This window comes from Malaclemys terrapin, chromosome 2 (genome assembly GCF_027887155.1).
Source record: "Malaclemys terrapin pileata isolate rMalTer1 chromosome 2, rMalTer1.hap1, whole genome shotgun sequence".
Classification (NCBI taxonomy): Eukaryota; Metazoa; Chordata; order Testudines; family Emydidae; genus Malaclemys; species Malaclemys terrapin.
In genome coordinates this window covers 216,400,136-217,412,423 of record NC_071506.1, presented here as the reverse complement: position 1 = coordinate 217,412,423, position 1,012,288 = coordinate 216,400,136, and the positions used below count along the sequence as shown (strand labels likewise).

At 42.5% G+C, this 1,012,288-nt stretch overlaps 4 protein-coding genes and 1 non-coding gene across 10 annotated transcripts; 2 read left to right on the top strand and 3 right to left on the bottom strand.

The window, feature by feature from the left end:
- Positions 1-326,844: 326,844 nt before the first annotated feature.
- On the top strand, positions 326,845-640,676 carry RARB (retinoic acid receptor beta). 2 transcript variants are annotated; one of them, XM_054019947.1, is made up of 8 exons: positions 326,845-327,299; positions 522,603-522,751; positions 547,012-547,153; positions 611,353-611,513; positions 620,031-620,207; positions 630,848-631,052; positions 632,656-632,814; positions 639,302-640,676. In XM_054019947.1, the coding sequence occupies exons 1-8, from the start codon at positions 327,122-327,124 to the stop codon at positions 639,496-639,498; spliced, it is 1,368 nt and encodes a 455-aa protein (XP_053875922.1). In that variant the 5' UTR covers positions 326,845-327,121; the 3' UTR covers positions 639,499-640,676. The 2 variants fall into 2 exon arrangements, with proteins under 2 accessions (XP_053875922.1, XP_053875923.1); XM_054019948.1 differs by lacking the exon at positions 326,845-327,299 and adding an exon at positions 487,062-487,573.
- A 94-nt stretch (positions 640,677-640,770) lies between these two features.
- On the bottom strand, positions 640,771-756,372 carry TOP2B (DNA topoisomerase II beta). Of its 2 annotated transcripts, none has more exons than XM_054019941.1 (36): positions 756,047-756,372; positions 727,653-727,826; positions 722,556-722,646; positions 713,006-713,069; positions 711,757-711,902; positions 709,757-709,854; positions 708,337-708,549; positions 708,081-708,254; positions 694,028-694,129; positions 693,797-693,934; positions 691,627-691,765; positions 689,249-689,406; positions 683,063-683,188; positions 673,899-674,009; positions 673,703-673,808; positions 673,416-673,525; positions 671,002-671,094; positions 670,790-670,904; positions 668,502-668,623; positions 667,474-667,622; positions 665,829-666,060; positions 664,383-664,517; positions 663,667-663,867; positions 661,692-661,887; positions 661,464-661,555; positions 659,393-659,548; positions 659,161-659,244; positions 651,373-651,570; positions 650,880-651,024; positions 649,436-649,594; positions 647,736-647,940; positions 646,852-646,931; positions 646,427-646,537; positions 642,695-642,817; positions 641,498-641,595; positions 640,771-641,256 (listed from the first exon to the last, which is right to left on the bottom strand). In XM_054019941.1, exons 1-36 carry the CDS (start codon positions 756,095-756,097, stop codon positions 641,095-641,097), a joined length of 4,857 nt encoding a protein of 1,618 aa, XP_053875916.1. In that variant the 5' UTR covers positions 756,098-756,372; the 3' UTR covers positions 640,771-641,094. The 2 variants fall into 2 exon arrangements, with proteins under 2 accessions (XP_053875916.1, XP_053875915.1); XM_054019940.1 differs by having other exon boundaries at positions 646,852-646,934; positions 756,047-756,370.
- Positions 756,373-774,972: 18,600 nt separating this feature from the next.
- NGLY1 (N-glycanase 1) lies at positions 774,973-843,790 on the bottom strand. Of its 4 annotated transcripts, none has more exons than XM_054019945.1 (12): positions 843,688-843,790; positions 841,887-842,001; positions 835,052-835,294; positions 817,842-818,004; positions 797,593-797,812; positions 796,340-796,461; positions 794,525-794,670; positions 793,683-793,793; positions 792,523-792,687; positions 790,995-791,183; positions 783,887-784,064; positions 774,973-783,388 (listed from the first exon to the last, which is right to left on the bottom strand). In XM_054019945.1, the coding sequence occupies exons 2-12, from the start codon at positions 841,899-841,901 to the stop codon at positions 783,213-783,215; spliced, it is 1,728 nt and encodes a 575-aa protein (XP_053875920.1). In that variant the 5' UTR covers positions 841,902-842,001; positions 843,688-843,790; the 3' UTR covers positions 774,973-783,212. The 4 variants fall into 4 exon arrangements, with proteins under 4 accessions (XP_053875920.1, XP_053875919.1, XP_053875917.1 ...); XM_054019944.1 differs by lacking the exon at positions 843,688-843,790 and adding an exon at positions 843,095-843,316 and having other exon boundaries at positions 774,973-775,824; XM_054019942.1 differs by lacking the exon at positions 843,688-843,790 and adding an exon at positions 843,095-843,295.
- Positions 843,791-846,329: 2,539 nt separating this feature from the next.
- OXSM (3-oxoacyl-ACP synthase, mitochondrial) lies at positions 846,330-854,288 on the top strand. The gene is made up of 3 exons (XM_054019946.1): positions 846,330-846,400; positions 849,173-850,189; positions 852,967-854,288. Exons 2-3 carry the CDS (start codon positions 849,204-849,206, stop codon positions 853,367-853,369), a joined length of 1,389 nt encoding a protein of 462 aa, XP_053875921.1. The 5' UTR covers positions 846,330-846,400; positions 849,173-849,203; the 3' UTR covers positions 853,370-854,288.
- Positions 854,289-989,378: 135,090 nt separating this feature from the next.
- LOC128833229 (U2 spliceosomal RNA) lies at positions 989,379-989,565 on the bottom strand. The gene has a single exon (XR_008444145.1). It is a non-coding gene; the product is annotated as a U2 spliceosomal RNA (small nuclear RNA).
- Between the last annotated feature and the right edge of the window lie 22,723 nt (positions 989,566-1,012,288).

The window sequence follows — 1,012,288 nt, the reverse complement described above, 5'->3', positions numbered from 1 at the left end:
ATAATTGTGTGCAATGGCCTGTGGGTAAGATGCTATGTTGATTAACTTCTGTGTTCCAGTTATTATAGCACAATTATGTGTAGTTACCAGTTTATAGTCAGTGAGCATTTTCCTCATCTGTGAAATAAGGGTAATGATACCAACTTCCTTTGTAAAGCACTTTGAAATCTACTGATGAAAAGTGCTATAGGAGAGTCAGGTATTAATTGTTTTCTGATGTTTATTTTGAAGATGGCTGATGAGAGCAGTGATTTGTGATCTGCATATAACTCAACTGCTTGCCACAGAGAGAGAGGAGGGTTGTAACTTAGTACCCAGGGTCGAAGTGCAGGGTCCGTGGAACTCTGTTCATGCTGACTCACCATATCCTCTCCCTGATGGCTGCTGTGTCTTTTATCCCTTCCCTCAGAGGCTGCACCTCTGCTCCCCTCTGCTTTCCTTTGGTGGCTGTCCCATCCCCATCCCCATCCCCACCCCCGGTTCTCACCACTTTTCCCCTCACCACCTTTCCCTTCCCCTAGTGGCTGCTTCCCACGTTCCTCCTACTTTGGTGATTGCTTATTCCCTTTCACTTTCCTTTTGGCTTCTGGTTCTGTGTTCCCTTCCCTTTGGTAGCTGTTGCCTCCTCTGCCCATTTCCCCTAACCCTGCCAGCTCCCACTTTACTTCCTTCTCTGGTGGCTGCTCCTTTGCCTCCTTCCCTCACTTCTCTGGTGACCGTTAGTTTCCCCGCCCGCCCCCTTCCCCGCTGGCTCATTTCGATCCCTGGGCTATTGTCAGGAGTAATGGGAGGAAATTTTTAGAAGGCACATTTAAACTGGAAAATGGAGGAAAACGTGCTAATGGAGATAATTATTAGACTGGGGTGGAACCTCCACAGGGAAGTGATGGAAGTCCCACACTCTGAGCACTTTAAACCAATAAAGCATTAAAAATGTACTGTAGGGAAGAGTCCTTCAGTGAGTCTACAGAATGGATAAAAAGGCCTGTTGTCTTTTCCCTTTCTAAATTTCTCAATATCCAACACATCAGCTGGATGTTTCTGCTAAAATGATCAGAGAAACAATTAAGAATGGTGGCAGTCAAATTGTCATCATTAGCCTCCAGATGTAACATCCTATTGTGGTTAATAGAATCTGTTCTACATAAGAACATAACATAAGAATGGCCGTACTGGGTCAGACCAAAGGGCCATCTAGCCCAGTATCCTGTCTACCGACAGTGGCCAAAGCCAGGTGCCCTAGAGGGAGTGAATCTAACAGGTAATGATCAAGTGATCTCTCTCCTGCCATCCATCTCCACCCGCTGACAAACAGAGGCTAGGGACACCATTCCTTACCCATCCTGGCTAATAGCCATTAATGGACTTAACCTCCATGAATTTATCCAGTTCTCTTTTAAATGCTGTTTTAGTCCTAGCCTTCACAACCTACTCAGGTAAAGAGTTCCTCAAGTTGACTGTGCGCTGTGTGAAGAAAAACTTCCTTTTATTTGTTTTAAACCTGCTGCCTATTAATTTCATTTGGTGACCCCTAGTTCTTGTATTATGGGAATAAGTAAATAACTTTTCCTTATCTACTTTCTCCACATCACTCATAATTTTATATACCTCTATCATATCCCCCCTTAGTCTCCTCTTTTCCAAGCTGAAAAGTCCTAGCCTCTTTAATCTCTCCTCATATGGGACCCTCTCCAAACCCCTAATCATTTTAGTTGCCCTTCTCTGAACCTTTTCTAGTGCCAGTATATCTTTTTTGAGATGAGGAGACCACATCTGTATGCAGTATTCAAGATGTGGGCATACCATCGATTTATATAAGGGCAATAATATATTCTCCGTCTTATTCTCTATCCCCTTTTTAATGATTCCTAATATTTTTTCTAATATTTCAGGCTGTTTGTTTGTAGACTCAGGAAGAACCTGCTAGAAAATTAATTGTTTTAAATGAAAGCTTAAATTATTCAGAAGGCGCTGGGGCTATTTGAGAAATGCCCAGAATAGTGCTCTGGCCTATTTCTACTCACTTTGAGCTCTGCCTGCAAATATATTTGAATAGGGGAAGCTACAACTGCATAATAATAGTCCTCTGGGCTTATGTTCCTTCTAGGTGGAGTCATTTAAAAAAAAAAAAAAGGACATTGAATTCCATTTTTCTTCCAAACTGGATATTTTTCTCACAACGGTTAAAGAGAACTCAGTGGAATTTCAGCATTGGCTGGATGCAGGTGTTGATAAACACAGTAGCCAGTATATAACCATACACTCACCCACTTCACGAATTTCAGGGTTTAATTGACATGGAAGATGATAGCACTTTACTTCCATTGTCAGCCTGGTGACACTTTTACACACAGGAACAAAAATAAGGACAAAGTAGTGCCTAGCTACCATAGTGATGCATGGATTAGAAAACCATAAATAAGATAAACATTTATATTACTCTTACTGATGGGGGATACAATTAATTTGATTAGACATTCTAATAAGATGCCAGCTGAGACCCAAGCACTGTTCAGAAGCAGTATAAGGATTAAAATAACATTCCAATTTTCATTTAAACCTTTAGAATAGTGCAATTCTATTCTGAAAATGACTATACAAGTGGTTTCATGGGGTTCTGTGTTTATTGTGATGATTTTCTGCATCAAATGTGCTCAATTTACAAGTAAAAAGTTGGCTCTACTAACTTCTACCCCTGCAAACTCACTTGGGATCTGAAACTCAACTGGAATCTACTCAGGAATCATCACAGTAATCATGGTTTAAAAATCTAATTGAAAAAATATGTATCCCTTTATCTTCAAACTATTGTCTTACAGGACCTTTTTTTTTTTTTTTTTCCCCAAAAAAGATCATATTGGGTTTAGAGCTTAGCAAATGTCAAGATCATGAACATTTTACTTTTTTCTGCTTACATCTAGAAAATAGCTGAAGAGGTAGAACTGTCATTGTGTTAGGCTCTAAATTTGACCAGTTATTTTAGATATATGTATTTATTTGCAAAGACCATGTAATCTTTTGTGTTCTGTTTTTAAAACAGTGCTGTCGGGTTCTTTTTTCTTTGAATTAAAGAGGTACCTGAAAACTTTTTATGCACTCTATCTGCATTATACCATTAAACAAAACTATAGGACTTCTACTTATTTAAAAAACCCTGCTAAAATTCAATATTTGAAACAAACAGACTCAGTCATGTAGGGTATAAAATTACTACAAACTCAGCAAATGGACTCTGAAGAATGTTTTAGTCACAAAATATATATTGAATGTTCATGAAAATGAGAGACCAATAACTGACTTGAGTCAGAAATAGTGCAGGCTGGCAGCGTGCAAGCTTCCTTACTGATCATTGCTAATGCACTTCAGTGCTGACTTGCAACATTCCCTACTATTCTAGTGCCGAGCCGCTGGAAAAGAGACTGCCACTCATGCCAAAAGTGTCTAGCTAATAAGCAACTTACTGGAGTAAATAGTTGTCTAGCAAAGATGTGAGTGCTGAAAATTACGTCAACTCAGTAACTGACATTATTATTATTTATTATAAAATATTGAAGTAGCACCCAGAGGCCTCATTGTGCTAGGGACTCTGCAAACACACATGAAGATATAATCCATGTCCCAAAGAACAAGGTAAGTATTACAGAAAGGGTAGGGGAAAGGGATACAATAAAATATATACAATTTTTATAAACCTATAATTACAATGTTTTGAATAACAATTATTAATATACAAATAAGTGCCAGCCAACCCCATGTATCTTTTGAGCTATCATTTCCTACAAGCTTACACCAAAAGGTTTTGGGGTAATAAGAGTAAGGAAGAGTGTGGGTAAGGAGGAGTGTGCGGGGCTCAGCTCCAGATGTTCTAAAGCAGTGGTCCCCAAACTGTGGGACACCCCCCGGGGGGGCATGGAGGAACATTTGGGGAGGGGCTGCAGCAGGGCCTAGACCAGCCCCCACGGGGGCTAGGGAGGAAGCGCCATACTTCCAGTCCCACTCCACCCCCAGACCAGCTCCACCCCCAACCCCATTCTGCTCCCAGCCCTGCTCTATGTCCAGGCCCAGCTCTGCTTCCAGGCCAGATCTGCTCCCAGTCCTGCTCCACTTCCAGGTGCAGCTCCGCTCCACCCCCAGCTCTGGCCTCAGACCAGCTCTGCCCTTATTCCCTCTCCGCCCCAAGCCCAGCTCCACCTTTAGCACCAGCTACTCCCCCATTCCCAGTCCACCCCCAGCTCCGCCTTCAGCCCAAGCTCCTCTTCTGAGGAAGCCTTGATTGTGCAAAATGGAGGGGGGGGGCACAGACAGATTCTATTAATGGTAAGGGAGGGCGCAACTGAAAAATTTGCACACCACTGACCTATGGTGATGGGAGAACCCGTTCCATCAACGTAAGTAGTAACAACGCTGAAGTGCTACAGTGGCACAGCTGTGCTGCTGTAGTGTTTTAAGTGTAGACGGGCCCTTACTCATGAGGATTCTTGTTCTAAGCAAAAGGCGTGATGAACTGGTAACCAATGGAAAACCCCTGGGTGGGATTTGAAGGACTGTTAATCAGTCAGACCTCTTGTTGGAGACAGGAGTTGATCTCTGGTAAGCTTATTAGCACAAGTATAGGTTCTTTTATTGTTTTTAATATGTTTTCTCTGTAATGCTTGTATCTTAAGAGTAAATGTGCTTGTGTAACCCACACAGCTTCTGGGTGTGGTGTTCTGTCCCATCTAGTGGTACCGAGACCACTTAGAGAGAGAGAGAAATGAGTCTGCTCTACAGCCTTAGCCTGTTAGCTCATGAAGTAGAGGCTCATGCACTAAGCTCCTGAGGTCCCAGGTTTGATCCTGCCCACCGATGATCAGGGTCTGTTGGCGTTACACTTGCTTAAAAGAGCTGTGATATCTTAACTGTGGCAATTACACCGTGTACCATCTCTGAGGAGAAAAGTAAAACAGGTTGACTTAGGAAGCTGTACTTTGCTGGGAAGGTCACAGTGTAGGCAGGGAGCTGTGCTGCAGGGAAATACAGCAAAGAGGAGGGAAAGACACGGCTCTCCACCCAAGAGAAGTGATGACTGAGGAGCCCGGAGCCCAGTATGGGTCTCCTTGCTGGGACCACAGAGGGGGAATACAGGTGCAGTTGCCCTCTACTGTGACAGGCATCAGGGAGACAGATTTAATCTTATGGATCATCAGTTCAAAGAGATGTTCCATGCAGAAGACTACAAAGGAGATGTTTGTGTGATCAGCCAACAAATAGATGGACAAAGCTGGCATTGTTGGTAGAGCAGAAGAAGTGGAGAGTGACTAAGAAAGAATCAATAGCTGGCAAAGATGGAGAGGCTTAGTTCTGAAGGCTCCTGCAGGTGAGAGCAACAACCTTCACCTTATGGAGTGAAGCAAGGGAAGCCAGTTGAGAGACTCAGTTGGGGTGATGTGGTCAGAGGGATGGGCAAGGAAGATGATCATAGAGAAAGAAGAGAATGTGTTATTGGCATGATATATCATAAGAACCATACCTAGAAGTTTTTTTAATCTAGATTATTAGGCCATTTCTACATTGAGGATTTCCCCAATTCCAGTCACAGAGGCCTGCCACTAATGTATACCTCTAGTATAAACAAAGTAATCTGCAATTTTTGCTGGTGCAGATTACCTTAGCTACACCAAAGGTTTGCACCGGTGCAGCTTCCCTGGTGGCTGGGTACCACTGGCTGAAACTGGGACAAATTCCCAGTGTAGACCAGGCCTAACTTTATGGAAAAACAGTGTCTGTGTGTGGGCCTCAAGCCTCTGATACCTATGTCAGTTTATATAGCGTCCTTGTCTTTTCCACAGAACATTAGAAATAGCAATTTACTAAGTGTAGTACTAGAAAATTATCGGAAACATATTGTTATTTCATATTTGTATTACCCTATGACCTGTTGTGTTACATGTTTTAAAAACACAAAGGTGCCCTGAGGAGTTTATAGCCTGCATGCCTTTTATTTTCAGTATTTCATGTTAAATATTTGTAATTGTTTTCTGAAATCAAACTTGTTTTTCAGTTTCAAAAGCAGACCTCTTGGCATGGGTACAGCAGACGAAGCTGTAAACTAAGAAAGTCATGGAAGGAGTCAAGTTTCCAGGGGCCAAATGAGAGCTGTCCTTGGTCACAAACTGGAAAGGGGATAGGGGACAAGGGGATAATTCTCACTCAATTACTTAGGGTATATTATATACCTACTATAGGGTATCCTTTGATATACTCTATATACCATAACTGGTAGTGGAACTTCACATTTTCTCTTGGCAGAAACATACATAAATGACAGCCAATAGAAAGTAGAATGGAAAAATAATTGAGTCAGAGAAAAGAAAGTATATTGCTCATAGGACCAAGTTGAGAAATCCTTACTCAGGGTCCGCTCATTCTCTCTTGCAGAATAAATCCCACAGAAGAGAGATAAAGGGGCAGGAAAACATTGTGAGGTTTATCCTATAGAATTTCCTGGCATTGTTCCCTTAAGGGGGAGGGATTTGAGGGGCAATGGAGTTAGGGCAGGGCAAAGCCCCCCAGCCCTGAAGTTTCCCCAGATCTATGGATGCAGGAATGGGCTGCCTGGATAGCTCCTGCCTTCACACTGTTCTGCTGGCGACCTCCTTTCCCCTGTGCATGGCTCCTATATTCTGCAGATGGTGGGGTTCTCCAGTGACCATTCTTCATGTCCTAACTGTATTAACTCTCTCCCAGATTTCTGTATGTGGATCCCCTGGGGAGAGACAGAAGGTCTGCAGGGGATAGTGTTGTGGAGAATGACCAGTCCCCTGATTCTCTGATTCCTACATCTGTCTCAAAACCCTTTGGGGAATCTGCAGTAAAGGTGTGGGGGCGGAGAGGAAGAGGAAAGTGCACAGGTGGGAGGAAATCTGCTCATGGAGGGGGTGGGAGAGAGGCTAAGTCCTGGATAGGGTTAGCTGTTAACATGGTATATAAATATATTATGGGCTCGGAACAGATTATGATTGTATGAGCATATGGCTGTGGAATAAAGTAATTTTGGTTTAACTAATGGTAGGAGCACCCAGACCTTGGGGAGTGTGCTTCGAGTATCTGGGTCTGAGCCAAAGCTCACAGAAGTCAATGGAAAGACTCCCACTGATATCAGTGGGCTTTGGATCTGGCCCTTAATGTCTTAGAAATCCAAATAAATAAATATCTTCCTTATAACATGCTTTATGGCCAGTAAGCCTGAAGAAAATTTCAGCAGCAGCAAATAAATTGTAAGATTCACAGTACTATTATATTGTTGGTGGGAAGGGAATTAGCTTAGCAAACTAGAGGTTATTTTTCATTCTTTCATTCAAGAATCCTTTAATAAATAGAATCCCCTAGAACTGGAAAGATAGAGGGAAAGAAAACAGCCTTCTTCTGTTCTTTGTCCCCTTTAAGTACCCTAAAGTGTCCAAGTACAGAAATAATGCTTTAGACCAAACAGTAAAGAGAAATGTTAGTTATAGATTATAGTGGTGTGCCAGCCCTCTCCTCCTTCAAATCCCTCCTCAGAGCTCACATCTGCTGTGAGGCCTACAAGAAATCAGCCAACTAATGATGGCTGGGCTGAGGGCAGGGCCGTCCTTAGGCATGCACGGCTACATAGGGCACCCGAAAATTTGGGGCACCACCGGGACAGCAGCTAAGAGTGGGTCAGCTCGTGCACAACCAGGATGCACTGCAGTCTCCTTAGGCAGGGGCCGTATTCACAGAGCCAAATGCACTGGTGTGGCGCATTCTGCATGAGGGAAAAGGTACAGGGGTCTCTGCTGGGAACTTGGACTCTCTGCTGCTGTCTGGTGGGCCGGGCGGCTTGGTATCCTTTGCTGCCCTCTCCCTCCCGCCCCCAGGCTGCGAGCCTGGGCTGCTGCAGCGTCTGCTGTGTACAAAGCTCGGTGTGTGTCAGCAATGGGGCAGGGAGTCTGGGGGCAGGGGTGGTGGCTGTGCCCCCTCGACACACTGGGGTCACCATGCCGGCTGGGGACTGCCTTCAGTGAGTCCCTGCCTTCCCCTCCCCCGTCCCTCAGAATCCCCCACCTTCCCCCCCATCCCTCAATATCCCCCCTCAGGTAACTTGGGGGTATACAAGACAAATCAGACTCCTGAAAGAGATATAGTAGTCTGAAAAGATTTAGAGCCCCCACTGTAAATAGATCAGTGGCATTATCCAGTTTAATAAGCTGGGTTTCCAAGGAGCAGAGATATGGGTGAAGAAGGAAAAAAGTCTGTGAAAAAGGATGCCAATGTTAAAGGGTATGTCCACACTACCTGCCGGATCAGCGGGTAGCGATCGATCGGGGATCGATTTATCGCATCTCGCCTAGACGCGATAAATCGATCCCCGAACACGCTCCCTGTCGATTCCAGAACTCCACCAGGGTGAGAGGCAGAAGCGGAGTTGATGGGGGAGCCACAGCCGTCGATCCCGCGCCGTGAGGACGGGAGGTAAGTCGATCTAAGATAAGTCAACTTCAGCTACGCTATTCTCGTAGCTGAAGTTGTGTATCTTAGATCGATCCCCTCCCTTTTCCCCTCCCCTTCCCCCCCCCCCCCCAGTGTAGACCAGATCAAAGTTTTGGAGACTTTGTGGGATTTTGTGGATGGTTCATGCACAGCTCTAGAGTAGAAGGAAAAAACCTCAACCCTACTTCTAGAAAGTCTTTCTTCACCATTGGACAGTCATTGTAATGCCTAGCCAAACCTGGCATTACAATAAGAATATCATCTGCAAAAATTACTGTAGGGAAGCAGGTTAATCAGTTCATATCCAGTCAAGATTGCAAGTGATCAGAAGTTATCATCATCTGATTACTCAGCTGTCTATGTAAAATTAACTGGTGATGGAAGTTCAGTGTCATAATTGACATTGTTTATCAGAAAGGATGAGTGACAAAACCTGGAGAGGGTCCTTCTGTAACAAGGACAGATTAGGTTGGAAAAAGAAATTAGCTTGTCTTTGTCCATGCTGTCCATGCTGCACTAATTTTAGTGGATAGGACTTCTGTAACATTTCTGTCCTACCTTAATCTAGATTAGATGATTCTGTGATGGCTTCATTTTGGTCACTTTGTGCTTTACCTAGGAATAAAACTAGTGTCCTATTTTCCCGCTGCTTGCAGTTATTAAACTGGATAGTGCCATTGATCTATTTATAGTATAAGGTTGATATAGAGTTGTAACTAACGTTAAGACTGATACCCACTACACATTTAAAATTAAAAAGTGACTTTGTAAAATGACATGGGTTTCCAACTCTATTGGGTCTCAGTCAGGGTGGAGTGCCTTCTAAGGTGTCTCTACACTAGCTCAAGGTCACAGATTCATGGCTATCCTATATTAGTTATTTTAAATAATATTTATGATAATCTGACAATAATTTAAACAGTTATTTCTTTATAAAAACACCCTTATAAGTTATAATGTCATATCGGAAACAACTTTCCAGGTCACAAAAAAGAAAACAAAAAGATTAAATAGAATTAGTATAAAAGCACAGATGGGTTCTATACTTAAATTTGTATATCATGAAAACAATGAAATTGATCAAGATCATCAAGTAACTGCCGAAGAAAATTTTTACGCAGACGAAGTTCAAGAAACTCAACAAAACACAGAACAACCATTGCAGACACAAAACAAGAAATTACAACAGTTGAAACTGCACTAGCATGGGATATATATGACATTGGCGGATGGCCTCAATCTTTAAGTAACAAATTACACGACATTATACTTGAGAAAGGCCCTGTGAGACTAGAGGGTCTCGAATATCCTAAAGACATTAGAGGTAGGAAATTCACAGAAAACAATGACTACAAAAGACTTTCTAATGGTGAAATTGTCAACAGACGGTGGCTTGTGTACTCTAAATGCAAGGATGCTGTATTTTGTTTCCCATGCAAGATTTTCAACAGTTGCAATTTTAACATAGCAACCATGGGTATTAATGATTGGCAAAATCTTAGTCACAAATTACCGCAACATGAAAAGGCACAATACCTCATTGAAATTATGCACAAATGGTGTGAGCTGATTGTAAGGTTAAAAAAATCAGACAACTCCTGATACCCAAAATCAAAGATTGCTGGAGTCAGAGAAGCAGCATTGGCCTTGTGTTCTTGAATGTCTATTATCTATTGTTGAATATCTATCGACAAACAATCTTGCTTTTAGAGGAAGCATTGATCAATTATACCAGCCCCAAAATGGCAATTTTTTGGGCCTTGTACAACTGCTGGGAAAATTTGACACAGTGATGAAAGAACATCTCCAAAGAGTAACCGAAAATGAAATACATGACCGCTGTTTGGGACCAAGAATTCAAAATGAACTGATCATGCTAATGAGTGGTAAAGTGAGAGACAAAATTTGTTTCATTGGTTCCTTTGGCAAAATATTTTGCCATAATTCTAGATTGCACTTCGGATATAAGTCATCAAGAACAGATGTCGTTAGTAGTGAGATTTGTCAACATTAGTGATTCAGCACAGATTCCAGTTAAGGAATCATTTATCAAATTTTTAGAAGTAGAGGACACTACAGGTTTTGACTTCTTCAAACTCTCCTTGATGAACTAAAATGAATGGGATTGTCCATAATGAACATTAAAGGACAAGGCTACAATAATGGTGCCAATATGAGAGGATGCATTTCTGGCGTGCAAGCTAGATTGCTGGCGGAAAATCCACAAGCCTTTTTTGTTCCGTGTGCATGCCACAGCCTTAATTTGATTTTGTGTGATATGGCCAACTTCTGTAGAAATTATTTCTTTTTTTGGTTTGCTGCAATGCATTTACGTGCCCTTTTCAGCTTCCACTCAACAATGGCAAATATTTAAAGCACATGTCAGTGGTATTACCGTTAAGCCTCTATCTGAGACACGCTGGGAAAGTAGAGTAGAAAGTATAAAAACATTGAGATATCAATCTGAGGAAGTTTACAAAGCACTTGTTGCTATTTTGGAAGAAGCCAGAAATCCAAAAGCTAAAAATGAAGCACAGTTATTGGCCTCTGAAATATCCAGCTTCAAGTTTCTAACATCTGTCGTAATCTGGTATGACATTCTTGTTAAAATCTCAAGTGTAAGCAAAATAATGCAGAGTCCAATGATGCAGTTTGATTCAACACTTACCTTACTAAACAACACACAAGACTTTTTAGGGAAATACAGAGAAGCTGGATTCAAAGAAGCACAGGTTACAGCAAGAGAGTTTGCGGAGGCACTCGGTGTAGAACCAAAATTTCCACATCCAAACGAGACAAGAGTTTTAAGGAAAACACGATAAGCGGAATATGAAGGAGCAGATGAGCCCATAGATGATCCAGAAAAGAAATTTGAGGTTGAATTTTTTTAATGTTGTGAAGGACAAAGCAATATCTGCTGTTGATGAAAGGTTTAATACCTTACAAGCACACCATGAACAGTTTGGATTTTTGTATGACATAACTAAATTCAACGAAATAGGAAATCAACAGCAGCTAATGACAAAGTGCAAGAAGCTAGAGAGCCTCCTGAAGCACAGTGATAGTTTTGATTTAAATAGACTTGAACTATATGAAGAATTGAGTACATTGTCATCAATGTTGCCACATACAAAGTTGGTGATGGACATTGTACAATTTATTCATACCAGCAAACTTGTTGACATATATCCTAATTTGTATATTGACACTCGTATTCTACTGACAATTCCTGTAACAGTAGCATCAGGAGAACAGAGTTTCTCAGAACTGAAGCTCATTAAAAACTATCTCCGCTCTACAATGAGTCAGGAATGCCTGACTGGTCTTGCTATTCTTGCAATCGAACAAGACATCACGTCATGTTTGTCATACGATGACATTATTACTGATTTTGCAGCCAAAAAAGCCAGAAAGATAGTTTTTAATTAAAAACAAATCCTTGTTTCAATACCTCTTCATAGTAATTTCCAATAAAATGTTGATAAATTAAAAAAATTATATTATTTGCATCACTCTGTCAAGAAATCAGAATTTTTTCTATAGCACTACTTCTTTAGTGCAAGTATAGTCCATCAGCATTATAGTGTGCTTAATTTGTTTAAACTGTTTTTAATAAAGTGCATGTGGCAAGTTTTTCAATATTGTAAGCTTATGTTTGTGTTGCTAAGAGCAAGTGAGGCATGGGGCACGAGTTTAATAATACTGCGTAGGGCCCCATAAATCCTAAGGAAGGCCCTGGTTGAGGGAGCAGTAATGGTTAAACTAAGATTCTATCAGAGCTATTAAAAAGTGTTTTAAATATATAAATAAAATAAGCTGATTTGGATCCATCAAGTTGTGCACCTAATGCTTTGTACGTCTGCTCTTTCTTCCTAATTGTTACACTAGCTTGTGATCTTTTGAATTAGCTTGAAAACTCTTCAGAGCAGGGACTAGGTCATGTGGTTTGCACAGCACGTGATGCAGTGGAGTCCTGATCCTTACTGGGCACAACTGCAATACAAATAATAATTCACAGATGGGGAAAAGAGAGCAGAGAGAATTTAGTGACTTGCTAAGATTTTACAAGTCATTGTCAGAGATAGGAATAGAGAACCCAGGTCTCCTGGCTTCTGGTCTAGGGCCCTGTCCACTAAACAATGGGTTTTCAACCTGTGGTCTCAAACAAGTGCCAAGAGGTCACTATGATCCAGTCCTACTCATATTGTTATATGGGAGGGTGGTCAGGAGTGAGGTGCCGGGGGATCCTGGTATGAGAAAGGATAAGTAGCATTTTACTACACCACATTGCCTCGCTTCAAACATGTCTTGTTTTAATATTCTGATTTCAGCTCAGCTATCATGGTTAATGATGAAGCAATCATTACTTTCTATTTTTGTACCAATACAAATACATGTTCTGGCAAATGCTACCTTTTGTAGTTACTATTTTCATAAGTTACATGGACATTTAGTAAATGTTTCCATGGCAATGCAGCAACAATTTGTCATAGATGAAGGTTGGTTTTGGTATTCATAGACAAAGGTTCTGCATTTTCTTTTTGTTTTTAAAACCTTTTAAAATGTAACTGTGTAGGAGTATGGTCTATTATAATAACAAGGCTAGCACAGGATTTTTTTTATGCAAAAAAGTTCAGGTTTGGGGGTACCAGTTCAAAATATTCTATTTTAAAAGACTTGTGGAAAACACATTGGGGTGAGATCCTCAGCTGGTGTAAATCACCATCACGCCATTGAGGTGAGGCATGAGCCTTGCTCGCCTTTCTTTGACTGGAGTCCCAATATGAGTAAGGCCAAGCAGGGAGTGTGTGGTTTTGGGAGGGGGTGAGAAAGGGGAGAAGAGGGATTTATTCTTTCTTATTCCCCTGTGTGGCCAAAAATAAGAACTGAGACAAACTAGCCCACTGAGAGTTACACTCATCCAAACAAATTGGTCTTACAGTCAGAGGACAACTTCTGGATGCAATTATTTATAACCATGATGGTACAGGGGAAACTATTTGCCCAGTTGCCCTGAGAAAAGAATGCAGGCTGCTGATATTCTTGGGGGCTCCTAAACAAGGTCATGAAGAATGTCTAGAACCTTCCAAACAAAGTCTTCTCACCCCCTGCCACTATCAGAGTTAATGTTCTTCTGAAAAGGAGGCTCCAAAGTAAAAAGCAAAACGACAATACAGGAATAAACTGGGGAACTTTGAAGGCGATTAACAAAGTGAACCTTGGCACAGTTGCTGGTAGACTTGGTCAGCTTAATAGCTTAGCCATTTTATGTATTTCATTCACAACAGCCAACACACTGCTGTATGTTTCACAGATACACTCAGTTTATCTTTGGAAATGAACTTAGACATTCCACAGGAAATGTGTGGGAAACGAGAACTATAAAACAAACAAACAAAGGAGGGGAAGAAAAAGTCAAGTCAGGCAAACTGCAAAAAGAAAGATGCCACTCACTTTTGTGGCTCTGAAAAGACCTGTTAAGAAAATAGAGATACATTCTGTTCCAATACCTTTATAATAATATTCCCTTACATTACTTTGTAAAACACCTATACAAACAAATGATTGTATATTAGTCTAGGAAAACTGAATCAACTAGTGTGTAGTATTCACAGAACACAGGAGTCTGCTCATGTATTTTTGTCAGAGAGAAAGGGAGATGTGGTCCACAGAGAAGATCAAACTATAATTTATCTAGTAATTGTATCTAATGTCTCTAGAAATTTGCTATAATGCTCCTTATTCTAGTCTGGGAGTCTCCTCAGCAAATAACTAACTATGCCAAAGTTTGTGATAGGTTTTGATGCAGCTGAACATCCAACTGGGACTCTACTGAAAACACTAAGAACTAGCTTATCCCTAGGTCTAAAGAGGTCACTCAGTGGAGCAGGAAGAAATGAGGGCTTCCTTGTATTGCCAAATTAGGGTTACCTCTGGGCACAGGAGGGAGTGGAGAGAACAGAGTCTGCTGTTACACCCCTTAGTAAGCAAATGAGTGGAGGGGCTGAAAAGTGAGGGTGGGAGGCATAGGATGTGCTGCTGGCCCTTACTCAAGGCTTAGCCTAGAGGATCAATCTATTTCCAAAATTATTAGAGATTTAGGATAAGCCTAGATCTCCAGAATTGCAAGCCAAGCGCATTTTAAAACTAGATTACCTCCCCATCCATTACATCATCTTAATTCTCCTCTCTCACTTAAGAGTTCACTTTTTAAAAAAAAAATGTCAAAAACTGATCACTGCTCAGTACACCACTTTGTTAGTACTAATACTTGCCTATCACAACGGAGAGCTGAAAGGCACACTTAATTAATACTTGTAAAGCACTCTGAGATCCTCAGATGAAGGCATCATACAAATACATAAAATTATTATCTTGCTGTTTACAATTTCCTTCACATTTTAAAAATAGTCATAATATCATCATTTTCTAACTATTACAGATAACTCCCTTGGTTGGTTGATTCCCACACTCAATGTATAATCTGAAGGGAAATATGAATCCTTTTTGAACTTATGTTGTGGTCTATTTGCCAGAAGTATTGCATTTTTTACAGGCCAGTAAGCTCAGCAAAGACCTTCAGGAGCTGTTTCTGTGCATCTCAAGACATGTCTGTGTTATACTATTAATTCAAGACCAATTCATGTTGTCTCCATAAGCTTCCAACCTCAGAGACGCTGGAGCAAGAGACAGTAAAATAATTCAGAACTGGTGACATGCCAGAAACTGAGCTGCTTAAGAAAAACGTCCAGTTCTTCTACTCCTATAAACAAATAAAACTTGCCACGTTATTAATGCTGTTTCTTTGTTTTGGTTTGGTTTTTTTTGTTTGCTTTTTTTGCCTTCAGTAAACTTAAAGTAAGGCTCTAAAACTGGCAACACTGTTTTTTTAAAGGGGCTGGAGCAATGCATACCGCTGTATGTAGTCATAAGATCTTATTTGAAGCCTCATGCCGAGGAATTGGAGTCGTTTCAGACTTCATTACACAAGGCAATTTGGCTCCTTTTCAGATCAGTTGCCCTCTTATTCAGTGCCAACTTTGACTTAATTCCTTTACTAAAAGGAAATATGTTGCATCCTCTTTTCAAAGCAGTTTTTCAAACCAAGTGAGTTATAGGTGCACGTGTTTATATAAAAAGGGTGTTTATAGTTTTGTCATCTCAAAATAGGAAGGAAAGTTTGCCAAACAATGGGATTTAGTTATTACGTAACAAAATATTAGGTCTCCGAGAACTTGTTTAAATAATGTTACCTCACCAGTGACAAACACCATAACCACTTCAAAAAGCCTCTTTTTATGGCTGCAAACCCAGCCCACTTTATAATTTGTGTGAGAGGTAGCTATGTTTACTAGACTTCTAGGTTGCTTTGCAAGGCAGCATGATCAATGTCTCATCATTGGATTGGGCGCCAGGAGACTTGGGCTCTATTAACAGCTCTACTACTGACTCACGCTGTAACTTTTGGGCAACTGGTTTAGTCCGTCTGTGCCTTAGTTTCCCTAGGTGTAAAACTGCGGTAATAATGCTTGCACATCATTAAAGTCATTTGAAATCAAGAGATAAAAAGTGCCAGAGTATTGTTCTTTTTACTAAACTTAGCTACAACTTCAGTGTAAAGCTAAAAGCTAATAGGTACATTGATCATCTAAAAACAATTTAACAATATACTGCATTCTCTGTATAATTCAGAGTATTGAAATGAAATATTTTGAATGTTAGCTGGTTGGGACCCGGATATGGGAGCAAAGAAAATCTTATAACAGTCTGATAAAATGCCTTAAAACAAAGTACATGTGACTAGTAAAATACCAAACACAGATAGAGAAAAGATATGGAAGAAACTGCAGAGTAATTTCTAACCCTAACCCTAAAATGAAGTGTGATTGATATAGCATTACAACTGTATTTTTTCTAAAGAAAATAAAGGTTAGTCCTGACATTTAATTATTTTCCTAACATACAAATGACTTTTGGATGTAAGTTGTTACTTCCGCCTCCATTTCTGAAACATTGTAGGTACCAGTCAGAAGACAGCTACACAGAAGGAGAGAAGGTCAGAGGAGAAATGATGTATTTATGTACTGTACATTTGTGGGGGCATCTTGAGCAGTTGTGATCATAGATTGTAAACAAGTAGGTGGTTTCAGTCACTCCCTCCCTAGATTTATTTTTAACATATTATCTTAATCATTTCTGTGTTTTTCCTCTCAACTATGGGCTAAATTCAGGCCTAGTATAAGAGGTCACATCTGCAGTGACTTCACCAGGGTTGGGTTTGGCCCAAATGATTTTCCTTTGTATGTGTATCCTTGTTAGCAAAATATATATTGCTGGAATTCTAATTCTGATTCCTCAGTCCTTACAAACACAAGTATTAATAGTGGGTCAAATCTTGGTCCCACTGAAGTTGGTGGCAAAACTCTCATTGACTTCAATGGGACTATTATTTGGCCCTATATCCATAAAAAGAAAACACGTGACTGAATTAGGTACTTCTGAAAATAAGGGAATAATATCACTGGCTTGAGCTGGGCATAGGGCAAGTGGACACTGCCCAAGCTTTCCCATATGTTTCTGTAATGTACCACCACTTGAACTGCAAAACTCATAAGAACTGGTTCTCCTTTCATGCCAGTTTTACACTGGTGTAATACCATTTCTTTCAGTGGCATTAGTCCTGATTTACATTGGTGTAAGTGAGAGTGGAATCAGGCCTCTGTTGTCCAGGTTTTCTTCAAATGATGACCTGGCTCCCTGTCTGCAGGCTGGTCTGTGATCAAAGGTTTTGTAGTGTTAATGGAGAATTTCAAACTCTTTGGTCTGGGAGAGCCTGTGTTAACCAGTTTCTCTTCTTCGCACCAAGGAGCAATGTTTCCTGCCTCGGTGAACTGAAAATCCACCCATTGTGAGCAGGAGGAATAGGAGGTGGGTGGGCAGGGGACTCGCTAGGGATCAAAGGAAGATGGGGTGGCTAAAAGGAACTGGGGGCCTTACTGGAGGTTGGAGGGAGGAGTGCTTTGGGATATATTACTGGGGATATGGGTAGGATAGGGAAGCAGGAGAACCTCTTCCTACGGGGAGATGGGGGGAGTGGAAAAGACTGACATAAAAGGATATAATTCCACTGATGTCAATGGAGTTACATCTGCCTATGTCAATAATGATTTTACTCATACAGCATTTGTGTGTCTGCTAGTTAATCGGGGGGGAGGGGTATGTTCTCTCCTTGGCAGATGTATGGGGTTCACAAGTCAGCATTGTGGGGAGAAGAAACCCTTAGCTATATGAGCTATTTCAGAAGTCCTGCTGGAGAATGCTCTCCATATGAATAGTTTGTAAATGTTACTGTTTGTAGAATGGGAAATATAAGACCAGAGGGAAACATGAGTTAATATAAACAAAGGCTAAATTACTTCCTCCCCATCCCACAAGCACAAAACTGCATCATGACTGAAATATACATGCTTGTCTGATAGATTCCTCCAACTCCAGCACAGTGGTTAATTTTTTAACAATCTCCTTTAATGGATTTGAGACTTTAATACAGTGGAATCCACTAACAGTCAGTTCTCATTGTCAGTTGCTAATGTTATGCTTTAGAGAAATCCCCATCTGTCTTCCAGGATGTTAATTTTTAGTTATGATTTCCTCTCCCCATTGCCCCTGTCAGCTTTTGAATAAATAGCAATTCATTTGTTATGTTTCGACAGCAAGCTACAAGGTTCCTTTGACCAGCTCTGGGTGGATTTCTTTCAATTCGCTTTTCGCTAGGGCCTGAACCTGAAAGATACTGATCAGTCTCGATGTCCACTGACTGCAGCAGGAGTTGAGGGTGCTCAGCATCTTGCAGGCTTATCCCTAATTTTACAACAGATGTCTGAAATGCAGTCCTTCGAATAATTTGTTCTTCATTGTTTACTGCATTATTATTCTAGAAGAATAAGAAAGTTGGAAGGGAGCACAGGGAAAATACAAGACATTTTTTCATGAAAATTCTCCCCAGAGCCATTGAAAGGAAAAGCATAAATTAAATATGTTGGGTGAGTTGATGATTTACAAGACTGAAAATCCAAAATCCAGTCCAGGAGTGCATCCAGTCTATTAATGTATGACTGATAGTTGTTACTACCTGACAGGCTAAGTGAGTTAAGGTTTGTCAAGGCTAATTCCCCACTCTAGCACTTCGAGTGCAGAAGGTGGAGGCCTGCAAGGATTCTAAAAATTAATACTGGCCACTCCAGGCCTGTATTAAACTCCCAGGGTTACAGCTTTTCTCTGACCTTGGATTGGTAGATGCTGCCAGCACCCAAGTGCAAAAACCCTTTTGAGAGCCCAGGAAGATGCACTTGGGAATTCCTTCCTGTGGGGTACCCTCAAGTCTTTTCACCCCCTCCGGGGAAGAGCTGAGAAAGAAGAAAAAAAAAAGGAAATCAGCTGTTGCCATCAGCTAATTAATCAACATGTACACAAACCTCTTAGGGACACAAAAATCCAATCCTATTCTTAAAAAAAGGTAAATGTTATTAATAAAAAAAGAAAATACATCTGGGAACTCAGGCTATTGCTCGGTTTTAAAAGAGCAACTACAAGGATTAAGCACCAAGAATAGCTTTCTTGAGGTCCACCTTAAAGGTTACAAGCAAAACAAAAGCACCTGGGGTTAGCACAGAGGAATAAAGAGATAAATCTAATCGCGTCTTCCTAGATATTTCCTGATATACTTACATATCTAGGGTTTTAATGAGTAGTTTCTAGATATGATGCTGATGATTTTTCATACCTGGCTCAACCTTCTTACAGCATAAGACTGATAGTTGCCAAGTCCACCTCTTCCCAGGAGAACAACAGACAGACAAAAGGGGAGTCTTTGTTTCAATTTTAAAAAGTTCTAGCCTTCCCATTGGCTCTTTTGGCCAGGTGCCCACTCACTTCCTTTTACTGATGCATAGCAGTGAGACATTTTAACTCTTTACGGGGAAAGCAATTAGAGAACAGCTACTAAGAGGGATTTTATAGCTACTGGCTGGCTGGGTGTCCCTAAAAGGGACCTACCCTCCTCCCTTTATTTATCACAAGGTTAGTGACCTCAATCCAGTTCTTAGTGGAAAATTCTCCAGGCCAAACTTCATGATTACATTTGCTATTAATTGGCAATCTCAGAAGAAAGACTAAAGACTGAAAGGGTATGAAGGTGGCCACATGGTGTAGGGCCTGTGCTCCAAGGATAGAAATCATATCCGTCCTACTCAATGGAGAAGATTGCACTGCCTATGTGCAAGGAGCAGCATGTGATTGCATCTGCCTTAGGCACAATCTCTCTAGTGCTTTTTGAGTGAGAGCAGCTCCCCATTACCCTGCATAGGTCTGTAACAGCACTGCCAGAGCCTAGCCCTGCATGTATTCAGAATCATATCTGCTTACTTTAGCATGTAAGAACATAAGAACGGCCATACTGGGTCAGATTACTGGTCCATCTAGCCCAGTATCCTGTCTTCCAACGGTAGACAATGCCAGGTGCTTCAGAGGGAATGAACAGAAACAGGCAATCATCAAGTGATCCATCCCCTGTCATCCATGCCCCGCTTCTGGCAAACAGAGGCTAAGGCCACTCAGAGCATGGTTTTGCATCCCTGCCGATTCTGGCTAATAGCCATTGATGGACCTATCCTCCATGAATTTATCTAGTTCTTTTTGGAACCCTGTTATAGTCTTGGCCTTCACAACATCCTCTGGCACAGAGTTCCACAGGTGGACTATGCATTGTGTGAAGAAATACTTCCTTTTGTTTGTTTTAAACCTGTTGCCTATTAATTTCATTGGGTGACCCCTAGTTCTTGTGGTATGTGAAGGAGTACATAACACTTCCTTATTCACTTTTTCCACACCAGCCACGATTTTATAGACCTCTAGTATATCCCCCTTAGTCATCTCTTTTCCAAGTTGAAAAGTCCCAGTCTTTTTAATCTCTCTTTATATGGAAGTTGTTCCATACCCCTAATTATTTTAGTTGCCCTCTCTGTACCTTTTCCAATTCCAATATATCTTTTTTTTTTTTTTTTTTTTTTTTTTTTTGAGATGGGGCGTCCAGATCTGCATGCAGTATTCAAGATGTGGGCGTACCATGAATATATAGAGAGGCAATGTGATGTTTTCTGTCTTATTATCTATCCCCTTCCTAATTATTCCCAATATTCTGTTAGCTTTTCTGACTGCTACTGCACATTGAGTGGATGTTTTCAGAGAAGTATCCATAATGACGCCAAGATCTCTTTCTAGAGTGGTAACAGCAAATTTAGACCCCATCATACTGTAAACATTAGTAAAAAAATAGTTTTAAAAAAAGGTAAGTTTTTACTGCTTTTTACTGCCAGTAGTCTTGCATAAGTAACACAGCCAAGAGGAAGCAAGCTGGATTCTATTTTTTTTTTCTTGTACATCATAAAAATTGTTTACTGAGTTTCAATCCATTATATCTGTGCAAAACCACTACAGACAATAGAACTGCACAGATGTAACTGAGGGCATAATTTGACCTGCTGGTGATAATGCATGAGAAAGACAGACAGAATCCAAACTGACTTTCAGATCTCAAGTTGAGTCTGGACTATAAATTAGGGACGGAAAGGAACTTTTCTTCTTACTTGTAAACTCAGCATACACTTCTACCCCGATATAACGCTGTCCTCGGGAGCCAAAATATCTTACCATGTTATAGGTGAAACTGCATTATATCAAACTTGCTTTGATCCGCTGGAGCGTGCAGCCCCTCCCCCGCCCCCGGAGCGCTGCTTTACCATGTTATAGCCGAATTTGTATTATATCAGGTTGCGTTATATCGGGGTAGAAGTGTATATCATCTAACAATAATTGGCATGCAATTAAAATATAACCCCATAATGTCATTTTCACAAGGTCACCTTTTAGTAAATATATAGATCTGTACTTCAAGGAGATAGATAGGGTCTAATGCAGCTCCCGCTGACTTCAGTGGGAACTGGACTGATCTGTTTATCGTTAAAGCTTTATTTATTAATTTGTGTTATTTAAACTTAAGGTATATGAGACTGGACAATAGCTAAAGGAAAGCAGTAGCTGTTAGTTGCATAATGAATATAAAATAACAGGGTAACTTCCGGCTCTAAATGGATGCTGCTGCGGCCTTCCCCATTCCACACAATTGGGCCAGTTCTTCCTTGTTCTAGTCAGTAGCATTTTGCTACCCTTAAGAAACAAGTTTTGGAAGGCAGCTGGTCAAATTATTCTGGTAAACTAAGTTTCTTACTACTTTTGAGGGGAAAACAGCCTCTGTGACTTTGTTTTTTCAAAAAATGTTTCTACAAGTAGAAAAACCTATCAAAATGCCTAACCCCGTATGTATCTTGCACATTCACTGCCTATGTGGACTGAGCACTGCTCAGCACACCATATCTCTCCGCCTGCCAACAGCTCAATGAGTAACACAAACCACTGGAATGTAGAACAAAGGACCCAAAGGAGGAATTTAGCAGAGATGAATAGAAAAAGTGGCTGAGAAGATGTGGAAATTATTTATTTGGCAAAAATCAAGTTAAAGTTACATTATTCAACTCTCCTGATGTTAATAAATTATTTTTCCAACAGGAAGAAACCAGAATCATGTTGGATGGAAGATAAACACAACACAGGATAAAACTTCAGAATTGTAGAGTTCTTAAAACAGAATATTCCTTTTACTGAAAATGTTGGAAATCTCTGGAGTCTAATAAATTTAGCCGTGAACTTAGATTTATAGTTAAAATGAGGGCTATTCTTGCTAATGGATTTTAAAATATAACCCTCTGCAAAGTAGACAATGAAAGGATAAATAGTACAATAGCTAGCATGAGAGAACATTTTGTACCAGAAAGAAGTTTATTGCACAGACTAAGTACTATACAGAAAATCCATAAAGACAAATCCCATTCAATTATATAAACCCAAACACAATTAAGAAATGCCCTTCTTCAATGTTTCTCCATTTCAAGTTTAGAGGATTAAGGGTTTTTTTACTTTTAGGGACAAATTCTTACACTCTTGCACACATTGAGTTTCAATGGGACTATTCATGGAGTGAAGTGCAACTCAGACTGAGTAAAGGTATCAGAATCTGGCCCTGAGCTGTATTGCAAAAAAATGCAAGGCATGTTTATATGGCCCAATTTATTCTGCACTGATTGAAGTAAATGGGACTCCTCGTGTTCTTAAAGGAGGGTGACCAGACTGTGAAAAAACAGGACAGGGAGTGGGGGGTAATAGGCGCCTATATAAGAAAAAGTCCCGAAAAACGAGACTATCCCTATAAAAACAGGACATCTGGTCACCCTATCTTAAAGTTATACACGTGCTTAAGTACCTTGCTGAATTAGACCCTTCAATAGGATCCTCAACACCTCCAACCATTACTCAGCAACTTGCAGGATCAGGCCACTACTATGGGCCTAATTCAATAAACCATCTGTGTTTGACTCCCAGTCAAGTCAATGAAAGCTCTGCATGTGCAGAGGGTTTGTGGGGATGAGCTAGATCTTAGGGGAACACCTACATAAAATGTGATTGTGAATTTCTGCTCTTCTTGAGAGCTGCTATTAATCTTGTAAATTGAGGCAATCCAACAGTAAGTATTGACAGAGTTTTGGTTCTTGTAATACCATTAACATTCAGCCAGTAACACCTCTGTATTGTAATAATCAGAGCAGACAAGAGGAGAGAATGAATAAATTCAACAATCAAAAAAATCAAGGAAAAATATTCCAATACATGCTTTTTTCTCCTTTGTTGATTTAACAAAAGAAATCTGTCCTGAGCATCAGCATATCAAAACTGCTAAATCTTTTTACAGTGTTTTACCCTTCCTGCTTGTGTAACAAGAAATCTTTGTGACACTCTGCAGCAATCTGGTGTCTGGGGAATGCAAAGAAAGACTTCGAAATCTTCCAGAAAAAAGACCTCTTACTGCAAGATCCAGGTCAGCATTAATTATAAATTACTATTGCCATATAATGACTTTGCGTGGGCTATGATAGTTACTATCTTTGTCAAGTTATACTTTAGCAATTCCCATATCCTCTGTAGAGGATATTGGTGGAGGTGGGGAGGGGAGAGTCATGTGCCCTTGTGATAGGGTATATAAACCCCACACTGTCCCACCAGGGGTTAAAGAACTGCTCTGGGCTCAGCCAGCCCCATCTCGCCATACCTGCAAGTAGGGTGACCAGATGTCCTGATTTTATAGGGACAGTCCCAATTTTTGGGTCTTTTTCTTATATAGGCACCTATTACCCCCTACCCCAGTCCCAATTTTTCACAGTTGCTGTCTGGTCACCCTACCTGCAAGAGATGCACAGAGTGTAGGAGGAGTTAAAAGGGAGCAGAACATCTTACTTGTGGGCAGACCAGGGAATAGAAAGGACTCTATTGTTTAGCTCCTGAGAAAAGGGTTGAGGGAAGGCGGGATCTCTCTCTCAACAATCACCTGAAAGTCCCTCCCTGCAGGAAGGGAGGACCGGCTTCTATTATACCTGGAGAGGGAGATGTTTTCCCTCTCACCTACTAGTGCAGTTTATTTGTGTTAATTCCCTGTGTGGTGTTTATGGACAGTCCCTGAAGGGGAGAGACTTGGAACTGACTTGGCTGAAGGGCCAAGGCACCAGAGGAGGCACCTGCTGCCCAAAGAGCCACTACCCTACGCCCGGCTGTGAAGAGGCACCCAGTAGTGACTGACCTCTTTCACAGCCTCCTCTGATAGACTGAGAACTCTGGACAATAGTGGGGTGGTAGAAAGTGGCCCAGGAAGAACAGCCTTAAGGTTCTCCTGGGTGTCAGACCCTGGGTGTTGCCCTCATGGGGCCCTGTGGGGGAGTCTGATGAAGTTGGAGGGTCTGGGCTCCCCTACCAAAAACCTGCTCTGCATGTTAAAGGTCCTAAGCCCTGACCACTAGGCAGTACTCCCCATGAGCAAACACCATCACAGTCCCAAACAGGAAAGATGTTTATTATATTGTGAATCTGTACACTAGAGTAATTTTTTCCCCGCATTCATAGGCTGTGGCCTCTAATCCCAATCATGTCTAAGAAACATGATTCATTTGACAGGTCTAATAACTACCAACTGTAAGATTTCATGATACACTAGAACTTTGTGGGATTTGGCAATGAAAGTTGTAGTAGTTGAAAATGGATTATATCATTGACAGTACCAACACATCCAAAATAAAAAAGTTATGCAAATGGAGTCCAAATTTAGGCTCCAGTCTGGCAAACTCTTACACACGGGTATGTTTACACATGCGAGTAGTCCCATGGGACTATGCACAGCATAGTTCTTCACATAAGAGTTTCAGGAGGAGGGCCTTCATTTCTTCTTCAATAAAAAAGCAAAATGTCTATTTCTATTTCATGGAAAATACAATGGGTCAAACCCTGAAGTCCTTACACAGTGGTAATTTTGCCTGGATGAGGTTCAAAAAAAAATGAGTAAAGATTTCAAGATTTGGCCCACTAGGAGATGGGCAAAAGGGCACAAATTGCCAGTGAAACAAGAAGTGCAGCAAACTTTTTCTGGTATTATTACAGATTAATACAGGTCCCAAAGAACCTAATGTGAAAGCTACTGTGTTAACTTTAATAGGAGCAGGATCGGGGTTCTTTGGGTCCGGGGATTGACTCACAGACTAGAGGAAATAGCCAATGAGAGCTATGAATATTTTAAGATTTAGAACCACAGAAACTGATACACAGATAAAGTGATCTCAGTCATTTTGTAGAACAGGATGAATTGAGTACATTAACAAATCTGGAAAGAGATAGCATGAAGGGATCATTATTGTGTGAAGAAATAAATAAGATGCAATTAAACTATTAAGCATAGGTAAATCTAATGAGGATTACTTGAGCATCACAGATTATAGTTTGATCAGCTGAATTTGGAGATACAATCAGTATTCAAACAGACTGAAGGAAAGAGACAGCTGCATCTCACTTAGGATCAAATCTTACAGTCCTTATTCAGGCCCTGTTTCATTGACACCCCTGTGATTTTCCTTGCAGTAATGTCAATCACTGGCCCATCTCAAGGCACAAAGTAAAAATAAAAGAATTACATTAAAGTTCTAGCAATGAGAATGGAAAACATTTCCCCCAACAATACATTTTTCACAGGTAAGCTTTATAAAATTCAGCAACAACATGAGATCCTTGACATGGCTGCCCGGGGGAGGGGGCGGGCAAATGGGGCAATTTGCCCCAGGCCCTGCAGGGGCCCCCTGAAAATATAGTATTCTATAGTATTGCAACTTTTTTGTTATGTAAGGGGCCCCTGAAATTGCTTTGCCCCAGGCCCTCTGAATCTTCTGGGCAGCCCTGATCTTTGATATATCTAAAGAGGCATTAGAGAAGGCGAAACACTACATTTCAGAAAACTAGAAATTAATTTGGCCAAGAAATTTTGATGGATGCCAAAGGGTTTGAAATATGCAAGCATATATATTAACAGATCCTTATGTAACATGGTCAGAGATAACCCCATAGATCAGTATTTACAAATACCCTTTGCCAAGCGGAGTAAACTATTACTTGCAATAAGTAGTCAAGAGTACCATCCTCATTTAAAATATAGGTGAAATCCTAGCCCCTCTGAAGTCAATGGGAGTTTTGCCATTGACTTCAATGGAGCCAGGATTTCACCCTTTGTGTTCTGTAAACTACAGTATCTTAAAAATACAGATTATGATCAGATCTTTATTTGGAATGGGAAAAACCCATAAAGATAGAACATGGGCTCACTAAAAGGAGCTTTGGACTTGCCAAGCATATATTTTGTAGCCGCTGGCTTGACCTAGATGGGTTTGCTTTTGAGTCCTGCAGATACCACCTCTCTATGGTTTCCTTTCAAGTTTATGAAGATAGTGCCTCTTATTCAGACTAGCCCAATTGTTCCTATGAAGCAATTGAAAACAATCTATCTAATTTTGAAGCATACTAGGGAAATTTGGATAATGGCACAAACTGGGTAATGTGATATTAAAACTATCTTCTCAACTGCCAATATGAAAGAAATTCTTTTTATTGGTTGGAGTGGGGAAGGGCTGGGTTCAGCGTCCTTGTTCAATATATTTACAATCTTATTAAAGATTGTCTAAAGCAGGAAGTACCAGAAATTTCAGCAATTATTATAGCCTTACTCATGCTAAAGAGCACAAGTACTTCCCATTGATGGCCTGATGCTGCGAGGTGCTGAGTATCTACTATTCACTATAACCTGAGATGCTGGTTTCCACAGCCTGCTGCTTTTAAGGCTCCCTGTGAAAGATGGGAAAGCAAAGTTTAAGTGTGCTTCGCAGTAATATGCACTGTTTAAATATATTTCACTAGAAGGGCAGCAAGGGAGGCAACATTTAATTTGATATAATTTAAAATTGGGAGTGGTAGGGCTTGCCTACACTTGAAATGAACATAACATAAGAACATAAGAGCGGCCATACGGGGTCAGACCAAAGGTCCGTCTAGCCCAGTATCCTGTCTTCCAACTGCAGCCAATGCCAGGTTCCCCAGAGGGAATGAACAGAACAAGTAATCATCAAGTGATCCATGCTACAGCGGTGCTGCTCTAGTACTTCAGCATGGACACTACCTATGTGAACGGGTAGATTCTCCCATCGCTGTAGGTAAGCCACCTCCCTGAGAGGTGGGAGTAGGAAGATGGAAGAATTCTTCCGTTGACCTAGTTCTGTCTATAGAGGGACATAGGTCGGCTTAACTACATAGCTCAGGGGTGTGGATTTTTCACACCCATGTGTGACAGCTGCACTGATCTAATTTTCTAGTACAGACCACCACACAGATTACCTCAGTTGTGACAGTTCATTAGAATTAATAGCAGAGTACCACCTAGAGCTCCAGCCCCATTGCACTAGATGCTAACCACCCCCTTTGCCGCAAGGAGCTCACAATGTAAGTATACGACAAAAAATAACAGGTGGATACAAAAGACAAGGGAGAGCACAGAAACAATGAGACTATTATGATCAGCATGGTAAGAGGTCACAGCACACCAGATGCCTAACCACTGTCGAGTTATATGTAAGGGGACTGTTGCCCCCTTACTAATATTCAGTGGGGGTGTTTTGGTTGGCTAGCTCCCAGTACTAAAAGGGGAAGGGTCGATGGAAAATCAGGACCCTGAGATTGACAGTCCCCAGGACAGGGCCGGTTCAAGGATATTTTGCGCCCTAGGCGAAACTTCCACCTTGCAGCCCCCCCCCCCCCAATAAATCACATACATTATATACAGTACACGGTCACAGAGTAACATGTTATAATTTAGAATTTATGTTTCCACGCTTTAAGTTTAGCAAATTTAGAAACAAGTTCCTCCAAGTCAATGCTGTGAGCAATGTCATGTTCCAGGGCCGCCCAGAGGATTCAGGGGGCCTGGGGCAAAGCAATTTCAGGGGCCCCTTCCATAAAAAAAAGTTGCAATACTATAGTAACATGTATTTGGAAATGTAAAAAATAACTAGTGAAATGCATTCAAAAAATAATTTGTAATAATTTGAAAATACACTAAATACATTATTTAAAAACATTAAAAGCTGTAATGGTATATATACATTTGCAATTACATAATGGGCTGTTGCTGGGTGATGGTGATGGTTGGTGCCTGGGGGTGGTGCTGCTGTTGCCCAGGGCTGGGTGGGGAGCTGGGCTCTGGGTTTGGGGGTGCCTGGCTCACAGGAGCTGGGCTCAGGGATGTGGGGAGATGGGGTCAGGGGGGTGTCCGGATCAGAGGGGCTGGGCTCGGAGCTGGGGGTCAGGTCTGTGGGGAGGATGGGGTTGGGGAGTTTCCAGCTCAGAGGGGCTGGGCTCGGAGCTGGGGGTCAGGTCTGTGGGGAGGATGGGGTCAGTGGGGTGCCTGGCCCCGGCCCCTTACCATGCCGCTTACCCCCTCTCCCAGGAGCCTCCAACATACTCGTGGGGCAGGGGGAGCCTCCGACATACTCATGGGGGCGCACTGACACAGGGGAACCCTTGGGCTGCCGGCGGCGCACTGACCCAGGGGAACACCTGGGCTGCCTGCTGGTGGCTCAGACTCCCTCTCCCTCCCAGCGTAGCGGCAGCTCCATCCCATGCAATTCTTCTCATTACCGGCGGGGGCGCCAGTGGCTGGGCAGAGCAGACATGGTGCACTGAAATGGTGTGCGGCTCAGACTCCCTCTCCTTCCCAGCGCCGCTTTTTGGCCCCCCCAAATCTTGGCGCCCTAGGCAACCGCCTAGTTGGCCTAAATGGTAGCACCAGCCTGCCCCAGGAACAATGGGGAGAGGCCAATGCTCCAGATCAGCCTGATTGACGGGGGGGGGGCAGGCTAATCAGGGAGTCAGGAGGGCAGGGGGGTCCCATCCTCTGTGTGAGCTGGAATTGCCTGGGTCAGACAGGGTGGGGCCAAGCTAAGGAGAAAGCTTGGGCCCAAGCTGAGCTGGGGAGCAGAGCTGTGCCAGCCAGAGGGGCCAGAAAAGCATCCCAGGGAACATGTTAGTGTTGGGAGCAGAGTCACAGAAGCAGCCCGCTGCCCACAGAGCAGACCTGTGCTGGGAGCAGAGCTGCAGCAACCAGGGCCAAAAGGGCCAGAGAAGCAGCCCAGGGAGCTGGAGGCAGAGCAGCAGCAGCAGTGCTGAGGCAGAGTGGAGCTGGAGCTGGGGCTGGAGCAGTCCAGAGGCGGGTCCGGTGAGCAGCTGGGGAGAGTGAGGGGGACCCTGGGAAGCGGGCCCAGTGCAGGGAGACGCTCCCAGCCAAGACGCCTGGCAGGCCAGACTTGGAGGGGGCTCGTAACTCCGACGGGGCAGGGGTGATACAGGGAAGAAAGGTCCTGCCACCTAGAGCCTGAGAGCATGTGGCTATCACCAGAGCAAGTGTCCGACCCGCAGCATCCCTGCAGCACAGCCAGGGCCTGAGAAGAGGCCTGGGACTTGTGAGGAACAGACTGAACTGCCCTTACATTCCAGAGATGCTGGTTGTGATGTCCCCGTGCCACAGAGCGGGGTTACGTGTTTTCCTTTAACCTTTCCCATTTTTCTCTTATTTTTTTTAATTGATTGCTGTTTATTAAATTGTATTTGCTTTGAACTGTATGTAATGATCAGTGGGTCAGGGAAGTATCCACTGCAGAGAGAGCACCCCAGAGTGGGGACACCCTAGCCCCTGCCGGAAGTGACCATGGCAAGGTTGGAGGTCGAGCCCCCCAGGAATCCTGGGCCCAGTCTTGTTGGGGTTATGAGGACTCTGCCACAGAGGAGAGTGGAAGAGGAGCTCTCGAGGACAGGCAGGCCTCTGGGTAAAGGAAGTGTACTATCTAAGGCATTGAAATATAGTTATTGTTGCTATATCTTTGACCAAAAGATTAAAAGGACACCAACAAGCTGAAGTGAGTTTCATGTGCTATGTTTGCCTCTGGGACTCCCTGCACATTCCTGCAGTTTTACATTCACACTTTCCTCTTTTAGAAACAATATTTTTCTCTTCCCTGTGCTGTGTGACAGGCTTACACAAACAAAAAGGGAAACAGACTAACTGGGCTATGCCGGGGAGACATTGGAACTGACTGCAAAATGCCGTCAAGTGGACAATGCAAACTGGAAAAAATAGAAATTTTATTTTTCTTTAACCTTTTCCAGGATAGCAATCTTGCATACCATTCACAACAACACTAAGTAAACAATTTTCAGAAAGAAGTTTTAAAGAAAGTTTTAAGTTGACAATGTCCCCTAAAATAATGAGAAAGTGGAAAAATGGTACAATTTTGCTACCGTATACAGAGGAGGCCAAGTTTGCTTTGTACAAACATCTTATTTCCAGATTGCTTTGTGCATTCAACAGCATTTTGCAGTCAGTTTCAACATCTCCCTGGCATAGCTCAGTTAGTCTGTTTCCCTTTTTGTTTATGTAGGCAACATTTTCAGATGTGTTCACTTAATCAATTAGCTTCAGTGTGTATGTAGGCTGTCTCCCATTAGGTACTCAAATATTCACTCCAAATAATTGGACAAATCAGTTACAATACCAAAGCTTTCTAATCCTTATGGGCAGAGTTCATTAGTCCTATTGAAGAAAATACAGATGAATACAGGAGAGTTGTCTGACATGCAGAATTCTATTGAGCGGAAGGGATACAATAACAATCTAGGTTTACATGTCCCTTTGTCAGCTGGGCTGTATTTATATTTTTATTATATTGTTTAATGTTTGTGCGGCTTGTTTTTTACAATTTCAAAAAATTTAACATAGGGTAATAGAAAAGAAAATGAAGGTTTTATGTACTTTTAAGTGACATTCATTTAGTACTACTTCATGATAGGTCTCTTTTTACAGATAGATAAATCTATAATGCTATGAAAATCAACAAGTAGCCAGCACTGGAAGCTATGGACTCAGGAAGGGAACAAATACTTCAAAGTAAAGAGGACTGCCAAACTTGTATATGACATTGAAATGATCCTGGATGCCCTTCAGGACTTAAATCTATTTTTGTGTTTGCGGAAGCTCCTTGATATTAGAATAGTTCAGATAAATCTCTTTCTCAATTTCAACCAGTTTATACTGAACAATAATAAACCTTATTTCATTCCATAAAATGCTTCAGACACAAGCTTGGTAATTTTTTCCATTGTAATTTCTTTCCCCACTGCTGATAAAAACCTAGCACAAATCACAAAGGTACTACATTCTAGATTGTTGGTAGCAAGTTTTCAAACTCAAACTGGTGAGGAAAATAGTGTCCTAGCCATCTGAAATTTTGTTGCTGTATTTACGAGTCCAGTTTGTCTTCCACATATGGCCCCAGAGCAGGAATAACAACTGAAACCAATATTCACTGCGTTTGTGAATTAATCTCTTAAAAAATATGATCTCATTTAACAGGCAAGATTGCCTGCCAAAGACCATAGCTAAGTTACCTCACCACAAAGTTCCACATTCAGTCTCAGGAACAAAGGGGCTTAAACCTCTTAGAAACATCAATGACTGTATGGTTAAGATTTATTTTGAGGGTGTTTGACAAATAGCCTGATTTCAGTGCTCTGTATGGCTTCCATTTTAACTCTAGGCTTAGCATAAGTGCGAGTGCTGTGTTACATGGACTATAGTGACATTAGCCTTGGGATATTCAAAAAATCTTGTGTATCTTTCCCTACATCTCAAGCTACATGAGTGCAGTTGCACAGCTACCACAGAACTCAGGGTTTATGTAAATACCAAACTTGCAAGATACTTGTATCATCCCTCCAAAAAAAAAATAAAAAATAAAAAAATAGAAAACCCCCAAACACAACCAGACAATATGTTCATTAATTGAGGATGTCTTTTGAGATGTCCTGTTTAGCTCCAGTTTACTGGAAAATAACTAAATTAATAAGCAGCACTGTGATACTAGCACCCATTTCTACACACATATGGCTAGATTGTGACCGCAGGCAAGAGGTGGTGTGTAAACTGCACTAATCCAGAAGTAACCTGGGGAGGCACTGTGACTTTAGAGCAGGGGTCGGCAACCTTTCAGAAGTGGTGTGCCGAGTCTTCATTTATTCACTCTAATTTAAGGTTTCGCGTGCCAGTAATACATTTTAACGTTTTTAGAAGGTCTCTTTCTATAAGTCTATAATATATAACTAAACTATTGTTGAATGTAAAGTAAATTAGGTTTTTAAAATGTTTAAGAAGCTTCATTTAAAATTAAATTAAAATGCAGAGCCCCCTGGACCAGTGGCCAGGACCCAGGCAGTGTGAGTTCCACTGAAAATCAGCTCGAGTGCCGCCTTTGGCACCCATGCCTAGGTTGCCTATCCCTGCTTTAGAGACATCTGGAAGTCATAATTTCTTCCCTGCATCCTTCTTGCTCTGGGTGCTAATGGTTTGCTAATGGTCTATTATGGCACCTCCTAAATCAGCTTAGCTGTGCTGGCCAGTGGAGCCAAAGCTCTGCTCTTTCCTCGCCCTGCCCACCTTCTCTGAAGATGGGGCAGCGGGTTAGTAAGCAGACACTTAGGTCTTTCTTTACTGTAGGGTTAGCCCAGGATCATACAAAATCCCGCCTACTGTCCATACACAAAAGACTTTTACCCAGGCTTACATATGGTTTGAACCAGGCTTGCTTACCCAGCTGGGGGTACTGATTAGAGCCTGGATTTTGCTTTCAAATCAGCTCTAACCCACCTACTTTGCAGTGTGGATGGAGGCTGTAACCTAGGTTCCAGAAGAATAGTCCTCCAGTGCCTTCCCACAATCCCCCACAGACTGTTTTTTCTTGCCTTTCTACTGATTGCCTTCTTCTGCACTGGAAGTTACCTACCAATTTACACACACCAGCTCAGTGTTTAAACCCCACATTCCACATGTTCTGCTCCATTTCTACACAGCACCTGACTGAACAGAAAGGCCGGCCAGGAGATCCTCATTCCAAAGTTCTGATGGATCAGAACCTGCAAGCTGGTCAAAGCCTCACACCAAGGTTCTGATGGATCTCCTGCTGATAAAAGCTCACCTTAACTGATCACTCTCCTTATAGTGTGTATAGTAACACCCATTGTTTCATGTTCTCTGTGTATATATATATATATATCTTCCTACTGTATTTTCCACTACATGCATCCGATGAAGTAGGCTGTAGCCTACGAAAGCTTATGCTCAAATAAATTTGTTAATCTCTAAAGTGCCACAAGTACTCCTGTTCTTTTTGCGGATACAGACTAACATGGCTGCTACTCTGAAATTTAGGGAGATGTTCCCAAAATCATCCCCTGTACAGTAACATCTCCAAGAGGCTGTCAGAGGAGAGCATTGAGTGGACAGGAAGAGAATAAAAAACCCGAAACCATGTTTCACAAGGCAAAAGATACCAACAGTAAGTCTGGAAACTCACAGTCTACCTATTCCGACTACAAGGAGTTTGACCAGTTGCTCAGTCACAACCTGAGCATAGAGCCCAGTGCCAAGTTGCATGGGCCGTTGAGACCAAACGGGTTTATTTTTGGAGTGGGACCAGACAGACCTTGCTAGTAGGGTACAGGAGAGGCTGGAACAGACCCCACAGCTGGAAAAGACCCTGTGAGCAGAGGGACTGAAGGATGTCCTGGGCCCGGAATACATGCAGCTGTTCAGGGAAAGGGACGGGAACAGAGAGGAGAGGAAGGGGCATCAGAACCACATCATAAGTGGGAGGGTTTTGCTGGTTTCTGACCATTGCAATTACTGTTATGGAGGGTATCACATGCTGTGGCGTGGACTTTGCTTTAGTTGAGGGTGGAAGCCAAGCCATTACATTGAACCACCTTCCTCACTTCTCCCCAGACACATGCGATCCCAGGAAGTGTGTATGTGTGTGTGTGTGTGGGGGGGGTGTTAAACATGTAGCTACAAATTTATTCTAGTGTGCGTGTTATGTGCACAGTTGTATGCATTCCAAACTGGGATTCCAAACTGAGATGGGTCCATGCCTTGGCACTATCTGGAATGGAGGTCGCAGACAGAATGCATGCAGAGCCATAAGTGTTTTAGTTTACTGTGTGGGTAGGACAAGAACACATCTGCACGGGATGTGAGAAAGACAGACCAATTCTCCCACAATACACTGTGAAACAATTTGTAGAGGAGCACACCTTAGTGCAGTACTAAGAACCATGGGATATACCCCCAGAAATCCTAGCACCTAACCTTGGTTACTGCAGGGCCAGCGTGGACGTGGCCATGCAGGTATGACTTTAGTGCCACTAAGTAATGCGGATGCTTTCACTCAGGCTTGACTAACCTGGGTGCCCAGACCTGGGTAAACTGTATTGTGAAGACATACCCTCAGAAGCTACTTACTCTGAAACACAAGGCCAGATTTTCAAAAAGCTTTATGTGTCTAAAGTGCATCCGAAGAAGTGAGGTTTTTACTCACGAAAGCTTATGCCCATATAAATCTGTTAGTCTTTAAGGTGCCACCAGACTCCTTGTTGTTTATGTGTCTAAAGCTGCAGATAGGTGCCTAGTGGGATTTACAAAAGTGTCTATGTTAGCAGGGCCAGCTCCAGCATTTCTGCCGCCCCAAGCAAAAAAAAAAAAAAAAATAGCCGCGATCGCAATCGCGATCGGCGGCGGCAATTGGAAAAAAAAAAAAAAAAAGCCGCGATCGGTGGTGGCAGTTCAGCGGCAGGTCCTTCGCTCCTAGAGGGAGTGAGAGACCTGCCGCCCCCGAATTGCCGCAGGTGCCGCCCCTCTCCCTTGGCTGCCCCAAGCACCTGCTTGTTAAGCTGGTGCCTGGAGCCGGCCCTGTATGTTAGTTAGGTACATAACCTGCTTAGGCACTTTTGTTAATCTCACTAGGCACTTATATGCATTTTTAGGCATCTAAGTACCTTTGAAAAACTGGTCCCTGGATCCAAGATCTGGGTAAACCCACACAGAGGAGTTCCTACGCCTCCTTACTCCCATAGATGTATAATCTCAGTCTCAGTCAGGGCCAGCTCCAGGCACCAGCCGAGCAAGCTCGTGCTTGGGGCGGCAGATTCTAAGGGGCGGCATTCCGTCCAATCCTAGGGTGGCACGAGGGTGGCACGGACACCTTTTTTTTTTTTTTGGTTCGCCGCTCCGGCCGCCCTGCGCCCTGGTGGGTTTTTTTTTTTTTTTTCTTTTGTTTCGCCGACGACTTTCAGTGTGCCACTGTAGGGGCCGGCAGCGTGGAGGAGGGGAGGACCCTGCTGGGAGCGGGCTGCGCGCTCCATCTGCCCCAGCCGGTGCCAGGTCTGCAGCAAGCCCGGCAGGCGGGAATAGCGCGGAGCCCTCCCAGCAGGCGGCGCGGTGGGAGGGGCCGAATGGCGAGCACCCAGCTGAGGGAAGCCCTGGCCATCCCCCTTCTCTCTCTCCCCCCGCTCCCTCCCCCCTGCTAGCTGGGGCGCACACTCCGCTGCCCGGGGCATGTCTGCAGCGCAGGGAGTCCCGTTAGCCAGAGTGCAGCCCCCGCCTGCCCAGAGGCTCGTCAGCACAGCTGGGGGAGGCAGCCACGAGCTGCCAAGTAAGTGGCACTGAAAGTTTGCACCCTGTTTTTTTTTGTTTGTTTTTTTGGTTCGCCACTCCGGCCTCCCTGCACCCTGGTTGTTTTTGGGGGGGGGGTTGGGGTTTTTTTGTTTGGGGCGGAAAAAAAGCCAGAGACAGCCCTGGTCTCAGTGTAGATTTGTATTTATTTTGTTCATGCTGGCTAATTTCAATATAAAACGTGGTATAGATTCTGTGAGGGTGCGCTCTTCTGTAGTCGTTCTACAGACAGAAAGCTGCGGGGCACAGAGGGAAGCAGGAGCACACATACTGAGTCATGCAATATCAGTATTCACAGCAGACTAAAAGAATGTACCAGGTAACACCATGATTCCAATGTGCTAGTATCATGGTACTACCATGATAGTAGAGACAGTCAATATAGTCATGCAAATACCCTTGGTTCCAATTTATATTGTCCATTTCATGTTACTATAAGAAGGGGTTCAACTAAAACATAAATATAGCTCCACTTATCCATTAGATAAACCAAAAGTATATTCTAATAAAATACATGAGAAGAACTAAAACACAGCTTGATTGTTAACACATGCCAAATATACTATCTCCTGTCTAACTGAAGATAATAAGTATATCTCACTTTTGTAATTTGTTTTCCCTTTTCATACCAATCTTCCCTGGCCCTCAAAAGTACATTCTATAAAAGCAAATCTGACATGCTCTAAATAAGCTTAACTATATAAATATATGCTGACAAGGTAGTGTCAATAAATCTATTTTATGTTTGTCTACAGGGCCCACCACCATAATATCTATTTGCTCCTAAATGTTGTGGGTTAAATACAATCATTCAGAAAAAAAAAAAAAGAAAGAAAAGAAAAACTAAATTCACTGACTAATGAAAAAGATCATCCTGGCAGATTGTTTTCCATCTGTAGAAATGATGTACAGTAATATTGCTGTAAAGATGACAAATTTGTCCTTTGCTAATGAAAAGTTGAATTTTACATAATATCCAATTAATCATGGCAAACACAAGAGATTGTTTCATTTGTCATATCTATTTCATTAGGAATGACCTAGCACAATTTTAATGAGTTACATTTATTACCATGATGTTAATACATTTTACTGAAGTACAGTAATTATAATAGCATGAAATTCAAAATAATAGTCTGAATACCACACAGGAATTAAGCAGGACAGAGGACTCCTACGACCTTTAATTAGCACCTTGGACTCAAACAGTCCCCTACACTTTGGAGCTCTACATCCAGTTGTTGCCCAATGTACCGCATGTTAGAGAAAGGAACAATGGAATTTTGATACAGCTAACCAAAGGAAGTCAATTACATATGCAATGAATCTTCTATCTTCCTGAATTTCATCATACATAATTAAGTCAGAGGACGGGATGAATACTCTTCATTGAATAAATTATTTTTAAAATGTCAACTATATTGGTAAAATAATTTCCTTACTTTTTCCCCCTGGTATTCAACCAACTCTATCAGTTAGATAACTGTATATCCAAAGTCAAATATTATCATCAGTAAAGTGAGGGAAATGGTAGGAGGATATAATGGAAAACGACATTCTCTGGTGGGTGGATGAATTTCTCAGGCTAGGTCTACACTACCCGCCTGAATCGGCGGGTAGAAATCGATCTCTCGGGGATCGAATTATCGTGTCTCATCGGGACGCGACAATCGATCCCCAAATCGACGCTCTTACTCCACCAGCGGAGGTGGGAGAAAGCGCTGTCGACGGGGAGCCACGGAGGTCAATTTTGCCGCCGTCCTCACAGCGGGGTAAGTCGGCTCCGATAGGTCGAATTCAGCTACGCTATTCGCGTAGCTGAATTTACGTATCTTAAATCGACCCCCCCCCCCTGTAGTGAAGACCTGCCCTCAGTGTTAAAAGCATTTTCCAGGTACTTCTTTTGTAAACGGACCTTCAATAAAACAGGCAATGGAGATTTCTTAGGATAGGCTCATTCCCAGTCTTGCAATCTTTTCTTATGCAGATCTTCATCAACTTGAAGTGAAAACATGCACACATTCCTATTGACATCAGCAGGGTTTGGAGCAGGTCCACAAAAGCTGCATGATCAGGCATAATCAATAAATAATAAAAAGACTATTCTGCTAACATGCTCCTGGGTAGAGGGCTCATGGCATATTTTTCACTGTTCCCAAATTATTTTGAACTCCATCATATTCTGCTGGATTGCTAACGTGGTATTTAATGACTATACTTTCTCTTTGCAAGAAAATTCTCCTTGGCATAGAGCTATAAACCCATAAACTTTTCAAATGTATTGCCACTTCAAAAAGAAAAGTAAAACAAATTAGACAGGTGGAACAATAAGTCAAAAATCTCTGTATGTGGAGCTCTCTTCTTTTATAATTACTATTTCACTCAACGAGGATCAGTAGATATCATCATGATATCAGGAAGTACAAGTGTTTCCACTCTGCACAGCAGCTATCGTTGAATATATTAAATATAATGTATTAAACAAGAACATAATGGAACTTAGAACATTTCTAATATCTAATTTCCAAGTTGAAATGCAGTTTTCTTATGAGTTTGGCCGTAGGTATAATTTTCAGAAGCCAATGCTGTGTATTTTTTAAAATAGTCTACAATCAAGATTTCAGTAAATGAAGATTAATTCTGAGACAATCTATTGTTATATTTCCTTCTTGTTTTGACTCCAGCACCTACATAACTAAATAAAAAAAGCAATAACAGCAGATTATATTGTAACTTTCATTGAAATTCCTAGATAAGCAACTAAAAGGTATCCAGGATAACTTTATCACAATTAATCCACTTTATCACACTGTGTCTTTAATACAATTATTTATGTTCTTCTGGGCTACTGCTTTTCTATACCACTATAAATCACCTGAAGTGTTCCGATATCACGGAAGATTTTATGATGCTATTAGTTATGTAGTTTAGCTGGAGGCCAAGTCTCTCAGCATTTTTGCATGAGCTGCATAAATATAGGGATCTACTTTGACAGTGAAGAACTGTATTTAATCAAACACAGCGTTAAAAACTATGTGTCCTATGGAATGGGGAGGCAGTTCCACTCCCCGAGATCTGGCAATCTCAGGAAATCTGTCAGAGACCACAACCATCTGCCCTAGGGTCCCTTACTGTCTTCCTCTGCTCCAGGGCAAACAGGGACTCTGCAGAAAGTGTTTTCTCCTGGAACCACCCTTTAGAGAGTTCCACATCAGGGAAAGGTTATACAGCAAAGTACATTCCTACAGGTTTCGTGAAAGGGCACTGCACAGCACCGCCACTCAACCCTTTTCCCTCCCCCCCAGATGTGGATCCTCAATCCCATGGAGGGGCTTCCACAAGGATCTGGGGAATAATGGAACAGAGTTGATAGAGGTCCAAAGGATTTTCATCTCCCCAGCCCACAAAGTCGGAGGAGATGGCAGACATGTGAGCAAGGACTTCAAGGTGCGACTTTTTCCTGGTGACATAGCAGATGAAAGGTAAAATCCCTTTGCATTATTAACAGCAGTCTATGTGTATATAGCTAATTTCACCCTGCTCTCAGGGCAAGCCTCAGAGAGTGCTTAGAACGACCATCACAGAATATGCTGTTCTGAGTATTGCAGCCTCCCCAGTCTCTGTTGTTGCACTGCAGCTCACAAAAACCAACCAAACAAGTCAATTGGCAGAGTTTGTGGAACTTTGTAGGTTCAGAAAGGGCTGGTCATAGTCAGGATTCAAGAGAAACAGTAATTCAGGAACTCCCTGCACCTATCATTTGATTTTCAAATACATACATAAGCTGCCTTTATGAGTCTATACTGTATTTATTTTGAGGGAGGAGGGTACAGTTTTCTCTATCTTGTAACATTATATGTCAGCAAAGAAGCCAAAATGAAAATTGCTTATCCAAAATTGTCAGATGGAGTTCCAGGATTTTGTTGTATGCCTGACGTATGTCAATAATATAAGAGGCATATCACACACAAGCTGCTTTTTGGATGTGATATTGCATTTCGGCTGTGGCATGTCAGAAGTCTGTAATGTCAGGGCACAGTCTGACTGGTCAAAGTAGGCACCCCACTGACCCAAAATATTCCCCACAATATTAAGCAACTGTAACAAACAAATCAACCAACCTAAACAACAATTTAAAAAAAAATATGCCAAGCACCGTTTTTATCCCAAAAAGGGAGAAGAGCCAGAAACTCCATGAAGTCCTCTAGGGACTTCACAATTGCTGTTGATTTCATGGGGGAAATGTGTAATATAGTGATGGGCAGTAGTATGAAACCCTAAGATAGATAATGGTTCTGTCAGGGACAGTCGCTATTGCTGGGGCGGTTCCTGGGATGGGCAGGCTATGAGAGATATTAGCCTGAGTGTTTCAACAAGAAAAAGTCTCCTTAAGGATGTGGACACTTCAGACACAGAATGCCTCTTCTCTAGCTCTTTGTCTTGCCTGTATTTAGATTGTTTGGGGTTTGTTGTCTGTTCAGTTGGTGCATAGGTGTGTGTGTACATGCGTGCATGCTGGATTATTATTTTAGGTTTTCTCACATGTTTTATTTGGCAGTTACTACTAATCTGGTCTTCACGGCACTGCTTTGTTTGGCTCAAGTAAGCCCTTGCAGGAAGCCCGTGCAAACTGGACCTAAATTCTGTGGCATTCTAGTACTGGAGACTCAATGTTCTGCGGCAGTCTGATTTAGAAACCTCTTTTTTAAAAGTTGACTGAATTAATTATTACCATGAATCATGCAGTCAAGAGCTGGGAAGATGGAAGAGAATTTAGAGCTGGGATGAGCACATCACTGGATATCTCTGCTAAAATTAGCAGCAGTGATGGAGTTGGCAAGAGGTGGAGTCTACGGAAAATTCCAAAGCTGCAGAATACACTGTCTCCTTTCTCTCATTTATATATGAACAGCCCTTGGTTCTGTTGAAGTCAAAGGCAAATCTCCCAATGACTTTAATAGGCCCATGATTTGGCCCCTAATGCATGTAGGATCATGTGTTATTTTTGTAAATTTGGATTATCCTGGACTCAGTGCTCAGTTTGCATTTTGGGGCTTTCTCAATTTAAGCCAGATTCTTACCACTACTGGAATCTTCCTAATAAAATTATTAATTTTAAAAGCATCCAGTCATGAACAAAATATATTCTCTTGTTAAGAACAAATACTTATATTCCTGGCCCATACACATATTAGATTAAAAGAGAAAGTGAGATGTCAAACAAACCCCAACACACACTTTTTGCAGCAGCCACTGATTTTTCCATTTAGCCATCATTTTGTCCTATGATAGGGATAATTTCCTGTTGTTATTAGTGATTACAGAGCATCAGTTGTGACTCCACAGTTAAGGTTGAAGCAAATTCTGCATGATTAGCTGGTTTTTAAAGTGCTTGCTCCCCAACTTCTTCTCCAACATTCTTTGAACTCTTGCCTGCAGCATTTCCTCCCAGGATAGAACCAGAGTTCTGGGGGAAAAGCCGCAGCAGCATGCCTGGGAAAATTCAGACAAAGGGGCAGATCTTGCGCTAGTGGAAATTGGCATAGTGCCTTTGGTTTAATGGGACTACACCAATATATACCAGCTGAGGATCTCACCTATTTTTTGTACATTTACTGTTTTGTACATTTACCTGTCATTAGTTGCTGTTGGTTTTGGTGGTGGTGGGGAGACGGAGGAGGGTTAGTGGTGGTGGTCCCAGGATATTAGACAGAAAAGGTGGGTGGGGTAATATTTATTGGACTAATAAAAGTTTGTCCAATAAAAGATATTACCCTACCCAGCTTCTTTCATTTTTTTAACGTTTCCAACTGCGTCTATTGGCTCATCATATCTCCAGAATGATTTTGGCTAGAATCTCCTAACTGGTTTTGTTCTCTTGGCCTCACTCAGGAGAAATGTTTTAATATCTTAGGTGGTTAGGGCTAGACTGAGCCTTGGTTTCAGGTGCTAAGTAGCTGTGTGAACCTAGCAGTCTGAAAGGAATTTGACTCAGTTTTAGATTCACTTTGGACTCACTGGACCAGATTCTCCATTTGGGCCAACTTGTACTCACTGAAGCAACAGAGGGGTTAGGGAGGAAGGTGGCTTTAAGCCACCTTTGCTCCTCCTCTATAGATAAAGCTGCATCCGACTTCTAGCTTACATTCGACAGCAACAATCCCCAACGGGCCATGCTGATAGCCAAGAACTGCTAGAGGCCAGCAGCATTCCAACCACACACCCCTCCCTCTGGTCACACGTTCCTAGTACGTCCCCTATGCCAGGGGCTGCAAGGAAGACTGACATGAAGCCATAATGCTGGCTTTGCTCCATCTGGGGAACCCCCTTATCCCAGGCAGAGGTTTAAGTGACTGCAGAAGTTGTGTTGCAGTGGAAAATCATGCTTATAATCTATGAATCACTTGACAAACATTAACTAACCTCCACCCAATGATTTATTTATGATTTGCAGGCTCAGGTCAGAGGGCTCAAACGAATGTAGCAGCAGAGGGGAAAGTAAGCTGGTACGGTACGGTATGGCGTACTGGCAAGAGCCGGTACACCGCCGACCATACTGGCTGGCGATTTAAAGGGCTTGGGGCTCCCGGCAGCAGCCAGAGCCTCAGGCCCTTTAAATCGCTGCTTGAGCCCCACTGCCAGAGCCCCAGGTAGCAGCAGCGGCCAGGGGCTCCGGCGGCAATTTAAAGGGTCTGGGGCTCCGCTGAGGTAATGGCGGCCAGGAGCCTCGGACCCTTTAAATCACCGCCCGAGCCCCACTGCTGGAGCCCCGGGGTAGTGGCAGTGGCCGGGAGACCTGGGGCTCGGACGGCGATTTAAAGGGCCCGAGGCTCCCAGCTGCCGCTACTGCAGCCAGAGCCCCAGGCCCTTTAAATCATGATTTAAAGGGCCTGGGGATTTAAAGGCCACACCTCTTCCGATTGAGGCCCCGCCCCCTGCTCAGGACTCCAATGTACCGGTAAGTGCTTTAAGTTACTTTCACCCCTGTGTAGCAGAATCAAATGACTGATGAATTTTAGAAAATCATCATTAGCCATGTGTGCAATTTAGGACAACACATGTCCAGATGACTTAGCAATAGATGAAATCTTATAACATTTTAAAACCAGTGACTGAATCATCTTACTACTTACAGTTTCTAAAACATGTGCACCCAGAGGTAGGGATAGCCAAGCTACTATTTTGCACTGTATTTTCTTGAACATATAAACTTTAATAATTGTCCCTGATATTCTGATTTTTTTTTTTTTTTTTTTTTTTTTTTACTTACACATAGATTTCCAGCTGTTTCTATGTGGTTCAAAAGGTGTGTAGTATATGCTGCCTGCCTTTCTATATAAACTATGGGTTGAAATAGAGAAAAAACCCTCAGATTTTCAATATTGATAATATGGTCGATATTATAATATATGCTTTTTATTATAGTATGTGCTTTATATTATAAATTATATAATATAATATAATATAAAGCACATTTAAAAACAAGATGTAGAGTATGTTCCAAGTGGCACTATGCCACTTACAGTGGAGAACTTTAAAAATAGGTAAATGCCCAAGATATTGATAGTAGAGGGGAATCTGAATTACTTCTAGTCTGTCTGCTCCTGCTGATGCTTCTTATGCTGCAACTTCTGATGCCCAAAAAGATTCTGCTCAATGCATGTTCAGTGCCAATGCAAGCTGTCAAGCAATGGAGCAAGAAGAACATTCTAGATTTCCACATGCCAAAATGCAGATAATTAATTTTAATCTCCCCAGGAAACAGAATGATGGTCAGAAAAAAACAAATTGCTGCCAGTTATTTTTTGGCACTGGAGTCTTGAAGAATTCCCCCCAAAAGACAGAAAATTGGAACAAAACCGTGTCTTCCGCCTTGACACTGAAATACAGAATAGGCACAGACAGGAGCTCACACCCTATTAGGGGAAGTGGGCTTTTTCCTTTAAATGGCTAAATAACATAAGCTTGTTGTTGAAAGTAAGTTGGCAAGACAAGGCATGTATGCCTGCTGCCGAAGAAACTCCTGCTTGTGTCTAACACGGCAGAGAACGTGCTGGACAGTTTGAAAATGTGTGAAATGGAACCTCCATAATGTTCGCTGAGGAATCTGGCAATTTGCTGCTTTATAATTATGACACAGTGCTTGGCACAAGCAGTGTGCGCCATCTTTCATGTGAGGATATCAAATGATGTTACAAATGTTGGGTGGGGCGTTAATATTATTGTACAGATGAGAAAACTGAGGCAGAAGAGCAGATTGTGACAGGCTCCAACTTGGGTGAAAGCAGGCAAGGAACCTAACCCTCCACTTCTGTGGCCTACACAAGGGCCTGTTGCTTTTCCCCGCTCTTTGAGCCCTGGCAGTATATATGGCCCTGAAGGAGGCAGGGAAGAGGCAGGGACATGGCGTTTCACTGGCTTGCAGAGCAGATTCCCCACAATGAGGGAACGGGCACAATAAAACTTGTGAGGGATTGGGCCCCTTAGGAAGGACGTGCACCTTCATACTCACCTCTGCTTCAGTTAGTGATCACATGATCCCTTCACCCTAGATGATTTGCTAATCATCTTCAAATCATCACAGTCAGCTTCAAAGTTAGGAATATAATCTAGGTCTGCAGACCTCCCTGAGCCAAATTCTGCCTAATACTATCGCTCTTCTGTGCCTCTCTTGTGGTTCACTGTACAGTGAGGATTCCCCTGGCACTGGGTAATGAACAGCTGGCATAGAGGTAGCATAGGGGACACACTAAGAGTCCATTGAGCCATAGCCAGAGCAGACTGTTCTACAGTGATCCTCATCTGGCAGAGCAGCCCTTTGCGGCTGAGGCAACTCTAAGTTCCAGCAAGAATCACACTGACCGCTGGCTATCCCTGGGGTCAGTGGAGTGCACAGGTGGCTTGGGTGCACTGAATGGAGCTCTGGCACAGCAGGGCATAGTTCATCTCTTGGTCTAATCACTAGCCCTGGCTGTTTCAGGGCCAGGTACTCAGGATAATGGAGCCGGGTAGAGACTTTAACCCAGTCCCTCAGTTTTTCCCAAACTTCTGCCCAACAGATTGTTTCACACATGATTTGCCCATTTTGGTGATTGGAGCAAATCCCTCACTGGGGGCAGTGGCCCTCATTGGCACAGGACAGGGCAGTGTGTATGTAGTACTGCCAACGCCAAGCATTCAAAAGTCCTGAGTCAGGCCCAAATACATCACAAGAATACTCGAAATCATGAGATTTAAAAAAAAAAAAAAAAGTGTTGAGTTCTTTTTATTTGCCTTCTGGTGTTGGATCTTTTAGGGTTCACATTTTCAAGCTTTTCTCCACAACTACGTGGGCAAGAAACTTTTCATTTTAATGGAAGTTGAATTTCACTTAATTATTGGAATTGGGTCTTTAAGGAAAACACTAAGTATCATGAGACTGTCTATAAAATCACAAGAGATGGTAATACTGTACTTTCTGCATTAGCAGGACTTAGTCAGGTCCTGGAAATGCAAAAGTTAAGGTTTTCAAAACAACCTTAAGAAACCCATAGTGCATATATACACGGTATTCCATGTTATTACTTAACTAATGACAGATTTATCTTAAATTAGTAGTTCTACACCAGGAGTACGCGTACCCCTGAGGTACATAGAAGTCTTCCAAGGGGCACTCAGCTCATCTAGATCAGTGTTTCTCAAGCTGGGGGTGTCACAGGACAGGTTTAGGGGGATCCCAAGTGCAGAGTCGGCATTAGGAGGTGGCAAGCAGGGCAACTGCCCAGGGCCCTTTGCCACAGGGGCCCCCCCACAAAGCTAAGTTACATGCTTCAGCCCCACTGCCTGGGGCTCAGGCTTCAGACAAGGCTCACAAGTGAAAAACAGGCTCAAGTATCTCACTGAACTGTAAGTACAATATTTATATTCCAATCGATTTATTTTATAATTATATGGTAAAAATGAGAACACAAGCAATTTTTCACTAATACTGTGGCTGTGACACTTTTGTATTTTTATGTCTGATTTTGTAAGCAAGTGGTTTTTGAGTGAGGTGAAACTTGGGATACACAAGACAAATCAGACTCCTGAAAGGGGTACAGTAGCCTGGAAAGGTTGAGAACCACTGGTTTAAACTATATAGTGGGCCACATTTTTTAAAATGTGGGTGCTGATTGCAGGCTTACACGTCCACACACTATTACCACATATGGGTGCACAAACAATGAGGCCTTGATCCTGATTGGAATGTCTGGTCGCTATTGTAATACAAATAATAATAAATTATGTATTTGCACACACAGATGGTTATATAGACATCCAAAAGCCTAGTTACAGGTGCCAATATACAATTTGTGTCCATAGTTGCAGTAATAGAGCATGAAAATTTAAGCATGAGATTCTACATAGCTCTTGGGCCTCAGTGTATTATCTGTCCAGGTATGCTCAGTGTGGTGGAGTTAACATTGTAGCCAGACCCTTAACTTTGGCATTTCCTGATTTGCATGAATTTAAGTTTGCAAACCACATTGCATTCAAGATGATATATCTAATACAATACTGAATTCTGTAACTGAAATCAGATATTCATTTCATTATAACATGCTTCTATACATTTTTACACTTTCGAAAAAAAAAAAAAAAAAATTAGCCCTCCCTTGACAGGCAAATCCTCAGGATTTGAGATACTGTGCTTCTGTTTTCAACTCTGCCCTGGTAAAAGTCCTAGGAAATCTGGTCACAACCCTCTTAGTTTTGAACAATTTGATCAGGATTAGCCTAAATCAAACAAACAACCATCTATTAAATGAAAGGACATTATCAGCATTACAGATGCTGAATGCTGAAGGTTAACTTATTGAAAGATTTATATATGCTCAAGAAATTAATTCCAGTTCATTTCCAGTTCTAAATGGTTTCATTGTATTTTTCATTTGGAACTTTGTCACCCTCTGGCGATATAACAATAGAAACAGAGACTTCTGAAAAAGGCAAGTTAAATTGTGTAGAATAACCTGAAGCACAACACTACCAGCAAAGTCTTAGAATGAGTTAGTATTCAAAAATTATTTGGCACAGACAGTAGATATTTTGGGACAAATTTTCAAATTATTTGTGCATGCAAAGTGGATATTTACATGTGCAAATGCCTACCTAATTTTTATGCATAAGGGAATTGTTGGCAGACATAAAATTTAGGCATTTACATTTGAAAATTTAACATGACCACATCAGGGAAAATCTAAGTTAACGGTCATGAGTCAGATGTCATACTGGATTAATACTCTAAAATCTTGTTGGTCTTTACATGGGCCCCAGAGGCTCACAGACACATTTCCTGAAGCTTCCAGCCTGACCAGTTGTCAAGGTTGTTTCCCCACTCTGAACTTTAGAGTACAGATATGGGGACCTGCATGTAAACTTCTAAGCTTAACTACCAGCTTAGATCTGGTTTTGCTGCCACCACTCCCAAGTGCTAACTCTGTTCCTTGGGTAGCCTTGAGAGACTCCACCAATTCCCTGGTGAACACCGATCCAAAACCCCTTGGATCTTAAAACAAGGAAAAAATCAATCAGGCTCTTAAAAAGAAGGCTTTTAATTAAAGAAAGAAAGGTAAAAATCATCTCTGTAAAATCAGGATGGAAAATAACTTTACAGGGTAATCAGATTCAAAGAGCCCAGAGGAACCCCCTCTAGCCTTAAGTTCAAAGCTACAGCAAACAGAGATAAACACTCTAGCAAAAGGAACATTTACAAATCGAGAAAACAAAGATAAACTTAACACACCTTGCCTGGCTGTTACTTACAAGTTTGAAATATGAGAGATTTCTTCAGAAGATTTGGAGAGCATGGATTGATGTCTGGTCCCTCTTAGTCCCAAGAGCGAACAACCCCCAAAACAAAACAAAAGCCTCCCCCCCACCACCAAGATTTGAAAGTATCTTGTCCCCTTATTGGTCCTTTGGGTCAGGTGTCAGCCAGGTTACCTGAGCTTTTTAACCCTTTACAGGTAAAAGGATTTTGGAGTCTCTGGCCAGGAGGGATTTTATAGTATTGTACACAGGAGGGCTGTTACCCTTCCCTTTATAGTTATGACACCAGCGGTATCACAACATGGGTCTGCTGCTGTTGCAGTACCAGTGGCACAGATGTTCTCTAGACGTGCCTATAAAGCCTATCCTTGCTAGGGATGACGTATTCATGGCTCATAAAGTTATTTCTGGAGAGCAAGCTGTGGCACTGCACCCCATATTCTTCAGAGTGATATTATTATGATATGATTATAGCATAATTATGATGCATTTTGTACAAAATAGATCATGTGAGGTGTCATTGGAAAAGTTATGTTTTGCTGAATATGATTATATTATTTGTATGCATGTATCATTTTTGTATCTAAAGTTAGGAATATTGACTATATATCTGTATTTCAATCATGCTTACTCTGGGTGACACCCACAACTAGCCTTTCTGGTACAACAATGAAGAAGTCAGACAGTGCTGCTGGCCATCAGCAAAGACAATGGACCCTGGAAGAATTTAACCTTCCTGTGAATGTTTTGGCCAGTCCGTAAGCAATGGCTGCTATAACCCTGCAAGGGCATGTGACCAGACTGCATGACTCTGGACTCCATCTTGAGATGTCAGTGTTTTTCCACAAATTGAGGTTTGGGACAAAGGGTTCCTGCCACATGCTAAAGCTATATAAGGCAGGGAGTGACATCATCGGTTGTTCTTCACTCCCCACACAAGAAGACTCCTGGAAACAGGCTAAAGGGATTTCTAGCCTGTGTATGAAAGACCTGGGGATTCCAAGCTGTAAAGCAAGTGCAGCTTGTCCCTTAAGAATCTACAAGCCTGCTTGTACCATCTCTCGGGGTGTGAATTTGCTAATTCGTCTCCTATCTTTCTAGTATCTTAAGCTTAGTTTGTGTTTTTGTTTATTTGCTAGGTAAACTGCTTTGATCTGTCTGCTATCACTTATAATCCATTTAAAATTTATCATTTGTACTTACTAAACTTGTTTTTGCTTTATCTAAACCAGTGAGTTGGAGTGAAGTGCATGGGAAATCATAGCTCAAGGGCAAAGGCTGTTGCATATTCCTCTCCAAGTTGAGGGGGAGGTGAACTGGATAATAAATTCATACTGGTTGGGGTTTGGTCCAGGGCAGGACGGTACCGCTCAGTGGTCCTAGGCTAGGAAGCTGGCAGTTATTTTGGCTGTAGCCTCTCTATTGTTGGTTCACACGCAGTGGCTGCTCAGAAAGCCTGCATGTAACTGCAGCTGGGTGTGTCCCTGCCTGTGTGAATGCTGGTGGAAGTGTAAGACTGGGAGTGTGTCTGCAGCTTGTCACAGCAGCACAGTGTGAGAGGGAGCCCAGGCTGGTGGGTCAGAGGGCTCAGTAGTACCCCAGTTTCAGGTGGCATCCTGCGGGGGGGACCTGTCACACAAGCATTTTTGCCTTTGAAATGCAGTGAAGACACGTACGTAAAGACACTTGTTGACAATGACTAATAAAAGCCCTCATGGTGTCCCAAGATTACAGTTGGACCCTGGCCAATAGTTAGCAAGCACTAGGTTTCCAAATCAAGATCACGTTGTTTGAATCCGATTTAGGTGAAAAGGAAAAGAATTCTGTGTCTTACCTCTTCCCTCCAGTCTGTCCAAAATAACATTGCTCAAATAATCTACCTGGTTCACCCCTCAGATCACAACTCCACTTCTCTGAATCCATTCATTGGCTTCCTGTCTTTGGCTGCATAAAAATCTCCTGAACTCTTGCCATCCAACACTGCACTCTTTTGCCAACATCTATATCCCTGTTCTTATTTTCACCAACTCTTCCTCTCCCTGCCCATGCTCTTCCCAGTCTTGTTCCTTATTGTTCCCACACTCTCTTTTCTCTATTCTCCCCTTCTTTCATGCTGCTCCAACATTTGGAACAGCCTCCTGACTTCCTGCTCACCAAGTTCCCTCTCTCCCCTCCTTGAAACATTTGCTTCTTATAAAGGTATGCTTCCCAAAGCAGTCTCCTGAATTGAATGTATAAGCAAAGCTAATGGTCAAAAGAGTGAGCTAATTAATTCTTCTTATCATTTCATAGAGTTTAAGGTCACAAGGGACAATTAAATCATCTAATCTGATCTCCAGAACATCACAGGCCACTAAACTCCATCCAGTTTCCCATGCATTGAGTTCAACAACCTGGATTAGGTTAAAGTATTATAGCAGAGACTAACCTGTTGTGCACCACGGGCAGAGAACAGGAGGGACTGGGGTGCACCATTGCCTGAGGCCAGTGCAATGGCAGAGAATTGATTTGGTGAGATATACCTAGCAAGTGACTGTGCCTCATGCTGTTGAGGAAGGCAAAACAAACCCTAATGTCCCTTCCAATTTGACCTGGGGAAAGGTGTGGGGGGGGGGGAATTGTCATTTTTGCAGTTTGGAAGTATTGCCATTTTTAAGGTATGACCCTGACATATGAGTGAGACACACCAGTCAAGTATCTGCAGAAACAAATTTTCTGTCTCACCTCAGGGCACTGCCCCAGTGTTCCTTCTCCAGCCGTGGCCATCTCTGGTACTTCAGAGGAATGAGGGGGGAAAACAGAATATGTTGGGGGTGGGAGGAGAGAATATCCTTTCTGATCCCAGCCGGAGACTGGCTGAAGCCTTGAAACATGAGATTTAGGACATAAAACTGGAAGGGACACCTGAGTGATCAAGCCCAGCCCCCTGCCAGCAACCGTGTTACAAAATCCCACTCAAATTTATCAGCTCCATCTTAAAACTAATTCCATTATTTGCCCCCACTTCTCCTATTTGGGAGGCTGTTCCAGAAAATCATTCCTCTGATTATTAGAAACCTTCTAATTTCCAGCCTACATTTATTCCTGGCCAGTTTGCTTTTGTGCCCACATGGTCCTTTAACTTAAATAGCTCTTCACCTCCTTGGTGTTTACTCCCTCCCCCAATATTTAAAGAGAGCAATCATATCCCCTTCTTAGCCTTCGTTTTGCTTGGCTAAACAACCCAAGCTCCTTTAGTCTGCTCTTGTAAATAAGCTCTCCATTCCTCCGATTATCCTAATAACCGTTTTCTGCATATGTCCCAGTTTGAATTCATCTTTCTTGAACATGAGTGAACAGAATTGCATATGGCAGTGGTTCTCAACCAGGGATCAGTGGTCCCCTGGGGGACTGCAAGCAGGTTTCAGGGGTCTGCCAAGGAGGGCCGGCGTTAGACTCACTGGGGACCAGGGCAGAAAGCTGAAGCTGGAGCTGTGCCGCAGTGGGGTTGAAGCCTAAACAACTTAGCTTTGCGGGGCCCCCTGTGGTGTGCGGCCATAGCAATTGCCCTTCCTGCTACCAGCCCTGGGTTTTATATGCAGAAAAACAGTTGCTGTGGCACAGACGGGCTGTGGAGTTTTTATAGCATGTTGGGGGCGGGGGGAGATTCAGAAATAAAAAGTTTGAGAACCCCTGGATACAGTATTCCATATGAGGTCTTACCACTGCCTTGTACAATGACAGTAATACTTCCCTGTCTCTACTGAAAATCCCTCACCTGGTATATTCCAAGATGGCATTTGTCTTTTCCATAGTCACATCACATTTTCAATCTGATCAAGGATTTTTCTCTTCCTGTCTTGAACTGCCATGGAGATTTGCTGTTCAACATTGCCACATTTCACTCTAGAAGTGATTGCCGTTCAGTACTATAGTACTTTGTGATCCTTCCAAAGAAACACAATATAGATTTGGGTTATTCAAAATAATCACAATGGGAAATTTAAGGTCATGTTGTTTAAAAGAATTTTCCCCATAACATTAGACTTTAATATTGTGCTTGTGTGATCTAGCATAGTATTGGTTTACTAGGTCAGGGTATTTTAAAATATACTTTATTTTATGTTAAAATATGAAAATGATTATGTGTAAGTACATTTTCAAAACCTGTATTTTATTTGATATTGGATTTTCAGGAAAGCAATGGTATGAACCACACAAGTAGCATTTCATTAATCCACCTCTGCTATGCAGGCAGTTCTGACCATATCCCTAATGCTAAACGTTTTTCTCTGATTCTTGGCAAAGTTTTAAATGATCAACAGAAACTGTGTCTGCAAAGTGAATGTATTAGTATATAAAGAAACAGTGACAAAAGACTGAGCTAAATAGACAAAACAGACTTTGTGCTTTGAGGCTCAATACTTCCTGGAGCTGAGCACCTCCTAGGAGGTACTGAACTCCCTCTACTCCCAATGATTCATTGGGATTTGAGAGTGTTGAGCACCATACAGCAGGCATTCAGTACCATGCAGGATCAGGCCCATGGAGTAGGAGGTTATAGGTTTTTAAAAAAAACAAAAACAAAGGCAAGGCAATTGTTGCACCTCCTTAGGCCTTGGCTACACTTACCAGCTAGTTCGACGGCTGGAAATCGAAGTTCTGGGTTCGACTTATCGCGTCTAGTCTGGACGCGATAAGTCGAACCCGGAAGTGCTTGCCGTCGACTGCGGTACTCCAGCTCGGCGAGAGGAGTACCGCGGAGTCGACGGGGGAGCCTGCCTGCCGCGTGTGGACCAAGGTAAGTTCGAACTAAGGTACTTCGACTTCAGCTACGTTATTCACGTAGCTGAAGTTGCGTACCTTAGTTCGAATTAGGGGGGTAGTGTAGACCAAGCCTTAGAACAGACCTCTAAGAGAACCTTGATCAATGAAAGGAAAGAGACTAGCAAAAATGGAAAGCAGATGATAAGCCAAATTCACCATTGGCGCGTGAGTTCTTCATTTTCTGGGTGCCTAAACTTGATACCTTGGGGTCTGATTTGAAGAAGTGCTGTCACAGCTGCAACAGAAGTCAATGGGAGTTCTGTTTGACTATGCAAAGTGCTGTATAACACTAAGTACTCTGAAAAATCAGGTCTTAGGTGTTTCAAATTGGGCACCCAAAATAGGACACCTAACAACCCTCCTCTGCCTCAGTACCCCATGTGTAAAATAAGGATATCAACCCCTCAACTCATGGGGGTATTGGGAAAATAAATCCAATGTTTGTCAGTCATTCAGATTCTCTACTGATGAACGCCATAGAAAGCCCCTGAGGAAATTAATAATTTTGTCATCAGAGCAGAGTTTGAATAGTGTGCAATAAATAAGACCTTGGACGATACACTGAACAATGAACACAACAAAATATTGAGTAGCTGCTCACTAACTGAGCACCATCCTTTCTGTGTATTGAAAGAGGCAGAAGTCCTGTGGGGGGGGAAGTCTGTGATCATGTAATTAAAGACTGTATTATTATGCATATGTACAAAGGGGTCAAATTAAGGTTGTATAGGCAACCTTAATCTGTCATTTAACTTTTGAGTGCTTTCGTGTGTGTGTGTGTGTGTGTGTGTGTGTGTGTGTGTGTGTGTGTGAGAGAGAGAGAGAGAGAGAGAGAGAGAGAGAGAGAGAGAGAGAGAGAGAGAGAGAGAGAGAGAGAGAGAGTATAAAATGAGTTATGCAGTTTTATTTGTAGCCCACTTCTGGATCTTAAACTCTGCCCTGAGCAATACAAAGCAAATGTCACAGTTTATACAGAGAGCCTCTAGCATCCCAGCTGTCTTCTATTTTCTGAAATCACTCTGTGTAGAATACCAAGGTCCCAATCCCAATTGGAAGAAGCGGTGACATTCTCATTGACTTCAATGGGAGAAAGATCAGGCTCCAATCCAGCAAGAAAAAAATATTTTTATTTCTCCCCTGTTCCAGATTAAAACAGTAACACTTATTTCCATTCAGATCAACTCTCTGAAAAAACAGAAAAAGCCTTCATAGAATGGGATTCACAAAAAATGACTCCTTCACCTGGTGGTTGTTGTTGTTGAGCCCAGAAACCTTTACTCAGCTACAACCTCGGTTTTCAAGGCAGCAGTGTTTGTTATCTAAATATATAGCCATACTGTATTAGCTGAGGCAGTTGTACAGGACCAGACCACAAACTGAGTGCCTGAACAGATGAGGTTCTAAGTGGCAATCAGAAGGCATTTACCATGCAGGACTTGACCCTAAGTGAGTGGCTCATACAACACTTTAATACAGGACTTCCTGGTTCCACAACTTCTTATGTAATTATTAAACACAAATGACCTCACCCTGGCTCCTCCCCTGTACTATAGTGATGCATGGTTCATTTGGAGACCACAAGCCAAATACACTTCTGACCTACAGAAGCACAACTCCCAAATTCAGTGGGGTTTCCACCTGCTTTACATCACAGTTGAATTTGGTCCCCAGTCTCCAAGTACCATAATACTGCAGAACAGACTCTGCTTTTTCACTGTGCTAGTAGTTTCCCCAGTAGGTGCAGTATTACTCTCTCTACCACATTTAAAAATCCTACCAACATGACCTGAATCTTTTTATAGGTAGCAGATATTGTTTGGAAAAATAAAACAAATTCATTTACAGTGGTTTACTAAAAGTAATGGTTATGTCGAGACAACACAGAGGGGAAAATCTCAGTTGGTCTTTTGGAATATTGCAAGCTTGCTGCTTCAGTGAGCTTACTGCAGCACACCCAGTTACATAATGTAACACAAAGTATTGACACACTAATGTAACCAGGCACAGTTCCAAAAATGTGTGGTTTACTGAACATCATGGCTTAAAGAATGGAGACTTAGTGAGCCCACTGCAAATGAACTTCAACTTTACAAAGGGGAAAAAGTCTTTTCATTGTTCTTCCTTCAGACATGCAGCTTGACCCTTGTAAAGCAGATATCATTAATGTTAATTCTGCATAGAAACAAGTTATTTTCCATTCCTCTTTCATCTCTCTAGAGAAATAACTAAATAACTTGATAATCCATGTCTGTTTGTCATGTCACCATTTCTTATTTCTTTCATTCCCTCACCTCCCTTTTGTCTATTTATTTGTGAGGCTTCCCCTTTTGCTGCTTTTACCCCCATCTTTATTCTTCTTTTTAACATCTCACTTTTTCATTTGATCTTCTTCACTCCACGTTTGCATAATACACGGGATCTTGGTGTGATTCATGGAAGACAGGTCCATCAATGGCTATTAGCCAGAATGGGCAGGAATGATGTCCCTAGCCTCTGTTTGCCAGAAGCTGGGATTGGATGACAGGGCATGGATCACTTGATGATAACCTGTCTGTTCATTCCCTTTGGCCATTGGTCACTGTCAGAGGACAGGATACTGGGCTTCATGGACCTTTGGTCTGACCCAGTATAGCCGTTCTTGTGTTCTTATGATTATGTGGCATGCAAATGACCCCATGATTCTAAAACTGCCACACAGGTCCCCGGCTGGGTCACACGGATGGCCATCCAGAAAGCTTGGGGCTTTGTGAAGAGAGGATCAGGAAGCCGGTAAAGAGACCAAAGATGATGCAGGAAAGAATGGGTGGCATTTGGAGATGCATATGTCTTTCAGTCCTCCAGGAGCAGAAACTGTGCTGCAGCATGGCAAACAAGCTCTGCCAAAGCAGAGCCAGGACAGATTGGATGGCTGTGATGGAAGAGCAGGATGGTCCTTCTCCTATGCACCATCTGAGCTTAACTTAGAGAAATTAAGTTCTTAAGTTCACACCAGAACAGGGGCTTAAGTGTTCCACAGAGCAGATACCCCCTCCAAAAATCTCCATCCTACTCAGCTTTCACTTGAACAGCTACCCAGATGCAACCTCCTATCAGGCCTCCCCTATTTTAAGAGATGATTTAAAGGGCAGCCAGAGGAAACCATTTACAAAATCCGGGAATTATGCTACATATTCTTGAATGCCATGCAGGGCCGGCGCTACCATTTTTGCACAATCAAGCAAAAAACAAAACGAAAAAGCCACTCAGACTGCCGCCCGAACTGCTGAAGCAGAAAAATAAAAATTAAAAAAGCCGCCCAGACTGTGCCACCCCAAGAATGGACGGAATGCCGCCCCTTAGCATGTGCCGCCCCAGGCACATGCTTCCTCCACTGGTGCCTGGAGCTGGCCCTGATGCCATGTGCCGGCATTTTAGTATTTAAATTCAGACAATCATAGGGTGTTACAGGAGTGCTCCATCACTTGAATGGCACCCAGGGAATGCCCACTTTCTGCTGGATGCTGCTGCACAGCCCCTGGGAAACAAGGATGGTTTAGACAGAGCCAATTGGTGGCAGGGAAGCTGGGAAAGGAGCTTGGACCCAGACTATGTTGTAAATTAAGCAACCTTGCAGTTTGGTGTTCATTTAAAGTACTCATCGTATGTAGCCTTCTATCTGCCTGGGGACCCACCAGAAAATACAAATTCAATTAAAGCTCAAACAAAGGGAAAATGCCAAACAGCGAGAACATGGGGGAAAGATTCCCGGTTAGATGACATAGGCTATGTCTTCACTGCAGAGTTAATTCAAATTATCTACATTTGAGTTAACTGCTCTTGAGTTAGCCTCGCTTGAATGAGAGCAGCCGCACTTGAGCTGCACAGTGTGATTTTGCTGCAGTGATTGCATTCACCGCACACTGACTGCATTACCACAACTCATCAGCTGTGAAATCAAGCTGTAGTCCCTACCCCTGATGAAGCAGCCAATCCAAGTTAAAAGCACCATCAAGTTAAGGAATTGTGTGAGAGAATGGGACTCAAGTTAGGACCAGCACTTTGATTTATAAAGTGAGTTAACTTTCCTATGAAGATGAACCCATAGTGATAAAAATGCCTGCAATGTATCTGCAGCAGGACTTCCATGGGCAGTAGCCTCCATGGAACTGAACCAATGCAAAAAACCATTTTCCCCAGTACAGATGCACCTTGAGGCTGAGGCTACATTTATGAATTGCACTATTGTAACTAGCACTGGTGAGAGTGAACTACTGTAAGTTACAATGGTGTAGTGAGCCCATACTAAGCTCCCGTGTAAGGTGCACCCAGTGTTCCATGTCCACACACAACTGCTGGGCTTGTGGGTGGCACAGCTCCTAGGAGCAGTGGCCAGTCTATGGTATATAGTGTGCATTCACATTCTGTTCATATTTAGGCAAAGGGTAGCTTAGCTGCACATCTTATACTAGTGTCCTTTCCTCTAGGTTCTCTTTTGCAGATCTCAGGAGAGTGGGAGTTGCAGCTGGGGCAGCAGACAGGGTGTCATGGCAACCCTTAATAAAGAAAGTACATTCTTGTGTCACAAGTACACAGTTTAGATTGCTTGCTCATGGGGTAGGAAGAGTGTCTTCCTATGTATCTGAAAAATGTCTTGTACAATGGGGCTCCAACTGTGATTCAGGAGCTACAGCAGTACAAAACTATATGAGGAGGGGGACACATGCTTGTGTCTGTGGGTATGTAACCACATGTGCTACCCTTGGAGTTTATTATTTGTTTTCCACAGGGAGCAGAAGTTTCTAAATAAAGTTTGCATTTTTCAGTCTATTTTAGAGTCCTCCTGTGCTGCTCTGGGCAAGCTGCACTGACAGAAGGACCAGGTAGAGCTAAGAGCAGCTGGTACAGCCTCAGCTGTTCTCAGCTTGGTCTGACCAGCATTGGGAAGCTGGGTAGAGCCATGAGTAACCAAGTCCCACTTCTGCTGTTCTCAGGCCTGCCTTAATCAGGGCCTGGAGCAGAGCTGGGAGCAACCAAAGTACTGTCTTTCAGGCCAGTATGTACCCAGTAGGTGTGCGATTTGACAGACAGCAGGACCAGATTGCACAGGGAGGTCCAAATGCACAGTTGCAATTGCCAGCAGCACCTGCTGCCTATACCAGCACTGTGAAGGTGCAGGGCAACAGTGATGGATGCCAGTTTCTTATCTTTGCTCAGAGCTAGTGCAATCTCCAAGGAAACCTCCAAGTTTGTTTGTGATTATGAGGGGTATTACAGAGATGCTAGGGGATTTCAATGCAAACATTCCATAGTGTGCAGTGTCACTGATTTATAGGGAGGGAAAGCACGTAAAGTAAAATCATTGCTGAAATTCTATCCATACAATCCCACATTTTGTCTGGGTTTAGGCTTCTGAATATGCAGGAGGAGACAAACTCAGATTTCAAGGACTTATTTTCCCCTCTAAAATAACTTCTTCAAAACGAGCAAAATAAATACTACTAAGGACAAAAACTCCTTTAACAAGGGATAATCGTGTTTAACGTACGGCGCTTGCATGTTCTGCCCCCAATAGAGTAATAGAAGTAAAATATTAAGCCGATACTTCAGTAGCCAAAAGTGACCAAATAATAAATAAAAACAAGTATGCTTGCCACATGTGTTCATGGACCTTCAAAAGTCTTTTCTTTCTTTCTCCTGCACTGCCATCTGGTGGTGTTTTGTCAAAAAATGACAAACACAGTCTATAAATAGTTTCAGAGTAACAGCCGTGTTAGTCTGTATCCACAAAAAGAAGAACAGGAGTACTTGTGGCACCTTAGAGACTAACAAATTTATTAGAGCATAAGCTTTCGTGGACTACAGCCCACTTCTTCGGATGCATATAGAATGGAACATATAATGAGCATTATATGTTCCATTCTATATGCATCCGAAGAAGTGGGCTGTAGTCCACGAAAGCTTATGCTCTAATAAATTTGTTAGTCTCTAAGGTGCCACAAGTACTCCTGTTCTTCTTTTTACAGTCTATAAAATCAGTTTAAATAGCTTTCTAGGGACACAATGTTCAGAGTTTCAATTCTGTTACTCATAGGCTTGTCTTTGCTTAGTTTTCAAAGTGTTTTGGCTGCTGTGGTATAGACATAATGTGATTCTGTTTGATCGCTCATATGTTTTATTTCTGCTATCCATAAAGGCTCTGAAGTCTGATTCATTGGTGGTTAGTTATTACATGCAGGTAATTGTTAAAGTTAAATCCATTTATATTAGAACCGTTTAGATTAGAACCTCCGAGAGTACAACTGCCACCCCCGGAATGCCGCCCCTGCAATTGTGCTGCCCCAAGCACGTGCTTGGTTTGATGGTGCCTAGAGCCAGCCCTGGATATATGAAATGTTTGTTTTTTCCTAGTAGTCACTCAGGACTATACTTCTCCTATCTTAAAAAAATGCAGTTTTTTGTCTATCAATTCACCCAGTAAAGTCCTGGCTGAAATCAATGGGAAAAAAAGAACATTGACTTTAATGAGGCCACCCATGAAGTTTCCTTTTCATCCTGCTAATGGAGAAGAAGGAAGGGTTTGTCCCTCATGCTGTTGAATGGGCAGGGAAATATAGCCCACAAACAACTGTGGATGTCTTGTGTGCTGCATGGCTCTCATCACACTTGCCATGTTGCCACTGGCTGATTCTCAATACAGATAGCTAGCAACAACCATTAAATGGATTTTAAGCAGCTTTAGGGGACCTGCAAAAGAAAGAAAAAGGTTTGTGCCCTATGTTATTCTTCATGAAATATTAAAAAGGCCTAAGAATGCAAGGGGGGGTGGTTCCTACTTAGTAGTACTTTAGAAAGTCAGGTCTTGCCTATCCTGCAAGATTCTGTGGATGACTGGAGAACTAGAAGAATGACATCTGGGAAGAGCAACCTGATTAAGAAGGTACATGGATTTTTAACTTGGGCTGTTTACAGCTTATTGGGTTTTGTCTTAGTTTTTGTAGACACATCGCTAAATCCCAAACCTGAGAAAAGCTCTCTTTATTAAAGATTCAACACCACAGGCTCATCCATTAAGAGCAGAGTAAACTCCCAACCCAGATCTGAGTTCTCCAAGAAGTCCTCCAACAAAAACAAAATGAAAGAAGACTTGACATCCCTGCTAGTTAGTTTAAATATCCAGATGGATCTAGACTTATCTGCACAAAAACTCATATTGAAATAACTACATTGCTTATTATTCACACCTTTTCTTATTTCAGTTCAAGTCTGTGTGCTCCTATGAAGAATGAACTATTCTGATTTATCTTTGAAGGGTCCCTGCAACACGACTGGCCACCGCCTGAGCCACAGGTCACTACAGTCCCCTAATACCAATTTCTCCCCTCTTCTGGGCCCCTTAATAATCTCACAGTTCACAGGTAGTTAAAGCATTCCTCTCTAGTGGTCCCATGTATTGAGTTCTTACATACTGGCCCTCTAAGCCCCAGTTCAGTCACTCTCTCCCTTCAAGTAGGGAGTCCCTTCTTCACAGAGCTATGTCCCAACTCAAAGTCTCTCAGGCTTTACCTGGGTAGAGCTCAGTCCTCTTCAGCCCCCTCATTTCCAGGCTCTCAAGCCCTTCTCCCAATCAGGGTCTCTAGTATAAGCTGGGCTCAGTACTTCCAGGCTTTACCTGGCTGAAGCTCAGCCTTCCTCAGCCCTCTGGTTCTGGCATCCAGACTTAAACCCTTCTCTTGGGCAGGGTCTCTAGCAGGAGCCTCCTGTTCACTGCAGCTCTTCTCTAGCACCACTCCCTTGTTCGTCTCTGCAGGAGCCTTTCACATCTCTACAACCTCCCTCCCTCCTTCCTTTGCCCATCCCCTCATTGTAGCCACCTGCTGCTCTTTATAGGGCAATCACCTAAGCTCTCTCAGGTTTGGCTCATTCTGAAATCAGGGTTGTCTAGCTCCGGCCCTCCAGCCCTTAAAGGGCAAGCCACCCTCTTACAGTCCCCTTTGGTCCCAAGTACATTTCCAATAGGAAAATTATAGGTTCGACGCAGGAGTATGCTGCACAGCACAACCATAACCTAGCAGAACCCCCTTCTGTTTCAGATCACCAAATCTCACAGAGCTTGTACCCCACCAAGCTCCTATTATTATGACTTCCTTCCACTTGCATTGCACTCGCTCCATTGTATCTTATATTATGATCGGCGGTTCTGCTCCTATTACTTGTATTCATAATGCTTTTTGAATTCCTAGTCATCCTGTATATTTCCTTTGCATAGTTTGGTTAGCTGTAGTTTATATGGCTATAAGATAGACAGTTTTCATACCTCACTAGTCAAGCATAAAAGATTACAGTAAATCCTGTTATTTTCACAAGTCTGGTAACAAGTGCATGATGGCATCATCAGTGGTGGAAATAACACATTTATTTCTGCATTCCTGATTTCATCATTTACGTTTATTTCTTCAGGGGAGGAAGGGTGTGGGATGTCACAAACTATCACACTGTGGAGAGTCGTTCTTCTACTTGGAATTCCTAAATGGAGAGACAGTACTGTGTAAATTCAGAAGATTATAGTTAAACCTCTCTAGTATATATTTACCACTCCCTATTTAATATTTATCTGACTCTAACATAATATTGTCCCGAGGTTCTCTGAGACCACAGGAGATAATTAGTTTTTTGACTGAACGTTAGAAACTGAACATTCTGAATGTTAGTTTCTTCATATGTGATCTCTTTAAGATATTACATCATTCAAGGGTTGAGCCCAATTCTCATATCTATATAAAGACCACTTTACATTGCTCTGGCAGTGTAAAAGGGTCTTCAAGTGAGACTAGTATAATTTTCTCCCATATTAAGGCCCCTTTACACTGCCAGAACAGTGTAAAATAGCCTTAATGCAAATGAGAGTCAGGCCCTTTATCTTAGAGGGAAGGGGAAGGAAGGGGGAGATGCAAACTTCAAGCAATGTCAGTTCTTCTTTTTCATTTTTCTTCTACATTCATCATATAACCTCTCTGACCAAACACTGATACATTCATATATTTTGGCACACGAGTGACAGTGGGTCTATTCTTTATCAAATGTTTGTCTAAAAGGGCTCCATTCGGCTTTAGAAACAGGTTTTGGTTTCTTAGGCCAGCTTTTTCCCCACTGATTATACTTTCTATGAGTTATTATTTTTGATATACTGGACTTTTTTTAAAGCTGGGTTGCTCATTTGTCAGGTGCAGAACTCCCTCTATTTTGAAATGTTCCAGTGTCATCACATACATGAGTGCTGGGTATTTTATTCCCTAGCCTCTCTGGAAAACAGTAAATGATGCCATTTTGAATAATGTCAATGTAACATAGTGTATCTGAGTTTGGATTCATGGTGTACAACAAGCAGAATGCAAATTATTACCTAACAATTTAATTTTCCCCCAGGAAATAATGCTTTCCGGGTCAGCAGCTGTCATCCAGGAAAGCGTTGTCTCTTCTGGAAGTAAATTTGGGTGCACACGCTTACAGCATTTATGTTCCTCCATTAGCAAAGCTCCAGCAGTCTGTTCCATGCTTTGACAGCTCATGCAGTTCTGGGGCTCTCTGAATATTTAAAGGACACAATTACAAAAAGCAGCCCTTGCTCCAATGCAACCGTGCAGACAGTGCATGCAGCATATTTGTGGAGGCCTTGGAGACAAAAGAGATTTTGGTACAGTGGTGACTCATGTTAATTGCACAGCTATCACAAGATAATGTGATAGTATTAACATAAATGACTATATATTACCATTATTCTTAGCACTCAGTATTAAGTGCTGGCATTTATGATGGTGTTCACTCCTTCTAGTTCATAAAACAAAATCTGAAAATATCCTGGTTGAGATTATTTTCTAAGGATTTTGAACAAGCTTCAGAACCGTGTGGGCAATGTAATACCATTAGCTGCCTCTACCCACAAGTAGCAAGTGAGTAACCTGATCTGCTAATTACCCTCAAAGATGAGGACTGGCAGTTTCTGTACTCAGAAAGTGAAGAAATGTCATTTTAAGAGGTATCAGTGTAGTTACCCTCAACAACAGCTAGGCAGTCAGAGTACAACTAATTTACAATATTTAGCCAAACTGCACTGTGCAGACATGCTGACTGTGGTAGCCCACATTAGGTTCCTAAATTCTAACAGCTTTCTTTAAAGGACATGGGAGAAGGTAGGACTAGTGGAGATTCTCTTTGCAATTTTACCTGCTATATGTGCATACTGGGTGTGAAGGTAGCTGGATAGAATGGGACTCACTGGGTGCTGAGGAAGGTGTGCTGGCTGAGGGACGCTGGAGGTCTGCTAGGTGCTTCCTTCTCCTCCCGCTCCCCCAATCCCTCCTCCGCCCTACAATCAGCTCTGGAGAAAGCTACTCCATGGCATTTTGAAGTGCTGCTTCTGATGGAGCTGAGCACTGTCTGAGGAGGGAGCTGCCGCAGAGTTGGGTAGGGCAAGGGTGAGCAGAGCAATGGAGTGACCATAGGGAGGGAGCAAAGATGCTTCTTCCCTCCCACTGGATCTTAGCACCCATTGTATATTGAAGTGTGTAGAGCCCAGCAGGTGTGCCCTCATGACTCACCTGTGGGTCACTCCCTGCTAATTGAGAGACATTAGTACAGACCATTGATGGCTAGCACCGGTGGCTTCAGTCCCTAAAACTGTCACTGGTCTCTCAGATTAGCAGTGGTCAAAGAAAACTCAGGAAAACAAATTCTAAGACAAACAAGTAGACAAGGGGCAGGAGTACAGCAAACAATATGATAATTGGCCACATCTTGTTGATACACGCTTTTGGATAAAAGCATTTTTAAACTATCCCTAATTGCCCCTCAGCCATGTTAAATCTCACATTGAAGATTTACCTTCCCAAAATACCACATCATTGGAAATTGTACTGTTTTGAAGGGTCGGTCAAATGTAAATCAAAGAGTTGTTAGAACTTCCTGTTTAATAATTGTACATATTTAATATGCAGCTTCGGGTGTCTTCTTTCTCCCCAGGGCTGCAGACTTGGATTGAAATATAATTTTAAAAGGGATGTCTCTCTCCAGAGACAAAGAGGAAGAGTTTTATGCAGAATGGCTTCCCTCCTGCCCAGATACCATGCAAGAAGATTCAGAGAAGATTTCATTATATCTCACCATGGACTAACTTACAGAACTCTTAACTCCCCTGTATATAATTTTGGAGAATCCACAGGACCCATATGGACTGAAACACTGGACCCCTTTGGTTTAGTTTTGTTTAAAACCCAGAGAGGTAAAAATGTAACATCCTTTGTGTTAATGTATCACATTACTGCTGACTGAATATGCATGGAGTAACCAATAAATGACCTATTTTAAAAAATAATCAATATCATCTTTAGAAAAATTGGCTGATAGGGGTACAAAACCAGCTGTACTGAATAGTGCAGTTCAGTATCAAGTTCTCAGACAGCATTTTTTTTATTTTTTGGGGGGGTATAAGAATGTTAAATATGGCTATTCCTCTGATAGCCCATCATTAGTTCACCAGACACAAGTTTAGATTCCATTTCAGAGCAGTTGATGCATTCACAGGCACAGAAGTCATCACAACACAGTATCTGAGAGCAGAATGAACCGAACAGACTTTGGCTAGTGGTCAGAACTTGTATCTTGGAATGCACTGTATAAGTCAAAATGTTCCAATGACACTTCATTAGGAACACTGCCTAGAAGGATTTTTTTTTAATCGCTTGTGGTAGGGCCAGGCATGGTCCAAGCAGCTGGAGTCCCCAACTGAGCAGAGAAACCTTCTCTGAACTTTCAGGTTTCTTTTATAGCTTTTTTTTCTAGTGCAACTGAAGTAAACCCCAGGATACCCATGCCACTGTCTGAAATGAAAAATGAAAACTCTGAAGAAAGAACTTGAATAATACTAGCTGAAGTTTTTACCTAGGGTTTGTAGCATATTGGATTAAATGATTTCATTGCATATTCCATAGTACAGAAATTAGATAAGAGAAACAGTAATAATAAAAGTATAACAGGGGATAAATTGTGCATGTGTTTGGATATTTTTGTCTCTTTACTGACTATTTTAGGTTAGATTTCCTTTGATTTTTTATGTCTATTTTTGTACTCATTTTACTAAATTTTTCAAAGGCCTTCAAGACGTAGGGAACTCTAGAAATAAACATTTTTTGTTATTACAGAAATTCAAGGGCCACATGCTCTTCTCCTGTGGCTTCACCTTGGAAATGGAAAATCTGCTCAAAAACCTTTAGTAATTTACTGAATTTCTACCACAAGTCCCTTGCATGTTACCTAGAAATAGCTTGTACTAAGCTGATGCCGATTGCAGATCATGAGATCCGTTTCCACCTATAAATAGGGAAGTCGGCACATCAGAGGCAACTTGACAGACTGGCACAACTCTAATTCTCCTCCCATCTCTAAAGCAGCCAGTGAAAGCCTTGCTGTGCTGAACATTTCTTGGTAAAGAAAGCAAACAGGTGAAAGGCTCAGCTCCATTTGAAAGACATTAAATGTAAGATCATCCTCATGTTAATATTGCTAATGCCTGCAGTTTCCCAATCAGACCCCTCCCTCTGTTTGATGAAGGGATCGGGTGAACGACTAAATGGATACCCTCTGAACTCCTGTATCAACTTGGGCTGTTGAAGAATGCAGTGAGAAGAAATAGTTATGCCCCCTTGCAATGCTGAGACTTGTTTATGGTATATGTATATTGTTTTTTTCTCCAATACTGATTATAGCAATTGCAATGTTTTATTATTTTATTTCCTTCCCAGTGCAGGAAGCAGGGCAAGAATTATTTTCATGAGGAAAAGGAGATTTCAGTGAAGATTTACAGTCAAGCAGGTGAAAGTTGGAAAGCAAAATATTCCTCATTCCTGCTAGTAATGACTCAAGAACCAAAATCAGAGGTGAATAAAGGCTTGTGTGCAATGAGCTTGTTTCGCATGTCCATCTCTGTGGCAATCCACAAAGGCTATTCATTCTTGTAGAGCTCACACTTTTAGCTTTGGAGATCCTGGGTTCAATCCATGGTGTGTCAAACCACCACATTTGCAAACAAAATAATTAAGATTATGCAGAACAAAACTGTTCCTGATTTTTCAAAAAAGGAGGGGATGTGAAAGACATTAGCATCCAATCTCCCAAATATTGAATTGAGAATGAAAATGGTGACAAGTCGTTGCAAATAGTAAAGCTAGTATGCGCACCATTACACTGAAGAGGAAAAAGAAGGAAGACTGCCGCGATTAGACGTCTGTATAACCAGACGAACAGCCTGAATTGTAGCAGGCACTGTTTACAAAAATGAAACAAACACAGACCAGTTTGATTCACATGCCTCAATAAGCGCAAAAACAGTTGTAACAAGGAGCCTTACAAACTGAGCAATTAGTGCTATGGAAACATCCTGTGCCTTATGAGCTCAATAGGATGGCAAACTCAGTGAAACGCAATGAGCATTCAGTCTCGCCTGGACACCAAAGCAGGCCATGCTTTCAATTCCCTAACAAGCAACAATGGAAAAATCAACAGCCAACCATGTCTGACATTCCCACTACAGCTTGCATCTGCAAAACAGGCCAATAAATGCTTGAGCAAAACTATATAAAAGCCAAAGAGAGAGGCCCAGCAAGACCATTCTAAAAACCTTGAGAGTTTCACATCAGACCAATGCAAAAGGTTTACAGAAAAATTGTGTTACATTTTAGTAAGAAAAAGTATAAAAATAACATCAGTAATGGATATCCAGTTACTGGACTATATTGCTAGCAAGTATATCTATCTATCTATCTATCTATTTATAAGCACATCTTAGAATATTATAGCATTATGTAAACCTGGGAGCCTCTTTCATATTGTTCTACTCAGAGGTGCGTTTAATTTCATGCAAAGGTCTAGTGCAGTGCTTCTCAAACTCTTTCATACTATTAATCATTTCTTAAGATAAAGATCATCTTGAGGATCACCTACCCACCTACATCAGATCCCCATACCTCCCAGCAGCACCTATAGTGCTGGATTACATGAAAATGTGATAAAGGCAATATTAAGGAGCCAGAGGAAAATAAACTCACTTTCATGCAATAAGTGCAGCTGCTAGGTAATATCTCTGCATTTTGTATTTGTGCTGTTTAATTCCTATCCATGGGTATAGAGCTTTCCATTTATTACTACTGTTCTCTCCTCATTGCTTGCAATTCCAACTGCTTTTGGTTCTAGCCTCCCAGTTTGATGTCCTCTGCAGATTTGATCACAATTGAATGAACAGCAGTCACCCGCTATAGAAAGACATGAAGCAGCTGTATAAAAGAAACTTGCTTTTTGCTGTTCTTTATTATAGGTTCAGTTAGTCAAATAAAAGCTCAGAGTTCTAGAACAGACTACAATTAGCAGCAACTATCACTGGTTGAAGAGCGATGTTTGCTTCACCTTAGTGACAGAAGTAATGCTGCAGATCACATGGGAGTGCTCTGTGGATCACCACTGGAGAGCCCAACTACTGGTCTAATAGAGCAGACTGCTGTATGTCAGAACTTGTGGGTCCAACTCTCAACTCTCCCTCACCCTGTGGCCTACACATGTTTACCTACCACTCAGGGGTGTTATGAGGATTAATTAATTGGTTGAGAAGAGTTTTAAGATCACATGGTGAAAGGTTTTCACATATGCTAAGTATTATAAATCTATCTCAGTTAAATGCAATCAGTTTACTATATATCTGCCTTTATTTCCAAACTAGCTTATAGATCCCATGGTAATCATTACATTTTCTGGTTCCAGATTCTTTTGTTTGTAATTATGCAATATTTGTAAATAAATTCAAACATTTAAACTATTTTAAGATGCGTATTGATTTATTTTATGTCCTGGAGCTCTTTACCAAATGGCTACCGGTATCAGCAAACAAAAGAGATGTATGTTTGGTTTAACGTATCTGATTGGCTAATGGTTTTCATTGCATTTCAAGATTATATATTTTTTTTAATTATATGCTAGGCATAATCCCAAGCAGCATCACTCATTCTGGCTCCCGAAAAAAATCAGTGTCATGACATTGACTGGTGCTGCAAAAATTTCATCACCAGAAGATGGCACTTGCTATATGTGTTATAACACTCCTGAAACAATGAAGTTGTACAGTCTGCTGTAAGAGTTTTAAGAGACCTGTTAAATCACTGATTTCATCCCATTCCCAGTCCAGGATTTAATCCCTAGATAGAGGATATATAAGACATTAAACTGATAATACACTGGACTCCCACTGGTTTCTATGGTAACAGAACTGGGCCCTTGATCTTAGGCAAAAGGACAAGCTGAAGCGCTATTTAATTTGATACAACCCATACATTTGTATGGAAGAGTATTTCTATTATTCTCTCTCATCCATAGTTACTAGAGCTGGTCAAAATTTTCATTCAAAGCTTTTTTCCAAAGAAAATGGCCTTTTTTCAAAACTGAAAACTTTCACAAGAGTCTTTTAATTTTATTTTAAAAAAATACCACTCTGTTTTTCCTCCCACATCAAAACATCTGAATGTTGAAATTTTGAATTTTTGTATTTCCTCCTTTTCCTTTCTGCCAATTATGCCAATAGAATGAAAGATGTTTGTTTGTTTTTAGGGTTTTTTCCCCTTTTTCCCTTTTCTTTTTTCCCTGCTATCTGTAACTTTTCAAAACTTCCTCTACTTTGGAGCAGTTGGAATGGCAAAAGGAAGAAAAAGGCAAACAAAAAGAAGAAAGGAAATTGAAAAAACCTGGACATCATTTATTTTATTGCAGAGGGGGGGAAATAAAGGAGAAAAGCTCTAGGTGGTAACTTTCATTTGGTACTTAAAGAGTTTTAAATAGTTTGTGTATTATAGCAGGTTCCTAGCAGTGCCCAGTTACACCTGTAAAATAGTTTCCATTCTAACCTCACATTTCCACATGCTCATGACTCCCCGAAACATCAGTCTTTTGGGGTGAATTTTCCTTGTGAAGAGTATGCCCTTGGAGCTCCCTAAGCCTAAGGGTTCATGGCTGCAGAAGAAGGAGATAAAGATAGGGAAGTGTGGCTGTATGTGGTATCATCCCCATGACAAACCCATAAGAAACTACGGGAATTAATGCCAAACCTGCTAGCACTAATTCCTGAAGATCCCCACATGTCAGCAAACCCACTCAGTAGAGGAAAGACCATATGCAGGTCAGGAAGTTTTGGCAACATGACTCCAGCTGGATGCTGTCAGGAGGAAAGAGAGGGGACAGAAACTAATACACAGCCCTCAGGGAATATCATGAGGACTATGAGATTTTTCTATAAGGAGATCCATATGCTTGAGTGATGCATGAATAACCATACTTCTTGCTCACTTTCTAGGGAGGCAAATCCCATCCATCTGGGACAATCTGTACCATACCACATGTCCTAATGTCAGAATTTTCGTACCTTGTTACATTCTGAGCAAAGGTAGCAAGAAGTAAAGAATGAGGAGAGTATCAATTGGCTTCCAGAAAGTCTTTGGGGACTTGTGCAGGTAGTATGCACTAACTTTCCTATCAGGGGGGTATATTTTTGTAAGGCCCTGTTAAGCTGGAGTCCAAGAGTTGGCTGAGTCATGACTCCCTCTTTGCTTTCAGAGAGCTCTAGAGGAGAAGGCGAAAATTTGGGCCTGATTCTCCCACTGCTCACATGTGGCATAGCCATTTATAACTAAGTAAAGTGAGGTTTGTAATGCTAATAAGTATGGATACGATTTTGTCACTGTAAAATTAGGCAAAATTCATGGAACAGTCATGGTAAAAATGTACAAAATGAGGGTTTGGTCACAGCCACAAAAAATGTGTAACAATTTAACAATAAAGTATTACAGTGTAATGTACAGGTGTTGACACTGACCCAAAGGCTGGGTGGCCTGCTGAGGTGAGTCGGGGTGGAGGTGGCATTCCCTCCCCAACCCCCGCTGCCCAGGGCTGAAGCCACCCCCCGCTGCCCGGGACTGACGCCCAAACCCAAACCCTGCCGCTGGGACTGAAGCTGAAGCCGGAGCCCTGCCACCTGGGGTTGAAGCACAAGCCTCACTGCCTGGGGGTGAAGCCCGAACTCACAGACATCTCTTAAAATCATGGACTCTGTGACCCCTGTGACAGAATCATAGCCTTGCTAATAAGTGATTGCAGAATTTGGATTGGTAGCATTTTACACCTACGTGGCACTTGCGGTGCACAGGTGCAAATGACTACACACGGTGTCAGGCAGGAAAGAATCAGGTTCAGAGTTTGTGTTAGAGGAGAACCCTGGGAAAAGTGCACACTCTACCAGGGAGCTCCTGGGCCCAGAACTTTCTGTTACCTCAGTATAAATCAGGAGTAACTCTGGACCCAGTTCCCCACTACCTTGCACCTTATACATTTGTCTACACCTTGACAAAGATGAATGGAAAGTGGATCTGGAACAAAGCCAGACTAGAATGCTAGTGTTTCACACCCACTGTGCATAGGCATAAATAACTGGACAAAGTGCAAGGCAGTGAAGAATCAACCCCAATGGAATTAAAATGATGTAAAAGAAGGAAAGGAAAATTGTGCAACATCTCTTCAGACAAATAGAGACTCTCTCTCCTTCCTCCAGCAGTGGCAGCCACTTGGGGACAAGAAGCAGCTCTTTGGTGAAGCTGTTTCCTGTCAGCTATTAAGGATCAGCTTTTAGAGACTCATCACCTACAAACTGGGTTTATATCAGCCATAGAGTAGGAAGGCACAAATAACTAAATTTCCTGTAATGATGACTTTTGCTAAACCAAATTTTATGGAATTACTGAGGAATAAGATATATTTTCATGGGATCATTTTAATCAAGATGAACTTTGCGTACAGCATGCTGTTTGTGAATACACTTAACTAAGAACACTAAAGTGTTCTCCCACTCAAAAACCAGTGGGAGAACACTTTAACCTGTCTAAAGGAAGAACAGGAGTACTTGTGGCACCTTAGAGACTAACAAATTTATTAGAGCATAAGCTTTCGTGGACTACAGCCCACTTCTTCGGATGCATATAGAATGGAACATATATTGAGGAGATATATATACACACATACAGAGAGCATAAACAGGTGGGAATTGTCTTACCAACTCTGAGAGGCCAATTAATTAAGAGAAAAAAAACTTTTGAAGTGATAATCAAGATAGCCCAGTACAGACAGTTTAACCTGTCTGGTCATTCAGTGACAGACCTGCGGGTGGCTATATTACAACAGAAAAACTTCAAAAACAGACTCCAACGAGAGACTGCTGAGCTGGAATTGATATGCAAACTAGACACAATCAACTCCGGTTTGAATAAGGACTGGGAATGGCTGAGCCATTACAAACATTGAATCTATCTCCCCTTGTAAGTATGCTCACACTTCTTATCAAACTGTCTGTACTGGGCTATCTTGATTATCACTTCAAAAGTTTTTATATAATGCAGCATACTATAATTTCACTATAACAAATGTTTTGCCTGGTCTGCTGCTCTCAAGAATCCCATCTTCAGCCTTCACACTTCTAGCAAACAGCTGCTCTCTCCAGGGCCTGTGACCCCTTCATGTATATTCTTCCTCTTGTGCATTTCTTTGTGCCCTCTAGTGCCTGCCTCTACCACCAGGTTTGATTTAACTTTTAGCTGCTGCTCTCCTGGACTGCTGTCCCAGCACTATATCAACAGTCAGATCTAATATAGATGTGTTATTTTCACCGATGCAACAATTCATTCTTTTTAACTCACTACTTTAAAATATGTTAATTTCCTCAACATTCAAAATTATAACCTCAGGCACTGACTTCAGTGGAAACAACCGCAGGCCCCTTATTTATGTAGGAGGACCTGTAAGCACATAGTCACAATGCTTTTCATTTGAATCAATTTATTAAAAATCTATTAGGCTAAAAGGTTTAGAATACTTAAGTTGGAGGGCAAATCAAACGTCGACAAAAAAAATCAGTGCAAACATTAATTTGATTTGAAAAGCAACTGAGCAAGTGAAAATACCATAGGTTGAAATGTAACAATATAGGGAAAATATATAAGCTCAACATTTCATATTATTATAAATACACCAAATCTGAAAAAAACAATATTAAGATATTTATGACCACTTTAATAGAGAACACACAATTTATTCTGAATTCTCAGATAAAATATCAGAAAGAGTAGGTAGGACATTAAACTGTACAGATTAAGACTGCAAATTTGAGAGGTGTGGGCCACTCATAACTTCCATTGAAATTGCCCAAGTCAGTTAACAACAAAGCCAGGAAGAGAAACCAGATCTCCTGACTCACAGTCTCCCATGTTAGACCACATTCCCCCTCACAATTAATAATGGTATTTTGCAATTGTGTCTTCCATCCATGCCTCTCAAAGCATTTTGTCATGATGAATAAGTATTATTGTCACCATTTTACTGATGGGGAAATTGAAGTGATTTGCCCCAGGTAACATGGTGAGTCATTGGTAGTTACCAGAACAGCACTGGCTTCCGACCTGCAGTCCACTAACTAGGTGCCTGATCCAAAGCCCATTGAAGTCAGTGGGAGCAGTGGCAGATTTAGAGTTAGGCCCTGTGCTCAACTTCATTTTGGGGTCCCCCCACGGGACCAAGAAAAAGAACATTCTCTCTTATCTCCCCCGCACCCAGTTTTTCATTATTTTTTTCTTAATCCTCATTCTATATTATAAGTAATAGGAAGTAAATGAAAATAATGAGAGGTACCTTGATTGTTTTTGTAGTCTAACTTTTTTTTCACAGACCACTTGAAAAGTGCTGAGGGTCTCGGCGGACCACTTAATCATCTTTCCAAATATTGTTTGTACCGTTATCTAACTATTGCAAAGTGCCTTGGATAAGAGCACTTTATAAAAAAAAAAACGTAATAACCTTTCCTCGGTCCACCTGAATGGAGTTCTCTGACCACAGCTTGAGAACTTCTGGTCTAGATGAAAGCTTCTATTTGCATTACGCTAACGTGAAAAATGTGTAAAAATAAAAAGTATAGATGATGTATGACTGGAAAAATAAAAGTTAATTTCCTCTGAAGAAACTTATTCAATTTGAAAAAAAATATTTATTCAGATAGCTTTTTTTCTACACTTTTTCTTTACAAAATCATCAATTAAGTCATCATAAGTAATATTTGGTAAAGAGGCACTTTCAATTGTATCTAGCGAAACCACAGCTTGTGTAGTCGCAGCACAGCACTGGGAGAGAGCTCTCCTAGTGTTCTAAAAAGCCCACCTCCATGAGGGGAATAGCCACCAGCGCTGGGAGCCCGTGGGAGCCACTTTTTTCACACCCCTGAGCGAGAAAGTTGCAGCACCGTAAAGTGCCAGTGTAGACAAACCCTAAGACAATCAGTTTAGTCGTAGGAAGGATGCACACTGTTCTCTGAAAAAACTCCAAGTAAGTCAGGCTGTGGGGCCAGCAGCCACTGTTCTACACTGCCAAGCATGGAATCAATGACTTTTGTTGTATCCTTCCCACATTAGGTATTTTCTTATGTTCAAACATTTGTCTGCATGAAGAGTTGCATTCTGCTCTCTTGGGCTGCACTGGCAGGGGTGAACGAGAACAGTACTGAACACCCACCTGAAGGTGAGGGGGGCACGGTTCCATCGGCAGTCACATGAGCGCCCTGCTGCCTCCACGCACTCATCTCTGCTGGCCTCCCGTGGGCTCTGCGCCGGCTCCTGCGGCCAGCCCCATCCCCCAGCCGTCCCCCTCCCCCATGGGCTGCACCCAGCTGCTGCTCACCAGGCAGTGGTGAGTGGCGCAGGCCGGAGGACTCAGGAGGAGCGGGGGCAGCCACTAGGGTGACCAGACGTCCCGATAAAATCCGGACCGTCCCGATATCCGCCGGCAGCACTGGGATTTTTTTTGTTCAGCTGGCAGGACTCGGCTTTTTTTTGCTCTGGTTTCCCCTTCAAAGCACCACTTCTCTCCAGCCTAGGGGGGTGACCAGATGTCCTGGTTTTATAGGGACAGTCCTGATTTGTTTTTTTGTTTTTTTAAATAGGCTCCTATTATCCCCCACCCCCGTCCTGATTTTTTCACACTTGCTGTCTGGTCACCCTACTCCAGCCGGCTGCACGGCTGCCCTGTGCTCCTCCTGCATCCTCCAGCCCACGTTCACGGCAATATCTAACCTGTTACCACATAGCTCTCTTGTTAAATGCTAATTAGAATACTTGTTAACTGATTATTCAAAATGTAATTACACATTTAGTGCTAATGTAATTTTGGGTTTCATTCTATACCAACCAGACTTACAATCTGCATATTCATGAGCTTCGGAGGGTGCTCATTTAAAAGTCAGCTGAATTTAATAAACATGACAAAAACTGGTTTATTGTATCCAAATTAAAGCTCAAGGAACATCATTTAAAGTGTTACCCTGTTTTATGTTCTTGGGTTACTGAATCAAGGATCATTTTTCTAAACAAGTCCACACGAAAGATTCCTAAACAAGATCACAGCATGTAATATGGAAATGTGAGAATGAATATTTCATCAGATCAGTAATCAATGTGTCACTTAATATTAATGCTCAGGGAAATACTCAACCTCAAATACAATAGGCCAAATTCTCTCCTCAAATACACTGGTGCAACTGGCCATATATGTCAATAATCAAAAGGGGCATTGTCTCAGTATAGGAATGCCAGAACCTAACCATTTCAGACAAAGTAGTAAACCTGAGTATTGTTTAGCTGTATGATTGGATTAAGACTGGAAACAGTGATGCTTACAGGAAATTGCCAACTGATAAAGAAAACCAGTGCATTTATGCTTTTGAAGAAACTTATTCAGAACCATTGGCTATGGCCATAAGTAATGTATGTAACCCATGTGCTGCTATTCCTATTACCCTTGTCTTCCCTCACATCTGTGCCCTCATTGTGTGTTACACTCACTTGTTACATCTTGTCTTAAAGTAGATAGTAAGTTCTCTGGGCAAGGACAATGTGTTTGTACATTGTCAAGTGGAACCCCAGTCCTGCTTGGGGCTTTTGGGCACTACCACAATCATAATGATAAGTAATTAGATTTCAGCCAAAAATCATCCTTGTTCACGTCTAAAGAGTTTTGCCTGGCTAAGGACTAATCAGGGCTCTGCAGCTCTCCAAAGGCAAGTTAAAAATCCCGTGAGACATTTTTAAAAGAATGGAGGTAAGTGGCCGTGTCTTGGCCAAAAATTCCCTCTTTCATTATAATGATTATTTCAAGGCTTTGTGAGCTTTTGGTGAGCACATGATGAGTGCTTGTTTGCCTCCACAGTCACTGAATTACTCATTACTTTGTAAACAGCTTTGGGATACTTTGAGTGTGCAAGATGCCACATAAAACCAAGATCTCTATACTCAATTTACTTGTTTGTACGTCACAACCAATGAAATGGGGAAATCTGTAAGTTAAAGGAACATAAAACCAATTAAAGTCTCAATTCATCAAGATTAGTGCAGCATTTCTCAAGTGTTTGTTAGAGGAAATTCATGTATGGCCTCAGCAGCGCTAGCGTGCATGTCTCTTCATAGTGAGACAAGGTGGGTGAGGTAATATCTTTTATTGCCCCAACTTCTGTTGGTGAGAGAGACAAGCTTTTGAGCCACACAGATCTCCTCTTCAGGTGGTGCTCTGAGCAAAAGAAGAGCTCTGTGTGGCTCGAAAGCATGTCTCTCTCACCAATAAAAGTTAGTTCAATAAAAGATATTACTTCGCCCACCTTGTCTCCTTAATATCCTGGAACCGACACAGCTACAACTACACTGCATGCCTTTTCATCATAATTTTCACAGAATTGTTTTTTATTCCGTATGAAAACTATGTTACTAGAGTATTTAGGTTATATGGTGACGGACCCAAAAGTCAGGAAATCCCATAAAGCAGTGGTCACCAACCAGTTGATCGTGATCGACTGGTCGATCCTGGAGATTCTCCCAGTTGACTGCGATCTCTGGCTGCGGCGGCGCAGCAGGGCTGCCTGCTGCTAAGGCAAGCTCCCTGCCTGCCACAGCCCCACGCTATTCTGGAAGCAGCCAGCATGTCCCCACGGCCTGCGGGGGGAGGCGGGAGGGGGGCAGGGATCTCCGCACACTGCTCTTACCTGCAAGCACCACCCCCGCAGCTCCCATTGGCTGGGAACAGGGAGCTGTGGCCAATGGGAGCTGTGGGGGCAGTGCCTGGAGAGAGGGGCAGCACACAGAACCACGTGCCTCCCTCAGGGGCTGCAGAGAAGTGTTGGCCCCTTCCAGGATCAGCGTGGCCACGTAGTGCACTACTGGCTGGCAGGGTGGCCTGGCTCGTGATGCCACCGACCAGAAGCCACCCGAGGTAAGTGCCCCCCTCCTGGAGCAAGCACCCCACACCTCAGCCGTGAGCCCCCTCCCGGAGCCAGCACCCCATACCCTCTCCTGCACCCTGAATCCCCTCCTGAACCCCAAACTCCTTCCCCAGCCCTTACCCCCTCCCAGAACCAGCACCCCGTACCCCCTCCTGCACCCCAACACTCTGCCCCAGCTGAAGCCCCCTCCTGCACCCATACTCCCTCGCAGAGATTGCACCTCCTCACCCGCTCCTGCACCCCAATCCCCTGCCCCAGGCTCAGCCTGGAACCCCCTCCCACACTGCAAACCCCTTGGCCCCAAGCCCAGAGCTTGCATCCCCTCCCGAACCCCAACCCCCTGTCCCCCCTGGTGAGAGTGAGTGAGGGTGGGGGAGAACGAGAGACAGGCGAGGGGATGGAGTGAGCAGGGTAGGGCTTCAGGGAAGGGGCAGGGTCTTGGGGAAGAGGCAGGGTAGATCCTGGGTTGTCCTTAAATTCAAAAAGTGATCTTGGGTGTGAAAAGGTTGGATCCCACTGCCATAAAGACTAATGATAGAAATGGGGGTGGGAAATCATAAGGGAATTCAGTTTCTAGGAGTTAAAAAATCTATCAGCTTCCAAAAATTGCAAGTATTATGTATGAATTCCATAGTCTAGAACTGTGTAGCTAGACACTACCTGAATGTTGACAATCTTGTCCAAAAACACTGGACTCCAACTGGGCACATATTGCTACACAGATGTCTGCAGCATGTAGCTGAGTGGAACTCTATAGCTCCGGCCTTGACTGAGGCCTGCTGAGTAGTGAGGAAAAACTGCACCATAAACTCTACTTGTTTATTTGTATAGTGTGAGACAGACTAGGATCCTGGTGAGCTGTGGTGCTGGGAGAAGAGGCAGTGACTCTATACCCTACAGGGAGCATCAGGGAAGCTTGCAAAAGAAAGTGCCTGAGCTGAGTTCCTAAGGGCATGGCTACACTTTGAGTTAGAGCGCATTAAAGCAGCCCAGTGTGCTCTAACTCACAACGCACCCACACTGGCAAGGCACGTAGAGCGCTCTGACTCCGCGGCTAGAGTGCTCCTGGAATAATGGTTGATGCGCACCCACTGGAGCGCCAGGACACCAGTGTGGACACCCTGATCTGTTAATGCGCTCTGATCGGCCTCCAGAAGTGTCCCACAATGCCTGTTCTAACCACTCTGGTCATCACTTTGAACTTTACTGCCCTGCCCTCAGGTGACCAACCGTCAGACCCGCCCTTTAAATTCTCTGGGAATTTTGAAAATCCCCTTCCTGTTTGCTCATCCAGCCGTGGAGTGCTCTCAGTGAATCTTTCCAGATGACCATGCCTCCAAGCACCAGGCGATCCCCAGTATGGAGCAATGGTGAGGTGCTGGACCTCATCAGTGTTTGAGGGGAGGAAGCTGTCCAGTCCCAGCTGTGCTCCAGCCGTAGGAATTACAATACCTTTGGGCAGATATCAAGGGACATGATGGAAAAGGGCCATGGCCGGGATGCACTGCAGTGCAGGGTTAAAGTGAAGGAGCTGCGGAATGCCTACTGCAAAGCCTGCGAGGCAAACCACCGCTCCAGTGCTGCCCCCACGACCTGCCATTTCTACAAAGAGCTGGACGCGATACTTGGGGGCGACCCCACCTCCACTCCGAGTACCACCATGGACACTTCAGAGCCCAGTTCAACAAGGCAGGAAGAGGAGGAGGAGCAAAGCGGGAGCGAGAGTGCTGAGTTGCATGCAGCCAGGAGCTGTTCTCAAGCCAGGAGGAAGGTAGCCAGTCACAGCAGCCAGTAGCTGGGGAAGGACAAACTCCAGAGGAGATTTCCGGTAAGTGGCTTTTATTTTGGGAAGGAAGTTATTCGGTGCAGGCTCTTGGGGCAAGGAGAGTTAGGGCTGCATGCATGCCTAGATGCAGTAATCGGCCTCAGTGATCTCTTCAAAGGTCTCAGCCAGAACTTGCGCAATGTACTTGCGCAGGTTTCTTGGGAGAGCCACTGTGGTCCTTGTCCCTGTCAGGCTAACATGTCCGCGCCACTGTGCCGTGAGGGGTGGCGGGACCATTGCTGCACACAGGCAAGCTGCATATGGGCCAGGGCAGAAGCTGCATTGTAGTAGAATCCCCTCCCTTGCTTCCTAGGTCACCCTCAGCTGTGAGAGATCTTCCAGGACGAACTCCTGTGGAAAATATGGGGACAGTGTTCATTATGGGGCCCCCTGCAGCTGTTGGCTCTCCCCAAGGCACAGAAACCCAGAGGACAGTACAGCCATGAAACAATCATTCCCCCTTGACCCTGTGCTTACTCACCATTTTTGGGCTCCTGTGGTTTATGTGCGTTCGCTTTGGGACGGGCAAATTATGCTATTATGTAGATTGTGTTTGTCCTCCTTAAGTATGGGGGAATCATTGCTCTGTCTGGTGTGAATAATGCTGCCTCTGTTAAATGTTGCATTTTGCCTTTACAGATGAAACCTTGAGATCTCAGCCGTCCATGTTATCACCAGCTGAGAGACTGCAAAGAATCAGGAAGAGGCCTCATAGAAGCAAAGAAGACATGCTGCATGAAGTAATACAGCAGTCACTTAACAAGAATCTAAAAGCACAGGAGTGGTGGGAGAGTGAAAGGAGGCTCCGTTAGCAGAATGCGGATCGGCGGCACAAAAGCGCAGAGATCCATCAGCAAAGCACGGATCAGCTGATAAGCATCATGGAGCACCAAGCGGACTCGATCCAGGCTCTCGTAGCCATGCAGGTAGAGCACTACCGCGCCCACCCCCCGCAGCCCTTGTCTCAAAACTCTTTCTCTTGTGCCCTCATGTCATCTCCAGCCCACTTTCCCCAACATCAGGGTTCTTATCGCCACCAACTGCCTCCAACAACTGTATCTTCACCACCCAGCCCTGAAAACTATGACCCTTATCCACTGCACCCAACTCCCATTACCATGCAGTATAGCCATCCTAAAGTGCAGCACTCATTGCACAGCACTCCAGACAGGAAGGCTGAGTATGATAACAGGACATACGCAAATCTGTGATTGTACCATTCCCCACCCTACCCCCTTGCCCTTTCTGTTTCCCAAGCAGTTGTGTTTCTTTTCAATAAATGCATTTTCTTTTCAATAATGGATTTCTTTGGCTTTGAAAACATTCTTTATTATTGCATAAAGTAAAAGTTACCTTAGCCCAGGAAAGCAACAGGCACTGCAAGTCAGCGTAGCAAACACAGATTCCTATTAACATTGGAACCACTGCACTTCACTCCTGTGCAGGGCACCAGACATTACTGGTGGCTTTCAGCCTCAAATTGCTCCCTCAAGGCATCCCTAATCCTTGTAGCCCTGTGCTGGGCCCCTCTAATAGCCCTGCTCTCTGGCTGTTCAAATTCAGCCTCCAGGTGTTGAACCTCCGAGGTCCATGCCTGAGTGAAGCTTTCACCCTTCCCATCACAAATGTTATGGAGGGTAATCACACAGATATACCTGCAGGGATGCTGTCATCATCCAGGTCCAGATTCCCATACAGAGAGCACCAGCGACCCTTTAAACGGCCAAAAGCACACTCCACAGTCATTCTGCCTGTTGTTGAACCACTCCTTGCTGCTATTGAGGCTCCCTGTGTAGGGTTTCATGAGCCATGGCATTAAAGGGCAAGCGGGGTCTCCAAGGATCACAATGGGCATTTCAACTTCACCTCTGGTGATCTTCTAGTCTGGTAAAAAAGTCCCAGCTTGCAGCTTCCTGAACAGGCCAGTGTCCCGAAAGATGAGTGCATCATGCACCTTTCCAGGCCAGCCTGCGTTAATGTCAATAAAACACCCATGATGATCCACAAGTGCCTGGAGAACGTAGAGAAATACCCCTTCCGATTAACATACTCGGAGGCTAGGTGGGCCGGTGCCAGAATTGGAATATGCGTCCTATCTATCACCCCTCCGCAGTTAGGGAACCCATTTGTGCAAAGCCAGCCACAGTGTCATGCATGTTACCCAGAGTCATGGTTCTTCTGAGCAGGATGCAATTAATGGCCCTGCAAACTTGCATCAACACAATTCCAACGGTCGACTTCCCCACTCTAAACTGGTTAGCGACCGATCGGTAGCTGTCTGGAGTTACCAGCTTCCAGATTGCAATCGCCACCTGCTTCTCCACCAGCAGGGCAGCTCTCAATCTCGTGTCCTTGCGCCGCAGGGTGGGGGCGAGCTCACAGTCCCATGAAAGTGGCTTTTCTCATCCGAAAGTTCTGCAGCCACTGCTCGTCATCCCAGACTTGCATGACGATGTGATCCCACCACTCAGTGCTTGTTTCCCGAGCCCAAAAGCGGCATTCCACAGTGGTGAGCATGTCTGTGAAATGCCACAAGCAATCTCGTGTTGTATGTGTTACTCGAATTGATATCATCGTCGGAGTCCTCCCTGTGAGTTTGGATCTTAAGAAGTAACTTGACTGCCAAACATGACGTGCTGGCAAGACTTGTCAGCATATTCCTCAGCAGTTCGGGCTCCATTCCCGCAGACCGAAAGGGAAAACAGAGCGCACAGCACAAAAAACGTTGAAAGATGGCACCAAATGGGGACGGAAGCAGAGGGATTGCTGGGATGCGATCTGATGCATCACGGTGCATTGGGACAGGAGCCAGAATGCCCCACGCCCCCTGCCCCCTTCCCACAAGCCACAGTGCCAGAATGGGAACATGTGGTCTGTGGGATAGCTGCCCATAATGCACCGCTCCCAATGCCGCTGCAAGTGCCGCAAATGTGGCCACGCCAGTGCACTTGCAGCTGTCGGTGTGGACAGACTACAGCGCTTTCCCTACTGCGCTCTCCGAAGGCTGGTATAACTCAAAGCGATCTACATCATCAAGTGTAGCCCTAAATACTGCACGTGTAAACCCCTAGAGCAAAGAATCTGTCAGCCAAGTGCCTTCCCCAACTTTAAAGATCCTTAGGTATGTTAAAGCAGGGTTCCTTTGGCAAAAATGGTGTGTGACCATGTAATTAAAGATTGAGTTGAGGTCTGGCCTGACATGAGTAATCAACACCTGGAAGGAGGCCTCATTTCTTGGAGAATGGAAGTAGGGACCTAAACAGATCATTAGATTGAAAAAGACAGAATGTCTGAGCCAGCTAAGATAAGAGGTAGAACACTGCAGGGAACCATTTACTAACAATAGACAAGATAAGTTAGGAATGTAAAGAGGTCAGGCTTGGACAATGCATGGACAGAGTGTGCTGCACAGGGATTTGTTCCTGCAAAGCAACCAAGCCAAGTCAAAAATGTGTGATGCGATGTATAGTATATGCAATAAGAGGTGTAAATGTATATGATGGTAGAGGATTTCTGTGTAACTTTGGAGCTGTGGTACACCCAATACCCACCCCCTATGCCTGAATCTGATCAACTCAGCATAGCTTTGCTGTATGCCAAATAAAGGTACCTGAGCAATGAAATCTGGAGTTAAACTGCGGTTTTTGGATCCCAGAGAACAGGATGAAGTGTTCTCCCAGAATTGGACAAGGTGTTCCAGATAAGCTGAGGGGAGTATTCTCGGAGGGAATCCTAAAAAAAGACAACACAAAAAGTAGAGTCTACGACACTGCTCTTCTGGAACACTGCGGCCGATATGCCAGAGAACCTGCACATTCATATGCCCCCTCAGCTCCACAGAGAAGAGGGCAGGTCTCCATGGCTGACTAGCCGTCTCCTGTGAAGATCTTTAAGGGAGCTGCACAGTCTCAGACAGGACAGATGAATGACAGATCTGAAAGGGAGCTGTCTGCTGGGCTGCATCTCAGCAGCTGTCATCTGAGTTCCTCCCTCTGGGGCAACTGGGAGGGCTCAAGGGGTAACACAATCCCCTGATAACCTCTAGCCCTAAAATCAACAGAAAAACACTGATCCCCTATCTCCGTCACACCCTTTCTCCCAGTCACAGGGTAGCTGGTACCCATGAGTAGACCAGGCCTAGTGTCCCCTATGTCAGAACAGGTGAGCCCCCCTTGAGTTAATTAAAGAGGGCAGGGCTACACCTGAGCCTATAAAGACCTGTCAGAGGTCAGAAAGTGGAGGAGAAATTGATATATATGTGATAAATAACGCAAACATTGTCAAATGTGTATAGATGGGTGTAAAGATAATAAAACCAGGAGAGTAGGGACAGCATTCTGCATCTCAACACTTGGAATAAAGACTATCCATTTTTGTAGTTGTTATGACAGCTAAACTGGAAGGGATAATGGTGGTGTTATATTGGATACTGAATGTGCAGCCTACCTCCCTTGTCATCTCGTCAGATTCACTGTTAGGACTACTGAGGGTTAAAAATGGGACTTCAGATAGCAGAAATTATATAATTAATTAGATATTATTACTAACAACAGAATTGGCAGAGATGGGAGTAAACAATGAAACAGCATGGATTCCAGAATAAGTTGGGTTACCAGGAAACGAGGTGGCAGACAAAGTAGAAAAAAATGCTGTAAAAATGAAAAAAATGACCTAAAGATCCCTAAGTTAACAGGAGTTTAAAAACCTACTAAAAATTTAACTAAGGGAGGAGTGGCAGGAAGTATGGACAAAAGAAACAAGGGCGGGAGGGAAGATTTCATGAAGCATGCCCTGGAATCGAAAATACTGACATACTACAAGAACCTGAGAGAGAAAGTGAGGTAGCTCCTCCGAATACTTACCAGACATGGTGGCTTAAACAATAACTTGGCCTTAATAAATACACAGGGGAATGGAGAGGGACCAGTTCCGCAGAAACTTGGTCAGGGGAGGCAGCAAGGAGTTCATTTATAGGTCTCTGCTGCAGACAGCTTATAATATAAATAGACAAGACAGGCAAAAGAAATATTATTAGACCCATTTCGCAGGTGGGGAACTGAAATACAGAGAGACTCGACCAACATCACACAGGAAACCTGTATAAGAGCCAGGAATTGAACCTAAATCTCTTGACACATACACACAAACACACACCACTCCGAAGCTTGGTGTATTGACCAGAAAAACATCCTTCCTCTCGTTTTAGACTAATTTTCTCAGCGACAGGAATCATTGGTGAGTGATGCAAGGCAATCCCACCACCATCCCACATGTTGGGTCTGCAGTGCTCCCTGCCCTTACTGGCCCAGACAATATAAGGGCTGAGAACCAATCATGTGTTTCTTGCACAACAATGCAGAGCGGCATGGCCCCAAATTTCTCTTGTACTCAAAGTGTGCAGATTAGGTGGAGGTGGAATCCACTGGAATAAAGTATTCCCGGGTACAGGCCTGACAATTGCTCCCATACAGGTCAATGGCAAAATTCTCACTGACCTCAGTGGAAATGAGATTGGGCTTCCTGTATGTAATACAGAACTGATCTCAGAGAGAGACTGACTCAGTGCAGGCTCTGAAATCCTACAGGCTTTCTTTGAACACAAATTATAATATTTCGTACTATAGAGAAGGGGTGTTTATTTATTTAGTTATTTTTATGGTCACGTAGGCCAGCACCTAACCAGCCTAAGAAGGTTTGCTCCCCCTCACAAAGAGCATCACACTGATGGCTGGATTGAATGAGCGTTAAGGGTTTTTCCCTCGCAATAGCTTTTATTTTGGGCCCCTATTATTTCTCTCATCCTTGCATATGCTGTAGCAGGATGGACTACCAGAACCAAGACTGATGCTGCTGTATACAGTCCTTAGGAGGAAATCAGACAGAGGTGCTTATGATGCAATAGTGTACCCACTCATTCTCTCCCTCCAAAAAAACTTCTTGCCTGAAACAGGAGCTTAGAATCTGATTCTACTATGTGGCAGCTTCATGTCATGCTATCCTCTGAGGCATCAGGCTGGCCTGGGGGATGGAAGGTGGGTGGTCTTTTAAAGCAAGAGCCCTCAGAGAGATTTGACTGTGACACAGTAAGAAAGGTTCAATTTTCATATTGTATCTCCTTACCAGTTGTAAATCAGTCATTTAAAGGATGCTTTCCATTCTTTCTTCCCTTTAGGCATCTCTTATTTCTCTCTGGGAAAAGGAAAGATGTGGTTTATAGCTAACTGCAGGACTGAAATGACATATATAATGGCAACAGCAGGCAACAAATGTGTCCCTAAAGTGGCAATATGTGCTTTTTGTTTTGTTTTAAGACTTTGGTGTAATAGGTAATTTTTCTTTTCAAGCCTTCATTTGAATGTAGTGAATTTAGAAAGTAACATTAGGTGTGATCAGTAATAGGGGCTGCATACTCTGACCCAGGCTGTTTAATAATATGAATAATAGGGCAAGACTGTCAAGCTAAAATACTACAGGGCAGAAGAAGATTATTTCTTTGTTATGCAATATTTTCTTACTAAAATGTTATAATATTTAGGCGCTGACGATTAATTGACCTTTTTCTTTCTTTTCTTTTTCTGCCATCCCTTCTTTTCAACTAAAAAACAAACAAACAAAAACCCCACCAAACCAACAATTCTGACTGCCAGGTTCTCATACATAATCTGAACTATTCACAATTGTCTTAAAATGGACAGACCATAAACCAGAGCGGTATTGTCTCTGTTACAGATTGACTCGGTGTTCAGGAATCTAACCAACTAACAGGAGAAGTTTTTCACTAGGGAGAAAATAATTGTTTGATAAAATAACACAAGACTGCAATTTAAAGAATGAATCTTGAAACCTTACCTATGTAAGTACCGTATGCCTGCTGACTTCACCATACTTCTCAACTTCCAGGATACCAGGAAGGGAATTCAGACCTGCACTGTGGCCACACCCATCCCTGTGAATTCCAGAGGCACACCCTGCCAGACAAAGAGGAGGCTCTGCAGTCCCTGCGTGACCCCATGGCACAAAGGTCTGGGGTTAGGGGCAGGGTGAGAGAGGGAGCATGACTGGCATAGTATATTAGCTACTTATATGGTCCCACTGCTGTTTTATCGGAGCACCTTAGTCTTTAATGTATTTATCCTCTCAACACCCCAGAGGGGTAGGGACAGAGATGATGCATGGGGGGGGGGCGGGGGGGATGTAGGGTCACGTGCTTCTCAAGATTTGCTGTTTGGCTTGTACTGAGCATGCTCACATGGACTGAGCACGCTCAGTAACACTGCTGAAGCCAGCTGCCCTCTCTCTTCCCCCCAGTATCAGGCAGGCACTGGTTGTCTCTGGGTAGGGAAGTAGTTACCTCTCCATAAAATGGTGATAATAAGGCACACAGAGACTAAGTAAGGCATGTAAACCCCAAATGTAGGCTTCTAAGTCCCAGTTTTAAGCACTACTGCGATCCACAAAATCCCCACTCAGCTACTGCCTAACCCCAGTAGATGCCTAAACTCATTCAGCACCCAAATGTCCACTGTAAAGTTCCTTAGGGGCTTAAGTTACTGCTTCTGGGCATGTGCACAGCTGCCTCGCTCTAGGCATTCAGACACCTATCTCGTGACCAGTGCCAGGTTTACAATGGCGCAAGTGGCTCCATGGAGTTGGGTCCATGCTCAGAAGGGGCCCCGGCCTACTCCATTTGCACTGCGCCCTGAGACCCCACTCCTCCCCCAGCCCACCACTTGTTCCTCTCGGCCTGCCCGCCAGCTGGCTGAGGGTTCCTCTACACCCCCTGGCCCCACCCCCCTGTTCCTCTCTGCCCCCTGGCAGAACCCCAGTGCACCTCTGGCTCCAGGCCTGTGGGGCCCCGCCTGTCTCCCCGGAGCTGAGCTGCCTGGGACTGTGCAGAAGCCTAGCCAGTCTCAGCCTGCAGGGGTGGACAGTGTGGGGGGCTTGGCTGGGACCCTCCGGGCAAGTGCATCTTGAGGTAGCCAGGCCTTGGCCTGGCTGATCGCACCACTCCTGAAGGGACAGAGCAATTCCCAGCCCCGGGACCAGCCCTGCTGCACTGCCAGCTCAGCCTAGCAGACACAGTCACCTCCTAGCAGGGCCGGTGAGTGCAGCCATGAGGCAGGGCATGGGGGAGTGGGTCTCTGGGGAGTCTGGGGCAGAGGGGGTGCTGGGCTGTGAGGGGGCAGGGAAGATGTGTGTGTTGGTGCAGTAGGGAGTGGGAGTTCTGTGGGGGGTGCTGGGAAGTTGTGGTGGGTCTGTGGGCAGGGGAGTGCTGGGCAGGGGTGGTGGTGTGGTGCATTTCTGGGGGAGTTCTGGGGTGGGCGCTGGTCATAGGGAGTCAGTGGGGTGTTGGGCGAGGGGCTCTGTTGCATTGCATGGGCCTGCCCCCCCCCCCCGAGGGGAAGGGGCATGCTCGCATCACAGGGCCACTGTGCGTCTGGCAACTGATGGTTTGTAAATAGTGCCCTTGCACTGGGCTGGGCCTAAGGGATTTACCCTAGATCCCAGAGAAAGTCTGTGGACAAGTCTACACTACAAAATTAAGTCGACCTAAGTTAAGTCAATGTACAGCCACCACAGTAATTAAACTGCTTTTGCATGTCCACACTACGCTCCTTGAGTCAGCGGTGCACGTCCTCACCAGGAGCGCTTGCACCAATTTCACTGCCAATGTGGGACAGTTTCTGAAAGGCAGCAACAGTCGATGTAAGCAACTCAGTGTCTACACTGACACTGCATCGACCTAATTTACATCACCTTAAGCACTGCGCCTCTCACGGAGGTGGAGTTATTAAGTCAGTGCAGTGGGTGAGTTACATCGGCGGAAGCTGCATTTTAGTGTAGCAGACATTTACAGAGTTAGGTTGATGTAAGCTGCCTTATGTCAACCTACTCTGTAGTGTAGACCAGCGCTGTGACATGGCAGTGAATTGATTCCTCATCTTAAATCCCAGGCTAACATCCTAACCCCTGACCTGAATTTCTCACTAGTCCCAGGGAGACAGGGATGGACAGGGCCATACTTAGGCATACGCAGCTGCGTAGGGCACCATGAAATTTGGGGCACCAAATTGCCCCAAATTTCATGGTGCCCTAGGCAGCTGCGTGCTGCATATGTGGCAGCACCAGCCCCAGCGACCAGCCCTATTTCTCGGCCAGCCCCCCCTGCAAGGGGCAGGGCTGTCCCTAGGGGGTGTGGGGCCCCGGACAACTCCCTCCGCCCTGCCTCTTACCCTTCCCCCCTGCTCCGCCCCTAGGCCGCCCCATTCCATCTCTTCTCCCAGCGACCCCGCACTCACCGGCAGCGGCGGGAAGCGGAGCAGCCTGGCCCCAACCTGCTCTACTCCTCCAGCTCCCAGCTGCGGAGCTCCGCTTCCCGCCGCCAGGGAGTGTGGGGAAAGGATCGCCCCCCACACTCACCGGTGGCGGGAAGCGGAGATACGTGGCCCCAGCCCACTCCGCTTCCCTTGCACCGGCCCCAGCCATGTCGCTCGGGGTGGGGAAAGGACTTCCCCCAGCTCTCACTGGTGGCGGGAAGCTGAGCATCGCAGCTGGAAGCTGGCGGAGTAGAGCAGGCTGGGGCCGGGCTGCTCGGCTTCCTGCCGCTGCTGGTGAGTGGGGGGATCCCTTCCCCCAAGCTCCCTCCCCCAAGCGACATGGGGGCCGGGGCGAGGGAAGCAGAGCGGGCTGCTCCCAGCCCCCCGCTAATTCCCTGGGCCACTCTGGGCCTGTGGGACTCCCAAAAGTGGCCTCCCACAGCTCCTGCCTCCCAGACTCTGGGGTGGGGGGAGGCCTGGGGCCCCACACAGCCCCCCTACGGGGTGGGGCTGCATAGGGCACCCAAATGGCTAGGTACGGTCCTGGGGATGGGGCACCATGAGCAACAAGCCTCAAAAGTAGCAGCTGGTGGACACCCTCCCTTCATGTCTTTATAGCCCCAGCTAACTTTTTCCCTTGCAGTCTCTCTGCCCCTTATTTCCCTCCTCTCTCTGACACCAGTTTTGAGCTGGTCTCATTGGAGGTGTTTGTTAGAGAACATAACCCAACATGACTGTTTACTGTTAATATTTACACACTTCAAGTTTTGAGCAGCTCCATGTGTGATATTTTACACACGTTACTGTTAATGTGCTTATCTGTAAATATTTACTTGTGATAATCAGGGTCAAGACACCCCACAGGGAGAATGGAGGATCTGAACCCCAAGAATAAGCGCATGAATGAACTAGTTGTATACAATGTTATTGTGTATAAATGTCAAGTATGAAAGCTTGTAATGTTGATGGTCATTAGGAGATTTGTTCACAAGTTATGGGTATGAATGTATGCATATGTATAGGTGTAGAACTTAGTAATTGTAACTAGGGCTATGGCTACACCACAGAGCTTACAGTAGCACAGCTACACCTAGCATTGTGCAATGGAGTGAAAGACAATGGTGGACTATTCAAGTTAATGGAAAGACATTGAAACTGAAAAGAAAACTCCAATCTTGAAAAACTAAGGCCATGTCTACACTACAGCTTAGGTCCCTATTAGTTATTTCGCTCAGGGGGGTGAATAAACCACACCCCCTGAGTGACATAAGTGACACTGGATTAAGCGCTGGTGTGGACAGCATATGTCAGCAGGAGAGCTCCTGCCAACATAGCTACCGCCACTCATGGGGCTGGAGTAATTAAATCGACAGGAGAGAGCTCTGCACTGCACCACTGTAAGCTCTGTAGTGTAGCCATAACCTAAGAAAGGAGGGAGTTTCCCAATTCCGTGTAACCATGAATTACCATAGTCTGAGAGAAAGGGGGAAAAATGCAAACCCTGTTAAAAGGGAAGGAATTTGAAGTGAAAGCTATCCAGAAACTGAAGCGGAGTGCTGTCTGTGGAACACTACATCCTCCCCTAGGACAGAGGACATACTAGGAAACAGTTCAGAGGCACTAGCCATCAGAAAAGAGAATTTAGCTAATAGAGAAATATAAAGCCTCAGATTGCATCTTTATGTTTATTTTCTGTGTAACTTGGATACGTTTGCTTTTCGTACTATTTCATCTTTGAATCTAGGGTTTATCTATTAAATAAACTTTGTTTATTTTTACCCCAAGCAGGTCTCTGTTGGGCAACTTGTGTGGAATGTGTGTGCCAAACTGAACTGATAATCGGGGGCAGGTTTCACTCTTCTGGGATCACAAACCAGAGGGCAAGAGTCCAAGTGTCTAGCCATTAAGAACACAGGAGATGGACTTAGAACCAGAAGGGCTAATGAGGTGTCCCTGCAAGGAATAAGTAGGCAAGTGGAAGCCACGGTTGAAGCCTTGATGCTTTGTAGACTGGCTACTGGTGTCAGAGTTGAGCCATAACATCATAGCATTAAGGCACCCAAAATTACAAGGCAGGTGGTGACAGCAAACCCCTTACTGGTCTAAGTGATCCCCAAAACATCATAGTTTTTTAAGGACTGCTCCCATTAACCAAAATACCGATACTAAAAATAGAAAAACAAAAGAAATATTAACACCACTTCTAAATTCATCTCTAAATACAATGTTTTACAATATAAAATAATTTCAACAGCTGTAGCTATTCCAAGGTCCTTATACTAACATATATATTCCCAGTCAAAAGTTACATTAAGGCCTGGTCTACACTAGGGGAGGTGTGGGGGGAAGATCAATCTAAGTTACGCAACTTCAGCTATGTGAATAACGTAGCTGAAGTCGATGTACTTAGATCAACTTACCATGGTGTCTTCATTGCAGTAAGTCGACTGCTGCCGCTCCCCTGTCGACTCCGCCTGCACCTCTTGCAGCGATGGAGTACAGGAGTCAACGGGAGAGCGCTCGGGGGTCTATTTATCACGTCCAGACTAGACGCGATAAATCGACCCCTGCTGGATCGATTGCTGCCCGCCGATCCAGCAGGTAGTGTAGACATACCCTAAGATGGAGTTAAGGTTGACAATACATACCAGTATTATAGGGTAAAATAAATTAGTGGATGTTGCAATTATTCCAAAACCAAATGTGTTAAACCTGGGAAATTCAGAATAAAATGTTAAACTTAAAAGAAACCCGAACATCTTGAAGGATGAAAATGCAGTTACGGCACTGAAACAACAGTACTTCTGCCCTATGCAATTGTAACACCAACAGACCCCAGGTGTCAGTGGGTAGGACTGAAGCTGGGACCTCTGGAGCTAAATGCATGAGCTTCTACTGCATGAGCTAAAAGCCACATCACCCTTAGCATCACTACTTCAGCACCAGCAGTCACCTCCTCCATCTGCCTACTTTCCTGTGCCTCAGACCGCAGCCTAAAATATGCTGTTACAGATCAGCTGCTCTTTGACTGATTGCTCTCTTTGGCTGTACATAGGGTAGAGCTGTAGGTACTGTAGCTCAGGGAAGGAAGCAAGCTAGGCAGTAACAAGCTAAAACTACTCAAGAGCGGGATAAAGAGGTCAAACCCCCTATTTTCACCTGTTCTTATGGCTTCCATTGTAATCAGGTAACTAATAAGGATTGCCTCTAGGCCAGGGTGCCATGCCACCTCCCATCAGGTAGAGGCATCTTACAGTGTCACCATCATGGTCCTGCTGCACCTTTCACCTGTTCCTCATTTTGAGGGACATCACTCAGTTACAAAGTTACCTACATTCCACGCAGGTTTGGTGTCTCCTCCGTTTTACTATTGAAAAAGTATTTACATTGGAAATAAAGAATCATGAGGCTGAGGTTATAGAATGACCAATTTATCCTATAGAGGTGAGTCCCGCATTTTGTCTCCTGCATGAATAATTTTTTTGTCCCCCTCATTCTGTGTCTTTGTCACATATAATGTGCCACATTCAAGTCTTGACAGATTGTGCTAAATTCTCAGATCCACCTCCAGCCCATGGAGACTAGCAGGTTTACAGCAAGGAATGCAGTAGAATTCACAATGTAACAAGTATCTATAAAACAAAACAAAGATGCTAGGGAAAGCTACCCCCTGGAACATCTATGAGGTCTTTCTTTACACCCTCTTTCAAATTACACAGATTTAATACTGCCATAGCATCCATGTATTCAATGTATTTTTCAGGAGAAAATTACAAACATTTCAACCATAGGCATGTAATGTAAATTGTTTTGCCAAGTGGTTTTTCCTGCTGTGATTAGGATGATGAGAAAGCTTTTATTATTTAAAATCAAATCAATAGATTCCATAGCCCCATCATTTTTTTTTACAGAAGATTTAATCACAAGCTAAGGGGAAAATTTTGTATGATTCCCCTTGTAAAAATATTGACAGCATATCACTGCTTGTCTATAATTTCACTGATGAATAGTTTTTTTCTTATTTCCCTTTGTGATGCAAATAAATGAGTGCAGACTATCACATGGCATTGTTCTGTTTTCTATGTAAATGCAATAATGGGTGACTTGCTCACTTTTCAGAATACCTGTGTACTGCCTCTGCGTAAGAAATCATAGAAACATTAATGTAAAACTAGTTCTGTGCCTATTAGCATGTTATCATCACATTATGAAGCTTTCAACAGATGGTGTTTCCTATGTGCTTAAACAACCTTGACCTTCAGTTCCTTGCAATGCGAATAATATTACATCACATCTAAGAAGAACAATGTAATCATCTTTTCTATTTCCAGCACTAAGACAGTCAACAGTATTTGATACAATCAGCATGTGTCTTGATACTGAAGGCACATGGTGACAAGTCTAACTGAATGTAGTTATTCAGCTGTCATGAAATGCACCTTATGGTGATAAACTTCAGCCATAAAATTGGAAGACTATCACATAAACATGTTTCATGAAGAAATACACTAACAGAATTCACTGCTAGTTTATTGTTAGAAAATGGCATTCTATTTATTATGCTGCAATTTTTTACAGTAAGTGAGTACTCAAAACTCATTACATTTTACCATGAAGTAATTACTGGGTGTTCATTCCTTTACTTCAACCAACAATTCTATCTAATTAGTGCACAATAAATTGAAATGCTGAGATTGGGGAAATGTGAAAGGACTCACACCAGAGTAGGCACCTGCAAGCAGTTCATGCAGTACATGTTTAACCTGAGATTTACTTGACACAAAAATAGTATTTTATTTTATTTTATTTTAATGACTGATCAGAATATTTGCCTTGTATATTTTTTCTTCTCCTTTCAATCATATACAGTCTTAAATGACACAGTGTACATGACAATCACTAAAGGGTTCATCTGTAAAAAAAAAGTGTCCACAAGCTCAGAGAAAGTCTTATCTTCAGCATAGGTCAGTCACTGAGAGCTTGCTCCAGCAATGTAATGCTTCTAGCTTGGCATTTTATTGGTTGCGGAGATTTTTGAGGGCAGTTAGGTGCCCAGTTTTCATTGGAAGTCAATGGGAGTTGGGGAGACCAACTCCCATTTGTGCTCTTGAAAAATTTATTGAGTGCTTTGTTAGTTGTTATCCTGGATGAGACTGTGTTCTATTCTGGTCCCTTTAGGCTACTCCAAGAGAATAAAGGGGCACAATTGGCCTCTGGGGAATATTACCAATGTGATGGGTTTCTCTGGACAATGTGGAGACACTGGAACAGCTCAGCTCTGGCCTCTCTTGTAGTCCCTTTTGTAGCGGGCATGCCAGGGGTGTGTTGGGATGGTGGAGAGAGAGTGGCTGGAACATGCTGTTTTCTGGCTATCCTTAGCTGCAGAGCAGTCCCTATTGCATTGTTGCAACCGAGCATGAATTTAAAAAAAACAGCAACAACAAAATCCATCCTACAGGTCAAAGTTCTGTCAGATTCCTGTCAGGCATCCACACCATCAGACTGCCTTAGATAATAAAATAATAATAATATCCCCTTGCTCTTATGTAAGACTTTTGAGGTACAGATCCCAAAGTGCTTTGGTTGCTGCCATGGAAAGACCCAATATGCCAGACTTTAATTGTGGACTCAGTGGACAAGGAGAGGAAGTCACCAAAGTCTCAAAGAAATGGGAAATATTTTAGGAGAGCCATTAAATTCACACAGTCACTGACCTAGCCACAGCTGCTGAATCTTGGCACAGGTGATTAATATAATTAAAATGGGATTTCTCCAATCTAAGGTTTGACATTGCTGTATTATTTCTAGCCAAAAAGCAGATCATATTAGATGAAGAAAAGTTCTTTTTTTCTTTTTTTAATTTTGATGATGCCCAGCCATTTTTGTTCATCTAGCTACAGAAATGGAAACTTAGTGCTGGCGATGAACTGGAAAGTTTCATGAATTCTGATGAAGAATTACTCATGAAGCCAGAAATTCTAGATTTCTAGAAAGGATATTTTTCTTCAAGCTTTTATTTTTCTTATTATTGATGCTTTTATTAGTATGCTAAGATTGCATCCTATGTTGTCAAACAAAAATCTTCTGGTGAGATTATATCCCATTCTGAAATGCTCTATGCCTCCCCCCGCGTGCACACACACACACACACACACAAACACAGTCTCTCTCTCTCTCTCTTTAAAATAGATATTGGGGCTACCGTTTCAAAAGTGGCAATTTCTGCATACCATCATTTGCACAGTGGCCAAAATGTAGTTTCACTGATTACCTAACAATTAAAAAAAACTAGAGGAGCAAAATGTTTGAAAAATGGTACTACTAGACAACATGGCTGCAAGTACCTTGTGCAGTAGCAAAAGCAAGCACAACTGAAACTGAATCTGAAACCTTCCTGTACCATCAAACATCACTTACGCTACAACAAAGGCTCTGTAATCCCTGTCTATCCTGGGCCGCTCTTTGCATGTTGTTAAGTCCCTTATGTTTTCTTCTAAGTGATGTTCATTGGAGGGATTCTTTTGGTTGGCCCCTCTTATGTGTTCACAAAACTCGGCCTGGTCACAAAACAAAATGGCTCAATCTCCAGGCAATTTCAAAGCTACTCTATTAAAGAGCCATTTCTTTTAGTATTGTATCATGCAGTGTTGTTGTAGCCATGTTGGCCCCATTATAAGACAAGATGGGTGAGATAAAATCTTTCATTGGACCAACTTCTATTGGTGAGAGAGGCAAGCTTTTGAGCTTACACCAAGAAGAGCTGAAGAAGAACTCCAAGAGAAGTTGGTCCCCTGCATTGTCTCTCTAGTTTTGTATCAGATGTTTTTCAAATATGAGATTGCCCTGACTGAGCATGAGATATTAGAGTGGAGAATGTCACTAGGAAATTACAGATAAATACCATATTGAAGAGCAGTTGAGGATTATACTAAACTGATCATTCATCAGAAGCAGGGGTGTTGGTGGTCAGATATATAGGGGATCTGGAGCATATTAGAGGCTTTTGTTTGAGACAGTACTTTGTGATGTTTCCTGTGGTCCACATGAAGGAATAAATACCTTCCCCCCCCATTCAACTTGGTTAACTCCTAAATATCAAATAATTACATCTACAGGGCAAACCAAAGTAGGGACAAGGACCTGCTAGGAGAAAAGACCAACCACAGAAAACCATCCTGTGCCAATTCTCTCCCCCTCTGATAGATAAGGGTGGATTTGGACCATCTCATGGCAACTTGGTGAGAAGGTACTTGTTTTGGAGAGGTTTCCAGGCTATGGCTACACTGCAGACCTTATAGAGGCACAGTTGTACCACTTCAGCTGCGCCTCTGTAAGGTCTCCCATGTAGCCACGCTATGCCAGAGGGAGAGAGCTCTCCCCTCGGCATAATTAAACCACCCCTAATGAGCAGCGGTAGTTGCATCAGTGGGAGAGCATCTCCCGCTGACAAAGCGCTGTCCACACCGGCAGTCTCGTCAATGAAACTTTGTTGGTCAGGGTGAGGTTTTTTTCATACACCCTGACCGACTAAAGTTTTAAAAGCAAAACTGTCAGTGTAGACATAGCCCCAGTTTGTGCTCTAGAATTTAAGCTTTCACTAAAAATCACTTTAAAAATTCCCTAGCCTTATGGTTGTGAAGATAAACTTCAGAATGAACATAAGTAGTGCAAACTTGTGCCTCAGTCAGTACACAATCTGAAACAATAACTCTGAGAACTTAAGACCTTCTGTATTGTTTGGTTATGGATCTAAGATGGGCTGGGAGACAGAAAGCAAACAGATTTAAATGGTCAATATTCATCATGGTGGGAGGATAACAGTTGGGCATCCCAAGGATCCATACTGGATACCATTTTATTAAAATTTAATTATAGAAATCAGTAGTGCAACCTCTTCTGGAATACTCTATGCAGTACTGGTCACCTCATCTCAAAGAGGATATAGCAGAACTAAAGTGTGTGTGTGTGTGGGCGGGGGGAGGATCAGAGAAGAGTGACATGAATGATAAAGGGCCTGGAAAAAAAACTCATCTGAATAAAGATTGAAAACACTGGGACTGCTTATCTTACAAAAGTAATAGAAATATATAAAATAATGAATGCTATAAAAAAGACAGATAGGGAACATCTGTTATCATCATGCCTAACAAAAGTGTGATGGGGTATACCAACCCCACACTGGGCCAACAGGGCCTGACCAATCATTGTGGGCCCAGGAGACCGTGCCCCCTCACCTATGCTGCTCATGCTCCAGGTGGAAGGGACTGATAAAAGGAGGCAACCCAGCTCAGTCTGGGCTGGCTGAGGAGGGGGAAGGACGTGTGGCAGGCTCCTGCAGAGCCACCTGCGACTCTATGGACCCAGATTACACTGCAGCCAACCAGCTGACCATGGAGACCGTTGGGGACGCTGAGCAGCTGCCAGCTGAGGAGGTGCTCAAGATGAGCCTTGTGGTAGGAAGTGACCCAGGAATGTACTAGAAGCTGGTGCTTGAACCCTTACTTCGGAATTTCCCAGCTTCATAGGGCCCTGGGTTGGCATCCGGTGGTGTAGGTTGGGCCTGGGTTCCCCTACCCGCCCCCCGCACTGGCCACTTGGTGTGGCTACTGGGGGCTCCAGCTACCGACTAACTGTTTGCTCTGCCCTGCCCAGAGGGTTAGAGCACCCCAACGGCTATTGCCTGCCCCAGCCAGGAAACTCAGGGACCATAGATTCTTTGCTTTGCCCTGCCCTGCCCTGCCCAGGAGTTGCAGATTGACTGTTTGCTTTTGCCCAGAGGGTCAGAGACATCTAACTGCTATTTTTTGCCCTAGCCAGCAGGCTTAGGAGACTAGAGACTGAGCATTTGCTCTGCCCCATTGTGACAGGCTCCCCAGGGTGCAACCTGGAACTGGGGTACCACTGAGCCCTCTGTCTTACCAACCTGGGCTGCCTCTCACACTGTGATGCTGTGACAAGCTGCAGACCCCCTCTATAGCCTGCACTCACACAAACATTCACAGGCAGGGACACACCCAGCTGAGTTACATGAGCACTTTCACCAGCCACCCATGAAGCAACAATAGAGAGTCTCCAGCCAGTTCCCTGCAGCTCCCCAGCCTAGGACCACAGAGCTGTGCCATCTTGCCCTGGTCAGAAGCCTGACCAGTATAAGTTTATTACCTAGCTCTTCCCTACCTCACTGTGGAGAGGACATGCATCAGTTTTTCTTCACTGAGCAGATTCCCCAAGCACTTCAAGCAGCACACTGTTTTAGGTAAAAAATATAAAACAGATTTATTAACTATAGAAAGATTTTAAGTGATTATAAACAATAAGTGCACAGATTAAAGTAGATTACTTAAGAAATAAAACAAAATCACAATCTAAATTCAATAAACTAGACAGGATTTGAATCAAACCGTGTCTCACCCTGATGGTACAAACAGTTCACCCATCTTCCATATACAGGTTGGGATTCCTGGGACCACCTCCCCAGTTCAGCCTTTGTTCCTGAGATGTTTCAAGGTGTTGAGTTGTGGAGGGAGTGAGGCCAAGGGTATGTCTACACTACGGGATTAATCCGAATTTATATAATTTGAATTTTGGAAACAGATTGTATAAAGTCGAATGTATGCGGCCACACTAAGCACATTAATTCGGTGGTGTGTGTCCATATACCGGGGCTAGCATCGATTTCTGGAGCATTGCACTGTGGGTAGCTATCCCATAGCTATCCCATAGTTCCCGCAGTCTCCTCCGCCAATTGGAATTCAGGGTTGAGATCCCAATGCCTGATGGGGCCAAAAACATTGTCGCGGGTGGTTCTGGGTATATCCTCCCCCCTCTCCAGGGAAGCAATGGCAGACAACCATTTCGCGCCTTTTTCATGGGTGAACAGTGCAGACGCCATACCATGGCAAGCATGGAGCCCACTCAGCTCAAGACAGCAGTCATGAACATTGTAAACACCTCGCGCGTTATCGTGCAGTTTATGCTGAACCAGAACCTGCAAAACCAGGCGGCAAGGAGTAGGCTACGGCAGCGCGGTGGTGAGAGTGATGAGGATATGGACATGGAATTCTATCAAACCGCGGGACCCAGTGCTTTGGAGATCATGCTGTTAATGGGGCAGGTTATAGCCGTGGAACGCTGATTCTGGGCCCAGGAAACAAGCACAGACTGGTGGGACCGCATAGTGTTGCAGGTGTGGGACGATTCCCAGTGACTGCGAAACTTTCGCATGCGTAAGAGCACTTTCTTGGAACTTTGTGACTTGCTTTCCCCTGCCCTGAAGCGCCAGAATACCAAGATGAGAGCAGCCCTCACAGTTGAGAAGCGAGTGGCAATAGCCCTGTGGAAGCTTGCAACGCCAGACAGCTACCGGTCAGTCGGGAATCAATTTGGAGTCGGCAAATCTATTGGGGGGCTGCTGTGATGCAAGTAGCCAAAGCAATCACTGAGGTGCTGCTACGAAAGGTAGTGACTCTGGGGAATGTGCAGGTCATAGTGGATGGCTTTGCTGCAATGGGATTCCCTGACTGTGGTGGGGCGATAGATGGAACCCATATCCCTATCTTGGCACCGGAGCACCAGGGTACCCAGTACATAAACTGCATGGGGTACTTTTCAATGGTGCTGCAAGCACTTGTGGATCACAAGGGACGTTTCACCAACATCAACGTGGGCTGGCCGGGAAGAGTTCATGACGCTCGCGTCTTCAGGAACACTAATCTGTTTAAATGGCTGCAGCAAGGGACTTACTTCCCAGACCAGAAAATAACCGTTGGGAATATTGAAATGCCAATAGTTATTCTTGGGGACCCAGCCTACCCCTTAATGCCATGGCTCATGAAGCCATACACAGGCAGCCTGGACAGGAGTCAGGAGCTGTTCAACTACAGGCTGAGCAAGTGCAGAATGGTGGTAGAATGTGCATTTGGCCGTTTAAAAGGTCGCTGGCAATCGTTACTGACTCGCTCAGACCTCAGCCAAACCAATATCCCCATTGTTATTGCTGCTTGCTGTGGGCTCCACAATCTCTGTGAAAGTAAGGGGGAGACCTTTATGGCGGGGTGGGAGGCTGAGGCAAATCGCCTGGCTGCTGATTATGCGCAGCCAGACACCAGGGCAATTAGAAGATCACACCAGGAAGCGCTGTGCATCAGAGAAGCTTTGAAAACGAGTTTCATGACTGGCCAGGCTACAGTGTGAAATTTCTGTTTGTTTCTCCTTCATGAAAACCCACCCCCTTTATTGACTCATTCTTTGTAAGGAACCCACCCTTCCCCTTCCCCCAGCTTGCTTTCAAAGGAAATAAAGTCACTATCGTTTAAAAATCATGTATTCTTTATTAATTGATTATAAACATAGGGAGAGAACCGACAAGGAAATCTGGGTGAGGTTTGGGAGGAGAATAGGAGGGAAGTAAAAAGCCACTGAAAAAAGTCCACTAGGCTGGAGTGGGAGGGTGCACGGAGCCTTCCCCCCCCACCCCACCCCCGCGTTCTTACATGTCTGGGTGAGGAGGATATGGAACATGGTGAGGGGGAGGGAGGTTATACAGCGGCTGCAGCGGCAGTCTGTTATCCTGCTGCCGTTCCTGAAGCTCCACCAGACACCGGAGCACGTCCGTTTGATCACGCAGCAGCCCCAGCGTTGCAGCCTGCCTCCTCTCATCTCGAGCGTCCCTCATGACCTCACGTTCACTGGCATCTTTCCTGTACTTAGATACCGTGTCCTTCCACTCATTCAAATGAGCTCTTTCATTGCGGGTGCATTCCATTATTTCTGTGAACATCTCGTCTCGCGTCCTCTTTCTCCGCTGCCTTATCTGAGATAGCCTTTGGGACAGAGGAGGGAGGCTTGAAAAATTTGCAGCTGCTGGAGGGAGGGTTGAAAAAAAGGAGAGAGGTTTTTAAAATGATACATTTTACAGAACAATGCTTATACTCTTTCATGGTGAACAACACTATTCACATTACATAGAACATGTGATTTCAGAACAAGGTCGCATTTTCCATCTTAATATTGAGTGCCTGTGGCTTTGGTGTTAGAGATCACAGACACAGGTCCGGGCAACAGAATTCAGCTTGCATGCGGCCATGGTAAGCCATTGTCTTTCAGCTTCTGCGCCCTCCTTTCCCACATACCAAGCAAAGCCCGTTGACTGCTGCGGTTTTCCTGTTAACCTTCAGCAGCAGAAAGCAAACTAACCCCCCACCATCCAATTCTCTGAGATGATCGCTTTATCCCTCCCCCCACCACATGGCTGGTATCAGGGAAGATCCCTGCAGAAACCAAACTAACCCCCCCCGCTCCCCCGCCATGAATTATCTGGGATGATCGCTGTACCCCTCCCGCCACCGCGTGGCTGGTAACACGGAAGATCCCTGCTAGCCAAAAGCGAAAAGCTCAGGGCCGATTCCCCCCCCCCTCCCCCGCGCTTGGCAAACTGCAGGGAAGGATTTCTTTTCAGCCACAGGCAAACAGCCCAGTAGGAACGTAGGAACGGCCACCTCTGTTTCCTTAATTAAATTCCCGTATTTCAACCAGGTTACCATGAGCGATATCACTCTCCTGAGGATTACACAGCGAGATAAAGAACGGATGTTGCTTGAATGCCAGCAAACACCGGGACCATACGCTGCCAGGCAATGATACCAGATTACTTGCTACTAGCATGGCGTGGTCAAGTGTCCTACCATGGAGGACAGAATAAGGCTGCACTGCCCAGAAACCTTGTGGCAAAGCTTTTGGAGTAGCTCCAGGAGAGCTTCATGGAGATGTCCCTGGAGGGTTTCCACTCCATCCCCAGACACATTAACAGACTTTTCCAGTAGCTGTACTGGCCGCGAATGCATCCCAAGTCCTCAGGGCAAAGTAATCATTAAAAAACGCTTGCTTTTAAAACAAGTTTTATATTTTAAAAGGTAAACTCACCTGAGGTCCCTTCCATGGGGTCATGGTCTTGGATACTGGCTTGGGAGGGTTGGGAGGGTACTTCAGTCAGGCTGAGAAAAAGATCCTGGCTGTTGGGGAGAACGGAGTGCTGAGTGCTCTCCGCAAGCTCGTCCTCCTCCTCCTCCTCCTCCTCCTCCTCCTCTTCCCCATCCGCAGAATCCTCAGGTGTAGCTGATGAGATTATCCCCGCCTCGGAATCCACGGTCAGAGGTGGGGTAGTGGTGGCGGCCCCCCCTAGAACTGCATGCAGCTCGGCGTAGAAGCGGCATGTCCGCGGCTCTGACCCGGAGCGACCGTTTGCCTCCTTTGTTTTTTGATAGGCTTGTCTGAGCTCCTTGACTTTCACGCGGCACTGAACTGAGTCCCTATTGTGGCATCTCTCCATCATGCCCTTGGAGATTTTTTCAAAAGTTTTGGCATTTTGTCTTTTCGAACGAAGTTCTGCTAGCACTGAATCCTCTCCCCATATAGCGATCAGATCCAGTACCTCCCGTACGGTCCATGCTGGTGCTCTTTTTAGATTATCAGCCTGCATGGTTACCTGTGCTGATGAGCTCTCTGTGGTCACCTGTGCTCTCCACACTGGGCAAACAGGAAATGAAATTCAAATGTTCGTGGGGCTTTTTCTGTCTACCTGGCCAGTGCATCCGAGTTCAGATTGCTGTCCAGAGCGGTCACAATGGTGCACTGTGGGACAGCTCCCGGAGGCCAATACCATTGAATTGCGGCCACACTAACCCTAATTCGAAATGACAATATCGATTTTGGTGCTACTCCGCTCATCGGGGTGGAGTACCGAAATCGATTTTAAAAGCCCTTTATTTCGAAATAAATGGCTTCGTTGTGTGGATGGGTGCAGGGTTAATTCGATTTAACGCTGCTAAATCCGAATTAAAGTCATAGTGTAGACCAGGCCCAAGTGTTGATGTCGCTTCCCCCTTTTATAGCTTCTGCCATGTGGAGGGAACTTAATTGTCCCAAACAACCCCCTCAGCACAGTTAGTGAAAAAGTACTGGTACAAGATGGAGTCCAGTGAGCTGATCGCATGCCCTTGCATGCTTCAATAAGTCATAACATGAACCATTACCCATATTCTGGCTAGAACGTCCACAGGAAAGTCCATCAGATGGGGATAAGCATCTTCCATGGCCCATTGTGTTCACTGATGGGACATCAACTTAAATAGTCCATTCACAGTGCGCTGGCTAGACTGGATGTAAACTACCTTGTGGGAGTTATCACAGAGTCAAACACCATAACTTTTCCATTGACACCTCACATGGCATATTTTATACAAGATTTGTTGCAATTATATAACACTGGTGAATACGGGGGTGCCAGAGTGTTGCTTTGGGGATATAGAGTGTCACACCCACCCCAGGATCTGCAAACTATTTGTGGGCTTTATCCTGCCCAGAAGGTTAGAGTCCGAGCTGCAATTGTCTGTCCCAGCCAGGAGGCTTGGGAGGCATAAATGGAGTGTGTACCAGGTACCATCAGAAGCTCTGAGTCCCTCCCCAATCAAAATTGCCTGATCCAATAGAGAGTCCCGACAATTGTGTGATGGGACATACCAACCCCATATTGGGCCCATGGGGGTGGCCCTGTCTGACACACAGGGTCTCTCCCCCCACCATGACATGTGGTGCAGAATGTGGGTAACATTCAGACCCTGTTAAGAGGACCAACAAGAGGAGGACAACGTGAGAAAACCCCACAGCCAGTATGGATACTGAAAAAGTACTAAAGTGGGTGCTGCAAAGCCAGCAGCAGCAGGCTACCCAACAACAAGCAACAACAGACCCAGCTGCTACAGCAAATAGCCACTCAACAACAACAGATGGCCCAGCACCAAGAACAACAGCAGCAATTGATCAGGGAGCTAGCGGCACGACCCCAACCCCGACCAGAGCATCTGGTTCAACACATGGTGGCACTCCTACAACCATCGGTATCGCCTGGCACCACCAGGGTGAGCCAGGGGACAGACAACACCTGGATGGGGCTCCCAGTGAGGCTGGCTAAGATGGGGCCCTGACAGGGCAGGTGGAAGGATGTTTCGCACCATAGGCAAAACTTCCACCTTGCGCCAGCCCCCCCCCCGAAGCGCCCCCTCCTCCGCCTCCTCCCCCTCCGCCTCCTCCCCGAGCACGCCGTGGCTGTTTCACTTCTCCCGCCTAAGGTGATTGGCGCTGCAAGCCTGGGAGGCGGGAGAAGTGAAGCAGCGTACTCGGGGAGGAGGCGGGGCAGGAGTGAGCTGGGGCGGGGAGTTCCCCTGCGTGCCGCCCCCCCCCCTTGCTGCAGGCGGCCCTCCTCGCACTCCACTGCCCCAACTCCCTCTGCCTAAATGCCAGCAGCGACCGGGGCGGCCAAAGATCCGGCCACCACGGTCGCTGCCGAAGAAAATGGCGCCCCCCAAATCCTAGTGCCCTAGGCAACCGCTTAGGTCGCCTAAATGGTTGCACCGGCCCTGGGCCCTGAAGTGACCCAGAGGCCTTCTTGGTCTCATTCAAACGAGCTACTACCATGGCCTGCTGGCCTCCTGAGCACTGGACTACACTAGGGGCCCCATACTTGACCGGGCCTGCACAAATTGCGTACCGGATGCCCTCGATTATGCCAAAGTGAAGGTTGCCATCTTAAACCATACACTGGAGTTAGCTCCAAACAATTTCAATGGGAGAGATATCCCTTAGGAGCTTGACCTCAAGCAGTTGCTCAGTGACTCCAGGACTATTGCTGGTGGTGGTTGGACCTTGAGAAGTTGACAGGACCTCAAGTGGTGGAAGCCATCATCCTGAAATAGTTCACACAAATCCTTCCCCCTGAGGGGAAGGAGTGGGTTCGTCAACACCACTCAACTACTCTCGCGAAGGTGGTGTCCCTGATGGAAGATAACTTGGTCGCAGAGTATCCCGGGCTACAGGCGCCCAAACCAGGGAATCCCAGAAGCCACAGGAGGGACCCATGTGATAGACAGCACAAACCCAAAGACAGGGGGAGGGCAGATTAGACCCAAGCCATAGGTAGTAGCCCCCAACCCAGGAGCTGCATGAAACCCCACATGAGACTCCAGGGGCAGGAAACCCCATCAGGCAGGCCCAGGCCATCATGACAGAACTCCGCAACAGAGACAATGAGGAACAGATGTTATGAGTACGGCCAGGAAGGGCACTTCAGATGTGATTGCTCCTTTATGGACTGTAATTATGGCCAGGCCTGGGTGGCAGACATGTGAGCCCAGAAGAGAGGTCCACCCAAACTTCTGGTCACTATGCAGGTCAATGTCACACTAGTAAAAGGTCTGGTTGATTTGGGGTGCAACCAGACACTCATTCGGGCCAACCTAGTGAAGTCACAGGGCAGGACAGAGGCCCTTATATACCAGTGCATCCACAGGGATGTACAGCTGTACCCCGCCATCAGGGTAAAGCTGGAGGTGGGCCCTCAAGAGGAGACATGCTGGGTCGGCCTGGCCGAGAAGCTGGCATACCCTGAGGTCCTGGGATGTGACTTGCAGTGGTTCAGGGAGTTCATGCTGGAGCGGGGATGCCAGATCCTGACAGAAATGAACCTGAGACCATGGCTAAAGGGGCTCCAAAGCCAAGTGGAGGATGAAGGGCAGGAGGAAGAATTCCAACCAGGTGGAAGATCCCGGGCCTCACTTCATAGAGATGGAAGCACCAGAGGGAGCTGGGTGCAAATGGATGATGGTTGACGGGGACTTCATGAGGGAGCAGAGGGAAGATCCAAAATTGAGTCATGCTTGGAAGCAAGTGACCAACACCTAGGAGGAGGGGGTCACCAACCAACAAGTGCCCCAACGGCCCCACTTTGAGGTCCACAATAACTGGCTATACCGGGAAAGGATCCACAAATCCAAGAGGTATTCCAACAACTGCTGGTGCCAGGGAACTTCCGGCAGGGCCTACTGCATCTGGCTCACTTGGTACCCCAAGCCAGACACCTGGGGTGGTAGAAGACCTTACAGTGGGTGGTTCTTAGGTTTTTCTGGGAGGAGTGTATGACGGGGTGTACCAACCCCACACTAGGCCAATGGGGGTGGCCCGACCCAACACACAGGGCCCCCCATGACAACAAGAACCAGAGGACAGTCAATGAAACTAAGTGCCAGGAATTCAAAACCAATAAAAGAAAATACTTTTTCATACAATGTGTAATTAGACCGTGGAATTCATTGCCATAATAAGTCACTGATGGCAAGAATTTCACAAGATTTCAAGAGCAGATAAGTGACCTCCCAGGTAATGGGGTCCCAGACCTATTTACCATTAAACAATGATATTTTTTGTATAAACAGAAAAATCAGATTGTTGAACTTTGAGAGAGAAAAAGAACAGTAGCCCTAGAGAAATAGTGGAGTGAATTAGATATGTCACGTCTATTCTGTGTCACTGTTTATGTTGCTGCATTTGGAAGTCTGAAAAAGATTTCAAGTGCCATTTTGTTGAAAATAAATTTCATGTAAGCACCAGATAGGGACAAGTGATAGTGTTATGGGGGCAAGGGGGAAAGCAATGTTTCTTCAATATCATCCTTTGATTTTTTTGACACAGCTTAAGCTGCACCAAGATGTCAGAAGTGTGAAAATGTCTTCTGTTCACTACTCTATAAAAGATGTGTGGCAAAAATCAAGGAATGCCTGTGTAAGTAATTTTATTTTTTATGATTCGTGCCCCCAAAGGTCTTGAACTGTCAGATTTATTGTCCATCCAATTTTATGACTTTTAGTTGTATTTATTTCTTGATATTTACCATCAACTTGTGTCTATGTGAGCTCTGGTCTGTAGACTTTCATATTGCTATATCATTTGTTAAGCTTTACATGTAGCTTCAGTTCAGCATCAATCCCCTGAGACATGCCATTAACATGAATCACTTTTGAAAGTACGTGATGCAATATGAACTTCTTGTTGAGTCAATCACTCATTGTGATGGAAAGAAGTGATGACCTTCACAGAAGTGCAGTATCACAGCTAAATATCCCAGGACAGAGCTCTTTACTGCTGACAATGGCGTCTGCTCACACAAACGTAATCCTAGCATAAAAAAATAGGCTGAAGATTTTTTTCCCCTGTGTGGTGAGCAGGGTGGAACGATTTAAATCCAATATATTTAATTCACCAATTCTAATACCTATTTAAATCAACAAGCAGGAAACCTTGATTTAAATAATTGATTTAAATCATGTTTTCTATTTGTACTTTTTAGTTATTTTCCCTAAAGATATGATGATTCTTATTCGTTGATAATAAGGGTTGTCAATTAACTGGCGCAATTAACTCAAAAAAATTAATTGTGATTAAAAAAATTATTTGTGATTAATCACAGTTTTTATCACACTGTTAAATAATAGAATACCAATTGAAATTTATTACATATTTTTAGATGTTTTTCTACATTTTCAAATATATTGATTTCAATTACAATACCAAATACAAAGTGTACAGTGCTCACTTTATATTATTATTTTTGATGACAAATATTTGCAGTGTAAAAACGATAAACAAAATAAACAGTATTTTTCAATTCACTATAAGTACTGTAGTGCAATCTCTTTATTGTGAAAGTGCAACTTACAAATGTAGATTTTTTTTGTTACATAACTGCACTCAAAAACAAAACAATGCAAAACTTTAGAGCCTACAAGTCCACCCAGTCCTACTTCTTGTTCGGCCAATCACAAAGACAAACGAGCTTATTTACATTTATGGGAGATAATGCTGCCCACTTCTTATTTACAATGTCACTGGAAAGTGAGAACAGGTGTTCGCATGGGACTTTTGTAGCTGACATTGCAAGGTATTTACGTGCCAGATACGTTAACATTCGTATGCCCCTTCATGCTTCGGTCACCATTCCAGAGGACATGCTTCCATGCTGATGACGCCCGTTAAAAAAATAATCCATTAATTAAACTTGTGACTGAACTCCTTGGGGGAGAATTGTATGTCTCCGGCTCTATTTTACCCACATTCTGCCATATATTTCATGTTATAGTAGTCTCGGATGATGATTCAGTTCATTTTAAGAACACTTTCGCTGCAGATTTGACAAAACACAAAGAAGGTACCAATGTGAATCTGAAGTGCCTTCCAAATCTGGAAGGGATGAGGTGTGGAGCATTCAGAAGTCTTAAAAGAGCAACACTCTGATGCAGAAACTACAGAATCCGAACCACCAAAAAAGAAGATCAACCATCTGCTGGTGGCATCTGACTCAGATGATGAAAATGAACATGCATTGGTCCACACTGCTTCGGATTGGTATTGAGCAGAACCCATCATCAGCATGGACACATATCCTCTGGAATGGTGGTTGAAGCATGAAGGATATGAATCTTTAGCACATCTGGCATGTAAATATCTTGCAACGCCAGCTACAACAGTGCCATGAGAACGCCTGTTCTCACTTTCAGGTGACATTGTAAACAAGAAGCAGGCAGCATTATCTCCTGCCAATATAAACAAACTTATTTGTTTGAACGATTGGCTGAACAAGAAATAGGACTGAATGGACTTGTAGGCTCTAAAGTTTTACATTGTCTTATTTTTGAATGAAGTTATTTTTTGTACATAATTCTACATTTGTAAGTTCCACTTTCATGATAAAGAGCTTTCACTACAGTACTTTTATTAGGTGAATTGAAAAATAGTATTTCTTTTGGTTTTTACAGTGCAAATATTTGTAGTCAAAAATAAATATAAAGTGAGCACTGTACATTTTGTATTCTGTGTTATAACTGAAATCAATATATTTGAAAATGTAGAAAACATCCAAAAATATTTAAATAAATGGTATTCTATTATTGTTTAACAGTGCAATTAATTATGCACAGCCATAGTTGATAATTTTTGTTAAACTCTATTTGGATGAAAATTCAAATTAAATTAAAATTCACAAAAAGCGCCAGAATACCAAGATGAGAGCAGCCCTCACAGTTGAGAAGTGAGTGGCAATAACCCTCTAGAAGCTTGCAATGACAGACAGCTACCGGTCAGTCGGGAATCAGTTTGGAGTGGGTAAATCTATTGTGGGGGCTGCTGTGATCCAAGTAGCCAACGCAATCACTGAGCTGCTGCTATCAAGGGTAGTAACTCTGGGAAATGTGCAGGTCATAGTGGATGGCTTTGCTGCAATGGGATTCCCTAACTGTGATGGGGCGATAGACGGAACGCATATTACTATCTTGGGACCGGACCACCTTGGCAGCCAGTACATAAACCGCAAGGGGTATTTTTCAATGGTGCTGCAAGCACTGGTGGATCACAAGGGACATTTCACCAACATCAACGTGGGATGGCCAGGAAAGGTACATGACGCTCGCATCTTCAGGAACTCTGGTCTGTTTGAACAGCTGCAGGAAGGGACTTATTTCCCAGACAAGAAAATAACTGTTGGGGATGTTGAGATGCCTATAGTTATCCTTGGGGACCCAGCCTACCCCTAATGCCATGGCTCATGAAACCATACACAGGCAGCCTGGACAGTAGTAAGGATCTGTTCAACTACAGGCTGAGCAAGTGCAGAATGGTGGTAGAATGTGCATTTGGACGTTTAAAAGTGCACTGGCGCAGTTTACTGACTCGGTTAGACCTCAGTGAAACCAATATTCCAATTGTTATTGCCGCCTGCTGTGTGCCCACATTATCTGTGAGAGTAAGGGGGAGACATTTATGGCAGGGTGGAAAGTTGAGGCAAATCGCCTGGCCGCTGATTACGCGCAGCCAGACACCAGGGTGATTAGAAGAGCACAGCAGGGCGCGCTGCGCATCAGAGAAGCTTTGAAAAACAGTTTCATGATTGGCCAGGCTACGGTGTGACAGTTCTGTTTGTTTCTCCTTGATGAAAACCCGCCCCCTTATTTCACTCTACTTCCCTGTAAGCCAGCCGCCCTCCCCCCTTCAATCACCACTTGCAGAGACAATAAAGTCATTATTGTTTCAAAATTATGCATTCTTTATAAATTCATCACACAAATGGGGGATAACTGCCAAGGTAGCCCGGGAGGGGTTGGGGAGGAGGGAAGCACTGGGCGGGGTGGTGCATGAGGGAATGAGGGAAGGACAAGGCCACACTGCACTTCAAAACTTATTGAATGCCAGTCTTCTGTTGCTTGGGCAGTCCTCTGGGGTGGAGTGGTTGGGTGCCCGGAGCCCGCCCCCCCGCATTCTTGGGGCATCTATGGAACGTGGGGAGGAGGGCGGGTGGTTACACCAGGGCAGCAGCGGCAGTCTGTGCTCCTGCTGCCTTTCCTGCAGCTCCACCAGACACATATCAGTTTGATCCCCCAGTCGCCTCAGCACTGCATCCTGCCTCCAGGTGGCTCATCACGCTGCTGCCACCTCTCTTCTTGCTTCTGCCACCTCTCATCTCATTCGTCCCTCCTGTCCTCGCGTTCATTTTCTGCCTTCCTGGACTATGACATTTTTTGCCTCCATGCATTCTGCTGAGCTCTTTCAGTGCAGGAGGACTGCATGAGCTCAGAGAACATTTAATCACGAGTGCGTTTTTTTCGCCTTCTTATCTGTGCTAGCCTCTGGGACAGAGATGATAGGGGTAGCGTTGAAACATTTGCAGCTGCGGGAGGAAAAAAAGGGAGAGTAGTATTTAAAAAGACACATTTTAGAGAATGATGGGTAGACTCTTTCACAGTGAACCAAGCTGTTAACATTACATAGCACATGTGCTTTTGGTACAAGGTCACATTTTGCCTCTTATATTGAGGGCCTCCCGGTTTGGTGTGAGAGATCACAAATGCAGGGCTGGCAACAGAATTCAGCTTGCAGGCAACCATGGTAAGCCACAGTCTTTCAGCTTCTTCAACCTTCATAACATGTGGGAATGGTTTCAAACATCAGCGTCCTCCTTTCCCATATCAAGCACTGGTTGGGTTGGCCATTTAAAAGGAGAGGTTGTACTGGTTGCGAATGCATCCCAAGTCTTCAGGGCAAATTAATCATTAAACACACTTGCTTTTAAACCATGCATTATATTTACAAAGGTACACTCACCAAAGGTGCCTTCTCCGGCTTCATGGTCCGTGAGCCCACCTTGAGAGGGTTGGGAGGGTATTGGCTCCAGCGTGATAAACAGTTCCTGGCTGTTGGGAAGAATGGTTTCTCCGCTTGCGTGCTGTGCGCTATCCTCCTCCTCATCCACCTCCTCATCTTCCTCGTCCCCAAAATCCTCATCCCTGTTGCATGAGACTCCCCCCTTGCAGGTGTCCACGGACAGGGGTAAGGTAGTGGTAGGGCCCCCCCCTAGAATTGCATGCAGCTCATCAAAGAAGCGGCATGTCTGGGGCTCTGACCTGGAGCGGCCGTTTGCCTCTTTGGTTTTTTTGGTAGGCTTGCGTGAGCTCCTTAATTTTCACGCGGCACTGCTGCGGGTCCCTGTTGTAGCCTCTGTCCAGCATGCCCTTGGAGATTTTTTCAAATATTTTGGCATTAAGTCTTTTGGAACGGAGTTCTGATAGCACGGATTTGTCTCCCCAAACAGCGATCAGATCCAGTACCTCCCGCTCGGTCCATGCTGGAGCTCTTTTGCGATTCTGGGACTGCATGATCGCCTGTGCTGATCAGCTCACCACGCTGGTCAAACAGGAAATGAAATTCAAAAGTTCCTGGGGCTTTTCCTGTCTACCTGGCCAGTGCATCTGAGTTGAGAGTGCTATCCAGAGCGGTCACAATGGAGCACTCTGGGATAGCTCCCGGAGGCCAATACCATTGAATTGTGTCCACACTACCCCAAATTCAACCCAGTGATGTCGATTTCCGCACTAATCCCCTCGTCAGGGAGGAGTACAGAAATCGATTTTAAGAGCCCTTTAAGTCGACAAAAATGACTAATGCTGCTAATTTGACCTAAATTCGTTGTGTAGACCAGGGCTAAAACTACCTTAAATGTGCTGGATACATAACAAAAAAAGTATCAACAAGTTTATCAAAACGTGTTTTTTATTTAAAACTAACTGATTTCAAGACATATTATCTGCAATTGGTGAAATTAACTGTTTCTGGTCACTATGTACTTTCAAGATCTTAGAACTAGTAGATCTTATCCTTTCACATCCAGTTTTTATTTATAGTTTGGAAGAGGAAACAATCTTCCCTGTTTTTTAACTCTCAATTGGTTTCTTAACTTTGAATAAACTAGTCATTGAACTGAACTAGTTGAATAAACTGAAATGAAGAAAATATTTTCTCTTCTTCTGCAGTAGAGGCTACTGCTGTCAAAAGCTGGTTTAGCGCATCAGCAAACTCTGGTTCCAGGTGCTTAGCCAGTGACTTCTACCAGTTCAGTGGGTTGATGTTCTTTAAAACTTCAGCAGCACACATGTACAGCTTAATATTATTTTTAAAATGTAATTTAAATTATTTTAATATATTATAGCAAGTTTAGGCAATAACATGGTTGTCATAATTTCAAATTTAATTTTAAGTCGTTTTTTTCATGTATTTCATTTAAATCAAAGTCCAATTTAAATTTAAAAAATTGGTTTTTATATTAAAAATCATGGATTTTTATCCACCCCAGCAATTGCCTCCCTCACTTTATTTCATATCTGTGTTATTTTCACAGTAGACATAAAAGATTTGAGAAGAGAAACGTCTGAGTTGTGCTTTGGTCAGTCCTTCTCATCTTCTCCAATGTCCCTCCAATGAAATAATTATGAATATAATTGGGATAATTGGGAGGGAAGAAACAGTTTCTCTCTATCTCTCCCCTTCACTTCCATCTACTCAGGCAAATCAAGCTATCTCATTGACTCAATGACCAGATAAAGTCATCAGAAGGACTTAAAACCATAGATCCTCTGACGATATGACAGCAGCAAACACTGTTTGGTCCTCTTGATAACTATGATCCTGATCATGCAGGCCAGAACTGATAACATGCCTCTATTACCGGGGAAAGAATAGGTGGCTAACTTGATTTGCCCGTTAATCAAACAGTGCTTTTGGAACTTAGATTTTAGTAAAATTTCCCCAAAATGAAGTTGTACCACATCTTGTCTCCTCAGTGTTCTGTACAATTGCTATAAAGTAACTTGAAAGTAAAATAAGGACAGAGGAAGAAGCAGTTTTGTAGTGAAGAAACCCAGGTCTTAGAACCAAGCGATCTGGGTTCTGTTCCTGGTTCTGCTATGGATATCTTGTGCAAGTCACTTAACCTTTCTATACCCCAGCTTCTCCTTGTGAAAAATAAGCATAATTGTATGTACCTGCTTCAGAAAGATGATGGGAGGCTTAATTCATTCATTAATGGTTGTAGAATCTGTGGATAAAAGGGGGCATAAAAAGGCATAATGGGTTATTAAATATGAGAAAGCGACTCCTTCTAAAAGAAGGTCAGTAAAAGCAGAGCAGCAGCACTTTTTACACCGTGATATGGAGTTTCTTATGTTTTCTATTAGATTCCCCTCCTAATGCACCCTGAGTCAAGCAATAGGCATGAGGTGTACTCTGCAAATGAATCAGTATGATAGATATAACTCAACTTAGATACACTATAGATGTTTTATCTTGCATTAGGTTGCAGGGCAAATAGCTGTCAGATTTGTGGGAATTTCCCCCCATTTGTTGTATAGAAAAAAAGCTTCTTCCCTGGCACCAATAATACTATTCCCTTCAATAAGAATTTGAGTGGTTGAACCAGAATCACTCCTGCCTCCAGAATCTCTTGTCTCCTGGACTGTTGAATCAATATCAGATTTACCCAACCATGCCCACACCTGTAAAGTAAATGGTACAGTTCAATTGGCTGATCACAAGAACCGTAGTTCATTTCCACTGTATGCAAGTTCTTTAGACCTTATTATAACAAAAACTCGTGGTCATTATCTTTACAAAGTTTGTTTTCTGGAGCAAGAAGAGAAAAAACCATGGGATCATGGTTCAACAGTCCCACCAGTCTTAGGAGAGTAGCAACATCTTATAGTGGATAGAAGTGGTCAAGAACGTGAATTTGAAAACCTTGTTAGTTACATAAGACATCTTTTGTGTTGGTAAACAGATGCAGCCATATTCTACTGCCATGTCTTTCAAATATAACACAGCTATGTATTACCAAAGCTTTCACTAGTAGTGAAAACTGTAGTTAGGGTTGCAAAAGTTTCCATTGTGAATCCCATTGCTAGTTCATAACTAGAGCTGGTTGAGAATTTTCCACTGAAATGATTCTTTGACAGAAAACTTGACTTGCAAAAATATCAAAATTTTCTTTGGAAAAATATAGATTTTTGCTGATTTTTTTTTCTATTGGAAAAATCAAAACGCAACATTTCATTTCATTTGGGGTAAGCCTTATGTTAGAGTTGGTTCAACATTTAATCTGCTTCCACCAGAGCCACTGCATTGCCTTATAGGACCTATAGTTCAGGTGCCTCATACATCCCTTCTCCCTTGGAAACAGGTTTCTCAGCCAGATTATATTTCTTAGGATGTACTATAGTCCCCCCTCTGGCTGAGCCACAGTTTCTATTACAGCTGGTGCCAACAAGACTGAATTGTAGTATGTAATTAAGGTCTGATATTTAAATTGACACTACATGATAACTACAAGTGTCTTCAGCTACAATAGAGTTCTTTCTGTTTTTGTGTCTTTGGAGGAAGATATCACCACATTGGGCCAAATGAAGGACACTGTATGTATGTGAGTAGTCTCAGCTGAAGTGAGGCAAGCAAGTATTAAAAGCACTGGAACATAGGACCTACTGCATCTGATGAATAGTCCATTAGCTCACTGTCCTCAGTGTTCTGTATCCAACAGTGGCCAGTATCAGATACTTCAGAGGAAGAAGCAAAACATCCTGAATTAAGCAATTATGGAGTAATCTGCCCATATGGAAAGTTTCGTCCTAGCCCCTTCTGTTGGTTTCTGCCCTGAAGCATGAGGCTTTATATCCCTTCCTAATTTTTTTTTCTAAAAATCCTTATTAATTTAACTCTGGAAGTCCACATAGTTGGCTAAATGGACCCAGGCAAAATCACGCTACTCCCAGCTAGACAAATACTGCAGTATATTGCAACAATGGTTGGAAGCATCTTATTATGTCTGATGAGCTGGTAAAGGAAAATTAGAGAAAATATGAGAAGCTGGCGATTAAGAAAAATCACAACTATAATGTTTAAAAACATAACAAATAAGTGCTAATTCCAACAGGAAATGTCAAACCCAAATGTAATGATTTAGAATTCAGTTTGCAATACCCTTTGCCTCTGATTTAGTAAAGTACCTCAAAGCCAAGTTACGGCTATAACCCAGCATCAGGCACGCTACTTATACCCACAGGCATTTTGATTTGTTCATGGCAGATATTGAAATGAGGGACATTCTTTCTGGATCATCATTTGGGACTGTAGCATTTAAAGGTCATAAGATAATGCATCTTCCTGAGAACTATTATCAACAGCCACCTCTTGGAGTATTGACTGATAACGATTCTATATTGTTAAAAGCATTTTGTGTCAAATAGAAATAAAAGTGTTTGTCATCATTGTTTTCTGGTCCTTGTATATATAAATATATCTATATAAAAGATAAGGTTTTTCAGTATTTATTCTACTGTCTGTTCATGTACGTGAAAAGCCCTATCACAGTTTAATGTTTATAGCAATATCTTCTTTATAGCTATGACAACCTGGATGTGAGATTTTAACTACAAATACCTGTACAGTAAATTTTAGTGCTCACAGCCGACTATAGTAATAATAGCAAAGGATCCCAAAGGTGCTGTGGCAGCAAAGAAAAGTTTAGAAGCTAAGAAAATATACCACTTGTTATCATAGTCAATTATTTCTTTCCACCCCTTGAACCTCTGTTATCATATTTATCAGATTACCCACTGAGACTAACAACAGGAGTCATGTTATGCAAATTGATAGACAGAAGCCAGTTTCAGATGAAAAGAGCAGCGCTGAAAGCAAAATGAATGAGAGCAGGAACATTGTTGTATGTAATGTTGTTGTAGCTGTGCTGGTCCCAGGATATTAGAGAGACAAGGTGGGTGAGGTAATATCTTTTATTGGACCAACTTCTGTTAGTGAGAGAGACACGCTTTCGAGATTACATGGAGACCACATCCTGAAAGAAACCTTTCCTGAAACCTCCCTTCTGGCCTTCAAACACCTCCCCCCCCACCCCACCCCAATTTCTCCTGGCAGCTTAAATTGATAACTTTGCTAGACACTAAAAATCATGAACTGAACAGAGACACTGGATTTATGGCTTATTACAACAATCTGTAAGCCACTTAACTCCCCCCAGCTACCCCCACATGACTGGGGAGGTGTAAATGGGCCACTTCCCTTTGAACAGTCCCTTGAAATATATGTTAACTGTTTATGTGAAACATCTGTTCCACCTTGTATCTAGCTGTGACACTCTAAGGCCATATCTACACTAGCATTTATGTCAGCAAAACTTTTGTCACTCATGGGGTGTGAAAACAACACACCCCTAAGGGACATAAATTTTGCCAGCATAAGAGCTTGTGGGCACAGCACTGTGTCGACAGGAGACGCTCTCCTGCTGACATAGCTACCACCACTCGTTGAGCTGGTTTTATTATGTCAACAGCAGAGCTCTCTCCCTTTGGCATAATGCGTCTACAAGAGCGATCTTACAGCAGCACAGTTATGCCACTGTAAGATTGTAAGTGTAGACATGGTGTAAGTATATTTCCCAGAAGAAGAGCTCTGTGTAAGCTTGAAAGCTTGTCTCTCTCACCAACGTAAGTTGGTCCAATAGAAGATTTTTTCACTTGACCAGAGCTCAAAGAGCTGGGAAGCGCCCATCTTGTCTCAGTAGGAACATTGTAATTTACTATTGGCTGGCTCCCAGGAAGTGTATCTTTCACTTATGGGCAGTCACAAACATCCGTGAAGCTAGTGGGTGTAATAGCCACTTTCCATTATTCAGGCTAAATGAGGGAGAAGTTAAGTGCCCCATTCTTTGGTAAGACCCAAAACAACAGACGACACCACCCAAATCACAGACCAGCACGTCGAGGCTGGAATAGGAGTTGGACCATGTGGTCTTGGGTGGTTTCCTTTGGTCTGAATGCAAATGCCAGGACTAGGTATTATTTTTGTGGAGCTATGTGAGTCTTTGAGCCAGAAGCAGACAGACAAGGCAGAAAGATAGCCAGAGAAGTACTGGGGGGAAGTGAAGAGAGAGATTTTTGTACAGAGTGCTGACTGGAAAAAGGCTTGGATTTTTGAGCAAGGAAACTGCCTCCTGTTTTTTGATTCCTACTGTGTTTCCAGGGAAACAGGATTTTGTGTACATTCTTGGTAAATAGAGAGGATGGCATAAAAAAAATAACATCTATTTCTCCTACTCATGGAAACAAGCAGCAAGACCCTGAATATTGACTCACTGCTTGGGCCAAAAAGGGGTAACATTACTATATGCAGCAGAAGTGACTGAGAAAGCATGGCTAGGTTTGCCCATGGTTTGTTTGGTTTTTTGCACTAAGCATTGACAGTGCGCTTGGCACTATACAAACCAAAGGTCATTGCCTGGAGGACCATAGTCAAAGGCCTGATCCTGAGTCTCCCATCGATTTTAGTGGGTGTTGAATGGGCTCAACCAGAGGCCATAAGGAGAAAGCAAAACAGTTCAGGCAGAAGACGCTTTGTTCCTCTAGAGGCTTATATAGCCCTCGTTACCATAATACATGAGCACCTTACAATCATTAATAGAATTTATCCTTACAACACTGCTGTCAGGTAGGGAAGTAACATTCCCATTTTACAAATGGGAGAGTTGGGTACAGCTGACTTGCCTGTGGTCTCAGAGGAAGTCTGTGACAGACCCAGGAGCTCAATGCCAGTCTCCAGAGGCCTAGTCCAATAGCTTAACCAATAAGCCATCCTTCCTCCCATTGGGCATAGTGATATTTTAAATGATGGAGTTATGACAACATTTTATACATCAATGGGTTAACACATGGCTTTATTAACACAAAGATCGACTTCATGAAAGTTATGAGATTGAAGGAGCAATTACAATGAAGAGAGGATGGTTGCCCTGTATATGAGAGGTAGAAGGGAGTTCCATAAGGCGCAGCATGAAAGAAGGCAAAAAGATGGGAGTGAGAGAATGCTGTAAAGGGAGGAGTGAGGTGGGAGCTCTGTAGAGGTGCTAATTGAATAATAGTGGATATGACTCTTCACTAAAAACCAGAGTTCCATCCATTTCAACTCATTTATCTACTATTGTCTGTACTAATAAAATTCTGATCTGAAATAACCACCTCCCCTTTTGTAAGGATTTCTCTCGAGAAGCCACTGAAAGCTGTTCTTAGAGTTCAGAAGTTGAACATAATGATTGATTCATTGATTAACTTTTTTTCTTTTAACATTTGGTTGTCACTTTTATATTTCCTTAACAGTCTAAAATCTGTTTTACAAATTTAGCAGGACTCCTGCTTCTGGAGGGGAAAAAAGATTTATAAAACTCAGTGAAAAGAGTAGCTCTGGCTTACCCATAAATGAAGATTCTTCCCCTCTCCATACGTCACTAAGGAGCTACCGACAACTAGATGTTTCTGAGAGAACATTAGAGGTGTCATATTCTGTTATAGTTTACCCCAGGGAAACATCAGTATAATCAGTTGCCTGGAAGTAACCGAGAGCAGACTATGGCCCTTCAAGAATGTGGCCCATATTGTTGTATATTGCATACAAAAAACTATGTTAATGTTGCAAAGTCAATCACTTAAAAGTTAGGAAATGACAGAATTTAGGTTACCTGTGCACATTTAATTTGGCCCCCTTGTGCATATGCACAATGGAAAAGTTTTGCCTAATATCCCATAAGAAATCTGGAGCAGGGCCAGGTTTAGAACCCAGTCCTCTTGGGTTCTAGTCCAGAGTCTTACCCACACAAAAAAAAAAAAAAAAATCCTCTTTCTCTTGTCTCCTTACAGCCCTCAGCCAGTGTTCATGTAATGAATAACTGTATTCTAATGCATATGTATGGTCAACCTAAATTCTTTTATTTTCTAACTTTTTAGTATGCAACTTTGCAAGCTAACTGTTCTTAAAAGTAAGCATTTTTAGTTATTTGGAAAATTAACACTTTTGACTGATGAATTGAGAAACCAGGACTTTTCAGGCATCCTGAAGGAAGTTGTTGGGAGACAGCAGGTGTAATGAGCACTGCAGAGTGTTCCCTGTTGTGTTCTGTCTACATCTGCCCAGCAAGAATGCCTCAGATCTCCTCAGCTCACTTGATTGCAACAACTTCATGCAACCCTCGCATTCCAGAGAGAAGCAAGGCCCAATATTTTCATTGACTCTACTATATGGCATGTGCCCTGTCATCAAATTAAAGATAAATCAAACATCAATACTGCTTTTCTGAAAGGCCAATAAGATAAATTAAATACAGACTGGATTCCTCTTTCTGAATTCACACAGTGGGGAATTTCGACTTCTCTCACCAAAGATTTGTAACTCATAATTACATTGATACATACGCCATGTCTGCAAGAGCTGTGAAATTCATAGTATTTTTAATGTGAAATGTACTGTTTTATTGCATTAATTCACATTTAATGTGTACACAGTAATAACCATAAAGTATGATAACTAAAGTTTTATGTTTTCATCAGGACCTTCATTTAGAGAGCTTTCGAAAGAGTCCAAGGAAATTAAAATATCAGTCAGTTTACCTGCCGGATATAGAGCTAAAGCAGAAAGCAGCATAATTTTTTTTACAAGCAGCCCACTTTTCTGCACATGATGTCCCTACCTCCGACTGATAAAATACAATAGTCATAACATTGTACATATTTTTAAACTACTGTACACTGTGCACAAAACAAAGATCTCAGAACTGAAGAAAAATGCATCTCCATGGATAAAATGTTGTTACTTATGAGATGCCAGGCACTGGGGTTGAGGAGAGGAATAGCCACAAGGAACATATGAAATTCCAATACTTCTTCCCCATAATGAACAAGAGGATGAAATTGACATCCATAAAGCTGGGGTATCACACGTGTTATGGAACATAGTTGCTGAGGATGAGTAGCATAAATTAATGAATAGACACTAAAAATAGCCAAAGTATTTGAAGCCCATAGAAGAGATGCAGCATTAAGACAACAGAGACATACTGTGTGATCTATAAAAAGATGAAACTGAATCTATGATGTTTCTGCCTTCCTCTGAAGCACCTGGTCCAGCCCGCTGTTAGAGACAGAATACTGGACTGGATGGACAGCTTTAGGATTAAATAGGCATTTAATTTGGGGAAAACTTCGGTATATCACAGGCTTCCTCACACTTCCACACTACAAAGCCCACTTTTCTTTTATTAAAACTAGCCTTTGGAGCTTTGACCTGGATTGAAATGTGTCATATAACTATGCATGGTTCAAAACTCCCTTCTATATGTAAGCAGAGTCAGGATGAGCTCTACCCTGACATCTGGTGGTGAATTATGGCGAGTGTGGAAAAGAACTCCAGGGGCTGATCCTGTTTGCATAGGCACACCCACCCACATGGCATGAAACAACAACAACAGCCAAGGTTACTTTGGCTGGTGTGGGATCCCCAGTTTCTCTGTTATTGGGGCAGGAAGAATAAAGTTTTGTTACCTGATTCTGTGAATCAAGGCCAGGGAACTGTTGTATGACAGAAGGACTGAGTGAGTCCTTCACCATTACCTAAGTAGCACTTGCTTGACAAGGGGCATGGGTTACAAAACCCAGTGAATTGAGAGAGGATGTGGACAGGTATTTGTACCTGATGGTATGCCCCCCCTCTCCCCCCCCCGAGGGCTTGAAATGCCAATTGCACCACCTCCTCTCTCCACTGGTGAATGTCAGAGCTAACTTTGATTCCATTAGGAGTTTAGTTACAGGCTGCTGAGGACACTTAGTGCAAGAATGCAGGACAATGCTATAGATAAATGCCAGAGTAGAGCGCTAACATCTCTTCTGCTTCCAGAGTACATTTTTAATTCTCTTTGGAGTTTATTAGTCATCCCTATGTTCAGTCAATTAAATTTGTTTGTAGGTGTCCTGAAGATTATATTGACAGATACTCCTGCTTACATGTTAAATGGCAAGAAGTTGAAGAGCATGAGTTGACGTGATATGACAAATGGAAAAATTAAATGCACCACTGGGCAGTGCTCTTACTCACTGTTCCCCCCCTCTCAGCATTTTTGTGTTTGTTTGAGACTGGAAGTCAAACAAATGGGATGACATTTAGTTTTGCTAAGATAGCTGTGTTGTCTGTGATTTATAGCTGCATTTTTTTGTAAGTACACAAATTAGCAGGGGAAGGTGAAAGTTAGCTAGTCAGAAGATTTGTAGAGCTGCTGATTCTCAGTGGTAAGTTCAGTGAGAAGTAAATCACGGAAGTCATAAATTCAAAGTAACTGTGAAGGGGGAAAGCAGCTGGAATAATATGCTGCCTGAAAATGACCACATAACAGATATGTCTGTTCTGGAATGAAATGCAGTGTCTCTTTAGATATTTCTGCAGATTTAGGACCTGATGCTGATCTCATTTACACCATTGCATAACTGCATAAATCAGAGGTAACTCCATTGCTGTAAAACAGGCAGAATCATAGAATTGTAGAACTGGAAGGGACCTCAAGAGGTCTTCTAGTCCAATCCCCTGCACTCAAGGCAGGACTAGGTATTATCTAGAACATCCTTGACTAACGGGCTCTTGAAATCTCCATAGATGAATATTCCACAACCTCCCTAAGCAATTAATTCCAATGCTTAAATACCCTGACAGTTAGGAAGTTTTTCCTAATGTTCAACCTAAATTGCCCTTGCTGCAATTTAAGCCCATTAGATCTTGTCCTAGCCTCAAAAGTTAATGAGAACAATTTTTCTCCCACTTCCTTGTAACAACCTTTTATGTACTTGAAAACTGTTATCATATCCCCTCTCAGTCTTTTGTTCTCCCAACTAAACAAACCCAATTTTTTCAATCTTCCCTCATAGGCCATGTTTTCTAAACCTTTAATCAATTTTGTTGCTCTTCTCTGGACTCTCTCCCGAAATGTGGCACCCAGAACTGGACACAGCACTCCAGTTGAGGCCTAATCAGCACAGAATAAAGTAGAAAAATTACTTCTTGTGTCTTGCTTACAACACTCCTGCTAATACATCCCAGAATGATGTTTGCTTCCTTTGCAATGGTGTTACACTGTTGACTCATATTTAGCTTGTGATCCACTCTGACTCCCAGATCCCTTTCCGCAGTACTCCGTCCTAGGCAGTCATTTCTCATTTCGTATGTGTGCAACTGACTGTTCCTTCCTAAGTGGAGTACTTTGCATTTGTCCTTATTGAATTTCATCCTATTTACTTCAGACCATTTCTCCAGTTTGTTCAGATCATTTGGGAATTTTAATCCTATCTTCCAAAGCCCTTGCAACCTCTCCCAGCCTTGTATCCTCCACAAACGTTCTAAATGTACTCTCTATGCCAGGCATGGGGCAAACTATGGCCCGTGGGCTACATCCAGCTCACCAGCTGATTTAATCCGTCCCTCAAGCTCCTGCCGGGGAGCGGGGTCGGGGGCCACTCCGCACGGCTCCCGGAAGCAGCGGCATGTCCCCCCCCCCCAATTCCTATGCATAGGAGCAGCCAGGGGTCTCCATATGCTGCCCCCACCCCAAGCGCAACCCCCGCAGGTTCCATTGGCTGGGAACTGCTGCCAATGGGAGCTGCAGGGGCGGCGCCTGCAGGTGGGGCAGCACACAGAGCTTCCTGGCTGCGACTCCACATAGGAGCTGAAGGAGGGGGCAAGCTTCTGCTTCCGGGAGCTGCTTGAGGTAAGCAGCATCCGGATTCTGCACCCCTGAGCCCCTCCCGTGCCCCAGCCCTGATCCTCCTCGGGCCTGCTGAGCCCCTTGATCCCAGGCTGGAGCACCCTCCTGTACCCCAAACCCCTCATCCCCAGCTCCACTCCAGAGCCTGCACCCCCAGCCAGAGCCCTCACACACCCCCATGCCCCAATCCCCTGCCCCAGCCCAAAGCCCCCTCTCCCACTTCAAACCCCTCGGTCCCAGCCTAAAGCACCTTCCTATATCATAGAATCATAGAATATCAGAGTTGGAAGGGACCTCAAGAGGTCATCTAGTCCAACCCCCTGCTCAAAGCAGGACCAATTCCCAGCTAAATCATCCCAAACCTCTCATCCCCAGCCCCACCCCAGAGCCCACACCTCCAGCCAGAGCCCTCACCCCACCACACCCCAACCCCCTGCCCCATCCCAGAGCCCCCTCCTGCACCCTCAACTCCTCATTTCTGGCCCCACCCCAGAGCCCGCAACCCCAGCTAGAGCCCTCACCCCCTCCTGCACCCCAATCCCAATTTTGTGAGCATTCATGGCCCACCATACAATTTCCATACCCAGATGTGGCCCTCAGGCCAAAAAGTTTGCCATCCCTGCTCTATACCATTATCAAAATTATTAATGAAGATATTGAACAGAACTGGACCCAGAATTGATCGCTGCGGGACCCAATTTGATATGCCCTTCCACCTTGATTGTGAACCACTGATACCTACTCTTGAATGGTTTTCTAACCAGTTATACCCACCTTGTAATAGCTCCATTTAGGTTGTATTGCCTTAGTTTGTTTATGAGACGGTCAAGTGAGACAGTATCAAAAGCCTTACTAAAGTCAAGATATATCACATCTTGAAGTGAGATCAGAATCTGACCCAGAGTTTCAAATTCCAATACTGACACAATAAATAGTATAATTAAAAATCAGACTGTCAAATAATATTATTTTAATTTATTCTGTACAACTAGCAATGTATAAAGCTGCGGTAGGTTATTTATTCCTAATACTTTTCAGTCAGTGATAAAAGTATGTAAACCTGAAAATAATAGGGATTTTACTCTGGTGCTTGTACTTACCTACAATATTTTCACTTATGAGTATACCCTTATCCTTGGCAAAAACTAATTGAAACAACTTACAGAATAAAGCTTGTTTTGATGTATACTTAGCTGTGTGGCATTAATGGTGAGTTCTGAGGTATATCTTCAATCACGCATATTTGCCTTTTCTTCTACCTATTGCTTTCAGTGTATACAATTAGCATGGGCTTAATGGGGAAAAGCTTAGGTAGAGTTCTTATTATTTTTACTACCAGTTCCAATCCTGCAAGGTACAGAAAACCTTCCTGGAAGTGCCGAGTGAGAACAACTCTCTCTGATATCCACTGGAGTTGAGGGAGCTCAGCAACCTGCAGGAAAAGCTCAATGCCTCAAAGGACAAGGTTCACGGACCATGAAAGTGTCTAACAAGCAGTGAAAGAATTGAAATGCATCTTGTTAAAAATGCATAAAGACAGGATGCCAGGGTAAACATACGGCAAGGACCAGATTTGTTTGTAAAAATATGGGTACAACCACAAATCAATGCAAAGATGTCCAGCACTAGGGATGGAATGTCATGTAATAAAAACAATGATTTTGCTAAAATTGTTGCTCTCAGCACAACCGGCAAAGAAAGATAGAAGAAAAATATACTGCAAACCTACAAATGATGATAATGAAGAAACAAAGTTAGATAATTTTCTGCTTCTCATTTGTCAAATTTTAATTTGGAAAGGATAGTATCTAAGTCATAGTCACTTCAAACTCAAACAATAATGAAACACAAACTTCAGCCTAAGGCTTTTCTCCACGCTGGACTGGCTGAAAGATTTTTCTGCAACACCTCCGCTATCCAAGCTCCAAGTTACCTCTGCCACTAAAGAAAGAGACACTCCACCATCTTCCATGCAGGGTAGAGTTAAAAACATGCACCTGCCAACAGAACTTTGCAGTAATTACCCTAAATTTGTAGGCAGGATTCAACCACCTGATAGACTCAACAGAGGGATGTCCGTAAGCAGGATTTTAGAGAGTCTACCATTCTGTTCCATAGACAGAGATTCCCAACTAGGGTAATGGGAATTTTCTACCAAGACTGGGTTACACTAACAGACAATGCCTACAAAATTCAGACCTGTAGGGACAGCAGATTTCCAAAAGTGAACTGCATTATATTGCAGCATTTGACTTTGTTTCTCCAAAAGAAAGGGAGAAAAGCAGTGCAGAGAAGACATGGATCTTAGCTGGAATACCATGTGTCTATGTACACAGTGCGGGAATGTGTGGTGATGTATATGCTAAGGTACAGAAAATGTTATGTTGGAACCTTATGTTTGAATATACAGTATGTAATAGCAGCAAAGTGGGGAAGTTTGTATAAGGCACACCACTAGATTTACTATCCAACAGCTTTTGTGTAAAAGATATTCATAGTATTCCAAATACCATGTACAATGTTTTACACTATGTTTAGTGCTTACTCTGTGCACTAAATATTTGTTTTACTAAAAACTGTATGGCTCTCTTTGTTCAAAGTTGACTGGAAACTATTAACATCTATTTACTAGGGTTTTTATGTCCAATAGCCCTGAAATTTAACTCTGTACAATGCTTTCTGAAAAGTCCTGAGAAGACAGAACACTGGAATGTGTTTCAGCAAAGAATTACGCTGAGGTGCAGGAAGAAGGGAATTTGTGCTGGGGAATAAAGCCCTTGTATCCCGCTGTGAGGTTTAAAGGAGCAGCTCTGAGCTCAAGAGATCCCACCCCAATGCACCTGCAAAGCCTGCTCTAGCTGGAGGAGGAGTCTGAAAAAGGGTCGGACAGCTCAGTAAGAGGGGGTAGAGGATGGGGGGAGGGAGAGGACACTAGCTAACATAGGGGGATGGATCTGTCCTGAGAGCTCCTGAGTTAAAATACGCGGAAGTTCTTGCTGCAGGAAAGCAAGATCCACAAGTTGTAGCTATCCCATATCCCAGAGTAGGGACTAGTTTGTCCTTAAGGATTAAGAACCCCTTCACTTGGATTGTTTGTGAGACTGTGACCATACCCTGGATTGGGAGACTAAGTGGTATAAATTGGCTTTAGGAGACCGTCTCTGAGCACTGCTGGGGGCTTGATATTGCTGACACTTATAGGGCCCTGGGACAGAGTCTGGTGGAAAGGGAGGGCTTCAACTCCCCTACCAACCGCCCTTCTGCAGGGGCGCTGGAACAATTTGTATAGTGGGAGTGCTGAGAGCCATTGAACCAAACTGTAAACCCTGTATATAATGGAAACCACTTAAAGCCAGGGGGTGCTGCAGCACTGCATCACCCTAGTTCCAGCACATATGCCTTCCTGTGAAGTAGGAAAAACCCCTTCTCCTCTCTTTTTTCCACCCAGAAATAAGTGGTGATAAAGACACTGTAAAACCTGAGGCAAGCACATGCAGCCCACCGGGGTGTGGAGGTGGGGACATTGGACACATGTATTTTCTTGAACTGGGTTACTCTACAATGAAGGGACTCAACGGAATGCTATCCCTCAGGAATGCTGAGTCATCATGACCTATCAGAAGAGGGACTGCCACAGCACTGGAGTGACTGCTGGGAATGGATGCTGGAGACAGAGGAGATCTGGGACCCAGTGACTTAACTGCTAGGTGGGACCACTGGGAAGTACAGCCCTATTACAGGAGTGTAATAGAGTTATACATAATATTGCTTCAGCATGCTCACACTGAGATACAGAGGCAAAAGAGGGTGGTCAGAAAGCCTGTTCATACAGCAGTTTCTGTAGAAGCTCCATATAGTGCACCTCCAAAGAGACTCACTGCAAAGGTCCCTTCCCAACATAAGGCAGGGCAGAAGGAGAAACACTGCTTACCTCCTTATGGGTTAATTTCGTTTTTGGGAACATTAAGTTTCAACAGGTACACCATGTGGAGGAGCTTTGCATTTCCCTGCTATCCTGAACCTAGCCTGGTTTGTGAATTTCTAGAACAAATTCTGTCCTGTATGCATGAAAACTATGACAGCCTATGTGCTTTGTAGTAAAGGCTGTGTGTATGTGTGTGTGTGTGTGCATGCGCACACACTTTGTAATAAGGGCCAGTTGTGTGTGTGTGTGTAAAAAAAACGAAGGGTGGATTTTGAGGCAGGATTTGCAAATATATCATGCAAGTGGTCCCACTGAAGTTAATGGGACTTCTTGAGTGAGGCGTGAATAGGATTTGGACCATTGTGGAGCTTTTGTTTGTTCACTTTTAAAACAAAAATGTTAATATTTGAGGAACAACTACAGTGAAGACTCTAAGACCTTATAAATATTTAAATGTAAAACACTGTGATTTAAAAAATGCAACAAATTGAGGAGAGGCTGCCATAACAAGCAATTCAACTAGATAAAGTGCCCAAAAATAACAGTCTGGGCCCAGTTTGACACTCTATTCCAAATGTTTTTGGTATCAGTGGGTGAACTCTTGCAGTCTTGATTTAATTCTATTCAAAACTCCTGTTGCTATGTGGACTGTCCTATTTGGCCCAATAGAAATCATGCAAGGGTATCTGAGAGTACAACTGATATATAGTATTTCACTCTATTTTCTGCTTCACAAGAAAATTTTTGAAAGCTAAATACATTTAAAGAATGGGAAATTAACCTATCATTTAACTATGACATGGGCTTAGGAATCAGTAGAGGTTCTACAGAACCAGCATGCAAGAGCAAGAATGTGAGCTACAACTTGTATTAGTTTCTGTTAGAATTAGCACAAATCTAAGTACGATATCCACAGTAAGCCATTCGGTTCAGTGCCAATAAACTGTGGGAAAATGAGTACAGCGCACTTATAATTTAAAAATAAACGATATGCATGATGGTGTGTCATAAATATAGTACATACTGTAAAACTTGTGCTTTAAATATTGTACACTTACCAGACTTTTGTCATTCTTACTTGCTATTGATACCCAAGTATGTTTTCTGAATGTATTTTGGTCTCACAAAAGCATAGTTTGATGGTCCTGCAATGTTCCACATGCAAATAGTTAAAAGATTATATGACAGGCCACCAGCATTGTACAAGTCAAAAGTGATTTACCACTGATGCATTTGTCTCTTGATGAATATTTCCAAGATCATACAGCTGTTGTTTATCAAGTATCATTTATAAAGCATTACATGACAGTAAGCTATAAAGAATGCACATACAAGCTTGTAAAACGAAACATAATGCTTGGCAATCTAAAAATATATTCATTGTAGATTTAATTGTTGAATAGTTATCTTGATTTATACCACACATGGGTACTTTTTTATGGTTTACAATGACTTTGGATACACTGAACTTCAGTGTGTCACTAAAATTGGTTTATGGGCTCAGGTTGCAAATTTTCTTCTTGAAGTGCACATGTAAGGACCAGTCCAGCATTCCTTGCATACTGGAAACCTCCATTGACTACAGTTGTTCAAATAGCCTATATCACTGGATTGGCTCTAGCCCAGCCAAGTTGTGGTGAAGAATTTATCTGATGGCTATTCACTGGCCTCTGTGAAATGGCTGGGTGCTTTTGGTTCAGTTTCTAGTAGATTGCTGGACATGCTTTCTTCAGAAATTTGTTTATTTTTTTGGTTGAGAATCAAAATATTTTGATTCAGATATGCCACTGTAGTGCTCCATGGGAATTGTAGTTTGGTTGCCTCATGTCCCCACTCTCCTATATAAGTGGGCTCCCTAGCTGGACTACATTTCCGAAGACTCATATGGTGCACCACCTACTCTCACCAATAGGCAAGAGGAGCCCAGTTTATAGAGGAGGATGAGAGTATGAGTAACCCCAAACTACTGTGGCATTTCCAAATAAAACTATTTTGTTTTTCAGCCAAAATATTTTGTCTTTGATTTTTTTTCTTGATGAGAAATCTAAAGTTTGCCCATCCCAGCTGAGATACCAGTACTTGTATATTGTTATTCCTAGAAGACTTCCCCCTACAGCTCTGTTTAGGGGCAGTTTAGAAAACCTTCCACTACCACTGTTCATGCTGTACTTGATCTGCTGATGTACATAGAGTATTTCAGTTTTCAAGGCTGGTATCTTCCATCCACAATCATTAAATTCAAATTAAATTAAAATAATATATGTTTACCAACAAGTTTAAAGAGGAACTGTTAAGACTAGTATGCCTAAAATATGTCCTACTGCACTTGTTGTGGTTTGGATCCCAGCTGTGCATGAATGAAAGCTATTCTCTGCAGTGCCTGTCTTCTCTCTTTTAGAGTGGTAGTAAAATGAAATTTACCAGAATTCTGACTAAGTGAGCAATATCCTTGTAAATTTCATGTATCTGCCTGCATACACCCTAGAGTAAATATACACGGCAAGGAAAAGCATTCAGGCATAAGCTTTCATCATGAACATGCACACCTGTGATTATAGAGAAAAAAAAGTAGACTGCTGTGTTATTCTACTTTCAAAACCAATGCACAGTTTGTTTGTTTGTTTGTTTATCAAATAAACTCACAATGCAAACTTAATATAAAATTCCACCAGAAAACAATGGAGTGGTTTTCAGCAAGATATTTGGACCAGATCACTGGAGCTCTTATAGTGGGTCAGAAGCTAACCTATCAGCTTTTGAGCGTTCCTTTAAGACATGATCGAACCTTGATATAAAACCTGTGTAAATGACATGGCACATTTTATTAAATATTTACTGTGTCCCTTTATTTATTTTGAAAGGCTGGGGAGATTATTTCTGCTCAGACATTTGGTATCTGCGTTGTAGGTTAATATAGTATGTTGGCATTTTTTAATCAGAATAATGCAATATGTATTTCCTATAAGTACAGTACTTGATAGATACCTTGTCCCTGATCTCGTATGAATAGTTTGTATGGAAAACTCAGAAGTACTGCAATTCCATTATTATGATAGTACAATTAACCTCTATTAAACAGATGTGGAAATTACATCTAATGATACATGTAGTTGACTTGAGACATTGGCCTCTGCCCACTGCCAAATTCCTTTTCACTTGGGACATTTGTTCTCAGAGATGAGAAGTGCAATAAGTGATTTCACCATTAAACATCCCTGTGGCACTATGATCTTCTTAAAAGTCTGTTCTATGCTCACTTCTACCCTAAGAAATGTAATGTGATACCCCAAGTGATGCAACAGGAATTCTTAGCAGAAGGTCACCAATAAAAAGCACTTTTGACTATGGGTCTTACAGCTAAAAGGCTAGCCTGCTCTGCTTTCATAGGTTCAGACATTAACATAATCATTTACACCTCCAATTTTATTGTATCCTTATTCTGGTGGTTAAAAAGAGTTGTGAATTGTACAGGAATTGAGTAAAATATTCTCCTGGGGTGAGATTCATCCCTGTGCAGAGAGCCAGTGCAAGGTTGTATTCTGAGTGTGGCATAAAGTGCTTGTGGTGGCCCTCTGAAAAGGGGTCAATTTCATTAACCACAAGATACATATTTCTTCAACATTCAGCAAGTTTTCAGGCATTTCATACAACAGCAATTTGTTTCAGAATCATACATGATCCAACTGTGAACATATTTGTTAATCTTCTCTAGTCAAATATCAGCTGCATTTTTGTGCACTCGTGTTTGAATATAGTAGGTGAGTGCAAAAGACAAAATGGACATGATTTACATGTGATTGCTGTTCCCTCCCAACATCATTTGCCTTTACCATTCTCTTTTACACATATCATCATTACGTGATATTTAATAGAAGATTCTTTACTTGTGAATATACTAAACTGCGATGATTCTCAGTCTTTTTCATAGTGTGGATGTCATCTTAATAGAGATAGAGAGTTTACTGGAACATCTCCACTTCATTTGTGATCACACAAACCTCCTCACCCCCACCCTTTCACAGGTATATAAATGCCTTGTGGAAAGAAAGGCAAATGCACGCATTCAACATTGAGAAAGTATTTAATGTCTTTATAGCTTCTTTTGATACAATTTAGTAGCAAGAAACAAAGAAGACCTTCCAGCACCAAGTGATCAACTAGTTCTCTGTGGATCACTATTTGAGAATTACTGCTATGTTATTGGTTTGGTTTTCTTACAATTTATCCCTTAAAAACTAACAACTGTGCTACTGGTTTGATAGCAGAGTATGACATAGTTACTCTTCATTCCTGTTAACAGGAAGAAACATTCTCATGTTGTACATAAACTAGAATTTATCTATTGTACTTTGTAACTCACAGTGAATGACTTTCTTCTGTTGTCTACAAGCAATTACACTTAGTAAGACTGCAAAAGTCATTTTTTAATTCATATTGTGAAAGTTTTGTTTTTTCGATTAGTTTTTCAGAGGGCAGAGATGTCATGAGATCTTTAATGTCCAACGTGGTCAGGATCTATTTTCAAAAAGGCGTATGACTTTATATATAGATAAGATTACAAGTTTGGTTTCTAAAAGTGAGAGTGCTTATGTAATATACTTTGTCTTCTGTAAGGCATTTGACTTGGTACTGTACAACATTTTAACTTTTCCTCATTACAGCCTGGAGGAATAGTCTATCTTGATGTCTCATGAACTGCAGGGAAGACCAGAGTTTCTGGGACTGGATACATATAAAAATACTCAAATGCTTCCATGGGATTTGATAGACAGAATTATCTCATTTAGAGATGGGAGGGATGTGTGGAAAGATTAGCCAGCAATTTTTTCCTGGCTTTAGAATGTCTAAAGTTAGACTGGCTGCTTGGACTAAAGGATAGCAAAGAGAGAATAGTCCAAGGGGTTAGTTATGTATAACACTTTAGGAGTCCAGGACCTAGAAGGATTCCAAGGTGGAGCTGCTAAGGATCCCTGGAAAAGGTCCTCATGCTCATCCAAGTGAAGAGGGGTGGATGGCTTCTGAGGATAAGGGTTCCAGGAGTAAACCTTGAATGTCAGCCCAAATGATGGCAAGGTTGACCCCAAAAATCTCATGAACCCTCAACATAATTTCCTCATGGCATGGGACAGAAGATAAGTAGGATGTGGAAACCAACAAAATATACCTTACTTGAAGCCACAGAACAATATTCAAACTCACAGATGCTAAATAAGGTACTGGTTATAGGTACCCAACTCTTGTCTATGACCAGAATTACCGCAAAAAGTGATGTCAAAGCATCTGGTGCTAAGATATATGTCACAGGACAAACCAAGATCAAGTGGCCTGAATCTATAGCAAAATGCCAAATGATGAGGTAACTGATACTGAAGCATCCGAAGGCCAATGATGAAAATATCCCTGATACTGCAGGACTGTTTAGAGCTGTCTTGGTACTGTGTAATCATTGTTTGGGTAGATTTACAGGCCTTGTGGCTCCATTTCTTTTTCTTCTTCCTTAGCTGTAAATGGGAGTCACAGTGCTGGGAAGAAGAGTCTGATGAAAACTCCTTACACCTGCTCTGTGATTTCAACACCAAAGCCTATATATTGTTTGATGGTAGAGGTGACCCCTTCTAACCTTCACATATGCATTTAGGAGAGAGAGAGAGAGAGAGAGAGAGAGAGAGATCTCAGATTGAGGAGCCTGGTTTTGGTGGCTTGGATTGACTATCTTTACTGGAAGCTGAGTTTGTAGGCATTGGACCTTCCTTAGGCATCAAACTCAGTTGACTACCAGCACTGGAGTCAATGAACTAGGATCTTGATTGCGAGTCTGACAGACATTTGGTCCCAGGGGTTTGAGGCTTATATAGCCACCTCTAGGAGAAGCAGTGGTTCCCTCGAGCTCAGCATGCATGGCTGGAGAAATCCCTGCATATGAAGTGCCTAACAGGACAAAAAGTACTTCTGGTATTTCCTCTGTCAAAGACATGGTGCCACTGCAGGAAGGAAACAGCTTGAAAAGGATGAATGTGACTTCAGTCATCCTAAATACAGAGAAAGGGACCTTCAGCAAAGCTGTGGGAACCTTGGGTGTGCCTGAGTGGAAGATCCAACAAGGCCATAACATTTGTCAAAAAATTATCTAAACATTCTAACACTATAAAAGCAAACAAATAAAATTCCCCTAAACCCAGGGTTTGATGGGGTAGGGATGAGTTTATGCTCACTGCCTGTTGAACTCAAAAGGAAATGAGTGGCACTTTGGGGTGGGTCCCCTTATTTATGGCTGTGAGAGGATATGAGGCAAGAGACATACAGCTTCAAATGACATTGCAATCTGAATTTGTAAGGCGAAGGAATGCACACTATATGGAGTGGGGCTTCATCCAGGGAATGCACAAAAATACATATTTTAAAACTTTCCTTTAGTATTTCACTCACATCTAGCAGCGTTTAAATAACAATCTAATATTACATGTTTGTTTCAATCTAAAAACATTTGTCTTTTGAGAAGACTCAATTCTTTTACAAGTGTAAAATGAACCACTGTTCCCAAGAACTTTTATTTCCCAGACTTATACTTCTTAGTCTCTTCCAGTGAAAAACTTTGCAGTTCTTCTGAATAACAATAATAATAATAATTAAAACATTAGGAAGGTTAAAAAGCATAGCGAAGGACTTGTTGGGAAAGGTTTGATTATGACGCACTATCGTAAAGATCTTTGCCTTGATTATAGTACAAACTGTTTCACTTTTTACTTTAGATTTGTTCAGACAGAGGGAGAAAGAGATTACTGGCCCAGATTTGCAGTATTGAGTTTTTGTAGAAAGTGCAGTAAAAAAGACATTACTGATTGAATGATCAAATTTTATTTTATTTATTTTTGCTATTACAGACAGATGTTGCCTCAGGAAGTTGAAACAAGAAGTCAGGAACTGACAGCTTAATAATTAAATTGGGAAAGTTGGCAGGCCTCCTGCTATTTCCTCCAATACACAGCATCTATGAAGGAAAGTGTACAGTATCCCAGTGGCACTCCTTCAGAACTGGCTCATCTATTAGTGGGGTAATGATTTTCCATCAAGGCAACAGCGAAGCACAAGGCCTATTACACAGCTACATAAAGTTAAAAAGACATTATGAATAAAATGTTCATCATGGCTTTTACCAATATTTCTACACAAGATTGCTTAATGCTGACATGTGTTTATTACACTTAATAATGTTTACATAATTCTTCCTTGAACTCATTATAGCTGTCAAAAATCAGAATGGAGTATTCCCCCCGTGTTTATCTCTAAAGACTTTGCAGTTACTAAACCAAGATAAATTGCAGTGATGAGAAGACAGAGGATTCCTTGTGCAGAGCTGCTGGGATGGAAAGCCAACTGTAGCTTTTACATACTGTTTTGAGGAATTTAGGAATAGTTTGAACAGCATTATCCCCCTTATCCCTGTTACGCAACCACCCACTAGAACAGGAAGAATCTGTTGCCTAGCAGAAGTTTGTTTTATCTAAGGCCTCCATCTACTGGGCTGAAAACCGTGGGCCCCATTGCAATACAGCTGTTTTATGATGCTGTGGAAGCAAAAGGAGTTGTAAAGGCAGCATATTTTTTCAATGGGAACTGCCCCTGCTAGTGGCTTCATTAGATGCTATAGAGTTGGCATAACTAGCTCTATGCCACCTTCTAGTATAGTGGGCATGCTGGGGGAATGGCTGTTCCCAGTGCCCTCAAACATCCCAGCATAAATTAAAATAGCCTTGAGGATGCTGTAATTTATACCAGCAGCTGGACCCAGAATAGGGGCATTCCCCTCCCAACCTCCAACTCTCAACCAGAATGGAGTATCAGGCGCTGTGTTTGGAAAAACTGAGATTATACACTTATTCCCAGCTGAAGTTTTCACCAGTGGGGCTAGAATCTGCCTTTCTGCTGGTAGAAATATGTTGGAGGGGTGCAGAGAAACATGATGCTGCTTCATTCCCCAGCAGGTATACTAGCTAGCTCCACCACAACTCTTTGCCATGTGTCACAAAGGGAGCAGCACACACTTCCTCTATGTCAGGCAGCTGGGCTGGCTGGTGCCAAGGGGTCGAAGGGCCATAGCCATGCCCTTTCAGGCAGCTACTACCCAACTCTGTTGCCAACTCTCATGATTTTGTCATGAGACTCGTGATAATTGCTTTTCTTAAAGCCCCAGCTCCTGGAGTCATGGATATGTGATGATTTCAGCATTCATTACTAAAGAAAAGTAAGTTTCTAGGCCTGGTGGCTGTAGAGAAAGCTTCCCTGATGGTCTGGCAGGCCACTATCGACCAGGTGCGCTTGGGGAGGGCGGGTGGAAGTGGAGGTCTTTGGCTCTACCTAAATTGTACATGTATGGGGGGGGGGCACAGAGGTGCCTGCTGAAGCCTGAGGTTCAGAGTAGTGACTGTCCCTCCCAGACATCCACTGGGCTCCTGCTTGCACTTGGATTTTGAAGAGCTCCTCTCTCCTAGGGTTCTTGGGTCTGATCCTCTCCCCCCGGGCCTTGGAAGTCCCTGGACCAGCAGGGCGCTTGGGAGCGAGGGACCAGCTCCCTTGCTGCTTCTGGAGGGGGTGGGGCGCAAGAAGCCGGGAACCCGGCCGGCTCCGCCACAGGGGCGGGGCGGAGAGGGCGGGAGAAGCGGGCAGGGGGGTCCGGTTGCTACTGCCGCTGCGCTCTCTCAGCTCGCCGGGAGGCAACGGGGGAGAGGGGAGCGCTGGCAGGCCGGCGGCGGCAGCAGCGCTCAGAGCAGGCGGCGGCTGGAGCGAGCGCAGAGGTAAAGGGGGGGTGGCTGTGGCTGTGGGATAGACCGAGCCGGGCGGGTGTGCAGGTGGGCGGGCCAGGCACATGCTGTGTGGGGGGCTGTAGGCGGGTGCGGAGCGCGTGGCACCCAGGAGCAGTGGGGGAAGAGCTGAGGGGTGGTGGGTGTAGCGGGCATGAATCGCTGCTGACCTGCTGTAGCTCCATGCTAGGTCGTGGGGACTGGCCCCTGCAGCTGTACGCTGCACGGACAATTAAATACCACTGCGCCTCCCCCCGGTAACCCGTGGGCTGTGGTGGAGGCTTGTTCTGCATAGAAGCGCTGCGTTCTTCTGCAGCCCCCCCCCCACCCCCCCGGGCCCGATCCTGCAGTACGCTCAGGCCACGCGCCCCGGTGACTTCGATAGGAGTTTGCCCCGGACTTAGTGAACACTGCGTGAGGGCTCCCAGGCTCGGGCCCGCCGTGGCCAGCCGGCTTGAGTAAGGCGGTCGGCGCTGCTGCCAAGCCGCGGCTGTGCATGGTGACCCTGAGCGCGTCCCGGAGTAATTCCCCAGGCGCGCGGGCAGCCTGAAGGCTGCTGCAGTGCGCGGGGCAGCACAGTCGTGCTGCTGCGGGTATGTCTGACGTGTTCCTCACTGCTCTCAGCTGGAATCTTTGCAACAGTTGCATGGTTTTGTGAGAACAGTGGGTGAGGAGAGAAGTTTGCAGCCCAGCCCCAGCCTCCTGCTCCAGGTAGAAGTGGGCTTATCTGGGGCTCTGTGTTTAGAGAGGCGATCTCTTTCATTGGACCAACTTCTGTTGGTGAGAGACAAGCTTTGGAGCCGCACCGAGCTCTGCTTCTAGGTTTAGGGCAGTAAATCCCCCCTTTGTCTGAAGTATCAGACCTAGTGTGTAAGTTGCGTGGTATATAACCTCTCAAGCTCTGCGGTGCAAAGCTTTCTGGGGCAGAAAGGGTCGGAGAGCTAAGATTTTTAGTGGTACAGCAATGTATCTGAGCTCCTATGAGTTTGTGATGGCTGTTCACTTCTTGCTGCTGTGCATAAAAAGAAACGGTGAGAGCTGTTTTTGGTCCATTTAGAGAGGCATTCTAAGTTTTGCTTTGGTTTAATGGAAACGTGCAGGTGACTTTTTGGGACAGCAGGGAGTTGTAAATATGGCAGTGTGGTGAGTGTGTGCAGCTTTGTTGTGTGGGGAGGGATCCCTGCGTTTGCGAAGTCGTGTGTGCCTAATGGCTAGTAAGACAGCTGGAGTTGAAGCAGAATCGATCAAAAGGATGAAAGAGTTAACCAGACAGAAGAAGGTCACAGGTTCAAGAGCACCGTGGCAGTTGTACTTTTAGCCATTGCCGGAGCGCTTGTGTGGAAGTTGCAGTTTGTGCTGGAGAGAGGAGCAGAGGTAACACAAAATCTTGCTTGGCTAGCTACTCTAATAGTCTATATTTTGTGAAAGAGATGTTAGCAGAGCATTGAAACTTGGAGGAGAATAATCAAGATACGCTGCAGTGGCAATTAGTTTGATTATTTTGCAGAACTACTGTATTTGAGAGAGGGGTGGCAAAGTAGAGTTGTAAACCTTCTGTTATTTTATTGCTCCTGCGTTTAGATAATCCCATTTGACAAGTGTTGCACCTATTCCCGTGTTACTTTTGACTGTCAGTGCAGAAGTGAAAGCAGTTTCTGCACAAATAAGAAATAGCTAAAATGAAGCTTTAAACAGGATTAAATGGGTTGTGTAACTGCTGAATGGTACTAAAGTACTGTCAAGGCTATAAAATAGCCAGACAAAAACAAAGAAAAAATAATTGTAACAAGAAAATGAAGGCTTTATAAGAACTTCAGTAATGAACACATAACAATTGATGGCATGATGCAGTAATTATTTTGGTATTTACACCATTAACTATTGTAATTTAACGTTAATGCCTTGTTATTTTATTCCTTCTCATTTGCAGACAAAAGCACATCTGAGACATCATCAGGGAGTAATTTGATAAAGTCATGAATAGAAAACACTAAACTATGCTCAGAACTCTGACAACATAAAGCGTGGGGCAAAGTAACCTCATTTGCTGTTTATTTGTCTTTTATCATTCTGTTTACCATCGTTTGCATAAATGAATAATTAAATTGTATACCGCATCACTTTTTGGTGAAAAAATACTAGATGTTTACATTTGTTCAAAAACTAAGAGTTATTAGCAATGTTAGCTATAAAAAGTAAGCCAAAGTATAATTTTAGAGATAGCACACACATTTAATTTTACAAAATGTACTAACAACCACAGTGGAAATTAAATTTCCTTTAACCAGCCACTTATTTTATTCTCATTAATTCTGAACAATTTCTTATTTAAATAAAACTAATTGACATCCTATTTGTTTTTCTGAACGAGGAATGCTTTCTACTAATTTTGCAAAGAAAAAGTCAGTTCTGCAGTTAGCACAGCTTGTAGTTCACTGTTTTTTGCCTTCTGGGTACTGCTCACACTTAGTCATCATGGTAAATTCCCTGGACCTTTCAGTGGGATCAATTATGTGGATAAGCCTATTCGCAAAAGGATCTGTAGGATCAAGTCCACTATCTGTAACAATGAAATATATTTAGCAAGTGTATTATCTAAAGGCTCAGCAGTATTTGTATTTTTCTATTTTCAAGGCTCTATGCTAGGATATGAAAATATTACAATTATTTATACATCTAAAATATAAATTTCTTAGTAGTAAGTTTTTATTTTGATCGGGGTGAAATCCTGCCCTTTGAAGTCAATGGCAAAACTCCCAATGGCTTCAGTAGGGTAGAGATTTCACCCTTGGTTGAAACACACTTTATAGGAACCATTTATAAGAATTTGGTCTAATTCAATAATTTTTGAGAGAAATAAAATATCACAGATTAAATAAATGTAGTAGTAGTTACATTTTACATTTTAACAAGATGTGTAAGTAATTCTGAAATAAAGACATTTTAAATCAAGATAAGATTAAATGTTTAATACTAACTCAATACTTTTTTATGCTAGGAGGAGTGTTGAACTCAGGAAATTTACCATGATAGAGTACAATCGATACCCAAAAGAGAGTAAAAGTCAATGAGACCACTTGGGTCTATAAGGACTACTTATGTAAGAGTTTGTAGGCTCTTGCCTACTAGTCATATCGTAATGCAATATAATTTTTGTTGGAACTACTTCTGTAAGTACATGTCTAAATTGGAGAGTTATGCTAGTGTAGGTTAAAGTGTCAGTGTAAACCAATGCAGTTATACTGGTATAACCCCCTGTGTTGGCACTCTTATTAGAGTATAAGAGGGTCTTCACTTATGTTGCTTGGGCAGGGATTTAAGCTAAGCAGAAAAAAAAGCCACTCATACTGGAATAAGAATGTCCACATGGCGGTTTATAACTGGTTTATCTATGTTGGTTAACTATATATTGGTTTATACTGTTATAATTATGGCGGTATAACTGGTACAACTTTCCTGTGTAGGTAAACTCTAAGAGTATATGCATCAGACCCAATTTGAACTGATCTGATAGCCACAAAAAGTTCGTTCCTTGGGTACTTATGCAGGCAAAACTGCCAGTGAAGTAAATGTTGCCTGAATAAAGACTGCAAGATTAGACCTATGGATGATAAAATGTGCTGGCATTAGTGGGTTAGGCATGATAATCAGATTTTTGACAAATTACATATTGTGAACCAGATTCTCATTTAAACTAGGCCTGCACAACTTGTAAAGCGGCGATGACCATATTACTCCAAAGAAAACAGCTGAGGGCCGAACCCCCCCCGGCCTTGCCGAACCCCGCCCCCAGCGCTACCCAGCCCCCCCCCCCGAAACACAACACCCCCCACAGTGCTGCCCGCCCCGTGGAAACAACCCCCAGCGCTGCCCAGCCCCCCTGAAACTCCCCCCCTCAGCGCCGCCCGCCCCGTGGAAACAAACCCTCCTTCCCCAGCACCACTGGGGAAGGGGGGGCAGGGATAGCTCAATGGTTTGAGCATTGGCCTGCTAAACCCAGCATTGTGAGCTCAATCCTTGAGGGGGCCACTTAGGGATCTGGGACAAAAATCAGTCCTTGGTCCTGCTAGTGAAGACAGGGGCTGGTCTCAATGACCTTTCAAGGTCCCTTCCAGTTTTAGGAGATAGGATATCTCCATTAATTTAAAAAACAGCAGTATTGAACCTTTGTAATATGTTATAGTGGGCTCCTAAGGTAGTATAATTAAGGTAAAAGAAAAATGTCTTTTTGCTAGAAGTAGAATAAGATCTTCCTCCACTTTGTAATCAATTGCCCTGTTGAATGAATGAGGTAGGCATGGAAGGCAGCACCTACAGACAGCTGCAACCCTTGGAGAGGGGATGGGAGCCAGACCAGATCAGTAGACCAGGTCAGCCATCAGGTCACTGCTTGCCTCCTCAACCCCCCTCCCGCACCGCCGGCTCACCTGCCCCTCCGCCACTGCCCGCCCGCTCGCTAGCCTTCTCAGTCCCCACCCCCTCGGCTCGCCTACTCACACCCCGCCACTGCCCACTTGCCTCCTTGGCCCCCTCCCTCACCCACCGCTTGCCTACTCATCCCCCGCGGGCCGAACAGTGAGCCCACCTACTCACCCCACACGGGCCGCACAGTGAGCCCACATGGGCCGCATGCGGCCCCCGGGCCGCATGTTGTGCAGGCCTGATTTAAACTAATCCCCCTTTACCTCATCCTGGCTGTGCACTCAGATTCTCAAACTCCCATTATGCTGCCCTGGTAATGTAAAGGTGCCTGAAAGTGGGTGTGAATTATACACTTTAGGACCTGTTTTCACTGCAAGAGTGATGTAAAGCAGCCTTTATAAATGAGAATCATATCCTATCAATTTAGAAGAAACCAGAAAGAATATCATGGGCCTGGTTCATCACTGTGCTGCTCCAGTTTCCTCCTGCTGGTGACACAAGGTTGGTGAGATAGTATCTTTTAGTGGACCAAATTCTGGTGGTGATAGAGTCAAGCTTTTGAGCTTCACAGAGATCTTCTTCAAGTTTGGGAAATGTACTGAGTGTGTTGCAGCTAAACACAAGGTAGATCAGATTGTTTAGCATAAGTAATTAATACACATTTCAAGGGCCCATTCAAGGTGAAGTGGCCTGCTAACACCTCTCCAGTCAGTGGTGAAGGAGGTAGGTAAGTGGGTTATAGATTGTTGTAAGAAGCATTTGAGGATGAGAACTGAGAGGTCAGGTATAGAAGTGATCGCTTTGTGAGATATGTTCACCCAAGGTGATACGGTGTTTTTGTTTTTGATCATGTTTCTGTGTGAGTTTGAGAGCATAGCGATTGTCTCATTTCACCCACATAGTTGTTACTGGGGCATTTAGTGCACTGGATGAGGTGCATCACATGTTGTGATTGGTATGTGCAGGACCCATGGATCTTGAAAGGTGTGTTGTGTGGGGTGTTGATTGTTGTAGATCATCTCTCTAATATCCTGTTACCAACACGGCTACAACAACGATCCTCTTACTGGTGTCACTCTTGATTTCCATGAATTTACAGTAGTATAAAACTGTAGTAACACAGTAATGAATTAGGCCCATAGTACTATTTCAATTTCTTGTGTGAAATATTGATATTTCCTAGATTGTAAGGGTCTAATTCTCCACTTCCTTGCACCCCGTTTACACCTGGGAAATCATACCCTAAAGAATTAGAATGCTGCCACTTTCACATGTGGTTCAGGAATATGGGAAATGCCTTAGTGGATCAGTCCAGGTGGTTCATCTATTTTGGTATCCTCTCTCTACCACAGGAAGGTGTCCTGTAGTGGACAGTTATGGAATAATTTGAGCATTGGAGAAATTTCTTTATAGCCCCTGTCAGTTGGTAGCTAGCTTATGCCTTGAAGTATGAAGGTTTACATCCCTTCTAAAAGAATCTTTGCTCACATTAGCTCTGTAAATGTCTACTCCTTTTCTGAATCCCAGTAAGCTCTTGGTCTCTTGGGACAATGAGTTCCATAAGTTACTTATCTCTGTTGAATTTCTTGCTTTTCAGTTCCATTGTTTTTGTATTAAGAGACAGAATATATCTGAATGCCCTGATATATATAATTGAATTATTATAGTAAAATACATGTATATGCTTTGTATAAAAATAAACAGTATTTAAACCTGTAGTTGAAATTGGAAAAAGGTCACAGTTTAATTTCAATTGTTTGTTGTTTCTGTGTTAAGTGTTCTAATTAAACATTCTCTACTATGGAAAGCAATACTTAGGAGTCCCAAGGTGCTAGCAAAGTGTCAAAAAAATTATCTTTTTCCTTCAAAGCAATGTGCAATATGGACTTTGCTGCAGTATTTGGAACACTTTAGAAATAGAACACATTTAAATTTTTATTCATTACAATCCACACTTAACTTAATAATCTTATAATAATAAACTTATAATAATAATAATAAAAAAAGGTAGATAGGCAAACTGGAAAAACATTGAACAGTGTTAGCAGATACAGAAATAAAAAGAGAGAATGAGGCATACTGGAAACAAGCCAAATGGTTGTGAAATATAGGAAAGAGTAGAAAGTTTGTAGACTAGATAAAACAACATGCCACTTATTGTTTTGAAACAAGAAATACTTTTGTTTTCATTAATAACTGATAAATAAAACTATTAATTTTTGTTGTTGAAATATGTTAGTTATCAGTTTGTTTTCTAAATCAAGTTACATTTTCTATACCACTGACACCTTCTTTGAATCGTGCTGCAATGAGTTTAATATTGACCCATGCTTCTGTAGCCATGCATAAATAAGAATGGTATTAGTGTACAACATTAATACTCTATTTCAGTGTCTTGATCAAGTTGTGTATTTTCCAAGTAGATTTTACAGCTCTGTGCACTCCATTTTCCAGAGTTACACAGTAATGTCTATAGGACTTAGAAAAATTATATAGAAGAAAATATATAAATTTAGAAGTTTGTTTCTATTATAACCAAACCAGAAACATACTATCTCAGGCCCCAGTCCTGCAAAGCTGAGTGGTTCTTTATATTGTGTGTCCCAGTGAAGACAATGGGACTACTCCCAGTGGTAAAGCATGTTTGTAGCTTTTGCAGGATAGGGGTCAAAATCTATTCTTTGGCCCCACAGGTTTATTTAATTGAAAGCTTCCTTTACAGGTAAATTGGTATGACCTAATTTACTGGTGGAGGGTAGAGATAGGATACAGAGGGATATAGACAAATTAGTGGATTGGGCCAAAAGAAATCTGATGAGGTTCAACAAGGACAAGTGCAGAGTCCTGCACTTAGGACGAAAGAATCCCATGCACTGCTACAGACTAGGGACTGAGTGGCTAGGCAGCAGTTCTGCAGAAAAGGACCTGGGGGTTACAGTGGACGAGAAGCTGGATATGAGTCACCAGTGTGCCCTTGTTGCCAAGAAGGCTAATGACATTTTGGGTTATATAAATAGGAGCATTGCCAGCAGATCAAGGGACGTGATCATTCCCCTCTATTCGACATTGGTGAGGCCTCATCTGGAGTACTGTGTCCAGTTTTGGGCCCCACACTACAAGAAGGATGTGGAAAAATTGGAAAGAGTCCAGCAGAGGGCAACAAAAATGATTAGGGGTCTGGAGCACATGACTTATGAGGAGAGGCTGAGGGAACTGGGATTATTTAGTTTGCAGAAGAGAAGAATGAGGGGGGATTTGATAGCTGCTTTCAACTACCCGAAAGGGGGTTCCAAAGAGGATGGATCTAGACTGTTCTGAGTGGTAGCAGATGACAGAACAAGGAGTAATGGTCTCAAGTTGCAGTGGGGGAGGTTTAGGTTGGATATTAGGAAAAACTTTTTCACTAGGAGGGTGGTGAAGCACTGAAGTGGGTTACCTAGGGAGGTGGTGGAATCTCCTTCCTTAGAGGTTTTTAAGGTCAGGCTTGACAAAGCCCTGGCTGGGATGATTTAGTTGGGGATTGGCCCTGCTTTGAGCAGGGGGTTGGATTAGATGACCTCATGAGGTCCCTTCCAACCCTGATATTCTATGATTCTACTAAGTGTCTATACATGCATGGGAATAAAGTTTATAAATTAGACTAGGCTACTGGCTGTCTCCAGACAAAATAACTTGTATATAATTCAACATATGTCAGTTCTAAAGTCACACATGAAATGGACATGTGTTAATTCAGTATCTACATTTTTTTTCACTTGCTGGTTTTGGCTATTTCAGTTGTATGTGTAATATCAATATGAAGTGCCTGGTTACTATTCTGTGAATTAAAATGGCCCATTAGAGTTAGCCTTTGATTATAGTGAATGGCAAAAAAAATGAGTGGAATGGGCAGAGAAAGGGGAAGAAAGAAAAAGACATGACGAAGTAAAAATGTCAGGCTGGACTAGAGAATCTTTAGCTTTCAGGATCATTGTAAGAGCTATATACACACAGTGAGTTCTGTTTTCCATATTTTCACTCCATATACAACATAATTGGCATCTAAATATTTTGTTATATTGCTAAAGATTTCTTTGAAGTTGGATGTGTCTGTAATATGCAGAGATTTTATCTATATCTGTATCTCACACAGTGCATGTGTTTGTGTATTATAGATGTAGACCTACAGATATATATTGCCTCCTACATTATTAGGTGGAATCCTACATCTGTTATAGGGAGGACTATTGAACCTAAATAACAGAATCCCCCCCCTTCAAACCCTGGAGAAGCCCCTGTGTGAAAACTCCATGCAGTTGTGATTCTATGGGTTTGGGGACATTGGCTGGGCAGATGTGACAGAACCGCTCTGTGCAGCAGCAATCCCTAGCAAAGTAGTGGAAAACAAGTTACAAATAAACACATGATCAAATCAATGTTCACGTATGGAGAGTGCCCTGTAAGGCCTTGTTTCCCAGCTCCCATGGATCTCACAGACAGAATGAGGTTACTCTGTGCCTTGTTCTGCTAGGTATAAGGCTCTGCTACTTATCCGAGGTACATGAACTGGCACCTTCGTCTTTTCCCATCTCTAATCCACCTCCCTTTGCCCTCCCTCCCTCCCTCCCAACAGATGCACAAGTTTGCCTTGTCTCTAGATTCCCTGCAGTTCTCTGTCTATTCAGTGGACATGTAGAGGCCACTCCATCAGAATATAATTCAACCCATTCCTTGATATCACAATACTTTAGAAACTTCTGTTTGTTTTCCTGCAGGAGGGTATGATCGAGCCCATAATATCTGTGTATATATAGATGTTATAACATTAGAGATTATTTGGGAATTTAATTAAACAAATAAACCCAGCAGCAGCTAATAAGAGAGTCTGCTTTTTAAGTTTTCCATCCAGAGATCAAAGAAAAGTCAGAGGAAGTTACAGATCAGATGTCTTTTATTCTTTATGAGGTCAAACACAGGAAGTTGTATAGCAACGTTCAAAACCACATTAATTTTCTTTTCTGTCTGCATGTTTTTCACTTCAGTTTTAAAAATACTATCCTGGAGAGATCTGTGCTTATGTACACAATTTCTTGCCTTGGATGCTTTTATGGGGCTTCCATTGACTTCACTGGAAGTTAAATGCCCTAGACCAGTGGTTCTCAAACTTTTTTTTTGTGGACCACTTGAAAATTGCTGAGGATCTCGGCCGTCCACTTAATGATCTTTCCAAATGTTATTTCTACCATTAGCTAACTATTGTGAAGCACTTTGGATAAAAGCGATATATAAAATAACTAAATTAACTTTTTTCTGCAAATAAAAGCACATAACTCATATTTTACTATTGGTAGTCTTACCTTTCTAATGTGATGGATGTGCCCTCTCTCCCTTGCCGCGGCAGGTCCCGAGCTGGGGCTGGGACGGAGTGGGGTCTCTCCTGCGCCGCGGCAGCCCCCGAGCTGGGGCTGGGATGGAGCGAGATCTCTCCCCAGCTGCAGCATCCTATGAGCTGGGGAAAGTCACCTTTCTCTGGCCACCACAGCCCTGCATGTCCCAAATTACCCCCACCCCCTCTTCTCACCCCACTTCCCCCTCCTGCCTACCCCCTATTCCTCCCAAGGCTGCCACCCTCTCCTAAAATATGCGTCTTCTCCAAGGTCCAGGTCCTGCGCGGCTCCACTAATTAGGTGGGTGGCCCTTCATTCTCTCATGTGTGGCCACCCAGGCGCGCGCCTTAGAGGGAGCTATCCACGGACCACCTGAATGGAGCTCGCGGACCACTGGCGGTCCGCAAACCACAGTTTGAGAACCTCTGCCCTAGAATGTCTTCATGAGTTAGAGACGTCCAAATAGCTGATAAGCAGTGAGAATAATGAACATTATTATATTCAAACAAAAAAGTATTTGGATAATTGAAGGAGTGTGTACTGCATATATGGTCCATTCTCCAAATATGCTGCAACACAAGGCAGTATATAATGCTCTTGGGCAATGAGTGTGATTTTCTTAGTCTTCCCATTTAATTCCATGTAACATGTGTTGATGGGGGAAATGCATCCACAAACAAAGAATATCACACTTTTTAGTACAGTAATACCTGACACTGTACAGAATTACTGAAACATAGGTTAAGTATATTAGGCATGTTAGCCTGGTAAATCTGTGCAAAGTTCCTCATTATCTATGGACCGGATCCTGCCAGGCCTTTCTGAGGATGTACACTGGGCCCAGGGAGAGGGCTCAAGGATTTTTTCCAATGCTGCTGCTTCCCTTACATGGCCTTCATAAAGGCTAAGGTGAACTGCAGTCTTTTCTCTGGGGGATTAGAAGCTTCAGCGTCCCAGCTCCCTCAAGCTGCCCTCCTGCATTGGCTCATTGAATGAGACTGGCACATAAAAGGAAGCAGGCTACATCCCAGTATGGGATGCAATTAGTGGGTATGCTCTTCTTATGTGCATGGGGAGATCCCAAAGGAAAACTGACTCTTGGTGCTCCCTCTGGGAGGGGAGAATGGGCTGAAGCTCTAAGCTGCCTCTTACTGTGAGCTGTGCTTCTTTAAAATTATTGTTATCCTTAACAATATGTGTTCTAGACTAGAGCATTGCTTACCCCAGGTCAGTAATGCACACTGCAAAACATAATCCCAACAGTACATATAAAATGATGGGGTCTAAATTAGCTGTGACCACTCAAGAAAGAGATCTTGGCGTCAATGTGGATAGTTCTCTGAAAATATCCACACAATGTGCAGTTGCAGTCAAAAAAGCGAACAGAATGTTGGGAATCATTAAGAAAGGAATAGATAATAAGACAAAATATCATATTACCTCAATATAAATCCATAGTACGCCCACATCTTGAATACTGCGTGCAGATGTGGTCGCCCCATCTCAAAAAAGATGTATTGGAATTAGAAAAGGTTCAGAAAAAGGCAACAAAAATCATTAGGGGTATGGAACGGCTTCCGTATGAGGAGTGATTAATAAGACTGGGACTTTTCTGTTTGGAAAAGAGATGGCTGAGGGGAGATATGATTGAGTTCTATAAAATCATGACTTGTGTAGAGAAAGTAGATAAGGAAGTGTTGTTTACTACTTCTCATAACACAAGAACTAGGCGTCACCAAATGAAATTAATAGGCAGCAGGTTTAATACAAAAGGAAATATTTTTCACGCAATACACATCCAACTAGTGGAACTCCTTGCCAGAGGATGTTATGAAGGCCAAGACTATAACAGGGTTCAAAAAAGAACTAGATAAATTCATGGAGGATAGGTCCATCAATGGCTACTAGCCAAGATGGGCAGGGATGGTGTCCCTAGCCTCTGTTTGCCAGAAGTTGTGAATGTGCAACAGGGGATGGATCACTTGATAATTACCTGTTCTGTTCATTCCCTCTGGGGCACCTGGCACTGACCACTGTCGGAAGCAGGGCCGGCTCTAGGCACCAGCAAAACAAGCTGGTGCTTGGGGCGGCACATTTTTAGGGGCGGCAAGGCCGGCGCCTGAATGCCGCCCCTAAAAATGTGCCCCAGCCGCCCTAGCTCACCTCCGCTGCTGCTGCCACGGCGCGCGAAACAGCTGATTCGCGTGCCGCTACTCCCCTTCCCTCCCAGGCTCTCAAACCTGGGAGGGAGGGGGAGCAGCGGCGCGCGAATCAGCTGTTTCGCGCGCTGCGGCGGCTCGGGGTCTCCCCCTCCCTCCCAGGCTCTCAAACCTGGGAGGGAGGGGGAGACTCCGAGTGGCCGCGGCGCGGTGCCGCTTCTCTCCCTCCCTTCCTCCCTCCTAGGCTTGAGAGCCTGGGGGGAGGAGGCAGGGCTGGGGATTTGGAGAAGGGGCGGAGTTGAGGCGAGGCCGGGGGTGGGGTAATTAAATAAGGGGGGGAGGGGGAGCCAAAATTGTTTTTGCTTTGGGCAAAAATCCTAGAGCCAGCCCTGGTCGGAAGACAGGATACTGGGCCAGATGGACCTTTGGTCTGACCCAGTATGGCCGCTCTTATATTCTTAGGTATTTAAAACCATGAGTCAGGTCCCCCAAATCATGAGACTGGCTTCAAAATCATAACATTGAAGAAAATTGGATTTCTTTTGAGTTACTTTCTGGCTTTTGAGCCTTTAGGTTACTTTCCAGTCACATTTTCAAGTTTTTCTCCACAACTACAGGGGCTAGAAATGTACTTTTCTTTTTAAATGAAAGCTGAAGTTTTCTTGTAATTACAAAATTTGAGGAGCTGGGGCTTTAAGAGGAACACCAAATATCACTAGATTTACAATAAAATCATGGGAGTTGGCAGCACTGAGACTAACCAGATTTGTGGTCTAATGAAAATCCTTCTGTTTTTTTTCTTTGTTGGCTGTTACCGACCCTGGTGTCTTCTTGATATTAGTAAATAGAATATCAGTGACTTGGTGTATTTTGTGGCATGTCAATAGTGAAGTGTTATCAAAGTAATCTTGTCTATCTCAAGAGGTGGGCTAGCAGAGCACTTTGTTCAGCACTCAGCTTAGTTTCTCAGAAAAACCTATTTAAAGATAAGAGAGACACAGTAACGTTTGTGGATGCAGTTGCTGAATGCCTAGTAACGTCTAAGCTAAAGCGGTGAAGGTGCTGGCACAGACAGGAGTTGGGGACTAAGGAGGGGGGAATGTACAGTTTTATTTACGTTTAGCCCACTTGACCTGTCTGTTGGCTGAGTCAATAAAACAGCAGTGCATCCATTTATATTGTTTAATTTCATTTTTTAAAAGGTGAAATTCTTTTATATCCTCGATTCTGCTGACAGGTACCTTGAAACCCCCCTTCAGCTGTGGGGAAACCAGCACGTGTTAATGTGGATTTTGATGATCATTAACGTGTGCTAAGATTTCCTGCGGGGTTCACAAGGGATGATGCAGCAGCTATTCCTCTAGCCTGCTACCTCCAAAACTGTGAAGGTGAAATTGCCTCAAATACCTGCAGAGGGTAATCTGTGGAGTCAGGAAGGAGAGCGGAGCAAAAGGGTAACATTGAGCTCTTCATTTATTTTTACTATGGGTGTGTTGGACGTGATTAAAATCTCTGCCATATTATGTTGTTCAACTCTAACAGTTCTTTCTTTTTCCAGGATTTTAAACTCTCCCAAGTACAATAAGTTAACTCCAGAATCAACTTCCCAGGGACTTGCTTCCAGTTCTCAGATGCGAAGGTAGAATTAAGAGGTAAATTAGGATTTATTTTCAAACTCCCTTGGAAATAGTTAGTTGTAATTGGTGACATGCCCTTTGCAAGGCAGCCCTTGGTACATTTCCTCCTGTAGAGCCATTCTATCCATGACAGCAAGCTGTCAGCCAGAAAGATATGAAAATCTAAAAGAGTGGATTTGTTTTGAAGAGGTAGCAAAAAGTTAACAGAAAGAGCGCTGCACAGGGAAATCACCAATGCAAACTGTATCAGCTGAGCTCTCTAAAAGCAAAATGTGCCTCACTTTACATATTATCCATATGGTTTGCACCCACTTTACATATTATAATTTGAAAATCAATAGGAAATAGTTGTACTGTATGTTGATAAGAGTGTGATTCCCTCCCACCCCCCAGATAAAAGTAAGCTTGAAGTAGCTACACATTTAGCAACAGGTAATGTCACTGGAAATATGAGAAACATTTCTGAACGTAGGAATTAACAAGAATCAACAAGAACTCCTATTTCCTATTACTCAGTAGGGCAAGCTCCCATTGCCTGTGCAAAATCCAGGGGACCTGCATAATAGTTGGAGGGATAGAATCCTCCTCCCACCCCAAACCAGATCCACTGCACAGAACAGTCAGCTACTCTGTAGCTGTTCTCTGCAGCCTCTGAGCTGTAGCAGTGGCTGTGGTTCTCTTCCACCCCCTACTTATGGGCTTTACCTAGTGAAACAGTGTAGTTTGTAGACCCGCTGGCCACCATCCTTGCCGCTCTTATTTCCCATCCATGAATCTTCATGGTGGGTAGGGGCCCAGGAGGCCCCTGTTTGTGGGCTGTCTGTGTGCAATGGAATAGTTGTAGTTCTGCTGCCCTTTGAGAGTTGCCTGATAGTGCAGTTGTGCTCAGGGGGAAGAATATGATTTGCCCCAAAGATCTCTGTCCTGTATTGTTGTCCTGATGCTTAGTGGAAAGAAGAGAGTAGGGAACCTTCTCTCTCTTGCACCAGAAGGCAGGCAGGATTTATTTGAACTGCAAGGTGGGCTTGCCAACATATCCCCATGGGACATGATCTAGGGTTAAGATATATGTCCAGTCCTCCAGGCTGCCTAGTGAATATTGTGCATTGAGCAGAGAGTGCCAGCTGGCAGTGGTTAAGGAGCGCATGCTGATCTTGCTCATGGTAGCCCAAACATGCTCCCTGCTCTGTGTTTTTGGCAACTTTGCACTAGCATTGTGTCTCAAGTACCAGTTGCATGTCCTCCTTTCTTCTGCCTAAGCATATCCCATAAGAGCTTGATTTAGTCTAAATAAAAACTACCGGTAAGTAGTTTTACATGCCTCTATTTTTCTGTTAGATCAAATAACATGGACGGCAATAGACCTCTCGCTTTCAAAAATCAGTCTTCCTGAAACGTCTGTGATGTTATTGCCACAGTGTGTGTGTGTGTGTGTGTGTGTGTGTGTGTGTGTGTGTGTGAGGGAATGTTATTTGATAATGATGTGTATATAAACAAGGTCCACTGCAAGTTGGACCTAAAGTCTGAAAGATCTCTGGGTTTTGGGGCCTGCCGGTAGAAATTTGGTGGCAGCTTCAGTGACATTTTGAAAATTGAGGCTTTATTAAATTAAAGCTGAAATGGAATAATACTGTCAGTAACAGAGCTTGAGAGTCATTTTTTGATATTAAATTTATTTTATTTAACACTATACCCTCAATTTCAGTTTCCAGTGTGCCACAGAACTCTTTGTGAAAAATACCTTACTGCTCTGTAGCAGGTATTAAGGGAGGAAGTTGGAGGGTTTGGCAGCTGGGTAGTCTCAGTATCTGGACATATCTTAAAAATAAGCTGCAGTGAAATAGTTAACCGTGTTAACTAAATTAATGTTGGGAGTGTTGTTATAATCACGTCAGTCCCAGGATATGAGAGAGACAAGGTGGAGGAGGTAATATCTTTTACTGGACCAACTTCTGATGGTGGAAAACAAGATTTTGAGCTGCTCAGAGCTTTTCAGGTCTAGAAAATTTTATCCACAGCCGAAGAAGAGCTCTGTGAAGCTCAAAAGCTTCTCTCTTCCACCAACAGAAGTTGGTCCAATAAAAGACATTACCTTCCCCACCTTGATATTTAATGGTCATCTTTAGGTTTCATAGTTAACATCCCTTTGTAATGAAGGGGGCAGGTCATGCCTGTGAGTTACTTTTTTAAGTTTTCTGCAAACTCAGGAAGCCAACACTGCATCTTTGTATGCTCTGTTCTTATTTTCAAGGCTATTTTCACAACTATAAGGGCTAGAATCAGAAAACTTTCTAATTTTCATAATCAAAATATGATAGCTTATGTTCAGTGGCAAGGGGTGAATTCCACAACCATAGAACCATGGAGTGTATGGGATGTTTATGAGCTTCATTTTTAGGATTTTTTAATAATGCACATTCATTATACAAGGCTTTCATCTCATAACTAGAGGTGTTTTTTTTAATTCCAGCCAATTTAAAAGCCAAAACAGATTTGTTTTGAAGGCTTGTGGAGTTATGCACAGATTTTTGCAGTGGGAAAACTGGAAGAGTTTTTATTGAATCTAGTCCTAAAATATCAACATATGTTAAGCTTATTTTAATGGCTTATAATTCTACTCCCATGATTCACTTGCTAATTTAAAACTCTGAGTTTGATCTGAAGGCAATCATTCCCTTTCAGTTTCCTATTTTCTAACAAACTGTTGAACTGTCTGGCCTTGATAAAAGGCTAAAATAAAATCAGTGCTGCATTTATTGAAGAGACATTTACTCATCTTGTGTGGTTAGAATTAAATATAACAATTTAGCTTAACTGGATCCTCAGAAATGGTCAGTGAGCTGTAACACCCTGGATCCAAATTCTCAAGAATACTAAGTAATAGAAACACAATCTACAATGATTTGGTTTTTTACAGCCAACAGCAGTAAATAGGCTAGTGAAATAGTAAAAAATAGACTAAGGGAAATTTTCATCATTAGAATGACAACATATTTTGGGCCAGATCCTCAACCACATTTAGGCACTTAAGTCCCATTGAAGTCAATGGGAGTTAGGTGCCCAAATACCTTGAATCTAGGCCATTGTCACCAATACAGATGTACGTAGTTCAGTACAACTATATTAAATATGAAGGAAGCTAGTAGAGACTCCTGTACTTAGGTTGCCTAACTTTCTATTATAAAGGATTCTTGTGATCTTTTCTTTTGATGAGGTCTCATCCCTTCATTGTTTGCAGTAGTTATTGATATTTGGCAGGGGGAATCTCTGGGTAGAGAAGTGCCTTTTCTTTGTCAAATGAATTTCCACAGAGATTTGGCTAAGGTATAAAGAGTTAAAATCTTTAAGAGTAAATCTGACATTTCCTAACTTTCGACTGATTGACGTTGCAACCTAAATATTTTTTTTAATGTAGTGTTTTGTGTTCAAGATGATTATATGATTAGTAAATAGCAAGATGCCTTCCTTGAGTGTGTGTGTGAGAGATTAACACCAATCCTCAGAAATATGCACAGAAGTCAATATTACTGTATTCTGGGCAGTTATATTGAACTATATTTAAAATTTCTATGTTAGCAAAATGAAGTTGCACAATAGAAACTTTGGGTCAATTGAGCCCTGGAAGAAGTAAGCAGGTGTGACACTACTGATTTCAGTGGAGTTGTGCCCATTTACATCAGCATTGACTTTAGCTTTTTATTTCTGCCCTCTAAAAGCAAATGATATGAAAATTCTGTTCTGGAGACAGTCATGCTGGCAGTTTTGAGAGTTGTCAGTGACATTAGTTCTACTGCATGTAGAGCTAATATTTAATTGTATACAAAAGTAACATAGTCCATTTTTAAAAAATGGAAAAATAAAAACATAGCTACAAATAGAAACCTCCTGAAGAGAGAGATTGTGAACCTTTTAGTCCCATTGGTAAGTAGTTACGTTTGTGAGTAGTCTCATTGAAACCTATAGAACCACTCTTCTAGCTAATTGCATCCTTGCAGGCTTACGGGGTTCAGAATCTGGCCTTCATTCTGTATGTTGATGAATGCTGATAAAGTGTTTTGAGGAACATTATAGGATAAGTCCACCCATACCCAAACCCTTTTACATGAGTTTTATAAACCACGTGCTCTCATTTGCTGCCATGCAGTCATCCAAACTAATGAGATTTTATAGTGCCCCAGATGAGAGACAGGAAAAAATCTGGATGTTTTAAAATATTCTTGATACAATTGAACATTTCTTAATTTTCGAAAGAGTTTTTAACGCTATTTAAATATTTTATGTCAATAACTTAAAAAAAAATTAGTTGTAATGGGTCATAATCAATAGACTTCAATTGAAATACATTATGGATGAATTTGGCTTGGTGTCTGTATCTCATGAAACATTCCAACAAATGTGCCTGATGGAGTATACTATAGTAGAGTATTAAACTTTCTAGTGTCCTATGTAAGGCTTAGAATGATTGATATTACAATTAAAATGAGTTATATAGCTTAGCCTACATAATAATAATGAGCTGAATATTACCATGCTGTTTAACATTATAATAATATTTTACAACCAATAGTATCCTTGAATAGGGCTCCATGTGCATCTTGTAAGCATTAAAATTATTGTCTGAATGTGGAGTGGATGTCAGATAGCTTTTATAGGATGAACTGATAAAGGAATCACAGAAGCCCATAAAGTTTTGTATTATTATTATTATAATCATTATAAATTTGTACACCTCTACCCTGATATAATGCGGTCCCCGGGAGCCAAAAATCCCTACCGCGTTATAGGTGAAACCCCGTTATATCGGGGTAGCGGCAGCAGGGCTCCGATGGTGATTTAAAGAGCTCTGGGCTCTGGCCTCTGCAGGGAGCCTGGGCCCTTTAAATCGCCGGCAAAGCCCTGCTGCCACAGCTCCGGGGTAGCGGTGGCAGGGCTCCAGCAGTGATTTAAAGGGCCTGGGGCTCCCCGCAGCAGCCGGAGTCCTAGACCCTTTAAATTGCCATCTGAGACCCGCTGCCGCAGCCCCAGGGTAGAGGCGGCAGGGCTCCAGTGGTGATGTAAAGAGCTCCGGGCTCCCCGCAGCAGCGGAGCCCCGGGCCCTTTAAAGCACCGCCCGAGCCCCACTGCTGGTGCCCCGGGGTTCCCATGCTAGATGCGAACCCGTGTTATATCGGGTCACGTTATATCGGGATAGAGGTGTATTATGATTGTTCCTGTGGGTCCCAACTGACCAGTAGAACCCTGTGTGGATACAAAATTTGTATCTGCATCCGATCCATGATCTGCAAAAATGGTCCGTGGAGATCCGCATCCGTGGATGCAGATATCCGCAGATATAAAGTAGATATGTGCAGATTTACAGGGCTCTACTAATCAGTACCCCATTGTTGTAGACACTTTGCAAACATATAGTCACTGCCCTGCAGAGTTTACAATCTAAATCAGCTTTTTTCAGATGTGTCCACCAGGGACTTTTCGTACGGTCACAGCTTCCTGGGCGGTGATTAGATGGTGGGGAGAGGAAAGCAGTGTTAGCAAACATACAAATATCACTTTTCACAGAAACAGACTTACTAGCTAGCAAGTCTAAAAAAAAAGAAAAAGGCAACCAAAAAAAGCAAAAGAAACAACAACAACAACAAAAAGACAAGAACATGCAAAGCACTTTATTTGTTTTTCTATTCTTTTTAGGTCCAGTAAAGAATAGACAACTGTACATTATTTTTATTATTGAGTCTGCAATAAAAACCTACATAAATTACAATGATTTGGACATGTATATATGCATATTTATTTGTTTTTCCTAAAGTTATTTAAGTATTTTAGGAAAAATTGTCAGAGCGGCCACCAGCAAGATTTGGTGGCCACACTCTGAGGCCACCAAAAATGTCTTGTGAGACCCCCTGATAAATAGACAGACAAGGGTGAGAAGTATTATTATCCCTTTCTTACAGATGGGGAATTGAGGCATAGAGAGATTAAGTGATTGCCCAAGTTCACAGAGGAAATCTGCAAGAAAACTGGGAATTCATGCCAGATCTCCTGAGTCCCAGTCCTGTGCCTTTATCACAAAACCATTCTTCCGTCTTACTCAAAGACCTTTCTTCTTCTCTATTTGTAAGACCATCCTTCATCTTCTTGTTATAAAATGAAAAATAATATATTTTCTGTGTTTTCAAGAAATCCAATTACTGGACTGTAGAAACCCTGACTGCATTACATTTTGTTCTCTGTGATGTTGGTCTTCTTGACCTAATCATGGTACAGATTGGGCAGGGACAGCCATTGCCTTTAAATCATAATCCCAAATATGGATTTTCAATCCTAGTGTCTGAACAGAGCGCACAGATTTAAGTAACAGCAACTCATGTCAAAGCCTCATTTGGGAAGGCCTGGGCAAGAGGTCTTGGCACTTTTGCCTAGAGATGACTAGATTTGTCCTCAAGTATGTTTCCATAAGGCATGAATTCTAGAGGCAAAGGACCCACTCTCACAAATGCCTTGCCTCCAGCAACCTACAGATTTCAATCTTGAAGAACTGAATTCCATTATTCTGTATGAGATTAGATCATATGGTGAGTTGAAGATGGTGATGTGTCTCGCCATTTTGGGCTTTGGATGACGTAATTGGTATCTTTAAATTTCATCTAGTAATTGATTGGCTGCCTATGAAGGAAATAGAGCACAGGTATGTTGTGATCTCATGCAGATGGCTGCATTCTGAACCAGCCAGTGTTTCTGAGTGGATTTCACACATGAAGTCCCAAGAAGAGCTTTATGCAGTCATCCATTTGAGAGATTATACAAAGTCATGTACAATTAAAGTGGGTTCTGCATTCGGTAGAAAACTGTGCAGTCTCCTTTCTAGATGTAAGTGAAAGAATGGTTTTCTGGAGACTCATGCAACTTGTGAGTGTACAGTAGTGAGCAGTCGAGTAAGATGTATATTGCTTTTGGTGTTGCTTTTGGAAATCAACATGCGCAAAATTATGTACTTTGGTCACATCAGGTGTAGAGATGGAAATAACCACAAAAAATTATCATGAAAGGAATGATAATGGCTCACCATAGTAGGGGACAGCCATTGAGGAGATGGATAGCTGGTGTGTGGTAAATCACTGGGAGGTCAGGTGTTGAGTGCTTGAAGCTAGTGATGGATCAGGAAGGCTTCTGAAAATTCTGCAATGATGTCATCCATGTTCAGACATGAATAAATGTATTTTACTTACTTGCTTAGCAATAATGACTTTTACCGGGTCCTTAAATCACCTCCCAATGTTGAGAAGCGTGAACATATTGGCAGCTTCTGCCAACAGTTGCTGAATTGGTATCCCTGGAGTTGTTTATTCACAAAAAAGCTACAGCAGACGCAGGGTCAGCGCATGCTTCCTTTTGCTGACCTGGAGCGACCATCTTTAGGGAACTGATCTTTCTCCATATCTGCTTACTTCTTGGTCCCTCTGTTGAGACTGCTAATAAGGGTGTTGTAACCTGGTGGAATGACCCTCTCCCCCCAAAAACAGTTCTTCCTGGCCCTTCTCAGGAACCAAACTTCACCTTGTGGCAACATATAATCTTTGTTAGACTGAATAATGAGCCTGGTGAGTGTGTTTTCTGAGCAGATGTCCTGTTATCTCAGATGGCATATCCCATCTATGAATTATAGTTTCTACATGCATGGGGTTTTTGCATTTGCTAGTTATATTTTTGTCCAATATTTTCTCGTTAAATGTAAAATGGTTCAAAAGACAGTGAGCTGTGCATTGTACTTATAAAATAATTTTGAAAATAACTAGTAAACTTTCTTATCCTCTTTTGAGCTTAAGTCTTCAACTTCAGAAATCACATGCTCAATAATAAAAGGTAACATCCCCATAAATAAACACCTTTTTTCTGAGCTTGAAATGCAGTGTCCCTTTGAATTTTTATGCATGAAGGGAGAGTGTTTCAAAGGCACAAAGGACAATTAGGCATCCAAATCCATTTTAAGTCAATGGGAGTTTAGCGCCTCAGTCCCATTTCTGCTTTTGAAAATCTTCTCATTCATTGTTAGTTACTGGAAATGGTGAATCTCTTAAGGAGATGCTAAGAAGCTCTTTCAATTGTTTTGGTTCTGTAATCGTAAATACAGTGGCTCTGGTGTGAGAAGCATCAAACAGTAAGTCTTAATGATGGTTGAGTTAATTCACGTTTAGAAGTTCAATAATTCATCTAAGAAGTGTCAGCAGCTGGCCCTTGTTAATGGTAAGCCTTTCATTTCTGTTAAATCAATTGTGAATAATAGAACCCTTCAGAGAAAAATGATGAAGTAAGCATTGATTTCCAAATTGGGTGTCTGATCTGGAGCATTAATAATACACGGTGCAAGAAGGCAACAAGTACCTTATACATTCTGATCATCTAAGCAGTAATCAGAAAAAAAAATCAATAATTTTTGTGTATGGTGCTAGATCTTTTAACATTTCACCTGTCTCCATTCATCATTGTGTCTATAATTTCATATTTTTAATTATTTTGATTTTTTTTTTTTTTTTGCATTGAAGTAAGCAATTTGCTATCAAGCTTTTGTGAAACAGACATGGCTTGGGGAATAACTGGCTGGGTCACTTATACTGTGGTAAAGAATCTGGGGTTTATTGTACATCACAATTGAATGTGAACCAGCAATATGACGCAATTGCGAAAAAGGCTAATATTCTGGGGTGCACTAACAAGAGTGTTATATGTAAGACACGGGAGGTAATTGTTTTGCTCGGCTTGACACGGTGAGACCTCAGCTGGAGTACTGCATCCAGTTGTGAGCACCACACTTTAGGAAAGATGTGAACAAATTGGAGAGTCCAGAAACCAACAAAAATAGTAAAAGATTTAGCAAACCTGGCCCAGGAGGAAAGGTTGAAAAAACTGGGCAAGTTTAGTTTTGAGAAAAAAAGACTGAGGGGAACCTGACAACAGTCTTCAAATACGTTAAGGGCTATTATAAAAAGGGTGGTGATCAATTCTTCTCCATGTTCACTGAAGAGTGGGACAACAAGTAAAGGGTTTTAATCTGCAGCAAGGGAGATTTAGGTTAGATATTAGGAAAAACTTTCTAACTATAAGGATAGTTACGTTCTGGAATAGGCGTCCAAGGGAGGTTGTGGAATTCTTGTTATTGAAGGTTTTTAAGAATAGGTTAGATAAAGACCTGTCAGGGATAGTAGAGGTACTCTTGGTCCTCCCTTAGTGCAGGGGGCTGGACTAGATGGCTTCTTGAGGTCTCTTCCAACCCTACATTTCTATGATTCTGTGTTGCTATTCTGTTAGTTTTGGGAGTTTTTTTTTTTTAATAATTTTGACGGATAACGTCAATATTTGTTTTTAAGCATTTCAGTTTGTTTTATCCATTGAAATTTTCACCTTTGCACAAAATTATGGGTTGTAAGTATTTTTTTATTTTTATAAATTTAAATTTTCACACTTGTGGGAAATTATGGGGGGTGTCAGGCAGTAATTTTTTAATGACAGTAGATATTGAGATTCAAAAAGTTGATTTTGTTTTAAGAGAGAGCTTTTTCACCATCACTTATCAAAATATACCAAGTACATAACCTTAAATCAAACTCTAATACATTTGCAAGTGGCATTTTTCTTACTTTGCCTATTTGGAAGTATTTTGTCGTAAATTTGTGTGTGTACATTGAAATATGTGTTTACTGACATTTACTAATAAAAAATTAATCCTTCCAAGTGTGAATACAGTTTATTGTCTGTGTATCTGGCTAAATATTTTAGGATTTTCTATTGTGGCCATCAGCGTAATTTCTAAATATTTCCAAGTTAAATTAAATCTTCTTAGAGAAGTCCTAGTGGACTTCACAGAGTCATCTGTACTTCTTTCTTTCCTGGTTATAGGAAGCTCTGTTGCTTTTTTTATATATATATATATTAGTGTGTGTGTGTATATGTGTGTGTATATATGTATGTGTGTTTACTTTTAGAAATATAAATATTTCTGGTTATGATGAGAGAGCTCAAAGGGAAGGGTATTTCAGAGTGCCCTTAAAGTGATTATACTTCTAATTGCGGTAATCTCCTCTCTAACATCATTGCACAGCTGAAGTCCCTTCACTAAGGGTATGTCTACACTACGAAATTAGGTCGAATTTATAGAAGCCGGTTTTATAGGTATCGGTTTTATACAGTCGATTGTGTGTGTCCCCACATAAAATTCTCTAAGTGCATGAAGCCGGCGGACCACGTCCACAGTATCGAGGCTAGCATGGACTTCTGGAGCGTTGCACTGTGGGTAGCTATCCCACAGTTCCCGCAGTCTCCGCTGCCCATTGGAATTCTGGGTTGAGATCCCAATACCTGATGATGCAAAACAGTGTCGCGGGGGGTTCTGGGTACATGCCGTCAGGCCCCTCCCCCTCCGTCAGAGCAACAGCAGACAATCGATTCGCGCCTTTTTACCTGGGTTACCTGTGCAGACAGCATACCACGGCAAGCATGGAGCCCGCTCAGCTCAGCTCAGCTCACCGTCACCATATGTCATCTGGGTGCCGGCAGACGTGGTACTGCAGTGCTACACAGCAGCAGCCCCTTGCCTTTTGGCAGTAAATGGTGTATTAAGATTGATATCCGTCATTGTCGTATTCCAGTTCATCAGAGGCACCTGGGCAGACATGCTTTGTCTCCTGGAGACTCAGTTCTGCCGGCAGTCCTATTGAACCATCTTGACGATGATGGCTAGCAGTCGTAGTACAGTATCTTCTGCCAAGCACCCAGAAGATGCCAAGGGCTATCAGTCATGCTGCACCGTCTGCTGCCAGCTTAAGATGTAAAAAATAGATGTATTCATTTGCTTCTCCCTCCCTCCGTGAAATCAACGGCCTGCTAAACCCAGGGTTTTGAGTTCAATCTTTGGGGGGGCCATTCTGTGTGACAGTTGTTTGTGTTTCTACCTGATGCACAGCCACCTTTGTTGATTTTAATTCCCTGTACCTGTACGCCATGTCGTCAGTCGCCCCTCCCTCCCTCCGTCAGTTTTGCGCCTTTTTTCAGACCAGACGCCATAGCACTGGGATCATGGAGCCCGCTCAGATCACCGCGGCAATTATGAGCACTATGAACACCACGCGCATTGTCCTGGAGTATATGCAGAGCCAGGACCAGCCGATGAGGCGATTGCAGTGCGGCGACGAGAGTGATGAGGAAATTGACATGGACACAGCACTCACACAAGGTACGGGCCCCAGCAATGTGCAAATCATGGTGTTACTGGGGCAGGTTCATGCCGTGGAACGCCGATTCTGGGCCTGGGAAACAAGCACAGACTGGTGGGACTGCATCGTGTTGCAGGTGTGGGACGATTCCCAGTGGCTGCGAAACTTTTGCATGCGTAAGGGCACTTGCATGGAACTTTGTGACTTGCTTTCCCCTGCCCTGAAGCGGCAGAATATCAGGATGAGGGCAGCCCTCACAGTTGAGAAGCGAGTGGCGATAGCCCTGTGGAAGCTTGCAATGCCAGACAGCTACCGGTCAGTCGGGAATCAATTTGGAGTGGGCAAATCTACTGTGGGGGCTGCTGTGATCCAAGTTGCCAGGGCAATCAAAGACCTGGTGATATCAAGGGTAATGACTCTGGGAAACGTGCAGGCCATAGTGGATGCTTTGCTGCAATGGGATTCCCAAACTGTGGTGGGGCGATAGACGGAACCCATATCCCTGTCTTGTCACTGGAGCTCCAAGCCACCGAGTACATAAACCGCAAGGGGTACTTTTCATTGCTGCTGCAAGCCCTGGTGGATCACAAGGGACGTTTCACCAACATCAACGTGGGATGGCCGGGAAAGGTGCATGATGCTCGCGTCTTCAGGCACTCTGGTCTGTTTCAAAAGCTGGAGGAAGGGACTTTCTTCTCGGACCAGAAAATAACCGTTGGGGATGTTGAAATGCCTATCGTGATCCTTGGGGACCCAGCCTACCCCTTAATGCCATGGCTCATGAAGCCGTACACAGGCAGCCTGGACAGTAGTCAGGACCTGTTCAGCTACATGCTGAGCAAGTGCCGAATGGTGGTGGAATGTGCATTTGGACGTTTAGAAGCGCGCTGGCGCAGCTTACTGACTCGCTCAGACCTCAGCAAAAAGAATATCCCCATTTTTATTGCTGCTTGCTGTGCGCTCCACAATATCTGTGAGAGTAAGGGGGAGACATTTATGGCGGGGTGGGAGGTTGAGGCAAATTGCCTGGCTGCTGATTACGCGCAGCCAGACACCAGGGCGGTTAGAAGAGTACAGCAGGGCGCAGTGTGCATCAGAGAAGCTTTGAAAACGAGTTTCATGACTGGCCAGGCTACGGTGTGAAACTTCTGTTTGTTTTTCCTTGATGAACCCTCCGCCCCCCCCCCCCTGTTCACTCTACTTCCCTGTAAACCAACCACCCCATCCTCCCCTTCCCCCTTCGAGCACCGCTTTCAGAGGCAATAAAGTCATTGTTACTTCACATTCATGCATTCTTTATTAATTCATCACACAACTAGGGGGATAATTGCCAAGGTAGCTCGAGCGGGGTGGGGGAGGAGGGAAGGAAAAGGACACATTGCAGTTTAAAACTTTAACTCTTATTGAAGGCCAGCCTTCCGATGCTCGGGCAATCATCTGGGGTGGAATGACTGGGTGGCCGGAGGCCCCCCCACCATGTTCTTGGGCGTCTGGGTGAGGAGGCAATGGGACTTGGGGAGGAGGGCTGTTGGTTACACAGGGGCTGTAGCGGCGGTCCTCTGCTCCTGCTGGCTTTCCTGCAGCTCAACCATATGCTGGAGCATATCAGTTTGATGCTCCAGCAGCTGAAGCATCGACTCTTGCCTTCTGTCTGCAAGCTGATGCCACCTATCATCTTCAGCCCGCCACTTGCTCTGTTCATCCCGTGATTCAGCCCGCCACTTCTCCTCTCGTTCATATTGTGCTTTTCTGTAGTCTGACATTGACTGCCTCCATGCATTCTGCTGTGCTCTTTCAGCGTGGGAGGACATCTGGAGCTCCGTGAACGTATCATCCCGAGTCCGCCATTTTCTCCTTCTAATGTTTGCTAGCCTCTGCGAAGGAAAAACATTTGCAGCTGGTGGAGGACAAGGGAGAGGTGGTTAAAAAAGACACATTTTAGAGAACAATGGGTACACTCTTTCACGTTAAATTTTGCTGTTCACATTACACAGCACATGTGCTTTCGTTACAAGGTCGCATTTTTCCTCTTATATTGAGGGCCTGCCGGTTTGGTGTGAGAGATCACTCACGCGGTGCCAGGCAACAGAATTCAGCTTGCAGGCAGCCATGGTAAGCCACAGTCTTTTGGCTTTTTTAACCCTCATAACATGTGGGAATTGTTTCAAACAGTAGCGGCCTCATTTCCCATACCAAGGACCTGTTGGGTTGGCCATTTAAAATGGGTTTGCAATGTAAAAGGAGGGGCTGGGGTTTCCAGGTTAACATGCAGCACAAACCCAACTACCCCCCCGCACCCACCATACACCCTATTCTCTGGGATGATCCCTTCACCCCTCCCCCCTCACCGTGTGGCTAACAGCGGGGAACATTTCTGTTCAGCCGAGCAGGAACTGGCACCTCTGAATGCCCCCTGAATAAAATCACCCCATTTCAACCAGGTGACCGTGAATGATATCAGTCTCCTGAGGATAACAAAGAGAGATAAGGAATGGATGTTGTCTGCATGCCAGCAAACACCGGGACCATACACTGCCATGCTTTGTTATGCAATGATTCCAGACTACGTGCTACTGGCCTGGCGTGGTAAAGTGTCCTACCATGGCGGATGGGATAAGGCAGCCCTCCCCAGAAACCTTTTGCAAAGGCTTTGGGAGTACATGAAGGAGAGCTTTCTGGAGATGTCCCTGGAGGATTTCCGCTCCATCCCCATACACGTTAACAGTAATAGCTGTACTGGCCACGATTGCCAGGGCAAATTAATCATTAAACACGCTTGCTTTTAAACCATGTGTGATATTTACAAAGGTACACTCACCAGAGGTCCCTTGTGTGCCCTCAGGGTCTGGGAGCACGCCTTGGGTGAGTTCGGGGGTTACTGGTTCCAGGTCCAGGGTGATAAACATATCCTGGCTGTTGGGGAAACCCGGTTTTTCCGCTTCCTTGCTGTTAGCTATTTTCATTGTCTTCATCATCATCATCATCATCATCTTCCGCGTACCCCGAACCCGCTTCCCTGTTGCGTGTTTCTCCATTGACGGAGTCAAAGCACACGGTTGGGGTAGTGGTGGCTGCACCCCTTAGAATGGCATGCAGCTCCACGTAGAAGCGGCATGTTTGCGGCTCTGCCCCAGACCTTCCGTTTGCCTCTTTGGCTTTGTGGTAGGCTTGCCTTAGCTCCTTAATTTTCACGTGGCACTGCTGTGCGTCCCTGTTATGGCCTCTGTCCTTCATGGCCTTTGAGACCTTTCCTAATATTTTGCCATTTCATTTACTGCTACAGAGTTCAGCTAGCACTGATTCGTCTCACCATATGGCGAGCAGATCCCGTACCTCCCGTTCTGTCCATGCTGGAGCTCTTTTGCTATCCTGGGACTCCATCATGGATACCTGTGCTGTCCACGCTGGGCAAACAGGAAATGAAATTCAAAAGTTCGCGGGGCTTTTCCTGTCTACCTGGTCAGTGCATCTGAGTTGAGAGTGCTGTCCAGAGCGGTCACAATGAAGCACTGTGGGATAGCTCCCAGAGGCCAATAACGTCGAATTCCGTCCACCCTACCCCAATTCCAACCCGCAAAGGCCAATTTTAGCGCTAATCTCCTCGTCGGAGGTGGTGTAAAGAAACCGGTTTAAAGGGCCCTTTAAGTCGAAAGAAAGGACTTCGTCGTGTGGACGTGTCCAGGCTTAATTCGATTTAACCCTGCTAAAGTTAAACTAAACTTGTAGTGTAGACCAGGCCTAAGAATGCTTTCACATACTTTGTTCTACACTGTGCTGCATTTTTGCAGAGGAGCACAGCTGTCTTGGTGTGTCACTGTGGGGGGAGGAATATTTGGGGTGGGGCGTGGCAGGGCCGGGTCCAGCCCTCACAGTGAGGAGGGAGTGAGCACCATGCTTCCAGCCCTGTTCTGCCCCCAGACGAGTTCCTCCCCAACCCTGTTCAGAACTCCAGTCCTGCTCTGCACCCAGCAGGGCTCTACCCTCATTCCCTCTCTGCCCCCAGACTAGCTCCGCCTCTAGCCCCAGCTCCTCCCCCATCCCCAGTTCTGTCCCCAGTTCCACCTTCAGCCCAAGCTCCCCTGCTGAGGAAGCCTTGGCTGTGCAGTAATGGAGGGTGGGGGGCATAGAACAGATTCTGTTACTGGTAAGGGGGACGGGGCGTCACTGAAAAAGTTTTGAGCACCACTGATGAATTGGACTTTGCACAAATTTAAAGAATGGAGGGGTCGATTCCTTTCATGGAAAGGCAAGTCAGTGTTTTGACTGGTTCTTTGAAATATTTGCCCTTTCAGTCCAGCATTGGCTACAGGTTACTAATGATTTTGTGTTGTTTAAAACTAGTCAACACTTACAGCAAGTCACGTGCGCCCTGGATTGTGATGAAAGTTAAGTGCCTAAAAACCTTTAGGATCTGGGCCTTAGAGCCAAATCTAGGTCCTATTGAAGTCAACGGGAGATTAGACTAAAATAGAGCTATGATTTGGCCCATAAAGCATAGTAAGAAAATGTAATAGTTATAATAAAACTTTTAAGGCAAATAAAACGTTTCAGCAGGTGTTCATAAATGTGCTTTATGCCCTTAGACTCTGTTAAATGTTAATGCTAAGGTCCTGCAGAAACTGCACATAAGTTGTATCTGAAGGAAGAAAATGTCTGTTAAATGTGCTGTGCAATATTGTAGCAAAGGTGGGTGGCAGTGCAATACTACGGTACCTATTAGACTGAAATATGAAAGCTATTAGAGATTTTGCTGAATTTTCATTTTGTGAAGGAATAGTTTTCAAGAGAGAACATATCAAATAAAAAGCCATATGTTGGGCAAAACCAGAAGCATTCTGTTTGTTGGTGTATGTGATTTTCATGGATGTGTACAAAGCATATTAAAGACATCTGCTAACACGCCATACTAACAATAAATTGAAAGTAAGGCAATGTTTGTGAAGGAAAATAATATAAGGAAAGCAGGCTATGTTTTCTGTGTATTTCAATTTTCCTGTCTTGTATTCCAGACCTTATACTTAATCTGCAGGCAGAAATTCCAAAACAACCCTAAACAAGTTACTGACGATAATCTGCATTGGTAGATTTTAGATTTAGATCTCTATCTTCTGCTAGCTATTAATTGTCTGTATTTATCTCATAATATTAAAGCACTGCCAGGATAAATTAGATTGGCATGGTGAGATCCATAGTGGACTTCATGGACCATTCTACTCTTCTCCTTCCTTAGTTTTGGGAAGCATTTCTTGGGAGCTTTGGTGGAAAAGTTTGATCAAGAATCTGGGTTTTGCAGCATGTTCTAAAAGCAATTAGATATGACACTAGCTTGATTTGCTCTGGTGGATCTTTCTACAGGTGTCGGCCAAGTCCCCTTATGTACTTATGTGTATGAGAGTTGCTTCCTAAAATGACACTGTTAGTGTCATTGCTATAACAATGCTATAAATTGTGTTTAGTGATGGTGTGAACTCAGTCTATTAGTCCTGAACAGCCTGGCCTGAACTGCTATTTAGTTAATTTAATGGGCTATATTTTTCCCTCTGTCCCATCAGTGGTATTGCCTGAGTATGAGGGCAGAATCTTTGTAGCATGAGGTTGTTCTATCTTTTCTGACTAATTCCTTAGTTACTTCTGCTTAAACGGAGGGTTTAAAGCAGTTCATTTGCCTTAGAGCACCTCAGAATTGTTAAAAATCTGAATAGGGAGACATACAACTTTTTAAATACCAAGTTGTGAAATCTAATAATGTCCTTGTATTACATATTATTGTAATTGTCTCTCCTACTGTCAGGCTACTGGTTCCCGCAGTTGTGCAGCTGTTCTCAAGGAAGATTAAGATATTGGTGTAGGTCTTTTTTACTCCACAGTGTACCTGAAGCACATTGAAATAACTCCCTTTTACTAATAGGAGCACTAAAGGGGCCCACCCTTAAATCCTTGGATCAGTTTCTTAACCCATAATAGGGCTGCATTAATACCAGCATTCTTATAGACTTCCAGATATATGGTTGGGCATCAGTGTTACGTAGGAGAACAGGTGCTACAATACATGGAATAGTTACAAAAAAGGATGTAAAATAATAAGGCACTAGCACTAGATTCTGAGGAAAACGAAGCACTAGGAAACACTTTAAAATGTGTGGAAAAATGGTAATTTTTTTCTTGTTACTGCATTTGTATAACCGTGACAGTCATGCATAACTTTTAATACTTGAAATACGTTCTGAATATATTGTGTGAGAATTAAATGTTAAATGAGGCCATTTCTTTGAGTGGACTATTTATATAGTAAAGTTATGTGAAGTAATGGGCCACAAATGCATTTTGTTTATTAACTTCACCATTGCTGGTTCTTCTATATCTTTTTTTATCACAGAGCTATATTATTGAAATGTAACAGTATCCTCTGACACCAAGAACAGCAATATATTAGGGATGTTGTTTATCAAATAAATAAAGATGTGTTTCTCTCTCATCAGTTATTCACTATGTTCTCCATGTCCACTGACGGTAGGACAAGAAGTAATGGGCTTAATCTGCAGCAAGGAAGATTTAGGTTAGATATTAGGAAAAAACATTCTAACTATAAGGGTAGTTAAGCTCTGGTATAGACTTCCAATGGAGGTTGTGGAATACCCATCATTTGAGGTTTTAAAAAACATACTGGACAAACACCTGTCAGAGAGAGTCTAGGTTTACCTGGTCCTGCCACAGCATAGGGGGCTGGACTTGATGACTTCTCAAGCTCCCTTGTAGGCCTACATTTCTGTGATTCTGTGGTTTAAAAATATATAATACTGGGCGTTGGAAGCTTGAACTATTATGTGATATTTTTGTGACCTGAGCAGGGAAGGAGATTTTTATTTTGTAAAAAAGCAAAACAGCAAAAAAGGAGATGTTTTTCTTTGCTTAAAATTGCTGTATTGATTTATGTACTTAAATGGTCCCCATTTTACAGATGGGGAATTGATGTACAGAAGATAAATTACTTTGCCCTATGTGACACAGGAAGTCTATAGCAGAAGCAGGAATTAAACCCAGATCTCCTGATTCATAGAACAGTGCCCTAACCACAAGACTGTCCTTCCTATCTTTTCTGTAAGGTCTATTATGGTGAAACTGACAGTATTTTATAGGGCTTCTACAGAACTACATAGAGACTTTGCAGTCCCAAGGGTGTGAATTCCCACAATTTGTACAAATTCATCATCCTTTGGAGTTGATAGTTGCTTTTTGAGATTAAATAACAGATACAGTACTGTCAAGCCAACATCCTCTTAATAATAATGTGGATTTCCTTCTCTAATTGTTTAACGTAATTATCATGAACATTTCAGCTATAAAGTTGGACAGCTGCAGCAGGATACAGTGTAACTGACTCTTTTGCTTTCAGCATATTCTGGCAAACTTTACAATAAGTAATGTTTTGATAAAAACATTTAAGTGTCATGTAGTTTTCCAGTACTTCCTTCTTTTCCATTTATTTATCCAATGTTTTCTAAAGGCTAAATCCAATCACTCCTTATCTTTTGGGTAAGATCAATTTTGCCTGAGTGAGGGCTGTAGGACTTGGACCATGTGATGAGTTGCAGAACTGCATGATCCATTATGGAAACATGCAAAAGCCCTCACATTATTGTGCAAAATGTATAAAATCCACTAACTGGTTATTTCCCTATGCACTCTTTGATCCGATTAATGCTTCAGAATTCCAGCTTCAGTGGGAATTTTGCCTGAATAAGGAAGACTTGACGATTTGCCAGCAGATCCAGACTGAATTGCCCTTTTTTCTAGCAAGTCTGTAGCAGGCAAGAAAAGCATTCTTATGATATGATATATCAACAGTTGTTTCCATGATGATGAATGATGATGCAGTTAGGCTCTGGATTTTCCAGCATCACTGTACAAATCAAGCCAAAGGAGCTGCCTGATTATAAAGGGCAAAGCTTTTATTTATACACTAATGGTCTGGTAATAAGCAATGATGGGGCAGGAAATACAGAAGGAGTACATGACAATTTAATGGGGTTTAAGTATAAATACTGAAGAATGGCCTGGATTTTACCAAGTTCAGTGACACCTGCCACCTTATGGCCATTATCTTGTATCCATTATCTTGTATGATCCTAAGTATACCAGTTAGGGAAGAACCCATGACTTCTTTCCTGCGAATCCAGTCGTTGCATATGGCAGCTGGGTTGGGCTGAGCTGTAGACTCTGCCTCTGGACAGGGTCGGGTGGCCATAGAGTAATGAATACTCAGGTGCTGAAGAGAGAGGTGTTCTTATTTGGACTAGAGTACAGTGTCAATGGTTGCTTACCCAGGAGGCCCGTCAGGTGTCTGCAGCTGCGGAATCTAGACAGAGCCTACACTAGTAAGTGAGGAACTGTGATAAGTAATCATCTTGAAAAAATGAAGCACGTGAGTCCTGAATGAAAAAAATATTCAAATGATTTATTTGTTGTTCTTCAAAAATATCAGCAGTTACCATTTTAAAAGAAAATGCAATAAATTTGCCGTATAATGATACAAACTATCAACCACAAGATTGTGGCATTAAACCACAAATACCAATGACCATGGCCTCTTAATGTGCTCATGGGTTTTTGTTGTTTCATGTTAATTAAATATTTAGACATTCAAATGTAGATACATTTAGATTTTGATTAAAATATTCTCCCAAAATGGCTGATTACATCATTTGCACACTTCTGTTGTTCAAATGTCCTATAGTGTAAGCATTTTTTCATTTAGACAACAACCATAATAAATTGAAATAAAATTCAGTCTTGATTGATGTTGTGTGTGTCATGTAAAGGGCAAGCCCCATCTATTAAATATGGTTTGCAAATAGCAATATTAGCAGCATTTGAATGTTTTTTTTCTTAAGAAGAAAAATTGTCAGCAACATCAATGTGGTCTGCTCCAAAGACCCATTGTAAATGGAAACTGCTTTCAGCACATTTGAATTCCTCACTGTGTTTGGGATGATGGTACTGTAAAGGCAGCAAGATTTTTTTTTTCTTTCTCAAAATTAGGATAGACTATTACATTTCTTAGGATGAAAGTGAGAAGCTGATTACAACATAATGGAGTGTACCATATTCATCTCTTTGAAATATAACCTTACTCGGCCTTTTCCATTTTACAATCGATTCTTTCATTCCCTTAATGAACCTGTGCATTCATGAGTCTTCCTTGGAAGTATGCACATGAAGTATTACAGTAGCAAAGAGTAATTGTCTGCCAAGCAAGTGCAAGCAAAGTGTCTCTCTTGTAGTCTTGTTCAATAACATTATGGTGTGTTAATGCATCATATCGGGCACCATATTGTTGTGTTTAATAATGGTTACCATATTCCTTTAAACTTGCTCATAGTTTTTCTAAAATAGCAGCTTTGGAAAATTGGTATAACATTATCTCTTCTGTATTTCTGTGCTGAGGTGTTTGTGAGGGACTGTAATAGAGATACTACTGTAAATATTAAGCATACTTGAAGAAAAAATTATTTCTGAAATTAATAATTGCAGTGGTTTTTAATATTAATCCTGTAATATAACACTCTAAAGTAGTAAAAACTATAGTATTGTGATAAGGATCAGGGAGGCTTTGAAGAGAGAAATATAGAAAATACACACAATTACTTGGAGAGCTGCTGTCTGCTTTCTAATATTGGATGTATTAGTCCTTTAAAGATGTATTGCAATTTTAAAATGATAAACTAAATATTTGTGAATGATTATAAACACATGGTGACTTTTGCATCTCTTGACCTTTTTAGCTGTATGTTGTATCAGGCATTGGAAGATATGTATTGTTAATCATATTGTTTGATATTTTTGTTTAATTTATTATCGTACCCCTAACTATTCACTGTCTATTGACCATTCCAACTTATTATCAACAACACAGTCCCCACTAGACTAGACTCATAAATAAAGAACAGTATGGATTGAACCCAAGACCACAGCACAAGCACAAGCTGACTACATCATATGCCAAAAACACCTACAATAGGTTAAAATCACAAGAGCATTGTACGACAGACTCTGTTTCTTGCCCCAAACTTGTCCTGGTCATAACATTACAAAGAAGATTAGGAGCATAAAAGAATTACCCAGAAGAGTCAGTATATATTCCCTTGGCATTATTACTACCCAGGAATAATTTAAGGAAAAGAATCAAGACTAAACTGGGGGGCAAATAGATCACAGACAGAGGAGACAGTGAATTTGCAGAAGTTTGAAAACACTGGCAATTAAAACTCCATAGAAATCTTAAACTTTTCAAATGTCACCACCAAGAATGGTTTGGTGAAAATGACCATCATATACAGGGTGAGCTGAAAGAGAAGCAGAAGGCACCAGCAAATCTTCCAAGCCCCCAGCCTTGGACCCCAGAACTGTACCATCTTGCCCTGGTCAGAAGCCTGACCAGTGTAAGTTTATTACCCAGTCCGCCCCTCCCTCAATGTGGAGAGAACATACACTAGCCTTTGTAGCCTGAGCTGAGATTTCTCAAGCACTTCAACCAAAACACATTGTTTTAGGTAAAATATAAAACAGATTTATTAACTACAGAATGATAGATTTTAAGTGATTATAAGTGGTAGACACAAAAGGTCAGAGGTAGTTGCCAAAGGAAATAAAAGGTAAGCGAACAGTCTAATTCGTAAACCTTATTAGACTAGGCAGTATTTGGATCAAGCAGTTTTCTCACCCTACTAGATGTTTCAGTTCTTAATTCACAGGTTTCCAGGCGTATGGATTGAGGACATAAAATAGGGGACAGTGGCATCATGCTTTTGCCTTTCTCCTTCCCCACCTACACTGGAAGCAAGAAGAAAGCCTGTGACCAGTCTCCTCAGTTCAAGTCTTTGTCTTCCCAGCATTCTTCTTGCTTCCAGTGTAGGTGGGGAAGGAGAAAGGCAAAAGCATGATGCCACTGTCCCCTATTTTATGTCCTCAATCCATACGCCTGGAAAACACTAACCCACACATGTCCTGGTGGGCTTTACTGAGTCACAGAGTTGAGCAATCCTCCATTGTGTGATGCTTGTGCAGTTCTCTTACAGAATAATCCCTTGTTTACAACTCCCCTGCTGATTGATGGTTGCTTAACACTCTCCTGGGGGTGGATCACCACCTAGTAGTAGAGATTCTCAAACTTGTAACATACACCTCTACCTCGATAGAATGCTGTCCTCGGGAGCCAAAAAATCTTAACACTCTCCCTGGCAAATGGATCAAAGCTCCCTCCTGTTGTTCTTTTTAAAAGAAAAACCTTGCCTAAAAACATGAAATTTCCTCCTGGTGTCGCTATACATGCACACGAAAAGGGATGGCTGGATGAAAGTGGGACTATTGAATGGCTAGAAAAAGTGTGGAACAAGAGACCAGGAGCACTTTTCAAGAAACCTGCTATGCTCGTTTGGGACATGTTCAGGGCATACAAGGCGGATGAGGTGAAAAATGTGGCCAAAAATATGAAAACTACTTTGGGTGTAATACCTGGAGGCTTAACTTCAGTTCTACAACTGCTTGATGTCGCCTGAACAAACCCTTTAAAGACAGGCTACGCAAAATGTGGTCTGAATGGATGTGCTCAGGCATGGTGAAGTTGACAAAAGGCAGGAATCTTATGAAGCCCGAAATCAATATGGTTGCCCAGTGGATCAAGGACGCGTGTGTGTCCATTCCCTCGGAAATGATAGAAAAAATCATTTAGGAAATGCTGTATCAGAAATGCACTCGATGGGTCAGAAGATGATGCCATATTTGGTGATGAGACAACAGAGGCTGAGTCTGAAGACAACACTGCCAACATCTATGATAATGTAGGTGCAGCTGTGACTGAAGCCGAATTTAATGAACTGTTTGGTGAATCAGAGACTGTGAAGGATTTTAAGACTTTTTAAAGTCTAATATTGTTCTAAGTTATTTGTTTTAAATATCCATTTACTAATTTTAAATATTGACTGTAATTTTGAAGGTAAATTATTATTATAACGACAGGTTTTTCATTAGATTACATTAAAATAATTCTAGCAAAACTTTTGAATGTTACTTGTGATGCCAGCTTTTAAAATATAGCAGAGGTTGGCAAACTTTGGCTCCCGGCTCATCAGGGTAAGCCGCTGGTGGGTCAGGATGCTTTGTTTACTTGGAGCGTCTGCAGGCACAGAGCCCCTCAGCTCCCAGTGGCCGTGGTTTGCTGTTCCTAGCCAATGGGAGCTGCAGGAACGGCAAACCACAGCGACTGGGAGCTGAGGGGCTCTGTGCCTGTGAGCGCTCCAGGTAAACAAAACATCCAGGCCCACTAGCAGCTTACCCTAACGGGCCAGGTGCCAAAGTTTGCCAACCCCTGAAATATAGGGTCCGCTTATGAAAGGGTCATAAAGTTTTTTGCTATTTTTACCTATCTGTCTTGGGGGGTTGGCTTATAAATGAACGGGCTAATGAAGGAGTATATACGGTACTTAATTTTTTAAATGGAAGCTGATATTCTTAGGGAATTACATCACTATAGGGCATGTGGGCTTTGTAGGTTTAAGAAAAACACCAGTACTTGTGATAAAATCATGAGTTGGCACAGTGAATTTACTAATATATTATGCAAGATCAGCCTAAATAACTAAAACTAAACTACAATTGCCAGAAAAAGAAAAAAGAACTTATGCCTGCATTTTAAAAAGTGATTGGTGATTTTGTATGTCTCAGCTATTGGGTATCCAACTTAGATGCATAAAAGAAACCTGATTTTTAAGGAACGTGCAATACTGAGCATCTATCTTAAGAAAATCAAGCTTCCTTTTTGTTGTCTTAAAATCTACAATCTCCCCACCACTTTGAAAAATGTAAAGAACATACTTATATACATAGCAGCTCAGTTTGTGTGTTTGCCCTCTTGGAGCCTGCTTCAGAGCCCATTTGAAGTGAATGGGAAAAAATTCCCATTGATTTCAATAAGGTTTGGATCAGACCCTTGATCCAGAGTTAGCCTTAACTTTTTGGGTGACTTCTGCTGGAATTAGAGTAAATGTCATCATCACTCCCTAGAGTTATTGATCTGCTAGGTGTTTTTTGTTTTTTTTTTTAGGGTGATTGGCCAACTAAACTAGTAGTAGGTGTAAATTCCTGGGACTCTTGGAACGTACATACCACATTACACATTTTATTTGTAGAGCAAATGTAAATAACACTCTCTACCCAGAGTATGAGTAAACAATATCTCATTGCTCAATTAATCCACTGGGCTACTGTTCTACAAATTAATACGTTTCAGAAAGAAGTCATTCACCAGGTCTCTATTTTAATGTACTTGACTCAAAGCCAAATTCTTGAGCGCTTTATGATGAAATGGTCTGTGTCCTAAGCTATTGGAGTACCCATTTGCTCACCCAGATACAATAATGAATCATTATGTTCTGTAGCTTCAATACTTTAAAGTTTATGCTGCTGGTAAAGGTATGGGGAAGCGAACTATTTTTCTCTCTCCTTGATGGACTTAGACATTGTTCTTGTCACTATGGAGATCAATGTTCTTTTTGGTTTGGAAAGTTGTTTCTTAAAATAGAAATGGCCATTTGATATTGTGCACATAGAAAAATACTTCCATAAGAGAGATTTCCGAACCATTGAGTCTGATGGTTTTAGATGAGAGACTCTACAGCTGAAGTAAACAACAACAAACTACTCTAAAAAATGGAAGGAATTCTTAAAAAAACAAAACAAAAAAGCACTGAGATGAGAATGGAATCTAAATGCAGTATTCTGTGAGTGTTAGAAAATCATGACTGATGCATTGGAACCATTTCTTACTGAAGGATGAATGCAATTCCAATGTACAAAAGTACTTACTAAAATCTCAGAAATGGAGGTGCCTTTTTTATACATTTGAGATACATTTGTCAGCTGGAATTGGCAAGGGGGCAGTGTATTCTATGGGTTACATGTGAGAGGTTAAAAGCTTGTTGTTTGCTGATTTTGGGGGCTGTCTGACTGTCTTTTTTGGACATAATGCTCTTCAGACAGCAGAATTGAATCTTACTAATACGCAGACTTCAAGCTCACTTACTGTCTTGCTTCTGCCTGCAAGATTTGAAAAGAGAGAAAACATATTTGTTGGTTACAATGACCAAGCAAATTTAGTGAAATATTTTAACACTGATTTTCTGCCTCAGTCTGTTCCCTATCACTCTAGTATCTGAGCATCTCCCATGTACAATTCATCATGGGGAGTTTTTAAGGAAATTAAATAATGATGGTGTGAGAGGAAAAAGTACTGTAACCAACCCCACTGCAGGGAGTCACAGTGAGTCTGTGGTATGTCAGTCCCTTAGATTTTTGGTAGCATGCTGGGTATGCCACATGCTGAGAGTCAAGAGTTGCAGGTGCTCCAAGCTCTAGGCCCCAGCCCTCAGCGGGCTCCTGTAAATAATCCCAGTGCTTAGAGTGGTCTGAGAAAAGGGGGGGGGGGGGAGTTCTGTCATCTTGTACTAAAATGAAAGTGATATCACATGTGCCTGTCCTCCCTCCTTATCAGTTCTGCCCCTGCATCAGCTCTGTGCCTCCACCTTTATTTCTGTTCTTTCTGCAGCTTCTGGGGTTTTTCACTCCCCTCTTCCAGGCTTGGGGCGGTGGCTGCAGGGGGTGCTTTCTCCCCTGGCCAGGAGTTAAAGGGTGGGGAGCAGAGGATCCATCCCCATTGCTCACAGGAGGGTAGGGAAGAGTGGGGAGGAGGTAGTGGAGCTGCCTTGCGCTGCTGGGCTTCTTTCTGCTCTCTCTTCCCCCTTCTGTGACATCTTTGGCTCCTGAGGGGCGGGGAGAGAGCTCAGCCTATTTCCTGGTGCAGTTCTTATTGGCTGCTTATATCCCAGGGCATGGGGAAATCAGGAAAGTAGCCAATCAGAGCGGAGGTTTCCACCAGGCAGGGCTGAAATGTGTATCCCCAGCTTGAGATTTAGAAATTGTACTTATGGGGTCTGCTCACAGTCTGTTGAGGAGCAGCGGATTGTTTGCCAGGGTGCCAGACATAAACAGAGCAGTTGCCCTTGGCATGATGGTTTTAAGTCACAAACAAAAGATGAACCTGCACCTGCTAACTCAACCCCCGAGGGCAGTTCAGTACAGAGGGTATGAAGGTGGGGCCTAGTAGGAAAAATACTGACTCCAAGCCACCCCTCTCCCAGGGGCAGTCACATACAGGTCTCTTTGCAGGTGACAAGCTGCTTCCCAGCTTGGTTCTAAGCCTTTCAATCCCAGCGCCGAAGATGCTTGGCCTTCTCTCCACAGCCAACTCCCCGACTCCTGCCTTTGGCCTGCTGCTCCTGCATACCCATGGTCCTGAGTTGGGTCCCCTTTCGCTTCTGGCAGTACTTCCCTTTTCTGTGCTGTTTATCAAGTGTTTTGTCAACTGGATGTTGCACTGGGGTTAACACAGTTTCCAGTAAGGAGTTAGCAGGTTCATTATAGTATTCTCGTGGATTAGAAACTAGCTAAGAGACAGGACGCATAAAAAGAAGGTAAGAATACATGGTAAATTTTCAACATGGCAAAGTTAACAGCGAGGTGCTCAGAGTTTGTGTAGTAAAGTGGGCGTTGTTGATATATCCATTAATGAGCTAGAAAAGGTGGTGAAGAAAGAGATAACAAAATTTGCAGATGACACAAAATTATTTAGGGAGGTCAGGATTAGAAAAGAATGTGCGGAGCATCCAACCTAACAAATATAGATGAATGGGCAGCACTATGGCAGATGAAATGTATTGTTGACCAATGCAAGGAAAAGTACTTCTGAAGGAATAATTTGACCTTTAACTGTGACCACTTAGGAAAAAGACCTGGGAATTATCAAGGAAGAGGAGGAGTATCTTTGGATACAGACTGGCTAATCTAGTGAGGTGGGCTGTAAAGTAGGTTTGATGAGGGTAGGAGGCAAAAGCCCACAGGTAAGTCCAGAACATGGAGACCTGGGTGAAGGGTTGGAATCTGTGAGGTACATGGGCAATCATAGCAGGGACAAAGGAGAGACAAGAGGGAACGTAGAAGGGAAATCTAATGAACATCTTAATGCTGACCCTTGGCTTCATTCCCAAACCCGGATGCCTGCTCTGTCCACTAGACCTGACTCTGACTACTAGGCCAGACTGTCTGCATCCTGGTCCATAACAGTCTTGTTGATGGGGGGAAGCAGTAAATGTGATATCTCTCAACTTTAGTAATGCTTTTGACTTTGTTTCACATGACCTCGTAAGCAAACGAGGGCAATGTAGCCTGGATAAACCTACTGTAAGGTTGGGTGCACAGCTGGTTGGAAAACATACTTAGAGAGTAGTCATCCATGGTTCGCGGTCAAGCTGGAAGGGCCTATCAAGCGGGCTGTCAGGGATCTGTTTTGGATCGAGTTCTGTTCAATATCTTTATAAATGATTTGGATAATCGTATAGAGATGCATGTATAGTCTGTGGATGATACCAAGCTGGGAGGGGTTTGAGTTCTTTGGAGGACAGGATTAGAATTCAAAATGATCTTGACATACTGGAGAAATGGTCTGAAATAAATAGGATGAAATTCAATAAGGACAAATGCAAAGTACTACACTTAGGAAGGAATAATCAATTGCACATATAACATGGGAAATGACTGCCTAGGAAGGAGTACTGAAGAAAGGGATCTGGGGGCTATAGTCGATCACAAACTAAATATGAGTCAACAATATAATACTGTTGTGGGGGGGGGAAGCAAAAAACATTCTGGGATGCATCAGTAAGAGTGTTGTAAGCACGGCACTAGAAGTAATTCTTCTACTCTACTCAGCACTGATAAGGCCTCAACTGCAGTACCCTGTCCAGTTCTGGGGCACTTTAGGAATGATGTGGACAAATTGGAGAAAGTCCATTGCAGAGCAACAAAAATGATTAAAGGTCTAGTAAGCATGATCTACAAGAAAAGACTGACAAAATTGGGTTTGTTTAGTGTGGAGGAGAGAAAACTGAGGTGGGACATAACTCTTCAAGTACATAAAGGGTTGTTATAAAGTGATATATTTTTCTCCTTTACAACTGAGGATAGGACAAGAAGTAATGGGGTTAACTTTAAGCCCATTACATTGCAGCAAGGGAGATTTAGGTTAGACATTAGAAAAAAAATCCTAACTGTAAGGCTTGGGTAAGCACTGGAACAAATTACCTCTGTCGCTGGAAGTTTTTAAGAACAGTTTTTAGATAGACAACTGTCAGGGATGGTCTAGATAATACTTTATCCTACTTCAGTGCAGGATCTGGACTAGATAACCTATTGAGGTCTCTTCCAGTCCTATTAACCCTCATGTTTCAGGGTATAAGTCAACCAATAGTTGCCTGGGTTAGAAAGAAACTTTCATTATGCACAGGTTATTCTATAATTATACATTATAGGATTTCTTGCATTTTCTTGCATCTTCCTCATGAACAGCTGGTTCTGGTCACTATCCGGGACTAGATATTGGATTAGATCGGACTGATCCAGTATAGCAGTTCATTTTCAGATGCTGGGCGTTTCTAAGGTCCTGATGGTCTGTTTGTTAGTTAGTTAGTTTGTTTTTAACACACTTCCAACTACACCCCTACCTCGATATAATGCGACCCAATATAACACGAATTCGGATATAACGTGGTAAAGCAGTACTCCGGGTGGGCGGGGCTGCGCACTCCGGTGGATCAAAGCAAGTTCAATATAACGCCGTTTCACCTATAACGCGGTAAGATTTTTTGGCTCCTGAGGACAGCGTCATATCGAGGTAGAGGTGTATTTCAGAGTTATTTTTGTTTTGTCTTGAATACAGAAGCATCCAAGATCTCAAGCATCTCATCATTCAAACTTTATTCTGAAAGTGGGAAGATCTTGTTCTTTATTGTTCCAGAGCTTATTCATAGGAGGAGAGCTATTTCTTAGTAAACGGAGTTTTTTATTAGTTTTCAGTGATTTGCGTTTATTAAATTTAGACATTATTTATGGAAAAATTCCAAATAAAGCAGGTATTGAACATATTAAATGAGTGTTAGTCTGACCAGGGATTACGTACACTATAGTCAAAAAGGTTTTATGGAATAGCGTGTATATTTGTATGTGTTCAGGAACCAGCTACATGTGGATTTTTCCTCACAATAGAATCAAGTACCGATTTGGAGAAACCTCCTAACCCTGTGCACTGTTGTGGCCTGCACATTCTCTTGAAACAAGGTAAATAGGTGGAATTTACATTGGGCTTCATTCAAGGGCACTAGCTTTTATCAATATATGTCTCTCTCAAGATAGTGAGCATTAAAAAATGACTGCTTCTTCATATATATTCCCATTCTACATTTATGTAATGAGGCTCAAAAGAGAACAATCACCTGTTTTGATTGGTTTTGCATTTGTAGCAAGAAAATTGTTTACAGTTATATTTTATTAAATTTGATGTTGTTAGTGTTTCAGTTTATCAGATTTCAGTTGCGACACTCCTTTATTTAGGAAAAGCATTCTTAATATGAAGGATGTGACTTTTCAATCAGAAAAAGAGGGGAATCATACATAGGTCTGTGTAGAACAAGTCAAAAGCAAATATGATTTTTTTTATTCCCAAATATTCTTACATTATTTCTCAGAAATACACAAAATATTATATTAACATATGTATGTGGAGTCATTGTATTCATATAGGGTAGATCTTACCACTGTACATAGTGCCAGCACAATGCCTATACACCATAGTAGTTTTGAAAATAGGGCTTAAGTGGAGTTTAACTGTTGCATTTGTCTTCTGCCGTCTCAATGCAATGAGTGAATTTCACCCCATGTGTATAAAATCTAAGACTCCTGTTCCCTTTTCATTTGTTCATACAGTGATTATATACAGGGTTTGAGAGAGAGAAACTGCTGAGGTTATTTTGATGGGCCTGGATCCTGGTGTTGATTACTTTGGGCAGAATGCTTCATGCAGCTACTTGCTTAGGTGCATTGGATTCATTTTAACTTTTAACTGGTGCTTTTTTTTCTTTTGCAAATGTAGGCTCTTGATGGAAAGCTGTGTTTCAACTGGAGGATGGTATTACTAGAGATTATGGGCATATTCTCTCCTTGATGTACATGTGGAACTTGGCTTTTATTATCAATGGAAATTATGTGCACACACAAATAATAGAATAGTATCCTTTGTTGATATTAAAGAGCCAATCAAAGCAGAATTCTTTTTTCCCAGTGAAGTTCCCCTTTGCAAAAAAGCACAATGATAAATAATGGTGCTGCTTCAGTCATTGCATCACTAAAGGGTATTGTTTGAACTGTCACATTAATTGTGACTCGTGAAACTCAGCTGTGCGATATTATACAGGCCAGTAAAAATGAAAAAGGCCAGGTGCTATGCTGGCTCTTTCCCGAGTAAAAACTCAGATGCTTCAGTTTGATAGTTTTCTAACATCTGGTGCTGCTGACCAGCCATTCCAGCTGCGCAGTAGGAAGAGTGGCAAAGGATGCACTTCAGAGGCAGTGTAAATATAATGGAGAGATTATTTGACAGATCTTTCTGGCTAGTGTAACAATTTCTTTTGCGGTTCATAGAGTAGATTTAAAGATTAAAAATTGCTCACCTTTGCTAGCTATGCATTCACTGAAGGAACGGTGTCAGATAATGGTTATTTTTATTAAATTGTATTTTGTCATTTTAAACTCTACGGGTAACATTTTCAAACACACCTAAATAACATACGTACTTTTGAAAATGTTACCCTGCATGAATAGACAAGAAATCCATATTGATAAAAATTCTTGTTCCTTAAATTGATGTCTGTACCAAGTTATTTTTTCAGAACAATTTGTCCATCTTGTTGTTGTTGTAGAATAGTCACATGTATTTTTGGATCCCTGTCTTTTGTATTAAAATCTGAAAGTTTTATTTTAAAGTAATTCACACTGTAGTTTAGAGTTTTCTTTTGACAGTCCTGAACAGATGCCATTCTGTCTTCTTATAGCCGAGTTCCAAACTTACTCATTTTTCTTAAGGCTTTGGTGGTGGTTGAGTTTGTTAGAGAGAAGCACTGTAACCACTGATACTACCTGGTAAAAGAATGAGATTTATTTTGCAGGAGAGAGGAACTGCCTGGTGAACTGACCCATGTGTTGAACTGCCTGGTGAATGCACAATGGTGTGTTGTAGCATTTGTGTATATTATTGTTGGGTCAAAGTTGTGTTAAATGATACACACACAGTGAATTCTTCAAATGTAGCACCAAAGCTGTTTCCAGGAAAGTGTAGAGTGCAGTCACATGGGGGGCATGGACAAGAGGCCCACAACTTGGTGGAAATTAGAGCTGTGACAAAATGCATTTACATTTTTTGCTCTCTATTCTGATACATTATGCAATTATATTTGTATGGCTTCATAACCCTGCAGGACATTCTTTAAAAACTCATAAAATATCTGTAAATTTGTTAATGAAAACTGTTCTTTTTTTCATTTAATCAGGCTCTGTAAACATACTCCTTTTCTGCAAAGCCTAAATTTGGGGCTTTAATGATATTGACAAGGCTCTCTAAACAGCTTGTCTGGAGTTAGCTGTGATAGGCCTTTAATGCTGCTAAAACATATCTTCTTTGCACAAAACGAGTTGTTAATGGTTAGTCTTGCTCTGAGATGGTTCAGCCACTGTAAATGATATTGGTCTAGGCGTTTTTATGATGTATATAGCCCGAGTAGTAACATGGTCCATTACTTAAGTATGCACTACTCCTGCTAATTAAACATTGTTTGTTATGTGAGCTGGACCATGCCAAAATTAAGAAAATTCCAGGTCAAATGTGTGAACTGTTCTTTAAATGCATTAGGAAACAATGGGAAGTAGGCGGTAATGAGAGACTGTTAAGGATGGAAGGAGCAACAAAACTGATCTTGCAAAGTAATTTTAGTGTCATGTAAAACCATAAATTTAAGTTTTAGTTGTATTATCCTAAATTAGGCCTGTAACCCTGACCTTACACAGATTTCAGACTGAAATATGGAAAGGTCTTGCTCTGCTCTTGAGATTTAAAAAAAGAATCAAACAGAGGCTGTAGGCTAACCGCATCCCTAATGTCTCCTATGAACGTACATGGTTGTGTATATATGCACCTAAATTTGAATCATGATAGGCCTGATTCTCATTTACACTAAAGATGCTTTATTCCACTCTGACAGTATAAAGTGTTGTAAAGTCCTTGCAAGCTTTCTCATGCTTTGTCATTACTAAAGAGTAGTTTAACTGTGGGAAGGATGCTCATCATTCACTTACTCTAAGGCTAATGTCACCATTCCCCTGTGATGATGTCAGTTGTGTCACTGCATATTGTACTCCTGAGTAATATTTAATTCTGTGACCTCATTCGACATGCCTTCCAAATTGTCCGTTAACCCTCTTTTCGAAGCAGAGTCAATCTTGTTTGCTGGATGGAAGCTAGAAAGAATGCATGGTGAAGCAGCTGAAGTTGATTAAAAGTGGTTTTGGTTTCAAAGTTATGATATCTTTGTAGCTACACTTCATATTATACTATTACTTCCTTGTAATAATAATAATAACTGGTGTCATGGAACACCAAGTTAAAGAAAAAAAGAAAGATGAGGAAGAAGTTAAAACAAAACTTACCCAGATATGTACCCCACAAACAAGGAAGTCTGTGAGAATATTATGCCAGAGTCTGACATCTTTGCTTCCTCTGAATCAAAGGGAGTAAATGTGTAGTAATTAAATAAGAGTATGAACATCTGGATCTGGCCACTCCTGTTTATAGCACACTCAGTTCTGTGAAGGATTGTTGCACATGCTTAGATAAAACAGTGATAGTCATCTCAGAAAAATTTCATATAAACAGACTAAAGCATAATTTCTCAACATATTTCTTCTACCTTTGTTAAAGATTGTATAAAACAGAGCTTTCAATATCAAGCAGGTTATGAAAATTTGAATAAAGTAAGCAGATCATTTGATTGTGATTAAAAGTATAAGGAAAGGCCATTGCATTTGAACATTGTAAACAAGAACAGTTTTTGCATCCTAAAGACTTGCTCCCATCTCTGTTGGTTTATCCCTCTCTCTTCTCCTAGTCATTATGACTCTTTAGCCTCAGTGCCCATTGTGAATTTCATTAATAATGGCAGTGCTAGCCAATGTTATAACTGCAGCTACCAGCTCAGTCTAAATCATTCCTTCCTCCATCTTCTTCCTTCCTTGATGATGCCTGAGGCCTCTGAATGCATTTTGACATATATAAAACATAATAGTTAGCTGTTTTTTCAATACCTGTTAACACATTGAATTCCTTTTCACAACTGTCAGACTACCAGCTTTGTGCAGCTCTAATTGTAGGCAAATGTTGCACATTTAGGGCTTTAAGACTCAAATTAAATTTTATGTCACCACACTGCTGTTCATGCATTTGAAACACATTTTATTCTACAGGTACTGTGTTTTTAAGGATATAGAATGCACCTAACAATAAATGATGATAAACATGTAAAGAGCCAAATTTATAGCTGATGAGAGCAAGTGGAACTTACTGAAGTCGGGAGTTTCACCTGCTTATGTCAGGTCAGTATTTGCCCCATATCTTCAGATTTTCTCAGAATTTGTTTTCCTTTTAGATTCCTTACAAGTAAAATGATGATTAATATGCTTACCACCTCTTGTAAACCAGTGGTGTCAAATACCAGCCCTGCTTGGTGAATTTATCGGGCTTGCTTGACAGATTCATAATCTGCACAGCGCACGCTTTTATTTTATGTAAAAAGTAAACTGCTAACCATAAAAGTAGTGAAGGTGTCCTTTTGAATGTGACTCAATGAAGCCCTTTCTTACACAGCTTGAAGCAACAGCTCTGAGAGTGGTGTGACCTGCCTCATTGATCTCAATGGGGTAGTAACTCTGAAACCTAACAATGATATTTTTAGTACCAGATTTCAAATAACTTAAGTGCACAGCTATGCACCTAACATGCACTTGCATTTTTTGTGCAAATCACTTACTATTGCAGTTATTTTGTACACTGAATAGTATTGAACTGAACAGTAACTTTATTAGCTAATGGCCAGTTTCTGTTCTCAGTTACACAGTTGCAGCTGCTGATGAAGTTAATTTGAGATGCATCAAGTAGGTGAGCTAAGAATTTGGTCTTAAAATTTTAATTACTACTTAAGGGCCATTCTATACTGGTATATCTTTGATCTTTGTGAAAATCTACCAGTGTGTCTAAGCCTGAGACACTGAGCTCCTGCGACTCTATTGAAGCTCTCTTTGGATGAGATCCATTGTTATCACTGGAAGATATTCTATGTATTGAAGGTACTCTATTAGCCTAACTTTGTACATTTGACTTATTGAACAACAGTGAAACTGCAACATGACTCTGTCCACAGAATAAATATGACACTATGGTTGCTTCAGAAGGTGTATTTCAGGGAAGTGTCAAATAGTCTGTTGGTATATAAATGACGGCCGTGATTCTCCTCTCATTTACGTCATTTGTGCTGGAGTAACTCCATTGACTTCAACAAAGTTACACCAGTGTAAAATTAGTGTAACAGAGTGGAAAATCAGGTCAAAAATTTTTGGGGCTGGTGTACTCTCACATCTGAATGAAAAGCTGTCATGAATCTGTTCCTTTACTATTGAGCAAGCTCATATACAAATACCAAGTACCAGAGCATAGGTCTAATGCAGGGGCAAGCAGACTTTTTGGCCTGAGGGCCGCATCGGGTTTTGTAAATTGTATGGAGGGCCGGTTAGGGGAGGAGATCGTGGCTCAGCCCCCACCTCCTATCTGCCCCCACCCCCGGGACTCCTGTCCCATCCAACCTCCCCTATTCCTTGACAGCCCCACTGGGACCCCTGCCCCATCCACACTCCCCCGCTCCCTGTCCCCTGCCTGCTCCCGGACCCTCGCCGCCCCATCCAACCCCTCCTCTCATTCTTGATGGCCCCCCCCAGAACCCCTGCCCCATCCAACCACCCCTTCTCCCTGTCCCCTGACTGCTCCCGGAACCCTGCCCCTGACTGCCTCCTGCTGCCCCATCCAACCCTCCCTCCCATAGCTGGCTTTAGCAAGAGCGGGGCCTGATTCCTGGGGGCGGGGCTTGCTGCTGGCAAGCCCTGCCCCCAGCAATCGGGCCTCCCTCCCAGAGCTGGCTTTAGCAAGAGTGGGGCCGGCGCCCCGGGGCCCGAGCTGAGCTGGGCCGGGCCGGAGCCGCTGGAGCCGACGCGGGCACGCTCCGCCAGAACCGGGGCCAGTGCCCCGGGGCAAGGGCTGGCGCGCTCGGCCGGGGCCGGAACCGCTTGCTGGGGGGAGCCACTCGGACTGGGCCGCGCCGCGCCTCCCCGGAGCCCTCCTCCTCGCGTTCCCCTCTGCCTCAGCTTACCTGCTGCTGCCCACCTGGCCCTGCTTGTTTCCAGACTTCCAGCAAACATCTGATTCGCGGGAAGCAGGGGAGGGGGAGGAGCAGGGGGGCGGAGCGTTCAGGGGAGGGGAGAAGGGGGAAGTGAGCTGGGGGAGAGGTGGACAGCTGCGGGGCCCTTTTAGGCGCGGGGCCTGATTCAACCCAATCGGCTGAATCGGCCTAAAGCCGACCCTGCTCCCTCCTTCCTGACTGCCCCCCCCCGGGACTCCTGCCCCCATTCAACCCCCTGATCCGCCCGACCACCCCGAACTCCCCTGCCCTCTATCCAACCCCCTCCCCCCACTCCCTGCCCCCTTACCCCCTTACCGCACTGCCTGGAGCAATGGTGGCTGGCGGCGCTACAGCCGCGCCACCCGACTGGAGCCGGGCCACACTGCCGCCACCACTATGCAGCACAGAGCACCGGGTCAGGCTGGGCTCTGCACCTGCACTGCCCCAGTAGCTCACAGGCCCGCTGCCCAGAGGATTGTGCTGGCGGCGGAGCGAATGAGCTGAGGCTGTTGGGGGGAGGGGGGATAGCAGGGAGGGCCGGGGGCGAGCCTCCCGGGCCAGGAGCTCAGGGGACGGGCAGGACGGTCCTGCGGGCTGTAGTTTGCCCACCCCTGGTCTAGTGTGTGCTCTGTTGCATCTTTCAGTGGAGATGTTAAAATGACATCTCTGTCCATTTCTCACTAGGAGAGAATATCTATTAAAATTTTTTTTTTCCAGAAAGAGTAAGGATTAATAAAATCTCTCTCAGTAGGATTTATCCTAATGCGAACTATTGCAATTCTAACTGTTGCTAACTAATAGTGGACTTGGGTTTACCTACTATATACATTTCTGTTGCACTACCAGTAGCCAACTCATTTTTTAACAGTAAACTTGGATACATGAAAAGCACTCTATAAAACCAATTATATTTGATTCTGTTCTGTATAAATTAGTAACAAAGTAATTTTCTGCATTTGTGATAAGCAGCCACACCTTTTGGGGTAATTTTCCATTTCTGTGCTCCTGTTATTGAAAATGGGATTTGCATGCTTAATTCCCTTTACTCTGTGTTGAAAATAGACCCCTTTAGGTCTGACGGCTTGCTAAAAATTGTTCTAAATTTTTTATATTGATTATGGGCCATATGTTAGTACTAATTATATAAATGAGACATAGTGGAAATGTGACATGTTTAAACATTCAGTGGTTTAAAGAATTATACAAATGAATGCTAACTTGAATAAGTGCTGGAAGAAGAAAAGGAGAACTGCAGGTTTTGAGCAGATGTTAATAGCTTTTCATGGCTATCCATTGTCTTTATTTGTCTAACTATAAGAAGTGCTGACACTTTGAACGTTTTGTCAGACTATTTTAAGTTGCCATATTGCAGGAAAATAAGAATAGCAGTTTGCACCTAGGGATGTACTAGGGATTCATTATATGAATGGGTTATGTTGAATCATACCGAGTGAAGTGTTAAACTCAGTTAGCATCATTGTACTATAAACATTAAGCTTGGGGCTGTAGTCATGTGTTTCTGCAGTTGTATAGGTGATATGTCTATTACTGTGGAGTGGGGGCATTATATTTCACTTTAGTTCATGTACATTTTAGCCTTTGCATATTAGTTAAGAATTTAATGTGATAACTATGGGTACGTCTACACAGCAATTAAACACCCGCAGCTGGCCTGAGTCAGCTGACTCCAGCTCGCAGAGCTTGGGCTGTGTGGCTGTAAAATTTCTGTGTAGACATTTGGGCTCGAGCTCTGGGACCCTGCAAGGAGGGCAGGGTCCCTGAGCCCAGGATCCAACCTGAGCCTGAATGTCTACACAGCAATATTTAGCTCTGTGAGCCTGAGCCCTGCGAGCCTGAGTCAGTTGACCTTGGCTAGCCATGGCCATGCCTTGGGTCTTTTATTCCAATGTAGACATACCCTATGAAATAGAACAGGAAGAGAAATAGTGGGAGGGTAGGAGTTGTAGGCTGAGATTTTCGAAGCCATTTAGGGGATTTAGCCACATACCTTTCATTCATATTAATTGAAGATATGTATCTAAATCCCTTAGAGGGCTTTGAAAAAATTCACCCATAGTCTTTAGGAAAGTATTGCCTAATGCCAACAAAGAGTAGCTATATTTTGTGAGAAGTTTCTGGTAAAAATAATACAGGTGTGGTTTCTAGTAAAGCTAATATGGGTGTGTATGTGTGTGTTCATTATTATTTTGTTGTTGTGAAATGGTACAGAGCACATTTTTGTAAAGATAGGCTGGTTACAAAATATACAAAGGTTTTGTTGTCATGGATAAAACTGAAATCTGTATTTAGGATAGGCTATTCAGAGGCCGTGGGCCAAATATAGATCTGATATGAGTGAATGCTTTTGACCCAGTGTGGCCAGAAGACTGGGAATCAGAAACCCTGGCCTCCATTCCCAGCTCTGTCATTATCTCATTCTGTGACTTTAGGCAAACCTCAACTTCTCCATGCCCCAGTTTATTGACCAGTGAAGTGGTTATGATATACTTATCTCAGGGTTTTTGTGTAGATTAATGAATGTTCCAGAAGCATTTTTAGCATTTGGATGAAAATTGCTACATTAGGCAAATGCGTCCCCATTTTTTTAAAACAAAAAGTGGGTTCTGCTTTGTTTCTTTGTGCAGGTTGACTGAAATGGTGAAGATTCCAAGACAGAATGAATCATAGAATATCAGGGTTGGAAGGGACCTCAGGAAGTCATCTAGTCCAACCCCATGCTGAAAGCAGGACCAATCCCCAACTAAATGAAACGAATTCTTACTTGAATTTGACACTAAAAAAGAAAGCAAGACATCAGTTTTTCTTTATCTCCTATTTGTTCTTTATCTGGTCAGTCATGTCTACATTTTGAGAGTTGTTTAAACAAACATTTGTTTATAACAATTTTGAAAACAGCTGCTGGCTGGCTAAGCTAAAACCTATAGTTTTCTACTCTAATGCATGAGGTGGACTAGAATTAACAAAATATGAATTCCCGCTACCTTTGTAGACCAGGTACTTGCAAAGTCACCAACATGCTCATACAAATCTGGGCTCACTCTACTCGTTATTTAATTCCTGTCCCTATTACACATACATCACTGGAGCATTTTCACCCTTAGGCCTTCAACCACTAGATAGTTTAACTAACGTAAGTGTAACAAGGTAGCAGATTCTAGGACTGAGAATGGAGATCGAAGTCTTCTTGATGTTGCAAGGTGCAAGCATCTTTTAGAGATGCAGAGATATTGTTGCAGTCGCTCTACATTTAGCCATGTATGCCTAATTAGTTTCAGTGTAGGAGTGTTGAAGAACAGTTCTTTCTTCCTGCTGAGTGTAGGGAGATGCCATGTATTATCTTCTGTGATAAAAGGAAATGATTGTATAACAAATACATTGTTTTATGTTGCTGATCTGCTTAAATGAGCATGGAAGGATATTCATTTTATATATTGAATAATTTCTTAATTATAACTGTACATTCTGCTTCCAGAAGTAGGATTAAAACTACAGTAGTCAATCATGCAGAGTGATCTTTCAGTAAAATTATTACTAATCATTTCACAATTCCATTTTCAAAACATGTTTGATAAGAAATAATAAACTAAAAGACTTCGTCTGTGAAAGATGAATATTGTTTAATTACGAAAGGGGAAGCACCTGTAGTCCACGCATACGGCACAAGCAAGTAGGAAATCTTTTTTCAATTTACTTGAATTTATTTTCAAGTATTAGATCACTTCAATCTGCAAGACAGGGTGGGGAGCAATAGAAAACAGCTTGGAGCTGTTATGTCAGCATAGAGATGTGAGTAAACAGCAGTAGAACGTTGCTTCATGATACCGCTGACCCTATTAATTAGCATTCTCTAGTCAAGTAAAGCAATTCTTTAAAGTTTGTAATGGATGCCACATTTTACACTGGTTCATGCCCTATCTTGATATTCTGTATAATTGGGCACATAATATAAGTGGTTATTGTTTTGTCAAGCAGTGGTGGCTTTTTCATTCTTTTAGAGGAAGGAACCCCTGCAGATGGTAAAACTTCTGCACTGCCTTAGGGTAACAGATTCATCCAGCCTTAAAAAAGGGGAGGATGGGTGAAATAAAGAAAAGAAATGGTTATGGGGCAAATCGCCAAAAAGACTGCAAAGAAAGGACTTTGGTATAGCTATGTACCTGAAAATCAGGCTAGGTGTATTTTAAAATGAGGTTACTATTCATTCATGTTACTATTCATTAAATCTTCCTGACTCAGTAGGGCTCCATATTTCCTTTTTTGCTGTTGACACCAATGTTGGAAAGATGGAGTATTAAAATTAGAAATTGGAAATACCGAGCACTGCATCTGTACAATGTAAGCCATTAGTAGTCTATTTTAACACACGTTGGCAGCATATGTACAGATACCACAGTCATCAGCAGGGGTTAAAATCATGGAGACATGGTGACATGCACTGAACTAGTACATTATGTACTTTGCCTATTGTATACATTTACCCCAAGTGTCTAGGGTCTACAAGAGCTCAGGTCCCATGTTGGGTACCATTCTGTATCATATCAACATGCATCCATGCTGCATGTATATAGGCACCACATTCATTCATGCATGTCAATCTTGGGACAAAAAACTTCTGCCACTTGAGCTAAATGAAATTTATTTAGCTGAAAGAGTAAGCTTTTGTAGTCACTGGAGCCAGCCGCTAGAGGGAGACATGATTTTATACACTAAGCTAATACAGCATGACGTACCATTAGCTCAGGGTTAAAAATAAAAAACATCCTCAGTAACCAAATATTTGTTTATGATAATAACAATAAAAACAAAGGGACTTTCCCAATCTTACGTTTTAGTTAGGAACCAGACCCCAAACTCTCTTTTGTATATCACAAAAATGGCAATTTCTTTTTTTGTCTTTTCACATAGGTTTAAAACAAAAAGATAAAATCCCAGATGTATCTTTACTGTATTTTTTTTGCCAAGACGCTCTGGCCTGGATTCTCCCTTATACTAAGGCCAATCTATGCTGTTTTGTAGATATGAGATGTCTGAAAGCGGGCAAAAATTCCGCTCAATTAAAGGGAACTTTTCACTGCTACAGTGGTGTAAAGAGATCTTGGCGTATATGAAAACCATGCCCCATGTCTTTATAGAGGTTTATCGGCCTAATTCTTATTTACATTAAGGTCCCTTTAAACTGCTACCCTTTACTCCTCTGAGGGGGTATTTGTCAGAATCACAGCTAGTCCATGCTGAATATATACTTGTGTGTGTATACACAGACTTTTGTAATTTCTTATCTTTTCAGGACAGGGAACCTATCTTACTCTGTAAAGTGCTATGTAAATTTATGATGTTGGATATGATTGTTAGTAACTATCCTCAATGTGTATTTACGTGTCATAATATTTGGGCATCAGGCTTTCTAGAATATAAAACATAACTTTCTCTGCCTACATTGATTTTTTTTTTTTTAATTATTTTATTCTTCATCTCTGGTCTTGCTTCACTCCAGATTTTTCTTTTTCTTTCTATATCTCTCTGTGTCTCTTTTCCTCAGACATTTCTCTTATGGCCACTGGAAAACTTATTGAGGCTCATACTGGATCCAGCAGTTAATGCTCTGATTGTAGCTTCCAGGGCACCACAAATCATTCCCTTCTCTAAGTTCTGTCTTTCCTATGCCTGAGGCTAACATACACTTTTTGACTGCTTAAATCTAGTTAAATGTTAATACAGTAACAATTTAATACCGTTAATACATCACATGTTCCATTACAGTCTAAGATTTTGGATAGATGTGCATTTTCCTGGGTCAGATTCTGCTACCCTTGCCAATCTGGAGTAATATCTGACTCCTCAAGTAGTCCCATTGAAATGAATGGAAATACACAAGGAACAAGGTTCTATCAACATAAGCAAAGGCTGCTCATGCTGGTTGGTTAATGACGCACATTTGGGGACTGTTCTTAGTTTCATAATAAGCTTGATTTCACAAATCTATTGCCCATACATTGTGAACCAATGTCATGTTAGTCTTAGAACTAAGAAGAGTGACTATGATTAATAATTTAAATATAATAAACGGCTCTGGTTAGTGCCTAGATAAAGGACTTCATTTCCCAGTGGATGTAAGGGACCTTACATTTATGCCCACTTCTGGCCCCTTTTACAAAGCCAGAATACTGTAAGTGTAAATGAAAATTAGGCCTCTTCAAAGCTCTGTAGTGGATTAGCTGTACTTTATTTTTTATAAAATTAGGATTTCTAAGGCATCACTTCATTCTTGTAAATCACTACATGACATCTGTTGTATCATATTCTAAAGGTACTGTGCCAGATCCATTAAGTGATGAGCTATGTGGAACATGCCACGTCAGTATACCCTAGTTAAGTGTCAAGGACTGTATTATATAGCAATGACTATCTACATCTTTTTTGTTAATTGTGTCAGTGTTTTTCACCAAATTATGGGATTCATGACCAAAGCGACATTGTGAAGTCGAATGACTTGAAGTGGCTAATTGCCCTTTATGTGAAATTACTTAGGATCCAATTCTCCTGCATGGTGCTGAATGCCCTTAAATCCCGCTGACTTCCCATGGGAATTGAAGGAGCTTAACACATAAGGGAATTGATGAGGGAGAAGATTTACTTAGGAGAGTAAATGCAGTGTAGTTTGGGTGATACTGGACAACCCTACAAATTCTGGACTAGTCATCTGTGAAGTGGGGTGTGTGCTCTTGAAAGTCACAGTGTAGAGGTATTTTATTTGTTCTGGATCTACTAGGGAGCATAAGGATAGTGTCAAACAGGACTATGTGAAGGCGAATTAAGTACCTTATTGTTCGTGCTAGCAGTGTCCACACAGGACAATTAGAATGCAACACTTTGGTGTGATCTGCAGTTCATACCGCTGTAGTCTGCAAAGTCGGTGAATGTGTATTTTTGGTGGATCTGGTAGCATCCACCTAGTATTTAGGTTGCTTGACACTTCCTATTATAAGATTCTATTTTCAGTGGCTTGTAACTTTGTAAAATATTAGTTGTTGGGCTGGAATTTTCCATGCTGGGCATCTCAGGCTGAATTTTTGGGGGAAAATTTCAGCCAAAACAGGCCAACTGTTTCTGAGAGCGAGGCTAGTGAAAAATGCATTGTTTTGCCTTTGTTAAAAACTGGTGGCCTTTTCTTTGTAGAGCTCTAGTTCCCGCATGCTTTGGAGCAGGGACTTGAACTTTGGCAGGGAGGTGGCCTTTGTGTCAGGGATGTATGTGTCTGTTGCTGTTCCTGTGAAAATCAGCCCAAATTAGGCTAAGGTGTAAATCTTTTGAAAAATTGCAGTTTGCACATGCTCAGTAGAGACATGCTCAAACTTCACAGCTAAAATCTCTGAAGATTCCATCTGTGCTAAGCATGCTGCACCGTGGACCTGAGCAGGACTTTCCCTACAATTGCAGCTCTCAGTGCTGTGGGCCATGTCGGAGCAGACACTGAAACTGAAAGCTAAGAGCTCTCTCCTGTTTCTCAGTGACACCCTTCCCTCCCTCCCCCCCCCACATATACTATATTAGGGTTACCATTCGTCCGGATTTACCCGGACATGTCCTCCTTTTTGTGCTAAAAATAGCGTCCGGGGGGGGAATTTGTAAATCACTCAAAATGTCCGGGATTTCCCCCCCCAGGCAGAGCAGAGCGAGCAGCTGGGAGGGCTGCAGGAAAGTCACGGGCTGGACTCCGGAGCAGCTGTAGAGCTCCTCCCCCCCCCCTCCCTCCCTGCATTCTGAGCCGGCAGCTCCTCCCCGGCAGCCCCGCGCCCCGCTCGGGCAGCACTGTGCAGGGCCAGGGACCGGGTTGTGTGTTGCGCTGGGGAGCGCAGCCACGTGTCCGGCTCTGCACAGAGCCCAACACCCTGTTCTGAGCGGCGGGGTAAGGGAGCCAGGGGGCAGGAAAAGGGGCAGGGAGGTTCTGGAGAGGGCAGTCAAGGGGGGCGGGGTCGGGAGTTCGGGGGGGGCTTTTTGGGGGGAGTGGAGAAAGTTTTGGGAAGTCAGGGTACAGGTAGGGGGTAGGGTCCTGGGGGGCAGTTGGGGGGGGTCTTAGGAGGGGGCAGTTAGGGGACAAGGAACAGGGAGTCTTAGGTAGGGGGTGGGGTTCTGGAGGGCAGTTAGGAGCAGGGGTCCCAGGAGGGGGCAGTCAGGGGACAAGGAGCGGGGGGGGTGGGGGGGTGGGAGTTCTGGGGGGGGCTGTCAGGGGTCAAGAGTGGGGAGAGGGATCGGAGCAGTCGGGACAGAGAGCAGAGGGGTTTAGATGGGTTGGGAGTTCTGGGGGGGACTGTCAGGGGGTGGGGAGTGGTTGGATGGGGCATGGGAGTCCCAGGGGTCTGTCTGGGGGTGGGGGTGTGGATAAGGGTTGGGGCAGTCAGGCGACAAGAGGCAGGGAGGCTTAGATAGGGGGTGGAGTCCTGGGGGGCAGTTAGGGGCAGGGGTCCCAGGAGGGGGCAGTCAGGGGACAAGGAACGGGGGGAGGGTTGGGAGTTCTGGGGGGGCGGGAAGTGGGAGGGGCGGGGCTAGGGCGGGGCTCCTCCCGTCCTCTTTTTTGCTTGCTGAAATATGGTAACCCTATACTATATGTGTAACTCACAAAAACTACGATAAAAGAACATTGTATATCTAAAACACTAAGATATGTACCTTTGACAGTCTGCTTATTTGGTGTCTTTGTATTACTGTTTATCTTGTCTGTTTAGATTGTCAATTCTTTGGTGCAAAGAAAGTGTCATCTTATGTGTTTGTATAGCAGATAACAAAATGGGGCATCTATCCTGAGTGGGGGTGTTGGGTGCTCCTGGAATATAAATATTATCAATAATCATTGATAGTACACTTGAATAGAAGAAATAGATGGATTAGAAGTTTTTTCATAGTTGTATTTGAAATGTGAAGGTAGAGTATTATATTTTCTTCATTGTGGGCTGATTGAGATAGATATCAACCTGTAGTAATACATTTAGTTTTAATAGATGTTATTGATTGAAAACACTTTGGGCTGCAAACGACTTTCCGATACCTTGGAAGGCATTGATACCTGACAGTCTGAAGCACTGCAGTGGATTGATAAACATTCTGTCCGTTGTCTTTGGTATTTTATAGAAGCAGTTCCTAGATGGCTGTGTAAAGTGTACATGAGGGCCTTGATCCAGCAATGACTTCAGTTGGACTACTCACATGCTTAAAGTTAAGCATGCACTTAAGTGTTTAGTTGGATCAACCTAGATCCTTTTTTGCAGCTGGGGTTTTCCATCCTTGAATTAATGTATGGATTAAATTAATTTAATTTCAAAATACCTTATCTTACATTTTGAAATGGAGATAAGACAGAAGAAAGTCTTCAATATCTTTTTAATGGGGGAGGGGGGGGTTAATTTTTTGTACACTTGCCATACTCCATTTATTTACCGTTAAGTTGTTAGTGTTGCTTTAGAAATATGCAGCTTCTACTAGAGGGTGGAATTTGTGTACGTGGAACTTGATAATTTATTGGATATCTTTTATTTATATATTTGTATTGATTCCTTTACACTGGGTAGATTTAGAGATGCCAAATGTTAATGAACCTAGTAGCAGAGCTCTGGATCAAAGTGAGTGAAGAAGATAAAATATCCATGCATCTTCTTATAACTTGGAGCCTGATCTTGTACTGAGAATTACATATATCCAGGGGTCTGCCTGCATTGTTCTCCTTGCAGGACTAGAGCAGAGCACTAGATTGTAAACTCTGATTCTGGAATGGTGTCCCTGGGCACTACTGCAGTAAAAATAATTAAATAATAATAATTGCATTTGTGTGTATGTGTGTTTGGTGAAATCTGTGTGTCCTAGGGCAGCCTTAGGGTATGTCTATATGCACAGCGGTGCAGCTTTACCGATAAAGCTGTGCTGTGCAGTGCATCTGGTCAAGACGCTCTATGCTGACAGGAGACAGCTCTCCCGTTCGCATAATAAAACCACCTTTGTGAGCTGCATAAGCTATGTTGTCGGTGTAACTTATATCGCTCAGGGGGGTGTGGGGGGTGGAATATTCACATCCCTGAGTGACATAAGTTTTGCTAACATAGGCTGTAGTATAGATGTAACCTTAGTCACAGACCCTATCCAGCAAGAACAGGCACCTGAGCTGTCTGTCCTGAATTCCCTGCACAAACTCAGACTGAATCAGGCCGTTTGCATTGAAGAGAAATTGTTAGATGAAGTGTGTCTGTGTGTGTGTAAAAATCTCATTTCTGAACAGGTACTAGAAATATCCATTCTTATCCTTGATTAGTTGTTTGGGGTGCTATAAGTCAGTGGTCTCCAAACTTTTTTGATTGCGCACCCCTATCAGTAAAAATTTTTGCGCATGCACCCCCTGCCGCGCCAGCTCTACCATTTTTGCCAAAGCGCCAAAAAAAAAAAAAAAAGCGCTCCTCCTGCCGCGCACCCCCAAGGATCCTCTTGCACCCCCAAGGATCTCACTTTGGAGACCACTGCTATAAGTGACCTTAATGCTATAGCTCCCAAGCCTGACTGCTACAGTAGTCAGCTCCTGAGTGTTGCTTGCTTTGCAGGAATTAGATACTCTAGCATCTTGGGAAGGGGAGATAATTTATTGTAATGTTGCTAATCATAAACAGAATTCTGGAATGCTGAATACACTGTAAACATGTAATAACGAAATACCAGTTTTTGAGAAACAAACCTATCCCTCTGAATACTGACTGCAGTATGACTCCCTTCTTGAGGTGCTTTTGCCATTCTTTGTAGAAAAGAGTACAGACATGTCCACTATCATATATTTCTGTGTCCAGGACTGTTCAGATCTAGGGGATTTTTTTTTCAAAAAGTAAAGTGCATGCAAATGTTACTAATGGATGGTTAGTATTTTTTGAAAAAGAAAAAGGTAAGGAACTGTTGAGCTAATACTAATAAAAAACAGCCCAATTATTCCCTTTAGTGATTAGCTAGTTAACATTTCCATAATCTATTTGTTTATTTTTCTTCATAAGCAGCATCAAATGTATTTTTTTCATGGCTTATTTCAACATAAGAAAAACCTCAGTATCTCACAGTAATCTTTGTGCACTTAGATGCTCTAAATCACCTTGTAAAAAATTGTGACCAGCAGAGGGGGCCTATCCCTGGAAAACGATCGCTTACACAGTATATTATAAGTGTGAGAAGTAGATACCAAACACATTTTTACTATGGCTTCCCTTTCTGCTTTTGATTTTTATACATTTTTGCTCTATGCTTATGTTTTTCAAAGGTATGGAACTGACAGTACTGGGAAGATCAGTCCTTTGATCCTGATCCAGAAAGGCACTGAGCACACAGTAGATGCTGAGCACCTCTGCGGCGCCTTTACATATCTTCTGGCCATATATGATGCCCTTCTTAGGACAGGGCAAATACATTTGGTTCTTAGTAGACAGCTTTTTATTAGGAACTGGGCTATAGTATGCAGATATCATTCATTCCCAGTAGGGGCTAGTGTTGTGTCTGAGGATCAATGCAAGCTCAAGGGTTAATACTGACCACTTTTACAAGGGCCTATTAGGGCTGTCTGCATTAGGGAAAAACAATTAAAAATTGCACTAGTGTCACTACATTGATGTCATACCAGTGAAAAGCCTTAAAGTAGAGGTGCTGCCCTGTCACAAAGCAGTTCATCTGGTAAATTGCTGGAATAAGTTGCAAGCCCCATTTTACGTTGGTGCAGCAAGTCTACATAAGAGGGTTTGCCCTAGTGTAACGACACCAATGTATTGGTGTGACTAATCTTGTAGTTAGAAACTGCCTTGCTGTACTCTGCAGGGTATACTGGTTTGCATTTCAGCTGGCTGACTTCTTTGTTTTCCTTTTCCTGAGTCCAACCCAAAAGCCTTTTCTGGCTTATTTTATGGTGGCTTAGCACTTTGTGGCTACATGTCTGATGTTGCCACATACACATTTCTTTCTCATGCCATTGCCACCCAGTCAAAATGGATAGGACCCAGCTCTTTCAACTGAATGACTTGTAATGTGTGAAAAGAACCCCCTTTTGGACATGTTTCATGAAAATACAGCCCTTGTTCAGCAGTGACTTGTTTTTAAAGAATTGGAAGATAATAGGATTTTAAAGGGTGAGCAATTCACCAACAATCACTTTATGCTCACTTTATGGTGAGCATTTTCCTTCATTTTCTGTGGCCTGAATGCTAAGGTGATGATTACTTCTGCAGCTCACTGCATCACTATTGGGATGGACATTCTGCAGCACAGAAGGATAAAGAGAAATAAGTTTAATTGATTCTTTTAATTAAAAGCATTATCGAATATCAAAGTTAACATAAGGGCTGGAGTATTGATTTTATTAGTAATACTAATATTTCGTTAGGTCATAACATCCTGCTTTTGACTATTTTAGGGTTACCATACGTCCGGATTTTCCCGGACATGTCCGGCTTTTTGGGCCTCAAATCCCCGTCCGGGGGGAAATCCCAAAAAGCCGGACATGTCCGGGAAAATAGGGAGGGAGGGCCCGGCGGTGCTCGGCCGGGGCCGCTGGGGCTGGGGCCGGCGGTGCTCGGCATGGGCGGGGCCGGAGCCGCGGTGCCGGGCCAGGGGCCGAGCTGGATGGGAGACGCCGGGGCCAGAGCCTTTTGGCCTGGGCCGCTGGCCGCCAGGGGGGCTGGACTGGGCCGCACCCAGCCCCAGCCCCAGCTTACCTGCTGCCTCCCTGTTTCAGGCTTCCCACGAACATTTGATTCGCGGGAAGCAGGGGATGGGGAGGAGCAGGGGGCGGAGCGTTCAGGGGACGGGGCAGAGTTGGGGCGGGGCGGGGAAGGGGCGAAGTTGGGGCGGGGCCGGGGCCCCATGGAGTGTCCTCCTTTTTAAAAATTAAAATATGGTAACCCTAGACTATTTAATAATTATTTCCAGAAATAAGCTTATTTGTGTGACAGAATTTATGATTTGGTACAGACATTAGTGTTAACCTTACATAACTGCATTGTAACAATGTTGGGATTGGAGTCTGGAAGGATCAGAGCTCTTGTAGCTAGGTGGTTGGGGGGGGTTAATAAGGGCTTTTATTGCAGAAGGGAATGTTTGATAGCTTGGAGGGAGATGCTAGGCGTAGGCTAAAGTTGGGAGGGTTGGGGTGTTGATTGCTTAGAGGAGGATTTAGAAATAGAAATTAATGGAGATATCCCATCTCCTAGAACTGGAAGGGACCTTGAAAGGTCATCGAGTCCAGCCCCCTGCCTTCACTAGCAGGACCAAGTACTGATTTTGCCCCAGATCCCCAAGTGGCCCCCTCAAGGATTGAACTCACAACCCTGGGTTTAGCAGGCCAATGTTCAAACCACTGAGCTATCCCTCCCCACCGAGGTGAATTGAGGATTTTAGTCACTGAGAAGGAGAGAACATATCCTTCTCTTGCTTTGATGAGGATGTACTACATTTACTATCTTTAGTCTTAGATCACTAATCTCCTCTTCCTTCTCTATGCTGACCAATGCCATGGGCCAAGACTTTATTTCCTTCCCATCTTTCTTACCCCCCACTTGGAACTGAATGGCTCCCTCAGTAAGGACCATTTAATTAATATCTCCCACTCCCCCAGTGTAATAGGGAGTGCTCCTGAGATAATTGGAGGCTCATTAACTTCAGGAGGGTTCTGTATGGGTGCAGCAGTCTAACCATACACTGTTAATTGCAGGATCATAGACTAAAGCCTTGTCAACAATGCACAGTTTTGTTGACAGAAGTCAGCTTTCATCAACAAAACAGTGGAGGTGTACACGCTACAATGTTCCTCCTGCCGATTGAACTCTCCTGCTATGCTGACAAAATAAAACCACCTCAACGAGAGGCATAGAGCTTTTTGTGACAAAGTTAGATTGACGCAGTGTCAGTGTAGACACTACACTTGATTATGTTGTCGTAAATGGCCTGCAGAAGATGTTGCACAATGCCCATCTTGACTGCTCTGGTCAGCAGTTTGAACTCCGTTGCCCCTGCACACAGATGCACCGGCATCCATCTCTGAGAATTTTTGAAATTCCACTTCCTGTGAGCTCGGTGTGGATAGCTCACATCACATCTTTCCAGCTTACAGTGGCAGCTCCACGCACAAAATGATTTCTTGCGTGGAATACGCTGGTGATGTTGGATCTGCTGGCCCTGTGGCAAGAGGAGGCTGTGCAGACCCAGCTTCACTCAATACGTGGGAACTTTGATACCTACGGGAAGATTTCTTGTGGCACGTTGGGTAGGGGCTGCAAATGGGACACGCATTAGTGCCGTGCGAAGATAAAGGAGCTGAGGCAGGCGTACCAGAAGGCAAGGGAGAAGACGGAATTCAAACCATCACTCTGGTGCTGTGCCGAAGACCTGCTGCTTCTATAAGGAGCTGGATGCCATCCTTGGTGGCGACCCTGCCTCCATTACCACCAGTCCATGGATACTTTTGGGGAGTGGGCTGGAGACAGTGGATAGCAGACTGAACCCTGAGGACAAAGTGGTGGATGAGGAGATCAAGTTGGAGGATGAGATGGGACGGGTGACAGGGTTGTCCGGTACAGTGGCAAGCCAGGATCTCTTCTTGACCGCAGAGGGTTCAAGCCAGTCCCAGCACTCCGGCTCTGACACTCAGGATACAGGGGAGGGGAGCTCTGGTAAGTGCTCATTTTGAGTTGATACTGCTCAGTTACAGAAGGTAGAGCTGTCCTTTGCTTTGTTATATGCTAGAAGTGGGTTAAGGGATAGAAATGTACAAGACTAGCTGTGTTTGCGTCTGCTTCACATTCTCCTGTGCAGCTACGCAGTGAGGGCCCTGCGGAACAGTGTGTTAATACACACCAAGATTTCACAGGAATCCTCCAGAGAGATCCCTAGGAAACTTTTCTGGAGGTACTCACCAATCCTCTGCTGAAGGTTCCTTGGCTGAGCTGCTTTGTTCCTTCCCCCGTTGTAGGAAACTTTTCCGCACCACTCAGCAATCACTTGTGCAGGGACCAAAACAGCACTCAAGCGAGCAGCGTAGGGACCCGGTCTGAAGCTGCATACATGCAGGAGATGCACCCTTGTATCCTTGCTTATATTCAGGAGTGAGATATCAGCTTTAATGACCACCATCTGTGGAAAATGGTGGGAGAATTTACAATATTGTCCCTAGTCATTTCCAGTGATCCCCTTAAAAAAAACCTAGACCCTTTGCCTCATCTTGAAGCCCCCCCAGGCCAAACTCACCATGTTTAGGGTGTTTGCCAAATTGTGTGCTTGCCAAGGGACAGTGAGAAAGAGGTGTAGTTTACTATTATGATTCAATACTGTGAGTACACTAACAATCATTCTTCTGTTTATTGTTTCTTATGCTTCTGCAGATGTGGCCTTGAAGGGAACCCACTACACACTGGCAGAACGCCTCCACCAGATAAGGAAGCAAGCAAGGAGGACATGTTTCAGGAGGTGCTCCAATTCTCTGACACTACAAATCAAGAACACAGGCCTTGGAGAGAGTCAACTAAAAATAGATAGCCAGGACAGGAAGCAGGACAAGGAGTGAATTTCAGTAGGCAAGGAGTGAATGATAAAAGTGATGGAGGACCAAATGGAGATGTTGAAGTCCCTAACTATGGTGCAGGCAGAACACATGCATGCTCCCCCCCACAACCCATACAGAGCTATGTGCCATGCCCTCCCCAAACTCCTGCCCACATATTCATTGCATTGTCCTGGCATGTCACAGTACTCCATTCACTCAACCCCTTTGGACAATTTCCCAAATGATAGCTGGAGTTGCACTCAGCTATGAGAGCTTCCATCAGGAGAGTGCTCCTGTCACTGTTATGTCCCTTTCAACGATGTGTTTTCTGAGTGTTGTTTATTGCTGTTTCATAAAAAAAATACTCTCTGAAAGATAATATTTATTTGTCTCCTACATATGGTGGTTTCTGTTGGAATTAATACACAGTGGCAATTGGCACATTTGCAGAATACAGTCAGGAAGCAATCATCAAAATGTTAATGCAAGGTGGCAAGTTAACAAAGCATGGCAGAATGCTTTATAGAAATACACATTACTGGTGCTCATTGTCCAAATGATGCCTCAAAGCTTCACTGATTCAAATAGCCCGTTATCGTGCCCCTCTAATAGCCATGGTATCTGGCTGCTCAAAATCAGCCTCAAGTGATCTGCCTCCATGATCCATTCCTGGGGAGACTTTCACCCTTAATCTCACAAATATTGTGCAGTGCACAGCAGGCTGCTATGACCATAGGAATATTTTCCTCATAGAGATCTAAGCTGCCATAAAGGCAGCACCAGTGAGCTTTTAATCTGCCGAACATGTTCAACAATCATTCTGCACTTGCTCAGCCTATTGCTGAAGTGCTCCTTGATGCTATCCACGTTTTTCATGTATGGTTTCATGAGCCATGGGAGTAAGGGGTATGCTGGGTCTCCCAGGATTGCTATGGGCATTTCAACATCCGCCATTGGAATCTTCTGCTCTGGAAAGACAGTCTTTGTGTGCAGCTTTCTGTACAGTTCAGAGTTCCTGAAGATTCGTGCGTCATGCACCTTCCCGGACCATCCCGCATTGATATCAGTGAAAAGATCCGGGTGATCCACAAGCTCCTGCGATACCATAGAGAAGTACCCCTTTCTATTGATGTACTACATCGCAAGATGTTCCAGGGCCAAAATTGGGATGTGTGCCCTCTATCGCCATGCTGCAGTTAGGGAATCCCACGAAGCCATCCACTATTTCATGTACGTTTCCAAGAGTCATAGGCCTGCAGAGCAGGATGCAATTAATGGCCCTACACACTTTTGTGTGAACACGACCCCTATGATGGACTTCCCGACTCCAAACTGATTTGCGACTGACAGGTAGCAGTCCGGAATTGCCAGTTTCCACACAGCGATAGCCACACACACTTCACCACCAAAAAGGCAGCTCTCATTTTGGTGTCCTTGCGCAGCAGTGCTGGGGCGAGCTCTGCAGACAGTTCCAAGAAGGTGGCTTTGCACATGTGAAAGTTCTGCAGCCACTGCTCGTCATCCCAGACCTGCATAACACTGCAATCCCACCACCAAGTGCTTGTTTCCCAAGCCCAAAAGCAACTGTTCACCATGTGCAGTTGATCTATGAATGCAAAAAGTAATCTGGAATTGTTTCATTCCATGGCACGCAGCAGGGCAGGCACCATGGATTCCTGTTCAGATTCAAAGCTCATGAGATACTGCATGATCAGCCATGTTGTGTTCATAATACTGACCACAAGAGTAGAGAACATGCTTTCAGGCACAGATGGGCAGGTGCACGGTAAACTGGAGCTGCTGAAAAATGGTGCGAAACGTATTCAGACACCCATGGAATGATGGGACAGAAACTGCATCTTGGCGTGTTGAACCCTGCTCCCAAGATGTACTGTGTCCACTCTATCTTCCCACAAATCTTAGCTGCAGAAGGTGGTGAGTTGCACAGTGGAGTAGCTATCTACAGTGCACTGCTTTCACTGTCGATGCTAGAGCAGCAACTGTGGACGTGCTCCGCTGACAGCAGGAGCGTTGTGTGAACATGCACAAGTGATGTAATTATAGCAGTTTATGATCATTGGCGTAACTTGTGTTGACTTAGGCTATGCCTACACTATAGAGTTAAGAGCTTGTCTTCACAAATAGATTTAAAAACTAACTTAGTTAAACTGATGCAAAACCCTACATAGACACTGTTATTTCAGTTTGAGTTCAGTATATCTTAAGTCAATAAGGAATCTGCTTAAACTACATTGATATAATCTTCCCTTAGGATCAAAATAAGACAGTCTATAAGGGTTTTGCATTGATTTAATGAACTCAATTTTAAAATACATCTTTAGTAAAGGGGTGCGAGTTTGTGTCTAGACCAGGCATAAGATTGTATTTTTAATTACTGGCCAGGGTGCCTAAAGTTTTAGGTAGGCATTCTTTTACACTAGTTATATCTGTATGAATAAATGCTTTCAGAATTTAATGTATTGTTTTATATTTATTTAGAATTTTTAGGTTGTGGTCTTTATTTTTCTTGTTTTTGCAGTTCCTTCTTTTTATATATATATATATATTTGGAGATGGAGATATCCTATCTCCTAGAACTGGAAGGGACCATGAAAGGTCATTGAGTCCAGCCCCCTGCCTTCACTAGCAGGACCAAGTACTGATTTTGCTCCAGATACCTAAGTGGCCCTCTCAAGGATTGAGCTCACAACCCTGGGGTTAGCAGGCCAATGCTCAAACCACTGAGCTATCCCTCTCCCCTGCAAGTCCGTTTAAATGCTAGAAAAATGTGTAAATTTGGAGTAATTTTAGTGTATCTGTTCTAAAAACCTATTGTCAGATTCTTTCTTTGGTGGCATTTTATGAGTTTTAAAACCAGAACCTTGATGTGGTTTTTATATATAGATTTTACTTATTTATATTAAATACAATATGAGTGTATTACTTTTATTTATTCTGAATTCCTTCAGAACAGTTGTATCTCTCAACTAATAGGCTTGCTCTTTTGGCAAAAAAGAACCCCAAAGCCTGATATTGCAAAAATGTATGCCAATGATGACATCTTGTTTGATGTACATCTTCTACCTTAATATGTTAGTTGCTTATTTATAAGGTCAAATAAATTTAAAAAAACAAATTAATGTTATCTTGCTGGTGAGCCACTTACTGATTTTAATTGTAACTGTAAAAACAGATACCCGGAGGGAGATATAAGCAGTAGCAACTAACATTGTTATGATAGCCCCAGGAAACAAGTGTAACAGACAGGATGTTTTGTAATAAAACTGTAAAACAATTAAAATACCTTCACAAAGCATGCTGGTTTCTAGGCTGTCCAGAGGAAAAGACTGTGAAGGGAGTGTCAGCCCGTCACAGCGTCACAGTTATTATAAATTAGCATCTCCTTTTTGTGGGGGGAAGGGGTGAGGGAGGGAGGTGGAAGATGGATAACAAAGGTGACAAGTAAATACATGCTACATAAATATGCATAAATCCATTACCATCTGCCACATTGTCCAATTTGACTGGGTTGTCTTTCGATGTCTACCACATAAATCAGTTTAAAGCAGTTTCCCTCTAGCAGTATTTTCTGTAATGAATGGGTTACATTCTTGGGTTGTGACTGAAGACCTGGCTAATAATATAGCAAATACAGTATTTACCTTTTAAAAAAAATGTTGCAATCATAGGATTTATTTTGCTGTGCAACCATTAAACATTTTATTAGTTACTGGAAGCCAGACTGTGAAGTTAAACTACCATAAATTTTGCTTGGCTAGTGCTTTTTGGTACACAGTTTTGTACACAATTGGTGAGGCATACAGCAAGTAAGGAAAATAAGTTCAAAATGGCTGTTTTTGTGCTAGAGCCCTATGACTGTTTTAAATAATAATTTTCATAAAGCTGCATCTCAATGTTCACCAGTGCTGGTGGCTATTCTTTATATCATCACTATGATGTGTTTCAGCCCCTCTTCTCAGTGTTGCTCAATTAATATTTTCTTTGTTGTTCCTTAATTCTTTGCCATGGCACTCCTACAGATAGTAATCTCATATCCAGATGAGGCCTCCATCTCTCTGTGTTCAGTTCCTGAAATATACCAACATCCTGTTCTGGATTTCTCCTAATAGCTACCACTTGTCACTTTGTGGTGTGGTGGTACACACTCATCTCAGCATGAGTTTCCTTTACACAAAGGCTGCATTACACTATTCTGACAGTGAAAAGGGGCCTTCGTGTCAATGAGAATCAGGCCCCATCTGCCTTTTCTCTTTATGATTTTCTAAATCACAGCAGGGTGGATAAGAATCATGATTATTTTTTAATCATTGATTTAAAAATGTAAATTATTTTTTAATATAAATTGATTTTTTTATTTACATGTTGCTAGTTCTTCACTCTTTCTCCATTTTATAGTCTTAAAATGTTAATGTGGGTGCTTAGTACCTTTTTCCGTACTGAGTTTCCTAATAATTGATAGACTTTCTGATTTTATGTAGATTTCTTGTACGAAGAAGTTTCACACTTAGAATTGTCATCTCTGCTGACAAAGACAAGTCAAGCGTCTTCTTACTGTGAGGAAAAACCCAAACCCAAAATTGGTAAGCAAATAGCGCATCCTGTTGTTTGCAACCTACACCAGCTGCCAACATAGCAAACTTCCGCAAGTCAAGAAAGCCAAAATACTTCAACCTGGCTATGTTCCTCTGTCAGTTTGCAGTTTGAAATCAAGGGGACTTGTGCTCCTAAGTCAATTAAATGCTTTTAAAAATCTCAAAGGTAGGTGCCTAAATATGGATTTAGGAGTCTAAAATTTAAAAAAAACTTCGGCCTATGTGTATTAAAAAGTTCCCAATAACTTTCTTAATTTGTTGAAAATCTCAATAACTTTACATTATTAACACTGAAGCAACTGCTGTGACAGACATTTTAGCCCACAAGAGAAATTTTTTTAATAAAAATACAAATTTAGGCCTTGATGCTGCAAACAGTTAAGCACATGCTTAACTTTAAGTACATTAGTAGTCCAATTAAAGTCAATTGGACTATTCATGTGAATAAAGTTACATACCTACTTTAGTGTGTAGGTGATTGTGGCCTTAATTTTTAGTGTTTAATTTTTTGCATACAGAAGTTTTGTAAAATTCAGATAAGATACCCTATGAATAGCGGCATTTAAAAAAAATCATCTGTTATTTAGGACATCATTCACTTTAATCTAAAATTGCAATAGCAGAAATTTTCAGATTAGTTTTACAGAGCCTTAGCCTGATTTAAATCAATGATTTAAAAAAAAAAATCAAGTTTGATTTAAATCACTCCAGTCTGTCTCACAGGAACTCCATATTTTAGAAGACTCTATATCTTTCTCATCCACTGATTTGAGGCTCTGCCTTTGATAGCCACATAGGTTAATAAGCCACATTATATAGGCTTGCTGAAGACTGAACATCATGACTAGCACATCCTTTTCTGACCAAGTAACCTCCAGTTTCATGAATACTATATGTGCCTTCGCTCAGGGGTTCTCAACCTTTTTCTTTCTGAGTTCCTCCCTCCCAACATGCTATAAAAACTCTGTGGCCCACTTGTGCCACAAAAAATGTTTTTCTGCCTATCCAGTAGATTAAAAGCCAGGGCCAGCGTTAGGGGATAGCAAGCAGGGCAATTGTCCAAGGCCCCACGCCACAGGGAGCTCCGCAAAGCTAAGTTGGCTTCATCCCCATGCAGTAGGGTTCAGGCTTCAGCTTCGGCCCTAGGCAGTGAGGCTCAGGCTTTGGCTTTCTTCACTGGGCTCCAGTGACTCTAGCACCAGCTCTGCTCTCTGGTTTATTTTGGCAGACCCACTGAAACTTGCTTGCGGCGCCCCAGGGGGGCTCGGACCCCTGGTTCAGAATCACTGCCTTAGTTAACTTCCTTTTGTTCTCGTCTGCTATGCTCATATGAAGGAGGAAAGATGATCTTGTGGTTAAAGAACAGGACTGGAAATCAGAAAATCTAGATTCTACTTCCAGCACTGCCACAGGCTTCTTGTATGACTTATGGCCCTGACCCTACACATTCTTACTCACACGAGTAAGGTACTTTGATAAATAAGGATTTTAAAATTGGGTCTTTAATTTCCTGGTCCTCAATTTCCTCATTTATAAAATAAAGGATAGGTAAGTATTTCTATCTGACAGAGATGTGAAGATAAATTAATTAATGTCTGTGGAGCATCTTGAAATCCTTGGATGGAAGATGCTATATAAATGCAGACAATAATTGTGTATACTACAGATCTAATCTAGCAGAACTCAAGGGCAATATGTCCAAGGGAAGGTAGTTCTTAAACTGCTGTCCTGCTCTGTGCCCCAGGTAATGTGGTAAAGAAATAAAACCCACACTAGAAATGAGGTAATTTGTTATTATTTTAAAGCTAGGATGGCAGTGAACAGGAACAAAACAATTGCTCTGAAACCAATTTGAATGTTGTTCAGACAAATAAAAGACTGAGGCAGTTGCTGACCTCTCTTGACAAACAGCTGGAGCCAAAAATGGCCATTGAGTTGTCGCTTAAGGACTTAATGGAGGAGATCTTTCAAATCAGAGAAACAGTAAATAAGGTAGATAGAGCTTTTACACACGTTAAAATTGAGATAGCTCAAATGAAAGCCAACCTAAATGAAATTAAAGAAAAGGTGAATGAAGCTGAAAGAACATCTCGGTGAATGTGAGGATGAATTGCTTACGTTAAAGACTCATAATCAAATCAAGCTTCTGGAAATGATCTTTGGAGAATCAAAAGAATAGGAGCAGCAGAAAGTCTTACATTTTCTATCTGGACATCCAGAAATGGCTTGAAGGAGATCACCCAGGGAATGGTATTGAAAATATGGTAGCAGAATCGATGAAACGGAATACTGAAAGTTTCTTTTGAAATGGAAAGAGCACATCGATTTAGCAGTGCTTCTCAGAATACGCACAGTAAACCTAAATCTTTTATGTTAAAAATATTGAGATTTGAGCATGTCCTGCAGATGATAGTGGTTCAGTCTCTTTCTTATTAGCCACTAACAGAAGTTGGTCCAATAAAAGATACACCTCTACCCCGATATAACGCAACCCAATATAACATGAATTTGGATATAGCACGGTAAAGCAGTGCTCCGGGGGGGCGGGGCTGCACACTCCGGCAGATCAAAGCAAGTTCGATATAATGCGGTTTCACCTATAAAGCGGTAAGATTTTTTGGCTCTCGAGGACAGTGTTATATCGGGGTAGAGGTGTATTACCTCACCTTCTGTTTCATTCATATTCTGGGACCAACATGGCTACAACAACACTGCAAATAGTGGAAAATCTTTTACTTAATGTTGTTTTGTCAGTTTTTAAGGAATTCTCTTTTGATTTTTGCTTGATGTGACTCATCTGTGATTGACAGCTCAACTGGTTCCATGCTTCATGAAGACAGGACCTAAATTATTACATCTCTAATAGAGTGACAAACCAGCAGAAATTGGAGTAACCAAACTCAAGTTACCTCAGGATTTAGGAGGGGTTAGTTTCCCAAACACCGATAGATGGACAAGTTTATGCTTTGCCAAAATGTTATTTCCTTTAAAATTTAACATCTTGTTTAGGGATCATTGTGAGGGCCAGATTCTCTGGGTAAGGGGCTGGATTCTCTAGTCTGCCATATAAATGACACAAGTTAAACTTGGCACAGATGAGCCTGAAGTGGACAGTGTGTCCCACTGGAAAATGTCTCTGGTGTTGGAACCCACTCTCCCAGTGTAAGGGGAGAGAAGGAATGTGTTGGGGCCAGGGACGGAGTGTTACACGGGGCTGGGGCATGGCAGAGTGAGACTGTGCTACACCTGATTCTCCATTGTGTAAATTCTCTGAGGGGCCATATGTCAATTACATAAATTAAAGCTGCTTCTCTGTAGGTTTAACTTGTGCTGGAGCCAGGTTGCTGAGAATCAGGGAGCTGTAACTAGCTCTCAGACGGCCCCCCTCTACCTGCCTGGGTGGAGCATGATTACCATGGAGAATAAAGCCCAAAATGCCTAGTCTGCCACTGAATAGGACAAACCTCAAGAAAGGAGTTGGGTGAGAGGAGTGGTGGGGAAGTCTGTATAGCAGAAACCTGTTCTTAAGGTTCAGGAAAATCTATCTAATTTTTCTAAGGTACAAGGTGAACTCTGCAAATTAGGTTAAATTAACTTAACATCAACCTTGCTGTTGGTCCACTACTCTCAATGGATGATAATTGACGAGAGTTCCTGAAAAGAAAGAAGAGACTTGCTCAGTTTAACATTTTAAGTGTTCATTTCCCCAGGAGATTTTTGAATATATGCAGTCTTTTCATTATTGCTTTGCTGTTTTATTTCCTTTAAAATATCTTTTAAGTCTCCAATGGGATAATACAGCAATCCAGTTTTTTTAGTAATTGCAACTGGGAACAGGTGCAGTCATTTGGAAAAAGTAAAAAGTGACTCAAACTTTGTATCATGGTCATCAAGATTTTGAAAGTTTGGTTTACTTTTGTTTTAATTTTCACATCTGTACTTTCTGGTTCCAGTTGAGGTCAGAAATTACCAACTACCACAAGAAATGCTGCTGTTGATATTTCTTCTTTGACCAGAACCAGAATCTACAAGCATCTTAATCTTGTGTTGAAAGAGTCTGTTCTCAGAGCTTTTCAGCTACACCCAAATTTTGCAGACACACAAATAATTTGGGTAGTATGGCTATCATTTGGAGAAGCTTTCAAATTTTGGGGTGTTTAGCCCAACTGAACTTTGCAGCCTTCAAATCAGCACTTCTAATAAGTGGGAGTTCTTTGTAGTGTGTAAGATAATTTACTTGCAATGCCTTTTGCAGTAAAGAAGTAGAGCCCTGAAATGTAATGAACATAAAGGAGATACTTTATGGAGACTGCTGAACACAGACTGAGACCTTGCCACTATTCTTGGTTCTCTAGCTCCCAGAATAAATAAACACAGCCTGTGCTGCATAGTGATGCCACAGCAGATCTCCCTAAATCCTGAGATAGACTAAGCAATCATGGAGGGAGCTGCTGACTTCATCCATCCATCCCATCGCTGTAGTATTCTACTATCCATCCATCCCATCTCTATAGTATCTACCTGATTCCTCCAAATTAGTGAGCATCATAGTGTTGGTTATTGCCATTCTCACACGTCCTCAAAAATGGCACTTCTAGGAGTGACATTGCTTCATTGGATCAGATTAAATAGATAGCATGTGAATTAATACTTGAAAAATCCTGTTATTGACTGAGCCAAATTTGTACAACTGATCTAGAGGTGAAAGGCTGCATATTTATTACAAATCCCCAAGTCAGTTAACTGCATGATTAAAATACATTTTGTTTTTGTTTAATCAGATTATCTTTTACATTGTTGCATTTGCTCTTACACTTTGGATGTTATTGGATAGTTTTCATTATCTTCTGACAATGATTAGTAAGTCAAACACATTCAGCTTTAATAAAAATGGTTATTTGGGAACAAAACTTCAATTAATGAAGACTCAGTTGTGAACAAAAATCTTTATCTCAGTAGACATAAATACTAAACAAATGTTACTGTAATGGTAATGCACATCTGTTCTTTCCCCACATCCCTTTATTTTTCTTAGAATTCATACCCCTGATACTATTGTTATAGCTGGAGAACTGGCAACAACTATAGTTTAGCCTGCAGGAACTTTTCCATTCTAAGCCCCTCTGTCTTAGTTTTGCAGTCATCTGGGCCAGAATAAATTATCATTCTATGTCAAAATCACTCTTGGGTTCCAGAATGCAGATATCTGAAAAATAAACAACATAACCACTTTTTCTTTTTCAGCCAACCAGTCTCTCCGGTGGTAAAATGTATAGATAATTCAAATTAAAAATAGGGAGAGACCAGTTAACTTCAGACAGAAATTTTGTCTGCTGATGTGATTTGTGAAAAGCAAACCCCAAAGAAGTGTGGCTTATTCTCCAACGTTATCAACACTCTGTTACCCTACATTCCAGACACACACTTACTTCTGATACATACTCTCAAAGCTAGAGATATTTTTTTTTCTGTATCATAGTGTTCCTGGGTGTATCCAGAAAATTTATTATCAGTTGCTGATACCCTAGAATATTAATTTAAATCTGGGATGAATGTTTATTTTCTTTGGATTTCTACAAATTAAAATACACCTATCCAGTTATTCTCTATGCCTTTGACATAACTTAAAATACACAAATAGTACCGTAAATCTCTCATAATCAGGTCAAGCCTCAGCAATCAGTGTAGCTCTAATGACTGTTCAATAGAATGTGATCCTTTAATAATTCATCGCCATAGGTCCTTTTCTAAACATATTTCTATAGACCTAACAATATTAGTTTTTTATGGTTCTTGAATGTGGTGTGTTAAGATGGTTAACGTCCTCTGCCTGAAACTTTAGATTCTGTTAATGTAGGTAACTATTGAAGTTGTGTTTTCCATGCAAATAACCCTGAACAAGTGGTTGGGTGAGGCAGCTGTACCTTCCTTTCAGTATCTTTTTGTTTTTATTTTATAATGAGAAGGTATCATTGAAGATCAGTTCTAGTTTATCGCTAAAGTGGATTCAAGTTTAGAGAGGAGCCAACAAATTAATCTTCAACTTATTTGTCTAAATTACTGTGTCTCAGAGAAGAGCTACAAAGCATACCTTGGATTTGGTAAGGGCTCTAACATTCATAAAACCAAAAAATTTACAAATTTCATCCTTCTTAAAAGGGTCAAAGGAAAGGTCAGTGCATTTCTAGGTCTGCAGTTGCAGGTTGGAACAGCTCCTTGCATTAAAGAATTTTACAGTTTGTATCTTACCATCACCTGCAGCATTAAGAGCTCATAATATATGACTGCCTCTTGGATGTATTGAGAACCTGTTTCAGTTGAAAAGATTTTCTATTCTGCTACTTGGTTTTCCATTCATTGCTTCACTTAGTATTGGGAAGTTGGATCTTTCTTGAACACAGGTTCCTGGACGCCTCTACTAAATGCAATATTCTAAGGCTCCTCTGTTCAGGTTACCTCTCTGTCATTGATCAGAGACTCCTATTTTATTTTCAGTGCTAAAGATGAATAAAGAATAAATGAATAAAGAAAAATATCTCTTATTCCTCCAGTTAATTGGATTTCTGCAAGTCAACCCCAACTATCCAGAAGTGCCATAAGGTAGCAAGTTTAGCTAACGGGATTGCTAATTTTTTAAAACGTTTTGTATGCTTTAAAATAGCCAGTGTCTGGTCCTAAGGAAGTATCAGATGGATCTCGAATGTAATAAAGATAAGGCCTGGTTAGTGTGCAGAAATTTTCGAGTGTACACTGTCCAGCTATATTAGGTATTTGCAAGCATTTACAGGAAAAGAGGATAGTTCATGTGCTCTGTATTGATGGAATTGACTCCCAGGGATTTAATTCACATGGTTTTCAGGAAACATTTTTTCTTGTTGTCTTTACTTTCCCTTTATCACTCCTTGTAGTGGACCTGTGCAATTCAATTTATTAAAGCCTTGCTTATTATTAATTTTATTATTAAAGCTGATACAGCAAAACATTAGCTTCAAAACTAAACCAGTGTTCAGAATTAACAGGAAAGAAGAGATGTACATCTATTAATTTTTTTTATTTTTTTTTACTAAAGAAAATCTTCCATGAAGCAGTGCTCAATATACGGTTTCTGGTGTTGGTAGGCCTGTTCCTACATCATGTTATGTTGCAAATATCTAGAGGCACAATAGCATGCTAAATGGATGCATTACTCTGCATCTACATTGCAATAAAAACCCACAAAATCGAGTCTCAGAGCCCAGATCAATCAACTTGGGTTGCAGGGCTAAAAATTGCAATGTAGATGTTTGGGCTTGGGCTGGAGTCTGGGGTCTGAAACCCCATGAAGGGGGTGGGTCTCAAACCTGGGCCAACCGCGGCCATACCAAGGGTCTTTTATTGCAGTGGAGATGTACAAAATATTTGTAAATATATACTAATAAGCAGTAAGGATTGCTGATAAACTTCCTCATATTGTTTCTGGGTGAATCTTCTGTTTTTGTGTGTATGTTGATGAGGTTCTTAATGAAGACAAGGGAAGATGGATTTAGAATATCAGATAATATCTTCGGATATTGGAAAAAGATGAAAAAAAGGTATCTGACTGCACGGAGGGATACTCGCAAAACATAAAACATACTTATCCAGTTTTTTAAAGCACAATTTCTTGGTGTTTCATTTTTCAAGTTGCTTTATACATTTTTTTTTCTTTTTATGGATCACGATTTCCAATATGGCTCCGTTGCTTATTGCTTCACACAGTAGCTAGAACAGCTGTGTTAATTAAATAGATATGTCACAGCACTGAAGCAAGTGCCTGCTGCTAGCATACATGGGCCATCAAGGCTTACAACAAATAGAGCTTTGCAGAGGCATTAGCAGCATAACACCAAGTCTAGTGTAAAACAAAACATTGCAAAACCTAGAGGCTTCTCAAACCTAATATTAAGCATAAGTACAAATTCAAAATTATGTATATTCTTTAAATGATAGCATAGGACAAGAAAATACATAGGAACTAAAAGCATCTCATTCTGTAGATGTCAGACAGAATAATGTATTTTCCTTGTAGCCGAACCACCTTTGTTGTGATCTTTTTAGATCTCTCAAGCTAAACTGGGTCAAGCTAGATTATTATTTTAATGGGAGACCTCGAAGAAACATCTAGGTGATGCAGGAAGTTGATTTTTTTTTTTCATTTAATAGGTGGCTTGTTCCTTTGACTCAGTGATGAACCAATGCCTGAGTGCAATGTTAACAATATCTGCAAGGGAATCTTTATGGAAATGAATTTCTCCTGACTACTCTCTATAGGTTTTTCCATCTGAGCTGATGTCTAGGCCAAGCTCATTACAGATCTTGTAGAACTTCTCTGAGGATGTGTTAACCCCAGCATCCTGACCAAATTTGAATGAGTAAATATCATTCTTACCAGTTCACTGCCTGATGTGACAGTTACATACTGTAGAAAAAAGGAAGTAGGAAGAAGATTGTGACTCATGCAGCCTTTCTCCGTAATACTACTTACTTTCACATCACTCATTATCCGTAGAGCAGCCTGTCAGTTAATTAAGCCAAAAACCTTCTAAAGTACTCCACTAATAACCAGGGCCGGCTCCAGGCACCAGCCGACCAATCACGTGCTTGGGGCGGCACCTTGGGGCAGGGCGGTGCTCAGGTTTTTATTTATTTATTTATTTATTGGTTCGTCGGGGCAGCGCTGGAGGCTTCGGGTGGCACGGTGCTTGGAGGGGGGGCGGGGGCTTGGTGCGGTGCTCGGGGGGGCGGGGGCTGGCGCGGCATGGTGCTCGGAGGGGGGGCGGGGGCTTCGGGTGGCGCGGCGCTTGGAGGGGCGGGGCTTCGGGCAGCGTGGTGCTCGGGGGGCGGGGCTTCGGGCGGTGTGGTGCTCGGGGGGGTGGAGATTTCGTTGGCACTGGGGGGGTTTGGCTGCATGGCACTCGCGGGGGGGGGTACGGCGGTGCGGCACTTGAAGGGGGGGGGGCGGCGCTCTTCTTTTTTGCCTGAGGCGGCAAAAAAGTTAGAGCTGTCCCTGCTAATAATGACCACTCATTGCTCTGCATTTGTACTGCACTGTCTTCAGCCTTTAGAATGGATGATCTTTGGGGCATGGATCGTCTTCTTTGTTTTACACATTCTGACCAATGCAAAGCATCCTGTACTCTTACGATACTATTTGTAAATATACTAATTTAATTACATTAAAGATTGAGGCACTCAGGTACTACGGTAATGGGGGGGGGGCATAAAAGTACCATGTAAGATGGACCAATGGATAGATTTTTCTCATGAGGGAACAATGCTGCCATGGGGGAAATTGGACCCAGGGAATAAGATGGAGAAACTAGGGCCAGCATATTCAAATTTGGTTAACTGAGGTTGGGCACCTGATTCAGTATTTAGGCACTTGATTAGGTGTCTTGAATTTCAGAAGTGCTGAGCATGTATAGCCTCCATTGATTTAAAAGGTTACTGGGTAGGGGCTAGAGCTGTGTTGTATTGTTGAAAAGGAACCCCTAGATATTGAACCCGGTCCTGGTTGATGCCAGCTCCACCTGGCAGAAGGGTTACACAACCATGACCAAGAAGCAGCTTTGTGGTATGTGTTTCAAGATGTGGCACTGTGTCACTCTCTCTGATGTCCCTGGAGGATGCCTCTGTCCCTTGGTGACTCTGTCCCCAACTTAGAGGACATTGTACAAACCTTCTTTTCCTAAGCAGTCCGATGATTTGCAGTGGAGGATCTTTTGTAGCATTGTCACAAACTATTGTTTTGTATACCATATTAGCCCTGAGGTGTCTGCACAGTGCTCCTTTTGTTTGGCTTCATGCATTTTGTTTCAATTTTTTCTACACTGCCCCCGTTTGATTCCTCTTTCCTTGTGTTTTTTTTTTTTTTTCTTTTTTGGCAGCAGCTTTTCAGCGGTTTGCTACTGGTTTTCTCCAAGTCCCTGTTTATTCTCAGAGTGACAAACAGTACTCATATTCAGCCAGTTTGTGAAATGGCTAACTTTTTGCTGGGTCAGGAAAACTAGCCATTTTGAAATCTCACCAGAACAGAATGGCCAGGGTCGAGAAGTGTAAAGTGCTAGGTCGAGTCTGTGCATTGATTGTCACCTTACTGCAGATTGATTATACTTTTTATAAATAGACTTGGAACCTGGACACTTTTGGTTGAGTTGGTGTGTTAATATTTTAAGTGAACTTGGTGATAATGCTTTAGTGATCCATGGGTAATGTTTGCTGAAGACATGTTTTGCTTTATTTTATTCATGTCTTTTTTTGTATATATTGTAATTTAATAACATTATTAATAGTTTTTAATGTGATTTTTGTGTGAATGTCATGTATGTCTCTTCATTGAGTAGTGATGATGCTGACTTTCTTAGCCACTAATCACTGGTCCTGATTCATTTTTTTGTTAATTCAAATAGGGAGATGACAGACGGACACACACAGTAGATCGAGGCAAGTGTAGTAATGTCTATATTTTGAGCACTTTCTATTTCTATAAAAACACAGTTTGAAATGTAAAAACTCTAAAATATTTTGTGGGTATTATGCTAAGAAGTGCCACAGGTTTCACCATCCCTAAACTCATCCTGATTCTCCCATGCTGCATTGTCCTACATATTACATTGAGTTGTCTTTGAATATGTGATATAGCATGAAATTATTCAGTGTGACAACATTTAACCTAACATAATCCAGTTCAGTGCACTGAGAAGTAGAATGATAGATTATTTTACTAGAATGGGTACCCATCTGTTGTCACTCTAGTTACCACAGAGTACCTGGATAGGAATATAAGAACAAATGTCATATGATATCAGACCAATGGTCCATTTAGCCCAGTATCCAGTCTGTGACAGTGGCCGGAACCAGATCTTTCAGATGAAGATAGAGTATTTTCCATCCTATTCCTTAGCATTTTGACAATTACTGTAGTTGCTTGCATTTGTGTTGGTAAGAGGAGGTACTTGTATGGTGTGAAACAATGGCCTGTGTACATAAAGAGAATTTATAGTTTAAAAAAAAGAAGCCGAAGCAAAATGCACAAAAGTATGCAAATAAACAGTTAAGGGAAAGTAGGTACATTTAATATAATCTATTAACTATATTATGTTAATGGGCACCTGAAAAGTGCCTTTAAATATTTGCAGCAGTGAGACTTAGGTGTATGATATATGGAGGTATATGAAGAACAGTTACCAACTATAAGAATTGTCTTAACTTTTTTCTCTGTTAGTATTTTTTATAGTTTATAATTTTGACCCTTTGAAGTTTAGGGTCTGCATTTCTCCTTGTTCTTCATCCTAAGTGGGACTTTTGCTTACATGAGGAATTATTCTTAGTGGAGGATTCTAAACTTTGGAGTTTGTTTTTCCTTTGGCTCAACAGACACATTGCAAAAGCTATGCTTTTGTTTGCAGGGATGAGAATTTTTACTATTATTATTTGATTCTGTATCCATCCAAGCAGTTTAATGCAGTGGATTTATATCTTTTCTTCTAAATACTTAGATTTGGAGGATGCAATAGGTATATTTTATAAACTGAATCAGTTAGTAAGTATTGTCCTTATTGAGCCTGCATGCTCCAGTGATGTGCAGTGAGTGATTTTCAGGTGAAATGAAAATATGTGCTGAAATGTCTTTTTGCTCTATTTGCTTGGGGAAACTCTCTTTAAGTCTCCAGTCTTGTATCTGATAGTGCTCTGGCAGACTGCTGCACCTGTGGGGAACCCAGTTGACTTTAGTCCACTAAATTGCTATCAGTTGCAGTATTGGGGCCTAAAGTTATAAAACTGATAATATGCAGACATTTTAAGGGAGATCTTTCATTTATGATGAACCCCAATCATTTCATTTATTGGGATATATTTTTCATTGGTTGTAGAGTTTTTGATCTCTAGATCCTATTACTTTCTTTTTAGTTATTTGATTGTTTTTATTAAAATTTCATAGCAGACATTGTCCACTTTCTTAGGTCCTAAAATAAGTAATGAAAACCATCATAAAACCAGGACTTGAAATTGATTTCTTGAGTTTAAGATATCTGAGGTCTTCAGGGATCTGTATCCTTTACTCTGTCATATGCACATGTATGCTGCTGCCATGAAAATAAATAACTAAAACTCTTTTTAAGGTCTAGTTTTTAAAAAAAGATGAAACATTTATTGGCTACTATATTTTGGACATTATATTTTTGAAGCTGTATTTGATGCTTTGTGTCTCATAAAATAAAAATTACGAGACTGAAGTCTGTAATCAAAAAAAAAAAAAAAAAAAGGCTCAGTGTGTCACTCTATTGCCAAGAATACATGCTTCTGGTTAAAACCAGCCTTCTCTTTAATGTGTGTCTATTAATTTTTCATGATATCTAATAAATCAAAAATTGATAGGCCCAAAAGATGGATTATTCATCTGGTTCTCCTTTGTGGTTCTGTGCTTCAGTGCATGGATAATCTTTTAGAGCGCAGTGGTTGGAATCTAATTCTCAGGTGTGGATTACAAATCACAAGCTGTTCTCTGAATTCCTTAACTTGCAGTGGCTGTGTATCTTCAGTGAATACTAGAATAATGCTCAAGGACACAAATTTTGGATTTTCCATATGAATAGGATGTTATAAAGAGGGACAGAAAAATGATTTAAAATTTTATTTCCATTATGAATATCATAAGGTTTCCTGAAGGTAAGTCACTTTCAGTCCTGGGTGAGCTTGCTTGCTCCAGCCAGTCCCACCAGGTGCCGCTGTAATGCAGTGATGGTTAAGAGACCTAAAAGGAAATGGAAAGATATATAGTCCAAAATTACTGATTAATACAAATCAAAGGGCAAAGGAAATTGCAGCGTGTGCCCTGTGACCTGACCAAGTCAATGCGAGTCACAAAGGGAACCTTGATTAATCTGGAGTGATCGCCTAAATATGAGAGGTAATACTGCACTACGGAATATTATACCTGCTCAGATACAGATTGGTGCAATGTGGCCATATCACAGCAGCAGTTTGATGAGAAGGGAAAGGAAACTGAAGAGTCAAGCCACAGGAATAGATCAGAAATGATTTACAAAGGACTGGCTGAGTGGCCTAGAGATAGTGTTATGTCTCTCCCAAGTATGAGGTCCATATTTAAATCCCAAAGGTCATACATTGAGTTCCCTGACTGAGGATGGTGGAGAAGAGGCAAGGATATTCTTCATTATTCATCATCAGAAATGACAATTAGACAGGAAGGAAACTGCATAAGGAGAAATCATGGCATAAATTGAAAGATGGCGTGCTACCCAGCACCCCATTGATTTCATGAGGGCTCCTGATTTCATGGCTCAGCCAGATTGCTCCTGCATAGCAATGCCCCATCCTTTGTCTTTGTAGTGAGGGAGGAGGTTGTACAGCACAGTTTAGAAAGATGTCATATACTGCATGTGGGGTTTGAGACACCTGGTGCTGCATTGCCATGGCGAAAGAAAGAAGAAGAAAGGAGAGCAGCAGGTATGTGTTGATGTAATATACTTGTATTTCTCCAAGGCATGTGACTTAGCACTACGTGACATTTTGTTTAAAAAAGAAAAAAAAAAACCTTGCATTGTATGGAATTAACAGGGCACATATTAGATTAAAAACTGGCTGGCTGAGAAATCAAGGTTGTTGCTAATGGGGAAATATCATTGAATGGAGCCTTTTCTGGGGGGGGGGGGGGGGGGGGTTCATCAAGGATCTTAGTCCAGTGGTATTTAATATCTTCAGATCTAGATTATGATATAAAATCTTTGCTGGTAAAATTTGCAGATGACCTAAAGATTGGTGGGTTAGTAAATAATGAGGAGGACAGATTGCTGTTTGCAGAGTGGTCTGAATCGCCTGGTGGAACAAGTCTGGCCTTCTCCCTATTGATAATGGACCCACAGTCAGACCCAGAGTAGGGTTGCCAACTTTCTAATTCTAGAAAACTGAACACCCCTGCCCCGTCCACTACCCCACCCCATCCCTGAGGCCCCACCCTGCGGGGGGGGGGGGGGGGGGGCTGGGCAGCACACGGACCTTCCTGGTTGCCCCTACGCATAGGAGCTGGAGGAGGGACATGCTGGCTGCTTCCTGGGAGCCATGCGGTGGCTAGCAGGGAGGCTGTGTGGCGCTGCTATCTGGACAACCGTCAGCAGTTTGATGAGAAGGGAAAAGAAACTGAAGAGTTAAGCCACAGGAATAGATCAGAAATGTTTTACAAAGGACAACTGTCAATGGCCCGGTGGGCAGATTAGCCACCAAGGTCCCTTTTTGACCGGGTGTTGCTGTTGAAAATTGGACACCTGGTCACCCTAACCCAGAGTGTCTTTCCAGACCGTTTTATTTTCCTAAATATAATCAAAATCAGTTCCAACCCCCCCTCCCCCCGGGGTACAGCTCCTATGGGGTTTTCTCCTTTACCTTTCAACCCTTCCTGCTTTCAGGCTTCTGCAGGAATCTTTCATGCTTTGTTCCCTGAGCACTACCACCCAGGTCTTTCTCCTTGGCGGGCCCTTTTCCCCCAGCAGGTTCCCAGTGCTTCTGCTCCTAGAAACTTCTTGTAGCTCTCTTGCTCTGATTCACCAGGTGTCTCTCAGCGGATTCCCACTGCCTCCCTGCCCAGGGGACTCAGTCACTTCTTTTTAGCGTATGTGTAACGTGCCTCAGCTGGCACATGACCAGGATTCATCACCGAATTTGGTCTGCTGGGTTGGATCATTAGCTTCCTTGGGCCAGGCCGGGTGTTGGCGGGAAGCGCAACATGAACGCTGATCCATGACCCCAACCCAGGGAGCTTTCTGCTTCTGGTCTGTTTCCCTATTCTCAGGGAGCTGGCAGTGAGAGCCCCATGTCTGCTTTCTCCCCCTAGGAAGGCAACTTGTCTGATATTAAACTGGACAGTCTTCTTTTTGAGAGATTTGTCCCCTGTGCGGTGCTGGGACAAAACTGGACGTGGGTTTGTCTGGTATCAGATGCTTCACCCCCTCCAGCTCTTAAAAATGGCACCCCTCCAATGTGGCATGACCTCACACACATCATGAATATGACATCATACTAGTGGAGGCGGGGCGCTCTTAAAGATGGTGTCCCTTGTGTAGTGTGACCTCACTGTCACACTGGTGAGGGCAGGGTCATGTCATTCCTGGAAGAACCAGAATGTCCAATATTCTGGGAACATGTGAGTAGCCATCTTATCTCTGCCGCGTTTTTGTCTGACTCGCCAGCCTGGTTCACCCAGGTTTCTACCTCTATATGGTCCAGGTGCCTTTTCTTATAGCCCTACTGATGGTCAGCTGATCAGGCACAGGTGCACTGGCCTTGCTACCTCTTAAAGGGCCAGGGCCAACCTGTGATACTGGTTAAATGGTCACAATCCAATAAAATATGTTTGAATATAGCTAAATAAGATAATACATATGGGAACAAAGAATGCAGATTATACCTACAGGGTAGGAGACTCTCTCTTGAAAGCAGTGTCTCAGAGAAGGACTTAGGGAATCGTTGTAGATAACCGCCTTAGCATGTGCTGTCAGTGCAGTCCTTAGATGTATAAAGGGAATATCAAGCAGCAGTGGAGAAGTCATCTTGTCTCTGCACACAGCAGTGGTAAGACCTTTGCTAGAATACTGTGTCCAGTTCTGGTGTCCACACTTCAAGAAGGATGTGTAAATACTGGAGATAATTTAAAGGAGGGCCATAAAAATGATCTAGGGGGCTGGGAAAATAAGCCTCATAATGTGAGGCTTAAGGAGCTCAAATTATTCAGTTTATCAAAGAGAAGGTTGAGAGATGACAGTCTCTGGTCATTATAAGTACTTACAGATGGAAAAGATAACTTGTTCAAGTGCTGGTCTCTAGGTGTATTCCACTGCAGGTGCGCATGCACTCCAAGCACCTGAAGTCTGAGAATTCTTGGAAGCAGTGTCCCTTATGTGCTCTTGCTCACCTCGTATTTTTAACCGAGGAGTGGACCAACCACCTCTTCCCAATACGGCAGAGAAAAACACTATTTCGTTCCAGCTAAGGGAGTGGAATTTCTCTTTACCCACCTTTTGCCAAACTCTCTGGACATCCAGGCTTCCACAGAGAGATCTAGACATAGTCATCCTAAATCCACTCCTTCTGACAAAAAGGCTAAATGTCTAGACCTGTTGAGAAGAAAGGGCTTTACACCTACTAGCCTTCGTTTTGTACAGTGAACTATCAAGTGCTGCTGACTAAGTATGACTATCTAAATTATTCCAAATTCTCTTGCTGTGATAGCTTGTCTAAAATGTCTGTGAATTTGGAATTTGAAAACTTCTTGTTGTTCCTTGGGAATCTAACAAGTAGCAGATTCAAGCTGTCTGATTTGAGGTAAAATAGTAAGGGAAGGGTGACAATAACGGTGGAAGAAAGAGTGGCCTTTGTATTAGTTATGGGCAACCCCTCAAAAGGTTTGGGTCTACCTCTTGTGCAGGCCTATGCCAAGATATAGCATCTTCCCAACTTGTCTTTCCTATGTAGGTCTGACCCTTACCTTTTATGAACAACCACATGCCCAGCAGATCACTTCTTTCTCTACCGGGCCCAGAATGTTTTCTCCTTTCAAATAATCTGGGATTCCTCCATTAGTTATGCCCCAGAATATATTATGCAGCTTTAACAGAAGCAAAATTCCAGAGATGCAAATTAATTGAGAAACTAGCCTGGAATCAGCAGCAAGACCGGAGATATGCTAGTCTGTGATATATTTCATCAACAAGAATGGGTTTAGTTTCATGGCTATGAAAGTAGTAGGAAGGACTGAAGAAAGTTTAAATCAATTGGATTGAACTGATAGTTCAATCTGGCAGGAGGGTTAAGATTGAAGTTCATTCTTGCTTGAGAGAAGCAGGATTTAAAGTTTCCTGGAACACTGCTCCCATTGAGGGTTTTTTGTGCAGGATCTATTTTCAGGTCCAAGTCCAAGACTTGCCACCTCTGCTTTTTTGAACTTGCTTACTCCAGTCTGAAACCCCCAAACACAGTGGAGGAATTGGATCTAAGAATTCCCTGTGGAGGAATTGGATCTAAGATCTGCACCACAAGAATTCTGGAGTCCTATTCTTAAGAATTTATTGAAACTAAATTTTTCTCACACACCCTCGTAAAGCCTCTTTCTATCACCCTTTGCAGGACCTATCTCCATGTATCCAGTTTATGAGTATGTCTACACTTTGAGCTGTGAGTGTGAGTGTAACACACTCGTGATAGCTCTCTTATCAAGCTAATGCACTAAAAATAGAGAGTAGCTGTGGAAGCGCAAGTTGTGGGAGGGTCTAGTCACCAAGTATATATACAGCCATGTATCCTACATACTTACTTGGGCTGGCTAGCCCCTCCCATGACTACATTCCATTTTTAGTGCTCTGGCTTGATAACAGCTAAAGTGAGTGTCTCCTTGATCTGGGAATCACTCACCAAGTTCAAACTGTAGGTACACTCTATAGGTGAAGGCTATGTCTTTACATATAGCAGGTAGTTTTTGGCAGATAATATAAACTATCATGTGAACTCAAATATTAACAAACTCAGAAATTATCCATGCACTGGTCTGAAACTAGTGAATTTGCACCTTGTTAATTAATGCTGGATATTTACAGCTTGCAAAATGCCCAGTGCATTGGGAATTTCATTAAACTTCAATAGACATACTTTCTCACATTGCCTTGCCCATTTTCATAGAATTGCACATCTCAATGCACCCTCCAGTCCTTATATATGTGTCAGACAGCTGCACTTGAGGCTGTGAGCCTGTGTGTAACATCTTTTCCAGCAATTCTATTTAGTATACAATATTTTGACAAAATTATCCATAATGAACAAACCCATCAGTGAAATTAACCGCTTACTTGTTAACGGTTCATGTCCTCAAACTTGGAAGGTCCTCCATAGTGTTAGTAACTGGGTTGAGGCTAGCTTGAAAAATGGTTAGTTTTCACTGGGATTTCTAGGGCCATGGCTTCTAGGCTATTGACAATGCAATATTCAAATCATTGCTTTTTGGAGACTTCAGTTCTCATATGCACACCGTACATTAAAGAAGAAAATATCAAGTGTTCATCAGGGAGCTTTTAACGGTTAAGAATGGTGGTTAAGCTTTATACTGGAAGCCTGACAATGGGGCACACAGAACTTAAAAAAAGGAACTTTAAAGCTGAAAGCAAAATTGAGTTAGAACCTCGGAGTATGTAATAAATGTAGTCTGCTAACCAGAATAGGTGGGATATTTGCATGAATACCTTTTAAATTAAAATGTTTAAAAAAAGATTTTTTAGCCCCAATGAAAGACTACTACTGTCCTAGATTTGCTAATGATGCTTCAGAACGTGTACAGATGCCAGACATTCATGAGTGCGTGCTGAAACTGGGGCCAGATCTTCAGCTGGTGTGAATCGGCAGGGCTGCTTCTTCAGTGGAGCACCAGCTGAGGATCTAGCCTATGAGATCTGTAGGTTCTAGATCTATAGAATATATTCTGTGGCATATCTAGCCAGTGGACTTCACAAAGGGTTTTTTTTTAACGGTTGATTGGACCTCACTATATCTATCTAATGCCTGATTAGCAGGGAGCATTCATTACATATCTCTGGAATTAACTCAGGTTTTGTTTTCATCAGTGATTTTTCTTTTAAGAAATCATGTGGCTTTGGTATTATTCCCTATTGCCCTTTGAATACCTGTGTCTCTTTTTTATCTTTTCTGTTTCTATCTTTCTTTTTTGATGTCAGTAAGTAAGTAGAAGTAGCAGCTTCTGGGCTATATCTATATATCTGTATAGATATATAGATATCAATATGTTAATGTATATAGAATTGTAATAAAATTCTTTCAGAAAATATTTTTATGACAGAATCTTCTAATTAATTATAATCTCTCTGCTAAAGAAAGTCACATTCTTTGCCTTCCAGCTACAACAAATGTCTTTTAGACACCATAAATTAAATGAAAAATTACCACACAACAGGCCTGGCTAGGGAAGATCTCCTGATTAATCACCCTTTGGGTGATATTTGCCTCTACAACTGTTGAACTTTTAGAAGCAAAATGGTGTGAGTTCCTAGATTACTATTAAAGGCACTAGGTCACATTCATCCATGGTATTAAATGTGTGCAGCTGCATTCACTTATACCAGGGCTGCATTTGTCCCATGGTTGGCAAATACTAAGCCAAAAATATGCCTGGCTTTATATGCATGGGGGAAAGCTCTCACACTCAGAAGCTGCTACTTCTACTTACTTACTGACATCAAAAAAGAAAGATAGAAACAGAAAAGATAAAAAAGAGACACAGGTATTCAAAGGGCAATAGGGAATAATACCAAAGCCACATGATTTCTTAAAAGAAAAATCACTGATGAAAACAAAACCAGCCGTCAAAGAGCCTCCATATTACCCTACACACTACTCAATAGGTCATCCATTGGGGTGCATTTGGGACAGTTGTAGGGAGGGATCACTGTATCCAGTGGTCCCACACATACAGTACCTCCTGCAGTTATGGAAGGGGATTAGCTATGTTTAGTTCCCTGTACGAAGCCTATTTACTTATGCTTTGTGAGGAGATAAATGAATCTCACTGACTGAAAGATAGGGCCCAACAATGTTGCAGTTCTCACTTTGGCAAAACTCAAATGCAGATTCAATGGAGGTTTTGCCTTGTAGAACCTAACAACTTTTCTATTCTTTCTGAAGCCAATGATGTCCATAACTTCAGTATTCGTGAATCTAAAATATTTGATGGGGTTTGCCCTAGGATTCCAACTAAGCAACCTAATGGAGAAGCTATTGAAAATGTATATTAATGAGAATATTAATGTGCCCTCTTCATACTGAAACCAGGTTTGACAATGTTTATGTAGCCTAAGGCCTGAAGCATGATGTTAGTAAGAAAGAGGCAGATTGTTTAGCTGAGAGCAAAGTTAAAACATGTCATGTCTGTGTTTCTGTTCACTGGCTTTAACATTTTGTGCAGTCACTGTGCTATAGGACTCATATTGTACATCTATATGTGGATAATTTCTTATCCACAATCTCTCTGTATGGAAGTACAGAAAACACAAGGTAGCTCTTCATTGCAGAGAAACTAATTAGGGTGCAGCTTATTACACACCTGAGATTTGAAATGAAAAATGTTCATATAAAAAGGTTCTTGATCAATAAAATGTGAAAGGACCTTTCAGTTTTAGTCCACTTGGATTTGGGTAATGTGACTATCCTTATTTCAGAGAGAGTGCAATCTTTCCCATCGGAGTACAGACTATTCTCTTTTTGGCATGAGGACTACACGTACTCTATCATGTGAAAAGACAACTGTGAAATATGTTTATTTCTCTTTCTTGCAGGATTGAGGGGGAGGTTCACTTCACTATGGGCTATATCATAGCCTCAGCTCCCAAGCAGCTGCATAGTGTGAATAGCAGGAGTAAGGAGACTCTACATCTCTTTTCTGCAGCCCATGTAAGAATGGAATCTTTGCGCTTGGGGCTGATAATGGAAGTACACTCATAAAGAATATGGTTGGAAAGGAGCAGGCTGGAGCTGGGCTCTACATTATTCCTAGTGCATAACGGTGGCTCAATGCCCCAGTCTAGGCCTATAAGAGGTCATTCCATTATCAGCATGTTGCAGTAGGTTTCTTCAAAGCAGGGAGTGGGAATTGTCCTGAACTTGTTTGCAGTGTTTTGTTCTGTAACTGCAGAACGTAGGATTTTGATCTTGGCCACCAGACATGTCAGTGCACAGCCAAGCCCTTAATTCTAATCCATAATTACTTGTTATATAGATTTCTTCAATAGTTCCATGCCCCTCCGATAAAAGCACATTTATCTTGTTCTGCAAGACCAATGCATTGGAGAAACAGATCTAGTTACTCTAAAAATATTTTTTGTAATAATTCTGGTTGGGTTTCTCCTTCCATCAGGAGATGCTAACTGTAATATGTATCCCCAAAATGAATAATTTCAACAGCTTGAAGTAAGGAGAATGGGTCCAAACTCTGGGAGCTTCCATTAGAGTTTTTTTTTCAGTGCCAGAAGTGACATAAATTTATTTATACATACATACATTTACACGGAAATAAATGGATGAATAGATAGTGTAGATAGAATGAAAGAACGCTGCTCTTTTAAATTGAAGTGCTTTTCACTGACATTAATTTAGATGTAGTATTAGCAAGACTCTTAAAGGTCAGGTTTCCCCTGGAGCGTTAGTTTACCCAGGACATTTTTACAGATGATGCGCTAAAGATGTAATGCATCTAATAACTACATTTTGGCTTCGTCTACTTGATTCATCAAATACCTTTCTTCTCAAAACTGAGCATTCTATGACATGTCATACGTGAGATGCGGGAAGACAGCCTGTTAATACTGTGTCAACTAGAACTGATATTTTGTTAGAGGTGTGTTTAAAAGGGCGGAGGAAAAAAAGCTACAGGTCATTTATTGTATATGAGTAGACTACTGCTTCTGAAAATAGGCGAGAGACAAGGTAGGTAAGGTAATATCTTTTATTGGTCCTACCTCCCTTGTTTCTCACATATCCTGGGACCAGCACAGCTACAATTCTGAAAATAGGGTCAATCCATTGCTTGATGAAGGGGGAAATGGTTATGAATGGCAGTTCCTCTCTGTGTGGAAAGTGGCAGTCTCAGGATGCCTGGTGCTTGGTGTTTTTAGTGGATGAACAGCATGAACAGGCACAGATGGGTTGCAAACTGATCACATTGTGCACAAAAGCATACCATATACAGCCAAATTATATTTTCTGGATTCATGCAAAGTCATAGGTGGTTAAGTGCATTGTTATCACAAAGAGAGAGCATAATTCCTGCAATTACCATCTGGCCTCCTGTTAACAAGGATCCTTAACATGTTTTGCTGGCTTTTATGGGCTGAATGTGACTACAGTAGTTGACTGGAAACTAGAAAGGGTCCATTCCTATGATTAGTAGGATTGTTTTCCTCATAAGAAATGGTTTGTTTTCCCTATTTTACATGAACCTGACTATGTTGTAACACCACTCTGGGCTCTAAGCTATTCCTGTTTGAACATATTCTACCCTTCTCAATGGGAATTTTACTTAAAGATCCAGAATAGAATATTCATTCTCAGTAATGAATCAGGATCTGAATTCTTGGTCAAATTGCAGCAGCATGGGCCCAAAGACAGGGCACTGGACGGGGAGTCAGGAAACCTGGGTTCTCCTTTCTGCCATTGTCTCATTGTGTGACCTTGGGCATATTGCTTACCCTCTTTGTAGCTCAGTTTTCCATCTGTAGAATAGGCTTAATGACACTTACCAACCTTTTGTAAGCCCCTCTCAGATCTTTGGATAGAAGTTCTATAGAAGTGCTAAGTATTTGTTATCAGTTTTGTGCTTTTTGTGGGGCAAATCCTATCCAGTGCTGTAATCTCTGCTGGAACGTGAGGCCTGAAAGGCAGTAGAATGGGTGTGAATCCACTGGATTGGGAATGCAATATTCTCTGTATTCCCTTTTCCTTAGCATGGGTTATGGGTACCTGACAAAAGGGATCTGCATCCTCTTCTGAGTTATGAACAGCTCTTGGTGAGGTACTACAGGAGAACCTCAGTTACGAACACCAGAGTTACGAACACACCTCATTTGGAACTGGCAGTGCGCAACCAGGCAGCAGCAGAGACGGAGGGGGGGAAGGCAAACACAGTACAGTGTTAAATGCAAACTACTAAAACAATAAACTTCTGTGTAGTAAAATTTCAAAGCTGTATTAAGTCAATGTTCAGTTGTAAACTTTTGAAAGAACAACCCATAACGTTTTGTTCAGTTATGAATGTTTCAGAGTTACAAACAACTTCCATTCCCAAGGTGTTTGTAACTTTGAGGTTCTACTGTATCATTGATTCAATCAGTGGGTTTTTGGCAGGTCAACTTGGTTGCTCTGTCAGCACTGATCCCACTGGCTAACTCCCCTCCCCACATGCCCTATATAGAGATGTAAGTTCAGAGATTGTTGCATTTCTGAGGCTACGTCTACTCTACAGCCAGGATCGACGATCTGAGATCGATCCACCGGTGGTCGATTTAGTGGCTCTAGTGAAGACCCGCCAAATTGACAGCAGATCGCTCTCCAGTCGACCCCTGTACTCTACCCCCAACGAGAAGTCCCGTCGACCTCCCCATGGTGTAGACCCCGTGGTAACTCGATCTAAGGTACATCGACTCCAGCTACGTTATTCACGTAGCTGGAGTTGCGTAGTGTAGGCCGATTTATCCCAATAGTGTAGACATAGCCTATGCCTGTAGAGTAACGTGGGATTAGGATTTTGTGCTCTGAAAAGCACCCCTGCACCAACCCCATTTATTCAAGTATGGTGTAGTGAAGAGGATTTGACTGTGTGTCCTTTGTCCAAACTTCATTCTTAGAAAACAGAGGCAAAATACAAACTTGCCTTTATGTTTATTCCTGCAGTTGCCTCTTGTGTGTATGACCATAAAACAACATCATGCTTGAAGATCTTTAAGCAGTTCTGCTCCTGCAGCCTAGGGGCTGTTGGTATAGAAACTGTTTCAGAATTTAAAGAGGTTTGAACTTACAATTGATTTTAAAAGTGATCTTCATTTAAACATCGAAAGGGAATAAATAGTGTCTTCAGATATTGAACTAGTTTTAAAGTTAAATGACTTGAACAGTGAACAGTCTCATAGGAAACTATATTCTCATTTCAACCCCTAAATTCTCATGCACATTTTAGTGTACCTCATTTGAGCATTGTGCTTCAGTGTTTCCTTAGACTGTGCTGAGCAGAGAGAGTAGAGATTTCTGTACCTGTACTGTAGTCTGATGATTTTTATTTGCTGATTTAAAAAAAGAAATGCATTGAAAATATTGAATCCAATCTAATATTTTTTTTCAGGCTAATGGAAGTTCTGCACAAAGATATAGGAAAAGAATTAGCGTAGCTGTCTTAAAGGGGGGTGAGATTTAAAAAAAATTAGCATAGAGATATAGTAAATGAAGTATGGGATGAAGAGAGAGCACTATGTAATTGGTGAAGACTGATCTGTGGGATTTGGTGGTTTTCTTTATTTGGCTTATATGCCTCAAAAGTTGACTATTTGTGTAATTCATGTAACATACACACTGTCCGATATTAGTAAATGCTGTTTAGCCTGTGCACTTGGGTTTGTCCTGGTGCTCTAGCTCAGTCCTCTCCATTGGCTATATATCATTTAATGAAAGTCTTACATTGGAAGCACCAAGAGCTACATTTGAGGACTAGATAAAGTATAAAATGAGTAATGTGTGTGCTCCTGTCTTACTGATCTTAACATTAACATTCTTTATATGGCTTATCTTCAAGCTTGCTTTTCACTTTACTGACACTTGAGGGCATAATTACTTTAATTGAATAATTGAATTGATAGCCACTTGAACATATTCTCTGTATTCCTTTTTCCTTAACATGGGCCCAGAATAATGGATCAACATGACATTGTTGTTACTCTAAGCTTGACCCAGTCCACTTGGAGTTTGGCTTAGGTAAGGAGTAGGAGAAAATGTAGATAACTTGCCAGCAACTTAAAAAAGTATGGATTGATGAATGGACTATGAGGTGGATAGAAAGCTGGATAGATTGTCAGGCTCAATGGGTAGTGATCAACGGCTTGATGTCTAGTTGGCAGCTGGTATCAAGCGGAGTGTCCCAAGGGTCGGTCTTGGGGCTGGTTTTGTTCAACATTTATTAATGATCTGGATGATGGGATTAATTGCCCCTCAGCAAGTTTGCAGATGACACTAAGCCTGCAGGAGAGGTAGATACACTGGAGGGTAGGGATAGGGTCCAGAGTGACATAGACAAATTGGAGGATTCGGCCAAAAGAAATCTGATGAGGCTGAACAAGGACAAGCGCAGAGTCCTGCACTTAGGATGGAAGAATCCCATGCACAGCTACAGGCTGGGGACTGACTGGCTAAGCAGCAGTTCTGCAGAAAAGGACCTGAGGGTTACAGTGGATGAGAAGCTGGATATGAGTCAGCAGTGTGCCCTTGTTGCCAAGAAGGCCAACGGCTTATTGGGATGTATTAGTAGGAGCATTGCCAGCAGATTGAAAGAAGTGATTATTCCCCTCTATTCGACACTGGTGAGGCCACACCTGGAGTATTGAGTATCAGAGGGGTAGCCGTGTTAGTCTGAATCTGTAAAAAGCAACAGAGGGTCCTGTGGCACCTTTAAGACTAACAGAAGTATTGGGAGCATAAGCTTTCCTGGGTAAGAACCTCACTTCTTCAGATGCAAGTAATGGAAATTTCCAGAGGCAGGTATAAATTTGGAGTATTGCGTCCAGTTTTGGTCCCCCCACTACAGAAGGGATGTGGACAAATTGGAGAGAGTCCAGTGGAGGGCAATGAAAATGATTAGGGGGCTGGGGCACATGACTTACGAGGAGAGGCTGAGGGAACTGGGGTTATTTAGTCTGCAGAAGAGAAGAGTGAGGGGGATTTGATAGCAGCCCTCAACTATCTGAAGGGGGTTCCAAAGAGGATGGAGCTCGGCTGTTCTCAGGGATGGCAAATGACAGAACAAGGACCCATGGTCTCAAGTTGCAGAGGGGGAGGTCTAGGTTGGATATTAGGAAACACTATTTCACTAGGAGGGTGGTGAAGCACTGGAATGGGGTACCTAGGGAGGTGGTGGAATCTCCACCCTTAGAGGTTTTTAAGGCCCGACTTGACAAAGCCTTGCCTGGGATGATTTAGTGTTGGTCCTGCTTTGAGCAGGGGATTGGACTAGATGACCTCCTGAGGTCTCTTCCAACCCTAATATTCTATGATTCTGTGATGTCCCAATGCTGGTATTTCTGTTCCAATAGTGCTTATGAAGCAAGGATTTTCAGCAAACTTTCCTGTAGTGAAAAATGTTTGTGGTGAAGCCACTATTATTACTAGAATGTAACATTAGACTACTGGTGCAAGAGTTGAAGCTAAACTGTACATGCAGTATTAGGTGGTAGTCTGGACTACTTCATCTCTGTTATTTGCTTCCATTTCTTAAACACACAATGGAGTGGGTTTTCAGGGAAATTTACTCTGTTGCCTCTAGTTTAAGTCTGAAACAGTCACTTAAAACATATTAACATTCCCTCAAGAAAAAGATTGTGACTTTTTGGGGCCCTGTGACATTTTTTCAAGGTCACTGGGTCACTGATTTGAAATGTTTGTTTCGAGGTTAGTGGATAACTAGTTGACACAATCAAAAAACAAACAAACAAACCGCATGACCTTAGTGAACACAGACAGGTCACTGGCTTTTGAATGTTACCATCATATACAAACTAGTAGGGAATTGATGGAGCCTTTCTCTGCAGAGGCCTAATTTAATTCAGACAGACTTGGGAAATTATGATAGATATGGAAATTTGAGGAACAGGCATTTTCTAAAAGAATAATTTGATTGACTGAAATAAGTTGCAGTTGTGAGGCTCTCTGTTAAAACACCCATGATAAAGACTCAATAGCCAATTAGTGCAAAATAATTTACTTTTTTTTCCTAAAAGCAGTAACTTCAGAAAACTATTAGAGGGAACAGCCAAACAGCTTTTGTGGTTGAAGGTATACAGCAAATAGGTATCAAGTGACAATCACTTGTGAATTATTACATATTTTCCTGTCTGTTAGCCAAATCCTCTCTTTCTGGTGTAAAATCAGTAAATGGGCTTTTTGCAGGAAGGTTACACACAAGTCTGGAGAAAAGGGGACTGAACTCTGCCCTTTGCTCACTGACTGATATTGCAGCCCCAAGACAGCTGAGGGGACTACTGGCAAATGAATCTACAAGTATGTGCTATGCACTAGTACTTCTTCTGGCCCACCTGTAGCCTCTCTCAAAAACTCTTGTACAATTGGAATGATTTAGCCCTGTGAGTTCTTACAGGTTGTTGATCCCCCGGATGGTTCTGTAGATCCTGCTTCTCCAGTGCTGAGAAGAATTGTGCCATTTCTTTTGTAATGAGGCATTGCACAGCCCTCGTTTTGGCTAAAGGATGTGATCCTATGAGTACTGCCGCTACTATTAGTGTTAGTGACAATAAACTGCAGAAATAGAGGGTGGAGACTTACATCAACAACACTGCAGCTAGTCTTTTCCAACAAATTTACAGGACATGAGTGTGACATTCCATGGATGCAGAGAGCACTGTATTTGTTACTGGGTTTTTTTCTTTTCTTTTTTCTTTTACTGGGTTGGTCTTTAGAAATACTCAGTTTGTTTTTACTGACCTAAGAGAGTATTGAGCACATAATCCTATAGATCATGGACACTGAGGTGCACCATACAAGGCTGGATCCTCAGCTGCTGTAAATCAGCATAGCTCTGTAGGCTTCACTGGAGTTCTGCTGATTGATATCAGCTGAAGAATTGGCCTGAAGTGTTACTTTACCAGTCAGAATATGTAGGGTAGATAAAAATGATAGTGAGAGAGACTTTGTTTCTAGCAAGCTCAGGAATGGATAAGGAGTAGCTTGAAATTCTAGAGAGAATACAATTGAGGACATTTTAAGGAAAGGTCAGCACAGCTTTGCCAAAATGGAACATCACGTGGGTTGAGTGCAGTCTCTAAGTAAGGCCTGAGGGCCCTGGTAAATCACACACGACCATGTTGCATGTCCTGAGTCTTGGAGCTCAGTTCAGGCCCAGGGGCTATTTGGAAAGATGGATCAGTTTGTGATAACCGAACAACAGTGACATGTTGTTCTAATGAAGTCTATGAAAGAAAATGCATAAATATGATAAATATGATGTATGGATCTTGCAACCTTAATTTAACCTTAGTGAAGTTTTTTTTGTGTGGGAATATATATTGTATTGTACAGCTGAGTGCAATCCATTGAATGGTTTATGGATATGCTCCTCCAGGGGGTGTTAAACAGTCACTACTGAGTGCTAGATTTTGCATTTGGATCTCTGATTTAACTGAAAAAGGTGCAAAAACTGATTCATCCAGCCAGTTCTCTATTGGTAATACATCTGAGGCTCAGGATCTTCATTTGTTACTTTAATATTATTGTAAATGTTGTAGACATGTCGCTTGTTTTTTTTTTTTTTTTTTTTTAATGTAAAGGTTTCCATTTCAAATACGCAATGAAAAATCTAAAGAAACAAAACAAAAAATTATAAGGTTCTGATAGAAATTATGATTATACTAGTGGCTGAAGAACTGCCTGTTTGAAACAGTAGCCTGTGAAGAATTTATGTAGTTTGCAAAATCCACTTACTTTTGCTCTCATTTTCCCTCTTTTTTGGGGGACCAGCCACTTCAAATGCAGGAGCTAAGCATATCTGGAGATATGGTGCTTTTTGTTGACTGCTGGAATGGGATGGATGAATAGTTTAATTTGATTAATAGTTTAATTTCTCACAGCCCCTTTTATGCTTTAGGAAATTCACAACAGAAGGCAGAATAGACCCTTAGTGTCTAATGATAGCCAGTGGTGATTATCATCATTGTCCAAATTATGAGGTTTTATAGTGCCCACAAGAGTGCTAGGTGCTTCACAGAAAGTATATAAATGATAGGTCCCTGAATCACAGAGTTTACAGTCGAAGTGGTAGGATTGACAAACTGAGAAAAGAAAGAACATTGAGGAGGAACATGGGTTGTGGATAAAGGATAATGCCGTTACTCACTTCACACATATATACATCTTAGATGGTAAAATGTGGTGTGTATGAAATACTCACTTTTTTTTGTGTCCTGCAGAGTGATTGGAATGAGGGAAAGACTTGACAAATAGATTTTTTTAAAAATAAAAAGTGTTGTGTAGTAAACATGGAGATGTCTGAGAGAAATAGATTAAAAGGAGTACCAAGGTTGGCATCATTGGCAAAGTGGAAAAGGCAAGGGAAATGCAAACAGAGACCGGGTCAGAAGTGTATACTGGAACTACTATAGTGTGGTACTTGCTTCTCTACATTGCCTTAGGCAGCTCCCTTAGCTTTCACTGGAAGATTTAATTATTGCTGTATTGCCTCAGCATGATGCACCCTAAAAAAATCCCATTGTCTGATATAAACCCTGAATAAAGCAAGGTAGAGTGTAATCCTTAACAGGTGCAGAGAAGAGCTACTAGGATGATCAGGGAAATGGAAACCTACCTTGAGCTTGGCTTATTTAGCTTAACCAAAAAATAAACTGAGGGGAGGTATGCTTGCTCTATATAAGTACATCACAGGGTAAATACCAGGGAGGGAGAAGAGTTATTTAAATTAAGCCCCAATGCTGACACAAGAACAAATGGATATAAATTGACCATCAACAAGTTTAGGCTTGAAATTAGACGAAGATTTCTAACCATCAGAGGAGTGAAGCTCTGGAACAGCCTTCCAGGAGAGCAGAGGGGGCAAAAAACCTAACTGGCTTCAAGACTGATCTTGATAAATTTGTGGAGGGGATGGTATGATGACACTGCCTACAATAGCAACAGAGGGTCCTGTGGCACCTTTGAGACTAACAGAAGTACTGGGAGCATAAGCTTTCGTGGGTCAGAACCTCACTTTTTCAGATGCAAGTAATGGAAATCTCCAGAGGCAGGTATATATCAGTGTGGAGATAACGAGGTTAGTTCAATCAGGGAGGGTGAGGTGCTCTGCTAGCAGTTGAGGTGTGAACACCAAGGGAGGAGAAACTGTTTCTGTAGTTGGATAGCCATTCACAGTCTTTGTTTAATCCTGATCTGATGGTGTCAAATTTGCAGATGAACTGAAGCTCAGCAGTTTCTCTTTGGAGTCTGGTCCTGAAGTTTTTTTGCTGTAAGATGGCTACCTTAACATCTGCTATTGTGTGGCCAGGGAGGTTGAAGTGTTCTCCTACAGGTTTTTGTATATTGCCATTCCTGATATCTAGAAGCAAATATATCCAATGGCTGGTGATGGGACACTAGATTGGGAGGGCTCTGAGTTACTACAGAGAATTCTTTCTCATGTGTCTGGCATGTGGTTCTTTCCCATGTAGACACGATAAATCGATCCCAGATAGATCAATCACTACCCACCAATCCGGTGGGTAGTGTAGAAGTACCCTAAGTCATGATTTCTGTTCTTCAGTAATGTAGCCAAAGGTTGTGGGTCTATCACAGGAGTGGATGGGTGAGGTTCTATGGCTTGCAATGTGTAGGAGGTCAGACTAAGTGATCATGATGGTCCCTTCTGGTCTTAATGTCTATGAGTCTAATTATGAGATTCCATGGCCTTCTGGATTTGTATCTAAAACATAACATTACTCAAACGTATTTTTCTTTTTTCTTTTTACCAGTTTTTTAAAATAAAAGCAAAGAAAGAAGAAAATAGTTTGAATGGAAGTGTCCAAGATTCCTTTGTTGTGTGAATCATTGAATCATTCAAAGTGGGTAATCACTGATTCAGGTATGTTATAGTTGATCATATCAATTTGTATTATTGGGGATCATTAACACATGTATAATTGACAGTGTAAACCACGATGGCTGTATGTGTGAGATGCTTATTTATAAGAAAGGATTAAGCACTGTTTGGATAATATAGCTGAGAGCTCCGCGCTGAGCCAACAGCCCAGGCTCTCGGCATTGGGCAGCTGGGCTCCCAGCTGGGAGCTCTGTGCCGAGCTTTCAGCCCCCCACACTATCCCACTTAAATTGGTGCAAGTACTTCTTGGTGAGGGTGTGCACCATCGGCAGAAGGAGCGTAGTATGGACGTGAAAAATGCAGTAATTAGTGCAGTGGCTGTATGTCAACCTAGCATAGGTTGACTTAATTGTGTAGTGTAGACAGGACCTTAGTGTTAAGGCTCCACCTAGCAGGAAGCAAAGGCCTTGTAAGGAATTGTTCTGCCCTTGGGAAGGGCAAAGAATAGTGGAAGAAAAGGAAAAACTGGAGGAGGGGATGAAAAAGCAGAGGAAAGGAAAATATAAAGGACAAGGAAGTTGAAGAATAACAGTACTTGCAGGGTCATTACTTATCATGTCTTTCCTAAACATTTAAAATCCTTCAAATTACATGCAAAAGGTGAGAAAATTCCCCACCTCCCTATACAGACAAAATCCCAAAATTAAAACTCTGAACATTTCTGCAGAAATCAAACTATAAATGCAGATTTCTAGAAAAAATGTTTCATAATGAAACCTAGGAAACCAACCAGAAAATTCTGTGCATAATATACATAAATTATGTACTTTTCTGAAATCGTGTGGAATAATACTTTAGGTCATCGTTTCATCTGAGTGTTGGTTATATAATTTTCCCAGGTGAGAAACACTTTGACTATTTTGCATGCAAAACAATTGATTAGGATATAGTTTCCTCACAGTATTTTTTTGTAGTGAGAAAAGGTGCTTTTTCCCATACTTTGGAAGCTTCTTGAATAGAGGTATTATTACAGTGAGAATGTGTCGCTTCATTGTACTGTAGTTCATTTAGTCCCAGGTGTACTATGTGTGTGTTCGGTCTAAGAGAGGGCATGGGAGTCTTGCCAAGTGCTTCAGTTTTTCTTGGCTCCCTGCCTAAGTGCTACATTTTTCTAACTTGTGAAATTAATTTCAACTTGTAACCTGTGGCACTTTCAAGGTCATAATTGGAAGGTGTCAGGTGTGCTTTAAGAATTTCTCAACAAGTACAGGGTCTATTAAAAAAGTTTCTTTTTAAATAATTGCTGGCTTACAAATAGCTCAAAAGCAAACTAGCATGAACTCTTCAACACCTCTCAAAATTCAACAAAACTGACATTTATAGCTTTATTGTAGCAGAGACATGGCATTTGGATTCAGATTGTTTGGACTGCAGAGCGTCAGTATAAATAGCTATGATTGACTTTTGTATGGAGCACATCTGGAAGCAATTTATGGCATTCCAGCTAGATTAAAGCATGTTTTAAAGGAATTTCACCAGCTCTTTTTTTTCTGGCTATGGTGAATAAAGTTTCAAAGAAGGTTTAGCTGCTGTTCCTGTTAATGTGGACTGTAGTGAAGTCAAACTAAGGGCAAATGGAACACCCCCCCCCCCACACACACACACAGTGTATTTTTTTTCCAAAATAGGAAAACATTGAAGTGAGTAGTATTGGATCATTTTCTTCTTACTGGAAAGTAAGATGAAAGCATCTGACACCAGGATGTTGTTATACACTGAAAATAAGTAAACTAAACCTTGATTAATGGGCTGGAGGAATTGACTTATGAGGAAAGATATTTATAAAAACCTAAATATTGGCTAATGATGACTAATTGTTTACCTATATTTGAATGATGTAAATACCAAAAAGGGAGAGGAATTGTTTAGTGTATTCCAATGAGGCATAATTAGTATAATATGAAAAATATACTGAAGAAATTTAAGCTAAATATGAAGGAAAGTTTCTTAATGGCTTAATCTATTGCACTTTGTCACACAAAGGAACTGGGAAAAGCCTCATTTATTGAGTCACTGAAAACCGTACTAAATGCTGTAGGATACAGTAGATTGTCAGGAAAGTCTGGCAACAAAATAGGCCAGTTAACCTCATAAATCTTTTCCAATTCTGATTTCTGTAAAAATGTATTTAAAAATGTAACTTGCATGTTTTGTTAAAATATTTTTCTTAACTGATGAGCTGTAAATATACCACCAAAAATTGCTAAAATGTATAACATAGCATGCAAGATTCAGCTGAGGAAAATTAGCTGTCCGTTGAATTCTAATTCACAGGGATTTTTCCCCCCTATGTTGCATGTGCTCATTGAAACTGTTGGCCTATGTTTTCTTGAGTGTTCAATTAACACAGTGATTGCGGCAGATTGGTTTTTGCTCTGTCACATTTAATATAAAACATAATTAATGTCACATGAGAAGTCTAAGAATTATGAGTCCCCTTTCTTCATAGATGAGCAAAGGAGACCTGAGCTGTCTGTAAGGTTAACACCATTGGTGAAGAACTGTAGAGGATGGGGGATTGTAAATGTGAGCTGAAAGTACTCCATTCTTTGGAGCTACCTTCAAAGGTTATAAGATTCAGTGGCAGGAGCAAGAAAACAGAAACTGAACCTGCTTAGCCATATTGAATATAATCCTGAATGAATCTGGGGAAAGATTCTGGGGGAACACACTTGGTGGTGGGAGAGGCCTGGTCTGAGAATTAAGGCAGTGAAGTCAAAGGCACCTGAATGGCAAAGGAAGGTGGGATGCTGCTTTGACACACTGGATCAGCTGGGAGACCAGGTGAAAGTATGCTGTAGTTGTTTCCGTTTTTAAAAAATTCACTGTAACTATAATTTAGGAGATGTCTACCTATGGACATTCAGGGAAGTTAACACAAATCTACTGAAAGTGTGGAGTCAATGCTTAGAAATTCAAGTTTGTTATACCCTCCTGTAGATGCTCAGGAGTAATATGGCGTTAATTCTCTGTAATTTAAGCCTCCTTCAAGGATTCTAGATGATCAGATTCAGAACATTCCTTTTTTGGCCTTTAAATCTATGAACATCCTTACGTGGTCAATTTCATACTACAAATGGATGCGACCATGTGCCATTCACAGAGACTATATCCAGAATTCTGCTGCACAGTTTCACAGAATAAGAGCATCCATATGGAGTTTTAACTCACTTTAATTTATATGCATTGATTTCACACCTTTAGTTGATTTGCCTTAAGTTTCTTGAGTGTCCCCATGTAGACATGACCTTAATGTACTGCATCTATTTGTCTGACTATATGTTATACAAACAGTTTCTCTTGTTTTGATCTGGTTTAATAATCTTGTTTCTGATTAGATTACTTGAGACTTAAACTGCTATTTGGGAATTTCATGCAGACTGTTCAGAGAGGTGAAACAACTTTCAACCTCTAAGAAGAGGTAGTGAAAGAATTCCTAGAGCCTAACCTGCTTTGGATTTTCACTCAAAAGGGCATAGACTATGGAGTCCTCTCCCGCAAGGTAGGCTGTAGTCTGATAGATGCACAAAAAATGTCTGATTACAAGGGCAAGAGCTAAATAAGGAAATACTTACATTGTTTTGAGATTGGATCTTGTCTGTCCCATTGTTATGCATCTAGTTAATTATGTCTGCCTTGTCTTGGGCCCTGTGTATTTTCTGATTCTGCAGCCTATAGAATTTGCTATGGAATCCCACATTTTTCCATAGAATTGTGCTTCAGTCTCTAAGCTTTATTTATTTTTTATAAATCTTTCTAGCTTCTGTATTTATGAAGATAACCATAAAACTGTAAACTAAATGTAAACCAATGCAGTATTGTGTTACTGAAACTTGAGACAGTTGGAAACTATAGTTGTGAGAGATTTAAACTGCCCCAATCATCTAAGCGTTAGATCTGAAGACTTTGGATGAAAATTCATATGGCAATATTGTTAATTATTTCATTGCTGATCATGTTAGTAGACATAACACCAATAATAAATGGTCCCACTTGCTAACACATAAGCTGTGATCTTCAAACTACAGTATTCTGTTGAAGCACAAGAAGAAAATATACTGCAGCTCACTCTATCTGAATTGTCAAGTATCAGAGGGGTAGCCGTGTTAGTCTGAATCTGTAAACAGCAACAGAGGGTCCTGTGGCACTTCTTCAGTCTTGCATCTGAAGAAGTGAAGTTCTTACCCATGAAAGCTTATGCTCCCAATACTTCTGTTAGTCTTAAAGGTGCCACAGGACCCTCTATCTGAATTGTGTTGACTCTGCAATGCTCATAGTAGTAAAAAGCAGTAAAACTTTTTTTGCTAAATTTTATCTGAAGATCTTGGTCCTGAGACCGGCAGTGTTAGAGACAATGGGAATTTTTTTTAAAGAGAGCCTAGGTGACTTAGGAGTTAAGTTCCTCTAACTTTCAATGGGACGTAGGCTCTAAGTCACATAGGTGCTTTTGAAAATGGGACTTAATGTGCTTGCTTTGATTGTGGGAAAAAAAGATGGATTTGGGTGAGAGAGGGAGACTGGGTCAGATTTTGAAAGATATTTAGGTGCTTAAAGGTACAGGTGGGCGCCTAGGATGGTTTTTAAAAATGCCTACGCAGGTAAGTGCCTTACTCCCATTGAATTGATTTCAGTATGAGTTAGGTCTCTAACCTGCTTAGGTACCTTTGAAAATCTCATTAGGCACCGGAGTCTCTAGATGCCTAAATACCTTTGAAAATCTAGCTACTATTCCTTAAATAATTCGTGTACTGTCCTCTGCTGATGAAATAAGGTAGGGAACTGCATCCTGTTCTTCTAGCCAATTCAAGTTACTAATCATGTGCTACCGTGGGATGTGACACTGGCTTTTCATTGTCACATGAGGAACAATGTTGGAATATGTGCATTGATTACATCATATTCCACCCTTGATATTTACATTGGCCTTTCATTGATGGCAACAGTATTTGCTCATATAGAACAATGGTAGGCTATCACCCTGAAAGTATGAGCAGTGAACTTGTTCACAAAAACATGATTACCACAGGGAATCTCCATTTTAAATGGAATGACGTTCTGGCAAATAAACACAGAAATCCAAGGGCCCAATCTGCTAAATGCTTAGGGTGAAATCTTGCCTCTATTGACATCAATGGCAAAACTCCCATTCACCTGAATGTTGTCAGGATTTCACCTCTACCTCTAGTAGTAGTGTTTGTTGCCAGCTGTAGTCCCATTAAACCCAGTGGGACTCACCATAGTAGTAAGCACTACAGCTAAGTATTGTTTCCAGGGTTAGGCCCTAAAAGAATAACACACAACACACGACTGTAATTGATTTATGTTGCCTGGTTATTTCATTACATTTTTCTTGACAAGTTCATTGAAAGGTAATTTTCTGAGAGGTGATAATATCCACAGAATAAAATATGTTGGACTGAACAAGTTCAGAATACTAAATCACGAGCAGTAGTGCTGCAATGAGACTTTGTTCATCTTTTCATTAGCGACTGTAGTCTGTCATTATATGACATCATTATTTATGCTGATTGAGGCAGGGGAAACTTTAATGACCACTACAGTAGGCATTGGGAGCATATTTTAACTTATGGATGTAAAATACAAAAATAATTGCTAGTACTGTATTACCAGGATTAATAGAGGCACTGTAGATGTTTTTTTTTATTACTCCTGTACATAGATCTCAGGAATTATTCTTGGCAGGCATAGCAATGGTAATGTTATTTTCCTATTTTTTGGTTGAAAAGTTTTGACAAGATATTATTTAATATTATTTGTAAAAAAAATTTTCTTTAATATTAAATTCATAATCTATCTTTGTAATATAATTATTTAGCAGTTCCATAAAAAGGATATCTGGTCATCTCTTAACAGGCTCATTTAGTCAGATGTATAAAATTTGCATTCTTGCACAAGTACCTAATAAATAGCAATAAACATGCCAGGCAACGTGCCAGGTACACTTCAGAGGCTTGTAATCTGGTAATAGTTAGAGTAGACAAAGGTTGTGAAAATTCCATGCTTTTTTAATAATTAAAATATTGTGGTGTTTTTTTGCCTGATCCAAAACCAGTTGGAAGTGAATGGGAGTCTCTTCTCTGTCTTCAGTGGACTTTGAATCTGGCCCTTTATAATTGGTCCCCAGGGCAACTTCTTTGAGTATCTCACAATTATCCCTTATTCTATTGATTTTTTTTTAATGGCCACGTTCATTGGGGTTGAATTTAGCCCACTGCATGTATGTTTTGTAGATAAGTTAACAGAAAATATTGTTTTAGTATGTTTTACTGATGCCTGTTCCCTTAAAGAAAGTGTAATGTAAATTAGAGGCGATGTTTTACAAGGGAGTAGTTGAGGGAGCATGTGGGAGTTTGCTTAGTAACAGCCAGATTATATTTTAATATTTTAGAGAGGTTATTTAAATGGCAGGCAAGAATCTTTATAAATAAATGAGACATTAGACTTATAACAAAGCAGTATAAATTATAATGATGATCATGATTACCCTTTACACTGACAGGCATATGTAATGTTTTATTTGTGTTTGAACTGAAGGAGTTTGATGATGTATTTTAGAAACAGGTAATGAAGAATTAATTGTTTCTTTATTAATATTAGTGAAGTTTAATGTTAATATATTCTCTAGTTCTTAGTGTGGATGTGTGGGTGACATTGTTCAGAAGTACTCTTCAATTATTTTAACAGGAACCATATGTACAAAGGGTAGTTGAAGTGCAAGATATCAAGTCAAAGTAATTGATGCTATGCAGACCTTATAGACTTTTCCATTTCTTTTTTAATTAAAGTTTCAGTCCAATGAAATCCTTTAAAGTAAATTAAAATTAATCAGAGGGTAAAGCTGTTCTGTGGAGAGCATAAAACAGCTAAAACTGTTTTTCATATTGTGCATATATTGGTCTTTCAGACAATATTAATTGATTTATTTGTAAATGTACCATGTGAACTATTTGTGAAACTTAAAAAATGTTAGAAGTGAATCTTATTAGGGCAACAGTATTCAGTCATTGATTTGAATCAATAATTGCTTGAACAAATTACAGCTATATTATTGTATTGGTTTTAGCTCTGTAATTAAACTTCAAAAACTATATTTTTATCTTTAAAAGGGAAATTTTAATTACTTCCCCCCTATTTACTAAAGTTTCACCATACCTTTTTATTATGATGACTTTCTAGATGGAAAATATAAATGCTTGGGAAACATTAACAAAAAACACAGACTTGGCTTTATTATACATATGAATAATGTTTGATGAGAGAAAGAAATGCTATTTACAACAGTTATTAAAGCCCTCTAATAATATATTTTTCTCTGTTACTGAAAATCTGTAATGTTTCCCTGAATGAGTTCTGGCACTATTTAAATATAGTGGTGAAACAAGTAATCTTTTACGTTACTTAGTGATGTATCACAAAATACCATTGCTTGTCATCCATGCAAGGCCTATTGAAATCAGAGGGTGAAGTCTTAGACCTATGGGAGTTCAGTGGGGTCAGAAATTCACCAATAGAGGTCTATCTGAGTAGGAATGGGAGTAAGACGGTGGGAGTTAAGACTTGGAGGAACTCCACTATATCAGGTAGTCTTGATGGCTGATGATGATGATGATTTTAAAAATAGAATAGTATAATGGCTAATGAGGGTCAGGCTGGAGAATCTTGCCTACGTGCTCGGGGTTTTACTGATCGCCATATTTGGGGTCAGGAAGGAATTTTCCTCCAGGGTAGATTGGCAGAGGCCCTGGAGGTTTTTCGCCTTCCTCTGCAGCATGGGGCAGGGATCGCTAGCAGGAGGATTCTCTGCTAATTGAAGTCTCTAAGCCACAGGATTTGGGGACTTCAACAGCAGAGTCAAGGGAAAGGGTTGGGACGGCTTTGTGGCCTGCATCATGCGGGAGGTCAGACCAGATGATCATAATGGTCCCTTCTGACCTTAAAGTCTATGAGTCTATGAGTCTAAAAAGTCCTAATTATGGACAGATTTTTGGGGAGTTGGGAAAGGGAAAAAATGTTAATGCACGGGACTGAGACTCATGAAATCTTGGTTCGGTCCCTGATTCTGCCACAGATTCTCTGTGTCCCCTTGGGTATCCCATTCAGGCTACGATTTTCAAAGGGCCGTTAGGAAATGAGGCTTCCAATTTGCAGTAGTCATTATTGGCAGCTGAGCACCTAAATCCCTCGGGCCCTTTTGAAAATCTCTGCTATAATCTCTTGGTGCCTCCATTCCCCATATCTATCCCCAAAGAGGTTGTGAGGATGTACATTAAAGATTACTAGTTGTTCAGATTCTACAGTGATGAAAGCCATATGAAGCTGTATGAATATCTATCTGGGTTCAACAAGTGATTACGATCTCAACATTATTCCTTAAAAAGTATTTTTTGCTTTTGGGTGAGTAGATAATTCTAGGGAAAATACAGGGATCATTTCATACTTGGGGGATTGACCTGGCATTCACTAAGTGATATGATTTTATTGAGTAATCATGTATAGTTATTACTGAGGGCTTGTCTACACAGTATATTAATCCACCCCAGAGGGGTGTAAATTCTAGTGCACATTAATATGTCCTACACTAACTGGACCGTGTGGACCCTGCTGGCGTGCACTAAGTTTCCTAGTGCACGTTAATGTAGTAGTGTTTGAAACTGTACTTTGACAATGGCCACACAACAGTGACACTCCTTCACTCTCAATCAAGGAGGAAAAGGAGGATGATTACACATCCGTCTCTTCTGCTCTTTGCTTATTTATGTGTAATGGTTGGTCTTTTGGGTTAGTTTGTTGTGATCTGGCAGAAGAATCAGAAAGGTTGGATAAGTAACTGTGGACGTATTTTGATCCCTTTTTTTAAGCATTTCTAATCATGCTCTTCGCCACAGTAATATACTCACTGAAAGAAGGACCATCTAGGGCAGTAGACACCATCACTCAACTGGTAAGTTGAGCTGGTTAGGCTGGCGGAACTGAAGTGTACTCCTACATTCTTTCCCAGTCGCTCGACCATTCACTTGACTACTTCTATATAATCATAGGGTTAGAAGGGACCACAAGGGTCATCTTGTCTAACCCTCTGCCAAGATGTAGGATTTATTGTGTCTAAACTATCCAAAAGAGATGACTATCACGCCTCCTTTTGAAAACCTCCATTGAAGAAGCTTCCACAACCTGCCAAGGCAGTTGGTTCCATTGTCCTACTGTTCTTTACATGTAGGAAGTTTTTCCTGAGATTTAATCTAAATCTGCTGTGCTGTAGTTTGAACCCATTGCCTCTTGTCCTGGCCTCTGTGGTAAAAGAGAACAACTTTTCTCCATCTTTTTTATGGCAGCCTTCGAGTATCTGAAGACTGCTATCCTGTGTCCTCTTAATCTTCTCTTTTCCAAACTAAACATACCCACTTCCTTGAATCTTTGCTCAGAGGGCTTGCATTCCATCCCTTTGATCATCTTTGTCGCTCACCTTTGGATCCTTTCCAGTTTCTCTATATCTGTTCTATATATTGGTTACCAAAATTGGGCACAGTACTCCAGCTGAGGCCTAACCAGCACTGAGTAGAGCAGTACTCTCACCTCCTGTAACTTGCATGCTATGCCTCTTTAATGCAACCTAAAATTTCATTTGCTTTTTTTGCAACAGCATCACACTGCTGACTCATGTTGAGGTAGTGATCCACCACAACTCCGAGATCCTTCTCAGCAGTGCTGCTGCCAACCAGTTTTTCCCCATTCTGTATTTGTGCATTTGTTTTTTCTTCCCTAAGTGTAGCATCTTACATTCGTCTTTGTTGAATTTCATTTTGTCATCTATAGCCCAGTTCTCCAATATATTAAGATCCCTCTGAATATTAGCTCTGTCCTCCAAAGTATTGGCAAGCCCCCCTCACTTTGTGTCATCTGCAAACTTGATCAGTATGCTTTCTATACCTACATCTAGGTCATTAATAAAGCTGTTATACAACACTGGACCCAGAAATTGAATGTTTTATACATTACTTTAGTAGCTTCCCAGGTATTGAAGTCAGGCTGACAGATCTGTAGTTCCTCGGTTCCTCCTTTTTAAAGATGGGCACTGTGTTAGCCCTTCTCGAGTCTTCCGGGACCTCTCCTGTCATCCATGAATTTGTAAATATTATTGCCAGTAGCTTCGAGATTTCTTCAGCTTATTCCTTCAGTACCATCGGGTGAATAGCATCCAGCTCAACTGACTGGAATTCATTCAGATTTCTCAGAAGATCTCTGACATGTTCTTTACTTATCCCAATCTGCATCGCTTCCCTTTTAATATCTGTGGTAACTTTGCTAGCTGTTCAATCAAAGTTTATCTTTTGTGAGAAGACTGAAGCAAAGTAGGCATTGAGCAGCTCTGCCTGCCTATCATCTTCCATTACCAGCTCACCTTCTCCATTGTGCAGTGGACCCACACTGTCCTGGATCTTTCTTTTTTTTTTTTTGTCTGACATATTTGAAGAACCCTTTCTTGTCTCTAACGTTTCTTGACAGCTGTAACTCATTCTTTGTCTTGGCTTTCCTGATGTTCTCCCTACAGACTCGTGCTGTTCTCGTGTATACTTCCTTGGTGCCATGTCCCTCCTTCCATTTTCTGTTTGTATCCCTTTTGGATTTTAGATAGCTAAAAAGCCCCTTGTGCAGCGACATTGGCCTCCTGTGGCTCTTGTTATCTTTCCTCTGCATCACAATAGCTTGATGTTGAGCCTCTAGTATTACATCTTTTAAGAACTGCCAGCCCCTTTCAGCTCTTTTCTTCCTCGTTGGTCTTTCCATGGGACCTTGCCTACTATTTCTCTGAGTCAGCTGAAATATGACTTTGAAGTCTAGTGTCCTTGGTTTGCTGTTCTCGTGTCCTCCTTTTCATAGGATCTTGAATTCTATCAGATCATGATCACTTCCTCCCAAGTTCCTGACTACCTTCATGCTCACAACTAAGGGCTGGTCTCCATTATTGGGGAGATCCACGCTGCTGTAATTGATGCAGCAGGAATCAATTTAGCAGGTCTAGTGAAGACCTGCTAAATTGATGGCCAAGTGCTCTCCCGTCAACCCCGGTACTCCAGCTCTCCAAGAAGAGTAAGGGAAGTGGACTGGAGAGCGTCAACTCAGCGCTGTGAAGTCACCAGGGTAAGTAGACCTAAGCTATGTCGACTCCAGCTATGTTATTCACATAGCTGGAGTAGCATAACTTAGGTCAACTTACCCCCTAGTGAAGACAAGCCCTAATTCATCCCTGTTGGTAAAAATCAGATCTAAAATGGGCAAGTCCCTAGTTGTTTCCTTAACTTTCTGAATCAGTGTGTGATTAGCTAGTGTTACCTGCTTGTAGAATGACTCATCTACTTCCTCTTCCTGATTTGGTGGTCTGTAATAGACCCCCACCATAACATTGCTTCTGTTCTTTTCCCTTGTTATCCTCACCCAGAGACTCTCAGTAGGTCTGTCGCTCACTTCCCCTTTGACCTGAGAGCAAGTGTATAGATTCTTGATGTACAGCGCAACACCGTCTCCTTTTTCCCCGCATACCTATCCTTTCAGAACAAGCTATATCCCTCAATGCTGGTACTCCACTCATGGGAGTTGTCCTACCAAGTCTCTGTGATGCCAGTTAAGTCCTAATTTTCTTTATATACCATAACTTCGAGTTCATCCTGTTTGTTCCCCATATTCCTTGCATTTGTATCCAGACATAGAAGATATTTTGCAGACTATGTGACTTTGTGGCAGGGGAGGGCGGTTGCAGATCCCCTGCTGCGTGGCTCGGTCATCCAGGCTAAGGAACGCTGCATAAGATCCGTAACCGCCCTCCCCTGCCACAAACTCACATAGCCCCCCCACACAGAACATGAAAACCCCCTCCCAGACTGACCAGTCTGCCTAGTGACTGCAATGTGTGTGTGACCTTCTGCTGAACCTGCCCCCGTGTCTGTACCCTGGTAAAGGTGACTGTGCTCTCCAATTACCAACCCCCTTCCCCCCCCTTCAAACACACTGTCCTCTAAAAGAACATGACGGGAACAGTAATTAACAGAAACATATTTTTTATTAAGAACTACACAGTTAGGGGATGAAACTGGGATGGGGGCTTGGGTGAGGTGCATTTGGAGGGAAGGAAAGGACGTATCAGATCTTTGGGAATGAAAACCTTCGGCAATTTGAGCAGTCTGCAGGGGTGGAGTGACTATTTTCACGGCCCCTGCCGCCCCTCCTTCTTGTGACTTTGGGTGAAGGTGGGATGGGACTTTGTGGCGGGGGAGGGCGGTTAGAGATAGAATGCAGGGGGGCTCTGTCCTCCTGTCTCTGGTTCTTCAGAATATCTACAAGGCGCCGGAGCGTGTCCGTTTGCTCCCTCATTAGTCCAAGCAGCGTTTGAGTCGCCTGCTGGTCTTCCTGCCGCCACTTGTCCTCCTGTTCGCTGTGTGATCACTGGTATTGCAATATGTTCTCCCTCCACTGGGTCTGCTGTGCCGCCTCGGCTCGGGAACAGACCATAAGTTCTGAAAACATCTCATCCCGTGTCCTTTTCTTTTGCCGCCTGATCTGCGCCAGCCTCTGGGAGGGGGATGCTGGGGTAGCTCGGGAGACGCTCGCAGCTGTGGGATGGGAAAAAGGGGGTGAATTCCTCAAAAAGATATATTTTTGCAAACAATGAATATAGTCTTTCTCTGTGAACAAGACCATGCACAGTACCTATCACATGTGCACTCAGTACAAGGTCGAATTTTCTGTCTTCACCTTGAGTGCCTGGGGTCTTGCTGTACAGATCACACAAGCGGGGCCGGACAACGGAATTCTGCTAGCAGGCAGCCATGGTAAGCCGTAGACTTTTGGCTGCTTAAAGTTTAATTTACATCAGTGCCCTCCTTTCACGTTCCAAGCAATGCTCCTAGCGTTGGCCAGTTCCTGCTGCCGGCGATCCGGCCGGCATGAACTCTGCCCCTGTCCCACCCCCGTCGCAGCTGTCCCCAGGAAAGATCCCTGCATGCTGCCGGCGAACCGCTCAGCAGGAACGGTTCGCCTCCCCGCCCCCACCACGTGGCTAGGATCGGGAAAGATCCCTGCACGCTGCCGGCGAACCGCTCAGCATGAACGGTTCGCCTCCCTACCCCCACCGCGTGGCTGTAAACTGCCGGTTACAGTTATTTAAAGGAACAGGCAATCAGTCCCATACTAAAATTCCCCTAATTCAAAGCAGGTCACCATGAGTGATATCACTCTGATGAGGATTACGGAGGCAGAGAAAGACCACATGCTGCGTGAATGCCAGCAAACACCAGGGCCGTATGCCGCCATGCTTTGCCAGGCAATGATACCAGAGTACCTGCTGCTAGCCTGGCGCGGAAAAGCTTCCTACCATGGAGGAGGCAATAAGGCCGCTCTCCCCAGAAACCTGATGCAAAGGCTTTCACATTACCTCCAGGAGAACTTCGTGGAGATGTCCCAGGAGGATTTCTACTCTATCCCCAGACATGTTAACAGACTTTTCCAGTAGCTGCACTGGCAAGGACTAAAAAGTTAAACGCCTAGGGCAAACTAATAATTAAAAACCCATTGCTAACATACCATGCCTATTCTATTCAAAATAAATGTTTACAACACTTACCTACTGATGTTTCCCCTGATTCACGGTCCGGGTTACCGCCTTGGGAGGGTTGGTAGGGGATCTCCATGAGGGTGATGAAGAGATCCTGGCTGTCGGGGAAATCAGCGTTGAAAGCGCTGTCGACTGCCTCGTCCTCCTCATCTCCTTCCTCATCTTCCCCGTCCGCGAACAGCTCCGAGGAAGTGGCCGTCGACAATACCCCATCGTCAGAGTCCACGGACAGTGGTGGGGTAGTGGTGGTGGCCGCACCTAGAATGGAATGCAGTGCCTCGTAGAAATGGCATGTCTGGGGCTGGGATCCGGAGCGTCCGTTTGACTCTTTGGTCTTCTGGTATGCTTGTCTCAGCTCCTTGATTTTCACGCGGCATTGCGTTGCATCGCGGCTGTATCCTCTCTCTGTCATGGCTTTTGAGATCTTCTCGTAGATCTTCGCATTCAGTCTTTTCGATCGCAGCTCCAAAAGCACGGACTCATCGCCCCACACAGCGATCAGATCCAAGACTTCCCGATCAGTCCATTCTGGGGCCCTCTTTCTATTCAGCGATTGCCTGGTTACGTCTGCTGGAGAACTCTGCATCGTTGCCAGTGCTGCTGAGCTCGCCACGATGTCCAAACAGGAAATGAGATTCAAACTGGCCAGACAGGAAAAGGAATTCAAATTTTCCTGGGGCTTTTCCTGTGTGGCTGGTCATAGCATCCAAGCTCGGACTGCTGTCCAGAGCGTCAACAGAGTGGTGCACTGTGGGATAGTTCCCGGAGCTATTAGCGTTGAATTCAGTCCACACTAACCCTAATTCGACATGGCCATGTCGAATTTAGCGCTACTCCCCTCGTCGGGGAGGAGTACAGAAATCGATTTAAAGAGACCTCTATGTCGAAATAAATAGCTTCGTTGTGTGGACGGGTGCAGGTTAATTCGAATTAACGCTGTAAATTTGACATAACCTCCTAGTGTAGACCAGGCTTTAGTGTCCTCAGAAGTGAGTGTCCTCAGAGGTGCCGGGGGACTGGGGTCATATTTCAATGATAAAAGCAGAGTGTCTTGTTCACAGAGGAAATGGAGTTCTGCCTTGCCTTGCTTTTAAGAATATTTACCTGTACTATGAATCTACTTACCTCTGAATAAGCCTCTAGACCAATTCATGGGGATGTGGCTTCCTCTTAGATTTCTTAGACAGCTCAAGCAGGCTTATGTCATAGCAGAGTTGTGTCCTGCCTTGCCTCCATTTGTGTCAGGGGTGGAAGAGGAGAATGAGATGGAGTGGAGGATCTGATAAAAATGAGAAGAAAGGGAAACTTCCTGGTAGAATCCCTGAATCTCCTGGGTGAAATCCTGGCCCCATTGATGTCAGTGGGAGTCAACTTCAGTGGAGCCAGGATTTTACCCAATGTTGAAAGAGACTGAAAAGCAGGAACCTTTTTTGAGCATCTTTCACAATAGATTGGGAGCTGAGTTAGAGGAGTGATCCCACTAGGGCCCCAATTCAGCAAAGCACATAAGCATATTCTGAACTTTAAGCATGTAATTAAGTCCCATTGACTTTTGTGGGACTTAAGCAGGAGTTTAAAGTGCTTTGTTATTTTGAGGCCTACGGCTGGCCCTTGTTCAACAGCTCCAGCAAACTTCATTGCAACACTAAAGAGATTAAACCGATAATACTGGGATCAGCTGACAGGCCCTTCTCAGAGAAGATAAATTGTCAGACAAAGCAAAAAATTTCTGTGCAAGCCAATAGTTTTTCCTTTGTCGTATGAATAAGTGCTCTTTGGAAATGGTAAAATCTCCCCTTTTTGTATCGTGCACTGTGAGAGGTTTAGTTCAAATTAGAGAGCTTGGTGGGGTTTTAGGTTTTATGGTAATCAAAACACAGATAACCTGCACAGTTTTGTGAAAACATGAAGGGCATGTAGAGTGCATGTGAATGAGTGAGTTAGGCTGAAAGTGTTTTTAATGATGCCAAATGAATAAAATAATCTTTTACTTTCTCCAGGCAACCATTTATCAGTCAGTAAGAACAATTAAATATACGAAATAAAATCGAATGGTCTTTTAAGCAATCAATGTGAACTTCTGTACTAAATTACTGAAGAGAAAAAATATACTGTGTCATCAGTCTTTAAATACTTTGCTCATTAAAAGGTTGTGCACTAACCTCTGATCCCTAATCCTCTGGATTATTAGTATTAATTTATTTTTTTTAAAAGGACAGTGGAAATCAATTTCAACATTGAACAAATTAGAGCATGGCTTTCAGAAAACAAATGTTTAAATTACATCTCTTGTAAAAAAAAAAAATTTGTTTTTGGGACATGCAAGTATGTTTAGCAATTTTATGCAATTATTTATTTTAAAAAACAGACACACGATTCACGTTGTTCTAAGAACTGTTTGCTCACTGTAGAAATTACTTAAGAATTGAGGGATTAATTCTGTCCCTGTCTCCTTGGCTGCAGAAGCTCTAGGAAGTGGAATTGGTGTGGTTCACTGCTCAAGGAGGGGATTCAGGAATGGGGGAAGAAGCCTCAGATAGACAATACTTCTCCTATGTGCATCTGCCTAGTACCTGACCCAGCTATTTGACTCCTTAGCGAACTATGGGATGACAGTTCATAACAGTAAATAATATATGTTGGGCCCCTACCAGATATAAGCTGCTTCCTGAAATGTTGCTGCTCTTTGATTGAATTTTTGCTTGCTTTCAAAGTTATATGCAGCCACGTTGATTGCTTCGGACTCCAAAGGGGTCCTCCCCCTTCACTAATGGCTATATAATGCCGTTCAGCGGTTACATAACTGCCTATGACCACTACTGGCATGTTGTATATAGCAATTGGGTCAAGGAAATAAACTTAGCAGTGCATGCCCCTCTAATACTGGGGCCTGAGCCTGACTTATTCTGTGGATGAATTGTATAGGGATCATGATCTCCTGAAGATGGCACCTATTTCTTTGGCAGCTGAGTTCTGCTGCTCAGGGAGAAAAAAAGGGTCCACTGGGGGCTAAGAGGCACCCATTTTTACCATAACCAAAAGGCGATCTGGGGAATGGGAAACCCTGTCACACTAACATTGTGCTAGGAGTGCCAAAGGTAATCCAACCTCTCACTTAGAACAGAGAATGTCTGAGCCAACTAAGATAAGAGGGACAACACGCAAGGAACTATTTACTATGAACTAGATAACAAGGGACAAAATAAGTTAGGAATGTAGAGATGAGGAAAAGAGGAAGTTGAAGCATGGACAGCACATGCTGCACAGGGATTGGTTCCTGAAAAGTAACCAAGCCAAGCTAAAAAAAAGTGTGATGCAATGTATCGTAAATGCAATGAGAGGTGTAATATCTAGCTAGCTATCTAGCTATAAAAAGGAAGAAGGGTTCTCTGTAATTTTGCAGCTGTGATGCACCTTGCATCCATCACCCCCTGCGTTTGAGTCTGATCAACTCAGCATAGCACTGCTGTATGCCAAATAAAGAAACTTGTGTGATGAAGGCTGGAGTTGAGCTGAGTTCTTGGGAAGTCGACTGGAAAGAGGTCTCGGAGGGAGTCCCAACACTAAGAAGGCAAGACTTTGAGCTGTGGGAATTCCTATCAGCTATGTGACTCCACGGTAGACTGACCTTAAGTTCAGGGTACAGGAGAGCCAGCGTACACATCCTTCTACAGTCTGCTTGGCTCAGAAGGCTGCAAATATACCAGGCTCACTATTGCCTTTATTTTTTCTTAAATGTTTTTGTGACCATCACTTTGCTGTTCATGTTTTTCTTATTACACAAAAATAAAAGTAGACACTGTTTGCTGTCGCAAATATTGACACCGCCCATGAACATTTACCCCCTATAGGGTAAAAACCATACAGGTATCTTTCTGTTGACTTCAGTGGGTTTTGAAGCAGGTCATACCATACACTTAAAAAGATAAAACTTTACAATAATAAAGTAATATTCACTGATTCTTCTGGTATTTATTGTAATGCCATTACTTACATTGACATTATTTAGTATTAATGTGAATGTCATAAGCTCTTCTACAGAATTTTCCATCATTGGTTAACTGGAGTATTACTTTGAAACCCTTTAGCTCAGAGGGGAACCGGGAATGGTCTCACCACTGCTTTTAAATGTAACAAGTGTGCCTGTCAAGACAATTTTCCCACTGAAATACTAAACTTGATGTGAGAAGCACATGTCAAAACTGGAGAGCAGACCATACAATAAAAATTATACATTCTGTCTACAGCTATGAAAGTGGTAAATAAACAATTTAAAAGTGGTTTCTAAGGAAAATGTTAATGAACTGATTATAAATTCAAATAAGATATATCACCCTTAAAAAGGACCCTATTATATTTGTAATTTCAACTTTCAGACTATACATTTTAGTTTTGCATTAACATTTTACATTTTTTTCTTTCTTTTAAAATGTTTTCAAAGATTGATGATTTCATGGTCGTTAATATTTGAGAACTTCATTAAAACACAAGGCTAAGAAGATAAGCAATATACATTTCCTCCTAACTTGTTTTCCTTTCAGTGGTGGTGCCTAAATATTTAAAAAATGTCTAGTACTATATGTCATATAATATATAATTTTAGTTTCTGTTTGTAAAATTATTGGAAATTTGAAAGTAAATATTCTTCCCTGGGTGCTTGTTCTTCTTCTCATTTTGCAAACAGATTGATTTGCTCTCTGAGTAATTTTCACTCTGTTTTTTGTTTGTGAAAGGGTGATGAATTGGCAATCCTATATTCTTTAGTTTTCTGTCACTCTATAGAACATATGGATATAATGGGTAAAATCCTGGCCCAGCTGAAGTCAATGACAAAACTCCCATTGACTTCAGGAGGGTCTGGATTTCACCACAGAGTAGGGTCTGGATTTCGCGACACATCGCTTTCTTTAATCATATAGTGGATTCTCATACAGGATGTGATTCAAAGCCCATTGAAATAAAAAGAAAGACTACCACTGACTTCAGTGAGCTTTAGATCAGGCCCATAGTGAGCTGTTTGTTTGGGTTTTTATTTTCCTTTCACAAAAACTTCATCGTAAATGTAATTTCACTGTAATAAAACTAGTGCCTACTTGACATGCTTCTCCTCCGCAGAATGGCAAGGTCTCTTTTCATCCCATACAGTACAGTATACAGCAGCCTTGTAGTGTAATGTCATTTTTCTTCATTTTCCATTGGCAGAAGCACTTGTGTGACTAATCTTGTGCTGGGTTGACCTCCAGTTGTTTTTGAGCTCATACCGATAGGTACTGTGCAGAACTAAAAGTATAGTTCAAAGAGGACTTACTTCAAACCATTTAGGTCGTGTTTTTTTAAAATTGCAGTTTAAGATGAAGTAAACCGCTGACAGGATTTACATTTTAGTGCTTAGCTGAGGATCACTGAGTGGAATGAAAATGGGCAGACATTACATTTAAGTCCATGTGATTTGAAAAGATTATTTTGAATGGAATCTAAATTATAATTGAAATGCAGTTGTATTTTAAAAAAACATGTTCACAGTATTTATTTTAAACTAATGTTTGGTTGGTCTGAGTGAAATTAATTCTATCGCAGTATAGGCTTTCTGCACCAATACAGCAGCACGTATGGATTTAAGGCCCCAATTCAGTACAGTCCTTAAGGGTGTGTAAGCATGGTTAAGTACATGCTAAAGTTCTGTTGACTTTAATGCAACCTAAGCACATTTTGAAAGATAAAATTTTCTAAAGCACCTAAGTGAGTTAGGAGCTTAAATCCCATTTTCAAAAGTGACTTGGGATCCCCTCTGAAATAGCATGACTGTCAGTGAGACAAAGGCTCTTAAGGGACAAATTTTCAAAGCTATTTAAGTACCTAAAGATGCCAAAGATGCTTAGCTGGATTTTTTTAAAGCACCTTGGTGCCTAATTCCCATTGATTTCAATGGGGAATTTAAATAGTATGGAAAGCTTTGTGTAAGCTCGCTTCACTGGAGTAAATTTCACCCTAACTAAAAATATATAGCCATGTGAATTTTGTACATGCTAGAAATCAGTTAAAGCAATGAACTCCATAGGTTACTACAATCTAGGTATACATTTGTTCTGTAAATTCAGTGGGTTATGATCTACAGCTGAATTCCACAATATTTGTGTTCTTTCAGCTATGTATCATTCAAAATTCAGAGCTCCTTTATGAAATTACTTTTGCCTGTGGGGGCGGAGGGAAGAGGGGGAACAATGTAGATTTATTTGTGTGCTATTCAGTAATATGTATAGATTTAAGTAGCACATACCTATATTTACATAGGTCTCCTATATTTCATATTTCATTATCTTTGTCCTATACGTTTTATTTTCTCAGAAGACCAAATGATCTCTATCTTTTGCATAAGTTTGTAGGGGGTGCAGTTAAGGGCAAGAAGAATGTTCAGCCCTCAGTAGCCCCCTGTATTCAGTGAAAAGGCTCAAGAAAAATATTTTTATGAAAGAAAACATTTAGAGTAATATTTTCAAAAGTGCTTGGCGTTGACTTGACTTTGCTGCCCCTGGGGAGACTGCATTGGGAGCAGAGACAGGCCAACACCAACACTGAATGCTTTTGAAAATCCCTCCCTTACAATCCATGTTGAGGTACACTTATGAATGTGCTATTTAATTCTGAGCATTTTATTCCTGTACTGGGAACCCCATGATAAAACCGATTGGGGTTGAGCTTAGGTTTAGGGACCTGCCTGTGTGGCTCTCTCTGCAAGTTCATGGTTTTAGGCCTTGTCCACACACACAACTTGTACAGACTTTTATATCAGTTTAGAAACTGTTTTAGTAAAATTGGTGCAATCCCCCTGAGTGGACACTCTTAAAATTGGAATAAAAGTGCCTTGAGCAAAATCAATATAAGTCAATTCCTTACCATTAAATTGGTACAACTTCCTTGTGTAGATGATCCTTAAATGTATGTATTGATAATGCCTGAGAATCAGATCTGGTTGAAAGTAGATGTCAACAGGAAGAAGAGGAGAAAGGAGGGCAATTTTTTGAGTTTTCCTATTAAATCTGATTTTAGTGGTTACAATATTTAGCTTAAAAATTACGATAACAAAACAACTAAATGCTTATTTTGGATTAATTTGGGGATTTTAGATTCTATTACAGGGGTAATTTGATATATGTCTATATATTACCTAGCACAGTAGGGTCCTGGTCTTTAAGTGTTACCTCAATACAAATAAGTAAATAATAATAATGATGGCTATATCCTCAAATTATAGTACAAAGCCTATATTTGTTTTAACTTGATTTTTGATTAAATATGTTTGTGTGGTTTTCTTTAATATTCATAAAGCTGATAGTTGAACACACATTAGTTATTGTATTTATTGGATCGTATACCTTAAAAAGTGTCCTTTGATACAAAGTTTGTGAACATACTTGTGTGTATCAAATAAATTAAGTATAAGACATCACATTATTTGTTCAAAAATTGATTTTTATTTTTAAAAATTAAATGAAGCTGAGCCTGATTCATGTACAAATATCTGCAGACTTTTGATTCATGTAAGCAGTTGAAGGTAGGATAGAAGGACCCTACGTGGCTCCATACATATTTCATACCTACTTATGTGTGGGATTTTGGAGGCCAATAGATACTGTTATTCTGCTCTGCTATTCTGAGGAAAGCTCAAGTTGGGACATAAACAGACATTAGACCTTTATCCCTCAAATTCTAGTTGTGGAATCAACAGGAAGGCAGGGAGTTCATGCAAAGCATCTCCCAACCTCTCGTGCTCTATTATTGCCAATTCATGGGGGGAATGTCCTCTGAGTGATTGCGTTGTTAATGAAGCTCTAGGCTTGAATTAAGCATTGAATTAAGTGTTTGTGGATGGAGGAAACTGCCTTGGGTGTGTTCTATCAGCCAGGCTTAAAAAATTGTGGTTAATGGAAACTTTTTGCACACCCTGTCATTGGTTTGCTACATGTCACTTCACTCCCCATTGCTAGTTTCCTGCAGGGTGCTTTCTCTCCTACACTGTTCTTCTGCATGGAGACTCTCATCAATCACCAGTTTGCTATTGAGGGCTTTCCCATCCATCATCAATCTGCTGTAGGGTGCGCTTGCGGTTTAGACTTCTTATATGGACACTTTCACCCCTCTCTGCTTTTATTCTTTTCTGAGCTTTTAGATGATGTGGAGAGGAAGTGGGGAAATTGTAATCGTTTTTCATTTCTAAGCTACCTGGTTCCCTAGTTTCATAGCCCCTTTCTCTGTCCCCCTAGCTGATTTCTGGAACAAAATTATCAGCCAGAGAGAGCCTAATAACTGGTCTGCAGCTTCTGTAAAATTCTTGCTCATCGGACTGAGGTTGAGGAAAGAAACTGCTATTGTCCCCTTTCTACCGCAGAGACTGATTGCCCCATATGATGATCAAATTTCCAGATTCAGGGCTGTGAAAGGTATCCTTGCCAACCTCAGACATTCAAAAAATCTGTGTGAGACTCCTAAAAATCCTGTGGTTCCTTGAAAATTACATATGTTTTCTTTGAGCCTTTAGAGGGAAGTTGCCAACATCTATACTGTAAATGATCATCTCAGGTGCAAAATTCAACCTCAAATGTATATGCTAACATATGGACCTCCTCATGGGCTATTCAGAGGTGAGCTCCACTGTCTCCTAACTGCTGAGGTGGGATTAAAGACATAGGGTCAGATCCTCACCTGGTCTAAATTGGCATAGCTCCATTGAAATCAGTGGAGCTAGACCAGTTTATGCAAGCTGAAGACCTGGCCTAAAGTTTTTTTTTACTAAGGACTTTACAGTTTCACAGCATGAACTTTCAAACACTAATGTGAGTAATTGCACTGTTCATGTGACTAGGGATTGCTTGTGTGAGTTGTTGCAGGATCAGGCCCTAACTGAATTATGACTTGATACATGGAAATTGATACTGAATGAGGGAGAGGCAGGCTTACACGAAATAAGGTTCTGGTATTGCTTGTGTCACAGAGTTGTCAGTTGCTTTTGTTTTTAAAGTTAGATTTTATTAGCAAGCTGTGGGAGTCAGGGTCATTATTGTAGGACTACGTAGGTTTTGAGTACAGATATGAAGTAGAGGGAGGAGGTTGCATTAGAGAGGATATTCCAGGCATAGGGGAAAACATGGCAGAAAATGTGGTATTGAGTAAGATGCATGTAGCATTATACTGTGTGGATTCTGGTTGGGTGGGATGGAGTAGGATGAGGGGGGTTGAAATTATGGATGCTTGTGGATCAAACAGAAATGAGAAAAATCTATTCATTTTTCCCCAAGTCAATTGTGCCGGCTGTTGATATACATTTGTACAAATACTTCAGAGATAGATTTAGCAAAGTGTTAATAAAGTTCTAGTTGAATATTTTATATTGTATTATAAAGACAGTTAAGTATGATTTACAAATATTCTTCATCAAAAATATTTTAGTGCTACTGGAGGTAGTATCAGCAGTTTATGTTCAAAAGCTTCAGAAACTACAACCTGCTTCAGTTATAAATAATCCTAATGAAGATAAATAGTCTTACACTGATTAAAACACTGGACATATATTTTAACAAGGCCTGAGACATACCAACTCAAACGTCTCAATGGCATGATTCAATATTTAATATCCTCCCATGCATGTAGTTGGATTGTGAAAGTGACTTTTCCCCAAAGCATGACAAAGATTTATAGCCACCTCTGGTATTATTAGAATTGACAAGAAGTAAAAACTTCTCAAATATTAAATGTGTAGGTGTTTTTAATATATCACAATTTGTGAGAGAGGCTGGAGAAGCTGACAAATTATGCAGATGTGTTAACAGTATATTCCAAATCTAATAAAAACCTACAAGTTATAAACTGTCTCTCACACATCCACTTGGTGGGGAGGGCTGTTCTCTGCATTAACGATGCTTAGCTCAACTCCACTGGCTCCTGCAGGAGTAGTAAGTCATTGCTGTGATGATGTGCCTCAGTGATTTTACTGTCTCTGAAATAGAGACCATCTTCATATGAACCTCTAGGGGTTCTTTGTAATAATATTGTATTTTTAAAAAATGGCACTACCTCTCTACATAATCTCCACTAATCGGTACATAAACTCTGTTTGGCAGTTTAAACTGTATGCACACAATATGAGATTTGGCTCTGCCTATGCCAGTAGTGAAAAGGTTTACTCCAGTGTGAACCGTTGATTTCGTTTTTTTCATTGTACAGTACGCAGGCTTGTCTCTCTTGTTATGCCTGGTACCTAATTTCCCTATTTTGTAATATCTCCTAGAACAGCAGTTCTCAACCAGGAGTCCTGGGCCCCCTGGGGGGCTGTGAGCAGGTTTCAGGGGGTCCACCAAAATAAACCAGAGAGCAGGGCCAGCATTAGACTCACTGGAGCCCAGGGCAGAAAGCCGATTCCTGAGCCTGGCTGCCAGGGGCTCCTGCCGAGCAATTTAACTTTGCAGGCCCCCTGTGCTGTGGGGTCCTGGCCAATTGTTCTGCTTGCTACTTCCTAATGCCAGCCCTGGCTTTTAATCTACTGAAAAACAGTAGTTGTGGCACAGGTGGACCATGGAATTTTTATAACGTTGCGGGGGATGGGGGCTCTGAAAGAAAAAGGTTGAGAACCCCTGTTCTAGAAAACACATTTTTTGATAAATTTAAGGATTACTTTTGGAAATACAAAGCCTTGCTCTATAACATTTGAATAAACTGTTCTAATCTCCTTTCTTCTTTGGAGTTGATCACATTCCACATCCATTATTCTCGCACATTCGTCAAGTTATCTTGTGTCCGGAGCCAGTTTTCTTCTATTATTAATAAATATTTCACTGGTGGATGGGTTTATTTTCTATCAAAATCTGGCAAAAAGTGTATAGTATTTAAGCAAATTACCTGCTAGCCCATGAAAAAAAGCACTTAATTGAATCTATTTTGGGATCCTGAATAAGAAATTTCTCTTCCTTTACACAAGGAATAAGAGGTAGGTTGTCGATTAAAAAACCTTCTTCAAGACAGACTGGAATGGAGAAGAAGGACTTTAAGAGCTGGCTCCATATAGATGGGATTGAAGTTAGAAGAAGGATGACTTGTCAATTAAATAACCAACTGGAAGCAGAGAAGGACTTTGAGACTGTGTGGTTTCAAGGCTTTGTACTGTTCAAAAAGGCACAAAAGCCTGAAGGAGTTCTGGAAAGAAGCTATTGGTCTTTGCTTGGCCATCTTTTATCTCAGTGTTGCACTTGGCATTAGTAATGGAAGCAGGACTCAAATGTCGCACTGGCTTCAAAGCAACTTTTCTTTGTATCTTAGCTTTTTAGGCTTACTTCTTTTGAGTATGTTTTTTGTAAAATATTAGACTTCAAAAAAGCTTGTTTAATTATGAATTATGTTGAATGAGAGAGGCAAGTAGACCACCAGCATTTCTAATAACTGATGATACAAACCACATTATTTTTCACTTATGCCCTTTAAATATTGTCAGGTGATGAAAGCTGAAGTTCATACCAAAAATAATGTAATGGGAATCTGCTAGAAATAGGGCTTCTCTTCTCTTCACTGACTCTTTTCGTCTGAACTACATGACTAGTGGGTACATGGAGAGAGCTCCTTCTTGTTACAGTGCAGTCTGTATCTCTATGTTCCCAACTACAGCTGCCTTTCAGATTTCCTTCACTTCATGGACAAACTGGCATTGGCTGACTGCTTTGCCTTTAACCCAGACTCCATGTCCAGTCACTTCTCTGATAATGAGTAGATGTGGTCATGGAAGACCCAGTGAAGACTGGCTCTTCCTCCTTCCTACAGAACCCCCTTGCCCTTTTGGCTCTTGCTTCAGGAATGCGATAAAAGACATTCTCCATTTAGTAGCACTGCCAGTTCCCAAACTGTCCCCATAATGCCTGTTAGGAAGGTTTTCTGTTGTGGTACTTTCATTGCCCCTCCATCTCCTACCAGGAAAGATTTCTCCCAAGGCTTACTTAGTCTCACTTGAGCCCTTCCTAGCCAACTTGAGGTGGACAAACTTAAGGAGCCTCTGGTGATTCACAGCCTCTGAGGGATAGCTAGTGAAACCATTATTCAAGCTTATAGCAAAGGTGATACATTGTCCATGGTAAGCTTAGAATGGATTTGATATTCATTTAAGGAAGACCTACCCCCCACTCTAATTTAGCCCCTTGTGAAGGAGATCCTACTCATTCTGTTTTTAAACTGCTGCCTTCTATCTTCTTTAACTCCATGTTAGAGCACCCTTAAGAACAAGAGAGAAGTAGTGGGGGAAAGCCCCTAATTTATAGACTGTCCTCACACCTGGAAGAGACATTAATTAGGTTCCTTATGGGAAGGAAATCTACTCCAAAGAAGAGGGAGATTGCTACAAGCATGAGGATCAGGACAGTGGTAGAACTGCAGTAAGTACATTGTGACATTTTATGTCCAGTGTTCATTGTCTAGCTGTTGTAGAATGAGGCCTCTGATATCTGTCCATAACTAGTGAATGCAAAGCCACAATTTGTTCCTGAGATTGGATCATCTGCATGACGGTATATAGTAGTGGCACATTGTCATCACCAGGAGAGCCCTTCTGCTTCTCCTTCTCCAGGACATCTGTCATAGGCTGGGTGTGCATGGCACAGTGAGCAGTTTGCTCCTTGATTCACAGTTGTTGTAAAAGATGCCTGGATACAGACATATAAAATATAGTTTATCTGTTAATTCTTGTCATTTTCCAGATTTATAACAAAGAGATCCTGTGGTAGAATGGCAACAGGTGATCTTACAGGCAAATAGGAGTTCTTTAAAAAATGAAACACATTTTTCAGTGGAAGCTTGGGTTCATTGAAGCAGTCCCAAAGACAGGCTGCACATCTGCTGAATTACTATTACCTTTACAAAAATCTGTCTGACACTGGGTCACGGCTAATAAGCAGGGATGAAGATAGGAGAGGGTAGGGGGAGAAATAATGATTACTCAAATGATTCCTCTTCTGAAGAATGACAATGAAAAAAATTATTTCTTGTCAGACCATCTCAAAATCCTGGCATGCCTCTCATTAGGAAGCCAGTCTGATATCCCAGTTTATAAGGAGCTCAGTCACAGCTGGTTAGGATTACATAGAGGATAAAACTCCTATTTATTTTTATTTATTTAATTTTATAAAGGCAGTTAAAGTGACTCCATCTATGGTCTGGGTGTCCGCATAATAAATTAACAAATGTTACAAATAGCAGTAGATTATAAAGGATGGTTCTTCCCACCGTGACAGAAACATACATATTCATGAGAAAAAAATGAGGATAAAATAACCCCAAATGTTTCCAATCCTCAGCCTGTGGAGTCAGGTGGGCTTCGTGTCCTTGGAGGATTCACAAATGCAGGTTCCAGTGGACCAAGGCAGGCAGTGAGGTGCAATGTAGAGGACCGCAAATGGAGAATACCCTGCCCGCAGCTCTCTCTAATCTGCAGCAAGAGAGTTTCAGCTTGAGCACCTCACCTGATCACAACTGGAGTAATGCAGCAGAGACAAGGTATATATCTAGTAAATAGGGCCCAACATAACTAAGGTTTTACTGGACAAGAAATTCCACCTGGAAACCTATTGGCAGCTGGCACAGAACATCGGGGGAATTTCCACATAATACTCCACTTTCTAAGTAAGTAGCAGAATTCTGCACTCATGGTCTCCAGCTGCGGCCCATATAGAGTGCATCTCTAAGTGACAAAAGGTGACAGTAGTTAGGGGCAAGGTCTGCATTGGAGAAGAATGGTGTCACACTTCTTTCCAGACACAAGTGGAAAAAACTACCCATGACCACAGCTGCTACTTGGACATCCTGGAGTAGCCCAAGATCTAAACAACCCAGAATTGTGCATCTGTGTTATAAATAGTGGCTACACTACAAAATAAGTTACAAGGATTCTTCTCCCAACCTACAACATTATCTCAGTCTTGTCTGGACTGAGTCAGTGAGCTTAGTCATCAAGCAATACCCAAGTTCATAAAGGATATGTCTACATTAGAGGTTTTTTCCTCTAGTTTAGTGGTTTTCAACCTTTTTTTTATGTGCAGACCCCTAAAAATTTTCAAATGGAGGTGTGGACCCCTTTGGAAATCTTAGACATAGTCTGCAGACCCCCAGGGGTCGATGCACAACAGGTTGAAAACCACTGTTGTGTGATAACGACAACCTTTTGTGGACCCCTTGGACATAATGTGCAGACCTCCGGGGACCCACAGGCCACAGGTTGAACATCACTGTTCTAGTTAATTGATTTCCAGTAAACTAGAGGTAGTTAACATGTTTAAGACTTTTTGGGACACTCCTTTAGTGTTTATTCCAGACAGGGAATTTACCCTATGACTTACCCATATGAGGGAGTTCTTCCCTGGCTGATTGACAGGTCTGATTCTGAAAGCATGAGTGGAAAAGAACACTACAGTCTGGAGATATGCCTCTACTTCTTGCAACACATTAGTTTAACTGCAAGAATAATGTCTTTGCTGTCATTTCTTCCTGCCCCTTCTCTGGCTGATATCCAGAATGAAGTCATTTAGTCAGGTGTGTGCTGTAAACGGCAAAAGACTCTCATTCTGGAGAGAAAAAAATCCTAAAAAACAAAGGCTATCGTTGACATTAAGCATTTGTGTCTGAGGCAAAATCATTTTAATTTTACTAAGAGTTATTATGGTCTTAAAAATTGCTAAGCTCATTAAGATTCCAGTTCTTGATTTACGGGCTCTTCTACAAGTTGGACAGAGGAAAGCATTACTGTTGATGATCTGTAACTCCTGTGCTCCTAACTTGAAAAGCATCCTGTTCTTTTAATGTTGATTTACACATCTTGTTTCATAATTTTTTGCACGAGAACTTACTTTGCCTTACCAACCCTTTTGCATTACCAACTACTTATGAAGATGATCTTGATGTCACAATGGGTAAAGTACTTTTTTCTTTGTATGTCTCCCTCTGACTGCCTCTTGGCCTTTTGTCCATTCACTATATGTTATCTTCTGTGGCAGCCCAATAAGCTCCATATGGATGTGTCCTCTCCAGTATGACTCTGCTTTTATAAACATTGCTTCAGCACTAGTTGTGGAACTCTTTACATACGTACATTTTCTCATAGTGCAAAGGACCATAGAGTCACATAACAATTAACAATAAACACAGCACATGGGAATCATTGGCCAGCAATCTTCTGGAACATCTTTACAGTTTCTTACTATTATTAATTAAAGTATTTATTTGTATAGCATCAACAGTATTGTCTTCTGACATATCTGTAAAGAAATGACCAATTTATTTTCCTGTTTATTTTTTGTCGTATGACTTCCTCTTGCCACAAAGATTAACATAAAACATAGCTTGAAAACCAGGTAGGAAGAATCCTGTTGTCTGATGATTTTGATTTACCACAAGCTATCCTACATCAGTGAAATTTAGGACTTGATTTTCATAGATGGGCATATGGATAATTGCTTAGAAAAAACAGAATAATGGGCAAATGGTCTATTAAGCATCTAATTTGCCATTTACATGTACAGATAGTACAGTTCCATGCAAAATTGGGTATTGTCTCCATGGGGACACGGCAGACAGTTAAGGCAAACCAACAATGTGCATAAATTAAAGCATGTTAAACCATGTATGGATATTCTTTCAGGAGTACAGTGGTCTTAGTTTGCTGTAACTTAATCCTTCTACCTCAGCTTTCTTGAGATTGCTGCTGGAGGATAGAAGACATAGATATGCGTGACTGGTCTGTTGTTTTATTTAATTCCACTTCAGGCATCCAGTAGCATTCCCTAGTGCACATGGCTAATCATGTATCACTACAAAAAATTGTGAAAACTCCATTTTGTTGTTAAAAACCAGAGTTGGGATTCAGGTTGTCCTGGGACAAAAAAAAATCATAGTATGCTTGAATACATTATTGATTACTTTTTGATTTACTTCTTTGATGTGTCAGTGATAACTTGTGCATATTTAACAGTTCTAGAGGAAACGGGAATGCACTGTAGCATGGTTAATATATACATACTGTTCTTGTTCACATTAATAAAGTTCCCTATAGACGGTTGTAGGTGCCCTAATGCATCATTAATAATAAATAATTAATAGTGTATTTTATATGATATTGTGCTGGTTCCAGATGCAGTGTGTCAATCTGCTGAATACACCTTTCAAATTTGAATGATGACTTCTTGATCACTAAAGGCAGTATTTTAACAAAACCCTTACAAGTAAGTGAAATCCATTATTCCACTGAGTTCATCTCCATTAATTGTCATGCTGGGTCTTGTATATCCTTTCTCAGATGTAGGCTGGTACATTATCTCGGTTTTTTTCAGACTAATGTTTAATCCATAGTTTTTTAACTGCCTCAGCACACTTATTGGTAATGAACTTGAGGTAGGCAGTAGTGTGCAAACCAAAAGTCCAGTCATATGCATACTGTTGAATTGAGACTGTTGATTGGTTCAAGGTAAAGATCTTCTCAAATGTTTAAAATGTAATGAGAATATTCCTGGCATCATTTTGTAAAAAAAAGTCCAAAAAGAATAGATATTGAAATGCAATAGCCTGTATTATACAGGAAGTCGGTCTAGCTGATCAGAAAGGTCCCTTTTGGTTTTTAAATCGATTAACATCCTTGCTTGATCCATTTCATACGACGAATATATCAAAGTGTCATCCACAGAGATTGTATCCATAATTCTGTTGTACAGTTGACAGATGAGTTACAAACATTTCTCTAGGCATTTGAACTTTTGCAGGACTTTCTACAATTCAATACAGCAGATCTCAGTAACTTTTTAAAGATCATGCAGCTACATATAGACACATGCTCTGTTACCTACATTTTTCCTGTTACTATCAAGCACCAATTACTGTTTAAAGCCACATTGTGTCTCTGGGACGATTTGACTAGCTATTGTCATCAACGTGTCAAGGAGGACTGAGAAAAATATTTTTTCCTGCAGCTCAGATTAAGAGCAGCACAATAATTGCCAGACAGTTTTCTTCCCTTTACATTTAGAGATGATAGTGATGGTTACATCCATGGGATAGACAAGATTATATTGCCTTAAAGATATGTTGCCCAATAGCAAATATATTGGCAACCGTATTTGTAGATTTTTTTTTTTTTAGGGTATTGCATCAAGACCTGAGAATTTTTCTGCTTTACAGTTTCATCCAGAATATTTTAGTTGCATCCATTTCTTCCAGCAAAATATGTTAATCTATGAAGGGCTTTGTTCATGATATCTGTTAGAAACTTAAGGAAATACCCGAATGGCCAGATTTTCCTTTTAGTTACAATGGGGTAAATCCGGAGCACTTTACTGACATCAGTGGACTTAGTCTGGGTTTGCACTAATGTAACTGAGAGAAGAATTTGGCTCAGAAAACTCAGAGAGGGAAATTTTTGTCAGAGATATTACCATTCTATAGTGAAGTAGGTTTCAATGTATATACAATATACATAATACATACAAATGTAAAATTAATATATGTATATACAGTAGATCCTCAGAGTTATGGACACCGTGAAAGGTTTCAGAGTAGCAGCCGTGTTAGTCTGTGTCTGCAAAAAGAAGAACAGGAGTACTTGTGGCACCTTAGAGACTAACAAATTTATTAGAGCATAAGCTTTCGTGGACTACAGCCCACTTCTTCGGATGCATATAGAATGGAACATATATTGAGGAGATATATATACACACATACAGAGAGCATAAACAGGTGGGAGTTGTCTTACCAACTCTGAGAGGCCAATTAATTAAGAGAAAAAAAACTTTTGAAGTGATAATCAAGATAGCCCAGTACAGACAGTTTGATAAGAAGTGTGAGCATACTTACAAGGGGAGATAGATTCAATGTTTGTAATGGATCAGCCATTCCCAGTCCTTATTCAAACCGGAGTTGATTGTGTCTAGTTTGCATATCAATTCCAGCTCAGCAGTCTCTCGTTGCAGTCTGTTTTTGAAGTTTTTCTGTTGTAATATAGCCACCCGCAGGTCTGTCACTGAATGACCAGACAGGTTAAAGTGTTCTCCCACTGGTTTTTGAGTATTTTGATTCCTGATGTCAGATTTGTGTCCATTAATTCTTTTCCATTCTATATGCATCCGAAGAAGTGGGCTGTAGTCCACGAAAGCTTATGCTCTAATAAATTTGTTAGTCTCTAAGGTGCCACAAGTACTCCTGTTCTTCTTTTTGCGGACACCATGAACTGACCAGTCAACTACACACCTCATTTGGAAATGGAAGTACACAATCAGGCAGCAGCAGAGAGAGAGAGAGAGACACACACACACACACACACACACACACAGGCAAATATATTACAGTACTGTATTAAATGTAAACTTGTAAAAATAAAATGAGAAAGCAGCATTTTTTTTCCTGCAAAGTAATGTTTCAAAGCTGTATTAAGTCAATGTTCAGTTGTAAACTTTTGAAAGAACAACCATAACATGTTGTTCGGAGTTACGAACAACCTCCATTCCCGAGGTGTTTGTAACTCTGAGGTTCTACTGTACATGTATAACACACATACACTTTATTATACACATGTAGATATATAAAAAGCGTGTACATACATAGGGCTAAACGTTCAGCTGATGTAAATTGTCATAGCTCCGTTGGCTTCAGTGGAGCTATGACCATTTATACCAGCTGAGAATCTGGCCCATAATTTAGATAGTTTCTTTTTTAAAAGATTGTATATTAAGTACCTGAAAAAAATTTAATATATACATGTGATCTGGGGTCTGAATGAGCTGTCCCCGGCCATCTTTTGATGAAGTGAAGGAAAAGACCTTCGGGGGGAGAGAGAGCTCAGTGGTTTGAGCATTGGCCTGTTAAACCCAGGGTTGTGAGTTCAATCCTTAAGGGGATCACTTAGGGATCTGGGGCAAAATCAGTACTTGGTCCTGCTAGTGAAGGCAGGGGGCTGGACTTGATGACCTTTCAAGGTCCCTTCCAGTTCTAGGAGATAGGATATCTCCATTAATTTATTTAAAAGCAAGGGGTAATAATGCCAAATTCAAGTAAAAGAGAGGGTGCAGACAGGTGTTCCTACCTGGTGGTGTTGACTCTGTTTAAAGAGTCCTAGATACTATATGACCCTCCCTCTCCAACGTTTAAAGACAAAACTGATCAGACTCACTTGAGAGTCTTTGTTTCTGCTCAGCAATCACTAGAGTTGAAATGACTGATAAAGATGGTCTAGGGGGGCTGAATGCAGTGAAAGAGTGTGCAGCAGAGATGACAGCGACAGCAGTGAGCAGTGGCAGCAGAGGCACTGCTCAACCCTCCCCTCTTTCAGGAGTGGGAGGTGAACCCAGATGAATGCAGCCATGAATTCTTGGGCAACCACCTGTGAGTGGGATGAAGTGGAGGGAAGGGAGAGTAGGATGTTCAAGGGACATTCATCCATCCAACTTTCATACCACAAGCTGGGAAACTGAGGCAAATGAATAGTGCCCAAGATACTGTGGGGCGGGTGTTTACTTAATGTTACATTCTTTTGAATCATTGTTGTGATGTTTCCCCACATTAATGCTGAGTTCCCTCTCCCTTTTAATAGAAATTTTATTTAATTATACATAATTTCAGTGCTTGTGAGTGGGGAAGTATTGCCTCTTAAATGCACCCATGGTTCCCAAATTACTGGGTGAGGGTTTGAGCTGGATTTGTTATGTAATGGTAAGAGGAATCCCTAGATATTGAATCTGGCCCTTGTTGCGGCCGACACCATCTGGCAGAAGGGTTACAATATCATTGAAAAACATTCTCACGGCATGCTATGTTAGATACTTTATTTTCAGGGAAGTATATCCACTCTGTTCTTTTAAAATATAGAGAGAGTAAATTTAGGTGAGAAGCTGGAAAGATAGTTGGCTCATTTTTCAGCTTCACATCACGCCTTCATATTTAATTTTGGACATTTTCTATCATCAAAAAATGAGGTTATGCTTCATTAAAATGAAGTTAGATAAGCTAAACATTAGGTGTAGTATGTACCATATGTTTCAGGAGCATAACTTATGGAACTCAGTACTCTAGTGAAAGACATTGGGGTGCTTGCTTCCTTCTGCCATGTTTTACTCACATATGCGTTCAACCTTTTGAGGATTTTAGTTACACTCTTGGAATGTCTCTTTGCTCTCAGATCAATATGAAATAATTTAATATTATTTATAAACATATAAATATACCTAGAGCATTTCATGTTGACCTTAATTGAATAAAATATTATTTGAGAAGAGAGACCTCCATGTAGAACAAACATCCTATCATTTTTAGTCCTGATATAGCTAAAGTTGGAGATCTGGCAACATGTAGCTGAAAATAAAACTGCTGGCCCAGTGATGCCATAAAAAAAGAAAATTGTGTTGCCAAAAATAGGACTGACATTTTCTCCAACACTAGAGGATAATTTTCAGCATGATAGGTGCAGATTTAGCTCTGTGGCTCCAATGGATTATTCTCCCTATTAGCCCTGCTTGTAATGTTTTCACATTTTTATTCATGCATGACAGAATATTGATCAGTAGTTTAACAGTTATTCAACAGCATCGTGACATACAATCATACTGAACCTAAAACAGCACTGTCAAGTCATACCTTTATTTAAATAAGCCTACACGAGCTCATTGCTTTTGGCTTCTGACATAATTGTTCACTGAAGAAGGCAAATGTAAACAGGAGGCTGCTACTTCAGAAAATCACTCCTTCAGCTTCCTGTCCACCCCAAAAGATCGTCACTAAAAAACAACTGCTTATCAGTGGTGACAATGAAAAACAACAGCATTGAGACTTCTGGTATGGTTAAAAAGTTAGGGTTCAAAGTTATAACAGAGAAATGTCCTTCAAGTATCATTCTCCAAATTTTTATAAATAGTTAGAAAAGTAGAAGGGGTTCTTCATAAATGCCTACAGTAAAGAAATTTACAATGATTTTTCCTTTATTTTTTTGTTCTTGTTGCACCAAGGTGTTTTCTAGGAGAGGGTAATCTTTTCCTAGTAATGCCCAGTTTGTACCACTTCTGTTTTACTATGTATCTAAGGTGCCCCTCATTACCATTGCACCTGAACACCTCACCGGCTTGAATGCATTTATCCTCACATCACTCGTGGGGGGGTAGGGAAGTACTATTATCCCCCCGTTGCAGATGGGGGACTGAGGCCCAGATCCTCAAAGGTATTTAGGTGCCCGAGTCTCATTGATTTCAGTGGGAGTTAGGCAGCTAAATACGTTTGAGAATCTGAGCCTAAGTGACTTGCTCACAGTCACACAGGAAGTGTGTGACAGAGCAGAGACCTGAACCCAGCCTTAGTCCAAGACTAGCACCCTAACCGCTGAACTATCTTTCCTGTCTACTATTCTGCGCTATCAGACAGTTTTCTGTTTCATACTTATTAATCATCTAATTTTTTGTGGAAAATATTGGATTAATTCCTGTTTATCAAGGAATAAATTCTGAGCCCAATATCCAGCCCAGGTTCCCAGGCTGGGGCCTGGGCAGATCACAAGAGTTAGGAAAGAGGAATCCATGTACCCCCAACTCTAGCAGTAGAGTGGCTGTGGTGCTGCTCAGTGGAGGTTTCTTCAGTCCAGTGGCTTAGAGTATCCTCCATGGCATGGTTGTGGAAAGGAGAACAAAGGAAGCCAGTAGCAGCAGATCCTGTTTTTTATTTTTTTTTTTAATTCAGGGTGTTTTGTAATTCTAAAAAATTACAGACAGGATGGTTCACGGTGCAGTTTACTTGTAAATAATTGTGTTTAATCCACTCCCCCAACCCCGATTTTCATAAATTCTAGTTTTGTGTGTGTGTGTGTGTGTGTGAGAGAGAGAGATGAAAAAACAAGAGGTGTCTTCAGTAAATTGACTTGTCTTTTGAAAAAGCAGGGCTGACCTGACACACTTTTTAAGGGATGTGTGTTTTTTTCAAAAGGGGCAGGGCTAATGACTGCAGATGGAGAGTATGATGCATCCTTGCAGTGGTTTCTAGTCACACTAATTAGAATGTTGAGTGCTCTTGGTATGGTGGATGAAGAGGGACAGGGTGCTGTCCATCAGCTTCAGAAGGCATTATAGTAGGCATATTATAGGATGTTAATCCTAGAATATGTCAAAAACTGATCTTGAGAATAGGAGGCGATCCTACCAGAACCTGGCTCTTTCAACAGAGAGCAAAAGTTTGCTAGCTTTGGAGAAGTATGAACTCAATTTAGGAAAAAATGAATACACAGGATTGCAGGTATGGAGAATGAATTAAACATGAGAGAGAATCAGAGCAACAACATATAAGGAAAATATCTGTTGGTATTTCTGATGAAAAGGAATGGCCAGTAGAGAAGATGCTTCTACTTTTTCTTTTATAGACAAAGGCTAAACAATCAAAGGACCTATGTTCCTTGTGGCAGACGGTCAGTTGAATCTGATGCTACTAAATGAATATTTAAGATTTTACCACATTAAAGGACAACAATAAATGATACTTACCACATTAGTATACCAGCTAGTGACACAAATGCTTCAAAAGGTATTTTAGTAAGGCTAGGAATGTACACTAAATTAGTTAATTCTCATTGGGGGTAACAGTGACAGTTAAAAACAGTGGCAGTTAAAACATATTTTATCAAGATTAGAACAGAACTCATTATTATGATTAAAGATGTACTAGTCATGACATGCTAGCTACATGCTGGTAGCAGAAAATACCTGCTGTTTGTAGGTTATTATCAACTTCCTTTGAAGAAAATCAGCCTTTCTTTACATTTGCAATGCAATGCACCCCCAGGCATTGCTTTGCATGTATAATTTAAATATGTTTTTCAAAGGCAGGTACACAGCTGCAGTAAGCAGCAAAATACCCATCTCATCAGCACTGGGTAGACAGGCACTACATATTTTCTGCCATCCAGATTAATAGCTGGTAATTTTACAAATTTCCATGTTGAGCTTTTAGTAGTGTGGTAGCAACACGAGGGATTCTACAGAACTATGGTATGAACCAATAAAGCAAAGGAAAAATTGCTAATGTTGCAGTATACAGTACTAGGAGATGTTTTGCACCATAATTGTGAATATTATTGTTCATGTGATACAGTGTAATAAATAATGTTACAGAAAATTGTCAATATGAAAAAAGTCACTAATAGGTACAGTGTTCTGTAGAAGTCCCTGATTTCAAAATATAACTTACCTATTCTAGAGCTTGATGACAAATAACAGTGCAAACAAGATGCAAGTTCAGATATATTCAAAGCTGCTCCAAAAGGAGCTTTTTCTGGGTGCTTGCTATAATTATTTTGATGGAGAACTGCATATTAAATGTCAGCTCTGCAAACTCAAGTTGCTCCATCAGATAGATGCTGTGCAAATACCAAACTGACTGCTTTGTTTGTGAACCAGCAGATATATCATTCTTCCTCCTATCTATATTGTTTTTAAATTATTCAGTATGTCTGTTGTACTGGCATTATAACATGAACAGTCCCATGCTGAGGTTTTTATTTTGCCCAAGAATAAATTGAGTATTGTGATTTGAAAGGCTGTTGATAACACATTGTCTTTTATGACCAGCTATTTTCCCCTCTTTAGAAAGGAAAACATTGCAGTGCATAGTTGCCAATATGAATGTTGAAGGAACAGAAAGTTACTCTGTTTGCAAGTGTAGATATGTAGAGTCAGGAGCCTTGCCAGGAAAGATAGAAACTCAAGATCATGGCTCCCCATATTCCAAGAGTTCAGTTTGTGGCTGCCATCTGACAAAAAGATTAAACCACAGTTATATTTCTCCTCTCTTTGTAGTTTTCTTTTTGCTGTTTTTCCTACTTCCCTACCTTCACATATTCCTCCACTCCCCAACCTCACTCCAGTCAGGTGACATAAATGAAGCTTTCCATCTCCTGTGCCCCTCACTGTTAAAACCTACCTTGAGTGGCGGGTTATTGGTTACTGCCTACAGGAGCTTTTTCCATGAGCTAATTTAGCTGTCAGTCTGAAATTGGTAAAAAGGATGAAAGATGGATCATAGGCCTGGGGCATGCCTAGACCAATATCTACTATAGTCCTATTTGGAAGTATGCTTATTAAAGCGGATTTGAAAAATATTTTTTCCAATCTTGCCCTGCCATCACTTCATCCAGCTAAGAAAAACATTTCTACAGTGACACTGCTGATTCTGTGGCAGCTCTTTTTCCAAGAGAGAGAAAACAATATTTAGATACAAGATCAATAGAAAAACAAATCAACTCTTACATTCCCTGGAGAAGCCCCTAGAGAGAAGACTGATGCATGGAAATTTAATATTCTTGTAGGCAAAGATCACAAACATGGGGGCTCCATGCAGTTGAAATAAACTAGAAAAAAACTAGACGCTTTCATGCCAGGCTGCTTGAGTTTCTTCCTTGATAGCTGCTGTTTATGACTTGGTAATTCTTTCAGACAGGCATTTTGTGACCATAGATGATGTTTGTTAAATTTAAATGAATCAGGCTTAACTTTGTTGGGTAAAATGAGTTTTCCACCCTCCTGATTTTTGTAGACTACCATATCCAGGTGCCAAGTTCCCACAGAGAAGTAAATTTTTTAACATCCGTTTTAGCTATCTTATGTAGCTACTTATATATCCCTCCATGACGTAGAATCAAGTACTGTTAAGACCAGAGATAGTGTCCATATTGGTGTTTCTTTTACATGAAATCTGTGAAAATAAAGAGAAACAAAATGTGAGTTTCATTTTCATTGGAAAGTTAAATATGCCTGGCCAAATTCTGTCCTTTGAGGTTACTGTTTCCTTAAATGGATTCCATTTATGCATGTTCACAGACCGAATTTGCCCCACAGTTAGAAGGGGAGCAGCTCTCATGTTTGAGGTTGAGATTGTGATAATACAAATGTATTTGCTTTACAGATACCAGGAATTAGCAAAAAAATAAACTTAGTTTTAAAATCAATACAAAAAATTAATGTTAATGCAATGTTAAAGTGGAGAAATCAAGCACTGAAGTCAGGAAATACAGACATAACGCTGAGGTAGGAATTCTCTATCCATGGAAAAATGACTGCTACCTCAGTTTCCCCTTTTGGGTGTATTCATTTAACACTCCTACTAAATCAAAATTCCAGCCTGAGGCCAGATCTTCTTCAGTTGTTAGCCAGGGATGAAGAAGAGTGTCTACCATCCAAGTGTCAGGAGATCCAGAATGGGGATTGTTAGTAGTAGTCTGTACTGCAGTAGCAGCTAGAGGCCTCAACCACGTCAGGCCCCATTGTGCTGGGCGCTTAACAAACGTAGTAAATAAGAGTATCTTATTTACTCCCAAAGAGCTTGCAGTTTGAAAGAAAATACATAATAGGTGGATGAGACAGACAAACTTGTTGGGGTGAGGTTAGCAGAGAAGGGGAAACAAAAATATGTGCGCAGCGCAGTTCTTATGTAGAGTGTTTTCAAAAGTGATGAGCATGTTGAGTCAGTGGATTAGGATGGAAACTGTTTTGCAACCTTAAGTTTAGCTGTCACTACAGTGACTAGTATAATATTCAAAATTGTATTTTGTCCTTGTTTGTGTTGACTACACAGATTAACCCAAAATGGAGCTCTGTGTTAAAGACATTGTGAACAGTAATTTTAAACAAATCAGTGTCAGTTCCTCCACAGGTGGAAATTGTCATAACTCCATTGCAGTCAATTTTGCTACATGAATTTACATCAACTCTGGCATTGGCCCAAGGGTATTTGGAAACCTATTTGTGTGTTTCTAACAAGTCCATGGAAGTTCAAAATTGAAATCTGCTTTCTCATCAAATATTTCTTTTTTTATTGAATTCTGTCTCACACTCACACGTGTGCACACACACACACAGATTTTGTAGCTCATGAGTGCTAGACCAGGAGTTCTCAAACTGGGTGTCGGGACCTCTGAGGGGGGTTGCGAGGTTATTACATGGGGGGTCGTGAGCTGTCAGCCTCCACTCCAAACCCTGCTTTGTCTCCAGCATTTATAATGGTGTTAAATATATAAAAAAGTGTTTTTAGTCTATAAGGGGAGGGGGATAGCACTCAGAGGCTTGCTATGTGAAAGGGATCACCAGTACAAAAGTTAGAAAACCACTGTTCTAGACTTTTGGCTGTGTGGGGTTTTTTAATGGAAAAATAGTACTGAAATAAATCTGGACTCTGAGTCTAAATATCCTTATGCTTGTAAGTAACATATAAGGGTATTCTGTTTGAATTCAGAGGAATTTATTGACATGAATAAAGTTACTCACAAATGTAAGTGTTTGTTGGATTATGGTTTTAGGTAGGGTAGAAGTGAACCTGACATACTAAAAATTATTCAGGATTAGTTTATTTTTAAATATGCACTAGTAATAGAGAAAAGAAATTACTTAATGTGGAAACTGAGAAGGAACAATACACCTTTCCAGTGGGTTTTTGTGCATTTTTACAAGTGCTTTTTTTATTCACACGTGAAAACACATGGGAAGGGAAGCCCATTTTTGCAGAAACATCATGGGCATTGCTCATTTGAATGTATTACTTATGAGACAAATCACATAACTGCTGGAGAGGGAATTTCATTGTGTAAAACTAGGAGAGTATATTTAAAGAACTATATTATATAATAATCTTTGTTGCAGTATGAGACACCCTTTTGTAGCCTGAAAGAAACTAGTGATGACAAAAAAAATAATACTTACTCCATTTTGTTTACAAATACTAAGTAATTAATCTTTACAACCCCCCTGTGAGGTAGATAAGTACTGGGTATTTATTATTATTCAATGGGACAAATGAGACCCAGAAAGCGTTACGTCCAAAACCAAACCTTGGGGTTTCAAGGTAGGCAGACCTAAATACCTATTTGGGCACCTAAACTAGTTTGGTTTTCAGAGGGGTTGAATATCTGCAGTTTTCATTGATTTCATATGGATTTAGGATGCGTAATTTTTAGTTACGTGTGTGATACAGGAGCTCTTCAGCTGTCACTTTGTTACTCCTTTAAAAAGGAAGCTTTTTAGCATGTGCTGCATACCTCCACATGTGGTCTAAAGGGGTTGGAGGGACTGGCCAGCCACAATTTTTAGCCAGTGGGTTAAGACTTAGTGGGTTGGTGGTGTGCTGGCTGGCACGGAAATTACATCTTCCTGTTAGCTCTTTCCTGGATGCTAGGTAGCACCTTGTCCTGCTGCAAGCTGAAGAGGCTCATAGCACTGGGAAGGACAGGTGCAAATGTAGCGTAGGCAGGATTTGACCCATAGACAAATATAATACTGCCTAGAGCTCTTTGGACAGTGGCTGTACAGAGTTGCTCAGAAGTTGTCTAATGGAATGCTTAACAAATATCTGCAGAAAATTAATTTCTTGCTGAAGACTGCTGAGCCCTTTTCACATCACAGAACAATTACTGATTCACGCTTGTTGCTCAAGAGGAGGATAGGACTGAATTAAATGTCTGTGGTGATCAAGACTGGGCTCAGTAGCAGAGCTCCATGAGGTTACTTTGGACAGCAGTTCCCCACAGTAGGACTGACCCTGTGTTCTTTGTGCACCCCAACAGTAAATTGGAGTTCTTGGTGCCCAGGGAAAGCAGGATCTGCCCGTTATGTGTAGGTTTGGCTGAATTTGTTTTTTATTATAATTTCAACAGATAACATTGTGTTTATTTTAAGTGTCTTTTCTATTTGTCTTAATTTAAATTGTGGGGAATTATGAGGTGCGGCGTTTGACAGTAATTAGTGGCAATAGATGAGAAGGTTCAAAAAGTTAAAGCTGGTAACTGTTACAATACAAATTGTCAATATTATATGTCAAAATACACAGTGTAAATATCCTTGCATCAAACTTCAATATGTTCTCCAGCTGCATTTTTCTTACTTTGTCTTTCAGTAAATTTCGATTATTATAGATGGAAATATTTTTTGTCACTTTGTGTGTGTGTGGTCAAATTGACATTTACCAACATTTATTGATAAAACTCTAACTTACCAAGCCTACTTATGTGATTCAAGGCAGTGTTACCAGTCCCTCACTTTCACGAGCACCTAATTCATGCATAAATTTTAAAATAGACCAACAAGCCCCACTCCCCAAAGAATCATTAAAGTAGCAGGGCCTTGAAAAGGAAGAAAATAATCAAGGAAGGCCCTGACATTACTTTTCTTCCCATATCCCTAGGGTTTTCTCCAGTCTCTCTTTTAAAAATGGATTTTGTCTGAAAGTTTCAGCTATATTTAAAATAACAAGAGCAGAATCATCTGTAGTACAGAAGCAAAAATAGCAAAGAAAGCAAACAGGCAAGAAGATGAAATATGAATGAGATACATATACCACTTTTTCATGAAAGAGAGAGCTTCAACCCCAAAGCCAAGAATCACAAATCTAAAGTAGTAAAATTCAGATGGATACTTTTTTGATTTGTGTTACAGTATTCAACTAGCTACAATATGGAATGCTTCATTTTTTTCCTTTAAAAAAATGAGAGGGAAAGAAAGAGAAGGAAAACCAGCTCACTGCTTATTTCTTTTTCCCCACTTACTGCTTTCTGTTTCAGTTAATTCAGCAGTAATTGGATACACTGTGTCTAATTTTTAATAAATCAACAGAACTTTATAGTGATATTGACAGTGGTTTTACTAGCCCCATTGTTTCTATCAAGAGTTTTATTCTGCTTCAAAACAATTTGCTGTGAACGCCCTTGTTTGTTTGCCACACTAGTCTTTGTTCTGGCTCAAACTTTGATTTATAACTATATATAATTGATGGCTGTGGGGTAGGTGGACTATAGCTATTGCTCCTCCTCTTTTAATCTAGCTTTGCCTAGAAATCCATGTAGTGGCGCATTCTCAAGGGAACCAGGCTGGGAAATTTTCTGTATACCCAATGGGAGGCCATTAATCATAGTGAAGAGTCTCTTACTGGCTGCAAGCATGTTTGTGAAAGTAAGGAAAACAAAAGTGGACCACCTCAAAATGACTTATCAAGAGAATAGATATTAAAGCTAATGTATTCATTGTGATACATCAAAAAAGAATAGTTTATGCATTGCTAATTGCATTGAAGCATATTTATTCAAATAGATTTGGCACTTCAAAGTTATTTGAACCTAGTGGCCAGTATAATTTCAGAAATCAGAGATTAGAGTCATAGTAGAAAAGAATATTTGAAATATTACTGCTTTAAAACAGAAGCTTTTAAAGCAATAGATAAGAAAAGAAGAGTACGATTGTTGAATATTTGCCAGAGCAAAGCCTTTGTAAAGATTTATTCTAAAATTAAAAGTGCAGTTGCTGAGACTCAGGTGGGATTGCTGACAAAAATGTCAGATTTAAAACTTAAAAAAAAAAAAAGCCTATGAAACTTTTTAGGTTCACAGAGAGATTTTAAATCACAAAGACTGATAGCAGGATTCTGAAATCAACTATAAGTAACCTCTACAAATAGGAAGAAGGTGCTCAATTCTTCACTATGGGCTCAGGGTGCTGAGCGCTCTGACCCTTATCCAGCAGGGCACTTTAGCATGGGCTTAATTTAAAACATGTGAGAAGTCAGTGGGGCTACTCAAATGCTTACAATAAGCACATGCATAAGTGTTTGCAGAATTGGTGCCTAACAGATTCTGCAGGCTGGTATCTTTTTGTATTCTTCATACAAATTAGCTTGTCAGCAGCAAACCTTTGATAAGGGATCCTGGTTGTGACTGCTCAGAAAATATTTTTACAACACGGCGGTTGTGCCAGTATTTGAGTATAAGTAAGTTGGATTTACACGAGGTATTTTTGTGATTAGAAATTTCTGCCCAGTAGGGAGAAATAAAGGAAGTCAAGAGGCAATCAAAGTTTTTAAGCACTGACATCCTGGACCTTATCCCACATAAATAACCACACAGCATGGGAAGTAAGCTATTTTCATACTACATAACATTCACTTTATTTACTAAACAACAGCTTGTAATTTAGAAGCTAAATTTTAATGCAGTCAAAGGTAAGAATGTGACGGTTTATTTTTTCATGAACCTCTGATGCAGCAGCATATTTAAGCTGTTGGTTTTACTTTGAATTGTTTTACTTCACAAAAGTTCTTTAACTGAAGCTCACTACCAGGAAGGCTAGCCCGTAACAATTTCAGTCTATTTTATATACTTTAAAGAGGCTACTAGAACTGATGCATAGTTTCCATGAATGATGCTGAAATCCAAAATGGAAATAGTGCTTTTCATAGTTTATACTCTGTTGTTTGAAATGCTGTGAAGTAAGGAGAACTGAATTCCCAGGAGCTGGTACATTAACACCACAGCTCATATGGTTAACAACAGAATCTATTAGTCAGGGTAACAATACCTTTAAACTGGCTTGTTATGGGCACAGATTCAGTCATGTTCTACTGATGTATGTCATCACAAAAATATCTTAACAGAAACACTGCAAACAATAATTAAAATCCATAACATTAGCCTGATTTAGTGCACAAAATATGAACCCTGGTACAGTAGAAGAATGAATGAGTACTTTAACACATTAGAACCTCATTTAAAATAATTGGAGAGGAAAAGAAAAATGTAACATTTTTGACACTTCTACAGATCAGCCCCCCTCCCCCCCCAAATGAGAATAAATTCTGCTGTGATGGCAAGAGGCATGTCTTGGTTTGTCCTTTTCACTGTTTATGGGGAGAGATTTATTTTAGTTTTGTACACACTGTAATTTACAATATCTTTATTCCTTCACATCTGTTACACTTTTGATACCTGATCCAGCAAAGTACTTAAGCCCATGCTTAACTGTAAGCATGGGCTTAAGTTATACTGACTTCAAATTATTCATGTGTGATAAGCGTTTTCCTGAATATGGATTCTTTCCTGATTTAGGGCCCATGAAGCATGTGCTTAAGCACTTTGCTAGATTAGGCTATTGTCATTTAACAATTATTTCTTTGATTTAAAAAAAAGAAAACAAACGTGTTCTTTCTGTGCATTATATAGGTGATGTTCTACATATCGACATAATGCTGCCTATAATCTTAAATCCCTTTTAACTAGGACCATTTCCCTTGTGTTCTTATTTCTAAGCTTGATTGAAGTCCAAATGAAATAAAGTTCAAAAATAAGTGTTCATCTTAACTAGAATAAATTGTGGGTTTTTTTCTTATTACAGGACATTTATTTGGAGTTTTATTGGACTCCTGGGATCAAAATATATTCCCTGGTTTCCATAAAATTAATAGTCTTTGTACTGTCCTTCACATTTAAACCAAACATAACGTATATTAAAAATGTTTTTCAACAACTTAAAAAAATGCTGCCATATGTTCTAAATATAAATCATGAGTTTATTATCAACAGAAAGAGGTCAAAAGCAATCCATGTGCTTGAATAATATAAATGACATTTTGGGTGCAAAATATATTCCCTGCCCAAATAAATACTGTTAGCAACATAAGTGGAAAAAGGTGTATCTCACCAAATAGATGTTTAAAACATGTTCCGTATACATTATATGGAATGCTCTTTGTTTTTGAAAAATGTGAAATGTGATGGCTATGTTCCAGAACAGCTGAACTATGTTAAAAGGCATAATAAACACTCATAGCTTTGTATGCAATTATTTAATTGGCAGATCGATTTTTCTGTCACTGTCACTGGCAATAGCAGCCATTTGATACCAGGGCTTGGATTAAATGTTTCATCAGTAGTGCCTATTTAAGGATCTTTATGGAACAACAAGTTAGTCCCCTGGGCAAGCCCGTGTCAACTACAATAAAGAGATCCACACAAGTGAATGAGTTGCATTTTTGCTGGATTTACAGGGAGACTCAGATTTTCTGTGCTATCTGGATGCTTTCTAAGGCTGCTTCCCATTTTGTTTAAGAGCAGTGTCTACTGGTGGCAAGGGTTGAATGCTTGGCTTTGCACGTTCAAGGGGTTTTTATAATTTCCTTATCAAAGTGGATTTACAAGGCACTATCCTCTATCTGGAAACAGGTGAGTTTCTCATAAAAGCAGATGCTCCAGGAGTTGTATAGTTTTTATTATCCAGTAAATATTCTACATTATAACTAAACCCTGAACTGGTAATGAAGCAGCAGTGCCTTGTTTTTTCTTCCTGATTCAAAATACAGTCTTCTCTTTAATACAGAGAAAATGGGATGTCTGTAGTTTTCAAGATTACTTTACTTTTAATTCACCGTCTCTGATCCCTGTTGGCTCATAAAAATCAGTGCATGTACTTAATTCTTGCAGCAATGTTCTATAATTGTCGCACATAGTATATGCATTTTCCACTTTATAGCACATTGGTTGAATTGAGAAGCAGTGTAAAATTTTAATTTTGGGAATATATATTCATTTGGAACTGAATCTGTAATACTTATCTTCAGCAAACAGACAGTTAGCCTAATTTTTCTGTTGTTGATTTTAATTTCAGGCTTTTGTTTAGGTACATGTTTTCCATAAATTCTTTAAAAACAAATACATAATGTGGACTAAATTAATTACATCCAAAGATTAATTTTCAGATCTTTATAAACACAAAATTAAATTTCCACTGAAATAAAATAGTGTTTGTTGGCCCGCTTTTCCTTGGGCAGTAAACTGATGATATGCCTCACCTCCTTAGCTAGCGTACTGCTTTCTGAGATTGGAAAAATGAGAGCAATCCTGTGGTTCTCCTGCAATGAGCTATTTGCAACAGATTCAAACTGATGAACAAGCATCCTTTGGGCTCACTTGTAACAGTTCAAACTTTTATTCACTCACTGCTCTTGGATGAAAAACCAAACCTAAATGCTGCCATTATTTAATCAACTGATTCTATAGCTTTAGCTGAGAGCGAGCCCAGTCAAGGGACACACATCTTGCTTCCTGATCTGAAAAAAATAAAATAGCCGATTTTAGATCGCATGTTCAGTTTTCTTCGTGAGTGCTCCCTTAACTTTAATAAATCTTTCCCTAGGTTTTAGATGGTTCTCATGCAAAAACCTGTGGCCATCAAAAGGGCCTGAGTCTCATTAATATTAAGACCCCTTTACACCATTCTGGCAGCGGGGTGGCACTTTAAAGTGGGAGTGAGTTATATTTGCAACCACTTTGATGCCTTTCACACTCACAGAAGAGTGTAAAAGGGATCAGTATAAATGAGAATCGGATCCAAAGTTGCTAGCCTGCATATTCCACCAATGGAAAATGTAAAAAGGAAGGAAATAATCAGGTAAGTCACTCAGCCACCCCATGTACACTACTCTCATTAATTTCCTATTTCGACTTCATCTGTCTCCTTTGCTCCATTCGGAGCTCTGGTATCGCCAGTCTCATCCTGAACAACTGACAGGCAGCCTTAGCTCAGAGCGTATTTGTGGGTTATATGTGCATGTATTACAATGATTGATACAGGGCTGCTCTCGCTTTCATAAATTACATTGTCTGTAGTTCTGTATGTGGTTTTGGTTTTGGTTTGGTGTGAGTCAGTGGGCTGTGCTTTCCGGTTCCAGTTCATGGCTGGCTGAGAGAGTTGTTTCTCTGTAATATTTAGGTAGCATTGTGCAAATGGGTGAGCCGTGATCTTTGTGATTGTTTTAAATGTGATTTTATTATTGGTTGAGATTACAGAATTAAAATCTGCATGTGCCTGGGAGTATTTGTAGTTTTAAAGCTGCATATTAATTATGATGGTGATATGTGGCTGTTGAGGATGGAAGGCAGTTATTGGAAGTTAAAAAGGGAACTAATGACTAAACAACTGAACCCTAAATCACACACTCTCCACTCTGATAGGCATTCAAGTCTGATGTCCCTATGTGCCCATTTCTCTCGCAAATGTCTCTGTGCTTTCTTCCACACTATCCCTTACAGACGGAACTTCGAGCTACTCTGATAGGCCACTACCCTGTCCTTGAAATTACTGCTCAAAACCTACTGTACCACAAGGCCATCTCATTGTTGGCTGTTTGTATGCATGTAGCTGCGCAGAATGGGATCCTGGTCCAAGAGTGAGACTCCTAGGTGCTTCTGTAATGCAAATCATAAGTAATGGTAAGGCCTATAAGAAATAAATCAACTAATAAAGGTTAGGATGAACAGCAGTCAGGGCTTGCTGATTTTATTTATATATAAACAGCACAAATTTAGAATGACCAAGTTAAGCTCATACCTGATCTGTGATGCTGTGTGTACTTATTACCATTGTCCTTCATTCCAGGCCAGAGTCCTAGTGATTTCAGGGAAATGTGTGTATGAAATGACTACAGAATCTGGCTCTGAAGGTCTATCCTGACAATGTTCACTCAGACCCTTGTTCTGGCCCCCTGCCAGAAGCTCAGAGTAACTAGGCTTTGCACAAAGGATCTTTCCGGAGGCTGGGGAGAAGGATTCCTCACCCCAGCCTGCTTGCAGGGGATTTTCCTGCATGCTGAATGATACCCGTCCGCATGAGTATTTTGGGTAGTGGATCTGTGTAATTATGGACCCACTGATGATGTCTCAAACACTCCTCCCTGCTGCCAAAGATTGGGCAGCTGTGAAATCGTGCTCTGTGGAGTGCTCTGCATGGCCTCTCTGCTGTCTGTCACCCCATGGAGCACAGACACCTTATTTTCTTAATAACGTGTAGGTTATTTATCCCAAGAGACTTGCTAAGTGGGTTTGAGAAATAAGGATACATTGTATAAACATCCCCAAAAGGACTGAGAAAATGGGGGAGGGGCAGAAAGGGGAGGGCTATCACAAATCAACAGATAATATGGTTCTTTTCTCTGCAATCTTTTGCAGTTTGGGCATGACTATTGAAGATATTATCAGGCTTCCCTGATAAAGACCCTGCCTGTATTTATGTGTGGCTCCCCCTCTCTCCTCCATGCAGTAGGGTAGAGGTAAGGTGCCTTTCCTATATCCTTTTCCTTTTATGGACTCTGTTAAGGGCTCTGTGGGGATAGGGGAGGAAATTAGCTGGGGGAAGGGGTGGGCTAGACAGAGGTGAGGCTGGAATATCTGCACATGGTACCTCTGTCAGTGTGATGGACTTCCCTATGGAAAGCCTAGGGCTGTACTGCTGTTTATCCCATACTCCCCATCATCATCTGCACCGAACACGCCCCCACCCTTATGTGGATCTGGGGGTCAGACACCATCTGGGAAATTAACACTAAGGCTCCCACTTCTAATTCTGCTGAATTGCAAGATTTCAGACCTTAAATCTCTCCTGGCTTCTTGCTTATATATTTTGAGAGAAATTTTTCTTTTGTGGGGGAAGAAGGAAAATTTTCATTGGCTAGATAAACAAAAGGTAGTGGGTTGAAGTTGCTCAGAGATTTGTAATGATAGAAGTAGCCAATGTTAGAAGTAATGCTAGACGGTGAAGATAGATTAGGAGGCAGATTGAAGGTACATATTAAAGGCAATTTATCACATGGGTAGAGATATCCCAACATACAGCTTTAGCTTACTCAGTCATCACCTATTCAGTAGATTTCCACAGTTCTCACTGCTCCTAGAAGCATTACTGGGGTCATATCGTCACACAGATTACCTATTCTTGAACAGTTTTTCCATTGTGCTACGTGCAAGCGTGTTTCTCTTCAGCGTCACTCAGGCATGTATGCTTTTTGTTTCTGTCTGGTTTTTTTCAACAAACATATTTATTGTGACCATTGAAGGATTATCACTCTCTGGTAGTGTTAAGATTTTCCCTGTGTCCCTCATATAAGAGCTCAGTAAAATGCTGGGCTATGTGTTCTTGATTCACGCTTGTCTATATAAAGTTTTCTTGAAGGCTCCAATGTCATGGAAATCTTATTGTGGTGTTTGTTCTTTTTGAGCCATGCTTGTATTCTTGTAAAGAGACTGGTGGTCTGATTCTGATGGAGTTACATCGGTTTTACATCGGTGTAACCCATGGACTCCAATAGATTTATTCCTTATTTACATAAGTGAAAGCAGAAACAATCCTTGAGAGTGGTTATCCCCATTTTCTGAATTTCTTTTTCCCTTGCGCCATCTCCCAAGAACACATGTTTGCACAACAGAGTTCAGAGGCAGCATCTTTTCAGAACATTAGCAAACAGTTTGTATCAGGAGAACTTTTCTACACATTATCTGATAATCCATGAAATTTATGCCTACTACCCACCAGTGGAAGTTGGCCCTTTGTAGCAGAATAGTTTGTAAGGCTTATATGAAAAGTACCCATTTTTAAAAAGGGTTTGTAAAGAATGGTGTTTTCAGTTTTTGTTTTTTAATGCTAACATTACTTCAATCTGCTTGACTAGTTATGCTGGAACTTTTAAAACAGGGGGTTAATTCTGGACTCAGAGAAAACAATAGCAAAGCTCTCATTGACTTCAATAGGGCCAGGATTTTACCCTGCATATTTATGACAGTTGTGATTACAGCAGTTTTAAACTTGCACTTTGATACTTGAAATCACACAGAATTCATGTGGTTGCTGTTTTCAAAATGTTCATAAAGTCCCTCACAAATGTTCTTCCTCGAGTATTTGCTCATGTCCAGTCCATGCTAGGGATGTGTGTTGCCAGAGATTTTTCCCTTAGTGGTATCCGTTGGTCCAGCCCTAGTGTCATGTGGAGCCATGTGTGTATAAGGGGCGCTGCCAGCCCCACATCCTCTCAGTTCCTTCTTATCGCCCATGATGGTTGCTGGAATGACCCTTTCTTGCTCTGGCAAGGCTTCTTCTCAGTGGTTTCAAACTCTTTCTTCATTCATGGTGGTAATTGTTTAGTGTATATAGTTTTTGCAAACAGTGGAAGTGTTCCTATCATTAAGGTACTTTTTGCCCCAGGGGATGGGCATGACCCCGGTCCTCAGGCTTCAAGCCTTGTGCCTCCTGTGGCAAACCTATGCCTGTGAATGACCTGAACTCCAGTTGCTTAAAGTGCTTGGGGGAAACTCACATAAAGGACATGTGCCAAATCTGTTGGGAATTCAGATCCCTCACTAAAAAGGACCTGGACATCAGATTAAAGGCTATCTCCATGGAAGCTGCCCTCAGTCCTGTCTCAGAGTCAAATTTGGTGCTGAGTACTTTGGCATCTGTGTGAAATGCTCCCTCAGCACCAGGCTCTTCTTGATACCGTTCTCCATCCCTGGTGCCAAGGAAGAAGCACAAAAAGCAGCACACTGAGAGAGCACACTTGCCAGTGCAGAAGAGAGAGAAGTGGGGAGAAGGAGCGAGACCCACGCTGGACCACTCCTCTGCCCCTGGACCCGCATTGACTCCGCCAAGGGCATTGAGTCTGGTGCAGGACCATCCCCCGACACCACTGTGGTACCAGCGGACTGACGGTGCCATTGACCCCAGAGGCTTTTCAGGCGGCTAGGGACCATCTCTCTCTTCCGGTCCCTCCAAACCTAATGGGGCACCTGCCAGCTCCAGTGTCCAGAAGCAGGAGGGAACAGCGTGCGTCAAGCGCCTTCCCAGCACCTGGTCCCCTAGCACCATCCAGGGGTAAGCTCCACTTGATCCCAATGTCCTGCTCCCTGGCACACCGCTGGTCCTCAGAACCCAGGCACCGTATGGAGGCGGAAGTGGGTACAACCCCACTGTGGTCACCAAGAGAAGAATCCTTTTCGGCGTCCGAAAGGGAACCCTATGTACTGCCAAAAGCCCACCATCGGTACCCAGGCTGTGCCCCACTGAGCTTTAGTGTGGTCCACCGGCGGGCACTTGGCCAGCAGATCACTGGCCAATGCAGTGGCCCTACTTGAATCCCTGGTTTTTCCCTCTTTACTGGGGCCTTCCTTCCACTGCTCCTACTCAGTGGTCTCCGAGAGATGGGCTACCACTCCTTCCCGGATCCTGACCCCAGTACCGAAGTCCAGGAGATGCCTCCAGTGGACATAGTTGAAGAAGAGGAAGAAGCCTCTTTTCTAGTGCAAGCCTCCTTCTTGTCCTCCCCAGATGAGGCTGTTGTGGGTCCCAGCAACCTACTTCCCCAGGATGATTCCAGGGCCCATCAGGACCTTCTGAAATGAGTCACTTCGAACCTGGGCTTGGAGATCAAGGAGCTCAGAGAGACATCACACAGCCTTATTGATATCCTGACTGCAGCAGCTCCATCTTAGGTGACCCTACCCATCAATGAGGTGGTGATGGGGCCAGTCAAGGCCCTATGGCAAACTCCTTCTCTGGCCCCCACTTTAAAGAGGGCAGAGAAAAAGTATTATGTGCCAGCAAGTGGGTTCAATTATCTGTATTCGGCCCCGGTGTCCTTGGTGGTATTTGCAGCAAATGAAAGGCATAAGCAGGGCCAGTCGAATTCTACCCCGAAACTAAAAGACACTAAGAAAAGGTTTATTCCACAGGTAGCCTCCAACTGCATATCGCCAATCAGCAAGTTTACTGGGGAGATACGATTTTAATCTATTGGACTCCATGAATAAATTCAAAGACTCTCTGTCCCAAGAATTGAGACAAGATTTCACGGCCCTTTTAGAAGAGGGTAAGGATGGGGCCAAGACCTCTCTCCGGGCGGCTCTGGATGCTGCCGACTTGGCAGTCTGGACAATGGCCTCCGCCGTCACCATGAGGCACTGTTCCTAGATCCAGTCCTCCGGCCTTCCCCACGAGGTTCAAGAGTCAATCTAGAACCTCCCACTTGCAGGGTCCTCCCTTTTCTCGGAACAGACGGAACGATGGCTTCATACATTGGATAGTAAGCGAGCCCTTGCCTTTTATATTGAGGGGACTAAGCCCTTCTGCAAATCCATGCAACTCTTTGTAGCAATAGCAGAAAGGATGAGAGGGTGACCTGTGTCAACCTAAAGAACCTCATCCTGGATAACCGCTTGTATTCAGGCTTGCTAGGAGCAGGCGAATGTCCCTGCCACCAGCCATCATGACCGCTCATTCCACAAGGGCCCAGGTTTTGTCAACAGCGTTCCTTGCACAGGTACCAATCCAGGACATCTGCAGAGCTGCAATCTAGTCGTCAGTTCATACCTTCGCGTCCCACTATGCCATCACCCAACTGGCCAGTTTTGTGAGAGCAGTGTTGCTGCCAGCACATCCATGAACTCTGAGCCCACCTCCAGGGGTACTGCTTGTCAGTCACCTAGCATGGAATGGACATGAGCAAGCACTTGAAGAATAAAAAATGGTTACTAACCTTTTGTAACAGTTGCTCTTTGAGATGCATGGCTCATGACCATTCCATGACCCATCATCTTACCTTTCTGTTGGAGTTACTAGGCAAGAAGGAATTGAGAGGGTGTGAGGCCAGCTGCAGTCCTCATACTGGCACATATGCACATGGCTCCAGAGGACACTAGACATCGCTAAGGGAAAAATCTCTGGCAACAGTGCACGTGGTTCATACACACCTCGTATGGAATGGAAACGAGCAACACATCTCAAAGAACAAAAGTTATGAAAGGTTAGTAACTGTTTTTTCTGAATAAAATCTGAAAAACTGAACACCAAATGCAGCTTTATCACACCAAATTAGGAAAATATTTGGATCCATGTTCCAAGTCTCAGGTTCATCTCTACTTTTGAATGAATCTAGGTTCATTTTCAAGCAAGCCTGAGCTGATTATTGGTGTCATAACTATACTATGGGGATTCAGTTTTGCATATGAGTTCTGTGTGGAACCAAGAGAAACTTTGTGGTTTAAAGTGAATTTTCCTTAAATGTTGTGGTTAGTGTGAACCTTAAAATTCAAAACAAAATCAGTGGTTCAAGGCCAGATGAACTAAAACTGAAGCAAACATTTGCACAAAGCTCTACATACAGAAAATGTCATCATTTGTGCAACTCTACTTGCATTGTTGCTTCCAGAAGCAACTGGAAGTCTGCAACTCAGATTTCTCAAGGTCTTAGGGAGTGAATACTTATCTTTAGTGTTATTAAAAGCAGTGCTAATGAAATGTTGTAATGGCTAGATATAGGTATTTTTCCTTTTCCTTTCTTTTTTTTGGTGAGGGAGGAAGCAGGAGGAATCAAACAACTTTCAAGTCAAAAGGAAAAAAAATGTTCACTAGTCTTTAATAAGAATGTGTGTGACACTTAGGCCTTGTCCACGCTACCCGGATAAGTCGACCTAAGTTACACTACTCCAACTATGTGAGTAACGTAACTGGAGTCAACGTAGCTTAGGTCGACTTAACACGGTGTATTCACTGTCTCCCGTCAACTTACCTTATTCTTCTCGGGGAGTTGGAGTACCGAAGTCGACCGGAGAGTGCTCTGCCATCGATTTAGCGACTCTTCACTAGACCCACTAAATTGACACCCGCTGCCTCAATTGTAGCAGCATCTCCCCAATAGTGAAGACAAGCCCTTAGATAGTGATGAATCGTTTCTCCTTCAAGTATTAATAGCCTTAACATAGGAATTATTGTCCACCAGATGCAAAGCCCATTGAAGTTAATGAACAGAACATAAGGTTACTGTAGTACTATTTGTCATACACTATAATAGCCTCTGTTTCAAAACGTGGTGGTTGTTATTATTATTTATTAGTTGTAGTGTGGCCAAAAGTTACACCAAGTTGAAATCCTGGACCCACTGAAGTCATAGGGAGTTTTGCCATTGACTGCTGTGGGGTCAGGATTTTACCTTTACCCTTTAACATGACACAAAGTGAGGATGAGGCCAAACCAAGGAGATGAGGGGAACAGAAAGGCAGTATGACAAGGTGAGGTAAATAGGATATGTTGGTGACTTGGTTCATGTGCACTTCTTAGCAAATGAAAGCAATGAAAAAAATATAGACTCTTTGGAATCTTCCATTGGTTACTTTACATGTAAGAGCAGTATTGTATTGCAATACAATTATTTCTTGTAACATTTATAGCATAGTCCTCAGTGGAGATTGGGAGTCATTTTTGTAACTCTTCATACATCAGTTTGGCCTGAGTGACCATATTTGTATTTATTCAGGACTTATTGCAGGGCAATACAAGGTGAAATTTTTGTTATAATGTGTAATAAGTTCATCTGGTGGCCAGTTGATCAAGCTATGCAGAAAAGCAGTTACGACACCACTTTCCTCATAGCTGTTTGCATTAGTTTTATATCCAGCTGCTTTACTTCAGCTAGTGCCCAGCTTTGCTATGCCTGATTCAGTAAATCATGGTTAATAAACAGCAATTTGTTAATGTAAGGACATATTAAAAATAACAATGTGTATAGGGCTATGGGTTTTACATGATAATAAGCTTTCCACTCTGTTTCCTGTTGTGTAATTCTACTTTGGTGCCTTTCTTGATAGAATTGCTCTGTTCACTGTTTCTACTATGTGAATGTCCCCATAGAGATCACGTTCTGTGTGTGCCTGTGTGTGTTATTTTGCAGTTAATAAGATCCTAGATGTGAACTGAGGCTTCTTTGAGACATATTATAAAAAGATAGCGGTAAAACGAGTACTTTGCTAGATTTTTTAAAAAATCATAACTGATATAAAAATAGCAACAGATCATTTTTAGGTTTTCTGGGGAATTTGGAGGGGCAGAAGTATAAACTCAAACAGCAGACATTCAATCAAATATAATTGCATGACGAGGATGTCCTTCTGATAGTTCTGTTTGCATTCTTTTTCTTCATAGCTTTGCTTTCTTTTTGTTAAAGGAGGATGTTGTATACCTCATCAGGAAGTAATGCCATACAACAAATGCTAAGTTTGCAGTTCTTGTGAAAGCTTCTTGGTACTGATTGTATCCAATTCAATCTGTTCCTACAGCATGGCCTCCTTTCCTATTTACTGTTGTGCCTCTTTATTTATAAATATCTTTTTTGTACACTTTTTTGAATGTCTGGCTCATAAAATCACAGCCAGAAGTACAAGCATTATCATTATAAATCAAGTCCTACCTACCTTTTAGTCAGTGTCATCAGCTGTGATGTTGCATTCTATGTATTATCAATTTTACTGTAAGAGGAAAATTAGAGCATGTATTTTCCACATGAAGAAATCAAATGTAATCTAAATGCAAACCACGGATTTAATGCACAGTAATATTTGATAGCAGTGCTATTACTAATCCCAGCATGACAAGAAACACAATATAATTATTAAGCTCACAACACAGGGTTTTGTTATTTGGTTTGGAAAAGCCACAAAGTCAGAAACCATTGTGTGAGATTATTTTCCAATCTATGGTTTTAGACATGCCAAAATATTAGAGTATTATAGTTTACACAAATTAATTTAGATGTGGTAGGAGTAAATGTTTATTCTTTATAATGTCAGTGAAAACACTGTTGAGTTCGTATAATTAAACTGGGATAATTAACTACACACAGTGAACGCCTGATCATTGACACAATCTTCTTTATAACATATTTCATTTGGGATTTTGATTTGTTTTTATTTGGTATTTTAACTTTCTTAATCAGTGAAATGACAAGGCAAAATGATTACATTTACATTACATTAACACCAAACATTTCCCAAGAGGAGAGCATATTGCGGTTGGTCTCATGGATCATACAGAGCAATTAAGAGGAGGCTGGTTGAACTTTTTTGTAGTGTCCTATTAGACACATTACACTCCTATAACAATGAATTATCAGTCTGGTTCAGTAAAACTGTCATAATATTTAATATTGTGAGAAATTTGGATATGAGACAGTCCCACTAATTGGGTTTGTTAAATATATTAACTGATACAGACCAGGTTGGGATACATTTTGTATTGGTTTCCTCAGATGTGAATTGTCCCTTGAAAAAATATCTTAGATTTTATTGAACAATTATTTTCTGTAAGTACGGGATATAAAGGCTGAATCAGTCTGACTGCAACTGTGATTATAGCAGTTGCCATTAAAAGGAAGATCAGTAAATTAGTCTTATGTTTGATTTCCCTTTTCAAGTCCAATACAGCAGTTACCATATATAGTTTTCTTCATAATGTATTATCTCCATAGCACGTTTTTATAAAGGTTATAATAATAGCCATACTTGGATATTATTATAACTTGTATAATTGTATAACAACTTGTATTTCAAAATAGCTATCATCTAATGATCTCAAAGCACTGTACAAACATTAAATTCACTGATCCTGACAACAATCATTTGAGATACAGATTAGGATTTATTCACCCATAACGCACATGGGGTAGGACACAACAGCTATTTAAGAGCACAGAGCATCACTATACAACAGGTTCTGACAAGAAATGAAGACTAATACACACACAATTGAAACTGCAGGGAGAATTTAGGTAGGCAAAATGTAATTGCCAGAGCAAAAATTTGGCCAGGATGCTAGGACTAATTCCCATACTCAAATGAAAAATGCAATAGAATAATGAAAAAACGTAATCAGGATTTCAGTTTTACATATCATCTGAAGGATGGTACCTTTGGCATCAAAGTGCCCTGTTAATACCCTGCTGGGGCATTAGATCAATACTTACTCAGAGTGAAGAATGTCACCTACTTGAATAATTGACACCACTTCCTCCAGCAATTGGAATTTTCATGGAGGTCTCCTTTTGAAGAACTCAGCCCAACATTACCGATCCATCAGGTTTGAAGGCTCTCATCACATGGCTGCAAGCTCTCAGAGTGCTTGTACTCAAGGCCAGTCTTCTAACATATGGACTTAGTCTCATGACTTGTTCAGTGTAACCATGGGTAAGCACAAAACCTCTTGAAAGCTGCAAATGAGTGTAGTTGGAATTTTAACAGAATACTATATTGTGTATCAAGATTGGTGATATACACAGAAGCCTTACTGTTGGTCATACTTTGTCTCCTATTACTTTTCTGAATAGTGATAACAAAGTCTGTTTTCCAGCCTTTAACAGGGAGGGTTATTTTGTTGCCTCTTGGTTTCCTTCAAAATCCATTGAAGACTAGGACCAGGCCTCTCCCTGAACCTTGTGCCTCAGCATTTCTTCCACTTTGACTGGAAGATGGAGTCTCTGGTCCTTTCATCTGAAAATTTAGCATCACATGTGAGAATACTGGTAGATGGGGTACGAATTGTATTAAGTGTTTTTAGCATATCACCTATTTGTTGTGGGGAAAACTTCCTTAAATTCTATACTTCTATTGGTTGCAAAAATCTGATTGTTTTGCCTGGGGAGAGAACAAGAAGGACAAGGAAGTAGTTTAATAATAATTCTTATAACAAATACAGAATTAACATCACAATTTAAAAGGAAGATTGACCTATAGGAGTCTTCCGTACCTCTTAGTTTGTGTATGAATAACTAAAAGAATAACCATCTCCATTGTATAAGGCTATATTAATATTAAAAGTTCTGTTAGCCATAATATTAAAATTTTAGCTATTACCAAGTCAGATACCCTGCCTAGTGCCTTTCTGGCTAATTGGATTTTGGCCATCTTTTCATTTGTGTTTGAGCTAGTGATCTCTGGGCATTCAATTCTATTCTCATTGAAGAGTTATTAGCAAAATATACAGAAGGGTCCAGTTTGTTTACAGATACTTCTGTGGAATATACTGTAACTTAAGATAAAATGAATCAAATTCATAAGTGGTGTCTGGTAATTATATATATGTTACTTTGGATTTTTAGCATGTGTGCTCTGTTCATTGCTATTTTTCCATCATCAATAATGGTTTGTCTGCTTTATTTCCCCTCCTGGTAGTTTTGCCTGTGTCTCTATTCAGTTGTCTCAATTAATATATTTTTAGTTCCCTATTTTAGTTTCCAGCTGCCTGTACTTGAGCTTGCCCACTTCCTTTGTGCAGTTTTTCTAAATTGTGCTTGCAGTTATTCGCTCTTTGCGTCTTCTGAGAAGCGGATAAGGAAATTAAATTAACTCTGAGCAAAGCATCCGATCAGAGGACCAGAGAGATTTTTTAAGAAAGTTAAGTTCTAAGTATTCTGTTATAATGCTTTCCATTTCCAAAGGAGAGAATTTATTTTTAAGCAGGCCACAGTTGTATCAATCTTGAGTCTTTCTCACCGTAGCTGGCTCTCTGATCTTACTGATAGGACTGTGATGATTGATGCTGTATTTTCATTTACAGCTTTTCATATTAAAACAGAAGAGACTAGGAAATGTGCGCGTGCATGTGTGTTGACTTTTAATGAATTATTTTAATTCACACCAAGAGTTCTTCAGTCATACGCCTTCCATAGATTGTCTTGGTAGATTGTATGTTACATTGAGTTTTGTTGCTGAAAAATCAGAATGGTCTGAACTACCATTTATTGAGCTGTTGAAATGCCTTCCTTAGGCCTTCCCCAATGACTTCCTTTCTGTGCCTCCCAACTAAGACATTCTCCCAAATCTGCTGCTCCTTCGAGTGTATGTCCCTGCTCTGCACAGGCGTGGCTTGACTGGAGAATGCAAAGCAGTGTCCATGGGCCTGCACTTGTGCACAGCAGCACTTTGTGCTTCTAAATGAGGGCATATAAGGTAGCATGGACCCGCCGGTACTCATTTTCTTCTCAGTGGCCTTTGGCTCAAGATGGAGTCACTGTGTGTCTGCTGGTCTCAGCATCCCACCTTTCTTCATGTAGCGATTTATTCTGAGTTTTTTTCCTTTATTTTGGTCAGTTATTTAATTTATTTTTAGTTTCAGCACAGTTTTGTTTGGGAAGAGAAGTTATTTCCCACCTCCCTTTTCTTTGGATCTCTGGTTTTTGTCCTTTAGCACTCCGGACTATGCTGAAGACACTGGAGTCTAAGCCCTGCCAGACCTGCCACAGGTCTTGTCCCCATAGCGACAGGCATTTGAGCGGTCTCTGCTGCCTCGGAGACACCCATATTCCATCCAAGTGTAAGGTCTGTATGGGGTTTAAAGGCAGGTCCTGCACAGATAGAGAGGTTAGACTGAAACTCCTAATGGAATGCTCACTAGCCCCAAAGAGGTCAGCTTCCCCCCTTGTACATCAGCCTCAACTTCCCAGGCTGCTTCAATGGCTGTTGCAGCTACAGCAGAACCTTCAGAGGCTAGGACATCTAAGAAGCCTCTTTCCCGTATCAGGGAAACAAGAAAGAGGGGTAGGTCAAGGGGTGCGGGTGCAGCTGCGGCTGCATCTGATTCTAGTACTGAGCTGCTGGTACTACACTAAAAGTAGTGTGTGGAGAAGTCTTCTACTAAACAGCACAAGCCACCGTCTGCCTTGGTACTGGCCAACACCTCTCAGTACCAAGAGCATGCAGGCCTCCTACTCACACTGTGGTACTGTTACCTTCCCTATGCCAGAGCTCTGGGATTAGAGAAGTTCCTCTACAACCCTCTACAGTACCACACTCACCATCTTGACACCATTCTCCAGAACTTGGTACTGACTCAGATTTCTGGATGCCAAAGCCCTCCTGCATTCTCCAGATTTCTTTCCCTGGAGGACCTTTTCGTACGGGAGGAACTGTAGTTTCCTCTATTACAGACCTCTAGGAGAGCCCCTTCCCTGGTACTAAGTAGCAGGGGGTAGCCGTGTTAGTCTGTATCCATAAAAACAACAAGGAGTCCGGTGGCACCTTAAAGACTAACAGATTTATTTGGGCATAAGCTTTCGTGGGTAAAAAACCCACATGCATCTGAAGAAGGAGTGAAAATTACAGATACAGGCATTATTATACTGACACAAGAAGAGAAGGTAGTTGTTTCACAAGTGGAGAACCAGTGTTGACAGGGCCAATACAATCAGGGTGGATGTAGTTCACTCCCAATAACTGATGAGGAGGTGTCAATTCCAGGAGAGGCAAAGTTGCTTTTGTAGTGAGCCAGCCACGCCCAGTCCCTATTCAAGCCCAAATTAATGGTGTTAAATTTGCAAATGAATTTTAGTTCTGCTGTTTCTCTTTGAAGTTTGTTTCTGAAGTTTTTTTGTTCATGAATAGTTACCGGTACTTTGAAATCTGTTTTAGAATGTCCAGGAAGATTGAAATGTTCTCCTACTGGCGTTTCTATGTTACCATTCCTGATGTCCGATTTGTGTCCATTTATTCTTTTACATAGAGACTGTCCGTACATGGCAGAGGGGCATTGCAGGCACATATATCACATTAGTAGATGTGCATGTGAATGAGTCCCTGAAGGTGTGGCTGATGTGGTTGGGTCCTTTGATGATGTCGCTAGAGTAGATATGGAGACAGAGTAGGCAATGGGATTTGTTACAGGGATTGGTTCCTGGGTTAGTGTTTCTGTGGTGTGGTGTGTAGTTGCTGGTGGGTACCCAGAAGTCACCTACTACAGGACAGGCCCAACAAGGAAAATGACAGAACACCACTGGCCATCACATACAGCCCCCAGCTAAAACCTCTCCAGCACATCATCAATGATCTACAACTTATCCTGGAAAACGATCCCTCACTCTCACAGACCTTGGGAGGCAGGCCAGTCCTCGCTTACAGACAGCCCCCCAACCTGAAGCAAATACTCACCATCAACTGCAGTGGGTTTTTTTACCCACGAAAGCTTATGCTCAAATAAATCTGTTAATCTTTAACTCCTTGTTGTTTCCCTGGTACTGTTCAGACATCTGCAACCGTAATCTTCCTGAATTGAATCGTGTTTGGACCTCCAGCCTTTGCTACCAGCACCTATATGTGCTGCTCCCCCTTTAAGCCCGTGGGGTGATACCTCTTTGGACTCTGAGGTCTCGGTACATAGCTCTCTTTAGGCACCATACCATCACACCCCACTGAGTCAGCATACTGAAGAGGATCTTCCAGACCCCACCAGATACCCTAAATCCAGGGTGTATGAGTAAGGCTAAGATTTTGGCTTAAGTGTTTTTAGTAAAAGTCACATACAGGATGTGGGCAATAAATAAATCATGGAAACTGGAGCCCAGCCACCACGGGCTGAAGTCGTGGTGATCATGTAAAATCATGGAATCTGTGACCAACTCACAGCCTTAGTTATGAGTATCTGCAGGGACCCTTCCCTTGCCCACCTGCTCAGTGGGCTTACTGAAATTCCTGGGGTCACCTTGGTGAAAAACTTTATAGGGTACCAGCCAGAAAGAGACCCCAATGCCCACCAGTTCCACATCACTCACAGGAACCGACAAACTAAACTTTGGTACCACACGATTGCCCTCTGGTACTTTATGTTCCTTTGGCACCGGGAGGCACTCAAGAACAGCAGGATCTGTAGGATGAAGGAAGATCTCCCCCATCAGCCAAGTCCTCTTCATCCCCTGATGAGGCGGTATGCCCCCACCACCCTCTTCTACTGATGATTTTCAGGCCTTCCAAGACCTCCTGGAATATCTGACAGAATCCTTTCATATCCCATTAGAAGCGGTCCAGGAGCCTCAACACTCCTTGGGGGACATTTTAGGTATTGCCCCTTGGAAAAATTGTCCTCCCAATCAACGAGGCTCTGCTATCATCTGCTTGCATAGTCTGGCAAACACCTGACACTATCCAGCCCACCTATAAGTGGGCAGATAAAGTGGATTATATTCTGTCTAAAGGAATGGTGGATGTTGCTAATGAAAGCAACTAACAAATCCACAGCCTCAGAAACAACCCTGACATTATAATCAAAGAGGCTGATAAAGGAGGTGCTGTTGTCATCATGAACAGGTCTGACTACCAAAAGGAGGCTGTCAGACAACTCTCCAATACCAAATTCTACAGGCCACTTTCCTCAGACCCCACTGAGGAATATACTAAAAAACTGCACCATCTACTCAGGACACTCCCTACACTAACACAGGAACAAATCAACATACTCTTAGAGCCCCGACCAGGGTCATTCTATCTACTACCCAAGATCCACAAACCTGGAAATCCTGGACGCCCCATCATCTCTGGAATTGGCACACTCACTGAAGGACTGTCCGGATATGTGGATTCTCTACTCAGACCCTACGCCACCAGCACTCCCAGCTATCTCCGTGACACCACTGATTTCCTGAGAAAAATACAATGCATTGGTGATCTCCCAGAAAACATCATCCTAGCCACCATGGATATGGAGGCTCTCTACACAAACATCCCATAACCAGATGGAATACAAGCTGTCAGGAACAGTATCCCTGATGATGCCACAGCACAACTGGTTGCTGAGCTCTGTGACTTTATCCTCACAGACTATTATTTCAAATTTGGTGACAATATATACCTCCAGACCAGTGGCACCGCTATGGGCACCCGCATGGCCCTATAATATGCCAACATTTTTATGGCTGACCTGGAACGACGCTTACTCAGCTCTCGTCCACTCATGCCCCTTCTCTACCTGTGCTACATTGATGACATCTTCATCATCTGGACTTATGGGAAGGAAACTCTGGAAGAATTCCACCACGATTTCAACAGCTTCCACCCCACCATCAACCTCAGCCGGAAGTCCACTTCCTAGACACCACGGTACAAATAAGTGACGGTCATGTTAACACCACCCTATACCGAAAACCCACCGACCGCTATGCCTACCTTCATGCCTCCAGCTTCCATCCTGGACACACTACACGATCCATCATCTACAGCCAAGGGCTGAGGTACAACCGCATTTGCTCCAACCTCTCAGACAGAGACCAACACCTACAAGATCTTCACCAAGCATTCTCAAAACTACGATACCCGCATGAGGAAATAAGGAAACAGATCCACAGAGCCAAATGTGTACCCAGAAGCCGCCTGCTGCGAGACAAGCCCAAGAAAGAAACCAACAGACCTCCACTGGCCATCACCTACAGTCTTCAGCTAAAACCTCTCCAATGCATCATCAGTGATCTACAACCCATTCTGGACAACGATCCTTGCTTTCACAGGCCTTGGGAGGCAGGCCAGTCCTCGCCCACAGACAACCCGCCAACCTTAAGCATATTCTCACCAGCAACCACACACCGCACCATATTAACTCTAACTCAGGAACCAATCCATGCAACAAACCTCGATGCCAACTCTGCCCACATATCTACACCAGCGACACCATCACAGGACCTAACCAGATCAGCCACAACATCACTGGTTGATTCACCTGCACATCCACCAATGTAATATACACCATCACGTGCCAGCAATGCCCCTCTGCTATGTACATCGGCCAAAGTGGACAGTCACTACGTAAAAGGATAAATGAACACAAATCAGATATTAGGAATGACAATATACAAACACCTGTAGGAGAATACTTCAATCTCACTGGACACACAATAGCAGATTTAAAGGTAGCCATCCTGCAGCAAAAAAACTTCAGGACCAGACTCCAAAGAGAAACTGCTGAGCTTCAGTTCATTTGCAAATTTGACACCATCAGCTCAGGATTAAACAAAGACTGTGAATGGCTAGCCAACTACAAAAGCAGTTTCTCCTCCCTTGGTGTTCACACCTCAACTACTAGAAGAGGGCCTCATCCTCCCTGATTGAACTAACCTCATTATCTCTAGACTGATTCTTGCCTGCATAGTTATACCTGCCTCTGGAAATTTCCACTACATGCATCCAACGAAGTGGGTATTCACCCATGAAAACGTATGCTACAATACATCTGTTAGTCTATAAGATGCCACAGGACTCTTTGTCATTTTTTATAGATCCAGACTAACAGTCTACCCCTCTGATACAAATCCACTTTAGACTCTCTCCCATGTTGAGGAGTCCAAACATTTAGATCTCCTGGATAGAAAAAAGCTATTTCTTGGCAGCTCTCCTATTTTGGGTGGCAAACTACCCAAGCCCTGTTGGCAAAAAATGATTTAACACTTATTCCAAATGTACACATTTTACTGAACATCTGCCATAGCACCAAAGGGAACAATTTCAGGCCCTCATTTTGCAGGGTAAATTGATAGCAAAAACCTCCATTTAGGCTGCCCTTGATGCTGCCAACACAACTTCTAGATGCTTAGCCATGACTGTGATCATGCAGAAAGCATCCTGGCTCCAGTCTTCTGGTTTCCTATGAGAGGTGCAGAATACAGTTGAAGACCTCCCCTTTGAAGGACCTATGCTCCACATTCTGAAGGACTTGAGAGTGACCTTTCGGTACTGGGACTTTACGGTCCTGCAACAAAGAAACGGTTTAGTAGTTCCCAAATATCACAATGCTCTAATTGTTTCGGTACCATCTGCAACAGATTTTCCCCAGTCCTTCTGACTTTGAGAGAAGGAGATCTAGACCTCAAAAAAGGGGACTGCCCCCTTCTACGACAACATCATCTGCACCTCTGTCTAAGAAGTAATTTTGACATCTCAGTCAGGGGCCTTGAGTAACCTATTTTCCCAGATCCTGCACTGAATGATTCCATCCACCACCCCTTTTGAGACCAACTATCCCACTTCTTCCCTGCCTGGGAACCTCAGACAAATGGATCTTGGAGGTGGGATATTCCATCCACCTCTACTCCCCTTCCTTGTCCCTCTTCTGTGATCCCTCTCATGAAGAGCTCTTAAAACAAGAGGTCCAGTTTCTCCTGTTTTTGATGGTGATCGAACTGATTCCCCCAGAGGTCATTGGAGGAAGGGTCTATTCCAACTATTTCCTAGTTCTCAAGAGGGGCAGAGGATGGAGATTGACCCAATAAGGAAGAAAATGGAAACCTGAATACCTGTATCCTTTCACAGTACTTCATGGTGATATTATCCACTATAATCCCATCCCTAGATCTTGGAGACTGGTTTGCTGCCCTCAACCTTCAGGACACCTGCTTTCAAGCAGCTATCCACCCATCCCACAAATATTTCCTACGTTTCATAATTGCCTCAGAACACTACCAGTACAGAGTCCTTCCTTTTGGCTTTCCACAGCCCTGGGGGACTTTACAAAGCTTCTCTCAGGAGCGGTAGCTCATTTATGTCAGTGGGACATAGCCGTATTCCCATACCTGGACGATTGGCTCCTCCGAAGTCAATCAGCTCTGGACATCCAGTTTGTAACCTCCAAGGTTACTCCAGTTCCTTTGCATCAATTTGAAGACGTCTTCATTGACCTTAGTGCAAAGAATAGATTTCATCGAACCACTCTGGACTCCCAACTGCCAGAACCTATCTCCCCAAGGACAGATTCTCTGTGTGGCTTGAAAGCTTCTCTCTTTCACCAACAGAAGTTTGTCCAATAAAATGTATTACCTCCACCTTGTCTCTCTAATATCCTGGGACTTACATGGCTACAATTACACTGCATACAGTCTGATCTCGACAGTACAGCGCAGCCTGCAAACAACTGCAAGGACCTGCCTACAACTCATGCAAGACTTCACCTCGGGTGCTTTCAGATGTGGTTGAGGACTGCTTACACCCCAAATAGATACAGTCTCTCCAAATGCATCACAGTATCTCAGAATGTTCTGGCCTCTCTCATGGAGTGGAAGGACCCACTGAAGGTCTGTGTGGGAATCCCATTCTCACATCACCCACCCTCAAAGATCCTCACAACAAAAAATTCTCTTTGGGGTGGGACACTCACTTCCAAGGTTCAAGTGATCCGCACAAGAGATCACCCTCCACATAAACATCTTGGAGCTGAGAGCAGTTCAGTTTGCTTCTCAACACATTCTTCACACCGTACAGGACCACTCTGTCAGGGTAATGCTGGACAACAGAGTAGCAATATATTATATCAACAAACAAGTCAAGCAAGATCCCTGTTATTACCTATTACTGTAATTCACCATGAGATGTGGGAAGCATATCAGGTAGGCTTCTCAGAATGCTATATCATTTTTCACAGAATGTTTCTTTTTTGTATAGAAAATTGAACTGGTTTATGTAATTAACTTGGGAGGTCATAAATATCCCTTTTCTGAATGTCAGTTCAAATCAAATAGTAGTTCATAGTGAACTATACATCTTCCCCACCATCCTCCAGAAAATCACTGGGAAGAGTAATGACATTTAAAGAAACAATAGCAGTACTTATCTAGGGCTTTTCACTCATAGATCTCAAAATGTTCTTCAGAACAGGATAAACTTTATCTCCATTTTACAGATAGATAAACTGGGGCATAGAGAGGTTAAGTGACTTGCCTTAAGTCACAAGCAAGTCAGTTGCAGATCCAGGAATAGAATTAGGCAGCCTTATTCTCCACTGCATTGTGCCTTGTGTAGTCATTTACACCTCTGCAAAGCAGGAGTAAAATGCTACTATTCTGACTTGGTAATAATTTATACTCAATTTGGACTTGTGTAAGCAACTACACAAGTTACAGGGCAGCGGAGAATCACGCCCTAGCTGTCCTCTCTCTCAATCCAGCCTCTTATCCACAATGGAACTACTCAGGTGAATAAATACTACTCAAGGTGAGTTAAGGGTCTTAAGGTTTTGATTGTCCCTAGCACTGTCATGGGTGGAAGTGAATGGGATCCAGATCAGGTGCAGAAGGGTAGCTGGTCATGCCAGATCCATAGCATCACCATCGTCCCTCTTTCTGATCTCGCGGAAGACCCCCGTTGGGTACAACATGAAATTTAGATCCTGGACTGGAAGGAGTGGAACTGCATTGATCTGGGGGGACAGATACTTTGCATCAGTCCCCTCCGACAAATCTACAGTGATTCCAAGAGTAAGGTATGGCAGAAAAAAATCAGCATTGTATTATGCTTTTCCCCACTCTAGTGAATTAATTACTGTGGGGAAGTTAGTAAAATCATGCAAGAAAATAATTGGGGATGCAAAATGCGAGCCCAGAATGGAAAGTGTTGGCAAGAACTAGTAGGAGCAACATTATTCGATAGGGAAGGAAGATATGGAAAAAATAGATGCCGTAAATGGTAAATCTGGAAATCCAACAGTTCATTGAAGTATTCAAAACAAATCTCCTTTCTAAGGAGAAAAACAACAGCAGGCAAACAATAGCCATTCATCACAATAAAAGTGCAGAGATGCAGAGAGGTTTGGATAAATTGGACGTTAACAAATCACCCACATTGGATAGGATACACTCTATGATTCTACGGGAGTTGAATAATGAATTGGCAGGGCCAATGTCTTTTTGAAATATCACATCCCAAAGCAATGAGAGATCCCTTGATGACAAGAAGGCGGCAAAATTAAATGTTATGTGAAATGAGGAAGTATTAATTTTTAAGGAGAAAAGCAGGTGAAGAAGAGAGGCAGGATAATATAACCCTGTTAAGTCAAACTTATGAGTCAGAATGCTTTTTGTAAAAATCTTCTTAGGGACAAGCTAGTTGTGAGAGGGCCAGGGTTAGAGCAGCTAGCAAGAGAGTTCACTGGAAGAATCCTCTCTGAGATGTGGGTTTTTTTTTTATTATTATTTCCTAGTTCTAATTTAATCAAAGTACAAATCTGGCAATAAGGTCTCTGGCTGCATTCTTGTCATACAGTTAGCAATAAACTACCAGCAGAACAGTACACTGGAAATGAGGTAGCTCTTGTTTCGCCACTGCTTCTAGCCCTGTCTTTTGATCAGCAAGACACCCATCTTTCCCTGCCATGGGAGTAATACAGCCCCTCATGAGGATCAGCTGGGCCTGATTAGCTCCCAGATACAAGTTCCTCCCTTTCCATCTGCTGCTGCTGCCATCAACAATTTGTGCCCCAGTGATGCTGGCACCCGCCTCCTTGCTACCAGGGTAGGAAAGGAGCTGTGCCTGGAAACACATGGGGTACAGCTGGGGTTTCTGGATCCTATTGTCTGCTACACAGGGAGGGATAGCTCAGTGGTTTGAGCATTGGTCTGCTAAACACAGGGTTGTGAGTTCAATCCTTGAGAGGGCCATTTAGGGATCCGGGGCAAAAATCTGTCTGGGGATTGGTCCTGCTTTGAGCAGGGGGTTGGACTAGATGACCTGCTGAGGTCCCTTCCAACCCTGATATCTATGATTCTATGATACACACCAATGGAAGAGGGCCATCTTGTTGATACTGTTACAGAAATTGTATGTTTGATCCCTCTCTTTTCACATTTCCTGCAGTGCTTGTTGTCTTATCCTGTGAACTCTGTGGGGCAGGGACTTGCCTTGCTGTATATTTGGAAAGCCCTAGCATACTTTGGGTGCTACCAGAAAGCAAATCACGTTGGTGACGCCTCTGCTGCATGCATTCTGTGAATGTGTTCTGCATGCGTTATGCCTCCCTTTCCAATCCTCTCAGCCCTGAACTGTTCTTCAGCATTAAATTCACTTCAAACATAGTTACAATTTTAAAACATAAGAATATTGATGCCTGCTAACTTTGACAGACATCCCATACTGTAAATCTTAATACTAACTGCATAATGAATGGATTAAAATGTTTTTGTTGTTAATAGGTTCCTAATAAATTGAAAATGAAATACGTGAATTTTAGTGTAACTTTTTCCAGCTAAGTTTGTCCTAGTGAAATACTGAGTCCTTGATTATTCCATAAAGAAAATCATAAAATATTTAGGTCCTCTGCAATTTGTGATGACCTCTCTTTATAATAGAAGAAAGCTATTCTTCCTTTAAAGTATAACTATGAGACTGTTCCTGACTGTGAGACATTGAAAGCTGCTAACTAGATTTGTGTTGAATCTAGTTCTCGTGTGTACAATTAATTAAAAAGCAATGAAACTAAGGCTAGCCTCCAAGGAAACACATGGGACAGCTCTGAGGAAATAACTGTGATTTAAACAGAGTCTAAAATGATTGGTTCTTGGTGTCAGTGAAAGAAACCTCTCTTGCAAAATAGCACAGGTGTGGAAGAAATGTGTATGTGTGCTTTCACATACTTCTTGGAAGATTGGATGCTGTTTCTTGGCATTGAGCTGCTATATATTTCCTTTAACTGAGTGACTCAATAGCCTGGTAGTAATTTTCTACAGTGGTAGGCAAGAGACTTGGATTTGATTGCTGGTTTGGGGGATTCCCATGCCAGGATGGTGGGGGCTAGGACAACTGCAGAAAGAGCATGCGGAGCGTATCATGGATGGAGTCGTGAGTACTGGCACTAGTGAGTGACATTGTCAACCAGTCTTCCATGATGCAGGATTTCAAGGGGTTAGTAATGTCCTAATCCACCTGCCAGTGAAGTTGTTGGAAGTCTATTGACTTGAGTGGGAGCTGGATCAGCTCATGAAAACTTCGGGCTCTGTGAGACCAAAAAGAACCTTCTGAGAAAAAAGGACTTTGGACTAGACTGTTATTTGGCCTATCCACCTGTGCAAGGGACTAAGAGGCCCCCTTACAACTCTCTGGCTCCAACCAAGACTGCAGGCTCACAGGAGTAGGCATGCACTGCTTGGCTACTGCTTCTCCCATTCCCCCCAGCAGCATGGAGCTGGCAGTGAAAGAATTGTTCCTCAAAGAGGTTGGAGAGTGGCAGTGTCCTCTGGTGCTACACCTGTGGTGGAGAAACATATTACTTTATGTATCTTCTGTATGATTACTAAGCTTTTCTAACCTACGCGGTGAATCCTGTCATGTTAGGAAAAACTTAATGCTGCCATGATTATCTAAACAGGAGCTCAGCTTCACAAGCAAGTGTGGATGATACATAACCATGTTGTCTTCAGTCATCCACACTTTATTTCCCTTTTGTGCTTCTGTGCACACCTGTTCACTTTAGCATGAGAGATAATAATCATTTGTAAATGTGTTTGCTATTAATGTAAATATCCAGAGTTAAAAGTCAAGGGGGGAAATATTTTGAAGAAGCTGTGCATGTATGTCATGGGCTGCGCTGCACTCCCCGCTGCGCTGGCACCTCCTTCTGGTCACTCTGGGGATTAGCTCTCGAGATTGATGCCCCCTTCCACGGTTTGCATGCCGTCGCTCTGACTCTCTCCCTGGTCTGCAGCTCCTCTCTCACTCCACGACCAGCAGCATCTCCTTTGTGACGCAGCCCTCCAGCTAGATCACTCAGCATTCTTCCTTTCGGGGTACCAAAGTCTTTCAAAGTCGCTCTCTCCATATTAGCAGTCTCAGGCAGTTTTCCCTTTCACTGCCCCACCGGTCTATTCCATGCCTTCGGTGGCTGGTAGGGGAACCCGGCCCCGCCCTCTATTTGGGGTTCTAGTCCGGGGACCCTGAACCCAGCAGTTCTAGCGTTCCTTTCTCTGCCATCACTAGTCTCCTGTCCTCTGCTCCTTCCCTAGTCTGTTTTCTACCATTCTGGTTTCCCTCTTTTCTCTGGGCAAGCAGCTCCAAACTCTCCTCCTCCTTCTCAGGGGGTGACTGTAGCATACATGCCTCTGCAGCCTTCCAACACTTCTCCCTCTTTCCAGAAAGTGACTGCTCCTTCCCAGCAGCAGCCCCATTCTGTTACCAGCTACCTGGCTTTATAGGCACTGTCAGTTCCTGCCCAGCTGAGCCTTATTCAGTTAGTTCTCTGCTCCCTGGCTTCTCCGTAGCTTCTGCCAATCTGTGCCTGGAGGATCCTAAGCAAACCCTGTTGCTGTTTGGCCAACATTGCCAAATAATCCTGCAGGTATAATTGCATTTCCCATTGTCTCTGTTGGCTCTCTAAGACCTGACTAATAAGTGCCTGAATCCCCATTAGTTGTTTCTCGGCCCCCTTGGATGGGAGTGGCAACTCTGGGTTCCAGCGTGGGAAAGTACACTTGCCTTCTGTAGAAAAGGCTTCTGCATGTGGCGGCTCCATTGTCCCTGGTCTTTTGTACTATTTAAGTGTCTTCACTGTCCCTGGTGTCTGGGGTGACTGGCTGATAAAGTCCTTTACAGTTTCTTAGACACCCCTTCTATCAGGGGTAATCACATGCCCAGAGGTGACTGAGTGCCTGCATTCCCCACCACATTGTCATGGCGTGCAAACCATGGAAGGAGGAGTCTGCCTTGAGGGCTAATCACCAGAGTGATCAGAAGGAGGTGCCAGACCAGCGGTGAGTGGTGCACCCTGTGACAACGTAGTAAATTGTCTGATTTTCAGAAAATATCATCTGCATAGAAAGGCTAGTGTGAACTAAAGCACATACCTTGTTCAGCCCTGTTACCCTTCCATAACATTTTAAATAAAATTTTAATTGTTAGAGTAAATGTTTCTGTTGTATTGATGGGCTTGTGTATACCCTCTGGATAGTTTATCCCTTGAATTTTTCTTTGATATTAAGCAAAAAATGTAGCCTATAATGAAACTGGTGCTGACTTTGGTTCATAAGTTTTTGGGTCCAAATCCTGTTATAGAAGATTTGCAAAAGATTTTTAAAATTATACTGCTTGTGTTGTATTTTACTTTATGATGAAAGAGATTTTAAGTTTAGAAATAGGAATTTCAATCCTGTTCTTTTCTGGTGTTGCTAGAAAACCTCTGGGAGGTTTTGTGGATGTTCATTGCGACTGCCAACATATTAATTGAAAGGGCGAGGGTGTTAATCTTTAACAATGGCTACCTTTTATTTAAAATGTTAAATAGTCCTTGAAAATAAATAGGATTTAACCAAAAAAAAAAAAAAATTCCAAACAAGATGACAATAATCCCTTCAGTTGCTCAACTTTCACTCTTGTCATGTCACCATTTTATAATGCTCCAGTCAGTCTTCCAGCCTAGGTTAGACATTGAATTTCTAATATGAAAAAAGTAGAAAAAACATTTTTCCTGATAAATCAACATATAAAAAGTACCAAAATCATGCCAGGAAGCTATTTAAAGGTGCAATGCTTAAAGAGAGAATAGTTTCAAAAAGACTTAACAAGATGCAGTTGAGGCTCAATCCAAAAGTTCCCAATTGCATTTTGTTTTACTGGGCCATTCATCACCAAATTTGAACATTTTGATTTGGTATATATTTTTTCTTTTTTAAACAGTTTCAGTTGAATACCAGAGTACACCAACTTATTGCTGTTCATAAAGAGGTGTGCCACACTCATTGTGTACCTCTATATTATTCTGTGTGTGTGTTGAGGGTGTGACTGGCTAGATATGCCAGTCTCCTGACTTGAATCAGTCTGACATTAATTTTGCAAATGTCAGCTGTGAAGGATATATTCTGAAAAACTTTGTACTTAGAACTTCTGAGTTTGGTTTCTGTTCGTTAAAGAATCATCATTTGTCCACATCACAAAATCTATAACTATAATTTGCATGTTGCTGGCATTCTTAGTGTAGGGAGAGCAAGGAATGAAAATGGGCCATAGACACTAACCATTCATCTCTGCGGTGGCTAGTCCAGAAGAGCACCGCGGTACAGTGGCATGACAGAGTTGGTAAGCTTGCAGTGATGGTACCCAGCTTTTTCGTGTTTTGTGGAGTCAATCCCACACTTCTCACAGTCTTCTTCGGCGTTCTCTGCTCAGTGTTTCTTGCTGGCACCCTTTTCCTGAACCTTTAATCTCACTCACATTATTGGTCTTTTGTAATTGTCCCAAGCCGTGTAGGTGACCCGCATGTTCCCAAGGCCCCTCCCAATTATTGAGGGGAGACCATTGCTGTTTTTTATGGGTAGGACCACAGTTCTCATAGCCTTCTCTGGGGTTCTCTGCTCAGTGTGTCCCTCTGGTACCCTTTTGACCTCACTTCTATTCTTCCACTTTTTAAAGTTGCCCCAGGTAAAGAATAAAAAACTCTTCTGTTGACCTAACTGCCACTTCTTGAGGGAGCGGATTTAACTATAACAATGGCAAAACCCTTTCTGTTGCTGTGGCAAGAGTCTACATTATAGTGCTACAGCTGTATCTCTCCAGCATTTGTAGTGTAGATATAGCTTGAGCCAGAATATATGTTTTGCTTTTGCAAAATCTGATTCACAAAATTGACTATAAGTGTTGAGGTGTGGTTGAGGGAAATTAAATGTCCCACTGTTCCCTCCTCGTTTTCATGATTGTGCTAATTTGCAAATCAAGATATATGGACATAAAAATATGTGAAGCAAGTACTAATGATTGCAAATATATATCCCTCTCCAAAGTCACAGAGCCAGCTCCCACTTTTCAGCCAATATCAACAAAGTAGAAATGTAACAAAAGCCATCTAAAGAAAAACAGAGGAAAGCTGTCTAAGAGCTTGAATCTGCATAGTTGCCTGGTACTCCTCATTCTATTAGCACTTCTCATTCTATAGATTGGTTAAGAAACTTCAAGGCAGACTAATAATTAGTTGGTATTTACAGAAGTGTTTATGTGCAACATAAACACTTTTTTTCTCACGACCTCCTCTCTCCTCATCTATAGACTGAGATTGCATTTGCTTTGGAGACTACTTCTTGTAATCTTTATATCATATTTCTGCTGATTTTGTTATCTCCTTACTGATATTTTTCTAGTGCTTTGATATTAGTCACTGTATAGATAATCTAGTGTAACCTTAGAAGAACATCGGTGCCCTAATTAGAGAAATGACTCACAGCTCTTGATTTACTTGTTCAAAAATTGATTTTCCTGCCATCAAAAGTACTCAAGCTGAAATCTAAGGAGGTTGTTAACTAGAAGAGGAGTATTCAGAAAACTGTATCAGAATTAGAATGAGCAAACAATTTAGGAAAAAATAACAACTGAACCAAACATCTGCCTATCTGCTTAAGCAAACTGGAAACTCTTGTCAGGTTCAGATACTCTTGTATCCCTCTCCCCACCTCCGCATGTGTTATAAAATAACAATAGTCACTGTATTCAGGAAAGTTATCTACTCGAGAAAAATAGAGCAGTAAAGATCCACAGAGAAGGTCAGTCAGCCACTATAACAGGGTGGTACTCACCTCTCTTGTCCAAATGCATGTGCCTGCATTCTCTCAACTTGTGGTGGGTCTTCAGCGACTCGCCCTCTGGCCGAGTCTCACACAGTGCATATGTGAAATACAAATCAAACCCTTTCTGGGGTAAACAGTTCAACAGGGTCCTGTCCCTATACTCCTCAGTTGGCCTTTCTCTTCCTGTAACCCTTCCTGGGCTCAGGTCCTTATTTAGTCCAGCAGTCTTTAAATGTTTTCAGCCCTGGTATCAAGCTGTACCCCAAGGGCTCTGTTCCTGCAGGCAGTGTCTTTGCCCACTCTGGGCCTTTCTGACCCCAGCTCTCCAGCTGGGCCACTAAACAGTTCATTTTCCCTTCTAGGGGTGCATCAAAGTCCAGGCCACTTCCCCAGTGTCCTGCCCACTACTGCGGGTCCCAGCCCAGGGACCATATAGATAACAGCCATCCACCAAGTTCCTTTAACTAAACTACATCACTGCTACGAATCCCTGGCCACTTCCCTGTGGCCCCAGCGCATTCTTCGTCCTTACCTCAGGGCCTTGCTCTGATTGCGTCCCAGCAGCCAGCCAGGAGCTCCTTCTTGCTTCCCCCAGTCCCTGCCAGCAACTGCTCTGTCTGAGGTTCTGGAGGTCCTTCAGCCAGCCAGGAGAACCATTCTCATTCCTCTGGCTCCAGGCAGCAACTGCACTCTGCTCTGCATTTCAACTCCCTTTACATGGTGCTGCTGGGCCCAGATTGGCTGCTCCCTGTAGCCCCTCTCTGATTGGCTGCATCCAATGCAGTCTCTCTAGGCCACTTGGAGGACTTAGTTCCACTGCTGCTGTCTGGGACTGAGTGTGGTAAGACCCTGAAGCCTCCAGCAGCCCGGTACACTGTGTCACAGGTACCTCATAATTCAAGAACAGGGGAATAGTCAATGAAACTGAAAGGCAACTAGATTAATACAAATAAAAAATTCTTTTTATACAATGCATAAGTAACCTCTAAAATTCATTGCTACTAAGTTTCATTGAGGCAAAGAGACTTGTAGGATTCAAAAGAGGTATTAGGCATCAATTTGGATAATGAGAGTATAGAGAATTCCTTTAGCTAGGATACCAAAAGAAAAATATTAAAGGAAATTTTCATGCTTCAGGGCTGTTACATCCTGGGGTGCAATCCAGACCAGTGACAGTCTGTGTCACCAACTGCCCCATAACGTTGAGTGCCTCATAATGCTTTGTTATTGTAACTCCCAACCTGGGCCTCTCACAAATAGCCTAACAGCCAGAAGGTTACACTCTGAATGTCTGTGTATAGCTGCAACCCTGATGCAGCAACTCTGACCCCAGCAGCCTGTCAGCAACACTCCAGTCACACCCTGGCTTCCACCAGCCTTGGTTATGACTTGCAAGGTGACCAAACAAACTCCCATCCCCAAATTTCCCCAAAAACGGGTGTTCTGAACTGTTCAGCCCTCTCCGTGACAATTCAGATATTAAAGGTCTATTGCCCCTGTAAAGGTCAATATTCAAGAGTCTGCTACTTTAGCTGGAGTTACCAATCAGTTTAGTTTAAACACAGCATTGGGTTTGTTAGATTTTAAAAAATAAAACAAGTTTATTAACAAAAGAAGATAGGATTTTAAGTAAATTCAGGTATCGGGTAGGTATTAAAGTCAGAAATGGTTACAAGAGAAATAAAGATAAAACTTTTTAGTAACTAAAAGGCAACAAGCTAAACTTTGTTCCAGGTAAAATCCTTACCAAATGTTTCTAGCAATATGGATGACCAAATTGTCAGGACAGGCTGTTCCCCCAAAGTTAAAGGGCTGGTTCCTTTGTCCTCTTAGGTAGAAGACAGATGATTTGGTATGTTTTTGCCCCTCGCTTTTATAGTCCAGTCTCTCTTTGAAGTGGATTCTTCTGAAGATTACCTCTCAAAGCAAAGTTTATTCAAACAATAAAGAAGGCAACATGGAGTCTGGTGGTGTAGGAGGCTCCATACTCTTCCTTCTCATCTATGTTTGCTGAAAGGGAGATTTGCCCTATCTCCTGTCATTGTCCCCCCATTGCTGACTCGAGGACCCTGTTTGCTATTTATATGTAAATTGAGGTAACCACACATTCCATTGTTCAGGATTGACCTGTTTAACTGCTTTTGCCTAGTCAGGGCTGTGTGATTTTGAACATGTGGGGATTTAATAACTGCATATAATGTTGCTACATACATTTCGCCATGATACTATTGATCAGTGAGTTATTATTTTTCAAATGGTACTTTGCAAGGCATGTTTTGTACAAAGAACAATAGTTTGTAGGGTTTGAATCCCAGGGTGCTTTCAGTCACAAGCGCATAAGCCAACCACTACTTGATTGGAATTAGGAAGAAATTTTTCCTTTTAGGCAGCCTATTCCATAATTGCTCAATTTGAGGTTTCTTGCTCCTTCTTCAGAAGTATCTGGGGTTGGCCTCTATCACAAAGATGATACTGTATTAAATGGACCACTGATCTAACTCAATAAGGCAATTCCTATTGTCCTGTATTCACAAGTAAACTTTTGTCCATTGGGAATTGTTCTCCTGGAAAAAGTCCCACATGCAGGAGAAAAAAGGGGAATGTGGCTGAAATATTTTTACAATGCTACTCTATTATTTTGTAGGTTATTTGAAAATGTGCATTCTTCTTGAATGTCAGTCTTTCTTTTTTGTTAAATTATAAAATCTCATATCCTGTTCAAGAGATCCATTTTCAGTAATCTTTGAGTCATGAGTTTATTTAAAACTTTGTGCTTTTGGAAATCATAGGGGGCAACATTAAGATTGGGTGGGTGGCATAAGAATGAGTGATGAAGGATTATATGGCAGCCGTCTCTTAACTGTTCATTGCCAGACATTATAATGTTTGTTTGTTCTTTAAAAGTGTAGAGTTTTTGAAAAGAAAGTTTAATGTTATTCTTGGGTGTTAGCTGGACTCCATTGATGCATACTTTCCACCTTAACTCCATTTTAGCAAAGAGCTTTTGTTTAGGAGTGTATTTAGTTAGACTGAAAGAGGTGCAGTGACTAATAGTACTGAGGAACGTGAAGTGGGTGTGCAATGTTGAGGAACTGTGTGGCTTGGATTTTATGTAAATCCCAAATTGGATTTACTTGTTTTTCTAAAGTTTAGGAGTGGATGAGACAGTCAAGTTGTTTTAAGCCAGGCCTTTTTAGCACCTCGGACAAAATTGCTCCACGTAGAGAGTGCTCAGTCCTCTGTACCTCTTAAAGGTGCCTTAGTATCATGGGATAGGAGTTTACTTTGTAATACCCAGAAAAATGTGAACCTCATACAGAGAGAATCCATTTAATTTCCTCACCATATGCCAACAACAAATTCCTGGACCAGTATTTATGAAATGCAGAGTTGCTTTTGGAGAATTGTTACTAACTTACGTCTTGGAAATGCTGGACTGGAGCTTATGATCTAGCTATAGCATTTCTCACATTTTGCCATTACTCTTCTCTTTGACCTTTTGGTCTTTGACTCTCAGCTCCGACTTTCAGATGCTGCAATGTTTTCATGTTCGTTATTATAAAAGAGAATAAATGTGTGTGCCTGTCACAGACAATCCTATTTCCTCATAATAAAGTCAGCGGGACTGAGTCTCTTTTACACTAAGGCCCCTTAATGTCTCCCTGGCAGTGTAAAGGGGCCTTAAAAGCCATGTCAAGCGGAGTGCTCCAAGGGTCGGTCCTGGGGCCAGTTTTGTTCAATGTCTTCATTAATGATCTGGAGGATGGCGTGGACTGCACCCTCAGCAAGTTTGCCGATGACACTAAACTGGGAGGAGTGGTAGATACACTGGAGGGTAGGGATAGGATACAGAGGGACCTAGACAAATTAGAGGATTGGGCTAAAAGAAATCTGATGAGGTTCAGCAAGGACAAGTGCACAGTCCATCTCTTAAGCCAGCTGAAGACAAAATGGAGAAGCTACAAGGGCCTTTTATATTCTCTCTCTTGTGGGTGGAAACCGCTTTGTTCTTCTGTGCAAAATCACAGCAACAAGATGGAGTTTGTAGCCACCTGGGCAAGTCACATGTCCATGAATGATTCAGCTTTTTGCAGGCCGGCGCCATTGTTTACATGTTAGTTTGAGTGTTCCCAGGAAAGCTCAGATTTGGATTGGTGTCTCCCAAAGTCCATTGTCAGTTAAGTGTTTCTTGATTGGGCACTTATTCAGAAGTCCTTTCTCAAGAAGCTGACCAAATACTTCACTGATGCTATTTAGAATCAAATACATTGAGATACAAGTACATAGCCAATATTAATAACTTCAAATACAAAAATGATACACACATACAGACAGCATAATCATAACCATCAAATTACAACCTTTCCATAGACCCCTTGACCTCCTTTGTACAAGATTTGGTGCAACTATAGGACCTTGGTTGCCCCAATGATTTATATGGTCACAGTTCATGTCAATAATGTCACAGTTAGTTAATATGTTTTAGCTAAAACATATTAAAATACATTTTTTTTCCTAATGAAGATGAGGCAGAAGTCAGTATAAATGAGAATCAGTGTAGCACAAAAGGCTCCTTAGGGAAAGGAATTTCTCATAATGTTAGGCTTGGTCTAGACTGGGGGGGGAGAGGGTGTGTGAGAGCTAAGTCGGTCTAAGTTATGCAACTTCAGCTACGAAAATAGCGTAGCTGAAGTCGACGTACTTAGAGCTACTTACCGTGGTGTCTTCAATGCGGTAGGTCGACTGCTGCCACTCCCCCGTCAACTCCGCCTACGCTTCTCGCTCTGATGGAGTACTGGAGTCAACGGGAGAGTGCTCGGCGGTCGATTTATCGCATCTTCACTAGATGCAATAAAGTGACCCCTGCTGGATCGATGGCTCCAGAGGTAAGTGTAGACATGCCCTTAGTGTTCTCTCATTTTCATTTTTAAAAATTATTTGATCAAAAATAAAAAATCATGGCACTGAGGTAATTCTTCGGATCTTTGTCCATGTGGGTCTCACTTACGGTGCACATGTGCCTTATGTGTGAGAGACTGGAGTCTTTAGCAGTCATGCCTCTGCCCACATGGCCTTGTTCCCCTCCATCTGAGGACATACAGTGGCAAGTAACCCCAGCTGCTTCTCAATTTGCTCACTAATTCAGAACCCTAGCAGAGATGTCCCCAAAGGAGTGGGGATGGGACTGCAGGTCATGGGATCCACATGGACAGATCCTCTTGAAGAGCCACAGTTACTGCAAGGTAGGAGACCACTGTTTAGAGAAAGAGTCACATACACTAAAGAAAAGACTTCTGTAAGATTTTAAAATTCCTGCATGAATCATTATTTGTGTCCTCATTTTGAACCTTTGTCACAGACTGTATTCCACACTTGGGATTGGCAGGTTGAGAGGTATACTCATGTACCAGACAATCCTATTTCTTTCCAGCATACTCTGGTTGGGCTACCTCTGCTCGATCCATATGCAAATTGTTTTGGATCACGTAGGTCAATATTTGGATGTTTGATTGGCTCCATGCATTTTCTGTTCATCTCTCTCTCTGATCAACTGAGAAACCGTGAGTGAGCAACCTGTGCCGTGAGATGAGGGTGCCCATCTTGCAGTATACTTGATGCAGTGATAAGGGGGCAAGGTTCCTTTTGGTGGTTGTTAGAGATGTGCAAATCCACATGATTTGATTACCTGAGGGCTTGCAAACTGAATTGTGCAATTTGGAATGCAAAGGTTGAGTGAGCCAAACTTTACAGGCTCACTTAGAGGTTTAAAGTGAAAACAAAACCTCCAATGGGGACATCTGATGATCTTGTGGTACACAGCCAGTATTATCTCTTTGTCCAAATTCCCCCAACACTTCTCAGGACTTCATTGCTTACCTTTATCCAGCCCCTCAAACTCTCCCCCGCCCCCAATCCTGGGGCAAGGCAGCCCTCTACCATATCTTAGACTCCTAGACTTTAAGGCCAGATGGAACCATCATGATCATCTAGTTTGATCTCTTGCACATAGCAGGCCACAGAACCTCGCCTACCCACTCCTGTAATAGACCTATAACCTCTGGCTGAGTTACTGAATTCTTCATGGGTACCGGGGAGCTGTCCTCCCAGCAGTTTTTTGGTGGGGGAGGGTGGGGAATCACCTGGTGTGGCCATCAGATCCTAGTACAGCAGAGCCATAGAAATAGCCTGGCTGCAGTTGCTGGCTATTTACTGAGTTGGAACATAGGTGCATATATTATCCTGAGGAGGGTCATTAGGGAACCTATGGGTCTGCTGTCAATGTTAACAGCAATACCCCATCATCCCTTGACAAGGGTTGTTCTGTGTTTGTACAGTGCCAGGTGTAATGGGGCCTTAATCTATGACTGGCTCCCCAACATGCTACTGCAATAATAATAAATTGTTCCTAGCACACACACACATGCCAGACAGTGCTTGGGCATTTTATATTGAACTGACTGGCAGCAGTATTACTTCCCTTCTCCAGCTGAACTATAGTTTATCCTTCCCCATCCCAAACACTCTCTGGGTTGTGAGGGGCAGTGAACCCCATTGAGGGGAGCAGAAGGGGGCAGGCCCCAGGTTTCCTCTAAATCCACTGAGGGTGGCTGAGTGGGGATTCAGAGAGGCAGCTTCATGGAGGGGCTAAGGGAACTGGGTCAGGAATATTAAGACTCAAACCTTGAATGTAGGTTATGTCTCATAAGCATAATGGGGGGAATTCTCATAGGGGGAATGTTTTGCATAGCTCTGGCCCTTGCCTCAGTTACTATTGCTTATGATACAAATATGAACATGCTTTATTTTCTATATACAGAACTCTGTTAGTATTAAGAGTTGTAGGTATGCTCTAGCTAGTGACGTTCAATGATGTATTAACAAGTTTAGTCCTGCTTGTTGTATGCTCTGTTTAATCTGGTTAGAATTGACTCCTTAGTCCCATACCATTTTCAAAACCATCTATATCTCATTGTTTTTAATGAGACTTGGGCTCCTAAGTGCTTATGTCACTTTTAAAAATGTGATTTAGGCTTCTAAATCACATAGGTGCTTTTGAAAATGTTATTTATAATATAACCCATATCTCAGAACTTTTCCAAGGAGATAGCCCTTCTTAATGCATCATGATATGGCAAAGCTGCTGCTGCTTTTGTGGCTTCCAGGATTGATGGTTGTAACTCTGTCCTTATGACCTGACCAATAAGGTTTTGCAGCATTTGCAGATGATTCAAAACACTACTCCCAAGGTGCTTACATGTGCTATGTTATCTCAGCATATTAATTGCATTTTGCAGTTGCTTTATTGGCTCCCCGTTAAGCACAATATTGACAATAAAATTGCTATTTTTGTCCTACAAGCCATTGCATGGTATTGTCCCCTCCTAGTTATTGCCTGTGCTCTTGCCTAATGTTGCTACCTTATGGTTACTTTGACAAGAAGCCACAGAAAACATAAGTTTCAAAATAAATGTTCATAATTTCCACCAGCTCAGTAGCATATCATGCTTACCCTATGGGATTCTTACTCAGAATACACTAAAACTTACAACTCATTATAAATGAAGGCTCTGGAGCCTAAAACAGGAGATGGAAATGTCGTCTTTTCAATACAGGATGGTTAAGGAGCCTTTAATGACTCAGAAGAATTATGCAACCTTTCAGCAGGGTATTACTGAATATAATACATTTAAGGAAAGAGATAAGCCAAAGCAGCTGTGTTCAATATTCCTTGTTAGCACATTTTCCATACTTCCCAGATATTAGGAGCATAGAGCTACTTCTGGTCATATGGTTGAGATTCATGGTTTGAACATTAACATATGGTCATGATAGATTCCTAAACCAGTTATCCCAGCCCACTCCTCTCTTCCCAGTTGTCACCCTTGTTGTCCTCGGTGCCTTCATGAAAGCACCAAGCATGTGACCTAAATCCAAATACTCCTGAACTTTGAGAATCCAAGTTTGCAGCTAGTTAGCTGCTCTCTTTTTAATGGGCCAATTTAAAATCCTGGCTTCAACACCCTCCCACTCCCCTCAACTTTGGTAAAGCCAGATCTGGAGCTGGATCAGAACTTCAAAGCTTAGGCCCTCCCCTAAGCTTTGTAAGCTTGTTTCAGGTTTCTGTTTGATAAACATTATTATCAGTTTTGCCTCAGAAGTAATACCCAAGTCTTTAAGTAGAAATCACACAAAATTAAAGACAGTCTGAAACCAGAATAAGATAATGTGAAAGTACAAGTAATAATGAACTTGTTTAAGCAGGCATTAGTTAAGTACGTAGCAGATAAGGAAAACAAATGGGAGAAAACTTCTGTGAGATCAAGATACCTGCTCATCGCCTATGCTACTTCATCAGAAATATCATCTGATGTGACAACAATTAGGTCAATCATAAATAAGTGATGTTTGTGACATTTTGGGAATTATGGCAAGCCAGTTACCTGTATACTGCAGAAAGGTATTAAAATAAATGGTGTAGGGCAAATTAAAGCATATAGAGTCAAGATGAAAATGTAGCAGCTGGCTTGATAACAGTGCCTGGTCATTGAACGTTTTGTGTGGCACCTTGGATTGGGAAGGTGAGAACTCCTGATTTAGGTGTATCCTGCTTAGTCTTCATGAAGAGCTAGTTTTGATGGCAGCATCAATTATGTAGCCCTCTACTGGTTAAATAATGAAGCAACTCAATTACAACTGAGAAGAGAAAGTACACTTTGTCCTCCAAACTGGAGTATGGGAAAACATTAGGGTTCATGTTCAGTGGGAGAAAAATGGTGGCTTTAAATACTGGGCTGGACACTTTGCGCTTTTAAACCTATAAAAGCCATTAACACTTACAGCAGTCCTGTTTTCTGGAACCTCCTCACTATGAATTGACTCCAACAGAGTCAGCAGCCAAAGAATAGAAATGTTGCTGCAAGTGAAATATTTTAAAATAATATACCTTTAATATTAAGAAATTAACTCTTAAAGATTCTTGGAGAAATAAATTTAGTGCCAGCTAAATTTGGGATACAGGAAGCCCCCTTTTACTCACCAAAGTGTTGACGCCTCTCATCTCTACTAGAAGTGTTCATCTTAATGGGAATTTTGGAGGTGGGAAGTACATTTGGGGAAGAAATAGTGTGTCCTATGTACCAGGACAAAAAGTCTCCATAGACCCTTATATTCTGTGCAGAAACTGCAGCAGATTCTCTGGCAGAGTGATTGAAAAGTTGCTGCACAGGAAATTCAACTTCTTATCCCATAAACATGAGCCAGTTCTGCCATACTTGTCTTCTCGGGACATACACAGTAAATTGTTAACCCCATCACCTGACCTAACCATTTATCTTTCTCCTCAGTATAGATTTGACAACTGCTGAGTAATGAAAGAAATACGGAATGCAGATAGCTTAAAAATCCAACCCAAATACACCCCCAAAAAAGGAAGAGCAAGGGGAAGTCAGAGAGACATGAATAGTATAATATGGTGTGAGGTTCTTAAATATAGCTAAGATAGAATGACAAATGATATTCTGTAGCATCTCTGCAGAACAACAGCAACTCTGACTACATAGCGCCCTCCCCCCCCAATTACACTGGTCTACAATTTTTGAGAAGTCGTCTGCTTCAGAGATAAAATGTGCTATTTATTATGTATTTTGATGTGCTGAATTCAAATATGACAATTAAAACAACTGATTGGCTACTGTTTCTAAGATATTTAAGTTTACATTTTATGTCTGTGTATATTGTGTAGATAGTAGAGTTTTAATCATAAATTGTAAACCTAGGTCTTTTCATGTGTTTATGGTTTCTTGACATGATAATATTTCACCTGTCCTGTTTATGTAACACTTTAAAAATCAGCAAAAGGGTTATATAAATAAAATTTATTATGAAACAAAAGGCAAAAAACGATTATAGTTTAGTCCTATTCAGTGTCTACTCGGCGCTTCTTGGCTTGTCTCTTGTATTCATTAAATGGAGCATCTCTTGTCACTGTCCAGCAATAGTCTGCAAGCATTGATGGGCTCCATTTGCCCTGATAGCATTTCTCCATTGTTGCAATGTCCTGGTGAAATCGCTCGCCGTGCTCATTGCTCACTGCTCCGCAGTTCGGTGGGAAAAAATCTAGATGAGAGTGCAAAAAATGTATCTTTAGTGACATGTTGCAACCAAGGCTTTTGTATTCCTTGAGGAGGTTTTCCACCAACAACCTGTAGTTGTCTGCCTTGTTGTTTCCAAGAAAATTTATTGTCACTAACTGGAAGGCTTTCCATGCCGTCTTTTCCTTGCCACGCAGTGCATGGTCAAATGCATCATCTCGAAGAAGTTCACGAATCTGAGGACCAACAAAGACACCTTCCTTTATCTTAGCTTCACTTAACCTTGGAAATTTTCCACGGAGGTACTTGAAAGCTGCTTGTGTTTTGTCAATGGCCTTGACAAAGTTCTTCTTCAGACCCAGCTTGATGTGTAAGGGTGGTAACAAAATCTTCCTTGATTCAACAAGTGGTGGATGCTGAACACTTTTCCTCCCTGGCTGCAATGACTGTCGGAGTGGCCAGTCTTTCTTGATGTAGTGGGAATCTCTTGCACAACTATCCCATTCGCAGCGAAAACAGCAGTACTTTGTGTACTCAGTCTGCAGACCAAGCAAGAGAGCAACAACCTTCAAATCGCCACGAAGCTGCCACTGATGTTGGTCATAGTTTATGCACCTCAAAAGTTGTTTCATGTTGTCATAGGTTTCCTTCATATGGACTGCATGACCAACTGGAATTGATGGCAAAACATTGCCATTATGCAGTAAAACAGCTTTAAGACTCGTCTTCGATGAATCAATGAACAGTCTCCACTCATCTGGATTGTGAACGATGTTGAGGGCTGCCATCACACCATCGATGTTGTTGCAGGCTACAAGATCACCTTCCATGAAGAATGGGACAAGATCCTTTTGACTGTCACGGAACATGGAAACCCTAACATCACCTGCCAGGAGATTCCACTGCTGTAGTCTGGAGCCCAACAGCTCTGCCTTACTCTTGGGTAGTTCCAAATCCCTGACAAGGTCATTCAGTTCACCTTGTGTTATGAGGTGTGGTTCAGAGGAGGAGGATGGGAGAAAATGTGGGTCCTGTGACATTGATGGTTCAGGACCAGAAGTTTCATCCTCTTCCTCTTCCTCGTCTGACTCAAGTGAGAATGATTCTGGTGCATCAGGAACCGGCAGTCCTTCTCCATGGGGTACTAGGTGTATAGCTGATGGAATGTTTGGATAATGCACAGTCCACTTTTTCTTCTTTGACACACCTTTCCCAACTGGAGGCACCATGCAGAAGTAACAATTGCTGGTATGATCTGTTGGCTCTCTCCAAATCATTGGCACTGCAAAAGGCCTAGATTTCCTTTTCCTGTTCAACCACTGGCGAAGATTTGTTGCACAAGTGTTGCAGCATATGTGTGGGGCCCACCTCTTGTCCTGATCTCCAATTTTGCAGCCCAAATAAAAGTGATAGGCTTTCTTAATCATAGTGGTTATACTGCGGTTTTGTGATGCAAAAGTCACTTCACCACAAACATAGCAGAAGTTATCTGCACTGTTCACACAAGTACGAGGCATCTCTGCTCGCTTTGGCTAAACAGAAATGTGTCCCTTTGCAAAATCAAACTCTGACAAATAAGAGAGCACGACACTGTATGATTTCTAGAGCTGATATAGGGCAATTTGTTCAGCGGAGTGATGTAAGCTTCGTTATGATTGCATCATCCATGACTTCTAGGAATAACATGATGCAATTGATATCATATATGATGCAATACCAGCTTCAGATTGCATCATTCATTGTTTTGCCTAAAAAGCAAGTACTGTCCAAATCCAGTCATAGATTTATTCATATATCCAGTCAAAGATGTATTTTAGTCATTTCTGGTTTAAATTGAGATCCCTTCCCTTTATAACTCACTTATCCTCCACCATTCCCAAGTCAAGGGTCGTATATACTGACCCAATAGCATATCTTGAAAACTAGAGCCAATTTTAAGCATCATTTTCGTTCTCAGTGACCCAGAATTAGCAAAGTTTGACTACATTTATTTCAGAAGCATTTTGGCTGTAGAGCAGTGTTATCTGTCACTTATTTATTTGCTAACATTGTACAGATCAAGCTTTTCTGAGCAACTCTGAGGAAATAGGCATTGTGCCTTTCAACCCTTCAATGTAAGGGAAGTGAATTTCTGAATGTTGTGTCTTACCAATAAAGGCTGGCTGAAACAAAGGTTACCCCCTTGAAATAGATTATAATGCTTTTGGAGGCTATATACTTGCAGCTGCTGCTTTCCAGCCCGGACTCTCATTTCGATTAAAATCAAATAGTTGGTCCAGCAGGGCACTGTTGTATAGTATGTAAATAAATGGGTGCTGTTGTGTCTCTCACTCTTTTTTTTTCCCTTTCAAATTTAGATATGCAATTTTCCTGGAGTGTATCAGTGTGTGTTTGAGGCACAAGGCATATGACGCTTAAATGCTTAGCAAAACATTAGAAAGTTTTTCAATGCATTCCCCAGCAACTTCTGTGCATTAACCAGCAGTTCCATTAATTATGTTAATAATTGCACTGAGGCGAAAGAAATAAAACAAACCCACATAGCAAGCATTAACAATTTGTCAAGAAAAATTTTGTCTCATAAGATGACAGCCTTACCAACTCAGTGATAGGGGAAAGGTCTCAATGCTAGACAATATGTATTCTCTAATTTTTGTTTCTGCAATTTATTGTATCTTTTTCACAATTTATCCTGCGCCTATATCTTCAGATGTTTGATAATTTTGGTTATTTGGACTATACGAACTGAAGATCTGCTTTTCAATAAATTGGCCTGAAAGGCCTATTTCATACACCTTCCTTTATATTAATACATCTGGTCATATGCAGTAGTTTACTTTTTTTGGCTGAAGACTTGGCAGATACAAAATGCAGATGTTGTTCTTGTGACATAATCTGCTATATTAAGATTTTTGGCTATTGGTTGAAAAGTTTAGGACTCAGTTGTTTATTTGCTTATCCAACTATTAGCTTCCTATGTTTACTTTCATAGTTTGAGATTAACAGCATGGTCTTTTTTTCATCATCATGGTTTTTTGATTAATAACACAGTAGAAGATGTTATGCCTGAAAGAGCTCTTATTTGCCAAAATAAAAACATAGTTGTAGCACTTTCCCTTTAAGAAAACCATATCTCCTTCCAGATGTCTGCCTCTCTTTGATACAGAAGGGTACACTAAGTTCCATCTATAAACAGAATCCACTAATTAAGAATAATTGCTTAGGAGATTGGTACAGACTATTCAGAATCAGATGCATGTTCCTCTGAGATATCCATTAGCCTCTAATAAGATAATGTAGATGTGCCAGGCTGTTTCCTGTTTCCTTCTATTGTACCTTTATTGCCATATATGGACCAATGGGATGGGCTGAACAATAAGTGGATGTCCTTTTGCTCCCTGAACAGTTCTCAAAGGAATGTTTGTTATTAGATTGCTTCTTCTGTTTAGTTTCACATCACTATGCTAATAAAGGAAACATAACACTCTGAAGGCTTTTTTACTTTTGCCATTGTAACTAGTTTATTGTTTAATTAAGTCTCTTTATATAGGTAAGGAAACAAAATGCAACATCTCACACTCAAAGATGATCTATGGAAAACTAAACACGTTCCTTTTTGAAAAATGAAGTTTCCATCTACATGTTTTAAATAGTTATAAAGGCGGCATGAATATCATGTTACTATATCTGACTGATTTACAGTTGACTCCTGGTAAATCTGTTGAATTATTCAATTCTATTCAGTGTAATACTATCAGCTAGCATAATAGAAAGCATATGCATAACCAAGGATTTCAGCATAAACTACAAACTCTTTATATATTAAATATACTGTGGTTTGTTTAACCTATCAGATCTTGATTTATTTTGAAAACAGCATTTAAATTTATCTTAAGCTGCATAATAGCTAAGGGCTTGATCAACACCCTCCCCTGGGATAAGTGAGAAGAAATTACTGAAAGGCTTTTCTTGTGAAGGCTTTTCTTCCTCATTTGCTCTGTTGTGTAAGGAGGGGTTTGCCTCTCTATGGAGCATACAGATCAGCCCAGCAAAGAAGAGCCAGACTCTTCCCTCAGAAAGGAAGGGTGGTCCAATGGTTAGGGTGCTAGCCTGGGATTTAGGAGACTCAGGTTCCATTTCCTGCTCTACCACAGGCTTCCTGTGAGATCAGAGGCACTTAGGCTTTGCTGCGTTCAGCATTGCAATGCCTGACTGCTTTAGGAGACTGTCTCCTTTTTAAAAGGGATTTAGGCACATAGGCATTGCAACACTGAGCACAGCAGTGCCTAAATACCTTTAAAAATCTGGGACTTTGAGAGAGACTATGTTTCAGCTCCCTGTCTATAAAATAGGAGCAGTAGCACTACCTCTACCTCACAGGGGTGTTGAGAGGACAAATAGATTAAAGACATTGAAGTGCTTATCTACTACAGTAATGGGGGCCTTATAAGTACCTGAGAATTTCAGTGGAAGCTATGGGTAAGGTAGAATCCCAGAATGCTGTTTTTAGAGTCCATAGTAGAAACCACTTCTGATGATGATGTTTTTGGGAAAAGGGGAAACAGAGTAAAGGAGAACAAAGGCCTTGATGTTGTGACTCTGTATATGTTGGCTGTCTTGCTGTGGAGACTGGAGAATGGCAGAAAAAGAGAGAAGAGTGTTGGCCTGGTGCTGCATCCCAGCATGGCAGATGGGAGGACGGAGCAGTCTCCTCCGCTGACCGCTTGCTGTCAACCAGGCCAACTGCCCTGGCTCCCTCACCAAGATCTCTTCCTGACATTGATATGTATGCCAAGTCAATGGCACACACAGTCGCCCATGGCTAGGAAAGGGTTTCGTGAACTGAATTCAGATCTTGTTTAAGTGAAAGCAGCTCCACCAAAGTCAGTAGCATCAAATGATAGTAAAATAAATGGAAACAAATGAGAGTAAAGTAAATTAGTAAACTCTAAGAGGATCAGCAGATGCTAAGAAAACAAAGTTGCTTTCCAAGACTGATCTTATACAAAATGTATTTGAAATTAAAATAACGAGAAAACAGTAAGAAAAACAGGCCCACTCCCTCCTCCCAGATATTTTTGTGTATAAGAAAGCAGTAAATTAAAACTACTATTCAATTATATAAAACACAAGACGAAATGGAAAAGAGACAGGTACCTCTTGTATCTTAACTATAGCTGGTAAATATGCTTTTATGCTTTGAATCTATTCTAGCCTTCTCTCTTCATACTTCTGTGGCCTTCTGCTGTATCACTATAGTCAAGCCAATAAAAGATCTATAGAATACAAAAAAGGAAATATATGCTCTGTCAAAGAAGAGTCATTGGTTGGTGCTCAGTATACTGCACAGTATGGACATCTTTTAGTGTTTGAAAAGGCCTTCCATATGATCCCCTTTGTCCTCGCTCTTCCTACGAAGGGGTTCTATTGTGCAGCCCTTAGGCTGCTGAACTCCCATTCATGATAATAGTCTCGTGGAAGTTGATTTTATTTATTGAGTGGATTTTCAGAAGCTCCTAGGTGGCTTGGACATTTTTGAAAATCCCACCCATCGTGCATAGGATTAAAGCCAATGGGACCGCCTGCATGAGGAAGGGTTGCAGTCAGGCACTATGGTCACTAATGGCATGCTGCCCATGCAGGAAGTATTCCTTTGGCAGTTGAGTGTTTGTTCGTTTTAATAACAGCAAATGGGCAGTGAGATGAAGCACCTCTCCTTGCAGCTGGTGAAGGTAGTGCTGACTTTACTGTCCTAGAAAACTTTGGTTCAGCCTTAGCTGAGAAAAAGAGAATGTCACTGTGGAACTGTAAACACCACTGGCTCCTGGGAGCCTTCTTCCTCCACATCTGAGATTGATGTCTAATGCCAGACTCAGATACCACAGTAGTAAGGTCTGGATATGAATCCAATGATACTTGGAATCCTTCCTAATAATTTCCTCTACAAACTTTTGGGTATCTTATAAGTGTTGACGCACTCATACTTCACGTAAGTGCTAATTGCCTGTGGAGACCCAGTTTTCAAACCACTGCCATTTTCCTTATTGTACTGTGTTGCCTGTCTGCACGTATATAAAGAACAAGACAGTGAATGGAGCTTAAAATCCTGCCTGTTCTGCAGGAGATTTTCTTCCCTGAAGACTAAAATCTAATGAATAGCAGTGAGTTTTTGGAAAGGCAGGAAAAGATTTAATGTTCCAGGAATGTGTAATTTGTATATGAAAACGGCTTATGTATGGACTGTCAATGTTTATGATTATGTGATAATCCATAGTTTGGAGCTATAATATTTGCATGGACATGCACATTAAAAATGTTATGAAAATGATGATGCATTTTCAAGTCACTAGAAAATGTATTATAGAAAGTATTCCAGCATTGTTTGGGAAATGACTAGATGACATTATTTTCATTTCTAATTTTTATTTTTCTACAAAAAGTTATTTTTCATAAAAAATAAGCTAACATTTAACTATACAGGTATGTCTCTCTTTAGTAATTCCAGAGAGAGCAATGTAGCTGAGGTTTAAACATTAGTGTCTTGAACTAATGTGTGAATATTTCAACACTAATCCATTGACTTCTATCTGAAACTAGCTTCCCATAAGGCTAGTTGTATGGATAAGTGTTGGAAGAACTGGTCCATGTATTTTTTTTAATGGAAATCAAAGTATCTAGTCCACCTTTATGGACTAATATGCTGCAATTTTTCATTTTAGACATTAAAGACAAAAAAGGCAAAATGTAATCTGAAATTCTACTTTTTTTCTCCCACATTTGCACTTCTACATGGTAAGTTTAAAAACTTGCTACTGGGTACTTTATAATAGGGGAATTGAAGATAAAAGAAAGGCAGTAAAAATCATATGTGTAATATGTTGCCTGCTTAGCTCATCACACAGTTGTATTTCTGCTCTGTCTGAAATATTAGCAAAGGCCACTGCTGTGCACATTTTGATAATGTGTGCTGAGCTCTGCATGATTGAGCTAACAGAAATATAGTTGAAAGTATCTGATAGTTTTATAAGCTGTATTTTATTTCTGGAGGCCTCATTTAAAAATAGGTGACCTTGATCTAAAAATCATTGACTAAATAATGACAAAGGGCCTCATTTATCCCTGGTCCAAGTCCCTTGACTTCCGGGTGAAATTGTTCTATGTACATCCCCAACTTATAAGCACCTGAGTTTTAGGAAGTTGTTGGTGCATGGGATCTGCCTATACTCTCGCTAAATTGCTCTTGGAAATTCAGTGAGATTTTATTTTTGTCCCTTCATTGTAAGATTCTTTAATATCTAACTTCCCCCATATCTTAACTTTCAGTTTTATCTTGATGCCATTGTGACCCATTATTTTGGCTATGAGTAATTTCCTCCAAGACCAGTATTGTTTCACTGATCTCCTGGAAGATGGTCCTCAAAAGCAACATAATCAGCGCTCTTTCTGCCTTCCACCAAATCTGTGTGTTTAGTGCAATATACCAATCATTATATTCTCCTCCCCATGCATGTCTAGCTTCATCTGTGTTAACGCTATTCACACATAAGTTACGCAGTTATAGAGTACTTGCAACTACATTTGTTATCCTTAAACATGCTGTGCTCAGCACAAATTGCTGTGTCAAAATGTGCACCGCAAGTAGCCTTTCCTGCTATTCCACATATAGTAGAAATATTCCATTTCTGTGTGACTTGCCAGACAGGTAAACACATATGAATTTCGTTTTTATTTCTTATTTTAATTCTTAATGACAACCCATGGACTGACTAGCAGCAACTACCCTTAAAAGCTGTGTTGTCACCATTTTCCCACCTCTGCCACTGATCTGTGCCGTCACGAGCAAGTCACTTCACTTCTGTGGCTTAGTTTCCCCATATCTAAAAAGGAGATAATGATACTCACCCTCCATTGTAAATTGCTTGGTGATCTGTGGATGAAAAGCACTATATAAGAGGGAAATATTATATTATTATTAATTCTCTGCAGCTGCTAAAGATTTCTGGGCTGACACCCTTCTGCATTGAAGCCTTTATACATCTGAGGACTTAACTTCATGAAAGCAGGAAATGTCAGGGATGCCTACTGACTATTTGCTGATGGGAAAGGCTAAGATTGCCATGTGGCTCTTCCTCCCTTTACCCTAGTCAGACATGTTGGGGGAGCCTACTGACTCCTTTTGTGGGAGAACTTGAGGAGCCAGCCCTATTGCATTTGCTGACTTCTCATGCTTTTGCCCTCTTAAGAATCCAGTGCTGTGGTTAATGGTTCACATTTTGGTTTTTTTTTTAAGGTCATGGATATATATGGATTTGGGGCTTTGGTCCATCATTAAGCAAATGAAAATGAACTGTACTCATTCTGATTGCTATAACTCCTAGTGACAAGAGTTCAGCACAGAGTCCATAAAATTATTACGCACCCAACGCCATGACATAAGATAAAAACAAACATCAACTAGTAGTGTTCACAGTCAGCAGTAATAGCAACCTGTCACTAGATTTCAAAATCTGTTAAGACTTGGTAAAGGCCAAGCAAATGATTGGCGGAAAAAATGAGCCATACATCATACCCTGAAATCTAATGAGATAAATTAGACATTCAGAGGCAGCACATTTCACTGTTTAGGATGCCACCAAAAATGCTCCTCCTCCAGTTCAAGACTTTGAATCTAGAGACTAGCACAAAGAGGAGCATCTCAGTTATTTTGCTGAGGAATGGAGGGAGGAAAGTAAGTCCCTATTGATATACGGCTTTAAGAATTGTAACCACCACCCTACTCTTGCACTTGAAAGCAGAAGAGAAGCCCACAGAAGAGCACAAGTGTAGTTTACTATTATACCAGCCTGAAATAGCTGAAGCTTCTGAGTGTTCTTCAAGGGAAGCCCCAAGTAAAGTGCATTATATAAAACACTATAATTAATTACACTAATAGATAAACGTGTTGGCAGTCTAAGGGCTTGTTTACACTGTCTTTGGGTCAGTTAATACATGTTCCTGGTATAGACAGTACCCTAACACAAGAGGTCAAGGATTGAATGGCCTATCAACAATGAACCACAGAGGTGGTTCTTCTGGACCAGAACTGAGGCATTCTGGTGAAGTAGAGTGGGGAGCTTCCACTCCAGCCACTCATTCTGTATCTGTTATGGGGCTGAGTTTTCAGGACTGAAACTGGATGATTTGTATTTGCTAAACACACTTTAAAAAAATACACCCCAAATATATTTATAGGCTTTGACTTGTGCTGATATATTGTATCTTGAAGAACATTTAATCTTTACTTGATTTTTTTTTTCCCCCCACATCAGGGTTTCAGCTAATTTGGTTGATCAAAGTTCAGAATTTGGCAGTTTCTAAAACAGAACTTGTGTCTGATTAGCAATAAAACATTCAGTGCTGAAATCTTGGCTCATTGAAATTAATTGGGTCGGGATTTCATCCCAGTGATTGTCAGGTCCATGTTATGGGACACTGGTAAATACTTTTCTTTACAAAGTAAGCACAGAACAGAAAGATTTTCAGCTTTTATGCGTAATATACCAATATATTTTATTTTTTCCCCTCCAGAATAAATCAGCATGCATCTGTAGAGTGAAGCTATCTTTCCAGAAAAAAAAAGTTATTTAAATAAGCAGCTGAACTGCACACCACATGCACAGATTAGGAAAAGAAGATTTTCTGTTCTCAATCTGCACAGCAAGAATGTACTGGAAAAAACAGTAGAAAGCAGCAATGAAATAAAGGATTGTTATCTAGTGAATTATCTTCTCATCTTCACACAATCCAGCTCAAGCAGTACCTGCAGGTTTGTCAGCCTCTTCCATTCACAAGTTGAGATATTCATGTCCTGGCCTGGAGTAATGCAACATAGTATTTGTACACCTCATAGCCTTTGAGGTATTAACATGACAACCAGCAGCCGCACGTGTCCAGTACCAACAGTGAACGGACATATGAATCACTATCCAACAGCCCCATATCCATTACTTTTTCCTCCAGTCATCGGTGGACTTTCACTTCCTTCCCTTCATGGACTCCAGGGTAACCCCCCAACAAGGGGATGCAGCACCCCATCACCTGCAAGTAAGTGCCCAGTTATTAATTCTTATGGCTGTTATTTACTACAGTAGAACCTCAGAGTTACGAACATCTCAGGAATGGAGGTGGTTCGTAACTCTGAACAAAACGTTATGGTGGTTCTTTCAAAAATTTACAACTGAACATTGACTTAATACAGCTTTGAAACTTGACTATGCAGAAGTAAAATGCTGCTTTCCTTTTATTTTTTTTAGTAGTTTACTTTACTGTACTGTACTGTATTTGCTTTTTTTTGTTTCTGTTGCTCCCTGATTGTGTACTTCCAGTTCCAAATGAAATATGTGGTTGACTGTTCAGTTTGTAACTCTGATGTTCATAACTCTGAGGCTTTACTGTAATTTCCTTAAAGAATGAACACGTTGATTATTGTAAGGTTAATTACAGCTGTTCATTTGCCACTGGCCTCCCTTTCTTTAAAAACAAATTTATTTTGAAATATAATTTTTATTTTTCTCTGCCTTTTTAAAAAAAAAAGATAATATACTTGCAATAGTATGAAATATTCCAGCTATGAAAGTCATGAGTGATAAAACCTGCTAGACATTAGGAAATCTTACATTGTTATTCGTTAGTAGCTGTGGCGATACCTTATCATACCACCATAGGTCAGACCAGACATGTGTTTTTAACAAATCACACAGAAAAATAATTTCTTCTCTCATTAGCAAATAGCTATTGCCTATATTAGTACATAATAAATAGTGCTTTTTTGTTTTGCTTCCCTGTTGCTTGCCATACTAAGGTCCCGATTCTGTAGCTGCACATAGAACCTCCACTAGCAGGGCCGGCTCCAGGCACCAGCCGAGCAAGCTGGTGCTTGGGGCGGCAGCTTGTAGGAGGCGGCATTCCGCCCAATCCTAGGGCGGCACGGCCGCTTTTTTTTTTTTGTTCCACTCCGACTGCCCTGTAGGTGGCAGCGGCGTGGAGGATGGGAGCGCCCTGCAGCAAGCCTGGCAGGGCAGCCCGTGTCCTTCCCTCCCAGCCGACCGGAGTGGTGTGGAGGCCTCCCGGCAGGGGGCACAGTGGGAGGGGCCGCGTGGCAGCGCTCCGCTGAAGCCCTGGCCGCCTCCCTTCTCTCTCTCCCCCCGCTCCCTCCCCCTCCCCCCCCCCTAGCCGGGGCACATCTGCAGGGCAGGGAGTCCCTCTGCACCCTGGCTCCAGCTGCACTTTGCTGTTCTGGCTGCCGCGTTTTTTTTTTTTGCTTGGGGCGGCCAGAAAGCCAGAGCCGGCCCTGCCCACTAGAATCAGTAGGTATTTTGTTGCTGCACTATTGGGGTCAGCGTATGCATCTGAAACTCATATGCAGTGATATAGTGCTCTGTTGTCTGGTATATCCTCTTTAAAATGCTGCCATTCAATATTACTAAGTGTACTAGCCAAAGTGAGTTGTTTTCAGTGCTTTTTAATGAACACTGCCATGTTTCTTGCTAGGACTTACTTTCAAATGCATTGAAAAGAAGGGCCATGGGTCCAAGTGATATTCTCAATTACACTAGTGTAAACCCAGTATAACACCATTTAAGGAAAGTGAGTTACTCTATATTTTCAGTGGTGTAACAGTGCAGGGTTAGGCCCTACGTGAGGAAAAGCAGTGCATGCTTGGTGGGATATTGGAGGATTATTCTGTTTCATTTCACAGCTCACATTTATTGTACAGATGTTTGTTAAAGGACCTTGCTGTGAATGCTCCATATTAAGAAGTCTCTTGGCTAAACAGAAAGCTACAAAGGGCTTGCAGAGTATTGATATTAGCTACTAAAATATGTGCTGGAGTAAAAAAGCATGCAAAGTTTTGCATTCCAGACAAGGAAGGGGAGCAAAAAGGAAGAGAACCATAAAGACGACGAAGGAAAGCAACATTTTAGCATGAGACACAGGGAATGAAGAAATTCAAATGCTTGTTAATGCCACTTGCATGTGAAGCCCCTCCTTTATCCACTTACACATTATGGGTGAACTCCTAGCCTTACTGAAATAAATGTGAGTTTTGCTATTAACTTCAAGAGGGGTGTGATTTCCCCATGCGTGTAGACTTACGTGAGACCACATGCAGGCATATTGTTTTCAGGGTCAGACTCTTAATTTCTTCTGTTTTATTGCACTACATGATTTCTTTTATAGGATGTAAAGAAGAAACAGCTACAAGTTAGAAAACGTTTTAAGCATTTAATTTCCCAGTCCTTTTAGAAGTGATCAGAATACTGAACTGAGTTTTTGCTCTGATATTGCAAGAAAGTTCTTCTGTCACATGGACCAGATAGATGATTAGTTCACAGCACCTTTTTGAAGACATATATTGGTAAATATCCAAAATATATAGGACTGTATATGCACAATTGTTCTTCACCATAATCATGTTCTTATTACATTAAGATTGTATTGAAATCAAATCAGTAGGAGTTGTGACTACTCAGCACTTCTAAAAATCAAGCCGAATGTATATTTAGGCACTCAAAACAAGTGGCCAGTTTTGAAAATATGGGAATGTCTCTTTAAGTCTCCACTGTCATGGTCTCATCCTCCAATTTTCAGTATTTTCAAAGGTGCTTGCCTTAATTCAGACACTTTTATCCATATTTACATATGCAAGTAAAATTAACCTGATTCTTTAGAGGTGCTGAGCACCAACAGTTCCCATGGACTTCGCTGACCATAAAAATCTGGTCACTTCAGAGCGTAGCACTGGGTACCTGTGTATGAAAATTATTGCCTCTGTGTGAAATGTTGAGGGGGCTCAATGGGACAAAGATTTCTTGGGGGAAGAGATCCTTGCAAGACAGCTGGCCCTTTTGGTTGATATTTCTCACTTATTTTGTTTTCCGGTCTTATAGACGTGGCAGCCTCTTTTGAATTTAGGCCTTTAGAGTTCTGGTAAGTGATTTATAAATCATTCAGGAGCCCTGAGACAGGACCCTAGTGCATTGACTTTATATCTCAAGAGGCCTGGATTCAGATTCTTGAAAGTAGTCAGAGTGGCCTATCCTAACTAATGTTTCCACTTCACAAAACTACCATGCAGTTTGGTACAGTTTAGCATGGTCAAGAGTCTTTCTATTAAAATGAGAGCCAGAACTGGACACTGGGGGAATACAGTTCTGTAGTGAGAAGCTATATGTAGGGAAACTTGCCCAGTATCTGCCTGAAGCCCTGCACTATATGTGACTGTATCCACAGTGCTATTTATCTTTCAACTGCATGAGTTCAATATTCTATTTTAGATAATAGGAACTCTGTCAAGAATAAAGACCTCTGGTCCCTTTAGTTTTTTTAAAACAATGTAATTTATCAGCTTTTGTTCAGAGCTATCAAAGTTGGTACAGTTTAAGTTGAAAGACTTCATATTATTTTACTGTACTATTTTCTGTTCTGTCTTGACTTCAGACTTTTTCCATTACACCAAGTACCTGTAAATTCAACCATCTTGTATCTACAGTTGAAACTGACATGTCATAGAAATAAGGGGCCTCATCATCAGGCCCTTCTCCTATTAAAGAGAAAAAGGCTTTTAGACAGATTAATTTTATGGGCATAAGTGGCCTCCAGTAAGAGAACTGTGTTATAGTGAATTAATTTCACTGATGTTGATAATGGTGTTGACTCCTTCACCTCTGACTTGACTTCTGTTTTTAGACTGAGATACATAGTGCAAAATACTTTATAATTATAAGGTTGGTCACAATGCTAAAAAGGTCAGTAACAGAAAAAATATTACCTTTACACATAGGTGAACTGTATGTTAACATTGAATGAATAAAAGAGAGACTGTGGTGAAGAAGATAATTACTTTTATAAGCATGATTGATTCACCTAGTGCTGTACTAACCCTGGGCAGCATAAAGCAGAGTTTTTCAGTAGTCCCATTTGGGAGTACTCGGTGTGCACGCTCATGCAATAGCATTCATAATGATGAACCACAAACCTTTTCTACTTTAAAAAAATTAACTGAGATAGTTACAGGATAGTTGGTTTCGTAATGGCATTTCGAGCTTCAGTGGGTCATTTTGTTCTCAGTTCCAGTGGATATGAATCCATGAAAAAATGTGCACTGATAGTACTCTGGACAAAGAAGTTCTTCTTGGGACCTGAGCAGGGACAAAGACAACATGGAAGAAAATGGAGCTCAGAGCCACTTTAATATCTTTTAAGTCAGAATCATGCACGAGCAACTGTTGGGCTAGTTCTTCGAGTGATGTCCCTATGGGTGCTCCACTTGTTGATGCGGCAGTGCCCGCTGTGCCTGGGACTGGAAATCTTCATTAGCAGTGTCTGTCAGACCTTCCCCCTCTTGTGCTGTGCGCAGGACGTACATACAGTGCTGTGCAGTCTGACCGCCCCCAGTGTCTTCTCTACCACCTTTTGGAATGGAATGGAATCCGCAGCACGGTAATTAGTATTTTCTTCTTCTTCTCCTTTCCTCTTCTATAAAAAATATTAATTATTATTTTTATTTTGTCTTTACCTTTTCAGTTCTTTCATAGCTTGAGTTTGTTTCCCCCCCCCCCACTTCCTACCCTTCCCAATTGGGAAGCTTTTCCCTCCACCCTTATGCCCGGATCCCCTGGGTTTAAGAGGTTCATTTCTTGCGGAGCCACCTTCCTGGTAAGAGATGGCCACATTCAGTGTATCGGCTCTCTGGGAGAGGGATACATCCCACAAAAGTGTTCCCACTGCCTCGGCCTGACACCCAGGGCCAGAAAGTACTGGGATATTAGATTGAAACGTCTCCTTATGGAGAAGTCGCTTTGACTGGCATCAGGCGCAGGCCCAGACTCTTCCCCAGGGAGGCCCTCATGCCAGTGGCAGTGGAGTCATCCCAAAAGCAGGGGGCCCCCGCCCCCTCCATGACCCCACCCCTGCCCCCCTCTGTCACCTGAGGCCCCATCCCCAGCCAAACCGGAAGAAGGAGCTGCGGATCCTCCACCTGCCTGGGGATGGGGAGTCCAAGAGCAGGCCCCAGCCCATGGCTTTGCCCCGTGGGCCTCCTGCCCAGGACAGGAGAGTCTGTGGCTCCCATAGCTGCCCGCTCAGCTCTTACCACAACCCGACTCCGGTGGGAAGTGTGGGGGGACTGCAGGGCTGGGCCAGGGCCCAGGGCTGCTCTCGACCCCCCCCACCCTGGGCAGGTGGAGGACAGTCCATGGCACGGTGCCCCACAGCTGTCTGGGCTCCCTGGCCAGGCTCCAGCTGCCGGCCTGGCCGCTGAGGGCAGGGCCTTGGGGGGGGGGAGGGGGAGGGCATGGCAAAAAATGGATGGGCCAGGCCCCTGACCCCCTTCCCCCCCTGTTCCGGTGCCCCATCTCACACTCTGCCAGGTCATCTGCCAGTCCTCATTTTTCCTGTCCCCTGAAGAGAAAGTCATTCCTTGCTCATTTGGATGACAAGAAATGGGCTTCCTCCTCACACTTTGAGGCACAGCCCACCAGAACACCATCCCCAGCGAGGTTGGTTACCTGAGCCTCCTCTGATGGGATACATAGCTCCAGGGCTCATCCGAGCACCTCCAGTACCGGTTCAAAGAAACAGTCAAAAGACTCTAACTGAGCAGACCTACGTCCCTTGGCACCATTTCCCAGCTCTGAGGACCAAGCTGGGCCACCTTCAGGAGCTACAGCACCAATGCCATTTCTGGCATCAGTGAAACTGTCAACATTGATTAAGACCTCGGCACCAGCAAAATTGTCAGCACCGACCTAGTCTCAGGGACATACACCCTGCCTTCGGTGCCATGTCTGCCTTCAGCGTGGTGTCTTCCATCGACACCAATGAGGCTTTTTCCCCCTCCACATGACTTCAGATACCCGACGGACCTGCTGGTCTCTGACACTCCGGAGTCTCCTCTTCTGCGATGTGACCTCTCCCCGCCACTTTCACCCTTTTCTCCAGACTCACGCCGCTCCTCCCTCTCTCCACCAAGAATGGCACCTCTCTTCCCTAGTGGTGATGATGAGAAAGATGAGGGCTCTATTGTTTTCTCGACTAGGGGCAATTCCTACCTGCCCATCCTCACTGTACGCAATCTTCTGCTGATCATCAAGCCTGGCAGGGACCACCATGGATGTAGCCATATGTGCCACTCCCACTAAACTGGCCGTATTGGGAAATCTTGTATAGGGGGCAGTTCAGGAACCCTACCAGGGAGCTTCGACGGATACCTACACCTTTCCCTTTTCTACCCGTTTCTCGCCCCCAGGAAGTCAAACCACTGCTGGCATTAACTGAACAGGAAGAACAGGAGGAGGAAGAGTCTCCACCAACTTTATATTTTTCATCCTCATCTCCTGATGATGCCCCGACCCCCTACATTTCCCGATGACTTCAGACTCTTTCAGGAGTTATTCTGCTGGGTTACAGAATCTTTCGAGATCCTGTTGAAGAAAGCTAAAAACCAGCAGCATAAACTGCTGGATATACTGCACATATCCTCTTCTGCCAAGATCGCATTGCCAATCAATGAGGCTCTTCTTGACCCCACAAAGGTGCTGTGGCAGTCCCCGGCATCTATCCCTCCAACCTGCAAACATGCCAACAGAAAATATTATGTTCCAGCGAAGAATGAGGATTCTTATTTTCACACCCCACCCCAAATTCTCTAGTGGTCAGTGCGGTGCAAGAGAGAGACCGTCAGTTCCAATCCTATTCTAATAAACCAGACAGAGATTGGAAACATCTGGACCTATTTGGCTGCAAGGCATATTCATCAGCCACGGTCCAATTTAGGATTTCAAGCTATGCAGCCCTCATGGCAAAGTATAACTACGTAAAAAGCAACAAAGAGTCCTGTGGCATCTTATAGACTAACAGACCTATTGGAGCATAAGCTTTTGTGGGTGAATACCCACTTCATCAGACGTGACGAAGTGGATTTTCACCCACAAAAGCTTATACTCCAATAGATCTGTTAGTCTATAAGGTTCCACAGGACTCTTTGTTGCTTTTTAAAGATCCAGACTAACACGGCTACCCCTCTGATATATAACTATGTAAACTACTCCAAATTGGAGGAACTCTTTCATGATCTACTGGAGACCAAGAAGGAGCAATTCCAAGCCTTCAATTCCACAGCCTCCTAGCCTGTACAAGCCTCACTAGACTTCACAGACGCTGCTGCTCGCTCCATTGTGACTGCTGTGGTCAAGAGGCATGCATTGTGGCTCCACTCTTGGGTTTTCCTAAGGAGGTACAAACCACAGTAGAGGACTTACTGTTTGAAGGCCAGAAACTTTTCTTGGAGCTCATGGATAATTCTCTGCACTCCCTTAAAGATTCCCTGAGATTCCTCAGGATATACACGCCGGCACCAAAGAGATGATTGGGGAAGTACCAAGTCCCCTTACGATTCAGTACACAACAATACATTCCTCAATGGCACTATGACATCCAGCACCGACGACGAAGGCCTCCTAATAAATGTAGACAGTCCACTCCTCAGGGGTCTACCTCTCACATATCACCACCAAACCAACAATTTTGATGGTGCAGCCGAGGCCCTGAGAAGCACCCCTCTTTTCCAGGCATGCTCACCATCTTCCATATTCCATCTGTTTGATGACCGACTGGCTCCATTCCTATCATCTTGGGAGTCTCATCACCTCGGACAAGTAGGTCCTAGAGATAATCAGGGAAGGATACTCCATCCCCTACCTATCTATCCTGCTACTCCCCCCTCCCCATCCCTTTTCAGGGACCTCACTCATGATTCCATTCTATGGGGAGGAAATAAAACATCTTCTGCAATTGGGAGCCATAAAACAAGTCCCTTCCGTCCACAGGGGACAGAGCTTCTACTCCTACTATTTACTGATTCAGAAAAAGTCTGGCGGCTGGCGTCCCATCATGGACCTTCACAACCTAAACAAATTTGTCAAACTGCAATGCTTCAAGATGGTTACCCTCTCCACTATTATCCCAGCAATGGAACAGGGGGACTGGTTCTCAGCCCTCGACCTCCAAGATGCATACTTTCATATTTCCATACACTCTGCACACAGATGATTCCTCCGATTTGTTGTGGGCACAGACTACTGCCAGTACAAAGTACTTCCCTTTGGACTATCTACAGTGCCTCGGGTGTTCTCCAATTCCTCATGGTAATCATTGCCTATCTGCGGAAACAAGGAATCATCATTTTTCCATAGGTGGACAACTGTCTTCTCAAGGCCCCATCGGAACACTATGCTGCCTGTTTCTGTTGCGGTCTGAATTAGAACTCACATTTTTTAAAATAACTTTCTATTTTTATATTATCAGAAAACTACATAAAAGCCAAAGAGATCAGTTGTTGCCAATACATATTTGTACCAGAGTTGAAAGGGAAAATTCTCTTTTAATATAATATTTAGTGGAATGGCAGCATCAATAGCAACGTCTTCACAATGCAGTCTGAATACAAATACCACTAAACTGTTATGAAGTACTTGTGCACCTTATGGGATTTTTAATTGAGTTTTAAATACCTCCACACAGAAAAAACGGCCTGAATTAAATCTAAATGAGGGCTAGATACACAAACAAATGGAGTCCACTTTAAAAAAAAAAAAAAAATCCCCTAACTTGGGACAGTCCGCTTTCTCCTGAGATGGCCTCTTGTCATCCTCCTAATGAAGCAGCCCACAGAGCAGTTAGCTATTAACAATCATATGATGATCCACCTGTTATTCTCCCTGTGACTTACTGCTCCAATCTGGTCCTCAAACCCCTGACCATAAGACTTGGGATCCCAAGGATCCTGCCTTTATTTGTCCCAGGAATGTATAGGGAGGGATTGGGAAATGTGAACATATCATTATAAAGGGCTTTGACAGAAAGTCAATAAGGTGAATAACTGATCCACTTATTAGATAATCATAACCATTTTACATGGAGAATCTATGGGGTGGCAAGAATAGAGTTAAGGTAATTTAACCGCACATTTCCATACTTTCCAGTGTTTGCTGTTTTAAAAGTGTAATCTTAAAATAGAATGTCCCATCTATTCTGTTCTGTATAGGTCTTTTGGACATGTGTAGATGTCTGGAAAATAAAATCATTCAAGAATGTGGGAGAGGCAGGGAATAGAATCCACTCTGACAATGCTATGTGAACCCTTATCTAGCCACTAAATATAGTAGTACTATGGTTTTGAAATAGTGCTTTTGAGATACTCGGGCGAGGCAGATTGTTGTTTTAAAACATTATGTTCTATTAGGATTGTTTTCTCTTACATTATTGCTGGCTATTTACAACCTGGACTCCAGCTCAAAGGGTTTTTTTTGTTTTTGGGGGGGGGAATAAATATGGACTGACTGACATCATTAAACTAATACAGTAGAATGCAGTATTTTTAGTGTATTACAACACAGTTTCCCCAGCTCCACCCCTTGTAGGCATTCATTTACTTTTCCAGTTCACTTGTTAATCATTGTATTGACATAAAAAGTCCTCCCAAAAGCACTCTTTGGTAGATTGCATTAAATATGAATAGCGGATATTCATTACGATGTGTTACCCCCAAGAGAGTGCTAAACTATCCGCATTACTCAGGAACAGGCAAATACAGGCAAATTCTTCAGCTATTCAAATAGTTCAGTGTCTCTCTGTATCTCTAATAAAACAAGAATATATCTCTATTCCCTTAATTACTTAGAAGGTCAAGGACTCTCAGTTCCCATTCTACCTTACAGTGCTACAAGAGGGGAATGTTTTCATTGGTGGTTGAATCACAGTAAATATATGATGGATTTTTTCACTCAGCGTACTTATAGTTTTCAACAGCTGTGCATTAGTCTAATAATATTGCTATATCTGTATCGAATTAGGGAAAAATCCAATATGAATTAAAACTTTAAAGGACTTCATCTGTTTGTTTTTCAATAGTTACAGCTTTCTGAGTAGTCTGCTTTTCACCTTTATTGCCTCCTCTTTCTTTAAATCCCATCTCACACTGAAGGCTTGACATATACTCATTACCATTTGCACACCTCTGCAATTGCCAGCTGTTTTCAGACATCACCTTTTATCATCACCGTGCTGATGTTATTTTTAAACATAGTTCTTATATTCAGAAGGTGGGATAGGCAAAATTTAAATATTAATTTCTTTACGTACAGGCAATATGGTATCATGCTAGCAATATCCTGCTAATGACATCAGCCCTAACCTTAAAAAACTCTTTGCTTTTGGAACAAGCTGCATAGCTCAGCAGTTTGAGCATTGGCCTGCTAAAGCCAGGGTTGCAAGTTCAATCCTTTAGGGGGCCATTTAGGGATCTGGGGCAAAACAACAACAACGCAAAAAACTGTCAGAGACTGTACTTGGTCCTGCTAGTGAAGGCAGGGGGCTGGACTTGATGACCTCAAAAGGTCCCTTCCAGTTCTATGAGATAGGTATATCTCCATATATCAATTCTTCCTGGATTCATGTAGTCTGAGACTTTTAAAACAATCAGACTGTTGGATTCACAAAACTATGTAATATGTTCTGTGATGGTTTCATGGTAGGAACTATCTTAACTCATGAACAATTTTAAAGTACAGTTTATAAATTTTGGAACTCTGTTATGGTATTGTCATCTCCTAATGTGGTCTATGAAGCATAATACTTTTAAATGTGTTCCCCCTAAAAGTTAAACTACTCAATAATAGCTCTTACCTCAGACTAAATGCCCATGACTCTTTGTAACTCCACCCTATCAGAGTGATTCCTGGGAATCCCATAGGTGTAAGCCACTTAAGAAACTAGCAACAAGCTTTCCTGGACTTAGAGAATCAATTCTGCAGGTAAAGGGACAGAGTAGACCTGCTTTCAGGTAAGGACAAATTTTTAGAAATTCTCTAAGCCTGTTAGCATACAGACGGATGAATCATACTGATTCTAGTACTTATCCCCATAAGTTCTCTTCCCAGTGCTCATGGACTTGCTAAAGTATACAAGTGGTAGGTATCATTAGTTCTCGTACATAATTGTTTCCTCACTCGTGGATCTTGAAACAAGGAAATTCTGTAACAAAACATTAGTTAAAAAGAATCTATAATTGAAACTAACAACCTACCTCTTTTCCTACCCTCCTCTCGAAATAAAATATAAAATTCAACAATGCTAGATGTTAGGAAGTCTGAAATAAATAGTTAAGGGATCTCTCTACTCCTCTGTTACTGCAGAGATCTCTATCACTCACTATTACCCCAGCTGACTTACCCCACTTTAACTGTGACCTTTTATTTGGTTCTTTGAAAGAAATATTCTATTGATGTAAACTGCTGATTTTATATAAATATGTTGTAAATCTTTCAAAAGGAATATAATCCCCAGGCCATGCGACGGTAAGTTTGTCAGAATTCTCTAAGTTTTCTCACAGTATGATGTGTTGTTGGAATAGAAGAATATCTTTCTGGCTCAAGTTGTAATAATGGAGCTATGTATTGTTATGAAGCATGTTGGTCATGTGGTGCTGTACACTTCTGAAAGTGGACATAAAGCTTGCAAGTTTGTATTCTTCAAGTGCTGGTCCCTATGTGTATTCCACACATGGGTACAAATGCGCACCATGAGTCCAAATCTGGAAGTGCGTCAGAGCAGGGTCTGTTGGCCTGCACATGCGCAGTAGCTCTCCTCATGCTCCCGACCAAGGGTATAAGAGGCAGTGAGGGTTGACGCCTCTCCAGTTCCTTCTTACCACAACATGGCCTGAGTCGGAATGGTGTCCTCTTTCATTCTGTTGTTTAACCAGTGAAGAAAGAAAATGTTTGTAAATAGTTATATATCTTAGCTTAATAGTTAGTAGTTAAAGTTTATAGTTAGCATAGGTATTTCTTTTCCACCAGTTGGGGAGCCTCTTCCCAGCTCCGGGACTATGCCCGAGTCCTGGGATTCAAGAATTGCGTCTCTTGCCCTTGCTCTTTCTCCATCAGTGACGAACGTCAATGGTGCCTGTACTAGGTCTGGGTGAGGCTCATATCTCTGCAATGTGCAGTATCTGTGGCTCCTTCTCACCCGAAATTCAAGAAGCCCAGGAGCTTTGCCTACGAAAGCACCTGATGGAGAAGATTATGAGGTCCCTGTCCGATCTGGGCCAGAGAAACCACCTCTCTGTATATTGGCCTCAATTGACCAGCAGTACCCCTCCAAGTACGTGCTTTGAAGCCTTCAGGATCTAAGCCCAAGGTCTTTTCTTCTAGGGCTCCCCATGAGAGTAATGGGCACTCTCATGGTATCAAGGACAGATCCCCTTCAAGGACTGTCAATAAGAAGCACGCTTCCTCCCTGAGCCTGTCCAGGTTCGGTGAGATGTCATGCATGGAACTGGCTCCACTGAAGACCCCCAGATTGGAGGGCAAAGCATGTAAAAAGAAAATCCACTGGTTCTATCAGTCACCTTGGTACCAAAGTGTAAGGATAGATGTTCACTGGTACAAGTGCTGCCTCATTTATCTAAAGACCATCCAGCTGCCACAGGTGCACCAAGTCCTTCAGACTTGACTGCTGGAACCTCTTGATCACCAGGGTGCATGGAGACATACATAACACCAGAGGATATATTCTTTCCTTATCCACAGTCTCCACTTCTCTCCAGTCCTGCCCTCCTGAGGGATGTTCTTAATTCGGCGGAAGAGCCTATATCAGTATCCCAGGAACAGACCCATCTCCAGCCATCCGGCAGGAGTGCCCTGGTACCGATAGCACTGCTGTTACTGATGGAACAGTTCTCAGACATGGATGAGTCAGAGGAGATAGCCACGCCAGTATTTCCATGGAGACACTTGAGCCCCATCAGACAGTCGACTGGTTATGCTCACCATTCCTGTGGGTATGACCTCCCCCCAGAGACCACTAGTAGCAATTCTCTTGGGGTCCCGCACAATTAATTAACCCCTCTTTCTGGCCTTATTGGTATCCATATAGCAGGTGCCTGTGCTGTTCTCAGGAGTCAGACCACTCCTCTCTCTCTCTTTCTCTCTCTCTCTCTCTCTCCAGCCTGTTCCATCGGTGTATGAGAAAGGAGAGCCGGAATCGGATCTGCAGGTACCAACAGTTCTGATGGGTGCCTCTTCATCATCCCTGGATGAAGCAGTCATTCTTTCTTCATCTTCTCCACCAGATGACCACCCCAGTATCATCTGCCTCACCACCACCCTTCCTGGTCCCTCTTCAGGGACCACTCTCACAAGGTGATACTTCAACAGGAAGTAGAATCTCTTTTACACCGAGAGGCTATAGAGTGTGTCCTGCCTCCTTACCATGGGAGGAGGTTCTACTCCCCATATTTCCTAATTCCCAAAAAAACACAGAGGGTGGAGACCCATCCTGGACATGTGGCAACTCAAGATCGTTCTTCAAAAGCTGAAATTCCAGCGAGCTCAGCGCCGTCAAGGCAGACCTTCCTTAAACAGCAATTCACAAAGAAGAAGATTTCTCTTGGACTACACCCCAAATTTCTCCCCAAGATTGTCTCTGAGTTCGACATCAATCAGACAGTACACTTACCTATATTTTTTCCAAAACCCCGTGTTTCCTCTGATGACCAGAGAATATATTCTCTCGCTGTCCAGTGTGCCCTTGTGTTCTATCTATAAGGAACCAAATCCATAAGGAAATCACTGAGACTTTTTATCACCATTGCAGAGAAAGTGCCTGGGTAAGCCAAATCCTCTGAGAGAATTTCTAAGTGGGTTTCAGGATGCATCTTGAGATAGCTATAATTCCTCCCCCTGGTGGTGTCACAGCTCACTCCATGTGAGCACAACTGCCTTCACAGCATTCTGGTCAAATGTCCCACTGCAGGACATCTGCAGGGCAAGCCGCATGTTTGCAACACACTACGCTCTAGTTCATGCCTCGGCTGCAAATGCAGCGGTGAGATTGGCAGTATTGCAAGCATCTTGGTACTGGCTTCCTTGTACCCATCCCCAGTCTGACACTGCTTGCCAATCACCCGCATCTGGAATACACATAGGGTTCATTTTTCTGTGAGTGCTGAAGATTACTTAGTGTAATTGGAGATTCTTCAAGATACGTGATCACTATCTGTATATCGCTACCCACTCTCCATCCCCTCTGCTTTGGATCCTGTTGTATTTGTGGTAAACAGGAACTACAGAGGCATCAACCTGCACTGCCTGTTATACTCTGGATTGGAATCATGAGGAGAGCTACTGTGCATATGTGGGCCAATGGATGCTGCAGTGAAGAATTTCTGGACTTGGCGCACATATGTGCCGATGTGTGAAATACAGATTGGGACCACACATCTTGAAGAACCTCTAGCTGCAGTAAGTACCGATAACCTCCACTTTTGAGCTGTATGTCTAGCAACTAACATGAGCCGATTTTTTTTTTTGAGTGACTAATATATGGACTGATCTTACAGAGGATGCACTCAGGCACATTCCTGTGATTATATGGAGCTTCATTGTAGAATTCTGGAAAGAAAGTAACTTTGGGACACAGAAGTGTGAGTTTTTGGGAGGAGTTGTTAGTGGAACGACCTTGATAACTTTCATTCTTTACTATTTTTATGTTTTTGGGTGTGTGTTACGTTCTGAACAGCATGTGACATTTAATCTGAAAGCTTTTTCAGATTAGTATATCCCACTTTTTTATTAAGAGAGCTTTAACTTTTTCCTCAGCTGGGGATTACTGTCCCCTTTCTCCTATTTTGGGAATACTGGGAATAATTCTTGCGTTACATATGCTTAATTATTTTCAGCTATGGTAAAGACAGCAGATTTCCAATTTAAAATGATAAATACCCATCCAAACTATTGAGTCCTGAAAGGGCATGGAATCCATTTTCCTTTTCTTTGTCCTTGAGTACTGTTTCCCTTTCTTACTGCCTAGAATAGGCTTACATCAGTAATATTCATAAATGATTTACAAAAGTAATTCCTGTGTAATAGCTTGGGACTTCAAGATTTTATGGTGCTGCCAGATGTGCTATCAAACAAAATTATCTGGTTCAAAAAACTTGATAAATCTAGTCAGAATAAATTCCCTGAAGCAAACACACACTCCCACCCTCCCTCAAGAAAAGTAAGTATAGCCCATAAAATTGTTAGGTTCTCTTTTGCCACATGTATGAAATTAGACTTAACGTTGTGTGTGAATAATATTGATGCTTTATGTTTGAAAAAAGAAACAAACAGTAAGGTCTTGCCTTTATTAAGTACCCCTTTCCCTCTGTGACACCACACATGGTAAGAGTAGATTTCAGAGTTTTAAACTTCACTCATGGGACAACCGCTGTGTAGTCTAAATATTACACTCTTAATATATTGTATGACTCCTGAACATTATAGACCAGGTTTTCAAAAAAAAGGCTCAGCATGTTGGCTGCTGCTCAAGAAGAGGTTGGCTTATAGTTGGAATTTAAAAGGAAGTCAAGGGGAGGTGCATGCAAACAATACATGTAGAAACAAGGGTACAATTTGTCCTTTTGGTATTCTGCAATAATGAAATGCAATCGAGTAAGTCTAGCCTTTGCTCTAAATTTCCTGAGTTTTGTCTGTTTAAGTTGGAGTTGAGACTTAATTTTAGCAAAGTTTTATGTATATACATTCCTTTTCTAAAATGTCTGGAATGCAAGAAGACAAGACAATAGAAAATCCATCTTCAAAGAGGGGGAAGGGATAGCTCAGTGGTTTGAGCATTGGCCTGCTAAACCCGGTGTTGTGAGTTCAATCCTTGAGAGGGCCACTTAGAGATCTGGGGCAAAATCAGTACTGGGTCCTGATAGTGAAGGCAGGGGGCTGGACTTGATGACCTTTCAAGGTCCCTTCCAGTTCTAGGAGATGGGATATCTCCATTAATTTAATTTAAAGGAAGGGAAATTAACTTGAAACATTCATGATATTGTCTTCCCAGGTAAATATGTGTTTAGGGCAGAATTCTGACCTCAGACATACATGCACAACTCTCATAGGAGTTCTGGAGTCTATTTTGAGGGCAGAATTTGGCCCTTTAGACAGTTTTATATATGTGCATTATTTCCTGAAGTGTCTTTCACTACTTCTTAGAAAGTAAAGCCCTGATCCTGCAACTGGATCTCTGCGGGCACTTAAGTGTCTATACAATTTATACTTAAATGTAATACTTAGATCCTTCTTCAAAAAATCAGATTTTTATTTGTTGTGCATGTTGACACGTGCACTGCTCAATAATTTGAGGATATAAATTATGCAATTTCTGTGAAAAAATAGTTTATGTGCATATGCAGTAATCACTTTTCAAAGTTAAAGATTTAATCTATTTTTCAAAGTTTCATAACATAAATAACCCACTAGAACCATTGTGGAATACTTACTAGACAGATTTGTTTTATAAATCATAATCATTTTGAGTTGTTCAATCAATTTTAAGCATTTGGAACCAATAATATATGTCTGTGCAACTTTATACACTCGTGATTTAAAAACAGCTAGGCTGATCTTTTAAAATATTTTTTAATATTCATTCTCAGCCAAGAATACCCTGTAACCAAGTTACATCTTGGAACACACTTTTACAGTCAATGTATAAATCCCTACAAATTAGGTGTTATAAAGGAAATGCTGATGAGCCCTTTAAATATAGTCACAATAGCACAACTTCGTTCTGTGTTAAAAGAAAGAAAGAGAAACTCACATTATTTTTCCAGTATTCTTTACAAAGTACATATTTTAACAAAGAAAGCAAACTATTGGTCACTCGAGTATACCAATGCTGAAGGACCCAATCCTTAAGTATTCTTCCATGGCATGCTCAATAGAGTCCATTGTTGTCACGAATGATGGCCATGTTATTCATAAGGCCATAGGGGTTGATATAATTGCAAAAAGGTTTAAATTACATGTGTGAGAAAAGCTTAGCTAGATGGCTTCTGTTTAGGCTCCAAAGTGTCCAAGCCTGGGGGGGAAATCCTGGTCCTATTAAAATCAATAAAGTAGCTCATCTCAGTGGCACTGAAAAAAGGTTGTAGTGTTACAACTACTCAAAACTCGGTCTGATTTAGAAAATGAAATGTGGCAAGCATTGAGTCCCTAATGTGCCCTAATCTTATTTCACTGTAGTTTTTGAATGCTCAATTGATATAACACACCGAGGCCCTTATCCTGTAAGCTGCAATGGACAGGAAGCCCCTGTGCTTGTGTAGAGCCCAACTGAATTCATTTGGGCTCCATTCGAGTGATCAGGTTATGGTTGCATGGAGCACCTTGACAGATCAGGCCCCTACTTAGAGTTAGAGTGGATTTCATGGAAATGTCATTTTTATTCTCACTCTTTCATACCATCATTCCTCCAAAGCACTAAACAATGCTCTTTGATACACATATGTAGAGAAATGCATAGATCTTAAGTCTAGAATCCTGGAGCTAAGCATAAGGTAAATCTACAACCTTTTAAAGAACTTATCTGCATACCTACTCTACTTAAAAGCTATCGGTGAAGATGTTTGGTAGGAAATAAGGATATATTTGGTAAAGAAAATTGTTTTTTTCTTTCACACAGCAGTTCCAAGATCATGCTTTCTGTTACTCAAGAAATTAAATTCTACTTGAATCATTGCAAAATTAACTATATGAGGTAAAATATTAATCATAAAGAGAATAGCACAACATAATGCAGAGTGCATCTGCTGCTTCAGTTTATGCAGACGTATAAGCCTATTGGTATCTACAGACCATTTTAAATTGAACATCTTTAGAAACACTTGAAAAAGCAGCAAGAGAAGCCATGCAACTGGTAAAACAGATTTTGCTGTGGTAGCATCATTCTCTGAATGGTAGAGTCTTACAAAAATTAATATAAATTCCTTTCAGGTCCTAGATCTTCTTGACATTATTTGTTAGTTACAGGATGAGTAAACCTGGGCTGTGAGACTGCTGAGTCCTCCAAACCCACCAGCCTGAGCTGTCCATCACAATGTGATGCTAATGTCAAGCTACAAGCCGCTAACAGGCACTGCATTTACACAGCCGTCCACAGGCAGGGACACACCCAACTGAGTTACATGAATGAGCTCCAGGCCAATATGAACTATCAATAGAGAGGCTCCAGCCAATCCTTCCCCCCATCTCCAGCCCTATGCCCCAGAACTGTACCATCTTACACTGTTCAAGGCTCCCTTGGGCAGTGCAAGTTCACTAATTAGTTCGCCACTCCCTCAGTGTGGAATGGATACACACTAGCCTTTGTAATGTGAGCTGAGATTTCCCAAGCACTTCAATCAAAACCACAGTTTTAGGTAAAATATAAAACTGATTTATTAACTACAGAAAGATACATTTTAAGTGATTATAAGTAGCAGACATAGAGATCAAAGTTGGTTACCAATGAAATAAAAATAAATTTGCAGTCTAAATTCTAACTTAAACAGACGAAGCAAGATTTGAATCAAACCGTGTCTCACCATAACAGATGGTACAAGCAGGTTACAGTTCCTCACAGGCTGAACCATCTTCCAGGACCAAACCTGCCTAGTTCAAAGTCTGTGTCTTCCAGGCGTTCTTCCAGGTGTTGAGATGGGATCCCGAGAAGCCTCTGGGATAATGGATTGTGTGTTGATGAGCCATTAACGCCCATCTGGCCGGCAATGGCTACTCCTTTGTTATAACTTAAAGGCTGGTTGTGGGAGTTTCCAATCTCACAACATATTTCATTAACACTTATAGCAATACTTCAGAATTTCACACACAATGATAGCACATACAATCCAACTGTATAATAATGTTCAACAGATCAAGACTTTTACAATGATACCACACAAGGCATACTTTGTAAAAACATATCATAATTATATGCCAGTGGTGAATATGGGGGTTCCAGGGTGCTGCTTTGAGGCACAGAGTGTCACAACAGCATACAAGCCAAATGATGAGGGTGAGAAAAGGCACAAATCCTTCAATTTGAACTGGATTCTGGTGCTTAAAAAAGGACTGTATTTTTTAAAATGAGATGGTCACCGAAGATTGACACTGTTGTTTTAAACAGCAGCGATGAGACGCTGTAACTAATATATTTCACAAAACCTACACGTATAGTCAGTGATTGATTAAATATTGTAATTGAACTGCATCTTCATAACTCTAACTAAGCCGGGAGTTTTCCCCCAACTGCATGGTTCAGCAGGGACCAACTAATTGGCAATTTTCTTCTTTTTAACAAAGCAAAAATATAATTAAACTACAAAGAAAGAAATGTTCACTGTAGATTAACTGTGATGTTGTTTGCTCTGATGTTTGACAGTCATTTGGAATACATTTGCTGATTAATACCATGGCAGCCACACATTGTATCTTGGCCCAATCCAATGTTTAATTATTTGCAGAAAAATCTAGCTTTCCTGGGATGTGATTTGAAGGGACATTTGCCATTTTAATATATAGTTTCCTAGGTAATGGAAACACCTTGATAAAATATCTTACAGTGCCTGTGATTTGAAAAACAGGTAATTTTGATGGTTCTTCGAGTGGTTGCTCATGTCCATTTCAATGTAGGGTGTGTGCTCGCCCTGAGCACCGACATCCAAAAGTTTTCCCTCAGTGGTATCCATCAGGTCAGCTCTGGTGCCCCCTGGAGACATGCTGGCATAGCATCAGTATAAAGGGCCTTGCTTCCCTGCCACCCCCTCAGTTCCTTCTTACCACCTGTGATGGTCGCTGGAACTGCGGCTTGTCCTTGTGTTTTCCCGCAAGTAACCTCTCTTGATGGACTTTGTTTATTAGCTGTACATAGCTTTTTTTGTAGTGCTTAAGTTTTCGTTAATTAGTTAGTAAGTAGTTAGCAGACCCCGCTTTGCAGGGTTAGCTCTTCCCTGGCACCAGGATATGCCTCGGTTTGTGGGGTTTAAGCTGTGTGCGTTGTGCCATAAGCCAATGCTGGTTAGTGACCCCCATTCCAGTTGCCTCAAGTGTCTGGGGGAGGCCCACGTGCAGGAGTGTTGCAGGATTTGCAAGGGCTTTAGGCCCAGAATTAAGAAGGACAGCAACACCAGACTCAAGTTCCTCCTTATGGAGGCAGTGCTTTGTCCCCTTTGGAGCTGAGTCATGTTGACCCAGCACCGATTTATTTCGGCTTCAATAAGAAGCATCCTGGCATCTCTAAGGGAGATGTAACACTGTCTGCTTCTCTGACACCAAGGAAGGACCCTGCTTCTATGGCCTGGGACTCCCAGCACTGACAGTCATCCTCAGTGCCGAGGAAGACAACTCTGGCACGGGACTCTCAGCAGAGGAAAACTTACCTGGGTCATAGAGATGCTGACAGAATGTGACGTGTTCCAGGCCACTCGCGGATGCTAACGGTGCACACAGTACTGTTGACTCCGGCCCCGGGGAGAGCACCGTGGAGTCCAGCATCTTTGGACTCTCCACCGAGAGAGAGCCATAGGAGTTCAACTATCCTGGCACCACCATCCATACTGGAGATGTTTGATGCAGTGAGGGATCTGTTGTCACTCCTGATACCGCCATTCGGGAGCTGTCAGCAGTGGCACTGGAGACAAGGACCATCACAGCACCAAGACCCCAGATGCCATCAAAAGGCAAGCTAGCCATGATGTTGTGGCACCGCTCTCTGACACTAGTTGGCACAGCTCTGCCTTGGTTGCCAAGAAGCAACTCCTCCGACTCGGACTCTGAGGCAGAGTCGTATGCCCCCCACAGGAGCAGACACCACTCTGACCAGTAATACCTGGAGGCTGAGATGAACCAGGGCATTCCACTGGTGGTCTGGCCAAAAACACAGTGGCAGATGCCACAATAGTGGCTGTTCTGGAGCCCCTGGGCTTTTCAGCCAGTCCAGGATCCACAGTCCAGGAGGTCCTACTCTGTTGTATTGGAGTCCCTTGGAATAGGGACCAGGCACCGGTGCCAAACCTGGTACTGAAATTCGAGAACTGGCCCCACGAGACCCATCCGGTGCAGATGGCGAAGAACAAGGACATGAGCCAGTAGTACAGGTTTCTTCTTGTTCCTCTCCTGACCAGGTGGTGGTGGGAACAAGTATAGCGCCTTCCCAGAATGACTATAGGGCACACCAGGCGCTCCTGAGGATGCCAGCCCAGAACCTGGGTTTCCAGGTGGAGGAAATCACCAAATCCTTCCATGCTCTAGTAGACATTCTAGTAGCATCAGGACTATCGCAAGTGGCTTTGCCTCTGAACAAAGCCATTTTGGACCTCATCAAGGCCTTATGGCACACTCCTGCATCCCTTCAACCTACAGAGAAAGATATGGAGAAGAAGTACTTTGTCTGCCCGCAAGGCTATGAATTCCATTACACATACCCTCCACCGGGCTCGCTGGTAGTTTTAGTGACAAACGAGTGGGAGTGGCAAGGTCAGCAAGGGCCAACTCCCAAGGCCAAAGATGCCAAAAAAACTAGACCTTTTTGGCAGGATGGTGTACTCAATTGTCGGCCTCCAGCTCAGGATTGCAAACCAGCAAGTACTCCTAAGCCAGTATGATTTCAACTCCTGGAGTGCAATGTCAAATTCAAGGAGCTTTTGCCGCAAGAGACCAGGGGTGAGTTCTCTGCCCTAGTTGAAGAGGGAAAATCAATGGCAAGGGCATCCCTCCAGGCAGCTTTGGACGTGGCAGACTCTGCAGTCTGATCCATGGCTTCGGCTGTGGTTATGAAGAGAAGCTTGTGGCTTCAGTCCTTGAGGTTGCCCTATAAGGTGCAGCAGACATTGCAGGACCTCCCATTTGAAGGCAAGTCACTCTTTTCGGAGCAAACAGACTCCAAGCTGCACAGTCTGACAGACTCTAGAGCCACACAGAAATCCCCGGGGTTGCATACACCAGCTCCCCCAGGAAGCACAATAAGCCCCAACTGACGGCTGGCTTCTACCCACCAAAACCAAGGTAAGATTGTAGAAGGAAAAGGAGTAGAGGATATAAGAGGAGGCCTCCATTCCAGTCCTCGTCTGCCCCGGTGCCTGCTCCCCAGAGATAATCAGCGGGGTCTAAGTAGGCCTTTTGATGGGATGCTCAGAGACGACATACAAGGAAAATGTTTGGATCCAAGGTCCCCTATTTTTGTGGACTAATCATCCCACTTCTATTGGGCGTGGGCCCATATTCCCTCAGATCGCTGGGTGCTACACATGATAGCATTGGGGTATACCCTTCAGTTCAGTTATTCCCCTCCTTCCACCCTTCCTCCCCGGCCGTCTTCAGGGACCCTTCTCACAAGCAACTTCTAGCCTAGGAGGTACAGACAGTCATTCCAAAGGGCAGGAGCAGTGAAAGAGGTTCCACCAAAGTTAAGGGGCCATGGCTTCTTCTTGGGATTATTTCCTAATCCCAAAGGCCAATGGCAATCTCAGACCAATCTTGGACCTGCGAAACCTCAACAGATTCATGAAAAGACTGAAGTTCCACATGGTCTCCTTGGTCTCCATTATCCCTTCTCTGAATCCAGGGGACCAGTATGCTGCCCTTGAGTTGAAGAACATATATTTTCATATTGAGAGTTTTTGGGGACACAGAAGGTTCCTACGATTCATCATGAACCACATGCACTACCACTTTACCATGCTCCTATTCCGCCTGTGAGTGGGCCCTTAGTTGTTCACAGAGTGCATGGCAGTCATCACAGCCTTCCTGAGGAAACAAGGGGTTCAGGTCTACCCTTACCTCAATCCAAAGCCCAGCTGGCAGCAAATGTAGAGTTGATATAGTCAACCTTCCAGTTCCTGGGGCTGTTGATAAATGTGCAGAAATCTACCCTTTCCCCAGTTCAAAGGATAGAATTCATTGGGGTGATCCTCAGCTCGACCCAGACCAGAGCCTTACTCCTGGAAAACCTTTTGGCTTTAGGGAAACTCATAGAGAGCCTGAGGAATTACCCTATCACAACAGCAAGAAACTGCTTAAAGCTCCTGGGACATGTGGCATCATGCGCCTATGTGGTGTAATATGCGAGACTACAGCTCAGACCTCTCCAGACTTGGCTGGTATCTGTATACCCCTGGGCTGACACCATCTGGACATGGTGGTTTCGCTTACCCCGTCAGTGATTGCCACCTTCTTTGAAGTGGACCCTGTGTTGGAGTGGACATGAACGACACATCTCGAAGAACAACAGTTATGGAAGGTTAGTGACTGTTCTCCCCCCCCTCCCACACACACACACACAGGAAATACTTTGAGACACTGTGATAAATTATTTGGTTGTGTAAATGAAAATCTGCATACTGAATGTATTGTTAGTCACAAAATAGGGGTGAGTGCTGTACCGGTATTCACTGACTCCACATTGTCTTCTGGAAGTTGCCCCATGTTGAAATTCATTAGTTATGCAAAAGAGGTTAATTCCATGCAGTCACCTGGGGGCAGAATGAAGAGAAGGGCTGTAGATTGAAAAAGGAGGGTTAGTCAGAAAGAAGGCTTTTCAGGACATGTTAAGGGGAAAGTCCTACTAAGGCAATTCAGCAGTAGTGCAGTTTTACATATGAATTGGTGGGCATCTGGTGACACTGGAAATGTTATACCCTGGATGCACAATGTTTTTGACATCAAAAAACAGAGAAGGATGCATACAATCTTCTATCTAAACCTGTTTGCATTAAGCTCCTCTTCTGTGTCACGCACCCACCACACTTCCCCTGCTCTTGGGCCCACCGAACTTACTCAGCTAGCCAGAAGTCTCCATAGTTGTAGATGACAGGAGGGAAGCAACTGAGAAGGAAATAATTTATAGTGCTTGATATTTGTAGCTGCCAGCTACCCTGGTCCATATGTAGCAGATCATTGGTAATGTTTAACAAAGTTCTTGTTAAAAACATAGTTATGTGAAGAACAGTTCAGTGAAAATTCACATACTGTCTCTCTAATATCCTGGGATCAACAGCTACAATACTACATGTTACACTTCTTAGCATTTTTCTGCAAGTTTAGGAGGTTTTTAGCAGTACTAATTCAGAATCACACAGGAGCAATGCAGTGATAAGTAATATGCCTCCTTCTCAGTGGAATCTTTGATGTTGGAATAAGAAGCTTTAATTATCTTAAATGAAAGCAAAACGTTAATTTTTCAGTATGAATCACAGTCAAACTTCAAAGGTGGCTCTGACTAGATGTAGATTTTGGTTATTTCAAGGTGAAACAGAAGTCCATGCAGTGGTTTATATAGTCACAGAGTAGTTACTGTCTGTCAAGCCTAGATGCGAGTTTTCCTTCTTGGACTCTGTAAATGAACGAATCAAATGCTCTATAAACTCTATGGATAATGTATGGTTGGTGTTATCCATTCTGAAAGCAGGAGTTAAACAAAAATGTCCTGAAGTCCTGCATTTTGTAAGGACTGTCTAATAACAACATTACCCCTTTTTGATCCAAGAATTTAGCCAATTTGGGATCTAATGGATTGTTTCAATTAGGAGGAGAAATTGATGAAATCAGATATTTCTTTGATGCAATCCTGTTTATGTGCAAAGAATGTAGAAAGTCCTGTTTCCCTGAACACAGAAGGAATTAAATAAGAGATATTTTGTTCACAGTTCTAAGTCCCTTTCAGCCAACACTTTAACCAAAAGCTCTTTTTCTTAGCTATTATTCTTAGGGTCACACTACCAGGGCTTTATGATGTCCTGTCCCTTTAAATGTTTGAGCACTCTCCCTCTCCCTCGTGCAAAGCATCATTTTCATGTTAGTTTCAGTTTTGCTGCCAGAAGAACAATAAAATCTCCACAGCAGAGAGCTGTGTTTCTGTCAGCTCCCCCTGTCTGTGTCTTATCTCCTTCTCTGCCGGGTCCAAATATAAAAGGCTTTTCTGGCTATATCTGGGCTTCTTTACTCCTCCTATGTTTCCGGTGTGTTTTTGTTCCTTCTCTCAGACACAAACGCACACAGCTCCACCAACCAATGCCCAGCCCTTCATTGTCTGTATCAGTCCTCTGAGAAACCCCTTATGCCAAAATGTTCAGTTTCTATTCAGAGGCTTGCCACATGCTTGTGTTTTGGATGGTGGTGCCTCTCTTTTTTTCAGTTAGCTTGTTCCATAAAGGAGCTTGATTGTTTCTTACATTTATTCTGAAGGAAGGTGGTAGTTATGCCCACCAGCCTCAGGGCTAGTCTACACTACCCGCCCGGATCGGCGAGTAGAAATCAATCTCTCAGGGATCGATTTATCGTGTCTCATCTAGATGCGCTTACTCCCACCTCGTCAGGAGGAGTAAGCACTGTCGAAGGGGGAGCTGCGGCAGTCGATTTGCCGCCGTCCTTACAGCGGGGTAAGTCGAATAGGATACGCCGAATATTCGCGTAGCTGAATTTGCGTATCTTAAATCGACCCACCCCCCTTAGTGTAGACCTAGCCTCACTGAGATTTCGCCCAGCCCCCCGCCCCCTCCCAGCATAACAACAACAAGGGATTATCTGGGAGTGCTTCAGAGCAACGTTGGATATAGTTCTTGATAGCCATTTTCAAAGCTTACTGGGAAAGGGGAAGGCATTGCCCAAGAACTGGGGATGTATCTGGGTGACAGAGAAGGCATATGTGTTTCCTGGGACTTGGTATACGAATAAAGAAACAGACCAAAGGTTGTGAAGAACTGGGAGCTGACAAACAAGTCTGGTTCGTGAGTTTCCCAAAGGTGACAACACCTAAGGGATATGTCTATGGTGAGGAAGGCTTACTCAGGTGGATCAGACATTAGCCTTTACATTTCCCTTTTATAGAAATGTATTGGTAGTAGAGCAAGAGGTATCCATTGTCAGAGCAAGAGGTACCCATTGTGGTTTTTCTAGGTTGGCTATCTTTTCTAACCTGATTTCCCACATAAGACATCCTGGGACCATTGATTGAGAGTAGCTGCACATGAGTACCTGGCAAGAAGATGAAATTGTTTTCAGTTTGTTTCAAGTTAAAGTGGGGAGAGCTTTGTGATAGAACCTACGAGCTACTTTATGCAAGAATATTCCCTGATCTGTTGGGGGGATACCTGGGCCTTGTTCTCCATGGATTGCACCTTGTAATTTGCTTCCATTTTGTGCAAGGAGCATGTAAAATGCTATTATTCTGTTTTTGTAGCTCTTTGCATTTTCTTTACAACGATTTAAAGGACTGCACACTATGTGGGGCAATTTTTTTGCTGCTCAAAGAATGCTCTGATAACTTTAGATTTCTTTCCCACCACATTAGGTCTGGGCAAGCAGCCTGTGACAGGCACACTTTTGCTTTCCAACAGGTTACCATTTCCCTTGCATTAGGCCAGGGGTTCTCAAACTGGGGGTCAGGACCCCGCAGGGGGTCATGAGGCTATTACATGGGGGAGTTGCGAGCTTTCAGCCTCCATCCCAAACCCCGCTTTGCATCCAGCATTTATAATAGTGTTCAGTATTTTAAAAGTGTGTTTAATTTATAAGGGGGGGGTCACACTCAGTGTGTGCTATATGAAGGGGGTCACCAGTACAAAAGTTTGAGAACCACTGCATTAGGCAGATGCCACCAGATGCCTTTGTTTAGAGAGCAGCCACTGGGATTGCTGGGGGCTTTGCAGCCAGAGTCATTAATAGCCTTCCTAATTTTTCTGAGAGACAGAGGAGCAGACCTCACCTCTGGCATAAATTTGTTATAGATTCCCTTTAAGATCAGGAAATGAGTAAGGTCAGTTCTTTATTATTAACTGTCAACTGAAAATCTCTGGAGGGGGAAGAGGGCTAAAATAGATTCATCCACTTACAGAAGAAACACCATGGCTTAACAGGTGTACAGTGGTTGTAATATGCTACTTGGGAGTTCTTCAGGCTCTGCTGCAAACAAAATATTATCCAAGTATAATAACATTGTGAACCCAAAGACCTTAACTGCTTTCATTATCAAGTGAATGCCTTAGGGGAAATACACAGATGGAAAACCATTGCTTTCAGCTGGCATAATGCTCCTATGTGGGAGAATTTATGTCTAGAATGTAATTGGTCCTTATATGGGAGCATCGTGGAGACAATGCATGGAGTCTTCCTCACCCCTTTTGTGTCCTGTTTAAGGGGCAGGTCTCCATCACAGCCCCTAGAGTTGGGGAGTGACATGATTGTTCTCTTTGGGTGCACATTGCCCTAAGAGGAGGAGGCAGGTACCACTCTCTGCCCACAGTAGCCTAAAGAGTACTCCCTGCTCACACCTTCCCGTGCAAACCCCCCATGATGTGTGTGTAAATTCACACTGCTCCTTAGCTCTATGCCTATCTGACACAATCTAACCCTTAGAAATTTTAAAGATAGGAAAGTTACAGAAATTTTTGCTTAAATTCATTTATACCCAGAGGTCCTGGGGTGCTGACTGAGCCCAGGTGATCTTCTCAAATTACACGCCTGGCTTTCAGGTACAAACTTTGTAGCCAGCTGGATCAAAATTTGGAATCAGAAGTAGGTGTTGCTTCTGTGTTTCTAGGTTGCTCACTGAGGTGGCCAGAGGCCACATCTGGAAGGCAGAGCACATTTGTGCAGTCAGCCTGCAAGGCATCATGTGGAGAGAAATAAAAAACAGTGTCTGGCTGGATGTTAGCCCTTCATATAGAAAAATGGATTTTAATTCCATTGGCACTAAAGCCATATGAGCGTTCCTTTATCCATGTGGAATATCAAGGAAAGCTAGTTGCTTGTTCATAAAAGTACCATGGCATTATTCAGTGGTTGGTAAATAAGTATTCTTGCTGCACTTGTGCCAGATTCAACAAAAGCTGTCTGGTTCATCTGCTGTAGGAACCCGGAAGAGATTGTGAAAGCCCGTTTATGGAATTTCTGTAAACACAGAAGCTGCTGGTACTTAGCTAGATCCTTCCATTATTGGAGTATTAGTGATGAGTGAACCTAATGAAGGAAGTTTCAGAGCAGTTCAGGTAATTGCCCAAAAGACTGGATGTTTCTCAGAGCTTTTTGAGCTTGAGGGAGAAATCTCACAGAAAACAGCTTTTTTTGTGATATTTTAGCACTTCCACTACTACCAGCCCAGCCAGAACAACAGAGGTATAAAAATGAAAAGGAAGGAAATAAAGTTGTGACTTCTTCAAACATACTAAAAGTTTGGTTCAGGTTTTGGTTACAGAGTCAGGGAGGGGTTCTTACATTATCCAAACTGGTTTGCGCATTCCTGGTTTATTATCATTTGCCCTTTCTTTGAATATTTTACATGATTTCACGATGACTGGTTCACAACTCTTAAAATGATGGTTTCCTGCCAGTGACCTTGATCATAGTGCAAAGGTCTTTTTTTTTAAATTTCATATAGGTCAAGTAGCTCTGTTTGTCATTTCCCCCACTACAATGTGGAAGAGTTGACTTAAAAGGGGAGGGACAGCTTTTAGATGATGATGTGTTCTGCAGACTTTGTTGCCATACGGTATACAGCAGACTTGTTGGTAGTTGCACAGGCGCCAGATTTTTCCTTTGCCCAGGGGTGCTCAATCCCCGCTCAACCCCAGGCCCTGTCCCCATGCCACTCCTTCCCCTAAGCCCCCCCCCTTTTCTCATCCAATTCCACCCCCTCCTCTGAGCATGCCCCATCCCTGCTTCTTTCCCCTCCCCGCAGTGCCTCCTGCATATTATTTAATGTTGCAAACTTAAACTCTCTTAAATTAGGAAATGGAAGAATTAAGGTTGTCTGTGCTACCTTAATTCGCTCCTTGTGGGTATGCATGATGATAGAGTCTTTAATTATATGGTCACATACTATTTTTTCCACAGGATCCCTGCTTCTTTCAGGGATCTTTCACAGGGTAGATGATGCTCACTTAATGAGCAGCTACTAAATATTTTGTGTTCTCCTCATTGTTCAGTGGGCAGCCCTAGGCCTTATTTACTGCACACTATTCAAACCTTGCTCTGAAGGCCAAATTATTCATTTTCTTTTGGCTCATCATTATATTATTTGAGTGCTTCACAAATAATTAATTAATTAATCTTTACACCACCCTGTCAGGTGAGGGGGTGCATGGTTTGCAGAACATATGGCAGGGTTATAAGTAACTGAAAACAGCATTTTACGGGGAAATGTCAGGCAACCTTCATAATAGGTGATGCTTCCAGCCCCACCATTAATAATTTCTCAATGATAGTGTGTAAATCTATTTTTCACGGGTGCCAAAAATGTGGCGCCTCAGTACATCTTGACATTAGCATACTGTATATTGTATCCTCTAATTAAATTGTATCTACTTGTAGGTTGGCTCTTCCCTGACTATATCATCCTGTAAACAGTGTATGACCAAGAATCTAATCCAACAAAGTGTCTGGCCTCTTGAACTCCATAGGAAGCCAGTGAGATGCAGGAAGTGAGTGCCTGGCAGGATTGTACACCAAGTGAGCTATTGCTCTCATTAGGTTTCACAGTAATATATCATCAGTGTGACACGTCAGCCTAATGATGCATTAGTGTAGTACATCATCAGGGGAGTCCCACTAATAACGTTATCACTTAAGGTATGATGCTATCCAGTGAAAAAAGCATCCAGCAGTCAACATGCTGCAATTTCAGGATAACATCAGGCAGGATACATCAGAATGGCAAAGATGGATATAGCTTGACAGTGTTGCAGTTGTTTTTAAGTGGGTGCCTGAGTGCTTGCTCTACCCAATGACTTTGTAGTTGCATTCCCAGAGAGAGCATATCCTGATTTGCATTTCTGTTCTAGTGGTAGCCGGAATTGATTCTTTAGATTGATGGCTGGGTGCTTGAATATAAAGCCATCAGTCTCTTTGTCAGGATGCCTGTTACATCACACAACTGTTATTTAGTGATTGGGGTTCTTTTAAGTAAAACACAGCCCAAAACTAACATTGCTTTAATAGTATTTTTTCTTTCGGGCATTGGAAGCATCTCAAGTTTCCTATTAGAACTCCGTGCATACACTTAAAAAAAAAAAAAAAAAAGGTATTGTCTTGCCAAAGTTAAATAACATCCATTCACTGTATCAAAGCATTGATTTTCTTCAATCTGCGAGATCATGTAGCAAAACAATCCACCTTCCCACAGGAGCTGTCTCTCATACTTGATTTACTTCAGTGTGCAGAGAAATCAGATGACTTTGCTTATGATTTTGAATCATAGGGGTGGTTTTAGTGAGGCACTCAATGTGGGATTACATCAGTTCCAGGGACCTGTGCATGGAGAAATATATTTGCAAGTTATCCAAGTAGTTTAGCATTAGGATAAACTTCTTGTATTACAAGATACAGTAAGATTATAATGTTATTGGAGGAATTCTTGTCATAAAGGAAATAATTTCTGAAATGTAATTTAACATAAAGCCAAGATTTTCAAGAGTGACTTCTGATTTTGGGTGATCTATTTTGGGGTACCCAACATGAGACACCTTAGAGAAGCCTGAACTTCAAAAAGTGTTAAGTACACACTCTCTGTAAATCAGGTCCCTTCAGATGTTGGGTGCCCCAAAATTGAAGCATCCAAAATTACAAGTCACTTTTGAAAATTTTGTTCAAGTATATGTATAAAATGCAGCAAGAATCATTGGTGCCATAGAACTGATTAAAAGCCTAAGCAAGAAGTGACTTATACAAGAAATTCAGGATTTATTAGTTTATCCAAGAATGGTAAATAAAAATGAGGAAGGTAAAATTATAGCCTGTCATATGGTATGTCCGAGTGTTTTGAATACAGTGAAATCTATCATGCCAACACAGCCCTCACCTCAGCGGTACAGTGAAAATGCTATTTGAATTTCCCAATTCTACACATCTGTGAGAGAGTCCTAGATTGAAATAGTGCTTGAAGAGGAAGAAGATAAGCACCTATTGTATAAATAATAATTGGAATAAAACTAGATAAGTCCAAGTTCCATTGGTGATAATGAAACTGCAAGAGGGCAGAATTTTTGAGGGCCTTCTGTTGCAGAACAGAAAAAGCATATCTGATGAAGCTCTTTGGAAGTCCATTAACAACCCACCTTGGGCTATATTCTTCTCCTGTCACTTCTCAGTCAAGGCAATAGAAGTTTTTATTAGTGAGGCAAACAAGTTTTGACCCCAGTAGCATTTTGTGTTCTCTTGCAGCATACTGGTAATTCAGTAAAATATGCCCTGTCTGAGCAGCACAATTCCAGCCCTCTGGAAGACTGGACGTTTCTATGTTTATCTCTGATTTAAGTAATGGAAGCAACACTGCAATCCCAAATCATTTCTGTTGTAACTTGGTTGAAGCCATCTGAGCCACATCAGAGCTGCCCTAAAAGACAGTAATTCAATTTTTAAAATGATGTTTGGTTAATTTCTTCAGCAGAGGTTGCTTTTTTTTAAACATTAGTTTATTTTTTCCTGCTGTACATAATACACAGTAAATAAGTAGACCAAATCCTGCTCCCATTGATGTCACTACATGGGATTTTCCCAAGCTATCTATCTGAGGTTCTGCCTCACTCTCCAAGATCATGACCTGTCATAACAGCTAGGTTCCTCAAGAATGAGATGTGTATTGCAGGCAGATGTGGAGCAATGGAGGTTGGCTCATGGTTGTTTAATTCGCTCCATTCCAGAAAAGATTAGGATTTCCACGAGTAAGTCTTACAGCTTTTAGATAAAAATTTAAACTCCTCTCTTTGTCTTGCATGAGAAACAAAAAAATACTCAGAAAACAAAATCAAGCTGGCAAGAGTGAGGGAGGGGGATGAAAAGCCTGATCATTTAATGTGCTTGCTTTTAGAATTTCTAAGACTTCAAGATGTTAAATTTGCGGTTGCTAAACTTTAACGTCCTTGGAAACTCTTCATGGAGCAAGTACCTTTCCCAACATGCTCAAAACTTGCCCCTTTCCAGTTTTATTAACAATTAAAAATAAGACCATTCAGCTCAATTTTTTCTCCAGGGCTGCCTGTTCCTAAGATACCCTCAGAACAGCTCAGCCCACACCCTACATCCTCTTTTCATACAGCCACTGACACTTCTTTATATGTAGATAGAATAATGAGCCAACCACCATAGCACTTTTCCAACAGAATTAACATAGCTGACAAGGTGAAGTGTTTCAGCCAAACACTGCCAGCCAATCATATATTCATCTATGATATGTTATTACATTAACATATTATGGAACGTTATTTGAATACAATTTTACCTTGTGTTCATCTTGCTCATATGTTTTAGAAGGGATTACCTGAATTACTAGCAGATATTCAGTCAAAAACAGTATCTTTCTTCACCTTTCCAGCATGTGCTATTGCACTGTGTTGTGCTTTGTCCTTTTACATCATGTTGCACTGTGACTCATACACAATATGACATGTTAGAAATGTAATGTGATGTGACATGTCCAATAACAATACCACTAAAAGCAGATAGTTTAGAGTTCTGTAGATAGTTTCAGTTCATGGATTATTCACTATCCATTCACGTGTTCATAAAAGGTACAGTAACCTTCAATATACTGAATGTGAAATGAAAAAGAAAAAAAGAAGCAAGGAAATTATAGCTGCCTTCATCCTTTCCTGAGTCAGCTTCAGTGCGTTCTACTCTGTGTTCATTTGTTCCATTCCAGCTGGTGGTAGTTGGGACCTGTAAGTTAATTAAAAAGACAAATTTCTGCAGCTAGCAATGTAGATGTTCTGGGGGGAAAAAACATTGCCCTTGAGGTAGGATGATATTTGAGCAGATTTATAGTGCTGTGAGTGTGCATATGAATTAGATGATGACCATCAGTGTGGCTGACTGCTGTGGGGAAGTACGTCAGTTCTGCTCTGGTATAAGAAGGTCTATGGGGTAAAGCAGCTAAATTAAGAGAAAGAAATGACAAAAGTTAAATTGATTTATAAAACTGGAATTAAAACTGTTAAAGCAAATGAAGAGACATTTTCAAGAGAAAAAAAATCCATATCTGCAAATAACACAGATTAAACCCTGTTAAATTCCCCTGAGTGCACAGGACTTGCTGAAAGCCTTCCATACTTGAGCCACATTTAAGCCTCATATGCCCTCTGCATTAGGGTGAATTTCACTCTTACATAAAAATATAAAATATTCTGGTTTGTTCTGCTTTGCAATTTTTTATTTTTTAAAAAATAGGGCTTGTTTTGCATTAGCAGGTGTACAGTCCCCATACTGTAATGTGCTGAGCAAGGTACTGGGAGAAGGAATTTTCTCATCCCAGTTCTGCCATTAGCTGTGTTTTAGCCTTGGGCAAGTCTCTTAACTTCTCTGTGTCCTATCAGTGTCTTTACCTATCTGTAAAATGGGAGTTTTGGTCACAGGATTTATGATGAATAATTAGCTGATATATACAGTCTGGATTATTTGCAAAGCATTCACTAATTTCACTTGTTTGATTAAAAAGCATAACTTTTCTTCACATAACCCAGCAGAACTCAAATATAACCTTTCATCATTTTCAACAATTGCTTTTGAATGAATACCTTTCACTTGATTTTTCTTTCTGAAATTGAATAAATACCAAGACCATATTAATTGCTGCATGATTTATGTAGCACTTGAATGGTTGGCAACACATGTTAAGACTGCATTTCTATATCATTTGTTGGGGAGGGAGTTTTGCATTACTCATCTCTATTGTTCAAAGACTTTCTGTTTTAAATATTTGTCTATGCAGCCTGCTGCCTTTTACAGTGGGTCTTTGAAATCATTAAATGGAAAGTTTGATTAATTCCCTAGCAGGTCAAGAGGAGAAGGATAAATAACCAATCCTGCTTGCTGTTCTTTCTTAATGGCTTCAGCACAGTGTGAAAGAATAAACAGTTTTGACAAAAGATGTAATTGATTGTTTAGGTGTGACTGATCACCTAAAAATGTAGTTTATCCTCACTCAGAAGATATTGTATAATGAAATGAGGCTTAAAATTTAGGTCAACATAACTGTGTTGGTCAGGTGTATGAAAAATCCATTTCCCTGACCAACATAGCTTTGGTGACCTAACCCACAGTGTAGATGGAGCTATGTCAATGGAATAGTGCCCTTTGGTAGTTCTTATTGACATGGTTACCATCATTTGGGAAGGTGGTGTTCCTATACCAATGGAAAAGCCCCTTCCATTGGTTTAGGCTGCTTCGACACTATGGGGTCGTGCCACCATAGCTACGGCTATGGGGTTATGCCCACAAAAGTACAGCAATGTAATTATGCTGGTATAATATCTATAGTGTAGACATGCCCTGAGCTGTGGTACTGCTAGAGAACAGGGTTGCCATGAAGACTGGTAGTAAAGAAGAGCCCCAAAAATAGACTTTCTGTAAACAAACCAAAGCAATGTTGTTTGAGGCCAACAAAATAAAATAATAATAATAATAACAAAAAATAATAAATAATAAAGTACACCCTAGAACGGAAGTTACCACAGTGCTGTGGTTATCAGTAGGCTCACTGGGTTCTCCAGATGCTCCTGTTCTCCTGCTTTCCCAAACCCAGTTTGCCAGAAATGAAGAGGATCCTGTACACGAAGAGCTACATTCTCCTTCCGACATAACAGGAACCTCAGCTGCTTGCTAATGAACTTCAGAGAGCGGGTTAATAGACTCTTACAGCTCACCTTATGTTTCTGAGAAGGGCTAGATTTAACCTTCTGGCCCATCTGGTACCTTAATATACTTCCCTGTAGTACAGTATTCTTATTGACCTATTAAAATGGCCATTTTCCCTTTCCGTTCTGAAACTAGAGCTGGCCATTCAAAGGGTTCCATCTCTTGAAAAAAGAAACCAAGCCTTTTCCCTTACTCCCAATAGTCATCGACATGTTTTCACATGCGTAATCAAAAGGGAGTTCAAGTAAAGCAACCATCTCATCACAAGAGCTCTCCTTGAGTGCAAAGTTTTCCCCCTACTTCACTCTGTGTCTTATTCATAGATGGTAAGGCCAGAAGGAGACCACTATGATTAGCTAGTCAAATCTCCTGAATAACAGAAGCTATAGAATTTCATACGGTAGTTCCTGCATCAAACCCATAACTTCCAACTATGCAAGAGCCTATCTTTTTAGAAACACATCCAACATCTAATCTTGATTTAAAGTCTTCAGGTGAAAAAGAATACCCCAGATCTCTTGGAAAATTGTTGCAATGATTAATTACCCTCACAGTTACAAACTTGCACCTTATTTCTAGTCTAAATTTGTCTAGCTTCAACTTCCAGCCACTGGATCTTGTAATGCCTTAATTTGCTAGATTAAAGAGCCCCCTCTACTATCAGAAATATTCTCCCCATGAAGGCACTTATAGACTTTGATCAAGTCACCTGTAACCTTCTTTCAGATAAATTAGATTGATCTTTTTAATTCACTCAATGTAAGGCAGGTTTGCAGACCTCTAATCGTTCTTGTATTCTGAACCCTTTCTAATTTTTCCACATTCTTTTTAAAGTGTGGGCACCCGAACCGGATGTAATATTCCAAAAACATGACTCGCTAATGTCATATATAATGGTAATATCATCGCTCTTCATCTACCTAATGTTCTTCTTCGAGTGATTGCTCATGTGTATTCCACAGTAGGAGGGGAGCACCGCTGTGACCCCTGGAGTGGCGCCTCTATATCGCGCTATAAGGGGAGCTGTGCATTCCCCCCACCCTCAGTTCCTTCTTGCCGCCAGTGAAGGTAGTTGGAACTTCGTGCCCCAGCCTTGCTATAGCTCTTCTACTAGCCTTAGTAGTACTCGTCTTCTCCAATAGTTGGATAGCTTCTTTAGTTAGTTGCCTGGCGCGGGGCATGCCTCGTGCCCCAGGCTTCAAGTCATGCGACTCCTGTCACGCTTCTGTGCCAAGAAGCGACCCATATACTCAGTGTCTCTGCTGCTGCGGCAAGACCCACGTAACTGAGCGCTGTAAGATCTGTAGATCGTTCAAGCCTCCAACTAAACGAGAGAGAGAGATCCGGCTCCGGGTCCTGCTAATGGAATCTGCGCTGGCCCCGGCACCGGCACGCCGACCGGACTCGGCACCGGGCACCACGTCCTCGGTGCGGAGTGAGGCTCCTTCCACAAGTCGGCACCGCTCACCCGCTAAGAAGCAGGGAAAGACTCAGTGGCGCCGACAAAAAGACAGGGGTGAGGCCAGACCTGAGTTGGGCAGCCCACGATCCCCCTCGGGACCCAGATCTCCGACTCGCGCTGAGTGGAGTAGCCTGGTCCCGTCCGCGCATGCCTCTCCCGCGATGAGAATGCCGTCGACGCCGGAGGCTGCACAGGCCACGTGAGACATCTTCTCCCTTCCGGTGCCGGGTGTACCACTTGAGATGGGCTCCTGGTCCCGAGGGAAGCCGTCGTTGGGAGCACACCAGCCCTCCCCGGAACGACACAGTCCCTGCTCCGAGGACCGTGCACTGCCCCATTCGACGAGGTCCTCACATAGCTCGCGTCAGCCCTCCACTCCGCTCAGACTGGTTGACTCGCCCACGCGGGAGTCTCAAGGTTCCTCCATACCCACCAAGGGCACAGGCACCGAGACAAGTGGCGTCAATGCTCCTCCTCGAATCGTAGCTACCGGAGCAGATCCCGACGGCATTGTCACAGACGTTCAGGTTCGAGTGCCCGCTCCCCCAGACACCATGCTCAGAGCTCTCCTTGAGCGTCACCAGCACCGAAACGTCATAGCTACGACCGCCAGGATGACTATGGGAGCAGCACCTCAGACGGGTACCGCTCCTTGTCATCGAGGTCCAGATCTCGAGGTTGGCACCGACATGATCATAGACGCTCCCACCACTCTTACGGCACCATGCAGTCAACGGCGACCTCGACCTCGGCTCCCCGCCGCCCTTCACCGAGCTGAACCGCCCCTCAAGAGCAATCTGCACCACTCGGCACCCAAGTCGGTCAGTGGCAGGGGGCACCGTGGCAGGGGCAATGGTGTCAATGGGTACCGTGGCCGCAAATGCCCGTCCAGGCAAGACCCCGCTCGGTAGCCAGAGCGTCCCAGGCCCATTCAGTGTCCCCCCCCTTGACAGAGGGAAAAGTCGATGGGTACAAAGCCGGTGGCACCGTGCCCGAATTTGGTCTTGGGGGTCGACCCACCGGCACCTCCCGATGCCCTGGGAGCTGGAACGGTCCCTTTGCCGGCGCTGGAGGAGACCATAGCGGCTCCTCTGCCGATCCTACAGGAGGACTTTAAGGTTCATCAAGAGCTCCTCAGGCGGGTGGCCTCAAATCTCCAGCTCCAGGCTGAGGAGATGGAGGAGCCATCAGACACTCTTTTTAATGTGCTGTCCTCCTCGGCACCGGGCCGTGTGGCTCTACCTCTTCTCCAAGGGTAGCCAACATATCAACTTCCCTATGGCAAACCCTAGCTTCCTTGGCGCCCTTCTCCAAGAAAGTGGAGAGAAAGTACTTCGTGCCGGCTATGGGACACAAGTACCTGTACTCCTACCTGGCACCCAACTCCTTGGTGGTGGAGTTAGTGAACCACCGGGAACGCCATGGTCAGCCCGCACCCACCCCCAAGGATAAAGATACCAGGAGACTGGATTCTTTTGGCAGGAAGGTTTATTCTTACGTGAGCTTCCAGCTCAGGGTGGCCAACCATCAAGCCCTGTTGAGCCGGTATGACTTTAACTTATGGGGGTCCCTGCCAAAGTTCGAGCCTTTTCTCCTGGAGCGGGACAAAAAGGAGTTCAAGGCTCTCTTTGAGGAAGGAGCAGCAGCGTCAAAAGCAGCCCTCCAGGCCGCCTCGGACGCAGCTGACACGGCAGCCCATTTGATGGTCTTAGCCATATCCATGCGCAGGGCGTTGTGGCTTCTCCCATCCGGACTGTCTGCAGAGTCCCAGTCCCTGATACAGGACCTTCCCTTCGAAGGGAAAGCGTTGTTAGCAGACCAAACCAATGTCTGCCTGCATGGGATAAAAGATTCCCACGCCACCCTGCAAACTCCGGCCTATATGTCCCGCCAGCAAAGGACAAACCTAGGTTGCAAACCTCAGCACCTCCCGCTAGGGGCAGATATGAACCCCCGCCTAAGAGACTGAGGGAGCAGAGACTCAGGTCCCAGCGTCAGTCCTGCTCCGCCCCATGACCAGGCCCCTCCAAGGGCAAGAAGCAGGGGAAGAGGCAGTTTTGACTCTTTGAGGAGGGCCACCGGGCCTGTTGCCGCAGAAGCCCCCCAGTTAATAAAGTTTGTGTTCTGCAACCATTTATTTGCATTCTGAGTGGAGTGGTCCTGTATAACGTCGAACCAGTGGGTCCTCAGCACTATTTCCAGGGGCTACATGTTGCAGTTCGCCTCACCCCCCCCCCCCACCATTACTCCCCACTCCAGGAGGACCTTGGGGACCCGGAACGTGCCCCCCTTTTAGTCCAAGAGGTGGCATGTCTCCTCAACCTGGGAGCGGTGGAGAGGGTACCAGTAGAATTCCAGGGCAAGGGGTTTTACTCCCGGTATTTCTTGATCCTGAAGGTGAAAGGCGGGCTTCGGCCCATCCTGGACCTGTGGAATCTCGACCTCCATCATTCCCTCCCTAGACCCGGGGGATTGGTTCGCGTCCCTAGACCTCCAGGATGCGTATTTCCACATCCATATTTTCGAGGGTCACAGGCACTTCCTCCGCTTCCTGGTAGGGCGGGACTATTACCAGTTCGCGGTCCTCCCTTTTGGCCTTTCCCTGGCCCCCAGGATTTTTGCCAAATGCATAGTAGTGGTGGCAGCCCACCTCCGGAGGAATGGGCAGCAAATTTTTCCTTACCTGGACGATTGGCTCCTCAAGAGCAACTCTTGGTCCCAGGTACAGGCCCAGATGGAATTCCTGCTGTCCACATGTGTGGGTCTGGGCCTAGTGGTGAATGAGGCCAAGTCCATGTTGGTACCGGTTCAGCGCATACACTTTATAGAGGCTCTGCTAGACTCCTTAGAGACCACAGCCTCTCTTCCCCGGGACAGGTTTGAGACACTCAAAAGTCTCGTAGCCTCGGTCACGACCTTCCCTGTGACGACGGCAAGGGTGTGCCGTCAAATCCTAGGTCACATGGCAGCATGCAGGTCCATGGTGCGACATGCCAGACACAGAATGAGGCCCCTTCAACTCTGGTTGGCCTCCCAGTATTCCCAGTCCAGGGACAGCCTAGACAAGGTGGTCACAATACCACCCAACGTAGTGGCCGCTCTGCAATGGTGGTCCCTCCTGAGCAACATGCTGAACGGGATTCCCTTCCAAGAAATCCCTCCCTCACTAGACCTGGTCTCGGATGCCTCGGACCTGGGCTGGGGAGCCCATATAGGGAACATTCAAACTCAAGGCAGATGGTCGACCTTGGAATTGTCTCTGCACATAAACATCAGGGAGCTCAGGGCAGTACGCCTGGCGTGCATAGCATTCAGTTTGCACCTTTGTGGGAAGGCGGTCAGAGTCCTCACGGACAACACGGCTGCGATGTATTACATCAACAGGCGGGGGGGGGGGTACGCGCTCCTCGGCCCTGTGCCGGGAAGCCGTGGACCTATGGGAGTTTTGCATAGCCCATGATATCTCCCTACGGGCTTTCCACCTACCCGGCGCACTCAATATGCGAACCGATCACCTTAGCAGGGTGTTTTCCCACCAATACGAGTGGTCACTCCACTGGGAGGTCGCCCAACAGCTATTCCGAGAGTGGGGAGCTCCCCCGGTTGAAAACTGACGCTGCCCCCAGTTCTGCTCCAGGGCAGGGGCAGAAAGGGGGGCGATCTCAGACACATTCCTCCTCCGATAGTCAGGCCAACTGTTCTATGCCTTTCCACCGTTTCCACTGATAGGCAAGGTCCTGCAGAAAGTAAAGGCAGACAGGTCGAGGGTTATCCTCATAGCCCTGGATTGGGCCCACCAACATCCCGCCAACATTGGTATGGGACCCTTCTGCAACTTCTAGCGGCCGCCCCGCGGAGGCTGCCGCTTCACCCGGATCTCCTCTCCCAGGAGAGGGGATGCCTTCTCCACCCCAACCTGGCCGCGCTTCACCTGACAGTGTGGTTGCTCCATGGTTAAACGAGGAGGGAAGGTGTTCAGAGGATGTCAGACAAATTCTGCTGGAGAACAGAAAGCTGTCCACACGACGGACGTACCTTGCCAAATGGTCTAGGTCGGGGTTGGCAACGTTCGGCATGCAGCTCGCCAGGGTAAGCACCCTGGCGGGCTGGGCCAGTTTTATTTACCTGCTGACGCGGCAGGTTCGGCCGATCGCGGCCCCCACTGGCCACGGTTTGCCGTCCTGGGCCAATGGGGGCGGCGAGAAGCGGCGCGGGCAAGCGATGTGCTGGCCGCGGCTTCTTGCCGCCCCCATTGGCCCGGGACGGTGAACCGCGGCCAGTGGGGGCCGCAATCGGCCAAACCTGCCGGGTCAGCAGGTAAATAAAACTGGCCGGGCCCGCCAGGGTGCTTACCCTGGCGAGCCGCGTACCGAACGTTGCCGACCCCTGGTCTAGGTTCTCCAGGTGGGCAGGGGAGTGGGGCGCCTCCACGTCATCTGCATCACTCCATTCTCGATTACCTCCTGTCCCTTAGAACCCAAGGACTAGCTCCTGCCTCCATAAGGGTACATTTAGCGGCCATTTCGGCCTTCCACCCACCGGTGCAATGTCACTTGTTTTTTTCCCATCAAATGACCTCCCACTTTTTAAAGGGCCTAAATCGTGCATTCCTGTACGCCAAGGCCCCAGTCCCGCAATGGGATCTGAACCTAGTGCTATCCCGCCTCACGAGTCCTCCCTTTGAACCCTTGGCCATGTGTTCCTGGTCCCACCTGTCATGGAAAGTGGCATTCTCAGTGTCTATCACCTCAGCTCGTCATGTCTCGGAGCTTAGGGCCTTGACCTCGGAACCCCTGTATATGGTCTTCCATAGGGATAAAGTCCAACTTTGCCCACACCCTGCGTTTCTCCCGAAGGTGGTCTCCGCCTTCCATGTGGATCAGGACATTTTCCTACCGGTACTCTGTCCTAAACCCCATTCCTCCAATGAGGAATGCCGCCTACACAGCTAGATGTACGTAGGGCGCTGGCCTTTTACCTGGACCGAACTAGGCCATTCAGGAAATCCTCGCAGCTGTTCGTTGCGTCAGCCGAGCATAGGAGGGGACAACCAGTTTCAACCCAGCGCCTTTCCCGCTGGATCACCTCATGCATACAGGTTCCCTCGCCGCCTCTCGTAAAGGTGCATTCTATGAGAGCACAAGCCTCGTTGGCCGCCTATGTAGCCCACGTCCCTATCCAGGACATATGTAGGGCTGCCATGTAGTCCTCTGTCCACACTTTTCCCTCACACTATGCGATTGTCTCCCAAGCACGGGATGACGCCAAGTTTGGTAGGGCGGTACTCCGTCCCGCTAACCTTTAAACTCCTACCCACTTCCCTCAGATATAGCTTGGAGTCACCTACTATGGAATACACATGAGCAATCACTCGAGGAAGAAAGGACAGTTACCTGTTCCGTAACTGGCGTTCTTCAAGATGTGTCACATCCCTCTGTCGGAGTTGTCTGGCAAGAAGGAACTGAGGGTGGGGGGAGTGTGCAGCTCCCCTTATAGCGTGATATGGAGGTGCCACTCCAGGGGTTGCAGCGGTGCTCCCCTCCTACAGGTACTGCTAAGGGAAAAACTTCCGGCACCGGTGCACGTGGCGAGCACACACACCTACTGTGGAATACACCTGAGCAAGACATCTCGAAGAACGCCAGTTATGGAACAGGTAACTGTCCTTTTCTTGCTTAAGCAAATGCCTTACAGAAGGCTAAGTATATTGTTCTAATAGTTACCTTTATCAACTAAACTTGTAATTAGGGCTGTCGATTAATCAGAGTTAACTCACGCAATTAACTCAAAAAAAATTGTGATTAAAAAAATTAATCACGATTAATCGCAGTTTTAATCGCACTGTTAAACAATAGAGTACCAATTGAAATTTATTAAATATTTTTGGATGTTTTTCTACATTTTCAAATATATTGATTTCAATTATAACACAGAATACAAAGTGTACAGTGCTCATTTTATATTATTTTTATTACAAATATTTGCACGGTAAAAATGATAACGAGAAATATTTTTCAATTCACCTCATACAAGCACAGTAATGCAATCCCTTTATCGTGAAAGTGAAACTTACAAATGTAGATTTTTTTTGTTACATAACTGCACTCAAAAACAAAACAATGTAAAACTTCAGAACCTACAAGTCCACTCAGTCCTCCTACTTATTCAGCCAATCGCTAAGACAAACAAGTTTATTTACATTTCCGGGAGATAATGCTGCCAGCTTCTTATTTACAATGTCACCTGAAAGTGAGAACAGGCATTTGCATGGCACTTTTGTACCTGGCATTGCAAGGTATTTAAGTGCCAATATGCTAAACATTTATATGCCCCTTCATGCTTCGGCCACCATTTCAGAGGACATGCTTCCATGCTGATGATGCTCTTTAAAAATAGTGTGTTAATTAAATTTGTGACTGAACTTCTTGGGGGAGTATAGTATGTTTCCTGCTCTGTTTTAACTGCAAAGAAGGTACTAATGTGAGATTTCTAAAGATAGCTACAGCACTCAACCTAAGGTTTAAGAATCTGAAGTGCCTTCCAAAACCTGAGAGGGATGAGGTGTGGAGCATGCTTTCAGAAGTTTTATAAGAAGTTTTAATCAGATGAAAGCAAACATGCATCGGTCTGCATTGCTTTGGATTGTTATGGAGCAGAACCCATCATCAGCACGGACGCATGTCCTCTGGAATGGTGGTTGAAGATGAAGGGACATATGAATCTTAAGTGCATGTGGCACGTAATTATCTTGCGACGCCGGCTACAACAGTGCCATGCAAATGCCTGGCATGGACTCCAGGGAGCAAATCAACCTTGATATAATTTAATGGCGTTGCACCCATTTACACCATGATTGGGTGTCTGTGTGTCTGTCTTAGAATTTTACAATAGCAATAGCGAAGTTCCCGGTGGACTTAATGGAGTACTGTGGCACTTCTTGTTTTCTGGGGTAAAAACTCTGCTAGGGATAGGATTTTTTTGTTTTGTTTTTAATTGGGAAAAGAGCGATGTTTGAAAGACATAGATTCTTGACAGTTATTATTTTAAAAAATCACTTCAGAGAAAAGTAACTATTAACATTTTACCACCTTATATGGAAAGCCTTATTTACTGCACTCTATTCAGACCCTGCTCTGAAAACCGAAATAATTTCCTTGTGAGCTTTACTATGGTGCTAATCACTATAGTATCCAAGTGCTTCCCAAGTGTTAATGAATTTATTTTTACAACACCCTTGTGAGGGAGTAGTATTATCCCCATTTTACAGATGGGAATTTGAGGTCAAAAAGTATCCATTAATTTTGGTAAATTTTGGGTGCCCAATCTGTGATGCCAGCTCTGATTTTTCAAAGTAGTTAGAGCTGTACAGCATGTTATAGGTTCATGCCATATGTCTTATTGAGTTCAGTTGCTGAGAGTGCTGAGTATTTCTGCATATCAGACTCCAGGGTCTCAAGTCGGGTACCCAAAAAATGAGGAACACATAATTAGTGACCACCTGTGAAAAGTTTGATTTAAGCGACTTGCCCAGCAGCATACTGGAACTCTGTAGCAGAGGTAGGGATAGAATCCAATCGTCCATAAGACCCTCCTTTTTTCCCCACCAATCATAGACTCATAGACTTTAAGGTCAGAAGGGACCATTATGATCATCTGGTCTGACCTCCCGCATGATGCAGGCCACAAAGCCGTCCCTACCCTTTCCCTTGACTCTGCTGTTGAAGTCCCCAAATCCAGTGGTTTAGAGACTTCAATTAGCAGAGAATCCTCCAGCTAGCGATCCCTGCCCCTGTGACGTTGTGCAGTCTATATGGTTTTATAAAAACTTGATAAGTCAATATAATGTAACTGAGACAGTTTTAGAGAAAATACGGTAATAAGTGAATGTAAGTAACTGGGATATGCCTCATGCAAAAGGTCTCTTGTAAGGTATCATTACAAAGCTTATAATCTACTGAGTGTGATCATCTGATTTGTATAAATGTACCACTCTTGTATCTAAAACTAGAAATATAAAATGTAACTCTGAGGGCCTATTGTAATTGTGTAAAGTGTGGACCATTAATGATGGTTTGGAATCTTGATGACTCCCATTGTCTGCAGATGGCTGTATTTACCTGTGAGTCTTCCTGTATATGTGTGTGCTGGCAAGTGAGTAATGAAGTCTTGCAGTGACATGTGATCATGTCACCTGAACTGGAATCCATCTTTAACCTGGTGCTTTTCCAGTGAGGGGGGGTGGAAACCCAGAGAGACAAAGAGTTCCCGCCTTATGCAAAAGATATATAAAGGGGGGAAGAGAACAGAGAGGGGGAGAAGCCATCATGAAGAATCCCCTAGCTACCACCTGAGCTGCAACAAGAGCTGTACCAGGGGAAAGAATTGTGCCCAGGCCTGGAAGGTGTCCAGTCTGAGAAAAACTTTCTGAAACATCTCTGAGGGTGAGATTATCTGTATTTAGTTTGATTAGGCATAGATTTGCGCATTTTATTTTATTTTGCTTGGTGACTTACTTTGTTCTGTCTGTTACTACTTTGAACCACTTAAATCCTACTGTCTGTATTTAATAAAATCACTTTTTATTCAGTAATTTACTCAGAGTATGTATTAATACCTGGGGGAGCAAACAACTGTGCATATCTCTCTATCAGTGTTATAGAGGGCGAACAATTTATGAGTTTGCCCTGCATAAGCTTTATGCAGGGCAAAACGGATTTATCTGGGTTTAGACCCCATTGGGAGTTGGGCATCTGAGTGCTAAAGACAAGCACGCTACTGCGAGCTGTTTTCAGGTAAACTTGCAGCTTTGGGACAGGTGATTCAGACCCTGGATCTGTGTCTGGAGCCAGACGGGAGTGGCTGGCTCAGCAAGACAGGGTGCTGGAGTCCTGAGCTGGCAGGGAAAGCAGAAGCAGGGGTAGTCTTTGCACATCTGGTGGCAGCTCCCAAGGGGGTTTCTGTGATCCAACCCGTCACAGTTTGACTCTGCTGTTGAAGTCCCCAAATCCAGTGGTTTAGAGACTTCAATTAGCAGAGAATCCTCCAGCTAGCGATCCCTGCCCCATGCTGCGGAGGAAGGCGAAAAACCTCCAGGGCCTCTGCCAATCTACCCTGGAGGAAAATTCCTTCCCGACCCCAAATATGGCGATCAGTAAAGCCCCGAGCACGTAGGCAAGATTCTCCAGCCTTACCCTCATTAGCCATTATACTATTTACTAGCGATGGCACGCTGTTCCTTTGACTAAAATCATGTTATCCCATTAGACCATTACCTCCATAAACTTATCTAGCTTAATTTTAAAACCAGACAGGTCTTTCGCCCCCACCGTTTCCCTCAGAAGGCTGTTCCAATATTTCACCCCTCTGATGGTCAGAAACCTTCGTCTAATTTCAAGCCTAAACTTCCCCACGGCCAGTTTATATCCATTCGTTCTCGTGTCCACATTAGTACTGAGCTGGAATAATTCCTCTCCCTCCCTGGTATTTATCCCTCTGATATATTTAAAGAGAGCAATCATATCCCCCTTCAGCCTTCGTTTGGTCAGGCTAAACAACCCAAGTTCCTCGAGTCTCCTTTCATACGACAGGTTTTCCATTCCTCTGATCATCCTAGTGGCCCTTCTCTGTACCCGTTCCAGTTTGAGTTCATCTTTTTTAAACATGGGAGACCAGAACTGCACACAGTACTCCAAATGAGGTCTCACCAGTGCCTTGTACAATGGAAGCAGCACCTCCTTATCCCTATTGGATATACCTCGCCTAATGCATCCCAAGACCGCATTGGCTTTTTTCACCGCCACGTCACATTGTCGACTCATAGTCATCCTGCGGTCTACCAAGACCCCGAGGTCTTTCTCCTCCTCCGTTACTTCTAACCAATGCGTCCCCAGCTTGTAACTAAAATTGTTGTTAGTCATCCCTAAATGCATCACCTTACAGTTTTCACTATTAAATTTCATCCTATTTCTGATACTCCAATTCACAACGTCATTCAAGTCTCCCTGCAGAATATCCCGATCCTCCTCCGAATTGGCAATACCTCCCAGCTTTGTGTCATCCGCAAACTTTATCAGCCCACTCCTACAATTGGTTCCGAGGTCAGTAATAAATAGATTAAATAAAATGGGTCCCAAAACCGAACCTTGAGGAACTCCACTGGTGACCTCCCTCCAACCTGACAGTTCACCCTTCAATACGACCCGCTGCAGTCTCCCCATTAACCAGTTCCTTATCCACCTCTGGATTTTCATATCAATCCCCATCTTTTCCAGTTTAACCAATAATTCCTCGTGCGGTACAGTATCAAACGCTTTACTGAAATCAAGGTATATTAGGTCCCCCGCATTTCCCTTATCTAATAAGTCCGTTACTTTCTCAAAGAAGGAGATCAGATTGGTTTGGCACGATCTGCCTTTGGTAAAACCATGTTGTAATTTGTCGCAATTGCCATTGACCTCAAGGTCCTCAACTACTTTCTCCTTCAGAATTTTCTCCAGGACCTTGCACACTACAGATGTTAAACTGACAGGCCTGTAGTTACCTGGGTCACTTTTTTTCCCTCTCTTGAAAATAGGAACCACATTAGCTATTCTCCAGTCTAACGGAACAACCCCTGAGTTTACAGATTCATTAAAAATTATCGCTAAGGGGCCTGCTATTTCTCGCGCCAATTCCTTCAATATTCTCGGATGAAGATCATCCGGTCCGCCCGACTTAGTCCCATTAAGGTGTTCAAGTTTGGTTTCTACCTCGGATACTGTAATCCCCCCTCCTGTATCCCCCTCTGTCACGCTGCTAATATTCCTAATCCCTTCATTGGCCTCATTGAACACCGATGCAAAATATTCGTTTAGATATTGTGCCATGCCTAGATTATCCTTAATCTCCTCTCCGCTCTTATTCTACACAGGAGACAGCCATAGTAGTACAAGGGTGTCACTAGTGGTGTCAAAAGTGCTTGTGGAAGTTGCATTTAAAGCATTTAGTGTATTTTGAAATGTGCTGCTGGTCTGGGAGGCATTCCCTATGCTTAAAGTGGGGGATACCGCAAGAACTGGTGGTACAGTTGGTAGAGATGTTTTGAGTTCGCAAACTGTACCAGTCCACGGGGAGTGAGTACGAACAGGACAAGGTCCTCACAAGCCTACACACTACACCGTAGTGACTGAGGGAACAGTGGGATGTGGTGCAAGCCACACATTCTTAAAGGAAGAGCTACCATCTAGCATAGTCAGGCTCAGGAGGCATTGTAGAAGCATACGTCAGTTGAACCAGAATATCCAGTATTGGTGGGTAGAGTGTTGTTTGAAATATTGTCACTATGTACCCTTAAAGATGGTGTAAAGTTTAATGGTTTCAGGGTGTGTATGGGGTAGGGGAGGGAATGAGAGACATTTCAAAACATTATCATTTATGTATTTGTTACTGGTGAGTCTTGTAAAGTCATCCATCTCTTATGAAGAGATTTCCAATAACCCCACATCTTTATGGATTCTGTGTAGCTCGGTTATCTATTTTAATACCATTATTGGACTTTTTGTTGCTTCTGGTGTCATTTTTCATTGAGACACAGTTTAAAAAAAAACAACAACCCTGCATACACTCAGGATTCAAGACCGTGTTTCTCCTACTGTGCGGCATGTAAGCGAGGAAAAGGAAAGCTAACATTTTATCTCCGTGAGTAAGTACCAGCCCTTGTGCCTTAGAGCTGGGACAGTGCTGATAGTACAACAGAAAAAGCAATTTTTTAGATTGTTGGAGCATTGCAGCTTTACATCATGTAAAAGCAGTTTAAGCCCCAAGATAAGGTTTTTATTTTGTCTTGATTAAATTATTAAATGCTGAAGACACCCCAAAACGTCTAATTTTGAACTTTAAAAAGGTTCTATATCAGCCAGATGCAGGCTATATTTTAGAGGCTGAGGCTGTATTTCCCCCTAATACCAGCTGGAGCCTAGTGTCTTAATAGAGACAAACTCACTATTAAGATTTCAGAGTGGTAGCCGTGTTAGTCTGTATCAGCAAAAAGAACGAGGAGTCCTTGTGGCACTTGTTAGTCTCTAAGGTGCCACAAGTACTCCTCGTTCTTTTCACTATTAAGATATGATCCACATTCTGAAGAAGTTTGGGCACCTCCTACTCTAGAACTTACTGAAGCCTTCTTGAGGATTTGTGACACTTCTCTTTCTTCCGTGCCCCAAATTCTTTAGGTTTTGTATTCCATAATCCAAATTTTTCATTCTACTTAATTTGGAGGAATTTTTATTAATATTTTTTTTTATAAATAATGTCATGATCTTGCTATTATATAAATTTACCTGAAGAAATAAAAGGTAGTAATTTTATGCTGGACTGTGTTCTGAGCAATGCTTTTGTGGGGCAGGAGAGTTGGACTAATCAGTGCTGCTGAGTGATCATAGCACGATACCATCAGCATTTAATATTTTCCTTGTCCAAAATTCAGCTATATATTTATCTCTCAAAAACACCCTGGTCTTTTGTGAAATTGTGTAAGCTTAATTTCAAGTCCATTACTGACCATTCTCTCTGTTTGATGTGAGATATTCTTGAAATGGCTGGCATCCTAGAATGCAGAGATGGAAGTGAGAGATCTGTTAAATTTGCTGTTACATATAGTCTCTGTCTTTGATACTGTCTCAAGAGATTGCACTGATCTCTTCTTTTCACTCAACAGTCTGTATCTTCTTTGTGGTTTTGATGGGAGATTCCTTTAAGGCATTTGTACTGACAGGGTTATGGTTTATGTGTGTTAGAGAATTTAACAGACGTTAGGAAAGGAAGTAGCTATTACAGTATTGCTTTGCACTTTTGAGCTGAATTCATATTGTTTAGGCTTCTTTGTAAATTACCAAGAAATAAGTTATACCAGCAGTTTAATTAGCAGCAAGGTAAATTAAGAAATATGTGTTGCACTTCAGTGCTATCTTTATAAAAGCCCAAGTCTGTACATAAGAAGGAAATTACAGTTAGGAGAGCTGGCTCTGTTTTTCACTGAATGAGGCCCTTAGTGAACAGAGAGTCTGATCAGGTATTTGATTAGTATATTACGAAGGAAGAGAACGGGTACATTTTCAAAGAGTTATTTCTAATGCTTTTTAAACTTGCTTTGTAGATTTTGGCCATTGCTTATTCTCCTCTGAGGTCAAGGGTGTTGAAAAGTGAGCTAAAGCATTTTTTTCAACAGCTCTTTACTGTACATTGTTGCTGAGCCAGGGAAGACTTAGTTTTCCTTTTGAAGAAACTCCAAGAAGGTTTACTTCTTCAAAAAAAACAAAAATGCAAACCAAAAGACGAGAGATGCTTTTATTCAGTATTTTGCTACTGGCTGCCTACCAAGAGATCTTTTCAGGTGCTTAAAACATGAGTAGCTAATGTTGCTTGACTTAAAAATAAATACAAATATCAATGATTCTGCATTAGGAAAAAGTAAAAGTATCCTTTTTTGTCAAAAGTAATTGTTCTGGGATTTGGTTTTAGAGTCGACGGAAGTAACCCCTCTGGAGCACAGCTATCTGGTTTTTCCATTTTAGATATCCTGGATATGGGCCATAGGCTCTTAAAAGCAGACTTTCTTTTTCTATTAATATTAAGGGTATTTTTAAAACAAATTCGGTACACCTGAAAATGGCTTTACGCATAACTAAAAGGAAGACAAAAACTGAGAAAATATTCTTTTAAATCACATGCACCTTTTGACATAGGATTTAGCCATTTTCAGAATTGGTCTGTCTATCATACAGTCAGTTTATGTTGCCTGGTTAAACTTTTACCCCCTGTTGCTGCATAAACTAGTACTAGAATTTGGCCTACATAATGAATGATATTTCAGTATTTCTAGCAAGGCTGATACCTGAAAATACTGAAAAATTGCACAAGAAAGCCTGATTTTGTGACATTTTCAGGGCCAAGAGATTGGGAACATTTCAGAGTGAGAACAGAAGGTGGCAAGGGATCAAATTCAGCCCTTGACATGAGTGGGTGCACCTCCATTGAGATCAGTGAAATCACCCTGAATTATGCACGGGCTGAATTTGGCCCAAGGAGAGGGATGGGAGACAGAGAAGTAGGAAGTAGGCTGATCGTGAAAGGAAAAAAGCAGAGTAAGGGGAAAACTGAAAGGGAAACAAAGGGATATAAACAAACAGAACTAGAATCCTATTTTGGAATTTCAATGTCAGAGACATATGGTTCCAAAATATTGTATATCTTTTCCCCAAGCCTTTTCTTCCTATGAGTGATGTGCTGGATGAAGGGTTTTTTGGGAAACTTCTTAAAAATTGTCGAACAAAACTGCGGTATTGACTGGGATGATTTCTCTGCATGTGGAATTTTATATGGCTCTGGGTGCTACGAAATCATTACCCAGGATGGAATATTTCTGAAGAGCAGCCTCTTGCTGATACTAGATTTTTCCAACTGACAAATATTTTTTTTTTAAAATCCCCATGGGAAACACCCACACCCACCCACCCACCCACCCTAGTTGAGCACAGGCTGTATTATCGGTATAGCTTGTTCAGGATAGGAACAAAGTATAAGTATTTCCAATAATTGCACAAAATATAAATTTGTTTCCCGGTGGTGTTGCATCCTCCTTAGTTAAACCACTGTTTACGTGGAGAAACAAATGAATATATTCCCCATCATCACATTGTCTCTCCACTCTGCAACAATATAGCTAATTCACATGATTGTCTCAGCGTAAGGAATTGGGGGGTATTTATGAGTTAGAGCTTTGTTAAAATACTGACAACACACTGCTGTAGTTCACATCTCGCAGGCGCCAGGGAGTTGGGGTGTGGAGAATTTTGGAGTGAGATAGTCCTCTCAGAGAGGCTGCCAGGTGTACTGGGCCTTGCAACCAGATCCTGAAAATCAGGGTCGTGATACTGTGGGTTGCTGTAAGGAAAGGGGAAGCCAGTGGTCTTTTGGGGGAAGGAATATGAAAAGCCCAGCAGCTGCTCGAGTCTCACCCTTAGGTTGAAAACATAGACCTATTGAAGTTGATGGGAGTTTTGCCATTGACCGCAGTAGGGCCAGGATTGCATCTTACTAGTCCTTTGCTCGTAGCTAGCAGAGAAGCACTTTTCACCTTTATTTTTATTTGAAAAGTTTTTTTAAGAGCATTTAAAAAAAAAAAAAAGTATATATCAGCAGCAGCACAAAGTATGCGTTGTTAAAGTCATAGCCAACCCAGTCTCTGGAAATTCAATATTGAGGAGGTTTAAAATCAAAAAGTTTTGTTAATAGTTCAGCAGAGAAGTGTGATCTCTCTATTTGTTTATTAATTAATAAGCTTTACAGTACACCCATCATTGTTATAGCAAGGGGTATAATACAAAGATCATCAGCTATCGTTAACTTATAAGTCAAACCTGCACTGGTTTCTACCACCTAAATCCTCTGACTTACTTTTTGTCTTCCCCTCAGCTCCATGGCTGAAGGGACAGATTTTCAAAAAGACCAAATGTTCGTAGATTCTGAGGCCAGAAGGGACCATTGTGATCATCTAATCTGACCTCCTGTATAGCACAGGCCATAGAACTTCCCCCAAATAATTCCTAGAACAGATCTTTTAGAAACCATCTCATCTTGATTTTAAAATGGCTAGTGATGATGAATCCACCACAACTCTTGATAAATTGTTCCAATAGTTAATTACCATTTCTGTTAAAAATTTGCACCTTATTTCCAGTCTGAATTTGTCTAGATTCAGCTTCCAGTCATTGGCTTGTGTTATATCTTTCTCTATTTATAGACTGTACCACAGGAGCCACAGTTTAAATATTTTTGCCCCACGCTCTCCTTATCTTGTTACAGAAATGATCACTGAAGTAACACAGAGTGTTCCACAGATTTCCAGTGAATTCTGATTTAAAAGTTTTCAAAAATAGGGAGAAAGGTTGTCATGGAAATAGACAGATCTCGTTAATAATAGTATTACTGTCGGGTGCCAGACTAATGTATTCCTGGGGGAATAGCAAGTTGGGCTATTTACATCTGTGGTACAGGCTTGATCTAGCTCTTTATAGAGACTCATATTCATTGACTGGATGTCTTTGAAGTTGTTTAGATTTCTCCCATTGGGTGTAATAGCTGATAGTAGCTATTTTAAAGTGCTAATTGAATAGTGATAGTTTTACTGATCTCTCCTTTTTTAAATAAAGAAATCCAAATGAGAAGCTGCAGAGTGTGTTGTGGAGGCATGTGGGCAGAATGTGACAATGGGTTGATACATAAACAATAAGGAATAATATACTATGCATGATGTTTCATTTCAGAATAGCTTGGAACAGTAATGCAAATGAGTGCATTAATCTCATTAACTATTTAGAAATGAAAGATCATGTACAATAACTTATTATTTATTGCTCTTCTAACATCTTTTCCATAAGATTTGTCATTAAAATTAAAATATAGACATTTAACAGCTAGTTTAAAAGAGTCTATGACTTTACTGTTAGGTTCTAGTACATTTTTCACTGAAGATTCCAACAAACCTGTTGCCATTCTACTATCTTATTGTGATTGGTTAGTAGAATATTTAGTTTGTAATGGTTCCAAGGATCATTTAAAAGACATCACAGAGGTAGGGTTCAAAAACAGTAAATTGAGGGACATTGGTAACCCAATCAATCACTGAAATCTAAAAAAGGCAGTAGGCACAAATCATCCCTGGTGGACAGTAGCTCCATTGAAACCAATATGCGACAGTTGCCTATGTCTTGGGTATAAATAAAGTAGTAGGATTGCAATTTTATTTCTTCAGTAAATAAATGTATTCTAGGCCTTGTGGAAGGATCATGCTTTTCACAGCAGTAAAATCAGAGTTGGGTATCTAGGCATTTTGATAGCTAACCATGCCTAAACATGCCTTTTGTGTGCCATAGATTTTTATTACTAGTAAGACAAGTAACATTATTCATTGTTCCAGAATGGAATCTGTTACCAATTTGTTACCAACAAGCGTTTAGTAAATTTGAATTTATTTTGTAATTAGAGAGACCTCAGGATAAGTCATCTTGATTGGATTTATTAAGATAATTAGTTAATTAGACAGTGCATAACAGAAAAAGAGAGATATCACCACAGTCTGTGAGAATCCGTTCCTGCAGCCTGTAGACAAGACAGTTAGTTGTCCACATAGGAAGTTTTTGCCTTTTCATTGTTTATACTAATTAGGTCGTTAACCTTTATTTGTGTATAATTAAACAGTGCAAAGCAATATTATGCATGTTATAAATAGTATATTCCTCTTCTATAGCTATTCCATTGACTCCTGTTATTATGGACTATAAAACCTTTTTTGTTGTTTGTTCATGATGAAAATATCCAATATGTATTTTTATATGTTCCTTCTCAGCCTTGTTCTACATGGATATTTCTGAACCACATAAACCCAAAGTATAGCCAATAAGCCCATCTAAACTCTACAATTTGCTATTACTAAAAACTCCAAATTACTGTTTCTTGCCTTGCCATTGGATCTTGACCTCTATCCTGACAGGATGCAGTTACATCTATTAACAGGGAAATATACACCATGATACATTTACTTTGACTCAGCCAAATTTAGCTATATTTCAGTGAGAAAGATTGAAGGCAACGGATATATGCATATATTATATATTATTGTTCAGGTACTGAGATAGTAGTTGAACCGCTTGTTGGTCCAGACTCTGTGTGGGGCATCTTAAAGGAATGGAGGTGGTCACAATCTTCTCTGGTATTGTATGGGCGGTTCAGGAGTTGGAAGAACCCTTACAATTAAGATGACTGATCTATAAGCTGTCTAGGTGTCATGGATTGGTCAACTGTCTGCTATAAGCCTGGCTAAGGTTACATTATACCATTCTATATCTATAATGGTAATAGCTAAAACAAGGATTCTAACAATATATACAAAAAGTTTAACACTTCTCCTTGGGTGGACAAAGGAAAATAATATACAAAATAAAACAGAACTTTGTCAAGTTTGTTTAACCACTTTGAGGATAATAAATGTTTGATATTTGCTTATTCTTATGAGATAAAGGTAAAACAGCTTTTGCAATTTTTTAAAATGAGCTTTAACATCTTACAACATAAGTTATTAAACATTATGTATTGTTGTTTTTTAATCATTCTGGCTACAGCATAATTATAGCTTTATTAGAATGTAGCTATATTTTAATATAGCTTATTAACATTGCTTTATATTAGGCCTGTCAAGTGATTAAAAAAAATTAATTGTGATTAATCGTGTGATTAATCATTCTGTTAAGCAATGATAGAATACCATTTATTTTAAATATTTTGGATGTTTATTACATTTTCAAATATATTAATTTCAATTACAACACAGAATACAAAGTGTACAGTGCTCACTTTATATTTATTTTTTATATTTGCACTGTAAAAAAACAAAAAACATGTATTTTTCAATTCACCTTATACAAGTACTGTAGTGCAATCTCTTTATCAGTTGAACTTACAAATATAGAATTATGTAAAAAAAAAACTGCATTCAAAAATAAAACAATATAAAACTTTAGCGCTTACAGGTCCACTCAGTCCTACTTCTTGGTCAGCCAATCACTCAGACAAACAAGGTTGGTTACAATTTGCAGGAGATAATGCTGCCCGCTTCTTGTTTACAATGTCACCTGAAAGTGGAAACAGGCGTTCACATGGCACTGTTGTAGCTGGTGTTGCAAGATATTTACATGTTGGATGCCCTAAAGATTCATATGTCCCTTCATGCTTCAACCTCCATTCCAGAGGACATGCGTCCGTGCTGATGACAGATTCTGCTCCGTAACAATCCAAAGCAGTGCGGACTGACGCATGTTCATTTTCATCATCTGAGCCAGATACCACCAGCAGAAGGTTGATTTTCTTTTTTGGTGGTCGGGTTCTGTAGTTTCTGCATCAGAATGTTGCTCTTTTAAGACTTCTAAAAGCATGCTCCACACCTCATCCCTCTCAGATTTTGGATGGCACTTCAGATTCTTAAACCTTTGGTTGAGTGCCGTAGCTATTTTTAGAAATCTCACATCGGTACCTTCTTTGCATTTTGTCAAATCTGCTGTGAAAGTGTCCTTAAAACAAACATGTGCTGGGTCATCATCTGAGACTGCTATAACCTGTAACATATGCAGAATGCATGTAAAACAGAGCAGGAGACATATAATTCTGCCCCCAACGGGTACAGTCATAAATTTAATTGATGCATTATTTTTTTATTGAGCATCATCAGCATGGAAGCATGTCCTCGGGAATGGTGGCTGACGCATGAAGGGGCATACAAATGTTTAGCATATCTGGCATGTAAATACCTAGCAATGCCTGCTACAAAAGTGCCATGCGAATGCCTGTTCTCATTTTCAGGTGATGTAAATAAGAAGCAGGCAGCAGTATCTCCCGTTAGTGTAAACAAACTGGTTTGTCTTAGCGATTGGCAGAATAAGAAGTAGGACTGAGTGGACTTGTAGTCTCTAAAGTTTTACTATGTTTTGTTTTTAAGTGCAGTTATGTAACCAAAAAAAATCTGCATTTGTAAGTTACACTTTCACGATAAAGAGATTGTACTTCAGTACTTGTATGAGGTGAATTGAAAAATACTATTTCTTTTGTTTATCATTTTTACAGTACATATATTTGTAATAAAAAACAATCATCTAAAGTGAGCACTGTGCACTTTGTATTCTGTGTTGTAATTGAAATCAATATTGAAAATGTAGAAAAACATCCAAAATATTTAATAAATTTCAATTGGTATTCTATTGTTATCAGTGCGATTAAAGCTGCAATTAATTTTTTTAATCATGATTAATTTTTTGTGTTCATTGCATGTGTTAATTGCGATTAATTGACAGCCCTACTTAAAATATCACTATATGTAACAATGAGAAAAAACCCTCCATACTTTATATATTAGTTCATGGCTAGTAAAAAGGGGATAAAAGTTTTAGTAGTTATGCCAGGACTAAAAGCAGTTAGCATTTTGTTGCTCTGCATGATATTTTAAACAAGTTAAGAAAAGTTAAAAGTTCCTTTAACTTTGGAATTCCTGAAGAGTTAAAATCATTAACTTTATTGAACTCATCCGATAGCAGTAATGACCAATGAGGCAGATGGGCATTGGAAACCTGTCTATACTTTAACAGGGTGATAGTTAGGGAAAAAAACTATTTAAATTAATAACTGAGTGTGACGGGTTCGATCACAGAAACCCCTTTGGGAGCTGCCACCCGATGTGTAAAGACTACCCCTGCTTCTGTTTTCCCTGCCAGTTTAGGACTCCAGCACCCTGTCTTGCTGAGCCAGACACTCCCCTCTGGCTCCAGACACAGACCCAGGGTCTGAATCACTTGTCCCAAAGCTGCAAGTTTATCTGAAAACAGCTCACAGTAGTGTGCTTGTCTTTAGCACTCAGATGCCCAACTCCCAATGGGGTCTAAACCCAAATAAATCCGTTTTACCCTGTATAAATCTTATGCAGAGTAAACTCATAAATTGTTCGCCCTCTATAACACTGATAGAGAGAGATGCACAATTGTTTGCTCCCCCAGGTATTAATACATACTCTGAGTAAATTACTAAATAAAAAGTGATTTTATTAAATACAGACAGTAGGATTTAAGTGGTTCCAAGTAGTAACAGACAGAACAAAGTAAGTCACCAAGCAAAATAAAATAAAATGCGCAAATCTATAAATAATCAAACTAAATACAGATAAGTTCCTCACCAGTTCCAGAACACTCCCTTTTACAGGCTAATCTCCTTTTAGCCTGGGTCCAGCAATCACTCACACCCCCTGTAGTTACTGTCCTTTGTTTCAGTCTCCTTCAAGTATCCTGGGAGGGGTGGAAAGGCTCCTTCTTTAGCCAGCTGAAGACAAAATGGAGGGGTCTCCCACGGGTTTAAATAGACTCTCTTGTGGATAGAGACCCCCCTTCTCCCTCCTATGCAAAGACCAGCTCCAAGATGGAGTTCTGGAGTCACCTGGGCAAGTCACATGCCCCTGCATGACTCAGTCTTTACAGGCCGAAGCCATTGTCCACATGGTATCTTGCATGTCTCCAGGAAGACTTCTTATGTGGATTGGAGCATTCCAAGATGCATTGTTCCCCAAGTGTTTCCTGATCAGGTACTTAACCTGGCAAATTCCTCTCTAAAGAAGCTGACCAAATGCCTCACAAAGCTTACTTAGAAACCAAGCAAGCATACAGCCCATATTCTTAACCTCAAGTAGAAAATGATATATATGTACAAATAGGATGAATAGATATAGTAGACCATAACCTTTACGGAGATATGTTACATGGTACAGGCAGCACAAAAAATATTCCAGTTATATCATACATACATTTATAAACACCCCCCCATGAAGCCTTATGGGGTACGCTGTCACACTGAGTTTTAGCTGGATTGCACTTCAGTTCTGCTTGTTGGAATAATGGAGTAATTCTGTCGAAGCCAAAGGTGTTTTCCTTGAGTGACTGTAGCAAGGCAAAAATTGTCAACCTATTGGAGGGGAAAAAAGCAAATGATTTTTAAAATAATAACGACACACACTTTATTTGTCCTTTAAGTGAGGAAGAAAGGAATGGAATTACAACAGTTTCTAGCGCTAGGGGTTTTCTTCACATCGGATAAAAATATCCACTCCTCTCCTATGTCTATTAAGAAATCAAGCTAATAACCTACGTAACCCATAAGCAAGCAGCAAAACATTCTAGACGTATGCTTAATACTTTCGTTTACCTAAGGGCTTTCCTTTTGCTCTTTCTCCTACTCCTTCCCCAACCCACCCCCCGCCACCATCCTTTGCAGGTCAGAAGGGTTATGTGAGCAGGGTTTTGGATTACTCTGTGTTCATTTACTAATTCACTTTTGACATTTACATCAGATATAGCCTTGTTCAAACAGATGTTGAACTCTGTAGAAGCACTGATGTACCCAAAGAGGCACCTATTTCAAATGCATGGTTTAGCTGCTAAACAAAAAAGCCAATTGACATTAGTTATTTGTGTTCGGCTTCTCTTGTTAGCATGACTTTCCCAAAGGTTCATGAGGAAGTCTGGCTCATAGACAAGCTATAGGCCTTATAAAAGTCTGCTTCATAGGTCAACAGATCACATACAAGCAGTTTAGATTTTCATGGTTTTTACAGATTTAGTCCATGATTTTGCAGTTCTTGCTCAGGCAGAACTCCCATTCAGTTTAAAAGGAGTTTTACCTAAATAAGAAATGAATTGGATCCTTATGACATACAAATGATATGTACTTTTTAAAATTGATCTTTATTATTTATTTATATTTCAGTAGTGCCTAGATGCACCAACCAATATCAGGCCGCATTGTGCTAGGCGCTGAACGAATACAGAGTGTAAGAGACAGTTCATGCTTTGGCGATCTTACAATCTAAAGAGAGGACGGACAAAGAATGAGAGGAAGAGAAAATAATAGTATCCCCATTTTACAGGCGCAGAGATTTATTGACTTGCCCAAAGCCACAGAGGGAATTGATCAGCTCCCGTGGGAATGTGGTCAAGCTGTTAACCTCTTGTGTGTCCTCAGAAGTCTGGACGTACCATTTTTACAAAGGGGAAAAACTCCAATCAGTATTGGATGATGCTGTATTGAACTGTTGGAGGTACAGGGTCATGCCATGAAGCAGGTTAGTTTTTAAAATATCTGAAGTATTCCTAGGCCTTTATATACCTCTGTTTTTAGAACTACTCTTGTATTCCAATTGGCTTTGAAAATCAGTTCAAATTTAATTACAACACATGCACAGATCCAGTAGCAGGGAAAAATATGTAGTTTATGCTCTCTTGAATTTTATACTGTAGTTTCTAGTGGAAACTGCAGGTGCTCAGCACTGTTCAGGATGTGGACCCCAATGCCTGTCTTTTTTGCGTGAAATAATTTATCTTCTGTATATTTTTTTTGGAAGTTGTTCACTGAGATGAGTGCCAAGAGAAATCTGGGGGGATCTGACAACCACCTGTCATTTTTTCTCTCTGTTCAGTGAAGTTTTTCCCAGCTGTAGATTTGCTGCTACGCCAGCTCCACACCAAAAGGTTGGCATTTTAATCCTTGAATACTAAATTCTGTTCTGAGTATCTGTGCAAGCCTGTGTTTGATGTTAGTGTTGTGAGATTTGTCTCCCAATCGGTCACACACTGCAAAGGTTACCAGTATATCACCAGTCAAGGTGATAGAATTTGGGGGACTGGGGGAGGGGGGGACATTTGGCCAAGATAAAATGATACTGCGGTAGCATGTAGTATTGTATGGTATTTATGTTTCATCAGTGAAACCCTTTACCGTTTAGATTCATTTATTAATCAGCTGGCATGGATACTGGAAAAAGGAAAGCAGCTGACAACCTCCCCATTACCTGAAACCGAATATTTTACCTTCCCATCACACTCTCACTCCAATGTCCACTGGCACAGAAGGTGACAATTCCTGTGTTACTCTGACATTTGGGTTTTATGCAGTGTTATTGTAGCTGTGTCAGTCCCAGGATATTAGACAGATAGGATATTAGGCATGAGGTAATATCTTTCATTGGAACAACTTGTTAGTGAGAGGGACAAGCTTTCCAGCTTACAGAGCTCTTCTTCAGGTTCTGTCTCTCTCACCAACAGAAGTTGGTCCAATCAAAGATATTACCTCACCCACCTTATCTGGGTTTTATGTATAGCAATAGAGGGCCTGATCCAAAGCCCACTGAGGTCAATGGAAATCTTTCCATCAACTTCATTGAACATTGGAACAGGCCAATATAGTGGTATCAGCTTTGCTATTAAGGTTGGGTATATCCTAATTTTTCTCTTTTTCTTTCCATGTGGGTTTGTTTGCATTGACATCTGAGCTTGCCCTCTGTCCAAAGGAGAGTCCAGACACAACTCTTAGCTATTTCTTTGGCCATGTCTACACTACAGGTTTTTTTGTGGCATAGTTATGTTGATCAGGAATGGGAAGCGGTGATAACCCTAAATGACATAGCTGTGTCAGCAGAAGCTCTTATTATAGATGCAGTGGCACTGTCAAGACTGCTTGTGATGGCGCAGTTGTTTTTATTTAGGGTGTGTCTGTGTTGAATACGTTAAACTGGCTGAAGTGCAGCATTCCAATCTGACACCTCCCTCTAATATTCACACTAACTGCCCCTCTCTTGACTTCAGTTAGGCAGCTACTGTTAGGGATTACTTTCTCTGAAAGGTGAGTAAACAAACAACATTATCCAAGAATGGACACTTGTACCATTCAGGTAAAAAAAGGAGGCAGGTAAAGCTCTGTGAAAATCCATAACTTTACTCAACAAGAATCCAGATGTGTCTTCTGAATCCGGGTCTCCTGTGCCTGGTCAGTGCTCATTTCCATTCTGGTCAGTAACATGCTGAATACATTTGAGTCTGTAGTGTTTAATGTTTTTGCTGCCAGCTTGCCATTTGTTGACACAGCCATTGGATCAGATTTGCTAATACACTCCCTAAGTCTGCAGGTCCTAAAAATAAACATTTTACACAGGTGGAAGCTTTGGCTGGGATTGTTGTTTGGCTTGACTTGCCAAATTCTTGGGTCTCTTCTGAGAAATGTAAATCAAGTCAGAAGTATTTGGCAAAATGGGTCAGCACCTGATTCAAATTCAGAAGCCTGAGTAGCTGTGTTGGGTATTTTGGCATAGAATTGCATTGCCTCTCTTAACTTGATGTGCCACATTGTTTGTTTTTTAGAGGTTTGTCATATCCCTAGGGAAGTACTGTACTGTCTAGGCTTCTTCTAAGCAATTTTTGCAGTAATTACATCATGTCATTCTAAATCATTGATTGGTAATCATTCTACTTAAGCATTTATACCACACTCATCACCATGGTATTTTTGTTGCCTGGCTGACACTGTGGTATTAACGTCGGAAGAATTGTCTTACACAGCTGGCATCTCCGGGGATTGGAGAATCCACTAACTTAGAACTGAAAAAGATCTATCAGATCATCTAATCTATCTCCCTGCCAATGCAGGATAGCCCCTTACAATGTTTCAGTACAGATGACACCACTCATAATATTACCGGTTCCCACAAAAGTAGCATGCTCGCTTATCAATGTCCTTATTGATTTAGTTGCCACATTCTTAGTCTCGGTCTACACTGAAAAGTTAAGTCAACATAGCTACACCAGTAAAAAAAACCAAAGCCCCATCCAATATTGCTATGTCAACCTAACTCCCAGTGTAGAAGCAGCTGGGCTGTCGATGTAGCTTCTATAACTCAGGGAGGTAGTATTCCAACACCGATGGAAAACCCCTTTTGTCAGTATAGGTTGATCTACATAATGGGGTTATGCTGGCATAGCTACAGTGATGTAGCTATCCCAATATAGTCTCCGTAGCATATGGACAGAGAAGCCATACCTACCCTTGGACAGAGAAGCCATACAAGGTCTGAAAGCTGAGGATCAAAATAAACAGAAAGTGACAATGCAAACCACAGAAAAATATGCAGATGAAGGGGGACAGTGTTACCTGGCTGGGAGGGGATTGATGAGGCTTTAGTACCGAGGAACAGAGAGTTTAAAAGGGGACATAACTTTTAATTTCTTAACCCTATTCCCAAACAAACAACTTCCCATCCATAGGCATACTGGATTTTTGTAATCCCAGAGAGTTGGCGCAGTCCCGTGTTCTTTATAGTGTCCTTTTCTATATTATTGAAAGCAGCAGAAGAGTTTTGCAGTTTCAGTAAAAAGCATGAAGCAGAATTAGCAGGTCAATATCCAAGATAAGCCTCTCACTTACAGTGACAGCATCCAATATAGATAAGAGGTGATTGAAAATGTTCATGAGATTTCTCTTATGTGCTCTAAAGTGAATGAGGGCATACAGAGACTTTGTTTCCTTCAGCATTGAGAATTCAACATATTCAATTACAATTTTAAAAAAATTCTCAAAGAAACCCTATTTTGTTTTTTCACTATAAAATGAAGTTAAGCTATTCACTCTAAGAGGCTGTCTGGAACAAACTGGATGTGGGCAGTAGGATTTAATTTGTCTGTATTTGTGAAATGGCATCTTCATTGTGAAATCTAATAGCCGGTTGAGTTGTAGGAAAATTGTATTTACCATTATAAATACTCATCACTATAACTTCTTAAATTATGGTTTTATTTGAAGAGTTTTCTCCCTTTACTACTGGACAACACATTGAATTTCATTGTTCAATAATCCAGTCCAGCTGTGCCAGCTGTTAAATATTCAAGCATACACTCTGTGTTTTTCTTAACAATTCATTTGTATTTAGTTACCTTCCTCCATTACAGATTAGATACTGAATAACCAGGAGTTGGAATAAAAGATGGTAATTTTAGATGCTTCTGTGTGTACTTGGCTGAACAAGTTTCTTCTTCCTCCGAGGTTGTTCTCTTAGGTATTTTGTCCATAATTATCCTATTACCGGCTAACTTCTAGAAACTAAACCAGATTCTTTTTAGACATAAATATTCATCAGAACCTTTGACTACTAGCTTGTTACTTACGAATTCCTTTTGCTATCCTGACTTGTTTTGTTTGTAATAGGGTTTGCAAAAATTGTCTTGCTTATTAAACTCGGATACTATTGAGGAGTGGATGGATTTAAATCTTGCATTGAAAATCAGCTATTGATTTTTAAAAGCTTGGATGCTGTAGTTCATTTCTTTTCCCAGGCACATCACATCCTGTTCTAAGTTATTTTTTCCAGTGGTAGTGCAACAGATTTATAGACTAGTTTTGTTGTTTCTTTCAGTTTCACAGCAAGATCATTTTCTGTAATGTGAGCGTGGTCTGGTTTACTCTTGTGCTCTATCTTCTTTTCAGTCCTGTTTTGGTGGCCCTGAGTGATAATGTCATTCTTTGCTTGATGTTAAGAGAGCTCAGAAAAGGTCTCTTCATGTAAAACAAAATCAAATCAGCCTAGTCTAAAAACCTTTTGGGATTGTATTGAGGTTTGATTAGTATTGGTCAGAACCACTTTCTGTAACCTCTAATCTAAGAATTCCAAAGAAGTTTCAACATCCCTGTTGTGTTAGAGTATATATTGTCTAGCATACCAAATTTTATAAGTAAAATTTCCTTTGTGGAGTCATAATGACTTTAGTCCTAGTATTTGAGTGATTCAGCAAAAGGATATTTCTGGCTTTAAGTTGTTTTTTAACTATTTCCACAGCTTTTCTGTTGTTTTACATGTGGCTACTTAACTTAGGCCTTTCATAACTTCTTTCAATCTGTAAAATGTCTTTTTTGTTTTTGTTTTTAAAAAGTGAACTGTACTCTTTTATTCCTGACCAAAATAATAAGATTTCCTTTCAGGGGACAGCAAGTTCACCCAAAAGAGGCTAAGTAGGTGAATTTTACAGACTAGCTTCTGGTGTTTTGCAATCAAAGTGCTCTGTAGTGACTCTAGAAGTGAAGAAGGGGAGGCAGGACTCCATTCCCCAGAGGCATCCATTTTGCGTGCACACAGGGAGGCAGAATTCCAATGCTGAGGATGTGCACATGTGTCATCGCAACCCTTGAAGAGTGTCTACGCCACTATCACGCTTCTTTGCCCTTGTGTTCCAAGCATGCAAGGACCAGAATCGTGGCTACCCCCCATTCAGGTGTGTAAGCAGAGACGCTTCTTTGTGTTATCTTTCCCCTGCGTGTGCCTTTCCACCCCAGCCCCCCGCACTTTCTGACCTCCACAGGCCCACCATAATCAAGCTCAATATTTGCTCTGATCTGACATGTACATTATTATGTTAAGTCTTAAAGCAAAATCCTGCCTCTTACCCCCTCAGGCACACAGGTGAGGAGGGCCTTAAAAGCAATGAAATCATCATAATGCACAGGGGGACTCTGCATCCCTGTGGTGCATGGAAGAGAGCTTCATGGCAGTGTGAATGGGAGAAATGGGCACAAGAAGACATGCTGGTGAGTCCACAGCTACATGTTTTCACTGGCCAAATTCCCATGAATAGTGCAGCTGCAGCCACTAAAGCTCTGGGAAGCAATTATACCAGTGCTCTTTGGTCCTGAAGTTGGGTACAGCCTCTCTTGCTCAGGGCTGTGCCTATCATTATCTAATCCTTAATTACATCAGCAAAAGATAAAAGCTTCTAGCAAAAATTTACTTTAGCAACAATTTGAGGGTTTTTTGAAACCAAAGAAAAATCATCCAGAATGTCAAGCGATTTATATCACTTTTAAATCAGGACTTTAGAATTCTCACCAAATTAGCAGTCTCAAGGCTGCTTCTCTCACATCAGAGGGTTCATAAGAAGAAATATACTAGGTACCATTCATAGAATAATTACATTAATAGAGGGTTTCATGCAGTGAGAATGAAGAAATAGTGACCAATTAAGGCGTAGTGCTTAACAGGTAGAGTGGGAAATTCATATTGCAATATTCCAAGGAAAAACTGGATTCAGGTCACATGTCAATATGTGGAAAAATACTATTTACAATATGCATATAGATAATGTGAGAATTCACACAATCAAATGCATCTCTCTTGTCAGCTGAAAAGGAGAATTGGAAAAGAATGTTCCCTGCCCTCATTCTTCTTTAGAATCTTTCTTGAACCATTTGCTCAAATGGTTGTCAGCACCAAGAATTCCCATTGATATTTAACAGTGGTTCAAACTGCACTTGTGACACTGGAAACCCTAGTGGAGACAGCTCCCTGCCTTCAGAGGCCATTTGAAATACCGTGTTGATTAGTTAATTTATGTGGTATTGAAAATAGTTGCTTCCCCATTTTGTTAACACCAGTGCAGCTGAATTAAATAGTACTGGCACAGCCACATTTATTATTTAATTCATTTTTATGGAGTCACAAACAAGGCTCTCCAGAAATACAGTATCAGCATCATATACTAAGACAGGGTTATTCGTGCCATATTTACAGCATTACCACTGGGCCACCATATTTCAGAGTGCTATTAATTATTTAATGAAAAACAGAACTAACCCAAGTAGATACAGGTAAGGGGAAGGACAAATGGATATATAGATTGAACAAAAAGGTGGAAAAATAGGTAACGCCCTCACTTGCCCCACCCCCAAATGGTAGAATGGCTTCCAGTATAGATGGCCCCAAAATTCTGGATCTGAATACCTCTTAATTTCAGTGAAGTGAAACTGTGCAGCTGGCCACTAACTCAATAATGAGCCTAATCAGAACCTCAGATCCCAGCACCTCTGAACTTGTAGAATTTCAGATCCAGTCCCTAGTGATGCCCATCAGGTAAGCCCCAAATTCTTGTTATTGTCTTTTAAAGTCTACAAAGTAAATGGAAAGTAGAATGATTTTAAAAATAGAAGATTTCTTTACAGAGAAGATGTTTGACATGTAAAATCCAATAAATCTTATTTATCCCTTGTGTTAATTCCATTGAGCTTATTGAAGTTACACCAAAGGTGTATTTAGCCCTTTGTGCACTCCCAAATACAACCTTCTATCAATATTTGGAAATTAAACATTAGATTTGCTCCACATATGCCGATATAAATAAATCACTTATAGTCACAACTATATATGGAAGAAATGAGCAGAAAACTTACCTCCCAAGAAGGTATGGTGGAAGCAAAATTAGGAGTAATGCTTATTGAAGAGGAGGAGTTGGAGGGTACTTGTGCAATACTACAAGTAATTTACAACACTGAGGCCTGATTCTGCCATCCTAACTTATGTTTAGTTGCACCTTTCTTACGCAAGTCAGCTCATGGGAATAATTACATAGCCTCCAACATGACTGTAGGTGGCAGAATTAGGTCCTCCTGTGATCGTTCTAATACTACAGTAAAACCAAAGTAGGACTATGCTAACAATACAAGCCATTTTTAGAAATGTTTTGCTGAGGACAATAATGTCATACATATAGATCCCACTTAAACATCACTTAAGTATATGTTTTAGCGTATTGCTGAACTGGGGCCAAAAGTGGAACTATAGGAGAATGCCAAATTTCTGGACATTTATTATGCAAACAGCAAATGTTAAACGGAAAGATGACCTCCTATTAGATCAGAAATTTGCTGTATTAACAACATTACTGGAAGTTTGGGTAATTACCTCACAAACTAGGAAACGTCTGAATGTATTCAATCCTGTGTCTAAACGTGCACTATGTGAATATGTATCTGGAACAATGAACATCAAAAGAATCGCTATAAAAGAATGGCAACCAAGGCAAAAAGTCGGTGTGTGAACAAGCCAAAACTCTACACCTTGCTTGGGGGTGGGAACTGTGGTTCTTGATCTTATGCTGTAAAACATTCCTGCATACATTAGGAGGAAGATATGGCATTATAGTAAAACACAGGACTGGAAATTAGGAGACCTGTGTTTCTAGTCCTAATTTTTGTTTTTTGTTTGTTTTAAAGAGCCTTTTTTAGGATCTTGACCAAGACATTTAGGGCTAGTCTTTCAGTGGAGCTATGCTGATTTATACCAGTTGAGGATCTAGCCCCCTCTTTCCATTTGCCTCATTTGCCTCATCTGCAAAATGGGAATAATACTTAGTCGCTCACAGGGGTTTTACGAGTAAATTAATGTGAGTAAGGAGAAATCTTTCTATGGAGGACACAACAAAAGTGTGAAGTGATATCACTCTCTGTTACTGTCCTATAACATCTGGTGCATGTTTAGTTCAGCTGCAGCAGATTCATACGTGATAACCTCTGCTTTACCATAATAAAGAAATTTTATTTTTAGAAGGCGAGGAGACCAAGTACTTATAAAAGGTTCAGTCTTCTGGATAAGACAAGTTTCACTTACTGTGAAATTTTATTGTCCCTCCTACCCTTTTTCTTTCCAATACCCTTGATCTCCTTGTCATTATATGGAAATGACCCTCTGTCTTATGCAGCTCACATTGTTAAATTCACTGCCTGACTGATTAGCCAAGGACAGAGTCAGCCAAAAATACTGGTCATGTAGCTCTTTTGCTTTCTCAAAAATGCTTTAAGAGAAAAGAGGGGTGGGAGCCCACTTACCAGTTTAAGCACAAAGCTTGTTTAGTATTAACATTTTTACACGGTCAGCAAAAGAAATAGTGACTATGAAACTGAATTTGCATTTAAAGTACAAATATGAAAAATGAACTCTACCATGAGCATGTCCTTATAGAGATTATAAATCCACTCACTTGACTTGAGTGCAGTGCTGTTTTCTGATTGTTATATCTAGATGTTTGTTGCACTTGAAACTAAGGTATGTGGCATATTTGAGAGTGAGCCAATGTAGTTTTTTTACAGTGGGAATAATTTTGTAATGGAGGGCTCTATAGTGAGAACATCCCTACCATTATCATAATACCGTACAGTTTTATTATATAGCTATAAAATTTGGCATGTAGTGGGTTAATAATTAGATACTCTTTGTGTATAGTTCAAGTGAAGGCCACCAGCTATGACTTCACTTTGGCTGGGGTTTCCCTGTAATCCATTTAGCAAATTAAAGAGATTACTTTGATTGGTGCCATTATCTCCTATTCTCTTGCGGTTGAACCACTTAACCTGTGCTTAATTGAAAGAGATAGAGAGGGTACAGTAACAAATACAATCAAATGAAAGGGGCAATAGGCTCTGTAGGCCAAACAAATGATCAGTACTAGGCTAACAATAGCAGATTAGAGGTGAGATCAATTAATTAGAAGCTATTGTAGGCGTTGGGTGGCTGCCAAGCTTTCTAATAGCCTAAGCCATCATGCTGCTCTGTTTAGAAGGATTTTAATGACTGGGAGTTGATGTGGTTATTTCAATAATTATGTATTTTAATAATTACTTCATTAGAATACAAGATGTAGTATTCTCCAGGCTCTGTGAGGAGGGTATATTTACACACAATATACCTGGAGCAGGAAATCTTACATGCTTTTACAAAACATCTGTGACAGAATAGCATTCAGTGCTGCCTAGGCTAGAGCGTCCAATATAAAAGTCATCCTCCTCATTGAGGATCTATGGGACAGAGCCAAGTAGGCTTTGACCATATAGCTAAACATGTTTTTTAAAGTGCTGTTTGATACAATTGACTGAGTAAGGTTTGCTATTTGGGGTACTTATCCTACTAGTCTAATGGAAACAGGTTGAACAGTATCTAAAGGTGAAGTTTCATGTATCATGGGAAGTTTCCATGTGAGTTTAGACCTCCTTTTCCCACCTTTTAACCAATTTTGTTGTAATGCAGAGAAATGAAAGCTTTCAATGACAAGCTCCTAATGACTTGACATGTCTTCTTTGTGACAACAAGCCTGAGCGTCTGCAGGTCGTGATGCCATCTGCTGCCAAGTTCCCACTTCGCTGAGTTGTCCCTTCATAGTCAGCCTTGGTTCAGCGCAGCAGGGGGAGATGGCAGAGTAGCTGCAGTATCAACTGAGTTTGCTGTCACTTTGGCAGGAGTAGAAATAATAGCTGGAAGGAGCCAACATTTTAACATGCAGAAATGTAGTGTCTTAACCTTAGCCAGTTGGCAGGATAGGCCATGAAAAATTGTGTATGCCCAACATAACTTTGGCAATTTGGTCACTTTGTGTGCACTTGAAAAGGTTGGAAGCCTTGGCTTAACTTTTTTCTGGTAATCTCAAACAAAGTTTCATATCATTGGCATGTTAACTCTCAAACGTTTGTATCCCTGATTAACATTATGAATGATTAGTTGTTTAGCACCCAGAAGTATAGTATTTACTCTATAATATTGTGTTTTGCATTTGCTGTTACAAATCAAGTCTGAGGTAAACCTTTTAGGAGTCATTGAATTTGACTTTAATGGGAGTTGGGGCTGCAACATGAAAAGTTTTTTAAACTTAGACAACGGGGTTGGGAGCTAACTTTATACCTTTTGTGAAATCTCCTGACAGGATGCGGTGCTGGAAACAATGATTCATGGCTGTGATAAATAATACGACATATAGATTTGTGCACTGTCTTGTGTGGTAGTAAATTAACTTGTTCCACCACAGAAGCCATATGACTAAATCTTGCTGTTGGATATGCAAAAGTAGCTCCTGTTGACTTCCTGCATACATGCATCTGAAGGTAGAATTTGGCTAAATTTTAAATAACTATACTTTTTAATATTGTTTTTTTCTTAGTTATGCTTGTTACAGTGACCATATGTAAAAGTTCCAGAAGAGCTGAAGTGATTTAGGAGCTTAAGTTCCACTTTCTAAAGTCTTTCATTCATTGAAAGTCAGTGGACACTTGACTCCTAAGTGCCTATGGCACTTTTGAAAATTTCACCCCAAATGACTTGAGTTTTACTACTTTTATTTGCAATATCCCTTTCTCTTTCTTGTTATAGGCACTGTCTGTGTTTGAGCTCCAGTAATGAATGTTGTAATACCACAATCTTATCAATTTCCAATCCTAGTACTATTCATTAATATATACTTTTATTGGGCTGCAATAAACTACAGGTATATCTCTTTTGGAAATGTATTGAAGTCTAGAGAAAGTGAAATACATTATTTCACTAGTTTTAATTTTAATTTTAGTGTATTACTAGTCATATACACCACTAAAACATGGTAAATGGGGTTCTAGTTGTGTATGTGGATACACATGATATTTGACACCAATCAGGATGCTCGATACCTTAGTGATGAGCACTATAGGAAACCTTTAGCTGATAGAGGATGCACTCAGTAGAAACTTAAAAACAACTAAAACACACACACAGGTTATATTTGTGTGTATATATTTGCTACTCTTGGAGTCAATAATTTTACTGATTTCAGCAGGCTCAGTCTCTATCTACAGTAGTGGGACAGTATTGTGTAACAAAAGTGATCATGAAATGGTAGAGTTCATGATTCTAAGAAATGATAGGTGGGAGAACAGCAAAATAAAGACAATGGATTTCAAGAAGGCAGACTTTAGCAAACTCGGGGAGTTGGTAGGTAAGATCCCATGGGAAGCAAGTCTAAGGGGAAAAACAATTGAAAACAGTTGGCAGTTTTTCAAAGAGATATTATTAAGGGCACAAGAACAAACTATCCTACTGTGTAGGAAAGATAGGAAGTATGGCAAGAGACCACCGTGGCTTAACCAGGAGATCTTCAATGATCTAAAAGTCAAAAAAGCGTCCTACAAAAAGTGGAAACTAGGTCAAATTACAAAAGATTAATATAAACAAATAACACAAGTATGTAGGGTCAAAATTAGAAAGGCCAAGGCACGAAACAAAATCAAACTAGTTAGAGACATAAAGGATAACCAGAAAACATTCTACAAATACATTAGAAGGAAGAGGAAGACCAAGGACAGGATAAGCCTGTTAGTCAATGACGGGGGGGACAATAACAGAAAATGTGGAAATGGCAGAGGTGCTTAATGACTTTTTTGTTTTGGTGTTCACCAAGAAGGTTGGTGGTGATTGGACATCTAACATAGTGAATGCCAGTGAAAATGAGCTAGGATCAGAGGCTAAAATAGGGAAAGAATAAGTTAAAAATTACTTAGACAAGTTAGATGTCTTCAAGTCACCAGGGCCTGATGAAATGCATCCTAGAATACTTAAGGAGCTGACTGAGGAGAGATCTGAGCCATTAGCAATTATCTTTGAAAAGTCATGGAAGACAGGAGAGATTCCAGAAGATTGGAAATATAGTGTCAATCTTTAAAAAGAGAAATAAGGACAACCCAGGGAATTACAGACCAGTCAGCTTAACTTCTGTACCTGGAAAGATAATGGAGCAAATAATTAAGAAATCAATTTGCAAACATCTAGAAGATAAGCAACAATCAGCATGGATATGTCAAGAACAAATTGTGTCAAACCAACCTGATAGCTTTCTTTGAGAGGGTAACAAGCCTTATAGAGATGGGTGAAGCGGTAGACATGGTCTATCTTGACTTTAGTAAAGCTTTTGATACTGTCTCCCATGACCTTCTCATAAACAAACTAGGGAAATGCAACCTAGATGGAGCTACTAAAAGGTGGGTGCATAACTGGTTGGAAAACCGTTCCGAGAGAGTAGTTATCAGTGGTTCACAGTCATGCTGGAAGGGTATAATGAGTGGGGATCAGTTCTGGGTCCGGTTCTGTTTAATATCTTCATCAATGATTTAGATAATAGCATAGAGAGTACACTTATAAAGTTTGCAGATGATACCAAGCTGGGAGGGGTTGCAAGTGCTTTGGAGGATAGGATTAAAATTCAAAATGATCTGGACAAACTGGAGAAAGGGTCTGAAGTAAATCAGATGAAATTCAGTAAGGACAAATTGCAAAGTGCAATCAGTTGCACACATACAAAATGGCAAATGACTGCCTAGGAAGGAGTACTGCGGAAAGGGATCTGGGGGTCATAGTAGACCACAAGCTATATGAGAGTCAACAGTGTAATGCTGTTGCAAAAAAGGTGAACATCATTCTGGGATGTATTAGTAGGATGTAAGCAAGACATGAGGAGTAATTCTTTCACTCTACTCCATGCTGATTAGGCCTCAACTGGAGTATTGTGTCCAGTTCTGGGTGCCACATTTCAGGAAAGATGTGGATAAATTGGAGAAAGTCCAGAGAAAAGCAACAAAAATGACTGAGGGAAGAGTGAAAAAATTGGGTTTGTTTAGTCTGGAGAAGAGAAGACTGAGAGGGGACATAACAGTTTTCAAGTATATAAAAGGTTGTTACAAGGACGATGGAGAAAAATTGTTCTCCTTAACCTCTGTGGATAGGACAAGAAGCAATGGGCTTAAATTGCAACAAGGGAGGTTTAGGTTGGACATTAGGAAAAAATTCCTAACTGTCAGGGTGGTTAAGCACTGGAATAAATTGCCTAGGGAGGTTGTGGAATTGCCTTCATTGGAGATTTTTAAGAGCAGGTTAGACAAACACCTGTCAGGGATGGTCTAGATCAGGGGTCTCAAACTCAAATGACCATGAGGGCCACATGAAGACTAGTACATTGGCCCGAGGGCCACACTACTGACACCTCCCCCACCCCCTCAGCCCTGCTCCCACTCCGCCCCTTCCATGAGGCCCCGCCCCTGCCCCGCCTCCTCCAACCCCTTCCCTGCCCCCATTCCAACCCCTTCCCCGAAATCCCCACCCCAACTCTGCCCCCTCCCTGCCCCCAGGGGGTGCAGGAGGGGTGTGGGGTGTGTTGGGGGCTCAGGGCAGGGAGTTGGGGTGTGGGGTGCAGGAGGGGGAGGGGTACAGCAAGGGGTCAGGGTGCAAGGTGCGGCAGGGGGCTCAGGGCAGGGGGTTGGGGTGCAATGGGAGTGTGGGGTGCGGCAGGGGGCTCAGGGCAGGGGGTTGGGATGCAAGGGGGTGCAGGGTACGGCAGGGGGATCAGGGCAGTGGGTTGGGGTGCAAGAGGAGTGCGGGGTGTGGCAGGGGGTTCAGGGCAGGGGGTCAGGGTGCAGGGTGCGGCAGGGGGCTCAGGGCAGGGGGTCAGGGTGCAAGAGGAGTGTGGGGTGCGGCAGGGGGGTCAGGGTGCAGGAGGGGTGCAGGGTATGGCGGGGGTCGGGGTGCAGGAGGGGTGCGGCATGGGGCAGTGGGTTGGGATGCAGGAAGGGTGAGGGGTGAGGCAGGGGGTTGGGGTGCAGGAGGGGTGCAGCTATGGCAGGGGGTCGGGGTGCAGGGTGCGGCAGGGGCTCAGGGCAGGAGGTTCGGCTGCAGGAGGGGTTCGGGGGGCAGGATCTGGCCTGGCGCGTACCAGGGGCAGGGCAGGCTCCCTGCCTGTCTGCCCTGCCCCCGCAAGAGGCTGGAACGTGGGGAAGGGGGGGCCGGAGGGGCTGTGTGTTTCTGTTGCTTGAGGCACCACCTCCAGCAGCTCCCATTGGCCGCAGTTCCCCGTTCCCGGCCAATGGGAGCTGCTGGGGACGCTGCCTAAAGCAACAGAAACACACAGCCCCTCCGCCCCCCCTTCCCCATGTTCCAGCCTCTTCCCGGAGCTGCGCAGGGCAGGCAGGGAGCCTGCCCTGCTCCCGATGCACGTCTGGCCACCGCTCTGGTAAACACTGGGAGAGGGCGGGGGGGCTGCGAGGGGCTTGCGGCCCATGGGCCGCATGTTTGAGACCTCTGGTCTAGATAATACTTAGTCCTGCCATTAGTGCAGGGGACTGGATTAGATGACCTCTTGAGGTCCCTTCCAGTCCTATGATTCTATTAAATGTATGGAGCAACAAAGGGGAGGGAAGTAAGAAATTGTCTTCACTCCGCACAAATTCTGGTCGCATCATTACCATATGTGTGATCATTGTGCCATAATGAAGAAAATTATGGCAGGCAATGTATTTTGCTAGTGATGGATGAAACTCAAAAGTTTTGTTTTGGATAAGCCCTCAGATGTTCAGATCTCTTCCACACTATTCCAATCTCTTGGAAAGTTAGTGTGGAAATCTAAGAACAAGTTTAACCCCTAGATTTTTGTTAGGATTTCCTTCCAGTTGGGCCAGGGAATCAATGAACATATCCTTTCTTTGTTACATTTTGGCATTTCAACCTCTGGTCTTGATCAGAACCAGGAAAAATAAACAGGTTTGTGTTAAAGGAAATTGTGAGAGTTAAAATGTTAACTGAACTTCTTCAAACCTCAAGATGGGTTCAGTTTGCATTTGGGGCAAAAGTTAGAGTAATTTTTTATTTTATGCCAACTGAGTTGATCATCCTAGATATTACTGGCATTTAATGAAGACAACTAGGCAGTACAGAGTTAAGTACAGCAGTAAGGCCTCAAACCTGCCAAGACATAATAGCATGTTTTACTTTACAAACCGTGAGTAGTCCTATTGAAGTCAAGTAACGTCTAAAGTAAAACATTTTTTTAAGTCTTTGCGAGATTGAGGCTTAATATACAATGGTTTGCATTGGCCAGTCCAGTGTCACCATAAATATTAAAAACCGCCCAGTTACAATAAAACATTAACATACTACATTGTGTATTATTTGGATCAGATTAATATTCAAAGAACCTGGCTAAAGATTCTGCCTTGCTGTCTGGGGACCCCTCCTCCTCTGAGTACACTAGAAAGGGTGACCAAATTTCCAAATATCTATCCTTTTTATGGCATTTCTCTTGTATACGTTCTTGGTGTGAAACCTTTCCATTACAAAGATATTTCAATACCACAATTCCATAGGACGATAAGTCAAACTTTTCAAATAATATTAAATAAAAAGTCTAGCTGCTAACAATAAAAAAAAATTGTTTTGTTTAAAATGTAAATCCTTTACTGGATCTCTAGGACACTCTTTAGGGAATCTCTGGGGAGCTGGCATTTTTTCATAAGATGAATCACTAATAATTGCTTCCGAAAACCATCTAATTCCTGGACACAGCCACCACATGTGCAAGTATGTTCCCTTTCCTTGCAACCTCTCCAACAGAGTACCTCCCTAGTAACAAAAATATCATAAATCTTAACTGGAGTCAAATGCCATCTATACAATAATTTATTTTTAAAAATTGAGCTGGACAAATTGAAGATGTATATCCCCTTTCCCATATAGAAACCCACTCATCCAGAGCAATTCCTTTGTTCCAATCTCTCTCCCATCTTTTCATCTGAGTTGTTTTCTTATTAACAACTTATTCAATCAAAATTGTTATATATCTTAGAAATTAAACTTTTTGTTCCATCTTGCTCCTAAGTCAATTCCTCAAATGTGGTAAAAGGTCTAGATAGAGCTGCCTCATATCCAGATTTCACAAGAAAATGTTTGACTTGTAAATATTGAAAATATGGCATCTCTTCTTTCGTCTTCATGCTTGCCATTTATGTCTGAGCAAATAGGTCTTTCTGAAAAATTTGTATGTAGCTGTTTAATTTTGGAGTGTAGGAGGCAATTTCTTCCAAAGGAGTCCCAGAGTTGAGTTAGCATCAGAGTTAAATATCCTCTCACTCCAGGCCAGGATTGAGGTCATTAGCAGGTCAATTTGGAAAAGCATGTACTGTTGCTATCTCCATCCATCCTAGCCTGAAGATAAACATAAAACTTCAGTTTCCATTGTTACCAGACCTGTAACCTTCACAAGCAGTAATAGTAGCTTAACAAATGTCAAGAACGTTATTTTTTTTTTAGCAGTGCAAAAGCCTTGAGGTTTTGTCAATGATGGAGAAATTTACTACTGCTATACATATTTGTGCTATGTTTTCAGAAATAAAACCAATGAAATTAGTAAATCAAATTCTTTGAATAATCTCAAAGATGTATCAGGGGGTAGCCGTGTTAGTCTGTATCTACAAAAACAACAAGGAGTCTGGTGGCACCTTAAAGACTAACAGATTTAAATCTGTTAGTCTTTAAGGTGCCACCAGACTCCTTGTTGTTCTCAAAGATGTGTGTGTGTAACTTAATACATAATGGTGTGGTGTGTGAAAGGTTTTATCAGCATTAGGATGACTTACAGGATGACATAGCTCACTAAAGATGTGAATAATGTGGCCATACCAAATGTGTGTTGATAAAACTACAATATCATGTATTCTGTATATGCCATGTGGGTTATAGAAAAACAAATTGAGTATTTTAGAGAGTTTTACATTTTATTGGAACTACTTTTCATGTCCCTTCCCCTGCTAAGTAAGGTGCCTTAGTTACCTTAAGTCCATGTGTGCAGGGGTCACAGAGAGATAAATATAAAACTAACAAAAGCAAAACATCTCCAAAAATTACTCAAAAAAACCCATTAGTGCTTTAAGGTCTGATATCTCGTACTCTTTCAGGGTGAGAAGCAACTGCTGAGTCCCATTAAGAATGTAGGGATTTTCCTTTCCCAGTGGAAGGAAGGATTATTCTTTAAATTTGCAGAGATATGAAACCTTGGACACTAAAATTTGATTTTTTTGTATAGTAAATCTAATCCTGGTTGAGGAATGAATCTTCCTGTATCCTGGTTGTTTCTATGGATATTTCATTAATAAAATATAGCAGCTATCTGAAAGTGCTTAGCGAGTTGGAACAGTAGAGTTAATCCTGGAGAGAGAGATTTATAAATAGACAGCAGGTGAAACACGTGATAAACTCATTTATCACCTGACTCAGCCATTTTCCACATGGATATCACTACCACATTGTGAACATTTACATGCTAAAGATGAGAGCTGCGTAATTTTTTTGTTTTGTTTTGCAATTTGTCAAACAATGCATTTTTCGCAGCACCAAAACTATTTGCGAGTTTGGGTAAAATTCGGTAAATAGTTTCAGGAAAAAAATGAAGAATAGAAATTTTGGAAAAATTGAAATATCTTGTTCTAACATTTTAGATATGAAGTGTTTTGAAATTTAGCTTCAAAATGACAGATTCAAATTAACACTTTGTTTTGAAAATGTTTCATGGGGGGAGGGATAGCTCAGTGGTTTGAGCATTGGCTTGCTAAAGCTAGCTTTGTGAGTTCAATCCTTGAGGGGGCCACTTAGGGATCTGGGGCAAAAATTAGTACTTGGTCCTGCTAGTGAAGGCAGGGGGTTGGACTTGATGACCTTCCAAGGTTCCTTCCAGTTCTATGAGATAGATAAATAACATTTTGTTTCAAATGGACATTTGAAATGTTTTATATGAGCAAAATGACATTTTTTTGGTTTTTGTTTTGTTGAGAAAAACCAAAAAATTCAGTTGCAGTTTGAAATGAACAGAATTTTTTCCCAAATTTTTCCATTGGGTTGTTGAACCTAAAAAAAAAAAAAATCAATTATTCGTTCAACTCTACTAAGGACCAAATTGTTCCTTAAGGGCACATCTACACTGGCACTTTACAGCGCTGAAACTTGCAGCACTCGGGGGTGTTTTTTCACAGCACTGGGAGTACAATTCTGAATGGCCTGATGTATTGTTTGGGAGGCTGGCCTGGAATGACCCCTCTTGCCCCACATGTTCTGACTCTTGCTAAAAGTGATCTGTGTGTATAAGTGTGTATATTAACACATATTCATATATATTACAGCTAGTCAACACTTTTTGCAAGTACACCTCTACCCTGATATAACGCTGTCCTCGGGAGCCAAAAAATCTTACCGCGTTATAGGTGAAACCGCGTTGTATCGAACTTGCTTTGATCTGCTGGAGTGTGCAGTCCCGCCCCCACGGAGCGCTGCTTTACCGCATTATATCCAAATTTGTGTTATATCGGGTCACGTTATATCGGGGTAGAGGTGCAATATTTTTCTCTGCAAAAAATAACCTTTTATCAAAAATGGAACTTAGTGCTCAGAACTGTGGCCACCTTTGAAATATTCCATTTTCTGCAAAAAAAACATATTTTTGGTAAACCAAAATGTTCAATAATTTGGAACACAAATTCTGATAGTTTCCATGACATTTTATAAATAATTTTTGTCACCAACAATGGAAAATGAGTCCGTTTGAATTCTGGAAACCAAAAACAGTTTAGAAATTGAGGCACCCAAATATCCACTGACATGTAAATAAAAAATGTCTTCATTTGAAAGGTGCCGAGCATCCGCAGCTTCCCCTGAAGACAGTAGTGACTGGTTGACTGTGATGTTCAGCACCTAAGAATCAGCATCCATTTCTTTGGGTACCTATTTCTGGGCACTGAAGTCTGAACTATTTTGCCAGAGAGTGTATATATTAATGTATTTGGGGGAATGTGGGGTGAAATCCTTGCCCCCACTGCAGTCAGTGGCAAAACTCCCATTGACTTCAGTGGGACCAAGATTTATAACTTTGTTGAAAAAAGCCAAGTTCAACATTCAAAACATGTGCAAGGCATAAAAACAAAATATGGACCTACAAGCTGCCAGTAAAGTAGAGTTTTATAGGCCATTGTCCAGTCTGAATAATCTGTTGTCCAATCTGTGTAATACTTTTTTAGTGGTCATATCTGCCTTCATTGTAATCTTGATATGGGGATAAAGGAAGGGGTTGGCTACAATATTTTCATTTATTTTAATGTAAGAAATAAATAACGAGAAGTAAAATAATGTGTCAAGAGCAGCTCTGAGACAGAGTGGATTTGATCGCTTTTGCCTTCATTAGTCAGAGTCATTGCATTCAGTGAGAATTACTGTAAGGTATTTGAGTAGAAGGGCCACAGCCAAAGTCTTGTATTTCTTTTTCCAAGTCTCTCATGCAGAACTTTCTCAGTTCTCTTGCTGCCACGTGAGTTCAAATCCTGGCTTTGTTAGTCCAAATAAAATATAAATCCAGGAAATAGTTTAGTCCTATTTGCATGTGCTGGGTATTGTACAACAGGTGGAACCCATTTGTTGAATAATTACTGGGATGCAAACAGTTGGAAGCTTTGCAAGGAAATAGTCTCTCTTCATCACCATGCCAGTACTACGGCCATATTTGTTCCTAATAATCAGCAAAATTCCACAACAAAACACTGAAATAACTTGGGGCCCTCTTCCTAAATGCCATATGTTCAAACAATAAGAGATTTGCTGTCCTTTCAGCACAAATTAGAGCAAATCCTTTGAAGATTAGTGCAATTATCCCCCTCTGCCACCGCCTCCTTTTAAATGTGAGCAAGTTTTTCAGCTCTCCCACCAAAGGCAAATAAAAAGGAGTGGTCTTTCCAGGAGAGGTGTAATTCTGAACATGCCTTCCAGGGCATCAGCCCTGCACTCATTGAAATGAGTGGCAAAACTGCCATTGACATCAGTGGAGTGGGATCAGGCCTCAAAAGAGAAAACATCCACTTTGTCCTTAACAAAAGACTTCGCCTGTTCTTCTCCCCTTTTTAATGCCCTTTATCACTTTCATCTCCCTTAGCTCACAAAGGCTGGATGGGAACACTCTTTGCATATGAACATCTATCTATAGCCCACTCCAAGGGACACTTCACAGTGATTCCCTCCTCTCTTTCCTCCCCATCCCCCACCCCCAGCAGCTAAAGCTGTTCTCTCCCCACAGCTTTCTCTTAGCACAGCACAAGTGATAGTCCTAGGAACTGAAATCAGACCTTTTTGGTGCCAGCCTGGAGCAGTAACCACCGTGCCACCAAGCAACCTTTCTGCTTTCATTGTAGAGCACTTTAATTTTTATTTTTGATCAGATAAGCATGAAAAGAAATCCAGATAAGAAGGGGCTGGAATAGCCAGTATCCGAAAAAGTGAGGTTTTTACTCACAAAAGCTTATGCCCAAATAAATCTGTTAGTCTTTAAGGTGCCACCAGACTCCTTGTTGTTTTTGTAGATACAGACTAACACGGCTACCCCCATGACTACTGTTTCACTAGTCTATAAAAATTCTCTTTTAACCTTTATTATCAATGGGACTGTTTGAGTAGTTGATTTCTGCCTAACTGAAAATTTTTCCTGTAGCTTCAATTGGATAAGGTACTCTTCTTTCTTTTCTATTCTTAACTGTGGAATAGCATTCTTGTGCACAAGTAACATTTGCCGTTTTTACCCCGGTGGTAGCTGCATGTGGTGACGATTTCCATCTGTACACATATGAAAAAGGATGCCTCTATTTCCCCATTTCTACCTGTGTAAACACCCAGCTCTGTCACTGTGTGTGACCTGTACTCAAATCACCGAGGACCAGATCTACAAAGTGATTTAAGTGCCTAAACTCCGGATTTAGGTTCCTAAGGCCCAGTTTCAGGCATTACTGCAATCCACAAAAACCCCACTTACTTACTGCCTAACCCTGTTGGCATAGGCGACTTGTGCCTCCTCATACTGGGGGGCACAATCTAAAGGGGAGGACATGTGACTGCCCCACATGTCTCCTATGCCCAGTGACCCCCTCATCCTGTGCCCAGACCGGAGCCACCATGCTCGCCTCACCCCACATTACCTGCAGAGAGGGTGCTCTGTTGTCCTCCTGCTGTGCCTCCCCGCTGGCACGTTCAGCCGCTCTCCCTGGCAGCCTAGCCTGGATGGGGACCAGGGCGGAGCTGCTTCTCACGTGGCTGACACTGGCCGCTCCAGGTTGCTGCTCTGTGCAGTGCGGCGGCTGCCTAAGAGAGCCTGGCTGGATAGGTGGCAGGGACAAGGCTTTCTCAGGCAGAAGTGGCTCTTCCCGCTCCCTGCCCGGCTGCCAGGGAGAGTGGCTGAATGTGCCGGGGGAAGGTGCAGGGAGAGATGGACAGAACCCTCCTCCTCACGGGTAACGTGGGGCGGGAAGAGCGTGGTGGCCCTAGGCTGGGCGCAGGGCAGGGGAGTCACTGAGAAGGGGAGACATTTGGGGCGGTCATGTGTCCTCTATTTTAGATTGTGCCCACCCAGTATGGGGAGGCCCCAGTCGTCTGTGCTAGTGACACACGCAGGGGAGCGCAGTACCAGTGAGAAAATAGTAACTTGAATATATCTTTTCAATGTGGCTGCTCACACTCGAGCTAGGTTAACCCCTCAGGCCCAGGTTAACTCTGCAGTGAAGGCATCCCTGTCTTACATTCACCATCTATAAAATGGAGATAATACTTGCTCACCATTCCACAGCACTTTGAGGTGCTATTTAAATGTAAAAGATTATTTTAATTTATTTTCATTTTATTTTATACTTGATTTAATTACACTTTTAACAAGTAGTTACAGGCAGTGAAGAGTGATGAGGTAATTATAAAGTATCTTTTCTCCAGAATGAACCAGAGTTTTCTCCAAAAGTGTATGGCACCTTTCTAATAAAATCCCATTTCCTGTCACTGAAATTCAGACTCTGTTGAGGTAAAACATGGCAATGAAAATTTCATATTGAAATCATTGAGATTGCATTGGTACAACTGAGAACTGAATTTGCCCCTCTGTTAAAAGCATAGTAAAAGTCAAGCTTTCCCTTCTGGAGTCTTCTTCTTTTATATCTGTTATCTATAAGTCAGGAATTTTGATGCACCATGAACTAGACAAGGAAAGGCCCAGACAGTAAAATATAGCATATTTTTATTTTTGTATTTATTTACTTGCAGCAACATAGAGTGCTTAGCAAATTTGACATTCCCCTGAGTTGATTGTGGGTCTGTCCTAACACGCTGCTAATGGACTGTCTGTGTTTTGCCGACCTCTTTAAGGGCACCAATTTCCATGTATCTATCTTTCGCAGAATTTTATGCTTAAGAGATGGTCTCACCAAATATAAAATTTTCAGTATAAATCTTGCTTTGTGTGTGACCCACTGACATATATAAAATTTTCCTTGCAACTCAAATATAACATTTTTAGTTTCAAGTTATATATACTCTTCCTTGGGTATTTTGTAGCTCATGGTGGCAGAGCAAGTGTCTTAAAAACAAAACACCACCATAATGTTATGGTGCTGCTGTTAAAAACCAAAGATCATAGGCTTGTGAACATACTGTATGCTGAGGAAAAAAATGGTCTCCTGATGCACTGGAATTCTACTAACAAGTAATTACCTACAGAGTAAAAAGTGTATCAATGACAAAATGTAGCAGAGCTGAAACAATTTCTTGTGATAAGATTTTTATGTGTAGAAAATGTTCATGTACAAAGATTGTGTAATAATTTCCACCATATACACAATAAATTCTTGAAAAAGCTTAAATCTGATTTTTGATCCTGACCGATGTGGCATGTTTATGCAGTGAATTTTACCTACTGTAGTTGCATGTCCTCTGAGAACTGCTATGGAAAACCTCTGAGATTGTTAAATGGAAGCTTCACCTGCCCGTCTGTACTGCAAGATCGCTATAGCAACCAAACATAAATCAAGAAAATGGCCCCTTTTGTAAGTTGGTTAATAGGCACAACATGCTTCTTTAGAAAATCCAACTATTCTCTCAATAGACTTTGATTGAAAGTCAGCCTTTTCTACAGACACATTCACATTCACATCTAGTAGCAGCTTGTATGGCTGTCCAAGGTCTAATTTATTACCCTTTAAAGATCAGGCAAAGAAAAAATGGTTCTTGGAACAATGTTTACATTCAGAGGCATAAGCACAGTGCCACAAAAGAGCATCCTTTTGTTCTGAAACCAGAATATTAATCTTTAACCTACTACTTATTTCAACTCCTCCCGCTGTTATTTGGTTAGCCACATTCTTTCCTGTAATTGAAATCTTAACGATTTAATACCTTATTTATTACTGGTGGTGGGAGTACAGATCTCTCTCTATTGTTTTTTCTAAATCTTGATATGTATTGCTTCATTTCTCAAGCTCTTTTGCCAACTCTGTGAGCTGGTTATTTTCCTATTGAGATTTCTGATGAGGTAGATGGGCATTCTCATTGCTAGCCCTTCTGATGTAAACTTTGGTTAATTAGCAGGAAATTCCAGTAATCCCCTTTCTATACCATCTCCAGGCAGTTTGGTGCAATCAAGAGCTTGACATTTTTGTGACTGATATATAGATTTCAGACCTCTTAAAATATATAATGGAAAACACTAAAATAAAATGAACTTGTTTTATCAAGTCATCAGGAATGCTATATACTAGAAATGAAATGGAACTAGCCTAGACCTTTTGATGTGGGGGCTGGAGTTAATCCATAATTGAACAGCAAGATGTCCCTTAAAGGAAAAGGAAAATACAGTATATCCCCTTTATTTTTGGTAGAGAACAAAAGTAGAAAGATAGATATAGCTTTAAGGTAAATAACAACAGGACTTAACCTTTCTTCTTTAAAGTAAGACGTTAAGTGACTTCAGTTGAGACACTTCTAATAGAAAAAACTGATTAAAAGCATTCAGCTTGAATTGCACAATCAAGCAGAAGTGCTGCAAATGAGGCATTCCATTCTGAAACAAAACAAAAAACAAAACAAAAAAACCCCTCAATCAACACTGTACATATATCAGAGCCTGCCTTTTGCCATGGATATGGCACCCTTCCTACAAGTTAAAGGCGAATACTCCACTTAAGTATAGAGGGGGACAAAACACTTCTGTCACTTTCAATCTACAGTATAAGGATTTGAGTAACTCTTTCTGAAAATATAAACAGAATGGAGTTTGGGAGTGAGGGGAAGAAGCACTTTGCTAAATCCAGCCCCAACTCTCATCAGCAGGATTCTGATGCTGATGAGAAGTTTAAAAAAAAAAAAAATACCCCCGCATAAAATTTCCCCAATGATTCACTGGAAAATTCAGATAGTTCCACATGTGGATCTGCTAATATATATGTGAGTGTCCAAAACAAGTTCTTTGATGCCTCCTACTTTAATTCTTCTTCTCTCTCTAGATGGATGGAGTGAAAGGAGGGGTGGAAAATGTGTTTAAATGAGCTGTGTCTGTGGCTGAGACACTGGATTGAGGCCCAACACAAATAGAATATGAATTCTTGGGTCTTTTCCCTCCTTGAATGTCTGAAAAGCTCTCTGCAGTCTCCATTTGAAGGGGGTGTTTTTCTCCTTTGAAGTAGCCACTCAGTGTAACTTTAGGCCTTACATGGGAGATGGTACAGCAGGAACTCTGTAGCTACAAAACCAAGAGGTGCCAGTTTAATTTTTTCCTGGAGGCAGATTTTATGCATGGGAAAAGGATTATATTTATTTAGTTTGTTGTACAAAATATAATGGTGCCCACAGCATTATATAATTCATTTTAAGACTAATATAAAAATGGACATCTCATCCCTCCAACAAATAACATATAATAAGACGCCTCCATAGCAGACACAGTCATCAAAACTGTCCAACCCTGAGTCCATTCTTTCCCCAAATACCTGGCAAAAAGATGAGCATCTCAGCATGCCCAAAAGGTGTATGTATTTTGGCTATTTCAGACCAAGGGTATGGGGAGTGAATTCCAAAATCAAGGAACCTTAATGGATTATGCTCTGCCAGCCACACCCTCAATATGAAAGAGAGGAAGCCTCCAGCAACTCTGCTATGTCAGCTGTTGTATAATGGGAGAGATGTGGTCTCCTCGCAATCAGCTCCCATTCCATTAAGACCAACAGTTTTCAAAAGTGGCCATGACATTTTGGGTGCCAAAATCGGTGTCAGTTTGTACAACCAAAGGCCACCTTTGAAAAATGTTGATCTTAGGCTTTTAGGGTTACCATTCGTCCGGATTCCCCCGGACATGTCCGGCTTTTTCGGGTTAAAAATAGCGTCCGGGGGGAATTTGTCAATGTCCGGACTTCCCCTCCTCCCCCCCCCCCCCATGCAGAGCGTGCGCACGGCTTACAGAGCAGCCGGGGCTCCCACAGCCAGAGCCAGAGCCCTTCCTGCACTTCTCTCCTGAAACTTGACACCACTCCCCTCCTCCCCCTCCCTCCTTCCCTCCCTGCATTCACAGATCGCTCGTCTGGAGCTCCGACCCTGCTGCCCTCCCCCGCTGTTGAGCGCGCTGCTCTGCAGCACAGTAAGGGGGCCGGGAGCCAGAGAAGCAGCAGGGAGGTTCTGGGGTGGGGATGGGGGGGTAGTCAAGAAACAGGGAGGAGGGTTGGATGGGTCAGGGAGTTCGGGGGGGGGGCTGTCTGGGGGTTGGGGGGTGTAAGGTTTTGGGCAGTCAGGGTACAGGTAGGAGGTAGGGTCCTGGGGGACAGTTGGGGGGGGTCTTAGGAAGGGGCAGTTAGGGGATAAGGAACAAGGAGGCTTAGGTAGGGGGTGGGGTTCTGGAGGGCAGTTAGGAGCAGGGGGTCACAGGAGGGGGCAGTCAGGGGACAGGGAGCAGAGGGGTTTAGATGGGTCAGGAGTTCTGGGGGGGGCTGTCAGGGGGTGGGGGTGTGGATAAGGGTTGGGGCAGTCAGGGGACAGGTAGGGGGTAGAGTCCTAGGAGGCCAGTTAGGATGTGGGGAAGGTCTCAGGAGGAGGCAGTCAGGGGACAAGAGGCAGGGAGGCTTAGGGAGGGGGTGGAATCCTGGGGGGCAGTCAGGGGACAAGGAGTGGGGGGGAGGGTTGGGGGTTCTGAGGGGGCAGGAAGTGGGAGGGAGTGGAAGGGGCAGGGGCGGGGCTAGGACAGGACGGGGGCGGGGCTAGGACAGGGGCGGGGCTAGGGCGGGGCTCCTCCCGTCCTCTTTTTTGATTGTTGAAATATGGTAACCCTACTTTTACAGATTAAAAAAACCTTGATTTCCACCAAGAATCCTGTTGACAGCTAGTGCAGAATCCTATGCACTAGGACAGTGTGTTCCTGGCACGAAACTCCACCAAATGTATACACTGGGATGGAGGTTGAGATGGAAATAGGAGACAGACCTGTTGAAAGTCTCTGGGTAAGGATAAAAGGGGTAAAAACAATGGTGATGTCATGGTAATGGTCTATTTCAGACCACCTAACCAGGAAAAAGAAGTGAATGAGGCTTTTTTTTTTTTTTTAAACTACTAACAAAATCCATCCAAAGCACAGGACTTGGTGGCGATGGGGGACTTCAACTACCCAGACAGCTGTTGGAAAAATAACATAGCCAGGCACAGATTATCCAACAAGTTCTTCGAATGTAGTGAAGACAATTTTTTATTTCAGAAGGTGGAGAAAGCTACTCGGGGAGAGGATGTTCTAGATTTGATTTTGACAAATAGGGAGGAACTGGTTGAGAATTAGAAGATGGGAGAGATTCTAGAGGCCTGGAAAAGGGCAAATATAGTGCCAACCTATAGTGACAACCTGGGAAATTACAGACCAGTCAGCTTACCTTCAGTATCTGGAAAGATAATAGAGCAAATAATTAAGCAATCACTTTGCAAACACCTAGAAGATAATAAGGTGATAAGCACCAGTCAGCATGGATATGTTAAGAACAAATCATGTCAGGCCAACTTAGTAAGTTTCTTTGACAGGGTAACAAGCCTTGTGGATGGGGGGAAGCGGTCGATGTGGTATATCTTGACTTTAGTAAGGCTTTTGGTACTGTTTTACCTGACCTTCTCATAAACAAACTAGGGAAATACAACCTAGATGGCGCTACTATAAGGTGAGTGCATAACTGGTTGGAAAACCATTCCCAGAGAGAAGCTATCAGTGGTTAACGGTCAAGCTGGAAGGGCATATCAAGTGGGGTCCTGCAGGTATCAGTTCTGGGTCTGGTTCTTACAATATCTTAATCAATTATTTAGATAATAGCATAAAGAATATATGCGGGGAGTGGTTGTAAGTACTTTGAATGATAGGATAAAAATTCAAAATGATCTGGAAAACTGGAGAAATGGTCTGACATAAATCAGATGAAATTCAATAATGACAAATTCAAAGTACTCCACTTAGGAAGGAACAATCAGTTGCATACATACAAAATGGGAAATGATGCCTAGAAAGGAGTACTGCCGAAAGGGATCTGGGGGTCATAGTGGATCACAAGTTAAATATGAGTCAATGGTGTAACACTGTTGCAAAAAAAGCGAACATCATTCTGGGATATATTAGCAGAAGTGTTGTAAGCAAGACTCAAGAAGTAATTCTTCCACTCTATTCCATGCTGATTAGGCCTCAACTGGAGTATTGTATTAGTTTCTGGGCACTACATTTTAGGAAAGATGTGGACAAATTGGAGAAAGTCCAGAGAAGAGCAACAAAAATGATTAAAAGTCTAGAAAACGTGACCTATGTGGGAAGATTGGAAAAAATGGGTTTGTTTAGTCTGAGGAAGAGAAGACATAACAGTTTTCAAGTACATAAAAGGTTGTTACAAGGATGATGGAGAAAAATTGTTCTCCTTAACCTCTGAGGATAGGACAAGAAACAATGGGTGGCGTAGGTTGGACGTTAGGAAAAATTTCCTAACTCTGAGTAGTTAAGAATTAGAATAAATTGCCTGGGGAGGTTGTGTAATCTCCATCACTGGAAATTTTTAAGAGCAGTTTAGACAAACACCTGTCATAGGTGGTCTGGATAATACCTAGTCCTGCCATGAGTGCAGGGGTTTGGATTAGATCAGGTGTTCTCAGACTTCACTGCACTGTGCCCCCCTTCTGACAACAAAAATTACTACACAAACCCAGGAGGGCAGGACTGAAGTCTGAGCCCACCCGAGCCCCTCAGCCCTGGGCGGGAGGGCCAAAGCTCCACTGCCCTGAGTGGGGGTGGGGACCTTTAACCTGAGCACCACCACCCAGGGCTGAAGTCCGAAAACTTCTGCCCAGGCGGGGGGGCTTGGGCTTTGACTTTGGTCCCGGGCTCCAGCAAGTCTAACACCAGCCCTGGTGACTCCATTAAAATGGGATCACAACCCACTTTGGGGTCCTGACCCACAGTTTGAGAACCACTGGACTCGATGACCTCTCAAATACTTCCAGTACTACAATTCTATGATTTTAAATGGCGAGTAGCACATTCTGCAGTAGCTTCTGTGTTTTGTTTTGCCCCGTGTAGTTTGTTACAACAGAAGAATGTTGAGGTGACAAAAACATGGATGAACTATGGCAAGGTTTGCATTGAAGGAGTAGGTCATGTTCTTTTCACCAGGCTAGTTAGAAAAAGTGCTCTTGGCCACAGCTACTACTTGGGCAGCTGGGCGTATTCCACAATCTAATACCCAGATTGTTAGCCTGTTACAAACTGACACCTTGTCTTCTTAATAGGGGTAATTATATGATTGTCACCAATTCTTTCAACTCCTTTCCTTCCAGCCAACCTTTATCTTAGTATCCGCTAGACACCCTAAATTTAGAGGATGATTATATATGAAAAACTGTTTTTTAAACCCATATAGCATTTCTGGTTCCATTGTACCTCTAATGCTTCAAAGTGAAAGTGGTATTTTGTACTTAATTTTTTTCTGATATTCCAGTCTAGTCCCACATGTGGGATTAATTAGACAAGACAAGTGACTACAAGAAACCTCATCTTTTCTTGGATGCTGTTTTCTGACATTGTCATCCCATTATTGTCACTTTTTAGTTGCTTGTTTAAATGACTGATGTACTCAATCGTTTCTAATGTTTGATAGGCAAATACTGCACTCCATTTTGCTTGTGTGTATGTGTGTGCACGCCTATGATAAACATTCATTTTTAATTTACTCTATTTACCTTGAGAGACTGCCAAGAAATGATTCAGATATTCCAGTGCAGTGGGTTTTCCATTGTGATATGGGACAAAGGACTGTTGAGCATATGCTGTTTCTTCAAAGAAAGGGGAATATTATTTATTTGTGCTTATACAAGAGCACTGTTTTTACTATGTAAACACTTGTCGAATTTTGTGCTTCACACGTACCAAATCATTTCTTCTTTTGGGTGAAAAAGTAAGTTTTGCTGCATAATGACAAAGAATTACTGCACAGTGTTCTAATGGTCTTTTCCTCTGCATACTGTTGTGCAGCAAATAGAGTTTACATCCATCTCCTGCTGCTGGCATTTTGCTTTTAGGTAAAGAATTTCCTAAGGGACTAATTCATGAAAAAAGCCTTTTGCAGCAGCATTCAATCCCGTGGACACTTAATGTGGCAGTTGCATGGTGTGTGTGTTGATCCTGCCTCAAAAGATAACATTGAACACCTCGATGGTTATCTTCTGCATTTAGGCCAGTGAATTCAACATGAAAGACTATCTATTTGTCTAGGTATTATTACGGCCCAATATCATCACATTATCTGAACTCCTAGACAAGGCAAATACTAGCAAAAGTGTATGTTGCACTCCAAACAAAGGTGGGAGTTGGGAGGAATATATAGGCATAGGAACACTTGCTTGGGAAGCTGAATGAAACCTTTTTTGATAAGACTGAAACCATAACTTATCCTGGTTTCTCTTTAAACTTCCCTGGACAGGGTTCTCCTCTCTGTACAGAGCTCTTTTGAGGTGTGGCAGATTTCAGCCATGCTATGAGATAAGTGATAGTCACTGTTCTGTAATCGAACGTGACTAGAAAAATAGTCTGAGAATTACACCAATCCTTAAAAAGGTAGAAAGTGTGGTGAGTGATAGCCTGCCCATTGGTTGTATGCCAAGGAGAGCGACTGTGCGCTGTGTCTAAAGAGACAATATAGAGGTCATATTGGATGAAAGCACTGTCAAGATCCAATACATCTTGTAAAACAAATCTCCGGAATATAAAGACTGGCTCTCCTCCAGATATGGTAATCTGGAACACAAACCCTTCATCAAATACATCACATATTCTACAAATTAATGATAAATACATAATGTATGTGGTCTGGGATTGAGCTGTTTTAAAGTCTGTCTCTTTTCCTAAGCTCCATCCCAGTAGCTGAGATGAGGTGCGGCACACCTGGTGAGATCCCTGAATATGAATGTTCAGATTTTCTCACCACAGGGAAGAGGTGGCCCCTCAACTCCAGAATTCTCTTCCTTGTCTGGTCTGACCGAGACCAAGTTTTGCTGACCATTTGGTCATGTTACAGGGCTTTTTCCTGAGGAGGCAGGTTGAGTTTTTCCTAGGATTTGGAGAGGTGTTTGGAATTGTCTTGAGATGACATAATCATCTTGTTGCTTAATTTATATGGTATTGTGTGGTTAGAGGCTGTGATAAGCAAAATTTATAAACTGGAAAAATTTAATTTTGGGACCACACCTGCCAATGTTCTGTACATGGAACCTTCATTGACTGCAATGGAGGTGTGTGAATATGGATTGATGATTGTTTATACTCAAATCAGTTGTGCTTCTTTTGTGTTTTACTCTGTCCCCCCTTTGAGGGGTGGGTGGGTTGCTTCTCTGCCCACCAGGTGATACAAGAGATTTGTTTGGGCATATTGAAGAAGAGGATTTCTGAGTGGCAAGCATATGGACAGTAGATTTTCCAAAAAGGATTAATTCCACCTTCACCTAGTTAAGTTCCACAATACCTTAATTTGAATTGTGCATGAGTTTTTATGAGTTGTCCCCAAGTGTCTATAAAACTGTCATTACAAGTTGTTCAGCACAATTAAGAAGAAGCATCCCAAGAAAAATAAAAAAATGTACTGCTCAATAATGGCAAAATTGTAAAGCCAGGGCTGTTATATTTTAACATTGCTTTCGTAAGCAAGTAAAGTGGTGGCCATTTGTTTTCATTTAAATTGACTGAAGAAAATGACTACACCAAACTTCTTCTTTATGGCAAACACTGGAACAGTACCTGTTGTAAAACTGAAGAATGCAGGTAATTGCAAAGCAAAACGATTAAAAAATATTGTATGCAGAATACATGACAGTCATACACTGAGAAAATGAGACTGAATTGCAGTTCACCTGGGCTTTGTTTTTTGCCATATGCCAAAATTCTTTAAAGCTACCATACAGTACTATAATTTTGTTCTGAAATGGACTAAAATATGAAGTCATATTTACTAAATTTTCCTTGCAGTATTCTGCTCAATGACAATTACAATTCAATGAGAGTGTGATATCTGACAAACAAGACAAGACTCAATTTTGATTTGTTTTCCTCAGCTAGACTAAGAGTAACTAAAATAAAAATCCATGGCTAAATTAACACTGAAGTGAAGACTTATGTGCTCATTTTATTCTGCGTGGGAGCACTAGGATTCCCATAGGTTATTCAGTCATCCAGATATCGGCTTATCCATAACACAGATTTTCGAATCTCTTCCATACTGTACTGGATATTAATTCATTGTTATTATATCTTTCAGTAGTTCAGTTGTTCAGGTTTCTCTTTTCTTAATAGCATGTTACTGTAGCCACAGGTCAAAGCAAACCTTTTATCTATAAAAGAGATGTCCTAGTTTGTCATATATATCTGAAGATGACATTTTTTTCCAGAGGTAGGTTAACAGCATCGTTCTATTAGCTCTCTCCACCCCTTTAAAAGAGAATACGAGTCTGAGAGGAGACCACTTTTCCCAGACGTATTTACAATATCTAGTTTAATGTTAGCTTATGTGATGTGTATATATTTTAGAAGGTTTTTGATTGCAAATGCACTATAGTATTTGCTTGTTAGTGAAAGCTGTAGTTGAGGTTGCAGTAGTTTCAAGGATAAGCCTGTTTTCACATGCTCATATCTTTCCAGAGTCTTCTGGTCTTGTACTGACCTTGTTTCTCTGGCCAATAGTAATTAAAAAAAAAAAAAAAAGTTGAGCAGAAAATCCCTTCAGCCATATTTAGTTCTATACGTGTGTCAAATATGGTTTTCCTTGTACTTAAAAAATTGCCACATTCTTTTCACACTGATGACTTGGAACATCTGCACTTTTAAACTGGATATGTGACATGCAGATAGTCCGCAGTGAGGACCATCTGTTTGCAGCAATATTTAGAAAAAACAGACTGAACATGAAGAAAGTTATGAACAATTGAAACCTGGATATTGTGGGAGAATTACCTAAGTGTCAGTTGTGTGCATGCATGTATTCCGTTTATGTGCTCTCAGCAGTGCAGTTGTTAGCAGTTGACATATTTATCCATTTTAAATACTGAGGCACTGATTATGAAAAGGGAGAACTGTGTTGGCCCTAAAGGCCAATGGGGTCCTCTGCAGGCTGAGTCTGCATATGGGGTTTACATATTAAGGTCTTATAGTAGTTTAAACATGCTTGCCTCCTGTAGTTCTGGATCATGTGACTCTCTCCCTCCCCAAGAACTCAGGGCACCCTCTTTGTGCACACAGATCTCTTCCCTCATCCTTCCTCTAAAACTGTCTCCATATCACCTCCCTGTCCTCTGGATCTCTCCAGGGTTTATACTGGGAGGGGGCAAAGACTCGGTGGGCTAGGAAAAGGAATAGGTAAGCTGGGCAGGAGTGGAGGTGGCATATATTATCTTTCCTCTGACCCCAAAAGCTTAGTCAGAAAAGATACCACAGCCAGTGGCATAGCCAGGTTTTAGGAGCAGGGGGAGCAAACATAAAAAAGGCGCCCCCCCTTGGCTCCTCCTCTGGCCATGCCTCCCCTTGGCTCCTCCTCCAGCTGCTCCGCACCCACCCAGCTCCTCTTCCATGCCCCCCCCATATCATCCCTCCTGCCATTGTCCCTGGCCAGCCCTTCCCTCGCCCCTCTGCTGCCGGTGCCCGCTGGGCCGGGGCTCGCAGCTCGGCAGGCTGAGCAGCAAGCGGCCACCTGCCCGCCTACCCAAGCCCGGCTGCGCTCCTCGCCCCTGTTCCTGCAGCCGGGTGGTTGCCATCAATTATTAATCAGCTCTCAGCAGCCGCGGCAGGGAGCGGGAGCAGCCGCGATAAGGAGGGTGGCAGGGAGGGCGGGCAGGAGGAGGGGAGTGAGTGTGCGAGCTGCGCCTGGCTCACAGAGGCCGGTGGCTGCCTGCGGAGTGGAGCCGGCAGCGCGGCGCGTTTGGAGAGCTGTGGGTCCCCCTTGCCACCGTGTCCCTGCGCTGTGTGGCGGCCACCTTGCCAGGAAGGGCCGCCGTCCCGGAGGACACGGGAGGATGAGGCGGAGGCCGTGCCCTCCCCCATCGCTCCTCCGGCCGCGCCCCCTCTCCTCCTCCGCCCCTCCCCCGCGGCTATTTGGCTGGGCTCAGTGCTGCCGGCCGCCCCGCTGAGAAAGGCCTGGCTCAGCGCACCCGCGGTGGGGCCCCCACCACGGGTGCACTGAGCTGGGCCGTTCTTAGTGCGGCGGCCGGCAGCACTGAGCCCAGCCAAATGGAGCCTTTCCCTCAAGGCTGCTGCCGAGGCACCCAGCCTCCTCCCCCCTTGCCGCTTCTCCCCTGGCCCCCATATTGCCGGGTGGCACGCACCCAGCCCAGCCCCACTGCCGCACATGCTCCCCCTGGCCCCCACTGCCACGCATGCTTCCTCTCGCCCCGGCCCCCACCGCCGCGCATGCTCCCCCCAGCCTGGCCCGAGCACTCCGGACCCGAATGGGCCCAGCAGCGCAGCCCGTCCCTGCTCTCTATCTGGCCGCCTGGCGTGCTCCTCCGGACGTGCTCGCCACCCCCACCCCTCCCCATGGATCCTCCAGCCGTGCTGCCCTTCAGAGAGGAGCGGGCCCCACCCACTGGCGCCATATAAGGTAACCCCTAAGGTGCCGCTTTTGAAAAATGTGTGGAGGGGAAGCGGCTACTTCCCCTGAACCCCCCTAGCAACGCTACTGACCATAGCCTATTAGAGAACCTTTGTGCTGTAGCCAGTTGTAATCCTTGGTCCCAGAGCTGCTTGGCTGAGAGAACTAGAGTGGCAGCTGCTGGCAGCCAGAGCTGGTGTGGGAATAATGTGCCATATTTATTCAGTCAGAGTCTTAACTTTTGCATTTCCTGACTTTTAAAAACTTTAGCTCTACAATCCTAGCATTGCATTACTGAAACTGTTCGCATATGGGGTACACGAGTATGTGCAGAGAGAGACTGTGTGTGAGATAAATGCATGGAAGAATTTAATTGCCGTTTGTGTCTTTAAAAATAAAAAAGGTACAGATAATTCATGTCACTACACATTAATTAGAGAAGTGCATACAGGGAGAGAGACTCACTGCTCTGCATGTTAAATGATACTAAAGCAGATGTTTCACTAAGGGAGCTCATAGAAAAGGACTAAAAACTGATTAGTTAAAGAGAGAGAACAGTAAGTTCAATATAAATTGATACCAAAAATCGGTTTGTATCAAATGTTTATTTTGCTTGATTGACTTACTTTCATGCCTGTGTGCTTATTGGTTGAAGTATGAATTCTCTATAAGGAGTTGGGAAAAGGAATTAGCCTCTGTTGTATTCCTAGTCATAATGGCTCCACTCCCGTCGGTAGACTCCCCACTGCACATCTGGCAGCCAAGCTGGACTGCTGGTTTTCATTAGCACTCCAAACTAAGTTGTTAAAAAGAGTGCATAATATCCTACGTCAGATTGAAGCAGACTTTAATCTAAACAAGGAAAACACTTCAGGCTGACTGAAACTGCACTTTTGTGAGATTATCATTCAAGAAGAGTGCAGTGGAAAGGAGAAAACAAAAGCTAATGGAGATATCCCATCTCCTAGAACTGGAAGGGACCTTGAAAGGTCATCAAGTCCAGCCCCCTGCTTTCACTAGCAGGACCAAGTACTGATTTTGCCCCAGATTCCCAAGTGGCCCCCTCAAGGATTGATCTCACAACCCTGGGTTTAGCAGGCCAATGCTCAAACCACTGAGCTATCCCTCCCCCCCCAAATAATAATGGAGATATCCCATCTCCTAGAACTGGAAGGGACCTTGAAAGGTCATTGAGTCCAGCCCCCTGCCTTCCTTAGCAGGACCAAGTACTGATTTTGCCCCAGATCCCCAAGTGGCCCCCTCAAGGATTGAACTCACAACCCTGGGTTTAGCAGGCCAACGCTCAAACCACTGAGCTATCCCTCCCCCCCCCCCAAAACAGGACTGATCCCCAGACAGGTTTTTGCCCCAGATCCCTATAATGGCCCCCTTAAGGATTGAACTTGCAACCCTGGGTTTAGCAGGCCAATGCTCAAACCACTGAGCTATCCCACCCCCCCTATCTGCTAACAAAAGTTCTGAGAGCCAATACAAGAGTTTTGAACACTCTATTCATTTTCCACTGTTTTTGTAGTGCCTGGTCTGCCCTGGGTGTGAAGCGGATTTGTTGACTCTGCAGCCTGGGAAAGAACCGACAACAGATTTACTATAGAGATGGTTTCGCCATCCCCTTTAAGGGTTATGAAAAGAGTTTAAATGTTTAGATTGGCCCCTCTGATGTACAATAAATTGTTATCTGAAACAATTGAGAACAAAGGAGAAAAAGTCATAATTACATATCAGGAAATGCAAAGTCCATTTTTGTGTACAAAATGGAGAGGGCATTTAGTTTCATTGACTTGGTCTCTGTGGAAAGCAGTCAGCCCCACAGGAAGACCCTGCATTCCTGTCCTTTCGGTGAACCTGCCTGAAAGGAATACAGGAGTTATTGGGTAATCAAGGCTTGTCAGCACCTTGGTTATGCAGCGTGGTTCAATCCGATAATGTGAATGGAACCTGTAATAGCACTGATGAAAAGCACACCAGTTTGAAAAGGGTCTTGAATGATTTTTTTGTTCATTTTCTGTTTACATGTAATGTGTTATTGATGTCATTACCTTATAATACAGCTGCTTGTTTCATAGAAAAACTGGGAATTATTCATTATTTTAAAAAAAAGAGAGAGAGAGAAAGAAAGAAAGAAAGAAATCCTGTTACGTGAAGAAAATTGCATTCGAATGCTGCAACTGAAACATATTGATTTTTCTGGCACAGACTTTTTAGATTAAAAATGCCAATACTAAATCCTTTCATGACCTATAGTTCATATGAAGTTCACGTGTCATTTACTATTATTCTGGAAAAAGCAGCATCTTTAATGAAAACATAGTTTGAAGGAATGTCCTGCATTTCTGTCATTTGCATGCAATTGTAATAATGCTTGACTAAGAGCAGAACATGCTGACATTGTGGTGGCTTATATATACATATTTTAAATTGCAGCACATTTATCTTTTTTAATTGCTTGTTTGTCTTTATTTTATTCTCATCTTGAGCTTTAGATCTGCCTTTTTTAAACTTCATTCATTCACTTCTATGTGCATTACGATACACGGTCAAAGAAACTCATTCCCTCTCTCCCTCCCTCCCTCCCCCACCCCACTAAGCACGTGGAACTTGCTTCAGGTTTTACGGTGTTCAAGAGATCAATGAGTCAAAATGTTATTTTGATCTGCAGTACAGCAAACATTTCTAGTATCAGTTCCCACAGTTGCTCCTGACTTCACCAGATGTTTTCACCCATTTTTACTGGAGACTTTAAAGGTGCTGATGTTGTGCTAGCAGATTCTTGATTGGCAGGTTGGGAAATTTAAGGCCAAATTCAGCCCCGGCTTAAGTGCATTAAAGTCAATAGACTATTTCCGGCTTCCAATATGGCAAAATTTCTCTTTTAAACAGGGGCTTTCACATTGAGACAAATTAAGAAAGAGAGCATAGGAAAATGGTATATATCATTGAATTCAATGGAATTGCACCAGGGATGAATTTGTCCCAGTATCATTTTATTTGTAACGTTTTGTATTTGCTTGTCATTATGCCAAATATTTGCATTTCGTTTTGAGTGCTCCCTGACAGACTGGCTGTTTCTTTTTTGCTTATCCTGGAGAGAAGTCATGTAATCCTGTATTTATGCCTGTAGTTCCTGAAATGAACATATCACATCACAAATATTTAGCATGATGACTCCAATAAAAGAAGATGGGGCTTTTGTTTTAAAAATGGTAAGAGAAATTTATATGATAAGTACTTCTTCCTCTATTTACTTTCACAAGTTTGTCAGATAGCTTTATAAGCCTTCCCCACTAGGGAAGTCTTTACACACAATGGATAAAATTTTTGCTCAGTTACAGCAGAGTAAAGTGTTACTCTGGAGTCCAGTGGTGCAACTGAGCACAGAATCTAGCCCACTTTCTCACTTTTGCCCATAGCCTCAAACAATTATGAAAAGTCACTGCATATACTTTAATAGGGAATGAAATGCTGGTTCAAGGCACTGGCACGGGGAGATTCAGGTGTCTGGATACATACTTCTAAAAAGTCAGTGCACATTTTTTAAATTTCACTGCACATTTTTTTAGGCTCTGCTTCACCCAATCCAAAACCAGCATTTGTTTTCCTCTTAGGAACCTGAGATTCCTCAGGGTTTTGTATCAGTCTGCACAGATCTTTAGCGTTGTCTCTGCTCATTTTGGAGAAGTTGCCTTAGCATTTAAATCCAATGCACTGTGGTATTGTGTGGTACTATATTCTAGCTTTACTAAAAGGTTCACTCAATAGATAAGACAATTAGACAACTCAGGTTCCACGTCTTCAAATATGGCTTTCAGAGAATGTTTAAAACTATATATTATTTCACACGCAAGTAATTATAGAGGTACCCTAGCAACTCTGTTGCAATTGCATTGAGATTTGCACTTAAATCATTCTTACAGAATTTGAAAAATTCCTCTGTTTCTCACTTATGAATGTTTGCATAAAGCTAGGATTATCAGGCTTTCACAATGTGGCATGGGCCATAATAAACATTATCTTGTAGACCACATACCTTCCCATTTACAATGTCATGGAAGTTCTTTTCTCCCATTTCCAGTTGTTCAACATCCTTGCAAGCTATTGCTGTAGCTGCTACATGGAAAAGTTACATTAGGAAAGTATCTGTGTATTTTTAGCTGTCTAATAAATACACTAAGCACTTTGGCCCAAATTTTTAAAGGTATTTAGGCACTGCTGTGCTCAGTGTTATAATGCCTGCCTGACATAGGAGCCCAAGAGCTTGTCTACATGGTAGCTACTGTGCATCAAGCCAGGGTGTGAATCTACAGCACACCAGGTGGCTGGGCAGTAATGTCCATACTACTACAGCACAGTGCACTGTAGAAGCGTCCACATGGGACACCCACCACTATGTGGCCAATGGGAGCTGCGGAGCTGACGCTCGGTGTGGGGGCAACACGCGGAGCCCCCTGTGCCTAGGAGACAGAGACACATGCTGGCTGCTTCTGGGAGCCACATGGAGCCAGGGCAGGTAGGGAGCCTGCTTTAGCCCTGCTGCGTCGCTGACCGGACTTTTAATGGCCCGATAAGTGGTGCTGACCGGAGCTGCCAGGATCCCTTTTCGACCAGGCGTTCCAGTCAAAAACTGGACACCTGGCAACCCTGCCTAAACACCTTTAAAATCTGGGCCTTTTTGTCTTATTTTGAGCTAAGTGAGATGTTCTGCCTGCTTTTGCTACCTTTACTTTCATCTCCCTCTCCCCCTCCTGTCTGTTTTGTTTCCCTCAGAGAAGGAGGAGGGCCAGCATCACATGATCACATCTCTGTGAACACATCTGATATATAGAATGCATGCAGGGGTGGTATATAAAGTTTTTATTGGCGTGAGTTTAGGATGGCAAATTGACCAAAGAATTATACAGGTCAACCAGAGTGGTAATAAAACCTAAATATATATGTACCATTGTGTATTTCAGTGCCATATTTTTACTAAAAAAAAGTATTTCAGAAATGTTTGATAGTATAAAAAAATATTGGGACTATTTTTCATATCCCTCCACCAGTAAAACTAGGTTGTTTTATGTAACTGTGTAGGCTTTGGAGAGAGGGAAATATTGTAAGTAATAAATTTTAGACACTTAAAAAAAAGATCTAAAATAGCTTTTCTATAAATCATGATGCCATGATTTTAAGGTCCAATGTCTTATGCTAGAGAAAAGGGCTATATGCCAGTGGAAAAGGGAATTTTGGTTTCTTCAGCTGAATAAAGCAAGCATTTCTAATTGTGGTTGCTTGTGACATGTGGCCATAAATCTTTCCCTGGGATAAGACTGAACCTGACCAGTCATGGCTCTTGCGCCACAGTAATTTTGAGGGAAAATTCCACATATGAAGAAAATGAAGCAAATATATTTTGCAGATTGTTTTTAAAATACAGGGTGCTCATAGTGTTGAATTGCTAGAAATAGTTATGACAGAGATGGATTAATGAACAGGGTGCAAATGAGATGGTCAAAGGTGCACAATAGTTGAAATTTATCACATGATTCTACAGTTCATCACACAAGGCCAAATCCTGCAATCCTACCTCAGGCAAAATTTCCATTGACTTCATTGATCATCATCATCATCATCATCACATAACTTGCTCTTGTGTGTTCATTGTATACATATGTAGTATGTGTTTGTGTGTCCATTTAAGAATGATATGAAAGAATGCAAAGTAAATGCTCAAGGCAAAAGTTGGGTCCTTATTACTGGGAGAATATCTAATTTTCTCCATACAGTTCAAGCTCTTGTTACAGTATGTGGTCAGACTCCCATAGTTTAAGACCACCTTCGGGATTTGAATTCCTTCATAATATATACAGAATCTCAATGTTTGTTTATCAGAAACATTTCTTATTTGTTCAACAATAACTGTTGTGCAAAATATTTCCTTTTTGTTCCAAAACACACACAGCTCTGTGAGTTGTTCTCATCTTGGTGGCACCATGACAGCTACGTTCAAGGAAAAAAGCAAATAAAGGGCAGAGACTCCAAAATGAAAATAGATAGGTCATTTGGGGGATTTCTAGTTTGCAGAGAGCTGGAAAAGGTTACAGCTGATATAAGGCTTATTATACAAAGCATATGCCTTGGCTTTTATTGGGGTGATGTTACAAAGGATACAACAATAACATTTGAAAAGCAGCGCCTCTGCTTGATTTGGATTCCCTGGCTTGAATGAATACATGAATGTGCTTGTTTTTAAGAAAAAGCCCAGTTTTCTTCTGTGTGTGTTAGTGTAATTTGTAATTGAGATCTGGACATTTTCTCTTGCTTATATTAGTTCTCCAGAAAGGTGCCTGGCTGACAGTACTGGAGACTGAAGTCTGATTATCCATAGACCAGGCAGCAGCCATGTCCTTTATTCTACACTGCCCTGCCAATGTGCTTCAGATTTGACCTGGAGGGGATCACCTCTAGGAACTAAGTGAGTAGTTCAGTCTCCATGTCCAGTCAGACCTTGGCTCTCTAAGGAAAAAAATATATATATGGAGATATACCTATCTCATAGAACTGGAAGGGACCCTGAAAGGTTATTGAGTCCAGCCCCCTGCCTTCACTAGCAGGACCAAGTACTGATTTTGCCCCAGGTCCCTAAGTGGCCCCCTCAAGGTTTGAACTCACAAGCCTGGGTTTAGTAGGCCAATGCTCAAACCTCTGAGCTATTCCTACCCCGAAAAGAGGTATGAGCAGCGAGGAAGTAATGAAGACTATGTAAACACAGCTTTTAATAATAAAAAAATAGGTAAGAGAATAGGTGGAAAAATTGAACATTTAGTAGAATGATCCTGGCTTCCTTTGAAAAGTGTTTTGAGATCTACAGATGTAAAGGCCTATAAAAGAGCTAGGTGGTATTATTATTATTATTATTATTATTATACAAATCAGCTGATTTAAATAAAATTATTCCCTGGGTTTTAAGGAAATCAGTTAATGAACTGAACTTGGTGGCGGTTATTTTGGAAACATCATGGAAAACTAGTGGGTACCAGAAGAGTTATAATAGTAAATGGGGTACCTTTAGTTAGAGCCTTGCAACTAAACGGATGGGATCCAACTACAAGTATTGGGGTCAGGTCAGGTGGTAAAACTATTTGACCCCTATCAGGTTTGGATCAGGTCACCTCTCCTCTTGCTCATGAGGTCACTGCAGGAATGGCTGTGCGCCCTGCTCCTGCCATCTTCCATGCAGATCAAGGGGAGGAAGACAGGCAAGTGCAGGGACTGAAGCCATCACCCCACCAACCCCAACAGGAGGAGGAGAGCCAACTCCAGGGGCAGGAGGTGGTTTCGGCTCAAGTCTGGGGGAAGGGCCTAGGTCAGGTTGGAAAATTACATCATCCATCTCGGGGTTGGGTCCAGATAGGGCCAAAAATTAGGCCTGAGCAGACCTCTAGCTGCTGCATCTCTAAAAAAGGAAGAGAGTGCTTCTGGTGATGGCATTCTAATCTCAGTCCCAGGTAAATAATGGAACAAGTAGTATAAGGAAAACATCTAGAGAATAGTGGAACTTGAGAAATAAGCAGCATGTTATTTTTTTAAAGAATAAATAAAGTTTGCAAGGGTGAGGCCATAGCGTGCATCACATTTTCCTAGAGAGATTGCCTTGCAGACCATCTCTTCTCCCAACCACGTTGGCTCAAATCACCTGCTCTCCCATTTATGATTGTGTGGCCCACCTGTACTCCTATTCACGTTGACATAATTTCTCTGTGGTAAGCACAGCAATTGTCTATCTGGAAAAGTAACATTAGGAAAATATTGAACATGTACATAATTTTCTTTTGCTTGGATTTAGCACAGGAAATGAGAGAAAACCAGCCCTGTGTCACGAGCCAGCTCTGCAGACCACCAGTGGTTCAAAGAGTACAGTCTGAGAAACTGCTCTATACGGTTTGCAAAATACTTGGGGCTTTTTCAGGATAAGTGGTGCTATAAAAGAGCCTGATCCAAAGCCCACTAAAGTCAATGAAAAGACTTCCATTGACTCTGATGGTTTTTGGACCCAGGCCTTCTCTGTAAAGCTAATTTGACTTATTTCTTTTTTATTTTTGAATGTCTGGAAAGCAGTAATTTTGAAAGAGACTAAAAAGTATTCATAAACAACAGATTAAATATGAGATTGCATAATGGTGTGGTGGTTAAAAAATGCTAATACCCTTTTGTGCTCCATACAGAGGCGTTATATCATGGAACATAGAGGCCAGTGGCCCTTTCTCTACATTGCTGGTCAGACCAGACCTTAAATATTGTACACTGTTTGAGGCACCCAAGTACCAGAATGATGGTGACAAATTGGAGGGAGTTTAGAGCAGATGAACAAAAATGATAAAGTGTTTAGTGATGAACATTAAATATTTTGGCCAAACAACAGCTAAAGAAAGAGAACTATTTAAGAGCATAAGCAGAATGTAAACACCAGGAAAGAAGTGTAATTGTTTAGTATGATCAGGAAAGGGTATTCAAAACATTAATTAATTAAGCCTTACAACACTATATAAGAATTTTGAGCCTTGTGAACAAGATATATAGAGAAGGTTCTGCTTTTCCTTTGTTGCTTGTTTATTTCAGGTCAGTTATCATCCTCCCTACATTTTATTTAAAGTTCACAGCAGTCTATGCAGCTAGTGCAGTTTTAGGTTAAGCATATTTTATCCATAATTGCTATATTTGGTTCTCAAGTTATTATTGCAGTTCCTTGGGGTACATTTAAATCCACCTTATTGTAATAGATTATGGAATATAGTAGCTAATGTGTCTAATGTAAAATAAATGACTATAATGATTTATGATGCGGCACTTCAGTTTTATTGAACATAAGGATCATTGTACTAAAATGGATGGTATATTGCTGGTTTAGCATAAAATACTGAATAACATATTCAAGGAAATGAATGGATTGGCCAGTTCATAATATTCTGCCCCTTCAGTTGAGAGGTCTTTAATAAGCAAGAGTGTCATTACACTTGAAAATGTATGTGCAGGTAATCCATTATCTAGAACAATGACAGTGATCGGATGAAGCTCTTATTAAAGAAGGGCCTTCTTTAGAAGAAAACGCATAGTACTTTGATCTCTGTGAAAGGATGTTTTGTGCTACACAGGCTATAGCACTATTTAAAAGGCTTGAATGTGAAAATATCTACAGGTTTGAAGATAATCTGTTGGGGACAGATTGTGGTTTTAAAAATGGAAAGGAATTTCTCTAAGATTATGATTTGCATAAGATCATACTGAAGTGCATCCTTACTAGGCTCTATTACCATAAGCTACATATACCCTTGATGTAAATTTCTCAGCCCCTCATTGGAACTCATTTGAAGCCCAGTATAAATTATATCTTAATGTGCACCTTGCTTCTGTTAACATCCAGACGTGACTCCCTGAGATTGTAGAAAAGAATTCAGTAAAGGTCCAATTCTTCCTGTTAATAGGCAACATATAAGTGTGTGTGTGTGTGTGTGTGTGTGTGTGTGTATATATATATAATTATGTATATCTGTATACAATGTATATATACACAAGTATGTGCATATATATAAATTATATAAAATGTGTACATATAAATTTATTACTTTAAATATGAAGAAGGTGATTCCTTTGGTTTCTATAATATAAGTTCATTTACGTTCCTCTCAACCTGGTTGGGGGAGGAGGGGGTCAGGTTGAAAATGTATTGACAGCTAGAGGGTTACGTTTTTTTACCTCATGTTACAGCTTGCCCAGGTTGCTGCTACCTCAAGTTAAGGATATTTGTTATTTTCATCTCACCTTCTTATCAGCGCTGAATGTGTGACCACAAAACATATTGTGAGACAGTTGGTCATTGTGTGCCCGCCTGCACAGTTAAAGCCAGCATGCGGAACCAGAGTACACATCCCATTCCTGAAAAAAAACAACTACTTCTCTTTTGAAAATTGAGTGTTGCATTGGGAAAGTACAGAGCTCTTATTTCGTGGTGTTGGCTGCGCTGTGGATCGTAGAGAACTTTACTTACACCACCACATCCTGAATCTTTGTAATTGCAAGTATTAACCTCAATCTGAGCCACTCTCCATCTCCTTCAAAAGAGAGAAAATTTAATATATTGTTATAAGAATGTTCAAAACTCTTTGATTCAATGTGCAAATGAGATCTTTATTCCATGCTATTTTTTCTTTAATGTGAAATGGTTTGAGGAAGTTTGCATGTACGCTTTAACATTAAGATTCCACAGCTAGACTAACAACATAGAGGGACAGGTCTGTTCCACATGGGCCATGGTATGTAGCACTGTGTGTTCATAGAGTTAAAGAATTTTACATTCCTGAACAGAAAAATAATGTTTTTACAATGGAATCTGCTTTGTGTACATTACAGAGGTTTATTTACTGAGGCTAAACTCCTTGGATAGTTTTTGCTTATTTGTTTGCTTGGTTTTTGTTTGTGTGTCTTGATGAGGAGATGCTATACCATAAAAGTATTCAATATAGTATTTAGAGGAGTCATGATTAAAGCTGGTTGGGAAAATTAAAAACAAGAAAATTTTGATGAAAAAGAGAGAGAGAAATTTTTGTGACATTTTTTCCTCCCTATTTTCTGACCAGATCTGGTTGTGATAGAGCTTCAAACAGCTGTCTTTAGACGGCAGTGTTTGCCAATAGATACCAAGCATTTACTGTAGTATTTCCTGTTTAAAGTACAAGTGTAAACTCTGGTATTTCAGTTACTGCTCTGTGTATGTGGCAAATGACATTTTAATAGCACCCACTACACACTTAATTTAGATAGCATGTGGAGTATGCTGCTTTTTGTAGCAACGTTTTGTTCCATTTTATCTGCAACTAGAAATTAAGGTAGAGTAATTCCTGCCTCAGTTGTTTAGTGGATATTCCCCTGATCAATTTTGGATCACATATTTACTTTGGGAACAGATTCAGACAAAGCTACTAAGATTCCCAATGGTAGAATCGTAACAGCAAAGAGGGCAACTCTGCCTATACTTCTAATACAACATTATTGTTCCTGGGATTCTTCCAATACTTAGAATTTCTGTCTCTGGGTCTTTGAGATGTATTTTCCAACCAAAATTTATTGGAGATTTATGGATAAAAAGCACTATCAAAAGCTAAATATTATTGTTTATTTGATTATTTACCTATAGGGGTTACTATGGTGATGAGCACGTTGCTGCACTTAATCATGCATCATTAGCCACACATGAGGTGGCTGTGCACTGAAGTGATAGTAATTTTTTTTTTTAGAGATACACTGGTAGGAACAAATTCTGTCCTCAGATGTGTTCTCCCATTGATTTCAGTGGGATGTGCGTGCGCTCATCCACAAATGGAATTCAGCTTATAGTTTCTATTGGTGTATCATTATTCTGTATACTCAGAACCAGTGTAAATCGGTGGCACTCCATTGATTTCAGTGGAGTGGGTACTCACATATAGTAGGCCTCAGATTCTTTACTTAGCGGAGCTAAAGACGTAATGTTGACAAGTTTATGAACCTATGTGCAAATTCCAATGTAGGTTGCTTCAATGCTGATATGACACAGCTAACATATATAATCAGGGCTGCATAAAAGCTATTCAGGGTCATAGCAACACCCACATGTGGGCCTCTAACAGCTCTACTCCCACCATGACCTCTGCTTGAATTGGTAATGGCAAGAACTATGCACACCAGCCCTCAGGCTTGGATCGGGATGGGACAAGTGAGCAACACGGATCATTAGGCGAGGCCCTCTCTCCTGGCCTGCAGCTCCCTGTCTTCAGATCATTTGGGGTCTGATCCATGAAGAAGTCTTCTGGGATGAGGCTGGGACCCTCCTCATCTTGGCCTGGACCCCAGCCCACCTGAATATTGGAATGGCAGGCCAGGGAAGAGTTGTAGCAGCGGAGGTGTGGCAGGGATCCCCTTTTTCCTCCACTCCTGTGAGTGTCAATACATTTCCCCACTGTGCCCAAAGATGAGTGAGTGTTGGTGGACCAAAGAGGAGGGAATCCACTCTGGAAGAGAATGAACAGTGGCAGCTGTCTCCTTCAATTGCCCAAAGATGACAGCAGTTGTGGTCCAGGGCCCACCCTTCTCTCAAAGCCTACACACAGAATGGGAGTTAGCAAGTAGATTGCCAGCTCCCAATGTTTTTACCTCAGCCAGGATTCCACTGGCGGTGGGGGTGAAGGGGGAAAGAGAGTGTGCGCCTCTTCTTCCTTGCTTTATAGACCGAAGTGTGGGAGATGGTTCCTCTGTTGGAGAAGAGCTCCACAGAAAAAGAACTCATGCAGGAACTCTGCTCCTCATGGCTCAGATGTGTCATGTTATTGCACACATAATGTAAATGTGTGATTCCAGAGCCGGGGTCTGGTGCAAGCCTGTTGTGCTTGACTCTTAATCCCAGGTATGCTAAATATGGCTATGCAGTGCCTGAACTGGAGAAAACAGTGATCTGTATCACCAACATTTCCAACTTAATTTTTTTTCACATTTTTAAGGCCATAACAGTGAGAAGTGAAGCTGTGATGTAACCATTTACATCATCCAATTTTGCGCACAAGAACAATGAAATGAACTATTTAGATATGCACTGAATAAAGCTGATGAACTACAAAGTGACGTCGTTGTTTGACTGCCCTCTCATGCACTGTGTAAACATATTGAAAAATAAAATTAGGCGTTTTTTTGTGTTGCTGTAGCATACTAGGTCTGTCATATCTCAGAGGCTTAGTAAGCTGGGAATCTGAGAAAGGCCACGTTGGACTTCAAATAATACACCTGACTAGTGAGTGTTTTACATTTCAACATGTTTGATGTCCAAGGAAGCCAACTTCCTGTCTGAGTTTGTATGCTGATTCTTCCCTGAGAATAGGATTTTATAGGCTTTAAATTAGGGTTACCATTCGTCCGGATTCTGCCGGACATTTCTGGCTTTTTTGAGTTAAAAATAGCGTCCGGGGGGGAATTTGTAAATGTCCGGATTTCCCCCCCATGCAGAGCGCGCGCGGCTGACAGGGCAGCCGGCCAGATCGTGCCACTCGCACGGGGCTCCGGCAGCCAGAGCCCCTCCTCCACTTCCCCCTCCTCTCCCGTGCAGCTGAGCTTACTCCCCTCCTCTCTCTCCCTCCCTCCCCCTCCCTGCATTTGCAGATCGCCGGCCGGCCGTTCGCATCGGGCCTCCGGCAGTCTGGAGCTCCGCCCCCTGCTCCCCTTCCCCCGCTGCCGAGCGCGCTGCTCTGCAGCACTCTGTTCTGAGCGGCACGGTAAGGGAGCCAGGGGGTCAGAGAAGCGGCAGGGAGGTTCGGGGGGGGGGGGTAGTCAAGAGACAGGGAGCAGAGGGGAGGGTTGGATGGGTCAGGAGTTCGGGGGGGGCTGTCTGGGGGTTGGGGGTATAAGGTTTTGGGCAGTCAGAGTACAGGTGGGGGGGTCTCAGGAGGGGGCAGTTAGAGGACAAGGAGTGGGAGGGGAGTTCTGGGGGGAGCTGTCGGGGCAGATGGGGAGAGGGATCGGAGCAGTCAGGGGACAGGGAGCAGAGGGGTTTAGATGGGTCGGGAGTTCTGGGGGGGGCTGTCAGGGGGTGGGGAGTGGTTGGATGGGGCGTGGGAGTCCCTGGTGTCTGTCTGGGGGTGGGGGTGTGGATAAGGGTTGGGGCAGTCAGGGGACAGGTAGGGGGTAGGGTCCTAGGGGGCCAGTTAGGATTGGGGGAAGGTCTCAGGAGGGGGCAGTCAGGGGACAAGGAGCAGGGAGGCTTAGGTAGGGGGTGGAGTCCTGGGGGGCAGTTAGGGGCAGGGGTCCCAGGAGGGGACAGTCAGGGGACAAGGAGTGGGGGGGGAGGGTTGGGAGTTCTGAGGGGGCGGGAAGTGGGAGGGAGTGGAAGGGGCAGGGGCGGGGCTAGGGCAGAACGGGGGCGGGGCTAGGGCAGGGCTTCTCCCGTCCTCTTTTTTGATTGTTGAAACATGGTAACCCTATGTAAATTATTTTCTATTTGTGATCTGGTAGCAGACTGTATGTAAACATACGGCCTGTTTTTCAGAAGCGACAAGCTGTGGGTGCTCAGCGTTTTTGAATGTTGGGTCACTAATCTAAATTGTGTACAGCAGAGGATTTGAAGATTACTGTGAAGTAGTAGGAAAGTACTGGAGTTCATTTTACTCTCATTAAATGGCACACAAAAATATTCAGGTTATACTCCTCTTCATATCAAAAGAATTAACAGGGTGAAGGAGCCTGACTCAATAGATATTATTAGCACATTCTTCTTATCTGCATAACAGACTTTACAAGACAAGAGGCAAGGAGAAGGTCATTGACATGCGTGTTACCTTTGAAGAGAAATCTCCTCCTCCAGAAGCATTTTTAAGGAGGAGGGAAGTGAAAATGGAAAGGGGATAATAAAGCCTCTTTTCATTTAAAAAAATAAATGCCAGCACATTCTTTTCAGGCCAGGAGATGTTGTTGCTTTGTTCTTACATCGGTTGTTCTATGCAGAAATATCGGCATAGCTGGGAAAGGACAGACCACATTGCAGTGCTATAGGCTACTGTACAGCACATGTATGGGCCAAAGAAACTGTACTTTAAAATGTGGCCGATCCACACAGCATTTCCATGCCCCACTCATTGCATGGGTAGATCCAAGACTAGAGTTTAACGTCTGCCTTGTCATGTTCCCATGTAATTTTTCTGAATTGCTTTGAACTGTTCCTGAATTATAGCCCCAGTTACCTAAAGGTTAATGTTAGTACTATAATAACTGGGCTATTTGTGCCCCCCCCTCCAGAAAAGATACACGCCACAGCATGTACAGTGAGAGAGAACACTTTTAGTGTTGTTAAGCCACTCGTGTAGTGGATATTAGCACCTAAGTGTTCTCTGATGAAGCACAAAGCGCTGTGAAGCAAAGGCTATATGGTTCTGCTCAACCAAACTGAGAATGCGAAGGCACTTAGAAAGAAAGAAAAAAAGAAAGATGTTGATAAATTTAGCATCGTCAGATGTTCTCAACTTGTCTTTTATAAAAATTCTGTAAGCTTTCCCTCCAACATTAACTAAGGGCTTGCCTACCTTGTCCCGCAGTTTAGACTACGGGGATGTGAATTGCAGCATGCGCTACCATGGTGTGCTGAAACTGGATGTTGCAGGTGCAAACTAAAAGGTACTTAGGCTACATCTACACTACCCGCCTGAATCGGCGGGTAGAAATCGATCTCTCGAGGATCGAATTATCGCGTCTCGTCGGGACGCGACAATCGATCCCCGAATCGACGCTTGTACTCCACCAGCGCAGGTAGGAGTAAGCTCCGTCGACGGGGGAGCCGCAGAGGTCCATTTGCCACCATCCTCACAGCGGGGTAAGTCAGCTCAGATATGTCGAATTCAGCTACGCTATTCAAGTAGCTGAATTTGCGTATCTTAAATCGACTCCCCCTCCCCCCTGTAGTGAGGACATAGCCTTAGTTTGCATTAAATTAGTCCTATTTGAAAGAGGACTACATTAATGTGAACTAAGTCTGTTTTAGTACGCACCGGCAGTGTGCTGCAGTTCACCTTCCCATAGTCCAAACATCAGGACCATGTAGACATAGCTATTTATGCATGTGGCAATACAGCAATTCTTTTTAATGGAGAGGTCATATTTCTTCCTCTGTCAGGTTGTAGCCTGGAGCAAAATTTGACATCATACGGTTAGTGAGGTAATGGCTGCATAACGTAGGGGGATCATATATTAGGTTCTACATTAGATATGTTCCCCTCACCGGCAGGAAGTATTTTCAGCTGTACTTGGCCTCGTCACTGTGGGGCGGGAGTAGGGTGACCAGACAGCAACTGTGAAAAATCAGGACGGGGGTGGGGGGTAATAGGAGTGTATATAAGAAAAAGACCCCAAAATTGGGACTGTCCCTATAAAATCGGGACATCTGGTTACCCTAGGCGGGAGAGACTTGCCTTGCTCCATAGTTACACCCTCTCTTTGACCAAACGAATGATAATGAGTTTCAAAGGGGGCTGCAGCTAGTTCTTTTTGCTGTAGGAATGGTCACTGAAATATGGAGCAGATTAAGGAGGGAATGGAAAAATGTGAGGGCTCCTCAAGGAGCAAAGGGAGGATACAATGAGTATTGGTGATCTTTCTGAACTATATTAGATTGCTGGTTTTTGTATTTAGGGTGCATAAGTCACAATGAGGATATGGGAACTGGGGGGAATGATAATATATTGGATTTTTATTATAGCTGGTACATATACTGGATAAAAAGTTTGGACTGTGGCATTTCTACCAAACTTACTTTGCTTCACTTATTTCCCAAAAGGCAGAACTAAGAAATCAATTCTGGATTGCACAGGAATATTAAAGCAATACGGGAGACACAAAAGCATGAAATAGACACCTCTGCATGGGTGAAACACTAACCATATTTGTCCTCAGTCATATCTATGGAAACTGTATGGCAGAATAAAGTGCCCTTAGAGCAGGCAGAGAACTGCCGACATTTTTCTTCAAAAGGGCAGCATGTGACCCTTTACCTTTTGAGAGGGCACTCTGTTGCCAGTCTGTGGAACCCTCATTGTGGTGGAATCAGAAGGGACACTGTACGTACTAGTGCTGATGTAAATTCTCCGTTGAAGCCTGTTTTGTGCATAAATTCAAGGTCCATACCTCTCTTTGCAGCAAAAACAAACAAAATTGTTATCTGACTCAGTTAAAAAAATCCAAGCTCTCATACATATTCACGCTTCACATTTCATATTTTACAAATACTTTACACACACTAAAATAAAATCAGCGTCTGTGGAAATCGAAATCTGAAGGGCACTTGCTCTTACATCAAGCACATGGTTCTACAGATGACAAGCACATTGAGCCAAATTCAGCTCTGGTGTAAGCACGTGCAGCTTCATTGAATGTAGTGCTTACATCCGCACCACGTTTGGTTCAGTATTCCCCAAATCATTATGAATGACACTTCTTGAAAAAGTGTACAACTTGAAAGCAGGTGGAAGCTGATCCGTGTCTGTGGTGAATGCTGGACATCCAAAGGAATAGTGCATATAACTTTCTCATTATCATAAACAGAAGCCTCCGCAAACTTTCTAATCTAGGCTGCCTGGTCACAGTTGCAGTTGATTAGTGTGAGATGCCAGTATTGTGTAACATGAAGAAACTTTACCATGACAAACGACTTAGAGCCATTTTCAAGGTGACATTTTGAACAGGGAGCTTGTGCCAAGTGTTTTGCATTAAGCATTTCATTTCACTGCATGCTTAATCAGTAAAAGATTCTTCCAAAAACCCATGTCATATGTCATATGTAATATGTCAGATTCTTCTTGCTAAAATGAAGGGGTCCCATTTATGTTTGAAAAATAAGTCTTTTTTTTCTGCTGACATTTTAAAAAGTAATAAAATAAAATAAAATAAACATAAGTTTCCTTTTGACCTCATTTGAAAGCTGTCTAGATGAAAAACCTAAAAATATAAAGGTTTACACAGCTTGGCATGTTATTCATTATGAAATGCTTGTAAAAACAGCTCTAGCCTGGGTATTATTATGCTATTTGATAAAATCAGTATTAACTATGTGTGTCTTTTGAAGCTCAAATCAGACTGGGTCAGTTATATGACTGCAAAGACCTTTGGAGTTCAAATCCCAGCATGTTTTTCTTTCTTATTCAAACTTTTTTGTACATTTAGGGGGCTCAAGTATTAAGAAGTCACTCAAGCTTCAATCAAAATTGGTATTTCTTTTTTTCCTCCTTCACACTCTCTGTAGAAAAGTGCATATGTGTGTTATATATAATTATGTGTGAGAAACAAAATAGTGGTAGAATATTAGCTAGACAGGGTTCATTTGGACAAGTTCACACCTAGGAAAGGCTACACATGTTCAGACACTTTAACCCACGTGCTGACTCAAGCACAAATGCAGAAAATGGGTTCATTTACCAAAAATCATTAGTACTGAAATCCTTCATAGTGTTAAAAAGCTTCAGCAAATTGAGAGCTTATCAAAGCTGCTTGAACCATCAAGAGTCAACTACTCCCCATCTGTTTTCTTAGTTGTGTACATACGTAACACAAGGGAAAATCTGATAGCAGCTCACAATGCAAGTTTTTGTTGTTTAGGTTTTGTGTGAAGAATATGTAATTTTGGCAGTAATGATGTTTCAGAGTCAGTTATTTGAAGCTCTGCTGTTTTCTTAATGAAGAGAAAAGTTGACTGGGAACTGTAAGGTTACAGTATTCACCATCAGAGTTGGCAATGATTGATTAAAGCCCACTGAGCAGAAAGGCCAAGCATAACTGGCATAAAAATGAAACTGTCCTCACACCCGCAGAAATAGATGTTCCAGAGCAGGTTTGAGGTACATCAGTGGGTAGCATAGGGAAGTTCGCGCTGCTATTTGCTGTGTTGTACATGTTTGTAGTTGGCCAGATTATCTGCTGTGCCAAGCTTTTGTTGTCTGCTGTTACCTTCACCAGCTAACTATGGTGACCTAGCTAACTACACACGAGCTGGGGATTGCTGGACTGCATTGTGTTTTGGTAGTAGGGTGACCAGACGTCCCGATTTTGACGGGACAGTCCCGATTTTAGGGGACTTGTCCCGCGTCCCGACCTTACCTTGGTCGGGACGCACTTTGTCCCGATATCCGGGACCGCGGCAAGCCGGCGCCACCCACGTGTTCTTCCCGGGCCCTGGGGCAGCGCTGCACAGCTGAGCTCTCAGCTGGTGTCCGCCTGCCGGCCGGCAGGAACCTAAAGAATCCAGCAACAGCAGCCCGAGGCACACAGAGTGAGGCAGCAGGGAGGAATAGTCCACAGCTAGGCTGCATGCTGGGGGGGCGTGGCTTGTAGACGCCGGCAGTGGGCAGAGAGACTGAGTCCCTCCCCCCCCCGCCCGCCTCGACTTGACCCGACCCCCAGCCACGTGACTAGGGTGACCAGATGTCCCGATTTTATAGGGACAGTCCTGATTTTTGGGTCTTTTTCTTATATAGGATCCTATTACCCCCCACCCCCGTCCTGATTTTCCACATTTGCTGTCTGGTCACCCTATTTGGTAGTGCCCTCTTTGTCGGGGCTACAGGGAGTGAGGAGTAGGAGTTGGCTCTGTCCAGCTCTTTGCCTGCTGGGAACTCCCCCATGCCCGGAGTATCCCCAGCTTGGGGGTGGTGGTCAGTTTCTGCTCCCTTTACCACTGCCTGATTGCACAAAGAGAGCAGAGTAGGACACACAATCTGCCCCAGAGGCTCCAGGACTGTCAACCCAGGACTTTAATCAGGTATGATGGCCAGAGGGGGAAGTCTCGGAGGACAGGCTGTCATGTTCCAAGAGCTCTGGGACAGACAGTGACCCAGAGAACAACAGAGCTGGACAGTGAGGGTATGTCTACATGGCAGCTGGGAAGTGTGATTTCCAGCTTGAATGGACGTACATGCATGAGCTTTGCTCAAATTAGCACCTATAGCATCACAGAAGCTTTGGCTAGCTGCCCAAGTACAATCCCGCTTAACCCCCTGGATATGAACTGGTCAGCTACCTGAGCACTGCTTGTGCCACGCTGCTGTTTTTAGGCCCTAGCTCAAGAAGGGTCAGCACATATATGTCTACAAGCTGCAGTTGAGACGTACCCGGAGAGACAGAGAAAGTGGTCCTGGAGTAACTGTGAAGTTGGTGTCTAAAACAGTCCCAGGCCACTGTTCCTTTTTGGGATAGGGCCCGTGGAGCCAGAACAGGGGGGAGTTAGGGGGCCATGGCCCTCCCACTTTTTTAAAGTGGATGAGTCTGGCCCGTCCACTTTTCACCAGAGTGGACCCCGCCCTTTCCCCTTCTCTTCCCCCCGCGGCTCCTTCCACCAGCCAGGCCAGCAGCTGATAGAGCCCGGGAAGTTGTGGGAGCTGTGCGGACCCCACCCTGCCTAGAGCAGCCCCCGACCCGTGTCCCCGCTCTCTGGGCTCCCTGCCCAGGGCAGGTGGAGGGTCCACGCCGCAGCTCCCCACAGCTGCCCGTGCAGCTCTTACCATGGCCAGGCTGCGTCTCCAAGGCCCTGCCCCCTGGCTGGAGTCAGGTTGGGGGTAAGAGCCACCCCACGTGGAGCTGTGGGGAGCCTGCTTTTGGCCTCCTGCCCTGGATTGGGGGGGGAGGGTGCCGGGCTCCCCATCCCTGCTCCAGCTTCTGGCTTGGCTGGGGATGGGGGCCTCCCAGGAAAGAGGCCTCTGGGTGAGGTGCCTGACCCCCCCACACACACTTTTGAGAAGGCTCTGCCACCCCTGGGTAGGGCTCCCCTCTTTCTCAGCAAATCAGACAGGTTCTGGGAAGGAGAGCAGCATATTAATCTGCCCCTTCTCTTGTAAGAGGGAGAATGAAGCTCTGCCTCAAAAGTATGACGTATCCCAGGGAAAATTGCACCCCAGAAGGGTACCCTGGGAGAAAAGGACGTTCTTGTGAAAGTTTTTGATGCAATTTTGTTTATTTGAGAGATTTTGTAGCTAGTCTGGCCATTGCTGGGTGGAAGTAATTGAAAGGGCCAGCTGTGAGAAACCAGCTCAGAGTCACAGCCTGCTAAAAGACCTTGCACACGCCCTAAAAATTAAGAGAAATAGTAGCCAGAGTTTAGTTTTAGGAAGAATGAGATAAAAAGAACTTTCTTAATGGGGTTCAAAATACAGAAAGGAAAGCGAGAGGCTCACAGACAAAGGAAGGAAGGAAATCTAGTGGGGGTGGGGTGTGTAGGGGTGGGGGTGAGAGATAGAGAGAGAATACAACTGAATTTTTCAACTACCAAGGAGGTTGAGCAATTATGAAGTGCTTGTAGCACAATTCTTGTTTGGGGATGATTATTCTAGAGAGTGACTTCATTCTCTGATTGTACCTTCCTCTCTCATAAAGTAGGGGTAGATTTATGGAATTACATTTTTGACTAAGGCATTGCTGCAATGTTCTCTTGTAGAGAGGGCCAGCAAGATACCTTAATGCCTAAAGATGATAATATCAAAGATCTGTAGGGTGTAGGACCTAAACCTTATTACTACAATCTACAGAATTTAGTAGCAGTTCAACTTCTCGTGGGTCTGCCAAAATGCATCCTTGTTTTCCCTAAGAACCCCATTTCAAGTCTTGTAGTCAGGATTTGCTTGCTTTCAGATTGATACCTATGCTATTCATAAAAAAAAACAATGCTAGAACAGGATGAAATGATTTAACTGACAGGAACAGCTGAAAATATAAGGAAGAGTTGTATCCATCAAAGTCCACACAAGGGCCAGTAAATATTATACATTCAAAACCCCCTTTGGCTTCAGTGGGTGCATTGATATAGTTGTGAGAATAATTCATTATGTTTTGCAGTTTAGGATACCAACAGCAGCTTTCTAACTACCCTAATCCTGCTATGTTCAGCCACCTTGGAAGTACTCAGCAGCTTGTAGGACTGGCTCCTTACTGAGCTGCCCATGACAGCAGCACAACCACTCCTAACATTACTGCCATGCTCTTGGCTTCCAACCCCTCATCTGTGCACATGCTCTCGGCCCAACACTGCCACCCCACAAGCTTCTTCCCCAGTGTGTAGGGTTGCCAGGTGTCTGGTTTTCAACCGGAACACCCGGTCGAAAAGGGACCATGGCTGTTAAAAGTCCGGTCGGTGGTGCTGCAGGGCTAAGATAGGCTAGTCCCTACCTGTCCTGGCACCGTGCTGTGCCCCAGAAGGGGCCAGCAGGTCCAGCTCCTAGCCGGGGGGGCTAGGAGTGGGGGGCCCAGGGCGCTGCCCCTGCCCTGAGCACCGACTCTGCACTCCCATTGGCTGGGAACCACGGCCAATGGGAGCTGGGGGCCGGTGCCTGTGGGTGAGAGCAGCGTGGGGCGCCTCCTTGGGCCTCCTCCCCTGCCTAGAAGCCGGACCTGCTGGCCGCTTCCGGGGTGCAGCACGGAGCCAGGACAGGCAGGGAGCCTGTCTTAGCCCCGCTGCACCGGAGTCGCCCGAGGTAACCCCAGGCCCCAACACTTTCCCCAGCCCTGAGCCCCCCTCAAACCTCTCATCCCTGAGCCCACACCAGAGCCTGCACTGCCAGCTGGAGCCCTGCCCCATCCCTGATCCCCCTCCTGCCCTTCGAACCCCTCAATCCCAGCCCGGAGCCCACTACTGCATCCCTGGCCCCACCCCAGGGCCCACACCCCCTGCTGCATCCCAACCCACTGCCTCAGCCCAGAGCCCCCTCCCGCACCATGAACTCCTCATTTCTGGCTCCACCCGGACCCTAACCTGCTAAGCCAGCCGGTGAAAATGAGTGAGTGAGTGAGGGTGGGGAGAGCAAGCAACAGAGGGAGGGGGGATGGAGTGAGTGAGGGTGGGGCCTCTCGGGAGGGGTGGGGCTAGGGTGTTCGGTTTTGTGTGAGTAGAAAGTTGGTAACCTTACCAGTGTGATTATGAGGGGGGGCCTCTTTCATATGATCCAGAGTAAGTAATTTTAAAACAGTTAAAAATAGCACTGGCACAATAAATATATTTTATTAGTAAAAAGCCTTCTCCATGTGCTATTTGAAACTTCAATGCTTGCCAATCAACTGTTTAGCACTCCATCCCCGGGCACCAAAGCACCGTCTAGAAAACTGCCTTCCAGAGGTTGTGAGATGGGGTGGACGATGACATGCATGAAGTGCAGGGCAACCACCTAGCATCCCTGTGAAAACTGTAGCAGTTGCAGGGGTGCATGGTCCTATTAGGAAAAAAAGCTAACCACACTGTGTTCCTCCCTGTTTCATCTCCCTCTCCCACATATTCAATTCTTCTTTCATCCATCCTTCTCTTCTGCCCCCCACATGCAACTCCGCTGCTTGGTTCTCTTCTCCATGAATGTTTCCCTTCTTTAGTTCTTTGATCTCTGTATACCTTGTCTAAACTGCCTTATTTCCCCCTCTTCTCCCTGGACTTCTCTCTTCCTTTGGTAGCTTGCAGCCCCAGTGCCACTGCTGGTTTTGATCCATCCTTTTTATGTGGCAACTTGGATGGCTCCTTCTCCTTGTTTGCAGCTGGTGTTAGAGACCTTCAGGCCTTTGCAGTGAACAGCCTGTATTCTGTAGAAATGCCTGGAATTAAGGAGGCAAACCAGCACCATGTCACCTTCCAGCTCTCCTTGGACCACTGTTAAGGGTTCCATGGACTGATTTAATGCCTGGTGTCTCAGGAATAATGCCCCAGTGTAACCAGATGAGGTTTCCATTTAAAACCCATCTAATACTCACTGTGCCTAAAGCTTGACTGGAGGCATCTGACGTAAAAATTTCCAAACAAAGGCAGTTCTCTCTCTTCCAGTGTGCTCTGCCTTCCTCTTGGGTATTGCACAGAGGCGGAATGAGTTTTTTCTCCCTCATATATTCTCCAGCATATCATCTCTTCCTGCTCATCCTTTTGTTCATTTTCTCTTTTGAGTGTTTATCAACTGCAGAGAAACCAATCAGATTTTCTTAATCAGGGCCGGCTCCAGGCACCAGCTGAGCAAGCTGGTGCTTGGGGCGGCAGATTGTTGGAGGTGGCATTCTGCCCAATCCTAGGGCGGCATGGCTGCTTTTTTTTTGTTTGTTTGTTTGTTTTTGTTCTTGTTCCGCTCCGGCCGCCCTGTAGGGGGCGGTGGCGCGGAGAACCAGAGCGCCCTGCAGGGCAATCCTCTTCCTTCCCTCCCCGCCGACCGGAGCGGAGCCCTCACGGCAGGCGGCAGGAGGCGGTGCAGTGGGAGGGGCCGCGTGGCAGCGCCCCTGCTGTAGCCCTGGCTGCCCCCTTCTCTCTCTCTCCCGCCCGTTCCCTCTCCCTCTCCCCCCAGCTGGTCCCCCTGCACCCGTGCTCCGGCCGCACCGCAGGGTGTTTTTTTTTTTCCTTAATGAGTTTTGTGTGCTTGCATCTGATTTGGTGATGGGTCATCTATATTCCTCAGATGTGGTGAATTTAATTTTAATGCTCAATCTATTGCTCCTCTCTTACAATCTTGGTTTTAAAACAGTTGAATTCTTTTGGTTACACTTTATTTGTGTTAGAGGTCCTGCACTAGGAAATTTTTTTTAAGCTTCAAGTTCAAATGTTACCATCCCCAGGACATTTTCTCACCAGTTTTTTCTCTCAACTCATTTGTTCTTATTAGTCCCCAGTTATCACCACATTTCTTCAAAATACTTCCTACTTGTTGATCCTCCGACTTTATAAACTCTGAGTTCTGGTGAGCTAGCTTATGTGCCTGCACAAGGGAGTAAAGGCATGTGGCATTCCCTCACTCCATACGTGGGCTAGCTAGGCTGCAAGGGAGGAGAGCAACTTATGTGGGTTTGCTATTCTTCCTTGTCATGGGGTCCATCACTCACCACCAAACTGGCGCCTCCTTGTGGTACTCTGGGGATTAGCTCGAGGCTGATGCCTCCTGTCCACGGTTCACACACTATCACTGCTGTCCGCCTGTAACCCCTCTTGCACCCTCAGGAACCACAACGTCCTCTTCGTGGCTCGGCCCTCCAGCTGTGTTACTGTCCGTGTTCCACCCTCCTGCTGTGGGGAATCATAGAATATCAGGGTTGGAAGGGACCTCAGGAGGTCATCTAGTCCAACCCCCTGCTCAAAGCAGGACCAATTCCCAACTAAATCATCCCAGCCAGGGCTTTGTCTAGCCTGACCTTAAAAACCTCTAAGGAAGGAGATTCCACAACCTCCCTAGGTAACCTGTTCCAGTGCTTCACCACCCTCCTAGTGAAAAAGTTTTTCCTAATATCCAACCTAAACCTCCCCCAGTGCAACTTGAGACCATTACTCCTTGTTGCTAACATACCTGAAGAAACCCTTTTTGTTACTCTTAACATCTCTTGCTAGCTGCAACTCCAAGTGTGATTTGGCCTTCCTGATTTCACTCCTGCATGCCTGAGCAATAGTTTTATACTACTCCCTGGTCATTTGTTCAATCTTCCACTTCTTATAAGCTTCTTTTTTGCGTTTAAGATCAGCAAGGATTTCACTGTTAAGCCAAGCTGGTCGCCTGCCATATTTACTATTCTTTCTACACATCGGGATGTTTTTTTCCTGCAACCTCAATAAGGATTCTTTAAAATATAGCCAGCTCTCCTGGACTCCTTTCCCCCTCATGTTGTTCTCCCAGGGGATCCTGCCCATCAGTTCCCTGAGGGAGTTAAAGTCTGCTTTTCTGAAGTCCAGAGTCCGTATTCTGCTGCTCTCCTTTCTTCCTTGTGTCAGGATCCTGAACTTGATCATCTCATGGTCACCGCCTCCCACGTTCCCGTCCACTTTTGCTTCCCCTACTAATTCTTCCCGGTTTGTGAGAAGCAGGTCAAGAAGAGCTCTGCCCCTAGTTGGTTCCTCCAGCACTTGCACTGGGAAATTGTCCCCTACACTTTCCAAAAACTTCCTGGATTGTCTGTGTACCGCTCTCCCAGCAGATATCAGGGTGATTGAAGTCTCCCGTGAGAACCAGGGCCTGTGATCTAGTAACTTCTGTTAGTTGCTGTAAGAAAGCCTCATCCACCTCATCCCCCTGGTCTGGTGGTCTATAGCAGACTCCCACCACGACATCACCCTTGTTGCTCACACTTCTCAACTTAATCCAGAGACTCTCAGGTTTTTCTACAGTTTCATATTGGAGCTCTGAGCAGTCATACTGCCATCTTACATACAATGCAACTCCCCCATCTTTTCTGCCCTGCCTATCCTTCCTGAACAGTTTATATCCATCCATGACAGTACTCCAGTCATGTGAGTTATCCCACCAAGTCTCTGTTATTCCAATCATATCATAATTTCTTGACTGTGCCAGGACTTCCAGTTCTCCTTGCTTGTTTCCCAAGCTTCTTGTGTTTGTGTATAGGCACTTAAGATAACGTTGCCTAGGGTTTGTGGCAAATCCCACAACTGAGACCTTGGAAAAGATCAAGTAACATCTTTATAACTGTCCCCTGCCAGAAACTATCCTGGATTGGATTTTTATTTTGTCATTGACAGTTTTCTGAAGAGCTCAGGGAAATAAGGGCCAAAGATATGGCTAGAGCAGTGGTTCCCAAACTGGGGTTCGCGAAATGTTACAGGAGGTTCTTGGGAAAAAAATCTCTAATGGCGGACAGAGATGTCCCTATGGATCCTGGGCAGCATGGGGCCAGCAGCCTGGAGCCCCTGGACTTCCAAGAGCTAAGCAGATCAAAGCAAGCATATCTATCACACTGAGGAGATTTAAACTTCAAGACTCCTTATAAGAAATGGAAAGGGAGGTGGATATTTTTTGCTGTTTTTAAAATTATATAGGCAGCTAGTATTGTTTTTAAAATTATTATGAAGAACAAGTTTAAGCTTTGTTGTAACGTGCATCGTTTGCCTGGACTGCTCAAGACCTGAATGCTTGTGTAGGAGGAACTCTTTGAGTTGGCTTCTTAAATGCCTTCATGCTGTTTCACATCTGAAACATAGGAGCCTTGTCTTATAACAGGCTTATTCAAAGTGATACAAGCTACAAAAGTGAGATCTTGAAAGAGTGTTGCCGTTTTCATAATGCAATAAAAATACTGTAATGATAACTAATAATTAATAACAAATAGTGTGTAATAAGCATGTCATAAAAACAAATTTTATATTTCCAAGATCACTGCTTTTATAATTTATACAGGTAAAGGAGAAAATCCCTGGAAATATTCATTTTTAGGAGGGGGTTCGTGATACTTGACATTTTAGTGAAAGGGGTTCACAGGTTGTTAAAGTTTGGGAACCACTGGGCTAGAGTATCTTTGCGATGACTGCACAAGGTTAACATCCAGTTAGCCTCTTCAATTAGTCTCTTAGCAGGATTGTTTACTTTCCTCAGTCTGTGTATATTCTAAGGTTTCCTTAATGGACTATTTTTCAGAAAACAGTTGAGAAGACTGGTGGCTGAAGGAGTGTTGGATTTTTTGAGAAGTTATGGACATTGCTGTTCTATCCTCTAGTAAAAGCTGCCTTCTATAATGTTTGAAGAAGCTTGGACTTGCTGGGGAACATCTGATACACCAATGGCCTCTTTCTGGTTTCCCTTTCTTCTTAAAAAGCTATCACAGCAGATTCATGTGGCTAATATACAACCCTTGTGGTGCAGAGAATGTAATTCCATCTTGAACGGTCCCTTGGAAGTCTTCTTCTTTTGGCAAGAATCAGTATGGGAGGATTTAAATTTCTTCAACTGCTCAAAAGATAATTAGGTAATTAGGAAGGTAATTAGTTGATTGCTGAGAAGGTGGTTGAGGTAAACTTTAAAATCCCTCTATAAAAAATTACTTGACAAATATTAGTCTGACTTTCATGCTTTATTCTATAATAATCTGTGTATAGCTGCTGAACAGACCATTTTTGAAAATTATTGCTGCTGTTCAGTCTTATAGTGGTGACCTGTGGATGTTTTTGTTGTTCTTTTGTTGCCAGAGGTGAGTGTTTGTATTGGCCTTCTAGTGGAACACTTGCTTGGATTGTATCTGACTTCTACACTAAACACTAACTTCAGTTGCTTTTGGTATTATCCAAATTGTTTTGGTTTCTTGTAGTGGTCAACATTAGCACCGTTATTGTTTTGCATGATCTCAACAAATATTATTTACGCTGTTGTCTTCGGTGTCAGTTGCACAGTATGCTAAATGCACCCAGATGCCACTAGTAATGGCTTTGTTTCTGTTACCTTTTTTTTTTTTTTTTTTTTTGGATGCTCGGTTTTTGATATCTACTGAGAGATCACTTACTGGCAAGGCCCTTCTCATTTCCTTCCATTCCCTTTTATCCTTCCTGACAGTTTCCTTTGATGGTAGTTCCTTTGATGGGGGGAGGGATAGCTCAGTGGTTTGAGCATTGGCCTGCTAAACCCAGGATTGTGAGTTCAATCCTTGAGGGGGCCACTTAGGGATCTGAGGCAAAAATCAGTACTTGGTCCTGCTAATGAAGGCAGGGGGTTGGACTCAATGACCTTTCAGGGTCCCTTCCAGTTGTAGGAGATAAGATATCTCCATATATTATTATTATTATTAGTTCTGTTTTTCCAGTTTCCAATGCTCGTAATCTCAGTCTGAGCTTTCTTCGGAAACTTATATTAATCAGATTATTTGTGAAACAGTCTTAGTATTGTCTCAATAGGCTTTCCAGGTTTTGAGTGACCTTGTGAGGAAAGTTGTTTGGTCTTGTGAGGAAGTTGAGCTGTGTATACCTCTCTTTATCACAGCTATCCTGATCATTCATTATCTACAAGTCCCTCCCTTTATTGCTACTTCTGGCAAGTATTTGCAGTTTGCATAGGACTCTCTTGCTTTAATGCTCATCACAGCGAAAATTCTTGAGCACCTTACCCCTCTGCTGAGAGAAACCCAATTGTGTTTGAAGTAAAAGATTTTTCATGCATGCTACCCATTACTTTAAACTTTTGCTGTGTATTAGAAGGAAGACTGTAGCATATGCATAAAAACAACAAAAAATGTTTTCCTCAGAGCTAGATCAGAGACTGAAAGAACCAGTTTTTAGGTTTCTCAGGCTCATATTTGCCAGCGCAACTTCCATAGAAAGCCTGAGGGATTTACAGTAAATACCTGGTTTTGCATCCAGAGCTGCTGACAGGCCTTCTCTTGATAGATGGATTCATTATCACCTCCTAATTACAAACAGATTTCCAGGTGTGTAAATTACATTATATCTATATATATCTTTATATTGTGGAAGCAGAGAAAGAACTGACAGGAAGGGGATGCAATGCATGACAGTTCGTTAGCAAGAGTCAGGCTAACTGTAACCCTAATAACGCGAGATTTGTAGAAGCGAGGATTGTGTGAGGCGAGTGGGAAAGAACTGTGTGAGAAGTTGTTGCGACCTTGTGTAGATAATGTGTAGAAAATATTGTATGTAGACTAGAGTCAAAACAAGTGAGAAAAATAAGATATCAAGATGGCCTATGTATAAACAAAATGCAGCTGTTGCTTATTATTGTCTGTAATGAAAGGTATAAAGGTTTGCTGTAATTGTTTACCTGTAGAGAGACCTGTTTAGCTCTCTCCCTCTACGCAATTGTTAGAGAAAATAAAGTATCTGACTTGCTGTACCCAAACAAAAAGTGAGAACTCTGTTATTCTCCGACAATTTGGGGGCTCGTCGGGGATGGCAACGCCCGCAGAGGCACCGGCAGCTGCTACGGATTGTTCCCCTTCGAACCCCATGGCGCCACAATAGAGGTAGGAGACCTTTTGAAATCTCTATTGGGGTGTCGGAGGTGGACTGTCCGTGAGGCCGTCTATCTCCGTTGGGCTCACGCCATCCGAACTTCTGTTATTCTCCGACAATTATATATATATAAAAAACCTGCCTAGTGTTATACAATGCTGATCTAAGGGTCAGCCATAAGGGAGCTATTGCTCCTCTTCTGTCATTGGGCCATATTAATCAGCTGTAGTTTTAACAGATAACCTTTAAAAAAACAACTTGAGGCATCACCTGGTAATGCTGACTGCTGTCAAGTTCAGCATCTCCAAATAAAGGAAGAAACTCAGCAAGTCTACAATATGTCATACTCATCAGTGTCAGTGTGTTAAAATACTTAAGGCCAGATGCTGCTCTTTTGAAAGAAAAGAAAGTTGCTACATCAAACATTTGGGTGTTTTTCCGGCAAGAACATTCTGCTCTGGGATTTCTGGGGCTTCTATTGACTTGCAGTCATAGAGAGCTTCATATACATCCGGGTCAGAATTTGACCCTTACAAAGTAGTAAAATTTCTACCAGATCCTGCTCTTTGATTTTGCAGACCTGGCAGTAATAGGCGTTGGTAAGCCATATGCATAAAAACTAGAACAACAAAAAACAACCCACACCACCACAGTCCTCCTTCAACTAATTCTGTATTCAAAGACAAATTTAAACATACTTTTCTGTGTTCCAGTCACTACTTTTGAAGCTGGACTCCCTATTAATCTCCTAACTAAAAATACACTCAGCATCTTTCAAACAGGGACTAATGTTGGCTGATACATATTCATGTTTGTGTTGGAAAAGTAAAATCGGGTCCTAATTGTCAAAAGAGTAATCCATGATGCTTGTCCAGGGCAGTTTACAAAACTTATCACACATGGCAAATATTGATCAAGTATCCGTTCTAGGGAGTATCAGTGTAGTAACAGAGGCAGCACAATGTCAGTATCTAGGCTGTTAGTCTTGCATAGACTCTGTCCATTCTGCAATATAGCACCCCTTTCGTATTCTCATCATCGCACAATTAGGATACTTCTATATACATATAACTCACTAACACAATATGCCAAACCTGATTTTATTATGCATTGCAGCACAGTGTGGTGGCATGCTGGCTTTGAAGGTCTTTTGGGCATAGCCCTGCTCCCTTTGAAGTTAATAGGAGTTTGGCCATTGACTTCAGTGGGAGCGAGGACGGGCCTCTGATGTCCTGCAAACCTAGTGGAATAGCCTATCAATATCAGCACTTTCCTGCATAAATCAACAGAGGTAGCAATTTCAAGCCTGTTTTGTATGAACATTCTGCTGAGTTTTGTTTGTTTGCTTAAATATAGCATTAGGAACTTATTCAGAGAGAAGTTTACCTCTATTGTTTATTCCAGAAGTGTGGGGATGATGCAGAATTTTATCTCATACAGTTCCCAATGTATTCATTCTCACAAGTGCTTCTTGTCCTCGTTGCAAAGTGCCAGCCTGTAGAAAAGGCCTTTTCTCTTTGCATAACAGAAACAGTAATGGACCAAGTTATATCTGCCACAGATTAAAATAAATGTTGGGCCCACTTTTGTTCTCAGTCACTACTATGTGACACTGTTGAGTCAGTGGGGTTGGATGGGTAAATCTGAGATCACAACTTTGCCCATTATATTTATGATTCCCTGGCCATTCATTTCTTTATGGACTGAGAATTCCCAAGGGATATCAGCAAATTAACATAAAGTTCCTGAGTGCTACGCTTTGTATTAGGATCTGTGATTTAGAGCTGACAGATATGTAAAATCACATTTAGCCAGAAAACTCCCTCATGAGGACACAGCTGTATATAGAGATGAATCAGAGTTATTCCAGTTAAGGTTGGCATTAATTTCTGTGTGAAAAATTCCCTCCAGATTTGCATTCCTAATGATGTAATATAACCATGCATGATTTTGAGCTCATTGTCCCTACTTTGGGTCAAATGACATGCTTTTGGGAGCATTCAAGCGTGAGACATGTAATTCTGGAGATCTGCTTTTTATGTAGGATACCATCAGACCCTCATTTGGGTGTGGACTCAGATGTCATTTACTTAATTTAATAAATAAAGGCAAAGTTCCGTAATCTGGATTGGACTGTATCATGTGGGCCCCTAAAATATACTAAATGAACTGTGTATTTCTGTTTCTCAGGAATCCCCTTTTATAACCCATTATGCTGTTTGATTATTTCCTCTGGGTTGTACAGGAAACAGTGAGTGGGTGATTAATAACCTGCCTCAGTTTTACTTTCCCCTCTTGCTGCCTTCACAAGAAATAATGTGACCTGCAGATGTTTGAACAAAGCAATACATTGTGTTATGACAGATGCTGTTGGGACTTGCTCAATGAAAATCAGCTTATCAGCTGTGGTGGAAACTCAGGTATTTTTGTGACTTTGATCTTTCTTTGTCTTTTGCTTAAATTTTGAGTGTGCTGAAAACTCCAACAAAACAAGACATCACCCCCTCTTGCAAACAGCCTAGAGATGACTGAGTATTAGCCCCACAGATCCAGGAGACAGCCAAGAAACAGGTTTGTTGAAGTTAGAAGCAGAATTAACACTAAAAATTAGCCTTCACATTATGCACGTAAGAGGCACTGTATACGTAAATGCCCTCTTTCATTTCTACTTTAAAAGGGGGATGGTGAAAATAGAGCCTTTGCGCTTGAGCAAATGAAAACTGTCAGTCATAGTTAATTATATCAACCAGGTCAGTCTTCACAATGCTTAATATTGTTTGGAGAAGGTGAGTAATGGGAATTAAAATCTCAGAGCTAGGTTTATAATCAGTTAGTTGGAAAGCTGGTGCAGAGGGGTAGGTGACAAGAGACTGTTTCCAAGCAGTAATACTCACTCCGTGTGGAAGATTCAGACTGACAGTAGTACCTCAGAGCAAGAGTTCTGACTGAATGAAATTACAAGCAGATTGAATCTTTTAAGAATTGTAAAACCTTTGTTGCTAGTAATTTCTAAAGAGCCAGCCTTCAGCAAGCTCTTCAATCATCAGTTAGTGCAATTGGATTGGATATGTTTGTACTTGGAAAGCAGTCGGTCACGTTGCATAGTACTGAATGCACAGTGTCTAATTGGGAATGCCACCCACCCACATCCATGTCTTTTTGTTCTCTCAAATAGTATTTTTGTCATGTCTGAACAGTACACAATATCAGAGTGAGGTATTACAACGTTTGTTAGGAAAACAAAAGTAAAAGCAGTTATGCTGTACATAAGAGCACACAGATACCCAACTATTGGAAGGAAATATGCTCCATTTTTGATGTTGGCTATTCTTTTATAAACTCATAAGAGAAAAGACAAACTATGCATACAAACTGCTGTACCTCAAGTTCTGGAACTTAGAATTTATGGTCATAGCTTGGGGGGAGAATATAGACACATGTGCTGGATAGGCATCTAAACATGGAAAATGACCTAAAAGCTCAGTACTCTATCTGTTCAGCAAACGAGTGAAATGGAAACTGTACAATTATGCAATCTACACACATGCCTACTGTTACTACACACACTTAACCTTTCAATATTTAGTTCATCCCATACACCTTGTACCATTCAGAGCACATCAGTGTTTCTGATTGCTGTTACAAATCAACGTGTAAAATTATCAAGTTTGAGGAAGAAAAAATAGACATATACAGAGAAGATAAATAATTGAAAGGCTCTCTTGGCAGCAAAGTGATACCTCATCCACATACCAAGCAGACACTAGTTACTCTCTCATTCTTACAAGGTCACCTTTAGATGGACCTCGTTAAAATAGTCACAGGGATTCTTTTCACAGACTAGAACTCTTGAAAATAATCATTATAGTTCATACCTGTATAACTGCTCGTGAGGAAGTGTCCTTGGTTTTGCTTGGTGAAAAGCAACAGATAAATTGATACTCAGTGAGAGACTGCACATTCAGTGATGTTCATTTTGATATGGTGGTTATTGTTACACTGCTCTGGATCTGCATGTGCAACTCCCAGTGATGGAAATGGGAGTTGCACAGTGGACCAAAAGCTGTGTATTACTCTGTCTCGTGCACAATGATATCATACACTGAGGGAGTCCCATTTCTGTACTCAAGGAGCCAAATTCTTTCTCTCATCACTTTTGACTCCAAAATACCGAGCGCCTCCAATAAAGTGCTGAGAATTGTGCTAAGCTCAGTGGGAGTGGAGGATGCTCAGCATGTCAGAGTCAGCTCCTCTATCTCTGCTCTTTACTTTCCCTTACACTAAGTATCAGAGGGGTAGCCGTGTTAGTCTGGATCTGTAAAAAGCGACAGAGTCCTGTGGCACCTTATAGACTAACAGACGTATTGGAGCATAAGCTTTCGTGGGTGAATACCCACTTCATCAGACGCATTACACTAAGGTGCATCATCTTACAATAACATTAAAAAATCTGAGAACAATGGTAGAGAATGAACATCAAGGACTTTAAAAAAATCTGTTAAGGAGAAGTTTCTGTAGAACATCTGATTTAAGCAATGACAATTAAAAAGAAACTGAAGTGGTCTTCCTTTGAAATCACATATGCACCACATTGCATTATCACAAGAATTCGCATGCAAGAACAGTTTGCAGATGGTTTGCATTGGCATAAGTTATGTAGATGCTTTAGGGAACAGATGGCATCATGGATTCTGATGGCAAATGTGAATTTATAGTACCCACAACACGTTTAGGTCTTTTGCCTGTAGCTGAAAAAGCAACAAAAATGATGTGGAAGCTGAGCACTGTAAATCAATGTGCCCGTGCCTTTGCCACTTTAGCTCCAGATACGATTTAGTTTAGTCTTACTGAAATTGGAGATCTTTTGAGTACCACATTGAGTCCATCCATTTGCCCCTGACACTCGGTGTGTAAGCACCCCCTTCATAATTAATAGACCTGCTTGACACATAAGGGTCAGGGAGTTAAGAGATCAAGCAGCATTTAATCTAAATGTTCTTAATTTGTGACATAAAATTGAATGTGGAAAATTTCGATTTTCTGGGCATATTTATAGATTGCTCAATGTCAGTTGATTGATTTTATACAGTGTAGACTTTCTATATATTCCTAGAAAGGATAAACATAATAGCATATGGTCACAGCATGAATTGATTCTTGGTACCATTTGCACTTATATGCTCAGTAAAATATGTATCAGCACACATTAATTAGTATAAACTGCAATAACTACTACTTATTTGGACACAAGTTGGAATTTCTACAGTTCCCTTAAAGATGCAAGGAAATATTTAAAAAACAAGAACCTTTGGGAAAAAACAAAAGCAAATAAACAATGGGATCAGTTAGATTATTGTGTAACTATTGTATTGAATTCAGAATATAATTATTATTGTGGTGTACTCCCTAATTATTTAAATGCTTGTAAAATTGATTTTATCTAAACACAACGTGTTCTAAAACAGCCAGTTCTTTGCAGTGCACATAAGTTGTTTAAAATTTATTGACCTGTCGTTCACATGTGTTACTTTACTAGCACTTAATGGTCTGTTTAGATAGTCTTGGTGTGTATGAACTCCCTGTGCGCTACTCCAAGCACCACACGTTGACAGGTAGCTGCCATGTAGATAAAATAAGGGGCCCCATTCCAAAGCATACAGGGACACACAATCATTAGTTATTTTCTAATCTAAAACAGGGATTTCCTCAGCAGCCAGAGGAAAAGAAAAGTGTTCTGTCTTTGCATTGTCTTTGTGTCTAACTGAACTCAACCCTAGGTACAACAAACAGGAAGTCTGAAAGCAAACAAATAGGAAATTCAGCTATTGTGCTGAGTGAAATTGATTGTAGGGGCTTGATTTTTAAGCATATGATTTTGTTGGCACCCGAGATTAAAATTAATTCTTAATTCTTTGATGTTGCACCAACTAATGCCCTAAAAAAAATGACTGAAAGTTACGGGGGAGTGGGGGTGGAGGGAGATTGCTTTGGCAATAAACAGTGATCACCCTGAAAACCCAGCTGTATTTAAATTTACTGTGGTATCTTTCATTCTGAGGGAATACTGTAAACTCTATAATAGTGGTAAATACTTTGGTATAGAAAGCAACAGTTTTAATGATGCCCATTGTATGCACACATTTGTCATACCCAAACTACCGTTTCTTAATTTCTAGGGTAAGAGTGGTTTTTGAAAGTGTTCAGGTTCTATTTTGTTGGCGTAGGGGCAAATGATTATAGTATATCCAAATAATTGTCACCATCATATCCTTTTGCTGTTCTATCCATACACAAGTCTTTCGAGAGGTCCCATGTGTTTTTCAGTTCTGGGGGCTGTTTCTGTTGAAGTGGACCAACACAAAAATTGCCCGAGTTGGGGGGACTAGAGTTAAGCAGCTAAATTCATATTTATGATCTTAAATAAATGAATGGCCTGATTTTCAGTAGTGCTTAGCGCCTGTAGCACTCAATGAAGTGTGTGAGGACTGTGAATGCTCAGAAACTCTGAAAACGGTACCTAAGTATGGATTCATGGATCCAGTTTTAAGCAGCCAAGTTTGAAAATGTTGGCCTAAATTGCTGTGAAGTGTTGTGTCATATCTCTAATCCAGTCTTTAGATGTTGGAATGAGAATTGAAAACCAAGAACAAAAGAAAACTAACTTGATCAATTCATCTGTGTAATATGTGGATCTGTGGATCAATATATATATTTTATAGGGTTTTTAAGGAAAAATGAATGTAATTTTATTGTTTTACTCAGCTTCTGCAGTTGCATATCATAACAGGTACATTATATTTGTATAAAACACATGGGCCAAATTCTGTTTTGTCACACTGGTGGTAATCCAGAGTAACTCTGTTGTCTCCAATGGATTTACACCTATGTAATTTGTCTAGATGTATGCAATACAATAGGTAAGGAAAAATCCGTGTCATGTTTCACTTGCTGTATCAGTAATCACATGTATCCATCCACATTTGAAACTGCCCTGAATTCTCAGTGGATTGCAAAATTCCAGAATCTGTGGCCTTTTGAAAACTCCAAAGCTATTAAAGCATTCACTGCCCTGGAATACACTTGGGTTTGCAATGCATATGGATATAAACCGTAAATAATTATGAACAATTATAAAAAAGAGGTGGCAAGAAAGTTCTGGCTGGCCTATGTAGATCTAGAGTGCTCTGGGTTTGTGTGATGGGGTATGCATACCCTATACTGGACAAGAGGGGGTTAACCCCACACTATGGGTGGCAGAAGTCCTGCCCCTCAGACTGTGCTGGGCATGCTCCAACTACTGCCTCAGTATAAAAGGGAGCAGCCCCACTCATTCTAGGCTGACAGCTGGAGGGGAAGGACCAGGAGTGGAGGCTCCAGCTGATGAGCCATCACAGCCTTTGCCTGCGGAAACTGGAGACCCTGAGAGCCAGATTGGAGGGCTGCAGCCGACGGAGTCACAGGGAATCACCTGTGCTGAGGAGCCCGGGAGCCGTGCTCAATGGACTACAACGCCTGGAAATGTGGTAGGAAGTGACCCAGGGAGGATGTGTGAGTGGTACCTCCCACCCGAGTGAGGTCTGCATGTTTCGGTGGGAGTCCCCGCTGACCCAATGGCCACTACCCCACTGGTGGCAGCCCCTTTCTTTTCCCCGAATACTGGCCATTGGGCCTTACTGCCCCGTGCCCAGGGGCTGCAAAGTTGACTCTGGCCATTGGGCCGCGTTAGCCCGTATGAGAGAGCTATTATGTGGACCCTGGCTGCTAGCCCACATTGCCCTGTACCTGAGGGCGGTTATATTGACTCTAGGTGCTAGACTGCACTGCCCTGTACGTAAGTGCTGCTGGAATTGACTTGGGCTGCTAGGCCATGCTGTCCTGTTAATGTAAGGGCCACCAAAATTGACTCTGGCCACTAAGCCATGCTGTCCTGCATGCAAGGGCTTCTAGAATTAACTCGGGTCACTAGACCGTATTGTCCCGAATGCAGGTGCCTCCAGAATTGACTCTGGCCGCTAGGCCATGCTGCCTTGAATGTAAGGGCTGCCGTAACTGACTCTGGCCACTAGGCCGCACTGTCCCGAACACAGGGGCTGTTGGACGTGGTGGAGAATGCAGGCAGCGATCGGGCCATGCTGAGAGGCCCAGGGGGAGGAGATTATTATTAGAGTAATCCTCCGTCACCTGCCTACTTGTCGCTTTGCCCAAGATGGAGACCAAGAAGATTTTTAAATGGATACCGGAAAATCAGCAACAGCAGGCCCAGCTGATACAACAAATCACCAGTCAATACCAGCTCCAGATGGCCCAGCATCAGGAGCAGGAGCAGCAGCAGCAGCAACTTCTCCAAGAGTTGGCTAATCAGAACAAGACCCAGCAAGAACGCCTGATCCAGAAAATGGCTGTGTTGATGTGCCTGACTGACGCTTTGAACCCAAGCCCAGCTGGACAGGACCCAGGGGCTCTTCCCCCCGGCCTGCCAATACGACTGTCAAAAATGGGACCTAGTGATGACCCCGAGGCATTTTTGGTGACTTTCGAACGGGTAGCCACCCCTCCCAGGTGGCCTCCAGAGCACTGGGCGACCCTATTAGCACCCTACCTGATAGGGCCAGCCCAGGATCCACAAGACGCCCTACTATATGAGAGAGTGAAGGCCGCCATCCTGGACCAGACAGGAATTAATCCCGACATGTACTGACGGTGCTTCTGCCAAAAAAGGTACCTGTAGGAGGCTATGCCTGGATAGTAGGCCAACATTTGAGGGACAACGCCTGGTGATAGTTGGAGCCAGAGAAACGGTCAGGACTCCAGTAGCAGAGACTGTTGTCCTTGAGCAGTTTATCCAGATCCTCCCTGGTGGAGGAAAGGAATGGGTACAGCAGCAGAACTAATGGAGGTGGGTACAGCAGCAGAACTAATGGAGGATTACTTGATGGCTGATAGGCCGGAGACATGGCTGAGGAAGCCCAAGAGTCTGAGAAGGAGGGATGGACTGGCTGGAGGGAGCTTTCACAAAATAGACCCCGGGGAATCACGACTCCTCCGCACGACCACCAGCTAAGCCCCCAACCCTTGAATGCCAGCGCCCGATCAGCCGGACCCGGACCAACAGGGAAGGAGACCCTCAGGAGGGACAGAGTGCACTGAAGGCGGACCGCGGGACTGGGGAAACCCGTGACTGTTGCTGGGAGTGTGGCCAAGAGGGCCACTTTCAGTAAGACTGCCCCTACATGGATTGTAGTGTAGCCAGCCCTCGGGCCAGGAGTAAGGGTCCAGAAAAACTCGTAGTACCAGTTCGGGTGGAAGGAATCCCCACAACAGCCTTAGTAGACTCAGGCTGTAGTCAGACAATTATTCAAGAGGGACTCGTTCCCGACCATGAACTCTCTGGGGCAAGTATACACCTTCAATGTATCCATGAGGATATACAGCCTTACCCCACTGCAGGGGTAAGAGATCTATGGCCGGAAAGAAACCCTCCAAGTCAGCGTGGCTCCCAGGTTAGCCTACCCCATCGTCTTGGAAGGAGACTGGCCGGAATTTCAGGAAATCTTGCAAGGCTGATAGGAGGAGGAGAAGACGCAGGATCAACAAGAGGGAACTCTTCGGCTGGGAACCTGACCCTGGAGAAGGACAGTCGCAACCCCCTGAGCCTCCCGCCAAGTCCTCCCCAGGTACAGAGCACCCTGTTGAAAATGCCTAGGGGGAATTGGAGTGTGATGGGGACTTTGTACGGTAACAGAAGGAAGACTCATCTTTAAGTCGAGCCAGGGAGCAGGCAGCGATCCCAGACCAAGAGGGAGACAATATGCCACACCCTCCACAAAGACCACAGTTTGAGATTCGAGGGGACCATCCTCCAATCCCACTGAATTTAGCACAATTCTCAGCACTTTATTGGAGGCTCTTGGTATTTTGGAGTCAAAAGTGACGAGAGAAAGAATTTGGCTCCTTGAGTAAAGAAATGGGACTCACTCAGTGTATGATATCATTGATTGGGCGAGGACCTCTGCCCCATACAACAAGCACAGCTACAATGTTTCATACAGGACTTCCCGGTCATCGTGTCAACGCGCCCAGGACAGACCGATGTCATAAGCCACCATATCGTGACAACCCTGGGACAGAGGGTGAGGGACAACCATAGGCTCCTCCCCAGGAAGATATGGGACGTGGTCCGCCACAAATTGGAAACAATGCTTGAGATGGGAGTCGTGGAGGAATCTTGGCGTGAATGGTGAAGTCTGATCGTTGTAGTCCCGAAACCCAAGAGCACCATCCGCTTTTGCATTGATTTCCAAAAAGTCAATGCTATCTTCTGGTTTGATGCGTATCCAATGTTTCGCATCGAAGAACTCCTGAAGCGACTAGGAGGAGCCAAATATTTGTTGACACTAGATCTAACAAAGGGGGTATTGGCAGATAGCACTGACGCCAAACTCCACGGCAAAGACTGCCTTTCCCACACCATACAGCCTCTTCCAGGTCACAGCTATGCCTTTTGGACCAGAAGAGGCAGCCACCACTTTCCAGCAGTTGATGAACAAAGTACTGCAGCCTCACGACCGCTACGCGGCAGCGTATATAGGCAACATCATGATTTATAGTGGCAGTTGGGAGGACCACCTTCGACACCTAACCAGTGTTTTCAAGGCCCTTCGGGAGGCAGACCTCTTGGGCAAACCCCGCGAAACGCCATCTCGGGCAGGAAGAGTTGATGTATCTGGGGTATATAGTGGCAGGAGGCAAGTTATGGCCACTGACTTATAAGGTGCAAGCTCTAGCCAACACCCCAACGCCAACGACGAAGAAGCAAGTGTACCAATTTCTGGGATTGGCCGGATATTATCGGCGTTTTTTACCAGGCTTTGCAGCAGCAACCCCCTCTCTGACCTAACCAAAAGTTCCCGACCCCGGCAGGTGTGGTGGTGCTAGTAAGTGTGAGGCATTCTAGACCCTGAAGAAACGGCTATTGCAGGAACCAGACCTCACTGATCCGGACTTCTCAAAGGACTTCATATTGCAAACAGATGCCTCGGAAGTGGGAGTAGAGGCCGTCCTATCCGAGGAAATCAATGGGGAAGAACACCCCATTTTATATCTAAGCCCTAAGTTGTTCCCCAGGGAAATACATTATTCAACAATCAAAAAGGAGGCCTTGGAGTAAAGTGGGCTATCAACGCCCTATGCTACTATCTACTTGGCAGCTCCTTCACATTGATTACCGATCACACACCACTCCGATGGCTGCACAGCATGAAGGACACCAATCCTAGGATTATGCATTGGTACCTCTCCCTCCAACCTTATGATTTCCACGTCTGTCATTGACTGGGTAAGGCTCACGCCAATGCGGACTTCCAGCTGAAGAGCCATCACAGCCTTTGCCTTCAGGAACTGGAGACCCTGAGAGCCAGACCGGAGGGCTGCAGCCACCGGAGTCGCAGGGAATCACCTGCGCCGAGGAGCCCGGGAGCCCTGGTGCTCAATGGACTACAATGCCTGGAAATGCAGTAGGAAGTGACCCAGGGAGGGTGTGTGAGTGATACCTCTCACCCGAGTGAGGTCTGCGTGTTTTGGTGGGAGTCCCCTCTGACCCAGAGGTGGACCACTCCACCATTGTCAGGGCCCTGGGTCAAGGCTTGGTGGAGTTGGGTAGGCCCGGGCCTCCCTACCCGGGCCGCCATCTTCCTCCCCAGATACTGGCCAGTGGGCCTCACTGCCCTGCACCTAGGGGCTGCAACATTGTCTCCGGCCATTTGGCCACATTAGCTCGTACCAGAGGGCTATTACATGGACCCTGGCCACTAGGCCACATTGCCCTATGCCTGAGGGCGGTTATATTGACTCTAGCCGCTAGACTGCGCTGCCCTGTATATAAGGGCTGCTGGAGTTGACTCGGGCCTCTTTCAGCCTCCAGGTTTTCGGGGAGACTGTAACGGCGGTGGTATCACAACCTGCTCTGCCCTGAAAGAGGGACGGGGTATACATACCCAGCGACAGTTTGGGTTTGTTTTTTTTTCATTTAAAAAGGATTCAGAATCATCCTACTGGCTTACACATTAAATGTAAAAACGGGTACTTTAAACAAGCAGGTCATAATTTAAATGGGTATAATTATAATTTTTAGTAGCATCAGAAATATCACCAGGATCATGACAGTTACATTTCATGAGGCCAATGTTAGTTTCAGAATCACTATTTGTGAAGAGGACTTTTAAGCTACTCTGTCCTGCCCAGCTGTGTAACACACCTCACAGTGGTTTTCCGCCTTGCTTTTACTGAGAAACATCAAAATGAGTTAAGGAGAGTATTCCAGCCAATGTTTTCTGCCTTTAAAACTGCCGTGTTGTATTTTAAAGTATTTTTGTCATTATTTCTTTTTACTAATAATTGGCCTGATTTTTAGAGGTGCTGATCACCTGCAACTCTTTGTAGTCATAGGAGCCATTGAAAATCAAGCTCAGGGTTACAAACTATTGTTGCCATGAAAATATTGAAATTCTTCAGGTCATCAACACTTCAGAGCAAGGCACTGAATCTTCTTCTGTGCATTGTACAGTGCCAAGAATATTGTCGGTCCATAGCAAACAATACTGTGCAGAACTGTCACAATTAAGTGCCTTTCTTAATAGTTATGTTTGTTTTAACAGATAGCTCTAATGCTAATTTCCAACCGTTACTTGTTTTTAGAAAACTAGTAACCTGTAAGAGGCTTCATCAGTAATAGTTGCAAGCAGAAAAGGTCTGGCTGATATTTTAAATTTTATTCTGAACACACACCAGTTTGTATCATCAGATACTACATTTGTGCAAATATGTGCTGGGATTCTGAGCACAGCAAAGAACTCACAGCCCATGAGGATGGGAATGGCTGGACTGGCTTTAAGCCGCCTTTGCTTTCTCCTCACTCTGTGCTGCTCTGCAGCCCCTGGGCTAACTCAGGATATGTCTACACTGCAGCTGGGAGGTATAATTCCGAGCTTGGATAGATGTACATACGCTAGCTCTGCCCAAAAGCTAGCATGCTAAAAATAGCGGCGCGGCTCAGGCTAGCCACCTAAGTATGCACGTAGGATTTCAGACAGGATTGTACTCGGGGTGGGTAGCCAGCGGTGAGCTGGAGCCAGATCGCGCAAACCGGTTGTTAAATTTAGAAGCCGGTTTAAAACCGGTGGTTAAAGGAGTGGGCAATTGGGAGAGGGAGTTTCTGTTGTTACACCGGCCTGCGGGCCAAATACCGTCCTGTCCGGCCCGCCTGAGCTCCCAGCTGCGGAGGCTCCCCCGGCACCTCCCCTGCCTTCCCGCCTCTCGCAGAGCTTCAGCGTGCTGCGCCGCCGGCGCCAGCACTCTGGACTGCTCCTGGGCAGCTCGGCAGCTTCTGCTGCTTTGAGCGGCATGGTAAGGGGGTGGGGTTGCGAGCTCCAGCGGGCCATGTGGCATCGATACGCACTGAGAGGAGGGGTTAGATAAGGGGCAGGGAGCGGTTGGAGGGGGCGGAGGTTCTGGGAGGGTGGTCAGGTGACGGGGAATGGGGGGGTTGGGTAGAAGTGGGAGTTCCGGAGGTCTGTCGGGGTGGTGGTGGATGGGGGGTTGGGGCAATCAGGGGACAGGGAGCGGGGTGAGTTGGGTAGGGGGTAGGGTCCTGGGGGGCAGTTAGGGTGGGGGGGGGTCTCGGGAGGGAGTGGTCAGGGTTTGATGGGTTGCAGGTTCTTTTGAGAGGGGCAGTCGGGGGCAGGACGTGGATGTGGGAGGGGACAGGCTGTTTTGGGAGGCACAGCCTTCCCTACCCAGCCCCCGATACAATTTTGCAACCCCGATGTGCAGGGCTGGCTTTTGGAAGTGCGGGGTCCGATTCGAAGGACGTGCCGCCGAAGACTCGGAGCGAGTGAAGGACCCGCCGCCAAAGACCCGATAGGGAACCGGTTGTTAAGATTTTGGCAGCTCATCACTGCCCAAGCCACCCACATTGCTATGGCCATACTCCTACTTTTAGCACTCTAGCTCAAGCAGAGCTAGTGCGTGTACATCTACCAGAGATGGGAATTACACCTCCTAGCTGTGGTGTAGACATATCCTTAGGGCATGTCTACATTGCAAATAAAACATGTGTTCTTACCTGGGGTTAGCTTTTCATGTTAGCTAACTCGGGTTATAATAGCAGTGAAGATATGGCAACTCTGCTTTTAACTTGGGTTAGCACCTCAAGTTCAATCCTGAATTCTCCCATAGACTTTAACTTGAGTTGTTAATCCAAGTTGCCGTGTCTTCACTGGTATTTTAACCCAAGTTCGCTAACTAGCTAACCTGAGTTAAGAGTTCTGTTTCTTTTTAAGTGTAGAGGTACCCTTAGATATCTCTGGGGGCCCATGTGAATTATGGCAGCCTGCAGGCTGCCTTGTGGGCTGTATCACTACCCAGAATCTCTGTAGTGCTGTGACAGTGGCCCGGCCCCAAACCCATCCTTATCATCCCCTTCCTGAGGCCCTCTGTGCCAGGGCTTATAACAGGCACCTTGGAAGGTAGCTTTCCTGCTTCTTTCCACCATTTCTGCCCTGAGGGAATGTTATTCTGAGCAGATATGGGGCTCTTAGGCCCCCTTTATGGCACTTGAGTCCTTCTATTTAGTGAAAAGGGGCCAAGGTGGGTGTGAGGATCTCCCCCTGGTCCTTAGCCACCCAATTATCTCATTTATACTCACATGCAGAAATGGCTGGCATGTGGATATATGCTATGTGCACTCTTCAAATGTGTCAACTTCATTTTTTATATTGAGTAATTTTTCTGGATATTCAGAGGCATTTTGGGGTATTAATAGATCACTACTTTATAAACTTTCATTTTATTAAAAATGTACTTTCAGAAAAATCTTTCCCTCCCTTCCAACAGAGCCTTCTCATGAAGAACTGTTTCTAATCCCACCACCCTGGTTTTATTAGCAGCATTCAGCAAACCTACTAGCAGGAAAATGCCATGCCATGAAGCTGTTGACTCATGTTCCCCTCCCTCTTGGATGGCAGATCTATAAGACCTTCCCCACTGTGCTGTTTTTAGGATTACAGTAGTAAATTGAGGATGAAGTGAGGGATTTTTGCAATCATCCACATTTACAGTCACCACCGTATTACATGCTTGACCAGGGTTAAAATAACAAATGGAGTTGGATGGGGGGGGGGGGGCGGGGGGCGGGAGCAAATGTTATTTTCCACGCTGTTTCCTAGTAAACTTAAATGTGCAGGACTGCATAGTGGGGGTGGGGGAGGGGAATTCTTAATAATAAATAGAGCCTTTCATCAGTCACCAGTCTGAAATTAACCCAGACCTATAGTGACCAAAGGCTGTACTATCTAATGGCTGTTTGGTCCATGTGAAATAAGTTGGTGGTTTCAGTCCAATATATAGAAGGGAGATGTTGCTACCACAAATCATTACCAACATATATTTGCTCAAACTAATACCTTTGGTAGGATTGGCTTCAGAGAGGCCAAGAGTTGAATCAACATGGAGATTCAGCCACTTTCTCATCTCTGGCGGTGGTACTCTTGGGTTGCTGTGGATTGGTTAGGGAAGTAGGGAAACTGTGCTGCCATTGCATGTGCTATGTTTGTTCTGTGGATAAGCTGAGCATCTCAGTTTCCAGTACTTTCTATCTGGCTTATTTCATGGGTCCTGAATTCACTTTGATATTAATAAATGGGTAATATGTAGTATTTCTGGCTTACGCACTCAGTTTTGCCAACTCCGAGTGTTCAAAAATCACGAGATTAGTGTAAAAATCACGAGATTTAAAAATAACACCATTTTTAAATTTATTTTTTGTTTGCCTTTCTGTTTCTGAGCCTTTAGGGTGCACCACTCTAATCATGTTTACAAGCTTTTCTCCCATGAAGAGGGCTAGAAACTTGCTATTTTTTTAAGTGAAAACTGAGATCCTCACATAATCTCTTGACTTCAAGAGTTGGGCTTGAAGAAGAACAAGAAGTATTGTCAGTCTTCTTGTAAATTTGAGAGTCAGTGACATTGTTTAATATTCTATTCATACTTTGTATTCTTTTGCAACAAATGCAGTTATCTGTTAAAATGATGAGCATATCCCACTTTGATTTAACTTTGCTACATCTAGTATATCTTCCCAGAACCAACAGTTTGGAGTACAGTCACCCAGGGTAAGAAATCATGTGAAACTGGATGCCACTTCATGGGGAGGCAGAGCCTGCATTTCACCACTGTGCAGTGCTAATGCAGATTACAAAAGCTCTCTGTATGATCTTCCATGCTAAAACTCTTAAGATATTCAGCCACCAAGAATTGTTCTTTAGTGAGGTGGGAGTGCATCAGCTCGTACTTCAGATTTCTCTGCACCCTTGTGTAAATATAGAGCTGTAAGCGGTCAGCATTCTTTCTCCTTTGAGAATGTGGTTTGCGTTATAAGAATTGGCACCATAATGGTGGGTTGGTACACTGTACATTCAACACTACAGATGCACAGTTGTTGTAGTCATGTAGATACGGCTTAGCAAGGAGTAATTGTTGGAAATGTGGTGTTTCCTGAAGCACAATACAAAACTATACAAAAATATTACTAAATAATTATTAAAATATTAACATGAGTGCCAGGCATATCCAAGATCATGTTGGGCCAAGAGAGGTAGGGGGAAGAATATTTGGGTATTACAAATTTGAATTGAAAAAGCTTTTGGTTTTGTACTGAAGAGTTAACTTTTAAAAGCTAGTGTTATATTGGAAAATAGCAAACGTGTGTGTCAGGTGGTTTTGGTTTTGCAAAACTTCATTAATCAGGTTTTTATTTTGCAAAATAAAAACAGAAGATCAGGACATTGGTATTTCCACTGCTTCCACTATCAACTGAACACCTAAATGTTTCCAGTGTTGGCTCTTCTCTATTTTAAATTAAAGGTGTGTCCAAACTAGCAGTTTCAGATCCAGATTTCATATACACCTAAGTTCTGGGACTTTTGGATCCAGAGTTGATTTGAGTCCAGCGTTTTGATTCAGACAGTATGATAGAAAAACTTAAAAAATCTGGTGGGTTCAGAGTTTGAATATGCCCTCAAAACTCCATTAAATGAGAATCCAGGGCTTTGAGGAAAGTCAGGCCTGTTCTGTTTTAAGTACCTTAAAACAAATGAAAATTGAAATCTAAATCTTTTTATGAAGGACATTGGAGGATGTTTTACTTAGCAGCCTGTACAATCCCCTATTAAAGCTTTTTCCTCTCAATGCCTAATATCTTAAAGAGACCTATTAATTACATAAAAACCACTTCTTTATCAGTTTACCCTGTATTGTTCCATTTTCACTCCACCTGCTGTTTTCATACTTTTGATCTTTGCTTCCTCTTTCAGTTGGGTATGTGTTAGAAGCTGGTTTTGTAGGAATAAAATTACCCTCATTTATTTACACAGCAGCTGTCAAAGCATGATATTCTGTCCTGTACAAGTAAGCAAAAAACAAAGCAAAAATCATTGAGTCCTGGCTTGCTATCGGCAAATTGCAGAGATTTGGAGATTTCACAGACCATCTTTTTATGAGAATGAGTAAAAGGAAAAATTCGGCCACAAATGCAAATACTTCTCAGTTCTTGACACACATCTGTCACTTACTAAAGTAGGTTTGTGAGAGACACCTTCAGAAGAAAGAAAGGGCTCTGTATCATTCAATGATATATTTCAATCTCCATCCTTAGAGGTTTTTAAGGCCTGGCTTGACAAAGCCATGGTTGGGATGATTTAGTTGGGGTTGGTCCTACTTTGAGCAGCGGATTGGACTAGATGACCTCCTGAGGTCTCTTCCAACCCTAATCTTCTGTGATTCTATGAATGAAACTCGAAAGAGGGAAGCTGTTGCTTACCTCCTTTCGGTGTCTGTTCCATACAAACCCTCCCCAGTGAATAGTCAGGTTGGAAAAATTGGTTTCTTGAAAAAAAATCCCAACTATATTTTTCTTTTGGCAGTAAGAACAGGCTGCTTAGGAAAAGAGAAATCTAAGACCAGCACTCCAGGTAAGACTGGGTCATCTCTCGTTTCTTCAGCAGCTACATAACGTGTGCAGCTGAGAGATGCCATTTGGATCATAGCAGGGAGAAACCACATCAGTTTATTTTCTTGCCTGGGAATACTTGTTTGTCATCACTCTCCCTTTGTGTTTGTGTTCTGCTTGGAAATAGTTTCTGTGCTGTATATGCATTTGCCAAGATGTTCATACAAACAATATTCCATCATGGCCTGCTCTGCATACCTCTTATCTGCACCATATACATTCAGAAGCAAATTTGTTCGAGAGTGACAAGGAGCAAACTCTTCAGCCCCCCCCCCCTTTTTTTTTTTTTTTAGTTAGTCTGGACTTTCTACCATATGTTTAGTAAGGTCCCACTTCTATTCATGTTTTTATTAGGTAGTGAAAAAAAGTCCAGATGTCTAACAAAGAAGCTTCTGTGTTCTCTATTTAAAAAAATAAATAAATAACAGTTTCCTATGAAATGTTGATAGATGTACCCAGAGCTATTGTGGGGGTGAAGAATTTGAATAGTCTTGTGGTTGAAGCACAGGAGTGGAAATTAAGAGAGGTGGAGTATAGTTTCAGCTCTGTCATATACTCCTGGTGTGATCTCGGAGAATGTCACTTTACAGCTCTGTGCCTCATTTTCCTATTAGCAAAACCGGGATCAAAATATCTAACTTGCACGGCTGTTGAAGGCTACATTTATTAATGCCTGTAAAATGTTTTGAGAACTTTGGCTGCAAGACACTGCAGAAATGCAAAATACTGTTATTTAGTGTGGCAAAACTATGAAAGTTTGATGTGGAATATATGCCGTTTAGTAGAACTGTAGAGCCAGGGTAAAAGCTTTACAGTGCTATAAATCACATTTAGTGACTCTGAACTCTAAAATGGTCAGATTAGATCTTTTTCTCATTGATTTTGTATTTGGTTAATGATTTCAGTCCTGAGATCATAAAGCTTTGTAAGATGTAAAAGATACGGGAAGATATCTTTAACCTCTAATTTGAACTATGTGTTGATTTTGACATTGAAATAGTGCAATGACCCAATAATGTTTTCCAATATTTTAATTTTTGCTGATGTACAAAAATATTGCAGAAGAGCTGATTCCTAATTATTACGTGCGGTATTGCATAAATTTCTTCCTAATTAAAAAGCTTCTAAATTCTGAATAATCAATTTGTGAAGGCATGTGGTTTTGACAAATTGTACATTTAATTTCTAAAGATTTATTAGTAATTTGACCTGCAGCTAGTTAATTATGGTTATGGTACTGATGCAGTAATACTGGAGATTGATATAATGATATAGTTGCAAATTTATTTTGATATCTCTATCTTAATACCAGAACATGACAGTACACTTATATTTTGTAGCCTCTTCTTCATTATGCTGGAAAGCATTAGTTTAATGAAATTAAGGTTTGATAGGAACCCATTGCATTTATTTGAAAAGATATTTTCAACACAATATAAACATATTAAACCGAATCCTTTAGTCTTTACTTTTACACTGGCAAAACTCCCAGTGATGTCACTGGTATTTCTACAGAGTTTGAGCCAAAACTTTTATCCACAATGAAATGTAAAAGTATTCTTGGTAATGAATTTGCAGGTAGCAAATCTTCCTTAAAGTGCCTTTTCTTTTTACATATGCAAAACTGTCATTGGTAATCCAGATACTTCTAATTTTTTTTTCTTATATGAAGAAAACAGTTAAACTGTCCAAGAAGAACCTTTTAGTTTTAATGCATGAAACTGAATGTTACTGTATTGTAAATATAATTTGAAAATGCCATTTTTCTCATTGCCTTGTGGTTTCTCAGGCAAGCTGTTCAAACTCTACTTAGGAAAGAGTAGAAAAAGTGCTGTATTTACTACCAAAGACATGCACATAATCCATTCTATTTGGTTTTAAAAGAAAACATATGGTGCAGTGGTCAAGTGGTTAGTAGTGACAAAAAACCAGACTGGTAAGAGTTGGTTACCAACGACAAAATAGGGCCAGGTTGACAGATGGTATAAATGGGCATAGCTCCAGTTTATACCAGCTGAGAATCTGGCCCAGATTCTGTATTCTGTGCTGCATGAAATGTGTCCTTTCTGTTTGGAAACACCACCTTCTATATATTATAAGGGCAGATTCATCTCTGGCTTATACTAGTTTCTGCTACCATAAGCAAGGAAAAAGGCCATCAAAAGGCAGTGAAGATCTTCAGAGAAAGGACATTGCATCAGCACACAGTAGCTACAACATCTCTTCCACCAACAGAGGCTATCAGTGGGTGATACTGTCTGGGGATGGTGTGTGGCCAAGAGTATAGAGGAGGGTGCTGATTCAGGGCATCTCCTCTGCATCCTCCACCCGGGGATTTCCTGAGCGTCTTTCAGAGGAAATTAAAGTTGTCCCCATGTAAGAAAGGGCAGTGTTGATAGCAACGCCAATCCTCTCCTACATTAGCAAGCCTCCCTCTGTACCAGGAGTCTAACTAGGGAGGCCTCAATGAGAGAGGAAAATCATAATGAATAAATCTTAGTAACATCTAAAAATGACCAAAGAATAACTTTTCTATATACACGATGACAATCTGATCTCTTGGTATTGTTTTCCCCATTGGAAAGCTCGGTAGCTCCACTTTCTAGTGGTATAAAACTCCTGTTTTTAGCTGTGAAGTGTTACAAAACAGGTGGCAATCATTCTGCTACTGATTTAGGACTGGATGCCTACACTGCCTCTCAGACCTGCAGTATTGCCACCCCCAAGCATTCAAAACGCATGAGAGCAGCTTAAAAATCATGAGATTTGAAAAATAATGAACTTTGGATTCTTTTTATTTATCTTCTGGTTTTTGAGCTTCTAGGATTCACATTTTCAAGCTCTTCCCTGTAACCATGGAGGCTATAAACTTTCTTTTTTAAATGGAAGTGGAGATTCTCTCAGAATCACTAGATGCTTGGAGCTGGAGCTTTAAAAGAAACCAAATGGACAAATCCAGTGAAACTCACAATGATAGAGCCCGAGTTGGCAACACTGGACATGTTATTTTAAGGGGAAATTCTACATTTGGCAAGGGGAAGAAACATTTTTCTAGGTTCCTTTTTTTTATGTGCTATATGTTTGCGTCTGCTCAGGCATGTGGAATGTTAATAGTAGTGCTGATGGACATAGATTAGTGGGCAGAGTGCAGGTGAGGTGCACAATAAATGCAGTTCATCACATGGATCTGACCACACCAGGATATGTGTACAATACTTTATGCAAAATACATTTTATTTTTAGTAAATATGATATTTGACCAGAGTCAATAAAGCCCATGCCAGTTTTAACTCCCTGCATTGTTTATGCTCCTTGCACTGTAAGGGGCGGACTTTTGATTCTTTTGCTACCCCTTTAAGGGCACAGGATTTTTGTTATTTTAACCAAATAGTACACATTTGCATAATTAATTTGCATTGGAAGAGGAAGAAGGCCTGAGTCATATGGCATATGGGGCAACCAGAAAAGGGTTAATCTGTTGTGAGGAGTCATGTAAAGGTCAGAGATTTTCAGCCAATGAGCTTTTTCTGACAATATAATGCTTCTATCTTATGATTCATTGGTTATGTGTTATAATAGATTCATAGATTCTAGGACTGGAAGGGACCTTGAGAGGTCATTGAGTCCAGTCCCCTGCCCTCATGCCCAAATACTGTCTAGACCATCCCTGATAGACATTTATCTAACCTACTCTTAAATATCTCCAGAGATGGAGATTCCACAACCTCCCTAGGCAATTTATTCCAGTGTTTAACCACCCTGACAGTTAGGAACTTTTTCCTACTGTCCAATCTAAACCTCCCTTGCTGCAGTTTAAGCCCATTGCTTCTTGTTCTATCCTTAGAGGCTAAGGTGAACAAGTTTTCTCCCTCCTCCTTATGACACCCTTTTAGATACCTGAAAACTGCTATCATGTCCCCTCTCAGTTTTCTCTTTTCCAAACTAAACAAACCCAATTCTTTCAGCCTTCCTTCATAGGTCATGTTCTCAAGACCTTTAATAATTCTTGTTGCTCTTCTCTGGACCCTTTCCAATTTCTCCACATCTTTCTTGAAATGCGGTGCCCAGAACTGGACACAATACTCCAGTTGAGGCCTAACCAGCTCAGAGTAGAACAGAAGAATGACTTCTCGTGTCTTGCTCACAACACACCTGTTAATGCAACACACCTCTTAATCAGTGAAGTTTTTCTGAACTGGATTAAACTTCAGCTTCTTTCAAACTCTCCTGTGGAGTCTTAACTAATTTTACTCCAAACACAAGACAGAAAAAAGATGAGCGTTCAAGTGGTTATTTTCCCCCCTGAAAATGTTACATTTGATAACTGTTAGTGGCAGATAAAAAAAAAAAAAGATTTTTGTCAGTGAAGTTCATTTCTTGCTTAAAAACTGGAAAATGTTTTTTAAATATGAGACTCCAAAAAACCCCTCTGTAAATATACTAGAATAAAAGAGAACTTGATTCTTAGTGGGTCCTCAATCCAGTGTTCTGTTGTGGCATGCACATTTTTCTAGCACTGTCATTTGCATTTTCCGGTTTCAATGCTCACAAATTTGCTTGTGCATGAGGGAGAACTCTCTTTTTAGGGGTGATTTTTTTTAAAAAGAGCCAGGTGTGTTTTTCCAAAGTCTCACAGCTCTAGCAAATCCTGTGTGACAGAGCCAATATATTTATACAGAATATGTGTGTGTGTGTGTGTGGGAGGGGGGGAGAGGGGTCTGGAAAAGGTTCATCTGGAGGCCTTTGAAGGCTACTGATAAGATGAGGGAGAAGCCAAGCCTGGCCTGTGAAAACAGCACTTAGAAATCTCTGTGTTAGGTTCTGATAGGGAGAAAAAGGGTGGAGTGGTATTTGTCAACATGTGGTTGAATTCTCAATATGTTTTACACTTCACTTAGATCTCCTTGCCTCATTCTTTCCAGTGAGGTTTTCTGTCTGATTAGGATTTGCCAAGCTGTTAACTTTTGTAACAGGCTTACAAGGCACTGGCTGCCAGTGACATAACATAGCAGCACTGTTAGGTTAGTTGAACTCAGTGCTGTATCACAATAGCATGCATCAGTCCTGCTAGCAAGCTCACTTTTTCTGATTCACATAGTTATGAAAAGGGCAGGGTTAGGAATCAAGCAGACACAGTTTTAACTTTTGCAAGACTTTAAAATGTGTATTAATAAACTATTCATTGAGGCCTCAGTTCCGCCGTTTAGCCCATAGTAAGGGCGTCCATGATGCTGTACTGCCCCAGGAGAACAGCAGGAGCCTGGGTACACAACTGTTCTATGCCCTTTATGGGATGAGGCATATTTCTGCCCCATGCAGCCAGCCAGCTCCATGGAGGTTCGGGCAATGGCCCTGCTTCCTTTCCCCTGTCTAACTCCCTTTGGGATGCTGTGCACGCCAGAGCAGGAGAGAAGGATCAGCTCATGCACTCCCGTGAACACAAGGGCTGGAATTCTGCTGGACCGCTTATACAGAATGTGCCAGGCGCTGAGGTTCCTTAGCCCTATCCCCATGCTCCTCACCTCCGGCTAAGTGCTAGGCAGATCCTGATCCTAAATTAACCTGTAGTAACCTTCAGATGGCCCCAGAGATTAATGTCCCACTCACTTGATGTCTTTTCACATGGCGATTTGCCCTGAGCTGTGAATGGAATAAAGGGAACTCTTTTCTGTGTGGGATGGCAAGGGCTGTGCTGAAGAGTTCAGCCAGAGTCTCAATGGATTGAAAACTCCAGCTGAAATGCAGCGTCTCTGTGCAAGAAACCAAGATGAAATGGCTTCTCCTGAGCTGGGCTGATATTCCTGATCAGCCAATCAGAGGCGTGAGAGTAATACCACATAATTTTTATCATGTGGACTTGCCCAAAGGACTCAAGTAGAAGTTGAAATACACTACAAAGAACAGCTTGAAGTTGTGAGGATTCAGGGAGAGTAAAATCGGTTTGGAAAAGCTTCTACAGATGATTCAGACACAGCACAATTGATACTGTTGCTAGTTCATGGATGCAATAGGAACATAAGAATGGCCATAATGGGTCAGGACAATGGTCCATCTAGCCCAGGGGTGGGCAGACTTTTTGGCCCGAGGGCCACATCTGGGTGGGGAAATTGCATGGAGGGCCTGAACGTAGGGCTGGGGCAGGGGGTTGGGGTGCGGGAGGGTGTGTGGTGTGCAGGAAGGGGCTTAGAGCAAGGTGTTGGGGTGTAGGAGGGGTGCAGTGTTCAGGAAGGGGCTCGGCAGGGGGATGGAGTGCAGGGGTAGTGCGGGGTGCAGCAGGGGGCTCAGGGCTGAGGTTTGGAGTGCGGGCTCCGGCCCAGTGCCACTTACCTTGAGCAGCTCCGGGGTGGCAGGCAGGCACCCTGCCTGCCCTAGCCTCACGCCGCTCCCGGAGGAGGCTGGCACCATGTCCCTGCGGCCCCTGCGGGAGTGGGGGGCAGAGGGCTCTGCGTGCTCCCCTTGCCTGCGGGTACCTCTCCCGAAGCTCCCATTGGCAGTGGTTCTCCATTCCTGGCCAATGGGAGTTGCAGGGGGCGGTGCCTGCAGGCGAGGGCAGTGCCCGGAGCCTCTGCCGCGGTCCCCTCCCACCCCCCCCGGTCCCCAGGGGCCGCAGGGACGTGGTGCTGGCCGCTTCTGGGAGCGGTGCGGGGCTGGCAATCCCGCGGGCCAGATCCAACGCCCTGACGGTCTGGATCCGGCCCACGGGCTGTAGTTTACCCACCCCGATCCAGCCCAATATCCTGTCTTCTACCCATTAGCTAGTGCCAGGTGCTCCAGATGGAATGAACAGAACAGGGCAATTATTACGTGTACGTTCCACCAGCAGAAGTTGCTCCAATAAAAGATATTACCTTTCCTACCTTGTTTCTCTCCTATCCTGGGGCCAACATGGCTACAACAACACTGCTGTTTAAAATGGAAACTTGACAAAATAAACAGACTAAACAGTGACACCTGCTTCCTTTGCAAATGCAAGAACCAAAAATCATCCCCAGAGGACTTAGCATCTATAACCCTCTGACCACTACATACAATTCCAAATAAGCTGAACAGCTCTGCAGAAGGAGCAAACAAAAATTGAGGAACCATCTCCTACACCTTACATACATAAATCATCACATGGTCTTGCACAATAGAAGAAAAAAAAATCAGAAAATCTACCTAGAGCTCATACAGGAAATGCAAAACAATTATAAAAAAAACTCCTGATGATAGCTATCAAACATAGACAAAAAAATGGAACCAACTACAACTTCTTCACAACCGACAGAACACCACCACCTCTGGGAGAAACGAAGACATCATGACCCACCACATGGACACTACACGACACCCCAACATCATCAATCTATCAAGACTACCCCAACTGGAACTGAAGTATGTGTGCTCTCTAAAGCACTGAACTTTTGCCCCGCTACAGAATCTGATCACATACAAATGTGAAAAACTAGAAAAAAATTTCTGCCAACTCCACCTCAAGGAATTCTTTCAGAACAAAGATGACACTACACACAACTACCAAATCCCCACTGGCAGTCATAAGAAAAAAGAATATCCCTCAGTGGCAAAACCACACACTGGGTCATTACATCAATCGCTTCAGGAAAAAAATTGACTATGAAATCCTCAATAAACACCTTCATCACAATATTTTTACCATCTAAAGGACAGCTATACTGTCCCTGAAAGCCAACACGCAAGTAAAGGAGGCACTGTCATAGTCCTTAATCTTGATGACCACATCAACGAGGCCAACAGACAACTCTCTGACACTACCCCCTATAAAGAACTGAAAGAAGATCCCACACCACAATTCACAAAGGAATTTAAAGAGACCATCAAATCCTTTCCCAAACAACTCCAAGAAGAACCCTGCAACTTCATACCTCACAAAACCGACACCAAGCACTTTTACGTTTTTCCCAAGATACACAAACAAGGGGAACCCAGGCAAATCCTTCATATCTGGCCAGGGCACTCTTATTGAAGGAATAGCAGAACACATAGTTACTATCCTTAAACCACTCACCACACAGTGGACTAGCTTCCTCCAAGACACTAATGACTTCCTTCAGTAACTCCACAACTTTAACAATCTCCCCAAAACATCATTCTTGACACCAGAGTGCCTATACACCAATATCCCTTACCATGACATTATCGCTACCTGTCTCGTATACCTACAAGATAATGCACAGTGCTTGGAAATCCACCCAAAACACATCTTCAAACTCATCCGTTTCATCCTTCATGTTTAACAGCAAGCACTTTGTCCAAACTGTGGGAACAGTCCTGGGTACTGGAATGGCTCCCTGGTATATTAGCGTGTTCATGGGCCACCTCAAGGAAGAATTTCTGGAAAAACGCACCACAAAACCAATGATATACCTGAGATACGTTGATGATATTTTCATCCTCTTGACAGAAGATCTAAACTCTCTCATAGGTATTCACCGCAACAACCATCACCCATCCATCAGACTCTCTCTAGAACACTCCCACACCAGCATCCTTCAACTTCCTTGACAATACAATTAACTTAAACAATGGATCCCTACAAATGACTGTATACCAGAAAACCACTGATTACCACACTTAGCTCAACAGATGCAGCAACCACTCCAGACACAGCAAAAAATCTGTTATGCACAGCCAGAACTCCGATACCACAGAATGTGCTCCAAAGAGAAAGTCCAAGATGCACACCTCTATACCTATCTCACTAAACAAGGAGACTCCCCAGAGAAGTAGATCACATCTTGGAAAGGGCCACCCAGATACCCTGGGAGAGTCTCCTTCAATACAGAAAAAACAACAACATTGCACACCCCTAGCTGTCACTTACCACCCCGCACTGGAACCTATACAGGGTATCAAACAATTACAACCCATACTCGATGAGGACTGCATCCTGAAGGAAATCTTTCCTGAACTCCTTCTTCTGGCCTTCAAACAATCCCCCACCTTTACATGCTCATCATCATAAGCAAGCTCCCCACAGACCAGGACACATCAACTCAAAGCAGTACTAGACCCTGCCAGAACAACGGATGCAAAACCCACAGGTGTATCTCCACTGTTACAATGATCAATATCTGCCACAACACACCTTTCAAGATTCATGGGTCCTATACATGCCTATCACAACATGTATCTCATCCAGTGCACTAAATGCCTCCACTAACAACTGTGTGGTTGAAACCAGATAATCACTATACTCTCAAATTAACTCTCACAGAAAAATTATAAAAGACAAAAACACTATATGACCTGTGGGTGAACATTTTGTAAAAAATGATCATTTCATATCTGACTGTTCAGTCCTCCCTGTCAATGGAAATTTGCATAACACCTTCCAAAGGCAAGCTTGGGAACTTAAATTAATAACTCTACTAGACACGAAAAATCATGGACTCAACAGAGACACCGGTTTTATGGCTCATTACAACAATTAGTAACACACCACACTGCCTGCTACCCTTAATTGCCCACTTCAAACCCCTTAGGCATAACAGTTTTTAACCCTCAATTGCTCACTTAATTTCAAGTGACCACCTACAATATGCATTATCCCTTTTGCGTAACAATCTGTCCCAACTTGTATTTAGCTCAGACATTCTCATTTCCTTCCTGAAGAAGAGCTCTGTATAGCCCAAAAGCTTATACCTTCCCTCAACAGAAGTTATCCCCCAATAAAAGATATTACCTCACCTAACTTGTCTCTCTTGTACCCTCAACGGACATAAAAAAATGACTACTCACCTTATTGTGTTATTTCCTCTTCTCTGGACTTATACAGCTTATTTTCACCAGGCATAAAGCATCTGCTAGCTTGGTGAGCAGACTATAAGAATCCTGCTTCACATCATCAGTAAGGTTAAGATTTTGTCAGTTACTTTTAGTAAAAGTCACTGGCAGGTTGCGACTGTGGAAAAATTTCAACCTGCTCTAGTGGTGACTCTTGACAAGTTGATATGCGTGGTAGATCTCTTTGAGTGGGTTTTTCACGGAGATTTCCTTCCCCTGAAGTCCCCTCCTACTTATTTTTCCAGCAGAGAGAATGACTAGAACCTATTAAATGGAATTAGCTGACTCTATGCTTTTGTTGTTGTTGATTGTGAGAACATGGGTTTCACAAACAAAACCTTTCAAAATGAAAAAATGTTCCATCAAAAAATTACCTGTTTTGAAAACAAATTTTCAGAAAACTATTTTAGTGTTTCAGATAATTTTCAAGATCTTTGGACATAAATGAGTGACAAATGTAAGCCTGAGAGAAACTTGTTGACATGATTTGTCTTGTGTCATTTGTCTGCCCTATGGCATATGTGCTTGTAAGCATGTGGACTCACCCCTGCAGCGCCTCCTGCTGGTCGTCCATGGGAATTAGCTCATCCCAGCTCCAGAGCGCCCTCTGCAGGCCGGTGATCCACTACCGCTTGACCCCCGTGTCCCTCCCAGGACCCCGGTGCCCCTTTCTCTGGGTTGCTGCCCCCTGGCAGTACCCCCACACTCTGGGTCTCCCCACCTAGGGGAACCCCCACCCACTAACCCCACCTCGCCTCAGTGTAAGGCTACTGCCAGTCACCATCTAGCCCCACTCCCTGGGGCAGACTGCAGTATATGCTACTTATCACAGGCAAGGTTGGGTTTGGACCTGCTGCCTTTGCCTACCCCTGAGCTGCCCTCTGCAACCCCCAGTACCTGTTGGCCTAATGCTAGGCCGCAGCCTGGGGCTTTCCAGGCTGGAGCTCCCCAGCTCCTCTGCCTTTCCCCAGCCCTGCTCCACTCAGGTACCCTGTCTCTATCTCCCTGCAGCCAGGCTCTTCTCTCTCTACAGGCAGAGGGAGACTGAGTCCTTGCTCCTGGCTCCCAGCCTTGATAGGGCCAGCTGGGCCCTGATTGGGGCATGGCCCAGCTGCGGCTGCTTCCCCAACCAGCCCAGGTCTTTCTTTCACAGCCTGCCAGCCCTCTCCCAGGGTTGGTTCCAACTAGGGTTACCATATTCTGTACCTCCAAATGGAGGACACTCCACGGCCCCCGGCCCCGCCCCCAGCCCCGCCCATACCCCCTCCCCAACCCCGCCCCCTCCCCAAAGTCTCCGCCCCCTCCCCTGCTTCCCGCGAACATTTGATTCGCGGGAAGCCTGAAGCAGGTAAGGAGGGTGTGGGGGGGAGGAGGCGCAGCCCAGGCTGGCCCCCCCGGCGGCTCCAGCCTGGGTCGGCTCGGGCCCTGGGGTGCCGGCCCCGGCCCACCACCCCCGGCCCGCCCAGCACTGCCGGCCCCCGGCGGCCCGGCTCCCCGCCGGCCCGGCCGACCCGGCTCCCCGCCGGCCCGGCCGACCCGGCTCCCCGCGGGCCCGGCCGGCCCGGCTCCCCGCGGGCCCGGCCGACCCGGCTCCCCGCCGGCCCGGCTCCCCGTGGGCCCGGCCGACCCGGCTCCCAGCCCGGACCCCGGCCCGGCACCGCGCCCCCGGCTCCCCGTCCGGCCCCGCGCCCGGCCCTGCACTGCGCCCCTGGTTCCCGGCCCGGCACCATGCCCCCGGCCCCGCACCGCCGGCCCCGGCCGAGCACCACCCAGCCCTCCCGATTTTCCCGGACATGCCCGGCTTTTGGGGATTTCCCCCCGGACGGGGATTTGAGCCCCCAAAAGCCGGACATGTCCGGGAAAATCCGGACGTATGGTAACCCTAGTTCCAACCCTATCAGGACTGGAGTGGGTCACCACCCCGCTACAGTGCTCCATGAGGCCCATTTCCTGCATTGCTCATTTTTCATTTTTGTGGGTTTTTTTCAGGTGAGTTTGTCATTTTTACTACATTATCTAGTATATTTTGTATTAGCATATTAGTATATTTAGTTTATTATCTACTTTGGTTAGTTTAGTCACCTGGTGAGATTTCTTCAATACTGAAACATCTTTTCAAAATGTCAATGTTTCAAATTTTTGTAAATTTTGCAGAAATTAAAAAATATATATATCAGTCTGTTTAGAAAATGAGTAGAACAAAAAGATTTCAACTTTCAGATTTCCACAGAACTGCGATTGATTTACTATAAATTAGTAACAAAAGCTATGCTATTGAGGTAATATGCCAAAAATTATAAGACCACATTCGAGTTAATTATCTGTCAGTAGTTATAGTAATTTCTAAAGAGGGAAAGATGCAATCAACCTTTTCTGTCATTGACTTAGAACCAAAATTAACTAAAAATATATTAGCTGCCATTTAAAAGTAAGAATCTGAGTGATGCCCCCTTCATTACTTATATTAAATAGAGGGGGCATCTCAGATACCAAACTGTGGTAACTTTTGATGAATTTTTATTCTTTACCGCAGGCCAATATATGTTCTCAATGCCTTTTCCCATTCACTGTAGTGCTCCCACTTCAGTTCACTGGGGTTTTTCTTTGGCATTCTTTGTTCAGCAAGTATAAATCAGAAGAATGTCACTACTCATTAAACTGATTTTTATCACCTTTAACAAGCCAATGGACACCACAACTATTCCACCACATCTTGACTATCTCTTATATGGATCGTTTGTTTTTGTTTTTTTGCCCATTTGCAGCTAAAAAATGTTTTCATTGTTCCCTAGCAAGAGATACAGTATATAGCACTACTCTTCTCTGTGAACTAATTAAGAAAGAAGTGCATGTCATAAATACATGTGTAAATCTGTTGAAGTCAGTGGAGCTATGCCAATTTACACCAGCTGAGAATCTGGCCCATTGCCTTTATATTAGGTTTTCCACCATCACAATCTTCTAGAAATTTGTTTCTTGTGTTCAGTCAACGATGAATTCTAAGCTAAATCTGTGTGAAATTCTCCCTTGTGCAGAGGACCACCACAATGTCTATACACCACTTAACTACCTCTTAAACTTTCAAAATACTTGTTAGGTCAGGATAGCCCTTGTTATGTTCTTATGCACAGGGCTGAATTTCACAATCATTTGCTGAATACTGTGGCATTTGTTTTAGCAATGCTGCTATGTGTATCCAGTCCCCAGGAATCTGATCTGTCAACAGAGAACTTCTAAATATACTAGGTCTCACTAATTTCTGCCCTCATTTCCTTTAACGGATGGGTTTGTATGTTATCTGGACCTGGTACTTTGTCTATTTTAAATGTCCAGTCTTTCCACAGCTATGTCTATTGTTTTGTACACATTATCTTCCTCCTCCCCAATCGTACCAGGAAATGTAATCCCTTTCTTAGGCAGGTCTCCATCCTCTTCCTCCTTAGAAAAGTCAGAAACAAAACAATTATTCAAACAGCCTCTTGGTTTCTCTACTATTATTTTTAGTGGATCATTGTGCACTTGTACCTTCAACCAACTGTGAGCATATTAAGCATGAAGAGTGCTTATCTTTAGCAGAAATATTCTCTGTAGTTTAATGTTCAATATTTCTACTTGCTTTTCTATTCCTTTTTATCTTGCTTCTGCTTACATTTTATAGATCTCCCAATCCACATTCTCACCAGATTATATAATACTGTATGTCAGAGCCATTCATGACTCCATAGCTAAGGTTGCATCAGCATTTCCATTAAAATTATCTATTTGGGGAGATTTATAATCTAGCTGTAAAAATCTCTTTATAGGTAAAACTTGAAACACCAGTTCTCAATCCATTTAAAAAAATAATTATTTGCCAATAGCTTTTAGTGGAAGACATTTAGTAATTGCAGTGTTCTGGATCCCCCAAACAGCAAGCAGGGAGAAGCCCATTCAGTATGTAGCTAATTTCATATGTACTATCTTTTCTTTTTGGGTCCTTCAAAATTGCAGGTCACCTCGTCCGTGTCCATGCGCTATGCTGGTGATGTCACAAGCACTACTGAATCCTGCTGGAGTCTACAGCTCGCCTGTTGGGCCTCAAGGAGATTTTTTGTCTATTTTTACATTTACCATGTAGATTAGTATTACAATTTTTTTAAAAAAGTATTATCCCTCTCTGTTTCAAAGGCCAATAATGTATTATCCCTCTCAGTGATTGAGGCCAAGAATTTAACAGGACTCAAAAAAGGACTGGGAAATTGATGTGGCTATCAAGAAGATCCAGTTATCATAGTTAATGACAAAATTTGTGTAAAGGATATTGAGCCAATCTCTATTAGAGATCAGTAGGAGGCCTGTTATGGGGAGCACATTATCCCACTTCTAGGTTTTTACAGCTTCCTCTGAAGCACCAGAGACAAGATACTGGGCTAGGTGGACTTTTGATCCGACCCACCGTCTCTATTCCTAAAGCCGCAGGCAGCAGGAGAATAAAGTGCAACTACCCAATTTTTAAAATGTAAATTATGCACAGATATTATTGTTTTGGATATCTTTATATGTATGTAATTGTGTTAATAGTAATATCCTTTAGGTTATAAATTTTATGAGCATTTTATGGTGGTGAACCTGAAACCAGACCCACTTTCCCCCTTTTACTATTGCTAGTAATGTATCTGGAACATAATCCTGGAGCTGATCTTGCATGTTATGTGGAAATACACATTAAAGCCACTGAGAGTTCTGGACTACAGCAACCAAGAATCACCACTGTGACTGCTTTTTTATTGTACTTCACATCTATCAAAGCTGTCTCTCCTATGCCAGTCAAAATATTTGTACTGTGATATTCTGTCTGTAGGTTCAATATTGTTCTAGTCCGATTCCTGCTATGTGTTTCATATCCTTTCAATAGTATCTTGATATTTTAAATATTCAGCCATTCCCCTGGTTCAGCCTTCTTTTCCCTAATTCGTTAACATCATTCTTACTCTTCAAGCCTGTGAAAACATCCTACAATATTAACAAGTAACTACAGTAAACTACAGTGGGATTTGGGTAGCCAGATTTTAAACCCCATGTCATTAAACTTAAAAAAAAAAGAAAAGAAAAGAAAAGGCAGGTAATATTTCATATTAGCATCTATTCTGAATAAAGAGGTAAAAATCAAAGCCTCTGTATGTGAGTGATGGCAGTGATTTAACTGCCAGTGATTCTCCCAGCAACTGACACAAAGGAATCTCTGAGTATCAGAGTTGAGGCGGCAAGCTCAGTGTCAGCACTTGCCTAGGGAGTAGAAGAAACCTCACTTTGTCTCTGCTTTTACTGCTTAAACACACACATCAGTCACTAGTAACCATTTACTCTGCTGTCAAAACTGTTTCAAGAGAGAGTTACATGTGATTAATAGTAAAATGCATGTAAAAAGGTAGGCTTCTACCAACATGCTTTCTCTTAAAGATTTTTTGTGTGTGTGTGCATTTGTTCTTTTTCTGTCCTTCACATAAGGCTGTAACAGTCTGCCAATAATATGTTGGTGCTAGTAAAAGCTTTTTTATTTAGACAGCACACAGCATTCAACCTAATTCTGGACAAGTCTCTGTGAAGCACATTATGGCATCCTCAGACTCTTGTTCTTTACAAAAAGTGACCAGCACAAACATGTGTGCAGAACATGATTCATGGTGCTTCATTCTGAATTGTCCAGTGGGTAATTGCTGTACAAAAACCAGAGAAACAGATGTAGACCCTAAACCTTAGCTGTAAATTTTTGTTTTATGGTTATGGGTTTCAAATGTGCTATGTAACACTGACAAATATATAGTACTGCTGAAAGAAATGGATTTCCAACTTGAACTTTTTATTTCATTTGTGGATAAGAATATGTTTATTGTTAAGTTTCTTGCCACCACAGATTGAGAAAAAACAGATCAAGGTGATGGCATGAAATCAAATTTTTTGTTGTTGTATGATCTAATGGGAAAATTTTGGAGAGTTCTTTTCCACTTGACGCTTTCAAGAACTGGATAAGAGTTTAAAATGTGTGTCAATAATTCAAGCTTTGTTACATTTGAATTAACCAATTTATTAATTATGCCTTCAATGTATATTCAAAATGGTTGTAGTTAGTGCTGTCTAATATACACTATATGAATATTATTTTTTGCAAAAATTCTCCCAAGTTATCAGGGTACATTTTCTTTGTATTATGTTTTTTAAAAGAGCCTGAATTGTACAATTTACAGAGGAACAAAACTTTGGAAGAGATTAATAAACTAATTAAATTCTAGAACTGAGAAGAAATACTATAGAGGTGAAATGTTAGATTATTTGAGGAATTCGTTAATTACACATGGTTCAGTAATAACTGTAATCATTAGCACAACTATCATTCATAATAAAACACGATGAACTACCTGGCCCATTTAGATATAGTATGAAAAAGCCATCTTATTCCATTCATATGCAATTAAGCATGAATTACTGGCAGTTATTTTCAGAAGTTGCCCATGACTTATCTGCAATTAAAAGCACCCCAAATAGGTTTTATATTAAATATAATTTTATTAGAACAGTTAAAAAATAAACATAACCATGTTTGGTCAATATGATTTTGTTCATTGTAATTCATCAGGGTACCTTCTTGGTCTAAACGTTCACCATATCCAGAACTCTGGGCTGTAGAGAGCCCCCTTTCTTCCTAACATGAAAACTGGCAAAAGATGTTTTGTTCTGTGTCAAGTATCAGGGGGTAGCCGTGTTAGTCTGTATCTACAAAAACAACAAGGAGTCTGGTGGCACCTTAAAGACTAACAGATTTATTTGGGCATAAGCTTTCGTGAGTAAAAACCTCACTTCTTCGGATGCTATTCACTCTATGCATCCGAAGAAGTGAGGTTTTTACTCACGAAAGCTTATGCCCAAATAAATCTGTTAGTCTTTAAGGTGCCACCAGACTCCTTGTTGTTTTTGTTCTGTGTGTATCTTTCCAGTCATCTTAATGATGACACACTAGATGTTCCTAAATTCTCATCATGAGAAAACAGGTTTTATATGGCTATAAAATAGTGTCTTTTAATGAAGTTTTGTTATCCACCACAAATGAATAAACAAACAAAACAAAAAGCAATAGCCACATGATAAAATCAGATTTTAGTAAAATGTCACCACGTCTTTTTTTCTTGTTAATAGTGAGAACTCTGCTTGCTGTGCTGAAAATTGTTGTAATGTGCTTGCATAAGTCTGCATTGTACATACTTTTCACATTACAGTGTAAGTGTCACTGAGCCACTTCTTAAGCTGGAGCAATTTCAGCATGGGGTAAGTTTCCCCTGACAGACTCTAAAAGCCCTTGGATGCCAGTGTTGCATTCCAGCCCTATAATTCTTCTATCAGGATAGGCGATGAAGTGAGACTATGTCTACTGTAGGGACAGCTAAATCTCTTTTGTCTGAGAGGGGAAGAAATTAAGAAAAGCTTTTGTTTGTGTGCCTTCAAAGGGATTTTGCTTCTAGATTACAACAGGGCTTTTCGTTCAGTGGTTTGTTTTCAGTATAGACCTATCAGTTTCAAGGGACAATGCTGTTTTGTTTAACTTCTTGAATCTTTACAGAAAGTTTTGTTAACACAATCTACAGGTATTGTCACAGAGCTTTTAATGCATCAAAGGACTTTCTGCAGAGAAAGAACATCACATCCATTAAGCAAGTTAGTCAGGTCCCCAAGTGAATCTCTCCTTAGTATTTCTTGTCTTTTCTTGTGTGCATTTCCCACCCACAATGTTCCCAGGTTCATCAGATGTTATGGGTGAAGTTTTCAAAAGGTGTCCACTAATTCTGTGTTTTTCTGGTTTTGGTTGCCCAGTCTGACACACCTCGGGTCTGATTTTCAGAAATGCTGAGTATCTGCAATATTGACCTGAAGGGGGAGATATTGAAAGGCATGAAAGGAAATTAAGTGCCCAACTTCTATTGAAACTTGATGAAAGTTGGGCTCTTCTCTTCCCTTTGTGCCTTAGAAAATCTAACCCAAAGCCAATATAAGATGCAAGTTCTCAACACCTATGATCCAAGGTGTCTCAGATCAAGCTCCTGAAATAAGAGGCCACTTTTGAAAGTTTTTCTCTTTTTTTTATTTTTTTTTAAGGGGGAAAACAGTGTCTCAGAACTTGATATTACATTTTCCTTTTCATTATTAAAATACCTATAGCAATCCATCCAGGTAAAGAGCTGACAGGATTCAGATCCATACGCAAGATTGTATAGGAAGGAGACTATTTATACAAAAATACCGAATTTTGTGTACTGCTTTTGTGAGATGCAGATGAGAGTTGAGAGAGAGCAGCACTGAACCACCAGTGAGACAGCTGAGCTTGGTGCTTTTTTTACTCACTCCTAGCTTTCAGCTGTCTTACTGACCAAACTCTGTAGGTCAGAACCCTTCCCCCAGAGTCCAAGACCTCTTTGCCTTGTCTCTTCAGGTGCAATGAATGCAATGGGCAGGGAGAGAGAGAGAGAGGTATCTTGGGGTGTTCGGCGCTCCTTTTTTAATAACTTCAGTCCTCTTCTTGAAAAATATTTCCAGCTGAGAACCAGGAGCTAAAGAGTCTATGTGGAAGGATGTTCCCTGCTGGTTTTTATTCACCTGTTTGAACTTCCTGTGTCCATAGGTGCTGGAACGGGGGGTGCTGCCGCACTCCTTGGCTTGAAGTGGCTTCCATTATATACTGAGTTTACAGTTTGGTTAAATGGCTCTCAGCACCCCCACTATACAAATTGTTCCAGCACCACACCTGTGTCTTCCCTTACTCTGTTTACTGCTTAAATGCCAATCAAGCAGATCACACATTCCTTTGTTGAGGATGGACCTGTTTGTCAACTTCTGTTTGGGCAGGGCTGTGGGGTTTGGAATGTGTGTTAACACCACCATACAGTGGAATCTTATAACCAAGTATAATGTTGCCACACATATTTTACCAGGACAATACTGACCAGCAAATTTTGAGTTTTCAAATGATACCTTACAAGGCATACTTTGTACAAAGATCACTGCAATAGTTAGTAGGGTGTGAACACGGGGGTCACAGTCTGATTCTGGGTTCTGCTTGGCTGCTTGCAGAACCGGGTCCCCTTACATAGAAACTTCTCTGCGCTGGTGCTGAGCAAATGCTGAGAGCCAAATGCTATCACTTTGGCTCTCTGCACTTCTTTCAGCAGCCTGAGTAGTCTTCAGGATTCAGGCTGTAATGATTCATTTGCTGTGTTTAATTACATTTACATGGATGTCTGGAGGGGGTGGAAGTGGGGTGGATATTGAAGCACCTAATGCTCTCCTAGTTATGGGCCTATCAACATTCTCAAGTAAGTGGATGCTGGCATGGAGAGTTTTAGCTCCAGACTGTCAGGGATACTGTGTTACAAATACCAGCCAAAACATTAACACAGATTTGCACAGGGAGGAGTGTAGTCTGTGATGATCTTTAGTAGCTGTCTCCCCAAGATGAAAAACTAGTGTCTGTAGCCATGTCCCTGTAAAGTGGCAAATTGTGTCTGTGTGTTGCTGATTCTTTCTACAGAGGAGGTAGGGACCGTGCAGGGAATTTAAGAAATAGACTGGCACTTAAAATAATCCACACACCTAGAATAAGATGATATGTATACAAGATTTGTTGTTGTGCAGACAGGACCCAGAAGCAGCCTTTTTGCAATTTAATCTTTCTCTTTATTATTTTTATTTTATTATTTAAAGATAAGAAAGTATAAAAGCAATGGCTAATAGTTGCTTGCTTCTCTGCCTGTCTGCTTTTGCAGGGCTGCTGGGAGTTTTTAAGCAGTGTGAGAATCCTGGGAGCTGGTGATGTCAGACTGGTTTGGGTCATTTGAAGGTTAGCAGCCTGGGAAGGGTTCATGGAAAGTTCACTCGCATATATTAGGCAATTCAATCTTTCATTCTGTGTGACACAAATAGTAGGAAGTGAGCTGTTCAGAGGCAGAAGGATCTATTCACTGGTGAGGGGGATCCAGAGTTACTACCAAAGGTCTTTTATTACTGGGACTTTGATGATGTGTGTGATGTGAAAAAGATCATATCTTCAGCAACAACCTATGAGGCAGGACTGATTCTAAAGGATTTTTGAAATGATTTGATTGAAACTAAAACTTGGAATGTTGCTTGTTTCCCCCTATCTTGCTGGATTGGCTGAGCAGCCTGGAAAATGGTAAATGATCATTTGGATCAATTACAGGCTTTTAGCTGTGTTGTCTGTCATAATTCATGATTCTGGTCTGGGAAAAAGACGAACAGCCTACGTGCCAAAAAAGGGGCAGAGTTTGATGGAGTTGGGTGTACTTTTATATGCCATTTTCCTCCACACCTAGAGGCAAGCACTTTTGCAGACGTTCTGCAGAGGGGGAATCATGTTTGACTGTATGGATGTTCTAGCAGTGAGCCCTGGTCAAATTCTGGATTTCTACACTGCAAGTCCGTCTTCTTGCATGCTCCAGGAGAAGGCTCTGAAAGCATGCTTCAGTGGATTGGCACAAACAGACTGGCAACACCGGCACAGTGCTCAATGTAGGTCCCATTATTTTTTCCAGATTTCAAAAAAATTATTTGCATGCAGTTAAAAAAAAAAAACCCAACTACTTTTAATTTGTGATAGGGATTATAGGGACTTTTTCTTATGCAAAATGTGGTTGTGTAAGTATTTTCTTTTGCAGAAAAAAATATTTAAAATATGTTTTATGTTTCCACCTTTTTACACAGTATATCAACCCTTCAACCAGGTTTTTAGCAAACAGGAAAATGCAAAACAATAATATAGTACAGCACGACTTTTTAAACTCTGTCCAATGAAGGACAAATTACACAGAATCTCTGTTGTAGTTTTCTTTCCTTTGCCTCCCTGCTATAATTTCCCATCACACTTGGTAATTGATTGCATATTTTCTTGATGTACATTTCAACAGTGCAGCCAAGCAATTAAAATTGTATTCTGTACATTCCTTACAAAGAATTTAAACTGCATAGTGTAGGTGATGTTCTTGAAATCAGGCGATAGTTTTAGGCTTCCATTAATATTTCCCTTGCTAAGAAAATGCAATATTTCTTTGTACTGACCTTGCTGCCACCTTTCTTCTTCACTTTGTTGCTATAAGAAGTTGCTGTTTTGCTAGAAAACTACTAACTGTGAACTCCCCTTGTGTTTAGCCATCAATTATTTTCATACCTTCAGATTCAGTCAGAGTCTCGGAGTAGAAGAGAAGGAAGCATAGATACTGTAATGTAGTTTTTTAAAAAATTACTGTCTTGTTATCTGAGCTTGACATAGTGCTGAGAAACATAGATGGTAAACAGTGGCAGTGTTTTAACACTGTAGTTTCAAGTCTGAGAAATTACAAGTACCAGTATGCATCCCCTATACTCTGCATTAAAGAGCCTGCAGAATGTTTCTCTGCTCTGACACTGATTAAGATAAATGACTTGGCTATCTATCAAAATGTTTTTAACACACTCTTTGACACTTCAGTGCAGCATTAGCTATAGAATTATGTCTGAAATCTTTGTTTTCCAAAGAGTTCAAAAGCTGCATAAGAATAAATGTAGCTTTCCCTTCAATGTTGTTTATCCAGAGGGAATTAAAGAAAAAAAAGTTCTTAAAAGACGTGCCTGGTGGATTATCATATTTATGACTCTCCGCAAAACTTTTTCTAAGAATATGTATGACATTAGTTCTTGAACCAATAAACCATTGAGAAAAGACTTGTAAAAATCAATAACGATTGGCAACTATATGGGTTCAAATGTTTAACATCTTTACAATTCAAAAGAATTAAACTCAGTAAAAAAAAATCAATATATTTTATTTATTTTCCCTTAGCTACTTTCAAAATATTTCTACATTTGAGGTCGCAAGATATGAAAGAAAACCTATTACTTGAAAGTTCTTCCATAACCGTAAGAAACTAAAGACATTTCACTAAAGATGTATTCTCTAGTTACCATGATTTAAACAGAAATATAAGTTTAACTATGGTAATAAAAATGCTTTGAATCCTAGAAATTTTGCCTCATTAGTAAGCAAGTCCCATAATATAAAACTTTCACTGGAAAAATATTTTTCATCACATTCTGATAATTGTTTAAATAAAGTGTAGCTTTTATCTGCACTTTCCTATACTTTTGTTATTAACTAGAAACATGTTCTAAAAAATGAAAAATGCTGTGTTTGTTCTTGAACAAATTAAACATAGGATTACCTTTATCAGAGTGGAAGAGTGGTAAATATGTCATTTGCCCAGGGCCAGCGATAAGAGACAAGTGTTGATAACAGAAAAGGTCAGCTAATCAAAGAAACTCATATTAACAAGAGTAAATAAAAAATACAGAAAAGTGCTTTCAGGAATTGAGTCTTATAATTTTGTAAGGAATACAATTAAACTTTACTGCAAGGCAACTTAAAATCAGGCTGAACCTGAATTATAATTTGTTTGGCTGTAATTTGAACTGACTGTTAATGACACTCATACTGGAAAGCACGTTAGCTGGTTACTTTCTAAATAGTGTTCAGTTAATTTATGTAGCATTTTTTTTATTCTGAAAAAATGAGCAAGTACTCTAAATATGTGTTTGTGCGTACATATGGAAATATGCACCCATATTTTAATTTATTAAAATTCTATTGAAATATAAACTGTTTTATTACTTATATGAGGTGCTGACAAAGAACAATTTTGGGGTTGGGGGAGTGATACAAAGAGCACAAAGACTAAAGTTTGCTCCAGTGCTGTAAATGTAACAATGACAATGGTTAATTTCAACCACAAGTATTTCCTGACTCTCTTTTCCTATTTAGACCTCTGCGGTTTTGTGTAAAGTAATCGTAGCCGAGATTCAAAAGTATTAAGTACTTGGTAGGATTTGGGGGGGCCTCAGCAATACAAATGATGCACCTGCAGCATTGATTTAGGCCTTATAAATGCTACTTTGATAGAGACGAGGAGTCTGGAGTAGGAGGTAAATGGATGTTAAGGGAATAATGCATGCATATTGCAGACTCAAAAGAGCCCAGTAACAATCCTGAACAGCATCAATGCTGCAGCTGAGATGCTGGAAGAATTAATCCTTGTTGCATTTAATTTAGAGTACTGTATGTCCCCAACTTCCGCACATTAATTCCATTGCAGTTCAATGTGCAGAATGCAATCCTGTAATATTATGAATTGTCCTACCCTATGGAAGGTCTGCAAATTGAAATAGAAGGTAAGACGCAGTCCAAACATAACTTGTGTTTGTACACTATTTTTCCTTCTCCCATTGGGTAGGTTTGCAAATAAAGCATAAACCATATGTATTACACATGTGTGCATGTAAGTATATATGTTTAAAAACACAAACAAACACACACACACACACACATATACATATATATATATACACACACACACTGTAATGTATATATACATTGAGTGCTTACTATTTTTTTCAAAATTAAAATATATGTATGTATATTTTTCATGTGGATTTAATTTTATTGTAATGGATTAAAGAGAAGAAATAATTCATTTACAAAGAAAGTAATGGACTCAAAGAAAGGGAATAAAACTGATTGATTGAATTTTTAAACATCAGTAGTAAGCACTTCTCTTAACACTCTCGAGAGAAATCAGGCCAATATATCAAAATCAGACAAGACTAGATTTGAAGAGGAGAATATAGACGTTTAAAGAGGAGAATATAGACTAAAATTAAGATTATAAAAATGCCTCATTTGTATTTTAAAGTACAATATAATTTTCAGCTTCCCTGTTGCACAGCTACAGTAATTAGCTACAAAAAAAAAAAGTAGAGATTGAATAACTTCTGTTGAAACATGAAACAGCTGAATAGCATGGAAGCAAGGGTGCACTCAGGATTGGACCAGACAGAACATGAAAAAGGCGGAATGGCTGATTTCCCCTTGTCCTAGAAGATCCTATAAAAAAAAAAAATCTTCATATGATTCATTTAACAGGTGACCTCAAATGAGAAGGCCCAAAACAGGAATAACCTAAGCATTCATATGAAAGCAGTGTTTTAACAAGTAATATAGAAAACCACTATTAGTCTAGCACATTTTGTTACATTTACAAAAATAGAGAACTCAATAAAGATAAAATTATGGGTGTTACACACAGGCTGCAAATACGATCAGTATAATTCCTGTAGTATATAGTCCTTACTCAAGGGAAAGTTCCCAGTTGGCTTTCCTGGGAGGTTTGGCTGAGTAAGAACTGGAGGTGTTAACCTTCAAAAATCTTGTTAAAAATTAAATCCAGACGCATAAAATTTACTTCTAAATCCCAGGTTGTTGTGAAGTGTAGATTGTGGGAAGTTCTTGTTCTCTGCGAGCACTGGAAATCCTAGAAACATCTGTGCCCAACAAAGAGCTCAATTCCTTATTTTCTTTCACCTTTCTGAATTTAAAAACAAACATTTTGAAGTGTGGGACTTGAAATCTGCATTCCCAAGTATCAGATTGCTGCAGGTGCGTTTGGTAAATCACATACTGGCACCAGAGAAGGCAAGGTCTGTTCAAAACAGGTTATTCTCTTTAATGTTTGTTATAAACTTCACAGCAAGATGGTTAAGAAGGAGTTGTTAAGTACTTTATTTAAAATATCTGTGCTTGATCTTCTATGGTTTAATCAGTCTACAAAGATAACAAGTAAAAGCATCTGTAAGATGTAATGAAATCTGTCACGGTGTTCCCTGAATTTTACTTCAAGCATCAGATTAAATTAGTTCTCATCCTCTGTGTTATCCTGGCTTCATTACCTTCTCTTGAAAAAGCATGGCATGAATATTTTTTCTGAATGAACTGAAACTAGAATAACTGATCCTGTATTTTAGCATCTGATATAGCAGGCCTGATTCAGTCCCCAGCATGCAAACTATGGCTGAAGTGCACTGCTGTTAAAAACTCTTGAGAATGGAAAATCTGAGAGGGATTCATTGGTGTTACTGGTATAGAATAAGCTTGGAGCAAAAATGAAATATCTGTGGGTGGTTTTCTATTTGTGTAATGGGCCTGTGTAATAAAGGTGCCCCCAGGCAGGGCAAATCTGAGTTTGTGCACTGATGCCAGGCAGTTCTATACCAAAATGGGAGGGAGAAGGAGACTACGTTTTAGAAACTGGAGTTAGTCATCCTTACATCGCACGACATCATCACTTTCCACTATGTGAGTACACTTTCCAGAAGCCGTTTACACAAGCCATGTCTCTTAACCATGTCTGGCTCATGCCTGCGCTCCCACCCTCCAACCAACCTCTGCTAAGGGTCTTTACACTTGGTTACACTAGTAATGAAATGCACCAGCCTGCAAATTACACTTCCATCTCACTTACATGCCCCAGGTGACTAGTTTGCTCAGGTCTAAGTTACGCACCACCCTCTCTGCAGCTGATGAATTGAACCTGGATTATACAGGAGGATTTTAGATCTTCTAGAATAGTGTTGAAAGAATAATGGTGGTTAGGCCCAGCGCAGTGTCTACATGCTCTGAAGCAGTGTGTGCTATAGAGCTCCCCTGCCTTCTGCTCTGTGCCACAACATCCAGTCGTACTGAAAGCTCCAATTGAAGCATGGAACTGTGGTGAGTTTCTGCATCACAGTCTCATCGATCATAGGGATCAGTTTTGTTGAAAAATGTGGTCTCCCTCGCCCAAGCCCTGCATGGAAGGAGGGAATCAAGAATTGGTGTCAGCCTGGAAACGCTGAATTTGAACATGCAACTGATGGGGGCTAAAATTAGTCATGGCTTCAAAGGGGTTTCCATATCTCCACTAGCTGTTATGCATCGAGGATACCAGTGTATGTATAAAATGGCCAGGAAACTGGAACTTGAGTAAATAGAATTTACTCTAGAATCCAAAAGCTCTGGCAGCCGTTGAAAAGGAAGGTGGGGCTGTATTTTCCCCTTCCTGTGCTTGGATATTTGTTATTATCCAAACTTTCTGGGACTGAGTAGGGCTGCCTAATAACAAAGCCTGCATAATACAAATGCCTAAACAGGCACACTATTTCGCATAGGCTACTGTACTGTGAAAATCCCCAAATTTTGCACTAAGCGTTTTGTTCCTGTAGATTACAGGAAGGTAAGTGAATGCCTAATACAAAATATGGAGCACTCTGCCTCCCCCTCCCCCCATTTCTATATTACTGTGTGGTGGGGAAGCCAGACCACCCTCTTGCCTCTTATCAATGTTTACTCCTTAGAGAAGCCAATATTATAACCACTTCCACCAGGATACACTGCTCAAAGTTGTTATCCTGTGACATACCAAATCCCAATTGATTTTTTAACCTGTGCTCATACTCAGAGAGTCCATATCCAGGCAGTGGGGCCCATACCACTGCTTGCTGAAAACCAAAACCTCATCAACCAAATGGAATTGCAATAATATAAGATGCAAAATGCATGAGATTATTATAACCACACAATGGGCAATCCAGCTAACAGAACAATATTGTGCTGTAGGCACTAATATAGGCAGGAAAATGGGCACATTTCGATATAATGGTGGGTAAAGCAGGAAGAGTGACTGGTGTCTGGTGATGCCATGATATCATCTTAAAGGGTGGGGCTGTTAATCTGGCCCCATTCCTGAAATCTGTCATAGGCTCTGATGACCAATGTCCCTTGCTGGCAAGCAATTTAGGATTGGAGAGGGGGCAGTTACTTGATGGGAAAATGCCCATAGGAATGCATTAACAGTATCATTTTGTAAAAGAGAGGGGGGAAAGCTGGAGAGACATCATGAAATTTATATCTAATTCATTTCAAAACAGCTAACTGTAGCCTCAAATTCTGCCCCCTGTCAGTTTTTGTGGTTTTACAATCATATTATCCTATTTCTTAAAAAAAAAAAAAATTCTCCATGCTATTGTGTGTGAAAGCCCCACTCAAACAGCAGGCAAGTGCTGTTTACCAAGAGCCCTATTTTGCCACTGTATTGGCATTTAGTGGTACCTTCACACCAGGAGTAGTTCCATTGAAATCTTTTGTGAAATAAGCAAATGTGCAGGCGAAACAATTCAACTGACTACAGGTATCCAGAAGGAGCTGTCACATGCACAAAGTAAACTAGCAAAATAGAGATGACTTTTCTCCGTGTTCTCTTAAGTCAGCTATCTTGGTTGTTAGTAAAACATTTTTGAGACAGAAGTGTAAATTTTAAAGTGTCTCTTTTAAAATAGTCTAAATACCGTGGATGATCCTATTCATCTGGCATGACATGCTTTCACATATTTTAGAGGCTTTTCAAAAACAGGAGCCTAAAGTTAGGCTCCTAAATCCATATTTGGGTACCTTAATAAGTGGCCTGATTTTAAAATTTGCTGAGCATTCAACAACTCCCATTGTTCTCAACGTTTGAAAATAGACCACTTATTTGGGTGTCCAAATGTGGATTTAAGAGCTTGATTTTAGGCTTTTATTTTTAAAAATCTTTGGTTAAAGGGCTTTCCAAAGCACATTAAAAAAGAAACTGATATACAAAGCAGCCACTGAGATGACTTCATCCACCATAGAAATGCAGCCACTTCTGGAGCAATACAAACTGGGTTCTGTTTAATAGCACATCGTAAATTGAGAAGGCAAGAATACCTTGTCCAAACAGAACTGCAGATTTCAACAGCAGAAATATCAATTTGAGTCCCCCAGGACATTTCTCTAATAATTTACATTCACTTCCTTGCATTTCTCATCTCATGAGTGTCTATATATCAAAGTTTTTCATTGTGGTCTGCATTTTAATATAGACATTATTTTCTGCACACATTCTGCCCTTCCATTCACAACCAAATTTACCACTCCTCCATTGGCAATGAAGTAAAATCCCTGTGGTGACAGCAGCCGTTGTTTACTTGGAAAAGTAATTGTAGGAAAGTGATGTGTTTTTAGCTGCCTTTAGTACCTTTTAGCAGTTAGAAATAAGAGAGAGGAACCAGCACCATGTGACTAGCCAGCCCTTTGCAGACCACCAGCAAGTATTCCACAAACTATAGTGTGAGAATTTTTGTGCTATACATGACAGTCTGATAAAGCCATTATGTGGTTTAGGGACACTTGCCCACAAAGTTAATTTAGTTGTGCCTTTATTTTAGAAGTGGGCAGGGAGAAAGGTAATGTCCTAATACAAGCCCTTATAACTAACCCACTTTGTTTTAACATTCTGTTTGAGTTTTACAGCCTCTTAAAATCCTTCTGTTAAAAGAGGAAATTATCGATCAGCATGTCAATATGAAGAATCTTGGATACGGGATATTTTATACTTTCTATTTCTCTTGGACCAAATTACCCCCCCTCCCCCCGATATATGGCATATGTAAAATTGAAGGCAACTAAATATATACATGCAAATAAATGGAAGTTGTATAGATTTAAATAGGTTAAAGCTGAATGAGCATTTATAAATATACAGATTGTTTTGGATCTTCACCAGTAAGGATACCTTGTTAAAGTCCATCCATAGTGTGGAGGGTTTTCCATTTTATGCACTTTCCGTGATTTAAAAAACCCTACCACCTCGCAGGATCCTAGAGTTCAGGCTGCAGCCCAAGCCTAGAAGTCTACACTGCAACGAAGCAGCCCCTTAGCCGAGCCCCATGAGCATGAGTCAGCTGTCTTGGGCCAGCCGCGGGTTTTTAATTGCAGTGTAGACATACCCTTAGATAAGATTTTTTTTTCTTTTAGACTGTTGATCCCATAAGCAGTCCATACAAATAGATCCCATTGACTTTGATAGGAGTTCTGTGCATGGAGTGCTTGTGCAACTGAGTCATTAATAGGCTTATGTATTTTGGTTATTTATATTAAGTAGTGCTTAGAGCCCCCAAACAAGATCGGAGTCCCATTGTGCAAGATATTGCGCAAACAGATAGGAAGAGATCATCCCTGCCCAGAAGGACTTAAAATCTAATATACAAGATATACATGGTGTAGGAGGAAAGAAGGAAGAATTATCCCCATTTTAAAAATATGAAAGTGAGGCAGAAAGAGTTTGTGACTTGACTAGTGTCATACAAAAAGTCCATGGCAGAGCCAGGAATTAAACCCAGATTTCTTTGAGTCCTAATCCAGTGCTTTAACCACAAAACTATCTATCTTATCTTTAATATACAATTAAAGTTGTACCTCATTCAGCAAGCATATAAGCAAATAAACAACCAAACTAAAAAGCTATTGATTCCCATCATTCAAAATCTGAATCCATGGTCAAGGTTACAAAAGTTCCTGCAACAGTCTTTCCATTAAATGAGTGGCCCAGAACAAACTGTTTTATTCTTTCTCGCCATGCCTCACTGGTAGTTTAGCAGAATGTCAAATAGAGGCATCAGTATCTTATAGAAAAGTAGACAGTTGATCTTTCTTCAACACCAGTGACACCAGAGTCACACTTCTGCTAAGTGGGAGCAGTTTTCCTGAGCTTTGCAAGTCGGCTTCAGTGTTTTGGGACCTGGATATATTGTAAGTGTAACTTTTTTTATTTACACACATACACCATACTTTTAGTTTGGAAAAGAGAAGACTGAGAGGGGACATGATAGCAGTTTTCAGGTATATAAAAGGGTGTCATAAGGAGGAGGGAGAGAACTTGTTCACCTTAGCCTCTAAGGATAGAACCAGAAACAATGGGTTTAAACTGCAGCAAGGGAGGTCTAGATTGGACATTAGGAAAAAGTTCCTAACTGTCAGGGTGGTTAAACACTGGAACAAATTGCCTAGGGAGGTTGTGGAATCTCCGTCTCTGGAGATATTTAAGGGTAGGTTAGATAAATGTCTACTAGGGATGGTCTAGGCAGTATTTGGTCCTGCCATGCGGGCAGGGGACTGGACTCGATGACCTCTCGAGGTCCCTTCCAGTCCTAGAATCTATGAATCTATGAATCTATAAACCATTCCCAGAGGTGTTCAAACAGCATGCAGGCAATCCCTTCTTTCTGGAATCTCGGCCCAACATCAATACCCAGTTCCAAAAGAAAAACTCTGTCTCAAGAATTGACTCTAATCAGAGACCAAGAGAGCAAACACTCCTGCTGCTTGCACAGCTCTTTCTCCAAGGTCCACTGCCTCTTCACACAAATATGCATAACAAAAACTAAGAACACCACACCATGTCTTCCCAAGATTGAACATTTGCTCGCACGCTAACACTAGGAAGCTTGCAAGACTGTATAACAGTGCCACCTAGTGATGTTTAGCATAGCCAGCCCATTTTTGGGTACCACTGAAATAGGCATCTTAGAAAAAGATGGCTGCTTTCCTAAGAGAATAGTAGTCTCCAATTGTAGCTTGGGATAGAGAGCAAAGAGAAAAGAGAAAAGTCTTGCATGTGTCGTCTTTTGACTTCTAAGGATGAGATCCTTAAATTTTTTTTAGCAGTTGCTATTACTTTTCTCCCTGAGGCCTGAGAAAAAGGAGATCTTTGACTTCTGATTTTTTTTTTTTTTGGTGAGAAATCTTCTTAGCCACCCAATAGGCTCTCTAAATATTATAGGATCCTCTTTAGTGTCCAGTTTGAATACCTTTTGGGACCCAGTTTTCAAGCATGGCTAAAGGTCCTTCTACCCCATCACACAGCTGTTTTGCTATAATTTGGTCTGTCTGTGTTTGAAATCTTTGTGCTCAAAATATTATTTTATTTTTTGTTTTCGTAAATGAAGTATTTTCCTCAAGTCCCCACTCTCAATGCAATTTGAGAGCTCCTTTGACCTGCGTTGTTCTGGTAACATATTGCCACACATGTTCTCCACGCTAGTTATGTGAGTCTCTATTTTTGCTTGTATTACCACACTCACTTCTCTGAGACCCTGTAGATTTATCATCTCTCTAAAGTTTAAAAGCAAAGAATTACTTTTCACTCAGCAGCAGGACATCTGGGCTGATTCAGATCCTGCTGTGTCCTCTCCTTAGCCACATCCTTTCCTTTCCTTGTGATTTGGGCCAGATCCTGCAAGCATTCTGTGTATACAACACTTTGTGACTGAAGCATGAGCATGCAGAGGGCTTGTTAGGAGAGAGCTTCAAATCTCCATGTATGATTTTGAAAGTGCTGAAGTGGCTGTATGACTCGTATATAATGTACATGTGGAGCTCAATCACAGTATACCTGCTCTGCTCTCTATCTCCACCCTTCCTTGCCCTCTAACTAATCCTAACTACTGTGCATCGAAATGTGCAAATGTTTCAGAATTAGAAAATAATCTGAAAACGAGCGATGGTGGAAGTGATGCAGGGGAAATATGTTTCAATTAAATCAGAATATCGTTTACTTGGAACACAAACATTTGCTTACAGTCACCCCAGTTTTGCCCCATTTTTCATAGCCGATGAAGATTTCACATGATAACCTTTTTGGAATATTAAAGCTTCCAGGGCTGAATTACCTTTGTTTCTTCATCAAAGTCCATAATTATAAAAGGCTGCTGTTCCTTAGGCCATTTCAGCTTCAAAAAGATTTTTAAGGCCTGGTCTGTTGGAAAGCTTGGGGGTATAATTAGCTAAAATGGAAATAGATGCGAGTGAAATTTAGTTCCTGATGTTTTAATTTAGTGCAGTACTGCCATGTGTTATTGAAGAGATTTCTTAAAGGCAAACATAATTATTTCATTATGGTCTTCAGAATGCTTTCATTGGCCTTAATAACAAGAAGCTGCATAAGGAGTCATACATTATAATTAGCCCTTCTTATATTTACATCAGATAAATAACAAATAATTGATGAAAAACAAGTCTTCTGAATGGATGATTTCACACAGAGCTCTGGTTACAGTTTAATGATAAAACATTTCTCTTATTGCTTTGCATTTTAATTATCTAGAATTATTACTCTAGCAGAGATGTTGAAGTATTGTTGTTTCCATGCATTTCATTAGATTCACAACTGATTTATATGAATCTGAAGCCAAGGAAAGGTGTCTTTAGATGTATATCACATACAACAAATTGCCAGCTTTATTAATTTTAATAAGTTTTCATTACAAACATTTAGCTCCAATTTACCGATGGATTTTGCTTCAGTTGAAATCAGTGGGAGTGGAATTGTCACTTTTTTGTATTCTTTCATTTCCTGATTTAGGACCAAAACTGTGCTGTTCTTACCAGTTGGAGTCAGGGAGTGAGTGTGAACTGCGGGATTTGGGTTGGTATTTTCAGAAGAGCCCAAGAGGGAGTTAGGAGAACAATTCCCATTGACTTCACTGACAATCAGTGGGATTGGTGTTCCTAATTCTCCCCAGGAATTTGTGATACTCCTTGGCCCTAAGAACCATGCCCTGAAATGCACATGTTGTTGATGTTGTTTTTTAACCACCTGCATTTACTGATCCATGTTTTACTTTTTTTATTCTTATAATTGTCTCGTGTGAAAATTACTTCAGTTTTTCCTGCGTCTTTTTAAAGCGTCTTATACGTTTTTCCTGTGTCTTTTTGAAGCGTCTTAAATACGTTTATAAGCTCTTTTATGTTTCATTTTTGTAACGAAACATATTTCACATGATTCATTCCTCAGCGTGTACAGAACACTAATTGTTGTTATTGATTTTGAATTTCACAACCATTACAAGTAACCCAGATGAGTGGCGGATAAAGAGTAATAATCCATGGAGTTCTGGAAGTGTTTCATGTTTGTCTCTAGTACTTTGCGTGATCAATATTAACTGCCCCATTGAAACTAACTGCTGTATCAAATAACAGTAAATCAAATGAATGTGCTTACAGATTATTTATTGAAAGCTTTAATTGTTCACTGGGGCCTTGCTTATCTGAGGGAACAATAGAAGGTAGTGATCAGACAAACTAGTTTTCAGAGCCTGGGGATACCATCAGACAATAAGATGGCTTCTGTCTATAGGTTAAGTGAGAGTTTTCTAAATCATGCACCAGCCCACGTGACAATTATCCATCTTGGCCATCCCTGGAGCAATTGTGTGGGGAGAATTTTTCCAAAGAGCTTCTCTTTGTTTCGTGGGGCACTCCTTTCCTTGCTAGTAGCCATTTCAATCTGTCTAGGTGACAGGCAGCATCTTGTCTGGAAAAAGAACAAAAATAATTTTCTGAAATTTTCAAAAGTTGTACTGACAGAAACCACCAAATAAAGGGCTCAGGGGGAGATTTGCCTGCACTAGAATTGTAGGATCAAATCCCAGGTGAGGAAATAAATGGAAAAATATACAGGGCTGCTTATTTTATGTAAATTCTATGTGGGTAAATCAGAAGAATGCTTGGTACTTACAATAGTGCTTCACATTTGCCAGAGTTGCGCAAGATTTAGCTAATTAAAGGGCACTTCTGTTCTGTTTAATTATTCTTAAATAATTAAAGAGCAGTTCTGACAAATGACTCTAAAAATGCTGTCATGGGATCTCCTATTTATTGTATCTTAATAATTTCTCAGATTACAAGTAAAAAGATGTTTTTATTTCTGTCAGCCTCGAGCCCCTTCATCTTTGCTAGTTCAAAAACCTTGGCTTGGCTGTTGTGGGGAGGTTGTCTGTTCTTCTCTCTACCCTCCTCCTTCTTCCCTGTGAATAACTGCATTAAAGACCTCAACCACTTTTCAGAGCTTTCCTGAACTGCACAGGGAAATTGACACGATTCTTGACATATTGACCACTTTCCAGGATGTTCTGAATAGCAGTAGTGAAATTCACTGGAGTCTTGTCAATTATACTTCTCTGCAGTTTGGGACTGCTTTCAGTTTCAGCAGAGGCACTAAGGGTATTGTTCTGCAAACTCAGGAAGACATTACTAAATTGATTTGTGTTCAAAAAGCTCTCTTGCCAACCAGGAGAATTAGAAAAGTACTTTTCAAAATAAGCTTAATTTCTGCAGAAAGTGATGGCTTAGGTCCCCCGTGCATGCTGAGAAAAACTTCCTACTATAGAGAGGCAAGTTTTGTGTTTGTGCTTTTAGTATATAACACTATATTACAATACACATAGCAGCGTGTAATGTAATATAGGATAATAATACTGTGACAGTGTACCCTATAAGGCTTTATGGGGAGGGGGTGCTTATAAATGTATGGATGACATAGCTGGAATATGTTTTGTGCTGCCTGGGCCATGTAACATATCTCCGTAAAGGTTCTGGTCTACTATATCTATTCATCCAATTTGTACATATATATCATTTTCTACTCGAGGTTAAGAATATGGGCTGTATGCTTGCTTGATTTCTAAGTAAGCTTTGTGAGGCATTTGGTCAGCTTCTTTAGGAAGGAATTCGCCAGGTTAAGTACCTGATCAGGAGACACTTAGGGAACAATGCATCTTGGAATGCTCCAATCCACATGAGAAGTCTTCCTGGAGACATGCAAGATGCCATGTGGACAATGGCATCGGCCTGCAAAGACTGAGTCATGCAGGGGCATGTGACTTGCCCAGGTGACTCCAAAACTCCATCCTGGAGCTGGACTTTGCATAGGAGGGAGGAGGGGGGTCTCCACCCACAAGAGAGAGTCTATTTAAACCTGTGGGAGACCCCTCCATTTTGTCTTCAGCTGGCTGAAGAAAGAGCCTCTCCACCCCCCTCAGGATACTTGAAGGAGACTGAAACAAAGGACAGTAACTGCAGGGGGTGTGAGTGATTGCTGGACCCAGGCTAAAAGGAGATTAGCCTGTAAAAGGGAGCATTCTGGAACTGGTGAGGAAATTATCTGTATTCAGTTTGATTAGGCATAGATTTGCGCATTTTATTTTATTTTGCTTGGTGACTTACTTTGTTCTGTCTGTTACTACTTTGAACCACTTAAATCCTACTGTCTGTATTTAATAAAATCACTTTCTATTTAGTAATTCACTCAGAGTATGTATTAATACCTGGGGGAGCAAACAACTGTGCATATCTCTCTATCAGTGTTATAGAGGGCGAACAATTTATGAGTTTGCCTTGCATAAGCTTTATGCAGGGTAAAACGGCTTTATCTGGGTTTAGACCCCATTGGGAGTTGGGCATCTGAGTGCTCAAGACAAGCACGCTACTGCGAGCTGTTTTCAGGTAAACTTGCAGCTTTGGGACAAGTGATTCGGACCCTGGGTCTGTGTCTGGAGCCAGACGGGAGGGTCTGGCTCAGCAAGACAGGGTGCTGGAGTCCTGAGCTGGCAGGGAAAACAGAAGCAGGGGTAGTCTTTGCACATCGGGTGGCAGCTCCCAAGGGGGTTTCTGTGATCCAACCCGTCACAAATACGTTTTAGAAACACCTAAAATTACTTAACATGGCTTTTCCATATATAATATCATAGTTAAAAATCCATATTTAGAGATATTCTAGGTCTAGAAGCATGTGCATCCCATTTGAAAGAGTAAATCTCCCCTTTCCAATGGCATAAATCATCCTGTTTTTATCCTTAAGTTTCCCAAGACATTGAACCTTAAACTTGTCACTAGTCCAGGACTGTGTGTTGCTAGTCTTGAGATGAAAAAGTGGTCAAAGAAAAAGTGGGACAGTGTCAAAGATGCATGATGAATAATAAATGCCAGTTATCTCATGGACATCACCATCTCATAAGTGGTACAGTGAATGTATGTGTGCATATACTATACCAGGAGTCGGCAACGTTTGGCATGCGGCTCGCCAGGGTAAGCACCCTGGCGGGCCGAGCCAGTTTTATTTACCTGCTGATGCGGCAGTTTCGGCCGATCACGGCCCCCACCGGGGCCAATGGGGGCGGCGAAAAGCGGCGCGGGTAAGTGATGTGCTGGCCGCAGCTTCTCGCCGCCCCCATTGGCCCGGGACGGCGAACCGCGGCCAGTGGGGGCCGCGATCGGCCGAACCTGCCGTGTCAGCAGGTAAATAAAACTGGCCCGGCCCACCAGGGTGCTTACCCTGGCGAGCCGCGTGCCGAACGTTGCTGACCTCTGTACTGTACTCTCTTCCTTCCTATATGAGACTGATACTGGCAGGCTAGAAAAGCCATTTCAGACCATGTGCTGAAGACTGTATGGAGTGCTGCTGGTCAGCTTTTTGACTCAGAGTGGGTGGACAGAAGAATCCATTGCAGAGAGAGAGAACAGGAGAATAGTCCCTCTTGTGTGTCTGTCTTTTCTTTATACTTTGTCTGTTAGATTGAAAAAGAAGTTAGGAGCTGATGTTCTAATCCCATTATTGTCAAGGATTTACTTTGGAACTCCGGATAAGTCACTTATAGCTCTCTGTGCCTTCATTGCACTGTCTGTAAAATGGGGATAATACTACTTAGCTATTTGATGGGGTTGTTGTGAAAAATATTTAATGTCTATAAGATACTTTGAAATGTAAAGAGGTATATAAATGCGATGACAGTGGTGCTGAATTTTGATAAGGGAAAATTTGGTAGAATCCTAGCTAGTCATTTTTCAGGTGACTTCCCCAACACATTATCAATCTTTTATGTAACAAGTGGTCTGAGTGCATGTCCACTTCAGTTTTATGAACCTGAGTACTGCATTTGCTCCATAGTATGAATATTGGTGCTATTCAGTTAATAAATATTCACCCATCCTGGCTGTTTCTGTCAGCATCAGCAAGCATCAACATCAGCAAGCTTGGAGTGCAGTACTATAGCTAATGTACTTCTAATTCTTGACCTGGTGGTTGACCAAAGACACCCCCTCTTCTTAGTAAAGCATATGAAGACATAGAAAACAACAGCAGCGTTTCCTGCCTCAGAGTGTGTGGTGGTATGTGTGACTGTGTGAGAGTTAATTTTTCCCAGTATGCTTCCGATGCCTTTGAAGCCTAGGAATAGCAGGGGAATTTCTGGAGATCACACCAGAAAGAGATCACACCCTCCCTCCTCTCACTTCCTCAAGAAGAAAGAGTTCCCGTATGTATGTTGTGGATTCTCTAATAGAAAGTTGTCCTTTCTTCTTCCTACTGCACTTTGGTGCGTCTCTCAGAGTTCAGAACCTGTGCAGCTACACTGATTTCTGACCACCATTGGCTGAAGTGGGGCTGTTTCCACATGCAGAGATGCCCAGTTGGTTAAACAATTCCTTTATTTTACCAAGGTCTTGTCTACATTCAAAAGTTGTACTGCTTTAACTATATCCAGATAGCTAAGCTGTACAACCTCCTCCCCTCCAGCATAGATGCAATTATACTGATATAAATGTCCTTATACTGGCATACCTTATTGCTACTGGTATAACTGTGCCTACATTAGACGTTATATTGGTATAACTATATTATTAAAAAAATTACACCCTTAACATATTTACACTGGTAACTATGTGTAGACAAGGCTTACTATTAATAAAACCCAAACACTGTAACACCCCTGAGCAATGAGTTATACTGAACAATGGGCTGTTGCCTGATAAACAGTCCTTTCTTTTGCAAATGAGTATGGGCTGTCAGCAAAAGAGCAAACTGCAGAGTGAAGGGAACTTACTCAGGAAAGGAACTCAGAATGGGGAAAATTGCAACAAACTGTCAGACTTTTCAAGTGAAAGCTTGTATTTATTAAATACATTTTTAATAAAAGGACAGTTACTCTAATTGCTGCACCCTACTGTTCAATTTCTTTTTATGCCCCTGTTCATTAAGTTCTGCATACTCACACTTATTATTTACAGATGTATTCATTTTCAACTTGCTTATACAAAACATGCTCTGCAAAAGGTAGCGAGTGAGGCTACACTCACCAATTGGTAAGTGTTTATTGCTGCCTATAATATGCAATTTTTAAAACAAACAAACAAAAACAATTCAGTTCATCAATGGAGGCAAGCCCTATATTCCTTGTGAAAAGTGAAGTAATCTTACTGCAGCCTGACTTTAAAGGCAATAGGCGGTTTGTAGTGGATTGATGTCATACAATGTAATGAGGCACATACCTGCTCTTAAACATTTTAATTTAAGGATCTAAAGGTGCAGCAGTTCAGCTTTTGCAGTAACCCATTTAAACAGCTGTGATGCAGTTTCTAATTACCCTTGTAAATGGACATGCAAAAGAAGATATATGTAACAGTGTGGCTCACCTCTTAAGGGCTGGGGCTAGCCAACCCTGATTACAGAATGAGTCACACCTGGGAGAGAGCAGAGTAGCTCTATAAGGAGCAGCAGAAAGCTACAAGGAGAAAGTGGGCACCTGAGCCCAGGAAATTGTAGAGAAACTGTAGGGAGTGTGAAAGGGTGTTGCTAGGATGACCTGAGACCAAGGGAGGGGGGGGGAGCTCCTGTGGGGAAGGTTGCAGTTAGAAGGTTAAGTTGCAGCTAGGAAGCACTGGGAGGAGGGGCTGTGACAAGAGTGGGACCAAAGAAGAGCTCTGCCTGTGAGAGAAGACACCAGAGCTAAGTATGGGCTTTTATGTGGTGATGGACAGTAGTTTGGGACCCTGAGGACTGTTGAGAACTATTTCTGTTACTAAACTGGCCCCAGCAGAGGTATTCTTAGGGTACATCTACACTACAGGGGGGAGTCGATTTAAGATACGCAAATTCAGCTACGTGAATAGCGTAGCTGAATTCGACGTATCGCAGCTGACTTACCCCGTTGTGAGGATGGCGGCAAAATCAACTTCTGCGGCTTTCTGTCGGCAGCGCTTACTACCACCTCCGCTGGTGGAGTAAGAACGCCGATTTGGGGATCGATTGTCGCGTCCCAACGGGACGCTATAAATCGATCCCCGAGAGGTCGATTTCTACCCGCCGATTCAGGCGGGTAGTATAGACCTAGCCCTAGTTTTCTGTTACTAAACGAGCCGCAGGTATGGGGGTGTTGTACATGTGGAAGCTGTGTGCAGTTCTTGAAGCCCATTAAAAGGGGCAAGGTGCCTATAAAGCAACCCCTTGGTTGGAAGCGTTGCTCAGTAAATGGCCACCCTGCTACTGTATGTAAATCCATGTTATCCAGCAGAGTCCCTGCAATCCAAATGATGATCTGTTTTTTTAGATGCTTCTGTATCTACCTGTAATACTACTTTGATCACAGCATTAGCGTTGGTTGAGTCAGTGTATTGATTTCAGGATTAAAAAATACCCCAGTGTTTATCTCTTCCTACGGTAAACAGTCATAACATTTGAGAAGTAAAAGTGCTTGAAATTTTACCTAACAAGTCCATTTTGCTACTTTTATGATTAGAACACTACAGTTTTATTTTTGTCTATGTGATACTGGACAACTATGTAATGAATTAAAGATATTAAAACTCACATATTCTCTCTGGCTCCAAGCCAGGATAAGCAGCATTATAAATAATGTTATATGAGGACTATCTAGGAAGGAATTTAAACTATATTTATGGTACACATGTTAACACCCAAAACTAATAAAAACTTATACTGGAGATTAGATCCAAAGAATATATCCCTGGTTTAAAGTAGTACTCCATATTATTCTGTTTCATGCTTAAAATATGTAGCCTTCTTAGGAAGAACTGATACAGAGCTTTTGAAGATAAAAGAAAAAGGCTCCAAACATTATAAAACATTTATGGTTAATAGAAAGAGACTTTCTTACATGGGGAGGGCGGGGGGAGGTGAGATGGGGAATCTGCACCCTCTAGTCACAAGTCCATTTCCCTTGTGATTTTAGTTTATCATCAAAGATATTTCCAAATTCTTCTCTCATTTAGATGGTTGCAAATCAGGAGTAACTCATCAAAGACAGTGGAGCTACAACTGTGTAAAACAGATGTGAGAAGATAATTGGACCCATTTTATGTTTTAAATGTCTTGTCCTGCATTACCCATCATCTGGTAATTGATCCTGCAGGGAAATCATTCTGAATTTGGGACATCATAATCCTATAAAGGCCATTTCAGTAGACTCTAATGTTTTAGAGTACAAAAGGGCCAGATTCTCAGCTGCTGTAAATCATTATAGCTCCTTTGACTTCTCTGGAGCTACACACTTTATTCCAGTTGAGGATTTGGCCCTATGAGGTCACCAGCAAAACTAAGCAAGAGAAACTGGGTTGTGGGCTGCTTATTAAAAAGTAAAATCTGATCTATCAATAGGAACACCACAAAATTGCTTTTTATAAGATATCTTTTTTTCAACTTTGTAAAGGTTTAGAATTAACACTTCTGAATTGTGGCACTTTTTGTGATCTGAGCCAGGTTAAAATCACGGCGGGGAGGGCAACAGCCCTCAGAACCAGTATGTTCAGGATTTTTTTCCACTGTTTTCCATAAAATCTAAACTTTCACTTCAGTTTTTTTTTTTCTTCTTCCTCTGTGAAGATAGACCCCTCATGCAAACTGATGAGCTGCTACCCTGTAAGCTCAGCTTTACCTGCCAGCCCATTGGCTCATAGGCTGGTGATCTCAGTGATGAATCTTTGTTGTTTACTTGATCATTTCAATAGCAAGAGACACATTCTGCCTTCTGTTAAAATCCCATGCAACCCTATTAACTCCCCCGTGATGGGCTGCATGCGGATTTTGTCCCTATCATTGGCAAGTCATGCCTACCTTAGAGAAATGTGTTCAAGTGTAACTGTATCAGTGTACTTACTCAAGGACAAAGCCCAAATGGAGATCTGCTGCACCATTGTAAATGTAGAAAACGGCTGTGGTATGTTACACTGGTATTAGCTCTGCTTTAGGCCAGGTTTATGCTGAAAAATTAGGTTGATCTGGCTACATCATGTGGGGTGTGAAAAATCTACACCCCTGAGTGATGTAGTTAAGCCAACCTAACTCCTGGTTTATACAGTGCTAGGTTGATGGAAGAACTGCCTCTCGGAGAGGTGGATTAACTACCACAGCAGGAACCCCTCCTGTCTCTACAGTGTGTGTCTGTGCTGAAGCGTTACAGCTGCAACTGTGCAGCTGTAGCATTTCTGATGAAGGCTCTGTTTACGCTACAAAGTTAGCTTGACATAAGTTGTGCGTGAGTCTACACTTAGTTTTGTCTTCCACCTACGTAAATGCCCCATTACGACAATGCAGTAACACCACCTCCCCGAGCGGCTTTGAGCCATGGTCCATGTACTGAGGTTGACGCAATGCAAGTGCATATACTGCGTTGCTTATGTTGATCCTAACGATCAATGGTGCTCCAGCAGCTGTCCCACAATGCCCAACACTGATCGCTCTGGTCATAATTATGAACTCCACTGCCCATGGGTCCCAGAAACCTGAAGGCCCCCCCACCCTTTTAAAACCCCACAATTTTTTTTAATGCCTTTTCTTGATTGTCCAGCTTGGCGAGTACACCTAGCAACTCTCCACTGTTGCATGCAACCACCCAGCTGACCGTGCCAGCTCCATGCTCCAGACTCTCTCTGGCGTAGAGTACACAGGAGATACTGGATCTCCTGGGCCTGTGGGGGGGAAGAGGCTGTGCAAACACAACTATGCACCAGCCATAGAAATGTGGATAGCTATGAGCAGATTGCACAGGGGATGCCGGAGAAGGGGTATGACAGGGACCAGCAGCAGTGCCATGTGAAAGCGGAAGAACTGCGGCAGGCATATTGGAAGGCCAGTTTTGCCAACAGTCAATCTGGTGCTGAGCCACAGACCTGCTGCTTTGACAAAGAGCTGCATGCTGTAGATGGTGGAGATCCCACCACTGTCCTAGAGACCACTGTGGATATCTCCTGGGAGCCCAAAGGCCCTGGCATGAACAGTGAGGAGGAGGTGGAGGACGACGAGGACGAAGATGGGGGACACATGATCAGGGGTTCCAGCTATGCTGCGAGTCAGGATCTGTTTGAGACTCCACCACAGTCCAGTCAGTCTCGGCATTCGAGTATGGGCGACCCCTGTGCAGTGGAAAGATCATCTGGTAAGTCTGTACGTTTATTTACCATTATTTTGATGGCATCCCCAACTTGACAGAAAACAGCTGTCAACTTCTTATTAATTTACTCATACTATAAGAGGTAGTGGTACAACAAAGAGAGGTAGCGTTGCCTGCTTTTCATTCCACTCTATTGCTAGGCGGGGGGAGGAATGCAGAGCAGGGTTGTTGTTTTTTTGTTTTCCCCACAAAGAGGGATGTCCCTTGAATCCTCCTGAGAGATCTTGATGACGCTTTCATGGAGGTACTGGGTAATCCTCTGCTGAAGGTTTTTAGGGATAGCAGCCTTATTCTTTCCCACGCCAGTCAGCCATAACGTCAGCAGGCACCATACAGGCTAGTAGCATATGGGCCTGGACAACTTGGGGATGCCAGCAGCAGCTGTGCTCTCTGTGCCTTTATTACCTTCAGGAATGAGATATCAGTTAAAATCACCACCACCTGTGGAAAATGGTGCCTGTATACTCCTATTTTTGCACAACCAAGCAATTCCCTCCTCATTTCCCTCACGTCTGGCAGGCCATGCTCACCAGGGCGAAGCAGAAGTGTCAATACACAGGTCTTGTTTAAAACTGTAGGGAAGGGAATTCTGAACCTTAACTTTCACTTTCTGTTGTCACTTGACAATGGTACCTCTGTTTTATCTGCAGCTTCTGCCATTGCAGCCTTCAGGGGTTCCTCCTCCACATCCACAGAATGCTTGAGCTAGATAAGGAGGAGAAAGAGGAGGACTCTGGATGACCTGTTCAGTAAGATCCTGCAACGAGTGCTTCATCACTGTGAACAAAGGGCCTGGAGCGTGAACATTACAGAGAGTCTGGAGGCGGAAAGATCAGTCTCAGCAGGAAGAGGGGAGGAAGATGCACCAGGACATAATGGGACTTCTTTGGCAGCAAACACAGATGCTGTGGGCTGTTGTGGATGTACAGGTTCAACTATCAGAGGCTCGCCTCCATTTGCAATCCATGGAGAACTCCACTACAGCACCTCCCTACATCCCCCTCTCAATATTCCACATGGCATCAGGAGCGGCATCCCTACCACTCCACCTCCTGGCAGGACATTAAGGACAACCACAGCTTTATATATACAGACCTATGAAAGCCACGGTTGCTGTATGTGCAGGTAAACTGGACATGGATGTTTTTCCCCTTGTCAAGTTCTGTTCCATTAATATATTAAGTGTTTGCTTTTAAAGTGCACAGATTTTTTTGTTGCACTGGTTTTGTTACTGAATAAAATTCAATTCTATTTGGAAAATAATTCATCTTTATTAGTTCACAACATATGCTGCAGAGTGCCTAGCAGTTCAGAAAGTACCTATTTGTTACTGTATCGTGTGACACAACTCAAAGGATCAGTGACACACACAGTGTGTGGGAATCATAATTTTGCAGTGCTTGTCAATGCATCTATTAAATATACAACAGCACTACATTCACAGATTTACACCAACCAGTGCACAATTCCCAACAGGGCCCAAAACAGCAGTGCAATCGCCACTCACTTCTCCGCTGTTAGTGCAGCTCTCATTCTGGTGTCCCTGCGCTGCAGGGCTGGGACGAGCTCGGCACACAGATCCAGGAATGTGGCCTTCTACATCTGAAAGTTCTGCAGCCACAACTCTCCTTCCCAAGCTTGCATTACAGTGCAATCCGGCCAGTCAGGGCTCGATTCTCGGGCCCAGAATTGGCGCTCCACCATCTGCAGTTGCTCCGCGAATGCCACCAACAACCTTGAATTGGTTCTTGCTGTGTCCAACAGCAATCTCTCCTCCAGGAAATCGACATGGTCAGGTCCTCTTACAGCTCTGCAAATACCGGAGGTTCATGCATCCTGTACTTGCAACACTCATGACAATAATGCAAAGCTGTGCAGGGTACATTCTTTTGTCAGGGGTGGTAGACAGCAAGGAGGGCTATGTGGGTTATGGTATTTTTAGAAAAGGTATGAAAATTATGGGCTATAGATAACATTATGCGATGGAGACAGTTGCACACTGGGAAATTGACCCCTTGCTCCCAGTCACCACTGTGTGGCTCGTTTCTGCCCACACCATGCATTGCCAAAACTATCCCAAAAGACAGTGTACTGGATGGTGGCAGGTTGCACACTGAGGTACCTACCCATGGTACACCGCACTGTGCATTGACACAAGCACTCCTGGTGAGTATGCAGGGCAGCGACGCAAGGAGCCCAGTATGCATGCGCACAAATGATATTGTAACTGCGGTGGCTTTATGCTGACGTAACTTGTCAACCAAAGTCTGTAGTGTAGACATGGCCTCAGTTACACAACTGTAAATGTTTCTCTAATGTAGACAAGGCCTGGGGGCTTATCTAGTCTTAAAATGTTACAGCGGTATAGTTTCAGTGCTGCAGCTGCGCCACTTTAGTATAGACACTACCTACACCGATGGGAAGGGTTCTCCCGGTGGCGCAGCTAAATCACCTCCCTGCGAGGGGGTAGGTAGGCTGAGGGAAGAATTCTTCCATTGACTAGCACTTTCTAGGCCGGGGATTAGGTTGGCATAGCTACATCTCTTAGGGGTTGTGGATTTTTCAGGTCCCTGAGAGCCGTAGCGATGCCATTGTAAGTGTTCTGTGTAGACCACCCCTCTGAAAGAAGCAGTCTGTTCTCTCACCACCTTGGAGTAACTGCCAAACTTTGTCTCTGGATGAAAATGTCCCCCTAACCAGGCTTAGAGGTACTCTATTAGCACAATATTAGCACCCAAAGGCTGGCTGGAAGCAGTCTCCTACACACCCTGTCTCCCTGCCTCACCATCTTGCACCAGTTAGGACCCCGTTATGCTAGGTGCTGTACAAACCCTTAGGGAGGCACCATCCGTGCTCCAAAGAATACATCACTTATGAGAACAAGCAAGTCGAAAGGGGTAGGGAGAAAGATGCAATCAAAAGAAGAGGATGTTTTAAAAAAAAAAATTTCAACACTTTTTTTTCCCCAACAAAAAATTGCTATAATTTCACAGAAATTTTTTTCCTTTAAAATGTTATAATTTTCTGTAAGAAACCCACATCTGAAACTTTATTTTTCCAAAACCTGAATTCATTGGCTTTTCCAAAATTTCCTAGGAAAAAGACACTTTTCAATCAGCTCTAATCAAAAGTTCTTGTATTTCATGACTGAAGCAGGTGTTTCTTGGCATATGGTATCAGCTAGAAGGAGGGTCTCTGTACTTGAAAATTTAAGTCTGCTTAATTTCCTATTTTCTACTGTAGCAGTAGCAATAGATGCTGGTCACAAGGCTCCTTTTTAAACTACTGCAGCAAGCTCACATACATATCAACTGGTTGTGCAGTCAGGAGAAGCTCTTCATTTACTACTAGAGACACAACAGATAGTTGCAATAATGGACAGTCCCAGAAATGCTTCAACGCTGAACCCAAAAAGCCAATGGTTTTAAGCATGGCTGACTTCTGCTCTCAAAATTAACTCTGAAAATGGCATTTTGGCCTCCCTGTTCAGGGTGTCTCTGTGATTCCTAGATCATATGTGCTTAATTTACAAGGAAAAGGTTTCTTTGCTAAGCTAGCCCTGCAACCTCAGCCTTGAATCTCAAAAGCGAGCTGGGCTTTTTGTGGCTTGCGCATCCCAATCACAAATAAACATTCTGCAGTACAAATCATGCTGTCTCATACACCTGTATCAACCCCACTGACCTTAATAGGGTTTGTATAGGTCTTAAAGCCTTGCCTTTGTAACAGAAATCAGTGCATATTGATATCTGCCATGTGACATGGATGTAACCTTATATAAGCTGACCTATATCAGGTTACTTTTTCTTTTATTTGTGTCTGAATTAAACTAAATTTTTAGCAAAAATGGAGCAAATTAAGCCTCCTGAATCCCTGTCTAGAAGCAACAGTGGCAGAGAACTGGAGAAAGGTGACTGTAACATTTACACATTTTCTTGGAAGCAAGTGGTAACAAAGAGAGATCAGAGTTGTATTCCTTGCGCTAAATCTTGCAAATCACTTAGCCAGATTATGGAAAGATATTTAAGAGCCTAAGGAAGCAGTTGGGTGCCACGGTGCTTTTGAAAATCCCACTAGGCACCTATTTGCATCTTTAGACACCTAAATACCTTTATTAATCTGTCCCTTACTTTCTCTGTGCCTCGGTTCTCCCTCTGTGAAATTGGGATAAAACTTTCCTATTTCACCGGGGGGCTGTGGAGATGAACAAAGGCCCAGATCCACATTGAAATCAATGGAAATTAGGATCCTAACTACCTGTGGGGATCTGGGCCTCAGATAGTACAGTACTAGGGGCCATATAAGTGCTGGGTTAGACAGGAGAGGGTGAAAGGTGAAATTCCTCAAGACTGCTGCGTATGGTGTGCCCAGAGACATCGTAGATCTACAGTACATTGCAGTAAAAGTCTTAAGGAGATTTCAGAATCCTAGACAGTCAGTGATCATGCAAGAATGTCCCTTGAGAAAACCAGCTGCCAGGTGAGACCACTGACCACGTTAAAGCTGCACCATAAAGCCAAGTAATTGAATGTGACTACTTATCAGATCAACTAACTGGAGACCGTATTATTTGTGGTGTAACACAGAATCAGGTTCAGTTAAAGATAATGCAAGAAATGGACATGACTGGGCAAAGAACAAGGAATATTTTCAAGGTTGCTGAAAACTGCATCCCAAATTAATGTGCTAATAAGCAGTGAGGGAACTGAAACGAATAAATAAGAGTAAGATAAAAGGGTAAACAAATGAGAGGCCAGATTTGTGTGCACTAAATGTGGAGGCAATCCGAGCACAATGGGAAGGGTTTCTAACACACTCCTGTACTGGTAAGACACTGATCTTTATTTCCTGGCTCCACGCGCATGATATGGGTCAGTGTTACAAAAGGTTATCCTTCTGTCAAGTGGTCGAGGACAGTGAGTATCCACTGACTCTCATGGCTACTGTAATATGAGTCCACTGGCTAATGTTACAGCTTCGTAATTGGAACTTAGCAATTTTGTTGATGAAAGGCGTGACGCAATAAGGGCTGGATCACTATCTCATAGCTCTGTTAGCTTTACTGGGTTAAAAAGAGTGGACAGAAAGGAACACTTATTTTTTACCACTAAAGGCGGCAGATATGACTTGGATTACACACAGATGGCAAACTTGTTGAGTAAGAAGAAGCTGTTTTTCCAGGCTCACTTATCAGAGCAGAACTGTAATCTTTTAAAATTAAGCTATTTTACTGATCTTTTTTCTTTACCATGGTGCCCTAGATCTACGCACTCTCTCTAGATTCAAAGACGGTTATCACGGTGTGTAAGACAGGTAATGCGGGCCTCTCTGTACTAACTACTTTAGCCCATATGACAGGTTTCAGAGTAGCAGCCGTGTTAGTCTGTATCCGCAAAAAGAACAGGAGTACTTGTGGCACCTTAGAGACTTCTTCAAAGAAGTGGGCTGTAGTCCACGAAAGCTTATGCTCTAATAAATTTGTTAGTCTCTAAGGTGCCACAAGTACTCCTGTTCTTTTAGCCCATATGTTATGTCACTTTAAAAGATTGTAAAATTATCTTGTGAGTAATGAGTCTTTCATATTTCTATCAGGCCTGGTCTACACCTAAAATTCACATCCCTGAGAGACATAGTTAAGACAACCTAAGCTCCAGTGTAGATTCATCTGTAGAATTTTTCCGTTGACCTAGCTACTGCCTCTCAAGGGTGGATATGTTCCGGCGGCACTGCTCCTGTGCTTGTAGTGTATTCACACCCTAAGGCCATGCCTACATTACAAAATTATATTGACCTAACTTACCTCGGCATACAGCCACTGCAGTTATTAAATTGCTTCTGTGTGCGCACACTTGTCTCCTTATGTCAGCAGTGCATGTCCTCACCAGGAGTGTTTGTATTGTCAGTGGGGGGCATTGTGGGATGGCTCCTGAAAGCCAGTAACAGTCGACGTAAGCAATGCAGTGTCTGCCTAATTACATTGACCACGACTCTACGCCAGTCAGGGAGGCGGTGTTACTAAATTGGCATAGAGAGTCACTTATGTTGGTGGGACCCAAATTTAAGTGAAGACACTTCCACAGATAGGTCGATGTAAGGCAGCTTATGACAACCTAACCCTGTAGTGTGGACTAGGCCTAAGACTGAGGTCAGAGTTTACCATGGGGTTCCCACTTTTCTGCCAGATGTAATGATACAGAAACCATCTGAACTCTTAATTGCTGCTTTGCTGAGGTAATTGTTGCCTGAGTGTACCTGCATATGCTAATTTAAAAGAGACAGTAGGCCAATACAGTTCTGTCGTCAGTTTAAAAAAAACATAACACTTGAACATCTTCACTATTCATTTGTATATCAAGCTAGTTGTATTGCAATATCCCGGACAAGCTGAGAAGTTTAATCACAGAGTGATGAATCACTTATGTGACCCATCACCATAGTACCCAGTTACCAGGTGTTAAGTTTCACAGTTTCTTTTTGGTGGCCATTACACTAACAAATTTGTTTACATATTGGAATGAAAATTGGGCTTTACAATGTTCACTTTTGAATTTTGGTTTAAAAACATATATAAAACAATGGTGTAATCCTGGTTAGTAGAAAATTGAGAGAAAAATGTAAAGTTTACAAAATATTATGGGAAATAAGTTCTTCAGAAATTTCTTTAAACAACTTTGAGCAGTGTATTTTGACATTCTGGGAGCCTTAGCCTACTCCTGTTGCAGTCAAAAGCTTCATCAATTTCAATGGGAGCAAAATTGTACCCTTGCTCAGAGTTGCTTTTGTAATGCAAGACTCTGGTTCATATTGTGCGCTAAAGTTCCACCCATTGATTCCCCAGAATAGAGCCTAATAGTTTTAAAAAAAAATGTGAAGCTAACAATTTGAAGTGTGTTGCTAGTTTCTTTTGTTTGTATTCCCTCTGCACCCAAAATTCCCATCTAAATCATGTGTAAGCGATGAAAGATCAAGCCCTTTGCATTGAACAACTTTTTTTTTAGTTGATATTATTTTGCATTTAACTTGATTTACTGATGATTACTGAGGCTTTTCAAGATTTATTCATCAAAACTTCTATTGACTGAGCAGGATTATTATTATTTGTATAACAGTAATGCCTAGATGCCCCAGCCAAGATCAGGGCCCAGCTCCGCTATCGATTGTACAAGTATCTAGAAAGATAAAGTCCCTGCCCAAAACAGCCTTAACAGGCCACTTCACCTTGTGGGGTCCCTTTAAATATGTGTTAACTACTTATGCTAAACAATCTGTTTCGCCTTGTGTTTAGCTGTTAGGCCGAGGGCTTGTCTACACTGGCAAGTTTCTGCACAGTAAAGCAGCTTTTTGCACTCAAACTGAACATGTGTACACACTGCCAAGCCACTTTCTGCGCAGAAACTCCTCAGTTGCAACGCTGCAAAAAAACCACCTCCACAAGAGTCGTAAGGCTATTTGCACAGAGGCTCCAGCGCTCTATTGCCAGTGTAGACACTTGATTACTTTCTGTGCTGTAATTGGCCTCCGGAGCTGTCCCATAATGCCTCAAGCTGCCCTAGAGACATGAGCCCCTCCCCTTTCAGAGCACCATTTCTGACAGCCCTTGCCCTGCTGTGCTGATCTGCTCCGGGACACAAAGCAAACCATTAATGTGTAATGTTCAAGCTGTTGAACACAGAGGTAGGTATGTGTTGGGGGAGGTGGTGGGGGGAGGTAAGAGAGAGACAGAGAGAGAGATTGCTGTGCAGAGAGCCCAGGGATGGAGGCAGGGGCTGATGTCGGGTTTCCCTCTCCCCCTGCCTCAGGACTGGTTGCTTCCTGCTGCTGTCTGAACTTATAAGACAGCATGCTGACATACTCTGTCCCCCAAAACAGTCTCTCTCTCCCCCTCTCCATACACATACACACTCTCCACCCCTCTTTCCCCCCCCCCCCCCCAACTTCAGTTGAAAAACAGCTGGCAATGTAGTAGGATGCCCATAGAACAATGGGATTGGGAAACCTGCATCATGTGACTCTGTGCCTGCCCCATGAGGTATTGCAAACCCTTCCCAAAGCACCCTGCAGCCAGTTGCACAGTGGGATAGTTACCACAATGCACTGCTGTCTTTGCGGTGCAAGAGCTGTTAATATAGATGCGCTCCAGCGTCACAAGGAGCACAGTGTGGACACACAACAGCAGTTTAATTCCAGCATTTTAATAAAAGTAGTATAACTTGTGGCGCAGAAACTTGCCAGTGTAGACATACCCTGAGTAAGTTTCCCATATCTGAAGAAGAACTCTGTGTATGCTCAAAAGCTTGTCTCTCTCACCAAGAGAAGTTAGCTCTATAAAAGAGCTACTACCTCACCTATCTTGTCTGTCTACTATTTAAATAGACCAGACACACAAAGGGTTGGAGAAAGGAAATATTATCTCCATTGTACAGATGGCTAATTGAGGTTCAGACAAATTAAGTGACTTGCCCAAGGAAATCAGTGTCAGGGCTGGGAATTGAGCACGGATGTTCAGAGTCGCAGTTGTGTTCCTCATTCACAGTAGCATTTTTCTTCTCCAAAGTGTGCTGTTTTTTGGTTCTAATCTTGTCCCCCTTACACTAATAAGAATTGCTAGACCTGATTCCTTATTTTCAATTTGATGGCTATGAGTTGGGCTCATTATTAAGTATTTAGTTATGTTGTTATGTTAAGTGGTTTTGACAGATATATTATTTGAAGCATACTGTAGGAATTCTGCATGGTATAGAATAATGATCTAAAGCAGGGGTTCTCATTCTCAACCTTTTTCTTTCTGAGACCCCCCCCCCCCAACATGCTATAAAAACTCCAGGGCGCACCGTTGTCACAACAGTTGTTTTTCTGCATATCCAGTAGATTAAAAGTCAGGGCCAGCATTAGGGGGTAGCCAGCAGGGAAATGGCCTGGGCCCCGACACCACAGGTGGCTCCGTGAAGCTAAGTTGCTCAGGCTTCAGCTTTAACCCGTGGTGGTGGGGTTTGGACGTGGGCTTCAGCTTTCTGCCCTCGGCCCCAGGGAATCTAATGCCGGCCCTGCTCTCTGGTTTATTTTGGCGGACCCCCATGAAACCTGCTCAGGGCCCCTCAGGGGGCGCTGGATGAGAACCACTGATCTAAAGAATCATGTTTAGCTTTTCAACAAACAGACAAGGATAGCTTTGGCTCTCTGAAGTAGAAAACCATATTATAAAAATGTAATGTAGATATTTAATCTTCTGGTGTCCCTTATGAAAATGCAAGGCCACTTCCCATAATAAAAATCAGCCTGAGGACTAATTTTTTTTGTTTTTTGGCCTTCAGCCCAGGTCATGTATTACAGTATACGGTGATTAGTTGATTCTGAATTCCCCCTCCCCTTTTTTAAGACCTAAGCTGTCTTGTAGAGCTGTACTATGTCATGAATAAAATCAATGCTCGAAAAATTATGACCATGAGTTAAAATGAAATAAGTAATGTAACATTATAGATTAAAGACAGATGTGTGCAGCTGACAAGACATGAGCTCATTAGAAGGGGAGGGGAAAAAGAGGATATGGAAAGTAAAAATAAATAAATAAAAGTACTTGTAGACATCTAAAAATGTAGATGTATTGTCTCCATATGGGCCAATCATGGTAGCTTTTATTTCAATCCCAGTGCATTGTGTTCACGCATAAAATATTCAAAAGAAATGATGATGGTGATAGTACTGGTACCCCAGTTTACTAACAAAAATTTAAGCTGATGGATCATAACCTGGAAATGTTTTTTTCTTTTTAAACTGAGCATATTTTTTTTCATGATTTGAGTTAATTACGGTGCTGTGTAAATGGAATATGCATGATTTGCTGTGTATTTAACATCCTCATTCACTCTAATGGTCAAGCAGACAGCTTCAGTGACTGAGAGGGGAACAGATTTGCAAGAGGTTTTTTTTCTAACAAAACGTCTTTGTTTTAAAAAAGAAAAGAAAATCAAAGTCTTTACCTATGGTATCTCCCTTTGTTTTCATCCCATTGTCTGTGATCTGCACCTGTTGTGTATATATAGTAAGAATAGCAGGGATTGATAGCCCAGCAACAGTACTCAGCCAGAATCCCGTGTGACCGGGTCAAACGCATACTCACTCTAGGGTCATGGCCAGGTTACTAAGTCAAGGCTGGCAAGTCTCCATGATAATGTTTTCTTTTTCTCTCACCCTTTTTTTTTGGTCTTCCAAACCATTTTTTTTTCTTAAAAAAAAAAAAAAAAAACCAACCTCATAACAATGCAAACTATTTGTTTAAGTATGACAGATTCAAAGCACTTTATTATTAAAAAATTTTGAGGGGGCAGGAGTCAGTAATATTTTGGATTTAATTTGATGATATAATTTTGAATGGCATATGAAAGAAATAAATTTGTATGTAAACAAATGAAACCCACTTTTCCATTGCCTAGATTTTTACTGGAAGATGATTAAAGGCAGACTCTTTTTCTAGACTAGACATAAAAATTAAATGATCTACGGAATATAGTTATTTTTGCAAATGTTTGGAGGCTTATAAATAACGTCTACAATGAAATGCACACATACAAGCGGCAGAGAATCTGTTTCTAATTACTTGTACTTTAGCTGAACTTTGGCGTTTCCTTTGACTTTCTGCCTAATGTATGTGAGCTGTGTGCTTTGCACTCCAGCAGTGAATTCACAAAAAAAAAAAAAAAAAAAAATAGACTGACTGACTCTTCTTGGTGCCAACAAAAATGAGGGTTAACAGAATGTTTTGACCAAATGCAACACTTTTCTATTCACCCTAATTAGCTGAAATTGCTCCTTCCCACCAGGGACTCAGAACCCAGTGTTCAAAGTTCCCTTGGGGCTATCCAGGAAATGCCATTTGCTTTACAACTTTTTATTCTTTTAAGACTCAGCTGTCCAAAGTGTGCATTAAAATACAGTCTTAATAATCTAAGTTTCTAGTATAATGAAAGGGCTTCATAATGCTTGTCTGCTTTTAATCAGCCGCAAAATAAAATACCTCTATCTGTCAACATGGTTTAGCTAGCAGTAAATTAGCTCTTATACACTCTCTTAAGGATCTTATCTGCTACTTTATCTAACCTTTAGAAAAATTTCAAACATGTTAGGAATCATGAAGTGACCTTTTGTATGAGAATCCCTGAATACTTAAGTGGAACTTGTGTTTTGTAACTTCTTTTATGCTGTATTTTCTCAGGTGAGTTGAGATTCCCAAGTGTCACATCCTCTGCTTACAGCAAAACATTAAAAATCAAGTTGTGTTTTGTTTTTCCCCATTTTGGGAAAATTGCAGGATTACTTTAAAATTGCATTAGCTGGGACTCTACCTTCCTATTTGTAACACATACACCTATATACAGAATGCCTTTTTTCCTGCTGCTCTTGCCCAAACAACCTATGTGAAGTAATAATAATAGTACTTTGTTCCTATACATAACTCTTTCATCCAGTGACTGCAAAGTGGTTCACAAACATGAATCAATTAAGCCTCTGGCACCATTCCTGGGAGTTGCCAGCATACCATTTTACAGATAGCCTCCTTACCTCAGTTTACCTAAGTCCAAGGATCCACAGTAAGTTACTAACAGATTGAAATAGAGTCCATGTGATCTGAATCCAGGCCCTCTGTGCAACTACAATTCTTGTCTATAACCGAAAATAAACAAGCCCTGTAATTGTTTTCTTGTGACAAATAAAACTCACTAGGCGTTTGTTCGTGAGACACATGTTTGCAGTGTATGGGCTAAGCCAATTTAATAACAGATATAGCTGAGCTGGTTTGGGAGGTTTATTTCTTGTTCTTGTTGGTTTTTGATTGTCATATCCATTTTCAAATTGTCTACCTTGGCAGTTCTATAGCAGCCTCCTCAGCATCTTCAGTTGCTGACTCTGCTTTGTGCATTTATGAACAGAGCCGGGTGTTTCATCTCATATAAGTAACACAAGTTCCTGTGGCTTGGCCAGAGTCAGACAGAGCTTTGTTGAGCATATGGTTAGCAATAGGAACGCCACCGTTGGATGCTGCTTCTTGTTTGGAATAAACGATCAAAAAAGTAGAAGCAGATCAGAATTATTCCTAAAAGACTGCTTTCTCCAAACTAAAATCATATAAGGATGGCAGAGTGCAGTTGTTTCACCAAATAACACAACCCTCGTTCCCCATGGGATGTCTAAAAACTGGTTTTTACACTGAGTGAGATAGCTCAATGAACTAATATAGAACACGTCTGCTGAGATTGCAGAGTTTTAGAGCTAAATTTTTATCATTGCAGATACTGATTGGGAGTCACTAAGATGCATGTACTAGCATGAAATAAGGAACAGAATGTTTGAGACCTCTCAAGGGCATTTGATGAATCTAACTTTAATTTAAAAGGACTAATAGATTATTGATTTAAGCAGGGTGACTGTGCACAAATCAATAACAGAATGCTCTGTGTCTATCTTAAATGCTAAAAATGACTATTAAAAGAAAGAATATAGTGGATTTTGTCTTTTTTTTTTTTAGAAAAAACTTAAACTTTGCTCTGTAGAGTTGGAACCTGTAGCATGTTACTTGTAACATGGTTTTGCTAAGTGTCAGTGAATTCTGAAGAATGCGGGTTGGGAATGAATCCCGGATGTAATAAAAATGCAACATTTTAAAAATGTGGAAACCATCTTGGACAGTAAATCTTGTCCAGAATGTTCTGTTGACTAATATTCTTAGTGTTCACTTTTAAGACTCTTGACAGTTAGCTCTGTGGATAATGTCTAATATTTCTAGATGGATACAAGTTCATACGTTACATCATTTCTATGTATCTGTTGAAAAATTAGAGGTATTTGTCCGAGAAGCAGCAGAACAACTTACTGAAACAAGGAGATGTATTGCACATCTACAATAAATATGAATGATGTTGATGGTGTATCAGAGAAAACTAATGCAGATGCTTTGAAAAGATCAAGTTCACATCTTTTATCCTGCTTCACAGAGCTTTCATGTTGTTTCCCAGAAAGGAGTAACTAATGCCTCAACAGATTCAAAATAAATGTCCATCCAGAAATATTAAGGCAATAAAGTGACAAGATGTCATAATACTTAAGTGACCCCTTTTCAAAGTGGTTTACAAACATTAATATCCCATAAGGCAGATCAATAAGGGCTACTGCATTATGTCAATTGTACAGATAGAGAAACTGTAGGATTAGAACTTGCTGTCCTATGCTTAAATCATCAGTCTCTTAATGCACATTGATGATTTTCCATATCCTTCCATGACAAACTTGCATCCTGAAAATGTTACCTCTGTTGTGGAAGTAGGTGAGAGACTTCATAGCATGTTTAGCTAAAAGATAGATGTTGAATGGATAGATATTTCACGTCATTCACCATCAAAGACTACATTCTGTGCTCAGATGTGCGCATCAATAGCTCATGTTTAATTCCAAGGGCTGAATCTAGAATATGATCTAAATTCTGTCCGCCGATGCCCAAATTAATTTCCTAGTCTAGTCTAAAGGATTTGTGTTGAATTTGGCCCAGCATGTGGATCTGATGCCATATGCTTTTTGGAATATGGGATTGCAAGATTATGGAAGGGGCTGAATTTATGCGTCCTATTCATTTAAAAAAATACATTTATGTTTAGGGAGACAGAGTGTGGATCTGATGGCATCTCTTCTTAAATTTTGTGAAGAAAGCCAAACATATGCTTGTGATACACAATTTTTTTAGTAGCTGTAAAGGGATAAATAATAGAGTATATAAAAGTCAAAGGTAATGCACTAAAATGGTGTTTTTTCTTTTCTTTATTTTTTTCTTTTGTAGCCATCGAAACTCAGAGCACCAGTTCTGAAGAACTTGTCCCAAGCCCACCTTCCCCACTTCCTCCCCCTCGTGTTTACAAGCCCTGTTTTGTCTGTCAGGACAAGTCATCTGGATATCATTATGGCGTCAGTGCCTGTGAGGGATGTAAGGTGAGTACCAAAACCCCACTGGTATTTTGTTAGAAAGCCCTGCATTTCTTTTCGAGAAGGGCTAAGCAGATTAGTTTCAGACTAGTTTGAATGCCTCCAAAGGCAGGATAGTTTGGCGTTACTCACTAAGTCAGAGTTAATTCAAGCAGGCAGACAAGTGGTTGTCATTCCTGGAGTAACCTGTCCTTTCCATCCTTACAGCAGTATATGATTGGCTGACATGAGGATGTAATTGGAAGTACCTCTTTTTAGATGTGGTACTTTGCAGAATGATGTAAAAACACATGATGGCTCCTTCTCTTAATTCATTGTGTCCACCGATAAATTAAGTATTGCATTGGGAGGTGGGGTTCACATGATGATTTGCTGTCCTTAGTTCATCCTCTCTGTTATTCTTTTATGTAGTATACTGCCTATAGTACATTTAGAGATATAAAGGTCGAATATGGATCTGAGCCTTCCCAAAGTTCAGCAGAATTGAGATCTTTGGTGTTGGCTCAACCCTAACACAATTAAGGGCCAGCATGTAGTTAAAATGTGAATATGGTTCCAAACTTTCCAGAAATGTATCAGTGGTCAGATCTGGGGTTTCGTTATGGACCACAGACAAAGCAGAATGGCAGCTGTAAAACTAATTTTGACAGACTACAAAGTAGAAATAAGGATGTGTTTGCCAGCTACTTTTCAACATCGTGACTGTTAGTATTTTAGTTGAATATCCATACATATTTTTACATAGACAGTTTGTGATGAATCCATGGCATCTGGGAATTGGAGTACTAGAGTATATACTTGCAGAGCCTGAACATGCATCAGAGAGGTTATGTGAGCTGAGCCGTGTGTGTGTGTGTGTGTGTGAGAGAGAGAGAGAGGATGCGTAGAACAGTTAGATAAGGGAATTGTGCAACATGATCATATGATAGCCACATTGTTTTCTAGCAATGTTAGAGGAACATATCAAAATATTTTGGGGGAAATTATGAAGAAAAAGTGTCTAAGTAGGAGTTATATAGTTTTTGGTTTTATTAGTGATTAGTACCTACTGTGCAATACCTGTTTTGGTATGTGAGAATGGTTATAGAGCAGAAGTACTATCAACATTATTGTATTTTCAAATCTGGTTCTGTAGTCCACACAGGTATGCTTCCACCCCCTACACAAGTGCATGTACATATGCTCGTGTACACACAAAGCTAAGTTTAGTGATGTTTTTTTAGGCAAATATTCTAGTCAAGTCCTGCCAGATATTAATAGCCAGTGTGGAAAGAGCAACAGCATGCAGGCACTGACAGTGGTGAGTGCTACTGTACAAAAGGTTTGAGTTTAGGGTTGATGTTTGTTGCACAGAACAGTCTCAGTCTTGCAGCATGATTATAGTGTCCCACAAATTCAGTGGGATGACCTGAATGCAGGACAAGGAATGATATTACTATGGGATAACACACCTTGAGATCATTCTCTTCTATACTAACACACACTAATTATGGTATCTGGAGGTAACACACTATAAAAATGGTAAAATATTTTAACCGTCATTGAAAAACATCTGAATTTATTAAAAGAAATGAATAAAATCTATATTTTGGTATATTCATATTTTGTTTTGATTTTGTTATTAGTCAGCCATACATTTAGGCCCCAGTTCTGCAGCTTTTTGCATGCAGGGGGTCTGCTGCACCCATATGGACCCTCTCTCCCCACTCCGGTTGGTTTGCACTATTGTGATTTTGATTTCAGTGGTGCGCTGACTTCTTCAGGAAAGAAGTTACAGGACCTCAGCCTGATACTTTTGCTCCATGAATATACCATAAATAGGTATTTGAAAGTTAGCATATAAGATCATCTGTGTTTTAAATTCTCCCTCCAGTGCTGAATTTTTGCTTGAATTATCTGGCTATGTTCTCAAGTACTGTCGTGCTGTGGTTGTTGCCATGCGGCTGAAATTTCCCTTTCTGTTTGAAAAAGTACAATAGAAACTTGTAAATCTCACTTCACTTAATTGCGCATCTGCTCTTCCTGAGATGCGCACACAAAAATGATTGTATCCCTCCCCTTTTTCAGCAAGATGTAATTGCAGAATGCAAGAGAGAGGTCGCATGTTTCAAAGACTTCAGTATTTTTGAAAAATATGTTCAAGTGTACTTATGACATACCAGGGTACAATCCAGACCGATGAGTGGCTGTGTCACTTCTGCCCTGTAACCTGCGGTATGTCCCTTTGTTTTCCTTTACAAGGTTTTGCGGCTTTAGCCTCCAATCTGAACTGCTCACAAACAGCCTCCAGCATGTTAGTCACTCCCAGCTATGTCTGTGTGCTGCAGCCACACCTTGACTCTTACCAACCTTACAGATTACCAAAGAGTGTCCACAACACACTCCCAGTCCCAGATCCCCCCACCCCCACCCACAAACATGTGTCCTGTACTGCCCAGCCCTCTGCTGGCCAGTACACATGTATTGAATCGGTTATTCCTTTAAGGGAATAATAGGCACACAACTTGCTGCCCCAAATGGAGTTACCCAGACACTTCAACTTAAACACACTGGATTAGATAAAACAGTAAAACAAGTTTATTAACTGCAAAGAGAGAGATTTTAAGTGAGTACAAGTAATGAGGCATAAAAGTCATGACTGGTTACAAGAGAAATAAAGATAAAATGCATTTGGTGCCTCACCTAACAAACTATATTAGATTCAAGGCAAAGTTTTCTCACCTCATATTTTCAGCAGTCTGATTGACCAAACTCTTTAGGTCAGGACCCCTCCCCCAGAGTCCAATGGCTGCTTCCTTTGTCTCTTCTGGTGCATTGAATGCAGTGGGTAGAGAGAGGGGGGGTGTGTGCCTTGGGGTCTGCCCCTTCTTTTTATAGTCATGTCCCTCCTTAACGCTGCTATGTGCATTTTGCCATGATGATACTGATCAGCAAATAATGAGTTTTTAAATGATACCTCACAAGACAGGTCTTGTACAAAAATTATTACAGTAGTGTGTAGGGTGTGAATACGGGTATATTCTGTCACAATACTATATAACTTTTACTGGAACATTCCAAAGAATTATCATATATAATTCAAACAAAACTACTCTTGTCAAAATATATGAAAAAGTCTATTTTGTAATACATTTTTTTACTTGCTAATTTGAAAAATTGGTAATTCTGCACTTAGATACCATACTGACAGAGGCTGTTAGAAGTAAATCTAAGATAAATATATAGAGACGATAATGGGTGTGTCAGTGAGAATTCATAAGATTCTAGTATAGTGGTTTGAATCTTTGCAGCTGTCAGTACTTGTGCGCAATGTTCAGTGATTAGAGATTGCCTGATGAGCTTTCTAGTCAACACAAAATTATCTCTTACTGACAGCGGGCAGTTACTTTGTAAAGACAGAATACTGATATAGTCAAAAGTACCTAGAACCCTACAGCCAACCTTTGAGATCTCTAGACTGAAAACAGTGATCTTCCCTCTTTCCAAAAATTTTATCTTCTCCTCTTCACTCCCCTTTGGTGCCATTCTGTCCATTCTTCCATTCCTCAACCTTTGCTCTCCCCTTACACTCACTTGTTCCATTACTGCTCTTGGACCACTGAGCATGTCCAGAGAAAGTCTGCCTAATCCCTCCTTTCTGCCTCATCAGCTTTACGTTCTCACTCTAATCACTTTTAGGCCACCAGTTACAGTCAGTTCTTCTCCACCTTCAGTTCCCTCCATAAACCCTTTCTCTAACCTTAGGGTCTTCTGCATCCCCCTTCACTCCAGCATGACTTCTCCCTTTCCTTCCCTTTCCTCATTCACCCCTATTTCCAGCTCCCCCTCCTTCACTTCTGTTTCTGACTGAGTCTCATTTCTTCTCTTTGCTGCTAAGCCTTCACTTTGTTCCCTTAATCTCATGCTTTCTCACCTCCTGCCATCCATGCCTCCCTTTCTTTTATCTTCGTCCTTTCTTTCTCCTCTGGCTCATTTCCCTCTGCCTTCAAGTACAAGATACTCCCGTCTCCCCATCTTGTAAAAAAACATTCCCCAGGATCCATTGTGTCTAATTACGGTTCTGTCCCCTTTCTTCTCTGTTTTTTTTTGTCTTCAAAATAACAGAGCATGCTACTTACTTTCCCTTGACTTCCTTTCTTCTCATTTTCCCCTTGCTCTCCTCTTAGTTGGCTCCTCGCTCTCTATTCCACTGTAACTGCCATCACAAAGGTCGTTTATGATTTCTTACCACCCCGATGTAATTTTTTGTCCTTAACAATTTGGTTTATATACTGCCTTTCACACTGTTGATCACTGTCCTTTAAAACAAACAAAAAGAAGTATTTTTTCACACACTACACAGTCAACCTGTGGAACTCCTTGCCAGAGGATGTTGTGGAGGCCAAGACTATAACAGGGTTCAAAAAAGAGCTAGATAAGTTCACGGAGGATAGGTCCATCAATGGCTATTTGCCAGAATGGGCAGGGATGGTGTCCCTAGCCTCTGTTTGCCAGAAGCTGGGAATGGGCAACAGGGGATGGATCACGTGATGATTACCTGTTCTGTTCATTCCCTCTGGGGAATCTGGCATTGGCCACTGTTGGAAGACAGGATACTGGGCTAAATGGACCTTTGATCTGACCCAAAATGGGCGTTCTTATGTTCCTTTGCCATTTTCTCTGCCTTCGCTTCCGTGACTATATCCTCCTATCTTGCTGACTGCTTGTTCAGTGTCTACGTAAATAGCTCCTCCTGTCTCTACCTCTCCCAACTGTTACCACCCAAAGTTCCAGTCTTGGTGCTCTCCTCTTCCCTCATCTCTAGATAATCTTATCTCCTCCAATGGTCAATTGCTGCCTTCCCATGAATGATTCCCAAATATACCCTTCTTACCCTTCTGTCCTTGTTTAAATGCCTCTGACATGTCCTCTTACTTGTCTAACTGCCAGCTCAGACTCAGTCTCTTGAAAACGGAACTCTTCGTCCCTTTTCCTTTTTGATCTCCACAAATAACTACACTATCTTTTCTGTTTCTCAGGCTTGCTACCATGGTGTCACATTTGACTCTTTACCATATTGATTCTCACTAAGTGCTGTTATTTCTTCACCAGAATCCACCTTTAACCCTCCTTGTTTTCCTTGCCAAAACCCTTGTAAATGCATCGGTCATCTTTCTTCTCGATTAACTTGCCCTCTTGCTCCCTCTTCCATTTCTCCCCCTCTCAGCCCCCACTCTCCACTTCAGATCCAACTTTCATCATGCTGGCTTCTAAAATGGGAAATAATCTACCATCCACCTCTGTCAAGCTTTCTCTCTTCATCCCTTCTTTATCCAGCCTTTTCAAACAATCCTTGTTCTTCCTTCTCATCCCTAATCCCCACATCATCCCTCACCTGAATGGTTGGTTTGTATATTTTAAGCTCTTCAGGACGTGGAGTGAATCATAATCTCTGCTCTTAAAATATCATGTAAACATATGTGGCTGTATAAATGATTTTAAATAATAATCCCTCCCCCCATTTTTCTAACCCCAGTGCACTAATATGCCCAGTATTTGCCCAAGAGTTTCCTAATTGAGTAGTGATTTGGAATGTCTCGGTTTTTTTGAGTTCTCTACTTGAGACATCATAAGGGGGTGTGATTTTTCAGAAGGTGGGCACTCAGCATTTTCTGAAAAGCAGGCCTTTTTTAGATGTTACAGGTTTGGCACCCAAAATCTTGGCATTTTGTTTTATTTCTGGGTAGTCCATTGCAAGAGCCACAACTATGAAGTCTGCATTATGTCTTGTCTATCCATTCTTATATTAGATCCTCTCAAATGAACTGAAAAGCAAACGTGTTCATAAGGAAAATTTCAGAGCTCACTAATTTTTTTCTGTATAAAATAACACATACACAGAACCACCTAGTTAGTTACATGTGCAGTGTTCATGTTCTCATGTTTAAGTTCTCAATTATGTAAACTGCACAGTATTTCAGACGTATCCTTTGGAACTTATTGATGTATTTCATGACCTTCAAATTACAGGAGATTATTAAAGGAAAATTGCACTAGTCTCAGGGTGATGCTACAGAGCACGCTAAGAAATTCTTTGCAAAATGAGCAACTCTGATCCACCCAGCTGGGGCAAGTGGTTGTAAGGCTCTTACTGAAAGCTCCGCTCTTTGGTACTGACTTCACTCTTCATTGTAGCAAGATCTGCAGAAAAGGGGGATTGAGTGTAGTGAGCTGCTTTCCCAAACAATGTCAGCATTGTGTGGATGAAGAGGAGAAACTGGTGTTCTGGCAGATTCTGCTGTCTGTTAAAGCCCTGTCCCTTGTTCTAAGCATTTAAAAGGCGACATTCCTTTGCTGGCAATACACTGCATGGATTTCTGGCACAAACTCGGTGGGTAGCAAAAACTGTTGAGAGCAATTTGCGGGGTGAGAGGGGAGGAGGGAGAGTAGACTGTGAAGTGTATAAAGGAGAGTAATATTTTTGTACTACATGCTGGCAAATTTGTTTGTACCATCAAAGTGCCTGTTTGTTTATTGTTTACGTTCATGAACAAAATGTAAATAAATCTGCTTCACTGAGTATTCCCCATGTCAGCTCTTATCCCAGTATCTTCCCTATGTTAGTATTTTTATATAAAACTTCCTACATTATGGGGATCAGCAAATTAAAAAAGTAGCTACGTCAATAAATTCCAGTGAACTTTGGCTATGGAAATATTACGCCCACTTGTTTTGCTCCCTCCGTAGATCCGAACGAGTAGTTTTATTGCAAAGAGGTCAGACTTTCAGACTGTAGAAAAGAGGCATTAATATGTACAATGAAGCAAGACTGCAATTTCAGAGGACCAAATCTCACAAAGACAAGATAAGAAATACCCATGGGACTAGGGGAAAAAGAAAAAAAAGAAATATGGAGAAAATTAAACAGTTCTTGCTTTGTTCCAGGTTGTTGATTCATGAGGAGGTCCAGCTGAGTAGAAAACCTGAACAGAAAAATATCCTAATACATATGCTCAGGGGTGCACAGTTCTGCTCGTGTGTGTAGTCTGCCCCAAAGCTTGTAGCATAGTCCAAGTCTCTGGATCCACAGTCCCGTAACTTCTTCCTAACTAGCATTCCATAACCTGCCTGGAGTTGCCTACAAATTCATTATGTTCTCCATGGATGTGTCACTGTGGACACTGAGGCTAATAGAGCATTCCCTTTGCAGGGCAATGTCCTTCATGACAAATGCCTTTTTTTTTAAAAAATAGGTAACTCTTCTCTTTGCCTTTTAAATCAAATTGAGCCAGATTCTCATTTACACAACTAAGGCTCCTTCAGTTGGTTCTGGCAGTGGAGTGAGCCTTAAAGTGGTAGATGTATGTGATGACACCAGTCCTCCACATGTCTGCCTCCAGCTGTAATGCAGTGACATTCACACCTACTGTAAGGCCCCTTTTACACTGCAAGATTGGTGTACCAGGGTGAATGAGAATCTTTCCCATTATCTTTTCTTAAGCCATGTAATATATAATTGTCAAAACAATTACTAGGAAAACAAACAAAAGAAAATCTTCAGAAAACAAATGAACGAATATGGCATGTTTGTTTACAGATGAATGAGAAAACTGAAGCTCACTCCAGATCAGTAAGGTATGCATAAGTGCAACAACTTCCAGAGAGAGGGAAATAAGTAAATAATACATTTGTGTACAAGCATACTCTGTGCAGAGCTATGAAGACATATTGACAAATGATGTCAGAAGCAAGTGAATGGTGGTTCAATCCATTATGCTTTTCTTTCCAAGACTTCTTTTAACATGATTTTTATGTAGTTGATTCCAGGCCATTCTGCGTGGATTTGTTATTTTTTACTTAATATGAGTTCCAGTGTGTTACATGCAGCCTAGGGTTGTGTTACCTCTCGTCACTGTGTAGCACACACTACTTTTGTTCTACCCACTCAACTCCCATTGAAGTCAACAGGGAGTTGTGGCATAGCTCAATGGCAGTATATGGCATTTTAATTATAGCTGCTAACAGAATGGTCATTTGAGCTAAATGTAAATAAATTCCTGTGCATAATTCCAAAGCTGTGACACAGTGGACAAAAAAGCAGTTTTTCGCTGTATTTAATATGATGTTTCAAAATGATCTTGAAAAGTACTTTGCAGAGTGCTTAAACTCAGAAATCCCAACGAGATCCATTTGGGTTTTTGTGGGTAGTTTAATATGAGTGATGATTTTGTTGAGAGCATGTTATAAGCTATCTTCAGCTTATTCTAATGCTATAGTATGCAATGGCTGTGTTTGTACCTCACTTTTGTGTTTACTATGTAGGCAGCAAAGTGTAGAATTAAATGAAAATAAACAATGAATTACATCTCAGGCAGTTTTAAAATTGAAATTCTGTAATTCAAAACTAAGTAGAAAATAGTTCACAACAAAGACTATACAGCCAATCAATGCATAAGCTTAGGTTTGATGACCGGCGGGGCACACTGTCAAGTGCATATGTTTTCCAGGGCTTTTTCTGGAGCTGTGTGGCGGGTACTTAATGGGGAGGCAGCTTACGTTCTGGGTGAATACTGACGATGGATGTTGATAAGATGGCTAGGAAGACTGATCAACTGAGCTGTTATTGTATTTTTGAATTTGTGGCTTTAGTTTTTTTAAATGTGCTTAGTGACTGTATGATTGGCACATTTTAGAAATTAGAGTAATCAAATAAATGAGGGTCATCTAAATGCTCAAAAATATAGAATTATTTGTTGACTAATTCTGCTTATGTACATGTTAAGCTTATACAAATGCTATTTATTATTTAATTATATTTATTTAGAAAAAACACCTATCCCTTGTGCCTGTTTCCATTGGTTATTTGTGACTTATTACCTCCACTCAAGCTAGTGAACACTGTCTGCTCCCTAGTGTGCAGAAATACTCTGATTTGTCTAAGAATGTGACCTCGTGCTGTTCTTGGTGCCCATTGACTGAATGGCTGATGGGAACAGAAGCTCTTTTTAATCCCAAATGAAATGTTCCTTTGAGGAGATTTTCTAAAGGGGTGTTTTGTTTTGCTTCTTATGCAATAGGAGTGCTATCTCATTTGTGGCATGGGTTGTGGTATGGGCCATCTCATGTGTGGTGTGTTTATTCTAAATAGCTGGTGAAACATCAGTCTTGCATTGTAGTAAAAACTCAGTGGTTCCTAATTTTGAGGAGACTTGGTATCTGAGTTTGACTTTAATGGTGGATTCTTTCTACAGTCCACCATTTTGTATTTTGTTCTACAAAGGCTGCTATTTATAGTCTTCAAAAAGATTAGAAGAAGGTACAGTTGAATGGATAAGCACTCAAAAGTTAGGAAGTGTCAAAGATTGCACCTACAGGTTTATTTGTCCCTCTCATGTTTGCATACTCGTTGACTGCATGATCACTTACTGCTTCTCAAATAAAATACAACCATAAATCCACATGTGCAGAACCTTGTAGTAATAATAATAATAATTAATATCCAGCTCTTATATAGCACTTTTCATCAGTATATCTCAAAGTGCTTTAAAAAGGTCAGTATTATTAGCTCTACTTTGCAGATGGGGAAACTAAGGCACGGGGAGGTGAAGTGACATGACCAAGGTCACCCAAGAAGGCCAGTGGTAGAACTGGGAATAGGACCTGGGATTCTGAGTCACAGTCCAGTGCAAAATACACACGGTATGCTCTTTTGTTTATTCTAAACCAATGGTTCTCGGGCCGCTTTTGGACCAATCAGCAAACAGCTGCAGCCCATGTGACATCCTCAGGGCCATACAGGTAGTGTGTGTGTATGTATATATATATATATATATATATATAGTGTGGATGCGGCCCACATAACACACAGAGAACTGCATATACGGCCCACAATGGTAAATAGGTTGAGAACCACTGATCTAAACAGAACCTACGATAATTCACTTATATACAAGATGTGGCATGAAAGAAGGAAGAGCTCTGAGAAAGCTCACTGCTCACTTTAAAGTGCATTTTTTACAAGATGGATTCTCAGGGTTGGAAGGGACCTCAGGAGGTCATCTAGTCCAACCCCCTGCTCAAAGCAGGACCAATCCTCAGACAGATTTTTGCCCCAGATCCCTAAATGGCCCCCTCAAGGATTGAACTCACAACTCTGAATGTAACAGACTATTTCAGAAATAGCATACGATCGTGATATTAAAGACTATATCCTAATGCATATACTCAGGGGTGCACCGTTATGCATGTGTGTGTGCAGTCTGCAGCAAAACTTGTAACAAAGTCCAAGTTTCTGGATCCTCAGTCCTGTAACTTCTCCCTAACTATATTGGTACTTTGTCTGGAATAAAACAGACAAAACCTACCAGGCAAAGCATCAGACTAAATCTATGCCAAATGCATATGTCATGGATTATACCCAGTGTTTCCACTTGAATAGACACTGATGAACCTCCAAGGGAACACATTCCAGCACTGAGGCCCAACTAGTCCTAGGGTGGAATGTCAGGGTCTTCCCAGCCAGTCTCAACTAACATGAGGAGTGAGCAATAACTGGAATGTAAACATATAGAGGCAATATAGAAAATGACTGGTCGAGTACATTCTTGTTTAGTATGTACGTGTTTTCATTTCAAACCCTCTTCATTAGGGAGAGTTACTGGGAGACAATATTGTCAAATGGAGACTGGCCCCCTGTACCATTTATTGTAAACACAGGATTGTACCACTTCTGGAATACTACAACCCTGGGATCAGAAGACAGCTCAGCTCTTCCCTCTGTTCATTACTCCTTTGGTCCTTCTAGTTGGCCCAGCTCCTCCCTCTGCTCATTGTAGGCTGCTCTTCCTGTCTGCCTGCCTTTCCCTAGAGGGGCTGTGTGTGTGAGAAAGAAGGTGTCACTGTATAGTTATGTGGCCTGTCATGATTCAAGGAGTTTATACTAATGAAACATACTTATTTGGAGACAACAAAACTCTGAGGAACAAATAGAAAGAGTAGGGCTGTTGATTAATTGCAGTTAACTCACGCGATTAACTCAAAAATGTTAAGCGTGTTTTAAAAAATTAATCACGATTAATCACACTGTTAAACAACAGAATATCAATTGAAATGTATTAAATATTTTTGGATGTTTTCTACATCTTAAAATATATTGATTTCAATTGTAACAGAATACGAAGTGTACAGTGTTCACTTTATTTATTTTTTTTACAAATATTTGCACTATAAAATTATAAACAAAAGATATAGTATTTTTCAATTCACCTCATACAAGTATTGTAGTGCAATCTCTTTATCATGAAAGTGCAACTTACAAATGTAGGTTTTTTGTTACATGATTGCACTAAAAAACAAAACAATGTTAAACTTTAGCACCTACAAGTCCACTCAGTCCTACTTGTCAGCCAATTGCTAAGAGAAACAAGTTTGTTTACATTTATTGGAGATAATGCTGCCCACTTCTTAATTACGTCACCTGAAGTGAGAACAAGTATTTGCATAGCACTGTTATAGCTGGCGTCGTAAGATATTTACGTGCCAGATATGCTAAACATTTGTATGCCCCTTCGTGCTTTGGCCATCGTTCCAGAGGACATGCTTCCACGCTGATGATGCTTGTTAAAAAATTTTTGCATTAATAAAATTTGTGACTGAACTCCTTGGGGGAGAATTGTATGTCTCCTGCTCTGTTTTACACACATTCTGCCATATATTTCATGTTGTAGCAGTCTCAGATGATGACCCAGCACATGTTGTTTGTTTTAAGAACTCTTTCACTGCAAATTTGACAGAATGCATGGAAGGTATGAATGTGAGATTTCTAAAGATAGTTACAGCACTCGACCCGAGATTTAAGAATCTGAAGTGCCTTCCAAAATCTGATCAGGATGGGGTATGGAGCATACTTTCAGAAGTCTGAAAAGAGCAATACTCCGATCCGGAAATTACAGAACCCGAACCACCAAAAAAAAAAAAATTCAACCTTCTGCCGGTGGTATCTAACTCAGATAATGAAAATGAACATGCGTTGGTTTGCACTGCTTTGGATTGTTGTTGAGCAGAACCTGTCATCAGCATGGACACGTGTCCTCTGGAACCAGCAAGGGGCATATGAATCTTTAGCACATCGGGCACGTAAATATCTTGCGACGCTGGCTACAACAGTGTCATGCAAAAGCCTGTTCTCATTTTCAGGTGACATTGTAAACAAGAAGCAGGCAGCATTATCTGCTGCAAATGTAACAATCTTGCTTGTCTGAGCGATTGGCTGAACAAGAAGTAGGACTGAGTGGACTTGTAGGCTCTAAAGTTTTACATTGTTTTATTTTTGAATGCAGGTTTTTTTGTACATAATTCTACATTTGTATGTTCAACTTCCATGATAAAGAGATTGCACTACAGAACTTGTATGAGGTGAATTGAAAAGTACTATTTCTTTTGTTTTTTACAGTGCAAATATTTGTAATAAAAATATAAAGTGAGCACTGTATACTTTGTATTCTATGTTGTAATTGAAATCAATATATTTGAAATTGTAGAAAATATCCAAAAATATTTAAATAAATGGTATTCTATTGTTGTTGAACAGCGCGATTAATCATGTCATTAATCACGATTAATTTTTTTTAATCGTGCGATTAATCACAATTAAGTTTTTAATCACTTGATGGCCCTAGAAAAGAGATAATGAATGTGTGCTGAAAAGTCATCACTTGGGGGCCCAGTCTAGAAAGCTTCTCAGGAGTTATAAATCTGAAAAGGCTTTTTCTTTTCTTTTTTTGGTATATCACCAAATCCCTCTGAAAAAACAGTGAATTTGTGTGTCTAGTCACTGACTGATTGGATGCTTTTTAAAATACCAGCTATCATTAGCCTGACTAAGGGCTCTTACGTTGGATAAAAAGTGAAGCATGTTTATAAAATGCCGGTTGTTTTAAAATGTGCATTGGGCACTGACAGAGGGTGGCAGGATCCTGTTGTTGGCTCATTTGGTTAGCAGGTGTTGTAATCTTGCAGGAATCTCTGCTGATTCACTGGGGCAGGTGTCAGTCATTAAACGCTACCTGCATACAAGGGTTGTGGAACAGCCCTCTAGAGAGGGAGGTGAAGTCTGGGACAGAGGGGGGCCTAGGGTAAGAACCTAGGTCCGTCAGGATTTGAGAGAAAGCTTAATCTGGAGTTAACTATGTTTGTTGGTCTTGAAGCCAAACCATTATACAAACTGCAGCCTTTGGTTGGGGTGACTCCATCAACTTACAGACATATATGAATATTTGCAGTCTAATTGGCTTTATTATTTCAGCTACATTATAAATACTCAATGGCACATGGTATGTTAGCAATTTGCAAGCTATAAAGTTCTTTGGGGAAGCTAGTATTGTCTACCAAAATGACAGATGTCCAAAAAATCCTCCTAGCTCTCTAATATTAAATACATTAAATGCCAAAGATGCAATGGAAAACATTTAAGAAAAGTGGGGAGGGTGCAGGCATAAAACCTAATTCATATTGGAGAATCTCCTTTTTGGAGGGGGGGGAGGGTGGATATATATTTCTCCCTGTACTGTAGTTCTTGTTTCAGCGTATTCTTCTTTTTCCTTTCTCCATAACTGCCATGGAGATAGTACTCCAAATGATCCGTCACAGTAGTCTTGGAGTAGGGTTTTATATAGATAATATGGAAGTTAAACATTCTTACTTTAACTCATTTGTGTTTCCTGGCCTAGGCATGTTGGGGGTCTGCACCCCATTGCATTATTATACCTAGTCTTTTTTCCTGGGTGGAGAATAATTTGTTATGATAGGTCCTGTTCATTTTGCCTTTCTTCTGTACTTGCTTTATGGGAGCTAAAAAAACCTATATTATGCCCATCAGTTACTTTCTGTTTCTAGTAAGCTTGTCACAAATGTGCATGAAATGTGAAATACATAGGGGGCAAGTGGGAGCAATCAGTAAAGCAAAAAAAGTATTCTGTGCTGCTGAACATACTGGAAAACATAAACAAAGAACTGTTATGCATTTTGGCTTTAGCAACTGGCAGTCTTGCATGGAGAAGCAATAATATCAGAAAAGAGAGCAGCTACATGAATGGTTTGGGAAACTGTCATTCTTTACTAAGAAATACTGGGTTTAATTAATTCTTGCTCCTGGGAGGTCAACCTGGAGCACTCATTATGGTCTTAATTGGTGGTATAAATCCTGAGACGGTGGAGGGGAAAAAAAAAAATCAGTAGCTAACAGTGTATGGCCTTTTGGTAAGTGTTAGCCAGTTGTATTACCATCTCAAATAGTGACAGTTTATGGTTTTAGTGGGTTATAGGCCTGGTTCTACCCAAATTAGGTTAGAGGGCATTAAATTGTGCAAAAAAAGTTGCAATAATTCATCCCTGTGTTTTGCATTAAACAGTGTGAAGCAACCCTATGCATGCCAACTCAGAAAAATGTGTTTCTGTGATATCCTGTTACTCATATTAAATTATGTTCATTACACTTCCCATCTGGAGTTTCCTACCAGGCCAAAAATCATTTTACAGACATTACTGAAAGGAAGTTAACTGTAATATTTTTAATTGTATACTTTTCATTTCCATTTTTTTAATTGAAGAAACCAGATGGAAATGCACCCAGACATCTTTATCTCTAGTGATATTATTGAAGAGCAGAAGCAGAAAATTCCAAACACATTGGTTTAAGGTGATGATTGTTCTGTCAGGAGGCTTTGTGGCATGTTTACTAAAAGGACCAGAAGTTCTATTTAAATCTCAGTTGGTGGGGGAGGGGAATAAAAATAGTCTTATAGATACTTTAACTTATGACAACCAACTTTAATCTACATTTGACAAGGCAGGAATGAAACCCCAAACTTCATGTGCGAGGCCATTCATTTTAATTCTCTCCTGTTAGTAGTTGTCCTTTTGCCCGCTGGCAAACAGAAAAGTCTATTTCTAGCTCATTGCAAAAATGATTCATATTCTGGTTTTTGACTACTCTAGAACATATCATTTGCATCACCTTTGGAGAGCCGAGGCATCACACCAAGCGTACAAGTATGCTCCATCAGCCGGGATATTGAACTGGTAGTCAGGAAAACTGGATTCTGTTCCCAGCTCTCTTATTGACCTGCTGTGTGACCAAAAGCAAGGCACTTATAGGTGATCTGCAAATATTTTTTTTAAATGGGTTTTTATTTTTTCTCTCTTCAATGTTGAATGAAGGCCGACCAAGGATTTTTTTAAAAAGACATTTTCCCCACCTTTAGAAATGTTAGGAACATCAAATCTGGCCTTTTCTGATTTTGGTGGAGTCCTTTTAAGGTTGCAGATGTGCACTGTGAGTTTACACCTTAATTCAGTTTCTCCCAAGAGTTCATTAGGCCGTTGATATTAAATAGGTTTAGTCTCAACAAAATGCGGAGCTGTAAACAGTCTGACTAAAAATTCGTCTCCTCTTCCCTCAGGATCAACTTTCAGTCCCTTGTTGCTTGTGACAATTTCAATACCAGTCCAGTCACTTGAGAGGGCCAGATCTTTAACTTGTTTAAATTCCCATAGCTCTATAGGAGTTATGACAACAAACACAAGTTGAAGATCTGGTCCAGAGTCTTTCAGGGCAGACGAGACCAGAATTTCTTGTGGTTAAAAATATGTATTTAACCAAAACTTTCCAATCCTTTGTATACCATATAGAAGGGGAAAAAGCATTAGCCCAATTTCTTTCCTTCATGGATCACCTGTAACCTCCCATGTCTCCCTTTTTCCATCTGTAAAATGAAGCTTATATTTACTCACGTTTGTAAAGTGCTATGAGCTCTACGGATGAAAAGTTCTGATTCAGTGCCAAGTATTGTTATTAAAGTGTGAAAAAAAACAATTGCCATTAAGCTCGAGAATAAATGGCATTATATGTACAGAGTGGGCTGGACAAGGTGAAATAAAAAGGAAGGTGGAGAGTTATGCTGAAAATCACCATGGAAAATGACGAACCACTTTTTGCCACAGTTTGACATTGAAACTACACATGCAACCATTGTTCTGTCAGACGGTTGGCTATTGCCAAACCTATGCGCACGTGCTACGTTCTTTGAAGAGAGTCTACTATCTTGCATGGACATGTGTCTCCTATGCCTCTCTTTGGCAAAATACGTTGTCCTGCTGTATTATTGTACCTGGCTCTGGGGTGAAGGTCTGCATGTGGGGGAAGGAGATTCCGGGGGGGGGGAGAGGGGCTGACTTTTTGTTATTTGTGTGGGCACTGGGCCACAGAAGCTGTTGACTTGCTGTCACTGATCCAGAGGATTGGTGCTAAACCCCAGCTTTTTACAGTCTTTTGGAGGGACATCCAGTGTACCAGACTCCTAAGGAGTCTCACTCTTCTTTCAGGGTACTCCACTGAGCTACTGGGCATCAGCACTGTGAGCTCTGCCCAGCAAGTCCAGCTGAGATAGACTCCTGGTAGAGAGTTGTATGCTCTTCAGTGACTAATGCACTACAGCCAGTATTTGCAGTGACACCTCAAATAGTGTTTTCAAAATAAAGTAGGATTTATTAGTCAACTGGAACACAGCATTGAAGTCCTTAGGTTAGCACAGAGAAATGAAGGTTAAAGCACAGTCCATTCTAGTCACTCCATTTTCAGGGTCGCTTGCACGCGCTCTCTGTCTCTTTGATTTCCTTCCTTAGTCAGTTCCCAGGTGAGAGAGCCCCCCACTCTCAGTCCTTTGTTCTCAAGCTGGAGTCTCTGCTCAGCTTACCTGCTGAGACTGTTGATGCATGAGTCATTGGCTTGCATTGTCTGTTTGGACCCGTGGTTGATCTGGGTCAGTTTCAACCAGTTTCTTAGGTTAGCACAGAGAAATGAAGGTTAAAGCACAGTCCATTCTAGTCACTCCATTTTCAGGGTCGCTTGCACGCGCTCTCTGTCTCTTTGATTTCCTTCCTTAGTCAGTTCCCAGGTGAGAGAGCCCCCCACTCTCAGTCCTTTGTTCTCAAGCTGGAGTCTCTGCTCAGCTTACCTGCTGAGACTGTTGATGCATGAGTCATTGGCTTGCATTGTCTGTTTGGACCCGTGGTTGATCTGGGTCAGTTTCAACCAGTTTCTTAACAACTCTATTTGTTTCACCCATACAGTGAAGTGACACATACACCTATGTCTCCTGTGTTGCCCCAGGAGCATTATTAATCCTTTTGCTCTATTGGGTAGCAATGAAAAGCGTAGCAGGAAACTCAGACACACATTGGATTCATAAAAATATTACAAAAAATTCCACTTTGTCACACTTGTGCTTTCCCCCCATCCACCACCTGACTGAGGAAGATCATCTCACATTCTGCCTGCCCTGAGTTGCCTTTACTTGCATTTTTTTTAAAAAAATCTCCAGTTTGCAAAGAGTGGTAGACAATGCAAGCATCTTGGAAAAGAAGTACCTTCTCACACTTTTAACTAAGAATGCCCTCATTTCAGTCTTCCATGATTGTACTACCTTTTGGGGTTTTAACTAGTCATGGTGTGAAACTGTTCAAACATACGTGTTTTGTATACAGCCATTTTTCATAGGTGTACTATATATCATAAGATACTAACTCAATGACGTGTTTCATGTGACAGCAGTATGGCCCAATATTAAAGTGCAGTTTTACTCTGAAAAATGACTGGGTAAGAGTGCCATTATGGAGTTCCATGTTCATCGATGACTTTAATTGTAAGCCATGCACATTTGACCCTAAAGGTGGCTTTCTCTTAACTGCCAGCCTTGCAAACTCAACCTGGAATGTGAGACTCAAGCTGGGTTCTTTATTCTCTGACATCATCACAAGTACTCAAGGTTTTTTCAGGCCAAATTCAGCTCTCATTTACACCTGTTTAAGCCCCTTTAATATGCTAACAAAATGAGTTTGCACAGGTGTAACTAACTGCAAGGTAACAATTCTGATGTGGAATTTTAACATCACAGAATCCAGCTCTTTCTTATCTTAGCGATGTACATTTTGTAGGGCTAACAAGAATAAAAGTTAATTTTAGTAATTAAAGTAAACAAATACAACTGAGAAAGGTGTCGTATTTCTATGGTCCAGTTTAAAAGTAGAGCAACACATTAAAAAGGTCCAGGGCCCAGTATTTTTTCTTATACAAAATCCAGCCAATCTGAATTTAGAAATGGCTTGATAAATTGGGTTGTAGAGAAGCCTGTCCTAATCCATCTTTATTTTCCTTTTACTAATATCCTAGGAAGACGCTTGATTTAGAAGCTCATTTTAAAGTCCATTTTGTGGTGCACCTGTAGAGCTGCTAAATTCATAGTGACTGTATTTGTGGGTAATCACCGTTAATTCAAATGAGCTGAGCAGGCAACTTCTGAAGTGTGAGTTTGTATCTAGTATTTCTCAGTTGCTTACCACTTCAGCCACTTGTAAGTCCGTTTTTCAACTTGTAAACGATTTGCTGCTGAAAATGAGACTTGACATACAGTAGGGTAGCAAAACATGTTTAATAAAACTTCTGGATCAGGTAATCCTCCTCAGACAAAAAGTATATGTAACACTTGGCTTTAAATCATGTGATTTAGGAAAATAATCTGTTTGTGAAGAGAGCAAGCTCTGTTGCATTGTGTGGACTCATCCAACATTTTATTGGTGTTATATCAGGATAACTATCCCATAGGATTTTATGGGTTTATAATTCCTCTAAGAATTGAGTAAGAGCATGTTCAGCTTAACATTATCAAAGGTTTCGTATACACAATGACTTCCTTTGTATCCAGATGGCATTCTGAAGTCCTTTATGTCACTGGTTATTAAATCGGTTCAGATGTTCTTTAAGCAGCCTAGCCCTGTACTAAACTCTTTCATGTTTGACATAGTAATAGACAAGTACTACAAAAGTAAATAGCAACTAGAGTTGGGGTGGAGTTTATCTGGCATTGTATTAAAGTTACATAGATTACTTTGGCTTTAGTAACAGGCTTTATTTGCTCCTCTGTACATGTGGTTTCACGTACCACACTCTACTTTCAACAGAGCAGATAAAGTATCAACACAATTAAAAGTGAAAAATAATCTGTCTATTTTGCCAGTGGTGAATGTTCAGGAAACACACACTGATACAATAGGTTTTGAATAATTTATGCCCAACCCTTTTTTTTTTTTTTTCTTGCAATCTGTAAATGAGGACACCTAATGCAGCATGGTCAGGAAGATACTCTATCCATCACCCATTAAGATAACAAGATTGTGGTGGAGGGGAAAAGGAGAAGGTATGCTTTAGACTACTATATTTTTGGAGCACAGAAAGGGTAAAAATATAAAAATGAGATGTTTGTCCATAACTCTTTGTGTAAGAGAGCTGATAAGAGACACTTTGAAAACTGAAATGCTAAATTAATTCCAGGTCTGTGGGACACCTGTATATTTTTCATTTTTCATCACTAAACTAAAAACACAGGTTTTGTGTTCCTTTCCCAAGATGTGGGCATAAACCACATTAGAACAATACATTTCACCTTGATGTGTCTTTAGCAGCTTCCCTTACTCTGATTCAAGTGTGCTATAGATGCTATTGGAAACAAACAGACGTTATGTGTTGCAGAATGTTTTTCTCCATGGAATTAACATATTAAATTTACAAAGATAATATCATTTCTGCTTACTTTTGGTGCTGAGGTCTCTGTTCTCCACATCACATGGGATGTATGCAGTATTGTAACGCCCATTAACAATAATGGAAACTGTTCATGTAAATGCCCTATGCCTTATAAACACAATAGATTCCTAGCAATGGTATTCAATACTAATAAAACAAAATATGAATTATGTTAAATCGGATTCTAACTCTATTTTTTGTTCACTTCTAATAAGTGATTCACAGCCTGGCTGATGGGTATTAATTATGAACTCTAGTGGGTGAATGATAGAGAGAGATAAATGATAAAATAAAATAAATGATAAAATTCTCTCTCCTGCTGATGATAGCTCATCTCAATTGATTGGCCTCTTACAGTTGGTCTGGCTACTCCCACCTTTTCATGTTCTCTGTATGTATAAATATCTTCTTTCTGTGTGTTCCATTCTATGCATCCGATGAAGTGGGCTGTAGCCCACGAAAGCTTATGCTCAAATAAATTTGTTAGTCTCTAAGGTGCCACAAGTACTCCAGTATTTTCCAAAGGGGACGTAAAAAGGGAATGCAGATGTCTTGATATTCACATAAGCATATAATTTGCATAAGACACATTTTCTTTGCTAGAAAGCAGCTGCCAGGTGAGACCATTGACCATCCTGTTACATACTGATGTCACAAAACTGAGTCATATGAATTTGAACAGTTAATATATGATGGACTAGTTAGATACAGAACTAGTTTGGTAAAATGGATGACCTGGTCAAGGCAAAGTTATTCTGAGAGTTGGATGTGATTTTTTTACCAGGAACATCAAATATTTACAGTGCTGGTGAAAACAGCTTTCCAAATGAAAGTGTTCACAGGCAGTGAAGAAACAGAAGTGCATCTAATCAAAAATGCATATCTAGGGTGAAATTCTGATCAAAGTGGAAACAATGAGAGTTTTGTTACTGATTTCAGGGGGGCCAAGGTTTGACCCCACTTGGCTGAAGACAGAACATACGGGTAACTAAAAAGCAAAGATTAGATCTGTTTGCCATAAATATGGAGGCCATCACATCAAAGTGACAAAATATCCAACACAGTGGGGGGATACATTATAAATGGAATAAAAGTACTCCTGTTGGGAAGGTATGTCACTTTCAACAAATACTTCAGGAAATTCCGTATGCAAACTGTATTTGGTGCCCAAATATTTAAACTAGTTCACCACAGGGCCTCCCAAAAAACTGTGGGCACAATTCTGTGGGTATTCCTACCCAAAAACTTGTGTCTGCAAAATCAGAGGCCTAGTTGAAGCAGGTATCAAAATCAGGTCACAAAAATGTAATTTCTGATTGGCCATTTATAATTAGGAAAACTTCTCTTATCAAAGTAGCAGTACTATTGTGGAATTTACCATGAAAGGATGCAGAATAACAAACTGGTCGTCTGGACATCTTTGTCAGTGTCTGTCGAGAGGAAATTCTAAAAATCAAATGTTTTCAAATGCAATTTTTTGAGCTTTTAAAGTAAATCAGTTGCCACAAACATTTGTAAAAATGGTATTGTTTTGTTGCCTTACAGAGCAGTATTTAGCATGTGGATGATATTCCTCAACAGCATTTCAATAATTAATTTTGGGTCAGGACCAGGGTGATAAATTTGAAAATATCCAGTCTATGAAAGCTAACAGGTCTGTTTTTTTCCTGAATTTTTGTGCTAAATTCAGAATGAAAAGGAAACGTGACCTTTAAAGAATTTTTATAGAGTATTTTCTTAAGAATTTTTTCAATTTATCTTCTATTACACAGAATTTGTGCCATGAAAGAAACTCATGTGTTTTGGGAGAGTTGTGTTTTGTTTGTTTTGGGGGTTTTAAAATACCAATTTTTTCTTTAAGCTTTCTCCTATATTACTAATGGATACATGAACTCAGGGATGCTAGTGGTGTTTCTCTCCCTTCTGGAGTTGAATCTCCGTACTCTGTTTCGCTGTAAGGTTACAATCTCTCTGCTAAGGAGTGAGAGAACCTTTCTGCTAGGCCACCAGATCTAAGCAACCCTTTTAACCTGGGATTTTATTACAATCCATCAGGGAGGAAAAAGAGAAGGTGATCAGAACAAGTGACCTGTTAATGGGTGTCAAGTGGCTATAATGACCTATGTACTGCTGATATATTTTGGGTTTTGTTTCCTCTGTTATCAGGGTTGGGGTATTTTGTTGGTTGTTTTAATTCCAGCAGTGCCCACAATGTACTAGATGCTATCTAGTTCCTGCCCCAAATAACTTGCAATTTAAGAAAGAGCGGACAGTCTTTTTTGGGGTTTTTTTTATGGCACCTTGCAATGTTGATTACTGTTTTGTTAAATTATTCTAGTATCTCATTCCTTCTGAGGGGAGGGGAGATTCAGCTGCAGCATTGGAAACTTCTTGTGGCGTTTGTTCATTCAGGGCAACTTGCTGCTTGGTTTGTATGACAGATGTAAGCAATACAGTTCCCTTAGTAGCTGAGATGAAATTTCACCAGAGATTCAATTTACATTCATAATGTCCTAGAGTCGGGGGAAATGTTGACTGCCACTGAGCTATGGACAGGTCACGTGGCACAACAGAAGCTGAAAATGTTAAATGTACATCTTGGGGAACAGGACAGGTAGCTCAGTGCTACACATGCCAGCTGTGAACTGATTTGTAGTGGTATTCCACTGCGTTCATCATTTTTGCATTTGGAAGTTGGTAAAATACCCTCTGTACTTGGGCAAATCACTTAATCTCCCCAGACAAGTGACTGTTGCTCTGCGCAGTGTTGCAATGCCTAACTGACTTGGGCTCCAAAGTGCCTAAGTCACTCTTGAAAAGGAGACACATAGGTCAGTTAGGCTGAGCAACGCAACATCTAAATGACTTAAACATCTGGGTCTTCATTCTACCCAGTGCCATAGGCAAAACTGAGGCTATTTCTCTCCATCAGAGGGCTATTATGAGGATCAAATGCATGAATAATTATGAGGTATTCAGATCCTACTATGTGGAAGGCTGTTTAAGTATCTAAATAATAGAGTTAGGTTGTAAATATAATTATTGTTCAGTCATTAAGCTAAGGGACACATGTTTTCCCTTAGCAAGTAAATAAAACAGACAGACATGTCTGTACTATTTTTCGCTTGAAAGGTTTCAAGTAATAGGTGTAACTCATAGCATGAACACCCAGTGTTGACTTAAGTACACCCGTAATGGGGTCTCAATAGTTCGGAAAGTTTTTCTTTGGCTTTTGTAATGTGATGTTGGATAACGTAAAGCAACAAAAGTTTTCTACCACTTGACCGTACATATCCTAAAGTCAGTCAAAAGAACTAGCCCCAAGGAGGCTTTGACTCCACAAGGGCCCATGAAATATTGCACAAGGGGCATGATTAAGAAAACACTCTTCAATTCTTCTGGCTGATTGAGAGATTTTCATAGCATTGACATCAAAAAAGCTCTGGGGGTGCAAGGGATTCATGATTAGCCTTCATCTGCCGCCTCCTCCCTGTTGATACTACCTGGAAGTCATGGCTAGCTGTTAAGAAGCTAAAAGACTATAAAATTATCTACTTACATATCTATAAATTGCTATTAAGAAACCCTTTCATACAGTCTGCAATGACTACATCTTGGGACAAATGAAATATGGATGCAGAACTATCATTACATCCCTTTTGATCAAACATTGTGCTGCTCTATAGGGTGTACACCTGTGGTTTGTTGAACACATTTTAAAAACCTCTCAAACCTCTCCAAATATTGAATCAGCAAGTGTTCCTACACAGTGGAGTGGTGTTGACTGAGATTTGATTCTGCTGGATGGTGAAACACTGTTGAAAATTTGAGTAGCAATATGAAACTTTCTAATAGAGCTCAGTTACAGAAATACTTTTGCTGAATATCTGTGGGCTGATCTGTAAAAATTCTTAGAGCATTGTGTCTTGTTCTGTTTTTTTGTTGTTTTTAAGGTTGGCCAATATTTTCTCACCCAGTACACACACAATTTCCCTTAACTCCCTAACTCTCATTTCTCCCATTCCTCTGGGAACTAACTCTCTTTTTCTCGATATAGATAGTGCACTTATATTTTTGGGAAGGTGTCCAGGTTCACAAATCAATAATCAGCCTTATGCTGGAAATCTTCCACGGGTGGCAGTCTGGTTAATTTCAGTGGGGGTTGTGAGCGCTCTCAGGATTTGGCCCACTCTACAGTTATTTCACCTCTGACCACAAAATAAAAATAGAAATCCTTCCAAAAACAAATGGAGAAGGGATAACTGAGGCTGGAAGAAAGCGTGCCATACTGGTTAGGGAGTTTGATTTTAAAGTGAATCATTCAGGCGGGAACAGTGTTTACCGTGTTTATAACTAAATCCATAAACCCACGCTCACCTGTTTTATTTTAGCCTGGATGTTATAACATAACCTAGAGCCTCATTCTTCTTTACCCTGACAGTAAAATAGTTTTCTTTTTTTGATTAAAGGGTGCTCTTTATGTTGCAAGAAAAGAATATTCAACTTTTAATGTTTATAAGGGCAGTAAGCGTATCATAATCTAGCCATAATGTTGCACTCATGTTATTAACTTAAAAGAATTGGAGACTGGCTATGATTTATGTGTGAAGCCCAGGGATTTTATTTCATTATTTTTTCTGCTTAATTGCAGGGTTTTTTCCGCAGAAGTATTCAGAAGAACATGGTTTACACGTGTCACAGAGATAAAAACTGCGTTATTAATAAAGTCACTAGAAATCGCTGCCAGTACTGCAGACTACAGAAGTGCTTTGAAGTGGGAATGTCCAAAGAATGTAAGTGGTTTCTAGAAACAGTTCTTCTCGTTTGTGTTACCCCATATATATGGAGATCAGGTGGGAAATAATAATACATTGTCATATAATTAAAGAACTGTATCATAATGCATACGCACAAAGGTGACAGAACTTAAATTTCACAGGCAACCTTAAATCTGGCATTTCCTAACTTCCAAGTGCTTGACCTTGCAACCTAAATAACATTATTTTAATGTGGGGTTTTTATGTAATATACCAGATGTGCAATATGGGCAAGCAAATGTGGATGTGAAAACATTAAAGGGACACGTTCAACTTTTATTTTTTGTAATGAGTTAATTTTTGATAAGAGACTCCTTTCAATAGTATGTCCTAAACTTAAAACAAAATCGTTTAAACAGATTCCCTGTTTTTTAAAAAAAGAAAAATTATCGCGTGTGTCAGTTTCAGGGTGGTGCACCTGTATCTTTCCCTCTGTGGGCCACTCCAGGAGTTCCCAGTCTCCAGCTGTCTCTGGGCAGGGACCCTTGTCCCACTCCCTTCTGACCAGGGCTTTTAAGGCTGCACAGCTGTCTGCCTTACACTGTGATATCCCCAGCAAGCCAGTCTGCCTAACAGCCAGCACCTGGGCTTTGCTTCCACTCTGGGGGCTATGACCAGTGTCTTGACAGCAGTTGTAAGTCACCACACCTCTCTTTCTAAGCAAGCACCTTTATTCTGAAGGTAAAAGCATTACAGAGAAAACACATACAGCTAATAAAAAGAACCTACTACACAGATGCTTATCTGAGGTCACCCCCAACTCCAACAAGGGCACTGGTAGGTGTCAGTCTTTCCAACCCTTTTGCAAGGTTGAGCTTCCCCTCGGATCCAAGGTCCTGTCCGTTTGCTGGATCAGAAAGAAGGTCTTGTGTCAGTGCAAATGTACCCTTTGTATCCCAAAAGCCCTTTCTGTGTGTGTTGGTCTCTGAAAACCTAGTTTGAACCAGTGTATGTAAGCTTCCTTTCCCATACGGAGGGGTTTACAGTCTAAGCGATTCACCTTAATCATCCCCTCCCCTCCCATGCACACACACGCTGGTTTTGGTTCCTAGAGGCGTTGTGGTAGCCCTCCCCGCTGGAGTTGCATACAATCCGTAGCCCACAGTGATCCATAAACTTAATACAGTATGGTCCCCAAAGGTATTGCAGGGGATTACAATTATCTGTCACAATAAGAATATTTCTTCTTCCCGTTTTGTAGTTTAGAAATGTTTTTGGGTAGGCATAAGAGCCACAATACACAAACATGCTGAAGGCCTTTCATCTCTTCCCCCTTCTTCTTCCTGCACACGCCTGCCTGTTGCTTTGCTACCGTGTCTTTTTCTGTGTCTTTTTCTGCAAGGTGACCCTTGACCACTTTAAACATTAAATTGAAGTTTATGATGATTGCATTGTATACTTGAAGCAGTACAAATTGTACACTTGAGAGAAAAATACATGCTATGCTAAGAGAAATGGTGTTTCCCTAAAATGCCCCTTAAAATAAAGCGGCGTCCCTTACTTTTCACGTTTTTCCCCCCCCTTATTTCCATCCAACAAAGGTGGTCACCTTAGTTTCAGCTCTGTTGCTACAATTAGATAGTACTCCTCCCCATCCAACCCCCCTGTCATGAATCTGACTGGAACACAAAGTGCTGCCAATGAGCAAAGTAAGCAAACAAAAGATAAAAAGGAAGTATTTGCATATCTCTGTGTTCTAGTGATCTTTGGGGTTACTTGTGACATTTGTTGGTGCAAAATGTTCAGATGGAAATGTGATTTGACTTATTTTTCTTTCAAGCGGAGGGTGTCCCTTTACGTTCTATAGTGAAAGTTTTCATACTTGTTCTGCCATCTCTAGGGGTGATTTAAAAAAAAGTTCACTTATTTTTGAGTCATGTAATGGTGGCAAAATACGTTTTTTCCCTTTTTTTAAAAAATTAAGATTATTTTTATTTTATTTTTTGTACAACAATGGCTGAAGTTTAGAAGCTGGAACTTTTCAGGTGCCTCGTACTTATTGAAGCTAGTTGGCAAAGCAATCTTTGTGTGAAAAATAAATTGATAAATGAAAGAAATGTAGTAAAAAGTGTTTGTAAAATAAATTTGACATATGCACAATGGTGCAGTTAATGTATCGGTGATAAGGATGACTATGTATGTATGCACACACCAGATAACGGACTAGTCCTGTTGTCCTTCCTCGGTCAAATCTCCCATTGACTCCAGTAGCTTCAGTCCAGCATGTGGTCATAACCATTACAGAAATCCTGGGAGAAGAAAAAATAGAAATGAAGTTTCCATTCTTAGATTCTCCCATAGAAGTCCCCCTAGAAACACTTAAACTTGATGAAAGAATCGTAACACTGAAGAGAGAATGATAACCAAACTCTAAGGGCTTGTCCACACTACCGCGTGGGGTCGATCTAAGGCATGCAACTTCAGCTATGTGAATAGCATAGCTGAAGTCGACGTACTTAGGTCTACTTACGATGGTATCTTCACTGCGGTAAGTCGACAGCTGACGCTCTCCCATCGACTCCGCTTGTGCTCCTCGTTCTGGTGGAGTACTGGAGTCAATGGGAGAGTGCTCAGCGGTTGATTTATCGCATCTATATTAGATGCAATAAATCGACTCCCGCTGGATCGATCGCTGCCCACCGATCTGGTGGGTGGTGTAGACAAGCCCTTACTTAAACTAGAGATCTAATTCAAACAACTGTCCTTCTTAAATTACATGAAACTTCCCAAATAGAGTACAAAGTGATGAACTGTGTATGAGAGAGCCGAACACATCCTAGAGTCTCCTATTGGCCAGGCTCCAGTATAAGGAATCTAATAAACCATCTGCCTTGCATGTAATGAGATCTTTCTGATACCCACATTAAGTAACATAGCACTGCAAGCGTCACTATAGTTAAAGAAGGTGAGTGGCTGAACATTTCTAATATACACCATTATCTTCCTGAATTTATAACTCTGTAACAGGGATTGGCAACCTTTGGCACACGGCTCATCATGGAAATCTGCTGGCAGGCCGGGATGGTTTGTTTACCTGCAGCATCCACAGGTTCGGCCGATTGCAGCTCCCACTGGCCGAGGTTCGCCGTTCCAGGCCAATGGGGGCTGCGCTTCCCGCAGCCCCCATTGGCCTGGAACGGCAAACCGCGGCCAGTGGGAGTGCAGCCCCCATTGGGCTGGAACGGCAAACCGCAGCCAGTGGGAGCTGTGATCGGCAGGTAAACAAACCGTCCCAGCCCGCCAGCAGATCTCCCTGACGGGCCGCGTGCCAAAGGTTGTCGATCCCTATTCTATAACAGAATTCCCTTAGTGCAGAAATTTAGCCTGCAGTAAATAAACCAATAGTGAATTGTTTGACTGTATTTCTAAGGCCTGGGCAACGCTTAAAATTTTAGTTGACACAGCTACATTGGTCAGGGGTGTGAAAAATCCATACCCCTGACCAATGTAGCTATGCTGACTGAACCCTCTGTGTAAAATGCTTCCATCGAACTAGCTACGATTCAGGGAAGTGTTCCTACAGCAACAGAAACACCAAGTTCCTCCAGCATAGCTACAACAACAAAATTATGCTGGTTTAGGCCCCATAGTGTAGACATACCTGAAGTCTGGAGCCAAAACTACATCTGGCAGGAGTAGCACAAATGCCAGCTAAAGCTCATGGCAGCTTGGAAGAATAATTTTTAGTTTTGGGAGACATGAAATCTGGGTGTATTTCTTTTTCTGAATAGAGCCTTTCTAACTCAGAAGCAGCATTTTTCTTTTCCATCTGAAATGTTGCTAGTCATTAATATATAAACTGGACAAATACTTTGAATCCGTCGGGGAGGGAAGAAAGAAAATGATTGATTGTCCTAGTCAGTTTCGGAAAGGGGTTTACTGGACATTGTGACAGGATTGTAGCTCACCGTTGTGGCGCCTCCTCCTGGTCGTCTTGGGGAATTGGCTCGAACCAGTAGGGCGCCCCTTCGGGTGGCGTCTAGCCTGTCGTTCCACCTGCGTTGGGGCCGCGGACTTGCGTCGCCCTCCAAGTACGGAGTCCTCTTTCGGAGCACTGCCCTCCGACAGTGCCCCTTGTCCACTCACACCCCCTTCCGGGGGAGGTGTGTTAAACAACAGTCCCACACCCTCAAGTCCGATCCTCACAATCCAGGACCTGGTGTGGTTCTGACCGGCTGCTCCCTGCGGTCTGTGGCTGTGCGCAGGGTAGCACAGCAAACAAAGGGGGAAAAAGGGGGGGGGGGGACTCAGGCCCGCCCACTACTCTGAGTCCCGGTCCAGAGGCCCTCGAGTGACAGTCTCACTGTCTTCCTTCTCCTTACTCCTCTGACTATCCCTCTGGACCGCTTCCCCAACGGCCCTTCGCTACGCTAGGCCTCCTCCTCCCAGGCCTGCCGCCTAGCAGGCTATGGAGTAGGGCCTTCTCCCACTCTCAGGCTGGCCTGCACTGCGCTGTCCGAGGTGCTGGCCTCCTAGCTCTGGAGACAGACCTTCCCCTCTGAAGGCCTGGGACAGCCTGACTGCTCCTGCTCTGGGCAGTCTCTTATATGGCTGAGGCGGGCCCTGATTGGCTGGCCCCAATCTGTCTTCTGATTGGCCCTCTGTAAGCCCTTCCCTGATTGGTTGGGCGGCTGCGCAGGCGCCTAGACCTGCTGCAGCCCACCCTCTCTGAGTGTGGGCAATCGCCCCACCACACACCCTCCCCCTTAAGAACCTTCCCGGGGGGGGGGGGGGGGTATCCTAATCGGCCTAATGTTCAGGAGCTCGGAACTTAGCCTTTATCCCACAGTGGCTCGGCTTACCGGCTCACAGTCCAGAAACTTAGCCCTTGTCACGGGGCCCCATGGCCTACTGGCCCCAAAGTCACGGAAATTAGTCTTTGCTACCAGGCAACCCGGCTTATCCACCGCCTCAGCGGGGGGATCCCACCGAAACACGCTGAGGCTTACCAGGTCCGACGTACCAGTCTGTCAATTCCCTGAAGCTGCCTCCTATCCGTTCAGCTGCCGGAGCGTCCCACGGGTCCCCTGATTCTCCACGGGTCTCGTGGTCCACCGCCTCGGCTGGTCCCTCCCACAGTGAGGCTCCCTCTCGACCTGGAGAAGTCACAGTCCCCGGCGGTTCCAGGAGTGTGGGCTGGTCCTCCACCGGGGCTTCCCGCAAGGGCTCTTCTCCCACGACCGTCTGTCCAGGCTGGGGTATGCTCCCTCCTCTCACGCTCTCCGTGCATTTGGGACACACCCCGTACGACCGTGACGGATCCTCTGCCGTCAGGGCTAACTGTCTAGGACCTCGGCAGTTGGATGGGGGCTTGGCTGCCCCCTCGCAGACCACCCCCTGCGCTACGGATCCCCCTCCCTGATCCGATTCTTCGCCCTCCTCCCCTAGCCTGGAGAAGAAATCGGCATTAGTATGGGCCTTACCCGGTCGGTGGAGCACCTGGAAGTCGTAAGGCTGGAGGGCGAGGTACCACCGCATAATTCTAGCATTCGTGTCTTTCATGCTGTGGATCCATCGCAATGGGGCGTGATCTGTGATTAATTTAAAACTATTCCCTAGCAGGTAGTAACGTAGGGCGTCGATAGCCCACCGTACCGCCAGGGCCTCTTTCTCTATCGTCGAAAAATGTCTTTCCCGGGGGAACAGCTTCCGACTTAAATACAGTATGGGATGTTCCTCCCCGTCTACTTCCTGGGAGAGTACTGCGCCCAGGCCGACTTCCGAAGCGTCTGTTTGGAGTATAAACTCTTTTGCGAAGTCGGGGTGTCGTAGTACTGGTTCTTGAGTGAGCCGTTCCTTGAGTGTGTTAAAGGCTCGCTCGCATTGCGTAGTCCACTGTACCCGTCGAGGTTGGGAGTTCTTCGTTAGGTCTGACAAGGGGGCGGCTATAGATGCGAAGTCTGGCACAAAACGACGATAGTACCCAGCTAGTCCTAAAAACTGGCGTACTTGTTTCTTCGTCGTGGGGGTGGGTACATCTCTGAGGGCTTGTACCTTGCTAATCAGGGGTGTTAGTTTCCCCCCTCCTACCGTGTATCCCAGGTAGGTCACTTCTTCTTGGCCTAAGTGACATTTCGCTGGGTTAGCTGTCAGGCCGGCCGCTCTGAGGGCTTGTAACACTGCTGCCAGGTGGTGTAAATGGCTCTCCCAGTCGAGGCTGTAAACCACAATATCATCTATGTACGCCGCCGCGTATTGGTCGTGGGGTTGGAGGACCTTGTTCATCAGGCGTTGAAAGGTGGCTGCGGCTCCGTGTAACCCGAACGGCATGGTCACGAACTGGAAGAGGCCGAAAGGCGTAGGGAAGGCAGTCTTCGCCCGGGAGTTTGGCGTCAGTGGGATCTGCCAATATCCTTTAGTCAAGTCTAAGGTTGACAGGTACTGGGCTCCCCCGAGGCGCTCTAACAGTTCATCCACTCTTGGCATCGGATAGGCATCGAAACGAGAGATAGCGTTGACCTTTCTGAAGTCGATGCAAAACCGGGTCGTCCCATCTGGCTTCGGTACTAAGACGATAGGGCTTCGCCACTCGCTCGTCGATTCCTCTACCACTCCCATCTCCAACATCGTCTCCACCTCCCGCCGGACGGTGTCCCACATTTTCTTGGGTAACGGTCGATGGTTGTCCGTCACTCTCTTCCCGGGGTCTGTGGCAATATGATGACTCATTAGGGTCGTCCGGCCTGGGCGGGCCGATAGTACATCTGAGAACTTCTCCACCATCTGTTGCAGTTGTCCTCTCTGTCTGGGGTTGAGGCCTGACCCCACCACAGCTGGTCCGGGGTCGGGAAGATCTCCTGCTAGGGGTCCAAGTTCTGACTCTGGGGTGGACGGGCCGATGAACATGGCTTCCCGGGTCTTCCAGGCCTTTAGGAGATTAATATGGTAAATACGGGTCTCTTTGCGTCGACCAGGTAGTCTGACCTCATAATCGACTGGTCCCACTCGTCGGATCACTTCGTAGGGACCCTGCCATTTGGCCAGGAGCTTCGACTCGGAAGAGGGCAGCAACAGCAACACCCTATCGCCTGGGGCGAACTTCCTCCCTCTAGCCCGTCGATTATAGAGGCGCTCCTGACCTGCCTGGGCCCGTTCCAGGTTTTCCCGGGCGAAGGCCCCTAACGTTTGGAGTCGCTCCCGGAGCTGTAGCACGTATTGTGTGGTCCCAAGGACCCGTGTTTCCTGTGCTTCCCACTCCTCTTTCAGGAGGTCCAGTATTCCTCTGGGCTGCCTGCCGTATAGGAGCTCGAAGGGCGAGAACCCCGTCGAGGCCTGTGGTACCTCTCTTATTGCAAACAACAGGGCCGGCAACAAGGTGTCCCAATGTGAGGGGTCCTCCTCCACAAACTTCCGCAACATGGCTTTTAGTGTACCATTGAACCGCTCTACCAAGCCATCGGTCTGCGGGTGGTACACCGATGTCCGGAGGGTCCGGATATGGAGGAGGCGACATAGCTCGGCTATTAACTTGGAGGACACATTGGTGCCCTGGTCCGTCAATATTTCACTGGGCATCCCCACCCGGGCGAAAATCTTTACCAGTTCACCCGCAATGGTCGGTGCCGTCGCTGTCTTTAGGGGAACGGCTTCGGGATAGCGTGTGGCGTAGTCCACGACTACTAATATAAAGCGGTTCCCTGTCTTGCTTCGCTCAAGGGGGCCGACGAGGTCCATCCCGATCCGTTCAAAGGGTACCCCCACGACTGGCATGGGTACCAGGGGTGCAGGAGCTACCCCTTTCGGTCCGGCTCGCTGGCATTCTGGGCACGAGGCGCAAAAGTCTGCCACTTCCCGGTGGATGCCTGGCCAGAAAAACCGGCGGGCCACCCTCTGTAGGGTCTTCTCGCGTCGCAGGTGTCCAGCCCAAGGGTTCGCGTGGGCTAAGTGGAGGAGGCCGGCTCGCAGTCTCCGGGGGACCAACAGCTGGCGGAACGTCTCTCGGGTCTGGGGTTCCTGCGCTATTCGGTACAGGCGGTCCTGCCATACCTCAAAGCGGGGGCCCTGCGGAGTCCGTACCGTCCCGTCCCCCTCAACAGCAGGGTTGGTGGCTTGTTCCCAGGCTCGGCTTAGGGTTGGGTCTTCCCGTTGCTCACGTAAGAAGTCCCCGTTGCGCTCTAACTCTACCCGGGCGTCCTCCACCGAACGGGGTCTGTCTCCCGGACAACTCGCAGGGGTCTCCGCCGTCGAGGAGGTCCCCTCGCCGGGGTCATCCCTTCGCCTGCTCCCAAGCAGCCCCGTTCCCGGTGCTATAGTCCTGTCTGGTCGGGGCTTGGGTGGCTGATATCTTAGGAGGACCTCTCCAAAGCCGGGCCAATCTCGTCCCAACACCACCGGGTAGGCCAGCCTAGGGGCCACTCCTACTCGGAGACCCTCCTCTCGGCCGCCTACTCCCATCTTGACCCAGGCTGTGGGATACTGGTGGATGTCTCCATGCACACACTGCAGGTAGATCGGGGGCCCCGAAAGATTGAGGTTTGGGACCAGCCCCTCTCGTATGAGGGTCTGACTACACCCCGAATCTACGAGGGCATTGGTGGGGTTCCCTTCAACCTGGACCGGGACTATCAATTTTCTTACCCCTTTCTGCCGTGCCCGTTGTCCGGCCATCCAGGCCTGCCCATAGCTGCAGTCCATAAAAGGGCAATCTCGATGGAAATGTCCTTCTTGACCGCAGTCCCAGCACCTCTCTCGGGACTCGGCTGGGCTTGTGCCTCCTCCGGGGGGGCCTGTTCGTTCTGGGGGCTGTCGCTCCCTCCAAGTCGTCCCCGGTAGTAACTTGGGTCGGGGTTCAGGGTTGGGAGGCCTCGGACGCCCATGGCTGTGGCCTGCCAGTGGTTCGGAGGCTCCCGCTCCACGAGAATTTACCTTCTCTGCGCCGCCCTTGCGACCAAGGCTTCCGGTCGCTCGGGGTGGTGCCTCCGCCCCCTCTGCCGACAAGTAATCCTCCATTAAGGCCACTGCTGCGGAGAGGGTGGCCGGGCGATGCCGTCGTACCCAGGCCCTCCCTCCCGGGGGTAGGATCTGGGTGAACTGCTCTAAGGCTACCATCTCTGCGACCTGGGGCCCCGTCAGGCTCTCTGGGTTCAACCATCTCCAGCAGTGGTCTCGGATGCGTTGGGCCACAGCGCGGGGTCGGGCCCCCGGAGGATATTGTTCCTTGCGGAGACGCTGTCGGTAGGTCTCTGGGCTAATGCCGGTATGGTCTAGGATGGCCGCCTTGACTCGGGCGTACTCGAGCGCTTCCCGGGGGTCGAGGCTCCGATATGCGGCCTGAGCCTGCCCCGTCAAATAAGGGGCTAGTAACGTGGCCCAATGTTCTGAGGGCCACCGGGCAGCAGTCGCCACCCGTTCAAATGTCACCAGATAGGCCTCTGGGTCATCCTCGGGCCCCATCTTGGTGAAACGTATCGGTAGTGCCCCTGGGGTATCCCCCAGTCCGGTTCCCATGGGGACAGCAGGGGTGCCTCCTGCCGGTCGTAATAGTGCGGCCATCTGTTGCACCAAATGTTCCTGCTGCACCCGCTGCTGGGTGGCCAACTCTCGGAGGAGCTGCTGCTGATTCTCTTGGTGTTGAGTCATCAGCAGCTGCTGCTGAGTGGTCATCTGCTGCAGCATTTGCATCTGCTGCTGGTGCTGCTGGGCCGACTGCTCCTGCTGCTTCTCTAGCAGCCATTTTAATAACTTCTCAGCCTCCATGTTGGGGTTCAGCGGGTTACTCCCGGTTCAATCCCCACACTCTGGACCCCTGTGGTGGGTCCGGGTCTGTACCCACAATCTGGGTCGACCGTCTGTCCGCGCAAGACACTGTTCTGGGCAATAGTCCGCAGTCTTGGCGCTGGCCCCTCGTATCAGGGGCGGACCGCTATGCCCGCATTCTCCACCACGTGTGACAGGGTTGTAGCTCACCGTTGTGGCGCCTCCTCCTGGTCGTCTTGGGGAATTGGCTCGAACCAGTAGGGCGCCCCTTCGGGTGGCGTCTAGCCTGTCGTTCCACCTGCGTTGGGGCCGCGGACTTGCGTCGCCCTCCAAGTACGGAGTCCTCTTTCGGAGCACTGCCCTCCGACAGTGCCCCTTGTCCACTCACACCCCCTTCCGGGGGAGGTGTGTTAAACAACAGTCCCACACCCTCAAGTCCGATCCTCACAATCCAGGACCTGGTGTGGTTCTGACCGGCTGCTCCCTGCGGTCTGTGGCTGTGCGCAGGGTAGCACAGCAAACAAAGGGGGAAAAAGGGGGGGGGGGGGACTCAGGCCCGCCCACTACTCTGAGTCCCAGTCCAGAGGCCCTCGAGTGACAGTCTCACTGTCTTCCTTCTCCTTACTCCTCTGACTATCCCTCTGGACCGCTTCCCCAACGGCCCTTCGCTACGCTAGGCCTCCTCCTCCCAGGCCTGCCGCCTAGCAGGCTATGGAGTAGGGCCTTCTCCCACTCTCAGGCTGGCCTGCACTGCGCTGTCCGAGGTGCTGGCCTCCTAGCTCTGGAGACAGACCTTCCCCTCTGAAGGCCTGGGACAGCCTGACTGCTCCTGCTCTGGGCAGTCTCTTATATGGCTGAGGCGGGCCCTGATTGGCTGGCCCCAATCTGTCTTCTGATTGGCCCTCTGTAAGCCCTTCCCTGATTGGTTGGGCGGCTGCGCAGGCGCCTAGACCTGCTGCAGCCCACCCTCTCTGAGTGTGGGCAGTCGCCCCACCACAGACATGAACAGTGGAATTTTCATAGACACTTATGGCCATTGAATAATCCATGGATTTAAGGGCCTAGAGGCCCGATTCTCCCGTTTTTCACATTATCGCTCCATGTCCATTGGTGCAAAGCGGATGTAAAACGCTACCAATCAGAATGGCAGTTTCATACCCGTACTGCACTCCTTTTGCACAGATGTTGAATGATGACCCCCAGCTCCAGATTCTCTGCCTTAGACCTTGTGCCATCACTTAGACCAGTGCAAAGTGGATGTGAAACGCTGCCATTCTGAATTAATAGCATTTTGCTCCCCCTTTGCTCTGCTGTAAATGGCAACACAGCGTGCCATTCATTGACACACCTGCCTTTTTCATAATGGGTGAAAACACATTAACATAGCCTCACAATTCAGAACTGAGAGTCTATGTCTACACTTCCACTTTCGTTGGTATAACTTATGGTGCTCAGGGTGAAATAACACCCCTGAGCGACATACATTACACTGACAGAAGCGCCAGTGTGGACAGTGCTATGTCGGCAGGAGATGCTCTGCTGTCTGACATGGCTGTCGCCGCTCTTCGGGGCGCTGGAACAATTTGTATAGTGGGGGCGCTGAGAACCACACTGTAAACCCTGTATATGATGGAATCCCCTTCAAGCTAGGGGGTGCATCAGCACCCCTAGTTCCAGCACCTATGCTGCTCATGGAGGGGTGGTTTATTGTGTTGACAGGAGAACTCTCTCCCATTCCATCAGCATAGAGCAGCTATGCAGGAGATCTTATAGCTGCATCAGTAAGCTCTCTGATGCAGACATGGCCTTAGACTGCAATGGCTCACAAGGTGTAGGGCTAGATAAGATGCACTTTAAGGACTCTCATAGTTGTTAGGGACATTTCCACTGTACCCATGAAACTCATTTGTTAAAAAAACATTATTCAAGAGAAACCTCTTTATAAAATGTGGTGTTTTGTGTGTGTGTGTAAACATCTGTGCTTCTTTTAAATGGGGGGAGGGGTTGGATAGTCCAGTATGGGTGATGAACTCTTTATTTCCCCCCCTTATATTGTAAGGGGCCATCTTTTGATTAGTCTATGTAAAGTGCCTAGTAGTGTCGGACAGTGCCTGACTCAGGCCTCTGAGGGTATGACTACATTGTATCTGGGAACAAGGCTCCCAGTCCTGGCCCAAAGATTGGTGCTAGCAGGGTTTGTGCTAGTGCTCTAAAATCAGATGTGTAGACATTGCAGCACAGGCCGGAGCTCAGGCTCTGAAGCCTGGGGCTTGAGAGCTTGAATAGCATGTACACAGCTATTTTTAGAGCCCTAGCATGAGTCCCACTACCATGAGTCTGTGGCCCCGGGCTAGAAGGCTCGCTAGCTCTGCTCAAGCTAGCATGCTAAAAGCAGCAGTGTGGCATGGGACGTGGGTCAGGCTAGCCACCTTAGTCCAAGCCCACCCAACCCCGTGGGTCTGGGCTTGGACAGCTCGCCCAAGCCACCACCTGTGCTAAAATGTGCATATAGCTAGTTTTAGCGTGCTAGCTTGAGCAGAGCTAATGGGAGTGTCTGCCCAGGTTGGGAGCATGCTGCAGCTGCAGTGTAGATATACCCTTAGGGCTCATCTAGATAAACTGCTAGTGCACGGCATGCTAGTGTGCCGTAGATTTACAGTCCCGCTTGCCATGCACTAACTCTTCATCTAGACAAGCCCTAGTGATATCACAATACACAATGAATTCTGTGACAGACATTCCTTATTATTTGTATGTGGGGATATACAGAGGGCTAACTGCTTCTCTTCCCCAATCCCAATAAAGAATAACCTGAGGGGCTAGGGAGTAGAGCGTTGTGGCCAGAGGAAAGGGCATGGCTTTCAAACTACTTGGGGATCTCTGATGCTGAGGGCATCCATAAGGAAGACTAGCTTCTATGCTGTGTTTTTTGTCCCCAGACCCTAAGCAGTAGGGTTTCTGTGTGAGCCATACTTTCACTTGCTCTTCCACCACATGGGGTAAAATGCCTCGGTACAGAGCTGCCAGCAGTTCTCATCCGGGCAGGATCATTCCAGGTTTTCCAAATGAGTAACAGGTAATTGACAAGTTGACATGGCATCGTGTCACTTACAGACCCTGCTGGAGTGTGAACCTTCCAGACCATGCTGAGGGAGGGGTTAGATGAAATGCTTTTTCATTAATTTGTATACTACAGTGTGTGATTCTGTGATTTTTTTTTTAATATCTTGTTTATTGGCAAAATCAACATGATATAGGTTTAGGGGGTGAGGAAAGTCACTTACCTGCCCCCAATATATGCTGGCCTCCATGGGTTCTGTAGCTGTTGTGAAATAACCAGCATATTATAAACATCACATCAGAGTTGGGTTTGGAAATCTCAGTAGGATGATTCTAAAAAACAAAAGAGGAGAGTGAATTATTACAATGCTCTTTGACAATCACCTTCAATTAACTTGTACTCCTGCTAATTTTCAACAGAGGCCACAAAAAACTGTAGGTCCTACATAAGCATGCTGTATTTCTTTAACATTTCTTTGCAACTGAATGAAGAAATTCTTTTAAATAAGAGCAGTTAGAATGCAGAGTGCCTTCCAAACAATATTAATACGAGACCAAACTATATAGTATTTCCCTTTAAAAGCAGTAGTATTTCAGAACTGAAAGACCTTAAAGCCTTCCTTTTAATTTGTTCTTACCCAAATGTCTGCAGTTTTCAATGCATTTCTTGAGATGTTTGTGTAAACAAAGGCATATTTACTATAGGTTTGTTAGGATTTAATTTTTTTAAACTAACCTTTTCCCCATTTCACCTCCTTTCTGGCTGCAGCTACTTTACTCCACGGCATTCGTGCCATGAACAAAGGACAGTAAAAGGTACTTTGGGAGCCGTGTAGGAAAACAAGCCTACATACAATATTTAACCAGCCCCAAATGGAAAAGTTAATCACGGTGGACAACTGCAAATGGGAACCCAAATGCCTATTCCTGAGGGCAAAGGAGGAATGAATACACTTCAACTGTGCAGATTCTGTGTGCACGCATGTGTACTTCTGTGTTTCTGTAAGCGAGCTACTGAAGAGAAAGCCCTGTATTTTCTTTTAAAGAAAATGCAAAAATAGTTGCCCTCACATGCAGCTTCCAGTGAGTTCAATGGGAGTTTATGCATAAGCATCTGAGTAACTGCAGTCAGTGCCGTTGATAGGATTTTAAAGATATAGGCACAGTATTTTGGAAGACAACAGCCTTGTGCATTTCTTGCATATTTGAAAATAAAAATTAGTGAATGGCAAAGTGCCGTGAATTTATATTTCCTTACTAGCTTATTCTCTTTCAACCGCAACTTACTTTGTGGTCTGATTCATTGAGAGAGGTTAGTGGCACACCTGCCCCCAGTGCAGCTACATGATTATTTATTTGTGTTATGCTAGTGACTATCAGGCCCAAGTGAGATTGGGCTTCATTGTGCTAGCAAATATGTAGTGAAAGATGGCCCTGGCCCCAAAGAACTTACAAGCTAAACAGACAGTGTGTGGGAGGGGAAACAGAGGCACAGAAAAGATAAATTATTTGCTCATTGTCATACACCAAGTCAGGGAACAGAACTCAGAATAGAACCCAGATATCATGACTCCCAGCTCAGTACCTTTATCTTGTGGACCATGCCGCTTTGGGAAGATATGAGTTCAGATCTTTGGATTCAGAGTCTCAAGTGCCAAAAGCTACACAATAGAACCAAGCAGGCCTTCCTAGTGTGCGGTACATTAGGGATTGGTTATGTTGTGTGAGCCTGATCACATGGTGCATGCACAGAGGCTTATGCTCTAGTGATGTGTGAGCAAGCGGGGTTATGACCCAAACACCAGCAGGGAGCATCATTCGAGGAATTTCTTTTAGGTCTTCTTAAAAACAAAGATCTCAACAATTTTTTTAAATTTAACACTTAGAGACTGTAATCATGTTACCTAACACAGGACTGTGAGCTGCTGCTGAATGAGGAGGTCTGCTGTGGTTGACAGGGTCTCAGTCTCTGATGAAACCTCAGGAAACTAAGGCAGGAAACTCTGCCTGCCTTTTTATTACATTTGTGTTAATGATGAGGCATCATCCTGCTCTGCCCTCAGTTGTTGGGAACAAGGCACACACCTGTCTGCGTTCGTGGGCTGGTAGAACTAACACAGGTGCGCAGTGAGGCCTTGTACAGTTATAGAATAGGCAGGAAATGGAGGAGAATTGTTTCAACGATGGGCTTGTTCACGCAGGATACTGGAGAAACCACCTTAATAGAGTGAAATTTATCCCTCTTAGTATAAATCCAGAGTATCCTGAACTCCTTCCATCCCCGTTTTGTGGGGAGCCGCCTTTCATGCCATCCTTCTCAGCTCTGCATGGCAGCTGCTGCCCTTCCCAGGCCTCTTTGCGTGAAGGCTTTAGACCACAGGATTCAAGTATTGTAGTTGCTGATTCTCTGACCCCTCTCCAGACTTGCCCCACATATAGATTTGTGATTCTGCTTACAATTAGCTTCCCTTGTGTGGAAACATTACCATAAAGTAGGGAATCTACTGCATTTAAAAACACAACCCACCCCCTCTTTACTCACATTATTTTAGAATTCTGTGCTTTGGAATATTTAGGGGTACATGTTTCTCTGGGTATATGGTCAAAAGTGGCTTCGGAACCAAGTTGACTTCTAAAGTGGTGGGGAAGGGCTGCAGACTAAACAAAGCATTTTATCAACAAGAGTGGGATCTCTATTCAGATCTCGAAAGAGATGTGATCTAAGCCCTGGAGTGGGAGCCAAGAACTCCTGAATTCCTACCCCAGCTGACAATGTCTGTTTCCTCTGTCCTCTTTGGCCAGCCAATTTCCCCATGTGTAAAATGTGATTAATAACCTGACTCTCTGCAGTTTTGGGAGAATTAATTTATGTTTGTAAAGGGCTTTGAAGAATAAAAATCCTAATGATAATTCCACTGAAGGGAAGAATTTGAGAAAAAGAAAAGGAGGGAAACTCTGAAACCAAGCCACACAAATCAGGTTCTTCAATCTGTGAAATTGCATAGGCTCAGAAGATCAAGCCCCAAACATTCTTGTATCCCCAATGTGGAGCTGTTTTGGGACGAGAGAGAGAGAGAGAGAGAGAGAGAGAGCGAGAGCGCAAAACGGGCATAAGGGTGCTTCATTTGTTTGAGAACACAGTATATGTTAGTTTTCATGTGTTTAAAAACACAGTAGTCTAATGTTAAGGACAGTCACATACTACGGATAATGTATTCTTTATGATGTGGTGCTGAAAATGAATAATGGAATGTTTTATGTTAAATTAAAATTTAGTTGTAGAGAGCAGAGTTCTGCTGGCTGCACATTGTTTCTATGGTTAATCAAACATCTTTGCTATTGGGGTGTTTTGATGTCTTCAGAGAAGCAGATCCCTTTATTTTCTCTGAGATCTGTCTTCTTTTTTTAAAGCCTTTCCTTCTGATTTTTGCACTGCTTTTAATGCCAGTTTTAATGTTTAAAGGAGCAACTTAGATTGAATGTTATTATTCATAATTTACTCTATGTTCTGTGAAGATGGTTATGTAATAGCAGTAATTGCATCAACTCATCCAATGCGCTTTCCTCCAGTGCAGCAGATTAATAGCCCATGAATTCATTTGCAGCTCGTTGTGTTTCAGAAAGTATTTCAGGAGGCAATTAATAAACTGCTAAAGAAAATAGCAAAAATGATTTTTTTTTTTATCTATTATGTTAACTCTCCAGCTGAACCATTTACTGGCACCTTTTGTTGGGTGACCTAAGGAAATTCTCTTCTAATTGCTGACTCAATCACACCGTGACTCTTGAATCTTGCTCAAGTCAAAGCAGTTTGATAATTAGGCTGAACATTATTTTCTTAAATGTTGATAGAAAAAGTAAATTGTGCTGCATGCATCTGCTACTTCATTCATTGCTTTTCAAGTATTACATAAATATTTGTAACTTTGAACCATCATGTAATCACGTTGCAACACTTAGAAAGAGAAAATGTAGTTGTATGAACTAGGAATTGAAGGCCCAACACCACTTGGCACAATTCCCGTGTTTTGTTTTGTTTTTGTCAGCTGCCAAGCTGACTTTCTGTAGCCATTGCCCCTATCATGTATGCTTAAGTCCGGGGTAGAAAGTGGGTCAGGGGAAGGGTGAGGAGGTGTTACTGGAGGAGCACATAAAAATCAGTGGTTTGCATCACAGCACCAATGGGAAAGAAAAAGTGAGGGAAATCCTCTAATGCTGCTGAGCAAAACACACACAAGTCAAGTTCTTACTGTTTCACTGGGACAAGAAGGAATGATCGAGACTGTAAAAATTGAGAACAGAGCTGGGGTTCAGAACCCAGGGGGAAATGAGAGAATGGTGAGATTCCTGTAATGCACGCCAGATCTCAGGAGCAAAGCCCCAGGGGAAAGCATAGTACATGCTGCAAGGCATGCCAGTCTGGTTCTAAAACTGCCTTTTCTTTCTCTAATCCTTTAACACCGAGTTTCCTTTAATTTGCTGTTTCAATTTTTCCAGTCTCTATCATTTCTTGTCCAAGTGAAACAGTAAGAACCATTTATTTTGAAATACAAGGGGAAATGCTAGGCCTTGGCTCCCTCTCTTTTAATAATAACAATATTTTTAAAAACAGTTGGCCTCCTATGAGCTCTTGCTTTCTTTGAGAACTGAGTAAGCATAATAGAAACATTTGTGATAGGCTCACATAAAGATTGATTACAGGTCCTCACCTGGAAGTTACACTAAAGCATAGCTACTACGGTGATCCTTTCAGTGCTCTCTGCTGCAGTCTCTGCATTGTCACAGAGACCAAACTTATTTGATCATGTACACTGTGTCTGCAGCATTCATTTGCATCCATAAATCCTAGTCCTTGCCAACAATAAATGTGAACCTTTCCCATATTTTGTTTAATAAGATTTTTTTATTAAATTTGTGACACATAGAATTATAGTCTCATCACTCTGCAGTATCCAGTTTACCTCTGAAATACCCACTGGTCTTTGGGGAGGGAGGGCAGAATATGTGGTGTTTGGATGTTTTGTATTATAAAGTCTGTCTTTGGCCCTTGTACAGGGTAAATTGCATTGAATAACACTGAGTTCCTGTAAAAATTATGCTCTTTCCCTGCAGTACAGGTACAGAATTTTAATAGACACTTTGCACTTTCGTAGAGCCTTCTATCTAATTATCTCAAATTGCTTTGCAAACATTAATGAATTAAGCTGTAATATGCTGCTGTGAGGTATTACTGTTCCTGTTTTTGCGGAAAGGAAAATTAAGGCGCAGAGAGGGGAGTTACTTATCCAAGGTGACACAGCAAGTCTTTGGCAGAGTGAAGAATAGAGCTGAATTTGCTGAACTCCAAAGACCATCCTTTCTTAAGGGAATTACATTTGATCAGGGCACATATGTAGGTTTTTTCCCCCCTATACTTAATAACATTATTCTAACCATACTTTTTTCTTTCACTACACTTTTTAACAATTTCTTTTAAAATCAGTAATTTGTGGTACAAAATGGAAGTTTTAAGCTGCATGCAACGTGTGTGGGGTTTGTTGGTTGGTTTCTTGTGGGGTGGTTGTTTTTTTACTTTGAAGACAAAGCTCATGCTCTCCTTGTGGTCTGCTATGTAAAAATGAAGTTGCACTTCAAGTTTGAACCTCCATAAAACCATCACATAAATTGACACAATTGGAAGTCTCTCCAGGTGAATCCCATGCCTGAGTCAGTAGAGGCTGAGCTAACTCCAGCCCATGCGATAGACTGAATGTTGCCTCTGAGTCAGGGTCATTAGTGGCTAGCAACAAAGGAAAGCCACCTGGGTATACGTCATCTTTGAGTAAGACAGGTTTCACGTGAGACAGAGCTAGGGTGACCAGACAGTTTGCAAAGAAAAAAAAATTTCCAATGGGAAAAATTGGGATGGGTGGGGGGTAGTAGGAGCCTATATAAGAAAAAGACCCAAAAATCGGGACTGTCCCTATAAAATCGGGACATCTGGTCACCCTAGACAGGGCAGAACTCCCATAGCTCCAAGTGTCTCGATCTTCTGAGTGGTGACCAGTAGGCAAGGTTTTGCCTACTGTCCAGCCACATTCCTTAGTGGAAGATTCTGGAGGTTCAGGTATTTTCAGTGAAGGAATTCTCAACAGGAAGTGACTTGGATTTCTTTGGCTGCCCATCCACTTTTATGTCAACCCACAATTTTGCGCTCACAATATCCTTGTGGTTGATCTACCTTATCAGTCTGTTTCCTCCTAAAATGTATTAAATTAGTTCAATCTGGAATATCTCTTTCAGTGCTTCTTCAACATGGCCCTGAAATACTAGCCTAGTTTCTCCCAGCTTCCCTGTTGCTCCTTTAGGACCTGGCCCTTTTTGCTCTGACTTGTGTGAATTTGTTTTGTTTTAAAGCATTGCGCCAAACCTTGCTCCCTCGAGACTGTTAGCATCCAATCCCATGACTTTCTCAGCTTTGTTTCAGTGCTCACATGCTTCCTTTGATGCTGAGCTCAGTGCTTTGGCACTCTCTCAAGCCTTTGATGTTTGCTCAGGTGCTTGGAGTAACTTTGATACATTGACACATCTCTTCTTTCTTGGCCCTACAGTGCCATGTAATGGTGTTTTCCTGTACGGATTCACTGGATTTTCCTGCCAGTTTTCTGAATCTGCATTCTTTGTGCTCCTGTGTATTTTTTTTTCTTTGCACACATTTATTTCAGGATGTGATCCTCTCAGAATCTGGAGGAGGAAGAAAAGTAGATGTTGCAGAAATATGTCAGTTTGGGATGAATACATTGGCTGCATCCTCTGCCTTGGAGCTGATTGCACGGTTGTCAGGTCTGCCTAAAAAACAATACCTAGAGCTGCCAGTTTCATGGGGAATGCATAAGTTGTTCCAGGAGCCATTCCCAAATGTCTCCTGTAAATCTGGCCTGCAGCTCTCCCAGAGCGCTTTAAGGACTTGTTCTCATAGGAAAAGCCCCCCTGCTTTGAGGAAGCCTATGTCAACACACACCCAACTTCCCACTGGTGTGCTTGGATGTACTTCATCATTCCTTGGCTGTCTCAATAATCTTCACTGTTCATTCGCCCAAGGCTGAGTTCTTCTTCGAGTGCTTGCTCATATCCATTCCATTAGGTGTGTGCGCGCCGCGTGCACGATCGTCGGAAGATTTTCTACCCTAGCAACACCGGCGGGTCGGCTGTGGAGCCCCCTAGAGTGGCGCCTTCATGGCGCTGAATATATACCCCAGCCGACCCGGCGCCCCCTCAGTTCCTTCTTACCGCCCCTGACGGTCGTTGGAACTGTGGAGCGCTGCTTAGCTGTTCTCCACTCTCCCTAGCTTAGTTTGTTGTATCACAGTTATAGTTATAGTTATAGTTATAGTGTTTATAGTTAAATAGTTAAATAGTTTAAAAGTTGTTCTAGTTGTTCTAAGTAGTTCAGGGGATTAAGGGGGTCGTCTCCCCCTTTCTCCCCCGGCCGCGGGGCCGGGCTCATGCCCAACGCTCCCGGCTTCAAGCAGTGCGCCTCCTGCGCTAAGCCTATGCCCACGAGCGACCCGCACGACTCCTGTCTGAAGTGCCTGGGAGAGTCCCATCAAACAGACAAGTGCAAGATCTGTAAGGCCTTCAGACCAAGGACCAAGAAGGAGCGGGACTTTCGGCTCCGGCAACTCCTGATGGAGGCGGCACTTAGTCCGGACGCTCCATCTACAAGTCAGGCCCCGGCACCTAGCACCTCGGTGCGCAGTGCCCCGGCGGCACCGGCTATGACGACCACGCGAGTGGCGTCAGACAAGCCTCCCCGGCACCGGACCTCGTCGGCACCGCAAGCAGTGCCTCGGCGCCGGTCATTATCCCCGGGGCATAAAAAAGCCCATAAGACGGGGACATCCGTGCCGAAGACGCCGGCTCCCCCAGTGCCGGGGGTAGAGCCGCGTCCGCCGGTGGAGCACCGAAAACAGGTGCCTACAGCACCGTCGACTCCGGCGCCGAGGCCGTTGAGTCCGGTGCAGATAGCGTCTCCACCGAGACCGGCGGTGATACAGTGCCTCCCGTCGACTCCAGAGACCTTCGCGGCGGCGAGAGACTTAATAGCTCTCACGGAGCCGGCACCGCCTCAACCACCGGCACCGACTACACCGTTGACTCGCCCTGTCCAGTCGAGGGGGAAACCTGCCTTGATGCGCCCTCCATCACAAGGGCTGGAACCTCGGCACCGGTCCAGGTCCAGAAGCAGGTCCCCACGCCGCTCGCAGTCCCGGCACCGAATATCACCTCGGCACCGGTCGTACTCGCGGCCAAGATCTTCGTCGCGGCACCGCTCTACGTCTCTACCGCTATGATCGTCGGCACCGATCAACGTCGAGACGTAGTTCTCGGCACCGCTACGGTCGACGCTCGACGTCGAGAGGCCGCTCCCGGCACCGGGCATACTCCAGGTCCTCGTCGAGGTCCAGATCCGGCTCCCGGCACCGACGAGGTCATCGGCACCGATCGCGGTCCCGGCACCGTTCGCCGGCACCGCGCAGAGATAGATCATCTCCGGACCGGTACCGTGCGGCACCGCAGCCCACGGGGATCGTTTCATCTCTCTCGGCACCGCCATGGCCGTCAAGATCGGTGTCTCGCTCCTCGGAGGACCTGTCGAGATCGGCATACCCCCCTCAAGGGCAAGCCGAGGAACGGAACTTGGGCCATTGGCAGGAGATGGCAGAGGACCACTCTCATGGACCATCTCACTGGTCATTTTGGACCCCGTGGGCGTACCACCAGGAGCAAGGGGCTCCAATACCATCGACCTCTCGCTCGGGTCACTCGGTTAGAAGGGCCCCAGAATCCACCATCTCTCGGCCTCCGCCAGGGGGCATGGAGGCTTCCGTGTCCACGCCACCTGACACCATAGACCCAAGTACAGGTGATGCTCCGGCCCAAGAGCAAGGGGATCAGGACCCCCCCTTGGATCCAGTACCACCGGAGGCATCTTCCTCCTCCTCTCCGGATGAGGCAGTGGCGGGCACTTCATGTACGGGTCCCTCTCCGATAGATCTTCGGGCTCACCAGGATCTCCTGCGTAGGATGGCCCGTAATATGGACCTGCAGGCGGAGGAGATAGTGGAAGTACAGGACCCTATCGTGAACATCCTTGGAGCGGATGCCCCATCGAGGGTGGCGCTACCCCTGATCCGCACGATACAAACCAATGCGGATACGATATGGCAAACTCCTGCCTCTATCCCACCCACAGCGAGAGGGGTGGAAAGGAAGTACTTTGTCCCGTCTAAGGACTACGGGTACTTGTATACCCACCCCCAACCGTGTTCACTGGTGGTGGCATCAGTGAACGCACGAGAGCGCCACGGCCAGCAGGCTGCAGCGCCTAAATCAAAAGAGGCTAAGCGGCTCGATTTGTTTGGCCGTAAGGTTTACTCAGCCGGAGGGCTGCAACTTAGAGCGGCGAACCAACAGGCGCTACTGAGCCGTTACAATTTTAACTCCTGGAACTCTATGGGGAAGTTTAAGGAGTTGATTCCCCAAGAGTCCAGGGAGGAGTTTGGAGCCATGGTAGAGGAGGGTAAGAAGGTGGCTCGGACCTCCTTGCAGGCCTCCTTGGACATAGCAGACTCCGCTGCGAGGACCCTGGCTTCGGGTATCGCTATGCGGAGGATCTCCTGGCTTCAAGTTTCGGGTTTGCCTCCGGAGCTGCAGCAAACCCTACAGGATCTGCCCTTTGAGGGACATGGATTGTTCTTGGACAAGACGGACTCTCGCCTGCAGAGCCTCAAGGACTCGAGAACAATCATGCGCTCCCTGGGGATGCATGTTGTGGGCCCTCAGCGCAGACCATTTAGGCCGCAGCCTCAGCGCTTCTACCCCCCCCCCGCCTCGTCAGAGACAGGACTCGACCCGGAGGCGAGGGCGAGGTGGTAGAAGAAGGTGGACCGGCCCTCAACCCGGCCAAAACCAAGGGCCACCTAGACCACCTTCAGGCCCCAGGCAGAACTTTTGAAGGTGCGGTCGAGGACGGCGCCCCAGTCATCCCCCAGGATCCAGCCCCCTCCTTCCGGGATCGCCTCTCCCACTTCCACCGTGCTTGGTCCCTTATAACTTCGGACTGCTGGGTCCTCCGCACGGTGGAGAAGGGATACACTATCCAGTTTTCTTCTATCCCCCCCTCCCACCCCCCTTCCCCGTCCCTCTTCAGGGACCCTTCTCACGGGCAACTTCTTATACAGGAGGTTTCTACGCTCCTGGCCATGGGGGCCATAGAGGAGGTTCCGATAGAGTTAAGGGGCAGGGGATTTTATTCCCGTTACTTCCTGATCCCCAAGTCCAAAGGAGGTCTGCGGCCCATCTTGGACTTGCGCGGACTCAACAAATTCGTAGTAAAGTTGAAGTTCCGTATGGTCTCTTTGGGGGCCATTATCCCTTCCCTCGATCCTGGAGACTGGTTCGCCGCCCTCGACATGAAAGACGCATACTTTCACATCTCAATTTACCCATCTCACAGACGCTTCCTGCGATTCGTGGTAAACGCGGTGCACTACCAATTTGCAGTCCTTCCCTTCGGCCTATCCTCGGCCCCAAGAGTGTTCACGAAATGTATGGCTGTCGTGGCAGCGTACCTTCGTCGGCAAGGGATACAGGTGTTCCCGTACCTAGACGACTGGCTGGTACGCGGTCGCACCAAGGACCAAGTTCAAGCTCACGTCCACATAATAGTGCACACATTCAACGAGTTGGGCATCCTACTCAACAAGGACAAATCCACTCTAGAACCTACCCAGAGAATAGATTTCATCGGCGCAGTTCTAGACTCCAGACGTGCACAAGCCATCCTGCCAGACAACCGCTTTGGCACCATCACGAGCCTCATTCAAGGGCTACAGGCCTTCCCAACTACCACGGTGAGGTCGTGCCTTACCCTGCTGGGTCACATGGCTTCCTGCACGTACGTAACCAGGCATGCCAGACTTCGGCTTCGCCCACTCCAGACCTGGGTGTCGTCAATATATCGACCACATCGGGACAGCCTGAACATGGTGGTCACGGTCCCGATCTCGGTCCTGACCTCCCTCACCTGGTGGCTAGATCACAATGTGGTCTGCGAGGGGATGCCATTTCACGCCCCACAACCCTCTCTGCACCTGGTCACAGACGCTTCATCTCTGGGTTGGGGCGCCCATCTCAACGAACACCATACCCAGGGCCTGTGGACTGCACCCCAGCTAGCCCTGCACATCAATGTTCGGGAACTGATGGCGGTGCGCCTGGCGTGCCAGGCATTTCTCAACCTCCTACGTGGCCGATGTGTGTTAGTTCTCATCGACAACACCACGGCCATGTTTTACATCAACAAGCAAGGAGGAGCACGTTCGTCAATTCTATGTCAAGAGGCCATTCGCCTGTGGGACTTCTGCATCGCCCACTCAATCCATCTCACGGCGTCGTTCCTCCCTGGAGTCCAGAACACTCTAGCGGACCGACTCAGCAGGTCCTTCCAGACGCACGAGTGGTCTATCCGTCCGGACATCATACATTCCATTTTCCAAAAGTGGGGGTTTCCCCAGATAGACCTGTTTGCATCTCGAGACAACAGGAAGTGCCACGTGTTCTGCTCCCTACAAGGTCGAGCTCCGGGCTCCCTCTCGGATGCGTTTCTCCTTCCCTGGAAAGACCACCTGTTTTATGCCTTCCCTCCGTTTCCTCTGGTCCACAAGGTACTGCTCAAATTGCGCAGAGACCAGGCACAGGTAATTCTGGTCGCTCCAGCGTGGCCGAGACAACATTGGTACACCACACTGTTGGAACTCTCGGTTCAGACACCGATCCCGCTTCCGTTGTGTCCGGATCTCATCTCTCAGGACCACGGCCGGCTGCGTCACCCCGACCTGCAATCACTCCACCTCACGGCGTGGCTGCTCCATGGTTCACCCAGGCAGAGCAGCAATGCTCGCACTCTGTCCAACAGATTCTGCTGAGCAGTAGGAAGCCCTCAACACGCACCACGTACCTGGCCAAGTGGAAGCGGTTCTCCTGTTGGTGCGAACAACGAGCCATGTCCCCGTTGCAGGCACCCATTCCTCTCATTTTGGAATATCTCCTCTCCCTAAAACAGCAGGGGTTGGCGATATCTTCAATTAGAGTTCATCTGGCCGCTATATCGGCCTTTCACCCAGGGGAACTCGCGTCCTCGGTATTCTCTAACCCGATGGTCGTTAGATTCCTCAAGGGCTTAGACCGGATGTACCCACAACAACGTCAGCCCGTTCAGACGTGGGACCTCAACCTGGTTCTCTCCAAGCTCACAGGTCCTCCATTCGAGCCACTGGCCACCTGTTCACTTTTGTACCTATCCTGGAAGACAGCCTTCCTTGTAGCCATCACCTCAGCAAGGCGCGTTTCTGAACTCAGGGCGCTTACATCCAAGCCCCCTTATACAGTTTTCCATAAGAATAAAGTGCAGCTTCGTCCACATCCTGCCTTTCTCCCTAAGGTGGTTTCTCCTTTTCATATCAACCAGGACATCTTTCTCCCGGTCTTTCATCCCAAACCACATGCCACTCGCCAGGATCAACGTTTGCATTCCCTGGACGTACGAAGGGCCCTGGCCTTCTATATTGACCGCACAAAGCACTTTAGAAAGACGACGCAACTCTTCGTTGCAGTGGCCGACCGAATGAAAGGCTCACCGGTCTCCTCACAACGCCTATCCTCCTGGATTACGTCTTGCATCCGGACTTGCTATGACCTGGCAGGCGTCTCAGCACCGCACCTCACCGCTCACTCCACGAGGGCCCAGGCTTCCTCGACGGCTTTCCTGGCACAAGTTCCGATCCAGGACATTTGTAGAGCGGCGGTTTGGTCATCAGTCCACACATTTACAGCTCACTATGCACTAGTGCAGCAGTCCAGAGACGATGCTGCTTTCGGATCAGCGGTTTTGCACACAGCAATGTCTCACTCCGACCCCACCACCTAAGTTGGGCTTGGGAATCACCTAATGGAATGGATATGAGCAAGCACTCGAAGAAGAAAAGACGGTTACTCACCGTTGTAACTGTTGTTCTTCGAGATGTGTTGCTCATATCCATTCCAAACCCGCCCCCCGTCCCCACTGTCGGAGTAGCCGGCAAGAAGGAACTGATGGGGCGCCGGGTCGGCTAGGGTATATATTCAGCGCCATGAAGGCGCCACTCTAGGGGGCTCCACAGCCGACCCGCCGGTGTTGCTAGGGTAGAAAATCTTCCGACGATCGTGCACGCGGCGCGCACACACCTAATGGAATGGATATGAGCAACACATCTCGAAGAACAACAGTTACAACGGTGAGTAACCGTCTTTTCTCCAAACTGCATTGATATTTTGCTCTTTGTCACTTTGATGAAGTCCCCTGAGAGAAGTGATAGAAGATGTGTGCTATTTGGATATTAATGGTGTGGGGAAGATGCAAAATGTGATTGGCTAAACATCACTCTACAGCAGTGAGACAGTGGCTCTGCTCTAAGGATCTGTTTTTTCTCTGCTTTTAAAGAATCTGACTAGGTCATTCGGATTTGACTTCACCCCGTTCAGGAATCCTCAAAAGCCAAGATAAATAGCTCCCTAAATCAGAACACTTTTCAAATAGCATTGCTGTGTCCTCGTATAACCCACACAGCTTCTGGGTGTGGTGTTCTGTCCCATCTAGTGGCACCGAGACCACTTAAAGAGAGAGAGAACATGAGTCTGCTCTGCAGCCTTAGTTAATAGCCAGTTGGCTTTTAGCTCATGCAGTAGAGGCTCATGCACTAAGCTCCAGACGTCCCAGGTTTGATCCTGTCCGCCGATCCTATTCTTGGGGAGTTGTGAGGAATCTCCCTCGCCTTCAACACTTTCTCCTTTTTCCTAGGTGGTCAGGACAATGTACATCTTACATGAAGATTCCACTGGCTTTGCATTCCAACATAGAGGTTTAGGCAATTATGGTTAGTAGGAACATGAGCCAAATCTTAGTACTGTACCCCTGAACTTTGTCACTGGATTCACTTGTTGAGTTGGTTCACCGCTCCATAGCTCTTACCTTGGATGTAGACATGACAGCATAGAACTGGCCCTCCATCAGGCACAGGTGGCCTTTGATATGTGTGATTCAGTGGTAAGGGGAATGGCCTCAGTACTAAGTGTGTCTACAAGTTCACTTGGCTGCAGGCATTCAGATTCTGTACAGAGGTCCATATGCAATATAAAAACACCTTGAGATCCTTTTGATGACTAGAGAGGACCTTTTGTGTGGATTAGGGAGAGACCTCTGCAGAAGGCAAAGAGACAGGGTGGCCTTTGTCTCATCTGCTGAGCCCAGTGCCTCATACACTAATCTTATAGAGGCAGGGAGTGGAAAGGCAGCTGCTGGGAAGTCAGCATCCTCTTCAGAGACTGTATATTGAAAGGTTCCAACATGTATGTGGAAAAGACTACAGAATCCCCCATGGGTGCTGGAACTGGGGTGCTGCAGTATCCTCTGGCTTCAAGTGGATTCCATTATTTACAGGGTTTACAGTTTGGCTCAATGGCTCTCAGCACCCCCACTATACAAATTGTTCCAGCGCCCTCTCTCTGTTAAACCCACATGATTTTTATCCAATGAATTATTGTATAGCGAGTTTCCCAAAGCCTTGGTCATGATGAACTGTGGCCGCTCACCGCCTTGCAGCTCCTTCTGCCAGGCTGCCAGTCTTATGGCTGTGCTACAAAAATAACCTCAAGTTGGGTGTATTTTGACTCTGTGTATTACATGCCTGACTTAAAGCTCATTGGAACAATTCACCTTCATTTCTTCAGCTTTCCTGAGGAAAATTTAAGGGATAATTTAAGTTTAAAAACATTAAATAGCCACCTAGGGAGTAGAAATACTTTCATGCATTTATGATAGAAATGTAGGTAGCATTTTGCTGCTAACACAACATGAGTGATAAGATCACAAGACAATTGATTCTTTTTCACCCTGTTAAAACCTAAAATTAACTGAAGCAATTTTGCCCCTCCTTTTATTCCAGAATTCTTGTTAACATGTTTCCATATTTATGAAAACTATCAATTTTTAACTCAAGATGTAATGAAAAGTCTATTGCTCTCATACAAAGAAGGTTCTGAAACTGACTATAAAAAGATGTAGCTTAAAGTCCTACAGGCAGTGCCTAAGGCTGATAAGCATTTAATTATCTGTGGGATTCTGTCTCTGTGTCCTGAATACGTAACATGTTGTTTATTGCAGATATAAATGGATTTGTTTAAATAAGTATGAGGAAATTCTTTCTTTCAGTTTTCAAGGCACATACCTAAATTTCAGAGTTAAAGCTAAATGGATTTCTGCCTTTCCCCTGGCAAAAAGTGCAACTGAATGCAAACATGCTTTTACTGTGGATTACAAGGTTGGTTAGTCATCTGACAGACACTTTTAATGGAGTCAGAAAGACATGCAAAGGGAAACACGCTGACCTACTTTTTCTTTCTTTCTTTCTTTTCTTTTTTTATCACTGCAAGCAAATGAAATGTTAATTTAAAACTCCTCAGAAAATTAGATTTCACTTAAAGGAGCTTTTTATTTTACACTTCTTTGGGGGAGTTGAAGATTGCAGGGGAAGCTAAACTTCATTGGGATATTCTGTTTTCCACGGGAAATTGGATTGTTTGAGAATCTCACCCCACTCCTCTATTTCAACACTTTCTTCTACCTCCTTTTCCTGATAGAAGGCGATCAGCTTTAAGATTAGTGAATGATTTAGTGTAAATCCTCTAAGGCAAAGCTTTAGGAACTATTTAAAATGATAGACTAACAAATTCTGTTACACTTGCATCATTTTTATCCCATTGTATCTTTGTTTTTGTTTTTTGGCCTTTAAACTCTTTTAAAAATTACTAGCAGCTATTGAGATGCATTTTTGCCCTTGAGATTCTTTTATTAAAATATTACAAATATTTGAGCTTGTGCCTTTAAATATTTTGTTGAAATCAGAATTTAGAACTGGGGGAAAACCTCACCAGAGAAGCTTGCTCAGCTTGAGGGCTTGGGGGTAAGGGGAAGATACTTAAAGTAAATGGGGAAATTTAAAACTGGGGAGTAAACAATTAGGACATAAAAGTAGAAACTAGAAATGAGACAGAATAAGCAGAGGGCAGTGAAAAGAAAAAGCATTATAATGGGGCTATGATCTTTCACTATCAGTGATTCCTGAAGTACCATCCTACACCTAGCAAAGCAGCTAGCACATGGATCAGATATGCCACATACTGTTGTATCTCTTGCAGAGAGATGTACTTTTATTTGCTAGCCTGCAGCAGACAGATTTAGAGAGCAGATCAGAGCTGCAGTTCAGAGAGAGAAAGACCATAGACTTTGGTTCATTGCTAGATCTAGACAGACTGTTCTCAGAATCTGAGTCACTAGTATATTCTCCACTGTCCTCTATAGCGTAGTTTGAATTGAGGTACAGGAGGTAAGTAGGCCTTTAGCCCTTGGACCAATAAACCCTGCTACAAATTCTTCAATTATCATCTGTCTTGTGCAGGAGCTTTTGTTTTCAAACCAGTTTATTCATTATTAAGTTTTTAACCACACTTCAAATATGTGTGGGGCAATGCAAATGATACATTGTTCAATGGGGGGCAGGTAGGGGCAACGGGTTTGTATAATTTTTGGTGGTGCCGAGAACAGGTCCAAGTCTCCCTTCCCCTCCCCGCCCCCCACACCTGCCTACAGCTCTGGGCGGGAGTTTGGGTGCAGGAGCGAGTTTGGGTTGCAGGCTCTGGGAGAGTTTGGGTGCGAGAGGGGTGTGGGCTCTGGAACGGAGTTTGGATACTGGATGTGGGCTCTGGGCTGGGATGGGGTTAGGGTCCAGGAGGGGGTGTGGGAGGGTGATTGGGGGGCTGGCACAGAGGGGAGGGGTGTGGGAAGGGGTGCAGGATGTGGGGTGGGCTGGGGATGAGGAGTTTGAGGTGCAGCAGACAGGCTGCCCTGGGGCGGGGGGCCAGAGAGGAGGACTTCCCCCCCCCCCCAGCCTCCCTAGCACAACACTCACCCAAGCCCCCCCAGGCTGCTGCTCAGGAGGTCTGAGGTAAGATACGCCTCCTTCTGCCCCCTGAGTCGACTTGGAGTCGCCTGACGGGGGTGGGGTACTGCCATGTGCCTCCTCCCTCCACAGGTGCAGCAGCCGCCTCAGCCTGCCCCCGCCGCTCCCTAGTAGCTGGCAGCGGCCAGCAAGGAAGTGCAGCACAGAGCTGCAGGAGTCAGCCGCCCGCTGCCCAGGGCAGGCAGGGCTGCGCGGGGGCAGCAGGCAGGGCCGGGGGATGCTCCGCGGGACAGACCCGGTGGAGCCAGGCCCCACGGACCCTGAATTTGCTGGAGCTTGAACACCATGGGCCCATACAACTCGCTGCCCCTGGGGGCAGGGACAAATCCTTGGATTCAGCAGTGTCATCTTACCACTTTTCATAGAGCTGGATGCTTGTCTTTAAAGGTTTCGCAGTTTGCATAGATATTTTTACAGAGCATAGCACTTCTTCTCACCTTGTATTTTAGTTGTATAGAAACCTCTCTCTGCCGTAGTGTTAGATTGAGCCTAATAGCACATGTGACCATTTGGTGTTAGGCTTGTTCTTCCTTGTTTGTGATCTCACCAGTATTTAGGGGCTCCTTTTCTAGTGTACTTGACTCACTGGAGAATACGTTGTGCAACGAGAGATAGCATGAACTATCACAATCCTTGTGCAATGCCTACACAAACTCAAGGTGAATACAGAGTACAAGTAAATGTGAACACAAATAACAAATAAAAAATAAACAATAAAGTCAACTATATGGGGGCGGGGGCAGTATCAAAAGAAAAATGGCTTTGAGCAGCTTGGACCTCTCCAGCTCTTCCCTCCACAGAGTTAACCTTAGCAAACGACTCTGAGCCAGTGTATAGGATTTTTTGTTTGTTTGTTTTGTTTTTAAAAAAGCTGTTGCCTGCCCTCTTTTAGTGTTAGTATAGTCCCAGCTGTGGGAGGACCTTACTCTAAAAAGTACTGGTCTTTTGGATTTTTCCTCAAACAAACACAGTCCTTGAGGCAGAGCAGCCAGACACAAGTAAGTTTTAAATGGGGCTGTCGGTTAATTGCAGTTAACTCCGACGATTAACTAAAAAAATTTAATCGTGATTAAAAATGTTAATTGCAATTAATCGCAGTTTTAATCGCACTGCTAAACAATGGAATAACAATTGAAATTTATTAAATATTTGTGGATGTGTTTCTATATTTTCAAATATATCGATTTAAATTGCAACACAGAATACAAAGTGTACAGTGCTCACTTTATATTACTTTTGATTACAAATATTTTCACTGTAAAAATGATAAAAGAAATAGCATTTTTCAGTTCAACATCTACAAGTACTGTAGTGTGATCTCTTTATCGTGAAAGTGCAACTTACAAATGTCGATTTTTTTTGTTACATAACTGCACTCAGTAACAAAACAGTGTAAAATTTTAGAGTCTGCAAGTCCACTCAGTCCTACTTCTTGTTCAGCCAAACAAGTTTGTTCACATTTGCAGGAGATAATGCTGCCTGTTTCTTATTTACAATGTCACCTGAAAATGAGAACAGGCATTCGCATTGCACTTTTGTAGCAGGCATTGCTAGGTGTTTACGGGCCAGATATGCTAAATATTCGTCTGCCCCTTCATGCTTTGATCACCATTCCAGAGGACATGCTTCCATGCTGATGACGCTCGTTAAAAATAATGCATTAATTAAATTTGTGACTGAACTCCTTAGGGGAGAATTGTATGTCTCCTGCTCTGTTTTACCCACATTCTGGCATATATATCATGTTATAGCAGTCTCGGATGATGACCCAGCACATGTTGTTCATTTTAAGAACACTTTCATCGCAGAGAAGGTATTAGTGTGAGATTTCTAAAGAAAGCTACAGCACTCGACCCAAGGTTTAAGAATCTGAAGTGCCTTCCACAATCTGCGGGATGAGGTGTGGAGCATGCTTTCAGAAGTCTTAAAAGAGCAAAACTGTGGAAACTACAGAACCTGAACCACCAAAAAAGAAAATCAGCCTGCTGGTGGCATCTGACTCAGATGATGAAAATGAACATGTGTCGGTCCGCACTGCTTTGGATCATTATCTAGCCAGAACCCATCAGCAGCATGGATGCATGTCTTCTGGAATGGTGGTTGAAGCATGAAGGGACATATGAATCTTTAGAGCATCCAGCATGTAAATAACTTGCTACGCCGGCTATAACAATGCCATGCGAACACCTGTTCTCACTTTCAGATGATATTGTAAACAAGAAGCAGGCAGCATTATCTCCTGCAAATGTAAAGAAACGTGTTTGTCTTAGAGATTGGCTGACCAAGAAGTAGGTCTGAGTGGACTTGAGGGCTATAAAGTTTTACATTGTTTTATTTTTGAATGCAGTTATTTTTTTGTACATAATTCTACATTTGTAAGTTCAACTTTCATGATAAAGAGACTGCACTACAGTACACCTCTACCCCGATATAACGTTGTCCTCGGGAGCCAAAAAAACTTACCGCATTATAGGTGAAACTGCGTTATATCGAACTTGCTTTGATCCACCGGAGTGCGCAGCCCCCCTCCCTGGAGCACTGCTTTACCGTGTTATATTCGAATTCGTGTTATATCGGGTTGCGGTATATCGGGGTAGAGGTGTACATGTATTAGGTGAATTGAAAAATACTATTTCTTTTGTTTCTTACAGTGCAAATATTTGTAATAAAAAAAATAAAGTGAACACTGTCCACTTTGTATGCTGTACAGTAATTGAAATCAATATATTTGAAAATGTAGAAAATATACAAAAATATTTAAATGCTATTCTGTTATTGTTTAACAGCGCGATTAATCATATGATTAATCATGATTAATTTTTCTAATCACTCAACAGCTCTAGTGTTAAACTGAAAAGGAAAGTAAACGTGAAGAGAAATAACAAATAAAGGAAAAAGAGAGATGGCAAATGGTAGCACAGCGTGCACCCTGTGCTCACCCTACCCTCTACAAAAGTAAAAATTTGGGAAGCGAAGAGGAAAAGATGAAATACCTTTATTCCTTAAATTCTCTGAGATGAAGTACTTCCCGCTTCTTTGTCTCTCAGAAAAAGTAGAAATCTGTCTTGAGTTACATTTGGACAAACAGGTTCCAGTGGCAGAGAGAATTAAAAAGCTGCATTGTCTTGTCTGTTAGTATTAAATTTTAAATTCAAGATTTGGGTGGGATCTGAGTTGTTTAGAAGGAAGTATATTTTCGTGGTACTTTCTGTTAATTAAATGCTTAAGACCGATGTCAACCTTGCATAAACTTTCAATTTCATTTATTGTATTTCAAATGGGTTTCTCAGAAGACTTACAGTTTTGGCAATGTACTGAAAATAAGATAGGAAACACTGTTGCCAGGACTTGGATATAATTTACATGTGGCATATGTACATGTTCCATAATTACCATGTAGTATTCATTAGTGTAGTAATGTGACTATCTAAGGCGTTTATTGTGGCTTCTGATTTGAAATATGTTTTCAATAAACATTTATTCAATAGTGCTTACACTTGGCAAGCCATAAACACACACAATCATGCAATTACATTTTCCTTTCTACTTAAATATAAGTGCACAAGGAGTGCTTCATATTTTTCGTTCAAGAAATACAGTTGTGGTCCCTTTTTCCCCTCAGGTGACTGTGTCTGTTTGTGAAGTCACTTTGCCTTACTAGCCAGTGTCTATAGCCTTATACTAAGAAACTGCTGTGTACACCTACTGGTATGATTGTGATTTTCTGGCAAAGTTCAACCTAAAGGAAATATAGTCGGGTAATCTGGGTCTGAATTGTGTAAAATGTCAAAATTGTAGCAGCTTTTGAGAGACCTTTAGTAACCAGATGTGAAATTAAAGTTTCAGTGGGCCCAGAATTTGGTGCCCAGGCAAGAGAGCTTTCACAGTGACTTCAGTGGAACCTGTATTTGGCCCTCAGACTTGCCAATTATTTATACAAAGGCTTGTCCATCACTTCTCCCAGCAATAATAATAAAAATGGTCCAAATGCACAACGTAGTTGGACATGATGTAATGTGTAAATAAGCTCGTTCCAGTGAGAGCAGTGTTTCAGTGGGATTCGGGCTCTGAAATTAAATTATTTCACAAATGGTGGAACTCTGTCACTGCACGCATGGAAGAATTTTGCCTTCTTGCGAAGTTATCTTTGGGTAAGGAGTGTTGAGGCTAAAAGTGCAGGAATCAGACTTGACAGGGTACTTTAGAGAAGCTTGCATCAGTCTTTCAATAGTTTTTTCCTCAGTGGACTTCTGAAGAACTTCAAAAGATATTCAATAATTAGGGGCAAGTAGTGAGACTCACAGACTTGATACAAGTAGGAAACAAAGTAGAACATTGAATGCCCAGTGACAATTAGGCAAGTTCAGCTGTTTCAGCATCACTAAAACAAATACATTAGTTATACTTCCTCTCTTCCCAGGAAAATAAATCCTGTTTGAAGATCTTTCATAGACTGTTATTAATTTGTATTGTGGTAGTTCCTAGAGGCCTCTTGTCAGGGCTTGGGACCCCATTGTGCAAGGCACTGTCCACACACACTGAAGTGTTGCTTCAGTATTTTGTGTTGACTTTTTGAACATCCTGTGGTTTAGGAATAATGTATCTCTTTGGCCCAACTGAGATCAAGGCCCCATTGCCATGGGCATTATACAAACACACAGGGTGAGAGAGCCCCTGCCCGGAAGAGCTTGCAGTCTAAGCAGATAAGACCGACAATAGAATAGAAACCAGATCTCCTGGTCCAGTGCCTTGTCCACTAGCACACTGACTCCCATAAGACCTGCAGTGTTAAATTAGATAGTAAACATGGGTGGTTTTGTATTAAGAAAAAAACTGTGTTTTATGGGCTTTACAAAATTTGAAATAACGCTTCAAAATGTTTTAGTTCCAAGAAACAATGTGAAGTAAAAAAATATAATTGAAAGGAATCACGAGATATACTGAACTGTTAAGTCCAGTATATAAAAAGGTTGCCTAGTGGTTAGGATGAGGACTCCTGGGTTAAAGTCCTGGCTCTTGACTGAATGTGTACCAAGAGGAAGTCACTTAGTCTCCCCATGTCTCAGTTTACCTATCTAAGGTGGAGTTGAGCATTAATTACGTGTAAAAGGTTTTGAGATCCTCTTATAACAAGTGTTGTATAAGTGCATCAAGTTGTTGTAGTTGTTCATCTGCCAAGTGACGCAACCTTACAGGGGGGCCACTCTGACTGAAGGGGATAGAGAGTCAGTGCCTACTTGGGCTCAGGGCCCAGTCCTACCTTGTTGAAGGCAATGAGTGTTTTGCTATTGACCTCAGTGCGAGCAGGATCAGGTCCTTATTCCTCTCTCTGGGATGAGAAGCTGCTTGTTCTGCCAAATTATGCCATTCTCTGTGTGATTGTTTGTGATGTAAATTTCTATCAGCTGGGGACTTATCATGGACCACCAACCTCATTTAATTAAGGACCACATGTTGAATTCAGACAGTGGCCCAGAGGTGAAAGAGACAGACAGAACACCCAGCCTTTTGACCACATTTCAGACGTCATCTGATGTCCAAGTTGCATCCTTTGTTTCCACACAGGAATCTGGGAAAACTGGGTCAGTTTATCCAAGTAGAAAGTATTATTTTATTGAGTTAACTCTGTGATGAACTGCTGCCTCTTTGCCTTATCAAAATGAACTCCCTTACGTGCAATAAGTCTTGCAGTGGAAGTTTCTGGAGCTTCCAGTAATCACTTTGATTTCAAATCAACAATAAAGAGGCTTCTTTTTTTAGGCTGATGTTTCCTGGAAACAAGTGTCTGTCTGCTTTGTTCCTTGCTTGATCACTAAATCAGGCTGTCCTTTCTTATTGTGAAAGTACTTCATGTAAAAACTTTATGTGCTAGTACAACTGCAGAATATTAGAAAACAGTATAAAGAATAGGGCAGAACAACAGGTCAAATCAGCATTTGGAGTTGTTTGACCTTACCTAACAGAATGAGATCTTTTAAATCAAGTTTATAATGACTAGCTAGCCTTATAATTCAGTAATCCACTCCAGTTATTCCTATTAAATCAAAACTGAGTCACAGATCTTTTTAATGAAGGGGAACTCATATTGAAGAATTTGCATTGGCCCTATTTATGAAAAGTAAAATATGTCCAACTAGTCTATTTGGTGTGGGGTTAGGGACTCATGTCATAATCCAAAAGGGAAAAATATTTTAAAAATTCAGTTTTCTGCAAACACTTCGGAAGATTCCAGCCCCATATTTACAATCCCATTCTCGCTATGTAAGGCAGAGATGTGGCTTTCCAGAAAGAGGTGGAATTTGCCTAGAGCTTGGGGAATTATTATTACATTTACATATGCAGAGGCTCATATTCATGAATGGAATGGAATAATATACACAACTGAGGGACTAGCAACTTTATTTTAAAATGCCCGCTAAGTCTCATGTGCTCCTGAACTCAGCGATCCCAAACATGAGGTCTTGTTTGACTTAAAGTGGTACAAACTAGTTACTAGTCTCTGCATTTTTAGGTGGATCCTGCTATACTCCCAGTCCGCACCACTAACTCCTGTCCATCATGATCATTCACACCACTTAGCCCAAGGCTGGATGGACGTTTTTACGAGGGTCAGTGTGTTGGTTCTTTAGGTTTTTGGTTTTTTTTTTTAATGTAAAATGAGTCTTAACTTTGGGGGTGAGGGTGGGAAATATGATTTTTGAGGGGGTGGAGAAGTGATATTTAAGTGTCTTCTACCTCCTGCTGCAGAAGTGGTTCCCCAGCTATTTGTGCTATCTTGTATAATTGTCAGTATTTCAAATAAAGATTTTGTAGATGTCAGTAGAAGTTGGGGTTTTAGTGGCTACTCAGGCCCCAGTCTAGGGGCCCAGTCTAGGCCCCTAGGGGGATTTGTCTGCACCTAAGTTTTAGCATGTTGTCTTGTGTGTTTATTTATTTATTTAATATTATGTAGCACCCAGAGGGCTCCAGTGTGATGGGCAGTGTGCAAACACACAGTAAGACTATCCCTACATCTTAGACGCTCTTCTGTAAGCATATGTAGCACTTACAGACATTTAACGATTTAATCATCTCCACTGTGCCTGCTTGGTACAGCAGATGGATGTTATCCCCATTTTACAGATTGGAAGGCTAAGGCATGTAGGTTAAGTGACTTGACTAACCCACAATGGGAGTTGGGTTTGGAGCTGGGATTAGAAAGCAGGAGACCTCGCTCTCAGTCCTATCCTTAGTCCTACTCCACCCTCCCTTTTGTACTATTGAGTTGCCCCTCCTGGTGGCCAGAGGTCACTCAGCAGTAGACCCTCGTTCGGCTGCAGCCAGAAGGGGAGGGGCATTGCAGTAGCTGTAGTGCCTCCCTTCAGTAGCATCTTTTGCAGCACTGCCTTCCCTCAGAGGCAAACTGATTTGTGAACCTCCCAAAATGGAGGGCCTATTTACTGAGGGTCCTGTGGCACCTTTAAGACTAACAGAAGTATTGGGAGCATAAGCTTTCGTGGGTAAGAACCTCACTCACTTTAAGTGAGGTTCTTACCCACGAAAGCTTATGCTCCCAATACTTCTGTTAGTCTTAAAGGTGCCACAGGACCCTCTGTTGCTTTTTACAGATTCAGATTAACATGGCTACCCCTCTGATACTTGGCCTATTTACTGATCCCTGTGCCCAGCCCTGGGTGACTGAAAAGGAAACTATGAATAACCTTGTAATCTTTTAAGAAAAATCAGTGACATACCTTTGTCCTTAGCTTTGAAAACAAACCAGTATGAACCAACATAACCCCATTGTTATCCCACAAGGAAAAGATAAATAATAGCTGAGTTTTTCCTTTGTCCTGCTTGTCCCAGGCTCAGAGGAAGTCCATGGCTGCAGTTTTATGAATCCAAAAATTGGCTCTGTAAAGCAAGACCTTGCAGGTCCCATTCATAAATCATTTATGTATCACTCTCTGAAGCAAATGTATCACTGGCCACGTGAGATTTTACAAAATTGCTCAAGTAATTCAGAGGTACAACTGCAGAATGTAGCACTCAGAGACACTATATACGGATGACACTTCTCTATATATGTAGTATTTTCCATCTACAGATGAAAGTACTGGACCGGATTCACCACTCTGTTTCTCCAGTTTTACACTGGTGTGAATCTGTTGAAATTCATGGAATTAAACCAGTGTTACTGGAGTAACATGGTGGCGAATTGGGCCATTATTCCTCATTGAATAAAACAAGTATAATATGGTGCAAGTTAGCAATTAAAGAGAAGCCTGGGACTGGCCCTGAGTGAAAAAGAGGAAGAGGGAGATGGAAGGAGCCAGCCCACCCCTCTGCCTGACTGCACAGGGCCAGACTCAGTAATAACAGGGAGAAGGGCAAGCATTCCAGTGCTGCCAACACAAGATTACACCGCGTTCCCCACAGTCCTTCATGCTGGCCAGCAGAGCTGAATGCATGCAAGGAAGAGGGAGTTTGCATGCTGCGCCCTTTCAAAGGATGGCAAAGGTCTTCAGCACATGCTTCCCCAGAGAAGCTCCTCCTGGCTCCACACACAATGCTAGCAGTGGCTTGAAACCATGACTTGCCCCTTTCTTTGGAAATAGTCTTAATTTTATTTCTTATGAGAGAAAAGACACAGGAGAGTATGAATTGTAAATTGCAACTACTCAGGGCACCTGGCTTTTCAGCGAAGTAAAAGGCAAGTCACACTCTTTTATTCTTGGAATTGAGGTATAGATAAACCTAGGCACACTAAAGGCCATGAAATGCTACTACCAGACCTACACACAACTATTGAGCAGATGTACAGCACAATATCTAGTTTTAGCTGACAGCAGTCCACCTGTGGGGCAGCACATTTACTCATTGTCAATTTTCTTGGGTAAAATCCAGTAAATAGAATTGATGACCTACGTTTCTCCAGAGTGGGAGGCCTGACTGTCTCATAGAAGAAACTAATGTAAGGTTTGTAAATTGTTAGGAACTGACCTTTTGGTGCCCATTTTGGTGATAGAATGGTTAAATTTTAGATATTTTTCCCATAATCATCTGTCCACAAAGAATTAGTGTACCAAATGTCAAGATTCTAGTTCAGCGGAACCATGGAAATTAAATATCAGTCACTCCATTAGAAGTGTTCGTTTAACTGCTTTATATTGGTGATTGCAACTGTGTGGACTATAACATAAGAAATGAGTGCCTCGTATGTTGTGGGGTTTTTTGTTAATGCATATGTTCGACTAATCTGTTTAGACACTGCAGTTGCATCCAAAGCACTTTATTTCTCAGCTAATGTTAATCTGAATTATTATTATTATTATGCTGGTTTGTTTTGCCTGGTAAGGAAATGACTAGAAAATCTATTAGGAATTGGACAGACAGAAGGACATGCAAAAATGCTTACGTAGATGCCCACGTAGTTATCGCTTAAGGGTGACTATATACACCAGAATCACAGATCTGGACACTAGTAATTGGTGAATTTCAGAAGTTCTGAAAGTTCAAATAAGTGTTCAAAAGTATACATTATATAAAATGCATTCCGATTAGACCACAAGAAGGGTGACTGGTAACATCAATGAGATTATAAGGTTACTCGCTCTGCAAGGTCTGGTGTATGACAGGATAGCGTTGATAAGGCATGGAAGGTTTTGGGTTTTTTTTAAATTCAGAATAAGTAACTGATTGATTTGTGTATTGAAGTGTTTGTTATAGCCATGTTGGTCCCAGGATATTAGCGACATAAGATGGGTGAATTAATATCTTTTACTGAACCAACTTCTGTTGGCGAAAGAGACAAGCTAGCTCTGTGTAAGCTTGAAAGCTTGTCTCTCTCACCAACAGAAGCGGGTCCAATAAAATACATTACTTCACCCACCTTGTCGCTCTGATTTTGATTGTGGCAGAAATGGGTCTTCAGAAGGAACTTGAATAAGGAGAGAGTGGTAGCTTTGCAGTTCAGCTTAGGAAGGGCATTCCATGCGTAGGGTCAGGATGGAGTCCTGCTCTAGTTAGCTGCAGAAGCTCCATCCAACTGCAGAAAAACTTTGTTTATATTATGTCACCTGAGACTGTAATAATGTGGGATATAGTTAGAGATGCTTCTGTGAATCAGATCTTTCTTTGTGCTCTTAGGTTCTTTCCGTCTCTGTGGTGTTGGGCTTGGACATTGCAGCTTACTGTATGTCCTTCAATTGTTAACTCTCCCTACTTTTATGTTTTGAATGCTTGGCTCTCCCTATCACAGACTTGTGGTTAAAAATGTTGACAGGATGACAATTAGTTAATGTTGGTAAAGTACTTTTTGAAGATAAAAATCTCAATGAGTGATATTTAATTATCATTTCTCATTAAATACATTCCCATATCAACTTTGGTGGAATCTGATAGCAATGCTTAGCATATGTATTTTTCTCCTTTATATCAATGCCTAGATACAGCAGTGATGGCACTTAAAATTCCTGTCCATATAGGCCTTGATCTATTATCTGTTCAGCCAATGTCATAGACTCTCTCCTTTGGTGCACCCAGAATCTGACTGCTCCTGACTCTGACCAGATTGTGCCAGATTTCACTCCTTCTGCCCACCCACGCCTTTTTTCATTAACTTCTTTTTACCCATTTGCTGCTATTCTGTCCCTGTGACTTCATAGTGTCTGATTTGCTACCCAACCCCAGACGTTTAGAGGCGAAAATTTCTATCTTGTTTCCGAGGTCTGGAATTTTTCTTCTCAGAATGCTTGTGTTCTGTCCTCCTTGCTCTTCAGGGCTTCCTCCAGTTCCCACTGAACTCATGAGGTTTGGGTAGGTTCTGCACATTCCTTTGCCTGCTACAAGTGACTCTTATAAAATTATTCATGCTGGCCTTGCCTTTAGAAGTCTCTTTATTGGCATATCTCCTTCTGAAGGTGTTGCAGCTCTGGAAGAGGCAATCAGCTTTGTAGGGTTTTTTTTGTATCTGAACCAGTTTGTGGAGTTTTCTGGGAGAATAATGGTTTTCTTCAGTAGTCAGGCAAAACAGCCTTTTGGATCAGGATTCTCCTTTAACATTGGATTTGGGTCTAAATCTTGGATCAGAAGTTTAGAAAAACAAAGTAACAGAGGGCAACTATATCCTATGCAAACTGTTAAGTTCACCTGAAACTTGTGGGCAATTAAGAAGAGATTGTTCTAAAAGCAAGAAAACAAAAAAGATTTGTTTACACTATTTCATTTTATACTTTATTTAGTTTTCTATCACTGTTTCTTTTAACTTTAAAATGACAGGGAAGGTAGACTAAAGAAAACTTCAAGGAAATTTTTTTTTTTTTTTTTTTTTTTTTTGCTTTTCAGCTTTCTTCTAATATATGTCTTTTCCATTCTAAATGTATCTTTTGTACCTGCTTCCCAGCTCAAGTACTGCTTGTTAGGTATCAGTCACATAAACAAAAAGGACTTAGAACCCTTCTTGCTAGTTTCTTCCTTTAACGGTTACTTGTGACAAAGGTACAAAATTTCCTGGCAGAAATGTGACTTTTCAGGTTGACAGAATCCCTTAAACCACAAATTAGGTCTTAGACCATTAAATAAAACTGTAGTAGTACACCCATTTATATCAGTCATAATGAAACCTACTCTTTTTACTCACATCCTGATCTATTAACCATACAGCTCCTTCACACACAAGGGTTATAGATGTTTGACTCTCATTAGTTGTAATGGGAGATACCATATAAATCCCCTACGCATAAATGGAAGAATAGAGCACCCAGTGCTATTGATAACAAGGTACTCCCCTGTATTTACAGTGGTCTAATAAGCATAGTTTGGAGGGCCGGGCAATTATTCATAGATAGTTATAGCAAGCGATTTGTTAGTCTTTAATTGAAAACTTGTAAAGGAATTTTATTTTAAATAAGCAAAATCCTTGTCCTTGTTATATGAAGTTTAGTGGAAGGTGTTTGTCACTTTTCTAGGTGTCAATGGTAAACTGCCAGTGAAAATACATTCATTAGAATTTGACCTATTTACATTTAAGAATCTTACTTCTCTCCGTTTGGTGATACAAATTTATAGCACTCCAACAAAATTCACATTTTGATGAAAATATATTGTTATTAGTGTGATTAATTTGATATTTAGAAAAAATGTGGACCAAAGATTTTCTGTGCAGTAGATGAAACAGTTGGAATGACTGACTATCCCTGGGGACAGGATCAATCACTGTTGTAGAAGAGGGTGACATTTAAGAAAGAAACTCGAGGAAAATGTCATGCTTAAAAAATTAGATTTAAAGGCACTAGCTCCTGATTGATTTTTATTGCACTAGGATGGATACACTGATTGATTATCAGTCGTACGAATGTTTAGTACCTTTCTCACTTCTCTCATAATCAGAATAATCTAATTTTCAATATAATTTAATATACTGTATTCAAGGTTATAATATATCATATTTCTAATAAAACACAGCAATTACATAATGAATAATGCAAAGCTACCAGGCAGAGTTCAGATTCACCTGATTTTTAAAACAGTTACCGCCAATGCCTGGAACAGCTAATTTACATGAATGCAACATGCTGTATGATGTCTTTTGAATGCTGGACCCTATTTTTCATTGCTTTTGGACTGAATGGAATAATGTCAGAAGAGTCTGGTGGTAGGTCAGGGGAGACTTGCTAGAGCAGAACATTATTTCTGTACAAGAACCGATCTGCAGGTTTGAATCCCTTAAAATATATTATGTTCACTTCACACCTGGAGAAAAGAGAGAGCATGCCAAGTTCTTTATCAAATTTCTCCAATAATGTGTCTCTACCCCCCGCCCCCTCCGATTTTGATACACAACCATAGAAATACTATCACACTTGATTCTAGATATTTTCTTGGATCTATTGAAGTGGACAGCTAACATGTTGATTTCTCTGATAAACTACAGGATAATCAATTTTCGGTATGTTTTGCTTTTATATTTGTAGTCATATGGCTAATACTAAACTGACTATTTTTACTCTGATATTTTCGGTTGACATGTTAGACCCGCAGCAGGAATCTCCCTACAAGATAGGAGAGCAGGCAGATACCAGACACCGTGTGCATCTGAAGAAGTGGGTTTTTTACCCATGAAAGCTTATGCCCAAATAAATCTGTTAGTCTTTAAGGTGCCACCAGACTCCTTGTTGTTTTTGTGGATACAGACTAACACGGCTACCCCCTGATACTTGAGTGTTGGTATATAATTCACAAATACTCTTTATTGCTTACAAAATAAACCACTCACTCCACATTCATAACCCGAGCATACTACATCAGAGTCTGAAGATCAGAACTGAAGTCCCAATGGCCAGTTGACATTCAGCCCGATCACCAGATGCGGGGAGCCAGCATTACCACATCTTAATCCAAACAGGGCTCTGGATCCACAAATGACTCCAAATTGCGAGTGTATTGAACATATTTTATAATCCATTCCATCACGTCGTCAGTTGTCTGGGCAATTTCAAAGAGAGAGTTCTGGGCAAATTGCCAAAACCCAAGATGTTTAGAAACAGTCCCAGGCCCAAGATGTTCCTCTTTCCCCAGTCCTTCTTCACAACTGCAGCAGATACATTGTAAGAGATACATTGCAACAGGTACGTTGTCATGACAATGCCCCCAATGTTGTTTCCTTATCTGGTATTTCTCCATCTTTCTCATAACAAAGTTATTTTTCACAAACAGCCCTTGACCGCTTAAAACCTCAAATTCTTGCTTCAGTTGTCAACATGCAACTCACGTCAAGCACACTTCGTCCACGCTAGACCTATAACATATTACGCGAGTGTGTGTGTATATATATGTATATGTATATGTGTGTATATATATGTATGTATCCCAACAGACTCTGTCCATAGAGATTGGATTAGGCAGTTCAAATCATTCCAAATATGTCAAAACTCAAGTTTTGGTGTGTGGATTCATTTAAGATAGTTTCCTGCTCAATTTAAAGATTGTGCAGGTACATGTTCAGCCAAATATTGTATAATCTGAAAATCATTGCTTTGGAAAGCCAGTTTATTTATAATTGCCTAGAGTTTGGCAGACTTGTGGTGGCATATATGATTATATTTGCACCGCTGTTAAGACATGAATGGGATTCTTAGTAATCTGTATTGCTGGCAAACCTGCCTACAGCCAGTTGGTCAAGTATGACCATATTATTTTCAGGAGTATTACATCGTTTCTTTTTGATATTAGAGCATTTTTGGAATGTATAGAACATTCATGAAATTCAGTCGTATATAGATAACTTCCTTATGACATGGGAAGGAGGCTACATTCACACATGAAATTAAATGCAGTGTTAATTTGGGCTATGGGATATTTTTTTTCCCAATTTGAATGCCTATAGGTATGCACTGAAACAGGGCTGGCCCACAAGATTTTGGCACTTGAGGCAGGGAGCTCAAATGACGCCCCCATGTCCCCTTGCTTAGGCCAAAACTTTGAAAGGTCTCAATTCTGCCTTCTTCCTGTTCTACTCCTCTCATGGTACTGCTCTGCTACCTACCCCAATAAAGGAGAACTAACAACTTAAAATGCCTTGTTCAAAAATGCTAAGTAACATTTAACTTTCAAACGCCTGAACAGCAAATGTAACTTTTCTTGTCTGCATAGTAAACAATGGCCTCTTTATCTGTTTGAATAATCAAAGTGGTGCTTTCCGTGCCTTCTTGGTTGCAAAGATTTGAACTGCTTCCTGAAGGTCCACAGTCTGGGCCAGCTCATGCTCTATTGAGATAGTTGCAAGGCCGAGCAGCCTCTCCTGTGTCATTGTGGAGCATAGATGTGTTTTTATTAACTTCATCTTGGAAAAGTTGAGTTCTCCACTGGCAACTGTTACAGGAAGTGATAGACGTATGCGCAGAGCAACAAAAGCATTTGGAAAGAGGGTGGTCATCTTATTTGTACACATATATTCCAGAACAGCCTTTGGAGTTGATCCTGCTGAAATGTATCTTGAAAGGGCTTTCAGTTCATCACCTAAATCACTCGCATCAATATCGTGCATTTCATCATGTGTCAACACTGTCTCTAGTGCCCTGCATTGCTGGTGTAGGTCTTCTTCAGGTATAGTGAGGAGTTTGGGAATATCATACAACATCCCAAATATACTGCTGTGGTTTTTGAGCTGCATGAAACGTTCTTCAACTGATTGTATTGCACAATCTAGCACCTGGTTTAAAGAATTCAACTTAGAATTGTTTTTTTGGGGTCTCTTATGGGATTATCCCGTGCCTCATAATCAAAATGTTGTCGTCTTTGGTAACTCTTGTATTCTTGAATGGGTTGGAAAATAGCTTCAGTGTGAAGTTCCTCTGCCAACTTCTATGCACTCTTCAGAAAGTTTTGAAATCCCTCGTCTGACCGGTAAGACTGTAGGTATGACTTTGCTTTGTCCAGTTGTTCCATTGCTCCAGATATATCAAGGTCATCACCTTGGAGTCTCTTGCTTACAACATTTATTTCAAACAGTATGTCATGCCACAACACTAAGTCACACAGAAATTTAAAGGTATGTATGTTTCTGGTGATTCCATTTCCCTCTGCCACTCTTCTCCCATGAACCGTTCCTGTCATAGCGTTATCCTCATAATGGCAACTATGGCATCATCTATCTTCCCAATCTGGTGTTTGATAGACTTTATTGCCTTCACTCGACTTTCCCATCATGTGGCACTCAGTGGTTTTAGTGTCAGAGAGGATATTCCCAGATGTTGCTTCAAAATTTGCCATTGATGAGTTGATGCAGAGAAAAATACATAGATGTTTTGAATTACATTAAAAAATTCAGCAGCCTCACTAGAAGCTGATGCTGCATCACTGACCACCAAGTTTAGTGAATGAGAACTGCATGGGACAAAAAAAACTCAATGGTTTAACTCTTGGATCCATGTCTGCACTCCTCTGTTCTTTCCTCTCATGTTGGTACCATTATCGTAGTCCTCACCTCTCATGTCAGCTATCGCAGTTCCCATATCTTCCAGCTTTTTAAGAAGCACATTTGTCATACCAGCTCCTGTAGTATCATTAACGTCAATACATTCTAGAAAATGCTCTGACAGTCACCATTGCAGGGACATTTTCAATGGGTTCTGTTGTTGTTACAAAGTGCACCATTAAAATCATTTGTTCTGTGTGGCTGATGTCAGGTGTGCAGTCCAGAATAACAGAGTAATATCTTGCTGACTTCAGATCTGCCACAATCTTCTGTTTGACTTTTGTTGCCAGTAACTCTATGATCTCATTTTGAATTGTTTTTCCAAGGTATTGGTGTGTGTACATTTCTTGGTTGGTGACTCTTCTTAGATGCTCCTGGAGTAGAGCATCAAACTCAGCCATCAGCTCCACATTTTTAAGGAAGTTACCATTGTTTGGCACATACAGCTGATCTGAAGTGCCACACAGTGCTAGGTTTTGGGTAGCAAGCATTCCCACAATGGCAATGAGCCTTTTCAGAACATTTTGCCAGTAAAGAGGCTCTGATGCAATCTTCTTTTGATGCTGATCATCTATGGTGGCCTTTAACCTTAGTCTCATCTCAAGCTCTTCCCACCTATGGAATGCTCTCTGGTGATTTGCTGCCTTCTCATGGCATGCCAGATTCCTAGCCAGATTTTTCCAGTCCTTTGTCCCTGTAGAACCCTATATGGCTGGAACATTAGACTGGAAGAGTTTGCAACAAAAACAGTATGCAGTATTCTGGGTTCTTGAGTACATAAGCCATGGCCTTTCCACTTTGTCACCATTGGGGATTTCACGTCAGTAATGTGTTGGATGGAAACTTCTATTTTCATTGTCTTTGGGGAACATGAAGTTTTTCACTTGCTGTGGCTCATGCAGTACAAGGAAGTCCCTCAGGCTATCCACAGTCCTGGATCATCTAGACTTAAGGAACTAAACTCAGCAGCAGCTGTTTCTTGCGCCTCCACCACACTCTTCTCTGATCTACACTTTTTTTCAGGAATGTGCATGGTTACATCCATTTGAGATGGAGATATGGATGCTGCAGTAGCTGCCAGGTCACTTGCACTCTGACTAACTGGGAGATGAGGCATCTCCTCACCACTCACATCCTCACTGGGGCTGGAAGGCTCACCGTGAACATTTGTGTCTATGTATCTCAGGAGAGCTCCTTCCCGCTTAGATAGAAAAGCTTCCTTTGCTTTCTTTCTTTTTTTGAATGCTGCCCCAGAGGGGCGTTTTCTTCTTTCACTCATGACTGCTGTTCTGTGCCAGCTATAGTGGCTCTCAACACTCAATTGAAGGGGACAAATAAGCAGGCTGGTAGCCAGGGCCGGCTTTAGGAAGTGCGGGGCCCGATTCGAACAGTTTCGACGGGGCCCCGACAGGGATGACTAAAAAAAAAAAAAAAACCACGTAAAAAAACCACGTGGGGCTTGTACTCACCAGGCCGCGCTCCTAGTCTTTGGCGGTGGGTCCTTCACTCACTCCGGGTCTTTGGCGGCACTGAAGGACCCGCTGCCAAAGTGCCCCCAAAGATCCGGAGCGAGTGAAGGACCTGCTGCCAAAGACCTGGAGCGCCGCTGGGTGAGTAAAAATTAAAAAGGTGCCTCTAGCCAGGGAAGGGATTCTCTGCCACTTGCCCCCCACTCTGGGCAGCCCTGCCACTGGGCGCGGGGCCCTCTTAAGCGCGGGGCCCGATTCGGGGGAATTGGTGGAATTGGCCTAAAGCCGGCCCTGCTGGTAGCAGGGCCCGAGTGAGGGAAGATATCAGTGTCTTATGGGCCTAACTGGCTCCTACACTTCATTTGACTGCCTGTTCTCCTCAAGTGGGTTCAGGGAAGCAGCAGGAAACAGGAAGCTCCCTGAGAAGCTGGTGTTAATCAGTCCGGGCTCCTGGGGGTGCTAGAGAGGTACCTAAGAGGCTCCTCCTCTCTCTCCCTGCAGCTCCTGTAGCTGGGTCTTGGGATGAGGGTGGGGGTCCCAGGGCAGTGGGAGAGAAGGATCATTATAATTATTGTAGCTATTTGCACAATTATAATTACAATGAGAATTATTTTTATAAAAATATTAAATATATTGTAATTGGGGAAATTATGTGCATTTGATCAAATTTTCTTAGAGTAATTTTTAAACATTTTTAAATGCATTTGAATATGAGAGAACTGATTTTTTTTTAAATACATTTTTGAAGAATTATAAACATTACTGCACTCATACTGGGCAGTATAGTTAAGTCAACCTCAGGCCTAAATCAAGTAAATCTGGCTAGTCTAAAATCGGACTGAGACAAGTATCAGTCATTAATTCAGTGCATATTATCTCTCTTGGGGTTATGTACTGCAGCCCATCAGAAGTAGTATGTGAGTGCCTTATGCATAAAATAGGGAGTTACAAAGTATGGTCTGGCTCCTCTCCCTTTCTGAGATTAAAAAGATGGGTTTGGATTTGGGTGTTTCCTGGCGATTAGTAGGCTGGTAGATGTGAAGCTATTCTTGCATGTCAAGATCACTGCTGCTCACATAATTTTTTATTGAAAGATAATTGGAAAAACTTGACATATGGATGGGGGAGTAAGAGGAAGTTAAAAAGACTGACTAAAACATGAGATTTATTTGGCCAAAAAACTTATGAGAATAAGAGCTTGTCTACATGGGAGGATAAGGGTTGTGTGTTAAACCTGATTGATTTGATGCACATTATTTAACTCGCAGTACGTAACCCTGACTAATAGTGTGCACATGGGATGGCTGTGCCTCTTTCAGTTTGCATCATTATGTTCATATGGCTGTGGCTTGGTGCTTATTAAGCGTGTGGCAGTCTCAGAGGGGATCCCATGGTTCTTTGTGGCACTGCTGAGTAGGGTGCATTCTGGGACAATTTTCGCTCTGTATTGTAGAATGCATACCCGAAGCAAGGCAGGTTAAAAATTTTTTAAAATCCCATATTTCCACTGTCTCTGTCCCATGCTTCCTTTTGTGGGCGGGCCAGCGCCCTTTTCAAATTGCTGTCAGCCAGCATAGACCCAACAATGCTCCGCACTGCTATGCTGGCGACTGCAAATAGGCAGAAGCTGCTTGGGCTGTATTTCAGCACTCAACGTCAGATGGATTTGGTTTTGGACTTTGCCGCACCTTTGAGCAGATGATGTGTCAGCAATAGCAGCTTCTGCAGTAGCTTCAGTGATGGTGGAGGAAACAAGATGAGGGTGAGGAAGTGGAGAAAGAGACCAAGCAACTGATACTAGAGAAGCTGTTCCTGGAGCAGCTTCACACCATGCAGTGCCATTTCTGGGTTGAGAAACTAGCCTGGATTGATGGAAAAAGCTCATTCTGTAGACCTGGGATGACCAGGAGTGGTGAGAGAATTTCAGGATGATGAAGGCAACCTCTTTTGAAATATGTGCTAAATGAGCCCTGAAGCTGCACTGGCAGCATACCAACATGCGTACCATACAAGGAAAGAATAAAAAGACTGGGGACTGCTCACCTTAGAAAAGAGATGGCTAAGGGGGCGGATGATAGAGGTCTATAAAATCATGAATGGTGGGGAGAAAGTGAATAGGGGTGGGCTATTTACCCCTTCACACAACACAAGAACCAGGGATCACCCAATGAAATTACTAGTCAGCAGGTTTAAAACAAACAAGCATAAGGAAGTACTTCTTCATACAATGCCCTATCAACCTGTGGGATGTTGAAAAGGCTAACACTGTAACTGGGTTCAGAAAGGAATTATATAAGTTAAGGGAGGATAGGTCCATCAATGGCTACTAGCCAAGATGGGCAGGAATGCAACCCCATGTTACGGGTGTCCCTAAACCTCCAACTCCAGAAGCATCTGGCAACGACAAGAATCTGAGCTACATGGACCATTGGTCTGACCCAGTGTGGCCGTTCTTATGAGGCTTATGTGCCCATACCTGTGGAGAAGCAGGTTGGATCAGCTGTTGGGGCCATTGCCAGGCAGATGTGTGATGCCATGGACAAGGTACCATTGCATGAGGTTATAAAGCTTGGTAATGCCCAGGAGATGGCTTTGGACACATGGGGTTCCCAAACTGTGTTGGGGCAACTGATGGGACTCATCTACGCCACCCCCCAGGCTAAGAATTTATAAACAGAATGGGTTATTTCTCCATGATGCTCCAAGGGCTAGTTGACCACTGTGGCAGATTTACAGGCATAAGTGCAAGGTGGTCTGGAAGAATCCATGGTTCTAGGATCTTTCAGAACTCAGTTCTTTGCCTTAATGAATAAAGAGCAGTTTGTCCACAGGATTACTATGGACATTAATGGTGTGGAGATTGGGCTTTTCCTCTGCTTCCCTAGTTAATGAAGCTGTTCAGTGGCTACTTGGACAGAAGGAACGAACTGTTTAATTACCGCCTCAGTAGTTGCAGAATGGTAGTGGAGTGTGCATTTGGCCACTTGAAAGGAAGGTGGCGGTGTTTGTGTAGTAGGCTGGAAGCTATAGAAAAAAATGTGCCTAAGATGATAGCTATATGTTGCATTTTGTACAGTATTTGCGAGTGAGGTAGAAAACCCTTATTGACAGGTGGGAGATTTGAGGTGCAGAGATTTGCTCAGGGTTTGAGTAGCCAGGAAGGTGTCCAATAGAAAATGTAAACAGTCAGGGCCATGTTGTCAGGGATCCCTGTTGCTCTGACTTTGAGTCTCAGGCCTGAAAAAGTTCACCTGTACAGCCAGCCATTAACCTGGGAGGTGCTGGGGTGGGGAGAGATTGGGAGTAGTGCAGTGTTGTTTGTGGGTGGTAGAGGTGAAGTGAAATGTTGTGGCAACTCTTATTTTGCCTTGTGCTATGCCTAGATAATTCTGTGAAACCATATGAATTAGTTGAAGTCCATGGATTTTCTATGCAAAGTTCATTGATGACTCTTTCTAAATTATTTTTTCCCCTTATTTGAATATGCTTCAGGAGGGGTCTGGGGTGCAGGCTATGCTGCCAACCACCATTTTGAGCTGGCAAAATGGGTTTTGGTTTGGTTTTTGGCAGTAGAGTTAGCTGGATAGAGCAGATGCAGGGTGGGGACAGGAAAATAGGTAGACGGCATATGCCCTCCATGGTATGGGCTTGAAAAGGATCACTAGTTGGGGCTTTAGCATGACATAGGCCAATTGCACTGCCAAAGCAGCTGCCATTTTGAAAATGTATATGAGGGGGCCAAACAGACAATGGGGGCAGAGTAAGGGAGGCCTGGAGGCCAGTTGTTGGAGACTTGTAACGGTTGCTAGCTCACATCAGCCTAAAATGGCTGTGGCTATGGGGCATGCAGAACAGAAGCTAGCACAGAGCAGGTTAGCAAAGTAATAACAATACATTGTAAAGGTAGATAGATACATACCGAGGTTCCCTTGAGAAGATCTGCCTCCTCAATCCCAGCCTGGTTTCTGGTTGGGAATTGGGGTTGGTTGCTGCTCAGCAGGAATCGGGCTCACCTTCTACATGGCCACCATCAGAGTCCTGAGTCCCAAAGAGATCCTGGTTTTCCGGGCACAGCTCTTCACTGGCCTCCTCATGTTCATCCTCTGATAAGTCTTGCTGTTTGTCCATGGGAGTGGGGGAGAGAGAGAGCGGGCATCAGGGTCCACAACCTTCCTGGGTTGGGTGGTCATGTAATTGATCAAAATCCAGTCCAACTCCTCAAAAAACAGAGAGATCACATTTCCACTCCCAGACTTTTTCCTGGCATCTGTGACTTGAATGCAAATCCTGAGCAGTTCGTTCTTTATCCCGAACGGTTCGTTATCCCAATTGTGGCCCCTCATGGACATCTGCCCTAGCAATGTCTCCAAAAAGTTCTTTATTCCATGGGCTGGCCACAAGAGCTTCCTGTACTGATGCTTCTCCCCAGGTGGAAATGAGATCCAGGGTCTCAGCATGGCTCCAAGCAGCTGCTCAAGGTATGTAGGACTTCTGGAGTAACATTACAGCAACACTGATGTACTCTAATTCAGGAGCAAATGGGCAAATTATGGCCCCGTGCCTGTTTTTAAATTGGGGAGAGGACACCTCGTCATCATGACACCAGAGCAGTGGAGGGCAGGCAGGTAAACAGGCAAGGCAGATCAGTCATTGCCTGCAGAACTGTTTGGGTTAGTTGCTGGGGGACTGCCAAAGTAGCGTGCAGCAATTTTACTTGCACGCAAACAATAAACTAAACTAACTTAAATAATGCAGCAACTGAGTCCTCAGAATTTAGTGCACACAAAAAAATTAATTGAGATTTCCTATAACAACATTAACTCAGGCACATTAAAGATTATAGGCGAGATTCATAGCTGGTGTAATTTTATTAAAGTCAGTGGAGTTACACCAGGGATTAACGTGATCATGTACATGTAGATAGCAAGATATAGAAAGGTATGACTTATAAAATACAACATAGGCTGTAGTCCAAAATCCTACACATGCACAGTGTGACAGTTAGTATTTCCACCGTGACTGTGTCTTTTTTGAATTGACTGATTTGTGTGTGTGCATTTAATACCTTTAAACGTGACCGTGCCTTACCTTCAACTTTTGCACTGAACTGCAGATGTAGTTGAACACCTGCGGTGCTTTGTAGTATTGAAAGTCTGTACCATTTCCGAAATCAGACGCTACATTGCAGCATTTTATGTTGTTATCTTATGTGGAATGTGGACTCACTACTGGATCTGGTTTGACTTGTTTAGTCCTAGATGAGACAAAGGTGGAAGGTAGGGATAGAATATCTGATTTAAGTGCGGTGGGGTGGGAGGGTTTAAGTCACCAAAAATTAAATCAAAGAAACTGGAGTGAATGAAGCCTGTTTTATTTTTCAGCGCAATTTAATTCCCCATCACCACCACATCCAGTTCCAGCCATAGGATCACTAGAGGCTAGGAAAGAAACAGGACAGAACAGGATCTATTTGGTGATGTGGTCTGGATCAGCTAGTGCCCTGCTAAGAGGCCGTCAGAAGATTGACAGCTGTGTGTAAAACTAAACGAAGAGTTGGAGCAGCAAGAGCTGTACAGTAGTAGCAAAGGATCAGTAAAGTGATTCCCGTGTGAATCATCTCCTTGTATCTGCAAGTTCTTGGCAGCAGTTCCTAAGACAGCTTAAATAATGTGTTTGTGTTCTACAAGCAGTTCAAAGCTATTGAGCTAAGTAGTTGCTGAGGCCGTATGTTTAGCAAATTTGTCAATCAGCTCAGGGAACTATAAGTAAATGGGGCTTTATTACAAAAGGTTTATTGCTCTTTGCAACTGTGTGGGAGTTTACATAATTTTCTAAGCAGCCCTTTTATCTCTAAGTGCAGCAATGATTAAAATGTATTTCTGGAGTGCAGTAAGTTTGAAAGCAGTCGTGATATAAAGGTAGGTCCTGAATGTTTATTCAAGTGGCTAAGAATGTTCTTAAATTCTGTCCTAAGATCCAATAAACAAATCATATTTTTTGGCCGTAGGGTGTTATTTGCAAAAAGGGAGGGTGGGGGAACAGGCAGCCTTTACAAGCAGGGCTGCTACTTTACCTTCCCTGCCGCATCTTCCCAGCTCCATGATGATCTTTTTAGACTGGCATCGAGATAGAATCTGACAATCGTGGCAGTCCAACTCATGGCTCAGCTCTGCGAGGTACTGAGCACTCTGATCCTGATCCCAAAAACACTTATGCATGTGCTTGACTTTAAGCATGCAAGCAGTTCTGCTGGAGTTAATGGGATCCTTTAAAGCTAAGCATCTGCTTAAGTGCTTTGCTGGAACATGGTCAAGCTCTTAGTGTGGACCTCAGTGCATCTTGCTGCTACGTTGGTTATAGTAAAAAAATGGCTTATGAATGAATGTGTTATGTCATTATGGAATGACAGCTGTTCCACAGTTAAGGTTGCAACTCATTTTCTTTTATAAGCCAGATTTATTTTTATTTATCTGATTGTTTGTTTGTTACTCCTTTTCTCCACACCTTAAGTTATATTGGCCTTAGATTGGCCATGGTAGTGACACCCTGAGAAAATCAAACTACTGTATGTTATTTATTCTTCCAAAAAGGTTCATCTCTCCAGTGACCACAAAAACTACAACAGGGGTTCTCAAACTTCACTGCACTGCGACCCCCTTCTGATAATAAAAATTACTACAGGACCCCAGCGTGGGGCACTGAAGCCTGAGCCCGCCCGAGCCCCGCTGACCAGGGAGGAGAGGGGGCAAAGTTGAAGCCCAAGTACTTCAGCCCCAGGCAGGGGGCCTATAACCTGAGTCCCAAGACACAGGGCTGAAACCCAGGGGTCAGCATCACGATGTTGCACGACGGACACTTGACAAAATTACAATACTTAGTGACAGACATTGGGGGGGGTTATGTCATTCAGTCATTCAACGTTTATTGAAAAATTACCACGGACCTCAACATTTTTACCACGGACACGTTGCCGACCCCTGCTGAAACCCTCAGGCTTTGGCCTTGGGTGGTGGGGCTCAGGCTTTGTCTTTGGCCCTGGGCCCCAGCAAGTCTAAGCCAGCCCTGGCAACCCCATTAAAATGGGGTTGTAACCCACTTTGGGGTCCTGACCCACTGTTTGAGAAGAGCAAATGTCTGTGGGGTGATAAGGCATCCAGCACTTTATCTTATGAGACACAAGTATATAGGAAAAAGCAACAGAGAGTTCTGTGGCACCTTTAAGACTAACAGATGTATTGGAGCATAAGCTTTCGTGGGTGAATGCCCACTTCATCGGATGCCAGTTACATAATTGATGTTCTGTGATGCACATTTTCAGTACTAAACCAGCAAGGAAAGAAAGATAGGAGGCTGGCATCAGTTTAGAGCAGAAGTTAAGGAAGTTTAGTGAAGGTATCTGTGAATTTTCATATTTCAAATTTTGTTGTTGTTGTTTTAATTCAACCCTCGCTCCTGAATTCCTGGGGTGTGTGGGGGTTTCTTTTTAAAGGCATATTTTGATTTACTGCTTTCAAACTTCACCTTTTATATTAATGTGGATTTTGCTACCACTCCATACAATGTGATTCAGAAGGAAGAATATAATTCTTCTTTCTTTACTGCATTATTTAAAATCAATGAAATGTAACATATAGCATTGAAGGTAATTTCTCCATTACATTTCTTCTATGCTTAGTTATAAATTTAGTTGGTCACTGAAAACAAAGCTGTTCATAAAATTAAAATCTGATGCTATTAGCTAGAGGGAATGGCATTTTTTTTTCAGGCTTAAAGCTTCCCTTTCACAAATATTTCACTGTACATGAACATAATAATGGCCATACTGGGTTAAACCAATAGTCCATCTATCCCAGTATTCTGTCTTCCGACAGTGGCCAATGCCAGATGCTTCAGAGAGAATGAACAGAACAGACAATCATCAAGTGATCCATCCTCTATCCACTCCCGGCTTCTTGCAGTCAGAGGCTAGGGACACTCAACATGGGGTTGCATCCCCAACCATCTTGGCTAATAGCCATTGTTGGACCTATTCTCCATTCACTTATCTAGTTCTTTTTTGAACCCTGTTATAGTTTTGGCCTTTACAAAATCCCCTGGCAACAAGTTCCAAAGATTGACTGTTCATTATGTGAAGAAATACTTCCTTTTGTTTGTTTTAAACCTGCCGCCTATTAATTTAATTTAATTGGGTCACCTCTGGTTCTTGTGTTATTAGGAGGAGTAAATAACACTTCCTTATTTACTTTCTCTACACCAGTCAAGATTTTATAGACCTCTATCATACCCCCCCGTAGCTGTCTCTTTTCCAATCTGAAAAGCCATTTCATTCCCTAATCATTTTTGTTGCCCTTCTCTGTACCTTTCCCAATTCTAACATATCTTTTTAAAGATGGGATGACCAGCACTGCACATAGAATTCAAGATGGGGGTATATAATGGATTTATTTAGAGACAATGTAATATTTTTGTCTTTTCTATCCCTTTCCTAATGGTTCCTAACATTCTGTTAGCATTTTGGATTGCCTCTGCACATTGAGCGGATGTTTTCAGAGAACTATCCACAATGACTTCAAGATCTCTTTCTTGAGTGATAACAGCCAATTTAGACCCCTTCATTTTGTATGTGCAGTTGGGATTATGTTTTCCAATGAGTATTTCTTTGCATTCTTCGAGGTGTGTCCCTACGTTTGCTCCACTGTAGGTTGTCTGCGTCCCTGCACTGCTAATTGGAGAATTTTGGTAGCAGTGTCTGTTCAGTCTGTGCATGCATTGCCCCCTTCCCAAGCTTTGCCACAAGGCTAACCAATGCTGTGTGGTTGAACCCTCCTCAGTTCCTGCTCAACCGCCTCAGCTAGAAATGGAGCTTTAGCTGTCTGTTAGTGGATCATTAACATCTTCAGTTTTTTTAATTTTAGCTACCTTTTTGGAGCTTCCCTTTTCTTTACTCCTTTATCTTTTATTACCAGAAAAAAACAAAACCCAAACTTTATTTTAGACTTCTTTTTTCTGGGACCCCTCTGGACAGGGTATGTCCATTTAACGGGGCTTCAAGAAGTGTCTCAGTTGCAAGTGCTTCTGCTGTCTGGGAGAGAACCACATACCACAAAAGTGTGGTTTGTGCCAACAACTGTGAAGCCCAGATCCAGAAAGGATAGAGAACTGAGACTCAAGCTTCTCCTAATGGAGGCAGCCTTTCAACCACCCTCCGCTGCGCCAAGACCCCACACAGCGGGAAACCTCACCGCAACCTTCTACTTCTAAGGGAGGTGAGCCCAAAAAGTACACCCACGAGCCACTCATGCAAGGCCTATAAGTGACGGGCTCCACCTAACGAAGAGAAGGAAGAGCATCTTCGCCAGCAGGCTGGCTAACCTAGTGAGGAGGGCTTTAAACTAGGTTCACCGGGGGAAGGAGACCAAAGCCCTGAGGTAAGTGGGGAAATGGGATCCTGGGAGGAAGCACAAGCAGGAGAGCGCAACAGGGGAGGACTCCTGTCTCATGCTGAGAAAGAGGGACGATCATTGAGTTATCTTAAGTGCCTATACACAAATGCAAGAAGCCTGGGAAACAAGCAGGGAGAACTGGAAGTCCTGGCACAGTCAGGGAACTATGATGTGATTGGAATAACAGAGACTTGGTGGGATAACTCACATGACTGGAGTACTGTCATGGATGGATATAAACTGTTCAGGAAGGACAGGCAGGGCAGAAAAGGTGGGGGAGTTGCGTTGTATGTAAGAGAGGAGTATGACTGCTCAGAGCTCCGGTATGATACTGCAGAAAAACCTGAGAGTCTCTGGATAAAGTTGAGAAGTGTGAGCAACAAGGGTGATGTCGTGGTTGGAGTCTGCTATAGACCACCAGACCAGGGGGATGAGGTGGACGAGGCTTTCTTCTGGCAACTAGCAGAAGTTGCTAGATCACAGGCCCTGGTTCTCATGGGAGACTTTAATCACCCTGATATCTGCTGGGAGAGCAATACAGCGGTGCACAGGCAATCCAGGAAATTTTTGGAAAGTGTAGGGGACAATTTCCTGGTGCAAGTGCTGGAGGAACCAACTAGGGGCAAAGCTTTTCTTGACCTGCTGCTCACAAACAGGGAAGAACTAGTAGGGGAAGCAAAAGTGGATGGGAACCTGGGAGGCAGTGACCATGAGATGGTCGAGTTCAGGATCCTGACACAAGGAAGAAAGGAGAGCAGCAGAATACGGACCCTGGACTTCAGAAAAGCAGACTTTGACTCCCTCAGGGAACAGATGGGCAGGATCCCCTGGGAGAATAACATGAAGGGCAAAGGGGTCCAGGAGAGCTGGCTGTATTTTAAAGAATCCTTATTGAGGTTGCAGGAACAAAGCATCCCGATGTGTAGAAAGAATAGTAAATATGGCAGGCGACCAGCTTGGCTAAACAGTGAAATCCTTGCTGATCTTAAACGCAAAAAAGAGGCTTATAAGGAGTGGAAGATTGGACAAATGACCAGGGAGGAGTATAAAAATATTGCTCAGGTGTGCAGGAGTGAAATCAGGAAGGCCAAATCACACTTGGAGTTGCAGTTAGCAAGAGATGTTAAGAGTAACAAGAAGGGTTTCTTCAGGTATGTTAGCAACAAGAAGAAAATCAAGGAAAGTGTGGGCCCCTTACTGAATGAGGGAGGCAACCTAGTGACCGAGGATGTGGAAAAAGCTAATGTACTCAATGATTTTTTTGCCTCTGTCTTCACGCACAAGGTCAGCTCCCAGATTGCTGCACTGGGCAGTACAGCATGGGGAGAAGGTGACCAACCCTCTGTGGAGAAAGAAGTGGTTCGGGACTATTTAGAAAAACTGGACGTGCACAAGTCCATGGGGCCGGATGCGCTGCATCCGAGGGTGCTAAAGGAGTTGGCGGGTGAGATTGCAGAGCCATTAGCCATTATTTTTGAAAACTCATGGCGATCGGGGGAGGTCCCAGATGACTGGAAAAAGGCTAATGTAGTGCCCATCTTTAAAAAAGGGAAGAAGGAGGATCCGGGGAACTACAGGCCAGTCAGCCTCACCTCAGTCCCTGGAAAAATCATGGAGCAGGTCCTCAAGGAATCAATTATGAAACATTTAGAGGACAGGAAAGTGATCAGGAACAGTCAGCATGGATTCACGAAGGGGAAGTCGTGCCTGACTAACCTAATTGCCTTCTATGATGAGATAACTGGCTCTGTGGATGAGGGGAAAGCAGTGGATGTCTTATTTCTTGACTTTAGCAAAGCTTTTGATACTGTTTCCCACAGTATTCTTGCCACCAAGTTAAAGAAGTATGGGCTGGATGAATGGACTGTAAGGTGGATAGAAAGCTGGCTAGATCGTCGGGCTCAACGGGTAGTGATCAATGGCTCCATGTCTAGTTGGCAGCTGGTTTCAAGTGGAGTGCCCCAAGGGTCGGTCCTGGGGCCGGTTTTGTTTAATATCTTTATTAATGATCTGGAGGATGGTGTGGACTGCACTCTCAGCAAGTTTGCAGATGACACTAAACTAGGAGGCGTGGTAGATACACTAGAGGGTAGGGATCGGATACAGAGGGACCTAGACAAATTAGAGGATTGGGCAGAAAAAAACCTGATGAGGTTCAACAAGGACAAGTGCAGAGTCCTGCACTTAGGACGGAAGAATCCCATGCACTGCTACAGACTAGGGACCGAATGGCTAGGTAGCAGTTCTGCTGAAAAGGACCTAGGGGTCACAGTGGACGAGAAGCTGGATATGAGTCAACAGTGTGCTCTTGTTGCCAAGAAGGCTAACGGCATTTTGGGCTGTATAAGTAGGGGCATTGCCAGCAGATCGAGGAACGTGATCGTTCCCCTTTATTCGACATTGGTGAGGCCTCATCTGGAATACTGTGTCCAGTTTTGGTCCCCACACTACAAGAAGGATGTGGAAAAATTGGAAAGAGTCCAGCGGAGGGCAACAAAAATGATTAGGGGGCTGGAGCACATGACTTATGAGGAGAGGCTGAGAGAACTGGGATTGTTTAGTCTCCAGAAGAGAAGAATGAGGGGGGATTTGATAGCAGCCTTCAACTACCTGAAGGGGGGTTCCAAAGAGGATGGAGCTCGGCTGTTCTCAGTGGTGGCAGATGACAGAACAAGGAGCAATGGTCTCAAGTTGCAGTGGGGGAGGTCCAGGTTGGATATCAGGAAAAACTATTTCACTAGGAGGGTGGTGAAACACTGGAATGCGTTACCTAGGGAGGTGGTGGAGTCTCCTTCCTTGGAGGTTTTTAAGGCCCGGCTTGACAAAGCCCTGGCTGGGATGATTTAGCTGGGAATTGGTCCTGCTTTGAGCAGGGGGTTGGACTAGATGACCTCTTGAGGTCCCTTCCAACTCTGATATTCTATGATTCTATGATTCTATGAAAAGGGCCATGAGTCCCCAAAGCGAGCCCCGACCAAGCCAAAAGCAATCTCCGGTTCATTCGGTATCTTGGTACCGATGGCACTGAAACCGTTCAAGTCTGGTACCAAGGTCTCACGCGGTACTGTCCTGATGGAGCATGTTGGGCTGTCTAAGGACCCAATGGGCACAGGCAAAGAATCATTGGTACCGATTGGGCACGAGAAATCTACCTTGGAGAAGGCTCCTTTGGTACGAACATAAATGTTGGTACTGTCTTCGGCATACCAGGCACCGATGGACTACACTATCAGGTCCACATCACCCACTCCTTCAGTGCAGACATCTCAACGTGGACAACCACCACCGTTACTGACACCTTTTGCACTGCCAGACTTTCGGTACGCAACAGACCTTTTGGTGTCTGATACACCAGATTTGCCTCTACTCAGTACCTGGGGCGAGCCTGGAGCTCCAGACTTGCTGGCAACATCATGCCATGCACCCCCATTTTTGTCCAATGAGTCAGATAGTGTGTAAGAGGAAATGGTCTCCTGCCGCTCTTCTCACCCACCCTATGGTGCCCAATTCCAGTAAGGGCCATATCGTCCCTCTGATCCCCAGCTTCCCTGTTATGGGCAACCATGGTACCATTAGGTCCCTTCATACCCTTTCAGTGGCCCTACTGGGACCCTTGGCAGGCACATAAACACCATGCTTTCTGTACCTGTAGCATAAATTATCTAGCCAAGGAGGCATCAGTTTTTCCCACCCAATTACCAAGAGGTTTCTCAGAGGCATAGTGGACCTCTTCCCCCAATCCAAGCTTCCTATCCCACAAAGGGACCTCAATCTAGTATTAAAAGAACTGACTAGACCACCCTTTGAACCCATGGCCACTTGTTCTTTAACTCACCTTTCCATGAAGATGGCATTCCTGATTACCATTACCTCAGCAAGAAAGGTAGGGGAGATAGCGGCCCTGATGGCACATCCCCTGTTCACAGTGATCTTCCCTGACACAGTCACTCTTAGACCACATCCAAAGTTCACCCCCAATGTGAGTTCCATATTTCACGTGAACCAAATCATTCATCTTCCAATCTTTTATCCTAGTCCTCACCAGGATAATAGGGAAGCCATCCTCCATATGCTTGATGTAAGGAGAGCCTTGGCCTTTTATTTGGACAGGACAAGAGCTTTTAACTGTGGTGGCACTTTTTTGGTCGTCTTACTATGTTTTTGAGTTAGGGGTATACATTTAATTTGATCCTCTATCATGGTGTTTTTAAAAAGTTTCCAGGCAGCTTGCAGGCATTTCACTTTTGTGATTTTACCTTTTAATTTCTGTTTAACTAGAAATTCTTCATTTTTGTGTAGTTCCCCTTTCTGAAGTTAAATGCTACTGTGGTGAGCTTCTTTGGTGTTTTCCCCCCTACAAGAATGTTAAATTATATTATGGTCACTATTACCAAGCGATTCAGCTGTAGTCACTCTTGTACTAGATCCTGTGCACCACCTTGGATTAAATCAAGAATCGCCTCTCCTCTTGTGGGTTCCAGGAGTAGCTGCTCCAAGAAGCAGTCTTTTATGATGTCAGTAAACTTCATTTCTTCATCCCATTCTGAAGTGACATGTACCCAGTCAATATGGGGATAGTTGAAATCCCCCTTATTATTGAGTTTTCTATTTTTATAGCTTCTCTAATCTCCTGGAGCATTTCACAGTCACCATCCTGGTCAGATGGTCGGTAGTATATCCCTACTGCTATATTCTTCTTATTCAAAGCATGGAATTACTATCTGTAGAGATTCTATGGTACAGTTTGATTCATTTAAGATCTTTATTATATTTGACTCTATGCTTTCTTTCATATATAGTGCCACTCTCCTACACGACCTACTCTGTCATTTCTACACATGAATAAACATGTGTTGCCTTTAGAATTGTGATCATTTTAACGTGCAAGAATTTGGAATAATACAGAAATATATGAACTATTGAACTAAACAAATACAAAACCCACAGCAACCAGGGAGAGCATGGGGTAGAAGTTGCATATCCTCTCTTGGCCTCTTCTCTATGTTTTGGGAAATGCCACTCTTCAGAACCTCAATGATAAGAGCCACTGAGGTACATTATGGCTCACATGTTTTCTATGTACACTCACTAGCCTGATACAGGGCCTCTGTGCATTCATGCACGCACACATATCATTTAATTGCTACTCCCAACAAGAATATATTATGCAAAATAGGTGAAACTGAATAAGGCTGTGTATTGGCATTGCCGTTAGTATGTATGTGTGCCTGTTTGGGAGAGCTTTATTTTTATTTCCCATTAGAATCCTCCATCTGGCTGAGGAGCTCGGTGGACCATTAATGTTGATTTTCAATAAGTTGTGGAGCACTGGGGAAGTTCTAGAAGACTGGTGGAAAGCTAATGTTGTGCACATTTTTAAAAAGGGTAAATGGGATGGCCAGGGTAATTATAGACCTGTCAGCCTGGCATTGATCCTGAGCAAAATAATGGAGCAGCTGACATGGGACTTGATTAACCAAGAGGGTAATATAATTAATGCAAATCAGCATGGGTTAATGGAAAATAGAGCCTGTCAAATTAACTTGATATCTGTTTTTGAGGAGATTGCAAGTTTGGTTGATAAAGGTGTGACAGTGTTGACATAATAGACTTCTCTAAGGTGTTTGACTTGGTACGACATGACATTTTGAATAAATAACTAGAACTATATAAAGTTAGCATGGTACACATTAAATGGATTAAAAACTGGCTAACTGATAGGTCTCACAATTTAACTTTAAATATGGAATTGTCATTGAGTGGGTGTGTTTTCAGTGGGGTCATGCAGGGACTGGTTCTTGGCCCTATGCTATTTAACTTTTTAATCAATGACCTGGGGAAAAAAACATAAAATCATCACTGATAAAGTTTGCAGATGACAAAAAAAATTGAGGGTGGTAAATAATAAAGAGGACAGGTTACTGATTCAGAAAGATTTGTATCGCTTGGTAAATTGGTCGCAATCAAACAATATGTATTTTAATACGGCAACATGTAAACGTATACATAATACGAACAAAGAATGTAGGCCATACTTACAGGATGGAAGACTCTATCCTGAGAAGTAGTGACTCTGCAAAAGATCTGGGGGTTGTGGTGGATAATTATTTGAATGTCAGCTCCCCTTGGGTTGCTGTGGCCAAATTCTGGGATGCATAAACAGGAAATCTCGAGTAAGAGTAAAGAGATTATTTTGTCTCTCTTTTGGCGCTGGTGCGACCACTGCTGGAATATTGTGTCCAGTTCTGGTGCCCACAATTCAAGAGGGACGTTGATAAAGTGAAGGGGGTTCATAGAAGAGCCACAAGAATGATTAAAGATTTAGAAAACATGCCTTATCATGATAGACTCAAGGAGCTCCATCTATTTAGTTTAACAAAGAGAAGATTATGGGGTGACTTGATTGTAGTTTATAAAAACCTACATTGAGAACAAATATTTAATAATGAGCTCGGCAGTCTTCCAGAGAAAGCTATATGATCCAATGGCTGGAAGTAGAAGCCAGACAAATTCAGACTGGTAATAAGGTGTACATTTTTAACAACGAGAGTAATTAACCATTGGAATAATTTATCAAGGATCGTGACTCATGATGGATTCTCCCTCACTGATAATTTTTAAATCAAGATTGGATGTTTCTAAAAGATCTGCCCTAGGAATTATTTTGGCCTGTATTATGTAGGAGGTCAGACTAGATCATCACAAAGGTCCTTTCTGGCCTTGGAATCTATAAAGATTACTTTAAATTGGAATTTTTACTATTGATTTCAAAATGCCTGCCATACCAGAATTTGCCCATTGTCTACATGCTTTTACAGAGTTATGTTTATACTGTTTGTAAAACAATGGATTCATAAAAGATATATCTTTTGAATAGTACTATTTTGAGAGAAAGTTTCCTATGAGGAAGAGATAGTTTTAGGGCTAAAATACATGACATGGAACCAGGAGACGTGGGTTCTGTTTCCATCTCTGCCACTGACTTTGTTACTTTGAGCAAATTACATCAACTCTCAGTGCATTAATTTCCTAATCTGTAATAATAATACGGGGTTATTAACCCTTGCCTCACAAAGCTATTGTGAGACATTTCATCAACGTGGGTAAAGTTGTGGTGGAGCTCCTCAGGGGGTAGACACCATAGAAATTTAAAGTACGTTATTTATAAATGACATACCTCCAGAAGGTCTCAAGCTTGCTATGGAAAGTTGGCTTTTACTTTTTGTATGCGGACATAAGAAATTGGTGCATTGGCCCATCTTAATGTACTTTTTCTTGATAGCATTTTAACAAATATACTTTTCTTCTACGCTTATGTAACATTTCTCATCCAAATTAACTTCACTGTTTAAAGTAAAAAAAAAAAATCTGTGGCAATACTTTGAAGAAGAGCTGTGAAAGCAATATGAAGTAGTCTTATTAAGCACACCTGACCTGCCTCCTTTCTTGTCTCTAGCTGTCAGAAATGACAGGAACAAAAAGAAGAAAGAGCCTTCAAAGCAAGAGTTTACTGAAAACTATGAAATGACAGCAGAGTTGGATGATCTCACTGAGAAAATTCGAAAAGCTCACCAGGAAACCTTCCCCTCTCTCTGCCAGCTGGGGAAATACACTACGGTAAGTGCTCTTTGTAAAGAACACACTCGGAAAGGTACACAGGTGACGGTAGTGTGGGAATGGTTATGTTAGACATTTTCTAAAAATTATACTAAAGTAGATCAATTTCTTGAATCTCGTGCCTGCTTCCAGAGCTGACATGGCTTTCGGTGATGCTGTTCTACGGTCTGTACTGAATCCATAGTTGAGGTACTGCTTGGGAATCCCGTAAAATGGAGCACCCATATGGACACTACTTAAAGAAGAAGGAGAAGTTACTTACTTTGTACAGTAACTGGAGTTCTTTGAGATGTGTGTTCCTAGGGATTCTCTACTACCCGCCCTCCTTCCCCTGTGCCTCAGAGTCTTCTTTTTGGACTTTCGTGGTTGAGAAGGAAATGAAGCACCAGTGGGTCTCCCCTCATAATATACCCTCACAACAGAGCACGAGGTTATCTAGGGTGCATGGACACTGCAAATAAAATCTACAATCAAGAGTGCACAGGCAAGTGCCCATCCTGATGTGTGATATGCATCTCAAAGAACTCCAGTTACTGTACAAGGTAAGGGAGGAGCAGGCAAACTTTTTGGCCTGAGGGCCACGTCGGGTTTCCAAAATTGTATGGAGGGCCGGTTAGGGGAGGCTGTACCTCCCCAAAGAGCCAGGCGTGGCCCGGCCCCCACCCCTTATCTGACCCCCCCGCTTCTCGCCCCCTGACGGCCCCCCCGGGACTGAGGCTGCGGGGGAACAACAGGGGAGGGGCTGGGGGCTAGCCTCCCGGGCCAGGAGCTCAGGGGCCGGGGAGGAGGTCCTGTGGGCCAAATGTGGCCCGCGGGCCGTAGTTTGCCCACCTCTGAGGTAAGGGATCTCTTTTTTAGAAAACATATCCAATCTTAATTTAAAAGATGGAAAGATTAAAGTATTGACCTAGCAAATAAATGGATGTATAGTCCATGGGACTACTTGCATTCATAAAGTTAAGCACATGCATATGTTTTTGCGAGAAGTGTCTTAATTGTAAATTCCTTCACAAGGCTACAAACCATGTTTGAGCTCCAGAAGACTAGAGCCTCATGGGTGAGGTGCTCTTAAACATTACTGGATTATAGCTACAAATCTTGCTTAATCCCAATCCCAAAACTGGTGAAGATTAGCTATTGGGACCAGGAGGAATGCAGATGTTATGTTCTCCATTTTAATTAATAAATAAACCAAATTCCAAAATGCCGTTTGTAATTTAGGCTACCTCCCCCACATCCCCAAATAGTTCATACAGCATATGCAATTCTATGTAGAAAGGTTAAGAGGTAGATTTCATCCCTCAGAATTTTCCTGTGTACATCTATATGTAGTGTGTGTTAGTAAATGGATAAGAGACTGCAGCACATACAGATGGCAGTGAAGAAACACATATCAAACTTCTCAAATGCAGTAGTTAAAGATATGCTCGATATGCATAAGGTCACCGTGAAAGTCATAGGAACATAGGAATTTCTGTACTGGAACTGAACTGTGCTCTATCTAATCCAGTGGTTTGTCACTAACAGTGGCAAGTACCAGATGTTCAAGGAAGGTGAAAAATACCCTGCAGCAGGCACTGCGTAAGACTGAGCGTGCGTTCTCGCTTGTTTGACCATGAGATCAGAGACAGCTTAAATGGACAAAGGGGCTGGATAGATGTTGTGATACTTGTGCTGAAGTGCTGTGCAGCCAAGATCGAGGGATTGACCCTGGGTCTGTGCATGAGAAGCTCTGTCCTCTAGTGCTTTGTCTGACTGGAAATTTTTCAATTATTCAAACCTTAATCGAGGAAAATTGGTGTTGACTGACTTACTATGTGCAGTATACTTTTTTTTTTTTCTTTACACTAGATGTGGGGGCAGTCAGGTTAAAGCTCTTAGATCCCTGTTTATCAGATCTCAAAATTAAATTGCAAGAAAGCAAGTGTAAACATTGTGACCTCAAATGCATAGGGTTGAAAAATAAGAAAAAAGTAATATTTTCACAAACCTTTTACACATTTGATTTTGAGAACAGCATAAAATTGTTTGCCCTGGAAAAAGCTTATATGGCTACGTGCTTCTCTGGCAGTATCTCCTTACTCCTGCTTGTGATAGACTTAGTCAAAACAATCAATGCAGGCATGCCGTTAAATAACAGGAATTACTGAAGTGGCCAAGCACGTTCAACTCTCCTGGGACCCTTGCACTGCGCTGGGCTGTAAACTTGATAACAGCCAGCTGGTGACATAATTGGAAGTTCTTAACTTCAGGCATCAAGATTGTGGGAGTTGTGGGGCGGCTTTTCAGTGAATCTCCTGTGTTAGGTTCCTACCAAAAAAAACAACGTTGAGACTTAACTCATCTTAAACGAAGTGGCATATAAATAGACTCGCAGTTCAGTAAAAATAAGACCATTTCTGAAAGATAAGTGTGGAAAACATTTCTGGGCTTAGGGGGAAACCACTTTTTGTCCATGTCAGAGCTGATCATATGTCCACAGCTGGAATGCATGTCCTCAGACAGGAATGCATTCCAGAGTTTTATGCTCAGAGACTGTGTGGCAAACAAACTGTATCCATCTGATATGAATATGTTATTGTGTTAGCTTTATGTTAGGCTCATACAGTAGCTCTATTGTACTGGTATTTTGTGTGGCTAATGTGTTATCAAAACATAAACAGGGGCCTCTATATTTTTGCATTGTAAGTTGGATACTAAGGTATAATTATATTATTTTTTTGTTCTTGGAACAATATAAATATAGGTGCCGTATCTGAGAACATTGTTCATTCAGTGCTGCCTGTAATGCGGCTGCTACCGCATCCCACCCCAATGGTGTCCCCTAGCATGAGGCGCCACTGAGTCAGACAGCGGGGTTGAATGCCAGCAGGGATTTCAGAGTCCTAGCTGGGAGTGCTAGGGTGACCAGATGTCCCGATTTTTGGGTCTTTTTCTTATATATGTTCCTATTACCCTCCATCCCTGTCCTGATTTTTCACATTTGCTGCCTGGTCACCCTAGGGAGTGCCTTCCTGAGCTGAGTAACCCAGTGAAGCTGGACCTAGTTTGACTTAAAGACTTGATCTGATCATTCCTCATGGGAGGCTAAGACAAGTGGTTGCTGATGTGGAGTCAGAACAGAGAACTCTGGAGGCATAGGAGCAACCCCTGTTTGCCTGGTTTTGTAATGCTTATGGCATTCACTGACTGTTTAGCTCAGCGATTCTCAAACGTCATTGCACTGTGACCCCTTTTGACAACAAAAATTACAGAACACCCCATGCCACAGGGGGGCCCGCAAAAAAAGCGAAGTTGCTCAGGCTTCGGCAGGGCCGGCGTTAGACTCCCTGGGGCCCAGAGCAGAAAGCTCAAGCTCAAGCCCGAACCCGAGCCCTGCCATCTGGCGTCGGCTTCAGCCCCATGAGACAGGACTTGGGCTTCGGCTTTCTGCCCTGTGCCCCAACAAGTCTAATGCTGGGCTGAATGAAGAGAATGTGGCTAGCAACTCTGCTAGTTTATGGTGCTTGGGTTGAATAAGAGTCTTGTTCATTAACACTCTCTCCCCTCCCCTCACCTCCCCCCCCCCCCCCCGCTACCTCAAGAGAGCTATTTTGGCTTAACCAGGATCTTATGGCCCTGCAACTTCAGAAAAAGTTCAGTCTCTAAGCCATAGATACATAAAAACTGATTGAATACCACTACTGTCTTCAGGTTCACAGACAACTTCACCCCTATAGCTGAATTGTAGACTGTTTAAATCACTGATCTGACTACGCTCTGGTTATCAGCTTAGCGTTTTAGATGGCAATCTGTTTTATGAACCCATCATTACTATGTCATGCCCCTGCCTATATCTTAACAGTTAGACCCATAAGCACTGGGTTTGGGCTTTCACAGCTGCTTGCCCCTGATTATAGAACTTGGGGATCAGAATGATCACAAACCTCACTGTTCCGAACAAAATGCAATCTCACTTCTTTAGCTTAGTACTTTTCTAATCCCAAAGTTTTAAAAAGTTCTTACCTTACTGGGATGAAAGGGAGAAATTGAAGAGTCGTGTATTCGTTAGAATTTGTCAGATGCTCGTGCCATGTTGATTAATTAATTTGCAGGGTTTGGTAATACAATAAGCTGTCCTTTATGAGGCACATGAAATTGAAATATGGAAATCAGAGAAGTGCTAAGAAATTAGAAATAAACCATAATTTAAAAAATTATGAGGCCAAAGAAAGCTAGACGTGCATAACGTTTTTTATACCACTTTATTGCTGGTAACAATATATTGCAGACAGACGATTACCTAGTCATGCTTTTATTGGGGGCCTTATTTATCATTTAGTAGAACAGTGAATCTAGACATCTTGTGAAAGACCGTTTTGCTACCACGGGCAGTGTGCGGATTGGTTCTGTAAACTGCTTCACAATTTAAGAAAACAACAACAACCCTAGAGATGTTTAATAAACATATTGAAATAAAGTGTACAACTGCTCAGACCTCGTGAGCTTACTGGCCTGGAACTTTTGAAAGAGGAAACTCTGTTCCATTGGTAGGATTCTTTTACATTTTTAATAGCACTGTGTTTGACACCGATTTTGGTATTTTTTGTTTTTAACAAGAGCAAAAGGCTCTAGAATCTGTAACAGCAGAAGACAGAAGAGCAAAATGGCTAAGACCAAAAAAGTACTGCAGAGGGATGCAACCCTAGGAAATCTAGCTAAGCATTTGGAGTGCAAATATCAGAATATATACCAGCAGATCAAGGGACGTGATCATTCCCCTCTATTTGACATTGGTGAGGCCGCATCTGGAGTACTGTGTCCAGTTTTGGGCCCCACACTACAAGAAGGATGTGGAAAAATTGGGAAGAGTCCAGCAGAGGGCAACAAAAATGATTAGGGGACTGGAGCACATGACTTATGAGGAGAGGCTGAGGGAACTGGGATTGTTTAGTCTGCAGAAGAGAAGAATGAGGGGGGATTTGATAGCTGCTTTCAACTACCTGAAAGGGGGTTCCAAAGAGGATGGATCTAGGCTGTTCTCAGTGGTACCAGATGACAGAACAAGGAGTAATGGTCTCAAGTTGCAGTGGGGGAGGTTTAGGTTGGATATTAGGAAAAACTTTTTTCACTAGGAGGGTGGTGAAGCACTGGAATGGGTTACCTAGGGAAGCGGTGGAATCTCCTTCCTTAGAGGTTTTTAAGGTCAGACTTGACAAAGCCCTGGCTGGGATGATTTAGTTGGGGATTGGTCCTGCTTGAGCAGGGGGTTGGACTAGATGACCTCCTGAGGTCCCTTCCAACCCTGATATTCTATGATTCTAATATTCTTATTTATTCTTGAGCTCTGCAAGGAGCAGTTTATTTAGGAACCCAAGACTTTTTATACTAGGTGTTCTGTGCTGGAGGAAATATATTTTCCCCTTTTAAAAATTGTGTTTTGTGAAAAATAAGTTTTAGAAAATTTTATATCCATCCCTTCTATAAGGTGTCCCCATTGCTAACAATTACAACGAGAAGAAAAAAGAGTCTACTTACAATAATTGAAGAATAATTCTTTCATATTAAATTCCCCAGGTCATTTGAATTAACAGGTACATTTGCTGGGCAAGTGTAGCTCTTTTAATGATGAGAACCAGCAAGCTGTTTAAAGATAATGGATTTCAAAAGTCCATCATAAATAGATCTGTTTTATTACTGTCATCCAGCTAAGAGAAAGTGCCTTAGTACTGTAATTTCTCTAGAGATGTCATACTTCATAATATAATTGAGTGTAACTATGCTTCTTATCCCTTGAGACTGATATTATTTGTAAGTCTACAGCTGTGTTACATCTAGCCTCAAGATAAAGGGAGAAATTTAACAGAAAATACTCTGGGGACCCTGCTTTAGGTTGTCCCAAACAACGCTTTACTAGCTGAGAGCGTAAAAATAGGCATCCTTCAGGTATTTTGTTCTTTGTAGCTGTTCTACTTTAAAGTTACATGACTACTGTTCTGTACTGTTACAGAGATAATATATTAATACACCTCTACCCCGATATAACGCTGTCCTCAGGAGCCAATAAATCTTACCGCGTTATAGGTGAAACCGTGTTATATCGAACTTGCTTTGATCCGCCGGAGTGTGCAGCCCCGCCCCCCGGGAGCACTGCTTTACTGCATTATATCCGAATTCGTGTTATATCGGGTCGCGTTATATTGGGGTAGAGGTGTATATCATGACACTGGCATTCAGCAAAGGTATTTGCTGAATTCCTTGATCACCACAGTTGCATTAGAATTAGAGCATTGCTGCTTTTGCTAAGGAAAGATAGCCAGTATCCTTGATTAAACCACAGTGGTACCTATGAGCCTTGTTCCATTTGTAAAGTGGCTTTTAAAGACAGTAGGGATTCCAGCACAGGGTGCGTATTTTCCTGAATATATTGTTCTGTATTGTTATGTGGCGATAGAGCGGATTACAATGGAAAATAAAAATAATTGAAAAAATGGGATCAATTTATGGGGCAAAAATGACTATTTAATTGGATTTCATAGCATGGTTGGACTTTGCCGCCGATAAAGATGTCACTTGTGAGCATTAAGTATTGTTCCGCCATATGTGCATTAGTATGGGATTACGGGAAGCACAGTCCTTAAACCTATGCATGGATTGCTCTTGGAAAAGGCACTCAAAAAACATGCTTCTCCAAAACTCCCTATGTTTGAAGTTTTTTCACTGCATGGATAGAGAAGATCTCCAAGCATTGCTAATCGCTTTCTGTTTCCAATAGGCATTTTATTAACCCCATGTTTTATTGTTCAGCCTCTACATTGATGATGTAGAATCAATTTTATGTAGGATGGCTGCAAAAAACATAGCTGTTTTCAATGAGACTTATCACAGTATTCATTACCAAATAAAATGTTAAAAGATTTCCATTTGCAGCATTTGGAAAATAATGCATTAGCAATTTTAGATCCAATGCCTATGAATCTGGCAACTAGTATAATTAAACACCAAATTATTGTGTTTTATTAACTACCTCTTCTCTTCAGTTTGCATAATAGGGAGTTAGATTTACATTTTGTTAAGACTGCTGTGCATTACTTTTAATAGACAACACGTCAAACTTCTCTTTGCCAGAAGTGTAGCATGATAAAATAACCTTATATGAGACTGATGAAGATTTTGTTCACACTTGCTGGTTTCATGCATCGTCTTTTTTTCCAGATGGATACCCTATTGTAAAATGATTTCCTGCTTTAGGCTCTGCTTTGTGTAGCTCTATCCTATGCCATCTTTCTATGAACTGGATAAACTGCTTATTAAATTTAATTACAGCCTGAATGACTGCACATCTTGATCTTATTTTTCCCCTGATGTACTGTATTTCACCAAGGTCCTTGAGGATGAAATAAAATAAATCTGAAGGATGCATACTCAGTAGCTGCAAGAAATAATTCAAAGGGCATTACAGTGACTGTTAACCCATTACTTTTGGTCCATTTTGAAGGGAATTATTTATGTTTAGAGTTATAGAGACATTTCCTCTTGTCTTCTCTTGTGTCATTAAAAAATCAAGCTGATTTTAATAGCTCCGCAGGATAGATTTTAAATAGAAATGATGGGGTATTGTTTCTGTCTTTTTGAAAAGAGAGCACATTTAAACATAGAGATGACTGTTAGAGGTATGGATTCATGTAAATGTTACAGACTTGATTCTCCACTCCAACTCAGTTTTGGGGGTGGGAGGAGATTAGCCTCCTCTTAAAACTGTGAAAACATAAACTCCATCACTTCAACATGGATCTTGCAAGGAGACATCTTAATCCAAAGTCCATCTGTGTGTTTATATATAGGCACAACTAGTGAGGGAATACGTTTTTTTAGAATGTCTTCATAATACCCGAAGTTTGATAGGCAAATATGTTGTAAAATACTGAACTCTGTACTCTCAAATGAATGTACTACCTTCAACAATTGTGCATAGTGCTTTCATAGTCAGAGGGAGAGTTGTAGCATTATGTAAAGAATTACTCTTCAATTCATGAGGGACGGTATTTTGAGAGAGCTGTAAAACTTTCATAGAGCCACAGAGAGATAAATTAAGTAGAACCAATTTTCTAAGACCTTAAGTATGTGAAACTCTGTTCCAAAATGTTTTGCTGCTTTTTCCAGATGAGGAGCCAATATTCAAGATCCACTGTTCATTTTATTTTCAGGGGTTCAAATGTAAATTGTCTGTCTCAATGCACTCATTATATAATGACAGGGAAGAATGATGATAGTGGCATTTGGAAATGTTTAAGTTCATTTGTATTCTGCGTACAGATGGCCTCTGTAATCATAAGTAACAGAAACATTCAAAGAATTTTTAGGAGACTAATCCAAGTTTAAAAACAGCAGCATCACAACAGCAAACTTTGCAGAAAATGCCTGGAATGCTAATAGAAAGCACTTCTAGTAGAAATACTGAGTTATTATTTTACTAGCAAATCAGTCACTTCACTGAACAGGAGATTGCTGATTTATGATGTCTTCTCTTCTTTCCAGAACTCTAGTGCAGACCATCGGGTTCGACTGGACCTTGGGCTTTGGGACAAATTCAGTGAACTTGCTACAAAGTGCATTATTAAAATAGTGGAATTTGCAAAACGATTGCCTGGCTTTACAAGTTTGACCATTGCAGACCAGATCACCCTGCTTAAAGCAGCCTGCCTGGACATCTTGGTATGTATCTGTACCTTACAATCTATCGTTGCATTACAGATGTATTTTATACTGCACTGTGTTGCAGAAGTCATCAGTGAGATAGAACCAGGTTTTGTGCCAGTTCTACTGGTGTACATGAATCAATGGGCTAGTTAGTGTAACTGAGAGCAGAGATTAGTGTGTACATACAGATATATTACTTAGGATGATCTTTATTCTTACCCTTTTAGAAACCTATATCACCGGTAATGTGACAAAGGATACGTGAGAGAAGAGAAGGGAAAATAAAGGTTACCCCTTAAAAGCATGGGATCTGTCCTAAGGCTCTGTTGATTTTAGCCTGGCTACATGAAGAGCAGAATTTGGCCATATGTATCTACTCAAATGTGTTTAAATAGTGGTGAAAACAATTTGCACCCCCCCCCCCATTGTTAATGAGAAAGTGAGGTTTCATTATGAACACTACACTTATGGGTCTACATAGAGGATGCCTAGAAAGACAGTTCACCATATAATAGCCTTGGGATGGCTTTTACCTCTGATGCCATGGATGTGATGAAAGAGTACAATGATGATGATAAATCTTTAGATCAAGATTTTCCCAAGTTGTAATGATGGAATCTGCTGAACCTAAAGGTGGAGGCAGGTGCAGAGCCAACCCTTAAATGCACCATATGTCAATACAAAAAACTTCTGGTGGTGCTAAAATTCACTATAGAGAAGTACTTTCAAATTAACACCATTACATTTTAGCAAAATGCCAAGTTTAATTTTAAAATCAAATGTGAGGGAGTATACTCAAGAGCAGGGAACTGGACCAATAGAACTTTGGGGTTTGACTTCTGATTTTGCAACCGATAGTCACTTTGTCTGTTCGGGCAAGTCACTTAACCTCCCCCACCTCAGTTTCCCCATCTGACAAACGGGGGTAACAACACTGACCTAATGTTCTTCAACAGAGTGCAGTGAGGATGAATTATTTGTTTGCAGAGAGCTCAGAGATCCTCAGATGAAAGGTGCTCTAGAAATGCAAATGAACTATTATTAATCACTAGAGTAATTTATAACAAAACTGAAATTGCGCCAAGAACAAAATGTGTTTGGGGAAAAATAATGATCTTCTCATCTGGGTTTCTGATGAGCAGAACTATGCCTGTCTTTAGTAAACCCCAAAGTGTATGCAATGCCTCCGTGGGCCTGAAAAGCCTTCTGTTAGATGTCTATACCTCTACCCCGATATAACGCGACCCAATATAACACGAATTCAGATATAACGTGGTAAAGCAGTGCTCCGGAGGGGGCGGGGCTGCGCACTCCGGCGGATCAAAGCAAGTTCGATATAGCGCGGTTTCACCTATAACAAGGTAAGATTTTTTGGCTCCCGAGGACAGCGTTCTATCGAGGTAGAGGTGTATTTTGTTTGGCCTCAGCCAGGAGTTTATCCTAGAGAATTTTCAGTTAAAGTAATTAATCATGGAATCTCTAGAAATGCTCAACTTCAAATGAAATCATATTGAGGGGAATATTAACTGCTCTGACCTTTTCTTCTTGTTTTGTCAAAAGCCGTTTTGAAGGATCTCTAATAGGTGACATTGATCTATGGGAGAAACGGAGAGAGAGGGAGAGAGGAGATTCTCTGGCCTATAAAAAAGAGCAAGTTGAGGTTTCCCTACAGTTTCCAAGATTCACCTCTCATTGGCCCCTTGCTTATAGGCTTTCATTCATACTGGACTGTCTCATCATTATTGTGTGTGGTCTCTCCACAAGGCAGAACCATTTATTCCCAATTGCATGCCTGTCGTTGTTAGCACTGTTATGATAAGACCCAGCTAAGTTCTTCTTACACCAGAAGGCATACAGTAATTTATAAAGGATGACATGTCTCAAGCGTATTCTGCCTGAGTTATGGGTAGAGAATTGATTTATAATTGTGAAGTTGAAGTGACAAATGGTTAATATATTGCTGCCAGAACGGTATGGGGAGAGTATACGTATCTTAATTCTTCACCCCTGAATCTTAGCTCTTAAGATGCCTCCTTTCTATTTGGGGCCTGTCGTTCCATAGGAATGCTCCTCAGCTGTAATTCTGATTGGTTCAGATCCAAATGTTAACTCTCTCTCAGCACTGAAGGCTAGCTTAGCTTCGAGGATATGCTCTATCTCTATTTTGTGTGCCTCTCTAATGGCTATACTAGTTGCACATATTCCTTAGCTGTAGGTTATTAACATTTTTAAAAATGTGAGGTGTAGACTTCGTAGCTGGTGCTTTATCTTAAATTTTCAAATACCCCTAGCTTACGGTCAAAGAGACTGAGTGAAAATGTATTTGGTAGATTTTACAAAAACATAAGTGGTCTTTATCTTAGTAATAGCAAAATGATTGATGTTTAACTCTGCAAGTACATAGCAAAGACTGATTCTTGAGAAAGTGATGCATCATATCACAGGAAATATGGCAACTTTCAAGCCACACTTCAAAAGTTTATCAAAGCATGACCCTCCTCATTATCTGCCCATCTTTCCTCTGCTCCTCTCAAAAAAGGAAAGAGACAAAACTCAACGCAAGTTACAGCAAAAAACTTAAATTACCAATAAAGGGAAAAAACCCTGAAATTTGTCAAAAATAAGCTCAGGCTTCTATATAGTGGAGAGACATAACTTTTCCCTTTGACATTTATGCAGATTTTATGTGACTATTTTATGTGCTGCTTAAAAAGAAGAAAAAGACAATTACCATAACAACCACAGAATCATGTGGCACATCTTCTGTCTGTGAAATGCCCAGCACATTAACTAAACCTGCGCTACCTGAATAGGAATGCAATGCCATATTTTTATTTAAGTTAAATGTCAGTAATTTTAGCAATGTATTAATAATGTATGTTTTTTCCCTGCAATAATCCATTTCCCCTAATTATAAGGATGTGTTTCAAACCCTTTATTTGATTTTACATTAGTACACAAATGCTGCACATACATATGCATGCTGCACACATACCACACATACGGGATGAACATTGCACTTACATGTACACACCACACAGTGCCTATATGTGCATATTGCCGAGATCATAATGCGCACACACACTGAATATGCACCACATATGTATTGCTCCCACACATACATACCACATACACATTCACAACTATTTCTTTCCTTGTTTTGTGAACAGGGGGAAATGAATCTTGGTGGTGATCTAAGGGAATGGTGCATGCTGACGGCAGCTGGAGTGAATGCCTGATGTGTCAATGCCTCTCATGACACCATTTTTGTTCCTGCCTTGGGAACTCAGCAAATGGTGTTTATTGTTACTTGTCTAATGTGGACCTGGGATGAGAGCATGTTTTCACAGCTGGAATATACCTACATTCTAATGGGGGGACATATAGCTTTGAAATATTTGCGCTAATCTGGTCAGCTAAAACAATAAAGGTTTTGTAGGGTGCTCAACACAAACTCAGATCCGATAAGAAACAGAATTTCAGGTGTTGTGAATGTACTCTCCTCCTCTTTGCCATGTCTAGAAGCCACTCCTCCATCATTGTATTCCTCCACTTTGCTGCTGCTTTTGACAATATAGACCATCCAGTTGGTCTCTTCCTGGGGCTTCTCTGATTTGTATATTTCCTGGCTCTTCTCTTACCTTCCCAGGTGCTCTTTCCCAGTTGCTTTTGGTGGATTCTCCTCTTTCTCCATCCCCCTCTCCCAGTTGGGGTTCCATCTGCTGTCTGCCCTGGGCCCATGTCTTTTTTCCCTATTCACTTGTGCTCCTGATGACTTCCCTCTTTCTCTCTCATGGGTCTCTAGTCTCACCTCCCTATTAAGGAGTGTAGAATCTGTTATTATTTATGTGCGGACAGTGTGCGTCTCATTCAGTCTCTTACTCCCTGCAACATCTTTCTAACTTCCCTGTATCACTTCTTGGATTCCCCACTGCTTCCACAGACGAAACATATCAAAAACATATCCTCACCACTTTCTGCGTGATGTTTCCCTCGCCTGGCAAATGGGCTATTTTTTGCTCCTCTCTGTACAGCTAGACTGACTGACTCCCCTATCTGGAGCAGGCTGCCCTAAACACGCCAGTCATCCTTCTACATTCAGTTCAGTGGGATATGATGTGTTTTTTCCTGCACCAATGGTGGTGTGCCCTCCCAGGGGAGGAAGGGAGGGAGGAAGAGCCTGATTTGTGGCATTGGATTCCCCAATCTGAGGTGAAGTTGTTCAACTTCTCCTGCCACTAGCCTCTGAAAAATTTATTTTATGGGAAAGCAGAACAGTATTGCCCTCTATATACTCATGTAAGTGCAAATAATTATGTGTGTGGATACACACAGTAGTAATGAGCCAAGGAGTCCTTCCCAGGCAGCTCCACCTCTGAACAGACAAGGATGTGCTGCCTGGGCATATGGAAATTTCCTTGAAGTTTCTGCCATTTACTAAACTCTGTATGCCTCTCTGCTTGTAGAGAGTTTGTGAACTGTGCAGGAGTGTTTGTCCGGCTGCTCTCTGGCTCTACAGGATATATATACCCTGCAGGCCTCAAGAGCCATGGATACTGGAACACACCAGATCTGGGAAGCCTGCAGAGCTTTTTAACTGCAGGGCCAGAAGGATGCTTGGCCCTGGAAAAATTCCCTTCAGTTCTGTGGAACTTTCAGGAGTGCAGGATTAGCCTGGACTGTCTTGTCATGTGGGGCCACCTCTCTCCACAATGGAAATTCATCCACCACCCTGTCCTGGCGAGTAGGGGATGCTGCCACTTCTCTGCTTGGGTCACTAGGCAGGAAGAGATTAGAAGCAATGGGCTCACAATCTGCACTGTCCTGCTGTTGCTAATCCTCTTCCTCTGGGCTGGGGGCTTCCTCTTCCCTAACCCTACACTGATTCTTGTTTTGAGGCAGGCTGGGACCTCCTGTTATTCTTTGGGTACACCAGGGAAAAGGGGTTTCCTAGTCCATCACCTTGCTGCCACTGCTGCCTCCATGTTGGATGGACCAGGAAGAAGGGGACCACCACTAGACTCTGATTTTCTTCCTCCCTCTCCTGCTGCCGCTCTTTAGGTTGCCTTACCACAGCCACCAACCAAGCAGTTAGGCCCCTGTGGGATCCTCGTCACCAGCCCCTGTGGGGCTGCTGTGGTCCCTTTCCTGAGCAGACTCATACCCAAGCAGCACATGTAGGTGGTGTCATTAGGAATGGAGCTGTGGAGGTCAGGGACTCACATTTTTTTTTAACCTGCCTAGGGTCCCAGTTTGCCTTAGTTCAGCCCTGCTAACATGAGTCATGCCCAGGATTCTTGTAGAGTTTATAAATTGTCAGAGGCCTTGTGGGCTTTGTATGGTAACTAACTACCACTGTGAACTCTTAAAATCCAGTATACCCTGGCAGTTTGACTTTGGCTATGAACTTCATAAACTCCAGCCAGTGTGGGCTGTGGAATTCTTTTCAACTCAGAAAAATTGTAGTGAATAATACCAAGCTCTGGAGAACAGTTAGAGGCATCTGTCCTCATTGAGAATGTCATAATTTAAGCCAAATCTGAAGCCAAAACTTGTAAAGATTAAAATGCTACTAAAAATAAAAATAATTCAGAAAACTTTGCGGAAGTGATTGCTTCTTATTTTACAAGTCGCCATATCTGGATTTCTTCTCTGTTTATCTATCAGTGAACAGAAAAATTCTCCTGTGGCAAGGGAGCAAACATAAGTAATTCCACACAAATTGGTTTAATATTGGCAAAGTCAGTAGAGAAAAGGTTTGTTGAAAAATTGGTCACAGCCTTAATAATGGAGAGATTACTGTCACTTCATAGTTCTATCTATTGTTGTCTGTAGGTGAGAAGGAAAGTTCAGTCTGTCTTCATTCCTTTGGTACAAGAAGTAAGAATTTCTCAGCTCTAATCCCTAAAATTATCATTCTTATTTTGGGTGTTGTAAAAACCCATGCAGTGACACGAAGGCGGCATTTTTGTGTGCAAAATAATAGGTGCAAACTGACAATTATGTGGACATGCCACTGCTGGATTTTAGTGAGAGCACCTGCTGTGGCTTCTGTTTCTGGGAAGTCGAACTGTCTATCAAACCAGTTAAAAAAAGTGAAAATATTTTTGAAATAAAGTCAAGGCTGCCTTTATAAATCTGTTTAAAAGACACTGCTTTACAGTAGTGAGAGCTTTGTAAATTTAGCTTCCTGGATGTGTTCCTTTTCCTTTTGTGTAACATGTTTATTTTGCTATTTGTTCTTCTTAAAACAAAGGACGCTTTAATCATGCATAAGAACTTTATTTATGGCTGCAAGTGGCATTTAACTGCAGTGTGACAATTAAAACACTTGGCTTCACTATGGAATCGAAACAATATTAAAAATGTTAGGGGTGGATCTTTCTAGACAGTGATTCAGTTTAAAACAAAAATATCACTGTATCTGTCTCTATTCAATGTACTGACATTCCCCGTGTGTTTCTAAGCTTGATATTTACTTGACAAGGAGTTTGCTTAAGAAAGGGCTTAATAATGATTATGTAAGGCCGTTATGTTTTTCTGTTCTGCATGACGGGAACAAGTGCTACACAGTTCAAAATGTTTTAACTGACCTGTTCCATGGTTTAACCATAAGGTGGTATGGAAGGAGGCACTTGAAAGAAATCTGCGAACTGATTGCTCCAGTCAAGTTCAGGTGCAATGCAGAAGAGAGACATCCAAGCTTCTGCTGTGCCAGTGTTTTAATGCCCCTTCTCTGTCACATGGTCAACAGCAGCGCTGACAAAGGCATTTCCATAGCCGTGCCATTCTGGCAAAAATTGGATTCATGATGCTCAACTGGTGCAGCTCCCTGGCACCTATGATGGAAGCTGTAATGTAGACAATGTTCAAGTATTTTTAGCACCATGTCATTCAACCCCACTCTGAGTCCCACCCGTATGCATTATTGAGGCAGAATGGTGGGGGTGGGGTGAATGGTACTAGAATAAAGGGCTCTACACTTGGGCTATGGCTTAACTTTGCAAATTATCTTGCAACTTCAAATTAAAAAGAACTGATATCTGAGAATTGCCGGTCAGAAAGTTGAAAATCTGACCGGCATTGGCTACTGTCAAATTGGGATACAACTGTTGTCGCTATGGTTCTCATAGCAAAGGAGTTATACCCCTAGATGTTTTATAGAAGGAAGCTCAGTGTTCCCAAATAGCACCAGCAGAGGAGTACACTAGATAACTTCAATAGGGTTTCTCCAGCTCTGAGTTCCATGATAGAAGGAGCAAAGCAAATTACACTCTTCACAACGAACAGCATGCTCTGCTAAGCGATAGATGTGTTTGTTTTCTCTACAGTCCATTGGGTTAAGGTGTATAGAAAATTCTTGCTCCTTCAGCAGTTCATTTTATCTCTTCTTTTATTATAATTTTTTTAAAAACGATTTAAGAAAACAAATCATTGACAAAAAAGCTGCAGGAAACTGTGGGGTCCCTAAAGTGCAACACATGGTACACCTCTACCCCGATATAACATGAATTCAGATATAACGCGGTAAAGCAGTGCTCCGGGGGGCGGGGCTGCACACTCCGGCGGATCAAAGCAAGTTCAATATAATGTGGTAAGATTTTTTGGCTCCCAAGGACAGTGTTATATTGAGGTAGAAGTGTATTATAAGTTCATGGGGAATGAAAGTGGAAAAGATGCTTTGCCCACCATTACTTATTGGCAATATAAGTGTGTAATTTGTTAACATCTGCTAATAATCCTGAAATATACATTGGGCTAGTATCCATTCTTCTGTAAAGATTCAGAACATCTGACCTACCAACACTGTCTTAAACAAGAACATTTACCCTGGAGGGAATTTGTGGGCAGCAAAGTGTTAGAAGTGCCATGAATTAATCAGAATTGTTCATGTTGCTACCAGTCGTATTTGCCTTTATGCCTTTTTTGATCATTGATTTAAAAGGAATTTTGAGAGCATATTCTAATTCAAAGAAAAATATATTTAATTCTGACCCACACATCCTCTCAGCCCAAATTCTTAATACTTTGATGTATGCCCAGACTATGGACTAAGACAGAAAATGGGGTGCGGGGGGGGGGGGGGGCGGCGGCGGCTTATACAGAGATATACCATATTAGGACTTTTACAGGAGGTTTAAAAAGAGAGTGAAAAGCTTCCCTGTAGGTCTCTTAAATGCCATTCCCTCTGATTCTCCTCCCCACTCATTTGAAACATTGTTGCCAGGCAAAGATGAAAGAACCAACCGCAGATTGGTCAGCAGCCAAGTATTTGAGGGCTTCTGAGTAAGAGCTTCGGTAGCTATAGAAATAATTAAAACTCGCTCTGTGCTAAGTTGTATTTGTGTAAATCTTTTTTGTTGAGTCTCTTAAACAAAGTAAGCTGGCTGTACAGGAAATAGATGCAGTCAAGCCCTGATAAAGTAGCATTGTGAAGGCAAAGAATATGAATGTGAGCTGAGCCAGCTAATCAATTATATTTTTGTGTGTTCTTTAAAAGTAAAACCTGAAATTTTATAACCTGTTTTTCACCATGTGTAACCGGAATGTATGTGATGGGCTGCATCAGTTTTACTTAGATCCTTGAACCCATTTCTTTATTAACTCAATAACTGTATAAATTAATCCATGCCATCCAGGAAATCTTTACATATAATGGTTTTGTCTTGATTAGCATAAGAGTTCTTTCCATCTCTTAAGAAATGCCTGGCACCTACATACTGAATGCATCACTCTGGTACCATAGAGCTACCCCGGCAGCACTTACTAACCGAATGCAGAGCATTCTAAATGTTTTATCTGTGCATTTTCCCCCCTATGTCGAGTCTTCCCCCTCCTACAATGGAATGTTCTACTTTGCTGAGGGTCAGTCATGACTGGCCTTACACATGTGAGAAAACGAACTGAAATCTACGCTGCCTCAACTCATAAAACAATACAAGATGCTATCAACGGCAGGAAAAGGAACCTCTTCCCCAGCCAACAGGGTTCCCAGTGTTCTGATTGCTGAACAGGACAAAGTAAAGGAGCTTCAGAACCTTGAGGAAGTCTGGGTTCTGATTGGCTGGTGAGCAGGTTGAAACTTCAAACATGCCGAAAATATTATAACAGAAGAAGAAAAAGTTGGGCCAGCTCTGCAGACAGTCTGTCACAAGCTCAGAAGTGAGTTCCCAGGCTGGCAAAGGAAAGGAGCACTTGCAGAGGTGTTAAACTCAGCCACTGGGGGATGGAGAACTTTTTGTGTTGCTCTCTAGAGATCTTTCTACCAGCTCGAGGGAGTGGGCGCTGGTGTGCCTTCAAAACCAGAAAGGGTCACCAGGACAGAAGGTCTTTGAGGGCAAGGGATGTGAAGGGGGAAAAACTGAGAACTTTCGTCTCTGGGGGGGTTGTCTCCCTACACACCAAGAGAAAAATGAAATAGCAATAGGCTCAAATCCTTCCCCCATTAAAGTCAGAGGCTTTAAAATCCCACTGACTTGAAATGGAGGCACGAGCAAGCTCAACATTTGCGTCTGTAGCAAAGCTTTATGGGAACAGAGATATTTAGATGAACAAAAGATGAAAATCACGTTATTGATGGGGCAAGTAATCAAAATACAGTCACTGTATCGGCATATGATTTTTCACTGAAGTGACTGCCCAAAACAGATTTTCTCAAATGTGAGCCTCACAGCCAGCTGCATGCTGTCAGGAAACAATAGTGAAATGCAGTATTTGTTATAGGTGAAAAATGCTTTTATGCTTCCACAGAACTATCCCCTCTGTGCTGCCTGCTCACTTACTAGCTACCAGCCCTAACCATCTCCCAGGAAGTGCAGCAATCTAGGAGAGGCGGTAGGGACCGGCGTGAGAGTGGAAGAACACTTCAGAATGTATTGGGTACTAATTGAAAGTGTATTGTTCTGTGGTGATCTGTTCATTTGAAAAATCACACCTGTGAATTTGCCTTTGCTTCTTTACGTGTCCTACCACTCCCAGTTAGGCCCTCTTCCTACTAGGTCTGCTGACTCCTACAGAGCTGATTGTGTACAGATGGTAGCACAGTCCCGTTCGCTATCAAGTCTCCCTCTGGTCCCTGCAGTTCCACTCAGTTCTGTTACTTCTCTGGTGCACACACAGAGGGGACAGGCTCAGGAAAGTTTTTGTCTCCTTATTCATAAAATTTTTGAGACTTTACTTGGAATTGGAGCAGTTATATAGAACAGATCCAAAAGAATCATTAAAATGTGTATAAGCCCAAATACAAAGCTGGTGTGCTGTTACTGATAGGACCAAGGACTATATGTTAGGAGCCAGGGTTACAAGGAAACAGCACTGTACATTTAGGCTGATAGTGGGTACTAAAGGTTTATTGTGTATCTATCAGGATAATGTGCATGACTTACACAAACCCTGGGAACAGAAGACTTGTGATCATTTTGGCTAAATGGGAATTCATGGGAGAAGTTTGCCAGAAAATTGCCAACTTTTTAAACATTTAGCAGAGTGAAAACTGGGCATTTTCATTTTGTCTCCATGCACTTTGTAATAATGAATTTTGGCAATAATAGCACAAATCTTAACTTTATGTAATAAATGTTTTCGGGTATGTGTACTGTGGCCTCATGAGTTTGCTATGTCACAAAAGATGTCATTCTTTTTCCCTCCTCCCACAGATCCTTAGAATTTGCACAAGATACACACCAGAGCAAGACACTATGACATTTTCAGATGGCCTTACCCTAAACCGAACTCAGATGCACAATGCTGGATTTGGTCCGCTAACTGACCTTGTGTTCACATTTGCCAACCAACTCCTGCCTTTGGAAATGGATGACACAGAAACAGGCCTACTTAGTGCCATCTGCTTAATTTGTGGAGGTATTGTACAGTGTGAACTTGGATACTTTAAAACCAAATCCATTAGGATCTTTCCTTTCTTAATAATTTACATTGCTAAAATATATAATAATTATATATGTAAATAGATATTTAGATAAATATAATATATATTTATTTTATATATCTATGTAATACATTAATTTCTATATGCAAGTTACATTCAGGGCTTTTCACTTGGCCAAACTTTGTAGTCCTTATACAAATGAAATTGCCTTTGAAATCAGTCAGCTAGATCACTGGGAGTTCTGCCTGAGAGAGGTCTGCAGGATTTATCCCATTGTGTTTTTTTTTTTTTATTGTAAACTATGTGTGGTATTATATGCACACAAAATAAGCTAACCATTTCTTTTGTACAAGAGGGATTATTAATTTTTTATCCAACTGCTGTCTGTAAATATGTGTACACATACATGTGTGTATATATACATATGCACACACACATATAGACAGAGAGATCCTGGGCTCAATCCTTCTTTACAAAATTGTAATTATGAACAACATTTTACACAAACAAGTACACTAGTGGTGCTGACTTGATTTCTTGGTTTTGACTATGACATATGTAAACAGACACTCTCAAGTTAAAATCTAGTCAATTTCAAAAAATAGTTTCAGCTGCACCTGAGTCTCTCTGCCAAATTTTACTACTCTTTTTAAATAATGCTTTTCTTTCACCTTTTACTGTGCAAAACTCTGACACAAGCAGGAAAAACTGACTTAAATTCAAAGTATACACTTAAGTGCTGTAAAATGCACATAGCAACGTTTTTTTTCTCTAATTTCTTTCAGCTATAATACTCTTAGGTGCTACCCACAGCAATAGCTAGCAAAAAAATTTTGAGATGAAGTGTGATTGTTAAACTAGTGGTGTATCTTTAATATAACTTGAGCTTAACTTTTATTTAAATATTTTTCTAAGCATAACCCATCAGAATAACTAGTTTTCTTAATGTGAGACGACATCATTAGTGTGAGTGGCAAATCAGAATCCTTAATATTTGGAGTCAGGTTTCAGAGTGGTAGCCATGTTAGTAAGTATCAGCAAAAAGAACAAGGAGTACTTGTGGCACCTTAGAGACTAACAAATTTGGAGTGACATTTGTTGTAGTTCAGACTAGTGCTGCCATCTGCTGATATGCAAAGGTAATTGACTTGCTCTTGGATCTCGTGATCAAATAACCAAATGTGGCCTTTTAACTTAGTTGAGTCACATTAAGTCTCATTATAAAAATAAACACATACAAAATTAATTTTGAAATGTTACATTTAGCAGCATGCTCATCCCCTGTGGAGGGAGAGACAGGAAGCAGGGTAGTAAGAGTTTTGCGGTGCTCATATTGTAATCCCTCCAAATAACTGAGGAACAGCATGGGTAAGATATGAGGAGACTCGCAGCTTGTTCTCTTCAGGCAGAAGGATGATGACTGAAAGAAGAGACACAGAGGGGTGAGTGTGAAAGAGGAATGAACTAAAAATAGGGAGATCTACAGAGTTTGTCAAGACCATGGAGGAACCTCTTGTTATTTGAAGGTTGTGAACAATGTTAGATTTATACCAATGGCAGAATTTTTATTCTCTCCAGACCGCCAGGACCTTGAAGAACCAGCAAAAGTGGATAAGCTACAGGAGCCATTGCTGGAAGCACTGAAAATTTATATCAGAAAGAGACGACCCAACAAGCCTCACATGTTTCCAAAGATCTTAATGAAAATCACAGATCTTCGCAGTATCAGTGCAAAAGGTATGGTGTGCCCTGGCGTCATCGCCATCACAGTGTCAGGAGACAGCTGGCATGTAGAATTGAATTTACGCATTTAACCCCCCCCCCTTTTATTTTTCTTTGTTGGGAAATCTTTGTTTAATTCTTTTTATCTATGTTTGTACAGCAACCCCCTGTAGATATGCACCATGCTTTAATATTACCATGCCATTTATACTGAAAATGAGATTTTGGGTAAAGATGGGTTAGGAATGAAATTATGCATCACCAGGAACTGTCTACCAGTTATTTTAATATCAGAATCAACCTCCGAACTGTTAATTCAGTTGTTAATCTTCTTTTGTATGCAACTTGTGGTTGATATGTGCTGTTCAACCATCTAACTGCTGTATCGAGGGTGACCAGGTGTTGCAGTGCACCCTCCAGTCTTTTAATTGTGCACTCTCTCCACCACGTTTGACCACCTGTATTGCTGCCCTGTAGTCGAACTCTGAAGATAAGCCAAAATTCTGCATTGTGGTGACCACTCTGTGACGCTCTAGTCCAGGCTCTGTGTCCAAGGTTGCAAACAGGTGGATGTAAGTTAGAGCTTCTGAAATTCATCAGCATGTCTTGTCCAGAGCTGCTGCCACACTGTGAGGATGTAGCTGTTGACCCGGATATGCCACTGTTCATCTGAAATTGGCACTAGGCCGGCAGCACTGGACATGAGTGTATGAACAACTGCTGAAAAAGGATGTCACAAAGTCAGTCGTAGCAAGTCAGCAGGTGTAGGTTTTTCTTCTGGAGTAGGCAGATCTTCTTATAAAAAGTGTGCAATGCTTATTTATGCCTATTAGGACCATTGTCAGCCTTGTGTACAGCAGGTTGTTTTCATCCGGCATTGCTCTCCATACAGTTTTAATGGTAAAATTACATCTCATCGAAGTTTTGAGGGATCTCTATAAGCCAACACATGCACACAAATTAAATGTTAATGTGTGGCTAAGGTACTAATGGTACAGCTAGCAAGATCAAGTAATTCGCCTAACACCTATCAAAGATGCCTTCAAGAATGCAAGGAAGTTGGCGCCGTTCTGGTGGATCTGTCATCTGGCATGTGTGTCAATGGGGACTGACTGCCAAGTTGTTGCAGGCTATTTCCCGTTAGCCAGGGTGCAGCTTATCATGGAAATGATAACAAATTGGAGGTTCATCTTTCAAGCTGGAGACAAAGCTAGCCAGCTTAGGTGTCTCTGTAATAGACTCCCACAAGGATTCATTCGAGCTCCTCTCCTTTTCAACATATACACTTATGACTGACCAACAACCAAGGCTGATAAGTATGTATATGTGGATGACATGATCTGATGTGTGAGATGATCTACATGATATCGAAGGGTCACTCAGCCAGGACACGAATGCTCTGGCTATTTACCTTCATCAGTGGAGACCTACATTAGATGAGTCTAAGACAGTGGCCACAATCTTCCATCTGAACAATCGACAAGCCAATCAGTCCCTTATAGTCTGTGTTGAGGATTGTCTGCTCCTTTTCCATCCAGCTGTCACTTATTTAGGAGTCAAACTGGACCGCAATCTAATGTACTGGTCCCATCTACAATGCTTAAAGAAAAAGATCACCTCCGGCACTTGCTCCAGAGGCTAGCAGGAACTACCTGGGTAGCAGAGACAAATGTTTTATGAACCTCACTCCTGGTGCTGGTATTTGCTCCAATGGAATATTGTGCAGCAGTTTGGGGGCAGAAGTTCAGAGCTGAGTACAGTCACCTTTGTTTCTAGTTGGATGCAGCCTAATTGAATTAGTACATCACAAGTTGCTTTCAAATAGAAAATCTGTTTTTCAGACAGCACCAAAAATCTAACAGATGCAAAACTCCCCTAAGCACAGGTCTGATGGACCAGATTCCTGGATCCAAACACTCCTGAACTTTAGAAACTTAGCCCATCTAATTCAAACTACTCTGTTTTTCACAAATCTGAACTTATTGACAGTGTCTGAGAAACCTTACATTTTAGTGGGTCTGCCAGACAGAATAAGTACATCTCATGGACACACAATAAATTCTCTATTTACTGGATCTCTACGTAGCACAAGTAAGGGTTGGCTCCTATGCCGTTCGGTGCACCTCAGCTCCAAGAGGGAATGATCTCTTAACAGCTAGCTCTGATAAGGAGTATGAACAACCTCCAGCATGTCTCCCCAACACTACTCTTCCTGCACACCCTGAGCCATCCTGCACTGCTTTGGCATCCACTCTGCCACCTCTGTTAAGTATGTGATTGCATCCAATGTCAGGATTCTGGGGACCCGATACTCGTCTCATCATCTTTACATATGTGTAACTGGATTGGCTTCAGTTGAGTTACACCTGACTTACACTAGTGTGAGAGCAGAGGCAGGCCATAAATCTCCAGTTGAACAATTAGTGCACTGACCCATTGCATTACCTGTCCCCCATTTTTAATAGTCAGTATTCTACTTTCTTGAAAGTTTCCAGCCTCTCCTCCCCTGCAAATATCAAAAACAATGCTAGGTTTCCTTCAGCTGCTAGATTTGTCACGAGATTTCTATATGTAAACCAATGGAATCTGTTACGCTGATTATTTTTTAAAAAACTGACAGCATTTGTATTTGACAGCATGCCTCAAAACTTTTCCCAGTCGGATCCCAGAAAAGAAGTCAGCATCTTAGTATAGTTGCTTTCAATTAAAATCTAAGTTGTCATAGCTTTAAGACCACATGGCTCTAGGTTAAGAGGTTAGAATTCAATTTATATGGTGAAGTAAGATTTATACGCTGAAGTGAGAAGTTAGCCTTATGGCTTGATGTAAATTAAAAGATCATTCTAGAGGGAAGTTCCAGAACTGGAGTAGAAAGCAAAAGATCTACGTATCATACATAGTTTAATAAAGCTCATAATTTCTTCATGAGGGTGAAGTTCAGAAAGTTAATTGTCTCTCCATCCGGTTAAATTTACAAAGTCAACTTGTAGCAATATGAGGCTATAAAAATGTTTAGGAAAGGTCACCCAGTCTACCATATGTGCTTTTGGGAAATTTTGTCTTATTCCACTTTGCTGTTTTTTTACCATAGCTCTTCTTATCTGTGCAAATTGCAACTAGGCACCTATACCCAAAATTCAGATTTTCAAAACACCTGCTGGGCTCCCCCCTAAGCCTGTAGGTGCCTCACTTTCCACAAGTAAAGTCCCCTTAGGGCCTAAATTTCTGCCACTAGGCATGCACGCAGCTGCCTCAGTCCTAACATGACTGAGCAGCTTGCTGGTTAAGCCCCAGTAGGGTTCACAAAGTAGGTATTCCTCCCATCTTGCCTGCTGGCCCAGTCTGGTAGGCATACTCGGTACATGTCCGTTGGACTGAGTCCTACATAAAATATCCACCAACACGGATCTCAGTGATTAGAGCGATACCAGTGTTCAAATTCCCAGTCTGCCTGTTCCTGTGCAGCAGGAACTTGGGTCTCCTATGACCCAGGAGTGTCCTAACCTCTCTCTGTGGCCCAGTGAATGTTTAATTATTTACACAAAAGTGGAACGTCTTCAACAGGAGACACAGAGAGATCCAGCTCAGCCAGTGGTGCCTGCTCAGTTTTTTAATACAGGACTGACCTGACTTAGGCACCTAACTCCAGGGAAGGGTTCTCAGCTGTGACTCCTGAGTGGTCCACAGGGAGGCAGCTCCCTCTTAAGTTAGATGCCTAACTCCCTTTGAGGGGCAGGTCTTAGGGCATCCCCCCCCCCCCCCCCCCCCGCTTTTTCATATGAGTTAGCTCAGGGGTAGGCAACCTATGGCACGGGTGCCAAAGGGGGCACGCAAGCTGATTTTCAGTGGCACTCACACTGCCCGGGTCCTGGCCACTAGTCCGGGGGGGGGCTCTGCATTTTAATTTAATTTTAAATGAAGCTTCTTAAACATTTTAAAAACCTTATTTACTTTACATACAACAATAGTTTAGTTTATATTATAGACTTATAGAAAGAGACCTTCTAAAAACGTTAATGTATTACTGGCACGCGAAACCTTAAATTAGAGTGAATAAATGAAGACTCGGCACACCACTTCTGAAAGGTTGCCGACCCCTGAGTTAGCTTATGCAGCTCCCTGCTCAGAATGCTGCTGCTGCTTCTTAGCTGAACAGTTGGCCATAGCGATTGATCGCCATTTGGTCTGTTCCTGTATGACCACAAGGGCTTAAAAGCCCAAGAGACCAACATTGGAACAGACTTGATGAACCCATGTAATAGCGGGTCTGCCTCCATCCCTCGGTTGGTGGAATTTTATCCTGGATGTTACAAGCCATCCAGAGAATGGCGTTCGCAGGTGATACGTCTGAAAAGTGTAATACGCTGTTTGTGGACAATGGCCCCAGTAGTCTGTAGTCCGGAGTGACTGTAAACATCTGCATTACAAATTAAGTCATTCCACTTGATGCCCAATGTACAATGGTGGCATTTTGTGTGGAAAGCTTCCAGCTTTGTCCAGTCTGAGTGGCATAGTGTCCATGTTTCGCAATCATACAACAGTACAGAGAGGATGCAGCTCTGAACTTGGTTGTCGTGCTGAGATTACGTTGCTTCCATATTCGTTTTAAACCCATGGCAGACGCTGCGATGCCAATCTGATGGAGAACCTCCATGTGAGAGTTGGAGTATGCTGGCTTTTATAAGCACCTAACTCTCCCCTTCCATTGTAGAGGGCACCTGGATGCCTAACTTGGGGATGTGAATTTGACTTGATGGCAAGACTCCTAAAAATTAGGTGCTGCAATGCTCAGCCTAAGTTCCCCTTATGAATTCCACCCTCTGTATATACCTATGAGCAACAGAAAGGTGTTACTATGGTAATTGAAAATGGAAGGGATTTTCAAAGGAGCCAAATTCCCTTAGGTGCCTACAAAATCTCCACCATGCTAGCTATTTAAACCCAGTGTACTGTTATCAAAGTTGCTTGAATTCAGGGTAGTTCTAAGATTTATTTGGGGGTTGTACAAGTAGTGAGGGAAATTAAATCCATTATTCTTATAAGCTGCAGGCATGGAGAATTTTCCACATAGGAAATGTCATACTGGATAAAACAGAGGCCTCTTTAGTTAATTGTCTTTTATCTGATAGTGGCCAATACCAGATACTTTAGAGGAAGGTATAAAGAAATCTTAGTATATAATTATGGACCAACCTATACAACAGAAGGCAAGTTTCTTCCTATCCCATTAGTAATTGCTGGCTCATACTCTGAAGCATAGAGGGTTTATAAGCCCTTTTTTATAATGCCATTTCTATATAAAAATACAATTAGTTCAGAGGAAACTGGTGCTATTACCTATGAAGTTTCCAAGAACTTTAAACTACATTCTCAGGGTATTTTATTGCTTAGTAGAGTACAATCCTTTTGTTAGGAGGGATATGATGACATGTTAAAATAGTTTCTATTTCATGGCATATTATGACTTCAGGTTGGAAAGAAGTCAGTGTTTAACCTGTGTTTTTCATATTTACAGTTTCTAGCACTGCATTTCGTAGTCTCTCATACTTATATTTAAAATGTCAAAAAGCCTGTGTCTGTTTATCATCCTGTTGCAGAGGTTGCTGTAGTGTTGAAGGGATTAGAAACAAAACCTTAGAGTGATGTTTTCTTATTTATTTTTGTAATCAGCTATAGAACATCCCTAGGAACAGAGTAATGGAAATACTTTGGGGGAGCGGGGGGTGAGAGAGAGAGAGACTCCAGCAAAAATATCAGAGTGCTCTCTACGGCTAAACAAGTAAGATTTTCTGAAATTTCAAAATTAGGAGCCTTATTCTGATCTCATATTGTTGTAAATCAGAAGTAAATGGCATAATCACAATGGAACAGAGCTCAATCAGGCGCTGTGCATTAAGGCAAATTTTGCCCTAACAATATTTTACATCCTTTGCTGCTGCAATACATGCAGTGGAGCTAAACTGATTATAAATCAGGACACATTTCTAGTCCTTTAATTAAATTTGGTATTTTGTAAAGTTTTAACAATTTGGATGATTCTGAAGAGACATTGAAAAAGGTTTTCTTTCACTAAAATAAAAGTGTTACTGGTCAGTCCCTTTACCCATACTGTAGCTTGTATTTGCTGGTATCTTTTATTTTGAAACTTCACAAAACGTTCAAAAGGAATTGATCTAATATTGCTTTTTAGTGACATAATTTTGACTGTTTTTAGTATAGTTAAGTACTGCTTTTTTTGCACTACTACAATTTATGAAATATTTTGCTTATAAAACCTTGTGCAACTCTGAAGGACATAAACCACTGACCCCAAAATCTTGTAAGCAAAATATTTAATAAATTGATTACAGGCAAGGAGTTTAAAAAATCAAAATGAAAGGTTTCACTGTATCCCATCTCAATGGGAATATTTTGTCTTGAACTGGGATTTCTAAAAGTAACAATATTAATATGAACAGCCACACTTCTGTTAACCAAAAGGGTTTTTCTGTTGTTTTTAAAGGTGCAGAACGTGTCATTACACTGAAAATGGAAATCCCTGGATCAATGCCACCTCTTATTCAGGAAATGTTGGAGAACTCTGAGGGACATGAACCACTGACACCAAGCTCCAGTGGAAATACAGCAGAGCACAGTCCTAGCATCTCACCCAGCTCAGTGGATAATAGCAGCGTCAGTCAATCTCCACTTTTGCAATAAGACATTTTACAGCTACTTTAGACATTCCTAATACCTTATGTACAGGGATGAAAAAAGCAAGAAAAACATTTTTACTGCTGCTTAGTTTCTGGACTTAATATATATATATATTATATTAAAACTCAAAAAGGACCAAGACGTTTTCATATGTATCAGTATATTACTCCTTGCTGTTTAAAACTAGAAAATGTTTGAAACTCTAAATCAGCCATTTCAATCAGCAACAAGAAACTAGTTAAGCTTCTATTTTCTCTTCTGAACAACCAAGACTGCATGGTGACAAGACCAATCTCAAACGTTAAATTCTGGTTACATTTCTGATGACTTTGTACATACAAATGTATGGCTCTACTTTCTATACTGGATGTTTGGTGCTTTCCTTTTTTGTCTTGCATATCTAAAAGGATCAGGACATCAAGTTTATAAAAAATGGAGTACTTGTACATGTCCAGCTAAGAACATTTAAAAAGACATTCTGATTTAGTTAGTGTGAAAATGTGTCATTGCTCTTTTTGATGCCCTCAGTTTGCATCTCTTATTCCATCTCCTTCCCCATAAAAGTATTCAAAAAATCTGCACTAGCAGAAGGGACTTCTGTATCAGTGTAACTACCAGCTCAGTTATTCAGATGTCATTTGTTCTACTGTTAATGTCACTTTAAATTTTAAAAAGTGGTTTATTACTTAGCTGATGACATATCTACACATTTTTTAAAAACCTACATTTTTTTCAGTGATAGCCTCCAAGGCAGAAACACTTTTCAGTGTTACCATGTTTTTGTTTACTTGTTCACAAGCCATTAGGGAAACTTCATGGGATAACCAACAGGCTTATTCACTACTTTTGAACTGGTGAGTCTAGTTTATTTCCTTAAGAAACTGGGGCCAGGAGTTGGGCTTTCCCAACACACCTGATGCCAGCGGGCTACCACTAGGACTTCCAAAATACATGGGGGAGAGAATCTGACTTCTTGACCTTGTTAAATCACCATGAATCAGAGTGAAAACAGTGGTAGAATGGTTAACTGATTAAAAAAGTGTCAGTTTCTTAGGTTTCATTTAAAGCACTAGTGGATTTTTTTTATATATATATTCTAGCAAGTCTGTGATGTACTTTCACTGGCTCTGTTTGTACATTGAGATTGTTTAACAATGCTTTCTATGTTCATATACTGTTTACCTTTTTCCATGGAGTCTCCTGGCAAAGAATAAAATATATTTATTTTAAAACTGTGTAGAAGCAGTACCTGTAGTCCAAATCTTCACACAAGACTGACAGTTTTCCATTTTTAATGTTTAAACTTCATTTCAAAAAGCAGGTCTGCAGTTTGCAACCATGACAATTAAAATGTGTGCTTTAGCACAGCTGCCTAAAACATTCTACGAGCCAGTCAGACAACTACATGACATTTCAATGAGTAAAAAAGATCATAAAACTGTAGGTGTAAGAACAAAATGTTAAAATGCCTACACACAATAAAAACCATCAATTACATCATCACATAAAATAAGTCAAATGTACAAAAGTCTGCGACAGAAGGGACAAAAGGACAACACAAGATATTTGTTTGAAAATGTTTGTGTGCTCTTTGGGCACTTAATTAAACATAGTAAAATCATCATCTTCATCAGACTCTGCAAAATATTTCACTTCTTTTCTAGCCCGACCCATCCGTGGCTTAGATGCTGGTTCAGAAGCAAAGTCTGTCTGAAAGATGTCTACATCAGAATCCTGGTCAAAGGAGGCTTTCTTGGATTTCTTAAAAAGAAAAAGAAAAAACCCATGATGCCAAAAAAATACGAAATTTGGGCATTCACATTGGAAACAAACATTTCTATAACATCTAGATTCTAGACCCATCTAAAATCCCAGTTCAGAATAATGATCAGATTTAGACATTTTAAAATAGTGTAAAAATGCTTCATGTGATACAGAAAATAGCCAGATATCAAGAAGCCAAACCTTGTGCTTTTTATGCAACAATAGACTCTGAACTGACCTTGCTTGGGGCTGACTTGGGTGTTTTCTTCCCAGGGTTGTATTCACCTTCATTTTCAGAACCAGATGCTTTCCTTTTCTTGGACCCTCTACCCTTTCCTGGTTGAGAAAAAATAAAATAATTTTACTGATATTAAAGAAGTGACATTTTTTGGTGTTCTGAATGTTAGCAGATCTATTTCTAAAACATTTTAATTTATTCCAAAGGCTAAAACATTCTACAGTTTCACTTCTACCTATGAAAAATGTAAGTAAAAAGCTACCATTCTGCCACTCCAATGTGTCTCACTTTCTGTTTCGTACCTTTAATTCGCTTCTTTGAAACTATCATCTTGTCATAGGAATCTCACTCTTGCATTTCATGCACTCAGTTCAAGACAGAGCAGTGCTCTACTAGATCTACAGCTGTTGGATCTCTGAGGCAGTGGTAGTTAAATGAGATCTCCACTCTCCCTCCAGGCTATCCATGACCAACTGTCATCATTATCTATTTAGAGGAATTAGTCTGATGTCTCATCACTGAGGCATTCTTTCCATGTAGTCTCTGTGGCTATTCTGTTCGGTCTTCTGTGTTGTATCTACTTAGATCCACTCCCTCACAGTTGAGATCTCCTACTATAAAATTCTACTATGGCCATAGTGTGAGGGATGAAAGCTTGTTTCCCACTGAACTGATTCAAAGGGCCAAAACCTCCTACACCAGAAGAGCTCTGCTCTGTCTTTTACTGGGAACGTGAGACCCAACAGTGAAAATGGTATCTGAAGAATAAAGGTTCCTATAAGAAACATTAGTAATAATGAAGAAATAGAGATTTTGTGCCATTAAATGAATTTAAAGTACAGTTCACTGAGCACCGTTTTACAACGTTGTCTATGGTGGGAGGTACCAAGTCAATGTGTAATGTTGTACCAATGAGAAACATCTCATGGCTGACTAGTGCATATTAGGAAATGAACACAGTTTTCATGACACTCAGAACAGTGCTGTTTTTTCATTCACAAAACGCAATTTGACCCTGTGTTATACAGAGAAGCTGAGAAAGTCAGACAATTCACTTAATACAACATGCTTGGAAGTATGAGCTTTAGTGGTGATAGGGTAACATTAGTAAGATATAATGTAGTAAAATTCTACAGATATGTATCTATAGTAATATAATATACTAATCCTACCAATGCAGTGCACCAAAATCCTTACCTTTGGGTGGTGCAGTCTTCTTTGGAATGCCAAATTCTGAATCTGAATCAGAGTTTATAATTTCCATCTTCTTCCGCTTGGGAGATCTTTTAGGTTTAGGGGGTATGTCTGAAGCTGGTTTTGCTGTTCACAAAATCAGAGATACTAAAGTTGCTGAATTCACATATTAGGGTAATAAATCTTATAGTTAAGAAGATACTAGGCACTCTGAATAGTATAGTTATCATGTAGCACAGGGGTAATCATTTTTTTTTGGTCAAGGTCCAGATTTCATGGTCAAGGTATTGTCAAGGTCCAGACTCCAGAGAAAATAATACAAAAACAATACTGATAAGTAAAAAAAAAGATGTCATAGTCTGTTCAAAAGCATTTGGATTTGGCCCACGGTCTGCCTATTGTCTACCTCTGATGTAGCAAATGAGTAGGTGAGAAGAATTTTCTGTACTTGGGAAAATTATGCCCCTTATACTCAGGCTGAAGCTTTCTCTCTGTTGCATTAGCTGGAGGTCAATTTTTTGTCCTTTATGGAATTAGCTGCATCAATGTTGGTGAAATGTTTTAGTTAAAACACTTGTGTTTTGTGCGGAAATAACTCAAACACAGCTTTGTTTTAAAGTCTAAAAATGGGTATTTGTTTTTAAAGACAATGCATCACTTCAGTTCTGAAAAAAAGTTAAAATTGTCTGCATCCACGTATAAAGACTTCAAGTGTGCATATTTCTTCTTCACATTTATGGCAGCTGAGAATGTTAACCTCAAAATGGAAGAATGTTCTATTAGAGCAAACATTTTTCTTTCAATGTTCAGTTTTATTGTTTTAGACTTACATAATAAATTAATAATTGTTACTATATTTCACAAAGCCCAACTGTTTGTGGAGCATGTCCCAAAAAATGACATTCACTGCTCTGAAAAGTTTATAGCTGCTATCAGACATGCCAAGGACTTGAGGGGAAGGATGGGATAACAGCAGTAAGATATAATGTAGTAATTTAGTGAGGGCTAGTGAACAGCACAGCAGAGAACATTTTTCTGTTTGAAGGAGAATATGAAAAAGGAGGGGTAGCAGGAAAGAGAGCCTACGAGACTACTGGGGGTGAAACAGGGGAGGCAGCGTACAGAGGCTGGTGTCATAAAGGAGTAGATGAGCTGGGTGCAGGAGAAAGGAAGGGAAACAACATGAGAGACAAGAGCAGAAAGGTATGGAGGGGCAGAGTTGTGCACTGACTTAAAGGTAAGGACCAACTAGTTTGAACACCATGTGAAGGAGAACCTTATTTTTCACCATTTTAAGTTAATGTGAGTGGTAAGTGTGATGCTGTGCAGTCTATATGGTTTTATAAAAATATGGTAAGAATATAATGTAACTGGGATATGCTTCATGCAAAAGGTCTCTTGTAAGGTATCATTACAAAGCTTATAATCTACTGAGTGTGATCATTCTATTTGTATAAATGTACCGCTCTTGTATCTAAAACTAGAAATATAAAGTACAACTCTGAGGGTCTATTGTAATTATGTAAAGTGTGGGCCATTAATGGTGGTTTGGAATCTTGATGACTCCCATTAACAAGGACCATTGTCTGCAGATGGCTGTGTTTTACCTATGAGTCTTCCTGTATATGTGTATGCTGGCAAGTGCAGTGACATGTGATCATGTCACCGGAACTGGAATCCATCTTTAACATGGTGCTTTTCCAGTGAGGGGGGATGAAAACCCAGAGGGACAAAGGGTTTCCCGCCTTATGCAAAAGATATATAAAGGGGTGGAACAGAACAAAGGAGGAGAGAGGAGCCATCATGAAGAATCCCCTAGCTACCACCTGAGCTGCAACAAGAGCTGTACCAGGGGAAAGAATTGTGCCCAGGCCTGGAAGGTGTCCAGTCTGAGAAAAAACTTACTAAAGCATCTCTGAGGGTGAGATTATCTGTATTCAGTTTGATTAGACATAGATTTGCGCATTTTATTTTATTTTGCTTGGTGACTTACTTTGTTCTGTCTGTTACTACTTGGAACCACTTAAATCCTACTTTCTGTATTTAATAAAATCACTTTTTATTTATTAATTAACTCAGAGTATGTATTAATACCTGGGGGAGCAAACAACTGTGCATCTCTATCAGTGTTATAGAGGGCGAACAATTTATGAGTTTACCCTGCATAAGCTTTATACAGGGTAAAAAGGATTTATTTGGGTTTAGACCCCATTGGGAGTTGGGCATCTGAGAGCTAAAGACAAGCACACTTCTGTGAGCTGTTTTCAGGTAAACCTGCAGCTTTGGGGCAAGTAATTCAGACCCTGGGTCTTTGTTGGAGCAGACGGGAGTGTCTGGCTCAGCAAGACGGGGTGCTGGAGTCCTCAGCTGGCAGGGAAAATAGGAGCAGAGGTAGTCTTGGCACATCAGTTGGCAGCTCCCAGGCGGGTTTCTGTGATCCAACCCGTCCCAGTAAGAAAAACAAATATCTCATCGTTCACTAAGGCCAAGAGCTAGCAAAACACATGCATTTATAATTGCTTTGTTAGAGTGGGACCTAAGTCTCTTACCCTTACAAGACAGACCCTCTCTCACTGCGCTAGGAGGCCACAGGCCAATACCCCACGAGATGGAATGCATAAGGAAGGAATTTGCCCAGGAGAAGAAAGTGGGAAGCAGCGACACAAGCACCACTATCAGAGGGTTGCCCAGAAAGATCAGTAGCCTTCAGAACCATGACTAGTAGAGCTGAACCTTCTAATGAGTCTTGGCGCTGGCTAACAGCTCTAAAAAAAATCCAAATGTCACTGTAGGACCAGATCCAGCTGATGAACATACACTTATATGGGGACAATTCACCCATTCTAATTCTCCCTGCAGCACATGCAAAGGCCTTGCAAGAGAGACCAATTCTGTAATCCCCACTGAAACAAATGGGGGACCCCCAAAACTTCAAGGAGGGCCTCTTATCCTCAGGATTCCTAGTATCCAAGAAAGACAACTATGTTAAGTGACATTGACTTTAATCTCCAATTCCCTACCAGATTCAGAGAATCCTGATGATTCCTCCTCGGTGCTCATGTTATCTTTTATTTCTCTTAAGAAACAGCCATAAGAGATCCAAGAAGTGCTCTGAGCCTTTAGATTAGTTGTTTGCTCAGCCCACTGGAGAAGACTTCAAAGCACTGAGGGGGGAGGGATAGCTCAGTGGTTTGAGCATTGGCCTGCTAAACCCAGGGGTTGTGAGTTCAATCCTTGAGGGGGCCACTTAGGAATCTGGGGCAAAATCAGTACTTGGTCCTGCTAGTGAAGGCAGGGGGCTGGACTCAATGACCCTTCAGGGTCTTTTCCAGTTCTATGAGATAGGTATATCTCCATATAACAGCATGAGCACTTTGGAGTGACTACTTCAGTTTAAAAGTGCCTCCTGGAGCTGTCCGATATGGACCTAGAGTTTCACTCAGGTCATGGAGCCTCTAATGGCAAAAAAAAAAAAAAAAAAGTTCATAAACATCAATCTAAATTTTAACACTAATCCCAGACCTGGAAAGAATTAGGATATGTGATCACAGTGGCCAGTGAAGAGAGAGAGAGACTAAGATAATTAAGGAGCTGGAAGGGATTTGTACCCTTTGTTCCACACGACTGGGTCCCAAGAAAAGAAACTCCTACTATGGGGATCTGCAGAAGTAATGTTATGTAGGAGAACTAAGCTTTCAGCAAATAGGTTGGTTTACTACAAATACAGCTATTTACCTTTTTTAGCAGCTACTGTTTTACTTTGAGTTTTTTCTGTTTGTTTCAGGGTAAAAGAAGATGAGAAAACTGGAGCAGAATCCTCTTCTTCACTGTCTAATTTTGTTGCATCTAAAAGAAAAAAAAGTTCAGGACATGATGTAAGCATATACATTGACTGCATGATTTTATTCTACTAGATATAAAATGTATTTGATTCCAGTTAAAATTAAGGCTATGAAGAAAGTACATCTGACATTCTAGAGAGCCTATAAGGACGCTGCAACTTCTTATCTGTGATAATCCAACAACTACAAAACTTTTGGCATATGCTTTGTTTTTCTAGCATTATTCTGCCCAGATTTACAGGGATTTTTCTGATTTGACCAAATAACCTACAAAGTCTGAGTGTGTGTGTTTCTATAGTGTTAACTGAGTAAACATACCATCATCTGTCTTCTGAGAATAAGATGGAAATGAGAACAGGTTTCCAAAATCTTGATTCTTCTTGTCGTGAGATGTTTTTCTACTTTAAAAAAAATGAAAAAAGAAACTGTATATGCATTGTGCTATATATATTGTACTGTACGGGCACTGTACTATACACTTCAGAGATTAAAGTAGTATTGTAAAATATATAGCACTTTTGCTACCTCTTTGCAAAAATTTACCACTATATAACTACTCGGCCAAATTTTTTGATCATTTGATATTATTGGAGAATTTCAGTTTCGCTATTTTTGTCAACCTATTTTGTATACTAAAACTGAGGCAGGGGCATGGTGAGAAGCAGAGAAACTTAGCAATGCCATTTGGCAAGCAGCACCTTCAACACTATAGTACTACTTGGGCCAAACCATGCTTGCTTCCACACTGGTAGATTGGCAAGGTGAGAATATGCTGAGAATCCCTTCCCTGCACTACAATCCACATGTATAGGAGGCACTCATAAGGAGGTTGCAGATGCTGTTTAGGACATATGGGTGCGGATAAGGTTATGCTAGTTCTAGGTTCCAAAGCTGGCATGTCTGTATGAGGCTATCCCTCCCCAGTCTCCAAACTCCGGGAAGGAGGTGGTCAGGAAGTATTCCTAGAAAACATTATGCTTCATTGACACACTCAAGTGAGATGCACCTCCACCCCTCCCCAGCAGATAAAATTTAGCCTTTAATACGATCACTGAGTGTATGCATATTATTAATATGTTAATCCACTGTACCCAAAATGATCTCCATGTTTCTGATTCGAGATGGGCCAAAATCACTGGCTCTAAAGAGTTATCTTAAATTAAAAAATAATATTAAAGAAACAATTTGTTTACCGTACTTACTCTGGAGAAGGTTTTGATTTGACTGGAGAGAAGTCATATTCATCTTTATCTAAACTGTCTGATGGAACAAACTCATCTTCTCGGTCATTTATGACCGGAGATGCTTTTACTTTCAGTTCATCTAAATCATTATTATTGTTGGCATCATCGTCATCAGCATCATCTTCCTCTTCTGAGAAATCAAAAGTATACTTGGGTCTTTCAGCTAAGAAAAATGGAAAGCATTTCAATGTAGTTATTTATATTATGGTAGCATATAGAATCATAGAAGATTAGAGTTGAAAGAGACCTCAGGAGGTCATCTAGTCTAACCTCCTGCTCAAAGCAGGACCAACCCCAACTAAATCATCCCAGACAGGGCTTTGTCAAACTGGGCCTTAAAAACCTGTAAGGATGGAGATTCCACCACTTCCCTAGGTAACCACCCTCCTAGTGAAATAATTTTTCCTAATATCCAACCTAGACCACCCCCATTGCAACTTGACACCATTGCTTCTTGTTCTGTCATCTACCACCACGGAGAACAGCCTAGCTCCATCCTCTTTGGAACCCCCCTTCAAGTAGTTGAAGGCTGCTATCAATATGCCGTTAGCCTTCTTGGCAACGAGGGCACACTGTTGACTCCTAGCCAGCTTCTCATCCACTGTAATCCTCAGGTCCCTTTCTGCAGAATTTTGTATTTTGTTATATCTTTGCTTGCTAGATTGAAGAGCCTTCTGTCAGTGTCCCAATGTGCTAGTCACTTCACAAACAAATAATAAAATAATGGCGTATGCAATCTATTTTTATGACAAAATGCAACAAGTAGAAAAAACAAATAAATGGTGATTTGGGGGTTGAAAGGACAAGGTAATAAAATTAACAATTTTTGCATAAAAAGCAGAAATCACAGCTTGCTAATGCCTAGCCATTGTCAGATGGTAGTGTTCTGTAGACACTAATCAATGCCATCTACATTCATCTCTTAAGGAAGGATGTGAAATCTACCTCTTAAGAGGGAACATAAATAACTGACCCCATCTCCATTCTTTATTATTATAAAGCTTGAGCAAACTGTTCCTAAATCCCTAAATTTAAGAACAATTTTCAGGATACATTTCTCAGATGCTGTCTACCTCAGACTATAGTATGTTTATATATCAGGAGCTAAATATTTTAGAACAGATTGTGGTTTTTCTTTTGGTACTTTTATAGTACTCTGCTGCTATTACCTAGTTAAAATATATATATAATGTAACTGGTTTGTAATAGCTGAATCTTGTTTCCATTTACCTGTTTCATGAGGGTTTTTTTTGTTTTTGTTTTTTTGCTGTTAACTATGAAGTATGGAGTTCTAGCAGCTGCCAGTCCACACTGCAAAACCGACTATTGTAAATAGTTAATTCCAAGAAACATTCATCTCTTAAGGAAGGATGTAAAACCTACCTCTTATGAGGGAACATAAATAACTGAATGTATCTCCTTCTTTAATATAAAGCTTAGTGTTTTAAGCAGAATTTTAGCAGTATTTTAGAACAGAATTTACAACACAAGCTATATGCAGGTTATCAAATCCCCTATTCAAAGTAAGAAAAGATCAGGATTAAAGATATTCTGAGAGGCATATTTAAGACTTAAGTTTGCATATTCTGTTCATACAGTAGTTCATGTACAGTCATTCTATAATACACAGTGCTTCTTTTACAAAAAAAATTGAGTACCTGCAGCTCTTCTAAGCAAAGAGTCCCTTGGAATAATCACAGGTTCATTTTCTTCTAAATCACTTTCAGACTTGGATTCATCATCTGACCAAGGGTTTCGTTTCTTCACTTTTTTTGCAGTGGATTTTGTGGAAGATGGTGTTCTTCTCACCCTGGTACCTACAATAAAAAGAAATACTTAGAATGGGGTGGGGGGGTGTTATGGGGCCGGGGGGAAGGGGCAGATTTATGGTGTCTTTTCTTATTCTTTATAATGCCTAAAATTGGCTTCCTACATTTTTGTAAAAGCTTTTCTGAAAGGAATATCAAGTTCTCATTTCCCTTTTCTTCCTGAAGCATATTTACCCATCTTTGAAGGTCTGGGTGATACAACTTCACAGAAGATTGAAGCCCCTTCTCTTACACACATGCCTCTCCCTCTTTGTCTTTTACTTTCTCATTTTGCATTCTCTCTTTTGTTTATTTAGTTTTTTACAATCTATTTTTGCTTTCCTCACCTATTTTTTGTATCACTAGAAGGTTACATGCTGCTCAGGACACAGACGTCCGTTGGTTATTCTCTGGTACCAGGACACAAGTTCTGGCAACTGAGTTATATGTCCTGAGAACAGACATGCATAGCCTGGGCACTGAGCTGCTTCATGACCCTGTAGCTCTGTATGCGTAAGCTACAGCCAGTGGTACTGGGGACCACTTCAAGAATACGACAGATATCCAGAAAGCTGCCTTTTACTACTCACAGCAGCACATTTGTTCTTGAGAGTCAAGGGGCTTGTCTAGACTCTGGAAACCCACAGCTGTTTTAAGTGCAGCCTTGCCTCCCTGCTCTTCACCTCTACCTCTGCAGTAATCTGGCAACCCCAAAGATTGTTAGAAAGAAGTTCCTTTTTTATAATTAAACAAACACATTTTTCTACTCTATTTATATTCCCAAAACTTAAGCATTCTGGCACAATTTTTTTAAAATCATCTTTGGAAAGAGACAAAACCTGGAAAAACTCAACTCAATAGTATATTTTTAGTAAATTACTAGTTACTAAAACCAGGGGGTTAGAATGGATATGATTATGCAACTAACTACAGCATTTACTACTTCGACTGCTGTCATTGCTACTGTGCTACTAAACTACGATATAGCTTTTCTAAAGCACTTGGACATAACCTTAGCATGAGCAGAATTATAGAAAGCTACATGGTGGTAATTATTATGGAATGTTTCTCCTGTGGCAATGCTTTTAAAAATGCATATGGTCCCTTCTCGTACACCAATATAAAATAAAACAAAAACGGTATGTTTAAGATTCCTACAGCCTCTAACAAATAAAAGGTACAAAAAAGTTGATAATATAATGAACATAAGTATAGTATGTAGCTTTGGCCAGCTGTATATCTTAATCTTATATAATATGTAATGAGTATAATTACCAGTGTGCAAGTAACTTACCAGGCTCCTTTTTCTCCCTCTTGGGTTTAGGAGTTTTAGACACTGAGACAGATGTATTCAGTGAGTCCTCTCCACCACCCTCTGCTGGGGTTCCACCAAATTCCTCATCAAATTCCATTTTTATTGCTAGAGAATCAAGATCACCCTAAAAATTAAAAAGGTGGTGATGAATCTGAAGTGAAAAGAAATAGCAATACTGTGTGCTTCAGGACCAAACTGTAATATATTTATTAGTCTTTGCCAAAGAATAAACAGGCCAATACTGAGACTTGTTGGTGAAAAAAAACAGCAGTAAGCAATTACAATAAGCTTGCCAATACAAAGCAACTGTGCTGTCCTTTTTGTAGACTGTGGGCAATATAAAGCAAAAGTGTCTTTATAGCGCCATTAGTCTAGTGGCTTGGATTCTTCCTGTGCTAACTGGTAACGTAAAAAGCAGTAGCACTTCCTACAGAACTAGCATGAAAATGATAAATTAAATATTTTGACTTGCCTTCTTCTTCTTTAGCAATTTCTTACTAGCATCAGCTTTCATGGCAGATGTAACCTGCGGAACTATTCTTCTACCAAATGGGGATGGCATGGTCTCTTCTAACTGAAGTTTCTTCATCTTGGGTTTACCAACTTTACCCTTTATTGGTTTGCCAACCATGCCAGCCAAAATATCTTCTCTTTCTTGAGCTTCTACTTTCTAATGAGCAATAAGGGGAAAGAGAGATATAAGTAACTTGTTAAACACAATTCATAGACTATAAGGACAGCAGGGACCATTGGGACCACCTAGTTTAGATGTTCTCAACGGACTTCTCTGAATTAATTTCTGCTTGAACTAAAGCATCTCTTTTAGAAAAACATTCAATCTTGACTTAAAAACTTCCAGTGATGGAGAATCCACTACAACACTTGGCAAGTTATTCAACAGTCAGTGATCCTCACTGTTAAAAAACTGCACATTATTTCTAGTTTGAATTTGCCTAGCTTCGACTTCCAGGCACTGGATTTTGTTATATCTTTGCTTGCTAGATTGAAGAGCCTTCTACTATTACGTTTTGGTTCCCCACATAGGTACATATAGCCTGTGATCAAGTCAACCCTTAACCTTCTCTTTGATAAGCTAAATAGATTAAGCTTCTTGAGTCTTTCACTATAAAGGAATGTTTTCCAATTATTTAATCATTCTTGTGATCTTCTCTGAACCCTCTCCAATTTATCAACGTCCTTCTTGAATTGTGGACACCAGAACTGGACACAGCTGTTGCACCAAATACAGATGTAATATAATGTCCCTACTACGACTCAATATTCCCCTTTTTATACATTGAAGGATTTCATTAGTCTTTTTGGTCACACTGGGAGCTCATGTTCAGCTGATTTTCCACCATGATGCCCAAGTCCTTTTCAGAGTTACTGTTCCCAGGATAGAGGTCCCCATCTTGTAACTATGGCCTATATTCTTTGTTCCTAGTTGTATGACTACATTTGGCTGTATTAAAATGCACATTGTTTGCTTGCACCCAAAATACCAAGTGATCCAGATTGCTCTTTTTCAGTGCCATTTCCTCTTCATAATACAGAGTTTCGGGGAGTGGTGAATAATCTTTATCAGTAATGTTTTTGTTTTCTTCCAGGTAATTAATAAAAATGTAAATAGTGTAGGGCCAAGAACCAATCCCTGTAGAACCCCACTAGAAACACACCCATTCAGTGATGATTTCCTGTTTCCAGTACAATTTGAGATCTATTACTTAACCAGTTTTTACTCAGTTTAAGGTGAGCCATGTCAATTTTGCATCATTCTAGTTCCTTAATCAAAATGTTGTGCAGTATCAAGTCAAATGCATTACAGAAGTCTTAAGTATATTGCATCAACATGATTATCTTTATCAACCAAACTCATGATCTCATCAAAAATGATAAAATTTTAGTTTGACAAAATTAATTTTCCATAAACTCATGTGACTGGCATAATTATATTACAATATATTTGATCTATGTGGGAACTAGCTCAATTCTATAGACATTAAAATTTTGAGCATGTGAGGATTTTCTGTGCATTACAGTTAAGCTCAATTGTCTCTTTAACTTTTGGAATTACAGATTTCATCTAATTCCAGACAGACTGATCCAAGTGTAGCCTGGAACCACTTGAAACTTGACTTTACATTCAATATTCAAAGGTAATTATTCACAGTAATAATTCCAAAAATCACTTCTTTCAGTTTGTTCTTATTGCCACAGGTATGAGGAATAGAAGAAAGAGACACACTGAGCAGACAGTATTTTGCATGAAAAAGGAAATCTGGGATAGGATCTGCAATTAACATGTAAGTAAAGAATCTTATAACGTGAGCTACACCTAGCAAAGGGACATAAAAGGCAAGAAGAAGAGCTTCTATAAATATATTAGGAACAAGAGAAATTCTAAGGAAAATGTAGGTCCACTACTTAGCAGGGAAGGGGAGCTCATAACAGACAACAGCAAGAAGGCTGAGGTGTTTAATGCCTATTTTGCTTTAGCCACCACTAAAAACAATAATTGTGATAGTGTAATTGTAATATTAATAACATAGGGGAAAGAACACAATCCAGAATAGAGAAAGAACATTAAAAATATTCAAATAGGTTAGATGTATTCAAGTTGACAGGGCCTGATGAAAGTCAACCTCAGGTACTTAACCTGAAGCAATCTTGGAACCATTAGTGATTATCTTAGAGAACTCATTGAGGACAGGTGAGGGCCCTGAGGACTGGAGAAGGCCAAACAGTATCTATCTTTAAAAAAAGAGAACAAAGAGGACCCAGAGAATCATGCATCAGTAAGCCTAACTTTGATACCTGGAAAGGTATTGGAACAAATTATTAAACAACTAATTTGTAAGCACTTAAAAGATAATAGGATTATAAATAATAGCGAGCAAGGATCTGTCAAGAACAAATCATGCCAAACCAACCTAATCTCATTCTTTGACAGAGTTACTGGCCTACTGGACAGGGGTGAAGCTGCAGATGTGATATATCTTGATTTTTGTAAGACTTTTGATACAGTCCCACAAGACATTCTCATAAGAAAACCAGGGAAATGTGGCCTAGATGAAGTTACTACAGGTGGATACACAACTAGTTGAAAGGCCATACTCAGAGACAGTGATCATCAATGGCTCACTGTTAAACTCAGAGGACATATCTAGTGGGGTCCAGTCAGGATCTGTCCTAGATCAGGTACTTTGCAACATTTTCATTAATGACTCAGATAATGGAGTGGAGAGTATGCTTGTAAGATCTGCAGATGACACCAAGATGGGAGGTGTTGCAAGCACCTAGGAAGACAGGATTAGAATTCAGAATGACCTTGACAAATTGGAGAATTGGTCTGAAATCAACAAATGAAATTCAATAAAGACAAGTCAAAAGTACTACACTTGGGAAGGAAAAATCATATACACAAATTCAAAATGGTTAAGAACTGGCTAGGGCCAGGCAGTAATACTACTGAAAAGGATGTGGGGATTAAAGTGGGTCACAAATTGAATACGAGTCAACAATGTGATACAGCTTCAAAAAAGGCTAATATTCTGGGGTGTATTGACAGGAATATTGTATATAAGACACAGGAGGTAAATGCCCCACTCTACTAGTGAGGCCTCAGCTGAAGTATTGCATCCAGTTTTGGGTACCACATTTTAAAAAAAGATATGGACAAATTGGAGACAGTCCAGAGGAGAGCAACAAAAATGATAAAAGGTTTAGAAAACCTGACCTATGTGAAAAGGTTAAAAAAAATGGGCATGTCTAGTATAGAGAAAAGAAGATTGAGAGGGGACTGGATAACAGTCTTCAAATATATTAAGAGCTGTTATAAAGAGGATGGTAGTCAATTGTTCTTCATGTCCACTGAAGGTAGGAGAAGAATGGACTTAATCTGCAGCAAGGGAGATTTAGGTTAGATATTAGGAAAAACGTTCTAACTATAAGGACAATTAAATACTGGAACAGGTTTCCAAAGGAAGTTATGAAATCCCGGTCACTGGAGGTTTTTAAGAACAGATTAGACAAACACCTATCAGGGACAGTCTAGGTATACTTGGTCCTGCCTCAGCATGGGGGGGCGGGAATAGATGACCTCTTGAGGTCCCTTCCAGCCCTACCTTTCTATGATTATATGTAGGGCTGTCAAGCAATTAAAAAAATTAATTGCAATTAATCATGCTGTTAAACAATATTAGAATACCATTTATTTAAATATTTTTGGATGTTTTCTACATTTTCAAATATATTAATTTAAATTACAACACAGAATACGAAGTGTACAGTGCTCACTTTATATTCATTTTTTATTACAAATATTTGCACTGTAAAAAAACAAAATAAATAGTATTTTTCTATTTCCCCATTACAAGTACTGTAGTGCAATCTCTTTATCATGAAATTTGAACTTCAGGAGATAATGCTGCCCGCTTCTTGTCTACAATGTCACCTGAAAGTCAAAAAAGGCGTTTGCATGGCACTAGCACGACTAGACAGCAAATGTGAAAAATCGGGGCGGGGGAGGAGGGGGGGGAGGAAATAGGAGCCTATATAAGAAAAAGACCCAAAAATCGGGACTGTCCCTATAAAAAATCAGGACATCTGGTCACCCTACATGGCCCTGTTGTAGCCAGCATCGCAAGATATTTATGAGCCAGATGTGCTAAAGATTCATATGACCCTTCATGCTTCAACCACCATTCCAGCGGACATGCGCCCATGCTGATGATGGGTTCTGCTTGATGACAATCCAGAGCAGTATGAACCAATGCGTGTTCATTTTCATCATCTGAGTCAGATGCCACCAGCATGTACAGTGTAATTGTAATATTAATAACATAGGGGAAAGAACACAATCCAGAATAGAGAAAGAACATTAAAAATATTCAAATAGGTTAGATGTATTCAAGTTGACAGGGCCTGATGAAAGTCAACCTCAGGTACTTAACCTGAAGCAATCTTGGAACCATTAGTGATTATCTTAGAGAACTCATTGAGGACAGGTGAGGGCCCTGAGGACTGGAGAAGGCCAAACAGTATCTATCTTTAAAAAAAGAGAACAAAGAGGACCCAGAGAATCATGCATCAGTAAGCCTAACTTTGATACCTGGAAAGGTATTGGAATAAATTATTAAACAACTAATTTGTAAGCACTTAAAAGATAATAGGATTATAAATAATAGCGAGCAAGGATCTGTCAAGAACAAATCATGCCAAACCAACCTAATCTCATTCTTTGACAGAGTTACTGGCCTACTGGACAGGGGTGAAGCTGCAGATGTGATATATCTTGATTTTTGTAAGACTTTTGATACAGTCCCACAAGACATTCTCATAAGAAAACCAGGGAAATGTGGCCTAGATGAAGTTACTACAGGTGGATACACAACTAGTTGAAAGGCCATACTCAGAGACAGTGATCATCAATGGCTCACTGTTAAACTCAGAGGACATATCTAGTGGGGTCCAGTCAGGATCTGTCCTAGATCAGGTACTTTGCAACATTTTCATTAATGACTCAGATAATGGAGTGGAGAGTATGCTTGTAAGATCTGCAGATGACACCAAGATGGGAGGTGTTGCAAGCACCTAGGAAGACAGGATTAGAATTCAAAATGACCTTGACAAATTGGAGAATTGGTCTGAAATCAACAAATGAAATTCAATAAAGACAAGTCAAAAGTACTACACTTGGGAAGGAAAAATCATATACACAAATTCAAAATGGTTAAGAACTGGCTAGGGCCAGGCAGTAATACTACTGAAAAGGATGTGGGGATTAAAGTGGGTCACAAATTGAATACGAGTCAACAATGTGATACAGCTTCAAAAAAGGCTAATATTCTGGGGTGTATTGACAGGAATATTGTATATAAGACACAGGAGGTAAATGCCCCACTCTACTAGTGAGGCCTCAGCTGAAGTATTGCATCCAGTTTTGGGTACCACATTTTAAAAAAAGATATGGACAAATTGGAGACAGTCCAGAGGAGAGCAACAAAAATGATAAAAGGTTTAGAAAACCTGACCTATGTGAAAAGGTTAAAAAAAATGGGCATGTCTAGTATAGAGAAAAGAAGATTGAGAGGGGACTGGATAACAGTCTTCAAATATATTAAGAGCTGTTATAAAGAGGATGGTAGTCAATTGTTCTTCATGTCCACTGAAGGTAGGAGAAGAATGGACTTAATCTGCAGCAAGGGAGATTTAGGTTAGATATTAGGAAAAACGTTCTAACTATAAGGACAATTAAATACTGGAACAGGTTTCCAAAGGAAGTTATGAAATCCCGGTCACTGGAGGTTTTTAAGAACAGATTAGACAAACACCTATCAGGGACAGTCTAGGTATACTTGGTCCTGCCTCAGCATGGGGGGGCGGGAATAGATGACCTCTTGAGGTCCCTTCCAGCCCTACCTTTCTATGATTATATGTAGGGCTGTCAAGCAATTAAAAAAATTAATTGCAATTAATCATGCTGTTAAACAATATTAGAATACCATTTATTTAAATATTTTTGGATGTTTTCTACATTTTCAAATATATTAATTTAAATTACAACACAGAATACGAAGTGTACAGTGCTCACTTTATATTCATTTTTTATTACAAATATTTGCACTGTAAAAAAACAAAATAAATAGTATTTTTCTATTTCCCCATTACAAGTACTGTAGTGCAATCTCTTTATCATGAAATTTGAACTTCAGGAGATAATGCTGCCCGCTTCTTGTCTACAATGTCACCTGAAAGTCAAAAAAGGCGTTTGCATGGCTCTAGCACGACTAGACAGCAAATGTGAAAAATCGGGGCGGGGGAGGAGGGGGGGGGAGGAAATAGGAGCCTATATAAGAAAAAGACCCAAAAATCGGGACTGTCCCTATAAAAAATCAGGACATCTGGTCACCCTACATGGCCCTGTTGTAGCCAGCATCGCAAGATATTTATGAGCCAGATGTGCTAAAGATTCATATGACCCTTCATGCTTCAACCACCATTCCAGCGGACATGCGCCCATGCTGATGATGGGTTCTGCTTGATGACAATCCAGAGCAGTATGAACCAATGCGTGTTCATTTTCATCATCTGAGTCAGATGCCACCAGCATGTACAGTTGATTTTCTTTTTTGGTGGTTCAGGTTCTATAGTTTTCGCATCAGAGTGTTGCTCTTTTAAGACTTCTGAAAGCATGCTCCACACCTCATCCCTCTCAGGTTTTGGAAGGCACTTCAGATTCTTAAACCTTGGGCCGAGTGCTGTAGCTATCTTTAGAAATCTCGCATTGGTACCCTCTTTGCATTTTGTCAAATCTGCAGTGAATGTTTCTTAAAATGAACCACATGTGATGGGTCATCAACTAAGACTGCTATAACATGAAATACATGGCAGAATGCGGGTAAAACAGAGCAGGAGACATACAATTCTCCCCCCAAGGAGTTCAGTCACAAATTTAATTAATGTATCATTTTTTTAACGAGCGTCATCAGCATGAAAGTATATCCTCTGGAATGGTGGCCGAAGCATGAAGGGGCATACAAATGTTTAGCATATCTGGCATGTAAATACCTTACAATGCCAGCTACAAAAGTGCCATGCAAACACCTCACTTTCTGATGACATTGTAAATAAGAAGCGGACAGCATTATCTCCTGTAACGTAAACAAACTTGTTTGTCTTAGCAATTGGCTGAACAAGAAGTAGGACTGAGTGGACTTGTAGACTCTAAAGTTTTACACTGTTTTATTTTTGAATGCAGTTACGTAATAAAAAAAATCTATATTTGTAAGTTCATGATAAAGAGATTGCACTACAGTACTTGTATGAGGTGAATTGAAAAACACTATTTCTTTTATCATTTTTACAGTGCAAACATTTGTAATAAAAAATAGTAATATAAAGTGAGTACTGTACATTTCGTATTCTACACTGTAATTGAAATCAATATATTTGAAAATGCAGAAAAACATCCAAAAATATTTAATACATTTCAATTGGTATTCTATTATTAACAGTGCGATTAAAGCTGTGATTAAGTTTTTTAATCACGATTGAGTTAATCACGAGGTAAGTGCGATTAATTTGACAGGCCTAATTATATGTTGATGAAAGAAAACAGCCATGCTGGCTCGACATATCAAAAGATTTCCTGCTCCCAATTTATTGTACATTATTTCTATAAATGCTTTTTAAGGAAAACAATAACAATTAACATGTTAATTCTTAATAAAAACGTATTCATAAAGGTATTTAAACATACATCAAGCTCTTCAATGAAAGCTGCTAAATCTTCTTTCCAGAGATCTGAAGGAGACTTCCTCCTGAGGTCAGTGAGTTCTCTCCCCTAAAACATAAAGGTAGTATGTAGCAATTTACGTTACTAAACAATATGAAGAATACCAAACTTGAACATTCACAATATAAATGCTTTATATTAGATCTAATGATGCTGATGAAATGGTTTCAAAATGGTTTTTCCACAATTTTCAAACCTTCGAATCTCTCTGTTTAATTAGCTCTTCTACTTTCTCCTTAGTAAGACACCATAGAGACATGTTTAGGATGTAGTTAAAATCAGGGCCTGAGGTAGAGCCTGAAGAAGAGGAGGCATCATCATTCAGATTCTGTGTTTCTTCCTCTTCTGCTGCCTGCAATGAAATCATATTAAAACTGTAATTTCAAATTATGATTTTACACATACTTTAGAACTATAAAAGAGACTGAATAAGATGGCAGTGCATTCCAATCACATTATACAACTGTGTCTTTTGGGAAGGGACACTAATATTTTAGTTGTTATCTGGAACTGCTTCCATAACCAAGGGTGTTATGAATTTTAGTTTTGGAGGGAATCAATATTTCTTCTCTTACCAGAAATTTTATTATTAAATACCAAACACCAGATGTGTAATGGGAACATGATGATACATTATATATAATTAAAATATGGTAGCAATAAGAAGAAAATAATTAAAACACACACAATATAAAACAAATAAAAATAAATACATTAAATTAAAAATATTTAGATAAGTAAATAATTAAACAGCCAAATTCAGTAACAGCATTGAAAAATAAAAGTGATTAAAATTAAAAAAAAAAAAATCATATGCGATTTCTAACATTTAAAAGTTGGAAGATAAAGTGAAATCGACTATGAATCATTTTAGAGGCCAAAAAGAGTTCTTAATCTTCTTCTTACTCTAATAAGTTACTTCAAATAAAACATTTTAAAAAATGAAATACTCTATAAATTTGACCCTGACTTATACATAACTAAAAAGAGCAAAGATAATATTAATTTTGTATTCCAAAGGTCAATCTCTCATATTTCTCTCATAAGCAAATATCATACTGTATGCTAATATGAACATAGAGTCAAAGAATGATCAGTCATGAAAGTATGGGTTGCATCAATAAATTCAAGTGTAATACTCTGTAAATAATGTCTGAGGAGGCCAAATTATTGTTCCTCTGAAAATGATTATTTTCACACAGGATTGGAAGGGGTGGGCCAGGCAGGCCAATTAATTCCACAGGCTGCACCTGGATGAGGACTCAGGGACCAGGGAACTAATCAGAAACAGGGTCAGCCATGCAGGAATAGGCAGGTTGCTGGCAAGAAAAGGGAGCTGCTGGGAAAGGCTGCAAGAAGGCAGGCAGCAGTCGCTCTCTGCCAAGAGGGATGAAGGTTTGGAGCTGCAATACCCAGAGTAAGAAGATGAACCAGGTGTGGTAGGAAGCCATCCAGGGAAGGAGCAGTGAGGGCTGAGAGAGGAAAGCCCAGTACTACTGAGCTGAAGGCTCCTGGCCTGGAACAGAGTAGAGGGCAGGCCCAGGTTCCCCTTCCAGTCGCTGAAGGAGTGGCATCATGGGGCAGTGAGAGGGAAGACTGCCTAGGACTGCTAGAGAGAAAGGACTGCAACCCTGGAAAGGGGGGGGGGAAAACACTGGGTGACCCAGCCAAAGGGTTGAGTCACAAAGAGGACACTGTGGGACGAATGAGGTCGAGAGAGGGGCTGCAGACCTGTGTGAGAGAGAGAATGACAGCATGCAAGCTGTGGAAGGGGGCGTTGACCTTAAGAGCTAATCCCTAGAGTGACCAGGAGGAGGCGCCAGACCAGCAGTGAGTGGTGCACCCCATGACAGATAACTGTGAATTTTCTCCTTTGTGTGTGTTTAGATTTCAAGTTTGAATGAGCCCAGTTTTGTGTTTTTAATTTATCTACATGCAGGAGAGTGATATGTGGCAATGTTCTTTCTTAGTTAATTTCTCTTCAAGATACTAATTTAAATGGTAAACTGGCAAAGGGAAGGGGAGAGAGAGAGAGAGAGAGAGAATCTTTATTTTTTTATTGTCATTAACATACATGAACAAAAAAATAACCATTTAAATTATACAGATGTTTATAGTTCTTAACACTAACCTACCTATTAAATATTCACAATTCCACACAAGAATAATAAATCTTATCCATAACTATAAAACAATTTCCACATCTCTCCCCTACAAATACCACATTACTTAATCTGCAAAGAATCAAGAGGGACTCAGATCATTACCTTTTCTTGTGCTTCCTTCCAGGCTTTCACTGGGTCAGATTCAAAACCTCTCTGGACTAACATTTGAATCAAATCTCTCTTTGATCTATTCTCTATGTGTGAGACACAAAATAAAGTTTGGGTCAAGAAAACTTTTTGTCTCTGTTATTTTGATCTAAATTACTTCTCAAAATGTTTTTTCTATATTTATCAGTTCTAACTTTTAAGTTTTATATTTTGTCTTCTTACCTATGGTAATTTTCCCCTGTATCTTCTCTAGAATGAAGCGAGCTTGATTGTTAAGCTTGGTAGATTCTGCCCCCAACATTCCTACAAGCCACTCCTTGCGCAAACTATAGTAATTTAATCGTAAATCAAAGAATTCCTTCAAAATATCTTGCACAGTTTCATACTTCTTCAGACATCCCATATGATCAAATAGCACCTACAGAAGATCCAAACAAAATAATATTTTGTAAGTTAAACTTTGTTAAAACACCACATAAGTGTGAGTTTATGTATATTCTAATGTTACATACACACACACACTGTATACAGAGGTGGATTTTTAAAAAGTTTCTTACAGAGAGATCATGATCTTATTTACAGAGATGTAAATCAAGATTAACTGCATTGACATCACTGTAGTTGTACCTAAGTACAACTGGTATGAGATCAAAATCAGTCCCTAATGTACAATCATATAGCACATGAACATGCATAGTGATAGAAACAAATCTCATCCAGCTAATACACTAATATTTTCAAACACTATTTGAAATATTTGTGAACATCCCTGAATTTAGCAGAGGCATTCAGGGCCTAATTTTAATATATATATAAAGTAGTGCAGTCAATTAATCGCAGTTAACTCAAGCAATTAACTCAAAACAAATTAACTCAATTAAAAAAATTAATTGTGATTAATCACAGTTTTAATCAAATTATTAAACAAGAATAGAATACCAACTGAAATTTGAAGTAACTATTTTGGATGTTTTTCTACATTTTCAAATATACTGATTTCAAGTACAACGCAAAATACAAAGTGTGTGGTGCTCACTTTATTATTATTTTTATTACAAATATTTGCACTGTAAAAAAGAAAAAATTGTATTTTTCAATTCACCTCATACAAGTACTGAAGTGTAATCTCTTTATCGTGAAAGTGCAACTTATAAATGTAGAATTTTTTTTTACATAATTTTTGCACTCAAGAACAAAACAATGTAAAACTTTAGAGCCTACAAGTCCACCCAGTCCTACTTCTTGTTCATCCAATCGCTAAGACAAACAAGTTTGTTTACATTTATGGGAGATGCTGCTGCCCGCTTCTTATTTACAATGTCACCTGAAAAGTGAAAATAGGTGTTCGCATGGCACTATAGTAGATGGCTTTCCAAGGTATTTACATGCCAGATATGCTAAACATTTGTATGCCCCTTCATGCTTTGACTTGTAGATTGCACTATCTTTTGTTAATATAAAGATATTATATTAAACCCAGTTTCAGGTGGGTTTGTACTTGGCACAGCTCAGCTGTGCCTCCACTGCCACTACCAGTGCTACGGAGGCTTCACTGCTATTTATACTCATGCTAGCTCGATGAGAGCTAGCACACGTATATATGGACAAGCTGGGGAATTGCCCTCTCGCTCGCAGTGTACAGATGTAGTGTAAGGTAAGGCAGAAAGTAAGTGTTCATATGAATAATATCTTTTATATTTAAATGGTATTGCCTAGCTGCACAGCTTCTGGATGAAAAGAAATTTGAACTGTCTAGCTGGCAAAAAAAAAAAAAAAGGCAGTTACTTCAGGTTGAAAGATACCTGAGCACTACAATGGATGGGTTTCTTCTGAGATATACTGAATATTTTACAGCCATTGAACCAAATAATTATTGTCATTCTATAATGACAATATGATATTAAATACATTTTTTAAAGTATACAACATTGTCCAATGCACCAGATTTTTCTGATGAAGCTTCAAAATTTAAGTTACACTGCCCAATATGAATGAATAAGCCAGAGACAAATCTGTTGTATCACAGAACTAACAACTTAAATGCGCAGTAATTCTTTTTGTCAGTAACAAAACATGAAAGAGATGTGTTATGTCATGTATTGGATCAATAAAGTTCCACAAGCAGGCCATCACAAAAACAGGTGAGCTCACAACAAGCTACCGTAATGATTCTGGTAGTCAAACATAGAAAAGTTACCATAGAATTACAAGTAAGACTTGTTTGAAGTTTAAAGACTTTGTGCAATCCAGCAGCTTCTGCTTGAGCAAGTTTTTCTTCTGTCATTTTCACAACAAATTTCACAGTTGCATCAGTGTGGTACTCTTTGTAATCGGAAATTAATGCTGGAGTTTTTTCGGTCCCATTCAACATAGGTTCTAGCACTTGTTCTTTGTATACCTACAAGAAAGATAGCAAACAGTAGAAATGAACAACATAAAGCAAGAATTGTAATTCCTCAGCATGGCTGAACAATGCAAATGGATATGCTCCAAAGTCACACAATGTTAAGGGATTATAATGCCCTGTGTCACCAAGAATCACTCATAGAGCCACTTGGTAAAAAAAAAAAAAATCATTATTTGAACCTTTTGACAAGACAATCTGCAGAATGCAGACCAGAACCGGCACCAGGCGCGCAGGCATTTGATGTCCCTAAGCAAAGGATGAATGGCATATTTGAAGACATACAGAGGATTGTGGATTAATTCAAGAAGAAAAAATGGTATTCCTTACAGTAAAGTACAGTAGATAGCCTGACAATAAACACACCTTCTACTGAGGCCAAGCAAAAGGAAACCCATGCTTTGTTTCCTGAAATACATACTACCACCAGCCTGAAGAATTCATCTGAATAGGTGATTAAGTAGTCTAGGAAAGTTATCTTAAACTAAATTTATTTCATTGTTACTAACCTGGGTCCACGTTCTCACTGGAAGCTCTGTAATCTCTACTGTATTCCTGTCCACTACAAATATTTCACCACTAACTGCATACTGATTCTGACCAAGTTCCTGGATAGTTCCTTTAAAGTTTTTGTAGTTTGGAAGCTGCAGGTGCAAGTAATAATACACATTAATAATGTTCTTCAAAACGAAAAGTTGGAAATAATTATTTGTTTCATATAAAGCTGTAAGTTTACAACACCCTTTACAATACACTGCAGATATATTAGAGTACAAATGAAAACAAACATATTAAATGGTGGGAACATATTATAATTAGAACCTTTTGTGATTGGTGATACTTATTTGGAAGATGGAACTAGAATGCTTGAGGAAACTGCCTTTATGTTTTCTTGTTAGTCAGTGTGTTGAAACAGGAGTTTACTTTTGTGGCTGGTTTGGTATATCTTATAAAAGAATAACCATCAGTTTTGGGTTGTGTTTGCCCTATTTCTCAGCAGTTCGTCCTGAATTTTGCATCCTCAGTTGTGACCCACTAAGGCACGGTTACAATAGACAAGGCCCTTTGACCAAACAGGACAGAATGCAGGTTAAATGCACTGAATTCTCAGGTTGTCCTAAAAGGAAGGCCAAAAGATTCCAATTACTGAAAAAATTCATTTATGTGGCATTCCCAGCTGTTGGTGAGAGGAAATCCTCTGTGTTGTGAAAGCTAAAGCTGCCTTCTCAAACAAAGGCAATGAACAGGGATCGAAGTGCAGAAGTTCAGTAAGTGGAATCTGAACTGAAAAATAAAATTTTGCTTCTATGAAATGGGCAAATCTAACCCAGCACTGATGTCCAAACTAGTAATAAACATGAAAGGGTTGTTTCTGCTGTCTAGATTTCAGCTGAATTTATGCTGAAATGATTTCAGATTGAGCTGGGCTCTTCTTTTCTTCTAGCATTTGGAGCCTCTTCAGGTATGTGGCAGAATTGAGAGCTTCTCAAACAAACTTTAAACAAACGAACACATAAGAGTTATGATTTGGAAACTGTTGGTTTTCTTGTTCAATAACACTATTTTTCTTCTAGCTATGGAGGAACATAGTCAAGACAAAGGAGGCTTTAGAGATTCCAATGCAAGCCATAGAGGCTTTAAGGTTGGCTGAAGATATAGTGTAACTTATCTTAAAGAAATGATTGATACAGCTTTTTAGCCACAGATCGCAATATTCAATAGTTCTTTCCACAACAATTATGGTTTTGAGAGCACACTGACAAAGTAGTCAATGTGTAGAATGGAGGAATAAGCCTTTAAAAGAATCAGTAAAATTACAATGTACTCCTCTCCAGAGGTAGTAATCATTTGTCAGTGATGTGTTTCTAAAGTGATATAAGATGCTCTTTATAAATGTAAAACTCAGTTTGTTTAGGAAACATAAAAATAGCAGCATACACTGAGAGTTACATTACCATAGGATGGGGATCCAAGCCATCCAACATTCGTCTGACATTGTTCACAATCTCTCTGGTATCATAGTTAGGAAGTTTACAAGCCCATCCTGTACCAATTCCCTCAGCACCATTTACTAAAACCATGGGAATGATGGGAATATACCACTCTGGTTCTACGCGCTGGTTATCATCATAAAGGAACTTAAGCAGGTTGTCATCCACTGCAGGAAAAAGCAGCCGTGCTAAAGAGCTTTGAAAAAAAGAAGAAAACAACATAATTTAACTAGAGTTCAGTAAGTCAAAAAATGTGTTATACTATGAAGATTAATGGGCCCAAATTTCATCTCATTAAAAAAATTGTACTTTCTCTCTTTTTAATTGTCATTATGAAGCTGAAAATACTGTTTTCTGAAACAAGGACAGTGGTATTATTGAACCTTCATAGTGGAACAATCTGTTCATAATAAATACAGGGGACTTGAGTTTTTTTTTTTTTTTTTTTTTTTTTGTGTGGCAACGTGTGCATATATCTTACCATCCAATTTTTAAAACATACAGAAATCCGGTACACTAAAGTACTCAGGACTCATGTATTTCATTACCTTCACTCAAAAGACTAGAGGTAAATCAAGCAGACAGTCAGAAAACAGCAATATTCACAGTTTCAAACCAAACCAAAAAACTCAAGCTTAACTGTAGGCATGACAGCCTCAACAGTCCATGAAACACTTTGCAAACATCAGTGGGCCCTTTGCCAATTATGGACAACAAACTAGGCAAATCAGTCTCCTAGCACATATGGATCAAATGAACTAGAGAACATAGTAAATCTATTAAAGTACTGTACCATAGAAACATTTATATGTGGAAGGGATCCAAAATTGATATTCATGCAGAAGGGGGTATAACTAGAATAATCAAATGAAATAAACAAAAGGAAATTAAGGCTCAATATCAATGTGAACTAATTTATTAACAGAAATGGTAGAAGCCACATAGTGTAACATTTACAATCAGACTGGATTTACTATAGGGAACAAATTCTGTCTGCCAAACTACACTCTAATTTACTTCTAGGCCACTCCACTGTCTTTAAATTATATTCTCAATTATACTTAGGAAATCCCATTAGTTTACATTGTGGTTGCACAGGTGAAACTGAGATCATAATTTTGTTTGCAGAATCTAAATACTAGCCATGTGGAAGGAGAAAACAACAGCTTGACTTTCAAAGCCTATACTGAGTTGTAAGACTGCCACATAGAAATAAATTCATGGGTAAAAGGACTGTAACACATTTTATGTGAAATCAGAAAGACACAACATGAAATCTCACAGTTCCATTTTTGAAGACTGACAGTTGAACTGGATGATCTGCCTTTTCAATCTGTAACCTTATGATTCAAAGTAAAATTTATACAGCTAACTTTTTTTTAAGTCCTCAAGTACTATTCTCACAAAATTAGCAGGAAAATCTATGTGTACAAAAATGTATTTACACATGTAAATCAGGAATTTGAGCACACCCAACTACTTGATTTCCTCGGTCTCTTACATACATGCTCACAAACAAATACATGCTTGTAAATCTTGTAGTGCAAAGGCAATTTGAAAATTTGGCTCTATGTGTTTTTAGTTTAATTTGTTTTGAGCAAGCTTTTACCTTAACATTGTGAAAATATAACGAGGGCTGGCAGCATCCTTCCCACCATGAAGCCTGGTACCAAACTGACCAATAGGCTGCAGTAGATTAACATTGTTACTTCCAACAAAGTTCTGAGCCAAGTTGACAATAGTCATCATTAATGCTTGCTGGAAGAAAATACATACACATTGTTACTGTTCAGTGTAAGAAACTGTACTCTTTCCTAATCAGCAAGTATAACAGGTTTTCATTGCCAGATAATCCATGACTCATTTTACTCTGATTTCAAACATAGTCTCTCTGAAAAATGGAAGGCTATAATTTATTACAGAAATAGGGAATCTGTAGTTCAACTGTTAAAATATTGTATTCTCTCTCATTGTCCTTCTGTACAAGGAAGTTTTCATATGCATTACTTTCTCATCCCCTACCGTCACACATATTTTGTTTGAGTTTTCAAACACTCACTTCTGTGTACAGGAGATTGTGCACCATCCCTTCTCTCCCACAAAATGATGATGGTGGCTTTTTGAACGTATATTTTTATATTTATATATTTGACAATGCTAGTTTTTGGCGGTATTGCTAATATTCCAGATAAATACCAGAAAGGCCGGAAAACAAATACTTTATTCTTATTAACCACAAGAAACTATATCAGACAATTTCAAAATGTTCTGGAAAGAGACCACAAAATCCCATTTTTACTTTCTTTACTTTTGCATAAAAACAATTTATTTCCTGCCTAAGTTTAAAACGTGGTCAAGTATACAGTTGGCATGACTGAGGACCTGGTCCAAGTCCACTAACTAGCTGCCCCAGCATAATTTCCCACAGCCTAGAATCTTTGTTTGGGACATGGCTGTGCATGAAGGAATAAAACTGTCTTATCAAAATGGATTCCATTTGCTTAACTTTCTTAAAAAGGTTCTGAACACTTCTACTAGTAGGACTCTCGGTCAATCGTTAAGTGCTTTTGACGAAATACAAAATTCACCTATATTCTATATAGAAAAGAATACATCCTTCCCATTTTTCATACTCACCTCTCCATGATGATAGGCTGACATTTCAGCAACAGAACCAGCCAGCTGTGCAACTTTAACCTCACGTTTATCGTTTCTCTTAAAGCAAGTGAACAAAACTTTGCGCTGCCCTGGCTTAAAACCTGTTTAGAAGAATAATGCTTTTTAAATACACACACCCACACCCCGTTTTGAAATTATAAATTCTCATTTAGGGAGATAAATGTTGAATGAAAATAAATCTATACATTATTTAGCAAATTCATAAACACAGTGTAAAAGAACACATTTATATTAACCAACTCTAAGCAAACATTGTGCTGATGAAAAGAGATAGCAATATAAACTGAAGTTTTCTGGCTAATTAACTTAATATTAACATGCAGCATTCAATAATTCCCCACACTATCCTGCTAAATCTCAATCCTATCCCTGGATTCAGAAAGGTGTGTTTTGCGTTCCCCATGAAAATCCACCCAAATATGGCTGAGTTATTTCTGAAAATTGCCCTTTGCACATGCTCTGCAAACATCTGTTGTTAGAGGCTGGCAGCTAAATTTTAAGAACATTTCATATGGACTGAGCATGCTCCAACCCAAGGCTTGGCAGACTTTCCCTGCAATTGTTGCTCACAGCTATTGGGGTCTATCGTGGTGCTGGGCACCAGCACTGAGAGCCAGGTCTCCCCTGTGCTCTCAGTGCTCTCCTGCTAGTGTCCAAACAGCCTGAGAGCAGGACGTAGGCAGACTCAAACAAAGAGGGGTTAGGAGCAGAGAGGGACAAAAACTAGAATGGGTAAAGGGCCACCCTACAGTAGCAACAGGAGTAGGGTGGGGACAGGTGCAGAAGGGTCTGTAACCATTAAAACACACTCCCATCCAGAACCTGGAACAGAACCCAGGTTTCCTGAGTGCCACACACTCTTTTGCTATCTAGAAAGTAACTATAAAATCCACTAGCAAACTATGTCATTCCTCTCTAGTGACTCATCTACATAAAGGACACCAGCCTACTACTGCTACCAGTTTTCTGTTTCTCAGGCAGTAGAGGTTTGTGCTGTGAATATAAAAGTTCCAACCCCACTGATAATCTATGTGGGGATGAATATGGTTCCACATGACGGAATTTCTTTCAGTTTGCATTATTTAAAAACTGAAAAAATTACATACAAAAGTTATGTTAAAAGAACATTAAGGTTGCAAAGTCAAGCACTCAGAAGTTAAGACATGCCAGAATTAATGTGATCCATTCAACCCCTTGTGCAAATGCACAATGTTACAGTCTTTATTTACACGATCAAATACTCTCTTTTCCACCCTTAAGGGGTTTTGAGATTTTTGCATATGCTTTCCCTGGATGCTTTTGGTTGGGAGTTTGTATGCTATTCTTCCTCATCTAAGAAGAGGTCAATAGAGAAGGAGCAGTAGAAGGTTTACCCTTGCATGAAGGGAAAAGATACCTGTCTTTCCCCCAGGCTGGCAAGCCTCCATTTAAGTACTATGAGCAAGGAACCTTAGGCTTCTCACCTAAATTAGAAGTTGTCTGATTAAGGGTTCTTCTCTATTGCAGCTGAATGAGAATGGCAGTCTGTGTGTACCTCTCTCTGGGTATCACCTGTCTTAATTAAGCACACCTTGTGCTTTGTTGTGAAGTTTATGTTGTTGAGGAAAAGGGGAAATCCTATCCCACCTACGAGACTCCAAGCCCCTTGTTCCTGGTTGAGTAAGAGTACATGGGCTGAAAACAGGATAGGCATATATCTCCTTCTCCTGCTGTGAGCTTTACAAATGAAGCATGCTTTGTGTCTGGGGTGCTTCTTTGCATGTCTATGTTGCTCTACGAGAGAAATGGTGGTGAACCTGACAGAATTCCTGAAATATCCCAGCATGGGTCCAATGCCTCCAAAACACTGTCCTTGATGTGAAAAGGGGAGAGGACAGGACTTGCACCCTAATCCGCTCCCTATTGCTAATTTGAATTGAATGTTGATGAATATGAGCACTGAAAGAAAGGAACACTTGCAACAGAAGTAAAGCACCTGCACAGTACAGGGATGAGGTTTGGCCAAGTGGACAGGTTGTTAAACTACAGTTTGAGCTGCCTCTAGTTTCACTTCAGAGAAGAGACAACTCAGTACTGTACATTACAGGCAACGTAATGAAGCAGAAACATACAGGTTCTCAATTTCTCTCACTAATTCCAAAAATTCATTTTCTGAGTACCAATGTCTTTTCAAATACAGTCATATCCTTCAAAATGACAAGGATAAAAAGGTACATCCTTATAAATCACCATGATTATCTACTTACCATCAACTAGGGATGGAATGGATCTCTCATTGTCTGAGTTTGAGAAGAGAATCAACTCCTTGTTAATGAAGTCATTGTAAGTCAAATGCTTTGTTGCTGTACCATACAGAAATTGCTAAAAGAAAATGTATATATCAGTATAATTTCAACATTGAAACTGCATTAACTTTAGCCATCATCCTCCAGGCCTCTTCTCCTCATTTAGAACTAACCTCTGGAAGGCCATGTAACCGACGCTGTCTTCGGTCTTCCATGAAGTTTGTTAACCACTCTTTTCGGTCATCAATTTTCTTTTTACTGAAGGCCTGCAAATATTTCAGTTCGTCTTATTAGCATATACAGCATTACACATGTGTAATTTTAATAATTATTGTAAAATGTTGTATGGTTCTTTTAAATATGCAGTAACTTTTATTAAAGGTAAAAATTATAAAAACAATCTGTATAAATTGCTGCTCAAATAGAGGAATTATTTAAATACATATACTCTTGTATACCCGCTCACAACAAACTACTCTCATTATACTCAGATCATTTATTGTTGGTAGGTTTTCAAACTGTCAGTTCTCTGATCAGCAGGATCTTGAGCGTTACAATACTTTTTGAGATCCACACAGGCCTTGCGGATCTTGCAGGCCTTACTGAAGAAAAAAACTCCCTCTTTTCAGAGTAGAACTTTACTTTCAAGTTAAACCTTAAGTAGCTGTGAGCTTCTCTCACATACAGATTACAAGGTAGAGCCCGATGAACCACACCCTGATACCAATATGAAGCTTAAATAAATGGCTTTGGAACTAGAGAATTCTGTAGCTGTCAGAAGAGATATTCTCTCTCTCCCCTGTCAGCTTATATCACAAGTCTGTTCCAACAGCCACAGGGCTGCAATACCACCGTCCATAACTGCTGATCACTCACTCCATATTTGGGGGTGAGAGTGGATCCACACACTTGCAAATCTACCAGATGCACTGTTCCCCCAGCCAACCACCAACCACAGAAAACAGAGAACACAGAAAAATCCAGAGGGTGCAGGCTCCATGCATCCTGCCCTCATTACCCCTCACAACAGAATGACTTTGATTATACTATCTTTCACACTCACATGGGTGGGAGAGGGATTGGGTAAGATTTGTCCCATAAGAGTGAATGATTCAGAAACACAGAAATAATGGTGTTCTAAAAGTAAATGACAACCATGCAATATGGCCACTAGTAACTTTGAGCTCAATTCTAACTGAGATATGCAGGTGCATATTAATATATTATGTGAAAATTCCATACTGCTTATTCAACTACAAAAGTAGATTTTTTTATATGGTGTGGTAATAATACATGCATATTTGAGATTAGAACCGCCACTCACTGGTTTCCCTAGGTGAAAAAAATGTATTCAGAAAAGCATGTAAATTCTTTTTCTGGAATTAAAATTTCAGTTTAACTAACTAACTACCTGGTTCAAACAGTTGCCACATAACATTCATTTCTGTGACCGGACCAAATCCAAAACTTAACACACTGGCTTGACAATGACCCTCATGATCCAACCCTAGGTAATTTAGTCCAGGATGTAGCCATAGTCAGGGACAGTTCCTGATAGCACAGCTTCATTGGAATTATGCTGCTAAGGAGCAGGAAGATGCCAGGGATACAAATCCAGTTCAGAAGTATAGGCCTTTTGTGGATCCCAATGGCCGCACAGACCATTCTGTGAGGGGAGAGGGAAGTGGCCAAATCTGTCCCCTTTCCAACTAGACCAATGGAGGACAACCTTTGTAGGTTATCGTCATGAACTTTTCCTTCCCCCTTAGCTAATTGCCTTCAAGTTTTACTGTAGAAAGGAGCAATCTGGTCCTTGGTTTTCACACAGATTGAGTAGAGACAGAGTAAAGAGCTATGATTTGGTCCTGTGTATTTTGGGACGAGCAATTCTGGCTCACAGACTGTCCGTTTATCTGTGCCTTCTAGGTGTGTCATGCTTCTCCAGCACAGAGTAAAAATGTTTTAAAAGAAAATGTAGGTGGCAATAATTTTCTGCATGCTATTCTATTTCCATTTTATAAATCATTCAGTAAACTACCCAAAAAAATTATCTGAACTTTAAAAATTCATGTTATTCTGCTCTGATACAATCCAGTACAACTCTTTTTAGTAGTCCAACCATATAAGCCCTAGAAGGCCCACTTCCATCCTCCAAAAAACCTACTCCTAAAGAGAAATGTGGAGCTGCCAGGGTGGAGTCTGAAAGAGATTAAATGAGTATATGAGTTTGCTGCCTTCCACTTCCTACAACTCCAGATTTGCAGGCCCCTTCACCAAAAGACACTAACAGAGCTAAAAAAAACCTTTTTGTTGAAATTAGTTAATTAAAAAAATCATATTGTCAGTATCCCTTTAAGAATTGTTGTAATGTCCTTGCATAATGTCAGGTGGTGAGATAAATGTTCACAAGGCCCAGCCTCTGAATGGGAATTGTAATATTGTTCAAACATCAACAAAATAACCTGAAAAATGAAAACATAAAGTAAGTAACCACTGTACACTAAGAGTCAGGATTTCTTGACCCAATACTTGCTGCAATTGATGACATTCATAAAACATAGCACCCAGGAGTTTTAAAAGTTCTTACCAGTGTAATGGCAGCATCATCTTCAGGACCAGCATATCTGAATAAGATCCGATGCCTCTCCATGTCAGCAAAGTATTCCTTTGCTTCTTTAGCAGTGCTGGTACCCAAACCTGCATGATGAGGAGAAAACATTTACTACATAATCAAACTATTTGAATTATCATGTAATCTAACAATTTACTGGGATTGACTTCAGAAACTATTCTACTAGTGCTTACTAAAACAAACAGACACCACCCAATTATTGCTTTTTCAAGTCCATGAGTGTTTTTTTTTTTAAAACAAACCTTTGTAGTATTTTATCTTCCATGCTTTATGATTCTCCATATGTTTCTTCCACTCATCAAATTCAGGGATACTGTAGAAGGCAAGTTCCTGCTTACTTTTGCTTGCCTTAAAAATAACAAAAATATACCTAGTCAGCCTTTTTTATAATGTTATCTACAATACATCAAAACTTTATATTGTCAGTATAAGCTGTACCTTTACAATGGGAGTAATGAATTCCTCAAGAAAACCATGTTTCAAAAGAGATGGCCAATTGTGATGAATAAAGTTGATTAACAAGCCTTTTATGTGAGATCCATCCTGATCCTAAATATGAAAAAGGAACAATATCAGTGAATACAGCATATTAGCTCCAGCGCAAATGAAATGACAAAAACAAAGACAATGTATGATTAAAGAGTCAATGTGTCAGTACTTACAAATCTCACTGACCTGGATAAGAATGAAGCAATGTTTTTTTTAGTGGAAAACATTTAATCAAATGGGTAGTTTCAGTTCTGGGTTGTGCAAGCATAGCCCAGGGGACAAGACCTCCTGTAGCAGAAGTCCTCAGAGAGTGGTTGCCAAAGCACAAAGTACCTACAACCTTCTTTTCATCAGCAGCAAGACAACATAGATGCAGAAGTGTATGGCTTGAACGGAAAGGGGAGTGGCTGAATGGATCCCCGGGACAGGTTCTGTTCTTCAGCAGCGTCAGCAGCAATTTAACAAAATGGTTACTCACCCTGTGCAGTCACTGTGGTTCTTCGAGATGTGTCCCCCTATGCGTGCTTCACTCTGGGTGTGCTTGTGCCCCCTTGTGCCTTTGATCAGAGATTTCTCATAGCAGTGTCCTTTCGGCCCGCTCATGCATGTTACTCAGCCTCAGGCTCCGTGCTATTGTTATATAGCACTCCACAGGTGTCTCCCATGGTGCTCCACAGCAGAGAACTCCGAAGCAGAGAGGAACGAGGGTGGGCAGTGGAGCACCCATAGGGACACACATCTCAAAGAACCACGGTTACTGCACACGGTGAGTAACCATTTCTTTTTCTTTCAAATAGTGTCCCTGTGGGTGCTTTACCAGGTGACTACTAAGCAGTTCCTCTTAAGGAGGAGGGGGGCTTTGGAGTTGAGTCCAATATAGAGGAAAGTATAGCTGATCCGAATGCTGCATTGGAAGCAGAATTGTGAGTTACTGCATAGTGCTCAGCAAACTAAGTATAGAAGTCCAAGTCGCAGCTCTACATATGTCAACGTTGGGAACATTTTTGAGAAAGACTGTAGAGGTGTGTAGCGAGGAGGTGTGGCCTCGCTCAGGGAGTGACAGGAAGGGACCACACTATGCTTCCTGGTGGGCAGAACCAGGAGAGCCATGTCTGCCCCGCTGGAAGCGGAAGGGCCGGACAGGAAGCGCAAGTACAAAAGACAGGACCTGCAGCTTAGTTGGGATGGAGCCACCACAGGAGACAGACGCATCCCGCCTGTTGCTGGAGCCTGCAGAGGAGCTGCCAGGGCTGCCTCCTGAGGACTGGCCAGAGCTTCCTGCGACTTCAGACAACCCCCACAGTATAGAGGTACCAAACCCCAGGGATGTAGGAAGTAGCCCAAGAGAACTAAACACCTGTTTGGTTGACTGTTGGTCTGATACAAGGTCACCACGTTGCAGGTGGATCCCTGCTGACCCAGTGGCAGACCACTCCGCCACTGTTAGGGCCCTGGGCTGGTATGCAATGAGTCAGGCAGGCCCATGTCCCCCTACCCCCTGCCACCCCATCCCTGGGGCGGCAGCACCCCATCTTAGGCCAGGAAGCCTGTGGTACCCTACCATCCACCCCGCCTGAGCCCCTAAACTGTGCTGGTGCTCACCCCTGCCTGAGCCCCTAGACTCTGTTGGTGCTCACCCTTCCCTGCGGCTCAGACTGCTTTACCTTTCTGCCCTGATTGCAGGCCAGAGGCTATTAACTGTTTGCTGCCCTGCCCTGACCGAGGGCCCAGGGCTCATAGACTGCTGTACTGCTCTGCCTGGCTGGAGGGCCGCAGCATTAAGTGCAGCTAATTCCCCCCTTTTGAACTCCCCTTTACAGGTATGTGACAGTGAGGAGGGAGGGCCACACACCCTACAAGGTGGAAATAGACCTCATAGAGTGAGTTTGTATGTCTCAGGGTGTTTGGAGATTACAAGATTGGTAGCAACAACTATGCAGTTGGATATCCACTTAGAAAGTCTTCGTTTAGAGATTGCGGACCCTTTTGATCTGTCTGTGATCAAAACAAATAATTTGGAAGTCTTTCTGAAAGGCTTAGTCCTGTCAAGATAGAAGACCAAGGCTGTCCTGACCTCAGGTGTGTGTAAGAGCGCCTCTTCTTTGCCTAGGTGAGGTTCAGGGTGGAAGATCAGGAGGTGAATGGGTTGGCTGACAAGGAACACCCTGTACTGAAAATGGTCCTGACCAACAGCAAAGCATAGGCATCTTTTGTGTAGTTGATGGATCTGTAGGGCCCTATCAAATTCATGGCCATGAAAAATGTGTCACGGACCATGAAATCTGGTCTCCCCTGTGAAATCTGGTCTTTTGTTTACTTTTACCCTATACTATAGGGATTTAACAGGGGAGACCAGAGTTTCTCAAACTGGGGTCCCGATCCAAAAGAGGGCTGTGGGGGTGGGGGGTGTCACAAGGTTATTGTAAGGTGATTGCCATATTGCCACCATTACTTCTGTGCTGCCTTCAGAGTTGGGTGGCCAGGCACCCAGCTCTGAAGGCAGCACCCCGCCAGCAGCAGCGCAGAAGTAAGGGTGGCAATACCATACCATGCCACCCTTACTTCCACACTGCTGACTTCAGAGTTGGGTCAGGCCCCCTGCAGTTACAACACCGTGAAAGTTCAGATTTAAATATCTGAAATCATGAAATTTATTATTTTTAAAATCCCATGACTATGAAATTGACTAAAATGGACCATGAATTTGGTAGGGCCCTACCTATATGTAAATATGCCTCCTGAAGATCTAGGGCTGAGATCCAATCCCCTTGGTCCAGTGATGGCATTATTGCTGCATCACCATTTTGAATTTTTGCCTTCACAAAGGTGTTGAGTAGCCTTAAATCTAGGATGGGTCTCCAACTGCTGTTCTTTTTTGAACCACGAAACACCTGGAATAAAACCCCTTCCCTTTGTGTTGCTACAGAACCAGTTCTATAGTACCCAAGAGTAGGAGAGAGCCTATTTTCTGTTGTAGAAGGTTCTCGTGAGAGGGGTTCCTGAAGAGGGACGGGGAAGGGATGTTGGCAGCCACAACAGAAGTAAAGTGAATGGAGTATGCTACAGATATCATCTCCCAAACCCATTTATCTGTGCTGATTGACTCCCAAGCCCACTGGAAGTGGTAAGGATGGCAGGTGAATCAATGCAGCTGGTAAGAATGAGGATGGTAACTCAGGACTCAACCACCCTGTCAAAATTGGTGCTTGGTGGTAGAAGGCTGTGAGGTCACAGGTTGAGAAGTTGGTGGTTTTCTTCTCTGGAACCGCTGTCTCTTGTGTTGAGGTTCTTTTGATCTCTGAGAGCTTGAAAACTGGGCAGGATGGAATCTCTGTGCCATCTGGGACTTACTAAACTTTCTCTTTTGGGCAGGTGTATAGATCCTGAGAACACAAAGTAGCCCAGGAGTCCTTTAAAAAGTGCAAAGATTGGTCCATGCTGTCAGCAAACAGTTTACTACCATCTACCGGGTGGCAGTATCAACAGTCAAAGGAGGCCTGCAGAGATGTTCTGGCGAGCAGCTGGCCTTCTGCAATAATTGCCTGGAATTGCTCTCTATGTTCTGCTGGTAGATGCTCAATAAATGAGTTCAGCATGGTATAATTTGTATGATTTTATTTCGCCTATAAAACTTAGTAGCTGGCAATTCTGAATTGTAAAGTAGCTGACTGAGTGTTGTCAGTAGCATGTCCATGGCATGTGCTGAAGTGATAGTAGCTGAAGGAGTTGACGTTATCGTATATCTCAATTGCTCCGAGGGGTGTCGAGATGGAGCCCTAGCAGGCTTCTTCAGTACCGAGTGAGAAAAGGCAGCGCTCTTCTTGCCGCCTCGCTCTGTTGACAGTAACCGAGCCCAGAACTTTACAGTCTTTGAATTTGACGGCGCCTTTGGTTCCTGAAGAACCAGCAGCCTCATAGGTACCAGATTGGAGAGCAGTGGGTGCCAAAGTATCTGGAGTCATCAGAGACCACGACTTCTTTGAGGTAGATTCCCTATGTGGAGAACTTGGGGGACAGCCTTTAGGAGTCTTATAAGAGGAATCTTGGGTCCTCCTCTTAGATGCCATCAAGGAGTGTGGTTTGGAGGCAGCGGATTACTCAGTGACCAGCAGATGGGGGGGATCCCCTGGCCATGGACAGAGGCTGGGCGCAGTGAGATCTCCATCATGAAGAATCAAAGTTTGATCTCCCTGTTTTTTTCTGGCTCTAGATTTTAATGCCAGACATAAGTTGCACTTCTGGGAAATAGGAGATTCCCAGAGGTAATGGATGCACCAGGACTGTCCGTCACTTATTGGGATTGCCTCCCAGCACAACAGGTAACCTTTGAAACCAAGAGAACCAGGCATGTCCTCCCAGTAAAGTAAAAATCTCTCAGGAGGGTAGAAACTAATATATATATATATATTTTTTTTTGTTAAATTGTTTTTAAACTAGTACAGCTAAAACTAGTACTAAGTACTGCTAAGGACAACTACAATAAACTAACTACTAAAAGATCTAAGGGGACAGTTGAGGTAAAACTAAACATAGACAACTGTTAAGGCTCCATCTCAGGCCAAGGCAGTTGAGAAGGAACTGAAGGTGGTTCACCCATGCAGTGCTATATAGCAAAAGCACAGAGCATGAGACAGCATAACATACATGCATTGGCTGAACTGACATTGCTATGAGAAATCTCAGATCAAAGACACAAGGCGGCACAAGCATACCTACAGTGAAGCACCCTACAGTGTAGCACACTGCTACAAAAAGAAGCTTCCCTTCCCAGTGGAATCCTGTACACTTTCTTGTGGTGAATACACCAAGGGATACGTCATTCTCCAGTGACTCAACAAGTTGTGATTAGCCCAATATAAAGTCATAGATTTTCAACGGATGATTGCCTTTCACTGTAGCAGTATGTAGTCCCAGATGACTACTCGTGGCAACTGCTGAAGCCGGGCGTTACAGCATCGACGGCTTCGACCTGCTGTGCCATGTGGCACACCTGAAGCATGGCCGAGCCACATACATTCGGTCTGATATTGCAGATACCATTCAGCTGATGTCTATCGAATTCTGAGATACCATCCAGGTTGGCAGTTTCTGACTGGCACATGTATACAAGCCTCCAAGCGTCAGCTGGAACCAACAGATTCTACCAAGCCTACCACACCCAGCTGTCTACGTCGGAGACTTCAACAGCCATCACACGGACTAGGGGTATAAGGAGGTTGACACCAACAGTTTACAACTTGCAGACTGGGCATCTCGAAACGACCTCGCCCTAATCCATGATGCTAAGCAGCGAGGCACGCTCCATTCTTCTAGATGAGATCGTGACTATTCTCCTGACTTGTGCTGGGTCAGTTCAGTTCATGGCCACCCTCACCCAGCAACATGCCAAGTTTTGGATACTTTCCCACGCAGCCAACACAGACTGTTGCTGATCCATATCGGGCTACAATTTCCAGTTGTCAAGAGTTCCAAAAAGAAGCAGTGGAACTTCCGAAAGATACCGGGAAGCGCTGGAGAAGAGAGTGGTGACAAACCAGCCCGGCATATCTCGGTAAATGAGACCTACCTTCGCTTCTGTGGTGCTATCTACAAAGCAGCCTGCAGAGCCATCCCAAGCGGCTGCCGCCCGGTCTACGTCCCTTGTCTCGATGTGAAGAGCACTGCCTCGTTCGAGCGGTATGAGGCATCTGGTGACCCAGATGTCGCTGACCATCTGATTGAATCATTGGACACTGCTCGCCAAGCCAGATGGGAGGAGACGACCGAGAGGATGAGTTTTACCTGCTGTAGACGCAAGTGTTGGCGTCTGCTCCGACGCCTTGGAGCAGCACAGCAGCCACCTGCACTCTGCTGACCTTCAGTGACACCCAACCAGGTAGCTGGACACCTACTTAAAGTGGCCAGAGCACCTTTGGAGAAACAGGTGCAAAAACAAGTGAGGAACGAATGGCGTATTTTTAAACATGAACACCAGATCAGAAGCTGCCCACAACCATTCACTATAACAGAACTGGAACAGACACTAGGTAGCATCAAGTGCGGAACAGCTGTGGGCTATAACATAACTCCAGAATTCCTGAAAAACCTTGGAAAGGACCCAAGTCAAGCATCAAGTTATTGTCCCATATCATTATTGTCGGTGTGTTTCAAGGCTCTGGAGCGCTTGGTCCTACAGTGCATATTACCCGACGTGGAGAGAATTTTGAGCCCTGACCAAGCTGACTTTCGCCGAGGCTGTAGCACATGCAACAAAGTACTTGTGCTGACCACATTTGTTGCAAATGGCTTCCAGAGAAACTTGAAAACAGGCGCTGTTTTCATCGCTCTAACAGCGGCGTACGATACGGTATGGCACACTGGCCTGCTCGTGAAGGTATCGTGGGTCCTGCTACCTTGGGTCACAGGCATCGTTGAACTGTTCCTCCCTGATAGACAGTTCAGAGTCCATATGGGGGAGGAGACAAGTGCTTGGAGACAACAGAGCAATGGGTTACCCCAGGGCTCTGTGCTTTCACCAACACTGTTCAACCTTTACATCAATGACCTGCCAGCAACGGAGTCACGAAAGTTCATTTACGCAGATGACATATGTTGCAGTACCCAGGCCCAGACATTTCATGAGCTTGATGCCACCTTAAACTGGGACATGATAAAGTTAGCTGACTACTGTAAGACTTGGCGCCTCCAGCCAAGCGTCATAAAAACAGTCTCCAGTTTGTTCCATCTTCATCATGCCAGCGCAACCCAAGAACTGAATGTTTATCTGAATGGTCAGCAGGTGAAGCATAAAGTAGAACCGGTTTATCTAGGTGTGACCTTAGACTGCACACTGAGTTACCATGCCCACCCGAAGAAGACAGCAGCTAAAGTTAAGATGTGGTACAATCTTCTTAGCAAACTGTCAGGTTTGTCATGGGGTGCTCGTGCTCAAACTCTGCAGAAGTCAGCTCTTGCCACCTCATATTCGGTGGCGGAGTACTGCGCACCAGTATGGAGCCGATCGTCACACACCAAACTGGTGGATATGCAGTTACATGCCGCCATGCATATCATCTCCGGCACCCTGCGTCCGACTCCACTCCCATGGCTTCCAGTTCTGAGCAATAGTGCTCCTCCTCATATCAGATGAGAAGTTGCCACTGACAAGTTACTGGAGAAAGTATGCACCAATTCAAGCCTGCTGCTGCACAATGACCTTTTTAAACCACCAGCTGCACGTTTGCCATCCCGCCGCCCATTATGGTCTCATCCGCCATGCCAGGATGTTAGGGCGGAAACACTCTGGCGAGAGGAATGGATATCTATTATAATCCCCAACCAGTCCCTCGTCACTGACCCCACAATTTGCCCACCTGGTTTTGACCTGCCCCATCGCCAATGGTCCCTGTTGAACAGGTTCTAGCATAGGGGCAGGATTTTATAATTGTACTATGAGAATTAATGTATGATTTGATTTCTTCCTACCAGCCACCCTTTTTGAATAGCAGAAAGGAATGACCCTCTGGGACTTTGGTAGAAATGCATCTGACAGATTGCCAGTGTCTGTACTGATGTTAAGGCAGGGACAGACCAGAACAATCCTTATGACTGATTATGGTCACCCTTTTGTTTCAGGATAAGTTATAAATGTCTACTATGGTTTCCTATATGTATTACAAATTAGGCACTCTAGTTAAATATACATTTCTTTGTTTTAAGGTTTAGTAAGTAAGAGGCAAGATCTTGTATTGTGTCTATGTTAAGGAGAGTAGAGGAACTTTGAAGACCTGGGCCCCAGTGTGAATTGTTTTGATTATAAGATTTAGGAAGGCTTAATTTACAATGTCTTTTGCTCTCAAAGGTCTCTGTAAAAGACTGTTTGTGTGATGAGGAATGCATGCATCAGGACAAGATAAGGTGTGAAGGCCATTGTTATAGCCAGATAGTCAAGGAAGAAGGAGTGAAGAGACTTAATGACACCAGAGAACCATCAACGCGCATCCATAATGAAGAAAGGGCAGATTGACGACCCTGACGTAAGGCTGGCACCCCTAAAGACAATTGATTAAATCAAATCCGGGACAGGAAGACCCTCTCGGAGATGTTTTGGAATGCTTACATCAAAAGATAACTCCAATTAAGAAGTAACCGGTCAGAAACTGACATAGCAAAATCCATAGACTTCAACAGAATAAAAAAAGACTATAAGAACAGGGTGCTTTGCCATGGGACTTTGGGTTCGTCTTGTCACTACTCCAGGAGCATTGGATCGCAACCGACAGAGCCTGGCTCCCCTCTGAGACCAATCTGGCTGGCCATTAGATTGATCCAGACTCTGGACTGGTAGCTATAAACATCAACTGGCAGGACTGTGTGTGTGTGCATGGTGTGAGCATGGTGTGTTTGAAAAGCATATGCTAACTGCTGTATTCTCAATAAATGTGGGGTTTTTGCCTTCTCCCCTATATATTTTTTTTTAAATGGGGAGAAAAAGAAATAAAAGGTTCTTAATCAACTAAGATAACTACACTAAACTAAAAAGAAGAACAGGAGTACTTGTGGCACCTTAGAGACTAACAAATTTATTAGAGCATTTGTTAGTCTCTAAGGTGCCACAAGTACTCCTGTTCTTCTTTTTGCGGATACAGACTAACACGGCTGTTACTCTGAAACCGTACACTAAACTACTTGACTAATCTAACTAAACTAAGTCTGAGGTAAGGCGAGCAAGCGCACTGCTGGAGATCCAACTCGGACCAAGGGCAGTTGAGAAGGAACTGGGGGATAAGGAGGCCACCCAGCACCAGTTAATTGCCACTGCAGGCCTGAGACGTGGAGAGTGCATGTGTGGCCCAGCCAGGTACTGCTGTCAAAATTCTCTAACTAGAGGCACAGGGTACACAATCACCTAAACTGGAGCACCCACACGAACTCCAGAAGAAGAAACAGTGGTTATAGGGAAATCATTCCCCCAAGGAACATCAAGCAGTGGGGAGCTTCTCTGCACAGATTTGTGCCCTCCTTCTGCAAACGCTAGGTAAAAGTGATACCTACAAAACTAGCAAAAACGAAAAACCAAAGACTCTACAATATCTTAGTTTTGTGTTTTTAAAACCTGCATATCTCAAACTAACCTGATCAGTCATGATCATAATCTTTCCGTATCTCAAGGATTTTAGAGATTCTGGATCTTCATAGCTCTTCTTGTACTGCAGACCAACTATTTTGATAATGTTATTGATTTCTGCATTTTCCATAATCTGTGTAAAAAAGCAGAGATTCAGCATGGGGTAAAAAAGCACGATGAGTTGATACCTTGATATTTGTTTAATATTACGTCAGCTATACCAAAAGTTCCCCATATTTAAGAGTCTCTTAGTTCAGGTGCTGTTCTTCCTTACCCAATGTTGCCAACTCTTATTATTTTATCACAAGTTTTGCAATATTTTATATATTCTGGAAGCCCCATCTCCAAAAGTCATTTTATTAGGTGGGAATCTCAGATTTCAATAAAAAGGAGTTACCTGTTCCATAACTGGCGTTCTTCGAGATGTGTTGCTCCTGTCTATTCCACAGTAGGTGTGCGTGCTCGCCACGTGCACCGGTGCCGGAAGTTTTTCCCTTAGCAGTACCCATACTGGGGGAGCACCGCGGAGACCCCTGGAGTGATGCCTGTATATCGCGCTATAAGGGGAGCCCCAGGCTCCCCCCACCCTCGGTTCCTTCTTGCCGGACAACTCCGACAGAAGGGAAGGAGAGCGGGGTGTGGAATAGACAGGAGCAACACATCTCGAAGAACGTCAGTTACGGAACAGGTAACTGTCCTTTCTTCTTCGAGTGATTGCTCCTGTGTATTCCACAGTAGGTGATTCCAAGCAGTATCTGTTGGAGGTGGGTAGGAGTTCACAATGGTTCGGGACGAAGTACCGCCCTGCCGAACTCGGCGGCGTCCCTAGACCGGAAGACAATCACGTAATGCGAAGTAAACATGTGAACTGAAGCCCACATGGCTGCCCTACAGATGTCCTGAATGGGGACATGGGTGGCGTAGGCAGCTGATGAGGCCTGAGCCCTCGGAGAGTGGGCCTTAATGACAGGAGGCAGGGGAATCCCTGCCAGGTCATAACACGTGCGTAAGCACGAGGTAATCCAGCGGGAGAGGCGCTGGGTAGAAATAGGTTGCCCTCTCGCCCGCTCGGCTGAGGCAATAAAGAGTTGAGAGGATCTCCGGAACAGCTTAGTTCTATCCAGGTAAAAGGCCAACACCCTACGCACATCGAGCATGTGGAGGCGGCGTTCCTCGCTAGAGGAGTGGAGCTTAGGGCAGAGCACAGGGAGAAAAATGCTCTGCTCCATGTGGAAGGTGAAAACCACCTTCGGGAGGAACGCCGGGTGTGGGCGAAGCTGGACCTTATCCCTATGGAAAACCATATACGGGGGTTCTGAGGTTAAGGCCCTGAGCTCCGAGACACGTCAGGCAGTCGTGATCGCCACGAGGAAGGCCACCTTCCACGAGAGGTGCGACCACGAACACGTGGCCACTGATTCGAAGGGGGGGGGGCGTGAGACGTGACAAGACCAGGTTAAGGTCCCATTGTGGCATGGGGGGCCTAGCATACGAGAACGAATGGTTGAGGCCCTTGAGGAAGCAGGAGGTCATAGGATGGGAGAAGACCGAGTGTCCTTGCACCGGCGGGTGAAAAGCCGATATGGCTGTGAGGTGCACCCTGACTGAGGCCGGTGCCAGACCGTGGGTCCTAAGTGATAAAAGGTAGTCTAGGACGAACTGGAGAGGTACAGCGGAGGGGGAAACTCCCGGCTCGCTCGCCCACCTGGCAAACCTGGACCACTTCGCCACATATGTCCGACGCGTGGATGGCTTCCTGCTTTCCAGGAGGACTCGCCTTACCTGCTCCGAACACGTGTTCTCCTCCTCGTTTAGCCACGGAATAGCCACGCTGTCAGGTGGAGCGCCGCCAGATTCAGATGGAGGAGGCATCCCCCATCTTGGGAGAGGAGGTCCGGGCAGAGCGGTAGCACCCTCGGGGGCGGGGGGGCGCCAAGAGGCGTAGGAGTGACCCGTACCAGTACAGGCAAGGCCACGCCGGGGCTATGAGAATGACCCTCACCTTGTGTACTTTCACCTTCTGAAGGACCTCGGTGATGAAGGGGAATGGGGGGAAGGCATAGAGGAGCTGGCCCAACCAGCTCAGGAGAAACGCGTCTGAGATCACGCCCTTCCCCACCCCTCCCTTGGAACAGAATTGTGGGCAGCGCCGGTTCTGGCGGGTTGCGAACAGGTCTATCTGGGGAGCTCCCCACTCTAGGAAGATTTGGTGGGCGACCTCCGAGTGGAGGGACCACTCGTACTGGGGGGGAGAAGACCCTGATGAGGCGATCCGCTTGCGTATTGCGGATGCCCGGGAGGTGAGCCACTCTCAGGGAGATATCGGGACTATACAGAACTACCACCAGGCCAGGGCTTCCCGGCAGAGGGCTAGGGAACGAGTACCACCTTGCTTGTTGATATAGTACATGGCGGCGGTGTTGTCCGTGAGGACTCTGACCACCCTGCCATGGAGATGCGTGAGAAAAGCCACGCACGCCAGATGTATCGCCCTGAGTTCCTTGACATTTATGTGCAGGGACAAGTCTGGGGTCGATCACGTACCCTGGGTCTGTACGTCTCGCATGTGAGCTCCCCAGCCCAGGTCCGAAGCATCGGCCGTCAGATCTATGGATGGGCTGGCCTCCCTGAAGGGAACCCCTTGCAGCATATTGCTCGGGAGGGACCACCATTGAAGGGAAGCCAATACAGGGGACGGGATTGTGAGGACCTTGTCCAGGCTGTCCCAGGCCTGGGAAAATTGGGAGGCTGGCCAGAGTTGGAGTCTGGCATGGTGGACCACGTACGTGCAAGCCGCCATGTTCCCCAGGAGCCGAAGGCATGACCTGGCTGTGGTCACCGGGAACGAGGAGACCAAGGCAATGAGGTCCCTTAGGGTCTCGAACCTGTCCAGGGGAAGAGAGGCCGTGGCCTTGGAGGAGTCCAGGAGAGCTCCAATGAACTCTATGTGCTGGACGGGCACTAGAGTAGATTTTGCCTCGTTCACGACTAGACCTAGGTTTTTGCACGTGGCCAGGAGTAGCTGCATGTGGGACTCCACCTCTGGACGAGAATCGCACTTGAGGAGCCAGTCTTCCAGGAAGGGGAAGATTTGCACCCCCTTTTTCCTGAGGTTCGCTGCCACCACTGCCATACATTTCGTGAAAACCTTGGGGGCTGTGGATAGGCCAAAGGGAGGACCGTAAACTGGTTGTGCCCCATCCCCACCACGAATCTGAGGAAGCATCTGTGCCCCTCGAAAATGTGGACATGAAAGTAAGCGTCCTGGAGGTCCAGGGCCGCGTACCAGTCTCCCGGGTCTACAGTGGGGATAACAGAAGTTAGGGACACCATGCGGAACTTGGAATGGGTTACGAACCTGTTCAGGTCGTGCAGGTCCAGGATGGGTCTGAGACCCCCTTTTGCCTTGGGGATCAGGAAGTATCGGGAGTAAAAACCCTTGTCCTGGAACTGTGCTGGGACGCGTTTCACCGTACTGAGGCTGAGCAGCCAATCCACCTCCTGACCCAGGATGCGGACCTGCTCAGGATCTCCCAGGGCCACACTGGGGGGGCGGGTGACTTGGCAGCGGGGGAAGTGAACTGCAAAACGTATCCCTCAGCAATAGTGCCGAGGACCCACTGGTCCGATGTTATACAGGACCACGCCCTGAGGAAGACAGACAATCGGTTGCAGAACACAAACTTTATTGGTCGGGGGGTCTCCCTGGCAACAGGCCCAGTGCCCCCCTGTAAATAGTCAAAACCGCCTCTTTCTCTGCCTCTTGCCCTTAAAGGGACCAGGCTGCTGGGTAGAGCGGGACTGCCTCTGTGACCTGCGTTTCTGGTCTCAAGGCCTTCTGCACGGGGCCTCATATCTGCCCCTAACGGGTTGAGCCGCCGGGAGCGATTTGGCCTTGTCCTTTGCCGGAGGGACGTAGAGGCCCAGGATCTACAGAGTGGTGCGGGAGTCTTTCATCTCATGCAGCCTGACATCCGTTTGGTCCGCAAAGAGCGCCTTGCCATCGAACGGGAGGTCCTGCATCAGGGATTGGGCCTCCATCAACAGACCCGATAACAGGAGCCACGATGCCCGGCACATGGAGATTGCAGACGCCGTGGAGCGAGCCGCCTTGTCAGCCGCGTCCAATGCAGCCTGTAGGGACGCTTTAGCCGCCGCCAACCCCTCTTCCACCAGAGCTTTGAAGTCCTTCCTATCCCGGTCCGGGAGAAGGGGCTTGAACTTAGGCAAAGACTCCCACAGCTTAAAGACATACCTGCTGAGTAAGGCCTGGTGGTTGGCTACTCTCAGCTGAAAACTAGCTGACGAATAAATCTTTCTGCCAAAGGAATCAAGCCTCTTGGCGTCTTTGTTCTTAGGGGTGGGCGCGGGTTGGCCTTGGCGCTCTCTGTGGTTCACCAACTCAACCACGAGCGAGTTAGGTGCCGGGTGGGAGTAAAGGTATTCGTGATCCTTCGCAGGCACAAAATACTTCCTTTCAGCCTTCTTGGAGATAGGGGCCAAGGAGGCGGGAGCTTGCCACAGGGAACTGGTGATATTGGCAACAGCTTGGTGTAACGGCAGGGCCATGCGGCCCAGTGCCGAGGGAGACAGAACGATGAAGAGGGATTCAGATGGTCCCTCCATCTCCTCGGCCTGTAGCTGAAGGTTGGATGCCATCCACTTTGGCAAGTCCTAGTGCACCTTAAAGTCCTCCTGCGGGAGCAAAGGCAGAGGCGCCACAATGGCATTGTCCGGTTCCGGAGACGCGGCACACGAGGAGTCGAGGTGCCGGGGCGTTGAGACCCAGGTCGGAGTACGGTCTCGGGTCTGCCGAGTCCTGGCCCGTCGACTTATCCCGTGGGCGGCCCGACGAGGCCAATGGAGCCTGGGATGCGACGGAACAGGCCCCGGCTGAGCCGGTAGCCGCTGCCACGGTGCCCACTGGCACCATTGTCCTTGCCACGGGGTACCGTGCCATTGACCCTGTGGGGTACCTGATCACACGTGTCTTGGCGGGAGGAAGGGTGCCGAGGCTCAGGTGGCCAAAGAGCGTTCGGTGCCTCGGGAACGCGGAGTAGAGGGGGCTCACAATTCCCATCTTGACGACAGGTCGGAGGGTCTGGCCGGTGTTGACAGTGGCCGGGAGTCCCCCGATGAGCGATCACTGCGCATCGAGCGGTGCGGGGACCAATCCCCGGAGTGGGAACTGCAACTCGCCAAAGAGGTCTGACGGGCACCTAACGGGGGCTTGCCTCGAGACCTGGGGCCTATACTCGGTTGTGAGCTCGGCATGGGCAAAGACATCCGTAGTGGTGATGTCTGGGTCGACAGCACCGGGCTGCTCCGCTCCACATGAGTCAGAGGTCTCAAGCCCGGGAGGGTGGAGGGGGGAACCAAGGGCTGCCCAGCACGGGACTAGCCCCCCTTGTCCTTATCGCAGCTTCCCTTGCTTCCTGGAGAGAGAGCGGTGCTGAGTAGTCGAAGGGGCCTTGCTAAGTACCAACAACGCAGCGGCCGATGCCGAGTCCGATCTGCGCATCGGCGTCGGTGTTAATGCTGACTCCATTAGGAGAGCTCAAAGTCTGAAGTCCCTCTCCTTTTTGGTTCTTAGTTTGAACGACCTACAGATTTTGCAGAGGTCGCTAATATGAGTCTCACCAAGGCAGCGAAGACACTCAGCGTGAGGGTTGCTCCTGGGCATAGAGCGGCGACAGGAGTTGCACGACTTGAAGCCTGGGGCACAGGGCATGCCCCAAGCCCAAGCTAACACTGAGAACGATCCAACGTACGGTACCACTAGGGAAGAAAGGCTGCAGCGGAGCTGGAGCGCAAAGTTCCGACTACCTTCACTGGCGGCAAGAAGGAACTGAGGGTGGGGGGGGGGAGCCCGGGGCTCCCCTTATAGCGTGATATATAGGCACCACTCCAGGGGTCGCCGCGGTGCTCCCCCAGTACAGGTACTGCTAAGGGAAAAACTTCCGGCACCGGTGCACGTGGCGTGGAATACACAGGAGCAATAACTCGAAGAAGAAAAGTAAGTTTCTAGCCCTTACATCTGCTGAACCTTTTGAAAATGCAAACTCTGAAGGCTCAAACATCAAATAAAGACATACCAAAAATCATTATTTTTAAAATTTCACAATTTTTAAGCCATTATATATACTGAAGCGGACAAGATTTTTTAACATTGGGGGTTGGCAGTACTGCTTACCTGCTTGTGAGAAGCTTCCCGAACATTGAGAATTTTACCCCTGAGTGGGAATACCCCATATCTGTCTCGTCCAATGACCCCTAAGCCAGATACAGCTAAAGATTTGGCAGAGTCTCCTTCTGTTAAAATCAACGTGCAGTCCAAAGAATGTTTGCCACCTGGGGAGGGGTGGGAAAAAGGCAGGAAAGAAAGCAAACCAGAAAATATGTTTGTGCTAAATTACCGGTTTTCTCCCTAAACCAAAACGATAGATAATTCTTCAATACAGGGTGAATTTCACTCAGGATGTGAGACCGTCCATACCACTTAAGCTCCACAGTAGGAGCAAAGCAACCTCCCCACCCACTCCTCCTTTGAGGAGGTTCTCATCCCAGCAATGGGCTGGTGTGGAGGGGAAGATGGATGCAGTGGAAGAGGGTGGAGGTGTCTCACACAAATCCAGGGACCCAAAACTCCTGCATAAGGAAAACAGAGGAGCAGTGGCTGTTATATCTTTGATTGAATAGCCACTTCTGGGTGGCTGTCTTGCAGCCCTACACGATCTACAAATGACATACACTTATATATGCATATATACACTAAAGATGGGTTATTCATCCCTCTCACCCATATAGCTGCATAATTTTTATACAAGTAACTTCATCTTCCACTGGCCCTCATTACGTCTGGTTTTCTCATACACACAAAATCCACAAGTCTGGACTGGGTAACCACATGCAAAAGTGCAAATACATGGAAACTGCTCAATGGATCAAAGTATTGATACCCCCTCTATCTTCTCTGGAACCAAGCCATAATCCAAGTGTTCTGCCTCCATCTGACAGAAGCAGAACAACAAGACAAGAATACTTGTTTGCCTAGGGAAAAGCCTCAGATTTGGGACTTCTCCACAAGCATTAACGTATTAAAACAAGATGATTCTCTCTTGTTCCTCCTTCATTGCTAGGGCTGCAAATAGTTTATATATTTCATAGGAATCTTTTCTGGAACGAAGGCCAGATGTCAGTTCCACTCTTCTGGAGCCTAATCCATTCTTCTGATACCAACGACCCTCTCAGAGGCTGGAGAAAATGATTAATCCTAAACCTCAAAAAAAGGCATATATAACTTCCTCAGAAAAGAGAGAGACCTTGTGCTCTCCAGATTCCTCACAGTAATATGAGTCTCTCCCTGACTTAGCAGGTTGCCTTTTTGAATCTGATGATTTGAACAGTCGTATTTCAAAAATGAACAAGGCTCTGAAAATTTAAGAGATGGACTTTAAGAGTATGTCTACACTGCAATTAGAAACCCACAGCTGGCCCGTGACAGCTGACTCGGGCTCGTGGGGCTCAGGCTAAGGGGCTGTTTAATTGTGGTGTAGACATTCAGGCTAGGGCTGTTCTGGGACACTCCCATCTCGCAGGGTTCTAAAACATGAGCTCCGGCCCAAGCCCTAATGTCACTGCAATTACACTGCAGTTAAACAGCCCCTTAGCCTGAGCCCCAGGTTTTTAATTGCAGTGTAGACACAGCCTACATTCTCAGAAAACCCCATATGAAAATGAAAACCATTAAAATGAAAATGTTTAAAGAGGGCTACTCCTTTCCAATTCTTAATTTTTGGAAGCTAAAGTGTATCAATATGGTTTGTTTCTGGTGCAAAGAGATCAGTTATCAAATTATACTAAATGCCCAAAGGCGAGACTGTTTCTCTGTCCCTAAGATCTCATCCCTACCTAAAAAATACTAATCCCAAGTGATGGAACAATTTCTCCCAAGGTTTCTGTGGCTAAAAATCTGGAAAATGTTCAGAAAAGGGATTACAAAGCCTCCTCACATGTCTTACATGGTGCTACCTAATCACAATGAATTATTACCTAACAGAATCATAGAATATCAGGGTTGGAAGGGACCTCAAGAGGCCATCTAGTCCAACCCCTTGCTCAGAACAGGACCAATCCCCAGACAGATTTTTTGCCCAGATCCCTAAATGGCCCCCTCAAGGATTGAACTCACAACCCTGGGTTTAGCAGGCCAATGCACAAACCACTGAACTATCCCTCCCCCCGAACACATTACTTATTATGATGTACCTCTCTCAATAAAAAACAAATCCTAAGTCAGAATTATTAACTCCTTACCGTAAAGCATCTGGTAAGTCTTAGCATCAGACTGACAGCTGCAATTGTAATTTCACTGATCATTAAAAATTTGCATAGAGAAGTATGCAGTTCATACTTTTTTTGACAGACCACTAACATAATGATAAACTATCTTTACAAACTTGTGTAAAACAGATTTAGAGCTTCTAACAGTGATCTATCAATTGTTGATACAATTAAAGATATAAACATAATAAACTTCTTGGCATGAAGTAATCATATTAAAGCTCTTACCAGCATCATTAGCATCATCTAGTTTTGGAATGCCTTTGATTTTACTGTGCTTCACTGATGAACATTTTTTGTTCAGCTGAGTCTGTGCTTTGAATTTGACCCAGTTCAGAATACTCTCTACGATACCACAATTAGAGGCCTATAAATGATAGATTAGAGTTCTGCATGAGCACAGAAGTAGAGCTTCACACACTAACTTAAAATAATGCAGTAAAATGTAAGAATCCAATCTAAGATCCATTAGTGGTTTTCAAATACCCCCTAAACAATTTTTAAAAAGCATGATTAAAAAAATATTCAAGGAACTAACACCACATGTACATTAGCATCCAAACAACCCCCAACCTACCCTTACTCTTCTTTTCTACCCCCCACATGTTTGTTATTATTCTTCTCCCCCATTCCTGCTTCCCTTCCCCACTTTTTTTTCCAGTGTTTTTTTCTATGAGTTATCTATTAAATTGTAAACTTTTAAAGTAAGGGACCTGTCTTATACTAGGTTTCTGAAATGCCTAGCACATTTTAGGTACCATGATCCTGATTCTATTTACACCAAGGCCAGTTTACACTTCTCTGGCAGCATAAAGGGAGTGAGCTACATTTACACTCACTTTAAAGACCTCTTTATATGTTCAGAATGCTATAAAGTGGCCTGAGTATAAATGAGAATTGGTACCTATATCAGCAAACCACCAGAACTCTACCCAGGAATTCTATGACAAGGCAAGACAATTTTATGCAACACAAGTAACATATTTCTATAGCAAATATTTCCACATAGTAACTAGTTGTAGAGATAATTTCACACCAAAAAAACCACCACCGGAGGCAAATACCACGTGCTTTGGCTTTTCACTATTCCCTAGTCATAAAAAATTCACTGGGTAGAGATTTAATACCTTAAGTATAAAATGCACACTTCTAGCAAAGAGTACACACACTGCAAATAAAAAAAATATTGCCAGAAATGGAAAATACTTAATAAAGTGCAATTCTGGAGGTTGCATCCAGTCTCACATTATCATGATTTGTTGTTTTTCCCTTAAATACTAAAAGGTTAGAAGAAATGCGGCTGATTCCATGTAATGAAACTAGGGTTTTTTTTAAACTTTTTATTAAGGCAAAGTTATAATAAAATCTTAACATACTACATCGTATATTACCTATTCAACATCAGGTTAATGTTCAAAGAACCAGCTAACAATTCTGGCTTGCTGGGTGGGAAGTCTTCCTCCTCTGAATTTGCTAAAAAAGGTAGCCAAATTTCTAAATACCTTCCTCTTTTTGGAGCTTCTCTTGTGTACACACTTGGCTGTGGTATAGTTTAATACAGACTGTCCTTGTAATGGAAAAGCTTTCACACCAAGTTTGGAACTAGTATTTTAAGACAAGGAGGTTACATTTTTTTATTTATTCAGTGTAAATCTGTTTGATATTAGGAGTACAAGCTGTAAATCTCCTATTCACATGCTGCTACATTTCCATATAGGTTACTGGCACTAAAGAGGACTCAGTTTAATGAATTCTGGCTGAAATTTAATTCTACTTGTTCTTATTTAATAGAGCCTTATAAAGAGGCACTGGTGAGGGGGAATCTGCATTTACACCAGTGCATTTGTTTAAAGAGGCTTTACCTAAACTGTATGAATTAAAACATAAACCCGTATTTTCAAGTTATATTATTTGAGGAGAGTATATATTTTTGAATGGCATATTAATAGTTGTATGTTACTTGATTCACAGAAGAAAAGACAAGTTCTTCTATGCGCCCTTTTCTAAATAGCATAAGAGACATTTCAAAGGACAAAGTAGGGAAGATAATAATCCTCAACTCAAAAGGTACTGTACTATCAACATTTGTAAATGCCTGTCTTTGTATTAGAAATTTACCAACATAAATAGTATGTAATCTGCCATAGGTGGGTGAGCCATGGAAATGAAATCCACATGCAAATCGGGCAAGGGCACAGTGCAGCCTATTGCCCCCACTACTCAGACTAGAAGGGCAGCAGAAATCCCTCCATGCCATTTGCTGTTTTTTGAAGTTTCTGGATTCATAAAAATGCAGATTCTATAACCCAATTCATCTTGTACTTCATTTGGGAGCACATGAAAACCTGATCCAGGATGCAATTCCTGTGTTCCTATCATAAAATCATATCATACTTACTGCTTTGAAAAATTTCTCTGATAGCTGGCACTTGGACCCAAAACTTTTAGGCTGAAGGGTCATGTTTTCCTTTGTCTGAGAATCAAAAGTTGGATTTTCAATCAGGCAATTCACAAAAACCCATATATGATTCTTCACCTGTTGAAAAAACACAGAAATCAATTCACTTATCAAAATTGTTGCCTCCATTCTTTTTCAGTATTTGTTTTTAGTATATATGAAACTACTTGCCTGAAACGGTTTCACTGAAACTCCAGCTTTGTTCTTCTTCTTTACCACCTCAATCAATTTACCAACAATCTGATCCACTACATAATCAACATGCCTACCACCCTTAATGGAAAAAAAAAGAAAAAGAAAACCACTGAAATTCCAAACATCTTGCAATTGTGTTACCAAAAAAAATGAATACAAAGTATTCATACTGAGGTTGAATAATCTATATACAGTATGCCATCATTTATTCAAGAATATTTATCATTATATTATAATGTAATGCTACAAAAATTTGTTTAAAGCTTTTATTATACCATATAGTAGTCATCATCTGTGTGGATGCACAGATGCAGTGTAAGACAAAAGGAGCTCTATATTTTGCACCCTCTGTGCAATGGCAGTCCACAAATATAACCCATGGCTTCACAATATAGTAGCATGCATGCCATCCCTGTTTGCCAGATAGCTCAGAGACCCTGAAGCTCAGTAATGGTATATGCAACTCCACATGACCCCCAGCAGGGACCTTTGCCTAACGGGCAAAACTGGTTTTAGAGTATAATAACACAAGCATCTGAGTGTGGGTTCTTTCTCATCAAGTCAAATTCTCCTCATTGCAGAGGTTTAGGCCCAGATCCACAAAGGCAGTTATCCTCCTAACTTCTACTTGTAAATCCAGGCCTGAGTGTATAAAATCTGGCCTGCACATGCATCCTCAGATTTACACCATCCATCACTATTCCTTCCTTCACCTATGCAATTCATCTCTGTTTTTCTTAGCAGAACTTCTAAAACGCTCCTGAAAAACACTGACAGCTATTTGTGTGCTGCTAATCTGAAGCAAAACCTTTTCCTTGCTACTCTGTGCCTCATATTAGTACTTAGGAAGAGGAGCAGACCAGTAATGACCTAGTAGAGAATCCAAGAAACATCCCACCAGCACAGAGCAGGAGGACTTGGGGAAGGTCAGCAGCCTTCTTACCACTGCTCAGGCGCTACACACACCCCTTATTCTATGCCTGCTGCTTCGGCACCATAGACACAGGGGCCATATACCTGACCATATCACAAAAGTCAGCTGACTACCCGCTCTTGGGACCATGGAGCATGCAGCCATTTTTCTAGCACTCAATAGCAGTCTGTTGGAATCCTGTCCAGCTACTGCCTGGATGCAGGAGAAAAGGAAAGTGGTTCTCTGTACCCTGCACCTCATCCAAGTGCATTTATGCAAGACCAAACAAGATTTTTTCTTTATTCTACCACAAAAGCTGAGAGTGCTGAGAATCCACAATGCCTGTCAGCTCCCATTGGCCACAAATGGTAGCTCACAGGAATTCTTCAATTAGCTACGCTGTCTTCAGATGGGCCAGAATTATTATTTTACATTAATGAACTGAGACAATGTATTTAACTTCCAACTAAGATTTCTACCTTCCAACTTTGGTACAACGGAAACTGAATATAGGATACCCTTTACATCCCTAAACTTCTGAGAAGTTCAAACAGGAAGAATACTCAGCTACCATTTGTAAAAGCCAATTACTACAGGTTTTGCAATCAGACTCTACTACATCAGAACTGATTTTTTTTTAACCTGTAAATGGTATTTCATCAGTGAATAAGGTGAGTCTCTAAGTAGATGGGTTTTCACTTCAGTCACATTAGAACAGGCACAGAAATGTCACAAGCAAATTAAAAAAATGCTGAGCACCCAGGAAGTTATCTTGAGGCTCCTACTAGCTTCCTCAGCTGCAACTCTCATATCAATTACACTAAAAAAAAATGTACAAGTGAAGGATCAGACACACCCATTTGGAATTAAACTGGTTAGGGATATAAAGGCAATTCACACAAGATTTATGCAGGAAAAAAAAAAAAATCAAAAAACCCCCTAACAGTGACTGTCCTTAAAAAGAGGCACATAAAAGAAATATGACAGATATAAGATATATCCTAAAATAGATAACTACAATTAAAATAAAACCACCACAAAGAGAGAGGCAGTAAAAATGTCCTTATCCATCAGGTAAGAAAAACTGTCCATTACCTGAGTGAACAAATTTAGTCTGTTGTTAGATGGGATCTACAGGTTCTCTTAACACAGTAGGACAGAATTATTTTTAAGAGCAGAAAACAGAACAATTTTACCAAATACTGCATGTGCAGCAGCATATGTATTTATTTTATTTCAGATAACATCGAATTAAAGCATGCCTGGAGGACCACACAGGAGCTCTGCACATCTGTTCTAGGAAAATATTGCCTCTCAGCCCAGGAGGCGGCAATGGTTCTTGTGAAATGGGGCCATACTCCCAACAGCGAGCCCTAACCATTGTAAGCATCACTGATACAGAGAACCAGAGGTACTGCTGATGGCATGCAGTACATGCAGGCAGGCATCCTGCAGGTCTGCAATGGTAAGTAATTCCCTGAGACAATAGCTAGTAAAACTGATGGTGATGAACTGTTTAAACAGTTCAAGTCCAAGGTAGGACAACCTCCCTATAGAGGGAATGGGAATCTTCATCTAAGAGGAACGATATCACTCATCTTATGGCAAAGAGGTGCTGGGCTATTTTTCATGCCCTGGATATCTTTTCTGGGAGTTGTGAGGAGAGACTGGAGGATGGAGAAGCTCATAGAAGTATGTAGTAACCATCTGCAACAACAGATATTCTCTATAATAATGAGTCTGTACTTTCCAGCCTTGCAGCATGATCCTCTCATCTTGTAAGTATGGTAAATCTCTTATTTCCATTGCTCATAAAAAGGGGATGAATACCTGAAGTTAGGTTTGGGGAAAGAGTAAATCCTGCAGGTTGAGGCTTCCATCCCTCCACCCATTAAATGGAGGTCATGAGAGATTTTATTCTTTAGGGCTTAAGTGCTTGATTTAAGGGTTCCCAAAACAGATGTCTGCTGCCATAGGGAAGCTGTATTTTGCTGAAAATTCTCCTCCAGATCAGTATCTCTGTCTAAGTGCACTGTAGGCTAGAATTAGCATAGCCTCTAATCTAGTTGAACCTGACAGATCCATGCAGTGCTGCTCCCCAGATTATTAGAGAGGAACTCTAATAGAAGAAGAACTCTGTGTGTCCCGAAAGCTTGTCTCTCTCACCAACAGAAGTTGGTCCAATAAAAGATTTTACCTCACCCACCTTGTCTTTTTGACAGATTCATGGTAGCCATTGTCCCAATATTCTGACATCTTATCTAACAATATGAAAATCCTTCTGGCAGGGTGGGAGAGGAGAATCTTATATAGTACTGGAAAGCTGGTGAACAGAAACCTTCAGCCAAGAGTAGAATTTATGGAAGCACTTCAGAAGGCCATTTGTTTGACTAGGATCTCAAGGGATGATGCCAATCTTTATCGAGAGAGCATATCTTCATCTTTTCAATAACCAAACAGTAGAATTATATTCTTGTTTGTTTGTTTAGAGTTTGCTGCAGGTTCCCTTGTCTTGGAGTTATGATTGTTCAGGTTAGACAAACTGCTGGAAAATTCTGGAAGGACAGCTGTAAAGTTTTTCACAAACTAAGAAATATAAAAACCAGAAGGACAAAAAAAAACAAAAAAAACAAAAACAAAAAAAAACCCAAAGAGGGGCTCAGTTTGGCTGCTCTGTGTCTTTGCTTTTGTTGGATTTGTATTGTGCATGTCCTTTTCTTTTTTTTTATTTTACACCACAAGCTGTAGGTGTCAAGCCTATTGAATCTCAGGCCATAGTGTAAAAAGCAACAGAGGGTCCTGTGGCACCTTTGAGACTAACAGAAGTACTGGGAGCATAAGCTTTCGTGGGTAAGAACCTCACTTCTTCAGATGCAAGTAATGGAAATCTCCAGAGGCAGGTATATATCAGTGTGGAGATAACGAGGTTAGTTCAATCAGGGAGGGTGAGGTGCTCTGCTAGCAATTGAGGTGTGAACACCAAGGGAGGAGAAACTGTTTCTGTAGTTGGATAGCCATTCACAGTCTTTGTTTAATCCTGATCTGATGGTGTCAAATTTGCAAATGAACTGGAGCTCAGCAGTTTCTCTTTGGAGTCTGGTCCTGAAGTTTTTTTGCTGTAAGATGGCTACCTTTACATCTGCTATTGTGTGGCCAGGGAGGTTGAAGTGTTCTCCTACAGGTTTTTGTATATTGCCATTCCTGATATCTGACTTGTGTCCATTTATCCTCTTGCGTAGGGACTGTCCAGTTTGGCCAATGTACATAGCAGAGGGGCATTGCTGGCATATGATGGCATATATAACATTGGTGGACGTGCAGGTGAATGAGCCGGTGATGTTGTAGCTGATCTGGTTAGGTCCACTGATGGTGTTGCTGGTGTAGATATGTGGGCAGAGCTGGCATCGAGGTTTGTTGCATGGGTTGGTTTCTGAGTTAGAGTTGTTATGGTGCGGTGCGTGGTTGCTGGTGAGAATATGCTTAAGGTTGGCAGGTTGTCTGTGAGCGAGGACTGGCCTGCCTCCCACGGTCTGTGAAAGTGAGGGATCATTGTCCAGGATGGGTTGTAGATCACTGATGATGCGTTGGAGAGGTTTAAGCTGAGGACTGTAGGTGATGGCCAGTGGAGTTCTGTTGGTTTCTCTTCTGGGCCTGTCTTGTAGCAGGAGGCTTCTGGGTACACGTCTGGCTCTGTTGATTTGTTTCTTTATTTCCTTGTGTGGGTATCGTAGTTTTGAGAATGCTTGGTGAAGATCTTGTAGGTGTTGGTCTCTGTCTGAGGGGTTGGAGCAGATGCGATTGTACCTCAGTGCTTGGCTGTAGACGATGGATCGTGTGGTGTGACCGGGGTGGAAGCTGGAGGCATGAAGGTAGGCGTAGCGGTCGGTGGGTTTTCGGTATAGGGTGGTGTTAATGTGGCCATCGCTTATTTGTACGGTGGTGTCCAGGAAGTGGACCTCCCGTGTAGATTGGTCCAGGCTGAGGTTGATGGTGGGGTGGAAGCTGTTGAAAGCATGGTGGAATTCTTCCAGGGCCTCCTTCCCATGGGTCCAGATGATGAAGATGTCATCAATATAGCGTAGGTAAAGAAGGGGCATGAGTGGACGAGAGCTGAGGAAGCGTTGTTCCAGGTCAGCCATAAAAATGTTGGCATATTGTGGGGCCATGCGGGTGCCCATAGCGGTGCCACTGGTCTGGAGGTATATATTGTCACCAAATTTGAAATAATTGTGCGTGAGGATAAAGTCACAGAGCTCAGCAATAAGTTGTGCTGTGTCATCATCAGGGATACTGTTCCTGACAGCTTGTATTCCATCTGTATGTGGGATGTTTGTGTAGAGAGCCTCTACATCCATGGTGGCTAGGATGGTGTTTTCTGGGAGGTCACCAATGCATTGTAGTTTTCTCAGGAAATCTGTGGTGTCACGGAGATAGCTGGGAGTGCTGGTGGCGTAGGGTCTGAGTAGGGAGTCCACATATCCAGACAGTCCTTCAGTGAGAGTGCCAATGCCCAAATTGATGGGGCGTCCAGGATTTCCAGGTTTGTGGATCTTAGGTAGTAGATAGAATAACTCCGGTCGGGGCTCTAAGGGTATGTTGATTTGTTCCTGTGTTAGTGTAGGGAGTGTCCTGAGTAGATGGTGTAGTTTCTTAGTGTATTCCTCAGTGGGATCTGAGGAAAGCGGCCTGTAGAATTTGGTATTGGAGAGTTGTCTGGCAGCCTCCTTCTGGTAGTCAGACCTGTTCATGATGACAACAGCACCTCCTTTATCGGCCTCTTTGATGATAATGTCAGGGTGGTTTCTGAGGCTGTGGATGGCATTGCGTTCTGCACGACTTAGGTTATGAGGCAAGCGATGTTGTTTTTCCACAATTTCTGCCTGTGCACGTCGGCGGAACCATTCTATGTATAGGTCCAGACTGTCATTTCGACCCTCAGGAGGAGTCCATGTGGAGTTCTTCTTCCTGTGTTGTTGGTGGGAGGGTATCTGTGTATCAGTGCGCTGTTCAGTGTTATCATGAAAGTATTCTTTGAGTCGGAGGCGGCGAAAGTAGGCTTCCAGATCACCACAGAACTGTATCATGTTCGTGGGGGTGCTGGGGCAAAAGGAGAGTCCCCGAGATAGGACAGACTCTTCTGCCGGGTTGAGTGTGTAGCTGGATAAATTGACGATATTGCTGGGTGAGTTAGGGGTACCCCTGTTGTGGCCCCATGTGGCAGGTAGGATTTTAGACAGCTTACGGTCCTTTTCCTTTTGTAGAGAGGTGAAGTGTGTAATGTAGATCTCCTGTCTTATTTTAGTAAAGTCCATTTGTGTGGAGGGTTGGTTATTTATGAAAGTCTCCAGGTTGGAGAGCTCTTTCTTGATGTTTTTCTGTTTGCTGTATAGGATGCTGATCAGGTGGTTCCTCAGTTTCTTTGATAATGTATGGCATAATCTCTCACTGTGGTCTGTGCAGTATGTAGATAGCAATGGATTTTTCACCTTCAGTCCATTTGGTATGATGTCCATCCGTTTGCATTTGGAAAGGAAGATGATATCTGTCTGTATTTGTGCAAGTTTCTTCATGAGGTTGATAGATTTCCATTCCATACGGCTAAATGCAGTGCCTTGCATGGTGTCAAGTATCAGAGGGGTAGCCGTGTTAGTCTGAATCTGTAAAAAGCAACAGAGGGTCCTGTGGCACCTTTGAGACTAACAGAAGTACTGGGAGCATAAGCTTTCGTGGGTAAGAACCTCACTTCTTCAGATGCAAGTAATGGAAATCTCCAGAGGCAGGTATATATCAGTGTGGAGATAACGAGGTTAGTTCAATCAGGGAGGGTGAGGTGCTCTGCTAGCAGTTGAGGTGTGAACACCAAGGGAGTGGTTCAGGCCATAGTGTTTCTTGGATGTTGGCACTGTATCTTAACTCGTTCCAGGATTTAGCTTTGCCTGCTCACCAGACACTGTATTCACTAGTTCCTATCACTAAGAGAGAGAGGAAACTTCATTCAGCCATGAGCCTATGTTTCCAAACCACGCCTTCCAATTTGTCCTCAGGTGGACCAGAGACTGCCTTGCTGAGAAGAAATCCATGACTTCATCCTGAAGCTGACAGTCAACCAAAACTGTAGAGGAGGACCTATTCTTTTCCTTTTCCCTTTTCATATCTTTTTTTTGGTCTATATTTGTTTGTCTGAATTTGTTGGGGAAAATGACTAAACAAAATTCTTACTTGCATAAGTAACATTCCATCATTTAAAGAAAACAAGTTAAAACAATGCCGGTTTTGTAACTTGCAATTTTTTTGGACACTTAGGGTAACAAAGTAGAAGTGTTAACAACCAAGACAATTAAAAAGAATCCTAACACACCATGCTAGCTGTGGGGTATAAAAATAATATTTAAATAATTCTTATCACTATGACAGGTGAAATCAGAATCAAGTACAACCCACAAATCAACATTTGTTTCTGTACAGTTAGGAAAAGGGAACAGCATCAAAATCTGGCTTGTTCTCAAACTTATATAACAGCTCTGCCTCATCTGAGGGAAGAAGGATTAGCTTCAGCAAGTAAATAATACTTCAGAATAAGAGACAAATCTTGAAGTGCAGAACACCAAAGCTAATCACCAAATTTATCCTGAAGGTTTCACAGAAGTCAGGTTCAGATACGTATATCTGTCAAACCGACTGGAGAGAAATGAAGAGTAACTGAAAGGACAGAAAGCAAACTCCTCTGCATCAAATGTTTGCAGTTTGTTTAAAGGCTCAGTATCAGACTGGAGAGAAGGAGGAGGAGGACAATTAAGCCTTGATTGGTGGATCTGAAGAAGCTTAAAATTGGCCTTCTTTTTAAATTTATTTTTAGGCTTGCTATTATCCAGCTAAACTCTGGCAGGTACAAACACATTGGTCAAAATAACACAAGTCTGGGGGAAAGGGGGAGAATACAGTCATACCTCAACGTCTGAATCTGTTTTAAAATCTCTGTAGCATGCCTAAAGCTCTTCAACTGCTGAGTTGCTCCTCTCCAGTTGCCATTGTGGCTAAGAGGCGCATTACCTCAACCACCACCAACCACCACAATGATTACAAAGTTTTGTACAAGAAGCAGAAAGACTACGTCACACAATAGCACCCCTCGAGGCATTTATTGATTTTCTTATTAGCATTCCCCAATTTTTCAATCATTTAAGTGGGTCACAGGCCTAACTAAAATCAGAGTAAGCAAGGCAAAAATGAACATTCAGAAATGAAGAATGAGAGCAAAACATTCATGCTGTTTACTCTCTGCAAAACAGAGTATAACTAAGAAAGCTGACAGGAGTCTTTAGACAATTTCTACTGGTGCTCCAAAACTGTATGCCTGGTTGAGGCTGTGTTAAACAAAACCCCATCTAGATAGAGAATAACCTTGTCTACTTGAAAAATTCTTTACCAAAAGCACTGAAACAGATAAAACCTATAGCAATGTTTTTAAAATCAAGGGAGTGAGGTGGGGATGAAAGCTGAATCTAAAATGTGAATACAAGAACTTTTAAAAATAAATATTTTGTTTTAGAACTACTTGATCATAATTCACATAGGAAAAAAATGTGTTTGAATATAGTGATTGTGAAATTTGCCACATTGACAATACTGTAGATTGAAATCCTCATTTATTACGAAAAAGGTGCAAAGAAAGCAGCAATGTAAGCTTCCCTTCTCTAGCTGACTAATGTGCCTCTATCTCAGTGCCCACTAACTCTCTGTCAGGGTGAATCATGTCTATTGTAGATATGTACAACAGATATTCAGTGTTTTGTAATGTACTAAAATCAAGGTCTCTACCCCAAAGAGTTTACAATCTAACAGACATTAAAATAAATAAAACATTTAAGCTGTATAGAGATATCATTGATAAGAAGACCAATGAAAGCACACTTTCCTGCTTCAAAGAACACAGGGAATTTGACTACAATATTTTAAACACAGGAAGTCAGTGACAGGATTGGAGAAGAGGTAATGTGGTTGAAGTGACAAGAAATAGTAGCTATGTTTTGAAAGTACTGTAAGGGAAAGAGATTAAAAGAAAGAAGGCCAAAGAAGGGAAGGGTACAGTTAACAATGGCAAGAAGTGATTAAGGAGTGACCAAAGGTTTTACTAGAAGGGATGGATGTTGATGATATCAGAGAAAGAAATGGCTGGATTCAGTGTGAGACAAGATATGGTGGAAGATAGTAGGTCAGTATCCATTCCCATTCAGTCCTTGATCTCTGCTAAAACTGCAGGTAATGGTTTCAATTAGTTCCAATACTTAGTCTGGACTTTTTGATATGAACACCTGAACTGAACTGAGGCCACCAAACGCACTCAACTGAGATCATGAAACAGCCATAAGACGATAATGACTTTTGGTCATTACCAAACTGGGCTGGCAACCTAGATGTCAAGGAATCTATATACATTACCAATCTTCTGGGCCATCTAGTTCCCCTTCCATTTTATATTATAATTTAGTATCTCAGGAGAAATAGGAACACAGAAATTTGAAATGTGTACTCTATTTGACAAGATTCTGTAAAAAAGAAGAGTAATGGGGAAGTTTACTCTAAGAGTATGCCTACACTTGAAGCTGGAGGTATGATTCCTAACTTGAGGAGACATACTCACGCTACCTGTCAGAGCTAGCATACTAAAAACAGAATGTAGCTGCATCAGTCTGAGCAGTGGGAGGGGCTAGCCATCCCAAGTATATAGGTAGGGTCTCTAAATAGCATGCACACTGAGTGTCTAACCTCTCCCACTGCTTGTGCTGCCTCGGTTACATTCTATTTTTTGCATGCTAGCTCAGTGCGAACTAGTGCGAGTATGTCTCCTCAAGCTAGGAATCACACCCCCAACGTGAAGTGCAGACATACCCTAAGGCTCCAATCCTGCCATCTGGCCAAGTAAGGCAGATCCCTGCATCCATGCAGAGCCTCTCAACTTAAATAGTAACATGAACAACCATACTTTTCAAAAAGTAATAATAGTGATTTTTTTTTAATCTATCCATTGTTTGTCTCTTTATAAAGCACTAGGCTCCAGTTTTATTCACAGTAAGAAAGTACTACCTCTCTAACAATGCAGGATAGTTCAATTTCCTGAAATTGAAATTTGTGCCCTGACATTTTAAGGAAAGAAAATCATAATAAATTTTTCAGTCTGTAAAAAGAACTATTTATGACAAATGTCTACTGACCTCTATATTGAAAATGTTCTTAAAACACTGGCAGAACAATTGTTTTAAAAAAAGTATTTTCAACTAGTTTTATTATAATTTTACTCACCACATCGCTATAGTTCAGACTGTCTCAATATCTTTATTATAAATCCTATTTCAAATATTTATAACTGGGTTATAAAAATCTGTTTTTACCACTTAATATTTTGTAAAAATTGTAGTTGTTGATATATCAAAAAATTATAACTACTTACCTGTAATTCTTGGTCTCAGAAGATAATAGTTATATTAGTTCCCCACTCTTGGGTCCATTCCTAGTGTGCATAATTGAGTGAGGGATGTTGAGAGCTCAAAGTTAGGAGCCTTTAAACCATCTCACCAGTAGGTGGCATACTTACCCAGTAACTTACAGCCTGTAACTGCCCCAACTGTCAGTACACTTTAATACAAGTTCACACGACTGAAAAGCTAGCTCTATCTTGCAACTCTGAGGGGATGTGGAGGGATAACTATTATAACTACCACCTTCTGAGAAAGATAATTACAGGCACATAATTTTCTTTTCCCAAAAGGTAAGTGTTATAATTGAACCCCACTCTTGGAGATTCAAGGCTGCAGGGATGTGACTAATAAAATTGTAACTGGTCGGTTCCTACACTGATCTACTCACTGATCCTGGTCTACTCTTCAAAGTTAGGTCAACACAGCTATGGCCCTGAGTACCATAGTTATGCTGATCTAACCCCTGGCGTAGACATGGCTATGTTGATGGAAGATTCTTCCATCAACCTTGCTACTACCACTCAGAGAGATGGATTACCTAGAGCAATGGAAAACCCCTTTTGTTGCTGTAGGAAGTAATGTTTTCACCCCTCAGCTCACACTAGAGCACTACAGCAGCATAGCAGTAGTGCTGTAGCTACAGCACCACAGAATAAGTAGACATGGCCTAAAAGTACTATTAGCAGGTACTAAGGAAAGGCCAATAGTTTGTGTGGCAAACTGAAATTTCTATAACTTATATAAATGAATTGCAAAGTGGAGGTTTTCTATTAATTAGATATGTAAATACAATTGTTACAGTATCCGTTGTGGTGTTTATTTTTCTATTAATATTAAATTCAATTTATTTTAAACTGTCACCAATTTCTAATTTTTAATATGCAAGGTCTGGGCCACTGGTTGGATAACAACTGAGACTTTGATTATCTAAGAAGCTGTGGAAGGTGGAATACATCTCCTCCTCTCTTGTGGATGGGGTTAACATGTCATTTTAAATTCTGGGAGGGGCTTGAATTTCTCACTACCAACACCAACGAATCTTAACACCACACAGCAGAGCCCCTGCACCCTCCCTTAAATTCATGGCATCCTTATTAGAATGTTTCTGCTAAAATGATCAGACTGAAACATTAACAATGCTGACATATTTAAAATCATCATTTGACTTCAGAGCTAACAACTGAGCTGATTAATACAGTTCATACCTCTATTACAGCTATTACTGAAGCTGTTTGAGAAACCAAGAAGACAACATTTAATAAGTTTACAAGTGTTTCATATTTGGAAGGTTAGCTACATAACCATAATAGCTAGAAACATTCTTTTAAATGAAATCTTAGAGTCCCAAGTAGAATTCTGTAGCAGGTGGTAGATTCTGCAGAACTGTGAATGCACAGGGACCTGACCATTATAGACAGACAACAAATTTACAAAAACAGGGAGTGGTGCCTCAACATGCTACCTGAAGAAAACTTATTTTGTAACTGACAGTTTTTTTTTAAAAAAAAAAGGCAGGGAAAAGAATTACCACTGGCTGAAATGTATCTAGAAACAGAAAATGAAAGGATTTTGGCAAACAGAGCGATATACAACCAAAAAACAGCTGAAATGAGCTCCTCACCTGTTAGCAGATTAAAGGGAACAGGCAGTTGACGCAGTTAGTTACTAGCCATTATGTCTCATCATTGGGTAGTTGCACATCAATTGCTGGTGAGGTGGATTACCGGCTCCGAACACTCCACATCCAGTCACATACATAAGGCATGGATCCAAGAGTGGGAGAAACTAGAAATTACAACACTTACCTTTGAAGAATACACAGTACTTTTTTCTATGAATTTTCATAAAGAATTTCTGATAGTACACATGTGTAAGTGCATGATAGATGAAAACTGGACCAAAGGAGTCATTCTCAAGTCTCTTTCAGTAAAGTGTTACATTTACTTAAGATTCAACAACTGCTCTTTTTGTCCCCCCAGATAAATAATATATGTAATAACTTTCTAGCAGAGACATTTATTTATACTCTGTATGTGAAATCAGCTGTAGATAGAATTTCCCCTTGATTCTTGACTTTTTTCACAAACTTAATATTAAAAGATAACCTGTGACAGACTTTTAAAAATGGGATTTGCACACTTTTTTTGCTTCTTTATGTTGTATAAAAAGGCCTGAATTAATACAGGGGTTCTACTTGGATTTTTTCATTATTATTTAAGAAATAATAAGAATATCAAGTCTGTTCCACACCCCCCATTTTGACAAGCGTCAGTTAGGAATTAATATTAAATACATGTGTTTTTTTTTTAAATAACCCTGTCTGTACTCTGGATTTTTAGCAAAATATTCCCACCATTCTGTCACTCGTTCAACTGCACGGAACACATCACTGGGATGAACTGTGTAGTAAAAATGACAAAAGCCACCAGAGACATGTCTACACTTATGCTCCCACCAGTACTACCACTCATTTCACTGGAGCCTTGACTACAATAGGGGGTCTCACTATGTGCTACCACTGGTGCTGCTGAACCAGTGGCAGAAGTGCATTGGTAGAATTAGTATTAATATTTTTTTGTACAATTACCTACCATAGACCTGACTAAAGAGTTTTAAACTGTCTGATTAAAAATCCATTTCCTTCTCAATAGTTCACCTTTCAGAGATACCCATAGTTAAGCTTCCCTAAAAATAGTTTAAACAGTCACCAGAGAATTTTCCCTTCCTTAGGTGATCCTTGAATTGAATAAGAACTGCTTTAGCAGCTCTTACATCACTCACCCCCTGCAACTTGTGCAGTGGATATCACCAGGATATTCTTGCAACTTGGTGATCCCTGGAAGCCATCTGTAGCTGGTACAAGTTAAGGTTGCTCTAATTTGTGCCAGACAACTGGCCTGGTGCAGAGTGACCCCAGGACCAGGGGAAGTACAAAGGGGGCCTAAAATGAATTTTACACTGTTGTGAGGAGCAGACTGCTTCTTGGCCATGGTTGTTGATTTGGCTCTTATCAATTTGTGGCTTCTTTAGTCAACACTGAGCCTTCCAGTGTAGAGAACACTTGGATATCTCATGTAAAAACACAAGCAGGGGAAAAAATAACCCCAGCATTTTAGGCCTGCTTTATATGTCATAAAGAAATAATGGGAAAGTAAGAAAATGTGCAGAAAGAGAAGGGGGAAAAAACCTCAAGCCCATTTTTTTAACCACTTTGCAGGTTACTTTTTGTACATAATCTAATTTCCAAACAAGTATCAGTAATATTTTATTGCAGTATGTTTTTTAAAAGGTAAGTATAAAAACGCTGTGAGTGCTAAACAATAGTTGATGTTCATTTCACATCCTTACCCAGTATCATCAGGTGTATTCATAAGTTATTTGCATCACTGCAAATGACTACTAGTATTTTAGAATAAACCAAAAAAATGTATTTAGAAATACAGTTCTGCCATGAAGAGATTTTGATTGCACTCAATTGCCTTGGCAGGCTATTGTATTTCAAGTAATAGGATTAATTCACCCATTTTAATTTTTTGTATACAAAAGATTTATTTATGAAATAGCTAAGTAGGCATAACTTTAGTGTACATTTTTTATCCCTTACATTTCACTCATTTAAAGTATACATAAAACTACTCACCTTTGTGGTAGCTATGCTATTTACAAAACTGATTTGCTGAAACCCTTTTTCACTTAAAGTGAGACACACATCCCATCGTTCATTCGCAAGTTCATGAATAACTTTAAGTGCAACTCCAGTTTCATCCAACTTGTCCTTTACGTAAAGATCTACGTAACTCCGGAATCCATTTACCTGTGGGTTCAAAAAACATAAGCAATTATTGTCCCCTTACTTACCTATGCAATTTATAAAATATTTTAAATAGAATTCTTACAGGTAGTTTCTTCCCATTAAACATAATTTTGACTCCTTTGCATGACCCAGCCAAATCATAAGCTCTTCTTGTCATGAGGGCCATAATATCCTTGTCAAGCTTTTCCATCTTAAATTTAGAAAGATCTGGTTGGAATGTGATGCATGTGAAGTCATCTCCTTCAAAATGCTTAATCTTGGGATCAGAAGTCTTCATCATATTGTTCAGCCAAGTCTTTAGAAACAAATTTTAGATGTTAATTACAATCGTCTCTTTTTTTTGGTAAACTAACCAACACAACTAAACAGCATAACTAATACCCCCCTTTTTTCCAGTTTCCAATTATTCTAACTTTGCACTAAACTGCAGCATGAAAAATTTGCATATTTCACCTTACAGATATCTCTGCTAACACAGTAAACACAGAATCAACTGCTTTCCCATGTTCTGCATGAGTATTAATATGGTGATAGGCTCAATGGCTTTGTGGAAGTGAAACTATGCAGAGAGATCATGACATCTAAGTGTACAAGAACAAAGCAAGCAGCAGGCTGATTGTCCATGTTCTTTGCTGGGGGGCGGAGGGTGAGTGAACACGAGACAGAACAGCTCACTTGTACAAATTTTTTTCTTACATAATTTTGCTTGAAAATGCCCAATGCTAAACTTTTCACATTTTAAAAGTACACTCTACAGAAATCTACATTCATGCCATCATTAATATGATTTTTAGCAGTTGTGCAGAAAATATAAAAAAAATTAACAGGCTGGTAAACAACAGCTTTTTACAAATCGTTTGCTGCCCATTACAGTGCTATACTGAATAGTTGGAAACTGAAGATTTATCCACCAAAGAGACAGAGTAAAAGCAACAGCTGTGAAAGATTCCAAACAGAATACCCCTAACCAAAGTGCCCCAAACCTATATCAAAGTGACCACCTCTAAGAGTGAGAAGGTAGATCAATTTACATGCCCATTCAATCCTTGGTCTGTGTGCTCAGAATGTCGACAATAGACTAGATGGGTTGGTGTATTTTACAAAGTGGTTGCTGGTCCATTAGGGTTAAGGATATTAATAAGAAACATACACAGAAAAAACTGTTTAGTATATGACTGTACGAGGTTTTGTTTTATTTAGATTTTTAAAAATAAGGAGCAGGACAATCTTTAAGAAAGTACTTCAATTCTCAGACTACTGCAATTCCTATAAATTTTTAACATATTAATAAGATTATAAAGAACAAATATAAATGTTACTCGAGAAAAATTCTTCAAATCTAACGAGTACTAACAGTAATTTTACTCAATTAACCTTGGTGCCTACATAATTGTTACTGCTGAATTTTCAATAATTTATTTTATGGATCTCAGAAAATGTGTTAAAAATTAAGTTTCTAATTAGAAAAATGTAGACGAGAAAGATCAAAAACACTTGCATACCTGTTTGAAACTGTGTTTGTATTCTTTGCAAGCAGTTTCAACTGTAAATTTTGTACTGAATATATTACAAAGTTTTGCACCATAACCATTACGACCACCTGGAACAACAATTAAATGTGGTAAGTTTTTAAAAGCAGAAATTACCTGTATCATATTACAAATTACTTCAATGAAATAAAATGTTCCCATATCAGGGACTTCTACCAGGTGCAAGGGACCATGCTAACAGACATCAGTAAAGGACTGGGACCTAATTTAGTAACTTTTTGCCCTGGAAGTTCACAAGGAAGTTGCACACACTGTTTGCATTTTACAATCTGACTGGGTATCAACCTGGGACTAAATGTTACCCATCCATGGGGAACAGTTTTGCAGAAGAGGTAAAGGGGTGCTTTACCAGTCCTGGAATTCCCATGGATGCACTAACTCCATGGGCAACTCCTGGCAAAATCTCATGAATCTTGATATTTCTTTGAGAAAAGGAAACATCTCCACACACATTAGACCCTCTCTTTTGGCAACACTCTCAGAAACCCTGCTGCCAGTGACTACTGATATGTCTGCACCCCAAATCCCCTATTTCTAGGGGAACAGAAGGTACAGAATATGGTTAGTTAATCTAGTATTATCTACAGCTCATATTTCCACTTAAAAATGCACTAGAGATTGGGTTAAAAGTTCAGTGAATTTAATAGAATCAGATCCTATGTACATGGTGGCATATGCCACAGCATCACTGCTTCCCAACTTCGCCCCTACCTGTCCTTGCATATACACCTTAACACAGAGAACCATATCTGCATATTGTTTGCATAGAGAAACTTCCCTGGTTTTCCAGGGATGAGGTAAAAAATGAGCAGTATAGCTACTGCTTCCCTCTTCCACCCAAATGTGGACACATTTTGCTCTTTTGCTCCTCTTCCTTGCAAGGAATGGAGGGGCACACAGGAACCTTGATTATAAATGTAACTATTTAAGCTATAATTATACATCACAGCTCAGTTTAATATTCAAGAATGTGAGGGAATAGTATCCATGGCTTAAATCAAGCATGGAGCAAAAAAGCCATATCCAAGGTCCCAAAAAACTATAGCGCTGCACTTGAATCCCAACCAGCAATGTACATATTATTCCATTCTTGGGTGTCACTTGAGAAGAAACTTGCAACCATGCCACATTATCATAGTTTAGATGCACTAGAATGAAAAAAACCTTACTTTCATTTGTGACCTAAATCAGGATTATTATGTATTTAAGTACTGAATCGGGGCCTAACGGTCTGCATCATCTAGTCCACTAAATTTTTCCTTCTGTTTTGCCAGTTTAACATTTTTAATATTTGTGTATGCGTATAAACTATTTTAGATTAACCTTATATGATGTATTAAATGTAAATTTGTAATTAATTAAAATATATTATAATATATTTTGAACCCTGAGATTATTCAAAAGAGAATATATAATATTTAAATAGTCTAAGAATTGGGATTTTCCTTGTCAGGACAATGCTAAGGGGACAGCTACATATAAATGGGTGTTGTTAGTTACCTGCAAGAATACAGTTCTCTCTAAAGCAGGGATCGGCAACCTTCGGTATGTGGCCCGCCAGGATAAGCACCCTCGGCAAGCATCCCTCGGCCCGCGCCGCTTCCCGCAGCCCCCATTGGCCTGGGATGGCAAACTGCGGCCAGTGGGAGCCGCGATCTGCTGAACCTGCAGACGCGGCAGGTAAACAAACCGGCCCGGCCCGCCAGGGTGCTTACTCTGGTGGGCCGCGGGCCAAAGGTTGCCGATCCCTGCTCTAAACAGTATCTGTGTAAAAAAAAAAAACATGCAAACAAGTTTGTTTTCAGATAATTTTATAGAAATACAGAAAAACTGTCAAATAATGACTAGGAAGTACACAAAGTCATCTCCCACCATGACTCAAGAAAAGAAAACTCAGAAAAGTATTAACTGTTTAACCAGCCAAAAACAAAGCATATTAATAAGAGTCTTGCCTGTAACTTTTTTCTCATCATCGTCATAGTTGCTAGATGTTAACAGCTGTCCAAAGATTAAAGCAGGAACATACACTTTTTCTACTTTGTGTTCCACAACTGGAATTCCTTTCCCATTATTCCAAATACTAATAATGTTTGATTCACTGAAAAATACAAAGTCACATCCATTCAAATAATTTATCAGTACCAAAACACTCCTACAGAAGTTTTTATATAGGTTTAATTAATATAAATCAAGAATATACTACCAATGGCTGTACTCTAGCAATTTAAAATCATTTTTATTGTGTTTACTGGCATCTTTTTGTCAATTTTATTTATCAAGAAATCTGTTTAAAATGCTAGTATATGAAGAACATCTATTATTATTAAATTTGTTTAAAAACTTTCCTTTATAAAAATAATTCTTGTGACTTTTTTTCTCGGAGAACTCTAATGTCTCCCTGGTGTAAAGCAAGTCTTTGAAATCTGGCCACGTGATAGTCCTGAGGTCAGGGAGGTGGCTTTTGTTGGCCTCATGAAAATCCACAGAGATCTGACCCAGTTATAACCTGCTGAAAAATCACCATTTCCCATCTACAATTTGGCTACTAGTTCCTTTTTGGCAGCATGCCAAAAATCCCTCAACATTCTATATGACTGCATATACACCCATTGCCTTGGTTTCTTACTTCAGCATTTCATGTAGTTCAAACGCTGGATGGGAGATAGCCAAAATTGATAATCATCTTCATTTTTCTCCCATTCTCTGTGAAAAATTCTTTGTCCAATGAGAGCGTGCAATGCACTGGAAACCAGAAGACGGGGAGTTTCTGACTCACTTGTCCTACTGACTGGTGTTAATAATTCTATGCCCTTCACAATTCTTATTATTAAGTTAATGCCTGTTAATGCCTATTGAGAGTTCAGATAAAATGGGAACAGAATCCAGATCTCTAATATGACAATCCCAAATCCCAAATCCCATCCACATAGCTACGATGCCTCTCAGAAAGAACCTGCCATATTCTTATCCTTAGCTATGCTGTTTATAAAATGGTGCTACACATATACTACTCCGATAGAACGCGACCCAATATAACACGAAGTCGGATATAATGCGGTAAAGCAGTGCTCCGGGGGGGGGGGTATATACTTTCAGTACAATATAAGAAAATGGTAAATTTCATTGAATATAATCTGTTATAAAAAGTTCAAGTCCAATTTCCCAGACAGAGAAGGGTAGCTAGAAAGTTCTTGTACTTACGGATCAATGGAAATTTTAATACAGGTCATATTCTTGTCCCTCTGTTTATTGTCAGCGGCATTTACTACGAAACAAATTCACACTTTTTAGGGGCAATAATAACAGTTACTTGATGTACAATGCTAATTATATACACACTCCATTACAAGTTACAATGTACAGAAAATGTTTGAGAAACTCCCCTTGTGACATTTTCTTTACTTTCTTACTGAAATCAGGAAAAATAACTACGTATCTACAACAATCTGAAGGAAACAATTTGATTCCTTCAGTCAGACTTTCTGGGATTAATTTTTCCATTTCAAACAACTAGGCTATGTTAGAGGTAATCACAAAAGAATACTTTATAAGCCCATTTTCATAATTGATTCTAACATATTGTTCACCTCAACCCTCATTATTTCCCTTTTGCAATGCTATGGAGTTGTATTATACTTTCAATCATTATTACCTATTTCTTCCTGGCCCCAAATCCCTAAATAATCACTTAGAGAAGAATATTTCTAAAGATAAACACAAATTAAAAATTCATCAGCTCTAACAGATTGCTAATATTGTTATTATTTGTATTACAGTAGCACCTTATCCGGTATCAAGGCCCCATTGTGTTAGGCATTGTACAAACACATATTAAAAAGATGGTCCCAACTCAAACAGTGTAAGGAGTTAAATTTACAATGAATTAGTATTCTAGGTGACTACAGCACAAAGCAGCCCTTCACACCAGCATGTTAATTTTGGTTCTAGACTAACCCTCATTCAATGGTGTTTTGGGTAGATAATTAATTACATCTATTATATTAAAATTACTGTTTTCCTAGTAGAGAGACACGGTGGGGGAAGTATTGTCTTTTATTGGACCAAGCAGTTGAATACAATTGAGGGTTGTAGGGAGGAAATTCAGTTTATTATGTTCTGAATTTTCTTAACGGAAGTTAAAATAACTAAAAATATTAACTAAAAAAGAACACATAGCATACATCATCAAATTAGTTTCTCTTTCAAAGTATGCTCATATACCCATTCCCCATTGTGAGTCCAATCCTGCAAGTTACCATAACTGGAACTTGTGCTGAAGTTAAAGGGAAATCCTTTTTAAAGAGCTTGAATGATTAATTCCAAACAGTGTTAACTCAGAATAGCTATAAAAGCCAGATTATAAAGAAGTTAAAATTTGATCAGAAAATTAATTAAACAACATTTGAATTTGTGTTAACTATAAGCAATTGAGCTCAGAAATTCTAAGGTTGTCATCAAACATGAAAATGTATTACCGTAATTTTCAGAATATGCCTCATCAGACAAAATATGGATTAAAATAAACACCCCAAGGACAGAAAGATAAACTCTGAGAAAAATAAAACACATTTTAATGGATGGAAAGAGAATACAGTATATCCCAGTGCAATATGAAATCAGACACATTTCAAAAGCTCTTGTTAAAGACCATTAAGCAGGAAGTTTCATTAAAAAGAATGCACAATTACAACAATCGTAATTTTATGACGCTTTTATATAGGCCAGTAGATCTCAAACAATTGTCTATAAAGCACAAGATGGCAATCTGCAGAGAGGTGACAAATTCTATGGTGCTAACTTCTCCTCTCATGAACCCCTGTTGGGCACCTTCCTTTTGAAAGAGGTAGGCTGGAAATGGCTACCTTTTAAAGCTTGTAAATTATATCGCTGAGTCAGCAACGGGAGCACAGAAAAAGTGATGCAAGGTACTCATTTTCATACCTGTAGCGGGGTGGTCACCCACTACTGCCTTAAAAGGCTTAAAACAGCCCTGGGAGAGGGCTGTGGCAGGGAAGGAAAGGCGGGGCTGATTGGGGAAAGCAGCCTCAGCTGGGGGCCACACCCCAATCAGGCCGAGGCTGGCTTAATGAGGAACCAGCTGGCCCTTATAAGAGGGCTGGGGCCAGAAGCCAGAGAAGGAGTCTCTGTCTAGCAGTAGAGAGGGAAGGGCCTGGCTACCTGGAAGCTGAGAGGGTACCAAGACTGGAGCAGGGCCAGGGGAAGGCCAGAGGAGCTGGGGAGCTCCAGCCTAGAAACCCCCCAGGCTACAGGCCTTGTTAAAGGCCAAAGAAGGTACTGGAGTTGCAGGGGGCAGCCCAAGGATAGGCAGAGGTAGCAGGTCCAAAACCCCCCTTGCCGGTGATAAGTGGCATTTACACCGCAGTCTGCCCCAGTGAATGGGGGCTAAAGCAAGACTGGCAGTTGCCATAGTCTGAGGCGAGGTGGGGATAGAGGATGGGGGTTCCCTGGGGAGGGGAGACCCAGATCTGTGGGGGTACTGCCAGGGGGCAGCACCCTGGCCTGAAAGGGGCACTGGGGTCCAGGAGGGACTCGGGCCCAGCAGCAAGCGGGACACTGGCCTGCAGAGGGTGCTCCGGAGGTTGGAAACGCTAATTCCCTGGACGACCAGCAGGAGGCGCCGCACCGGTGAGTCCCGCCCCATGACAATACCACTCACTGTTTATAAGAAATTTATAAATTTCAAAGTAAAATCTCTCCATTTAGCCAAAAGAAGAGGTTACTCACCTTGCTCAGTAACAGCGGTTCTTTGAGATGTGTGTCCATATGGGTGCTCCACTCTAGATGTCTTTGTGTCCCTGCACCTAAGATCAGAGATTTTTGGTAGCAGTGTCAGTTTGCGCTGTACATGCGCTCTCCTCATCTCACACTGTGTTTGATCGCAATATAGTGCTGTGCGGTCAAACCACCCTCAGTTCCTTCTCTACCACAGAGCTCACATACAACAACTCCAAAGCAGAGGGGAGGAAGGCAGGTAGTGGAGCACCCATAGAGGGACACATCTCAAAGAACTGCAGTTAAAGCACAAGGCAAGTAACCTCTTCTTCTTTGAATAGTGTCCTTATGGGTGCTCCACTCTAAAGTGACTATATAGCAGTGCCCCTGCTATAAGGATGGGACTTTGGAATTGAGTCCATTACTAATGATAATACAGTTGAAACCAAATAACGCATCTGATGTTGAGTCACAAGTGACTGCATAATGTTTAGCAAATGGGTGAGCAGATGCCCAGGTAACTGGTCTGTAAATTTCTGTGATTGGAATGTTATTGAGAAAGGCTATGGAACTGGAGATCTTGTAAAATGTGTTCGAGCCCCGAATGTGGGTTGTAGTCATGCTTGTGATAGCAATAGTTAATGCATTCGGATACCCATCTAGACAGTCTTTGCACCAATGCAGCTGTGCTGCTGCAGTGTGTGTGGTGAAGACACGCTATGCCGATGGGAGAGCACTCTCCCGTTGGCATAATTACTCCACCTCAAAGAGAGGTGGAAGCTATGTCGGCAGGAGAGCGACTCCTACCGACACAGTGCAGTGTGGACACTGCTTTAAGTCAATGTAGCTTGCATCGCTCAGGGGTGTGTGGCTTCTTTACACCCCTAAGCAACATAACTTTTAAGCGACAGTGTAGACAAGCCCTTTGTTTAGATACTGGGGGATTCCTTATATCTGTCTGTGTTGGAGGGGAATAGTCTCGTAGATTTTCTGAATGGCTTGATCCTTTCCAGATAAAAAGCAAATGCCTCCTGATGTCGAGTGTGTGCAGTGTTGCCTCCCTTTTATCCTGGTGAGGTGTGGGAAAGAATGATGGAAGGTGGATAAGTTGATTCATGTGGAAGGCTGAACGTATTTTTGGTAGGAACTTGGGGGTTCAGCCGTAATGTGACCCTGTCCTTGAAAAAAAATCGTAAAGGAGGGGTATGCCATTAGGACCCCTATCTCTCCCACTCGCCGAGCAGACATGATGGCTACCAGGAATGCGGTTTTTGTAGAGAGAGGCAGAAATGAGCAAGTGGCCATGGGCTCAAAAGGAGATCTTGTAAGACAGTTTATGACAAGATCAAGGTCCCACAGTGGTGCAGGATCTCTGATTGGAGAGTAGAGGTTACTCATGCCTTTAAGAAATCTTTTTGTTATGAGATGAGCAAATACCAAATGACCATCTATCTTTCGATGGACGCCACTGATGACTGTGAGGTGTACTTTCACCCAGCATAGAGATAGCCCTGATTTCTTCAATTCTAGAATGTAGTCTAGCACAATTGGTAAAGGAGAGCATGTAGTGATAACCTGTCTTGTGTCACACCAGATTTGGAATCTTTTCCATTTCTGAATGTATGTGTGACAATTTGTTTTTCTGCTATGTAACAGAATTTCATTTACCTCCTCAGAACTGTTCCTTACCGCATTCTGGAACCATCAAGGAGCCATACTTTCAGGTGGAGAACTTTCAGATTTGGGTGATGGATCTGGCCCGCATATTTAGAGAGATGATGTGGAACAGAGTGGAGAATGATTGGTGGGCAGACCACCAGCTGAAGAATGTATGAAAATCATGTCCGTCCTGGCCATGTTGGAGCTATAAAAATAACTCTGGCCTTTTCTTTCTTTATTTTGTATATTGCTTTGGATATTAGCAGAATTGGAGGAAATCTATTCTATTTGACGAGAAAAGCATCTTTGAGAGAACGATGACCCCTGCTCTGGAGCAGAATTGAGGGCATTTCTTCTTCTTGACTGTGGTGAAGAGGTCTATATTTGGAGTTCCCCAGTGTGTGAATATGCTGTGAAAGATTGTAGTGTCTATTTCCCATTTGTGATCTTGGGAGAATTTTCTGCTGTGCATATCTGCTGTAGTGTTCTGAATGCCTGGGAAGTAAATTGCTGAGATGCTGATCTGGTGACAAATGCACCAATTCCAAAGTGTCACTGCCTTGGCATGCAGGGAAGGTGATTTTGCCACTCCTCGGCGGTTTATGTAGAGCATACATGCAATGTTGTCTATCATAATCCTTACATGCTTGTCTTTGAGTATTGATAGGTAGTGAGAACAGGCATTTCTGACTGCTCTGAGCTCCAGGAGGTTGATAGGTATTATGGATTCCAACAAAAGGACCATTTGCCCTAAACTGTGTTGGTGTCCAAGTAGGCTCCCCATCCCAATAGGAATGCATCTGTCGTTAAAATTAATGATGGGTGGTTGGATGAAGTGAACCCACACACACACACGTTGTGAGGATCTGCCCACCAGTCAAGAGTTTTTGACTGTCAAGGGCACTCACAGATGTTTGTTTAGATTGTGTCTTCTCAAAACATGTATCGCTCTGAGCCATTCTTGAAGGCAATGCATGTGGAGTCTCACCTGTTGTACAACAAAGGTGCTCACCGCCATGTAGGGTGACCAGACAGCAAGTGTGAAAAATCGGGACAGGGGTGGGGGGTAATAGGAGCCTGTATAAGAAAAAAACCAAAAATCGGGACTGTCCCTATAAAATCGGGACATCTGGTCACCCTACCGCCACGTGCCCCAGTAGTTGGAGGCAGCTTCTGGCTGAGATCTGAAGATTGGCTTGAGCTATCAAGATTAAGCTGGCAAGATGTTAAATACACCTCTACCATGATATAACGCGACCCGATATAACATGAATTCAGCTATAACGCGGTAAACCAGCGCTCCGAGGGGGACGCGAGGCTGTGCACTCCAGTGGATCAAAGCAAGTTCGATATAATGCGGTATATCACCTATATATTTCACCTATAACGTGGTAAGATGTTTTGGCTCCCGAGGACAGCGTTATATCGAGGTAGAGGTGTATGTGCAATGGGAGGAAAGCTTTGGCCTCTACTGCATCTAGGTAGGCTCCTATGAACTCCAGTTGCTGTACTGTGGTCAAAGTGGATTTTTGAGTATTTAGTTGAAGTCCCAGCTGTAAAAATAGGTCCATGGTCTCTTGTGTGGTTGCCAATGCATCATCAAAGTGCTTTGAGCAGGTAATTATCTAAATATGGAAATATCATGATTCCTTGTTTGCGAAGGCGTGCCATTGCAACAGAGAGGACTTTGGAGAAGACCTTGGGTGCCAATGATAGGCCGAATGGGAGCACTTTGTATTGGAAATTTTCCTGCCCTAGAATGAATCTCAGAAACCTCCTATGGGATGGATGAATCATGATAAGAAAGTAAGCATCTTGTAGGTTGAGGGCCAAGAACCAATCCCCCTGGTCCAGAGATGGGATTACTGCTGCTGAGGTAACCATCTTGAAATGTACTTTTACAAATCTGAGCACCCTTAGATCTAGAATGGGTCTCCAACTGTCATTCTTTTTCTGTATCAGGAAATATTTGGAATAGAAACCCTTCCCTTTGTGTTGGTTCGGAACTGATTCTATAGAATCTAGTTTCATATAAAAAATGCTCATGAGAGAGTTCCCTGAAGAGGGACGGGAGAGTGGGGAGGAGGTAAAGTGGATTAAATATCACTTGGTGATAGCCTCTAGAACCCACTTGTCTGTGGCTATACACTTCTAAGATTGATGGAAAGGGGTAAGGTGGTCGCCAAATTGATGGAGATGCTCTGGCTGTTGCAGCAAATGAAACGGGGGTGGAGGGGAGACTGCCGGAGAGGGAATCAGGGCCTGGACCAAGATCTCAAAATTGTTATTTAGATGTAGATGGCTGGGATGTTGGTGACTGTGGGGCAGACAGTCTATTTTTTTGTACCTTCTGTCTCTTGCTTTGGAGCTCATAATATATGTGAAGAGGAATAAAGTGTGATCTGTGTCATCTGGTATTTACTGGGTCTTCTCTTTTGGGCAGGAGTGTAAATACCCAGAGAGCATAACATTTCCCTGGCATCTTTTAATGAGTAGAGGGATTTGTCAGTCACATATTGTTGTTTTAGCATGGTACTGTCTGCCACATTCATTAACAGTATAGTCGACCAGTGAATCTGGGGAAGGATGAGAAATCAAAAAGTCCACGTGCTCGAGGGCATATATTTCTTGTCTGCCCTTTTGCACACCGGGAGTATAGCAGCCGGTGTTTGCCAAATAGCTTTTGCTGGGTCCAGCAGTGCCTCATTGATAGGGAGTGCAATTTTTGCTAATGCTGACGTCTGCAGGAAGTCATGCAGTCTATGTTGTGACTGTTTAACTTCAAGTGGGATCTAAAGAAGTCTTGGGACTGCTTAAAATCATTTGCTGTTGGTGGTGGGGGAGGCATGATCACCTAGTCAGATGAAGACGAAGATGTAGGGGTCACCAGAGTGGCTTCTTTGTCCAGTCTCTCCTCCTGTTCTTCAAAGATCTCCTTTTGAGGATCAGGAGTTCTGGCTATGGAAGCTGACAGGGATTGTCTCTCTCTCTCTCTCTCTGGGTGACACTAGAGGACCTGGAGAATTGTTGCCTATATCCAGCCCACAGGTACCAGTATGGCCACTGAGGTGGTGGAAAAGACGTGGGGCCCCAACACAGTCCATACCAACCATGTGGATCTCATCTATCCTGGTGGTAGCTTGGAGGAGCATAGGTTTCTATTCCGGTAGCACCCTGTTGCTGCAGTGGAGAACTGTGGGCTGACACAGAATATAAATCATCCCCCTCCTCCTCTTCATCATCATCACTGGAGAGAGCTGGAGCAATCATGGACAGTAGAGTAACCTGTCTCGATACTGCATGGTAAGTCCAGGGACCTGGCTGTAATGCATTCCGCAGTTATGTCAATACCCAATAATGGTGAATCGGGCATCTCTGAGACCAGCAAGTCTTTAGGAAAGCAAAATTCCTAAGGTACCAGAACAGTCATCAGTACCACTGAGGGCAGCAGCATCAGTGTCATTGAAGCAGATATAGTTGTCGGTACCATAGGCACTCTGTGCTCCCCAGAATGGCCAGAAGGTGGTACTGTGGCTTTTTGCAGTCCCAGAGTACTCGGTACTGACTGCCTGTATGACTCCATCATGCCATTTTAGAGGAGCTGGGTCTGTCTTTGCCTCTCCTTTCCCCAGATGGTGCCATTCTGTCCGAGCCTGCCCTCTTAGGGTCTTTGGTCTTACTTGTGGCAGCCTCATAGGTACTTAATCATGCAACAGTTAGTACCGAAGCAATCGACCATGCCGGGGATTTCCTTCTTTTAGCCAGTTCCCTGCTCAGGGAGCTTGTGGCCCATTTCTTTGCGGCTTTCTGAGAGGAATCTAAGGAGTTCCTCTTTTAAGTCATTGGAGAATGCTGCTCAGATGCTGCTGTTAGTCTTGATGAGGACTGTTGTCGGAGGGGTGGGAGGCATCCCCAGGGCCAGGGCCAGAGCCAGAGCCAGAGTCCGGTCAGAATGAGCTTTTCCATCATTAATAGTCTTAATTTCAGCTCATGACTCAGATTCTTGCCTTTAATCTGAGGCAAAACATGCACTTATGAGGCATGTGTGTCTCTCCGAGGCAGCGAATGCAGCGGGAATGGCTGTCGCTGATAGGAATGGCTTCCTGACAGGAGAGGCAATGTTTATACCCAGGGGAGCTGGGCATACCCTTTTTAGGGTTCACTTCCCTAATGGGAAGACTAGGGAATATACTATTCTACAATTGAAAGAGAAAAATAAAAATAATAATTTTTAAGGAAATGAAATGAGAAGAAGAAGAGAGAGATGGTATTAACACTAAGCAACCAAAGAGCTACTGATACTAACAAAAGGAATTAAGAGGAAACACCAAGAGAAATCTCTGTGAACGGGCTCTGCTAAGACTCCATGTCAAGCCAAGGGCAGTTCAGAAGGAACTGAGGGCAGTCTGGCTGTACAGCGCTTTATAGCAATTGAATGTGGCGCGAGACAGGGAGAGCACATGTGCGGCCCAAATGGACACCGCAACCAAAAATTTCCAATCTTAGGTGCCAGGACAGAAAGACACCTAGAGCGGAGCATCCACAGAGATATTACTCAAAGAAGAATGTATTCTTTCCTTTTCATTACAGATGTCAGCACAGCGTTAGAGAGATATAGGGTAAAATTCTGACCTCAATAAAGTAAACAGCAAAACTCCCACTAACTTCTATTCACACATGGTATGTGGAAGGACCACTGCCAACCTCAAGACCTTAAAAATTACCTACAAGCCAAAGGATTAACCCTATTAAGACTAATACCTCAGCAGAGTCAAGGGATAGTTCCCTGTTGGGAAATTACACCCTCCCGCGGCTCAAAGCCTGCAATTTCTGTGCCTGTTATAAAGCCAAATGTCTTAGGATGAGAAAGGTCATGCTGAGTCAAATGCTTGCATATGAAATTTCCAAGATTCACCTTTGTACTGCAGGAGGCAGCACTGGTGATTCAGGAGATGGTACTCTTTCATCTGAGTCAAGACTAAATCAACTTCCCACCATGGTGTTAAGTGTGCAGGGCTGCTGGAGGTTTCTTCTTTCAAATCAGATATAAAACTGAAGTCATGACTAGTAATTCTTATTTAAAAAAATCCATAATAACTGATTCTAGTGTCACGATAAAAAGTAAAACTTGGGTATTTATATTCTGCCTTCTTGAAACTGCTCTGCAGCTTCAACTGGAGATAGTACCTCTTCCTAAACTGCTTCACCTCCTTTTCTAAACTGCTTAATTTTAGTAGTGGATCAAAGTATCTCCGTGTGTAGTTTGTATATCTGTTTAATATGTTAAGTGCTTTCAGAACCTTCAGGAGGAAATGTGCTGCAGAGCTGTAAAAACATTATCATTATTAAAAACACTTACCGAGAATTTCATCAAAGATCTTGTACAAGCCTGGGACAAAGGTAACTTCTCTGCAATTCATTCCAACCTCTTCATCATAAACCCACATTAACTACATATAAACAAAATAAAATAAAAATACTTATTGTCTTGGATTCAAAATGAAACGTTCATGTTGATGCAATATGGATTATTTAACATTTCAAGAATTCAATATAAAATTTTATTTTAATCTCTTCGCCACATGTTACTTGACATTAAACCAATCAGTCAGCCCTTCAAAGTTTAACAAAAAGAAAAAAAAGTGGTAATTGCTTCTATTTTTATATCTTAGGCATTTTGTAACCATTTGATTGACATATTATGTTAGGTGGATCTACACTTCCCCACAGGGTAAGCTATTGCAGCTATTTACTTTCCACTTACTTCAAATTATAGTTATGGGGACAGATTCTGTCTACCTCTCTGGCCTCTACATGCCACTCTGGAAGCCCATAGGAAATATAGTGCAGGCTGTTCTAACTTACAATGAGGACCATTTCAACCACTAGAGCAGCCAGAATTCAGAAGATACAAAGGTGGCATACAATAACTTCTCACTTTCCCTGGGTTCATAGTCAAATCCATGGTCAGAAATAGTTTTATGTACAAATTTTACCTTAGCAGGATAAATAACAAATCATGATAGGTTACATTTCAGCAGCTGGATATACTAAAAATACCAACAAACACACTCTGAACCTGGTAATCTTGCACAGATGCACAACATTTTTGTCTTTACATCACATAAACATAATACTTTTCCTAGCTAGCTATAAACCTAGCTTTGGTAACAAGCCCCTAAGTTCCACTGGGGACTTATAAATGCCTCCTCCTATATTGGTGTACGTACTATTCAATCACAAATACAAAATCAACCTTAAAGAGAAGGGGGCCAAATTTCTGCTCTAAGTTACACCACTGCCCAAATAATAGTGCTCAGATACTACATGAATAAAAGCTATGTAAGTATCTAGGAATAGTAAATCAGAACAAAACTTTTCTTAATCAGATTAATTTCCCATTCCCTTGGTTTGAACTTACGCCACAATTATGAGAGCCAGTCTCAGTTGCATTCTCCACAAAAAATGGTTTTACTACAAATGGGCAATCTGTTGGTTTTGAGCCCCCGCCCCCATTTTCATGTTTGAAATTTCTTTTGCAAGTTGTAAATAGTGGTAAAGATCTCAGGGAGAAGAAAACTCTGAGACAACAATATACTGTACTTTTGAGTGGTTTTGAAGAAGGAACTAAACTGCTGAGGCAGAGGCTACTCTACCTCCCCCACACACCTAGGTTGACAGGACTCTTCTTCCAAAGGAGAAGGGAAAGATTTTTTTTGTCAGCAGGGAAGGATTTATTTTTATTTATTTGTTTTAGTACCGGACAAAAGAGTCAGTATTGAAACATATGGCAGTTTTTATATATATAGATAGATATAATATCTCTTCATACAATGCTTGTCTAGATTAGGAGAAGAGTGTGGCTTCTCAGGGCCCCTCTTATCCAATGACATACTGTCATAAATATAAAGGGAAGGTAACAACCTTTATGTATGCAATAACATCAAATCCCTCCTAGCCAGAGGTAGGGAATCACTTACCTGTGAGGGGTTAATCAGCTCAATTAACCTAGCTGGCACCTGATCAGAAGAACCGAAGGGGAAAGAAGATACTTTCAAATCAGGGGGTGGGGGGAGGGAGAGGAGGTTTTGGGGTTCCCTCTCGGGACAAAGAGAGAGACCAAGAGGTAATTTTATTCCTGTTTTGTAACTGGGAAGCAAAGTCAGAGCGGAATCCTCTGTGTTTTAAATCTTTTTATTTACCCTGTAAAGTTATCTTCCATCCTGATTTTGCAGATGTAATTCTTTCACCTTTTTTTTTTTTTAATAAAATTCTTCTTTTAAGAACCTAATTAATTTTCAGTGTCCTAAAAACCAGGGATTTGGTCTGTGCTCACTTTGTTAACCTATTGGTTGGTATATTATTCTCAAGCCTCCCCAGGAAAGGGGGTAAAGGGGCTTAGGAGGATATTTTGGGGAGGATAAGGCTCCAAGTGGCCCCTCCCTGAATGTTTGTTTAAATCACTTGGTGGTGGCAGCAATACCGTCCAAGGACAAGGAACGGAATTTGTGCCTTGGGGAAGTTTTTAACCTAAGCTGGTGAAATATAAGCTTAGGGAGTCTTTCATGCCGGTTCCCACATCTGTACCCCAGCGTTCAGAGTGGGGAGGGAACCCTGACACATGCACTTTGAAAAGTAAAGCATCAGCCCCAGGAGCAAAAGACACTCTCCCGGCAGTAATACTGGGAGCAGAGGCAAAATCCAGTTGGACTCCTCCTGAACCCTCCAGACCACATTGTTTGTTTGCTTTTGGGGGGGAAGGTAAATCTTCCTGGGGCATCAGGCCCCATGCAGCCGTACCCCCAGGCATATAAGCTTGGAGGAAGTATAGCAGTATCTACTGGGGACAAAGACTCCCATGGCAGGAGCCTGCCCTCACATTCCCCAGACTCCTGTGATATCACCAGACTGCTCTCTTCAATTTAGAATTAGGATGTTATTCTAACATCCTCTTACCCAATCCCTCACAATCTTCCAGCTCCAGGGCTCAATCCCATTTTCCAGGCCTTTCTAAAGCCTTCCTTCCTCTCCCCCACTCAATGTTTTTTTCCCCTTTTCTCTGTCTTGTCTATTCCCTTGCTATTTATTCATCCTACTTACCTATTAAAAACCAAAACAAAAAAGTAATTAGCATGACTTGTTCCATCCCTTTGTCCTGCCACTTGTCCATCTTGTCTATTTAGATTGTAAGGTCTTCACAACAGGGGTAGTCTCTTACTATGTGTTTGTACAACCGGGCCAGATCTGACTGGGGCCTTTGAGCATTACTGTACTACAAATAATTAATACATGAGATCTCTCTGCTCACCAAGTAGATGTCAACCTAGTTGTGTGAGCTGTAATTCTATTAGCCCTTTGGATAATTCGGTGTTAGGTTTCAGAAAAGGCCATTTTAGAAGGAACTGGCTACCATAATATAAATCAGTAATCAGTATTACATAACAAATTCAGGATGCCAAAGAGAATTTGTATGACTTGTCCTGCTGTACTTAGTATAATTTAATGGCAGCTCTGTTAATGCTGCTCCTTCTGAGTTTAATCATTTTGTGTCCACAGTTTTCTCTAGAGCAGGGGTTCTCAAACTTCATTGCACTATGACCCCCTTCTGACAACAAACATTACTCCCCCCAGGAGGGGGGACCGAAGCCTTAGCCCGCCCAAGTTCCACCGCCCGGAAGGGGAGGGGGGAAGTGCAGAGCCAAAGCCCCACTTCCTCAGGATGTTGGCAAAGCCAAAGCCCAAGGAGTTCAGCCCCAGGCAGGGGTCCTGTATCCTGAGCAAGTCTAAGCCAGCCCTGGCGACGCCATTAAAACGGGGTCCCGACCCACTTTGGGATCCTGACCCACAGTTTGAGAACCGCTGCTCTAGAGACTCAAGGATGAGACAGATTTGCCCTATTTGTATCTCATCCTAACTACTGAAATCTATTTTCAAAGTGAATGAATGAGTTTCGCCAACTTTTCCACTTCACCATGGATGAACAGAGTTCTGGAGCCGTCCAAATGAGAGTGCTTTGAGGGGAAGCTGGAAGTCTCCTTATCCTCACAGGAGAGCAGAGACAATGGCTTTTGATGCCTCCTTAGATCCTTCAGGGAGGAGGGGCTGCACCTCTTAACTTTGTAAAGCTTCATATGTTTCTTAATTTTAGACCCTGTAGCAGCTAAGCTATGCTCCTTTGATTTTTGGAACTCTTCAAGGAGGATTAAATAATTCTAGACCATGTAAAGCTATGCAGTTTAACTTTTTAAGGATAACTTCAGAGAAATTTGTCACAAATCGGGATCAGTGGGGTGGAGGTGTTTCCCCAGTAGGTAAATGGAGAACTGATTCTCCTCCAAATCAACAGCGTATTTAGATAATGAATCACTTTAAATTTGAGAGCTGGTGAGAGGAATGCCTGTCTGTACACCTTCCTTGTGTTCTTCTCAGAATGCATCTGTTTTGAATGTGATAGTGAACATGTGGATATTAGTGTTATGGCCCTCCCTGGGCACTTGACGCAAAAGGAATGAACCACCAGAGTCATTTCAGGGGTTCCAGTTGGTACATTTTATTGCCCATGGACTGAAAGCTGAAGCTGGTCCACTCAGGGTAGGATCTGTGGTGGCAGAGCCTGGCTTCCAATGGTGTCCAAATGCCAAGAGATGCCCCACAAATGCTGAAATTTTCCCCAAACAATGTGGTTGTCTGCTGCAGAGAGAGCTGCTAGCTCTGCTGCTGAAGTCATGACTACAAAACAATGGCCCTTTGAACTCCCTACTGTTGCAACCCACGATAGAAAAAAATTGCTGCTTCTATAGGTCTCCCCAGCTTTACGCCCTATTTCAGTAAAGTCCTTCTCCCAACCAGACTGCTGTTGCTATGCTAGGACAGAGAGAGAAACAGAAACATTTGGAGAAAATTAAAGAGTTTTTTTTAAAGGGGAAATCACAGCTGAGCTCAGGAGAGCTTCACGATGAACCTCCATAGCTTCCTGGGATGTGCAACATTGTTTAAAGAACTCAAGACATCAGCAAAAGGAGTGTGTGTATACACACACACACACACACACACACACACACACTCCTTTTGCTGATGTCTTGAGTTCTTTAAACAATGTTGCACATATATAGATATAGCCCATAAAGAGTCTTCTCTCTATTCTCTATCTAAAAATGAGGCAGGTAAACTCATCAAGTATTGAATATGAAATAGTAGGCATCCAAAGAAAACAATAACATAAATAAATTAAGAATATCAGCATCCTGGATTTGAGCTCTATCAAATTCTCTGAGCATATATTGTTTCAAAAGGATCAAACACTGCTAAAAATGCCTCTCCTGACCTATTTCAATGCATGCATGGACAAACTATAAAAGCTTTCAACATGATATTCTGGAATAAAACAACCACAACAGTAATTTCTTCACTGAAATGTCAGAACACCAGGAAAACTGTAAATTTAATGGAAACTCACCTGAGTTAAAGGTTCCACTGATCCAATGTACGTATCAGGACGGAGGAGGATATGCTCAAGTTGAGTCTTTTTCTGATAAACTCTCTCAACTGACATCTTCTTTGAACTATCATTTTTACTAACGTTTTGTGACTCTTCTTTTTTTGAAGCATTGTTCTGATTATCAAATAGAGTCTAAAAAAAGAGAATGAGGCATGTTACTAACAATCTAGTTTATAAAGTTAACAATCCATCTTTATAACTTTCTAAAGCTATAAACAAATCTTGAGTGAGGTTTAAATTAATTTAGAGATTCATTTCAAATTAAATTCTTGAACTCAGAACACTGGTTACAGAAATAATTCAGCATATTACTAGATGGTTTGCATACTAATTCCCACAGGTTTTAAACCTCTTGCAACATACTCTTTGTGTGATATATTAAGGTAAAACAGCATGTTACAAAAGGAATTCAGTAACTCCTCACTTAAAGTTGTTGCTGATTAATTAGAGAACACACTCATTTAAAGTTGCACAATGCTCCCTTATAATGTTGTTTGGCAGTGGCCTGCTTTGTCCACTGCTTGCAGGAAGAGCAACCCGTTGGAGCTAGCTGGTGGGGGCTTGGAACCAGGGTGGACTGGCAGCGCCATCAGCTCCCTGTTTCCCTAAGTTCCCTGTGCGGCAGCCGCCCAGCAGGCTATCAATTGCCGGCAACTCAACTGTCCCTCCCCTGCCATGTGCTGCTCCTGCCCTCTGCCTTGGAGCTGCTCCCCAGAGCCTCTGCTTGCTGTGCGGAGGGGGCAGGGGAAGAGAGGGACTAATGTCAAGGTGTCCCCCTTCCCCCCGCTCCTGCACCCCACTTACCCCATCTCCATAGAGCGGGTGGGGGACAACACGACAGGGCTCAGGACGGAGGGAGCGTGCTGGCAACAGCTGCTGTCTCAACTTGCTGAGCTACTTCAGTTCATCAAATAACAGTAAGGCATTCCCTGGGAAATATCCCACCCTCTGACTTCACCATCTCAACCAAACTTCACAATCATCATCGCTGTGTACCAGTTTGTTCAAAACTTATAGGCTGTGTGTGTGGTATATAATATATATATATAAAATAGTCTTTTGTCTGGTGAAAAAAATTTCCCTGGAACCTAACACCCCCCCCCCATTTACATTAATTCTTATGGGGAAATTGGATTCGCTTAACATCTTTTCGCTTAAAGTTGCATTTTTCAGGAACATAACTACAACGTTAAGTGAGGAGTTACTGTGCTTTAAATTAGGCTTCTTTCTGTTTCTGAGATAAGGACACTGTGAATTTCAATTCTGTGTTTAAATGTATTAACTCTGAACTCATTCAACTAACACTACTCTAAACAACGCAAATCATTAGACTGGAAGAGACCTTGAGAGGTCATCTAGTCCAGTCCCCTGCACTCATGGCAGGACTAAGTATTATCAAGACCAGTGGTTCTCAAACTTTTGTACTGATGACCCCTTTCACACAGCAAGCCTCTGAGTGCAACCCCCCCCCTTATATATTAAAAAAAAATGTTTTTATATATTTAACACCATTATAAATGCTGGATGCAAAGCAGGGTTTGGGGTAGAGGCTGACAGCTCGCGACCCCCCATGTAATAACCTCGCAACCCCCTGAGGGGTCCTGACCCCATTTGAGAACCCCTGATCTAGACCATTCCTGACAGGTATTTGTCTAACCTGCTCTTAAAAATCTCCAATGATGGAGATTCCACAACCTCCCTAGGCAATTTATTCCAGTGCTTAACCACCCTGACAGTTAGGAACTTTTTCCTAATGTCCAACCTAAACCTTCCTTGCTGCAATTTAAGCCCATTGCTTCTTGTCCTATCCTCAGAAGTTAAGAACAATTTTTCTCCCCCCTCCTTGTAACAATCTTTTGTGTACTTGAAAACTGTTATGTCCCCTCTCAGTCTTCTCTTTTCCAGACTAAACAAACCCAATTTCTTCAATCTTCCCTCATAGGTCATGTTTTCTAGATCTTTAACACTGTTGTCGCTCTTCTCTGGACTCTCTCCAATTTGTCCACATCCTTCCTGAAATGTGGTGCCCAGAACTGGACACAATACTCCAGTTGATGCCTAATCAGCGCAGAGTAGAGCAGAAGAATTACTTCTCGTGTCTTGCTTACAACACTCTTGCTAATACATCCCAGAATGATGTTCGCTTTCTTTGCAACAGCGTTACATTGTTGACTCATATTTAGCTTGTGGTCCACTATGACCCCCAGATCCCTTCCCGCAGTACTCCATCCTAGGCAGTCATTTCCCATTTGTATGTGTGTGCAACTGATTGTTCCTTACTAAATGGAGTACTTTGCATTTGTCTTTATTGAATTTCATCTTATTTACTTCAGACCATTTCTCCAGTTTGTCCAGATCATTTTGAATTTTAATCCTATCCTCCAAAGCTCTTGCAACTGCTCCCAGCTTGGTATCATCCACAAACTTTACAAATTTACTATGCTATTATCTAAATCATTGATGAAGATATTGAACAGAACCGGACTCAGAACTGATCCCTATGGGACCACACTCGTTATGTCCTTCCAGCATGACTGTGAACCACTGATAACTACTCTCTAGGAATGGTTTTCCAAACAGATAAATATATGTATTCCTTTAAATTTTGGTGTGAACTGTTAGGCCCTAATAGATTTTAGGGGGGCTTAAGAACAGGTAAAAGTGCTGTCCTGAACAGGAATGTCTTCTGGAATTTAGGCCTTAAAGCACACCAAACATAATTTACACATCCTGTTTAGCCCACTGAGAAATTAAGACTGGATTCAACCCTGGTTTACATTGGTTTATGATGAAGCTAAGCTGGATGCAGGACCGTCAGCAGTAAAATAGGTGGCAAAGCTACAATGACAGAAAACAGACACAACCTCCCATCCATTGGTGTAAGGCGAGGACAATCAAATCACAGTTGTAACTTGAACAGGTCACATAACTGGGAGGTAGCGGGAGGAGGAGAAGTATGGCCAAGTCTTCCAGTAATGTGCTAATTCAGGGCATCTCACAAAGATCAACCCCTGGTTAAAGCTAAATATTTCCTTCCCACAACATAAACTCCAAAGGAGAGGTTAAATCCTTTTAGAGCAGCAGGCTTTACTGAAGCACCTCTCTGAGTCAGCTAGGGCAAATCTAGTGAATGACCAGATACAGAAATTTTATGGTGTTTATCCCTATTTGTACATAAGTATTCTTTTTATTGGAATCACCCACAAAGATATCTGGGGCCATATTACACATTTGCCTGACTGGCAGAGAAGTTAGTAAGAGACATAATTCTGGCAATATTCTCCTGGTATATGAAACAGTCTTCTCTCACACAGCCAATTCACTGACTTAGAAGCAACTTAAAAGCATCAATAAACCAACAGGGCCAACAAGCATGTTTTCTGAAAAGGGAAGGAAGAAAGAATGGAATAGGACTGTGTGGGTGAGTCCAGAAAGGAAGATTACACAAAAAGAAGCAAATGCATTTCCAAAGGCCTGTGACTGAGACAGGCTAATGTCAAAATTTTCCTTGGATAGTCTATAAACCCACCCAAGCCATTGCTTCTAGAAAAGTAACTGCTATGTAATTCTAGAAAATCAGCCTTTCCCTAGATGCCTCTTTCTATTGTACTACTTGAAGTGAAATGATGTTGCAATACTGTTTTTTCTGAACATTCTGAGAACATTATAGTACAGAGATTTGAGCTTTTACTTGGACTTTTTCATATATCCTCTTGGAGGAATGCAAGGCTATGGTTCAGTTGTTTAATGTGGTAGTTAAACCATGAACTATGCTTCACCCAGTAGAAGAGTACGTTTTGTTTGTTGACTTCTTTCAGTGATGCTCTCTGATTTCTATTGCTGGCATGGTCCTGGGAAGCAGTGGAAGAGGTCGGAAGACACATAGAAGTGACATTATCCAAGTCTGCAGTAATGTTGTAGCCAGGTCGGTCCCAGGATATGAGAGAGACAAGGTGGGTGAGGTAGTATTTTTAAACAGACCAACTTCTGTTGGTGGAAACAAAAAAAAGCTTTCAAGCTGCACACCCACCTTGTCTCTCTCATCACACAAGTTTGTGAGAGTTCATTCATGGAGAGGCATTAGGACACTTTATTGCTTTTTCAAATGCAAAGAGGTCAATCACCAATTCATCAAACTGACTCACCAAGAATGAAGATACCTGTGTGTGCCGATTCCGTTCTGCTTAGTGAAATATGCCATGTAAACCTCAGTGTTCATCCTTCCCTTGATGGGCACTGCAGAGAGATAAGAAACTTTGCTCTGCCCAGAACAGGAAAAGCTGACTTTCTCTCTGGAGTGGGCTGATCATGTTCTTCCTCATAAAAACACCATCAGACATATTGACTGTCATGACCAGAACAAGCCTTACCCATAGAAATAAGAGTGCTCCCAGATCTCAATAAATACCTACATTCCACCAGCAGATACGGTTTTCTTTCTGGTACCCATTCCCTGGAATTCACTGGGAACTGAATGAGCCCTCTCCATTACCTTCAGTTAGCAACTGATATAAGGATTGTTCACAAATGAGAAGATCCCTTCAAAAATTTGCTTCTCTGCATTCACCACCTAAGAAAGCGAAGAATAGACAAAAGGACCTCTGCAAACTGATGTGATAGGGTGAGGTGTGAAGGAGATAATTACCGGGAGGGAATAATTACTAGAAAGGAGTTACTGGGTGGGCTTCATATGAATTCTGACTCATTATTATTATCAATCATGTTTATTATGGTAGTGCTTAAGGGACAACCAAGAATGGGGCCCCATTGTGCTAGGCACAATATGAACAGAGAAAGTCCCTATCCTGAAAAGCTTACACTCTAATAGACAAGGCAGACATAGGGTGGGCAAGGGTATTAACACACAAGCAGAGTGAATATTGTGATGGAAGTAAATGTCCTGTTAGTTCTATAATTCTTTTTCAAGGGGAGAGGGTGTTACTTAGGAAGGGACAAGCTAAATGGAAAGAAAAAGGTTAGGGAAGGGTGACTTAGGGGTAAGGGAAGAGGAAAAGAAAGGAATGGCAGGTGTGGAGTGAACCTGAGGTGAAGAGATTGGGATAGGGGACTGGGGGGGGACAGGTTGGTGCAAACAACTAATCAACAGAGGGCAGAGAAAATCCAGTCAAAAACTGTAGAAAGTTCTCTGAAATGTCTAAAGTTTCCTGCTTTGGCTGCTTCTGCAGCTGCTACTCCCAGCTGGAGTCTGTGGCTGGCTCCTATCTGCTGTTTTCCCCAAAAGGTCCCATGAGGGAAGTGAGCCAGGCACCATCTCAGTCCCACTAGTTGGGGAAGGAGGGTGTCCTCCCTGCAGTTCTGGGTCCAGTGGGATGCGGAGGGAAGAGGAGACACTGAGATCAGCATTCCCCCAACAGGCTTCACTAAGAACTGTACTTTCATTTCTGTGACACCACTTGTTCCCACTGTTTTCATCTTTTGTTAACATTCTTATCAGATAAGATCTTATACCTCACAGGAGTCATCCTCAGCCTATGTCTATGACTTACTTCGCAGGTGCCCTGTTTGTGTTTATCAGGAATACACCACCCTGTATTTTTCAGCTTTCTGCAGAGCCCTGATCAGCAAAACATTAATTTCCTTTTTCCTTGAAGTCCACATTAATGTCCACTACCATGATCCTGGAAAAGACCCTGGGAGCATTTGTCAGATCAAGTGGTAATGATATCCTGGCATTTCCCTGGGCTGTTTGAGATTAGATGTGGGATAAGACTGTGCTTGTGATTCTTGCACAGCTCCATAAAGTACCACTCCAGGCAATGTCCGGTGACCCCATTTTGACCAAAGATGCAGGTAGCCATTTGCCCCAAAGCTGGGGTCTAACTCCAGACAACACTGGGTGGGAGTTATGTAGATTGCACTGAGGCACCTGAAGACCACTACTGACCTCACCACACCACCCTGATATATTCAAGCTACTACTCAGGGAATGTACACACTACAGCTTAGATCAATATGTGTTATGTCTCTCAGGGGTGTGTATAAGCCACCCGCCTAGAGCGACGTGAGTTATACCGACCTAAGCGCTGGTGTGGACAGCGCTATGTCACGGGAAGAGCTCCTGCCAACATAGCTACCACCACTTGCAGGGGCTGGAGTAATTAAATGGACAAGATAACTCTCTCCTGTCAGCTTAGAGCGTCTATGCTAGCAGCACCACAACAATGCAGCTGCATTAGTACACCTGTGCTACTGTAAACTCTGTAGTGTAGCCATAGTGGTATTCTCTCTTGTACTTGCAGGACTTCAACTTGCCCTGTGATCTATATTTCTTTCTACAGTGTCTGGAAAGAGCCAGGATTGTAAATCTACTTTTCCAGTGACTCCATGAATAACCTCAGCCTTCAATAAAGTTTCAGCATTAAGAGAGCTGGGAGCTGATCTGCCTGAGCCTCTGATCTCAAGACAAAGGACTGCATGAAACAGATGTGTCCCATTATCTTTTTCAGGGAGGAGTATTTCAGCTCTAAGATTTGTTTAGGTTGAGAGAGAATACTTTCAATAGTAACCACCCATGTTAGCACTGCTTGTGAAACCCTTTGGCAGAGGCCTACACATGAAATCTTTTAACATGGGAAAACTGGTGCGCAGGCGGTGACCACACGAGACGTGACAAGAGGAAAACCCTGACCCAGTGGCAAGGAGATCCACAACAACCAGGAGCCTCCCTTCTGCTGCAGCCCTCACCCACCTTCACAGCCGCAGAGTACTAAAAGGTCCTCTATGTGTGCCTGATCAACCATTGGGGTCTTGTGAAGTTTAGCCTCAGAGCCTAGCTTCAGACCTCCTCGCCAAGGGGGACCCTACCAGGAGTAGGGAAGCTCCAGACGATGTAGTTCTGAGGGTCTTTAGACCACTAAAGACCATCTAAAGACCACGCAAGCCTCTCCTCCATGCCAACAACTATTTCTCCTGCAAGGTTGCACTTGTCACTTCTGTAGGAAAATCTGCAGGACACGAATTGGGGTCCTCAACTACTTAAAAACCCACCAATGAACCCCCTTGGCAGACATCATCCTCGCATTGAGGGACAGCCAAAGAAGAAGCGCTTGTGAAAGCATGTGGAGCACATCAAAGTTTTTATTTTTGTTGATGTTATTTTGATGTCACCAGACAGCTTTTACACCCAGAGAAGGGAGCTAAAGTGAAAACTCCTATACAGTGAGGAGGCCACTTTCAGAGAAAAAATATCCTCCATTAGAAACACCAAAGATAGGAGTGTTTACTGTTGGTAGTGACACCAGGTTGAATCTGAACCAGTGCACAATGGGGCCTTATAAAATAGATGGCGAGGGGCCAGAAATAATTAAATAATGGGCCAAAAAGATCAATCGATCTCTCTCTCTCTGCCTCTTGTTATTCGACATCTGGGCTGCCCTCCCTCATGTTATTCCATGGTGAGCTGTAGCAGGGAGAGTGAGGTGGTGGCGGCGAGGCATGGCAACTGGCAGAAGCAGCTGGAAACAATCTGGATATTACAGCATAGCTACCTACCAGGGCAACCAGAGTTAACAGCCCAAAACCTCCCTAGTCTTTTAGGTATGATAGGAAATCCCTATTCATCTAGTATATCTTCCCAGGGAAGATGGGAAGGATAAATAGCTATAGTTAGACCCGCCACAGAGGTGCTAAGCATACTTTCTCAGTACTCTACCTGAATAAGTCTCTCTTCTGTTTCATTTTTAATATTATATATAAGGCCCTATTTAACTTGTGATATTGCATATTCCGCAATATTAGGCTTCCACTGTAATTTTGACAGCAGGTGCCCCGCCATGCTGGGGGCTGACAGTGGGAGACCTGGCAGCACCGGGGCTGAGAACAAAAACCCCCACTGTCAGCCCCAGGCATCCGCTCTCAGCTCCGTGCGGCTGACAGTGGGAACCCCTCCTCCCCCCTCAAACTCGGGCACCCTCTCTCAGCCCCAGGCGGCCAACAGCAGAAAAACTCAGAAAAGTAATAATGGACTTTATTACCGCAAATAACCCTTTTCTGCAATTTTCCTGGCTTGTCCGCAACTCAGCCACAATTTTTTGACAATCATCCCACAATTCAAGTAGGGCCTTAATTATATATTATTTGATCCCCTATCTGTCATTCAGACAGCTGGACTTGCTTGCCCGCAGAGGAAGAATTTCCTTTTTTAGCAGGTGCATGCACCCAGACAAATCAGCAGAGATCTTTGGCTTAGTCTTTTCTGCATTAATCCACCATAAGGCACTCCATGAAGATGAGCAGGGGAACCAGTGCTTGTCCCAACGATTCTGCTTCAGAGAAAGGAGCAAAACTGGACTCAGACATTGCTCAAAAAATATTTCAAGTGTTTAGCAATCACTCTGTCCTCAGAGAGGCTGGGCTTATTGTCTTTCCTCCTCAAAAGGGACCCATTATGGGTCTCTCATGGAAAGTACTGGCGTTCAAAAATGGAGTCCCCCCCAGTCTTTTCCCCTCTTTTTACAGTATGAGATACTTCTTGGTCTACATTTCCTTGGAAGACCACAGCCTCGGCTAACAGTAAGGAGTCCCTAGTGGGCCTACTATAGAGGATAGACTGGGGAGAGGTGGCAGGGTGGGGACTGAGCTAGGAATCTTATTGCATTCTTTGGTGTTGGCAGCATCTTTGTTGTGTTCAGTGCCTTCCATGATATCCTGAGGGGAAGGCACAGTAGATCTCCACTGTCAGTGGCTGCTGAAGCACACTGTGCACACTTAGATGTTATTTTTCCATCTGGCTAGCTGCCCCTCTGATGTTATTCTGTTCATGTACATGGGAGAAGAGGCGCTGCTTGCCCCTGAAGTCAACCATTCCAAACCTGCCTGCCTCTTTGAGTGGTGTGTGGGGACGGAAGGGGCAACCTTGTGTTGACTGGGCTAAGGCTTTCTTGGCCTAGCTCTCTCCTTAAGGTGCTGCAAACACATCAGAAGAAAAGTAGAGCAGCAGGAAAGTCTCCCCAAAAGGCAAATGTAGCCTGAGGAGGCCCCAGGGAGAATTAGTCACGTTACTGAGCCAAATTGTTCACCAGAAATTTGAAATAAAAAGTTTGGAATTTTCCTCAGAAAAGCTCTGTATAGAAATCTGATTGGGCACACCTGCCACTGCACAGGCAGATAGAACTGGAGAGAATTTCAGGGAATTGTCCATTTTACTGCTGCCAGTGACTGACAGGTCTGGTTCTTCTCCAAGTTGCAAGCAGGCTGAAGTACTCATTGTAACAGAGCTGTGGCCCTTAATACAATGAAGAATCTCTTTACCATCTGTTCCCCCAAACTAATCAAAGGCTCCAGTTCTCCTCAGAACCAATTAGAATTAGTTTGGGCGTTTCCAGCCCAAACTATTCTGAAGCTAGAAAAGTTGGGGGGGGGGAACAATTAAGCACTGAGCAGCTCATTTTTTTAATCCCCATTTCTCCCTTCTGCTGTGAAGTATTTGCCTCACATTCAGAGGAGGGAAAACCTATCTTATTCCCATAAAGTTTCTATGATACTGGTTTAGATTTAGCAAAGTTTAGTAAAGGGGGCTAGGCATCAAAGTCAGACTTAAAATACTAGTCTAGCCACCCCTTCCCTGAGCAAGACTAATCACAGTGCTGAAAACAGCATCATCCAATCGTAGGTTATCTTCACTAGCACTCGAGTGCCAACACTGGTTTATGTAAACTGGTATTACCAGTAAGAAAATTTAGAACTAAGAGCATTCATAACTTTGCAGTAGGTACTTAGCATCTTGCAGGACTAGGCCCATTATTTTGTCTGGTAATCTAATGTGTGTGACAAAACTGTTAAGGATCATTTAGTTTTATAAGTATGGACTACTGGGACTGTATCCTGCGTCTTTAATATACAAGTTTAACCTCAAACCTTCTTGAAAAAAATATTCACACTGTTTCCTGATCTTAAGTGAAAACTTATTAATTTTATAGAATCATAGGACTGGAAGAAACCTCAAGAGGTCATCTAGTCCAGTCTCTTGCACTCATGGCAGGTCTAAGTATTATCTGGACCATCTGTGACAGGATATCTGAGGAGCGGTTGCAAATGTAGCTGTCTCTATGAAGAGTCAGTTTTATAAACCAATGAATGGGTTATACACATTCTAAACAACCACATAACCCTTAGCCTCCTTTCACCCTGCCTCCCCCCGTTTTCCTTGTATTGATTTTTTATGTCATGTCTTTATTTAGTCCAGTCTTGCAAAATGATCCACATAGATGTTCCCTTTTGGCCACAGCAGAGTCCCTCTGAAGTCAATAGGACTCTGTAATAATGGTCACCCCCAGAGATTAGCTGGAAGGATCAGGACCTTAGACTATTAACTCTTTGGGGATGAGACCAGGAATGTTTTATGGTTGCTATACAGTGACTAGCATGTTTTGGGAAGTTACACAACAAAAAAGGAAAAATGATATAATTAGGTGCGACCTTTATCATACAGAAGCCAAAGTCTATACAGAGTACATTATATTTTTGTAACATTATACTGAAATAGATTTTATTCAAAGAAAGAAAATCAAATTCTGCCCAGGCATCCTTGATAAAGACTTTGCATGGTGAAAATACTGGATTAATCCACTTCACTACATTTCAAATGAGAGGAAAGCTATACCCAATGATTGCTGATTCTGTGTTAAGTTACTAATATAGTGTAGTGAGACTGATGCTGTATTTGATTTATTGGATTGCCAAAAAAACAAACAATACCCTTGGCAATATTATTAATTTAAAAGTTTGGATACAGTGAGTATCCTAATTTTTATGTGCATATATATTAGACACTGTGCTGCTACCTAAATGTTTTAACAACTGCAGATTTAATAGTCTCACCTCATCATTGCACATACTGGTGGAATGGTTTGATGGCAGTACAAAAATAAGTATTCTTTAAATAGAGAGCTTTGAATCACTCTTATAGGAAAGAGAAGGGGTAAAGGCCAAAATGAATATTCAAAACTTGAACCTCGTAATTATGTAGCTTTGCAAGGTCCATGACCTCTGACACACCTCTACCCCAATAGAACGCGACCCGATATAACATGAATTCAGATATAACGCGGTAAAGCAGTGCTCCGAGGGTGGGGCTGCACACTCCGGTGAATCAAAGCAAGTTTGATATAACGCGGTTTCACCTATAACACGGTAAGATTTTTTGGCTCCCGAGGACAGCGTTATATTGAGGTAGAGGTTCATAGGGAAAGAAGGAGAAATGACATGGAGTGGAATTGGATTAGGTAGATAAATTCCATGTCTTCCAGAACTGAATTATTTGTGGTAATTCCTTACAGTAATACAAGGAATTGGGATAAATGTCACTAAAAAGGAATGAGAGGAAGGAGAAATAACTGGTATGCTAATGACTTTGGGCTCTCAGATGGTGCCCCATTAAATCTGTGGTCTCACTGACAAAAGTGCCCTGCTGAGTAGAGATGAGTCAGACCACAATTTGCTGAACTTGGATTTGTACAGCTTCCTTTGATAAGGCTGAGATCTGCACTTGGCCAAATCAGATGTCAAGGAAGCATACTGTTGAATAGGGTTGTACACACTCCCAGAGAGTAAACTGGAACTGCCTACTAATTTTAAAACACAATTTTTATATCTCAAAAGGAGATATTTCTGCACAAACCATTTATCTTCTCTCTCTTCCTTCTCAGCTGGCATACTTCGATCTCTCAGAAGATGCAGACACAAGGGATTTTAGTGATAGGTGCATAAAAGAATGCCCAAAACCTGTTGAGACACTTGGTAAAACTTATTAGCCTTTGATACAGAAGATGGAAGTACAATCTAGCTATCCCTGGAGTGCCTCAGCAAGGCATTCATTCACAGGTAAAGTAATCCGGTCTTTATCCTTTTACCCTAAGGTATAAGTAACTGATGCGCCTTCTGAGCTGACAGAGTCCCAAAATTCAGATCAGTGGCTTTCAACCTTTCCAGACTACTGTATCCCTTTCAGGAGTCCGATTTGTCTTGCATATCCCCATGTTTCATCTCGCTTAAAATCCTACTTGCTTACAAAATCAGACAAAAAATAAGTGATACAGCACACTATTACTGAAAAATTGCTTACTTTCTCATTTTTACCATATAATTATAAAATAAATCAATTGGAACAAATATTGTACTTACATTTCAGCATATAGTATATAGAGCAGTATAAACAAGTCATTGTCTGTATGAAATTTTAGTTTGTACTGACTTTGCTAGTGCTTTTTATGTAGTCTGTTGTAAAACTAGGTAAGTATCTAGATGACCTGATATACCCCCAGAAGACCTCTGCAGACCCCCTGGTTGAGAACCACTGATTCAGAGCATCTGCCATTAGAAGGAGATGTAGAAGAAACCACCACATTCTCAGCTGATGACATATTAACTTAGGCTATCTTAGTCTGCACAGTATCACCTTCCATACCCTACCTGCGATGTTACCCTTCAGATTTAGTCAGATCTTCTACAATGCTGGCTAGTGGAAGACAGAAAGGAATATGTGTTTCAGCTGCTGAAGGGAGGAGACGAGAGACTTCTAAGGATCATGATTCTGCAAGAGGCTGGAAGAGTAGCCTGGACTGCAAACTTGGCCTCCCTCCTGTGGTCTGAATACTGACATAGGGGCTTGCCAGAGAGGCCAAATTCATGTAATAGCAACCAGAAGGAGGGTGCTGGATGAAGTCACCACGTGTGATTTTTAAGTCTCCTAACCAAGGCAAGAAAGGGAACAGATCTTATCACAGTTTGGGTTAGTTTATTCCAAGAGGTGCCCAGGTGGACCTCCAAATATATCCCAGATGATACCAAAGTCAACTCAAACAACTCCTGGAACAGCAGCATCAACAGAGGGAACATCAGAAGAATGACTGAACAGATCCAATAAATGGATATGCAGTATCCCCTGGTACCAAAGCAAACAGACAAAAGTTCAGAAAATTGGCAGCACGGCAAGGATACACCCCTTGTTCTGGGGAAGACAGAATCATGATTTCTGAGCAGCTCCTTTGATATATGTCTGTACAAATGTTTCTTTGGAGATCAAGATTCCTTTGGCACCAAGTGGACTACAGAGCTCCTTTTCCTCTTGCCCACATACTTGAAGGCAGGGAGCAGAGGACTCAGGCCACCTGGAAATTCAGTTTTAACTCCACTGCCAGCATGGCACTAGTGGCAGAGCAAGGGTCAACAGATACCTTTAAGGCCAAGAACACCCAGTGCACTAAGGTGCTGATAGTAACAGCCAAAGCAGACATGGAAGCAGCATAGGCTCAGCAGTAGCATTCACCAACAATGCCTTTGTTGCATTACATGCCAATGTTACCATCATTGATCCTTTGCTGTGGTTCCAGAGGATGGTGCTAGTCCCAGCAGAGTCCAAGTCTGCTCCCAGAGGAGGGCCTTAGCCCTGAACTATTCTCAGACCTTCAGCCTCATCCAGGCCTGGTCTACATTATATAGAGTTTTATCAGCACAAAACTTTCCTTCTGGTAGCACAGGCATTTACACAATTTTGAGTCCTAGCAACAATGCCCTCAGCTTTCACTGGCAACATTTTACCAGTCCCGCAAGCAAATTAAGCCCTCTATCACCAAAATGCTGGTGTGGATGCGAAAGTACCTATACAGATATAAGCAGTCCTCCAGCCCACAATGCAGCTGTCCCTATAGCCGTGACCTCTCTGGTCCAGTTTTTTAACTCTGCTGCCCAGGAATCAGTGACCAGCAGTCCTGTACAGGCATGGCTCCAGTTCACCCTTGTCCTGCTGCATGGACCTCTCTCCTGGATTTCTCCGTACATGCAGGGAGAAACATGTGTGGGCACAAACTCCCACAATTTTCTGGGAGAAATGATGGCATCTCATCAATGCAATACAAAAATATCCCACAGCTGGAGACTGACAGCTTGGGCCTTTGGCAGCCAGGGAGTGGTAAGAAGTTGTTGGGGATTGTAGCATAAAATATATTATTTGGACTTTTTCAAAAAGTAATCAGCAATGAAATAGTTTATTCATACTGCCAATGAAATTGACCCAAACTCATGGAAATGAATAGGGAAGTTCATACCTCTAACAGCTATTGTTTCAGGCTATGTGCATGCTCAGGAAGACAACGCATCAGTTCACACTCAGTTCAGGTTTTCAAGTTTTCTTCTAACTGTACAGGTTACACTTCTTTTTAAAAAAATTAAAGTTTAGATTCTACAGCACAAATCTGCAGGAAAAGTGAATTCTGCAACAAATTCCAAGACCTCAGAACTCAAAAGCCATGCCTGAACCAGATATTCCTCCCTCTCACAGCTAAGCTTACAGATATTTTTACCTTTCTAAACACTGGCATGGATATTATGTCCACAGGCTACCATAAGAAGTTTTATAAATTCTGCATGGTAGTATGTGCAGTTTGCCATGCTTGTGCGTGGAAAAAACATCAGTTGCGGGCTCCTAAAAATATAAAACTAGGCTCATGCATCAGTTTTTAAATGGAGGTGAAAATTTTGAAAACTTCAGGCTTATGAGAAAAAAAATGCATGTTTGAGTGTAAGTAAAACACACTGTGCCAGATTCTCATCTGGTGTGAAATGGCATGAAATGAATTAAATGGAGCTGAGTTGATTTACACCAGATGAGGATCTGGATCACTTTAAAAAAACAACAAAAAAAAAGGACCTAGAAGTATATTTTGTGCTGAGCTGTGCCTGAAAGGGAAGATCTCCTCCAAGCAGAATCAGAACTCTTATGGTTTCTTTATGCTGTCACAGCAGCATCAAAGGGAGATGTTGGGAAGGAGATTCTCCCCATAAGTAATTTTCAAATTATCCAAATAGATTCCATCCTTTACTCCCCTAATAAAAAAGAATAAGAGAAAGGCATAAGAGGGTTCATGCAAAATCTCAGGCTTTTCTCCTGCAAATTTTACAAAAATCAGGCTTAGAATAGGAACAGCCTTACAATCCTAACTATGGAACTGCTGCTGGTACTTTAGGATTGGTATAGTTTTATGCTTTCTGACTAGTGCCTTTATAGTAGAGTACAATTGCTGAACATGCATTTATATTATAGTGTATTTTAACAGTTTTTTTGCAGAACAGTACTGTAAGGTATTTATGATATAGCCCTATAAAAGAATGCAGTATATGATTAATTACAGCCATCGCAATAAATTAAGATTCTAGGGGGCAAACAAAACAGCAGCAGTATATTTTACTTAATACTATGGACTAGATAACTACAAATTAATGAGAAGTCCCATTTTCATGTTTTTTCACATGGAACAGTTAGAAATTTAAAAGCAATCATAGTCTCATACCTCTTCCTTTAAGAGAGCAAAACCATGCCCAGGACATTATATGCCTTAACACTTTCATCTTAAGTGACTATGCTAACACAACCATTTTTTTTAATCAACAAAATATTTTAGAACTATTAAAAGTTTGTCTTCATATTACAGATTAAAATAGCACACTGATTTATTTTTAACTATTTGAATCTTGTTGCACAGCAAATGATATTTTGTTGAGATTTTAAAGAATGAATTTTTCACAAATCCAATAAATTTGATTAAAAACTCTGACGCCAATCCTGTAGAGAACTCCATGAAGAGGATCACAGGAGTTTCAGACAGATATTTATTCATAGCAACCTAGAGAAATAGAAGGATGAGAGAAAATCAAAGCCTTTCATATCAGGAAGAACCCTTAACCATGGGTATCTGAAATTCATGTCTGTTCTCTTCATCCTCCAACCCTCTACCACCATTCCCACAGAAGTTAATGGGAAAGTCTTCTGGACATGGTTCATTATGTGTACCGATGCTTTAAAAAGGGAGTCCCACCCGAACTTTAACCCTGCCTGTTGATCAGGGCCGGCTCCAAGGCTTTTGCTGCCCCAAGCGGCGGAAAAAAAAAAAAAAAAAAAAAAAAGCTGCAATCGCGATCGGCGGCAGCTCCACCGCACCGCTTTCTTCTTCGGCGGCAGGTCCTTCGCTTGGAGAAGGAGCAAGGGACCCGCCCCCGAAGAGCCCGACATGCCGCCCCTTCCCCTTGGCTGCCCCAAGCACCTGCTTGCTGGGCTGGTGCCTGGAGCCGGCCCTGCTGTTGATTCAAGATGGAACATCATGTTTCAGCAAGCAAGTATAAGAATTTATTTCCCAAAAATAAATTACTATTAACATCAATGATTACTCTTACAAAAATCTACTTTTCAAGAGAAATTTAAACAGAGTGCAATGCAATTTGTTTTATTTAACTTCCAACAAAGTTTCTGAATTCTACTTTTTAAACTGTTCAGCATAAAAAAGTGCAATACTTTCATGCTCTAATTACCTTCTGCTCTCTTATCCATTAGTGAAACCTCTCAGCTAGCAAGAGGAGAAACCTACATTTTATCCTGAAAGTTTTGCAACATGTTAAAGGTTAGAATTTGATGTTTTGGATAAGAACAGCCACATGCTGACTGCTAAACTTTGCCACCTAGTTCCCCTCTCCCACATATCTGGGGTCATCTTTTCTTCCCTGCAAAGCCCAGAAGTCTTCCCTCATCACACCTACCTCTCTGTTCTTCACGTGCCTACTCCAACAAATTTGGAAATCTAACAGCCACCCTCCCATCCAACTTTGTTTAATGGGAATGGGTGCTGGTGAGCTTTTTCCCAAGGTGTAAGCTCCTCCATTCTTATGGCTACTTATTAACTGAAAATATCAGCTAATATCTGAGCAACTACTAGCGCTAGTGCCTATATCAGGGGAGAGCGGTGGGCGGGGGGGCTGGGTGGGGGGGGTGCCAGGACCCCCTCCCCACTGCTCTCCCCTGCGGGGGCAGGAGGCAGAAGCTTGGTCCTGCGGCAGCCAAACTTCCCTCCTCCCCCACTTCTTCCCCCAGCATGACGCTTTCCGGCCCCTCATCCTCCTCTCACCGGGCAGGCAGCGTGCCACTCAAAATCAGCACGCGTGCCGTAGGTTGCCAACCCCTGGCCTACATGAACAAAAGCAGATGGACAATTCAATTGCAGTATGCAGAGACTATTTTTTAAATTAAAGAGACCTTGCTCCCTAGAAAGCCAAGAATACCGAATGTTATTAAATTAGGGACAGTGAGGTGAGAAGATGAGACCTATTAACTTCTAAAATCTTGAGGAAGATGGTGACCAGAAACAATGAGTTTAGTTCACTAACTGGAAGTATTACTTCTGTTTAATGAATCAGTTTTAAATGCAATACATGTTTTGGTAAACATACTTTTTTCTTACTTCATACATTAAAGATAGTGTTCTTTAACTAAAAAATTCTAGGATGCTGTTTTTGTGCATTTAATTGAATTCCCATTTCCATCCAAAAGCAGCTTGACACTAATCATGAGTATTACATCACTGAGTATATAAGAAATGTATCATTTGCCATTTTCTGTGATAGAAAATGTAAAAATTAAGAATCTCAATAAGTGTACGTTAAGCCATATAATTGCTTAAATATACAGACAGTGTATCCTCCTGGTTAGCAAAAAGTACAGAGTTTAGCATAAAGACTGTATTTAGTTGCCAGTCAACATGTTTTAATGGTTACCAACTAATGAAAGTCAAACTCTGTCTAGGCAAATAACTAAAAAATAAATGCAAAACAAGATTAAAATCAATTATTAAAATCAATCCATCATGGTACAAACAGAAAAGGGAACACAAGGAAACAATGAAATCATACTGGTCACCAGAAGAGCAGTGGTCACAGCACAACAGCCACTTAACCACTGTCTTTTTCTGTAGACACTGCAAAGAAGAATTTTAAGGAGGGGCTTGAAGGGGAACAAAGGGGCTTAGAACAAGAGTGTTCTGGGGTATGTGTACCCCTGGGGGTTCACCGAGATATTCCAAGGGGTACATCAACTCATCTGGATATTTGCCTAGTTTTACAACAGGCTACATAAAAAACACTAGCGAAGTCAGTACAAACAAAAATTTCATGCAGACAAAATGAGAAAGTAAGCAATTTTTCAGTAATAGTAGGCTGTGACATTTTTGTATTTTTATGTCTGATTTTATAAGCAAGTAGTTTTTAGGTGAGTTGAAACTTTGGGGTACACAGGACAAGTCAGACTCCTAACAGGGGTACAGTTGTCTGGAAAGGTTGAGAACCGCTGTTCTAGGCGTGGCCTCAGCTGGTCAAGAAGTAAGGTGAAAACAGGCCTAATGTAGATGGGGAGTGGAAGGAACATGAAGATGCTGATCTTCAGTCCCCATCCTCAAAGGCCCAAGATAGGAGGAATCTGGAGGATTCAGCAGGGGTCACCGTAGCTGCTCCTCCACTTGCTCTGCTGTTGAACACAAAAAGCGTTAGTGGAGGTCTGCCTACAAACCTGATAGTAAGAAAAGAAGCAACAGCATTACATAGGCCTGGTTCACATATTAAAGGGGTTTTTTTGTGTCATACGGGCTAAGCTTTTTAAAAAAGCATAACCTTAAATTATTCAGAAGTTAATGGTATTGGACATACATATTTAGAAAGTGTTCCTACTTGCTTTCAATAATCAGAATTTTGCCAACGTTGATTTAAAGGCTTCTTATCCATTGTATATATTACAGCAGCACCCAAAAGTCCCAATCAATCAGATCAGAACCCTCTTATTTCAGGCATTATACAAATGTGAAGGATGGTCCCTGCCCACTGAGTTTACAAAGCAAATAAACAAGGCCAATGCTAAATGAATAATTAAGGCAGGCAATGGGGTTTTTTACCCATGAAAGCTTATGCCCAAATAAATCTGTTAGTCTTTAAGGTGCCACCGGACTCCTCGTTGTTTTTGTGGATACAGACTAAAACAGCTACCCCTCTGATATAAGGCAGTCAAGTATCATGTACGTGCTACAATAAACCATATATAGGGCCCTACCAAATTCACGATCCATTTTGATCAATTTCACAGTCATAGGATTTTAAAATAATAAATTTCATGGTTTCAGCTATTTAAATCTAAAATTTCACGGTGTTGTAATTGTAGTGGTCCTGACCCAAAAAGGAATCGGGGAAGTGGGGGGGATTTGTGGTACTGCTATCCTTACTTCTGCACTGCTGCTTGCGCCGGCGCTGCCTTCAGAGCTGAGCCATTGGAGAGTGGCGGCTGTTGGCCTTCAGAGCTGAGCTCTGAAGGCAGAGCCACCACCCGCAGCAGCGCAGAAGTAAGGATGGCATAGTATAATATTCAGGTTTCAGAGTAGCAGCCGTGTTAGTCTGTATCCGCAAAAAGAAGAACAGGAGTACTTGTGGCACCTATTGCCACCCTTACTTTTGTGCTGCTGCCTGCAGACCTGGGACCTCAGTCAGCAACCGCCACTGTCTAACCACCCAGCTCTGAAGGCAGCAGCACAGAAGTAAGAGGGCATGGTATACTATTGCCACCCTTACTTCTTCACTGCTGGTGGTGGGGTGTTCCCTTCAGAGCTGGGTGTCCAGCCAACAGCCGCCGCTCTCCGGCTGCCCAGCTCTGAAGTCAGCACAGAAGTAAGAGTGGCAATACCATGACCCCCGACTAAAATAACCATGTGACCCCACTGCAACTCCCTTTTGGATCAGGACCCCCAATTTGAAAAACGCTGGTCTCCCCATGAAAATTGTATAGTATAGTGTAAAAGTACACAAAAGATCAGATTTCATGGTGGGAGACCAGATTTCACGGTCTGTGACGTGTTTTTCATGACCGTGAATTTGGTAGGGCCCTAGCTATATACAAAATGGAACAAAAAAGTCAAGACAGACCAGTTAATACAGATCTCTCAAAGCAAGTTTCAGTGAATTATGGAGGGGGTATCTGTGGAGATTACTGGACATTGTTTCAAAGTGCTACTTGTCTTTCTCCTGCTATAGCAGGACAGCAGACTTATTTAAACACTCAAAACTGAAAGTTATCCCTTCATTTTCAATGTAATCAAATGAAAAGGGTCTGATTCAGTCTGTTTATTCCATTTACTTTTAAATGGACTGATTAAATGAGAGGAAGACAAGCTCCCTCTAATGGAGATTGTCAAGTCTAACTAAAGACAGTTCGTGCTCTAATGTTTGATTCAAAAGAACTGATCCCCACTCATACACATGCTAACTTTCACACAAGAAATAAATCAACTTCAAGCCTGTCCTTTCAAACTGCTGAGAGAAACATATAGCTTAAAATTCAGTTTTATTAAAACAATATTTGCTATCTTTTCACCTAGCCACACACTGCTAATGCAACACACATTCGATTAGGCATGAACTATGCTATAATTTGTCATGCTCATCTCCCTATACTTCAAGAAATCCTCAGATATAGAGTCAGAACATTTTAGTATTCATTAATATGATTCACTTAACTAGAAACAGTGCTGATACTAGGCAAGTATTTCATTTTACACTAGCATTTCCCAAGATGTGGAACATGCCTCTTTTTGGGGGGGGGGGGGGGGGGGGGGGGAGAGAATGAGACGGAACGAGGGAGGTGGGAACAGACCTCAGTTATTTTCCGGAGTCTCAGCTTTAAGTAGTATAAGAAGCTATTATGGTTGTGAAGAAACACTCAGGTAATATTTTCAAGGTTAAATGATGCAGACAGCCTTTAACAACAGCTCCAACAGAAATGACCTGACCCATTTATTTTGATGGGTACTGTCAGAGAATAACAGAGTTCTCACTTTTTGTTTGGGTACAGCAAGTCAGATACTTTATTTTCTCTCTATACTAACGAGGAGCGAGAACTCAGATGCTATGTTACCTCAAATGTTACTTAACTATTTCACTGTCCTGAGGCATGTAAGAAAGGACCAGTAGAATTATGAACATCTATGCAATCTGACTGACATATCATTTTGGGTAGGCATAACACAAAGCAAGGTTGAAGGTGAACGTGACTGGTTTCTTTTTCCTGCAGAGAGAGGGTGGGCCTCAGATTTCAAAAACATGGGAAATTCTGCAATAATCCAGAAGTGACCATCCTTAGTTTTCGATTAGGTTTGATTTGGAAATCAGACACAGAATTAGCCACCAACGTTTTTTAAGAATGTAGAAGTCGAACAATACAACAGGAAATTCAGTGTTACACAAGTGACATGCTTCAGACTAATTTTATCCATAAGGACTCCTAATTGAAGTAATGCCAAGCAACAAGTAGAACAAAAACATTGTTTGATTTTTGAGGGAAGTTTCATGATTGCCACCCTCCTACTATTAGTTTGTAAATCATATAATCATCATCCCGGGTCATGAATCCCACCCTAAAAAAAAAGAAAGATTTGCTTGTTTCCCTGCCAGTTAATAAAAATGTATATTTATCAACTAATCCTGGTTATCAAACATATCGAAGTAAAGCCAAGAAATTTTCTTGGAAAATGTTAATATTGTCACAGCGCCAAAAAGGGTAGCTTAATACATGGGATGATCAGATTCTAGTCAAAACTGACAAGACTTATTACAGAACCATAGAAATGTAGCGCTGGAAGGGACCTCAAGATGTCATCAAGTCCACTGTCGCAGAACCAAGTAAACCTAGATCAGGGGTCGGCAACCTTTCAGAAGTGGTGTGCCGAGTCTTCATTTATTCACTCTAATTTAAGGTTTCGCGTTCCAGAAATACATTTTAATGTTTTTAGAAGATCTCTTTCTATAAGTCTATAATATATAACTAAACTATTGTTGTACGTAAATAAGGTTTTTAAAACATTTAAGAAGCTTCATTTAAAATTAAATTGAAATGCAGAGCCCACCCCGACAGGTGGCCAGGACCCGGGCAGTGTGAGTGCCACTGAAAATCAGCTCGCGTGCCACCTCTGGCACACGTGCCATAGGTTACCTAGACCATCTCTGATGGGTGTTTGTCCAACTCGTTTTTAGAAGCTTCCAATGATGGGCACTCCACGACCTCCCATGGAACTTAGGCATTTGTTTTACTAGATCTTAGATGTCCGAGGGGAAAAAGTACACTTTGGTATCCTGCTTTTGGCAGTGGCCATTACTACAGGTCTTATCACAGGATGTTCTTACACTCTGTGTGGAACGCACTTTCACAGACTCATGGACCTCCTGCTTTTCCGTTTGCAATTGTGGAGAACTCCTCCCCAATTCCATTCACTATCACAAAATATCTATGGCAACTACAGCTGTAGATTATCTAATACCCACTGCCAACGACAACAATCAAAAGCTCTCTTTTAATCCTGTTGTGTATTATTATATTTTGTAGCTTTAGTATGTCTGAAACATACTTGATTGACAAGGCCTATTTCTGCAGAGAACAAGTACAAGATACATTACCAGTTCCTTCACAATTAAATGCAAGAGGCCTCTCTAATTTCTAGGAGCGAGAAGGTTGTTCAGTATTCATTTTCTTTCAATCACTGGCTTTTTGGCTGGACATTACCAATAAGAGTGGAATGAATACCAGCTCTGGTGATGGCTTGATGTAGGCAGCTCTCCACTATAAACTTAGAGTGAAGACTTGTCTACATGCAAATCTAACTTAAGGTGTAAATTTAAGCAGATTTATTAAACTGGTGCTAAACTTGGGGACATACATTTTGGTTTAAACCAGGCTTATTCCTGTTTATGATAGATCAACTAGGACAACATTTAACTAAACAGAAAAAAGCCAAACTGAAATAAGTGTCAACAAAACAATTTAATCCAATGCAAGGCCTAAGACCAAACTAATTTCAAACTACCATATCACCATAAAATGATAACTCCTCAGGGCTGGTCTCCACTAGGGGGAGATCAATGTTACTGCAATTGATGTAGCAGGGATAGATTTAGAGGACCTAATGAAGACCTGCTACATTGATGGCAGAGCGCTCTCCAGTCAACCCCATTACTCCAGCTCTCCGAGAAGAGTAAGGGAAGTCGACCGAAGAGCGTCTCCTGTCAAGTCAGCACAATGAAGACACCGGGGTATGTCGACTCCAGCTACATTATTAAAGTAGCATATCTTAGGTCAACTAACCCCAGTAGTGAAGACAAGCCCTCAGTTACTACTGACATCAAATGGTACTTTCTCAGTTATTGGTTGAACCAGTGCCCTAAAGCTAAACAGTGGTATCTTGGTCCTGTAGGCCTGCAGAGCATTTTCAGGGTGATCTGAAGCACCTGACAACCGTAAAGCAGGATGTCATTTGTTACTGTTGCCTTGTAGTCTTTAGAGTTGAGTACTCAGGGTCTGTTTACACAACAAGAGCTATCTTTTGGATTACACGGTATCCAGAGTTTGTTTTGAGGATTTTTTTGGACCAACTAAACAAGTTACGCTGCACCCTGCTTTGCTTGGTCATATCTGCCATTTGTCTTAGTAACATCAGCTGACCAAATTTACAGAACCCACCCAAGTTGGAAGGGCAAACAAATAAGACCATAAGTTGTAGAGTGATCTGAAGAGGATAAAGCAGTGTGAGTTTCAAGTAGATAGGGAAGATTAGGTACTAAAATACAAACCCCTTTACTCAGAGAAAGACAACTACATAAATTGTGCGTGAGGAAACGGGGACGAGACTATACCTAACCTGCTGATTAAAATGAATTGTCTCCTTATATGCCTTTTTCAGGTACCTACTTGCTACAGTTGCCACTAGAAAGGTGTGGTTTTCAGAGATGAGCTCTCTATTTTCAATGTTTCAAAGCACAAAACCGGGAGGACTACAGCCCTAAAATGTTCACTGAACTCACTTAAAACTTCATAACTCTTATATCCCTATCCTGACATAACAAGAGGAACAAAGATTCATACATTTTTAAATGTAGTCTTTAAAACAGGAGAAAAAACAAAGGGTCCCAAAGGCAGTAGTGCCTTCTCCTCTTTAGATTTAAAAAGAAGTTGTTGTTGTTTTAAGTAAAAATTTAAAAAAGAAACTGTTCCATTGCAAAATTAATTGTAAAGTTCAACGTCTACATGAGCTATATGATTGTTTCTTGGACTCACATCCCCACACAGTGTATCACCACCTACGCCAGTCTCCAGGTCTCTCTCTACACTACTAAAAACTTGATATTTAAGAACTAGATTGGACAAAGTACTAGACAAAGTAATGATCTAATAAGCGTCTCCCATACCTAAGACATGATTTTGTATTTTTTTTTTAAACTGGCATAGCAAGAAACTTCTGCTACACTAGTTTTCAATATAAAAAATGTAACCTAGTACAGTAACTCCTCATTTAACGTTGTAGTTATGTTCCTGAAAAATGTGACTAAGTGAAACCATGTTAAACGAATCCAATTTCCCCATAAGAATTAATGTAAATGGGGGAGGAGGCGTTAGGTTCCAGGGAATTTTTTTTTTTTTTTGCCAGACAAAAGGCATTATATACATTTTAAACAATTTTAAACAAGCAATTTAATTCAGGTATAAGTTTTTTAAACAATTTTAAAGAAACAATTTAAAACTACAATCATCACTGCTGAGTATGAAGCTTGTTTGAGGTGGTGGAGTTAGAGAGTGGAAGAGGATGGATTGTCCGGCTGCTCCTCTTGCAAGCACAGGCACTGACTTTGCCGGGGGCAGGGGGCTCAACTCTCGGCCCATCCACTCCACCCCTTACCCCAAGCTCCCACCCTTGACCCACCTCTCTCCCCTCTCCCCCCCCCCCATCTCCTCCTCCTTTACTTCGCACACTGCGTCCTCACTCCTCCCCACTCCCTTCTGAATGCTGTAAGCCATCTGATTGTCGCAGGCAGGAGGCAGGGGAAGGGGGGGGAGACATGCTAAGTCCTCGCTCCTCCCCCCTCCCCGAGGCAATCAGCTGGCTTGCGGTGTTTAGGAGGCAGGGGGGAGGACTTGGCACGCAGACTCCCCTTCCCACCCCCGACCCCCCACTTCCTGCCCTGGGCAATCATCTGGGTTTGCGGTGTTCAGGAGGCAGGGGAAGCCTGCGTGCCGAGTCCTCGCTCCTCCCCCACCCCCCGTACCTCCTAAATGCCACAAGCCAGCTGACTGCCGCGGGCAGGAGATGGGGGAAGGAGCGGGAGGTGCTGATCCGCGGGGTCTGCTGGAGGGCGGGAGGCACTGTGGGGAGGGGGATGGCATAGGGAGGCTGCCAGCTGTTGAGAAAGCAGGCAGCCAAACATAATAGTGGAGCATTGCACAACTTTAAACGAGCATGTTCCCTAATATCAGCAACGTAACAACAAAATGACGTTAACCGGGATGACTTTAAGTGAGGAGTTACTGTAATTGCCTTCTCACATAAATTATTTCTCTAACATAAAATGGAGAGAAAAAATAAGCTTTGTTAGATATATTCAACCACCAGAACATGCAAGCAAGATCTATTCACCTCCATACCACAACTATTTTTCTCCTCTTATGAAAACTGGAAGGTGGGAAATGGGATACCCAACTGTGGCAGAAGGTGAGAGGGGAGGAGCATTGTAACAAGAGTCTCATAGACTGTAAGGTCAGAAGGGACCATCAAGATTATCTAGTCTGTTCTCCTGCACATCACAGGACACAGAACCCCACAAACTCATTCCTGCAATAGGCCCATAATCTCTGGCTCAGCTACTGAAGTCCTCAAATCTTGATTTAAAGACTTCAAGAATTACTCTAGTTAAAAATCATCAAGTGACCTGTGCCCCACACTGCAGAGGAAGGTGAAAAACCCTCAGGGTCTCTGCCAATCTGACCTGGGGGAAAATTCCCACCAACCCCAAATCTGACTACCAGTTAGACCCTGACATGTGGGCAGGACTCACCAACCAGACATCTCAAACAATTCTCTGTAGTAACTCAGAACACTCCCTAGTTCTAGTGTCCCACCACCAGCCATTGGAGAAATTTGGTAAATGCACACGTGGATGGACCATATACCATTGTAGGCAACCTCATTACATCTCCTCCTCCATCAATTTGTCCAGCTCAGTCTTGAAATAAGTTAAGTGTTTTGCCCTCACTGTTTCCCTAGGAAGGCTGTTGAAGAACTTCACTCTGATGGTTAGAAACCTTTGTCTAATTTCAAGTCTAAACTTGTTGATAACCAGTTTATATCCATTTGTTCTTGTGCCAACTCCTCTCCTTCCCTGGTATTTATCCCTTTGATAAATTTATAGCGAGTAATATCTCCCCTCAACCTTCGTTTTGTTCAGCTGAACAAGCCAAGCTGCTTAAGTCTTCTCTCATAAGGAAGGTTCTTCAGTCCTCTGATCATCCTAGTAGCCCTTCTCTGCTATTCAAAATTCCAGTTTGAAATAATCTCTCTTAAACATGTGAAATCAGAACTGCACACAGTATTCCAGATGCGGTCTCATCAATGCCTTGTACCACGGTAGTAACACTTCCCTCTCTCACCTAACGTATCTTAAGATTGAATTAGCCTTTTTCATTGCCACATCATACTGGCAGCTCATAGTCATCTTGTGACTGACCAATACACCCAGGTCCTCCTCCTCTGTCATTTCCAACTGGTAAATGCCCAGTTTATAGCAAAAACTCTTGTTGTTAGTCCATAAGAGCATGAACTCGCACTTTGCAATATTAAATTTCATCCCATTTCCATTACTCCAGCCTTCATGAACATCCACATCTTCATGTACGATATTCCAATCCTCCTCCGTAGCGACAATACCTCCCAATTTTATGTCATTCATGAATTTTATTAGCACATTCCCACTTTTTGTGCCAAGGTCATTAATGAAAATGCTAAGTAACATTGGTCCAAAGACGGATCCCTGAGAAACTCCACTAGTAACCTACCTCCAGCCTGACAGTTCACCTTTCAGTATAACCCCTGTAGCGTCTCCTTTAACCAGTTCCTTACCCACCTTTCAATTCTTGTATTAATCCCCATCTTCTCCAATTTAACTAATAATCTCCCAGGTAGAACTGTATCAAATGCTTTACTGAAATCCAGATAGGCTAGATCTATTACATTTCCGGTGTCTAGAAAATTGGTTATTCTCTCAAAGAAAGAAAGTAGGTTGGTGTGGCATAATTTATCTTTTGTAAAACCATGTTGTATTTTATCTGAATTACCATTTACCTGTCTTCAATTACTCTCTTCCAAGATTTGTTCTAAGGCCTTGCAAACAACCAAGGACAAACTAACAGGTCTACAGCTTTGCAGATCACTTCCCTTCCCTCCCCCGTTTCTTAAATATAGGCACTATATTTACAATTGTCTAGTCATAGGGTACGACCTCCAAGTTTATGAACTCATTAAAAATCCTTGCTATTAGGCTTGCAATGTCATGTGCCAGTTCCTTTAATATTTTTGGATGGAGGTTATCCAAACTCCCTATTGAAGGGGAATAATACAGACAATCCCTAGAGAACACAGAGTGCCTGTTCAATGAAGATGCTGCTACTCTACTACCCATTCAGCTATGTTGCCTTTTCTTGTTAGCTATATTAAGGAAGTGACCCTACTGTGAACTCTATGCTGAGAAAGACAAATGCAAGTGAATTATTGATCATCTGTGGGAACTGGGTCCCTTCAGATCTTCACGCCTCTGTCCTGGGGTCTTTCCAGAACCAGAGACACCTACTGTTAACAGGCCAGGATGGCATTTCTCTCCACCCTCCCTATTCCTCACACTGCCAAAAGCTTTTAAAAACTTCTCAAAAGCATTCAACAGTTCCAGAGTCACTTAATATCACCACAATCCCAAATTTAGTTCTGTTTGATCATCTTAAAAGAGAGGCCAAGAACTGGAAGGAAAACTTTCAGAAGGTTGTAAAGCTTAATTCCTGGGTACATTGTGAAGCATGCAACATCCCAGCTGAACAGTCTCCTCTCCCCATACTCCTAGGTTATGAGATGAATACCCCTAAGACTATAGCTAAACTGATTAAAATGAATCTGTCATGAAGCTTAACTTAAAACATTTTAGACAGTTGGGAATGGAGAATATCAGTTTGGGACTGAAGTTCACCTGCATAACCCTTTTGTAGCCCCAAAAACATTTCATTCTAACTGAAATCTAGCAGCACAAAACTCTAAGGACCATAAAGAGAGTGGTGGATGCCCCCTCACTCTGGAGAAAGGTATCTGTAGAACATACTCTATCCCTGGCCCCCCAACACCCTCCAGGGCACCAATTTACTATTCAAACAACCCGCCCTCAATTCCAGATGAAACACACCAGCTTCCCTCCCACAAAGTCCCCCCATAAACACCCCAAAACCACCCGCTACCTACAGTCCAAAACTCAGTACCGAGCCCTCTATCGCTGTAACCTTTCCCCTACATTCCCAGCTTCCACTGGAGCACCATCTGCACTGCTTGGGCTTGTCCACACAGGGAAACATTAAGGAACAGCCACATACTTAATTCAATGTGCAGACAAGACCTTCATACCTAAATTTGCAATCTCCTCTCTGGGCCAAGCCTCATAAGGGAACAGTGGGGAAAATAACTTACCACCCAGGTCAGTCCCCCGCTGCCACCGCCACCTCCTCCGGATTTAGCCATTTTCTCCCCGTTGCCTCAATATAAATAAGGAAAGGCTAAAAGGACCGGGGCCGAGACTGGGCTTCACCCCTGACCTCAAACAATACACACACACACACACACACAGAGAGAGAGAACTGGCTCGGGCTCTTCCACACAGAGCTAGCTCGGGCTCTTCCGCCCCCTCCCCCCAGACACACACACACACAGACACACACACACACACAGAGCTGGCTCGGGTCCCCCCCCTCTTGCGCGCACACACACACACACACACAGCTGGCTCGGGCTCTTCCGCCCCCTCCCCCCAGACACACACACACACACACACACACACACACAGAGCTAGCTCGGGTTCCCCCCCCTTGCGCGCGCGCGCACACACAGCTGGCTCAAGCTCCCCCTTGCACGCACACCCACCGCCTTAGCACCGGGCTCCCCCACACACACCCACACCGGGCTCCCACTCCCTCGGTCCCGGCCCGGCGTCTATGTCATGCTGAGGAGCGCAGCCGAGTATTACAAAGTCGCGAATCACCGCCCGCTCCGCGAGCGCGGGGCCGGGCCGCCCCGGCGCGCCGAGCCCGCACAAGGCGCTCGTCCGCCGGCCGCTCTCAAACTCGAGGCTGGGCGGCGACGCAGGCAGGCCCGGCCTGCGGGTCTCGCTCACACCGAGGCGGCGGGCGGGGGCGGTTGGTCCCTCGGCGGTGCCGTGGCGGCTCCCGTGCCCGCGGCGGCCCCGAGGAACACGGTAAAAACGGGATTAAAGGTCCGGCTCCAGCCCAACCCCCGCGCCGAGCCGTCGCTTCCCCGCCCCCCGCACCACAGCCGCGCCGAGGCCCAGCTCTCAGACAATAACTGCGCTGCCCCCGTCCGGCATAACCGCCGCCGAACACCGCCGGCCCGGCCCCCAACCAGCCCGCCAATCACAGGCCGGGGGCGGGCACGCCGCGCCCACAGCTAGCCAATCAGAAAAAAGAACAACGCGCCAAGGTAGGCCTAGCATACGTCACTGCGGGTGGCAACAAGGAAGAAGAATCCCTCCAAGCGGGGGCGCTCCAACGCGGTGCGGAAGCCGCCGTCGTGGGGCCGGTCCGTGGTGCTGATGCAAGGATGATGCGGGGGTTGTTGGCCGGTTGGGGTTCAGAACAGGGACCAGGGCGGGCGGAAAGATTTGGTCCGGTATAAAAGAGTAACCTGCGCTCAGGCCCCGGGGGTAGGCACTTCATATGTTCAGCACTGAGCTCACTGAAAGCGCCCCCTCCAACACGGGAAGAGTTTTCCTGAGTCCTCTGAGAGCAGGAGGCCCTGATTGTAACTGGGGAGTGGGGCTAGGGCTACCACAAATGGAAGCCATTTCAGGGTGATTCGTAGGGTGGGAAGCAATGTGGCGGCGTGGTCTGTGCTGGAACAAGAACTGAGTTCCAGTCCTCCTGCTGATGCTGTCAGAGCCCAGGGCTTCAGTTTCCTAGTCTTTAAAATTGGGGTAATAGGCATCCCCAAGAGGTCTAGTTTTATAAACCACATTAGATTAATGAATACATATTACTTAACAAGCAACAGAGGGTCCTGTGGCACCTTTAAGACTAACAGAAGTATTGGGAGCATAAGCTTTCGTGGGTAAGAACCTCACTTCTTCAGATCTGAAGAAGTGAGGTTCTTACCCACGAAAGCTTATGCTCCCAATACTTCTGTTAGTCTTAAAGGTGCCACAGGATCCCCTGTTGCTTTTTACAGATTCAGACTAACACGGCTACCCCTCTGATATATTACTTAACGTGTCTTAAATCAGAGCAAAAATGGCAGTTAACGTGTACGTATGCCACTGCCCTCTACTGGCAGTCTCATGTGTGCTGATAGGAGGATAGAGCAGGGGTGGCCAAATTTACTGACCCTCTGCAGGGCCGGATTAACCTTTTGTGGGCTCAGTGCCAAACATATTTGTGGGCCCCTATGGGAGCAATGGAGCATGGTGTGGGGAGGTGGTTGGTCCCTGGAGCGACGGCACTGTTTACAAACTGTCAGATGCTGTCCTGCCCAGCCCTGTGCTGCCAGTGTGCCTCTTTCCCTCAGGAGTGGGCCCATGCTATGCCACAGAGCCCCCCTGCCCAACACCCCCCGACTCCCTATGCCCAACACCCCCAGACTCACTATGCCCAGTGCCACCCCCCACAGATCCCCCACCACAAATGCACAGTGCCCTGCACATCACCACCCCTGCCCAGTACCCACCTGCCCTCAACCCCACCACAACTGCCCATCACCCCACACAGTACCCCCACTCTCTAGCACCCCAACACACACAGATCTCCCCCACCTGCCACTGCCCAGTGTCCTTCCCCACGGCCCCACCACCACAACTACACTGTGCCCCGCACAGACCTCCCCACTGCCTAACACCCCAAAACACACAAACCTCCTACACTGCCCAGTGCCCCCACCCCTCACCCCCCCAGACCCACTCCCCCATGCCCTGCCCCCCGGGAACACTCACTGGCCCTGCTGAGCCAGCACAAAGCAGGGATCCCCCCTCTCAGCACAGTCCTAGGGAGCAGGACAGCTAAAGCTCGGGAGCACAGAGCGGCTCCGTCCTCCAGGGCTCCACCCAGCCCTGCCTGCCTGGTGCTGGTGCCCCTGGTGGAGGGGGCGACTTCCCCAGCTTGCTGCTTCTGCAGAGTGGCAGGGAGAGGCAGGCCCCACCCCCGGGGAGCCCAAAGCGGATAGTCACCAGCCCAGAGCGGCAGCGCTTGAGGGCTTCTCTCTGCCAGTGATGGAGCAGAGAGGAGCACTCAGCCAGGAGTGAGCAGTAGGTGGGGGGGAGGTGGCAGAGGGTGTGGTGGAGGAGCTGGCAGGCGGGGACAGGGGGTGGAGAAAAGCCCTTGGCCAGCTGGCTGGCCAAGAGGAGCAAACAGTTGGGGGGATGGAGGAGAGGTGCCAGCAGCTCGAGGCACAGCGCAAATGGAGTGGGCCGGGCCGGGGCCCCTTTTGAGCATAGGTCTGGCACCATTGTAAACCTGGTATGGACCCTCTGAGCTGCATATGATAATCTTCAGAAGTTTGAGACTCGAGGCGCGCCTGCCCAGTCTTGGGGCTTCTGTCCCATGGGAGGCACCTGCCAGGGCTCAGGGCTTCAGCCCCGAACCCCAGCAGGCACACAAGCCACAGTTTGACTACCCCTGGGTTAGAGAGACAAGGTGGGTGAGGTAATATCTTTTATTGGACCAACTTCTGTTGGTGAGAGACAAGCTTTTGAGCCACACAGAGCTCTTCTTCAGGTCTGGGAAAGTTACTGAGCATCACAGTTAAACGCAAAATGGAACAGATTGTTTAGTATAAGTTGTTCGCACATATTTTAAAGGGACCACTCAAGGTAGAGAGGCCTGTTAACACCTCTGCAGTCATAGGACAATAAGAGGGGGTTAATGGGTTACAAATTGTTATAATAAACCATAAATCCAGTGTCTCTATTCAGTCCACAATTTTTAATATTAGCAGAGTTATGAATTTAAGCACCAGGCTAGTCTTTGAAAGGGTTGTGCAGGTTTCCTTTGAGGATGAGGACTGATAGGTCAGACTGGGTGAACACTTTTCACAACGCAATCACTCTCACTGTTTTTATCTTTTATCATTTTTCTGTATGGGCTCATTCAAGAGCATCGTGATTGTCTGGCTTCCCCCACATAGTAGTTATTGGAGCATTAAGTGCACTAGATGAAGTATACCATGCCAGAACAACAGATGCAAAACCCGCAGATGTTTCTCCACTGCTACAATGATCAGCACCCTCCACAACACATCATTCACAATCCATGGATCGTACACTTGCCTATCAAAACATGTGGTATACTTGATAAATATTTTTAGCCAGAGATTTGTTGCTATGTTAAAGGATGACGTAATAAGACACCTTTTTACAGTGTCTTATTTTCAGGTATTTGTCACATTTGAAAAATTGATTTATGATGTAACAGACCAACCTTTTTCTAAGCCCACATAGTGTGTGTATAACGTTTAAAACGCAGTTATTTTAGATATGAGTATGAAAATGTACAATAAGATATTTTCTCATTGTGCCAAGCAAACTTGGAGGTTTAAACTTAAATATTATGGTCACAGGCCTTAGACAAACTTGAAGAAATAAGGCCAGCTCTACAGAAACTACATCAGTATAACTACATCATCGAGGGGTGTGAAAAATCCACACCCCTGAGCAGCGCAGTTATACCAACCTAACCCCCAGTCTAGATAGCACTATGTCAATAGGAGGGCTTCTTCTGTTGACATAGCTACTGGCTCCCGCAGGAGTAGATTAACTACGGTAATGGGAGAAGCAATCCTGTCGGCGTTGCATCTTCACTGAAGTGCTACAGTGGCACTGCTGCAGCTTTTAAAGTGTAAATCTGCCCTAATTGTTTGCATAGCATACTCAATTAATAACTTCTCAATTCGTAACAATTACTTTTAGCTTTTTTAAGAGAAGCAGAGATCTGACTACAACTGTATCCAGCCCTTTCCCCTTGAGTTAACACAAAAGGTGGGACTGATAGCAGAACGGCATCAGAGTTAGTAGACAAATTAGTATGTAAAGAGAATACCGGAAAGTAGTTTAAACTGAATAGTAGTAACCTTTTCCTTAATTCTTTTCCTAGTAAGTAACGGAATTAAAAATTGAGCAGCTGCTTGTGAAAAATCAATAGTAATCTTCAATTATCCCTCAGGGAAGCATCAGAAGAATTTCTATTAAATTTTGCTAAATAAGCAGTGTTTACATCTGCCAATTTCTGAAGAGCCTATGAGCATAATATCTAAAAGTGCTACTGCAGGATTATATGAAATAGTGGGTCTGTCCAATGGGGACAGTAAATTAGGTCTGGTCTATACCTAAAAATTAGATCCACCTGCCTACATGGTGCAGGGCTGTGAAAAAATTTGTCCCTGTACAATGTAATTAGGTCAATATAAACTCCACTGTAGATGCAGCTAGGTTTACAGACAAATTCTTCCATTAGCCTAGCTACCACCTCTCCAAGAGGTGGACTACTTACATTGAAGAAAAATAACTTTCCATTGTTGTAGGAAGTGGCCACAGTACAGCAGCCCAGCTACAGCGCCATAGCTATGCTGCTATAGTTGCTGTAGTGTAGACATACCCTTATTTCTTATTATTTTTATCTGCAGCCTTATACATCTGAGTATGCTGCTGGAGTTTCTTCTGCTGTTGCTTTGGGCAATGCTCTTGAGAAGCGTATCTTGCGGAGCAACCTAAAGATGACAATGGTAGGACTTTTCCTGATCTCCTTCTGGATGGGGTTCCAGAATCTTGGACCTGCTGTTAAGACTCTTTCCAGCCAGGGCCGGCTCCAGGCACCAGCTGAGCAAGCTGGTGCTTGGGGCAGCAAATTGTTCGAGGCGGCATTCTGCCCAATCCTAGGGCGGCACGGCCGCTTTTTTGTTTGTTTGTTTGTTTGTTCCACTCTGGCTGCCCTGTAGGGGGAGGCGGCGTGGAGAACCAGAGCGCCCTGCAGGGCAGTCCTCTTCCTTCCCTCCCCGCTGACCGGAGCGGAGCCCTCGCGGCAGGCGGCAGCGCAGCGGAAGGGGCCGCGTGGCAGCGCCCCTGCTGTAGCCCTGGCAGCCCCCTTCTCTCTCTCTCCCGCCCGCTCCCCCCCGCAGCCGGTCCCCCTGCACCCGCGCTCCGGCCGCGCCACAGGTTTTTTTTTTGCTTTGCCATTCTGGCCGCCCCGTTTTCTTTTTGTTTGTTTGTTTTGCTTGGGGCGGCCAAAGAGCCGGAGCCGGCCCTGTTTCCAGCTCTTTACATTGTATACCTCAACTCTGTTAGTTGTAGAAAACCATACACAGTGGGTCTTGGGAGGTCCAGAGATGGTCACTGAAGTAGCATGGCCCTATTTATTAAGGCTTTTGTAGATCAGTAGAGAACCTTGAAGTAGGTCCAATGAACGAGAGGAATGAGTGCAGGTTGCAGAGCACTAGTGTACTATGTTCCCATCACCTCATCCTGATTAGGAGATGGGCTGTGCTGTGTGTAACAAATGTATCTTCATTAACTTATCTAGACTTGGGTATTAAGTTATAGTAATCCAGGCTGAGGTGGCAAACATCTGAACTACTACAGGCAGATCATTCTCCACATATAATAGAATCTTCTTGATAGCCAGAAATAGAAGGTGATCTTGGCAACTGCTGTTTGAGTGAGCAGAGTCACAAGTGAGTGCACAGCCTCTGGGCCATTCAGAACTATCTTAACTACTGGAGGGGAGATGTCTCCAACTGAGGGGAGATGTTGGTTCCTCAGAGCATTTCTCTCTTCCTGTTAGCACTAGCTTTAGTCTTTCCTGGGGTAATCTTGTTCAAGTTGTTCTTCATCTGGGCTTCAGTTCCCTTCATGCACTGAGATAGCTGGGAGACGATGCTGTCTGTGTTTGATGAAAGAGATACGTAGAGCTGCATGTCACTGGCATCACAGCTGGTTTGGCTCAGGATATCCCCCTTGGTTATATATATATATATATATGTTGAGTGGTAGCATTACTGACTGCCCTGTGAGACTGACAGTGCTCTTGGGAAGAAGAAACAGCTGCCTATCATGACTTTTTGGGATTTGTTATAAAGAAGTCATCCTAAATAAGTTTATGATTCAGTTGGCTCCTGCCAGAAAGAAATAGGTATAGTTAAATATTACATTTAAAGCATGAGGTAAAATTTTCAGGGGAGTGGAATCTCTCTTAGGAGAGCCCCAATCCCCATAGACAAAATGGGTAAATCCACCAGCTTCTATTTTGTGGGGAAAACTTGACACTTATGTGTGAAATGTTTTTGTCCTTAAAATAATCCTCTGAGGTGACAAGCACGCCAAGTCCCACTCAAATCAATGAGACTTATGGTGCTCAGCACCTCTGAGGGTCAGGTCCTAAATGTGACCTTAATACAAACACATGGTCCCTATTGATTTCAATGACGATTGTGTGTTCATAACTGATGATGGAATTTTGATGTTTTTAGGCACTAAATTAAGCACTTAGCATAGTACTATTTTATATAGTAAGTTTAGCAATAGCTTTCATATTATAGACCAGTAAGATATTTTGTTAGTAACCATTAAGATCATGTGTTTATGGTATTTAAAAGTTTCAGTATATTTTGTTATATAGAGACTTACTATCTTTTGTAAACCATTTGAGTCTAACTGCTTTAGTTGCTTGCTATTTAATAAAACTGCTGTTTTTTCTGTTGTTTTCTTGGCACCAGATTGAAGGGCAGGAAAACTAGTTTGATGTGTGCTGAGTTTGCCTATATCTAGAGCTATGTACATTCAACTATTCTGAAAACACACATTCAAATACTGGCATTTATCTGAATGTGTAATCCTAGTTCTTGCTTTCTGAAGGCTACATGGCTAAAAGTTACATGGCTAAAAACTATATAAATACAATGTTGTTTGAAATTTTAATCCAGAAAGATCATGATGTTAAGTTATAACATTGTGACAACTGTAAATCTACCATATTGCAATTTATGAGTTTACTCTGCATAAGCTTTATACAGGGTAAAACGGATTTATTTGGGTTTAGACCCCATTGGGAGTTGAGCATATGAGTGCTAGAGACAAGCACACTTCTGTGAGCTGTTTTCAGGTAAACTTGCAGCTTTGGGGCAAGTGATTCAGACCCTGGGTCTGTGTTGGAGCAGACAGGAGTGTCTGGTTCAGCAAGACAGGGTGCTGGAGTCCTGAGCTGGCAGGGAAAACAGAAGCAAGGGTAATCTTTGCACATCAGGTGGCAGCTCCCAACGGGGTTTCTGTGATCCAACCCGTCACAATCTACCTTGGATGAAAGATGACTTCCAAGGTAGAGGAAATGATCGACATTCTCCAGTGCCACTCCATTGAGTCAGTCAGAATATATTCACATAATTGGTAAATAACAGGTCTAATTTTATTTGATGAATGACAATACTGTGAAATGATGGTTGCTTATTGTATCTTTATTGTCTTAACTCTGAATGGAATTTAGAGAACACACCCGTTATGTGCTTCAGACAAACTAGAAAGTTTATTTATAAGAGGAAGTTTCAGGAAAGAATATCATATTTGTGAGCATTGTTTTCTAGATGACTGCAGTTGTTTAACTCTTCACTGAATAATAATTTATATTAAGCAAACAAGATCTGGAAATGGCTGAATGTTAAACAGTTAAGAACACGCTGCCATTAATCACTTTTTATACCATTAAACATTCCTAGCCCTCCTGAGTTTTGATACTGTGTCAGTCCTAGTTACCGTACCACTCTCCTGACAGTTATATGTCAACTCAGATGACTGTCATATGCTGTTCTTGGGATGTTTCTTCTTTGTACTAATTCCTACCATAATTACTGGGTGGAAAAGATTAAGTGTCTAAGCCAAGGGTTTTGTTTTAGGTTTTGTTCAGTTTTAGTCTGAATACTAGATCACCCTCAGTCCAGATTGACTGCCAGAAGCATCCCTCCCTCTGCCACTCACAAAGAATGTTGACTCCTCAACAGTCACCTATTGTTTTGGGAATGTTACCTATAGCTTCTCTTCTTATCTATAAAAGGCAGATAAACTACTCCTTTAATCCTTAAAGTTAAGTATATGCTTCAGTGCTTTGTTGAATTTGGGCCTATGTCACTTTGCACTACCAGCAATTACCATTATACTTAGTGGATTTACTTCAAGTTATGTTATTATAAAAGATGCATAGCTATTTTCTTCAAAATAGATTGCCAAATGTACCACCTCTGCAGGATAGTCCCAGAATGTTTCACTCCATTCAGAAGTCCTGGTTTGGTAAGAACTCATGGAATTGAGTTATTCTAAATATAATGTCCAGTGAGAAATGAGAGAGGCTTCTCTGAGCTGCCAGTCTTCCACCAGGATCTCCTCCAGACCTGGAGCTGGTCTCAGCGACCAGGTCCATGGCGGCCGCCAGGGAGGGACGGGGAAAAGATCTCACGGAGCCCACAATCCCCAGCTCGGTGTTCAGGCGGAGTCCCTATAGGTGTGCCAGAGGTTGGTCTTGACAGGTACCACCAGCTTCGGAGATCTCCTGGACTATGACCGGAGGGACTGTACGGACTCCTAGCTACTCGGACAGAGCATGGGGCTCTCCATCCTTCTTGTCCCCTGGCGCATACTCCAGGAGGTGAGGGCAGCCTTGCTGACTGCTTCTTGGGCCTTCCTCAAGGGGGTCCTGCAAGAGGGTACTTCCTGTCCACCCCTTACCCCTGGCTCTCTGAACCTTGCCATTGGTCCCCTGCCCTGTGAATTCCCCCCCCCCGGCCATCCCTCTGCATCACCCTAGCCTGCTGTGTGACTTCCTCCTATTGGGGGAGGGGGTGATTTTCATGAGCTTATGCTGTACAGTTCTCTGTGCAGTGCAAGACAATACAATGTTGGGTTTACACTCCAGAGGGGATGTGCACTTGAGTGCTGAGAAATTCCCGATCTCAGTCTTCCCACACAGAGCTGATCTCAGTGTCTGTGTCTTTCTGCAACTGGGTGTGGCCCTAACCTGGGTGTGTGTTGAAGGAAGCTTGAGGGCCTGGCTTAGCAGGACAGTGTAAGGGAGCCCAGGCTGATGGAACAGGCGGGCTCAGTGGTACCCCAGTACATCAGGTGCATCCTGGAGTGGGGGGTAACCAGTCACAGGCATAACAAAAACATGGATGTTTTCATCACTTCCCATGTAAACTTTTTAGAATAGTTGAAGTTAACTACTATATTTTTAAAGCACAGATTAAGATTTAACTCTTTAAGGCTTTTAAAACTGGCAACATTGCATGGAACTAACATACAGCACAATACCCACATATAAATGCACCAGTCCATCCACACTAAATGCAAGAGGTAGTCTCAGTATCTCTTTAAAGGCCTCTAGAAACTGACTAAGCTATCCTCATGGTATTATCTGGAATGCTTACAGAACCTGTTGAACAACCCCATCTCTCTGGCACAGTTACATCCCTGGAGGCAACATCACACTTCTCATCAATCATGTGAGATCCCTATATGAACAACATGAAAAATAACTATGTTTACTAGGAGTAGCACAGACTAAGGGCAGCTTGCCAGACTATCCAGACCTTTTTACTGATCATGGAGTGCACTAATGCCTAACTGATAGCTAGCTATCAGCTATGATCCAAGAACCACTCAATGCCAGCTGGCCAGGGGGTTACAAAAATATCCTGATTCCAGTATGCACATTCTGGTTCACCAAAGAATGTCATGTGATGGGGTGCTGCCTCCTACCAGTTCTGGGGATTAGCTCTGCCAGGCCAATACCCCTTCCTGCAGTTGCTCTCTGTCCCTCCCTTTGTCGCTCTCAGTCCACAGTCCCTCTCTTGCTCCAGGTTCCTCTTTGTGACTCAGCCCTCTGGGGTACCAAAGTCTTCCAGCACAAATTGTCCTAGGCAGTCCTCTCTCCACTGCGTGGTCTGTGCCACGTCCCCAGTGTCTGGTAGGGGAACTCAGTCTCATCCTGTACTCTAGGTTCCAGCTCAGGGGCCCACCCATCAGCAGCTAAGGTCTGCCCTATCCCATACTTCACTGCTTTTTCCCCTGAGCCTTTCCTGGCTCTCCCTGCTCTCTGGATTTGCCAGCCCAAATTCCCTCTTCCCAGGGAGTAATGGTAGACCACTTGCCTCCAAACACACCTCTCTTCTACCAAGAGCAACTGCAGTATACTTCCCTACAGTCTCTCTCAGCTCCTGGACTTTACACAAGTCCCTCCTGTTCCTGTCTAGCTGAGCCTCTCTAATTAATCCCTGCTCCCTGGCTCCTCCTCCAAGTGCAGCCCAGGAAGTTAATTAGCCCACCTCACCACTTTAACCCCATCACAGATGTCTTAAATGAAAACCAAGGGCATACTGATCATTACTATCATTGTGAAATACATGTACAGATGCTACGTAAGGAGTTTATATATAAATAAAATATACAAACACACATATATGTTATCAAGGCAGACTTGACAAACAGGTTTTCTGTCAGAGATGGATGTTTATTCACCAGTCTCTCTGCTTAAATGTAAATTAAGTATTGTCCCATACACAGTGGGTCTCCCATTAACATCTAAACTGAATGCAGATGAAGGATTATAAGAATCTTAGATAGAAATAGGTAGAGAAACACAGTATGGGAAAAGAACCTTACCTTGAGATACACATCAAAAATTTGCTGGAGTATATTTGGGGAACAAAGAAGACATCTTGGAAGTAAACAGGCAGTGCATTTATGTTCATGAAAATAGGACCACAACCAGCTTTGGTTGAAGACACTGTTAAAGGTTTTGGGTGAGATAAACTTTATTAGACAGGAGGTAAGTCTAAAGAATAAAGGAAGAGAGGAGCCATCATGAAGAATCCCCTAGCTATTAGTCTCTAGAAAGCATGCTATGATTTTGTTTTATATGTGATCTTTTGTTTCCATTACCCTTACTCACTATCTCTTGAATCTTTGATAATAAACATTGTTTTTTCACTATAAATATATCTCAGTGCTGTGATATTAAGCTAGGTGCTCATCCTAAATTGAATCATACAAGCTGGTGTGTTCTCTATTCCCTTGGGGACAGCAGACCTGGTATTTTTGTGATGGTTCAGTGGATAAGTGGCTGGACACTACAGGGGAATGCTTCAAAGGGGTTCACGGACTCAGCTGCACCTACTGTTAACCTGCAAGACACAATAAGGGCTAACATAGCCCAGAGGAAAATGCTTGGGTGGCTCACAGGCTGGTGGTGCCAGGGAGCTGACTCCCAATTAGGCACAAGCAAATCTCCCTCATGCTGGAGGCAAGGGGGTGTAAGGAACTGCCTCTGACAATCAGGCCTAGTGGTTGGAGTACAGGTCCCAGGTGGGCATAGGGTTGGGTCTGAGCTATGGCTGGTCCTAAAATTGAGATCTGGGGGCAGGCCAGGGTCAAAACCAAGATCAGAGTCTGTAGACAAACAAGAATTAGAAATGTAGTCAGTCCAGGTGCAGGCCAGAGGTTAAAGCTGAGTGGTCACAGTCCAAAGACAAGACAAGCTGATATAAAAGCCGGAGTCCAGATACACACTGAAGATTGAAACCAGATAGTCAGAGTGCAAAGATGGGAGGGGGGGACACACATAGGCCCCACAGGAGCAGAGCACCTCCTTGGCCAACATCCTCCTCCTGGTATGATGGATGGCCACCTTGGCCAGTGCCAGGAGGAGGTTGACAAAGAGATTTTGCAACTTCATGGGGCCACAAATGGGGTGTGCAAATATCGGGAGGTGTGGGGAGAAGTGCAGCCAGAACCTGAGGAGAAAATTCTGGAGAAGCTGGAAAAGGGGCTGCAACCTGGTGTATGCCAGGGTCTCCCTCATGCCACAGAAGGAGCAAGTGTCGGGGGGGGGGGGAGGGAAACTGTGCCAGGTAGATAATGCACAGATTTTTGCCCCCCAGTTATGAATTGCACAAACTGGTTTAGAGAAAACAAAACCAAGTTTATTAACTACAAAGGATAGATTTTAAGTGATTATAAGGGTTAGCAAACTGATCAAAGTAGATTACTTAGCAAATAAAGCGAACATGCAAACTAAACTTAATACACGAAAGAAGCTGGCTACAAGATGTAATTTCTTACCTAAATGTTGTTTTAAGCAGGTTGCAGAGTTTCTGGAAGACAAACTGCTCTTGCTTGCAGCTTAGAACTCCAGCTATTCCTTTCACAGGCCAGACACTTTCTAGCCTGGGTCCAGTCCTTTCTTCCCCAGATCAGCCTTAGGTGTTTTCAGCAGTCATCTTGGGTGGGGATTCAGTGAAGAACTGACCCTGATTAACTCACTCCCCAGCCTTAAATAGGATTTACATATGGCGGGAATTCTTTGTTTCCCCGTTTGATCCCCACCCCCTACTAGTAGAAAAATACTAGCAGTCCAAGATGGAGTCCAGTACCAGGTGACATGATCACATGACTTTGCAGTGGCAAAGCAGCCATAAGTCCTCAGGAAGACCTCCCTGGATGTGGGAGATTAGCATCTTCAAAGTCCTATTGCTCTCCCTAATGGCCCATCCAAACTGATTGCATTCTATCTGGTGGGCGTTCGTCAGATGTAAACCCACTTGTAATTGTTACATAGTCAATATTCCTAACTTTAGATACAAAAATGATACATACATACAAATAGGATAATCGTATTCAGTAAATCATAACATTTCCAATGATACCTCACATGACCCATCTTGCATAAAATACAACTTAGTTATGTCATATTCATATCACAACAATATCTCTATGAAGAATATTGGGCATAGTGTCACAATGCCTACTAGGAAACAATAGAAAAGTTAGAATTTTGGGGGGGAAGAAGAATGGGTGGGTCATTGAGTGGGATGAAATGAGTTAGCTAGAGGGTGGACTCAGCTGTCATTAGATGTTGAAGAGGGAAGTGAGTGAAGTTGTGGAATAGGTGAGAGGAAGAGGGCTTGGTTCAATAGAATATAGACTTTTCTGGAAGGTGAGCAAGGCATCTGATTATATAAAACTGTCTAGTTCATCTTACTTTTCCCTGGTTAGTGTTGGATTCATTAGATTTTCTCACTTTCACATTTACTACAGTGCAAGTGGATGATAAATACTGCAAATGGGTGATGACTGTTTAATGACTCCCAGACATCAGTGAATGAACTAGAATTTGCCACAAATGAGTTTTCCATTCGTATAATATTAGTATTACCATAGCATCTAGGTAGGGTGACCAGAGGGCAAGTGTGAAAAATCAGGACGAGGTGGGGGGGTATATAAGGTGCCTATATAAGAAAAACCCCCAAAATCGGGACATCTGGTCACCCTATATCTAGGAGTCCTATTCATGGACCAAGACCCAAGTGCACTAGGCACTGTATAAATACAGAACAAAAAGATGGTCTCTGCCTCAAGTAGTTTACAATCTAAGTATAAGACAAGAGATAGCAGATGGCTGCAGATAGAGGAGTACAAATACACAGTGAGACAATGGATCACCATGACAGGCAATGGTCTCAGCACACCAGCAGCCTACACCTCTGTAAATGTTGCTCCGGTTGTGATTTAATGTGCAATTCTTGCAATATACTAGTTCTAATTTTTCTTTAAAATAGCTCAACTTATGCTACATGTTCTGTATCAGCATGTGTCGCACACTGAATTATGTTATTTCCTTTCCTTTCCCCTCCACCTACCCTATCTGTAGAATGATTTTTTAAATTTCTTTGAATCTGACTCACTCCTGTTTATTACCATATACATTGCCTGTGTGTCCCGTGGGAAGGTGGACTTTGTGCTGGTGTTTTGGCACTGAATATTCACAAATGGCTGAGCTACATATGATTTCCTTATGATCTGTTACTGATACTGCATGAAAAGCAAATGCAATAAAATACAAAAACTTTACAAAACATAGACAAAATTGCCTCTGGCCAGTGTTTCTTTCTGTTTAGGTTTTTTTTTTTTTTTTTTTTTTTCTGTTTTCAATCATGTTTTTTTGGGTCTGGGCAAATAATACAAGCAAAGCTTGTTATCCTCTGAAGGGTATTTATGCCAGGGTAGGCTGAATGCCTGTTCCTTTGCCTCATTTTGTCATTCAATAATTCCTTATTTATTAATAAAGAATTATAATATTATAAGACAGATACACTGTAAGTATCGCATTTTAAAAAGCGTCCTGGCAACAAGAATTTTTTCAAGTAGACTATTACTGTCTAGTGGTAGGAGATCAGGTAGCAAAGGAGCTACATGTGGGAAAACAAAGTTCTGAACAGCTTGTGATTTATATGACAAAGATACACTTCTGCTTTTGCTATAAAGCAAGGGAATTGAGAACTGAAGAGGGACTACATGTTCTTTCCCTAAAGAATTCAGAATCTGTGATAGGCATCAAAATTCTAACTGTGAAATATAGGAGTAAAATATAGATAGTAACAGCAAGTATGGCAAATCCCAAGGGGAGGTGGCCTCCTATTGGATCGAGCACCACCCACATGGATCTCTGCCAGTGCTTAAGTGGTCTGTCTTGATATTCAGTTTATGTCCATCACTGGCAATCTTATCGGGCCACCAAAGCTTTTGATGCCTATGGGATAGCAAGCCATGTAGCTACATTCCCTGGTATGCATACCCTGGAATCTGTTGGTCTTTCTTTCTAATAATATATCAATACTAAGAAAGCTGCCAAAACTGAACTACTGCTGTTGGAGGCAGTTGCTGGATTTGGCTTTGAATATCCTAGTTTCTGAGCTTGTCCAGCCACCTGATATGGAGCAGCTGACAAAGATGGCAAGAATAAAAAATGTTAATCTAGTGTTCTTCAGCCTTCCTCAGCATTCATATTTTATTCCTGGGGGAATTCTGTGATTGACAAATTTAAATTCTGCTCCAAAAAAAGTAAAAATTCTGCGCACAATATTTTAAAATTCTTCAAATATTTTATTTGTCAAAATAACACACTATAATCATGCTGGTTTCAATTATTTTGGTAATTTAAATAAACTACAATACAATGGATGGAGAATGAGAATGGGGCGCATTAGAGGAAATCCCCAAACCTCCTTTGTCTGATAGTAATGTAGCTAGGTTTGACCTTTATTTCTAGTTATGGCTGCATATATTTGTTGACTAATATGTTCAGGGTTACAACATAGGCAACTGAAAAGCAAGTGAGGGTTGGTGAATCAAAGTCACAATTTATATTGGCTACTGATGGTCTCCAGAAAGGTCAGTAGCAAACAGATCATGGAGCATATTTTGATAGGAAATGTTTTCAGTCCAATAATTTAGACCAGTGATAATCACTAAAGCACCATAAACATTTATAAGTCATACTGTCCTTACAATAAGACTCCTTTACACCACTGTGGCAATATAAAGGAGCTTTAAAACCTTTACACCTGTTTTACACCCCACGGGGATTCACAAAAACAATGGGAACAATTCACTAAGCAGGCAGGCTGCTACATTCTTCTCTGCCTGAGGGGAAAGAGCCTGCCCCATACCTACCTGCTCGGCCACACCCAAAAGCCCTGCCCCTCCATGCCAAGCATGCTGCAATAGCATGCAAGAGGGACAGAATGGCTTTCTCTCACACACATGACTGCCCAGCCCCACCCTCACCGGTGATTTACGTCTCTACCAGCTGCTCCAGGCACCCATATTGATGGGCCTGAGCTGACAGGGAGGGGTGCGTAACCACTCTTTAGGCTTCCCTTTGCTTCCCCATCAGAAGTCATTTTTCTGTGGAGTAGCAAAGAAATCTGCAGGGAACATGAATTCTGTGCCTGTGCAGTGATGCAGAATTCCCCCAGCAGTGATATTTTCAGTACTGTACAGTGGAGGTGGTATAACCATGGTTCTGTAGATTCACAGCAAGTAGGTAGTAAAAAACCAATCCTGAAGTCCTTACTCAGAAACTCCCATTAAAATATGATCCTTAGGTTTTGATCCTTGGTGAATGGTCAAATACTTTTACATTGAATTACTGATTTCAGTCACAATAGCTTTTCATACCAAAAAACGTAAAAAGTCATTGGGCTTGAACTGTTTCATTTATATGTATAGTGGTTTTCTTTGTAGGGTGCCATGACATTAATTTCCTTTCCTGCCTGAGAGAGTTGGAGTACTGACTTACTTTGCTGAACAAAAATCGGTTGTCATGTCAGTTTGCCATTCGATTTTCAACAACTTTTGAATGTAATCAGCTACAGGAAACAGTCCCCCAACCTCTTTTTCTCTGATATTTCTTTTGGGAATTCCAGTCTGTCATTTTACGTTTTGTTTACTCATGCTAGAGCTGCATAAACCATTACTACCCTTATGGGAGTTGCTCTACAAAGACGTAGGCAGCAAGTTCTCAACAAACAAAACACTCAAACCAAAAACACTTTAGAACATCTTTAGTAACATACATAAAACAACACGGTTTATTTTCATACTAGATGGCATAATCTACAATGGGCATTATGTGAGGTGTGCCTCCTTGTGGCTGGATCTGGGAATTAGCTTATGCCACATCGGGCACCCCTTTCTAGTAGTTGCATGCACTGTCACCCTTCTCTCTGTGTGATGCAGGGTGTGCCCTCATAATGACTTGGCCCTCCAGACAGGTCACTATACAGTCCCCTCCTTCTAAGATAAAGTCCCACTGGATAAGCTGTCCAATGCTGTTTCAGGCAGTCTGTTGTTCTGACTGCAGGTCCTGTGTCACTTTCCCAGTAACTGACAGGGGAACCCAGGCCTGCCTGCTACTTCAGGTTCCTGCAAGGGAGTTTGCTCAGTCTCAGTTGTTGTGCGTTGGGCTCCTTCCTACCCCACAGCTGTCTCCTTGACTATCTCTGGGTTTACCACTTGTGCTTCCTCCATCCCCCCATACCTACTGCATCCTCTAGGCCTTTTGTAAGACTCCCTATTCCAGGGCAGGACCCCAGGGCTTACTCTCTCTTGGTCTTCCTCATTGTCCCTGGCCAACTCCCTTGCCCTCTAGAGTTTGATTGTAGATCTCCCTGGAACTTCTTCCTTCTCGCTTTTATACTCCCCCAGCTGGGCTTTATCTGCAGTTAGTGTTTATCAATCCCTGGATTCCCTCCAGGTGTAGCATATAAGATTAATTGGCCCCCTTTGACTCATATTAACCTGAGTTGTGGGATGTTCAACCCACACAAACTACTTTTTCTGTGTTGTCTTTTATGTTTAGGAAGGGTAGTGGTGAAGTAGGGTGATTTCTTTTCTGTTTAAAGGCCTTATCCTGCAAGTTGCTGACCAGGATAGTTCAGGGTGCTCCAGATCTTGCATGATCAAGTCTAAAGGTTGTCTTTCTGGAATGACTTTTCTATGTCCCTCTGAATATCTTTTCTTTGCTTTGTGTTCTCCTTTTCAGTGTGTGCTGTGTGTGTGTGTCCGTCCTTTGGGCTTCTATCTTGATGCCTTAGTCCACTGAAGCTGGGGTGTAAATTTTAATGAGCACCACCATATTGCCAGGAGTGGCGCCAGGGTTTTTGTTGCCCTAGGTGGCAGCGCTCCTTCTCTGAACATTCAGGGGGCCCCTGGTCTTCGGCGGCGGGGATCCTTCCGCTCCACATCTTTGGGGCACTTCAGCGGCAGGTCCTGGAGCGAGTGAAGGACCTGCCGCCGAAGACCCGGAGGGGAAGGACCCCCCGCCGCCAAATTTCCACCGAGGGCGGCAAAATGCCACCCCCCAAATCCTGCCACCCTAGGCAATTGCATAGGGTTGCCTAGTGGAAGTGCCGGCCCTGCGTATTGTGCACCAACAGCCCTGTATAGACCCTGTTGGCATGCACTAAAAACACCTTAGTGTGTGTTAAAGGATCCACAGAGGCCAATTAGTGCACAACATTCTAGTGTGAATTAGAAATGTATGCCCCAGCTAGTGTGGACTAAGACACAGGGTTTTTTTCCTACACGGTGCCTTTCTCTGATTTCTGTTCATTGTCAAATACCTTTCTATTTGCTGAAAGACAAAAAGTTCAATCTAAATGATACATACCAGGATGCAATCCAGACTAATGTGTAGCTGTGTCACCCCTGCCCTGTCACTTGGGTGCCCTTTACAATGCCTTGCTACTGTAGCCTCCAACCTGGACTCCTCATAGCCTCCACCATGTAAGTCACTCCCAACTGTGACTGTGTATGCTGCCAGCCAGACCTCAGCTCTTACCAGCCTACAAGATTACCACAGGGTGACCACAACACACACCTAGTCCCAGATTTCCCCCCAGAAATTTATGTCCTGTACTGCCCAGCCCTCTCCTGGACAGTATAACTATATTAAGTTCATTATTCCTTTAAGGGAGTAATATGCATACAACTTGTTACCCAGACACTCTAACTTGAACACACTGGATTAGATAAAACCATAAAGTTTATTTACTACAAAAAGAGAGATTTTAAGTGAGTACAAATAATGAGGCATAAAAGTCAGAACTGGTTACAAGCGAAACAAAGATAAAATGCTTACTTGTGCCTCACCTAACTATATTGGATTCAAAGCAAAGTTTCACATGCTTTCAGCAGTCTTACTGACCAAACTCTTTAGGTCAGAACCCCTCCCCTAGAGTCCAACGACTGCTTTCTTTGTCTCTTTAGGGGCAGTGAATGCTCTGGGTAGGGAGAGAGAAAGGGGTATCTGCCCCTTCTTTTGTAGTCCTGTCACCCCTCTGAGAAGCATTTTCAGCTTGAAGCATGACGACAGGCAGTCTATGTGGAAGGGAACTCCATGCTGTTTCTTTGCTAAGATGTAGATTTTTGCTTCTACCCCCTTTCCTGACAAAGAATGGCCACATAGCAGGTAATGGCCCATCAGCCTTGTTTATACCTGGCTGAGGCATCAGCTTGCCCTTTGTCTCTGAGGAACTGGTTTAGTCACTCCCCAGACTTATCTGAAAAACATACTTTTAGTCATGATTTCAGCTTATTTTTATAATTTCAAATATAATGCTGCTACATGCATTTTATCATGATATTACTGGTCAGCAAATTGAGTCTTTAAATGATACCTGACAAGACATGGCTTGTACAAAAATTTTTACAATCGTGTATAGGGTGTGAATACTGGTATATTCTGGCACACCAAGCTTCACCAATGACCGGTAACTTGGAGCTGGGTAAAATCTCCACTGGGTTTCTTTCTGCATCACTGATCTCACTACGGTTCCCATATATCACGGATATGATGTGCTTCAGTCAGCATGGCAAACTGTACAATAAATAACAGTGTGATCATTGGAAGGACTCCAGGAAAAGTTGTTTTGTGTTTATAACTTCTGACTCAGCATGTTTGAGAAAGAACTTGATCACCCTTCCGTAACATGCCAACTCTTATAGTTGCACAGCTGCATCACTGAGTGAACCTAATTGTCAGATACCTGGCTTTTAACTTTGTGGCTTCTTTGGTGTTAAGATTTTTCATCTCTGAGTCATGACATCCATGTACTGGTGTGTGTAGCTGGTGAATTGAAGGCTACATTCACCTCTCATTGTGCATGCATAACTCCTTACCTTTTAATGAAGAATATTAACATAAGGACGGCTATACTGGGTCAGACTAAAGGTCCATCTAGCCCAGTATCCTGTCTTCCGACAGTGGCCAATGCCAGGTGCTTCAGAGGGAATGAACAGAACAGGTAATCATCAAGTGAACCATTCCTTGTTGCCCATTTCCCAGCTTCTGGCAAACAGAGGCTTGGGACACCATCCCTGCCCATCCTAGCTAATAGCCATTGATGGATCTATTCTCCATGAATTTATCTAGTTCTTTTTTGAACCCTGTTATAGTCTTGGCCTTCACAACATCCTCTGGCTAGGAGTTCCACAGGTTGACTGTGCAGTGTGAGAAAATTTGAGAATTTAAGGGAGTCTAGGGTAGCATCTCAAATTTGATGTTTTGTTTGGTTGTATATTGTATTTTGTTGTCTGTAATAAGAAGTCACCACAGTGTGAGAACTAGACCATGTCGTTCAGAGGCTAGGTCATCAGATCAGTTTCTGCTGCTGCTGCTCCCACTAACATGCTGGGTGAATTTGCGTAAATCACTTCTACACGTGCCTCACTTTCCTCATCTTTAAAATAGGGGTGATACTTACCCGCATTTGTAAAGTGCTAGATGAGAGTTGATGGTGTTCCTTTCATTATCTGTCTAGTTAGCATACAATCCCTGTTCCATCATTTTGAGTGCAGGCGTTAAGTAAAGATATTGTGATTTGGTTTCTGCCAAGTCAACAATGACTATTTTTATTCTCTCAACCTCACCCACAGTTTAGACCCTTTGCTCCTAACCCTATTATAATATGAGGCTGTACAATTCCAATATGGAAGCTGGTCCACATTAATGATCTACTAATACATTAACTGAACATCTGTCAGGAGACAGTAACATTGCCACAAATGAGGGCGGGGAGGGAGATGGGGGACTCTTGGTAGCTGACTGTCCTCATCACTGGCCTTCAAGGGAATTTCCATTGGTTTTCATTTCATGTTGTCAGAACTCTGCTGATGGGTGTTTCCAGGTTTCAGCGAGGGTACATACAGTCTGAGTGCCTGTTTTCATGTCATTGTACTGAGGAGACAAACATAGTTTATTTTCAGTGTTCTGTATTTCCTGATGTTCAGAATTTGGAGTGTATTTCATTCTGAACCAATGTGTGGAAAAAGCTTTTACTGTTGCCTAATATGTAAAGGCAACAAAACATCATTCAGGATCAGCAGGGATCATTTCCACTTTAGAGGACCGCCTGCTTCTCTATGTGAGCATTTAAGGATACATCTACATGACAAATTTACATCAGAATAATTACATCTCTCAGGGGTGTGAAAAATCCACACCCCTGAGTGACATAGTTATACTGACCTAACCTCCAGTGTAGACAGCGCTATTTCAACAGAAGCATGTCTCCCATCAACATAGCTACCGTGGAGGTGGATTAACCACACCAACGGGAGAAGGTCTCCTTCTGGGTGATTGGGGAACAAAATTGCAGATGAAATTCAATATTGATATGTGCAAATGAATGTACAGTGGAAAAAATAATCCCAGCTATACATACAAAATGATGGAGTCTAAATGAGCTGTTAACACTCAAGAGAGTCATTGTGGACAGTCCTCTGAAAAATATGCAGTGGCAGTCAAAAAAGCTAATAGAATGTTAGGAACCATTAGGAAAGGCATAGATAGTAAATCAGAAAATATCATAATGCCCCTATTTAAATTCATGGTACACCCACACCTTGAATACCGCATGCAGTTCTAGTCACCCCATCTCAAAAAAGATATATTAGAACTGGAAAAGGTACAGGGAAGGGCAACAAAAATGATTAGGGGTATAGAACAGCTAGGAGAGATAAACAAGATTTAGGCTGTCCATCTTAGAAAAGAGACAACTAAGGGTGGATGATATAGAAGTCTACAAAATCATGCATGGTATGGAGAAAGTGAATAAGGAAGTGTTATTTACCCCTTCACATAACACAAGAACCAGGGGTCAGCCAATGAAATAATAGGCAGTGTGTTTAAAACAAGCAAAAAGAAGTACCTCTTCACACAATGTACAGACAACCTAAATACAAGTGGGTTCAAAAAATAATTAAATAACCTCATAGAGGATAGGTCCATCAATGGCTATTAGTTGACATGGTCAGGGATGCAACCTTCAACTGACAGAAGCAGGTGCTGGATGACAAGAAATGGATCACTGAAAATTGCCCTGTTCTGTTCATTCCCTCTGAAGCATCTGGTTCTGGCCACTGTCGGAGACTGGCTAGATGGACCATTGGTCTGACCCACTGTGGCGATTCTTATCTTCTTATTGCCTGCAATGGGCTCTCTTCACGTACAGTGCCCCTGGCAAGTAGAGCCCTGCAAATCTGCGGATATCCACATTGGTGGATGTGGATATCCGTGGACCATGATTTCAGATCATGGATCAGATGCGGATATCCTAGGAACTTACAGCAATGCAAGATATTACTTTTTGTTATTTCTTTGGTGGCCACAAGTGACTGGTAATTCCACAGCCCAACCTTGTTAATATTGTATTTTAACACAAAAAGACATATTATGATCAGCTATAAAGAGATATGTCATACCAATAAGGCAAATACTATCCAAGAGAGAGGGACTTTCTATTCAGGTTGCTCATGTAAGTCTTTGAGTAGCAATGGCATTTAAAATTATGTTTCAAGTGTTAATTTGGCTATTTTTGTGCTTATCAGAAGAACCTGTTCGAAAACATTACTTTTGTTACATTTCCATGATGCTTTGAAGGCAGTGTAGGTATGCCATGTAGCTATATATTCATTTTTGTACACAATTACATAGAGTCTGTAATAGGTTGACGTCCTACATATATTATGATTTGGCCTTGCAGCACTGGAACCTGTATTTTTTTTTCTCTTCACACCCCAAACTCTTAAAAAGCCATGTAAATGGTGACTTCCATCTACACATGGCCTAACAATTTCCCCATTTAACTCAATCAAGAACACACACCACAGTCGTCACAAATTAATACCCATACTTTTGAAGCACTTCATAGCATGGAACCTTTTTACCTTACAATATTTTAAGTCCACTCTAGCATAAGGTTTTGTCAAGGAATCATTGATGAAAGAAAGCAAGTACTGTCACAGGAAGAAAATGGCATTTAAGTAAAAAAAATATTGCCTTTTTAATAAAAATTGGTCTGCACTGAAATGGAGATCAGAAAAAGAGGTCATTTAAAAGAATGTATTTGCTAAAGAGTTCAACCTATTCTACCTTACAAAGGGTACTTCAGGGACACAAGAGGGAGTTCAATATACACCTCTACCCCGATATAACGCGACCTGATATAACATGAATTCTGATATAATGCGGTAAAGCAGTGCTCCGGAGAGGCGGGGCTACGCACTCTACCGGATCAAAGCAAGTTCTATATAACGCGGTTTCACCTATAACGCGGTAAGATTTTTTGGCTCCCAAGGACAGCGTTATATCGAGGTAGAGGTGTAACTTTTGTATTTTACTTGTATTTAATCTTTGGGTTTTCCTCATCAAGTCTTTCCTAAAATAAGTATTTCTACTGATTGCTATTGCTATAATCAAAATGAAAGTAATACTTGAGTTGCAAATGTATTGTTGATTAACGAGGACTACAATATTTTAAATCTCCTCACTTCATTCAAACATTTTAATAGTGCACATTAAAGGCTGCATTGCTTTGAGTGGATGACTCCCTCCATAGCCACTGTTTTTAACCTGAGATGGTCTGGCCAACCCAGAGTCCAAAATTGTGTGTGAAAACTGAGCAGGCATTACTTTCATCTTACTAATATTAAATCTGATCCACTATCTGCTTACCCAATTACCAAATATGGTTAGGGTTTTCTGGAATTCCTAATAACCCTCTTTTCAGTAACCTAATTATCTATATCTATAGATATAAAATATAATAATAAAATTTAGGATATTGAAAAGAGAGGACTGTGTATCAATTTCTGACTTGCAATAACAACCCTATCAAGGCAGCAAAGATTACATAGTAGTAAGAGTTTTATTATCCAGTATCACTAGATAGTCTTTTCTTGCTCATTGACTTCTAGTAGAATTTATGGCATGAACATTTTCTTTACTTGTTTTATCCTCAAATCTCATAATTAAGATCTGGTAGAAACTGACTAAATTTACATGGTTACAACACTGCAAACAATTTTGCCAATTAATTTTTGCACTAGGTGAGTCTTCACATTAATTTTTCTGTAAAAATAAGTATATGTTTGGGGTTTTTTAAGAGCTCCAAAATTTAAATTAGGTTGTGAAATCCACATCTAGCTATACATTTTATTATTGAGATTATTCAAAAATTTTCACAGAAATACCCAGGCAGCCATTTTGGCTAACAATCACAATGATATCAATCTTAATTGATGGGGAGAAGGCTACTCCTCTTACTAATGCCCCCTGAGAAAAAGCTATGTTAAATGTGGACTAAATGCAGAGCTAAGAAGCAATAGGTTCCAAGTTCAGAGTTACTAACTCCTGTGATTGCAAGTCTCTTTAAGGTTGTTTAAAAACAATTCATGACATCAGGGAAAGCTGAGGATTTTCTTGTAACTCAACATTAACTCCCAGTGTGTGCCCTTTGTGAGTGACACTGCACTGCTCTTGCTCACCAGGGCAATGGAGACCTGCAGAGGAGTATGCAGTCTTCTGCGGATTATGTCTGCCTCCATAGATGAAGGAGGTTGTGAGGCTTTGCTCCCTCCAAAATACACTTGGTCCTCCAAACCCATTCTGTTATGGGTCTGTTTTATAGGAAACTGTGATTTTTGGTTTGCCTGAGCATCATCCTGCAGTAAAGGAATTTTTCTGCTTTTTATTAGTTAGTGATGTAGGGATGCTTCATCACTTCTATATCACCAGTCATCTTTTGTGTTACAAAACATTGCAAACCCTTTTCAATCCTCCTTATAATAAGCCCTGATTCAGTGCCATTAAAGTCAATGGGAGCTTTGCCATTGACTTCAGTGGGAGTTGAAGCCCATAATTTATAGAGAAATGGTCTTGTAACATGTCCACAAACATAATCAATTTATTTCCCCTCTTTACTGTGTACTGATAAGATCCTCATTGCTACTAGTTTTCCTCATAGCTTTGTAATTCTTGCTACTTCGCTGTTCAAGCAGAATGTAGAATATTCTACTCTCCGTTTATTCCTTCTTCTTTTGAGTATTTTCAATTGATTCTACTTGATAATTAGTTCTTTCGAAGTCTCCTATCTTCTGTACAAACCCTTTTTTTACATGGACTATTTCCTTACCCTTTAGCTCTGTCTTATACTTTATTCCTCACTATTAGAACTTTTTGATTTTTTTTTTCTTTGAAGCTACAGGTTAATCAAGGCATGATGTCACATTGTACTAGGTGTGCTTGGGAGTATATGTGTGTATATTAATATTGTTCTGTTAGGTGCAATTCTGTGCATTTCACTTGTGTTGAGTTGCTCAAGTGTTCTCTACGTAGGGAGTGCAGAGTATCTCTTCATAATCACCCACAAATGACCAGTTTAAATCCTGAAGTCTCTTCTTAGTTTGCATAACTACACAGGTAATAAGGTAGTCCATCACTTTTTAAAATCCCAACATAGTCCTTCAGATGTTTGTTTGATTGTGTGTTTGGGGAGGGAGAGGAGAAGGAGACAGAGTTACACAATTTCTTAATAGTTCATGGAGGCTGTTGAAATCAAGCAATCAATCTCCAGTGGCTCCTTATACTGCATCCACGGCACTCCCAGCCCACAACAGGCCATGGAGCTAGACCAGGATTGAAAATCGAAGTTTGATCTCCTGAATTATAGTGTTGGTTGTGTTTGGGGCAAAAAGTTAAAAACTGAATTCTATGGTCTGAAAATTTTTATGCATCAAGGGGGGAAAAAAAGCACCTCATGTGGGGCATAGCTCAGTGGTTTGAGCATTGGCCTGCTAAACCCAGGGTTGTGAGCTCAATCCTTGAGGGGGCCATTTAGTGATCTGGGGCAAAAATCTGTCTGGGGCTTGGTCCTGCTTTGAGCAGGGGGTTGGACTAGATGACCTCCTGAGGTCCCTTCCAACCCTGATATTCTATGATTCTACTTCTAGCACCAAATCTGGTGCATGTGACTCAGACTGACACAAGATAATAGCTTCTTAAAAAGTGATTATGATCTATCAGCTCAATAAGCAACTTAATAAAAAGGGGAATAAATATGGATTTATACAGTATAAAATATGTATAACAAACTAGGCATTTTCCAGGATAAAAATTATGTGTTTTTACTCAATTTTAAATTTCTATTTTACATGATAGACCATAACAGAATTTCTAGGTACATGTTGAACATGACTTTCACATAAATGTATTACCCAGTATACTATTATACTCCAAAATATGTTTATTACTTAGACCAATACACACATATATCTAGGCCATCTTTAAAAACTGCCTTAATATTTATCCAAAGCTCCTTTTCTGGTGTATCATGTAAAATAATATTGTATCTTTTAAAATGCCTAAATAGTATGTAGATTTAACCACAGGAGATGTTAGGGGCTAATATTATCCTTTATACAAGTCTTTTAAAATTAAAAACAACATAACACATGCTGCCTACTAGACAACTAAGTGCAAATTTTAACTCCAAATAACAGCAGAGATTGTGAAACAAACCAGCCCCCAAATTCAAAGTTAAAACTGCTGTATGTTCCTCACTCAGTTTTGCTTTCCCATCATTATTTCCCCCTCTCACTATGAAGCAAGTTTAGGATGGAGCATCAGTTGTAACTCTGAATACCTTAATTTCCATGTTTTGGATGAAACACGTTTTTACTTTGGCATTTCCATATTTGCTATAAGTTTACACAAAAATAAAACCTTGAAAATTCCAATGTTTCTCTATGGTCCATAGTATAAAATTTATTATTTTCATGATGGCCAAATTAAAACTGGCAAATGGGAAAAGAAATGCCAGTGGTATGAACTATGGTAATTGACAATCAAGTCCTCACATTGTATCCACAGCATATTTTATACAATAAATCCCTGTTGCCAATAGCATTTCTCCTCTGTTTAGATTCTCAGAGACCAATGAGTTTTATAATTATCTCCAAACAATTTTCTCCAGAGTTACTTAAGCTCTCTCTAAACAGCTGGGTGTGCTGCCATGCAATATCACCATCCCCTCCACTTAGTTCAGCTTCCAAAATAACTTCTGTTGCATCAGAGAAATCTGAATAGGAGCGAAGAATTTTATCTGTTGGGGGAGAAAAAAACCCCAAACAATTAAAGTTCTGCCACAGATCATTTATGTTGCTAGAATACATGTTCAAGAGGCAATTTGTAATGAACATTAAAGTGTCTGACTTGCAGATAATCAAATTATTATTTTTATTTGTATTGTGGTAGTCTCCAGAGGCTCCAGTCAGGATTGGGTGCCCCATTCTGCTACATGATGTACAAATATAAAGACAATCCCTGCTTTGAAGAGCCCATATATCTCCTGTATCCACGCCAGGTTTTGCTGGATCCTAATTTTATTTTCCCCAAATATGGAAAAATGTGGCAGGTTGGAGTTATATATTGATTGTTCTCACATATTTCCTTATCCTTGGCAAAAAGCCTGAGTGGGAAAAGTCTTTATTGCTTACATTGTTTCTCCCACCTCCACTTCCCTGCGTACTAGTGCATTGCATTTGCATTAGCACTTATACCACATGATTTAAAAATAAAATCAATCAGATTTCACACTTACCTCCAGTCAGATCAACTTCTGCTATGTTGGAGCGCAATCTCCACCTTATTCTTCCACTGTGAAACGTCTGACTGTTCGTTCTAATGGAAACATTGTCTATTTTTAGATCAACTGACCCACACTCAAACTTCCAGCAGATGTAAGCAGAGGATGACCCTTCTTTTCGGGCTAAATAAACCTAAATGGAAAAACATCATGGTTAAGGTATTGAAAGATGGATGCTGAGCATAGATCAAATGAAATGTCTTTAACTGTTGTATAGGGCACTAAACCTTGGCGTAAAAAAAAACTTTATTACGTTTTTTAAGTCATTGAAAAATAAGTTTGTACACAATAAAACTTTGCACAGAATGTCCTTCTAATGTTATTCCTGTTTTTACCGTGATATTGGGTAACTGCACATTTTCAGTGAAGTTTACTTCATTGAAATAGTAGGGGAAGCTCTTTAATGTGCTGCATGGTATTTTAGCGACATAGACTCATACTGTTTTAAATATGTAGGGTTCTGCTTTTAAATAAATACAATGGGCCAGATTTTCCATCCTGTTTTGGCTCCTTTGCCCTTCTATGGTAGCGCAAATGGGCTGGGAAAGCCTGTGTAACAAACAAAGAGATGTGTGGGACTCAACTGGTGCAGCTGGCTTTGTGCCACCCTTTCTAGGCCTTGGCATGCCAGGAGTCAAAGAGGGGATGACTAGAGTCCACTACATTCCAGCAATCCCAATCACTGTAATGATCATTTTGGGGCCATCAGCAGCTGGCATATCTTGAGTAGACCTGAAGTTTCCTGCCTATATTACATAGCCTCCTTATTTGTGCTACCTATATATACTGCTACCCTTTACTGAAAGAACTGCAAGCAGTCTGAATCTAGAAGGATAAAATCCAGTTTACATTCTTACCCATGAATGCAATTTTTTTTTTTTGGAAGATGGTTAGTGTAGACTGTAAGAAAGAACCTGAGGATACAAGGTTTTAAAAACCCGATGATTTTAGATGAACAGGTTCTTAGGTTGCTCCTTACATTGTGCTTATTAGCACCATGTGCTGCAGATGGTTCTGGGGGAATTTGGCCTATTAAATTCTAGTTTTCTTCAGATCTACTTCTATGAAGTTTTACCTCAGGGACATGTTCGTTTACAGCACTGCAGTATATAAGTAAGATGGCGATTACTGTTAATTGGGATACTAAATAGAGGATCAGCAAATCTACTTTACCTGCATCAGTTTGCCTTTCTTATCTTTCTGCTTTGCACTGCAGTTGGTATCTCCTCTCTACAGCTTTGCACTGCAGTTGGTATTTCTTCTCTACAGCTTGTGGACTGAGATCCATAGTTAGCTTTACGTTAAAAAACAGTTACCTACCTTTTGTAACTGTTGTTCTTCGAGATGTGTTGCACATGTCCATTCCGATTTAGGTGTGCGAGTGCCCCGATCACAGCTGTCAGAGATTTCCCCCTAGTGGTATCCGTCAGCTTGGCGCTGGTGCCCCCTGGTGCAGTGCGTTCATAGCGCTGGTATAAGGGGCCCCCACCAAGCCTGGGGAAGTCTGTCTTTGTCTTTGTTCATTACTTCCCACATGTTGTAATCATATCGACCCAGCAATGCCTGCTGGTTCGCTATCCTCAACTGGAGTCCCCCCATCAAATAGGCCTTCCTATCCAGAAGTTCCATTTTCCTGGGCTCCTTTGGATTGGGGGTAAACCCCGTCTGACCTTCGTGGTCCTTTTTGTTGGCAGCCGCCACAATGAGGGACCCCAGAGAAGGATGAGAGAACAAGAACTCACAGTCTTTTGCAGGCACAAAGTATTTTCCTTCTGTTCTCTTTGCTGTGGGTAGAATGGAGGCAGGAGTCTGCCAAATGGCCTAAATTCGTCCCAAAATGGATTTGTGTAAGGGCAGGGCCACCTTCACAGGGGCTGCGGCCAACAGAATGTCTAGGAACCCATCTGATGGTTTCTTGACAACTTCTGCCTGCCAAGATTAGAGGCTACCCACTTTAACAAGTCTTGGTGGGCCCTTACGTCATCCTGCAGCGGGGAGAGCCCCTTGAGCATGAGCTCGTCCTCTTGAGACGATGAAGAAGAGGTGTGCGCTGCCATAGTGTCCACTGCAGCCTCTTCCTGAGGCACAAGAACTTGGGTACTGGTATTGGTTCTGATACTGGCATCAGTACCAGGGAGTATCCCTGCTTAGGCAACGGTGCTGGGACACGCTCTGGCATCAGGACCGGTACAGGGAGTTGGCTCCAGAGTTTCCCTGTGTGCCCCTGGTGCCACAACAGTCTCTGAGCGCACCAAGTAGGAGCACCATGAGCTGGTCCCTTGGCCTGGGGGAAGCCCCCACAGGTTCCAAAAGCCCCATTGTAGGGGTGCCAGACGCCATGGGCCCGGCGCCTTGGGTTATCCCTGCTCCCAGCATGCCCAATGGTACCACTGTCTGTGGGGGCTGACGCAGTGTCTCCCTTTGGTGCCGGTGTCTTGAATAGTCGGATCCCGAGTCTGGACTCGATGAAGAAGATGACGTGGAGGTGGAGGACCACGGTGGGGACGATCGGTGCTGTAGAGACATCTCTGGCGAGGCAATGAAGGGAGTTTCCCCCTGGAGGCAGGTCTTGAAACTGGCTTAAAGGTGGTTGATGCTGCGGTGCTACTGAGTGGCGCCATTGGTGCTGCGTCCTGTCTCCCGTCTGGGCTTGGTATCGACAAAGTCATCAGCTCAATAGCAGCCGTGTAGGCTTCTGGGGTCAAAAGCACTGCAAACTGGTCTGCCCAGTGCCAACCAGCTGGTTGGTTGAGAGCTAATGGGGTCTGTGGCGCCGGTGCCTCTGCCAGTGGTTGCCACGGTACCGGGGATGGAGAGCGGCCCAGCATGGATCTCGCTCTATCCCAATCTGCTCGCTTGTCTCCCTTCAGTGCCAGCAAGCAAGTTTTCTCCGGTGGCCTTGATGTTTCTTCTTCAGTACCAATGAGGAGGACCAGTGCCAAGAGCTCTTAGCCACCAGTGGAGCAAATTGTACTGACGCTGAAATACTCGGTGCCAAGTCTGATCTCTGCTCCAAGGCGGGGCTCAGTGCCAACTCAATAAGTAGGACTTTCAACCTTGCTGCTCTGTCTTTCTGCATGTGTGCTTAAATTCCCAGAAGATGTTGCAGCGCTCTTTCCTATGACACTCTCCCAAACACTTGAGACAACTCAAGTGAGGGTCACTAGTAGGCATAAGCTTGCCACATGAAGAGCACTGTTTAAACCCTGGTGCCTGAGGCATGTCCCAGTAGCGGGGGAGGGACAGAGCGCATCTCCGAGCATGGAGAGGAGTCCCAGTCCTAAACTATGACTACTTAAATGTACTGAAACTACTGAACTATCAAAATCTAACTATTTACAATGAAAAATAGTGGAAACCACTAAACCACTTTGCTCAAGACAAAGAGGGGAAGTTCCAACAGCTGCACGGGCAGTCAGAAGGGACCGAGGAGCTTGGGCTCGGCGGGGGCCCCTTATACCGGTGTTATGAGCGCATGGCACCAGAGGGCGCCAGCACCAAGCCGACGGATACCACTAGGGGAAAAATCTCCGACAGCTGTGCTCAGGGTGCTTGCACACTTAAATTGGCATGGACATGTGCAACAGATCTCGAAGAAGTACTTTACCTTTTGGGTAGCCTTTGTTGGTTTCCTCTCCCTTGATTCCAAATTAAAGGATGAACCTATTTTTTTTCTTTTTATTTTTTTTATGAAGGCTTCTCTGGCTGAAGACTTTCTTGGACAGCTGTTTAGCTGGACTCCAACTTCTTAAGCTGTACATCTGCTCAAGTTAAAAGACTGAACATTCCACAAGGTGGCATTCTATAGATCTGCCACATCATAGCTACAAGCCTGATGGGTATCTGGTCAGTTCTCCTACCCACCCCCAATTCTTCCAACTTCATGGAAGAGCTGCTTACTGCTGGTAAACTCTTCTTGCTCAGTCACACAAATCAGTGCTCCCTACTCCACTTGTTACATATACCCAGAGTAGAGAGCTGAGCAAAAGAGCAGATATATGTATTTGAACAGAACACTCCCCTGATTAGTGGCTAGTTTTTTCACCTGGCCCATACGTTTCTGGCAAAAATGGGAAGGCTGATTATATGAGTATCTGAAGGTGGGAGGTATAACCACACTGTTAGTAGATGTGGGAAGGCTGGGGAGTGCCTAGTCTGATCTCTTACCCTTCCCTGTTCTTCTTCCTCCACTATCCCACCCTGCTGCATCTTCTTTTACCCTTCATCTTCCTCTCTAGCTTTTTCTCTCCTTTCCTCTTTGTGCACTTCCCCATCCTGTTCTCCCATGGTGCTCTGACAAGCTGTTGTATACAGGGCCAGCACAGCAAATTTCAGAGTGAAATTAACTTCTCTGGTAAACTTCATTTTCCATTGTGGATAGGAGGCAAAGCCTGGCCTATGTTGGTGGTATGACTGGACAGAGGGAGCTGTCAGGCTAACAAGATGTTAGGGAGAGCAAAACAATAGTCACTAATATAGAATGCTCAGCTCCATACTTGGGGGTTGTTTGCTAGTAAATGTCTCCTTCCCCAGTTTAGCCTCAATTCCTCTCCCTCTTTAGATTTGGAGTGCATGATCCTTCTGTTGCTCAGTGTATCAGCAGATGGGAAGGGTTTAAGTAGGGTCTTCAATAATCTGGGTAACTGACAGCTTTTTCCCTTCTTGCAGATGGAGCTGTAATGTTTAGCATAAGGAATTTCTTCCTTTTTGTCTGTGCAATGAAGAGATATGATATACTACAAAGCTATTTCACCAATGCTGAAAAAACAATTTAGACGCTTTGAAAAGAAGTATTCCTTATTAATACATGCAGTATTGTGTATGTCCATGTGAACACAGAGGGAAGGGTATCAGAGGGGTAGCCGTGTTAGTCTGGATCTGTAAAAAGCAACAAAGACTGTGGCACCATATAGACTAACAGATGTATTGGAGCATAAGCTTTCGTGGGTGAATACCCACTTTGTCAGACGCATGTAATGGAAATGTCCAGAGGCAGGTATAAATATGCAGGCAAGAATGAGTCTAGAGATAACGAGGTTAGTTCAATCAGGGAGGATGATGCCCTCTTCTAGCAGTTGAGGTGTGAACACCAAGGGAGAAGAAACTGCTTTTGTAGTTGGCTAGCCATTCACAGTCTTTGTTTAATCCTGAGCTGATGGTGTCAAATTTGCAAATGAACTGAAGCTCAGCAGTTTCTCTTCGAAGTCTGGTCCTTTGAAGGTTTTTTTTGCTGTAGGATCGCTACCTTTAAATCTGCTATTGTGTGTCCAGGGAGATTGAAGTGTTCTACAGGTTTTTGTATATTGCCATTCCTAATATCTGACTTGTGTCCATTTATCCTTTTACGTAGGGACTGTCCAGTTTGGCCGATGTACATAGCAGAGGGGCATTGCTGGCACATGATGGCATATATAACATTGGTGGATGTGCAGGTGAACGAACCAGTGATGTTATAGCTGATCTGGTTAGGTCCTGTGATGGTGTGCATGGATTGGTTCCTGAGTTAGAGTTACTATGGTGCGGTGTGTGGTTGCTGGTGAGAATATGCTTAAGGTTGGCGGGTTGTCTGTGGGCGAGGACTGGCCTGCCTCCCAAGGTCTGTGAAAGTGAGGGATCATTGTCCAGGATGGGTTGTAGATCACTGATGATGAGTTGGAGAGGTTTAAGCAGAGCACTGTAGGTGATGGCCAGTGGAGTTCTGTTGGTTTCTTTCTTGGGCTTGTCTTGTAGCAGGAGGCTTCTTGTAGCAGTCTGGCTCTGTTGATTTGTTTCCTTATTTCCTCGTGCGGGTATCATAGTTTTGAGAATGCTTGGTGAAGATCTTGTAGGTGTTGGTCTCTGTCTGAGGGGTTGGAGCAAATGCGGTTGTATCTCAGCGCTTGGCTGTAGACGATGGATCGTGTGGTATGTCCGGGATGGAAGCTGGAGGCATTAAGGTAGGCATAGCGGTCGGTGGGTTTTCGGTATAGGGTGGTGTTAACGTGACCGTCACTTATTTGTACCGTGGTGTCTAGGAAGTGGACCTCCCGTATAGATTGGTCCAGGCTTTAAAGGTAGGCATCCTACAGCAAAAAAACTTCAAAGGACAGACTTCAAAGAGAAACTGCTGAGCTTCAGTTCATTTGCAAATTTGACACCATCAGCTCAGAATTAAACAAAGACTGTGAGTGGCTAGCCAACTACAAAAGCAGTTTCTCCTCCCTTGGTGTTCACACCTCAACTGCTAGAAGAGGGCCTCATCCTCCCTGACTGAACTAACCTCGTTATCTCTAGACTGATTCTTGCCTGCATATTTATACCTGCCTCTGGAAATTTCCACTACCTGCATCTGATGAAGTAAGTATTCACCCATGAAAGCTTATGCTCCAATACATCTGTTAGTCTATAAGGTGCCACAGGACTCTTTGTCGCTTTTTACAGATCCAGACTAACATGGCTACCCCTCTGACTCAAAACATTATGTGGACGTCCTCATTACATACTGACAGCATAGAAACTTTCTTAAATCTAGTGAAATAGGCAGGGTATTGATTCCTTTCCTGAAACTGTCTAATTGAATCTGCTAACTCAACAGAACACCTCAACTGCTAGAAGAGGGCATCATCTTCCCTGATTGAACTAACCTCGTTATCTCTAGACTGATTCTTGCCTGCATATTTATACCTGCCTCTGGAAATTTCCATTACATGTGTCTGACGAAGTGGGTATTCACCCACGAAAGCTTATGCTCCAATACATCTGTTAGTCTATAAGATGCCACAGGACTCTTTGTTGCTTTTTACAGGGGGAAGGGAGGCCACAAACTTTAGTGTTCCAGCAGGGTTCTTGTTATCTGCAGAGAAGTCAGTCATCCCATTCTGAAAGGCAAGCTGACTTTATTTCCAATTTCTCATATCAGTTAACAATCTTATCTGAAGCGGGACAGTAAAATATGGCAACTCCAACTGAATCCTTAAGCATTAAGAGAAATTTGATGCAAAATATGCTTAGTAATATTAGACTTTATTGGGACTATTAATAATCTACAAAGTTCTACAGAAATTTCTTTAATTGCAATCCTTACCATTTTCCAATCCGTTTCAACCTTTCTCCATACAGACTCCGTCTTCCACACACCTTTCTCCCAGCCAGTGATTTTTTCATTATTATTGGAAACTCGTGTATAGCTATCTTCCACTATATTGTAACTGAGGTGGAAGAGTTTAGACGTCTTCTCTTTCCCAGATGGAATAAAAATGACTTCTTTTCTCATCTGAACAAAACCAAAAACTATACATTGGTGTTTTGCAATATATTTGAAGGGATCATGCTAATTTTATTTTTGCTTTTTGTTTAGCATAAACATCCGGCAAATATATATATTTGATAAAGTAGATCACCATGTCATTATCTATTATATAAGCAGTATATCAAAGAGGTTCACAGTTCTTTATGAAAAAATGTACAGCAGCCAATCTAAAAATACTAGAATTTTTTTTGCCATTGAAAAATGTTTGCCCCACCTTAGAAATTTTACATTACTTTGCTAGAATAAATATAAATCTTCCACAGAGAAAGGGGAAGTAATTTATTTTAAAATAACTAATACCATGAATCTGTCTACAGTAAATAGTTGTTTACAAAAGAATTTTCATGCTCGTTTATAACAGGGGGCTGCAGGAATTAGGTGTGTTAATCAGATTTAACAGACTGACAAAAAAGGAAATTATTAAGCTATATTAAGAGAGCAAGCATAGCTCAGTGACTAATGCTGAAAGTTGCAGCTAACTATAGCAATTTACAGAACAATGCCTTTCTAAATCTGATAGGGAAACAAAAATAAAGGTGGGCTTTCAAAATTAAGGTTAAGTGTGAATTTCATAAAGATACTTAGAAAACAAGGGAAAATGAAGTATATGCACTTAAAAATAGATTTTTAATCATCCTTCATATCATGAGATTTGTAGACAGAAATAAAGTCCCCTAAAATATGTATAGTTGAAATAAACACTAGTATCTCAAATCTGAGCATTGCTATGAAATCCATTAGTTCCACTTAACTAGCTCTAATTCGGTATTTAGATTGTCATCCTTTTTACATCAAATGACAAGATCACTCAGAAAAGGATGTGCAAAATGGCAGGAATAATTGATATCTTTGCGTACTGGCCTATCTAGAGGGATTGTTTTTAGGAAATTCTGTCTCTCCACATAAGGAATTAAGAACATAAAAAAACTCCACTTAGCCAAGAACCTTGAGGTTAGGGGGGATTATGTAAACATTAATTAATCTCATTTTGTGGGAGTTGCAGTTACACATTCACAGTGGGCCCTGATTTACATTTTACACACACACACACACACACACACACACACACACACACACAGGTAGAAAACTGCTCTCAAGCTTAATTAGATTCCCCAGAATTCTTGAGGCAATTGTCATCAACCTAATGTGTTGATTTCCCAAACACCTTAATTTCAGTTTTCTTAAATTTCCTGCTTTTGTTATGTTGTAGCTTTAATCAAAAGAATGTCAGTCATGAGCCTATAATTAGGAGACAAACAATTTAGACACCCCTAAAATGATCACCAGTTCACAAATTAAATACCTCTGAACCAATTTCATCTCTGGCTACTCTCCAAGCCATTGAACCAGATATCCTTCCACCAAGTTCACCAGGTTTAGGAGTTTTGGGAGAAATGAACTCAACAAGCTCCACAATTATCCTCTCCAGGAGCACTCTCTTTCTGCTTTCTGACAAGGATTGTTGTCTCTGTAATAATTAAAAAAAAGTGCAAAAAACCTCAAAGAAAAAATAATCTTTCAGATTAGTTCCAACTGTGTCCTGGTTTGGTCTAAGCATAAAAATCATATCATGCCTGAAAGAGTAGATTCACATTGATGAATGTCATTACAAATGCAGTATGAGTTGCATATTTTTAAGAAGCAATAGAATTGAGTAAAATCATACCATTACATTTCAAGATAAATCAAGTGAGCCTAAAGAAGTCTGGTATGCAGAACAAGAATTATTATATAACATACTTTTACCATACGATTAAAAAGGCTGGGTTTTCTTGAGAAAGTGACTTTAAGATGCATTGGACTGAGAGTCTATTTTTGTTTCAATGATTTCCATGTCAAATATGCTAAGATAACATGTAACACTTCTTATTTCTTCACGGACAGTCCTGCAAGCAGCCTGAGAGTTGAGTCAGGCTGAGTTCTTCTCTCACAGTCAGTAAAAAAAAGTTCTGCAAAGTGAATTAGGCCCTTTTTTACAGCTATACAACCTTATGGTCTTAAAATTATGGTCTCATTGAAGTTGTGCAACTCAACTGTTTGCACAGGTATAATTGATTAAATTTATTTGACATATCTGTTGATGCACGAGAGAGAATAGAATCCAGCTCACTTTCTCTGCAGAGCCAACAGGAGTAAAAGGTAATAATTTCCTTTTCCCCAATCAAAGTAAGGAAATATGACTGACTATGCAAAGAACAGACTGGTTAAGTAGGTGACACTTTTACAGTTACTTCACAGAGGAGAACTACACTTTAAGAATTCTAAACTGACAAAACTGCTATACTGTGACTGGTCCTGAAGTGGTCTTATGTAAAATCAAAGAACGTATAAATAGCAACATTTAAATTCTTTATAGTACACAGAGACCTTTATCAGGACTGGGCTCCCTTGTCCAAAGAATTTACATAGTCTGTTTTCCACTACATGTCATTTTAACAAATCAGTTGAGGTAAAGCTACATACCAGTTTATTAAGCCTCTCTATGGTTTCACGCAAAGCTGCTTCTCTGACCTGTGTCCTTCTAGAAAGTAATTCTTCGTGTTTACAGGAATATCTCCAGGTGACATCAACAACCTCAAGTATAAGTTGCAGAAGTTAAAAAAATACATATAAACTCTGCCTCTTAAATGTGTGTATTTTAAATAGACAATGTGATCAAGAGACTGTCTTCCCTTACAATAATCTAGTACAGGGGCGGGCAAACTTTTTGGCCTGAGGGCTGCATCGGGTTTCGGAAATTGTATGGAGGGCTGGTTGGGGAGGGGGTCGTGGCCCGGCCCTCACCTCCTATCTGCCCGCTGCGGGACTCCTGCCCCATCCACACTCCCCCGCTCCCTGTCCCCTCACCACCCCCGGACCCTCGCCGCCCCATCCAACCCTTCCTCTCATTCCTGACGGTCCCCCCAGTACCCCTGCCCCATCCAACCACCCTTTCTTCCTGTCCCCTGACTGCCCCGGAACCCCTGCCCCTGACTGCCCCCTGCCGCCCCATCCATTCCCCCCTCCTTCCTGACTGGCCCCCCTGGGACTTCTGCCCCCATTCAACCCCCTATTCTCCCCCCGACCCCTATCCACCCCCCCCAACTCCCTTTCCCGCTATCCAACCCCCCCCCCCGCTCCGTGTCCCCTTACCACGCTGCCTAGAGCACCGGTGGCTGGCGGTGCTACAGCCACGCTGCCTGCGGGCCATAGTTTGCCCACCCCTGATCTAGCAGATCCCATTAAAATGGTATATGATGCACAGCTTCTTTCTCAAGGCAAATTTGTATTTTTATTTCATAGCATATTATTATCCCTACCCCTACCTCATCCTTGGAGAATGCAATTACATAGGAGAGCTTCTTTCCCCAGCCAATCTCATAGAGAAGAGGTTTATCACAGACATTTTCACAAGGATCACAATGAAGCCATCTCTGCTGGGATGAAGAATATACCTCAGTCCACACATGATCTGCATGAAAGACAGGCCGAGGAAAACTCTGAATGTTTTAGATGGGTTTTCTATTCTTACAGTTTGAGATATTTAAACTCTTCCAAATCAATTAAATGGGGAGCATAACATTACTCTTGAGGGCATTCTGTGCCAAAACATTAAATTCTGCATAAAAAAAAATTAAAAGTTCTGTGCACAATATTTTAAAATTCTGCAAGTTTTATTTGTCAATAAATAAATGCAGAGGCTCCAGCATGGCAGTGGGGAGCACAGGCCACTGGTTGCACAAAGGTTGGGAGATCACTCTGCAGCCTCCCCGCTCCCTATCCTGGGGACATGCAGTTAGGGGTGAGGCTGCATCTGACCCTGACACTGCATAAGGCCTGGGCCTGCCCCAGAAACACCCTGGGGCACTGCCTCCCTGCATCAGGCACACCAGGCTTGGAGCAGGCAGGCTCAACCAGGCAGGCTCTAAGTGTGGAGGGGCTCAGTGTGGGGGGATACAGGAGTGGGGTGAGAGGATTTTGCGTGGGACAATCTGGGTGTAGGCAGCTCAATGGGGGATCTAGGTGTGTGGGGGATCTGGATGCACAGAGTCTCATGGGGAGGGGAGGGGGGGGCGGTTCCAGGTGCCATGGCAATAGGACTCTGCAGGGGCTTCCGGTGAAAGTGGTTGAGATTCAGCAAAGGGGTCTGGGTGTGGGGGTCTCATCAGGGGGGTCTGGGTGCTGGGGAAGTGGGGCTTGTTGTGGTGGGGGTCAGTGGCATGGGGGTCTGGATGTCGGGGTACAGGGGGTGGGGCTCTTCAGGGTGGACGTTTAAGTGCAGGGAGCTCAGTTAGGGGTGGTCTGGGTACAGCGGTGGGGGTTCGAAGGCAGAGGGTCTGGGTGTATGAGGTGAGGCCTGGTGGGGGGTGTCTGGGTATGGGAGAATCGGATGCACGGGAGTTGGGCGGATGGGGGAGCAGCTCCCTGTACAATGACCCCTCCCCTGCAGCTGAGCGATGGGGGCAGGAAGCAGGGGAGAATGCTGAGCTTCCTGCAACTGGGGGAGAATCCTGGGGGTGAGTCTGAAACAGCCCCAGCCACTCAAGATAGGAGCCACTGGCTGGAGTGTCCCAGCCCTGCGGTGATTTACCTCTCCGCTGCTGCTCTGGGTGCATGAAACAATGTATCTGCGCAGCTAGGGAGTGGTGCGTGACTGCTCTTGCAGCTTCCTTTTGCTTCCCTGTCAGAGTCATTTTTCTGCAGGGAAGCAAAGAAATCTGTGGGGGATATGAATTCTGCGCACACGCAGTGGGACAGAATTCCCCCAGGAGTAATAACGTGGAACTGTGAAGAGGGAAGAATGCATTTTCTGTTCATATTCCTTCAGAAACATCTCCTTTTAAATGTGAAAGCAAAAATAATGAATTCTGCTTATTTTTATTGAAAGTAGGAGAACCTGAATGTAATATGTAATGTAAGATATAAAGATTTCATCATGCTGAAAACAGCAGTCTAATTTCATTTGTAGAATATTTCATGTAATCAGACAAGATGGAAATTTAACCTAGATTTTATTCATAAAATACTGTGAAACTTCAGAGGTTACCAGTTAGCTAACATGAACACACACATCTAATGGTTGTAAATCCCATTTTTATGCATGCTTATACTAAGTTTAAGGTGTTCTAGAGCACTGATACCTGTTGAATCCCAGACATATCTAGCTTCAAATCCTATAGCTCTGCAGCACAGTGTAAAACAGTTAGCCCACTCTCCACAACGCCCACATCTTGTTTCCAGAAGTTTCTCAGGATTATTATACCTAGAAAAATTAAACTTTATTCATTGTAAATTATGTGCTTTGTACATGTTAATGGACTTTAACAGGAATATATATTTCCCCCTTCTAAATCTCTGAACCATTAAACAGTAGAACCTCAGAGTTATGTACACGAGAGTTACCAACTGATTGGTAAACCACACACCTCATTTGGAACTGGAAGTATGCAATCAGACAGCAGCAGAAACAAAAAGAAAAAGAAAATACAGTACAGTACTGTGTTAAATGTAAACTACTAGAAATAAAGGAAAAGTTTAAAAAAAAAGATTTGACAAGGTAAGGAAACTATTTCTGTGTGTTTCATTTAAATTAAGATGGTTAAAAGCAGCATTTTTCTTCAGCATAGTAATGTTTCAAAGTTGTATGAAGTCAATGTTCAGGGTAAACTTTTGAAAGAACAACTATAACGTTTTGTTCAGAGTTATGAACAACCTCCATTCCCGAGGTGTTCATAATTCTGAGGCTCTACTGTAGTCCTCTTGATTAACAGGATATCTGTTCTCAGTGCCATTGAGTTCACACTCGTTGCTGAAGATGATTGTTGCAGTGGACAAAATTAACATTTGGCTGACCATCTCCTTGTTTCTAAAAGAGCTAAAATTTACATGACTGTTCTTATTTTAAAAAAACTCAACGTAAGTAGGATTTTTGTATCCTAACCTTATTGACAGATGTCAGCACAATTCTGAAATTAGTACATATCTAGTGCTACAGTCAGCAGAAGTATGCCCTCTTTTGTGGGCTCCCAAACAAAGTGCAATGGTTTCTTTCTTTCTTTTTAAAAACCACTTTGATAATGGCATTTATTAATTAAAATCATTATATACAGAAAATACACTTGGTAAGATTAGTCAAATATTTAGTATAAAAACAGGGCCCTCTTTTTAAATGCAATATTTTTTTTTTAAATTAAGCATTCTAGGCTGATTGGTGATAAAATATAAATATCAGAGTCCACAACAACCCCATGGTACTGCTTAAAATGATCTATGTATGTATTATAGTAGGGTTTTTAATCTATGTAAAACAAAATACAAGCAACAACCTCCCAATAATTTACAAAATACACAAATACAAAGTAGCATTTTAGAAAATCCAAGGTTATGTGCTTACCTTGGGAATCTATTGCTGAACTGGCACTGGTTACAGTGATGATTTTCAACTCTGTTTGCATTCCATCTCAGATCTTCATCATTAGGTGATAAGATACCTTTAGATTCTGTCTGACCACCACACTTGCTGCAAGGAAGGCTATTCACCCATTGGAAAAATTCACCCTTAAACCACTGCAAGAGCTCCAACAATAAAAAATCATCTTCATTCACATGGGTTCCTATAACATTAAAACATAGTAATTCAAACAACATTAACCAAGTTCAGATTCATTTGACCTTTCCAATATCTACATAATTATGATATCTGGACCTTTATCATAACTCAGAGTTGAAGTATCAACCAAGAAATTATTATATAGATGGTATTTTTCAAAAAATTAGATTTTAAAGACTGAATAATGGTAAATAATGTTTTTTAAAAAGACAAACAGCCAAAAAGAAATTAGAATAAAGAATTGAACAGAAAAGGATTGAACACAGAGAAATTTAGCATAGAACGTAATAACTCTTTTATTTTTCCAAAGGTATGGAAAAAACGGTTACTCACTTTCTCGTAACTGTTGTTCTTCGAGATGTGTTGTTCATGTCCATTCCAAGCAGGTGTGTGCGCGCAGTGTGCACGCCAGCTGGAAGGTTTTCCCCTAGCAGCGTCCATAGGTTGGCCTGGGCGCCCGCTGGAGTGGGTATCTTCATGGCGCACAATATAGGGCCCCACCAACCCTCCACCCCCTCAGTTCCTTCTTGCTGGCTACTCTGACAGAGTGGAAGGAGGATGGGTATTGGAATGGACATGAACAACACATTTCGAAGAACAACAGTTATGAGAAAGTGAGTAACCATTTTTTCTTCTTCGAGTGATTGTTCATGTCCATTCCAAGCAGGTGACTCACAAGCCAAAGCTCAGGAGCTGGGGTCAGAGTCATGTACGGATTGAAGCACCGCCCAAAGGCCGCATCGTCTCTGGCCTGTTGTGTAATTGCATAGTGCATCGTAAACGTATGTATCGAGGACCACGTAGCTGCCCTGCAAATTTCCTGAATGGGGACTTGCGCCAGGAACGCCGCCGAGGAGGCCTGTGCCCTTGTGGAGTGGGCAGTAATCGTTGGGGCGGGCACCTTCGCCAGGCCGTAACACTCCCTAATGCAAGATGTGATCCATGACGAGATACGCTGAGAGGACACAGGGAGACCTTTCATTCTGTCCGCCACAGCCACAAAAAATTGGACGGACTTCCGAAACGGCTTAGTTCTTTCTATGTAGAAGGCTAAGGCTCTACGTATGTCCAGTGAGTGCAGCCTGTGCTCCCTATCGGAGGAGTGTGGCTTGGGGTAAAACACTGGGAGGAAAATGTCCTGGGCCATGTGAAACTGGGAAACAACCTTAGGGAGGAAAGCAGGGTGAGGTCTAAGTTGGACCTTGTCTTTATGAAAAACTGTGTAAGGGGGCTCAGACGTGAGGGCCCTGAACTCCGAAACCCTCCGAGCCGAGGTAATTGCTACGAGGAAGGCAACCTTGAACGAGAGATACAACAAAGAGCAGGTGGCCAGTGGTTCAAATGGGGGGCTTGTAAGTCTGGACAGGACTAGATTGAGGTCCCAGGCTGGGACAGGCTGACAAGTGTGTGGGAAGAGCCTGCCCAAACGCTTGAGGAAGGGACTGGCTATAGGGTTTGCAAAATGGAGAACCCATCTGAGCTCGGATGGAAGGCGGAGATGGCGGCTAAATGGACCCTTATTAATGACAGGGACAGATCTTGATGTTTTAGGTGCAGGAGGTAGTCCAGTATGAATGGTATGGGGGCGAGGAGAGGCGACTGATGGCATTGCTCCACCCAGATGGAGAATCGTTTCCACTTGGCAAGGTACGTTGCCCTGGTGGAAGGCTTTCTACTACCCAGGAGGACTTGCTTGACCTGGTCCAAACATGACAGCTCCGCGGCGCTTAGCCATGGAGCATCCAGGCTGTGAGGTGAAGGGACTCCAGATTTGGGTGCCGGAGTCTGCCTAAAGTGGGTGCCTACTGACATTTCCAGGAGTGAAGTGAACCAGTGTTGGCGCGGCCACGCCGGCGCTATGAGTATAACTCGAGCCCGATCCCTGCAGATCTTGAGGAGCACCCTGTGGATCAGCAGGATAGGTGGAAAAGCATAGAGCAGGTGGCCCGCCCAAGAGAGAAGGAAGGCATCCCTGATGGACCCCGGGCTGTGACTCTTGAGGGAGCAGAATGCCTGACACTTCCTGTTGCCACGAGTGGCGAAAAGGTCTATCTGGGGAGAGCCCCAGAACCGGAAGATTGAGTTCACCACATCTGGATGAAGGGACCATTAGTGGCCCTGGAATGTCTGGCTGAGGCTGTCCACCAGCGCGTTCTGAACCCTTGGGAGGTATGACGCCTGTAGGTGGATCGAGTATTGTACACAGAAGTCCCACAGCGCGAGGGCTTCGCGGCACAGGGGAGAGGAGTGTGCATCCCCTATTTGTTGCTATAGAACATCGCCGAGGTGTTGTCTGTGAGGACTGAGGCACACCTGCCCGTTATGTGGGCTTTGAAAGCATAGCATGCCAGACGCATCGCTCTCAGCTCTTTGACATTGATGTGTAGAGCCAAGTCCATCTGAGACCAGAGGCCTTGAGTCCTGAGGTTCCCTAGGTAAGCTCCCCAGCCCAGATCCTAGGCGTCTGTCACCAAAGAGAGAGAGAGGGCTGTGGGCTGGCAAAGGGCACTCCCACGCAAACTACTCGCGGGTCGAGCCACCACAGAAGGGAGTGCAACACAGGGCGGGGCAGGGTTACAATGCAGTCCAGAGCGTCTCGAGCTGATCGATACACCAACGCTAGCCAAGACTGGAGTGGACGTAGTCTGAGCCTGGTGTGCTGCACTACGTAGGTGCACACAGCCATGTGCCCCAGTAGTCTTAGGCAGTTCCTTGCTGAGGTGGTGGGGAACTGTCTGAGACCCTGTATGATATCCCGAAATGAGCAAAACCTGGCTTCAGGGAGGTACGCCCTGGCTCGGGTAGAGTTCAGGACCGCGCCTATGAACTCTGTCCTCTGCACTGGGGACAGGGTAGATTTCTCCTCGTTTAGGAGAAGACCCAGTTCGAGGAAGGTCCTTCTTATAAATTCTACCTGAGCCTCCACCTGGGCTCTTGAGCGTCCCTTGATTAGCCAGTCATCAAGATAGGAAAAAATTGGTATCTGGGGTTTGCGCAGGAACGCCGCAACAACTGCCATGCATTTCGTGAATACTCGGGGGGCGGTCGACAGTCCAAACGGGAGGACAGCAAACTGATAGTGGCCTCTGCTGACCACAAATCTGAGGCAGCCTGTGATGTGGGACTATTGCGATATGAAAATACGCATCCTTCAAGTCGAGGGCGGCGTACCAGTCTCCTGGATCCAGTGAGGGGATAATGGAGGTTAGTGAGACCATGCAAAACTTGAGTTTCTTTACATGCTTGTTGAGCTGTCGCAGGTCCAGGATGGGTCTGAGGTGCCCCCTTGGCCTTTGGTATTAGGAAATACCAGGAGTAGAAACCCTTGCCCCTTAGCTCCTGAGGAACCTCCTCCACTGCCCCTACCAAGGGGAGGGACTGCACTTCTTGAATTAGAAGTTGCTCATGAAAGGGGACGGGGAAGGGGGTAGGTGAGGTGGGAGGGTATAGAACTGGATGGAGGACCCAGCGGTCTGAAGTAATTCGGGACCAGGCATGGTAGATAGAAAGGGGATAGACAGGATGAGAAGGTAAGATGGGAAGGATCGGGGGAGGGATAGCTCAGTGGTTTGAGCATTGGCCTGCTAATCCCAAGGTTGTGAGTTCAATCCTTGAGGGGGCCATTTAGGGATCTGGGGCAAAAATCTGTCTGGGGATTGGTCCTGCTTTGAGCAGGGGGTTGGACTAGATGACCTCCTTAGGTCCCTTCCAACCTTGAGATTCTATGATCCAGAGACTGTACTGGAAAGCCGTCCCACTGCACCCTCAAAAGGGTGGTCTGGGCCCAGGTGGGGGTTTTGGCTGGCCAGAGTTTTGCCCAGAGGAGGAAGGTTGTCTCCTCCTAGTACTCCTGTTGTGCCAATGCGGAACATCCTGGCGGTTTTGTGGTTGATAAGGCTGAGGGGCAGGCTGAGGCCTAAAATGCCAGCGCTGAGTAGCCGGCGTGTGAAGTCCCAGCAATCGAAAGGTAGCTCTCGAGTCCTTCAAACTATGAAGTCTCTTATCTGTCTTTTCAGAGAAAAGAGCTGATCCCGCTAAAGAAAGGTCCTGGATGGTCTGTTGGACCTCATGTGGTAGTCCAGAGACCTGCAGCCAGGAGCCTTGTCTCATCACTACCCCTGTGGCCAGCGTGCGGGAGGCTGCATCCGCCGCGTCCAGAGCCGCTTGTAGCGATGCTCTGGAGACCAGTTTCCCCTCCTCCACGAGCGTGGAGAACTCCACCCGAGTTTCCTGGCAAACTTAGCCATAGACGAGCAGGTGTTATGCCCGTAGCGGCTTACTATAGCCTGCTGGTTGGCTATCCGGAGCTGCAGGCCCCCCCAATTAAATAGACCTTTCGGCCAAATCGGTCCAGTTTCTTGGCGTCCCTGTTTTTTGGGGTGGAGCCCTGAAAACCTTGGCGTTCTCTCTGATTGGCCGCATCGACCACCAAAGAGTGGGGGTATAATGATGTTCGTAACCCTTAGAAGGAACGAAGTAGTGGCGCTCGGCTTTCTTGGCATAGGAGCCAGAGAAGCGGGGGTTTGCCACAGATTCTTAGATGTGTCAGTTATAGTTTTAATCAGTGGCAACGCAACCCTGGATGGGCTGGAGGGGGTCAGGATATCAACGACAGGGTCTACATCCTCCTCCACCTCCTCTGCCTATATCCCCAGGCTTTGGGCAGCCCGTATTAGGAGCTGTTGAAGAACACGGTTGTCCTCCAGAGATGTCAATGTAGATGTCCCTGCAACCGCTTTGTCAAGCGAGGAAGAGGATGAGAGAACAGGTAGCAGGCTCTGTTCGCTACCCTCGGCACCCCTGGTGTCCCTCAGCACCCAGTGTTCAATCCGTGGGGCCGGAGCTGATGGACAGTTCGGCATCGCTGTTGGTGCTGGGGCCGACAAGTCCGGCAGTACTGAGGTTGACGGTGTCGGCTGGGTTGGAACTGGAACCTCCAGCAGTGCCATTGTCTGGAGAAACGGTGCCGGAGCTGGTTGAAGTATTGGTGCCAGAACTGTCTGAGCCAGCGGTGCTGCTCCTCCAAACGGCGGTGCCGGCGCTGACTGTGGGACGAAGGATGCCAACAACACCGATGCAGTTCTGGACCGCGGACCATGGACTTGGCCTTGGCTCTGATGGTAAGCCCAGGGTGTCCAAAAGGGCTATTGGGCAGGAGGATGCCATTGTTGTTGCCACGTTGCTGGGTATGATTGGTAACTCCACCACGACCTGGACCTCCTGCTCCATGACCTGCTGGAGCGATAAGAGTCTGCCTCCGACTCCGAGGTCTCCGAGTTGGGGCACCGATCGTTGGCGACTCAGGGTACTGCTCCCATGGAGGAGCCTGAGTCGCCAACGATCGGTGCCCCAACTCCGGAAAGCAGTTCGGTTCTTGCATTTGAACGGGCGGTGCCAGAGATGGAGACCAGCGGGCCATCATGGCCAGTTTACCCCTCGAGTGGAACAGGGGGCGTGCGGTCGCCGGCGATTTATCCGTCATTTGCGGGGAGGACGGCACCGGGAGGCACATCAAGTCCGAGGCTGCCTCGAACGCCTCCTGTGTCGATGGTGGCTGTATGTCCCCTTGGTCCGGTGGCCGGGGGGCAGGAAGAGGTTTGGTTTGGACTCGACTGGACCCCGGCCGGGGCAGGAGTCAACGAAACCCTGGGCGGGAGCAAGGAGGAGCGGTCTGTCCCAATCCGCTTGTGGACGCCACCGATTCTTTACGTTTCGGGAGGGGTGAGCGACACATCACTGGCCTCTTCTTTTTTACTGGCACCAGAGATGGTGAGCGGTGCCGTACTGAGGCCGACCCATGGCGGTGCCAGTGGGCTTTAGAGTCTTTAGCTGGGCCCGTTTCGCGCGCCGTTGGTGCCAGAGCGCTGCACACCAAGGAGGAGGTGCTCGGTGCCGGGTCAGTGGGTCTTGGGTTGGACTGTGGCCGCAACGCCGCCTCCATTAGCAGGAGTTTTAGTCTCTGCTCTCAGTCTTTAAGCGTTCTGGGGCGGAAACCCTTGCAAATGCGGCACTTCTCCTTCTGGTGACTCTCACCAAGGCACCGCAGGCAGGAAGAGTGAGGATCACTCTTGGGTATAAACTTGCCACAGGCCTCGCAGAGCTTAAACCCCGGAGACCTGGGCATACCTGAGGAGGGGGAATGAAACGTCCTAACAACCAACTAACTATAACTATAGGGAAACAACTATTAACAAACTGAGAACTATATACAATTAAGATCTAGCAGACACTGCTAAGGCACTTGCTGTGAGAGTGACACCTTCTTGGAATGGACATGAACAATCACCTGAAGAAGAATAGCTTTTAAGCAACGAATAACAATTGTTTTAACTCCTAAATCCCAAAGGTTTTTTTTTTTTACCAGAAGCTAGTGGCAAAAAAATGTGCCAAATATGTTTAGTACGAACAGACTTTTATAAGTTGTACAGCACTGTACATATTTTCCAATAATTAAGGTTTGTGAACAAAGTTTTGATTTCATTCATAATTCATTCTTAAGCAAATGTGTCCTTTCAGTTCAACTTATCCAAACTAGAAATTTGCTGTCTGGCCCCATATCTTTCTATTGTCCAGCCAGTTCCCCTATGCTTGAATAACAGAGCCTTCTGTCCTGTTTTTCTGCCTATTTGCAGCAGGTGGTAGAGCCTTCTCTCCTACTGTTGATATCCCATCATCTGGAACAGCCTCATTGCACCTAATTGACTGATTTTTAAAATCCAATTTTGAGACCCATCTCTTCTTTGTTCTGATTCCTCACCACCTTTAACTTAAAAATATTTTGAATACTATGCCGAGTCTTCCTCTGTCCCCCATTCACAAATGTTCTCCATAAATCTGATATTTGCTCCTTCATAACCTAGATCACGTCACAGTCACAGACATTAATGCCTATACAATATTTTATCTGTTTGCTTGTTTGCATTTACAAATTGGACTAACTGTAATATGATATTTTTATAGCAAAGATGCTATACAAAACCAAAGTTGCACTCTATTTTCAACATTCTGAAAAAAAGATGTGGTCCATGTTGGTGAACTAGAGTGACTCGTACTAAATGAGGGTATTGATATAATAGGCATCCCAGAAACTTGGTGGAACGAGAATCATAGAATCATAAAATATCAGCGTTGGAAGGGACCTCAGGAGGTCATCTAGAACCCCCTGCTCAAAGCAGGACCAATCCCCAAACAGATTTTTTTTCCCCAGATCCCTAAGTGGCCCCCTCAAGGACTGAACTCACAACCCCGGATAATCAATGGGACACAGTAATACCAGGGTACAAAATATATCGAAAGGTCAGAACAGGCTGTGCTGGTGGGGGAGTGGCACTATATGTGAAAGAAAGCGTAGAATCAAATAAAGTAAAAACCTTAAATGAAACAAACTGTATCATAGAAGGTACCATAGAATCTATATAGATAGCAATTCCATGCTCAAATAATAAGAATACAGCAATAGGGATATACTACCAACCGCCTGACCAGGATGGTGATAGTGACTGTGAAATGTTCAGGGAGATTAGAGAGGCTATAAAAATAAAAAGCTCAGTAATAATGGGGGATTTCACCTATCCCCATATTGACTGGGTACATGTCACCTCAGGACAGGATGCAGAGATGACGTTTCTTGATACCTTAAATGACTGCTTCTTTGAGCAGCTAATCCTGGAACCCACAAGAAGATAGCCAATTCTTGATTTAGTCCTAAGTGGAGCACAGGATCTGGTCCAAGAGGTGACTATAGCTGGACTGCTTGGTAACAGTGACCATAATATAATTAAATCTAATATCCCTGTGGCGGTAAAGTTAGTTAAACAGAAATTAAAAGGTACAGTGCCAAAAGTGAAATCCCTGCAAGCTACTTGAAAACTTTTTAAAAACACCATAATAGAGGCTCAGGCCTTGTCTACACTACGAGAGTAGTTCGATTTTACTTAAATCGAATTTTTGGAATCGATATTGCAAAGTCGAACGTGTGTGTCCACACTAAGGACAGTAATTCGACTTTGTGAGTCCACACTAACGGGGAAAGCGTCGACATTGGAAGTGGTGCACTGTGGTCAGCTATCCCACAGTTCCCGGAGTCCCCGCTGCCCATTGGAATTCTGGGTGGAGCCGCAAATGCCTTCTGGGTAAAAAAAAGGTGTCCAGGGTGCTTTTGGGTAACTGTCGTCATCCGTCCATCACTCCCGCCCTCCCTCCCTGAAAGCGCCGGCGGGAAATCAGTTCGCGCACTTTTCTAGTCAGTGACAGCGCGGACGCCACAGCACTGCGAGCATGGAGCCTGCTGCAACCATCACTGCAGTTGTGGCCGCTCTCAACGCCTCGCAACTTATCATACACCTTTCCCTGAGGCAGATGCAGAAAAGTCAGGCGAGGAGGCTACGTCAACGCGGTGATGGCCTGAAGTCTGAGAGTAGCACAGACCTCTCAGAAAGCAGGGGACCCAGCGCCGAGAACATCACGGTGGCAATGGGTCATGTTGATGCCGTCGAAAGGAGATTCTGGGCACGGGAAACAAGCACTGAGTGGTGGGACCGCATAGTGCTGCAGGTCTGGGATGAATCCCAGTGGCTGCGAAACTTTCGCATGCGGAAGGGAACTTTCCTGGAACTTTGTGAGTTGCTGTCCCCTGCCCTGAAGCGCAATGACACCCGGATGCGAGCAGCCCTGACTGTCCAGAAGCGAGTGGCCATAGCCCTGTGGAAGCTTGCAACGCCAGACAGCTACCGGTCAGTCGCGAACCAGTTTGGGGTGGGCAAATCTACCGTGGGGGTTGTTGTGATGCAAGTAGCCAAGGCAATCGTTGATGTACTGCTGCCAAAGGTAGTCACCCTGGGAAACGTGGAGGCGATCATAGATGGCTTCGCAGCGATGGGATTCCCAAACTGCGGTGGGGCCATAGATGGAACTCACATCCCTATCCTGGCACCGGAACACCAGGCCAGCCAGTACATTAACAGAAAGGGCTACTTTTCCATGGTGCTGCAAGCACTGGTGGACCACAGGGGACGTTTTACCAACATCTACGTGGGATGGCCGGGCAAGGTTCATGACGCTCGTGTTTTCAGGAACTCTGGTCTGTTTAGACGGCTGCAGCAAGGTATTTACTTCCCGGACCACAAAATAACTCTTGGGGATGTGGAGATGCCTATAGTCATCCTCGGGGACCCAGCCTACCCGCTAATGCCCTGGCTCATGAAGCCCTATACTGGCGCCCTGGACACTGAAAAAGAACTCTTCAACTACCGGCTGAGCAAGTGCAGAATGGTGGTGGAGTGTGCTTTTGGCCGTCTCAAGGGGAGATGGAGAAGCTTACTGACTCGCTGTGATCTCAGCGAAACCAATATCCCCATTGTTATTGCAGCTTGCTGTGTGCTCCACAATCTCTGTGAGAGCAAGGGGGAGACCTTTATGGCGGGGTGGGAGGCTGAGGAAAATAGCCTGGCTGCTGATTACTCACAGCCAGACAGCCGGGCGATTAGAAGAGACCAGCGGGAAGCGCTGTGCATCCGGGAGGCTTTGAAAGCAAAGTTCCTGAGTGAGCAGGGTAACCTGTGACTTTAAAGTTTGTGTATTGAGAAGCTAAACCTGCCCCCATTTCTTTGCCCAGTTAATGTTGACTATCCTATCCAGTTACATACCCCCTTCACCCCACTTCCAACACACATTTCAAAATAAAAATAGTTCTACTTTGTTAAAGCACACCGTTTTCTTTAATACTGTATTCGCGGGAATTTTTTAAAACTGGGACGCAGACTGTGGTGCGGAGCGGGTGTACTGTAGTGGCGCGAATGCAGCTTCTAAACTCAAGGATTGACAGGCTCCGCTGCGGTGGGATGGTTGTTTCAACGGAGCCTGTCACCCCTCCTGATAGGGACTGTGTGTATGGGGGGGTCTATGTGACTTTGTGGCAGGGGGAGGACGGTTACAGATCCCCTGCTGTGTGGCTCTGTGATCCTGCCTAAGGACCGCCGCTTAAGATCTGTAACTGCCCTCCCCTGCCACAAAGTCACAGAGCAACCCACCCCCCACCACATAACATGAAAACAACCTCCCAGACTAACCAGGGTAACTAGTCACTGCATCACTGCACTATGTATGTGCCCTGCTGCTGTGCCTGCCCCCGACTATATACCCTGCCAAAGGTGACTGTCCTGTAGAATTACCAACCCCCTATCCCCCCCTCCTGCAAAAGAACATGATGGAAACAGTAGTTAACAGAAACGTATTTTTTATTATCAACCAAACATGGAACTGGGAAAGTGAAACTTGGACGGGGGCTTGTGTCAGGCGGGAAGGAAAGAACTTGTCAAATTTTGGGGAATGAGAGCCTTCTGCTGCTCGAGCTCTCTGCAGGGGTGGAGTGAGAGTTAGCAGGGACTCTGCCGCCTCTCCTTCTGTGCACTTTGGGTGAGGGGAGTATGGGACTTGGTGGCGGGGGAGGGCGGTTAGAGATGGACTGCAGCGGGGCTCTGTCCTCCTGCCTCCGTTCCTGCAGAACATCCACAAGGCGCCGGAGCGTGTCCGTTTGCTCCCTCATTAGTCCAAGCAGGGTTTGAGTCGCCTGCTGGTCTTCCTGACGCCACCTCTCCTCCCGATCCATGTTGGCTTGGTGCATTCGGGTCAAGTTCTCCCGCCACTGGGTCTGCTGTGCTGCCTGGGCTCTGGAGCAGGCTATAAGCTCCGAGAACATGTCCTCCCGTGTCCTCTTCTTCTTATGCCTAATCCGCGCTAGCCTCTGGGAGTGTGATGACAGGCTAGGTTGTGAGACAGTCGCAGATGGGGCTGTGGGAATGGGAAAAAGGGAGTGAATTCCTCAGAAAGATAAATGTAGTTGTGAACAAAGAACATAGTCTTTCTCTGTTAACAAGACCATGCACAGCACCTCTCACATGCGCACTCAGCACAAGGTCGAATTCTCGGCCTTCGCATTCAGTGCCTGGGGTCTTCTACAGCACATTTGAGAAGCCTCTCAGGAGAACGGAATTTCTGTTGCAGGCAGACATGGTAAGCCGTAGACTTGTGGCAGCTTAAAACTTTAATATTAGCAATGGCCTCATTTCACATTGAAATCAATGTCGGTCCCTGCTGCCAGCAATTCGGCAAGCAGGAAGTCTGCTCCTGTCCCACACCCTCGCGGCTGTCCCCGGGAACGATCCCTTTCGGCTGCCCCTCTCCCGCCTCCACCGCGTGGCTGCAAACCAGCGGTTACAGTTCTGTAAAGGAACGGCAAAGCAGTCCCAACACTAACATTCCCCTACCTCATTCAAAGCAGGTCATCATGAGCGACATCACCCTCATGAGGATCTCTGACAGCGAGAAAGAGAGAATGCTCCGGGAAAGCCTGCAAAGACCAGGGCCGTATGCCGCCATGCTGTGCAGAGCAATGATTCCAGAGTACTTGATAGTCTCGTGGCGTGGCAACGTGTCCTACTACGGAGGACCCAATAAGGCCGCTCTCCCCAAGAACCTAATGCAGCGGATTTCCAATTACCTCCAGGAGAGCTTCCTCGAGATGTCACAGGAGGATTTCTGCTCCATCCCCGGACATATAGACCGCATTTTACTGTAGCTGCTGTAGCAGTGACTAACCAGTAGAGCGGCTTGGGCAGGACAATCATGCAAAACCGGACATTGCTAGATTTTTTTTCAATAGTTGCACTGCCCATGACTGAACCGTTAAGCTAATCAAACTAATCATGAGAAACCCATTTTTTAAATTGTTAATATTCCTGTTCTGTTACAAATAAATGTTTAGATTTTTACAACACTTACTGGCTGATCCTTCCCCAGATTCTGTGTCCGGGGTAACGGCTGGGGAGGGTTGGTAGGGGATCTCTGTAAGGGTGATGAAGAGATCCTGGCTGTCGGGGAAATCAGCGTTGTGAGCGCTGTCGACTGCCTCGTCCTCCTCATCTCCTTCCTCATCTTCCCCGTCCGCTAACATGTCCGAGGATCCAGCCGTGGACACTATCCCATCCTCAGAGTCCACGGTCACTGGTGGGGTAGTGGTGGCGGCCGCACCGAGGATGGAATGCAGTGCCTCGTAGAAACGGGATGTCTGGGGATGGGATCCGGAGCGTCCGTTTGCCTCTTTGGTCTTCTGGTAGCCTTGTCTCAGCTCCTTGATTTTCACGCGGCACTGCGTTACATCCCGGCTGTATCCTCTCTCTGCCATGTCTTTAGAGATCTTCTCGTAGATCTTTGCATTCCGTCTTTTGGATCGCAGCTCGGAAAGCACGGACTCATCGCCCCACACAGCGATGAGATCCAAGACTTCCCGATCAGTCCATGCTGAGGCCCTCTTTCTATTCTGAGATTGCACGGCCATCACTGCTGGAGAGCTCTGCATCGTTGCCAGTGCTGCTGAGCTCGCCACGATGTCCAGACAGGAAATGAGATTCAAACTGGCCAGACAGGAAAAGGAATTCAAATTCAAATTTTCCCGGGGCTTTTCCTGTGTGGCAGTTCAGAGCATCCGAGCTCGTACTGCTGTCCAGAGCGTCAACAGAGTGGTGCACTGTGGGATAGCTCCCGGAGCTATTAGCGTCAATTTCCATCCACACCTAGCGTAATTCGACATGGCCATGTCGAATTTAGCGCTACTCCCCTCGTCGGGGAGGAGTACAGAAGTCGAATTAAAGAGACCTCTATGTCGAACTAAATACCTTTGCGGTGTGGACGGGTGCAGGGTTAATTCGATGTAACGGCGCTAACTTCGACATAAACGCCTAGTGTAGACCAGGCCTCAACTTAAATGTATACCCCAAATTAAAAAACATAGTAAGAGAACCAGTCTGTGACTAAACAACAAAGTAAAAGAAGCAGTGAAAGGCAAAAAAGCATCCATTAAAAAGTGGAAGTTAAATCCTAGTGAGGAAAATAGGAAGGAGCATAAACTCTGGCAAGTGAAGTGTAAAAATATAATTAGGAAGACCAAAAAAGTATTTGAAGAACAGCTAGCCAAAGACTCAAAGTAATAGCAACAAATTTTTTAAGTACATCAGAAGCAGGAAGCCTGCTAAACAACCAGTGGGGCCACCGGACGATTGAGATGCTGAAGGAGCACTCAAGGATGATAAGGCCATTGCTGAGAAACTAAATGAATTCTTGGCATCGGTCTTCACAGCTGAGGATTCCCAAACTTAAGCCATTCTTTTTAGGTGACAAATCTGAGGAACTGTCCCAGATGGAGGTGTCATTAGAGCAGGTTTTGGAACAAATTGATAAATTAAACAGTAATAAGTCACCAGGACCAGATGGTATTCACCCAAGAGTTCTGAAGAAACTCAAATGTGAAATTGCAGAACTACTAACTGTAGTTTGTAACCTATCATTTAAATCAGCTTCTGTACCAAATGACGGAGGATAGCGAATGTGACACCAACTTTTAAAAAGGGCTTCAGAGGTGATCCTGGCAATTACAGGTCAGTAAGCCTGACTTCAGTACCAGGCAAATTGATTTAATCTATAGTAAAGGACAGAATTGTCAGACACATAGGGGAACATAATTGTTGGGGAAGAGTCAACAGGGTTTTTGTAAAGGGAAATCATGCCTCACCAATCTACTAGAATTCTTTGAGAGGATCTTCAAGCATTTGGCCAAGGGGCATCCAGTGGATATAGTGTACTTAGATTTTCAGAAAGCCTTTGACAAGGTCCCTCACCAAAAGCTCTTAAGCAAAGTGAGCTGTCAGGGGATAAGAGGGAAGGTCCTCTCATGGATTGGCAACTGGTTAAAAGATAGGAAACAAAGGGTAGGAATAAATGGTCAGTTTTCAGAATGGAGAGAGGTAAATAGTAGTGTCCCCTAGCGGTCTGTACTGGGACCAGTACTATTCAACATATTCTAAATGCTCTGGAAAAGGTGTAAACAGTGAGGTGACAAAATTTACAGATCATACAAAACTACTGAAGATAGTTAAGTCCAAAGCAGACTGCAAAGAGCTACAAAGGGATTTCACCAAACTGGGTGACTGGGCAACAAAATGGCAGATGAAATTTAATGTTGATAAATGCAAAGTAATGCACATTGTAGTTCTCTGAAAACATCCACTCAGAGTGCAACGGCTATCAAAAAAGCTAACAGAATATTGGGAAGGAAGAAAGAAGAGCAGCAAAATACAGACCTTAAACTTCAGAAAAGCAGACTTTGACTCCCTCAGGGAACTGATAGGCAGGATCCCCTGGAAGGCTAATATGCGGGGGAAAGGAGTCCAGAAGAGCTGGCTTTATTTTAAAGAAGGCCTAATGAGAGCGCAGGATCAAACCACCCTGAGGTGCAGAAAGAATAGCAAAGATGGCAGGCGACCAGCTTGGCTTAACAGAGTGATCTTAAACACAAAAGGGAAGCTTACAAGAAATGGCAACTTGGACAGATGACTAGGAAGAAGTATAAAAATATTGCTTGAGCATGCCGGGGTGTAATCACAATTGGAGTTGCAGCTAGCAAGGGATGTGAAGGGTAACAAGAAGGGTTTCTACAGATATGTTAGCAACAAGAAGGTGGTCAGGGAAAATGTGGGACCCTTACTGAATGGGGGAAGCAACCTAGTGACAGATGATGTGGAAAAAGCTGAAGTACTCAATGCTTTTTTTGCCTCCATCTTCACAGACAAGGTCAGTTCCCAGACTGCTGCACTGGGCATAACAGTATGGGGAGAGGTGAGCAGCCTCCTGGTTAAGGCAGGGGTGGGCAAACTACGGGCCACGGGCCACATCCAGCCCATCAGACCTTTTAATCTGGCTCTCAGCTACTGTCAGGGAGTGAGATCAGGGGCTTGCCCCACTCTGGCACTCTAGCGCAGCTCCTGGGAAGCAGCTGGTGTGACCTCCCTCTGGCTCCTACATAGTATGCGGAAGAATGGCCAGGGAGCTCTGTGCACTGCCCCATCCGCAGGCGCCGCCCCCGCAGCTCCCATTGGCCGTGGTTCCTGGCCAATGGGAGGGACAAGGCAATGTGTAGAGTCGCTGGGCTGCGCCTCCGCGTAGGAGCCAGACGGGGGACACGCTTCCGAGAGCTGCTTGAGGTAAGCGCCGGCTGGAGCCTGCACCCGAGGCCCTCCTGCGCCCCAATCCTCTGACCTGATCCCCCTCCCGCCCTCTGAACCCCTTGGTCCCAGCCCGGAGCACCCTCTTGCACCTCAAACACCTCATCCCCAGCCCCACCCCAGAGCCTGCACCTCCAGCTGGAGCCCTCACCCCCCCGTACCCCAGTCCCCTGCCCCAGCACTGATTCCCCACCCACCCTCTGAACCCCTCGGTCCCAGCTTGGAGCATCCTCCTTCACCCCAACGCCCTCAACCAACTGGCTAAGTGGCAGTCCTGCAGAAAAGGACCTGGGAATTACATGGACGAGAAGCGAGTGAAGGTCCCGCCGCCGAGGTGCCGCCGAAGACCCAGAGCGCTGCCCCGTCAGTAAAAGCACCGTAGCGGGTGGTGCCTTTTTTCCCCCCACTCCCCTCTTCCCTCCACCTGGCTACGCCACTGAGTCAACAGTGTGCCCTTGTTGCCAAGACGGCTAACAGTATATTGGGCTGCATTAGTAGGAGCATTGCCAGAAGATCGAGGGAAGTGATTATTCCCCTCAATTCGGCACTGGGGAGGCCACATCTGGAGTACTGCGTCCAGTTTTGGGCCCCCCACTACAGAAAGGAGGTGGACAAATTGAAAAGAGTCCAGCGGAGGGCAACAAAAATGATTAGGGGGTTGGAGCACATGACTTACGAGGAGAGGCTGAGGGAACTGTGCTTATTTAGTCTGCAGAAGAGAAGAGTGAGGCGGGATTTGATAGCTGATTTCAACTACCTGAAGGGGGTTCCAAAGAGGATGGAGCTAGGCTGTTCTCAGGGGTGGCAGATGACAGAACAAGGGGCAATGGTCTCAAGCTGTAGTGGGGGAGGTCTAGGTTGGATATTAGGAAAAACTATTTCACTAGGAGGGTAGTGAAGCACTGGAATGGGTTACCTATGGAGGTGGCAGAACCTCCATCCTTAGAGGTTTTTAAGGCCGGGCTTGACAAAGCCCTGGCTGGGATGATTTAGTTGGTGTTGGTTCTGCTTTGAGCAGGGGGTTGGACTAGATGACCTCCTGAGGTCTCTTCCAACCCTAATCTTCTATGATTCTATGAATCATTAAGAAAAGGATAGATAATAAGACAGAAAATATCATATTGCCTCTATATGAATCCATGGTACACCCACATCTTGAATACTGCATGCAGATGTGGTTGCCCCATCTCAAAAAGATATATTGAAATTGGAAAAGGTTCAGAAAAGGGAAACAAAAATGATTAGAGGTATGGAACAGTTCCATATGAGGAGAGATTAATAAGATTGGGACTTTTCAGCTTGGAAAAGAGACGACTAAGGGGGGATATGATAGAAGTCTATAAAATCATGACTGGTGTGGAGAAATAAATATGGAGGTGTTATTTACTCCTTCTCATAACACGAGAACTAGGGGTCACCAAATGAAATTAATATGCAGCAGATTTAAAACAAACAAAAGGAAGTATTTCTTCACACAACGCACAGTCAACCTGTGGAACTTCTTGCCAGAGGATGTTGTGAAGGCCAAGACTATAACAGGGTTCAAAAAAGAACTAGATAAGTTCATGGAGGATAGGTCCATCAGTGGCTATTAGCCAGGATGGGCAGGGATGGTGTCCCTAACCTCTGTTTGCCAGAAGCTGGGAATGGGTGACAGGGATGGATCACTTGATGATTACCTGTTCTGTTCATCCCCTCTGGGGCACCTGGCACTGGCCACCGGCGGAAGACAGGATACTGGACCTTTTTAGCATTATACAAATTAAAAATGTTCCATAAATGATTCAACAGAATTAGCATCTACTGCTTATATACTGGAAATGCTTTGAGTCTATTTTACTGCTACCTTTTCTCTGAGCTGTTTGCCAGAAACTAAATGAGGTAATTTCAATTGAAGGACAATTTTTCTTTCTGTTGGTTAGTGGTGAATATAATGATGCCCCTCTATGGAAAGAAAATATATTGTTCTCTGGGTTCATAAAGTAAATCCTGCATAAAAATAATGACAAATATGATCTGTTTCAACAAGAAATGATTGTTTGAAAATACCCAGATATCACAGAAGTTAAAAGTATACACAGTTCTGGTCAATTTACATTGCTAATGCCGGTGGCCAATGAGGATAAAGACAAGCATTGTAATCTCTTGTTCAAATGACCATAACTTCATCAGAGTAGTCTTTATGAGCCAAAATGCCTATGACTTTTACTTCTTCTTCAAAATCCCAAAGGTTTTTTGGATCTGCCTGTAATAACTGTTCTCCGACAAAATGGTAATTTCTCCAGGTGGCTGTCTTAATACAACAGTGTCAGATTTACAAGGAAACAGGAAGGGTAGATTATTTCTCAGCAACAGTAGCTACTCCCTTCCTTACAGCCCATTCTCAATGGAGTCTGTCTTTCCATACAGCTTTTAAAATTAAAGTTAACACACTACCTCTGCTTTTAAGTTGTCATTACCTAACAAATGGCAACTTTTTCCCCATATTCTTTTACACCTGAGTTTAAGGTGCAAGGTCTGAAACCTTGAGTGCTGCTTTGGACACTTCAGCTGTAGAAGCTGGGATCACATGAACACAAGCCCCATCCCCCTTAAAGCAGAGTGGATAAAAATCATTATTTTAAAAAAATATCTAAAGCATCAATTTTTTGGTTTAAATCAACTTTTTAAAGTTAAATAATATTTATTGTTTACATGTTACTAGTTACTTCTTTCCCTCCATTTTAGTCTCAAATTGCTATAGCGGATGTTTTGTAGTAATTTCTTTAGTTTCCTAATTGTTAGAAGAATTTCATATTTTACTTAGTGATTTCTTTCTTTTAGGTAATTCCATACTTTAAATGCTCAGTGAAAACATTTTAGTAATATTATTATGAGAACACAATCCCACACATGAGACTTATAAGCGAATACCCCATCCTGTATTTGTAGGGCCATACCAAATTCACACTCCATTTTGATCAATTTCACACTCATAGGATTTAAATCTGAAATTTCATGGTGTAATTTTAGGGGTCCCAAAAATGAGTTGTGGGGGGGAGGGTCGCAAGGTTATGTAGGGGGGATTATGGTACTGCTACCCTTACTTCTGCACTGCTGCTGGTGGCTTTGCGGCCTTCAGAGCTGGGCAGCTGAAGAGTAGCGGCTGCTGGCTGTGAGCCCAGCTCTGAAGGTAGAACTGCCGCCAGCAGCAATGCAGATGTAAGGATGGCATAGTATGGTATGGTATTGCCACCCTTACGTCTGCACTGCTGCTGGCAGTGCTGCCTTCAGAGCTGGGTGCTTGGCCAACATCTGTCGCTCTCCGGTTGCTCTGAAGGCAATGCAGAAGTAAGGGTAGCAATACTGTGACCCCCCTGCAACTCCCTTTTGGGTCAGGACCTCCTATATGAGAAACACTGGTCTCCCCCCGTGAAATCTATAGTATAGGGTAAAAGCACACAAAAGACCAGATTTCATGGGGGGGGGGGGGAAGGGAGGAGGGGACACCAGTTTTTACAGTCTGTGATGCATTTTTCGTGGCCATGAATTTGGTAGGGCCCTATGTATTTGTAACCAGCATAACCTTGTAATATACTGAACTTCCACAAGTAAAAAAAGCTGAAATTCTCTGATACTCTTCCATCAGGGTATGCAGTTTGAAGTCAATAGGACTTAGGAACATAAGTCACTATGGTACTTTTGAAAATCCCACCTTTTGGTGCCTAAATCTGGGTATGGAAGGCTAATTTTACACTTATTTTTGGGGGGAATTTTTTGGCTTGTGTGCATAAAAATTCAAAATAAATTTCTTAACATCTTGAAAGTCTAACTTTTCACTGTTAAAACTGAAGCAGTTTTGTTTTGAAGTGACAAAGATTTTATGCCACAAAGAGTAGTTTTTATTAAAATACCGTTTTAGATCCTGATGCTGCAAACACATGCATGTGCTTCACTTTAGGCATGTAATCAAAAGGATTATTCATGTGAATGAAGTCACATACTTGTTTGCAGGATCAAGGCCTTAACTTCCATTATTTTGGTTTTTGCCTATTGTATTTCTATAAAATTTAGAAAAGACAGACTACCAAAAGTGGTATTTTAAAAAGAAACAGCATTTGTAATTTAGTTCATTATACATTTTTAAGTAAAGTTAAAATAGAACAAGTTTTCAAATTAATTTTACACTGTCTCAAGATGACCTGAATCAATGATTTAAAAAAAATAAACAGTGATTTTAATCAATGATTTAAATTGCTCTGCCTTTCCTTAAAAACATACATTTATTATCTTCATTCTACTCCAGATGCAAGCAGCTAAGCAATATGTACAGAATCCTGCTGCCTCCAATGCTATTTGCTGCTAGTTCAGAAATCTGGATTCAAGTACCGTAAATTTCCTTTGCTCTCTCATCCCGCCTCCCTTCCCCAGCCATGAACAGATGGACAGCAGATGGACATAAAAGAAAAGCATGTAAAGGAAGAGAAAATACAAAATTTAAGATATCAGTGAACAGAGGATGAGGAGAGGACAGATGAGAATGGAAGACAGGACAGAGGGTTAATAAATTTAAGAAATGGTTAAGCTGAACTTAATTTATGAAACCTCTCAAAGCCCCATCTGTACAGAATACAGTACTTTGCTTCAGCCCTGTGCACACATGAATTTTGAATCCATATGATGTGCTGGTACTCAGCAGGTTAATCTAAAGGACAGAAGAAATGTGAGCCTCAAAATTTCATCTAATATGATTTTAAACAGAGAAAACAAACCTAAACTAAGAATTAGCATTAATTCTCCAAGCACTTTTCTTTTTTGACAAAGAAGATAAACTAATTAATAACATGGCATACTACATACATTCTGAATACTAGTGTAGTTTAAAACTAGTATTCTGAACTCACAAAAATATGACGACAATCCTAGTCTATAAACATGCACATTACGCCCAAATGTTTAACCTAATATTTTTAGTGTCTCGTAAATTGTCAGAACTAATACCTTCATCCACTTTTTTGGCTTGTGCTAACTTTTCTTGAGCTCTCTCTTTCAATGCTTGGACTGGAATAGAAGCCAATGCTTTCTTCTGAAGAGACTGGTTCTCATACACTTGCACATGCTGAAAGTTTGATTGAAGGGTTTTAAAGAAGATTGTTTCAGCCTCCTAATATGGGAAAAAATATAGGTATTATTACAATCTATGCAAACCATTTTCTAGTAATTGGATGATTTCAAAACATCTGGTCTTGGTTCATTAATGTGTAAGCTTGTTTGTATATTTATTATAGAGTTTCTGATCATGACTCCATAGTTAAGATTGCATTACAGATTTCAGTTAAAAGGAGTTTTAAACTGTAAAAATATGAATAACATGGCTAAAATTAAAACACAGAATGTAAACTTTAAGCACTATTTGAATTTTTCATGATGGTTTGATTGAAAAATGGACTGGATACAGAGAGAAGTAAGAGCTCAAAAATAACCCTTTTGGCAATTTTTCACTGGATTGTCTCACTTTTCTTTGTATGCCCTTTCCAAGGAATCTAATATGCTCAGATTGTGGGATCTGTCCTTTGTGCACATTGTTGCTCCTCACGTGCTGATTCCCAGAGTACCAGTTATACATAGCTGTGCTTGACTAGAGAGCGTTTTATAGCTTTTTAGCCATAATGGAAAATGTATGTGTCAAGCGGAAGCTGCTGAATTTGACAACATAGCAGCCACAGCACAAATAATGTGGTGAAAGAGAGTGAGTTAGCATACCTCTATAACCAAGGGGATAATTCCCTGAACTAGGAAGGAGGAGACCAAGAGTTTAAAGCTAACTGTTCTTTGTATTTCCATGCAAGTCACAACCAGCAAAGAATGGCTGAAAAAACCTTTATTGGAAGTAGTGATGCCTATTGTTAAGGCTTCTGAGCACTTCTTGTTATAAGACCCTGAGTGCTGGAATGAAACTCAGGAGACCTGGATTCTAATCCCAGATCTCCCACACTCAAAAACCAGTGGGAGAACACTTTAACCTGTCTGGTCATTCAGTGACAGACCTGCGGGTGGCTATATTACAACAGAAAAACTTCAAAAACAGACTCCAACGAGAGACTGCTGAGCTAGAATTGATATGCAAACTAGACACAATCAACTCCGGTTTGAATAAGGACTGGGAATGGCTGAGCCATTACAAACATTGAATCTATCTCCCCTTGTAAGTATTCTCACACTTCTTAACTGTCTGTACTGGGCTAGCTTGATTATCACTTCAAAAGTTTTTTTCTCTTAATTAATTGGCCTCTCAGAGTTGGTAAGACAACTCCCACCTGTTTATGCTCTCTGTATGTGTGTGTATATAGCTCCTCAATATATGTTCCATTCTATATGCATCCGAAGAAGTGGGCTGTAGTCCACGAAAGCTTATGCTCTAATAAATTTGTTAGTCTCTAAGGTGCCACAAGTACTCCTGTTCTTCTTTTTGCGGATACAGACTAACACGGCTGCTACTCTGAAACCTGTCACCCTCAGCTTGTTCACTGTAGCAGATTGACTAAACCAGTTTTGGTTATTAACCACTATAATTTCTAACCACTATAATTGCACTCCCCTTTTGTTGGGATTCCCTCTGAGACCTCTTTCCACTCGGCTTTCCTAGAACTTAGTTCAACTTCAGATTCTGTCACTCATATTTTTAGTTGGCATACAGCAAAGCTACGCTGAGATGATCACACTCAAGCATAGTGGGTTGGTATAGGGCATACCACACATCCAAAGTTACACTGCAAACCTCTTTCTTTATATACATTTATACATTATATTGCATTTACTATACATTGCAGCACATATTTTGGGGTTTGACTTTGTAGGAAACAATCCCTGAACAGCACACACTGTCCATACATGATTTACTCTTTACCTCATCTTATATTCCAGGCTCATTTTAGTTACTTATTTTATCCATTATAAATAGTTTTCTGGGGTCCCCCCTTGTTTTAGCTAGTACAGACATTCTGCTTTCAGCCTACTGATCCTAATCCTGTCTCCCAAAAAATGAAGCCAGGTCTACACTTTTCAGAGCCAAATACAGAATCCAGGATTCCTGATCACCAATATTCTACTGCTGACTAGTAAACAGTTGTGTCAGCCACTCAGAAAGCACGTCAAGTTCTCATTCAGTGACTAATCCACAAAGTGGCTAGCAATTATTAGCCACTGAATTGGCCTAAGATAGCAATTTGATTGCTGCTGATTTATACGGGCAGATGGCACTGTGTGGTTCACACAGTGAAAAGACTTCTTTTAACTTTGTACTTAAATTCAATCTATAAATTATGGTGGGAATCAACAAAATATACGTTTCACATTTCAGCTGTTTGTCACACATTTTGCTTGTATGATGCACTGGTCAATGTGTGGGTTGTGTGCCTCTCCATGCCCAAGGCTCTGAGTCTGATAGCTCTGAACTTCAGAGGCTAGTTCTTCAGCATAAACTGTAACCATTCATGTTTTTAGCTCTGGAGTTCAGCCCTGGTATCAATCACGATGGTGGTTGTCACATATTGGCAGGTTTGAAGGTTGAGAAGCATGCTCCAGGCATATCATAGCCTCTCACACCCTTCAGGAGGGTCAACATAGTCAGGGGCAGCTTTAGCAACACAGCTTCTCCTTCCAATTCCCAAGCAGCTGCAGCTCCCTTTCTCCCTGATTCTTGGCAGCTATCCACTGAGGTACCCTAAAGCCTATATAAAAAACCTAGGAAATCAACTAATAAAAACAATGTTTAGTTGCAATTAAGGGCACACCCCAACCACTTAGAACCTTAAAAGCATGGATATAAGAAGTTACGGTAGAAGTCTCTTGTATGCTCTGCCACCTTCATTGCCTACAACACAGTTGATAATGGACTCCAACACACCATAAGGCTTTCACTTCCTCATCCAATAAATACCCAAAAGCAATATATGTCCCAACTTCATCAAACTTGCACTCTTAGGTATATGCATATTATAGGCATTAGTTACAACATTACTAATTTTCTTTCTTGTCACTAGGGGGAAGGGTGTTTGACAGTTATTCTAAAAGCATGACTAAAGCCTACAGCAAGGCCAGCATAGTCCTAGAGCTGAGGTGCAAGCGATTTGGCATTGACAAAAGTGGTTCATGGCCATCGCCACAGTCACAATGGATAGGCGTTACATACTTCTTCCTTTCTGAGAGAGAGCTCAGATTAGAGGTCCATTTTCCCATACTGTATGAAGGAAATAGGAATGGGACTTAAGGAGCATGACCTGGTTCATTTTTGATAGGGCCCCTGACCTGGTCACTATGCCCCCTGGTCCACAAATTATGGAGTATCCCAAGATTGTGTGTGTGTGTGTGTCAGTCATCAGTTGATGCAGAACTCATATAAGTACCAGGGCATACGGATACTCACGTCCTTCTGTTTCATCTATTTTTTGTTGTGTGGGATAGGGTGAAGATTACCGGGGTAATGGTGGGAGACTATCAAGCTCAACATTGCATTTTCAGCTGTCTCTTTTGGCTCAGGAACTAGCAACATGGCTTGGGGCTGTTACATCATCTGTACTTCTCTATTAGGCAATATGCTGTTAGTTTGGTTAGATACATGCAAACTGGTAGTTGCTTGATCAATAATATCATCAAGTTATTAAAGCTTTTTGCCCATTCAACCAGGAGCTGTGGATGTTGATGCAGAAGAGCATCCCTTCCAATTACCTCCAACTATTGGGTCTGAATGAAGTACATCTCTTGGATGTTGGGAGCTGATGCCATTATTTCCATGGTTTATTTCAGTGCAATGTTCTACTGTTTCTCTTTTTGGCTTTCATATCTAGCTAGAATCCAACTTCTATAAACTCATTCTGTGTCCTATACATAGAATTATATATTTCTGAGATTACCTGTTTGTCCTAACTCCTCCTTAATGATTTTGTTCAATATGGCTGTTTCCTAGGAAGATTCTGTCCTGAGTTATTAGGCTCACTTTAAAACAAAGTCCTGTGTAACAGGATGGTTTGCTCCTTCAAGGGTCAGAGCATCTGGGGCCAGAGGCTCTTTAAAAACAGGTGTTTGGGCCTCGTAGAGGTGTTATCAGACCCAGCTGGGAAGGAGTCAGGTGACAGTTTGATGAACACCGGATTCCCATAAAGGCTGAAAGAGCTCAGTTAAGGAGAACTATAGAAGCAAGCTGGTGCTTGTTCTGGGGGATGCCTAAGCAGACTGTTTCTAGACTGAAGAAGAGCTGCCAGAAGGAAAACCTGTGGGTTGGGGAAAGGTTGAACTGCTTTTTTGGGGGATCTGCTAAAGACTGTCAATACAACCAATAAACAGTGCTCTGACAAAAGGGCCTGAACAGATGCTAGGCGGGGCATTAATCCTTTCTGTGATGGGAAGACAAGTCAACAGACTATATGCTAAAACTCTTTAATAAGGTATCTAGATTACGGATGTTATTGCTCATGTCTGGACTGTATGAGTATTCACAAAGCACTCATTAAACTCTCTGAAGTCCTCTCACAGTATGCACTAGGCTCACTGCTAAAACTAGAATTAACTTCCTTGGGGCAATCACTTATTCAATTGTTCTTGGTAAGTAATCTGGAGAGGATAGTCCCTCGACATTATAGGCAGCAGCAGTTTCTCCCTGCAGAATGGAATTTAGAAGTTTATCAAAGCAATTCAATGAGCTCTAGGTCCTGTGCAGTCAGATCTGATTCTCAGCTGCCATTCAGTGTTCCACTGACTGAGATGTAAACTTCTGGCAAAAATTAAATAGTGCTGAAGTGGATTATCTGGATTTGAGTTGTTGGACATCTTGAATTGGCTTTCGTTTGTTCTGAATGACTTGCAGCCAGATGTACATTCCTTAACACATGGAAGCACAGTTGGTTCCTCCAACCATTCTGTGGCCTCTCTCTCTTGTTTTGATCAGCTTCCTGTAACTTTGAGTATGACTTATTCTTGCCATTTACATAGAGATTTGGTGTCATATGGCATCAGCTATCTTGAAGGAATTCCTTGGTGTCTCCAAAGGATTCTCAGCTCATGACCTTGGGAAAGTTTTTGATTCCTTGAGAGAGATTGTGCTGCCTTAAGGAGTTGTCTTATTACCGAGTGCTAGCTTGAGCAGGTATTATCTCCATGAGAGATGGTGCCTTAACTTGAGTAACTTCTAACCTCCAGGAATGTCTCAAGTGAGCCACCAGTATTTCTGGAGTGCATCTGATTGGGGCTACATTTAGAGATGTATTCCAGAATGTTTTGACTTAAGTGTCAAGAGATGCTGAAACCTCTTTAACATTTTAGTGTACCATATTCTGAGTGCTAGATAGCTTGTTCTCCCCTCAGTGTGTCAAGCCCTGAAGGCGTGCCATGGTGGTAGTTTCAGCATCGTTCATGCTCTGTAAATTGATAAGGAAATTTAATGCTGAAATCTATCTCTGCACTTTGACCTAAAAACGAGACATTCTAATAGGCATGTCTCAGAGTTTGAGTAATTTAAGATCAAGTAGCAGCTGAGCATGTTTCCTTTACTGTGTAAATATAGTTAGAGTTCTACACTATTACAGCAAACAAGATATGCAAATTAGGTGTCAATTGCAATTAACTGAGGAAAAGTGCTGTTTCCTCCTGGCACAACATGCAGCATTGATTGTGTACATTATGGCTCTTTCATAATGTGGATTGTTGAGCCAACCAATTGACCTTTAGGCAGAGTAGTGTGCATTGCTGGTATGCCTCTCAGGAAGCTGCTGAGCTTCACTGTTTGAAATATGTAGATAAAATAGAGTTCCAATTCAAATATAGGTACTTGTATCCATGGATGCCAGGTTTGTATAATTTTTGGTGGTACCCAAAATGAGTCAAAGCAGAGCTGTTCCACCCATAGGATGGACTAGGGCAACCACCCTGGGCCCCACGCTTTGGGGGGCCCCGTGCTTCAGGGGGACACAGGGTCCAGGGCGGCCTGGAGGTTTAGCGGGGGGCCTGGTGCCAGCAGCACCAAGTGACCTGGCCCCAGCCTGCCCCGCCCCACTCCACCCTGGCATCGTTTGGAGGAATGACATCATAGCTACAGATTTGGGACTGGTTAGAGGTCGTCTCAATGGACAGTTGTCTCTCTTTCCCAGCCAATCAGATTGGTCTGGAGAAGAACTACGGGACAGCAATTTTGTGAGCGTTCTAACCTCAGATCACATAATTTTGACTTTAATAAGGATGGTTTGGGGTTTTTTTGTTTGTTTGTTTGTTTTTGTTTTTTTGGCTAGCAAATTCTACCAATCAAACACTGGAGCCACTGGACTTTAAGAATGTAGCATTCTTACAGCTTATTGTTTAAGACAATGGCAGGTGAATAACTTTGTCTTCAGCATGAGGAAGACTTGTGCGAAAGCCTCAGAAGTTCATTAAGCAGACAAAATATCAGCTATGCAAATAGTAGGTAATATCAATCTCAGTATCAAAAAGGAAACAATGTTTGTGGTGCTGGACTTTTCCCTTAACTTATTTTTTTTGGGAAGCTGCATGTATGACGCACTAGTAAGTCAAGGCAATATTGTGTTATGATACCTCCTCATGATGTTCAACAATGTAATTGAAAGTGACTATATCTAAAATGACTGCTTAAGATAGAGTGAGTTTTCACCTTACATAGGGAACATTGACTGTCTTGCAATGGGTGGGAAGGCCACCTGTTCACACAGGCCTAATAAGTGAATATTGGATCAAATCAATCACTTAAACCCACTCAATTTAGCTGCTCTGAATGGCCTCTGTTCTCTAAGCCTCCAATATGGCATTTGTTTTCCACTAAGCTAGATATAAAGAGGAACTGATTTATGACTGTAGAAGCAACTCCCTGTATGAGCTCAGAGCTGCAGACTTTTTTCTCCATAGCTTTATTTTCGCCTCTCTGACTAGTATGGTCTGTTTTTGCTGCTTTTCACTCAAAATGATCATATTTTCAGAGTTATTTTATTACCTGCTGCCTACGCTGGAGTCACACTTTATGCTGTTTTTTATTGAAGTTGATTGGGTCTTGGAGAGAGTGTCACAAGTGAGCAGAACTGTTAAGGTCAAATGCTGTCATCTTGGGTCATGCAACCTCAGCATCTCTTTATTCACCTCCTGTAAGTTCAGTATGTGCATCTCTCACAGAAGAGAGATGTGTGGATTCCAGCATTCCTCCTTCTGTCCCCCACCCCATTCCTCCTGTAGCTCCCATACCACCGCATCAGTTTATTCAATACTTCTAATGCAGCCAAACAGATTTGAATGACGACATCATAAGCACTTTCAATTCACTTGTGCAGATTTGAGGAATGCTCCTCTGATCAGCACTTAGCTGAGTCTGAGTTTAGCATGTTTCAGACAGACTGTTTCAAACAGAGCAGGGGTGACTTTTTTCCACATACCCTTGTCTGGTAGAGGATACTCTCTGGCCAGGACCAAATGCTGTGGCTGAAGAATGCTCAGGTGAACTTGATCACTATCTAACTGGCTGCTTGTCTATCTCACATGCCCTAATTGATCTGGTTAAGAAATTTTTCCTGATATCCAAATTAAAGTTCCCTTTGTTTGCATTCATTCCATTACTACTAATTAGCACCCTCCCCACCCCCCCAAGCCTTCCTACACAATTCCTTTACATCCTTCCAGTATCTGGAGATTATTTTCCTCTCCCCTTAGTCACTTGGCCAACCAAGTTATACATATCTTGTTTACTCACTCTAATTAATTACTTCCCCCCCCCCCCTTATTTTAATTGCTTTTCTTGGAATACTTTCCAACTTAACATCTTTCTGGTGATAAAGCATTTGGACCTGGACTCAACACAGTAGCTGTGGTCTCACTGCTGGTGTATGTAGTACATCCTTGGCTCCTGCTAAGGCTGATGATTATTTGGTAAATTAGAGCACACATGGTCATTTTTAGCATAAGTCATCTTTCACAAGTGCCTTTAATGTACTAAATTAACTGGAATAGGTAAATTGTCTGCCAACAAACCACTGCATTAGGCAATTTAGCACAGGGACAGAACTGATAGGAAATGCAATAGTTATATAGAGATTGATCTTGTGAAAACACCTTGAGCATGATTAGATGCATTAATAATTTGTCACCATGATGATAAGAAACTGCAACTTGCTAAGGTAAACAGAATTTGCTAAGGGGAGGCTTGGTAATTAAGTATGGAATCTTTTACCATTCACTAGTCAAAAACTGCCTAAATGGGCAGTGATCAAGTGTTTTTCAGGCTAAGAAAGCTTGTTAACTGAGTTGTCCATGGACTTCCTACGGTGGAGTTGCATCATAGGCGCATTTAACTTACGCGATTTTAACTATACGCGCTCGGTAGAACAAAAAAAACCAAAAACAAAAAGAGAAAAATAACAAATACTATACCTGTAGTGCGGGCAATTTTGCCCGCCATTCCATTCAATGAGCCTTTGACTATATGCGATTTTCGCCTTACGCACTGACTTCAGAACCTAACCCCCACGTAAGATGTGACTCCCCTGTATTTGCTCATCAAGTATGGTTGTCTAATACAATGCTTTTCCACTTTTTAAAGCTATGTGTATGCCCCAATTGTATGTATGTTCTCAGTTAGTCCAGGTGTAAGCAACCTATGGCACGCTTGCCAAAGGCAGCATGCGAGTGTTTTTCAGTGGCACTCACGCTGCCCGGGTCCTGGCCACCAGTCCGAGGGGCTCTGCATTTTAATTTAATTTTAAATGAAGCTTCTTAAACATTTTAAAAACCTTATTTACTTTACATACAACAATAGTTTAGTTATATATTATAGACTTATAGAAAGAGATCTTCTAAAAACGTTAATGTATTACTGGCACGCAAAACCTTAAATTAGAGTGAATAAATGAAGACTTGGCACACCACTTCTGAAAGGTTGCTGACCCTTGAGTTAGTCACTAGCTCGCCTCCATTTCTGAAAGCTTGTCAGTAACGTTCTAGGTTCTCAAAATGTTGTACCTTGTAATAAATAGAGCGTGATGTTATAGCTAACTAGACAGGGGACCAAGATGTGTTGTATGGTGAACCTTCTACTCTAATAAGGAAAGATTGAGAGTTTTTTGGTATTGAGCTCAGAGGTGAAAGTAGGAGAGTATGGAAGGTCGCTGCTGTCTGTCATCTAAAACCAACCTGACATTTGGATGCAAGGAAGATTCTTGTATGTTCCTTCCTTCTAGAGGCAAGTGCTACTCTGACATATACTTAATGAGTGCACCCAGGATTTTTTTTTTAGTAGCATATCTAACCAAACGGGAATTAATTCGGGCCTGTGCTATCGAGGAGGTCAGACTAGATGATCACAATGGTGCCTTATAAATATAATCGATGAAGATTGGCCTCCCCCAGTCAGTTTCGCTAAGTACCACTTAACAGCAATTACACCCCGCTACACTGATGGCACCTTCTTTTCTAAGGTAATTAGCTGAGGAATTTAGCAGAGTAGTAGCTGAGCAGACAAAAGCATTCCCTGCCCTCCCATTTGGCATAGCAGGACAAGGAAAGAGATGGGAGAATTAAGTTAAGGGCTGTCCAGCAGGCAGCAAGTCATTCAGTTTTTGCTTTTCCAGACCAGATTTTTGGTTGCTCCAGTTTTCAGCCAATAGACTTTTTCCTGGTCTAAAGTGATTACTATTTAATAGTTATATGAGGAGCTATATAAAATTTGTGGCCACATGAAGATCCTCTGCAATAGCTAAGGTTTCATGTCTGGGCATGAAAACTAAACTTATGTCAGAGGCTGTCCTTCCAGAATATGGTTAAACACACTCAGGGAAGCATGCAATACTACTGCTGAATCTTTTCTGAGACTAGAGCATTCTACAGTGGTGTTAATCTAGCATTTTTCATTAGCACTGAGACCCCTATGTATGTACTCCTAGGGGAATTCTGTGCCGAAAAATTAAAAATTCTGCGTACAATATTTTAAAATTCTGCAATTTTTTTTGTCTAAAGAACACTACATAATCACGCCAGTTTCAATTATTTTGGTAATTTATTTCAAAACCTGTCAGCAAGTACGTTTGTAACAATACAGAGAGACTCAAATTCCCCCAGGAGTAGAGAGTTAAAGAAACCCCTATGACAACACAGTTCCTGCTTCTCTGCCCCCTCCATCGCAGAGCCCAGCCACAGGCCTCCCATCCCAGATTCCTGTACCCCTTCCGCCTCAGAGTCCAGCTGCAGGGGTCCCCTAGCCCAGATACCTGCTCCCCCTCCGAGCCCAGCCATGGCCCCCACCACGGATCCAGAGGGAGAAACAGCCTGATGCTGGGTCCCAGGCTTGCAAGGAGTTTCCTGCGTGCTGCTGTCTCCTTCCCTCAGGGTGTGCGGGGAACTGCAGCTGCCAGGAACCCTCTAGCTCTGTCCCCAGCAGTGTCTTCTATGTGCAAGCTGGGCTCTGCCAGGTCCAGCAGCCCCTAGTGGCGGCCAGCAGCACTGCAGCCCATTTCTGTGTGGGAGAGGAAATTCTGCACAAAAACCATTAATTTCTGCAAAATTCTGCATTGCTCAGTGGTGCAGAATTCCCCCAGGAGTAATGTATGGGAAACCAAGAAAAAAATGTGACATTGTAGGTGGGTAGGAGAATCCCAGGACAATAGCTTCCTTCATAGCCTTATACTTAAACTCAGGAGTGACCCTTTTGCTGCAGGACAGTACTACAGGACCAGTCCGAACTTTTCATAACTATTGAAACAGGACGGAACTGGTTTCGCTCTTCCTGGAGCTCATCAGCTGTAGGTAACTGGTTTAATATAATGGGCCAAACTGTGCCCTGATTCACCTCAATGCAGTTGCATGGAGCATAAGTCATGGTAGAATTTGGGAAGCATGTATTCTCCACCCTCCCAGGGATGGCATGGTATTGACCAGAGAGAGTTTTCAAGCCGTAAAATCATGGTTTTTACCACCTTGGGAAAAATTAGTTAGTCCCAGTTTAAAACATTTTCTATTTTATAAACCCTTTCATTAAAGGACACCACACTACACTTAGTCTTAGTTATATAGTCAAATTGTGGTGACATAAGGCAGTAGATTCATAGATTAATTTATGGTTACACAAATAAGTAAAATGGAAGTGGGTGTAATACTAATATATGTAACTAATACTGAACATCTGAATGTCTGTATACATTTTGGTTTGGTATTTTCTCAAGGAAGTTACAAGTCATGACTCATTTCAGTTTGCAATATTATATAAACAAAAGTCATTATATGAAAATGACAACAATGCTGAGTTGTAGGCTTGAAACTTTAAGCAATTAGAAGCATGCAGAGTTGCAGACTGCCAGTGCAGGTCCATTTGGCCACATAGCAGTCTGCAGCAGCAGAACAACTTTGATGTAGTAGACAGACCAAGCCTATTCCTCAGTTTTAAATAGATGTAGCCAATATTTGAAAAGATTCATTCTATGCTTGCTGAACTTGCTGGACATTGGTAAAATAATTGCATCAGATTCCCTGTTTCAGGCGGTTTTACCAGTGCCCTGTCCTAAACTAGTTTTTCTCCCAGGAAATAACCAACCCTGTACCCACACCTCATGGCCTCATTAGAAGGTTTTTAATAACTTATTTTAAAAAGCCTGTTAGTCTGTAAATGGCTAAATATTGTAAAGTTTTTGAAAAAAGCTTCATTTATAATTTAATATTTTATTATTGTATTCAGAAGATGTTCCATCCCAAAAACAAACATTTCAATGCAATCATATGCACTGAGAGGTGAAGGACAAAAGGAATCTAGGACTCCTGGTGGTGTACAGGATTTCCAGATGGAAACAGTCAACTTTCCTACAGGTACGTACAGAGCTGCTGCTTCCCACCCTAGTTTTGGAATCCCCAGATTCCATGTCTACAGTGACCAACCTTCACAGATCACCTCAGTAATACAGTAGCACTTGATCTCATGGCCTATGTGGAAACACTTGGATTTTCACAGGCATTCCCTGGACCTATATATGCAATTGGAAATATGCTGGATCCTATCTTAAACCTAGGATTTGGTACTGGTGACATCAACATACCACTCTTTTGGTATGATCATCACCTCATCTAGGCAGAGATCAGAGCCATCCTGCTTTCCCACTAGAGGAGTGAGCAACCAGAACTATTCCAGCCCTGAAAATTCCTAAAGTCTGTAGGTTTTCAACTCACCCTAGGAAAACAAGCCACCCAAACACAAGGCAAGGGTGCTGATGAGTGAGTACACCAAAACAATCACTTGTCATCCACTACCCTGGCTCCAAACCATCCATTTTCCCCCACATCGACTCTGAAGATCACCAAGAACTATGGCAGGTGAAGTGCAGAAACAGAAAGCTAGAAAGCAAGTGGCACAAAAATCATTCTGAACCTGTCTGGAAGCAGCACAAACAACAGTCACAGGACTGTGCTATTGCAGTAAAGGAGGCAAAACAAGCCATCCACTTTTCTGCAATGAGTGCAACAGAACCACAACCAGCTGAACTATTTTGCAGCGAACTGTCTAATCAGCCCACATGGCATAGCCCAGACATCAGACCCAGAACTGACCACTGTGAAGAGCTCTCACTGTATTCCACTGATAAAAAAAAAATCAATCAAATGTGTATGGAGCTAACTGGGAAAAAATTCCACTTTGACCAGAGAATATTATCTACCCCACCACCCTTGACTTTGGCTCCATCACTCAAGACAAAGCTCAAGAATTCTTAAGAAATATTAGAGCCACAATCTGTAAAATGAATCCATATCCCTCCTTATGGAAATAGTCAAGCCTCCTTCAGAGAAGCATCTACCAAGCTCCTGGAAAAAATACAATAGTTCACACAATCCTCAAGAAGCCAACACTCAACCCTGAAGATCTCTCAAACCACCATCATGTCCCAACCTCCTGTTCCTGAGCAAAATAATTAAGGGTACATCTTCACTTACCGGAGGGTCCGGCGGCAGGCAATCGATGTTCTGGGATCGATCCCGGAAGTGCTCGCCGTCGACACCGGTACTCCAGCTCGCCGAGAGGAGTACGCGGCATCGACGGGGGAGCCTCCGTGCCGCGTCTGGACCCGCGGTAAGTTCGGACTAAGGTACTTCGAATTCAGCTACGTTATTAACGTAGCTGAATTTGCGTACCTTAGTCCGAAGTGGGGACTTAGTGGGGACCAGGCCTAAGAAAGTAGTAACTACCAAGTGCCAACATCCTGAATGCCTCACAATCAGGTTCAGACCAAGGCACAGCATAAACTGCTCTTATGGCACTAAAAAATGATTTCTTCATGGCCATGGACATATGAGTCTTCGGCTCTTGTTTGACTCCTTGTTAAGCCTGGATGATCAGGTAACATCACAATTTCCAGAAATGCCTTCTTTCACCCCCAGCTTGCTAGGAAACATCGTCCCTTCTTCCCTGATGAGTACCTAGCCACAGTAATCCATCTATTTGTCACCTTCATGTAGGATTCCTGTAATTCACTGCAGCTGAATCTGAACGTGAAGGCTGTGCACAGACTCCAGCTGGTACAGAATGCATTTGCCCACCTTCTCCATGGATTAAGACATTGTGAGTACACCCAGGCCTGTGCTCACGACATTCCACTGGCTCCCAGTCAGCTTTTGATGCCAGTTTAAAGGCCTTGATCCTAATTTTCAAAACAATCAACAGATCAAGCCGCAGCTACATCAAAGACTAAATGTCGATCTATGAAACATTGCAATAGCTGCACTCTTCTTTATGATCTACAATGTCCCAGATCAGGATGAAGCATCTGAGAGCTGGGGACAAAGTATTCTCTGAGAGGACCTGGCTATGAAACAATCTTGCAGAGATCAGGCAATCTAGTGTCTGACCATCTCCTGAGTGAGCAGGCCTTGACTTCAGCTGAGCATTGCTCTCTCCAACAATAGGTAGCTGAATGCCCGTTGCCACAGGTCATCAGGGTAGCTAAGTAATATAAGGTGCTGCGTTCAGGTTGCAGCCTCCTCCGGACGCATGGGTTTGTATCCCATCCCAACGTTATAAGAACGCTCTCTCAGAGAGGAAGCTTTTGCACCATAAGTGACACTTGCAAGTTGAACACCCCCGCCAACTCCTTCCGTCCCATCACTTCCATGAAAAAAAGCCTACCCAAAACAGAATTCTGACTGTATAAAGGGTGAAGAGAAAGAAAACCCATGAATCTACTAGAGACGTTGCTAATGATTTTACCTGGAAGATGCTCAGATCCTACACCAATGTGAGGCAGTATAAAACCCTAAGGTAGGTAAGTAGATAGTTCTTTGTATATTACCTCATCTCTTTGAGAATTAAGCCATTTGGTACTTAAATTATCTAGGTCCTTTGTAAATAAGGTAGAGCAGAAGAGCTAAAGTCAGGACTTCTTGGGTTTGGTTCTACCATTGGGTGAACTTAAGTAAGTTACTTAACCCCCACTGGGTTTCTGTTTCTTTATTTGTAAATAGGTATAATACTCTATGTACTGGCATATTATAAGGTTTAATTAACATTTATAAAATCAAATAGTCTGAAATGAGCTATACTATTATGGGGGGGAGGGCAGGATAGCTCAGTGGTTTGAGCATTGGCCTGCTAAACCCAGGGTTGTGAGTTCAATCCTTGAGGGGGCCACTTAGGGATCTGGGGCAAAATCAGTACTTGGTCCTGATAGTGAAGGCAGGGGGCTGGACTCTATGACCTTTCAAGGTCCCTTCCAGTTCTAGGAGATAGTTAAATAAATAAATTAAAATAATGGAGATATCCTATCATTGACCTTTTTACAGAAGCACTGAGTTTTGTGCATCCTTGGTGCCTTTTCTAACTATAGTCAAACTGACTGCTTTCCATGTGAATGGACATTTAGGCATACACTGACTGATAAAGCTTAAAGATCTGATATTCACCTGCAGCTTCCATTTACTTCAGAGGGATTTGTGGGTGCTCAGCACTTCTGAAAACCAGGACCTTAAATGATCTTTTCTGGGTTGCTTTTAATTAGCTCATGAAGAGGTTTGTAAATCAGTAGAAGTTCCCTGAACGTTTGAATGTCAAGAATGAGAGTAAGGACAATTCGGACAATTATGGTCCATCCTCTTAATCTCACATGCAAAAGTTGGATTCACTTTGTCTGAAGGAAACCACTTAAGAGTAGGTTGTTGTGAAAGTGAAAGGGGCTATATTCAACATTTGAATCACATCCCAGAAAAGCCTTCAGGGGGGAAATTAGTCTCAATGTATGAATAAGAAAAAATGATATAGAAAAGAAAGGGGCTTTGGTTTCAGGCACTGAAAACTTTTAGGGAAGGTTTCCATCTTAACCAAACTGCTGGCAATGAAGTTAAACAGGGTGGTGGGAAGAAATTTATTAGAGAAGATTGGAAAACAGAATAAAATTTTAATAAGCAGAAGTCAAGTTACATGTTGAGTAGCATGGGAATCAGTTAGCAACAAACAGTTGCAACAGAGAAAAGGGAAGGAAGGAAACTAGGAGTAATTTTAGCTAAACTAGCTATATTAAAATAAGCACATATTTACAAACATGAGTCTGTTCATTTACCAATGAGAAGTGAAAATGGATGAACTAAAATGTTTGGCATTGGGGAAAGGACCTCTACATAACTGACACTTTTGAAACATGGTGGAATAAGAACCATCAATGGGATACTAAAATTCCTTGCTTCAAAAACTATACAAAGAAAGGATGGTTAGGTTGTTTTCCTGAAAAAGATCCTGAAGTAAAACAGTATATGGCTATATATGCAAGATCTTAAAAATATGAATACAAGAGTGGGGGTATACTATCAGGTAAGGATATGATTTTGTTATGGAGGTCATGAATTCTGTGACTTTAACGGACCTCTGTGACTACTGCCCCCACCGCAGTCCCCAGGCCTGGAGCAGCAGCCGACGGGACTCAGACTGTTAGTCCCTGTGTCTCTCTGGTATTTTTAGTAAAAGTCAGGGACAGGTCACAGGCTTTAGTGAATTTTTGTTTATTGCCTCCGACCTGTCCGTGACTTCTACTAAAAATACCTGTGACAAAATCTTAACCTTAACGATCAGTCTCTAGATTAGAGTAGCAATGATGAAGTTTAAGACAGTTTAAAGAGGCAATAAAATCCACAACAGTAACAGCAACATCCAGCCAACCCAATATCGTACAATGGTTGAAACATCACTTATAAACACAGTTTGGAAAAAATTTCTTTGGGCAGCTTGTTCTGAAGCATATAAGCGGAGAAGCTATTCTAAACACAATCCTTAGAAACAGACTTGAGTTAATTCAGGAAGTGTAACTGAAATTTAAAGAATGGGGACACAGATTTTTAAAGAACTGAAGTTAAAAAACCAAGATTACCTGAAAAGCTAAGCGTCCTCCATACTGATTCCACTAATGTTAACTTCTTAAGAGTTAGTCTTAGACAATGTAATACCCCAGGGCAAAGCATAAAAATACCCTACAGGGTACACTTCCACAATATATAGTTAACCAACTTGTGGAATTAACTGGTGGTCAGTAGAGAGCTGGCTAATCACATGATGTTGGCTGTCTTCATTTCCCACTGGTATATTACATACAAACGAGTTAAAAATACATAATACCGTCTTAATATTTACTTCTTGATGTAATTGCTGTACACAATTATGTATATAATTATGTATAACAAACTAATGTTATGAATGCAAATGCTAGGGAAAGTGACCCATAAGATAAAAAGATGGGTCCACACTATAAAAAAGCGGAGAACCTCTTGCCTATCACAAACAGGATTTTTTTTAAATTTGACTTTTCTTCTGAACTATTCTGCATAGGTCATTCTTGGCTAAAAGTTACTGAGCTGGATGGACTATTGATTTGTGGAAATTCCTTTGTTACTTTGGAAAAGTTTTCCATCTAAAAAACAGTGAATCCTGTTCTGGAAATTGCACACTTAAAGACCTTTTCTGTTGTGTCATTTGTTTGTGCTGGGCCCATAGCACATCCAGCTTTAAGGCTGGATGTAGACAAAGAACTTCCACAATCTCATTAAGGTAATGGGAAAAGATGTTCCCAAGAAAGTGATCAAGGGAATCAAATTTTCAGCTGTCCCCAGTATTCTAGTTATTTCTACTTCTGCCCTCATGAAAGTTTCTCCAAGTCTTATAAATACAATCCCTTTTACAGGATAGGTATTATAAGAGGGTGTTAAAAGGTACTTACCATTGCAGCAGATTGTGCAGTTGATGTTTGTAGTTGCCTATTGACAGGGATTGGGGTTGAGTCAACAGCTGTTGAAGACTGAGGTACAATAGGCTGCATACTGGTTACAGTTTGAGAAGATCCTGATCTTTGGGTTTGACTTGATTCACTTAATCTGCTATTTCTCTCTCCAGCAATCAGATCTCGGATTTTGTGTAGTTGTTCAATTGAGGCTTCCTTAGGAAAAACAAGATGAGTTTCTCCCTGAAATGTAAAAAACATAGGAAAGTTAATTTTTCTGTATTTAGTGCATGCAAATAGAACAATGCAGTTTAACCCTTTCTCTGCTGGCCTTGCTGCAGAGAGAAGAGGCATCCTTAGGTCTGGTCTATACTACCCGCCTGAATCGGCGGGTAGAAATCGACCTCTCGGGGATCGATTTATCGCGTCCCGTTGGGACGCGACAATTGATCCTCGAATCGGCGCTCTAACTCCACCAGCGGAGGTGGTAGTAAGCGCCGCCGACAAAAAGCCGCAGAAGTAGATTTTGCCGCCGTCCTCACAACGGGGTAAGTCGGCTGCAATACGTCGAATTCAGCTACGCTATTCACGTAGCTGAATTTGCGTATCTTAAATCGACTCCCCGCTGTAGTGTAGATGTACCCTTATCCATAGAGACCCAGGGAAACTGGAACAAGATCTCAAATGTTTCTAAAAGAATTTGCCTATCTTCAGGTTGGATTAAGAGAGGAGGAGGAAAAGGGCCTCATGTTTTTATTTTTATCTTATTACTCCATGAGTAAGGGGAAGTGTCCAGTTTCTCCTCTAAACAAGGTCTTGTGCAGTAGCTGTGCAATGGGAAGGCTGGTAAGGAAACTGCCAAGCCTGAAACGAAACCCAGAAGCAGTGAAATGACCATGGTGCGAACATGAAGAGTGCTGAGCCAGAACAGCCTAAGCGAGATGGGGTAACTGTAACTCTGATTTCTTCCCCTCTCCAAACACCTGAGAAAGCTGGACTAGCATACAGAGCTGGAACATACACACCCTGCAGATGGCTACTGAAAATAAGTTTGTGACCGCCAACCTTGATTACCACAACTTGTATAGAGATGAAGCAGCATACTCTCAAAGCTCTAACTCATACAAAATACAGCAGCAGTTTAACCAGTAACGCAGGTTCCCAAACACAATCACTGTGGAGTTCAGTTATCTACACAGATTTTCCATTTAATACTGTGCCATTCAAGGTGTTATCCTGGACCTCTTCATGAGATTAGCCCTAGAAACCTGAGACACTACCTCTTCCTCTGCAATCAGGCTCTCCCATGACAGCTACTTTCCATCAGGGCAGTTATAATATGTGACCAATAGAGGGAGGCTCAGAAGTGCAAAAGACAGAGCTCCCACCAGCACTGGACCTAGATTAGAGAACTCAACCCCACAAGAGATAAGAATGACAATAGAACTAGCCAAATTCAGCTCTGAAAGCAAAACTTGTTTTTTCAGCATAGCTTTCCCTCAAATATTCCATACACAAATTAAAACTAGAAGCTATTTCTACTTCTATTTCTGCTACAGTGATGGGGCCATATTAGCACACAAGGGATGAAATCCTGGCTCCACTGAAATCAATGGTAAAACTTCCATTGACTGCAATAGGGCCAAGATTTCACTCAGGATGTTTTTTTACCTTAACTCTACAGATTTAAGATGATGCTTTCCTTAACTTTCATGTTATTTGGCACTAGATATTTATGGACAAAGTAAAGATATGCAAAATGAAAGGAAAAATGCTACTTAAACTGCAAGTGGCCAGAAAGTAGAATCTGATGGAGTCTCCAGTTAAGCTCAACGGATGAGCTAATCACTTGTTTCAGGCCCCACAACAAGACCATAAACCAATTCTGAATCTGCAGCTCCAGGTGAAGGTAATTGTAGATTAACATGCACTGTTTTTAGCTTTATGCCTCACACATTTCTCCTTGCTTGCAGCAATTCAGATCATGCGCTAAAAGCTCCCAGATGTTGAGGTCAACTCTGCAAGATTGGCGTTTGGCCCCTTTCAGTGTTTTTGTAACATTTTCTTGGTCTGCCTCTAAAATGCGTTCCAGTCTGCAATTCTCTGTAAAAGACAGCCTTTGGTATTCTACTGTCAGACATGCGGACCATATGACCACAGCATCTCAGTTGTGCTCTCACTATAAAAGCTTAAATGTCCGATGTTGCAACACTCAAAGACCTCAGTGTTTGGACTCAAATCTTGCCATTTAATTCCAGTTATCTGCTCTAGAAATCGTAGAGGGAATTTGTCCAAATGTTTTACGTGGCATTGATAAGTTGTCCATATATTGCAGCCATAGAGGAGAGTAGTGGTGGTGATACGTAGTGGTGGTGATACATAGTGGTAAACATCAATTATAGTTTGCCGTCTGACACGGTGCTCATGCCAGAGACAACGCTAAAATTCTCTGAAGGCATCAGTGGCTGCACCAATACATTTCGTAATGGTATTATCATTGTATTTCAAAAAACAACACTGTGTAGATAGCAAAATTTATCAACAACCTTGAGTGGTACATAGTCAATAGGCAACAGGAGCAGTTGCAGTATTTACCAGTGGAGCCTGGACTGTCACTTCTGCCTTCTTTAGGCTGATTGTTAAGTCAAAATATTTTGCTGCACGCACAATCAATGAGCAATTGAATGTCCCTGAGGTTATGGGCCACTAAAGCACAATCATCAGTGATAGTAATTCATGAATAGTAATCTTCATAACTTTTGTCTTCTCACACAGGCAATGCAGATTTAAGATACCTCCATCCATATGGTACTTCATATAAATACCACAATCAATGTCTCTGAATGCATCTATTAGAACAGCTGCAAACATGATGCTAAACAATATTAGGGTAAGAACACAACCTTGTTTTACTCTTTTGGTGACAACAGAGGAAGATGAGAAGCAGCATTGGTCAAGGACACGAACCTGAATTCCTGCATGAAAAGATTTAATAATGCTGACAAACTTATAGTGGGAAAACTGAACTTGTGGAGTCTACAAGCCTTCTCAATTTACAGAGTCAAAGGTCTTAAGATTGACAAAAACTACATATAGGTCTTGATTCTACTCACAACATTTCTCCTGTATTTGCTGGAGTGAAAAGATCATGTCTGAAGTACCATGCCCAGGATGGAAGCCACGTATGCCTAAACGCCAATCTTCTCCAAGTTGATCAGTTAGTTTCGTATGACTCAGGCGAGTATCTTTCCTGCAGTGGCAAGAAGTGAGACACCACGATGGTTATTGCAAGAAGCATGACTGCTTTCCTTTTGTAAAAGTGGATAATGTTGGCCTCTTTCAGCTCCTGTGAAATAGCCTCCTCTTCCCAAAACTTTAAGCAGAGGCCAGTGAGCTTCCTGATCAGCTGTCTTCAAGTCCTACAATTCTATGTCCCTCACATTTGAAGATCTCTGCAGGAATACCATCTGTACTTGATCCGTTGCTGTTTGACAGCTTTCCATACTTCAGATATATTTCGTGGAATTGAGAATTGGTCTAGAATTGCAAATTGTTCAAGATCATCAAGTGCTCATGCTAATGTGGTGTCTGGGCAGTTCAGAGCCTTATTAAAGTTCGCCTCATCATTGCAGAATTTGTCCACGATCAGTCAGTGACAGTGAGTCATTTATATTCCAGATAGGGGTAGCCCATTAGATTGCAAGTCATACAGTCTTCAGCTCATCAAAAACCTGTTTGGAGTCTTTTTTGTCTGTCACGGATAGCTGGTGGAAAATGAAGCCAACCACCTTCAATCTTTCATGTGGCGAAGCTTAGCTTGCACATTACACTTTATATGTGAATAAGCCATCTTTTTTAATAGATGAGTTTTTATAATTTATCTATGTGTGAAGAACATGCATGGATCTCAAGAGTTGCTTTCTCAGCATCATTTTTGTCAAAACATTCCTGATGCCCCCTCTTTAGATGCATTGAACACTGTTTCCTTAAAAGATGACCAGACAGAGTCAGCATTTATTATGTCTGACTCAAAGTGTGATGAGAACTTCATGACGTTTTTTAAACACGCTTTGTACGCGTGAGCTCAGATTTCAACACATGCACACTGAGCATGGGTATTGGAGATTGACAACATCTGCGCTGTTTCAACTGGAGGATCAATGTCACTTTACATCTCATGAGCTGACATCAGACTGCATGCAGCTCCCTGCATTGCAAAGGTGATTTTGACATCCCAACAATTGCCTTGGTATACAATGGGGGATGCATCCATGTTGTTTTGCATTTCACTGCTTGTTGAAATATCATGTTTGTGGTGACTAGCTAATTCTCCATGCACTTTTGTGAGGAATAGTGTGCCATTTGTACCCACACCTCGTTAACCAATTTATTTTAGGCAAAGCTTTGTGATTGCAACCAATCTGGATGTTAAAAGTGCCTAGGATGATTAATTTGTCGCACCGATGAGCTGAGTTTATGGCACTGTCAAAGTCTTCATAGACTTTTTCTTTGACAATGTCAGAACATATCATCATCGGTACATATGCACTGTTACATGACATGCAGATGTCAAGCTGAGGTGAAGGACAATCAGACAATCATTTATTCCTTTTGGAACACAATCAGATGTGTGCGTGCAATAGACATCCAAATAGCAAAGCCCACTCCCAATAGTCTCCACTCTTCTGCGGACTTGCCTATCCAGTAAATGTGTATCCAGCACAGACCTCTTCAAGTTGGGACTTGCCTGGGAGATATAGCTGCACCAAGTGAGACACATCAATGTTGTATTTGGCAAGTTCTCTTCCAAGGAGTGCAGTGTACTTTCCAAGTCCACCAACATCATCAGAAAGAGTGCAGACATTTCTAGGTTGCGAAGTTCAGTGTTATGTGCCTGATGCTGCTTTTTAAGCACATACTGCATGACCAGCTAGTCATAGCATACTAGTAAATTGATAATGGAATGAGAGAGAGATATTTAGGGATCCATTTCTCCCCCTTCCCTGCATTACGGAGAGCAGCACTATCTTTAAAGAGGGCTGATCTGTCGCATGAGAAGGATATGGATTCCAAGATCACTCCAAGTCAACAATAAACAACCATTATGCTGGCGCTGCCTAACTGCATGTTTGTGACTAGGGACCCCCCTGTTCCCATCACCACACTTTCCTGTCACCACAGGACATTCAAAGAACAGAATGAGTGAAGAGATAGCAAGGAATAAGGGCTATGGACCTGCACAAAGAATTGTTTAAAGTGATACTAGGTTGTGCATGATTAGTCACACTCTCGTCCTTAAAAACAATGAGGAGTCCTTGTGGCATCTTAGAGACTAACCAATTTATTTGGGCATAAGTTTTCGTGGGCTAAAACCCACTTCATCAGATGCATGTAGTGGAAAATAGAGTAGGCAGGTATAAATACACAGCACATGAAAAGATGGGAGTTGCCTTATCAAGTCAGGGGTCAGTACTAATGAGCCAATTTAATTAAGGTGGAAGTGGGCTATTCTCAACAGTTGACAAGAAGGGGTGAATACCAAGGGAGGAAAAATCACTTTTGTAGTCCTTGTTGGCCATTTTGTCCACTGGTGCAGAAGACTGCAACGCGTGGATTGACAACACAGGTCTTTGCAAGGTGCAGGTGAAACAAAATCGAGAAAATTGCTTGCAGAACCCAATGAAGGCCAAAGTGACCACAGCCCAATGCCCAGGCTGTACAGCAGTGCCAAAGACAGCTTGCTAACGCCACTGCAAATTGAAGCAGAGCGTGGCTGCTCCACTAAAGTCCATGGGCCATGATTGGCTAGCAGGTCGGACCACCTCAGTTTGAACACAGACTATACCTTCTCCTTAGACCAGCTGCTGACCAGGGCTAAGGAGTCTGGTTAATCCCAATAATGGACTTTTTGTCTGATGTCTACCTTCTGACTTCTGTCCAGTTGGAGTGGCTCTACCAGGAGTTAAACTACTACAGCAGAGGTGGGCAAACTACAGCCCGCGGGACTGTTCTGCCCGGCCCCTGGCCCCTCCCCTGCTGTCCCCCCTCTCCCGCAGCCTCAGCTCACTCACTCCAGCACAGGCACAATGCTCTGGGTGACAGGACTGTGAGCTCCTGGGGCAGCACAGCTGCAGAGCCCGGCCTGAGCCGGTCCTCTGTGCTGCATGGTGGCGGCGGTGGCCTGGCCCGGCTCCAGCCAGGCAGCGCGGCTGTAGCGCTGCCAGCCACCAGTGCTCCAGGCAGTGCAGTAAGGGGACATGGAGCAGCGGGGGTTGGATAGAGGGCAGGGGAGTTCAGGGTGGTGGTCAGGGGCAGGGGTGTGGATAGGGGTCGGGGCGGGAATAGGGGGTTGAATGGGGGTAGGGGTCCCGGGGGGGCCCTCAGGAATGAGAGGAGGGATTGGATGGGGCGGTGAGGGTCCGTGGGCAGACAGGGGTGTGTGGATGGGGCAGGGGTTTCAGGGAGGTCATCAGGGAATAGGGGGGGTTGGATGGGGCAGGAGTCCCAGGGGAGGGGGAGAGGCAGATAGGAGGTGGGGGTCGAGCCACAACCCCCTCCTCTAACCAGCCCTCCATACAATTTACGAAACCTGATGCAGCCCTCAGGCCAAAAAGTTTGCCAGCCCCTGTACTACAGCATAGCTCTCAAGGTCATTGGAACACACAAGCCTTTCCACCATGTTAAGGTGCAGCCCTAGAGAAGGCCCTATAGCTTTGCAATTGTAAAGTTAAGCATGAACCAGAAGGACAAATCACCTATTATACTGTAGATGGAACACTGCTGAAGTTACAACAGGATAAAACAAACCTGGAAAACAAACATCTAGAATACTCACCTCTTCAAATCCCATTTCAAACAAACATTCAACTGCTCCTCTGACAGGTAACAACCGAGTCGAAAATGCTGGATTTCCAATCCGAATAGACCTATATTTTTCTTCATTTGGGTGTCTGATAGGAATAAAAAAAATTAAAACAATTATGTCATCAGCTAAAAAACTTGGAAACTTACAGTGTGGGTAGTGACACCTCTCACTGGATTTTTCAGGGTGTTAACATTTTTTAGAAGCTAAGAAACTTAGACTTGCTTTTATATACAGAGTGTAGGCAGCCCATGAAAGGTCATTTCTAAATCTCCATCCTACAAAAAACTTGACAAAGGTTAGGTCACTGCTGTGCTGACATCACTGTTCATAATACTAATATTCTCTCATTGTTTCCTTGTCCTCCCCAATCTGTGTCTATCTGTCTTACATTTACATTTGTACTCTTTGGGCTAGGGGTCCTCTTTGTGTGTGTGTGTACAGCACCTAGCATAATAGGGTCCTGCTCAATGGACTGACTAACTTGGGATGAATGGCTATTTACTGTACACGACCCATCATGTCCCACATAGCAAAATACTGTGCAATACATGAATACCATGATGCTAGAAAACCACAGTGATAGGCACCATTTAAACACCCAAACGCTCACAGACTGCACGTGCACCTGAGGGACAGGTGTGAAATGCACAAGACCTGCACCCTCAGGGTGGGAAAAGCCACTGACTCATTCAACGTCAATCTCCTGCCCTCACCCTGTCCAGCCCCAGAAGATGGGAGTAAAGGGCTGCCAGGTGAGCCCGTCCAAGCGGGTGCAGGGCAGTGGCGAGGAAGCAGGTCACAAGCCCCAGGCCCAGCAGGACGTGGCAGCCAGAGGGCAGCCCCGTGCGGACATAGCAGCGACACGCTGCTTGGGCCGCCACGGCGTGGGGTGGGAGGGGGAAGCTCTGCCCCCCAGCGGGAGCTCTGCTCTCTAAGGGAACAGCGGGTGCAACTGACCCAACGGGGGGCAGAGTTCTGGCGGTCAGTGACTCAGCACAGGCTGGGCTAAGCCGCCGCCGCCGCTGCTGAGTCAGCAGCTCTTCCCGCTGGGTGCCCGGCCCGAGCTCAGGTCGTGCCCTCCCGCGGCACCCCCCACCAGCCCGCAGACCGTGAGTCCGAAGATTTATACCTCCCACGGGGACGGTGCCCTGCTTCGCGGGCCCGTCCGCCCTGCTCACCTGAGGATATTGTCCGCGTAGGTGAGAAGTAGCCGTGAGGCCTCCAGAAAGGTGTCTCGGGCGTTCTGGCAGAGCTCACTCACGGCTCGAGAGTGGGGTGGCGCGGAGGGACCCCCCGCGGCCGCCATCGTGCTACTTCCCTGGGGGCGGGGGATGGGATGGTGTCCTCCCCAGTGAGCGGGCGCTGCCGTCTAGCGTGCGCGCGCCCGTTCGCTTGCTCCCAGATCCGGGACCTGCTGAACCACCCAGCGGCTGAACGTGGAGCGGGCGGGCAAGTTTCCCTTTCAGTTTCTACAGCGATTATAGTCTCACAATCAGTGCCTTCATAGCTAAATTGCATTGAGTTTTTCACTTAACTCTAGGATTCAACGTCTTTGTTTTCTATGAAAAATATAGTGCCTCTTTCCCCAAATTTACCGCACATAAGCTGAGTACATTTTGAATTTTCTGAGCATTTTCAAATAAATCTGTTAGATTGACTTACATTTAATTAAAAATGGGTCCTTTAAAAATATATTGTGGTGAGTCTCACCCTTTTTTTACCCCTTTAGCTAAACATTTATTTTATGGGTCTGATTTTCAGATGTACTAACCTTGTGCAAGTTTCAGAGTAGCAGCCGTGTTAGTCTGTATCCGCAAAAAGAATAGGCAGTTTCCCTTGAGGTTGCAGTGTGTAGCCTCTCTGAAAATCAGGCCCTATGTGTATGTAGTGCACAAAATACAAAATAATTTATCTTGGTCAGTTTCTACATGGTGTGGTCTGATTCCTTTGCTTTTAAAGTAATGTTGAAGCTGCTTATCCTTTTCTAATACTGTGGTCCTATAAAGCCCTAAAATGGATAATGTGCAAGTACCCTGACTAAGCCCTGGCTGGCATGATTTAGTTGGGACTGGGACTGGTCCTGCTTTGAGCAGGGGGTTGGACTAGATGACCTCCCATCAGTATGGCACCCCATTTAATAACTTTTGCCAAAAAGCAAGTACCAACACCGTATACATATTTCACTTTTGTCTGTTTGCATTGAACCTCTAGGGCAGGGGTCGCCAACCTGTGGCTCCGGAGCCACATGTGGCTCCTTGTATAGGCACCGACTCCAGGGCTGGAGCTACAGTCGCCAACTTTCCAATGTGCCAGGGGATGCTCACTGCTCAACCCCTGGCTCTGCCACAGGCCCTGCCCCCACTCCACCCCTTCCCACTCCCTCCCCTGAGCCTGCCGTGCCCTCACCCCCCTGCCCCCAGCCTCCTGCATGCCACGAAACAGCTGATCAGGAGGTGCGGGGAGGGAAGGCGCTAGCAGCGGGGATGCTGATAGGGGGCTGCTGACGTACTACTGTAGCTCTTTGGCAATGTACATTGGTAAATTCTGGCTCCTTCGCAGGCTCAGGTTGGCTACCCCTCCCCCCCCACCCCCTGCTCTAGGGATAGTTGTACACACAAGTTTCTTCAGATTCTTCTCCCAGAAAGCCAAAGATCACCAGGGTCTTTGAACTAGAGCAGCTCATTTACACACTTGAGAAACTTCCTCCTACCAAATAATGTGCATTTACAGGTGCTTTTATCCAAGAATCTCATAGTGTTTTATAAACACAGCTTGGTTTATTACTCATTAGCACCCCTGTGAGGTAAAGTGATCCCCATTTTATAGATGAGTAAACTGAGGCAAGAGCACAGGGTGAGTCAGTGAGTTTATTATAGGCAACGCAGATAGCAACATCCATCATTTTAACGTTGCCTGGACACTTTCCATTATAAAACCCTGTTTTCAGTTGCTTATAACTTTGCCAAATGTAACTATTTGGGCTGAAATTTTCCATGCCGGGGTGCCAGTCTCAGGCTGAACTATTTTTGGAAAATTTCAGCAAAAACAATTCTGTTGTTTCTCAGAACAAAATTTTATGGGAAAATGTTTTGCCCATGTTAAAAAAAAAAAAATCTTATGACCATTTTGATGAGCAACTCTAGTGCCTCCATACTTTGGAGTAAGGACATGAAATTTGGTGGGGGCAGGTTGCCCTGGTGTCAGGGATGTGCCTTTTTGCCATCCCCATGAAAATCTGCCCAAATTTGGTAAAGTTATGAGCTTCTGAAAATCTCAGTTTGCACACGCTCAGGGGAGTTTGGCAGCTCATGTCTCTGAAGATTCTATCTGCTGTGGGCAGAGTCCACCAGAGGGATGCAGAGGCTGAGCAGGACTTTCTCAGTTGGTCCTCCCAACAGTTGGACATTGCTGAAGTGCCAGGCACAGGAACTGAGAACAAGGATCCTGGCTTTCCTGTGCTTTTAATGCCCCTCTGCTGGCATCCAGGCAGAGAGGAGGAGGAAGCTTAACTACCTGTCTGGAATATGGAGGAATAAATTGCCAATCCAAGGGAGTTGGTGAAGTGGAGAGGGTGGGGGTGGGAGAGAGAGGACTGGGATGTGACGCTAAGGGATCTGGGACTGGAATGAGGAGCTGATGCAGGTGTGGTGTGTTAAAATGGGACTGGGGGCATGGACATGCTGTGCAACCTTAATTTGGTCCCCTTGTGCATATACTTTATGATCCTATGTAACTGTAATTAAAGACTATTTTTGTGAAAAGCAATATTAATTCTAGCATTTCCTAATTTCAGAATTTGTATCCCTAATGTTCTTTTTAATATAGTTTTATGTGTGTAATACTAAATAAGATGATGTGAAAAAAATAAAAAGTGAGGGAAAGTGAATTTTTGAGTTCTTGGTGCTCTCTTTTGCATGTTTTCTATTTCTGGATGTGACTTTTTCGAGAGTGCTTGGCTCTTTTTTTATTAATTTCCTTTTCAATATAACTTTATTCTGTGTGGTTTTTTTGAATCTCGATGACTCCTCTTTCTAGGGCTCTGCCTTGCTGTTTTTGTTCTGACTCCTCTTTTTGGTCTCTGTAGATAATCCTAATAGCTCTTGGATTCTGCTCATGCTGTGCTCTAAGATAAGTAGGGAGGATATTTTCACCACCTAAGAGCAAATTGAAGAAAGGCTCCGCTTATTGTCATGGGTGGGAGTCTAACCGGTGTCACAAGCAGAGTCTGTGAGATAAACACACCACCCATCTTACCCTGCCCCAAACTCACAGATAGGCGAAAGCCAAGGAAGCAGCAGGTTACATGCCCTACCAATTCAGCGCCGATTTCTCGATTGGTGCCGCGGGTTCTGACCAATCGAGGAATCGGCAGTCGATTATCAAGTTGTCGAGGTTTGAGACCCCCCTTTTTTCCTCACGTGGTTTAGCCCACAGCCATTGGAGAAAGGGAGGGAGACAGAGCTGACCACAGAGGAGAGGGGGAGGTGAGATACAGATGTGCGAGGAATGTGCCTGTTTCCGCGCCTGTCTCCGGGGTGGGATGGAATGAAAGAAGGAGGTTCGGGAAGGGCGCGGGGGGAAGGATCTTGCCCCCCCCCGGAAATGGGCCAGGGCTGTTTCCCTCTCTCCTAGATAATAGGGGCGGGGAGTTTGCCCCCGGATGGAACGCGGCTGGGGCGAGGGGGGGGGTTGTACTCACACCCAGGAACAAGCCGGGAGGCTGAGCGGCGCCCCCGGCCGAGCCCCTCAGCAGAGCTCTGCCATTGCTGGTGCGGGAGGCGCGGTCCCAGCGTCTCCTGTGCTCGCCAGTCCCCTCTGCCCGCCAGGCATCGCGCAGCGTTAGAGCTTGAGCTGGAGTCAAAAAGATTAATCTTGTATTCCTGGAGACTCCAGGACAATCCTGGAGGGCTGGTAACCCTATTTGCAATGCTGTGCCTTGGGGCTGGCAGTGGAGCCAGGGGAGGGAGCAAAACGGTAAAATATCCCCTAGTTTTATTCAGTTTGGAGGGCTCCACTCCTCCTTTGGTGAATCGTTGAGATTTACCCCATAACAAAATAGTATTCTGTGTAAAATCTCAGCTACTCTAGCAGTATTGCCAACCCCAAATGTTCAAAAGACATGAGTCAGAGACACCAAAATCACGAGATTGGCTTTAAAATCACGAGATTAAGTAAAATAATAGCTTTGGTGTTTGTTTTGTGTGTGTGTACTGCTTTATGAGCCTTTAGGGTGCACTGGGGGGGTCACATTTTGAAGCTTTCTCCACAGCCAGAAGGGCTAGAAACTTGTTGGTAGTGTAACACAAATAAATAAGAGCCTTCACTTGGGTATCCCTCACTTTGCACTTTTATAGAGATTTATACTTTCAGTAGGCTGTAAAAAATATTAACTAATCCTGTGAGGGCCCTTAATGTCAGTTTAACATTACTTTATTTCTTTTTATAGAACATTAATAGCCATTAAATTAAGCTGGTGACTAAGCATTGTTTTTTTAGAATGTACCTTGTTATAAGGTTTATTCTGACAATATATTCAGTGGTTCTCAAACTGTGGGTCAGTCGGGTCACTGGGGCTGACTTAGGCTTGCTGGGGTCTGGAGCCAAAGCCCGAGTCAAACTATCCAGGGCCAAAGCTGAAGCCCAACAACTTCAGCCCTGGGCAGCAGGGCTCAGGGTACAGGCCCTCTCCTCCTCTGCTGGGGCGGTAAGGCTCCCAGTTTGGCTTTGGTCCCCCCACCTGGGACAGCAGGGGTTGGGCAAGCTCAGTTCCCCCTTCTGGGGTCATGTAATTTTTGTTACCAGAAGGGGGTCGCGATGAAATGAAGCTTGAGAAACCCAGCATATTATGCCACATACTGAAGTCTGGCTGCCAAATATGCTGACTGTTGACCCACAGCAGAATATAAAAAGGAAAGCAGCAGCCTTAAAGTTACAACATGCTGCTGCTGTGAATTTAAAACCAATAGTGTTTTTCAGCCTGTTGTCACAGGAAATAAAATTACCGTACTTTCAGTTTTTCCTCCCACTCATTCCAACTGGAAAAGATATTTACCAAACTTGAAGAAGCTACATGCAAAATATAAAATAGGTTTCCCTGTCCTTTCAGTGCTCTTCATTTTTGCATTTGGCCATATGTATGAAGGAGAAACATTATAAGAAAAAAGTGAGAAAAGTTCTACTATTACTTGTCCTTGGCAAAAACAACAACAAGGCCAACATTCAAAATATCTAGTGTTATACAATCACATGTTTTTACCCATATAAAATAACATCACACCATTAAACATTTGGCACAATAGAAATAAAGGGACTAGAACCAAATGCTGTGACAGGATTAATACTCTCTGTTCAAAAATAACCATCCAACTCTTTATCTAGCAGCAGGCGTACGTAACAGCATTCTATTACAGTGATGATATCTCCAAGTGCAGTTCCCCTTGGAAAAATTATTTGGTAAAAAAATGGCATGGGGTTCCAAGTTTATTTGTTTCTCATGGATGTCAAACCAAATTTGCTCCATTTAGAAGAGAAAATGGTTATTTTCTAATTGGAAGCCCTGCAAACTCTACTTGGACACTTAATAGTCAAGTTGGGTTATTTCTTTCTTGTGTATCATCACGGGTAATAAAGTTCCTGCAAGCCAAATAATACCCTCATGGGCACCTACACAACAGGAATACAAATTGCCAAACCAGATCAGACCAATAGTCTAGTATCTAATTCTTTAACAGTGATCAATACCAGATTCTTCAGCTGACAGTGCACTATAACATTAATATAATAATGCAATGTTTTATGATGCTAGATATGGTTATTTTCAAAGTGAAAGCTATTAATCCTGTCACAGCATTATATTCCAGTGCATTTATTTTCACTATACCAATACAACTAATGGCATAGATGTCATTTGATGAAGGCAAATGCCAAATGTCTCACAATCAAATGTGTTTTGGAGACACTTCAAATAATTGCTTAAAAAGAGCAAATGGCCATGTTTCATGGCTTTCTAAATCTAAACAGAATCCAAGTCTCCCAACTCCCAGTCTAGTGCCCCATCCCCTAGACCACGCTGTCTCCCGTAAAGGTTATGATGAGGTCCTTGTCTTACTGTAATAAATAGCCACGATAGGGTACAGGGAACACCATTCTCTGCAATTTAGAAAACACATGCCTTTAAAAGGCAAGTCCTAATTTTACTGTACCTTAAATGCTTTTTACATCAGCTATTTCATTGTTACCTTTTTTACCTGTTACAGAAACGTATTTCAGGTTATCCTGCTCTCCACCATGATCTCACAGTGCTTACCAGATTTCTTAAAAATTGTAAATTTTCATCACCGGAGTCCCAAATTACATCAGTGTTTAAGAAGTAGCAAAAATGGTTTCAGCACCAAGTCACTTTCCAAACGTCAAAGGCGAGTAGTTGTCACAGGTATTGGTTTAGTGACTCCTCTTGGCGTTGGGACTCAATTCGTGTGGAATCGCCTTCTCCAAGGAGAAAGTGGGATTATCTCTCTGGATGGGGAAGAATATACAAGTGTTCCATGTAGAGTGGCTGCTTGTGTGCCGAGAGGAAATGGCAAAGGTCAGTTCAGTGAAGAAAACTTTGTGTCAAAATCAGAAAGCAAATCCATGTCTTCTGCCACTATCATGGCCTTGGGTGCTGCAGAGCTAGCAATAAAAGACTCTGGCTGGCATCCACAGTCTGAACTGGATCACTTAACTGCTGGTGTGGCAATTGGAATGGGAATGGTTCCACTGGAAGATATTTCCAATACAGGCTTGATGTTTAAAACAAAAGGTTATAACAAAGTCAGCCCATTCTTTATCCCTAAGATCTTGATCAATATGGCAGCAGGTCAGATCAGCATTAGATACCAACTGAAGGGGCCCAATCATGCTGTATCAACCGCTTGTACCACAGGAGCACATGCTGTTGGAGATTCCTTTAGATTTATAGGCTATGGTGATGCTGATGTGATGTTGGCTGGAGGAACAGAGGCTTCTATTAGCCCCTTGTCTATAGCTGCATTTGCAAGAGCTCGGGCACTCAGCACTAACTTTAACTCAAGCCCTAAACAGGCATGTCGACCGTTCCACTCACAAAGAGAAGGATTTGTAATGGGAGAGGGTGCAGCTGTGTTGGTGTTGGAAGAATATGAACATGCTGTGCAAAGAGAAGCCAGGATCTATGCAGAAATTTTAGGTTATGGACTCTCTGGTGATGCTTGCCACATAACAGCACCTAATCCAGATGGAGATGGTGCTTTTAGGTAAGAATTTGTAGATTAATTTGACAGATAAACTATTAAGCTATTATTTTCTGTTGGTCAATATACTATGTAAATTTGTCTAGAGAAATATTGTGCACCTCAGCATGAATACCATCCACATATCTTTTAACTGATGTGGGAGTGTTTAAAATACAATGGTAAACAGATTTTCAAAAAGCCTGAAAACTTAATCTGAACAATGGAAGATTTTTGTAAGGTTTTATCTTATTTTTCTTGTGGGAAGGTAGTCTCACTAGATTCACCCTTCTTATGTAATATTATGAAAGCTTTATTGAATGTGGAAAATATTTCACTTTTACTTTTGATGTACACAGCTTTCACCATAAATGACTCCCAACTACAGCCAGATGTTAAAGGCTCTCTGAATACAATAAAACCTTTTGAACCTCTGTATTTAAGAGGAGAGATATTCAGCTATGAAAGCAGGTAATGCTGCTACCTGTGTTCTTTAGGAATGCTATTTAATTAGCCCACATTGAACTTCCAAATAGTACATTAGAAATTGTGTAGTAGTTGGAGAATGTCAATTCCCAGAATAATTACCTTAGATATTATCAGTGTGAATAGTTAAAATGCTCTCAAAAAGATTTAGGACTTGGTTTGAACAAGTTCCGTAGATGTGTCTATGCAAAGCATATGATTAAAATAGAGTCATGTTTTAAGTATCTTGCTTTGTTGGGGTCTTAATGCAGACTCAGTGCCTTCAGTGTGGTATTGGTGGAAAAGGTTAGAGTTGATGGATGTAAAAAGCAGAAATGCACTTTGGATTTTTACTTTGGTATGTCCTCAGATCTCTGTTTGCCTAGAATTAAGATATTTTCACACTGTAGGCTGACTAAATGTCTTATTTTTTATAGTATAGAGCCATTTTTCAGCAATCTTTTGCCAGTCTTAAAATAAGCCTGCTTTTACATGGGATATCTGTGGAAAAGAAGGAATGTTGCTCTATCCATTATTGAGATAGAAAATCTTTATGAAGCTAGTTTACACACAGTTTGTATCTTTTTACTGTTTCACTGTTTTGACATTTTTGTTTATATTGTGTATATAGTGTAAATACCCTATAATTAATTAAATTATCAATGAAACAACTTACCTGTATATATGTATTTACTGCTCGAGAGCCTTGTGTAGGCTGACTATAGGTCATTGCTAAAGATCACAGGTACAGTAGTAGCTTTACTAGCCTTCAGAGTTTATTGTAATATTATACTAAAAATGTTACATATATCAGTTCAAAGTGACGGTTTTCATAGCAGCTGTGATGCCCTTTGTGCGTATGTCATATTATTGTTACCATATGAAATGGTCAAAGAAAAAGCGAATATGGGAAAACAATCCAAGAATACAGAATAAATAAAAAGTGAAAGCATGGATGACAGTGACACCTAATCCAAGCTAAACCTATTTGTCAATAATCTGGGTTTGCTGAGTGTGCCTATGTGAGCCAGTGCATTGTACTGACCCCATTAGAATTATTATTGTAGTAATAGTTCATAGTCAGTTCAGTTCTTCTGTTCTTAATATACCATGGCTCCCAGAATTTTTTCCTTTGTAAGGAAGAACTGCCCTGGCAAGGAAATGGACTAAATGACCAAACAGGTGGTTCTCCATATTTTATGTTGTTCTGATGTCTGTGTTTAATACCATATCTTTGCTCGGTTAACAGATTTTAAAGTAGAAGACTAATTTACCAGTTTTCTCTTTATAGTACTTGATTCATACTTAATTGCTTTAGACATTTATTTAGAATTTAAGACATTTATGATGAGATACTGAGATTAACCATGAACTTTCTCTCAAATTACAGATTTTTTTTCACCACTGAGCTGATATGATCACACATTTGTAACACAGTTTTCCTATATGCATCTTATAATTTTGTCAGAATATGAATTAAATTCACAACAGGAAATAGAAAATTTTATATTAAACATTTTAAATTATGAATTGTTATATATTTTACGTTAGCAAAGAAATCTGAAATGTATACACTACACTTATTACCATATATCAATTTGCTTCCCAATTTATATAATGTCAAGGGCATATAGTTTCTGTGAGATTTTCCTGCCCCTCTTGATTTTTTCCAGGGGAGAAAGCAATTTGCACTAAAGTTCTGAATAGTGGTGAGGATGCGTCTAGGGATGTTGTGAGCAAAAGGGAATAATATAAACATGAGGGATAAAAAAATGTAAAAATTAGGAAACTGTTTAATTTACTATGATCAAGATGGTTGCTGTAATCACTAAGGAAACTCTGCTTTTGACCTGGTGGCTAAACTAGAGAAACTTCAGCAAAGGGTAATTGAAGTTGTAAAATAGTTGGGAAAAATAATGTTTAAGATAATAAAACTTATTTTAGAAGGAGACTGACCTTTGGATTAAAAACAGACATCTAATGGACAATTATATCTGTAATCTGTGGCTTCATTCATTATATCCCCTTTTTCAACCTGTGGTATAACAGTTTTTCCACTGTAGACTTTAATTCCAGTCAATATATTCTATAGAAGAATAAAATATTTAAGATGACCAAGATCTAAGTATGTATATTATTCTTCTGTTGCTGATAAAGTGAATGAGTCTCATTCTGCTCTGCCTTGCATCTTGTGTAGTCCTTTATATTGGAGCAAAGTGCCTGTGAAATGCAACCATTCTGATTTTAGTATTTAACAGCCATTTCCACTCTGAACAGATGGCGGTGACTACAAAAGACAGCGGGAAATCAAGCTCTCTATTTTTCTTTTTCCTTAGATGTATGTCTGCAGCAATAAAAGATTCTGGAATATGTCCTGAGGATATAACATATGTCAATGCACATGCCACTTCTACGCCACTAGGAGATGCTGCTGAGAATCAAGCCATAAAGAGACTTTTTAAAGAGCATGCATACACTCTTGCAGTTTCCTCAACAAAGGGAGCAACAGGACATCTCCTGGGGGCTGCAGGGGCTATAGAGGCAGCTTTTACTGCACTGTCCTGTTACCATGGAATTTTACCACCTACTCTCAACCTAGATAGAACCGATCCAGACTTTGATCTCAATTATGTTCCGCTAACAGCCCAAGACTGGAAAAGTGAAAAACGACGCATTGCTCTCACTAATTCCTTTGGCTTTGGTGGTAGTAATGCAACACTGTGCTTTGCTAATGTTTAGGTTACAATGTGTATGTGTGTGTAAATACGACAAATGCAAATTGGTAAATGCCCTGAAAAGTGATTTGTGGTACTTCATTATGTTTTGTTGTACTGTAACACTTTTTACACATCCTTTTATTCAGTCACATTGGAGACTTGCTTATTTTTTTCTTTTTTAAGTCTTACAGTCCTTACCTATTTATACTTCAGACTACAAAAGAATGAGTATTGCTCCTTTAGAGTCTGATCTTCCAAATGCTAAGTGCTTTCTTTGATTTCATTCACTTCACTGGGAGGTTAGGATGCTCTGCACTTGGCAGGATTTAGTCCTTAATATTACAACTCCTGTTTGATCAACAACCCCATTCATCTCATTCTCCCCTTTAATATATTGTTTGCATTACTTCCGGTTATGCAGAACTTTGAAATACCAAATTCAGCACTTTAATTAGGAATGTCTTATTTTAAAAAGAAAGGTATTAAAGTTGGAAATGCTCTAAAATCTTTTATATTAAATTAAATATGCAAAAGTACATACCACTGTTAAAAAAACCTATTAATTGCTCTCTCTCTTTTTTTTGTTGGTAAGGTCAAGAATGTAAAAGTAGAATCTAAATGGAATTGTTCTTGCAAATGGTTTGGTAAAGATGTGGCTCAGTTAGATAGAAAAATAAACCTATTTCAGCTATTCTAAGTGAGGGGGAATCTGTTAAAACTGAGGGCTTTATTTACATCAGTGCTATATCTTTTGCAACATCAACCAAGTAGACTCAGCTGAATTGCCTTTTCCTCAAAGGATTTAACAGTGAACAGAAATTTATTTGATTTGAAAGCATGATGGTTTTGTGTTTTCTTTATATGTATTGGTAATCCTGATTTTGTTTTATATTTTAATAGAAAGATTTAAAATAAATAAAAATTCCCCTACTCTGTTTGCAGTTCAAATATTCCAGATCCTGTCTGTCACTGACTCGTCTATTTTAATTTTCCATCATAATTGATATACAAAGGTATATAGCATAAATAGTGAAAAATAAATTATATTTTGAAAATTCAGTTTTAATAACCTGTGCTGTTAATGTGGGCTATATTGCCATTGAACTCAATGGGTGTTAAGTGAGTTCAGCACCTTGCAAGTTACGGTGCATAGGAACACAGCTTCTGTTTTCTAATAATGTCATGTTTATCTTGACAGTGTTCCTTTAACTTCATAAACAGAGCTTTTTTGATGCATTGAATTCAAATAAAATGAAGTGCTGAATTTATAGCTGCTGCATGCCTTACATGGTAACATCATTTTGAATCTGTCAGTTTGACTTTATGAACAACTTAGTTGTTCAGTTAAAAATGAATCAAATATAAAATTTCACACAGAAATATATTTACCTTAGAAATCTTTTACACTTGCTCCTCATATCATTAGTACAAGATTTGAATTCAGAGACCTTCATCACAATGAAATTACTCTGGTTATACATGTGGATGTCTATTTAATTTAGTAAATGAATATATGAGGTTAAACAGTCTCACAGAAAGATGGAAATTTGTCCTTCTGTTGTGCTATAATGCCATGTAATAAGGTAGAACTTTCTTGTTGGATCAGAAAAGTGGTCCATCTAGTCCAATCCTGTCTCCAGCAGTGGCCAGTACCAGCTGCTCTGGGGCAAGGTGCACGAAATCATGCAGTAGGCTGTTATAGGGAAAATGTCTCCCTCCCTCCACTCCCAGTTCTTAGAGATTTGCATATGATATAAACCATCAGGGTTTATGTATCTTCCAATTTTTTTTCATATTTACTATTATAATTCTAGATAGTCTTATTATCGATATAAATGTCCAGTCCTTTTTTGACTTATGCTAAGCTTTTGGCCTCAATGATATGCATAAAAGGACTGTTAAGTGCACAGAAATATTAACAGCAGTCATTGAAAACAAAGGCTTGAACTCATGGTCTCCTGAATACATCTCTCTCTGAATACATCTTCGTGCTAGCCTACAGGATATTTTTATTTTAGGAATTACATAGAGTGCTTTTTGAATAGATCTCAGAGTGCTTTACAGTAGTGAGTAAGTATCATCCCTATTTGGTTTGGTGATAGGGAAACTGCGGCACAGAAAAGATAAGGGACTTGGGCCAAGCTTACATAATTGAGAACATTACTGGAACTGGGAACAGAAGCCAGGTTTCCCATTTCAGTTACTGTGACCTATCCAGACTGCTAGTTAATGGATGAAAACATGGATCCTAATGAAAGTTGTATTGATTCTCACAGCTACAGTTATGCACCATGTCAAGTTATGGATAACTAATTTATGGGGAGATAAAGAGTGCTATATGAGGATGGACAATATTTAACAGTAAAGGGAGAGAGATGGAGGTCCTAACATGATAAAATGTACAATTTTTAAGAAGTGTTAATAGTGAGCAATACAAGATACTGCTGAAAGAATAATATTGAATTGCATTATTATTTGTATTACCATAGTAGCTAGGAACCTAATCATTGACCAGGACCTCAGTGTGCTAGGTGCTGTACAAACAGAACAAAACAGCATCCCTGCCCCAAGGGGCTTACAATAAGTGTCAAAATCTGATAGATGCAAATGTGAAAGTTGTGTTTTAAAGCAAAAATTATAAGTATAGTGCAAGGTACCCACATTATGCCAATACTAGTAACACATTGATCACTCTGCCTTTTTACTTAATTAAGGTAGCTCTTTTATATACTCATTGCACTAAAATTACTTAGAAATGTTTATACAGCTGAGGGAGGCCCATTAAAAAGCCGGAACCCGGTATACTGTATGAGAATTGATGACTCTAAGATGATGGTACAAGGTATATTAATGAACTAGTCCCCTATAGGCACCTGCTACATTTGCATCTGTCTTTCCTCCCTGACATTGTTTTTCCAAATATTGTAGACTTACAGACTTTTCCGCACAGGTAATGTTCAAAAGTTTCTATCTCTATCTTGTAGCTCCTTTTCTTCTCATCTTTGCTATAGAATTTATCATTTCTTCTGAGATGTGTTACTGGAAGCACCTTAAATCCAGGCAGTGAGACTTGGTGAAGAGGTACATAATTATAGGAGCTTTATTGATCATGTCTCCACTTCTGCACTGCAAGACTATTCACACAGCACTGATAATGCTCATAAGAAGAACATAAGACATAAGAATGGCCATACTGGGTCAGAACAATGGTCCTTATAGCCCAGTGGCTCTCAACCTTTCCAGACTACTATACCCCTTTCAGGAGTCTGATTTGTCTTCTGTATCCCCAAGTTACACCTCACTTAAAAACTACTTGCTTACAAAATCAGACTTAAAAATACAAAAGTGTCACAGCACACTATTACTGAAAAATTGCTTAGTTTCTCATTTTTACCATATCATTATAAAATAAATCAATTGAAATATAAATATTATACTTATATTTCAGTGTATAATATATACAGCAGTATAAACAAGTCATTGTCTGTATGAAATTTTAAATCCTTCAAAGGGAACGAACAAAACAGGGCAACTATTGAGTGATCCATTCCCTGTTGTCCAGACACAGCTTCTGGCAGTTGGAGGTATAGGGACACCCAGAGCACAAGGCTGTGTTCCTGACCATCTTAGCTAATAACCATTGATGAATACATCCTCCATGAACTTATCTAATTCTTTTCTGAACCCAGTTATACTTTTGGCCTTCATAACATCCCCTGGCAATGAATTCCACCAGTTGAGTGCTTTGTGTGAACAAGAACTTCATTATTTTTTTTTAACCCTGCTGCCTATTAATTTAATTGAGTGACTCCTGGTTCTTGTGTTATGTGAAGAGTAAATAACACTTCCTTATTTACTTTCTCCACACCATTCATGATTTTTTGTGACCTCTATCATATCGCCCCTAATAGTTGTCTCTTTTCTAGGATGAGCAGTTCTAGTCTTTTTAATATTTCCTCATATGGAAGCTGTTCCATACCCCCAATTATTTTTGTTGCCCTTCTCTGTACTTTTTCCAGTTCTAAATATCTTTTATGAAATGGGGCAAGCAGAACTGCATGCAGTATTCAAGGTATAGATGTACCATACATTTATAGAGTGGAATTATGATATTTTCTGTTTTATTATCTATCTCTTTCAAAATGATTCCTAACTATAGTCAGGCATGGACTCAGCCCTGCGGCACCTCCTGCTTGTCGTCTCGGGAATTAGCTCACCAGCCTCTGGAGCACCCTCTGCAGGCCTGTGATCCGCCTGTCATTGGCCCCCCATGTCCCTCCGGGATCCCAGTGCCCTTGGCTTAGGTGCTGCCCCCCCTGGCAGTACCCCACTCTCTCTGGGTCCCCCCCAGGGGAACCCCCACCTCCTATCCCAATGTCACCTCAGTTGTGGCTACTGCCAGTCACCCTCTAGTCCCCACGCCCTGGGGCAGACTGCAGTCTATCAGCCAAGCATCACCAGCAACAAGGGGTTTGGACTGCAGCCTTTACCCACCCTCTGGCTGCCCCTGTGCAACCCCAATACCTATTTGGGCCTAGGACCAGGCCCTGCAGCCTAGGGAGTTGCTGGCCTAGGGCTTCCCAGCCCCCAAGGCTTTTCCCCAGCCCTGCCTTACTCTAGGTCCCCAGGTGAGCTCCCTGCAGCCAGGGCTGTCTCTCTCCTGCCAAAGAGAGACTCCTCTGCTCTGGCTACCCTGGCCTTCTTATAAGGCTGAGTGGCTCAGTTTGGGGCATGGCCCCAGCTGCCGCCACTTCCCCAATCAGCTGGGGTTTTGCCCCTTTTCACAGTCCTAGCCCTCTTCAGGGCTTTTCCAACCCCTTCAGGGCTGGAGCAGGCGTTCACCCCGCTACACAAACATTGTTAGATTTTTTTAACTACTACTCCACATTGAGCAGATGTTTTCAGAAACTATCCTCAATGACTCCAAAATCTCTTTCTTGAGTGGTAACAGCTAATTAGGCCCCATAATTTTGTAGGTATAGTTGGGATTTCCCCCCCCAATATGCATTACTTTGCACTTAACATTGAATTTCATATGCCCTTCTGTTTGGTCCTTTTACAGCCTCCTGTCCCAGCATGCACTGGGCTTACATGAAAATCTGGAATAGAATCTTTAGGGAGTAGTCTGTTTAGTTGTTCCAAAGTTTTGGTCTGGACTAGTAGGTGGGTATCATCAAAACATGACACTTGGGATCTGAATAAACTATGCAGAAAGGAAAAGAAGGTTAGTACTGGCAGCTGTAGTAATCAAAGGATGGAGAATAAAGCCATTCAAAATTGGGAAGCCAAAGACAATCTTTCAGGAAACCATAGTACTTAAAAAGGGGGAAGGCGAAAAACATATATATATATATAAGAGAAAAAGAGTGCGGGTGGGGGATTGAGTCTAGAGTTATACTTGGGAACTGACTTTTTGATACTGTTTTATAGGATCTGGTAGGGAGCATTCTGGGAAGGTACAACTGAAAGATAAAGGATTGGTCTAGACAACAAACTTACGTCGGTGTAACTATGTTGCTCAGGGGTGTGGAAAATTCACATCCCTGAGCAATGTAGTCATATCAACCTAGACAACACTATGTTGGCGGGAGGGCTTCTCCTGTTGACATAGCTACCACCTCTTGGGGAAATGGAGTACCTACGTCAACAGGAGAAGCTCCTACCTCCCATGGGCATAAGTAATGTATTCATTAAGCGCTACAGCGGCACAACTGCAGTGATGCAGCTGTGCTGCTGCAGCACTGAAAGTGTAGTCAAGTCCCTAGTCTGTCTCCTGATAGCATCAGCAGATATCCTAGTTACCTAGCTCTTTGCTAGTCTTTCAGAATATTGCTGTCATGATAAGTGAGGCCATAGGTGCTGGAACTATGGGTGCTGGGGGTGCTGCCACACCCCCTGTCTTGAAGTGGTTTCCATTATATACAGGGTTTACAATTTGGTTCAATGGCTCTCAGCACCCCCTCTATAAAAGTTGTTCCAGCACCCATGAATAAGGCAATGCGGGAAAAGGTAGACTTCAACTGTTCAGTATATTAAAAGACATTTCACAAGATTTCTTACTGGAAATTCAAATCTAAGCCTTAGATCTGTGTAAGTGAAGCAGGATTAGCATGCTGGGTTTAAAATGCAGGAAATATAGGATAGCCATACTGTAAAATAGAGGTGGGCAAACTACGGCCTGCGGGCTTCGTCCAGCCTGTGGAACCCTCCTGCCCGGCCCCTGAGCTCCTGGCCCAGGAGGCTAGCCAGCCCCTGGCCCCTCCCCTGCTGTTCCCCCTCCCCTGCAGCCTCAGCTTGCCCCGCTGCTGGTCAGGGCCGGCTCCAGGCACCAGCCAACCAAGCACGTGCTTGGGGCGGCACCTGGTAAGGGGCGGCCAATCTTGGGGTGGCGGGGGGCAGCGCGGCGCTCGGCGGGGGGGGTTCCGGTGGCACAGCGCTCGGCGAGGGGTGTTCGGCAGCGCGGCGCTCTGTGGGGAGGCGTTCGGCAGCGCGATGCTCCACTGGGGGCGGGGGTTTCGGCAGCGCGGCACTCGGCGGGGGGTGTTTGGTGGTTCTCTGCGCGGGGGTGGTTTTGGCAGCGCGGCGCTCTGCGGGGGTTTCGGCGCGGTGGCGTGGCTGGCTCCAGCTGGGTGGTGTGACTGCCTGTCCTGGTGCTCTGGGCGGCGCAGCTGTAGCGCTGCCAGCCACCAATGCTCCAGGCAGCCAGTAAGGGAGCAGGGAGAAGGAGGGGTTGGATAGAGGGCAGGGGAGTTCCAGGTGGTGGTCAGGGGGCGGGGGGTGTGGATAGGGGTCAGGGCGGTGAGAGGGTGGGGAACAGGGGGGTTGAATGGGGGCAGGAGTTCCCAGGGGGCAGTCAGGAATGAGAGCAGGGGTTGGATGGGGCGGCGGGGGGCAGTCAGGGGTAGGGGTTCCCGGGGCGGTCAGGGGACAGGGAGGAAGGGGTGGTTGGATGGGGCAGGAGTCCAGGGGGGGCAGTCAGTGGGTGAGAAGCAGGAGGGGTCGGATAGGGGGTGAGGACCGGGCCATGCTTGGCTGTAGGCACAGCCTCCCCTAACTGGCCCTCCATACAATTTTGGAAACCCAATGCGGCGCTCAGGCCAAAAAGTTTGCCCGCCCCGAGGTAAAAGAACATTTTAATGTTGGAAACAGATTACTAGTGGGCTATAACAAGGATTAACAGGATCACAAATGCTCATATTTTTATATTATATTATTTTTATTTTTATTATTTTTAAATTATCATATTTTTATATTATCATATTTGTCTTAAATTATACTACTGAACAACATGATTTTTACATTTTCTCCTTTTACTAAATAGAGATGCAGAGAGAATTAGATTATTTCAGAAGCTGAGCAAGTATGGAGAAATGCAGTCCAAAAGGGATGAATGAATACAAAGTCTGAAAGAAAAATGCAAGAGGTAATATATACTGATCGAAAAGTGCAATTGAATACTAATTAGAAGAGAGTTTGGGGAATTATCTAATAGCAGCAAGAAAAACAAACAAGGATCTGGGTTGCATACCACAGAAGACAGGAACAAATAAATCAAATATGATATTAGTATTCTACTGCTAATACTGCATGTGATACCCATAAAGGAGTTAATTTGAAAAAGCCTGTAGCAATGGCCCAGATTTTTGGAAAGTTGTAACCCATGTGTATTATTTTATTTCTGTTAATAACGTTTTCATTTTATGCACTTTTAAATTAACTTGTTCTGAATCATCTCTTTGCAACTTCTACCCAATCAACTGACCAGTGACCAGCCAGCCCCAGCCCACCCTGTAAGGTAAGTGCCTCCCCCCCCCCGGGTAGCAGCAGCAGCCTGGGGCTCTCGGGGCTATTTAAAGGGCCCAGGGCTCCCCTGCTTCTACCGCCCCGGCCCTGTAAATAGCTGCGGGAGCCCTTGGGAAGCGGTGGGGCTCCAGCAGCTATTTAAAGGACTGGGGCGGCAGAGGCAGCTGGAGCCCCGGGCCCTTTAAATAGCCCCTGGAGCCCCCCGCTACCCCTGGGCTCTGGGGGCTATTTAAAGGGACCGCGGCTCCCCTGCTTCTACTGCCCTGGCCCTTTAAATAGCTGTGGGAGCCCTGGGGAAGCAGCAGTGGGGCTCCAGCGGATATTTAAAGGGTCGGGGCGGTAGAAGCAGCAGGAGCCCCAGACTTTTTAAATAGCCCCGCAGCCCTACCCCAGGGCTCCAGCAGTGGGGCTCTGGTGGCAATTTAAAGGGCCCGCGGCTCCAGCCCCTGCTGGGATCCCCAGGCCCTTTAAATTGCCCCCTGGGCAAGCCGGGCTACCCCGGTATGGCAAACCAACTCTTGCCGGTACGCCGTACCAGGGCTTACCGGCTTACTTTCACCTCTGGTGACTTCCATCTTTTAATTACTGGTTTAAAATGATGTGATACATTATAGAAAAACACATTCCAGAAGTAAGTTTAAAGTTAATTTAATGTGCATCTTTTGTTGACTTCATCAAAATATTCATACTGCCTGCCCCACAAGACTGGAGAAAGAATTTTGCAGCTTGGATTGGATATGCACATGAGCTCTGTAGGTGACAATTTAAATTTGAACTGGATTTTCTCTTCATTATGGCACAGGTGTGCTTTTATGACTCCTTTCTTGGACTCATGCATCCATATCCTGAATATGCAAAAAGAAGAAATACTGTTTTTTTCTTACTGTATGTGTGAATTTTTGTGAATGAATAAAATTTCTGCCGCCCCAAGCAATAAAAAAAAAAAAAAGCCGCGATCGGTGGCGGCAGTTCAGCGGCAGGTCCTAGAGGGAGTGAGGGACCTGCCGCCCCCGAATTGCCGCAGGTGCCGCCCCTCTCCCTTGGCCGCTCCAAGCACCTGCTTGTTAAGCTGGTGCCTGGAGCCGGCCCTCTAAACAGGGAAGCTCCCTTTTGCCTCCCTCTCTTTTCTTTTTCCATCCTCTGTCTCTCATTTCCTTCCTTGCCTGTTTTAAATATTGTTACCATTGTATCTTGCTATTTGGAAAAGAAAAACTTCTTGCTGTATTTAGTCAGTTTTAGTCTCAAAGCCTTATGATTTTACAGCAATACAAATAATAAATAAAATAGCTTGGAACATAAAAAAAAGCTGCAGATAGCTAGGAGATACATGGTGTTAAATGCTTTCATAAAACAAGTGGAATGGCTTTTTGTGCTGCAGAGAGTGAACCATTAATTTTTGTTAGGGGAAGGGGAAAAGCCTGATCAGACTAGTTTTTCTGGATTGTCTACATTCAATGGATTTCCAGAGCACCACCCAAGCTGCCTTTTGCAGACTAGAACAGGAAGGATGGTTCAATGGTTAAGGTGCTAGGCTGGGCCTTAGAATGCTGGGGTTCAGTTCCTTGCTCTTCCTATGCTTAGGTGCTGAAGTCTCAGGTCTAGTTCCACTCCAGTCCACAAAACTCCTGCCAAACTCTGTAGACACCTAAACTTACTCAGCACCTATGTTTTCAGAGTGAAAGTTCCATAGGTGCGAAGTTTCAGCCTCTGGGCACGTAGGTGCTAGAGCTAAAGGTGCCAGGGGTGCTGCTGCACCCCCTGGCTTGAAGTGGTTTCCATCATGTACAGGGTTTACAGTTTGGTTCAATGGCTCTCAGCACCCCCCACTATACAAATTGTTCCAGTGCCCCTGTCTGGGCATGCATACTGCTGCCTCACTTTAGGCAACCAGCCACCTGTCTCCCACATAAGCCCCACAGCGATTCACAAACCAGAGGAAGATAGGCATTTGGCTGCCTAAGTTGGGTGTGAGACAAATCCAGTAGACATGCTTAGGCACCACCTACTAGAATGGGTCCCATTCAAAATCTGGCAAGAGGAGGTGGTGCTGCCCACCTTATAACATTTAGCCCAGTGGTTAGAGCACTTGCTTGGGATATTGGAGACCTGAATTCAGTTGCCCCCACTCTGCCTGAGTCTAGGGTGACCAGACAGCAAGTGTGAAAAATCGGGACGGGGGTGGGGGTGTAATAGGAGCCTATATAAGAAAAAGACCCAAAAATCGGTACTGTCCCTGTAAAATCGGGACATCTGGTCACCTTACCTGAGTCTGAGAAAGGATTTGAACAAGGGTCTCCCACGTCTCAGGAAAGTGCTCCAACCACTAAGCTCTGGAATATTCTGAATGGGGCTCCCTTGGTCTCTCTCAGTGAAACTGTTCCACCATTGCATAACTAATGAAAGCAGGGAGACTGGACCCAGGGGTCTCTAACCGCTGGCCTATAGAATCATTCTCTCTCTTCCTTTGCCTGGCCAAATGACTATTTATTCACAGCAAAACAGTCACTGGGCTTGAGAAAGAGCACATGTGAGACTGACTCTGAGGTCCAGTGGTAGGAGCCATTTCCTGATAGTCGTAGACCCCTATTCCAGGCCTTTCTTCCCCTCTATTAGGGAGAATTGAATCTGAGTCTCCCACATCTCAGCTGAATGCTCTAACCCCTGGGCTAATAGTTATAAGGCAGGTACTAGTTTCCCTCCCTTTACCACAACCATTTTGTGTGGAGTGAGGCAGGTTCCTAACTCTTTCCCACAAGGCACAATTTGTGTCTAAGCTGCCTGACTCCAGATGGCTGATTCCAGTTCATGGATCGGTAAGTGGACATCGGTGCCTCCCGGCACTCTGGAACAAGGTGCCTACCTTCAAGAGACATCCTTGTTGTCGGCCTCTCCATTGTCTAGTTTAGGTGGCTCCCCTCCTAGCATGCTGGCTGTTGTGGATCCCATTCTAAGGCACCCATCTCTCCCCAAGCACTGTATGGGGATCCTAAGCACCGGCCTCAGCTTTGTGGAACACAGTGTTACTCCTGTGATTTTCTAGGCACCTCCATGATGCTTAGCATTGCAACACTTCAATCCCTTCATGGATCCCACACTTCATGTTTCTGTACTTCAGTTCCCCATTTGTAAAATGGAGGTAACAGAGGATAAAACATTAAAGATTGTGAGGTGCTCAGATACTATTGTAACCAGGGCCAGATAAGTACCTAAACTAGATAGATAGATTTTGCAAAGTAAAATATATGGAGGTTGCAGTTTGCATTTGTCAGAGATAGAGAATAGTGACAAAATATCACTTGGTTGGGTTTGTACTGGATATTTCTACCTACATGGAAAGCACTCTGAACTTAATGTACATCGCGTTCTCTGTGTGAATGAGGAATAACAGGTTCTCTGTATTACATATTAGCTATACACTTCAGTCCTCTCTTTGAGAAGAAAATAGGGTCCTTATTGATTTCTGAGAATAGCATCACTGGGATAAGAAACATAGATGAAAGTAGTTGCATAACCCAAGCAAAGCATATAATAGATTCTGCCAAGGCAGTAGACATCATTCCAACTTCTGTAACAGGGGTGATTAATTTTATCCTGCTAGAAAACCTATTTTCTACTAGCAGTCAGTGAACGGTAAAGAAATGTGTCAGTATCTATTCCTTGGAATCTCAGTGTCTCTGTGTAGGAGGCACAATAATTTTACTATGACAACTAATATACAGGAATACCAGCTGGTAATATAGAAGACTATTGCAGCAAAAGGTGAAAATAGGACTAAATAAAAGGGGTTGAACAAAGATGTATGTTTATAAAAAACACTGAAAATACAAAATGTCAAGGGTAACCGAAAAGGAGAGGACTGGTTCATGAAACAGATTTTATAATTTTTTTAAGGAGTTGATGTTAAATAGCTGAACATCTAGAAGTTCACTATTATAATTTTACAGTTTCATCATAATGTCAGCATCAGGATATCAGAAAATGTCAGTGGAGAAAAAAAATTAACCTAACTGCATGTAAATCATATTGCCATTAGTATAGACAGTGATCTGTCAGGGTTTCCATTATAACTTCCTGTTTTCATGGGTTTAGAACTCTATCAAAATTTGCTCTGGGCTGAAATATGGTATTACCATTATCCTAGGAGCACAATTTATTTTTAGAAAACAAATTATCAAAATAATCCAGTTTGCTGAGGAAAGCAAAAGTAAATGACTTACTGATTTTTGGAAACTCTGTTGGTGCTCTTGCCACTGATTTGATATGAAATTTTAATATAAAGTTTCCAGGTGGTTAGTTCAGAAAGAGCTTCTAAAAAGAATAAATAACCCTGTCAACTATTTTAAGAGTTAAAGAGGAGCCACCACCACCTCATTCAAGCCCCTCCAAAACCTTCTCCGATGAACCCCACAAGAAGTGAGTTATTGGCCAAACAAAGTAAGGCCTTATACTCAACTGGATGGCTTTTGTCTGAATATAATAGGATAACATTTGAACTCCACATCCAATCAATTCCAAAATCTCAGGGAATATTCTAGACATCCGTGGGCAGAACTTTATTGGTTTTGGTGAAAATTGGAAAACCAGAATGGGGAAGTGGGGGACATGCAGAGTCCCTGCCATCTGGTTATTAGACTCATACACTTTAACCACCTCAGTAGTTGTCTATAGGTAGGTAAAATAACTGGTTGATGGCAGCCATTAGCACATTCCAATATAACAGTATTACCAATTTTAGATCTGCCCACACAGTTTAAAATATCTCTCAGACAGAAAGAAAAGAAATTAATGGCGGAGGGAAGAGGAGAATGGGGGCACTCCCAGAGCCTCTGGCATTGGCAGCCATGAGAGAACTGGGGACAATGGTATTGTGGGAGAGGGACATGGGGGGCATACAGAGCCCCTGCCATAGTGGGGATGGGAGAATGGGGGGCATACAGAGCTCTTGCCATGGAGGGAGGGAGAATGGGAGACCTTGGTATGGGGAGTACAGAGAGCCCTGGGCATGAGGGAGGGCAGGTGCTGCAGGGAGTCCCTGGAATGGAGTGGGATGGGAGGGTGGCACAGAGGGAGCTTGTGCTCGGTTCATTGCATTGGTGGCAGCATTTAAAAGGTTTGAAATGAATGCTTGGCCAACGAAGATGGGGTCTTGACGCTGCTACTTTGCCAGTAACAGGAGGGATCTATGTGCTTTTCTGTGAATTTACAAATATGAATACTTACTCTATACAACTTTCTTCCCATCAGGGCCGGCTCTAGCTTTTTTGCTGCCCCAAGCAGCAAAAAAAAGTGCCGCCCCCCAGACCCCTCGCCGAGCGCCGGGCCGCCCCCCCCAGCTGAGCGCCGTGCCGCCCCCCCGCCAAGTGCCACCGGAACCCCCCCCCAGAGCGCCGCCTCCCCGAGCCGCCCCCCCGCCGAGCGCCGCGCGCCGGAGCCCACCCCCCCCTGCACCGAGCACCGCCGGAACCCCCCCCCCGAGCGCCGAGCCCCGCGACGCCCCCCGCCGCCGGAGCCTGCCCCTGCCCCCTGCCAAACACCGCCCGAACCCCCCTCCAGCGCCGCGCCCGTGCCGCACCCCCGCCCGAGCGCCGAGCCCCACGCCGCCCCCTCGCCGAGCCCTGCGCAACCGGAGCTCGCCCCCCCAGCGCCACAACACGCCGCCAGAGCGCCCCCCCCCCCCCCGCGGAATGCTGCGCCGCGCTCCCCCCGCCGCTCCTTACCAGGTGCCGCCCCAAGCATGTGCTTGGGTGCCTGGTGCCTAGAGCCGGCCCTGCTTCCCATTCACACTGTGGGGTTACAGACTGCAAGGTGACTTATAAGTGGACTCGATGAAGGAGTCTGATTCAGAGCTGGGAATAAATGCAATGAATTCTTTGTTCTCTGTCCCATACCTAGTCAACTAGACTCCACTATCTCAGCTGTTCAGGATAGGAGTCAGTTCAGTTGTAGGCATCTGGCTAGAAGAGGAGGGAAGCTTCTGTGTCATTCCAGTTTACTTTAGATATTTGCCATGGCGAGGCTCAGACCTTGTATCGTAAAATCCCCAAGCTCTGGGAAAGCTCAGATACTGCTCTGGTTCAAAAATCTCACAGCTAAGGACCATCTCTGATTTGATTCCTGTGTGGGTTTTGCTTTGATGTCCAGATCCACTTCTTCTGTGTAAAACCATGAGGGATGATTATACGTGAGAAAGAGAGAGAGACCAGAGAAAGAAGAGCCCGTTTGGGAAAGCAAGATATTGAGTGGGTATATCATAGCCAATGTCTGGTTTTTGACAAGGCTATCCATACAATAAAGCCAAGTAAGATATGAAACTACCGCATGCTCTTCTTAATGGATTAGGCTGGATGGAGCTTATGAAGTTGAAGCTCATATTTAATTCCTTTCCTTTTCACAGAAAAGCAACAGGAAAATGACCTTTATTTGAACCATGCTATATTAATTTTGAAGAGTCTTTTATAATAATATTTAAAAGTCAGGAGGACTAATTTGGCTATCAAGACTCTTAGCAAAATGTCCATTAGGGATTTTACTGCTTTAGCACAGACAGGGAAGAGGGAGTCTACGCTAGCAGCAGGTTTAGAGGCATTCTTATTCTTGCTCCTCCCCAGCTCAGTAATAGGAGAGGCAGGACTAGAGATAGGAATGAAAACAAGTGACTCCTTCATTCTGTATCAGGCAGATAAAATTCCCCCTGGGAACCCTGGGAGAAGGCATGCCAGAATGGCAACTACTGCAACCTTCAAAAGGATGCAGAATGCACTTCCTCCATGCCAGCTTTGGTGTAACAATACAGAAAGGGTGGGGCCATCACTGGAGGCAATACCCTCCACCCTCTTACTTGCTATCTGGGGGGAAAATGCAGGTGTGCAAAGAGGAAGGGGCGGAGGTAGAAGAAGATTCCTTGGGCCCTACCTCTCCCATACAGGACCAGCAACAATCTGGCCCCAGAAGTTTAATTTTATAATGTACGTTGTGCAAGGGTTCCCCCCTCCCTTTATTTTGGGTGTTTATACAGGATTGGGACAGCACTCTTCTGTATAATAGAAAAAAAGAATTAATTTCTATTACACAGAGATCCCTAAAGGAAAATGTAGTGTCTCTGAATCAAATAGGAACCAAACTGTCTTGCTTCCGAAACTCAAATCTACGGAAACCTGGCAGTCATCGCCATCTTTACTGGGTGCTGTGACTGACAGTCCTGGAGAATGAGGTAATCTGTTTATCCAAAGCACAGCCATTATGTTTGTACCAGCTTCTCTACACTGTCCCTCAACCCTGACCTGTAGCAACAGCCTCTAAAGGTGAGAGAGTAATTCAGGCTTTGTTCATTAGTCTTTGTCCCCCCTCAGACTGTCAATGAGGGGGCCAGTTACAATGGTTATATTTCAGATACAGTGTGGACACCTGTCTCCATCTCTCTGCTTACCCTCGGGGTGGAGAAGAAAGGGCACAAGTGGGGGATCAACTGGGCATGGGCAAAGGTGCCAAATACCTGCCTACCCACACTACAGAAGCCCTTAAATGTGGTTAAAATACAGCTTTGGTTAGGCCCACATAGGTCCATTTCAGTCACTACATCTCAGCCCTTTTCTCACAAATACAGGCTAGATCCTACCTTGTTATCACAAGATCATAACCAAATCAATCACAGTTATTCTAAACAGAGAAAACCATGTTATCTTTGGGCAGAATCAGAATGACCACATGATGGCACCAAAACCTCAGTAGTTGGGTGGCTATATGTGGTATAGACTGACTCGGAGAAGTAACTGATCACGTCTCACCTCAATTTAAATAATCACTTCTCTTTAACACAGCAACAACCATGGCATTAGCTATAGAGAAGGAGAAGGGAAGGGAGATGAGAGAGAGGAAGAAGGAATACTGCAGTAAGCAAATTTAATAAATTCTCTCCCCTCCTCCCCTGAAGAAAGCTCATTTCACTCAGCCACATGAGTATACAGCAGCCACAGGCCCATCATACTAACTGGAGAGGCTTGGGAGGGAGTGAGACCTGGGAAAGCTGTATTGCTATAAAATGAGGAATGAGCGGTATTGGCAGAACTATGAGTGGTGGAAACTCTGCCAGTGAACTTATTTCCTAAGGATCAAATCCACCCATACACATAAAAGAAAGGGAAAAAACAAGATTAAAGAGAATAGAGGTGGCCTAAGGTATGAAATGTCTCTGAGCATAGGTGTTTGCAGAGAGATACACCCCTATAGTTTCCAGCGCTGAAGGAGCTTTAAGGTTTGAAAACAAAACTTCTGCCACGTTATTGAATTTCTGGCACAGACATTGTTTAGAAAAGGAAATAAATCTCTATATACTTGAAAGGCTCATTTTCAGAAATAGTATCCAATAAAGCATGTGGTCTAGTGCTTTATTGTGCCTCCGAATCCCCCATATTTGGAGGTACCTTAGTCTTCCTGACTGTGAGACCCAGACACCATACAAATGGCATATCAAACAGCTAGAGGCCTTCCATCTGCGGTCTCTGTGTGCCATTATGGGGATTTGCTGGCAGGACAAAATTACCAACCTGGAGGTTCTCCAAAAGTCAAATGCCATAAGCATCGAAGTCATGCTGATAAAAGCTCAACTACACTGGGTTGGACACATCATTAGGATGGCTGAATATTGACTCCTCAGAACAATTTTCTATGGAGAATTGGCACAAGAACATGCCCCAGAAAGCACTACAAGGACAAAACAGCATACACTTTGGTGCAATAAAACCGAATGATCTCGAGAAGGCTGCATTACATAGATCAGCATGGCAACACACAACACTCAGATCTTTTCAAACCTTGAAGAGGACAGAAATCATCGATTGTTAGTTTCAAGGGGAAAGTGTCATACTACTGCTATAGCTACCAAGACTCTCACCAATGACTTTGTCTGCCCAGTCTGCTCACGAGCATGCACGTCACAGTTTGGACCACAGAGTCACTCCAGAATCCACAAAAAGAGATAGTATGAAAATGTCATCGCGAACTGATGGACTACACACACAGTCTCCAGGGAAGATTGAATATATATCTCTCCCTATAAATTTCCTTGCTCTCAGTTTTCATCATTAATATTTTAGCACCATTAATTTCCTGCAGAATACCAGATCATTTGTTAAACAGAAATAGAGGTAGCCTTAAAGTTCTTATCAACTAAGTAGTGAATGTGACTCCACCCTTAAAGTTACTTATTACGTACTTGTTTCCTTCCACCTCCCTCTTCCTCTCTGCTCCCTGGAGAATTTCTCAAATTGCTAAGCTTGGTGTTCTGTAATGAAACAAAAAGAAGAGTCTTTAGGGGGACTTGAAAGAAAGAAATTTCAAATCACATTCATAGATGAATGATGATACATACTGCTTAATAATCAGCTAGAGTGAAAGAGAAAAGCAGATTAAAGACAGCAAAATTGCAATAAATTCTGCCAGATCTTTCCTGTCTCATACCTGATTTTAATGGTGCTGGAGAAACCAACCTTAAGTGTTGGTTTAGAAAATCATCCAAATGTTCAGGGTGGTTATCTGACTCCCTGAAAACTGAACTGATGTCTTTTAGAATTTCATTATGGGAAGTTCCACTTTTGAAAGTAACACTACTGATTGCCTAATTCTATGATGTCCGCTCCAGAAGTGCTGTACCACTTTGAAGAATGGCTCTCCCTTCAGAAATGCTGTGGAAAATTACAGCCACTGACAAAAATGTATTTACCATTAAAGATGGTATCGTGTATACCTGCCAATGCCTATAGCAACAGATGCTAATTCTGAGTGCCTTGTAAGCCAGCAACTTTCAACATTTTCCTCATCAGAGATGAAATCCTGGGCTTCATGAAGTCAGTGGGAGTTTTGCCATTCATTACAATGGGGTCAGGATTTCACCCCAAGTTACTGTCCTTCTGTAAGAATGTAATAATTTCTCAGAAATCCAGTCAGTCCTTCTGAGTGTTGCTACTGGAACAATTGATTTGCAGTTTGTAAAGTACAAGAAGCATCTTGAGGTAGAAAGAGAAGTGAGGGATTTTTTTTTTTTTTTTAAGACATGCAGGCTGCATTACCAAAAGAGCACTTCTCCTCTGTACTTTTATGCAAAACAACATATTCAGGACACAAGCCTGACTTTTTAGTGAAAAGGGACAGAGAAGCCTTATAACTCCAAGTGTGAATTAACCCTGCTATATATAGAAAGCAATATTTAACAGCCTGACTTCACCATTGATGACAAGAAATAGATTTATTCCCTCATTCAAGCCTCTTTCTACATTGAAACAGTCATAGAAATGGCAGGTGCAATCAGGGAGACAAACAACTTCTTGTCAAGCAAAAGGTTGGCTTTATTATACAGACAGCTAGAGCCAATTAGAATGAGGTGAAATAGACATCTTTGTGCTAAGTGGTATTACCACTACCCCTGAAATGTCTGGGGGAGCCAAGAAGCCATGGTCTTCATTCTCAGTCCTTCATCGTCCTCATCTCTTCTGCCCTTTGATTGACAGCACCACATCTGGAGGGAAAAGTAAGCCATCATATCAGCTTCTGCCCTTTGTTATTATATTTTTATTTATTGCAGTGGTGCTTAGAAGCCCCAGTTGAGATCATAACTCCATTGTGCAAGGTGCTGAAGACACACATTCATCTTCCACCCTCCATCCAGCTTCTAATGATCAATGAACTACTCAATTAATCTGCTAAAAATTATTCTAAATGAGTTTGACTCTTCTCAAAGCAGCAAACACTCTAACTCTCAGGAGAATGGCAACAGCTAACCCAACTTTTCTCAGTCCTATATTTGTGAAGGGTGGGTGAATCTTGATATTAAGAACCAATCTTAACATCTAAACTTAATATACTTGGTCTGCAGTGCTCCTCAGATGAGAATTTTAGGACCCTAAGTTCTTCCCACCTACTTCATACATAGATAATAGGTAATAGGCACCCTAGTGTCTGTGATTATAATTATCTGGCTAGAGGTGCTTTTCTTTGTAATCATTATTTAGGGTTAGCTCTAAGAGGCAAATAACAAAACAGATGAAGTATTGAATTCTGAATACTAATTTTCAGAGAGCTGTCTGATTTAGGCCCATTGCTGCTGCTGGAAAATACAATAGATATTTATGGAAGTAGTCTTCAATAGGAAAATACTTTATTTCACTAGTATGTCAGGCCTGTCATTCGGCACTCTAGGGATTAGAAAGGTTTCTATAGCGCGGCTACATTTCTCAACATTGTTTAAAAAGCCTTTCAGGTGAGTAATTTCTCTTCTCTTAATACTACCTTTTGAAGCTAATCTTCTCTTTGCTTAGTTTAATATTCTAGTTTGAACAAAGATTGATTGGGTCAGAAAGAGTACCAAAAACAAGCAGTTAGACTTCGTCATTTGAAAATGTTACTGGTTCAAATTCATCTCCGATGTAACTCTAAATCTAAATGTGATTTACATTATGTGTGTCTGATTCTGCTCTGGTTTGCCAGGTGTAAATCAGGAGTAATTCCACTGGAGTGGAGTTGACCTAGTGTAAAGCTGGTGAAAGTATTGAGTGATCAGAACCAGGCCCTGTAAACCTAATGTGCTTTCCCCCAAGCCCCAGTATCTCCAGCTCAGTACTGTAAATGAGCAATTAAAGCATTTGGAATTGAATAATTTTCTGACTCTTCTAAAAGTCTCTGAACTTGGTTCCAGTGAATTGGTTGTAGAGCAGCATGTTGCCATGAGGGAGAGCCTGCATTTGGAAATGACATTAGGATCTCCACCTATGAAGAGGGGCTGTGTCACAGAAGGGAAGGTGGATACCAGTCACTATCTTCTACCGTAGCACTGTCAATCTTGTGTGTATCCAAGAGGTCTGGCTGGAGAGTAAGTTCTATTATAGCATTTGACAAAAGAGGGAAAGGGAGAAAAATTTGGGCATAATCAAGATAGTTGCTCATCCACTGGCAATACCTCAACCCCACCCTACATTCAGTGATCTGCTGCAGAGCTCAGCTTGTCAGCACAAAGACTTTGCACTGTCACCTGGCACTACACAGAGCAACTGCACTGTTCTTTTAAGATCAGTGCTCTCTGCAGCTCTCACTTGGTCTGGGGATTTGGCAATATGTGCTTAGGCTATTTCACCTGTAGCAGAAACAATCGCAAGATATTTAATGTGAAAGGGAGACATAAAGCCATTTGATTGTGTTAAGAACATTATACACACATATAAAATAGCTAGTAAGGAAAAATCATTAAAGTAATCCCACTTGTATTCCTGTGATGTGTGTGTCAGATTAGTAGTGTTTACTGTGTGTCAAATCCTGGTATCTGGTCACAGCCTTTGTAGGCTATTATTATTATTTAGTATTTATATAGCTTCAACAGAAAGATATGAAGAAAAAGTTACTTTACTTAATAGTCTGTACAGAGGAGTAGGGGAAGGAAGCAGCAGCCAATGAAGTAATTAAGAATTGTGCTTTTCTTGCAATGTATCCATTCCACAATTTTTGTGGCTGGATTTTTTTTTTCTCACCACCTATTTGGTTAATTTTGGATGGGGTTGAGCTAGGGTCTGTGCCTTCAGGAAGATGTTCAGGGAACTTGTTTTAAGAGGGAACTTGGCGGAGGAGAATTTTTCCAGACTGGGTCAGGAAGAGGAGTTATAAGAAGATGTATCCATTTGGAAGAATGGACGGAAGTGGGAGAGGACAACAAAGGGGCAATAATTCCAGTAGCTTGGGCAGAGAGATGGGAATGAGTGAAAAGTGATGAGAGCAGAGAGGAAGTGAGCGGCTAAATTCTGCAGGGCCTGGAAGGCAAGTACAAGGAGCTTACATATGAGGAAGAATACAAGGAAACCCCACTAAAGGGATTTGGTTTCCATGGGCTGTGCACAGGGGAGCTTATGGAATCCTTCCTACTCCCCCCAAATGGGGGCAGGGTATAAATTACCTGTAGAGTCCCTCTGGAGATATCACACCAGTCTCAAGCTGCATTAGTGTCCATCTTGCACTGTGTAGCCCCTACATATGGGATTCAGTCAGTGGATTTTCTTAGGTCTTATCTAGACCAAAAAATGGCACAATTTGAGCAATCAACGTAACTGGTTATGGTCTGTGCTTGTCAGCTAAGCTCAATTGCAGTCAGTACCTATTTAGCTGAATGAATTACTGACAAGCATTGGCTGAAATGGCGCTATTACCTAGCATAAACAAGGCCCTAGTTACACTCTCGCGCCTCCCTGGCTTGCCCTGAAAATTCCCATTCTCTATAGGCTCACTGGCAGGGACTCCAGGTGTAGCCTCTCTGTGATCTGGTCCCTAGCTGAACCTCATAGCCTTCTGCAGCCTGGATTTGGGTTGGAGGATTTAGCCTTCTGTCAAAATTGCTCATTCAGTTAAACAGTTATTTCTACAATGTTCAAGGAAATGAATGTAAAGTAGCTACTTGGACATCAGACATAAGGCATGGAAATACATATGAAAATGTACATATCCAGCGAAAATGTAATATTTCACACAAAATACCTTAAGATCCTTATCTCTAAATCTGAAATTAGGGTGACCAGGTGTCCAGTTTTCGACTGGAACACCTGGTCGAAAAGGGATCTTGGTAGCTCCGGTCAGCACCGCTGACTGGGCTGTTGACTGTCCGGTTGGCGGCGCCATGCAGTGGGGCTGGCAGGCTCCCTGCTAGCCTCCGCACTGCGTGGCTCCTGGGAAGCAGCCGACATGCCCGGCTCCTAGGCTTAGGGGCGGCCAGTGGAGTCTGCATGCTGCCCCAATGGGGCGCAGCTCCCATTGTCTGGGTCAGGGCAGGGGACGAACTAGCACAACTCGTGAGCGCTCAGCGGCTATTGAAGGGTTGTGGTATGTGCCTCTCCCGGTGCTGCTGGCCCTCTTCTCCTCCTCGCGCTCCTCCTGTGGTTGGGCTTGAGCTGCAGCACGTGCCCTGCAGCGAACCGCAGTCTGTCGCCCTAGCGCCGGCACCCAGGAGTTCGAGGTATGTATCCCCATCTCTGAGTGCTGAGAATGGGGCTGCTGGAGGGGAGGGAAGGAGAATGAGACGAACCCAGTGCCCAGCCCTGCTCAACCACGTCAGGGAGTCGGGGCAGGCCCGGCCCGGCAGCACTGCCAGGGCATCCTTAGGATTTATGGGGCCCTGTGCAGTATTATTAAACTGGTGCCCTTATGCCCGATGACCGACTGGGCTCGCATGTGTATTTTAGATAATGGTGGTCTTTTAAAGGATTTATTTAAAAAACTATATATCTGAAGATCCAAGCATTAAAGGCTAAAGATGAATACTCAGATTGTGCATCTAAAAATCTATGCAAGGATTTTTTAGAGATGTGATTTTATAATCTTCAGCAACACACTAATGAAATATTTTTAAAGCAAATTTTAAACTAAGGTCCTGTAGACTAACATGTTCTGAGTAAATATTACAGTAAGGCACAACTGTTTTTGTCAGTAAATTCAGAAACTGACAGTATATACCTTGGGGTTGGCAAATGCCTGTTAAATGGTTTCATTACCACTTGAATGGCTCTTTAACAATTTCAATGTTGTGCTAATAGGTCTGGCAGGCTGGAAAGCTTTTTCATTTTTAAGTACTAGATCCCCTCCTGAGGACGACTCCCTAGGCTGTAGCAGCCAGCTGTGGTGGGAGCCTGCAGGAAGGGTCAGAACAGGGATAGGAAGAGGCCGGAGGGTGGACACTAATTTTCTGGTGCCCTACGCAGCCGTGTATGCTGCGTATGCCTAAGCAGGGCCGGCTCTAACTTTTTTGCTGCCCCAGGCAAAAAAAAGCACCGCACCGCCGTAACACTCATCCCGAGCACCGCGCCACTGAACCCCCCGCCCCCCCCGAGCGCTGTGCCACCAAAACCCCCGCCTCCCCCCGAGCGCCGCACTGGGCTGCCGAACCCCCCCCCCCCCAAGCACTGGGCCGGGCCACCGAAACCCGCGCGCCCCCCCTTCCCCCCGAGCGCCGGGCCGGGCCGCCCAAACCTGCATGCTCCCCCTGAGCGCCGGGCCAGGACGCCCAAACCCGCGCCCCCCCCAAGTGCCGCGACGCCCAAGCCCCCCCCCCCCCCCGAGCGCCGCGCCATCCAAACCTCCGACGAGCGCTGCACCGCTGCCCAAACCCCAAGTGCTGTGCCGTCCAAATCCCCGCCAAACGCCGCACCGCACCGCGCCAACCTACCCCCCCTCGCGCCGCCAAAGCCCCCCCCAGTGCCGCCCCGCTGAAACAAAAACAAACAAACAAACAAACAAAAAACCTCAAGCGCTGCCCCACTGAACCAAAAAAACAAAAAAATCTGAGCACCCCCTGCCACCCCAAGATTGGCCGCCCCTTCCAAGGTGCAGCCCCAAGCACTTGCTTGGTCGGCTGGTTCCTGGAGCCGGCCCTGTGCCTAAGGATGGCCCTGCGGGCACAGCAGCGCTGCAGCCCCCTGGGCCAGGGGCCCGCAGGCATGGGAAGTCTCCTGCAGCTAGGGTGACCAAGTGACAGAGGGAAGGGGATGGAGTGAGCGGGGGGTGAGGCCTTGGGAAGGGGCAGGGCCCCAGGGAAGGGGCAGGGCAGTAGGCTGGGCAAGGGTGTTCGGTTTTCTGGAATTAGAAAGTTGGCAACCCTAATCTGAATAGTGATCTGAAGCTCAAGGAGGCAAAAAAAAAAAGACATTTATTTTCTTACACTACAATGGACCTGTGATAACAGTTTGACTACATCACCCACCTGCATGTGTTCTAAAAGTGGAAAACAATCTTGGAGTAACCATAAATATTTGAGCAAAAGCCTTTGGTAACTTACTGCCTTTACAGCCTTTCTGCTCCTCTGGCAGACCAGGAAGAACAGGTACTTTCTTCCTATCACCCTCTCTACTTTCACACCTCTCATTTTTTGGGGGCATTGTTTTCAGTGGCAGGCAAACTTAAACGTTTTATGTAGATCCCTCAAAGCTCAGGTATTCCTTTGGAACCTATCCACATTTTTTCAGGTCTCCCTTCTTCACTTATTCCTAGATTACAAGGCCAGAAGGGATCATTGTGATCATCTAGTCTGACCTACTGTATAGCACAGGCCAGAGAACTTCTTCAGAATAATTCTCAGAGCATCTATTTCAGAAAAAAAACATTCAATCTTGGTTTAAAAATTGTCAATGGTGGAGAATCCACCACAACTCTTAGTAAATTGTTCCCATGGTTAATTACTCTCACCATTAAAAATGTATGCTTTATTTACCTCTCATCCTTCTCCCTATCCTATCTATATTGCTCTTCCCCCCCACCTGATCTCAGTCTTTTGTTACCTTTACCCTCCCAGATTCCTTCTCCTCACCCATACTGAGCCCCTGATTCACCACTGAAAATATATCTCCTCTTTTGTAGTCCTTATCCGGCTTCTGTTTCTTGGCTAGAGCTGGGGGGGAAGTAAAAAATTTGACAAGAATTTTTAAAGTTTTTTTTACTGGTTTTTCAAATATAATCTCAAATTTTTTATTGTGAAAAAAGAGCTGGTTGAAAAAAATGAAATTTTTTAGCCTAAAGTTTTGTTGAAAATTTTCAAGTTTAATGTTTTCTTGAAAACTTGAAATTTGGGACATTTTGACTAGCTCTTGCTTAGTGATATCTTCCTGGTGATGATGGTAGGTGCTTCTCAGGTCTGTTGCTCTCAGTGCTGGTAAATGACTTTTCTATACAGATCTAGTGTAATCTAGGACTTCCTACAGTCAGAAGTACTGCAGAAAGATATTTCAAATACTTTATTTTATTTTTTTCATATTTTTGTCAGAAGGCATAGCTCCCACAGACCCAGGAAAAGCCCAGGAATTCACAAAACTTGAAGGCAAGCAACCAATCCTGGACTCTTAATGGACTTCTTATATTGTAGGAAAAGGTCTGTGTGCAATTTGGGAATTAGGCATAGGTTCCGATCTAGCTTTGCCCACTTTGAATTCATTTATGTTAATATATCAAGAGTAAGTGGGCAAGGGAGCAAGAGCAATAGCTTAAGAAGTGAATGTATGTAAGATCATAGGTGAAGTTTTCTCATCCGTGTGCAAGCCCCCCAAAAATATTGGCTGAGGCTGCTTAGCTGGTACATATAAAATCAGAAGTGGCCACATGTGTGATACAGAACACGTGGTACAGCTGCTGATCCTCTTGCAGTACATGCATGTTCTTTACTTGCCACGGATCCATCACAGAAAGGAAACTTCACAACCGAAAAAAGAAACCTTATTTTCTTCTTTCACTGCTCTCCTGATTTTCTGGAAGTTTTCATTTAAGGATAAGCAGGAGCGCTGAATGTCAAAGACACAAGACTTCATCAGACTCCCTTATTTAATCTGGGTTTTTAATTAGAGATAGGTGAAAGAGTGGGGAAATAAGAACTGACCAGAAATTTCATCTAGAACTCAAGTGAATTTTTTCTTGGTTGGAAAGGTGTAAGTATTAGATAACATTCCTACCATTGCATATTCAGTTTTTATTTGTGTGTGCCTCTGTTTGCTGGTCCCACATGGGATCAGAAGTAAAAATGCTGAAATGCAAGTAGGGTGACCAGACGTCCCGATAAAATCGGGACCATCCTGATAAAATTTTGTCCCGATATCCGCCGGCAGCACTGTGGTTTGTTTATTTATTTATTTATTTGCTCAGTCGGCGAGCACCCCCGCCCCATATTTTCTTCCCCTCATCTGGTCACCCTAAATGCAAGAAAGGTTTTCCATGGGGTCTTACTGGCCCCACCAGTACAGAAAGCACTGAAAATCTTGTGAGAGCAAGGTTTTTTTAGGTGCCTAGAAGAAGGGCCAGTGATGGAGGAAGACACCAAGGGGGTGGGGTGCCCAGTTTTGAAATCTGGAAAGCATCTGAACTTAACAGAGCTCTTCAGAAGTCTCTTCTGTATGTGCAGCTGGGACTAAGAGCGGCCTGGCAGGGAGAGCTTTCCTTTTTGTTCTTCTCCTATCTTTCTCGCTCTGATTTTTATACTGAGCCCATCACTGTGGTTTCTGGTGTCTCACAAATTTACCATTGCTTTTTTGTTCTATGGGGCAAAGGCCAGGACACATTTGAACCCTTTATTTTATTTTGTATGAATATTAAATTCCCTAGAACTCTCTGTAAATATTTTTAGCTGTGTTATATGTGTGGCAATGAATCTACATATTATGCAGCAAGTTTAAATTTAGCATGACAGTCTGGCAGGCACAAATTTCACACAGACCCATGCAACATTGTATCTGCCAAACTGACACTAATAACTGCCAATTATTGCACAAAGAGAAGCTGCTTGTTCAAAATATAAGGCTCTTTCACTGTAATAAAAATCTAAGGTGAAATCCTGGCCCCACTGAAGTCAATGGGAGTTTTGTCATTGACTTTTCTGAGGTCTGGATTTCACCCTTTAGCTATAAATTTTGAACAGAAAATTGAATAGAGAAGATATTTACTTACAAAGATTTAATTTCAAATACTTTATTTTTTTTTTCATATTTTTGTGAAGTAAATGAAGTATTGTCTACTTTTCTCAGATTTACCCAGAGGAGACTTTGATTCAGACTAGAGCTATTTTTATATTAAACAAAAATTACACCCTCTCTCTCACTACACAAAAAAAGATAGAGACTCTAATGTAAGGCCTCAAAGCCTCCAGCCAGGATTATGAAAGAGTGGTGATATCTGTTAAATAAAAATTGGTATGATTTATTGTGATCCCTGTTTCTAATGGTGTTGTTTTGTTTGACTTTTTCATGTTCTGCTTGTGGGTGAAATCCTCCCATTGGCCTCAGTCGGATTTCACCTTGTATATTTTATTATTTTTATTATTGTATTTTAATCATGCAGTTCCTGATTTCACATTAGCATGAACATTGGCATTATTCATTTTATTAAAATTATTTATTAATATTGGTCAGCGTTTCCAAACTTGGATGCCTAATATGGTTTCTGCAGAATTAAAATTTTCTGCAGGAAAATGTTAATTTTCCTGAAATTTTTCAGTTTTCCACTGAGGAAATTTAAATGAAATATTTTATGTCATGTTGACCCACATCAAAGCATTATAGTTTGTCAAACCTAGTCAAATGCTTTGTTTCAGGTCAATTCACAATTAATCGGTATCCATCTGAGTTGCTGTGGTGCTGCATAGGAATTGTAGTTCAGGTGGTTCTTGTCCCCGTTTTCCTTGCTGGGCTGCATTGCCCACACACAGCAGCTCAACCAGAGGAGAGTGTGCAGTGCATCTGGGAGATGTAGTCTGGCTGGGGAACCTGGTCCAAGTGGGAAGATGGGGGCAGAAAAGACCGAACCTACAATGCTTAGTCAAGGGTATTTTTAGTAAAAGTCGTGAACAGGTTATGGGCAGTAAACAAAAATTCATGGCCTGTGACCTGTCCATGACTTGTACTATATACCCCTGACTAAATCTTGGGGAGGGGGGCAGCCTGGGGGGACACCACCAGTGCTTGGGGTGGGGGGGGGGGAGTGTGCCCTGCTGATGCTGTGGGGAGGGATGGGTGGTGGCATATGGCCAGGGATCTGCACTGGTGCTGGGGGAGTGGGGTTGGCAGAGCTGGTAGGCTCCCTACCCAGCTCCGCGCCTCCACAGAAGTGGCGACATCCCTCAGCAGAGGTCTGGCCAGGCAGCTCTGTGTGCTGCCTCCTCCCTGAGCACAGGGTCTGCAGCTCCCATTGGCCGGGAACTGCAGTGCCTGCAGGCAGAGGCAGCGCGCAGAGCTCTCTGGCTGTGCCTCCCCCTAGGGCCTGAGAGATGTCACCGCTTCCAGGGAGCCCCCTGAGGTAGGCGCTGCCTGAAGCCCTCTGCTGCAGAAGTCCCGGAGGTCATGGAATCCATGAGTTCTGTGACAAACTTGCAGCCTTACTCATGAGATATTGCAATGGCTCAGGTGGATGCAGTTTAATGTCAAACCATACCTAAACAAAGTATTTTGATATTTCCAAATCAAAATGTTTTGAACTTTTTATTCAGTGAAAAATGTCAATATTTCAACTGTTCATCCCAATTCGAGATGAAAACAAATGTCAGCATATCCAAATTTCCCATGGGACAGAGATTCTGATGTTTGATCAGCACTATATTTTATGATATTGTCAAATCCTTGTTTTAATTAACTGGGTTAGTTGTGAGTAAAACCAAGAAATTAGAGCCGACTCACTATGCTTTCCCCCATATTACTGAACCTTTTTTAAAAATTTCTGGTTTGGTTTTAAATGAATTGCAATTAACGTTGATGTTATTTAACTCTTTCACCTGGAGACACCACTTCAATAGCCTGCTGGAGCTGCTCATAAATCAGAGTTGCAGCTAATCCATTCACCCTCCTGTCCCCCCCACACACACATACCTAGCCTTTAGGTTGCTACTTCAGCACTTTTGGCATGCTGTGCTTTGAGCTCACCCCATGGCTGACTTTCCACCCTGCCCTCTGTTCCATCTAACAACCTCTTTTCTCCCCACTCTGTTTGTCACTCCACCAGGCATCCAGCTATGCTCTTGGGTTCATTGGGCCAAATGGACTCTGTCTGGATGTTGAGCATTGCTCGCCTTTGCAGAATTTCTAACTGTAGGTCTTATAGCCTTTGTTCCCATTGTTCTGCTAAGTTCTTGTGGCTTCTGTTATTTTAGAGTGAACAGAGCTCCTTTCCTGTCTATCTGCAAAGACATTTCTGAATGATCCTCTCACTGAGTTTTACCCATCGCACTTTCATGTACTGCTGTGTCAACTAGATTAACTGATTTGTCCTTTTTGTTTTTGCTAGTTTAAAGGCTATAATCAATCTGAAATGGAACAATTCACAGGTTCTCTTTAGAGCCGGTTGAAACATATGGTGTTTCATCAGAGCCGAAACCTTCCACAGAGGTGTACTGGTTTCAACTAAGTTTGCATTAAGGAGAGTGAGGTGAGCGGAGAGAGTGTGAGAGAGAGATTTCATGTCACACTTGATTGCTTGGTGGTGAAGGCACTGGCCTGGGCTGTGGGAAGCCCTGTTCTGCCTGATTCAGACTGATCTGAGATGAAAACCTCTGCCAGCAGGGGCGGCTCCAGGCACCAGCGCACCAAGCGCATGCCTGGGGCGGCAAGTCGTGGGGGGCGGCCTGCCATTCGCCGTGAGGTCAGCAGTCAGGCTGCCTTTGGCAGGTCCGTCCGTCCCGCGGTTTCAGAGGCAATTCGGTGGTGGGTACGCCGAAGGCGCGGGACCGGCGGACCTCCCACAGGCATGCTGCCAAATCCGCATTACCAGCGGACCTCCCGCAGGCATGCCGCCGAAAGCCGCCTGACTGCCATGCTTGGGGCGGCAAAATACATAGAGCCGCCCCTGTCTGCCAGTGGCCTACCCACCAGGGTACACAAATACACACCCCTTCCCAAATCAAATGGTTCAGGTTTTGGTTCAAAAATGGACATTTCAACACAATTCCATTTTTGCAAAAACTTTTGAAAGGTTTTGTTTTTGTTCCAATCTGGAAAGAAAACATATTTTGAAATCTCAGAACTAGTTTTGAAATAGAATTATTGTCCTCCGGTCAGCTCCAGTTCTTACACATATATTCTTTTGCATAGAAATTGCTGATGAATCACTAGCCTCCTACAGCAACATTACTAGTGTGTATTAAACCAGCAAACAAATCTCAAGCCTTTTTGTGAATGGTGCTATTAATGATGAAAAGAATTTGACATTAAGAATACAGATTGGATTTGTGGTCAATTGGCTATGGTATGTGTATCATTGTTGTCTGCTGAATTGTTGTCTACAACCTTCTTGTTGAACTGCTAGTGTGTTATTATAGTAATAGGTAGGGGTGTGTGAATTTTAAATGTTGAGTGACTGGAATTTTTTGGCCCCATAGCCGTGATTGGAAAATGTACTGCTCCTGCAAAGTGTTTTTATCTTTGGAAGTGTGTGGAATATCAGACTTTTACATCACATCTTTATTATAAACATTATGCTTTTTCTCCTTCATTATATTTCCAAAGTGAATTTAGTAGTCTCTATAGACCACTAGTTAGGATTGAGGGCATGCTTTTCAGAAAGTTGAAGCCCACATGCATTTTCTGTGACTATTTTATTTCAGCAATTTGCACAATTGTGCTTGCAAATTGGGCATTTTTCACTCAAAGGGGTATCTGTGAAAGGGCTAACTCATTGCTGGCGCCTCCTCATGGTCAGGAGTGGAGTAGCAGCTCTCTCTCTGCTGGGGTCTTCTGATGGTGGCTGCTCCATTTCCACGGTGGCTTGCCTCTTTCTATGACTAGGCCTTCTGGCAGGATCACATCAAAGTCTCTCCATTTCTAGGGTAATCCATCTTGAACAAAAAGCAAGAGGAATTAACACAAACCTTGGTGGAAACAGAAGTGGTCCAATTAAAAGCAAAATCCTAGATATCTAATGGAGCATCTTATTTGCAAACTGTTTCTGGTGAGCAGACGGGTTACCTAGTGAAGCAGTGGCTATGTATGAAATGTATTCGTTGTATAACACATTGAATCTGTTTCCTGGCAAATGTACCAATTATGCCAACCTGATATGCTTCAGGGTGCTGATTAAACTGATTTCACTGTATTACTAAAAAATTCTTGCTTAGATAGTAAGATGTTGAGTTCTATAGAAAAAACTCTCGTTTTCCAAGTCTTTGCCTCACTTATTTCTCTGCAAATTTTAAGAACTGTTCTCTCCATAGTAGGTGCAAAATAATATAAACCCACCTTGTATCTCCTTATCCCAGTATTATTGAAATAATCATTTATATAGCACCATAAATGTACATGGGACAAAATAGTGAAAGTTCTTGAAGGACTGGCAAATGAGGAATACAAGTGAAGACAAATGGAGCAAACAGAGAAGAAATTGGCCATCAGAACTTGTATGCTTCAAGAAATAAGTTGGTTTTTGTTTGTTCCTTGAAGGAGGAAAATAAAGGAATTTGGTGTAAACTAGCAGGGAGATTATTCCTGTTAGCTGGTGTCAAAGTTAGACTCAGGACTCATAGTTTGTCAGACCACTCTGTTTTATTAGCACAGCGCTCTGCTAATACATTCAGATAATGTGAGCCTCCATGCAAGATTCAAACAGTCTTATTTATACAGATAAAAGGGTGCGAACTAAACAAAGGGAGAGAGAGCAAAATTGTAAAATTTGCATAGGGCACAATATGCATATCCTGCTTCCTTATTAACTCTTATCAATCTAAGGCTAATGCTTCACCAATTGCCCTTAAGTGGGGCAATTCATTAAGCAGTTAATGTCTGCTTTCCTGCCCCCCTGGCTTGCAGCATTTCTCATTTCTACTTAAAGGTACATACAGCATTCTTTAATTCATTCTATTTCTTTAATATAATTCATTTCACTTTCACAATCCCTCCTTTTGGTCAAGCTTACGCAAAGACCAACAATTACTGGGTTCCACATATTAATCGTTCTTTATCTCTTCGTTCATCAGTGATATTTCGAAATCATCATATTAGCACTCTGTTTTGGGGCAGTCACTTGGGAGGCATACCTTACACAATTCTGGATACAACAGGAGATTAGCTGAAAGCATACAAAAATCATTAGGATTTCAAACAGGATAGTCAGGGCTCCCTGAAACAACCTGTTTCCTATGCCAGAGAAATTTAACAGGTTACTTAGCCACTTCCATAAAGAACTCAGCTCTTCATAGGGAAGATATGCGATTTGTTCTAAGTGACTAGCACAATCTATTACCTCATTGGTGTTGTCACGTATGAACACACAACATTCTTTTCTAATGAGAGCACAGGTCCCTCCTTTGGCCGCCAGCACTATGTCCAATGCCTGATGGTTTTGGAGGGCCATCTGTCAGATCGCCCCTGTTTCTTTGGCCAGGGTCTTTAAACTCTCTCCAGTTTCATTTGCCATTATTTCAACTACTGCTTGTAACCTTAGGAGCCTTTTTGCATCGTGTATTACTCCCCCAAGTGGGATAAGGGAACCGCCAATGGCCTCTTCCCAGGTCAAGGGGCTTATGTTATTTACATACCATTGGGCATCTGATAAGTCCCTTCTTCTTTGCCTGAAATTATGAAGGCGTTCTCGTGGGAAAGACCCTAGCACTCGGAATTGTGGGAAGAGTTGGGCGGGATAACAGATTCCTGACCAGTAAGCTGGTAACACAGTATAAGCTTTGTCCCACAAACCCAATGATGGCCTATTAAGGCTGGGAAGGGTCGGTTGCACCCATTTGTCACATAGGTGCCTACAAAGGAGGAGTAATATCCTCCGAAGGGCACAGGGTAATTCTCCTTACGAGGAGTGGTGTTATTTGCAAGGCATTGAAAGATTGTATTGTTTTCACTAAGATTACTGTAGGGGGAACAGGAGATTGATTTTTCTGTTTGATCCCAGGTCGAGAAAAAATTCATATCCCCATACCCGGCCCGCCACTCTTTAGTTTTGTTCGAATAATCCCATACACCATTGGCCACAATATGCTGAAGGCAATGACTTTTTCCCAGATCCAGCCCTGTCCCATTACACACCCAACACCAATGACCTTTTCCCTCCACCACACTTATCCATTTAGATACATTTATTCCCACTGCTTCCCAAGTGTCATCATTGTTCCATGTTTTGTTAAACGGATGAAGTCCTCCAGTGAGGTCTGGGGAATTGAGTGGGATTGCCAGGACAGGAACACCAGCTTGAGAGTGAGCTGGGATGTGGCTGCAGACCCAGCAATTAGAAATATTAAGGGTCTGAGCTATCCACACTTGCTGCTGGATAAAAGAATTGTCATTGTGGACTCCCCAGACCTTAAGATACCAGCAGCCGAGGAACAGGCGCCATCAGAGGCTCATGTTGGAGGCAAGGCCCTTCCAGTTCTGACAACCTCAACTGAGGGAACCGCAGTCACGGTTTTACATCCACCAGGCAGCAGGCGCTAGGCTCACTACTGCTTCTTTTGGGGCCTTGCTTTAGGTCCTCGTCTGCTTCTGGCAACCCTTACGAGAGCGTAGATGGTAAGGTATTACAGGCTGTTCCTCTACGTCTTCTTCTGGAGTCAAAATTGACTCTGCATGGTCCTGAGGTGATTGGTTTGCTGGGGGGTGCCTTCTTACACTGCGAAGCATGTATGCATGCACACTGTGATGCCAGACAGTTTAACGGCCATCTGGATAGTAAGCAGTACCTGATGATTCTTTGATGTCCTTTAAGTCTCTTGTGGTGGGGCGATTACCCCACACCTAGAGAGACTGGGCTGCGGCAGGCCTAGGCGCCTGCGTAGACGTGCGGCCAATCAGGAGAGGGCTTACTGGGAGCCAATAGGAAGACAGATTGGAGCCAGCCAATCAGAGCCCGGCTTAGCCATATAAAAGGCTGCCCAGAGCAGGAGCAGTCAAGCTGTCCCAGGCCTTCAGAGGGGAAGGTCTGTCTCCAGAGCTGGGAGGCCAGCACCACGGACAGCGCAGTGCAGGCCAGCCTGAGAGAGTGGGAGAAGGCCCTACTCCATAGCTTGCTAGGCGGCAGGCCTGGGAGGAGGAGGCCTAGCGTAGTGAAGGGCGGTTGGGGAAGCGGTCCAGAGGGATAGTCAGAGGAGGAAGGAGAAGGAAGACAGTGAGACTGTCACACGAGGGCCTCTGGACCGGGACTCAGAGTAGTGGGCGGGCCTGAGTCCCCCCCCCTTTTTCCCCCTTTGTTTGCTGTGCTACCCCACGCGCAGCCACGGGCCGCAGGGAGCGGCTGGTCAGAACCACACCAGATCCTAGACGGTGAGGATCGGACTTGAAGGTGTGGGGCTGTCGTTTACCCCCCCCCGGAAGGGGGTGTGATTGGACAAAGGGACACTGTCGGAGGGCAGTGCTCCGGAAGAGGACGCCGACGTCGGGAGCAACGCAAGTCCGTGCACCCCACAGAGGCGAGACAACAGGCGGAACGCCACCCAAAGAGGGCGCTCTACTGGCGCAAAACTAATTCCCCGAAGCGGCCAGGAGGAGGCGCCACAGCGGTGAGCTACCGACCCTGTCACACGTGGTGGAGAATGCGGGCATAGCGGTCCACCCCTGATACGAGGGGCCAGCGCCAAGACTGCGGACTATTGCCCAGAACAGTGTCTTGCGCGGACAGACGGTCGACCCAGATTGTGGGTACAGACCCGGACCCACCAAAGGGGTCCAGAGTGTGGGGATTGAACCAGGAGTAACCCGCTGAACCCCAACATGGAGGCTGAGAAGTTATTAAAATGGCTGCTAGAGAAGCAGCAGGAGCAGTCGGCCCAGCAGCACCAGCAGCAGATGCAAATGCTGCAGCAAATGACCACTCAGCAGCAGCTGCTGATGACTCAGCACCAAGAGAATCAGCAGCAGCTCCTCCGAGAGTTGGCCACCCAGCAGCGGGTGCAGCAGGAACATTTGGTGCAACAGATGGCCGCACTATTACGACCGGCAGGAGGCACCCCTGCTGTCCCCATGGGAACCGGACTGGGGGATACCCCAGGGGCACTACCGATACGTCTCACCAAGATGGGGCCCGAGGATGACCCAGAGGCCTATCTGGTGACATTTGAACGGGTGACGACTGCTGCCCGGTGGCCCTCAGAACTTTGGGCCACATTACTAGCCCCTTATTTGACGGGGCAGGCTCAGGCCACATATCGGAGCCTCGACCCCCGGGAAGCGCTCGAGTACGCCCGAGTCAAGGCGGCCATCCTAGACCATACCGGCATTAGCCCAGAGACCTACCGACAGCGTCTCCGCAAGGAACAATATCCTCCGGGGGCCCGACCCCGCGCTGTGGCCCAACGCATCCGAGACCACTGCTGGAGATGGTTGATCCCAGAGGGCCTGACGGGGCCCCAGGTCGCGGAGATGGTAGCCTTAGAGCAGTTCACCCAGATCCTACCCCCGGGAGGGAGGGCCTGGATACGACGGCATCGCCCGGCCACCCTCTCCGCAGCAGTGGCCTTAATGGAGGATTACTTGTCGGCAGAGGGGGCGGAGGCACCATCCCGAGCGACCGGAAGCCTTGGTCGCAAGGGCGGCGCAGAGAAGGTAAATTCTCGTGGGGCGGGAGCCTCCGAACCACTGGCAGGCCACAGCCATGGGTGTCCGAGGCCTCCCAACCCTGAACCCCGACCCAAGTTACTACCGGGGACGACTTGGAGGGAGCGACAGCCCCCAGAGAGAACAGGCCCCCCCGGAGGAGGCACAAGCCCAGCCGAGTCCCGAGAGAGGTGCTGGGACTGCGATCAAGAAGGACATTTCCGGCGAGATTGCCCTTTTATGGACTGCAGCTACGGGCAGGCCTGGATGGCCGGACAACGGGCACGGCAGAAAGGGGTAAGAAAATTGATAGTCCCGGTCCAGGTTGAAGGGAACCCCACCAATGCCCTTGTAGATTCGGGGTGTAGTCAGACCCTCATACGAGAGGGGCTGGTCCCAAACCTCAATCTTTCGGGGCCCCCGATCTACCTGCAGTGTGTGCATGGAGACATCCGCCAGTATCCCACAGCCTGGGTCAAGATGGGAGTAGGCGGCCGAGAGGAGGGTCTCCGAGTAGGAGTGGCCCCTAGGCTGGCCTACCCGGTGGTGTTGGGACGAGATTGGCCCGGCTTTGGAGAGGTCCTCCTAAGATATCAGCCACCCAAGCCCCGACCAGACAGGACTATAGCACCGGGAACGGGGCTGCTTGGGAGCAGGCTAAGGGATGACCCCAGCGAGGGGACCTCCTCGACGGCGGAGACCCCTGCGAGTGGTCCGGGAGCCAGACCCCGTTCGGTGGAGGACGCCCGGGTAGAGTTAGAGCGCAACGGGGACTTCTTACGTGAGCAACAGGAAGACCCAACCCTAAGCCGAGCCTGGGAACAAGCCACCAACCCTGCTGTTGAGGGGGACGGGATGGTACGGACTCCGCAGGGCCCCCGCTTTGAGGTATGGCAGGACCGCCTGTACCGAATAGCGCAGGAACCCCAGACCTGAGAGACGTTCCGCCAGCTGTTGGTCCCCCGGAGACTGCGAGCCGGCCTCCTCCACTTAGCCCACGCGAACCCTTGGGCTGGACACCTGGGACGCGAGAAGACCCTACAGAGGGTGGCCCGCCGGTTTTTCTGGCCAGGCATCCACCGGGAAGTGGCAGACTTTTGCGCCTCGTGCCCAGAATGCCAGCGAGCCGGACCGAAAGGGGTAGCTCCTGCACCCCTGGTACCCATGCCAGTCGTGGGGGTACCCTTTGAACGGATCGGGATGGACCTCGTTGGCCCCCTTGAGCGAAGCAAGACAGGGAACCGCTTTATACTAGTAGTCGTGGACTACGCCACACGCTATCCCGAAGCCGTGCCCCTAAAGACAGCGACGGCACCGACCATTGCGGGTGAACTAGTAAAGATTTTTGCCCGGGTGGGGATACCCGGTGAAATATTGACGGACCAGGGCACCAATGTGTCCTCCAAGTTAATAGCCGAGCTATGTCGCCTCCTCCATATCCGGACCCTCCGGACATCGGTGTACCACCCGCAGACCGATGGCTTGGTAGAGCGGTTCAACGGTACACTAAAAGCCATGTTGCGGAAGTTTGTGGAGGAGGACCCCTCACATTGGGACACCTTGTTGCCGGCCCTTTTGTTTGCGATAAGAGAGGTACTACAGGCCTCGACGGGGTTCTCGCCCTTCGAGCTCCTATACGGCAGGCAGCCCAGAGGAATACTGGACCTCCTGAAAGAGGAGTGGGAAGCACAGGAGACACGGGTCCTTGGGACCACACAATACGTGCTACAGCTCCGGGAGCGACTCCAAACGTTAGGGGCCTTCACCCGTGAAAACCTGGAACGGGCCCAGGCAGGTCAGGAGCGCCTCTATAATCGAAGGGCAAGAGGGAGGAAGTTCGCCCCAGGCGATAGGGTGTTGCTGTTGCTGCCCTCTTCCGAGTCGAAGCTCCTGGCCAAATGGCAGGGTCCCTACGAAGTGATCCGACGAGTGGGACCAGTCGATTACGAGGTCAGACTACCTGGTCGACGCAAAGAGACCCGTATTTACCATATTAATCTCCTAAAGGCCTGGAAGACCCGGGAAGCCATGTTCATCGGCCCGTCCACCCCAGAGGCGGAACTTGGACCCCTAGCAGGAGATCTTCCCGACCCCGGACCGGCTGTGGTGGGGTCAGGCCTCGACCCCAGACAGAGAGGACAACTGCAGCAGATGGTGGAGAAGTTCTCAGATGTATTATCGGCCCGCCCAGGCCGGACGACCCTAATGAGTCATCATATTGCCACAGACCCCGGGAAGAGAGTGACGGACAACCATCGACCGTTACCCAAGAAAATGTGGGACACCGTCCGGCGGGAGGTGGAGACGATGTTGGAGATGGGAGTGGTAGAAGAATCGACGAGCGAGTGGCGAAGCCCTATCGTCTTAGTACCGAAGCCAGATGGGGCGACCCGGTTTTGTATCGACTTCAGAAAGGTCAACGCTATCTCTCGTTTTGATGCCTATCCAATGCCGAGAGTGGATGAACTGTTAGAGCGCCTCGGAGGAGCCAAGTACCTGTCAACTTTAGATTTAACTAAAGGATATTGGCAGATCCCACTGACGCCAAACTCCCGAGCAAAGACGGCCTTCCCTACGCCTTTCGGCCTCTTCCAGTTCGTAACCATGCCGTTCGGCTTGCACGGAGCCGCAGCCACGTTCCAACGCCTGATGAACAAGGTCCTCCAGCCCCACGACCAATACGCGGCGGCGTACATCGACGATATCGTGGTTTATAGCCTTGACTGGGAGAGCCATTTACACCACCTGGCAGCAGTGCTACAAGCCCTCAGGGCGGCCGGCCTAACAGCTAACCCGGCGAAATGTCACTTAGGCCAAGAAGAGGTGACCTACCTGGGATACACGGTAGGAGGGGGGAAACTAACACCCCTGATTAGCAAGGTACAAGCCCTCAGAGATGTACCCACTCCCACAACGAAGAAACAAGTGCGTCAGTTCTTGGGATTAGCTGGGTACTATCGTCGTTTTGTACCAGACTTCGCATCCATAGCCGCCCCCCTGTCAGATCTAACGAAGAACTCCCAGCCTCGACAGGTACAGTGGACTACACAATGCGAGCGAGCCTTTAACACACTCAAGGAACGGCTCACTCAAGAACCAGTACTACGGCACCCCGACTTCACGAAAGAGTTTATACTCCAAACAGACGCTTCGGAAGTCGGCCTGGGCGCAGTACTCTCCCAGGAAGTAGACGGGGAGGAACATCCTGTACTGTATTTAAGTCGGAAGCTGTTCCCCCGAGAAAGACACTTCTCAACAATAGAGAAAGAGGCCTTGGCGGTACGGTGGGCTATCGACGCCCTCCGTTACTATCTGTTAGGGAATAGTTTTAAATTAATCACGGATCACGCCCCTTTGCGATGGATCCACAGCATGAAAGACACGAATGCTAGAATTATGCGGTGGTACCTCGCCCTCCAGCTGTACGACTTCCAGGTGCTCCACCGACCGGGTAAGGCCCATACTAACGCCGATTTCTTCTCCAGGCTAGGGGAGGAGGGCGAAGAATCGGATCAAGGAGGGGGATCCTTAGCGCAGGGGGCGGTCCGTGAGGGGGCTGTCAGGCTCCCCCCGAACTGCCGAGGACCTAAACAGTTAGCCCTGACGGCAGAGGATCCGTCACGCTTGTACGGGGTGTGTCTCAAATGCACAGAGAGTGCGAGAGGAGGGAACATACCCCAGCCTAGGCAGGCGGCCGTGGGAGGAGAACCCTTGCGGGAAGCCCTGGTGGAGGACCAGCCCACTCTCCTGGAACCGCCGAGAACTGCGACTTCTCCAGGTCAAGAGGGAGCCTCACTCTGGGGGGGACCAGCCGAGGCGGTGAACCACGAGACCTGTGGAGAATCAGGAGACCCGTGGGACACTCCAGCAGTGGAGCAGATAGGAGGCAGCTTAAGGGACGAGACGGACTGGTACGTCGGACCCGGTAAGCCTCAGCGTGTTTCGGTGGGACCCCCCCGCTGAGACGGTGGATAAGCCGGGTTGCCCATAGGCCAAGACTAATTTCCGGAACTTTGGGGCCAGTAGGCCATAAGGCCCAGTGACAAGGGCTAAGTTTCTAGACTTTGAGCCGGTAAGCTGAGCCGCTGCGGGACAAAGATTGCTTTCCGTGCTCTAGGCCATTAGGCCGGTTAGGATAACCCCCCCCCCCCCCGGAGGGTTCTTAAGGGGGAGGGTGTGTGGTGGGGCGATTACCCCACACCTAGAGAGACTGGGCTGCGGCAGGCCTAGGCGCCTGCGTAGACGCGCGGCCAATCAGGAGAGGGCTTACTGGGAGCCAATAGGAAGACAGATTGGAGCCAGCTAATCAGAGCCCGGCTTAGCCATATAAAAGGCTGCCCAGAGCAGGAGCAGTCAAGCTGTCCCAGGCCTTCAGAGGGGAAGGTCTGTCTCCAGAGCTGGGAGGCCAGCACCACGGACAGCGCAGTGCAGGCCAGCCTGAGAGAGTGGGAGAAGGCCCTACTCCATAGCCTGCTAGGCGGCAGGCCTGGGAGGAGGAGGCCTAGCGTAGTGAAGGGCGGTTGGGGAAGCGGTCCAGAGGGATAGTCAGAGGAGGAAGGAGAAGGAAGACAGTGAGACTGTCACACGAGGGCCTCTGGACCGGGACTCAGAGTAGTGGGCGGGCCTGAGTCCCCCCCCCCTTTTTCCCCCTTTGTTTGCTGTGCTACCCCACGCGCAGCCACGGGCCGCAGGGAGCGGCTGGTCAGAACCACACCAGATCCTAGACGGTGAGGATCGGACTTGAAGGTGTGGGGCTGTCGTTTACCCACCCCCCCCCGGAAGGGGGTGTGATTGGACAAAGGGACACTGTCGGAGGGCAGTGCTCCGGAAGAGGACGCCGACGTCGGGAGCAACGCAAGTCCGTGCACCCCACAGAGGCGAGACGACAGGCGGAACGCCACCCAAAGAGGGCGCTCTACTGGCGCAAAACTAATTCCCCGAAGCGGCCAGGAGGAGGCGCCACAGCGGTGAGCTACCGACCCTGTCACATCTCTTTACTTCTTCTTCCTTGACTCTGGCTATAACAATGGCCTTCACACCTTATCTTTTCCTGATGCATACATTCCTTATTCACACAGATTGAGAATACAAACAGTAGTATTTTATATGGAGCAAAAAGGCATTGCACATTAAACCTTGCTAAGTTTTACAATCAATAACCAAGACAATTTACATTGAGACCCAGGCCTTCAATGTTCCTCTAATCTACTTAACATAGACACAATAGAGAATCCTGTTTCTTACTTACTAAACCTTAAAACAAAGAAATGTATATTTAACTAGAGGCCTACTTTGTAATACATATAGGAAACCATAGTAGACATTATAACTTATTCTAAAACAAAAGGGTGACCATAATCAGTCATAAGGATTGTTCTGGTCTGTCATTCCTTTCTGCTATTCAGAAAGGGTGGCTGACAGGGATGAAATCAAATCATACATTAATTCTTATGGGACATTATAAAATCCTGCTCCTACATATCCCCCTTTTGACACTAAGATTATTAATCGCCAGTGTCACTTCTTATTTAGTCCACGTAATAGAAAATACTGGGAGGTGATTTGGGCCTGTGGCTCTAGCTTTGCATACATTTGTTTTATCCAACTGCACATTTCAAACATTCCAATTAAACCCACATACAATTTAAAATAAAAAACAATTAGGGTTAGTAACATTAGTACGCCAATAGTTGTGGGAGACCATTCAGAAAATATATTATACCAATGGTAAGCTGTTATGTCTTTCTGCAGTGGCAATTCTTAACATGTTGCCATTTGCATGTATAATATGAATGGTTTGGTTTCCCACATTGCCCTTTTGTTCGTTTTAGGAACTATGTTACCTTTTTACCTTTTGTAAACACATTACTTACATTACATTTACATTTGTCCATTGGAAGGTTGCTAACACTTCCATTCTTTTAAAACACTTTCCCCCCCAAGATATAACACATACACATAGCCCATTATACAGTACTTTGGTCTCATTATTCATTTTATCCCACATACAGGATCCTAGTGAGATGTCTTTACTACAGGGCTTTGGAGCAACAGGCATGGATAAGCATACCCACTTTTATTTGTTTCTTATTAGGTTGTCCTGTAGCTGATATTAGCTTTTTCTGAAAGACAAAAATAACATTTTTCTACCACTTTTGGGGTGGCATTCATTATTGCTTAAAATATTCCTTTCTTTTACAAATACCCTTGCTGATTGCAGGCAAAACAAGAGGAATTACCTCCATATTTTCCTGTGTTTTTGTTCTATAGGCAGGCCAGGTTTTAATGGCTTCTATCTTTTAAGAGTTATGGGGAAATTATCCCACTGTTCAGTCATTAAATCCATGAGGTGGTGTACCTCAGTTTTCCCTTAACAGCAGACCAAGGTTACAATGTCTTTCCTGCTGTATTAAGCTTTAAGTTTGTTCACAGGTAACAGCTGAAAAGCATCATTACCATAAAGGATTTTTTTTTTTCAAAAATCATACACACTATACATTGTTACAGGGGTACTTATTAACATTAAATTTATTTTAATTAAAGGTATCTTGTTATACCGTGCCTTTTATTTAGACAATTTGTTTGCTGACCAGGTATGTTCTTTATCTGCAACTTCTTTGTGCTGGCAGTTCTCTCACTTCCTTTATCAGTTAGATAATTTGCATCCATACAGGCTTGGCTTTTGGATTCAAAGTCATAAGCAGAGCTCAGAGACTCTGTCTTAAAAGGAACACAATTAACTTTTACCAGAGTTTTGATTACTTTTAACTCTTGCTTCCGAAACACACACAGATCTGAAAAAGAAAACAGTCTATTGTGGCTCTTTTGGAGCCCTAATAGGATTTTAATTAAGTAGCATGTTTCGTTTGCATTTCTTTTAACCCCTCTATAATATACACTGCACACGTCTGCACATTCCTTCTATACTTTAACTTTTAAAACATTAGCCATATTAATTTTTACCTAGGGTGTAACGGTTTCTTTTGTTCTTACAGAGTTTTATGTACCCTTATCAAAGTGACAGTCTGATTACACAGAGCCATTTAAGGCTCCGTGTTTCTAACATTGCTTCTTTTTGTTTTTGTGCACCTCACCCCTGCTGTTGCTTCAGAAGGCCACTGTCTTTATTCTTTTCCTACAGCTTTCATTTGCTATTTTGTTACAAAAACAAACAAACAGAATCCAGAATCTCTCCCTATTTTTCTGATTTTGACTGTCCTGCTGCAGTCATGACTTGGTCTTTATTTGAAAACATTTAAATTTTGTAAAGAATCAAGTTACCCCTTAAGGGTTAAATACCAGATCTCAAAGTCAACCAACACCGATTACCTGTGTCTGGCAAAAAGGTCTGTCAGTTTTGCAACTTTGAATTAAAGAGTCAAATGGATTTTTAGTGGCATTATAAACAAAACAAAACCAATTTATCTTAAACTTACAAAACAGGAGTTTTACAAACCTCACATATTCCCACAGACAGACAGATACATACACATTTTCTCTCCCTTAACATCCCTCTAAGGCCTTGTCTACACTACGAGAGTAGTTCGATTTTACTTAAATCGAATTTTTGGAATCGATATTGCAAAGTCGAACGTGTGTGTCCACACTAAGGACAGTAATTCGACTTTGTGAGTCCACACTAACGGGGAAAGCGTCGACATTGGAAGCTGTGCACTGTGGGCAGCTATCCCACAGTTCCCGGAGTCCCCGCTGCCCATTGGAATTCTGGGTGGAGCCGCAAATGCCTTCTGGGTAAAAAAAATGTGTCCAGGGTGCTTTTGGGTAACTGTCGTCATCCGTCCATCACTCCCGCCCTCCCTCCCTGAAAGCGCCGGCGGGAAATCAGTTTGCGCACTTTTCTAGTCAGTGACAGCGCGGACGCCACAGCACTGCGAGCATGGAGCACACTGCGACCATCGCTGCAGTTGTGGCCGCTCTCAACGCCTCGCAGCTTATCATACACCTTTCCCTGAGGCAGATGCAGATAAGTCAGGCGAGGAGGCTACGTCACCGCGGTGATGGCCTGAAGTCTGAGAGTAGCACAGACCTCTCAGAAAGCAGGGGACCCAGCGCCGAGGACATCACGGTCGCAATGGGTCATGTTGATGCCGTGGAACGGCGATTCTGGGCACGGGAAACAAGCACTGAGTGGTGGGACCGCATAGTGCTGCAGGTCTGGGATGAATCCCAGTGGCTGCGAAACTTTCGCATGCGGAAGGGAACTTTCCTGGAACTTTGTGAGTTGCTGTCCCCTGACCTGAAGCGCAATGACACCCGGATGCGAGTAGCCCTGACTGTCCAGAAGCGAGTGGCCATAGCCCTCTGGAAGCTTGCAACGCCAGACAGCTACCGGTCAGTCGCGAACCAGTTTGGGGTGGGCAAATCTACTGTGGGGGTTGTTGTGATGCAAGTAGCCAAGGCAATCGTTGATGTACTGCTGCCAAAGGTAGTGACCCTGGGAAACGTGGAGGCGATCATAGATGGCTTCGCAGCGATGGGATTCCCAAACTGCGGTGGGGCCATAGATGGAACTCACATCCCTATCCTGGCACCGGACCACCAGGCCAGCCAGTACATTAACAGAAAGGGCTACTTTTCCATGGTGCTGCAAGCACTGGTGGACCACAGGGGACGTTTTACAAACATCTACGTCGGATGGCCGGGCAAGGTTCATGACGCTCGTGTTTTCAGGAACTCTGGTCTGTTTAGACGGCTGCAGCAAGGTATTTACTTCCCGGACCACAAAATAACTGTTGGGGATGTGGAGATGCCTATAGTCATCCTCGGGGACCCAGCCTACCCGCTAATGCCCTGGCTCATGAAGCCCTATACTGGCGCCCTGGACAGTGAAAAAGAACTCTTCAACTACCGGCTGAGCAAGTGCAGAATGGTGGTGGAGTGTGCTTTTGGCCGTCTCAAGGGGAGATGGAGAAGCTTGCTGACTCGCTGTGATCTCAGCGAAACCAATATCCCCATTGTTATAGCAGCTTGCTGTGTGCTCCACAATCTCTGTGAGAGCAAGGGGGAGACCTTTATGGCGGGGTGGGAGGTTGAGGAAAATAGCCTGGCTTCTGATTACGCACAGCCAGACAGCCGGGCGATTAGAAGAGACCAGCGGGACGCGCTGTGCATCCGGGAGGCTTTGAAAGCTAGGTTCCTGAGTGAGCAGGGTAACCTGTGACTGTAAAGTTTGTGTACAGAGAAGCCGAACCTGCCCCCGTTTCTTTACCCAGTTAATGTTGACTATCCTCTCCAGTTACATACCCCCTTCTCCCCCCCTTCCAACACACGTTTCGAAATAAAATCAGTTCTACTTTGTTAATGAACACCGTTTTCTTTACTACTGTTTTCGCGGGAATTTTTTAAAACTGGGACGCGGATTGTGGTGCGGAGCGGGTGTAGTGTAGTGACGCAAAGAAAGCTTCTAAACTCAAGGATTGACAGGCTCCGCTGTGGTGGGCTGGTTCTTTCAACGGAGCCTGTCACCCCTCCTGATCGGGACTGTGTGTATGGGGGGGCTATGTGACTTTGTGGCAGGGGGAGGACGGTTACAGATCTCCTGCTGTGTGGCTCTGTGATCCTGCATAAGGACCGCCGCTTAAGATCTGTAACTGCCCTCCCCCGCCACAAAGTCACAGAGCAACCCACCCCCCACTACAGAACATGAAAACCACCTCCCAGACTGACCAGGGCAACTAGTCACTGCACTGTGTATGTGCCCTGCTGCTGTACCTGCCCCCGCCTATGTACCCTGCCAAAGGTGACTGTCCTGTCCAATTACCATCCCCCTTTCCCCCCCTCCTCCAAAAGAACATGATGGAAACATTAGTTAACAGAAACATATTTTTTATTATCAACTACACATGGAACTGGGAGGTGAAACTTGGACGGGGGCTTGTGTCAGGCGGGAAGGAAAGAACTTGTCAAATTTTGGGGAATGAGAGCCTTCTGCTACTAGAGCTCTCTGCAGGGGTGGAGTGAGAGTTGGCGTGGACTCTGCCGCCTCTCCTTCTGTGCACTTTGGGTGAGGGGGGTATGGGACTTGGTGGCGGGGGAGGGCGGTTAGAGATGGACTGCAGTGGGGCTCTGTCCTCCTGCAGAACATCCACAAGGCGCCGGAGCGTGTCCGTTTGCTCCCTCAGTAGTCCAAGCAGGGTTTGAGTCGCCTGCTGGTCTTCCTGCCGCCACCTCTCCTCCCGATCCATGTTTGCTTGCTGCATTTGGGACAAGTTTTCCCGCCACTGGGTCTGCTGTGCTGCCTGGGCTCGGGAGCAGGCCATAAACTCTGAGAACATGTCCTCCCGTGTCCTCTTCTTCCTATGCCTAATCCTCGCTAGCCTCTGGGAGTGTGATGCCAGGCTAGGTTGTGAGACAGTCGCAGATGGGGCTGTGGGAATGGGAAAAAGGGAGTGAATTCCTCAGAAAGATAAATGTAGTTGTGAACAAAGAACATAGTCTTTCTCTGTGAACAAGACCATGCACAGCACCTATCACATGCGCACTCAGCACAAGGTCGAATTCTCGGCCTTCGCATTCAGTGCCTGGGGTCTTGCACAGCACATTTGAGAACCGTGTCAGGACAGCAGAATTTCTGTTGCAGGCAGACATGGTAAGCCGTAGACTCGTGGCAGCTTAAAACTTTAATATTAGCAATGGCCTCATTTCACATTGAAATCAATGTCGGTCCCTGTTGCCAGCAATCCGGCAAGCAGGAACTCTGCTCCTGTCCCACACCCTCGCGGCTGTCCCCGGGAACGATCCCTTTCGGCTGCCCCTCTCCCGCCTCCACCGCATGGCTGCAAACCAGCGGTTACAGTTCTGTAAAGGAACGGTAAAGCAGTCCCAACACTAACATTCCCCTACCTCATTCAAAGCAGGTCACCATGAGCGACATCACCCTCATGAGGATCTCTGACAGCGAGAAAGAGAGAATGCTCCGGGAAAGCCTCCAAAGACCAGGGCCGTATGCCGCCCTGCTGTGCAGAGCAATGATTCCCGAGTACTTGCTTGTCTCGTGGCGCGGCAACGTGTCGTACTACGGAGGACCCAATAAGGCCGCTCTCCCCAGGAACCTAATGCAACGGATTTCCAATTACCTCCAGGAGAGCTTCCTTGAGATGTCACAGGAGGATTTCTGCTCCATCCCCGGACATATAGACCGCATTTTACTCTAGCTGCTGTAGCAGTGACTAAACAGTAGAGCGGCTTGGGCAGGACAATCATGCAAAACTGGACATTGCTAGATGTTTTTTTCAATAGTTGCACTGCCCATGACTGAACCGTTAAGCGCCTAGGGCAAACTAATCATGAGAAACCCATTTTTTTAATTGTTAATATTCCTGTTCTGTTAAAAATAAATGTTTAGATGTTTACAACACTTACTGGCTGATCCTTCCCCAGATTCTGTGTCCGGGGTAACGGCTGGGGACGGTTGGTAGGGGATCTCTGTAAGGGTGATGAAGAGATCCTGGCTGTCGGGGAAACCAGCGTTGTGAGTGCTGTCGACTGCCTCGTCCACCTCTTCTCCTTCCTCATCTTCCCCGTCCGCTAACATGTCCGAGGATCCGGCCGTGGACAATATCCCATCCTCAGAGTCCACGGTCACTGGTGGGGTAGTGGTGGCGGCCGCACCTAGGATGGAATGCAGTGCCTCGTAGAAACGGGATGTCTGGGGATGGGATCCGGAGCGTCCGTTTGCCTCTTTGGTCTTCTGGTAGCCTTGTCTCAGCTCCTTGATTTTCACGCGGCACTGCGTTGCATCCCGGCTGTATCCTCTCTCTGACATGTCTTTAGAGATCTTCTCGTAGATCTTTGCATTCCGTTTCTTGGAGCGCAGCTCGGAAAGCACGGACTCATCACCCCACACAGCGATGAGATCCAAGACTTCCCGATCAGTCCATGCTGGGGCCCTCTTTCTATTCTGAGATTGCACGGCCATCACTGCTGGAGAGCTCTGCATCATTGCCAGTGCTGCTGAGCTCGCTACAATGTCCAGACAGGAAATGAGATTCAAACTGGCCAGACAGGAAAAGGAATTCAAATTCAAATTTTCCCGGGGCTTTTCCTGTGTGGCTGTTCAGAGCATCCGAGCTCGTACTGCTGTCCAGAGCGTCAACAGAGTGGTGCACTGTGGGATAGCTCCCAGAGCTATTAGCGTCGATTTCCATCCACACCTAGCCTAATTCGACATGGCCATGTTGAATTTAGCGCTACTCCCCTCGTCGGGGAGGAGTACAGAAGTCGAATTAAAGAGACCTCTATATCGAACTAAATACCTTCGCGGTGTGGACGGGTGCAGGGTTAATTCGATGTAACGGCGCTAACTTCGACATAAATGCCTAGTGTAGACCAGGCCTTACACTGCTTTGTTTTTACATAGCTGTACATAGATTACATTACCTTTATACATTTGGGGCAGTTAAGTTCCAATAGAACCCCCCCCCTATGTTCTTTTAGCAAATTTGACTCAATTGTTCATAGTCAAATGATTTTAATTAGATAGTCTCTTTACCTGGATTATTTACAGACATTCCTCTGGAAAAGGGCCCATTTTTCCTTTAGAATGGCTGCAAAGAAACCAAGAATTCTTTTAACAAGGTCTTTTTAAACATTTTCACAAAGTTTAACTGTTTAATTCTCTCCAGCCTCTGTAGAGTTAACTTTTCACTCTCTTTCCTTAAATCACTTGTTTATTTCCCAAAATGACACCTTTATCAACTCAGATTTCACCATTTTAAGTATTGTTCCAGGGGTTCATACTTGCACTTACTCCTGACACTATGCCCTTAGGGCTTCCAACCTGTTTTTTTTTTTTTTTTTTCTTAGTTTCTTTATCTGTTGCTTGCCTGCTTGTCTGGACCCAATCCTGCTTTTTCCAATGAACCATTTTTTTTTTAGTGTGGTCATTTCACAATTTTGAAAGAAATGCTTAAGGAAAGGGACCAGGAAGGGTGGGGGCTAGTTGAGGAGCCCACCCTCCTTGCTGAATTGGTAGTGGAACACTAAAGAATCAGTTACTGAGGCAGACAACTAAGGGGAACAGAACAAGGGGCATTTTATCCTTTTTACAATGAGAGGGGAGTATGAAGGGAGTTGGGATCGATCCGGGGTTGTTGTTTTTTGTCAGAGAACAGGGTGAAGGGGAGTGCTCAGTCTGGTGGTGGGAGAGGAGTCTTTTAATAAAGCTTTTCATTTATTATTTGAATATTTGAGAGAGGCGAGTTTTGATTTTGTCCACCTACGATTTGCCTCTTCCCACCACTGCATGAAACAATTAACCTCTCCTTTAGCCAATTTAGTTTTAGGCTGGCCGAGTTTGTTTTTTAAGATGTCCACTCGGTCCTTGTTCCAAGGTTTTAACAGTGGCCACTGAGTTTTGGGATCTCCCTGAGTTAGCCTAGACCATTTTTCCAGAAATTTACAGGAGTCCGGACCCTTCCTAAAACTGAGCCGGCGTTCCTTTAGGGAACTGTCCCGACTTAGACGTCTGGTTACCAATACAGGAGGACTTTACACACACCAATCACACAAGAAGGAAATTCGGGTTCGTCAGAGCGATGCCCGGTGCAACACACAAAAGGAGCCCACAGGCTACTGACTCAATCGCCCTTGCTTTCACACCAAGGGTTTTACCCAAGGTGCGGTGCGGCTGCGATTGTGCAGATTTCACTCACTCAGACCGTGGGGACAGGAACCCCTTGGTCGGCCAATCCCCGGACGGAGATGGCACCCAGACTCAAACACTCCACAGGAGGACAGATAGACACAGAGACAGGACAGTCCTCAGTCCGGACAAAACACAGAAATAATTACCTGACCAGATTCCTGATGTCAGATCCCGGGATCCCTACCAGAACAGAGTGGGAACCAACAGGTTCGATGGCGTAGACCTCACTGTGGTTGTGCGCCCTTCCGTTCAGGAGGAGGACCGCTTGGGCCAAATGCCCAGGTGCCGGCTACCACGGTCGTCCTACAAAAACGGTCAGGAATCACACAGCCCCAGTGAAGACGGTTGCCATCTCGGTGGAACCTCCAAATTGTCAAAGTTAGACTCAGGACTCATAGTTTGTCAGACCACTCTGTTTTATTAGCACAGCGCTCTGCTAATACATTCAGATAATGTGAGCCTCCATGCAAGATTCAAACAGTCTTATTTATACAGATAAAAGGGTGCGAACTAAACAAAGGGACAGAGAGAGCAAAATTGTAAAATTTGCATAGGGCACAATATGCATATCCTGCTTCCTTATTAACTCTTATCAATCTAAGGCTAATGCTTCACCAATTGCCCTTAAGTGGGGCAATTCATTAAGCAGTTAATGTCTGCTTTCCTGCCCCCCTGGCTTGCAGCATTTCTCATTTCTACTTAAAGGTACATACAGCATTCTTTAATTCATTCTATTTCTTTAATATAATTCATTTCACTTTCACACTGGTAAAGAGGAAATGGGGGTAAAGATGGAAGTAGAGGAAACAGAAAAGGGAGGAAGCTTGGGCAGAATTAATAAAAGTTGCCGGAGTGCAAGAAAATAGGCTTTTCTTTTTGTTTTCTTTTCACTGGGAAGTTTCTTCATCTATAAATCCAAGATGATGTATTTTTGTAATGAATTGTGTTCATTATTTTTCCAGTAGTATACTCTATGCTGAGTTTAGATACTTCTGGATCTTTAGCTGATAATTCATAGGGTCTTGGCTTAATAAGGAGCTATTCCAGTTTTAACCTGTGGTGCTTAGTTTTTTGTCTCAGATTTCTGGGACTTTAGGATTAGTATGATAAGATTAAGCAGTGATGTAAAGAAACAGTTGTTTTACTGAACACTCGCTTCTTGCTAGAAGTCTGCAGTACATAAAACCTAGTGATAGTCGTGAAGTCATTTCCCAGAATCACTGAGTCTATGTAAAAACCTGGACTGAAATCCTGACCCTATTGAAATAAATGTGTGTTGTCATTGACTTCACGTTCCATCCTAGGGGTAAAATCCTGGCCCTCACTGAAGTCTTTGGACTTTGGCAAAACTCTTATTTACCTCAGTAGGCAGTGGTTCTGGAACTAGGGGTGCTGTGGGTGCTGTTGTACCCCGTGGCTTGAAGTAGTAATAACAAACACCAAATACATGGTTTCCATCATCAGCACCCCCACTATAAATATTGTTCCCGCACCCCTGTCAGTAGGTCCAGACTTTCACCGTGGGATGGATTATGAAAGAGATATTTGCAAAATATTACTACACATCTGAAAAGGATTCTGCATGTTAGTTTAGGCAACAGTGAAAGTCACTTGGGAAAGCTTCCTTTTGGGTCAATGTAGTCCTCTATCTCTTTTGTATTTGAAGCCTACAGCTATTTGGGATTATCTATTTTACCATTCAAGAATGAAGATACTCTTTTCCTTGCTTCCAAGATAAGAGCTTGGAATGCCTAGAGGCTATGTTAGAGAGAGAGAGAATATTGAACTAACTCACAGACCATTTGTATTGTACTCCATTTTAAATCTTCCATGCTAGCTTATATACATACAGTATATCCCAAATGTCGCTGAGACATTGTCGATCTTGATCCAAGTATCCTATGCAGTGTTGCCAAGTCTTACAATATTTGGTATTTTTCTTAAAGCTCCAGCTCCTTCTGTCCTATATTTATGTGCAGAGCTGGCTCTAGGTTTTTTGCCACCCCAAGCAAAACATTTTTTGGCTGCCCCCCACCCCACCCCTGGGCTCTCCCCCCCACCCCAACTGCACCCTCTGCCGCCCCAACACTGGGCTCTCCTCCCCACCCCACCCCACCCTACCTGCACCGCCTGCCGGCGCAGCCATGGGCTCCCCCCCACCAGTGGTGACTCCGCCCGCTCCCCCCTTGCCTACAGCCGGTCCAGCGCTGGCAGGGTCGGGGTAAGCAGCGGGGCTCCCAGGCCACGCCTCAGCCCAGGGTCCCTCCAGCCGGGGCTCCCGCCTCCAGGACCATCTGGGACCGGGGAGGACAGAGCCGGGGGACCACCTAGGGGGCTGAGGAGCAGGGGCAGGGCAGCCCCAGAGGGAGCGGAGCTCCGGAGAGCGGGACGCGGGCTCCACATTGCAGCGCCCCACCCTCTATGGCCCCGCTGCTGCTTCTGGCCACCCTGCCGCAGTCCCTGGGTGGCTCGGGCTGCTTCGCCCAGCCCCGGCTGCAGCGCTGGGGGGCGGCCGCCCTGCGGCACCTGCAGGCAGCTCCATGTGCCCCGAGGGGCGGCCCCCAGCCCGAGTGTCCCGCGCTCAGAGTCCGCCCGGTCATAAGGTGCGGGCGCTGCTCCCCGACGCGAACCGCAGCAGCCCCAGGGCACCCCCGGTGCAGGACACGCTGCTGCTGCCAGGGCCGGCTCTAGACTTTTGCCGCCCAAGCACAAAAAAAAAAAAAAAAGAGGCTGGCTGGAATGCCATCTCTGAAAATGTGCCGCCCCAAGCACCTGCTAGGTTTGCTGGTGCCTGGAGCCGGCCCTCTTTATGTGAGAATTCAGAAGGTAATTTTATACCCTTCATGATGGTAGAGAAAAAGCTTGAAAACATTATTCCAAAAGGCTCAAAAACCAGCAGGCAAATAAAAAGAAAAAAAAATAAATTATTTTTAAGATCTCATGATTTGTATGCCAAGCTCTTGATTTTTAGGGCCTGACTCATGAATTTTGAATACTTGGGGTTGGCAGTACTGCCCATATACTTTGGACCTCAGGATGGCTGAATTGGTTCAGATTTTAATAAAAAGAGCTGGCATTAATTTTCACCTAAATCTCAGACCAACTATACCTTTCTCTGAGATTCTAAAAAATTCAGTAAACTTTATTCAAAAACATTTTTCAAACTTTTGCATTACTTGGAGTCAAATAGGACAGGAAGTGACAACATTTAAATACCAGGAGAAGATATTCTCATAATTGTTCTTACCTATTCAACATTAGGATGTATAGGAAATCCCATATGAGCATCTGTTCTTATCATATTTATTTAATCTGAAAAATTGGGGTAGAAATATATTATCTCTATTTTGATTTTTTTCCCCAGGTTAAAGTAATTTGGTTACGTGTTCTTGAGCCTTTTGAAGTTCACTCTCCAGCCATCACTATTTGGCACCCAATAAATTGCCAAAACATAGAGAGAACTGTTGAAAATGGAGACACTTCTATTTGAATTTAGGTGTCATGATGATCTTTAATCTTGTGTGATTCATTTGTGAAGATTCTTTTTAAAAATCAAAAAGACTTATTTATTACCCTGCACAGTCTTTAACTGTCAGTAAATGGGTGAAACATTGCTCTTACTAATTATACATAAGAACTGATTTCCAGTCTGATGTTGAAATATTTCCTTCCACAGCACACATGGCAAAGTAGCACCCTTTATGAACATCACAGTGCCTTAAAGATCTTATTAAAAATAAGCAACTTTATCTTTACAAAATTGTGTATATATGTTTGCTTGCTTTAACCTGTCAGTAATTCTCTTATTTCATTTTCCTAGTTAATAAACCATTAGAATTAGCTACAGCTGTTGTCTTTGGTGCAAGGCCTAGGGTATCAATGATCTGGGGTAAGTAACTGGTCTTTTGGGACTGGAGCAACCTGAATATTTTGTGATTTGTCACTAAGTTCAGCTGCCTGGGTGGCAAGACAGACTGGAGAGTGTAAGAGGATTGTCTGTGATTCCATGGTAAGACTGTTATAGTGATCCAGGAGTTCACATTAGAGAGAGAGAGAACATACCACCAGTTTGGGGATGTCTGCCCTGTTTTTGACAGTCTGCCCTGAGATAGGCAGTCATGGTGGTGAGCCATTCCAGACAGCATGACACACAATAATAATCACACATTAAAATAAATGTATTTGGTTTGGTTTAATCTAATATCCATTAATATGAATTAGCAGTCATGGAAAATCTCAAACACAATGTTGCATTGGGTATTTATTTATTTATTTTGTTTTATTTTTGTATTCAAGAACATAGGAGTTATACTTATATGATCTATGTATAACTTCTGCTGTCTGAATCAATTTGTTGTATCCACCTGTGATGACTTGTATAGACCCCACACTAGGGAACCAAGGGTTAACAAGGCCCCACCCAGCCACACCTTCTGGGCACACTCTCAGTGGAGGCAGAGCTTAAAAGGGAGTGGCCCATCTCAGTCAGGGTGGACAGAGCAAGGCAGAAGTCCTATGCTGGTAGCTCCTGCAGAAAGGCTGCTGGAGCTCCATACTGCCTAGACCAGACCCTGCTGCAGGGCTACCACTGACCCCTGTGGAGACCAGGAATGGATGACTGTTACTAACAGAGAAGAGCCTCTGGGTCAGTGAGATCTACCCCAGTGAGTTCATAAGTTGGCCCCTGTTGCGACTTTGGAGGGGGCTGAGAACGTGGTAGGAAGTGACCCAGGGAACAGGCTTGGTGGTATCTGCCCTTCAGGCTGCATATCTGACCGGCCAGTCGTAGTACCTTGGGTTGGAACCCAGTGGAGCAGGGAGCACCTGGGTTCCCCTATGGCTTGGTGGTATGGCTATGGACCCTTGCCACTAGGTGATACTGCTGGTCTTGGACATCAAACCCCCCAACACCACCATATTTTGATTATAAGCTCTTCAACTCTTTGGGGGAAGGGAGTGTCTCTTTGGCTATGTCTACATTTAATGTTGCTAACTTTCTACTCGCACAAAATGAAACACCCCTGCCTCACCCCCCCTCTGAGACCCCGCCCCGGCCCAGCCCCTTCTCTGAGTCCCCGCCCCTGCTCACTCCATTCCCCCCGTTGCTCACACTCCCCAGCCTCACTTACTGGCTCATTTTCACGGGCTGGGTCAGGGGACTATGGTGTGGGAGGGGGTGAGGGCTCCGTCTGAGGGTGTGGGCTCTGGGGTGGGTTTATATACAATTGTTCTTGTGTTCACATTGGCACTTGTGACGTTATCAGATTAAATATGACCATGTAGATCATTGTTGCTACCCCTGTTATATAATTGCAACAAATCAATTAAGTAAGGTGTGTATGGAAAGGATATGATTTGCTGAATATGATTATGCTATTTGTATGCATGTATCATTTTTGTATCTGAATTTATGAATATTACGATGTACCTATATTTCAAATGTGTTTGCTCATGTAGTAACACCCACAAGGTATTTAGCCAGCACATCGTGAAGGGACTATTCAAGTTAAATGTTCCATCAAGGAACACTTAACTCCCAATGGACCATGGAAGATGCCCATCCACACCCGATGGACTTTCCTGTGAACATTCTAACTAGAGTATGGGTGATGGCCTTTGCTATGACTAAACGAAGCAGCCATAGACATGTGACTTGCCCAGGTGAGTCCTAAATCCATCTTGTTACCTGTAATTTTCCACAAACTAAAACAATGGGTTTCCCTTTCACTTGGCAGAAGCTATAAAAGGCCCTGGAAATATCTCCATTTTGCCTCTTTCCAGCTCCAACCTCTGGACTATGGACTTATACTAACCAAAGGACTGAGGACCTTCCAATGATTTGGAAGCAACCAGAGACTTAACAAGCCAGCAGTTTATTCCATCATAGCTACAAGCCTGATCCAAGAACCTTGCCTTTATTGTATGTATTTGATTCCTTTAACCAATTTTAACTTCTTTTTCTTTCTTTCTTTCTTTAGATATTAGATACTAAGGGATTGGCAACAATGTGATTATTGGGTAAGATCTGAGTTATATATTGACCTGGGTATGTGGCTGGTCCTTTGGGATCAGAAGAAGCCTTTGGTTGATGAAATTGGTTTTAAAGAACAACTCATCATTAAATCTAGTGTTTTTGGTGGTGATGCAAGGACTGGAATACCCAAGGAAACTGCTTTTCTGACTTCTGCCCTATTTCTCAGTTTGTCCTTGAGCAGTTTCTCAGTTGTGGCCCACTGAGGCATGGTGACAGCACTTAATTTAAATACTCCTCTCCCTCCTTGGTATTTATCTCTCTGATGTGTATATAGACAATGGCAGGTGGTGAAAATATTCTTTCAGGGAGCTGAATCAGCCTTGCTCTCCCCCCACAGCAGCACTCTCCCATTGACTCTTGCCACTTGCAGATTTGGAGGACCCCATTGCAGCATCACTTGACTCTTGCATCAATGCACAGGCAGGGCCCTACCTCAGCCCCACTCCCTTCCTGTCCTTAGTGTGACTAGACACGAGGCTGGCAGAGTGGCTCAGAAAATAGATTTGGGGGCCTGAGCCCTCTCTAGCCCTAGACATCTACTGCCTATGTGTACATACTGTAGCACTATGACTGTAGTGCTTTATAAATGATTTGTTACTGGCATTAGTTAACTCATAGTCACGTGACATCCTTTTCTTTTAGTTATTTCAATTGCCTTTAATATTTATTGTTAACCTTGGCATAATGTTGAATGGCTTACAATTATAGTTTTGACCCAAAGATCATTCAGTGTTTATGGTCTGATCTCTCAGGAATAGCCAAATGATTTCCTGAAGAAGAAAAGTCCTGAAAATGATTCTATGAAATCTAATACACTGCACTAGTCCCCTGCTTTGCTCTCCATCTTTCCCTGGGGTAACCTTACTTGGGATGAATTTCCATCTTCGTGCAGATGACTCATAGTTCTAGTTTGGGCATAAGGGGCATCTTATTGGTTGCTTATCTTCAGAATTGCTTCTCAGCCGTGCAGAATTGGACTGCTAATATTATTCTACATCTTAATGCATTTCAAGACTTAATTTACTATGTAACTTCACTCACTCCTGTAAAATAGAGCCATCTTGTAACTTACGTTGAAATATATTCAGCCTTCATTCCCATGGAGTCACTCAGATAATATTTTATATTTTAAAACCAATTTATCTGACACATTAATGGCCATCTATTAACATTTATGCAATATTGCAAAAGCTTGGTCGTACCCTCTCCACTAAGATTATGCAGAAACGCTTATTCACTCTTGTGTTTAGCCATTTTTAGATAATTGCTGGGCTACTCATGTCACTGCCATGACTGTATTTTGCAGGAACTGAGAGTGCTCTTTCACTCTCAGTTCCTGCAAAATACAGATGGCCAGTTATTAAGAGGGTTGCATAACTTGATTTGTGAACTTCATTAGCTTCTCTTTAGACCTCAGCTCTAAGCTTGCATATTTCCCATATTTCATATAATTAAGTTCCTGCACTTGTGGGCATCATTTTGAAAAGTAACATGATAATATCTCTGAGATCAGGATTAAGACCTTAATATATAAATTTCTTTTTTTTAAGAGAGGAAACAAAATACCTTTATTGAAACTCAGATTTAAATATACATGCATCATAGTAGGTAGGAAGATAAGGCCCAAAAACAGAGATACTAATAATGATTAGAGATACTAATTCAAAAGGAGTGTGAAGAAAAAACAAATGTAAATGAAGTACACCTCTACCCCTATATAACATGACCCGATATAACATGAATTCGGATATAACACGGTAAAGCAGTGCTCCGGAGGGGGGCGGGGCGGGGCTGCGCACTCTGGCAGATCAAAGCAAGTTCGATATAACACGGTTTCACCTATAACGCGGTAAGATTTTTTGGCTCCTGAGGACAGCGTTATATCGGAGTAGAAGTGTATAGGGTTCAGAATGTCACTTTAACACTTACAAGTCTGATTTTTTCCTCTCACACCAATGTAAATTAGTAATAACTCCATTGAAGCCAATGGTGTTACAATAGGTAAGACTGAAGAGAAGGGAAAATAGACCTATAATTCACCTATAATTCACTAAAGACTGTCCAGATGGCTTTGTACATCTCAGTTGCTAGGTTTGGTTTTTTTCTTATAAATCAGGAATCCAGAGGTATGTAACTCAAGAACTTTTTTATGACACAAGAGCAGAGACAGTGGCTGGAGATACTCAAAACATAATAGTTGGCTAGCCATTCACAATCTTTGTTTAATCCTGAGCTGATGGTGTCAAATTTGCAAATGAACTGAGGCTCTGCAGTTTCTGTTTGAAGTCTGGTCCTGAAGTTTTTTTGCTGCAGGATGGCTACCTTTAAATCTGCTATTGTGTGTCCAGGGAGATTGAAGTGTTCTCCTAGCACCTCCTTTATCAGCCTCCATGAAATAAACCTCAATGCCAACTCTGCCCACATATCTACATCAGCAACACCATCACAGGACCTAACCAGATCAGCCACAACATCACCGGTTGATTCACCTGCACGTCCACGAATGTAATATATGCCATCATGTGTCAGCAATGCCCCTCTGCTATGTACGTCAGCCAAACTGGACAGTCCCTATGTTAAAGGATAAATGGACACAAGTCAGATATTAGGAATGGCAATATACAAAAACTTGTAGGAGAATACTTCAAACTACAAAAGCAGTTTCTCCTCCCTTGGTGTTCACACCTCAACTGCTAGAAGAGGGCCTCATCCTCCCTCATTGAACTAACCTCGTTATCTCTAGACTGATTCCTGCCTGTATATTTATACCTGCCTCTGGAAATTTCCACTACATGCATCTGACGAGGTGAGAATTCACCCACGAAAGCTTATGCTCCAATACATCTGTTAGCCTATAAGGTGCTACAGGACTCTTTATCGCTTTTTACAGATCCAGACTAACACGGCTACCCCTCTGATTCAAAACATAATGTGGACATCCTCATTACATACTGACAGCATAGAAACTTTCTTAAATCTAGTGAAATAGGCAGGGTATTGATTCCTTTCCTGAACTGTCTAATTGAATTTGCTAACTCAACAGAACAGCCATATTTTAGAAATACTGTTTTAAGGACTGCATTATTAGACAGACAGTGGATGGATGCAGCATTACTTTTCTTTCCACATTTGATTCAGCAACTCAAATTATCAAGAATGTGGTTAAACTTCAATTGATAAAATGTTACAACTTTACATTTTTGTGTGTGATGGGGTGGAGAGGCCCCGCACTGGTACTGCATGGGTTAACCCTTCATTCCTAGCAGAGGAAGCCCCGCCACTGAGGCTCTGCTGGGCATACTCCAACTGGAGAACAGGTATAAAAGCCTGTGGAGCTGCTCAGTTGGGGCTGACCACCGAAGGGGAAGGAGGCATGCCGCCAGCTCCTGGGGAGGGACAGCCTGTGCTCCAGGATCCAGAAGCCAGCCAAGCCGAGACGCGCTCTGACACCCAGATGGAGCACGTCGCCGCAGGGGAACAGAGCGGAGGACCCCTCAACAAGGAGGGCCCAGAGGTTCTGGTAGGAAGTGACTCAGGGGAACTTTAGAGGAAAATGATGTTAAAGCTGCACAGGGGCTCGGTGTGTTTCGGGCTGATCCCCACCGAGCTGGTGTCCAGGGAAACTTGCCACTACCAGGGCCCTGGGTCGGGACCCGGTGGAGAGGGCAGGCCCAGGTCTCCCTAGCCTCCCCCAGCCACTTGCCCCCTCCTATGGGAGTGGCTCATTACGGGAATTATATGAACTCCGGCTGCTAGGCCGTGCTACCCCACTTGTGAGGGGGATTATATGGACTCTGGCCACTGGGCCACACCGCTCCGACACTGGGAACGAATTATATAGACTCAGTCAGGCTAGTGGGCCCTAGCAGCTGAAGATTGCCTGGAGGGAGGCCATCAGGCTGCATCGGGCCACCCACAGAGAGGCGAGCATGCGAACTTAGGAGTGGCGAGGTTCCGACACCCCATTTCCTCCCCACTTGCCCCAAAGGGGCAGTAAGGTGCCAGGCCCGCTACAATTGGTGGAGAATGCGGGTAAGGATCAGGGCCTGAAATAAAGACCCAGACACCCAAGATGGAGCCAGAGAAGCTCCTGAAATGGCTGCTGGACAACCAACAGCAGCAGGTGGCACAATAGCGGCAAGCACAGTTGCTCCAATAGCTCGCAGCACAACAGCAACTGCAGGTGGTGTAGCAGCAAGAACAGCAGCAGCAGCTGATTCAGGAGCTGACTGCCCAACAACAAGCAAACCAGGAGCAACTATTTCAACAGATAGCAACTTTGCTAAGACACGCACCAAGTCCTCTCCCATGCTTGGCTAGGGGCGGGGCTGGGCATGACCTCAGGGGACTACCAGTGCGACTAACAAAGATGGGGTCTGGGGACGACCCCAAGGCCTTTCTCGTGATTTTCGAGCGGGTTGCAAAATTGCCGTCCAATGGCCCACCACACATTGGGCCACTATCTTAGCCCCTTACTTAACTGGCCCAGCGCAATCCGCATATTGCAACCTCAAGCCTCAGGAGGCGCTGGAGTACTCTAAGGTCAAGGCAGCCACCTTGGACCAAACAGTCATCAACCCTGAGACTTACTGCCAGCAACTTCACCCAGAGCAATACCCGCCAGGGGCCAGGCCATGAGCTGTGGCACAGTGAATCCGCGACCTCTGTTGGCGGTGGCTAGAACTAGAACGCTGGACGAGTGTTCAAGTAGCCAAGACCATGGCCCTAGAGCAGTTCCTTCAGTCCCTAGCTACCAGGGGGAAGGAGTGGGTGTAGTAGCACTGCCCGAGCACCCTTGCCGACACGACCTCCCTAATGGAGGATTACATGGCAATGGAGGGAGGGGAGAAGACTAGCTCCAAATTGGGGAACTTGGGTGAATGGAACCCAACCCCGGCACAGGGGGGCGTGCAAGGTAGACGGGGGGGGATCTCCCGTTTGTATACCCAGCCATCGGGGACCCCACCAACCTGTAGTGCAACAACAGGGGCAAACCTCACACAGGGCCAAGATGACTTGTCGGGAATGCAGAACGCCCCCCCAAAACACCCCACCCGGAGAAGGAAAGCGAGACCCGTGTTACGAGTGCGGACAGATAGGGCATTTCCGGAGGGATTGCCCATACATGGATTGTAATTGTGGCCGCCGGTTAACGCGCCTGGAAGTGGGAGCCAGGTAAGATCATTGTACTGGTGAAAGTGGATGGGATGTCTACCGTGGCCTTGCTGGACTCAGGATGTAGCCAGACATCAACAGCAAGGCCCCCATTTTTGAGATCCATAGTGACTTACTCTATCGGGTGGCCCAGGAGCCCCAAATGAAAGAAGACCTGCACCAACTGTTGGTCCCACAGCGGTTCTGGCGGAACTTACTCCACTTGGCTCACTCAGTGCCTTGGGCTGGACATATGGGGAGGGAGAAAACACTGCAATGGGTTGCCCAGAGGTTCTTCTGGCTGGGCATCCATCAAGAGGTGCGGGATTACTGCACCTCTTGCCCCCAATGCCAGAAGGCCAGCCTGAAAGGGGTACTGAAAGCCCCCCCTTGTGCCCTTGCCAGTGATTGGGATGCCCTTCGAGCAGATTGGCCTGGAGTACATCCTCGTTGTGATCAACTATGCCATGCAGTACCCAGAAGCAGTACCTTTACAAACCACCATGCCCCTGGTCATTGCCAAGGAGCTCCTGCAGATCTTTGTCCGTGTCGGTCTGCCACGGGAGATACTGATGGACCAAGAGACTAATGTAACTTCTAGGTTGATGGTGGAGCTATGCTGGCTGTTAAATATCCACGCCCTTAACACCTCAGTCTACCACCCTCAGATGGATGGTTTGGTAGAGAGATTTAACGGCACCCTGAAAGCCATGCTGAGAAAATTCATGAAAGACAACCCTCGACACTGGGATAAGTAGCTCCCAGTCCTCCACTTCGCCGTGCAAGAGGTGCCACAGGCTTACACAGGGTTCCCCCCCTTTGAACTCCTCTACGGGAGGAAACCCCTGGGAATCTTAGATCTCCTAAGAGAAACATGGGAAGAACAGGAGACCCAGATCAGAGGATCCATTCAATATATTCTCCACCTGTGAGAGCGGCTCCAGGAGTTGGGAGCCTTGGCACAAGAGAACCTGGTGCAGGCCCAATGTCCTCAAGAGGCTCGGTATAATAAGGGGGCGAAGATGAGGAGTTTTGACTGGGAACTGCATCATCTTGTTGCTACCTTCCTCCGAATCTAAGCTGTTAGCAAAGTGGCAAGGCCCCTTCGAGGTGACCAGACGAGTAGGGCCTGTTGACTATGAAGTTCAGGTGTTGGGGCGAAGGAAAGACACTCAGGTATACCACATAAACCTCCTCAAGGCTTGAAGAGACTGGGAAGGCCTGATTGCTCCGTACCCTCCAGAACCTGAATTGGGGCCGTTGGCTGGCAAACCGGTGGAGCCAGGGGAGGCAGCCATAGGCCAGGAGCTCGGCCCAGTACAGCAGGAACAGGTATGACAGTTGATAGCCTTCCCCACTGTCTTGTCAGCCCAGCCAGGGAAAACCATATTGACCAGCCATCATATTGCCACCATCACCGGACACAAAGTGAGGGAGAACCACAGCTCACTCCCCAAGAAGATGTGGGAGACTGTGCGGAAAGAGCTCAAGGTGATGTTGGCCCTGGGAGTGATCAAAGAGTCAAGGAGTGAATAGCAGAGCCCGATAGTGCTAGTTCCCAAGCCGGACAGAACTGTAAGGTTCTACATTGATTTCCGTAAGGTCTCTCGCTTTGATGCCTATCCCAGGCCCCTGGACGAGCTGCTGGAGTGACTAGGCAAGGCAGAACTCATCTCCACCCTGGACCTGACAAAGGGATATTGGCCAATCCCTTTGACACCCGCTCCAGAGAAAAGACAGCTTTTCCAGCACCATTCGGTCTCTACCAATTCACGATGATGCCTTTTTGGTTGCATGAGGCCACAGCTACCTTCCAGCAGTTCATGAATCAAATGCTGAGCCCCCACAGTTCATATGCCACGGTGTACATCGATGACATCATCATTTACAGTACCAACTGGGAGGAACATCTCCAGCACCTTGCCAATGTACTACGAGCTCTGGGCAAGGCAGGCCACACCATAAACCCATCCAAATGTCACTTGGGCCAACGAGAAGTGACCTACCTGGGCTATACAGTGGGACTGGGGAAACTACGCCCTTTGGTAGATAAGATGGAAGCCTTGAAGAACTACCCTACTCCCACGACAAAAAGGCAAGTACGACAGTTCTTAGGGCTGGCCGGATACTATCGATGATTTGTACCTCATTTTGCTATGCTTGCCACCCCCCCGACGAGATGCTCCCAGCCAAGGAAGGTCCAGTGGTGGGAAGATTGTGAGAATGCCTTCTGTGCCCTGTGGGAACAGTTGACCCGGGAGCCAATACTGACACAGCTCAACTTCACAAAGCCCTTTATCCTGCAGACCGACACCTCAGAGGTAGGGCTGGGAGCAATGCTGTTGCAAGAAATGGGAGGAGAAGAGCACCCCATTTAATACCTAAGCTGTTCCCCCGAGAAACCCAGTATTCCACTTTAGAGTGGGAGGCCCTTGTGGTAAAATGGGAGGTCAATGCCCTGAGGTACTACCTATTAGGGAACCCCTTCTCAGGGCTGACCACCGGAGGGGAAGGAGGCACGGCGCCAGCTCTCGGGGAGGGACAGCCTGCGCTCCAGGATCCTAAGCTGGGACGCGCTCTGATGCCCAGACAGAGCATGTCGCTGCAGGGGAACTGAGTGGAGGACGCCTTGACAAGGAGGGCCCAGAGGTTCTGATAGGAAGTGACCCAGGGAAAGTTTAGAGGAAAATGGCATTAGAGCCGTGCAGGGGCTCGGCGTGTTTCGGGAGGATCCCCGCCGAGCCAGTGGGAAGGGGAACTTGCAACTACCATGGCCCTGGAGAGGGCAGGCTCGGGTCGTCCCTCCCCCCAGTCACTTTCCCCTTTCCCCCCGGGTCGGGAGGGTGGCTCAGCATAGGAATCATATGGACTCCGGCTGCTAGGCCATGCTACCCTGCCAGTGAGGGGTGATTATATGAACTCCGGCCACTAAGCCACACTACCCTGCTTGCAAGAGGGATTATATGGACTGGGCCGCACTGTTCCAATGCCGGGAGCGAGTTATATGGACTCCAGCCGCTAGGGCCTACTACCCTGACTAGAGGGTGATTGCATGGAGGGAGACCATCAGGCTGCATCGGGCTGCCCACAGAGAGGCGAGCATATGAACTTGGGAGTGGCAAGGTTCCGACACCCCATCCCTGCCCCTTGCCCCAAAGGGGCGGTAAGGTGCCAGGCCCGCCACACTGTGCCTGACACAAAAAGAATATGCTAGGTAAATAGCTGATGACAAGACAATCATCGTCTTCAGAATTCTGTATTCCTGGCTTTCTGACCAGTCTCTCTCCTAGGACAGAAGTGCTATTACTGGTACATTTTTGTGAAACACAGATATGTTGGAATATGGATCCTCTAGAGGGTGTTACAATGGGTGATAATCTGTGTAATATCAGAAGTCCTGATTCAAGAATTGTACTGTAGGCACATGAGCAGTCCCATTATGCCAATGGAACTATTCATGTGCTTAAATCTAAGCACATGTTTAAGTGGTTTGCTGAATATGGCCAAAAAGAGGAGATATGGAATGTATATAATATCTGATCTGAAAATAAGCCAGTGAAATGTCCAAAATCCTTTAGGAGGAAAGGCTGCCAGTTAAACTACTATAATAAGGACAGTTTTTAAACACTTGGCACTCAGTGCTGAAGTCCTTACTCAAGCCAACTCCTAGAGACTTCAGTAATTTACTTTGAGTTAGGGGTCAGAAACTGACTATAAACACTGGAATGGTTCCTTCCCTTTTATCCTTAGCATCCTTGATGCAGACACAGCATCAAAATGAGGACAGACACATGGATGGATTTAAGTGGCAGGCTGCAACTTTTAGTAAACTTTAACCCCGGAGAGAGGCACTACATGTCCATCACCCATACTGTCCAATAACAGGCATCTCATTGGTTCCAGAGCAGGGGTTACAGGGCTCTGACCATATAACCTGTAACTCAGGCTAGGGTTTCCTCAGTCTACCCCCCAGGACTCAACTAATGAAAGAGCTCCACATGGCCCCTGTGTCAGGTTAAATCCTTGGAGCTGGAGAATGCTGGCCAATCAGCACCCCTTCCCCAAGCTGGCCAATGGGTGCCAGCTTCTCCCCCACCCTCTTGGGAGTCTCTATCTGGTGTCCCTCAGGAAGTGTCTCCTTCCTCACTGCAGGACTGTCCCCTTTCATTGCTAGCCCCACCAAGTTCCCCACCCACTGAGGCAGGTGATTGGCACTTCCTTTCATGGGAGTTCCCAAAACAATACTCTACTTTGGCTTTCTCAGCTTGAGCCTCTTACTAAGTTGGGGTATAGATTTTTCTCAGCCTTTAGTAGAAAGGGAATGAGCTGCTACTGCTCCTTCTGACAGCCGAGGGAGACTTCCCATTACCCTGAGCGGCAGAGTTGCTGTTTAGTATCCAGTTAGTTCAAGTTCTAGCAATGACTGAGTCCTTGTACATTCTAATAGCTTATTATAAATTTAATGAATACATTTGCAAAGCAATCCATGGGGACTTAGCCACACAATCACTATTAATTTCATTGAAAGCCTTCTGGCTCAATTCCTACTTCCACATCATATCTTATTTGCAAACATATATAGAAACTTTTACATTATTTTTAGATTTCTGCATTCTGTATTTATTTTATAGCATTTTGTTATCTCATTATAGATGTGTCTTAGGAATAAAACTGGAAGGGGAATCTAAAATGAAATAAATCATAATTATTTCATATCCCCAAGTCCATACTGGAGATGCTCACTGTTCAGTTAGGTTTGCTTAATAAAGCATTTCATTATCATTTTCAATAAACGTTTACTAATCAGGCCTGTAGTATTTGTAAATTACAGCAATCTAAAATGAAAACAATGCATGTTTTAAATGTAATCTTCCTCTATGTCTGATTTTGTCCTTTTCTTTTATAACTTCAGAAGCTAGAGCAGAGAAATTCTATGAGGTACTCGAAAATCTTTCACCAATAATGCAGGAAGGAGATATTCAAATTCTTTACTGATGTCTCATCTACTTCTAAAAGGTAAATTTTTAAGGGTGAAAAATAATAAAGAATTTACCTATTGGTACAAGTGTAACAGGGGCCCACCACTGCCCCAGTCTTCTCTGCTTCCCACAGACCACTGAGAGATTTTCCTTTTTGTAGACACCACCGTGCAGTTTACTTATAGTGTTTCCCTCCATCACCTTTACATACTAGAACAGTCATGGTATTTCCAATGTTTTCCAGCTTCACTACCCCTTCTTCTCAAGTGGGTGGGGGGAAGGAAGGTAAAGGCAGTGGTGCTGGAACAATTTTTATAGTGGGGGTGCTGAAGGCAGAAACTATGTATTTGGGTTATTACAACTGCAAGTTAGGGGGTGCAGCAGCACCCCCCCATCCCTAGTTCCAGCACATATGAGTAAACATGTCTCTGCCCAGAAAATTCTCTCTCTCTCTCTCTCTCTCTCCTGCTTTTCCCTTCCTCTTTCACTTCCTGCCTGTGCTCTTTTATCTAATCTCCTTGTTAGTGGGCTAACTAGTTCATTAGCTTCCTAACACCAATCTAATCTGGTAATTAGGAACTCCACTCCTTAATCAGGTCCTGCCTGGGGCCTAATTGGTTAACCAGTGACCAGAGTGCTGGTTCAGTTGCTGATTCCCAGCACTCTGTCACAACAATGCTACATCTACACTACAGCACTTACAGCGGCACAGCTGCACTGATGTAGCTGCGCCACTGTAGCAGTTGTGGTGGAGACGCTCTAAGCCGATGGGAGAGAACTCTCCTGTCGCCTTACTTACTCCACCTCCCATGAGCAGCAGTGCTATGTCGGCAGGAGAAGCTATCTGACTGATATAGCGCTGCCTCCACCTGTGCTTAAATCGATATAAGTTATGTCCCATAAGGGTGTGGCTGTAAGTTATACCGAAGTAAGTTGTAGTGTAGACTTTATCTGATTTAGTGGTTCTATTACTGTTGTAGATCATAACTAATGCCTATAAAAGAATACAATTATAAATTACTATTAGAGGATTAACATTTCATGAATTTAACAAATGCTCTTATTGTTACTATAAAATCTGATTCCCTGGCCTAATAGGTCATCTATGTCTGCTTGGTAAGTAAATATATATATTTCAGTTCAGTAATGCTGGAGGAAAATGTTAATTAGGATACAATCTGAGCTAAAAAAAATCTGAAATGCTGTAATATTGTAGTGGTGCAGGGCCTAAATCAATTAGTTGACTGCATGTTAAAGAGAATAACCCACTTGTTCCAGTGAGCAGGACTGGGAATGTCAGGTGATTAAGAATAGATACATTGGATATGTAACAAAGTCAATGTATGATTTTACATAGTACAACACCTGTTTTGGCGCTTGTGAGGAACATCCTCAATAGTGACCACTGAAGACTTAATTTTAGTAACTTTATTAAACTACGGTTCTATTCTGAACAGCCAGTTTGTAAATGTAGTAGTATTGTCTCTCTATCTCCATATCAAATTTACTTACCTTATAAATAAAAAGATTTTTCTAATTGCCAGTTTGCTGAAACTAGAACTTGAAAGTGAAGCTGGGTTCTTTTTGTCCCATGCATCAGCATCAAAAAAATTCTGTATTCTGAACAAAGACACTCATGCTACAAAGGCTGAGTAAATGGGACTATTTGTGCTTGAATTTAAGCCTGTGTGAAAGTCTTTGCAGGATTGGGGCCAAAGTTCTTGATTCAGCAAAGCATTTAAGCACGTACTTAAGTCCCATTGACTTCAAAAGGACTTAAGCACACACATAAAGTTAAGCGTAGCTTTGCTGCTTTGCTCAGTTAGGGCCTTTGTTAACAATACTGTTGACATGAGCCACTAGAATCTAATTCACTGCATTGGCTCTACAGTGCTAACAAGCAAAAATAGTAATGTTTCAAATGGAGTAGTAAAATAAGAAGAAATGTAGTCATGTTTCAGAGTAGAACCACATTTTTAAAGATCAATTGGTTTCTCCAGGGCTATTGCAACATTTGGGTTAACCAGTTTGTCTAAAGTTAGTAAGAACTATTCTAAAATTTCATCTGTCCCTGGAACTGAACTTTTTAGAGCTCAGAAAGGTTGGGTACATAGTTTTTTTTTTTTAAGCTGTGTTTACAAAATTGCTTTTCTTGAGTATATAACAAACCAAAACACTAAAGTCAAAAGAAAAAAAGGAAAGGGCTGCACACACAGGAAGGAGCTGCCAGTGCAATTCCTTCAACAAACTCTTTTTACCATTTAAGAAATGCTACATTTTCCATTACTGCAGGTTTTCATGGACATCACTACGCTCCCATTTTTGCTTCTTTGAACTTTTGACAACTATTTATCTGCTTCTTTCATAAACTAATCTGTGCTTTCTTCCATTCTGCCCCTTGGAACACATTCCCTAAACCGATCCACAAGGCCACTATCCTCTCCTTCAAATCCCTCCTTTAGAGGCCTACCAGAAATCAACCAACTAATAATGGCTTGGTTGAATAGCTGGTAGTTATTGATTTATTTTAAAATAACTTTTAATTGATTCAGAACCATCCACTTGTGCATATAGCTGAGTTCCATAACTGCATGATCTTATTGCTGTTATCCTCATGTGAATTTCCTCGCACTTAACTCCTGCTGCATCTTGTTTCAAATTAGACTGTCTTTTTATAGCACCTGGGATAACGGGGGACCTGATTCTCACTAGTGTGAGAGCAATAACCTGTCTGACCCTATATAAAAGTGACAATATTATATTTTAAATGAAGCTTTACAGTAATTTCACTCTATCAAGGTGAAACTTCAGGAGATATTTGATCTGTAGCTCAGATTCAAATGTTAATGTACATTTCATAGAATCATAGAATTTCAGGGTTGGAAGGGACCTCAGGAGGTCATCTAGTCCAACCCCCTGCTCAAAGCAGGACCAACACCAACTAAATCATCCCAGCCAGGGCTTTGTCAAGCCTGACCTTAAAAACCTCTAAGGAAGGAGATTCCACCACCTCCCTAGCTAACGCATTCCAGTGCTTCACTATCCTCCTAGTGAAAACGTTTTTCCTAATATCCAACCTAGATCTCCCCCACTGCAACTTGAGACCATTGCTCCTTGTTCTGTCATCTGGTACCACTGAGAACAGTCTAGATCCATCCTCTTTGGAACTCCCTTTCAGGTAGTTGAAAGCAGCTATCAAATCCCCCCTCATTCTTCTCTTCTGCAGACTAAACAATCCCAGTTCCCTCAGCCTCTCCTCATAAGTCATGTGCTCCAGCCCCCTAATCATTTTTGTTGCCCTCTGCTGGACTCTTCCCAATTTTTCCACATCCTTCTTGTAGTGTGGGGCCCAAAACTAGACACAGTACTCCAGATGAGGCCTCACCAATGTCGAATAGAGGGGAATGATCATGTCCCTTGATCTGCTGGCAATGCCCCTACTTATACTAAAGTATGCTGGCAATGCCCCTGTCTTATTCTAAAACAGAAAGATTAGTGTAAATTTGTCATATTTTTTCATATTTATTTTTAATTTTGTTGCCAGGTGAGTGATTGGTTGTTGCTAAGAATGTGTGTGCGTGTGCTTGTGCGTGTGTGTGTGTGTGTGTGTGTGTGTGTATACACATATATTAATATATTTCTGTAAATTGACATACTGTCACCTTAAGACTTTTTTTTTTTTTTTATAAACATAAGGTTATGCCAGCTTCCTCAAAGGTAGTTTCATATCTGGATTTTTGATATTTTGTGGGGTCATGGATGTTCTATCTCTGTGGGTTGTAAAACCCCAATGATTCATAGATTCATAGATTCTAGGACTGGAAGGGACCTCGAGAGGTCATCGAGTCCAGTCCCCTGCCCGCATGGCAGGACCAAATACTGTCTAGACCATCCCTGATAGACATTTATCTAATCTACTCTTAAATATCTCCAGAGATGGAGATTCCACAACCTCCCTAGGCAATTTATTCCAGTGTTTAACCACCCTGACAGTTAGGAACTTTTTCCTAATGTCCAACCTAGACCTCCCTTGCTGCAGTTTAAACCCATTGCTTCTTGTTCTATCCTTAGAGGCTAAGGTGAACAAGTTTTCTCCCTCCTCCTAATGACACCCTTTTAAATACCTGAAAACTGCTATCATGTCTCCTCTCAGTCTTCTCTTTTCCAAACTAAACAAACCCAATTCTTTCAGCCTTCCTTCATAGGTCATGTTCTCAAGACCTTTTATCATTCTTGTTGCTCTTCTCTGGACCCTTTCCAATTTCTCCACATCTTTTTTAAAATGCGGTGCCCAGAACTGGACACAAAACTCCAGCTGAGGCTTAACCAGAGCAGAGTAGAGCGGAAGAATGACTTCTCGTGTCTTGCTCACAACACACCTGTTAATACATCCCAGAATCATGTTTGCTTTTTTTGCAACAGCATCATACTGTTGACTCATATTTAGCTTGTGGTCCACTATAACCCCTAGATCCCTTTCTGCCGTACTCCTTCCTAGACAGTCTCTTCCCATTCTGTATGTGTGAAACTGATTTTTTCTTCCTAAGTGGAGCACTTTGCATTTGTCTTTGTTAAACTTCATCCTGTTTAACTCAGACCATTTCTCCAATTTGTCCAGATCATTTTGAATTATGACCCTGTCCTCCAAAGCAGTTGCAATCCCTCCCAGTTTGGTATCATCCGCAAACTTAATAAGCGTACTTTCTATGCCAGTATCTAAGTCGTTGATGAAGATATTGAACAGAGCCGGTCCCAAAACAGACCCCTGCGGTACCCCACTCGTTATGCCTTTCCAGCAGGATTGGGAACCATTAATAACAACTCTCTGAGTACGATTATCCAGCCAGTTATGCACCCACCTTATAGTAGCCCCATCTAAATTGTATTTGCCTAGTTTATCGATAAGAATATCATGCGAGACCGTATCAAATGCCTTACTAAAGTCTAGGTATACCACATCCACAGCTTCACCCTTATCCACAAGGCTCGTTATCCTATCAAAGAAAGCTATCAGATTGGTTTGACATGATTTGTTCTTCACAAATCCATGCTGGCTGTTCCCTATCACCTTACCACCTTCCAAGTGTTTGCAGATGATTTCCTTAATTACTTGCTCCATTATCTTCCCTGGCACAGAAGTTAAACTAACTGGTCTGTAGTTTCCTGGGTTGTTTTTATTTCCCTTTTTATAGATGGGCACTATATTTGCCCTTTTCCAGTCTTCTGGATCTCTCCCATCTCCCATGATTTTCCAAAGATAATAGCTAGAGGCTCAGATACCTCCTCTATTAGCTCCTTGAGTATTCTAGGATGCATTTCATCAGGCCCTGGTGACTTGCAGGCATCTAACTTTTCTAAGTGATTTTTAACTTGTTCTTTTTTTATTTTATCTACTAAACCTACCCCCTTCCCATTAGCATTCACTATGTTAGGCATTCCTTCAGACTTCTCGGTGAAGACCGAAACAAAGAAGTCATTAAGCATCTCTGCCATTTCCAAGTTTCCTGTTACTGTTTCTCCCTCTTCACTAAGCAGTGGGCCTACCCTGTCTTTGGTCTTCCTCTTGCTTCTAATGTATTGATAAAAAGTCTTCTTGTTTCCCTTTATTCCTGTAGCTAGTTTGAGCTCATTTTGTGCCTTTGCCTTTCTAATCTTGCCCCTGCATTCCTGTGTTGTTTGCCTATATTCATCCTTTGTAATCTGTCCTAGTTTCCATTTTTTATATGACTCCTTTTTATTTTTTAGATCATGCAAGATCTCGTGGTTAAGCCAAGGTGGTCTTTTGCCACATTTTCTATCTTTCCTAACCAGCGGAATAGCTTGCTTTTGGACCCTTAATAGTGTCCCTTTGAAAAACTGCCAACTCTCCTCAGTTGTTTTTCCCCTCAGTCTTGATTCCCATGGGACCTTACCTATCAGCTCTCTGAGCTTACCAAAATCTGCCTTCCTGAAATCCATTGTCTCTATTTTGCTGTTCTCCCTTCTACCTGTTTAAGTAGCTCCCAAAACATAATTTCATGAAACTATTCATTAAAGTGTTTTGTATTCTGTATAAAAAGACCTAAGCGACTTAAAGTTGTCCAATGTAAACTCCACTAATTTAGCAGGGCCGCCCAGAGGATTCAGGGGGCCTGGGGCAAAGCAGGGGAGCAGATATAAAAAAAGGCAACAGAGAGTCCTGTGGCACCTTTAAGACTAACAGATGTATTGGAGCATAAGCTTTCATGGGGAATACGTCTGACATGTGGGCATGCGTCTGACGAAGTGGGTAGTCACCTACGAAAGCTTATGCTCCAATACATCTGTTAGTCTTAAAGGTGCCACAGGACTCTCTGTTGCTTTTTACAGATCCAGACTAACATGGCTACCCCTCTGATACATAAAAAAAGGCGCCACCCGCTGCAGCGCTTGTACTCACCGGGCGGCGCTCCAAGTCTGCAGTGGTGGCGGGTCCTTCACTCGCTCCGCGTCTTCGGCAGCACTGAAGGACCCATCGCTGAAGTGCCTCCGAAGACCCAGAGCGACTGAAGGGCCTGCCACCAAAGTGCCGCCGAAGACCCGTACCGCCGCCGGGTGCGTAGCCAGGGAAGGGATTCTTGGTCAAGGCTTGTGGGGCTCCTGCGGGGCCTGAGGCCTGAGGCAAATTGCCCCACTTGCCCCCCCCCGGGCGGCCCTGTAACTTAGAGTTGCCAAACTTCTGCTTATCAAAGGTGTTTTGTTAAGGTCCGAGATTACAACTTCTCTGTTTGGGGGTAAGGGAGGGTTAGCTACCACAAATTAATAGAATTCTAAGAAGGAAGCGTAACTGTATCTGAGGTTGTGCTTCAGAAATTAGATATTTTGGGGTTTCAGTACTGCATTCATAACCAGCTCCAAGTCATAGATTTGATTGATTTTGATACTACTTTTTTTACTTGGGAGTTCTAACCAAATGGACAGCCACCTTCTTAGAATCCTCTTTAGAACTTACAAGGATTGATTATTTCTAGAACTAATTTGATGATTTAACTCATTTTGTGATTTAATTCCAATCCAGAATTGAGCCTAATTTGTTTTCTTGATTTTATTTAAGAGTTTTCATAAATTTTATTAAAAGATACTGAATTACATTTCTTTCAATAAGCAACATGGGTCTTGAATCCTTGAGGACCTGGATGTATATTAGCTGGTCTACCTAAAAACCTGACCACCTCCACCCAATTAGTCTTTGGTTCTCACATGAGGCTTTGGAGTGATATCACATTAATAGTTTTATTGGTTTTAAATGTGACATTTAAGCCTATTAATAAAGATTAGGTCATAAATTCTGTAATTTGCTAATGGGTTGTTTCAGCAGAGTTACAGCATGGGAATACAAACATCACAGCGCTGGTGTGAATGTACAACAGATTGATTTGGCGGCTATTTGGCAACTGGTGAAAGCATTTCTTCTGCCTGAATTGTCTGATTACCTCTATTTTAAGATTGTTTTGATGTTGTTTTTTTGGTTCCCATGCATCTCATTTATGTATTATAGAATAAGAAAAGTGTGATGATAGCAGCCTCTCTCCAGCACTGGAAAAGTTTTATTCATTTTTTTAAAGCAATATTATTTTATTTTTGGAGGGAGCAGGGGGACTAAATGCTGGCTTCTGCTGGCTTTTTTTTTTTTATAAGGAGGGAAAATGTTCTACAGCTCAGGTTGTCTAAGGACTTGTCTACACAAACATTTAGTTTGCGGCAAGCTGGGGTGTAAAGCTACCCTGCAGTAGCATACCGCACACTAAGTATCTGTGTGGACCCTGCTGTGGCGCACTAACAGTTCCTTAGTGCACTTTGATTTACCCGCTTTGAGTGCACGTCAGCAGGGTCCACATGGACTATTAATGCATGGCAGACTAGTGCAGGGTAGATTCCCATCTCAGCTGGCTGCGAACTAAGTGTGCATGTAGACAAGCCCTAAAATGACCGTCTCTGTATTGTAATTGGCAGGAAATTAAATAAATTAGAGTTATTCTTTGCCCTAATTTCCCTTAAAAATGTGTTGAGCAGAATAAAAGACCAGAGAAGACTTAGCTGGGAAAGGACAGGAACTTTGTAATGTTTGGAGCAGGGACATTGAACTCCACATTGGGAAGCTGCATGACTTTTGAGGGCATCACTTCTTCCCATGGAAAATTTGGTCAGGGGGTGGGTGGCAGCTTAGAAACTGCTCCCTGTGGAGCAATGATTCTGTCTTTGAGAGCTGTTGGAGATAATCTGTGCCTATGCTCTGACTTTTCAGCTCCTGTTTACCCTGTGGGTCTCTGACAGGATGCTCCAATAAAGCCATACACAATAGTGTTCCCCAGCTGGCAGATCACCCCTTACAAAGGGAACCTGCTTAGGCTGCATTAGCTCTTCTGCAGGCTTTTTCTTAGGGGATCCTTAAAAAAGCGTGATATGTATTTGCTGATGTGTCATCGCCTTGCCACACTTGGATCCCTCTGCAATTCGCTGTGGAGTTTAGACTAGGACAAGAACCTGCTGTGGAGACTGCTAATTCTTCCTGCTCTTTGAAGATCTTAGGAGCCCCAGGAACCTAAAGACTGTAGTGTGGTTTTTTTTGTTTGTTTGTTTGTTTGTTTTAGAAAATGTTTAGGGAGAACTTAGTTCTTTTCTCCACTCTTTGGGTTTTTCCTGGGAGTATGAATATGAGAGAGGATGATGAGGCAAAGGTGTCCCAAACTCTTCAGTCATGTAGGCTTATAAACGAGCCAGGCCTTTTCATAATCACCAGTCAGTTTTCTCTATTTAAATAAAAAATGTTTTTAAAAACATGTGACTGAACCAATAATTTCCCCAATTATAAATACACCATTTGCCTTTTAAAAATTAGATTTTATTTTAATGCATTTTCCATCTGTAATAGTGCTTTCTTTTTATGAGTCTCTTGGTCAATCCTCTCTACTGCTAGGACACTCCTTAGTCAAAATCAAATAACAACTTGCACATCCCATTCAACTGATCCAGTCAACAACTATTTATTCTATTTGGGACTGCCAGATGGCCTTATTTTCCTGGAAGATGCTCTCTCTCTTTCATTATCTGACAGAAGCCCTTTTGATTGAATAAAGTCAGGGGTTCTGGCAATCTTGCTAGAAAATAATCTCTTATCTTATTCAAGATAGTCTTAATTTTGCTGAATATGTAAAATGCCTAATACTATAGCTGGCAAGGAATTTTTTTTTACCTGACCAAAAATTTTGATATCTTCTAAAATGCCCAGTGGAAAAACTTTGGAATTAAAAAAAATAATAATAATAGATTTTTCCCTCCCAAAGCCATTTTAAAACTAGCCTGTGAAATTTAACAATTTATAAAGAATACTCAACAGGGTTAGGCAAGCCAAGTCTGAGCTCTTTCTAAAACTAGAGACCCAGGGAAGAAAGGTTTCCCAATCCTGGATAGATTTATAGTTAAGGCAACATTTTAGTCACTAATATTTTTAGTAAAAGTCATGGACAGGTCACGGGCAGTAAACAAAAATTCACGGCCCGTGACCTGTCCATGACTTGTACTATATACCTCTGACTAAATCTTGGGAATGGAGGCAGCCCGGGGCGTGCCGCGGATGCTCAGAAGAGGGGGCAGCCCGGGGCGTGCCGCAGATGCTCAGAAGAGGGGGCAGCCCGGGGCGTGCTGTGGGTGCTCGGAGGGGTGGGCCGCAGGTGCTGGGGGGTGGAGGGCAGGCAGCAGCATGTAGCCCGGGACCTGCGCTGCTGCTGGGGGGAGAGGGGACTGGCAGGGCTGGCAGGCTCCCTACTTGGCTGCACGCCTCCCCACAAGTGGCAACATCCCTCAACTCCTAGGTGGAGGTGGAGCTGAGCTGTGGGGGTGGTGCCTGCAGGCAGAGGCAGCGTGTAGAGCCCGCTGACCATGCCTCCCCCAGGAGCTGAGGGATGTTGCTGTTTCTGGGGAGCCCCCCCGAGGTAAGTGCTTCCAGAGCTCTCACTCCCACCCCAACCCCCAGCCCTGAGCCCCCACCCAAAGTCCTGGGTGGTGGGGCAGGGGCAGTGGCCTGAGACTGCCCCAGCAGTGGTCAATGCGACTGGCTGCTGCAGAAATCATGGTCACAGAAAGTCATGGAATCTGTGACTTCCGTGACCTACATGACAAACTCGCAGCCTTATTTATAGTGCAGAATATTATTCAGCTACTAGCTGCCTCTGGAAGAGACAAGGTGAGTAAGATAATATTTTACTGGCAGGGCCGGCTCCAGGCACCAGCATTCCAAGCAGGTGCTTGGGGCGGCAATCTGCAAGGGGCGGCAGTCCGTGTGTTTTTGCCACCCCAAGCAGCGTGCCGAATTGCCGCCGCGGACAGCGGGGGGCAGTCCGTGTGCAGTTAGGGCGGCACGCACGTTTCCGCGGCAGCAGTTTCTATGTTCAGCTGCCCGTGGTGGCAATTCGGCGGCAGCTGAAGACAGAAGCTGCCGCCATATTGCCACCGCCGCGGAAACGCGCGTGCCGCCCTACACGGCACACTGACTGCCCCCATTGTCTGCAGCGGCAATTTGGCGCGCTGCTTGGGGCGGTAAAAACAGTAGAGTCGGCCCTGTTTACTGGACCAGATTCTGTTGGTGAGAGACACAAGCTTTCGAGCTTACACAGAGCTTTTCTTCAGGTCTGGGAAATTTACTCAGAGCTGGTCTACACTACCGTTTAAGTTGATGTAACTTATGTCGCTCAGGGGTGTGAAAACAGCACCTTTCTGAGCAATGCAAGTTACATCGACACAGTGGCGTCCACACCACCCCATCTTGGTGTGAGACGCTCTCCTGCCAACATAGCTTACGCCTCTCACAGAGATGTAGTAATTATACCAACGGGAGAGCGCACTCCCATTGGCATAGTGCATCTTTACCACAAATGCTACAGTGGTGCAGCTGCATCGGTGTAGCTGAGCCTATGTAGTGCGATGGTGTAGACCTGCCCTCAGAGTGTCACAGCTAAATAGAAGGTGGAACTGATTGTTTAGCAAAAGTGGTTAACACATTTGAAGGGACCATTCAAGGTGAAGAGACCTGTACACAGTTCCAGACAGGATGTGGTCCCTGGTAAACAAGGGATTCAACTTGTATGCAAGCCCATTTGTTTGAGTGAATAGTCTGCAGATTTCTTTAAGGAATGCCACCAGTTTAAGACTGATAGGCATTCCATATATCATGACCCCTCCAATATCTAACTTTTCATGTAAGATGTATATATAAAAGTGCCAATTTCTGCACTCTCATAACATTCTAGGATTCTATGGTAGTTTTCTCGTCATTTATTTTTCCGACTAGCAGAATTATTTTTTTTATCATTCATTTCTTTATCTTCTTGGAGGCTTGCAGTGACACCTGCAGCATTACTGAGTCTGTCTTCTTTCACACTGGTGCTGGCATCCAAGTCAACAAGCTTTCTTTCTTTCTTTTTTTTTTAAAAATGTCTGCAAATTGTTTAGTATTAGAGCAGTAACTTACCTTTTCCTATTTCCTTCAGGATTACTTTGGCCAAATCAGTTTCTTCATCTTTACTTCTTTCCAGCTCAATTATCTGAGGATTTGCGGGACTGAGGAAGTGGGGAGGGTGCTCTCTCTCTGTGACCTTTTGTCATCTTGCTCTGCCTCCTCATACTTTGTGACTCTGTGGAACATGTTGATCTGTTCCTAGCTATTTCAAGACCAGGTAAAATGTTCAGGAAAAGTGTTTGAATAAGTAGTAGTGAGTATTTCTTTTACACAAGTGGCTAGGCAATTATAAAGTGTCTATAAACCTTGCTGAAAGGAACCAGTGCATGTGACCCCACTTAATTAAAGGGTAGAAGGACCGCCTGTGCTAAAACTCATTCAGCATGGGTGTACTGTAACTATTTGTAGAGACCCTGGATGCTGAGAATCGTAAAATGGTTTGGATTTCATAACTTTAAATGGTCTGAGTGACATTTTAGCCTAGAAGAGTCAAAGACCCTCAGCCATGCTAAATACAAAAGTCATATTTTACCTGTGGCTTGCAACAATGACATTGTTAGATCTAACAATCTCATGCAAATGATGGCTTTGAAGTATTTCATTGCCTCTATTTTGAAACATGTCAAAGTTTCAGGCCAGGTCTACACTACACAATTACATTGGTAAAACTACATCGCTCAGAGGTGTGAAAAATCCACACCCTGAGAGGTGCAGTTATACCGACCTAACTCCCGGTGTACACAGCGTTATGCTGTGGAGGCGGATTAATTATGCCAACAGGAGAAACTCTCCCGTCAGCCTCGTAGCGTCTTCACTGAAGCAGGACAGAAGCGCAGCTGCACTGGTACAGCTATACCGCAGCAGCATTTTAAGTGTAGCCCTGCCCTAAGTTTCTTTTCTTGCAAATGCCTCTTGGTGTTTTTAGCAACTAGGCCCTGATCCTGTAATGAGATGCACACAGCTGGACCCTGTGCTCGAATGGAGTCCGGTGAATGGTAATGGGCCTCTGTGTGGATGCAAGACTTTGCCTGTCTGCACCATATTGCAGGAATGGGGCCTATATTTACTTTCCCTTGCCCCCAAGTGAAGAAGTGTTGCTGCTGTTGTCTCTGCTGTTATTGGCCCTGTGTCTGTAAGGAAAAGATATAACTGAAGGGTAGAGCTGGTTGGAAACTAAAATTTTTGAGGGAAAATAGAACAAAATAATTTGAAAAAAACATTTGCTAAAAATATTTGTTTCTGAGTAGTTGTGTTGCGGCTGTGTTGAGATGGCTGAAATCACAAAAAGTGGAAAAAGTTGAGCTGGTCAAAGTTCTTGTTGTTTTGTTTTTTAACTGAAAAATGGCTTTTCAAAGTAAGCAAATTTTTGCTTTTCTTGCAATTTTCCAGTTTTATGACATGAAAATACTTTTTTTGGTTCAGATAGAGAGATTAAATTTGTGTTGGTTATAAAAACTGAAAACATTTCCCTGTTTTTTTTTTTTTCTTTTAACCTGAAAAAATGGTTTTTCATATTATTTTTGGTCAAGAAACTGAACATTTGTGACAAATTTTTGGTGAGAAAAATGAAAATTTGTAAAAAATTTCTTGTGGGAGGGAACAGAACAAGCTTTCCTGACGAGCCACTTTGAGAACGTGATCTTACTACTCCATTGACTTCAATGGATGCTGCATTGAGCCATTAATCAATCAGATTTTTCATTTGTCATGAAAGAGAGAAAGTAAATATATGTTTTGCCTAAATTTACTGACTTGGATCCCAGTCAGGGAAGGTGCAAAGCGCCTGTATCTGCCATTGATGCCAGTGAGAGCTGAGGATGCTTAGCACCTAGCAGGATCCGGCCCTTAGATATTTCATCAAGCAGAGAACTTAAGACTCCTGTGACTGCTTGGCATACCTACAGTTGAAAACCATTCTACATGTTAACTTCACAGAGCAACACAGTGTCCATAGGTGGTTTTTCATCATGTGAAATGTAGCATTTGTTGTATTCTTGTGCATTTCCTAATAGTTAGCCTTTATAATATCAACTGTGTGAGACAGCAGTGTAATGGCCTGACGTTACAAACTCTTACACACGTGCTTAACTTCAAGCACAAGTTGAATCTAGTGAAGCCAATGAATTATTTGGGACTGCTCATGTTCTGAAACACATGCATAGATGTTTGCAGGATCACGGTTTAAGACTGTAAAGTAGCTTTCTTCCTTCTTTACTACTTCTCAAAGAAATACGCTCGTATTTGATATTCCAAGTTATTTTAATACAATCAAAGATACTTGGACGGGACACGGATATTTGAGAAACTATTTTAATGGGCCAAAAAGCTCTCAGGAAATAGGTAATTTTTTCTCCTGTTCAATGAAGTAAGTTTTCAATCACTTTCAACAAATTATCAAAATTATTCAAGCTGCTCTTTCTGGGACAATTTATAGAGGCTCACGCAGTGCTTTAAAATAGTCATAAATGCTGCAGTGGAATGTAGTGAATTGTGTAGACCTGTGCGTATACATTATACACACTCAGATGGAAGACTGCAGTTTAATCAGAATGAATCCAAGTCCATTTGTGGCATCCGACTGAGCATCTTGTGCAGCTCTTCTCAATGGCATCGCAAAGGAGGTCACACATATGCAAGACAAATGTCACTAGTTACAATTAAATTCTTCTCACCATGAGGAAATTCATTCGCTTAGCAAAATGGGTGCAGATTGAACCTACAGCTGAGACCCCTTCAACTTTTAATGAGTGTAGCTGATTCTGTTTTTGAGCAGGTTGAGTCTCCCTTTGTCCAGAATATGGTTTTCCAGCCTCACGCTGCAGGTGTCTGGCTTTTTTTTTTTTTTTTGCATAGGTATATATTTTTTTAATTCATAAGACTAGAAGGGCTTTTTCTGTAGCATGAATATGTCATAAGGCAGCTCTGTAAAACCAGATCTTATAGTGGTTATAAGGGAGTAACAAAAAGTATGACTTGAGGCCATTCTAATATATCATGTAATGCATATCTAGGCTCTGTATTAGGTGTACCAAACATCCTGTGAGAATCTACTAACAGAATTTTAATTTGCATTTGTAGCTGCCTGTTATAAATTTTAGGAATGTTTTGACTGAATTCAAAGCCAGGGGTATAGAATGCCATTTTCAGTTTTTCGTACATGAAATAAGAGTATCATGCAAGTTGAAATTGTCTGCCTCTGGGGGAGAGAAAATATGCAGTGGTCATGCATTGGCAAACTAGAAAAATAAATGGGCCTGAAGGGTTTTGAACACAGATTCCCCCTCGCTCCCCAATTTTCTCAGCTCCCTACCCTTTGATTTCACAATAGCTGGGTTTGGAAGCATCATTAATGGGGCACAGGATGGAGGCTAACATTGGGCCCAATCCTGCCACACTTACTCATGCAAATAATCATTGCTCTTGTAAGTAATGTCATTGATTTTAAAGTGTTGCTCTGGCTTCATGAGACTACTCCCATGAGGAAAAATCTGGTCAAAAGTTCCCTTCCACATTGGCTGGATCTCTTGATGATGCATGCAGTGTTTTCAGTGTTTAGTTGATATATGTGCCTAATATATGTGGTCACTATGGGACAAATCAATTTCTATAGATGCTCCCTGAAGTCAAAAGATTTACACCAGGGATGAATTTGGCTTTGTACATTAAATCTGTGATCCCCTACAGGATGTGGGTTAATTGGAGTAGATTCAGAAGTACCTGGAGCTTGGTTAATCAGATTGTGAATTCTGGCACTACTTTAGAACATTTTTCCCTTTGTTATGAGTTTGTTTTAGTTTTGTTTTTAAATGCATGCATCGGAAGTTCTGGGTGCAGGTACAAGAATTAAACACCTATTGGAACCTCTAGCTTTTGTGTTTTAAAGTAAAATGCTGTTTCTCCCAATTGAGGTGTTGTATTAATGGCTAAGTGTTAATGAACTGTTTACTTGTATAATTTGACTGAGGTGTTCAAGTGGCCTAACGTCAGGAGGCACCTGACTTCTATAGAATTTCAGTGGGAATTAGGCACCTCTTGGAGGGCCTCTTTCAAAATCCCTGCCTTTATGTGTCTACTGAATGTGAAAGGTCAGGAGTATTTGTGTTGGTTTGTATTGTTTTAAAAATAAATAGAAGTATTTTTATTTATGCTGTATGAGCACAAAAAATAGAGCATGTGTTATAAAGCCTCTCTTTCCATTTTGTACTTCTCTAATCCAGGAATATAAAGCAAAGAAAAAGATGGGCAAACACTGAAAGGTTTTGGAGTTTCAGTTTAGATCCTTATTTACTCCATTTGAACTTCCTGGGTCTATTAATTTGGGCTGGTAAATTTTATGAGAAAAGGCTGTAAGGAGCTTTCCAGTGCTCCTCATTTCCAGTTGGGTGCCCAGTCCATTACCTTGCTTCTAGGTGGAAATTGGAAGCAGAGAGGTAAGAAAAAAAGAAAAGGAAAAAAAAAACTAATGAAAAAGTTTAATCAAATGTCTTTGAACCTCAGGGTACAATTTGCATTTTGAGTGAAGGTTGAGGTACGTTCATACTGAAGCTATACTGGTGCACTCATGTCTAGAAAAATCCCCACATCGTCAAGCTGAAATCTGGTGTACCAAATTTCAGCTGAAGCAAATTGGTAAGTTTGATTTATAAACCTCCAAGAGTAGAGTATTTATTATATTGGAAATGCTGACAGACCTTTAACTCTAGCAGCAGGACTGGCACAGATGTAATAAAACAAAATGATGAGCTGGGCTGTAAGTTGTTTGCAGGGTTCCTGGAAGGATATACTGTAGTCAATTAGACAGAATATAAACAGGCTTAATTAGCACAGGATTGGCAAGAACCCACATCATTTTCCAGCATGAGCTTGGTTTGTGAGCAGGCATTTGAAGAATATTTTCAAAAACTATTTATTAATAGAAAAACTTGGAGAGACTACAGAAGAGTTTTTTTCTGAAAACTGCATTGTCCTTTTTCTTTTACATTTCTCTTTAAGATTAGCTTGCTGGTTTACTTCTATAGTGAGCAGGTACCTTTCCCAGACTGTTCTCAGATCTAGTCCATACATAGCATACAATTCAAACTCCCCTACTTCCTGACATTTGGCTTTATAAATATAGCAACTAACAATAAAATAACAAACTTCAGCTCAGACCTTCTCCCCAGCCTGGGAGAAAAAAAGCTGCTGCTTTTCCTCCTCCTATAAGTGAAAAGTAGTACAAACTGGAGGGGTAAAACTTAAGCTACCCAGACCCCTTAGAGGGTTCTGCCTAAACTAACTGCATTAACTCCAGAAATGGACCGAGACATCATAGTGGATAGCTGATCAATATGCAGTTGTGGTTTAAAAAAAGCTAATAGATGTCAGGATGCTTAAGGAATAGGATGGTGAATAATATGAGGTTCAGAAAAGGATGATGAAAATCAAGGACATAGAAAGTCTCATGAAAAGAGACTGAACATTTTAGGACTGTTTAAATTAGAAATGAGATGAATAAGGGGACAGGACACAAGTATAAAATACTACATCGTATAGAGAAGGAAGATTGGAAACTTCTGTTATCTCTATCCCATAACAGAAGAACAAGGGGGACTGTGATGAGGGATGCTTGCCCTGCACTGATCCAGCAGGGGTTAACTCCACCCTATGGGCTGAGAAGGCCACACCCCCTTGGCTTTGCTGGGAAGGCTTCAGCTGGAAACCAGGTATAAAAGGGAGCAGCTCAGCTCAGTCAGGGCTGACTGCTGAAGAGGGAGGATGTAGGTTACTGGTTCTAGCCTGGGAGCTAGAGCAGATCTTGGAAGCAAGTCACACTTAAATGCAAGTAAATGCCCATGACAGCTTGCAACTACCAGGAGCTGCTGGAGAGGAGGAACCCTGAGATGCTGGGGATGTCTAGACCACCACATGAGGAGATGGGGTAGGAAGTGTCTGAGAGGGATGACCTATTAGATCAGGTGCTGACAGGGTATTGTGGCTGGATCCCTGCTGACCCAGTGGCAGAACCTTCCTCCACAGAGGGCTCTGGGCTGGGACTTGGTGGAGTAAAGTGGGCCTGGGTATCCCTATCCCCCTGGCTGCCAAGCCCTGGGGTGGCAGCATCTTCACCTTCGGCTAAGAATGCTGTGTTTGTCTGCCATTCATCAGAGGTAGAATGCTAGACTGTTTGTCTGAGGGCCTGAGCTTAGACCGTTTGATGCTGTGCCATGCCATAGGGCCTGAGCCCCTGGACTGTTCATCGCTCCACCCTGCCTGAAGGCCTGAGCTTCCTAGACTCTCTTTTGTTTATTGCTCCACACTGCTGGAGTGGGCTCTAAGTTGACTTTGGCCATTGGGCCACACAGCCCGGAGGGAGAGGGCAGCCATACTGACTTTGACCACTAGGCCACACCACACTGAGATTAAGGGTGATTGGGTAGACTTCGCCATAGGCTATACCAACCCTTACCCTGCCCTGAAAGAGGATGGGGTGCACTTGCCCCGTGACAGGGATGTTCAATGAAATAAAAGGTGGAAAATTCACAGCTGAGAAAAGGAAACATTTCACATAGTGTATGATTGGACTGTGGAAATCACTACCACGGGAAGTCATTGAGGCCAAGAACTTAAGATTGAAAAAGGGATTGGACATTTATGCAGGTACTGAGATTATACAGAATTGTCCTAAATAATTATAACAAATTTAGCAGGGATATTAAACCGCATGCTTCAGAGCTTAAGCCAATCTTGAAGTATTAGAGATCAGGATGAGACTAAATATTAAGGGTGGATTATTCCACATCTGCCTACTGCAGGTTTATTACACCTTCCTCTGAAGCATCTGCCACTGGCCTTGGTCAGACAGAATACTTAACTAGATGGACCCCAGTTCTGAAGCAGGATGGAAATTTCTGTGTTCTAAGTGCTCAACATGCATGTTAGATCCCATTTTTAAGTGGGTGGGGCAATGAACCAACTGCCTTAGTAAGGCAGCTGAACCCTCCTAATATTTGGCAGTAGGAACAACACCTGTTAGTGGGAGGGAGGAGGTGTTTTGAGCAGTTACTACCAGCACATTGGAGACCCATTGTATGATTTCTTGGTAAAACCTCAGAAGGATGAAAAAGCACTTGAGGAAACTGCTGAATCTTGAGGCATTTTCTCTTTAGTGCTCCCTTCCATGGAGCAGGGTCTACTGGCCAGTACAGATAGCAGGAAGCATAGCTCTTTAAACCAGTGGAAGGCAAGAACCATGAAGAATTTTGCTTGCTCACCCATGGATCTATAGGGCAAGCTACTTTTCATTGCTGTCTGGACCTCCTTCTCCCCTGGCTGCATGGCTCCCTTAGAAGTAACTGGTTATCTCTGCTACCTGTATGCAGGGCCGGCTCCAGCATTTCTGCCACCCCAAGCTAAAAAAAACAACAAGCTGCAATCGGCAGCGGCAATTGGGGGGGGGGGGGGAGCCGCAATCAGCGGCAGCAGTTCAGCGGCAGGTCCTTCGCTCCTAGAGGGAGTGAGGGACCTGCTGCCCCCAAATTGCTGCAGGTGCCGCCCCTCTCCCTTGGCCGCCCCAAGCACCTGCGGGTTAAGCTGGTGCCTGGAGCCGGCCCTGCCTCTATGTCCTTCTCCCCTTTCACCGGAAGGGAAGAGTGCAGATCAGACCTAATGCTGCTTGTAGAAATAGTGATGTCATCTCAGAAAATCAGAGGAAATACTGACTATGAGGCAGGGGGGAATATAACGTAGAACAGTTACTCCTAGGTTCAGTCCTGCTCCTCACCCAAAACAATAGATCCTGACTAGATGACATTGCTGTGGAGGAACTCCTGTGAAGGGTGAAACCATGTTGCTGAACATGTTTTTGTGTGTGCTTTTCTGGTCTTCTCCATGCCATACAGCAGGGGGAAGCAGAAAGCTCTTAGCTCCTGACAAGAGGGAGTTAGGAGAAAGGGAATAATTTCCAGAGCCTTACTTTCCTCTGTTGCCAGGGAACCCCACAGCAAGAAAAATAGGTGTGAAATAATGGAATGTGTGAGAGCTAGAGATTAGGGCATCCAAGTTAAAGAGTCAATTTTCATCCTCTGTTCTGGGGCAGGCAGCAAGTGGATTCAGCTCCCAGAACAGCAATATTTAGCCTTGGTGTGCAGAAGCTCCCCATTTTTGGTGAACGTAGTGTGCACTGCGTGTGGAGCAGATGGGAGAAGATATGAAGCAAAATGTGTTCCAGAAAGAAGCTAATAACTGGCCCAGTTACTACTACTTCATGCTTCTGCATTTAACACCAGGTGAGGGCTATCCTTTTATGAAATCTGAAACAATATCAACAACCCACTTTGTCCTTTAAGGTTATGCTGTGGTGCTCTTGTTTTTTCCCAAGAAAAGATCTACCTACCATCTGCGTGTGCGCTCTCTTGCTCCCTAAAATAAAATACAATTATTAATTACTCTTACTTTGTTTTCCTTAATTATTTGGCCCTGTGAAACAATGCTTTTTATTACATGAAAAAAATTACAACCAGAATGACTTAAAATATACTGTCTATTCTAGTGGATTCCAGCGACAGAAGGAAAAACTAGTGGAACACACATTAAGAAACAAGTACCTGTAGCATAAAAACTTAGATGTTTGCTTTTTGTTCAAAATGGCAAATAAATAAAACCCTCTAATTACCCAGCTAAATGCACCTATGTAAGTCAATAGCCAAATGCTCTTGACGATTAGTTCACTTTAGCTTTATGAATAAAGATCAGTAAATCTTAAATTTCCCTTTTTAGACTCTCTTGGCAGCCTTTGACTTTAGTGCACAGGGTCCATTGCTTTACTTTATTATTCACTCACATGAAAAGTTAAAGGTACAAAAAGTCTTAAATTCCCCAGAGTCACTTTAGGCCAATATTTGACCTACCAATACATTTGTAGTAACCCAATAAACAGTTAAAATTACCAATACTAGCCATCATTTCTGTGGGGCCCATAAAAAAAAAAATGGGCACTATCTTTTGCTGGCTCAGCTGCAGCTAGAGGTATTTGCACAGATGTGCACACTTCTGCTGATACTGTCATTGATGCTTGTGCAAGAAGGCTGTCAGCAAATTGGAAACATAATGGCTTTATCTCTACTTTGAAACACACCGTGTTTGTCTGTACTTGCATGCTGGGGAGAAGAAATCAATCTTGGTTAATAAAGGACAAAAGGTTTAGGGGAAATGCATCAGATTCAGACTTCTAAGAGCATTCCATGCAATGAGGAATAAAATATACTTCATTAAGATGCACAGTAGGGGAATTATTGTCAGTGGTGACAGGGTGTCAAATTATATTGTAACAAACAGGCAGTACACAAACAGGCTCAGATACTGCCTTCTGCCTGCCTGCCTATAACTTGATCAGTGAGAATTCTGCCATAGATCAAGGGTCTTGTATGAGGATGAAAGATTGACCCAGAGATGAGTTTGGCAGTTAGTTTGCTACCATCAGCCTTCCCCAAATACTCTACTTTCCTGAGTGAATTTTGCAGTTACAAAGAGGGGATGCTTTTCAACCTGTGAATTTGTGAGCCAGTAGAGTTTAGCTGAAAGTCTGATATCTAACTGCAACTGGCATTGTGGGATAGATAATTGGTTTTTCTCTCTCTTGTGACTTTCTGAAAAGTGCCTGCTGCTTTGAAGCAACACTGTGTTTAATGAAATAATAAAGGATTTGAATATTTACAGAGAATAATCTGCTTTAATGAAAAACACCTTTTAAAAATGAATTGGGACTATGGGACACAAATACAGTTCAGTATAAAGAAGCAAGTGTCTGTTGATGAGGAATCACTTGGAATACACTATATTCTGATTAAAATGATCAGCACAGTATTTCTGTGGTGGCAGCAGCAATCCTGAATGACAACACAAATAATATGCGGAGCTTCAACTGGAATTTACTATGTAGATTTACAGAAGAGTAGATCATCTCCTTAGTGTGCAGTTTGACTCTGTCTTTACTTTGCAAGAGCCTGTACTGATGTATAGGGGGCTAGTTATTTAAATAGCAGAAATCAAATAAAAACAGCTGCTTTCAAGGTGAACTGCAAGCTACAATGAAAACGGAATTAACCCTAGAAATATGCAATGAGTACCCTCATTAACCAGGTTATTAGGAGCATTCATCAAATACGTTTTTTACCTTATTTTAAAATTTCTTTCCTTCCTGCATGAAATCCTTTGGCACTACCGGGCTTTCTAAAGCCCTCTTGTGCTAGCATTTTCTATGGGTTGTGACCATAGTGTATTCTGGATGCATAACAAGAATCACTAGTCCTGGGAGGATTGCCGGACTTCAAGGGGGATCTTCTGGCACTATGAAGCCAGTATAAGAGGCTCCTACACTTTCACTCTCTCTGTTTCTGGCAGAGGGGGCACAGCCATTTGTCATGTTACAAGATAAACCGCTTTTGACCCCTCTTAGTTAGGGTGACCAGACAGCAAATGTGAAAAATCAGGACGGGGGTGGGGGGTAATAGGAGCCTATATAAGAAAAAGACCCCAAAATCAGGACTGCCCCTATAAAATCGGGACATCTGGTCACCCTACTTTTAGTCCTTCTTGAGTGCACCTTTTTGGGGACAGGTTTTGCAACCTTCACTCCTCTCTAGATTCAACCTGGCATTTCTACCACTTCTGGGCTGCAACTCTGTTTACTAACCGTGTTAACCTGACAGGCCTCAATGTGTTTGGCACCTGCAAGCCATTTCCCTCCAGGAGCCTGTGATAGCAGCTGCTTAAAGTGACTCTCAAACAGCTTCTTGTAAACAAAGCATTATTTATTTATCCAAAGGTACATAGCAATTAGAAACAAAGGGTTAAAACAATAAAGACCTATATGTTAGGCCTACTTAACTTGCGATATTGCAGATTCCACAATATTAGGCTTCCACCACAATTTTGACAGCAGAAGCTGTATTTGTATTGCAGTAGTGTCTAGGAGCTCCAGTCATGGACTAGGCCTCCATTGCTCTAGGTGCTGTACAAATACATAACAAAAAGATGGTCACATACTTAGAGTGTAAGCTCCATGGGGCAAAGTCAAGAGACAAAAGATGCATCTTCCCGCTTATTGGACCTCTTACTGTTATCTTGACTCTCTTGTGGCTGTTTTCCCTAGGTGTGTTATCTCTATCATTGTTTCATTTCCTGTTTTATTTCCTCATAACTATCTCCTTTGACTTACCTCCATGCAAACAGGCAAGCTAATATCAAGAAAGTAAACTGAGTTACATAGGATATTCATAAAATGTAATACTCTTCTTCCCCACACATATAATCCTACAATGCTCCAATAACTATTTGTGTTTTTGGTCCTTTGGTGTAGTTAGAACACCTGAAGGTTGTCCTTATACCAGCTGATATGTTAAGGTTTGAAAACAGGTTTGCCCGCGATGACCCAGAATTGGAAGAGTGTAAATGTGAGCTCTATGTCAACTTTGTACCCTCCCAATGACCTGCACTGAATTCAGCTGGACATCAGGATCAGATCCTTTGAAGGTAGTCTGCAGAAGAGAAGAGTGAGAGGGGATTTGATAGCAGCCTTCAACTACCTGAAGGGGGGGTTCCAAAGAGGATGGAGCTAGGCCAGAGGTGGGCAAACTACAGCCCGTGGGCCACATCCAGCTCATAGGACCATCCTGCCAGGCCCCTGAGCTCCTGGCCTGGGAGGCTAGCCCTCGGCTCCTCCCCTGCTGCTCCCCCTCCCCTGCAGCCTCAGCGCGCCGCCGGTGCAATGCTCTGGGCGGCCAGGCAGCGCAGCTGCAGAGCCGCAGCCTGAGCCGGTGCTCTGGGCGGCGTGGCTGTAGTGCTGCCAGCCACCGGTGCTCCAGGCAGCGCAGTAAGAGGGCAGGGGAGTTCGGGGTGGTGGTCAGGGGGCGGGGGTGTGGATAGGGGTCGGGGCAGTCAGAGGGCAGGGAACGGGGGGTTGAATGGGGGCAGGGGTCCCAGGGAGGGGCAGTCAGGAAGGAGAGGGGGGGTTGGATGGGGTGGCGGGGGGCAGTCGGGCGGGGGATCTGGGAGCAGTCAGGGGACAGGAAGCAGGGGGTGGTGGATGAGGCAGGAGTCCTTGGGGAGCCATCAGGGAACAGGGGGGTTTGGATGGTGTAGGAGTCCCAGGGAGGCTGTCGGGGGCAAGAAGCAGGGGGGGTCGGATAGGGGTTGGAGGCTGGGCCATACCTGGCTGTTTGGGGAGGCACAGCTCCCCAAACTGGCCCTTCATTCAATTTTGGAAACCCGATGTGGCCCTCAGGCCAAAAAGTTTGCCTGCCCCTGAGCTAGGCTGTTCTCAGTGGTGGCAGATGACAGAACAAGGAGCAATGGTCTCAAGTTGCAGTGGGGGAGGTCTAGGTTGGATACTAGGAAAAATTGTTTCACTAAGAGGGTGGGGAAGCACTGAAGTGGGTTACCTACGGAGGTGATGGAATCTCCATCCTTAGAGCTTTTTAAGGCCTGGCTTGATAAAGCCCTGGCTGGGATGATTTAGCTGGGGTTGGTCCTGCTTTGAGCTAACTAAATGACATCTTGAGGTCTCTTCCAACCCTAATCTTCTATGATAAAGAATGCCTTTAGCAAACCATACAGTGTTATAGCTTAAAAATATTTTCCACTCTAAGTTAAACTTATTTCTGTGCTGAATAATCCCTCCCCAAGGCCTATTTAATGGGAATATTCAGTGTGTGTATCTGATTTTCTTTGTGGGTCACCTTTTAAGGAATCCCAACTGTTAGATCTCCAAATAAAAATATTTTATTCTGAATAGCAAATATCACAATGAAAACTGTTAGTGAATCAGCAAGGTATGACTATATATGAATCCTAATGAATGTACCGTTCTGTTCTATTTATCCAAAATTTTTAGCCTTTCCCCTCCCTCCATTAGCTGAAAACAAAGTACATAATAATAATTAATAAAAAAGCAACATCCCACCCACATAAAACAAGCAGTCAGCAGGGATAACAAATTTTCCCCATCCCTTGGATTTCTACAAAGGCCCTTCCCACTCCCAAATGCTTGTTAAAAAGGATGTAGTGTGCTTTGAAATCAACACATCTGGGTATTTCAGACTCAGAGGGGGAAAGAAGGGAATTCCAAAGTCAAGAGGAAACTCACAGAGACTGCTCCCTTTCTATCAAGTCTCCCTTTCTTCAGATTGAGAGCACCCTCTGATCTCCGCTTTGGCAGTATCCAGGGCTGGCTCCAGGGTTTTGGCCGCCCCAAGCAGCCAAAAAAATAAAAAGCCACAATGGCGATCTGCAGCGGCAATTCGGCGGGAGGTCCTTTGCTCCGAGCAGGAGTGAGGGACCGTCCGCCGAATTGCCGCCGAACAGCTGGATGTGCCACCCCTCTCTGAAGTGGCTGCCCCAAGCACCTGCTTGGTAAGCTGGTGCCTGGAGCCGGCCCTGGCAGTATCACACAGAGAGGCGGATCCCAGGCCTAATAGGGCTTTATAGGGGGACATCAACACCTTAACCTCCACCTACAAGCCAGTAGTCAGCCAGTGCAGGCCCCAGAATGCTGGTGTCATGTGCATGCAGGGTATGTCTACACTTCAATTAAAAACTGGTGTCTAGCCTGTGCCAGCTGACTCAGGCTAAGGGTCTCAGGCTAAAGGGCTGCTTAATTGCATTGTAGACGATTGGGCTGCAGCCTGACCTCTGGGAACCTCTTACCTCACAGGGTTCTAGAGCCTGGGCTCCACCCTGAGCCTGAACGTCCACACGGCAGTTAAACAGCCTCTTAGCCTGAACCCCATGAACCTGAGTCAGCTGGCTCCTGTCTAATGGCAGTGTACACGTAACCACAGAGATACTTCACTTAACGAGTGTGCTGCTGTGTTTTGCACTAGGTTCAGATTCTGAATGGATTTAAGGTGTGGTCCCAAGTAGCATGTGGCAAAGTCTACTTTAGAATATAAGGTCTTTAGACTGAGACCATCTTTTTGTTGTGTTTGTACAGCACTGAACACAATCCGTGACTGGGGCACCTAGGCACTACCGCAATACAAATTAAAAACAGCAGCACAAAACTTCTCTCTTTTAAACATGGGCTTCTTCTGTCATAACTGATTACCAGACCTGAAGAAGAGCTCTGTGCAGTTCAAAAGCTTGTCTCTCTCACCAACAGGAGTTTGTCCAATAAAACATATTACCTCACCCACCATTCTGTGGACATGAACAACAATGATCACCATCCTCTTTATAACAGCCTTTAACGTATTTGAAGACCTATCAGGTCCCCTGCCCTTCTCCCCCCCCCCCCCCGTCTCCTTTTCTCAAAACCAGTTTTTTAAACCTCATAGGTCAGGTTTTCCTAGCCGTTTATCATTTTTGTTGATCGTTTCTGGACTCTCTCCAGTTTGTCCACATTTTTCCTAAAGTGTTGTGCCCAGAATTGGACACAGTACTCCAGCTGAGACCTTACCAATGCTGAGTCGAGCAGAACAATTACCTCCCATGTATTATGTACAACACTCCTGGTAGTACATCCCAGAATATTAGCCTTTTTTGCAGCTCTATCATATTGTTGAGTCATATTCAATTTGTGACCCACTATAACCCTCAGAGCCTTTCAGCAGCACTGCCGCCTAGCCATTTATTCCCCATTTGGTGCTAGTGCATTTGATTTTTTCCTTCCTAAGTGTAGTACTTTCCACTTGTCTTTTTATTGAATTTCATTTTTGTTGATTTCAGACAAATTCTCCAATTTGTCAAGGTCATTTTGAATTCTAATTCTGTCCTTCAAAGTGCTTGCAGCCCCCCCCCCCCCCCCCCAGCTTGGTGTCATCTGCAAATTTTATAAGCATACTAGTCAATCCATTATCGAAGTCACTAATGAAAATATTGAATAGTGCTGGACCCAGAACAGACCCCTGCAGGATCCCTTTTAGATATGCCCTCCCAGTTTGACAACGAACCATTGATCACTACTATTGAGTACGGTCTTTCAACCAGTTGTGTATCCACCTTGTAGTAATTTCATCTAGACCAGCGGTTCTGAAACTGTGGGTCGGGACCCCAAAGTGGGTCATGACCCCATTTTAATGGGGTCACCAGGGCTGGTGTTAAACTTGCTGGGGCAAAAGTCGAAGTCCGAGGGCTTCAGCCCTGGGTAGTAGGGGTCAGATTACAGGCCCAGTGCCTAAGGCTGAAATCTTTTGGCTTTGGGTTTGGCCCTGCTGCCTGGGGCAATGGGGCTTGGGCTGGATCAGGCTTTGGTCCCCCTTCCTGTGGTCATGTAGTAATTTTTGTCATCAGAAGGGGGTTGTGGAAGTTTGAGAACCCCTGATGTAGACCACATTTACCTAATTTGCTTCTGAGAATGTCATGTGTGACTGTCAAAAGCCTTACTAAAATCAAGATATATCACATCTGCATCTTCCCCCCCATCCACTAGGCCAGTAATGCTGTCAAAGAGAAAGGGAGCTAGTGAGTTTACTTGAAGATGCGAATGATATGGTTCGAGAAGTGGAGAGGAGGATTGTTTTCAGCTGCTGAATGTTGTAGTTCAACATTCATTAAGGATCATTCTTCAAGGCCAGATACTGCCTCTCTGATCCTAGTTCAGGGCACTAGTGCTGGTCCTATTCTGTTGTCTCTTTTTGTAACTTTCCTGAGTGGAGGAAAAGGGATGTCAGCAAAAGGTCTGACCCTACTCCTTGCTAGGATCACTAAAGATTTTGCCTTAGAACTGATAACATGCAGTAAAAAGCTAAACATATTTACTGTGAAAGCAAGAGAGATTACTGCAGAATCTTAGACCTGAGGACTTGGAAAGAATTGCAATATCAGTGTGATGTTTCATTCCATATTCTTTATGAAAATATGCTTATAATATGAATATGACATAACGGAGATGTACTTTATGCAAGATGGGTCTTGTAAGATATCATTGGAAAGGTTATAATTTACTGAATGTGATTATCCAATTTATATGCCTGTATCATTTCTGTATCTGAAGTTAGGAATATTGACTACGTATCTGTATTTTAACTATGCTACTTTGGGTGACACCCACTGCTAACACTTCAGGTACAACAATGGAAAAGCCAGACGGGGCTGATGGCCCATCAGCGAGGACAATGGACTGTGGAAAGGCTTGGCCTTCCTGCGGATGTTCCATACTGCCACTGACTCATGGATGCTGTAATCCTATAGAGTCAGGTGGTCTTGTCACCTGATACTAACATTACCTGGGACTTCTTGTAACTTTCCATGGGAAGGGAAGGGGAGTCAAGTTTGGGAAACAAAGGATTCCTGCCTTATGTAAATCCTATTTAAGGGTGGGGAGGAAGGCAAACAGGACTCCTTCTCTTCCATGGCCTGTCTACCCAAGAAGAAAGTCTGCTAAAGCCACCTGAAGGGAAGGTGGGGTGGGGTGGAGAGAGTCCAGATGAAAACAGGGGTCCAATCTGAAAAGAAATATAACTGGAACTCTGAACCACAGAAACTTTGCAACCTACCTAAAATAACATTTAGGGTAAGAAATTACATTGTGTAACGTGTTTCTTAAATATATTGAGCTTAGCTTGTGTACTTGGTTCATTTGCTCAGTAATCTGCTTTATTCTGACTGTTATCTCTTATATTCATCTAAAATTCACCTTTTCTAGTTAAACTTATTTCTTGTTTATAATATAACTCAGTTTATGTAATTTCTAATGGGGGGGGGAGGAGAAGTTGTACATATCTCCCTCCATATTGAGGGAGGGGGCGAATTTCATAAAACCTTTGGGTTTGTACCCCTTAAAGGGAGTGGGCACCAAAGTGTTGGGGGAAGCCCCTAAGGCTGAATCTTTTCAGAGCGGATCTCTGTCTCTCTGTGCAGCTCGGTGTGGCCTTGCCTGTGTGCTTGACTGGAAGAGGCTTGTGAGCCTAGCCAGCAAGGCCAGGTAAAGGGGACCCAGGCTGGCAGACCAGACTGACTCAGTGTCATCCCCGCACATCAGGTGACACCCCAAAGGGTCCAAACCCATCACAATCAGTTTCAGTGAAATATATATTTAGCATACAAACTGTAATATTTGCAGTAAACTGTGCAAATACACAGTGAAACATCTGTTTGATTCCGAGGGGTGATGCCTATTACAGATAGTTTTCTTGCCCTTTGCACAGGAAGCCTGTAGTGGGATTCTTCCACAAACACCCATTTCAAGGTAATTTTAAAATACACTTTCCGAAGAATGAGCTAGTCTAATTTAGCATATCAAACACTGAGTCTTTACAGTTCTGAAGCAGCAGGACTCACATCTGTCAGGGGCTTCAAAGAAATCAAATCTTTTATACAGTTCCTAGGGAAGAAAGTGAGTTTACTGAAAGTGAACTGGGTTTCCAGCAGCTATACTGAAAGATACGTAAAGTTGATAAACTACCTTTCTTTCCAGGTGAGAAAGAAGAGAAGCAACTTTTATCCCACAGTTGGTTGTTTTGTTTTGTTAGTTTGGCTTCCCATAAACTAAGGTTATGGGTCTATTTTAGGAGGGGTGTGTGAGGTTCTGTAGCCTGCAATGTGCAGGAGGTCAGACTAAATTATCATGCTGGTCCCTTCTGGTCTTAAAGTCTGTGAGTCTCTGAAGCATTTCTTGAAATGAGATGCATTATGCTATTTGCTGCAGACTGGAGACATACTAAGAGTCATAAGTTCACATAAACATATTAATGGTATTCTCGTCTCCTGAAATGAATAGCATAAAGCCAACAAGGCTCATTCACAAGTCCTCTTAGTACTGTATATGTGTATTGTAGCACCCTTGTTCACAGATATAATCTGTTTTCCATGTCAGTTGAATTCAGTATAAATATTGCTCTTGTAACCCGTAACTTCATTACAGCTTAGAGGAAAAGGTGACCTATATGTTTTTCTGCCCTATGAATTATCAGGGGGCAATTTTCTGCTGAAAAAACAAAAAATAACTAAGTCAACTGTTATAATATCATTGGGTTATACTTCAGCAGCTTTACCTGTTTGTTGAAACAGCACAGGCTGAAATAAGGCACATAAGTATTAGCAAGACAGAAGTGTCTGTATGCATTAAGGAACATAAATTATGGTTGCTTCTAATAGACAACATAGACAGCAGTTCTTAGTCTTCATTTCAATGTAATACTGATGCCAACAGCCAGCGTTGTGCTACAAAATAACAGTTATATAACCATGATGTGGTTTAAGGTCTTTGGTGAATATTTCTAATAACTTATGATACAGGTTTTTCTTAACTCTATTAAAATATGAATGAATTCATGGTAGCAGTACCTGGTAGACCAACTGCTACCATCAGCCACTTGCTAAATTCGTTTCTTTAAAATAAAATGTGGAAAAACTCAGTGAAAGGTGCCAAAGAACTACAGCTTCCAAAGCTGTCACTTTATCACAGAAGCGGTACAAACACAGGCAACCGCAGTGCAAACTTCAGATTGTGCCTGCCAAATTACCATCCTGCTGAGATGTCAGCACCAGCTTCAGAGGCAGTGGTTTGTACGATCTCCATTCCTATTCAGCCGTTGGCTTCTCTATGAGACTGCCTGATGTGGACACTTGTCTACTCTATGAAATAGACTACCATCATCAAACAGCCATCAGATGGTAGAGATCTGTGTTACTATTGATGTGGGCTGGATAGCAATGATCTAGAGGAGAGAGGTAACTTATTCCACTGGCTGTTCTCAGACATCCAGCTGCTGCCCACTTAATAAATAATTTTTGATAGGCCAAGACAACTGTATTGTCTATATTATATTACAATGCACAGTAAAGAGAGTGAATATTTTCTAGATTAAAAGATCACAAACTTGTGTGTGTGATTTTAGTGGCATGCTTTAAAACCAGCTTAATACGCTTTGCACAAGCAAGCGTGAAAATTTAAAAATTGCTGAAAGTACTGTTACACTACATTTTCCATTTATAGAGCAAAAATTTTGTATGTTTATGACTATTAAAATATTGTGCATATAAACACTAATCACAAGCCAGGACCCTTTGTGTGAGGTGCTGTAGTTTACTTGTGAATATATAAAAGTAATATTCCCCATTTTCTGCCTGACGCTTTTGCTCTTTATTTTATGTCTTTATTTCTTTATTTTATTTGTATAAATGTAGTACCTAGGAGCTCTAGTCACAAGCCAGGATCCATTGTGCTGGGTGCTGTACAAACACAGAACACAAAGACGAGTCCTGACCCAAGAGCTTACAATCTAAGTATAAGATAAGAGACAACAGTTGGGGGAGTACAATGAGACCATATTGGTCAGCATGATAGCTATGGTCACAGTCATCAGTGGTCACGCATTATAAGCACAGACAATAGGATCAGATTTAACGAGGTTGTATGGATGTCAGTGAGTAGAATTTTGCTCTACATACTAATCTTCCTTTTATTGCAGTTTTAGCAAATATATTATTGAGTTCCAGTTTTAAGTATTCAAATATTTAATCAGCCACTAATAACCATTCACTATGGGTATTCAGGACTCAATATTTGAAAACAAAGCTATGTTGGCTACTTGGGATTGGCCACACAATTAACATGTTGTTTCTGTTCCGGGATGGTCGTATAAGTAATGTTGTCCCATGATTTGATGAGAGTAACTTTTTTTTATTTAAGAATAAAAGTCCTCTAGGCAAAGCTGTGCTGCCTTTTGTGTTTGTTACAGTGCTTATCATGTTATTGGTTCTAATGGAAATAAATAATAAAATCATTTGGATTAAGATATGAAGATATAGACCTGGATCCTGCAAATGGATCTACATGGGTTGACCTCCCACCTGTGTGGAGCTCCACTGGCTTCAGTGGGGCCCTTTGTTTTAAATTGGTCAATACTGGATCTGCTCAAGTGATATCTACTGGTGTTTTTCTTTACAGAACTCTTTAGTTTTTACTGATAATTTAATACAGGGGAGGCCAACCTGAGCCTGAGAAGGAGCCAGAATTTACCAATGCACATTTCCAAAGAGCCACAGTAATACGTCAGCACCTCCCATCAGCACCCCTCCCCCCCGCTCCCAGAACCTCCCACCCACTGGGAGCCCCACTGATTAGCATCTCCCCCTCCCTCCTGATCAGCTGTTTTGTGGCGTGCAGGAGGCTCTGGGCGGGGGGGGGGGGGAGCAAGGGCACGGCAGGCTCAGGGGAGGGGGCAGGAAGGGGTGGAATGGGGGCAGAGCCAGGGATTGAGCAGTGAGTATCCCCCGGTACATTGGAAAGTTGACGCCTGTAAGTCCAACCCTGGAGTCGGTGCCTGTACAAGGAGCCGCATATTAACTTCTGAAGAGCTGCATGTGGTTCCGGAGCCACAGGTTGGCCACCCCTGATTTAGAATATCCAGCATGTCTTGTGAATGTAATGAATAGCAGGACAAAAAATTCAATACACTGATATGGTCATGTCAGCAGTTGCTTTTAATATATGCTGCTTAATTACTGGCTTCCAGTAAAGAGTTATTTAAGAATAAATTCTTTTTTTCTTAATACCCTGTATGTACAAATGAGTCCTATAACTAATTCAGGACCTTTTAAATCTTGAGAATTATTTTTAGATTTGGCCATTAGTTATCTTTCAATGCTGCTATTCCTTATGGCTCATAGATAGTGCTTTGTATCTGTGGCTTGAAAAAGCTCTGCAAGCCAGGCATTCATCAAGTGGTTCCATGCTGCTTTCCAGTTACCCATGATTTGCTGCTTGGCAAAAGCAGTTGCTAGGTTTACTATGTATGGACTCTTTGCCCAGTTATTTCTCTTTTGAAATCTAGTAAATACAAAGCTTGAGCGCATGCAGTATTAAATGCTGACATAGCAAAGCAAGTTTTCCATAGAACGTCCTGAATAGCACAACAGGTTGACAGTAGAAATATATTGGCCGAGTGCCCTTGTACTGCATTACAATGCCAGCATGTGCACAGCTTATTAACATCTTGGGAGTCACACAAACTATGAGCTATGCTGTAATTTACTGTTACATTTATTGTGAAGTTTTCAATCGATCCATCCGTATGCTTCACCATTTTTTACCTTCCACTGTTGCATTTAAATCCTACACCTAGTTGTACTGTATTTTAGTTATTGTTAGGACATAAAAATCTCTAAACACAATACGTAATGAGGATATTACTTCCTGAAAAAGCTTTTATTTTTTCCCCACTAACTCATGAATTCACTGATTCGCTACCTAGACTAAAAATTATTTCTGCCTAGGAGGTTTGTGGCAAATTACTTCTTCTACTGACATACATTCAGCTAGAGTTTCAAAGCATGCAGTGTACAACATCCAGTAACTGTCTTCCAGTTGGAAGAAAACGTTTTAGCATTCACTTCTTTTGCTGTATGTGAATATAGGGGGTCTTTCAAATATTGCATCCTTTATGATGCACTTAGCCTTTTAATGCATAAACTCAAACATTTATTCAGACAAAAATGCTGAAGAATGAAATGCAAAGCTGTATCTTTGGAAACCCAAGTAAGAGTAAAATTTGTACGTTTCAAAAGCAGCCTGTATTTCATTATGAAAAAGTGGGCTGGGGAATTCTAGTGTGTATACTTTGGGGCACACACTGGTTTTATTGAAGTTACTCTGTAATTGGATGTGTATGGTGGTCTGAATCATGAAAGTTACCATATGGTTTGTGACACCATCAAGCAAATCTCCTTTATATACTCTGTGCGTACTTAATAATTTACATCACCTGGGTTAAATATAATTTAATCTATCAATAAACAAACAACCCCTACATAAATACACCAAAATTAAGCAAAATAATCACCCTTAATACCAGCCTGCACCACCAAAATGAATATAGTGCATAAAACACATGTAAGCTGCCTTAAATCCCCATAGGAAGTAAGTTGTATGAGCCAAACGGTGGCCATAAAATGTATAGACCTCCTTCCAATCTGACATCATTCCATTAATAGTTACTCTTTGTTTGCTGTTGTTTACCCAATTATATATCCACTTAATGGTAGCTCTACTGAGCTTGCATTTCTCCAGCTTACTTATCAGAATGTCATGTGGGACGATGTCAAAAGCCTTGGAAAAGTCCAGGTGTATTATGTCCACCACATTCCTCGTATCCACCAAACCAGTTACCTTGTCAAAGAAGGATAAGCTAGTTTGGCATGATTTGTGCTTAGTGAATCCATGCCAGCTGCTAGCGACCACCCCTTTATCCTTCAGTTATTTGTAAATTGACTCTTTTATATATTGCTCAAGTAGCTTCCCAGGTATTGAGGTCAGGCTGACTGATCTATAGTTCTCCAGCTCCTCCTTCTCCCCCTTTTAAGGTAGGCACTAGATTAGCCCTCTCCAATCTTTTGGGACCTCTCCTATCATCCATCCATCTATTATCTGCAAGTATTTGTGGTGGCTTTCTGTGTTATCAATATCTCTTATCGGAGGGTGAAAATATTCAATTTTTTTTAATGCCAAGCATTGGAATAGCACAGATATATGCAACAATGGTGTACAATTCTGATAAAACAGTTAGGAAGCTGTTTTTTTCCCCCTTTTGTCCCTGCCTATGACTAACAGACTGGTTGGAGCCACAAGGATTTCCAGTTTACTCTGAAGACATAGAGGTGCTATAATTACCTGTTCCAGGTTTGTTATCTGAGGCCAAACTGAACCCTGGTGCAAGCAGATGACACTCCATCAAAGCCACCAGTGTTGCCTCCCTGAGCTGAATTTCACTCATGTGTTAATTCATTCACTGCCATTCCATCTAACTTCCTGTCAGGATGGAATGACATTGCTTGCCCTGACCTCATCTGTGTCCAGTAAAAAGTAAATGCACACTGCAAGAGTAAAACTTTGCTTGATTTAATATCTGGCCATCCGAGTTTAAACCGGCATTAAAAAAAAAGAGAATTTGTTAAATAAAAACCATTGGACATGTTTGAAAGTGTGTTTCAACGGAGCTCAGCCTGAATGAGAGAGGCACCCTTGTGTCAGGTGGTATGTCAGAAACACAATGAAACATTTATAGCCTCTTTTTATAATTGGATATTGGCAGAACACACTCACTCCTTCTTACTCACTAGTGCATATGCAAGGCACTTCTCAGATCAATCTACTGAGTGGCAGAGGAGTCCAGCTGACAAGTCTGAGAGTCTGCTCCTGCCACTGACCTCTGTGACCTTGGACAAGACATTTCACTTTTCTGGGTCTCTATTTCCCCTCCACCCTCTGTCCATCTTGTCTATTTTTATTGTAAACTCTATTTGGACATGGAGGCTCTGATTGCAGTTGGGGCTTCTAGATGCTAGTGTAATACAAAGAACTATCGCTACTAATAATTGATAATGATGAGCACCAGTCTTGGTGTGGTGTTCTCCTTTCTCTCATCCTCAAGGGCCATTATTATAGTTCACTCCAGGCTATCTTTCTAAGTAGGGACTTCTTTTCTTTTTTTTGGTGGAGAGTTGACAAGCAACATCTGAGCATACAGCAGTCATCCTAAGGCAATATGAAATATGCCTTACTGGACAGATGCTATGTAACCATGGGCACTCAGGCAGCCAAATCAGCTGCTGTGACAGGTGCCAGATTTGCTTTTTGGATGCACCAGTTATTGTTTGCTGGGCTACATTTGTGAGTGGGGAATCATGTTTTACAAAGCTGCTTTTCATTACCCAGTGTAGAGAGAATTGTAAAGGATGTTTATTTCTTCATCTGAACTCCCTCTTCTGGCTAACAATGAAAAACATGTGCTGGTCTGAGCCAAGGTTTTTACATGCACAAAGACTAGATGCATAACACAAGTCAAGAATGTTTTACAGCTGGTTCACAATAACTCTCAGTGCAAGAAGCCATGGTAATTGCAGCAGAAGCATAATCACTTTAGAAGTCAGGGATACACGTCATTCATTTCTTACTCATTTAGATATGAATATGAACATCCACTTTAATTTTCCGAGTTTAAGAAACAAATAGGCCAAATTCATCATAATATAATCAATGCCAATCAACATGAGTTTATGGAAAATAGATCTGTCAAACTAACTTGATTTTTTTAATGAGAAATTTTGTTGATAAAGGTAATAGTATTGATGTAAAGTATCGGGGGTAGCTGTGTTAGGCTGTATCCACAAAAACAACAAGAAGTCCGGTGGCACCTTAAAAACTAACAGATTTATTTGGGCATAAGCTTTCGTGGGTAAAGAAACCTCACTTCTTCAGATGCATGGAGTGAAAATTACAGTGAAATTTTTCACTCCGTGCATCTGAAGAAGTGAGGTTTTTTACCCACGAAAGCTTATGCCCAAATAAATCTGTTAGTCTTTAAGGTGCCACCAGACTCCTTGTTGTTAGTGTTGATGTAATAGACTTCTATAAGTCGTTTGACTTGGTACTGCATGACATTTTGATTAAGAAACTAGAAAGATACAAAATCAACGTGGCACTCATTAACTGGATTAAAAACTGGATAGCTGACAGGTTTCACAATGTAATGGTAAATAGGGAATAATAAATGAGCGGATGTATTTCTCGTGGAATCCTGCCTGTGCTATTTAGTGTTTTTTATCAATGACCTGGATAAACACACACAATCATTACACTTCCCATAATCTTTGTGTCACCTGCAAACTTTATCGGTAAACAATGAAGAGGACTGGTCATGGTATTGATCGGCACAAGCAAAGAATATGCATTTTAATATGGTCATATATATATTCATCTAGGAACAAAGAATGTAGGCCATACTTTACTTGCAAGAATGGGGGTGGGAGGGGGAAAGGAGAGGAAAGGGCAGGGCTCTGACCTGGGAAGCAATAACTCTCTGAAAAAGACTTGATGGTCATGGTGAATAATCAGCTGAACATGAGCTCCCAGTGTGATCAAAAGGGCTAATGCCCCTGGATATGTAAATAGAGGAATTCTCAAGTAGGTGCAAGGCAATTATATTACCTCTGTATTTAGCCCTGGTGTGACAGCCATTGGAATTTCAAGTGTCCACAATTCAGGAAGGATGTTGATAAATTGGAGAGGGTTCAGAGAAGAGCCAAAAGAATGATTAAAGGATTGAGGGGGGGGGGGAAGTGTATAGTAACAGATTCAAGGAGCTCCATCAGTTTAGTTTAACCAAGAGGAGGTATAGGGGTGACTTGATAAGTCTATAAGTACCTACATGGGGAGAAAAACTTAGATAACGGGCTCTTCAATCTAGCAGACAAAGGTATAACAAGATCCAATGACTGGAAATTAAAGCTAGATAAATTCAGACTAGAAATAAGGTGCACATTTTTAACAGTGAGGGTTATTAACTTTTGGAAAAACTCACCACGGGCTGTGGTGGATTCTCCATCACTGGCTATTTTCAAATCAAGATTGAATGATTTTCTAAAAGAGATGTTCTAGTTCAAAAGGAATTATTTTGGGGAAGTTCTGTGGCCAGTGTTATGCAGGAAGTCAGACTAGGTAATCAAAATAGTCCCTTCTGGCCTTATTAATCTATACATCATTGAAGTAACTTCATTGAAATCAATGGCATTACACCAGAGATGAATTTGACCCATTTTCAGATGAGTCTGTACTGAGTCAGCATTTTCAAAATGCTGAATATTTATTACATTTCATCTTTCTTTTATCATTTAACTGCATTTTCAGTAGCCTCAAATGTGGGGAGAGGGGATGTGTAGACGAAGGAAGAGAAATGAAAGGACAAATTACTGCAAGGGAGAGCAGAAGTACCCAGTCCCTCAGAACAATCTATTGATACAGACCTTGGGGTTGTTTGTTATTGCTGTGATTTACCCATTTGCTCATTGGCCTGTTTGTAGCTTTAGAATGGACACTGCACTGGTCTTCTAGAATAAAACCACACCAGCATAATTGTGCTCAGATTTGGGGGCTGGAGTTCCAGGGTGAGCTTACTTATTACCTGCAGTGTTGCCCTGGATGTATGAATGGGAATTGCAAGTAGGAGTAAGTCAATCTGTGCATGTGTGCGCCCTCTGCTTCAGGCTTGGAATGCGTGCTGATTCCAATTCGCTGCTCCCATATATATGGCAATAGTGACTACACTCTCCGACTGTGAGAGTGTTGGGCTTTGACATTTGTTTTTAGGAAGGATGAAACAACTACACTACGTGTGCTGGCTAGGAAAGGGATCTCTCTTCTAATGAATACCCTCAACCAGACTTTCCACATGTGACTCTCTTTGGTCAATGGAGCACTTGATCTGCTCATGTATAGGGGAGCTTGAATTTCTTTGGAATTTGAGATCAGGTACATGTTCTACCTCTGCTTCCTGACTAGGTTAGTGTCAGTATAAGGGTTGCTCATCCCAACTGTGATGATCTGTTTTGTGGTTGTCCCTACGGTGCTTTTTCTTGGATATTGTCTGTATGTTTGCTACTGTACATGTGTCACCAAATGACAGGCTTAGATAGTCTCCTCTGCTGGAGGAAGGCAAAACAACCCTTGCTATGTATAGTACTGGTGACATGAGTGTAACTAGTGGAATTATTTCAGCAATGCACAATTGTCATGACCAGCCCAGGCATAAAATCTATTCACGCACAATTTACTGTGATGAAGATTCTTATGGTACTTTATATAAACGTGTGTATGTGCGCGCACACACAGACACACACAAATTAATATTCAGCCTGAGTGGATAAAGTTTCTAGGTTGAATTAGTTGCAGCAGAGAGATGTTAACCTCTCAGTTTATCTGCAGATGTCCTCTTTCCCCAACCTATGCTGTTTTGACAAAGTAGTCCTAAGTTATCTGTGTGTATGCAATAGGCACAGAATTGTAATCTCTCCTGTAAGTGTGGTTAATATGGCCCTGTACTGTCTTCCCTCAGCTTTTGTTTTCGCATGCCATCTCAAGACATTGTACATTATCTGCTCTCAGCTCACGGGTAGCACTTCCTGCCCCCAAAAGGCAGGCAGTTGAACCTAATGCTTTTATTGATTATTCAGCAAACACAGTAATACACCTACTGATGTTAATTACAGATAACGCACAATCAGTTGCAGCATGTTACAATTTGTTTGTGAACTCTACCTTTGTGAGTGTTCGCACATTTTAACTAAATACGCCTGGCAGCCTGTCTCTCACTTCTAATTGTATAACAGATTACTGTATCACAGGGTGGTAACCAGATGCCCCATAAATTGCATTCTCTGGCTGCTTCCGCAGTTATATTTCCATTCTCCACATGAGCCTATATAAAGGCTTGTATAAAATAACTTTTGTATGTAGCTTACAAGTGATTGCATTATAAAATGTGCTTAATTATTACAGTGTGGGTGCGCTCAAAAATATCCTGGCTAGATACTCATTCAGTCAGCTAGATTCAGATATGGTTGCCCTCACTGTAGTCTGCAAGCACTTCATATATGCACAACACCCCTTCAAGGTGGGCAAGTATTATTAGCCCTATTTAATGGATGTGGAACAGAGAGACTGTGTGACTTGCCCAAGGGCACACATGAAGTCGGTGGCATAACAGACTTGAACTGAGGTCTCCTGAGTCCCAGTTAGTGATTTAGCCACAGTACCAGCTTTCCTCCCTCCCCGCCCTCTCTCCCCACTAAAAATGCCTTGTGGTTGAATGTGCCCCACAGTTCACATCTTGCTGGAGCTAGCCTCCTGTAGCATCTCTTGCCTAATGATTTCTGTTAATGGAAGCTGGCTCTTACAAGTGTGTGTGTGGCCCAGTGTTTTCCCCAGGAATTATATTTGGGGGGTCTGGGAGGATGTTCGAATTTACAGGGGATGTGAGGGCCAAGGGGTGAGACCATGCAGGTGAAGGTGAGCTGTATGGCACCACAGTAAAACCTAAAAAATGTTTCATGACCATTTTATTAGATTTAACTCCTGTTTTAAAATCATCCCACAAATTAAAGTTGGCTGCTCAAGCCTTCTATGAAGCACTACATCTACATCCATGGTTTCTTGTTGTGATTTTGCACAACTCTGTTAATGAACTTATTGAATGCTGTGCAGTCATCTTTGGAGCCTTCTCATGTGTCCAGTCCTTCATGATATGCTCATGATCAGGCAGAAGGGACTTCTTCAGAACACAAAATTCTATTCAATGGGGAAAAAGAACGCTCAACTGTAGCTGTTGTGATTGGGAGTAGCAAGAGATTAATTCCTACTTCTTTTATCCTAGGAAACATAGCACAAAGTTTGGGTCAAATCACTAGTGATGATGATGAAGTTGAAGTCAAATCTTCATTCATTCACTGTATGCCATTTCACTCTGTGTTGAAATTCTCAGATCAGTCTGTCCTGATCACGTGGCAGCCCCATTGCTGGTAGTTCCTCACTCCACTCAATGGTCGGTGTTTTATAAGACAAGCATCTGTAAAAGCTATGCAGAGGTTGAGTAGGATCCAGAAGTTGCTGTTTTAGATTTGTAAGAATCAAGTCTGTGTACTCTTTCATCTGGCTTAACAAAACTTCTTGCCCTCTTCATTTAAGGATTCAATATAAATGCCTTCATTAGTCAACTTCTGGACTGAAGTCTGTGCTTCTTCCAGTACATTTTCAATGATATCTCTCTAATTAATCCAAATGTAGCTTCAATTGCTGGACAAAGATCTACTAATGTTGTAACAGATCCTGGATGGCATTATTTAATGACCCAGGTAGTTTCAACAGTAGACTTACAAGAGACAGAATGGCGATAGTCTTCTCTTAACTTACTAGCAAAAGTAGTTCACCAGCCTCACTACTTAGATACATCCCATCTCAGCAGATACTTTCCAAAGCCAGTAATAACAGTTGCAGTAATTTTAAGGCAACAACCAAGGATAGCTCATCAGAAAGCCAGCGGGTTTTCCCAGGTTGGACTAATTTGAACTTCAGTCCCAGTGTAGCTTCTGTTTTTCCTAAGACCTTCAGTCCTTTTGGACTCTTCATTATAGTCTTTTTTCCAGCAAGACATTAAACTGATAGCTTTCTAAATGTCTTTTGAAGATTCTGCAGCTTGTATTAGTGCTAGTTGGAATAGATGGCCTCTGTAGTGTGTATAGGAGAGATTAGGGTTACACTTTTCTCTGAGCAAATCTTGTACTCCACTGTCTTCCAGAGAAGTTTGCAGCTCCATCAAATGCACAAGAACGCATCTGTTTGGGGTTCAATTTACAAGCATTTAACTCTTCTAAGATGTGGGCTGTAACAAATGCAGTCCATGTGTCTTCTATAACCTGAACATCTAGACATGCATCTATTGGCCTACACTGGCATGAAGATAACCACAGTGACCTAATACTTTATTGCATTAGTGCATTCATCAGTCATGTACGCACATTTTTTTTTAATATGGTGAGAGAGTTCTTCACTTTTTCAATGGATGAGTCTTTCACTGTTGCACTGCATGCTTCTAATCAGTCAGTTGAGTTTCTTGATAGTGAGCATTTGCTGGTCTTGTTCAGAACGAGTGTCTTACATCAGGATTAACAAATGACAATGGACTTAACATTGGCCTCCAGTTTGTACTGTGTGGTATCTCTTGCCTAAATAGAAAGTATGATACGACAGCCATGTTTGTTTGCATAAACAGTGTTTGTGTCTCCAGCATTCTTAACAGCTTCATTGAGTACTTCTAAATTGCTTTTACAGTGACTGGCTTATAAAGTTTTCTGCATGTTAATGCAGTTCAGAGGCTTGGTGTTTTGCAGCCTTTTCACGTAGGTTGTCAGCATTGGCTTTGCTGATAGGTCTGGCAAACCAAGCTCCTCCACTTTTACTATATAAATCAATGGTACGCCCACATCTTGAATACTGCATTCAGTTCTGGTCAGCCCATCTCAAAAAAGATATATTGGAATTGGAAAAGGTATAGAGAAGAGCAACTGAAATGATTAGTGGTATGGAACAGAGTCTGTATGAGGAGAGATTTAAAAAGACTGAGATTTTCTACTTGGAAAAGAGACCACCAATGCGAGATATGATAGAGGTCTATAAAATCTCGACTGGTGTGCATAAAGTGAATAAGGAAGTGTTGTTTACTCCTTCTCATAACACAAGAACTAGGGGTCACCCAAGGAAATTAAAAGGCAGCAAGTTTAAAACAAACAAGGATGTACTACTTCACATAAAGCACAGTCAACCTTTGGAACGCTTTGCCAGGGGATGTTGTAAAGGCCAAATCTATAACAGGGTTCTAAACAGTACTATATAAGATAATGGAGGATAGGTCCATCAATGGCTATTAGCCAGGATGGGCAGGGATGTAACCTCATGTTCTGAGTGTCCCTAGCCTCTGTTCGCCAGAAGCTGGGAGTAGATGACAGGAAATGGATCACTCGATTGTCTGTTCTGTTCATTCCTTTTGAAACATCTGGCATTGGCCACTGTTGGAAGACAGAATACTGTGCTCAATGGACCATTGGTCTGACCTAGTATGGCTGTTCTTATATTAAAAAATAATTCTAATATAATAATAAAAGTGTTGAGTTCAGCATCTACCCGGGATGTCAACAATTCATTTTAAAAATCTCGGTGTACTAGGAAATGTATATTATATATGTTTCCCAGACACAAATCTAGCATTCTGGAGCAAAGTCACTAAAACCTAGTCCAACAAACAAATGTTCCTTTAATGTGCTCCTCTCTTCTCCCTCCACCATACCCCACTCATGGTTGTTGTCCTTGGTCAGCGAAGACCCAGAGTTCAGAGGTGCTTTCCTGTGAGTTCACCTCCCACCCTGGGGGGTGGGAGGGGAGAAGCACCTTGCTCATTCTTTCAGCTGCCCACTTTGGCCACTGGTCCGTTGCCGATGGCCTGTGCTGTCACCTGCTGCTGCCACCTGCCACTGTGACCTCTGCGAGTCGGTTTCTTAGGTTCCACCACTGAGAGCTGAAATCACAGAGCTGGGTGGAATCTCAACTGCTAGTCCAAGCTGGGCAGTCTTTCACAGGAACACTGTCCCGCAGCAGGTCTCAGCACTTAGACCTGATTATCAGTGATTTCAGCTCTCCTGGTCACTTAAAAACCCACAAAAGACTCTATATAGAGCCTACTCAGTTCTATCTTTAAACAGGGGCGAGGGTGTGACACTGCTTACCATATTTTTCATAGCAATATTATGATTGTGTCATAAGCATAATGTATTTTATGCAAGATAGGTCATGTGAAGTATCCTTGGAAAGGTTATGATTATCCTATTTGTATGCATGTATCATTTTTTATGTAAAGTTAGGAATATTGCCTACCATCTGTCTACAAAAGTGTTTGCACATGGGAAGCACCCACCAGACAGAATGCAATCAATCAGTCTGGCTGGCTAGCTGGGAACAAGTCAATGGACCATTAAGGAGAACGATAGGTCTTTGAAGATGCTAATCTCCCACCTTCCTGGAAAGCCTTCCTGTGGACACTGCAAATAAACTTTGATTTATGGCTTCAGGGTCATGTGATCAAGTCACCTGGTACTGGAATCCATCTTGGAATACTAGTGTTTTTCCACTGATAGGGTGGGAATCACACTGGAAGACAAAGGGTTTCCGCCATATGTAAAACCTATTTAAGGCTGGGGAGTGACATAATCGTTGTTTGTTCTTCACTGAATCCTAGCCCAAGATGACTGCTGGAAACATGTAAGAAACAAAGATGGGGGGGGGGGAGAGAAGAAAGAAATACCTGGAGTTTTAAGATGTAAGCAAGAGCAACTTGATTCCAAGAATCTCTGCAATCTGCCTAAAACAACATTTAGGGTGAGAATTGCTACTTGTATCTGTTTCTTTAGTACCTTAAGCTTAGTTTGCATGTTTGTTTTATTTGCTCAGTAATCTACTTTGATCTGTTTGCTGTCCCTTATAATCACTTAAAATCTATCTTTGTAGTTAATAAACTTGTTTTCATCTTCTCTAAAACCAGTTTGTGGAATTTTATAACTGGGGGGCAAAAAGCTGTGCAAATCTTCCTCCACACTGAGAGAGGGAGTGAATTTCATGAGCTTAACACTGTACAGTTCTCTGTGCAGCGCACAACGATACAATTCTGGGTTTACACTCCAGAGGGGGTGTGCACTTGAGTGCTGGGCAATTTCCTTAGCTGAGCTTTCCCATACAGCGCTGATCTCAGGATCTGTGTGAAACTGCGGCTGGGTGTGGCCCTACCTATGTGTATGCTGGAAGGGAGCTTGAGAGCCTGTCACAGCAGCACAGTGTAAAGGGAACCCGGGCTGGTGAGTCGGGTGAGCTCCGTGGTACCCCGGTTCCAAGTGGCACCCGGGGGGAACCCATCAGAGGGGCAGGTCAAATAGTGCCTGTGACTCTTAGGCAGAGCCAACACCACCAAGTAAAACACCTATACTCACCCTCTCTTTCTTCTCCCCTCTCCCCCCACTGAGATCTGATATCCAAAGCCCTTGCTTAGCAAGATCAGTTCAGCTGAGAGTGGCCAGTGATTTGAAATGAAAAAGGTGCTGGGGCTCAAGCAAGTCTTTTTTATATGCATCACTGATGTGGCAAGCCCAGTGGTGCCGGGGCAACGAACTGCCAAGCCTAGAGGTGCCAGGGCTCAGTCCTGGAAAGCCCTGGCACAAATTAAGCACCGAGGGTGAACCCCCTCAATCAGGGCAGACTAAGCACAGTTCTGCTGCCCTTTACTCATACAATAACAACATTTAATTACCCCCTCATTCAATACTGAAGTGATTTGTAATCCAGCATCAGCCAAAATGGATCACTTGGGCAACACAGCTCTGTCTGCTGGATATCTAGGCAGAGTAGGTGTGTTCATGTAACTATAGTCTGATCCTGAAGCCTTTCCACCACCCCGTGGCTCATCACTAGTTGTCAGGGGAGAGCTCATTCAGACCTTGCTTACACATCATAATTCGAAATTATAAGGTTGGCCAGCATTGCCAAAACGAATGCGCTGACATTGTCATAAAAAACAACAGCTGTGTGAGGAAGCTAGTCCTTGTTCATGCTTTTCAAACCCATTATGCTTTCTCAGGTACAAGTATTATATCATATATTGTATATACTTTTAAACTGTGCATTAATGTTTTGATTTCAATTCAAATTTTCAACCAATGACTAAATGACAAAAATTCCAACTAAACACTGCATGTAACTAGTTGATCACTGGAGACATATTGGGGAAATCCAAGGGGGTTAGGAAAATACCTGGTGTGGCCTTTTTCTCTGTGTACTGCTCTAGCTTCACCCCTATTGGGAGCCTGCATTCTCCAACTGCTCTGACCCTTTGGCTAAAGGCATCAACTGAAGGAGTATTGCAACTCCTGGGGACTGAATTCACTGGTGTGTCGCTGAGACTCAAAATGTGCATGTTGCTTAATTATTCTGGTGTGTGGAGATCAGCTCTTTACTCCTACCGTGCGTACTGCCCCTTTTTGTGCGCAGGGGTGTGCTGGGGAGGGAGGACTGACAAGACAGTGCATGCAGGTGCACTATAACTTGATTGCTTCCCTGTGCACCAGACAGTGCTTGTGGGTTCTGATTAGTGTTTGGTCCTTGTGTTATGCCCACTCAGTTGCCATAGGTATGTGGCATCAGTGATGTCCTGTGCCCTCCAGAGCTCATACACAGTACCTTGTGATTCCACTTCATGTGGCTACTGTGGGACAGTCTACCCCTCCCAGTTTCTGTATTGCTCAGTCTCCGGGGGATCTGGGGAACATTACATGCTGTGGTAAGGGCCAAGGATGCTCACTTTATACTCCCTGGAGCCTCTGTGGCCTCCCCCCACTTCTTACTGTGTATCTCTGCAGCAACCGCTAGTGAGGCTGTGCCAGTAAAGTGTATGCACCACTGCTGTGTTGTGAATCTTAGGCTTGGGTGACTGAAAAAGACTCTTCCACGTGGAGCACCTCATCTGGTATTGGTCAGAGTTATACATGTCACTGTGGGTCCTGTCTTATGGTTGCTGCTTTCATTGTCAGTAATTGGTATTCTCCCTTTGTCTGTTTTCACCTTGTGGATTCATGTCCTAAATGGGCCTCTGCTGACATGTGTCATTGTCCTTTTACATTTTCCTGAATTATGGTTTAAGTATTAGCCTGGATAATTACTTGCAGGAAACATGAATGCGGCTTCCTAATGCCACACAAAGTACGTAATCTGGACAGAAAGTAAATTTTGATTTATAGGCCCCCCTTGAACTAGCTTCTTGACACACACCAAGCAATGTGGAGATCCCTTGAAGTTTAACCTCTGACTTTTTGGATTAATGCAACCTTCCAAAGTAAATTCATGGTTCACATAATCTACTTAAGGCTAGTTCAGTGTTGTTCTTTGATAACATTTACCATTCCTCCCTGCCAACTCTATTTCAGAAAATGCCTGTTTTTACGGTATATTTCTGACAGGTAAGTGCCACTGTGACGGGGTGCATTTGCCCCACACTGGTACTGCAAGGGTTAATGCCACTCTCTGGGCCAAGGAAGCCATGCCTCCGTGGTCCTGCTGGGCATGCTCTGGCTGGAGACTAGGTATAAAAGGGAGCAACTCAGCTCGTTCAGGGCTGAACGCCGAAGAGAGAGGACGCATGCTGCAAGCTCCAGCCCAGGAACCGCAGAAGCCCCAGACAGTGGAAGACAGAGACACTGAGACTCTGGAGGACACCTGAGGAGAGGCGGAGCTGTTGGGAGCTGCACTAACCGAGGAGCCCAAAGACCCCGGAGAGGCTGGGACCACAGCATCAGGAACCGCGTAAAAAGTAGCACAGGTAAACCGGGTAAAACTAGTAGCACCACTAGTTGTGGTGCCTGAGTGGGGTCAGCATATTTTGGGCGGACTCCCCTCTGACTCAGTGATGGGCATACTTGTCACTGACAGGACCCTGAGCTGGGACCTGGTGGAGCAAGGAGGGCCCGGTCCCCCTACTCGGCTGCCATCCACCCCAGAGTGGCGGCCCACTCCCCTGACAGGCCAGGAGGTCACACAGCCCCACAAAAGGGGCAGTGATACTGACTCTGGCCAGTAGGCCACGCAGCCCTGAGAGCAGCCCTGAGGGAGGGTGGCGCTACTGACTCTTGCCACTAGGTGATACACCCTGGCTGAACCGGGAAGCCATATTTACTTGGGCCATTGGGTCCCACAGTCCTGTGGGAAGAAGCCATCACCCTGACTCTGGCCATTGGGCCACTCAACCTTGAGAGAGTGACCATATTGAATTTTACCACTAGTCCACACTACCCAAGACAAGGATGGTCGTAAGGATGTGACCGCAGGGAAGTAATTGCCCTGCCCCAAGAGGGGACGGGTCAAACTTGCCCCATGACAGTCACTAATTACAATGTTAATAAGAAATGAATATAAAAACAAATTGAAATTGAAATCAAAGAGGAAGAACCTTTATGGCAAATTTTCTTCTTAGGGCAAACAAGAAAAATTATTAATTTCTTCTTGTACAATAGGATTTTTGCTAGCACTTCATTACTTTTTATTTACAGTTGTTCAAAGGGTTTCAATTTCTTGAGGAAGTCCATTCAATCAAACTGTTTGTTTAGTTGGTGTCGATTAAAAGTATGTAGATGCCCTATGAGAGTGTGTGAAGTCCAGTTTATAAATAGCCCTAAATAGTACTGAAGTAAAAAAAGGTGAAAAAAATTAATCAATATTTATGGGCTGGGAATTGCACTTATTTGACTTCATTAGGTAAAGTGTAAGAGAATAAAAGCTCGGATGTTATTTATTTCCAATAATCACTTCCCCCCCATGGTTGAACCAGTTAATGAAAAGATTTGATTCAACTCCCCACCCATTCTAAATTGCTTTTTGTAGGCTCACGGTCCTACATGAAACAGTACAAGTAGATTTTTGAAAGGCCTGGAATTAGGCTACTTGCCCCAAGATACCCTCAAATATTCTCTACAACATTCAGTAGCTTTTAAAAGGCTACAGATTTCTCAGTTTACAAAGTAGCCTCTTGAGCCCAGCAGTAATTATCCAAAGGATTATCAAACCAGACCCTTAGAGAAGATCCAGTTTAGACAGCAAGCTAAAATATTTATTTTAGTCCAGACAAGTGCTGCTCTTCACTCTGTCCCAGAATTCAAGAAACCAAGGGGTCAATCTAGCTGATGAAGTCAACGTACTGAAAAGAGAATTTGCTAGGCCATGTACACAACAGATAATTAACCTGTGCTCTCATTGTGATGAGACATCAAGGCAAATAGAATGAACGTGCTCGATAGGATAAGAAATGATAAAAACCATCGATCTTTATGTTTCAGGGCATAAGCCACTTAACAGGTAGGTTTAGGAAGACATTTCTCTTTACACCCTATATTGTGGCACAACTTATCAGTTGCATTATTAAGGTACAAGTGTGTATGTTTGACAGGGGTCACAGTCTTCTGAAGTATCTTTCATAGGTCACTTCTGGAGATAGCATTGTAGAGTAGGTGCACAATAGCAATTGCCATATTATCGCCAATAACACAGAAATACCAAAGCAGTACAGAATAATGTTCCTGTCTTTCCTTAACTGCAAACAATACAGGTGATAGATATAACCACCATGCCCGTCACATCCCCCATACTATTATATTCACAATGAAGAATAACAGCTAAGGCCAGCATAGCCTTCCAGGATCCTCTAAGTCCCAATACCCCCCATAATAGGGGATGGCACAGTGTGAGTATTAATGAAAAGATCAGTGATGTCAACTGAAAAACACACAAAGTTGGATGTCACTGCAAGTTTAAACTAAGTAAATGTCAAATCTCTACCACCAATTTTCTTTCCCAGGAATTGCCTATCAGAAAAGCTCAATGCTCCAGTTTGACTAGGAGGGTTTAGGTTATCTTATCAGAGATGTCATCTGAGTGGATATGGAAGTTTCCCAAGATGACACATGTTGCGAACTTCATCACATCACACTCCATTCCTATCAGCTCATCTGGGAAACCTCTGATGTTTGTTTGGCGATTCCATGGGAGCTGGATCAGCCCTTAAGTGAAGACTGTTTATATGCAATAAGAACCCTGCAGAAAAAGAAGACGACTTATTAGGCATGGACTTGAGTTGAATGAATAAATCATATTTAACTGTTGAACTTCACCTCTTTCTGTTTGTCTGCAAAGGGATTATGATTCACACCTTTGTTGGCTTGAAATTAATTGTCAAGTAACTTCAGCGACTAATTCCAGGACTATAGTGCATATATATGTGGTTGGTTTGTGAGCATTTAAAATTAAAAATCTGAGCTGTTCTAGTTGGATTGATTTTATATATATATATATATATATATATATAGATATAGATATAGATATAATTACTGATTGGACAAGTATAGTTCTTAGAATCAGGCTTTGGGAAATTTTGCTTTCCATGGAGATTCTGTAGTATTCACAATTCCAGTGAACATTCCTGCCAATTGACCTTGCTGGCTAGAATGTTTGTGGGAAGTTAACACAAAAGGATCACAATCAGTCTAAGCAAATAATTAAAAAGATGTGAATTTAGAGAAAACGTGTGGCAGCATTTGCCCAGTTCCTCTAGCATGGAACTCCTATACCTTCGGTCTGTACCTGAAGAAAACCACAACTTTTCCAGTCTTAGCTACTTGGAGAGTAGAGATGTGTCAGATGGGCTTTCCTCCTACCCCCGTATCATGCAGGATTGCACAGAAAAAAAATTCTGCATGTGAAGGAAAATATTGGCTTAGTTGGGCTACAGTTGTACTAGTTTGGGCTTCTCATGTGGACTGAGTTCCATTGCTCCCTCACATGGGGGAACCTACTAAATTCTTCATATTCCCATGGAGATTTTCAGTTTATTCAGCTTCTAGGAGTCACATCCGATCAATATTTCCAACCCCAATTATTCAAACATCATGAGTGGGGTGCCTAAAATGATGAGCTTTTTAATAAATAATAAATGTGGGGTTCATTTGCAGAATTTCATAGCATTAACACCAAAAGGGACCATTAAATCAACTAGTCTGCACAACTGTCTATCACAGGCCATTACATTTCACCTAGATACCCATATATTAAACCCAGTGACTTTCATTAGATAAGAGCATTTCAATCCTCAGGAGACTAAACTATTGTGTGCCACAAGCAGAGAGCAGGAGAGACCAAGGTGCCACTAATGGCTCAGGCCCCTGAAATGGAAGAGAACTGGGTAGGTGAGATATGCCCTAGGTTTTATTTGTCTTCTCATTTTTGAACATTTAGGGTGCACCGGGGTCATGTTTTCATGCCTTTTCTTGGAAGCAGGAGGGCTAGAAATTTACTGTGTTAATGAAAGTTGAGATTCTCATGTAATGATGTGAGTCCAGAAGTTGGGCTTCAACAAAACCCCCGAATATCATGTGACTTGGTGCCAGCTCCTGTGACTTTATCACATTGATTTTGTGCTGGTGCTCAGCTACCACAGTATTGAGCATGGCATAAATATACAGACAGGGCTTGATTTTCACATGTGCTGAACGCTTGCAGCTCCTACTGATTTCAGTTGCAGTTGTGGGTGTTCCGAGCGCTTCTTAGGACCTTAGTTTTTCTCCTGAGCTTTAAACAAGCAAACAAAACCAGAGGGAGGGTAAAAAGATTGGCATTTTTCACAAATTTGAAAACACATTAATGTCAATTGATTTTGCCAAAAAAAAAGTTAATTTCCCCTCATCTTCAGAGCAATGTCTGAGATGCTAGTGGTCAAATGCACATAGATTTTCAAAATATGAATGATCATGCCACGAAACCAGTGGGAAATTCCAATCTTTGCAAGCACGGGCCAACAGAATGGCTAAAATGTGGGACGACATCCTGATTCTGTTCACTGGATCACTGTTGCATTGTGGATGGTCTTTGATTCTGTGTGGAGCTAAGGAGAGTCCAGAGCTCCTTTGGTATGAAGAGCTGCAGGGAAGAACTGAAAAAGGGAGGGAAAGTCCAAATAGCACTTTGATGCTTGGCTTCTCCAAAAAAAAAAAAAAAAAAAAAAGCATCAATGGAAGAGAAGGAATGAGAGAATATGAATTTTCAAGTTCCCAAATGGCACTTTTTAAATGGCAGACACACAACCTCAAGATTTATGCAAGACCTGTATAGAAGTACAGTAAAATGTTCCCGTAACAGATCAGCAAAGGGTGATTTGTGAGGCCCACGTGTGAACCTTTGTAAATAATCAAGTTTTCAATGTGCTTTAAAAATGTCAAAGGATGCTGCAGTCCTATAGGTGTTGGAAGAGCATTCCACAGCTTGAGCCCAATGGAAGCAAATGCTCTTGCACCTGCCAAATTCAGTTGCACAGGAGGAACTAACAGAAGACCAGTGTGCTAGAAAAGAGGGATCTGATTCCACATAGAGGAGGTAAGCGACTCTACTAGATAAAGACCAAACCCTGGGGTGTTTTGTGTTTAAAAACAAAAACCAGCCCTTTGTTTTCATTGCCTTTTTGTCTGTCAGCACAATCTGGTGGCAATGTTAGAATGAAGTAAATTATATACTGCTTTAGATAAGGTTTAAAACCAAAAAGATGGCAGGAGCATGAATAGAGCTTTAAATCATCAATAGCATACTTGGCCTGGAGTTGCAGAGTTCAAATCCAAATCCAAAATTTCCTCAAGTTCAGGCTTACCTGAAGCTGATGTTTTGGTTTGGATCCAACTTTAGTGTCTTATCTAATCTGCACATACAGTAAAGATAGCCTCCAGCTGTCCATAAAGTCTACAGTTATGGTCTAAGGTAACAGTGGTGGGTCTGGTATCTAAATACAACTGCAATCTGTTTTGAAATGTAATAAATGGAATAAAATATATTTTACAGCAGAAAAATATATCCCCGGCTTATATAAAACACAGAGGCAGAAAGAAGAGAAGAACGCTATGTGCCTTTCAAAGGAACACTATGAACAAAAACAACACCTTAGTATGCACCACTGAGGGAAATGAAACTAGAAATTAACTTTTGTCCAATTCATAAATTGAAAGTATCTTATTCGTAAGATATTACTATTATAATTGTCTTACACAAAACATCTCCATGACTTTTGCTGTAAATCTTAAGTGATTTGGGACACAGCATGTTATACAGAAGACTGTATGGGTGGGTGAGAGAATAATTTACAGCAGAATACTATTTAGTAAATCATAGAATGGGATTTTTTTCCTTTTTTTTGGAGAGAGGTGATCCTTTTGTTCATAGCTCATGATCACAGGTAGCATTTGCATGGGTTGTTTTCAGAAAGATGCTACAGCCTGAACTTTTAAAAGTCTCCCCTAAATTTGAGTGCCCCATTTTTGGAATATCTAAAATGTAAATCTGTTTTTTCCCCAAGCCCGATTAACAGATGTGCTGAGCACTCACATTCCAATTAAAATCAATGGGAGCTGCAGGTAATCAGTGTCTGTGAAAATCAAGCCCTTGGACAGCCAAACAAAACTGGATGCTCCATCTAATATTATGGCTCTGGGGTCTGCTGTGGTGGGTATTCTTCCAGAGGCTGATCCTTACATCTATTGCTTGCCATCTTTCCCTAATGCAATCTGATTTTAGCCTCTTCCTTTCATAATTATTTGAAAATTATTAAAGTAAAACTGGTAAAACATGTGTGTTGCAACACTGAATGACTAGACACAAAGGCACTGACTTGTAGAATCTGCTTTTAGTGACATTGTGTCTATTACTCCCATATGGGACCTCCATTCTGGATTTGCTTTGAGACTTCCACACACTCCTCCCAGGCCAGTGAAAGCTGGAAGAATGACAAGAATAAGGCCTTCAGGCCATTTGCCTTTATGAATTCTGTAGTGACTGATGAGATATTCTGTAGTGACAGGGAGATATTGGCAGCAGTCTGAGTAGATGCGGGCCTGTTTTCTTCCTAGGTCTTGGCAAGTGCCATACACAAATCTGCTCTTTGAATGCAGTCTTGGAAAGGTGAATGGGGAAATACTTCTTGCCCAAAAGGGGCTTGCAACCCCTCCTCCAACCTATTTCTAACAGACTAGTCTGAGGCACTTCTCAGCCAGAAATTATTAAAAATATATTTAAAAGTTATGTATTTTCTTAGGGATTACAATGTGGAATGACTTTGGAAAACAGGCTAGTTATTGCATGAGAGACAGACTGCCATATCCCCCTTGGAGGGGAGCCCTGTGTAAGCAAATGTGAAAATTCCTGCTAGGATGATGGAAAAAGATCAAAGGTGGCAGCATCAGGGTACCCTAGAAAGTATAACTCAGTGGTCTCCAGGGATACAAGGGGAAGAGATGACAGCAAATATTTTATGCCAAGGAAGAACTTCTATGTGCTGCCCTGCTAAGGTTCACAGGAAGATAGACGAAGGTGGGAGAGAGAAGTCGTCTCTAGAGGTAACTTCGTTTCTAGTGTAAATACACAGCTGTACTTACCTTGGTTAGCATTTAATAAGTTTAAGGCTAGTATGTTTGCACACCGTTCTGTTCTAATTTTCTCCGTCTACTCCGAGTAAGCCTTGATTTTAATAAGAACCAGCCTGGATCTTAGATTTTGAAGTAAGTTTGCCATGATCCAGCCTTGAAATGGAAACAACCTGTTAACCACTTCTGAGAAGCAGATGTGGAGCCAAAGTTCCCTAATTTGAAGCTCTTTGTTGTAGCAACTGCTAAGGCAACACAGACCAAAAACTGGTTGCACTTGATAGGCACCTGGGGAAAGCTGGTTGACAGGAGGCATGGCAGTGGGACCAGGAAACCAAATGTTACACTTATACTCTTGGTACATTCTAATAATTCATATTTGACATGTTTTTGATATAAGAAAACATTTTTATTCAGACAAGGCTAGTCCTGATCCAGCTGCTATCAGGAAACAAACTTTTTAATTCAGGCACAATTCAAAGAAAAAGAAGACTTATGTTTTTTTAAAATTTGTATTAGAGTAGTGCCTGGAGACCTTGAGTGAGATTAGGGCCTGTTGTGTTTAGATGCTGTACAAACTGTTAGTAAGAGATAGCTCCTGCTCCAAAGAGCTTTCAGTCTAAATAGTGAAGTTACACAAAGGGTGGGAGGGGAAACAGAAGCACAAAGAGGTCAGGTGACTTTCTCGAGGTAACACAGCAGGTCAATGGCAAAGCTTGGATAAGAACCATAGTCTAATGAATCCCTGTGCAGTGCACTTTCCACCTGACTACACTGGCTCAGCACAGTGCTTGAATATTATTGCTACAAACTCATTTCACAGGTAGATTGTCTAAAGTGGTATGCAAGGGGATTACTGAGGTCGTTGCTCTAAATAAATTAAATAAAAACCCATCTCACTGAGAAAATACAGTTCTGTAACTGAAAAGTTGTGGCACTTGCCTCCTGCTTTGTAGCTCTGACTAGTAATGTATAATATTTACATCAATGCCCAAAAGTTGTGTGTTTTTTTTTTTTTTTTTTAAGTTTTGTGCACTGGCCCAGTACACTATCAAACAGCAGCCTTTGGTAGTTCTCATAAAATACTTATTTATTAGATAAGTAGATTTACCAGATAATTCACCAAGTTTCTTTCCATACTACTTGATTCAAATTGTAGATTATCCTTCGGAACTCTAGAACCTCGTGATACATGGCTTGATCTATGTATCTCCCAGCTACAGAACTACTGTAGTAATCCATTCACCCCCGACTACAATGATATTAAGCATTATCAGCCTTGAATTAAACCGTTAGGACTTTCAAGCTACAAGTAAAAATGCTAACAAATATATAAACACAAAAACCTAACGGACAAGTGGTCAGATGGAATAATAATGCAGAACTTTTCTCTAACACATAATATAACAACAAGATGGTTATTCTGGGCTATACTTGTTCTTAATTCAATATGCACCCCATAAACACATAGATGTGAATGGTGCATGGAACTGCCAACCAAAGAGGATTCTCAAGACCACGTGTTTAAATAATTGATCCTTGTGAGTAACGTAACCATCGTGTGTGGCTTGCCATGTGTAATCAATTCCAGAGAGTTGCTTTATATGACAAAATAACACTTTTGATCCATTATATTTGTGGTGCCAATGTTGATTACAGTCAATTAATACAGTATGGGATGAAATACTGGCCTTGAACAATAACCTTCATTTTTTCTTAGAATTACAGCATTGTTTTTCATATAATTCTTAAAAGCCAATTACAAGGTCCTTTGTTCTTTACTGCTGCCAAAAGTTTTTGGAGCGTAAAATTATGGAGATGTTATTGTCTGATAACAGGACATCTTAAGGACAAATAGATTTTTGAACTATCCCAAAGCATGGTGGACATCTTGCAATAAATACTTTCAGGCTTTAATCACTCTTTTGAATCTGTTTCATCTATTGAACTTCATTGGCAGCTTGCCCTGTGGATAAATATGTGGCTAAACATTAGTAGGTAGATGAATATGTATGTAAAGCTTTTATGTGATGAAAGATGTTTTGGGGAAAAAGTGGATTGATTTAAAACATACACTGGATTAGCATTAAAAATATGTGGGACACTATGAGAATGGGCTAGAAAAATACTAGCTTGCTCTTCTTCATCTGCAGAAGTTAGTTATGGAGCTTCACCGAAGCAGCTCTGTCAGTGGTGAGGCACTGGCATCCCTAAAATGATGTATGTAGGTTTTAAATTGCTGTACCTAAAAGGCTCCTACGATGAAAATTTATGAAAGGGAAATAAAAAGCTAAACATGGCCCTGTGGGATTGCAGAGAACAAAACTGAAATGAGCTGTGTGGACATTGAGACATAATAAACAGATGAGGGGAAAACAATCTTCAAAATCTATTTATTTTTAGAGTCTAGCACTGTGAATTTATGGCATGCTATTTCCCCCTCTTGATTCAGTTGAGGTTATATTTACACATCAGCAAGAAAGCTGAATGGTGCTTTTTTTGATCAAGTAAGTACTAGACCAAACAAGGAAGACATTACAATGATTTTCAAGCCCCGAACCTCTATTCCACAAAAAGTGAATGACTTATCATTTGGATCAAGGCATTAATAATCTTCTGTTACAGTAAATCCCCATTCAGAAGCTGTGGCTTTTGTTAAACTTAATTATTTCTCCCTGCAGTTTTCCGTCAAGGCTGGCTTTTATTAAAGTTAATTATTTTCTATTGCAGCTTGCTTGGTAAAGATGCGGCTCCTAAATGAGATGGATTCAAATTAAGAAATATGTTGTGACGCTTCTCAGAGCACCCAGTGCTGTGAGCCACCTCATTGCCACCTACCTCCAGTCAGGGAGCTTTGGCTGTGCCAGCCTGTCACTCATATAACCCCTCTTCTCTGGGCTATATCAGCCCTGCCTTTTCCGTGCAGGTTGACAAGAGAGACACCCACAGAAAATCCAGAAACAGTTGTCCCAGTTTTACCTTAGGCTACTGCTCTTGTATCGCACACAGCACTTGGGTTCAATTATAAGACAAAAAGTTTTATTTAAGAGAGATTTAAATAGAAACAAGAGTGAGTGATGGAAACGGTTACATATAAAACATGAGCTAGGGCCTACTCTTATGAATAGTTACCTCTCCTAAAAGAGTAGGTTCTCACCCCCAAAGTTCAAGTTTTTGCAGCACTTGCTAGCACTTTTTCATGAAATACCCCCACACATCAAAGTACCTCCTCAGTGAATGGATCCATCTTTCTCCACCCTGTGCTACACTGAATCAGGCTTTTGTCCTTATTCCCAGCCAGGTAGCTCCCCTTGCTGTCATGTCATTCCTTTTCACTTCCAAATAGTTTTGATGTGTAGTTTGTCTTTGATGGTTTTCCATTGACTTTTTTGGGTTGCGGCAGTGGTGGATGATTGTGCAATATGTTATGTAATCGACTAACCGGGGTGACAATTCCCTCCCTTTTGAATGGACTATCACTGAGACACATGATTCCCTGATGACTCACTTTCAATCCAAAACCCTAAGGGTATAACTTTCAATATAGTTACACTATTCCTTAAATATTACCTGTACACACATCTCACAATGATTGAATATAGTCCATTTCAGTAGAGACCTCACCTACTACCCTTCCTAGATGAACACCCTGAAAGCAGTGTGCTAGGTGTTGCGAATTTGTCAGGTCTGAGATATAAGTTGCTAGTAAAGAACGGTGAATCCTTTGCCAGTTGGCACCAATGGGCCTCTGTATCATATATGGTATTTCATGTCTAATGCATCTTGGGGTGTCTAGTCTTCAGGGTTATCTTGATAATCCATTAGTTAAATGGAAACATGACACAGACAGCTAATGGGGAACAGCCCTGTCAGAAATAATGCTAAAGGCCTGAGATGATTGCACAAGTCTGCAGAGATCAGAGTTGTCACTAATGCTACCAGAGCAATAAATAATTTAACTTTGATTATATAGCACACATACTATAACTGCACAACAAAGGCTCAGGACAAATCACGGGTGCATTGAAGTTAATAGGCATTTTACGATTCATGTTGTGGGACTAAGATTTGATCCTAGGTCTTGGAGGTTGCACGGAGTCTGCCACACAAGGTATATCTACACTGCAATCACGGGGTGTGACTGCAGCTCGTGTGGGCATGCCTGAACTAGCTTTAATCTAGCTTTTTCAAGTACTGGATCAGTGGAGCCGCAGCAGCATTAACATCAGTGCAGGCTGCACAAGCCCCTCCAAAACCCTGGGTACTTTCTCAGGAGGCGAATCCATGCTGAAGCCTGTGCTGTTGTGGGGTCACTGCTCTGGTACCCAAGCTAGGTTGGGTATGTCTTCAAGAGTTGCAATCAAAACCCATCATTGCAGCATAGACACCCATAGAAACACTTTGTCTATGATCCTTTTTTGGTTTTCCTTTCCTTGGGACTTTAGCTGAGGACCTATTCATTCCTGTGTTCACATTTGATCAAGAGCTGGCATTTATAAAGTACAACCAGTTCAGAATTTCCCCTCTCTCCTATGTGATGCATGAGAATATTTTTAACTCCGTGCAACTACTCACTTGCTTAACATTAAGGCTAAATGCTTTGCTGGATTTGGACCTAACTGGGTAAAGTTCAGGAGGCAAATATCTTGGTTTAGCAGAACTGTGGAAGACAAAAATAGTAAAGGCCTCTTTTAGTCCCCCAGTCTATCACTATGGCATTGCAGAATTTCCCTACAGCATGCATGAACATCTTGCTTCCAACTGCTTATCAGTTTGCCAAATTTTAATGGTTTGGGATCACATTTTCCGTCCTTGCTCTTTGGCTCAGATTGTTGTTGGTTTTTTTATTTTGTTTTTTAAGTTACCATAAAAATCAATAAAGATGTTTCAAAACAGAAAGATTAGGACTGGAAAGAGGTAGTTTTGCCAATATTTGCCTATTTTTTAAAGGTGTTTTTTTTAAGCATTCTAGCACTTTGTGGGGCTGTAGCAGAAATTTCAAAGGAATCTTTCTTTCTTGCCTACAACTGTTTGGGGAAAGGGTCGGCTGAGGTGGACATATTTATGAGCAGTTGTTTGTTTAGGCTGTGATTTTTTAATTCTTTGAAGAGGCACTCAAAGCATTGGATGGGGGCCCTCCAGAGGTACTTTTAGACATTTGAATAAATATAAATAAATATTCCTTGGTGCTTTTTGTGATCCCTGTGAAAGTCTACCCAGATTTGGCTAAATTATAGGCCACTATATTGCCATTCGTACATGCTCTGTAGAACCTGCTAGAGGCATGCTTCTAAATTTTCTGAACATTCCATCTTCACTGAGCATGCAGAACCACTGGAAGGGATGGGGAAAAAAACAGACCTTTCTGCTCCACCTCCAGCTGCATCAGTGAGAAAGGAGGAGCTAGCAAGCAGCACCAGTCAGGAAGGAAGGGAAGGCTACAGGTAGAGTAAGTTAGGGTTACCATTCGTCCGGATTCCCCCGGACATGTCCGGCTTTTTTGAGTTAAAAATAGCGTCCGGGGGGGAATTTGTCAATGTCCGGATTTCCCCCCATGCAGAGCGTGCGCGGCTTACAGGGCAGCCGGCCGGATCATGCCACTCACACGGGGCTCCGGCAGCCTGAGCCCTTCCTCCACTTCCCCCCTTCTCTCCCCTGCAACTTGAGACCACTCCCCTCCTCTCTCTCCCTCCCTCCCCCTCCCTGCATTCGCAGATCGCCGGCCGGCCGTTCGCCTCGGCCTCGGGCAGTCTGGAGCTCCGACCCTGCTCCCCTCCCCCTGCTGCTGAGTGCGCTGCTCTGCAGCACGGTAAGGGGGCCGGGGGTCAGAGAAGCGGCAGGGAGGTTCTGGAGGGGGTAGTCAAGAGACAGGGAGCAGGGGGAGGGTTGGATGGGTCAGGAGTTCGGGGGGGGCTGTCTGGGGGTTGGGGGTGTAAGGTTTTGGGCAGTCAGAGTACAGGTGGGGGGGGTCTCAGGAGGGGGCAGTTAGGGGACAAGGCACAGGGAGGCTTAGGTAGGGGGTGGGGTTCTGGAGGGCAGTTAGGAGCAGGGGTCCCAGGAGGGGGCAGTCAGGGGACAGGGAGCAGAGGGATTTAGATGGGTCAGGAGTTCTGGGGTGGGCTGTCAGGGTGTGGGTGTGTGGGTGAGGGTTTGGGCAGTCAGGGGACAGGTAGGATGTGGGGAAGGTCTCAGGAGGGGGCAGTCAGGGGACAAGGAGCAGGAAGGCTTAGGTAGGGGTGGAGTCCTGGGGGGCAGTTAGGGGCAGGGGTCCCAGGAGGGGGCAATCACAGGGACAAGGAGTGGGGGGGAGGGTTGGGGGTTCTGAGGGGGTGGGAAGTGGAAGGGGCAGGGGCAGGACGGGGGCGGGGCTAGGGCGGGGCTCCTCCCGTCCTCTTTTTTGATTGTTGAAATATGGTAACCCTAAGTAAGTAGGTAGAGGAAACTTCTGGTTTTGCTGCTTTTGACTGGTAAGTGGTACAAATGATGGTAATGGTTCATTACTGGGCAGCTGCTGCTCCTGAGGAGGCATGTATGTTGCATACCAGAGAGCAGGGCCAGCTCTAGGCACCAGCATTCCAAGCATGTGCTTGGGACGGCCCCCCTTTTTTTTTGCTTGGGGCGGCAAAAAACCTGGAGCCGGCCTTGCCAGAGAGGCAGTAATTCACTGTGGCAAGAAGAAAGTGTCTTGCATCATTCAAGGCTATCTCCCCTAGCTTTCTATGTAACACAGAGTTTCTCTGATGGGGAGCTCCAGAGCTCCTCCAGAGGGAGCTGCAACCAGGTCTCCTCTCTAAGGCTAGGACACCAGGATGGTATAGGCTAAATAAAGGGATCATGGAGAACATGCTACCTACTTAAAAAAAAAAAATCTCTCAGGCTTAAGGAGCTTACTACAGGATACAGCATTGTTGGCATTTGCAATCTTGATAGCTCTAATGGAGTCTTAATTTTTGCCATCAAATAAACTGAGATTCTAAATGTAAAGCTTTTTCCTCCTCAGAAGAGGCGGGTATATGATTTTGGTGTAACAGCTGGTAGCAATCTCCAAATATTTTGTCACTTACCCCTGTTGTCTGCTAGTTTTTCAGTTGCAGTTGTAACTGACAGTACCATCTGCCTTAAGGAACCTGGCCTGGAGCCCACCAGTTTTGTTGCCTTTTTACTAGTAATTTTCCTTCAGATTCTCCCCCTACCATACCAAATCAATCTCTCTCTCTCTCGCTCTCTCCACACTTGCACTCTGTCAAAGTTTTACAGATCTGCTTGCCTCTCCTCCTTAAACAATCAGAGAGTAGCTTTTGTAGAATCAGCTCCTCTGACATGGAAGAAATAGCAGCATCAACAGCAACCTGTTCTTTTCATTCTGGCTCTGAGATCACATTGTTACTTCATCTGTTGTGCTTTCTTTCTGGTATCTGTCCCTGTGTAAATTATTCGGCTCATCTCCACACAGAATATAGTTTAGGAATAGGTAACATTTCTAAATTCACTATTATGAAATAAGGGTTCATTGAACAGCCAAACAGTGTTGGCTTGTCGAACTCCTTCCCTGTGGGCATTGGCAGAGAGGCTGATTATTCTTGGTCATTTGATTGACCAGCCTCCAAAAGACAGAGAATGAAGAAACAAAGGAGTCTATTCTATTGTGGCCATAATGCAGGTTTGAAAAAGAATGTATTGCCTCATGGTTTCATTATGGAGAAACTCTTGGAACACGGATTGGAATAGCTGGACATGTGTCATACTGGAGATACTATTTCTGAAGAGAGGATTTTACTTTACATTAACTTCGGAAGACAGGATCTGACGGTCACTGTGGTACAACTACTCTCCATCATCTTCATCCACAAACGTATGCATACCTACCCCATGAAGAATGAAATTGGATGTTTCCAGGGATACAAAGGTTTCTTTTACCCTCACCCCCCCCCCCGGCTTCCTTCAATAGAAAAGTAAAAAGAAAATGTAGATATGAATTTAGGGCTTATGAAAAACCTGGCATGACAATGATCAGAGCGAAGTCCTATGTTCATCCACAAAGCAGATCTACAGCATGGGCAGTGTGGTGAAAGGTTTCTCACTGGGCCTCAGCTCTGACCTACTCCCATCTACTGTAGCAGTGACAGAAATAGTTTGATTTCCAAGCCCATTAAATCTTTGGCCTTTTGGCCAAGATTGGGAGCACTAGAGCGAAATGTGGTGCTGATGGTTTTAAGGATGTTACAAACAAAGGCATGATTGATTTAGTGGTAAGATTTTCAAAATGGATGGAATTTGGGTCCTTTAATTTTTTATGCCCAACTTCAGATAATTTTTAAAAGGGCCTGATTTTTCAGGGGATGATTTCTCAGCACTTTCTGAAAACCAGGGCCCTTTGAGGCATCTCACAGTGGGCACACAAAAAAAACTCAGGCACCCACATTTCACTAGTCCCATTTGAGAATCCTGGCCATAGCTTTTAGTTTTGTATCTGTAATGTTGTATTAATATTATTCGCTGAATAGTTAAATAAGGACCTGACTAATTCAAATGAAAAGTTATTAGAGCTTATTCCTGAATTGTTAACTGGGTGTTATGACGTAAGATATCGGCAATCATCTGAACTGATCTCGAAAGAGCAATAGTTAGTGTTATTAGCAGCCACACTTGAGAAAGAAAGATGGTTTCATTGATCAAGGAGTGAGCTATTGGAAAGGCCTGAAGACAAAATGTGATTTTGTCTTTTATGAGAAGGCTAAATTAGTAAGAAAATTCAGTTAATTCTGACTGCTGTGGGACTCCTGTGCCATATGTTAAGCACAGTAAAAAGCACTAGATTTGATATGATGTCTAGGTTTATAGCCAGGAGCCCTTTTCATAACAAAGGAATGAACCTTATTCATACTTAAGGGTATGAGCAACTTAAAACTAAGACCCCAGCAACTTTTAGCAGTGTTCCTTCTCTACACTGTAAGCACACTGGAGCCTCCTGGAATCTGGTCACACAGCTATTTCTCTATTTTGGAAAAGGGAAATGTACTAATTAATTCAATTAGGCACAAACACTAAAGAGTACATGAAATATGGCAGACTGCAAAGTCTTAATATTTGTTGCCTGGCCTGTTACCGCCCCCCAACTTTTGATCAAAGCAAAATCTCCACCTAAACCTAAATCATGAACCCTAGTTTGATCCTTCAGCTGCCAGATTGGCACCAGGGGTCCTCTTGACTCATTCTGAAAGGCCTGGCATCATCTACTATGTCCACCAATCATCCTGCAGTAATAATTCTGATAGGTCTGCCATCAGCAGCCAGTCCACTGCTGTTACATCTCAGGGCTGCCAAGTGAGCTGGGATGTCATGCATCCAGCTCAGCTGAAGGAAGGCAGCAGGCATTTTAGCCACTAGTGGCACTTTGCACCTGCATAGCAGGCAGCCAGGTGGCAGCAGGGTCAGCAGCAGAAGGTGAAGGGATCCCACACTGGCCCTCCCGGGCTCTCTTCTGTCCTCCCCTGAGGCCAGCTGCACCAGACTCCTCCTAACACAAACTCCCAGCCCACATCTCCCCTCAGCCTTCTGCCCCCAGGAGTCCCCCCTAACCTCAGCACCCTCTATCTCCAGGAACTCCCTCCCCCCCCCCAGCCAAGCTAACAACATTCATATAAACACAACACCCAGGAACTCCTAACAATACAGCTGCAAACACTTCATCACACTACACGGACGCATGTGATAATTATGCAAATTAAACCTGCCAGCAGCTAGGTGCCCATTCCACTTTCCCCTTTTTTCATAGGGGGAGCCAGAGAGCTCCTGTTCCCTGCAAGCCTCTCTGCTCTGGAGCTCTAGGTTAAGTGCAACTTCTCTGGAAGGTTTTCTGCAAGTTAAGCTGATATGTTCTCTGTCTCTCTCTATTGAGGTCTTTTCCTGGCTGCCATAGCTCCTTAGTCATTAATGGCCCTTTTGTGGTTTGTTTTGTTTTTGGAGGGGCTGGGGGAGAGGTCTGGATAGTGCTGACCATTGTTCTTGGAACGTTTTACTTTTCCAGCTGCAATTGCCATCGATGTCTCAAAGACAATTGGTTCTCATAGGCATTGCATTGTCCTCTTTATTGTTTATTGTTTATATGTATCTCTTGTGTTTCATTCAGTTGAATCATCAATACAGTTATTGTGTTAATCTTGCTGAGGGCAGAGCACTGCTACATTCGATGCATACCTTTACACATAAGCCAAAGTGCCGCATCTCGTTATTGATTTAAGACTTGTCTTCCTTGCGCTGTTAGCTCAAGGTGTTAATTTATATGTTGCCCCTAACGCAACTCCTGTTCCCACACAAAAATCTCTAGTTAAGCGGTACTTTAATCTCAAGCTATCTGGGATGGATTGAAGCTCGAGTGCAGCTGATGCTGGAGCTAGTAATACAGCAGAGACCCAGCTACTCTATACTGCTAATTCAAACACTCAGTTCGAGTGTTTTGCAGTGTCCCCGCTCTCACTCAGCTAGGCTAAGTGGAGAGGAATTAACTTGAGTGTAGATAACTCAAGCCAATTGTGAGGGCCTTTTTGCTGATGTGGAAATAGCTTCCTCAACATACATTGTATACCTAAATATTTTTGCAAAAATGCAGTGAGGCAACATAATGCAGAAATAGTAGGACACAATCTTAAATCTGGACTCTATCTTCTATGCTCCAGGTCTGTGATTGACTGAAGCATTGCAAACCTATCTATGGAGTCTCCAGAAGTAAGATTCAGGTCTTGTGATTGCCACGTGATTTGTACAACTACTTGAAGAAGCAATCAAACAAAAATGCCATGTGACTGTCCTACATTGCAAATTTCTACTGAAGAGAGGTAGATTGGGAAATTAAAGGAAAACTTTTAAGTGGTAGAAAAGTACCACTTAACACCCACAATTTCCTTCTTAAAAATCACATTCTGAAGAGAGAACAAACAAGTTCTTCCTGAGTGAAATGTGGGTGAATGCGTATAAAGACAAAGGGCCTTTGTTCACAGTTTCACCAGCATAACACAGGAGTAGAACTGTGCAAATAATTAATATCTATATCTATATCTATATATATATTGGTTCAGCAGCTGAATTTAAAAAAAGTATTTCAGGTTGACTCAAAATAAAAAAAAATTCAAATGTTTTGTTAACCAAAAAAAAAAGTGTGCAAACAAAATGATTAGTCTAACTCAAAATTAAACATTTTTGAGATTTGTATCTTTAAACTGAAATATAAGTCAAAATGAAAAGTCATTTAGAATTGAAAAGTTGAAATGTTTCAAAAATTGTCCAGACAAAAAAGTTTATGGATTTGTACAAAATTCTGAAAATTGAAATTGTTTCGGTCAGCCTGAATCTGCATTTTTCGGTGGGAAAAAAAAGTTTCATCCAATTTTTTTTTGCCTAGCTCTATTCAGGTATAAGTCTGTCTGAAGCCTATGGAGTAGCTCCAATATAAAATTGATGTGAGATCAAAAGCAAACCCAGAGTTTTATAACATTCCTAGTTCAGATATTCCAGTTGAAGGAAGGGAAAAAAAATCTAAATCCATTGGATAAGGTATTTGTTGCAAATTATTTGCTCAACCATAGTGGGAGGTTTGGAAAGGCCTGGCATACCATTCCATAAACTTAGTCATATAAAAAGAAAATAAATATTATTTAAGTCACTCTCAATTCCCTTTGAAATTCATGGTTTTCCTGATCCTTTTTCAGACAGCAGGGATAAATTAATCCCTGGTGCGACTCTACTAGCTTCACTTGAGTTATCTAAAGGATGAATTACTTGCCACATTTTAGGATAGTCTGTAAGAACAGAACAGTTGTCCAGTCATTCCAACTTTAATTGGGGGAAAAAAGGATAATTTCCAGTAGGAATACAAAATCCTTTTTAACCTCCCCGATGGATTAATATTACTGTATAGCAATTGTCTGTCTTTGCTCTTGAGACTGCAAACAAACACTCTGATCTCTTGGTTATCAAAGCTTTTTGCATGTGCTAATTTATGTGTCACAGTATAGTATGTGGCAGAATATTACTTTACCTTGCAGCTGCATGGATAATGTGACTCACAAGCCCATTATTTCCACTCAGTCATTATCATAATTGTAAACAATACACTGATACCAAAGCTTGACACTAATTCCAAGAAGGCACAAGCTGCAGGACCTGTAACAAACACTGCGCCAACTGTATAAACTATCAACAATCAGTCTCAAAAATAGTAAGTTTGCGATCCACATGAAATTACAGGTCTACATTTGTGCAATCGGTATACAGTGACTATGCATGAAAATTTGAGTGCCCAAGCAGTTGAATTGCTATTTTTGGTGCCTTACTAGTCATTTGCACCTAACACGATTCCAAAATCTCAGTAATCACTTATACAAATGCACATCTGTGATTGCAAACAACTAATTTTAAAAAAAACATGACTTTTAATGTTTACAGATTGACTAAGGTTTGGTGGGGAAGGAGGTAAAGGATGCATTTAAAATGGCAAAAGGGAAGTTTAGTAGTGAGAGGTAATGTGATGAAATTAGAAAAGGTAAATTAGGGAAGTTTTTCCTGATACTTTGTCCTATGTGAGATTTATTAGATTGCAGAATTGTGTCCCAAAGGAAGTGGGGAGAGTCCCATTGCCCGAGACACTGAAATGGCTCTGGACCACACTCTAAAAGGTGTTTGGGCAACTTAGTCAATAGGAGTTACCACCCTTGCTGCCTATAATTATGGGTGATGAATAAACACATTGGAGAATGGGGTCACCAACTCACCCATTTTCAGTTCTGATTTATGCAAAAGGGCACAGATGAATATAAGTATTTGAATGAAAGTAGAGGGCGAGAAGCAGTTCCAGCATGGTGACTGATATTAGTGAGAGGTTGTCTTTTGTGCTATTTGCCAGGTGCCAATTCTATTTTGGCAAGTGATCTTGAGCCTCATGTTCTCTCCTTCCTCCCATGCTAAATCACTGAAGTGAAATGGTCTTCAGGAAAGAAAAGGCGGTGAGCATTCTGAGTCAATAAACCAACCGCTGGCATCTATTCATCTTGGATCTTGGATAAGGCTGGTTGTTTGTCATGGGGAAAGTCATAGGGTTGTCACAGCTAAAAATGCTTATGCCAAACTTTTGATTACACCCCCCCACAATGAAAACATAAGAAAAGTTCCAGTATGTGAAATTTTAATTATAAATTGTTTCTGACTTCTAAAAGTCATGCTCTGGCTGTTTGAAGGGGAAGGAAGATGTATTATTTATTAACATTGTCTTAAAAATCCATTTACTAACACATATGAATGGATATAATATAAGCTATGGCACCCATTATCTGAACACCTCACAATCATTAACATATTTCTCTGACATCATGAGGTACTATTCAAATTATCTACACTTTACAGATGGGGATCTGAGGCACAGAGAGACTAAGGAATTTATTCTAGGTCACACAGAAAGTTTGTGGTGGATCAGGGAACTGAACACGGGATCACAGAAAAATCCTAAATTACAGGTTTAGGGCAGGTCTACACTACGGGGCTCAGTCGACCTAAGTTACACAACTCCAGCTACATGAATAACGTAGCTGGAGTCGACATACCTTAGGACGACTTTTTGCAGTGTCTACACTGCGCTGGGTCAATGGGAGAAACTCTCTTGTCGACTTACCTTATGCTTCTCATTCCGGTGGAGTACCGGAGTTGACTGGAGAGTGATTGGCGGTCGATTTAGCGGGTCTTCACTAGACCCACTAAATTGACCCCCCCATGGATCGATCGCTGTGCGTCAGTCCCCCAGTAAGTGGAGACAAGCCCTTAGTCGTGGAGTGACTATAATCATAATCATGGAGAAATACATACGATATGTATTAATTAGAGCTCAAAGAGTTCCTCCATTTTATTCTCTCTTCCTCAATGTCTAGCATTCACTGATATGGGTGTATTCAATCACTTTGAAAATCAGGCCTTTTAGTCTTTCTTTACTTCATCCACAGTAATCTAATGCAGCCTTATAGCTATGCCAAATGTTCTTACTGGCGTCTGAAGTTTCACTGCTGCAATTTGCATAGACACTTGCATACCCGTTTTCACAGGCAGTATTTGGAAAAAATCGGGCCACTAATGGCTGAGTTGAGACATCTCAGTTCCATTATTTCTCAGTCCCCTTTGGTCAGAACTTGAAAACAGAATCAGGTGCATTATATAACCTCATAGGGAATAGAATTGGATGGAACATCTTTATTCCTCTAGTCTGCAAGAAGGTCAAGCAAGAAGGTCCCTTTCTATCTATAGTTGTTACCATTATGTAAATCATGCTAGTAAACTTGACTTTTTAGTCGTGCCCATTGTAATATTATTCACACACACACACTGATTTAATCTGTCCTTGAAAACTACGAGCATGTGTGTTTATATCTATGGCAATAGGCAAATCGTTTCATTGTCTGATCTTACTCTTCAAAATATTTTTTCTTATGTCTTTATCCAATCTAAATTTATTCTTTTTGAACCTTAGCTTATTTTCCAGCTCATGTTTAGTGTGATACTCCTATTCTCTTATCATGTATTGCGGGTCATCAAATGTTTTAGACTTATGTCCCCACGTGTCTAGTTTTTTTTTGTTTTTTGTTTTAGATTGTGTTCCTTCATTCTTTTCACATGCATTATAAACACGAAATCATGTATTGCCTTGGTTGGTCTTCTTTGTTACTAATAATACTTTATCCCTTCCATGGTGCTTCTCATTTTCATTGGATTTTAGAAACAATTACTTAACCCTCCCCAAAATCCATATAAATCGGGCAGTTATTATTATCACTGTTCTGCAAACTTGGATACTGAGGCCCAGAGGTTAAATTATTTAACCTTCAACACAAAGGGAGGCAGAAGTTGAATTAGAACCCACTGGTTACTGGCTCCCAGTGCTGTGTTCAGATTGGCAGACCTTTCTCCTTGTTATAGTGAAAAGACATTTTAAATCTGTATCATAGCCCAGCTGTGGTAGTGTTTGTGCAGTGCCCAATCCCACACAGCCCACTTGTGGAGTGTTACACATATAAGAAGAAAGTGAGGAGCAGAACAGAAAATGTAGTGGAACCGCTCTTGAATTAATGAGTGCTGCTGAATGCTGGCCATGTGACTCCTGCTACTTGAAATTCACCCCTGTGCAAAGGGCGAGTGCAAGGCCTGTGTACCCGTGTGAGCTGGACTCAAGAAGACTACACAGTAGATTGCCTTATTAGGATGTTAATGATTATTTAATATGTGCGTTACAGTGATGGCTAGAGAACAGGTGAGAGACTGTCCAAACGTATAATAAAGACACTATCCCTGCCCTGAAGAACTTGCAGTCTAAGTGGATAAAACCAAGCAAACACTTGTCTCCTCAGATATGACCATTCGCTGCCCATTTTTCCCTTTTACCCTGTGCACTGAAAGGGAGTGAGATTTACTGCTGTGCAGAGCACAAGGACTTGTAAGATCAAGACTTCAGTGTGAAGTGGCTATAACTCCCCTGTACAAATGCATACCAGAGTAGAGTTGGTTGGGTTTTTTTTAAAGTTAGTGCCCTGTGACCTTTCATTCATTTTACTGTGGATAATTACTCTTAAGTCCCATTCTTCTTAGGGAAGTAGAAGGCCTAATAGGATTTCCCTTAAGAGTGACCACACCTTGCTTTGCCTCAGTGATCTGATTAATTAGGTCATGGCTCTTCTCTTAATTGTACAGCAGAGAACAGTGAATACAGCAGGATATCTAGATTGATTTTTCTTTTTTAAAGAAGCATTCAGTGCTCTGCCGCATATATCAGCTCATATGTTAGGTGATTTACCATGCATGCAATTCCTGCGTGATTTCAGTGTCCGAAAGTTCTGAAAGGTTCTTTAACAGGTCCTTCTCATTTGTGGGGCATTTGGGAAGATCTTCCATTTATACAGGAGGGAGAGGAAAAGAGGTAAGAGTCTTAGAGGCCCAGATTTTCAAAAGAGACTAATGATTTTGGGTATCTCATTTTCTGGGTGCTCAATTTGATACCCCTTAAAGAGTCTTGACTTTCTGTGGGTGTGTCCTCAGCACTTTCTGACAATCTGATCCCTCTGGTTTGTCTCAAGTAGGCACCCAAAATAGAGGCACCAAAAATCATTAATCACTTTTGAAAATCTTGGCTGCTTATCCTATTTCTTTGCAAAATGCTGGGATTTATCTCATGCTTTAATTTCTTTTTCTTTCTTAAGTAGAGATTAATTCTGTATACTCTGCCTCTGTCATTGGCTTTGGAATTGGACGGTCCAATTACAACTAATTAGACCTGGGATTTGGAAACTACCACTGAGATCCAAAAAGTAAATTTCATGATGTTTTGTTGTTTTTTGAAGCCATTGTCCCATTTCATCTAGTGGCAGATGCCCTTCCTGGAATAATTGCAGTCCACCTGGATTCACTTTATCCCTCTCCATGCAACAGGTCTACAAGTTATCTTTAATTTACAGATGGCATTGGCGTGTCACATCATGCTGAGCTATATTGTGTTGTGTTATGCTGTGTTATTTGCAGAATGATGTGTGTTCCAGGTCTGCCAGCTTATTCAGGTAGTGCTGCACAAGACATTCAACCACTGCCATACACATTTGATTAATGTAAGGTTCCTGGAGATATTCAGCTGCATGGTAAACTCTTGGCTTTCTGTCAGTCATTATTTACTTGTGTCATTGTATCATAGCTAATTGTCTGATAGAAAAGATAATGGACAAAAAGGGGACAAAGTTTTGCATTTACATGAGGTGTATAAATATTCGCTGTCACTAACACCAGAAGAAACCATATCTGATTAAACAGAAAGAAAGTGTGATTTTAAAATAATTGTAAGGTAGAGATCTGAGAAGTCACAGGAATTCAGACACTGATTCTAGAGGGGCTCACTGATCAGAAGGTAGGCTATGTATTTTGCACCAGCCCAACAATTTTTATTTGGGATTATGCACGTTGTGGCACTAATCATATCTGAAAGGACTGGCTCTCCTGGAGAGTGGGCATCTCAGTTAACAAGTACCAATTCTATAACCCCTTGAAATAGGATTTTTGGAAGTGCATGCCCATCACCATGTTCATCATATATTTGGCACCTTTTAGATGGCACCCAAAAAAGACCAATACAGTTTTGGTCTATAGAGACATCACATCATGAAGCAGGGAAGTAACAGTCTATAGATCAAATATTATGTTAATTTCTGGGCACCTCATTACCAGAAAGATGAGAATTCAGAGAAAAGCAACAAAACTAGGAGTGGGGGCTGGAAAGAGTGATTTTTCCTTTTTAAGGAAAGATTAAAAATGTATTTGGCTAACTGACGACTAAGGGGGGAACATGCATTCAGCCTACAGATCTTTAGTGGGTGAAAACAGGGAGGTAAAGAAGTTATTCGGCATGGTAAAATAGAGGGATATAAGCAGGAATAATGGGTTCAAGTTATATAATAGATATTTTAAGCTGAATATCAGAAAAAGCTTTCTGACAATGAGTTGTATTTGCTTTATCCATAAAGTCCTAAGGACAATTTTGGGAGCTCTATCACTTGTCACATTTAAAACAAAAATGGACAAACACTCTTAACTATCCAATAGGGTGCAACCCTGCTCAGGGACATGGACTACATGACTTAATAGATCATTTCCATCTTCTTTCACCATATTTATTAAGGGCTAGAGTGTGACTTTAGGCACAGCCCAAGGGGTTGTGTGTCAATTACACCACCCCAGAAGTAGCCTAGCAAAACATTATGGTTCAGACACAGCAATAAGTAACTGTCCCTCTCTTCCTTCGTCCTTGCTTCCTGGTAGTAGTAATTCACCATTGGCCTACAGCAATATAAGCATAGGCCAGTGGTAAATTGCTGCCTCCTTCCACACGGGCTCAATTATTTTGGCCAATGAATGGAAGGGGTGGAGTTATGGCTCTTTCCATTCCTTGCCACTCTCTGCTGACCAGCTCTTGGAGGGGGGCATGTGGATGATTAGACTGAATCACTTGTATGTGCCTAGACTCAAGGATCTGGTAGTCCTCACAGGGACCTAAGTGGGGGTCTCTCTCCCATTTACTCCCTTACCTGTGTAATATGAGTTAGGATCCTCACCCTAAATAACAAGTATCAGAGGGGTAGCCGTGTTAGTCTGAATCTGTAAAAAGCAACAGAGGGTCCTGTGGCACTTTTAAGACTAACAGAAGTATTGGGAGCATAAGCTTTCATGGGTAAGAACCTCACTTCTTCAGATGCAACTTGCATCAAAGGCTTTATCCTAGTCTGGTTTATGCTTCAGGGTTTCCACGTACAGCAAGCGGATGGCGGCCTATTACCAACCTCCCTCCCCCCAAAAACAAACAAAGAAACAAAAAGCCCACCCCCAAAGAGACCCATGGTCTGGAAAGCAGACTGTTGAAAAAAGTCACCGCAGAAAGAAGGCAGCCAGCTTCTTAAACAGAGTCAGAAAACACCCCCAAGAAAGTATAACAGTATCTTGTCATTAAAAAAACACCCAAAGCGCTGGAGATTTCAGCTTTTTCAACTACTTGATAAAAATCTGCTTTGAAGAAGCTTCCTCACAGTAAAATTCTTTCTGCTTTTCTAACCAGAACATTCTCCCCAAGGGGAGATGCACCGTTCCTGGAGACACTGCAACACCAGGTCAATGCATGGGGTGGACAGAGCAAGGTCCTATTCCATCCCCCTGTTTCAAAAATCAATTTAATATACAGTCCTTAAATAAAGGACATGTCAGATATTAAACTGATAAGAACAGATTTAAATTTTATTAGAGAATATTTGAAAAATAAACAATACAGAAAATTTGAGGCGTCAGTTATTGGTCATTGGGGGTAACATACAGAGTATAGGGGGGATGTTAGTGATTTGGGGTTGGGCAGCACACATAGTATATACAGACTGCAATGTCCCCAATGGGGGGGGGGGCGGTAACCGGTGGGCGGGATCAGGAAACAGCCGATAAGCGGTGAGGGTCTATCACCCATACAGGAAGTAGAGACAGTCATGGGTATAAGTAAGTGGGCTGGGTAATGGGGATGGGGTGATCCTCACGTGGTGGGATTCAGTTAGGTTCGGTGGGTTCAGGGCTCAGGGGATAAGGTCCAGCAGGGGGGGTTTATAGGTCTCTTCCCCCTTGTGGGTGTACGAGGTCTCCCCGGCTCACTCTCGGTATTGGCGGTGGCCGGTGATGTGCTCCGTGTAGATGTCCCGGGACCAACGAATAGTGAAAGCTTATGCTCCCAATACTTCTGTTAGTCTTAAAGGTGCCACAGGACCCTCTGTTGCTTTTTACCCTAAATAACAGTCATTATTGCCAGGAGAGCAGAATTCCATCTGGTTGCCCCTCGTTTAAGCCTTCGATTTGTTTTGACATTGTATTGTCCTTGTCCTGGCCTCACCCTTCTATTTCACTCATGTGGTTTTATTTCGACATCATTGTCTCAATGGTGTATATATTTATTGTCTTTTTTTTCCTCTTCATCTCATCAGCTCATGGTCTCCACACGGACTTGCACTGGCATCACGAAAACTTGGTGATATTGCCAAGTCGTGTTAAAATAAATGGCAAAATAATAATGGGCAGTGGATTTATACCAGGGATGAATTTGGCCCACTGTCATTGGCTGTATGTGTGTGTGTGTGTGTGTGTTTTTAAAAAAAGCTACTGTGTAATATTTGTAGTTGTTTTTTTTAAAGTTTAAAACCAAGAGGCTATTTAAAGGATAAAAATCATTAGAAAACACCAGGGATTAGGGCTCATTACTGCATTTATTTTTTGAAAAAAAGAACAAGGATATAATATAAAATCTGTGAATGTGTTCCACCCTACCTGGCATGTTTCAGCTCCAGCTGTGAATTTCCATTGCATCTATAATTTGATTTCACAACTCAGTCATGCCTTTCATGTTAGTTTTGTGGTGTGAAAATCCAGGCACCCAAACACCACAGTTATGCAAGAAATTTCACAGCATTTCCACAATGTGTCACTTCCACTATTATAGGCTAAATATCTTAATGAAAGTCAGCTAAATTACAAGAATAGAACTAACGAAACCTTTCTCCAAGTAGGACCATGAGAATGAAGATTTTAATTATAATGGTACATTAAATCAATTTCTATTTTTCATTGATTGAGTAAAGAAGAAAAAGTAATTACTCTTGTGCTGGTAAAATATTTACTTAGCATAGAACTTGAAAGTGAGGGCATGTGTATGTAAAATGTCTGCATTAATTTAACAAATCTAGTAAAATCAGTCTAATCTGGTGCATTGTATATCTGAGATTCAGCAGTATTTTCTTATACTTGGAATATTAAACAAATGTAACTGGTAATGGAATGAGTAATGGAAACTCTAAATATACAAAAAGAACAGGAGTACTTGTGGCACCTTAGAGACTAACAAATTTATTAGAGCATAAGCTTTCGTGGGCTACAGCCCACTTCTTCGGATGCATATAGAATGGAACATATATTGAGGAGATATATATACACACATACAGAGAGCATGAACAGGTGGGAGTTGTCTTATGTGTGTATATATATATCTCCTCAATATATGTTCCATTCTATATGCATCCGAAGAAGTGGGCTGTAGCCCACGAAAGCTTATGCTCTAATAAATTTGTCAGTCTCTAAGGTGCCACAAGTACTCCTGTTCTTTTTGCGGATACAGACTAACACGGCTGCTACTCTGAAACCTATCTAAATATAGAAGTTTGAGAAGAACTTTAACTGTATGAAAAACATGTTTAGTACTTCACAGGTTTCATGACACTGAAAATTTTGTAACCAGTTTCATGAAAATAAATGGTCATTAAACCAGTTTGAGTATTATTGAGTATGTTTTTCATATAGTTAGAATTCTTTTAAAACATGCCTAATTAGAATAGTTGTCATTGAAAGGTCAGCATTTACCAACAGTTACCACATTTTTATTTCATATTCTAAGTATAGGGAAATAGTGCTGTATCTCTTTTATCGGGATGTAGTAATTGCTGTTACAGGCTGATTTTTATTTTAATGGCACCCACTGTACAAGAAATCACAAATTTCTTATTAGATTTAAGAATGAAATTAAAAAAAACCAATTTCATGTAACTGATGAAGATAAATCTGAATGGAACAATAGAGTTTATTACAGATATGAATCATTTTATATTTTATTATATTAATTATCATCACAAATTGAGAGCTATATGGTCAATAGAAACCATTAAAACACTAACATTTACCAACTGTTACTACACAGTTACTTCACACATGCTCTATTCTAAGTTTAGGGGACAAATCTGGTAATTTGGTAAATGGTAAATTGACCACTATAAGATGATGTCATAGTGTGAAATTTAAATTAATTTTATATTAAAAAGTAAAAAAAAAAGTGATGTTTAAAGGTTGAAATAGAAACAAAGTATCTTGATTTTTATCCAATCCAATTTTTTACAATTTTTGGTTCACAATTTTTTTTTGAGATTTTTGACTTCGTTTCCCATCTTGAATTAGGACATTTTTTAAATACTAAAAAATCTTGTAGTGCCTGTTCTATTCTAAATTCCTATATTGTGCTCATCACTATAGTATCTGGGCTCTAATTATAAGTCACCAATCATTATAAGCCTAAAATTGAAAAGACTTAGACTTCCAGGAAAAAGCTTCTTTCTGCAGAAAATTTCTCATGTGTAATCCCTGTTCAGAGCATAAATGTTCTTGAACATTTGAGTTGAATCAGATCAGTTGGGTTTTATGTATAAGATTTTTAAGAATCTTGGCTTTTCACAACTTGAAATTTGTTCAACTTCTTAAAAGTCAACACAGAATTTAAAAGTGGCTTGATATAAAAACTTCTAGCCATCTACATGAATTCCCACTGAGAACTAGCACAGAGGAGTTCTTTTACCAAGTTGGGCCCCAATCTCCACACTGGATCCATGTGGGCAGAGTCCCATGTCTCTGAAGAACCTCATAGACTTCAATGGGGCTCCATATCAGTGCAAGGCTACTTCAATGTGGATTGAACTGGAGGATCAGGGCCTTGCATGCTGTTAGCTATTAGAGGTTACCTTCGTGTTATAACTTCAGTTTAAGGCCTGGCAAATATTACAAGCTCCACTCCTCCTAAATTCAGCTTTCATTCATTTTTTTAAAGTAGATATTTTGAGCACTTTGTGATTCAAAGATAGCCATTAAAATGTATACTCACTCACTGATCCAATTCCCACTGAAGTCAATTGAATTATTTCCATTCACTTCACTTGGGGTATTAAATCCCATTTTAATCTACAGGGTGGAGGAGAAAAAGACAGCGGCATTTATTCTGAAATGTTCTACTGCTCTGTGAATGGCTGGGAACAAGCTGGAAGGTTTAATTCTTCAAAATAGTTTGCTCACCACATGAGATGTTATCGATATGAATTAAATTTGCAGAGTAGTTCTAATCACAGCGCACTGCAGCCTAAAAAGTAATAGCCTTCTGCTTTACCCTTGCCAGTCTTCACTTTGTCTCCTGCTTGTGGATCAGAATGCAAGATGTCGCTCCCTCATCAAATGTACTAATGCAGAGCTTTTCGCCTATAAATCACAAAGGAACAGGTTGTACTGCCTAATTTCCTATTTGACTTGTATACCTCTCTGACCATGAGATTTTGTGAGTTATGGGCTGTCACACAAATCAAGAAGATAACCTCATTATGTCACCAAACCCATCTGGAATGGCCCCGCCTTCTGACAGGAAATGACCATGACTCATCTCCACCCCCACAGTCAATGAGGACTGGACAGGAGAGCACTGCGTGAAGTTCTGGTGTTGTTTCAATGTGGGTCTATAGTCCAGTTCAAGAGACATAAACCACTGTTCCACAGATGCCAAAATGACATGACTGCTGCCTGTCTGCTTTCAGCATTACATGTCTGAGTTTGATGACTGGCCTGTTGAGACATGTATAGAATAGAATTTAGTATTCAGTAATGCCTTGTTTACCCATGGTATATACTAAAGCACTCTGAGCCCATTGCCTGTGCCTCAGAAGGTGCCCTTCATAGAATCATAGGACTGGAAGGGACCTCTAGAGATCATCTAGTCCAGTACCCTGCACTAATGGCAGGACTACTAAGTATTATCTAGACCATTCCTGACAGGTATTTGTCTAACCTGCTCTTAAAAATCTCCAGTGATGCAGATGATTCATGATAATGATTGGCCCAAACTACTCTCTATCACCCACGGAAACCCTTAATCCATATAACTCTTAGCGGTAAGTGTTGTTAAACCCAGTCATGTACCGGAGTGGTCACAAGTCCTCTTCCTTTCCCAGGAGTAGGGTAGTAGAGAGAGGGTAAGAATTCTGCAGTTGTGTTGCTATTGCCATATTCAGACCTGCAAGTTAAAGCAATTGCATCTAAATTATCAGTACAATGAGCCAAATTCAACCCTGGCTTCAATGGGGGAACTCCCATTTACCCTGCTTGTGCCAGGACTGAATTTAGTCCAACATCAGTAACAATGCTCTGTGACAGATGCTCTTTTAATAAAATAGTACATTGAATTTATTTCTTGTTTTTTTTTCCTCAACAGTGCAGGGAAAGTAATTATATTTTAAAGGAAAATCACTTAGCTGGCATACAAATTGTCAGCCTGAATGCTATTTTGACTATAAATTGAATCTAGTTACAGTTGATTTTTTTTTTTTGCCAGACCTTAGTTTGGGTGTCACCTTGACTGCCTGATGCTCTAAATCCTTGAGGTTCCTACTCTGTCTCTATCTACCATGACCTTTCATGTGCCATATCTGGTTACCATACTTCATATGATCAGATGCAATTTAGTTTGGACCCCTTTTTACCATAGGCCCTGATCCTGCAAATAGTTATGCTCACTGAAATCAATGGGGACTACTCGTATGTAGAGTTACTCACATACATAACTATTTGCACTATGGGCCACAGTGCTGAGCAACACAAGGTATTCTTCCAAGTGTCTGAATGTACTGTTGCTTGAATGGTACCAGATCAGTTCCAAGAATCAAAGACAGTTCTCCCGGGGGGTTGTGTTTGGGTAAACAGAGGGCTAGCACAAGGCATCAGCACCATTTAAGTTCTACACCATTCTGAGGGTTTTGTGCTGGCCCTCTGCATAGGGGTGGATTTCACCTATTGTATGTTGATGATACTATGTGTGGAGGTTTGCACAGAACAAACCTACGCTATGCCTGGATCTAGCTAATGTTGTTAATTCTTCATTTTCATGGGTTTTCAATTAAATGGGTGTTCAATACCACAACAAAGGGCATGGCACAAGAACCTGAATAGAGTAAATTCACATTTGTCTTTTTGTTTCAATTTCCTTCTATAGCAATCTGTTTCTCTGTGGTTTTGTTTTTGGTGAGCCCTTCCTAGGTAAGGTTGTATGGCTTGTGTTATGCAGAGGGTCAGACTAGATAATCAGAATGGTCCCTTCTGTCATTGAAATCGTTGAAGTGTTGAGTCCAATCCATGGCATGATGCTGATGCCATATTGGTAGAGCTTATGGATGGTACCAGAAAACTTTTAGTTTAACTGGACAGTTTCTTTAGCTCAGATCTTGCTGGAAAATGGGCTTTAAGCTTAGTGTACCTACTGAAGTGTACGCCAACAAATAAATATTTGTGTTTGTAGATACAAAGTGGCCACTTGTTTTAGATGACTAAACAAGGTTATCTCAGTGGTGTGCTTTACTCCTGAGACATTCTTTCTACTTGATAATATACTGCAAAGAGTGAGACAAAGTTATCTAAAGCGAAATGGGAATGTCTTATAGAGCAGATGAATGGTAGCCACTGGTAGTATCTCTCATCAATAGAGATGGGCACAAATCTTAACCAATCCCATACTACAGGAGAGCTCAGAGCTGGATGCAAACTCTGCAGCATGGGTCCCTCTTAGTCAGAGGTTTGAATGATTTGCCCAATCTTTTCATTGGTTTGGAGTTAGTGGGATATAGCATGTTTCTTACTGTTCTTTTTGTATATTGCTGTTTGAGATTCAGCATTTTTTAAAAGGAAATGTATATTTAGCTTGGATAAGCTAGACACAAATGTAGCATATAAGGAGGTTGCCAGTATTTTTCTCTGTTGTGGGCTTAATTGTTTTCCCTAGTCTATTTATTTTTTTATTGTTATGGGGTATAGGAGTTTAAACTTACCTTCTGCCCTGATTACAATTTTTGTCACAGAATAAAAGAGGAGAGTAAAAAAAAATCAGAATTGGGTTTACTAAAGAAGAATGAGAATTCTGTAACAACTCAGTCTTATACTAGACCAAGTGTAGAATATATCAGTGGGCAGTGTCACAAAATATGACACTGTTCATTGGAAGAATGGTCACCTGGCATGAGAACTATCATCCTCACCTTCTCTCAGTGACTGAGACTGAGAAACAAAAATGGCATAAGGTAAAACTGCACGTTGTTAGCTCAGTTCCAGAACCAGTGGCTGGAAGAAAAGTCTAAAAATAATACAACATGACTGACTACCCTTTGGAAATGCTGCCAATTCGGAGTTGCTGAAAATGGTAGAAAACATAACCCAGCAGAAATGGGGTCATGTCGTGCAAAAATATTTGGTGAAGGTACAAGTCAGCTTTTCCCCCCCCCCCAGATGAATTGAATCTGTGGGTCAAATCTTAAAATCCTTTCTCACTTTTTACTCAAACAAAACTCTCACTGAGCAGGCAGCCTGGCAATGTCTTTCTGGTGAGTCAGCACACGAGAAATGGCTTTTTAGAACCTCTGTGGTTTCTGGGTGTTTTGGAGCGGCAGGTGGGGGAAAGGGCATACTGGAGGGTCCTTCTGGTCTCCCAGCTGGGAGGGGATGGGGCTTCTTTTGAAGGCTATCACAGATACCAGGATTAATCAGCAAAAATGTCCAAAAGATTCCAACCTTGTCAGAGGGATTTAGAGACTCCAAAAGCCTTATCAGGGGCTCCTGTTGCAACCAGCCCTCCTGGTGCAACAGCTCTAACTGCTACCAGTGCAATTTCTGGCTTCCAGGTGTCTCCTCATACTGTAGATATCTGGGGCAAGAGGTGGGAGGATGGGAATGAAGGGACTGGCGGTGTAACATGAAAGAGTTAGGGTGTCCTTTTCTGGTATTTGGAATGGCTACTAGGCCACTTTCAAAAACAAAGTTATTTGTAACCCCTATTTAGTTAGTGTCTCAAGTCAGTTAATCCTTTCTTTGCACCCTATTTGTATTTTTTTAAAATATTGTACCGTGCCTTGCGATACATACACCAAGGCACTATACAGAATGGAGCAGGTATATGTTACTCCAAATGCCATGGGAGAGGGATGGCAGAAGCTCTGTCAACTCTTCTCTTCCATATAGCATTAGCAATCTAAACTCAAACACTACAGCAGTGCTGATACTGCAGTCTTACTGGGTCTTATTCCAATATAAATAATGAACGGAAGGGCACAAAAGTGCTGGCATTACCATAGCTACCAAATGCTACATGACTAAAAAATGCAATCACTTAAAGAGCGGTATTGACATTTATTTAGCCAACCTAAACCAAAAGGATGAAAAAGGCAAGAGACCGGCTCCTATTTCCATGGAAGTCAATGGCAAAATATCCATGGACTTCAAGGAGACCAGGATTTGGCCCAAACCTTGGTAAGTAACAAATAGTAGAGATACCATGATAGCTAATCTATAGAACAAAGAAGTGATTTGAAGACAAAAATGCAAATAGAGGGCTTGATTCCCGCCGTGTTACTCCTATTTTATGGTAGTGGAACTCCAATGAAATCAGTGCAGTTTCACCACTGTAAAACTAAAGCAATACAGTGGTGCAGCAGACCCAGAATTTATTTACACAGTTCAGTAGTTATAGGGGAAGAAAAAACAACCCACCCAGGTAGATAATTCTACAGTGTATTTTCCCCTTAAAATAATTGACAATTAGCTTTAGTGTGTCTTTTTAAAAAGTTATATATCTCTTTCAGCCATTATTCTTGTAATCCTCAGCCCAGTTGCTAATGAATAGATATTTGCATCACAGGAAATAATATTCTGAGCTGAGGACTGAAAAATACTTAAGTCCCACAACATCTCTATGAGGCAGACAGCTGGAACCGAAATTTGGTATCCTGACTTCAGTCCTTCCTACTAACCACTATTGTACAAAACGTCCTCCCTCACAACCACCACCATCAAAATTAGGCTCTTTGTTGGCAGTCTGAGCAAAGCAGTCAAGAACTGAATGGGTCAAGAGAGCAAACTACCCTCTCATCCCTAGAAGTGACTTGTCCAGAACTGAGATGAGGCTGATTAGCAGATAAAATGCGGGGAGCCTTGTACTGCCTTAGTCTATGCTGTACCTGTTCTGTATATAAAGAGAGAATATCTTTTCCAGGGCTGTCAGTCTGGCACCTTCCCCAGCATTAAATGTGGTATAAAAAATAATGCCATTTGAATACAGAGTAAGGGGTTAATATGACATGAGTTGGAAGAAAGATGCAAGCTAACAATTAAAGCAGATCATGATCCAACTTCAATGAAACCTTGTTCTTCTCTCAAAATGTTGCTTGGATACTAAAGCTTAATATTTTATCTAATTAAGATAAGCCCAGGGATGTGAAACTATAATTGTCCTTTTATTCTTCTTTTCCATCTCACCAACTGTGCATTAATGCATGTGTATGGAGACCATAAGTAGCTTCCAACTTCTCTTTGCCTTTGGTTTAATTAACTGATGCATGTTGATTTCATGTAAGGGGTAATGTACTGTACCTATCACCAACTAGACATAGGGCCATATTGTCTGTTATTTGGAATTTCAAGCTCAAGGTTCTGTGTGTGGTTTGTGAGATGATGTTTGTAGAAGAAGAAAGGGGTCCAGCCCTGTAAACGAGTGGATGTGCTGAGATGTGTGTGTATCTTGGAACAATCACAAAGACCCAATGCCTCTGCATAGCTGCCCTGCTGATTCCCCCCACCATTAGCTATGCCATGGAAGTAGAAACCTGGAAGAGACCCAGCAGGGGTTATTACTGCTTGCAGGAGGATTCACTACCCATCACAATTTCTATGTGAAATCCATGCTAAATACAGTTGTCAGCTGGCCCCTGTGGAGTGCCCATAGAGGGGTTACCACAGGATCAGGGGAGGTGGAGGATGGTAGTGTGTCACAGACCCTGCATACCATGTCTTCCAGTGCCTGTGGTTTTGATAGGTCTGGCATCCTTTTGCCCAGGGAAATATGGTCCATAATAAGGCTTTAATTCAACTGAGGTGTTCTGATATAAACCAAAATAGAGAATTTTGGGTGGCTTTCCCATTTTACCACAGCCTCAGTGTAGTAACAACAACACTGTGAGTGAACCAAGGCCTTCATTGCTGGTTTAACCTGCCCCAGACCCTACCCCTCCTGGGAAAAGAGGCTGAGAATGAGCATTGAAAGAGCCCACATATCTCCAGCACAGAAAAGCAGCACTGTGAGGGAGTCATAGGTCAGAGTCACCTAGAGCCTTGGCTGGTACCTCTCACTGAACCTTTTTAGGTGAGAGAATTGTAATCTTAAAGAGTGGAGTTTTGTGTATTGTAGGGACTGGCTTGGATGATGTGGAGAAGGTAGGTAGGGAAGGGGAGGTTTGGGAGGAGGAAGAGATGAATATATTAGAGAGCTAATAGTACTCAAAATGACTAAGGAGCATGTCATAGAAAGTAAAATCGCGGGCTGTGTGGGTGAGGTGAGAAGGTGATTTATGGATAGGAGCCATTTTGCCAGCCAGGGTGGAAAAACCACCTGAGTAGCTGAGCAAAAAATCAGGCAGTGGAGAAAAAAACAAAACAAAACAACCCAGAAAAGCTGGCCAATCAGAACGGGGGGTGTGGGGGTTAGGGTGGGTGGAGAAAAAGCCGAGTGACACAGCAATCCAGCACCCCCTGGAAGTTGGCAACAAGGGCAACCACCCTGTTTCCTCACCCCTAGAACCGGCCCTGTTTATGGATGGGTTTGAGGGACTGATGTTTGTGCTGGTTGGTCTGCCCTGCTGGCACGAGAGTGAGCTCTTTTCTGTGCCTCCTCAGGTCCTACGAGCAGCCAGGACTTGACCCACAGCAGCAGGTTTAACTCCCTAGAATAGGAGTGAGGCAGGGCTGCTTAGGACAAGGAAGCCTCAGACAACAGCCAGCTATTGTATTTTTTGGAAATGTGTTTAGTCACTTGAAGGATGGAGATATGATTGGGAAAGGAAAGCAGCTGCTGTGTATATGAGAGACCCACAAGTGAGCAGACACTCTGCAGTAAGAGACTCATTAATTGTTTTTGTAATCTTTATTATATATAATTCATAATTACTGCTATAAATATGCATAAATGCAATTTACAGTTAATATACCAAATCATTATATTGTTAACCGGGAACCCATCAGAAAACATTATTGAATTGCTTCCAGACTTATGCTCTGTAACTCTAGGAAACAACAATATTTAGACAAAAAAAATTAACTTCCAAGTATCCCCAATCAGAAGCAGACTGTGAGGCTGAGGGGAAAACAGCGATTTGAGATTTCAGGTATCTGGCTCCCATCAGACTCCTACAAAATAGAATAATAGCACCTTTCCCTTGGAATTTTAAAATTGTATTCTAGTGTTGTTCTTGTGGTGCTTTGTGATAGGTGCCCAAACTGAAAGCTGCTACCAGTGTGAGTCCGATAATAAAGCAATTTCTGAACTGCAGCAGCATTCAGCCATGCCTTTTGTTACCTTCACCAGCTATTATAAAGTAGCATTAACAAGGCTCAACCCCTACCCCCAGTCTATTTTAAAAAAATCACCTTTAAAAAGAATTTGTAAGTCCTTAAGGGGCATCTTTCTCTCCCATCTCAGGAAAGCTCCTAACACTCTAAACAATAAAGAGCTTCCAACTTAAAACACTAAAGCTACAAACAAAGAAAATACATTGAGTGGATTTCTTGACCTCTTAATCTTCTAGCAGAGAAACTATTCTGAACATAAATGAACATTAAATTGTTATTGCTATGATGGTGTATTACACTTGAGATGGCAAAAGTCACAGGATCTATAGGGTCAGGTAAACTAGTACGGGTTCCTTCAGTGTTTATTTTAAAGTTAAAACTTATCATGCTTGAAAAATGAAACTTTCATTTCTGAGGTTGTAGAACTGGAAAAGCGCATGGAAGCGCTGGGATGGCTTGTGAAATGTTCAAAATCTTTCAGATTTCATTTTCACCTCAGGACTGCTTAGTCCACCACCATGCCACAAAGAGGATCACGAAAGGCAGCAGGGCCTTATGCAAGTGAAGCTCACATTAAGAATAAGGTAAAAAACTGAGGAAGCTAAATTAAAAGCAGGTGGAAAACAATAATAAAACGTGTATTGTTTTAAAGAGAAAATCTTTATGCATTCAATTGAATCATAATAGACAAAAATAACTTGCTAGTTCACCACCACAGTATTGGGGGAGGGTGAATAATATAATGCTGCATATTATTGCCATAATTATTAAGACTGTATCATAATGCAGATGCACAAGAGGCCAAATTAATGTTGCACAGGCAACCTTAATTCTGGCAATTCCTAACTTTTCAGTGTTTGATTTTGCAACCCTAACGTTCTTTTAAAGTAATTTTTGGTATGTAATTTAATATCTGTATCTATATAGAATGAAAAAACACACACAAATGTATAAGGGTAGTTCAGGTTTTCAATTTTACTAAGCAGAATATGAAATAGACACATGCTGTCAGCATGGTAACAAGTTCTGTTTTTCTCTCCTTGAAAAAGTAAGACACCCTCCCTAGATTTCCCTTGCATCACTTTGATGTTCTGTTTGCTTTCATCTTTGATCTCATCCAGCTTACTTCTGGATTCAACTCTTTCAATAGACAGCCATCACTGTGCTCCCTCCCCTTCCTATGTCAGAGACAGTACTGCCAACTTCAAGAGATAAAAATCTTGAGTCAGATCCCCAAAAATCATCACTGTCCCAAAAAAATCATAAGATTAAAAAAAATTATATATTTTTTATGTCAGTCTCTTGATTTTTTTGAACTCCTCCAGCCCATCCCCAGGGTGTGTACATGTGACAATTGTGTTGCCCACTCTCCCACATGTACTGGATAAGGGGATTTGGCCCCTGCTGCAGGAGCTCTCATCCCCGCATCTGCTGTCTCCTGCTTAGCAATTAATCCTGTCCACCAGTCCCCCATCAATTCTGTCCCCACCCAACCCCCTTAGTTCAGTCCCCCTCAGTTCAGTTCCTCAGCCCCCATAATCACAACCCCATCAAGTCAGCCCCCCATCCCATCAACCATCACTGCCCGTAGTTCATCCTCCCACCCCATCTGCTCAGAACCCACCGTCAATACAGCCCCTCCACCCCATCAGCCCTCACCTTCATCACTTCAGCTCCTCTGCAGCCCCCAGGCCATAGTTCACCCTCTCAGCCTCACTTCTGCTCCTCATAGGGTTTTCACCCTCCCCAGGCCTAGGGGGAGGAGGGCCCTGCAGAGGGGTCCCCCTCCCACTTCCCAGTCTGGCAGGGGAGGAGCCACGCAGGGCTGAAAAAAAATTCCTGAGCTTTGAGAGTTCTATCGCAAGATCATGAGTGAGGCTTAATTTTACTTAGAAGTCATGTGTCTCGCAATAAATTTGTGAGTTGGCATGTCTGTAGAGATGATAATGACCCTCTGTGTGCTTGTGCTAAGAAAGAGTACCCATCTGGAAAGGGAGCAGTGGAAGATAAATGCGTAAACAGTTTGAGAAAGCAAGCAGAAAAATGGGGAGTTGGGCTGTAATTAAAGTCCTTATTTCAATTCTAGTATATATCTGGGCTAGGAAAAAATGAGTCGTCTTTTCCTTTATATGTATTATTTAGGATCTCTGGCAGTGGAGAAGTGGAAGCCTAGCATAACTACAGTATCTGAATACTGTACAATATGCTTAGATACAATGATTTTTACTTTTAAAATCAGTTACGTGGAATTGGAATGAGTAATAGCTTACCCCTAATAATGTTTCTGTATATAACAAGTTACAGGCTGTTCTTGTGTTCTGTTCTTCCAGCTTTTTGTTAATAAATTAGCTCAAGGCTGACTCTTTGTGTCTTACGTTGCAGCTTCTTCCTAAGAAAACCTATAGATGCTATAAACTTGTGATGGGTTGATATAGGGTTGTACTTAAATGTACGATTCCATGCTCTGTATTCTTTCAAAAAAGGACAAGAGTTTCAGAAATGAGTTCTTAATATTAGGCCTCTACATCCATATTTAGGTACCTAAATAAGTGTCCTGACTTTCAAAAGTAAGCACCTGGCAGCTCCCATCGAAGCATCAGTCTTCTGTGTGTCATGAATATCTAAATAGCACAGATTTCCAGGGATTCCTAGCAATACTTGTTCTGTGGCTCTTTGCCATATTGCAGGAGCTGATGCTATCCCAAAAGGCAGTTTATAAACTGAAAGAGTCCCTTATGAGTATTCAGTATGGGCAGTGCACACGATTCGAAGCTCATCTCCATCTGTGAATGAACATAAGCTCAATCCAGTTTTGTGAGCATCTGCCTACCTGCTATTTAGCAAAATAACTTTTATGCATGGTAAAGGGGCATTCTCTGTGGTAAAAATAGGATTAAACTTTCATTTGAAATGACAACAAATCCTTACGATCCTGATTATCCCAGGTAGATCTGCTTTATTCTGTTGGCTGAATTAAACACAATGCCATTTATTATTACATGTATGTAGTATATGTCCTTCTTTATGGTAATTCCACACAACTCCTTCTGGAAATGACCGTGTTCTGACTTATGATCTGTTTGACCAAAGATTTTAAAATTAAGTTGCTCAGTCAAATGCTGGGGTAAACTGGTCACTGTCACTCTGACTTTGGTTTGTTTTATCCATGTTTTTTACTGCAGTCTTTACTGACAGAGTAACACCCAGAAGTTAGGAATAAGTAAGATGTTAGCATACAATTATCTGTGGCTTAATGTCTCAGAACCTTCACTAATGGAACTCTCAAGGCATCTTCCAGATTTGCTCCAGATTCACACTACTGGTTTAATGTCATCAGGTCTGTCATATTTATGGCTTTGCAGGCTGCTGAATCCATTTATAGTACCAGGAGGCAAATACCTTTATAAATAGCTCTAATCTTTTTTTTTTTTTCTCTTCATTGGTGCTGTGGAGTGAGTGTAGCAGTTGATAGGTTTTTCTTCCAATAGACTCAAGAGTGTCTGTTACACTATTAGCACAAAAAATGCTTCAGTCTTTCAGTATATGATTCACAGGCTTCATCCTGTGTCCAATACACTTTGCCATTCTGTCTAGGCCTGGAATGATCTTTAGTCCTGAATAAAATAAAACACAGCTTCAAAAAATTACTGGTTACCATTGTTTTCTTCACTAATTGGTTAGGGAAGTGTATACAGAGGCTAAATTCCTGTCCTCGTTGCCAACTTTAGCATCATTAGATTTTAGTAAGGCAAGACCACCTGCATTCTAATCTTGTTTCTGACCATGACCCTTTGTGATCTTGGACAGGCCATTTAAGATTATATTTCAAAATGTCTCTCTCATTTTGTGCACCTCAGCTTTTGGTTGCCCAACTTTAGATGTGTGGGGCCTAAATGTCCGAGGTGCTGAGTACCTGCAGCCCTCAATCAATGTTGGGAGCTGTGGGTATGCAACACGTCTGACAATTACACTCTAGATGTCTATAGTAAGAATGAATAATAAATAAAGTGGGCACCCAAAACTAAAATTTGAGCCTTAATATCTGTGCCTCGATTTTTCCCATATTTAAAATGTGGATAACAAGGCTTACTTACCTCACAGGTGTGTTGTGAGTGTTAATTAATTAATATTTTTAACATGAAATGAGGAAGAAATGAATGATGTAGGTACCAAGAATGACAGTATTATGTTCAACAGGTTGTGAGATATTTTAACATTCATAGAAGTGCCACTCTTATAGGGCATAACAGGGTAGCTGGCCCATTCAATGAAACTGGGCTCAGCTCTCCTGTTCTAGTCCAGAGGTACCCAGCTGAGCCAATTAAGAGGGTGGGGCAGCACCTGGGGGCCATAAAAGGTCAGTCAGGAGTGAGAGCAGACAGATGAGGAGGAGTGCGATCAACCATATTGTAAAGATAGAAAAGAAAGCATGAAAAAGTATGAGAACTAAAGAACTTATGATAGTAACTTTTCTGGATATTAACAAAGCTTGTGATGTGACATGGAGAGATAGGATTGACTTTATAAAGTGGCTACCATGGGTATAAAAGGAAAAATGTATAGTTGGATAAGGGATTTCTTAAGTAAAAGAACTATGCAGGTCAGAGTAGGGAAAGCCTACTCCAGTATATTTTCACTTACAAATGGCACACCACAGGAGAGTGTCATCAGTCCTACCTTATTCAACCTCATGATAAATGATCTTCCAAAAGAGATGAGTGCAGGACTAGGCATTGCTTTATTTGCTGATGACTGTACCACATGGGGCAAAAACAGAAACCCTAAAATAGCTGCTAAAAGAGTAATTGAAGCCCTAACGAAGGATGCAGAATAGGGAAACATCTGGGGCTTTAAATTCTCAATTGACAATATTAAGGGAATGATATTCACAAAAGGAAAATTTTTAAAGTTATAAATTGTATCTCTATGGATCGCAAATATGTATAGTTAAACATTTCAGGTATGATATTTGATAGCAAGCTCACTTGGAAGGATCATATTGAAAATATTAGAGATGAGCGTAAAGGCAGAATCAACAGACTTAAAAGTATTTCTGGAACTGCCTGGGTGTGGATAAGAAAGCAGTGGTAATGCCAGACAAAACGCTAAAAAGACCAATTATTGAATATGGGTGCCAGGCTTTCAGTTTGGCATCAGAAACAAATGTTGAGAAAGCTTGACTCAGTCCAAGCTCAGGTGTTGCGAATTGCATGTGGTGCCTTCATCACATTGCTGTTGAGTGAACTGCAGATAGCTGAGGATGAAATGCTTGTTGTTTTAAGAATGAAGCTTTTAGACTTAACCTTTGGGGCTAAAGTCACTGGAAACAGTGAAGATGGAAACACTAAGCTAATATATGATGAATGCCAGGAATTCAAGTGCCTCCTGTAAGTAGGCTTAAAGCATGGACAAAAGATCTTACTGAAAAAAAGGACCTAAAAGAGCTTAAAATCAATAGCTTTGGGAAAATGCATTATAATTGGAATATATATATATATACACCTCCTGAGATAGATATGGAAATGTACAATAAAATTAAAAAATGAAGAGAAGCCCGTTAAATGTGCAAGATGTAGCAAATCCATATATTTGTGATTAGTGAGATGCTACTGCCCAAAGTATACGGACAGCTCCAAAAACATAAGAACAGGAAGAGTGGGAAGAGCATTTTGTGTTCCTTTGCTTGGAATCAAGGATGCTGTAAGGCTATCCAATTTTGTCACCTTTTGGCAGCTGAACTGGCAGGGCTAATGCTGGCATTAAATTGGGACACAGATGTATGCCCCGCTGTTATGGTCATTGTGTCTGATTCCTTATCAGGATTACTAGCAATCAGAAATGGCACGTCACATAGCAGAAATGATATATTTAGTAGGGCTGTCAATTAATTGCAGTTAATTCACACGATTAACTCAAAAAAAAATAATCACGATTAATCACAGTTTTAATTGCATTGTTAAACAATAGAATATCAATTTAAATTTATTAAATATTTTTGGATGTTTTTCTACATTTTCAAATATGTTGAATATATTCAATTACAACACAGAATACCAAGTGTACACTGCTTACTTTATATTATTATTTTTTATTATAAATGATAAAAGAAACAATATTTTTCAATTCACCTCATACAAGTACTGTAGTGCAATCTCTTTATCATGAAAGTGCAACTTACAAATGTAGATTTTTTTTGTTACATAACTGCACACAAAAACAAAACAATGCAAAACTTTAGAGCCTGCAAGTCCCCTCAGTCCTACTTGTCATACAGCCAATTGCTAAGACAAACAAGTTTTTTTACATTTATGGGAGATAATGCTGCCCACTTTTTATTTATGATGTCACCAGAAAGTGAGAACAAGAGTTCTCATGGGACTTTTGTAGCCAGCATTGCAAGATATTTACGTGCCAGATATGCTAAACATTCGTATTCCCCTTCATGCTTTGGCCACCATTCCAGAGGAATTGCTTCCATGCTGATGATGTTAATTAAATTTGTGACTTAACTCCTTGGGGGAGAATTGTATGTCTCCAGCTCTATTTTAGCCACATTCTGCCATGTATTTCATGTTATAGCAGTCTCAGATGATGACTCAGCACATGTTGTTCATTTTAAGAACACTTTTGCTGCAAATTTCACAAAATGCAAAGAAGGTACCAATGTGAAATAGCTACAGCGCTATTGAAGAATCTGAAGTGCCTCCCAAAATCTGAGAGGGATGAGGTGTGGAGCATACTTTCAGAAGTCTTAAAAGAGCAACACTCCGATGCGGAAACTACAGAATCCGAACCACCAAAAAAGAAAATTAAGTTTCTGTTGGTGGCATCTGACTCGGATGATGAAAATGAACATGCATTGGTCCGCACTGCCTTGGATTGTTATTGAGCAGAATCCATCATCAGCATGGATTCATGTCCTCTGGAATGGTGGTTGAAGCATGAAGGGACATATGAATCTTTAGCACATCTGGCATGTAAATATCTTGCGATGCTAGCTACAATAGTGCCATGAGAACACCTGTTCTCACTTTCTGGTGACATTGTGAACAAGAAGCAGGCAGCATTACCTCCTGCAAATGTAAACAAACTTGTTTGTCTTAGTGATTGGCTGAACAAGAAGTAGGACTGAGTGGACTTGTAGGCTCTAAAGTTTTACATTTTTGAATGCAGTTATTTTTTGTACATAATTCTACATTTGTAAGTTCAGCTTTCATGATACAGAGATTGCACTAAGTACTTGTATTAGGTGAACTGAAGAATACTGTTTCTTTTGTTTTTACAGTGCAAATATTTGTAATCAAAAATAAATATGAAGTGAGCACTCTACACTTTGTATTCTGTGTTATAATTGAAATCAATATATTTGAAAATGTAGAAAACATCCAAAATATTTAAATTGGTATTCTATTATTGTTTAACAATGCGATTAATCATGATTAATTTTTTAATCGCTCGACAGCCCTACCATTTAGTGAAATATTACTGTTAACAACAGAACCGATGCAGTTGAGTGGAATCATAGTAATAGCATGGATGCCAGGGCACGTAGTGGTAGTGGGCAACGAGCTGGCAGACAAAGTGGCAAAATATGCAAGTTGATTTAGAGATTCCATTAAGTAAAGTGGAGTTTAAAAATCCAATTAAAAATGAGTTAAGAAATGAATGGCAGGAAATATGGGCAAAAGAAACAAAAGGTAAAAGATTTTATGATATATGCCCAAGAGGCAAAAATGCTGATATAATCCAAAGCCCTGAGAGAAAGAATGATGTGGCTTTAGCATTTTAACTGGCCATTATGGCTTAAAGAGTAATTTGTTTCTAATAAATAAACATATAGATGGATTATGTGGGATGTGCAAGGTCCAGAAAACCATTGATCAGCTTCTGTGGGAGTGCAGAGTGTACCATTGAAAGGGAGTATTTATATGACAAATGTAGGGGCCTTAAAGTATCAAAACTGTTGCTGCAACACCTAGTAAAAATGTGTGGAAAATGGGTGCCTATAAAAAGGAAGCAATATTGAAATTCTGTAAGAATATTGGGAAAGGTGAAAGACTTTAATGCTTGAATTATATATGGTGTCCAGTGCTTGATTGTCAGAGACTCAGCAAGTGAGTCTACTTCACCATAAAACACAAGAAGAAGACAAAGAGCAGACTGAGTTAGTCAGGAGCTGGGAGCTGCCAGAGACAGAAGGTGGTTCCTAGGAGAAGGTTAAAGTAGGGGAGCAATAAGAGGGATTTGCTGGCTGATGTCTCTGAGCCAGGGGCTGGAGAGGGCTAAAGGCAGAAGGAGGAGGAGCAGCAGCAGAGGGAGTTATCTGCTTGCTTTAAGCCAAGAGACCAAAGAGGGCTGAAGGAAGGGGGAGAAGAGAAGTGGAAGAGCTGAAGCCCAAAGAACAGTGAGAAGGCGAGGGGGAATAAGGGATGCTCCCCTGGCAAAGATGCTGCCAGGAGAAAGGCTGTGGGAATTCCCGCTGGGAAGAGCGGTGTTGCAACCCAGAAGGAAGGACTATCCTAGCAGAAGGAGAGAAGAGGACTGATAAGGAGCCTAGTTATGGCAGAGGACACTAGGCTTCAGTGAGAACAAGAACTATATACACTGGGATGATATGGAGCATGTTTGGGGACTTTTGTTATAGACTATTTGCACAAGGTTTGGGTAATAAACTGTTTCCCAGGATTGGGAGGGGGTGTTTAAATAAAAGCCAGAAGTGGAGTCCTTTAGGTTACCCCAGAGGGAAACTGAGGTGAGGGGCCACTTGCAGGGCTGCTCCGAGGCCATGAGGGGGTGCCTGGGAGGAGGTCACTGATTTACAAGCAGTGATGGTAGGGCTGGCTTTTTAAGGGAATTATATAAAAATATGACAGAGTTCACTCTCTTCTGCTAGTATCCAGTGGTTAAATGGTCAATGAAGACCCAAATATCTATTAATTCACTATGCACTGCAGGCCCTGGTGAGATACACCTCTACCCCGATATAACTCTGTCCTCGGGAGCCAAAAAATCTTATTGCGTTATAGGTGAAACCGCGTTTTATTGAACTTGTTTTGATCTGCCGGAGTGCGCAGCCCCGCCACACCTGGAGCACTGCTTTACTGCGTTATATCTGAATTCATGTTATATTGGGTCACGTTATATCGGGGTAGAGGTGTATTATAACTAAATATACATATACTTCTGCAAATGTACCTGGCATTTTACAGAACACAACACAGCAAATAATTTGTAGTCATGGACCATATTTTAAGCCATAAGTACAAGGAAGCATAACTAAAGTTGAACTTTTAACCCTATTGCCATATTTCTTGACTTAAGTGTTTGATTTCTCAACCTTAATCTTGCATTAATGATAGTTTAATAGGGTTTTTTTGCATGGGAATATGGAATTCATAAACTCATTTTCAAGATTAATAGCTATTAACATCAGACCTTTATTCTATTTTATAAACAATTTTAAAGCGAATGTAGTGCTTGGGAAAGCTCCCAGAGTAGCAGCTTTGCAGACTGAGCTCTTCTCTTTCCCCACAGAACAATTCCAGTAGCAAAAACAGATTCCTCCCATTGTTTCATAAGCGTTCCTCAGTCCTGACCTTCATGGATCAACTCCAGGGGCAACAGGGTAGGTCAATCTTCTTGACTGACTAATCAATGTTTAGGAGACATTTTGATGATAACAAGTTCTATATCATTATACAGTAAGTGTAGAATATTATTATGCCCACGTCCAGAAGTGCTAGTGAGGGGGCTTATTAGTGCCAGATTCAGACCAGTGAGCCATCTGTTCCCAGGGCTTGATCATGACTGGGCCTGAGCTCCTGCAGATCTCAGGAATTGGAAATAGAGAGCTGCACCTCCTAGGTTCCCAGCACCTCCTAGGTTCAGTTTCACAGCCAATAGAAGTCAAATGTCATATCCTTGTTAAAGTAAAAGTAAAGCAATGTGAAGATCACATGGTCTGGGAATTTAAAAACAAACAAACAAATAAATATTAGATAGCAAGTATTAACCAGGGTGCTGTTCATTCCCTCATCTTGGAACATCACCAAGAACCAGAGATGTATTTATGTAATATTCATAAAGGCAATTTTTAAATAGCCATCACTCATAGTATAGTCATTAATTCAGGCTGGATTGTATTAAACATTAGCCTACCAAATAAAATCCATACACAGGCCCAGATTAACCCATAATAAAATTTGTGAGAGAGTTCAGGGAACTTAAGCTCGGTGAGGCCCCATCCCAGAGATTCCCCACATCATCCCACCAGGGAAGGTTTTCCCTCCTGCAGAAAAGGCAATGGGGCCTGCCTCAAACCTGGTGTTTTTCATGGCCATTTGTCCAGAGTCCTCATGTCGCCACACTGGCTCTGATACTTGGAAAGACTCCTAAGCTCCTTCGCAACATGGCCCCAATGGCTTTTCCCAGGCCACAATTGTCCCTTGGGCTCTGGGAGGGTGTGGCACAGGGTTTATTACCAGATCATGCTCTTGGTCAGCTATGTATGGCAGTGGCCAATAGTTGAGAAATCAGAGAATGGATAAATTACCCCCATATTATAACTAGCTAAAAGTGGAATATTATATATGTGAGGGGGGAAATATCCTTCAAGGATTAAGAACAATATATAGTGTGTCCTCTTTTGTAAAAATCAAATTCAGAAAAATCAACAGGTTGGTGTTATTACAATGGAAAATTAGCTAGCATATATTGCAGTCTTCATGCTTCAGAGTGTAAAATCAGCTGATCACCAGGAACGTGCCCCCCTTGTATTGTAACACGTAACTAGTACAGCTGATCCCGAAATGTTTTTGTTCCTATGAAAATACTCAATCAATAACAAAGTTTTAACTGTTGTTGAAAAATTCTTTTCTTCAAAAATTTCCAGGTTTTCGTCCAAGAATTGCAAACCAAAACACTTTTGATAAAAACCAAAAAAGTTTCTGGCTTTGGTCAAATATTTTCACTGATAAACCAAAAAATGTTCAGTTTCTGGATTTTTGAAAAATTTCCTCAAAACGGGACACTTTTGGTGGAAATTTCCATTTTGATGAAAAAAGCTATTTTTCATTAAAAACATGTCAAAGAAAAAATTTCAACCAGCTCTAACAGTGGTGTGGACAGTTGAACTCAGTGTAATGCCTTCCTCAGGAGACTCGAGCATTGGCCGTTGACGGAGGCAGGATGTTAGATTAGCTGGATTGTGACTGTGTTCTGGCAAGGCAATTCCTACCGTGATTGTGCTCAGAGACTTTAAGCAAATGATCACTTCCCTTTTGGAAATGATTTCACTATATTTAACTCTCAGATGAATATTACTAGCTCACTGTAATGGTACAGCTGGTGTTGTCTGACCATATGGCACACCGTTGGCACAATCCTGTTTTAATGAAGGGGTATCTGTTTCTGAGAGGCTTCTTGAATGCTTGTCTCTGCACTGAAGGCTTAGTCAGTACCTACCAATAATATTACACACACTAAGTCTGCCAGCAAGAAAATCCCTACACTAGCTGAGTCAAAGCAAGATGTTGTTTAGGCAGCACATTTGTGTACAGAAGAAATGAGAGGGCAGAGGGTTAATGAATCTCCTTAATAACCGTGTCTCAGGGATGCTTAAAAATACAAATTAAAGAGACCAGTTCTGAAGGATACAGAGCACCTGTAGCTCCTGTTGCAATCAAGTACAAATGTCAAACCAATCAATAGAAAGGGCCCTAACTGCATTACGTAGGTCTAGTGGCGTTTATCAGCACAGTGATGGTACAGGTCTTC

Bases quoted from the DNA above. Each gene is read 5' to 3' on its own strand.
- RARB (XM_054019947.1), top strand. From the start codon at position 327,122: ATGACAACCAGCAGCCGCACGTGTCCAGTACCAACAGTGAACGGACAT. The intron at 327,300-522,602 runs GTAAGTGCCCAG...TTTCTTTTGTAG, and splicing joins CAGCACCCCATCACCTGCAA to CCATCGAAACTCAGAGCACC. The intron at 631,053-632,655 runs GTATTGTACAGT...TATTCTCTCCAG, and splicing joins CATCTGCTTAATTTGTGGAG to ACCGCCAGGACCTTGAAGAA.
- TOP2B (XM_054019940.1), bottom strand. From the start codon at position 756,097: ATGGCTAAATCCGGAGGAGGTGGCGGTGGCAGCGGGGGACTGACCTGG. The intron at 708,550-709,756 runs GTATGCAAGTGT...TTGTTTCTAAAG, and splicing joins ACAAACACAGTTTCAAACAG to ACTTGGCTGAACAATATGAT. The intron at 647,941-649,435 runs GTACTCAATTTT...CATTTTTCTTAG, and splicing joins TTTGCTTAGAAGAGCTGCAG to CTGAAAGACCCAAGTATACT.
- NGLY1 (XM_054019942.1), bottom strand. From the start codon at position 843,222: ATGGCGGCCGCGGGGGGTCCCTCCGCGCCACCCCACTCTCGAGCCGTG. The intron at 818,005-835,051 runs GTAAGTACCTTT...TTCCCATATTAG, and splicing joins CTGCACAATCTGCTGCAATG to GAGGCTGAAACAATCTTCTT. The intron at 783,389-783,886 runs GTAAGTGTGAAA...CTCCCCCAACAG, and splicing joins AGAAGTTGATCTGACTGGAG to ATAAAATTCTTCGCTCCTAT.
- OXSM (XM_054019946.1), top strand. From the start codon at position 849,204: ATGATCTCACAGTGCTTACCAGATTTCTTAAAAATTGTAAATTTTCAT. The intron at 850,190-852,966 runs GTAAGAATTTGT...CTTTTTCCTTAG, and splicing joins GATGGAGATGGTGCTTTTAG to ATGTATGTCTGCAGCAATAA.